Source organism: Odocoileus virginianus, chromosome 3, assembly GCF_023699985.2.
Source record: "Odocoileus virginianus isolate 20LAN1187 ecotype Illinois chromosome 3, Ovbor_1.2, whole genome shotgun sequence".
NCBI lineage: Eukaryota > Metazoa > Chordata > Mammalia > Artiodactyla > Cervidae > Odocoileus > Odocoileus virginianus.
The window spans coordinates 84,491,641-85,572,500 of record NC_069676.1 but is presented as its reverse complement, the minus strand read 5'-3'; the positions used below and the strand labels follow the sequence as shown (position 1 = coordinate 85,572,500).

Here is a 1,080,860-nt window from a genome sequence, read left to right as displayed (position 1 = left end):
GTGATTTGGAGATAGTACTTAATAGTCAGTGCTCATTCATCCTCTCTCCCTTACTTCTTTGCCTCTATTGCCACATGCAAAACCATTCTATTCTCTGAGCTGTTTCATAGCCTTGATTATCACCTGCAGCATCTGACTCATAAACACATAGCCATAACACCAAGCTCTGTCTAAAGTTCTAGTCTCAATTTCCCCACCTTCTCTTGGGTACAACAATCTGTGTGTTCCACCAGAACTCCAAATTTACTGTATGTCTAGAAAAGAATTCATTTTCTTTCCAAGCTTAGTTTTCTTCTTGTATCTCTAGTTATAAGAATGGTATTAATATCCTATAGCAACAGGCTCAAAACCGTGACTTACCAGAGACATCCCTTTCCCTATGACTCCCAACTCTTCCAAGTTTGGCTGTGTCCTCATCTTCCCCTTTACTGACCGAATCTCCACCCTCAACCAATCCATTATTCTCTCTTCTCTGTTCTATTTCACTTGCTCCCAAACTGGTTCCCTACCTCCCACATTTTCATCCTAGTATTTACCCATTTTTGCCCATTGAATTTGTTTATAGCACAGCTCTAAACTCTCTTCACTGCTCAAAAAATTTTACATTGACAGAATAAACCTCCAACTAAAATATTTGCAAGAGGTGAAAAAATTATTGAATGATGTCTCAGCTCCTCAGCCTGGTGTTCAAATTTGCCCACATTGCCACATCTGGTCACATAATTTTCTAATATGATTTTCACATCCCCCTGCCTGCTCCAGGCAGTGTGATGTAGTACAAACAATATGATGAAGAAGCAATGCAAGTAGGAAAACTGAGACTTATGTCAATTTTGTTCATTGGTGTAATCCTAGGCCTACAATATCAGAATGCTTAAAAAATAATTGCTTGGTAACTGAAAAGAGATTTGGATTCCAGGCAATTGATTATATTGTGAATATATATGATGTAGCACAATTTAGTTACTTATTTATTGATTTATTTAACCTGCATGCATGTGCACACGCACGTGTGTGTGTGTGTGTGTGTGTGTGTGTGGTCTATCACTTATAGGTTAATTAGGACTATAGGAGGCAAATTATTTGACCAATAGGTTATATTACTTATTAGCTATATGAACTGCAGATAAATTGCACACAATAAAAATGAAATCTTATTTTATCTTTTAAATGGAACTGATACTACCAAATTTGAAGGGTTATTTTTCCCATTAGGTGAAACTGATTTTGAGAAGTATATTTCTTAACACATGGTAGATGCTCTATAGAAGTTTCTTCATTTTTCCTTTTCCATTCAGCCTATTCTCTAACCAAATGAAACATGCCTCCAACCCATATACCTTTTGCTCATGCAGATGGTTGTGCTGGCATGCCCTTTCTCCCTGTTTCAGCATGCCCAAATCCCACCTACTCTTCAAGAATAAGTCCAACGACACCTCTGTTATACTTCTCCTCCCAGTTCCTACTGCTCAATAGTATCTTTCCAATGACACTTTATTTGTTCCACTTTGGGGCATTTATGTCATCTCCATTATTATGGTCTGAGACTGAAAGCAAATTTGTATCTGGCTCATTTTGTAATGACTCCTCTCTAATAGCTAACCATAGTGCCCTACAAACAAGCAAAAAACACTTAATGAGTAAATAATGTTATCCAAATATAACTTATTGCCAACAAGGAACATCAGAATCATAGAAACTAATTGAAAGTCTAAAGTCCTATAGTTAACACAGGGAAGCAACAGAACTCGGGCCCTGTTTTCCTGTACCCTAGGAAGCTGGAAGCTACACTATACTAACTCCCATTAAAAAGGGAACATGGGATTGGCCATTTTTGAAGATCTGAAATATATCCCCAGTTTCTAAGGCAAAATCTAAATAGACTGAATGTTCTTCACTTTGGATATGTACAAAAGTTCCTGTAGTCCAGACAGAAGCATTCAAAAATTTGATGCTAGGACTTACCCTCAACGACTTTTCTTGGATCCACCAGAAAACCTTAGTTGAAAGAAAAACTGGAGAACAGGAAAATTCAGAAAGTTAAACAAGATCTGTCTATATGTGATGGAAGCCACTGAAAGATAAATTGGTAGTAACACTTAAATGGAAATTGTGATGAACTGCTGAAGCCTCGGTATGGACTAGCATGAAAATGAGAAGTCCCTTGTTGTTCTTCTTTAATTGCTGCCGAGTCTGACTCTGCCATCCCAAGGACTGTGTCACACCACACTCCTCTGTCCTCCACCATCTCCCAGAGTTTGCTCACATTCATGTCCACGGAGCAGGTGGTGCTATCTAACCATCTCATTCTCTGTAATCCCCTTTTCCTTTTGCTTCAATCTTTCCCAGCATTAGGGTCTTCTCCAGTGAGACAGTTCTTTGCAACAGGTGGCCAAAGTACTGGAGCTTCAGGTTCAGTCCTTTCAATGGATATTCAAGGTTGATTTCCTTTAGAATTGACTGGTTTGGTCTGCTTGCTGTCCAAGGGACTCTCAAGAGTCTTCTCCAGCACCACAATTCAAAAGCATCAATTCTTTGGTCCTCAGCCTTCTTTATGGACCAGCTCTCACATTCATACATGACTACTGGTAAAAACATAGTTTTGACTATATGGACCTTTTTGGCAAAGTAATATCTCTGCTTTTTAGTATAGTGTCTAGGTTTGTCATAGCTTTCCTTGCAAGGAGCAAGCATTTTTTTGTTGTTTTTTGTTTTAAATTTCATGGCTGCATGAACTCTTTGGGGGGGCCTCAATCTTCAGAGAGCCCCAGAGTTTTGTAAAATTTACCTCTAAGAATGCCACTAGATTCTCCTGGTGAAAATACAAGAAAAATCTCTTCATGGTTACAGCAGAGAGAGAGAGGGCAATTATTACAATAACTATTGTAAGATATACCCAAAGCATTCTGCATAACAAAGCTCATCTTTCTAGAGAAAGAGACTTTACCTGATTCTAATTGCCAACATCAACTGGATAACAGAAAAAGCAAGAGAATTCCAGAAAAACATCTACGTATGCTCCAGTGACTATGCTAGAGTCTTTAACTGTGTGGATCACAACAAACTGGAAAATTTCTAAAGAGATGGGAATACCAGACAACCTTACCAGTCTCCTGAAAAATCTGTATGCAGGTCAAGAAGCAACAGTTAGAACTGGACATGGAACAATGGACTGGTTCCAAACTGGGAAAGGAGTTCATCAAGTCTGTATATGTCACTCTGCTTATTTAACTTATATGCAGAGTACATCTTGCAAAATGCTGGACTGGATAAATCACAAGCTGGAATCAAGATTGTCAGGAGAAATATCAATAACCTCAGATATCACAGCTGGAGGGAAGGGCATTCCTCTCCTTCCATCCTCCTCCAGCCTTTCTTTTTCACATAAAGAGAAAACAAAAGGCTGCCCAGGTGGCACAGTAGTAAAGAATCTGCCTGCCACTTCAGAACACACAAGAGATGTCTATTTGATCCCTGGGTCAGGAAGATCCCATGGAGTAAGAAATAGCACCTTGCTCCAGTATCTCCTGCCTGGAGAATCCCAAGGATAGAGGAGCCTGGTGGGCTACAGTCCCTGGGGTTGCAGAGATTAAGAGATGACTCAGCAAACATGCACACACGCACACACACCCCTGATAAAAAATGCTCAGGAAACTAGGAATACCAAGGAACTTCCCAAACTTGATGAAGAACATCTACAATAAACCTACAGCTAACACCCTACTTCCTGGTGAAAAAACAGATGCTTTATTTCCCTCTAAGATCAGAAACAGAAACAGGATCAAACTACCACCACTCCTCTTCAACACTATCTAGCAAACCCTAGCTAAGGTAAGACCCAAAAAAAAGGAAATAAAAGGTATACAAACTGGAAAGGAAGAAATAAGGTCTTTGTTCACAGATGACATGATTTTGTATGCAAAAAAAAAATCCCCCAAATCAACAGAAAAACCTCCTGGATAATAAATGACTATAGCAACATTGTAGGATATAAAGTTAATATACTTTCTTATATGCCAATTTTTAAAAATTGGAATGTGAAATTAAAAACACAATACCATTACATTAGCACCACAAAAGTAAATAATAAAACTAACAAAATATGACAAAATGTATAGAAAGAAAACTAAAAATTCTTGTAAAAAAAATCAAAGATCTTTATAAACAGAGAGATGGTTTTTGTTCATGGATAAGAAGATAATATTACTAAGTTGTCAATTCTTTCCAATTTGACCTATAGGTTCAACCCGCCCAAACAAAAAAACCTAGCAAGTTATTTTGTGAATATCTACAATCTGATTCTAACACTTATATGGAAAGGCAAAAGATCTATTTTACTATATATTATCTATACTATATTATCTATAATATATCTATCTATACATATTATATATCTATATATTATCTATAATATTCTATATATCTATATTATATTATACAACATAATACTTAAGATGAACAAAGATGAAAGACACACACTACTCAATATGAAGACTTCTAAAACTACGATAATCAAGACATCAATGTATTAGCCAAAAAACAGACACATAGATCAATAAAACAATAGAAGACCCAGAAATAAACCAATACAAGTATATTCTGTTGATCGTTGACAAAAACACAAATGCAAAGCAATTTGACGGAAAAGAGATAGTCTTTTCCTGGGTTTGATCCCTGGGTTGGGAAGATCCTTTGGAGAAGGGAAACTCTACCCACTCCAGTATTCCGGCCTAGAGAATTCCATAGACTACAGTCCATGGGGTCGCAAAGAATCAGACACAACTGAGCCACTTTCACTTCACTTCACTTTCAAAAAACAGTCCTGAAACACCTGGATGTCCAAATACAAATAAATAAATAAATGAACAAACCTAGACCCAGATCTTACAGCTTTCACTAAAAGTGATGCAAAACAGTCACAGAACTAACTTTAACATGCAAATTATAAAATGTATAGAAAGCAGTAGAAAAATCCATTCCACCTGATTAAACTCATTTCATAATGAGTTTTTAGATACAAGGATAAAAGCAGAATGTGTGAAAGAAAAAACTGGTAAGCCTGAAGTTTAAAACTTCTGCTCTGCAAAAGACACTGTTAGGAGAATGAAAAGACAACCATGGAGCCTGTGATCTAGAGCCTGGGCACCGCAATTAGTGAGCCCACACCCCACAACTACTAACACCTGCACTCAACAGCTGGTGATCTCCAACAGGAGAAACCACCAGAGGGAGAAACCTATGGACCACAATTGGAGAGTGGTCCTACTCAGCTAAAGAAAAGTCCATGCAACAACGAAGACCCACCACAACCAAAAATAAACAAACAAAATTGCAATAAATAAATAATACAATGCGGCATCCTGGATGAGATCCGGGAACAGAAAAATGTTCATCTGAATAAATGTGCAGATACTAATCATGATCAAGATTCTTAACTAATGACATGTGCCATGTTAAAGTAAAAAGTTAAAAACTGAAAAACCTGGTTACCAGGTGTATGGGAATTCTGTGTACTACCTTCATAATTTCTCAATAAATTTACAAATGTTCTAAAATTAAAAGATTATTCAAAAATGGTAGGCTTGGAAATAGAAACAATTATGTCGTAAATGCTGTCAGGCAGCACACTCCCTTAAGAGTGTTCTGCTGAACAATGGGAACTAGTCCAGCGAAGTTTAAGGAAGAGTCTCGCCGCAGCATTCTGTTTTTCCAACTTGCTTCACGGTTGTGTCTCTTAAACACAGGAGAAAATGACAGAGCAAGAAGGCCAGTCCCCAAAATTATTCGTTGTAAGGCTACATCTAGGCGGGATCTTTGGCTGTGTTTCTTCATAGGTGTTAATAAAAACAGACTGAATTTCAAATAAGATCTGTAGGGAAGAGAACTAGGAAATAAACAAGTTGGCCAAGAACTACTGTGACCATGCACTGGGCAATGGAATCCGCAGACCTCCCTATCTGCACCACAGGAAGTGGGAGGAAACGTGCGTAACTACCAAGAGGTCTCACCCGCTGCAGTCTAGATCAGATGTGGCTATCATCACATTGGGGATCGAAGCTCCTCACAGAGAAAACAGGACGAGGAGCTGCTAAGAGAGGAAGTGCCACCCCTACCTCAGCTTGGACTCAAACACTGCAGAACCATGTGACTGCCACGGGCTCCCTTCTTCTCATTCCAAATGGGACTTTTTCACTTAGTCATTGTGAACTAACCTAGACAAATATGATCAGTGACCATTACTAGATACTTTGCTATAAATATCTTTGGCCTCCAATAGCTATAGATAAGTGAAAGCTAAATGTTTACCTCTTACAACATTGTGAGATTAATATCAAGTTCAGCCACAGGTACATTTTATTTTGTGCATAATTATATAACCAAAGGCTTTGACTGTGTGGATCACAATAAACTGTGGAAAATTCTGAAAAACATGGGAATACCAGACCACCTGACCTGCCTCTTGAGAAACCTGTATGCAGGTCAGGAAAGAACAGTTAAAACTGGACATGGAACAACAAACTGGTTCCAAATAAGAAAAGGAGTACATCAAGGCTGTATATTGTCACCCTGCTTATTTAACTTACATGCAGAGTACATCATGAGAAATGCTGGGCTGGAGAAAGCACAAGCTAGAACCAAGATTGCTGGGAGAAATATCAATAAACTCAGATATGCAGATGACACCACCCTTATGGCTGAAAGTGAAGAGGAATTAAAGAGCCTCTTAAAGAAAGTGAAAGAGGAGAGTGAAAAAGTTGGCTTGAAGCTCAACATTCAGAAAACTAAGATCATGGCATCCGGTCCCATAACTTCATGGCAAATAGATGGGGAAACAGTGGAAGCAGTGGCTGACTTTATTTTTCTGGGCTCCAAAATCACTGCAGATGGTGATTACAGCCATGAAATTAAAAGACGCTTACTCCTTGGAAGGAAAGTGATGACCAATCTAGACAGCATATTAAAAAGCAGAGACATCACTTTGCCAACAAAGGTCCATCTATTCAAAGCTATGGTTTTTCCAGTAGTCATGTATGGATGTAAGAGTTGGACTCTAAAGAAAGTTGAGCACCGAAAAATTGATGCTTTTGAACTGTGGTATTGGAGAAGACTCTTGAGAGTCCCTTGGAGTGCAAGGAGATCCAATCAGTCCATCCTAAAGGAGATCAGTCCTGGGTGTTCATTGGTAGGACACCAATGATTTTGAAGCTGAAACTCCAATACTTTGGCCACCAGATGTGAAGAGCTGACTCTTTGAAAAGACCCTGATGCTGGGAAAGACTAAGGGCAGGAGGAGAAGGGAATGACAGAGGATGAGATCGCTGGATGGCATCACCAACTCAAAGGACATGGGTCTGGGTGGACTCCAGGAGTTGGTGATGGACAGGGAGGCCTGGTGTGCTGTGGTTCATGGGGTCAAAAAAGTCAGATGCAACTGAGCGACTCAACTGAACTGAACTGATACAACCAACCAAGACAGCATATTAAAAAGCAGAGACATTACTTTGACAACAAAGGTCCCTCTAGTAAAAGCTTTGGTTTTTCCAGTAGTCATGTATGGATGTGAGAATTCAACTATAAAGAAAGCTGAGCATCAAAGAATTGATGCTTTTGCACTGTGGTGTTGGAGAAGACTCTTGAGAGTCCCTTGGACTGCAAGAAGATCCAACCAGTCCATCTTAAAGGAAACCAATCCTGAATATTCATTGGAAGGACCGATGTTGAAGCTGAAACTCCAATACTTTGGACACCTGTTGCAAAGAATCAACTCTTTGCAAAAGACCCTGATTCTGGGAAAGATTGAAGGTGGGAGGAGAAGGGGACAATAGTGGATGAGATGGTTGGATGGCATCACCAACTCAATGGACACGAGTTTGAGCAAGCTCTAGGAGTTGGTGATGGACAGAGTGGCCTGGCGAGCTCCAGTCCATGGGGTTGCAAAGAGTTGGACACAACTGAGTGGCTGAACTGAACTGATACAGCCTTTTCTATGAGTACAACAAAATTTCAGTTCCTATTCCTTTTAGGTGCTCTAACCATGCTATGGGCTTCCCTGGTGGCTCAGCAGCAAAGAATCCACCTGCAATGCAGGAGATGTGGCAGGAGCTTGGGGTTCAATCCCTGGGTCAGGAAGATCCCCTGGAGGAAGAAATGCCAACCCACTCCAGAATTCTTACTTGAAAAATCGCATGGGCAGAGGAAGCTGGTGGGCTACATGTGGTCACAAAAGAATCGGACACAACTCAGTCACTAAACAATAAAAACAAACCACACCATGCATGAAAGGATCATCAGAGACAAATGAATAAATATTCTAGAAGCAGGATCCAACTATATTTAAAGTTGGATTAAGTCAGTGAAGCCCTCCATATGTGTCTAAACAGAATTATTCAAAATCCCAGGCCTAGAGTGCCATTTCAAAATGAATGAGAAATAAATAAAAAGGAAAGGCAACTGAAGTCACTAGATTCTTAGACTCTAATCATGCAAGGACAAAGATAAGTGTGAATATTTCTAGGAAGTCCACATACATTAAAGATGGCTTATTTCACAAATGAGTAATCATTTTTAAAGTCAACTATCCAACATTCAGAATGGGAGATAATATTTGCAAATGAAACAGCTGACAAAGAATTAATCTACAAAATACACAAAAAGCTCAGGCAGCTCAAAATCAAAAGAACAAACAACTCAATCAAAAAAAATGTGTGGAAGACCTAAATAGACATTTCTCCAAAGAAGACATAGATATGACCAAGAGGCACATGAAAATATGCTCAACATTATTATTAGAGAAATGCAAATCAAAACTAAAATGAGGTATCACTTCACACAAGCCAAGATGGCCATCATCAAAAATCTACCAACAATAAGTGCTGGAGAGGTTGTGGGGTAGAGTCAGCTATTAAGTCCTTTGTTGGTGGTGAAGTAAAAAAAAAAAGTGAAAAGGTTTGTTGTAGCTTCAGACATGGAGGTGAGTTTTAGTGAATGCATTGCCAAGTAAAGTGCTTCATGTGTTAACTAATTATTAATAGGATATATATTTAAATCACACACACATACACACACACACACACACACACACACACACACACACACACACACACCAGTCTTCCTCAACTGATGATGAGGTTTTGTCCCAATAAAGCCATTGTAAGCTGAAAATATAAATCAAAAATGCATCTGATATACCTAAATCAATGAACATCATAAGTTAGCCTAGCCTACCTTAAATGAGGGCTTCCCTGGTAGCTCAGCTGATAAAGAACCTGCCTGCAATGCAGGAGACCCCAGTTTGATTCCTGGGTCAGGAAGATCCCTGGAGAAGAGATAGACTACTTACTCCAGTATTCATGGGCTTTGCTGGTGGCTCAGAAGGTAAAGAATCCGCCTGCACTTCAGGAGACCTGGGTTCAATTCCAGGGTTGGGAAGATCTCCTGGAGAAGGGCATGGCAACCCACTCAAGTATTCCTGCCTGGAGAATCCCCATGGAGAGAGGAGCGTGGTGGGCTACAGTCCATGGGGTCGCAAAGACTCAGACACAACTGAGTGACTAAGCACAGGACAGCACAGTACAAAATGAATTACAGTTACAAATTCTAGGAGAAAGCGCTACTGTAAGTTTATTTTCCTGAAGGTAGATCCATCTAGGGAGAAGGCAATGGCACCCCACTCCAGTACTCTTGCCTGGAAAATCCCATGGACAGAGGAGCCTGGTAGGCTGCAGTCCATGGGGTCACAAAGAGTCAAGAAACGACTGAGCGACTTCACTTTCACTTTTTACTTCCATGCATTGGAGAAGGAAATGGCAACCCACTCCAGTGTTCTTGCCTGAAGAGTCCCAGGGACGGGGGAGCCTGGTGGGCTGCCGTCTATGGGGTCGCACCGAGTCGGACACAACTGAAGCGACTTTGCAGCAGCAGATCCATCTAGAGATATCTTGTAAGCTATGTGACCCTTCACATGCAATCTAGCATTCTAGAAATTAAATTTCTCATTCATATTTTTTCACTCTGATTTTTGAAATAGGTCTAATGTGGCTGATATTATCATTTCATCCTGGAAGATTTAATCTCCAGCTAAGCAACTCATTTTTCTAGGTGGAACTTCAGAGGGCAACTATGAAATAACATTTGGTCATGTAAGACTGGGTTCATTAAAGGAAAGTTTTGTTTCATATTTAAAGTTTTAAAATACAGTGAAAAATATTATAATAAAGAGATGCAAAATCTGGCTAGTACTCAAGCAGAGAATTAAGCAAATGAAGAAATTTTTAAAAAATAAAAAATAAAATAAAATACAGAGTCCTGTGCTCACTTCGGCAGCACATATACTAAAATTGGAGTGATACAGAGATTAGCATGGCCCCTGCGCAAGGATAACATGCAAATTCGTGAAGTGTTCCATATTTTTCAATACTTAACATCAGCACAAACTGATCCTCTATGATCACAGACCATTTTTATGTAATGTATGAACAGCCACCTTACTTTCTATTATCCATTAAAAACAAAACTAAAATTAAAAAAAAATATATAGAGAGTCCTGTCTACACTATTCTCCCAGTAACAAGCCTTTATAAAGGGGATGTGCCTTTTCTTCCTAGCCTTTACTTAACATAGTAAAATTGGTTGATTAGAGATCTATTTTTCTCTAATTCCAAATTCTTTATATTTCTTCTTGCAGACAGAAAGTGTTCCTTGTGCCAGTTATCACTTGCAACAAGTAAAACAAAGGATTCTGAGATCAAGGCTATTGATCAAAATTTCAAAGTCAGTGTCACATTTCTTATCCTACGTGTCAAAAAAAAACCCAGTTAATTTGCAAACTAGCAGACCAGATCTCAGGACCAAGCGATGACAGCCATCAAAACTGGTGTATAGCATCAACAAAAGTTCACAAAGGATTCTTTAGGACAAACACTGTTAATGCCTTAAAGAATACAACTTCACTCGTTTAAAACTATATGTGTATCTTATGTATTAAATTTTATTAGAGCCACACATATTGTTAACTTACGCTTTATTTTTTGTTAGTAGGAAGTTGTTATTTCTTCAATGAATGTCTTTAAAAAGAGATCTTCCCTGGTGGAGACATTTAATAAAGACTCTACTATAAAACTAACTGAGAATGGTAAAGGTATTATTAAAAAAAAAAAAAGAAAGAAAGTTTAATGTTACACCTACATGTTTATAAAATGTCTAATATTCTGGGGCTTCCTTTGCCTAGTTGGCTAAAGTTAAAGCAAAGATGCCAAGGGTATATATAAACATCCAATTTCTGAGACTAGAATTCAATTTTACTGATGGGTCTACTCTTCTTTTCTCTCATGGAATCACAGGCTAGAGGGAGTGATGGAATGCAATTATAATCAAGTGTGATATGGGCTAAGATATGGATTGTACTCCCAAAGAAAGGCCATGAATACCAAAGAATGTTCAAACTATCAGACCACCTGACCTGCCTCCTAAGAAATCTGTAGGCAAGTCAAGAGGCAAAAGTTAGAACTGGACATGGAACAACAGACTGGTTCCAAATAGGGAAAGGAGTATGTCAGGCTGTATATTGTCAAGGCTGCTTATATAACTTCTATGCATAGTACATCAGGAGAAATGCAGGCTGGATGAAGCACAAGCTGGAATCAAGATATGCAGATGCCACCGCCTTATGGCAGAAACTGAAGAAAAACTAAAGAGCTTCTTGATGAAAGTGAAAGAGGAGAGTGAAAAAGTTGGCTTAAAACTCACCATTCAGAAAACTAAAAACTTAAAATTCTCGATTCAGAAAACTCCGATCACTTCATGGCAAGCAGATGGGGAAACAATGGAAACAGTGAGAGACTTTATATTCTTGGGCTCTAAAATTACTGCAGATGGTGACTGCAGTCATGAAATTAAAAGATGCTAGCTCCTTGGAAGAAAAGTTATGACCAACCTAAAAGCAGAGACATTACTTTGCCAACAAAGGTCAAAAAATCCAGTCAAAGCTATGGTTTTTCCAGTAGTCATGAATGCATGTGAGAGTTGGACCATAAAGAAACTTGAGCACTGAAGAATCGATGCTTTTGAACTGTGGTGTTGGAGAAGACTCTCGAAAGTCCCTTGGAGTGCAAGGAGATCCAACCAGTCCATCCTAATGGAAATCAGTCCTGAATATTCATTGGAAGGACTAATGCTAAAGCTGAAACTCCAATACTTTGGCCACCTGATGAGAAGAACTGACCCATTGCAAAAGACCCTGATGCTGGGGAAAATTGAAGGTAGGAGGAGAAGGGGATGACAGAGGATGAGATGGTTGGATGGCATCACCGACTCAATGGACATGAGTTTGAGTAAGCTCTGGGAGTTGGTGATGGACAGGAAAGTCTGGTGTGCTGCAGCCCATGGGGTCACAAAGAGCTGGACATGACTGAGTGACTGAACTGAACTGATAGATTGTACATCTGCTATAGTATCCCTTTTAACAGAAAAAATAAGTCCTCAAATGGATAAAAATGCCATTTGACAGTGATGTTTAAATTTCTTTTCAAGTTGAGATTGCCCAAACTTATCTTGAAGGTTGTCTCTCACACAAAATCTCAAGACTTTTTTTTTTTAATTTAAAGTTCTTTATAACATGTTGATAAGCATCAGATATCCCTTTGCTCTGAATATCTTATGATAAGTTCTTTGCCACTAATGGCTGCATAGTCCTTATCACTCATACTCTTGACAATAATTCATTCCAGAAGTATCTTCTATAATAGATACTATAAATCAAGAAGGATGTTCCCTCACACTAATTCTAAACAGATAATGCTATTCCTCATTTAACAACATTTGGTAGCCTGATTTGAGAATAATGGCCATTCTAAAAATCATAAAAGGAAATTTTTTACCGAACCAGAAAACAAATGGAATTAAAGAGCACTAAATGTAGTTTGAACTCTGGAGGAATGGAAGAACAGTTCTTTGCTAAAGTCAGTCACCAGGTTCTTAGCAATTATCTTAAATATGTGTCAAAGTTCTCTCAAAGTTTTCATTCTTCTCTGCATATCAGATTTCACTTCTTGCATTATGATATAAAACTTTTCCCTTAACAAGAGCCACAGTTGATTATTACATAACAGACTAATTTGCTGCTAAAAATATTCCTTTGGGTCAATAAATCAAAGGCTATTGATCACAATTTCACAGTCACTGTTTGGTTTCTGAGTGCTCTCTATCTTACTTATTAAACTAATCTGAAGATAATAGTGAATGACTCATCAACCTTTAATTATACCAAAGTGGACCATTTTTAGACATTTTTTAACAATGAGAAATAAGCAAAAAAGAAATAATCTAAAGAAACAAAAATTTGTAAAAAATATTTGCTTATTTAACCACCATATCTTATTATCACTAATTTTAGAACTAAGATAACATGTGATAAGAAATCATGACTGCAAATATTAATTCTTAAACAGAGCTATGTTTTGACTAAAGCTGCCATTGTGTGAGTGAGTGAGTGAGTGAGTGTGTGTGTGTGTGTGTGTGTGTGTGTGTGTTTTCACATAAAAGATATGCAATGTGAAAAATGGAAAGTATTTCACAGTGTTACTGGCTGGCTGCACTGATATTCTGGGTCAGCACACACGCCCCCATTCAGCCGCTCTGGGTGCACTGTGATGTTTATGAATGTTATTTTGAAAGGTGAAGCAAGAGGTCTGCTCTTGCATACACGAAAGTACAGCCCTAAGCAACTAGATGATAATTACCCATCCCCATTACCATTCCTTATATAAGAATAAGCTATTAGTTGTGGAAAAATTATATACATGTCCAGAGAGTACTGAGAGAAATGACTGAGGCCCACAAATATTACTAAGTGCTTAAACTCTCCTCGTGTCATGAAATTACAGCTGCATATAGTGAAAGCTTAGCATCTGAAGTTTACTCTGTCCCCATAAAGACACTTAACATAATTTTCATTACTAAGTATTTTAGACCTTATTACCTATGGATTAGTAAAGCTTAACTTCATACACCCAGTCCACAGATTCTAAGAAATGTGGGAGGGTCATTCCATCTGACATCTCATGCCAATACTTTCGTAATGGTCTTATTCTTTTTGCTAACCCCTTTTCATGTCCTCATTGCCCGATGTTTCTTTTTCCTTTTCTTCAACTATCCTGGATCTATTTATCTCAGGTGGGTAGTGGAACCTATTTGCCATCCAGGAAACTGAATATTTCAGGAATTCTAAGTAAACAGTGTGTGTAGCATGCTTGCAACAATGAATTAAAATGCATCCTTGTAAAATGCTTGTTTTAAAAGATAATTTGGGAGTAAATAAATGTAGGCAGGAGGAGAGAAAAGTTTTTTTCAAGCTGTTGAGATGTTGTAAAAAGATTCTTGAAAGGTCAACATGGACAATGCAGTGTGCACCATCATTATATTTTTTTATCTTGCTCTATATTGGTCGAGGGGACACATTTTTCCTCCCTTCTTTTAAAGACATTTAAAAGCAGTGTTCCAGTTTCGCAGCCAGCATCTTCACACCATTCAAAGGACATACAGTCAATCATAACCCCATACAGGAAGAAGAGGGTTAGTTTTCACTTAAGTAAAGTTTAGTGAAAAGCCAACAGATCAGTGTGATTACGGCTAGATCAATGATGCATACTTCTGAGAGGTTTTACACAAGCAGCGGCCTTAGGATGGAGCTCTAAGGAGCAGGTAGGTCAAGAAAAACATAAACGCGATGCCCAGTGCATGCACCTCCCTTTGGGTGCATAAAGAATCTGACCAGATTGTCTAACAGGAAGCCGTTCTTGCCACAGGGGCAGGGTTGAAGCGTTTCCATTTCCGCTGACTGCATTTCATCCTTGAGTGTGTCGGCTAAGGTTTTCTGCTGGTCAAAGTCACAAAAATTCTGGTCGATATCTTTTATGAGGAATGACAAATGTACAAAGATAAACTCTACTGTGTCAGATAAACTATATGGGGTTTTACTAGATCCCAAGCAAAGATTTAACAACATGTAGTCAATTGCAAAGTCTTCTGTTAATTCAAGGAAACAAAAAACTCGCACTAAAAAGATACCTGACCAGGCTAGAGAGAGACTGTTATGTTCAGGGCTATGAGAGCCATCCTTTTTAGACGTGAACTGTTACAGGGGACTTTTAAAAAGAAGTTTCTCATGAGGCAGCAGATAAAAATGGGAAACTTGTCAAACCTCAGAAAAGATCAATTCTGAATATCTACCTGTGGCAGAATACTTTTGGAGCCTTTATTATCTCAACTTTTCCAAACCTCCCACAGGAATGTCTGTTTTTAATACAGAAACAACAAAGTTTCATAAACAGCCCATCCTGGAACTCACCTTTAACAGCAGAAAGATTTTCTCTTCAGCTGACCTAAGTACATTCTAAAGCATCTCCAAATTATTTTTAAAGACAGGGACAGGGAAGGGGGCAGTTAATCTAGCAGAGATTTGAATGAGAACCTATTTATTCTTTTAATTAAAAATAATAATTTAAAATTTTTTTTAATTATGAACTCCTCATCCCTGTTAGCATAAACACTATTTTTGCATGTGTCTCAAGTGAGATGCTTATCTGAGTCTTTTCTTTTGAAATCTGTAAGGCAAAGCCAAAAGTATTTTCCCCTTTTTTTCTTTCTCTTTCTCTTCTCTTTCCTCTTTCTCTCTTTTGCTTCCTTACTCTTCCAATTTTGAATGGGAGTATTCCAATATTTCTGTTACAAAAAATTGTGACTATTTATCATTTTATTGTATCTCACCCACCTCATTTTACAATAATCTCCCTTTAGAAATCACATACAGACGCCACAAAGATTATCAATGGGTCTGCAGTATGTGTTCCGTGGATTCTAATCACAGCTATGTCACAGACTTGCCGTGTGACCTTGAGCCCACACACTTCTCTATTCAGTCTGATTAGTCTCAAATATCACAAAAGTATCTCCTTCACAACAGAACAAAAATCATTTATTTGGTACTTCAAAGCCAAGAATTCTTGTTAAATGTTTTCATTAAATATAGCTTTAAAATATTACTACTTGCAAATGATTGTTTTTATCATATTTGCCATGCACAGAACAAGCCTGTACTGTATTATATCAGTCAAGTAAATTGTACATAGTTAGCTCCAAGTCAAGTTCAAGGTTCCTGTGTACATATACAGCATGTCTGTGCTCAAGATAACAGTGAACTAAAATGACTTCTATACAAATGTCCTCAGTAATAAATAAAAGGAACTATATGATACATAACCAAAACGGTGTTTAGATAGAATGCTGTTCATATTTTTCTCAGCTTCAGTAGCTTTCAAAGAAAGATTTCAGGGGCTATACATCCTATAGAAAGCATCAAATCAAAAGGATTGACCGTTAAGTTTAGCAGCATGATTCATTTTATCAACTTTCCCCAGTCTTCTAAATACACCTTTTCAAAAACTGCAAACTGTATGAGACTGTGAGTGTGTTAAATTATATCATTATGTCCTTAGAGGAAATATTTCCTATTATTCAGACAAGAAATGATCTTTGCTCAACCGTGACAGAATCGCAACCAACTGATCTGGAATTTTTGGTGTTGAACACAAGCCAGTTAAAACCTTTAGCAATGAAAACAATTATTTATAGAATTTTATAAAATCCTGGGTCCAAATAGTATGAAACCTTGGACAGGAAAGAAAGAACTTATAGCTATTATGATGTTCCCTACAATAAATTCTAGTTATATGAGCACATAAAAACTATTTAAATTTAAAAAGTGATTTTCTTATCTGTGGCTAAAATTTAACTTTAGTTCCTTGAAATGATTTATCTGTCAATAACACATGTTCTTCTGGGTAAAATAGGTCTACAAAGAAGCTGTCAAACCTTTGTCAATTGTGTAGGACAAGCGATGGATTAGAAGATAATTAGCTTGAGACTTCTGATAAGACATTTTTTCTCGTTCCCCTTTTCTCATAGGTATTGCTATACTCTCTTCCAAAGCTTATGCTTTCTTCTAACTTGAGAAATTTATTTAACTAGAATGCTTCTTTAACTACAATCACAAATCCTAAAACATACTTTTTTTATGATTTCTTCTAATAATGTCAAGTTCTAGAAAATTCAACATCTGCAAAAAGAGTGATTAAACCAAAGAATTTTAGAAAAGTCATGTATTTAACTAATGTAGTCAAATCAACTGCCAAAACAATGACTCATGAGCAACAAATAAAATAAATTGCTTTTTCAAAGAGATATTGAAGTCAGGGAACAATCCATGCTTAGAACTGAAATACTAGTCATAGCACTGTGACCTCTCACCTTAGGTGATAAAATACACAGGTCAGAATTGACAATACATACTCATGGCTGATCATGGCTGCTAGTTATTGATCAAAGAAGAAAAAAAGTACTTTGCAGGAAAAACATTGCTCTGAATCACAAACATCCATTCTCGTGAGACTCAGCAACTCTCTGGGTTTCTCCCTCTGGAACTGGAAGCAAGAAGTGAGTTCAGCCAGTATTTAATATCTAGTGAATGTGGTGTTTAATCAATAGTCTTCTGCTTTGTTCCTCGATGTGGAAAGCAGTGTCTATTCATTCAGCAAAGGTTAATGCCAAGGGTCAAGTGATTTCACACTCTCGGTCGGATCCACAACATTGCAGTAGTTCAGATGCCTTAGACAATGATGACTCAGTTGGACTGATTTATTGCCACTCGAAGGCCCTGCTTAATACTAAAGTGCTCTCTTATGATAATATCTCAGAAAATAGCACTGATAAAAGAGGAGGCAATAATTACCTACATTTTGAAGTAATGTCTTCATTTCTAACATCCTATAAAGATGTAAGGTCCATTTTAAATGATCTGCTTCTTGTATTAGCAAGCCATTTAAACAAGATCTTACCAATATCATCTCTTTTATGAAATATACCATGGAAGAAATTTAGTAATCCTTTGACACAAATGTAAATTATAAGCAATACATGATTTAACATATGTTTTAGATAATACATTTTTAATATTTACTTACTGCAAATTTTTTATATCAGACAAGATAAAGGAAAAATATTTTTGAATAGGAGGAAAAATATGAATCAATATAGTCAACTTTAGTAAGCAATGAAGACAGTTTGCAATTTGATTTCTTCCTTTTTCACCAATTCAAGCCCAAGACAGGCAAGCTGCCTACAGATCCTTTCTAAATATGATTCACTTACACCAGCATTATTTGAGGTCACTGTTTTAAACCAGAACACATTTGACTATGTCAGGGGTTCAATCTTTAACATGTTGGCATCCATGATTATTATTCAGCAATGCCTCATTCCAGATGTGCTTTATATAATGAAAGAAGTTCAAATGTCACCAGGAAAACAGTGTGAAAAGAATTAATTGGAAAGCTTATCATAAGAAAGTCATTTAGAATCCAGCTTTCACTAATGTATCTGTGGATGAATTACATATACCAATCAATTAGTAAAATAAAATAAATCCTGTAAATTTATCTAAAGACATCCTATCATAACAAGTGGAAGGATATTTGTAAGAGTTGATTATATTCCATTCTAGATGATTAGTATGTAAAGCACTCCAATACAAATGTTCTGCATTCTACTCCCTCTTTTTATAGGAGATACAGTGTTAAGAACTCTTAAACTATTTAAAATAATGATTAATTCAGAAATCCTATTTCAAACTATTTTAAACAAGTATTTCAAAGTTTAACCTATGAATGGTTCATGTTGATGTATGGTTGAAACCAATGTAATATTGTAAAGCAATTATCCATCAATTAAAAATAAATTAAATTGCTAAAATTAAAATATTTTTAAATGAAATATATGTAAAATGTTACACATTAAAAACAAACTTTTGTATTTGGATAATTCAAGAAAATTTAGTTTAAATCCTCAACAACAGCCTCTGCCTTAAAAACAAACAAAATGGGAAATAATCAGTAATTTCAATGAGAACAACAATTTCATTGTGCAGCAATCACCCATATGCTATCCAGAGGTCTGAATTTACCTTTTAATCAAACTTGTCTTCAAAAGATGATGACTTTTTTGCCACTCTATCCTATTGGGAATGATTTTATAGGCCATATGATAGAAAATGACCTACAGTAGAAAAAAAAGAAAGACAATTAAGAACAAAGCTCTTAAAAATAAGACAAAAGAGCAACAACTAAATACATTTGCTTATTTTTAGCAAAAGTAGCTTTAGTGACCTAAGCACCCTAAAGAAAGGATTGTGAGCAAACAAGTTTGGATATTTCAAAAATCTTCCAAAGGTATTTTTATACTCAATAACTTTCCCATATACTGTCCTTTAAGCTAAAGATAGTTCCTGGGAAATACAGGTCACTTAAATCAAAAGAACCAACTAATTGGAACAGACCCCGATGCTAGGCAACATTGAGGGCAGGAGGAGAAGGGGACGACAGAGGATGAGATGATTGGATGGCATCGCCAATTCAATGGACATAAGTTTGAGCAAACACCGGGAGATAGTGAAGGACAGAGACGCCTGGCGGGCTGCAGTCCATGGGGTCGCAAAGAGTCGGGCACAGCTTAGTTACTAAACAACAAATTACAAATAATGATATAACTTTGCGTACCTAATAAAATATTTGCATATTTTGAGTACTATAATTGCATTTAACATGCCTATAATGGTCAGAATAAAATGTTCAGTTCAATTCAGTTGCTCAGTCATGTCCAACTCTTTGCAACCCCATGGACTGCGGCATGCCAGGCCTCCCTGTCCATCACTAACTCCCAGAGTTTACTCAAACACATGTACATCAAGTCGGTGAAGCCATCCCACCATCTCATCCTCTGTCATCCCCTTCTCCTCCTGCCTTCAATCTTTCCCAGCATCAGGGTCTTTTCCAATGAGTCAGTTATTCGCATCAGGTAGCCAAAGTATTGGGGTTTCAGTTTCAGCATCAGTCCTTCCAACGAATATTCCAATGTATATATTGTTATTTTTTCTATAGTCATAATAAGTATGAACTATAAATAATTTTTTCATGTTTCAGTAAAACCTAGGGAAAAAAACACTTACAAGAGTGTATTTTTTTATCTAAATAGTAATCATCCCTTCAAATCCTAACAAAGTATTAAAGAAAAAACAATGTGTGGTCATTGTCTTTTCTACTCTTATGTGTTCATATATGCAAAAAAGGGAGAAAAAGATATGTATGAATCTCTATTAATGCAGCTCTTATCTCAGAAATTTAAGCACTATTTAGGATGCTTAAAAAAATTAATGTCGCCTTTCAGCCTTACATTCTCATCAGCTATAATTCAAAACTCTTTAATAATGCTTATTCTAGTGCCTTATATGGGAATGATCTCAAGCACTAAGTTTCTCTCAATAAAAACATCACTTAGGTCAGAATAACAAATTTAATGGGCTGATTTTTTTGATAACTGTTGTAGAACACATCTGTAGCTCTCCTTTCACTGTATCAATTTCAAAATACCTAAATAAGAAAAAAGAAAAAGACCCTTTCCTTTATATTTTCAAAATTATTAAAGATATTCACAAAACCTTTATTGAAAGGTTCAAACTATTATTGTAATGAAGTTGCCGGATATTCTAATAAAATGAATTTTCTATAACAATTTCACTAATGAGTCAAAAAATGATAATAAAGTATGTTTTTTTCACTTAGTACAAAGACAGCACTTGTTCATCTTACATAATTAAGAAAATTAAGTACAGCATGGTGACTATTGGGCTTCCCTTGTGGCTAAGTTGCTAAAGAATCCACCTGCAATGTGGGAAACTATAGTAAACAATATATCATGTACTTGAAACTTACTAAGAGAATAGATCTTATGTGTTCTTATTACAAAAAAAAGATTGTAATTATGTGAGGTGACACAGGTGTTAACTAATGCTACTCTGCTAATCATTTAACAATATGTTTGTATCAAATCATCACCTTATACATCTTAAATTTACACAATGTTATGCCTATTTTATCTCAATAAAATCGGAAAAATAATTTTTACATTTTAAAAAATTAAATTCAAATAAGCAAAAATTAAAATTAAAAAGACCTTTCACCTTATATATTTACCCATGCATCCAGTCTTTTGTATATATGTGTACAAAGACATAGTATATATGCTATACATATACATATATAAAAAAATCTAGAATGTAATTATTTATAATGGGGTCAGAGTGATACCTGGAGAAGGAAATCACAACCCACTCCAGTATTCTTGCCTGGAAAATCCCATGGACAGAGGAGCCTGGCAGGCTACAGACCATGAGGTTCAAAGAGTCAGACACAACTGAGCAACTAACACACAAAACACAGAGTGATATATACAATTTTTTAACTTAACTTTCTCCTAGGAATATATACTATGAATATCTTTGCATATACTTATATATTCTTCAGTATGATATTAAAGATTATATCAAATTTTACTTTACTGACTAACCACAGTAATTTAGCCATTTTTTCTCTTCTTAAGCATTAAAATTATTTTCCTTTTATTATTATTACAGATGAAACTGTGATAAATTTTCAGCTATATTTAGGAAAAAATATCATAGAAAAAGAATCAAAGGCTCAAAGGACAGAAAAAGTCATAAAACTTCAGACAGGGTAGAGGAATAATCTCTCAAACTGTGAAAATTTCACTGTTAACTTCAAGAAGCAAGTAAAGAATGGAAACATTTTTGACCATTGTACTCACATAATTTCCCTGATGCCATACTATGCTCCACAGTAGGCTTTACAAGTTCCCTTTACTTTTCTCAGTAGTCAATAACTAATAAGTTTCTAATCACAGTTTTGTTCAAAATTTTATTAATAGGCAATACTGAATACTCAATCATCTTCAATCACACAAAGGGAAATTACGAAAGCTTAGGCAGCTTTTAAAGGTTGAATATAGTATAACAAGGCTTCCCAGGTGGCTCAGTGAGAAAGAATCCACCTGCCAATGCAGGAGATCAGGAGACATAGGTCCCATCCCTGGGTCAAGATGTTCCCCTGGAGTAGGAAATAGCAACCCACTCCAGTATGCTTTCCTGGAAAATTCCACAGACATAGCCTGGTGGGCTACAGTCCTTGGGGGTCACAAAAAGTCGTTCATGACTGAGGAGCACAGTATGACAAGCATATATATCCTTCTAGAATGTCCTAGATTCTTAAGTTTGTAGCCATTTTAAAGATAAAATTTGACTCTATTATTGAGGTTATATTTTATCCAATAGAATGTATAGTAATAAGTTCAGTTCAGTTCAGTCACTCAGTCATATCTGACTGTCACCCCAGGGACTGCAGCACGCCAGGCTTCCCTGTCCATCACCAACTCCTGGAGTTCTCAAACTCATGTCCATCGAGTCGGTGATGCCATCCAGCCATCTCATCCTCTGTCGTCCCCTTCTTCTCCTGCCCCCAATCCCTCCCAGCATCAGGGTCTTTTCCAATGAGTCAGCTCTTTACATCAGGTGGCCAAAGTGTTGGAGTTTCAGCTTCAGCATCAGTCCTTCCAATGAACACCCAGGACTGATCTCCTTTAGGATGGACTGGTTGGACCTCCTTGCAGTCCAAGGGACTCTCAAGAGTCTTCTCCAACACCACAGTTCAAAAGCATCAATTCTTCGGTGCTCAGCTTTCTTTATGGTCCAACTCTCACATCCATACATGACTACTGGAAAAATCATAGCCTTGACTAGATGGACCTTTGTTGGCAAAGTAATGTCTCTGATTTTCAATATGCTATCTAGGTTGGTCATAACTTTTCTTCCAAGGAGTAAGCATCTTTTAATTTCATGACTGCAGTCACCATCTGCAGTAATTTGGGAGCCCAAGAGAATAAAGTCTGCCACTGTTTCCATTGTTTTCCCATGAAGTGATGGGACCGGATGCCATGATCTTAGTTGTCTGAATGTTGAAAAAGTTGAAGCCAACTTTTTCACTCTCCTCTTTCACTTTCATCAAGAGGCTCTTTAATTCTTCTTCACTTTCTGCCATAAGGGTGGTGTCATCTGCATATCTGAGGTTATTGATATTTCTCCCGGCACCCTTGATTCCAGCTTGTGCTTCATCCAGTCCAGCGTTTCTCACAGTAATAAAATAAGTATCAAACCAAGACTTTTTTTAGATGTGTTAAACTTGGTTACAAAATTCAACATAAAAACTCACTATTTCCAAATTCTAACACAAACTAAAATTCCAATTAAAGGTATTTTGGCATAATTTCCTTTCAATAGGGTTATCCAGTACAGACTTAGATAAAAAAAAGTATTTATATATTTCCCTTTGCTTGCTTATCTACATTCATTAAAATTCACTTTAAATATTTTTGTTATTATATATATATGTGAAAATTAAAGTCACCCTTTATGCCAAAGACTTTAAAAATAACTCAAATATTTTCACATTAATATATCAGTAATTAGTTACATTAATACATCAGTAATTAGTCAATATTTTTAAATGCTAAGTTTTAAAATAATTGTATTAAAGTAATTTGTTTGACTTTGATCAGTGCAAAACTCAGTAGGATAGCAGTTTTTAATCATATTGCTAATAATGAAAATTTTGATTTAGAAATGTGAATATCAATAAATACTATATACCAAAATTATATAAGGCTATACCAAAAGTATTAAAGGATAAAGTTGACAGAATTCTTTGTGAAGTAGAATTTTTGATAAGAAAACCTAATAGTGTTCATTTTATTTGCTTATTTTCAGATTAGTAATTATCTGAATTATCCAAATATACTGAAAAAGACTACTAGATAGATTAACTAAATAAAAATAAATCATGTTTTTCTTTTGACTCAGTTTTACAAGTCAGACATGCCATTCACGGAATTAGTTAAATCACAATCTTGTTGGGGATTTAGGAAGAGTCATGGGTGGCACTTCTTTTGGTTGACTAAAAATTTTTAAAGAATTGTCACAACATAGTTTAAATGTTAGTACATAGGCCACCACTTTTATGTATAACAAAACATGACAAATGCAGATATTCCACTAAATTGTATTACATGGAGCTAAAATGTTTTTGAATATACATTTCAAAGATTTCCCTTATCTTTGCTTGTGTGCATGTGTGCTCAGTTACTAAGTAATTTCTGACTCATTATGACCCTGTGGACTATAACCCACCATGTTCCTCTGTCCATGGGATTCTCCAGTCAAGAATACTGAAGTATGCTGCCATTTCCTTCTTCAGGGGATCTTCCCAACCCAGGGTTGGAACCTGTGTCTCTCATGTCTCCTGCAGTTAGGCAGTGCTTTTCAGGTATTGAATTTAAGAAGAAAATTTATATCTATAACGATTGCTCAGATTAGGATAGACAAGATTATGTAGCACAAACAATACCCAAATATTAGTGATTTAACATAAACAAAATTGTATTTCTAAGCTAACACTATCTAGTCACCAGGTGGACAAAAGCTTCTATTCATTGTAGAGGCCCCAGGATCCAGATTGATGAAGATTATCTTGACGCCGATTCCATGATCACAATGCCAGAGGGAAGAGAACGTGACAAATCACATACTTCTCACAACACATTTGCCAAAGCTACACTTTATATACCACACTCTACGTAGGCAACGGAGAAGGCAAAGGCACCCCACTCCAGTACTCTTGCCTGGAAAAATCCCATGGATGGAGGAGCCTGGTAGGCTGCAGTCCATGGGGTCACTGGGAGTCAGACATGACTGAGCGACTTCACTTTCACTTTTCACTTTCATGCATTAGAGAAGGAAATGGCAACCCGCTCCAGTGTTCTTGCCTGGAGAATCCCAGGGACGGGGGAGCCTGATGGGCTGCCGTCTATGGGGTCGCACAGAATCGGACACGACTGAAGTGACACAGCAGCAGCAGCATGTAGGCAAAGAAGAACTAGAAATATTTAGTGATTGGCCCTAATTCTAGCACAAAAACTCAAGCATAGTAGGTGATTAAATATGCATTTTATGGGATAATCAATGAAACAGCAAGGCATAACAAAATAGTAAAAAAAAAACAATTCTGAATGTAGTTGTATATTATTGAATTTTACCATAAAACAGCCCTTTCTTAAGTATTGGAGAATTAATGAATGAGTAACTGAATGAGTCTCTGAGTGAGTAAATAATCACAAACTTTCCTGAGAAAATGACAATGATATCATGAAGGTAATTCTGTTACTTTATGAATAACTGGCCAGGTAGGAAATTTAATGGAAGATCTAAAATGTTTTATTTGCTAGCAAAATAAATGACTTTTTGGCATTATGTGGAGGAAGCATAGGGAAATAAAATATTTTCCTAAATTGCCTTCATTTTAGATAATGGTCCACCCAACTGAACTATTTTCCCCTTGGTACTACCCAATGTGTGGTACTGTTTTGATTCTGCAAAAAACTTTAAAAATAAAAAGTACAATGCCATATTTTAGACATGTCCCAGCATTAGAGGACTTTTCAGTCGGGATAGGCAAACAAGCACAGAAACATCGGACTGCACTATAGAACAGAATGAGGTGAGTACAATTACACAGAACTGAACTGGCCCCAAAATATGAGGATTTTGTGTCACAGGCATTTTACTTCACTATTTTTTTCAAAAATAAATGTTCACAGCTCGAGTAAATCCTGCAGTGCAAATATTTCTTCTAATTATAGAGGGAAAAATAACCCCAAGTGATATCCTTTAACAAAAATGCATCCTTAACACCCCCTATGCAAGCCTACAGAAAGGATTTTCAGTTCTTAGAAAAAAAATCAGAGATGCTAACATAGCTTTATGATTATGTTTGTTGGTCTTCTTCAAAGTTTTCAAGGTACCTCTTCATATATATGTGTACACATAAACACACACAGACACATATAAACACATAATGAACTTCTTTGATATTTACAGTTTACAAAGGGATTGATTTAACTAATATAAATGTGACTGACACTATCATCTTACAGAGAAACATGAATGAAATTTTTGACCGAACCACTACAATAATCTCTCCATGTAACAAATGACCCTTAGCAAGGCTTTAACAAATTATCCTATTCTTCAAGCAATTTTTTCACATTTGGGTTTTTAGCTTTCCTCTCTGCATTAAGTAAATTTTTTAAAAAGCTTTTAATGTTTTCAATTTTGCATATTATATAATGACACTCATTCTACAGAGAACACATTTATTAGTCATCTCATAACTAATAAACAGCCAGTTCACAAAACAGTGTAAATCATCCCTCATCATTTTTAGAGAAAATTATTAAGTTGGAGGGCTGTTTCAAACATTTCAATATTTTGGATTATTCTTAGGCCACAGGTAAGACAATGTGCCTTTCCAGATATCTTGACAGGGTTGCTGAAATCTCATTCTGTATATTTCATAAGGCTCCTTCCAACTCTACAATTTCACAATACCATGCTGAATACTGCAAAGATAAAGTTATTCTCTGCCTAATGCAACTGTGAGCAAGGATTATATAAAAAAGAAAGTAAAGACAGAATGCTGCAAACACAATGCAATATTTAATATTGGAGGATGGGGACTAACTGAACTTTAAGACATATAAAGACTATGGCTGATTCATGTTGATGTTTGGTAGAAACCAACACAATACTGTAAAGCAATCACCCTTCAATTAAAAATAAATAAATTTTTTAAAAAGACATATAAAGACATATGTTGTTGTTCCGTCACCCAGTCATATCCAACTCTTTGCAACCCAATAGACTGCAGCACACCAGGCCTCCCTGTCCCTCACCATCTCCTAAAGTTTGCCCAAGTTCATGTTCATTGCATCAGTGATGCCATCCAGCCATCTCATCCTGACACCCTCTTCTCCTTCTGCCCTCAATCTCTCCCAGCATCAGGGATTTTTTTCCAATGAGTCAGCTTGTTTGCATTAGGTGATCAAAATACTGGAGCTTCAGCTTCAGCTTCAGCATCAGCCCTTCCAATGAGTATTCAGGGTTTATTTCCTTTAAGATTAACTGGCTGACATATACAAAACCTTATTTCTGAGACCATAATGAAACTTTCAGTTTAAATTAATATGCATGTTTGAACTGGGTTCAAATTCAGTAACGAAGCTATTATTGATTCTGTGGAATATGACTTCAAATCTGAGCAAATACTGAACTGACCGTGAGGAGCTCTTAAACTCTGGATGTATGTACATAGACATCTCAATTTAACAACCAGACATACATTAAACAGCATTAATAGCCAGGCACTTAATGGATCAATTCCCACTGTTTGTGTAATGTAGAAATAAAAAAGGCTTATTAAATGACAAGCTTTCCCTGGTTTGTGCTAATTAATTATACACCGCATCTGACTGCTAATTTAGTGGGAAAATGCAGCCCCAAACCATGGTTTCGGCTTGAACTTTGCCTTGGCATCACCCAGTCCAGCAGAGTGCTGCCGCAGCCCGCCTCTGAACGACACCAGTATTAAATTAGAGCACAAGGCCATCAATTTAATAAGTGCTGTAGCAGGTAATTTGAATAAGGACGTATTAGTATTCTACCAGTGCACAACTAAAAGCAGCTGACCTTTCAGACCAAAGAAGATCCTTGAACACATTCAGCTGAATCTGAGAACACAGTAATAATCTGACAGTGGTAAGAGTGCCAAGAGAGACGTTTATGAGCCTGGACCCATTACTATACATCAGGCTTTCTCTGGTGCTCTGTGAGTAGTTCATATACCTCTGCCTCTCATTTTGCTCCCACTCTCTGCCATGAAAGAAAAGAAACTGAAATTAAGCTTCTTAAAAAAGCATATATTCAGTGACGTGTTTTGAAACCCTTCTTCTCATTTGGATTTATGGTACCAAGAATCCAAAACTAATCAATGCACATATAAACTAGATGTGAGGATCCACATAAGAAACCATCAACTTCTTAAACTATAAGCAAATCTAACATAAACAAAACTAAAACTGCATCTCCCAGATGTGAAACCATTAGAAAACAACCCATATTATAGTAGATGAGAGCTTGGACCCAGGAGTGAGAAGAGAACTGGGCTTAAAGCCCTGCACTGTCAAGGGCTCACCATCATACCTGCAGGAACCGAATTCACTGAATTCAGTTCAATGACTTTTATCGAGTTCCATCACATACAGTGTTGTAAGCCCAGGGGTTAAAAAGATGAAAAAGATTTCATCCCTGTTTTCAAGGAGATCAAAATCTAGCAATGGTGACAGAAGCAATATGCTATTAATCATAATACAGAGTGAGAAGTGCTTTCAAGCACAGAGAATAGGATCAAGTCTGACTGGTGGTTTCCAGGAAAGGTTTTCAGACATGGCAATAGCTGGGCTGGGCATTGTGAGTATTTTACCAACAGAGAGAACAGAATGTGATCTGGTGGGAGGTGTTAATCAATGGAAATCTACTGTATTGGGAGAGGAAGATACACTAAGTTAGGTGACAAATACAAGGGATGTATTTGGTTGAAGAGTATGTGGATTTGCAAGTACCTGATTGTGTAGGCTTCAAAATGGTTTCTACATAAGCAGAAATAGAATGGGTTAGTGAATTTAAGAACAAGGTGTCAGTAAAATCAGGCCTAGACTTGGAAGGATGTTTACTTTTTTGCCCTCACAAAAATGCTGTAGGCCAAAAACACACCCAAAGTTCAACCCGAAGGAAGGGAATCACGCAGTGCCCAACAATCATGTTTCTTGGTGGTTACCCAGAAGAGCTGAAACTTACATCCACCCAACAACATGCACACATATGTTTGTAGTAGCTTTATTCATAATTACTAAAACTTGAGAGCAAGCAAGATGTCTTCCAGGAGGTGAACAGATAAACTGTGGTACATGCAGATAGGTGAATCTTATTCCTCACTCAGAAAGAAATGAGACACCAAGTCATAAAACAACATGGAGGAACCTTGAATACATTTTATTGAGTGAAAGAAGCCTATCTGAAAAGACTACATACTGTGTGATTCCAACGACATGGCATTCAGAGAAAGGAAAAAACTATGGAGATGGCAAGGAGATCAAGGTGTTTACTAAGGGCTGGGAAGGAAGAAATCAGTGGCAGAAAAAAGATTTCTTAGGCAGTGAATTCTACACAACACTGTAATGGGGTATATGTGTCAGACATTTGTCGAAATGTACAGTATCAGAAGTAACCCCTGTTATAAACTATGGATTTTGGGTGATAACAATATGTCAACATAGATTCATCAATGTAATAAATGTACCATGCTGGTGTAGGATGTCAATAGAGACTGGGGAATATGGTATAGGAGGTATGCAGAAACTCTCTATAACTTCTCAATTTTTCTGTGAACCTAACACTGATCTAAAAAAAAAAGTCTACTTAAAAAACTGCAAGTAATAGACTTAAATTTGATCATATAGATAACTCTATTAAATACAAATGGTCTAAAAGCCTAAGTTAAAAGGCAGGTTTGTCAAATTGTAATTAAAAGACGTGAAATCCAACTGCATATTACAAATAAGAAATCTACTTGAAATATAAGATAAAAGGGATGGAAGATGAATCATAAGTAAGCTAGAGTGACTGCATTAATTTTAAAGGACTTTTCTTTTTTTTTATCATTTTTTTTCCATTTATTTTTATTAGTTGGAGGCTAATTACTTTACATCATTACAGTAGTTTTTGTCATACATTGAAATGAATTAGCCATGGATTTATATGTATTCCCCATCCCAGTCCCCCCTACCACCTCCCTCTCCACCCGATCCCTCTGGGTCTTCCCAGTGCACCAGGCCCGAGCACTTGTCTCATGCACCCAACCTGGGCTGGTGATCTGTTTCACCCTAGATAATATACATGTTTCGATGCTGTTCTCTTGAAACATCCCACCCTCGCCTTCTCCCAGAGTCCACAAGTCTGTTCTATACATCTGTGTCTCTTTTTCTGTTTTGCATATGGGGTTATCGTTACCATCTTTCTAAAGTCCATATATATGTGTTAGTATACTGTAATGGTCTTTATCTTTCTGGCTTACTTCACTCTGTATAATGGGCTCCAGTTTCATCCATCTCATTAGAACTGATTCAAATGAATTCTTTTTAATGGCTGAGTAATATTCCATGGTGTATATGTACAACAGCTTCCTCATCCATTCGTCTGCTGATGGGCATCTAGGTTGCTTCCATGTCCTGGCTATTATAAACAGTGCTGCGATGAACATTGGGGTGCACGTGTCTCTTTCAGATCTGGCTTAAAGGACTTTTCAAAACAAGAAATATTATCAGATAAAGAACATTTCACAGTGACAAAAAGGCCAGGAGGACAAAATAATCCTAAATGTGTATATAACTAACAATAAAGCTTCAATGTTTTAAAACAAAAACTGAACCAAAAGAAGCAGAAAAATCCAATTTAGTTGGAAATTCCAAGTCTCCTCTCAGTAAGTAATAAAACAAGTAGACAATAAAATCAATAACGATATAATCTACTTGACCTAATTGACAATTTTTATACTCCAATTCAAAACAGCTGAAAACAAGTGCACATACAGCCTTCATCAAGATCCACCATATTCCTATCCATAAAACAAATCTCAAATTTTTGAAGGATTAAATCATACAATGTATATTTTCTGAGTTTGGCAGGCAGAATAATGGACTCTCCACCCCATAGATGACCATGTCCTAGTCCTGCAGCCTGTAAATATACTACGTTACACAGAAAATAGGAAATAATACAACCATAAAAAACACACATAGGGTGTCCCTGGTGGTCCAGTGGTTAAGAATCCACCCTGCAATGCAGAGGACACTGGTTCAATCTGTGGTCCTGGAAGATCCCACATGCCGTGGAGCAACTAAGCCCCGTGCACCACACCTACTGAGGCAGTATTCTAGAGTCCGCAAGTGGCAACTACTGAGCCGTGCACTGCAAATTCTGAAACTCCAGCATCCAAGAGCCCAGGCACTGCAATGAGAGAAGCCACCACAATGAGAAGCCCATGCACCGAAATGAAGAGTACCCCTGCTCGCCACAACTAGACAAAGCCCATGCATGGCAACAAAGACCCACCATAGCCAAAATAAATAAATAAACACACATAGCTGCCAGCAACACTTATAGCACACTCTGTAGTTCTGTAAAAATCAGTTGAGCCTCTCAAGTCTGGAAGTAGTGCTACCTTTTGATCCCTTCCATATCCCTATGCCTGTTAAGGGAGCCAAGCATAATCAGATTTAAAGATATGATGACTATAATACTAATCCAGGTTTACCTTTTTTGTGTCTAATTTTTTTATTCTTTGACCACATAACTACAACAATCATCTCCACCCCACCCTCCATGGGCTTGCTGGGACCCTACCTTCTCCAGAGGATGTTTGGAAATGTGCAGGTATTTATTGGTACACATTGATGGTGGTGGGGAATGCTACTATCATTTAGAGCCTCGACCAGAGATCCCAACTGTCCTGACATAGTCAGCAAAGAGTTAAACAATGAAGAATTGTCCTACATCAGAGGCCAAGAAACATCGTATAAGTTAAGGATATGAGCTGCTTATTCAGAAAAATCCCAATCAAATTGAATCTTGAGAAAGAGATTCTCTCTCACTCTTAAGTTTTATTTTTTTAACTCTGCTTAAGAGTAAAATAAATGTTTAACTCAAGAGTTGGAAGAGGAAGGAAGATTGAGCAACTGTATGTAAGTTGCTTAGCAGAATGTCCACCATGTAGAAAACAGTAAATGTTGGTGATCATTAATAGTGGTATTATCAAATGGGATGGAAGACAAGAGTATTAAGTCTAAAGGGTAGAAAATTATCAAAAGAATTTTGCATCTAAGACTTAATTTAGAAAGGCAGAAGGGATTCTGGATGTCGAATATTATATGCATGTTGCTCCAATTTGAGAAATATATATAGCTGGTTTTCTAATTCAAAGTGAAGAATGACGTAATCTGAATATTATCCTTTGGACTCAAAGAAATGTTCTTCTTAATTCATACTACTAGTTAAATTAAGAGGATTACCATTTGGTCTTCTATTGACAAAATGTTCAAAATCAACATGACCATCTCTGGAAAAAAAAAAGGAACTGTGTCTTCCATTGCACTCTCCACCTTGCCTACCCAGGTCAGAAAGCCATCACAATGATTCAAATATAGAGGGGAATATCAGATCCCTGTACCACACACACTGAGATCTAAGAAAATGCCATTATTCTTATCGATTCAAAAAGAGAAGTTGAGAGTGAGCCCTAATGTAAACCATGATCTTAGGATGATTATGATGTGTCAATACAGGTTCATCAATGGTAATAAATATATCACCCTGGTGGGAGATGTTGATAAACGGGGAGGCTATGCATGTGGAGGCAGGGGATATATGGGAAATCTCTGTACTACCATCTCCAGTTTGCTTTGAACCTAAAACTACTCTAAATAACAAACTCAATTCTTTAAAAATAAATAAAGCAGTTTATTAAAAAAATAAAGCTCGATAAAGCTATATTAAAATAAATTGAATGCTGTTTTCATGCTGAGGGAAAGAACTTGAAAAAAATCTGTCATTACACCGATACAAACACCACCTAATGTTCGAGCATGCCCTTTTCATGTTGTATATTCTTTAAAGAAAAAAGCACATTACTTGACTTGTCAGTAAAACTTACATGCACTACATGAAAAAGAAGCATGGACAGAATCTGACTCATTCATGAATGGAACCTTTAGCCAGATATGGGGCAACAAGTATGCTGTCATAGCTATAACTTATGCAATGGATAAAATTTCCTTTTCTACAATTATTAAAATTTCTTTTTTTTAATATTTTGAGAACTTTTTGATTTCTTTATTATTAAAATTATTAAACAATTATTAAAATGTCTTCTCTGCCTTCAAAGTGAACTTGATTCAAGTGTCAAGAATTTCCTCAAATTTCAGCATCAAATATTTCACAATTAAAACATTAAATACATTTGCTAAAAGAAGACAAAAATATAATCTTTTTCATTTTTTAAAAGGCATTCAGCCTCAGAAAGTACCACAATCTATAAAATAAGCATCTAGTTTAAAATATAGTACTTCATAATGCTACATCCTGCTAGTATTGGCTGAAGAGAGATTGCCACAGTAGAGACAGAATGAATGGCATCATTTAAGGCAAAAAAATCATATATATCAAACTATCTGAAACATCACTCTGCAGTTATAAACACAGATTATCAATTTTCATGTGAAATATAATACCCAGTTAATATGGAATAAACTTAGTATTCAGAATATTTAAACACTATTATGAGATACAACACATTTAAACTACTTACCATTTTCCTATATCCAGTAAGTTTTTCTTATAAGAGCTTCCTGACACATTTATGTTCATTAATAATTTTTTCCAGGACCCTCTCCCTTTACTATTTACTTTCTCTTTCACACTTAAGTCTTTCAACACCACTGATTTGTTCTTGATCGGTTTGTAAAAAAGTTATTATTGAGAATAAATCAACTCATCATCACAGTGTAAAAATGTATACATAAAATTATGTACATGCATGTGTATGTGCCATTACTTTCTTTATAGAAAGAACAGATTTGAAATTTCCCCCTTACCAGGATTTCATTGCCTTTTAGATAATCTTACTGTGGTAATTTGACATTAATCTTGTATCCTAGAGAGCACAACACATGCCTGACAGAAATCTAACGTGATAAAAAAAAAAAAAAAAATCAAAGTTCAGTATTTCCAAAACTTCAAAACCCAGAATTTAATATAATTCTACAATATACTTTGCACTAAGACTTTGGAATGCAAGGAGATCCAACAAGTCCATCCTAAAGGAGATCAGTCCTGACTGTTCATTGGAAGGACTGATGCTGATTCTGAAACTCCAATAATTCGGCCACCTGATGAAAAGAGCTGACTCATTTGAAAAGACCCTGACGCTGGGATAGATTGAGGGCAGGAGGAGAAGGTGATGACAGAGGATGAGATGGTTGGATGGCATCATCGACTCAATGAACATGGGTTTGAGTAAACTCCGGGAGTTGGTGATGGACAGCGAGGCCTGGCGCGCTGTGGTCCATGGGCTCGCAAAGAGTCGGACACGACTGAGCGACTGAACTGAAGAAGGATATATGGCCTAGACAAACTGCTATGGTTACCACATAGGCTCCTCCAGAGAGAAATTAATTATATCCATATGTGCAACGTGATGAAACTGGTGCTAAGGAATTAAGTCAATCTAGTGAGATACTCTTAAGAATTGCACATACATTGATATTGCTGCAAGCTAAGCCTTACTCCTGTATATTTACTTTAGTATCACTAGCTATAAATACATGGGCTTCCCAGGTGGCACTAGCGTTAGAGAACTTGCCTGCCAATGCAGGAAATATAAGAGACTGTTTCGATCCCTGTGTCGGGAGAGTCCCTGGAGGAGGACATCGGCAACCCCCTCCAGTATTCTTGCCTGAAGCATCCCATGGACAGAGGAGCATCACAGGCTACAGTCCACACGGTCCCGGACATGACTGAAGACACAACAGCAAATACAGACACAACACAGCAGATACACAGAATCCGATTTGGAAAATCGTTTCAAGTTCTATTATTCTTTATGTTACTTGTAGGGAAATACTCCAGTGCCTTATAGTCAAACCTACTACGTATTAACATTTTGGAGGAAAGAAGAAAGAAAATTGAAGGGAAATGAAGGAAAGAGAAGACAAAGAAGAAATTCTGGAAGGAACTGAACATTCTATAGACATTATCTCCATCGCTTCCTATCAGACCCCTATGAGGGAAAAATGTTATTGTCTGTATTTTATATATGAAGAAACTACTTTAGAAATACTATGTCTCCCAAGGTAAATATGTAACAGAATTGGTATTTAAATTCAGGTCTTTGCTGAATCCAAATTCCACATGCCTTTTTCTCATCCCCAGGATATCTTCTTGGGCCACCTACTTTTTGATTTAAGAATAATATAAACACATACTTAAAATCAAGTTCTGTCCAGTGGGGAAGGTTCAAGTCCTTCTGATAAATTCCTCAGTAGGCCATCAGCTGACTACTGGATGTGTGCCTAACCATTCAACAAATATCTTTTCCTTCTCTAACCACAGTAAATGACAGAGATTTCTCACCTTCTAGTTAGTATCCATTAGCAAGTAAGCAACACTCTGGAAGCCTAGTCCTCAAAAAACCACAATGCAACAAATGTGTTGAGGGTAATGCACAGAAAGACTGTAGAATGCCTCACCTCCTACTTGCTTCTCCCTGTGGATTTGTCACCCACCGTTATTTTTTATTTATGTAGTATCGTAAATGTGAAGCTCTGTTGAAGGGGATAAAGCCTGTGCCAGAAAGGTCAGAAACTTGGTTCACTTCCTGTGCCTTAAACAGTTCTTTGATTCATTAGCTTTTTAAAAAATTAATCAGTAAGGTTTTTTTGAGTGCCTAATAGAGGAAAAAACCCATCAACCTTTAATGAACTGTTGGAGCATTTTTCATACATTCAAGAAATATATAAACCTAATTAATGTTTGGCTAAGGTAATAATCTTTAACATTGTCAAAAGGACTTTTGTCCATATGAGAGGCAATGTCTCCATGGAAAGATGAGGCAGTGTCACTGAACGTAACAGAGCTCAATAGCAAACGCAAAAGCAAATTACTGTTCAACATTTTAGGGTTGGGCCAGGTGAAACAGGGCTCCCCAGGTGGCTCAGTGGTAAAGAATCCATCTGCCAATGCAGGACATGTAAGAGACAAGGTTGGATCCCTGAGCTGGGAAGGTCCCCTGGAATAGCAAATGGCAACCCATGCCAGAATTGTTGCCTGGGAAATTCCATGGACAGAGCCTGGCAGGCTACAGTTCGTGAAGTAGCGGAGTGGGACACAACTGAGAGACACAGCACACACACGCACACTGGGTGAACAACACACGTCACTATAAAATAACACCATGCACTCATCAGCCTAACACTGGGCTTATAACCCAGGGAGACTTCTCCCCTTGGCAGGCATCCTACACTGTAGAGGAAAGTGCTTGTTGCAATATCCAGAGCTGGGGGGAGAGGGGTGGATGTGGGGTGTTATATGCAATTCATTGCAAGGCCTGATGAGCGGACACAACAATAATCATTATACAGTGTGCAGGACAGTCCTTTACACGGAAGAATTGTCCAAAATGTCACTAGTACCACATGGACCCATTAACATTAAAAAAAATGAATATTTAAGCCCTATCTATAGTATTTTATTTGGTTTTCACAGTGTTCTAAAATAAATTTATAGGGAGCATGTGTACTCCAGGATGACAGACACCTGCCCCTATTTTCTGAAGTCTTTCTTTCTGATTGAGTTACCTATCAGCTCCTGAAATGTACTCAAAGCTTAAAACCTCTACATCCTGATCACTCTACAACCATGTACACGGATTGCCCCAACCAGGGCAGGTAAGTGGGATACTCAAACTCTTTTAGTTCTGGGCATGTGTATCGATCACAGTTCCTGAAATCTTGAGCAGGTCTTTCTCCTGTTTAGAATTCAGGAAAAAGAACAGAAAGGAAATATAGGCTTCAATAATATGCAGATTTAATAAAGTTATCTTTTAAGTGGGTCTTTCCATGGATAACTTTGCTTAGTCTCAGAAGTCCATAGACAAGAGATCTACAACTTTACTTGAATTGTTGGTGTTGGTGGCTTTCCCTTTGTTATGTCTTAAGATGAACACTGCCAAAAGTGATCAGAAGGCAACACTGTCCCTAAGGCTCCCTCAAAAAGAGTGCTAAGATATATCCATTTTCTTTTGTGTCGATTCAGGTATAGTATTTACAAATGTAAAACTATTATTTTCTTATTTAAACTTCCATTATAATGATCACTTTGTTAATGTCCAGTTTTATCGCAAGTTCTCAATTATATGCTGCAGTTCCTTGATCTGGATCTTTGATAATTCATAAATTCTTTGGTTTAACCATATTTTATTTCTTTAAATGAAAATCAAAGTTTAACTCTAATACATGCTCTTTGAAACAAGTAAAATTATAAAACACAAAACTATTTTAAGGCAAAGCTAAACATCATCCCCTTCCAACAATGCCCATGCCCTCAGCTAAGTTCCTTATGCCTCTTCATCATAAAAAGTGACAGGCCATAACAGTTTGCTGCGGTAACTTTTACACATCTCTCCTTATTAGCAGACATATACAAATAGGTATGTACATATACAAGCATATATGTGATGCTAAGAGTTTTTACTTTTCTGTTTAATTGTTGATACTGAAATAGAATCATTAAATATGTATTGTTCCAAACATGCATGTTTTCACTCATAACATATCCTGCATAGCTCTATAAGTTAGTAAATATAGATTTCTTATTTAATTGAGCTGAAGGAGAAGGAGATGGGAAAAAAAGATTAATGAAGATGTCAGACTTCTTGGATCTTACAATTCAGGACCATAAATTTGTTCTGCTGAAAAATGTGCCCTGTTCTTCAAGACAAAAGAAGAATGGACTCCAAAGGAGAGTCCAAGATCAGGGCTGCCTCCTCAGTTTCAAACAGAGAATTCATCATCTCACTTTCAACAAGCCACATGACCTCTGCTCAAAGCCGTGGGGGAACAGGACCACCCAACATCATGAGGTGGGACCACCCAGCAGAGGCCTCGGGACCCCTGCTTGGCAGAGCCGCTGGGGCAGGACCTCCACTGCTATGGGTCTGAAAAGCAGGACTGCCACCCCAGTGGGTCTGGAAGGCAAACAAACCATCGAGTCAAATACGGGTAATCTTGAGGCTTAAAACCTCACGAAACTTGTCTTGCTTCCTCCTTCTTTCCAAATTTATCCATTTTGGAATGTGACTGTCCATCCTCTGTCCCATCATTGTATTTTGGAAGGAATATATTCGATTTCATAGGTTCACAGCTAAAGAACAATTAGCCTCATGGTGATCATACCTCAAGTCTCATTCATACCTGATTTACATGATAATTATATGAGCCTTTGGGCTATAGACTTTAGAAATGATGCTGGAATGAGTTAAGCCCTTTGGAACTGTTAGGATGAAACATATTTGGCACTGAGAAGAATATACATTTGGGGGCCCAGAAAGCAATGAGCAGAAAGCAATGAGCCAAATGTTGGTGTCTCCTCCCAAAATTCACATGTTAAAATCCTAATCCTAATGCACTGGTATATGGAGATGGAGCTTTGGTGATGTAATTAAGTCATGAGAATGGAGATATCATTAACAGGATGAGAGGAGGCCTTTATAATGGGAGGCCAGAAAGCTAGCAAGTTTTCTTTCCACCACCTGACAACACAGCAAGATGGCTTTTTGTAAACTAGCAAGAGCACTCTCATCAAGAACCCTAACCTGCTGGCACCCAGATCTCAGACTTCCAACCTCCAGAACTGTGAGAAGTACAGTTTAAATGTTTGTTGTTTAAGCCACCCAGTTTATAATATTTTGGTATAGCAGGTCTAGTACAGTAGGACAGAATCATTTACATCAAGCTTTTACAATAGCTCAGTTGGTAAAAAAATCCACCTGCAATGCAGGAGATCCCAGTTTGACCCCTGGGTCAGGAAGATCCGCTGGCGAAGGGATAGGCTACCCACTGCAGTATTCATGGGCTCCCCTTGTGGCTCAGCTGGTAAAGAATCTGTCTGCAATGCAGGAGACCTGGGTTCAATCCCTGGGTTGGGAAGATCCCCTGGAGAAAGGAAAGGCTAACCACTCCAGTATTCTGGCCTGGAGAATTCCTTGGACAGTCCATGGGGTTGCAGAGAGTCAGACACGACTGAGCAACTTTCACTTCACTTTGCCCTCATATCACCCTTCAAATTGTCCTAATCCAGGTGATCAATGACCTCCAAAATCATTACAAAAGTAATTCTCAGCCCTCACCTTGATTAAGCTATCAAAGGCATTTAATTTTATTTATCAAATCCTTTTCCTCAAGATAGTTTCTTCACTTTTTTCCCCAAGTTTTCTTCCTTCCTCACTTTGGTTTTCCCTTCTACCTCACTGCCCCTCCATCTCTTTCACTGGTCCCTATACTTCTCTCCGAAATTCTTAATATTTGAATATTCCCAGATGTAGTCCTAGGACCCAGTTCTCCAGATCTTTTCACTCCATTGGTGATACAACCCATCTCATGGGTTTTCTACTATGATGCTGGGTGTACCTCCTATGGTTCTCCTCATTGTTCATAGCTCCTCTTCACACAAACTATTTCAGAGATGATTCTTTCTCAAGGCATTGCTCTACTTAATCTCTCTGTCTGGAATATTCTTCTAATAATTCCTTTCACTTTTTTTTGTTAAAATGTTATGCCTTCCCAAGTAAGCCAGCATGACAGACCAGTTAAAATGTTAACCTGCATAACCACAACCTCATGTGATTATACTACACACTCATGTCACACTATATGATTCATTTCTTTTACTCCTCCCACCATATTCTAATGTAACCTCCATCTTCAACTGTTTTGTCTACTAGTGTATTCGAAGTACCTAAAGCAGTTCCTGACACATGTCATTCTGTTCTTAGTCATTCAGTAATGTTTGACTCTTTGCAGCCGCAAGGCTCCTCTGTCCATGGGGATTCTCCAGGCAAGAATACTGGAGTGGGTTGCCATGCCCACCTCAAGGGGATCTTCCCAACCCAAGGATAGAACCCTGGTCTCCCACATTGCAGGCAGACTCTTTACTGACTGAGCCACCAGGGAAACCTTCCTGGCACATAGAAAGTACTTAATAAATTTTTGTTGGATTAATTAATCATTTGCCTATGAAAAGCATTCAACTTGTTATAAATTATATACTCTACTTAAATAATGCTACAATAAGCAGCTAATTACTCTGCCAACAAAGGTCTGTCTACTCAAGGCTATGGTTTTTCCAGTGGTCATGGAATGGATGTGAGAGTTGGAGTGTGAAGAAAGCTGAGCGCCGAAGAATTGATGCTTTTGAACTGTGGTGCTGGAGAAGACTCTTGAGAGTCCCTTGGACTGCAAGGAGATCCAACCACCCCATCCTAAAGGAGATCAGTCCTGGGTGTTTATTGGAAGGACTGATGTTGAAGCTGAAACTCCAATATTTTGGCCACCTGATGTGAAGAGCTGACTCATTTGAAAAGACCCTGATGCTGGGAAAGATTGAGGGCAGGAGGAGAAGGGGACGACAGAGGATGAGATGGTTGGATGGCATCAACGACTTGATGGACATGTGTTTGGGTGAACTCCGGGAGTTGGTGATGGACAGGGAGGCCTGGCGTGCTGCAGTTCATGGGGTCGCAAAGAGTCGGACACGACTCAGTGACTGAACTGAACTGAAAACAGCTAATAGCTCCTTATATACTGAAACTTGCATTTCTGTGGGCTAGACCACAATAAGAGGGGATTATTATGTCAAAAGTGTATACCACTACTTTTAATAGACATCATACTGCTTCCAAGACATCTGTAACAGTATAAACTTCCATTTCTATGGTAGGTGACTATATATATATATATATATCCTCATATGCCGGTCAACAATAGATTTTCTTGTACTTTTCAACAATTCCCTCTATTATGGATAAAGAGTATCATCTAATAGTTAAAGAGGTTAGCAAACCAATGACTACAAACTGGCTTGAGCATCAGCAGACAAGTCTTGAAAGAAAACCAGAAATATCATTTACCTAAAATTCCTGCTTTCATTTTCCTCATTTATGAAATTACTATTTGAAAATACATGATTTCCTCTACAAATCTAAAAAGAGTATCAGTTGAAGAAAGCAAGGTCTAGTTTAGAATTGAACACAGAATTGGATATGATACTTGGAAGCCTGTTAGTATCTTCAGATAAGCTAATTAACCTCTTGGTTAACTTCAGAATAAAGATTCTGATGAAGTGAAACCACAGGTAATCTTTAATTGGAGGAATAGGTTTAAAACATGGGACACAATTCTGGTTTATGTATTGATTAGGTATTTAGAATATTTGGCTATGATCCACCAGAACAGTGGAGGTTGGGGGTGAAAATGACCCAATTATGACCTGTTTCTCAATATTTCTAGCTATGGCCCTTGGTATCAATTCTAATAAAGCAAATGCTATCATGTGGGAGAAGGAATAAAGACAAAATCATCTCAATAAGCCTAACTGATTTTTGTAAGCTTTATTTATAATACTTATCACTTGTCAAATCAAATCAAAGGAATCACTTGGAAATGTATACACCCTAATTCTATCAAGTTCCATTGACCCCTCTTAATTGAAATTTTTTCCACAATTTACCACTGACTGCCTTTACAATTACAGCTATTTTTGCCTTCCTCTTAGTAAATAACTGAGCTTAACACAAATTCAAGACAAAAATTCCCACTAGCATAACTTCTCTGTTGGTCAGCTAAGACTCCATGCCCTAGATAAAGGGGGCCCAGGTTCAATCCTTGGTTAAGGAACTAGATCCCACATGCCAAAACTAAGAGATTCTGCATGCTGTAACTAAGACCCAGCACAGCCAAATAAATAAATAAATATTTTTTAAAAAATTCCCACTAGCATAATAAATGTTTCCACCAAATACAAAACTTGAACACAACAGTAAAGGAATATACACTTTATGGTCAGAGCAGTTTAAAAATATCCAACCCAGTCGATTCCTGTGAAAAAAATCATACCAACCAATTTGAACTTTAAATTAGTTTACATAATTTCTTTTAATATCTTTTAATACTACCATGTCATCTGTGCTAATAATTTTGGTAAATTGAAATAACAGAATTTTTCAAGCCTACATGAGTAAATGCATGTGTATTTGAAGGAAGATATATGTTTATAATAATTAAATTTTAAAAAATCACATGAGACAAGTGCTTGGGTCTGGTGCACTGGGAAGACCCAGAGGGATCGGGTGGAGAGGGAGGTGGGAGGGGGGACCCGGATGGGGAATACATGTAAATCCATGGCTAATTCATTTCAATGTATGACAAAAACCACTGCAATGATGTAAAGTAATTAGCCTCCAACTAATAAAAATAAATGGGAAAAAAAATCATTTATATTTATCATACAGTTTATTATCCTACAGTTGTGACATCTCAATCAAAGCTATATATCTTGTCATTGCTTAGTCTCTCTTTATCTTTTATGGTCTACTATGAATAGTATTATTCATATTACATTAAATTATAGGGGTTAACCTGAGTCTTGTTGTAAATTATTTAATCAAGGTGGATTTTTTTTGTGTGGGGTGGGGGACAGGCAGACTGCTAATGGGGTGATTGGAATTTTTTTATTAAGATATAACTACATCTCTACTGTTCCTCCTGGAATCACAAAATCCAAGAATTGGAAGGGGTTATTATAAGCCATATAGTCCAGCCTCTAATTAAATGATAATTCCCTTTAAAACATTGTGTGCTGCAAGTAATCTAAACAACGTGTTACTATTTCCAAGAGAGGGGCACTTACCACAACACTCAAATTACTCTTTACACTCTTTGATGCTTCTAATTTCAAGAAAAATCTCTCTTATATTGGATTAGAATTATTTCACCTTAAACTTTTATCCCAGGTTTCTAGTTATTAATCTCTTTCAGCAGAAAAATAGATAAAAACATCTTCTACATAAAGTTAACAAAATATGTAAAAGTAGCTCTTTATGTAGTCATTAACTTTCCTTTCTTCAGGGTCAACATTTTCACTTTCTATCATTTTCCTCCTTAAGAGATACCCCCATCCTAATCAACCTCCTCTGGCTTCCACTTCCTTGACTAATCCTATGATGCCACTTCCACCGAGCTTCCTGGTAGTGCAAATGCTTTTTAAGCATAGCTGTTACCCTTTGCCCCTCAGCTTTGCATTTCTGGACTTCACCGTTATGTAACTTAAATAAAGGCAAGATCCTACCACATCTCTGTAATCCTTACCTACACATTTCTGAAAGGAAACTAGTACAGAGGAAAATTTCAACAAACCCTGCTGGAATGAGTTTCAGGATATTTCAACAAACATGAAAAAAATAAAGCTGTGCCTTAAGTAAACAAATAAAGGTGAGAAGGAGACAGAGAGAGGAGAATCCTCAGCAGGTTTTTGATAAGGAAGGCCATTCGTATGTTAAAGGTGCAGAGGAAAATAAGGGGGAAAATTAAAGGCTTAAAAAGAGGGACCCATTTGATGATTAAAAAAATTAATAATTCCTCCTTTATTTTACAATACAAATATTAGTAAATAAGTCAAATAAATTATAACCATAAGCCCAACAAAGCAAAATATCCACAATATTATGATTGTTACAAAGAAAAATATGTAGAAAGATAATAAAATAATGATGTACTCAGAAGGGCATCACTTTCAATACTTGTGGAATAATGTACTAAAATGGTCCTGGATGTTTTTGATCGATATTATGATACTGAGATTTATCTAAACTGCCAGAAAATTTACTTTCAATAAATACTAAAGCAGTCACATGCTTTGTATACCACCTGCATTATAATTACACAAGGATTTTCATTTTTAAAAGGCAGGGAGGAGGTGAAGTTCAAATTTCTAATTTTTATGAACTCATCCAGCAATTATGCTGCCTACCAAAGCTGGAGACTCTACCCCTAAAATATAATGTCTCTATTCACTTCCTTAGTTCTCAGTTCTTAGAGGCACGCTTTTTCTGGCATCGTACCCATTTTGGCAGTAACTCAGACTCTGAAACTGATTCGTTGCAATTTTAATAGCTTTAATAACCTAGATAATCTATTAATATTTTCTCCCTAATTCAGCATTTTGGCACTACGTATTTCATGAGAATATCATTCTGTAGCCAATATTGGTTTGGGTATGTTTTTAATTTTTTTCTAAAAGTCCCCTTGCCCTTCATTATGCAGTCACTAAGTACTTGAAATCTAATAGAGCCAAGTTATTTTGATGGTTGTCTTCAACCTACATATAATATAATGACAGTTTTACTATGTAAGGAACATTGTTTCTAAAAAAAATTAGAATAAAAAAACAGTGGGGAAATCTGCAATGAACCAGTGATGAAATTTCTCTGGGGCTAATTGGTAAGGGCTGTATTTTCTTCTTCCTAAAAAAGAAGTGGCAAGAGAAAGTGGATTTCAAACGTCCCTTGATGATTCAAAAGATACAAGAACTTGCTGGTATGTCCTGGTCACCCATTTGTGGCTAAGATTGGAAGTATTCAATCACAGTTAGACTTAACACATTTAATCAGGCTAGAGGAGTCTCTAGAAGCCTCCAATAAAGACTCTCTCTTAGCAAGATCTTGTACAAATCTCTCTCTGATGATACATAATCACATTGAGGATGACTGAATTTCAGAAGCTTATAGATGATTCTTTCACTAAACTTGCTGTTGCTAAATGATACAAGCTTTTCAAAGATGGCCTTTAAAGATCTGTTTCTTTTCAAAAATGCTCCCTTTTTTCTGAGGGAGACCCTTTCTTCAACACATCTAAACCCTAATATGATTCTTTAAGAATATAAATATTAGAACTAGTATTGGGTAAATTCCCAATGGCGCTGCGGTAAAGAATCTGACTGCCAATGCAGGGGATGCAAGAGACAAGGGTTCGATCCCTGGATTGGGAAGATCACTTGGAGAAGGCAATGGCACCCCACTCCAGTACTCTTGCCTGAAAAATCCCATGGATAGAAGAGCCTGGCAGACTACAGTCCAAAGGGTCGCAAAGAGTCAGACTCCATTAAGCACACAATTACTCTGTTGTCTAGTCTACTGGGGAAAACGGATCCTAGTTTACACTCAAAAGCTAATGGTTGTTGGCTGGATGAGGTCAAGACTTTCCGAGTTTCAAGAGTTCAAGAGTTTCAATCCTATTTAAAATAATTAAAATAGGGTTGCTAACATTCAAAGAAAGTAAAACAATTTTAGAAATTCCAGATTATTCAGATAGTACAATTTTTTTCACTGAAAGCCACTTAAAATAGCAAAGATAATAAGCAATTACAGTGTTTTTATTGCACTTGTAAATCACACCACAATGTCGTTCAACCTTAGCATCACTGGGCAGAAACAATTCTCAAAAGACTCCTTAGCTCACTCCCTTGCCTTCACGTAGTATGAGGACTTTTCTATTTTTAAGGCCTTCAGAAAGAAGGTGCACAGAGCTACCAGATAGAATAATAATTTTCAAGGAGGTATTCTTTTCCCTTTAATACTTCTGTCTTAAAGACGTGTCATTCTATATTCAATTTTCGTGGATATGGAAAGTTAAGTTCTGAATTCTAAAAATAAGAGTCATTTTTGTAGGGAAGAACTCTTCTCTGTTCTCTTGTCTTTACCTTGAATCACAGAGAGAAGGCCACCTGAGTCTTTCATTCCCTTGAGGGAGGAAGTATATGTACTTCTCTCCACCCTGTTATAGACTGAATGTTTGTGTTTCCCCTTACCCCAGCTTGTTCCAAATTTCTTATGTTGTATCCTGGCACACAATGTTATAATATTTGGAGGTAGCACCTCTAGGAGTGATTAAGTTACAAAGGTGGAGTCCTCATGAATCGAATTAATGTCCTTATAGAAGAGACTCCAGAGTGTTCTTGTCCCTTCCAACATGTAAGGACATAAGATGATACAGCATCTCTGAGCCGGGAAGCAGAACTTCACCAGACATCCAATCTGCCAGAGCCTTGAACCTGAACTTTCCAGCCTCAAGAACTGTGAGAAATAGATTTCTGTTGTTTATAAGCCACTCAGTTTATGACACTATGTTAAAGCAGCTGAAAAGACTAAGGCACATCCCTTCCTACTTTCACCAACGGAAAAGCACCTTTGAAGGCTGGACCTCTTGTTAGGTGTGTCCCGTGAACTAGAGGTGAGGTCTCCTTGTCTCAAGAGCAGGTAACACAGCCCATTGTTCTGCCCTTGCTCTGCTCAGCATTTTGCTCCATCTCCAGGGGAAGGAGGCCATGAAGGAAATGACCTTGCAGGACCAGCCAAATCTCTACCTTTGCCCTTGCACTGTCTCTATCTGCCATGAGGTGTATAAGTCATTTTAATCTTTTACTGAAGGGTTCATCATTTTCAAAGGGGTTGGAAACCTTAAATATGTTTACTTTTAAGTCTTCAACTTCTCAGTTACAAATATGGAGGTAACAATTTCTCCGATGATAAGTCGTGAAGAATAAATGAGATGATACAAAGTGTTATGTAAACAGTAAGCACTGTAAGAATGCATGCCTCCTAGGAATAATTTCACTCATCTATAAAATAATGGCATATGATGAAATTATTTCTAAGGATCCATTAAATGCAACCATTACCTCCAGTACAGATCTATCCTCTAGCAGATCCCTAATCCTGCCCCCTAGTTACAGACACACGTTAGGTAAGTCACTTGGCTGAAAGGAGGGAGGGAGAGAGGGAAATCTTACACACACTGCTGAATATAAAGATAACATACACAATCCAAGCACCACACCAACCATGAAGAAGTGAACATATTTCTCATAGTGTTCTGGATCTTTTTTTTCCAGAGTCAATATATATAATAAAAATAAAAACCTATGATTTTTGCTTCAACACAATTCTAAAGTCCCCTTATACATCAAAGATTTCCTTATTTTTTGTTGTCACCTACTAATACTAGAGTCCCTACACAAATAATAACTGCTCCTGTCATAGAAATGGAGTCTGTCACAAATAAAAAATAAAGGATATCTTTTTAAGACTATGCACAGTTTTGGTGGGGGCTTTCCCGGCGACACAGTGGTAAAGAATCCACCTGCAATGCAGGAGTCACTGGAGACACAGGTTCGATCCCTGGTTTGGGAAGAGTCCCTGGAGGAGGGCGTGGCATCTTACTCCAGTATTCTTGCCTGGAGAACCCCATGGACAGAGGAGCCTGGTGGGCTATGGTCCATACCGTCGCGAAGAGTCGGACACGACTGAAGCGACTGAGCATGCACACATAGTTTTGGTGGATTTAACAGCATGTTAAAAATTAAGAATGGATTACCCAGAAATTCTTTGCTTCCATTTGTACGCATTAAGGTAATACTAGCTATAGTAACAAACTAAAAAATGTATTATAGCTCAAATGCAATAGTTTATTTCTCATATAAAGTCAAACATATTTTTTCCTAAGCAGTGAAGGGCCTTCACCTAAGTATCTGTTCAGGAAGTTAGAGAACTCCCTTTTAGCGACTTCTTATCTCCACCACGTGGTTTTCTAGAGCCCTGGGCCCAGCTGTGCAAGTTGGTAGAAGAAGAGGTTGGAGAATTATCTGTCAGAATCTACAAGCCAATCCTAGAAATGGAACTTGTCACTTCTGTTCACATGGCAATGGATAGATCTCCAATACATGGCTATACCTGAGTAGAAAGGAGGCTAGGAAATATGATTTAACTGTGTGGTCAAGAAGAAGAGAAGAGAAACTACTTTGGTGAATAGCTAGTCGGTCTCTGCCACACGACTACCTCCCCAATAAGATTTCTCACTGATCCTCTCCCTACCCATTTTCCTTACCCTATTTTTCCTCAAAGGTTACTCTTAAAAGTTGACAATTATGACCAATAACAGAATACTTAAAATATAATAACATAATTATTATGTACTGCATGCAATCTCAACATTACAATACTTGCAATTTTCTCCTTAACAATAATTTTATGCAAATTAATGCACATCCTTCCCATTGTTAACCTTCTACTTATAATTCTTCCTTTCTAAAAAATAGGAAAGGGAAATAGTCTTCATAGGTATATTTATAAAGAAGTGTAAAAACAAAGTTAGTAAGAGAATGACTTTAGCTTAGGAAGTATTCATTTCATAACAATTGTATAAAGAAACTTGAACAACACAACTTAATTTATGCACATGCTAAATCTGAATAATAAAATTAGCATTCAGTGAATGTCAGCTACACTTATCTGTATAGTAATATTCATTTGCATGAATTGAGAATCATTCTCCATTACTGATAGGAGAAAAAAGTGAAACAAAAAAAAGAAGATAAAGAGACTAATAAATCTGTCAGAGTGACTGTAATGGAGGAAACATGGGTCTTTGAGAAAAGCTTGATGTATCCATCTTATTTTTAAGCCAACTCTGATTGTACCAGAACACTGAAACCTTGCTTTAAGGAAACTGACAAACCAATGTTTTTGTCTCTCTTTAAATCTCCTTTTTTCCCATGGCCTACCCAAGTTTCAGAAACATTTCCAAGGACCTGAAATAACTAAAGATACTGTGGAATGTAATACCTTATTATAATATGTTTGGGCAATGATAAAATGTCTCACTATCCAAGAATTAGATCATGATCTTAAAAATAAACTATTAAAATATTAAGCATTTGTCTCAGATGGTAAAGAATCTGCCTGCAATGCAGGAGACCTGGGTTTGATCCCTGGGTCAGGAAGATCCCCTGGAGAAGGAAATGGCAACCCACAACAGTATTCTTGCCTGGAGAATCCCATGGACAGAAGAGCCTGGTGGGCTATATATTCCGTGCAGTCACAAAAGAGTCAGACAACTTAGCAAGTAAACAACAACAGCTTTATGACTTGCAAAAGGTTTATTTTTCAAGTTCTTCCTGCTGCCTTTGATTAGTCCATTACTCTGTTCCCACTTATTTGCCTATTTTCGGTGGAACTTTGAAACATGTCTTTCTTTACACAATGACTTGGAGGAATTTTGAATATAGTTCTAATTTCTTTTTGGAAAGAATAACATCTCACTGGTACATCAGGTCATTTTATCATCATATGGCTCTATTATTTTCTGAGTCTTTCCATAGACTGCTACTGCACCCTATGGCAACAGCCATACCTCTGAAGACTGGCCAAGAATACAGAATCAAGCATGCTGAGAAGGCAACTGAAACCTACAGAAAATATAATGGGCATTCTGTCTCTGACCTCTTAACCACAGAGAAGTAGAAGATTTTTTGGTAATATATAAGGCAAAATTGATATTAAGACTATTACCTGGGAGGTGGACAGGGGGTTTAGGATGGTGGGGGAAACATGTATGCCTGTGATCAATTCACGTTGATGTATGGCAAAAAACATCACAATATTGTAAAGTAATTATCCTCCAATTAAAATAAATTAATTTAATAAAAAATGACTATTACTTTATATACTAATAACAAGAAAAATGCTCATCAAACTATGACATATTACAACTGTAAGATGCCTCCTCATTTCAAGGAATTAACATGTGAACAAGAACTGTACAATACAGAAGTGGGTAGCCATTTCCTTCTCCAAGGCATCTTCCTGATTCAGGGATCAAACCCAGGTCCCCTACATTGCATGCAGATTCTTTACCATCTGAGCCACCAGGAAAACTCCCTTAGAATTAATGAATGACACCATTGTTGCTTCTTTTATTGCTTCTTACTGAACTCCAGACTCACCAAGGTTGACGTCAAACCCAAGATACCACGTACTGACTTGCTATGGTTCAAGGAATAGAATGAAAGTGAAAGTCGATCAGTCCTTCTGAGTCTTTGTGACCTCATGGACTATACAGTCCATGGAATTCTCCAGGCCAGAATACTGGAGTGGGTAGACTTCCCCTTCCCCAGGGGATCTTCCCAACCCAGGGATGGAAGCCAGGTCCCTCACATTGCAGGCGGATTCTTTACCAGCTGAGCCACAGGCGTCCCTAGTGGTTCAGATGGTAAAGCATCTGCCTACAATCCGGGAGACCCAGGTTGGGAAGATCCCCTGGGGAAGGAAATGGCAACCCACTCCAGTACCCTTGCCTGGAAAACCCCATAGACAGAGGAGCCTGATAGGGTACAGTCCATGGGGTCGCGAAGAGTCGGACACAACTGAGTGACTCCACTTCACTTATAGTTCAAGTAAAGGATTTCAACAGGTCAGAATGAGTCTGAAATCTAGCTCAATGGTCTGCCTGGTGCTTCTGATTCAGCTGCTTCAAATTACATAAATTTCCACCAGCCCACTGACTTTTTCCATCAGAATTCTTTAAATTCTCTACAATAAACTTCTCCTCTAGAGCTTCATTTAAATATATCTCATCTTTATTAGGAAACTTTTGGGGATGATGAGTACCTTTGCTCTCCTGTTATGGTGATGGTCCAATGAGTGCATATACATGTCAAAACTTATTAGATGGTACACTTTAAATATACGCATTTTATTTTGTGTCACTCATACTGTTAATGCTGTTTTTAAAAATGAATCATGTTCATATTGAAAAAAAACTAAACAGCCTATCTAGTCCACTGAACTTCCCTGGGGCTTATAATCAAGTGGAGAGGACAATCACAGCGCAATGAGACATCTGAAAGAGCACTGAGGAGCTAGCTTCTAGCTGTGGGGTGATTATCTAGAATTGGAGCTCAAGAATAGCATCCTGGAAGAAATGATGCCTCTGATATGCCTTGAAGGGAGATGACAGTAGAGATAAAACAAGCAGAAAAGGATGAGCCCTCTAAAATTTAGTTTTGGTTCATAGTATGGTTAAAAAAATACCATTTGAATCTCCACTATAGTTTTTGCTTATGAGAAATGTTCAGTGTCTCATGTCCTTTTCACATATATATTTATTCCCTTTCCTTTTCTCAGGCAAATGCTTTCATTTTATGGATAAAGTACATATGATCATGAAATATGAAAGGCTGGGTGAAAAAAAATTATTAGTATCTAGTTAACATAGCATTGGCAAATTGAGTAGGCACATTTGAGCATACATCAAGGACATACCTGATGCTACTTGGTAAAGAGCCAGGCTTCCCTGATAGCTCAGTTGATAAAGAACCTGCCTGCAAAAATGCAGGAGACCCCGGTTCAATTTCTGTGTAAAGATCCTAGGGAAAAAGAATTTAATTGTGTCCTGGATCTCTAAAAAATTGTTATATCAATAATAGTACAATTTCTTAAATAGTTGAAAGTATATAGTCTCTGTACATAACCTAGCAACTTCCTAATACTACAGTGTGAACTTAGTCATCAGTGCTATATTTGCCAAGTAAATGCTTTATTGTCCTGTACCTATGTGTTCTAAAACCTCCAACTCCTCTTTATTTAGTCACTCCTATCATGTCTTAGCACAAAATTGCATTAATTTCCTCCAGCTGCTGTAATAAAATACCACAAAATAGAACTTAAAATTTCTAAAATAACAGAAACTTATTCTCTTTGAGTTATGGAGGTTAGAAGTCTAAAATTAAGGTATCAGCAATGTTACACTTCCTGTGAAGACTCTAGGGAAGAATCTTTCTTTGCTTCTTCCACCTTCTGGTGACAGCCAGCCATTCTTGGTGCTCCCTAATGCATCCTTCCAATCTCTGCCTCTGTCTTCACATGACTATCTCACCTGTGTGGATGAGCGTCTGTGTGACTCCACATGGTCTTCTTCTAAAGTTACCAGTCATTGGTTTTAGAATTCATCTTAATTCAGTGTGACCTCTTCTTAACTAACTATATCTGCAAAGATCTTACCTCCAAGTAAAATCACATCCTGAGGTTCATAGTGGACAAGAACGTTGGAAGGACACTATCTAACACCTTATAGTCCACCTCTGCCCTCTCCCCAAACTTATGTCTATACCATATGCAAAATACGTTCACCCCATCTGAACATCCTCAGGAGTCTTAAACATTTATAGCATTAATTCTATATTCAAAATCTCATCTCAGTATCAATAAGAAAGGTTCCAAATCTGGTTATCTAAATCTGGTTATCTAAATCATCTGGTTATCTAAATCATCTAAATTAGGTATGGGTGAGACTCGGTACCGTCTACTATGAAGCAAGATTCCTCTCCATCTCTGATTCTGTGAAAACTAGAACAAAAGTTATCCTCTTCTAAAACACAATGGTGGAACAGGCTTAAGATAAATATTCCCATCACATAAGGAAGAAACTGGAAAGCAGAAGGGGGTCACAGTTCCCGAATGAGCCTAAAATCCAGCAGAAAAAAATTCTACTTGGTTTCAAGACCTGAGAACAACGCTGTTTCACTGCTCTGTCCTCTAAGCCCTGTAGGGAAGACCTGCTCCTTTAGTCATTAATTTGGAAGTTGTGTTTTAATCACATATATATTAGCCACTCAGTCATGTCCGGCTCTTTGTGAGCCCATTAACCCACCAGGCTCTTCTGTCGATGGAATTCTCCAGGCAAGAATACTGGAGAGGGTAGCCATTTCCTTCTCCAGGGGATCTTCCCAACTCAGGGATTGAACCCGGGTCTCCCACATTGCAAGCAGACTCTTTACCCTCTAAGCCACCAGTGAAGCCCAGCTAATGCCCTTAGCAAGTGCCAATTTGTAGTTGACACAAGTAAGGACCTCTGAAAATTCTCTCCTCCATAAAAGCAACAAGAATATTGGCAAAAACTATCAGATTCAATTTTTCAAACCAAAATTAACCAAAGACTTGTAGAAATCTAGGGAGTGTTTATTCAAGAACAACAGCTAAATCTTGATAACATCAGTGAGCTTTGTGACACTCGGACTTACTTTATTTTCATTCTTCCCTCCGCTAACCTATGGTAGTTTTAAAAGCCAAGAATCTGCATTCATGGTGAAAATCAGCTGCCCGGAAGCCACTGCAGGGGAAAAACATGACTGAAGGTCTTTCAAAGTTCCATTCCCAGGAAAATGTCATTATTTGACCTGATTCCTTGGAAGACCCCACTAGCAAGACTGGCTTTATGGTACCTGACTCAGAGTTTGCTCATTGCAGAATAGCCTTTATCCTGCGGTGTTTGTTGAAAACAATCAGAAGCAATTGTTGAACAAATCAGCTGCCCAAGGTAGTAGATAATGGTTGAGAAAAACAATAAGCTAATCATAAAACATGAAAGGAAAATATGGAGAATGAGATGTCCATAGATAACTGAAAATTTCTGACATGTTCCTAGGAATCTAGGAGGTCATGCATTCTTAGGGCTGTAAACTGGCTGAAGCTGCACAAATAGTCAAGAAAGACCTGGGAAAACCTTAAATTCTCACATGCATCAGACATGACACCCTGCACAAGCAGGAAGTGAAGGCTAAGGTAAAGTTGTCAATGTCACAGCTAAGTGTTGAAGACACATTCCATGACACAAAGAGCCTCTCATAAAACATGGGGAGACTGACTAGTTCTAAGAATCTAAGGAAGACTCTGTTGAATGATTATCTGACCACAGAGTTTATTGAACAGAGACCTCAGTGGCTACATATGACAAAGAATACAACTTTACAAAATTAGTTAGGAAAAGTTATTAAAGAAGCAACAACAAACAACAACAACAAATACTGGGAAGAATCTGACTTTTAAGTTGCTGCATTATATTACATGTCTAGTTTTCAGCAAAAAATCAAGAAATACGCAAATAAACAAGAGTGTGGCACACACACTGGGAGAAAAAAGCAACCAATTGAAAATGTTCCTGAGAAACCTCAGATGTTGGACTAAGCAGACAAATATTTTATATTAACTATTTTAATTATAGTAAAGAAACTAAGAGAAACCATCCTCAAAACACTAAAGACAAGTGTGAGAATTATGTCTCACCAAATCCATAATATCAATAAAAACAGGGAAAAAAATTTTAAGAACCAAATAAAAATTCTGGAGTTGAAAAATACAGTAACTGAAATTAAAAATTTACTAGAAGGGCTCAACACCAGAATTGGGCAGACAGAAGAAAGAATTAGTAACCTTGAAGACAGATTAATCAATATGATCCAATCAGAAGAATAGAGACTTAAGAAAAAGGTAAAGTGAATAGATCTCAGACCTGAAGACATGACTGAGCATGCCACCATCCATTTAAAAGGAACCCTAGAAAAAGAGGAGAGAGAGAATGATACAGAAAAAATATTTGAAGAAATAATCTCCAAAACATCTCAAATTGATGAAAAACATTCATCTATACATGTCAGCCAAGAGCCTCAATGAAATCCAAGAAGAATAAACTTAAAGAGGTCCACAGCTTAGACATATATCAGAAGTTAAAGACAAAGAAAGAATCTTGAAAGTAGAAACAGAGAAGTAAATATTCATATAGAACAGTTCCGTTCAGGTCAGTCGCTCAGTCGTGTCTGACTCTTTGCAACCCCATGAATCACAGCATGCCAGGCCTTCCTGTTCATCACCAACTCCCGGAGTTTACTCAAGCTCAAGTCCATAGAGTCGGTGATGCCATCCAACCATCTCATCCTCTGTCGTCCCCTTCTCCTCCTGTCCCCAATCCCTCCCAGCATCAGGGTCTTTTCCAATGAGTCAGCTCTTCGCATCAGGTGGCCAAAGTATTGGAGTTTGAGCTTCAGCATCAGTCCTTCCAGTGAACATGCAGAACTGATCTCCTTTAGGATGGACTGGTTGGATCTCTTTGCAGTCCAAGGCACTCTCAAGAGTCTTCTCCAACACCACAGTTCAAAAGCATCAATTCTTTGGCACTCAGCTTTCTTTAAAGTCCAACTCTCACATCCATACATGACCACTGGAAAAACCATGGCCCTGACTAGATGGACCTTTGTTGGCAAAGTAATGTCTCTGCTTTTTAATATGCTATCTAGGTTGGTCATAACTTTCCTTCCAAGGAGTAAGCGTCTTTTAATTTCATGGCTGCAGTCACCATCTGCAGTGATTTTGGAGCCCCAAAAAATAAAGTCTGACACTGTTTCCACTGTTTCCCCATCTATTTCCCATGAAGTGATGGGACAAGACGCCATGATCTTAATTTTCTGAATGTTGAGCTTAAAGCCAACTTTTTCACTCTCCTCTTTCACTTTCATCAAGAGGCTTTTTACTTCCTCTTCACTTTCTGCCATAAGGGTGGTGTCATCTGCATATCTGAAGTTATTGATGTTTCTCCTGGCAATCTTGATTCCAGCTTGTGCTTCTTCCAGCCCAGAGTTCTCATGATGTACTCTGCATATAAAAGTTAAATAAGCGGGGTGACAGTATACAGCCTTGATGTACTCCTTTTCCTATTTGGAACCAGTCTGTTGTTCCATGGCCAGTTCTTCTGCTTCCTGACTTGCATATAGGTTTCTCAAGAGGCAGGTCAGGTGGTCTGGTATGCCCATCTCTTTCAGAACTTTCCACAGTTTATTGTGATCCACACAGTCAAAGGCTTTGGCATAGTCAATAAAGCAGAAATAGATGTTTTTCTGGAACTCTCTTGCTTTTTCAATGATCCAGTGAATGTTGGCAATTTGATCTCTGGTTCCTCTGCCTTTTCTAAAACCAGCTTGAACATCTGGAAGTTCACAAGGGACTCTCAAAAACCTTAACAATTAATTTCTCATCAGAAATCATGAAGGTAGGAAAACAGTGGGATGACATTCGAAGTGCTGAAAGAAAAAAAATGTCAATAAAGAATTCTATATCTGGTAAGTGAAAGTATTAGTTGCTCAGTCGTGTCTGACTCTTTGAAACCCCATGGGCTGTAGCCTGCCAGGCTCCTCTGTCCATGGAATTCTCCATGCAAGAATACTGGAGTGGGTTGCCATTCCCTTCTCCGGGGGATCTTTCCAACCCAGGAATCAAACCCGGGTCTCCTGCATTGCAGGCAGATTCTTTACAGTCTGAGCCAACAGGGAAGCCTAGTATAAACTCATCACTCAAAAATGAAGGAGAAATTAAGACATTCAGAGATAAACAAAATTTGAGAGAATTTGTTGCTAGCAGATCTGATCTACAAGAAATCAAAAAGAAGTTAGCCCTTTAGGCTAAAATGAAATGATACCAGACAGTAACTCAAATTTACACAAAGAAACAAAATACACTGGTAAAACTAACTACATAAGTAAATTTAAAAGACAGTATAAATATACTTTTGTCTTAACTCTATTTTTCTCTTATATAATTTAAAAGATGACAGCATAAAACCATGATTATAAAGCTCTATCTTTGGGCATACATGTCATTACTGACCTCATAGAAACAAAAACATTATTAGGGAATACTCTGAAATATTATACAAAAACAAATTAGATAACCAAGATGAAATGGACAAACACAAAAAAAAAAAGACACAGACTACCAAAATTTATTCAAGAAGCAGTGCCAAATATAAATACACCTATGAAAGTAAGAAAGGAATATGACAAGACTGTGAAAGGATTTCTCAAGATTGAGAAAGGAGTACGAAAGGGCTGTCTGCTGTCACCCTGCTTGTTTAATCTATATGCTGAGCACATCATGAGAAATGCCAGCTGGATGAGTTACAAGCTGGAATCAAGACAGGCGGGAGAAATATCAATGACCTAAGATATGCAGATGACACCACTCTAATGACGGGAAGTGAAGACGAACTAGAGCCTCTAGATGAGGATAAAGGAGGAGAGTAAAAGAGCTGGCTTAAAACTAAATATTAAAAAAATAAATAAAACGAAGATCATGGCATCCAGCCCCATTACTTCATGGAAAATAGAGGGGTAAAAGGTGGAAGCACTGACAGATTTCTTCTTCTCAGGCTCTAAAATCACTGCAGATGGTGACTGCAGCCGTGAAATCAAAAGATGTTTGCTTCTTGGCAGGAAACCTGTTGAATCTCTGTTGAAAAGCAGAGATATTACTCTGCCGACAAGATCCGTACAGTCAAGGCTACGGCTTCCCAGTGGTCATGTACAGTTGTGAGAGCTGGATGGTAAAGAAGGCGGAGTGCTGAAGAATGGATTCTTTCAAACTAGGGTGCTGAAGAAGACTCCTGAGAGTCCCTCGGACAGCAAGGAAGATCAAACAAGTCAATCTTAAGGGAAATCAATCCTGAATACTCATGGGAAGTACTGATGCTGAAGCTGAAACTCCAGTATTTTGGTCATCTGATGCAAATGGCTGACTCATTGAAAAAGTCCCGGATGATGGGAAAGATTGAGGGCAGAAGGAGAAGAGGGCATCAGAAGATCAGATGGCTGGATGGCATCACTGATGAAATGGACATGAACTTTAGCAAACTTTGAGAGATGGTGAGAGAGAGGTCTCGTATGCTGCAGTCCATGAGGTTGCAAAGTACCAGACACGACTGGGCAACTGAACAACAACATGACAAGTAAATAGATTGGAAGAGTAATTTTTAAAACTTTTCACAAAGGAAACCCCAGGACAAGAAATCTTCACTAGTCACTTACCAAATGTTTAAAGAAAAATAGCAAATAACCAACCCTTTTCAAATTTTTCCCTAAAAATTTAAAAATAGAAAAGGGCACACTTTCCAATTCACTATATCAAGCCAGAATTACCCTCATACTAAAAAAATAGATAAACACATTACAAAAGTCTTCAATAAATTGCTAGCAAATAAAATCCAACAACTTAAAAAATAATTATACATTATGACCAAGTGGGATTTATTCAAGGAATGCAAAGTGCATCCAACATATGAAAATTAATCAATGTAATTGATGCACCAGAGAAATAGAACAAAGGACAAAAAATTAACTATTTCAGAAAATGTATTTGACAAATCCAACACCCTTTCAAGATTTTTTTTAAAAAAACACTCAAAAATCCAAGATTAGAAGAGAAATTTCTCAACTGCTATCTACAAAAATCTATAGGTACATCATACAGTAAAAAACTGAAAACTTTTCTCCTAAGATCAAGACAAGCATACCCACTCAAGTCACTTCTATTCAACATTGTACAGATGTCTAGTCAAAGCAACTAGGCAAGGAAAATATCAAATAAAAGCCATCAAGACTGGAAAGGAAAAATTAATCTATATTTGCAAAATGGCATGATCGTGCATATAGAAAACTCTAAGAGATCCACTGGAAATATTTTAGAAGTAATAAACTACTTCAGCAAAGTTTTAGGATACAGGAACAATACACCAAAATCAATTGCAGTTCTATATAATAGCAATAAAAACTCTGAAAATTAAATTATGAAAACAATTTTATTCACCATAGCATTCAAAAGAATACTTGGGAATAAATTTAACAAAAGAAATTCATGGTATATACCGAAACCTATAAAACACTGTGGAGAGAAATTAAAGAAAACCTAAATCAAATGGAGATATATCTTGTACTAGTGGACTGTCAAAATGGTAACTCTCTCCAAATAGATCTAAGATTAAATATGTACCCCACTCGTGTGCACATGCTCCGTTGTGTGGGACTCATTTGTGACCCTTGACTGTAGGGCCCCAGGCTCCTTTGCCCATGGGATTTCCCAGGAAAGAATACCGAAGCAGGTTGCCATTTCCTACTCCAGGGGATCTTCACACCAAGGAATCAAACTCACATTTCTTGCATTGCAGGCAGATTCTTTACCGCTGAGCCACCTTAAGTGATAAGTGATAAGTGAATTCGCTCTTTGAGATCCCATGGACTACAGCCTACCAGGCTCCTCCGTCCAGGGAATTTTCCAGGCAAGAGTACTGGAGTGGGTTGCCATTTCCTTCTCCAGGGGATCTTCCCGACCCAGGGATCGAACCCAGGTCTCCCGCATTGCAGGCAGAGCGTTACCATCTGAGCCACAGGGAAGCAGATAGGAGCTTCCCTGAATAAGTACCTTAAGGACACACAAATAAAAACCACAGTGAGATAGATATAATCATACACAGTAGAATGGCTATAATAAAAAAGAAACTATGGAAGAAGATGTGGGAAATTGGAACCCTCATACATAGCTGATGGGAACGTAGAATGGTGTAGCCAGGTTGGAAAATCATTTGGCAGTTCCTCAAAAAGATGAGTGGGCTTCCCTGATAGCTCACTTGGTAAAGAATCGACCTGCAATGCAGGAGACCCTGGTTCAATTCCTGGGTCAGGAAGATCCACTGGAGAAGGGATAGGCTACGCACTGCAATGTTCTTGGGTTTCCCTTCTGGCTCAGCTGGTAAAGAATCTGCCTGCAGTGTGGGAGTCCTGGGTTTGATCCCTGGGTTGGGAAGATCCCCTGGAGAGGGGAAAGGCTACCCACTCCAGTATTCTGGCCTGGAGAATTCCATGGACTCCCAAGTCCATGGGGTTGCAAAGAATCGGACATGACTGAGCCACTTTCACTTTCACTTTCAAAAAGCTAAACAGAGTTCTCATATGACCCAGCAATTCCACTCCTAGGTATACACATGTAAGAATTGGAAATATATGTCCACACAGATACTTGTATGGATATATTCACAGCAATATTATTCATAATAGCCCAAATGTCCACTGACAGACAAATGGATAAATAAAATGTGATATATCCATACAATGGAATATTATTCAGCCATAAGAAAGAAAGATGTACTTATTCATACTATAACATGAATGGCCTTGAAGTTGTTATGCTATGTGATAGAAGGCAGACACAAAAAACTACCTACTATATGATCCCCTTTATATGAAATGTCCAGAATAGGCAAATTCACAGAAACAAAAAGTATATTAAAGTTTGCAAGCAGCTGGGGAAAGGGGAACCAAGCAGTCACTGGTAATAGATACGTGGTGTCTTCCTGGCATCATGAAAACCTAGGGGAATTAGGTAGTTGTGAAATGTCCTCAACTTTGTGAATATATTATAAACCACTAAACTGTATACTTAAAAGGGTACATTTTATGGCACATGAATTTTAACTTTATAAAAAGAATTGAAAGCAAAAATTTTGATCTACTGATGCATGAATCACTGAACACTCTGCAGCTTTGTCTGGGATATCCAGTGGGCCTTTGGACCCAATCTGCAGTTGTCCAAATTAAATACATTTCTCCAGTATACATTTACTCTTCTTCCAAATCATATTCATGAATACGGTTTGAAAATTTAAGAATTATTCACTAAATATCCTTGAAATTGGTGTCAAGCTTCTGCTAGCTTTATATATACTAGGCATCTGCTAGCTCTTGATAGTCTGTACCAGTGTCCAAGTGTTACGTTTGTCTTCCCACAGGTACATATGCACAATTACCATCACCAAAGGTCTCTCTGCTGTTTTCTGAGAATTGAGTGTGCTGTCAGAGAAGGCAATGGCACCCCACTCCAGTACTCTTGCCTGGCAAATCCCATGGACAGAGGAGCCTGGTGGGCTGCAGTCCATGGGGTCCCTAAGAGTTGGGCACGACTGAGCGACTTCACTTTCACTTTTCACTTTCATGCATTGGAGAAGGAAATGGCAATCCACTCCAGTGTTCTTGCCTGGAGAATCCCAAGGACAGAGGAGCCTAGTGGGCTGCCGTCTCTGGGGTCGCACAGAGTCAGACACAACTGAAGCAACTTCGCAGCAGCATCAGCAGTGCTGCCAGATATCTAAGCCCTGGTGATGACTCAGAATCACCACCGTGCTTTCTCCTGCCACATGTCACCTTCTCAGGGCTCTCACATGACTATTGCCCCTATGTGGTGTTGTGTTCTTCCCAAAAATACGTAGAGGGTTTGCATCTTCACTTTGTTCAAACCTCTGCTCTAGTGTTAAACCCCTCCTTTCTTGGCCAGTCCTTTGAAAACAGTACTCTCACTATACTCTGTCTCCTTTCACCACTTCATCCTTTCACCCTAGCCCTATCTATCAACTTAGAATACACACATATATATACATATATATACACTCACACATACACACTTTTATTCTTTTGTTTACTGCAAGTGACAGAGGACAGAGGCATAGACCTGCTTCTTATTCTCAGCATCTAGAACTGTGTGCCCAGCATAAGATAGGCGCCCAAAGATATTTGTTGAATAAATGATTGAAATGCTGTCATAACACAATCTTGAAAATTCTTATCACGTATTCAATAATAGGTTACGACATCTTTATATGCCTTCCTTATGCCTAACACTAATTAGTTTTAGTCCTCATACCTTTCAATCTCCAGCCGTCCTTTCCTTTACATGAAGTGTTTTGAGGCTTTTTCCTCTCTAACAATAGCTTTTCTAATCAAATAGTTGGGGGGGAAAGCTGTCAATCAAGCAACCCTTGGAATTCCAGTAACTATAATGTTCCCAAAGTTCATTTATAGAAAAAGCACCAAATATAAGCACAAAGATTAGTATCCCAGGAAAGTATATTTTGGGAAAAACTATTATTTTTTGGTAATCCTTCCAAACATGTAAAAGAGTAGTAAAGTAAGTTATTATTTGGCTATCCATAAAACAATATTCAAGTACATCTCTAAAAGATGGGAGATATGCTTTTCTAATAGCATAAGCATTTTATACTGGTACCTTAAATATGTATCTCTTGGTATAAGATGAATTCCCAGTTTATTGGGGAATCAGATGCAAATATATACATTAGGGGAAGCAGAGTAAAATACAGCCCTGTATATATAGATTTCCAAACAGAACAGAGGAGTCTTATCTCTCAGCAGGAAATGTGTGAGATGAATTTCTCACTTAGTCAATTAATTTACACTTTAGTCACCAGTGCTGGAAGGTAGTTTGGCCGACTTAGCAGTCTAGGCTAGAATGAGTAATAATAATTCACATTTATAAAGGGCTTCAGAATATTAATTATTTAATCCACACTATATTGCTCCAAGATAATTCAGAATTATTGCTTGTGCTTTTTAGGCTAGAAAAACTGATCTAAATCAATTAAAATTCATGATAAAAGCAGAGTTCCTGGCCTTCAAGTTGGTGTTCAGTCCATTTTGCCTTGCCACTTTGGCCCTTTGGACTCTTGAGATGGGTTAATTAACCTCTCTTGGTATGAATTTGTCCATAAAATGGTGATAATAAGACAAACCTTACAGTAGTATATTGTGCAAATTAATTGATTTTTGGAAAGCACTTTGAGATCCATGGAAGAAAAGTATTAGTTGTAAATATCTCAATTGATTTTAAATGATAAATGATCATTTTTCATATCATTTTTCAACAGCAATAGTGACAGAGATATTGAATAATATATAAAACAATGAAAAATTCTTTCCATCACTCAAAGAAAAAGCGCTTAAAACTCCCACCTCCATTCAGCCAGCCATGACTCATTCATTGGAAAAGAGGCTATGATTCATTCCTTTCCACAACTACCCAGGCTAACACGCATTTCCAGTACAATGAGAATATTGGCTATTCCTGACAATGCGGTCTCTCATTTATGGTTGCATTTTAAATACATGTACAATAGCCCATCTTGCAGTGCACTATAGTGCATTTTGGAAGGTAAGTTGCCTGAGAAAATAACACATTTTTTTAAATTTATATTTTTCAGTGCCCTGATCAGAGCTGCAAAACATTTATTTTAACACTAGCATCTTACAATCTACTTATAAACACTGAATGGTATCAGTGAAAATGCTACCAACACTGTAGATCTCAAAGAAGAATTATTTCATTTTATATCTACTTTCTTAAATGAGTTTTTCTACATAATAGTTCTACAAACCACGGTGTACTTGATTCTGAAAAAAATAAATACAACTAAGTTATTTCATCTTAAAACTACAAATAAATAATTTAAGGACTTTTATTTCAGACATGAACCCAAAGTTGAAGCTCCAAAGCCATATAAACCTAGAATTATATGGTGATAAAATGCCGGTGCTTAGTACAAGAAATGAAATACTAAACCTTAAAATGTGTCTAACAGATGCTTTGTAGCCATCTTCAATCAAAACTCAGTACCCATTGATTTTTTCCCCAAAAACAGGAGGCCTAGTTCCCCTCTGAGTGGCCTCTCTCATACGGAACTCTTTCCCAACACCCAGTCTCCACATTTGCCCCAGCCAGAAGTCTGGACTTAACACAGCACAATCTTTAAAAAGGCACTAATTTCACTCAAATCAAGAGGCAGATTTAGTTCCTGGCTTGAAAAGGAAATAGTTGTAATTAGAATGTGCCTAATAGATGACACCTGTTTGTTAAGTCATTCCCAAAAAAACCACTGCATTCTTAGTAAAGACAAACTCTGAAATCCAAGGTAAACAAGGATATCCCAGGTTTTGAGAGCCATCAGGATTCCAATTAACTACCCACACCTTCTCTGCGATTGCCTCTTGATTAATAGAGATCGTGTATATGTGTGTGGGTCTCTATGTATATATGTATATATAAACAGACACACACACATCCTATTTCAATTTAGTTAAGCAAACACACAACCTCCTACCTGAACAACAGATGCCCTGAATTTTAAACTGTATTGTTTTATATCTTTCATGTATTAATGCATTTTATAGCTGTCCCTATTTTATACACTAAGATAAAACTATTTGGTTATTTAAGCTTTCATAAAGGGTTGAAAATTATTTATATTTGCCTTTTTGGCATCACCTTTAAGTGAAGAAACTTTCCTACTCAGAGTTGTAGAAATTCAGTTCAGTTCAGTTCAGTTGCTCAGTCATGTCCGACTCTTTGGGATCCCATTGACTGCAGCACGCCAGGCCTCCCTGTCCATCACCAACTCCTGGAGCTTACTCAAACTCGTGTCCATCACATCAGTGATGCCATCCAACCATCTCATCCTCCATCATCCCCTTCTCCTCCCACCTTCAATCTTTCCCAGCATCAGGGTCTTTCCCAATGAGTCAGTTCTTCACATCAAGTGGCCAAAGTATTGGACTTTCAACTTCAGCATCAGTCCTTCCAGTGAATATTCAAGACTAATTTCCTTTAGGACAGATTGGCTGGATCTCATTGCAGTCCAAGAGACTTTCAAGAGTCTTCTCCAACACCACAGTTCAAAAATATCAATTCTTCAGCACTCAGCTTTCTTTATAGGCCAACTCTCGATACATGATCTGGAAAAGCCATAGCTTTCAATGGACAGAACTTTGTTGGCAAATAATGTCTCTGCTTTTTAATATGCTATCTAGGTTGGTCATAACTTTTCCTCCAAGGAGTAAGTATCTTTTAATTTCATGGCTGCAATCACCATCTGCAGTGATTTTGGAGCCCAAAAAAATAAAGTCTGTCAATGTTTCCCCATCTATTTGCCATGAAGTGATGGAACCAGATGCCATGTTCTTAATTTTATGAATGCTGAGTTACAAGCCAACTTTTTCATTCTCCTCTTTCACTTTCATCAAGAGGCTCTTTAGTTCTTCTTCACTTTCTACTATAAGGGTGGTGTCATCTGCATATCTGAGGTTATTGATGTTTCTCCCTGCAATCTTGATTCCAGCTTGTGCTTCATCCAGCCCAGCGTTTCTCATGATGAACTCTGCATAGAAGTTCAACAATCAGGGTGACAATATACAGCCTTGATGTACTCCTTTCCCTATTTGGAACCAGTCTGTTGGTCCATGTCCAGTTCTAACTGTTGCTTCCTGACCTGCATACAGATTTCTCCAGAGGCAGGTCAGGTGGTCTGGTATTCCCTTCTCTTTAAGAGTTTTCTACAGTTTGTTGTGATCCACACAGTCAAAGGCTTTGGCAAAGTCAATAAAGCAGAAGTAGATGTTTTTCTGGAACTCTCTTGCTTTTTTGATGATCCAAAAGATGTTGGCAATTTGACCTCTGGTTTCCCTGCCTTTTCTAAATCCAGCGCGAACATTTAGAAGTTCACGGTTCACATACAACTGAAGCCTGGCTTGGAGAATTTTGAATATTACTAGCATGTGAGATGAGTACAATTGTGTAGTAGTTTGAGCATTCTTTGGCATTGCCTTTCTTTGGGATTGGAATGAAAACTGACCTTTTCCAGTCCTGTGGCCACTGCTGAGTTTTCTAAATTTGCTGGCATATTGAGTGCAGCACTTTCACAGCATCATCTTTCAGGATTTGAAATAGCTCAACTGGAATTCCATCACCTCCATTAGTTTGTTCGTTTTGATGCTTCCTAAGGCCCACTTTACATTTCAGGATGTCTGGCTCTAGGTGAGTGATCAGACCATTGTGATTATCTGGATCATGATCTTTTTTGTATAGTTCTTCTGTGTATTCTTGCTACCTCTTCTTAATATTGTCTTCTTCTGTTAGGTCCCTACCATTTCTGTCCTTTGTTGAGCCCATCTTTGCATGAAATGTTCTCTTGGTATCTCTAATTTTCTTGATGATATCATACAAAAATAATGGAATAATTAAAATTAAGATCATTCTAAACTCCCAACTTTGTGAACATTTGTATAGAATTAGTAAATAAAAATTTACATACAATTATTCAAAGTATTAACATAAAAATCACAAGGTTAATACCCATCAGGATGGTTATTTAAAAAAAAAATGAGGGGGTTCAAGAAATATCCTTTCTCCCTGTTTTCGGCAAGGATGTGGAAAAACTGGAACCTTCATGCATTGCTGGTAGAAATATAAAATGGATTTACATGTATTCCCCATCCCAGTCCCACCTCCCACCTCCCTCTCCACCCGATCCCTCTGGGTCTTCCCAGTGCACCAGGCCCGAGCACTTGTCTCATGCACCCAACCTGGACTGGTGATCTGTTTTACCGAAGTGACCACTGTGAAAAAGTTCATCAGCTCCTCAAAAAGTTAACCACAGAACTACTACATGACCCAGCAATCCCACTCTTGGGTTTACATCCAAAGAATTAGACACAAAGACTCTAAGATTTATACCCTTGTTCACGGCAGCATTATTCCCCATGTCCATGCCAATACCCATCAACAGATGAATGGGTTAAAAAACATGGTATATATACACAAAATGAAATATTCTTCAGCCATAAAAGGGAATGCAATTCTGATATATGGAAGAACCCTGAGGCATTATGTCAAGTGAAAATATTACGCTAAATGAAATAAGCCAGACACAAAATGACCAAAAAAAATGTTATGATTCTACTTATATGAGGTCCCTAAAATAGGCAAACTCATAGAGACAGAAAGCAGAATGGAGGTTACCAGAAGCTGGGCTAAGGGGCATGGGGAGTAACTGTTAAATGGGCACAAGTTTTCTGCTCGGTAAGCTGAAAGGGTTCTGTAAATGGATAGTAGTGAGAAATGTATGACATTGTAAGTGTACTTAATTCCACTGAGTTGCACACTTAAAAATGGTTAAAATGATAAATATTATGTATATAAATTTACCACAAAAAAGCCCAAGGCTAATAGAAATTATTTTAGTATGTTTGTTTAGAAATGTTCATTGCCACTTGACCAATTATGTTTTTCAGTGCAACTGGGTGTCTTAATTTGTCCCGTTTATATAAACATGTGTGCGTATATATACAAAATCTAATTCCAGAAGATGAAAAAGGGTGTAAGCAGCATTCTAATTTATGAGATCAGGGAGTAAACATAAAATTTACCTTTGTAATTTTGCTGAAGTTTATAGCAAAATATCCTTCTTGAGGTTTATTAAACTCTAATCATTTTCTTGAAAGATTAGCAGCAATTATCATTAAGGTTTAAGCATTTAACTGTGACTACTGCAATAAATCTTATTAAAATAACTGAAACATACTTTTTTTGCATGTGCAACCTGTCTCTGAATCACAACCATCTGTAAGTGGTGATTGCCTGGTGCACACAGATGGAAGTAAAACAACGTTCAGGCTATACCATTCTTCCATCATCGCCTGGTACCAAACGGAAATCTGAGTCAGACTATTTGCATTTGAAAGATTATATGATCGCTGTAATTACCAAATACTCATTGGCTTTCTGATATAAAATGCATGATAGGTACCTGATTGAAAATAACGGTTGAACTGTGCAACCTCTCTCTCTTATCTCTGACAGCCTATAAAAAAAAAATTAGATGTTAACAATAGAGGAACAGGTTTCAGGTTTTTATAGCACACAATTCCTTTTCAGATTTAAAATGACAGAAGAAGGGAACAGAATAATTTATTTCTCCTGGCTTGCGGCACAGAACCATGGAGTCTCTTGGCCCATAACTTCAGGGCTACACTTTCAACTCCCATCAGCCTAGATCAGTTACAAAGGTGAGCCTCTGCTCCATCTTACAGTTCTGCCAGGCAAGGGAAAAACAGACCCACGTTACTCACAAAGTCCGTGTCATTAAATATGAAAAAAAGGAAGCCAAAAATCAAGGAGATTAATATCTTTCTAGGTGTCACCACATTTTGGCTAGTAGACCTACCTCTGCCAGATTAATAATCAGAGAAGGGAAAGAGATTTGAGCACTACACCATAATAGAGAACTGATTTTGGAGTTGGGCAAACCCTGCTTTAAAGGCATCATGATAACATAGTGACCATGTTAGACCTTAACATCTAAGTGAGCAGTTTTGTCTATGAGGTTTTTTTTTTTTTTTTCTATCTTGATGAACTTCAGAATATTTCTTACTCTGCCAGGAATGCATCTTACAGTTAAAAGTTTGGACCTAGATAGAATCAGACTTCTGAGGCTTAAATCCTGCTTCCCTCCACCTACAGCTGTGTGACTTGGACAGGTTACTTAACTTCTCTGTGTGCCTTTTTTCCACTTATAAAGTAGAAATAATAATGATCCACTCAAAGTTTTCTTGGGGGGAATCCAATGGGTCAATAAATTTGAGTAGTTTAGAACAGGACCTGTCATCTATTACTGCCAATATTTATCAATCAGTTATTATTCATATGTGAGCCAATTTGTGAGTACACAGTGAAGGACAGACATAGTTCTTGGCCTTGTGGAGCTTCCAGATCTCTAGGAAGATAGATGTTAAAAAAGAAATACAAGAACATGTAATTACAAAACTGAAAGAAAATGAGAGAGGATGGCAGATCTTGTGATGTTTGAGCTATTTCACGTCAGATTCATCATCTGAAAGATCTCAAAAATATTACCTCTATGTTACAGTAGGAAATACTTAGGTCAAAATTGCTCAGGTGTCTCCGACTCTTTGCATCCCCATGGAAAGCAGGACCCACCAAGGTCCTCTGTCCATGGGGGAATTCCCAGGCAAGAACATTGGATTGGGTTGCCATTTCCTACTCTAGGGGATCGTTCTGACCCAGGGATCAAACTTGGATTTCCTGCACTGCAGGCAGATTCTTTACCATCTAAACTACCAGGGAGGCCCAAAAAAGGGAAAATGAAACTCTCTCATTTGCGTTCCACTCTTTGCAACCCCATGGACTGCAGTCCACCAGGCTCCTCTGTCCATGGAATTCTCCAGGCAAGAATACTGGAGTGGGGAGTAGTTCCCGTCTCCAGGGGTTCTTCCCCACCCAGGGATCGAGCCCAGGTCTCCCGCATTGCAGGCGGATTCTAGACCAACTGAGCTACCAGGGAAGCCCAAAGTGAAAGTGAAAGTGTTAGCTGCTCAGTTGTCTGACTGCCACACACAGACTATAGCCCTCCAGGCTCCTCTGTCCCTGGGCTTCTCCAGGCAAGAATCCAGGAGTGGGTTGCCATTCCCTTCTCCAGAGGATCTTCCCAATCCAGGGATTGAACCCAAGTCTCCTGCAGCTCCTGGATTACAGGCGGATTCTTTATAGCTGAGCCACCAGGGAAGCCCTTCATATAAATGGGATCATTGTGTCTGCCTCCTATCACATAGCATAAGAACTTCAAGGCCATCCATGTTACAGTATGAATATTTCATTCTTACTTTTGGCTGAATAATATTCCATTCTATGGATAATCACATTTTGTTCATCCATTCATCTGTCAATGGGCATTTGGGCTATTATGAATAATACTGAAATGAATATACCCATACCAGTATTTGTGTGGACATATATTTCCAATTCTTACATTATGATACTTATGTAGGAAATACATGAGTATAATAATGTAAAAATCCCTAGCAAAAGGAAAACCTTAGTGCACATTAGTGTCTTTCTTCCCTTTTCTCCATGGCATCTGATCATTTAGATAAGTGCCTGCTTTGTTCACTGTTTGTCTGAAGATTAGTATTATTATTATTTTTGCAGGGAAAAGTTTCTTAACCTCAAATGACCTCATTCTTTGAGACGCCAGATGCTGAAGAATATTAAAATTATATTTAAGACAGTGTTACATTCAAATTAAGATGTATTTTCTGCTAGATTACACTTTTAAAAGACTGTCATCACATATTATATACACTTAGATATCAAATGACTGCATTTACATTTGAACCAAAATAAAAGATGAAAGTGGTTAATGAAGTTCTAATTCATTGCCTTGAATGTTTTTAGCCTACTACATCCAAATTATTTTTTTAAATAACTACCACTAGGAAGGCTAATGCAGTGCAGATGACTTCCCAAATATTTGCAATAGGTCACGTGAACACCACTGCGGCATCTCAACAATTGACTGTAATAGATTTAAGGGGGGATGATAGGCTGCCTTGACATTTAAATAGATAATATTTTCTATTAAATCTCTTTTAAAAAACCTTGATTAACACCAGAAATATTTCTCACTTAACCAAAAGAAACCCTCATTAAGGAAATTTTCACTGAGTTACATACAATATGCTCATCTGTGCACCATGAACTTGTTTTTACTCTATATTCAAAGCTGTATGTTTATTTCTCTGTTCTAGTTCAGTTCTAAAAGCCAAAAATATGAAACAGATGTGGTGACTTTCTGTGTAGTGTGAAGCACAATTATGCTTCTTTGAATTGCTCAGGCTAAACACTTGCCCTCCCTAGAGCATCTCGAAACTGTTTTTGAGATTCTTCGCAGCCAAGAATCCAGCCTGCTACCTGTCAGGAGCTGGAATTGTCAGGCCACAGATGGGTGACTGCAAAGGATGCTGTCTTACTGTCCTCCCAACCAAAGTCTGTGCCACATAATAAATAAGTGGGCAAAACTTCAGCTAAATGGTATGCTGTCTCATCCTCAAGAAGAGATTAAGTTGCTGGTAGTACAGTTCAAGGTCCACTTTACGTGACCCATTTAACAGCACTCCAAAAAAAAACAGCTCAGTTTCCTAGGCAAGGTTGCTCCCCAAGAAGATGGGGAACCATCACAAGGCAAAGGGCAAGTGAGGCAGGCATCCATGAGCCCTCTCAGCTCCTTCCCGAAAGGGCACTACAAAAAAGGGAAAAAGTTCAGCTTGTTGTGCTTCTGAGTTCATAGACAGCATTGGCAATAGTCAAGAGCAAATAAAGAAAAATCTTCCAATTTATCTGTTGTAGCCATGAGGCCTTTAAACCTGTGTCAATCAGCTTAGCCTATGCATCAAAAGTGTACATGTTGATTTTCCTCTTGCTGAGAATAGTTTAAAACATGTGGAAATTGCTATAAATGAAGAGAAAGCTTGAAACAAATGGTAATTTTGTGCTCAAAAAAGAAACTTTTCTTCAGGCTGTGGGAGGTGAGGAAAAGAACTTCCTTTCCTTCTAAAATGAGTGGATGCTGAATATAATGGCATTCATAGAATCCTGCATTGATCTTGCTAGTTTACAACTGCAAAAAGGTCTTGAAACAAAAGCTAACAATGGGCACGTTCACATAAGAATATTTACAGAGTGCCATGATCAGGGAGGTCCTAAGATTAACACAAATAAGCGCACCAGCAGCCTCCTCAAATGTATGTTTTACATCAAACATGCACCACCATTTACATTTACATGCACCACCATTCATTCACTCAGAATTCATTTATTTCACGGAGACCTGGGCATTATGCTAGATGCTAAGGATACGGAAATGAAAAGACTAAGTATATGCTACAATATGTTCATATGGAAAGGGGAAAAGACATTTAAGACATGTAACAGACACAGTATTTTTACTGCTACCGAGGACTCCTTTCCTGCGGTAGTCAGGTCTCTGGGTCTTGGAATAACAGATATGAAGACATAGAAGGTGGAAACAATTTGGCCTTCATAACCTCAAGAGATGTTTTAGCATCTATATCCAGGACTCAGGCCACACTGTAGACCAATTCTTAAATTGTAACAACTTCTCTAAGTCTCCTCCTACCAATCCACCCCTCTCTCAATACACCATTCTTGCAAAGCCGAGAAGTGAGAGGGAATATAATCAGGAGGGATTGCACCTTTTGTTTTTCACCCTTAGAGATGTCTGATTCTATCTGGTCATTTTCAGTTTCATTGATACCTGTGATCAGGGAGGGAAAAAGCTGGTATTTTCCCCCTTAACATATCTGCTATGGTCCAGCACTGTGCAGGCTATGGCCCCTGTATCCCAGACCGACCTTTCCTTCTTCAGGCTTTGTAGTGACCTAGGTCATTAAAGAGAGGACACTTGTCCACATGGATTGAGTCAAACAGGACTGGGCATCACTGGGGTATATGAGATAGTAAAGCCCAAAGCGGTGGCCAGATCACACAGCCAATCATCAAGTATATCCATGAGAAGGACAGCTGTCATAATTCCTGGGAATGAGTTTTCTGCAGTTACAGACCAAGCAGAGGATAGATTCATCTGAGGGTTGGCTCCGCACTGACTTTGGCGGGGCCAGGTACTTTGGGGCAGAGTCCAGAAGACGGATTCCAGTGGTGGTAATGGTTCAGCCACTAAGTCATGTCCAACGCTTTTGCGAGCCCATGAACTGTAACCCACCAGGCTCCTCTGTCCCTTGGATTTCCCAGATGAGAATACTGCAGTGAGTTGCCATTTTTTTTCTCCCAGGGATCTTCCTGACCCAAGGATTGAACCCGGGTCTCCAGTATTGCAGGCGAATTCTTTACCAACTGAGTCACTCAGGAAGTCCATGGATTCTAAAGACTAACTCTAATCATGTTACCTTGAATTTTGGTCTCACATATAAACCAAGGCCTTGGACTTAGATACAGATAACTTAATGCATTTACCCAATGATTCCATATCAAGGGACAGAGTAGAATATTCTTTGATGAAAGGTCCTTGGAAGCAGACATGAATGAACCATGAAGCAGTAAACAAATCCAAAACTAGAAAATCATACTTAAAACAAAGCAAGTTCTGTAAAAGAGGTCTAGATTTGGGAGTAGGTTCATTGCACAAAGTATGCTATTTCCACCAGTTATGAGGAAAGAAACTATGACTCCACCCTGCCTTAAGATGCAGCAAAGTAAGGGTAGGCAAAGCCTGCCTCTGTTCTTAGACTACCATATTAATATTACATGTTAACAAATAAGAATACTACAATCACTGTGATAACGGTGTACAAAAAGTCCATGAGGGTCAAAGAGGAAAAGATTGCTCAGAGAAGTCAGTAAAGGCCTCATCTACCCACTCCAGTATTCTGGCCTGGAGAATTCCATGGACTACCACCCATGGGGTTGCAAAGAGTTGGACACTACTGAGAAACTTTCACTTTCAAGATGCTACACTTAAACTGAGCCTTGAGCTTGCCAGGGACGAAAGCAGGCAGAGAGCACTGCAGATTGAGACAACAGCCTGTGTCGAAGCCCACAGTCTGAAACCACATGAGCGCCTGGGACATGTTCATTGGACTGGAACCAGGCAATTGAAGACGCAAGGCGTGACAGCATGCACAGGTGATGGAACTCAACTTTCTGACCATGGAGTGTCATTTCCTCATTTCAAGCGGTGGTCTAATGTGATCAGGTAGTAAGCAGAGGTCGGAAGCATCATTTCCATACACAAGTGCCACCACAAATACTGCTCTATGTATATAAATAATATAATCCTGCACGTGCATAATTTGCATCACAAGCTGTTAGGTGCAATTTTCTCAGAGAAGTTTGGAAACAGTAGCTCATCAATTGAACAGACAAGGTAGAGAGACCATGGAAATATGCTGAATAGTCTCTACAGAAATCTCCAATTACAATGAACTCTGATTATTCAAGAATAAAATGTTATTTGAAATCCAGGGATCAGAATGGTAGAACTTGCAATGTCACTACTACATAAGCTCTAGAAGGGGTAGTGTTTTTAAAACAGAAAAGGAAAAAAAGTCTTTCAAATTGTAAAAATGATAATTATTTAACATAATGTTTCCCACCCCCATAATAGTTTTTCCTAAAATGTGTGGAATAATTTATATATAAATATGTAGATGTATACAAACTGAAATGCCAAACATTGAAAAGAAACTCAAATGAGTGGGTATTTACATATGGAATAGAGCTCATAAGAAACCGTGTTTTCATGATAATGAGATGTTTTCCAAGCTCCCTTTCATTCTGGAAATTTACTCAGAGACAAGCCTATATAGTCATAAAATAACAAAGAAATTCACAGGCAGCCTTAGAAATCTCGAAGGATAAGATCTCACATAAGAAACGGCCACCATGCCGTCTCCAGTTCAATGACAGGTCAAAGAGTGAAATGAAAATTCCCAAGAGATGTAGAAGGTAGAAAGTCCTTCAGCTAACCACATCTTTAACAGTTACGGCACAAACACAATTTCAAGTCCAGAGAAAGCGTAAACGGATTTAAGTAGGATTCTACTGTTTAGGCACATTCTACAAGGATCATTAACTATCTGTATACAACCACAGAAGAAAGAAAGAAAAAAAAAAAAAAACAAGGTTTTCTCCGTAATGTTCAGGAAATGGGTGCTTTTGATCCTCAGAGTTCAAGCGAGGAAAAGGTAACTAATTTGTTTCCAAATTTGTCTGATAACTACTGTGTTTTAAAAAGTCATCAAGATGTAAACAACTATGATAATTATCTTCTCAGAGGGATGTGATATTTTGTAAGGAAAACAAGAAAAACCGCTTTAAGGCCTTACATTGTTTCCAACAAGAAAAGTAAGCCTATTGATTATAAAACCATTAAATTTCTCATCTAAAGGCTATATTCAAATGACTGACTTGGCCAAGTTTCTTTCAGTTACAGAGGACAAAAATCCAACTCAAACCAGCTTAAAACAAAAAGGGACTCTACCACTTCACATGATTAAATCGTGTGCTGAATCCAGTTGCTTCAATAAATTCATCAGAACACTGTTTCCGTCTCTTTATATCTTAACTCTATTTTCCTCCACCTGCTCTATTGTCTAATATGCCTTCCCCACACAGTGAGTAAGGATGCCGATAACTGCAAGAGAATTTTCTATCAATGTAGTAACCCAAGTGGAAAGGGAACATGTCTTTCCCAGTAGTTTCAGCTAAAAATCTCAAACTGACTCAGACTGAGCTTTAGTGAACTTCCAGTTCTGAACGGTTTGTTCTGTCCAAAGTCTGTCTCATACTGACTGGCAAGAGATGGATCACACACCCAGCCCTGGATTCAAGGAGTCAGTTCAGTCCTCTGGGTTACAGTGACCAAGAATGAAGGATAGGTAAACCCCGCAAAGAGATAAGGAAGAGATAAACAAGTATTTTTTACTCTACAGATAAATTATCATCATGAATTTCCATTTCATACATTCACTTTTTATAAAACGACATTTCACAGTTTCAGTAAATTGCATTCTCTGTAGGGGTGTTAATGCTCTGGCTGATGCTCTAAAGCCACTGGAAAATATGACAACTCTTGTACTGCTGGCAAAAATCATTATGAGTATTTCTGGGCTCCAGACTCATTCCACGTACTTCCTTCCTTTTTTTATTTAGATCCAATCAGGTTAAAAATTCTTTTCAAGACAGTCCATTGCAGAGAGGTAGAGAGAGAAGTTACACACACATTGGTTACAACAGCTATCCTGAAAATTTTCATAATAGCAAGGATGGTCATAAGAAGCCAGAGACAAAACTCAGTAAGCAAGAAACTAGATGGATAACATGAATATAAAAGTTTCAGGAAGTCAACAAAGTCAGAAAGGTAGGATTATAAAGACAGGGTCCAAAATCTGGGAATTCAAAGGTTTAATAAGCACGACTATAGCAAACAGGAAACTGGTTCAAAGGAAAATGATGCTCTTTGCAGTCTTTTTAAAATTACTGCTGAATGCTGAGTATATAAAGACAAGGTCTCATCAACTGGAAGTATATTTCCATTCAAAGGTATCAACTGGATTCCCAACGTGCTTTTTTATCCCATTTGAAGAAAAGGAAGAGGGCTCAGGCTTTGAAAGCTTTAAATAGATGAGACCAGGTGGCCTAAACAAGTCAATCCTAATCATGAACAATTATGAGATCGTTGCCTCAAATCAAAGAAAAAAATCTTTTGACACATTTCTATTTTTGATACATGGAAAGATATGATTGAAGGCCACACTGATTGATACTGCTCTGAATCATAGGGAATGTAGCATGGCCAGTTACTAGTACATCCCCCCGTGCCTCAATTGTCTTCTTAATAACCACCCTCTCTAGGAGACCATGTGATTTCAGAATGAGTCACAGTTCAGCTCTTTAGTATTAAGTATTCTTTGTTCATACATCAGAAGTTAAACTAATGTCATCCTCTGGTTATCTAAAAGCCTTGGGATAGCCACACAATAACTATTAGTGATGAGTACTTGGCAATATCAATTTATGGTATTTATTAATTCTGTAAACATTTACTGAGTATCCATAATGTTCCAGGTACCATGCTAAATGTTAACATAATACACATACACTTAATAGTCAAAGAATGTTATCAGTGTTACTAACAAAGGCATGAAAAATGTCATCATGGCTACAGAGGAAGATGCATTGCAGAACCCCTGCCTACATGTGAACAAGGGAAAAGGATGAGAATTTGCCCACTTAGAAAGGTAAGAGAGGGCATTGCTAGCAAGAAAAACAAGATTCATAAGGACGCAATGGGAGTAATGTATTTGGTAAATAAACACAGTTCAGTGTTACTGGAGCATGACTTGATAAAGGTCAGATTGCAAGGAGCAACATATACACCAAACTAATTTTGTTTAAATTTTACACTTCAGTGAGTCAGGAGGCCCTGTTTTAAAAGAAATGAAGAGAGCTGATGTCTTTAATTCTCATCTAATTTCTGAGTAATATAACTGCTCCACCAGTCTGGAAGGAGGACTAAGGTAAATGGGAAATAGGTAGGAGGCAACTGTCCACACAAGAAATAGTGAGAGAGCAGTGGAATGGAGTTTTCCAAATTTGCTGGCATACTGAGTACAGCACTTTCACAGCATCATCTTTTAGGATTTGAAATAGCTCAGCTGGAATTTCATCACCTCCACTGGCTTTGTTCATAGTGATGCTTCCTAAGGCCCACTTGACTTCACATTCCAGGATGTCTGACTCTAGGTGAGTGATCACACCATCATGATTATCTGGGTCATGAAGATCTTTTTTATATAGTTCTTCTGTGTATTCTTGCCACCTCTTCTTAATATCTTCTGCTTCTGTCAGGTCCATACTATTTCTGTCCTTTACTGTGCCCATCTTTGCATGAAATGTTCCCATGGTATCTCTAATTTTCTTGAAGAGATCTCTAGTCTTTCCCATTCTATTGTTTTCCTCTATTGCAATGCACTGATCACTGAGGAAGGCTTTCTTATCTCTCCTTGCTATTCTTTGGAACTCTGCATTCAGAGGGGTATATCTTGCCTTTTCTCCTTTACCTTTCGCTTCTAAAGGTCAGTTTTCATTCCAATCCCAAAGATGACCAGTGCCAAAGAATGTTCAAACTACCACACAACTGCACTCATTACACATGCTAGCAAAGTAATGCTCAAAATCTTTCCAGCTAGGCTTCAACAGTATGTAAACCAAGAACTTCCAGATGTTCAAGCTGGATTTAGAAAAGGCAGAGGAATCAGAGATTAAATTGCCAACATCCGTTGGATCACAGAAAAAGCAATAGAGTTCCAGAAAAACATCAACTTCTGCATCATTGACTACATTAAATCCTTTGACTGTGTGGATAACAACAAACTGTGGAAAACTCTTAAGGAAATGGGAACACCAGACCACTGACCTGCCTGTTGTGAAACCTGTATGCAGATAAGAAGCAACAGCTAGAACTGGACATAGAACAACAGACTGGTTCCAAATTGGGAAATGAGTAGGTCAAGGCTGTATATTGTCACCCTGCTTATTCAACTTCTATGCAGAGCACATCATGTGAAATGCCAGGCTGGAGGAAGCACAAGCTGTAATCAAGGTTGCAGGGAGAAATATCAATAACCTCAGATATGCAGATAACACCACCCTTATGGCAGAAAGTGAAGAGGAACTTAAGAGCCTCTTCATGAAAGTGAAAGAGGAGAGTGAAACAGCTGGCTTAAAACTCAGCATTCAAAAAGTGAAGATCATGGTATCCAGTCCCATCACTTCATGGCAAATAGACAGGGAAACAATAGAAACAGTGACAGACTTTACTTTCCTGGGCTCCAAAATCAACTGCAGATGGTGATTGCAGCCATGAAATTAAAAGACGCTTGCTCCTTGGAAGAAAAGTTACAACAAATCTAAACAGCACATTAAAAATCAGAGATGGTACTTTGCCAACAAAGGTCATTCTATGGAGAAAAGGGAACCCTCTTACACTGTTGGTGGGAATGCAAACTAGTACAGCCACTATGGAGAACAGTGTGGAGATTTCTTAAAAAACTGGAAATAGAACTGCCATATGACCCAGCAATCCCACTTCTGGGCATACACACTGAGGAAACCAGATCTGAAAGAGACACGTGCACCCCAATGTCCATCGCAGCACTGTTTATAATAGCCAGGACATGGAAGCAACCTAGATGCCCATCAGCAGATGAATGGATAAGGAAGCTGTGGTACATATACACCATGGAATATTACTCAGCCGTTAAAAGGAAATTCATTTAAGTCAGTTCTAATAAGATGGATGAAACTGGAGTCCATTATACAGAGTGAAGTAAGCCAGAAAGATAAAGACCAATACAGTATACTAACACATATATATGGAATTTTAAAAGATGGTAATGATAACCCTATATGCAAAACAGAAAAAGAGACACAGATGTACAGAACAGACTTTGGAACTCTGTGGGAGAAGGTGGGGGTGTGATGTTCTGAGAGAACAGCATTGAAACAAGTATATTATCAAAGGGTGAAACAGATCACCAACCCAGGCTGGATGCATGAGACAAGTGCTCAGGGCTGGTGCACTGGGAAGACCCAGAGGGATGGGATGGGGAGGGAGGTGGGAGGGGGGATCGGGATGGGGAACACATGTAAATCCATGGCTGATTCAGGTCAATGTATGGCAAAAACCACTACAATATTGTAAGGTAATTAACCTCCAACTAATAAAAACAAATGGAAAAAAATAAATAAATAAAAATAATAAAAGTGATATGGTGTAGTATTAAAAAAAAAAGGTCATTCTAGTCAAAGCTATGGTTTTTCCAGTAATCATGCATGCATGTGAGAGCTGGACAACATAAAAGGCTGAGAGCCAAAAAATGTATGCCTTCCAACTGTGGTGCTGGATAAGACTCTTGAGAGTCTCTTGGACAGAAGGGAGATCAAAGCAGTCAATTCTAAAGGAAATCAATCCTGAACATTCATTGGAAGGCCTGATGCCAAAGCTGATGCTCCAGTACTTTGGCTACCTGGTGTGAAGAACCGAATCATTGGAAAAGACCCTGATGCTGGGAAAGACAGAAGGCAGGAGGAGAAGGGAACAAGAGAATGAGATGGTTGGACGGCATCACCGACCCAATGGACATGAGTTTGCGCAAACACCGGGAAATGGTGAAGGACAGGGAAGCCTGGTGACTGTACAACAACAGTGGAATGGAGAGAAACTGGATTAAAGAGATAGAATTGGTGGAATCTGGTGACTAATTTCAAGTAATTATAGAAAGAGTGGAAACAATTCACAGTATATCCAAGACTTCTAACTTTGAAAAAAGTGAAACTATTAACTAAACTTAGAGGCAATGGCGACCCACTCCAGTGCTCTTGCCTGGAGAATCCCATGGACGGAGGAGCCTGGTGGGCTGCAGTCCATGGGGTCGCGAAGAGTCAGACACGAGTGAGCAACTTCACTTTCACTTTTCACTTTCATGCATTGGAGAAGGAAATGGCAACCCACTCCAGTGTTCCTGCCTGGAGAATCCCAGGGACGAGGGAGCCTGGTGGGCTGCAGTCCATGGGGTCACACAGAGTCGGACACGACTGAAGCGACTTAGCAGCAGCAGCAGCAGCAGCAGCAGTTAGGAAGGTGAAGCTTTTTGATCAAAACTGGTCATTGTTCACCAAATCCATGCTCCCCTTCTGCCCAGACACCCCAGTGGATATATTCCCCACCTCCTTTGCAGTTTCACTTACACTTGAAGTCGCTCAGTCGTGTCCGACTCTCTGCAACTCCACGGTCTGCAGCCTACCAGGCCCCTCCGTCCATGCGGTTTTCCAGGCAAGAGTACTGGAGTGGGGTGCCACTGCCTTCTCCAGAGGATCTTCCCAACCCAAGGATCAAACCTGGGTCTCCCACATTGAAGGCAGACGCTTTACCATCTGAGCCACCAGGAAAGTCCCTTTTCAGTTAGCAGAATGCTAAAACAAGGGCAGCTGAATACAGACTTAGAAATTTGGAGCTCAGAAAAGCCTTGTTATAGATAGGATTGAGGACCATCAGTTTATGATTCAAGTCATCAGAATGAGTGGAGAACACCCTTAAGACCACCACTAGCCATAATCCATTGCAAGACATCAAATATTTATTAAATTATATTATTCCTGTAACACTATATATAAGATTGAGAAACACTGGAAATATGACTGAAAATGTGATATTGAAAAATAACAGCAAGGAACACCTAACACTATTCTTTATCTATTTTTGTGGTCAGATACAGGAAATGTAAGGGACAAAACAGGAAGTTAATGATGTCGCTTTATTCCACTCTACATCACATAGCACACATGTACAGCAGGATTTTCTCTCCACTATGAGTACCTACTAAATAAAAAGTTCAGATACCGTGAGTCATATTTATTGTTTTATATCCTGTGTGTACATGCTTAGTTGCTTCAGTCCTGTCCAACTCTTTGCAACCTCATGAACTGTAGCCTGCCAGGCTCCTCTGCCCATAGGAATTCTCCAAGCAAGAATACTGGAGTAGGTTGCATGCCTGCTTCTAGTGGATGTTCCCGACATAGGGATTGAACCCACGTCTCTCACGTCTTCTGCATTGGGAGGCGGGTCCTTTACCACTAGTGCCATTTGAGAAGTTCATTTTAATCCCACCACTTTGCAAAAGGAATTTGAATCATCCCAAATACTATATCCTGCAACACATAAAAATTTTACCAACTGTTGAAGAACTACAGCTGTACCTGTATACAAATATGTATGTAAATAGCACATATTTTACTATATTTTCTGTTAAAAGTGTTTAGAATACGTATTAATCTACTTCTTTACTCATCTGAGACATGAATACAAAAAAAGGAAAAACAACTGAAATGCAATTTCTAAAAAAAAAAAAAGTCCACTCTACTAACATTTAGAAATGTTTCCATTAATTCCTAGCAGGTTAGTCAAACTATAAAGATTAAATAGTTTGTGTTCAAGCAGCTTCATTTTGTAGTATTTGAACTAAGATCACCTTCCTTCTTTCATCTAAGAACTAAAAAGTACCATCTGAAAAACTACTACTCACTACAAAACAATATTAATACTATATCAGAAACTGCTCCATGAAGACTGTAAAAATACTGGAAGGAGGAGAAGGATTACTGAAGCTTTAGCCATCCCTTGTTTCATTCTTTATTTGACTATTTCCCAGGTAAGTACTGACCAAGTTTGCTTTCACTTAGTTTCAGAGCACCTGCAGGCAAAAAATTATAAGGTATCTGAATTATTTATTTCAAAACTTTAAAGGCATCTGAGGCATCTCCTATATTTTATAGACTTTGAATGGATCAGTGTCAACTGCTAGAAATGTAGGCTCAATGATCCTATAAGCCCAAATGGCCATTCTGTACCCAAATGAAAAATGTCACACGAGCCCTTTGGCCTTGGAGAATCTAACCCAGAACTTATTTATGGGAATTACATGCTTCAGTCACCAATAAATCTTACAACCCTAATCTATGAAGAAACAGATTTTCTTTATATTAAGTTATGGAAGTCAATGATGGCTGTGAGGTGAGCTGCTTAGAAAGTAGTCTGTAAATCCGACTCTATGAGGTAAGCCTTTTAAGAACATTTTTCTCTTAGCAACAGAAGGAACGGTACTTCAGTTTAGATTTTATTTCCTTATGGAACATATTCTAGTGGTAAAAATGACTGAGTATTTTGTGACTCTGAAATGCAATAATTAAAACATAATCTGTTCCTTAAGAACTTGAAATTTTTCTAAATTTGAGATGCTCAACTGGGATATCCCAAACTAAATTGGAATAACTTAAAGAGTAAATGCAAACCTGTGTGCCAAACTGATGCATGCACCCACAATATCTGTACAACATGAGAACATAAGCTGAACACAATACCTAGCTACAGACTCAGACCATTTATATCTTCATATTTAAGGTGCATCTAAACAAACCAAAAAAAAATCTTAGTTTCTTGGAATGTACAATCTTGACATCTTTTAAAATCCTATGGGTTTCCAGGTCAAAATGGCAGACTATACACATTCACCTTCCTTGTTTCCTAAAACCACATGAAAATAATAGAAATATGAACAGAAGGGACTACACATTGAATAGTACTGAGATGGGGATAGCAGCCATCAGTAGACCACAGAACTGTCTCAATTTAGAGGCTAAATAGAGGCAAACAAGAGAGTATAAGCTAAAAAGCTGCAGAAGACCGCCGGAGAGTGTCAAGTTTTGCGTGAACAAGAGCAAGGACCAACAGAATGCTGTGGGGCTGGAATCAGGGAGATAAAGGAAAGGACTTTGCATGGACCAGTCAGTGAGCTCTCCTCTCAAGCCTTTCTCTTCCTTCTCACAGAGGATGAGGTAGCAGCAAGGCCTCAGAATAAAACCACAGAAGCACTTTCTAAAGAAAGCGAAGGATCTTCTGAGGTGGGCTAAGGCTCCTGAGACAGACGCAGAGTGGAGACGGAAGGAAATCCAAACGCCACAGACAACCACATATGGAGAGAAGAAGCACATATGAAGAGAAGCCCAACTAGGGATACAATTACAGTTTTTAACACAGTTTGCTTTTCTCAGAAATAAAATGTTCTTTAAGAGTCAAATAACCAACTATATCTTACCAATTTTCCTGTAATCATGATCTACTGACTTGGCGTTTGGTATCATTAAAAATACCTGAATTTTTCCTGCTGTACAGTGCAGGGAACTCTGCTCAATGTTACGCAGCAGGCCAGATAAGCAAGGGGGAGGGAATTGGGCAATAATGGATAAATGTATATGCATGCCTGAGTCCCTTCATGGTCCACCTGAAACTGTCCAGACTTTGTCCATAAGCTATACTCTAACATAAAATAAAAGCTTAAAAGAAAAAACAGTACCTACTGCACTATGCTGTTGTTACTGAGTTAACACCCAGAAAGCAGAAAATAATACCCACCCTAGGACATAGTAAGCGCTTAATAAATGTTAGCTGTTATCATTATCCAAAAAAAAAAAAATTGTATTTCTAATATGGACTTTATTAAAATTTTTAGGGGTGATAGAATTTACCAACAAAAGTCTGACTAGTCAAAGCTATGGTTTTTCCAGTAGTCATGTATGGATGTGAAAGTTGGACTATAAAGAAAGCTGAGCACTGAAGAATTGATGCTTTTGAACTGTGGTGTTGGAGAAGACTCTTGAGAGTCCCTTGGACTGCAAGGAGATCCAACCAGTCCATCCTAAAGGAAATCAGTCCTGAATATTCATTGGAAGGACTGAGGCTGAAGCTGAAACTCCAATACTTTGGCCACCTGATGCAAAGAGCTGACTCACTGAAAAAGACCCTGATGCTGGGAAAGATTGAAGGCAGGAGGAGACGGGGACAACAGAGGATGAGATGGTTGGATGGCATCACCAACTCGATGGACATGAGTTTGAGTAAACTCCGGGAGTTGGTGATGGACAGGGAGGCCTGGTGTGCTGCAGTCCATGGGGTCACAGAGTCGGATACGACTGAGCGACTGAACTGAACTGAACTGAGAGAAATTAGAAGTTTTGTCTTTCAGAGGTAAAGAATAAATTCTGCTTTTTCATTATTTCTAAGACATTCCTTTTTCCTTCCACATTAATATCATTTTTTTCTTTTTTATTTCTTTGTTCATTTATTTTTTATTGTTCTGGGTGTTCATTGTTGCGCACAGATTTCTTTTTTTAATTAATTTACTTTTTATTGAAGGATAATTGTTTTACAGAATTTTACTGTTTTCTGTCAAACCTCAACATGCATCAGCCATAGGCATACATAGATCCCCTCCCTTTTGAAACTCCCTCCCATCTCCCTCCCCATCCCAATAAAAGGCATCATCTAGTGTGGTTCTATCCAGAGTAGGTGTGACACAGTGTAGCCACTGTTTTGTCATGAGCTTACTTGGTTGTTATCCCAAGGGGCATGACTGGACAACAGGAAGCCCTCATTTCAAAAAACAAAATATTTAAGGAAGAGCTATGAGAGCTGCTTGTTGACTGAAACTTGCCATTGATACTTGCTGTCAAGAACAGGAGAACATCAGCATCAAAACTTGCTTGAAGGGATGTCAATGGCTTGGAAGAGACTGCCAGAGGTAATGAGTGGAGAAGATGTCTAAAAAATGCTGCCTCATCAATACTTTGAAGAGTCAAAAGGGTGGAACTCTATTAAAAAAAACTCAGACCCTGATGACTTTGAGTCAAGAAGTGGGTTAGAAGAATTGGGATGTGCAAAAGTTTTAGTTAGACCTTAATTTATTTTGCTTAGATTTTCCCTGTGTGTATTCCCAAGGATTAAAATTACAACTAACCAAATCTAAATACTCTAAGTGATAAGAATGATTTTTGGCAGTGATTTTCTTTTTCTTGGTAGTGTAAAAAAATGATGCATCTTTCATTCAAAGGCACCCCAGATTTGTTGAGATACAGTTACTACCAGTTCAAGAAAATTTGGCTATTTTAGCAGAATTATAGACAATATTTCATAATAACTTTAATTGGAGTATAACCTTTAAAATTGTGAATCACTGTGTTATACACCTGAAGATTATATAATATTGTAAATCAACTATACCTCAATAAAAGAAAAGGAAATTTAGCTATTTTATCACTTTTACAACACAAAAGTGATTAAAGTATATTTGATGTATGTCGTTAATAAACTCGGCTCCTTATGCACCTGGTTGGGAATCCATGGTGGCTCAGATGGTAAGAAATCAGCCTGCAATGCAGGAGACACAGGTTTGATTCCTGGATCAGGAAGCTCCCCTGGAGAAGGAAATGGCAATCCACTTCAGTATTCTTGCCTGGAAAATTCCATGAACAGAGGAGCCTTATGGGCTAGTCCATGGAGTTGCAAAAAGTCCTGACATGACTTAGTGACTAAATCACCACCACCTGGTTATTCTAATCTCTCCTAAACTCTTTGTCACAATCCTCTTAGTCACATTTTTCCCCCAGAAATGTATGGCTCACTCATCAGTTTTGATTCTTTCTTACTTGATTAGAGACAGAAAAAAAATACATATGATGATTTACAAACAGATATATGCTTAACAGAACAAAATTTTCTACTTATTTAAATCAATAAAAATTAAGTGTAACTTAGTATGTTCACCCTTCTTTTATATTATATCTGATTTTACATTTACCTACTATTTTGCTCAGAAATATAAATAACACCAATAGCAAAAAGAGGAAGATAAAGGTGAACAAATGGGGGAAATGACCCATGGTAGAACAGCGATAACTCTGGAAAAGAGGAGACACATCAAAAAATGTAACTGGCTTTATCAGAGGATTTGAAGTGGCTACTGTATTCAAAGCACAAGAGTAAGCTTCTGTGGGCAGAAGAAGCAATCACAGAAGAATCCTTGTAAATTAAAAAATATAATTAATTTGTATTTTGAAGAAAAAGAAAAATACAACTGATGACGTGAGACCTAAAAAAAAAAAAAAATTACCTAAAGAAAGACCAATATTACCGTTGAACTGTGTTGAACTTTTGGTTCTGAATGGTAGAGTAAATGTGAGGGGGGAATGCTTCATGATTCTGATTTCAAAAACTGTCTTGAACCCAAAATCCTTCACAAAAATGAATCAAAGAACTATGAAAATAGAGTGAAACGTTTTTCAGGTATGCAAAGAGTCAAAAATGTTCATAGCCGCATTGTTTACAATTACAAGATCCACAAGCAGGCCAAGCGCCCATCAACAAATGAATGGATAAAGTGGATCAGTATCTTACAGTGTTTGCCAGTCTTTTAACTAGTTTCTTCAAAGAGGGTGCATGTGTAGCTCATTTTAAAAAATGAGATTTTGCCATTTGCAACAACATAGATGAACTTGGAGGGTATTATGCTTAGTGAGACAAGTCAGACAGAGAAAGATAAATACTGTATGATATCACTGATATGTAGAATCTGAAAAATAAAACAAACTAGATAAAATAAAAACAAGAACAAACAAAAAATGGACTTATATAGAGAACAAACTAGTAGTTACCAGTAAGGAAAGGGAAGGTTGGAGGAGCAAGTAGAGGTAGGGGATTAAGAGGTACAAATTATATTCCAGATGCTGCACAATGTATCCTTGGAGATTGTTTATATTATGAATATTTTATAAGTGTAAATATAACCTTAAAATATTGTGTTTTATACCTGAAACATAATATTTTATATCAACTATACTTATACAATTTTTATATCTATTTTTTAAAGTATTTACAGCTCTACATTCCTCTGCAAAACTTGCATTCTTCATTTTTTTCTGATCAAGGTCATATCTTATTCTAGTTTTACTTTCTAGTTCTTGATCTTTAATTATATTGTAAAACATTTTATATTTTTTGATTCCTCTTTTCCCCTGTGAAATACCTATTCACATGTTTGGACGATTTTCCTCTTAGGTGCTTTTGCTTTTTTTTTTTTAATGTATCTGAAAAATAATTTTGCCAGCTAAATATGTCTCAAGTACATTTTTATTTTATGTCCTGTAGTTTATTTTTTGACTCTATAATGCCTTTTGATGAAGAATTTTACTTAATACAGTTGAATATAGCAACTCCAAGAAGTCATAGAATCTTAAATTTTGTCTTCCCGTTAATTTTGAAGGTAAGCATGTGTGCTCGGTCATGTCCCGGTCTGTGCAACCCCATGGATGGAGCCCGCCAGGCTCCTCTGCCCATGGAGTTCTCCAGGCAGGAATAGTTAAGTGGGTTGTCATTTCCTCCTCCAGGCGAATTTTGAAAATATACTTATTAAAGAATAAGAACAGAATGCACTTTAGCTTGATTTGTTGTTGTTCAGTCACTTGGTTGTGTCCAACTTTTTGCAACCGTGGACTGCAGTATGCCACATTTCCCTGTCTTTCACCATCTCCCAGAGCTCGTTCAAACTCATGCCCACTGAGTCAGTGATGCCATACAACCATCTGATCCTCTGTCGTCCCCTTCTCCCACCTTCAATCCTTCCCAGCATCAGGGTCTTTTCTAATCAGTCAGCTCTTTGCATCAGGTGGCCAAAGTATTGGAGCTTCAGCTTCAGCATCAGTTCTTCCGGTGAATATTCAGAATTGATTTCCTTTTGGATTGACTGGTTTGATCTCTTTGCTGTCCAAGTGATTCTCAAGAGTCTTCTCAACACCACAATTCAAAAGCATCAATCCTTTGGTGCTCAGAGTTCTTTATGGTCCAACACTCACATCCATACATGACTGCTGGAAAAACCATAGCTTTGACTATACAGACCTGTGTTGGCAAAGTAATGTCTCTCCTTTTTTGTTTGTTTTTTATGTCTCTGCTTTTTAATATGCTGTCTAAGTTTCTCATAGCTTTTCCTTCAAGTAGCAAGTGTCTTTTAATTACAAGGCTGCAGTCACCATCTGCAGTGATTTTGGAGCCCAAAAAAATAAAGTGTGACACTGTTTCCCCATCTATTTCCCATGATGGGACCAGATGCCATGATCTTGGTTTCCTGAATGCTGAGTTTTAAGCCAGCTTTTTCACTTTCGTCTTTCACTTTAAGCAAGTTCCTCTTCGCTTTCTGCCATAAGGGTGGTGTCATCTGCATATCTGAGGTTATTGATATTTCTCCTGGGAATCTTGATTCCAGCTTATGCTTCATCCACCTGGCATTTCACAAGATGTACTCTGTATATAAGTTAAATAAGCAGGGTGATAATATACAACCTTGATGTACTCCTTTACCAATTTGGAACCAGTCCATTGTTCCATGTCTGATTCTAATTGTTGCTTCTTGACTTGCATACAGGTTTCTCAGGAGGCAAGTAAGGCGGTCTGGTATTCCCATCTCTTTAAGAATTTTCCACAGTTTGTTGTGATCCACACAGTCAAAGGCTTTAATGTAGTCAATGATGCAGAAGTAAATGTTTTTCTGGAATTCTCTTGCTTTTTCTATGATCCAACTGATGTTGGCAATTTGATCTCTGGTTCCTCTGCCTTTTCTAAATCCAGCTTGAACATCTGGAAATTCATGTTTCATGTACTGTTGAAGCTTCGCTTGGAGAATTTTGAGCATTACTTTGCTAGCATGTGAGATGAGTGCAATTGTGTGGTAGTTTGAGCATTCTCTGTCATTGCCTTTCTCTGGCACTGAAATGAAAACTGATTTTTTCCAGTCCTGTGGCCACTGCTGAGTTTTCCAAATTTACTGGCATACTGAGTGCAGCACTTTAATAGCAACATCTTTTAGGATTTGAAATAGTTCAGCTGGAATTCCATCACCTCCACTAGCCTTGTCTGTAGTGATGCTTCCTAAGGCCACTTGACTTCACATTCCAGGATGTCTGGCTCTAGGTGAGTGATCACACCATCATGGTTATCTGGGTCATGAAGATCTTTTTGTATAGTTCTTCTGTGTATTCTTGCCACCTCTTCTTAATATCTTCTGCTTCTGTTAGGTCCATACCATTTCTGTCCTTTACTGTGCCCATCTTTGCATGAAATGTTCCCTTGGTATCCCTAATTTTCTTGAAGAGATCTCTAGTCTTTCCCATTCTATTGTTATCCTCTGTTTCTTTGCATTGTTCACTTAGGAAGGCTCTCTTATCTCTCCTTGCTATTCTTAGTTATTAGCTTGGCTAATAACTTTTAAATATTTAGAAATGCCGTGCAGTCCTTCATGGTAAATACGTGCCTCAAGCCCTGCATATGTTAGGAGGACTACTGCTGGGAAGTGCTTTTGCTGGTCTCCCAGCCTGCCTTTAGCTTCCACTCCTCCTGCTCCTTGACCAGTTTTAATAGCTGGGGAAAGAATTCTGTGTTGAAAGAACTTAACAAGGGAGGGATTCACACAGAATAGCTCTGGCATGAATCTGATATTGTCCACACTTTCAAAGTCTGCATATACCCTTTATCGGATGCTTTCTATACCAAGATTTCCAACCATTAGAAAGACACAGCAGAAAGACACATAGAAAGCACACAGAAAGACACAGAAGCCAGACCAGTTTTCTTTAAATGTAAAAATAGATGTTGCCAATCTCTTGCTCAAAATTCTCCAACGGTTTCTCATCATATCAAATAAATCAACTGTCCTTTCCTTGGCCTCTCAATCCCTCTTGGTTTGTCCCCTGGTCACATTTCTGGTCTCTTAGATGAAACCCTACTATTCTCCCGTTACTCACTCCACTCCAGGGTACTGACCTTTGTGCAATTCCCCAAAAGCACTCTGCTGCTGCCATGGGAATTTGTACTTGACATTCCCTTCACCTGGAATGTGTTTCCTCCTGATGGATCGCTTCCTAGTTTCATTCTAATTTCTGTTGACATTTATCTTTCTCATAAAGGCCTTCCCTGACCCTCTATCTAAATATATGCTACTGTGTATTATATTTTTATAGGAAGAATTTATTACTACCTCACATTACAATTTTTTTTTTCTATATTGCCTTTTTTTTTTCCATTTATTTTTATTAGTTGGAGGCTAATTACTTTACAACATTGCAGTGGTTTTTGTCATACATTGAAATGAATTAGCCATGGATTTACATGTATTCCCCATCCTGGTCCCCCCTCCCACCTCCCTCTCCACCCGATCCCTCTGGGTCTTCCCAGTGCACCAGGCCTGAGCACTTGTCTCATGAATCCCACCTGGGCTGGTGATCTGTTTCACCCTAGATAATATACATCTTTCGATGCTGTTCTCTTGAAACATCCCACCCTCGCCTTCTCCCACAGAGTCCACAAGTCTGTTCTATACATCTGAGTCTCTTTTTCTGTTTTGCATATAGGGTTATCGTTACCATCTTTCTAAATTCCATATATATGTGTTAGTATACTGTAATGGTCTTTATCTTTCTGGCTTACTTCACTCTGTGTAATGGGCTCCAGTTTCATCCATCTCATTGGAACTGATTCAAATGAATTCTTTTTAATGGCTGAGTAATATTCCATCACATTACAAATTTATTTGTTCTTGTTTATTGACAGAATGCCCTATTAAAATGTAAGCTCTATGAGGACAGGTGGTTTGTTTAGTTCATATTTGCATCTCCATAACCTAGGGCGTGCCTACGTGTGGCTTCATGTAATAGATATTCAATAAATGTTTATTGAATGAACATTTCACCCACATACTTCTTAGTCATAGATGTGTCACAGAAACATAAGAACGGATAAATCCAGGTAACCCTTTGTTGTCTGCATCTGTTACCAGGGCTCATCCAGAGCTATCATAGTGAGAACTCCAGAAGCTTTTAACAACGGAAAAATTCTAAACTACGGCTAAGGGTCCAGGTTATCTTGATACCACAGAGCCCTATTATAAGAGAATAAAGGATCTCTGTCTCATGGTTTCATCAAATTCAGTGTCAATAAGCTTTTTAATCGCTTCTTGAGTTGGGATTTAGGGAGTAAAGGAACATTTTAAAAGGTACCTCTTAGAGTGGGATTGATAATAGGCATAGGATAAGGGTCAGAGGATTTTACTTTATATTTGGTACCATTTTATACTGTCTGAATTATTTTATCCATGTGCAAAAATCCCTTTTGAAATTAAAAGGAAAAGAAAGTTTACAGTAAGATAAAATAGTTTAATACCCTCTGGAAATAAATATATATATATATATATATATATGTTAAATGTTTTAAAAACTGCTTCTTCTCTCTCCTCATTTTCCCCTTACATATACAATAGCATCTTTGTATCTTTAACAAAAGGGCTCTAACTCTCCTGAAATACCAGGGTTCATTTTCAGTTCACTGTGCCTCACAAGGAAGTTAGAGATTTCTTATTACATATCTTTCTTCTCTTTGCAAGATCAAATACTACATGTTTATGTACTTGCTTCTATTTTAGACTATGCCTTCACAAATTATCTAATCAGAAAATGCAAGAATATCTTCATTGTAAATTACAAAGAAAACAATTTTAAACAGTAATATATTCCAAGCACTTTGCATTTACACGGAACAAAAGATTACAAGAATTACTGTTAATGAAAGACCACTAGAAGTTTACACTAGGTAATTAACACAAAAGAAAACATAATGCATTAATAATGACTATAAAAATAGACATAGCTTCATATGAGAGACTTTTTTTCTAGAGGAAACACTAACAAATACTAAATATGTCACTCCCAAGAGAAAGAATCAAATGTAAACTTATTTTTATTCATTTTTTGTATATGTTCAAAACATTAAACTCTTCATCATTTTTTTAATTAAAGTGTAGTTAATTCATATTATATTAGCTTCAAGTGTACAACATAGTGATTCAATATTTTTATAGATTATACTCCATTTAAGGTTATTACAAAACAATGGATATATTCCTGTGCTGTACAATATTTCCTTGTTGCCTATTTATTTTATACATAGTAGTTTGTACATCTGAGTCTCATACCCCTGTCTCCCCTCCCCTCTTCACTGGTAACTACCAGTTTTTTCTTTTTATCTGTGAGTCTGTTATACATATATATGTACATATACACGCACATATATATATATACCTTTGTCTTTTAGATTCCACATATAAGTGATATCTTTCTCTGACATTTTACTTCATGTGAGACTGTTCATCCTAATATTTCTAATAAATTTAATTTTTAAAATACTTTATCCCATTTTTACAAGTCAAGGAGATATATATGTATATATGCATACGTGTGTGTACTCCTATTAGCAAATGAAGAGGAATAGGATAGGAAAGAAGCTCATAAAATTATTTACAGTGTTCTCTCTCAAAAGAGGAATGGAAGTAGGGGAATAATGAAGGGACACGTCCACATTTTCTTTGACTATAGTCATGTACAGTTTGGCTTTTTTAACAATGATATATAGTTATACTTTGTATAATATGTTTGTGTATATGTGAAATTAATGACTAATATTTTTAGAATGTTTTAGAGTAATTAAAACTAAATTTCAAAAGATAAATCACTTTAAGGCATTGAGAGCTTAGTATTTAGACAAAAATCATGAAAAATATTAAGCACTGGAAAAATAAAACATTTCTTAAAATGAATTAACAATCTTCTAATTTTTCTATCTTCATGCTTAGATCTCTACATTGATACAGGCTGTCCTCAATGTGTGGTTCACTCTTACTCCATTAAAACACATATACAGTAAAACAAACCTGATTTCTACAATCTCATGATGTTGTAATTCTTAGTCTCTAGTCACTCAAGGGACAGTGGTTGGGGAGGAAAAGGATGTAAATAAGATACAAATTTAAGTATTTCAACATATTTTAATATACTGATTCCTCAGGGGAAAAAAGTATATCTCATTTCCTAATTATCTCTTCTATCTTTCTAAATGGCAGAGAACTTTACGGGAGATGGTGAAAGTGCCTGACTGGTTGTGACCTTCCACATCCATGGCCCACTTCCTGAAACCTTGCTGATGGGCTCTCATGCGGAACGCTTCCCATCAGTAGTTGAAATTACCTTTCGGAACCTCCAACATGTTTGAGAATCTTAGGATGAATAATTAATGCAACTGCACTCACAGACCTTTGTAATGAGCACATATTTTATAAGTAAATAACTAATGTCCAATACCAAATGAATACCAATGGACTAGCTTTCTGGGAAGCAAGCTTGGTGTTGTGTGAAACCTGGAACTGACACTGATAGGCCACTATTCACAACTTCCACTTTTATTAGTTGGTTTTTAGACCCATTTACTGAGTGTGTCACTTTAATTCTCATTGGCAAATGAACGTTTGTGGATCATGAAAGAGAATGGAATTAGCTGTACCATTTAACCACAGGAAGCCACAAATAATGTTAACTGATCAGCTGGTCATAAATTTATTCTTTTTAACGGTTGAATTATGCATTCACCACTCTGCACCTGAAAGCAGTTTTCTTCTCCTTTCCTGTATTTTGTGTCAGTCTTTCCTACTTTGTGAATCATCTCTACATTCATAGAGGATATTACGTGAATCAAAAGTTTGTATACATATAAAATAGTTCACCCTCATATGCCTGACATGACTTTGAAATATTTTTCCATTTAACTGAATACTGTCTTAACAGCCAGATTTTATAAAGTCTAATTTAAAGGCCTTGCATTGCATTAAGGTACATAATTAAAAGGGTATTCATGAAATTGACCATTTTCCCTGGTAAATACCAAAGAAACAGTACTTTTTGTACCATCTTTTTTTTTTAACAAGTTCCCTAACCACCTACAGACTTTTTGCAAGTGAAACTATTTCAAATAATCATGAAAATGCTAATTTTTCCTAGTCACTTAGGACACACAAATTATGTCTCCTTTTCTATTTGCTTTGAGAGCCTCAAGTGAAAAGAGGGAACTTGTGTGATAACATTCTCTAACATTTTACAGAAAATATCCATGAAGCATACTGGCCTAAGGCAAAGGAAGGCTATTGGTTAATGTGAAGAATCTGCTAGAAGAGCTAATCATATCTAGAAGTAGCATGCTGGGATCAGCAGGGGTTTGAGGTCAGTCCTGGACAGTTACTGGGAAGGCTGGGAGAAATAACTTGACTTCTCTATATCTGTTTCCTTATGTGTAAGTAGGAATAATAAGTTCTCTTAGAGCTGTTCTTAAAATTAAACAATGCATTTAAAGCACATGACATGCAGTAAAGACTCAATAAGCCTTCTCCTGTTCCCTTGTCCAGTTACAAATGTCACATCTAAAACTCCCAGATATCATCTCTCAGGAAGGGCTGGTGTGAAATTTATAGTGTAAGATCTGCCTGTTAAGGCAACAATACTCTGTCACTCTGCTTCCGTTTTAACTATACTTTTCCTTCATGGCATTTCTCACAACTGTAATTAATTACACTTAAAATGTAACATCTGTCTTCTCCCCCAGGCTAGGACTCCAAGAAGATCATGTCCATTTCTGTTTACCTTCACTGCAGCCTCAGAACTGAGCACAGGTACTAGCATTAGTCAGCGCTCATTGAATGAATGGATGCCCAACTCTTTCTCTCTAAACTCTCTAAGGTTAACTGCCTTTCATGAGAATCATATTTCATGATGAAATATGCAATGAAACATAACAGAATTTCCAAGACAAAAAGCCCAACAGGAATTTGTAACAATACGTAATCAAAATAAAATTCAGCATATTCACATGTTCCAGAGAAAAGGTTTTCAAAGGGTTAATTACATCACATAACATTGTTGGTCACTTTCAAAAAAATATACTGATCCCACTTCAATTATTCTACAGCTATTCGTGTGTATAGGTTTTGCTGAAAAGATCAATTGGTAATGATCTTTCTATAAGAAGAACATAAACATCATTCTTTGATTTGTTGCTGGAGCTGTTTTTTGCAGAGCCTGAGGCTGCTGAAGACTTTACTTTAAACTTAAGTTTCACCTGAAACCTTTACTGAAGAAGGCAAAAAAATTTATTAGCATTCAATTCTGCAAGTTGTCTGCCTCTACCATTATTTATATTAAACCAATTTTAATCCATTAAAAATAGTTTCAAAAATGATGCTTAAGATTCCCCCAAAAGCAGCACACAAGTAAAATACTGATTTTCACAAAGCCCACAGGAATGTGCTTTTTCATTTTGAATGCATTCTAAGTAAAATCCTGAAAGTGAAGGAAATCTGACCACTAAATACAGTTGAAAAAGGACTAAACTACTTGGGAAACTTTTGATACATATAAAGGAATGACATGGAGAGATGTTTGCTAGAACAGCAAAGGTGAAGACTGATCAGTAGAGGGAATTCACAGTAGTTAGACTTACCAGAACCAAAAGATTAACTTAAGGATATGCATATACACCAACAGATTTAATCATAAATATTCCTGCTCAGTTTCTATTTATTAGATTTTTACATGTCAGACACTCCGCTAAGCCCTTTAACTTTTTCTTCACGTAATTGCTATTTTTAAAAATGATCTTACAATGTGATAATCACCATGCTTATTCTATAGATAAATAAATGGAAGCCCTGTTAACAAGTAAAATAACTAGGACCTGAAATGTATTTCTTTGCAAAATTTCTGGTTCTTAATTGCTACACAATGCTCTCTACATAACCCTAAGGGTTGCTGCTGCTAAGTCACTTCAGTCGTGTCCAACTCTGTGCGACCCCATCCCTAGGATTCTCCAGGCAAGAACACTGGAGTGGGTTGCCATTTCCTTCTCCAATGCATAAAACTGAAAAGTGAAAGTGAAGCCACTCAGTCATGTCTGACTCTCCGCGACCCCATGGACTGCAGCCTACCAGGCTCCTCCGTCCGTGGGATTTTCCAGGCAAGAGTACTGGAGTGGGATGCCTTGCCTTAGACAACCCCAAACTGAGAAGCATTTCCTTGGGAAAATAATTTCAGATTCCCAAGTCAAAAAATGTCTGGTTAGTCAAGCAAATCTATAATTTATTAATAAAACCTGAGCACAGAAAACCTGAGAGTTCTCAGCAATACCTCTGCTTCCCATGGTCCCTCTGGAGTAAGTCAACAACCACTCAAGCACGGTGACAGAGACCAGGGGATGTGCCTATAGTCCTAAATTCTACTTGAATCTCCAAGCACTATCACCAGAGCTTTTCTCCCAGAGGCAGATGAGAGCCAAGGCCGGGAGGGGGGGAAGAATCACACACAAAAATAGCTTCTCTTTAAAGCCCAAGGCAGAAAACCTGAAATTTCTTGGCTTTCTAAAAGGGTACAGCTAGCAAAAGTCATCAGAACCCACTGACCCTTCAAAACAAGCCAAAGTTTCTCCGGAGAACCTTATAAATGGAATCCTTGGGCCAGCAGCACAGCCCACCAGGCTCAGCTGTCCTGGGAGAAAGCTAGAACATGAGAAAACTGTTCCCAGCTTCTGTAATGAAAGGACTGTTCCTTTGCCCCTTAAAAATCTCAGAACAGAGATTCTTCTTCCCCATAAATTATAGAGGACTGAGAACTGGCCAACTCATCCATTACTAGCCCAGGAGAATGGAAAGTACACGTACAGATGGATAAAAGACTGAACGTAAAAGTGGGCAGACTTAGGGAGCACATATCCAAACTGCAAACAAATAAATGAAATAATGTACAATCTCACTAATATTCAGGAAAATTAAAGTTAAAATCAAGATGCTGTATGTCCTTAAAAGCAGAAATCTCACTATGTGAAATATATTTGACAGTAATAAAAGCATTAGAATATAGGGATATACATACAAAGATTTTTATGTGTCAAAGGAAAACTGAAATAAATTTTATTATTATGTATAGGAAGATGATGAAAAATATAGTTTGTTCATTGTGAAATATACAACACCAGGCAATAAAAAATGTTTTCTATTAATCTGGAGGCCTATTTAAAAAAGCAAAGTTTCTTAGATAAAAATTTATGGTTATAAGGAAGGAAGAGGGGGAGGGCTAGATTGGGAGTTTGTGACTGAACACACTACATGTAAATCCATAGCTGATTCATGTCAGTGTATGGCAAAAACCACTACAATATTGTAAAGTAATTAGCCTCCAACTAATAAAAATAAATGGAAAAAAATTTTTAATTAAGTTAATTCAAGTGAAAAAAAAATGTAGAATAATATACACAGTTGTTGTTTTTGTTCAGTCACTCAGGTCGTCTCTTTGTGACACCATTGACTGCAGCACGCCAGGCCTCCCTGTCCTTCACCATCTCCCAGAGTTTGCTCAAAACCGTGAGTCCACTGAGTCTGTGATGCCACCCAACCATCTCACGCTCTGTCATCCCCTTCTCCTGCCTCCAATCTTACGCAGCATCAGGGTTTTGTCTAATGTGTTGGCTCGTCACATCAAGTGGCCAAAGTATTGGAGTTTCAGCTTCAGCATCAGTCCTTCCCATGAATATTCAGGATTGATTTCCTTTAGGATTGACTGGTTTGATCTCCTTGCAGTTCAAGGGACTCAAAAATCTTCTCCAACACAGCACTTTGAAATCAATTCTTCGGTGCTCAGTCTTCTTTACAGTCCAACTCTCACATCCATACATGACTACTGGAAAAACCATGGCTTTGACTACATGGACCTTTCTCAGCAAAGTAATGTCTCTGCTTTTTAGTACACTGTCTATGTTTGTCATACCTTTTCCTCCAAGGAGCAAGCGTCTTTTAATTTCTAATATGTAGAGTAGTATTTTCTTATTTAAAAACCTGTTTATCTTTGCACATATTTGATATCTTTTTACGTACATGAAGACAGGTGGAGAATGTCATGTACTCTGCTATTTATGTGGTTGATTTCAGCAAAGTGAAAACAAATTCATAAGGAAATCATTCACTTTTCTTTTACATGCTTAGATTTTTCTATCTGGTAGCAATAAGATAATATTTCATAAATTTTTAAGGGAAAAATATTATGTAAAATTATATTTAATATAACACAGACTGTAAATTAGACAATACTATGAGTTTAGAACATGAATGAATAATATGAATAATTCATATTATGAATTTAGATAATTGCTTTCAAAGTTAAAAACTCATCATTAACTCAGGCAAGAAGAGATGATGACCTAAACTATTGCAATTCCAGTGGCCACAGAAAGAAAAGATACCAATTCAAGAATACCTAGAATCCTATATTTATGTGGATAATGAGGAAAAAAATAAACAGCAATGATCTCAAGGTTTCCAGTTTATGGAGTACATAGGGATTGTATGAATTAAAATAGGGAGCAAAAGACAGCATATCTTGAAGGAGTATATATGAGAAGAGAAATTTAACTTGAACTTATTAAGGTGTTATGAAATAAACTTCACATCAAAGCATGCAACTGATGCAACTTTTTTTTATAAGTTGTCTCTTCATGTATTTTTGCCCATTTTTCTATGGGATTTTTGTCTTTCTTCTCTCAATTTTGAAAGGTTCTTTATGTTTTAGGAATTTTAGGCTTTTGATTTTGCTTGTGGTATTAGTTTTGACACAAAAAAATAAATCTGTATATAGTCAAACTTATCAAATTTTTTCTTTAAGTCATCTTTACTTGGAGTCATACTTGGGAAATTTTCCCTAAATCCAGATTTTAGTAGGACCCTATATAAATCTTTTTACTTTGAAATACAATCCATTTTAAGCTTATTTCTGTTTACTGGTATAAGAAAAGGATATAATTTTATCTCTTTTTCCAAATAAATGTTCAGTCATCTCAACACCATTTATTAAATAATCCATCCTTTCTCCAATGATTTGACACTTTTTTCATATACTAAAATGCCACATGTATGTAGGACTATTTCTAGATGTTTCAATCTGTTCCACTGATCCGTCTACATATCCTTGCAGCTGGCCCACACCATTTTTACTACAAAGGCTTTTATGGGGTATTTAAAATATGGTCCTTCTCATAGCTTTCCCTTCTCAATGTTATCCTAGTTATTCTTGCATGTTTTTTTCAGCATGAACTTTGCTATCAACTTGTATAACTCCACAAAACAACATATACTGGTATGTTTATTAGGCTCATATTAAGTCTGTAAATCAACTTAGGAGCACTGACTTTTGATAAGGTTGAGACATCCTACCCAAAGGGAAGGGATGTCTTTGAATTTATTTGAGGCAAGAGTGTTATACTGATCGCTTCATGCAGATCTGGCACATTTATTGTTAGGTTTGTTCCTAAGGATTCTTCCATTTTGTTGTTGCTGTTGCTGGAGTTTTCTCTAGATGAAAATTTTAAATTTTTAGCAGATCTGGAATTTCTTCTAAATTGAGTTTTTTCATTACATCTCCTAGCAAGCTGTTACTTATGTCTATAAGGGTCTCTCAAACGTGACACTGCACTATTCACATCTTGGTCCCAATAATTCTTTGCTGTGGGAGCTTTCCAGTGCATTGTGAGATATTTGCATATCTCTGACCATTACCCACTAGATACCAGTAGCACTAACATTCCCAGTCGTGACAAGCCAAACTGTCTTCAGACACTGCCCCCTGTCACATGGGGGAGAGGCTGAGCATGTCCTCAGTTAAGAAACACTGGTGTATACGAAGGCAATTGATTTTTGCATGTGAATTATGGATCTTGCACTCTAGGTTGTTACAGTTTCTGCCTGTGTCCTGAAACACTTGAGAAATGAAGCCAGAGTAAAATGGGAGTCCAAAATATCATCTTTACTAGCAGTAGAAATATGATGGGAGGACGTGACTCGTGGCTGCAGGCCTGTGGGACTTTTTAATGCTAACCCAGCATTATGCACAGCCCCACCAAGGCACAGGTAGTGGAAGAAAACTTGGCTTGGCCACACGAGACAGGCCCTTCTCACTGCCCGGCAGGACCTGTACTGCCTGCAGCCAGGCTCCTTCCCAAGAGAAAGGGAAAGGGAAATAGGGCATGAAAACCCAGTTTCTCCTTTAAAACTTCTCTAACAGATCAAGGGGAAAGAGAGACACCAACAGCTTCCTCCCAAAGACAAACTCAAGAGTAGGGAGTCAGGGTGCCCTTGAACGCAAAGACCCACTCAAAATCTTCCCCAGGAATGTCTGAGGATCACCAGAGGCAACTCACAGGTGCCCAGGGACAAGCTGACTTGTTTCTGAGGCACCATGTTAGCCGCCCATGCCTTCTGTGACATGAGCAGGGTCCTCACACACACGGCAGTCAAGACCCTCACGGCACCGAGGCGAACATGGGGTCCACAGCTCAACCAAGAGGAGGGGACGACAGAGGATGAGATGGTTGGATGGCCTCACTGGCTCAATGGCCACGAGTGTGAGCAAACTCGGGGAGATAGTGACGGACAGGGAAGCCTGGCGTGCTGCAGGCCATGGGGTCACAAGGAGTCGGACGTGACTTAAGAGACTGAACAACGGCTCAGCAAAGGATAGGATGACTGCCCTCAAAAGTGTGTGGCGCACTTCTTTCCTGAGGGCCCCTCAGCCTTGCTTCTGCCCAAGGTACCTTAATATGGCTCTTCCTTCAGCTTCTCTCCCGGGGGCTGGAAACCAGTTCCTTAAACCAGTCAGAGAAACAGGTTGCACCCTACTATCTCTGCTATCCTCATCAACTTGGCCTCTTCTCACCAAGAATCCACGGACGATAACACTCCTATGTCCCATTTCAGTCACTCATTTCACCTTCAAAAGCCCTCACACTATGTTAGCTTGACAAAGAAATATCCCAAGGCATCATGACACCACCTGTTCTACAAACAACCAAACACTGAATCTTGATTTTAGTGCTAGAAAACACAACAAATAACTTCCAAAGGTGTGCACTATTCAAAATTTGTTCTTAGTAATCCAACAATAGTTATGAAGCATTTACCGTGTGGCAGGCATTCTGTCAGAGAACTGATAACAAGATTTCCATTGAATAGTACTCCAGAGTTAAAGCCACACTCGAGTTTATGTGATGGCATGCCAGACTGGAAAGTTCTGCTCAAGATCTACGACTATGTGCATACCCACCATCCTAGAAGACGACATCAGGACCTCAGGCCACTGGGCAATTCAGATCCCTCATTAAGTTCTATCTGCCCAAAATTATTCATTTAGACACCTTACTATCTCAGCATCAGGCAGAGCAAGTCACAGAAATGACAAATGGAATTATAGACATGGCCCTACCATCAACCCCCTGAAGAATTCAAGTCAAGCTGCCAATAAGAGTTTCTGCCCGTGGATGCCTTTGAGGAATGAAGCAATGTTATTATTATTACAAAAGAGAGTTGTAAGATCATTCCCTTCCTAAATCCATCAGGTTTAGAAATCATTATCCTGAAACCACTCACCAAGAAGCTGCATCTGGTGATTTTGGTATTACTTACTGAAAATATACAACCTGGTCATGTTTCTTAAATAAGTTGAAACATGCATATATATGGTTCATAAGGAAAAACAAATATGAATTCACAGAAAAGGAGAAAAGAAGTTGTTCAGTGACCGAGTACAAATTTAGGCCCTGAGTTTCGCGCCAGTCATAGAAATAACAGGAGAGGTGATTTATTACTTATATCTTACTAACATTGAGGAATTTTTTCTGTAACTATTTATGTCAAGAATGTTCAGTTACATCAGTGTACTCAAAAAGGAGTTCTACAGACGCTGCAGAAATGTGCTTTATAATGCCACATGTGGTGGGCATGAATAATGACTCCTGAAGTTGTCCCATCCTTATCCCAGGAACGTGGGACTCTGTTACCTTATGTGACAAACAGACTCTGCAGATGCAATTAAATTAAGGACCTTGATATGGGGAGATTATTTTGTATTAGTATGGTGAATCCAGTGAAATTACAATGCCCTTTAGAGTCAGGGAAAGAGCTGTGATCATGACATCGGAGGCCAGCTGGTGTGGTCACTGGCTTTTAAAGATGGAGGCAGGGAACGGAGACAGACTCTGGAGTTTGAAAAAGGCAGGAACAGATTCTCCCCTGAATCTCCAGAAGGAACATAATCCTACCAATAATTTAATCTGAACCCAGTGAAACAAATATTTAGAATTCTAACTTCCAGAATTTAAAGATAATGAATCTGTGGGCTTTTTAAGTTTGTGGTAATTTGCTAGCAGAAACCCATAGGAAGCTAATCTAGAATTAAGTGAGAAAATACATGCAAAATGTTAGCACAGCAAACATGATAAAAAATGATAAAAATATCAAATTATTCAATAAATGCTAACATGATAATGGATGCTCAGTTGCGCCCAACTCTTTGCAACCCCATGGACTGTAGCCTGCCAGACTCCTCTGTCCATGGGATTCTCCAGACAAGAAACTGAAGGGAGTTGCCATGCCCTCCTCCAGGGGGTCTTCCCAACCCAAGGATCGAACGTGGGTCTCCTGCGTCTCCTGCATTGGCAGGTGGATTCTTTACCACTGAGCCATCTGGGAAGCCCTAACATAATAATAGTGGATTATAATGATGAGTATTTTTGTTCTGATAATTATGTTCAGACATTTTTATTGTTAGGTTAAAACGCGTGAAACTGACAATATTTGATCATTTTGGCCTATAAAAATGATCATTTCAGATAGCCCAACCTAATATTTTTAAGTCTACTGATGATTCACAGGAATTAAAAAGCAAAACAAAATTAAAAAGAGGGCACCAATCTGCTCAAAATTTATCTTACTCTTCCCTCGTCAAATTCAACCAGCTCATGAGATTGTTATAAGGGATTAAAAGAGATAATGTTTGTAAAGGAGTAATAAGAAAACTAATAGTAAGCCTGAATACATGTCAACCATTATTATGCTCTTTAATGTAAATTTAATGTAAGGCGCTTCATTTGTTTTATTCACTGCTGTAACTCCTGCTGGAGAAACATGCATTTTCATGTAACTTACTTACTAAAAATTTTAAGCCAAAAAAAATTTCTATGCAGTTTCTTGTAGTGCCTGACCAGCATGCCTTTGTGTTAGCATTGTTATGTTTAAAAAAAAATTGTTGAATTAAAAACTATCACATAGGTTTTATTTTATCAAGTATTCTATTTCTCTTTTGCATCATGATTTTTCTCCTTTCCTATCTTACACATTATTTCTATTTTTCCCAGGGGTTGAAGAAAACTTGTTTTCACAGATGGAAAGGTACAAGTAACAATGTCTTGTAACAAAGGTGTCTTCTTTCTGCCTCCTTCCTAGTTAAATGAAATACAGAAACCCACATCTGCTGTGTTCATGGTAAGTGGCATGGAACTGAACTGGAATTTTAAAAGTAGCAAAAATATAGCAAGAATATTAGTGCCCATGGAAGATACAAACTCTGTCCCAACCTTTCCTGCCCCGTGTTATTAGATAAAGCCAGGCAACCAGTTATGGCCCACGGTCTAAGAGAGAAAATGGTACCTGTCCCTTCTAGACCAAAGCATTTCCAAGTCCACATGGGACCCTTCAACCCTCAAACCTCCTACAAGAGGCACATGTCTCAGCACAGCTGCAAAGCACAGAGCTTTCTTGAGCCCACGTTCCTCTGTGACAGTGACGAGCAGCGCCCCACATGCTCATGTCAGACTCGTGGCAAAACTGGGAAATAAATGTCATGTGCGGTGAGCCACTGAGATTTTTGAAATTAATTGTTATCATAACCCAGCCTCTCTTATCCTTATCAATAAAAAAACAAACATACATATATATATTTAATAATTTAATGATCCTGACTACAGATTGATTAGTAATCAGTTGTCCTTACCCTTACAAAAATAATTATTTTCAAAATAACTTGAAAGAAATTGGTTTGGAGAGAAGGCTGGGGATATAAGAAAATCACAGGAAATAAACAAACAAAAAAAACCCTAAAACATTGAGTACATTGAGTATGATAAACAAAACAAGAGACATCAGAAATAAAGTCAGACAAAAATTGAAATTTATGCCACTGGTTCATAACACACATAGAAAGCAAAACAATACTGTGGGTTTCATAGTGCCAGAGAACAGACACCCTTGTTCCACATTAATGGAAACTGTATGTTATTACACACTATTAGTGCCTGTATTAGAATTTTAGGCAGATGTTCACCAGCTCACAGCATAACTCTTTGAGAATTTTAAATAGAGACCATCTGAGATATTCTACTGTGAAAATGACCTTCTGCATCAGTGCTTCTCAAACTTTAATGTATATAAGAATCATATAGGGATTTGGAGAAAAATACAGACTTCTGAGCTGTGCCTCCAGCTACTCACATACACTATGTCTAAGAAATTCCACCAACTGGCAATTTTAGCAAACATTCCAGGTGGCTCTGATGCAAGTGGTCTATGTACCTATCATACTTTGGGGAAAAATTATGGGTCCGCTATTAGAAGCCAGTTAGTAACTAGTAACAACATAAATGTGAAACACCCTCCCTACACATTCTCCAATGCTTGCTTTTCCCTTTAAATGTGTTTTGTCAGAGTTAATTTTATGGTATTGGAAATTTTTCTCTCTTTGTATAATATATATGTTTTCTTACACTTTTACTGATATTTACATAATTCTTCCAGTAGCTTGAATGTTTGTTTGCAATAATCAAAACAATTTTTCTAACAAGTAGGTATCTCTACAAGGATGTGTTATTGTGTTATTCTAATTTTTAGTATCAGTGATGTCACATTTTAGTCTTATTACTTTTTCAATTAGAATATGAGGATTGCTATAAGGATTAAATGAGGTATCACATGTTATTAGAAGAGTGCCTACAAATCAGTAAGCTTCAGTATTATTAGCTGTTCTTCACTAGACCATAAGTCTAATGAGACCAGAGACTTTCTGTGTTTTATTCATTGCTGTAACTTTTGCTCCAACACATAGAGGGTACAATAAAAATCTGCTGGATGGATAGATGAGCAGAACTATGAAAATTGCTGTTTTACTTTTACCTACTTAGGTTTCCACCGTTCAAAAGCTTGAGAATTGAAACTTCACACCTGCTGATATTTCCAGATGGCTTTTACCATTTGTCTTGCCTTCTTTGCCCTACACACCCTCATCCTTACATCTTCACCACTGCCAGCCAAAGGACCATAGTCCTTCTGGTTTGTCATTCGGTTAGGAAAATATTTCAGAACTCCCTACATCTAGACCATAAAGAATGCCGAGAGCCAAAGAATTGATGCTTTCAAACTGCGATGCTGGAGGAGACTCTTGAGAGTCCCTTGGACTGCAAGATCAACCAGTCAATCTCAAAGGAAATCAGTCCAGGGTATTCATTGGAAGGGCTGATGCTGAAGCTCCAATACTTTGGCCACCTGATACAAAGAGCTGACTCACTGGAAGAGACCCTGATGCTGGGAAATATTGAGGGCCAGAGGAGAAGGGGATGAGAGAGGATGAGATGGTTGGATGGCGTCACCGACTCAATGGACATAAACTTGAGCAAACTCCAAGAGACTGTGAAGGACAGGGAAGCCTGGCGTGTTTCCTGGGATCCATGGGGTTGCAGAGTCAGATATGACTTAGCAACTGAAGAAGAATCCTCTGAAGTGGCAAGACTATTTCTGGAACCCGAGAGATTGCTCAGCTGTGCAGGTTCTGGGAAGTGAGGCTGAGAACTGTGGGGACCAGCTGGGCAGCTTCAGGTGCACGGGGGATACATGAGGTCCTCTCATCGCTACACTGCAGCCATTGCATGGAACAGAACAGCCTGTCGAAATAAGTGGGTGATTCGTAAACTAGGGGTTGGGACACACAGGATGCTGAAACCATGTGTACAGAGGCCTGGCAAAGCGACCGGCTGCCACAACCCAGCCTGACAACTGCGTATCAACAAGCATCTCTGTGCTGATGAGAGGACAATAAAGCTGTGAGGAGGAGAAAGCATGTGCTGTCTTTCCTAATCTTCTAACAATGCCAGGCAGCTAGATTTTAAAACATTTTGGTGGAAAAAAATACATAAACCCTTCACAAATCCTATCAAAAGCATGCTATCAAATGCGGCAACACATTGTCCTGACAAAGAAATCTTGACTTGCAACACAAGTTACAACACATCTGTTAGTGATTATTACAATGATTTTATTCCCTAATTTTGAATAATGGTTGTGTTCCTACCTTTTAAACCACACAGACATACATTGTACATGACATTAATGTTACATTTGTTTCTCATTATATGCGTTTCTCATTAACAACTAATTAGTCTTGATTTTCCCCCTTAAATTATGTAGTATTAAAAGAAATAGACCTTAAAAAATGTCAACAGCAGTCAGAGTTAAGTCAATATTAAAGAAACAAACAGTGCTGGCCTATAGTTAACCTTGCAAGCAAGAGTCAAAATTGACCAAATTGCATGTTTAAATTAACCAAAATAAGTGTGAAAAAAGACTAACATGTTGCATACTACATATTCTTTTGTGGAGAGGAAAAAAAAGACTAGGTATGCCGCATTTTGGGTGAAACTAGCTTATATTAGATTTGAACCACCGAAGTATTTTTAATCCCTCTTTCTTCTCACAGTTGGAGATCTGGAGAATATATGTTTCTTGAACAAAAAAGAAGGAGAAAAATGCTTTCAATAAATGATGGTACATTAGAAAAAAACAATACTTACAAAATATTACTGTCAAAATCTGAAACATCAACTGCCAAACTAAAATACCCTTTTAGTGTGTGAAGATGATTCTAAACACCCTGAAGACGATTCTAAACAACATACTGATATGAAAAAAATTAGGAAAAAAAGTATTTTCTTTTTTTCTGTGCTACAAATTCTAAAATGTTACATGTCACATGTCAGAAATAAAGATTATAATATTTATTCTGTGGTTAACTCCAATGCCTGACTGCACTGAAGTTTAAAATAGCAGGGGATCCCAATGACGTCATGTCAAGGCCACTAAATAATTTTAAGTCTTGAACCTGTCCTAATTATTTGACCAGAAGCAGAATACTTCTAATTGCTTACCCAGCCAGCAACGCCGCCATCAGGGGAAGAGACGCCAAGAGTGGTGGGGCTTCCTGCAGTGTGAGAAGGGAGACGTTCATCAGGGCCCCGGGTTTACCCTCACCCGTCCAGGGTGCACGGTGAAACAGTCCTGATGCTGACGTCTCCAAGAGCCAGCAGCTCAAACCACCTTAACACGGTATTACTGCAACGTGCTTCCTAAACTGTTACCAGCTGGAACTGGGACAGGTGGTGGGGAGGGGGGAAGCCAGGTGAGACCTGGGAGAAAGAGACAGAAAATAAAGTCATTTCACAGCTGAAAGGGACAGGGGAGACAACTGAAAATTAATACAGGCCTTCCTCGGTGGCTCAGTGATAAAGAACCCACCTGCCAACACAGGAGACCCAGATTTGATCCCCGATCCGGGATGATCCCACATGCCTTGGAGCAACCAAGCCCCTGCTCCACAACTATTGAGCCTGTGCTCAAGAGCCGGGGGGAGACACGTGCACCGCAACCAGAGTCGCCCCCACCCACGGCAGCTAGAGAAGAGACCACACAGCCATGAAGACTCGGTGCAGCCAAAATTAAATAAGTAACTCAAATTATTTTCATAGAAAAGAAAGAAAAGGAATACACGTGTAGTGGGGTGGGGGGGTTGCTTTGTGTAAAATCACTTTATCTGGGGACGGAGACTTACACAGAACAAAGTTCAAGTCATATATAGACCCGAACCACTGAAGCTATTTTACAGGGACTCGAAGGTGGAATTGGAAAAAGACAAAGCCGTCTTCATTCCAATCAGGACCTGAGTCAGTATTTGTCACACTATAACGTTCATGCAAATCACCTGGAGCTCTTGCTAAACTGCAACTTCTGACTCAGAAGAGAGTCCATACTTCTAAAAAGTCCAGGTTGGTGGTGGCTGGTCCGTGGACCACACTCTGGGTAGCAATGACCTAGATTCCCCTGCATGTCAACAGAAGTTCCTACCAGATAGATTCATTCAAACAAAAGTTACAACTGGTCTGTTTTGCTCCAAAATATTTAAAGCAAACTTAACCCTGGGCTTAAATTTGTGACTTCGCAATCATTTCTCTTTTGTGTACTATGGGTCATATTCTCTACATTTCCTAGCTGCGCTCCATAGGAACTATCTGATAACTGGTATTTGATTATTGCAAGCTAAGTCGCTTCAGTCATGTCTGACTCTTTGTGACCCTATGGACCAAGCCCGCTAGCTTCCTCCATCCATGGAATTCTCTAGGCAAGTATACTGGAATGGGTTGCCATGCCCTCCTTCAGGGAATCTTTCTGACCCAGGGATTGAACCCACGTCTCTTAGGTCTCCTGCACTGGTAGGCAGGTTCTTTACAACTAGCGCCATCTGGGAAGCCCCTTGTACCCTATATATCCTGCATGTTGGTTATTCAGTTATTGATGAAACATTCAAAAACCTATCTCCTCCTAATATAGAACAAAGAAAGCAGTTTCGGGCTGGCTGATCAGATCAGCTGGCAGCAGGCCTCCTAACAAGCCAGCGCTGGCCACATCCAAGAAGAGCTGGTGCAAAGTGAGATGAAGTCTGCAGGACTGAGAAGAACAGTGTATCCTTACGTGGCAGAAATCAGGTTCTACAGAAGGAGAAATTCTGAAACTGGTACCTAGATCTCAGATGTGTTGATTTCAACCTATGTTTGTTTGCACGATAGAAAAAAAAAAAAACGGTTTAATAGTGGGCGTTGAGAAACACAAGCCCTATCCTCGGGTCCTGTGTAATCCCAAACTATAAGAAAGAAATCCCCTGAAGGCAGTAGGAAATACTGGGATGAAATTGACTAGAAACAGTGAAAACACTGAGGGCTGTGGGAAATGGAAAGAAACAAAGGCTAATTCCATATGAATCCCACTATCCAGTCTTCTCACTAGGAATGAATATCAATCCAAGGAAGTGTTAGATTGGATGTTATAAAAGGGAAACACTGGGTTTCTAAACCAGTTACTTTGCTGTCATATAGTCACAAAAATGAGGAGAAAGGTAAAATGAGGGAAATAAACTATTGTTATTTTTACCTTCTTTATTGTTATCTAAGGTTAATGAAAGTTGCTTAAAAAAAAAAGGCAACTGAAAAGAAAAGGATAAGACTACATAAGGTAGTAAATTCAGACAAGTAAATAAAATAGAAAAAGGAAGCATTCATGTACCATGAATGCAGCAGAGATTTCTTGAGATGGACCTGCTTTGCCAGGAGCCAGAGAGGAAGAACAGAGAAAGAATCACAAGGAGTGGAAGGGAGGTAGAAAGCACTCATGTGTCAGAGCCAGGATGAAATACAAGACCATCAGAATAAAGGAAGTGATCATAAAACAATATTAACATTCTGAAATATTAAAAATGAAACCGGAAGCCCAAAATCCTAAATATTTTATCTGAAATAAAACTCTGCATATTAAAGCAAGGACTACAACCAGGAAGGTAAAAAATAAAATCTTCCTCCTCTTTGAAAAATCTTCATCACATAATTTAGACAATAAAATTCTGTGAATTTTAGCCAAGCTACGTATCTTTGAGTCAAATGACATTCATAAAAGGTGCTGAGCTATTTTCTGTTAAACTCACTGAGACTGTAGAGTCAAAAGAATATCTCCCCAACACCATATCATTCTGAAGATATACTGTTTTCATAAATGCGGATAGCAATAGTCACAGGACACTGTCTTATGTCTGCTTTCTTTTTATTAAAACCACAATTTAAAACACCATCACAAAAGGACAACCCAAAGTCTAGGTCTAAAGCTCTACCCACCTATGAGTGAATGAGTATATTTTCAAACCAAAACTAATTTTAAATATTAACTCTAAATAAATACCTACTGGAAATTACTTTTTCTGCAAGTAAATGTTCCCCAAAAGGAAATGCAGTAGAATAAAGAATAATACTTGGGATAAAGCTATTCTTTCTTTAAGCCCCCTCCCCTTAACATGTATGCCTTCTTATTACTTCTTAATCCATTTTTTCACTAGAAAACAAATGGGTGGGGTGCTGCAGGGGGAGCAGAGTGAAAAAAGCTATTTAACTTTAGTCTTACAGTGCCATCTAGTGGCAGTACGTGGCAACACTCGCTAATCTATTCCAATTATGCATAAAAATAGACTGCCCACGCCCCTACTCAGAGGTGTCCAACTCTGTGTGACCCCGTGGACTGCAGCCCGCCAGGCTCCTCTATCCATGGACTTCTCCAGGCAAGACTACTGAAGTGGATTGCCATTTCTTTCTCCAGGGGATCTTCTCGGTCCAGGAATTGAACCTGTGTCTCCTGCATTGCAGGCAGATTCTTTTATCACTGAGGCACCCTGGAAGACTAATAAAAGTAGAAATTGCTACCTTGGAAAACTAGAGGTTATTTCAACGAGTATCTCCCATTTTTGTGTAAGCGCACAAAGACCCTAGCAGTCTGTGTGTGCTTTAGGAGACTTAATTTTATAGTGTTTTAGCTTCTGATTACTGGCTTGTGTCTCTTACCTGCATGAAACAAAAACAAAAAATACAAGATCCAGGCTATGTTTGCTCTCTTCAGGTTCTTTACCCATGCTTTATGTTATGGATGTACAATGTAGGTAATTCAAAACACGTTTTCAGTTTGTGCACAAACTTTTTAAAAACACACTCAAGCACAAAACCTCAGTAGGCATCACATTTTTGCTTTCTCCCTTCTCATAAGCGACTGAGCAAACCTAAGGGCGGATTCCCCAGTCTGTCTCTTTCCTGCCTTCCTAGCCTCGGCTTCACCATATTGCAGAAGTTATTAATAAAACATGAAAACTGAAGTCAAACAGACCTGAATTTTATTCCAATGTCTTAAATATTAACTATGTGACCAGAAAACATTATATAACCAGTATAAGTTTCAGCTTCTTCACTGATGAAATGAGCTAGCTAAAGGATTAAATTTATTGATACATGAAAAGCACTACAGAGTTTGGTCTGTAGAAAGTGTTTAATGTGTTGTAATTTGCTTTGGTAACTTTCATCCACTAGATTTACAACTGGTCAAATATCCTACCGGTTCCCAAATATCCCATGTATATTCCAGGTCCTGTAACTTGACTGAGGCTGTTCTCTTTGCTTGGAGCGCCCTGTCTTCAAGGCCAAGTCCATTCCCTTTCATGACAATTTCCTTAACACTGCTCTCCTCCCAAGGTCTCCTTCCTCTGGCTTGAAGCGGTCACTGGTTCTTGACATGGCTCACCTTGTTTCACTGATACCCACCCGCCTCTCCAACGGACCTTCAGCTGCTTTCGGACACAACTCTGTAGCCAAGTGCAGCGCTGAGAAGTCTCCTCTAGGAGCACTCAGCAGTCACCAGCAGTTTATAACCCTGACCCGAGCTGGGAGGTGGAGAAGTTCAGACATATGATGATTTTTAAGCAGAAGTATAAATGACAGTCTCCATTCCAAAGACAGTGCTATTCATTTGAGCAAAACAAGGTTTTCGAATACTTGGAAGCAAACAAAGGCTAGGTGCTTGCAGGTCATTATTAGTGGCAGCTCTTCTTTCTGACTCCTTGTTTCCAGGCCAAGAGACCCCCTGGCAGCACTACTTGCCTCCTGCCCCTTTTTCCTTCTGTGAATTAGTAGTGATTGCCTTGACTGCGAGGTGGTGCTTATTTGCTAAAACCTACAGGGAGTGAAAAGCAGGATTCTCTTTCGTGCTGCTCTGAACCAGTCAAAGCAAGCAGCCAGGCAAAAGGCACTCCTCTAAACAGCTGACCTCCCCTGGCTTCAGGGTGTGCCATCCTCGGTGTTATAGCCAATGGGTGAAGAGGCAAGTGAGGAGGAGGTCAGTGGATCATTGCAAAACCACTTTCTCCAAAAGCTTTTAGCAGGAGGAAAAAAAAAAAAGTAATGTTGGGAGTTCCCTAACTAGTGGCTAGGATTCCAGGCTTTCACTGCCATGGCCAGGATTCAGTCCTGGGTCAGGAACTGGGATCCTACAAGCCGTAGGGCATGGCAAAAGATTATCCTATAGGACAGGAGGAAAATAAATCAAAATCTAAAAGGAAAAATGCTATCTGCCTAATATGATAGACATATATGGATAAAAGAGTATAAAACTGGTCTTTTAAACCCTAACAAGTTGCTTCCATGACTTTTACATCTTACATTTTATGTTTTCCCAGGATGGCTTTTGAACAAAATATCACAATTTTAAACACAGATGGATGCTGACCCTGCCTTCACACGACCTACCTCTCTGGTAGGTGCCCTACCTCTCTGGTCCACTGCCATCTCAGCCCTGGTGCCAATAAAACTTTGAGCCAAATCAGGTAGTCAATCCTTTTAGGCACAGGTGGCCAATTTGACTTTCTTTAAATATCGTATTTAATCTTGATTTCTGAATTGTTAGATGTCATCTTATATTTTGCATCTGAAGTGAGTGCCTTGCCCTCCTCACCCTAGTCCTGGGCCCTCTGACTCATAACCTTCTTCTCAGGGTGCCTCCTACCAACAGGTAAGCGAAAAGTTCAAAAAAAACGTGGGCCAGGGGGGTGATCAAACCATAGTTCCCCATCTCTCTGGCAAGATAGGGTGTTTGCGGGGAGCATTTGAGCACGAGGCATAAGGAAGACCAGAGCCCTTCCATAGAACTGGACTTGGCAGAAAGGAGTTCTCTCTCCGCTGAGGTTGCTAAGTTTGGAAGCCAGGACTGGGGCTGCCAGCAGGCGTCTTCTCCATCGTTTGAACGGGCTAGTGTGCAGAACAAAGCCAATCAGAGCCCAGCAGAGATCAAAGTAGGATAGAAAGAGAATGTGAGTGCAGTGGTTCTGAGATCCCTTCTAGGATCTGAGGTCCAAGTTCCTCCAGCAGTTCCTTTGGGCCTGTGAGCTATTCCAGCTACAAAAACCATCCCATTTTCTTTCTTCTCGAGGTGATTTGAATTGCATTTTTTCACACATGTCCAGAAGAATCTTGAGCAATTTCAGGTTCTCATCATTAAAGACTCTGGAGGTCTACTATTATTTTTCCTGAATCCTTGTGGCTAGTCTGACCATTAATACTAAGGGTCAATCCCTTCAATCCCAGGATGGCAGATCCTCCCTTAGAGATCTAACTCTTGTCCCGTGACAAACAGAAGACTGTTTAATAACAAGACCCCTCTCCTGTGGCCCAGGTCACCAACTATTTCTTAATACATCTGACTTCAGGAGAGGCTGTAGAATAAGAAAATGACTACAAGGCATCTAGAATTCTTTGCCCAAATGTCCAGGAAGCTTAATAAAGCTAATAACAGCAGAGAATTCTTCCTTGAGTGAACCCTATTGAGAAAATCTGTCTTCATAAAATGTCAGACACTTCACCCGACTTTCTCCAGGGAAGCTGGAACTCAGAATGAATGTGGTTATAGGAATTCTTCCTCTGAGGGTTCCTGGCTGTATGTGAGTTCTCTGAGGAGCTGATTCCTCGGGCCTAAAACAGATGACAGGGCACTCAGCCTTGATTCATCACACAAGATGAAGCCTGATATATATAATATACATATATTTTTTTAACCTATCATAAGATGGCCTGTAATGACCCTTAATCATCTTAAGATCCTAGAGATCTGTAAACGTTTAATTTAAAAGGTTTAACTTTTGTCTAAAGAGAGGTTATGGTCTGGTGCTGCCACCCACAGATGCCAGCAGAACAGGGCTCAGAGGGCTGACTGTGTTCAACACTAAGCTAAGCCCTAGGGGGTCATCGTGAGACACGGGTCACCCTTTGGTGCCTCCAAGTGTGAATCCAATAAGGGTTTAAGGCAGAGGCCGCAGGCATGAGACCCAGTCTGCAGAGATTGTAAGTGAAGAAGCAGAGCTGTCGTGTACAGATTATACCCTGCTGAGACGGTGCTGTAATCTGCCTCTTAATTTCTAACCAATCTGTGCATCCTGGTGCCTGTCTGACTGCCCCACCTGATGCGTGTGCTTTTACAATTTTTCCAGGAAGAAACAGGGTTTATTAGAGGACATCCTTGCGGATGACAGACCCAGGGTCTGAAGTTCCTGCTTTCAAAGCAAGGTGTAGAACCATGGAGCTTTCTGTCCAAGTGAAAACCACTCAGGATTCCGGCTGTGAATGAGACAGCCAAGAGCGGCAAAAAACTCTGATCACAAAATGAACTGATTCCTGATAATCAAGTGAAACTAATAAACAAATCATGTGTGGTAGAATAAGTCCCTGGGCCCCTTAGAACTAATTCTTTAAAAAAAGAAAAGAAAAAAAAAAGGTTTGGCTCCTAAAGAATTTTGAAGATGATCTTGTCTCCTCAGTAGGGTTGGGGTTTCCCTCTCAATTTCTAGCAGCCCTGAGCCTTGGGAAGGACAATTTTAGATTCTCCTTTAAAAGATACATCTCAACATTTGAAATGTCTCTTTCTTCTCAGCACAAGATAAAATTTTTCTGTTTACAGGATCTTCATCACTTTCATTCTTCTTTCTTTTTACACAAATAAGGACTCCAAACCTTCTTGAGTTTCTCTTTGATTTGTTCTGTTCCAGAATTCAGACAAAAATTGCTGTCACACAGAATCCAAACACCCCATTTGGCACAATGAGCAGGGTAACTTGTGAGTGGTCACAATGCATCCTGTGTCTGCCTTTGTCCGGAACACTTCTACTCCTCCAAGAGAACATAGTATGGAAATTGCTGGGTTTCTCTCTTTCCTAAACCCAACCTCTGACTAATGTATCATAAATCATCACAATTCTCAGAAGTCCATTTGAAGCCAGCTTCAAATAGGAAATTTAAACACTTTCATAGCAAAGGGAACCCAACTTTCCAATGCAGACCACAATTCAAAATTACTCCAAAACTAAGGCTTCGTCTTTATAACTCCTAAGATAAAACCCAGATGAAGATTAGAAATAGCATTCTTTCTTTGTTATATGCTATTTTGGAGAATTATTTATTCTGGATTTGAAGGATTTATCTCAAAGGAACATAAAACTAGAGTCAAAGCAAATTTGTGTGACAGATGTAACTTTGACAGCCCTTCTTTCATAGAGATGACTAAAATTGAAGAAATGTCCCTGAATTCAACTAATTGTTCTCCTTCTATGAAACAGTCTGCTTAACGGACATGTCATATTTCCCAGAGACTTCATTTAGGTTTAGATTTATTCAAAATAATCTTTAGCCTTTGATATTCAAGAAAATGACACTGATACTGAATGTTCCACGTAAATTATTAGAGGAACGGAGAACTGAGCTTCACACTAACCTTCCTTATCCTTGAAACAGAAAATGTTCCAAATGTAAAACCCTTCTCACATTTAATCCATGAATTTAAGCAAGTGTGGAGACCTAACTGTAAATTAGTTGGATACTATCAGTGCCCTATTGCCCATGCAATTTTGAACCCCAAATGCTAGTCTTGTGCAATGAATTTTCCAGGACCAATTTTGATGGATATAAAACCTCCTTAATCAGCCGACAAGGCTAAGAATTCTTTTATTTGAGTGTGTATATGAGGGTATGTACGATGTGCAGAAGAGAGTGTTAAAATAGACTGGGGAGGGTTAGTCTTACCACTTCATTTTTTTACTATATACCCTCTTTTAACTATTTATAATTAACCAGCTCTGCCAGCAAATCTAAATTAACAAATGCCATAAGATTTTGCTATGACTCACTATTCAAAAAGCAGAGCCTTTGTACCAGAGCCAGGAGAAACACTTACTTAAGATATGTCTGTGGCTTTAAGAAGCTCACGATCACAGTATATGATCAGCTAGTAGAGCAAAAAAAGGGGTGGGGGGGAGCTTTATTTTTATTATGAAGTTCTTTGTCATAAAAATAAGTAGAAAAGTATTTTGGCAAGACATCTCTAAGCTCTCTTGTAGAGCTAAAATTCTGCGATCATATGAGTTCATTCTACTTTCTTACATGTGTTAGACTTTTTAAAGTTGGAAGAAGAGTGAGAAGCCCAGTTTATTAGTGTTAAAGTTAGTTTCTGGTACCAATTCCCAGGAATTGAAGAATGACAAAAGGTAATCTCAGCAGCTTTCTTCTAGCAGCCTAGACCACTTTCAGTCCTGAATCACAAGTTTCAGTTTCCTAATGGTTGCCCAACTTTTTACTGCAGGTCGTGTAACGTCTACTTTCTCTGTTCACTAGATGACTCTGCTTTTCTTCCTTCACCCTCTGGCTCTTGTACGTGGTGGCCTTGGAAACCTCATGGAGTCTACTCATTGCTTTCTTCCTGTGAGTCTCTGTGCTTCGAGTTGCTTTACCATTCATGTGTCTCACTCTGAATGTCTTAAGAAGATCTAACCAGGACCAGACTCACACCTCCTGGACAGCACCCTGTTTCCCAGGGCCAGTGACATGCCTCCCCACCTATCACAGGCCAGCACAACTAATCAGGTGCTAATCTTTGATCCAGACAACTGTGCTCCCAATCAAGATTCCCCTAGGCCCAGGGTAAGGACCACCCTGTACCTGTATCCTTCAAGACAGGAGATGGAGTTCAGTGGCATTAAAATAAACACCTAATGTACTTGGACACCATAGATTTTCTTAGATTGTACCTAGACCACCATCAACTTACATTGCATTTGGTAAATCCACAGGATGAAATTTAGAACATTTGTCTGGGCTTCTGCCCATATAGCAAAATAAGGAAGTCCTAATTTCTAAACGAAGACTACTGCTGCAAAAATTTCACACTTAAAAACAGAAGTTAAAAGAAACAAAATTTTAAAACTCACCTACTGCCTTTTCAAATTGTCAGCTCAAAGTTATTAATGTAATAAAAATGTAGATGTAGTTTCTGATAAAAAATCTAGATGTTAAAAAAAATAATCTAGCCACAAAGATCAGAAACATTTATCAGAGGGGCTTATGTTTCTGATAAATATTTAAGTGTGTAAGGCAGAAACATTGAAGACAATAAATACTTTATAGCTGGCACTTTGTCAAACCTATAAGTGGCTCAGCCTTAGGATTTTACATCATCACTGAATTTACAGTCATTTGATAAGTGGAACAGGACAAGAATTACTTCTTTCTAAATCTAAACCAGGTAATAAATCTAACATCAGGATTCTTCTTATTGTCTGTTATCATCTGATGACAATGCCTTTTACCTTCATTGTCTTGGCAGAAATATGCTATGTAAAATTATAATGTCATATCACTCAGAGTGATTTAACACTATCCAGCCCATACCATTTTAATCAATCAAAATTGTCACTTTTTAGTGTAATGATTTTGTGGTGAATTCCCTGTGTTTAATATGATATATGGTCCTATCTACCCGTTGATTTACTATTCTCTTCCAAAGTTGAACAGCCCAGGAGGCTGTTCTTGCTTTTGGACATCTCTGGAATTAGCAAACAAGAATAATTTGTGCTAATAAAAATGCTAATTTCCATGGCACAATGGAAGCTGAAAAAATATCTTGTGACAATAGCTACAGCTACTTTTAAGTGGAATTAAAAGATGGTTTTGTGAATTAAAACCACAGAAGACCGAGAGCTCTTTCCTCTGTATCCACATATGATCAAGGCATCTGTAATACTATAACCAGGCACCTCAATATTCAACTTCTCCTTCAATACTATCAAGAAAAACTGGAAACGCATAAAGTATCCCCCTTTATTAAATTCAGACATACATCATACAAACTTTTGTTCTTTAAAAACAAAATTGCAAAATAGTTTAAAGGGATTCCTTAAACATTTATAAACCTTTTCTGTTAGAGATAAGCTAGTAAAAATCAATCTCTGTTCCCATTTCTCAACTATATTCTGCATTTAGAACTGCCTACAATGCAGCAACAACCAACCACAAACTCTCACGGTACTTTTTGGTTCAGCCCACGTACCTCAAACAGCCCACAGATAGTCATTTAAGGACTCAATGGGACCCACCCTACATACTAAGTAGTACATACTCCACACGGGTCATCAGAGAATCACTGAAAGAGCCGGGTTTGCGGAGGCCCTACCATCTCCGAGGACTCTGCACCTCAGCACACAGGCTCCTGAGACACCATAGAAGGAGATCTCCAGGTCCCAAGACACTGATTACATGACTAAATTATAACTCTCTTGTGCTCACAGCCCACTGGCCAGAACTAGTTACATGGCTTGTCGCAACTGCAAGGTCAAGAGAAAACATAATCTTCCTATGTGTCTGGAAGAAGAAAATGGGACATGGGTGAACTTAAGAAGTAACAAATTTACATGTTTTTAAAGAATAAAGTTTCCCAAGGCATCTCTCTTGGCTCAGTGGTAAAGAATCCGCCTGCCGATGCAGGAGACACAAGTTCGATCCCTTGTCCAGAAAGATGCCACGTGCCGTACAGCAACTAAGCCCATGAGCCCCAACTACCGAGCCTGTGTCCCAGAGCCCTGGAACCGCAACTACTGGGTTCACACGCCACAACTACTAAGGCCCACAGGCCCTAGAACCTGTCCTCCACAACAAGAGAAGCCACAGCAATGAAAAGGCCGCACATTGGAACAAAAGTAGCCCACGCTCACTGCAACTAGAGAAAAGCCTGAGCAGCCAAAAATAAATAATTTTCAAAAAGTGATTTCCAAGCTTATCACAGGCAGCTCTCCTTGTAGGATCTTGAGAAACATGTACTTCCTCTGGAATCTATCATGTTAACACACACTGAGAGAAAAAATCCCCTCTAGGACACCAGGTAAGAGTAACCGCTGATTCCATTACTAAAGCTGCCCCAGAAATATATATGAGGAAAGTGAATATTCCGCCTGTAGTTTAAGCTAATAAAAATACTTATCTTTAAAATTTTTGTTAACTTGTTCCAATTGGCAGAGTAGCAAAAATAATTTAAAATAAAAGTTTTCATTTTGACAACCAGTCATTCCAATCCTGGCTCATTAAAGCATAAACACAGATTTTAAGCACAAAAAAAATATTAACAAGAACTCTAAAACTCCAAGATTTTTAATGTAACCTTAGCAGAATGAGTTGAGCTTCTTTAAATTCGTTGAAGTAATTGTCTTCGCCACTGTTATCCCTCCCTGGTCCTGTCACTGAGTTCCCAGTGGGCAAAATCAAGAGGTCTTAGATCGAGCTGGTTCTCCAAGGCTTACCCAGGGCTGATGGGGAAGAAGAATATGAGTTTATTTATTCACTCAACAAATATTTATTGAATGTCTGCTACACACCAGGCAATCTGCCATATCCTGAGCATGTAGCAATAACTGAAATAAACAACAACCAAAACAGAATTCCTCTTTCTTGGACCTCACATACTAGTGAGAAAGAAGGGCAAACAAGATAAAGTACCATAGAATAAACAAACAAAGGAGGAGGATAATCCCATGCAATGATGAACACAGTGAAGAAAAGCCAAATAAAAGGACAGAGACAGGACTGGAGTTTGGAACTACTTTGGAGTGGATGGCCTGAGAAAAGAGCTCCGAGGATATGACATTTGATCTGGGAGGATGAGGAAATGAAGCAGTCAAGGAACAGAAGAAACACAACGATTGAAGGGTTGGAATTAGGGTTGAAGGAACTCCAAAGGCAAAGGTCTTAAGACAGAAAACAACTTGGCATAAGACAAAAAAAATACAAGGGCCACAGGTAAGAAATGAGGAAAATGGATCAAATCAAGATAGCATCGGGAAAAATAAGAAAACAGATTAATAGCAACTCAGGTGCAGCAGTCATCATAATTCCAAGCTGTTAATGTGGTACAGAATAGAAAATTCCACGTGGTGGCTAATAGTTGATACTAAATTAGTTCAGTAGGGCTGTAAGAACAACAGAGAGAGTTGTCCATCCAATTCTAAAAAGTAATCTAGAAGAGATATGGGTAGTTAAAATTACTGAGTGATCAGAATAAACTTGGAGACTGTGAAGGAGAGGGGGTGAGGAGGAAAAGAGGAGACTGAGTCTGTCTTCAGAAATCTACAACTAAGTAGAGAAAGCAGAGTATGCACCACTTGAGAATGAATCAAGGACTTCTGAAAACAAAGTGTGACTAAGTGCAAATTAACATGAGAGCAATCATATCTCAAATGCGGAGGAGAGCGTCAGAAACAAGTGTATTACTCAGTAAAGGAGTAAAGTTTTATTTAGAGTTTTGAAGTAGAATCTAGATGAAAAGTTTGCTTGTGAAATGCCGGGAAAGTGTCAAACCAAGATATCCCATGTGGAGGGAAAAGGTGTGAACGGTGTGCAAGGTGTGGAAAATGGTTCTTGTTTTGATATTGCTGTGTAACTCACCATCATAAACTCTGGTGGCTTCGGCACTGTTTTATAGTCTCTCGTGGTTCTGTTGATTGACTGAGCTCTGCTGGGTGGCATTTCCTTGGGGTCACTCGCGCAGTTGGCGTTAGGCAGCGGCTAAGACTCAGAGGGAGGCTCACCCAAGATGGCGGTGGATTGCAGGCTCATGGAGAGCGCGCAGCTGGAGTGTGCGACGAGAGTGCCTGCAAGTGGCTTCTCTGTGTCTCTTGGGCTTCTCACAGCAGTGACTAGTTTCTAAGAGGCGACGTCTCATAAGCAAGCACCACCACAGAGCAAAGTAGATGCTGGAAAACTTATCATGTAGCCTCCGAAGTCCCATAACATCACTTTTCACCACATTCTATTGATTAAGCAAGTTACTAAGGTCAGCATGGATTCAAGGATAAAGAAATTAAACTCAACCTCTTAACATGAGTAGGAGTATGTCTATATAAAGAGGAACAGAATTTACAAGGGTAGTATTTTACTATCTATTACAATCTACCCTTTGGCCACCAAAAATCCATGCTTTTCTGGCTCACTCTTTTAAGACTCCCAACATTTTCAACCCACTACGACTTCAGACTCAGACTTGAGGGGCAAGATCTTGTCATTTAAATCAGATGTGATGTTTCCTCAGGTTTAGTTCTTCCAGCATAGTTCCTATCAGTCTGAAAACCTGTTAACTAGAGAGACAAATTATTTGCCACACATGCACACCGCACACAATGGTGAAAAGGCATAGGATAACTGAGTAGATACTGTCTGCAGTATCTGTAGATTTTGTCAAAGAGACAAAATGGGAAGAACACAGCAGGTCCACAGTAGTTCTGAAATCCATTTGGGCATGGGTCGTCAGTTCTTTCATTATTCTGTTATTGTTGTTTAGTTGCTAAATTGTGTTCAACTCTTTTGTAACCGATAGACTGTAGCCACCAGGTTCCTCTGTTCATGGGATTTCCCAGACAATAATACTGGGGTGGTTGCCATTTCCTTCTCCACAGCATAGCCTTATTTTCCCGAGAATGATTCACTAGAGATTTTGGTTGCTTCTTTTGAAATCTTGGTTCTGACCCTCTGACTTATCCTTCTTTCCCCATGAGAATAACCATCCTTATAACTAATTTCTTCAGCCTGCAGGCTAAGAGGAAAAAAGCTTTTCATTTGTATTATTTTATCCCTTTCATGGGCTTCCCTGATAGCACAGTTGGTAAAGAATCCACCTGCAATGTGGGAGACGTGGGTTCGATACCTAGGTTGGGAAGATCCCCTGGAGAAGGGAAACGCTACCCACTCCAGTATTCTGGCCTGGAGAATTCCATGGACTGTGTAACCCATGGGGTCTCAAAGAGTCGGACACAACTGAGTGACCTGCACTTCACTTCACTTCATCCCTTTCATCCCAAGTTTATGAGCTTCCTGTGTGTCAAATTATAATCCACTCCATTCAACAAAAGTCACACCCCAATTTCTTCCCAAAAAATATTTGACCTATGCACCAAGACCCTATGAAACAGTGACCTTAGAATACTTAGAAGTTCTTTTGTCTCGTTGAAAATATCTAAGAATCACACTCTTAAGATTCCTCACAGGTTCTGTTTTCTAGCAGAAAAGAAATATCAGAATATTCTTAGAAGTTCTATTAAGCACACTCTTAACCTACTGTTAGTACAGGGAACTCTGCTCAATATTCTGTAACAACCTAAGTGGAAAAAGAACTTAAAAAAGAATAGCTACATGTATATGAAATCCATGGGGTCACAAAGAGTCAGACCTGACTGAGCGACTGAACAACATGTATATATATATATATATATATATATATATATATATATATATATGACTGAGTCACTTTGCTGTACACCTGAAACTAACACAATATTGCTAATCAACAATACTCCAATTTAAAATACATCTTTAAAAAAATATATTATCCTGGTGTAGATTAAACTTCTGTCATTAATAGTCATTCAACAAATAGAATATATTTAATGTCAAACTAAAAAAAAAAAAAATACACCCTTAAATTTTTCTCTGGTCGTAACAAAGAGTCTTACAGGTATATTCCTGATATCTTTATATGTACCATCCTGGATTTGATCTTTCTCTGATGCCATCAATGACTTTAAGAATCTTTGAAAATGAGACATTGAAGATGAAAACAATTTTATTTTTTTTAACACAGAAAAGTCCTGATTTATTTATATTTCCTCTAATTTTGCTTAAAAGTGTCTCATAAATTTCCCTAAATTCTATTCAAAAAAGTTCCTTCTTGACTTCATATCTCTTTTTTCTTTTAATTAGCAGCACTAAAAAATTATTTGGTAATGTCGAAATCTATTGAGCAATACTGTATTTCTAAGTTCATTAGGTATATATATCACAGTGTATTGGCCATTGCTTCACTTTTGCCCTCTAAATTTCACTCATATTTCTTTTGTGGCAACTCTAACCCAGAACCAAAAAGGAAAATGAACAGTGGGAAACACAGACGAAACTTAGGTGACACAGTACAAAATAATCATAGCTATAGAGACAGCAAAATTATGTTCTTCCCTTTGTTATAAAGTTATCATTCTTTCTCTGCAAACACTGCAAAAATGCTTGAAGAAACCAAGTAAAAGCTTCATATTCTATAATAAATTGTGATTTTTATCTTTGCATGTTGATTTTTAGGAAGGCAAAACTATTAATCAGTGGCTGAATTACATAGTGAGTTAGCATCTTTGTGTGAGCATGTAAAACCCGGCTCTTTCCTTCCTCTTACCCCTCAGGTTTGATTGCCATACAATCAGAAAAACTTAATCAGTTGTTTTTCTGCTTATATAACTGTAAATGTTGTTTACAAATAAAATTTAATCAACACAGAAAAGCATAATGAAGGCAAAAAATCAATAAATTCCATAACACTGCAATGACCACCATTAATACTTCAGTGATCATTGCTCATGAGTCTCTTTATGCATCTATATACACACACTTTAGATCATCCAAGGTATTTTTTATTATGAAAAACTTTTAATTATTTACATCTTCGCTTATGTGTTTGTTTTCTTCATCTTCCCTCTTTTTCTTCAGTCGCTAAGTCATGTCCAACTCTCTGCAACCCCATGGACTGCAACACACCAGGCTTCCCTGTCCTTCACCATCCCCCGGAGTTTGCTCAAACTCATGTCCATTGAGTCAGGGATGCCATCCAACTGTCTTCCCTCTACCTTTTTATGAGTTATCACATCTTCATCAAGATAACCAGTGTTAGAGTTCTCTGCGGCTTTCACTGTGTGTATGTGCTGGAGAGGGGTGGGGACTAGCATGGTTTATCTCTATTTTTGAAGATTTCTCCAACTCAACTGGTAGAGGGTAGACTTAATAACTTATTTCAATGAATTCATAATATATAAATCCTTATTCCTGTTGGAATCTGAGTCTTGTATATGATAACAGGAATGAAGAGCCTATTTTTACTGTCTTCAAAATGAACAACCAGTTGTATTAACACTATTTATTAAACAAAACATATGTTCCCAGAAAATTGCCATATATTAAATCCCTTTTACTGCCTTGAGTTCTCCATTTTATTTTTATGTATATATATGTACCTATATATAGTATATATATATATATAAAATTCTGATACTATACCATCCATATTATTTGTTAATAATGGATTAATGTCTTATGGATGTGAGAGTTGGACTATAAAGAAAGCTGAGCACCGAAGAAATGATGCTTTTGAACTGTGGTGTTGGAAAAGACTATTGAGAGTCCCTTGGACTGCAAGGAGATCCAACCAGTCCATCCTAAAGGAGATCAGTCCTGGGTGTTCATTGGAGGGACTGATGTTGAAGCTGAAACTCCAATACTTTGGCCATCTGATGCGAAGAGTTGACTCACTGGAAAAGACCCTGATGCTGGGAAAGATTGAGGGCAGGAGAAGAAGGGGACGACAGAGGATGAGGTGGTTGGATGGTATCACCGACACAGTGGACACGGGTTTGGGTGGACTCCAGAAGTTGGTGATGGACAGGGAGGCCTAATATGCTGCAATTCATGGGGTTGCAAAGAGTCAGACACGACTGAGCGACTGAACTGAACTGAACTGAATGTCTTAATACACATTAAGAAAAATTTATTCTCACTGTTCATCTTTTCATAACATTTTTGGCTACATTTTGTGGTTCATTATTTCACAAATACTGAGCATCATTTTATCCAGTGTATTTTTAAAATAATGAGATTCTAGCTGAAGTTACATTCATTGTATGTATTAATTTGGTATTTTTGACATTTTATGTTATTGAATCTTCCCATTCAAAAACATAGTGTCTTTCAGATTAGTTACTGGACCTCAACAGATGTTACAGCATTCTTTATATAGGTATATTTTGATTCTTCAGAAGTTTAGTTCTAATATTTCATAGTTTTCCTACTTAATGTGGTAGTGAAGAGCAAATAAGCCCAACTAAATTGCAAACTTGCTTTCTGGCTCCCAGATAATTAGCATGGGCCATGACCAAGTTCTCAATCAGAATTATACTAGAGAGCTGAGCTAATGAGATTCCTGCATTAACAAAGTCAAGATAATAGGGCAATCCCAGTTGTAGACCAGTTATAATGCCCAGCAGGCAAAAAGTAGAAGTGAACTACAGCAAATCCATGGCCACTGATACACACACACACACACACAAAAGCATTCTATTTATCCCCTGATAAATGTTTGACTGGAATATTTTATAACAAGTAACTTAAAATACACACACACACACACACACACACACACACACACACACACACACTGCTTTCATGGTAAATGGTTTAAAATAAAATGCTGACTAGAGGCAAGAACAGGAAAGCCCCATCTGCAAATTACAAACCACTCTCTGTTTATACTTCACACAAACTGTCTCTTCAGCAAACTGCCTCTGTCTTAATTAGAAGTCACAAGTAACATTAATAATGAAGTAAAGTGTTGGTTCTCCACTCTGGATATCAGCTTCATAATCTTTTAAAATTTTATTCTGGAAAGTTATAAATGCAATCATTTTCATTTGGAAGATTCTATAATCAAAAACTAACAAAAATCTTTCAAGACAGCACAAATACGAGGGAGAACAGACATGAATTTTATTGACTCTTCCCTCTAGTAATTGGTCTATAGCTCTAACTATTTTGTCCTAATATCAACATACAGAAGTCAGATCAATTGGTTAGCTGAACAGTTTCAGTCAAGATGTTTCTGTGTATCCCTGAATACCAAATTATCTTGTAAGTTTCTACTACAGTATTTTAGAGTTGGTACAAGCTTAAGAGTCCTGTATCTCCAATTGACTTTATTATGTATTTTTTCAATAATTACATCATCCAATTAACATTGTGTTAAGATGTGGGTAGGCTAAACAGCTGCCAGGATGCCAGATCATAATAGACACCAAAAATCCCCTAAATAAACTGAGAACATGGTACCAGTCAATTAATGTTTAATACCTGACTTCTTATATAACTGTCAAATTATACATGAATCCTGACCTCATTTAGTTCCTGGTTTTGAATATATGTAGGTCCAAAATATATATATATACATATAGTTCATAATCCCTATTGCCTTTTATGAAGAATGGATTTTTTTCAAGTGAATGATCTTCACTTGAAGTAGTAGTAGCTCTGTTGAAACAAATTTCATAGTTTGATGGTGCCAAATGTGGGGCATGGAGGTTGGCAAAATGGATGAACAAGATCAAAAAGTAAAAACTTCCATTTATTAAATGATTAAGTCATGGGGATATAATGTACAGCATGGTGACTATGGTTAATAGTACTGCTTTGCATACTTGAAGGTGGATCTTAAAATAGTAGATCTTAAAAGTTCTCCTTACAAGAAAAAAAATTTTGTAACTATGTGTGGTGATGGATGTTAACTAGACTTATTGTAGTGATCATTTATACAAATACATACACCTGAAACTAATATAATGTTAATTGTCAATTATACCTCAATAAAAAAGAAAAGAAAAAGACTGTCTGATCATGAAAAAAATTTTCACTCATTTTAATGGGCTTTCTGACATACTGGAGGAAAATATCAATATTTACTAGCCACTATAACAAGGACACTAGTTAACCAGCGCTTCTTTCTCAGAATAAATGGAAGGAAGGAAGATAGGAATGAAGGAAGGAGAAAGAAAGAAAGAGAAAAAAGAGAGAAAAGAAAGAGACATCTGTGTCTTTCTCTCTACACTAAATATTCAGGTGACTTTTAGAAGTGGCTTCATTAGCATGGTTTCCAATCCTCTCCCAATGCTGGTCATCCTCCTGATTCCATGCCAAACCCTCTAGGATGAAGACAACAGCCCACACCCATCCCACCAACAAGAAGGACGGCAATACCACCTGTTGTACACTTTCCTGTACACCACAGCTTTAACACAGTTAAAAATGGTGCTAGCTTTTTCTTTTTAGTTTTTTTAATTTATTTATTTTAATTGGAGGCTAATTACTTTCCAGTATTGTAGTGGTTTTTGCCATACATTGACATGAATCAGCCACGGGTGTACATGTGTTCCCCATCCTGAACCCCCCTCCCACCTCCCTTCCCATCCCATCCCATCCCTCTGGGTCATCCCAGTGCACCAGTCCTGTGCTAGCTTTTTTGGGCAGCCTCACCATCTGGTTGCTTTATGAGTTATCTTTCTATAAATCAGGTTTCAATATTACCTTATTACACTCAAAGTTTGTGTCAAAATACTTAATTAGAAAAACATAACTTCTATTGATGACTTTAAGAAGGAACCTGCTAAAGTCACTTTATCCCAAAATACATGAATTGGACTCTCCTAACATGTAATATATTCATTCTGACTGCTTAAATTAAAAGTTCCTCCAAAGAAGTGTTTTTATACTTACCAATTTAACTAACATTTCCGTGACTGTGAGAAGCATCTTTTATCCCAATGTTTAAGTCACACATCAGTAAGCCCTAATGATAACTGCATCACATTAACTTCTAGCAGTTAGTATGTCAGTGACAGGCATCATAAAGTTAAACAGATAACTGATATTCAAAGAGAATGAAATAAAAAATTATTGTGGTAATCACCAATGTCCAAAGAGTTTAATCAAGTCACTTTCTTGGGTTCCTGTATTTTCATTTAAAAATGAGTTTGAGAAATCACAGAGAAAGTTGCTGCTTTCAACATCAAATGTAAGTCTAATTAGTGCCTTTTTATTGCAATTAATAACTGTGACACTCAGAATTCTTTAAATCAACCTAAATAAATTCTCTCATGTTTTCCTTGCTCTTTGCCTGCTATGTTTCTTGCTAACATTTGGCAACAGAGGAGAGTGTTTATTTTACTTGGAAAATATAATTGCCATTCATACCGTCCTGGAGATTTCCTCATGATTAAACAAAGAAGGATATTTGAAGAGATTTCCAGTTCCCTCTATTGCTTACGTTGTGACTTTTAACAAAGTCTGAAAGATGTCTTTGGTTTTGTACAACAGTACCTCATAGTGTAAGCTCATATAAATTTGCTTTTCATCAGTGCTCTATTTATTTGATAATATAAATTTCCATTTGCCCTCCGGTTGAAATTGGCTTTTCAGAAACAAATCCTTCTTTGAATGGTACTTCATAATCTTCTGGCTGCCATTTATATCCTCTGGTATTTGTTAAAGGTGATAATTATTATACAAGTATTAAATCAACATGTAGTCATTCATTTAATTGGCCAAGATGAAAAAGAGGAATTCCTACTCATGCCCTGACACCTCAAAATAATAGAATAAGTAGAATAATAGTAAAATGGAAAGAGCCCTGGACTACAAAGAAGACTTGAGCTGGAACGCCAGTACCCCCACTTATTTTACTGTGTGGGAACACGTACACATTACTCAAACTCTCTAAGCCTTCATTTATTTAGTTACAAAATCATAATGAATCTGTCAGCTAAACTGGATGCGGGCATGCGATAGAACACACCGGGTCAAGGATAATTAAGACAGTAGAGGTCTAAGCAAAATAATGGATGATTGTGCTATTTACTGGAGATGAGAAGGATGGCAAAAAAATACTAAGGAAAGAATGGAGGATCTGTTTTTTAGACACGTGAAATTTGAAAGATCTATAATATACCTAAGCAGAGATAAGAGAGCAATGGGATATATATGTCTAGACTTCAAGGAAAATATCGGAACTGAAGATATAAGCATTATACATGTAATATGTAATAGTTACTTCTACAGCTATGTGCCAAACAATGTCCCAGATACTGTAGGTAAAGTTTTGAGTTAATAATGAGTATCATTACATTATTATTTTCTAATGCCTAATACAGTGTCTAATTATGTAAGCCACCAAAATATTTTTGAATGAATTTTCAGCTTATGAATGAAGAAGACTCAGAATGGAAACTTCATCACAACTATTAAGTAGACCACTTGGGAAGCCCAGAAAACCTTCTACTCCAGGTCTTTTTGAAGATTGGTTCTTGGGATTTAGCAGACATCATAATCAACCAGACATTAAAACATTTCATCAGGGGGGGAGATGGAAGAGAGTTTTGGGAGGGAGGGGACATGGATGTACCTATGCCTGATTCTTGTTGATGTATGACAGAAAACCACAAAATTCTGTAAAGCAATTACCCTTCAATTGAAATTTAAAAAAAAAGAAAACAAAAAACATTTCATCAAATAATTTTAAAAAATAATAAACAAAAAGAAACATTTAAAAAATCATTTCATCATGCATAATGTGGCAAAATAGTCTACTGCAATAATCATGTGTTTTCTTCTTGCTTCTTCCAAGAATCAAAGAATGAGAGATATTCCTCGTCCCCCTACCAGAGAGCAAATGAACCCTGGACTGCTCAGACTCTCTTGCCAAAGGAGAAAGTTTTAAAGGCTCCATTTTTAAAATCTTCAACTTACAGGAAGCCACAGAGTTCAGTGAGGATGGGAAGTGGCCTTATCAAGGAAAAGAGGTTCACTTGCCCGAGGCTAGAAAATCAGAAGGTATTTGGAGGTGTGAGGGGTGGGGACCTCTACTTTTTGCACAAAACGCCCTGGATGAGCGGGGAGGTTTCAGAGTGGGCCTTGGAAAGTGAGCTGACCCTTCACTCTGCCTAGAATGCTCTTTCCCCAAATATTCACAAGGCGGTTTACACACATCATCCAGGCCTCTATCATAGTGTTTCATTATATGAAAAGCTAAATGTAGTTATCCAGTGTCTTACTGTAAGATGTTCAATTTGTTTCCAAATTATTTTGTTATTACACTCAATGATGCTACAAAATTCTTGTACTTGACTCCTAGTATACATGTGCAAGAGATGCCCTGATATATCTGCAATAGAGAGGAATTTGGGAGTCATGGGATATGCATATATTTAATTTCACAGGATAACATCACATTGTCTTCCAGTGTGGGTTTATCCAGAAGTAGTGCGCAGCAGGTGCTCACTAGTGTGGCTTCACAAGTCTTTTAATGTTGAAATGATTCCACAGTTAAGAAATAGCTGCCATCCTGAGCCCCATAAGGTCCCCCTGCAATTCATATGGCCACAGGGTGACTAAACTATTCTGGTTTGCCTGACACTGAGAAAGTTTGGGGAACACAGGGTATTCACTTTTAAACCAAAAAAGTTCCCAGCAAACTGTGACAAGTTGGTCACACTACTTGACCAGCTTCCAACAGTTCAGTAACTAAAGGTCAGTGTCTGACCCAGGGGTTAAATATTGTGACTATCGACTAGAGTTGCACCTGTTTATCCTTCCACCAGCAACTTACATGTTTCACTTCTCCCTGTCTTCACCATCACTTGCTACAGTCTTAATTTTTAATTATTTCTATCTAGGAGTATAAAATAATATCTCATTCTAATACTAATTTTCATTTTCCTAATGTGACCAATCATGTTTCACAGGATAACTGGCTCTTCACAAAGCGTTATGGAAAAATCACTATGCCAGAGATAGGCTGATATGAGCAGGCTAGATAAAATGGCTCCAGGCTATTCAAAAACTTCATTTTCTAATAGTCTTTTAAAGATCATTACTTTGGAATGATTCTCCCTCCTAGCTTTGCTTAGGGTCAGAGCCCTGCACTTTCAAATTGCCCATCAAAGTTTGTACTGAGAGCATCTATCATCATGGCAAAAACAAGTTAGTGAAAGTAAAATTGTTAGTCTTTCCGTCATGTCACACTCTTCGTGACCCCATGGACTGTATTCTGCCAGGTTCCTCTGTCCATGGAATTCTCCAGGAAAGAATATTGGAGTGAGTTCCTGGGTCTCCCACTTTGCAGGCAGATTTTTTACCATCTGAGCCACCAGGGAAACCCAAAAACAAATTAAATGGTACCCAAGAGCACTTCCCTTGTGTTTTCCGTTTGGATAGGACATCTGAGGATCCCATCCCAAACGAAAAAAGAGGAGAGCAACAAACTACGATTAATATTGATTATCTAGTCACACTAAGGTGGATAATGAATACATGGGCTTTATTTGACCTAGAAACATATATCAATATGATTGTGTTTATATTAAAACCTTCATTTTGTGGGCCCTATTTATACTCCCTACACTAGTTAACCAAAATAAACTCAGTGAAATCGGCCCTAAAAAGTGCAATCCATACAAATCATTACACATCTAAAATCCGGATAATAATTAGCACAGTCTTGAAAGGTAAAGCAAATTTAGAAGCAGTTAGAGACTGAAAATGGGGTGTCATAGCTGGCCATCTCATCTTCTAAGATGTCTTAATTATGTCTTGGGAAAAGGGTTGGGCTCAGTGAAGGTGAGAAATGGAGTATTTCCTGCAATATCAGTAAACAAGGACGTCACGGTCATCAGCGATTGCAGCCCTCCAAATGTGAAATCCTGAGCCCTAAGGGAAATCAGAAAGGAGAATACCTGCAACATGGCGGCCACAAGGCTGCAGCCACTCCCTAAGGAGAGCACTGAGGAACTCAGGATGTAACAAACACAGGATACTTGCCCAGATAGCTGAGATGTATATGAAAGAATGATTTCAGTAAGCCCAGACTCTTATATCTTCTCATACATAGTGTTAGTCATTCAGCTGTGTCTGACTCTTTGTGACCCCATGGACTATTAATAGCCCACCAGGCTCCTCTGTCCATGGGACTGTCCAGGCAAGACTACTGGATGGGTTACCATTTCCTTCTCCAGGGGATCTTCCCAACCCAGGCATCGAATCCGGGTCTCCTGCATTTCAGGCAGATTCTCTGACTTGAGATATCTGGTTTTCTTTAATTCACAAAAATACTTCTGATGTTCAGACTACCTGCCCCTTGTTTCAAACTTCTATATAAACTGACTCTCTCAGAACTGTCCTCTCGAGGTCACTTGAGATGCTGTCTCCTGGGCTTGAAGTCCTAAAAATTCCCACTAAATAAAACAACTCCCAACTTTAAGGCTGTAACTACTTTTTAAGTCGACAAAAGTAACTGAGAAGGCGCCATGTAATTCCTGCATCAGATGTGTGATCGCTTAAATCAGTGACATTTTCCTAGTTCAAAAAGCTTTTGCCCAAATTCCATGGCTGAGAGAAATAAAGCATGCTTTTAACTTTGAACAACAGTATTTCTGTGGCTTTTACACTCTACCAAATCATACATTCATGATCTTCCTACAAGTTTAGTGTATAATAAATTCTTTCTTTGCTTTCATGATGCCCTGTTTAAAAAGATATTCTCTAGCAATATTTCTGGTGCATTATTCATAAATATTTTTGCTATGTAGGTACCGAGGGTAGAAGCAGTAGTGGAGCTGCAGTAGGAGAAAAAGTGGCTCAAAAAACCATTTAGAATAAGCTTCTTCTTGGGTAACAATTTGAGAGGTTCAGAAAAGAACCATCTAATCTTCAAATAGCTCCTAACTCCTTGTTTCAATGTCTAGAATCTGATTATTAGACCTTAAATATTAGGCCCTAAAATTTCTCAACAAGAACACCCTACATATTTCTGTTTTAAAGGCAACTGTTTTAGAATATGTGAGTCAAAAATAGCACACTATTAACAAATGAGAAGGGAATGGGCGGTGGGGTGGGGGCTGCACCATCTAACACAGGAGTAAATTCTTGTGATTCTTGCATGTGTCTTTTATGCCCCTACTCAGGTGACTGAAGAAATATGAGTCAAAGGCAAGACTCATCTTCCGTCAAGCCCACCCTGATCAATTAAAATGAGTCATTTCCCCACAAGCCATTTTGCCCCTTGTCAGAGCCTAGTGATGGTCTGTTTTCCACTACCACACCTCAAGATTCCTACCGGAACCCAACAAGCGTCTGACCATTCATTCCCTGAGCCACAGAGATGAAGCAGCTGGCCCGTGTGTTTCTAGTTTGTAGGAAACCTTATGCTACCTCATTCACTAAAACATACACCAAATGTTTTGTCTAGTGTTATTATTTTTAAATGTAAATGATATATCTGTTGATATATCAACAGAAAATGAAATCTAAAAACCTAAGAATTAGAAAACTACTTTTGCATCAAAACCTGAATTTCTATTCAGGCTGAACATTTGGGGACTTTTTTTTCACGTTTTATTTTATGTTGGAATATAGCCAGTTAACAATATTGTGATAGATTCAGGTGCAGAGCAAAGGGACTCAGCCACACATATACATGTATCTATTCTCCCCCAAACTCTCCCCACCCAGGCTGCCACATGACGTCAGCAGATGAACATCTGGGGAACGTCAATGGTTTGTGTAGATCATGTATTATTCTATGGGTTTCATACGCAATATCATTTCATTTTAAGAGCTAAATCCAAAGTCTCATAGAGCAATGGGAAAAAGAGGGACGAATGGCAAGTCTCTGCAAACATGTAATCATGTTTGGAAAGGAAACCTCTCTTCTTTTTTAGGTGGACTTCATACATTTTCAGGTGGAGAAGGAAATGGCAACCCACTCCAGTATTCTTGCCTGGAGAATCCCAAGGACACAGGAGCCTGGCGGGCTACAGTCCATGGGGTCACAAAGAGTCGGACATGACTGAGCAACTAACACACGCGCACATACAAATCAGTCCTGATTTATGGAGGTGGGGCCTCTGGGAGGTAATTAGGCTGTGATGCCGATGGGCCCACGAGGGTGGTGTCCTCAGACCAGAATGAATGCTCTGGAAAGAAGAGTAAGCACTCTCTCTCTCTGTCTCTCTGTCTCCATGTATACACACCAAAGAAAGGCCATGTGAGGACACGGCCTTGGACATGGACAGAGGATGCCATTTGTACAGTAGGAAGAGGGCTCCCACCAGCACCGAATCTGCTGGCATCTTGACTTTGGATTTCCCAGCTTCCAGAACTGGGAGACATGAACGTTTGTTGTTTAAGCTACCTAGTCTACTGTATTCTGTTACAGCAGCCAGAGCTGTCTAAGACAACGTGCCACACAAAGGCAGGAACACTGTGAAGCTGTTCATCCTTCTGGTTATACGCACAGAGGCCCTGCACACAGCCACACAGGAAAATAAGTCCTTCCATGACTTATTAAGGGAAGAGATAAATCAAGCACTGTGTATTTTTTTAATGCTGAAAGAATCAACAAAATAACATACATAGGATGAACACTGAGGGGAAAAAATAAAGGATTTGGCATAAATCTAATTAGTCAACACAATAAAGAGAGGTTCAGGCTGGTTTTGGTAAACAGTGGGTGATTTTTTTAGCAGAAAGTAAATAAGGGCATTGAGGTACTATACTAATCACATTTGTTCTAACATTGACCTTATAATAATTAAAAATTGATGCTTGCAACATAATACAGCTGTGCAATCATATTTAAACCTAATCATTTCATAGAGAGAGGAAAGTTGTACAAAAGGTCAAAAACACTTTAATTTCATGACAGTAAATTTACTCTTTATTCCCAAAGTGAAAATGTCTAATTTCTAAAAGAGCAAACCAATAATTACTTATTATAAAGCTATTTTAGTCAATACTTAATTTCTCTATATTGATTAGTGTTTAGACATTTAAAATGTACCCTACAGCAAGAATATGTGTTTACAATACTATTCTCCCTACCGATGTTTGTAAGTATTACAGGTATTGATTGAAGACATGTCTCAAAAATGCCAAACCTAATAGTAATCATATAAAAAAAAAAAAAACAGTCTGACTCTTTTAAAACTGGAATTTAATTTTTAAATATTTGAATACTAGTGTTCTTAAAGGTCTCTATCATGATTGCTATTTCTGCCATTATACACTTTAATGATGAGTGCTTGATTAAACTGTGCATTATAAATTCTTCCTCCTCTCAGCAATAATAGAAAGAGATAATGTAAAAATGATCAACTCTATCACTCAAAACTAAAACAAAATGTTGTCTTTTTATTTTATATACTTCTGATTATAAAATAAAAACTGGGATATTATTTCCCCCTTAACTTGCAGTCTGTGTAACTTAGAGCTCCTTGCAATAAAACAAAATGATGCTTCATCAGGATGTTACTGGGAGTACCAAGGCAATTTACAAACTTTCTATCATTAAGTCTGAGAACATCACTGTGAGGCAGGTATTAATATAACACTTCTCTCCTGAGGAGTTTAATGCACTTTACATAACTTTACTTTATTAACTCTTCCTTGAGCTGGGCAAAAAGGCTAAGATGTCTAACCAGGCACTTCACTCACAAAGCATGCACAGAAATAGAAAAGGTTCAATATAGTTACACAGTGTAAATTCGCTTTGCTTCTAATCTGAAATGATGACTAAGATAAGGCCACTTAGTATATTTGGTTTTTGTTAATATTGTTTTTAAACAAGTTTCAATTTTATAAATTTGAAGTCAGAAATAAACACATAGAGGATTCTTAATCTCATTCATTCTTAAGCAATAATTATTTCCGATGGTGGAAAATCTGTAAGAGTAACAATTAACTTTTCTCTTTACTAAAAACTACAAAAGCAGCTTATGATCATAGAGATAAGCATTACAACATTTTAAAGTAAAACCATGCCTTTCTTAGCAAGAGTACATCTATACTCATAGAGAGACAGACAGAAAGGAACTATAAAGAGAAGGACATAGAAATACTAATAATACCTAGTAGTATTCACCAAGGGTCAGCCACTATTTTAAGGAAACTACAAGTATTAACTCATTTAATTCTTGCAACAACTCTGGGAGGTGAGTATTTTCCCCCATTTTATAGATAAGAAAACTGAGGTTGGGAAAACTGAGCTTGTCCTGGGTCACAAATCTAAGTGGCAGAGCTGGGATACAACACGGGTTATATGATTCTAGAGCCAGGGTCTTAGCCGATGCTCCAGAAAGGAAGAAATGCTGTCCTCGGCTGATTCAATCCATGGCATACCCCCAGCAGAGAGTTCCAAGTCCATAATCTTTTTCCACTTTATTTGCAACATTTTCCTACCTGGGTCAACTTCACTATCATTACAAAAGAACAGCTGCTCACGTTTGTTGGAGAAGGAAATGGCAACCCACTCCAATATTCTAGCCTGGAGAATCCATGGACAGAGGAGCCTGGTGGGCTACACTCCATAGGAAGGGTCACAAAGAGTTGGACAGGACTGAAGTGACGGAGCATGCTCAAGTTTGTATATTGTTCTTTCAAAATATGACACCAGTATCTAGAAGACGGTCACAAGGAGGCAGTATAGTATAGCTAGGGGTACAGACCTAGATGTCAAACAGACTTTAAGAGGCTACCACTAGGCAAGCTACTGCTATCCAAGCTTCATAGAACAGAGATAATGGAACTGAGTTCCTGGTACTATAGGACTTACCACTCAATAAGTGGTTGCTATTATAATTAAGTCAATACAAAATCATCTGAGCCATTCTCAAAACTGTGAAATTCAGAATTAACAGTGGATATAGCACATCACAATACTGATAGTAAATTGAAGTGAATCGATTCTTTTACCAAATATATGTTCTACACATTATGCTTGTTTCATCCTCAGAACCTAGAATTGAAGTGTGGTTATGTTTCACTTTTGGACAGTTAATAAGCTTAGAGATTTTACCTGTTCACTATCCAGTCGTAATTGAGATGACTAATCAATTAACTAGATTTATCCCACAAAGCAGAATGAAAACCAGTAAGTGAAGAAATTATTTGAAAAACTTTTCTCTCTCAAATTGTGAAACTTAAATTTTCCCAAAGTTCACCATGTTAGCTTTTGCTATAATTAGAGTGAAGCTACAACCCAAACTGAGTAGTTAGAATTGAGATGCTAAAGAGGAAAAATACTGCTCCCAAATAATCCCCCATGTCCAGCACGTACCAGGAGGTTCTACTATTTCCAAGGAACAGCAAGGTCTGGGGTTAGGGTAGGAGATTTTTGAGGGGAGAGTCCGAGAAAAGCAGGCAAGTACTCAGGGTCTAGGGCTCCAGCCAGAGGGAGGTGAGACTGTGGTACTTAAACAGCAGATCTGCCTCATTTTAGCCTTATCTTCACCCAGACATCCTGTAGAGGTCAGTTTCTGTTCTATTCAGAGAAATCTAGAGAAAATACATTATACTGGTCTTTCCCTGACCTCCTCCCTGAATATTGACCTACTACTATTCCTAAACTGGGAATGCCTTAGTTATGTAAAACAAAAGTACCTCCTGCTAAAGTAGGATACTATTTCTTCTTTCTTAATTCAAATGGAACAGTTTTTTTATTTGCATAATATCCACTATGTATAGGAAGAAAATTATTTATCATTCTCATTTAAAGAACATGATTCAGAACAGATTATTTCAAACTCCTGGGCATACACACTGAGGAAACCAGATCTGAAAGAGACACGTGTACCCCAATGTTCATCGCAGCACTGTTTATAATAGCCAGGACATGGAAGCAACCTAGATGTCCATCAGCAGACGAATGGATGAGGAAGCTGTGGTACATATACACAATGGAATACTACTCAGCCATTAAAAAGAATTCATTTGAATCAGTTCTAATGAGATGGATGAAACTGGAGCCCATTATACAGAGTGAAGTAAGCCAGAAAGATAAAGAACATTACAGCATACTAACATATATATGGAATATAGAAAGATGGTAATGATAACCCTATATGCAACACAGAAAAAGAGACACAGATGTATAGAACAGACTTTTGGACTCTGTGGGAGAAGGCGAGGATGGGATGATCTGAGAGAATAGCATTGAAACATGTATATTATCAAGGGTGAAACAGATCGCCAGTCCAGGTTTGATGCATGAGACAAGTGCTCAGGGCTGGTACACTAGGATGACCCAGAGGGATGGGATGGGGAGGGAGATGGGAGGGGGGATCGGGATGGGGAACACATGTAAATCCATGGCCGATTGATATCAATGTATGGCAAAAACCACTACAACATTGTAAAGTAATTAGCCTCCAACTAATGTAAATAAATGAAAAAATAAAATAAAATAAATCTTACCAGTGGTTACTTTGCAAAAAAAAAGAACTGATTACTTCCACAATAGCTGAAAAAAAAATGTTTCAAGTGAAAGAAAGGAATTTCCTATTATATTGGCTAACATACAGGCCAATACGGAGGACGCGGCAGATATAAAGTTATTGTTTTAATCACTGAGTCCTGTCCAACTCTTTTGTGACCCCATGGACTGTAATCCCCCAGCCTCCTCTGTCCCTGGGACTTCCTAGCCAAGAATACTGGAGTGGGTTACCATGTAAAGTAATCATATATAAAGAGAGACACAAGTTCAGTGATAAGGGTTCTGTTTACACAGGTGTGAAAAGAAGTGGAAAACACTGACCCATGTGTCAGCAAGAAAATAATTGAAAACATATTCATATTATCTCAAGAACATATCGAACTTGTGTTTCATTATCAATTTCCATGCAGTACCCATTCTAACCATTTCTTCCATGTTTAGAATACACGATCTCTCTAGATAAACTGTGCCAACTCTTAACAATTGTCACATGAAGATAAGCCTTTTTAATCTAACTTCAGTCACTCATATGACATGAGTGAAACACCCAGAATGATGCAAAGCACATACAAGGTACCCTTTAAACTCTTGTTGATGGGGTGGTGATTTCAGTCTATTTCCCTTTTCTCTGACCTTGGCGGAGACCGGAGAAAGGCTTAGAAACACTGGCAAAAGGGTGAGAGATGAGCGCAAACTGGTAAGGTACAGATGCAGAGTAGAACTGAGGAGGAAAACGATGTGAAGTGACTCACTGTGCCTGAGGACAGTGGAATCTATTTTAGAAGACAGCCAGCCACCAAAAACTGTGAACTGTAAAACAGAACGTGCTAAAGCATGCACTCAGAAAACCCACTGCTTCGCTGCTTTCCTAGTCAATTTTCATTCAAAAAAAAACTCCCAAATCAATCTCTCTTTCTAATCCTGACCTCTCCAAGAGTTCCAGTTCCACTCGCCTAACTATGTAACTGGATTGGGTAGTAAAATGGAATAGTCTGTCTCTGTAATTCACTCTGTCCTTTCCTCATGACCCTCCTGCTAGTATGGAATGCATCTTTAATAAGACCTAGTAAAAAGAATCATCATGGGCTACCCTAGCAAATCTTTGACATTTTAATATGGAAAGTAATCCATTTTAATGAGAAAAAATGTTTACAAATCTTGCAGATTCTCCAGTGTCTTGAGTTTAAGAATGTGCCGAACAGACCTGACATTGCCCATGCAAGAAGGATTTTAAAGAATCCTGGGGAAGAGGGCAGGGAACTGAAAAAAAGTAAGGTAGGTGATTGGTTAACAGCAGGACTCTCTGGTAATGGAACAGATTTGCCTGTTAGTCTGGGCAATAGGAGATCCAATAAAAGGGTTAAATTTGGATACCCAGAAGCAACCCAAGCTTAACATTTCTAAATTCAAACTTCCCCAAGAACCAGTTTCTGCTGACTTCCTTGTTCGTTAAGGGTACACTTGTTCTCTCAGGCTCCAAACATGAGTCATCTTGCCTCATTCCTCACCCACCTCCATCATATCTAATTAAACACCAAGTTGGAACAGCTTTTTCTTCAGCACTTTTTTGCAGCTCTCTCTGCTGCTTTCTTTTCCCATTGCTTCATCTCAAATGTGGTTTTGACCTCACATCTGGCTCCCTGACCACAGCCCCTTAACTCTTCCGATCGATCTGGCAGGTAGCGTGCCCTTGGAGTTTGAGCTCTGCCTTGCCTGAGTCACTATTTTCATCAGAAGTATTTTGTGATCCCCCTTGTCTACTGTACGAAGATATTTCAAGCTTTACTTCCAAATGCACCCCAAGCTGCCCTGTAGTTTTACCTTCTTCCTGTCTTTCTGAGCACCAGCCAAGCTGGCATGACCACCATCCACCGCCCTAACTCCAGCCATTTCCTTTCCTGTTCTACAATCTCCCCAGGCCCAGCACATTGCAGCCACACACACACACACACACACACACACACACACGTTTTGGCATCTGTTCAGATGTCCTCCACACCTTCAAGTTTCACTTCACTTCTCCACAGATTTCCCCATCAGAAGTATTTCCTGTTCTCTTAGGTCCTTCATTTGCCTTAATTTGATAGGAAAACATATTGCTTTGTATTGTAGCTGTTGTTTTTATTCAAGGATCTTCTTTCCCAATTAAACTCTCTGCTCATGCTAAGAAAAACCATGTCTAGTTTGTCTAATTTGTCTTCTCAATGCCTGGCATGGTACCCCTTACAGACCGAGTGTTCAGGAACTATTTTGAACCAAAATGACTGTTTCATCTTTTTTCCCCAAAAACAGAGTTTGTCAAGCTTTTAGGATGCCACAGAATTACCAGTGATGGTTGTTCAGATATTCTGATTCAAAAGATATGGTCTGTTACTGAGAACAAACTAGTGATTACCAACAGGGAGAGCGTAGTAGGAAGGGGCAATATAGAGGCAGCAGATTAAAAGGTTCAAACTATCAGATATAAAATGAGCTACAAAGATATACTGTTCAACACAAGGAATACAATCAATATTTTATAACTAGAAATGAATTATAAACTTTAAAATTTGTGAATCACTATATTGTACACCTATAACTTACATAATATTACATAATATGTATAGCAGCTATAATTCAAATTTTAAAAAAAGATAGTCTGAGACCCAAAAATACGTGTTTTACATGCTTTTGAAAGTAAAACTCCCACCTCTTAGAGTAATGAAAATAAAAACAATAATAAACAAACATGACCTAATTAAACACTTTTGCACAGCAAAGGAAACCATAAACAAAATGAAAAGACAACCCACAGAATGGGAGAACATATTTGCAAGTAAAGCAACCAACGAAGAATTAACCTCCAAAATATATAAGTAGCTCCAGCTCAATATCAAAAAAAAGCAAATAACTCAATCAAAAAATGGGTGGAAGATATAGATCGACATTTCCCCAAAGAAGACATACAGATGGCCATATAACACATGAAAAGATGTTCAACATCACTCATTACTAGAGAAATGCAAATTAAAACTACCATGAGATATCACCTCACACCAATCAGAATGGCCATCAATAAGAAGTCTACAAACGATTAATGCTGGAGAGGGTGTGGAGAAAGGGGAATCACCTCCACTGTTGGTAGGAATGTAAACTGGTACAACCACTATGGAGAATAGTATGGAGGTTTCTTAAAAAAACTAAAAATAGAGCTACCATATGATCCAGCAATCCCACTCCTGGGCATATATTGGGAGAAAACCATAATTCAAAATATACATACACCACAAAGTTCACTGCAGCACTATTTGCAATAGCCAGGACACGGAAGCAACTTAAGTGTTCATCAACAGGTGAATGAATAAAGAAGATATGGTACATATATACCATGGAATATTACTCAGCCATTAAAAAGAATGAAATATTGCCATTTGGAACAACATGAATGGACCTAGAGATTACCATACGAAAAGTGAAGTAATTCAAACAAAGACAAATATCACATGACATCACTTATATGTAGAATCTAAAAAGATGTTACAAATGAATTTATTCACAAAACAGAAATGGACTCATAGACTTTGAACACAAACTTTTGATTATCAAAGGAGAAAGATGGTAGGGGCAGGGATAGATTAGGAGTTTGGGATTAAAATATACACACTACTACATATAAAAAAGATAATCAACAAGGACCTATTGTATAGTACAGAGAACTCTACTTAATATTCTGTAATAACTTACGTGGGAAAGGAATCAGAATAAGAATGGATATATGTATAACTAAAACTTTTTTTTTAAAGGGCAAATGTTATAAATAAATAAATAACTCAGTTAGTTTCCATGGGAAAAGGTGTTGCCTATGCAATTCATAGTCAGAAAGCTGAGACAGATACCACACTAAGCTATCACTTTTTAAAATATATATATATATATATATATATACTTAAAAAAAAACTTCACACCTCAACTTAGCCAAACAATTGATGTTCAATAATAGTAATAACAATAAGCTGATGTTTAATAATAATAAACACAGATATAACTTGTAGTTAAATTTTAATTTTAAAGATCATTTACTAGGTCAAATAAATCAAGTGGATAATATTTCAGTTGGTAGTTTCTACTGAAAATAGTTTACATTCCAAGAAAAAAATAATTATTGGATGCTTACTATAATTTACTATTGAAAATACACAAAAATAACAATCTATTTCTTTACAGAAATGTTTTGGTTTGCAATAGAAATTTTGTTGGCTCCTCTCCTCACTCCCAAAAAAAACAAAACTTGTCCTTTAAAATTGTACAATAGTAGACAGTAAAAAGAAAAAGGCAAAATTATTTTCCCTAATATATAATAGAATGGAAATTCAACTTTGCCTATTTTCACTCTGGCCTCATCTGGCTTTTCTGCAACCATTCTCCATCTATGTCAAGTTCACCTGGACTTTAGAGTCAGTCTTCTTTAGGGAAGACTTCCCTGATTACTAATTCTTAGGCAAGACACTGTTTGTGCAAGAAGATTATGTAAACAGAGAAAAATAGAACTTTTCCTTCCTTAAAAAGTCCATGAATTCAGAGAAAATTATTTTTTCTATAGAATTTAGAGACAATGTTAATTACATAAAAGTACACATTTTAACAATTTACATTTTATTATAAAATGTTATTACAACTAACTAATATGAAAAAAGGATATTTTACCTTTAAAGAATTAACTCTAGTTTTAGAAATACAGCCAAAGTAAATAATCATGGATGTTAAAAAAAAAAGTGAGTATAAAGATTTCATCACTATTTTTAATAGCAAAGTAACTACAGATTAAATGTCCAAAAGTTACAGATTGGTAAAATAAGATATAATTAGTTAATAAATCAGAATAGTATGTGATCACTGGGCTTCCCTTGTGGCTAAGCTGGTAAAGAATCAGCCTGCAATTCAGCAGACCTGCGTTCAATCCCTGGGCTGGAAAAATCCCCTGGAGAAGCAAAAGGCTACACATTCCAGTATTCTTGCCTGGAGAATTCCAAGGACAATATAGTTCATGGGGTCGCAAGGAGTCAGACACAACTGAGCAACTTTCACTTTCACATGATCACTAAAAGTGATGCTGCAGAAATGTATTCAATGAAATAATATAAAAAATTTTGAGAAGCACACTAACAAATATCATCATAGAGAAAAACCCAAACAAACTTTTGGCCAACACAAAATAATAGCATTTATCAGACACACATTATCATGGAAAGTAAACACTGGAAAGACATTCATCCAAATATCAGTCATGGTTATTTCTGGCTTTGGCATTACTGTTTTTTGTTGTTGTTGTTGTCGTTCTTAATACTTTATATATTTTATAAACTACCTACAATAAATGCTATATTTTTAACGAGGACAAAAAAAGTCTGGATTCTAGGGATAGCTGGGCCACCTTGAGCAAATCACTTAACTCACCCAACTGCATTGGGTTACTTTCTAAAAACAGTAGGTCAAAGATTATACCAACCTGACAAGGTAGAGCAAGACCATTTAGGTATGACCTAAATCAAATCCCTTATGATTATAGAGTGGAAGTGGCAAATAGATTCAAGGTATTAGATCTGATAGAGTGCCTGAAGAACTATGGGTGGAGGTTCATGACATTGTATAGGAGGCAGTGATCAAGACCATCCCTCAGAAAAAGATATGCAAAAAAGCAAAACGGTTGTCTGAGGAGGCCTTACAAATAGCTGAGAAAAGAAGAGAAGTGAAAGGCAAAGAAGGGGAAAGATATACGCATTTGGCTGCAGAGTTCCAAAGAATAGCAAAGAGAGATAAGAAAGCCTTCCTCAGTGATCAATGCAAAGAAATAGAGGAAACAATAGAATGGGAAAGACTAGCAATCTCTTCAAGAAAATTAGAGATACCAAGGGAACATTTCATGCAAAGATGGGCTCAATAAAGGATAGAAATGATATGGACCTAACAGAAGCAGAAGATATTAAGAAGAGGTGGCAAGAATACATATAAAAACTATATAAAAAATATCCTCACAACCCAGATAATCACAGTGGTGTGATCACTCACCTAGAGCCAGACATCCTGGAATGTGAAGTCAAGTGGGCCTTAGGAAGCATCATTACAAACGAAGTTAGTGGAGGTGATAGAAATCCAGTTGAGCTCTTTCAAATCCTAAAAGATGATGCTGTTAAAGTGCTGCACTCAATATGCCAGCAAATTTGGAAAACTCAACAGTGGCCACAGGATTGGAAAAGGTCAGTTTTCATTCCAATCCCAAAGAAAGACAAGGCCAAGGAATGTTCAAACTACCACACAATTGCACTCTTCTCACACGCTAGCAAAGTAATGCTCAAAATTCTCCAAGCCAGGTTTCAACACTATGTGAACTGTGAACTTCCAGATGTTCAACCTGGATTTAGAAAAGGCAGAAGAACCAGAGATCAAACTGCCAACATCGAAAAAGCAAGAGAGTTCCAGAAAAACATCTATTTCTGATTTATTGACTATGCCAAAGCCTTTGACTGTGTGGATCACAATAAACTGTGTAAAACTGTTAAAGAGATGGGAATACCAGACCACCTAACCTGCATCTTGAGAAATCTGTATGCAGGACAGGAAGCAACAGTTAGAACTAGACATGGAACAACAGACTGGTTCCAAATTGGGAAAGGAGTATGTCAAGGCTGTATATCGTCACCCTACTTATTTAACTTATATGCAGAGTACATCATGAGAAATGCCAGGCTGGATGAAACACGAGCTGGAATCAAGATTGCCAGGAAGAATATCAATAACCTCAGATATGTAGATGACACCACCCTTATGGCAGAAAGCAAAGAAGAACTAAAGCGCCTCTTGATGAAAGTGAAAGAGGAGAGTGAAAGTGTTGGCTTAAAGCTCAACATTCAAAAAACTAAGATCATGGTATCCGGTCCCATTACTTCATGGCAAATAGATGGGGAAACAATGGAAACAGTGACAGACTTTATTTTGGGGAGCTCCAAAATCACCACAGATGGTGACTGCAGCCATGAAATTCAAAGATGCTTGCTCCTTGGAAGAAAAGCTATGACCAACCTAGACAGCATATTTAAAAGCAGAGACATTACTTTGCCAACAAAGGTCCATCTAGTCAAAGCTATGGGCTTCTAATGATAGAAAATGGTCCAGACTTCAGGTTTCAGTTCAGTTCAGTCGCTCAGTCATGTCCGACCCTTTGTGACCCCATGGACTGCAGAACACCAGGCTCCCTGTCCATCACCAACTCCCGGAGTCCACCCAAACTCATGTCCATTGAGTCAGTGATGCCATCCAACCATCTCATCCTCTGTCGTCCCCTTCTCCTCCTGCCCCCAATCCCTCCCAGCATCAGGGCCTTTTCCAGTGAGTCAGTTCTTCACATGAGGTGGCCAAAGTATTGGAGTTTCAGCTTCAACATCAGTCCTTCCAATGAACACCCAGGACTGATCTCCTTTAAGATGGACTGGTTGGATCTCCTTGCAGTCCAAGGGACTCTCAAGAGTCTTCTCCAACACCACAGTTCAAAAGCATCAATTCTTCGGCAATCAGCTTTCTTTATAGTCCAACTCTCACATCCATACATGACTACTGGAAAAACCATAGCTTTGACTAGATGGATCTTTGTTGGCAAAGTAATGTCTCTGCTTTTTAATATGCTTCTAGGTTGGTCATAACTTTCCTTCCAAGGAGTAAGCGTCTTTTAATTTCATGGCTGCAGTCACTATCTGCAGTGATTCTGGAGCCCAAAATAATAAAGTCTGTCACTGTTTCCACTGTTTCCCCATCTATTTGCCATGAAGTGATGGGACCAGATGCCATGATCCTAGTTTTCTGAATGTTGAATTTTAAGCCAACTTTTTCACTCTCTTCTTTCACTGTCATCAAGAGGCTCTTTAGTTCTTCATTGCTTTTTGCCATAAGGGTGGTGTCATCTGCGTATCTGAGGTTATTGATATTTCTCCCAGCAATCTTGATTCCAGCTTGTACTTCATCCAGGTTTACATGACATCAAATAAATCTTTTAAGCAAAAGTATGTTAAAAAAGTCATGTTTTACTTCTGGGTATATTTTAGTCATTTAAACTGGAAAAAAATGTATTATTCTGTATATATTTTCACTTCTCTGGGATGTATGTATCCCTGTTAAGCTGGTAATAATCTGATTGAAAACATCCACAAGTTCAGAAGTACCCTCCTTCCTTTATTCTTTCACCCAATACATAATTACTGATCATTTAGTATATGCCGATCACTATGTAGGTGCTAAGGACACAAGGAGGTTCTCTTCTCATGAAGCATAAAGCATCGTGGTGGGCAGGGGGCAGTAATTACTCAAATAAGCACACAAATAAATATATAATTGTAACTGATGCTACAAAAGAGATGTAATACAGCACCCGGGGCAGAATTAGAAACATCAGACTTTTAAGATGCTGAGGTGTCTCTCTACCTTAGAAAGGAAGGTTTCTCTCATTTCTTCTCTTCTTGTCTCTTTCTCAATTTCCATCAAGGCATAATCCATTCCTATGCTTTAACTTGCCCAGCTGAAAATGTTACAGATACATATCATTTTTCTGGGGCTGCCATAGCAAAACACTTCAGACTGGTGTCTTAAACAAGAGAAGTCCTTTTTCCCACAGTTCCAAACGCTAGAAGTTCAAGTTCAAGGTGCCAGCAGGACAGGTTTTCTCTGAGGCCTCCCTCCTCGGCCTGCAGATGGCCACCCTCCCGCTGCCTCTTGGCATGGTTTTCCCCTGTGCCTGCGCCCCTGGTATCACCTCTTCTTAGGAGGACACCTGTCATAGGACTGCACCCTGAAGGCCTCATTTTATTTTTTTTTTCATTTAGTTTTATTAGTTGGAGGCTAATTACTTTACAATATTGTGGTGGTTTTTGCCACACGTTGACATGAATCAGCCATGGATTTACATGTGTTCCCCATCCCAATCTTGCCTCCCGCCTCCCTCCCCATCCCATCCCTCTGGGTCTTCCCACTGCACCAGCCCTGAGCACTTGTCTCATGCATCCAACCTGGGCTGGTGATCTGTTTCACCCTTGAAAAAAATTCAAGTAGTATACTTGTTCAATGCTATTCTCTCAGAACATCCCACCCTTGCCTTCTACAGAGTCCAAAAGTCTGTTCTATACATCTGTGTCTCTTTTTCTGTTTTGCATATAGGGTTATCGTTACCATCTTTTTAAATTTCATATATATGCATTAGTATACTGTATTGGTGTTTATCTTTCTGGCTTACTTCACTCTGTATAATGGGCTCCAGTTTCATCCATCTCATTAGAACTGATTCAAATGAATTCTTTTTAATGGCTGAGTAATATTCCATTATGTATGCAAACACCTCTTTTACAAAGCCTACTTTCAAATACAGTTAAATCCTGAGGAACTGGGGTACAAGGTTTCAAAATAAAAATGAAGGTGGGGGGGAGACACAATTCAGCCCACAGTAGCAGGTTAGGGGGCAGGGCTGCCAAATATAGTTGTGCCCGAGACACATTACACAACTCCAACATGTTGTCACCCACATCAGAGTGATCATAAGTGTGTGTCAGTTTTAATGGAAACATCCTGAGGAAAATTTTTTAACTGAAATCTTCCCAGAGAAGCGTTTACCTATTTCTGACTTTCACCAAGGACGTTGGGGCTGACCTTGCTGCTCTGTGGTAGGAAAGCCTCCCACACGGAAGGAGACCTCCAAGAGCAAATTCTGGCCTCTGTTTTCCCCTCCTTCCACCCCCCTCCCTTCAAGAGTGGTTTATTTTGAACGATTAATTTAGAAGGAGTTCCATGAAGGTCATGTAACAGAGACAGTGTGGCAGAGGGCTAAACACCCAGCTTCTAGAAGAAGATGACCTGGGCTTATACTTCAGTCCTAACACTGCGTGGCTATGGGCCTTATTTAACATATGCCTGCTTAGAATTCCTTGTCCCTAAAATAAAAATGACAAGCACACCTACTTTTTAGGGTCATTGTATGACTTCAGTAAGATTATAGCTGTTGGTAAAGTGCCAGGGTCATTATAGGACTTCAATAAGAGCATAGGCATTGATAAAGTGCTAGGGGCATTGTACGACTTCAATAAGATCATCGCCGTTGATAAAGTGCTTTATAAGCAAACCTACAACAAAAGGCTGCTCTCATTCCTTCCGCACAGTTTGGGGGTTTCCCTTCCAACTCCCCTCACACAAGCTGAGGAGGAAGAGACGAGGGCCAAGCTGACAGAGATTTGAATGTAGTTACAAGGAGGCTGCAGCTGCAGGACACGACGTGTCAACACCAAGCAGAGCTCGTGGCATGGAGAAAAGATTCTAGACTTGTCAAATGAATAGCTTCATAAAGGAATCGAGGTCAGACTGCAGAAATCCAGTCTACATTGGCGAGTGGGGCTTTCACCTCCTTAGTCTGTATATCCCCTGTGAAAGCGAAGGTGAAAGTCGCTCAGTCGTGTCCGACTCTTTGCGATCCCATGGGCTATACAGTTCATGGAATTCTCCAGGCCAGAATACTGGAGGGGGTAGCCTTTCCCTTCTCCAGGTATATCCTCTGTATATCCTCTAAATAGCTGAGGATGATATCTTGTTTCTTATAGGCACTAAAATATTGATTGATCTGCTCTAAGGTTAAATAAACATGAAATACCTTACTGTACTTTTCACCATTGTTCGTTCTCTGGGTAACTTTCCCCAGAGAGATGAAAGGCTCCTTGACTGTGGAGATGGAAGACGGGGATGGTTGCACAGCAACATGAATTCACTTACTGCTGCTGAACTAACTGAACTGTACCTTTAAAAACGATTCAAATTGTAAACTTCTTATGATGTCAGATTTTTGCCACAGTCTTAAAAAAACATCCACTATGGACCTACGGTAAGAACAAAAGGAAGTTGTGCTCCTGAAACACAAGGTTGTCTTGAGAATGGAGGGAGATACGAGCGTTCCTGGCACATGGCAGAGGCTTGATAAAGTCAGTTCCCTTTTCTAATAGTGCTAGATCACAGCTGCCCCTGCTCCGTGAGAAGTTCCCCAGAATGCCTGCAGTTCCTACCACCAGATTAAAAGGTTCCTCTAGGGAGAAAAAGGCCTCTAACTCTTGCCATGGTTCACGTCCTGATACTGCAGATGGTGAAGATATAGCCCCTCTGGAAGAAACCCTACAGCTTGGTCTCTATTAAAATCAATTCTGATCATAAATTACAAAGTACCAAAGGAAATGCTTGAGACTATTAAAAGAAGACATGCTACTTACCATCCATTTTGGATAGGCATCTGTAACACTTGTTTCAAAATAACATAGATTTTTTTTTTCAATTACAGCTCTAGTGAATTTATGTGCCTCATTATAAAGTAATTCTGTAGGAGTTGAGGGATGAGAAAGTAGAGTCATTAACTCTTTGTTCACAGAGAAACACACAATAGCCCACAAAGAATGAAAGGTGTAAATAAGAATCTCATATTTAACAGACAGCCAATGTTTTATTTTAAAAGATATATTTCTATTCACCTACTAATCAGTCTCCTTGAATTTGACAGTTGTTCTTTAAATCAACATATTCTTGACTGTCTGAGTTTAAATAAATCATGATATGATCCTGAGAACTTGGCAAGAGCATCAATGATTTTACATCTGGCATCGCACAACAGCTGCATGTTGAGGGAATGAAAGCTTTTCTATTTCTTTACCTTGCTTCATTAGTGAATATGTGGTGATGCATGCATTACCACGTGTGTGCAGGCTCAGCTCCCCATATGGAGAGGCACTCAGCAATGTCACAAAACCCATACATCATTTGCTAAGATGCTGAACTTTCACAAATAGTAAGATGACTTTCTGGAAATATTTTCATCTATAAATGGACACATGTTCCTTACCAATACAGCTATATGCTTAAGATACATTGGTAGAACCTGTTGCAAAAGTCTAATGGAGAAATAACTTTAGCTGTCACAGTTGAACATATGTACAGTATGGTACCCATCTTCAAGTCATCATACAGCAAAAAAAAACAATAAATTCCTTGCCAAATCTATGTCCAACACATTTTCTACTTAGTTCTTGACAACTATTCTCCTTTTGGGAAAATATCTGCACTGTGAGCTGTATGGTTAGCTAATTAAAGAAGTCTTTACAATGTCCTCAGTCTCTATTTATTTGCCTTATATTTGCAAATTTTAAATTGAACCAACACGTCTTTTTATTAGTTACATGCTGTGTAACAAGTTACTCCCAAAGCGTAATGGTTCAAAACACAATAATTTTAATAACTTCCTATCTCAAGGTTCCAGTGGGTCAGGAAATCAGAAGTGGCTTGGCTGGATAGTTATGGCTCAGGGTCTCTCATGAGGTTGAAGTTTAGGTGCCAGTGCTGTAGACATCTTATGATTTGACTGTGGTTGGAGAATCTGCTTCCAAGACGGTTAACACATGTGACTAGCAAGTTGGTGCTGACCCTCTTGGCAAGACATATCAGTCCCTTTGATGTGAAAATCTAGAAAGCTCCTTGAATGTCTTCATGACACGAGAGCTGGAAACCCCAATGTCTGATCCAAGAGCACAAAGCTGAAGAGGCACTGTCTTCTAAACCCACACTTGGGAGTCACAGAGCATCACTTTCACCATATTCTAATGGTCACACAAACCAAACTTGGTATATGGGAGAGGACTACACAAGGGTTTCAATACCAGAGGTGAGGATCTTTGAGGGCCATCTTAAAGGATGGCTACCACACTCAAATTTTATTTTCAAATTTTTAAGCTTCCATGGTACATGCACTTTCATTTGGCTGAGATCTGATTTTGCACATGTTCATTTTTCTGTCTTGGCTGAGCATTAAAATAGCAGCATAGAAGTAAAAATAGAGGTTCTCAATCATAATAATTTAATCAATCTAAAAATTACAAGCATATCCACATTTAACTGATGAAAAAAAAAATGTATCAGATCTAACAGCAAAGCTATTTGTCATCCACCGAAAGCACTTACCTAATAATGAAAACAAAAATCACTGTGAGTCATTGGTTAAAATTATAGGAAAGGAAACTAATTATTTTGAGATATTTTGCTGTTTCATCCTATTCAATATTCTGAGGTAGTATCAATCATTAACCTCTAAGTATTTTCAAATTTTTTTAAAAAAGCTTCTGCTCTGTCTGATCTTCTGGCTTCCCTGGTGGCTTAGAGGGTAAAGCATCTGCCCACAATGCATGAGATCCGGGTTCGATCGCTGAGTCGGGAAGATCCCCTGGAGAAGGAAATGGCAACCCACTCCAGTATTCTTGCCTGGAAAATTCCACGGATGGAGGAGCCTGGTGGGCTACAGTCCATGGGGTCACAAAGAGTTGGACACAACTGAGCGACTTCACTTTCCTAAGGGAAAAGAATGATCTTTATGGGTTTTTTAATCAATAAATTGGAAATATTGATGCAGAGCTCATTCTAAGCTGTTTACAAAATCTCTACTTTGGTAACCAGCCTCATTCGTTCAACAAATATGTCTGAGCACCTGTTGCTTTGAGATACTCTATGACATTTAAAAAAAAAAAAAAACTAAGCCAAAGCCTTTGCCCTAAAGGTACTTCTATCTGGTTAGGCTGATAAGGCAGTTTAACACATACTTTAATACTAAACATTCTGCAATAAGTTTCATAAGATAAAGGAAAAGTGCAGTATGAGTTAAAAGAGAGAAGTCAGTTCTGCTTGGCAAACCCAGCAAAGCCTTAGGGAATACTGGCGTTTGAGCCGACTTTTTAAGGATGAGTAGATTTTAACTACTAGTAGATTGAGTAGAGTGGGAGATTATAGGGTAATGATTATAATGAAAGGAGAACAAAATCAAAATGTAAATACAAGGAAATCATAACGCTGCTAACACACATTAAGCCTTGACAATGTCGGTGCATTTTTCATCACCTCCAAGGTAATGAATTTCAAGGTAAGAGACCCAGAAGACTCTGCTCCTTCTGCCCTTCCACCCCTCATCCAGTGCAAACTCGTCATTACCTTCTACCAGCTCTTGGGTTTGAATTTGCTGGGGCTGGTTTTCCTGCTAACCCATCAGTACTATAACTTACACAGTTACTCTCACCAAGTTTGTTTGTTTGTTTTGCTTTCTTCCCTGTTTTAATTAATCAGTGAGGGTTTCTGTACAGGATTTACATTTTAAACTCTTCTGACACAGCTACTGGGTCAGCTTGTATTTTTCAACACGGCCACAAAACCAGCCTGAGCGGAAGTCCCAGGCCCAGCCACCATCTGACGGCCCCCGCAGGCCTGAACTCAAGTGAGAAATGCCTAACTGAGCCCAGGCCACCCTATCACCACAGGAGGTAATAAGGAACAGATTGTTGTAGTTTTAAGCCACTATGCCTTGGAGTGATTTGTTTCCTAACAGTTGATAATTAAGAAGGATTCTGGCTCCTGTGTAACTGGGATGCTGTCCTAACAAAACCCAAGACACGCAGTATTGTGTGTGGGACCAGGTTGAGAGCAGAAAATGGAAGAATACTGAGAAGGCTATTAGTGGAAAACTAAAGAACCTCCATGAAAGCATCCGTGGAACCTGAGGGCCTCAAGAAGGCTGCCAGCGAGGGTTGGCAAAGAAAGGTCAATGCCACCAGAAGCAGGAGGAAAGGGTGCAATTTTCATGAAGAATCGCAGTTCGGCAATGCTGTCGCCTGCGGTAAGGTGCAAAATGTGAAGTGTACCTAACAAACTCGAAGATCTAGCTAAGGAGCTTTTCAGGCAGGATACTGAAATTGCCACCTGGCTTCTTCTCCTGCCAGTGATAAAATGCAAAAGGAAAGAGCTAAAGAATGAACTGTTAATATAGAGGCGCCAAGACTCACTGGGTTTGAAAATAAAACGATTTCTTATTCCCAGCCTCTCTACACAGCAAATGATTCTAAAATTAAAAGTAGCTTCTGGGCAGAGATGAAATCCAGTGCACTATCAAGAAAGCATGGTCTAAAAATGAAAGTGAGGGCACAACTAAAATTCTTTGTTAAGATTTTAGAAAGATCTAAAAGAGTACCTCACAGACCCTTTCAATCAGCCCCAAAGCTTTTCAAGGCTCTTGAGAACATGCCTTGCAGACCCTCTTAGTTGAATAATTGGGCCTCTCAGAATCTTAAGGATGTCATTACACACCAGTGTCACATATACTCTAGTAAAGAAGAATTTAGTTTGAAGAAATAGGATTATAAAGTGATATTTTAAAGACACACAAACTCACAGTGGTTTTAAGAGAATTATTCTGGCGGAACCACAGTCATCTTAGACCAAAAGGGACAGATAAATACTAAATAAAAAGAGGACTTTGAATTTCTATTTTATAGGCAGGAAGCAAGCTGAGAAGCCTTCTCAATTGCAAACTCAAGCTTTCCTATTGGAAAAAAAAAATTTTTTTTTAAGGATGACTTGGACTGCAAGGAGATCCAACCATCCTAAAGGGGATCAGTCCTGGGTGTTCACTGGAAGGACTGATGTTGAAGCTGAAACTCCAATACTTTGGCCACCTGATGCAAAGAGTTGACTCACTGGAAAAGACCCTGATGCTGGGAAAGATTGAGGGCAGGAGGAGAAGGGGACGACAGAGGATGAGATGGTTGGATGGCATCACCGACTCAATGGACATGGGTTTGGGTGAACTCCGGGAGTTGGTGATGGACAGGGAGGCCTGGTGTGCTGAGGTTCATGGGGTCACAAAGAGTCAGATGTAACTGAGTGACTGAACTGAACTGAAAGGATGACTCAGGACAGAACCAAGAGTCCAGAAGGTAGATGGAGCCAAGAGCCAAGCAGGTGCATTGACACAGCAAACAGGCTGAAAACTAGTGGCTCTTGTTTTACCCTTGGGGCACTGTCCCACAGCTGTATGTGGGTGTGAGAGGAAGACAGTCTTATCCCTTTAGTTATAGGTCTTCAAACTGAGAGGAATGTAACTCAGGGAGATGTGCCTGAGGAAACACATTCAAGAAGCTTCACTTGCACCTGACTCCCATGATAAGATCCCAGACTTCAAGCAAATGCCATCGTAGAATAAGACTGGGAGGAAGGGGACGGAATAAGTATATTTTGGACAAGGGAGGGATTTCAATTGTTATGGCCAAAAGGTTGACTGCAACTGACAGTATGCTCCAACCTAACCACAGTGAGCCCTCCCACCACCGATGTTCTTGCAATGTGACCTGCTGAGTTCACTCCTCCCACCAAGGGAGCACATGTCCCCGCCTTCTTAAATGGGCAAGTCAAGGATCATGGCAGAAGTGATTCAGTCTCAGAGTACAGGCTATAAAAGGTGAAACTGCTTTCCAGCTGGGCCCCTTGGACACTCCCTCTTGGAATCAGTGATTACATCAGGAGGAAGAGGAAAGATCTCACTGAGAATCACATAACGGTGTTCTAGTCAACAGCCCTGGGTGAGATCACTGCTAAGTGCCAGCATCAACCTCCAGACACATGAGAGAGTGTGCCTAGAGATAATCTAGGCACAGTCATTATCTGACCACTCACTACCTGATGGACGTCTCAAGTAAGAACCGCCACGCTGAGCCCTATTACCCCCGGAATCATGAGCGGAACAAAAATTAAATTATTCCTGTCATTTGAAACCACTAAAGTTTGGAACAATTTATTGCAAAGCAATAGATAAATAGAACAGCTACTTATTAAAGTCATTTTTTAATGCCAGAAGGATTAAGTTAACATTAGAAAACAGGTTTCTTTTCCTAAAATCATGTTTTAAGGTAATTTAAAAAGGACAGATAAATACTAAATAAAAAGAAGACTTTGAACTTCTATTTTGTAGGCAGGAAGCAAGCTGAGAAGTTTTCTCAATTGCAAACTCAAGCTTTCCTATTGGGAAAAAAAATTCTTTTAAAGGATGACTCAGGGCAGAACCAAGAGCCCAGAAGGTAGATGGAGCCAAGAGCCAAGCAGGTGCATTGACACAGGAAACATGCTGAAAATCAGTTTGCTATTAATGTGATACCTTTATCATATAAAGTAAAAGTTTATGAAGTCTGTTGTACTAATTGTACTATCCTTCAGCGCAAGTGAGATTCCCCTGATTTAGGGAATGCCAAGCGGCTGACCACCATGTTAAGACAGTCTGTCATTAGAATGAATGCTATGAGTTAGGTATAAGTTAAGGTGCTGTAACAAAGAGGCTCCAAAACACAGAGAAACAAAGAGGATTATTTTGCTCTCATGTAACAGTTCAGAAGTAAACACTGCAGGGCTGGCGAAGTGGCTCTGCTATACAAGTTTGGCCAGGGAAGCAGTTGTTTCAAGCTCATCCTCTGTCACCTCCTAAGGTTATCTTCATCTGCATGGTCAGCATGACTCACCAGAACCATATTCACACTGTCTCTTGTAGAAAGGGGGAAAGAGCAGAGTAGATGGCAAGAAATTTCCTTATTAAAATAGATTCAAAGCTTCTACCCATTAATTCTTCTATCTTCCCATTGGTCAAAACTTAGAGCAACTCATAGCTACAAGGAAGGCTAGGAAATGTAGACTCTAGCTGAACAGGTACATACTCAGTTTTAACACACAGACTCTAAGATGGCCCTGTGATTCCTTTTACCAGGTTATTCACATGTTTGTATTAAGCCCTCTGCTTGAGGGTGGGCAGGACCCATAACTTGTTTCTAGCTAATACAATATGGTAATGGTAATGGGAGGCATATGATTATATATATGTATATTTATATAATTACATCACTTAAGATGATAATGTCCATCATGCTATGAGACTCTCCCTTGCTGGCTTTGAAAAAGCAAGCCTCCATGCTGTGTGCTACTGTAGAGAGGGCCACACGACAAGGAAGTGAGGGCAGTCTCGGTCCAACAGCCAGCAAGGAAATGAATGCCGCCAATGCCACCAAATCTGATGGGTCAGAACACTGAGAATGGGTCCGCCCTTCAGCAAGAGAGCAACAACAACAGTGACACCAGAAGGCAAGCCTGAAGCGGTCAGTGAGAGAACAGCCACACGGAGCCAGTCACTCCATCTGCCTGCCCAGCCCCAGTCATGGAGACCAAGTTACAATTAGCAATAAGCATGTAATCAGTGTGAAGAAGCGATAACCCAATTCAGATCCCAAACAGAGCCAGAGAAACTGGGTGTGCATTACCATTGGAACAGACCTTCAGATCTGACTCAACAGAAACAAGGACTGGATGAGCAATGTTAATGTTTCCCCAGCAACTCTGCTCTGTTTCGTGGGCAAGTGGGCCATCCCTTCTGATCGATGCATTCTTTTCTGGATATTCTTGCCATCCAAATTTGCCAGGGAAGGTCTCTATGGATAATGAGATAGATTGTATGGATTACACGGGGTACAATGATCACATATAACCTGACATCCTCAACACTCCTGTGGATTTCATATATTTGTATATTTATTATAACATTGTAGTAAGTCACATAAAATTCTGCAAGGACTATTGGTATTCCTTGGTTTGGATTTCTGCCTCCATGGTCAAGTGACATTCTCCTGTGCCTGTGTCCTACTTTCCTGCTTCTTATAAGGATACCAGTTATTTCATCAGGGCCTGTCCTAAACTGGGCTTCCCTCATGTCTCAGCTGGTAAAGAATCCACCTGCAATGTGGGAGACCTGGGTTCAATCCCTGGGTTAGGAAGATCCCCTGGAGATGGGAACAGCTATCCACTCCAGTATTCTGACCTGGAGAATTCCATGGACTACATAGTCCATGGGCTTGCAAAGAGTCAGGCATGACTGAGCGACTTTCACTTCACTACCCTAAACCAGAATTACCTCATCTGGTAAAGTGAATTCATACCTTAATTCACATTTCATCTGCAGAGACCCTACTTCCAAATAAGGTCACATTCACAGATACCAGGGGTAAGGATCTGAACATCTTCATATGCACACAGTTCAACCCATAACAATATCAAATCTTAATTTTCCTACATGTAAACAGTATAACCTAGTTTACCTGAGGAGAGTATATTCCTGTGATCACTGTGATTTTCACTCAATGCTCAGCAAAATAATGCCCCTGACTGATAGTGCTAAAAAATGTACCCATTTCATAGGTCTTGAATTATTTTTTGTCTAGCTATGGTTTTTCCAGTAGTCATGTATGGATGTGAGAGTTGGACTATAAAGAAAGCAGAGCACTGAAGAATTGATGCTTTTGAACTGTGATGCTGGAGAAGACTCTTGAGAGTCCTTTGGACTTCAAGGAGATCCAACTTGTCAGTCCTAAAGGAGATCAGTCCTGAATATTCATTGGAAGGACTGATGCTGAAACTGAAGCTCCGATACTTTGGCCACCGGATGCGAATGACTGACTCACTGGGAAAGACCCTGATGCTGGGAAAGATTGAGGGAAGGAGGAGAAGGGGACGGCAGAGGATGAGATGGCTGGATGGCATCACCCAGTCGATGGGCATGAGTCTGAGCAAGGTCCAGGAGCTGGTGATGGGCAGGGAGGCCCGGCGTGCTGCAGTCCACGGGGTCGCAGAGTCGGACATGACTGAACGACTGAACTGAGCTGAGTTCTCTGAAGCTTTTAAGTTTGCAACCCCTTGGCTAGAGGCCATTTTTTTGTATGCCGGGAACCACCCACATTTTTAAGGTGGCTATGTATGTATCTGTATGTTCCCTTTTGTATTGTTCTTTAAATTTAACATTCAACGGCTTCCTTGGTGGAGCAGTGGATAAGAATCTATCTGACAATGCAGGGGACATGGGTTCAATCCCTGATCTGGGAAGATGTCACATGCCATGGAGTAACTAAGCCCGTGCTCCACAACTGAGGCCCATGCACGTAGAGCCTGTGGTCCGCAACAAGAGAAGCCCGCTCGATGCAATGAAGAGTAGCCCCTGCTCACCGCAACTAGAGAAAGCCCGACGAGCAATAACAACAGCAGCAAAAACCCAGCGCGGGAACTCCCTGGTGGCACAGTGGTGAAGAATCTGCCTGCCAATGCAGGGGACACGGGTTCGACATTTGCAGCTAAGCCTGTGCGCATGAGAAGCCCAAGCACCAAACCACTCATCACAACTAGAGAAAACCTCTGCAAGGCAACAAAGAGCCAGTGCAGCCAAAACTAAAAAAAAAAAAAAAAAAAAAAAATTTAAAAACCAATGCAGCCAAAAAAAATATTAATTTTTTAAAAATTTAAGAGAGAATAAATTTTATTTCAAACTTCTTAAAGGAAGTTCCTGCATAATAACTTCCATGTACAGTAAGTCTTCTACATACAAACTTTCAAGTTTCAAACTTTCAAAGATACAAAAGTGCGTTCACATGTCCAATCACATAAGCTAGTTCATGTGTCTGGCGTACATTGTCACAAGCGTGCATCCTCTACAAGTGGTTGTGCTTTTGTATATGTTACTGTACAGTACTATAGAGAGAACAGTAGTATAGTATCTTTAGTTCAAGCCCAGGATGCCTGGAAGCAAGTGTAAAAGTAGCAGTGATATAGCTGGTACTACTGTATTTTCAAGGTACTGCAATGTAAAATTAAAATTTTTTTTCTTAATGTTTTATGTTTGTTTATTTTTACATATTATTGGTGTAAAGAGTATTATAAACCTACTACAGTACAGTACCATATATCTGATTATGTGAGTTGGATACTTAGACTAATTTTGTTGTACTTACGAACCAGTTGGACCTACTACCATGTTCTCTTCGAGACCCTATGGACTGTTGCAAGGACAGGCTTCTCTGTCCATGGGATTTTCCAGGCAAGAATACTTGAGTGGGTTGCCATTTCCTTCTCCAGAGGATCTTCCCCACCCAGGGATCGAACCCGGGTCTCCCGCATTGTAGGCAGACACTTTACCCTCTGAGCCACCAGGGAAGCCCTAAGTGAAAGAGGAAAGTGAAAAAGTTGGCTTAAAGCTCAACATTCAGAAAACTAAGATCATGGCATCTGGTCCCATCACTTCATGGCAAATAGATGGGGAAACAGTGGAAACTGTGTCAGACTTTATTTTTGTGGGCTCCAAAATCACTACAGATGGTGATTGTAGCCATGAAATTTAAAAATGCTTACTCCTTGGAAGGAAAGTTATGACCAACCTGGATAGCATATTAAAAAGCAGAGATATTACTTTGCCAACAAAGGTCCGTCTAGTCAAGGCTATGGTTTTTCCAGTGGTCATGTATGGATGTGAGAGTTGGACTGTGAAGAAAGCTGAGTGCCAAAAAATTGATGCTTTTGAACTGTGGTGTTGGAGAAGACTCTTGAGTCCCTTGGACTGCAAGGAGACCCAACCAGTCCATTCTAAAGGAGATCAGTCCTGGGTGTTCACTGGAAAGACTGATGCTGAAGCTGAAACTCCAATACTTTGGCCACCTGATGCGAAGAGCTGACTCATTGGAAAAGACCCTGATGCTGGGAGGGATTGGGAGCAGGAGGAAAAGAGGATGACAGGGGATGAGATGGCTGAATGGCATCACCGACTCGATGGACATGAGTCTGAATAAACTCCGGGAGTTGGTGTTGGACAGGGAGGCCTGGCGTGCTGTGATTCATGGGGTCGCAAAGAGTCGGACACAACTGAGCAACTGAACTGAACTGAACTGAACCACGTTTTCAGATGGAACTCATTTGTATGTAGGGGTCTTACTGTTCTGACAAGAGCTTTGTGTTGACTTTAGACTAATGTATAATGGTTCAGTGGGTGGAAGTTAACAGAGATGCAGATTTTACTATGTTATGGAAAAATTTCTAACCATTAAAGTAATCTGGACATGGAATGGAGACTGCTCTAAAGTAGCGAGTCATCTGTGCCTGTAGGTGTTTACTCAGAGGATCAATAGTGCTATATAAAAGACCATACACTGGAGTGTGCACCATGGCTGGCACACAGTAAATGCTCAATAAATAACACATGAAGTGATGATAGAGAGAAGACTCCTCTGAGCAGTCTAGTCCAAATCCAAGATTCTGTCATTTTACCAGAGGTCTGTTCAGAAGAGCGCCATTTGACATTCTAACATTTGGGAAATTTTGTGCTTTTATTAATAATATTATTACTACTAACAATATTAGCTGCCAACCACTGAAAACTCATATTTCTAAGGGTTTATGCTATGTGCCCCCATATAGTCTTGTGAAAATACTTGCATGAGATAAGTATTATCACCAGGGGAGGAAACTGAGGTTCTCTCTGTTTACATGGCATAGGCAAGATCATGCAGTTAACAGGATACAAAATCAAGATTCAGTCTGAATCTGCCTAGCTCTAAATTAAATACTTACCACCCATTATACCAGTTCAAAGAACAAAGTGGCTGATTATCTTTCAGAGAGAAAGTATCAAATGAATAATAATTTTCAAGTAAGAGAGAGACATAGATGTGCTCAAAGATACATACTTTCACTTGAATCACAAAGGTCCCACTGCTCTTCCATGATAAGACCCCAGGAAGGAAAGAGACCACAGGGCTGGATTAAAGGCAATTTTAACTTTGTTCGGCTCCATCTCTGGGAACACAAGCCAAGAGAAAACCCCACTGAGGCTTTCAGCTACCATTTTAAAGGAGGCTGGGACCTATGAACCAGAATCACTGCTAGGAAAGTTTATTAACATTGGAAGTTTCTTAAGTATATTTACCTCATTAACTTCTTTTTGTCTAAAGTAATTTGTTGAAAAACCATAAAGGGAAGAGGATCTGGGTGCATATATTCAGGAACAGTAGAGAAAAAAGGCGCTTCTTTTAACAACTAGGCTGAGTAGGGAGAATGAGACCTTTAGTGACAGTTTGCAGCAGAAGCATTCGAGAGAGAAAAACCTAAGTGAATTGACCAAGCTCTGTGGTCAAAAAAAGAAAGAGAGGGAGACTGAACTTGGGTGCCTGGGAGCTGGTTGGGGTTCATCTCAATAAGCAGGACATTTCACCATCTTCCTCGATGGCTCAGCAGTAAAGAATCTGCCTGCCAATGCGGGACACACAGGAGATGCAGGTTGGATCGCTGGGTCGGGAAGATCCCCTGGAGGAGGAAATGGCAAACCACTCCAGTACTCTCGCGTGGGAAATCCCATGGACAGGAGCCTGGTGGGCCACAGTCCCTGGGGTCACAAAGAGGCCGACAGGACTGACCGAGCACACACACACAGTGGGATGCGGAGATGACCAGTCAGAGGACAGGAGCTTGCAGCTGTACTATAGGAGTGCGTCTCAAAATGTGGTTCCAGGCCACTGTGTCATAAACCTGGGAACCTACTTGATACGTAACCGCTGCAGCCCCACGGGTGACCTACGGAATCAAAACCGCTGGGGCTGAGGCCCAGCAATCTGTACTTTAATAAGCCTCCAGGTAACTCTGACATAGACACAAGTTTGCAAACCCCTGAGCTAGGGAATAGGATTTGGCTCGTGACAGCATTTCACCTCAGGAGGTACTGGTCCCCTGATAAAAGGTGAAAACAAAAACAAGCTGACTAGAAAGGCTCTGTGCTAGGACAACTAGAGGAAATGATTCATTTCTTCAATATCTATCAAAATGTCACAAAAGAAGCACGGCAACTAATCCATTAAGTGATCGTGAGTCACCACTCTCAGTAGCGTCTATCTTCTATGTATATTGCTATACAATCCACATTTGTTTGCTGACAGTTTCACTTGTTAACCAGAACCAAGAATACTCACTATAAATGATATAAAAATAGGACTTAAAATTAGTGAAACTTACCGTATCAGTTAGCAATGAATTTGGCTGAAAACAACATATGCCTAAGATAAACACGTATTATTCATTCCAGTCAGACACTTTGAAGAAAAATATTAAAATTTAAAAAATATATCCAGACTCTAGTTATTAGTGGAATATTAGACACTTATGTTCTAATATGAAAGGTGCATTATTCAAATGTACTCAAGAACTTGTTTAAAATGTGACAAATCTGGGACTTCCCTAATAGTCCAGTGCTTAAGACTGCATGTTTCCAATGCAGAGGGCTTGGGTTCAATCCCTGGTTGGGAAACTAGACCCCACATGCCACAACTAACAGTTTGCATGCCACGACTAAAAGAACCTGCATGCTGCAATAAAGATCAAAGTTTCCACATGCTGCCAACTAAGACTCAGCACAGCCAACTAAATAAAAAAAATTTTTTTTTTAAGTGACATATCCCACTACCCTTATTGTACTGGTAAATGATGCTAATGAGTTGGGGGTAATGAAAAAAAAAAAAAACAGTATACAAGATCACGCCCAAATCTATCTGAAGTCAGGATGTTCTGTTTCCCAGATTTCAAATCATGAATCTTTACATCTCTCCTAACAACCAACGTCCTTATCAAATCATATAGAATCTATTTTCAAACTTTTTCTTTCCTTCAGAGATTGAGTCTAGCAAGAGAGGAAGAAATATTTTACAACAAACCCTTTTATTGAAGTAAAAGGAACTCAAGGCCTCTCACCACGAGTAGAAGATAATCGCATGAGGTCGATGAAGAAATCGAGGGAAGCCATAGGTACAAACCGGCTCCCGGCGGCAGAACTTTATACTGATGTCAACGATGCTGGCGAGGCGCCAGGACGCCTCGGCCAGGGAACGTGATCACACAGGCTTACAGAGGGAAAGGGCGAGGGGAGCAGGCTGGGATCCTCTTAGCCACAGCTATGAGAGGTGACAGCAGACTTGTCTCATCTGCAAGAGCTTAAGATAGTACTTCTTCATTAACACGATGCTAACCCCAAGAAGATACTGCGGTGGTGGGGGTGAGGGTAGGGGTTGGGGGAACACCAAGGGAGCAAATTGTTTCAATTTAGTTCATACAGTTCCTCTTTCCAACCTTGCTGTATTCAGAGACACCTAATTATATCACCATATGCTTTGAAAAGAACATTTTTTCACTGCATCTACAACAAGCATATGGTGAAATATTTTTTCAGGGTTATCTTTTAAATGGAGTGTAGACGAATCGATGTGGTATATAATACTTCTAATATATAAGGAGCTTGAAGACCTTTGAGATATAACATCGGAATAGATGGATTAATAATTTTCTTGACATATTCTTGCATGTTTGATTAATTAATTGGTGTCTTGAGACTATGTCATTTTATCTCAAGATTTGAATGTACATGGGTTAATTTAGTAATGGATATCACTTTAATTGGATTTGAAATTGGGGCTTCTGTCTCTGAGGACCTTAACTGGTCAGGGTAGTCAAAAGTATTAATTAATACACCTCAGAATATTAACTTATTTTCTGAATGCCTCATGGTCCTCCTCAGTTCATAGATTTGTGAAAGTTTTTCTCTCAGCATGAACTCATGGCCGTACATTTGGGTAATTATAAAAGATCAGTCAAATGTAAAATTATGAAAAAAGAGTTTTAAAAAATTATCATAAGCCTTCTGTTACTGATTTTTAAATTAGTTTACTGAAAATGCACTTATAGTATCTAGGAAAAATTCAACTCTGTGTTTCTTGAATCTACTTTCTCTCAAATACAAATGCATCAGCCAGCATCACCAAATTAAGCCATTTAGACTATGATTGTCATTGATCAGTTTTAGAAATAACATGTGTCAAAATACACATCAGGTAGGTAGGTCAATGCCCATGAGAATTCATTGTGATTCTTTCGTTCACTATTTTTGCAACACTGTTCAAGTTAACCTGTCTTTTTGTGTTGGGTTAAAAATGGCAACCCACTCCAGTACTCTTGCCTGAAAAATCCCATGGACAGAGAAGCCTGGTAGGCTACAGTCAATGGGGTCGTGAAGAGTCGGACATGACTGAGCGATTTCACTTCAACCTGTCCTTATTTGTAAAATGGGGCTACATTCCAACATGGCCACGGTTCACTGAAGTCTGGGTCTGTGAAACCTGCAGCGTCAAGAGCCTACATCTGTTTGCTGACTTTTCCCTGCTCGTGGAGAGACCTACGAGTCACTCAAGGACACCAAATACACAGCCTGCAATGAGGTTTGGAGAAGCTCTGTGACAATTTCAAGCCTAACAACAAACAGAAGTCAGCCTCACAGTGCTTCTATGCACCATCAATGGGTCCCTATGTATACCCAGAAACCTCCTGAGGTAAGACAAGTGGTCCAAGAACACCTCCAGGAACTATGCAAGAGATCCTGGGCCCACTGCCTTCCCATCATGAGAGTCCTGTTCCATGAGAAAGTGCACTCCTTTGTGTACACTGCCCTGTTTGGCTTTCCTGCTTTGCGTGGGTGATTAAAGACGAGAGGGAGACAGAGCCTCATGGGTATCTGATGTGACCTACAAGGCCCTGCGTGACTTGGCCACTTGTCTACCTCTAACTCCCCGATGCCTTGGTGAGCAGTGGAGCTCCCCCAAATCTCCATGCTCCAGCTCAGCAGCCACCTTGCCTCATGCCCCAGGGCCCTGGCACCTGCAGCTCCCTCAGGAAGCTTCTAGTCCCACGCTCCATGGGCCTGCACACACAGTCTTGATGCAATCTCTGTTAAAGTATCACTTTCTCAGGGAAACTTTTCATAAACTTCCCAGTCTAGGTCAAGTTTGGTTATGAGCAACTCTAAAGGATTGTGATTCTTTCCTTCACTTATCTACACTTGTAATTATGCATTCATGATGGAATATGGATATATCTCAGGCAATCTGCAAGAGGATACTCTAATAATGTCTGTGTCCGCAGCTCAGTGATAACATCCATAAGGGTATGTACTTTGAGCCTTTTGCTCACCAGTTCTATCATTCAAATTCAATGGGCAGAAGCAACCAATGATGACTGATTTACAATACAAGAGACAAAAAGGTTAAAAATCTACAGGTTAAAAATCTATGTCAGTCACAAGCTGCCCAGATTTGAATACTGACTCTGCTACTTATTACCTCTGTGGTCTTGGACAGGTTTCTTAAACTCTGTGTGCCTCAGCTTCTTCATATGTAAAATGGAGATTACAAGAGGATCTATGTTTACAACTGTGGTGAGGATTAAATGCACCATTGCATCTAAAGCATTCAGTAAGGACAAAACAAAGTAAATGTTAAGCATCCAGTAAATTTTTACTATTATTATTTAAAGCAGAAAGTAAATTTACTAATATTAATTTTAAAGGTTATTCTTTCAGCTCATGCAGTTCAATATAAAAAACAGACAAGTCAATTAACAAATAAGCAGAAGATCTAAATATACATTTCTCCAAAGGAGACACACAGATAGCCAAAAATCACACATGAAAAGTTCAACACTACTAATCATAAGAGAAATGCAAATCAAAACTACAATGAGGTACCACCTCACACCAGTCAGAATGGTCATCATCAAAAAATCTACAAACAGTAAATGCTGAAGAGGGTGTGGAGAAGTGGGAACCCTTTTAAACTGTTGGTGGGAATGTAAATTGGTACAACCACTACGGAGAATAGTATGGAGGTTCCTTAAAATATTAAAAACAGAACTACCACCTCATCCAGCAATCACACTTCTGGACATATATCCAGAGAAAACTATAATTCAAAAAGGTACATGCACCCCAGTGTTCATTGCAGCACTATTTACAATAACCAAGACAGGGGAGCAACCTAATTGTCCATCAACAGGGGAATGGACAAAAGAATGAATCAGTGAGCTGGAAGATAAAATGGTGGAAATAACTTCTGAAGAGCAGAATAAAGTAAAGAGAATGAAAAGAACTGAGGATTGTCTCAGAGACCTCTGGGACAATATCAAATGCACCAACATTCAAATTATAGGGGTCCGAGAAGAAGAAGAGAAAAAGAAAGGGTATGAGAAAATTTGTGAAAAGATTAGAGTTGAAAATTTCCCCAACATGGAAAAGGAAATAGTCAATCAAGTCCAAGAGGCACAGAGTCCCATAAAGGCTAAACCTAAGGAGAAACACACAAAGACACATACTGATCAACTAAGAAAGACTGGATACAAAGAAAGAATATTAAAAGCAGCAAGAAAGAAGCAACAAGTAACATACAGGGGAAGCGCCATGTGCTTAACAGCTGATCTTTCAGCAGAAACTCTTCAGGCCAGAAGGGGAAGGCGGGATATATTTAAAGCATTGAAAGGGAACAAACTACAACCAAGATTACTGTACCAGCAAGGATCTCATACAAAATTTATGGAGAAATAACAAGCTTTTCAGACAAGCAAAAGTTAAGAGACTTCAGTACCACCAAACTAGCTTTACAACAAATGTTGAAGGGACTATATAGTTAAGAAATACAAGAGAAGAAAAAAGATCTACAAAATCAATCCCAAACAATTAAGAAAATGGCAATAGGAACATATATATCAATAATTACTTTAAATGTAAATGGATTAAATGCTTCAACCAAAAGACACAGACTGGTTGAATGGATACGAAAACAAGACCCATACATATGCTGTCTACAAGAAACCCACTTCAGACCTAAAGACACATATAGACTGAAAGTGAGAGGATGGAAAAATATATTCCATGCAAATGGGAAGCAAAAGAAAGCTGGAGTAGCAATCCTCCTATCAGACAAAAAAGACCTTAAAATAAAGAAGATTACAAGAGACAAGGAAAGGATACTACATAATGATCAAGAGATCAATCCAAGAGGAAGACATACCAACTGTAAATATCTATGCACCCAACATAGGAGCACCTCAATACATAAGACAAACACTAACAAACATAAAAGGAGAAATTGACAGTAACACAATAATAGTAGGAGACTTTAATATGCCACTCACACCAATGGACAGATCATCAAAATAGAAAATTAATAAGGAAACACAAGTCTTAAATGATACATTAGATGAGACTGATCTCATTGATATCTTCAGGACATTCCACCCAAATGCAGAAGAATACACCTTCTTCTCAAGTGCACATGGAACATTCTCCAGGAGAGACCACATCTTGGGTCACATATCAAACCTCAGTAAATTTAAGAAAATTGCAATCATTTCAAGCATCTGCTCCGACCACAATGTTATGAGACTAAATATCAATAACAAGAAAAAAAACTGTAAGAAACACAAACACATGGATATTATTATTTTTTCCATTTATTTTTATTAGTTGGAGGCTAGTTACTTTACATCATTGCAGTGGTCTTTGTCATACATTGAAATTAATTAGCCATGGATTTACATGTATTCCCCATCCCGGTCCCCCCTCCCACCTACCCTCTCCACCCGATCCCTCTGGGTCTTCCCAGTGCACCAGGCCCGAGCACTTGTCTCATGCATTCAACCTGGGCTGGTGATCTGTTTCACCCTAGATAATATACATGTTTCGATGCTGTTCTCTTGAAACATCCCACCCTCCCCTTCTCCCACAGAGTCCACAAGTCTGTTCTATACATCTGAGTCTCTTTTTCTGTTTTGCATATAGGGTTATCGTTACCATCTTTCTAAATTCCATAAATATGTGTTAGTATACTATAATGGTCTTTATCTTTCTGGCTTACTTTGCTCTGTTTAATGGGCTCCAGTTTCATCCATCTCATTAGAACTGATTCAAATGAATTCTTTTTAATGGTTGAGTAATATTCCATGGTGTATATGTACCACAGCTTCCTCATCCATTCATCCGCTGATGGGCATCTCGGTTGCTTCCATGTCCTGGCTATTATAAACAGTGCTGCGATGAACATTGGGGTGCACGTGTCTCTTTCAGTTCTGGTTTCCTTGGTGTGTATGCCCAGAAGTGGGATTGCTGGGTCATATGGCAGTTCTATTTCCAGCTTTTTAAGAAATCTCCACACTGTTTTCCATAGTGGCTGTACTAACTTGCATTCCCACCAACAGTGTAAGAGGGTTCCCTTTTCTCCACACCCTCTCCAGCATTTATTGCTTGTAGACTTTTGGATAGCAGCCATCCTGACTGGCGTGTAATGGTACCTCATTGTGGTTTTGATTTGCATTTCTCTGATAATGAGTGATGTTGAGCATCTTTTCATGTGTTTTTTTGCCATCTGTATGTCTTCCTTGGAGAAATGTCTGTTTAGTTCTTTGGCCCATTTTTTGATTGGGTCATTTATTTTTCTGGAGTTGAGCTGGAGGAGTTGCTTGTATATTTTTGAGATTAATCCTTTGTCTGTTGCTTCGTTTGCTATTATTTTCTCCCAATCTGAGGGCTGTCTTTTCACCTTGCTTATAGTTTCCTTTGTTTTGCAAAAGCTTTTAAGTTTCATTAGGTCCCATTTGTTTATTTTTGCTTTTGTTTCTAAAATTCTGGGATGTGGGTCATAGAGGATCCTGCTGTGATTTATGTCGGAGAGTGTTTTGCCTATGTTCTCCTCTAGGAGTTTTATAGTTTCTGGTCTTACATTTAGATCTTTAATCCATTTTGAGTTTATTTTTGTGTATGGTGTTAGAAAGTGTTCTAGTTTCATTCTTTTACAGGTGGTTGACCAGTTTTCCCAGCACCACTTGTTAAAGAGGTTGTCTTTTTTCCATTGGATATCCTTGCCTCCTTTGTCGAAGATAAGGTGACCATAGGTTCGTGGATTTATCTCTGGGCTTTCTATTCTGTTCCATTGATCTATATTTCTGTCTTTGTGCCAGTACCATACTGTCTTGATGATTGAAACACATGGATATTAAACAACACGTTTATAAATAACCAACAGGGTACTGAAAAAATCAAAAGGGAAATAAAAAAATTTCTAGAAACAAATGACAATGAAAACACAACAACTCAAAACCTATGAGATGCAGCAAAAGCGGTTCTAAGAGGGAAGTTCTAAGGTAGGAAGTTTAACACAATCCTACCTCAAGAAACAAGAAAAACATCAAATAGACAACCTAGCTTTACACCTAAAGCAACTGAAAAATGAAGAACAACAACAACAAAAAATCAGTAGAAAGAAAGAAATCCAAGCAGAAATAAATGAAAAAGAAAGAAACAATAGTAAAGATTAATAAAACTAAAAGCTGGTTCTTTGAGAAGACAAACAAAATTGACAAACCTTTAGACAGACTCATCAAAAAAAAAAAGCAAGAAGAATAAAATCAACAAAATTAGAAGTGAAAAAGGAGAGGTTACAACAGACAATGCAGAAATACAAAGGATTATAAGAGATTACTATTAACAACTATATGGAAATAAAATGGATAACCTGGAAGAAATGGATAGATTCTTAGAAAAGTTCAATCTTCCAAGACTGAACCAGAAAAAATAGAAATCATGAACAACCAAATTACAAGCACTGAAATTTAAGGTGTGATCAAAAATCTCCCAAAAAACAAAAGCCCAGGATGAGATGGCTTCACAGGAGAATTCTAGCACACATTCAGAGAAGAGCTAATGCCTATCTTTCTAAAACTCTTTCAAAAAATTGCAGAAGAGCACTTCCAAACTCATTCTATGCGGTCACCATCACCTTGATACCAAAACCAGACAAAGACAATACAAAAAAAGAAAACTACAGGCCAATATCACTGATGAACATAGATGCAAAAACCCTCAACAAAATTTTAGCAGAATTCAGCAACACATCAAAAAGCTCATACACCATGATCAAGTTGGGTTTCTTCAATATACACAAATCAACCAATGTGACATACCATATTAACAAATTGAAAGATAAAAATCATATGATAATCTCAATAGATGCAGAAAAAGGCTTTGACAAAACTCAGCACCCATTTATGATTAAAACTCTTCAAAAAATGGGCATAGAAGGAACCTACCTCAACATAGTAAAGGCCATATATGATAAGCCTACAGCAAACATTATTCTCAATGGTGAAAAACTGAAACAATTCCCCCTAAGATCAGGAACAAGACAAGGGTGTCCACTTTCACCACTATTATTCAACATAGTTTTGGAAGTCCTAACTACAGCAATCAGAGAAGAAAAAGAAATAAAAGGAATCCAGATTGGAAAAGAATAAGTAAAGCTCTCACTGTTCACAGGTGACATGATACTGTACACAGAAAACCCTAAAGATCATATCAGAAAATTACTAGAGCTGATCAGTGAATTTAGCAAAGTTGCAGGATACAAAATCAATATATATAAATCACTTGCATTTCTATACACTAACTATGAAAAATCAGACAAAGAAATTAAGGAATCAATCTCATCCACCACTGCAACAAAAAGAATTAAATATCTAGGAATTAACTTACCTAACGACATCCTGGAATGTGATGTGAAGTGGGCCTTAGAAAGCATCACTGTGAACAAAGCTAGAGGATGTGATGGATTTCCAGTTGAGCTCTTTCAAATCCTGAAAGATCATGCTGTGAAAGTGCTGCACTCAATATGCCAGCAAATTTGGAAAACTCAGCAGTGGCCACAGGACTGGAAAAGGTCAGTTTTAATTCCAATCCCTAAGAAAGGCAATCCCAAAGAATGCTCAAACTACCACACAATTGCACTCATCTCACACATTAGTAAAGTAATGCTCAAAATTCTCCAAGCCAGGCTTCAGTAATAGGTGAACTGAGAACTTCCAGATATTCAAGCTGGTTTTAGAAAAGGCAGAGGAACCAGAGATTAAATTGCCAATATCCGCTGGATCATTGAAAAAGCAATAGCATTCCAGAAAAACCTCTATTTCTGCTTTATTGACTATACCAAAGCCTTTGACTGTGTGGGTCACAATAAACTGTGGAAAATTCTGAAGGAAATGGGAATACCAGACCACCTGACCTGCCTCTTGAGAAACCTGTATGCAGGTCAGGAAGCAACAGTTAGAACTTGACATGGAACAACAGATTCGTTCCAAATAGGAAAAGGAGTACGTCAAGGCTGTATCTTATCATCCTGTTTATTTAACTTATATGCAGAGTACATCATGAGAAACGCTAGGCTGGAGGAAGCACAAGCTGGAATCAAGATTGCTGGGAGAAATATCAATAACCTCAGATATGCAGATGACACCACCCTTATGGCAGAGAGTGAAGAGGAACTAAAAAGCCTCTTGATGAAAGTGAAAGAGGAGAGTGAAAAAGTTGGCTTAAAGCTTAATATTCAGAAAACTAAGATCATGGTATCTGGTCCCATCTGGGAAATAGATGGGGAGACAGTGGAAACAGTGTCAGACTTTATTTTGGGGGGGGCTCCAAAATCACTGCAGATGGTGATTGCAGCCATGAAATTAAAAGACGCTTACTCCTTGGAAGGAAAGTTATGACCAACCTAGATAGCATATTAAAAAGCAGAGACATTACTTTGCCAACAAAGGTCCATCTGGTCAAGGCTATGGTTTTTCCAGTGGTCATGAAAGGATGTGAGAGTTGGACTGTGAAGAAAGCTGAGCGCTGAAGAATTGATGTTTTTGAACTGTGGTGTTGGAGAAGACTCTTGAGAGTCCCTTGGACTGCAAGGAGATCCAACCAGTCCATCCTAAAGGAGATCAGTCCTGGGTGTTCACTGGAAGGGCTGATGCTGAAGCTGAAACTCTAATACTTTGGCCACATCATGAGAAGAGTTGACTCACTGGAAAAGACCCTGATGCTGGGAGGGATTGGGGGCAGGAGGAGAAGGGGACGACAGAGGATGAGATGGCTGGATGGCATCACCGACTCAATGGGCATGAGTTTGAGTAAACTCCGGGAGTTGGTGATGGACAGGGAGGCCTGGCATGCTGCGATTCATGGGGTTGCAGAGAGTCGGACACGACTGAGTGACTGAACTGAACTGAACTGAAAACAAAAAAATTCACATTTCATATGGAAACACAAAGACCCCGAATCGCCACAGCAGTCTTGAGAAAGAAGAATGGAATTAGAGGAATCAATCATCTTGACTTCAGATTATACGACAAAGCTACAGTCATCAAGACAGTATGGTACTGGTACAAAAACAGAAATACAGACCAATGGAACAAGTTAGAAAGCCCAGAAATAAACACATGCACCTATGGGTACCTTATTATTGACAAAGGAGGCAAGAATATACAATGGGGCAAAGACAGCCTCTTCAATAAATGATGCTGGGAAAACTGGACAACTACATGTAAAAGAATGAAATTAGAACACTTCCTAACACTGTACACAAAGTTAAACTCAAAATGGATTAAAGACCTAAATGTAAGACTGGAAACTATAAAACTCTTAGAAGAAAACATAGGCAGAACACTCAATGACATAAATCAAAGCAAGATCCTCTATGACCCACCTCCTAGAGTAATGAAATACAGACAAAAGTAAACAAATGGGACCCTATTAAACTTAAAAGCTTTTGCACAGCAAAGGAAACTATAAGCAAGGTGAAAAGACAACCCTCAAAATGGGAGAAAATGATGGCAAATGAAACAACTGACAAAGGATTAATTTCCAAAATATACAAGCAGCTCATACAACTCAATGCAAGAAAAACAAACAATCCAATCAAAAAGTGGGGAAAAGACCTAAACAGACATTTCTCCAAAGAAGACATACAGATGGCTAACAAACACATGAAAAGATGCCCAACATCACTCATTATTAGAGAAATGCAAATCAAAACTACAATGAGATATCACCTCACACCAGTCAGAATGGCCATCATCAAAAAGTCTAAAAACAATAAATGCTGGAGAGGGTGTGGAGAAAAGGAAACACTCTTGCACTGTTGGTGGCAATGTAAATTGACACAGCCACTATGGAAAACAGTATGGAGATTCCTTTAAAAACAAGGAATAAAACCACCATCTGCCTCTTGAGAAACCTATATGCAGGTCAGGAAGCAACAGTTAGAACTTGACATGGAACAACAGATTCGTTCCAAATAGCAAAAGGAGTATATCAAGGCTGTATATTGTCACCCTGCTTATTTAACTTATATGCAGAGTACATCATGAGAAACACTGGGCTAGATGAAGTACAAGCTGGAATCAAGATTGCCGGGAGAAATATCAATAACCTCAGATATGCAGATGATACCACCCTTATGGCAGAGAGTGAAGAGGAACTAAACAGCCTCTTGATGAAAGTGAAAGAGGAGAGTGAAAAAGTTGGCTTAAAGCTCAACATTCAGAAAACTAAGATCATGGCATCTTGTCCCATCACTTCATGGGAAATAGATGGGGAGACAGTGGAAACAGTGTCAGACTTTATTTGGGAGGCTCCAAAATCACTGCAGATGGTGACTGCAGCCATGAAATTAAAAGACGCTTACTTCTTGGAAGGAAAGTGATGACCAACCTAGATAGCATATTAAAAAGCAGAGACATTACTTTGCCAACAAAGGTCAGTCTGGTCAAGGCTGATTTTTCCAGTGGTCATGTATGGATGTGAGAGTTGGACTGTGAAGAAAGCTGAATGCTGAAGAATTGATGCTTTAGAACTGTGGTGTTGGAGAAAACTCTTGAGAGTCCCTTGGACTGCAAGGAGATCCAACCAGTCCATCCTAAAGGAGATCAGTCCTGCATGTTCATTGGAAGGACTGATGCTGAAGCTGAAACTCCAATACTTTGGCCACCTCATGCGAAGAGTTGACTCATTGGAAAAGGCCCTGATGCTGGGAGGGATTGGGGGCAGGAAGAGAAGGGGACGGCAGAGGATAAGATGCCTGGATGGCATCACCGACTCGATGGACATGTGTTTGGGTAAACTCCAGGAGGGTGAAAGTGTTAGCTGCTCCGTCATGTCCAACTCTTTGTGACCCCATGGACTGTAGACCGCCAGGCCCCTCTGTCCATGGGATTCTCCAGGCGAGAATACTGGAGTGGGTTGCCATCACCCCTTTAAAATGATTTAAATCTTCGTGGATTGAAATGGTAAGGTTTTCAAGATATCATTTTCTGAAAAGACGTTTTTATCATTCTGCCCCACGGGCCCCTGTTGGCCCATGAAAGAGAGCATACTCTCATCTGTGCCCCCAGGCCACTTCTCAGTGCCTCCACCCACTTCTCAGCTCTCCCTCTGCCTCCTAGGAGAGGAAACACTGATGTCATCAGCCTCATGCTTGGATCAAAGTTAACTAGTAGAAGAACTACTATTCCAAAAGTTAAGAATAACTTCCACTAACTTTCTATACTACCCGATCCTCTTCTGTTGGTTCACAGACCAAAGCCCAGCCTCAGAGGCAAGCCAGCATCCTTATCTAGGGGCTGGCTAGATACCTGGACTTAGGAAGCCAGGGGCAAGGAGCCCTACCTAGAGGGCTAGGCCACTTGCTCGTGAACCACTGCCATTTCACAGGGAAACCTGCTGTCTAAAGCTCTGGGCACTTGTCCAGCTAGTCCATCTCAGAAGTCGCGGCTTGTACTTTGGCTCCCTCCTCCCTGCCTCTCAGTGGTTGTTTACTAGTCAAGAGTCCTAGAGAGCAGGTGGGCCAGTGGTAGGCTTTAGCATTAAAATTCCACCAAAAAGTCCAGCACAAATCTTTCAGTGGAAGAAAGAAAAGCCTTAGAACAATATCTATATTATAATTCTGCTTCTGTCTAATAAAAATGTCCCCAAATTCTGTGTATGTTCTTATACAATTATGAGACTAATGTTTGAAAAGGTCACAAAGGTTGCAAACCAAATTCTCACCATGCCTGCCATTCAAGAGAATGGGTTGGAGGGAGTTGCGGGGGGGGGGGGGGGGGGGATGTAAAGAGAGGTATTGACTTTTTCCCTGTGTAGTTCTGTATATTGTTTGGATTTTTTACAATGGGCATATATAGTCATACTTGATGTGTGTTTCAAGCAAGAAGGTTTTCTAGTTTTTCATACATACAAAAATAACTTGCTGAATATCAGAAATCTAAGGAATGACAAAACTCTTGCACAAAAGATTTGCTTGAGCAAAGTATGGCCTTATCTAAAACAAAACCTCACTTCCTCTCAAAAAAATAATAAGAACTATGTGAATTGGTGGGGAAAATCACTTTTTAAAAACTAAGAAAAAATAAAAAATAATTCCTATCCTAAGTTTTATTCTTGGTTCTTTTGACTTGCTGTCACCTCTAGGCCTTTATGAGTACTAAACAAACAAAAGGTATTTTGAGGGATTGGTGAAGCATTATGAATTCTCAGGGAACAGAAGAGAGGATGTAATTTGCCAAAGCAGGAACTGATGTCTGTCTTCTGAGTCAGGTGGTTATGTTTGCGAAGTACTGTATATAATATTATACATACACACTTAGATATATAGCACACACATATCTATGTATATTCACACAATTCATGCAAAATATATATTACTGAACTTCCCAAAAGCAAGAGCCGTAATTTAGCCATCTTTGTATCACAGTACTCAGTATAATAACCTGATACTTCATCATCAATACAAATATTCTGAGCTATGTAACAATATTTTAGCTACCACTGATTGAAGACTATGCTGGCCACTTAAATACACTGTTATTTAACCAACAACTTACTAGGTAGGTATTATGGCCTGAACCATGTTCCCCCCCAAATTCATATGCTGTAGCCCTAACTCCCAGAACTTCAGAATGTGATTCTATTTGAAGATAGGGCCTTTAAAGTGGTAATTAAGGTAAAAACCGAGGTCAAGTAAGTGGGTCCTGATCCAATACAACTAGTGTCCTTATAAGAAGAGATGAGAAACGACACACAAAAGCAATACCTAGCGAAGACACTGGCGCCGTCTACAAGCCAAGGAAAGGCCTTACTTGGACTTCCAGCATCCAAGACTAAGAAAAATCAATTTCTGTGGTTTAAGCCAGTCTGTGATAATTTGTTATGGCAGCTTTAACAAACTAATCTAGTAAGTAAATGATTTTATCCTACTACCTGATTTGAGATTTACTCAAATCCGGATGGTATAGCCCAATGGACTTGTAATGGGTATCTCTTTTGGTAACAGTATGCTGTTCTCCCTAAAGGTTTCTACTCCATGAAGGCTTTCTGGGTCTACAAACAAAGGATAAGCACAGTATCAAGACTATGACATCCTAAGAGTCTTCCTACTGTAGCTGGCCCATGGGAGACTTCTGGACCAAGCACCCAATCAGCCTCTCTCTCTTAGGATCTGAGATCTAGAGTCACACAGGACAGAAGGAATTTGGAACTGAGACATTTCAAGTCCAGTGCCCTTCATAGATTCTCCATGAGTTCTTATCATAGAGATCGCTGGAGCTACTCTGGTTACTGACCTTCCCAAGGCCCTGAATTTTCACCTCTTCCTCTGCTTCTGAACAAGTGCATCCCCTTTCTTGGCCTAAACTTACTAGGGACAGTCTTTGCTTCCTGAAGCCCGAAACACTTCAGTGATACACATATCATTTCATACAATTAAGTCCCTCCCATGATAGTCTCCTAATAAATAAATCAACTATATATTCTTGGGCCCCTTAAGGAAAAAAGTTTGAAAACGCCTTGCAAAATAAAACTCTCCACCATACCCATCCAATGTCAGTAGGTGACAATGCCATTTCACAGATGAAAAAGGTCAAAGAATAGAAGCTAACATAAAACCAGACTTTTCCAACATACCAAACAGAACTTTAAAAAAACTAGGGGCAAGAGAAAAGAGTACATGGAAAAGTTGAATTGCAGAAGTATAGAATGTGCTCATTAACTAGGCTGTAGTTTATATCTGCAGTGCGCTATGGCATGCAGCTAAGAGCTAGACAGCAAGTGAGTGCAGAAGTTTTGCACAATAATTCTGCCCTACTGGACTCTCAATCCCCAAGCCAGATGGTTTCCACAGAGACAACCTAACTCATTACCAAGGTGAATTAATATCATGACTTGGTAAAAGAATTTTAGAATCACTTCCAATAGCACTATTTTCTGATATCCCTACACAAGTAATATGCCAAGTTGTGTCTATTTGCCAAAACAGTGATTTCCCAAAATGAAAATTACTTATTCTTAATGTATTATTTATATCACTTGCAATTTTTTAGCATAAAGTTTATTAAAAAATATATTCTCCCAATCCCCATCAGTCACAATTTTTAAATTGTCTACAGCCAGATCACACAATTAGATCTCAGAATTAACATATCTTTTTTTCTCTGCTTAAATTTTAAAACTTCAATAAAACTTTCATTTACTTTTCCATGCTCCTTTAAAATTAGAAATTAAAGTTAACTGTTTTCTAACACCTGGAAGTTTTACTTGCAGTTTCTGCTTTTCTTTATCCATCAAAGAATGGCTACAATGGTTTTCAAAAACTTTATAAGTCACAATCTAAACTGATTTCATCATTCATGAAACTGGCATCATTCACCCTGCACTTGCTACCTAATAGTGAGTATTAGGAATGGCTTTTTATATTCCAGTGAAGTAAATCACCTACTAAGATAGGTTAACTAACCTGATCAACAGGAAAGTGTTAGTCTTGAGTCCTATGCCCAGAGAAGTTTGCAGGTGTCTTCATGAGGTGTCCCCAAAGCTAATACTTATTTTGCCCAACTACACATCTACAAATTGAAATATCTCCTCTCGAATGGATAACGAAGCTGTGGTACATATACACCATGGAATATTACTCAGCCATTAAAAAGAATTCATTTGAATCAGTTCTAATGAGATGGATGAAACTGGAGCCCATTTACAGAGTGAAGTAAGCCAGAAAGATAAAGAACATTACAGTATACTAACACATATATATGGAATTTAGAAAGATGGTAATGTAACCTTATATGCAAAACAGAAAGAGACACAGATGTATAGAACAGACTTTTGGACTCTGTGGTAGAAGGCGAGGGTGGGATGTTTCGAGAGAACAGCATGTATATTATCTATAGTGAAACAGATCACCAGCCCAGGTGGGATGCATGAGACAAGTGCTCGGGCCTGGTGCACTGGGAAGACCAAGAGGAATCAGGTAGAGAGGGAGGTGGGAGGGGGGACTGGGATGGGGAACACATGTAACTCCATGGCTGATTCATGTCAATGTATGATAAAACCCACTGCAATGTAGTGAAGTAATTAGCCTCCAACTAATAAAAATAAATGAAAAAAAAAATAAATGAAATTTATAAAAGAAAGAAAAGAAATAAAAGTATAAAACAATCAGTGCCTAAAAGAAAAAAAAAATCTCTCCTTTCCTCCCCTTCCCTCACTTCCCACCTTCCCCTTCTCCCCCCACCCCACCCTACCCTCATCTCTCTGTTTCTGTTTCAATTTCAGTGTCTGGATCAATCAATCCCTGCTCAACCAATTAGCTCTCAGACAGAGATAAACACTGGGAGAGAAAACACTATGACTTACAAGTTGCTAAAAGAGTCTCCATGGTGCCCCTTCCTCTACGTAACCATTCACATTGCCCCCAAATTCCCACACTAATAACCACAGACATTTCCTGATCAACTCTGTTAAAACACCTAGTGCTGCCCTTGGTAAATCAGCGCATGAATAGCCACGGCCATGGAAGGGGGTCTTGTGCTACAGGGATGAAAAATGCCATCACTTAGAAAGCCTAAACCCAGACATTTGGCTCTGATGTGAGCTAGATATCAGCAGAAACAGATTAAAGGCAGAAGTGAAACAAATGGGAAGGTATAAGAAGTAAGTATATGTATGGCTGAGTCCCTTAACTGTTCCCCTGAAACTACCACGACATTGCTAATTAGCTATGACCCAATACAACATAAAAAGTTTATTTTAAAAAAGTAAGCTATGATCCAGAAGGAGAGAAGGGAAAGTCTGTAAGGTGAATTGCTTTGATCAGAATGGCAGGGGAAGATTGACATTCGTGTGATAAGCAGACTGACTTTTTTTTTCTTTTTTTTTAAATTGGCATAAAAGTGAAAATGTATTTAGAATGAGAAAATAAATAACAATGAATTACTCATTTTTTAAAGATGACATATCTGACACATTTTTTTGAGCCTCCCCCATATTTTTATTTGGATCTTAATAGATGTATACATTAATATAAATGGAATTGACAGCTTTACAAGTTTAAGCTTTGTATCCCAAATAAGTATGTGATTTATTTAAGTCATCTTTTACGGACATAGAGATAGAGATATAACATTTTCTTCAAGAAGGTTCTGCTCATTTCTAGTTATATTTATTCCAAGGTATTTTAAAAAATTTTTCTGTTGTTACTGTTAACCTATCTATATCTATAGATATACTTTTATACTTTTTGATATCTATCTATATGACATATCTGCCAGTTTTAAGACTGATTTCTACATTGTTTTAATCTGTATACTCACTGACCATCTCTATAAATGACAACAGCTCATATTTTCTAAAGAGGGAATAGAAAAGTAATTCAGTCTTTCTTCTAACACGATTGGCAGATTTTTAGTTTTTGTTACAAACAGATTCTAAAAGTTTCTGTCATAACACCATCTAATATGGTATTTAGAAAATTTGGGGATTTTTTTTTTTAATTTGACAAGGCTTCTTATTAAGTTTCTTTCCTATATGCCTGGTTTCTGGGTCTCTGCATTTTCAAACCCTGTTTCTCTCCGCTGCCTACGCATTTTCCACGCCAAGAACACGTTCACATTGCAAATGCTCCTGGTCTTGCACCTTCCAATCCAGCTGCCGCTGTAAGCAGCAGTTCTACTCAGGGACAGTAGCTTCGGTTGTGAAACCACATGTTAAATGTAGAACATACATCGGCAGCTATTTCCTTTTTATAACATTTCTCTGTCACCAAGTTGCAAGATAAAGAATTCAGAGTATCAAGCAAATCTATACCAGCTTTTAATTGTATGTTAAATGTCATAAATCACATGAATTTGGTGATAATTTCCTCCTCACCAGAGCAGTTGCTTCTAGCGATTTGGCTTTCTTCCAGGCCCTTTTAGATAGCAGTGCTGACCAAATTATCCTATTATTCAGAAAGCTCAATGAAACATTAGATCACATTTATTTTCAATAATTAAATTCATACCAGCTGCCGAACAAGAAAAGTGTTCCTTCTAACCCAAACCAAAATCAGTTTTAAAAAGACATTGCTCACAAAGAGTGCATGCAATGAGCCAGAATATTTTACACTTCAAGCCACACATAGCAACGTGGGCAACTGTAGACACATTAATTTGCAGGTAGTAGGGGATGTCTTCCTGTTCACATTATTTTGTTCTTATAAAATATTGTGTTCTATCTAAGTAGTTTACAAAAGAATTGATCATCATTTTCAAAGTGCCCAATATAGAAGTTAGATTGAGAAACTATGAAATAAAAACAGTATTTCCATAAAGTTATTTGAAAGTATCTATTCACACTAATTCTTAGGACAACTATAAAATTTCTGCTTTGTGTCAAAATTATTTTATAAAATTGAAAAGCTAAGTATATGGGCTTTTTACTCTGAACTTAATTTACTAAAATGTGGAAACCTAAAAATGCTGCTTTATCACACATCTGATCCTTTAGGAAATTCCTGTAGGAAAAATAAGTTTAGGAATTCAAGACGAAATAAATACGCTTTAAAGCTCACTTTGACTATAAGCAATAGTACTATGTTGTTTAAAGGCAACTGTTCTCCATCTCGAATCCTTGTTAGAATCATGTGGGGAGCTTTTAAAATTCCTACTGTCCAGACTACACCCCAGAAGAGTTCATTAGCATTTCTGTATATAAGGGCCAGGCATCAGTCCCAAGTGATTCTGATATGTGTTAAAAAGTGAGAACAAGTGCATTATTCTGTATTTGTAATGAGCAGGCAGGCAAGAGCAGACAAGAATATTTGCTGTAAATTAATTCAGAAGGAAAAGCCGTAGAAAGCACCAAAGTTACTCCCAACCTCTCCAGGCAAGAGGCCCTCAAAATAGGAAGACTGAGCATAAAGATTATTTAAGGGTGTGACTATGAAACTCTTTAAGTCTTCAGAAAAACTAACCCTCTCCACCATTCCAACTGGCTTCTGTGACTAGTAAGGGCTTTGTCTCACAGCACCCTATCAGCCAACCCAGAGAGGGATCTGTCTTGAAGAGACTTGGGGGTGTGGTTTTTATCTAATGGAGTAAACCCCAACAGGACTTATAGAAAACTCACAAAATTTTCAAGAAAATTGTACCAACAGGAGCACCATTGGCTTAAACTAAAGAGGCTAAGGAAGAAGGTCCATGGTGCCATCAATTCTGCAGAGGGTGGAAAGCCACCTGCAAAGTTAGTCTCCCAACTACCACATCAATGAGGAAGGATGATACAGAGGGTAGACCCAAAGATCCTAGGGTATGGAGCCAAGGGCTTAGAGATGTATAACCAGGGCATCAACAGGGCCTGATTAAGGAACTGGTGGCAGCCTGTGCCCAAATGGATTTCAGAATTGCTATAGATCAGGAGACTCGTTGGAGAAGGAAATAGCAACCCACTCCAGTGTTCTTGCCTGGAGAATCCCCGGGACAGAGGAGCCTGGTGGGCTGCTGTCTATGGGGTTGCACAGAGTCGGACACAACTGAAGCGACAGCAGCAGCAGCAGGAGACTCGTTTTCCCCTGATGCCATAACAAAATACCGCAAATTCAGTGGATTAAAACAACACAAATTTATGATCTTAGAGATCACAGATCAGGTACAAGTTTCACCAGATGAAAACCAAGGTACCAGCAGCGCTTCCTGGAGGCTCTGACAAAACCTGTTATCTGTTCATTCTGGTATTTGACAAAATTCAATAGCTTGAGATCATAGGAGTGAGTTTCCTATTTTCTTGCTGACTATAAACAGAGGGCCATTTCCAGCTTCTGGAGATCATGACATTCCTCAGCTCATGGTCTCCATTCTCCACCTTCACAGCCAGCAGCAGCCTTTCTCTGACTCACTCCTCCTCCTTCCTCTTCTACTTTTAAGGACACAGGTGATCTAGACAACCTAAAATAATCTTCCCATTTCAAGTCACCTTAAACACACCTGCAAAGTACCCTTGGCTATGGAAGGCAACATATTCAGATTCTGGGGATTAGGACATGGCATCTTGGGGTAAAGGGGTCTTGTTTTACCAATCATAACCACTAGGTGATACAAGCCTTCTGTTCTCCCCATTTTTAATAGGACAGCTTCTGCAGTGATCCTATCTCCGTCTCACTAAGGTATGCGTGGGAGTGGGGATATTCAGTTTAGTTCAGTCACTCAGTTGTGTCCAGCTCTTTGTGACCCCATGGACTGCAACACACCAGGCCTCCCTGTCCAACACCGCTCCTGGAGCTTGCTCAAACTCAGGTCCATTGAGTTGGTGATGCCATCCAGCCATCTCATCCTCTGTCATCCCCTTCTCCTCCCACTTTCAATCTTTGCCAGCATCAGGGTCTTTTCACATGAGTCAGTTCTTCGCATCAGGTGGCCAAAGTATTGGAGTTTCAGCTTCAGTATCAGTCCTTGCAACGAATATTCAGGACTGATTTCCTTTAGGATGGACTGGTTGGATCTCCTTGAAGTCCAAGGGACTCTCAAGAGTCTTCTCCAACACCACAATTCAAAAGCATCAATTCTTTGTTACTCAGCTTTTATAGTCCAACTCTCACATCCATCCATGACCACTGGAAAAACCATAGCCTTGACTAGACAGACCTTTGTTGGCAAAGTAATGTCTCTACTTTTTAATATGCTGTCTAGGTTGATCATAGCTTTTATTCCAAGGAGCAAGCATCTTTTAATTTCACTGCTGCAGTCACCATCTGCATTGATTTTGGAGCCCAAAAAAGTAATATCTGACACTGTTTCCACATTTTCCCCATCTATTTGCCATAAAGTGATGGAACTAGATGCCATGATCTTAGTTTTATGAATGTAGAGTTTTATGCCAACTTTTTCACTCTCCTCTTTCACTTTCATCAAGATGCTCTTTAGTTCTTCTTCACTTTCTGTTATTAAGGGTGGTGTCATCTGCATATCTGAGGTAACTGATATTTCTCCCATGACGTTAACAGTGGGGAGGTTAAAATGGGGAAGGACAGTTAACCAGTCTCTTCAATGAACAGGTCTTCAGAACAAATGGCTCTGAATGCAAGGAACTATACCCAAGTTACCACATGTGAGGCTCTTCAACCACACCTGCATCCAATTTAGTTAAAGAAGTCCTGGATTATGGACTGATGTTATAGTAGAATGACAGTTTGGAAAACCCTGGAAGGGGTACATGCTTTTGCAAGTGAGAGGGATGTAAACAATCTGCAACCAGAAAGCAGACTGAGGTAGACCGACGATGACAGAAAATGCTTAGACTCCTCCCACTGAAACGCAGTCTGGGGCCGCACCCCTTGAATCTGATGACCAACAGAGTAGGCAGAAGCGATGCAGCGTGACTTCCCTGGCAGGTCACTGTACCTGTCAACAAGAGAATACTCAGAAAACCTGTGCTGAGTGAGTGGGTAAACGAAAACCTACTCTGTGTAGAAGTCAGGGGAGACGATTATTTTAAACATTAATAATGCATATGGTCACATAACCATTTACTGGAGGCTTGCTAGGTACCAGGCAGTATGAAAAGTGCCCTGTACATGTGTTATAATTGTATTATCTGCACTTTCTAGATCAGAGAGATTAAGTGATGTTAATGAAATCATATGGTCAGTAAGTGGCTGAACTGGTATTCAAACCTGGGTGCCTTTAACACCAGAGTCCCCTTATTTGCCTTCTCCCTTCTTTCATTTCTTTTGAATTTCCTTTTTAGTTATTCATATAAATGGTCAAAAAAACTCCACAAATAGTGTCAAAAGCATACAGTGAAAAGTCTCTCTCTCACCTCTGATTCTCATGTCCCATTCCCATTCTCCAAGAAAAGCATGGCTACTAGTTTCCTCTGTATTGTTTTAAACATATCCTAGGTAATTATTAATACAAATATATGTGAATATCTTTTTACACAAATGGCGGTATTTTAAATGCAAAATGTAACTTTTTCTCATATAATCATGTCTCCAAAATAGTTAAAAAATACACTGCATTAATGTATACACAAAAAAGAGGCAAAAACTGGATAATATCCAAATAATTTGAGTCAGTATAATTGTTTAAACAATAAAACATTAATGTAGTGAAAACAAAATAAATATTCTATTCCTCGGGGTTTTTAAATTAAATCTCTTAAATGTGTATTGCATTCCTTGAAACAGTTTAGGAATATCAAATTTTATATTCATTAAGCAAATAAAAAATCAGTCAATGTAACTTAAGTAGTAATATTGAAGTTTTATTCAAGCCAACAGACACCTTTAGAATCTTAAACAGTAAATAGCAAAGGTTTAGGTCTGACAATATTTAATCAATTTTAACTGACCAATAGGAGAAAAAAATGAAGGGTATACTAAGAACAAAATATAGACATTTTCCGGAGTTATGAAATACATTTTTTAAAAATTGTGAACCTATAGCTAATTATCATATGGAAAATATTATCTTGGCTACCTCTTATACTGAGCTTGCTTTTCTATCCAGTACTGATGCAAAATAAAATTTAGGCTGAAGTTTTCTGAAGAGGAAGCAGGAAAGTTTTATTAGTATAAAAGGAGAAAATATAAATTTAACAAAAGATGAAAGAAAGATTTTGCCATATGAAAGATTAATTCAATACTTCAAGAATCACTGTTCTGGAACAGGCATTTATGTTCAAAAATATGAGAAAATTATCAAACTGCATCTTTAAGGATAAATTTGGCCGATAAATGTCATACAGAATAAAACTATCAATTAATAAAATCTGCCTTTCCTTTAGCAGTAAGAAAAAAAATGACCCAAATGTTTGGTTATAAATTTTTCATCACACCTGAGTAGCTTATATATCAAAGTGACACCCTAACTAATATGTATACACGAATAATTCACATTTGTCTTGGTTTGGATTTTCCCCCAGAAGCACACTCTGAAACAAGGATTCTAGTACAAGGAGTTGATGTGGAAGATCTCAGCAAACAGTGTAGTGGAGTGGAAGTCAGTGAACGGTGTTTTACGGAGGAGGCAGTTAGCACTGTGGGCAACCAAAAACGACCCTAACAGTCAGTGTTGAATACGCCCAAGGAGGGACAAGGAGCTTGGGTGTGTATCCACCAATACTCACTGAGACAAAACAGCTCCCTCAAGGTAGTAATCTGTGGCTGCTTCCCACCTGCAGAGAACCCAGGTGAGGGCACTCAGGCCCAGAGAAAGCCCGCAGACCGAGGCAAGGATTTTGCACTCCAGGGATGGGTGTGATCTGAAGGGATCTGGAGAGTCTCTGCTCTATTTCAGACCAGAAGAAGGCAAAGGTTTTCCGTAAAGGCCCCAAGAGTAAACATTCTAGGCTTTGTGAGCCACGACAATCTCTGCTGCGGCCGCTCAGCTGGGCAGTTATAGCACAAAAGCAGCCATAGACAATACGCAGACAAAGCTGCATGACTGTGTCTCAGTGAAACTTTAGGGACACTCAAATGTGAATTTCACATAATTCTCATGTGCCAAAAAATATCATTTCTCTTTTGACTTTTTTCAACCACTTAAGAATGCAAAAACTATTCTTTGTTTGCACCCATACAAAAATAGGAGGTAGGCTGCATTTGGCCCATTGGCTCTAATTTGCCAAACTGCTTCAGACTATGAAGATATTTAACAAACATTTATAAAATCCCATGAGAGATAACAATCAATTTGTAAGATTTCATATGATAATATTTAATAACCAACCTAATACAAAAACTGCCTATCGTTTTGAAAATAGTGTATTTCCATTCTAGTGTACTGATCTATGCTGTAGTTACTAATGAGTTATTAAATGAACGTGCACAGGAAAATGCAAGTATACAAATGATCTCAGACCTGTTTAAAAGCTATTAGAGTTCATCTCATTAACCTGTTCTTTTGTCAGAGTAATCTCATATCTAATGAATACCAAAAAATACATACATTAGTAAACTACGGACAACTTTTCATCAGTCATAAGTGCATTGTGCTAATCTGCATATTTATATCAGCTATGAAGTCTATGTAATGCAATCTAAATAAGCAAGTACAGAATGTACTTATAGAAGGGATTTAGGTGAACCGGTTGGAAAGTGAGGTTAGTCTTGGCCTATTTTTGCAAAATGATCATGTTATTTTTCTTTAGACTGTAAATTTATGTGGGATGAGTAAATAGGGAAGAAAGGCTGTAGATGACAGAAGATGTAAAGTCTTCTCCTCAAAGTGCCTCTTTATGCCAACACTACAGGAGCCAAAAGCATTAGAGGACTTAAGCTCAATCTTCCAGAAAGTGGTATGTTACCTTCAGTCAGTTCAGTCACTCAGTCGTGTCTGACTCTTTGACCCCATGGACTGCAGCACACCAGCCTCCCTGTCCATCACCAACTCCTGGACCTTGCTCAAACTCATGTCCATCAATTCGGTGATGCCATCCAACCATCTTATCCTCTGTCGTCCCCTTCTCCTCCTGCCTTCAATCTTTTCCAGCATCAGGGTCTTTTCAAATGAGTCAGTTCTTCAAATCAGGTGGCCAAAGTATTGGAGTTTCAGTTTCAACATCAGTCCTTCCAATGAATATTCAGTAGTGATTTCCTTTAGGATGGACTGGCTGGATCTCCTGGCAGCCCAAGGGACTCTCAAGAGTCTTCTAGTTCAAAAGCATCAATTCTTTGGTGCTCAGCTTTCTTTACAGTCCAACTCTCACATCCACACATGACCACTGGAAAAATACAGCTCTGACTAGATAGACCTCTGTTGGCAAAGTAATGTCTCTGCTTTTTAATATGTTGTCTAGGTTGGTCATAACTTTTCTTACAAGGAGCAAGCGTCTTTTAATTTCATGGCTCCAGTCACCATCTGCAGTGATTTTGGAACCCAAAAAAACAAAGTCTGTCACTGTTTTCATTATTTCCTCATCTATTTGCCATGAAGTGATGAGACTGGATGCCATGATCTTAGTTTTCTGAATGTTGAGCTTTAAGCCAGCTTTTAAACTCTACTCTTTCACTTTCACCAAGAGGCTTTTTAGTTCTCCTTCACTTTTTGCGATAAGGGTGAGGTACCTATTTGACCTCTCTGATCATCATTTGTCTTGAAAATAGACACTCAACACCAACTGAAACTATGCAAAAGCAACTTGCTAGATGGAGATGGCCAAACACCATCTTCTCAAAGTCCAAAATCTGGGACTTCCCTGGTGGTCCAGTGGTTAAGAATTTGCCTTCCAGTGGAGGGGATGTGGGTTTGATCCCTGGTCGGGGAACTAAGATTCCACATGCCACAGGGCAGCTAAACCCATGTGACACAACTACTGAGCCAGCATGCCCTAGACCCCATGTGCCACATCTAGTAAGAAGCCCACTCGCCACAATGAAGATCCTGCATGCCACACCTAAGACCCGACACAACACTTTTTTTAAAAATCAAAAATTTAATGGACAGATGACAATTCAACATGAGAAGTGCTCAATTAAATGTGTACACAATGCAGAGTGGGATATCAGAAGAGAAAGTGACTAAGGAGCTTCACACAGATAACATGTGGGCTAGGTTGGATGCATGAGACAAGTGCTCGGGCCTGGTGCACTGGGAAGACCCAGAGGGATCGGGTGGAGAGGGAGGTGGGAGGGGGGACCGGGATGGGGAATACATGTAAATCCGTGGCTAATTCATTTCAATGTATGACAAAAACCACTGCAATGTTGTAAAGTAATTAGCCTCCAACTAATAAAAATAAATGGAAAAAAAAAAAGATAACATTGCGCTAATTCTTAAAGAGTAAGCACGGCTTACCTTTAAGCCATGGGAAAATGGCTAGAATTTATCCTGTGGACAGTAAAGGGATGTGACATGTGTTTTAGCACAGGCAGCAAAGATGAGATAAGCAATCAGACTGGGAGACACATCTGAGCTAAAATGGGCTGGACTTCCTTGATCAGATATGGGATGAAGCAGAGCAATACTCCAAAGGACTCACATTGCCAGCCTGGTGGACTGTGTGAATGGTGTGGACATTGATCTTGATTTGGACGTTGATCTTGATTTACAAGAAGAAAGAAGTATGGAAAGAAAATAACAATTTGGCTTTGATAAAACATTATGTTTAAGTTACTTGTATTTGGAAAACTCATAGTAATAGCAGCCTAAAATTAAAAGAAATGTCCCAGCTAACGGGTTAGGTTTAGGAGATTTTAATCCATGGAGAGCTGTGAGAGAAAACAAAAGAGGCTGAAGACAAAATCCTGGTAGAAGACGTGTCCCTGTCCATAAAATGGGTATCATTATGGGCCTCGGAAAAGCATTCTAAATGCACAGACAGGATGCAAGAAGTTCCACCAAAAATTGTTTATTTGTTGATTAAACCAATATTCATCAAATACCTTGTAGGTACCAAGTCCAGTGCTCACGGGTTTGCAGCAAGAACCAGACAGACAAATTTAAAGATGTGAAGACCTTACAGTCTATTATAGAGATGCATTTAACAAGGAAACAAAGTAAAAATAATTCTATACTATTCCAATAAGAAGAAAATGAGTAAAGTGCTATGATAGAATAACAAAGGATCTACTCAGAAATTTTAAAAAAACTTCAATTATGGTTTGTCAGGACCAAATTTCTCTGCAGAGGCTTCATTTAAGTTGAGAACTGAGAGAAAAGATAAAGGAAGCATTTCAGGAAGATGAAGTCACATACCAAATCCTTTTGTAAGAAAGAGTTTGTTTTCAAAATTTCTAGAATGCCCACATAACTAGCAGATAAGCATCAGGAGAGAAATGAAGGTAGAGATGGGGTAGGAGACAGGCCTTACAAAATCTTGTAAAACATGAGATTAGGGTTTGAGAGTTTTTAGAAAAGAGTTAAGGATGACTACCAATTTTCTGATTTTATTAACTATATTGATAATTTGCAGAGGAAATGGAGACCCAGGAAAAGAAAAATTGAGGGCTAAAATCTGGAATTTGATTCGTGCAAATTAGGTGAAATATGTACAGATGACAGAGTAAAGAATGTTAAAAAGGCATTTGGGTAAATGAAGAAATACTCTGGGAGTATTTATCTTCTATCTGATATTGTAAGGGATGAGAAGACATGAGATTATCTGACAAGAGTGACACACCAGTAAATGTCTGCTAAATGAGTGAGTAAATAGTCCATTTAAAAATATGTCTTATAAGTCAGATAGATAAAGATTTAAGTCTTGACTGTGAACTGTGTGAGCTGTGTGACCTTGGGTAAATTACTTAACCACACTAAGTATAATTTTCTCATTTGTGAAATTAAAAACAATAATAAAGAACTCACTTGGTTAGTTTTAGGACTAATGAAATTATGGGTATAATGTGCTTAACAGTGCATAGTATTAGTAATTTTAGTTCCGAAATCATTTTCAACTCTTGAGACCCCATGGACCATAGCCCAACAGGCTCCTCTGTCCACGGGATTTCCCAGGCAAGAATATTGGAGTGGGTTGCCACTTCCTTTTCCAGGGGATCTTCCAAACCCAGGAATCAAACCTAGGTCTCCTGCATTGCAGCTGGATTCTTGACCGAATGAGCCACCAGGGGACCCTTTAATCATGCATGGCATATAGCAAATTACAGTGAGTGCTCACCTTCCACCACCCCAAGTCCACAACACCCCTACTTGGCCTTTTATGTGCCAAGTAGTTGGAGAAGACTCTTGAGAGTCCCTTGGACTGCAAGGAGATCCAATCAGTCCATCCTAAAGGAGATCAGTCCTGGGTGTTCATTGGAAGGACTGATGTTGAAGATGAAACTCCAACACTTTGTCCACCTGATGCGACAAACTAACTCATTTGAAAAGACCCTGATGCTGGGAAAGATTGAGGGTAGACAGAGAAGGATGAGGATGAGATGGTTGGACGGCATCACTGACTCAATGGACATGAGTTTGGGTAAGCTCCAGGAGTTGGTGATGGGCAGGGAGGCCTGGCCTGCTGCAGTCCATGGGGTCGCAAAGAGTCAGACATGACTGAGCGACTGAACTGAACTGAGAGGATTAGCTCCTCTCCCTTCCTGCCTTCCCTTCTTTTCCTTTCTCTCTCTAAATTTCTCCCTTTCTTTTCTCTTTCTGTTGAAACAGAAATTGAATGCCTACTTTACACTTAAGGCTGCTACTTCCTCTGGATACTGGAGACAGCAGTGAACAAAAGCGTAACAGGAAAGAACACAAACAATTCTGTGCCTTTCATTATCCTAAAAACAGAATTATATTAGATATCTACTGAACCTAATTAACAATGACAAAAAATCAGTTCCCAAAAAAAAAATTGAAATAAAATTTGTCAATTCAGTTTTCCTGGCACAGCTTAATAAATGAGCAATTGCAGTCATTCTAGTAAGTTAAAGTTGCCTTCTCCCCAAACATCAGCATTTACGTCCATAACCTTTTAGACTTATTTTTGAGCAGTAAAACCAAGGCAACACTGCCTACTCTAAGGCACGGTGGTGGGAAGTCAATGAGACCACCTTCTAAAAGCACCTTGCACAAGGCTGAATACAACACAATTAACAGTTATTTACAGCTTCCTTCCCTTTCTCCTTCTTGTATTCTAAAAATCGTTTCTGAAATGAAACACACACACACCACCTCTAGGTCAAGTTTTTACAGAAATGTGAAAATATAAATTTAAGTATTATTGAACAAATTGGAAAACACTCTTCTTTATATTAAGGAAAAGGTGATGGTTTTACCTGTGTAATGTCCTCAAAAACAAGTAAAAGTATAAAAAAAAATTCAAGATTGCAACTGTCATATAAATATAGGTAGCTTAAAACTGTACAGACATACATTCATTTTATGTGCAGAAGTTCCTGAAACTTATATTTGAGAAAATTTTACTTATTTACTTAATGCTATTTACTAGAATGTATAATCACAGTAGTTCTTGAAAAGTCATTCAAAAAGGTTTTGAATCCAAAAAGTCAGTATTTGACCAGAAGATGGCGCCAAGCTCCCAAAAATCTTTGTGGCAAGCAAACAACCAAGTTAATTTAGGTCTAGGTGAGTCAGTTGCTGACTGACCTTTGTGGTTACATACAACCATCTTGAAGAATCAAGGGAAATTACTTCTGAAGGGTCAAGACTCCTTTATGAGATCTTACAAGATTCTTGCTTTGCTGTTAATATTTTAATCTACGTATGAATCTTCTTCCTCATCTGTATTTTAGTTGCCAATTAGCCACTTTCAGTGTTTCACTGTGTATTTTAAAATCCATTCTACATGTTTCTGAATGATATACTATGAGATCTTGAGACTTTGGTATTTATCTCATTAAAATGATTCGGGTGTCAATATTTTCTTCTTTTTTAAATATAAGAAATAGAATATATTGAAATGGTAGATATTTAACATAATAAATGATTAATTTTTAAATTATCAATAAAGTCAGAAATTTTATTTTTGCAAAATGTTTATTTGTATCGATAGATTAAGTTGCGCTGTTATTATCTACAACCTCCAAAATCTCAGTGGATTAAGAAACAAAAGTTTATTTCTTGCTCACACTGCAAGTCCACTGCAGACTGTTTGGGTCTCTCTTCCACATCACACTCACTCTAGGACTCAAAAAAGTGAAAGTGTTAGTCACTCGGTCATGTCTAACTCTTTGTGACCCCGTGGAGGCTGTCTGTGGGATTCTCCAGGCAAGAATACTGGAGTGGGTTGCCATTTCCTTCTCCAGAGGATCTTCCCAACCCTGGGATCAAATCCAGGTCTCCTGCATTGCAGGCAGATTCTTTACTGTCTGAACCACCAGGGAAGCCCCTAGAAGCCAAGCTAAAGATCATCTGCCAACTGGAATATTCCTATAGTTGCTCAAAAGCGTCCATCTGGGAGTAACACTCCACTTTCATTCACATCTCAATGGCCAAAATCAGTCACACGGATACACCTAACACCAGGAGACCTGCAAAGCAGAATGCTGGAAATACCTGGTGAAGAGTCACTGTATGCTATTCATAACTTAAATTATTCTACCATATACAACAGATTTAGGACTAATATAAACCATTTTATATGAATTTTTATGGCTTTACCAAATCTCCCTAGTATTAAGGAAATGCCAAAGTTCTTTCTTTCACAGGCATCAAAACTGGTTGGAGAGAAAAGACATGTTCGAAAAACAAAATTCTTATGTCAACCAATACCCATACCAATAAATAAAGTGATAAAACTGTCACAAAGTGATAAAGAAAATTAGCTGAAGAGAGGAGATTTGATCTGAGCATTACAGGAAGCGTAGAATTTGTACTGAAGTAGCAAGAGGATATTTGAGACAACAGGAATGACTGCGAAAAAGGACAGAGAAGTGGGAATAAACAACGGTTGAGTATAAATTACGTAAAACAGCCTAGATCATCGTTTCCCCACCCTGCAAAAACAAAACCAAAATTTGAGAAGAAAAAAAAAGTATGTGTGTGTGAGTGAAAGAGAAAACGAGAGAGAGAAAGTGTGCGTCTATGCGTGTGTCTGTATCGTGTTTTTGTGGTGGGGAGAACTAGGAGGGGTGTGGAGGTGGAAAGAAGGCAACCATCAAACCCGTCAACTTATGCTTTTCCCAAGCAAGATCTTTTCAAACATTCTGCCATCAACAACCAGCATTTTACAAAGAATGAACATTTTACCCCCAAAAAAGCAAGAGAAACAATCTCAATTTTTAAAAATTTGAAGACACCATTCTAACCACATTTTTCATATTTTTATCTTTTTACTATGGGCCAGTGAAAGCTCTGTCACAAGCCAGCTTCTGTGAGGAACTGACCTGAAAACAGAGTCCAAATTGAGCTGAATGAGAAAGCCAGCACGTCTTCAAAACAAGGCAGAGTAATTTCCTCTGGTGGGAAACCAGTAACTGCTGTACATTTCTCAGTAGAAGGCCAGCTAGAATCAGGGTGGGAAGCTAGAAGGGGGGTGTAGAAGAAAGAACATCTAAAATGACCTACACTAACCCAGCAAGACACAGGAGCCTGGATTAGGATGCAGACAGAAGAGAGGCATGGTGGCGGGAAGCCAAAAAGAGACCTTAAAAATAAACCTGTTCTCTCCCGGCGGGCTACGGCCCACAGCACAGCAGAGTCGACACAACTGAAGTGACTTAGTACACGCGCCCCCGATGCTACGTCCCACCTCCCTATCTGGGAAGGTTTCTTTTCAATGATTTATATAACAGACTTCTTGAAGGTCTGACACCTCAACACGTTCCATGGATCTTGAAAAAACTGCTATATAAACAAAGCTTTAACTGGGCAATTAGAAAGCATTTCAACACCCTCCACAGTTCTGGGACTATCACTGAAACCTTCATCTCCTAGAGCTGGCCCCAGGGAAATGCAGCAAACTAATTAACGCTAACCTTATTTGTGTTTTAACTTTCATTGTGACCCATTCAACCACATCATCCTATAAAACAATATTTCTTAAGCACTAAATCCCAGGTCAGGAAGATCCCCTGGATGAGAAAATGGCAACCACTCCAGTATTCTTGCCTGGAGAAGTCCACGGGCAGAGGAGCCTGGCAGGCTACAGTCCGTGGAATCGAAAACAGTCAGACATGACCGAGCAACTTTCACTTTTTCTCACTTTTAAGCACTAAATGGTTAGTTATTTATACATGTGTCACTCTGGAGAAAGATAGCATTACTTAAACTATGAATATTTACCAGGAGTTACTGAAGCCAAGAGTACATTTTTCACCAAGATTTTAACCTAACTCTAAATCACAGTGTTGGCCTTTGAAGTAAAATAATGCTTTATACTTATCTTTAAAAAAAAGAAAAGAAAAAAGCTTTTCTGTGTTAACTTTTAAAAACATATTTTCTTTATACAGGGCATTCTTCTCCACTGCAAATAAATTGAGAGATGCCTTAATTCTTTTTTTAATTTTCAGAGGATAATTGCTTTACAGAATTTTGTGGTTTTCTGTCATACATCAACACGAATCAGCCACAGGTATAGCCAGGTCCCCTCCCTCCCACCTCCCTCCCACCCCACCCTCCAGCCTGTTGAAAAGCCTGTTTGAGTTCCCTGCTTCATACAGGGAATTCCCACTGGCTATCTGTTTCACACACGGCATTGTAAATTTCTAAGTTGCTCTGTCCACACATCTCCCCTTCTCCCTCCTCTCCTCCCACCTTGTCCACAGGTCTGTTCTCTATGTCTGTTTCTCCACTGCTGCCTTGAAAATAAATTCATCAGTGCCATCTCTTCAGGTTCCATATGTATGTGCCAGTATATGATATTTATATTTCTCTTTCTGACTTACTTCACTCTCTATAGTGGGCTCTAGTTTCATCCACCTCATTAGAACAGATTCAAATGCATTCCTTTTTATGGCTGAGTAGTATTCCATTGTATATATGTACCACAGTGTCTTTATCCATTCAACAGATGCCTTAATTTTTAAAAGATGAATCCAATCAAGTTCATTATAATGTCAGTCATTTTGGAAAACGCTTACTGCCATATGTTTTTAAAAAATAACAAGTCGGGGGGAGGAGCTAAGATGGTGGAGGAATAGGACGGGGAGACCACTTTCTCCCCTACAAGTTCATCGAAAGAACATTTGAACGCTGAGCAAACTGCACCAAACAACTTCTGATCGCCAGCAGAAGACATCAGGCACCCAGAAAAGCAGCCCATTGTCTTCAAAGGGAGGTAGGACAAAATATAAAAGATAAAAAGAGAGACAAAAAATAACAAGTGAATGTTTCCCTCATTTTAAGTGTAGATTTTTTCAGGCCTATTAAAACATACAGACAGTAACAGTAGAAACAGCTAAGTACCCTTCCCTGAGATTAAAATATGAAACAGAACATTAAATTTCCTGTGAATCTCCAGACACCGTAATCTCATCCCAGAGATAAATTCTTAACTTGATGTTACTATAATCCTATATGTTGCTAATCTTTACTACTTATCTAAGCACCTATGAACAAGTACAATATTATTTGGCCTATTTTTAAACTTTATACACATAGTATTCTGTTGTGCAGATGCTTCCCCGTTTCGCCTTTTCATCCAACATAATAATGTTGGGATTTGACTACACACGGACACATATGACTAAAGGTCATTCAGATTTTCTACCACATACACATCACTTATCCACACTTTTATTACTGGAATTAGATATTTTTCCATACTTATATTATGAGCAATGCTGGCATCAACCTCCTTGCTCCAATCTCCTTGTGCCCATGCAAGACTTTGCCTGAATTCCACCTTTTTGAGGCACATCACTGACCTGACACAGTCTCTCATTAGTGGTATGAGTTCTTCGTTTCTCTTCCTCACCAAATATTTTAACAAAATTTTCAAATCATATGCCAGTCTGATGAATGTGAAATAGTATTGCAATGAGGGTTGTTGTTTTTTTTTTTTTTTTTTTTTCATTTTCTTTTTCCGAATTACAACTGAGTTTAAGCATCTTTTCTTGGGTTAGTGGCCAGTTTTTCCCTTCTATGAAATGCCTTTTCATATATCTCTATCTGTATCTCTATCAGGTTGCTAATCTCTCTATTATTGATTTTGTAGGATTTTTTGTATATTTGGAATACCATTCCTTTGAAAGTCAGTAATAAGCATTGCAAGTATCTTCTTTCCAACTGTGGCTCCTATTTTTACTTTTTAATGCTTTCTAAATGTACATAAAGTAATACTAGGAATATCTACCAGGCGGCTTCATCTCTTTGGCTTTATGGTTTGTACTTTTTGTATCTTTTGTCTTGTTTAAAATAATAATCACTATTTTATGAGTTAAAGATATTTCCTTAATTTTATTTTAAAATTTTTAAAGTTTTTCATGCACACTTAAGACTTTAATGTACCAAAAATATATTTTTGAGTATGATGTTAGGTAAAAATCTAATTTTATTTTGGTGTGATTAAAAATCAACATGCCTCCAGAGCCAGACCACTTCTGTTGAGTCCTGGCTCTGTCACATTCTAGCTACAAGACCCTGGCCCTATCACTAAACCTCTCTGAGCCGTTTCCTCACTGGTGAAAAGTAGATTAAAATGATAGCTACCTCACAGGGTTATTATGAAGAATAAATGAATTAATTAATATTTCTAAGGCATTTAAAAAGTGCCAATAGATGCGGTTTTTCCAGTGGTCCTGTATGGATGTGAGAGTTGAACTATAAAGAAAGCTGAGCACTGAAGAATTGATGCTTTTGAACTGTGGTGTTGGAGAAGACTTTGAGAATCCCTTGGACTGCAAGGAGATCCAACCAGTCCATCCTAAAGGAAATCAGTCCTGGGTGTTCATTGGAAGGACTGATGTTGAAGCTGAAACTCCAATACTTTGGCCACCTGATGCGAAGAGCTGACTCATTTGAAAAGACCCTGATGCTGGGAAAGATTGAAGGCAGGAGAAGGGGACGACAGAGGATGAGATGGTTGGATGGCATCACCGACTCAATGGACATCAGTTTGAGTAGACTCCAGGAGTTGGTGATGGACAGGGAGGCCTGGCATGCTGTGATTCATGGGGTCGCAAAGAGTCAGACACGACTGAGCAACTGAACTGAAGTGAGTTGAATAGATGTGACTCCACTGTCTTCTGGCTTCCAGCATGGTAAAAGAACTCTTAACAGTCCGAGATTTTTCTCCTTATAGAATTTGTTCTTTCTGCCTGAAGTCATATACCATTTTCTGTTAATAACTGGCGTTCTGGGATTTTATCATGATATACTAAGAGTTTTCCCTTATCTCTCCAGCCTGGAACTCAGTGAGATATTATAGTCTGCAAACTCATTTCTTTCATTTTATGGACACTGAGTTCATTTGTTTAATTACTGTCTGACTTCCTTTTCCCTCTTCTGCAACTACCATAAGTCTCATGGTAGACCTTCTAGACACATTTTCTAGGTGTCTAATTGCCTTCCTAGATGCCCATCTCTTTATCTGTTTACTCTGCAATTGGAGAAATATCTTGGCAATGATTTTCAGAAAATGTCAGATTTCAACAGTGGGAACACCCACTCACCATCTTCCTCTAATAAATTACATATTTGGTTGCTTTGGTTGTTTTTTTGTTTTTGTTTTTGTTTTTTGGCTCCAGAAATCCTCTTTGTGATGCATTTTTATTTTTCTGGGTGCTCTTCTCATTTTTGAATTCAGGATTTCCTTTTTCTCCATCCAAAAGCTCTATTTCACTGAATGGTCTGCCTATTCTTCCATTCCACTTTGCGTTCCAACTCCTTGACTGTTTAGAAGCCAAGGAGACTGGATATATTCATGCTAAGCTTGGACTGACCCTCCTCCCAGGGTTCAAAGTCTCCCCTGAACCCACTGCTTTCTGGCTCTTCTCTGCCCACTCAGCCACTGGTCTCACTCCCTACCTGCACTCAGCTTTCTCAGCTCCATCTAGGAGAACTGTGGTATTGGAGAAGACTCTAGAGAGTCCCTTGGACTTCAAGGAGATCAAATGAATCAATCCTAAAGGAAATCAAGTCCTGAATATTCATTGGAAGGACTGATGCTGAAGCTGAAACTCCAATACTTTGGCCACCTCGTGAGAACTGACTCACTGTAAAAAAACCCTGATGCTGGGAAAGATTGAGGGCAGGAGGAGAAGGGGACAATGGAGGATGAGATGGTTGGATGACATCACTGACTCAATGGACATGAGTTTGAGCAAGCTCCGGGAGGTGGTGATAGACATGGAAGCCTGGAGTGCTGCAGTCCATGGGGTCACAAAGAGTCGGACATGATCTGAACTGACTGAAGAGGAAAAAGGCTGCAAGAAAATTCATTCATAGAAGTAGGTGTAAAAGAAATTTTATAGGTGGGGAATGTTTACTATTTCTAGAATTTCCAAGTATCCTAAAACAGATATACATGATTTTAATAAACAAAAATGTTATATATTATTATTCATTTTAAAGCCACTGTCGGCCACTCATATGCCATTTTAAGTCTATGCTTGTGGGACTTCCTGGTGACCAGAGGCTAAGACTCCATGCTCCCGATGCAGGGGATTTAATCCCCGGTCAGGGGATCCCACATGTCACAACTAAAAGTTCACAAGCCACAACTAAGCAACTAAAGATCCCGCATGCCACAATTAAGACCCAGCACAGTCAAATAAAAAAAAATCAATATTACAAAAAAAGTCTGTGCTTATGATTGGCTGAAATGTGTCACAGGCTTTATAAGTGATAAATTAAGTCACTATTGTGATTTAGCTTCAGTTTAATCCAAAGAACTGAATCCAATATTATACATTTTTTCACTATTATAAACTATAAGTTATTATAGATCCTGACTGACTACAGATAATTTTATACAGATTGAAGTAATCAAACATACATATTGAAAATGCTAAGGATCATTCTGTTAGCAACAGCTTACTTCCAGAATTTGCCAATGAAAATTTCTATTTCAATAGGTGAAACAATATTTTGGAAAAATGTCTGCCCTGAGTGGATATTTACCTGTTGTTGTTCAGTCATTAAGTCATGTCCAACTCTTTGCAACCCCATGATCTGCAGCACACCAGGCTTCCCTGTCCTTCACTAACTCCCTGAGTTTGCACAAACTCATGTCCATTGAGTTGGTGAGGCCACCCAACCATTCTCATCCTCTGTGGTCCCCTTTTCCTGCCTTCAATCTTTCCCAGCATCAGGGTCTTTCCCAATTAGTTGGCTCTTTGCATCAGGTGGCCAAAGTATTGGAGCTTCAACATAAATCCTTCCAATGAATAATAAGTGATGATTTCCTTTAGGATTGACTGACTGGATCTCCTTGCAGTCCAAAGGACTCTCAAGAATCTTCTCCAACACCACAATTCAAAAGCATCAATTCTTTGCTGCTCAGCTTTCTTTATGATCCAACTCTCACATTCATACATGACTACCAGAAAAACCATATGGACTATATGGACCTTTGCCAGCAAAGTGATATCTCTGCTTTTTAATACACTGTTTGCTGTAGCTATTCTTCCAAGGAGCAAGTGTATTTTAAGGCTGCAGTCACTATCCACAGGGACTCTGGAGTCCAAGAAAATGAAATCTGATAATGTTTCCACATTTTCCCCATCTATTTGCCATGAAGTGATGGGACTGGATGCTGTTATCTTTGTTTTTTTTAATGCTAAGCTTTAAGCCAGCTTTTTCACTCTCCTTTTTCACCTTCATCAGGAGGCTCTTTAGCTCCTCTTCACATTCTGCCAGTGAAGTGGTATCATTTGCATATCTGAGGTTATTGATATTTCTCCCGGCAATCTTGATTCCAGCTTGTGCTTCATCCAGCCTGGCATTTCGCATGATGTACTCTGCATGATGTTCTCTGATAGCTCAGTTGGTAAAGAATCCACCGGCAATGCAGGAGACCCTGGTTCAATTCCTAGGTTAGGAAGATCCACTGGAGAAGGAATAGGTTACCCACTCGTGTTGCTGGGCTTGGCTTGTGGTTCAGCTGGTAAAGAATTTGCCTGCAGTGTGGGAGACCTGGGTTTGATCCCTGGGTTGGAAAGATCCCCTGTAGAAGGAAAAGGCTACCCACTCCAGTATTCTGGCCTGGAGAATTCCATGGACTGTGTATAGTCCATGGGGTCACAAAGAGTCAGGCACGACTGAGCAACTTTCACTTCACTCTCCATAGAAGTTAAATAAGCAGGGTGACAATACACAGCCTTGATGTACTCCTTTCCCAATTCTGAACTAGTCCATTGTTTCATGTCTGGTGCTAACTGCTGCTCCTTGTTCTGCACACGGGCTTCTCAGGAAGCAGATAAAGTGGTCTGGTATTACCATCTCATTAGGAATATTCCACAGTTTGCCGTCATTCATGTAGTCACAGGATTTAGCATAGTCAATGAAGTGGAAGTAGATGTTTTTTTGGAATTCCCTTGCTTTTCCTATGATCCAGTGTATGCTGGCAATCTGATCTCTGATTCCTCTGCCTTTTCTAAATCCAGCTTATACACTAGAATTGTCAGTTCAAGTACTGCTGAAGCCTAGCTTGAAGGATTTTGAGCATAATCTTGCTAGCATGTGAAATGAGTGCAACTGTATGATAATTTGAACATTCTCTGACATTGCCCTTCCTTGGGATTAGAATGAAAACTGACCTTTTTCCAGTCCTGTGGCCAATGCTGTTTTCCAAATGTGCTACCATAATGAGTGCAGCACTTTCATAGCATCATCTTTTAGGATTTGAAATAGCTCAACTGAATTTCATCACCTCCATTAGCTTTGCTCATAGTAATGCTTCCTAACATCCACTTGACTTCACACTCCAAGATGTCTGGCTCTAGATGAGTGACCACACCACTGTTAAGATGTCTATATATAGAAAACAAAAGTCTTAACTTTAAACTTGTTCTTTACAATTAAAAAGTACACATGCATGATTTAAAATTTCAAACAGTACAAGAAGGTACATAGTGAAAAATCAGGCTTATGGAACACCTATTCCCCACCCATACCCAAGTACCAACAGTTTCTTGTATATCACTCCCCAAAAATGTATATACATTATGCTTTCTGTACAGAAAAAGATACTACCAAGTGATTCTTTTCTTTTCACCTAATGCTACTTATGGCATGATTTATTAGTTTTCCTATGCAGAATTCCTGTCCACGTCCACATGCCTCTCCTGCCTGGGCTGTAACCAGGGCCTGGGTGCCAGCTGGTAGAGGCCACAGCTGTTGAAAACCCTAGCAACGCCTCCATCTCTCGGACCATCTCCTCACACAGTCTTGATTTCCTTTCTCCCAGCACTGGAGACTTCCCCAACTCTTTCCTTTCAATAGGAAAGGGTATACTGACAAGCTCTTCCTAAAGGGTGGTAGGTGCTAGACTAAACCATTTACTTGACTATACATTATGTTTGGGTGTCCAGCATTTCTAGGTCTTCTGCTTATTTTGTGTTCTGCAGTTGCCACCGCAGTTAGTTTAGCAGTGACTTCCAAGATCTGTGCAGCCCCAGGCAAAATGAAAGCCACCACTCATTCACCTTTCCAAGCAAGACAGAGGATGAGATGGTTGGATGATAGCATCATAGACTCAATGGATATGAGTCTGAGCAAACTCAGGCAGATAGTGAAGGACAGGGAAGCCTGGAGTGCATGCTGCAGTCTATGGGGTCACAGAGTCGGACACGACTGCGCGACCAAAAAACAACCTGATTGGTATTCACAGTGTCTCAATACAGCATTCCAGACAAGAACTCCCAAGTGACCACAAGAGACCAGTAAGATAACACTCTCCCACGTTTAGGTTAAAGCCCAGAAGAGGCAAATTTCATTTTTCCACAGTGACATGTCTTTCTCATTATAAACAAAGCAATTCAACTATTTTGCTCTTATTACCTTTTCTGGGTTTTTTTAAAACTTGATTTTTGATGGATATAATATTGTTAACTTGTTCCCCAATTATGAACAGTTTGTTTTATTAATTATCTGATGCTTTTAAGTGTAATATTAACCATATCTACAGTTTAATTACTGAGTTCTCATATCTAATCCAAATAAATCTATTTAAGTAACTGATCTGTGATCAGGGCTTGCTGAGTTGATTGGGTGAATTTATCTGTGATCTCATTGGTAAAATACAGTACAGAGACATACATTTATAAGAGAATCAGGTGGGGTAGTTCTACTTGCTGTGAAATAATATTATCCATTTTTATTTCTTATAAGGATGTATACTTTTAGTTTATTGTAAGTATATAACTAATCATCAAATATACCCTGGATTCTCAACATTAGAGGATAATGTCTCAACCTAAAAAGGTGAATAAAAATGTTTATATGTTAGTGTAATTGAAATGGAAACAGATCTACATGACAGGAGGATATTAATTAAGTTTTAGCAGGAAGCCCATTGTCTAGAGAATCCTGGTTTATTTAGAGCCCTAGTTTACATCATAGGGGAACTGCCTCTGCAAAGCACTTCCCAAAAAATTACAGGACTGAGTCTGACCGTTGTCAACAGCTGGAAGAGCTGGGCTTTGGAATTAATCACTGCTGAATGTCTTACTAGCTGCATAATACTGAGGAAGTTATTGATCTTTAAAAGTCTCAGTTTCCTCACCTGTAAGAAGGAAGTAATATCTCCTAACCTGTAAAAATGACATCATCAGATTAGAAACAGGTTTATCATCAAGATTAGAAACAGGTTTAAAAGAATTTCAAGACAAAGATTTTTTGGGTTACTTATGAAGTTGCTGCCCCTCATGTTTTCGCTAGAACTGCAGCTGAGAAGGCAGTATTGCACAGGCCTACGTGGGGGAAGTGACTCCAAAGTTACTTAGCAGGATGTCTACAGACTATGGACTAGCTTCCTTCTTATTGGTTTGGTCTCTGCTCCAGGCTCTGAAACCCAGAAATTGGCTTATTCTTTCCAGGTGGACATGATTCACCAAATGCTGATCCTTGGGGATCTATGCACAAAACACTTCTTTCGTTCTGTCACTGGGTGTCCATTGAGGCTTCCCTGCTGCTCTGGCACCTACAACAGTAAATGCTGTCACTGTGCTTTATTCTCTTTTTAGCTCTTTTCACTACTGGAAATTACATTCTAAGCTGATAGGCTAACTTGCTCATTATTTGCCTCCACCATTAAAAATATAAATTCTATGAGTGAAGACGATTTGTCTCTCTTTTTTTACCATGTGATCCTTGGTGCCTAGAAGAGTTGCTGGAATGTACAGTGATTTGATTTCAACAAATAATTTGTTACGTGAATAAATGATTTAAATAACTGCACTCACTCTGTGCAGCTGAACATAAAACTCAGCTGTGATTCAAGTACTACTAAATAATTCACTCAAACAAAAATACTATTGGGCAATGTTATTTTACTGAACATTTTGTATGGGAAATGAAGATAGGGTTTATACTGGCATTCTTCGTTAAAAATTGCTCAACCTCACCCACAACAAAAAGAATATAAATTAAAACTGCACTCAGAAGCTTGAGGAGGAACAAGAACTTCTTTGGGAGATGGGGGAGGCGGAGTGGAGAGTAGCAAGTCTTTATGTGGGAGTGAAGCAGTGCGTGAGACGTTTACACACAGGGAATGATCAATTAGGGAAATCTGTAAGGATAACACACAGCGAATGATCAATTAGGGAAATCTGTAAGGATAACCAGAGCTAGCTTCTCACTGTCAGAGAAGGGAATTAAAAATATGCAAAGGGAGAAAAATAAAATCGATCCCGTGGTGTCAGGTAAGAATTGAAAGCATGGTATAGACTCATAATTTTCACTATAGAAGTAAACACACATAGATGTGGAATGTGTCTGTTAAGATGGCCAAGGAGCAGAGACACCCCAATAGGAAGAAGCACACCTAGCACCAGATCGTAACTTCCATTCACCACTCTCTGCTCAAAGCTTCCTTGAAGTAATCAGTAATTCCAAGTCTGGGTCAGAAAAAATACAAGGTGGCCCTGGAACATCTCTTTGAATCAGAAAACAAGGGAATGCTCACAGAATGACAGAAGGAAGTCAAAAGGACAGAGAAGCCAGCTTGAAGGAGCACCCATTCATCAAATCTAGGGTAATCTGACCAACAATATAAATAATGACAGTAACAGATTATGATCTACTGAATATAATAGAAACCAATAAGTTCACAATAATTAAAAGAAACAATAAAAAGAAATTCTAATATTGAAAGACATATTTACATAATTTCAAAAGGACCCTACCGCAAGACATTAGCAATTGCAAAAGGGAAAGATTAAATTTACAATGGAGAATCCTGGCAGCCACAACTTCAATCAGATGACCAGAATGAACATCATCATTAATGCAGTAACTCAAAATTATACACCATCTGACAGGTTACAATGAGAACACAGCGTTGCTTCTGTGATACCCCTGCCAAAGATGTATTATCTGAGTTGAGTCAAAAGGAAACAGCAGGCAAACCCAAATTAAGAGAAATTTTACAAAATATCTGGCTTTTCAACATCATGAAAGGTAAAGCAAGTGGAAGGAACCATTTCAGATTGAAAAAGGTTCAAGAGGCCCAGCAGCTAAGCACAACACATGATTCTTACTGGATTTTTTTTCTATAAAGGACACATTATGGATAATAAGCTAAACATAAATGGAGTCTGAGGGTTAGATGGTAGTTATGTAGCAAAGCTAATGCCCTGAGATTGATGGTTTTATTTTGGTTATAAAAAGAATGTACCTGTTTGTAAAATATATACCTAAGATTTTCCAGAGTGCAGGAGTATCATGTCAGCAACTTATTATTAAATAGGGGAAAAAAAACTTTTCTATAAGTTTGAGATAGTTTGAAGTTTTTAAAAAACTGAACTTGATTAAAACAAAAACAAAAACCCCAGACAACAAGATGCTATTTGTTACTTACCAGGCTTGTGGAAATGTAAAAATCTGACATATATTGCATCGGCAAAACTTGGGAAAAACAAGAGCTTTCATTTACTTCTGTTGGGAGTATAAATTGGTACAACTCCTTAGGAGGGAAATGTAGCAAAGTCAATCAAAAATTCCAACTGCATATATGTTTTCCAACAATACCAACACTGGGAATTCTTTCTGTGGGTATCTTTGTGCTAATGCAAAATAAGTTCTATATGAAACGGCATGCTAAGTTGCTTCAGTTCAGTTCAGTAGTGTCTGACTCTTAGCAACCCCATGGGCTGCAGCCTACCAGACTCCTCCATCCATGGGGTTTTCCAGGCAAGAGTACTGGAGTGGGGTGCCACTGCCTTCTCTGGATGTACTCTGCATATAACTTAAATAAGAAGGGTGACAATATACAGCCTTGATGTACTCCTTTTCCTATTTGGAACCAGTCTGTTATTCCATATGCAGTTCTAACTGTTGCTTCCTGACCTGCATACAGGTTTCTCAAGAGGCAGGTCAGGTGGTCTGGTATTCCCATCTCTTTCAGAATTTTTCACAGTTTATTGTGATCCACACAAAGGCTTTGGCATAGTCAATAAAGCAGAAATAGATGTTCTTCTGGAACTCTCTTGCTTTTTTGATGAGCCAGCAGATTTTGGCAATTTGATCTCTGGTTCCTCTGCCTTTTCTAAAACCAGCTTCAACACCTGGAAGTTCACAGTTCACATATTGCTGAAGCCTGGCTTGGAGAATTTAGAGCATTACTTTACAAGCATGTGAGATAAGGGCAAATGTGCGGTAGTTTGAGCATTCTTTGGCATTGCCTTTCTTTGGGATTGGAATGAAAACTGACCTTTTCCAGTCCTGTGGCCATTGCTGAGTTTTCCAAATTTGCCGGCATATTGAGTGCAGCACTTTCACAGCATCATCTTTTAGGATTTGAAATAGCTCAAATGGAATTCTACTAGCTTTGTTCATAGTGATGCTTCCTAAGGCCCACTTGACTTCACATTCCAGGATGTCTGGCTCTAGTTGCTTCAGTCATGTACAACTCTGTGCGACCTCATGGACTGCAGCCCACCAGGCTCCTCTGTCCATGGAATTCTCCAGGCATGAATACAGGAGTGGGTTGCCGTTTTCTTCTCCAGGGAATCTTCCCAACCCAGGGATCAAAACTCCATCTCCTATGGCCCCTGCATTCGCAGGCAGGTTCTTTACCACTAGTGCCACCTGGGAAGCCCCAACCTCTATGTAAGTTTACTCAATATTATAAATTCAAACAACTAGAAATAACCCAATGTCCACAAATAGGTTAGATTAATTATGATATATCAATAAAATGGAATGCAGCAGGAGAATAAAAAGAATCATAAAGTTCTCTATGTGGTGACAAGAAAGATGTGCAGAACATATTTGTTGTTGTGTATGCATGCTCAGTCGTGTCTGACTTTGTGACCCTGGGGACTGTAGCCTGCCAGGCTGCTCTGTCCATGGGATTTTCCATGCAGGAATACTGGAGTGGGTTGCCATTTCCTCCTCCAGGAGATCTTCCTGTCCCAGGGACTGAACCCACATCTCCTGCATTGGCAGGTGGATTCCTTACCACTGACCATCCTCGTAAGTCCATTCAAAATACATAGTAGAGTGAAAAAAAAAAATAATAAAGGTACAAAACAATGTAATAACCTATATTTGGTGTTAAAAAAAGCAGATGGGGAATACATGTAAATCCATGGCTGATTCATGTCAATGTATGACAAAAACCACTACAATACTGTAAAGCAATTAGCCTCCAAATAATAAAAATAAATGAAAAAAGAAAAAAAAAGCAGATGAGGAAGATAAAAATCAACATTCATATTTGCTTTTATGTATATAAAGAAATTTGCAAGCTTACATTTAAAAAAAAAAACAAAAAACAGTTGTCTCCTGGTGGAGAGAGGGATGGACGCTAAGGGACCAGGCTATCAATGAAACTTTATGGTCCACGTTTTTATACTTGTGTTGAAACATGCGCTTCTGTCTTCTATTTGAAAAATTAATTTTAAAAATCTCCTTATTAAACATGCCTGTTTTTCAAAGTTTCTCTTAAACCGAGTGGCTACTTTCCTTTACTCCCTCTCTAAAGGCCCAACAAACTGGTTCCTCACTGCCCCCAGCATTCCCCAGGATCTCTTATTCCATTCTCCTCATAAGCACTCCCAGACTCAGCCCTCTCCTTAATACTACCTGCAAATCTGCTTGCCAACTCTCTAGGGAAGTGACCAAAACAAAGGGCCCTATGTGGGGAGCCAAGTACTAGCAACTATTCCCCAACAGTTTGTCAACGCATTTTTACAAATACATCCGTTCTTTGCTCAGGAGCCGCTCTGAGGAACGGGATTTCCTCCACCTCATGAAGAACTCACTCACCCACCCACCAGTGGTGCCCTCTGTCCACACAGGCAGCATCACCTACCCTGTGACTTTCTCCTGCTCTTCATTTTGGGGGGATGATATGCATAGGCCACCACCCTTCTTTATCCAACACTGAACTAAGTCGCATCTGTATCTAAACAGGCCAAAGGCTCTGCCCAAATTTGGAGAAAACACTTAAGACCTAGTCAAAATTAGGATTTGGGGCTCAAACTCAAAATGAGAAGGATAAACAAATACTGTCCAAATGGGATCTAGTTTTGACATATTTTCCTGCTTCCTAATTAAAGCCAAATGTTTGAATAGATCCCAAATTACTTCTGATGAAACTCACTGCAATATTTTGCCTTTTTAAAAAAAGCAGAGGAACTTATATGTACAAACTGTCAATAGATTTATTTCGGGGCACGGTAATTTACAGTGTGGTTGTCACAGGCTGCCATGAATCTCTAGCATAGATGGCCCAACCAACTCTAGTCTCTGATGGACTGACACATTTGGTCCCCGGGCCACACATATAACAAAGACTTGTGGGAGCCACAAGTAGAGAGAATCCTCTCTCAGCTAACTCTTCACCATTATTTTTCTCCCTGCAAAGGATACAGGGGAGCCACGGAAAAAGACTCCATGATATCGCGGATCAGTTAACACCAGTTAACACTTTTTACTGGAAAAAGTAAAGTCCTCTGACTTGATCACATTTCAAAACAATTCTCATAATCTCAAACATTTCAGCAAGACTCTAGGAATCTATTGGAGGTGTTATCCCATTGGATTTCCACAAGTTGAAGTGGCTATAACTTATCCCTATTCTCTAAGTCAGGAAATGAAGAACCAGAGATGATCACTGAATCTCCCCAGATCACACAGCTAGGAAGGAACAAGGCTGTGACATGCCTGAATTAGGGTTACCTTCAATGATCTCAGAGTAAATCTCTGATTATCACATTTAATAATTCTATCAGTGATGGGGATTTCTAAATTCAAATGAGTTTAAAGTTTTATGAGGCTATTTAATGCCTTGAGAAGACAGTCTGCAGAAGCTGGGAATTCCAGAAAATAGGAGCTAAAAAGGTTAATTTATTCTGACAGAAGGATGATTACTATAAGGTAAGATTACCTATCTCTAATTAACCTAGTCCATTATTGAATTTTTAACAAGAAAGATATGGATAGCAGAACTGTCACTCAGAAAAGAATTCAGCTGAGAAAGTCTGAAGACAGTACCACTCTGGGAATGATAATCATTATATTTGTTAGCCACTGGGAACGCTTAAAATCATCTTCATATTTAAGCCAGAACCTAAAATACTTCCATATTCAAACCTCTCTTAAGGGGACTATGGGGTGCAAGATTAACAAATACATTTTAACATCTACTTAAATTTTTTAAATTGTCTTTCAAAGGTCTTAAATGAAGACCTATTTCTTTTTTAATTGATGCTGATTCTGCTTATTATATTGAAAGCCGTCCTAATAAAAATAGTTAAACATTGTCACTAAGCTGTATTTTTCACTGACCAATGATTTAATAATAGGCCTAACTCCTCCCCCTCACTGTCACCTGCCATATTCCAATAGGAAGCCAGAAAAAACAACTATATTATTATTCGTAAGTAATATTTCTGATGACTGGAGAATCGATGCCATTTTAAACATACCTAACTAAAAATCTGAGGCACTGAAAAGATCCGGTTTGCCATAACTTATGGGCTAGAGTTCGCATGTTTTTCTTATCATTGTAAACTGCAGTATTAACTAAGAATAAAGGTTACTATTCAGTTTTATAATAACAGAATGTTGAATTGGATTTTTCCTGTTGTCTTGAAATTAGTTATTCTCATTGAAAAGTGATAACAAAAAGGCACAAGGATTTCATGCTTTTAAAGGCCTCTCCAACTACTGGGGTCCAAAGTCTCCCAAAGGCCATCTCTGCTCCTCCTAACCTATAACTCAGTCCTAGGTGGCCAGAAAAATATTTCCCCTCAAGCCTCTGAAGGCGTCCCTGGTGACTCAGTAAAGAATCCACTTGCAATGCAAGAGACCAGGGTTTGATCCCTGGGTCAGGACGATCCCCTGGAGAAGGAAATGGCAACTCACTCCAGTATTCTTGCTTGGAAATCCCATGGACAGAGAACAGAGGAGTCTGGCAGGCTACATTCCATGGGGTTACAAGAGTTGGACACAGCTTAGAGACTAAACCACTACCAACCACCAACCCCCTGAAGCCAAGTGAATGAGGAATTTCAATGGAACACAGAATGTGAGTGCTGGCAAGGAGCAAAGATTAAAAGCCTACTACCTGGCTGAAGACTTGCAGAATCGGGAACCAAGCTGATGCCTGCCTTCAAAGTGCAGTGAGTCCCATGAGGGAGTCTGGGGAAGAATCTGACTTCTGTCTTCTGGAACTTGGGAACATATCTGAACACCAAAGATTGTGCCTGTCTTTTGAAAGACAAGGACTTGCTGGCTGAGCCCAGGAAAGTGGAATAAAAAGAGACTATGTTATAGAGAACTTAAAAAGAAGGTGAGGAAGTCTCCAACCTATTCCAGGTTTCCTCATCTTTTGAAGGGTGCAGAGAAGGACTTGCATGGTTGACACCTAGCGTGCATGCATGCTAAGTCACTAAGTCATATCTGACTCTTTGCGACCCTGTGGACTGTAGCCCACCAGACTCCTCTGTCCATGAGATTCTCCAGGCAAGAATACTGGAGTGGGTTGCCATGCCCTTCTCCAGGGGATCTTCCCGACCCAAGGATCAAACACACGTCTCTTACGTCTCCTGCATTGGCAGGCAGGTTCTTTACCACTAGTGCCACCTGGAAGCCCTGACACCTTAGGAAGGAATATAGAAAAGAGAGGAAATATGGTTGGGATGTGTATCAAAGGCAAGACTACGGGAAGACAAAAGTGCTCCCTCTGGAGGTCATCCTCAGTGATGTAGTAGCCCAAGGTAAAGCTAGACAGCTCTAAGAAATTGAACAAAGTTGTGAGGAGACCACCACATCCTCAGAGGCCACAAGCAGCAACAGAATCAGGCACGGTCTTGTGGGGAGGAGCACTCTTCATCTCTCGTGGCACCCCCAGCCGTCTCTCATATTCTTCCTTCCTTCCCCCACCCTCCACACAAAGGAGTTAGATGATAGCAGAGGGAATTGAAAAGATTATATTTGAATCAGATTCGAGATTGGATTTTTACACAGGAGTGAGATTAGACGGTTTGGCTTTGTTTTTTTAATAACTGAAAGTGATGAGAAAGTTGTGGAATGTACCCAAGAAATTGTCTTGGGAGATTCTGTATAGCACTACTGGGAATTGTGATTGGAGAAAAATAAAAACATCACTGTGTTAATATCCACAAAGTACAGTCTATTCAATAAACTGTTTACACTTAAATGTTGACTTTTGAAAGTAGGCTGGGAGGGGTTGTTTTGAGAGGAAGAAGGTTACAGACTGTCTCAAGAATAATGGACAATGAAAAGAACAATGATAATGAAAACAAGTCAGTTTGTAAATGTAGGGATTATGGAAAGAGATTTTAGGGAAAAAAAATTATAGAATATTTTATTGCATAAGTTGAATATAATAGTTACCTATGTCTTTTCCAACAGGGGACATTTTTATTAAAATCAACCTTGGTACTGACTTCAAAGTTTTCAATGCACTGTTTTGTGCTTTAACTTATGAGCAAGAGAACAAACTCTCATTATGTGCTTCATATCCACAGTGTACATGATGGACCTGAACCACAGAAAATATCCAAACCATGATTTTCAAATCCATCTATTACCTTCTACCAACTTCTCCCCTTTGTTGTCATATCTTGCTCACTGATTCCCAGTCACTAAAGATATAGGAAAGGGCGGTAGTTTTAATTATTTTTATAATGTAGATTTATTTTTTGTGATTAAAAAAATAAAAGTTAAAAAATATATTTTATCATCTTCCTTTCTGTATCAAATCATGCTTTATCCTAAATAAATTCAATACCACACAAGCAGTCTACTACTGCTAAACATGTTTCTGCTGCCACAGCATGCATTCTCTTCCTTCAATTAACAGCACATTTGTTTTCTTTTAAGGAACTACCCATATCCCAAATAGGGAAAGGAGGACATCAAGGCTGTATTTTGTCACCCTGCTTATTTAACTTATATGCAGAGTACATCATGCAAAATGCCAGGCTTGATAAATCATGAGCTAGAATCAAGATTGCCAGAAGAAATATCAACAACCTCAGACATGCAGATGATACCACTCTAATGGCAAAAGCAAAGAGGAACTAAAGAGCCTCTTGATGAGGATGAAAAACGAGAGTGAAAAGTCTGGCTTAAAACTCAACATTCAAAAAACAAAGATCATGGCATCCAAGTGCATTACTTCATAGACAATAGATGAGGAAACAGTGGCAGATTTTATTTTCTTGGACTTCAAAATCACTTTGGATGGTGACCACAGCCATGAAATTACAAGATGCTTGCTCCTTGGAAGAAAAGCTATCACAAGCCTAGACAGCATATTAAAGAGCAGAGACATCACTTTGCCAAAAAAGGTCCGTCTAATCAAAGCGATGGCTGTTCCTGTAGTCATGTACAGATGGAAGAATTGGACCATAAAGAAGGCTGAGTGCTGAAGAACTGATGCATCCAAATTGCAGTGCTGGAGAAGACTCTTCAGAGTCCCCTGGACAGCAAGGAGATTGAACCAGTCAATCCTAAAGTAAATTAACCTGAATATTAATTAGAAGGACTGATGCTGAAGCTGAAACTCCAATACTTTCACCACCTGATGCAAAGAGCTGACTCACTGGAAAAGACCCTGATGCTGCGAAAGAAGGAGAAGGGGGTGACAAAGAATGAGATGGTTGGATGGCATCACTGACTCAATGGACATGAGTTCGAGCAAACTCCAGGAGATAGTCAAGGACAGGGAAGTCTTGCATGCTGCAGTCCATGGGGTTGCAAAGAGTCAGACACAACTTAGCAACTGAACAACAACCACAAATATATATAAATAGCTGGGACTTCCCTGGTGATCCAGTGGTTGAGAATCTGCCCTGCAATGCAGGGGACACGGGTTCAATCCCTGGTCGGGGAACTACGATCCCACGTGCTTTGGAGCATCTGAGTCTAAGAGTTGCAACTACAGCCCCAATGCCATGCCACAACTAAGACTAGTTGAAGCCAAAAATAAATTAATTAAGTAAATTTTTAAAAAATAGCCAACAAGGACATACTATATAGCACAGGGAACTATGCTTAATGTCTTATAATAACCTATAATGGGAAAGAATCCAAATCTACATAATCATATATATAAAATTGAATCACTTTTCTGTACACCTCAAACTAATACAACATTGTAAATCGACTATATTTCAATAAATTTTTTAAAAGAACTCTTCAACATTCAATATTTATTTCCTTCATGTCAGCCTCTCTCTAGTCAGTATCTTCAACTTGCACCATGTCTATTTAACTATTTAACTGATAAAAACTGCCTTCTCCACTCCTATTACTAGGGCTGCTGAGAAAATACTACAACTGTTCAGGCTAGCGTCTTCATTCATTTTCAGTTTCTATTTTCAATTAGATTTGCCATACCACTCAGAAATCTTCCTGTGTTTTTGCTCATTTCAGTTCTCTTTTTCTGCAATGATTTTAGAACTCTCTCTACTTTACTCAAATATCCAACTAAACCACTCCTCAACAATCTCCAAAAAAGAAAGTAAAGGCCATAGCATGGAAATCCACTCCCCTTCCAGGTGGCAGACTCTCCAAGAAATCTGTATTAAACCCATTCTTCCCTCCCATTCTCTGCTGGAGTGGAAAAAGAGTCTTGTACTTTAATCCTTAGGATTATGCTCTAGATCCTATTCTTTTCTACCTTCTGGGAGAAGTAGCTTTGTCAATTATCTCTGTCTCTTCTATATCTTTAACCTCACCCTCCAAATGGGCATCTTACAAAAAACAATTCTTTCCTGAATGAGTCACCTTTCAGCTACTGTCCTTTCTCTACTCACTCACAACTAAATTCAAAGCGTCCTATATCTGCCCTGCTTGTGGAAGGAAGGACACAGAAGGAGGAAACAATAGGAGCAGCATGCGAGTCAGACCCCACCTGGCACAGGAGGAAGCCAACATCACACAAAGGTCAGTCCAGTGTGGACAGGCCAAGCCTACAGGGTGAGGATACATCTATGCAGGGGGCAGTCTAATGTGGAGGTCTGAGCCCATGCAGAAGAGAACATCTGTATGAGAGAAGGGATGGCAGTGGAAAGGAGAGATTCATTACATACAGGGAGAATGAATAAACAAGTAAATCTAAGAAAGCCAATGGGAGCCACATTTCTCATCATGAAAGAAGGGAGTACTATATATAGAAAGGAAGAAAATTATAAGAAACTCTGAGGTGCGAGATTAGAACTGATGGGATCAGCATACGTTCATGGCCAGACAGACAGATAAAACACAAAGGTGTGTATGTACATTCCTATATACATGCATATTTATCCTAATCTCTTCGCTGAGAAAGGCTTCAAGTACCATACTCCAAAAGCAAAGAGCATACCTAATGCACAGATCCTGTCTTCTAAATATTATTCTCTGCTAAAAAGACTCAGGTCTAAAATAGCTAATTCCAGAGCTAGGGGAGGGAAAGTACAAGATGAACTTGTTAATATCTTGTGCTAGAAAGAAAGTAGTCAAAAAGTGATGGAAAAATGCAAGAGACACACAAGCTACCTGGAAGGAGTTTTCACTAGCTAAACTGGGAACAATGTGAACACCAAGATAAATAATGACAGTAATGAATTAAGGCTCAACAGAACTATAAATAGAACTGTGGTATTGGAGAAGACTCTCGAGAGTCCCTTGGACTGCAAGGAGATCAAACCAGTGAATTCTAAAGGTAATCAACTATGAATATTCATTGGAAGGACTGATGCTGAAGCTGAAGCTCCAATACTTTGGCCACCTGATGTGAAGAACTGACTCACTGGAAAAGACACTGATGCTGCAAAAGACTGAAGGCAGGAGGAGAAGGGGACGACAGAGGACAAAATGGTTGGATGGCATCACCAACTCAATGGACATGAGTTTGAGCAAGCTCTGGGAGATGGTAAAGGAAGGGAAGCTTGGCATGCTGCGGTCCACGGGGTCGCAAATAGTTGGACACGACTGAGCAACTGAACAAAAACAACAAAGAACTATAAATGTGTATATTGAAAGCTTAATGACCAACGATATACATGCAAACTCTCAAAGAACTTCCCCACAAAATATTAACTACCCAAAGAAAAAAAACTGAATTGCTGAGAATCTTGACAGACACATCCTTAATCAAGTAACCATTAGTAATGGGTCAAATCAAAATTGTTTATCATCTAACAGGATTCAATGAGAAGAAAACAGCATCACTTTTGAGGTATTTCTGTCAAAATCTAATAATTTAGCTTTTTTAAACTGAACCACAGAAACATAGTGACTATTTCCTCAACTCTCTCAAGAATGGTTCATAACAGTTTTGGTGTATTGAGAGAAGTTAATTTTTTTCATACAATAGATGCTTTAGGATGTTATAGCTAAATTCTCCTCTAGAACCCAGAATGGAAAAGGCACAGAGATACAGTCCATAAAAGAACTGATATAGAATTTTCATAATGTCAAGGTCATTAAAAACCAGGAAAAGATTGTGTTGGTGCTCCCAACTGAAGGACACTAAAAAGTCATGACAACTAGATGCAACAGGTGATTTTGAACTATATCCTTTTGTTCTAAAGTATAGTATTAAGACAACAAACTTGATTGGGATTTGATGGTAGTCAATGTAGAATGTCAAGGACCTGATTTCCACAGTTGTGTGACGGTTATAAAAGCAAAAATCCTTACTTATAGGAAACACATAGTAAAGGACTTAGGGGTAGTAAACCAGCACACAGACAAATTACTTCCCAATGGTTCAGGAAAGAAAGTCTTTGTACTTTTTCGTGCCTATAAGTTTTCTATCAATTTGTCATTGCTTCAAAATTGTAAAAATCAAAAAAATTTTAAAACTAAACAATATAAAACTAAACAAATACAAATTCACTGTCATCCTTAGTCCTTCTCATGTTCCTCATTTCAGTGAATGGCTGCACCATTCATTAATCAAGTTGACTAAGCCAGTGTCATCCTTTACTCTCCTTCCCTCAGTTACACGTCCAATTAATATGTCTCCCACGGAACCCACATCCAATCACACATCAAGCTCCAGCGATTCTACACCCTGAATATATCTTGATCTTAATTCATTTCTCTCTACTTCTCTGAGTTCTGGCCAGCATCCTCTCTCTCCTGCGTTACTAAACGTCAGTCTCCTAAAATAAGCTCAAACCTCCTTCAGTGCATTTCCCACACATCAGTCTGAGTTATTCTATCACTAAAACACAAATCTGATCACGTTATTTTCCCTTAAAAATCCTTAGGTACTCTTTATTGCTCCTAAAGTCCAAACTCCCTATGTTATCATACATCCTGGTTTGCCCAGAGTGGTTTTCATTTCTGTTGTACTGAAGCAGACATTAGTGGCCTCCTTTTCATTCTCAAGTGTCCCAACTAGGACAATCAATACTGTATGTGTGCTCAGTCATGTCCAACTCTTTGCAGGAAGTGAAGAGGAATTAAAGAGCATTTTGATGAAGGTGAAAGAGTACAGTGAAAAAGCTGCCTTAAAACTCAACATTCAAAAAACGAAGATAATGGTATCAAATCCCATCATTTCATGGCAAATAGATGGGGAAATATGGGAACAGTGACAGACTTTATTTTCTTGGGCTTCAAAATCACTGCAGCCATGAAATTAAAAGATGCTTGCTCCTTGGAAGAAAAGGTATCACAAACCTAGACAGCATATTAAAAAGCAGAGACATCACTTTGGCAACAAAAGTCCATATAGTCAAAGTTATGGTTTTTCCGATAGTCATGTATGGATGGGATAACTGGACCATAAAGAAGAAAAGGTTGAGTGCTGAAGAATGTATAGTCAAAGCTATGGTTTTTCCGATAGTCATGAATGGATGGGATAACTGGACCATAAAGAAGAAAAGGCTTAGTGCTGAAGAACTGATGCTTTCAAATTGTGGTACTGGAGAAGAATATTGAGAGTCCCTTAGACTGCAAGGAGATTAAACCGTCAATCCTAATGGAAATCAACCCTGAATATTCATTGGAAGGACTGGTGCTGAAGCTTAAGCTCCAATACTTTGACTACCTGATTCGAAGAGCTGACTCACTGGAAAAGACACTGGTGATGGAAAAGACCAAAGGCAGGTGAAGGGGACAACAGAAGATGAAATGGTTGGATGCCATCACTGACTCAATGGACATGAGTTTGAGCAAACTCTGGAAGATGGTGAAGAACAAGGAAGCCTGGCGTGCTGCAGTTCATGGGGTTGCACAGAGACAGACACGAGTTAACAACTGAACAACTGTATTGGCAGGCGAGTTCCTTACCACTAGTGCCACCTAGGAAGCCCTGACAATAATTGACATACATAACACATCTTCACTGTAAGGCTCGGAAAAGCTGGCCTCTGTTTACTTCTGTAGCTTGATCATTAAGCATTCCCCCAATTTTCCTCTCCTCGCCAGTGAATTTCAACTCTTCTGGAAAGTTCTGCCTAAGCACTGGATCAGAATTCACTACCTTTGCTAGATGCTCCCTAACACTATACTAATCCTACTAGCAACTCTTTCTGTTGCATACATATCTCTAGTATATCTATTTGTTTATATTACCTCTTAAACTGTATTTCTGTACAGATAACTCTGCTATTGACAGTGCGACCTTGAGCAAGTTGCTCTTGAGCAAGATTATTTCTTAACACAAATATAACAAGTCTCTATGATAGAGTTCTCTTTAATTTTATTTCCTTTTTTTTTTTAAAAAAAAAAAAGAAAACACATGTCTTTACAGAAAGTTATCTTCTGGGAAACGAGATAACACCAAAAAAGGATTAGCTCTTCTCAGGGAGGGGTATTTCTTTCCTCTCTGTTCTAGTGAGTATAGACAAGTTCCCACAGCAAATTCTTCATATATGTAGTATAGCAAATATAGTGCATAGATACACTTTAAATGTATTTGGGAGCCAAATGTATAAATTTGTGGAAAAAATGTTTTCAATCACTTAAAAGAGTTGTTTATTAATAACTAAACATTATTTTTGGAAAGAAAGCCCTACTGAAATAAAAAAGAATAACAATCCAACAATAATTAATGACTCCTATACTGACAGATTAAACATTAAATATGACATTTAAAAGCCTTTTGAATTTCATAACTGTGAAGAAAAATATGTAGGTATTTTGAAGCTACGTTATAGTGTGTCTTTTATAAATTTTAAGCTAAACATTATGGCTTCTAGAAGTGAAAATTCAGAATTACACAAGACTGTATATTTCTATTCATTGACTACACTCTAAGTTTAACTGTCATTGTTTTATCTTTGTTAATTGTACAGTTTAATCATAGATACCTTTTGTTTAGTAAAGCATATAATACAATAACCACATCCCTAAAGCTTTTCTTTTCATTATTAAAGGAAAGTAATTCATATTATCAGAGTTAAATTTATACAAACAAATTTAATCCACAGCACTAACCATTGCTCAAGCTTTCTGATATCTTGTGGATATCTGGAATGTCACATCTTGAGTCATAAATGCATAAATATCTGCTTCTCATAGCAAATAGTGTCATATTCCACTTAATTATTTTACATCTTTAAAAATAAAAACCATATTTAAAAGTATAGTTGACCTTTGAGCAACATGGGTTTGAACTGCATGGATATATGGACTTTTTTCACTGAATACATACTACAGGTTAGGCAATCTGAGTTTGTCTGAGGTTGGCTGAATCAGAGGCTGCAGAACCTTGGATTTCAAGAAACCTAGGAAATGCAGGACTGACTGTAAAGTTATACACGGATTATACACACAGGGGAGGGGGGAGGTTGTTGTCTGTAGCCCTCAAGGTCAAGGGTCAACAGTATATGTAAAATCATTTTAAAATAATATGTATTTTTAACAACTAGGGTTTCAATTTCACGTAACTGTTGAATTTACCAAACCTATGAATAAATGTTGGTCTTCAGAAGTGCTTTTAGTGATTTTAATTTCTAAGAGTGATATCATCTCTACATAACCTAAATATATGTAGCAAATAAAATACTGTATAATTGAAACCTTTGAAATAAACCTGTTGCCTACTCGCAAATCTGTTTAGAATACTTTATTAAATGTCAGCTATGAAACTGTGTCAAGAATTCAGGTAAACAATATTACAAGTTTCATTTAACATTCCTAAATTTTTACAATCTGGTATTTTGCTCTCTGCTATGGCACACAACTGCATTTTTTCCTAAGCAATCAAAAGCAAGCCAGAAGACTCTTTGTTCATCAGTTGTAAATAATGTAATATAACTAGAAAAATGCCCTAAGAGGATATACCATTAATAATCATATTTTAATAGAATTATTACTTTATAACCACAAAACTTTAGCAAAGACTAGTAATTCTTACTTGCTTTAACTGGTATTGGATAATACATCATGATAGTGACTGTGTGGCAATCAGCATATATTTATAAAATGATGGTTTGAAACTTAAATCTTATTTTTAATTCTTCAGTCTCATGTGGTTGTCTAGAAAAACTTCTCATAAGATTCTACAATCTTACAATGGAAAACTGCTTAAAGATAACACTCCATTATCAATTGATCACATATCAGTAAATATTTATTGAGTGTGTATCATGTGCCAGGCACTTTGCTAAGTGCTGAAGATATAAAAATTACTAACACTTGAGCACTAGATAAGACATGGAGTGTGCCCTTGAGAGGCCTGGAGTACTGTAGAGGAGATAATTAATGTACAAACTATATAAAAAATTGTTAAGGAATAGTGTTTTTATAAGGTGTTGTGTACAAAGAAGAGAAATACATAATCCAAGCTAGCAGAACAGAGGACGGTGACAGGAGCCTTCTTGAAGGAGGAACTGATAAATAAGCCTGCTGACTTGCTTGTAGTACGGCCTAGTAACTCAGCACAGGTTCAAATCCTAGCATCATCTTTTACCAGCTGTGTAAGTTTAGACAACTTACTTTATCATTCCAAGCTTGTTTCCTTGATTATCAAATGGATATAACAGTATTTACCTCATCGGGCTGTTAAGAGGATCAAATAAGAGTAGAAAGCACATAAGATATACTTGTATTCTGGCTGTTATAAAGATAATCTCTTTCTCACATCCCACTCAGCGTACAAGCTGGTGGTTTCTAGACTTCTTGGCCAATGTATGCATGTCCCTCACCCCATAAAAGAAAAACCCACTCCATCGCCACCCCTGTCTTCTGCCATCAGCCAGCTTTTCCAGTCTCCTGAAAAGCTGGCCTGACCTGTGGTCATTACCAGACATGCCTGCACCACATTCATTCTTTAAACATGAGTCTGACTACTGACGCATCTCTGGACTGCCTGTCCCGCACCACTTTCCTCTCCTTCACCATCCCCCACATTCTCCGGGAGACACATCTTTTGGCCTTCACCCCCACACTACTCTCTGATGGGTCTTTCTTATCAGCGTTTTGGAAATTTTTATGCATTTCACTTTATCAGCTTTGCCCTCTATTAGCCACCATGTCTCCAAGCCAGTAGCCAATGTTTATTTCATTTGGAGTTATCATTATTGCAGAGACAGGAAAAAAAAAATGTGATTAGAACACAAAATCATCAAGGTTTGTGAGGCTGAGGAAGGCTAGTGCTAGAAAAAGAGCTAACAATTGGGCCTTTTGTTCTTTCCTGTATTATTCTCTTTAGGATCATGACTCTGTTTCACAATCCAGGCTAATAATCTCCCACTGGCCACGCATCTATCAAGTGACTTTTTCTAAAAGATTTTCTGCTCTATTTGCAGAAAGACCTATGGGAGCAGCAGGGCTCAATTCAATTCTTCTCACACATTCACCTTTTTGAGGCCTTTTACCCAATTTCACCAAAAAAAGATTCAAATGATAGCAGGAAATAATAATAATAAATAAAGTTAAACGATATTTTCCTATTCAAGGGACTCATGATAGAAATAAAGTGTTTATTTCTAAGAGTGCAAAATATATGATTTAGGTATTATAACTATTGAGCAAAAAGGATATCTGGGGGCTCCCCAGGTGGTGCAGTGGTAAAGAATCCACCTGCCGATGCAGGAGACATAAAAGATGCGGGTTCAATCCCTGGGTTGGGAAGATTCCCTGGAGAAGGAAAACGACAACCCGCTCCAATATTCTAGCCTAGAAAATTTCACAAAAAGAGGAGTCTGGTGGGCTGTAGTCCGTGGTATCACAAAGAGTCGGACACGACCGAGAACCCAATCACACAGAAGGGTATCCACTTTAGCTTCCAAGTTTTGTTTTTAACCTATATCTTACAAAATTGTTTTGGCTTTATCACTCCTACTTTCTAAAAACCAAGACAGACTATATTATTTTAATTTGGAAATTAGCTATAATTTAATTCTGTTCCTCGCTTTGGATACTTCACTCTGGGCATCTTTACAACAACATGTATACCACCATGCCAACAAAATCCTTCATGTATGTTTCAAAGTCCACAATATTTTTTAATCAGATATTCTGCAGCAAAATAATCGGAAATTCTTAAATGACCACAAAAATGTTACAACAAGTTGACGCAGAAAATTATGGTTGCCTCATGTTTCCACTGAAATGTACTAATTTAAGTAGTTTATACATGAACTAAAAAAGACATTTATGTTACAAAAATAACAAATATAATGCTAATATAATGCTGATGATCCACATAAGAATTTACTAGGTCATAGATTGAATGTGTGATTTTAAGGTTTAGCTATCACCTAAACTGTTTACTGACCCTGAAATAAAAGGTCACTTGAAATTCTTAAAATTCTGGAGACAGTGAGTGCTCAGGAAACTTCTAAACTTAAATTGCCCCTTCTCCTCACAGATTTTCACACTGAATACTTCCTTCATCACAACTATTTCTTCAATGTGGTAGCAAGTAAAATTCCCCAACAACAGAAATGACAGTAACATGAAAACCGAGCTGATTATAGATGGGTCAGAAGAAAGAATTCTCTCTTATAGTTTTTAAATTATGATAATAATAATTAACAGTAAATAAATAAATAAAACAGTAAATAAAGCAGAAGGCAAACCTTTGGAAAATGTTTCCATTGAACAGTATTGAGAAGGTAGTGGCAGTAAGTAACAAGTTTGAGGTTTCTTTTAATAAGTCATAATGATCCTCTATATTAAAATAAAAAAAATATAGATAACTAGAAAGGCAAAATACTTCAAGTAAGATACTTAACATGAAATCCAAGTTGGCCCCATATAAATTTAATGTAAAAAAATGGAGAGCTGGTTCCTTTCAGTTACTTTGCCACTAAAACTCAACATACATCAGAAAATATTAGTTATTATAATTAGAATTCTTTTATCTGCATTACAAAATGATGTGCCTGGTCAAAAACCATAAAATAGTTCGGAAAAGATTTTAACATTTCTGATCCTTCTAGGCCTGATGCCACTTGAGCCTGGATGAATAAACTTTTTCAACTCCTCTAATTTAGCAGGTCCTAAGTATTACAATTTCATGGCTACAATCACCATCTGTAGTGATTCTAGATAGCATATTAAAAAGCAGAGACATTACTTTGCCAACAAAGGTCTGTCTAGTCATGGCTACGGTTTTTCCAGTGGTCATGTATGGATGTGAGAGTTGGACTGTGAAGAAAGCTGAGTGCCAAAAAATTGATGCTTTTGAATTACGGTGTTGGAGAAGACTCTTGAGAGTCCCTTGGACTGCAAGGAGATCGAACCAGTCCATCCTAAAGGAGATCAGTCCTGGGTGTTCATTGGAAAGACTGATGCTGAAGCTGCAACTCCAGTACTTTGGCCACCTCATGCGAAGAGCTGACTCATTGGAAATGACCCTGACGCTGGGAGGGATTGGGGGCAGGAGGAGAAGGGGACAACAGAGGATGAGATGGTTGGATGGCATCACCAACTCAATATACATGGGTTTGAGTAAACTCCGGGAGTTGGTGATGGACAGGGAGGCCCGGCGTGCTGCGATTCATGGGGTCGCAAAGAGTCAGACACGACTGAGCAACTGAACTGAACTGAACTGAAGTATTACAAACTAAGCAAGCAGACTATACTCTTGGAGCCACTAATCAAATCTGTTGTCAAAATATTCTACTGGACTCAACAGCATAAAAAACAAACAACCTGATTTTAAAAATGGGCAGAGGATCTGAATAGATATTTTTCCAAAGAAGACATACAGATGGCCAACAGGCAGATGAAAAGATGTTCAACATCACTATCAAGAAAGGCAAACAAAAACCACAATGAGATATCACCCCACACCGGCCAGTATGGCTATTATCGAAGAGACACAAAATAACAAATGTTATAGAGGACACAGAAAAGGGAAACCTCATACACTATTGGTGGAACTGTAAACTGGTGCAGACACAGTGGAAAACAGGAGGGCAATTCCTCAAAAAACTAAGAATAGAACTACTGCACGACTCAGCTATTCTACTTCTGGGTATTTACTTGAAGAACCACTAATCTGAAAACATACGTGTACCCTGATGTCCACTGCAGCATTGTTTATAATAGCCAAAATCTGAATACAACCTAAGTGTCCACAGACAAATGAATGGATAAAGGTGTGTTATACATAGGAAGCGTATAATTAGCTATATGAGAATGAAATTCAGCCATCTGCAATGACAGAGAATACTATGTTCTCCATCTGAATGATCCTGGAGAATGTTACGCTAAGTGAGATGTGTGCTGTGCGTGCTCAGTCGTGTCCAGCTCTTTGTGACCCCGTGGACTGGAGCCCACCAGGTTGCTCTGCCCTCGGGATTCTCTACGAAAGAACATGGACTGGGCTGCCATCTCTTTCTTCAGGGAATCTTCCCGACCCAGGGAGCAAGCCTGCATCTCCTGCAAGTCTCCTGCAACGGCAGGAAGGTTCTTGACCACTGAGCCACCTGGGAAGTCAAGTGAAGTAAGCCAAACGAAGAAAGACAATTATCTTACGGTTTCACTCATAAGTAGAGTATAAAAAGAAAAAACAAGTGAACCAAAAAATAAAATGAAAATAAACTCAGATACAGAGATAAGATCAGATCTGATCTTACCAGAGGGGAAGGCAGTTGGAAGGTGGGTAACAACAGGGAAGGGAATGGTGATGAATGGTAACTATACTTGTGGTGGGGATTATTTTGTAGTGTGTACAGATGTCGAATTATAATGCTGTTATACCTAACACTTACGTTCCTTCTTTTTAAAGTTTAAAAATTGTACTTGATAAGAAGCACTGTAATTGCTTAACTGGTAACGCTTTTCTTTTTTAGATATATAGCTCGATGGAAAGGTACCAAAATGTTAACAGTGGCATCTCTGGGTGAATAGAATACTTATGAATGATTTTATATTAAATCAAAAATAAGATTAAATGGCATTCACATAATACATATCACACTATTTCTTAATGATGGCAAACAGAAACCAAATTTGGTACTGAATTTTATCACAAAAATCCATGACATTAAAACATTTATTAAGTAAAAAGAATATAACAAACATACCATATAATTAACTAATATAAAAAGCAAGTCTTACTCATTTTGCTAATACTACGTATAGCAAATCTTACCTCTCATCTCCACATCAAAGTCAATTTGTTGCAGCCTGAAGATGTTAGCGTTAAGCCACAGTTGCAAAATCCTGAAATGCAGAGTTAAGATTCAAAAAACAAACAATATCTCCCTTAGTTCTACAGCACTCAAGCCTGTCAGGTGTAAGATAAAATAAGGAGTAAGCATGGATTTCATAGTTCTCCTTAAGAAACAGGTTCTGATGGCTGATACAGGTTTTCTTACAACCACACAGCAAGACATTCAGTTGAGATGCCTTGCTTTTAATGATACTCAGCATTTTGATATTATACATGGAAAACTCCAGACTGCAGTAATTTTGACATATGGCCTCAATATTATATATCTTAAAAGCAATTATCATTTGTCTATTATTGACATAGTTGTTGAGTTTGATTTCAAACTTTACACAGTAAAGTGGAACAGCCATGGAATTTAAAATCCAAGAAGGGACTTCCCTGGTGGCCCAGTGGTTAAGACTCCATGCTTCCAATGTAGGGCACACAGGTTCAATCCCTGGTCAGGGAACTAAGATCCCACACGCCATGAAGCCAGGCAAAAAAAAAAAAAAAAAAATCCAAGAAATAAATACCATAAGAAGAGATTCCAAAAAAAAAAAAAAAAAAAAGAAGAGATTCCTACACAAGTTCAGAAGAAGCTATAAAAGGGGGAGGAGGAACTGGTTATTCTGCCTAGTCAGAATTTTACTCAGCTGTTCCGAGTGAATCTAGTAGAGGGGTTAGAGGAAGGGAAAGGAGACAGCACAGTAGTGGGCTGTTTTTCTGGGCACAGAAAAGCAGCCTGTAGCTCTATTCGGCAACTGTGAGACAAGTTAACATGCAAACAGAAGATGCACTTGACAGGAGTAAAGAGAGTTAGCAGAGTAGGAGGAGATGGCATATGAGACCTTGGCCAGGGTGCAGTAGGAAAAGAGTCTTGATGGTAAAGATGAATAGCTTAAAAGTAACACAAAATACAATTAGGGCCCAGTGCAGCAAGTCCAGAAGCCTGAGACAACGGCTACAGTACAACATTTCAAGCTGTCCAAAGGGTAGATATTGAGAAAAGGGGTCTTAAAAGGGGAGGTTATAAAAGTCAGGAGACAAAACATTAAAACTTAGTCCAAGTGTTTTCACAGAAATGAAAACACAAACACGGATTAAGAGGTGCCAGTGTTGTTCATTTGTTGTTTGTTCCTGATGGTTTTATAGCTTGAATAAATAGGAGGAGGAAAACCAAACTCAAAAAGTAAACTCAAGTAGGTGTTTAAGAAATAATCACATGACTGAATCCAAAGAGAATAAAGGTTATAATTAGGGTAAGTGAGTAGGACCTTGAGTCAAAGTGATAGGGGTAAGAATTTCTTGGCAACTTGTCAGTTACTAAAGCATTTAGGAAGACACTGTAAAAAGAAAACAGAAGTAGAAAAATAATGATGAGAATGATTTATAATATCCTAAAAGCGTCACACAGAAGGAATAATGTAATATAATGACAGGATTGAATCATTTAATGGGCTAAAATAATTTTACAAAATACAATTCTTCAGAATTCTTTTTGGTTAAATGGAATTCTAGTTGTCTTAATTTAAACAGCTGACTTATTTTTTCAGAAATAAGTTATACTCCAACTAAAGAGAGATTTTAGTAAAGAGGTTTTAGTAAAGGAGAAATTTTACTAAAAATTCTGAAGAATTCAACCATTGTTCACTGGCCCTTAATAATTTAAAATAACTTTGTTACTAAGGGCCTCACCATAAACTTCACTTTTAAATCCACGCCCAAAGTCATCTGAACACTAGATATATAGTTTGACTTTACTGCTAAGCTAACACAAATTCACCACTTTTACCACTAGGTGGCAAGAAAAACCCAAATAGTATCAGTTATCAAGGCCAGTACAAGATCCCAAGTACTTGAACAACTAGAAAAGCCACCAGGTGTCATCCAAGAGGGAAAAAAGACTACTCCCCCTCCCCACCACTGAAATACACGAATTCATAGTTTTAAGCAAAACCATCTAAGCTCTATCAGAGATAAATGTCCAGCCTATTAACTGTCAAAATAGTTTGCATATTTATATTCCATGCAAGCAATTTATATAATGCTCTTGACTCCAAAACGCTGTCTTTCAACTAAAGGCAACAAATAAAACTTAGTTTCTGGATTTAAAAAAAAAAAAAACAGCAAGACCAATGAGCCCAACAAGTCATGATTTAGAGCTTCATCCTATCTAAATACACTGCACAAAATAATTTAAATTGGTTTACACACAAAAATCTTCCAAAGGGTATTTGGTTATGTATACACAATTTGAGATTCATATTCTTTTCTCCCCATTTCTCTCTTACAGGTAATTTCATTGACTCCATATAATCTAGATAATTTTATGCTGTTAAGCCTTGCTCCCCAGTGTGATACACCAAAGCACTCCAATTTGTTACCAAAACATTCTCAATAAAGAGACAAATGGACTTGTCCTTAAGATAGATGTATTATGTGAATTATTATGTTGAACAGTCCAAAGCTGAAAATTAAAATTCAAGCTTCACAGAATTAAGTCCTAGTTATATAACAAATCATTCTTTTTTTAAAAAAACCATCCTCTGGGCTTCACTAACTTCTAACAATGATTTTTCAATGCTGCTGTAAACACTGTGTCAGCTAAAACACTATGTCACGCTGCCTTTTATAAGGTGGTACTTTTTTAGGCCAAATCCTATTCTTAACCCTCTGGACACAGGAATTGCAATCATGTCATACCCCGCAAATCTAGCTGTAGGTGGTGTCTCAAAAAAAGGATGCCTTCTTCCTTCGAGGAAGTGGTCAAACCTTTTTCCCCTGGTGTCATCAAGCAAACATCTTGGTTGTTTTTCATTGCTATCAAATTAAGAGATGGAAGAGAAAGCAGTGGAGGAGAAAGCAAAATATAATGATTAAATTATAAATGCTTCTCTTCCTTACTCCTTATTGCAATCTCTTTTAAGGTCTCGACTGGGTCATTTCCACCCTGCCTACAAGGCACTGGTCTTTTTTTTAAAAACCCAAACCAAGAATGCTCTTGTCTACTGAACATTATCTCTTCTCTGGTTTTTATTACATTTTCTTTTGAAATTCGTTAAGATTATGCTCAGCGACCAGCCCTTGCCCAACCGGTTTCTCCCTTCCCCCATCTCTCTACACACATCACTTTTTCCTCCTCCCATCCAGGCAGTGGGCAAAACTCTGCAGTGCCGGGAACGCACGCTTCGGGCCGGTCACTCAGCAGTTTTATCCTTACTGGCCCTTGCAAACAGCTCCCCACCCAAACCTTGTCCCCCGGTGGCCCCCTCGGCCATCATCTTTCTACTAGAGTGTGCTCGGTAAGGGACTCCGGCTCACACATCGAGGGTTTACGGTAGCCTGCCTACCAATAGGAGGCCACAATGCAGAGAAGTCTGGTTCAGCCTCCCGGCAGCCCCAGTATCTTCCTCCCGTGGCTTACACCTACTGTACCCGCGAGCGAGCAAAAGCGCCGGGGAGCGAGCCGGGCGCGGGAGGGGGCGCGCTGGGAGGGCCGACAGCAGCCGCGGCGTGCGCATGCGCACCGGGGTTGTTTTTCACAAAGCTCCTCTTAAAGTGAGCTGGCAGCTTCCAGCCGCCCGTCTTTGTAAGGAGACCACTGAGACTCGCAGGAGCGCGGAGCAGCCAACAGCCTCTGTGCTGCCCTGACTTTTTAAGAAATCTCAATGAACTATTTGTAAAGAATCGCTGATCTGCCTGCAAGCTTTTTGCACGGCAAAGACATCGATCAGTGTTAAGTGAGGATCACATCGTATATGTGATCTTGACTTTTTTTGTCTTACATTATATTTTTTATAGATTTTGTTATAAACATGGTGCTGGGAAAGGTAAAGAGTTTGACAATAAGCTTTGACTGTCTTAATGACAGCAATGTCCCTGTGTATTCTAGTGGGGATACAGTCTCAGGAAGGGTGAATTTAGAAGTTACGGGGGAAATCAGAGTAAAATCTCTTAAAATTCATGCAAGAGGACATGCGAAAGTACGCTGGACCGAATCGAGAAACGCCGGCTCCAATACTGCCTATACACAGAATTACACTGAAGAAGTAGAATATTTCAACCATAAAGACATCTTAATTGGACACGAAAGAGGTAAGTGTATTTTTTTAACATTGTTAAGAAATTATTAGACCTTTCTTTGGAAAGTACCTTTTCAATTTTTCTGAATTAATCTAATCCTGCTCCTGGAAACATATAGCAGTTTGATAAAGGTTAGCAAAGTTAGAAGATTTGGATTCTCCTTGACATTCATCGTGTGCTAAGCCGTAACGCATGCAGGCATCTGCAAAGTGACTGCAAACTGCACTTATTCAACTACCTCTATACCCGGCTTGGTTTGTGCCATACGCATTTGGAATCCATTTCAACCTTACATATAAATTAAAACCGATTCAGTAATTTTACTTATATGTTTTCAAATGAATTGCTAAAAGCTGCAGTCCAATATTGGATTTTTCCCTTATACGCTGCAACCTGAGATCTTAAAAACTAAGCTTCAGTGAAGAAATAACACTTTAAAGTGGGTTAATAGGTGTATTTCATTTTTTAATACTGACATGCAAAAGACTTTTAAAGAATTGACCGTAGTTCTTTGATAAAGGGTTTCTGTGGCTTATTTTGACATATGGTATCAACACCCCACGTGTTTTTTCCCTATTCTTTCCAATTCCTTCAGAAATTTACATCAGGCGTTCTCTATTTTAAAGGACAGCACCTATCATGATGATGTGTTAAAAATCAGTTTTAGAAGCCATTGGGGTCAGAAATTTTCTTTTCCGAGCATCATGCCTAACTTTGGAACGTGGATTCAATGAAACCCCTGCCAGTCAGATGGAATTGAAAAGTATTCGGCTCATTGGATTTGATTTTTGGTTAGAAAAGGAAGATAAAGGGTTGTCAAAGGGAAAGGGGGTCCTGAGATTTCCAATCTATTGTTTAAATGGTTACATTGTGGAAATATAGGAGACTCTAAGCTTGTTTTTCTAAGTTTCCACCCTTTGTTAGAAGCGGTTCAATCCTGTTTCGGACCAGTTCTGGGGGGTGGTGAGGAGGGGCGCTTGTTCTGCTCTCAGCAGATTGGTTACACGCGTCAGGTGGTGGCGATGACTTAATTCCTAGCCCAAGAAGAATATAATGTGAAAACTGGTTATGTAATTTTGTGCTTCTCCTTTTTAATGCAGTATTTAGTTCGAATGTTGACGATTTTTCAAAAAATAAGAGCACATTTTTAACCTTTTTTTAATTAAAAAATACACACTCATGAGGAAGTGCTAATTGAACTAAGGCAAGTGTGGAAACGTAGGGTGCTTTGAGTTACAGCATGAATGCATTATTTTTAAAGTATTCAGATGAAATTAGTCTTTTAATTGCGTTTTCAGTTACACAGATCATTTGCATCCTGAAATAATTTCTAGTTAGTCTCTTCAAACAGTGACAGTCATAAGAAATGGAACTGCCCAATGACAGTCCTGGTATTGGTTGAACAGGACGCCCAGGAGTTTGTATTTGATCCTTCCTAGACTGGTAGCCTTTTTTAAGATGGGTTAGAAGAAACAGGTTTTAAAGGAGTTGAGGTGTGCAGTGGGGTAAAAGTAGAATAATACGACGACTTACGGGGACAAACACAAATTTCATTGCTTGCGCCACGGTTTTATAGTGAAGAACACTGTGTTGCCCCACACCCCACCCCCCACGGGACACCCCTCAACCCCTTCAAGCATGGACGAGCTCTTCGGCTTGGAAGAGTTTCAATGACTTTAGAACTGGGACCTCTCAAACTAGCCTGGTATCTGAGGCCCCGCCCCGGGCGGCCGGCGATAGGCGGAGCCGGGTTTGTTAGCCTGTTGCTAAGGCGATGCCAGGCTCTGATTGGATTGGGCGCAGGCGGGTGGGGAGTGGGGGCTCGCCGGCTGGGGCGAGGCTTGGAACCGGCGTGCGCCGGTAAAGGTCCCTCTTGAGCCGCCGCCGCCCCCGCTTCTGGAAGCGCACGGGGCTCCTGTCACATAACATTCTCTCCCCCACCCCCTCTACCTCACCCCCCTTGCAGACCTGGAAAGGGACGACTTCAAGTTTCAACAGAAGGGAGAGGCAAGCCTTCCAAGCGGCCCTGGGCGCAACTTTTTAGCTGACAGTTCTCTGTTCGCGGGGGAAGTTGGGTGGGCCGGGTTAGCCGGACCGCGTTTTTCAGGTGGAAGTTGTTAGGCAGCTCCTTTGACCGCTTGTCCCCGCTCCAGCTAAAACAAAAGCACGTTGCCCGGTCTCTGCAGTCAGCAGACGGGCTACCTTGATTTGCCCTGAGGGCAGAGCGAGCCCCAAGACGGGCTGGGACGGGGAAAGTGACACCAACATCGAAGGCAGGGTTTGGGGGGGGGGAGCCTCGGCGAGTCTTCCCTGCCATCACCACCCCCGCCATTGTTCCCCCCACCACCACCACCGAGCTTTTGCGTCTATTCGACGCCACCGCCCCCATTTCCTTTGCCGCAAATGTAAAGGTGTCAGGGTGGCCCGAGCCAGATCGAACCGGTCACCGGCTGGGGCGTGTAAAGCGGAAGCGCTGCAGCGCCCTGGCCCCGCCCCCCTCTCCCCCCGCCGCCAGCAGGTTAGGCTGTGCGAGCGCGAGCGCGAGCGCCGCGCGACGTATGCCGTATGTATAGCGGGGCGCGCGGGCGGCGGCGGCGGCGGCGCGCGGGCGGGCCGGCTGGGATCTGCTCGCGCCGGTTTAGGCCGGTCCTCTCCTGCTCCGGTCTAGTTTTTGATTGACAGCCCGGCACTTGTTTACCACGGCGCGGCCGCCGCCGCCGCTCGCCTCAATGAGACTGCTGAGCTGGCACAAAAAGGGAGCGAGAAGGGAAGAAAAGCAGCGACAGGGAGGCAAACTTTGGGCGCCTTCAGTAGGGAGCGGTTTTAAATGGCCCCCAACTCATCAGCCGGCTTTCAGGGCCGAAATCCCAGAGAGAGAATTTGCACGGGGGTGGGGGAGAAGAAAAAAATTCTGCCGACAGAAGACTGACTGATGGTTATTGAATAAAAAGTATCCACATATAGGCACCTTTTTTCCCCCTCTGAGGGAAGCATCATGTTTTTTGTGTCTATTTATTACTCTTTTAAGGGAAAGTTAAATGATAAAAGCCGTTTCTGATAGTCTCCTAGTTAATGATAAAGGTTTCTACACCGAGGAAACTGCATTAGTAGACATTTAACTAGGTAATTAAATTACCTAGTTAGAACGCTTCAGAAAAACATATTAAGAATCCAGAACCCCCTCCCATATTTCCCTGTGTTTATTTTTGAGATATTTTGAAAAATCACCTATTTGATGAAAAGAAATTGGATGTAAATTCAAAGGTCATCCTGTTTTTTTCTAGCGTTGGGGAACATCCTTATCTTCGTTTTTCAAGGATGTATGACCTGTTTTTTCCCGTTAAACGTGCACATTGTAAATCTAAGGTACATCTTATATATATGCGAATTTTTAGGTATTAGGACAGACTGCGGTCATAATTTTAGATTCAGTAAGAATTTTTATTTTTGACTATGAAACCGACATTAAAATCACTGTTCCTTTTTTTTTTTTAAACTCCCAACATCTACTTGACAGTTTTCTAATCGTTTTGGAGTTTTCACATTCACGTTTTCTGTATCAAAACTGACGTTTTTTAAAAGGTTTACGGAATAGTTCTCGTTTTATATATAGGCTTATTAGGATAAATTTAAGCAAGTGGTTGAAGACAAAGGTAACATCTTAGTATGAGATATGAGGTCTGAGTCTTATGTTAGCCTGTGGTATATTAGATGTAGATGCTTTGCAGTTTAGGTTGTTTTCCATTAAAAAATCACCTATGGGGTATAAATATTAATTATCCCCATTCTACAGATGAACCAGCTGAAGACAGGACTTTTATTTTACCAAGAGGAAGTGATGAAGTTGGAATTAGAATTCAGATCTCTCACTCCAAAGTTTGTGGCCTTACTTAACTATGTGAGCATATTTAAAGTTCTGACACCGCGAAGAGTATGCGAAGGTTTATCAATAAATTTTTTGTTTTCCTTTTCTGTTTGTTTTAGATGATGATAATTCCGAAGAAGGCTTCAACACTATTCATTCAGGAAGGCATGAATATGCATTCAGCTTCGAGCTTCCACAGACGTAAGTATTTTGTTAACAGGCATTTTTCATAAACATCCTTTCTTTTAAAATGAAACATTGTACATTTAAATATTTTTAGTTTTTTAAAAAAACCCTTTTCATTACTGAAACTTGCTAGAGGAAAACAATGTACTAAAAAAAAGAAGCTATATTTTAATCTAGAGTGGCAAAATTATAGAAGGCAAACCTTAATTCTTAGTACTCTGTCTCAGAATTTATATGGTGTTTTAAAGTATTTCATTTAAAGTGAATTGGAAGGTGCTAGTCAAATGGTAAGCACTTAATAGTTTACCATCAGCATTAGCTGGAAAAAAGAGAACATATCAAGTCTGTCATTTAGTAGTTTATAAAAATTAAGTGTACTATGCTTTGTACCGATGCTTACCAACAGCAGTAAGCTAAGAAGGTCAAAATAATTAGGAATATCTTAACTTGAGAAGTAATGTGTGTTTCTGATATGAATTCATTAGCTTCTGTGCAAGGAGCTATTAAGAATGTCACAGGAGATATTGTGACCTAGACTTAAAAGGAAATGTCAATCAGAGATATCTTAATATAAGGCCTGGAATATAGTATGAAAGGAAGACGGAAAGTAAAATATTCATGATGTAATCATAAGGTATTAGATCTGGAAATTATACAAAAAGCAGTTTTTAAAATGTCTTAACAGATATTAAAGCATGCAAAGTGGTACTTGTAATATTTGTTCTGAAACATAAACTTGCATTACAGAAGATCTTGTCAAGTGCCAAATGTACATAATTCTGTGTGTTCTTTAATTTTAGTACTTATTATATGTGGATAGAGTTTATAAGGAGTATTTTTCAGAGTATTTATCATATTGCTAAGAACATTTTTAATATAATACCCTAATTACTTTCTAAGAGAAATATTTTAAGTTTGTAAATACAATAGGGCTAATACAATTGGGTCTGAATATTTTCAAAGGATGAAGATAATTTAATATATATATTTTTTAATTCTTTCAATAAACCACAGTCATTTAAAATAAACTGTAGAAGTCTTGCGTAGATCTTGCATTTTATTTCTCTGTGCTATACAAATTAATGCAGAAGTCTAAAATGTAAAACAAAGTAAACACCACTACGCCTCAAAAAAACTAGCACTCTACCTTGTAAATAAACGAACCTTGTGCATTTTTCTGATGAAATTATGAAAAGGAGACTAAATTCACTAAAATAAAATCTTCCACAAGTAATACAATCTGAGAGAGTTGAAAAAGAATTCTAATTCTTTTGATACAGGTCAACAGAAGAAATTCTTTTTCAAGTCTATAATGTAGTTAGAAAACATGGCCAAAAAGAGTTAGAACATAAGTAAATTAGGAAGTGGGAAAGCATTTTTTGAGAGATCAGTGGACTTAATGAAATGTAAAAAGCTTTTGAAGCCATAATGATTATTCCAGACCTTTTCTGGATCTTAATTAGTTGCTATAATAGGAAATAGTAATTTTTAGCTAATGAAAAATGGAGCACCATAGGGAGTTTGGTCTGAATGTTTAACCAGAGTCTAGAATTTCTCAAGAGAAATAGTTAAACCATTCTTAATTTTATTTTTAAACTAAAGTCTTGATGTTTTCAAAAATGTTCATTTCCAGACTTTGATAATTTTGCCACCAGCATTAAAAGTAGCCTCTTCTTAGTTTAAAGCAATTGTATTCTTCTGGCTTTTTTTTAACCAAATTTCTGCAATATTTGACAATTATCTATTATTATTTGGAAGGTTTTTTCGCCCCCAATGACTTATCCCTTTGGAAATATAAATTACGCCTTCGATACCCCATTGGTGTATAAACATATAATACATTAACACTTCTATGCTGACCTACTGTACAGTTAATTAAAAAGAGGTGTAAGATTAATATATGATCTTTATATTCTGCACAGACCACTTGCTACCTCATTCGAAGGCAGACATGGCAGTGTGCGCTATTGGGTGAAAGCCGAATTGCACAGGCCTTGGCTTCTACCAGTAAAATTAAAGAAGGAATTTACAGTCTTTGAACATATAGATATCAACACTCCTTCATTACTGGTAAGAATTGACTGAATTCTTCATTCTCTGTTTTTGGCATATAAATACTAAAGAATAATCATCTAAACTATGTATTCTTTACAATTTTTAAATAGTAACTTCATTTTTAAGTTACGTAAATGTTTTCCAAACTACAGTGAAGAGCAATACCAATTAATGCAGAATATGCTCATATTTTCTGATATTGTAATAAATTTAAGTAAATATTTAAAATAAGACCAATATTTGGTATGAAATATCTCTTAACTCAGAAGATAACAAAAGTAACAAAAATAAATCTGTTCCCTGGACAGTTTTAGTGGAAAAGGAACAGTAATATCGATTATTACTATAATAATATCACTTACCTTGAAAATATTATAATCTAAAATTTGTACTGCATTGCATTACTCCAATACAGGGATAGTTGTCAAATCATGGGGAGATTATTATTTTCATGAAAAAACTTAAATTCTGTTTTAAAGAAAATCTTTTTTAATTGTATTTTTTCACAAGTTTCAAATTTGAATTCAAAACCTTTACTTGGTTTAAACAAATAATAACATCTTTACACAAATAAGAATCAATCTTACAAATGAATTTTCTTTTTTTACATTCTGGGTTTTACATTCTCAAAGATGTTATCATTTGAGATTATAACCAAGTTGCTTTCCAAAACTGCCTCTTTTTTTTTTTTTTTTTAATAAAGGCAGTTTAAATAGAATGTGGAAAGGGTTTTTTTGTTTTTTCCTGTTTTTTTTTTAAGTTGGTTTTTAATTACTATGTATGTAGTGCGTGCTAAAACTATGTTTATGAAATATGTTAAACCCTTTTTTCTTTAATTGAATGGAAACTTGTATAAAGACAGAAATACCAGTATAAATTAAAAGCTGTCGGTTAATGGAAAAGTATATTTGCTACAGAAATGAAGCAACGTTGCTTTTAATGTTAAATTATTCAGGAATTGAGAATTGTATTTTAAAAATTTTATTCCTGTCTCAATTCATACCTTGATCTTTTTCTCTAAATTTATATCTTACAGTCACCCCAAGCAGGCACAAAAGAAAAGACTCTCTGTTGCTGGTTCTGTACCTCAGGCCCCATATCCTTAAGTGCCAAGATCGAAAGGAAGGGCTATACGCCAGGTATGTATGAGGTGGACTCCCACTAAGACTGATCTTTCTACATTTAACTTTTGTGCATGAATTTGCATTTTTTCTACTAAATGGAAAGATGATACAGTATTCTTTGGTGAGCTGTTATAAATTGTGCTTATCCAGTTTCCTTTTGTAGATTGGGATGTAGTCTAGTGTTTTAAATGGCTGCTGTAAGTGTGTAGTTGATTTTTAAAGTTATTGCCACTCTTAGGGTGGCTTCTTAATCCACATGGTTCACTGAACTTTCAAACTTTAGTTCAAGAATCTACATTTGTTTGGGGGTTGGTTAGTTGGTTTTTAACAGTAGATATATATATATATTTTTCATGTAGGTGAATCAATTCAGATATTTGCTGAGATTGAGAACTGCTCTTCCCGAATGGTGGTGCCAAAGGCAGCCATTTACCAAACACAGGCCTTCTATGCCAAAGGGAAAATGAAGGAAGTGAAACAGCTTGTGGCGAACTTGCGTGGGGAGTCCTTATCATCTGGAAAGACAGAGACGTGGAATGGCAAGTTGCTGAAAATCCCACCAGTCTCCCCCTCCATCCTGGACTGCAGCATCATCCGTGTGGAGTATTCACTGATGGTGCGTACAGGTTTAAGGGTTTGGCGTGGATGTTTTTTGAAGTCTTAATGTCATAAGGGTATCATTTTTGTCTTATATCTAGAATATGATTTTTTTTCCATATATGATATATATAGGTATATGTAATTCTTTGTGTAACTTGGACTTTAATTTCTAATTTTACCTGAGGTCAGTGCACCGTATAATAGTGTACATAATGGAGAAACTTTTCAAGTATATCATTAAAAAATGAAGTAAATGAGGGCCTCAGATGACAATAGATTGAGTTATTCATTTTTAAAAAAGAAATAGTACTTGGCATTCTAAACCTTTCTTTTCATCGTTAAGGTATATGTGGATATTCCTGGAGCTATGGATTTATTTCTTAATTTGCCACTTGTCATTGGTACCATTCCTCTACATCCATTTGGAAGCAGAACCTCAAGTGTAAGCAGTCAGTGTAGCATGAATATGAACTGGCTTGGTTTATCCCTACCTGAAAGACCTGAAGGTAATAATTTGATAATGTGTATCTAAGCTTAATCTGGTATTTGCAAGAAAATAATTTTGCTTCTGATATTTTATGATTAGATAAAATTTGTCTGTATTGAAGAGTGGGGTGTGCCCCTAATGTTAGGTTTAAAATATATATCCCCCTAGTTTTAATCACAAGATAGATTATTATTATTTTACTTTGACATTCCTTTTTAATACCTTCTATTCTGTGTATTTTGACATGCATAAGAACATGCTGTTCGAATTGCGTGTATCTTTTTCCTTCAGCACCACCCAGCTATGCAGAAGTGGTAACAGAGGAACAAAGACGGAACAATCTTGCACCAGGGAGTGCTTGTGATGACTTTGAGAGAGCACTTCAAGGACCACTGTTTGCATATATTCAAGAGTTTCGTTTCTTGCCGCCACCCCTTTATTCAGAAGTAAGCATCACACCCTCAAGTACAAAATGGGCTGACTCTTAGTAAGCAGTATTGCAGAGTTTCTGAAAATACAATTAGGTTTTAATATCATGGTAAGAGAATAATAAATAATTTTGAACAACAGGTTAAAAGTTAGATCAAGATTGTCAATACAGTCTCACCCAGACATTGGACTAGTCTCTTATATTATTGGCTAAATAAAGATAATGATCTAACCCCATGCATGTAACATGCTAGTTAAAGGAATAAATATTTTAAAGCATCTATAGAACTGGCATTTGCAACCATTGACTAAATAGCCAGAATTTATCTTACTCGTCATCCTTTTTAATTTTCGTATTTCAACATTCTCAGTGATAGGGGAAAATAACATTTGCAGTAACGTACTTAAACAACATTCCTACACTGTTAGATTATTTTTATTCGTCTCAAGTAACTGAGCACTTCTATGAATAAAACATGGCCCTTATTTGGGAGAAGCGTATAGACTGGTGAGAAAAAAACAAACTTAGAAGCAAAATATTACATAACAACGTGATAGGAATGCACAGTTCATTTAAGGAGCAGCTTATTGGATCTTGAGAATCAGGAGGGACTTCCCTAAGAAGGTGATTGTTAAGCTGATTCTTAAAAAGTAAGTTTTCTCAAATGTAGAATATTCCAGGCAGGAAGAAAAATATATGCAAAGGAAAGGAGTTGGGAAAGAATCCAGCAATTTCAGGATACTTCAGAATATATATATATGCATATATGTAATATGCATTGTAAGAGACTTCTAGAATTGGCCTTGGTAACAATATATTACCAGATAATTTTTTAAATCATTAGAATCAGCTTTTGCTTTTTGGTTGCTATAGTTTAAACAGCTATTTTGCAGTGAAATACTACTCCCAAGAAAGATACAAGAGGATTGTTTCCCTCTTCAACAAGTTGCTTTTATTTTTTTTTCCCCTTAATACCATGACTAGAAGAGTCAGTTGTCCTTTGGATGTGATTAATATGAAATCCACTGTATTCATTGATTATAGGATGTTCCAAAATCTGTTCTGTTCTCTTCAAATTCTTGTTTGGACATAGTTTTTTTTGTTTCACTATTTCAGTTCATGAAATTTTTCATTAGATGCTAAAAGTATCCTCCCACTTTTTAGAAATACTGTCACTACATTTTTATTTTGATATTTCTGTCTTGCTTATTAAGTCCCTCTTTTGTGATTTGATCTGAGGCTTCCTAGTTGTACAACAAGCATTTTTAAAGAATGGCAATCTTAAGTATCCACTTTTAAGCCATTTGTCATAAAATTCTACCTTCTTTTAAAATGAACTAAAGCTAATTAAAAGAATATAAAACTTTTAAAAGCCTAAATTGGTATAGGATGTGATTTAACTGTTTAACATCTAGCCACATTTAGGGATGGGGGAGTTCTCGATTGTATTAAAGCTATTTTGAATTTTTTTTTTTCTTTAAAGGATAGTCATTAAAAAGAAAAGTGTAAGTGCATATGAAAGTCACTACAGAAAGAAGCAAAATGGGATGCCTCTGGAGCATTTGGGTTCATCATTCTTACTTCTTGATACACACTGTATTCCTGGGCCCTCTCTGGGGCTTTACTCTTATGAGCTATCACCTCAAGAACATTGTTTACACAGCTACATTCTTCCCAAAGCCTAGGGAAAACATCAGTTGACTTTTTTGTAACAGGATGAAAGGGAAACTTTACAGGAGAAAATCATTGCTATGAAAATGTTGGCCATTATATATTTAAGTCCTAAGTTCTATTAAGTGCTGAATAAAGCTCCTGTTATCTGATAAAATATTACCCTTAGCTTTTGTCAAATAAAACTATCCTGGCATACCTTTACAATGTAGTTGTTACTCTAGTAATTGAATAGCAAGTACTTCATAAATGATACTAATCCTCTTTCTTCCCCATACAAGCCCTTTATGTTCATTCTGATTACATTTCTCAATGTAATCAGATTTCTGATTACAGCATGCAAAACATTTAGCCTGTTTGCCACATCCTTACTAAAAGCTATCAGTTAACTTCGGTTTTGAGGGTTTTGTTTTTGTTTTTTCCCTTTCTAGATTGATCCAAATCCTGATCAGTCAGCCGATGACAGACCATCTTGCCCCTCTCGCTGAAGGAATACTTGGTTAAATCAAGTTGATGTGGGTTCCGAACTGTATCTCTTCCCTTCCCGGCTGAGGACAGAGAAGTATCTTGGAGACATGTTTTCAGAGGAAGTGGAATAGCTTTTGCCCAGAAAAATGGCAAACATGAAACAACCAGTGATCACGCTTTAGAAGCCTACAGCAACATTCTGGGACTGCTCCAACATGCTTGAAGATCTAAGCTTTTCTCCTTTAAAACTGGCACATACTAAGAGCAGTCTTCTTAGCCTATGGTCATACGTGTCAAGACACCACGTTGTAAAGAGGGATGATTTCCTTCTTTTGATTTGAAAATTTGCACATGCTCAATGCTTACATTGTGCGGTTCAATGTCACTACAGCTTTTTTTTTTTCCATTTATGCCAGACTCTTGATACTCTTTTAAAACTTGTTTGTGGTGAGCACAACAAGGAACAAAAGAAAGCTTTGAAAGAAAAACTTTAACATGAAAAAAAAATGCACTGACATTTTTTTTTTTTTATTATTTAATATAGCCTGGACTTTACCTGCGTATGCACATGCTCAGAATTGTCCTACTAGGCTGACCATGTATCACCTCTTCAGCTTGGATCCTATTGTGGATTTATTTACAAACATCAAATGCCTTCAAGCCAATCCTTCTTGCTGTGTGTTTGCAGCCTACTGTGGTAGATAAGCAACAGATATGTGGGAAAAGAGATAAGAGGAGGAAGCTAATACGAGACTTTGTCAAGATTGTATACCTTCTTGGTTTCTTTTAAGAATTTGTTGCCTTTCTACTATTACAGCAAAGCAGCATTTTGTTACTGACTGCCTAAAATCACTTAATCTCAGGTGAACGCATCACTTGCCAAACTGTTGGAATGCTATTTGTGTTTTGTTGCACTGTTGAGTTATTTTTTTGTTTGTTTGGTTGGCTTTTTGGAGAGGGAAATTTGGAAAAGGGACATACACAAAAGTGATAACCCACCCGCATTCCCTTCTTATCATTACATATAAGAAGAAGCTAGCAGAGCTGAGAAACGAGTCAAGAAAGGCAGTATGGCAGGCACCAGCAGAGAGTTAAGGGCTGTTGCTCTTACAAGTTATTGTTATTTTTTATTATTATTTTAAAAGTATGGAAGTTTTCCAGTCACTGGAAAGGAGGAGATAGTGCATTTATTTTTATACAGAGTTACTTAATTACCTCCAAAACACATATGTTGGAAATCATTTTTGCTGGTGCAGGGTATTTCCATGTGCAGGAATATGTATGTTCAGATTATGAGAGAGCTCATTTTATACATTTCCTGTCCTGCTCAAGCTTGACAGCTTGAAAGCCCCAGTATATTATAGAAGTATAGAATGTCAAAATTACAAATACTAGACTATTTGTTGAAATAGTAACTTATATTTTTCTGGTTTTTTTTTTTTAAACAAAAGTATGTTTTTCCATAACCTAAAGAAGATTTTGCTAAACGAGAGAAATCATTCACTTTGAGTATGTATAGTTATGAAAAACGATCACATCAGTAACTTACAGAAAGTATGAAAGATAATTTACAGTTGACTCATAAGTATACCAGCATTCATGAAGACCCTTAAAACTGCATTTTCCAAGGTACCAAGTGTACTGAATGTCTTTATTTTAGAAGGATTTCGGCTCTGTTTTTTGTGTTTTTGGTTTTTTTTTTTTTATGAAAATCGGCATCTCTGATGTTGCAACATATGTGTGAAATGGGTCTTACATCTATCCTGCCATTTAATCCCACAGTTAATAAAGTGGCTGAAAATAATAGTAACTCTGGCTTGGTGCTTGACCTGGTTAAATACTGTCTTAAAGCTTCATACAAAACAAATAGGCTTTTCCATAAGTGGCCTTTAAGAAAACATGGAAGACAATTCATGTTTGAAAAATGCTGACAGGGTGAAGAAAGCCCATGTAAAAATGAATCGCGTTTTAAGTGATTCGGTTAAAGGGTTTGGGCTCCCGTAGCAAACTAATACTAGATAATAAGGAAATGGGGGTGAAATATTTTTTTATTGTTGTTAAATCATTTTGTGAATGTCCCCCTCAAAAGAAGCTAATGGAATATTTGGCATAAAGGGCATTTGGTGGTTTTATTTTCGTTGGGGGTTTGGGGGGGGGATTGTCAGAAAATCCCTTTTCTTTTCTCTCTTCTTACGTCTAACTGACTAGGGAACAATTGTTGATAATGCATAGCGTTGGAATACTTATCACCATATACTCTTATAAATAACACATGAGGAAAGAATGACCAATATTCTAATAATTGGCACTGGGTCACAAAATGTGATACAATTTTAAATATAGAAAACTTTATCAAATAAAGTTTTATTTCCCCCATTATTCCTTTACTTTCTTACTTAGAGGCATTACTCTTTTCTAAATATTGGTCAATTCTTGATATAAGATGTGAGCTTCACAGGTGTATTCCAGTATTCAAAGATAGATTCCTGATTTTTCAATTAGGAAAAGTAAAATCCAAAATGTTAGCAAAACGAAGTGCAATATTAAATGTTTGCTTTATAGATTATATTCTATGGCTGTTTGTAATTATCTTTTTTCTTCTTTTTTATTTGGTGCTGAATATGTCCTTGTAGGCTGTTTTAAGAAAACAACATGTGGGAAATGATTTAATTTTTCCTATTGCTCTTCCTTGTGGAAAATAAAAGTGTTTCTTTTTTTTTTTCTTTTTTATAAAATTGTTTGGAGATTTATTTGAATTTTAATAATTTCAGTAACTCATCATACATGCAAACACTATTAAGACTACAATTAGGGAGTTCCATGGTGGTCTAGTGGTTAGAATTAGGCTCTTTCAATGCCGTAGCCCAGGTTCAACCCTAGTCCAAGAACTGAGGTCCTCCAAGCCATGTGGCACAGCCAAAAAGTTAAAAAAAATAAGACTACAATTAAATTCTTATTTTAATCCATGCTGGATAAGAATTCTTTCTAGGTCTCGAGAGGCGTAGAGGAATTTTTAATATAAATTATCAGTTTTACTTAATTCATTAAGTGATAGATGCTTTTTTAATAAAACTTAGAAGTTTGATATATGTTTCCATGTATATATGAACCAAACTGAACCAGGTATGTTTTCACTTTCCAGGTACTAAATCCTCTCTCTGATGTGTCCCAAGTTTCTAGTATTTCAAGAGCATATAAATTTAGAAATTGTATTAATCTAATCTTAAAACAATTTTTCTAAATGTTAAAACTTTTTTTCCTCAATGTCTGGATTTTATAGTGATTTGTAACATTAAGAAGTAACATTTGGAATCACACTTAGAAGTTAATCTTAACAGTGTTTATATACTCATGGATGAGCTATCAAGTTGTATATGTACATTACTATATGATTCTCCCCTATTCTCAAATGTATATACACATAGAAGAAGTGTGTTACGAAGAGACATGAAGAGACAGACATTTACAATCGATTTTATAGCAACACACTATCATCCTTGTTAAGTAAAAGCAGTCTGCACAATATTTTAATACAATAAGGAAGTAAAAATGACTAGGAGAGGAATCATGAGAAGGGAACATCTGTGTTCTGGGTTCTTTGACTTTAGATAAAACTTTGTACAAGATGGAATTTTGATTTCTTCATCTACAGAGTGGAACAGTATGCAGTTAAAATACAACTTTAGGTAAAGAAATAATGCTCTATATCAGTTGCTGAAACGTTGGAAATTAACCATGTTACTTCTAAATTTGCATTTGAATACTTCTAGTTCAGTATATGTCTCAAGTTACATAAAAGTGAGTTGCCTGGGTCTAATTTTTTCTTATAGCATCTCAGTTCAGTTTAGTCGCTCAGTCGTGTCCAACTCTGTGACACCATGGACTACAGCACACCAGGCCTCCCTGTCCACCACCAACTCTCGGAGTTTACTCACTCATGTCCGCTGAGTTGGTGATGCCATCCAACCATCTCATCCTCTGTCGTCTCTTTCTCCCACCTTCAATCTTTCCCAGCATCAGGGTCTTTTCCAATGAGTCAGTTCTTTGCATCAGGTGGCCAAAGTATTAGAGTTTCAGCTTAGCAAATTCCCTGTGTCGTTAATTTATTGAATGGTCAACATTGGTATATTTATCAGGACTTTTGAAAATCGTAACAGGGAGAAACTCAGACTAGCTTAATTAAGTAAAATAGGTTAAATAGTAATTCCAGGGATGAACTGTATTAAGCACATTTGGATCCAAAAATCCAAATACTAAAAGGATACACTTATCTCTGTTGACTCACCTTTTTTGTATTACCATTAGTCTTATCAGACTCATTCTCTGTTAGATGGGTCAGGAAAGATGGCCTCAGCTTTTATAACTCACAGAAGAAATGTTACCTTAAGCCCCCAAGACATTTGTTAGGGAAACTCCTAGTTGGCCAGTACCTTGTTCATGTTCCATGCTACCTAGAATGGATTTCCCATTAGAATTTAGTTTCCAGAAGAGAGAAAAGTGAAAGTCGTTCAGTTGTGTCCGACTCTGCAACCCCATAGACAATACAGTCCATGGAATTCTCCAAGTCAGAATACTGGAGTGGGTAGCCATTCCCTTCTCCAGGGGATCTTCCCAACCCAGGGATTGAACCCAGGTCTCCCACATTGCAGGTGGATTCTTCACCAGCTGAGCCACAGGGAAAGATCACTATATTTTTACTGTTCAAGTGTTGTTCAAATCAGCAGTAATGGCATCATCTGAGAAGAGGAGAATATCAAGATCTGTCTCAGAATATTGACCCAAAGCACCTGTTGACGTGATTCCCAGGTGATTTGTAAGTGCAACAAAGTTTGAGAAAGCAGCACACGAAACAAAATATGAAATGGAAGCAATAGGCAAATTTGTTCTCATGAATATCAAGATGTAATTGAGTTGAGGATTTGGGGCACTTAAGAAGTGAAAAATAAACTTGCCATTTCAAATCCCACAGCGTATTCATGGCTTGATATTTTTGAGACAGATCTTTGTAATTACTGAGATGCTAGCAGTTACTGTACCTTTAGAACCCTCACATCTACAATCAGCATTTCTCAATGCTCTTCCATGACTGATTTTGCCTTTTCATGATACAAATCAATACAGAGAGGAAATACATTTTTCAAGTCATGAGAAAAGAAACGATAAATTTTATTTTGACTTTTGAGGATTGTAAGTCTGCAATCCTACAATGAAAAAACATTTTTAGGAAAATAAACAGAAGCTGTATATACACTAATATGGAAAAGTCCAGGACAACTAGTAGTTTAAAAATCCAAAAGCACATGCCCAGATGGAAATGGAACCAGTATTGCTGTCTGACTGTGGAATAGCACAAAGGTAAATATAAAAAAATTTTCTTTCAAACTAGCTTCACAAATGCCAGCGTACGCAAGTAATGTCAAGATATTATACAGAGACAAAAAGCAATAAAGTTGCTTTAGAATAGTTTCTGGCATTTATATGTTAAAAGTATATAGTTTCATGGGATTCACACCTATATATTAAGAAGTTTCTGGGGCTTCCCTTGCGGCTCAGTGGTAAAGAATTTGCCTGCAACGCAGGAGATTCAGGTTTGATCCTTGGTCCTGGGAGATCTCACATGCCTTGGAACAACGAAGCTCATGCACCACAACTATTGAGCCTGGGTTCTCGAGCCCACAGGCCACAACTACTGAAGCCTGCACACTCGAGCCCATGCCCCGCAACAGGAGAAGCCACTGCAATGACAAGCCCAAGTACCACAAGAAGAGCATAGCCCCTGCTCGCCGCAACTAGAGAAAAGCCCACACAGCAGCGAAGACCCAGTACAGCCAAAATAAACTGTTTACAAATAAGAAAATGTGTCCCCTAATCAAGAAAATTAAAAAAAATAACTGTCATAGCTAAGTCAACTGGAAGTGGATTTTTGCCAGTTCTAAATTCAAGACTTACATAAGCTCTCAACGTTAATTTCCAGTCTAAACAAAATAATCATTACCTCTGGGCACTGACTGGTAAGTCTCTGGGAACACTAATAAAGTTAAAACAATGAGAACATCATTTTGTATAATTTAGAGGTCTGTTTCCCAGCTACATAGTCTTACCAGTGAACAGAAGAATGTGAAAGATTAAAATATACTCTCCTAATTTTTAACCCTATAAGATGGTGTTAATTTTGCCAACTCATAGATCCAATGGTAATGATACAAATAGTGAAAGTCAAAGTATTACTGTTACTGTTTTAGATGATAAGAATTTTTGCCAAAAGCTATCCGATCCTTATTGAATATAGGAATTCGGATTTAAGTCATTTTTGTTAAATGAATTAATAGCTGACACAATGATATAAATGCAAAAAAAAAAAATGTTAGAATGAGCCAGTTTCTGCTCTCTTTTTTTTCTTTTTTTTTAGAAAATCAGCATCTCCATCTTCTAGTGCAAGGCCCACTTTGATAATCTAGATGTTTTGACAGGTCTGAATCCCACAAAGTGTACCCAAGATGTTTAGACTAATTAGGAAAATAATAGGAAACTCAAATTCAGCACGTGGATCATGCAAACAAACAGTATGCTGGCAGCCTATAAAAGCATACCCAGAACCTACAACAATAAAATCACACAGGCTGTTCTCCAAATCGTCAATTCCAAAATTACAATAGCAGCGTTGGTGGTATAGTGGTACACATAGCTGCCTTCCAAAATTACAAAAAGCAGAGGAGAAAATGTTCCCTCCCCTTCACTATTTTTCCTTCCATTTGGAAAACCAATTCTACAAAACCCTAGAGAAGAAATAGCCATGGGAGTGCATGCTGTGTAGGGAAGCCGTAGACAAATGCCTCAGACTGCTGAGCTTTTATGAGTCCTTGAGCAGACTGATCCGGAAAGCCAAATAAATTGCCATGTTACACTGCCAAGTGTATTCATTTCCTATAGCTGCCTTAACAAAGTACCACAAACCAGGAGACTTAAAACAACCACAATTTATTCGCTCACAGTTCTGGAGGCTAGAAGCCTCCAAAACGAGGGCAGGGCCATGTTTCATCTGAAGCCCAAAGAAGAAAATCTTTTCTGTCTTCCTCTTGCTTCTGGTAGTAGGAGGCAGTCTTCAGGCTTCCTGGGCTTGCAGATGCCTCACTGGAATGTCTGCCACTGTTATCTAATGGCCATCATCTCCCTGTGTGTCTCTCTCCCTTCGTATGGCATTCTCTCTGACTCTTTTCTTATTAGGACACAGTCATATCGGATTAAGGACTCACCTACCCCAGTTTCTGTTAGTCACTCAGTTGTGTCTGATTCTGCAAGCCCATGGACTGTAGCCCACCAGATTCCTCTGTCCATGGAATATACTAGGCCAATATTCCAAGAATATTGGAGTGGGGTGCCACTTCCTGCTCCAAGGGATCTTGCCAACCGAGGGATCGAACCTGGGTCTGTCTCATTGCAGGCATATTCTTTACCATCTGAGCTACCAGGGAAGCCCTGCCAACAAAGACCCATATAGTCAAAGCTATGGTTCTTCTAGTAGTTGTATACAGATGTGAGAGTTGGACCGTAAAGAAGGCTGAGCACCCAGGAATTGATGCTTTCAAATTGTGCTATAACCCTTTTCCAAATAAGCTCACTTTCTGAGATGTTGGGGATCGGGTCTTCAGCATGTCTTTCTAGGAGACAAAATTCAACCCATAACACCTTCCTTCACACCAAAAATGAAACCATCATAACAATACAGCATTTATAAGGAAAGGCTACCACTTTTGGGGGGGGCTGTTGAGAGGCTGCGGTAGGCAAGAATTCATCTGGGACATAAGAAACCTAAATTCTGGTCCACAGACACCAAGAAGGTGAATGAACTTGAGCAAGTCATTTGAGTTTTCTGGTGCCTCCATTTCCTGTTTCCTCATTTAAGAAAAAAAAGTCTTTGGGGACACTTTCAACAATACCTTTCTACTTGGGTTACCTGATATAATGGAGTGAAAATACCTTGTGTTCGGACTCTAGGGTTTCTAAGATTTTATATTATTACAAAAATTATAATTTCCCTATGCTTACACCAATACTGTAGCTTTTAAAACTTGTACAATTGAATTTCACTCTCAAAAATAGTTTGTAGTAGTATGTAGTGCATTGTATGTGCACATTCAGTTATTCGGTCATGTCTGACCCTTGGCTACCCTATGGACCGTATTCGACCAGGCGCTTCTGTTCATGGGATTCTCCAGGCAAGAATACTGGAGTGGATTGCCATGCCCTCCAGGGGATCTTCCCTGGAGCAATGAAGAGTGGCAGAAGAAGCTTTGCTAGTTCATCTGCCACTCACCTCCTGCACCCCACTTTCTGATAGGCCACAGACTGGTACCTCAGTTTCTTCATTCTTCAACAGTAAAAGTGAAACTTTTCCAGGACTTTTGCAGTTCCCTGTAGACAAACCTCTTTCTTACCCAGTGGGTAGGAACTCAGGTGTGACCCTGCTCTCAGATTACCACATGCTCAGACTATGTGATTTGGCATGAGTTTGATTATTAAGGGATTAGCCTTTCTTATTTAAAGTAACTAGAATCCTCAATTCTCGCAGAAAAATTTGTGTTTTTATCTACTATTGAGCCGTTTTAATACATATTCCTAACGCTCTGAGGTATCATTTTTAAAATTTTAGTATATGACTATTAAATGAGAAATACATTCGGTTTTGTAAGATTTATGAGAGCAAGCATTAATTTATAGAAAGAGCCCCTGAGTCTGAGTTGGGATAAGAGTCAGAATAGAGCAGAACCTCTTCTGGAGAAGATTTGGCTAGTACTCAGGAGCAGCTGCTTCCCAGCCATGGCTCAGACGGTGAAGAGTCCGCCTGCAATGCAGGAAACCAGGGTTCGATGCCTGGGTCAGGAAGATCCCATGGAGAAGGGAACGGAAACTCACCTGGTATTCTTGACTGTAGAATTCCATGGACAGAGGCAGGCTACAGTCCATAGGGTAACAAAGAGTTGGACATGACTGAAGTGACTTAGCATGGAGCTGCTGCATGCTACACACAGGAGCAGCTGCAAGGTCACCTGCCTTCTTATTTAGGGTGAAGACACTGGTGACCCTGGCTTCCATAAAAGGAGGGAGGGAGACAGATGATAAGTCAAGGGAAATTGAGTATTTCTCTGTTCATCTTAAGGTAGTTTACTTCAAAGATAATCTTCAATTTAGTGTTAACACTAGATTATTTCAAGGGGAAAAAGTGCACCTGGGATATTTCCATCTGGGGTAATGCTACTACGGTACAAAGTAGAAAAACCCGGAAAAATGCAGGATAAAGTTTGAGCTACAATTCCCTCTTATTACACAGTGAAATTTCCTTCTAAAATACCCTTTGCTTGGTGCTAATGGAATACAACATAATAGAGTTTTGTTACCTTAGGGCATTATCTACACCACTCTATGCCTCTTTGACAGTTAGCTTTCCTGATTCAATAAAGAAGAAGAAAATTGCTCCAATTTGAGGAAAATCTATTAACTCGTTTCATTCTCTAAGGTACCATTCTTCCATATGCTGAAGAACCAGCTTACAAAATAACATCATAGAAATTGAAGCACTCTGACCAGGTAGACCCTGGAATACACATTCCTAAACTAGGGGAAAGATTGTATGTCTGTCTGCCTTCATCTTTTCCCTAAGCCCACGTAGAATGATTTGTGAAGTGTAGAAATGGTACATGTGTGTTTTTCTTTGGCCTGTCTTTCGAATACCAACCTATTAAGCTCCTACAATGTGTCAGGTACCCTGCAGGGTCTCTTTATGTACATTGTCTTATTCATCCTTATAGCCACTTTCAAAGATAGCTATTACATGTCGTAGTTTTTAGTTGGGGAAACTGTCTTCAAGAAAGTTTGATCAAGGGCCTCCCTGGTGGCTTAGTGGTAAAGAATCCACCTGCCCAATGCAGGAGACATGATCCAATTCCTGGTCCAAGAAGATGCCACGGAGCAACTAGGCCTGTGCCCCAGAGCCTGGTATTTTATATCCTGAGTATTTCAACTACTGAGCCTGGACCCTAGAGCGCAAGCCCTGGAGCCTACGCTCTGCATCAAGAGAAACCACCACCACAAGAAGCCGTGCACCGCAACTAGAGAACGCCAATCCATAGCAACGGAGACCCGACACAGCCAAAAACAGAGCAATAAAAATTATTTTAAAAGAGACAAAATTTTGAGCAACTGTCTCAAACCACACACCTATCCCACTGAAGACCTGTGACTCACATCCAGGATTGTGTATATTTAAAGCTCTGGCATTTCGCTGTGACGCTGCACATATTATCAGTGAACCGTTTATCTGAACCGAGGCTTTGTCTTCAGAAAACCCCCAGTCAGCATAAAATTCATTCATCCTCACCAGGGCCCCTCAAGAACTAGACACTACGGTGCTAAACGTTGCAAGTAGGAAGGCAGAAGTGCTTGGGTGCAATTGTAGGCGGCCCTGAGCTCTGAGGAGACAAGTAGGAAGTTTCAGGGCAGACCACTACGTGTTGCCTTCACTGAGGGAGCCAGAGCCCGACTGTCAGCAGCAGCTGCTGGTACAGGAGAAAGGTCAGTGAGAGTGGAACTGCCACGGGGGGAGGCCACGGCGGGCCCAGGAGACGGGACCTGATTCCAAGGGGAAAACTAGGTCATAGCCCAGCGCCTCTGTGCTATTCTCTCCCGGGCTCCCTGCCCACTGGGAATGTCTCAGTGAATGTACCTGGACTAGTCTCATAGTCAGATGACTCCTTTGAAAACTGAACTAACTAATCCCTTCATGTGATGGGAGAACCATTTTAGCTAATCACTTCTTCAGTGTGTGCATGTGTGTGATGCGTATGTGAGTTGCTCAGTCATGTCCGACTCTTTGCGACCCCTCGAACTGTAGCCCGCCAGGCTTCTCTGTCCATCAAACTCTCCAGGCAAGAATATTGGAGTGAACTGTCATTCCCTTCTTCAGAGGATCTTCCAAGCCAGGGATCGAACCCTGGTCTCCTGCATCACAGGCAGATTCTTGACCGTCTGAATCACAGGGTTGAGTAACAAATAATGCTCACAGCACTCAGTTCAGTGCAGGTGGGAAAGCTCCTTGACTTCCAAATCTTCCCTGATGCCCACAAGGCATTTTGGATTTGAAACATCTAAAATTTACTCATTCAATCATTAAGTCAAACAACAAATACTCATTATATGTGGCACTAAGTGTGTACCCTGAGAAAAATCAGAACTAAACCCATTAAAATTTCAATAGCATTACACCACTAGCCCATTTGCTGTTGCTAGATCCTTCAGGTCAATGAGGATGGCTAATAGTCCTTTGCTTTCCATACATCTCTCTACATATTTTCTCAAAGAAATCTTTCGTTTCCCTAGCTTCAACTATCAACTCTATGATAGTGACTCAAATTACCATTATCTCCGATCCTACTTTTCCCCATCTCTTTGCTCTTATTCCAAAGACGTTACAGACATTTTACTCAGTAAAGTCTTCAGTTCCTAAAAACTGGCATTTCCAAAAAGAACTCATCTTTCCTCATATACCTAACCCACCTCCACCCTCAATACCTTCCCTTTATCTGGAATTTCTGATCTCTGTTAAAAAGAATTGCTTTCCTCACCCATTGATTCCTTGCCTCAGTTACTGAGGTTTTCCCCATGCCAGTAAGTTATGAAGTTTTCTCGGTCTTCTCAGTAAGATCTCCAGGGTCCCTATCCCTGTTCTTCCATTCCCGTTGCTACCCTCCTTGTCTAGGTTTTCATCCTCTCACCCAATTCTTACTTCTTTCCACCCATTTTAAAATCCCATTTTCCCCCATTTTCATTTCTGGATCATTCCAAGCCCTCATGGATCCCTGATACTCTGGAGTTCCCTCAGCATTTATTCTAGTTTATGATACCCTGGTCTTAGCTCCCCAGTGAGTATTTTATTCCACCCCACCCTACTCTCAACCTTCATAATGCCTGATCCAGCTGTTCCAGGACAGATGCTCAAAAAACACTAGGCAATAGTTAACGTTTAGACACTGCTGTGTACTGAATGCGCCCTGCCCTCTCCAGTTCTTATGTTGAAACCATAAAACCCAAGTCATTTATCTGAAGACAGGGTCTTCAGAAGGGAATTAAAGGTAAACGAGGTCTTAAGGGTAGGGCTCTGTTCTGAGAGGACTAAGGCCTTGTAAGGATGAGAGATCTCATCCTGTGTCTCTCCCTTTCTCTCTCTTCCCCCCACCTCCTTCTCTCTCTGTGCCATGTGGAGAAACAGCAAAAAGGCAGTCTTCTGCAAACCCAGAAGAAAGCTCTCAGCAGAACCCAGCCGTACTAGTACCCTGATCTTGGACTCCCCAACATCTAGAACTGTGAGAAAATTAACTTCCGTTGCTTAAGTCAGCCAGTCTATCTTATTTTGTTACTCCAGACCTCTTAGCCATGAGGTATGAGGTGGCGCTAGTGGTAATGAACCCACCTGTCAATGCAGGAGACACAAGAGCTACAGCTTCAATCCCCGGGTTGGGAAGATCCCCTGGAGGAGGGCGTGGCAACCCACTCCAGTATTCTAGCCTGGAGAATCCCACGGACAGAGGAGCTTGGCAGGTTACAGTCCGTAGGATCTCAGTAAGTCGGACGCGAATGAGGCAACTTGGCACAGCACATGAATGAGCTTAATCAAGGCAAAGCCTTGGTTAGCTTAGTCTTGTTACCTTGACCACAGTGAATCCTTCAAGGATACATAAATGATCTGATGCTGACCAGATGGATATAACAAGAATTTTATGGGAATTTCTGGGAAAATTCCTTGCTCTCAACAGAGTTGTCAAGACAGATATTCCCTCAACATTAAGTTGTTGTGTGTGGAATTGTTTCAACTGTTTATTTACTGTGTAGGAAGGCAGGCTAAAAAGGAAGCAGACTCAGAGAGAGGGGCAGACCTGAGAGAGAGAAGCGAAATAGAGAGGGAATCTTGATCAGATGACACCTGAAAGCCTGACCTCTTGAACTTTTTGGTTCTATGAGTTGGTAAATTTCCTTCATAGGCAGTGTGAGCCTGGCCTTCAGATACTTGCAACCAGAAACATCTTTCTTACAGAAAGGAACACTAAGCCCATTACAATGAAAAAACTGTTATTCACAAGAGAAAATTCAGACCTTCTCCTTTTGTATTTTATGAATTGTATCTGACCCAATTCATCCCACAAATGCTTTGTAGGAACATTTGTCCTAACCCTCCAACACTGTTTCTCTGTAAGTGCCGGCCCATCCCACAGCCTGAGGCATTTTACTGAGTACATTAAACAGAAATTACATAAATTTGTCCTCAAAGAACAAACTAAAGTCTCTGATAAAATAAACAGAACGGAATGAACAATTGAAGAAGCAAAGCAAGGACATGTATTAGAAGTGATCTCAGGTGGCCTGCAGCAACTTGAAGCAGGATTTCAATTCCCGGCCAGAGAGGCCGAGATCAGGCTGCAGTAGTGAGGGTGCTGAATCCTGGCCGCTCGACCACCAGGGACCGGTGGCCAGTGACAAGGCCCTCATGTGTCAGCTGTGTGGAAATGAATTTCTACATAGAGATGGAAAGTAGTGAAGCAAGTCAAGTATTTATTAGGAAGAAAAAGAGTACAGTACATGTGGGTAGACGGGCTCAGAGAGTGGCGCCCTTGTAGTAGATTGAATTACTTTTATGGAGCATTTCTTCTGGGTTTCCTTTGGCCAATTATCTTGCTTTGTTGATTCTGAGTCCATGTTTGGTTTGTCTGGATTCTAGTGAAAAGGACTATGGGTAGGATAACATCACTTGCTATGAGGTGATGGCCCTTCTCATTTGACCTCCAAGAAACCCTTCTGTGAACCTGTAGTCAGGAAGGTCTTGACCTCAAGAATGAGGACTATGTAGTGTTTTATCTCTTATCTGGGCAGGGCTGCACTCTTCCCCTTCTTGCTATTTTTGGAGTCTTTGTCCACTGGGGAGAAACTTCAGCTGTTCAGCCTGGGGCCCATCTACCTCCTGCCTCAGGAAGACCAAAATTCCAATGAGAAGAATTAAGGAAATAATTGTAAAAACCACCGAAAAAAGCTGGGGTCTCATTTTCTTAGCAGTCGAATGAAAGTCAGCAGCATAAAAACAATTGTAAACACAAGAGATCCAGAATCATGTCTTTTTGTCATGGTGGTGATAATACACTCTTAACTAAACTCTCTTGCTGATTCAGGGGTCAGAAGCCTAATTTTTTAAAAGTCATTTTCAGTGGGCAAGTCCCCAGAAGATCTAATGACTACAGATTAAGATCTATGAAGAAAGCTTAAAACCGGAATAATGCAGTGCAGGTAATACAAATCAAATGTCACCAGTGTCCAGGCAGGTACCACACGTAAGTCGGTTGTGGACGGTGGGGCTTGGAGATGACTGAGGATCAGTCTGCTCTGTTCAAAGTGCACAGGGGCTACTCAGCGCCACAGGTGTGTTGCTCTTAGAAATATTACCCCTTGTATTGTCAGATGTTCCAAATTTTTCAAGAGAACCTGAAAATGTGTGTATATGGAGTGTGGGCATATATGTGTGTAAAATGAACTAGTCAGAAAAAAAAAAAAATCAGTGTTCAGTCCAAAAGAAGGAAAGAAAGATAGGGGGAGGAAAGAAGAAAAAAGAAAGTCAGTGAGCCATTTTTCCCACTCATCCTTTAGAGAAGTATCTTCAAGGAGCCGGAGGAGCAGACCATCTGAATCATCATTTTCAAACTACCCTCATGTCTCCTCTCCCCCACAGCTGAGACGAGCCCTCACAGACGTCACTAGGCAGAAGATGGCCAGTTCCAGAATAGGGTTCCTTTAAAAAAAAAAAGTATTTTATTTATTTGGCTGCATGTGGCTCAGCTAGTAAAGAAGCCGCCTGCAATGCTGGAGACCTGGGTCCGATTCCTGGGATGGGAAGATGCCCTGGAGAAGGGAAAGGCTACCCACTCCAGGATTCTGTTCTGGCCTGGAGAATTCCATGGACTGCATAGTCCATGGGGTCACAAAGAGTCAGACACGACTGAGCGGCTTTCACTTTCACGGGGTCCCGGTGGCGGCACATGGGCTCTTGTTACGGGGTGTGACCACTGCTCCGGCTGTGGTGCTGTTACGGGGTGTGACCACTGCTCCGGCTGTGGTGCTGTTACGGGGTGTGACCACTGCTCCGGCTGTGGTGCTGTTACGGGGTGTGACCACTGCTCCGGCTGTGGTGCTGTTACGGGGTGTGACCACTGCTCCGGCTGTGGTGCTGTTACGGGATGTGACCACTGCTCCGGCTGTGGTGCTGTTACGGGGTGTGACCACTGCTCCGGCTGTGGTGCTGTTACGGGGTGTGACCACTGCTCCGGCTGTGGTGCTGTTACGGGGTGTGACCACTGCTCCGGCTGTGGTGCTGTTACGGGGTGTGACCACTGCTCCGGCTGTGGTGCTGTTACGGGGTGTGACCACTGCTCCGGCTGTGGTGCTGTTACGGGGTGTGACCACTGCTCCGGCTGTGGTGCTGTTACGGGGTGTGACCACTGCTCCGGCTGTGGTGCTGTTACGGGGTGTGACCACTGCTCCGGCTGTGGTGCTGTTACGGGGTGTGACCACTGCTCCGGCTGTGGTGCTGTTACGGGGTGTGACCACTGCTCCGGCTGTGGTGCTGTTACGGGGTGTGACCACTGCTCCGGCTGTGGTGCTGTTACGGGGTGTGACCACTGCTCCGGCTGTGGTGCTGTTACGGGGTGTGACCACTGCTCCGGCTGTGGTGCTGTTACGGGGTGTGACCACTGCTCCGGCTGTGGTGCTGTTACGGGGTGTGACCACTGCTCCGGCTGTGGTGCTGTTACGGGGTGTGACCACTGCTCCGGCTGTGGTGCTGTTACGGGGTGTGACCACTGCTCCGGCTGTGGTGCTGTTACAGGGTGTGAACACTGCTCTGGCTGTGGTGCTGTTACGGGGTGTGACCACTGCTCCGGCTGTGGTGCCTGGGCTCCACATATGTGAACTCAGTTGATGCAGTGCAGGCTTAGTTGCTCTGGAGCAGGTGGGATCTTAGTTTCCTGACCAGGGATCGAACTTGCATCCCCAGCATTGGAAGGTGGATTCTTAAACACCAGACCACAAGGGAAGTCCCCAGAACAGAGTTTCTTGACCTCCAAACAGGAAATGAGAGTCGCCTGGGAGTCTTGTGAAATTGCAGAGACCAACTCTAAGGTCTAGACGGGTCTAGGGTGGAACCTGAGATTCACATTTCTAAGGAGATCTCAAATGTTGCAAAGCGATTGGTTCACACTTTGAGTAGCAAGATTTTATAGTGTAGGTTTTTCCAACGTTTTTTGACAGCAATCTAAAATAAGAAATACATTTAACTTGGCAACCTAGAACATATGCAGAGCAGACATATAATTGAAACATGGACAAAAGTTATTTTATGGAGTATACTGTGTCATTTTTATTCAATTTCACTGTTTTATTCTATCCTACTCTGTGTGTGTGTGTTTAATATTGGTCATTACTTATTAAAGAATTTTTGGCCCCCTTATAGGTAATGACATAAAGCTTGAAAACCACGTCCATTAAACTTATATTCAAATCTCTTCTATTATATTTTTTAAAATGTATCTCTCCATCTCTTCAAAGGACAGAACAAGAAGACAAGAAAACACTCTAAAGGTTGCTGGAGGAACCTAGATCCAAGGAGAAGACAGAAATAGTTAACAGGGACTGAACTCTTCTATTTTTTAAGATTATGATTAAGCACATGCACTGTTGGACCAGACTGCAGGATTCTAAACCTGGTGAAGCCACTTAAAACTGTGAAACCTGGGCAAGTTATTTAACCTCTTTGTGCCCAGTTTCCACATCTGTAAACAGAGATAACAATAATACAAATGCCTTGTGGGCTTTTGTAAGAATTGCTATATATAAAAAGCTGTATATGTATGTCTATGTATATATATACATGCATATATATGTGTGTGTGTGTGTTTGTGTGTGTGTGTGTGTGTGTGCATGTGCTTAGCTGCCCAGTCATGTCCAACTCTTTGTGACCCCCTGGACTGTAGCCCATCAGCCTCCTCTGTCCATGGGGATTCTCTAGGCAAGAACACTGGAGTGGGTTGCCTTGTCCTTCTCCATATATATATATATGTGTGTGTGTGTGTGTGTGTATATACATTTATATATAAATATAGGACAATGTACTACACACACTAAGCATCACAAAAGTGTTTGTCATCGCCATCATTATTACTAAGTACTTTACAGGAGCCATATAATTTAGCTTTCTTTTTTTTTTTTCATTTCATTTCATTTCTAAAAATCCCATGGGATAATACAGTATTACTGTTAAGTGGTCTAATTTACAGGCATTCCCACTTACTTCTGTGTTGACAGAATTCCTGTCTACTCAGGACATCCATCCCTTACAAGTGATTCCGGAATGAATTCTAGTTAGGAGGGTGATCACAAGAAACCTCTCCTCTTACCGGTGATGGGTTAAGAAAGAGAACATGATTCAGCTCTCATCAATGAGCCATGAGGCATCTGGGAAATGTTTCCTCTCCCTTAAAGTAAAACAGAAGAAAGAAACACCCTATCTTCTTGTCCTCAGTGTTACTGTGTCTAGATGTGACACCAGAAACAGCAGCATTCGTTTGACAACCACGATGGAAGCCACAGAGAACAAAGTGAAAGACATGCACATGGACGCGTGTACATATGTTTATCATCACCACTGTGGATGGCGAGGGTGAGAGATAAAGCAAGTATAGGAAATTTCCAAAAGTCATATTAAGGAAGCCACCTATTCTTTACCCACTATGCTACTATAGCCTCATTTTTTTTTACATACATAATTATTTTCTTTAAACATCCTGAAAATATGAATTGATACATATGGAAAAGATTTCCAGAATCAGTTGTCCATCTCAAAACCATTAAGGTTTATTACTTTCCAATTATTCCCTTACTATTACATGTCTATGGATTAGTTCCTCTCTAACTGGACTGTCAATTTCATAATTATTCTGATAAACAACCTTAACCCAAGGTGTTATTGACTACTCATAGATTAATATATCCTTGTTTTCAGGCTGTTTATGTTTTTAACACACGTCTTCCCTAAAAGAATGTAAATACCTTGGAATTTCTGAGGCTCTGGCTGGGGATCCCTAAAAATAACACCCATCCTCAAAGATGGGTGAACTTGAACTCTGAGTCTGATATTTCTCTTCCAAAACCTAGCAGGCATAATATTCTTCATGGCTACCTCTCTTATTATTGCAAGTGAACATGGAAATAACTAAATAAAAAAGCATTACATAGGCGTAATGTTTAAAATTTGCTAAGTCATTTTACAAACTCAGAGCCACCTCATTTGTTTTTTTAAACCAATATTTTAAGAAACACACTTTTATTTCACATTTTAGCAGCTTTGAAATTAGACAGTATTTTGCAATTTTTGTTAGTCAAGAAGGGAACAGGATGCAATTGTATAGACTTTTACTTATTTCTGATGGCAGACTGGAAAATGCCACACCGATATCATTCCAGACCCACTTGAGTTGTTCTTTTTGTCTGGAAACTTCCCGTTGATACCTTTTGGTAAGATGAAAAAAGCTACAGCGTAAAAACTTGTAAATAGATGTCAGAAGCTTGGGGGGAAGTGTATAATAACAGAAACATATTCTTTTTAAGAATGCTGCTTCCACATCAACAGGCACTGATAAATCTGATTCAAAAGTAAATCTGAAAAGCTGATACCAAAGAAATGTTAGGAATATCTTACCTAATTATCTCCATTTTCCTTTTTCTGTATACATGAGTAAAATCTGAGAAAAAATTTATATCTAAATCAGAAAGAATTCTTTCAACTAAAAAAATAATTAATAATTCTAAATGATAAAAGGATTTGTCGGTTTACTTGGCATCATTGTTTTTTCATTCTCAATGTTACCAGAAAATTATGATGCACCTTCCCGTCGGTGACATCTTGAATTCTATGAATATGATTTTATTCATAGAAGAGCAAGCAGAATCAGAAAGGCTAAATGATTTACACATGCATACACACACACACACACATGTGCACACAGTTCCCACAGGACTAGAGGACAGGTCTTTTCTCTGCACTGCAATATTTTGCCTCTGCTTTGGTGAGCATCTTATCATGAACCAGAGTTTTTAAGGCTTCCTGTAATCCCAGGATTCAATTTCAAGACAGTATTTGCCACCTGTGGAATGTTATGTGTATTTTTTTCTCTAAGCCCCAGTGCCTGTGAAATGTCAAATGACATAGCAAAAGACCTTGTTTCCTTTTAATGAACATCACTGCGAAGGAAGAACTTGATTGCCCCGGTTGTGGGCAGGGACTGCAGCCGTGTGAGACACAGACCGTATGTGTTGGGGGGAAGTCACATTGTACACACGCTCTGCTGCTATCACACGTATGGCCCCTCCGAGTATCAGCCCCTGGAGACAGTGACAAGCTTTTGCTAGGTTGATGTGCAAAACACACAATGCAAAATATTCTGATTATCTCTAGGTTAAGTTTCAGAGTTTAGCTTCAAGGATCAAGGGTGTCCAAAAGTGATCAAAATCTTTCCAAATTTTAGGGACTTCCCTGGTGGTCCAGTGGGTAAGACGCCAAGCTCCCAATGCAGGAGCCTGGGTTTAATCCCTGGTCAGGGAACTAGGACCCACACGCTGCAGCTAAGAGTTCACACAAAAGTGAAAGTTAGTCTCACAGTCGTGTCCAACTCTTTGCTATCCCATGGACTGTAGCCGGCCCGGCTCCTCTATCCATGGAATTCTCCAGGCAAGAGAACTGCAGCGGGTTGCCATTTCCTTCTCCAGGGTATTTTCCCGACCCAGGGATTGAACCCGGTTCTCCTGCACTGCAGTCAGACTCTACCAACTAGGGAGCCCAAGAGTTCACATGCTGCAACTCAAAATTCCACATGCTGAAATGAAGATTGAAGATCCCACATGCCACAACTAAGACTTGGCACAACCGATTAAATACTTTAAAACAATAAGTGTTGGAGAGGGAGGCAGGAGGGGGGATCGGGATGGGGAACACATGCAAATCCATGGCTGATTCATGTCAATGTATGGCAAAAACCACTACAATATTGTAAAGTAATTAGCCTCCAACTAATAAAAATAAATGAAACAAACAAACAAACAAACAATAAGTGTTGTTGTTTAGCTGCTAAGTCGTATCCAACTCTTTTTTTTTTTTTCCGAGACTAACGGACTATAGCCTGCTAGGCTCCTCTGTCCATGGGATTTCCCAGGCAAGAATACTGGAGTGGGTTGCCATTTCCTTCACCAGGGGATCTTCCTGGCCCAGGGATCAAACCCAAGTCTCCTGCGTATCCTACATTGCAGATGGATTCTTTATTGCTGAGCCACCAGGGAAGCCCCAACATATTTAAAAAAAAAAAAAAAATCCAAATTTTAAAATCTTAAAGTGCCAACAGGGAATTCTAGCTTGATTCCATAGCTTTTGTAAGCTCAGATTCAAATAAGCCCCTGCTGGACTGCAAGTAAATATTTCTTTGAAAGAAAAATATACCCTGGAGAGAAGCTGAAAACCATAAAGGAGCTCCTGGACTGTTCGATGGTGCTGAAGTGCGTGGGGTTTAAGAAAGAGCTCTGTCTACGATTGTATTTTGTAATCTATGTTCAGAATGCAATGCTTTAAATTAAAAACAATAAATCTTTCTAAACTCCAGTTAGCTGCCAATAATGATTTGGAAACTGAAGCACAGATCAATCATTTGAACATGGAAGGGAAAGGACAAAATCCAGGAGTTTTTCCTGCCAGGAGGCCTTTAAGAGTGGTCTGCCACATGGACAATTTTTTGGCTGTGCTGACTTGGGGAGAGGATGAGGTAGGGGACAGGGAGAAAGGAAAACTTTTTGTACTATAAAAGTACAGATCTAGCAGATCTACTAGCAGATCTACTCTGTCAGACCAGTGATATTAAAATCCGGACACTAATTGAATGTTACCATTGTTAAAGCAAGTTATGAGTTGTTTAAAAAACAAATTTCAGGCTAGATTTTTTTTTCCCCAATGCAATATCAACAGCTAATCAAATTCAGAGATTTTCAGATAGCAAGTAATCTATTCAATACAACTTTTTGTCAGTCCTCAATTAGAAAGTGTTAGGTGGAATCTCCAATGCCCTTAAGCCTGAATTGTTTTTCATGTGAATCTAAAATATCCAGACCCTGTGTTCAAGAAGGAGAAATCATCAACAGTTAAAATTCTTCTAAGCTACTCCTGTATCTGTGTTTGCAAAGTTCCTGCTTGCTCTTAAGTAAATGTTATGTAAATCAGGAGCACGACTTAGTCATTCCTAGACATTATGTCAGAGGTGAAAGAAGACCTTGAGAACTACCTTCCTACAAAATTCAGGCAAAATTATTTTTGTTGATTTTTCTCCTATAGTAATAGAAGGCATATAGAAATTTCAGTTTGAAAAACAAAACATAAAGTATAATAACAGGGCAGAACTCCCTTTCCTAATCACTTCTTTTTTTTCTTATTACTTGCACACAAACTGAAACTTGGTTGTAGAATACTTTCAAAAGCATTCAGTCTTTCTGTGACTTCATCTCAATAATTTTCAGAGAAGTCAGTTTGGAAATTTGCAACATTTCTGGAATAATTTCAAATAAATACACATCTATGTTCATACGTATGGACCAGTGATTTGCAACAGGGACAATTATGCCTCTTCCTATCCCCAACCCTTACCCAACCCCAGAGGAAATTTGGCGAAGCCGAGATTCCTTTCTGATCATCCTAACTGGGGGGGGAGAGGAGAGGGTACTACCAGTATCTAGTGTACAGAGGTCGAAGAAGTTCCTAAACATCCTACAGTGCACAGAATTGTACCCACTCCCCACCGAAGAAGTCCACCCCAAATGTTGAGAGTGCTGAGATCTTTGATATAGATACATTTTTGTCCCTCTTTATTTGAACTGTGCAATGTGACACAGGGCTCTTGGGACAGAATTTAGTGCACAGGGATAGAAAATAACACATACCATTTCTGCCATAGGCAATACCTGCACCTTAGACCATTGTGAAACAGGAGGGAAGAGGGCAGGATGCAACCCTATTTTTAATTGGAGGATAATTGCTTTACAATGTTATGCTGGTTTCTACCATACAACTATGCAAATCAGTCATATATATATATCCCTTCTCTCTTTTGCCTCCCTCCCCCCACCATCCCATCCCTCTAGGTCATGACAAGGGCACAACCTTTAAAAGAATAATATAGCCCAACAACACCACACGAACTGATTAGAACCAAATAGGTCCAAGATGGCAGAGAGCTGACATCCACTAGACCTTGAGAGTACATCATGAGAAACACTGGGCTGGATGAAGCACAAGCTGGAATCAAGATTGCTGGGAGAAATATCAATAACTTCAGATATGCAGATGACACCACCATTATGGCAGAAAGTGAAGAAGAACTAAAGAGTCTCTTGATGAAAGTGAAAGAGGAGAGTGAAAAAGTTGGCTTAAAGTAGATGGTGCCCAATTCCGGGAAATCCCCATTCTTTCCTCAAAATAGCTGGAATATTCTCCTACTCATTAGACTATAAAATTACCCACCCCTATAAAAACTAACAATCCTGTACCCTGGGGCCTCTCTCGCTTCTGAGTTGGCCCACACTCGGACTGTGGAGTGTGTTTCTCTCTAACTAAACCTACTTCTTATGTATCACTTTGTCTCTCTGATTGAATCCTTTATGCAATGAGACACTGAAAACCCGAGCTTCATTAATTCCTGAGAGCAGGTGTGATCTCAGTTAAAAGACCAGGGGTTCAAGTCCCGAGCTGAGTTACAGTTTCAATTCCACCATACATTCTTGCGTGGGCTACTCCCGTAGCCTCCCCTATGGCCTCCCTTTTTCTACTTCTGTTCCCCTGTTCCAGACTTCTCTGGAGCAGCCAGGTGGCTTAAATGATGGCAGGTTCCCTTGTTGTGGACCCCCCTGAGGCCAGTGTCTTTTGAGAACTGTGGGAGCTCCCCTCCCCGCTTCAAGCCACATTGGCCTATCACCAGTTTGTTCCTATCACCTTGATCTCTTGCACCTCAGAGACTTCCAATTCTGCACCCACCTCTCCTTCTTTATTCCTTATCTTTCAGATCTAATTTCAGTTTCAGGAAGTCTTCCCCAATTCATCTTCAATAGATAAATACACTCTCACATGCATGCTAAGTTGCTTCAGTTCAGCTCTGTTCAGTTGCTCAGTCATGTCTGACTCTTTGCGACCGCATGAACTGCAGCACACCAGGCCTCCCTGTCCATCACCAGCTCCCGGAGTCCACTCAAACCCATGTCCATCAAGTCAATGATGCCATCCAACCATCTCATCCTCTGTCGTCCCCTTCTCCTCCTGCCTTCAATCTTTCCCACCATCACTCATGATCAACTCTTTGCAAGGTTCCATAGCCCACCAGGCTCCTTTGTCTATGGGATTCTCCAGGCAAGAATATTGGAGTGAGTTGCCATGCCCTCCTCCAGGGAATCTTTCTGACCCAGGGATCAAACCTGCATCTCTCATGCCTCCTGCATTGGAAGGTAAATTCTTCACCACTAATGCTACCTGATCCTGTGGTATTTTTTTTCTTAATACTCTGCATAATTTGCACTATGTGCTGTGCTTAGTCACTCAATCTTGTCTGACTCTCTGCAACCCCATGGACTGTAGTCCACTGGGCTCCTCTGTCCATGAGGATTCTCCAGGCAAGAATACTAGAGTGGGTTGCCATGCCCTCCTCCAGGGGATCTTCCCAACCCAGGGATTGAACCCAGGTCTCCCACATTGCAGGCAGGATTCTTTATCTTCTGAGCCACCAGGGAAGCCCAATTTGCATTATACACTCATGTAAATTAGCTCTGCTAGTTGACCATAAGTTTGTGAATGCACTGTTAGTTGTTCAGTTGTGTCTAATTCTTTGCAACCCCATGAACTGTAGCCCTCCAAGTTCCTCTGTCCATGGGATTCTCTAGGCAAGAATACTGGAGTGGGCTACCATTTCCTTTTCCCAGGGCTCTTCCCAACCCAGGGATCAAATCCTGCACTGCAAGTGGACTCTTTACCATCTGAGTCGCCAGGGAAGTCCCTGTGAATGTAGAGCCACTAACTAATTTGCCCACTGTTTCTTCTCCAAGGTCCAGCATGATGTCTGATATAGTGGCTCAATTATGTTACTGAATGAGTGAATTCCCAGGCTTTGCCTTCTAGAAGTTAACACAATTGTTGATGATCAGAAGAAATGTCTGTTTAACAACACACTCTCATGTATCTACTTGCTATGGGTGGGGAAACACGGATAAGCATAGTTTAAGTGGGAAAAAAATTGAAGAGAAGAGACTTAGGGCCCCCAAAATATATTCAGGAGACACAGAAATTCTCTATGACAGGGGATAATTACCAGTTTTTCAGAGAGTCCTAGGAATGATTTTGAAGTTCTCTCCTGCACAGATCTACAACCATTAATCAATATGAATTCCAGCAAGAACTTTGTGCTCTCACTTTTTAAGAGTAGTGCTCTGTGAAATGGGAGTAATCCAAGCTGTGTCCAACATTGGGAACACCATGAAAAAAAGGCATCAGAGAGGGGAGAAGCCTGAGATCTCAACAGATAACCGCCAATTGGAGTAGAATGATGAGAAAGGTGCACCCTTTGATGACTACTGAAGATACGGAGATAGACGCTGGATTTTCCCCATATTTATATAAAGGGCTTGAATTCATCTTACTTTAAAATTAGAGGTCTAGTTGCTTCCAAGCAGGTGACACCTGGACACTGGCATCTGTGTTACAAAACAATGTGGAATGACTAAAGAAAGGGTTAAGCTAGATGATATCTAAGATCTCTTTTTCAAACATTTCCTCTCTTTATTCTTTGTAATGTAAAAGCTGAAGCACGAGTCTGAGAATAACTGCTTTTGATTTTAGCATTTGAATGTGTGTACATTTTCTCTGGCATGTCCAAGTATTATTTCTTTTGTTCCCTGAATTCTCATCTCACAAGCTGGCAAATGGAAATCACACTTACCCTTTATTCTGAAGTTCCGAGAAAGGTTTATAACATCCTAACTAAAAGTCACCAGGTGACTCATTATGAAAAGAAATGGGAAAAACCAACTCCAATGAAGCATGGGAAAAAGAGATGCAATGTGTTCACAGCTAGTATTTAAATTCAGCTTTTAAGTGCTTTCATATATCAATTCACTGAATTGCATCAACTCTTTGAGGAAGGTACTATCATTATCCTTATTTCACAGAAAAAAATATTTGAGGCACTAGAAGATTAAGTAACTTGCTTCTGGTCACATAGCTAGTAAGTGGTGAGCCAAGATTAGAACCTAGGCACTCAGCCTCCAGGGGGTTACACACTCAACCCAGTGTGCATTCATGCCTCACTGTGAAGAAGTTCACAACGATAGGTGGGCTTTTGAATATAGTACATAGCTAGGTAAAACACAGGATAACATCTCAGTCAATCCCACCTCTGCCCTTCGGATTTCCCTCATGATTCAGACAGTAAAGCGTCTGCCTACGATGCAGGAGACCTGGGTTCGATCCCTGGGTTGAGAAGATCCCCCTGGAGAAGGAAATGGCAACCCACTCCAGTACTCTTGCCTGAAAAATCCCATAGACAGAGGAGCCTGGTGGGCTGCAGTCCATGGGGTCCCAAAGAGTTGGACACGACTGAGCGACTTCACTTTCTTTCTTTCTGTCCTTCATTTGCTCAATCCAGAGAAACATCCTTGAATTCTGTCTTTCTCTTATATCCCACATTTGATTTTCCAGGAAACTTCAAAATATACCCAGACTGCAACTGTTTTTTATCATCTTCACTACTACCATCCTGGTCTAAATCACCATCGTCTCCCCCACTGGATTACTGCAATAATTTTCCAAATATTTCCTAGGCCTGCCCTCTAAGAGAGACTTCCCAGGTGGCTCAGTGGTAAAAAATCCACCTGCCGATGCAGGGGACGATGTAGGAGACGCCGGTTCAGCCCCCAGGTTGGGAAGATCCCCCGGAGAAGGAAATGCAACCCGCTCCAGTATTCTTGCCTGGACAGAGGAGCCTGGTGGGTTTATAGTCCATGGGGTTGTGAAGAGTCAGACACGACTGAGCATGCAAGGAATATTAAAACTCTGTTGCTGATTTTTAGGTCTACTAGCCCTTGTAGCCGGCAATAAGAGAGTCTTTCAGGAAAGTCACGGAAGTTCTCTCACTGTGCCCTGTACTGAGAACTTAAAACTATTCGGTTGTTATTTTTGCTCACACAGAACACATACACGCCCGCTAACAAGTTACTCTGGACACAGTAGTCAAGAGTGTGATCCTTTAATACCAAAAGTCAGATCAAGTCACTTCTCTGTTCATGAGCATTCAGTGGCTTCCTATTTCATTCAGAGTGAAAGCCAATATTGTGACAATGACCAGCAAGGCCCCGTCTTCCTCTTTATGGTGACCTCATCCCCTCCACGAACGCAGCCAGCCAGCCACACCGGACTACCTGCGTTTCTTGTCCTCAAATATCCCAGACCGGCTCTCTGCCCTAGAGCTGCAGCACTGGCCAGTCCCTCTGCCTGAAATTCTGCATGGTCATCTTCCCCAGTTCCTGCAAGTCTTTATTCAAATAATAGTCTTGTCCTGAAAGCCCTGTTTAGAATTACACACTGCTAGGGTATTCCCTGGAGGTCCAGTGGTTAGGACTCACCTCTTCCACTGCTCGGGCCTGGGTTCGGTCACTGGTTGGGGAGCTAAAATCCCACAAGCTGTATGCCCCCCCACCAAAAAATATATATATATATATACACACATAAGTGAACCCCATTGCTTTCTCCCCCACGCCCCTCTTACCCATGGCACTTACCATGTACTACTTATTCACTGTTTGTCTTTATCGGAGTTTAAACTTGTCAACACTAATGTATCATAAATACCATACAGGTTTGGTGAATGAGCCAATGAAAGACTAAGTGGTCATAGGAATGAGAACAGCTGGTTTTTAAAGTCAAGAAATCATCTATAGACACAGGTGAAACGTATTACTATTGGGTGCATCAGGGTTTTGGTATGCAAACCTAAGGGTTTGAAATTCTCAGGGCCTAAATTTTTTTGCGTGAATCAACCTTAAAATATAAAGTTAGAAGCAATGAATATTATGGCATTAAACACATAATCCCACATTCCAGCAATATATCTGAACACCCTCTTTTCATTCATGTAGGCTCCTAAAAGGAATGGGAACGGTTATAAAAAACAACTATACACAAGAAAAAAAATTTTTTGAGAACCTTTCACCCTCCCTCTCTGTTCAGCACATCCTTGTCAGTTTTCCTCTCCCAGAAAATCACTGCATTTACGCACTATATCCCTGGGATGGTCCACAGGGACGTATTCAGGTGAGTGGTGATGGCTCTGACAGCAAGTGTCACAGCTCCTCGGACTGGACGCCCCTCCCATCAGCACCCAGGGCGATCCAAGGATGTCCGCATCCGGATTCCTGGGACTCCAGCTATTCCTACTAATTTACATTCCTGAGAGATGGGTCTAGGCATTTCCATTTTAGCTTGATTCTAGGGTGAGTCGTAAATCCCATGGATGCTTAAGAACCATTGTTCTGATCCAGACTTTTCCTGACCTTTCTCCCAGGTACAAATTTGCCCTCCCTTAGTCTCACTTCCTTGTGCCCGATTCTCTGTCAAGACTAATCTTCCAAGAGATGATTAGGCAATAATTATGGGCACCATTTTAGTGTGTTAGTTCCCAAACTCTCCTTTCCATAATTGCATTCAACACCTTGACTCAAACTAGCAACCAATGCCAAGGGCTATGCATACTCGCAAGCTCAGAAAGGGAGAGAGTTTATGACATCTCTCTGATTCAGTACAGTTCTTCCTCACTAATGTTCTGTCCTGGTGTGAGTTTGAAGGGTGTGAGTTTGGTGTGAGTTTGAGTTTCCAAAATGTCTTTCCACTTAAGTCATATATTTGGAAATAAAAACTATTTTCTTGTACACCACGTTTATGTTTTATTTATACAACTACCAGGTTGACCTAGACAAAACCAGGAGGATCCTATTTAGAATGATTAAATTTAGCCTTGATCCTTAAAATTTGCTGGTTATATGAAATGCTGATTTGGTAGGTACTACTGATATTTTAAGAGTAAAATTATTCTGAGAATCCAAAAGTCTTGTTTGTGTAGAAGTTCACTAAATAGCAGGTACTTTTAAAGCCAGACTCCAATAGATTTATGCCACCAGACTTCCTTGGTGGCTCAGATGCTAAAGAATCTGCCTGCAGTGGGGAAGACCTGGGTCCTCTGTCAGTGGGATTTTCCAGGCAAGACTACTGGAGTGGGTTGCCGTTTCCTTCTCCAGGGGATCTTCGAAACCCAGGAATCAAGACCGTGTCTCCTGCATTGCAGGCGGCTTCTTTCCCACTGAGCCACCAGGGAAACCCAAATAGTGTAATGGAGATAGGAAAAAAGAAACAAAACAAAACAGGGTCACGTGGGCAGAATGACTGAGCTAGAGGTGAGGGACTCGCTGTGTGGGTGATATTTGAGTCAAGACCTGAATGATGATGGGAATGATGATGTAAAAATCAGAGGGCCCTCTGCCTCTGCCGACCCTCTGCCCAGAAGTGATTCATTTTCCTTTCACATGGCCTCCACAGACTTCAAGTGGGCTGGGAAGTAAAGGCTCCTATTACTCCAAGAAGGAGGGGAACACAGATCATGGGGACCCAGCAGTACTTACTCAGAGTCTCAAAGAAAAGGAAGTGGCTGAACAATAACTTGCCTGCTTGTAATAAAATCCGTGTTTAGTACTTAGCATGGCTTAAAATATCCGAAGGACAATTGTTCCAGGCAAAGGGAGAAGCAAGCGGTTGGCACGTTAAAGGAACCGGGAAGAGGCCAGTGTGTAGCTGGGAGGCAGTCAATGAGAAGCAATGCGGTGGACTTGAGGATGCAGCCTGGGACGGCCAAGCAGGGGCTCTGGATGTGTGCTCTAAGTGCAGCAGGATGCATTCAGTTTCCAGAAGAGACGGGTAATCTGACTTGAATTTGTAAAGTATCTCTTTGGCTGTTGGGTGCAGAATAGATTAAGATCAGGGAAGAAGTGGAGTATAAAGATGGGCAGACAGTCTGCAGTGGTCCAGGTGAGAGAGGATGGTTAACTAGGCCTGGAGGAAAGGAACAAGGAAGATGAAAGGTGGATCTTTCAAGTAGAACAGACAGGACTTCGTGGGAGATTGGATGTGAGGAGGTAGAACATAGAGAACTCCCCTCCTGGTAAATAGCGCTGGGTATTTGTTTTCCTTTCCTTCCTCACAAACATGAGGATGCCAGGATATATGCTATACCGTGTTCTTCACTGCAGAAGTTTTATGAACTGTATAAAATAATGTAGATGAGAACAATTTTTAAAAGAACTTATTATTACTGAAAGATGAGATTGATTTTTTTACTTGAAAATAGACTTACTAGTCCTGGTCAAGCCAATAGTCATCGTTTAAAAAATAGTCACCTATTTTAAAAAAAAGAGAGAGGCTATTCTTGAGTTTGGATTATAAAATAGATCTTATAATTCAGGGTGCACAACTACAGAATGTGAACTTGTGTTGAAAGTTTTCTAGAAGTTAGTTTAGGACTGCCTGATGTGATTCTAGTATAAATACAGCATTTGAATTTTATAAACCTCTGTGCATGCTCAGTCACTCAGTTGTGTCCAACTCTTTGCAAACCCATAGACCGTAGTCCTCTAGGCTCCTCTGTCCATGGGATTCTCCAGGCAAGAATAATGGCAGGGGTTGCCATTTCCTCCTCCAAGTGATCTTCCCAACCCAGGGATCGAACGTGCGTCTTCTGCGTCTCCTGTGTTAGTAGGCAGATTCTTTACCACTGAGCCACCTGGGAAGCCCATAAACCTCTTCATTTGTTGTCAATGCCAATCATATGCTACAAATGCAGATCCTTAATCACTGTAATCATTGGTGACTTTGTAGTTACACTTAAACAGCAACAATCCTAACCTTTTAATAGAAATTCTAACTCCAGCCTCCTAACATTTTGCATTGTCTATTCTTACACAGCATTTTTTAAAGCACTCATATCTTTTCATGAATGGAGAGGTAGGCAAAAAGGAAATGTAAGCAGTAGCTCTTCAGATATATTAAGGTTTACATTTGTGTTATGTTCCAGACAAGGTTGAGATGCCAGAGTGGGTTGCTTGCTGTGTGCGCCACCAATATGTGAGACAAGAGTGAAGTAGAGATATAGAACTGTCTGTTGATTTTGTTCTGTAATGTGACCAGATGTGTTTAAAATGCAGCAGATGCTGAGTCACATCTTTCATGAGGCTGAAGCAGCTGTGTGGTGTGGTCAGAAGACAAGGCTCAAGATAAGTGGCTGCTTGCAAAATTTTTATCTCTTTTTCTATATTTTAAAAGAATCTGCCCGCAATGCAGGAGACCTGGGCTCGATCCTTGAGTCAGGAAGATTCCCTGGAGAAGGAAAAAACAGCCCACTCCAGTATTTTTGCCTGAAGAATTCCATGGACAGAGGAGCCTGGCAGGCTACACAGTCCACAGGGTTGTAGCCCAAAGAAGTTGGACGCAACTAACACTTTCACTAAAACGGAATTCTCAGTGCCAGCTTTACCTGGTACACGTGCATTTTTCTGAAGCACATTATACACAACTTTTGTAGATGTGGAAACCCTCCCAGAAAGCTTGAGGGGCCCCAGTCTGATCTGGAGACTTGCAAACCTGCCTTAACCTTTGCTTGTGAAAGCTGGGAGAGCCTGTCTGGTTCTGCGAGTGAGCAGGGGTCATTCAGCTGGAGTGACAGGTGACTCCTGCCTGCGGTCGCCTAGCCGATATGGAGGAAACTGTCCTACTTTCAATAAGGCCGCCCGCGGGAGAAACTTTTTTTTAATTTAATATAGTGAGGATCTAAGGGGATTTACCAAGATGAAAGATACAGTGGAGAGAAGAGAAATGGAATGCCAACATCAGTGAGGACAGGAACATTAGGGAAAGCGGACATTCCAAGTTTTGAGGGTTTTGTTTTGGTTTGAGAAGTGATTTTGTAACTTTTGGCAGCTGGCAGGGTGGGGATTTTGTATCTTCCTCTTTTTTGGATTTGGAATGTGTCTTTCCATGAGGTAAGGAAGAGTTACTGTAAATGTATACGTCTATTTCTCCTCTTACTGCTCAGAGAATTTCTGTTAAACATGCCACTGCTGCTCCCTTATTTTGCACCAAGTAAATGTTTAAATATTTTAAAATAAACATGTTTCAGCTGACTGCTGGGTGAGATTCATTATGGCCAGGAGGAACTCAGTGGAACTGTTCAAGGAGATCTGGTTAATATCACCATGATTTATGCCTGTGGTGGAAATTACACTAATATTTACACGAAGGGCATGGTTTGGAGGCAATGGCAAGGCTGGATTGAAGTGGGAATTTGCACAGTCAATGTCCACTAATGAAAATAGCTACAGTTCAGTGCTCTTTGCAAAAGCATAATTAGGCCCTTCAAACGACCTGTTATTTTCACATTTTTACTCTTAAGCTGCAAAACTTTTTCTTGCCATCCTGTGTCTGCACTGAGATTATTCCTTTGCAAAAATAATTAAGCAAGATAATATTCGGTTACAGGATAACTTCTAAAAAATGTATTTTGGCTATTCTTTGATAAGTTTTACCAATGGAAAAAAAAATCATGATTTCCTTGATTAATTATATACATTTTAAAATGACCTTTGAGTTTTCTTTATAGTGTCTCAGTAGCATTGTAGAACTGCGTTTCTTGGCACTCTGAACACTTGAATGAGTTCCACATAGGTGGAGAAGAAACTTCAGGCCAAAAATTACACTGAAAATATAGTTCTGCTAAAGTCCTTGTGGGTTTCCTCATTTAAGTGATGAGTGAGCCAGTGGGAAATCTCTGACACTGAGTTTGCCAGGTTTCAGACTTTTTCTTTATCCTTGCTTTCCAAGTTCAATGGTTTTCTAATTTGTTCCAAAAGTAGAACATCCTGTAAGTCAAGGTGCTCTTTATGTCATGTGATAAAATACAGATATAGTTATTCTGATTCAGTACAATAAGTCTGAACTATGCGTGTCTATCTAGAGACAGATTTCTATATAGATACATAAAAAGTTATGCATTTATTTTACTCATCTTTCAAGATTATTCAGTGTTGGTGTAGTCTTAAACAGCATTCTCTTGATCTTATATTTATAAATAAAACATGGCTGGATCTTGGTTTCCAATTAGGGCCGCTTCCACCTTTTCCTGTTAGTACTTGTTTGTTATTTGTTCACTCACTTTTGTACCTAGCAAATAAGATGCAATAGCTGATGTTTTAAAGAAAAAATTATGAGAAAAAAATCAAAAATTTTAAAGATTGTATTCACTTATTTGAGATTTTTTCTGGGGAAAAAAAAATCTGGGTGGGAAAATACCATTATTTGATTTTAGCACTGAAGACATTAATCCAGCTCATAGTCCAGCAATAATAGATTTGAGCATAGCTTAAGAATTGTTCCTCTAATTTTATGTTGAGAATGGGTTACATCTAATTGCTGCTGAGAAGAGAGAAACCATTATTAATATGAGTCAAGGTTAACTGAAAGGTAGCTATGGGCAGCTTCTTCTTTTTTTAATATTTAACCACCTAATATGTGCCAGGCACTGATTTAAACTCTTTATATATATGAATATTTTTAATCTTCAAAACTCTAAGAAACCTATAATATTCTTTTATTTATTAATACATTTTACTAAGTGCCTGGCACTATTCTATGTCTCAGGGGTAGGACATGAACAAAACAAAGTCCCTACTCTACTACAACTTATAATTCTCATCAAGGGTACAACTCTGTGTTTAAATCTCTGCTTCACCTCTCATAATCTCAGTGTCTGAACTGCTTTATCTGTAAAATGCAGGCGATAATAGTTCCTACCTTAGAGGCTGATATGAAATGATATGGTATGATATTAATCAGTTAATAGTTGCCAAAGCCTTTGACTGTGTAGATTACAACAAACTGTGGAAAATTCTGAAAGAGATGGGAATACCAGACAACCTGACCTGCCTCTTGAGAAATCTGTATGTAGGTCAGGAAGCAACAGTTAGAACTGGACATGGAACAACAGACTGGTTCCAAATAGGGAAAGGAGTATATCAAGGCTGTATATTGTCACCCTGCTTATTTAACTTATATGCAGAGTACATCATGAGAAACGCTGGGCTGGAAGAAGCACAAGCTGGAACCAAGATTGCTGGGAGAAATATCAATAACCTCAGATATGCAGATGACACCACCCTTATGGCAAAAAGCAAAGAAGAACTAAAGAGCCTCTTGATGCAAGTGAAAGAGGAGAGTGAAAACTCAACATTCAGATCCAACCAGTCCATCCTAAAGGAGATCAGTCCTGAATACTCATTGGAAGGACTGATGTTGAAGCTGAAATTCTAATATTTTCGCCACCTGATGCGAAGAACTGACTCATTTGAAAAGACCCTGATTCTGGGAAAGATTGAAGGTGGAGGAAATAGGACAAGTTGGTGATGGACAGGGAGGCCTGGTGTGCTGCAGTCCATGGGACTGCAAAGAGTCGGACACGACTAGGCACACAAATACATACATGTGCACAAAGTAGCAGCCTGCCTATAATGGCAAATAGAGAAAGACTAGAAATAGGTGTGGGTGATTCATTTTATACAAGTGGTTGGGAAAAGATTCAGTGTGACAGGGACGTTTGAACAGATACCTGATAGAAATGAGAGCCTGGATCACATAGCCATCTAGGGGAGAACGGGTCTGTGTGGAAGAAACAGCAAAGGACAATGGAGGGGCTGTGCATGGTTTTACAGTCATGTTCAAAGAACAGCAAGGAAGCCAACATAACCAAGAAAGGGAGTCTGGTGGTGAAACCATGTAACTCCGATGGGGACTTGAACCTACAGTCTTAGAACTGAGATCACACACCTGGTCTCAGGACTTAATGAGGCTCAAGTTCTTGATGCCCCATCGCAGAAAGAATTTAGTGAGAAACAAAGTGATAGGAGTGATTTACTGTGAGAAGTGGATTTATTTAGAGAGAAATTCACTCTACAGATAGAGTGCAGTCCAGCTTAGAAGGTGAGGCTAGCCTCAAAATACAGGATGCTTAGTTTTTATGGGCTGGGTAATCTCATAGGCTCATGAATAGGATTATTTCAACTATTTGGGGGGAAGGGGTGGGGATTTCCAGCAACTGGGCCACCACATCCCCTTTTTGGTCTTTGATGGTTAGCCTGAGAAGTGTCATGGTACTTGCTGATGTGTTACAATGAGACCACACTGAGGCTCAAGGTCTAGTGGAAGTTGACTTGTCCGCCATCTTGGACCTATTTGGTTCTAACCAGTTTATGTCATATCCTTGGGCTGTGTCATTCTTTTCAATTCTGTGCCCAATCCCCTCCCTTCTGTTTCAGTGGGAGATGAGGACAGAAGGAAGCAAGGATTCCAAGTCAGGAAGAGCTTTTAGACTATGATGAGAACTCTCTGTCTTAATTAGAACTTGATTCTGAATAAAGAGAAAGGCCCAATAAGCTACACCCCTCTTCACCACCCAGGTTTTAAATAATTGATGAAATAAAGCTAAGGAATTTTTTTTAAATCTGATTCTTTTCCTTCCCCTTTCTAATGTATCCCAAGCAGAGGAGCAGTATCTGGCATCCCTGGGGACTCAGATGGTGAAGCGTCTGCCTACAACACAGGAGACCCAGGTTCAATCCCTGGGTCAGGAAGATTTCTTGGAGAAGGAAATGGCAACCCACTCCAGTATTCTTGCCTGGAAAATCCCATGGACGGAGGAGCCTGGTGGGCTACAGTCCATGGGGTCGCAAAGGGTCGGATATGACTGAGCGACTTCACTTTTCAAACTTTTAAGGGTCTCAAAAAACATTTGATGAGTGAGTAAAGGGAAAAAAATCTATTTTTAGATAAAGATGGAAACCAACACATCAGCTTTATTACTGATAGAGGTACAGCTGTTAGATGCTGCTTTGGGTTAGTTGGCCAAGCTGACTTGCCAATACTGAATCCCAATGTTAGGCAGAAAGAACCAGTGATCAGTCCATCAACTGACGGGTGGAAGAAGCAACCTGAGGGAGAGACTCGTGATGACAGAACAGAGCAGAGCACCTGACCGGATCAAGCAGAGTGCCTGATCTACCATTCCACTCTTATCAGATAAGTCAATTTATCCTCTCAGGAGCTAAGTGTCTACAGATAGGAGCTAGGAATGTACTTAGTAACACCTCTTCCTCATGGAAATCAGGAGGGGGAAAAAGTAGATCCCTCTAATGACTGAGATAAACACACATTCAAGGATCTGGAGCAGGGATGGACATTTTCTGATTTATAGTTTTGAATATTCCTTCTGTTTGCCACTCCAGATCTGATACAGGAGGGAAGGCGGAAGGGCACAACCTTTAAAAGAATGCCATGGCCTGAGGACATGACACGAACTGATTAGAACCAAATAGGTCCAAGATAGCAGACAGCTGACTTGCACTAGAACTTGAGCCTCAGTATGTGTTCATTGTAACACATCAGTCGGCTAAATGACACATGCACAGGCACCATGACAGTTCCAAAGTCAACAACAAAGGTCAAAAAGTGAGCAGTGGCCCCATTCCTGGAAATCCCCACTCCTTTCCCCAAATAGCTAGAATACTCCTCCCACTCATCAGGCTATAAAATTACCTGCCCCTCTAAAAACTGACAACCCATACCCTGGAGTTGCTCTCACCTTCTGAGATGGCCCACACTCTGTGGAGTGTGTCTCTCTCTAAATAAATCCACTTCTTAATTGCCAGTTTCTCTCTCACTGAATTCTTTCGGTGATGAAACATTAAGAACCTGCACATCAGTAAGTCTTGAGATGAGTTATGATCTCAGTTAAAAGACCTTGGGTTCAAGTCTCAACCTGAGTTACATGGCTTCAGATCCACTCTTCTTCACCTTCGTCCTCTGGCTGGGTACTCTGGGGTGAATAGGATTGGACTCTAAGTGGAGGATCAAAGAGTTAGGTAAGAAGTGGATTTATTTCAAAGGAAACACTGTCCACAGATAGAGTGTAGACAATCTTAGAAGGTGAGAAGGGCCCCAGAGTATGGAGTTGTCAGTTTTTATAGGGATGGGTAATTTCATAGGCTAATGAGTAGGAGGAATATTTCAATTACTTTGGGGAAGTGGTGGGCATTTCCAGGAACTGGGCCACTGCTCGCTTCTTGACCATTATGGTCAGCCTTGGAACTCTCATGGTTCTTGTGGGTGTGTCATTTAGCTTGCTGATGCCCAGGCTCATGGTCAAGCGGTATCTTGGACCTATCTGGTTCTAATCTGTTTATGTCGTGTCCTTGGGTTATGTCATTCTTTAAAGGTTGTGCTGTGCCCTCTTCCCTCTCTTTTCAGTAGGAAATGGTCGGGGTCCTAAAATTCATTTGAATGCAGAACCAATAGGACTTGCTGATACATTAGTTACGTGCACTAAGAGAAAAAAGTGTCAGAAAAGACTCCTCATTTTATAAATCTGTGGACAAAATGTTGCTATTTAGTGACCTGGTAGAGAGGGAATTGAATATGGTTTTTTCCAGAGGTGGTAAGATATCCTTCAAGAATTTTCAAGATTGCTTTAGCAAAAGTTTTCCTATTGATAATGTTCATCTCAAAACTGTGGCTCAGAGGGTAAGGCGTCTGCCTGCAATGAGGGAGACCTGGGTTTGATCCCTGGGTCAGGAAGATCTCCCGGAGAAGGAAATGGCAACCCATTCCAGTATTCTTGCCTGAAAAATTCCATGGATGGAGAAGCCTGGTGCAGACTACAGTCCATGGGTTGCAAAGAGTCAGACACGACTGAGCGACTTCACTTTCACTTTCATCTCAAAACTGTAATTCCTAGGACCACCCTGGGGCCTTCTGCAGTTTCTTCAATCATCTAGACTGTTGCAGATATTTCCACCCAAGAGAACGACTTTAATTAAAAAAGCAAACTTACACACATGTCACATAGCCTTTTTAGGAAAAAGAAGGAAAAGGAATATTTTAAGTCAAATCACCAAGGGAGGTTGCAATTGTAAAACTCTTGGTAACTACTAACCCACAGAATAAAATCCTACATTTCTGAGCACTCTGAATCTTCTCACTTTGAACTACTGGCTGTACAAACCTCTGACTGCCTACGTATTCTGAACAAATGTGCATAGTATTTTCAGAAATTTCAATAATATACAGATGCATGCATATGTATGATGAAGCAAAAACTGAAAAGATAAAACCCAAATTGCTAAAATTATAAGTAATTTTTAATTTTCCATTTATACTTGTACACAGACAAAGTTTTCTGAATTAAACAAGTGTTAGTTTTAGAAACAATTTCTATTTTGATTCTCACCCTTAGACTGTGCTTACTAAGCCACCTATCTAAAATAGTGATTCCCTCCACCCCATCCCACCATACTTTCACACAAATGCATACACAGAATGCTTTACTCTTCTTCATAGCATATATTACAGTTTGAAGTTATATTATTTGTTTATTGTTCAATCCCATCAATAAAAGTTAAGCTCTCTGAGACAAGGTCCTTGTCTGCCTTGTTTATTCTTCCAGTGCCTAGAAACAAGACTGGCCATGAGGACGAGGTTCAATAAATTCTACTAATTCACACACACATACACAAACACACACACTTATTTTAAAGGTATCTAGCATCAGTTCACTTTAGTTCAGTCACTCAGTCATGTCCGACTCTTTGCCACCCCATAGACCGCAGCATGCCAGGCCCCTCTGTCCATCACCAGCTCTTAGAATTTACCCAGGCTAACGTCCATTGAGTTGGCGATGCCATCCAATCATCTCATCCTCTGTTGTCCCCTTCTCCTCCTGCCTTCAATCTTTCCCAGAATCAGGGTCTTTTCAAATGAGTCAGCTCTTTGCATCAGGTGGACAAAGTATTAGAGTTTCAGCTTCAACATCAGTCCTTCCAATGAACACCCAGGACTGATCTCCTTTAGGATGGACTGGTTGGATCTCCTTGCAGTCCAAGGGACTCTCAAGAGTCTTCTCCAACACCACAGTTCAAAAGCATCAATTCTTCGGCACTCAGCTTTCTTCACAGTCCAACTCTCACATCCATAGATGACCACTGGAAAAATCATAGCCTTGACTAGACGGACCTTTGTTGACAAAGTAATGTCTCTGCTTTTTAATATGCTGTCTAGGTTGGTCAGAACTTTCCTTCCAAGGAGTAAGTGTCTTTTAATATCACGGCTGCAATAACCATCTGCAATGATTTTGAAGCCCCCAAAGATAAAGTCAGCCAGTTTCCAATGTTTTCCCATCTATTTCCCATGAAGTGATGGGACCAGATGCCATGATCTTAGTTTTCTGAATGTTGAGCTTTAAGCCAACTTTTTCACTCTCTTTGTTCACCTTCAGCAAGAGGCTCTTTAGTTCTTCTTTGCTTTCTGCCGTAAGGGTGGTGTCATCGGCATATCTGAGGTTATTGATATTTCTCCTGGCAATCTTGATTCCAGCTTGTGCTTCATCCAGCCCAGCATTCCTCATGATGTACTCTGCATATAAGTTAAATAAGTAGAGTGACAATATACAGCCTTGACGTACTCCTTTTCCTATTTGGAACCAGTCTGTTGTTCCATGTCCATGGTGATTCCAAAAAAATCTACACCATTTGTCAAAGTATGTGAAAAATGAAAGTGAAAGTGAAAGTCGCTCAGTCCTGTCCAACTCTTTGCCATCCCATGCACTATACAGTCCATGGAATTCTCCAGGCCAGAATACTGGAGTATAACCTTTCCCTGTCAAAGTATAAATTGACTCAAATATTCTAAGGGGAAATTTTACCATATATTAAAGAATAAACTTAAGAAAAATCATGACTCTTGATCCAGAAACTCCACTTGTAGGGATTAACAGAAGATTCGTATATTTACAAAAGTGTCTTTGCACCATCCCTGTAATAGGATGAAACATAAGGAGGTTTGGTTAAATATATTATGAAAAAGTCATGAAATAATAAATCATTATAGCAATTAAATTGCTATAGAAAGAGATTTATTATATATTATTAAATTTTAAAAGTTGTAACAGACTAGCATATTCAGCCTTATATATGGAAAAACTTTTTAGAACTCTAGAATACTAACTGTGGTTATTTCTATGCTGTGAGATTATAGATGTCTCAGAGTTTCTTCTATATGCTTATCTAAACATTTTTAAATGTCTATAATAAACTTTTGAAACAAAGTATTGCTTTATTTTCTTTCATTTTTCAATACTGTTGAAAAATTATTATAAGCAATTCGAAATGGATTTCCTAAGGGCTTGTATCTACAACATATCTCAAAGTGGAAAAATGAAATTTTCAAGTGAATTAAAATTAGAAAAGTGTCTGAATGTATTTTCTTTCTCAATTTCTGTTATCCAGTATTTATCTCAAGTGGAATAACATTTCTCTCTGGGCTCCAAAAAGGATATTTGTGGAATCACCACCATCTGCCAACAGAAATTATAACTGCAAACAATAACTAGGCTGATGCTGAAAACCCTAGGGGTAAATACTAAAGCCACAATTCACCATGATCCTTGAGTGCAGTCTGCAGAGGTTAGTGAAGATGGCCTCTGTCAAATTCAAGTCAAATAAATGGTAGTAAGCACGTAGGTCTTCCCTGGTGGCTCAGATGGTAAAGAATCTGCCTGCAATGCAGGAGACCCAGGTTCAATCCCTGGGATAGGAAGATACCCTGGAGAAGGAAATGGCTACCCACTGCAGTATTCTTGCCTGGAGAATCCCCATGGACAGATGAGCCTGGTGGGCTACAGTCCATGGGGTTGCAAAGAGTCAGACATGACTGAGCAACTATCACAACAGTAAGCATGCTGCCTATGCTGAACCCACAGAACCAAGCCCTGAGAAAGAGAATGTGTGATGCAAAGTGCTTGTTGACCGGTGACTGTACAGATGCGGCCAAGACCATTCTCGCCAGGAAGGCTGTTTTGCGAGTGTGGGAAGGATGGTGTTTAGAGGTGAAGAGTGGGTCTGTGGATAATGTGTTACTTCTTTAATCTGAGCCAGGGTTTGCAAAAATGTGATTTGAAAATTGACTCAGTCCTGCAGGTATTTGAAACACTTCAGTTCAGTTCAGTTGCTCAGTCGTGTCTGACTCTTTTGCGACCCCATGAACCACAGTATGCTAAGCCTCCCTGTTCATCACCAACTCCCGGAGCCTACCCAAACTCATGTCCATTGAGTCGGTGATGCCATCCAACCATCTCATCCTCTGTTGTCCCCTTCTTCTCCTGCCCTCAATCTTTCCCAGCATCAGGGTATTTTCCAATGAGTCAGCTCTTTGCATCAGGTGGCCAAAGTATTGGAGTTTCAGCTTCAACACTTAGTGAGCTTAAAAAAAAGTTTAAAATCTTATTTAGCTCTTTTCAGGAATAGCACTTTGCAGCTAGTCCAAATCACAAGTTTAATTTATGGGCTCCCATAGGTACAGTTTTTGATCCTTATATCTGAGCTATTCTTGGATCCCTACCGGAAAGGTGACCAGCATTTGTCAAACAAAAAATCCAGAGAAACTGCTCTTTAATTGCCAATATGCAAGTGCCATGCTGTTCCATTTTAATAATGCTAACTTCCACAATTCTCAGGAAATAACTGCTAGGTGGGACTTCCCTGGTGGCTCAGGCGGTAAAGAATCTGCCTGCAATGCAGGAGTTCAGGGTTCAGTCTCTGGGTCGGGAAGATCCCCTGGAGAAGGGAATGGCAACCCCTTCCAGTATTCTTGCCTGGAGAATCCCATGGACAGAGGAGCCTGGTGGGCTATAGTCCATGGGGTCGCAAAGAGTCAGACTCAGCTAAGCGACTAACACTAGGATTTCCTCCCAGGCCTCTTCCTTAAAGCTTTGCCCCACTCCGGTCAGGGACAAAAACAAAGCTAAAAAAGTAGCAAGCCAGTGTAAAAGGAGGTGGGTCTAGGGGGTTGGGAATCAGGGGCAGATCAGGTTCTGCAGGACCTCAATCGCTAGGAGATGGAATTTTGTCTTTATCCTGAAGATAATCAGTGGTCTTTGATAAGGAGATAGAATAAAAATTTGATAGCAGCCTCTAAATTTCAGAAATGGAATCTGTTCATGAGAATTCACTTCAAATAGGAATCTCCACACTTGGAGCACGAGATCCAGCCTGTCAAGCAATTTCTGTCAGTCTCCAGATTAGTGATGGGTGACTTGGCACCGGGGCCGCTGGCCTGGCAAGAAAGGAGCTCTCGTGTGTCCTATCAGGGACCGCCACAGACACCCAGGGCCACGTGACTTGTCACTTACAGGAGGACGCGGCCCGAGACTGTTCCATCTGCCGGCTGCTGAGTCATCCTACCCCGGGAGCTATTTAAACAGAAGTCTCCAGGAGACACACAGTCAACACTCCACTCAGACAATGCCCAGACCTGCGGAAACCGTGTCCAGCTTGGACTGCCCACGACACGTGCAAAAACGGTTTCCATCCTCTTCCCGATTTTATCACTCTAGGGGCTTCTGACTTCTGCCTCCTTCCTCCATTTGGGCCTCTTTAGCGGATCCTCCAGGGGGCTGTTGGCCCCAGAGGCCACCAATTCCTGTTTCAAAGTTTCCTCACGGCCTGCCTAGTACAGTATTTCTGTCAAGTCAGCAAACGCGAGTTGCGCATTGGTGATGGCTGAGGCACTGACCTCCAGGTAACGTTGTTGGTTAAAGGATAAATGAGACACATTCCTTGCCTTTAGAGGCTGAGTCTAGTGGAGGAGACTCTTCCAGGCAACTACAATTTACAAAGTGATGGCTCCAAGACAGGTAAGAACAAGGTGATGTTTTGAACCTTAATTTGGGGTGGGGAGGATGTGCATGCCTGCTCAGTCACTAAGGCATGTTCTGACTCTTGGGGACCCCATGGACCGCAGCCTACCAGGCTCCCTCGTCCATGGGGAGTGGTAACTTCTCTAAAAGCTGTCACCCTCTGTGTGTGGCCGTCTGGGAGGAACTGAAGGGATGTGGGAGGCATCAAAGGGATTTGGGAGGATGGGCGTTTCAGAAGGGCTTTGCAGATCTGACAGTGTGCTTGCATTCCCACCTGCCTGCCAGCCAGCCGTCGCCCGGTTTGACCTGAGCCCCGCCGGCCGCTCTGTCTGGCTGTGAGTTCTGTTGATGGTTCTTCTCCCTGCCCATTCTCTCGGTGCTCACTCCAGCGTGTCAGATGAGGACTCGCCTCGCATTTGGCTGTCATCTATCAGCCACGACTGTCCTGTCCAGAAGCACTGGATTTGGCTTTCAAGCCCGCTTCCTGGCTTGGCTCTCTCCACCACTCCATTAAGGATACCATTTGATATCACATGTGCTGCAAGCGCTGTTGATGGAAGTACTAAAGTTGCTGGACGTGAGTGACGTCTTTGGGAGGGATGAGACAGTGTGCCCAAGTGGTTGTTGTGTCCAAATGCTGTCCTTACCTCCCAACGGAAAGGTACAGTAAATAAAGGGAAAGGGCAAGACCTTATTTGAAACACCAGATATGAGCTAGGAGCTGTCCGAGACGCTATGCAAAAGCTTTTTTTAGTTCTCACAGTAATAGCATCTGTATGTTAGAACCCTATTTTACAGTTTGAGGAAGTTATGGCTCAGAGAGGTTAAGAGACGTATCCAAGGTCACACAGCTCTACAATTTTTTCGTTGAGCATGAATCTGAACACAAGCCTATGTGACTTTGACTCTTATATTCTTTAACCTCCTGGAATAACTCATGGAAGGATCTGTGGAATATTAATATGGCAATAAGATTTCTGATTCCGATCTGATGATCGGTCTTAGAGTGATATAGGTACAGGATGTATAGTACAAGTATCTGAATCTTTGCAACATGAAAGCTGTCAGAACAACTTGGAGTAGAAGGAAGCTAGGAACACATAGTAAAATCTAATTCATCAGATGAAAATATGGATCAATAGGTTCACGTCTGCAGAACCCTTACTACTGAAGAATGAAAGACCCACTGGGAAAAGACAAGGGGGAAAATCTGTCTGTTTTTACGACTTGTTGATATCTATGGCGTTTTTCCTTAAGCCCCAGAACAATTTACAGCATTGCCAGCAGCATTCAGTACATTCAGAACAGGATCATTTCACCCGCAGCTGAACGAAGGCCATGCTTGGGACAGCTCTGAGACGAGCCTTCCAGCAGACATGCCAGGGAGTAAGCCAGGGTCAGTGAGCAAAGAGGAGAGTAGGGCCATTTAAAGCAACACAGTTTATGTAAGTGTGATCTAATCGCTTCCACTGGAAATGGGTCAGATTTGAGTCAAGAGGACCACAGGCCTTAATGACCCCAGTGAAATCAGATTACGGCTTTTCTTTCCGTCTCCTCAGAGAATACGGCCCTCTGATGAAATCAAGATGCTTGGATTCATTATAATCTACCAGGTTTCCCACTCCCTTCTTGCTTTCTCCTAGTTGACTTGCTTTTTATCTTTTTTCTTTTCAGTAAAACCCATTAAACTCAACAGGATATATCAGACGACAGACAAGGATAAATGGACTACGGGGAATAGGGGAAAAGTATGGGATAAAGAAATAGGTCTTTTTCGTCTCTCAGAGCCGTGACTCAGTTCTGACTCAAAAGGAAGTGTGCCACCTACTGAATCACGGAAACCACTTCCTGTAGCTGTTTGGTTCATTCTGGAAGGGCAGCAGGCCAAGAACTGCCCTGCCCTGACCCTAACTGACTGTCCGGAGCCAAGGCGTTCACGGCTTGAGGTGGTTTGGCCTCAGACTCGGAGAACATATTAAATGACAAGTGTTTCGTATCCTAGCAAGGAGTCTTCAGCAACATGAAAACGAGCATGGGCTATTTGAAAACCAAGTGTATCATTACTCAAATTCCACATCCTTACTGTTTCACAAGGTATGTGCTCCGGATGACCACTCTCAGGATCTGAATGCAGACTGGTTCTGTGTTTCCTGAGGGCAACTTGGGCAGCCTGTAGCGTGGCATTTCCCCAGATGAAGCGGCAAGAGTACTTTCCATCAGTGCAGCAATACTAGACTTGTACTCATTCATTCAATGTGTTTTGGAGCACGTGCTCAGGGCTATAGACCGTGCTGGGGTAGGAGTAGAGGCTACATGGGCAAACAAGACCTTCCAGTTCCTGACCTTATGATACTGATGTTCTACGCTTCATGAAAATTATGTTCTCCCTCTAGAGGCAGGGGCTGTGCTTTGTAAACCATGAAGAGGAACATCAACTAAAGGAAAACTGTTGTTTCCTCTCTACCCACAGAACGTTTCTGACACCAAGATGTGTGGGTTTTTCCACACCGAGAAATTCTCCAGTTCTTGGCAAACACTGAGCATCCTACAGTTCAACTCAAATTCTGTCTGGAGTTACAGCCCAGAACCCTCAGGTTAAGAGCTCAGTCCCATGAGGAGCCCCAACTGCAGACACCAAGTTCCAGCTGTCACCTGTATGTCTGAGTAACTGGCTCTATGGAGCATTCCCCTGAGCCCCTCCTCAGGTTTGACAATTTGCCAGAATGGCTTACAGAACTCAGAAAGAACATTTACGCTTACTCGTTTATTATAAAGGGTACAACTCAGGAACAGAAGATGGGAGACTGACATGGGGCAAGGTTTAGGGATGGAGGGGTGAGCAATGGAGCTTCCATATCCTCTCTGGACACATTCCCCTCCTTAGTACCCTGATTTGTTCACAACCTAGTAGTGAACAAAGTTTCCATAGTTCAGGATATTTATGGAGACTCCATTAGGTAGCCATGATTACCTAAATCACTGATGTATGGTGACTGAGCCCACTGCCAGTCCCTTGACCCTCCCTAGATGTCAGGGAGTGGGGCTGAGAGTTCCAACCCTCTAATCACATGGTTGGATCCACTGGTAATCAGCCCCCACCCTCCAAGAGTTACCTGTGTCATAAACTCAAGTATGGTTGAAAGGAGCTTACTATGAATCGCAAAAGATGTTCCTAGCATCACTATCCCTTAGGAAACTCCAAGAGTTTTAAGCATTCTGTGCCAGAAACCAGGGAGGAAAACCAAAATAAATATTTCTTCTTCTTTTTGGGGGTGACCAGGGGGGCTGTACCACATGACACTCAGAATCTTAGTTCCTCAACCAGGGTTGGAACCCCTACCCCCTGCTGTAGAAACAAGAAATCTTAACCGCTGGACTGCCAGGGAAGTTCCTATGTTTCTTATTATATCACAACATCTAGCATTGGGCCTTGCATGAAGCAGCCCCCTCAATACTTGTTTGCTGAGAAAGTATATGAAAGAGGAAAGAATGAAAAAAAAGAAAGAAAGAAGGGAGGAGGGGGAAAATCTATAATTTTTTGTTGTATTTGGAAGTAAAGATGAAAGCATTAATTATTTTTTCTTCTGTAATGAGAATTTCAAAAAGACTACAGGTTCCTGTTCCACTATAGGTGGATCTGGAAAGCCTCCTGTGACTGAAGACACTTGTGGGCTCTTAACCAGGAAAGTTCTGGGATCAAAAAAGCCCATTCTGAGATCAGGTCAACACTTGAAGTCCCGAGAACCCCCTCCGAGAGTGAAAGGCTCTTTCTTCTCCTCCTTGGAATGGGCCATAATCCCTAAAGACAGAGAATGTATTACTCCTGTGATGGTCCATGCCCAACAGATGTATCAAAGAATGGTTGCAAATCTGTGTAACATTAAGCAAATAATTTACCCACTTCATAAAAGAGTTGTGAGAATTCAACACAATTACGTCTAGAATGGTGCCTGACCCACAGTAGGTGCCTTATAAATAGAAGGCATCACAACTGCAACTTTTCTTATTATCGTTGCCATCAATTTCCCACTATTATTACTTGTGTGTGCTCTATTGCTCCGTCGTGTCTGACTCTTTTGCAACCCCATGGACTAAAGCCTGCCAGGCTCCTTTGTCCATGGGATTTCCCAGGCAAGAATACTGGAGTGGATTACCATTTCTCCTCCAGGGGATCTTCCTGACTCAGGGATCAAATCCGTGTCTCTTGCCTCTCCTGCATTGGCAGGTGGGTTCTTTACCACTGAGCCACCTGGGAAGCCCACTACTGTTACTTAGGTTGCCTGTATAAAGCCAACAATTTTTCCGGGTATGACCAGTAGTCTTCTGTTTAATCATAGAAGTCTATGGTTCAGAGTGTCTCATCTTTTATAGACCCACATTCTTTTCTGAACAATCCTAAAAATCCAATATTGACCTCCCAGTTGAAAATCCCAGTCAAGAAGATATTGTCTAGGTTACTTAGAATGCTTAATTTATGAGAGCAATATTTTTTCCCAAACATAAAATTATATCACTGAGTGTTTTTTAAAATGATATGTAACTCAAATATAAGTAGTGTTCAGAGATAAACAGAGGCATATTAAAAATTTGAAGAATTTATTTGAGCAAGTGAAATTCACTCAGTTGTGTCTGACTCTTTGTGACCTCATGTACTGTACAGTCCATGAAATTCTCCAGGCCAGAATGATGGAGTGGGTAGCCTTTCCCTTCTCCAGGGGATCGTCCCAACCCAGGGATTGAACCAGGGTCTCCTGCATTGCAGGTGGATTCTTTACCAACTGAGCTATCAGGGAAGCCCTAAAGATTGGACTAAATGAGCAGCATGAAACCAGAAGTGGTTAAGAGTACTCCACCAATAAGGAGGCAGGGAGAGACTTCTATAGAAAAGAGGCGCAAGACAGCAAGGAAATTACTGGCTATAGATTAAGTGGTTGCCTTATTTGAAAAAGGCTGGTTGACTGTTTGTCACTGGGTGTCCTTAGGTTTTGATTTCTTAACCTTGAGGCATTTACAGGCTTATATTTTAGTTTACTTACTAGACTGCTAAGGCATTAGCACAACCTCAGATTAACGGCCTCATGATTTAGCTAATAGGTTGTTTTGCCCCTGCCCTAAGGTCTACTTCCTACACATTTAGCTCATATGGTAAAGAATCTGGTTGCAATGCAGGTGACCTGGGTTGGATCCCTGGGTCGGGAAGATCCCTTGGAGAAGGGCCTGACTACCCACTTCAGTATTCATGTTTGGAGAATCCCGTGGACAGAGGAGCCTGGCAGGCTACCATACATGGGGTTGCAGAGTTGGACACAACTCATGGATTAATTTTTTTTTTTTAATCATAAAAAAAGAGGAATTTTTTTTTTAAAGAAGCAAAAGAAAAAGAGAAGTAAGAAAAGATACAAGGGGGGATAAAAGATCCCCACCAAAAATACTGAAGAGCAATGAAAGTTTTATTGGAGTTTTCTTAAGGACGGCTGAGGCATCTGTACTGTACCTCACACCACAAAGATAATAAACATCTAGTTGAAACCTTGACCAGTTTCACTCAGAGTTTCTCTTTCTGATAGAAATCCCAACATCTCCCTTCATATAGATCCTTCCTTACCTAGGTGACACTCTTCTTCCCCTGTTTACTCCACAGCACCTCAGAGTTTGCCCCTCTGCTTTCACAAAGATCAGTTGAACCTCTCTGGCCCCCATCATGTCATTTAGCTCAACAAAGGACAGGAAATTAGATTCTATTTGTTGTTCAGTTGCTCAGTCATGTCCAACTCTTTGTGACCCCATGAACTGCAGCAAGCTTTCCCCAAATCGAGACATTATAGTCGCCAAGAATATTAAAGCAATTACAGCAAGCAAATAAATTATTTCACAAAAGAGTCTCAGAAGCCCAACAACAATTTAAGCCCTCTTTTGCATGTACAGTTTTGGTACTGGTTTTGTTCCGCTCACTGATGTATCCCAAGTGCCTGTAAGAATAAATGGTATAAATATGTATTGAATAAATTAGTTTGAGACCTAACATTTCAAGTGAAACAAAATACCATTAGATTATCTTTTCTGTTTTTTTCTCTTTAATAATGTGTGTGAGACAAGTTGTCACACATGCATCCATAGGAAAGAATACAAGTTTCTGTCATTAATATTTTATTATATCACTTTAGGTCAAATGTTACAGAAGATTATATTGAAATCTTGACCAACCTATCTACTTTTTTCCATTGGAATATTGGCCCAACCAAGAAATAACATCAAGGAAAAATTATTTTTTGGCAGAAAAATGTCCTCTCTAAATTCTTATGTGTTTTGTTTTGATTTTTCCTTAGTGACTGGAGGTCAGTTTCAATCCACTCAAGCACAGATTCCAAATTTTCAATCTGGTTTTCTTGAGTACAGACCATGTGCCAAGAATGAGGCAGTGACACAACATCACTACCAAGACAGACACACAGACCCAGAGTCCAAGGCGTGTTCCAGTGACTTGTGAGCTTCTCCCCACTCAAGTTTACTCCCAAAATCACACTTTTTAATTTCAAATGGATCTATTCTCCCTGTCACTAGCCAATTCTTATGAAATGTTTTGTTTAATGTACTGGTCAGGGTATTCCAGACCCTAAAAGATACCATAATGGGGGACTTCCCTGGCGATCTAGTGGTTAAGATTTTTGTGCTTCAAATGCAAGAGGTGCAGGTTCAGTCCCTGGTTGGGGAACTAAGACCCCACGTGCTGCCTGGAATGGCCAAAAATGTAAAAAATATTTTTTAAAAAGATATAATGGAATCATCTATTGATTACAGACCATGTGTTCTCTATGGATCCTTTCTTGCTTCCTTTGAAAACTTGGATTTTAATATGCTTGTGAGTGAATCAGTGACTATAGTTTCAGTAACTTGTAGTTACTATAAGTATAAATACAGTACAGTTGCTATAACTATCAAAGAAATAATACTTTCATTTTAGCCCAGTAAAAAAAGGAGCTAAGTATTTTTGGCAACCCCCAAAGAACCCCATGTTATTACATATGTGATGCTGAAGAAAAGCGGTGACCCAAAGGAACGGTGGCATGCCCGACAACCAAAGGAACAGACGTCTACCACAAGTAATATGAGTACCAGGTTTGGATAAGACCCATCTCTGCTATAAGACCAGGGACAATTCACAATATGAACCTTAGCTTCTTCTGCTATGACTCAAGTATTGATACACTTATGCGTTTATTTTGTAACTCTCCTTAGTAAAGTTAACTGTGTCTGTTGTTCCATGAGTCTTCAGTTTTCAGGATAATCTTTTCCTATTACAGCCACATTCTTTATCATTGACAGAGATATTCACCTGGTTATTTTGGTTTCTCTAATCCTGCTGGTGAGAACACCTCCAAGGGAGCTTTTGGTCAGGAGCTGACCATGGCATTTAAGGTCACATGCTCTTGGTAGAGAAGGAGAATTTGAAAGGAAACCAAGAACAAACCACCAATAATATATATATTTTTAAAAATTTGGACCTAGTCACTTCCCTGATAATGACATTTAGTTCATATTTGGTATCTCCTTAATACTGCAAGCTTTTTTTTTTTAATGCATCACCTCATTTAATTCTTATAGTAATCCATTGAAATCAGGTATCAGGGTGTTTAGGGCTTCCCTGGTGTCTCAGTGGTAAAGAATCTGTCTGCCAATAAGGGAAACCCAAGTTCAATCCCTGGGTTGAAAAGATCCGCTGGAGAATGAAATGGCAACCCACTCCAGTATTCTTGCCTGGGAAATCCCATGGACAGAGGAGCCTGGAGGGCTATAGTCCATGGCATCACAAAAGAGTTGGGCATGCCTTAGCAACTAAATAACAATAATCAGGGTGTTTGACTATAAGTGATAGGAAAAAAACAAAAAACGAACTTCAACTGACAAACAATAAGGGCATCTGTTGGCTCACATGACTGGTAGTCTAGAGAGAAAGCAGCTTCAGGTTTGGTTTATGGGTCCAGTGGCTTTAGATTGTCACCAGATTCGCAGGTTCTGTCTCTCTCCTGACATCCAGGGGTGGACCCCTCGAACACCAATTCCCCTCTGTAGGATGGCCATCAACAGGAAATCTGCTTCCATAGTCATGTCTAGCAAAGGGGAGTGAGTGTCCCCACGGGCAATGAAAAAGGTGAAAAAAATGCCCTCTCCTATTCATGATCTGCCTAACTTGTCAGCTGCTTAGCTCTGAAACAGAAAGTGTTGGGAATAGCAGTCAGGGGAAGGAGGAATATTATGGCATAATTGACTCGGTTTCCTGAATCTATCAATCTCCCTGGTTGACTTGGATGAATTAGAATACACTGCTGGAGCTGGGGCAGTTTTCTGAACCACGCTCCGATTACACAATGAAAGAGGAATGGAACAGATCGGGGTGGGGGGGGGGGCGACTACAATGTGCATTACAGGTAAATACTGCTGTGTCCTAATTTACAGAGGAGAAAACTGAGGCATAGAAGAGGAAAGATACGTAATGCCCAAGATCATAATTGAATCTTAAAAGTCTATCTCCACCGTAACAAATTATCTTTCATGTGTATTTCTTGGAAGATTATGATATATAGGAAGAATTAAGGGAAAAACAGGGCTTCCCAGGTGGCACTAGTGTTTAAGAACCTGCATGCCAATGCATGAGATGTAAGAGACATGAGTTTGACCCCTGGGTTGGGAAGATTCCTCTGGAGGAGGGCATGGCAACCCACTCCAGTATTCCTGACTGGAGAATCCCATGGACAGAGGAGCCTGGTGGGCCACAGTCCCTGGTGTTGAACGGAGTTGGACACGACTGAACCCACTTAGCAGACATGCAGGGGGAAGACCAAAGCACTAGGCATCAAAAGATGGGATTACAGTCCCTCCCATGCCCGGTTACTTGCTGTTTAACTTCTTTGAAGATGAGAATTATAAAACCTCCTTACTGAAGTAGTAGCGAATATTCAAATAGAAACCTTTCAGAAGAGTGGCATTACTTGGGTACTTGTTTGAAGCACCAATCCTCTGCCCTACCCCAGAACCACTTAATCAGAAGTTCTGAGGCTGGGGTCCAGTGACAAATACTTTATTAATCTTTATTTATTTAAACTTTTTTAAATTTAAATAAATAAACTTTATTTATTTAAACTTTATTTATTATTATTTATTAATAACAAGCCCTCCAGGTGATTTTGATGGTTGCTAAAATTTGAGAACTGCTGGGCACACACCTTGCTTGGTGCCTAAGCTCTTATTTGTTGTTATCATTCTAAAGACAATGAGTATATTGACTTCTGTCTCTAAGAGTTTACAATTTAGGGAAAGACAGAGCTCTTTATCAGGTTCTTTAATATAGGACTGTACTGTTTGATAAATGCTCCAATACAGGTGTAATTCGCTTTGAAAGCTTACAAAGGATTGAATCTGTTTCTAACAAGATGAATCGCAGAAGGCTTTATAGAATAGGCAAGAAACAGGAAGGGGAACATAGCTATGAACTAAAAGCAGCAGAGATAGTTAAACTTTCAGTGGTCACGACAAAGTTATATCTAAAAATTAAAATACAGTTGACCCTTGAACTATGTGAGGGTTGGCGACGCTGGCCCTCTGCACAAAAATTTGAATATAACTTACACCTGTGCCCCTAGAAACTCGGTCCCATGTTCTCAGATTCAACCAGCCCAGGACTGTGTAGTACTATAGTATTTACTATTAGAAAAATTTGCGTATAAGTGGTTCCTCACATTTCAAACCTGTGTTGTTCAAGGGTCAACTGTGTAACAATATAAACTAATATATTAGAGGCTTCACATATATAGGAATAAAAGCCTATCAGAAGTCAGAAGATGAGGATTTTAGTCCTGAGGTTATTACACTTACCAACTGGCCCTTAACATTGTTATTTAGTTGCTAAATCATGTCTGATCTTTGTGGCCCCATGGATTATATACCCATCCAAATTCCTCCATCCATGGGATTTACCAGGCAAGAATACTGGAGTGGGTTGCCATTCCCTTCTCCAGGGGATCTCCTCAACCCAGTCATTGAACCCACATCTCCTGCATTAGCAGGCAGATTCTTTATCACTGAGCCACCAGGGAAACCAGGCTGTTAATGTGCTGTTTCATAAAATACAAGAGAGGTTGGGCCCCCACCTCCACCCCGTTCCTAACCAGGCGAAGTTAAGGTAGAGATAGGGCATGTGTAGATTTAAAGACTCCACAAGGAAGTGTGGACACACTCTGGTTAAGAAGCCCCAGACTCAATGGCCTCTAATCAGTGACTATGTAAAGAATTCTTAAAGAAAAACTAAATACATTAAGAAAGAAGCATGTAAATATCATTAAAAATCTATAAGTCAGAGTCTTCTTTTTGTGGTTGCTGTTTGCTTAACATCTCTGTAAGTCCTTTAGTACCTAAACACCCAACTGATGAAAGGGATACGTCTGTATTATGTACCAACTAAAGAGTCCCCTTCCCTGCATGGATCACAAAGTCCTTGGCAATCACTTCCATACCAGACTAGTGAGAATTGTGGTTCTCGTTTTCCAGATGGATAAACAGAGGATAAAGGCCTTGTTATGTGTCACACATTTCAGTCACCAAATGAAATACAATGGATGTCAGTCTTCTCGTCCCTTCAACAATAAAGAGCTTTTAAGCTTTTGCAGTCAACAAGAACTTCTGGAAAGATTACACTGCCTGGAAAGTCATATGTATGGATGATATCCACAAATAGGAGAAAAATGAAATTAAAGCTGAGTGTCTAAGCTCACTGACTCTCAGCAGGAAAGACAGAAGAAGTGCAAAGTTTTAGCAAAGAAAGGTTTGAAAGAAAATAAATATAGCTGATTATCAAGCAGTTTTTACAGAGTAAAACAAGGGGAAAATTATTCTTCTTTAAGTAGTAATTCTTATCTCTTGATTGAGTCATCCATTCAGTAAATACCTATTGATTGCCTTTTATGTACCAAGTACTCATCTCCGTATTAGAAATGCAACAATGACCAAAAGCAGCTAATAAAAACATATAATGCAGTACGTACTAATACTATATTAATGAATGGTAATAGATTGCTGAATAAAATGTCAAAACCCAGTATGAACTAGCCTTCTCTCTGGGGGCTTCCCAGGTGGGCAAAATGGTAAAGAATCTGCCTACCAATGCAAGATATGTGGGTTCGATCCCTGAATTGGGCCGATCCCCTGGAGGAGGAAATGGCAACACACTCCAGTATTCTTGCCTGGAAAATTTCATGGACAAAGGAGCCTGGCAGGCTACAGTGCATGGGGTCACAGGAACTGGAGATGACTGAATGGCCGAACACACACACACACCCAACTCTTCTAACTGTACTTCTTTATTTCCTACTCAAATACTGGAAGAGATGTGTAAAACAAAAGAAGAGCTACCTTGATATTGTTTAAACACAAAACAACAGTGTTCTTTTAACTGTGCTTGAGATGGAATAAAACACAAGCACATCTGACATTAACTTTCAATGGTAAATTCATTCTGCGTATGTTTTTTAAGAGTAAATGCTTTGGGGGCTTTAAAAATCATCTCTTCATCTTTTTAAATGTCAATTTACTCACACTGATGATGCTCTCAGAGGTTAGGAAAGTTTTGAGACAGAAAGTGGGAACAGAGTGATGCAATATTTCTGAGTGTCATGTGATTTCACAATTTCTTTTTGTCTGTTTGGATTTCCAAAAAGGAAGACTCTCATATGTCAACAAGCTCATGAACTGAAGCTTACAATGACAGAAACAAAACCGTAGGGTTTCAAATATATGAATATAGGTAATCTTGTTCTTTGATGGGATGCTGGCTGGCATTAATGTTTGATCTCCTGAGAAATATTAATTTTTCTCTGACAAATTTGCTAGTTTGCTTCATCTGAACACATGCACTATAAACAATGCTTAATAAGAAAGCTTTCTGTTTTCTCTAAGGTCAAAGTTGGAAGAAGTAGAGGGAATTCAGTTTTCCTTACTTGACATTATTCATTATTTTGTAGTCAGTATTCTCATAAAGAATGCAAACCTTTTACTGTTAGTACAAAAATGCAGCAAATGTCTAGAGCTAAAATATAAATGTATAAAAATGGAAATATGTAAATATGTAAGCTTCTTCCATTTTCAGATATAAAGTTTGAACTCTGTGCTCTCATTGTTAAGACAAAGTCAATGTAACTGTAAACAAGAACACATATTCTTGCTTCCTCATATTCTACTACTCTAAGCACCCATGAGAATTTTTTCTGGTACTTAAGCCATTGACCTATTTATGCTTTTAAAGTTTCTGTGTGTTTTTTCAATATTTGTTGAGCATTTCTGGTATAGTATAGACGGCTCAGAGGAGCCTGGCAGGCTACCGCCCATGGGGCAGCAAAGAGTCAGACATGACTGAGTGACTATCTCTCATAGATGGCTCAGTGATAATAGGTAAATGAGGAAGAAAGAAAAAAAATTAAAGTTTTGCAATGGCATTAAGAATAGCAGCAATAAAACATAATTGCCTGAAAATCACAGCCTTGGAGGCAGGTTGGTTAAATAAAATGCGTCATATTTGGTTTGGAATCAAGAGATGATTGGAATTTGTCTCTATTGAACATTTATTTGGCAAAATTTAGCCAAAGTTTCATGACTCAATATTCAAAATAAAGTGAAAAGAACGTGAAGATGTGAACTAATTTTTAAAAGTAAAATTGTCAATTAAATATAAAGTGGCACAAAAAGATTATATGGAAATGAAATGCAAATTAAGTGTTTTATTGCCAGATCCAGAAGCAAGGCTTTGAGAAACTGTCATCATTATAATTGCAGAATTCTTCACTGCATATTCTTTCAATATTTTTAGATTGTTCTCATCTTTACTATACCACATTGTATTAATGGGTACCACAACCTTGTTTGTTCAGTTTATTCACATCACAGTCCACTTTCCCAAGGAGATTAAGAATTATCCTCCCATACAGCTGTGACCTGATCACAGCAGTTTAAGTCCCCCATGCATTTAACACTTCTGCACAAAAAAGAAACACCACCATACTAAAATTGTGATGATGATATGATGAATCACATCAATAGCAAGTTATATGAAGTTTTAAACTTGTTAGAGCAGATATGGTAGTAAAAATAAATTTTTACCTCCCCGAAAACTCTTTTAGTCCCCAAGGCCATGACTTTAAAATAAATGCTGCATGAATTCCTTCCACATCTTGCTAGTGTAAGAGTACTAACACACCTCGCCAAGTGTGTAACTCATTAGCAGGTAGTAACTCAAGCAAAGGAAGCACTCTGGCTGGTTAAGTGATTGGTCAGCAAGGCCTGAATCATGGGAGGTTGGTCTCTGGTGTATCCTCTTGGTCCAGAAAGTGGGAGGCGGTGGTCCAATGAGACAGGAATTGCCTGGCAGCATCAACATCCTGGCTATTGCTCAGGGTAGGGTTGCATTTTTTGGCTTTTGCTCTCAAACCAAAAGTTCAAGTATGAAAAGCAGGACTGAGCCTCTTCTCAGCTAGAGCCAGGATACCCCCAGTTCAGCCAGAAGTTAGTTTGAGGGTGGAGTGGCCCAGCATTCCAGGAGTGGCACATGTCAGCCGGAGGTGTGCCAGGGCTGTGTCCCAGCTGCAGAGCTGGGCTTGCCACACATCCTCCACTTGGTTAAAATACTGAATTTCTGGACGACTGGGCAGAGATGCTGTTGATTCAGAGTCAAGATGAATGCTGAGTCTATTATCTCACCCTTGGGAGGCATGTATTAGAGAAGAGTCAGGCTGTAGCCTGTAGATTTCAGCCCACCTCTCCATCATGTACCTGAAAGCTGCTCCTGGACCCTTTTGTTTCCTCGTTCTTCAGAGTAAAGCTCTCATGTTCCTCCCTTGCTCCTTTTGTAAAACCAAAGGCTTCTACAACAGTGGTTCCCAGAGCTGACTCTGCAACTGAAGGAAGGAAACACCTCTCCACCGCTCCTTCTGGCATGACTTGTTCCCTTTCAATGCTGGCATTGATGTTCTTGTTCATAATATATAAATATATATATATATATATGTATATATATATTTAAAAACTACAATGTAGACTGTACTTACAGGGAAAAAAATCAGAATAGCATAGAGTTGAATAAATTGAAGGTAGAAGTCCATATTATTATTACAGAAGCCCTTCTGTACCCCACTCTCTTGGTGCTTTTCTGGAGAAAATATGTGTGTGTGTGTGTGTGTGTGTGTGTGTGTGTGTGTGTGTGTGTGTGTATGCACGCGTGTGTGCATGTGCTAAGTTGCTTTAGTTGGGTCCAACTTTTTGTGACCCTATGGACCATATCCTGCCAGGCTCCTCTGTCCATGGGATTCTCCAGGGAAGAATATGGAAGTGGGTTGCCATGTCCTCCTCCAGGGGTCTTTCCGACCCAGGGATCAAATCCGCCTCTCTCATATCTCTTGCATTGGCAGGTGAGTTCCTTACCACTAGCACCACCTGGGAAGCCCACATATACACAAACACACACACATATACACAAATATGTATACACATATGCATATATGTAAATGTTTCTATGTGTTTGTGCTTTTGAGGGGTTTATTTTTACAAAACTGGGCTCTCAGTGATCTCTTTATCTCCTAAAATGTGTACCGGGGCAGCAGGTGGAGGAGAAGCAGGTGCAGTTTGCCTCCCTCCTCTCCTTCTCAGGCTTGCCCCTGCGCTGATTCCGTGTGACCTCATGACAGAGGAGAGCCCTCTGGTGTGGCATCCAGGACGCGTCACACAGCAGAGGCCTGGCCATTGGCACAAAGAGCATCTGATTTTCAAAGACGAGTCACGAAGCCAAGAGTCGAGTACTTGGGTTTCAGGGCCCAGCGTAGGCCAGCACCAGACTGACTTTAACCAGCCAGGAGGGGACATGCTAATGAATTCATGATATGTGATTCAGCTGAAAATGTCAACCATTTGAATGCAATGAAATTGGAATGAACCTTCCCAGTGGCTAAAATTTTATGACTCTGGCACAGCTCTTAGCACAAAAGGCAATTAGAATATATGTGCAAAGTGGCAGCCTGATTAGTTCACAGGCACAGACACACACACACACACACACACACACAAATATAGTGCCTTTCACACATCTTAATTGTTTTTCTGCTAAGGAAAGTGAAACTGCAAATCATGAAACTGTGGCATCCTTCATTTTATTTGCAGGTAATATATCCTGAAGACTATTGAAAAATGACAAAAAGATACACATTTACAGGGCAAGTTGAGGTCTAAGACACTGCTGACTTTAAGACACTTAACCTAGAAGACAATTATAATGTATTAGTATTCACATGCCCAATATACATATCTCTGTACAGAAATTTTATGAGTTACTATTAGAGATAATGTTTAATGTTCTTATTTTCTGCATTTTTCCTGCTTTCCCACATCAACCTGTAAGTTAGGGGGAAAATATTGCCTTGGAAAGATCAAAGATAGTAAAAAAAAAAAAAAGAGCAGATACCAAAGTAAATTACTCAGTAGCTTTGCTGAATGCTCAGATAGATAGAATTATCTTGAAAGCCCATATTTACAAAAGAATAAAGGATGTTTTAAGTTCCATAAGACTTAGAGCCTGAGGGAGCCAGAGCCCCAGGGAGCTTCGGTTTAAGGCCAAAAGTAGGTAAAATGGCTAGTGTCCTTATCACTAAGATAGGAGATATACGCTTCTCCAGCTTGAAGTGATGAGGAATTCAAAGGGAGACCTGGTTAGCACCTGAGTCCCTGAGAGGGTGCAGTAGAAGCCCCATAAAGACTTAAGAAGACTAGAGATGGAGAAGGTGGGAAATCTTGCCTCTATTTGTAGAGTATGCCCAGAGGAGGCTCCAGACATTTCAGAGAAATGTCATGCCCAGCAAGACAACAGAGCGTAGTGGATGAGGGAGGATCTGAGCGGTCAGAACTGAGGGCAGTCTCACTCCAGACAGGGCACGAGGGGACCCACCAGACCCCCCAGTTCTCAAGAGCACGGGGGTGGCTGACAATAGCCAGGGGACCCAAAGGAGCCTGAGTTACGATGAGGAGGATATAGAACTCTGGTCATGGCACCTGCAGTACATGGACTGTGAGCATCAGCGGTGGAGACCAGAGGGACAGAGCAGATTGGGTTCTATGCCCTCCAAGGCTGCAGGGACAGAGGATGACGGAAGACCAAGGACCCCATTCTCACCGGATGTCAAGGTGATATATATGCTTTACTCTCCTCTTTTCAATATCTCAGCTCCAGAAAAGGAGAGGGGAAAGACAGAGGAAGAGTAATCCTGAGTTAAGTGAGAATTACTCAAAAGAAAATGAGTTTTGAACTACCAAAATGCAGTTTTCCACTAGCAGTGGAAGTAGGGCTAGGCTAAGATTAGTAACAGAGAAACAAAACTGCATGCTGTCATCATGACGGTTAACCTCCAGCTCTAAGCTTCCCTCTTCTTCAAGGGAACAAGGTAGGCTGAAGAGAAGCATTATCTTTGTCTTACAGGAAACCACCAGAAACGAAAAACAAGAATCCACCAGAATCGGTTGAAACAAGTAGGCTCAAGATGGCAGAAGCTTTGACCTCCAGTGGACGTTGACTTTATAATAGACTCATTGTAATACATTAGCATGCCACAGAACACACCCACCAGCGTCATGACAGTTAGCAATTGTCTTGGCAACTGCTGAAAGAACCCTACAAGGACTGATGAATCGTGAATATTTCTCTCTCTTTACTCAATTCCCTCCCTTTTACCTTGACCTTTTTGTATATATGGTGTCTCGAAAAAGTTGACTTGCAAAGTAAGTTCTTCTTTCTCCATTCTCTGGCCATTGAATAAAGCGTGTACTGTTTCAGTCTCAGCAACAGTTTCCTTATTGGCTGTGTGTATCCAAACAGAAAAAGAATCGTCCTTGCCAAGGCATGAGACTTTTGCTGGGCTAGGGCCCAAGTGGGGGGTCTATATAACCAATTTTGCAACAATGCTATACCTGAGTCTTTGTCTGGAATTTCATGCCCAGTGAAATACATAAGGTCAGTCATAATATCATAGACTCTAGCGGCAAAAAATAGTTGGATAACCTTGGGCATATTTTTTTATCCAAGATTCTGATTCTGTTAAACTAGGTATTGGGAGAATTAAATGAAATACAGGTGTTACCCTAAGACCTGGCGTATGGTAAGCTCTTACTAAGTAACCCACACCAGTACTCTTGTCTGAAAAATCCCATGGATAAAGGAACCTGGCAGGTTACAGTGCAGGGGCCCACAAAGAGTTGGACATGACTGAGCACATGTGCACACATGCACACACACAAGCTTTCAGTAAATGTTACTTATCATGATTGTGACAATAATTATCATTGTGCATTTGTTCATTCTGAGTCTGAACTCTTAATTCAGTTCAGTTCAGTGGCTCAGTTGTGTCTGACTCTTTGCCACCCCATGGACTGCAGAACTTTTAATTGGTAGGATTTAATTAGCTGTTGTACACATAGCATTGCGCATCCAGCTACTGAGATTGTAAATGCCAATGAAACAGGAGGGAAGGGGAAAGGGCACGACCTTTAAAAGAATGACATCGCCCAAGGACACGACGTGAACTGATCAGAACCAGATAGGTCCAAGACAGCAGACAGTCGACTTCCACGTGACTCTGAGCCTCAGTACACGCTTATTGCAACACATCGGCAAGCTAAATGATACACCCACAGGCAGCAAGACAGTTCCAAGGTCAACCATAAAGGTCAAAAGTGGGCAGTGCCCCAATTCCTAGAAATCCCCACCCCATCCCCCAAACTTCTGGAATTCTCCTCTCACTCATTAGCTCATGAAATTATCCATCCTTACAAAAACTGACAGATCTCTACGGTCAGGCCACTTTCACCTTTTGAGATGGCCCACACTGCCTGTGGAGTATGCGTCCTCCAAGGCCTCTCACCTTCTGAGATGGCCCACACTCTGTGGAGTGTGTTTCTCTCTAAATAAATCCATTTCTTACCTGTCAGTTTGTCTCACACTGAATTCTCTCTGCAATGAGACATCAAGACTCCGAGCTTCATTAAGTCCTGAGGCTAGATATGATTTCAATTAAAAGACTGTGGGTTGAAGTCCCAATCTGGGCTACCTGGTTTCATGAAGAGGTGAAGGGGACATATGCACAGGCCTTTAGAGATAGTATTTAAGGTGTACCCCCTTTAACATGTTTGCTTATGTTTATTGTTTAATTCTGCGAGTTTGTTCTGAGGGAGACATATGTTCCTCTAGATTTGGCAAAATTTGAGGTAAGATTCCTTTCGATAAAGTAATAAAAATAAGACAGAAATCTAAATTTTAAATGAGGAAAGTTTGTTTCCAGTTCCCCACGCCCACCCCCCCCCACCCCCATCACTTAGGTGGAAGCATGGTGGGTGGCCCAAAGTTTCACATTTGGTTTCCTCTTTGCCAAACTCATCAGGGGCACAGTGCCATTAAGCCTCACTGTGGCACACACTTCAGAACACCGCTTTATGCTTGGCATCCTGAAAACTCCTTTAGGAGATTCAGTCATGGAATGGTTTTATTAGTGTATTGCCCTTATATAGTAATCAGTATTTACAACATTTTTGATATGGCAGCAATATCCATGTCTCTAGGGCCTCCTTGTGATTTGAGAAATTACACCAGACAAAGCATTCAAGATGTCTCTTATTCAAGAGTAGGTGGGCAATCCTAGTTTCAACCCCCTAAGGCTATCAAAATACAAAGGCTGTGGAAATCGCAGTTTCCCCACATTCGATTCCTGGGTTGGGAAGATCCCCTGGAGAAGGGCATGGCAACCCACTCCAGTATTCTTGCCTGGAGAATTACATGGACAGAGGAGCCTGGCGGGCTACAGTCCATGGGGTCACTCAGAGTCGGACATGACTGAGCCACTAACACACACACACACACACACGTAATAAAACAACAGCCACAGGGGCTAATAGCCTGTATCTGGCAGAAGAGGCACCATAAAGTCTTTGCTTGATCTCTGGGTGGCCTCAAGGCTTCCAATCTCTTGACTCAGTTAACTTATTTACAAAAGGGGGATAATGATACTGTGCCAGTTTGCCTCAAAGGGATATTATGTAAAACAAAAGATTGTACTGCTGAAGGACAAAGCACTATGCAGATGTGATTATCATTAACCAGCCTTGGTTAATGGTGAGTCAGTTGGTTTACTACAGCCATTCCCTGTATTAATGTAAAGTGTGGCATTTTCACTGTGGGCCTCTAGATTTCATTCAAGTAGAGAACTCAGCTGAGTCTCTGAGTCTCTCTCCTAGCTTCTGAAACAAAGCAAAACTGACTTATTCCATTAGAAGGAAGGTTCTGTCCTACGAAGTGTGAAGTTTAGAGGCAAAGACTTAGCCATAAGAAAGCAGGCCATATGAAATGCAAGTGGCCAGATGTCAGTTGAATTAGGCCTGCCCTCAACACATAGATCTTTTTTCATCTGATTACACTGTTGAAAAGAAAAGTTATACAGATCAACATTTGGCCAGCCCTTTAAAAAGCGGAACTGTGCTTTCTTACAATCATTAATAAGAATAAATGTTCCTTGGCATCTACATGTTATTCAAGCTACCCTGAAGTCCCTGCCTTCTTTAGACCTCATCTAGAAATAATTGGTGAATCATTCTTTAGTCACACAAATACATATGTTGTGTACAACTGTGGGAAAAACACACACGAAGTTGCAAATGATCATTCTTAACTCTAAGGGCAACTCTCTCTGATGTTTGAAGACACAGAGAGTCTGTTTTTTTCACCATTACTCAAGTTTCCTCAGGGTCTGTCAAATTGCTGAGGAGACTCAAAACAAGCCCTGATCTACTGGGACGAATGCCAGCTTTATGCTTTGGTCTGGCTGTGGAAAATCCCGGGGTTTTCTCTAGGATTATCTGGGTTGGGACATGTGATTAGATCACCGTCATCATCATCTTTCTAATGTAGGTCTGTCCCTTCAAACTTGTTTCTTTCTCACACTGGGCTCTCCAAAAGGCCTTTGTCATCATTTTATTGCTGTTGTAACTGAATTCAGATCTGAGAGACAGGAAGGTCTAAGATGCTGAGTGCTTTCCAGGCCTGCCTGGCTTCACAGAGCACCCAGCAAGGTCATTTTGGGGGCTTACTCACAGAAGTGGTCAAGCAAAGATCTGCTAGGCCCTAGACTTCCTCTCTTGACTTTGTTTCCTAAAGTAGATTACAAACTCCTGCAGTTGGGGGTACGTGCTATTCTTTTGCATATTTCATGAGCTACACCCTGAGAGACCCTCCTGAGGAAAAGTGGGGTTCTGGGGTGATTCACATCAAAATTTGATCTCAGGGCAAGAAAACACATTTATTATTCCTTGAAGATAGAGGTGACAGGCTCTATGTCATTCTTAACAATGTGATTAAGAAATGTCAGGTGAGTGTATGCTCCTTGGTTTTCATCTCGTCACAACAAAGATTTGGAGTGACGGACATTAAAGTCCCCCTCATCACGTCACAGCTCTCGGATCTTGGACAGACCGTGTTATAGCTCTTAGATAAATCAGTGTTATAGCTCAGTGTTACAGCTCTATTTTATTTAGATAATAGCAGGAAAATCCATCTTCAAGGCATGAGGGCATGTCGACCCAAAGACGCGAAGAGAAGAGCGCCCCAGGGCGCGGGAGAGAGAGCGAGCGAGCTAGTTTTGGCTCCTCTTTTGATGTGTTTCCCTCTCCCTGGGCCTGTCCTATGTAAACTGGGCCAGCCAGGAGTGTTGTTTGTTTTACCTGAGGTTCTCACTCCGGTCCTCGGACCTTCCTTTGTTCTATTTTCGTGGGCTTTTCCCTTCCAGGTCTTTTAGCCACCGCCATTCTGGACTCCTTTTCCCTATTCTAACTACCTAACAGAAGGAATACACTTCACTTTTCTCAATAAACTGCCCACAGAGCCTGGTTCCTACACCTTAGCGACAGCTGCTACCCCTCACACTCTAGGGTGTTCCCACAGTTACTCACTAGAACCTACCAGGTACTTGCTTTTTTTGACTTAGAACTGGTGAACATCGAGGTACTTTTGTAAACTAGAGGGGAAACTCATTTACTCCACAAATACAATCAACTACGTTCATTGTTGAATTATATTCAATGGCACTGACTATAATACCAGTAGATTCATTGAAATAGGCTAAAACAACCCCCATTCTTAATATTCGTTGATAAAATTGATACCTGAAGCATGTTATAAAGGAAAGAGAGCTGGTGCTGGAATTCAGACCTGCTTCTACCAATTCCTAGATGTGAGGTTCTGAGAAAAATATGTAACTTTTCTCAGACACTGTAAAAATGAAGAGTGTGGAAAAGAGGCCGAACAGCATTAGGATGATGACCTCAGCCTTTGCAGCTGGACCGGCCTGGATTCCAATCCAATTCTATTCTACTGCTTATTAGCTAAGTACTCTTGGGCAAGTTACATAAACTTTCTGTTTCTTTGCTTTCTGATCTGTGAAAATGAGAATAGTGCCACCTCACCTCACAAAATTGCTTTTACAAGAATTAAATAAAAGCATGTCTATAAGTGATTACTTGGGCTTCTCTGGTGAGTCAGAAGGTAAAGAATCTGCCAGCAATGCAGGAGATTCAAGTTCGATCCCTGGGTTGGGAAGATCCCCTGGAGAATACAATGGCTATCCACTCCAGTATTCTTGCCTGGAGAATTCCATGGACAGGGGAGCCTGGCGGGCTACAGTCTGTGGGGCCGCAAAGAGTTGGACTGGACTAAGCAACTCTTATAGTGTCTACTTCAGTATCTGGCTCATAAAAATAGCAAACTGTGGTTTAAAAAAAAAATCCTGAAAGAACTTTTGAGATCACAAGGTGTAAACTCCTACAGTTTTAAAATGAGAATTAGAGGTCCAGAAGTAAAAGATCCCACTAAAGGTGACTGAGACCACATGTTTGTGAAATAAATTCCCAAACATTCTATGAGCTCTATGATCTGGACAGAGTACTATCACTTTGTGACCTAATCTATTTACTAAATAAGTGGACTATTAGACTTGGTGATCACCAAGTTTCCATCCACATAAAAATGCCAGTGATTGCATTGCTATTGAGCCCCGCCTATGTTTAGAACATGTTGCTGATATTGTGGGTGCTATAATGGGCATAAGAGAATCTGTCTCTGGTCTTAAGAGGGTTAAAGTTTAGTTGGAGAGACATTTATATAGCATTTATGAGACATAAACCACTGGTATAACCAGTGACAAGGCCAAATTTCAAGGGTCAAGCAGATTGGATACAAACAGTGAGATCCATTTGATTTAGGTGTTAGCGATGGCTTCATAAAGAAAATAGGTGTTTACCTGTGCATGAACACAGAGCTGGATCTGAGTACACAAATTTAAAGAGAAGGGAGGAGAGGGGAGGGCATTATGAGCCTTGCACCTCTGTGCCTGGATAAAAGTGCAGAGGAAGAGATAAATGCCATTAAGCATGCGGCATTCATTTAAGCACTTTTCAGTCATCCCTTAAGCGGAACTGACTTCTCTCAGTGTGAACTCCAATTTTCATAAGTGGCAGTGGGGGTGTTCACAAGTGTGTATGTGTGTGTGTGTATACATGTGAGTACACATTTCAAAACTCTTGACTTTAAATATTGGCAGAAAAAAGAAAGAAAGAAAGAAAATATTGGCAGGAAAACAACACCAAGACCTGGTGAATCCCCAAATGCTCTGCACCCAGAAAAGTAGAGCTCACCTATGATTGCTCTTGCTCTTGATTCGCTTCAGTCCATCAGCTTCTTCTGGCTCCTCTTCCTCTAGCATATATCTCAGTTTCCTCCCCTTCTTTTATTTCCACTGCCCCAATATCCACTGTTGTACAGATGCTAAAGGCACCCCAGTTCCATTCCTGATCCCTACAATGCATTAGCCACAGGGTCATCTTCTGACCACGTAAATCACATCATGGAGCTGAAAACCTTTCAACAGTTATCAATCATACTGAGCATATAATCCAGACAGTTTACTCTGGCCTTCAAGTCTATGCAGAATCTGGCCTCTCAAACCTAATGCTGTGTCACTCATCCCCTCCCTTGCTGCTCTTTAAACAAAGTGCTTCCAGACTCAAGGTCTTCATGCTCCCCATGCTCTCTGCCTGAGCTGTTACTCCACCTGTTTTATGCAACCTTCTTACCCTTCAAGGGAAGTGAAAGTGAAAGTTCCTCAGTTGTGTCTGACTCTTTGTGAGCCCATGGACTGTATAGTCCATGGACTTCTCCAGGCCAGAATACTGGAATGGGTAGCCTTTCCCTTCTCCAGGGGATCTTCCCAACCCAGGGATTGAACCCAGGTCTCCCGCATTGCGGGTGGATTCTTTACCAGTTGAGCCACAAGGGAAGCCCAAGAATACTGGAGTGGGTAGCCTATCCCTTCTCCAGCAGATCCTCCTGTCCTAGGAATCGAACTGGGGTCTCCTGCACTGCAGGCAGATTCTTTACCAACTGAGCTATCAGGGAAGCCCTTACCCTTCAAGCTCCAGCTTAAATATCACCTCCTCTGAGAGGTCTTTTTAATCTAACTATATAATTTTTTCTGGGATTCTAGATGCCAGCCTATGAATTGTCCTTATCTCTTTTTTTTGACAATGTTTGATACTTTCTCAATTAGTTAGTTTCTTAGCTTTTAAAATGTTTGTTCTTCCTACCAGAATATAACTCTACAATTAGGTCTTGTCTGTAGTGTTCATTTTTCAGTCTCCAGGATCTAATGCTAAAGACTGCAGAGAATATTGAATGGATAAGCAAAAGCAAATAAATGGAAAACCATTGTAACAGGTAACTATCATTAAATGCAATTGCTTTCATGCCCACGAGCACCTCCTGATTTGGTAAATGTAGGACTGCAATCATGTACAAAGCACTTGCTTTATTTGAGGGTAATTCTAAAAGAAATATTTATTTTATTATTTCAAGAGAATGACTGTTACATCTTACGAGTAGGGGCCTCAGAGTTGTTTGGAGTGGTTGATGGGAGATTGGTTGTTAACCTTTATTAATAGCTAAGCTCATTACTTTACACTTGGAAAGAACCAAGTTTCTATCTCTGCAAAATAATAAATTATCACATCATGGGGGTTGATCTATAGTTTAAAGGCAAACTGTTATATTCTCTTTGCCTAGTAACTGCCATACTATTCTGCCAAGTTGTTCTGAGGACAGAAGAAAAGGGCTCTTGCTTGGCTGTTTTGCATCACCTTTGGGGCCAACTGATGATTGTAGTCATTCTCTTTTAGCTTTCTTCTCATAACCAAAGAACATTAAACACTCACCCAGCTGTTTTACAATCTTACCCAAATATCTTGCCTAAGGTCACTGAGTCAATGCGTTTGTGGTGTATATTCCAAAGCCTTTATTAGTCAGATGAGCTGGACAAAATAACTGCCTCTTTGTGATCGAATCTACAGTTTCATCAAGTACAATAATAATGACAATAGGACACAAACATTCATTTACAGGAGTTTTTTTTTTTTAATATGTCTTTCAAATGTGTCTTTTAAATTTGCCTAGCAATGTGCAAAACCATTTTTAGGCATCATCTCTTTTAATCCTACCAAGCCTATGAAATAGTAATTTTAATTCCATTTCACAGAGGACGAAACTGAGATGTAGTGAAGCTAAGTAAGTAGCCCAAGTTCACGCTGTTAAAAAGTGAACTTGGGTTTCAAACAATTCCATAAATGCCAAGGCAGTATCAATGTTTACAAGGTAATAAGAAAGAATCAGAATCGTATACAGGTTTTTAGACATCAAATGATGTACAGATGATCCCTTAACCTACAATGGTTTGAATGATCATTTTTTGACTTTACAATGATGGGAAAGTGATACACATTCAGTAGAAATGGTAGTCTGGATTTTTATCTTTTCCCAAGCACATGAGCCATGGGGTGTACACTCCAGAGGCAGTGAGTAGTAGCCCCCCATTAGCCACGTGAGCACAAGCGTGATCTACACACTTACAGCTTACACGATGTGTTTACAACTATTCTGTTCTCTGCCATCCGTATTCAATACATTACATGAGAGATTCAATATTTTATTATACAGTAGACTTTGTGTTAGATGATTTTGCCCAACTACAGGCTAATGTAAGTGCTCTGAGCACGTTTAAGACACGTTGCTCAGTCACTTCAGTCGTGACCCTGTGGACTGTAGCCCACCACGCTCCTCTGTCAGTGGGATTCTCCAGGCAGGAATACTACAGTGGGTTGCCATAACCTCTAGGGACCAGGGATTGAACCCACATCTCTTTACATTTCCAGCATTGGCAGGTGGGTTCTTTACCACTAGCACCACTTGGGAAGCCTGTAAGGTAGGTTAGGCTGAGCTATGATGTTCAGTAGGTTAGAAAGAGTAAATGCATTTTTTATTTATATATTCTACTTACAATGGGTGTTTTGGGACACAAACTCATTGTAAGTTGAAGGAGACCTATATAAACTTAGTTAAGTTTTTAGATATTTTATATAAGAATAATTTAACGTTTTTTGTTTTAAGCCTAGCATTTATCTCTGGCTATGAATAGTTTATTAGATTCCATTTCTGGTTCATACTACCCATTTTGCTTTTCTGGGATCTCATCATTTTCATATTTCCTTGTTTTTTTCAGTTTGGTAGTTTTCCCTACTTTAAAAAACCTGAACAGTCATGCTTCTCTGTAAACTCGGTGAGTCAGTTCAACCTCTAATTGCTTCAGTCTCTTTCCTTGCAGGAAAGTCTGTCAAAATACAAGAACACTGGAATGTTTTGCATCATCTCACACGCACACAGGGGATAAGGAGGGATGTAATTCTCCTGAAGAAGCAAAACAACTGGCAACAGCTGGCACAACAACTTCTAAAGACCCAGTTTGACTGTTTGGAAATCATCAGCCTCAAACAGCCCCTAAATAATAATTACCCCATCTGCACCAGGACCATCTCATTGACTAGCTACACATAATACCTGCTATCTACTTTCAGCATTGATGTCATCATCGCCATATTTTGTAAGACCAACAAAACATCATCCATTTGGACAGGGGGATATCCTATATCCACACAGATATACTTCCCCCATTCTCTGGTAACACTGTATCAAATCACTAACAAACACGTCTCCGCCTTCAAAATAATTTAGTTATCAGAAAGGTGATTGGACAAACCGGTAAAGATTTTTTCCCCCCCACCAACAAAAAGCACATCAGAATAGTGTTAGTCTTTTTTCTCCAGTTAGCCAGCCTTCACAACTCTAACTGCAGTCCCACTATAATCATTTTAGACTCCATTGTGTGAGCATTGGATGCATAATTTTCAACACATGTTTTATTAATCCATTCTTCCTGTGCTTCATTTAAAATACTGGAAACTATAAAAAGATAAGCTTGTTACTCCCCTGCCAGGAAAAGGAAAAAAAAAAAAAAAAAACCCAGAAAATACGAGAAAAAAAAAAAAAAAAAAAAAACCAGAGCAACTGGAATCTCGGTCTTGAGGAAACACATGGTATTGAAGCATCCGCCGGAGCTCTGTCACCGACTGTCATCGGTGACTCCTGGGCGCTGAAACCTCCAGGCCGGAGCGAGGAGGCTGTGCGTGCCGGCCGGTGAGTATGAGCCTGCGGGGGTCCCGGGTGGCGGCGGGGGCCGGGGGGCCGGGGCCGGCGGCGCGGGGAGGGTCTTCCTGGAAGCCCCGAGCGCGGAGGAGCCCGCGCCTGCGCACTCGGCCGGGGCGCCCGGGCGCGCACGTAGCGCCCGGCGTGACTCAGCGCTGACTCACCGCGGCCGCTGCTCCGTGGCTTTCCCGGTCCGCGCGCTCCGCCCGCCCGGCCCCGCCGCCGCCTAGTCCCCCGTCCCTTCCTGCACGCAGACCAGGCTCGGCGCTTGCAACAGAGCAGGGCGGATTTTATAGCTTTTGAATCCCGAACAAGCAGGGATTCAAACTGGCTTTGTTTTCTCTGACGTTGAAGGGCTCCATAGTCCACTGGTGAAATCCTTCCAAAAGCTTGTTGGAACAAATCCCGAACGGCGTGCTGCCGCGGTGACTTAGAGATGACCTCCACTCAGATTTTTGCTTCGGTCGTACCGAGCTCGCATCTACTTTTGGCCCACGTGTGGGCAGGTTATCATTTCAGAATGTGTGAGAACTAGCCTTGGCACACACCCTCAGCTGGGGTGACGCAGACCAGGTTGGGACTTGGCAGTATGTTTGGACCTTGAGTGGCTTTACTGTAAAAGCTGCATAGAGACGTCCCTATCTGCCATCTCGCTTCCTGATTAGATGCCACGCTCATTTGCAGCCTGTCAGTGCCCTTTGCGAGGTCCTGGGGTACATTTACATTGCTAATAGCCGGATTCTTGAGCGGTAATGCTCGGTTCTCCCTCTCTGAGGTTCAGCGCAGAGAGGAATACCAGGACAGTATTTCTTCAGGTGTAGCCCACAGGCCACCTGCCTGGAGGGTGCCTGGCGATATTTGGTCAAAAGGCAGGTTCTTAGATCTCACTCCAAACTGCAAACTCAGAATGTCCTGGGTTAGGGTCTGGAGATCAGTGGGTAAAGGATTCTGATGTACACTTAGATTTGTAAACTGCTAGGTAGAGGATGAGGCTATGAGACATTATTCAGTTAAGGCCAGGAGAAATCTTTATACTCAAGAACACACTGCTCTAAAGTCGATATTGAAGTTCTGATGCCAGGCAATCGTATATCTAAAATTAGGTTTATATATAGTATTATGTTTAAGAGGTTTTTTTCTTTTTAATTGGAAATTCTGGTTTAGAATAAGACGAAGTACCTATTGAGTACATTTTGTTATTTCAGACCAGTATTTCCTAAACCCGACTTTGCATCAGAATTACCCATAAAGCATTAAAGGATTCTAATCCCTGGGCCAGACCCTCAGCCTAAAGAACCACTAAATCGGAAGGACAGTGCAGTTTCAAGAACACGCGGTTTGAAAAGCTCTGCAAGTTCGTCTCTGTACCTTTGCAAAAGGGCAGTCTTCCCAAATACAATAAATAAGTAATAAGTGTTAGTCGCTCACTCACGTCCGACTCTTTGCAACCCAAAGACTGCAGCCTGCCAGGCTTGTCTGTCCACGGAATTCTCCAGGCAGGAATACTGGAGTGGGTTGCCGTTCCCTTCTCCAGGGGATCTTCCCAACCCAAGGATCAAACCCAGGTCTCCTGCACTGCAGGCAGATTCTACCTTCTGAGCCACCAGAAGTGAAGTGAAGTGAAGTGGCTCAGTCGTGTCCGATTCTTTGCGACCCCATGGACTGTAGCCCGCCAGGCTCCTCCATCCATGGGATTTTCCAGGCGAGAGTACTGGAGTGGGCTGCCATTTCCTTCTCCACGGAGCCACCAGAACAGCCCCCAAATACAAGAAAAATGTCACTAACTGCAGGGTGGTTGGCCTGTGTTCATCTGTGGTGCTCACTCATCTCTCAGTCTGTACTGTTTACTTTTGAAATCACCATTTAAAAAATAAAGTTAAAAAGACACCACATAAAATATCAGCTTATTATTGTATTGATAAATTCACTTATTGAGAAATCAAGTTTGAAATCTTTGTATTCCAGATCTTTTGAGGGGAGTGGATGGGGAGGATGGCAGATTGGAGAATAATCTGGGAGTTTATTTTGAAATTTTTCTTAATCTTTCTTTGAATATTTTATTTACTCATTTTATTTTCATCTCACTGAATAAGTTTTTTCATTTCATCCCTGTTAGCATTGTGTCCGAAAGCCTAGATCTGACCCACACCTGAAAGAGACATCTCCTTGTTGACTGTACATGTACAGCCTTGCTTCTCCAAGGGTGGTCTCTGGACTAGCAGCATGCATATCACCTGGAAACTTGCAGGAAATGCAGATTCTCAAGTCTCATCCAGAACCACTGAATCAGAATCAATACTTTAGTAAGATCCCCAAGTGATTTGTTTGTATATTAAAATTTGGGCAGTGCTATCTTATAGTAATGGGAAGAGTTATACTCTGGGGCTGCTGGAGGAAAAGAGAAGAAATCGAGTAGGGTATGTTTGTTTCCTTGGGCTGCTATAACAAAGTGCCACAAACTAAGTGGTTTATAACAAATTGATTCTTCCACAGTTCTGGAGGCAAGAGGTCAAAATCAAGGTGTCAGCAAGGCCACGTTTTCCCTGAGGCTAAGTAGAACTCTTCTTAGCTTCTTATGGTAGAGATGGATCTTCGGTGTTTGTTAGTTTATAGTTGCATCATTCCTATCTTTGCCCCTATCATCACATATCTGTCTTCCTGTGTGTCTCTTGTTTTTACAGTTCTTATAAGGACTTCCCTGGTAGCTCAGCTGGTAAAGAATCTGCCTGCAATGCAGGAGACCCCAGTTCAATTTCTGAGTTGGGAAGACCCACTGGAGAAGGGAATAGGCTACCCACTCCAGTATTCTTGGGCTTCCCTGGTAGCTCAGCTGGTAAAGAATCTGCCTGCAGTGCAGGAGACCTGGGTTTCATCCCTGGGTTGGGAAGATCCCCTGGAGAAGGGAAAGGCTATCCACTCCAGTATTCTGGCCTGGAAAATTCCATGGACTGTATAGTCCATGGGGACTCTTGTCTTTACAGTTCTTCTTATAAGGATGTCAGTCATATTGGATGATGGCCCATCCTAATGAACTCAGGCTAAATTGATTACAGGATTTTCCAAACAAGGTCATATACACAGGTACCAGGGGTTATAGCTTCACCATATCTCTTTGGGGGGCACAATTCAATCCATGACAGGTAGATATGGAAATTCCATTTTTAATATGTCTTTAATGCCAGAGACATGGGTTTGATCCCTGGGTTGGGAAGATCCCCTGGAGAAGGGAGTGGTTTCAATATATAGAAATGCATTATTTGAAAAATAATATTAAACATAAGTATTATAAAATAATCTGATCACATTTTATAAAATAATTATAAACTATTCTCTCCTATTGGCTATTATTTCACCCTTTGTCTTGTATTCTCTTAGCTGGATAATGAACTCTTTCCAAAACCAGACTTCTCTGCAACCCTTTTTTATACGATGCTCAGTTCATATTAAGAACTTACTAGTTATTAAGTATAATGATTAAGTTATAAAATACTATTAGACAAATGTAGAAAATCTCGCGTGTTTTAATCAACTGGTGGTACAGGGTCAGAGAAAAGTCTACCACAAAGATGAGCTTGACCATAAAAATTAAGCCCTAAAATAAAGGGAAAAAGTACTTACAACTGAAACTATCTTAGGACCAGGGCAAGAAAGTGAAGGGAATCCTTATAACCTCAAGAAAGGATAAGAATAGCACCAGAGAGGCAGCTCCAAAACAGTCATGTCTTTTTAAAAACCTCTGACAGTTGTAGTGGGAGCCTGATTTTGTTTGCTCAGCATGCATTTTCCCCCATTCCTCTGAGAAAGCTCTCATCATTCTCTCCAGCATTTTTGTGCAGGACTGCCAACCACAGGGTTTCCCTTCCCCCCTCTTCCCAAGGCTAAAACACATGACTGTTTACTTTTTGTCCTCACGTCTAAATCTGGGTGAGTCTCAAAAATGCAGAAAGCGGTTGAAGGTGAGTCATGTCAGTGGTCATTTCAGACACTAACCAGGTGTTTTTGTTTGTTGGTTCGTTTCACCATTGAGAATTCCAGAGTAACCCTAGTTACAGTCTTCTCAAGTCCCAATTATTTAAATCTTTTTTTTTTCTAAGAGCTACCCAGTATCTTTCCAAATATTAATTTGTTTTAAAATGTAAGATTTCAATGTTTATTTTTAACTTATTCTTTTTCGATCATTATTTTCTACTATCTTATTATAATTTATTGTCAATTATTTTTTTATGAGGCCAGTTGGCTTCTATTGCTTCCAGTCAAAGGAACATAACTACTAGGAGAATATTGATGGGGAGGACACATATTGCCTACAGCCAACCTACAAGGACAACTTGAGATAGTAGTCTGCATTCACAGTGAACAAAATATGTACTCTTTTTTTTTTTTTCCCAAAATATGTACTCTTGAGGACTTCCCTGGTGGTGCAGTGGACAGTGCCAGGCAGGGATATGGATTTAATCCCTGGTCTGGGAAGATTCCACATGCCACAGAGCACCTAAGCCCATGCACCATAACTCCTGAGCCCACACTCTAGAGCCTGCGCTCTGCAACAAAAGAAGCCACAGCAATGAGAAGCCCTGGCACAGTAACAAAATCCCAGCACAGCCAAAAATAAATGAATAAATAAAAATAAAGAGTAAAACTCTTAAAAAAAGAAGTATGGGTAATAGCAAATATGTGACTAAAAATGAAAGATGAGCTTAAAAAAATATGTACTTTTGAAATGTAATGAAGGTCTTTTCAGCTTTCTTCAAATGATTTTTTTTAGCTATCATTATTGCCCTGTGTTTCAAGCTGAGTCATTCTTTCCTTCTGAACCATCCAAATTGCCAAGGGGTACAAAAGAGAGAATCACTCTTGTTATGCTCCTCATAGACACCAATAATCTTCTTTATGTTGCCTCCAATGCCTCATTGTGGTTTTCATGATACTTGCAGTATTAAAGAGATTAAAGAAAAGTACTCCAAAGTTTCTAATTAGAGCTGTTTACCTGCGGGCTAATTGACAAAATAGAAACAGTGTCTCTGTTATGCCAGATTAAATGTGATCTTTTCTTTGCAAGCAAAGATTAGCCTAAAGCCTTCATGTTGGTCAATACTAAATATGTGTCTTTTTGAGTTCTACTGATAAAATTTAATTTAAATGAGGTACACAGCTCCTGAGAATCCTTATTTTTTACTCTCACCCATCTCTCTCCCATCACATGCCTGTATTAGTTGTTGCATAGTGGATATGGAGACTGGAAAACTAGTGTTTATATGCACAAAAAGCACAATCTATTCACTTTAAACAACTTAACAAAGGTAAATTTAAAACATACATAGAGCATTCTAAAACTAAATGTGAGTGATCTCCTGGTGGAAAGTTCCCAGTTCCCTTTTAATCAAGTGTCCCAATTTCACAAAATACAAAAGAGCAAAATTCAAACATCCAGTACCTCTGATACTTACAACATCTGAACACAGACGTAAAGGGGGAAAAAAAAAGGAACCACAACCCACAACAGTATCCACAGCTCTTTAAAAGTCTTATATTCTTACTAAAATATTGCTATTCACACAGTTCAATTTCTATTAATAGGACAGCCTGATGACTCATTTTGTACACTGAAAATCTAAAGAGGATTTTTTTTTTTAACGAGGATTTTTAGATCTCTAATACCGTGTGATGACCATTAATAGCTCCTTCACATTAAAACACATTTTGGGGGAAAATAGTTCTATGAAAATATTAATTTTTTTCTCTTTTTAAATATTAAGCTATAATTTACATGCAGTAATTTCTAGCCTTTTAGTGCATATTTCTGTGAGATTTGATGAGTACATACAGACAGACAACCACTATCACAATCAAAACAGAACAATTCCATTATTCCTCAAAGTCCTCTCAAGCTCATTTAAAGTTAAGTCCCACCTTCCCCCTAGCCTCTGGTAATCACTGATCTGTTTTCTCTACTTACAGTTTTTCCTCTTCCAGAATGCCATATAAATAGCATCAAACAGTATGTAGCCTTTTGAACTTGGCCTCTTTCATTTAGTATAATGCATTTAAGATTTACCATTTTCTTTTTTTTTTTAAGATTTACCATTTTCTTGCATGTATCATTAGTTTGTTCCTTTTTATTGCAATAATATTCCATTGTATGGATGTACCGTAGTTGGTTTATCCAACTATTATATATTTAACTGATCATTAATTATTTTGTAAAAGAGGATGGCTTCATGATTATGAAATTATGCATTTATCAAGAAGAGGAAAAAATAAGGTATATTCCATTTGTGCCTTGAATTGTGTAATTACTTTAGATTTATTTGGCTATATACTAGGTATATCTATTTTAAAAAATACATTTTTCACATAACTGAAAAAAGTATAGATATTTGTTCAACTCTGTGGATGTACATTTGAAGCATGTGCTGTGATTTGAAAGGTTTTCTCTACCTAGAATGGGAATAGATCACATCTGATTATCATTGCTGATAACATTAGATAACATTTTGCTTAACCTTCTGAGGGTAAGTGCTCTATGAAGACTCTATTCAACCCAGACCTCTGAAATGGCTCCCTTCCCATCGAAACTCTGTTAATCTTTTACCACGTGGAGGCAACAGGTGGGTTAGTAAATAGCCAATAGAAAGACAATTCTTGTCCTTCAGGATTGGTGCCAGTGGAAAACAGTGACCTGAAATACAGATCTCAGGCCTGACATGATGAAAATCTAATGCCACAGCTGTCGTCTCTCACAACTGTCACTCATCATGTTTTAATTTCACAGTTTTGATTTAATCTTTTCTAAATATGGCAGGCGCTAGATAAATACAGAACAAGATAACAAGAGTTCCCAGCAAAGGAGCTAGGTTGGATTAGCACTATCCCCCTTTCACCACCTCCCCAAACTTTTGGATTTTATTCTTTGTGACATTGCATCTCCGGGACACTGCTTTTCACTTTCTTAAGGACCAGAACTTCAGTACTAGCTCAGAAGCTTAACAGGAATCATAGCTTTGATTTCATGGTGACTTCTTCACCTTTCTTATCATGCTAACCAGATGCCTTTACTAGCCATTTAAAGTTGTTAACACACAGTGGAATTGTATTTGAAAAAAAGAATCAAAACTTTCTATGATGTACCCTCAGATTCTCCTCTCTTCTAAGATATATAATTAAAAACACTGTTTTCAGCCATAGATAAAATTCTTTTTCTTTTAAAGCTTCCTTTAAAAAATAAACCCTATATTGAGTTAGGGCTTACTTACAATAAAATGCATCCATTCTAACTGTACAATCTTGACAAATATATATACTTGAGTCAACCATCACTGGGCTTCCCCAGTGATTCAGTGATCAAGAATCTGCCTGCAATGCTGGAGACACAGGCGTCATGGGTTCGATCCCTGGGTCAGAAAGATCCCCTGGAGGAGGCAATGGCACTCCAGTATTCTTGCATGGAGAATCTCATGGACAGAGGAGCCTGGCAGGCTACAGTCTATGGAGTTACAAAAGTCGGACACAACTGAGCGATTAAGCACACCTAACTGATATACCTACATCAGGTCTTGCCTTCTATAGTTTATATCCAATATTAGAGTGATTTCTTCTAAAATTTGACACACTGTCTCCTTTTAATGTTCAAAATCCTCTAATCATTTCCGATTTCATTCTTTCCAAAGTTCATTAGCCTAAAAACTCTACGTAAGCTGGACTTTATACTTTTCTGACTTCATTTCCTTCTCCAGGGGATCTTGCCAACCCAGGAATCTAACCTGGGTCTCCTGCATTGCAGGCAGACTCTTTACTGATTGAACTATGAACTGTTGAACTAAGCCCCTATCAGTTAGGAGGTTATTACAATTGCCCAGATGGGAGACTGGACCAGAATGTTAACAGTGAAGCTGAAGAGCAGTGGGATGCTGGACATTTTCTGAAGGCAGAGATGACAATACAACCAATGGATTGAAAGGATTCTGTAAAGAGGAGTCAAAGTCATCGATTTAATTCCAATCTTACACTTCCTCTAAGTATAGGAGGAAATTTGTTTCAAGAAGAAAAAGGGAGAAAACAATCACAGTTTGTATGCTTAAAAACTATAAGAAACTAAGTTGAAACTCATGGTCACTGGCAAATCCAAACTATGTTAATCACCCCAAATATTTCCAATCTAAATAGCTCATGGTGTCTACCTAAAGTAAAATTCAGTGTTATGAAAAAATGTGATATACAGATTATATGTTGATTTGTCAATGCTTTAGAATCCTGAGTATATAAAAATACTTCACTCAACGTTTGGAAAATAACTAACAGAGTAAAATGAAAATCATCTCAATCCTACAAAATATAAGATGAGGAACAATTAGTCTTAATATTCTATAGGTTATAAATTAAAAATCAAGATAAATATATGACCCTTTGGATCAAATCTAATGAATCAGAGACTAGGATCAGAGACTACTGATTCAAATTATAGCGCAGATATACTTTTGATCATTGCTGACTCCTGCTCAGGGCTATTTTTTCTGTCTATTTTAATGATGGATATTAAATATCAGTACCTTTAATACCTATGACATATATCCAGAAAACTCAATAGATAATTATAAGAAGATTCTATATGATGTTACCATCTTTAGTAAGATCCAACAATGGACTGGTTGTTCAAAATTGGAAAAGGAATATGTCAGGGCTGCATATTGTCACCCTGCTTATTTAACTTATATGCAGAGTACATCATGCAAAATGCCGGGCTGGATGAAGCACAAGCTGGAATCAAGATTGCTGGGAGAAGTATCAGTAACCTCAGCTATGCAGATGACAATACCCTAATGGCAGAAAGTGAAGAGGAACTAAAGAGCCTCTTGATGAAGGTGAAAGAGGAGAGTGGAAAAAGTTGGCGTAAAACTTAACATTCAAAAAACAAAGATCATAGCATTCAGTACCATCACTTCATGGCAAATAGATGGGGGAAAAAATGGAAACAGTGACAGATTTCTCTTCTTGGTCTTCAAAATCACTGTGGATGGTGACTGCATCATGAAATTAAAAGATGCTCCTTGGAATAAAAGCTATGACAAACCTAGACAGCCAGAGATATCAGCTTGCCAACAAAGGTCCATATGGTCAAAGCTATGGCTTTAGAGTATTCATGTGAGATTTGAACCATAAAAAAAGGCTAAGCACTGAAGAATTGATGCTTTCGAACTCTGGTGCTGGAGAAGACTCTTGAGAGTCCCATGGACAGCAAGGAGATCAAACCAGTCAATTCTAAAGAAAATCAACCCGGGATTTTCATTGAAAGGACTGATGCTGAAGTTCCAATGTTTTGGCCACCTGATAAGAAGAGCTGATTCATTAGAAAAGACCTTGATGCTGGGAATGTTTGAGGGCAGGAGGAGAAGGGGGTGACAGAGGATGAGATGGTTGGATGGTATCACTGACTCAATGGACATGAGTTTGAGCAAACTCCAGGAGACAGTGAAGGACAGGAAAGCCTGGTGTGCTGCAGTCCATGAGGTCAGAAAGAGTCAGACATGACTGAGGGACTGCCCAGCAACAAACCAAATGATAGCTCAGTGAAGTATGAAGACTTTGTACAAACCAATTTCTAAGAACTCTATGATCTGTATCCGTTCCCCTAAGTGTTCTGAAACATCTAGTGCTACTATAATTGTGTAGATTTATTTTGCAATGACAAAATCTGTCCAAATGTATGTGTATTGCAGTAGGGAATGAAGGGGATGTTTAGAAATCCACACAGAAGGGATATTTGCAAACACATTTAAACAAAGCAGAGTTAGAAACTGTAATTTTTACTTCTCTGATGCTGAGCATACATTTCTCCTAAAATTAAAAATAAAAATTTAAAAAGAGAGGGCTGTAGAATTTATCTGTACCAAGGCAATTTTATTCCATTATAAATATTTTGCCTGTGTCTAGAGCTGGCACCAGTAATTAGGCCATAATGGTAACTTGTGACTCTTAAACACAACAGCTGTGTGTATTTGGAAAGATTAAGGATAAGTAGATTGTTCAGTAATTCTGGAAGCCTTGTTTACCAAAGCAAAGATGGCTGACAAGATTCTTACTGTTGACTTAATATGATGTAAACATATTTTATTAAATAGTTAAGACTACATAGCTTAAAATTTAATAAAGAAAGCTTTTTACCTAATTTTGGGAAAAAATAAAGGAAAATATTTCTTTCTAAGGCTGAAATTTCAACCTTCTCTATAATATCTAATAATTTGCCACATACAGTTTGATACCTGATCATTCTTTTCTTTAACCAACCTTGACTCCTTACATCTATACACACACATGTACTTTAGTATTAAAATGCATTTTCTTTATTATTCCTTGAAACTATTCACGAGGTGACATTTCTATTTCACAGACAGAGGTATAATTATTTATATGTATAAATTAGTTGTATAATTATTTATATGCGATCGGCTAAAAGCTACATGAACAGTAGAATGAGTACCAGAATATGATTCATTAATTTTAGATTTGAAGATCAGCGGAGCCCAGATATCCCTGATTCTGAGCTGCTCCTTTGGCAAAGAAGTTTGCTGTTTGCTGATGGAGAGAGTACAAATGCACATTTTCTACTGGTATATATTGAGAGTGTAGTAAATTGTTAATGGGAAGGATCTCGTTTTCCAAATAAAATGCAGGCCTCTAAATACAAGCAAAATTGGGATTCATTTAATCCTGGAACATCAGAATAGGCAGAATAAGTAAAATAATAAATGAAATAATAAGCAAAACCCTTAACGACCTTGCTAACCTTTGAGCTGATTGAACTCCAAGTTCATTCTGCTAAACAACTTTGGAAAGCTTAACCAACCAGTAGAAATGTGAATTATAGCTCTTCCTCAATGAAGTAACAAATTGACATTGCCCAGGCAGTAAATTTCAATAGAGTTCATTTAAAATTGGAAAAGATAAGCCCATTGGAAACTGCTGTTAATTAGCCAGCCAACAAGGGCATTGAACATCTATTTTATGTCCATCAGTGGTTTAGGGTGATGAAGAAATATGAGAGATAAAATGAATGGTCTTTACCTTGTAAGGATTTATAATCTAGTTCTTAGTGACAATTTTGCTTCAGATTAGTAGATCAAAACTTTTCGTATTTCTTGATATCCTTCTTGCAGTCCATGGGGTCGCAGAGTGGGACATGACTGAGCAACTGAGCTGACTGATGTCCTTTAGAGAACCAAATTTTGTCAGAATCACAGGACTCTTGAACAATACCATGGAGTAAATAAACAATATTGAAAATGTTTCCTTCAAATGAGGTCCTTATTTTATTCAGTGAGTAAAGATTCCATATACCTATTTGAAGTATCTCAGTGTGGAAGAAGTCCTGACCGGCCAGGTGACCTCCATGGGCTTCTTCACTCTCAAAAAGGAAAAAATAATACTGGTTCTGCTTCCTGGTGCTGACAAGGAGCACATGAGGTAATGTGCAGTGTACACCAAGCACTCCAATGTCCCTTATAAACAGATTCTGAAAGCATCAAAGAGGCAAGCATTTAAACTAAGCAATTAGATTTTAGAAAAACAGCTTAAAAATAAAATTTGACTAATTATACAATCTTGTTGGACATTCTGCTCAGTCATCTCTCACTACATAGTCCAAACTGTTTCCTCTTGGTGTTCTTTAGAAAGAAAAAAAAAAGTTAATCATTTTTGGTACAAAATTTTTGGTAAAGATTACCCGGAGACTGGTAAAGTTTTGATTTTTTATATGTAATCCTGACTCATGGTCACTATACTGAATATTAGTTGCACTTCAATAATCATTTATTGAGCAAGTTTGAGATACAAATCACTGTGTTAGACATGGGAAGACCTGTATCTGATATCCAGATGCTTAACACCCACCAGAGATAATCCCATAAATTCTGTGAAGTTGAATTTATACTAAAATGTACCTGGTAGCTGTGCTTTAGAATATGTTGTTGTCAAAATAAATAATTAATATTATTTTTGTTTTTATCATTAAAAATAGAATGGGGAATGAAGGGAAAATACAGTTTTAAGAGCTTGCTTATTGTTTATATGCCGTAAGAAATATAGATGTATATGTAAATATATATACATACAAGTATTTTGATGAAAATAGATTTGAAAATATTATCTTCTCTTAGTGAAACAATCTCCTATTGAATTCAAAATATGAAGGAAATTGTGTACAGAAGAAATCAGTTTTAGGATCTAGAAAATTAGAGGGAAACTTTTTCTGAGTCAATTTAAGAAATGCACGAACTGTCGTAAAAGCCAAAGACACTCAATAAAATTTAGGAGACCAAATAGTAGTGTCCATGATTTACCTAAATCTAAACCATTTAAATGATATCTACCTTCAGATATTTTATATAAACCTGATACCTATAGCTTTAGGGTGCTTGCTGTAATAGTTAAAATAATGAAAAATTGAGTTTAGACTTCTAGATAAAGGATCAAATACATATACTTATGTTCGCTTCCTTTTATAATATCATCAAAGTGATAGTGATTTAAAAAGAAGAACAAAATCCATAACGACAAGGAGGATAGAAGAGGAGTTAATGCAAGAAAATTCTAGAAACTGAGCAGACTGAAAAGTGATAACTGCCTATTAAAACTTTAGAAAGTAACTTTAAGGAAAGTCAAGAAGCAATTGACTTACATTTCAGAATTCCCCAGGGCTCAAAATTGTTGACATTGGGTGCTTTTGAACTGTGTTAAATGCAAGGCTATAAACAGGAGAAGGAGTTAAGAATCTATGGGATGCATTTGGTCACTTCTCTGTCACAGAGCTTCCTCCCTACTCTCTAGAACGGGCAACCTGTGCCTCCCCAACTAGTACAGAAGATCGCAAGTTTATTCTAAAGGGGATTTTTAAAGGGAGAACGCTAGGCAAAATCGAGGCTACTGTACCATGCTTAAACCAGTAGAATTAAGTGAATGCTGACATATGAAATTCTAAGAACAACCATCTTATCTTCTCACCCTTGGTTCCTAGAATGCTAGCTTCCAAACCTCTACCTCCTAGGCCTAGGAATGGAAAAGTCATCTTTGGGGAATCTGACCAGCTTCGAGATCCTGACATCAGTGTTCCTTCAATGACACGGGCTGCCCAAACCACCCACCAAGAGCAAAGCTCCGCTCAGCACACTGCACCCAGAGGCGCTCAGAGCTTGCTCTCAGCCTTCTAGTCCCCACACTCTTAGAAAACCAAAATTCATTCAGTATCTAAGGGGAGCCTCTATGTGAAAGACAAACATGGAAACAATCAGACAAAAGCAGTGCTGAAGAGATGAACACAGGCAAGGGAAGAAAATAAAAACACTGTCTTCTGTGGCTCAGATGGCAAAGCAACCGCCTACAATGTGGGTGACCCGGGTTCGATCCCTGGGTCGGGAAGATCCCCTGGAGAAGGCAGTGGCAACCCACTCCAGTACTCTTGCCTGGAAAATCCCATGGATTGAGGAGCCTGGTAGGCTGCAGTCCATGGGGTCACAAAGAATTGAACACAACTGAGCGATTTCATTTTTGTATCCCAGATTGACAAGAGAGAGTGTGGAAGCCATAAAGTTAGAACAGGGTGACTATCTGTCTGTCTGTCTATCTATCATCTATAAGGAGAACAAAAAAGAGCTTATAAAAATTCAAATTATGTGTATAAATAAAAAAAATAAAGGATTGAAAGATAAAGACATAAGTTGAGGACATCTCTCTGAAAGCAAAGCAAAAAGACAATGAGAGGGTAAGAAGGAAGGAATGGTTTTGGAATCAGAGGACTGTGGACCATCTAGGAGGTCCAACATCTGAATAACAGAAATTCAAGAAACAGAGATAAGAGAAAATGGATGGAAGAAAATAATCAAATAGGGAAATCATGAACATTTTGCAGAACTGAAAGATCTGAATACTCCCATTAAAATGGACTACTGAGACTGCCCTGGGGGTCCAGTGTTTAAGAACCCACCCTGCAAAGCAGGGGACACGAGTTTGATCCCTGGTCAGTGAAGTAAGATCTCACATGCCACTGGCAAATAACCCTCTTTGCTGTAACTACTGAAGCCTGCTTGATTTAGAGCCCGTACACGGCAACTATTGAGTCCGCACACCACAACTAGAGAATCGGTGTGCCTCAGTGAAAGATCCCGCATGACACAGTGAAGATTCTGGGAGCAGCAACTAAGACCCAATGCGGCCAAATAAATACATACTTAAAGGAAAAAAAAAGACTACCAAGTACACACAACAAAGATTTCTAATTCTTCCACTCTCTCTATATTTTTCGCCATATTTCAATATCACATGCTTATATTGCAGCTTCTTAATTTGGCAGCTTTAGGTATTATCAATTGACTTCCTCATGTTGTAGGTTTAGTATTGTTTCACCATTATCCCATTCATCTCTCTCTTTCCTCTCATCGTCGCATCCAACTAATATAATTATATTGACTATTCATTATTTACAGTATTGTGAGTACGTTAAAGTCATTCACAGTGGATCCCTGCAGCGTTTTATATTTTTTTCTTCTTTCTTTCATAATCTTTTGTTTCCCTTAGAGTTGGTCTTTGTCTTGTTTCTTCATTTGTGGAATTAGAAGTTTGTGGTTTGATCTGTTTCGGATACAGAGATTCAGATGTTGGGAGATTGGGATCAACACGTATGCACTATTGATACACCGTTGACAGGCATACACTATTGATAACTAATGAGATCTTACTGTACAGGGCAGCAAAGTCTGCTCTGTGCTTTGTGGTGACCTAAATGGAAAGAAAATCCAAAAAACAGGCGTTGTATCTATACATATGTATACACTTTGCTGTACACTACAAACTAACATAAAGCAACTATACTCCAATAAAAAATTTTTTTAATGACATCACTCCTTTGATCTACTCTGTTTTATTCAGAGTTACCTTCATTCTAAGGCTGGCAATCCCAGGGGACAGCTCTGAGGTTTCCCCAGGTGGTGCGGTGGTAAAGAATCCGCCTGCCAATGTAGGAGATGAAAGAGACGCAGGTTTGATCCCTGGGTCAGGAAGATTACCTAGAGTAGGGAAGGGTAGCCCTCTCCAGGATTCTTGCCTGGAAAATTCCTTGGAGAGAGGAGCCTGGCAGGCCGTACAGTCCATGGAGGTGCAAAGAGTCAGACTCGGCTGAGTGCACACACACACACACACACACACACACAAGCAGCTCTGAACTTACATCCTCATGGTTTACAGTTTATCTGCTGTATCAGCAGATACAGAGAATCTTTTTCTCAATAGCTCCAGTGAGGGAACCAATCTCTTGCCCAAGAGGATGTGTATTCTTTTTGTTCTCTTGAGTCATGACTTAGGCCTGGGTGGTGTCAATTTTATCTGAGTCTTATAGATTGAGACTGAGTGGAGTCTGGGCAGACAAAAAAAATGATAATAGGCTTGGAAAAATTTTTAATGCATTTTGTATTTGCATCTTTACAGCATAGCTCAAACTCAAATAAGTCCTACAATTGCACAGGTTAGAAAGGACAAGAGTTCATTTAATCTTTTCCTCTGTGCAATCAGGATCATAACCAAATTATTCCAGATTTAGCACCAAAATTGACTAATGTTGAACTCTATAACTGATGCCTTCAGGTTGATATACTATATAAGTTTTCAAGTTTAAACAATATTATAATTTTAGAGCTAATTCGGGAATGCTTTACTGATAGTCAAAGGGCAGAAATTATAAGTTAAAATTAAGACAATATGAACTCATGACAAATTTTAGTCCTATCAACGTGTTTATATGAAGTTTACTTGATCTTTTAAGTGTTATATTTAATATTATTTTTGATGAGTCTTGTGAGCTTTTCCATCTGTTATGAGGCAACCACTGGCTAGGAAATTTAGTATTTAGGATCCCCTACTTTTTTAAGACTTCAGCCAAACAATACTTGTTTGGTAGAAATAATTATGATTTTCATTTGGACTGCAAAGAGATCAAACCAGTCAATCCTGAAGTAAATAATCCTGAATACTCATTGGAAGGACTGATGCTGAAGCTGTAGCACCAATACTTTGGCCACCTGATGCAAAGAACTGACTCACTGGGAAAGACCCTGATGCTGGGAAAGATTGAAGGGAGGAGGAGAAGGGGACAGAGGATGAGATGGTTGGATGGAATCACTGACTCAATGGACATGAGTTTGAGCAAACTCTGGGAGTTGGTGATGGACAGGAAAGCCTGGTGTGCTGCATAGTCCATGGGGTTGCAAAGAGTTGGACACAACTGAGCAACTGAACTGAACTGAACTGGTTTCCAAGGAGACAAGGCCATCTTCATTCATTTCATCCTTTTTGGCAATATATATATATATATATATTTTTTTTTTAATTTATTTTTATTAGTTGAAGGCTAATTACCTTACAATATTGTAGTGGTTTTTGCCATACATTGACATGAATCAGCCATGGATTTACATGTGCTCCCCATTCCAATCCCCCCTCCCGCCTCCCTCTCCATCCCATCCTTCTGGGTCTTCCCAGTGCACCAGCCCTGAGCACTTGTCTCATGCATCCAACCTGGGCTGGTGATCTGTTTCACCCTTGATATTATACTTGTTTCAATGCTGTGCTCTCAGAACAGCCCACCCTCGCCTTCTCCCACAGAGTCCAAAAGTCTGTTCTGTACATCTGTGTCTCTTTTTCTGTTTTGCATATAGGGTTATTGTTACCATCTTTTTAAATTCCATATATATGCATTAGTATACTGTATTGGTCTTTATCTTTCTGGCTTACTTCACTCTGTATAATGGGCTCCAGTTTCATCCATCTCATTAGAACTGATTCAAATGAATTCTTTTTAATGGCTGAGTAATATTCCATTGTGTATATGTACCACAGCTTCCTTATCCACTCGTCTGCTGATGGGCATCTGGGTTGCTTCCATGTCCTGGCTATTATAAACAGTGCTGCGATGAACATTGGGGTGCACATGTCTCTTTCAGATCTGGTTTCCTCGGTGTGTATGCCCAGAAGTGGGATTGCTGGGTCATATGGCAGTTCTATTTCCAGTTTTTTAAGGAATCTCCACACTGTTCTCCATAGTGGCTGTACTAGTTTGCATTCCCACCAGCAGTGTAAGAGGGTAATATCTTTTTTAGCAAACCAAAAGTTCTTAGCTGTCCTTCAATTACCTTGCACTGCAAGAAGGGTTGAGATTATTCATTGGGGGGAAAAACTCAAAACACCATGCCAACAAAATTCTTTCAAAACTAATGAACAGCTCTATATTTCTGATACCCTTTTATTACTGTTGTACACTGATCTTTAATGTTGTCATATTTATATTCATTTGAGGATAACTTTATTGTCTCTCTGTGATGTGACTATGTTTACATCTAGCCTTGTAAGTAAAAATTGTTCATTTTGCATTTATTTAACAGTATTAAGAGAACTATGATGACCACATTTTGTTTATGAAAATATAGCTCTGCCATTTTCAAATAGTGATAATAAACAATAGCTAACATTAATCCTAGAAAACCTCTATAAACCAGACACTATTATCAATATATTGATGAGGATACTGGAAAAGAAGATAGAAACTTACTAGGAAACTTCCTATCAAGTGGTTAGAGCCCAGCTCATCCATACAAGGTAGTCAACTCTAAGAACATAATGATAGCACTGGATGGATCATGACAGTCTGCCTGTTTTTAGTGTAGAATATCAGAAGAAGAAAGATGAACATGAGGTTTGAATGGCATATGTGAAAAGCCAAGAGATCTTTAAGTTGACACATGGGATTATGTTGTGGTTTGTACATGGAATAGACTATTTACTGAGTCCATTTGCTTGGGATTCATAAGGTCCTCAGCAGATAAAATAAAAATGACAAAGATGAAGTAATAAAGATCAGAGCCCACCATGAGGAAGTCTTTTTATAATTCTGGACAGAGAGAACATTCTTTTAGTGAGCTATTACTCTTTCTTTTTCCATATCATCTCCCCTCCAAACCTTTATTCTTTAAATAAATACATTTTAAAAATTAATTTTATCATAATATATACTAAATATACAAAAAAGCACAGAAAATAACAAAACCAGCATCCATGTGCCCAGCATTCCACTCCATCGAATTCTAACATTTTGTTCTACCATTAACATTATTTGATAATTTTTAAAAATTATTCCTTTTGACAATGTGCTAGATTAGTTTAAATAGTATACGACTAACCTGTATGACTCTCATACATGACTCTCCTCACCTGTATGACTTAAAGAGTAATATGTACTCTCCAGCAAGCCTGAAAGATAAAACATTACTCCTGTCTTAGAAACCCCTCTGTTTCCCTTCCCAATGTTGCTAGTTTGACAGAGTATAGAACTCTAGATTGGAAAATTTTTCCTCAGGATTTTGAAGACACTATGTCACTGCTTCTGGCTTCCAGTGTTGCTTTTCAGACACCTGATGCCACTCTGATTCTCTGTCCTTTGTAACCTGCTTTTCACCCTCTGTGGAAGCTCTTTGTCTGCAGTGTTTTGAAATTTCACAACTGTGTCTTGGTGTGGGTTTATTTTTATCCATGTGCTGAGCTCTCAGTGAGCCCTGAATTCTGAAAATTCATGAACTCCTGAGCTATAAAATGTTATTGGATTACTTTTTTGATGATTATCTATTCTTAATTTGAACCTTGAATGTGATGGTCTGGTGTTCTAACTTTTTAACCATTTTCTTTCATTTTTAAATAAATCACTTTGCCTTTTTGCTATACTTCTGGGACATTCATTGTCTTAATTCTGTCCTTAAGTCCTTCTAATTTCTATCATGTTTATGATTTCCAGTGGCACCTATGAGATAAAAGAAATATATATATATATATTAGTCTTTTCCCCTTGTTCCTGGCACAGAACTCCTAGAACCCTTGTAATTTTCTAAATGATTTAAGCTCTAAGAGCACGTTTTGTTCTATGTGGTGACACTAGGAAAGACAAAGCCACGATTAGAAGCTTGTCAGCCCCGTCCCCCCGCTTCTCTAGAGAGGGCAAAGAGGCTGAAAATGGAGTTAATTGATCTTGTCTATGTAAAGAAGTGCTTCTCTTGTGGCTCAGACCGTAGAGTGTGCCTGCAATGCAGGAGACCTGGGTTCGATCCCTGGGTTGGGAAGATCCCCTGGCGGAGGAAATGGCAACCCACTCCAGTAATATTGCCTGGAGAATCCCATGGACGGAGATGCCTGGCAGGTACAGTCCATGGGGTCACAAAGAGTCTGACACGACTGAGTGACTTCACTTTCACTTTCATGTAAAGAAGCCTCCATAGACATCCCAGTAGTACGGGCTCAGAGAACTTCCAAGTTGGTGAACACATCCACACCGGGAAGGTAGTGTACCGCAACTCCATGGGGACAGATGATCCCACTCTCAGACACTCCCAGAGCTTCCCTTGTGTACCTCTTCATATGGCTGTTCATCTGCATCCTTTATCATATCCTTTCACACGTGGTAAACATAAGTAAGTGTTCCCCTGAGTTCTGTGAGTGCACTAGTGAAATAATCAAGCCTGCAGAGGGGGTCATGGGGACCTCTAATTTGTAGCCAAACTTGACAGAAGTAACCTGGGGACCTACTACTTGCAATTGACAGCTGAAGAGGGGTGGGGACAGTCTTGTGGGACTGAGTTTTTAACCTGTGGCATCTGACACTATCTCCAGGCAGAATGAAATTAAACTATAGGACACCCAGTTGAAGTCACGGAGAATTGCATGATGTAGAGGAAAGCCTCCACATGTTTGGTGATCAGAATATCAAAAGTGAAATGTTCTCTGTGAGTAGTAAAGGAGAGACACAGGAGGGAAAAACAGGGTGGTTTTTCTTATACAGTTCCTTTTCCTCGTCTGTTCTTTTACTAAAGACTCAGATTCTTTTATGGTTACACCACCTTATTTATCTATCTTTTTAACAACTTTAAAATATCTCTCTCTTCTTTGTGTGGTCTCTGTTTTCTTAGAAATGCTCTTTTCTGTTCTTTGCTTGGGTGACTCTCGTATTCTGCAGTGTATCATAGTGATCCTTGGCCTCTCACTCTCATTTAAGGATGGGGCATTAACACTATGTTCAGAGTTCCATTTTCATGTCTGGGGCTTATTGACTGCGAGCTTATTTTAAGATGTTTTGTCTAAACCATTTTATTAGGGAATCCCTGTCATCTTGCCTATTGGTTGTTTTTTCTTTTTTTTTATGAGAGCTGGAAGATTCCCCAGAAGAGATTCTTCCTTTCTCCTTCCTTGCCTTTGAAACCTGACTGCTAATGTTTCAGAGTCAGGAGGCTGGTGGGGGTTGATGGTATCTCAACAGCCAGTTTGTAAACATTTCAGTTAATCCTTCTGTTTTCAGGGTGGTAGCCGGTTCTGCCCTCAGCTGTGCCCTGAGCCCTCCAGTCAAGAAAAACACTGTTTGAGTCTCTCTGGGGAATAAACCTCCAGGGTTCTGCTAGAGCAGGAAAACAGCAGTCCCTGGCTGCAAGGCTCTGGGTGTCTAGGTCCTTCTTTTTTAGGCCCAACTTCACTCCCAGTTCCAAAGTGATGAGATCTTAGCAATGCTGAGAATACTAGTAACTTTGAGGGATATATACTGGGGTGCTCTTTTTGGTTTCCCTACTGTCATTTTGGGGGATTCCCTTGTAGCTCAAACAGTAAAGAAATCGCCTGCCAATGCAAGAGACCCTGGTTCTATCCCTGGGTCGGAAAAGATTCCCTGGAGAAGGGAATGACAAGGGGCTACAGTCCATGGGGTTGCAAGAGCTGGACACAACTGAGCATGCAGATGATGATGACTGTTATTTTAGAGTAGGAAGCTTCTTGAGTTCTGCTAAATTCATCTGGGTTTCAGAGTCCTATTTAGACTTCCCATTTTTTTTGTTCTTGGTGCAATTGTTCTTTTCTGCAATTTAACTATGAGTTTAGGTGTGGATTTCACTTATCTTGCTTGGGGTCCTTTATGTTCCTGAATGTGAAGATTTGTATCTTTTCTCAATCCTAGAATATTCTCCTTTACATTTAAAAAAGTTATTTTCTACTAGCGAGTGTACACACAGCTGTGCACAATTCTGGACACTTTTTTCCTTTTGGACAATTTCTTTAAAGTAATCATCTAGCACACTAATTCACCTTTCAGCTATGTGTATGAACTCTTTAAACTAAATGTAGAATTTCTAACTTTAATTATTATATATTTTATTTCTAGAATCTATTAGTTCTTTTAAAAATAATTATCTTAAATGCATTAAACAAGCTTATTATCTTATATTCTGTAGCTATAATTTTAGCATCTTTGCAGTTTTGGTTCTAGTATGGTGATATCATTTTGTTTTCTTTTTGTTTCTCCTGCTCAGAGTGGCCTTTTGTGTTGTATGTTTTGAGATTTTTCATGTTGTGTTCCTGTTCCTTGGAAATGTACCTGTGAGAACTGTTTGATACCTGGATTTAAGAACCATACACTTTGTTCTATCAGTGCTTCCTGGCAACATTGCCAATCTAGGATCACTTTGATGTAAATTTTTAGGCTGGGCACTTTGAGCGACACTGAGTAGCAATTTTGACCCGAGCTCAGATTGAGGGTTAAATACTGTCAGCTTGAGGTTAAATACAGTCAAGAAAGAATTCCCACCCTCATCCAGAGTTAAGATCAAGAGAAGCAAGTTTCTTTACTATTTCCCTTTTTCTTAATTGTCCTACAGAGGGGAAAAAATGAACTTTGTTGGCATTGGGCGAGGATCTCATAAGAATTTCTATATAAATGTATCCTATGACTTGTAGGAAGTCATTAAATCTGAAGCTCTAGACTCTTTAGAATCAGTAGATCACAGTGTGGCAAGCACTTCCCTCCCTGCCCCAACCCCCACTGCTCCTGCCAAGAGTTGAGGAAATTAGCAAGCTTTTTGTTCTGTGTCATAGCCCTGTTCCATGGTTCATATTATTTCAAATCAGATCACATGAGCTATAAAGGAAGAAGAGATGATCTCTAACCTTAATAAGCTTTATTTCAAAAAGAGATTTAAAAAAGGAACACACACACATCTAAATGCATTCACAAATATACAAAGAACTTACATTTCAATTTAAATATATAAGTGTCATTAAGCATACAGGAGGGAAAGATAGAGCTGACTTGCCGAGGAGGAGACCTATGACGTGACCTGAATGTACAGAGGCCACTGTGGCTGTGTACGCAGCCTGGCTGTCCTCATTTACCCCTCTGCTTCATGCTGACAAAACATTCACCTCCCTCTGTTTGGCAGCTGGAACAATTTTAGCAGTCTTGGAGTCCAGACATGCACACATTTAGATCCTCAATTCTGCTTCTGATTGACAGTCCCTAAAATGGCAGTCTCTGGAAGTCTGGTCACTTATGAGTCTAACATCTCATCAGAAAGAATTGAAAAGCAAAGCATATATTGGTCCTTCTTTCCCAGCCAATGTTATTCAACTGTATTCTTCCACCGCAGAGCCTTGAGATTTTATGGTGCTAAGCATGGACTTTGCTGTTAACCTCTAATGCTGATTTCTTTTTCAGTGACCTCAAATGGTGAGGAACATCATCCCCATCTTTGGAGGCCTTGTGGAGGAGTTAGCTACTTTGTAGTGAAACAGTTTTGTTTATTAAGGAGCTGGATTATTAGAGGGAAAAAGGCATCAATTTTTTGTTTTTCCTTCTTTTTCCTACTCTTAGCAGAGTAGGCCAAGTTTGTAGGGGTGGATCTCTCGACTACTATACTCGACATGCCTGGTAAAACCACTCAATATCTCTTCTTATTCTCCTTTCCAGCACACTTTTCCACCTCTCATTCCAATTCTAGTGTGTATCACTTGATAACTGGGGTCCATAATTTTCATGAAAATGCAAAAAAAATCAAGTGTAACTAATATATGGAGAACAAGGTAGGAAGAATTCTACTAGACATCACACACACACAAAATACAATGTAAGAAGGGGGAAACTTTGAATCATCAACAATTAAGAAGGTAAAAGGAAAAAAATATTCAAAGGAAATTTCATAATGTCTCCATAAAATTTGGGGGAAGGCTCTAGTAATAGGCTAAAAAATAAATGTTGTTTCCAACAAGTGTTATAAAATGCTTTGAATTTGTAGTTAAAAACAATCTTCACTCGAGTTCTAACTTATCACACGTCACCAGTGTGTACGTGTGTAAAATGGGGATAAAAATTCTAGAATCACTGGAGCAGACATTTTTAAAATGAAAAGTACTATTATTAAGTTCAGTTTCCTTTGAGAAAAGATCAATAAGGGTTTTATTTTTTTTATTTTTTTTTATTTTTTATTAGTTGGAGGCTAATTACTTTACATCATTACAGTAGTTTTTGTTATACATTGATATGAATTAGCCATGGATTTACATGTACTCCCCATCCCAGTCCCCCCTCCCACCTCCCTCTCCACCCGATCCCTCTGGGACTTCCCAGTGCACCAGGCCCGAGCACTTGTCTCACATGAAAAGATGCTCAACATCACTCATTATCAGAGAAATGCAAATCAAAACCACAATGAGGTACCATTATACGCCAGTCAGGATGGCTGCTATCCAAAAGTCTACAAGCAATAAATGCTGGAGAGGGTGTGGAGAAAAGGGAACCCTCTTACACTGTTGGTGGGAATGCAAATTAGTACAGCCACTATGGAAAACAGTGTGGAGATTTCTTAAAAAGCTGGAAATAGAACTGCCGTATGACCCAGCAATCCCACTTCTGGGCATACACACCAAGGAAACCAGATCTGAAAGAGACACATGCACCCCAATGTTCATCGCAGCACTGTTTATAATAGCCAGGACATGGAAGCAACCCAGATGCCCATCAGCAGACGAATGGATGAGGAAGCTGTGGTACATACACACCATGGAATATTACTCAGCCATTAAAAAGAATTCATTTGAATCAGTTCTAATGAGATGGATGAAACTGGAGCCCATTATACAGAGCGAAGTAAGCCAGAAAGATAAAGACCATTACAGTATACTAACACACATATATGGACTTTAGAAAGATGGTAACAATAAGGGTTTTAAACTAGTGATTTTGATGAACAATTTTTAGAGAAAAATTTAAATTTTGGAGGGGTGATAGGCCAATAAAATTAAATTTTAAAATGTTTCCATTTTCAGAATATTTTGTAGGACATGTATAGATGGAAATTATCAAATGAATTAATGTGTCTAAAAATATAATGTAAAACAAAAATACTATGTTTTGGTCCATTTCCAATTCATAGTTCAAGTAATTAACAGTTGAAATAAAAATATCTCATGTATTTCTAATAAGTGTGATATTGCCTAACAAATATTTTCTGAACAGTTTCTTCACTGCCAGCTCACTACATGAAACATTCTACATGCATATTTTACTTGTGTTTTCATACTACGTATCAGTGATGCTTATTCAAAGGTCGTTGTCAACTGTCTACTCTCTCTCAGGCATGAAGAGAGACTGCAAATGAAAGATCATGTGTATCTGTGCAGTGAAAAAAAAAATTATCTGTTTGTATGATATCATATGTAATTTACAAGCATGAAGTGGAACTTAATGTATTGTGTAATATTTTATAAGTTTAAAATATTGCTATTTCTAAACTCAGCTTCCAAAATTTTCAAAATACTTGTAATTGGGGACTTTGTATAATATTTCAAAATAGCTCATTTTGAGTTGTCTTCAAGAAAAACGCACTCTTCTCCTTCAACAATGAAAGTAACCAACCATCATTATAATTAAATATTCCTATGTTTATAATACTTTTTATGTTAATCATGCACTGGCCAGCTGATGGTAAACTGGCTAGTATTTCTGTGTGAGGATGCCAAGGACAAAATTTCATAAGGTCTTTACCTCTCAGTGAAAAATAATAGCTTTTTAATCAATTAAGAATGTATTGGGGATAGAATATTATTTTTAATCAATTAAGAATGTATTATAGGATAGGAATTCATAATTTAAATAAATCTATAGTTCTTTCTTTTGAGGTATAAAATTTTCATTAATAATGATGTTATTGATACAGAACAAGACTGTACCTGGGGCAGTTGTCTGGTTTATAAACTAGATTCCAGATCCAAATATTTTCTGCCCAGTCTTCTCAACTATAATCCCCAAAGCTGCCTGAAACAGTTAAAAGTTTTCACAGGTCAAATTCTGTGTACCTTCCAGTGGAATATAAAGAGGTAAGTCATGTCAATGGTGTGCTAGAACTGGTGCAGACTGACTCTTGAAAACCAATGTGTGTTTTCCAACCCCACATTCAGTGACATCATACTGATAGTTCAAAATCAGCCCTGGTAGAAGGAATTATGGGCTTCCCAGGTGACTCAGTGGTAAAGAACCCCCCTGCCAATGCAGGAGACATGGGTTCGACCCCTGGGTTGAGAAGATCCCCTAGAGAAGTAAATGGCTACCCACTCCAATATTCTTGCCTGGAGAATCCCATGGACAGAGGAGCCTGGTGGGCTACAGTCCCTGGGGTCACAAGGGCCACAAAGAGTTGGACACAACTGAGCAACTAAACACCACCACCAAAAGGAAGAGTTATACCACAGAAATGGAAAACACTATAAATTCGTTCTTCTTACCTTGGAGAGTCAGCTGTTAAACACTGATCAGCATATCACTATTTAGGGGGCAGAAAAGAAAAGGAAGCATAGATGTGGTTTCAGTTGTAGGAAGGCAATGAAATTTGTAAGTTGGGTTTAGAATGACTAATCAGATTTAGAATTGGAAAATATTATTCAAAATGTCATGTCCTTGAAGAATATTTTCAGCGTTCATGAGATCAATGAGTTTGGAAAATTAGGAAACAGCTACTGGGAATTTTAAATTATGGGAAGTTCTGAGCAATCTAGTCTGTTTGTAAAAGGGATGTGTAATGTAATTAAATGAATATCTTATCAAGCACCTTGGCTCTGGTCTGCTCCAGGTTATCCTGATGTCAAACAAGAATAGCCTTCCCTAGAACCTCAGCCAAACCTGGTGTAGAAGACCAGAAGTCCCTCAAATGTAGGGTGCAGGTTGGTGTACACTGGAAAGCAAATGAATACACACTGGCAAGGGCCAGGTAATTATATTCTTCACTTGGTAGAGCCAACAAAAGTCATATTTCACTTCAGAGCAATGAAAACAAAGTTCTAAGATGTTATAATCTGACCAGATTCGAGTTTCACAGGGGAAATTTACAAAGAAAAACTCATTCTTACTGTTATCATGGCACAATTTCAATATGTAATTTGATTGATTATATATAAAACATAGAATCAGTTATTTTGAATATAATATGAACCCATAGGATATCCTAGCTATTATAGACATTTACAAGTAATAAACAGGTGTATATTCAAGTATGTGAAACCACTGTGATAACAAGATAGGTAGGCTTATTCTTGTAATAATCACCTTTCTATTATTCTTATAATAATTACCATTCTATTATTAATCAACATGCCGTATCTCCTTTTTTGGATTTTTTATCCACGCGCTTATCACACTACATATTTTTTTTTCACACTACATATTTTTTTGACTGTTATACTATCTATTTCCATCCACTACAATGTGCAGACCTATGTAGGTAAGGATCTTTTCAGCTTGCTTATTACTTTATTGCCACCACTATGTTCTTTCACTACCTGGCACATGATAGATAACGGATATCTGCGGAATAATAGATGAATTAACACAAAGATTGGTGAGGAAGTTTTAATGACTAAAAACTTTCAGAATTTTATTCTCTTTGAGATTCCACAGTAACCATAAAAATCAGAAACAGAGAAGATACACAGACAAACCCAGCATAAAAATGTTGCTCACTTGTACTCAGGTTACTAAACACTGAAAGTATGTTTCAGCTATCATGTCTCAGTTTAGTACAAATAGCTAAAAAAATATTGTGCAAGCATTTTAGCTGATAAGAAAATTTTCCAGAAAGAACAAACTCAAGTCATCCCTAAAATCCCAGAGATCAAATACTTTTCAACAATGAATTAAAATAGGGTGATTTTCCTTCCTTATGTTGGAGAGCTATATTCTCATTGAGAGCTTTTTTAAAAAACAGTATTTCAAGGTGTTCTCAGGGAAATTTATTCCCACATAGATATGCTATCATGCTGTCATCTTCAACAACTTTTCCTATTATGGTATTGTGGTGTTTGAGAAGACTCTTGAGAGTCCCTTGGACAGTAACAAGATCAAACCAGTCAATCTTAAAGGAAATAAACCCTGAATATTCATTGGAAAGGCTGATGCTGAAGCTGGAACTCCAGTACTTTGGCCACCTGATGTGAAAACCAACTCATTAGAAAAGCCCTTGATGCAGGGAAAGTTTGAGGGCAAGAGGAGAAAGGGGCAACAGAAGATGAGATGGTTAAAATAGCATCACCGACTCAATGGACATGAATTTGAGCTAACTTCAGGAGATGGTGAAGAACAGGGAAGCCTGGAGTAGCACAGTTCATGAGGTCACAGTCAGACACGACTGACTGACTAAACAACAACAATGACAAGAATAACTGTTGCTATATTTTAAAGAAATGTGAAAAATCTTTCTAGATCCATTGTAGAAACAGATTAAGAGAAAACAGAACTAATTAGCAGACATAGGGATAGTGGGACGATAGCCAATCCAGATGAATATAGACTATTCAAATTTACAAGATATGTAAATTAATTAGAAAATAGCCTAATTTTTCATTTCCCTTTGATTATATAAAGCTGGTAGTCAAAAAAGCCATACTTCTATTTCTTATAGATATTTTAAAACATTATCTGTGTTTGTAGGATTGAAATTGCTGTACTGCTGATAAAAAGTGTTCATCTGATGGCCAATAATGGGTTCCTTGCTGGGCAATTACTTTGTCATCCCTAACATCTAGCATGGATATGAGACCATAATCAGTTCTCAATAAATATTTAAGGAATGAACATTGTATAACTGATTTAATAATGAAGTATCTTTGCACCTAGGTCATTAGCTTTGAATTCAGAGCTAGACCAGATACTTTGGCCCTTGAAACCTGTTTTCTGCACTCATCTCCCTTTATTCTCTGCTTGCCCTATGACAGAAGTGTAGAATCTGGAGCCAACAAAGGGAATAGAAATGTACAAAATAGCATTTTTAATACAAGAGTCTGTGTGACCTTTAAGAAGAGTCCAAGCTCCATTGGCTGAAAAGTTTTCTGTGGGCAAAGCATTTTCCCAAGGTCACGAGAGTTCAAAGAACACAGCAAACTTTGAGGAACATGCCAATGAATTTTGTAAAAGTTGTTTTCTTGTGTGTGTGAAGACACAGGGCTTGGCTGGTCATTCTGATCTCCAGATGGTCACAGGATGCAGCCAGTAATGACCATAAAACATCCTGAAACGTTATTAGTTTAATCAAGCAACATAGTGTCATTTGTTTGCTTGTAAAAGAATTTGTCAGAAACGTTGACTCTCCTCTCTATCATTCCCACCACCACCCCTGACTAAGTGACCATTGTTTTTCAGCTGGATTGCTGTAGTAACTTACTGATTGCCTCTTTAATAATGTTGCTTCGTTGAAATCTATTCACAGCCTAGCTGTAGAGATCATTTTCAAACCTAATTTTTGGATCCTGTCACTTCTAGCCTTGGAAACCTTTTTGCTTCCCATTGTAGTCAGGATAGAATGCAAGAATTTTTACCATAACCTATGAGACCCTGCTTGAGTAGGACCCTACCTTCTTCGATTGTTTCTCTTGCCACGGTCCCTTTAACTTCAGCCACACAGAACTCTTGTGGTTCTTCCTTGTCTTAAGGCTTTCCCCTGTGCTGGAATCTGCTTCTCACTCACAATTTAGTGGTGCATGTGCTATTATTATTAGTGCTATTCTTGACACCTCTTTAAGGATTAGGAGGCAGTAGTTACTTTTACTGCACCAGGTTGGCAATGCTTCATGACAGGGGTGATGCTCAAACTTGAAGATGAGTAAGGTCTCCTAGTCAGACATGTGGGACAAAAGTGTAATTTCAGCAGAGGTAACAGAATAAATAAAAATAGAGATGGCAAGGAACCATTTGACATAGAAATGGCACTGACATTTGTTAAAATAAGAAAAATGGACAGAGGATGAAATTTTGATAGCTAGGTGATTTCTCCTTTGGATGTGTTGAGCTTGATTTGTCTGGGACTACAGGATAGATAAGAAACTAAGCAACTGGCCCTAATGGTAAAGAACCTGCCTACCAGTGCAGGATGAGAGATGTGGGTTTGATCCCTGGGTCGAGAAGACTCGTTGGAGGAGGGCATGGCAACCCACTCCAGGATTCTTGCCTGGAGAATCCCATGGACAGAGGAGCCTGGCGGGCTACAGTCTATAGGGTCTCAAAGGGTCAGACACCACTGACATCACTGATGCAGCATGCTCGAAGGCAACTGGATATGTGGGGGAGAATATAGAATGGATCCATGAAAGGCAGGGAAGGGTATACAGATCTATGAGGTATCAGCACATACAATTTCCTAGGAGCATTTGTGGAGAAATATAAAAAAGAAATGCCAACATTTAAATAGCAGATACCAGTAAGGAAGAGAAAGAAGAAGCGGTCAGAGAAATTGTCTCTGGACACAAAGGAGGGAAGGGTTTCAAGAAGGAAGTGGTCCAGCTCCTACCACAGAAACATAGAAGATCATTTTATTAAGGTGAGGACTGAAAGGACCTGGGCATTTCAAGATAGGTAAGTCTTTGATGAGTTTCACCAAGGAGGTGTTAGAAACGGAGCCACAAGGAAAATAGCCAGAGATTGAGGGGGAATTGGGATATACAGGGATGGAGACAATACAGAGACAGACTCACAGACACAGAAAACAACTTAATGGTTACCAGAAGGAAAATGGGTGAGTGCAGGGGTAAATGAGGAGTTTGGGGTTAAGAGATACACTACAATAAACAAGGGCCTACTGTATACCACAGGGAACTACTATATTCAGTATCCTGTAAAAACCTGTAATGGAGAAGAATCTGAAAAAGAATACATGTTTATATGCATATATATAACTGAATTATATATATTATATATAACTGAATTATATATAATATATATAATTCAATTAAAATTATATAATGTACATAATTCAGTTATATATAACATGTATAATTCACTTTACTGAACACAAGAAACTAACACAACATTGTAAATCAACTATGAAAAGTGAAAGTGTTCATTGCTCAGTCATGTCTGACTCTTCACAACCCAATGGACTGTAGCCCACCAGGCTCCTCTGTCCGTGGAATTCTCCAGGCAAGAACACTGGAGCATGTTGCCATTCCCTTCTCCAGGGGATCTTCCTGACCTAGGGATCAAACTTGGGTCTCCTGTCTTGCAGGCAGATTCTTTACCATCTCAACCACTAGGGAAGCCAACTGTACTTCAACTTAGAAAAAGAGAAATGTAGGAAGAGACTGAAGACCATTCTTTTGCAGAGCTAGGCTGTGAAGGGTCAAGGAACAGCGTGGCCAGCTGAGAGTGGATGTAAAGTTGAAGAAAAGTATTTTAATTATGTTTTATAATACTGAGATTAACTTTGTTTTACAGGGGAAAGAAGGATAATATTACAATACAGTATTTGAGGACATAAGGGCATCCTTGGTAGCTCAGCTGGTAAAGAATCCACCTGCAATGCAAGAGACCCCAGTTCGATTCATGGCTTGGGAAGATCCCCTGGAGAAGGGATAGGCTACCCACTCCAGTATTCTGGCCTGGAGAATTCCATGGACTGTCACAAACAGTTGGACACGACTGAGCGACTTTCACCTTTGAGGAAATAACTTATGCAATAAAATATTGCAAGAGAGAGTAGGGGATGTACTTTTGAATCAAGAAGAATTACATTTTAGTGCAGGAGCAAACTCCTGAGATGAGGGGAAAAAGTGAAGAGTCACGGTCCCCTTACACATCTGTTTGCTGCCGTTCTCCTCAGTGGGGTAAGAGATGTGGCCACTGCTAAGGGGATGTGAAAGTAGCAACTCAGTCTCAGTAACTTTGCGGATACATCTGATGGTGCTAAACCATAATGGTTTTATGTTATGGCTCCAAGAGCTTGACCCACACATAAAATAACATTCAAGGCTGAGACATTGCTGCAGATATTTGCATATGGCCTCATCCAGTCTCTCTTGAACCAGAAACAGGGATGCAAGACCAGAGGAGGAGGTTCCAAGACTGAGGATGTGAAAGTAGCTGAGATGGCAGGAGAGATCCCCTCTGAATGTGAACATCAGACTGTTAACAGCAACGGATTCTTCTTTGGTGCGGGCTTGACACCACCTTCTTCTTGCCATTAGAGTGCATTTAGGAATCACTACAATTCCAGGCATTGTCTCATAGTGCTTGACTGTACTCAAATTTGAGCTTTTAAATGTTTTAAACAGTTGTTTAATTTTGAGAAAAATGACAAGTTGAGGGGTTGAGTGGGGTGATGTATGGAATTTTCTTTCATCAAAATAAATAACCATTCATTCTCATTAGGAAATAAAAAGCAAAACACTTTAATATATATATTTATCCAGGGACATCACCAACTCAATGGACATGAGTTTGAGCAAACTCTGGGAGATAGTGAAGGACAGGGAAGCCTGGCGTGACCCCCGGCAGCCCATGGGGTCACAAAGAGCTGGACACGACTTAGTGACCGAAGAACAACAAATCCTGTGTTTTCAGCATATGTTGGACAGTTACGTTTGGTTTAAGTCAATAGATTATAAATGTGAATGGTTCTTTCCTTCATGTATTTGTGAACATAGTGATCTAGTTTTTACTGGTACTAAAGTTTTCATCAGTGTAATATGATTTTCTATGCTCAAGGTTTGTTCTTTTGCCTTTTTGTTTTCTTGCCTCTAACTTTTTACCTTTGCCAGCGTTATGCTGCTGAGGCAATAGCATCTGGACACCAAGTAAGCACTGAATAAAGACCTACTGATTCACTGACCCACATCCTGTGAAGCTGCTTCATTCACAGGGTCAAATCAGGAAACTGATCACTTCATGCAAATAGATGGGAAAATAATGGAAACAGTGACAGACTCTATTTTCTTGGGCTCCAAAATCACTGCAGATAGTGACTGCAACCACAAAAATTAAAAGACACTTGCTCTTTGGAAGAAAAGTTATGACCACCTAGACAGCATAGTAAAAAGCAGAGACATTACTTTGCTCACAAAGGTCCGTACAGTCAAAGCTATGGCTTTTCCAGTAGTCATGTATGGATGTGAGAGTTGGACCATAAAGAATGCTGAACACCAAAGAATTGATGTTTTTGAACTGTGGTGTTGGAAAAGGCTCTTGAGAGTCCCTTGGACTGCAAGAAGATCAAACCAGTCCATCCTAAAGGAAATCAATCCTGAATATTCACTGAAAGGACTGATGCTGAAGCTGAAACTCCAAGACTTTGGCCACCTGAGGTGAAGAGCTGACTCGCTAGAGTCAGCTCTTGAATGATTGAAGGCAGGAGAAAGATTGAAGGCAGGAGAAGAAGAGGATGATAGAGGACAAGATGGTCGGATGGCATCACTGACTCAATGGACATGAGTTTGAGCAAGCTCTGGGAGATGGTGAAGGACAGGGAAGACTGGCGTGATGCAGTCCGTGGGGTGGCAAAGAGTCAGACACGACTGAACAACAAGAACAAGAAAAGGATATTCATTGTAGCAATGTTTGATTTCTAAAGTGTGCAAGCAACAAAATTAATATCAGCTGGAGACATTGTATTCTAAAATATGGGATGTAATATGTATTAAGGGTTACAGACCACTTTTCTGAAATACATATACATTCTTTTTTATATTCTTTTCTATTATACTTTATCATAGGATATTGAATATAGTTCCCTGTGCTATACAGTAGGACCTTATTGCTTATCCATTCTATATATGAGAGTTTGCATCTGCTAATCCAAAACCCCCAATCCACCCCTTCCTGACCTCCCCTCCACTGGCAACCACGAGTCTGTTCTCCAAGTCTGTGAGTCTGTTTCCGTTTCATAGATAAGTTCATTCATTGAACACCAATTTTAATAGTCCCTTAAGAAGCATTTCTAAGGTGTTTCTATCATAAATTGTATGCTGAGGGCTTTTCCTTCCTGTATATTTCTGGTGAAGTCATGCTGTGCATTACTCTACAGTGTTATATTTTTAGCATGATTCTTAACTTAAAATGTTATTGATTTTTCCTAGAAAGGTTTTATTACTCAGTTTAATATGTAGCTTTTAAAACTTTGTCTGCTGTGTCAGTCAAAGAAACTTTGTCTGCTCTTTGTCTGTGCAAAAGTTTTTTTTGAATCATGCATGGCTTTTTAAAACCAATATCTGGAAGGCCAGAATTTTCAACAGGAATATGCACATTCCTGTAATACAATAGTATACAAGACAGGCTAGATTCTTGCCCTGATGGAGTTTATCTTCCAGTGGGAAAGATACTTTAGAAAAACAAGTAAAATGATGAACATACAATTTTAGGTGGAGATTAGCATTATAGAGAAGAATGGAAGAGAGGATAAAGTGATAGAGCAATGTCAATTTTTCTAATCCACTAACATGGGGTATCTTTCCATCTGTGTCTTTTTCAATTTCTTTCATCAAAATCTTACAGTTTTTAGTGTACAGATCTTTTCCCTCCTTGGTTTAACTTATTCCTAATTATTTATTGGTAAATAAATTATTATTTATTCCTAATTATCTTTTGGTAAATGCTATCATAAATGGGATTGTTTTATTTCATTTTCGGATACTTGATTGCTAGCGATACATCTTTTTATAAAGACACTAATCACATTAGAATAGAGCCTCCATCCTTCTGACTTCATTTAAATTTAATTACTTTTTAGAGGTCCCATCGATAGCATAACCATCCCGTGTAAGGTTTTAGCATGTGAACTTGGAGGTGGGGCTACAAACATTCAGTCCATGACAGGAATGATATGATCCGACTTAACTTTTGAAAATATCATATGGGCTGCTGTGTGGTGAATGACTGCTCAGGGGAAAGAGTGAAAACAGAGGGCCTAATTGTACATCTAATACAGTGGTCCAGGTAAGAAATGATAAAGGCTTTGAATAGAATGGCAGTGGTAGAAACTGGGACAATATGTAGATTCAGATTATACTTTGAAAGCAAAACTGTGGAAACTTGCTAGATGTGGGTGGATAAAAGAATGACAAGAAACAAGGGAAAAAAAGACTATGGTTTGGGGCCTGAGCATGAGGGAGCATGGTGGCATTGTAATCTAAGATAAAGAGGACTAGCAGAGGAAAGGCAGAAAAAACAAGAGTTATATTTTAAACACGTTAAGATTAAGGTGCCTATTGGACAGTCATTTGGTGACTTGGAATAAACAGATAAATACTCAATTTGTGGCATGTTGGCTCATAACCAACTTTCATAAAAGCATCTATTTCAGGAAAGTTACTTATTACTTAGTTATAAGCTCTTAACATTAACTGTTGTTGAATTAAGCAGTTATAATAACATATTGAGTACCTCATAGGATTATTGGGAGAGCTGAAGAACCAGAATTTGGCATAATTAACCAAGGAAATCTCCCCCCAAAACCCCAAACCAGAACTGGCCCTGGGAAGAAAACTGCTAAATATATTTTAGGATGATAATGCCCCCAGCTGGGCTTGAGCTACCAACATTTCAGTTTCCATACTCTCTGGAGACTAACCAGCCTCCCGGTGGCCTGTTTTTATTGAACTCCTTCCAAAATGAAGTACACATTTGGGAATAAATGATTAGATGATTATTTTATGCTTGTATTTGTTTTTCCTGTCCTTTCTGCCAGAATCCCCATTCATAGATTTATTATGTGTATTCTCCACCATGAAACACCATACAACATAACTTCCAATCAAGCAATTGATGGTGAAAGGAGAAGGTGGACTGGTGTTTATGGAATTACTTTATCGTGTATTCCCATTATAAAACGGCAGCTGATCTTACAGAATTTTGAAGCAATACATGAAATACTCAGTTCTTATGCTAGCTTGGAAGTTGGGGTGCTAGTATGTTATATCTGGTATGTGTTCTGAACCAGTGAACATTTATGGCACTGATGCTTCCACAGCCAGAACACAGGGACTCTGGTAAGCAAGGGGCGAAAGTGGAAGTGACCCCTCCGACATATTCACTTAATGGCTCACTCACACAAGTTTTATATCCTATTCCAATCCCTTTAGACTCCATGGGTTTAGGAGTCTTCGTAGACTGGGGGTGGGTGATGCTGCTGCCTTGGAATCAAGTAAAGATTGACTGGTTAAATGAAATTGGAGGCTGAGAGTGCCACTTTTCTGATTCTGATTCTGAAACCACAGGATGAGTAGTTACAAAGAGGATTATAGGGTGACAGAAATGATTGATCGTAGCTGGAATGGGGAAAGAGTGCTGCTATCACACAACGGGGTCAACAGGGGTTGATGGAAACCCAGTGATCTTCCGAGGCGCCTTTTAATACTGCCGTTTGCAGCGTAGAAGTTAAAGGAAAGCCACGCCAACCCACTTGGGAAAGATAGTCACGGGGTCCCTTTCCTCAGGGATGAACGTAAAGGTAACATTTTGGCTAAGGGCAAAAGAAACATGAAATTGTTAACAGAGGAGGCAAGTCAATAACACAAATACCGGCCCCCCAGGTGGCTCACTGGTAAAGAGTCTGCCTGCCACTGCCGGGGACACAGGTTCAATCCCTGGTCTGGGAAGATCCCATGTACTGCGCAGCAGCTAAGCCCATGCACCACAACTCTGGAGCCCGGGAGCCCCAGCTACCGAAGCCCACAGGCCCTAGGGTCGGTGCTCCCCAACAAGAGCAGCCTCCCCAGTGAGAAGCCCGCAGCTGGAGAGTGGCCTACGCTTACTGCAACTAGAGAAAAAAAAAACCCATGCAGCAGCAAAGACCCAGCACAGCCTAAAGTCATAAAATTATTTTTTGAAAAAAGATTGTCATTTAAAACAACAACAACACCAATGCAGCACCAACAATGAGTTGCAGAAATAAGGATTGCATCTACCCATAGAGTCTTTCGGGTGTGTCTTTATATATTTTATCAAGTTTTCCTACATTTTCCTCCATTTCTCCAGTGATTTATGTAGTGTATTTTACTGGTAGTTAACTTAAATATTAGTAGATTATAGAATATTGAGACAAGACCATGGCACAACTCCAGAAGAACTGGACATCTTCCAGAAAGCCTGGATTTCAATCTGGATAAGACTTCAGCTCATTCCCTCTATATGGGGAAAAATAGTTACTTGGCTAGATGCAAGAGAAGTGTGTAAATTGATGTTGGGCTGCCAAAGGTTTGACTTATACAGGAAATTTGTGATTCATTTTGGCTACATAGCAACCAAGCCCCTTTGTATATTTGGGGGATTTTATATTTGGGGAATTCTCTGCTTTGGTGTAAGACTTCCTTGGTGGCTTAGACAGTAAAGCGTCTGCCTGCAATGCGGGAGACCTGGGTTCCATCCCTGGGTGGGGAAGATCCTCTGGAGAAGGAAATGGCAACCCACTCCAGTACTCTTGCCTGGAAAATCCCAGGGGAGGAGCCTGGTGGGCTACAGTCCATGGGGTCTCAGAAGAGTCAGACACGACCGAGCGACTTCACTTTCACTTTTCTGCTTTGGTGCAGTAGAGTGGGCAAAGAGTCTGTTGCTTTAGAAGCTGAAAACGCTAGATACTTAGCGTGGCTGTGTGCTCAGTTGCTAAGTCGTGTCAGACTTTTTTGTGACCCTATGGACTGTAGCCTGCCAGGTTCCTCTGTCCATGGGATTCTCCAGGCAAAAATACTGGAGTGGGTGGCCATTTCTTTCTCCAGGGGATCTTCCCAACCCAGGGATCAAACCCATGTCTCCTGTGTCTCTGGTATTGGCTGGCAGATTCTTTTTTTTTTAATTGAAGGATAATTGCTTTACAGAATTTTGTTGTTTTCTGCGGAATATCAACATAAATCAGCCACAGGTATACATATGTCCCCTCCGTCTTGAACCTCCCTCCCACCTCCCTCCTCATTCCACCCCTCTAGATTGTTACAGAGCCCCTGTTTGAGTTTCCTGAGTCATACGGCAAATTCCTGTTGGCTATCTATTTTACATATGGCAATGTAAGTTTCCTTGTTACTCTCTCTATACATCTCACCCTCTCCTCCCCTCTCCCCCACCCCCATCATGTCCCTAAGTCTGTTCTTTCCTATTGAGCCACCTGGGAAGCTCAGATGCTTGGCAGTTTCCCTTAAAGACCGAACAGTCTCATAGCTGAACTTCGCCCAAGTAAGTAGTGATGCAAGAAAGCAAGAAAAGGAGACTTTTTCCTGTGTGTTTGTGATCATGACAATGACAGCAATTATTTCCTTATAAAAACAAGACAGAGACTTAGTTTGGAGCTTTTCCTTTGGCTTCTTAACCTGAAATTGGGCTCCCTCACCCTCCCAGCATGCCTGTAAACTAGTCCTTTCAATAAATTCCTTTTCTACTTAACTCTGGCTGGAATTGTTAGAAATCAAGAATCCCAACTAATACAGCATCTGTTGAGGTGGTTTCCAACAATTTTGTCAACCTTATGAATCACTTTAAAAAAATACCTTCAAAATGATCCCTTTAAAAAAGTCTGTTTTTAAAAGAAAGAGACTTCTTAAAGTATTTTAATATTAAGCAAAACACATTTGTTAAGTCTGTGCAACTTTAGCTCAGATAAAATTATACCATTCATCAATTTAAGAATTCTAAAAATAAGATAGATGCCTTCATCACTACTTTTAGATTGAGGATCACTAGGTTGAGATAATGTGCACACTGTGCAATAAGACCTCATTAATTCAAATTACACAGGAGGAAGGACTTCCTAGGTCAATGTAAAAATACCAATTTTTAAAAGCAATGAAGGTTTATAATTTCTAAGTATTTACAGTAAATAATGACATCTAAATACCAACAAAGCATTACTAGAGATGTTAGAAAGCTACAAGAAATAACCAAAAATCTGCCAAGCTACATAATCATACAATCAAGTTTTGTAGAGTGGTACCTGTATTTTTCAGGATTCTTTCCATTTCACATAATAAAAACGCAATTCAACTGGCTAAAATCTTAAAAAGGAATGTGTTTGGCAAACAGAACTGAAAGATCCAGTTAGTCTGGCTTCAGGAATTGCTGGCTGCAGGGGCTAAAAATCATCAGGACTCAGTCTACCTCTCCCCATTGTTGGGCAACACTTTCTTTTGTATTAGTTTCATTCCTGGCCCTCTCCTATTGCTTGAAAGATGGTTGTCAGAAGTTCTGGGCCTACATCTTTTTCTCTCAGCAAAAAATAATTCTTTTTACCCAACAGTTTCTTAAAAACTCCTAGGACTATCACAGACTTACCCAGAATATGATCCATGTGCCATTCTTGGCCAAGAATCTGAAGGATGTTGAATGCCTGTATCAGGATCACATTACCATCGCTACAACCCGAGAGTGACTGCGGCTCTGTCAAACCTCAAACCTTGTAGAAGTGAAAAAGTGGTTCAACAAAGAATGCTACTACCAGAAGAAGAATGGGATGCTAGCCAGGCAGATGACCATTTCACAACCATTTCACTAGAGGACCTTGGATCCTAAGCATTACCTGGAGCTTCAGGCTTCTCTCTAACATCACTGATAGTGACTTAGCTTCCACTGGTACACTCCTCCTGTTGATACATTTTTTCTCTCATTTGGCAATCTATTTTGCTGCCAGTAAGTGATAAAGTTCTTCCTTATATTGAACTAAGGTTTGCTTCCTTGGATTTTAAAAACATCAATCTCTCTACGTTCTGCTCTTTAGAGTATAGCATTTGCCCCTTCCTACTTTAAAATGGAGAGTGAAAAAGTTGGCTTAAAGCTCAGCATTCGGAAAACTAAGATCATAGCATCTGGTCCCATCACTTCATGGGAAATAGATGGGGAAACAGTGGAAACATTGTCAGACTTTATTTTGGGGGGCTCCAAAATCACTGCAGATGGTTACTGCTGCCATGAGTTTGAAAGACACTTACTCCTTGGAAGGAAAGTTATGACCAACCTAGACAGCATATTAAAAAGCAGAGACATTACTTTGCCAACAAAGGTCCATCTAGTCAAGGGTATGGTTTTTCCAGTGGTTATGTATGGATGTGAGAGTTGGACTGTGAAGAAACCTGAGCACCGAAGAATTGATGCTTTTGAACTGTGGTGTTAGAGAAGACTCCTGAGAGTCCCTTGGACAAGGAGATCCAACAAGTCCATCCTAAAGGAGATCAGTCCTGGGTGTTCATTGGAAGGACTGATGTTGAAGCTGAAACTCCAATACCTTGGCCACCTCATGCGAAGAGCTGACTCACTGGAAAAGACCCTGATGCTAGGAGGGATTGGGGGCAGGAGGAGAAGGGGAATGACAGAGGATGAGATGGCTGGATGGCATCACCGACTCGATGGGCATGAGTTTGGGTAAACTCTGGGAGTTGGTGATGGACAGGGAGGCCTGTCATGCTGCGATTCATGGGGTCACGAAGAGTCGGACACGACTGAGCGACTGAATTCACTGACTTTGAAGTGATGTTCTTTCCAGTGAAAGATGTCAGAGATGACACAAACCGTGCTTGCCACTGAGTGTTGTTTTCCTCAGCCATTTCTCACATGACACATTTTCTATAACCTTCATTGTCTTAGGCACGTTTCCTCAAGACGTTTCCTCATTTGTCTATACTTCTTTTACTAGGGTATCACAAAAATGTGCTTCTAAAAAAAAAAATGTGCTTCTATAAAAGAATACTTGGGGGTGGATAAATAAAACAACAAGAAAACAAGTGTACACCATGAAATACAGACTGTCATTTTGTTCACTGTGGCCCATCTATCTGCAAACAGTCCAATAGGGTAAAGATACCAATCCTTGCATTTAAATGTAAAGTGGAGGCAATAGGCCACTTTAGGCTTCATCTTGAATCCAGTAACCACAGTCTGTACTGCCTATACCTTCTGTGCTAGTGTAAATCTGAACCACTATCTATTACTGGAAGTGAGAGTGAAGTTGCTCAGTCGTGTCCGACTCTTTGCAACCCCATGGACTGTAGCCCACCAAGCTTTTCTGTCCATGGGATTTCCCAGGCAAGAGTACCCTAGTGGGTTGCCATTTCCTTCTCCAGAGGATCTTCCCGACCTAGGGATTTAACCCAGGTCTCCCAAATTGCAGGCAGACGCTTTATCCTCTGAACCACCAGGGAAGCCCATCTATTACTGATGTGACTGGTTATTTCACAGGCGCACTAGGCTGTGAACTATTGAGGGACTATGGTTTATTTACTCTTGTATTCCTAGAGTTTATCTCCATTCCAGGATAGAGTGGATATTTAAATACACATTTATTGAATAAGGGGATGGGTAATTCTCATCATCTTGTTTTAAGCTTAAACACAAAACTTTGCATTTGTCCTTAAAAGTACACATATAACTGGAAGATGCATACTTTAAGACAAGTGATCTGTTTAAATCTTAAAAATAGTCCTTCATGTATTTTTCAAAATAGCCCAAATATTTCATAGACAAGGGCTTCCCTGGTGGCTCAGCTGGTAAAGAATCTGCCTGCAATGCAGGAGACCTGGGTTCAATCCCTGGATTGGGAAGATCCCCTGGGGAAAGAAATGGCCACCCCCTCCAGTTCTATGGACAGAGAAGCCTGGTAGGCTACAGACAGTGAACAATGGCCAAATAAATGAAATTTATTTAGTAAAACTTAACGAGTAGAGGATCCACGTGCCCCGGACAGAGTTTCACGGATAGTAAATATTACATAAATATTGCTGGAATCAAGACTAACTTCAAGGATATTTAATTATCACATGTATAGATTATGATGGTAAAGTAAAAATTGAAACAGTGAATTCAGTAGATTTGGTCTTAGATGTCTATCAGCTTAGTTTCAGACAGTGCAGAAGGACAGAAATGGCAAAACACTGGTTATGTAAAATGCCTAGAGAAAGTAGCAATGTAGACTTTCAGAATTGTCACTCAAAAAGATGATAGAGACCACTTACTCTAATCTACTCTTTTGCAAAGGAGAAAAACCTGATCACAAAAAGCCAAATTTCTTGTTCAAGGCCACAAGGTTAGTTGCTAACAGAAACAGATAACGCAAGTTTTAAGGTGGAAAAGTACAAGGTTTTTACTTTTGTTTAATGGGGCTTCTGTGTTAATGGAGTTAAACAGAAATATTTTAGAAATTTCTATTATTTTGTTTTTAAGGAAGGGATGTTGATCAGCTGATTGATATTTCAATACTCTTACTTTCATGTGTAGCTGTGCGAGCATTCTAAATATAAAGTGACCACACTCCAATCATGAGGTTTCCCTATAGTACTTGTAGAGGGAATGCAGATTGAGTGAGCTATATGTAAGGTGGCCAGATAATTTATCACCCAGATGGAAACATTTCTAAGAGTAAGAGAGGGTGCTATTAATAATTCTGCTTGAACAATAGGCATAAACCCAGACGGTCATGGGTAAACCAGGGTGTATTGTCACCACCGACAAATGTGTACTTGTTTCATAGTTCATTGCTTTCTGTTAGGGAGCTGTGGACAAGAATTCTGATAATGGAAGTTGGGAGTAAGGGCTTGTATTTGCTTTTTATTAAAAATATATGTAAAATAAAAAATGAGTTTCCAGATTTGGATTTAGTCCAAGCACATTACACATCTAGAGTTACACATACAGAAATTATACATTTGTAATATCATCTGAAAGTATCAAGGTTACTAAACTATAGCATGAATCAGGTCTTAAATAGGTTGGGAAAAGTACAAGTTGTTTTGAGACACCTTAACCCCTCTCTAATATCTTTACTAATCATGAAAGCAATGCAACTGTTTTTATTTTGTCTTTGACTTGGGTCACATTCCATTGCAGGATGATGTAAGTTTTAACCAAGCATGGAATAGTAATGAGCAATTTGGGAGATCCAGTTCTAAAACCTTGCCTTTGGTCACACACAGCTAGCGTTTAGAGTCTAAAAACACGGAACCTTTTGATTTGCAAGGTTAATCGTACACCTGTTTACTTTTGGCATATTTTCTGAGGTTAAACTGTAAAAGCAAATGGTTGACTTGTCCAAGAAAAAAAAATAAGCCTATGAGTCTTCTAGTATTTTTCCTAGCTCATTGAAATGTACAAGCTTGGCCTGCATATCTCTCCTCTACAAACAGCTGAGGGCTCTTGACTTTTGCTTGTAGCCAGTAGTTTCCAGCTTGGCTAAACATTAGAATTATTTGGAAGGCTTTTTAGAAATCCTGAGACAAAGGCCACACCTTAAACCAATTAAATGATCAACTCTGGTAACAGAACCCAGACATCAGTATTTTTAAAACCCTAGATAATTCCAGTGTGCAGGCAAAGTTGAGACACACTACTGCACACCCAGCTCCATCTTCAGCTCTGGAATCATTTCAGGGGTTATTAGAAGAATGCTAGTCCAGTGCTCTGAGGAGTCTGGAGAAGTCAACTCAAGTTACAGAGCTAGGACTTGTAGTAACTGATGTCCTAGAGTTGCAGGTGGAGTAAGAAAAAGAGGGATAATTAGCTTTAGACTTTGGTGGGCTTTATTTTTAAACCTGGGATTAGATACTTAAATTAGCTGTAAGGCTTTGGACATGTTAGTCTCATTGAGCCTCAGTTTCCTCGTCTGTAAAATGGACCAATAACACCTGTTGCTGACCTGCTGTGATCACTTGCCTTGCTAATAAAACCAAACTTTCTCTCTTATTTAATCTAGCTTTGGAAACTTCTATTCCTAAAATATCTAGAGTCCTGTCTTGATCATCTGATATTCTAGGATTTAGCCTCTGCCTTCTTTGTACGGGTGCTTTCTCAATGACTATCTCTTCTGGACATCAGCTTGATGTTAGGAGTTTGCTACCTGCTGACAGATTATCCTGATCTTATTTTTTCTTGCACGTGTACATTTGTGTCCTGCCCCTTCTAGATTTATTGTTTCTGGGCTCCTGTCACTCAACCACTGGCATATTCCAGAACTTCTTTCTGGATATCACTGACATCTGTTACCTCTAAGCACGCACGAATTGGGCATCAAGATCTATCAGTCTGACTAGACTTCTTCTTAGTACCTCTAATTGGGTTGTCACTCCTATATTTGCAGAGCATTTATCAAATCAAATCACTTTGGCTCTGTGCTCACAATTTACAAAATAGTGGTGGAAGATGGACAACAGAAGGTGTAGTAAGTACAGTGACAGGGACATGTGTTGGCCTTCATCACCCCTATATCCTCTTTTCTCATCAAAGCTTAACACTTTTACATTTGCTTATATCACAAAATAGGATCATTGTTTAAAAATTATTTTAATTTTTTGGGAAGGAGAATGGCCAGGAAAATGGTTACTGGCTGTGTTATGTTGGTTTCTCATGCTTTGCTCTACACAATTGGGATGATTGAAATTAACTTTGATAAGTTTTGATAATTTTTTGAAGTTCATTTCCCACTCCTTGGCATGTTCAAGCATATGCTCAGTTCTATTTCAGGATCATCTTTGTGAGATCTAAAGTGAACTCCATACTTTTCCTCGGAAACCTTTTAGTGTGCTGTGTGGATGAGGTATCCTTTGGCTCTGTAAAAACCAACCTGGCTTCATCTGTCAATTTCTATAAAGACTGTACAGGTATGTACAAACAGGTATGTGCAAACAGGTCTCAAAGAGAAAAGGAATGTGATGGCCTTTCCAGCAATCTACGTTGTGGAGCAATCAGTGAGACTGTTCCCCGGGCTACCCTCTGCCTCTTCCCTTGGCTTTGCGGATCAGCCCTGACTCCCCTCTGTGCCTTCCGAACTGTATTTCCTTGTGTTTCCTGTGGCTGCCTGCAACTTTATACCACCTCCCAGAGGAATGAAACTGACTGATTCTACCAGAAGCAACGGAGAAGGGGCATATGGCTCACAGGAGTGATGGTGAAAACCTTGATGATGACTGCAGTTTTTGTCTTAAAGCGTTTTACCAGGACTTCCCTGGTGGCACAGCCAGTAAAGAAACTGCCTGCAATGCAGGACACCTGGGTTCGATCCCCGGGTTGGAAAGATCCCCTGGAGAAGGAAACGGCAAACCCCTCCAGTACTCTTGCCTGGAGGATTCTATGGACAGAGGAGCCTGGTGGGCTACAGTCCTTGGGGTCCCAAAGAGTCAGACACGACGGAAGGACTAACACTTTCACTTTAGCCTTTTACAGAATTCAGAAGTAATTGGCTGCCCCCTGATCACTCTACTCACTACCACTCAACCAGGTTGTTTTGCAGTGATCAGGGCTGGTTGAGCAAAAATTAAAACGGAGGAAATGGTTAGGCTCAGAGAATCTGTCTCCACTACTGTGTCTAGGCTCTTCCTGATTTCCTGGGGCGCCCTCTGCTGGGCTCCAACCGGAGTTCTAACGCCTGGCAATAGCCCGTGAAATTCGTGCCTCAACCTTCACTAGAAACTTACCACTTTATGTCGTATGTCATCAGAATCTTAATATTTGTTTCCCAAGCCGACAATTAATGCAGGTAAATTAACCCATGTCAGTGAGTAATGTATTTTATTGTATAAATGGGAAAAAAACCAACACCCCTCCCAGCTCATTTAATTATACATTTTCACAGTGACCTCATGGAGATAACACTTCTACTTAGAGTCTAATTTATTGGTGATTAATGGTGGGAACGGAGGCCAGGAATATGAAGAAGGCTATATTCTGAGAAATCAAAGGGGAAACTATTTTCCAACAGGTCAGACCTTATGGCTCCTCTCAAAGACTGTGTGGGCAGCTGTGTACTCTAGCTATCTGTATGGTGGTACAGATTACCCCATGGGGGGTAATTTTCACTCTGCTAGCAGGAAAAGAATGAACAACATTGTTTACTTCTACTTTTTATGAAGAATACCTTGAACTCTTTTAGTGGGTATTATCCAAATCCTAATAATAGGCAAGTACATGGCATTGTGGGGTGGATTAGTTTGTCCATAAAGATGTGTGTAGGGCGTGCATTCATTGGCATGACCTCTTCTGCCCTGTGTTTTTTCTTGTCTACTGAGATCAGTTGGGCAATCCGTGTCTGTAAGCACATTTCCCAAGAACTGGTTAGAGCCAGTCTTCATAAGAGGAACCTATTATGAAACCAGCTCCAGAGGATATTTACTTTGTTGAAGATCAGCTGAAAGATACACTTGCTTGAAAATGAAATTGCTTTCTCCTGGGTCCCTCCTAGCCCCTTGAAAACCAGAGACCCTTAGGCCTCAGATAGAATTAGAGAAGGGAGATGACAGCTAGACCTGATCTGCTTTTTAAAACTTTCTCATTACTTAAGCTGTTCTTTTCATAGCTGTTGAATGCATGTTTCATGAAGATCAGCTAAATCCATAACATATTATGAATTTAATAATGTGCCTGAGGTTGGGAACTTGGAAAACATAGCTCACATTTTTTTGAAGGCTCACCTTTTTTCTTAAAGTTAAATATGAAATGTGTATCCTTATCTTTAACCTAGGTTCGATCCCTGGGTTGGGAAGATGCCCTGGAGAAGGGAAAGGCTACCCACTCCAGTATTCTGGCCTAGAGAATTCCATAGACTCTGTAAGTCCATGGGGTCACAAAGAGTAACCTATTCATGTTTAAGACAAAAATAAATGAAGGTTGCTTTCCAGATAAGTTATTAAATCTTTAGTTAAATGTCCCAGTAAGAAACAGCACCATTAACTTGTGGCTTCTAATCTGAAACTATGTATCCCCAGGGTTATATGTACTCAAATTTGAGAAGCACAAACTCAGAAGAATCTTGAGGGAGAGTATCTTGTCAGGGAAGAATGGGTATTAATGATCAATCTGCTGATAAGGAGGGTTAGCCTGAGTTCTGCTGTGGATGACATTCATAGGGGAACAGTGGCTTTTGATGATAAGATCTGGTGCATAGTTGTAATGAGACAGGGATGTTAAAAGTATATAGATTAGCTAGTATCTAGAAGAGACCTCTCAAAATTAGAGAGTCATAAAGATGGATGGGGAAGAGGCAGGAAAGTGATTAAACCAGTGCGCATTTCCTAGGTTCCTTATAGAATTATACTGTTTGCAGATGCATTAGGTGAACAGAATGGTAAAGAAGAAAATTCTCCATATTAATTTTTGCATGATAGCATCTGAAATATTAAAGTATTAAGTTTTAATATTTAAAGTATTAAAGGATTTTACTTTTAAAATACTATATACTTTGGTATATGGTACCAATATATTTAAAACACATATCACTAGTGTTTTAAATTTATTATGTGAAATATATTTATTCTAGAAGCTAATTTCCCTGAATATTCACTGGAAGAACTGATGCTGAAGCTGAAGCTCCAATACTTTGGCCACCTGATGTGAAGAGCCGACTCACTGGAAAGACCCTGATGCTGGGAAAGACAGAAGGCAGGAAGAGAAGGGAACAACAGAGGATTAGATGGTTGGAAGGCATCACCAACTCAATGTCCATGATTTTGAGCAAATGCTGGGAGATAGTAAAGGACAGGGAAGCTTGGAGGGCTGCAGTCCATGGGGTCGCAGAGGGTCGGACACAACTTAGAGACTGAAAAATTCAACAAAAATTTTGTCTATAGGTTATTTGAAACTCAGAGCATGCTTTCCAATACAAAGAAACTTATCAACAGTGAATTTTTCATGCCAGTTCTCAAAGTGTATTTAGCACATAGGGTATCTGGAATAGGTAAGGACCTGACTCTCTGCATTTTTTTTTAAATAAACACACTTTGATGCAAGTGATCTGAACAATCTGATACAAGTATGAGAAACACTATTATAAGAGGTTGAAAACTCCTGTGATAAGGGCAGGAGACTGCAGACACTGGCTGAAGAGCCCAGGACAAGATTGAAAAGGAGTGTAGAAATAAATTAGGTTGACTGCTTTCTCTGCTGTCACATCCAACCTGAGTAGTTACTTTGGCAATTAAGGGAAAACTGATGGAACCATGGGTAGACACTTGATCTAGGATAGGTAAACCAGACACTTGAGAGTTTGCAAATGGGGACAGGTGTAGAAGTTAATGCCTATTGGTTACTTGAAATGAAGAGATTTCCAGGGGCTACAGGCGGTCAGTCATGTCAAGGGAATAGACCAGCAGTGAGCCAGCATACATAGAAGAATGAGAAACATACAGAGAGAAAGAGAAGAGATGAAGAACCATACATTATGCTGGGGAAGGAGAGGAGAAAAAGTAGACGAGATAGAGAGAAAGAGTAAAACAATAAAAACAGAGGGAGAGTTTTCCCTGGAGCCTGTCAATTAGTTGTGGTTAATTAGATGCCAGTCCCTCCAGTGGTCTATGCTTTCTGTCCTTCCAATCAATTCCTCTTTTTCACTTAAGCCAATTTAAATGTACTCCTGATGACAGGACAATGAAGAATTTGAGAGAAGAGAAGCTACAATGAGATGTATCTTTTTCTCTCTGCTGCCTCCTCTATCCCATCTTCTTTTCTCCTTTCCTCTTTCTCCAACTCCTGATGTTTCTGAGGCTCTTTCTTTTCTACTAATAACATCCTTCTCTTCTCCCTTTCAAAGAGGAAGAGGACCTTCTTTCCTTTGACCACTTCTGTTCTCCAAGTCTTGACCATTTCTGCCCTGAGTAGAAACAGCCAGCCAGGATGCAAAGGAAAAGAACAGAGGGACATTCCTAGGACCACTTGGGCACAAATAAGAATGTAACTACTTATTCTAAAATATAACATGTGGATTATATTTATTTAAAATAACCCCTTTGTTAAGTATGCTGAACTTAAGAAGCAGCTTTAGGCTGGCTTTACAGTATTTACATGCAGCAGATAGAAATGCTTATTACTGTCTTTGGAGAAGGCAATGGCACCCCACTCCAGTACTCTCGCCTGGAAAATCCCATGGACAGAGGAGCCTGGTAGGCTGTGGTCCATGGGGTTTCGAAGAGTTGGACATGACTGAGCGACTTCACTTTCACTTTTCACTTTCATGCATTGGAGAAGGAAATGGCAACCCACTCCAGTGTTCTTGCCTGGAGAATCCCAGGGACGGGGGAGCCTGGTGGGCTGCCGTCTATGGGGTCGCACAGAGTCTGACACAACTGAAGTGACTTGGCAGCAACAGCATTACTGTCTTTGAAATTTAAAATTTTGTGATGTTTTACTTGATGAAATACTTCTATGGCTCAGTCAGCTTCAGCCACACTCACTGGCCTTTAAAAATTAGACAATCTTCACTGAACTGAGAGAAAAAGAATTGCAGATGAGGAATAAAGGTTTAGATTTGTTATTAACTTGAAATATAATAGGTCATACATAAGATTTATGATTTTACATCCTAAAAAATCCTCACTATGCTGCGAGGGAGGGCTGAGCTAAAAATGCTCCAATTTTGGCTTGGGTTATTTTTGTGAACCTTTAGGCTGAGTTGTAAACTCACCTGATCAAGGCAGACAACATATTTGCCTTAAAAGGGCCTTTGGCAGGTCTCCCTCCCTGCTTTTGTGTGAGAAGGGGAGAAACATAGTTTAATGTGAGCTGACAAAGAAGACAACTTTGATTCTATCTCAGTTCTGCTGCTCACTGGTTAGAGGAGCCAAAATAAGTCACAGCTTCTCTGGGTCTCAGTTTTCTCATTTTATAAAGTGTGAAATCCTTTCTGCAAACAAGGCCACAATAGGTACTTTATGAAGATGATGAAAGTAGACTGCCCCAGGCCCAGTTGGGATGGGGTTGGGTTGACAAGGCTAGAATCACTTCCTCCTGACTCCATACCTAATGCCCCAGCAGTCTACCCATACGCCACCCCCAGCTGCCTCCACCGCTTGGAACACCGTTGAACTTTGAGGGTTTTGCTGAGAATCCCTGTAAATTCCCCAGACTTGATAATCTCACAATTGCTTCAAGTTCATTAATTCTACAATTCTATAAGGTCTTTAAGAAAAACTCTACTGAAGAAGAGGAAAATATGTCTTTTGCTCCACTTCGTGTTTGCCTAGAGAATGTAGGAAATCAGACTTTTATTGAAGCTGCCATTCTAATTGGTAGACATCACTTCGTATATGTGTTTGTTGAAAAGATCCCTCATGTACTTGCATTTAGATAGAACTTTAGGGGAGCAGAACGTATTCATAAAAAAACAGTTGACATTGACTTTCCAGTCAAAGCAAAGTACCCTACCTTGGTTTACAATATGTCTCTTCTAAGAGCTCTGTTGGGAAGGTTAAAAAAAAAAAAAAAAAAACTTCTGTTTTGGCCATAGAATTATTTTATTTATACTTTTAAGATCCATGAATATTAAAATAATACAAATTTTCTGTGATAATTCAAAATTATAAAATTTGAATAAGGGCTAAACTCATATTTTCCTACACTGACTAGACCTTTTCTTATGAAATAGTTGAATTAATACTAGCTACTCATCCATCATCAGAAATGATTCATGGTACTACAGTAAAAAAAAAGCATGTTTTATATCAGTTCTTCAGTCTGTTTTACATCTCTTTGACCAGTCTGAAATTTGTATCAGGCTTGCAATGGACATTTAGAGGTTTGCTTAGTTCTGTTTCAAAGGAAGAATGTGATTTGGGAAGATTAATTCTTAATGTTGTTGCTGTAATTCTTAATATTGTTGCTAATTCTTAATATTGCTGCAGTGCATGTGGTGTCAGGTTTGCTTCCTACCCCATCATCCCTCGTCAGCTAGTAAGGTCTTTGGGAATCTAAGTTTGCTCTTTAACAGAAACGAGTCTAATTCAGATTAGGAGATTCTTTTTAAGTGTTATGTCAAGGTAAAGATAAAATAGGAGGCTAACCCATCTGAACTTCACAAATACTACTGGTAATGGTTGGACTATGTCCTTCAAAAATTCATAGGCTGAAGTCCTAACCCTTAGTATTTCAGAGTGTGACTTTATTGGGAAAGAGGTCATTGTTTGCAGATGTAATTAGTTAAGATGAGGTGATATTGCAGTAGGGTGGGTTCTAATCCAGTATGACTGGTGTCCCTACTAAAGGGGGGAATCTAGCCAAAGGCACACAGGGAGAATGTGTATGCAGGCAGAGATCAGGGAGATGTAGCAGAGGCCAAAGAATGCCCAAGATTGCCAGCAGAACTAGAGAAGAGGAATGGAAGAGATGCTCTCCCAGCCATCAGAAGGAACTGTAATCAGACTATTGTCCCAGAATCAGACTCCTGACCCTCCTGAATAAAGACCAACTACTCTTAAATTAGTTTCAAAAGGAAGCTGCAAAGAGAGAAAATAAGAACTGGTTAGAACCAACTAGGCCCAAGATGGAGGAAGATTTGACTTCCAGAAGAACTTGAGCCTCATTGCGTGCTCATTGTATTACCTTAGCACGCTGAATGACACACCCACCAATGCCAGGACAGTTGATGGTTGCCATGACAACAACCAGAAGCGCTCAGACAAGGACTGAAAAGGAGAGCTGCATGCGTCCCAGGTCCACACACACTGTTGTCATGAATATTCCTCCTCCCTTTTCCAGTTCTCTCTTTCACTTCAACCCTCCTATGTATTTGGTGTCTCCACCTGAGCTGGGTTGAGAAATTGGTTTGCAGTGAGCTGGGATCCCGATTCCTGGTTACTGAATAAAGCTGTGCCCTCCTAGTCTTGGCAGCAGTTTCCTTATTTGCGAATCTGGTTGAAAAAGAGAAACTCCCTGGCCAAGAAAGGGTATTTTGGCCCAGTCTAGGACCACTTGACCACTTTGGTAACAGAACCAATACTGCCAACATCTGAATCTCACACTTCACACTCCAGAACTGAGATAATGTTTTAGTTTGCTTGTTTAAGCCACTAAGTGTGTGGTATTTTGTCATGGCAGTGCCAGCAGATGAATACAGCTACCATCACGGTTCATTTTCTAGAGGGGTATTTCTTAAATGTTATTTGAGTAACATTTTCATGACTCTTGTTATAGTGGTACACATAACCTGTATACTTATTTATTTTAAATTTTTCTTAAAAAAACATAGCTAATTGAATAAAAGAAGACTTTTTAGTGGATTTGTGGTCTAAGCAGTCTTTATTATTGAGGTATTGAGTTAAAATATAGATTTCACAGGAAAGCAAGAGAAATTTCCAGAGTTCAAAAAGAGCCTGTGAATCCATTCACTGTTCTCTACTTCCCCTGCATGCCTCTTTCAAGCCACCAACCACCTTTCACTCTGGACCACTGTGAAAGGGCCCATCAACAACTCTTGTTTCCTCCAAACCACTCTCCTTGTTGCAGTCAGAATGAGCTAAAATTTTATAATTTAATTTTCAAAATACAAACGCAACCAATTCACTTCTGTTTAAATCTTTCCCATGATCTGCCAGAGCTATTAGAATAAAGACCAAACTCTTCTTATAGATGTTGCTTACCCCTCTAGCATAGCAGATTCCAGTTATACTGGTTTTCTCTGGGTCTCCGAGCAAAAGATTTTTCTGCTTGAAACATACCCCACTCTGCACTCTCCTGCCTCACCTTTATTGGTTAATTCCAGCTCATGCCTCAGAGTTCTGCTCAATGGACCTTCATTTAAAGCCTTTCTCTGATCCTCCCAAACCAAGAGAGTCTCTGTGATTTTATTCTACGAATTTTCCGTACTCTTTCCCAGCATGTCACGATTCCAATTAAACTAATGATTAAGGATTTCATTGTTTCATATGTCTCTCCTGCTTTCACTTAAACTCCACGACAGGAGGGACTGCTTCTATCTTGTTCTCTATAATATGACCTAAACCAAACATGGTGTCTTCCATAGGTGATTAAAACTATGTTAAGTAAATGATCTATATGTACTTAAGAATAGAGTTGATACTAATTTCTCTCCACTTCATTCCTTATATTCCACCCCCTAAACATTTTAAGAGTGATATTAGCCTGTTACAAGTTTTCTTTTAGCCTTTCTTATAGTGATGATACAAAACCCTGGCATGCTTCAATCCATTGGGGTTGCAAAGAGCAGCACACGACTCAGCGACAGAACAACAAAAACAGCCTAATGCCTGTATAAAGAAGTTTTAGTACCACACTTGCTGGAAAAATGTTATCACTCTTCTGTAATTTGAAAGAAATATTTACAGCAATATACTCCACATACTTCTAGTTGTTGCCAGGGATGGATTTTATTATTGGGGTATAATTGCTTTACAGTGTTACATTGGATTCTTCTGTGAATTAGCCATATGTACACATATATCCCCTCCTTTTTGAGCCTCTCCCCATCCCTCTAGGGCATCACAGAGCACTAAGCTGAGCCCTATGCTATGTAGCAGCTTGCCACTAGCTATCTATTTCACACATCAGGGACCTACTACTTTAAACTCTTATTTAAAATTATGAGCGAATATCAGCTGAAATATATGAGTAAAGTTAATTATTTAGGCTTCTCCCTGGCTAGTGGTTGATACAACTGATTTTACTTTTACCTGAAGTAAGTGTTGTAACAGAAATTTAATTTCTGGTTGTAACAGAAATATTAATTTTGGCACCATAAGCAAATTAGGTGTGCGTGTGACTAGCTTCGCAATCTAGCACAGCTAATTTACTAAGGCGTTCCCTTGCCTATATAGCCCTCTTATTTTATCAATTCAGACATAAGGTTTGAAATCTTTAAAACTATAGACAATGGAAAAAAAGACTCCTACAGGAGCAAAAGCTGAATGCCTGAAAAGTTAGCTTTGGATTTAAATAAACCATTCTCAGTGTTTAGCAATCATAATGCAAAAAACATTCTTCAGCATATAAATAACCCATTTTCTCATTGTAATTGCTTTTTCCTTGTGAAAACAAAATCAAGTAACCTCTGTCATGTGAGACTATTTGCTATTCAGCATTCTTGGGGATTGTTTCATGCAAAATCATTTGCCCACAAATCAGCATCAGCAGTCAGATTAGTACAGAATTTTTTAATACATATGATCTTAAGGATTAAGATGGTCAACAAAGATTCAGGCCCTGAATTTAAAACTTTATATCCAGCATCTAACTTTAGTCTCAAACCAACTGTTTGCACCGCAGTGGGTTATTTCATTGCTGTTGAGTCACTTAGTCGTGTCCAACTCTGTGTGATCCCCAGTGACTGCTGCCCGCCAAGCTCCTCTGTCCATGGGATTTCCCAGGCAAGAATACTGAAGTGGGTTGCCACATCCTTCTCCAGGGGATCTTCCTGACGCAGGGATTGAACCCACGTCTCCTGCCTTGGCAGGTGGATTCTTTAACCACTGAACCATCAGGGAAGCCAGGCTCATTTTATTATACACTCATTATTCCCATTTCCTGAAGCTTGGAGAGATTAAGCAACTTTCCCAGTGTCACACATTTAGTATATGTTAGAGTCAGGAAGCAAACTCAGTTTATTATATTTGATTCCGAAGCCCCAATTTTTAACCATTATGTTCTAGTGCTTAGATTTAAATAAAACCCTATATCACCTAATGTTCAAATACATAGGACTTATATCCATTATACTTTTAGACGAATTCAATTTTACACTTACTCGAGTTCATCTCAGGTGCCCTTGGCCTGCAGCAGCTTGAAGCAGGGTTTCAGTTCCCGGCCAGAGACTCAGATCTGGCTGTGGTATTGAGGGCGCTGAATCCTGGCCACAAGACCACCAGGGACCAGTGGCCAGTGACAAGGCCCTGGGCGGTCAGCTGTGTGGAAAGGCATTTCCACATAGAGATGGAAAGCAGTGAAACGAGTGTAGTGTTTATTAGGAGGAAGACAGTACATGTGGCTAGACACACAGTTGGGCCCAGAGAGTCGTGTCCTCGTGGTAGTTTGAACCATTTTTATGGGGCATTTCTTCTGGGTTTCCTGTAGCCAATCATCTTGCTTTGCCTGGTTCTGAGTCCATATCTGATATTTCTCAGGGTACCCGCCATGTGTGCATGCTCACCTCTTAGCCCAGATGGATTCTAGCAGAGGTCTGTCTCTGAGTAGACTGACATCACTTACCGTGAGGTGACAGCCCCCCTCTTTAGACCTCCAAGGAGCCTTTCTGTGCACATGTTGTCAGGAAGGTCTCCTTGATCTCGAGAATGAGGAATATGTGGTCTTTTATCTCTTATCTGCGCAGGGCCCAGCCTCCTCTATCAACCTACTTTTATGGAGTTTCTGTCCACAGGGGAGAAACCATTCAGCCTGGGGCCCACTGATCTGTCTCAGGATTACGTTGTTTGTTCCAGATCTGGGAGAGGAACTCAGATGCCCTGATTTCCATCCCAATTATTTCCCAGTGATATTATGATACTTCCAGTTATAGAGCTTATTCACATACATTTTACTTGTGATATAAACTAAAGCAATATTACCGGGCTCTATGCTTAAAGAAGTTGTTGTTCAGTCATTAAGTTGTGCCCGACTTTTGCAGCCCCAGGGACTGTAGCCTGCCAGGCTCCTCTGTCCATGGGATTTCCCAGGTAAGAGGACTGGAGTAAGTTGCCATTTCCTTCTCCAGGGGATCTTCCCAAAGAGATCTAAGCCAGGTCTCTTACATTGACAGGTGGATTCTTTACCATTGAGCCACGAGGGAAGCTCCAAAGAGGTTACATACACCAGAAATTAAAAAAAAATCCTTAATTAGTTGGACATCTTTGTCTTATATGTTTAACTGTCATTCACACGGTTAACACCCTGACCATGATCTTAAAAAAGACATCTTCTGGGACTAAGATCTAAACCTCCAAACTTTAAATCAACCAAAATATCAGCACTCTCTTCATTCCCCACCACCCCCCTCCATCTCTCATGCCAGAGAGAGAACTGCTAGTGAGAAGAACATCACACAGAAATTCTACCCTAGTTCATTATGCCTAACTTTTGTACTATTTACAGCACACAGTAGAAACAAGGAGAAAAAATAATCATTACATAGCAACAAAAGAGTGAATTCCTATTGCAGATTTCATTTTTTCATCTGAAAAGTTTTTTTTTTTCTAAAATTAATTTTTTAAAAAAGATAAGTATGTCCCTTCCTGGCATTTCCAAAGATCCACAGGTCATGAAGGTCATGATGTATATCTGAGATTTATGCATCATGATCTTCCTTGTAGCAAATCTTACATAAGCTGCACATTTTTAAAAATTACCAGTAGTATTACTTCTTATTAGAAATCCTAGTTATATCTCCCAAACCCCTTCAACAGCCAACAAACAAAGCTTAGTGGTAGAATGAGTAATTATTTGAACTACTGTTATTAGACTTTGATAACTTTTAGGAACATGATGGATTTTTTTCTTGGGCTATTTTATTCCATGAAGAACAGTCCAGAACTTCTTCCTTGTTTCACAGATATCTATTTTCTGATTACTTTAGTAATCTCTCCTGGTTCTTCTCTGAATCTTTCTAGATTCTCCATAAGCTTCTACTTATGGATTATTGTACTAGTGTGCTCAGGGCTGAGAGCTGGAAGCTCTATTACCTTCCATTCACTCATCCAACTTCTACTGTCAGGTTTATGACAGGCACTGACAATAAACATGAAAAGCAGTGTCTAACTCAAGCAGAGCCTGGATGATTGTTACCCAAGTCATTTCTTCCTGGGTGCACAGCTAGACCACTGTTCCCAGTCCTTCTAATTAGGTGTGGCTGTGTGCAGGAGCCCAATGACTTGTGGGCAACTAGTCATGTGTGACACTAGCAGGCCTGACCCATAACACATCCTTCCCCTTTGTCAAAGTAAACAGGTATTGAAACTGGCTGAGCCACAAGATAGAACTTGAGACCTCGACTTCTGCTTGGAGAAGAGCCACCCTTGACAATTAGCAACATCTGTTTTGGACTTCTTATGGGCAAGAAATAAATGCCTATTGCATTAAAGTACTTGGATGTAGGCGTTTATCTCCTACAACAGCTTTCTGTGGTTCAGTCACTAAGTTGTGTCCAGTTCTTTGCAACCCCACAGACTGCAGCACACCAGGCTTCTCTGTCCTTCACTGTCTCCTGGAGTTTGATCAAACTCATGTCCATTGAGTCGGTGATGCCAAATAACCATCTCATTCTCTGTCACCTCCTCCTCCTCCTGCCCTCAATCATTTCCAGCATCAGGGGCTTTTCCAATGAGTCAGTCTTTGCATCAGGTGGCCAAAGTACTGGAGCTTCAGCTTCAGCATCAGTCCTTCCAATGAATATTTAGGATTGGTTTCCTTAGGATTGACTGGTTTGATCTCCTTGCTACAATATTTCTATAATAGCTAGCAGTTCCCTAATTAATACATGGCACTCCAAACCAAACAGGATGGTAGATTTAAAAACCACCATATTTATGACAACAGTAATATATGAGTATAGATCAAATAATTTGCTTTATATGTGTGAGGGTTGATACTGGCCTCAGATGGCAAAGGATAAGGTCTAGAACAGACCTCCTGCAGTGTCATCTCCAGTTGTTTAGATGCAGATTACTTTTTCTCACTTAAGAACAAAATAAAGCAAAGGAGATTGTCCAGCATGAGCTGAAAGAAAGGAGGGCCAAGTGTGGAGGTTTAGGAGCCACTTACATTTCAGTACTCAACTAAATAAAAAGAGAAACTAAGGGAGGAAGACGAAGGCAACTCTGATGCAAGCCTTCAAGTGCCAAGTAGTGCAGTCATGGCAAGCCCTTGAAATGCTACAAGAAGGCCCAGAGGCTTCCATACTTACTAAGGCAAGAGCCTTTGGAGACCTTTTGGGGGAAAGTGTAGTAGAATGCAAGAAAGCCAGCTTACAGTGACTGAGAGGGAAATAAAGATGTGGAAGCATGAAACGCTACTGTTCTATCTGTATGAATGAGGGATGGCTGCCACGAAGGCAATGACACTGAAGATGAAAAAGTTTGGGGATAAGGGGCGAACCCTTAAATGAGCCATGAGATAATGTGAGGCCTCTCTTTCCATTGCTCAGAATCACTGGTAGCTTCCAGCACATTGGCTCTGAGATGAAATCATTTCTCATGAAGGATTCCACAGAGAAAGTCCCTTCCACACTAACCATTCTGTAATCTTCAGAGCTGGTGGGACCACCGGCAGGAAACTGAGAGGAGACGTCACCAAAGAGAGAGCCGTAAACTCAATATACGCATTAAACATTGATTTACTGGATATACCTGTCTTCTCTGAAAAGAAACACTGTATCAGAAGCTTGAAGATAAGTGAGTTTAGTGAGGAGAAATTAATGTTGAAAGGATTGTTTTAGAGGCCAAATAGCACAATGATTTTTTTTGCTGTTGCGTTTTATTGTTTCAGTTTTCTTTAATTCTCTCAAATCCCAAAGGACGAGTATGTGAGGTACAAACCAAGTGCACTTGATTTGCTTTTTTATCTTGTGAATTAATGGTGGCGAAAAGAAGCCATTTCTCATGGGAAAACAATTTGATTTTAGACTATCTATGAATGCATGTTGCTTCATTCTTACTTTTCAACTGTTTTTCAAAGAACTTTTTACTCTAGTCCATAATTTAAAGAAAATATTTTGTATTTCAATCCCACTAATTTTGTGTCATTTTAGTCAAATCAATAAAAAAAGTTTCCCTTTTTGTTTCTACTTCTCTATGCTTCTAATAAATTACTGCTACTTATCTGCTTTACTAACGTAGACAGTCAGTTCAGTTGCTCAGTTGTGTCCAACTCTTTGCAACCCCATGAATCGCAGCATGCCAGGCCTCCCTGTCCATCACCAACTCCCAGAGTTTACTCAAACTCATGCCCATCAAGTCGGTGATACCATCCAGCCATCTCATCCTCTGTCGTCCTCTTCTCCTCCTGCCCCCAACCCCTCCCAGCATCAGGGTCTTTTCCAATGAGTCAACTCTTCGCGTGACATGGCCAAAGTATTGGAGTTTCAGCTTCAGCATCAGACCTTCCAATGAACACCCAGGACTGATCTCCTTTAGGATGGACTGGTTGGATCTCCTTGCAGTCCAAGGGACTCCCAAGGGTCTTCTCCAACACCACAGTTCAAAAACATCAATTCTTCAGTGCTCAGCCCTCTTCACAGTCCAACTCTCACATCCATGCATGACCACTGGAAAAACCATAGCCTTGACTAGATGGACCTTTCTTAGCAAAGTAACGTCTCTGCTTTTTAATATGCTATCTAGGTTGGTCATAACTTTCCTTCCAAGGAGTAAGCATCTTTTAACTTCATGGCTGCAATCACCATCTGCAGTGATTTTGGAGCCCCCAAAAATAAAGTCTGACACTGTTTCCACTGTTTCCCCATCTATTTAAGATAGTTTTATTCTAGTTTTGAGTGCTTCATAGAACAAGAACTGACAAGAGATCAAGAATCAGAAAAGTCAAGTTGGAGACCTAGCTCTATCTTACACTAAATGTGCAGAGCTTCCCTGTCTGCACCATGGGAAGAATAAATGTCCTTACTGGATGATTATGAGATATCTGTGAAAAGGGTCAATACAAATACAAGCTAACTTGGACTTCTAAGAGACCAGTGGGATAATACCTTTAACTAACATGAAATAACCTCATTTCTACAAATAATGTCTATTGCATTAGGTAAACAGCAAAAATCACGCAGCAAAATGAAGTGAGTTTTAAGAAAACTTCCTTTCAAGTTCACCACAGGGATTGTTACTATCTGGGCAAATAAAAGGAAAGTGAGATTTGAACAAACAGTCTCTATCTTTCAGAGTGAAATGTTGACACCAGTGAGCTAGTCACATGATCCCGATACTGCCAGGGAGCCTGGGGAATGCAGAAAGCATGTGGATATTTATGAGCCCTATAGTCTCTAGCCCAAACCTCAATTTTTTTAAGCTAAACTGAGAAAAATCTTAGCAACTTTCTCAGTGTAGTTCTTTTAAGACTGAGTAGCATTAGGAAAGATCAGTTTCATCTCCTTAGGTTTCTTGAGCAAAAGCTGTGGAGACTGCTTCCTTGCTTTGACTACTGTAAATAGTCAAATAAACTATTTGCAATGAACACTGCAGTGAACACTGAGGTGAGTGTATCTTTTCAAATTATAGTTTTCTCCAGATATATTCCCAGGCATGGGAATGCTGGATCATATATTAGCTCTATTTTTAGTTTTTAAGGACTCTCCATACCATTCTGTATAGTGGCTATTCCAATTTATATTCCCACCAACAGTGTAGGCAACCTAGATGTCCACTGATAGATGATGGAATAAAAAAGATGTGGTATATATGTACACAACAGAAATTACTGAGCCATAGGAAAGAATGAAGTAATGCAATTTGTAGCAACATGGATAGACTTAGAGATTATCATACTAAGTGAAATAAGCCAAAGACAAATATCATATGATATCACTTATATGTGGAATTTAAACAAAAGATAAAAATGAACTTATTCACAAAACAAAAATAGACCCACACATATAGAAAGCAAATTTATGCTTACCAAAGGGGAAAGGGTGGAGGAAGGATAAATCAGAAATTTGACTCTTGAGAGTCCCTTGGACTGCAAGGAGATCCAACCAGTCCATCCTAAAGGAGATCAACCCTGGGTGTTCATTGGAAGGACTGATGTTGAAGCTGAAACTCCAATACTTTGGCCACGTCATGCGAAGAGTTGACTCATTGGAAAAGACCCTGATGCTGGGAGGGATTGGGGGCAGGAGGAGAAGGGGATGACAGAGGATGAGTTGGCTGGATGGCATCACAGACTCGATGGACATGGGTTTGGGTAAACTCCGGGAGTTGGTGATGGACAGGGAGGCCTGGCGTGCTGCGATTCATGGAGTTGCAAAGATTCAGACATGACTGAGGGACTGAACTGAACTGAATATGGAAAATAACCAACAAGGATCTACTTACTATACAGCAGAGAGGACTATACTCAGTATTTTGTAGTAACCTAGAAGGGAAAGCATCTGAAAAGGAACACCTGTATTTAGCTGCATCACTGTGCTGTGCACCTGAAACTGACACACCTTTATAAATTAACCACACTTCAATAAAAAAAAATAAAACTCAAATTAAAAATAAAAGCTATGGGAAATAATAGACACGGTGGGGTGGGGGTGCAGTCATGGGTGATGACTGTGTGAGTCACATCTGGAGCTCTGCATTTTAAGGTTCCTTCAGGTTTTGTAGAGATGGCACTAGAGAGCAAAGGCCAGGGTAGAATCCTAGATCTGGTGCCAGGATTGGCTTCTCAGCTCTCCTGAACCCATGATCAATTAGCCCATGAACCTAGGCTGCAGGTTTGAGAGCCCCTCATTCTTGAGGTCAAAGTGTTGTTTGATGCAGCCCTAGGAAAGTGATTAGAAATCAGTTGTCATTCATTTCATAATTGTAGGGGTAGGACACTTTTTGTCATTAATCTGAATTGAGAGATAACTTTTTTCTCAGAGAATTCATTCTCCAAACTGAGAAAGAACTGGACAGATTCAAATATATGACCAAAAATGAGATCCTTTTTTCAGGTCTCTCTGCTCTTCAGAAGGAAAAACAGATAAGGAATGAACTACTGTGAAACAGGTATCCTAGGAAGAGTCTAGAATAGTAATATATCCATGCCTCACTCCAAAATCACTGCAGATGGTGACTGCAGCCATGAAATTAAAAGATGCTTGCTCCTCGGAAGAAAAGCTATGACCAACCTAGACAGCATATTAAAAAGCAGAGACATTACTTTGCCAACAAAGGTCCATCTTGTTAAAGCTATGGTTTTTTCCCATAGTCATGTATGGATGTGAAAGCTGGACTGTAAAGAAAGTTGAGCACTGAAGAATTGATGCTTTTGAACTATGGTGTTGGAGAAGACTCTTGAGAGTCCCTTGGACTGCAAGAAGATCCAACCAGTCCATCGTAAGGGAAATCAGTCCTGAATATTAATTGGAAGGACTGATGCTGAAGCTGAAACTCCAATACTTTGGCCACCTGATGCAAAGAATTGACTCATTTGAAAAAACCCTGATGCTGGGAAAGATTGAAGGCAGGAGGAGAAGGGGACGACAGAGGATGAGATGATTGGATGGCATCACCAACTCAATGGACATGAGTTTGAGCAAGCTCCAGGAGTTGGTGATGGACAGGGAAGCCTGGCGTGCTGCAGTCCATGGCGTCACAAAGAGTTGACATGACTGAGAGACTGAACTGATGCCTCATGGCAGCCTCATTACAGCCTGTTGCCCAAAGTAGGGTCACAAAATTAGACAGGAGAAGTCAGCCTACCTGCAATTTTGCTTCATTGGGAAATTTTAACTGATTTGATTTTCAGCTGGATTTAAATCACTCTGTTACACGGTCCGCCACTGGGACAGGCAGCTGGCCTATGTCTGTGCAATAGCACTCCAGGCAGAAATAATCTTCACAATATTACCTCTCACTCACAGCAGGTGTCTCTAAGGAGCTCCAGCACCAAATTCCATTTAGCAGGTAGAAATACAACACTTTCATGCTCTCAGTGCACTGAGAAACAATTCAAACGTAACCATGAAGATAGCAATCGTTTTATGACATGGCCATTACATTATCTCCATTGTTGCAATGGCGTTTCATTGGCTACCACTCATCAATAGACTTGTGTGGTTCACAGGGATCTAATAAATTGCAGCAGATGGAGTTCTGAGTCTCCTCTGGAGAGCTGACTAATCCTACAACCTGTGGAACTGCTTTCTTTACACTTATGGCTCGGCCTTTTTCAGAGGCTGAAAATGAATGCGACAGGGAAACGGACAGAAGGCAAACTAGTTGCCAGAGTTGAGACGTTCCTCTTTTGTCCGTACTCTTCAGGAGCTGGATCTTATTCCAAACCATAGTGATTTCTTTCCCGTGCCAGGCACACCCACTGCTTTTGTTTACACTGGAAATGAGAACTCTGCACAGTACCTTGATGAGCTAAACTCAGTCAAGGGACATTCCTGGACCCTCCCTCTCATCCAAACCTAATTACCCTCGCCAGATCATTTCTCCCTTTCTGGTTAGTCCTATCAGACTACTCAGGCTGCCATAACAAATACTGTAGACTGGTTGGTTTAAACAACAGGAATTTATTTTCCCACAGCTCTGGAGGCTGAAGTCTGAGGTCAGAGTACCAGCATGACCAGGGTTTCCAGCAAGGGCCTTGTAAATGGTTGCCTCCTGGCTGTGTCTTCACATGACAGAGGGAGAGACACAAAGCAAGCTCTCCGGGGTCTATTCTTCTGAGGCGTCTAATTCCTAATTCTCTTAAGGGCCCCACCCTCATGATCTCATCCAAATCTAATTACCACCCAAAGGCCCATCACCAGATACAATCACACTCAGGGTTAGGGTTTCAACATACTGATTCCGGGCAGGACACAATTCAGCTCAAATCACTAATATAAGACATGAGTAGGAGGACTCTACCCGTTTCCTAATGAATCTCCAGGTTCCTCACCAGACCCTATAATCTATTTTCAGAGATTGATTTTTTAAAAACACATCACTCCACCATTCAAAAATCCTCCAGTGACATCCAACCATGTTTAGAAACCAATGTTCTGTGGACTAGAGGTTTCTGTAGATTCAGACCTTCTTCCTCCTTCCAGTTCCGTGTTGTTCACCTCACTGGCCACACCAAGTTTTTTATCACTTCTCACACACATGCGAAGAGCTGACTCTTTTGAAAAGACCCTGATACTGGGAAAGATTGAAGGCAGGAGGAGAAGAGGATTACAGAGGATGAGATGGTTGGATGGCATCACTGACTCGATGGACATGAGTTTGAGTAAACCCCAGGAGTTGGTGATGGACAGAGAGGCCTGGCGTGCTGCAGTCCATGGGGTCGCAGAGTCGGACACGACTGAGCGACTGAACTGAACTGATACACATCGACTCACTTCTCCTTCAGGGATCCACAATTGCTGGCTACCTGGTCTGGAGCCCACTTTTCTAGATCTTTGAATGGCTTGTTTCCTATCTTCATCTTTCCTTTCTTAATTGTCACCTTGAGGCACTCCTCTTCCTCTAATTCTCTCTCACTGTATATTCTGGTTAATGTAAGCACTGTGCCTTCAGAGGACTTCATATATGAAACTTTTTTTTTTTTTTCTCTTCATAGTCTCAGTGACTGGAAGAGTGCCTGGCATGTGGTAGGTACAAAGCATTTATTACAAAACCTAAATTAAATATGATATAAGTGCCAATAGCTTGCACATACATTGTCCCACTTTATTTCTTAGACATCTCAAATTACAAGTTTCCAAATTGATTATCCTGTGAAATCAAAGTCTTCGCCCATGTTCCCTGAATAGAATGGTTCAAGCAACATCTGGAAGTCACCTTTCATTTCTCCTTCTCCCTCCACTCCTTACATCCAGTCAATAAGCAATCGTCTTACTCTATCTCTAAAACACATCATGAATGTATCCTCTTTGCTCCATTTCTATCACTACTATTCTTGTCCAAGGGTTTCCCTTGGTGGCTCAGACAGTAAAGAATCCACCTGCAATGTGGGAGACCTGGGTTTGATCTCTGGGTTGGGAAGATCCCCTGGAGAAGGGAACAGCTACCCATTCCAGTACTCTTGCTGGAGAAATCCATGGACAGAGGAGTCTGGGAGCCTAGTCCGTGGGGTCGCAGAGTCAGACATGACTGAGTGACTAAGCACATCCTTGTCCAAAAATGCCATCATCTCTGGCCTGGAACACAGCATCTGACAACAGATCTTCCACTTTCATTCTTGGCACATCTTCCCAACTATATTCTAAGCAGTAGCCCGAGTGATGCTGGGTATTTCATAGCAGCAGTGAATGGGTATGTGGTTCAACTCTGTGCTACTCTGTGGGCCTTGAAGATGAATGAACTCAGCATGAGTTTTGTCTCCCTTGGAGATTAAAAATGAAAACCTGTTCATGTAACCACCCTATAAAAGTGTTGAAAGATTTGTTCTCATTTGCCCTTTGAATAAAGGGCAATATCCTTACCGGCCACCAGGCCCTCTGTGGTCTGGTTCTGCCACTTTTACACTTTCAGCTTGTATAGTTCTCCTCCAGCCTCTCTGGGTTCTGGTTGCAACAGTGTCACAGCCCTCTGAAACTGCCGCTTGCCTCTCCCTTCAGAGTTCTCACATAGCAGCTTCTCTGCCTAGGAAAAAGTCACTCTCATCTTCAGGTAACCACTGCTTCTTTTAAGCCCTGACTAAATGTCACTCTTTAAAGATGCCTCCCATGAAACAGCTCATCACAACTGATTCTCCCTAATGCACTCTCCTCGCAGCACTTGCATTTAGCTTTATCATGATTGATAATTACAGACTCATCTGTAGCTGCCCAAGAGCTGCTTCTGCCATGAGATAGATGGTAAGCTCTACGAACTCAGAAGTCATGGGAACATGTTAAAAATAACAGACCACATCTGCTGTATCCTCAAGGGTCGAGCTGAGTACCAGGTAGGCCGTGGGCATTCATTATTTATTATTATAGCCAAAATAAGTGAAACACTCTCCCCCACCCCAGAAAGTACCCAAGGGACTTTTATCTCTGCTCCCTTGGATGGCTTAAAATAAAGTTCGATAACAGACTACTATAAAATATATAATACACCAAGCAACAGAGAAGGGAGGGGTGTTTCAATCATGACTTACATTGAAATTTCTTTCTTTTCTGCTCAAGAACAAAAATTTCCTGTACATAGTATGAAAGAATCATGTTTTCTGTTAAGGAACTTACTTGCATTGAGTAATTATTTGCAAAGCATCAATTGTTCATTTGCAAAGCCCACCTTTCAGATCTATTCTTTATGATGATAAACTGCCAATTTATTAAGGGAGGCATTGGGATTTCACTATCAGAGTGAAATGATGCTACACAAAGTATGAACACGCACGTCTTCTACCCAGTGATTCAGTTCTTCGCCAACACTACTTTGCCATATGTAACAGGGCTTCGACATAGACTTTTAAAGTCCAAAATACTATTTTGTTTCAACAACAACAATTATTATTATTACTACATCCACAAAAGTCTGCACGTCTAAATGCAGGTATTTTTAATCAAAACAATACGAAGTAGCCAAGCATAATAGATATTCTGAGACCAAGTTTCAGGCAATTGGTTAGGACAGATTGCAAGTTGAGAGTCAGAACGAAGAGAATATCCCAATCTGGGTAGACAGTTTACACAGGGATCTTGGGCTGATAATGATTTTATATACTTAAATGGCTAAAAAACACACTAGAAAATAATCTGTGATATGTAAAATTAGTATGAAATACAACTTTCACACAATGATGCCCATTCATTTGCATGTTATCAATGTCTTTCACACTATAACAGCAAGGTTAAATAGTTGCAACATAAATTTTTAGAACTGAGCAGAAGATAGTAGATCATGTTATAATTAGACAGTATTCCTAATGTTATTTCTGATTGTGACCCACTTAGGATTGCTACCCATAGCTTGAGAAACGTTCGTTTGAATTTGTTTCTGCAATCCTGGTTGCATAATAAAGCAGTTAGGAAGTTCTTTAAAACTACTTGCCCCCCACCTCCAGACTCATCAAGTCAAAATCTCTGCATCTGGGTATTGGTCTCCAAATAAAAGCAAACACCCAGCCCTCTCAGGGTGATAGGATTGAGAAGCCCAAGTTGAGAAAGAATCCCCTGGATACTCCAAGCTTGCTCTTCAGAACAGCAGCGTCAGCACTTGGGAGTTTGTTGGAAAGGCAGAAACTTGGGCCCCAATCCAGACCTACTGAATCAGATTATACTTTTTTTCTTTTTTTTACAAGATGCTCAGATAATTTGCATGCACACTAAAGTGTCAGAGGCAGTGATCCAAACCCAGGAAAAGTTTGATTAAGCACTGCAGCATTAGGCTGTATTCTCCTCATTGTTATGGAAAGGAAAATGAACATATCTGTCTCTGGTTAGTATTGGATTTGGACCAGCAAGGGCAAAATGTATAATGGCAAAGAGTAAGATCGTATCCAGAAAGAAAAGCTATTTCATGGCTGGGAGTTTCTACCTGCAGGCGGCCATCTGACTTCAAAACAGGGGAATCTGGGAGCTGGATTCCAAGAACATAACAAGAGTAACTTTGATGTGCCAAACCAACCAGACATCTCAACTGGGTCCAAGTGTGTTCTAACCCTGCCCTGCTCTCTCCTGCAGCTGCAAGGGGGCCCATGACACAGCTTTCTCTGATCTCAGCCTCTGCACCTGGGCCAGAACCAGACTGATTTCTAGGAACCAGAGTATCAGCTATTTGATCAGAAACATCCATGTTTTAAAGGTCAAGTTCTCCGGTGCATTTCATCCCAGTGAGATCAAAGGCCGAGTTTGAATTCTCTCTGGTCGCTGAATCTGAGGCTTCCCGGGGACACAGTGAGTCACGGAGGAGCCACGGCGGGGTGAGGTTTTCAGCAACCTACACAAACTCCTTGGCAACTGGAACCTTGGACGGAAAGTTTTCCCTCTGTAATTTCCTCGGGCCTCTTCTACAGTTTAAACTATTTGTGTTCTCACAGCATTTCCAAATGCTGGTTTTACCCTCCACTGACCTGAGCGATTCTATTTGGTGCTGTTGTTAACTTTTTAAGTGCTGCTAAGAGACAACATTCAGTTTCGGTTTTTGCTTCGGTTTTGTTCTGTTTTGGGTGGAGGGAGAAGGTGTGAGTGGAGTTACTGGATTTAGAAGCAGGCATTGATAGACATTCGGTCAAATAATACTAGATCTAGACATCGGTGTTAGAAGCCACCTTTTCCCCCTTAATAGCTCCCTTCCAAAGCAATATACAAAAGATAAGAAAACAAATAAAAACCAGATCGAATTTAAAATGACCGCATCTGAACTTCTCTGGAGAAGTTTACACAACTTCCCTTGGATGTTTTTGCTCTCAGTCCCACTGGTCAGAGTGTGCAATTCCCAGGGCAGTAGTTCTCAAATCGCCAGGAGAACCCATCTCGCCTGGGAACTTGATAGAAATATCCAGTCTTGGTCCTCATCCCAGACCTGCTGCATCCAAAGTGCTGGGGCTCCAGGCCAGCCCTCCAGGTGATTCAAGACATTCTAAAGTTTGGGGACCTCTGTTCTAAGGAACAAGTGAATTCACATCAGTTATCACTTTAACTGGTCTCAAGTGACGGTTGAACTTTCTGGAAACGCGATTTACTAATCCCCACTGCCTTTGGAGAAAAGGTTGACTTTATGGAAGGCAATTCTGATTCTACGCAAACACAGATTAAGATCAATGTTTTACGGTCCCCAAAGCACTTTTCCAATAACAGCTAAAAAGTTATATAAACATGGCCAAACCTGGTTAATCCTCAGAGTCACCTCCTGCATTGGTCATCTTTTGAAGATGATGTACTCCAACGGACATGAATCTGTTGCAAGGGAGAGAAAAATCTGCTCTCATTTTGCGATTGAATTTTAACTCCAGTCAATCAACTAGGTAAATTAATTTGGAAAGGATTAAAATACTTCCAAACAAGGAGGAGTTCATCTGTCAAGATTCAGTTAGCAGAAAGAAACCTGTTCCCCCAACTAGTGCTTTAAAAGTTGAAAGGCAAGAAGTGAGCCTGCAAACACATGCAGAGATACAGTCACTGCCCAAGTTATGTTTGCCCAGTGAGCCACAAAATATGGCCTATCACGAACTTCTGTACAAAGTCAAGGCTGAAAGTTGCTGCCCAGTCCTTTGGGACAGCAGTATTTCCTAAAGGACAGTAAGCCCAACATCGATATAGGCTCTAAGCAGAAATATCTTGAGATTACACTTAGGTGTATGAAGCATTGCTGAACAACAGCAAAGGGATTAGAGGCAAATTATTTCCCATTTAGAAAGCCTTAAGAAATGAAGGCTAAATTTTGAGTAATATTTTAAAGAAAATAAACTACAGGGTTTAGTGGAGAAGCAGGAAAAGTAAATTCCAAGTGGAGAGCATTTCTTTCTTCTTAAATTTACATACCAAGCATTTATTCATCAGTCTGTCATTTGTTCATTTCTTCCTCAACAATCTTCAAACTTGGAGCTCTTCTGGGACTGAAAAATCATCACTGGTGGTAAGTATTCTAACTTATTATTGATCATCAAAGAAACACAAAAGGTTTGGTTGTTATTTACAAGTTATCTAAGTTCTTAAGAGCCTGATATTTCTGCAACAAAATTATAATACTTTTTTAATATGGTCCTTTTTTTAAATTGGAGGATAATTGCTGATTTCTATCATACAACAACATGAATCAGTCATAAATATATATATATACATATATATATATATGTATATATATATATCAGTTCAGTTCAGTTGCTCAGTCGTGTCTGACTCTTTGTGATCCCATGAACCGCAGCACGTCAGGCCTCCCTATCCATCACCAACTCCCGTAGTCCACCCAAACCCATGTCCATTGAGTCGGTGATGCCATCCAACCATCTCATCCTCTGTCGTCCCCTTCTCCTCCTGCCCCCAATCCCTCGCAGCATCAGGGTCTTTTCCAATGAGTCAACTCTTTGCATCAGGTGGCCAAAGTATTGGAGTTTCAGCTTCAACATCAGTCCTTCCAGTGAACACCCAGGACTGATCTCCTTTAGGATGGACTGGTTGGATCTCCTTGCAGTCCAAGGGACTCTCAAGGGTCTTCTTCTCCAACACCACAGTTCAAAAGCATGAATTCTTCGGTGCTCAGCCCTCTTCACAGTTCAACTCTCACATCCATACATGATCACTGGAAAAACCATAGCCTTGACTAGATGGACTTGTGTTGGCAAAGTAATGTCTCTGCTTTTTAATATGTTATCTAGGTTGGTCATAACTTTCCTTCCAAGGAGTAAGCATCTTTTAATTTCAAGGCTGCAATCACCATCTGCAGTGATTTTGGAACCCCAAAAAATAAAGTCTGACACTGTTTCCACTGTCTCCCCATCTATTTCCCATGAAGTGATGGGACCAGATGCCATGATCTTAGTTTTCTGAATGTTGAGCTTTAAGCCAAACTTTTTCACTCTCCTCTTTCACTTTCATCAAGAGGCTCTTTAGTTCCTCTTCACTTTCTGCCATAAGGGTGGTGTCATCTGCATATCTGAGGATATTGATATTTCTCCCGGCAATCTTGATTCTTCCAGCCCAGCGTTTCTCATGATGTACTCTGCATATAAGTTAAACAAGCAGGGTGACAGTATACAGGCTTGATGTAATCCTTTTCCTATTTGGAACCAGTCTGTTGCTCCATGTCCAGTTCTAGCTGTTGCTTCCTGACCTGCATATATATATCTCCTCTCTCTTAAGCTTCCCTTATGTGGCTCTTGTTAGATATCTTATATGTCCTACAAGGTAATTTTTTCTTAGTGAGGTGGAACATTGTAGAGAAGTCCAGCAAAGATTCATTTGGGTATTTTGTTACGCTTTGCAAACTGTATCAATATGTCAAATTTGTTAATTCTAGATATCCTTTAAATTCAAGACATTCAAAGAGGAGCTGTTCCTTCACCCAACAAAACCTCTATTCTTTGACTGGTGTTGACCAGTTTATCAGTGTTGATGAATTACTGTTAATCAAGATAGTCATATCTAGCGCCTTCTTTACAACCTGGCAAACCCACTTTAGCATCAAAATCCTATTGTTTCTACCTTTCTGACATCATCCTGACTTCCCAACTCCTTCCCTTTGCTACTGCAGTAGTTAGTTACAGCCTTTTCCTGCTTTCAGTGTTTTATTCTGGTCAATCTCATCTTTATGGTATAGTGGATGGTCAGACAACCTTTAGCACTTCTTGCTGACGTTTGGCTCATCTCCACCTTTTTATAGTTAGATCAACTTGCACAAGTTATTTCAATACAAATAGATCTTGTTTTTTCACCTGGAAAATGGGTATTATAAAAGTATCTACTTTACATGTATTGCTTGGAAAATTCAGTGATATAATCAACATGAACGACTTGGTGCTCAGTTCATAGCAAGCATTGTGTAAATATTATTTTATTCATCACCCAATCTTTCTAAAGCATATTTTATCACTCAAAATAATCCAGAATGGCTTCCCAATGCCAGCACATTAAATTCTAGAATGTTCATAAATAGCTGATCATTTTATTGGAAAACAGGAATTTTGGAAATCCCTTAGAATAGTGCCCTTACCTTGAGCAACTATATCAGCTACTGCAAAGTGGCAACTAATATTTGGATGCTAATACGGGGGAGAAAACGGGTAAATTAAAAACGCCTTGGGACTTCCCTGGTGGTCCAGTGGCTTGACTCTCTGCTGCCAATGAAGGGGGCCTGGTTTGATCCCTGGTCAGAGAACTAGATCCCACACGCTACAACAAAGGACTCTCAGTGCTGCAACTAAGATCTGGAGCAGCCAAATTAAATAAATAGACAAAAAACCTCTTAATCCAAACTGGAGGATCCACACGCAGGAATCCTCTTCATTCCTTGCAGATGCCATGTGATTTTTGTCCCTAACTAGCCATTGGTTAAACCCCCAACCCACCCCCAGCCTTCACATCCTTCACCACAGCCCTGTGATTGTTTTTTGGTACTTTTCCTGATTCCAGAGAATTTGAGAAAGCTTACAGAAATGTGTACAGCAGGAGAAAAAATACATAGTACCCTGTTAAATAAAATTAAAATTTGAAAATGTAGCCAAAGGAGCCCTCTTAAAATCTAGAATATTCAAACTGATATTCCCTGTGTGTTTGTCTGACCTAGGCCCGAAAGAATACATGTATCTATCTGTCTACCAATTAACCTACATTTTTGTCTCTGTATTTCTACATCTATGTCAATATATAAATTAGGCAGGCAAGTGACTGATGGGGTAGGGGCTGGACAATTAGTCTATATCATTTGATATTGACCAGTAAATTGCTGATATAGTCAGGTACTCAAAGTTCTTCCCAAAGGTGAGTCCACTGCTCTACTAAAACCTGGAGAATTTTAGGGAAAAACTGACACTTCCAAAATAAATTTTGAAGTTGTTCAAAATAAAACTAAAAGTCTTTGAAGAATTGTTGAAATCATGGGAAGGACTGTAGGTACTTTAAAATAATCTTCTGAAGGGTTCACAGAAACTTAGATATGTGGGAAACCTACAGCTCAGTTTCAGGGAAGTAGATTATACAATGAAGTTCAGAACAGATTAGCTGAGACTTAGAATATAAGATTATTTTTCAGGAAAGTAGAACAAATCCACTTCTCAGTATAAAAAAGAAAGTGAAGATCCTTGCCACGCTGTAATGTAATAAAAACATTATGAGAAACAGAGAAAAGCTGTTTTAAATAGTCGCTGATGGTGGGGTTGACCACATGTCCTGTTTTGCCCAGGACATTCCAGGTTTATGTGTGTTGTCCTGCTGTGATTGTTAGTAGCAGTCTCTCTTGATCTTAAGTGTCGTCCTTTATTTATTTTTAATATTTATTTTTATTTGTTTACTTTTAAAACTTATTTGTCTGTGCTGGGTCTTCCTTGTGGCATGTGAACCTGCAGTTCTCTGACCAGGGATTGAAGCCAGGCTCTCTGCAATGAGAACATGGAGTCTTAGCCACTGGACCACCAGGGAAGTCCCTGAAGTGTCTCACTTTAAATGATAAATTTTACATTCACTCTATAAATGTTTTATATTACTTATATTATTATACATTTACTATGTTTACTTATTTGCCTGATTAGCAGAACTCTGACTGAACTATCTCCTTGGGCTGGAAACAAACCACTTTACCTTTCCAAATGAGTGTTGCTTCTAGGAGTTGTGGGAGCTTCCCAAGCTTATTATATATATAATGATAATTTTGTGTGGATCTGGAAATTCCAGAGACCCAGTAGGAATTAGCATTTTGTTCTTTCATTGATAAAACACTTCTAAACGACCTCTGGGAAGGGCTGGGATTGCTGGCAGAAGCTCAGGGCTGCTGGGAACAGAAAACTAAGCAGCAGGCCCCTTGAAGTAAGGATTAAGGGGAGTGTATTAATCTCATACCTATGCCCTTCACAGATCCTTGTGACATCAGTATATTGAAAGGTCACAAGCCGACTGTGAAGATTAATTAAACCCTTGGTTAATTCTCTAAATCCAGTTTCCCATAAAAAGTCTTTCCAAGTCCTTGTAACTTGAGGATCTCTCCCATTCATGAGCTATCTAGAAAATCAGTAGAGACTTCTGCAAGGCTATAGGGAGAGGCCTCACACCCAGCCATTGGAGTCCAGTATTTCAGTGGAATACTGCTGACTTGCATATATGCAGGAACTACCCATAGCTCTTTACAGAGATGTCTTCAGAGAGAGTTCTAGTTTGTGCCACCAAGTCCTGTCTGTGTTTCATGAACCTGCATCAGAAAACTATTAACATGGACCATAAAGATAGGATTTGTTTAAAAATCAAAGTCTCAAGCTATTTTGAGGGAATAGCATCCTTACTTTAATCTCAAACTTCATACACTTCAATGAATAAAATATGTAAGTGATTATATGAGATGACATGTGAGAATATTCCTTGTAAAGAGGTTATACAAATGGAAGACATTATGGTTCAAATTTTACAAGACTGAGTCTCCCAGATACCTTGGGATGCTTGGTCCCCAGTGTTGAGAGCTAAACTGCAGCTATACCAGTAGAGGTGATGTTTAGCCTCCTGCTCTCTGAGTAAATGGGTGGGAGGTGGGGCAGATGTTGTTGCAGGCTCTTGTCTTCACCTTACCCTCCTCAGCAAGCTTGTTTCAGCAGTTAGGTGAGTGAGCAGACTTCTTCTGAGGACAGGGATGGGGGTGGGGGTGGGGGTGGGGGGTGGGTGGGCGGTTAGGAGTAAATCCTTACTCTGCTTACCTGGTGTTTTTTTCCTCTTTGCCCAACAATTTCACCTCAACTTGGCATGTATTTGATTTCTCTTATGTGAGTTCAACATTTATGCTCCTAAAATTGAACTCTTGCTCCTGAAGCCCAGAGAAGCAAGTGACAGAAAAAAGAAAGAAGAAAAAACCACCCTTGCCCACCACTCCCCACCCCTGCAAAAAAAAAAAAAAAAACAAAGGGCAGAAAAATTAAGGTGGAACAGAAAGAAAGCTGGAAGAGGCTAGGGAGGAGAACATTGAGGTGGAAATCTTTCTTGACTAAAGATTTCAATTATTCTGGGTTTCAGTTTCCTATTCTGTAACACAGGAGTAATCAAGCAATCAGCTTTTAGAAAAGTTGGGAGGATTCTATAAGATTAAGTATGGGAAGAACATGAAGTAGTGCCTAGAACATTCCCAGCAATCAATAATTATTATATTAAATGGTTATAAGAAGGGAATTGGAACATAAGGAATAATTTTTAAAAATTGCCTATGGATCAATCTATCTTTAGCCAAAAATAGCTCCCTAAAAAAAGCAAACCATAATCTCTACTCTTGCTGACATGTGTGGTAGAGAAGATGTGCCTTCTGGCCACAATTCCTGGTACCCAGAACCCAAATATACAGTGAGTATGTACAGATTTTCTTCTTCTGGATCCCAATTATGAACCTATGGTTCTTGTGTGTGTGGCCATAGGTCTTCTATCACCCTTGGTTTACTTTTCAATAAAAATGACATGATTCATCGAATAACTCAGGGCCTTTTGCAATGGAAATAATTAGAAAGTAGCCAGAGATGCCTCATGGGTTACGTCTGATCTTACTGAAGAGTCACGCCCTGAATCCCAAGGGCTTTGGGGTGCCAAGCCTGAACAGCTGCCACCTGGGTTCTGGATTCAGCTGGTTTGATTTTGGATGGTGTAAGAGGCCACAGAAAAAAGATAGATCACAAAAGGCCTTAACAAATCCTTTTCAATTATAGGTGTGGTGTTTTCAGAATAACCCTGCTTTCAGGGAGCTCAGCTCCACCCAGAGGAGAGAGGTCTGTAGCCAGTCAAAGAGAAATGACTTTGTAATCTGCATATAGAAACACGGAAGAAGGAAGCTGATGCCTCCATCTTTACCCTCAGGTGCAGTCTTCATATGAAGCAGGCAATTATATGTTGAGCCAGAAAACCCCAAGAAATGTATTCTAAGCATACCAGATCCTCCCTTAGGATGGATCTCTGAGTGGATCCTCTCTGGTCTCTTTAATCCTGTTCCTACCCCAGTGGAGGGAAATTCTGTGCATTAAGTTATAATCTTAGTTACAATCTAGCAATAGAAGCAGATGAAAGTGGTATTCCTGCATCCTTTCAACCAAAGAAAGAGTTACCAATTGGGAATATGTTTTTCATATATCTAAATAGCTGAAGACACACCATCTGCCAGGAAATGGTGAAATACCTATTATCTTGCCCTGTACCATCTCTTGAACCTCCTTTGGTACTACATGCATACTCTTCCATAGGTCTTGTGTGAGGGACCTGCTATCAGGTCAGAAGATCATTATGGAAGGGAATAATCATGCAAAATAGGGGCTGAAAAAGACTTCCAAAATTTCTGTTGGGCTGAGTGGTTCTCGTTGTTACCTGTATATTAGAATCACCAGAGGAATTATACAAAACTGCCAATACCAAGCCCTTCTCTAAGAGACTCTGATTTGATTGTTCTGGGGTAGAGTCTGAGCTCAATAATGAATTTAAAAGGAAAGGATAAGTGTATAAGTAATCAATACATTTGATTAAATAGCATACATAGAAACTAAACAACTTTTCTAGAAAGTTGAAACGGAAGCAAGTATTTTGAGCTATGATCTTGGTTTACTCCTTTTCGTGTTCTGAGAACTCAATTTATAATGGGCATGGGGGGGGGTTGCCCCTTGCCACCCCCAATTCTCTGGGGATATGAGCAGAGTGTCCTACAAATCAACTCAATTTTGATATTTTATTTACCCAGAGATAGTGCCACATTCCACACAGACAGTCCCACAAGACTGTGTCCCACCCCACCCAACCTAGGCTCCACTGAGACACTATAGCAAAGCCAGGCTATCACCTGTGGTTCAGACCAGTTGGCTACCGACTGGAGGTTCCAGTGATCCCCTATTTCCTTGGGTAAAAAAACTTGCTAGAGTGGCTTACAGAATGCAGAGAAACATTTTACTTACTGGATCACAGGCTTACTGTGAAAGAATATAACTCAGGAACAGCCGAAGGGGGAGATTCACAGTGCAAGGCCTGGGAAAGGGAGCAGAGCTTCTATATACTCTCCCTGACTCGCCTTGTGTTCAACAACCTGGGAGCTCTGTGAATCTTCTCCTCTGGGTTTTTTAAGGAGGCTTAATTACAAGGCAAGATTGACTAAGTCATTGGGCATTAGTGAGTGACTCAACCTGTAGGCTCCCTCCCTTCCCTGCCTTAGGTGGGGGAGGGGGGGCTCGTCTCCCAATTAACTTAACAGAAAACACCTTTGTCACTCTTACCACTCAAGGAACTCTATGCTAGAAACGGGATGAAGACCCAAAACATATTTCTTATTGCAAATCATAACACCACCTCCACCTCACTTTGGTGAATTGTACAATGCAATCAATCAAAAAATAAAAGTTGAGTACTGGCTCAAAGGTTAACTCAGAAGATGTCATTGAAAAATCAGTGGCAGCTTTAAAAACACGTTCACAATGCTCTATGATAGTCCTTCTGAAACAGGAGGGAAGGGGGCAGGCCATGACTTTTAACAGAATGACAAAGTCGTTGGATACAGCATAAACTGATTAGAACCAAATGGGTCCAAGATGGCAGACGAGTTGACTTCCACCTGACTCTGAGCCTCCGTATACCCTCATTGTAACACACCAATCTTAACTGCTCAGTTGTGTCTGACTCTCCGCAACCCCATGAATTGTAATTGGCCATGGCATTCTCCAGGCAAGAAAACTGGAGTGGGTAGCGTTCCATTCTCCAGGAAATTTTCCTGGCAGGTTTCAAACCTCAGTCTCTTGCATTGCAACAGATTCTTGACCATCTGAGCCACATGGGCACCACTGTAACACATCGGTAAGCTAAATGACACACCCACAGGCACCATGACAGTTCCAAGACCGACAGAAAGGTAAAAACGGGGGCAGTGGCCCAATTCCTGGAAATCCCTACCCCTTCCCCCAAATAGCTGGAATACTCCCACTCACTAGCTTACGATACTACCAATCCCTATAAAAACTGACAACCCCGTACCCTGGGGCTTCAGCTGGCCCACACTCCGTCTGTGGAGTGTGTTTTTCTCTAAATAAATCCACTTCTTACCTACCACTTTGTCATTGAATTCTTTCTGTGATGAGACAATCATGAACCTGAACCTTGTTAGGTCCTGAGACCAGGTGTGATCTCGGTTAAAAGTCTGCGGTGGGTTCAGAGCCCAATCTGAGTTACAGGGTTTCATTTCCTTTGTGAGGTGGAGCCTAATTTCCCTCTCCTTGAGGATGGATTTAATAAATTGCTTCTAACCAACAGTATAAAGCAGAAGTTGTGGAGATGAAAGTCAGAAAAAGGCCCCGTGGTGCTCTCTCCCCCTCAGGAGTGCCCATCTTTCACTCTAGGGAGGACAGCTGAAATGGGTCGGGACGCTCGGGCAGCCCCGTGAAGCCCACATTCTGGTGAACTGAGGCCTCTGCCAGCATCATCTGAGGAAGCCATTTTGGAAGTGGAGCCTCTAATTGTGGTCAGCTCATCAGACGACTCCTCACCAAGTTGCAGCTCTGGCTGACAGCTTGACTGCAACCCCTTGAGATCTCTTGAGCCAGAAGCTCCTAGCTAAGCTGTTCCCAGATTGCTGACAGAAATTGTGTGAGATAATAAATATGTGTTGTTTCAAGATGCTAAGTTTTGTTTGTGTAATTCATCATGCTTCAGTTGATAATATAACTGAAGGGGCTTCCCTGGTGATTTAGCCTGAATCTGCCTGAAATGCAGGAGATGCAGGTTTGATCCCAGGGTTGGGAAAATCCCCTGGAGAAGGAAATGGCAGCCCACTCCAGTGTTCTTTCCTGGGAAATCCCATGGACAGAAGAACCTGGTGGGCTATATAGTCCATGGGGTTGCAAAGAGTCGGACATGGCGGAGCAACTTTCACTTACAAGCTTACTTTTCCAGGCTTTAATACTTACAGTGTTCTTGCCCTTGTTTATTACCATATATTGTGTTTTCCTTGAACTGTACCAGCAGTGGACCTTTAATCTCCATTTGTATGAAATGACCCAGCCCCTACCAAAGTTGATTGAATCAGAGGTTCAACCTTGATTCAAACTAGAACAACCTGAGATTCATTTGTAAGAATTAAGAACTGGGCCTGGGTTGAAGTATTCTCTTAAATGGAGGATAGGTTGGTACATGTTGTCAGCCACATTTTCTTCCATATCTACCTGCAAAGCACAGAAATCGCGCCTGAAGGGAGAGAAAGAAGTAGAGAAGACAGCTCCATACCATGACCTGTAATTTTGTAATAAATTGTCAATTTCCTCATATCATGGAAGCTGGTTACACGTGAATCTTCCTGCAACCAAAAGGACCTGTCACACTATTCATGTTCATGATTTTATAATTTAGGTATACTAACATTAAAAATGATTCAAACTTTGTCTATTGCTATGATAATAAGGTTTTAATAGCAAAGCATCTATTCTCCTGCACTTGAAACGATTTTCTTTTTCCTAAATTGAATAACTTTCCAGAGAAATGGCATAAGCGAAAGAATTTATAAACAACATCTGTCTAGCTCATGTTATTGGTTATTTGTGTAAAAATTTGTCTTATTACTCACACAAGATAATTTTTTTACCCTTTGGAAAAGAATAATCTATGATTTCCTGTAAGTAAAAGAGCCAGGGAAATTTTTTTTATTTTGATCTAAGTTGTTTCTTCACTTGTAATTATACCTACTGTTGTTCCATTCAACCAAGAAAAGTGTGACTTGGTGTAAAGCTTTAGAATAATTTAGATTAAAAAAAGTTTCAACAGCAACAATTTGTAGTTGTTGCTTAGCTGCTAAATTGTGTCCATCTCTGTGAATCCAAGGACTGCAGCTTGCCAGGCTTCCTTGCCCTTCACTATCTCCTGGAATTTGCTCAAACTCATGTTCATTGAGTAGGTGATGCTATCCAACCATCTTATCCTCTGTCACCCTCTTCTCCTCCTGCCCTCAATCTTTCCCAGGATCAGGGTCTTTTGCAATGAGTCAGCTATTCACATCAGGTGGTCAAAGTATTGGAGCTTCAGCTTCAGTGTCAGTCCTACCAATGACTATTCCAGGTTGATTTCCTTTAGGATTGACTGGGTTGATGTCCTTGCTGTCCAAGGGACTCTCAAGAGTCTTCTTCAGCACCAACAGAAAGTCAATTTAAATCAGAAGAATTGTTATACTCCCATAAGTCATTGAAGAGATACAGATGAAGAAATTAATAAGATAAACCTAAGCAAAGTTTGAAAAAGTGTAACATGCTCTAGAAAGAAAAGGTAACATTATTATAATTAATTCAAGTAGGAACTTTTTTTTTTTTTAAGTAGGAACTTTTTAACTTTATGATTAATTTGATGGCTACAGGCAAAGGCTAAGAAATCCCACAGTATTGCCCTCTATTTATTTTCCCGTCAGTGTTTGGATGGTTTTGAATTCCAGAATTGCTGTGAGGTCTTTTCATTATGTTTTTTTTTTTTTTATTCCTTTTGTTTCCGGTGAAGAAAAATATCTGGTTTCATAGTGACGTCTGCTGTAAGAGATTGTTTTTCAGAATATTTCAACTCATCTTTGGGTCGCTGACCTCAGGTCTGAAAATTGCAAGATGTTTCCTCATGCAGCTTGCTCTTTGGAGCACTTGTGTTTCATAACTAGTTTCTACCTCCAGGCATTCTATTCCAGCACTAAAGATTTACCTTCTCATCTCAGGGGATTTTGAAAGAGTGTAAACTTGTATCAGAGTATCAAGCACTGTTGTGTGCGTCTTTTATAAAAACCTGTAAGTTCTTATTTCAGCTCCTCTCTTCTCTAGAATTTTCATCATAGCCATTTTTATTGCTTCTTACTCTTAGTATTAATAGTTTCCTAAGGTGGCTGGTGATTCTATTGGCTTATTTCTCCCTTATTTTTTTTTCATTGCTTGCAAACATTGAAGGGATCAACACAACTGAAGCAAGGAGATCAGCTTTGAAAATGTTTGATTCTTCCCTGGAACTTGAAATACAGTGGGAAGGATTGGCAGGGAGCAACTTACTAGGACTGTGCAAAGAAAAGCTCTGGGTGAGTCAAAATGATAGTGCCAGAGAGTGAAGACAGAGAGGGCAACACGGCGGCTGGCATGGTAAGGGGAGGGTGTACATAAAGCACATGCCTGAAATAAGGGTTGCTCACCTAAGATGTTACGTACACGGGAAAAATGGAGAGGCTCTCTGTGTGGTACAGGCTCTTGGTGCTTACCTACATGTGCTCCTTCATAGTGCTCCAGTTCAACGTATTTCCTGGCCCCTCTTGTATCAGTCATGTGACTGAGCTCTGGCCAATGAACTTCTAGTGCTGATCATGATATATTTCAAGTAGATTTCCACTCTCTCTCTCTTTTTCCCAGGCCACTCTGCTAAAAATGAAGGGTTCCCAGGGTCTGAAGTATGCAACCACAGGAGAGAAGGAACTGGGACTCCTGAGTCATTGTTTGGAGGGGAGGTATATTAGATTTTGCAAAACAAGAAATAAAGTATGTTACTGAAAGTTGCTATTTGTTTCTTACAGTAGCTAGCATCAGTTATCCCGACTGACATAATATCTCTTTGGTTATGATATTGTCTTTGATATTGTTACAGTAAGAGAATAAAAGAAGGAATAAAGAAGCAGGAAAAATGTTACTCAGAGAAGACTCAGAGTATTCTCTACAGAGAGTACAGAGAGAATCCTCTGAGAGAATACCCAACTCAAAGTGGTGGGTGGGATGAAGGGCAGAAAATAGATGGCATTTGGGCATGGAGGGCCTCTAGAGATGGAAAACATTCTGTGGATGTACTGATCTAACTTCAGAACTGAGCAGGACTCCTCTCAATGGTGTCATATTGTGTCATAGTAGACTGATATATTTTTCATAACTATAATTAAAGGAATATAGATTTCATACAACTGTAAATGAAGCACAATATATTGTGCTTAAAAATACAAGACAGAAAAAAAATCAAAGTGCTATAAAGTTCTTAAATATAAAAATTTTTTTTAAATGCTGAGGTTTGCTACATGGATTTTAAAATAGGAGAGGCCGGAAGCTCTGAGCTTGCTGAGTGGAAGGTGCTGTGAGGATGAGAACTGTATATAGAGAATGTCTGGATTGTGTGCAATTAAATACAAAGCATACTGATCCTGGGAGCCCAGAGAAAGGGGCTGGAGAGGACCAGTTTTTCCCTTTGCTTTTTAGTAAATACAGTGACTTAAAAGTCAGTTTCTATGCAACAAAAGAAATATTTAGTGATCAGATTTGGAACAGTCATTTGAAATTTCCAAACATCTGAAGTGTAAAAAATTAGAACTAACATTTCCTTTGAAATATAGCAGGGTGTTTTTTTTTTTTTTTTTTTTCTGAAACAGGGAAGAAATCCAAACATCTGAAATAATACCCCAAATGTTCACTCTTCAGTGATTAACCATCAAATATATGTCATTATCTTTAAAGCATGCTAACATTGTGGCACCCACTGATTGGGATAAAAACACTCCTTTGTTCCGTCTATAAACTGCCAGTCACAGACCTTTTCTGAAGCTTGGGGCTTTCCTTTCCTTTTCCCCCTTCTTTTCCACACCAGAATTTGAGATTTCCTTAGCCTGAGTGGGCCGTCTACGAGTTTCTTTTTGTTGCTGTTGTCCTTTTTAAAACTTTAAAATTTTGTTTTGGAGTATAACCAATTCACAAATAATGTTGTGATAGTTTCAGATGAACAGAGGAGGGACTCAACCATACATACACATACATGTATCCATCCTCCCCCAAACTCCCTTCCCACCCAGACTGCCACATAACATTGAGCAGAGTTCCCTGTGCTGTACAGTGGGATCTTGTTGGTTCTTTGCTTTAAATAAAGCAGTCTGTACACGTCCATCCCAAACTCCCTAACTATCCCTTCCTTCCATCCTTTTCCCCTGCCCCCCACAACCATAAATCTATTTTCTAAGTCTGTGAGTCTTTTTCAGTTTTATTAGTAAGTTCATTTGTATCATTTTTTTTTTTTAGATTCCACATATAAGGGATGTCATATGATATTTCTCTTTCTCTGCCTGACTTAGGAAGTCTAAGAGTTTCTGATTAGAGATCCCCAAGGCTCTAATGCCCATGGCCCCAGTGGTCTGTGGCTCATGGTGGTCTCTCTGAGTTAATTACTGTGATCACCTATAGCATCTATGGTGGTGGTGGTGTTTTAGTCACTAAGTCGTGTCTGAGTCTTTGCGACCCCATGGACTGTAGTCCGCCAGGCTCCTCTGTCCATGGGATTTTCCAGGCAAGAATACTGGAGAGGAATGCCATTTCCTTCTCCAGGGGATTTTCCCGACCCAGGAATCGAACCTGGGTCTTCTGCCTTGCAGGCAGATTCTTTACTGACTGAGCTATGAGCGAAGCGTCTATGAGGCAGATTATAAAATCATGTCATATCCCCCAAGGAACAGGGTGTTTGGGGTCCTTAAACTCTAAAAATCTCACCACCCAGAGGTAGCAGTGGGTGTGGAAGGGAGAAGTAGGTAGAGCATGGAAGAGTTTTAGGGCAGTGAAAATACTGTGTATGATTTAATAGTGATGGGTTAAATCATTACATATTTATCCAAACCCAGAGAATTACAACATCAAGAGTGAACCCTAAGGTAAATTCTGGATATTGGATGGTTATGATGAGTCAGTGTAGGTTCATCAGTCCTAACAAATGTACCATTTTGGGGAATGTTGATAATGGTGGAGGCAATGCAAGTGTCAGGGCAGATGGTATATGGGAAATCTCTGTTCTTTCCTCTCAATTTTACTGTAAACCTAAAACTGCTCTTAAAAATTGTCTTTAAAAAGATCTCACTAACTATAATTGTTTCACTAGAAATTGAGGAAAAAAAATGAGGTGTCTTAAACACCACCTGTGCTAAATTCAGGGCTGAAATAATTTCCAAAAAGCTATATACTTTTTTTTCTGATTTCAAAGATGTTCTTTGTAGAAAACTTGAAAAATATACAAAAACCAGAGAAAATCTCTGAATACTATTAACTTGCTATATACATATTATGTGTGCATTTATGTGTCTGTGAAGATATATATATAAATATACTTATATTGTAAATGTAATATATAAATGTATATGTTATATATTTACATAAATATAATATGTAAATATAATTTCATATTTATATATTTTCCTATTGAGGAATTTTATTATAGTAATTTTGTCAGCTATAAACTTAAGAACAGTCTTCTTATTTATTCATTAATGTTTTTAAGACACTCTAAAAATAATCTCTTAAGTGACTTCACTAGAGTTTTCTTCCAATACTTATTTCATTCTCCCCAAAATTTGTACCATAGAAGGGCATGTATACTGAATAAATTTCTAATCTTACCACTGTTACACTTCTCTTTAAAACAAATGATATTCTCTGCTTTGAAATGAAGTTTTAGAGAAAACTTATTAGGGAAAACTGTGAACTACAAATCATCAACATCATCAATCTTATAAAATCTTTCTCTATGTGTACCTCTCCACATGCTGAGAGCATACATACTGCCATGACGGTCACTGTACAGGCCATATTTTTGAAAATCTACCTACTTGGAAATAAATAGTTTGTGCCATTGTCTATGATTCTTTCACAGTCCTTGAAGGGTCAGTTATTGCCTGAGGGGAGTCAGGGGTCTCTTTGTTTTTCCCATAATGAAAGTGATAAACGATAAACCATTTTAATGGCTTCCTATTTCATTGGAAACCTTGGCTGTGTCAAAATCTATTTATAAAGAATGCTCACATAAGTCACTTGTAAGTATGTGATGCCACGCTGAGCTTAATTTTTACTCTGCCTTGAAGCAGGCAGAGTGTGAGCAGTTCCCCACTATGCTTCACACGACAGCTTAGTCCTAAAAGAGAAAGCAACCGTTGTGGATTCCAAGAGCCACAGAGGGCCTTGGTTTCTACAGACTGTGCCACATGACAACTGGAATTGAGCTGATGAAGTGTATGAAATTTATTATATGTCTGATGGGCATTTTTCCAGTCTTAAGGTCTTGGTCTTCAGAGACTTTGCTCCAGAGAAGGTGTGGAGGCAGAGAGTAATACAAATCACTGAAGTTAAAAGGCTTGTCTTCTTTAGAGAGTTTCTAGTTTGCGGTCTCAGTTATTTATTGTCATCTAAATCCTGCAAAGACTGGTTGTCCTCCAAGGAGAGCAAAATCAAATAGTTTAAATGCCTGTAAGTGAAGGAATCTTTTCATTCCAAATGGACAAACTTGTATTCTATAGTATTTGAGCAAAATACAAAATCCTCTGAACTTCGCCCGTAAAATTCTATTGGTTAGATGAGAAAGGAGTATATAATCTCGAGTATGGTACCATGAAACCAAGAAAAGTATGCAGTTGTATGTGTTTTAATAGAAAATATAAACTACTCTCTTTGTCAAAATGAAGCAGCATCTGAGTTTACTTACATGGATCACGGCATGCTAAATCCAATAGAGTTTCAGAAAATGTTGGGTGTTTGCAAAGGAAGCTTTTCAGAATAATCATTTAGTGAATAATTCTGTTTCTTAGTAAGACCACCTTTAAATAAAATAGGCAGACATTAGTTTAGAGTTGTACCATTTTCCAACTTTTTAGTAAATCTTTTGATTTAGTAAATCAAATTTGTCAAGTATTTTACAGTGCTTGACTTTGTACTGCAAAAGAAATAAAATCTATCTCACCTTTAAAGCATGTTCAGTTCTTGATTTATTTCTAATAACTGCATCCACTTGTGACACGTGAAAAAACAGTTCTCCAAACAGTTCTCCACCTGACTGAGATTCATTCCTTTTGTTGTTTGGTCTTAACGTTTTCATCCATTCCTTTTATTGTTTGCTTCATTATGAAAATCCAGTATATTGTTATATTACATTTTTCTTTAGTTGTATAGAATTGGTTGTATTTATTTATATAAGTTCCTTTCATATCCAGGAAAGTAATTTCCTTATAGGATTTCCTAGCCCTTGGCAAGCAGAGAGTCTTCTAGTGTGAATGTCATAAGGGAACTGATCACTGTGTAAATAAAGTATTCTTAAACTTACCATGAACAGTTGTTTATATTTGGTAACTTAACCCTTAACAACAACATTTTACTATCTGAAGTTTTTAGGTTTTGTATATATGTGTGTGTATGTCTAGGTTGGTCATAACCTTTCTTCTAAGGAGCAAGCGTCTTTTAATTTCATGGCTGCAATCACCATCTGCAGTGATTTTGGAGCCCCCCCAAAATAAAGTCTGATACTGTTTCCACTGTTTCCCCATCAATCTTCCATGAAGTGATGGGACCAGATGCCATGATATTTGTTTTCTGAATGTCGAGCTTTAAGCCAACTTTTTCACTCTCCTCTTTCACTTTCATCAAGAGGCTTTTTATTTCCTCTTCACCTTCTGACATAAGGGTGGTGTCAGCTGCATATCTGAGGATATTGATATTTCTCCCAGCAATCTTGATTCCAGCTTGTGCTTCATCCAGCCCAGCATTTCTCATGATGTGCTCTGCATATAAGTTAAACAACCAGGGTGACAATATACAGCCTTGACGTACTCCTTTTCCTATTTGGAACCAGTCTGTTGTTCCATGTCCAGTTCCAAGTGTTGCTTCCTGACCTGCATATACGTTTCTCAAGAGGCAGGTCAGGTGGTCTGGTTCTATCTTATTTACATTGAAAACACGTTCACTTTGTTGGTGAGAATACCGGAAGGGAGAAAATACCAACTGCTTCCCGTTTCCCTGAAGGCAGTAGCAGAGCAGGTATTTGTTAAATACGAGTTTCTAAAAATCCAATGTTGATTATATAACCTGTATTTCAACACTCAGTGGGAAGGAGATAGGTAAGAATTTTGTCAGGAAAAAAAATCATCTGCTATTTCCAGCTACAAAGCAGAAGTGACGTGAGGTGAGAAGAGTATGCTGACCATGTGGGTCTGTCACTTGTTCTGACCGGGATCAGCACTCAGAAGTGGACCTTTCTGGCTCTGAACATCCCCAACCACAGGAGGCACAAATGCAGGTGCTGGCCTGGGGGCGGTGGAGATGGGGAGGTGAGAGATTCTCTCTCTGGACTGCGGAGCTCCAACCTCAATCTGTTTGCTGTGGACAGAGGACTTGGCGGTGAAGGTACCAAGACTGAATATTCTAACAGGGCTTCTAGTCAGCCGCTATTCCCATCTCAGGGTCAACATCTCTGTTACGGAGCAGCTCCAACAGCTCAGAGCTGCTCTCAGCCTTAAACAAACCCTGATGATGAGATAAAAACACCGAGAGAAACCTACCCTTTACTGCTCTGTCCTCCCTGTCCGGCTCCGCCTGCTCTCTGATCCACGCCTTGTCACCTGAGCCTTTAGACCATCTCCAGCAGCTGAATTATTATCATCTGGGGACTGAGGCGCTGAGGAGAACTGACTGAACATCACACATCTCCTTTTTCTTTGCCTGTGTCTCTTGTGATGAGCACGCAGATGTGCTTCATCTTAATATAAGCCAAAGTTTGATCAGAATCCTTACTCTTACTTTGCTTTTTTAAAATTGAAGTATAGTTGATTTACAATGTTGTGCCAATCTCTGCCGTAGAGCCAAGTGACCCAGTTATACACATTTACACATTCTCTATTATTTTCCACTGAATATAGTTCCCTGTGCTATACATTGGGACTTTGTTGTTTATCCTTCAGAACCCTTATTTATAAGCAAACTTTCTCACATAGTGTGAAAAATGTGATGTAATTTAAGTACTTTATTTTAATATAAAATTTCAGAGATTCTTTCTCATATAAAATAAGCATGCCTGTATGAGGAAAAGGGGAAATGGTCAACAGGAAGACAAAGGGTAAAGATCCAAAACCTTTCCTACTATGCAAGCAGTCTTACACGCTAAGACAGGAAGGGAGATTTTGTAGAATTAAACAAATGTGTTTTCTCTCTTTCAAAATGGTCTGGGGAGATGTGAGGGAGTTTCAAAAGGGAGGGGATATATGTATACCTATGGCTGACTCATGTTGAGGTTTGACTGAAAGCAGCAAAATTCTGTAAAGCAATTATCCTTCAATAAAAAATAAATTAATTTAAAAAATAGTTTTATACTGTTCTAGTTTATAGAGTTTTAAAATACTTGGACTGATGATATATCCTAAGAAAATCTGTTCCTCTTTCTGTTCATCTTTCCAATCTGGCAATTCTGCTCTATATTCTATAGCTTCTACACAGGCAAACTGTGATTTTTTAGCAATTTATCAATTGTTTTTGACTGACTCTAAAATGTTTATTTAAAAAATTTGTTGCTTCTTCAAACATATTTTTGATCCTTTGCCAGAAAGAAAGTCTCTTTGCCACAGTTCAGTCTTTATCTTGGAGAATGACAGGAAACAATGACTTTTGATGCAAAATCTTTTGGGTTGTCTTGAGAAATCACAAAGTGGCTGAATATGGGAGGTCTTGACTCTTATTCCGTAATTAGTTCCTAACAGCACCGAGTAGAGACATTGCTCAGTTATGAAGATGATAGTGTGTTCTGAGCTTGGACACTAACAATTAATCTAATAGACAACGACTTCTTAGCTTCAGAGTACAATTAGTCTTATTCCCTTGGCTCACTAAGATTAGAAATTATACGTTATCTAGGTTTGAGTGTTACAATGCAGACTGTTATTTCAAATATATTTAGTATAATGAATCAGCCATGAAATGACATATACATACTTCTTTGACTTCCTACTGTGGAACCAGATAAGTATGAGAAAGACTGCAGATTATAACCCTTTGGTTTCAAAATATTCATGCATATGTAATTTCCCACACAAAGCCCTTATGACGAGCAGGCCACAGAATAATAATGAGATGTGAGGAGTAAATATCACCTCTTGCTGTCTATTTACTTTTGGTTTGGCCTCCTTCTTGCCCAGTAATCCTTAAAAAAAAAAAAAAACAACTATCCTAGTTTGAAACTTACATAGACTACTGCCAAAATGAAAATAACAAGGTTTTCATAGGTCTTCGGTGGTTTTCAAGACTCCATGGATGACTAGGAAGCAGAATGAATTACATATATATATAATTCAACGAATTATAGCTTTGGAAATGAAAGCTGCTGGTAATGTGGAGATGATATGGCATCTGTGCAATAATCGCCATTCATTTGGATTCTTAAAGGCAAAACATCTGTAACTAAAATTATAAAAGATCAACAAAGATTATGCTCTAATTAGCTGTCCTAGTAGGATAAAGATCATTTTTTTTTTTTTTTTTGGTTGGACAAATACTTATTGGTCATCAATTTTGTTCCAGACATTGTGCTAGGTGCTTAGGAAACCGAAACAAATAGGACATAGTTCTTACTCTTCAGGAGTTATGGTCACATGTGGGTTCCTTTTGGGGGTTCTGCAGATGTCATTAGGGGCTCTGTGAGAGGTGAACTAGGAGTTCCAGAAGACACTGGAAAACATTTAAAAAATTGTTTGAACTTCCTTCTCCATGCAATGCTAACATTTGCAGCGGAGAACAGTGACCAAACAGTCTTGTTAACAATCTTAAATATTGTTTTATTTTATTGGGGTAAGGACACTGAACATGTGTTCTACCCTTCTGACAAAATTTTAAATGTATATGACAGTGTTGTTGCCTGTAAGTACAATATTGAAGAGCGGATCTCTAGAGCTTACTCATCTTGTTAACTGAAGCTTTATGTCCACAGACTAGTAACTCCCCATTTCTCCCTGCCTTCAGCCCCAAGCAACCACCATTCCACATTTTGATTCTATAAATTTGACTATTTTAGATACCTTATAAATGGAATCATGAAGAATTTGTTTCTCTGTCACCTATCAAGAAGGTGAAAAGGCAACCAGTGGAATGGGAGAAAATATTATAAACCACATATCTGGTAAGAAATTAATCTTAAAAATATATGAGAATTCTGTAACTTAACAGGAAAATAACTAATTACCTAATTTAAAAATGGGCTAAGGACTTAAAAATACATTTCTCCAAAGAAGACATACAAATGGCCAACAGGTATATGCAAAACGCTCAATGGCGCTGGTCATCAGGAAAATGCAAGTCAAGACCACAATGAAATATTACCTGTAAGGATGGCTAATATGAAAAAAACAAAAACCAACAATGCTGGTGACTGTTAGTGGGAATGCAGAATAGCACAGTTGCTATGGAAAAAAGTGTGGAGGGTCCTCCAAAAACTTAAAAATGATCCAGCAATCTCACTGCTGGGTATCTATGAACAAGGACTGAAATCAGTGTCTTAAAGATACCGCCCACTCATGTTCATTGCAGCATTATCCTTAATAGCTGAGACATGGAAACAACCCAAATGTCCATCAAGAGACAAACAGATAAAGAACATGTGGTGTACACAAACAATGAAACACCATTCAGCCTTAAAAGAAGAAGGAAATTCTGCAATACATGACCACATGGGTGAACCCTTAGGATAAAGACGATCATTTCAAAGAAGAAACCACTCATTTACTACATAATACCAGTGTGCTACTAGATAGGATAGAACATTAAGGAAATGTAAAGCCCCCTGGTGGTTCTTGAGTACCTTTCTAATTTGTTTTTGTGTTCTAATCTCTAGCATGTTTTTTATTACGTGATTACTACTTCCCTCCTGTAACATGGCAAAAATTTTCAAAATGACTTTGATGAATGAACAGACCAAGGGTATATACTCTGGGGCAGGATGATTGACATTGTCACATGCCTCATGGATCAGCTTTTTAAAATATCTCTTTATCATGTATTGCAAAGTGTAATGGAAACTGTTATTATTAAGATTTTCCTTGCTTTTTTCTCAGTTCAGTTCAATTCAGTCGCTCAGTTGTGTTTGACTTTTTGCAACCCCATGGACTGCAGCAAGCCAGGCTTCCCTGTCCATCACCAACTACCGGAGTTTACTCAAACTCATGTCCATCGATGCCATTCAACCATCTCATCCTCTGTTGTCCCCTTCTCCTCCCGCCTTCAATTTTTCCCAGCATCAGGGTCCTTTCCAATAAGTCAGTTCTTCACATCAGGTGGCCAAAGTATTGGAGTTTCAGCTTCAGCATTAGTCCTTCCAATGAATATTCAGGACTGATTTCCTTTAGGATTGACTGGTTGGATCTCCTTGCAATCCAAGAGACTTTCAAGAGTCTTTTGCAACACTCCAGTTCAAAAGCATCAATTCTTCGGCCCTCAGAAGCTTTGACTTCTCAGAATTCTTTTATTCTTTTTTTAATCTCTCTTTCTCGTCCTTCCTTTGTTTTTCTTTCTTGTGAGTACATATACACCCTTACCTTTGAAATTGTTGTTTTTGTCACTAAGTTGTGTCTCTTTTGTGACCTCATGGACTGTAGCCCACCAGGCTCCTCTGTCCATGGGATTTCCCAGGCAAGAATACTGGAGTGGGTTGCCATTTCCTTCTCCAGGGGATCTTCCTAACCCAGGGATCAAAACTGCTTCTCCTGCATTTCAGGCAGATTCTTTACCACTGAGTCACCAGGAAAGACTCTCCTTTGAAATAAGTATAATCAAATAAGGTAATGTTGAAATTATTTGCATTGTCTTTCCCCTTCATCCTTGTTATAAAACATTCCTGAATTTAAAAATATATATTAAATTTATGATTTTGCTCATAAGACTCCTAAAGGCTAATTACAGTAAAAAGCATAGTTTATTTACTTTGTTGGATCCCTGGGTTGGGAAGATCCCCTGGAGAAGGGAAAAGCTACCCACTCCAGTATTCTGGCCTGGAGAATTCCAGGGACTGTATAGTCCATGGAGTCTCAAAGAGTCGGACACGACTGAGCGACTTTTACTTCACTCACCTTGTTGGAATCATTTTATCTGTTAGAAAACAATGAGTACTTATCTTTCTCACTGGACTAATATACCATTTCATGCTCTGAAACTGCTAGCAATTTCCTTGAGCTGAGTCTCTTCTAGGGGTTCAGCTCTAACCTCAGGGCTCATCAGTTCAGTTCAGTCGCTCAGTCATGTCCGACTCTTTGAGACCCCCGAATCGCAGCACACCAGGCCTCCCTGTCCATCACCAACTCTTTGCGACCCCATGAATCGCAGCACACCAGGCCTCCCTGTCCATCACCAACTCCTGGAGTTCACTCAAACCCATGTCCATTGAGTCGGTGATGACATCCAGCAATCTCATCCTCTGTTGTCCCCTTCTCCTCCTGCCCCCAATCCCTCCCAGCATCAGGGTCTTTTCCAATGAGTCAACTCTTCACATGAGCTCATAGCACTGCCTAAACTGTGTCCTATTGCTGAGTCTCTGGAGGGGTAGGCTGGGAACAAAATGAAGCATCCCACAGTACTCCTGCTGACTTATTTAAAAAAACAAAAAAGTACAACATGAGCCTCTGACTATCTTACCTGGGGCAAACGGAGGACTATAGCCCAGGAGACAGCATTTCAGATAGCTCTGAGAAACTGCTGCAAAGATGCAGGGAGGAAGGTAAGCATAATGTGATTTTGGCGAAGGGAGAATACATGCAATCAAGCACATATTTTTTTGCAGAAAGTTTCTGCTAGTCACGTGGACCAGCTGTCACCAGGAAGGATTTTAGTACTTTTCTAGATATGAGGAGATAAAGAATTGGGCTCATAAAATCAGCTCCTGAAAATATCTTATCTGAGGACCTGCTTTGCCAGTTTTTCATGGCGCACAGAGTGCCTCATTTCTGCTCTCCACCCTGAACTCCTTTCAAGGGGCGTGAAAATCAGCAGTTACAGCAGCATATGATTTAATTCTTGTAGAGGTGGATGGCAAGTGCCCATGGAAAGTGCCAATTTGTAGCTGACACTCCCAAGGACCATGACAACAGTGTTTGATAACTGCATCCCACTGTTACAGATGATGGGAAACAAGGTTAATCTCCATTTGCTTCTTTTCCTGAAACCATGTAAGTTTCTTAAGTAAAAGATTTAAATTCAGGTGGTTGCTAAACTTGTCAGGTTGATGTGAATACGGACCACAATCGAAATAATGTCCCCCCCACCCCCCGCCCCAGACTATTATTTCTCAAAAATACTGCACATGTATTCCTCATATGAGCTAGCTGGTATGGATTATAGTTTAATTAAGCATCTGGGGTTTTCTAAATTTTTGCAAAGGTGAGTTTGGTTTTCTATTATAGTGTTGAACTTATTATAATAAGAGAAGAATTTCGGTAGGTGAGATGTATTGAATAATAACATCCAAGTACCAAGTCTTATGAAAATCACTCACCTTTATTTTACTAGTTGGTCAATGAAACTAGAAGAGATTCAAGGTAATGGAAGAGTTCCAAGCCTCTGTCCCTTGGTCCATTCTTCAAATGTTACAGGCAATGTGGTCCTCTGACTTACATCCTCCTAGAGCAGTCCTGGAGAGCTGGGTCGTGCCATTAATAAAAACCACATGAAACACAGGATTTCCCTTGTTGCATTCTCTGGGCCTATTAAGGTCAGGCTGCCTGGAGGTGATCCATTTTGTCACCCAGCTGCTTTGAAAATTCAACATTCTCTTCTCTGATTGAGATCTACCCTCAAACAGATCTACCCAGGGCACTTAGGCTAAACTCAAAGTGGATCTTAAGTGCCGGTAAACACAAGACCAAGATGTTTGGGAGCTAGGTTTCTGAATGGCATTTTTTTTTTTTCCCCCAGTCACAGCCCCATTACATGTTTAAACTTCTCTGGTCAGATTTAGGAACCATGGAAAGTACTAATTAAACCCTAAAACACCTCAAGAGATCGAAAACCAACTCAAAGATCCAGTTCCAGGGTGAAATGCTTTCTGTGTTTTGCTTACTAAGATTTTCACTTGCCTCTTCTCCCGTCTTAGTTGAATTCTCCTGGCTCTACTGCTATTCCATATCTCAAGTGCATACCTTGTTGGGGAAGTCCCATACCTGTCTGCACTTGCATCCAAATTAGGAAAATCCTCTTTCAAAAAAAAAAAATTCTAAAAAAAGTTGAGAAAGAACTAAAGCAACAAGAAACACAAATTTGAAATAATCACAAAAATGCAGAAGCAGAGACATTTCCCAAAGAAATTAAATTAGATGTCTACTGACAGAGGGAAGAACTATCAAGGCGATGGGGTGAATACAGAGTTTCTGAGGGTGAGAAAAATGTTTTTAACATTGTGAGTATAATTAATATCACTGAATTAAAAAATCACATTTAAAAATGGCTAAAATGGCAAATTTTGGTGTTACACATATTTTACAACAATTAAAAAAAAAAAAGGGAACTGTGTAACACAGGGAACTCAATGTTCTGTCATGACCTAAATGGGAAAGAAATCTAAAGAAGGGGGAATATATGTATACATACAACTGATTCTCTCTGTTTACAGCAGAAATTAACATGGTAAAGCAACTATACTCCAACAAAAAGGAAAAACCTCAACAATGTCATATAGTCAACTACTGCTGAATTGCACATTTTAAATGAGTGAGTTGTATTGAATGTGAATGTCTTAATAATTATAATAATCTTAATAATCTATCTTAATAAATCTATTTTGAAAAATGTCATGGAGGAGTATCAAACCTGCAAAAGAAAGATCACAAAGTGTCACACTTCTAGTCTTTGAATTTTCAAGACTATGATTTAATTTGCTTCCTCCTATGTCCTTCCCTGGCTGATGTCCCATTTTATTCTACATTGAGAGGAAACTGAATGGCAAAACATTGCCGCTGTTGCAATATGAAGCTTATTTGTTTTAGCACTGTAGTTTCTCAAAATCTTGCCTTTCCTTTTAATATTCAAAGAATCATGCTGATCAGTGGCAGGAGGTTCCTCTGATTCTTTAGTGAGATGGCATTTTGGATAACAATAGGAGCTCAGTGAGCTGAAGTAAGAAAGGTGTCCCTGACTGATGGTGGTTTTGGCCAGATTATTCCAAATTTTGACAACAAGTAGAAATGAAAATAGATATTGACAATTGCCTTTGTTATTCATCATGGTGGAGTTATAATCCTTTTAGGAACTTTAAAAATGCTAACAATAAGCTAACTTCACCTTAAGTGACAAATAAGAATCGAATGATCTGCCAAAAAATGTTACAGTAATTATGACTCATGGATTCCATACCATGAAGTCTCACATTTCTTCAATCACCATCTAAGCCTCAAATTCATTAAAGCCTATTCACATTTCTAAAATGGTTATTACCCATTTCAAAATTTTCATGCTAAATATTTATTTTATAACCAATTTCCTCAATTGCTTCTACCCTATTTTGGAAGACACTACAGTGCAATGCTGTAGATTGAGACAGACAACAAATTTATTTGTCATTTAATGTATATTTCAATTGTATTACCACCATTTCTAAACTTCCTAAAAAGGACTGTAACTGTGCCAATGATATTTTTGTTTTTTACGCTGTTTGATTTTGTTCAGCTTTTGTTTCCTGTGCAGCTAAAAAGACAATAGATTGATCAAAACTCAATATAATAAGAGATGGAAGTAGGGGAGTACCAATAGGGAGAAGAAAGCAGAGTCATTTTATAATTCATCAAGATCAATACTGCCACCTCAGTCTTTATAAAAAATAAAGCCATTTTTCACAGTGATGATAGAACACTTGAGTGTTTTAATTAGTGCTTTAAGGGAAATTAACAACAACAAAGTTTCCCTTAGGTGGGTTTTTTTTTTCAATTTTAATTTTTTCTTAAAATGACTAATGATTTTCCCCCAAATACTTAAGAATTCAAAAATAAAAGGCCAAAAAGTCTTTCTTACAACAAACTTGTTCTGCCCTTAAAGGATTCTTCTGGAACTATAGTCAATGAAATCATCTTGAACACAATAGTGTTTGTTTTAGGACAGACTTTCTGATTTCTCATTCCAAGACAAAGACTGAAAAATCCAAACCAAGAAATAACTTCTCCCAAACTCTGCACTGTTTGGATGATCCTCTTCTTAGCTGTGTTAAAATGCTTGGTGAAGTTATTTTTAACTGGGAACAGAACATTCATTCTGGAAGATGTTCAGTTCCCTAATTTTATAATGAGCAGAAATAAATACTTTTGATGAAAGACTATGTAAACTACAGTACTCTGTCAATACTCGGATGCAAAATCAGCAGACAATACATTTTATGGCTTTTAGGAATGAAGGTGGAGTCTTAAATCTGGATCATCTGTATCAATGTGGGGAGAAACAGGGTGATGGACACTGTCTGGACAGAGTTTGCTTCTTTGCTTGGGCGCAATATTTTCTCATAAATAATGAGCTTGGGTGATGCCAAATGGATTCTATGGTTTTTATTGATTGTTATTACTTTTATTAAACAATGTTAGCATTATTAAAAAAACAACGAATACTCTTGGAATATGTACATTCTATTAACTGATACAAATCAATCCTATTAACTGATAGAAATAGATCCAGGCTTTCACTGTAAGCAGTTAATTTTCAGGTTGCACAAAGGTAAGTAATTTATATTCCGAACACAACAATCACTTCTGGGTTCAGCATCCAGTACAATTCACAGAATCCTATTATAGAACGTTTTAGCACAGAGCCAATACAAATATGAAAGTACCCTCATTCTAACGATTACTGAGGTGCTAGAGGTGGGTGTCGGCAATGGGGATCCTTCTGAGTTCCACGATTTGGGAGTCAGTCAAGGTGCCTCCGTCCTGGCTGCCTTGACCGGATTCATTATCACTGACGCTGAGACCAGCACCTGCAACAGAAAAAGAATAAAAACAAAACCCCCACCTATTAGTCCAGCAAATTCACGGTCAAGTTCCATTAAGTCAACACACGCCTATTTCTACTCTCTTAGTAAAAAGTGAGCTACACACTTAGAATACATATTATTGACACCTAACGACTATTGAACTGTATTTTAAATTCCTCTTGGTAGTTTCCGTAAGTACAGATTAATTTCTAAAGACATGGATTTGTGTTCTCAATCGTGTTTTTCTGTGTCTACATGGTTGACAGGCATAACTTACTCCAAAGAACACCATTTCTTTTTTTTTTACTTTATTATTATTATTTTTTCCATTTATTTTTATTAGTTGGAGGCTAATTACTTTGCAATATTGTAGTGGTTTTTGCCATACATTGATATGAATCAGCCATGGATTTACATGTATTCCCCATCCCGATCCCCCCTCCTACCTCCCTCTCTACCCGGTCCCTTTGGGTCTTCCCAGTGCACCAGGCCCAAGCACTTGTCTCATGCACCCAACCTGGGCTGGAAAAGAACACCATTTCTTAATTGGGGGTTTATTAAAGTACAAAAGAAATCAGGCAAGTTAATTAGAATTTTTCGGCAGAGGGGGCAGGATTTGCTGTTTGAAAACATATATCCTCCAACCCTACATCTACTGAACCTAGCAGGTCCCTCAGCTGACACTCGGTGTGGGCAGGGCCCTGAGAAAACCATGCATTGACAACACATGGTATCGTATCAGCTTCCAGAAGACACTGGCTCTGAATGACTCAGATCTGATCCCAAGATAAAAATAATTATGTAACACAGTGCCAAAAACAGATCTGCATAGGAATCCCACAAAAGCTAGCTGTTGATTGCAGATAGCGCCCAGAATCTCTGTATTGAGGAAGTGCCACTATTTACTACTTTTTTCACAACTTGGAATAATTCAGAAAACCTGATAGAAGGCAAGACTAACACCTTGCTGCTTTCTTCTGTCATGTGTAAACACACAAACTCTCCCTCTCTCCTCTCTCTCTCACACACACACACACAGACAGAATAGGGATGTGGTCACAGGGTGTGCTGTTGGCTGAATCACCAGAGATTACAGCTCCCAGCCCCACCCCCTCTGCTGGGCACAAGACTGCAAACTAGAAGGAAAGTGAAAAACCAGTTGCCCGGGTAGCTCATACTTCCCTTTCTATCTGAGGTGTAGGAAGGGCAGTTTCGCAGAGCTGGTAGCTGTGGGAAGACAGTGGATTAGCTTCTTCTCAACCTATTTGGAGATGGAAGCAGGAGCCTGCTAAGGATCTCCTTCTAGCCAAACCCTCTCTCTTTGGGGTCTCTGCCCTTCCCACCCTCTCTCTTTAAAAGACTGCTGTTGAAACCCCACTGCCTGGCTTTGCTACTGTGACACCACACTGGGCTATCTTATCCTGTGGACTCTTTTCAAAGCTCTTCTGCTTTCTTTTGCGTCTCCTACTGCTGTTTGACCTCTGGCGGGCTTGTCTTGAGCCCAGCTTCAAGGCTGATCCATCTGACTCTGGCCTGGCTCTCTAGCCTAAATGTCTCACTAGAGCCACTGGTCACTCCCATTCCCCACCATGTCATTAATCAGAACTTCAGCCTAGAAGGCTCTTTCCCTGCCCCTCAACCCTTCTGCTTGGTTGCTTTCATTATTCCTATAAATATCAACTCAGGTAGCATCTCCTGTGCTACCCATGACAACATGATGATTCTCTTTAAAAATTCCTGTTCTTCCATTGCATTATGTCCCCCAGGTCACAGGACGGTGCTCAGCCACTGCGTGTATTCAGTAAATGTTGGTTGAGTACAGTAATAAATTATGCTCTGCATCTTAGTTCTTGAAAATGCCTCTTTAAATTTTATTACCAGTTCATCAGAATGTCCATCTGATCCATTCTGCATTCCACTGCCTTCTCAAGAACAAACATTGGTTCCTATTATAAACTGCATCAAGCCTGAAACTCTCTGCATTGTCTTTCAAGATATTAACCCAGCTGGACTTTACCAAATAGACATATTCCAGTCTTTGCCCACTGGAAAAGTTTTCTCAGTGTGATCAGTTCTCTAGACTAGTCCCTGTATGTGCCATGTTCATTTCAGTCAGAGTGTCTTCCTATCCGTCCTTCAAGGCCCATTTCCACATCCTTACACAAATACTTCTTTCACTATTCCTTCAAGCAGGGAGCTGAAGGATGCAATGTTAGAAAAGTCCTGGTTTATACCTAAAAAAAATTATTAATCACATTCCATCTACCATCTCAAATTGCCCTGATGTGGATGATAAATTGTATGGGAGTGCTCTATATTGGGTTGGCCAAAAAGTTTGGGTTTTTCCATATGTTGCAGGAAAACCAGAATGAACTTTTTGGCCAACCCGGTATAATGTACATGTAAGTCATGAAGCAAAACATGTGACAAACACCCATGAAGTCCTTCCTCAAGTTAAGAACTACAATATTACCAATGATAATGTGTTTTAAAAAATTTAATCAGTTGCCACAATTGAAAAATGAATGTTGTTGACAACAACAAAAAATCAGATATGGGATTTCTCTTTAAAAAACAGAAGACGAGGCAGCACTGGGCCTGTATTTCTGGACTGCATAAAACAACAACAATAAATACATGGGGTAGGCAGTGCCTTTTGGTTTGCTGCTGCTGTTATCAGTCTTGAATCCCTTATGGGGTTTGACTGCCCCTACATTTTAAGTAATATTTGAGTTTGCCAGACTGTTTTTGAAGGACAAAGGGCCCATGTTTCTCTGCCAGGGAAGCAGAGGAACTGCCCAACTTATAAAAGAAGAACCTCCCAGTGGATCAGTTGACACCCTGGCATTTTATTAAGTGGTGACTGAGGCCTTGAGGCCTAGAGCAGCTTGATCTGAGTAACTCAAGGGTTCAGTTGCCCAACATGGATCAACTCCAGAGAAACAGAAAGGACCTCAGCATTAGTACCAGGGAAAAGTGGGGCTTAATGAGCAGTCGAGCACCAACTCCCTCTGATTTCAAAGGTGGCCTGCTCTAATGCCATTGTGTGTGCTCGGTCACATCCGGCTCTTTGCGACCCCATGGACTGCAGTTCACCAGGCTTGGATCCAACTCCTTGTGACCCCATGGACTGCAGTTCACCAGGCTCCTCTGTCCGTTGGATTTTTTGGCAAGAATACTGGAGTGGGTTGTTTCCTCCCCCAAGGGATCTTCCCGACCCAGGGATCAAACCTGCGTCTCCCCACTGCAGGTGGATTCTTTACCATCGAGTCACCCGGGAAGCCCCTCTAAATGACACTAGGAACATATAAGCATCTGCCCAGCATGGCGGCAAAGCACGCTAGAAAGAAATTCGTGAACTGAGAGCCTGTTGAGCAGACTGTGAGGGTCGGGGTACACGGGGCTGAGAGGTTGAACGTGGGTGCAGCCGTACAAGCGACTGGTGTCGCCGGCTTGCCCCATAGCGTGGAGCCCTGGACGATGTCAGCAAGTTCCCCACACAGCCTCCCCTGAGTCACCGCATCTGTGTGATCCAGCTCCTCCTCCTCTTCAGTTTCCTCCCAGTTGACATAAATGCACAATACCGAAATCCTAATCCCTCGCCGAGACTCAGGACGGAACACATTCTCCCCACAAGTATAACATGGCAGAACTGGGAACACAGCCCAGGTTTCTTGTCTTTCTGTAATTCATTCAGTGGTCTAGGAAGGTATTTGGCAATAGGCATCCTGACATCCTGAAAAGTATTTTCGTGCTTAAAATTTAAGATAAAAATTTAGGAAAAATCCAGTACGTGTGATGATAGTAACTCTTCCTCTTGGTAGACTGAACAGGCAATGTCAAAGGAACTACAAGTAACAATTCACATTTATCGAGAGTCTCTCCTCAACATTTCAACATACTTTAGTTAGAAAGCATGACTAGTCCTGTTTCATAGACATAGAGATTGAGTGGGGATCAGAGGTGTTCACTGAGTTCATGTGAGTCCACGTCACATACAGGAAAATTACAGAATGAAGATATACAACTGGACTTCTGTTTTTAAATTTTACTTTGTTTTTGGCCATGCCATGCTGCTTGTGGGATCTTAATTCTCTGACCAGGGACTGAATCCAGGTCCATGGCAGTGAAAGCCCCTGACCACTGGACTGCCAGGGAAATCCCTATTTTTTTAAAAAACACATTTATTTATTTGGCTATGCTGGATATAAGTTGTGTCACGTGAGATTTTCAATCTTTGTTGCAGTATGTGGGATCTAGTCCCCTGACCAGGGATTGAATGTGGGCTCCCTGCATTAGAAGTACAGAGTCTTAGTCAGGACCAGCAGGGAAGTCCCTCCACCAACTGGACTTCTGACACCAAATGTAGGGTGTTGTCTTTTAATACATCCTATGGTCTCTCTCTCTCTTTTTTTTCCTATGGTCTCTTATATTAAAAAGCAGAGACATTGCTTTGTCAACAAAGGTCCGTCTGGTCAAGGCCATGGTTTTTCCAGTGGTCATGTATGGATGTGAGAATTGGATGGTGAAGAGGGCTGAGTGCTGAAGAATTGAGGCTTCTGAACTGTGGTGTTGGAGAAGACTCTTGAGAGTCCCTTGGACTGCAAGGATATCCAACCAGTCCATCCTAAAGGAGATCAGTTCTGGGCATTTATTGGAAGGACTGATGTTGAAGCTGAAACTCCAATACTTTGGCCACCTGATGTGAAGAGCTGACTCATTGGAAAAGACCCTGATGCTGGGAAAGATTGAGGGCAGGAGGAGAAGGGGACGAGAGAGGATGAGATGGTTGGATGGCATCACTGACTCAATGGACATGGGTTTGGGTAGACTCCAGGAGTTGGTGATGGACAGGGAGGCCTGGTGTGCTGCGGTTCATGGGGTCGCAAAGAGTTGGACATGACTGAGTGACTGAACTGAACTAATGGTCTCTTATGGGGACAGCTCTAACTGTGTGACTTCTTTGTCCCCCAGGTTTCAAGTGTTCACACATCTGTTTATAGAATACATTTCAAACTACTTGGCAGACATTCAGGCACCAGCCTACCTCACTATTTTCAAGAGTTACGCTGCAGCGAACACTCAGGTGTTACAGAACACATTATAAACATTTAAAACTGTTTTTAAGCATAACAACAGATAATTTATACCACATAAGGAATTTAAATTCTGCCAGACACTACAGTAGATTCTTCACATAGACAATCTCTAAACTTCATGAAAACTAACAATGAGAATTCTTATGTGATAAATGAGGAAACCGAAAGGTTGAGCTCCTTATTGAAAGTCATAGAAACAGAAGACTGAAGAACTAGGATTATAACACAAACATCTCTGAACTCAAAGCCCGTTCTTATTTTCTATCGCCTTTTGAAATGTGGCAATGATACAAAGGTCATATTCCTTCAATCTGCTTCTGAGGCAAAGAACTCAAAATCTTTTCAAATTCTATTTTTCCACTTTGATCTCCATCTAACTTTGTTTAGTACACTGGAGTGCCTAAGTTCTCGGAGTTAAATAAGTCATTGTAGTTTTATGTGATGCCTCTGAAAGAGAAATTTATTAATGGGTTCTTTGAGGAATTCTTGAATTTGGATCCTGATTCTGAATGTTTTCATTTGCGTTCAAGGACTTGGTATTTATCTTCTTCTGACTGAAAAAGAAATCATTTAAAGGTTTCCAGTAAGGAAACGTCTACCATGACATTAGTGTCATTGGTCTGAGGTAAAAGAAGGAAGCTAACGGACTAAGGAAGATGGGGAATCAGATTTGCCCCTCTGGGAGAAACCCCAGTGAAGAAACACCCTGTTTCAAAGCCCAATATGCTCCCAGCTTGACATTTTCTAGAATCTCGCCAGCTTTGGCTGACATAAAGATGACAGTAATCAAAACACTTCTCATTAGGGATGTAAACAGAGTACAAGCCCCTCCGTTCTGGACTCATGCTCTGCGTAGGCGGAGTCTGTTCTCGTTAGCTCAGCACCTTCTCCTCTTCCCTAAAACGCAGGCTGCTCCAGGGTGGTTGTTCTCTTTCTCCCAAAGTCCTGGCTGGAGACAATGAGGATACACTGGAAAGCTCTATTAATAACAAGACACCACTAGTTGAGAACTGAGTGTCTCATTTGCCTGTGAAGATTTCTTTTTTCTTCTTTATTTTGGTTGTGCAGTGTGGCATGCTGGGACCTTAGCTCCCCAAGCAGGGATCAAACCTGTACCCACTACAGTGGAAACTTGGCGTCTTATCCACTAGCCTGCCAGGAAAGCCCCGAGGCTGATGTATTTCGAGAACAACTAATTGAAAGATGCTATGTTCTCTTTTTAGAGTGAAATGTGAATTTCTCATACAGGGACAAATAATTTACTTTAAAAATGAAAATGGTCAATTGTGTTTTCTTTTTCTTTGTGTTCTTTTTTAAAAAATAAATTCAACATGGTTAAAATTCAAATGGAAAAACAAATCCATGACTGGTTTGGGGGCCAGGGCTTGTATTTTATACCAATCAAATGAATTTCAAACATAAAATATATTAAATTAGGACAAAACTCTGTGTTGTGAGTAGAATGGCAATACAAGTTGAAAGAGAAAAGAGAATGGTGTAAAATCTCCAACTGTAAAAAAAGTTTAATTGTATGTATTTGAAATAAAATGAATAACAGTGGGCATCAAATTGCTCTGGTACTTAAACCTTTAAACCAACCCTAAAATTTATAATACAATAGAAATGAAATTGTTTGATACTATTTAAACTCATGAATGACACCTTTAGATGCTTATTTAGATACATACAAACAGTAACACAGTTTTTCAAAGTTGTTTAGGGGTTCCAATGAGAAAGACTTGGAAGATCCATTGTTCCCAGTACTTGACTTTGAGTGGCCCACAGTTAAGGCGGATCTGAGATAGGTCAAGGTTTACAAACTCAAACATCACAGTTGCAAGGGAGGCTCGCATGAATCAGTGACACAGGGCTGGTGGGTGCTGGACAAACTAAAGAGCTCACGTCCTACTAGAAGGGCAGCCGTTACTCATCTCCAATCAAGCAATGCTGTGTTAGATTTTAAGCACTTTATTGGTAGACTTTTTTTTTTTTAATGAAGAAATTCTGGATTTTTATGGGATATCTCTACATTTAAAAATTTTGGCTCCAAAATATGTTAAAAGTGCAATGAGGTTCAAATAAAACTCCCGGTTAAGCCAAATGTGGCCTACGTGTCAACTGTGAATTCCACTGTGGATAGAGTGGCAGGTGGACTGCTCCTTTGATTTGACCATATTCTATGATGGAAAGCATCTATGGGGTGGTACTCGATTATTATAGTACCTTTTCTAAAAACAGAGGGAGCCAGTGTGAGAGACTGTTATTTTGGTCTTTTTAAGCATTTACTTCCTAAAAGAGTTTAGTGAACTCTAAGGAATGCTAAACTCAGTCTATAAGTAAGCAAGTCATTCCATGCATTCCTCAACAGAATGCATTTAATACTTGTTATATATATAGGACCCAGATCTAATTTAATTATGTTGTAGGAATTCACTTTATGCTTCCAGTGTCATAACAGCAACTGTCTGCATTGCAATGCCGGGAACATGATCTACCCTGAGAATTATTTGTAACCTGAAAGCCCCCTTTCAGTCCTAACTTGGATGAGCATTTTACACAGTTGCCCCTTCCTCCTTCATGGAACTCTTTTCTCTTTAGTTCTCGTGCCGACCTTGCTACAGCGTCCTTTGTAGGACCCTCTTCTATTCATTCTTAAGCCTAAGTATTATCCTGGATGTTCTTCTTGTTTCCTTTCCTTTCTCATGTCTTCCCTTCTTTCCTCTCCGTTTCCTTCCTCACCTCTTTCCATCTCATCTCTTAGCTTCCACTCTTCCAGAGTAAGCTCATTTCTCCCTATAGTTTCACATGTAACTCTGCACGATGCCATTCAAGATCATTACCTCCAACCTTGATCTCTCACCAAGGATCCCAACTTGAATATTTAAGAGCCACCAGGCTGAATGATCAAATGATCCAAGTCTGAACTCCCCAGTGTCCACTTGAGAGCAAATAAACAAGCGAATGCTCTATGTATGATTCCCCAGTCACCTAGGGGAGAAGCCTGAGTCTTTGCAGACTGTCTTTTCAGTGTTCCCTCTGCATTCCTCTTGTTCTTTTTCTTGTCACTTCCCAGATTTGAGGTTTAAACCATGTTTCTTGGGGCTATGTGAATTACCTCTCAGCTTTTCTGATTTGGCTTCTAAATTTATTCTTCAGACTTCCCTAATAGTTATTTTGCCTCAAAACCAGTGGGAATATGTTGTTTTTCTCCTCAAAAACCTCCATGGCTTACTGAGTTCTATAAAAACCCCACCCCTTAGCATGGCATCTGAAGAGTATTTTCCATCATGCAGAGTGTCAGTTAAGTGTTCTGCCTCCCCAAATGAATCTGTCGCTAAACATGTTCTGGAAGCCACAGGTGAATGAAGTCAGTTTCTTTAGGACTTTTTAGATCTGCTAAAATGCTCAACTGAATACTGAAACTCTGCAGTTTCCCAAGTTTCTGGTCAGGGGGCCCTTTTCACTGAGCATGTCTGTGAATATCCCAAACAGGGTGCCAGCTGAAACCCAGCTGAGGAACTACAGTGATTTATCAACAAAGCAGGTAAATTACTTTCTAGGCTTTTCTCCTGCTGCCCGACTTCACTCACTCCACTCCCCATCTCCTGCAGGCCACGCACCTGCAGCCTTGGGCTTTGGCTAATTCTATTCCCTCAGCCTGTAATGCCTTTTCTCTATGATTTACTTACGTAAACCCTACATATTCTTCAAGACACCATGGATCAGATTTTTTAAAAATTTTCCTTGAATCCTCAATAATTAATAATAACTCTTTCCACAACTTATCTTACTCTTCTTAATGTTTGTGTGAATGTCTATTCCACCAAGCAAACTCTTAAATTTCACCTTTCTTTCTTTTCTTCCTTCCTCCCTCCTTCCTTCTCTTTCTTTCTTTCTCTCTCTCATTCATTCATTCTCCAACAACATCTACAAAAGGTTTACCAACTGCCAAGCACTGATCTGAACACAAGACTATATATAATAGAATGTACTTTCAAATAACTGTTTCAATAAGTTCATCTGAGCACAGGCATATCTTCTTGCATGTTTGTACATCTGGAAATGTAAAAGTTCACTGAACTTTTGGTAGCAGTGACAGATCAGCATTTTTCTGAGGAAAAAAAGGAAAAGAAAGAAGTTGCATATTTGATTGGAAAACAACTCTCCATGGGGGTCACAGACTGGTGAAGCTGAATATATAGGAAGATCCAATGAAAGACTACATATGATGGCACTTTAAAAACTGTAGAACTGTACGAGAGACAAATTATGTTGCCTTTGAAAGTTTCTGCCTCAAAGCTACTCCAGAGGAAATTCTCTTTGGCAGGTGAGAGGCAAAACTCTCTCAGGGAGGTTGCTACCAGATTTTTACAGCGCTGAATTTATCTCAGTCGGTGTTCTATCTAGCAAGATTCCAGTGCACAGATATTTACATCGAGTTAAAATATGCCTTTTTCTTAGAAGCAAATTGTCAATTATTTTTAGGTTGTCTCATATTTGGTGCCAAGAACAGAATATCCTAGAATTCGGCTGGGATTAGGAATGGGTCATGGGAATCAGAACGCGCTCAGGGTGACACTGTACTTCTGAAACTTCATGGGAAGGAGATATAAATCATAGCATAGCAAGAGTGCTTCCTTCTAATGGGCTTTGTGGGTTCACATACCAGTTTTTAATGCAAATATCAAGTCATCAAACTCCTGGGACTCCTCATCGGCTATTAGTGACCCCTGGCCATATCCTCCAGAGGAAGGGAACGTGGCGCCATTTTGTGGGCTTGACTTTAAGTCCGGGCTGGCCTGACTGGCTTGCTGGAAGGATGCCCTCTCCCAGTCAGGTGGCACCTTTGGGGTTGGAAGAAAAGGAAACCATAATATGAGTACATATATATTTACCCTGAAATCTACATGAGCAATTTATCTCTAGATCTCATTACAAAGACCAAGTGAAAGGGCAGCTGAACTGTTTATAGACGTAAGACCTTTAATTTTACCTCTGTTCCTCAGAAAAGTGTGTCTTTTCATGAGCCAACCTAACCTGGTGACACTAAACAATTCCTCTATGAGAATTACTTGTAGATTTCTAGGCTGTCATGTGTGGAAAAAGAGAAGTATTTTTTAACCCAATGCATACATTAATTGTTTTTCACAGAATATGTGCAAAAAAAAAAAAAGCTGTTAAAAGTATAAGAACTGGAAAAGAACTCTGCTAATCTTTAAGATAAAACATAGAATTTTAAATAGAGTAGCTATCTATGAGGATATACTGAATTGAAAAGAAAAGCTCTTTGATAGAATTCTAAAGTCCTCCTTTTTAAAATTTAAATGATGAAAAAGATAGTTCTATCTTGAAGTGAGTAAATATATTTGCTTCCTTTTTGGTTACTGCTTAAAAAAAAAAAATCCCTTAATCCTTCCTTTCCTAATGCTTTCCCTTCTCTGCGCGGCTTTCCAGAACGTCTCTGCCAGGCCCTCGCTGACAGTTGGAGCAAGGCCAATTCCAAGCTTCTGAGGAATGCAGGGGGCACTTGAGGGTGTGGCTTTGTGCTACCCCCGCAATGAACATTCAAGCAGCGGCCCAGGCCAGGAACTGGACCGTCACAGCTGCTGCCTCCCAATACAAGGTTCTCCGAGGGACTGAGGATGCCTTGCAACTGAGGAAAGTGATCTGAGGGAGGGATAAGTCAATCTGAGAGAAGAGGAAACCTTAAAAAATTCCCTGAAGCAGCGGAACATCTGGACTAGCACTGTTCAGTACAGTGATGGTTCAGTATGGCTTGGTGGAGCCCTGAGAGGCCACAGATGTTTTACATCTTTACTTTCCATTATGATGGCTACTGAGCACTTGGATGCGGCCAGGGTGATGGATGAATTGAATTTTTACTGTTACTTAAATTTGGCTAGTTTAAGCAGTCACACATGGCTAATAGCTAATGTATTGTATAGTTCAGATCTAGACAGATCTAAACTGGGTAACCAATCAAAGAGAAAAAAAAATTCTTTTTAAAGATTTACTCCTGCACTGTTGATCCTGGCAATATTTGTTTCTATTGTTATCAGCTGTGACGTGAAACTAATTCAGTTTTAAGAACTTTTGGGATACAGAAATGGTACTAAACATCTAAGGGTACTAAACATATATCCCAGTCTTTAAATATGATACTTTATTTGTGATCACTTACCTTAATTTTCACCTAACATGAATAAAATTACTTCCAAAATTAACACAGAAGACAACAAAACATATCATTGAACAGGCAGATTATCTATTTATCTACCGACCTATCTATTATCTGTTTTCTTTTCAGATACACGCACTTTGATTTCTTGATTTTTTTCAGGACACAAACACAAATACTGTTTCCCTTGGCTCTTTAATATAGAGACACTGATAAAAGCTCTGTAAGGAATGGTAGGCAGGCACATCTTAGGCACTGCAGAAATTGTCAGGGGAACCCTCCTGACCATGTCTTTCTGGACAAATAACTTCAGGTATGTTTTAAAATACGAGCAGGGCTGCCAGTGCTATGGCTGACACTATTGATGGGTTGGTGGCAATGTGATTTGGACACAGAAACCCAAAATGATGTGGTCAGAAAACAGTGGCAGGTTTGTTTGTCTGCTGGGATTCGAACGGTGAATTGGGATGGGCAAAGAAAGGAAGAGAGCCGTGAAAATATTTTCAGGAAGGAGCAGTATTTAAAACACCAATTCTGAAGCAGATTTAGCCACTGCAAGGACAGAGGAGCCCAGCGGGCTGCAGTCCATGGGGTCGTAAAGAGTCAGACACAACTGAGTAACTACATGCAATGGTCAAATTAGGAAGCTTTTGAAGAAAGAAATGACAAATTACGTGCTGACTTTCCAGTACAAACCACTGGTGAGTAGGGCTCAAAAAGCACAGAGGAAAAAGAATTAGATAACAGACATGATACCACAGTAAGCGCAGCAAATACCAGAGATCAGAGAACATCAGCAGGAAAACGACCTGAAAGTTAGGTGGCACCATTTAACTTGTACTCTATAAAATGGAAAGGTCGTGTCTGAGACAGACAGACAGACAGAAGGAGAAGGAAAAAGGGCAAGGGGAGGCACCTCCTCCATAGCACTGATAAGATTCTGGGTGGACTTGCTGATCTCGCCCCCAGCAGCAGGCATTCCACTCCCGGGGGTGAAGAAGGCGGTGCTAGGTCCTGGGTGCCCATTCATTTCCACTGTGTAGCTGGCCTTCATAGGGCAGCACGTCTGGTTGTGTAGAATGAAATAAACCACAAAAACGTAAAGTCCCTGCAAAAGAAGAGAATACTAGCATGTTAAAGGGAAGCCTGCTACCGCAGCTAAAGAATAAACATGATTGCAAGCATAGCTGCCTTTCTACAAGTGTTCTCCAAATTCTCCCCAAAGCCGGGAATGACAGAAAGTGTTTGAAGCAGGACGTCGCTGCAAATTTCTGAATGGCACAAAGGTTCTTCAATGTCATTTGAGAAAACTGCTAACTAGACAATTTTTTCTTAGTTAAAAAATCAGAACTCTGAAATCTAGCTCTACTAATATGTGAATACAGACCTGCAGAGAAATGTGTCTGTCAGATTCACTGTGTACATTTTGTTTTACAGGACAATCTCTTGCCTTTGAAAAAATTACTGTTGTTTTTTTTTCCGCACCTATTGCATTCTTTTTTTATTTTTTTCTCAGCAAAATGGTGAGTAATGCTCCAGCCACCTTAGAGACTGAGGCAAAGGCAGGACTAATTAAGCCTTCTGCTTTTGTTCATCTATCTCACCTACTTATCTCAGTTGGAAATAAAATCACTGCCTAGGGATTCAGTATGGATTGCTTAATACTTAGCATGCTTCTCAGCGAACATCACATGAGGATGACAAAGCTATCTTATGCCTTCTTAAACATCTGCTGGCCCTTTAAATTCTCTTGCAATGTAGTCAAACTGGACAATTGCTCTGCTTCCGTCACAGGGAGCAACTCACATTTTGCAATTGTGTTTCAGACATTGCCTACACTGGCTTTCCTTCATGATTTCTACAAGGGGTCTACTGTATACTTCTAATCGTGCTTCCATAAAGCTTGGTAATTTTGACCTTTACACGCGGCCAATAAAATAAGTTAAATTGTGCCTTTTGTGTCTATTAATACTGATGTTTAAGTTTTGGAAGCAAATAAGAATCTCCTTAGTTACTAAAATTCTTATATTAATCCATAAAAATGAAAGTAAGACACACAGCCTGTTAAAGAAAAAAAAAAGGAGTTAATGTCAAAACTTTATAAAACACAAGCAAGTATGGTCAGTTTTGAGGTCTGCATTCTCCCATGGCCCCTAATATTTCTGGCAGTGTAGAAGCAGGAAAGCAAACAATATTGTGGACTTAAGACTTGTACCTGCTGGAATAAATAGTAAAAAGTCTATTAGAAAATCCTCAAAGCACAAGAATTACAACTAACTTTTAATGGAAAATGAAATTAGAGGACAGTCTGAAAGGTAGGAATACTAGTATTTGATCTCTGTTGCCATTTCTGGAATATTGTTATAAATTAGGATTTTCTCCTCTTTGTACTGAAATAACCCCATCCTGAGTTGGCATCCAGTCTATATAATTAATAACTGTTTTGAAATCAGTGGTTTATCTGCTAAAATATTTTAAAATGCAATTACTCTAACCATAATACAAAATTAGTAACTGAAACATTAATTTCCTTTTGAATTGGGCTTGTTTTGTTTTTTTGGAAACAACATTAATATTCTAAATTATGTAGGGTAAGCAAATTAGTTTCACGTGCAAATGATGTTATGCACATTAGCAGAAACAAATCTTCCTGAAAACACACATGTCCAACATTTTTCCTGTACAAGTAATTTTTCACATGGGTATGAGTTAACTATATTGGCCACAGCAATAGACAAAACAGGAAAAAAATTAAACTGTCAGCCTTGAAAACTGTGAGAATGTCACTGATTTATTTCAGGGTTTCTCTAAGTGTGACTAAGTGATGGGGTAAAAGCTAGATTGGGAAAAAAAAGTCCTAAAAATTCATCTCCAAGGACCCATTTGTTAAAACAGCACATTCTCTCTTGTTTGTTTTTATATCAAGCCTTTTGTGCTTCAGAGGAGGAACTATCTGAAAATAACTTGCATGTGAAAACTGCATACGCTGTTTTTTTTTTTTCTTAAAAGCGTATTTACATATATAGTAAAACTCTGAACCTTTTAGAGTATAACTTGCATGTGAAAACTGCATACGCTGTTTTTTTTTTCTTAAAAGCATATTTACATATACAGTAAATACTCTGAACCTTTTAGAGTATAACTTGCATGTGAAAACTGCATATGCTGTGTTATTTTTTTCTTAAAAGTGTATTTGCATATACAATAAATACTCTGAACCTTTTAGATGTGTATCAGGAAATATAAACACTTTCAAAATGGAAAGAAAATAATGTTTAAATGCAGATTGTATGACAATTGCCTGTGTCCAATCCAGGCTGGGCAAATACAGAAAAAGGACTTTCATTATCCAAAGTACTCAGCTGTGGAGGTTTCTGACCTCAGAGTAAAAACAAGTCCCTATTTCAAAAGCTGTATGTTAAATCTCAGGTTCTCCTTTGAATGCGTGTGTGTGCGCGCATGCGTGAGCTCAGCTGCTCATCATGTCTGACTCTTTGTGACCCCATGGACTGCAGCCTGCCAGGCCCCTCTGTCCATAGAATTCTCCAGGCAAGAATACTGGAGTGGGTTGCCATTTCCTACTCCGGGGGATCTTCCCAATCGAGGGATTGAACCTGCGTCTCCTGCATTTCCTGCATCGGCAGGTAGATTCCTCACCCCTGCGCTGTATGGTGTGCTGTGAAAGAATTTTATGAGAGCATCTAGAATCTCAGATACTCAATCCAACGTGTTGACTACCCCTATGTGCACTGCCAGGCAATGAGATGCAAGGATAGAACATTTGGCTCCTACTCCAAGTTGCTAACAAAGACAATATCCTACCAAATAATAGGTTAACTGTTTCTGAAGCAGGATATATATAATAATTCATCTGTCCTTCCTAGTCTTTATTTAGTGAAAGCTTACAGAGAAGGAGATTCTTTCTGTGTGTTGCTATTTTGATTCTTTTACTGGATTTCCTACGACAATGATGAAAAAATGCTTTCAAAAATCTTTAGTTGGATTATATCTGGATTGACCCTCTCTGAATTTATTTTGATGCAGGAATTTAAACTTATTAGCAAGTGCTCAGTGAGACACAAAGGAGATCGTAATGATCTGAAGCAGCAGTCTCCAACCTTTCTGGCACCAGAGACCAGTTTTGTGGAAGACAATTTTTCCACAGACTGGGGCCAGGGGGATGGTTTGGGGATGATTCAAGTGAATTACATTTATTGTGCATTCATTCCTATAATTACTACATCAGCTCCACCTTTGATTATTAGGCATTCGATCCTGAAGGTTAGGGACCCCTGCTCTAAAGGAGTTAATAAATACTCTTAACATCATCAGGGAGCAAAGAAGTACAGGAGATTTTGGCTGCTTATCTCAGGAATTTATGTTGGTTCCACATGAGATGGGAAAGAATCAACACTGCCATTTAACAAATTCACCCAAGAAGCAGTGACAGAGAAGTGGGGAACAGGAAGTTGACCTAGCTGCTTGTCTCCGAAGGAAGTGAAGTCTCAGGGTTTCATGCTGGTTCAGAGACCTCATCTAGGTGTCCCCTCTGAGGACTAAGATGCAGCCCTCAGTTAAGAACAGGCAAGCTTTTTAAGGCTTGTAGAGGTCACAGAGGAGGGCTTCCCTGGTGGCTCAGTGGTAAAGAAAAGGCAGGAGACATGGGTTCGATCCCTGATCCAGGAAGATCCCACATGTCGCGGAGCATCTAAGTCTGTGTGCCACAACTACTGAGACTGCTCCAGGGCCCAGGAGAGACAACTACTGAAGCCGGCGTGCACTAGAGCCCGTGCTCCACAAAAAGGGAAGCCACTGCAATGGGAAGCCCGGGTCCCACAACCAGAGAAAGGCCCTCACAGCGACAAAGGCCCAGCACCGCCAAAAACAAACAAACAAATGGGGGAAGACAAAGATCTCAGGAGGGTAACACCGGGTATCAAGGCATAACTAAAGGCGTGCTGTCTTAGTCAGCAGTCCTTTTTGTCTCTGCCTTTCTCATCCCATAATTTCTTCAGGTTACAGAAAAAGTGGTTAGATGGCCAAGAGGCATGTGAAAAGATGCTCAACATTGCTCATTATTGGAGAAATACAAATCAAACCTACAATGAGGTACCACCTAACACCAGCCACAATGGCATCATCAAAAAATCTACAAACAATAAATGCTGGAGAGGGTGTGGAGAAAAGGGAACCCTCTTACACTGTTGGTGAGAATGTAAATTGTAAAGACCAGTGCGGAGGCTGCTTAAAAAGCTAAACATAGAACTGCCATATGACCCAGCAATCCACTACTGGGCATGTACCCGGAGAACACCGTAACTCAAAACAGACATATGTATCCCAGTCTTCACTGTAGCACTATTTACAACAGCCAGGACAGGAAGGCAACCTAGATGTCTGTTGCCCGATGAATGGATAAAGACAATGTGGTACATATATGCAATGGAATATTACTCGGCCATAAAAAGGAACAGAACTGAGTCAGCTGAAGTGATGAGCATGAAACTAGAGCCTGTCACACAGAGTGAAGTAAGCAAGAAAGAGAAAAACAAATGTTGTATACTCACACATATGTATGAAATCTAGAAAAGTGGTACTGAGGGCAGGAATGGAGGTGCAGACATAGGGAACAGGCTTTCGGACACAGCGTGCTGGGGAAGGAGAGGGTGGGATGAAATGAGAGAATAGCATTGACATATACATACTGCAATGAGTAAAATATGAATAGATAGTGGGAAGCCGCTGTGTATAGCATTGGGAGCTCGGCTTTGTTCTCTGTGATGACCTAGAGGAGTGGGATAGGAGGGTGGGAGGGAGGATCAGAAGGGAGGGCATATATGTATATAATGTCTGATTCATGAGGTTATACAGCAGAAACTAACACAACATTGTAAAGCAATTATATTCCAATAAAACAGAGAAAATCAAATACATTAAATGAACCAACCCACTTAACAGCTGCCCAAGCTCATACCTTTAATTTTATTTGTCTCGAAACAATGTGACACATAAGTTCATTATCTTGTCTGTGTTCTGAATGCTGGCCTGCACGCACAGCCAGTTGGAGTGAGTGTGACAAACCCCATGCTACGTCCTCCAGCTGTGAGCGTGGACACACCCACACAGCAAGAGGTCTCAGCAAGCCTGAGCTAAATGCGTCCCGCATCCTGACATACTGGTTCCATGTGACCTCTATTTCTAATATTTATTTTAGTTTCTGGCAAAAAGCTATTATATATGATGAAAATATACCAGTGACAGTACCTAGCAAGCCTTTAAAACACAAAGAGCTGAATCAGTCTACATATTAAAAAATAGGGCTTTTCTGGTGGCTCAGATAGTAAAGACTCCTCCTGCAATATTAAATTATTATTTATATTAATTTTATACTATGAAATACATATTTATATTAAAATGTAAAGTTTATAAAATACATATTTATATTAAAATATAAATTTTATAAAATACATGTTTTATTAGAAAATTTTGTAAATATGTATTTTATATAATTTATATAAATTTATATACATATAAATTTATATTTTATACATTTTATAAATACAAATTTTATATACAGCACTTAAATATTTGAGGAATAAAAAGCTGGACACCTATAAGCAATGAAAGATTGGTCTTACAGACACCACAGATCTCATGGATGTCATGAGAGTTGATGAACAACTGAGCTATCAGTAGCTGGAACTGATTATGGATGAGGCATATCATGACTCAGAGCATTTGAAAATAAAGGAAGAGGTTTGGCTAACATAAAATTCCAGTGGATTAAGATGAAAAAAAGACCGATTAAAGGAATAAAAGAAGCTAATCGGTAAGAAAAATACTCAAGAATTGGTAATTACTATCCGTGAAACAGGGAATGCATATGAATGTAACTGAAGATGAATGAAAACATATAATATTAACACAAGAAAAGGTTCCTGGGAAAAAACCAAAACCTTAATCCACAGATTGAAAGTATTAACTATAATACCATGTACCAGGGAAATTTTGATATAGATTCCTTGATACCACATCATAGCCTTACTAGGTGTTAAACTTTGAGAGATTCCACCAGAAAACAAAATTTAGGCTGCCTTCAGTCTTCTTTACATCAACTTTTAGTGTTAAAAGATAACGAAGCAATATTTATTTAGTTCTGTGTGAGAAAGAATATAATATTCAGAATATAATATTCAAGGATATTATATTCAGCCAATATAGTATTTGAAATTATCAAATATAAAGACAATGCTGGGAATGCAGCATTCATAAATTTTCTTGGGTAAAAAACTTAAAAGCCTAACTACATGATAATAAAATATGACAAATAAAGAGAGGAACTGTACATACAAATGAAAAAACAGAATTCAGTAATGATGATGGCAAAAGGATCATGTAAAAGGTACTACCATCTATGCATTTAGATACTGGAATAATCTTAAAACTATGAGAATTATATTTATAGATTCAAATGTAAATGTTAAGCCTAGACAATGTAAAACATATAATATTAACCCCATATATATACATATGCATATATATATATATATATATATAAACCCTATATGTGTGTATGTGTGTGTGTATGTGTATATATACACACACACCTAATGTTGGGAAAAGTGAAATGGGAGGAGACCTGAGTATTGATGACTATATCATCTTTTACAGTATGTAGTCAGTTGATACTATAAAATTGAAGTACCTAGGTTATAAAAAACAGTGATTCCAATCCTTTACTGTATTTATAATTTCTTGACTTAAGAGAGACCTTTTATCTCTTGTGATGATTAGAATATATTTTGTGGTATAGAAGCATTTTTTGATATTTAACAATTATTTCTCTCCCATTTTAGCTTTTCTCAAGACAAATTCAAATAAATTGAAATTAAATTTTGTGTATTATAGAAACCATAATATGGTCACATATTTAAAACATTTATAAGTAGGCATCTAATATTTAGTATGTCTAGAAAGATATCTGAAATGATGTTCAGACATGAACATCATTATTTTATTTTAAATGTGATATTTACTTTAAAATAGTCAACAGTCTTTGTGACAAAATGACATAGATATACATAAAGTAGGAATGATTTGTTAACTAAACCTTTATATGTAATGACTTATTTGCTCTTACCAGTGTTCTCCATTAATTTTCATAGTATTAGATTTCTCTCCTATCATTTCCCTTTCCCTTCAATCTGTATAACTTCTTTTTAGCATTTCTTGACGCTCAGATTTTTAGGAAATAAATTCCTTCAGCTTTTGCCTGAAAGTGTTTTCATTGTACCTTCCTATTAGAGGGATATTGTCACTGGATATAGATTTGGAGGTTAACAGTTTCGTGTGTTTTGTTTGTTACAGGACTTAAGAGGTCATTCCATTGTCTTCTGGTTTCCAGTTTCTGATGAGAACCGTATTAACTTCTATAATGATTTTCTTGAATACAATGTTCCCTTCACTTCCCCAAGCTGCCCTCACAATCTGCTATTTAGATTCTCAAGAGTTTGACTGTGATATGCCTAGGGATACTTTTCTTTGCTTGGGATTCTCGAGGCAATTTGGATCTGTGCTTTGCACTAATAAACTTGGAAAATTCCTGGGCATCATAATAGTCACTTATTATTTATGAAGATTACTTATGGATGAAATTTTAAGTGACTTTAAAAGTTTTTAATCTTTATATTTTTATTATTTATATTCCTATAATAAATCTTTATCATTTTTCTAAAAATAATGATTAAAAAATAGTCTAAGCAAATTTGTCAATATATTAGTAGTGATCAAGTCTACATAAAGGGTACATAGACATAGGACCATTTATTAATACTGCTTTTTTTTTCTGTTTTTAAAACTTTGGAGCACAACAATATTAAAATAATAGGAATAACGGTTTTGGAGACCTAAGGGAAATGTGCAATTTCGAAATCTCCAGGTATATGTTAATTCTGTTATTTAAAACAGTTAAGAAACAGGCAGTGCAGTCCTACAAGGGGCCTAATCAAAACCACCTATCTTTTGGCTAGCCTAAGAAAGAGCACAGAACAATGCAGGATAAGAACTTAGAAGTATGAAATCTTCACTAAAATTAGGCTATATTTTTTCAACTCAAAAACTACAAATTTGGGATTACAAAAAAAGAGTTATCTTTGATTCAATGGTCACCTCCTAGAAAGCAAGACATTATATCCAGTTAGTTCACTGATGTATGTTTTGGTTCACAGTAAGGTCCTTGGCACCCAGAAGGAACTTAAGAAAATACTTGTTAACTAAGAGATTCTGGCTTTTAATCTTCATTAGTGGCAGAGAGGAGGCTGGGGTGGGGACAGGCAGGTGTCGGTTCTAAGTCCTCTAATTTTCTCACTACAGTTGGGTAATTTGGGAGTTGCTCAATAAAAATTTGCTTTGGCCCAGTCTTTGTGCTTCTCACATTACGTGTGCCAAGACCCTCTCCCGGGAGAATGAACACCCACTGATGGCTGGTCTCTGCTCTCTGGGCCTGTGCCCCTCTGGTGGTGGGCTGGCTTGGCGCTGAACCTCCGGGTGACTTCCTGACTGTGTCTGGCTTCTCTGCTGGGCCTGAGTTTGCATATTGCTGCTGCCTTTTCTTGTGACTACTTCTTAAAGGGCTTCACAGCTTCTGCTTTTGCTCTCCCCTTGCCAGACACCCCTGTGAAGTCTCCGTGAGTTCTTGCTTCTGGCGTCACACGGAGCTGCTGACCTACTGCTGTTTTGTATCACCAAGTGACTTAGCGGCAGAGACAATGGATTTAGAACCAACGACAGAAGTGAAAGACCAATACTGTATTCATGCATCTGTACATTTTCTTCAGGTGTGAGAAAACTAGGAATTTCATCTTTCTTGATTCACAGTTTTTCAACAACTCTTTTTCCCAGTTTAACTTGCTTTTGTTAATGTTCTTATTTACAATAAGATTCTTCAATCTAATGTGTGCATTAAATATACAGAGAAAAGGAAAATAAGTGAGTCATCTTGATGGCCACCGACTCTCAGTGCAATTGAAACATTTAGAATGCTTTGGGAACAATTATCACCCAAACGCTCCTAAAAATATTTGGATGGGATCAGTAATTACCTAGTGTTCACCATGGGTTATGTCAAGTTCTTCTAAAATTCCTTACTAATTTAAGGGCCACTATTCAGAACAAAGAGAGTCAATGGAAGTTCAGTTAGCTTAGTCTGCTGGCTTCAGAGATGTCTGTAACTAAAATATCTGGGTAGCATGGCTTCATTTTCAAGGCTGAGGCTTAGACTGATGTCTACTCTAAATTTTGTAAATCCTAGGAGCAATAATTCTGGTTTTTTTTTTTAACCAGAAATATCCAGATTATAGACAAGATACCTTTTGTTTTACACAACTAAAGTTTCTATCTGCAGTTTAAGAAGCTTTTTCTCTGTGTCACTTATGGGCAGGAGAAACATTTGGTCAGTCTTTTTTGAGATGGGTACTCATGAATCAAAACACAATTATTTGGTTATGCCTCAGCAATTTCATCTCCAGATGGCATGGGCCCCATTCCTTCAGTTTTTCCTCTTGAACCTTGTCCTGCAGGACTTTATCGCAGAGACTCTCAATGTTCTTTCTGCTTCTGTTAAGTTTCAAAGCATGGCATGCTAATCAGTTGTGATACTACTTATCAGGAGCCAGACTATTTCTGACAAGATAGAAGGAACTGAAAATTAAAGTTGTTTTTTTTCTGTAAAGTTGCAACAAGACAAACCCCTGACCCCACCAGCACCCTGTTGTGAGAGTTCCCAGATAAGAACATGTTCAGAAACACATACTGAGTTGGGTGGTATGACTGAGGACAGACAAGGCTGAAAGTGATCATAAGAGAACCAAGATGGAACTCAAGAGTGGAGGAGAGGTTTGAAATCGGAGGGTAATTTTTAAAAGTTTTAATAGAAAGTGGAGAAGAGATTCAAGTTGGATTAAGTTTTGAATATGAAAAATAGTTTTAACTGAAAGTACAAAAATTGCCAAACTGTACATGACTATTTAAACATCGTTATAAGAACTTTAAAACACAGTTTGAAATAGTTTTTGGTTTACTTTGAGAAATCTCTGCAATATGAACTGGAAATACTCAGAACTGTAGACTAAAATACTATTATTATTATTAATAATAACAATGACAATAATAAAATAGTTAAAGTGAATTGTTTCCTTGTCTCTGGGGTGGTTTTTCTATGCAGAACAGATTATGCAAAAGTTTCCTATTATTAATAGTCTTGTTTAACAGTAAAGTCTGTAGCATGTCCAGCAAAATCAGCCCATTTGTACACTTACAGCAAATCACACACATGGCAAATCACCAAGATGAACACTTTAAATATCTTACAATTTTATTTGTCAATTATACCTAAACAAAGCTGAAAAAAGCCTATAATAACGAATGGGACAAATCACTGATACACGTAACATGAATGAATCTCAAAATCAGCATGCTGGGTAAAAAAATCAGTCATAAAGAGGTGCCCACTGTATGATTCTATTTATACAAAATTCTAGAAACCACTGATTATTACACAGTGACAGAAAGCAGATCAGTGGCTCCCCTGGCTATGGGAGCAAAAGGAAGGATGGTCTACAGGGCGGCCTGGGGAATCTTTGGGGGGAGATGGAAATGTTCTCTGTTTTGACTGTGGTTTCAGGAGTGTGTAACCACGTGGTTTTTTAAAGGCTGAAGAGCAAAATAGGGTTTTGAATTTGCTGTTTTAATAAAGTGAACACTAATCTTTTAAACCAAGGGGTCAGCAAACTTTTCCTGAAGGCAGTCACATAGTAAATATTTTAGACTTAGGAGGGCACATGGTCTCTGTTGAAACTACACTGAAATTTGTTTCAGACAATTTTTCCCATGTCATAAAATATTATTTTCCTTTCTATTTTTCCTAACATTTATAAATGAAAAAGCCACCCTTAAAGAGGACTTCCCTGGTGGCACAGTGGATAAGAATTTGCCTGCCAATGCAGGGGATACCAATTCAACCCCTGATCTGGGGAGATTTCACATGCCATGGAGCAATTAAGCCTGTGTGCTACAACTACTGAGCCAGCGCTGGAGCCCAGAAGCTGAACTACTGAAGCCTGAACGTTCTAGAGCCTGTGCTCCACAACAAAAGAAGCCACTGCAATGAGAAGCCCAAGCACTGCAATGAAGAGTAATCCCTATTTGCTGCAGTTATGACCAACCTAGATAAGCAGAGACATTACTTTGCCAACAAAGTCCGTCTAGTCAAAGCTATGGTTTTTCCAGTGGTCATGTATGGATGTGAGAGCTAGACTATAAAGAAAGCTGAGTGCAGAAGAACTGATGCTAAAAGAACTGTGGTGTTGGAGAAGACTCTTGAAAGTCCCTTGGACTGCAAGGAGATCCAACCAGTCCATCCTAAAGGAAATCACTCCTGAATATTCATTGGGAAGGACTGATGCTCAAGCTGAAACTTCAATACTTTGGCCACCTGATGTGAAGAGCTGACTCATTTGAAAAGACCCTGATGCTGGGAAAGGCGGGAGGAGAAGGGGATGACAGAGGATGAGATGGTTGGATGGTATCACCAACTCAATGGACATGAGTTTGGGTAAATTCCAGGAGTTGGTGATGGACAGGGAGGCCTGGCGTGCTGCAGTCCATGGGGTCACAAAGAGTCGGACACGACTGAGTGACTGAACTGAACTGAGAGAAAGCCCACGCAGCAACGGACACCTAGCGTGGCCAAAAATTAAAAACAAACAAAAAACACGGTAAGAACTTTTCAACACAGTTTCTGGTCAGAATCCTTTAGATCGCCTTTTCAGCAGTCCTCCAAAATTTAGCATTCAGGTATTTGTTACCAACTCTGTGGATTCATTTTAATTGTTTGGACAGTGATAGGTGACCAAAGAACAGGGTTGATGACGATGAAAAGGGAAAACTGACTTAGAGCCCACAAAAGTAAGAGAAGAAAGAGAAGGGATCATTCTGCTGTGGAAACTAAATGAAATATCATCCATGTTGATGTGAAAATAAGTACAATCATTGTAAGTACTTGACAGGGGTCAGGAAAGAAGACCAAGTTAGAGACTGAAGTGCAGAAATAGCTGCGTGGTGGTAAAGGCTGAAGCCACGATGGGTGTATGATTTGTTTTTTAAGGAAGACACTGAATGTAGAGGAAATGCTGAGCGCTTAGGACTCAGCACAGCTGCAGGACATGAACAGGAAGAATCACTTTAGTAAACAAAGAACTACCGACTGGTCAGGCAGGTCAGATGAGAGGACAGCCACAACTGACTACACTCGGGACCCCAGGAGAAGACTCAGCTCCAGGAGGGTGAGGGGGTCCACATCACTCTAAACACATGTTAAGAAGACGTGAAAAGAGCCATTTTCTCACTGCAGATGCAACCATTATCTGGGAAAAACACAAGCAGATCATTCCCTATCCTAAGAGGACTTGTCCCTTGATAGCACTATATATTATATATTTCAGTCTATTGTCATCCCATCCAGAGAGTAGTAAGAAGAGATTTAAATACCTAATACACAGAGTTGTCAAGAAAAAGGGTACCCTGAGGTTAGGAATGATCTGACTCATGACACGAGATCAGCCAGTTTGATAACTACGTGCTGACACTGGATGGGAGTTTTCTTCCCTCCACTTCACCCACTTCATTCATTATTATTCTCATTCAGAGCAAAAGACTGCAGAGCACAGAGTTTAATATCTTTAAACTGTGAATTTCAGGCGTTCCATCTGAAGATACTGAATGAATGTTGACAATTTCACATTTGCTACAATGGGTGTTTCTTCCTGCCAATTTTAGGTCACCTCTGATACCGAGGTCCCTTTGGGAGATGCCCAGTTTTTGTACTTTTGACTTATTCCTGTCCCACAGGTTGCTGAAGGCAGCCAGCCAGCCAATGACTCATAACTACTGGGCTTCTACATCTTTTATGCTGCTTTTGAAAGGGAAAAAAAAAAAATCTGGTAAGCTTTGAAGAAATTATGCATTTCATCATAACATGGTTAGTCAAATATCAAAGATGATCTAAATGGCTTTGTTTTAGAAATATTTTTGCATGAGTCAATTCCAAAATAAGGACACAGTCCATGTAGACTTTTATAGAAATGTGGAACTCAACACCTTATGATCCACTGCACTGGAAACAGGTATAAATTTTGCACTGAGGAGACAGAAAGAGATTTGTCACAATTGGCAAGACTGGCAAATTCTGAGATATCTCACTAGCAGATGAAAACTCCGAGTTACTACACTTCTGGGAATCTTTACATTTACAGATCTGAGGTAATACAGCATATAAACAGAAATCAATAATTCCAGACATTAAGAACCATCTAACATATTGTTGTTGTTATTGTTATTCAGTTGCTAAGTTGTGTCTGACTCTTTGCGACCCCATGTACTGTATGTAGTCTGCCTGGCTCCTCTGTCCATGGGATTTTCTAGGCAGGAATACTGGAGTGGGGTGCCATTTCCTTCTCCAGGGGATCTCCCTGGACCAGGGGTTGAACTCAAGTCCCCTGCACTGGCAGACGGATTCTCTACCACTGAGCCGCCAGGGAAGCCCATATTACATATTATCAAAATATTGTTACTATTTTCAAATACTCTTTTCTCATGATTCCTGAGCTACTTAGTACCGAGAAATCATTTTGTACCTTTTTGTTGCAATTCTCTAGAAACAAGGATACTAAGATATCTGTAGTAATGCTCTATAGAAAAGCTAATTTACTAACAAACCTCTAAAATGTATGAATATTTTAATTTTAAAGAGCAATAATTTAAAGCAGCCTATTCATTGTTAATATTTATTGCAGAAGGGGGAAAAGGAAATAAAATACAGAGAAGCCGCTCCTCATCCCCAAATCTTAACACTCAGAAATCACCACTCTATCTTGGATATAAACTTTCTTAAAACTACAATTTCTAGAGAGGGTTTATTTTCCCCAACCCGCTAATTATGTAAGGACATGTTTCCATATGTAAGCATTTTGTTGGGAAAAAGAGCTGAAGGTTGGATTTACAGTTGGGCAATAGCTGAAGAAACCTTAGATCTTGGTTTGCCTGGGACAGCCCTGGTTTGTTAGAAATTCCTGGTTTTGCCTGTTGTCTCAGCATTTTTATCAACATCACCCCCCTGCCCCCTCTTTCGTTAGGGCTCAAGAAGGATCCAGGCTTCCCTGGTGGCTCAGTGACAAAGAATTTGCCTCTAATGTGACAGATCCCAGTTCGATCCCTGGGTCAGGAAGATCCCCTGGAGAAGGGAATGGCAACCCACTCCAGTATTCTTGCCTGGAGAATCCCATGGACAGAGGAGCCTGGTGGGCTACATACAGTCCATGGGGTCACAAAGAGTTGGACACAACTGAGTGACTAACACACACAAGAAGGATCCAGCACTCTGGAATAAATCCTGATTGAATCAGCAGAGCTACTGAGCGTATCTTAAATCTTAATAAAAATCCAGGTTCTAACCAGCCCTCTTTATGTAAGGATGGTCTGCAATTTAAATTCTCTCCTAACCATCTTTGATTCATTCATTAAATTCATATGTAATAGCTGAATGCCCACCAAGAAGTGCACTTAGGTTCCACGTAGGCAGTGGACACACAGGCTTGAGTGCTTTCTCCAGCATTTCATGCCCAGTCTTGTGGGCATGGAGTGCTTGGAGCTCCACCAGGAGTTCCTCTGCGTCCTAAATCTCAGAACGTTGCCTGAAGGGGAAATAAGTGAAGTGAAAGATGGGTCCAGTGATCGGCTTTACCTAAGTTGGGATATTCTTCCAAATATTTTACCTTTCTTCAACAAAATAAGGTTGTATACTATTCTTTGAAAAGTTTTTGAGTGTCTAGTACATGAAAAACTCTGTGAGTCATAAAACAATATAAAAGATGGGGTATCTACTTCAAAGATCCTACCCTAGAGTGAAAAATATGAGGCATCTAAATAAAATTAAGTCTTGTGGCTTAAAGTACCTCCTAAGATGCAGGTCCACACTTCCAAAATCTTTCACAACAGAAATTTCCAACTCTGTAATAGTTGGAACTCTGTAATACGTTTCACATATGGGCATATATTATCTCTTGTGATGAAAGTCAAAGGAAAGAAAAGATTAATTTCACATGTTGAGTCCATAGTCGAAATTTCAGAACACAATTATATATATTATACTGGTAGTAACAAGTAAATTTTCTAGTTGGTGCCTCTTTGAATAACCATATCATCAAGTCAATTAATTATTTTCCTTTTATTTTTTTAAAGAACACTTTAAATAGAGCATTTCTTTTCCTTAGACCAAAACAAATATAAAAATCAGCAAAATAGGTATTATGTTGTTTTATATTTGGAGCCTAAGAACACTTAAAAAGCAGAGATATTACTTTGCTGACAAAGGTCCGTCTAGTCAAAGTTATGGCTTTTCCAGTAGTCATGTATGGATGTGAGAGTTGGACCATAAAGAAAGCTGGATGCTGAAGAATTGATGTTTTCGAACTGTGGTGTTGGAGAAGACTCTTGAGAGTCCCTTGGACTGTAAGGAGATCCAACCAGTCCATCCTAAAGGAAATGAGCCCTGAGTATTTATTGAAAGAACTGATGTTGAAGCTGAAACTCGAATACTTTGGCTGCCTGATGTGAAGAACTGACTCATTGGAAAAGACCCTGATGCTGGGAAAGATTGAAGGCAGGAGGAGAAGGAGACGACAGAGGAGATGGCTGGATGGCATCACTGACTTGATGGACATGAGTTTAAGTGAACTCCGGAGTTGTTGATGGACAGGGAAGCCTGGTGTGCTGCAGTCCATGGGGTCACAGAGTTGGAAATGACTGAGCGACTGAGCTGAAGAACACTATTTATTATCCTCTGTTCTTTTAGGAACTGCTCAATTCTTAAGATTGATAATTTAACAAAAAATCTAAATAAGGATTTCATTCTATCCCTAAACTTAATTTTCTTGACTGGCTATAACCATTCTCTTGTAGAGAATGAAATTTACAGTCATATATCTTGGAATTGAATATGCAACTGGTAGTACTAGTATAATAAGTACATACTAATTAGTATAGTTAGTATGATAAAGTGCTTTGCTACTTGCTAAATACTGTTACATTGAGCTATATTTATACGCACCTCAGTTGCTTCATCTATAAAATGGGAACCAATACTTGTCACCTCAATGGATTACAAGGCTCTGATAAAACAAATGCAAGGTGCTTTTGCAAACTGTAAATGTGCTTCATAAATATAAAGAGATACTGTTCTTAAGCTAAAAGGGTTTGCAGAAAGCTAGTCTCATCCTTAACCTGGTTGGCTTCTTTCTTTGCACAGCACATTCCTACCAGTTGAGGTAGCCTGCCACAAAGTCGTGTTCCGAGAAATAATGTAACACTATGAAGCCAAGCAGGATCTTGGTGGTTGGATATTTACCATGGCTAAGAACCACTTCTTTCCCAGAACTGGTAAAGAACACAAACCAAGGTGCTGTTCTGCCTTAGTGTGATTACAAACGTAAGTCTTAACCATTTCTCTTAAGACCTGGGCATCAGTTTTTTGTGGTTTTTTTTACTGATACGGTTTATTCTGCATTTGAGTCATTTCACAAAAGGGAGATGTCACTGCTTCAGTGGTTCCCAGTACCTTCAGAAGACAGAATACAACTTGTAACTTGGCTAATTAATAAAGCCTTTTGTGGATTGGTCCTGAATGTCACCACTCCCTGACTCAGACTCCACACTCCAGGCAAAATGAACCACCAGGCACTTTCAGTTCCTCCAAATGAGCTGTGCATTTTCTCATGTTTGAACTGTGGGGTTGCTGTTCCTCCTCCCCTAGGCCGGCTGGCCCTTCTCTTTAAGTCTAAGCTTCCTCCAGGGCACTGAGATGTTTCTGCAGCTACCCTTCCGCTTCATCCTGGGTTAGGTAACCCAACACCCTGTCCCTGCGCCCTAGACTCCCCCGTTTTGTAGCATTTATTATGCTCTATGCTCATGGCCAGTTTTCTAGTTGGTGTCCTACATCACACTGCAGATAGTAAAAAAGCAAGACAACTGGATTTTTACACTGCCATAAGCCCAGCACAATGCCCTGTGAAGACCAAGTTCTTCATAGGTATTTGTTGAGTGGATGAAGGAATATATAAAGCTTCCTCAAATCTGTATCACCTGGGGCCTTGAAAAATAAGGGCAAGAAGAATCAGGATCCCACTATGAACGGCACTGATGCCTTAAGGACCTACTCTTAACTAAGAAATGGGTATAGCTGTACCATCTGTGCCATTGGTTTTAATACGCCTTACCAGAAATCTAGACGACAAATTGGGGTGCTCTCTTTGGCAGCTGCTCCCGTGACTCAGATCCCAAGTAAGTAAGGGTAGGAGGGAATGTAATCACAAATTTTTATAGGTTATTAAGTTGCAACAAAAACCACCTATGGTGGGAGGAGATGAAATGCTTGTTATGGGAAAGGCAATAAAAACTGAACCCTTTGTGTGCAAGTTTAAAGCCCTTGGCTGTATATGTGAAAGCATGATACATTTTTACTGTTCTATTGGTTTAAAACATTTTAATTTAAGTATATGAGGCAATAGCTATGTCTAAGAAGAAGAATAAACTCCAAACACCAAATTTTGTACATTTGCAAATCTTTCAATGCAGAAAGTAGTTTGTACTTTAATTTCTCCATCAAATCAGAATGAGAGTCTTTTTGGGTAGAGTATTCTTGGTTGCAGATTCTTCCCTTTCATCACTTTAAATATATCATGCCATTCCCTTCTGGCTTGCAGTTTCTGTTGAAAAATCAGCTGATAGCCTGATGAGAGGTCCCTTGTATGTTATTTGTCATTTTTCCCTTGTTGCTTTAAATATTTTATCTTTGTCATTAATTTTTGTCAGTTTGATTACTATGTATCTTGGTGTGTTCCTCCTTAGATTTATCCTACCTGGGACTATGCACTTCCTGGATTTGGTTGACTATTTCCTTTCCCACGTAAGGGAAGTTTTTAGCTATTATTTCTTCAAATATTTTCTTGATTCCTTTCTCTCTCTCTTCTTTTGGGACCCCTATAATGTGAATGTTGGTGCGTTTAATGTTGTCCCAGAGATCTCTTAGGCTGTCTTCATTTTTTCTCCCCCCATCTTTTTTCTATATTCTGTTTTGCAGCAGTGAGTTCCATCATTCTGTTTTCCAGGTCACTTATCTGTTCTTCTGCCTCAGTTATTTTGCTCTTCATTCCTTCTAGTGTACTGTGTTGAAGATGAACAGTGTTCATCTGTTTCTTTGTTCTTTAGTTCTTCTAGGTCTTTGGTAAACATTTCTTGCCTCTTCTCCATTCTTTTTCTGAGATTCTGGGTCATCTTCACTATCATTATTTTGAATTCTATTTTTTCTGGAAGGTTGCCTACCTCCACTTCATTTAGTTGTTTTTCTGAGGTTTTATCTTGTCCCTTCATCTGGGACATAACCCTCTGCCTTTTCATCTTGATTAACCTGCTGTGATGTGGTTTTCCTTCTGCCTGCAGGATTTTAGTTCTTGCTTCTTCTGTCTTGCCCTCTGGTGGATGAGGCTAAGAGGCTTGTGTAAGCTTGCTGAAGGGAGGGATTGGTGGTGGGATAAAACTGGGTCTTGCTCTGATGGGCAGGGACAGGCTCAGTAGAACTTTAACTCAATTGTTGGCTGATGGGTGGGGCTGTGCTCCTTCCCTGTTAATTGTTTGGCCCGAGGCAACCCAGCCCTGGAGTCTATAGGCTCTATGGTGGAGCTCATGGTGACCTCCAAGAGGGCTCACACGAAGGGGGGCACCTCCCAGGACTTCTGCTGCCATGTCCCCATCTCTACAGTGGGCCACTGCCGATCTAGGCTTCCACAGGAGACCCTCCCACACTAGCAAGGAGGTCTTGTTCTGTCTCCTGTGGCGTCACTGCTCCTTTCTCCTGGGTCCTGGTGCGTGCAAGATTTTGTTTGTGCCTTTCGAGTCTGTTTCTCCCAATCCTGTGAAAGTCCTGTAATCAAATCTCGCTGGTCTTCAAAGTCAGATTCCCTGGGGATTCCTAGTCCTTTTGCTGGATTCCCAGGCTGGGAAGCCTGACATGGGACTCAGAACCTTCACAACAGTGGGAGAACTTCTTTGGTATTATTGTTCCCCAGTTTGTGGGCTGCCTACCTGGCAGTTATGGGATTTGATTTTATCATGGTTGCATCCCTCCTACTGTCTCATTGCGGCTCCTCCTTTGTCTTTGGATGTGGGGTATCTTTCTTTGGTGGGTTCCAGCATCTTCCTGTTGGCTGTTCAACAACTACTTGCAGTCTTGGTGTTCTCACCAAAGGAGATGAGCACATGGCCTTCTACTCTGCCAGTCTGTACCTTGACTTTAAATTTTACCACCCTTATAAGAGAAGGCATATTTTACAACATTATTATAACCTAGCCTGTAATTTTCAGAACAGATGAATATGTGGGGAATTCCCTGGTAGTCCAGTGGTTAAGACTCAAGAGATTTCACTGCAGTGGGCCCAGGTTCAATCCCTGGTTGGGGAACTAAGATCTCACAAGCCATGTGGCATAGCCAAAAAAAGAGATCTTATAAACAAATGAAAATGTGTGATTTATAAGACAAAGACATGAAATCTCATATTCTCCGAAAAAAATAATCTAAAAAATATTAGAGAAAACTCTCAGTTTGTATAAGGAAATGTTTGCACAGTTAATAAAAACAATCTAGAAATATTTATTTACATGGTATTGGTGAAAAATAGTGAATTTCTGTATTCTATCACATGGCAAAAGGATGACTGAGATCCTTTGCTTCATTTGTCAATAATAACAAAATCTGGACCCCAAGAAAGATCAGACCATTTGTTGCACGTTACATGGGGTAAAACAGATTGCTTTATGCTTGCCTATTTTTTTTTCCCTCAGGAATTTTGGACACATATCTCTGTAGGGTACATATAATTTCCTTGTTCCTACATACTTTTTGCACAGATGTGAAATACTAGTGAATCCAATCATAGCAAGTGATGATAGAATTCACAGGAAGGGAACAGCTATTGATGGTCTTTTCCACTTTATTAAATCTTCAATATAGAAAGCTGAAGCAGTGGCTTCCTGAGCATATATCTTTTGTTTTTAAATAAGTGGTAGCTACATTTTAAGGACCTTCCTGGTGCTGCAAGCAGAGTTACTGCCTATGATAGTGTGATTTATACTAAGAAATATATATTCGGTCTTCACTCCCATTCTGGCACAGAGTTCTTAGAACTCTTGGAGATTTGCTTTGTGAGGAAAGGAATAAAAGTAAAGGTATTTGTGGTTAGGTAAATGAGGTGACCTTTGGAAAGCACCAGGATGGGGGTGAGATAACAGTGGCGCCACTTTTTGTCCCACCTCCTGACTTCCAGGGAGGGGAGAGAAGCTGGTGGCTGAATCAACTGCTAATGACCAGTGATTTCAACAACCATGCCTATGTAGTGAAGTTTCCATAAAAACCCAAAAGGACCTGGCTGGGAGACTTTCTAGGTTGGTGAACACACTGAAATTCAAGGACAGTGATGGATCTGGAAGAGGGGTGAACCTTCTGCCCCTTTCCCATACCTTGCTCTTGCATCTCTTCCATTTGGCTATCCCTGATATACTTTTATAATAAACCAATCATCTTGTAAGTAAATGCATCTTTGAGTTTTGCTGTAGTCAATTAATTGAACTGAGGAGGGGGTCTTGGGAATCCCGGATTTGTAGTCAGTTAGAAGCGCAGGTAACAACCTGGGCTTGCAACTGACATCTGAAGTTGGAGGCAGGTGCTGAGATGGGCAGTCTTATGAGATTGAACATTTAACCTGAGGAATCTCATATAATCTCCAGATAGATAGTGTCAGAATTGCGATAAACGGTAGGATATCCAGCTGGTGTCCTGAGAATTGCTAGTTGGTGGTAAGTGGAAAACACTATCCCCCCACCCCCACACACATTGGAATCTGGCCTTAGAAGAACCATTACTGCCTAACTCACAACAAGTATGTATCTTTAATAAGCTGTATGGTGGAGCTGACCTCTGCACAAGAACCTGATAAAATAAGTGCTGGATTAAAAAAGTACTTATTTACTATAGCAGCAAATCAGACAAGGTTAGTGGGAGTCCCTGAAGTGTAAATATATGAATCAGCACACAAAAGAGGAAAGGCAATTTCTACCCCACTGCATTTCCGTACGTGCCATGACGGTGTTAGGAACTTTGCAAACACTGTCATTAAAATCTTTGAACGACTCTATGAAGCCTTCCTTCAGAGGGATTGAGGAGTCTCTTCAAGCACACAGTTTTCCTAGCAGGCTCAGAAACCTAGGTGTGAAGTGGCTGGAAGCAGAACCTTTTGTGCTTCGCTTACCTTGGAGCAGTGGATTAACTGAAGGAGATGGTAAAGTCCAGGTGACATCAGTGGGCCGGAGAGCACCAAGAGCTGCCTAGGATGGATCATCTACGCACACTGAGGTCCCCAGGAGGGGGACCACCTTGGATGACCCTTCTCTCTCTTCCTCCCCATCCCCAGTCCAATCCATTACCAAATCCAGTCAATTTTACGTCCAAAATATTTCTTGAACCTTGGACTTCTTTCCAAATCCATTGCTCACACACTAGCCAAAGTTACCACAATTTCACACCTTCGTCATGGCAAGAAACTCTGTATCACCCTGCCCCCACTCTCGTCCCCTCCTGTCCTACAATAATTAATTCTCTATAATACGAAGTGTCACTTCACTCCCTACAACCCTTTAAGGCTTACCAGTATTTTTTTTAAGACAAAGGCCCCAATCCTGCCATGATGTATAAGTATGACGTGGACTATCCACTTTTCCAAGCTCACTTGTCACCACTCAGCTTGCACTCTTCAAATTCAGCTATCCTGGGTTCGATTCCTGGGTTGGGAAGATCCCCTCGAGAAGGAAACAGCAACCCACTCCAGTATTCTTGCCTGGAGAATCCCATGAACAGAGGGGCCTGGCGGGCTATGGTCCATGGGGTCGCAAGAGTCGGACACGACTTAGCGACTAAACCAACGATGAATGTATATCATAAGGGTATGATGGCCAGGCACAATTCTAAGAGCTGCCTCCTTACACTGCAGCTCCCTCCAGAAAACGCTTCCAAAATGCATAATCCCTTCTGGGCTTATTGGTACCACTTACGCCAACATCTGACCTCTCTTCCTCAGGAAGCATCCCCCAAATTTAGATAACTTTCTTCTGTTTGTGTTTTTTTTTTAATAGAATACCTGCAGTATTTTCTTGTAGAACTTCTCCAATTTTTAACAAGGTCTGTGTTATTGTCTTATTAAAATGTGCCTCCCACAGTAGCAGCAGCCTCTGTGATTTTTCACATTTGGTTTGGGACCATTTCTGTCGTGCTCAGAACCTGGTGCAGTGACCTACATAATAAAGATCTCTGAGTGAATAAATGATGAAGGAGGGTGCCTGTTGAAATCTTTTCACTTATAACCTAAAATATGACTTGGAAATGTGTTACTTATGAAGGTAACAAAAAGACTGAAATTTATTAGAAACTGGACAGAATCTTTTAATTAAAGACACACTGATCTACAATGTAGTTAAAATAAATTTAGCAGTTTGTTCTGTGAAGACAGAACATCTGGAAAACCAATGACAAAGGATCATTTAGGTAGTCAGAGAGAGACAAGAATCTGTCAGAGATTCTCCATCATTAACCAGCGTCCCAAGTACTTTATTTCTTGATGTCCTCTTCCATCTTTAAATTTAGAAATTTATTGGTCCCTCTAACCCAAAGTAGAGACAAGGTGCTTTATCAGATGATTTCAGCTTAATGGAAATACCATTTTTGAGTTTTTTTTCCAGCTTAATTTATAGTCACTAAAGAATCTGAACCGTCTCTTGATCCAACTGCTGACTATCCATTTCACTCTTAAAATCAGGGAGACACCAAGGGCTGTGAAAAGTACATAGATGTCTACCCAGGAGACCTGGATTCTAGTCTCAGCTCCATCATTACGTAGTGCTGAAAACCTAGCGTCCTAGTTTCTCATGTGCAAAATCAAGGTGTGCTGTAGACTGGCTTTTATATGAATTTTTCTAGAATTAAAGTTTGATTTTTTTCTATAGTTGCAGAACATAACATAGCTGCAGATATTTTGTGTTCTCTTAAAGCCTATCACAAAGAAGGTTAACTCTACAAATTTACTTTCTGTAGACAAGTGGTCTATTTCCCAGCCACACACAAGTCTCATTGTAAATTAACACATCATGAATATTTAAGCAGTGAATTAGCTTTCTGGAGCTTTGTTAAGTGTGAGTTTTTGAGCCTGCAAAGTTAAGTATCAAACTCTGATCTGTGGTGCCCCCAAAGATAAAAGCAGTTTCTACAATACATTCAATAGAGAAGGGCATGACAACCCATTCCAGTATTCTTGCCTGGAGAATCCCATGGACAGAGGAGCCTGGCAGGCTATAGTCCATAGGGTTGTAAAGAGTCAGACATGGCTGAAGTGACTGAGCACAATATATTCAATAGTTGAGAAAAATCATATAGTTCCACCTTCTCCTACACATCATAAAGATACTACTGAATCCAACCACAGCAAGTGATGACAGAATTCACAGGAAGGGAAGAATTATACCTTCTTTCTGAAGTGCTTTCTCATTTAGTCTGGCTCATGGCCTGCATGTGAGAGTGGTAACAGGGGAAAATTAAGAAATAGATCTTTAATAGTGATTTTTGTTCTTCTTGTTACAGAGAATTGAATTTTATGTGTCAGAGAAGATACAACATCTCTAGTAAAAGTTAACTGTATTTGTTTATAAATAAAGGAGATGAATTTTAGGGTTAGTTCTTACTCATAAATTAAATAGGAAAACATTCTATACATACATCCATCTGTCCAAATAATTGGGATCTTAAAATACCCACAACAGCCTGCATCAATTTCTTAGTCCAGAGAAAATTAAATATTTTAAACTCAGGCTTTTTCTATTTTAGGCTGATTACTGTTTTTCTTCATCTATACTGTAACTTTTGGTTTTCATTACAGAAGTCTCATTTTATTTTTTTTTTAACATTAAAGAATCCTTGCCTCCTTGTTTTTTATTATAATCCTCTAGGAACTGAAACAGAAATTTTATTTTCCAATAAATCCTCTCAGATTTGCCCAAAGTTGATTATTCAGTTTCTAAGTCCTGGGAACACAGGATAGACCATTCTGACATCAGTGGGGTCCTTATCAATTCACTTCAAGAACAGCAGACTGGATCTCTCTGTCTTTACTAGCTTTTTCCCCAGTGTGTGTATGTGTGGGGGTTGAGGGGGGAGTGTAGAGAGTCGTTTAAATTTAGGATACACCAGTATAAGTCAACATGTTGGAAAGGTACAGTAAACCTTTTATTATTCTTAGCATTCATTCACGTACTCATTCATTCATGGATCCAATCATTTATTCAATATTTACTGGGCATAGGCATTGTTAAGAGTTTGGAACAGAGAGAGAAAACAGGTAACACTTATTTCCAAGTGGCCACCAGGTGAGTGAGAGAAAAACAAAAGTAAATGATATTATAGCAGATGAATCAGGAAAATAATCATATTGCAGGAACTCAAAGGAAAGGCATCAAAAAGTGGTTGGGGGTAAGAAGAGAAGATCCCTTGTAAGAGCTGACTTCTAAGTGAGTTTTTTAAAAACAACTAGGAAGCCACATGGTAGGCAGGAAGAAGGAGGAAAGGGCAGCACAAGAAGGTACCCAAGAGGACCAGACAACATGTCCATGCTCTGACAACCCACTGGTTTCTGGGGAAGGGGAGTGATGCTTTGGATATCAGACTGAATCGAATCTTCATGCAACACATTATTTTCACTGTACAACTAAAGGGAATCACAGGTGGTTACTAAATGGACCTTACTGTTCCCAAGGAGAACCTCAAAAACCCCAAATGACTCCTGTCGATTGTTCAAAATTGTAGTACCAAGGAGTGTGATTAGATTTTACATTCTTGGATTGGCCAAAAGGTTTGTTCATGGTTTTCCCATAAGATGGTACAGGAAAATCCCAACAAACTTCTTGACCAACCCCAAACATTGTAGAGCGCTGCTTTAGGGAGTGGGGCTGAGGAGTTCTGAACACTTTTAAAGCTAATACTCTTCCAGTGAGTGCAAGAATCAGAGTGACTTTAGTGAAGTGAAAGTCGCTCAGTCGTCTCCAACTTTTTGCAACCCCATGGACTATATAGTCCATGGAATTCTACAGGCCAGAATACTGGAATTAAAGAGTGACTTTAAGAAAGGCTTAATAAAGTTGCTTAGGTGGTGAATCAACAGCAAGACAGTCTGCTGATTTTGAAAACAATCCAAATTTGTATTACGAAAACAGAAAAAAAACTTGAAATGGTTCAGGCAAGGGCTGGAGTCAACCTCTGAAGTTAGTTTTCTAATTTCTTACCCAGGATTCAAGCTGTCAGTAAGTCTTGCTTTGGCTGTGTCTACTGGGCGACTATATGAACTATTTATCCAGCTGAGGAGAGACTTTTCTAAGCTATAAACTGTTTAGCAGTCCTTTTTGTAATAAATCAAATGTCTAATAAGATTATTATTAGTTAACAAGCAAAGTCTCAAACGCTTTATAGGAGGCCTACAGAGTAAGTTCAAAGGGTAATAATAGCCCTGATTGGGGATGGGCTTCCCTACTGATGATGGCTGGCTTGTCTCTGGCCTGAGGGAGTTTAGAAAAACAGTCAAACCATAGTAGCTACAGGAAAGTGCAAAAGGGTATTCCGTCCAGGTCACTGGGAAGTCTAAGGAGGTGACCCCATGTATTACTCGGTTACTATAATTCTGGAAATAAGTGACAGTAATCTACAAGATGGACACATGACTCTTCTGTAAGGTTGGAAGACTCCTCATATGTTGGAAAATCAAAATCTTGGTAATATGAAAAAAAGACATAGTAATATTAGTATATTTCTTGTTGCCCTCATGAGAGACACAACTGTTCAAATACCAGGCATTTCTCCTGTTGCTTCCATGCATCTTCCCTATAAAAGTGGCCCATAAACGACAGAGCCAAGTCCCATAACAAATCCTGTTTCCAGTTCAATGCTGCAAACATAGATTAAGTCACATCTTGGAATTCTTCCACTGAGAAAACTTACAAGAAGCGAAGCAACTTTTCAAAGCCTAGCAAAATAAACATTTGCTCCATGACTTACTGAATTTGGCACTTGGAAAATATGCACTTCCAGTAAACCGAGTGAGTTATCCGAGGCACCGACTTCACCTTCCTGGTTGCTTAAGGCCACCCGACTACCCTGGAAAGCTAGCCTTCCTTTTTCCCCTGACCCCGCCACGAAGTCGATGATTTGCGACAAAGCATGTAACCTTCAGCTATTAGAATAGCTCTTAAGTGGAACAATGCTGCTGGCTATCACACACGTCTTAGCGCCAATGCATGATAATTAAATATGTTCTTTTTAATATAAATGTTTTGGTAGTACATGCTGGAAAACTATGAAGCATGTAAATAATTTGAAAAGGTCAGCTTGGGATGAGGTGTTGAAAGTTGTGAGTCATTTCAAGAGACTCCCCTAAATTGAGGAGGTCTGTGGGAGAGAAGTGGAGACATTGGGAATTTCAAATAGATTTAGTTCGACAAGAATTTACTGAGGACCTTCTGCCAGCCTTGTAATTAAGCATTCCAGCAGTACAAAAGAAGTGGAAGAGTGGGTCTTCAGGGAACTGGTTGGGAAAGAGCCCCAGGTGGTGTAGGATATGCCAAGAGAGTGAAAATACAGAACACAATGTGGGGGTTGGCACCAGGAGATTACAGTAAACTAGAGAGGTACAGAAGGTTTCAGGGAAGTGGGACATCTAATGCTGGATCCTTAAGAAAGGCAAGATTTGGGGAAAAAATTTAAAGGGGAACACGCTTACACATGAACATAACAGTGTGGTGGGAGGCAAGGAGATGGCAATGAAAGAAAACCCCTCTGTACTGTAAAACCTGTAATGGCTATATTTGTTCCTTCTAGCCAATATGCCCAAGCAATAGTGCTTTCCATGTTTCGGTGACCTGGTTACCGGGAAAAGCTTTAGCACAAAATACATTTACTCAAAATAAATCTGGAGACTTATTTAAGGCCATGCAACCCTTCTCTTCCTCTCTGTCTCTCTTTTTTAATAGTAAAACTACCCTTTACTGAGTGTCCACTTATGTGCCAAATGCTGGGCTAAGCACTTTATATGTGCTATTTCATTTACTGGGACTTTGGGATGGCATTGAACTTGGAATTCAAACTTGGGCCTGATTCCAAATCCCCAACTCTTCACTGTAATTTATCAAGACTAGTGTTGCTTGACGTGGAACTCTGCTCAATGTCACATGGCAGCCTTGATGGGAGGGGAGCTTGGAGGCGAATGGATACATGCATATGTATGGCTGAGTCCCTTTGCTGTTCACTGAAACTAACACAACATTGTAAATTGGCTATACACCAATACAAAATAAAAAGGTTTTTAAAAAACTGTTTTGAAAAACAGTTGCCTGACTCTCTCTGGACCTTGGAGCTTTTCAATGCCTTCAGGTTTCCCCATCTACTAATGCTGTGTTGTGATGCTCCAAGATTATAGCTTCCACTGTATCTCCTAAATACACTCCTGATCCATGCAGAGAGCATGGTAAAGCCTGCTTTGGGGGCCAACAGTGTTACATAACAGGGCCTACTCAGAGTGAATGATAGGCACGTTTAAAGGCCAGTTGTTTACATATCGTGATAGCAGCCTGTAGTTTAAAATGTCTGGGAAGCAACACACTCGGGGAGCATCAAAGGTCGCTCCTTTCTCCTCGCAGAGATTCAAGGGAGGTGTATCTTGAGAGCTAACACCTGAACAGGAAGTACAGAGAAAAGCAGTGCTGTGACGTTCTTTTCTCTCCTCTGTTGGTTTTATCTACAAAGTTTTGTTCACTCTGAGGTCTGCTCTGCCCACAATAAGGAGGCTGAAACTCCACATCTCTGAGGGACTGTCCCGGTTGCAGATACTTGCAAACTTCCTATTCGAAGAGAAAGTTAATTTTAATATAAAACAATGAAAACATCCCTTTTGATATTTGTTATCCAAACTCATACAAACTCAAATATAAGAGAGTATTATGGAAAACTGTGGAGTCAAATATTTTTGTGTACTTCCCCTGACCTAAAACCAGTCCATCTAAAAGTTTTCTTCCTCACTGAATATCAGGAATGCTGGTTTGTTATGAACAGATTTTTTTTTTTTTTTGGAGGAAAACTCCATTTTGCTTTTGTTCCTCTGTCATCTTTTCTATCCTTGAGTTAACCTCAGGCGTCTGCACCAGAGGAGAAAATGTTTTCTAAACAGCTACAGTAAAGTCACCCCCGGAGCTTCTTCAATCTCCAGATCTAGTTATTTTTGTCCTAGTTTGGCTCACAGTGCACCTACCTTGGTAAGTGATGTGAAGCAAATAAGTTTAAATTTTCTTTTGATGCAGAAGTACTAGACTGGCCTAAAGTGAAACTGAAACTTTACACTGTGAACCTAATATGAACCCCACTTACCTGGGAGAGAAAAACAAGGCACACATCTTTAAAAATTAATTTTGTGGTGCTTTTGGATGGATGAACTCAAAATAAATGCACCAGAAAATAAATGCAATGGGAAATTTCAGGATGAAGGCCAAAAAAACACATCAAAAGAGCTAGTCTAAGAGACATTCAGTTTGCAATGCCAATAATATAATGGAACTCACTGATGGCTACTCAAAAAATGCAGCTAAAATCTTCTATTTTTTAAATTTTTAAAAATAAATAGACAAGGAAGTAAAAGCAAATGAAGCTGGAGCTTCCTTTGTTTCCTTTTAGATGTGGTCATCACTTGTCTTCTCAATGAGCTTCCAGGACCACTTACTTTTCATTCTCCTGAACTTGGCATTTATCACCTTCTTATGTGCGACATAATTTCCTTATTATGTTTATTTGTAATATGTACCACCACCACCCCCAAAGCCCTATACCCAACCAAATGCAAGTTTCTCAAGGGCAGCTATTTTGGTCTGTTGTGTTCATTGATTTATCTTAAGTACATATAACAATTTCTGAAACAGAGTGAATTAGTTAATCAATTAACATTAAGCATCTGCTAGTGCTAACTAGAGGAAGTTCATAGCTCAGGAACAGAGAAGCAATTATAGACCGATTCACAAATGAAATAACATTTGTAAAATGGGAGTGAATAACAGTAATAACAAAAGATAAGCATTTACTGAATGCTTACTATGTGCTACCACTCTGAAATGCTTCAGCTACATCACCTCATGCAATCCTCCCAACAGCACTGTGAGATCTGTACCATTATCACCCTCACTTTACAGATGAGGAAATTGAGGCCCAGGGGTATGCTAGGTGCTCAGCTGATTGAGTCCTATCCAACTCTGCGACCCCATGGACGGTAGTCCGCCAGGCTCCTCTGTCCATGGGATTGCCCAGGCAAGAATACTGGAGCAGGTTGCCATTTCCTCCTTCAGGGGATTTTCCCAACCCAGGGATCTAACCCATCTCCTCGGCTCCTGCATTAGCAGGCGGATTCTTTACCACTGAGCCACTTGGGGAGGTTGGTATGTTAAGTAACGTGTCTTAAATCATAGAACTAGCAAATGGCAAGCCAGGATTAGAACCCCAGAAGTGTGCTGAAGAGCTTGTGCTTGCTATCTGCAAACCCTGGAAGGTGGATAACAGAAGCGAATGGGTTTTACTACATTCACTTTCTCTCCAGGAGTAGGAGAAATGGAGGGAGGCCTGGAGGGTCCCTTTTTAAGATGCCAATATCCTGGCAAGAGCCACACCCGAGACTAGCACCTTGAGACCGTCCTGGGGGATTAAGTGACATTGAGCACCACTCACAAACAAAGCACAGCTAAAAGATGGGGTAATCGAGTCAAGAGAAGGAAAAAGACATAGGAAGCTGAGTGGGGAGCCACTAAAGATACACTTTTACATACAAGCTGGAACCAAGATTGCCAGGAGAAATATCAATAACCTCAGATACGCACATGATACCATTCTAATGGTATAAAGTGAAGAGAAACTAAAGAGCCGCTTGATGAGGGTGAAGGAGATTGAAAAAGGTGGCTTAAAACTCAACATTCAAAAAACTAAGATCAAGGCATCTGGTCCCATCACTTTATGGCAAATAGGAGAAAAAGTGGAAGCAGTGACAGATTTTATTTTCTTGGGCTCCAAAATCACTGCAGTCGGTGACTACAGCCACAAAATTAAAAGATGCTTGCTCTCTGGAAGGAAAGCTGTGACAAACCTACACAGCATATTAAAAAGCAGAGACATCACTTTGCCAACAAAGGTCTGCATACTCAAAGTTATCAGTTTTCCTGTAGTCATGTGATGTCTTCATGGATGTAAGAGTTGGACCATAAAGGAAACTGAGTGCTGAAGAATTCATGCCTTCGAATTATGGTGCTGGAGAAGTCTCTTGAGAGACCCTTGGGCTGTAAGGAGATCAAATCAGTCAATCCTGAATGTTCAACTCTGAACATTCATTGGAAGGATTGATGCTGAAGCTGAGGCTCCAATTCTTTGGCCACCTGATGCGAAGAACTGACTCACTGGAAAAGACCCTGATGCTGAGAAAGATTGAGGGCAAGAGAAGGGGGCGACAGAGGACGGGATGGTTGGATGGCATCACTGATTCAATGGACATGAGTTTGAGCAAACTCCTGGAGATAGTGAAGGACAGGCAAGCCTGGCATGCTGCAGTCCCTGGGGTCGCAAAGAGTCGGACGTGACTTAGCAGCTAAACAACAACAATCTTGAAAATGTTACTAGCAGGTGTTCTATCACTGACAGCAATGATCATTTCCTGACCTACACTTTGCCAGACTACTTTCAGCCATTAGAATAAGATTAGAAGAGGTAAATCAATGGAAATTCATGGTTTCTCACTGTTAAATAATGCTATTTTATTATTTTCACTTTTTTTTCTCCCCACAAAGAGGTATGAAGTGGTAATGCACCATGACCAGATCAAACAGTGCTAATAAATAACAATAGTTATTTGGAACTAACCTAGAACAAACAGTGCTTTCTCTCTTTCTGGCCCTGTGTGTGTATGCTCAGTTGTATATCATCAGTTATAAATAGGAGACGGCTTCTCTGCTTGAGGAGCAAGGCCCTGGTTAGCATTTGGAAAATGCCTATGAAATATTTCAGTAACAGACTTTTATTTCCACAACTATATTCTGTCCAGGAACATCAAAGCATAGAAAAGCATAAGGGAACAATTATGACACCTGACCTATGCAACATAATATATATTCCACATATATGTGCAACACAAGTAATCATCAACAACTTTCCCTGTCAAACCAGTTTTCTCCTCGCTTTTTTTACTGAAAGGCCCAGAAAGAAGAGGAAAGTCACACAAAGTCATTGACTTTATTGCAATCTAGTCTCTTGTTTCAGAGCCAGGAAAACATTTCTTGATTTAATTTTACTGGTAAATAAAACACTTCTGAAGTTCAATAACAAGTGAATGGTCCAAGTTTCATTCTTTCCCCCTTCTTTAAGCCATACTGACCTTTATAGAAGCAAAAGAACAACATTTGACATTTCGTGGAAAATAAAGAAACATAATTTAGCAATTTCTAACCAATGGCCGCACGCTACAGCTTTGGAGTTGCTCAACTCTTTCCAGACACAAATGTCTCACAAGCATGCTTCATATTCTTCTTCAAATAACAAGTAAATAAACACAGTTTTAATTAGATGAGCCTGTCTCACATACTTGGCTGATGTCATCCTTGCCTCTCTGGGGGGGAAAAATCAATTAAAAAAAAAAAGAGAGGAAAAACACAAGATACAGACATTGTCTCAAACGCCGAGCTGCATTTTTTGCAGTGCAACTCCACAGAGCCGAAACTGCAGGTCCTGACTCGGTTAATCAGACTGCTTGCCCAACTCACACACCATAAAGAAGAAATACAACCGTGAACCCGGGGGCGGGGTGTGGGGGTGGGGGCTGACATGTCTTTTGCCTTGCTCCATGTCATCTGCTCACACGCCCTATTTCTCCACATGGAACAAAAATCTCTTGTCTCCATCCCAGCCACAGGACCAACTGGCACTGCTTCTATTTTTGGTGAAAATTTCTGAGAGCCTGGCGAATGGATGGGCATACTCAATAAACTCGGAGAGAAGGTGCACAGAGCATTTCCCAAGGGGACTGAACTTTTCTTTTGATTTTTCATGGCTCGTTTTTAGTTCCAGTTGGGGAACAGGGATAAGCACCGTTCCCCACGCTCCCTATCCGCTGACTGCTTTATCTCTCCTGTCTCCGGCAGCATCTCATTTGCTTCTGCACGGCCACACTGCACGCAGGTTGCCAAGCGCACCCGAGGAGGTTCTGACCTGACTTGCCAGGCATGTGCTTTCCCCCATCGAGCACGGCTAACTGGATTTCTGCCTGCTCTCAGGCTGTCGATCCGAGCAAGGCTGAAGCCCGTTTTGGAGTCATCCAGAACATCCCGAGGGGCCAGCCTCTCCCCCTCCTCCCTTCTTGGACATGCCGCAGAATGGAGGTCACTTGAGGGGATGGCTCATCCTTGAGGCCACCCTGGGAGTTGGGGTTCGTTCCAGACTATGTTCAGAAAAGGGGTCCAAGAACTCTTAAAACGGCTCTGCTTTTTTTTTTTTTAATGTTTGGTATTAAAAAAAAAAAAGTCAGTGACAGCAAAGCCGGAAAAGAGTTTCTTGCGCCCAATCCACATGTAGGATGACAGAGGGCCCCCTTCGGTGAGGGCCCACCTGCTGGGTAAGCCGGGGCCATGGGGGTGCCCACACTGGCAGCTTGAATACCGCCTGCCAACAGGTTGTGATTGGCCTGCGTGCTATTTAAAAGTTGTCTTTTAATGGTTGCCAACATTAACACATCAGGAGCTTTCACATAAAAATCTGGTTTCAGGCTTCTCTAGAAAAATCAGAAGACCTGGCTGACACCAGCTCTGCTTGCCGTCTAGCAAACGCTGACTGGAGCCACATGGCTGCTGCCCCTTTGGAGAGGGCCTCCTGACCCACAGCCTGTGCTCGTAGCCCCTGGCACTCGGGGGGAGCCTGCACCTGCTGGTGAGGGCACCCCAAGGGGGTAGAAGCACTAGGTGGCTGTCGGTAGATACCTGGCAATCTGCCTGATGCCTCCTCTAACCATTTCCATCTCCGTTTTTTCCTGCCTCCGGAGCCGCCCTGAAACATCATGAACACTTCCTAGGAAGAATCATCTTCCTTTGCCCCAGGGGCAGAAGTTCAAGAAAGGCCCAGGTACCACTGCTTGCTGATGGCCTTCTGTCTCTGAATCCAATGGCTTGGGTAGGGAGAGAACTTGGTGAGAGAAAGAGAGAACTCATAATTGAGCCAACTAATTGTCGCTAAAAAGTTGTAATGTCACACCAAGGGAGAGAGTTCTAGCGGGGGGTGTGTGTGTGTGGCTTTATGCCTTCACGCGGGCCCCAAATTGGAATGTAAAGTTGATCAATATAAGGCATGATGTCTAAAGTCAAGCTCAGAGCAACTCAAATATTTTCTTTGCTTCAACCTGAAACTATGGAGATTACACGGAGACTCTGTATTTAGGACACTTGCCAACTCTCCGCCTTAGGAAACAGCAGAGGCTGGCTTCTGGACACGCAGCATGAAACCCACTGCAGGGCTAGGTGAAAAGTTGGTAGCACAGAGGCAGGAGACCATTTGGGGTGATTTTCAAAGTGCTTCGGGGCCTGCAGCTGCGAGACGCCGTAGACGGCACAGCAGTGGAGCAGCTACATTTCTCTTTCACGCGGCTCTAAAAACATAAGCAATCAGCTCTTGGCTGGCTTCAGGAATCCAGCTCCTGCCTTGGATTCCTCACAGCACCTGCCTTTATGAACTGCTCCTAGGAATGTGCCCTGGCTCCCTGAAAATCGCACAGATCTGGAGGTTTCCATCTTTCGTTTTACCCTTTCTGAACTGGGAAATTCACCGTGTCTCCTAAAACAAACCAAAAAAACACCCCGCAGGCCACAGCCGGGTGGGTTCCTCCAGGCAGAGGGGGGGTCCTTGCGAGCAGCAGTCTTGCTGTCTCAGACCATAGCACGCACAGTTATCTTGAGGACTACTGACGGAACCCTGAAGGTGTGAGAATTATCAAGACAGGCAGAAAAACAACGGGGTGCAATTGACAACAGATGTTGAGAGGGAAAGAAAAACGATAACAGATTCCAGCTGATGGAACAGAGACAGAGCTAGGAAGAGGAAAAAAAGAATGGCCAGGGGTCTCAGATAGATACAAACAGTGTCAGGTTCCAGGGAACCCCTCCATCAGGTTCCAGGTGACCATTCTCTGCCTTAAGGATGGGACAAAGTTCTTTCACCACAGGGCCCCTTCGTGCAGCGACCAACACCGCAAGTGCTTTCTGGAGTCCATTCAGCAGCTTCTCAGCACTGCAGCAGGGGCTGTGATCATCAGATGCATGAAGGATTCATAAATCACGGCCCCTGCTCTCAAAGTTACACTCTGGGTCACAATTTTATTTGCTGCATTTACGATGCATTCTTTATTTATAGTAAATTCCTTTCACGCTGCTCAGAGCGCACGCCGAGTCAGTGACAGTGGGAAGAACAAGAACACGTGTAATGACAGTTCTGCATTCTGGCAAAATAAACACCCCGGTGACTGTCCCTGAATCTGTCTTTACAGATGGAATGCAAAAGAAACAAATTAAATATTTACAGTGGTTAAGGTATTTAACAATACCATAAATATTGGACTTTTTTAGAAGTTTTTTTTTCATGTTCTTGAAACTGTTCTAGGATCTCATAACAATGTGGTGAAAAGACTTGGCTCATGTCACCTCCCCATCCCCACCTCAGGGCCTTTTCCACTCTATTTCTTTTTCCCCTCCTACATAAGTGCCAGCCAGATGAAGATGACCATACTCTTTCCCCGTCTTGTGCCTTCGTCCCCCTCCTTTCTTCCTTCTGAAGAACTAGAAGAGACTTTCTCCTCTTCCAAACTCATTCGAATCTGGAATCTTTTGCAGCCCAGCTGTAGGTGATAGTTGTCATGAAGCTATCTATGCCTTCTCTAGGCCTTTCAATGAATTTCTCTAATTATTACTATTGTTGCTAAGAGTATCTACAAATAGGGTTAGATCACAACCATCACCATCACAGTAACTAATATTTCTGAGCTTCTTCCAGCTCCACAAACTTGGTCATGCTTCATATTTATTATTCATATTACTCAATCCCAAGGTGGGTATATTATCATCCCCATTTTTCAGAGAGAGGGGGAGAAATTGGGACTTAGAGAAGTAGAGTACATTTCCCAATGATACATAGTAAGTGATAACAGTATTCTGATCAGTATCATCAATTTACATTTAACTATGAACATCTTTGTCTCTTGAGTTGCTATTAACTACACAGTCATCAAGCTATTTTAAATGTACTGTTGAGGAAGGGGCTTTAGTGAGAAGCCAAAGTGAGGTTTCAAATACAAAAGATACTCTTGTTAGTCCTGTGGCTGCTCTTCAAGGTCCTGGGAGATATCTGAATCTCAGCTATCTGAGATTCAGTGAGGAGGAGTTGGAGGGCACCCATGAGTGAAGAAAGAACAGTGACAGCAAGCACACAAGAGCACTGGGATGCCATCTGGGACCGGTGGTTGTTTGCTGGAAATCCAGGTTCACATCCCAGACCACGCCCTCATTAGTCTATTACTCTAGAGCGCATCTTACTCTCTGAGGTCCCCATTTTCCAACGTGAAACAAAAGAATAGCAGAAAACATGTGTACTCGCACAAGTCATAGAAAGGATAGATGGCAAACGCAACTGTCTCCAACTTTTCTGGTTCCTCACACAGAGCAGTATTCATGTTTATAGAGTTTTGGAAAAGAATCGTAAAGTTTCAGAGCTAGGCACGATTTTGTTTGATTTTGTTTTCTCGATGAAGAAATTCCAGCCTCATGACTTGGTCAAAGTCTTACAATTAGTCACATATCTGTGCTTCCTCATTCTTAGTTCAAAGCTCTTCTTGTGGGTCATCATGACCCGCAAGTACAACCTATTTGATTCGCAATTCCATACTCTACCTATTTGTATTTGGGCTATATAGTCACATATTTGCAATTGATTTCTTTCTATGATGCAAATCAAAGAAATAGAAATTGATTTCTTTCTTTCTATGATTTCTTTCTATGGTGTTCTTTAAAGACTATTTTGGCCCCACGTGAAAATACAGAGGAAAAGTAGAAATTTTAAAAAGAAAGTTTAGCGACTTAGCACATCAGCCTCTCCAGCCCTGGCTTCTTCATCCATGAGGTGAAGTAGTTGGCTCAAGATTTACTAAAGTCAATGAGATCCTGGTAGAATGAGAAGTCTACTTTTGGTGCCCAAGCTGTCACAAGGAGCAAACAAAAGGCAACGTAAATGATGGGAGATAATAATGCAGAAAAGCAGAAAACAAAAGGGCAAGTGACTGCCATAAATAGAAGGGAATTATAAATAGTGTGGACACAGTAGAGAGAAGTGCAGAATCTGTCAAAATTCTGGTTGTACAGAATGAGAGGGCGAGGTCTGCAGAAGAGCAATGAGTAAAAGGAAGAACAAGCTAGAATGAATCCTAGAGATGTGAGGGGGTTGGAGTGGCAGCCATGGAGAATACTTGGAACATCCACAGGGGCAGGCAGCAGGGGGACATAGCTACACCTCCAGCAGGGCAGAACTAGTCTTTCCCCCTCAGGTCAGTAAACCGAGGCAGGAGCAAAGAGCAGGGACACTGAGCATCCAGGCCGGGCTTGCACGGGACTTTGTTAGTTCACACCGATTTTAATCCGTTTGGTGATTCAAAGTCAGATAAAGCGTTTGACATCTCTCATCGTTTGGTGGTTCAAACAAAGCCAGATTTCAAAGAGATTTTATATTTGGTTTCTATTCATTTTTCAGTTAAAAATGTTGTTTCAGGCTTGACAGAGAAGAGCACATGATGAGATTACGTATCAAGGACTAGCAAAATGTGGTTTTGTTTTGGTAGAGATGAACTTTTTGTTTCTCTGACTCTACTTTTCCTAATAAAATGTTTGATTTATATGGTTTAGAGGCATTAAAAAAACACTGTGGACTCCGTCCAAAGACGAAAAGTACTAAATTATAGTGTACTAAGAGAAACCTACCAGTTGCAAAACACTGTGGCTTTTATCATTTATACATAAATAACATACTGAAGCATAGAAGAAGATGAAATAAGAATCTTTCATCTTATTAAAGATACAAGAATTGGGGTGGTAAACACGGCAAGTACAGAAAATGCAGCAATGATTCAAAGGTACCCATTCTTTAAGACAACTTTTGCACCGAGAGTTCACATCTATGTTATTCTGATCTAGCATTTTTCTGATAATTTAATTTTGAAGTGGAGTTCATGGGTACACAACAGAATGGAGAAGGGGTTCTAGCACAGACTCTGCAGTCAGCTGCTGTAGTCAACAGGAGCGTGGCAGTCTTTGTTTGCCTGTAGAGTATTATTCCATACTGAAGACTGTACACATACAAGGTCACATTGGCACTGCTGAGAGATGTCAAACACTTCATCTGAAACCAGTATGTATTTAGAAACAAAAAATACATACTTGGATATTTCCTTAAAATGCTGAGACTAGTTTTGTTGTTGTTCAGTCGCTAAGTCATGTTTGACTCTTTGTGACCCCATGGACTGCAACATGCCAGGCTTCCCTGTCCTTCACTATCTCCCGGAGTTTGCTCAAACTCACGTCCATTGAGTTGGTGATGCTAGCTAACCATCTCATCCTCTGATGCCCTCTTCTCCTTTTGCCTTCAATCTTTCCCAGCATCAGGGTCTTTTCCAATGAGTCGGCTCTTTGCATCAGGTGGCCAAAGTACTGGAGCTTCAGCTTCAGCATCAGTCCTTCCAATGAATATTCAGGGTTGGTTTCCTTCAGGATTGACTGGTTTGATCTCCTTGGAGTCCAAGGGACTCTCAGTTTGGAAGCAACCAAATTTGCAAATGGACAAAATTCCAGTAGATGTGAAAAAATTTTGCAGAGTTTTTCCCTACAATGCCTACTCAGTTGTCTTCTTTGGAAGAAAGAAACCTTAAAATACGAAGAATGAGGTGGTCTGAATAAAGGTAAGGCAAAAGGCTAAGACAAAGTTAAGCTTCTCAAAAGTATCTTATAGGAATGTGGTACTGAAAAGCATCTATTGATGACTTCTTTTCTTAAATTTGTTTCAAGCATGAATATTTCTAAAAGGTCCTTGGACATAGAAAATGATTATTAATAGGAAAATTATTATGAACAAACTTTCTACTAATACATATTATTATAAGAAAATTAAAAAGAAGCAGATTCCTCACAGACTCAGAGACACTTAACTTTCACACTTGGGATAAGCAGTGTAAAGGGAGGGATCTCAGTAATATAGTGATTCTTCATGAAAAGTGGATACCTGAAAGGCATATCACCTATACTTCAGTAATATTTACAACTGTGATAAAATTCATTTAATAAGACTATACCCCCTCCAACTCATTGTAATAACTCTGATTACCCTGTGAATTGTTAATTCTGCTAGATTTTAAAAGGGAAAATATCTGAGGGTTTTCTAATTTAAAAACTGGGTAAATTTATTCAATTTTATTTTGCCTATCACTCATTAAAAAAGAAAAAGAATTCCTTTGAAACTCCCTTTTAGTAAATGATCAGGTCACTAATACAGCTCTAGTAATTAGGTTATACAGATTCAGTAATTTTTTTTCCTGTATTCTTCTATTTAAGATTCTCCAACTCTTGCTAGTGCTGGGACGAAGGTGGGCATTCAGTGATGAAACAAGAAATCTGCAGTACAAAGTGCTGTGACCACATCAGCAGACCAGAGGCTGCCCTTACCCTCAAAGAGGAGAGAAAGCAAAGAAGCAAAAGAGAGACAATGATTTCTCAAGCACCGAATCCCTGACTTCGTTTTAAGAGGCCGAAAAGCACATCTGTGAGAACTGCTCCCCAGACTGAATACAGCCAGTGAATCCAAAGCTCCTTTCCAACGCTTCAGATGGGCTGTCTATCCCTAGCTATTGCCAAATTTTCTACGTCTTTGTCTTCACAGCAAATATCATGCAAGGGGAGAAAAACAAAGCCAGAGACTTCCCACGTTTTCCTAGAAAAATGGTAACTGTACTGTGCTTTTGCTGCCGTGTTTAAACTTCATTGACATTCACTGAAAAGTAATTGTGTTAGGGATTTCAGAAAATGGTGGAGTTCATGGATGAGAATGTTACCAGAGGTTTGGGACGCCCACCACATCTGTCCTGTTTAGTTCTTGGGTCTCCTTTAATAGGCACCCTCCTAGATGGTTGGACCCTGGGAAACGCAATCCAGTACTTGATTTCTTCTAGCCCCGTCTTAGTCTCTAACTGTGTCTCATGTGTAAGTTTTTCCTACCCAGTGAGGTCTATATGGGCTTCTCCGATAGCTCAAGTGGTAAAGAATCTGCCTTCCAATACAGAAGATGCAGCTTTGACCCCTGGGTTGGGAAGATCCCCTAGAGGAGGACGTGGCAAGCCACTCCAGTATTCTTGCCTGGAAATTCGGGTGGACGGAGGAGCCTGGTGGGCTACAGTTCATGGGTCTCAGAGAGTCAGACACGGCTGAGGGACGGAGCACAGCACACGTGCGCCCAAGGTCTATGTGACATTTAAAATACAGACCAGGCGACTGGTCCAGGTGGAAGGCAGTTAGACTGCGGCAGTAGTTAAGAGCAGGGGCTTTAGAGAGTGGGGGTAACATGAGATAGGAAAAGAAAGCTGGGGATCTGTAAGGGAGCCAGAGACATGCCACCAACTTCACGTTATTTTAGAGCTTTTTCGGCCTTTGAGGGCTGGAATCATGTGTTTTATTTCTGTTTCAATTTTCTCAGTGCTTACAAACGTCTTAAGCAAGCCAGAGAAGCTTGACTTGCTAACTTGACTTGATACTCAAGGTCACTTTTATTTATTTAGACTGGCTAAATTACACAACTAGGGGAATGAAGGATGGCAGATAACTTGTGGGCAGCATATTCACTGTGGAACCTTCCGTCTGATCTGGAGTCTACTGTATGTTACTGCAGCCCTACAGACCCCAGTGAAGACCTTCAATTAAGCCAGAAAGAGACTGTTCTTTGGGAGATGGTGACTTTATAGTGAACGCCAACGTTACAACAGATGAACGTTTGTGGAAATGCATTAAGTTTTATAAGTGAAGGATAACAAAACAATAATTCATGTGTTAATTATGCTTACCGATTCATTTTAATTCATGCTGCTTCTTTATGCATTTTAATTTAGCAACATTTTTAATTCAACAAGCATTTGCTGAATAGCTGCTATAACCACAGTCTTCTGCTAAGGCGCTGTGGAATAAGTAAATAATAAGAGGTTCCACAGTCTTCCAGCATCACATGGACTAGTGGGGGAACTGATAAGCTACTAGGTGTGTGACCTTTCCTAAGTTACTTATCTAAGCCTCTGTTTCTCTGCATTTAAAATGACAAATATACTAGCCTACCTTGTAGGGCTGTTTTAAGAATGAACTGAAATAAATACAATTCCATATAATAAGCACTTAATATTAGTTATATTGTTATGATTTTCATTACAAAATATATATTGAGCCCAGAGGCATGGAGACATGTGGCCTAACACATACATACACAAACACATTCTAGAGAGACTGTTTTTCAAATTTCAGTGTTAACGTTGTAACACCGAATCAGTGTAACAGGTCAGTGTTCAGTTGTAATTGGCTCAAACAATAAGGTGAAATACATGTAATCCACCACATCACCACTTTATTAGGAGAGTTCCTAAGACTGACAGAGCCTGAAGTGTTGTCCTAAAATGTTAGTTATGCTCAGGAGGGAGGGGACGTATATACACTTACAGCTGATTCACGTTGTACAGCACAAACCAACACAACACTGGAAAGCAATTCCCCTCTAATTAGAAATTTAAAAAAAAATGTTAGTTATGGAACAAACGATACATTCTAACTAATAGACTGTATGTTTATATCAGACTTATATAGTATCTATACACTAGGGTCTTGTAGCCAATAAGATCATTGGGATGATAACTTAGGGAATGTGGCCTGTGACATCATCAGGGTTCTGAAGACTGAATAACCAGCAATTACAGAAACACTGCTAACTGAGTTCAGTGATATACCATGAAGATCTGAAGCTCAGGGTTTGCTTTGTATGAAAATAATCTTAAATTCATATGCAATCATGGTGTCACATGAGGGAAAGGAGAAAGGCAGTTAATGTTACCAAACAACTATTATGTACTAAAAATTACTAAAAATTGTAAAATATATTGTTTTAGGTTGACGTCCACAGAGGTCTTATAAAGTAAATCATAGTATTCCCATTTTGGAAAAATTAAATAACTTGTCTAAGCTAAACATTTGTAGGATAGTATTTCAAAATATTTTCAGCTCACTATTTCATGCTATTTCTCAAGCTAAAGAGAACATTATTTAAAATATTTGCAGAGGAAAACAGCAACACAGAATTGATTTATTCTGAAGGAAGAAGAAAGGAGGACTTCCTGGATCCATCTAAAATATATTTTTTAAATTTCAGTTTATATTTGAATTCATGCCATTAAAATGTTTTGTCAGTAGGATTTTCGCAGGTGCTTTTGTAAAATCCCCATTCTGAGAAGGCAGACCTGTTTCCGAGAGAAGGAACCTTTTGGAACTTGAATCTTTAGTTGCTCCTCTGTATTTCTGTGTTTATTTCCTGTTTGTCCTATTGGCTTAATTTTGTGAAATATGTATAAGGTGATTCCATAGCCAGAATAGCATCCTTGAATCTGTTTTCAATTGATGGATTATAAATTCTAAGACCTTACTCAGTTTTCATTTTTTAAAAAATACTATATATTATATGTGTGTTTGTGTGTGTGTACATATACTGGTGATATACCAGACATAAAATGCATCTCATCAGTTGACCTTAATGCTTATTCAGGCTTCCTCATTGATGTTCTCAGGAGCCCCAGCCCAGTGGATATGTTTTAAGAGGTATCCATTAGATGTGTGATGAACTGCAGTGACTTTAAATATTGTCATTTATTAACATGAATTCTGTTTATGTTAAACATTTATTAGAAATGTGGTGAAATGAATTTAAGACTTGTTCCTGGCTGTAGTAGAGTTTATATCTGATGAACTCTCACTGAGCACAGTTCTATGAGCTGGAGAACGCACTTTTGGATCCACAAACAATAAAACAACAACAAATGCAGTATCAAAACAGCAGGAGGAGGGCATCCAAACAGCTGGTATCTGAGGGACCAGGATCCTAGAGAGAAGCAAAACCAATTGAGCGGGGAGCCCTATATTCACTGCTGTTTCTTTCTTTTTTTTTTCTTCAGGGAATTTTCCAATTCAAAGTGAGATGCCCAGAGGCCAAACAGAAAGCTATAGCCCGGGACTTGCCACCATCTGACTAGGTTGGGGAGACAAAAAAATAGAGTTCAAATCTACTAAAGCACCCAGGACTTGAGGGGCCACGACTCCAGAGAAAAGCGGAATAGTAAAGGCATTTGCCACAGCCGAAGCTGCCTACATGTTGGCTGAAAGGCTAAGAAACTAAGCCGAAAGCAGCTGCTCAGATGCTCAAAAACCAAGCAGAGAATCCAGCGGTTTCATAGTACCAGGGAATGAAAAAATGGTGTCCCAGGACTGCCGAGGAGGAGTTCCAGGAAACATGATCGGCTTTCAGCTGAGTCACTTTGGTACCCTGAACAAACTTTTAGCTTGCCTCAAGACAGGGTGAAGACCATAAGTGGATTAACCATCACAATGCCTGAAACCCACAATGCCTGGACCAAAGAGGTGATTGGCCTATACTCCACTTGGCTTCCCAAAGAAAAATTAAACCCTCTTTAGAGAAGGGAATTGAATTTTGTATACAGGAGTCGCACATGACTGCCACCTATGAGAGTTTACCTGCCAAAACTCAGTATTTGCTTTTCTCATCTGCATGCTTTGGGGAGGAGGCTGTACTGTTTGATTCTTCTACAGTCCCTGCCAATCCTAGGAGTCTCACAATAAACCTGTCTGCCCACATAAGTTACTTACTTGAAACCTGAGGCATGTCCTACACATTTAAAAACAGACGAGTGATGACAACAGATCTATGTTGTAAGCCAAGCACTATGAGTGTAATCACAAAGGATTACACTATGATTACCTATGAGGGGATGAGCCCTTTCGGGGGTGAACCACTGGCTGAAGAGGGGATTTAAAGACCGAGCTGTGATAGACATAGAGAACAGGCTTGGGGGATTGGGAGGTGAGGGAGGAATAAGAAGGAGTTGGGGATTAGCAGACACAAACTAGCGTAAATACAAAGGATAAACAACAACAGTCTAGCACAGACAGCTACATCAGTTTTCTATGATAAACCATGATGGAACAGAAGATGTAAAAAGAATACAACTGAACCACTTTGCTGTACACCAGAAATTAACACAACACTGCAAATCAATTAAGCTTCAATGAACAAAAAAGACTGCGTTTACAAAACTTCCTCTCTTTGGCCTCTCATTGATTTCATACAGATTCTGAGACAAACATTTCTTTTTGTCCATTTATTCACTTACAGTACTTTGTAAAACATCATGTAATGAACAAATTTTACATATATATATATATTTACATAACACATAGGACGAAACTGAGGGTGAAAATTAGCATCTCCCTTTGGAAAGTATTAGCTAACTAAGGCTCAGAGACGCCAAGTCGTTTGGCAGACACTTAATCGTATTCTCCTTCTACTACACCTGACAGCTTAATATGAAAGAATGTTATAAAATATGCATATATATATATATATATATATACATAATGCATTCTCCCCACCCCAATATCTGAGTAACACATGAGATAAAAACAAAATTTTAGACCCTGGAAAAATGAAAAATTAACACCAAGGCAAAGAGTCTAAATGATTGGGGAAAAACTGGCTCAAATGTTCATTGCTTGCTCCGCTCTCCCCAAACTCTTTTAACATGGTGTGGTATGTGTCCTGCTTACCTTAATTCTTGTAGCTTTGATATTTTGGAATCAGAGCATGCTAGGTCTTTTTGCAGGGAAAGTAAAGGCCCACAAAGCCCAGGAAACCATGGTTAAAAATGCAAAAAATGTGGTCATAGAGGGCACAGGAAAAACTTTGAAATGGAAAAACCACCAAGTTAAAAACTCAGATAGGACTGGGGCAGGAGAAATGGGGGTACCTGCTTTGCAAGGATGGAACCAGGTATCAAAAGGTAGTCTATTCAATCCCATCATGTCTAAACGTGTATTTGTAGAAGACATTCACCAGCAGATCAGATCCTGGCACTTTTTATTTAGAGAACCTAGCACAAACAAAAGTAAAAATCCTGCAGTCTGTCTTAAGGGCCCTGCTTGGCCAATCAACGAGTTAATGAAAAGGTAATGCTGTCGTTCACTGTCAAATGGAGTAAGAAGTTTATTGCATGAAAGCCCAGGGATATTAATATTTCGCCAGCCCAGATGCTACTGGGCATTGAACAGAGTGGCACGACCTAATCGGGACAATTTAAATGTATCTCCTTGTCTTAGCTTCTGTATATTTATCTGTAAAGTTATAGAAATGTTCTGGGATGTTCTGAAGAGCACACGCGGCATTCATTAGTTTCTGAATTTCACTCTCCAAAACAAGTGTAGTTAATTTTTTCCCACTGAACTTGACATGGTTCTGGGACAAATCAGTGATACAGTCCCAACCTCCCCTGGCCTCTACATGTTTATTCCAGGGTTTTCTGGGAAGACTGCTTTTCCACTCTTCATGAATAGTTCATGAGCTAGTCTCCAATGGAAACATGGTGACATTTCTTATTACTGTTGGCTGTTGGAAAGCAATCGCGAAGGGAGTGCCTTGAAACAATTAGTCCTCTGTAACTGATTATTTAACAATGTGCATTTCCCAAGAGCTGTTTATCCTCAAAAGGAAGCAGCCAAGACTAAATATGTACTGGATCTAAGCAGACACCTGCACTGAAGCTCTCTGGATGCTAAACAGGAATTGTGAGAAGAAAATTAACAGAGGATTATTAATGTTCTTTTCTATTCCATTTGCAAAGAACTCTGTACCTTTTCGTGTGCAAGGAAACATATTCCATTTCTTGTGATACCTCAAGGACTACTTTTATTGGGAAAATCTCGTCATGAAAGATGGCTTTAATTTTAAAGCTGAAATTCAACATAAAACAACAAGCAATAGATAGAAAGCAAGGAAGGAAGGGGCTTCCTTGGTGGCTCAGACAGTAAAGAATCTGCCTGCAATGAGGAGACCTGGGTTCAGTTCCTGGGTCGGGAAGATCCCCTGGAGAAGGGAATGGCAACCCACTCCAGCATTCTTGCCTAGAGAATCCCATGGACAGAGGAGCCAGGCAGGCTGCAGTCCATGGGGTTTCAGAGTCAGACACAACTGAGCAATTAACACAGAGACACACCAGAAAAGAACAGAGGAAAGAAGGCAGAAAGAGAGGGAAGGAATGAAGGAGAGAGGGAAAGAAATGGGAGAAAAAGAAAAAAACCACTATTTTTTAGTAGAAGGAAAATGTTTTATGTGTTCAAGGCACTCGAGTGGCCACTAAAGAACAATTATCTTTGCTAAAATGTATGAGAAACGGTTCCCACCTCTGAGAACTAGGCACTTATTTCCCTAGTCATTTAGCTGTTTAAGATGTGGGACTAGGAATGAAAATGATTTTAACCAGCTGACCTTAAATTTGAATACAGGCTATATATTTTTAGCTACAAATTCCATGTTGTAACTCCCTTCTCTGAAACAGGGAATGACTCAAAAACTGCCAGGGAACATCTCGAGACCAGATGCTCGCATAAACGAACAAGTTTAAGTCAGTTACAGAGAGACAGTCAAGTAAGACTCTGAAGAATGTGGTCTCATAACTCACAAACTGAGAAGTGTCATATCCTCATACTGTGTAAAGTTCTGCTCCTTTGCCAACTTATGCATTCCAAGAAGAATGCATTTTCAGCTTTTGGAAAGGTTCTTCTCCGTATATGAATCAGTTCCAAAAACTTATTTTTCGCCATCTCCAAGAAGCTCATGCCTCTTTACTGCTGACTACCCTCATTATCTTACACAGGATTCCCCGATAAGAAGATTATCAGTTGGTGAGATTTTGACTGAGTAAATGGGACAGCCCTAGAGAAGCCTGGAATATACGCTGTGTTTAGTCTGAAGCTGAGTGGTTCAGGTTAAAAATAGAAATGCATTTTAGAACACAGTTAGTCTAGGTGCGATGCCCACAATGTTTAGAGTGTGGCATAGGTACCAACCCATCAGATTGTAGGACTAGCGCTGGAGCAGTTGCTGGAGGCTCTCTGTCTAGCCAAGCATTAGCCTTTCAGCTGGCAGGCCCTCTGGATCACTTGCAGGGGGTTGAGACAGTAGCTGTTTCAACAGTCTAATGATTGATAGGGCTCTATTAGTGACACAGCAGAGTATCAAACTTAGTCATTACTTCCTGTAATGGTTTACACAAATGCAGATATACCTTGGACTAAATATTTTAAGAAAGTTGTCACCTATAACTTTTAGCACAATTCTACTTAGAAATGATAAGCTCTACCAGAAAAGCTTCCCTGATAGCTCAGCTGGTTAAGAATCTGCCTACAGTGCAGGAGACCCCAGTTCAATTCCTGGGTCAGGAAGATCCCCTGGAGAAGAGATAAGCTACCCACTCCAGTAATCTTGGGCTTCCCTTGTGGCTCAGCTGGTAAAGAATCCGCCTGCAAGGTGGGAGACCTGGGTTCGATCCCTGGGTTGGGAAGATCCCCTGGAGAAGGGAAAGGCTACCCACTCCAGTATTCTGGTCTGGAGAATTCCAAGGGCTGTATAGTCCAGGGGGTTGCAAAGAGTTGGACATGACTGAGCAACTGAATGCAAATCAAAACTACAATGAAATACCACCTCACACTGGTTTGAATGGCCATCATCAAGCAATCCACAAACAACAAGTGCTGGAGAGGGTTTGGAGCAAAGGTCACCCTCTTGCACTGCTAGTGGGAATATAAACTGATACAGCCACTATGGAAGACGGTATGGAGATTCCTTAAAAAACTAAGAATAAAACTACCATACAACCCAGCAATACCACTTCTAGGCATATACCCTGACAAAACCAAAGTGGATAAAGATATATGTACTCCAGTGTTCACTGCGTCAGTATTTACAATAGCTAGGACATGGAAGCAACCTAGATGCTCATTGACAGACGGACGTATAAAGAAGCTATGGTACATATATACAATGAAATACTACTCATCCGTAAAAAGGAACACATCTGAGTTGGTTCTAATGAGGTGGATGAACCTAGAGCATATTATACAGAGTGAAGTAAGTCAGAAAGAGAAAAAAATATCATATATTAACGCATATATATGGGATCTAGAAAGATGGTACTGATGAACCTATTTGCAGGGCAGCAATGGAGAAGGAAACGGCAACCCACTCCAGTGTTCTTGCCTGGAGAATCCCAGGGACGGGGGAGCCTGGTGGGCTGCCGTCTATGGGGTCGCAGAGTCGGACACGACTGAAGCGACTTAGCAGCAGCAGTGGAGACGCAGACGTAGAGAACAGACTGATGGACAAGGGCTGGGGAGAGGAAGGAGAGGCTGAGATATACGGAGAGAGCAGCACGGAAGCATACACACTAGCATATGTAAAACAGCCAGTGGGAATTTGCTGTATGACTCGGGGAACTCAGCTGGGGTTCTGTAACAATCTAGGGGGGTGGGAAAGGGAGGGAGATGGGAGGGAGGTTTAAGAGGGAGGGGCCATCCATGTACCCATGGCTAATTCAAGCTGATATATGACAGAAAGCACACCAATATCATAAAGCAATCATTAATCAACTAAGAATATATATAAAAAGAAACCATAAGCTCAACTTTTAGCTTTAAAAAATTGAAATTATTGAATTAATGGATAAGAGAACTAAGAAAAATATTAAACACAGTCCTTTATGACTTTCTGTGGACAATGTAGACACATCTGGTTTACAATGGATCCTAAGGATATTTGTAATATACCAGTGTCACACTGATTAAGTTTTCTAATAGTTTGACAGCAGCTGTACTTGGCCTTGTCTGAACTTACATCAATGAACAAGAAAATCTAGAAATATGCTTAGTGGACATGTGTTACTTTGGTCTGCCTAGCCCTGTTACCATTCTATTGACAAGAGACTCTTCTTCTGGTGGGGATTCCATTTCATGTGGTTTTTCTGAGAGCAACATATCTTCCCACTATTAGCATCTGCTCATGACCCAGGCATGGCCAGAGGACCTGTCACCCTATGATTGGTTTTTGGATAATCAGTGACCTAGGGGGTGAAGGTAATTTAAGTCTTTCATAGTGTATTCCCCGCTTTATTCCCTGAAAATCAGGATGTGTTCAGCTCACATTTATACATCAAGCACATCACAGGGAAGTGGAAAGTAAAACAGATACCATAAACATGCTGACATGCTAGCAAGCAACTCCTAGAATTAAAAAAAAAAAATCCTAGGGAATAAACTTAGAGGACATTTCCCCCTTCATTCTCTATGTTCTGTTCACTCTTGATACTCAACAGTTTAATTTTTTTTTATCAAGAAGATGTAAATAACACGCACACATAAAATTTAAACATGAATTAAAGTTAAGCTCTTGGGGAAAAAATGTCTTAGAGTTCAAGGAAAAACAATAAAAATAACAGTTGACATATTTAGAATAACTTTTTTAATATTACTTTTGCACTGGCATCCATCACTCTTTAAATTATTTCCTATACATTTTCTTAAAATGCTCAAACAGAAGTTTGCAAGTTCAACCCCAAATCTTGAGCAAGTGATTGAGAAATTTCCGATAATATTTCAAGTAATCAGGTTTTCTTTTTAAAATTGTATCCAATAATATATATCAAAATATCAGAATATTATAAAAATATACCTCCATCTGTCAGTTTCAGAGCACCTACGACATAATAATCTGGATTAAAAAGTGAGGCAGTAATAACCTCTGAGCAAAATATAAAAGCCAAGTGTAAGATATATAATACACTTCTGTGGTCACAGGTGTTGACAAAAGCCAATAAGAAAATATGAAGTTCAGTTAAAAAATAAAATTGCTAAGTTTTCATGGAATATAGTGACTACTATATAGCCATATACCATGGAAATGCCCAAGGTGAAGACATGAGATAATTAACACATTAAATGAACCTTAATAAACCCTAGAGAAACCATCTTTTCCAAGTGTTTCTTCACAGGTGCTCATTTTAGCTCTGACTCAGCAATGGTACTAGGAGTGTGCCAAAGTCCAGATACCAGACATCAGGGGTACAAACAGTCATGGCTTCATTGGTGCCGCAGAGATGGAAGGAAGTTCATTAAACTTCCTTCCTGTTTAACTTCATTCAACAGGCGTTTGAAATATTTTTAGTTAAGCTTATACTTAGCTTGTTTTCAGTTCCTCAAAGAAAGAAATCATAACAATTCCTTTTATATCTTCTCATGAGATACAGTTCAATGCTCAACAATCCTCCTTTACTACCAAGCCTCCCACTTCCATAACAGCTCAATAAACCTTTTCCTTGTGTGAGTGGCTGGAGAAGTTACAAAGGCTACCATTTTCATCTCAGGGCTTAATTTATGTAATTAACTGCTGAATTACAACCAGCAACCTGAATCCCACCAATTTCTAGACAGTCATGCCTTTACCATCTTCCAACTCACCATAGTTTGCTATTTACATCCTGCCTAGAACCTGCTCCTTACCTTTTACTATTTTTACCTCAAGCTTTTAATCCATTCCTCTCAACAAACGTCTTTGCTTTTTGCCTTTCAGAGATAAGAGACAGCACTGGATACAAACTCCAGCTTTCCACAATTTCAGCTCCAGAATAGTTTCTAGGGTACTCTTATCCTTCCTTCTCTCGGAGAAAGAAACATGTCTACACCTCTCTCAGACAGACCGTGCATCTCTTCTGCTCTCCCTGCCCCTTTTTACTGCCTTCTACGTTAGTTCCTTCCACAAGAAAACCAAACCCCCAAGTGTCCTTGGCACTAGCCAACCCTCCTTCCTAAGCTATTGCTTTCTCCATTAAACATCTTGAATAAAACAAACAACCAAAAAAAAAAAAAAAAAAAACCTGTTCTGTATGTATGAGGTACTGTATGCTTTACACACATTATGCAATTTCATTAAATCACACTGTAATCTTGAATGGTCTTTATTCTCGTTTCATAGATGAAGAAAGTAGAACTGAGTAAATACCTATGACTCAGCTGAAGTCAACCAGATAGCAGGCTGGTGGAGCTGCAGTCACACTTACTTTAGCCAGCGGTTCTCAAACTGATTTCCAGAGTAGCTGAGTCAGCTGTGTCAGTCAGAACTGTCAGAAATGCAGATTCTCAGACCCCACCCTGATCTACTGTATCAGAAAAGCTGGGTGTGGGGCCTACCATCTGTGTTTTAACAAGTCCTTCATGTGCCTCTGTGGACACTCCACTTCGGGGACTAGGGCAGTAGGCCACACTGCACTCGTCTTATCCTATTTAACTTCTCAGCTACACTGGACAGAGTTAGGGGTCTTCTTCTGAAGCTTTCTTTTCTTCCAAAAATTCCCAACTACCATATCTTGATTCTCTTTCATTAGCCTTCTTACTAAACCATTGGTTAGTTTTACCAAAGTCTCCCAAATCTTACCAACTCCACTGCATATTCCCTAAGACTCTCTCCTGATGTAATTTCCATGTTGACCAAAAGAGTCAGTCCGCAGCCATGGACCTGAGCCAGGATCTTTAGGTGACTCTCTAACACCCAGTGCATGCTAAGTCACTCAGTCATGTCCGGCTCTTTGTGACCCCGTGGACTGTGGCCCACAGGCTCCCCTCTCCATGGGATTCTCCAGGCACGAATATTGGAGTGGGTTGCCATGCCCTCCTCCAGGGGATCTCCCTGACCCAAGGGATCGAACCTGGGTCTTCTACGTTTCCTGCATTGGCAGGTGGGTTCTTTATCACTAGCACCACCTGGGAAGCTCCCAACTCCTACATTTAATTGGCTAAACCAAATTTCATCAATATTTATCTCTATAATATTCTCAAAGCTGCCACCTACCTCTCTTCTCAGTTTACTCCCAAACATTATAGGCTGGAATATGACAACAGCCTTCCTGCCTGGAGCGGCTCTTCTTTTCAACACCCTCCTAAACATTTCCAGCTATCCTTCTAAAAAGTAGGTATGAGCATCTCATTCCTATTCAAAATTTTTTAAAATGCCCAAAATTTAAAAAAGGAAAAACTCAACTTTGATGGTTTCCCCTTTACCTAAAGGCTGAAGTTTATCATCCCCTTCTGAGCATGGAAACACGGCGATTAAGACAACCCAGCCTTCCGTCTCCTCTCCCACCACAGCTTTTCTAACTGTATAACCTTTCCCAGTGTAGGCAAGACTAACCACGTTTCCATTTTGCAGCCTGGTCTAACACTGTATTCTCTGCCTGAAATACCCAACTCTGTCTACTTGTCACTTTTTGGACTTCCCTATAGCTCAGATGGTAAAGAATCTGCCTGCAATGCAGGAGACCCAGGTTCGACTTGACCCCTGGGTTGGGAAGATCCCCTGGAGAAGGAAATGGCAACCCACTCCAGTACTCTTGCCTGGAGAATCCCGTGGACAGAGGAGCCTCACAGGCTACAGTCCAAAGAGTCGGACACGACTAAGTGACTAACACACAGAGGTGACACAAACTAGGAGCAGGAAAAATGAATGAAATATATCGAGTATAATTAGGTCACAGGCCTCATCTAAAGAGGGCAATGTCTACTCAGGACTTGAAAATTGCTGCCACGCAAATACTGTCATTGAAGAAAAGCCAGACATTCAGGGTTTGATGTGTAATTTTTAAGTTGAGCAAATAGTAAAAAAAAAAAAAATTTTAAACCCTGTACTGTGTACCATTGTGTGTTCACCAAACAAAATGCATCTGTCGGCTGTCAGTGTAGACTTTGGTATTAGTTCTGCTAGGCCCAGGGATTCAAAGGTGACCAAGACAGGGCCTCTGACCTGAGTGGCTAACCTCTGGGGTGCAGCTCAAACACTAGCCCGGCAGGAGCAAACAAGCCCTCCACTCTGCTCTCATAACACTGTGTTTACATGGCACCTGCCACAGGATACCCTTACAGCGAATTGTTTGCTTACTCCCTGAATCATCAGATCCTCGAGGAGCCGGGCTGTCATCCTCGTCCTCGTAATGGCATCACTGTGCTGGTACTGGGTACTCAATTATAACTCTATTGAGAGATGTCTATATGTCAACTTGTATCAACCTGATTCCAAATGTTTAAGTGACTTTGTATTTTTCCCCTCCCTAAATTGATATTCTGATTTGATTAGGCACCACCTTGTTAAATATGATTTCATTAATGAACCTGTCTGAGAAAAAGCAAACCTAAACATGGTTTGAGTCATATTTCAGTTGTGTGCTATAATCCTAACACTTTTTCTACAGAGATTTTTTTTCTTATAAGATGGTGATCTGTTTAGAGAAATCCCTGATAAATTCAAGAGACTGTTTTAGTCTACAAACAGATCTTTTCACTTTGGAAAATAAGAAAAAAAATGAGTTCACTTGTTCCATTTGCTAATTTCAGAGTGCAACTTTTTTTCCATTTAACAAAAGCACAAAAAAGTCAGCTTTAATTTTTGTTAGTTATATAATTCCTAGTTATGCTATCCAAACATGCTCACAAAGCTAACTTAAGCTAGGCATTGCCAGACTCGGAGGACGTCAATCATTTTCAGTGAACCAAAACACCAAGCACCAGACTTAATAGGGAACTACTTGACCATCATTGTTATTTCACTCTCAGCTGATCTAATTTTTAGATACAAACCCAGTCCAAATATATGCACATGCCCTAGATAGCTGCCATCTGTAAACTTTATAAATATCAATCCCGCTGAAAAAGAAACATGTTTTTGTAGTTACTTAGGTGTTGTCAAAATGAAGGAGGGTAAAGATTTTGTCTTTCTATTTATATAACCAGCAAGTTAGAAGCCCAGCCATATTTAAGGTGTTAAGAAAATTTAACACAATCTTTATCACTTTGATCTAACACTCGGCGTGATGTTTTGTGCATATGAATTCACCTCTGTGTGGATGCTTGATTCCTTTATGTTGAAACTCCACGCCTTGTGTTCACTAGGACATGTGTGTGCTGTAACCCAACCGTGAGGCTTACCTGCAGGCTGTTGAAAATGACGAACAGAACCAACATCCAGAAGTGTCTGTAAGCCATGTGCAGGCCTCCCCAAAGCCATGTCATCGAAATCAGGGCAAAGAGATACAAAACCAGTGGGATTTCTAGACACCATAAAAGAAAAAGAGTTTTTGAACTTGAGAATACTCCATAATCATACACGTACACAAAATTATTTTTAGCTCCTTCCTGGAGATACCCTTTGTGCCCAAGTCCCCATTTTGAAAGAACAACCTTGGAAATCCCATTCTTAGTGATTCCAAAGAGGAGGGAACATTGCTGAGTCTACATTCCTTCTGTTCTCTCTCTGCCCTCGGAGGAGGAGACCTGTTCCTCTCCTAGACTACCACCTGCTGGCCGGTTCAGGAAGCGCCGAAGATGCAGTCACACTTCGATCCCGGGAAAGGCCCGGTATATAAACCTGCTCACAAGTGCTCTCCATCAGAAAATGGCAGGCAGCAGTGTGCTTCCAAAATTACAGCAGCCTAGTCTAACATTTTGAATCATTAATGAACTTGTTTGTATGTAAACATATGTATTCATATCTTTTTTTCTGACTGAGTGGACACCGAGGTTTACAGCTGTGGTTAAGAGTAAAGATGAAGTGACTGATTCACTACTGTCAACAGTAAGCTTATTCTACCATTGTTTTATCATGAGATTTGTTTTGACAGTTCCCAGAACAGATTTCTTCCAGGCCAAAGGACTTAATTACCCTTTCTACTTTATCTCTGATATTTGGGATTTAGAATAATAATCTTAAAAGAGGGGATAATAATATTTAAAGCCATATAAAATTTGGAAAGTGAATCAGATCTTGTTGTTGTTTAGCAGCGAAGTCATGTCCAACTGCTCTGTGACCCTATGGACCACAGCCCACCAGGCTCCTCTGTCCATGGGATTTTCCAGGCAAGAATACTGGAGTGGGTTGCCACTTCCTTCTCCAGGGGATCTTCCTGACCCAGGGATCGAAACTACATCTCCTGCTTGGCAGGCAGATTCTTTACCACTGAGCTACCTGGGAAGTCTGTCTCGTAGAGTATCCTTAAATTTGAGTTTGGTATTTTCTCATGATTTAGATTATAAACTTTGCCAGAAATCACGGAAGTGATGCTGGGTTCTTTTTACAGCATTCTATTGGTTTCCACAAGAATTCAACTTGTCCCATTACTTAGGGCTGTTCGTTTTGGTCACTTGATAAGGCATGAATTCTCCACTATAGTCTTTTTTCCTTTGTAACTAGTATATCTTGTATGGCATTACTTAGGAACAAGGTAAATATTCTTTCACTTATCAAATATTTGGTTTATTCATTTGTTTTTATAATATAGATTCATAGATTCTCAATGTAATGGGTTATTACATACTATGTTGTTGTTCATTGCTAAGCCGTGTCTGACGCTTTGAGACCCCATGGACTTTAGCCCTTCTATTACTACCTGTTTATTTTGATGTTCAAATTATCCTAAGTCTGATTAATGGGCGCCCCTTCAAGATGATTTCTGTCAGGTCATCGTTCTGATAGCATTCCCTTGCTTCAAGACGTTTCAAGTTCATCTCATACTTCTGCCACAGTCCTATTTCTTTTAGGGTAGAAGGGTGTTTAGAAACCAATGTCTGGGGCTGCGTATAGTCTTTGGTATTGGATTACTGCTGTTCCTAAGTTCTCTCAGAGCTAGAGCATACATGTTTGTGCGTGTATGTGCATGCGTGTATGCACACACACACACACACATCCCTATTTCGATATCTATCTCTGTATAATGAAAATCATCCTTTTATACCAATACTCCCAATTCCAATACAAAGCTACAAGGTTAATTGTAATTTTCTCTTTCTCTGTATTTTAATTTCCTTCTCTGTTGGTAAGCAATGTATTTCTCATTATTCCTAAAATATTTACTTATTTGATTGTAACCAATTTCCCATTGCTGTTGTCCGTCCCTGACACAGACGGCACCCCCAAACCTACCCAAGGCTCAGGTTCTCATGAGCCTTGTCAGTGCACCCTACCCTTCACACGGATACCCCCTCACAATGATGGGGCTGGGATGCTGCATCCTGGACACCTTCCAGTGGATGCATACCTTGCTCTGTACAGACTCATGGCATTAGGGTAGGACAGCTCCGGAAGAGAGAAGAAAGAGCAGGGAAGAAGGAACATGAGCATTTTTTTCTGAGAAGGAAACCATGATGACATCTTGTGAGATATTCTTTTCACAGAAAAAAATGTCAATTGTCTGAGTTATTACCACTATGCAGAGCAAATAAGAATAATATAATGCAACATAATTTACAGATGAATAGTCCTTTTGTCATTAATGCCTTACCATAGGACAGGAGTGAATATATTAAGGTTTATTTAGCCTTTTTTAAAAAATTCATTTTTGCTTAATGAAGTCATACAATTTGATAAAGGCCAGAAGACTCATTTGTACTTCTGACAAGATACCCTAATATTTAGGAAACTGCCTGAGCTATGCTTATGAAAGTTTTCAAAGATTAGGTATTAGTTTGGCAATTGCCTTCTTTGCTCTCACTGTGCAAGGACAAGATTCTATTTATGGCTCTGTGCACAGTACAAAAGGACATGCATATTTTGCATGAAGAGAGACAAACCAAATTTTCAAAATCTGGCCTGCATGTTTGTGTGAGTGCCGAGAGCCAGATGAGCGCTGTGTGCTGATAAAGCTCAGTGCGCAAGCCAAAAGAGCATACCAGGGCTAGCAAGAAATACCCAGAGCTCAGGTTTTTCTGGTACTCTGCAGAAAAGTGTGGTAGCTCGGCACCCCAGATGAGAAATGGCACGAAAAGAAAGCCAGTCGTAAATAACTCAGCATACCGAACAGAAGACCCCTGCCTGCTTTTCCGGCCATGCAACAATGATTCAGACCTGATTTCAGATGGAAGAAATACATCCAGAGGGAAATCTGGATTTCGTGGGCCTGAAGTTTATAAAACTTTGAAAAGTTTCTTTAAAAAGTAAAAATTTCCAAAGCATAGTTAGATAGAAGATCTTGGAAGGGGCCAATGCAAGTTAAGAGGCCCTAAAATGCATGCTTCATCGGCTTTATGGTTAACCTAAAGGAGGTACCTTTCACCTTTCTGGGGTCAAGAGGAGTGTGTTGTGTTAGTCATTCAGATGTGTCTGACTCTTTGGGATCCCATGGACCATAGCCCGCCAGGTTCCTCTGTCCATGGGATTCTCCAGGCAAGAATACTGGAGTGGATTGCCATTTCCTTCTCTAAGGGATCTTTCTGACCCAGGAATCGAAACTGTGTCTCCTGCATTGGTAGGCGGGTTCTTTACCACGAGCGCCACCTGGGAAGACCAGGGGGTCAAGAGTAACAGTGATCAAAAGAAGGGGTGTGAGAGTGGGAGATGGTAATGAAAGTGGAGGGGACACACTTCTGTTTAAAAGCTACTATGAAATCCACTTGGCAAACTGGAAATGAATTCTCTTCTAATGAACAGCGTTCAGTTACATATTTCCTAAGCTGATACTTCACATTTGGTGAAAGGCTAGTAACTTTTCTGTTGGCTGTGTAAGCACTGCTTACAATGCAGGCATTTATAAGAGGCAATGCTAAAAAGTTACATTTAGGAGTGAATTAGTTAATAGAAAACAGAATCATTCCAACGTTCTCAATAAAAGGAAACCCTTAAAACACAGTACGGGGCCCATGGAATAATGGTATCTGGATTAAGACTGTTGAGACACCCCTGGTGGTCCAGTGGCTAAGACTCCATGCTCCCAATGCGGGGGGCCAAGGTTCGATCCCTGCTCAGGGATCTAGCTCCCACATGCTGCAACTAGGAGTATGCATGCCACAACTGAAGATCCTGCATGCTGCAACTAAAGATCCTACAAGCCGCAGCAAAGACAGAAGATCCTATATGGCACTACCAAGACCTGGCACAGCCAATAATAGACAGACAAATATTTTTTTGGAAAAAGACTGTGCTACCCAGAATATATCAGGAACCCCTACAACTCAACAGAAACCAAAGAACCGAACTAAAAAATGGCCAATGGACTTAAAGAGATATTTCTCCCCGAAAGATAGACAGATGGCCACCGAGCACAGGCAAAGATGACCAACATCACTAGTCACTAAAGAAAAGCAAGTTAAACCCACAGTAAGATGCCGTGTATACCCGCTAAGAAGGCCCTTGTCGAAAATCAGAATACTACAGATGTTGGCAAAGATGTGGAGAAATTGGAACCCTAGTGCCTTGGTGGTAAGAATGAAATATGGTGCAGCGGCTATGGAAAATGGTTTGGTGGCACTTCAAAAAGTTAAAAATACAATTACTGTACAGTCTAGAAATTTCACTCCTAGGTATATGCTCAGAATAACTGAAAATAAGGACTCAGAGACTTGTACATCAGTCTTCATGGCAGCACCGTTCATGCTATCCGAAAGGAGGCAACAGCCCAAAAGTCCCTCAACAGATGAACAGATAAGCAAAATGTGATTATGTACATGTAGTGAAATACTGCTCGGCTTCACAAAGGGGTGAAATTCTAACATATGCTACAAAGTGAAGGAACCTTGAAAACATGTTAAGTAAAGCAAGCCAGACACAAAAGGACAAATATTATATGATTCCACTTACATGCAGTGCCAAGAATAGGCAAATTCAGAGACAAAGCATAGAATAGAGGTTACCTGGAGCTGGGGCAGGGTGGGGGTGGGGGAATGAGGGTGTTATTGCTTAATGGGTACAGAGTTTATGTTTGGGATGATGAAAAAGTTCAGAAAATAGATGGTGGATGCATTTATTGCTACTGAACTGTACACTTAGAAACAGAATGGTAATTTTAAGTTATGCATATTTTACTACTATTTTTTGAAAGCCATACTATTAATAAAAAAGACAAGCTTGTGTCAAGATAAAGTTCCACAAAGGAGAAAAAAAATAAATCCTTGAAATACTTAAAATACTTACATCAGCAAGAATCATTAATGTGAAAAACAAAGCGATCTGAAAAGGTTTTAGTGAAAGAAGTTACTTGTGGCAAGTAAAAAACAAACAAAAAAATTAGCCAGTGCATTTGTCATTTGGTACTACTCTAATTAGAAAAGTCTACTTATGGGAGTTAGTAGATTCCACTGAGAATATACAAAATCTCTTTATTTTTTAGTGTAAAATATGACTTCAATGAATTTCATTGCCATTTTTAAAGAAAGTATGGGGCTGAATTATCTCTTTTCTTTGTAATTGCTGCCTTGGCTTTACTGCTATGCACCAGTGACAATTATGGCTTTATTATGGAAATCACACCTCATTTACATGAAGCTGAAATTTATTCTGTGTTTACAATCTTCTAAAGTACTTGCTTTAATTTTACCTCACTGACCTTCTGATTCTAACAATTTGGATGTGCTACTAAAACAAACTCATCAATGTAAAACAAGGAAGACAAGTGTGAAATAATGTGGATTTAAGATATTTATGGGTCTATTTCCAACAATAAACACGCATCATTTTTAAATTAGAAAGAAAGGTAATTGAAAAGAAGGCATCAAAAGGTCTTATTTCTAAAATATGGGCCTTTATTCTGAAATGAACAGATACTTGAAGGCCAAGAAGTTTCATTGATCTGATCCATTCCCTGGTGAGAAAATATTAAATCCACTCTTGGGCTTTTTTTAACAAGGGTTAAGACACGATGCACAGTTACCTAGCGGTGTGTTCGGCAAATAAACCTAATGTCATAGGCAATAACAGGGCACATTCTTCACAAAGCTGCCAAGTCAGCATTAGGATACTGTGGCTGGAACAGACTACAAACTTAGAGATGGGATTTGTAAATTGTTCAAAGGAATGCTCCCTATACTTCATTTGGGTAGTTTGTATTCCTAATCTTTGGTCACTAGTCCTATACTTGGTTCTATTTTAGAATTTCCTTCTTGCCTCAGTACTTCGACACATTCCTGGAAGAGCTCTTGAGAACCCACCTGGACAAGCGGGAATCCACACTAAGGCCTCTGGCTCCAGTCTCCAGAGACAGTTGCACGTGTTTGTCACAGCAGGCTAGACTCTGTGTATGTCAACTCAGTGATGCGCCAGGTTCTTCACTTTAGCCATCCTGACCAAATTCATACTCTCCAGTGAAGTATGAAGATCACACAGATTGGTGGGTTGCTTTCAATGTGCACACTCACATCCAAACTATCACTGAAAAGTTCCTGATGAACCTTTATTTAAAATGAACCTCTCCATGTCTTCTATTCCCCTGTCCCCTTTGACATTTCCTATTCTCTCCTGCCCTATTCTACTCCATTCCAATCCATCCCATCTCATCCCACTTCACTCTAAAATGCTGCAATGAGACTCACCAGTGTATTGTGACTCACAATGTGTAAATCTTTGATCTAAAAGATAGTTCAAGAAGCTAGTAGTCTATCTTAGACATAAAGTAGGCACAGTAAACATAACTATCATGGGATGCCTACAGCCATCATGTTCTGATATGGATTTACCCTGACCTTTCTTGGGATGTGAAGGAGGCAAGCCTAATTTGGAGGGACCTGCACAGGTAATATATTAACTCTGCAGGCAGAAAGTCAATACTGGCCTACAGCATATTTTCCAGGTATAAGAGAAATGTGAGAAAATTCTCAAAGGAGTCTCAAGTCTGCTGGGAACCTAAATAGCAGTGCTTTGTCAATGGGTGACTTCGGGCTCTCCTGGACATTAGAAGACAGTTGAGTGTCAGGCCTACTTTGAGGGTGATTTATTGGGATTGAAAAAAAATGGTACAAGCCTAGAATTATGGTCTCGCCTTGCAAAAGCTATATATAATTTTCAATTTGCAGGCTATAATTTTGAATCTAAGGAGAATAATCAAGTTAGATGAGACATACCCACACGGACCTTGCATGCACTGTTATTAGAGTAATTCCATTTGAACCATGTACTTCAAAGTTGCCAGATAATATCCTACTGGGAAGGGGGGTCAAATAGGTCTGTGATTCTTAAGGAAAAGGTGAAATTACCTGTTTTTTTCCCTTGTGAGAAAAAGTATCTTGCAACTATGGGAAGGAGAATTATCATTTGGTTTCACAACCAACATAGAAATTTTCTAAACACTTCATAAATGTTTCATAAAATGACATTATGATCAACGTTTTTAGAAGATCAGAGTTCTAAAACAAACATGAAGTCAGCCAACCAACAATCGAAGACTGGCTTAACCTAGTTTTCTAACTACATTACCAGTTACTTAGCCGTGAAGGAGTTCAAAACAGTCATCTCCAGGCATGCTCAGGCACCTAAGAGCAATTCCCAACACACTTGGCTTTCATAATACAATGAAAATGTACAATGCATCTTTCAACCTGCTACATCTATATTTTAAATCTTACTAGATGGTCTCATAATTTGAGGAATTAGGCTACTGTGTATTGGCCATGACTAGCCAGTTATGTTTAAAGATAATTTGATAGTACATCACAGAGCCGTCATTACAATTTAATAGGCTCTAATTCAACATTGAAGTCTTGAGTCAATTCTGACACAATGTCTCAGAAAAATTAACACTAACAATAACTCTATGTGCTCAAGAAAATATTTTTACAGCGTGTTAAATATGTCAGTTCTCAGAACTGTTTCCTGGTAGAGACCCCTGATCTGAATAAATGCCAACTGACCTCAATGCTTTTATTTCCTTTCTTTAATTTGGGTCTCTAGCCCTCACATTACAAAACTGTAACATTGAGTAAAATGTTTATTTTATTTCCTTTGCCATGTCACTATTCTAAAAAGTCCACTTGAATGAAATCTTCTGGTTCCTGTCAACGTGATTCACTGACTTTCTTCTTCCAACAGATATTCTGGTATCAGATTATCAGGGCATAGTCTGATCTTAAAAATACAGCTATGTATTTCTCAAAAGCTTTGGGGATGTTATTTACTGTCTATTGTTAAATAACTATACCTGTAAATATAGGCAACTAATATCAAACCCACAAAGAGAGCTGTTTTCAAGAATATATAACAACAGACCACAAAGTGGTGTAATGCTTGTGTTATATAAAAGCTTATCATTGTCTATTTAAACAATGGCCCAGTACCCACAGGTGTGTCAGGAATGTCTATGCCAATGGAAACGAACTAATATTTTATTGCTCATTCTAACTAACAACCTTGGATCAAGCCCTTACATGAAAAAGAAAGAGAAACCATTGTGCTAAGAAAGAAAGGCAATCAGCTGGGTGAATGGCCATGTGCATGATCTAGGGAGAAGGAGACCGTCCCCAAAAACCATCTACATTGACAATATTTATATGTTGGTGGCCAAAGTAACCTTACCAACGTGACTTGGACCTAATGACAGACTTCAAAATTTTCTTTCTGTATTTGTTTGTCAATATTATATGTAGATCTAAAAATGTGTAAGATTTTAATTCTAACTCTTTCTCCTCTTTCATGTGGAAATTAACATTGTTAATGGTTAGACCGTTTCAGCTATTAGTATTTCAGGTGTCAGCTATTAGTAGTAAATAGAAGGTAGATATTAGAGCTTATTTTCACCTCAGGCTCAAAACTATGTTCCCACTTTTTTCTTCCCTTTCTCTTTCCTTCTTTCCTCCCTCTCTCCTTCCCTTCCTTCCTTCCCAAGCCTCCGACATGGAGCTACTCACTTACTATTACTATTAGTAGTAGTATTGCTCTTAATATTCAATTCCATCTTTAATAGGTTAGACAGATTCTTCTACATTTTTCATTTGTTTCTTTTTTTAAAAAAATCAAGTGAAGTTTATTCTGTTACAAAGTCTGTGAGCCACATTTTGAAAAAAAAAATTTTTTTTCATGGTGGCATTTAACCATAGATTGTGTTTACGTGAAAAGACTCTGGCATTAGTGGGGAGAATGCTGGAGAGAGGAAAATCACCCTACTTCTTGGAAATCATATAATTAAATGTGTAAGTATCAACAATTGTTCATTTCAATTACTTGTTGATTTACAACCACATCGATTTACACTGTCTTATAAAACTACAATAGAGCTTCAAATTGCTCTTCAACATTTTTAGTGTTTCCTATGACCCAATTTCTACTCCTTTCTTGAAGCTGATACATTCTAATTATAAATCATATAATTTTGCTTTCCTGAATGTAATTTATACTAAATTTTATAATTTCCTTCTGTCAAATTCAATTAAAAGAAAAGATATGTTTTGAACAAGGGCCCTGAGCCAAATAAATTTTTTTAAAAAGCATGCACTGAAGTTGACTGAATGGGATTTATTCTAAAAGAGGCAGAATAGTAGAGTGGTTATGAGCATGGACTCTGGGGCCAGATTACTTGAGGTCCATTTACTAGCTGTGTGACCTTGGTGAGTTACTTGACTGCTCTGATACACAATTTCCTCATCTGTACAATAAAGATAACATTAGTACCTCCTAAATATGCTTTATTGAATTCAGTGAGGATTTAATGATTGAAATGCAAAATACTTAGAATAGTTTTATATAAACTTTGGTGGTTGCTTATTATTAAAAAATATAGATATAAATACACATATATATTTAAGATTCAAAAGTGTATTAGATAAAATGTGACAGGTAAAAGGATGAATTACATATGGATCTTCTTTCAAATATTATATATATATAACATATATATATATATATGGGCTTCCCTGGTGGCTCAGATGGTTAAGAGTCCACCTGCAATGCAGGAGACCTGGATTTGATCCCTGGGTTGGGAAGATATACTGGAGAAGCAAATAGCTACCCACACCAGTATTCTTGTCAGGAGAATTCCATGGCGGGGGGTGGGGAGGGGGCGGGAATACACACACACACTATAATAAAAGGTAGAAGATAAATATTAGAAGAGAGGGATCAAGTTACATAAAAATTCAGGGGAAGCCGCAGTTACTTCCCATAGATGGTATCAGAAAGGCTTTTGTGAGGAAGATGGAATTTCAACTGGAATTTAAAGATGAGCTATGTCTGAACATGTGGATTTTGAGCTTAAGGCAGAAAGAAAGGCAAAGAGGCAAGTGCATAAATTAGTGTAAAATATCCCTTTCTGACAGGTCCAGGAAGGTTAATAGTGAGAAGAATGAGGTCATGAAGGGATCTTGAGGACCAGGATAAGCAACCCAGAATGATTTTACAGGAAATGGAGAGGCATTTAAAATTTCTGAGAAGATGAGTGCCCAATCAGAAGAGAAATTTCCTTAATCTCACAGGGAAGTAAACAGATTGGTGGATAGAAAGCTGGAGGCAGGGATACCGGTCAGGAAATCACGGCCGTGGTCCCAGTGAGACAATGAAGACCTGGGGCGAGAACCTGGTGGAGGAGTGGCCCCCACCATAAAAACACGGGGATGGACACAAAAATGTGGTGAAGAATCTAAAGGTGAAGTGCCCCCGAATCAGAAAACAAGGAGGAACTTCACAATCATACAGATGTTGGGACTTAATCCCTGGAGACCCCAATTCATTGAGGCTGTAAAGAGACTCATCAAACCATCATTAGTGAAAGAGCGATTTTGATGATCAGTTTTGACGACTGACCTGAAAGTCTACGGCTATCAAGTAAAAAAATATTACACTGGCTTCAAAATTAGGAAAACAAGAAAAGGATTAAGAGGAAGAATAGAAGGAACAGGGAGAAACAATAACAGAGAGATCAGAGAAATTGGGGCAGGCAAGTCGTGGACAAGTTTTGTACTTCTGAGAACAATCTATTATTCCCGGGAAGAGGACAGAAAAGAAGGTGAGAAAACAAGTTGAACTCAAGTGGATAGATTTGAAAATTACCACTGTGGTGTGAAAAGGCAAAGGCAATCCCTGGAAAACACATCTGTTCCAGGATTGTGAGTCACATGAAGAATGAGTCATGGCCTTGGATTTACAGGAAAATAAAAAAGAAGGGAGTATTATGAAAACCAAGGGAGGCAGACTATTCAAGGAAGGGAAGTTACCAGTACAACTTATGCACAAGAGTTTTTAAGGACAAGGACATGAGAGGTCAGCTGATTTGGTGTTCAGGGTTGTGGGTGATGAATGGAAGAGAACAGCAAGGCTTAGCAGGGAACAGACGGTGATGAGTACGGAGAGCTTACGGAGAGCTTATATGGACCCCTTCAAGAAGTTTGCTGGTGAGAGAGGCAGGGAGGTAACTTGATAAAGTAGCAGGATAACGAGTAAGTTCTTTTAAGCACTGAAAAGTGATGCAGGTTTTTAGATGGAGAGGAAAGACCTAGAATAGGGAACTATTTAAGATGCAAGGCAACTGTAGAAAATTTAATGAAACAAGTTCCAAAAGAAGAAAATTGCATGGCAATTTTTTTGCATGGCAATAATTCATTCTTTGGTAAGAATGAATTATTTACTCCCTTACCTAAATGGGAGGAAAATTGGCAAAGAAGGGAGAAAACAAAAAGCAGGGTTCAGATAAAGTGAGTGAGAGAACATCAGGTTGTTTTCGTATCTTACATAGAGAGTGAGAATAGATGGTATTAAACACAAGACTTACCGGCAATCTGTTTCCTGAAGATTACCTAGGAATCAAGTAAAGATAATCCAAAGGCTCACGGAGAAGCAGAGATGGCTCAGTTAAGGTTACTTAGAATAAATTGGTATCTATTACAGAGTAGCTCTAATTGGCTGGCAAAGAGAGAAGTATGTGACATAGACTAGAATGGTGAATGTTACAATTGCTTAAGCAGAGAGTCATGTTGGTGAGGAAATCAAGGGAGCTGTTGAAAATATCCTAAAGGGAGGTTACAGTGAGGAGTGAGAAAATAGGAGAGGAGGGCAGAGGGGGATGTGAAGAGGGAGATGGGGACCCAGGAAGGGAGGATAGCATGAGAAATCGTAATCACAGTAATATGAATAGGACGAGGACGATGCAAGCAAAAGAACACAAATTTAAAAATAGGAAAAATTATTAGGCAGGGACACAATGACTTTGAAGTTCAAGATGGACCACAAATGCTTTTGATATCCTACTAGTTGGAAGGAGTAGCCTCTTACTACTGGTTGTAGAAAAGTAATTTGTTTATGAGAGTGCCATTTGGTTATGATAAGATAACTCAAAGAGTAATTTTATAAAAGGTTCAGATCAAGTTTGTTACCGCCGTCTGGCCCAATGAAATTCAAACGTCACCTCTGATATGGTGAAGAAAGCAACGTTTGAATTTTATAATGCATTAACTATTAAATATAGTGCTGTGATCACAGATATTGTACCAGCTATACACTTTCTAAAGAAATTTATGATACAACTGTAAATTCCCCAGATTACTTGTCTCCACTCCCTATTTCCCTAGTCCCAACAACTCTATTTTCCTTTATTTCTGGATGTCCTCTTTAATATTATACCAGTTGATTAAAGTGTGATCAAACAACTATTTAGTGACTATGTATTTTTTAAAGAATTGCATAGACACCGAATCATAAACTGAAAGTAGCCCAAGAATACCGGAGTGGGTAGCCTATCCCGTCTCCAGAGGATCTTCCCAATCTAGGAATCAAACTGAGGTCTCCTGCCTTGCAGGTGGATTCTTTACCAACTGAGCTATCAGGGAAGCCCTCTCTAAATAACAAGACTGGCAAAAATGAATAAATGAAAAAAGTTGCAAATAATGAACAGAATTTACAAGTTAGATGTAGATTCATAAATGTAATGTACACCTTACGTGGAGTTTCCCTGATTAGAGAGGACCATAGAGTATCACAAGATTTCCGTGTTGATACCAACTGAGGTGCCTCACAGACTAGGTTAGAGGGGAATAGTGTTTGCAATGCCATAGATTTTCTAAGATAAAATAGCCTTGAAAAATTCATTGTTTTTACTCTTCAGTAGAGTTTTAACATATTCTTCGGCAGTAGTCTGAATACAAATTTGAGAGAGATATTTAAAAAATCAGAAATTGTATTTTCATCAACCAAAAGTTGAATGAAAGATTTCAGTCACCCATTAAAGAAATGAATGTGTTCTTAGATCAAAGCAATAAACATGAATAACTGTTTCATGTAGCTTTCAAAAGAGTAGAAAGTAATGCTTCACTGGTAATTTTCCCAACATAACTAAAGAAGGATTTGGGGGTGGGGGGAAGTCCTTTGAAAGAGTGGAGTATGCCAGGAAAATTAAAATGTAAACTTTTAATTAACTTGGGAAAAAAATGCCAAGGAAATATATGGAAAAACTCATCCTATATATAAAAATTACAAACAATTGGGAAAATTTCACTGACCCTCTGGGTCAAGCTGAGGCATGGCAATGGTATGCCTATGTTAATAACAGATGAAGGGCAAAGAATGTGCAATGCATATGAGCAGCAATGCCACTGTGATGCTCTTAGATAACGGTTTTAAATGTGTACCATGATCATATCTTCCACTAACATTCTGCTGAAGCCTATTCATGATGGGTATCAAGAAATTATTTTCAATTGCATTCCTTCTCCTGCCCAATCACCATGAATGATGAACTCAGCAAGTGAGACTGAATTCAGTTCCACTATTTAAGTCCAGACTTGGCAGACATCATGTCTGTTTTAGACAATAGCACTAATTCAAAATGGCTGTGCCTATGGAGACTTTATGCATGAAAGCAGTAGAATTTTCCTTTTATCCTACAGCCTCAGGACTGCTATTGAATGAATGAATGATGCCATCAATTTAACCTTTTAAAGGTTCCATGTGGAAAGGGGACAGACAAGAACCAAGAAATATCAGTCTTAAGAGAGCTGTGAGTTGATGATATAAGCTACGTGCTATGAACTGAACTGAGTCTCTGTAAAATTCATATGTTGAAACCCCAACCCTCAATATGATGGTATTTGGAAATAGGGACATAGGAGTTAATTAAGTCATTAAGAGTAGAGTCCTCACAATGGGATTCATGCCCTTATAAGGAGAGACATGAGTGAACTCTCTCCCTTTCTCTTTCCTTCTCTCCCCCAGGTAAGAACATAGCAAGAGGATGGCCATCTGCAGGCCAGGAAAAGGGCTCTCGTTAGGAACCAAACTGGCCAGCACCCAGACTGTGGGACTTCTCAACCTCTATAACTGTGAGGTATAAATATCTACTGTTTAAACCACCCAGTCTATGGCATTTTGTTATGACAACCCGAGTCAATTAATATACACCAGGCACAATGATGAAGAAAGGAAGAGAGGGGCATATTTGAAAGATATATAGGAATGATCCAGGACAAAATATTCTGCACCAGTTATATACTGAAAGAGCTGTTACGCTGATAAAAATACCAATGCATACTGCATGCTTACTATGTTTTAGAGTATACTAAAGACTTTATATGAATTAACATTTAATCCTTGAAACAGCTCTATGAAGTTAAATATTATTATTACGCCTGCACTATATATGCAAATAGTGAGGAAAACTAGGCACATTTCAGTACCATAAAGGGACAAGGCAGTCTTTCTTGGAAATTAGAAGATGAAGAAACAATTTGCTAGCCTGAATCACTTCAAATTCTTTCTGGGGCATGGAGCCTAACAATTCCTTTTATGGAATTAGAGCTCTCTAGGTTTAATTTAACATTTACATGTCATTTTTCTTAATGAAAGATTTGAGGACAAAATGGCAAATGGTGAAGCACTGGTGATGGCGGTAAAGAGAGTTCTGGAGAATTTAGGAGTCACTTGTGGTTCTAACCCCAAATGCACAATTCAACAGCTCTGCAAATCTGGACACGTTCCTAAGCCTCTCATTTCCTTCACTTTCTTGTCTCACTATAGGACTAGATATATATGTTTCACAAGATTCTTGTGAAAATTGAGATAATATACACAAAATGCTTAGCACAGTGTGCTGGTATACCGGCAATTATAGCTGTTACAATGACAATGATGATGCCACCAGGGCTAAAGTCCACCCATAGCTGCCACTTACATGCAGTCCAGCCTTTTATTCTCTCCCAGTCCTACTACATCCACGCTCTATGTCCACTACCCACCTTGAAAACAAACTGAAATTGAAGCTTTAGTACTGAAATAGCCTAAACAGAGAACCACCCTTGTCCTCATCAGTTTTCAACAGAGACTAGGTAAAAGACAGTCCCTGAGGTATAAACATTTGGGAAACTTGAGTTTTGAAAAGACCCAGCTCTGCCACAAATTACTAGTCCCTTTTCTTCTTCGGTTACATGTGGAAATCAGGAGTCCAAACAGAAATCTAAGCTTTCTTTTGACTCTGATTTTATTTTTTACTTTTTATCTCAGTGTTCTAAGCCTCAGGAAACTAATTCCTGATGTTAAAGTTCTAAGAGATTTTAAAGAGCAATATAAAATCTCCAATATTTTTTTTTTCAAAAACAATAATGAAAAAAAGAAAAAAAAGCAATACACATTGAACGACTACACATCATCTTTCAGGTTCAAAGATTCTGATTTGAATCTTTGAAGACTGAGGTCACAGATATAAATCTAAGCAGAGAATGAGTATCCAAAATGTTTCTTTAAATATTTTGGATTTTCCCCAGCACTACTGACAAAATGTGGGGAGAGAAACTGTGCTCACAAAGATTTTTTTTTTTAAGCTCAAGTGGAAGAGATTGTTTATTGTGCAGCAAGGAGTTCTGGGGTTTTCCTTTGGTCCCTAGGCATTGTTTTTTATTTTCTTTTTAGCAATGGAACTGGGAGTAGACTGCAAACAAGCAGTTTTCTGCCAAGGACATGTGAAACCTGTTATATTGGTCATTCTGGATCTGATTTAAGTATGTACTATTACTAGGTAAGATTACTTTTTTTGCTTCAGTGGAAACCTCAATTTTGGTTTAGGAAAAAAAGCATATTGTGTTTTTCATTTGTATTTATAAACCACGTAAAATTTAAAATGACAATGATACACTTAGAATTTTGCAATATGTGTTTGAAATGACAAGCAATAAAAATTAAAATAAAACAATGCAATAAAATAAAAATGACAATAAAATTTAAAATGACAATGACATACTCAAAATTCTGATGTGCAAAAAATCAGGACACCAGAACCACAGTGTTTTGACTATTGACTGCTACATAACAAACTTGGTGGCTTAAAATATTTTACAATCTGGGCTGGGTAGTTTTCTCTTCTGTGTGGTGTCTACTTGGGCTGGATCTGACAATAAGACTTCTTCACTTCTATGTCTGGAATCAGAGCTGGGATGCTTGAAACAACTGGAGGCGGGCTGACGTATTGGTCACTCGATCATGTCCGACTCTTTGCGACCCCATGGACTGTATCCCATCAGGCTCCTCTGTCTATGGGGATTCTCCAGGCAAGAATAATGGAGTGGGTTGCCATGCCCTCCTCCAGGGGATCGTCACCACTCAGGGATCAAATCCAGGTCTCCCACATTGCAGGTGAATTCTTTCCTGTTTGAGCTACTTGGGAAGCCCAGAGATGGGTTAAATATGCCTATTCATGTCTATTCACTCCACACAAGTAGCTTGGAGATGCTAACATCATGCTTGTCTCAGAGTAATCAGACTTCTTATATTGTGGCTGGCTTCCAAGAGAAAGGAAGCAAAAACAGCCTGTCCTCTTAAAGGCTTGACCCATTATGGGGCAGTATTACTTTCATCAGATCATCCGGACTTCCCTTGTGGCTCAGACGGTAAAGCGTCTGCCTACAACGCAGGAGACCCATGTTCAATCCCTGGGTTGGGAAGATCCTTTGGAGAAGGAAATGGCAACCCACTCCAGTACTCTTGCCTGGAAAATCCCATGGATGGAGGAGCATGGTAGGCTACAGTCCATGGGGTTGCAAAGAGTCACTTCACTTCACTTAAGCAAGTCTGAGACCCAGGCTTGATCCCTGGGGTGGGGAAGATCCCCAGAGAAGGAAATGGCAACCCACTCCAGTATTCTTGCCTGGAGGATTCCATAGACAGAGGAGCCTGGTGGGTTATAGCCCATGGGGTCACAAAGAGTCAGGCACAACTTATCAACACACTTTCACTTTCTAAGCAAGTCCAAAAAGTTAAAGGAGGGGAAACAGACTTCATGGCTTTATGTGGGGAGTAGGACACACATCAAGGGAGGGAAATAACTGATGGTGGCCATTTCTGGAGAACACAGCACAGTGTGTATTGCATTTACTAGGAGCTATTTGGTTCCAAATAGGAAAAGGAATACGTCAAGGCTGTATATTGTCACCGCACTTATTTAACTTATATGCAGAGTACATAACGAGAAACACTGGGCTGGATGAAGCACAAGCTGGAATCAAGATTGCCAGGATAAATATCAATAACCTCAGATATGCAGATGACACCACCCTTATGGCAAAAAGCAATGAAGAACTAAAGAGCCTCTTAATGAAAAGTGAAAGAGGAGAGTGAAAAAGTTGGCTTAAAGCTCAGCATTCAGAAAACTAAGATCATGGCATCCAGTCCCATCACTTCATGGCAAATAGATGGGGAAACAGTGGAAACAGTGGCTGACTTTATTTTTTGGGGCTCCAAAATCACTGCAGATGGTGACTGCAGCCATGAAACTAAAAGACACTCCTTGGATGGAAAGTTATGACCAATCTAGACAGCATATTAAGAAGCAGAGACATTACTTTGTCAACAAAGGTCCCTCTAGTCAAAGCTATGGTTTTTCCAGTACTCATGTATGGATGTGAGAGTTGGACTATAAAGAAAGCTGAGTGCCAAAGAATTGATGCTTTTGAACTGTGGTGTTGGAGAAGACTCTTGAGAGTCCGTTGGACTGCAAGGAGATCCAACCAGTCCATCCTAAAGGAGATCCTAAAGATCAGTTCCTTGGAAGGACTGATGTTGAAGTTGAAACTCCAATACTTTAGCAACCTGATGCAAAGAGCTGACTCATTTGAAAAGACCCTGATGCTGGGAAAGATTGAAGGCAGGAAGAGAAGGGAATGACAGAGGATGAGATGTTTGGATGGCATCACCAACTCAATGGACATGAGTTTGGGCAAGCTCTGGGAATTGGTGATGGACAGGGAGGCCTGGCATGTTGCAGTCCATGGCGTCGCAGAGTCGGACACGACTAAGTGACTGAAGTGAACTGAACTGATTTCCTCTTCTTTTTCCTTTGGCTTTTAATGAGTTTCCTTGAGCTCTTTTTGAAATATCTTAATATGCCAGGAGAAGACAAGTCACTCATTCTCAGGATGTAAGGGATGATATTTCATAATATTATAATCGGCTTTCAGTGATTTTTGAAATAGCAATGGAATGTTGATTTACATTAGTATTAGTAAATATAAAGAAATGAAATATGAGAAGAAATGGAAGCATTCATTCTCAAACATATTACCAAGCAGAGAGATAGCCATTATTGCACCAGGTGATTCCAACTACCTCAGATTCATGTTATACATCGCTCGCTGGATCAAGCTACCTTTACATTTTTACATATCATACTGAAACACACGTGTGGGATTTTTATAAGAAAGGGATTTGTAATCATCTACTTCCTCTTTTCATTCAAATTAATTTTCCTTCCCTGATCCATGAATCATAAGAACTGGCTGATGAAACAGAAAAAGTCAGTAAATTCTAATGAGCCTAGAAGGAGAGACAAGTTTATCATTGCCAGAGATCAAAACCAAACCCCAAAATTACAGGCTTTGTTTAAAAGACTGTTTGAGACATTGAAATTGAGTTCAGGGAACATACCTTTATCCTGACTCATTCTCACTGTGCACTCACTTCACTGAAGGAGGAGGCGGCCAGTGAATTTCATTAGGAGCCACCGACTTTTGGAAATCTGTTACTTAGCATTTGAGCAACCAAAGGGGCACAGAAGGGAGACAGACCGACATCCCTGTTCCAGCCACGCTCAGAAAGAGAGGGACTGACAGAGGCCATCTCTGGAGACTACAGCAGAGAGGGTATTTTATTTATCAGCAGCTCTTCCTCTGTGCTCCATTTCCTCTGGATTTTAGTGAAAATTTGAGCTCTGAAATTAAGGGATGTCAGGAGCAAAAAAGTCACTAAAAAAATAAAAGAAAAAAGAGTATAATGGGGTTGATACTGGGCAGACATATCAACACACAAGTGTTGCTGAAAAATTGCTCCTATTGTCAGGCACATCCAATCTGCACAAGAGTACTTAGCTGGGAAAAGAGTTCCATGGAAATATGGAGGAGGCCAGGTCCAACAAAATAACTGATGTAAGCTCTTAAGTTATTCAAACAGGCCTGATGCTGGTGTTAACTCACCACATTTGTTTACCAAACCTGAATCTCTAAGGTAAATACATAATCATAATTATTCCAGTTATGAAAAAATGAAAAACAGCTTAGCTATATGGAAACTATAAATTGACCTTTCCTTCTCATAATGCATTTCACTCATTGCTAAAAGTAATTTGTAAATAAACAAACAAAAAAAAAACTCTACAAGGTTTGATCAAAAATACTTAAAACCTAGCAGTTTGAAACATCAGGAAATTGTGCTTCTGTAAGAAAAGAGGATTTACTTTCAACTCTTTTTTACTGTTGTTTTGGCCACACCATGCAGCATATGTGATCTTGATTCCCAACCAGGGAGAGAACCTGTTCTCCTGCAGTGGAAGTGTGGAGTCTTAAACACTGGACTGCCAGGGAAGTCCTGACTTTCAACTCTTGATTTATTATTTGAGAATGTATTTCTCATAATACTATCTCATACAGTTGACACTTGAACAGTGCAATGCCACACCCTTTGGAGTCAAAAATTCCCATATTGCTTTATAGTCATCTACATAATAATATGTATATTTTCTGCTTCTGAGGATTCAACCATCAGCAGGTGGTATAGTACTGTGAAAAGTAAAAGTGAAAGTCGCTCAGTCAAGTCGAATTCTTTAGGCTTCCCTGGTGGCTAAGGTGGTAAAGAATTTGTCTGCAATGCGGGAGACCCAGGTTCAATCCCCGGGTCTGGACGATCCCCTGGAGAAGGGCATAGCAACCTACTCCAGTATTCTTGCCTGGAGAATCCTATGAGGTTGCCAAGAGGTTGCCATGCCCTTCTCCAGGGAACCTTCTGGACTCAGGGACTGAACCTGAGCCACCAGGGAAGCCTATAATACTGTAGTACATAGCTCCTGAAAAAAATCTGCATGTAAGTGGATCTGAACAGTTCAGTGCTGTTCAAGGGTTAACTGCAATATCTGAAAATGCTCATCCACTTTAAAAATGCAGGGCAAAATAAAACTAAACCATAAACCATCTCAGCTGCACTAGAAAAAAGGGTCACTTTTGCATGCTTGGAATTGTACAGAAATAGGCTGGACCTGCTTGAGACTACAATCTTCCCTCTATCCATGGGGGATTAGTTCTAGAACTCTGTAGGAAATTAAAATTCAAGGATGCTCAAGTCCCTTATATAAAATGGTGTAGTATTTGCATATAACCTATGCACACGCTCTGGAATACTTAAAACAATCTCTAGATTACTTATAATACAATGTAGATATTAATAGCTGTAAACACAATGTAAACGCTATGTAAATAGTTGCCAGCCTGTGACAAACTCAAGTTTTGCTTTTTGGAACTTTCTGAAATTTTATTTTCCCAAATATTTTCTGATCCATAGTTGGTTAAATCTTCAAATACAGAAGCCAGTGATATACAGAGGGATGACTATAATCAGAACTGCCCCCCTTCCCGGGTATAAAGTGTATACAGGGTGTGCACGAATCTTAGGAAAGAAGAGAAGAGGCTTGGGACCAGTCTGTGCTGCTTTCAAGCTTAGGCTTTTAGAGAACTTGGCAGCATCTGCGTCCACTGTGGACTCTAAACTCCTGAATGGGGTTTGTGCCAATTATTCTAACAGTAAAGAATATGAAAAGCAAAGAAAGATATTTACCATCCAGGTTTTAAAAAATACAGACATGGGAACTTTACTAATATACTAGGCTTTTTAGCATCCTTCCACCTCCCCCTGATTTTTTTGAACAATGCATATTTATGTGTAGTTATGTCAATTTTTTATTCTAGAAAATTCTCAACAATTACCTCTTCAAATCTTTACTTTTCTCCATTCCCTGCATTCTTTTCTTCTGGCAATGTATTCTCATACTTCTTAGCTGTTTTCCTATTTTTTCTTTTTTTTGCATTTTTCAGTGATAAATTTCTCAATCTTAGTTTCCGATTCTAATTAATTCCCTCTTCTCTGTGTCTCATCTGTATCTTATCTCAAGTATTAAGATATTTAAAGTTTTCAACTACTAGTATTTTCACTGCCAAAATTTTTGAAATTTTTTTCATTTTCATATTGGTCTGTGCTTTTATTTTGTTTATATCTATTTTTGCTTTTTATGTTTAAGGGCTTTGAGTGGATATATCTGCCTTTATGTCATGGGTTGATGGTCAAACATTTTCTATACAGGGCCAGATATTAAGTATGCTAGATTTTTCAGGCCACGTGGCTTTTATTCAACTACATAAATTCAACTCTGTATTGTGAAAGCAGTCCCAGAATATATGTTAAAAAAAATGGGTGTGGATGGGTGTCAAAAAAACCCTTTACTTACAAAACAGCTCACTGGAGCTGTTTTGGAAAACAGTTTTGTAGTTCCCCAAAATGGTAAACATACAGTTACTGTATGATGCAGAGATTACAACTCTAGGTATATACCCAAGAGAAAAGAAAACATATATTAATAAAAAAACTTGTACCTGAATGTCCACAAGAACCTTCTTTATAACAACCAAAAGGTGAAAACCACCCAAATGTCCATCAACTGATAAACAGATAAGCAAAAGTGTAGTATGTTCATACAGTGCAATATTATTTGGCAATAAAAAGAACTAAGTACTGATACATGCTATAATACAGATAAACTAGGAAACCAGTGTGCTAAGTGAAATAAGTCAGGTATGAAAGACCACCTATTCTATGATCCCCTTATGTGACATGTGCTGAACAGACAAATCTCCAGACACAGAAAGCTGCCTAACGGTTACCTAGGGCCTAGGAAAGTGGAGAATGGGGAGTGACTGCTAAGGAGTATGGGGTTTTTTGAGGGATGATGAAAACACTCTAAAATTAGATTATGGTGATAGTTACAGAACTATATAAATATAATAAATACCAATGAACTCTACAGTTTAAATAGATGAACTTTATGACATGTAAACTATATCTCAATGAAGCTGTGAAAAAAGAAGTAGATAAAATGAGAAAAATAGGTGAGTGGCTGGTAGGGTCATATTTTGCGGATTCCTGCTTTATCCTTTTGAAGAATCGAACATAATTACCAAAGTTATTTATAGTCTATATATTTTTCTGGATTATATTATCTTTTTGATTGGTGGTTTGAACGGCTGTCTTCACCAGTTTTCCTCCAGTGTTTGGATCTTTGATATTGCAGCCAATCTTGAGTAGAAAGCATGTGCTTCTTTGCTCGCGCTCTCTCCCCCCCTCGTCTCTGTCTTCCTTTCTGGCTACTTCTTTCTGTCTAGTGGTTTTATGGTTGCCTCCATTTAACCTTCCTGTCTGAAGAAGGCTAATTTGATATCCTGGGTCTTCTACCCCCATAGTTAAGTCGCTCAGTCGTGTCTGACTCTTTGCAACCCCACCGACTGTAGCCCACCAGGCTCCTCCATCCATGGGATTCTCCAGGCAAGAATACTGGAGTGGGTTGCCATTTCCTTCTCCAGGGGATCTTCCCGACCTAGGGATGGAACTCAGGTCTCCCGCATTGCAGGCAGATGCTTTAACCTCTGAGCCACCAGGGAAGCCCTAATGACATACAAATATAGTAGATAAAACTGTGAACTCTAGACAGTCTGGTCCAGGACCTTGACAAGATTCTTCCTCTGCTTTCTCCTTGGGCTCCCAGACCCCTAAGCCAAGCCCACACTACAGTGGTGGTCCTTTCACAGATTCCTTTCCTGCAGGCACTACTGCTCCAGTCTACCTGCCCTGGGGGAGACCTTTCATTCCCAGCTTACCGCCACAGCAGCTGAGACACTTCTGCATTCACAGGCTTGTGGACCCAGAAAACATCAGGCCCTTGGCTGCAGCCCACCTTATATTCCACTTTGTGTTTCTGATCCCCATTTCATCTTCTTAATTTTCTCTTGTTATATCTTGTCACTAATTGCGATGCATTTGGAGCAGCAAAATGGGCAAAACATGAATTTTACAGCCCCATCTTGACAATATTTTTCAGGTCAAGGCAACAGAATTTTAGCAGACAGATTCAAAGAGACTATCAAATGGCCCTGAGTAGACAGACAGTTTTTCTCTTGACGTTTTTGAATGTGAGCTAAGTGGAACATACTCAAGTGGAGGAGAGTTAAAGGAGGCTTCAAATAAAATCTAAAGTATCAAGTCAGAGGTCAAGGCTGAACACATAGTTTTGGGAATCACAGAAGGAAAAAATAATAGTCCTAATAATAAATTTCAAAGGGGTAGCTACAAACAAATCAATGAGATAAATTCCATAATTTCTACTTTGGATGATATGACAGATTCCTCTTCATCTTAATGCTATATTTAACTTGCGGGTGCATTCCTATAAGATTTTATGGTGCATTGATGATTATTAGTTTATTCAGTCAACAAACATTAATTATGCTCCTGCTATCCACTAAACACTCTACAAGGCTCTGGTGATGCAGGGATGAATAATAAATGGTCCTTGCCCTTGAGGAATCCATAATTTATTAAGGAAATCAGCCACACACACCAAAACAAGTCACCATTCCATTCTGAAGTAAGTGTTAAGTGCTCTAATGGCCGTAGGGGCAAAGTGCTTTAAAATCATAGAAGAAGGATGAGTAATTCTTATTTGATACAGTAAAGACGTTAATTTCAAAGTCTTCATGGAAGAAGTAGCATACTGGGAGCTTCCACAATTTCCATAAAAAAGTGAGCAGTATCTTGTTGGAAGGAGTCAACTTGGGATTGCTCAGCACACAATTTTTACTTAGATTATGCATTTATTGAGGATGGCTTTGGGGAGCTAAGATAGATTAAGGGAGCATAGTAAGTCCTTTACACCTCTCTTTCATCTACATTTTCTCTCATTACTTACTAAACACATGAGTTTTTTTTTTTTTCAATCAACTAATGATGAGGAGTTCATAGAGGGCATCTTACATGAGCAGAGATGACAGATCAGGTCATTTCAAGAATGAGTAAGATTAAATCAATGACACGGCCAGAACGTAGGCTGAGTGGTAACTAACTTGGGGGTGACAGGATGGCCCAGGGGTGATGGAAAGAGACTATAGTATTATAAAGAGCCTGGACTTTCTTTTGGGCAATAAAGCTGAATGATTGTAAAGCTAGAGAGTGAGGGGAGCCCCTTGACATTGTTGAAATACAGACATCTGAGAAAACGAAACGGACAAAAACTGGAATTAGTGACTAATTAGGAAAACACTGTTTAAGAGTCCAAGTGAGATAATGACTGTGAGGTTGACTGGGAACAGGAAAATCAGAATTGCCATAATTGTTTTATTAATTGAAAAGCTATAATAAGAGCAATGCTTCTATTAATATATTTCATTGTAAGAGAGGTTTTGCTAGTTGAGATACAAGTGTTCTAGGGATTTTTATGTTCAATACTTGAGAGCTGCTTTTCAGATAATTGGAGCATTGTTTATCTACTGTATCCATGGATCATAGTCAAAAGGCACAGGGGTGATTCAGGAATGAAAAAGACTAACTCATTAGGTTAGGCCTTTATGATGTTATCACTACTGAAACATGCAAATACTGGCACTTCTATATAGCATAAAGAAAAAATAAATCTTGCTATTTGGGAGAAACAAACTTCGCCTTCAAAAGAGAATATGTATTTTAATAGAATGAATCTCAAGTTGAATAAAAGCACAGATTCTGGATAGATTCTATGTCCCATGAAAAAGTATAATTTCTACATTGAATATTGCTTTTCTTTTTTTTTCGCTGCCATTAATATTTTATTTATTTATTTTTATTTATTAGTTGGAGGCTAATTACTTTACAATATTGTAGTGGTTTTTGCCATACATTGACATGAATCAGCCATGGATTTACATGTGTTCCCCATCCCAATCCCCCCTTCCACCTCCCTCCCCATCCCATCCCTCTGGGTCTTCCCAGTGCATCAGCCCTGAGCACTTGTCTCATGCATCCAACCTGGGCTGGTGGTCTGTTTCAGCCTTGATAGTATACTTGTTTCATCACTATTCTCTCAGAACATCTCACCCTCGCCTCTCCCAGAGTCCAAAAGTCTGTTCTATACATCTGTGTCTCTTTTTCTGTTTTGCATATAGGGTTATCATTACCATCTTTTTATATTCCATATATATGCCTTAGTATACTGTATTGGTCTTTATCTTTCTGGCTTACTTCACTCTGTATAATGGGCTCCAGTTTCATCCATCTCATTAGAACTGATTCAAATGAATTCTTTTTAATGGCTGAGTAATATTCCATTGTGCATACGTCCCATAGCTTCCTTATCCATTCATCTGCTGATGGGCATCTAGGTTGCTTCCATGAATACTGCTTTTCTAATGGAAGCATCTAAGTTTAGTCATAACCTTGAGTGCTATTTTTGCCCACATAATAATTGCATGCTAAATCAGAGAGAAGAGGGAAGAGTTGGCTAGATACAGCTATCGTACAAACTATCCCATAAGTTAATATAGAAGAGTCCTTTCTCTTTACACTACAAGGAGAATCTTTCTGCATCTTCCCTGACACAGTTTAGGAACTAGAAGCTTTTATTATGTTAGAATGAATCTTTTTATTATCATATAAGAGACAGTATCTATTGATGTATTAGACACTAATTATGTATTAGACATAATGTATTAGACACTATTCTAAGTGACTTCATGGATGGTAGGCTGCTTAAACTCTGGACCACACTTAACATGTGAAGAACTTCTCTCATTCCTTTGGCTTTAGACTTGCAGAAGCTTAGAAAAGACTTGGGCTTCCCTGGTAGCTCAGATGGTAGAGTTTGCCTGCAATGCTGGAGACCTGGGTTCAATACCTGGTCAGGAAGATCCCTTGGAGAAGGAAATGGCAACCCACTCCAGTATTCTTGCCTGGAAAATTCCATGGACGGAGGAGCCTGGTGGGCTACAGTCCATGGGGTCGCAAAGAGTCAGACATGACTGAGCAACTAACTTACCTTTAACTGATCTTATAGAAAAGACTAGTCTTCCTCTTGGCCCAAGAGAGATTCCTCTACTCCCCAACTCATTAGATTCTCAATATTCCAACCACTCAAATCATTTTAGACTGAGTTTTCTGTATGTAGGTATTTGGTATTGTTCCTTAAAAACATTCCTAAGAGACTCTAATCTAACAACAGAAAAAGAATCAGATCATAAAACCCGGTGTTAAGTATGATTCAAAGGGAAAAAATGAGCTGGTAGTGAAAGCCAATTTGAGCTGGAAAGACTTGCACTCTTAAGTAACCAGACATGTGCAGCCACTTATGAAGCTGTCTGGTCACATATGTTTTTAAACATCTGTCTGCACAATCAGAACTCCACATGCAAAACTACAGCACTCACAAGCACTAGGAATGCTTGTGATAAAGTTTGTGATAAAGTTTGTTTGTGATAAAGTCTCAGAGTCTGCAAGACATGAACAGATTTCACAGGTTGAACCCAGGTTGTTACTGCTTGAGTTGAAAAACGCCTGGGGAAGCAGCTCCCAAAGGCTCTGAGTCATTTACTTGAATATTAATATCTTCAGGACAAAACTGGCACCAGCAATGAAACCTGCAGAGCCCTGAAGAGAGAGAGAGATTGCAAGGAAGGCCCAAGGAGCAGGAGAAATCAGAGGACTGTAACTTTTGGCTTCAAAGCTGAAAGCTGAGTCTAACCTCCTTCCTGTTCTTGATAAAGACCATTCAGTGACCTTTTCCCACCATTAAAAGCACCCAGCTCCAAAGTGTGAAAACGGTTTCTTACAAACCTGCAGCATTTGTCCTTCCTCTGAAGACATCGTCGTAGGCTTTCCACTGTGGCTTCACCTGGTAGGCGTGGATGAACACCACAAACACCACCACGAGGCACATTAAAGGGACAAGGGCTGCAGTGAAGAGGGCGGCATAGATGTTTGGGATGAAGCACCTGGAAGAGACCAGAGCGGAGATAACTTGGCTGCAGCACCTGCATTTCTAAGTGTGCCATGCACCACACCACTTTATACTAGCTCCTTGTAGCTCAGGGCTGGCAACAGCAGCTTTCTGGTTCGCCACACTGGAGTTCTGTTTGAGTAGCGGCTACATGACTAAATCTAGCCCACCTGCTTCACAAAGTGAACATGTGTATCCTGATGTGCTCAGAAAACCTCAAAAAAGGTTACGGCCAAATAAGTGTGAGAAATTGGGGGAGTGGAAGGGAGATTCACGAGGGTGGGGGTATATGGATCCATACAGCTGACTCATGTTGTTGTGCAGCAGAAACGAAAACAGCACTGTAAAGCAATATACTCCAGTAATAAAATAATAAACCATCCAAAAGATTATACTCCATTTATAGTTGTTATAAAATATTCCCTGTGTTGCATAATATATCCTTGTAGCTTATTTTATGCCTAAGAGTTCCTACTTTAGACCCCTATCCCTATATTGCCTTTCCCCCTTTCTTCTCCCCACTGGTAACCACTAGTTTGAAGAAGGCATTGTTTAAAGGCAAATTTGAGCATTCCCAGGGCTCAACTCTGTCATTTCCACAATTCTGTTTTCTGAGTGAATGACAGCTTTGTCATTCCTAAGCTGTACATTTCCCCAGAGCCATTCATTCTCTTGAAAATGATGACAGTTTTCCATCTAGAAACTATACTATATAACTGTATCTATTATTCATGGAGTTTATTTAGCTCAATGAGGTTTAAGGTAAACAACATTACATATTTTGGTAACACTGAAATTCCATAGAAAATGGTTTTAGAGATGTAATTGGAAGTTTTTACCCATGCACCATAAAAATTCTGTTTATATGAAATCTGTCACCAAAAAAAGAAAAAAAAATTCAAAATGGAGAATGGTTAGAAAGGTTCTCAATATCTAAAATTGTGCTTCTGAGGTATTCTTATAGAGAACACACTTCCTACAACTTATATGACAATAATACTTTACAAGGAATTTCAAGAGTAGGCAATGTTTCTTTTCAAAAATTTCCCCCAACTTCTCCATTTCTTAATACATAATATCTGCAAACCTAGATTATTATATAGTAAAAAAAAATGGATGCTGAAAACTCAAGCAATGCTGTAAAAACTCAAGGATGCTGTAAACTTTTACTTACAAAAAAACTTCAAAATCCAAAATACAGATAATGAGGGGGAACATCCATTCTCGCAACTTGGGAAATTAGCCCCTTGATTTTTATGTTTAAAAAGAGATACATTATGAAAGACTTTACTCAGATATTATTTCTAATTAACATGATCTGCTAAATGTATTCCTTAAGTAAATAAGACACATTTCAAGAGATATTTCAACACACATTCTGCATCTGCAAAGAAATGTCAAAATGATGAATTTTCTGGCTTTTTAGAATTTAATTTGGACAGCATAAAGCCCGAAACCTTCCCCATACACTCATTTGTATGCTATAAGACCTGCATCTTCCAGGTAAAGGGCACATGATTAAATAAAATAGGCAAACATTAATGGCTTTGATCTTGAATATATTTCTGCACTAAAAATAGTAGTCATGTGGGCTACTCACTTTCATGTACACTGGCTTTGAATGATTTCTCATTGTTTTCATCTGAATTATGGTTTCACTGCTACAGACTGGCTTAAAGCATCTGAGACAAATGCAGACATCGACAAAGGAAGTCACATGGGCTTCAGTTCTTTATTTTTATCTTGAGAAATGTCATCACAATTCACTTTCAGGCTGTAAAATGGGCATAATTGCGAATCTACTGTGAGCTGCTTTGGGATGATCAACATCTTGTACAGAGTGCTAGGGTATACAGGTCTGGCTCCCCAACACCTACCCTCTCTGGTGGCGGGCCATGTTGGCGTCTCAACCTGTCGGTGTGACGGGCATTCCTGAAAACTTTCCTTCACCTTAGAGGAAAACCTTGGAGAGAAGAACTCCGGTGACGCGCGTTACCACCCTGATCCAAAAGTAAACTGAGCCGAGTGAACCTCTGAGAGATCAGCATGGAGCAGACATGCCTGTGGTGTCTTTGGGGAGAGGGGGGACTTTCTACGTGTCCTAGCTCATCACAGTCTCCCGTACAATTCTCCCTGCTTGCACAGTGACGTGGCCGTGCTGGACCATTCTCTCAGAGAAAGGGGCAGGAAAATGACCCAGTCCTGAAGCGGCCCTTTCCCCCTCTGTTTCTTCAGAGCCCCACAGGTCATGACCTCATTAGCAGCAGGCTCCTGAGAGGGCCCTAAGTCTGCCCTCCATACGGGCCGCATGCTGCCCAGACATGAACAAGGAGGGCTCTGGGCCCCGGCGTCTCTCAGCCGGCGGCCTCTCCTGCCTGCCTCTTCGCCTCAGGCCCTACACTCCTGCAGGGGTCTCCCTCACCCACTCCCGTCCACTCCCGGGACTCCCATCCCCGCCTCCCTCCAGCAGAAGTCCCTCTCTCTGAGGGATGAGCGGCTCAGACAACCCTCCTGAAACACGAACGCCGGAGACAGGGCTGAAAGGATGACCCACGGGCAGAGACGGCAGTCAGGGTACCCACGCAGGTGACTGGGGCCACGGAATGCAGGGGGAGCTGGCTATGCCATCCTACATTCTCTCTCATATAGTTAACGCTTTCTTGTTTTAAATTCTCCCCCAACTTTTCCTTGAAGGCTAATATGTATTTTCATTTTCTGATCAATCTTGTCTGACTGGATTTTCAACCGATGTAGAATAAAACTTGCGACAGACACTTAAAAGTGAGTGAGTGAAAGTCGCTCAGTCGTGTCTGACTCTTTGCGACCCCATGGACTCTACAGTCCATGGGATTCTCCAAGCCAGAATACTGGAGCGGGTAGCCTTTCCCTTCTCCAGGGAATCTTCCTGACCCAGGGATGGAACCCAGGTGTCCTGCATTGCAGGCAGATTCTTTACCAGCTGGGCCACAAGGAAAGCCCATACACTTAAAAGTTCCCAAGATAAATGAACTGTTAAAAGACAAGTGAAAGTTAGCTGTTCGGTCGTGTTTGATTCTTAGTGACCCCATGGACTGTAGCCCACTGGGCTCCTCTGTCCATAGGATTCTCCAGGCAAGAATACTGGACTGGGAAGCTATTTCCTCCTCCAGGGGATCTTCCCAACCCAGAGATGTAATCCTGGTCTCCTGCATTGCAGGCAGATTCTTTAGCCACCAGGGAAGCCTAAGTGAACTATATCTTAGTCTTCAAAGGAAAAAAAAAAAAGCCTCATTGATCAGAACTTTCTTTAGTCCAACTGAAAAAGATATACAGTCCATCCAGGTAGTCTGAAGATTTGATCACATGAAAGTGATGTGGGGAGTTGGGAAACTGTGACTATCACTTTCTAAATAGTTTCTGAAGTAAGGCTGGGAACAAATTCTTGGAAAAACAATGTAAGAAACAAGCAGGCTGAATGCTATGCATACACAGGGCTGTGGAAGCAGCTGATTAACGTGCTGGCAACTTACTGCTTCAAGGACAGCTCTGGCAGTTACCAGAAAATGAGACAAAGGCCATGTGGATTTGCTTTCTTAAAAAGGATGAGGAAAGTTGTTCCTTCTAATTACCAGCTCAACCAGCTTCAAAGCATTCTGGTGACCCTGCTCTCCTCTGGTGTTAAATATTTCTTTTGGGTTCTGGTAATCCCATGACTAACTTTATTTTGTTGTTCCCTTTTAAAGTTTCATGGGTAAATTTTTTTCTTATTATAACCCACAGACAATCCGACTTTATTTCAAAATCCTGCCAGGACTTCATCCTTTTCTCTATTTTCAGCCAGATGAAATGAGTGGATATTGTTTCATTACCTTCAGAGTTTCCTCAAGTCTACCCTGGAGCATTCACAACGCCTTATGTCACTTTCTCATTTAGTTAAGATTATTACCTCCCCTAGGTAGCTCTTTATACTTATTGAAGTGTTTCCACTTGCATTACTCAACTTGATTTAAATAAATTATGTGGGTGGCACAGGGTATTTCAGAGTTTGTTTTTTTTTTTTTTAAATTCTTGTGTGAAATCAGCATAAGGAGGAGCTCAGAAGCCAAGAGTCCAGGAGAGACAAAGGCTTCACTTACAACTGCTGTAAGTATTGGAAGGAATGCTGGGAACTCCCTGGACATGAGTCTGTGATTTGAGACCATTTTAATTATATTTTAGAGAACAAGCTGACCTTGGCACACTGGAGGACTCGAAGCGATCCAGGCAGCTGACACGTGGGTTCCATCTGGGTTACATAGGTAATGAAAAAGGAACTAGGTAATGAAAGAATAATAAATGTATGTTCCCAGGTCTTCTTTGTAAGTGCTTCTCCTCAATAAGACAACAATAATAGTTACGATTCACAGGATCATGTGCCAACCTCCCCCGGAGGGGAGATTTCTTCAGTGGTGACACCTATGTCACAGTTACATGTGCCGCTCCAACCAGCCTTTCCTTTTCCACGTGGACAATCGTGGTGATGCCCTTCTTTATATGCGAAAAAAAAGAAAGATGGTCTGCAGTTTTATTCTAGAAATTTATTTTAAAAATGTATGACGAATTAAGAATTGTACCTTTATCGCCAACTGTTTTCTGCTTTCTGTAGAAAGTACAATACATCGGTTTACTGGCCCTCTTAGTTGAAGAATACAGATGTGATTCATTACGTAGATGTTTATCATTTATAACTAATATCTAAGCCAATTCTTATGTGTTCAATAGTCCTTTCCTCGCCTGCTCAATTTACTTCCTTTCCAAAGATGATATTATTAAACATACTCTTGTAATTCACCTGTGAATTTATGTATGTATATATGTATGTATGCATATATTTTTGTGTATGTGTGTGTATTTTCTGTCCCATCCAAAATGGCTGGAGAGGTTTAGGGAGACCCCGTTAAGCACATTAATTTTTTCTCATGAGTAAATTTATGAAGACATTGGAGTGAAAAGAGCAATTTAACTAACTGCAAGGTACGAAAATTAAGTCTTCTTTCTGTCCTTCTGCTATAGTGCATACAGTTGAGTTCTGAAATTCACTTTCCTTTAACCTTAAACTCCAAACAAGGTTGATATTAAGACTAAATTGTAGGTGAACCCTACAAAGTGAAATGTCTTATTAGGATAATGTATGGACTTAGAGAAGAGGAAGAACAAAGTATTTTTCTAAACTGAGTTAGCAGGATAAAACAATCTTAAATACTACTACAACTGTTTCTACTTCTACTACCACTACTAACAGTATTAGCAGTGATCATTTACTCTGTTCCAGGCATGAAACTCAATCCTTACATGCCTCATTACACATTAACACCACAACAGTCACATTAGCCTCATTGTACACATGGAAAATGACATAAAAAATATTTGAGGTCAAATGCTAGTAGCATAAACAAGCTCATTCTGCTACCCCCAACTTTCTAAAATTATTTCGCATTTCCAGCAAAGACATATTAAAGTTAGCAGAAAAGATGCCAGTGTTTTCCTTGAAGACTGGGATTGTAACTTAAAAAATATTTTTCCTAGTCCTTTGCATAATCAGACCCTTAAGAAATTTTCACTGATTTCGCTGATTTTTTTTAGCAGTGTTTGAAAACCACCCACTTAAGAAAAAGTAGGCATAGAAAGGCCTATATTTCCTGTGTGTTCAGTTTAATCATAATCCAAGCAACTTCTGAATATCTCTCACATTCCAGGTACAGTGCTGGCCATGGAAAGACAGATAAAGATGCCTAAAGTATGGTCTGTTCCATCAAGAAGATCATAGTTGAATAAATGATTCTAGTCTTTCGCTTAAAGTACTGTTATTTCATTAGCATCATCCATACTACCTGGGATTTGTTAAAGATGCAGATTCTCACACCCCACAACATAGCTCCTGAAACTACATTTCGACAAGATCCCTGGGTGTTTCATGTGCATGCTGAAAGCCGGAGTAGCACTCTTCTGTGCACTCCTGGGGTATAAAGTAGCTTAATGTAATTAATGAATTTACTGATCTTTACTTCTCTTTGGCAGTGAAGCCAAGGGACTATGGAGAGAACCCCAAGGAGAATCAGGCCCAGAGATTTTGCTGCACTTGGTGGTCACAGCAGCCTGAAGAACCAGAGAGAGAAAAACAGTAGGAAGCAAAAGGGAAAGAGAGCTCACTCAAATGCACTCCTTTTTATGGCTGAGTAGTATTCCATTGTCTATATGCACCATAGCTTCTTTATCCATTCATCTGTCAATGGACATCTAGGCTGCCTCCATGTTCCAGCTATCGTAAATTGTTCTGCAATGAACATGATGCATACATATGGAATCTAGAAAGATGGTTCTGATAAATTTATGTTCAGGGCAGCAATGGAGAAACAGACATAGAGAACAGACCTATGGACATGGGGGGACGGGGGAGGGAGTGGGTGAGATGAATGGAGAGAGTAACATGGAAATTTACAATACCATATGTAAAACAGACAGCCAGTGGGAATTTGCTGTGTGACCTGGGAACTCAGTCAGGAGCTCTGTGACAATCCGGAAGGGCGGGAGGGGGAGCAGGAGGGGAAGGAAGTTCGGGGGGAGGGGACATGGGTGTACCTACGGCTGATTCTTGTTGATGTCTGACAGAAAACCACAAAATTCTGTAAAGCAATTATCTTTCAACTAAAAAAAAAATAAAGTGGCCAAAAAAAAGGTGGGGGGGATATAGAAGCAGAGATCTGTCATATTTAGAAGCCTGGGAATTAGCTTCTGCCATATTTAGGAAGCTGGGAGTAGCAACCCAAGCATTCTCATTACAGGAAAAGAGAGACAGCATATAAAGTGAGAGAAACATAAGAGATCTGCTGACGGTGGAAAGAAACAAGAAGGGGAGTGCTGGGTTGTGACAGGTGTTGGGGGAGATAAATACTCAATCCTGCTGCCTCCAAACACCCTTGAAGGAATAAGAATCTGGAGCTATAAGAGCAACAGACATGCTCCATGTCCAACAGACATGCCCACACTGCTCTCGGGTTCTGAAAGAGGTGCTCCCGTGTGCCCTATGCCTCCATCCTCACACCACAGCCACAGATCACTCAAGTACAAGTGACTAGCTCTGAGACGGATACCTGGCCCAAAGACAGCCATTCTTCTGGTTTGCCCACGATTTATGACCTGGTGACTCTGCTGTAAAGACTCAGCTAAGCCAATCAGCTTTCTGCTCTTGAGCATGTGATATGGACAACTGCCAGGTAGTAGTGGGTGCTAGGGAGAAGGAAATGGCAACCCGCTCCAGTGTTCCTTCCTGGAGAATCCCAGGGACAGAGGAGCCTGGTGGGCTGCCATCTATGGGGTCTCACAGAGTCGGACACGACTGAAGCGACTTAGCAGCAGCACTGGGTGCTAAAGTCACTATAAATTCATGGCAAACAGCCATGCTGGAGTAAACACACACTGTACATACAGAATAAGGGATACAGAAATGGAGGGGTGGTGGTTGGGAGGAGCATTGAGATGCTCGCCACAACAAGAACTGAGGGACTCCGTGGTCCCTGAGAGATGAAGAGTGTGGTCTGGTTTTCAGCATTCTGATTCCAGGTCCTCTGAGGTCCACCTGTTCCTCATGTCCTGCTTTTGGATGTCTGTAAGAATGCCTGTGGGGTACACACACTTCTATAACCTCACTTCTTTCACTTAAAGTAGTTTTAGTGGGTTTTTACATGCAACTATACTGGCCATAGTTAAAAAAAAAAAGAGCTAGTGAGTGATAATGAGAGAAAGAAGTGAATGCACAGCTTTTCTTTAAAACAATGTTGCTCTTGAAGATGCACTCGGATATCACTGCCATGTCTACCAGCTTTAGAGCTCAAACCTACTGCACTGTTAGCACTGCCATCGAACTCTATGCATTGACAAGAGACCAAAGATTAAGAATCAGTCTCACCTTTCAGTACCTAAAACTTGTCCATATGTTTATATTACTTGAAAAGACTGAGCAAAGAAAAATGAGGACATATAGCAGCACTCCTATCTCACTTACTTCAAAAAGAACAGATATCTTGATTCACTGAGTATTAAACTGCCTTAAATTTTGAAGTAGTCAGACATATTATAAATGCAGTCTTGTACTGTACGTAATTAGCTTCTGATGAATGAGACACCTGCCCCCACCCCAGCTCATTTAAAACTCAAAATATTAACAAGTTAGATTTGATGAAAAACATCATGATACCCCCAAATGACCTTTTTTCCCACCCCCCCAAGAAACTCAAATCTGAGCAGTCTGTTCCCTGAACAACTTGGTGAAACTGTTGAAATATGTCTAGTGGTCAGTGCTTGCCAAGTGTAGTCCAGGTAGGTTCCAGTGAATCAAGCCCTTTCAGAATTTAATCAGAATAAGGTCAGGCTGACTTGTTCTTTTTTGCATGTACTAATAATGCTCTATGTTCTCATAAAACAAAATTGTTTGGTACTGGAAACATCATTGTCCTAGAGCCTTCAAAGATGTCCTGTCTTTATTCCTTGTTAACCAAGCCTCTGAATGAATGGCTAAAAAAGTTTTTTTCCCCTTAACTAATCCTGTCACTTTCCTGTATCTTAAAACAGAAAAATCATAAAGTTTTTTAAGTTCATCAATAAATAAATTTACAGAGGTGACCATGGGAATACAAGATTAAAGCCCCCCAAATATTTATCTTTTTGCACCACCCCCATCTTCATTCAGGCTTCCCAGGTGGCACCAGTGGTGAAGAACCTGCTTGCCAATAAAAGAGACATAAGAGATGCAGGTTTCATTCCTGGGTCAGGAAGATCCCCTGGAAGAGGGCATCATAACCCACTCCAGTATTCTTGCCTGGAGAATCCCATGGACAGAGGAGCCTGGAGGGCTACAATCCATGGGATCGCAAAGGGTTGGACATGACTAAAGCAACCGAACACACAGACACACCACTGAACAATGGCCAAATTACACTGTCCTGAAGATTAGGTCCACAGATTTTTTGCCTTTATGTAAAAGTCACAAATACTCCAAGAAAAAAATGCCCAGCACATTCCCTATAGGAGTGAATGCTCAGTTAAAGCCCATCTTTTATTATCTATACTCTTGCTAATATTCACAGCACATTTCAATCAGTAATATTCCTAAATGCTGACTAAAAATCACTAAGAAATTGTTAATCAGTTAGTCAGGCCCTGTTTAAAACACACTATACACTTCCTTGTGCTTTTTGTAAAAATTTAATTCTGAAAACAACAGTGGTAACATTTAACTATTGAGTAAACAAAGATAATGTAAATAGATGAGGTGATATGTCAATTATTTCAAGGTCATGTCAAGTTGTAGATAACAGAGTTCTCTCTCAACTCCAATACTCACTCTGTTGCTGAGTCCAATTCAATCTGATATGCTGAATTTTTATTGAAGAAATTTTTAAGGATGTTGGTCTTCAGAGTATTGTGTTAGCATATCAAATAAGCCTTTTAAGATTTGGTTCAGTCGCTAAGTTGTGTCCGATTCTTTGTGACCCCATGAACTGCAGCACGCCAGGCTTTCCTGTCCTTCACTATCTCCCTGAGTTTGCTCAAACTCATGTCCACTGAGTTGGTGATGCGACCCAACTATCTCATCCTCTGTCACCCACTTCTCCTCTTGCCCTCAATCTTTCCCAGCATCAAGGTCTTTTCCAATGAGCTGGCTATTTACATCAGGTGGCCAAAGTACTGGGGCTTCAGCTTTAGCATCAGTCCTTCCAATGAATATTCAGGACTGATTTCCTTTATGATGGACTGGTTTGATCTCCTTGCTGTCCAAGGGACTCTCAAGAGTCTTCTCCAACACACAGTTCAAAAGCATCAATTCTTCAGTGCTCAGCTTTCTTTATGGTCCAACTCTCACATCCATACATGACTACTGGAAAAACCACAGCTTTAACTATACAGACTGTTGTCAGCAAAGTGATATCTCTGCCTTTCAATATGCTGTCTAGGTTTGCAATAGTTTCCTTCCAAGGAGCAAGCATCTTTTAATTTCATGGCTGCAGTCACTGCCTGCAGTGATTTTGGAGATCAAGAAAAGAAAATCTGCCACTGTGTCCATTTTTTCCCCTGCTCTTTGCCATGAAGTGATGGGACCAGATGCCATAATCTTCATTTTTTCAATGCTGAGTTTTCAGTCAACTATTTTGCTCTTCTCTTTCACCTTCAAGAGGCTCTTTATTTCTTCTTCGTTTTCTGCCATAAGGGTGGTGTTATGTGCATATCTGAGGTTGAGATTTATCCCAGCAATCTTTACTCCAGCTCGTGATTCATCCAGTCTGGCATTTCACATGATATACTCTGCATATAAGTTAAATAAGCAGGGTGACAATATACAGCTTTGATATACTCCTGTCTCAATTTCCCGTTGTTTTCCATGTCTGGTTCTAACTGTTACTTCTTGTCCTGCTTACAGGTTTCTCAGGAGGCAGGTCAGATGGTCTAGTATCCCCATCTCTTGAAGAATTTTCTATAGTTTGTTGTGATCCACACAGTCAGAGGCTTTCATGCAGTCAGTAAAGCAGAAGTAGATGTTTCTGGAATTCCCTTGATTTTTCTATGATCCAACAGATGTTGGCAATTTGATCTATGGTTCCTCCGCCTTTTCTAAATCCAGCTTGTACATCTGGAAGTTCTCAGTTCACATATTGTTGAAGCCTAGCTTGAAGGATTTTGAGTATCTTGCTAGCATGTGAAATAAGTGCAATTGTGCAGTAGTTTGAACATTCTTTGGCAATGCCCTTCTTTGGGACTGGAATGAAAGTGACCTTCTTCAGTCCTCCTGGAATGAAAGTGACCTTCTCCAGTCCTGTGGCCATTGCTGAGCTTTCCAAATTTGCTGGTATATTGAGTGAAGTAGCACTTTCACAGCATCATCTTTTAGGATATGAAATAGGTCAGCTGGAATTCCATCACCTCCCTTAGCTTTGTTTGTAGTTATGCTTCAAAGTCCACTTGACTTGGCACTCCAGGATGTCTGGCTCCAGGTGACTGACTACACCATTGAGGTTATCTGGGTGATTAAGACCTTTTTTGTACAGTTCTTCTGTATATTCTTGCCACCTCTTCTTAATCTCTTCTGCTTCTGTTAGGTCCTTGCCACTTCTGTCCTTTATTGACCCCACCTTTGCACAAAATTGGAGAAGGCAATGGCAACCCACTCCAGTACTCTTGCCTGGAAAATCCCATGGACAGAGAAGCCTGGTAGGCCACAGTCCATGAGGCTGAAGAGAGTTGGACACGACTGAGCAACTTCATTTCACTTTGCACAAAATGTTCCCTTGGTATCACTAATGTTCTTGAAGAGATCCCCAGTCCTTCCCATTCTATCATTCTCCTCTATTTCTTTGCATTTACCACTGAAGAAGGCTTTCTTATCTCTCCTTGCTATTCTTTGAAACTCTGCATTCAGTTGGATATAAGATATCTAAATAACCTTAATATGTTCGTACTAGGCAGTTGTTAAAGCTCGCCTAAGAAACTACAATTAATAAGTATTTATTGAGTATTTTTATATGTTCTGCAATACTGCAGTTTCACCTGGAAACTCAGCAAATGTAAAAAAGCATAACTTCTTCCCGGAAGAGTCTTGGAGCAAGAAAATACAATATAACAATGAGTGAATGTGATAAAATCCCATAATATACTGCCACCATGTGAGAGATATCTAATACATGCTTAAATGGTTAAGAAATGCGGGACAAAATACCTGGAAAAAACAAGACAGAGTTCATGGATCAATTTCAGAAAAGGAAAGTAAAACTGGAAGCAAATGGAGGCCAAAGTTCTACCCACGCTATGGGGAATCCCCAGCTTTGATGGGAAATGACACATTTCACTTGCTTTGAAGTTTTGAAATCTTCAGGATTAACTCATACGGATGTAGAAGCAACATCTGAAAGCCCCAAGTAGGAAAGTCCTAACCTAGATACCAGATATATAGATATAAAATTATTTCCTTTATGATTTATGTAAATAATTTTCTCAAAAGAAATTGATCTTGCTACTGACAATTTACAGGTAGGGACATGGACAGAGTGGGTAAAAGTCTCTTTATTGGAACAGGATAATACTGCTTACACACACACAAAGACTGTACTGTTAAGAATGAAGGCATGAAGGCTCTGGAACCAGACTGAGTCAATCCTTGGTATACCTTTTACTAACTCTGTGACCTGGGCCAGTATTGAGCTTCATATCTCAGTTTCCTAAAAAAAATAAAATGGAGTGAACAATTGCGACTGCTTCATAAGAGTGGAATGAGAACTGAATGTAAATCTCTTGGATCAGAGCCTGGCACATTCTAGGTACTCAATAAAGATATCTATGATGATTATCATCATCTATTACTAAACCCCAAATCCTCTTATGTCTACACAAGACTTAACCTGTGTCTGAGTAAAAAAATGCAGGTTAGAAGGAAGGAGGAACATCTAGCACCATTTTTATCTGCTAGGGAAAAGTCGAATAGCATGAATTTAAAGATAGAAAAGTCTTTAAATTGGGGTAGTGAGGGAAGACTTCGTGGCAGAGGTGGGGTTTGATAGCAGCTTTCTTCCCTCCGGAATTCCCTGCCAGTCAGCAGATACTGAGTGTGATTCAGTCACGCAAAGAAGATGGTCTGCCTGTGTCCACAGAGGCTCTGCGAGAGGCGGGGAGGGGTTTCCCTTTGCAGCTTTCCCCCGTGACTCATGTTTTTCTGCAAAACCAGTTGAGGAAACTCGGTTCCAACTTGAAAAGCCAAGGTAATTAAGGGTCATTCAACAAGAGGCAGGTAATCCTCAAGGAAGCCCAACAGAACATTACGGCACCACGCGGGCTGATGAGCAGGCCTGGCCTGGAAGCAGCAGCAGCGGAAGAGTTGGGTTCACGGCTTCTCCAGGCATTTGAACAGATGGTTTCTTACCTGCTGTCCTCCTGCTCTCCCTGTCCCTCCAACTGCCAAGGAGAAGGCGCAAGTGCTGGAGTGAAAAGGCCAATTAGCTGATGGGTGTTCCAGAAGAGGGAGAGTTTCAAGCCTCTGCAAAGTCCACACTCTGGATGGGCTGACTGCTGGAGGGCTCCCAATATTGATTATCAGAAAGCAAGGCATTGTGCATGTTCCATCAACCCGACCTGCCCACCAGAAAGAGAACTGTACCTCCTCCTTTCACAAAGACATTTTTTCTTTGTAGAATCTTCAAACTAGAAAGAATAGTAAAGGTCATTCTGCCCTCCCTCTAGCTTTGTGGGTGAAGAACCCAGGACCAAAAGGCTTCTGAGGCCTGCCCAGAACCTGACTGTCTGAGCTCCTAAGTCAAGTGTTCCAAATGAGGGTCTGAAGCATAAGTCAGACTTAAGAAAATAACCCAGGGACTTCCCTGGTGGTCCAGTAGTTAAGAGTTCAACTTCCAATGTGCAGGTTTGATCCCTGGTTGCAGAGCTAAGACCCCACAGGCCTCGTGGCCAAAAAACCAAAACGCAAAACAGAAGCAAGATTGTGACAAATTCAATAAAGACTTCAAAAAAAATGATCCACATAAAAAAACAAAACAAAACCTCAAAGTTTTCAGGGGCATACTTGGCTAATAATCTAAAAGTTCTTTTCATGGAAAGGTTCCCAGTGTTTTATTTTACTTGGATATGAATTCTTTGGGGTAAGGGACTACTAAATAAATCACAGAATGAAACAATAAACATGCATATTTATGAATATAATACTCAATAGTAAAGACCCAAGAACATTAGATCTTACTTAGCTCTTTCATGAAACTTTTTAAGGATACCACACATTAAATTTTTGCAAAATATAAAAATTCACACAAAAGAATAAATTTCATTTAGTCAGACAGACAGCAAAGATATAAAGAAAGGGCAGTGGATCCAAGACGGCACAATGTCATTCATAAACTCCCCTCCCACTGAGGTCCTTCTCACCCTCTAAAAAAAATTGGCTTCAGTTGAATTAATACCTTATCTGAAGGAATTTATTTTTGACAACAGGATGTTCCTGTTATTTTCCAGCCCTGTAATTTCAACAACAGGATTTCAGGGCAGCGAAATGAAATGGGAACAGCAGAGCAATATTCATCTCTGAGCACAATCATGAATGTGTGAGAAAAGCACAAATAGTCCAAAATCCTGTCTCAAAACAATTAAGGCTATCTTCTTCATGAATTTTCTGAGTTTCTTTTAATTAAAAAAAAATCATGATCTAACATGCAGTAAATTTTTCTTTTTTTGGCCAAAGTTCTTAACATTTTAATTGTAGCCAAACTTCTTAAATGTAGAACTGAGCCAGCCAAAGTCTTCAAAAACTTCCCTTTCTGATGATACACTAGTGTGCTCTTTATTTTGCTCTTTCTTCAAATGAAAGTTCCATGTGCTACAAAATGGAAATAATTTTTAAAACTTGCTGAAAATGCAAGCGTGTGATATGCATGATGACTGGGAGGGTATCATTGTACTTCTGTGATAAAATTTTACCAAGCAAGAGTCAAGACTGTTTTCATAACTCATTTGAAAGCCTATTACTCAGGTGTGTCGAGAGGAGTCAGGAGATATCATCTCCTCTAAATCAAACACTTGCTTGAAGATTCTGCTGCCTGTTATCACCAAGAACAGAGACTAATCCAACTGGGTTTGATTTTGGGTGAAAATGCATCAACAAACACTTCTGTCTAGGACATTCTAAATGGAAGACAGGAAGAGTATGATGCTTTCACAACAGGGAGTAAGAAAGTGAAGTGCTTACAGAAGTGGACTCTGAATCAGATGGGCCTGGCTTTGAACCTTGATACTGCTACTTCATGGCTATGTGACTATGGGCAAGTGAAGTTATCTATCTGAGCTTCAGTATCCTTGTTTATAAAATATGAATAAAATCTATTATTTTTCATAAAAGTGTAGTGAGAATTAGATTAACATGACTAAAGTGTTTAGCACAATGCCTAGCATGTGGTAAAGACTCAATAAAGGACAGTCGTTATTTACTTTTGCATGTGAATTGGTTTAATTACTTTGCTGAAACACTGTAATGTAAACTCGTGAATAGAAATTATATGTGGCGTTTAACTGTATGCAGATTCTATTTCATATACTTGGCTAATATCATTGATTTTTTGTAACATCAAGCTTATCCACAAAGTCATCACCACCTATAACCTAGTGTCCAATATCATTTCTCAGAAGAGCAAGCATTTCTTTTAACACCCACAGCAGTGACTTGAATCAAAAAATTAAAAAATAGTGCTACCATGTAACCTAGCAACAATTCCACTTCTGGGTATTTATCCTAAGAAAATGAAAACAGCAATTCAAAAAGATATACACACCCTGATGTTCACCACAGCATTATCTACAGTAGGTAAGACAGGGAAGCAACCTAAGCGTCCATTGACAGATGAATGGATAAAGAAGATACGGGGTGTGTGTGTGCATAAGGGTTTCCCTGGTGAATCAGACAGTAAAGAATCTACCTACAGTGCATGAGACCTGGGCTTGATCCCTGAGGGGGGAAGATCCCTTGGAGAAGGGAGCGGCTACTCACTCCAGTATGAAACAAAACAAATGAACAATCGTAATAAAACAGAAACAGACTCATAGATATGAAGAACAAACTCATAGCTGGCAGGAAGAGGGAATGTGTGTGTGAAGTAAGGGAAGGGAATTAAGAGGTTAAAAACTCCAGTTGTAAAATAAATAAGTCAAGGATAGGAAATGTACAGCATAGGAAATATAATCAATAGTACCATAATAATTTTGTATGGTGGCAGATGGTTATCAGAGTTATTGTGATGATCATTTTGTAACGTATAAAAATATCAAGTCACTATGCAGTATTCCTGAAACTAACATAATAATGTATGTTGATTATACTTCAATAAAAAATGTTAAGGTTCTGGGTCAACATTAGCCATTGAAAGCTAAGAAAGACATATAATCTTTAAAAATACATGTTTAAATCTTCATTAGGTTTTGCCAAGGTAACCTAAAAGTGTGTACACTAAATCCTAGATTTAAAGCCACAAAAAGGTGTGCTGTGATGAAGTCTTCATGTTGAGATGCCCATTGCCTACCGGCTCTGGGATGTTCCCTATGATTGCTGTGTTTGAAGGGTAGAGGGACACACAGCATCATAGTTGTGTCCTTCACCATGACTGAGCCATTATTTTCCCAGCTATGTTACTTGTCCTTGGAAGACGTTTTCTCTGGCAGTTGATGCAGCATTGTTAAAGGTTCTATCATATTATTTCAATCCGGGGGTAATAGTAAACAGCATCCTTGGGGTGTTTTTTCCCCCTACTTTCCTCTTCAGCAAACAGATACTGGACTCTATTTATACTTCTCTATTACTTCTATAAAACACTAAAGCTTAACTCATGTCCCTAAAAGGGTTTTAAGTAGTTTATATAATCTACGTAAGATAAAATAAAAATGAGAGAAATGAGGTAAATGAAAAAATAAATGAAGACTGCATCAGGAGTGGGGTAGCAAAGTGCTCATTGCTAAAAATAGGCTATGCATCCATTCCAGTGTGCTTTTTCTAGCAGGTGTTTCAGAGGCAGGCACACACACCTACACACACATATATAGTAGTTCAAGAGAAGTACAACTCTTTCTAATACAAGAGCAGCACAGTTACTGTGTCGTACAATGGACAGTGTTCTGGATTTTACCTCATGGGAAATTCAGTTTGACTTTTACACGGCCGCTATTCATCCATTCAACACACATCTACCAAGTAAGAACTACGTGCGTGCTATTTGCCATTCATCAGCGATGAATAATACATGCCTCTTGACCTGGAGAAGATCACAGTCCACAGAGGGGGTGAGGCTCGTGCCAAATCTTAGTGCAATGTGTTAAGTGTGATAGCATGGCCACCTGGAGTGTGGGGAGAGCTCAAAGGAAGCCGTGGGTTACTGTGTGCAGGGGAGCTGGAGGGTGAAACCATATTTGCCAAGAAAGAGACGAGGTGAGACTCGAGAAGGACATTTGTTACTTAAGTGACCCCATAGGAAAATGATTTGGACAGTCTTGGGTGGGCCATACTCCCTTTCCTGGAAAACGGCAAAGAAAAGGCAACGCTCAAAAAATTTCTCAGCTCTGTTTCCTGTTGCTTCAGGAATCATCTGTGCTCTTAAAAAGGAAGTGTGGTCTGAGATTTTCAGGAAGATAACAGAATTATGATTAATCTTTGTTCCTCTGGGGCTATAAAGCTTTCAAGGCCAAGGATTTGTGTATATATCCTGATTCTGGGTATACGACTTCAGGTAAGGACCATAACCAATAACTATGTAGAATTAAAATCCAGGTTTGATTGGTCCAAAGACACATAGATTATGTATTTTATTAATTTTAGAAAGAAGGCCCAGAGTGAAAGAGAGACTTGTCATTTTAAAACTCCTCTAATATAGTCTGCACGATGGATAATTTTGGAGGAAGTTTCAAGAGGGATGCCATATAAGAATTTTAAAAAAAACAATCAGACAATCCAGTTACCACGGATGCCCTCAGAAAGGAAAGTTACTAAACCAATGCTCTCTTTCCAGGACCCTTCAACCCAATGAACATGACCAGATGTGATCTATAAGATCAAAACCGAGTGAAGGGGGCTTGGGAAGTGGATTAAAAGTATAATTAACCACTCCTTGAAAAAGTCTACTTTCTTTAGTTAGCTAAAGTAGCAAACTGAAGAACGCAGAAGAAGCAAGACTTCTGGAAGAAGAGCCTTTGATGCTGTCTTCTGCTCATATCTTTTCAACGTAAATTTATCCTTTCTTGATAAATAAAAATTCTTCCTAATCTATAATTGGAATCTGACATAGACATTTTTAACAAGACACAAGGTATTTACAACATTAGGTCTAAAAGCTAGACTCTCCTGATAATCCAAGAGCAGGGTCGCTATCAGCATGTAGCTATCTTGTAAAGAAACAGTAGAGCTTCTCCTATTTCAATGCTTTCCACAAAAACAGAGTACAAGACACTACAATCCATCTAATAAGTGCTATTAAGATGCCATTTTGGAAAGTTAGATTCTAAGATGAATCTTCCAGAGGAGAAAAGATCAACAAAATAAAGAGGCTATCAGGCTATCAAACACACTAATATCAGATATCTTATTCTTTGTAACTCCCTTTCTTTAATTTTTGCAAAATCTCACTGCAGACTTCCTGATGTTAATATTTGTATTTGCTTAGAGCTCCAAGTGGAGCACTTTTATACTAATTTAAAAAGAAGGAAAAGCAAAGTCAGAAAGTTCCTTTTATAGTTTAGGTGTAATCTTTATCAAATGATCAGTGCCAAGATACCAAATAGTTCTCAGTCTATGGTTTGGTAAAATGTTTAGGCTAGCATTACATCTTCTATATAAGAAGCTTTATTATAAGCCAAACAAATAGCCAATTGCTAATGGAAATTACAATGAGCTTCTCAACATTCATTCATTATAAAAATAAGGATGCTGAATATAATTTTCAGAAGTCAAATTTATTTAAAACATGCATTTAGTCAGTATCTCCCAGTTAAAGGGTTGATACTCTTATATCTAAGTCAGGCTTGGCATTTATGGGTACCATATGGTTCCTTTCAGGGCTTTTAGATTTCATTTCCTAGGTATTGTTATTAGGTACTTTTGCACACAACTTCTAGTTTAATCCTCAAGACAAATCCGTAAGACACTGTTTTCTCCATTCTTTCACTTAAAGAATATTTACCAAACACCTGTTAAATGCAAGAGACTGTTCAAGGCTCCAAGGCTAGAGCAGTGAAAACCTACCACCACAAAAAGGTCCTGCCCTCCTGGGGCTTGCTTTCTAGTGAATACTGCTTTTTCTTAATTCTTTGTAATCTAAACCTGTCCTAAACTAAATTATTAGGAATTTAAAAGTTAAAACTTTCTCTTGGACCACAATTGGAATCTGACATGGAGGCCTGAGAGAAAAGAAAATATTAAAAAAACACACATTCAAATGAATAGATAGTATCTGATGGTGATAGTTGCCACGATGGAAAATAAAATAGGATAAAGTCATTATGAAGTTCTGGGAATTGCTAATGTTATATCAAAGAGTCAGAGAGATATATCCTAACTGAGAAATGAGATTTTTTGATAAACAAATCAATGAACTAGACTAGTGATCAGTGAACTAGAACTAGTCTCTTTCAAACAACAGGAAAAGATGGTAACATGCCGGTATTCTTACCAACAACACCTTATTGTCCCATCAAATCAATGCTAAGTCTTGAAATGGCAGACTATCACCCAATGAATACCTTACTCTACTGGAAAAAAAATCCTATCACTTTATTTCTAAAACATAAAGATTCTCATTGTCATAAATGTACCCAAATAGGTATGGTTAATTATTTTTCTAATTCTTTGTCAGCAGGATCTAGAGGAGGACACCCAGAAATATTCCTGGAAGGCCAGAAAGTGACCCAAGTTAGTAAAATAATTGTACTGAGTATCTGATAAGTCTATGGATTTATATGAAGCATTTCTAGACCTCACACACTATATTATTTTTCTCATAGTTCCTTTCTTTTGCCTAAAGCATTCTCCCTTCAAAAATGATCAAAGGATACTGGTGATTCAAACCTTAAATTTGTCTGAGGGTGACTTTTTTCTGTCCTGTAAGAATTCAATTCATTTGATTACGGTCATCCCTTAAGTCCGAGTATTTGCCTAAACACAAGTTATCCAGTAAATACACTGAATAATAATATTTATTACCAGTGTGCATTAATATGTAAGGTAACAAGTGTCCATGTGTGGCCATTTGATATAGTATGCATGCATTTACTTAATTATTTAATTTACTTCATTTTAGAATACTTGTGATTATTTTGTGCTTTTGGGAGTTTTGATAGAAAGATCCATATATCTACAGAAATGAACTCTAATATAAATATCCTTTCATTACAATGTCTTCATTCACTCAGTTACCAAATAGTTGCTGAGCACCTACTATATATTATATACCAGATCCATTCGAGGCTCAAGCAATATAGCATTACACAAAATCCTTACTAAGGAACAGAGTTAGAAGGATGAAATAAATATAAAATATAATATTGGGTGGTGATCGGGGCTCTAATAAAATAAATCAGCAAATAGAGAGTGAAAAAGCTGGTCAGGAAAGGCTTCTCTGAAGTGTGATATTCGAAGTCAAAAAGCATGCCATGTGAACATCTGAAAGAACATTCCAGACAGAAGAAACATCAAGCAAATGTTTTGAGACAGAAACAGCTGTAAAAATATGTAACACACACAGTGTTATTTACTAAATGCTAGGTGTTCGTCTCAGTAAGAGAAGGGTAGAATGAGTGGAATATCATTTAATCCTCACAACAGTCTTAAAGTAGTGCTAGAATTATCATCTCCATTCTACAGATGGAGGAATCAAGGCATAGAGTAGTCAAATAACTTGTTCCAGGCTAAACACCAGGAGGAGGCAGATTCAGTGTTTAAACCCAAACAGCTGCTTTGGCCCCAGTGGCCCTTCTCTAACCACTGCACAACACTCCCTCTCCGAACAATGGGGCTATGGGGCATGCGTATTGAGTGAAGCCTCCTTAAACAGTTGTAGCAAGAATTTCTAGAGCTTCAAAGAGTATTGCCATCAAGATGTAAGATATTGGTTTTAATTCATAAAATTAAGATTTGTCAGCTTGAACCAACATAATACTTAATGTAATTATATCTGGAATAGAAATGCCTCAAAGAAGAATAACACAGATGGAATTTTGTCCAGGCTATGGACAACTCTACTGTATTAAGAATCGACAACCCTCCACAGGTTTGCTTCTTTGATTACATCTGAAATAATGAAGCAGAGATGGGACTTCAGTGCTTCCCCTCAAAAGAGTTACATCTGGTTTTCCCAGATGGTGAACAGGAAATTGCAGATAAACACTGGACTGTGGATAGCGTAACCAAAGAACGCCCCAGACGGTTGCTGAATACAAATTAATAAAAGTGCCTGGGGGTTACTATTGGTTCAAACTATAGCTTGTTTGTTCTCTTGGGAAGGAAAAAAAAAAACCCCAGAAATCAAGTTTTAAGGATCTCAATAAAGAGTTGGAGCAAAACAGTGAATGCTTTCAGCACTAGGAACTCCATGTAAAAAGAAACAAACACACGCAGTCTTCTAGGGAGCTTCCCATTTATGGGTCTAGAAGCAGAAATTTAACATCCTGACATACATAACTTTAGAAATGCATAAAGGAAATAGGACAGAGATTGTTTGCTCATGTGTAGGGTCTTGTTTTTAAAAGTCTGCTGTATTTTCTAATACTGACATTTTATTCATATTAAATTATCCTGATTTAACAGACAATTCTCAACAGTGTGATTGGCAAAAACCCAAAATGTATCATGCTGAAGTAGTGTAACCTTTGTTTTAATGTCCAAGGTGGTAGACATGTCTTATGATGTCCAAAGGCACAGCTCTGGCCCAACTGTGGATGAAATAAAACAGCTTACTCTGTGGCTGTAAGAAAGGTGTTAATTTTTTTTTACATACCAACTGGACTGTGATGCTTGTTATAATCCATTATCATTTATGGTGACTCCCAACACCATGATTACTGAATTGCATATTATTCAAAATAAAAGTGACTGTCTATAGCAAAAGCATGATCTTTTCATGATGCATCAACTACTCAATTGATTTTAGAAAAGTTTAGGTAAGAGCTTAAGGAGATCTTTGAACTGAATGAGCAAGTCTTCCTGGGCGAATGGTGTTTGGACTGGAGAAATCAGATTGAAGGTAAACCAGTAAAACTGATGAAGAACCTCAAGATTAAATGCACTTAAATAACTTCCTCATTCTCTATCCTTAAAACTACCTCCTAATGGATACGTAATTTTTTAAATACACAATTCTCAAATCTAAGATGTACCTTATACATAAAGAAAAAGGAAAACATACTGAACCTGTATTTATCTGCCTTTATGGAATTTGTTTTCAGAACATTGTGAAAAAAGGAAATTATAAATCAATGAAATCTCATGATGGTATTAAGGCAGAGATTAACCAATTGAAACAATATTTCAGTTAAGATATAGCCTGTGAAAACTTTTTTCTGACAGTGAAAACTATCTTCTCAGCAGGTTCTAGTCCAAGTTCAACTACATTGGGAAGGTCATTTAACACAGGCTTTGATCTCATTATCATGTAAATAATGAAATGACCAGAGAACTTACTTCAGTTTCTTTTCAGAGCCCAAATTCTATCATTCAATTTCATTTTAACCTGGGTTCAATATACAGTCTATTTATAAAGGTGCTATGAACGTTTGCTTTTAATTAGTATAATTCATGATGTTAACAAACTCCATCTTTCATAATTATTGTTACAAGGAACTCTTAGTTGACAACACTAATGGAAGGAGACAATGGACCAGATGATCCAAGATCGCAGATAACTGGAAATTATATCAGTTTCACATTGTCATTAATCTTTTACTTGGATTAATAGCATACCCTGCCTCTATTCATTGAGAACGCAGTAGCTAGAAAATTGGCAGGCTAGAAGTCTGCTGTGTATGATGACAGCACCAGCATAAATATTTTTTTGGTGTATCCACAAAACAGATTTCATACACAGATAATTAAGAATTGAGTTTATTATACAACTGGCATCAACACACATTTATGCAGCAAATATTTTAGGGTCTATTATGTTCCAGCCCCTAAGATGCAAACTTGCATAATGTGATTCTTGCCCTCATGAAGCATATACTCATTTACCTCTTCACTCTGATTCTGAGCAGCACAGAGGCCCCAGCAGTCAAACATATAAGAATGAGCTCTATTTTAAAAGATTTCAGACAGGCTTCTAATGCATTCCAATGCTTATTAACTATCAGCTGAAAGTTTCTCTATCTCAAATCCAAATGTTTCATGCTTCTTCTTAAACTTCTTTTATTTGGTTTTATCTTGAGTATAGATGCAGAGAGAGTAATTTTTTTCTCAATTAGAACCACAGATATATAAAAGTTTCCCATTTCTCTTTTACTATTGCAATAATTTTATATCTTTTATCTATCTCAAAAGGTTTTATTTGGCATAAACAAAGCCATACTTATTTAAATTTCATTTTCTACCCATCATGCATCTTTGTAGAACTCTTCTGAATCTTTTTTCAATTTGTTTTCAGTCTATTTTTTTAGTTGAAGAGTACCAGCTTGGATACAAACATCTTGTTTAAGGCTAGTAAAATGGTAAGACTAAATCACTATTCCTGTATTCTACACATAGTTTTTATTCATCCTTCTATTTTCTTAATTTTAAAACTTTGGCAATTACTGATTCACAAGCAACACAGTATAGTCTTTTCAACCTTTTACTTATATTAGGAAGAGGTAGCAAGAAAACACAGAAGAACTATACAAAAAAGATCCTCATAACTTAGATAATCACCTAAATTCCAGACATCCTGGAATGCGAAGTCAGGTGGGCCTCAGGAAGCATCACTGCGAACAAAGCTAGTGGAGGTGATGGAATTCCAGTTGAGCTATTTCAAATCCTGAAAGATGATGCCGTGAAAGTGCTGCACTCAATATGCCAACAAATTTGGAAAATTCAGCAGTGGCCACAGGACTGGAAAACGTCAATCCCAGAGAAAGGCAGTGTCAAATAATGTTCAAACTATCATACAATTGCACCCATCTCACACACTAGCAAAGTGATGCTCAAAATTCTCCAAGCCAGGATTCAACAATACATGAACCATCAACTTCCAGATGTTCAAGATGGATGGAGAAAAGGCAGAGGAACCAAAGATCAAATTGCCAACATCTGTTCAGTCACCAAAAAAGCAAGAGAGTTCCAGAAAAGCATCTACTTCTGCTTTATTGACTCTGCCAAAGTCTTTGACTGTATGGATCACAATAAACTGTGGAAAATCCTTAAGAGATAGGAATACCAGACCACCTGACCTGTCTCTTGAGAAATCTGTATGCAGGTCAGGAAGCAACAGTTAGAACTGGACATGGAACAACGGACTGGTTCCAAATCAGGAAAGCAGTATGTCAAGGCTGTGTATTGGCATCCTGCTTATTTAACTTCTATGCAGAGTACATCATGAGAAATGTTGGGCTGGAGGAAGCACAAGCTGGAATCAAGATTGCCGGGAGAAATGTTAATAACCTCAGATATGCAGGTGACACCACCCTTATGGCAGAAAGTGAAGAAGAACTAAAAAGCCTCTTGATGAGAGTGAAAGAGGAGAGTGAAGAAGTTGGCTTAAAGCTCAACATTCAGAAAACTAAGATCATGGCATCCAGTCCCATCACTTCATGGCATATAGATGGGGAGACAGTGGAAACAGTGTCAGACTTTATTTTTTAGGGCTCCAAAACCACTGCAGATGGTGAATGCAGCCATGAAACTAAAAGACGCTCACTCCTTGGAAGAAAAGTTATGACCAACCTAGACAGCATATTAAAAAGCAGAGACACTACTTTGTCAACAAAGGTCCGTCTAGTCAAGGCTATGGTTTTTCCAGTGGTCATGTATGGATGTGAGAGTTGGACTATAAAGAAAGCTGAGTGCCAAAGAATTGATGCTTTTGAACTGTGGTGTTCGAGAAGACTCTTGAGAGTCCCCTGGACTGCAATGAGATCCAGCTAGTCCATCCTAAAGGAAATCAGACCTGAATATTCATCCGAAGGACTGATGCTGAAGCTGAAACTCCAATACTCTGGCCATCTGATGTGAAGAACTGATTCACTGGAAAAGACCCTGATGCTGGGAAACATTGAAGGCAGGAGGAAAAGGGTACAACAGAGGATGAGATGGTTGGATGGCATTGCTGACTCAATGGACATGAATTTGAGTGAACGCCAGGAGCTGGTGATGGACAGGGAGGCCTGGTGTGCTGCAGTTCATGGGGTCAGAAAGAGTCGGACATGACTGAGCGACTGAACTGAACTGATTTACATTATTGCATAATTATCTCTTCATCTTACATCTATTGCCTTGTTTTAATCTTTCAGGTCTGTAATTCTGCTTTTGTCCTTGTTGAAGTCTCTCAGTGATGTTTCTGCACTTTCCTAATTTTCCTTCCTGAAATGATACCTAATGTTTGTTAGTTGCATGCCCATCCATCACCCCTATCCTGGTGTTCTGGGATCACATTCCCCTTTTCTTGTGGAGAGGAGATTACCTAAAATTCTGGTAAAACTGATTAAGGCAAACAGGTGACTTGAGTTGGACAGTCAGTACTTCATTCTCTGGCCACAAAGAATGGTTCAGAGACAGAGAATCGTCCCTGTCTTCATGGTGGGAAAACAATACACTTTTCTGTTGGGAAACCAGAGGGACCACACAGGCTAGGAAGTGCCAGTGGCCTCTCTTCCTGTCTCATGGAGAAAGACTGCCAATAATGAAAGCAACAAAGGAATCCAGAGGTGAGTCAGGGAGTAAGACAGAATCCTGATGATATCTGTATTCAGAGCTGCCTGAAGCCTGCTCTGCTCCAAAGGATGTTACATATATGAGGTATATATTTTCTTATGCAAGCTTGAGTTGGGGTCCTATATCCTAAAAAATTGTTTACACATTATGAACATCAGGCTCAATACATATTTGAAGTAATTGCATATCAATTATATATTCAGACAGTCTGTGAGCTGTAAGACAGTATGAGAAAAGTGTCCTTAGCCTCAGAATTAACAAACTAGGAAATTAGGGAGCGTTAATGATGGCATTATACCCTAATTTAAATTGTAGAAGTTTGGAAGGGATCAAACATACTGGTAGGAAAATGTGAGGCATACTTTTACACCAACTGATAGCATAAGAATATTCATTCTTCAATGAATCTAAGCAAAAAAACCCACAAAAAACAAAAAATCTAACACTATATATTGAGGTTAGGAGGTATAGGTAACATCTCAATTCCCTACAGCTCATCTTTCATCTGCACCGAAGTCAGTTCTTAGAGCCCTGGAGAGAATCAGGTTCCTTATGTATATATATCTAAAAATGCTTGCTGTCATTGAAATAGAAGTGAATTTATGAGATAAATCCTCAAGAGGCTAGTTAATTCTGTCTAGGCACTCTGCCTGTGCAGTTGCCCATGCCAGAAATCTGAGAATCATCCATGACTTTAGTTTTCTCTTTCTAAATCAATTCAATCACTTGGGTCTCACAACTGTACTTTGTCTTAAGTATTTCTTGAATCCATTCATTTCTTTTCATCTACATTGCCACTGTCTACAAACCAGATCACTATCGCCTCCTGCCTGGCTTACAGAAATAAGCCTTCAACTCCACTGTCTGCAGTTACCTAGTCCCCTACGTGTTCCTTACATAAGATGGTAGTGAAGGGGAGGCTTTTTAAAAATGCAACTAATGGCACTCTCTCTTAACCCTTCAGTGACTGACTTAGTGCTATTTGCATCAGGTCCAAACTCCAATCTAGCCCCTGCTTATTTCACTCTGATTTAATAACCCTGGACTTCTTGTGGCCCAGCAAATAACCTAGGCTTCCCTCATCCAGCATGATCTTCCTTCCACCCGGAAGACTGTATTCCCTGCTCTTAACCTATGACTTTTACTGCTCTGCTAGGCCTTGTTTTCAACTGTTACTTCCTCAGGGACACATTCTTTGACATCATGAACTAGTCCATGTTCCCCCAGAGTATATAATTTCATAATTTAATTTTCTTTGGTGGAATCTATCCAAATTGCAGTGAGTCAATTTAAGGCCTATCTGTTTAAAACCTGGAAGCTTCCTGAAGGCAAATGCTCTAGGTATCTTATTCCCTTCAAATTCCTCCTATTACAGTGAAGAGATCATTGATTAACTATCCATATAACTAACTTTATTCCTCTTCCCCCAGTGAACAGATGACAATACCTTCCTCCGCTGACTTGATGGGACAAATACTGGGAGATAGTTCTCCATGGGTCTCTTTCTGGATGGCTTGCAAAAACAGGCACTGTCAGCATTTGTCTTGGACTACCTTTTCAAGAATGTATGGACAGCTTTGGAAAGTAAAGATAGTGCTTCCCTCAGGAGCAGAAGGTGGATTTAGTTACTGTCTCATATAATAAATATTTGTCCTTCCTGTGCAAAGATCAGATAGGTTTGCCTGCAGCCTGTTACAAAACGATTGGGGTTTCCTAACCTTATGGATCTTTGGCTGGGATGCAAATCCATTCCAGGCACAGCATCCAGCTAGGCTGTCCTGCATTGCCCCGGGCACCGAGGGGTAGCAGACAGGGCAAGGGGACCTGATGGTATAAAGAGCTGAGCTGCTGGCTGTGTCAGGAGTGTTAAAGCTGTATGTCTTGACCCAGAATTCTCATATCTGCCAGCACCCAGGAACTGTGGCAGGCTATAATTTACCAGCAAGCGAGGAGGGCAAACTTTTAGATCCTGAATTCTGACCACAGGAGATCATCTATTTTTTATAATCCTTAACATTAAAAACAACTTAAAAACTTTTCAGGGCATCTGATTATACTAAAAACTCTTTAAACCATAATTTTTTTTTTACTGAAGTATAGCTGATTTAGAATATCATGTTGATTTCAGGTATACAGCATAGTGATTCAGTATTTTTGAAGATTATACTCCATTATAGGTTATTACAAGATAATGGGTATAATTTCCTGTGCTATACAATATATCCTGTTCTTGTTGCTTATCTATTTTATGTATAGTAGTTTATTAAGCCCATACCCCTAATTTGTCCTCCCCCTCCATGTTTGTTTCTATGTCTGTGAATCTGTTTCCGTTTTGCATACAAATTTATGTGTACTGTTCTTTAGATTCCACTTATAAGTATTAGTTTTCCTCTGCCTTATTTCACTAAGCATAATATTCTCTAGGTCCATCCAAATTCCAAATGGCCATATTTCATTCTTCTTTATGCCTGAGTAACATCTGTGGTAAATGTATATAGCACATTTTCTTAATCCAGTCATCTGGTGACAGGTGCTTGGGTTGCTTTCATGTCTTGCCTATTGTAAATATTGATGCTATGAACACTGGGGTGTATGTATCTTTTTGAATTAGTGTTTCTGTTTTTTTCTAGATAGATACCTAGGAGTTGGGGATACCCAGGAGTCAGTGATGGCATCACCAACTCAATGGGCATGAGTTTGAGTAAACTCTGGGAGTTGGCGATGGACAGGGAAGGAGCAGAAGATGTACTGCAGTCCAGGCGTCGCAGAGTCAAACACGACTGAGCGACTGAACTGAACTGACATCCAGGAGGAGAACTGCTGGATCATACAGTAGTTCTATTTTTAGTTTTTAAAGGCGCTGCCATACTGCTTTCCATAGCGATTGGACCAAATTCCATTTTTACCAACAGTGTAGGAGGGTCACCTTTTCTCTCCATCCTCTCCAACATCTGCCATTTATAGACTTTTTGATAAGAGCCATTCTGTGAGGTGATACCTCGCTGTGGTTTTCATTTGCATTCTCTAATAATTAGCAAAGTTGAACATCTTTTCATGTGCTTGTTAGCCATCTGCATACTGTTTTTGAAGAGATGTCTATTTAGAACTGCCCATTTTTCCACTGGGTTGTTTGTTTTCTTGTTGTTGAGCTGTATGGCTATCTGTATATTTTGGAAACTAAACCCTTGTCAGTTGCATCATTTGCAGATATCTTCTCCTGTTCCATAGGCTGTCTTCTCATTTTGTTGATGGTTTCCTTTGCTGTGGAAGAGCTTTTAAGTTTAATTAGATCCCATTTGTTTTTGCTTTTTATTTTATTTTTTTGTCTTAGGACACTGATCTAAGAAAATACTTAAGCCATGAATTCTTAAGCTGAGGTACCAGGACGGGCTTCATGAGGACAGTGAATCCAATATATCAGCATTACTGTTTTAACATAGCTCTTGAAAAGAATAAATTGCTTTTGTCATATTTTCCAAAAGGCCAGAAAAATATAAAGAATCACTTAAGGGTGTATGTCTTACCTCTTTATGAATATTTTAGATTTATTTAACACATATTAAGGACTTCCCATGTGGCGCTAGTGGTAAAGAACCTGCTTGCCAATGTAGGAGACTTAAGAGATGGGGAAGATCCTCTGGAGAAGGAAACGGCAACCCACTCCAATATTCTTTCCTGGAGAAGCCCACGGAGAGAGCAGCCCGGTGGGCTACAGCCCATGGGTTGCAGAGTCAGACACGACTGAAGCCACTTAGCATGCATGCATGATAGATTAGATTAAGGTGAAAAACCAGCAATCTACTCACCAAGTATATGTATACACTTATTTTTATTTATTTCCTTTTGGCTGTGCTGGGTCTTCGTGCTTCGTGTGGACTTTCTCTAGCTGAGGCGAGAGGGGCTGCTCCTCGCTGCGCTGTGTGGGCTGCCCACCGCGGCGGCTTCTCTTGCGGGGAGCTCGCGCTCTAGCCGCGGCAGCAAGGGAGCTCACAGGTTGCGACACGCGGGCTCCAGGGCGCGCGGCGTCAGGAGCTGTGGGACGTGGGCAGCTGCTGCGTGAGGCTATAGAGTGCAGGCTCAGTAGTGGTGCACACGCCCAGCTGCGCTAGCGCATGCGGAAGCTTCCCGGACCAGGGATCAAACCTGTGTCTCCTGACTGGCAGGCAGGTTCTTATTCTCTAAGCCACAGGGAAGTCCCATTACATATATTTTAAACGTCAGACACCTTAGTCTAAATCCCAACTGGTCAACCTCTTTCTTTACATCATATTTTTGTTCTTAACGACTTGAAATAAAGGATGTGGTGTGAATGTGTGAATCTTAGCTAATATGGTTCCTGGCATTGTCCTAAGACCTTTATGTGTATTAACTTGTCTGTTACAGCATCCATATGAAGCGGGTACTATGATTATTAGATGTTACAGACGAGAAAATTGAAGAGCGAGGAAGTTAAATCCCTTATCCAAAGTCACATAGCTAGAAAGTGATTGAAGATTTGAAACCAGACTGGGAAATATATGAATTAGAGACACAGATGTAAAGAAAGACTTTTGAACTCTGTGGGGAGAAGGCGAGGATGGGATAATTTGAGGGAATAGCATTGATACATGTATATTACCATATGTGAAATAGATCGGCAGTCTAGGTTCGATGCCTGAGACAGGGCACGCAGGGCTGGTGCACTGGGATGACCCTGAGGGGTGGGATGGGGAGGGAGGTGAAGAGGGGGATCAGGATGGGGAACACATGTACACCCATGGCCGATTCATGCCAACGTATGGCAAAAACCACTACAATATTGTAAAGTAATTAGCCTCCAATTAAAATAAATAGATTAATTTACAAAAAAGAAAAATCCCCCCCAAATAAATAAATAAAAAATTAAATATGACCTTACACATAAGCTATGTTGACCTTTCAATTTGACTAAAAATTCGGGATCTTTTCGGATTCTTCCTGCTGTTATGTATTGGCCTATGTGCGCTACTTGATTTAGTTAAGTTGGGCTAGGTAATAATATAACTAAGAAGATAATAGTTAACCAGTCACACTCTTGAAAAATACATTCTTATAAATTGTATTACTTGACAAAATCAAAGTTAATTGAAGCATTATTTCGGAAAACTGAGGTTAAACAAAAATGATTCTAAAACAAATGTTGGGGAAGAAAAAAATCTGCTATTAAAATGTGATAAACAGAATTTTTCTTACGGGTCTAATTTGGTGAGCAAAACTTAATAGGCCACTGGAAGGTAAATGCATGGGCTTCAAGAGAAAGAAAAGGTGAGACCAAGGGAAGGTTGATTTGCTCTTCAAAGAAAGTGAGAAAAAATTGGTTCCTTTCCAGGAGGAGCCAAAGAGGGAGCTAGTAAAAGCTTAGGACACAAAAGAGGGTGCATGAAAGAGGCGAAATGACAAGCCAGATGATGGAAGAACAAGCTGGAAGATAGAGCCACTGAGAAAGTCTCTATGTTAGAGAAGACAGGAGAAGAACTAGAAACAGGGATGTCAAGCAAGATGTTCATGACACTGGTTAGCCCTCTACCCTCACTTACGCTTGCAGAATTTGTAAAAACTCTTACAAAAAAGTAAGAAGTCTATGTTTCCTCTGTCTTTATTGATGAGAGAATGGGAGAAGAAAACTCATGAAAGATGCTAGATGTAGAGTCGGGGAATACAAGAAAGCCTGGAATCCAAACCAAGCATTCATGGAGATACAGGTGAGAACACTGGACTCCCCACATTTCCTGTGACGGGGAATCAGATCAAGCTCTCAAAACCATAAAGTGGAAGGTGATCCCAAGAGGATGGAGTACTTGATAAATAAAAATTCTAAAAGGATGTTTTTTCTAAAACAAAACAGATTAATTGATGTTAATAATGGCACCCCTCCTGAATCTCTCTTCAGATGTTCAGAAAACCTTGCTGCAGAGCTGTCGTCTATGAGTTTTGTGCAATTCTTCCATGAGTTCAGTGTTAGATTTTAACCTGCTTAAAGTCTGCATCCAGGTCTTACTGGATTGAAATGTAATGTGCTTTGTATTTATTTATTTTAAAGGTTATTACTTTATTATTTATTTATTTTTTTGGCCATGAGGCATGTGGGATCTTAGTTCCGTGACTTGGGATCGAACCCTCACCCCCTGCGGTGGAAGTGCAGAATCTTAACCTCTAGACCACCAGGGAAACCCCTGTGTTTTGTATTTAGACTGGCCTTGGCTCACTTTCACAAGTCTCAGAAAACTGTGTGGGTAACCCCCTAACCTACCCTGGTCTCAGTCTTTCAGCTACAGTTTGGAAGATTTAGAAAAAGCAATCATTGTTCCCACATTCTTATAAGTACTCAACCACACATTAACTTAAAAGCTTAAAAAGTTTATATCCACATGTAAGATCAAGTTATCAAAAATAGCAGTTGGTTGAGAATTTCTATGGAGTGAATTTCATTTCTCATACATAAATATTAAAATACTTGGTGACCTGAAAGAAGAAAAAAATAAACTTTCAATGAATGATGTATTTGAATAAGGCAACAGAAATATGAAACACTGTCACTAATATTCTGAATATCAATTTAAAGCAAAAATGTGGAGGTGGGTCTCAAATCAATACAGTTGAGTATACTGAATTCCCCTTTGCTCAAAATAAACTACTTAAAAAATGAACAAGAATAATAAAAATGTAAACATACAGTCTAACTCAACATATAAAACAACAAATCCTTAAATGCCAAAAAGAAAGCCATACATTGGCCAATGGAGGCTGCAGTCTTGTGACTCAGAGCAATTAGAACCAGGCAGATCTGGGTTTAATGCCTGTCTAGAGATGGCAGGGCTGTGCCTGCAAGTTATAGAACTGAGTTCTATGAAGAAATCTAGGAGCCATGAACGGCTGCCAAGATCATGAAAGGGAATCAGAGAAATCATTGCTCACTGCCCTGAAGAAGTGAAAAATAGGTGCTAACTGCAAATCTGAACTCTAACCTCTACTTTATGTAGATGTGACATCCAAATTCAAACATTTGGATAATCAGGAACCTCAAGCTGAGAAATTAAGATAAAACTGGTTTGGAACCTGTTAACTGTATAGGATTCAATAAAGAGCACAAAAAATTCCTACAGAAAACAAATCGTGTCGAGTCAAACTTAAAAAAAAAAATCATAGGCCACACAAGGAAATGAAGGGCCTTGTATCATTCAAGAAAATGTAAAAGACATTATTAACTTTAAAAAATGTGCTGAGTAGATATATAAAAACTATACAAACTTGGAGGCAAAAAATTGAACTGCTTAATTAAATCAATGAAAGAAAAGCTAAACAGAAAGCTCAGACTCATAGAAAATGCAAAGTTGTAGAAATAACTCAAAGTTTACCAACAAATTGGGAAAGGAAAATGTCAAGGCTACATATTGTCACCCAGCTTATTTAACTTATATGCAGAGTACATCATGCAGAATGCCAGACTGGATGAAGCACAAGCTGGAATCAAGATTGCCAGAAATATCAACAACCTCAGACATATAGATGTTACCACCTTAATGGCAGAAAGCAAAGAGGAACTAAAGAGCCTCTTGATGAAGGTGAAAGAAAACAGTAAAAAAGCTGGCTTAAAACTCAACATTCAGAAAATTAAGATCACAGCATCCGGTCCCATCACTTCATGACAAATAGAAAGGGGGAGGGGAAAATAGAAACAGTGGCAGATTTTATTTTCTTGTGTTCTGAAATCACTGTGGATGGTCACTGCAGCCAAGAAATTAAGACTCTTGCTCCTTGGAAAAAAAGCTATGACAAATCTAGATAGCATATTAAAAAGCAGAGACATTACTTTGCCAACAAAGGTCCAGTAGTCATGTATAGATATGATAGCTGGACCATAAAGAAGGCTGAGCATCAAAGAATGATGCTTTCAAACTGTGGTACTAGAGAAGACTCTTGAGAGTCCCTTGGACAGCAAGAAGATCAAACCTGAAATCCTAAAGGAAATCAACCCTGAATATTCATTGGAAAGACTGATGCTGAAGCTGAAGCTCCAACACTTTGGCCACCTGATGCAAAGAGCTGACTCACTGGAAAAGACCCTGATGCTGGGAAAGATTGAGGGCAGGAGGAGAAGGAGGCAACAGAGGATGAGATGGCATCACCGACTCAATGGACATAAGTTTGAGCAAACTCAGGGAGACTGTGAAGGACAGGGAAGGCTGGTGTGCTGCAGTTCACGGGGTCGCAAAGAGTCAGGCATGTCTTAGTGACTGAGCAACAACAGTAAACATATTAAACCCACTAGCCAATAAAGCTTAGATTTGACTTAAGAAAATCCATATAGTACCCATAAAGTTAAAACAGAGGTCAGGAAACGCCACAACAAAACAGAAAGCTAGGATAGTAATACTAATACAAAACCCAATAGAAGAGAAACTTCATAAGCACTGATAGAGACAAAAAGATATCCTATTTAATGATAAAAGAACAATTCTCCCTGGAAGAGAAAATAATTTGAAATCTATATGCACTTAGCAAGACAGTCTTGAAATAACATATTGCAAACACTGATATAAAGTCAACAAATCTACAATCTAACTGGGAAATTTCATTTTTTTTTTTCAGAAACTGATAGGTCAAATTGACAAAAACAGAAAGTTAGAAAAACAGTGAAAGAATAAACTATATAATTAAGGGATTTGTTCAAATACAATGTTTAATTATAATTAGTAGGACAAAATAGTTAAGAAAAGGTGGCTAGTTACTCAACTCAAGAAAGTAGAAGACTATAATAAAGATACCAGCCAAAACTGCTGAAAGAGAAATGAATAACCAAAATAGCAGCGAGATGATTCACCTCTGCATTCCCACCGCTCTGCTACCACCTTGGGCTAAGTGGCCATTATCTCTTGCCTCTATTAGGGCAATAACCTCTTAACTTCACCCTGCTTCCTTCACATTTGTAATCAGATCCTGCCATTCCCTCCTTGGCTGTCTCAGTGTAAACCCAGAGTGATTACACTTCCCTATTTCCCTAATTCCTTTTCTCTTTCTCTCAATCACTCTACTTGGGCCACATGGGTCTCTTTGAAATCTCTTCACACTGGGGATGCTCTTGCCTTAGAGCTTTTGCCCTGGCTGTTCCTTCTGCCAGGAATTTCTCCCCAGATACTCACATGGCTAACTTCCCCACCCCTTTTCAAAGGGGGTGTTCAGTTTTCTTCTTCTCAATGACATCTCCCCTATTCACCTTCTTTAAAAGTGCAACCCCCAGAATACTGGAAATAAAAGGAAAAATAAATGGGACCTAAATAAACTTAAAAGCTTTTGCACAACAAAGGAAACTATAAGCAAGGTGAAAAGACAGCCTTCAGAATGGGAGAAAATAATAGTAAATGAAGAAACACAGACAAAGGATTAATCTCAAAAATATACAAGCAACTCCTGCAGCTCAACTCCAGAAAAATAAATGACCCAATCAAAAAATGGGCCAAAGATCTAAACAGACATTTCTCCAAAGAAGACATACAGATGGCTAACAAACACATGAAAAGATGCTCAACATCACTCATTATCAGAGAAATGCAAATCAAGACCACAATGAGGTACCATTACACGCCAGTCAGGACGGCTGCTATCCAAAAGTCTACAAGCAATAAATGCTGGAGAGGGTGTGGAGAAAAGGGAACCCTCTTACACTGTTGGTGGGAATGCAAACTAGTACAGTCACAATGGAGAACAGTGTGGAGATTCCTTAAAAAACTGGAAATAGAACTGCCATATGACCCAGCAATCCCACTTCTGGGCATACACACCGAGGAAACCAGATCTGAAAGAGACACATGCACCCCAGTGTTCATCGCAGCACTGTTTATAATAGCCAGGACATGGAAGCAACCTAGATGCCCATCAGCAGACGAATGGATAAGGAAACTGTGGTACATATACACCATGGAATATTACTCAGCCATTAAAAAGAATTCATTTGAATCAGTTCTAATGAGATGGATAAAACTGGAGCCCATCATACAGAGTGAAGTAAGCCAGAAAGATAAAGACCAATACAGTATACTAATGCATATATATGGAATTTAGAAAGATGGTAATGATAACCCTATATGCAAGACAGAAAAAGAGACACAGATGTATAGAACAGACTTTTGGACTCTATGGGAGAAGGCGAGGGTGGGATGATCTGAGATAACAGCGTCAAAACATGTATATTATCAAATGTGAAACAGATCGCCAGGTCAGGTTGGATGCATGAGACAAGTGCTCAGGGCTGGTGCACGGGGAAGACCCAGAGGGATGGGATGGGGAGGGAGATGGGAGGGGGATTCAGGATGGGGAACACATGTAAATCCATGGCTGATTCATGTCAATGTATGGCAAAAACCACTACAATATTGTAAAGTAATTAGCCTCCAACTAATAAAAATAATTGGGGAAAAAAATAAATAAAAGTGCAACCCACATGCCCCCTCAAACCCTACAGCACTTCTGATCCTGCTTAACCTGCTCCATTTTCTTTCATAGCTTTTCTTAGGATATATTATATAATTAAATATATTTTACATTTATTTTTTGTCTCTGCCTCATACACCATAATAGCTTGGATCTAGAATCTATTTATTTTTCACTGTTCTCTTTTGTTCCCCATGTCAATCACTTAGAAAAGAGTTTGGCATACAGCAGTCATTCAGTAGAGTTAACTGGTTACTTTATTGAAGTATAATCATTTAAAAAGCTACTTCTTTGAAAAGATACTAACAATATTGGCATTATTGGTCATTAAAAAGAAAGATGGCCCCAAAACAGTGTTAAAAATGAAAAGGAGGATATAATTTTAGATATTAGAAAATAATATGAAGTGATTTATGCCAACAAATTAAATACTTGGGTGAAATAAAACTTTTCTAGAAAAAAATTCTAAAGTGACTCAATAAAAATGGAAAACAGGAAAAGGCTAAAAATTATTAAAAAATTATTGTCAAAACTTACCCAATATTTTCAAGTCATTATAGTTTTACAGCTGAGTGTTAAGTAAACTTTTATGAAATGGTTAACTCCATCTTATATAAATAATATTACAAAATAGAAACTTCTCTACCTCATTTCTTGACACTACTATAACTTGGATATCAAAAGGTCAGAAATATATGGAAAGAATCATAATAAACCAGTCCTGCTCATGGAGATAAATGCAAAAAATCTAAATTAAATATTAGTAATTTGAATCCAAAAGTGGACCAAAACAAAGTAGGGTTTATCCAAGGATTTCAAAGACAGCTTCATAAAAAGATATCTATAAATAGAATCTTATCACTCACAGATTCTAGGAGAAATACTATACAGCAATAAAAAAGCATGGTCTTAGTATAGGGATAAGCAAAAGGAACAGAAGAAAGGGTCTACTCACAAGTGCTGGGGAATTTCAGTATAAAAGAAATAAATGGGGGAAAAATAAATTGCCTAATAGATGGTATTGAGACAATTGGTGGTTTCTAAAAACCCTACTTGACACCACTCACAAAAATACATTCCCGGTAAATACTTAAATATAAAAAATAAAACTTCAAATATCTTAGAAGACAATATAAGAGATTATTCATGGTATCAAAATACATTTTTTCTTAAGTGAAGTAAAAAATATGTGTTCAAGGAAAACAATGTTTAAAAAAAAAAAGGAAAACAATGTTTAATAGACTACACCAACTTGAATATTCATTAGCTACACAGAATTAAAAAGACAAGGGACAGAAGACAAGCAGATATTTGCAACATATTTATTGGACAAGTTGCTGCTATCATGAAAAACGTCATTAAATGCCTACAAATCAATAACTAAAGGACAACTACTGGAAGAATGGGTAATTATTTGAAAGGACCAGTTACCAAGCATTGGTGGAGCTGTGGGAATATGCTCCTAGATGTCTGGTGGGGTATAAATGGCTACAGTCAACTTCAAGAGCAACTTGTCACTTTTCATTAATATTTGAGATGTGCCTCCATGTATTTATAGTTCTAAATCCCAGAGAAATTTTTGCTTACTTTCTGCACATGCATATTTTTGCATACGCATTAGATTCACTGAACTACTATTTATAACAACAAAAAATCAGGGAAAATCCACATGTCTATCTATTGATAGCTATCAAGTTGGAAAGATAAATCACATTCTATTCACATCATGGCATATAAGAGAACAGTTTAAATAGGTGAACTAAAGGTATATGGATCATGTTGGAAAAGCCTCTAAAACATTACATTGATTAAACAAGCAAATGGCAGAAGGATAGGTTCCTTTAAATAAATTAATATTCTATATAGTTCATGAAGAATATAAAAACATAGGTAGAAAGGATATACAGTGACCTTCATAATACACAGGATAGAAAGAGAACTTGAACTGTACCTGTGGAATATGTCTTTTAAAAAGAAAATTAAGAAAAAAAGTCTAACGTTTTCACTTGTTGGATTTTGGTTCAGTCATGTTCAATGAGTCTGGTAAGTCTGGGACAGGCTGTATTCAAACGGGCCAGTCCTTGATGGTAGATATGCCTTAACACTGAGGCAGTGCAAGGCATCACCAGAAGACTAGGGTATTTCTAGTGTGTTAGGTAAGTCCAGTCATGTTTAAAAGGGCCTTATTGCTGGGAGAATCGGTTTAGGGGTAGGATGCAAGCTGGATCAGATAAAGTACAAAATAAAAAGGATACCAAAATCAATCTTAAGAATATCAAAGTCAGCTTAAATTCTCTTGAAAATAAAGCCGAAAGTAAATAAGCAAGCAATCAAAAAGGAATGGTAAGGCAGGCCTCAGTAAGTATAATTTTCTGGCACAAACCAGGCCTGTCACCCAAGGCAGCCTTGTCTCTGTTTAGAAACTCTAGGTTCTTTGAGGTCAGGTCTATCTAGGTTTATATAGATAACTGGGTTTGAGGGTGAAGAGGAGGTATTTTGGTAGGCATCCTTCCCCACATCATGATCCAGACAGCTTCAAAACAGATTCAGAAGCAGGGATATATAATTCTATTCTTTGTTCATAAATCTGTCTTTCTAGTCTTTTTATAGGAAATAAAAGCAGAGAAAAGTTGAAATCCAGCCATCCATTGGTTTAAAGAATTCAAAACAAAACAAAACAAACCATGGACCTGAATAACAAGTGGTCTCCAGTGTCTTCTAGTACCCAAAGCCTGTTATTTAACAAATCCTGATTTAGAAAACAAATTCCACTAACAACAAAAGAAAGTCTGCTCGCCTGGTAAGGCTTAGAAACCAGCAGGCTCTTTAAAAAGTTCATTGTAAGATTCGGTATTTACACCACCACCAACATTGTCAATAAATTAGACTCACTATTGTACAACACAGGAAAAGAGCAATGTTCCTTGTTTATCTTTGGCTGCTGTTTACTTTTAGCTCTGCTGTGGGAAAGAGAACTCAAACAATGCTAAGGTTTTCCTTAATGAGATCCTGATTAGACAGTCTGGACAGAGGTATAAAGCACAGTATAGACCAAAGCAGCAGAAGGAAATGAAAATCTTTGTCACCCCCTCCCCTGCCAGCTCCACCATCAAGTCACTCCAGTTTATCCTCAGCGCAGAGCCTTTTAACTTCAGTGACCTCCCTCTTTAGCCTGTCCCAACTGACCCAATAATGTGCTTGATGCCCTTTCTCACGCTGTTCCTGCATCTTTCCATGTGCTAGGCTGGCCTTGCCCTGTTGCCAAACAAGGAGTCACGCCCACTGTATCTCAACTTCTCAGCACCACGCCAACGCAGGCAACGTAAAGAACAAGAGTTCATCTATACGTTTTTAACCTGGGACCTGAGGTGAGATTTAGGAGCCCAAGAACACCACTGAATTTATACCTGCACGTTTCTCAAGAGAGGAGAGTTCTGAGTTTTCACTAGATTACCAGGAGGTTAGCAACCATGACTTAGTCCATTAATTATTTTATGGATTGGATAATGAATAACAGAGACTGTTCTTTTCCTCCAGTTAGGCAGCTCGTTAATGGCAGAGAGAGGATTGGTTTAGAGTCCTGTGGACTTTTGGTCCTATCTTCATTACACCAGAAGAACTGAGGTTAAATTGTCTGTATGAAAGAAAACATTCATTCTTACTGATAGATGAGGCATTTGACCGAGGCTTTCGGTATGCCCACCTCTCACCTGCCAGGTTGTTTTGGCATGCCTCTAAAACCCACTCACAGCACAGATGGCTGTGTCACCTATGAGTTCAGGAACGTTCATGTTCAAAGTGCTATTAAATCTCCCTAAGAGCTTCAACACTGAACAAATTCCTTCTATTCACTGAAATCCAAGGAGGCACCACTCCAAAGTCATCCCTAGCTAATAGCATAAACGTATTTTCCTACTCCTTCTCAATAGAGATTGAATCTTGACATTTTCTATTTTTCAAAACTAGTGTTCCAACCTAGAGAAAGGGAATTGCACCAAGACAGAAAAAATATATATTATGTAATAATTAAATTTCAGAATTCTTAAATAGTTTGGTTAATGTTTCCCAAGTGACATATCGGTGGTCAAATGATCTTTGACTGCTTTATTTTTAAATGGCATTGTTCAATGGCCTGCTCCAATGAAACAGTTTATATTTCATTTGCTAATATCATACCAATTCCACTGTAAAGCATCAGCAAACATTTAATCCTGTCTGGGAGAAGTTTACACATGAAATGGGAAAAGGTGACAAGGAAGAGGTCTTAACCATGGAGGATGTCACAGAAGCCGCAGTGAAACTGTGAATTCCAGGTATCTCCATACCTGGGAGGCTTTCTAGAAGTTGTTGAATTTTTCAAAAAAATTTTTAAAATATTCTTAAATGTCCTCTTTACTGCTTTGAATGTAGCTTTTTAAAATCATTGTATTTTTATAGCATTCTTTTTTCTTTTTAACTGGGCTTCCCTGATGGCTCAGTGGTAAAGAACCCACCTGTCAATGCAAGAGGCCCAGGTTCAGCCTCTGCCTCAGGAAGACCCCCCTGGAGAAGGAAATGGCAACCCACTCCAGTCTTCCTGACTGGGCAATCCCAGGGATGGAGGAGCCTGGCGGGCTACAGTCCATGGGGTTGCAAAGAATCGGACACGACTTAGCAACCAAACGACAACAATCTTCTCTGTAAGTCACAGAAGTTTCCTAAAGGCTAACACAACAGTAGGCTCGGGGTCTAAAGCACTGACCTCGGAGCAAGTCTGCATCCCAGCTAACCCACTTGAGAGCTAGGTGACTTCTACAAGTTTTACATCATTACTTTGTGCCTCAGTTTTCTCATTTCTAAGATGGAAATGATAATATTAGAACATACTTCATAGCAGCACTTTATCTTAAGTACTCAGAAAGTATTATTATTATTATTATTAGGTGGTCCTTTCTGGGTAATCATCTCATCAATATAATGTGCCCAGTTCTTCAAACTTGTCACCTCTGTCTCGTTGAGAATTGAGGTGCTTTCATGTGTCGAAGCTTACCCACTGAGCTTTTCAATGTACTAGGCCTTATTTTTTTTTTTTTTTACCAGTATATCCAGAGTTCCTGGGCCAACCACAGTGGAATTAAAGCACTAAAACAGTGTTGTTTGCATTCCCTGCTGGGGCTGCCAGTGGCGGTACTGGCATAAATGCAATGGGCACTCATGGAAATGAAATTTAAGGGTTTGTGTGGTCTCTTTTCACTGCTGCTGACTGGTGATGGCCGTGGTTGGCAGGCCAAACATTGCGGCAGAAGGGAGGGGGAACAGTACACCACCGGCTTTGTCTTTTGCCCGTGGCAGTCAATTGAGAGATGAGTGGAAATAAACCATCTTATCTGAGAGCCTGTCTTTTCTCAAGGCCTTTTCTCAAGGGTCTCTCACAACTGACAAGATCCTACATATTCAAAAGTAATTATATCCATTGTTCCAGCTCTGTCCACAAAGGTAGATCATTTTTTATCCTAAATCAATTCCAGGTTCTTTTAAAGGCATTTATGCATCCATTTTGATAACTGGTATTAAAATGTTTAATCTTCAGGCTTAGGGAAGATGTGGCCTCAAAATCTGCCTTCTGCCCCTTGGGCAACTTTATTATTTTTGCAATATACTAGCTCCTGATCTAGTCGCTGACTACTTGTGGGATTTTTACGTAAATTAGCTAAGTTCTACACAGGGGAAGAGGTGGGGAACTGTGAATGGGAGAAGGAGTGAAAGCAAAAACAGAACAGAAAAGCAAGGGGATGTTACAGAGAAGTGAGGGAGAATTATGTAGAACAGGGATTCATTACTCAGCGTGTAATAGGCTTCCTACTTCAATGGATCAGAATGGTCTCAAGGTTGACAGGGCTGGTCAGAGAAGGTTGTTATAGGCATTCAACTTCCCAAGTCTAATGAGGGTTCAAGAAGCCGCAGTTTATAACTCAGAAGTAGCAATGGGAACTTGAAAGCCTTTTATTTTGGCACAATTCCCAGGGAGGTCTACGTGGAGACCCACTGGCTACAAACACCATTCTGTGCAACTTGACACTTTTCATTTGGTAGAATTCTGTTGCCAAGGCTATTGCATCAAGTTACTGAAATCTTAGTGGATGTAAATTGTCTCATCTGTCACTTAGCCTGGAAAGAAATTTAAAGGGCATAGTTTCTCCTTAAACGAAAGATTTAAACTCTTTAGCCCATTATGCAATAAGCAGGGTTCTAAACGCCTACAGAAATGCCCATGCTTTTGTTTCTGTCTATGAGAACATACCGATTTTCTTTTTTAACCAGAAAGGAAAAGTTTTAGTAGAACCAAGTTCCCCTCATTATGAAGCATTCAGAGGCATATTTGAGGGATTAGGAACTTACTTTTCTATCTTTTAATCATTTTATATAGTTGTTCAATTTTTAAAAATTTGTGTGTAACTGTGACTGAGCAACTGAACTGAACTGAACTGAGCACTGCTTTTAGTTTAATCCCAGGAGACAAACAAATCAGTGCCGACTTACAGAAGATGTAAACAAACGTTTAATGTTTTCAAATCTTAAATGTGAGCAGAGCAAAAAGGGTAGATGATAAAGCATTAACTTAAAGTTTACTGATCAAAGAGTCTGCCTGCAATAAAGGAGTCACGGGTTTAATCCCAGATCTGGGAAGATCCCCTGGAGAAGGAAGTGGCAAGCCACTCTAGTACTCTTGCCGGCAGAACTGCAGGCTACAGTCAGGCTACAGTCTACAGGATCACAGAGTCAGATACAACTTAGCGACTGAACAACAGCAACAATTAAATAATTCAGAGCATACAGACATTGCTTCCCATTCCAAAATAGGATATTATCAACATGAATTTCCTTTCTTCATCGAGAGTGAAAATGCTCAAACCTTTCAATTTCACTGCCCTTCTTTTCTGTCTCAAAATCGTCACAGAGTAGACAAGGCTAGTGACACAATGAGGGAAATAACTAAGATCATCAAGAGAATAACAGCTGAGACAAGTGATGCTACGTGGTTGGGCATCCAGAGATGAGGAATTCAACTCTGGCTGTACATTCAAATCAGCAGGGGCGTCGTTAGAACCTACTTATGCCTGGGCCCTACACCTTAGGTACAGAAACTGGTTTAACTCTAGGTTCAAAAAGCTTTCATGTGATTCTAACGTACAGTCAAACATACATGGATCTATAGGACGAAAAACATGAAGGGATAAACTTTAATGTGCGAAGTTCAAGTGTGGGCAGTTGCTAGTTGTGTGTGGGCTCAGCTGTGCCCAACTCTTTGCGACCCCCTCGACAGTAGCCTAACAGACTCCTCTGTCCATCCCGGCAAGAATACTGGAGTGTGTTGCCATTCCCTTTTCCAGCGGATCTTCCCGACCCAGGGATATAACCCACATCTCCTGTATTGGCAAGTGGATTCTTTACCACTGAGCCACCTGGGAAGCCCAGTTACTAGTTTCTATATATTATTAAATTTAGGTTCTAAAAATAAAAATAGCATTTTAAAAACATTTAAGTAACATTCTGTGTTTTCCGCCCTGTTGCTGTCATACAAACACTTGCATTTTCTAAAAAGGAAATGTAGTTCCAACAGCCTTGCTCAGGGCTTCAGGGGAAAGCTTTGCTAGGACTCTGGGTCCCCTGTCCCCTATGTTACCCCTGGGGGTTGGGGGTGGCCCAGGATCCTTTTGAAATTATGAGATAGAAACCATGGGTGGGGATATGACTTGCATTTTTGAATCAGATACTGGAAAGCATTTCCAAATATCTTTCACCCAATATTCTTAGGCAACTAAACCTGAAACAGTTCAGGAAAATGAACAACTCTAACTCAAAAACAAAACAAGATAGGGAGAGGAAGCAAACACCTTTTAATCTGAATGCGTGCATGTGTGCTAAGTCGCTTTAGTCCTATCTGACTTTTTGAGACACTATGGACTGTAGCTTGCCAGGCTCTTCTGTCCATGGGATTCTCCAGGTAAGAATACTGGAGTGGGTTGCCATGCCCTTCTCCAGGGGATCTTCCTGACCCAGGGATTGAACCTATGTTTCTTAAGTCTCCTGCATTGGTAGGAAGGTTCTTTACCACTAGCGCCACCTGGGAAGCTCTTATTTGAATATACAGCAGCAATTGTATTTCTGGTGTCAGGTCCTTATTCTCCATTCCATTCCCACTACGTCTCTAAGTGAGATCTCCATCACCTCACCTTTACCACTTCTTTAGACAATCACATGTTCCCCCTGAGCTCTGATTACCCACCCTTAATTCAGCCTGTGAATATCTGCATATTAACTTTAATACTCAGAGTACCTAGTGCTTATAGTCAAGTCAAAGTCTAACTACATGTTACAGTCATAAGACTTATTAATTAAACACTGACCTTATTAACTGTAAAACTGTAACATGGAAGTCTGCTTGTACAGTTTCTGTTTAAGCATCAGTCCCCCTTTAAAATCATTAGATCTTAAGTTTATCTGCAGGATCTTCAATGGGGAAAAAGAAATCACTTCTAATTTAACTTGCACAAATGGAAGTAAGGCCTGAGACAACAGAGAGCTTAAAAATGTCAGAAATAATCCTCCGATTCCAAGTGTCCTCTCAAACATCCCAAGCTTTCACCCCTAAATTTAGTTATGTTGGTTCTTTTGTCTTTAAATGTAACATCTTAAAACAGCAATACTGAAAGCTGTAGGCTAAAACTATGACTTGCAAACATGTTGGAACAAATCTAGTCCTCATCTTAAGGGAAACTAAATCACTGTATTCATCTACCCCAAACTGTATCTCCACCAGTAATCAAGCTTATCTGTGACCCAGCTCCAGTTGCTCATAAACGGGGGCGGGGTTCCACAAACCCCACAATGGAAACACTTGAAGGATTTATGAGCCTTTAAATGGATGTTAGCCATTTCAAGAAAACACAGGCCAAGCCAAACTCTTAGCTGTCTGTATTTAGCTTTGATTACAAGGGTTATACAAATAAGGACCCGAATGTAGCCAGAACTTAGAAAATTGCTTAGAGGCTTTCCTTTTCATAAATCTTAAAAGTACAGGGGGTCCTCTATGTTGAACATCTGAATCAAATCTTTCACTCAGATATTTTTTCCTCCTGCTGCCTATTTTCATGGCAGGGGGAAATAAAAGTTCTCAGAAGCCATAGAAAATGTTCGTATTTTGTATTTTCAACTATTCAACTCTCCTTGATGGTAATTTTAGTGGTTCTTCCCACCTGAGTTCCATGGACATTCTAAAGCAGTTGGATGTGTCTAAGCTGAAGTCTAGCTTCAGCAGAAATATGTTTACTTGCTTATAAATTCTACTCTTAAAGATCTGTTATCCAAGCTGAGGGTGCGTTGATACACACTGTAGATAGTTGAATCAGACACACAAGGTTAGAAGAAAGATAATGATTATGCTACTTTAACTAGTTCAAAATGGAATTGTTTTGAAGGTGGTGGGTGATTACTCTATGGGCTGTTCTGTTTTTATTTTTATTTCAAAATGTTTTACATTGCATGCTGTACAACTGCTGGCATAATTTTAGAATCTGTCACCATATTCGCCTCCTCAATTGTCATTGTGCTGACTGAAGCGGACACTAATAACAGAGCTGCCTGGTCCTCACGGGCAGTTGTTGATGTTGCTGTTGTTCAGTCATGATATCGTGTCCGACTCTTCGTGACCCCATGGACTGCAGCACGCCAAGCTTCCCTGTCCATCACCAACTCCCAGAACTTGCTCAAACTCTTGTCCATTGAGTCGGTGATGCCATCCAACCATTTCATCCTCTGTCGTCCCCTTCTCCTCCTGCCTTCAATCTTTCCCAGCATCAGGGTCTTTTCTAAGGAGTCAGCTCTTCGCATCAGGTGGCCAAAGTGTTGGAGCTTCAGCTTCCCCATCATTCCTTCCAGTGAGTATTCAGGGTTGAGTTCCTTTAGGACTGGCTGGTTTGATCTCCTAGCCATCCAAGCCCTCTCAAGAGTCTTCGAGGAGTACAAGCTCACTAAACCCACCTGCTGCCAGCCTTTGTCAAGTGCCAATGTGATTTACACTCACCTCGGATTTGCACTTCATTGGTAAATATTCATATAAAAGCTGATGAGACAATACAGGATTATGCCACACAGGAAGGGTGGAAGCTAAGCAGTCTCTAACGTGGCTCTCTGCGTGGGCTTAATTAGGTCTCTGATTATTTTGTGGGCACAGAAATGACCAAACTCAGCTTTGATTTCCCCACCTAATAGAAATAAAGCTGAGTTCATCAAACCATTTGATCTGCTCCCAGCCACTCAACTTAGGTTTTCTGTACTTAACTTTGTAAATACAACCTCATGAAGAAATTGAGAGAAAAATAATACCACCCAAGGAAAGAAAGTAGCCCTCAGTTAGAATTCAAGTCAGATTTTACTTACTGATGAATGAAACTGACAACCTTATGCCATTCTGCATTATAGCCCTTCAAAAAAATCATTTGTGACAGTGGTAATTGACATTCCTCAAACAAGACAGAAATGATTAGAGAAAATATTTTCTTTTTGCAATTCACTCTCCCAACAATAAATTAACTGACATAAAATAATTGCCCTTAGGGATCCAAATCATTGATGTGTGTCTCTTTCTGATATGGGAATATTTGCTTTAAATTCACATTAAAAATGGAAAATATTTAAAAAGGACTTAAATAAAAAGTTTGCTTTGTTTTTTTTTTTTTTGTATATCAGTAAATGGAATAAGTTTGAAAGAATTCCAAGTTAAACATTACTTATTACAAAGCAAGTGATGTTCAATAAAAGTATTTCTTTTATTTGAACTGTGATATAAGCAGTGTAAGAACTGCTGCCGCTGCTGCTGCTAAGTCGCTTCAGCCGTGTCCGACTCTGTGAGACCCCATAGACGGCAGCCCACCAGGCTCCCCCGTCCCTGGGATTCTCCAGGCAAGGACACTGGCTTATACCCGAAGTCAGTGTCTCTTAATATTTCAGAAATTTAGATGGCAAGGAAATGCATTCAGTAGGTTTCATGTTCTTTACAGTGCCTCCTATTGGTTCATTCTCTTCTCAATTGACAGTCTCAATTTCTATCATGGTTTCCATGTTATGCTTTCCAGCTGAAATCCCTCAGCCTTGCAGCCTTTCTGATGGACATGCAAATGGCAGAGTCTCCTGCACATGCTTCGCTGTCTCACAGTCTGTAGATGCCAGAAGGGATTCCTGGCAACGGCGTGATATAAAGAATACATATTCAATCCAGAGGTAAAGCCCTGACTCTCTCATTTCCCACTGATATAAACTTGGCATGAGTTACAAAACATCCTCAAGTGCCAGTCTACCTGAAAATTTAGGATAATGATGCCTCATGTATTGTGAGACTCACGTGGGACAATGTACACGAAAACAGTTTCTAAAATGGAAGGTCACATAACAGATAGAAGCAGCCTGGAAAGTTCTTTTTTCTGTAATCCACTGATAAGGTAAATGCAGTGCCAATGTCAGTACTAAGAAAGTTTAGGGGGCTGAGAGCAGAACTGGACGCATGTAGGATTTCTAGTCCCACTCCTTAGGATGAAAGCCAGCCTCCAGAAGCACACACCCATGGCAGCCTGATAAGAATGATTACTGGGACCTGCCCAGAAATAATATAAAGCAGCAGACATTACAAAGATATGTAATGTCTCATATGCAATCTATGGGGAGGAAACCACGGTCATTCTGCTGTAACTATAAACTATGATGAAATGAGAGTTAAAAACACTATCACATTTTCTTAAAAGTTTTTTCAAACATGACCTATTTTGATCACCAAGGCTTAGACAAGCCCAATCATTTGATGAGAATTTTCAAGTTCCAGATGCTCAAATGATAATTATACGGGGAGAAAGTACGGGAAATCTGGGAGTGGGAGAGATGCAGTGAGTACGACACAGCTAGACAAATGCATCAGGAAATTCTCTGAGAAAGAATTATATTTCTCTCCATATGTATTTAAATAGTCATGCAAATCTAAAGAGTTAAAATGTGAAGAACATTACAAAAAAATATGCTTGGATGACAGTTTTTTCACTAACAACCATTTTATCTGGATGACATCTACCACAAAGAGTCTAGGTATTTTATATTATTAAAAAAAAAAAAAAGCAGTTTCCTAATCATCAGACTCCTGTGAAAAAAGCAAAAATCTCATAGCATCATTTCCAGTGTTTCCCCAGAAAATGAGAAAAAAAACTAAGTACATTAATGAGACATAGCAATGGTCAAGTTATTACCATCTATTACCACTAGACAAGAGTACTAAGAGCAATCTTAAGGAGCTTTCATTTTACACTAGAGAGCAACATGCCTATTCAACAGTTTAAGGGAAGAAGAGGTGATTAAAAGCATTCTAGCTAAGAAAGGTCATCTACACCAGATCAAAGCAGACAGCAATCCAATCAGAAGAGTGGATGTCAAAAAGCACACTGCTACTTGTCTTACATTTCCTAGTCCTAGGACCAATTTCCTAAGGATTTTTGCATACTATTGCTTATGATGGATCGATACCTGTGTAATAGACACAGTTGCTAGTTGCCTGCTCAGCATTTATTTCCTCTTCTGCTGGTAACAGCACGTCAGTATCTCCTTTGAGATCCATGTGATTTGTTCATAGTTGACCTCATCTTCCTTCTCTAACAATGGGCCTATGACCTGGCCAATGAATGTCACCTGCTCCCCTACCCACAGCAATAAGTTCGGAGCTGGACACTGACTCCGTGAAGCCAATAAGACTCATATTCAGGACTTCTGGTAGAACTCTTGAAAAGAAAAAACCTCTTTCATCTAGTCTGAAGCCACCAGCTATCACTTTGAGAGAAGGACCTTGCAGAGATAAAATGACGGAAAGCCTGATTGCTGTTGACATGCTTTCAACCCCTGGATGGTGAAAGTCACAGTGCTCTGACACCTCAAACCCATGGATTCAGCAATGCCTGAAGCCATTCAAAAACAGCACATCGATTAACATATACAATCTTTAAGGTTTACATCCTGTCAGTTAGCACTGAGTTTCTGCCTTTTTTATTAGCATGAATTCTGAGTACTATAATTGTGCTTCATAAAATGTTGGAAATTTTATTGAATCAGTATCAGTGTACTTTAGAACACAGCTTTTGGATAGGAATATCTATGGGAATATTGCATAAAAGGACATCAGAATGACTTAATTTATTTCCATGAATGTACAGTACATTTTTTTCCTATTAGCTGATTTAAAGCAAACACGAGATGCAAGACTTAGCATGTCTGTTACTTTTTACAAGGACAAAAGTTGACTTTCACACCTCAAAACCCAAAGCAAACAGTTTGAGGTCAAGATGTTGAGTAACACGAATCTCAACTTTTCTAACAACACCTCTCTCGAAGATACTCTGTCAAAAACTCTGTCCCACAAACTACGTAAATCTCCCATATCAAGCTTACTGATGGCATCTCGCATGGAATCTCTGTTTAGGCCCTGGAAGAGCAGAGGGAACTGTCTGAGAAACCCAGCTGGCTACCAGAGCTGTCTGAAGCTTCAGTTAACGCCAAGCATCCTAGTTAAGGCCAGGGGAGCAGGCAGAGTATGACGCTGCAATCCAGGGAACCCACCGGGACCTCCTGCAGGACACCGGCTCTTCAAACAGACAAGGTCAGTAGGGGCTGGTGATGTTCAGAGGCTTACAGAAAATGTTTTCCTTCCTCTTTCAGGACCAGATTCTTTACTGGGTCTCTGGCTGTTGCTTTCCTTTTGTAAATAAATATGGAAAACCTAGCATGTGCTTGGGAAAAACTGGGAAGGGCTGATGATGAATACTTTCAGTGAAACAAATTTGCTTTACACTGTCTTTCAGTGTTTGATTAGCCTCTTCTTTTATATTTTTGTTTCTATTAACAATTTCGTTATATTGAGTGACAGGAAAAGATTCATTTTCTTCTAGGTTCCTAGCTTTCAGATTTCAAATTACATCAGAATCCTTTGAGGACTTGTTAAAAGGGCAACCCTCTAGGGCCTACCCACCAGCCCTGAGAAACCTCAATGACTGTAGGTAGAGCTGAGAAATCTGAATTTTCAGGTGAGGCAAGTCTGCAGAGAACCACACATTGAGAAACATTATCCTGGGGGCGAATTCACGTTCAAGGGCACACGGTCATTTGTGCTCTGTATTCATCTGTCTCTGTAACTCTAACAGCAATTCAGGTCACTGGTACCATGTCTTCAACTTGATGGTTTTAGCATAAAATCTTACTTATCAAGAACCACAGAGCTAAAATTTTGAGTGAAATATTGCTCTGACTGGTTATTTTGTCTGCAATCACCTCCTACATTCATGCCATAGGAGGATAAAGTGTTCCTGACTCGTGGTACAAGTGGCATCACCATATAAACAAACAACTTCAGTTCTCCTTCAGGTGACAAAGCAAAAGACATTTCATAGACTTCTATGGATCCACTGACACATTGTAATTTGAAAAGCTAACATTATGAGGGGGGCTTATTTTTTACTCCAATTTTTAACATAGAATTCTAGGAAAGCGCCTGGTGTTTTACATTTCACACCAGAACGCATTCTGCCAGTTGTGGTCTAAATGTGGTTTACATGGCTTGGTAGCTGGTCAATCACCATGGCAAAAGAGAATATCCCATAGTGATGAAAAAATATATATGTAAAATCGAATCTAAACAGCATATAGAACAAGGCTCTTCATGAGTCGTATATATTCATTCTGAAAGACACACCTCAAGTAAGGCATGTTTGAAATGCATTGATTATGTATTAATTAATTAATTCTTGGAGGCTGCTGGTGCCACTGGATGCAACAGAGCAACAGTTTCATAAATGGTTTTCCCATTGGAACTCTTCAAATGACAGCCTAAACATCCCTAGGTTTTACAGCCATGTGATAGTCTTGAGTAATATCAAAGTCTTCTTCCCTGCTTTCTTTATCTTCCCCCTTTCAACCCCTTTCAACCTCCAATGTCTACTAGACTGTTTGGTACATAAAAATACCTAATAAATATCTCTTGAGTGAATGAACAAATGAATTATAAATTAATTAAATGGTTCTTCCCCCTCTGGTCACATTATCTTTTATTCCGTCTTGACTCAATCATCTACTCAAAGTGGAGTGAGAGTAATTTCTTATCCTTAATATCATTTGCCACAGAATACCTAAAATCCGTCAACCTTGCCCTTGGCAAGCTTATGGGACTGATGTCTACTTCTCAACTACAGAAGTCAAAGGAAGAGAATAGTTTTTAGAGAATACTGGCCAGCATTTCCCCTTCCTTCAAATTGAGTCCCAAGGTTTCCTCTCCTTTAAGCAACAGTCAGTTTAAGGAAATTCAGATAGAGTTCACGCAAGAGACCTGGGTCACAAGTCTGGACCTGTCTGCATTTCTGTGTGAAACTTGTAAAACTGTGTAAAGCCCTTCGGGTTTTAATAATTTCTGAAGAAATCCCCACCACATAATGTCTGGGTCCAAATAGATAATCAGTAAATCTTTGCTGAATGAATATATTTTGCTGTTATAAAGGCAAAAGATGGCCCAAATCAGTCAATAAAAGACTGATTAAAATTTACAAATAGATGTATATTTGGGCCATTTCAATTTTAAACATATTTTCATCATCTGTGAATATACTTTATCACTAACATTTGTTAGGCAAGGAGTAATGGTTATTTGTCTTTCATGGAAAACATACACATCAGCTCACTACTTGACACATAGTAGGTGAGGAAATTAGTAAGGAGAGAAAAAGTTACATAAATGATACAAGAAGATATGTGATAAGTGCCATAAAGCGTATCTAAATAAATAGGAAGCTATTCACAAGAGAGAGTCTGCCTATGATGAAAATGAAGCAAGGCTTCGAGCAAGCCATGGAATTTAACCCCAAAGCATGTATTCTAACAGAGAAGTAGGCAAAGAAGACTATTAAAACAAATGGTATAAGCAAAGCGGTGGAGAAAGGAAAGAGTCATTTATTCCAAGGGGGATAACAAGGATTGCAACTAGAGTGGAACAAATGGAATGTCTAACAGTTACAGACCAAGCTGAAACGGTGTCCCGGGACACTGAAAGTTGGGCAAAGGAAAATCAGATTTTATTTAAGCCTAAGAAGGAAACCAGTCATGAGAAGGATGGCAGACAGGCCGACCTGACCCCCATGTAAAGAGAGATTGAGGGCTACCAGTAAGCTATTGAGGTTGCTTTTATTTCAGTACTTCAGATCATGGATTTAAGTGGTAGAAGTGGGTTGGAGAAGGAAATGGCAATCCACTCCAGTGCTCTTGCCTGGAGAATCCCAGGGACGGGGAGCCTGGTGGGCTGCCGTCTATGGGGTCACACAGAGTTGGACACGACTGAAGTGATTTAGCAGCAACAGCAGCAGCAGTGGGATGGAAGGCTTCCCTGGTGGTTCAGACAGTAAAGAATTTGCCTGCAATGTGGGAGACATGGGTCTGATCCCTGGGTTGGGAAGATCCCCTGGAGGAGGGCATGGCAACCCACTCCAGTATTCTAGCTGGAGAATCCCCATGGACAGAGGAGCCTGGTGGGCTACAGTCCATGGGGTCACAGAGTCACGACTGAATGACTAAGCACAGTGGGGATGGGAAGAAAGGTCAGATGTGAGATGTTCTGTGAAGGAAGGATCGAAAAGAAGGGGAGATTTTATTTGCTGTGAAGAATGGAGGAGGGGAATGGAGTCAAGGTAAGTTCAGATACCTGGGAGAAGTCTCAGAATTGAAGGAAATCATGGCTCATTTCCCAAGGAAAGTGCATTAGTTTAAATGGATAGATCAGCTAATTGCTACTATTATCAATGGAATGCCATTTGAAGCTAATAAAGTAGCTTTCATTAGGTGTGAAACAATGTCTTTCTAGCACCACATTTTTTTCTTGCCTTACTAAATCTAATTAATAAAAGCCTTTGTAAAAGGAAAACATAAACCATGTTATTAAAAGATAAATTGAAAACGATAAGGGGATAGTAAGAGGAAGAATAGAGAAATTTAAAATTCATCGTATTCTGCTTTTATAGATGGGTAATGCTATGCATGTATGTGTGCTCAGACACTTCAATTGTGTCCAACTCTTTGCGACCCCATGGACTGTAGCCCACCAGGCTCCTCTGTCCATGGGATTCTCCAGGCAAGAACACTGGAGTGGGTTGCCATGCCCTCCTCCAGGGGATCTTCCCAAGCCAGGGATCAAACCTGAGTCTCTTATGTCTCCTGCGTTGGCAGGTAGGTTCTTTACCACTAGTACCATCTGGGAAGCCCTGAGTAATGCTGTATATTACACAATATGCTAATATACTAATATATATAAAGAGTCCATAAAAGTAAATATTTTGAAGTTAATAGTGTTCTAAAAGAGTGAGGGAAAATGTAGAATGAAATCTCCTAGGATTTAGGCTAGTGTTTTTTTGCCACATGCTAATGTGATGATGACTAAATGAGGAAACTGGAAGAAAAGGAAGAGGATACAGATCTATGAAAATAAGCTGAATCCAAGAAATCAGAAAGGAACTAGAACAGACATGTTCATAATCAGAAAAAAGTTCAAATAAAAATTTTCTTCCTTTGGAAACAAAATAAATAGTAACAGAAGTTTGTGAAGACGCCAATATAAACACAGGAGAGAGTAGTTAGTTGCGAAGTTTTCCCTTCTACAAAGCTTTTAGTGCCATATATTATTGGTCTTAAACATTAAGACCAATATGAAAACAGTAGAGTAAGTCTGTGATAAACACAATCAGAATAATCTAAAGCAGAAAGTCAAGGCCTCCTGACCATTTCCCCATTTCCTTCCCTAGAGAAAACAAATGTTAGTGGTTTGCTGTACACTCTACAGACTTGTTCTATGCACACTAACATTCGTAATATAAACTGAATTCAGTGTGTTGCTCTCTCCAAGAAATTATTCATTTATCAAATAGTAAGTCTGCCTTATGCTGAGACTCTAAAGTCAAGTAATGTCTGGATTTTATTTGCAGGGACTTTACTATCTATTGGGAAACAGAGAGAAGTCAATTATTATGATACAGAACTTAGTAATCTGAGAATCATTACTTTGTCTAATGCATACTGAATATTTCAAAACTTTCAGAAAAATTTCTAGAAATTAAAATTGATATATTTCAGTTGAATAAAAAGTGATTTCTAGGAGAAAAATCTAGATTTTCAGGTTTCTAATGCAAGTATTACCAAAGTTATTTAGCCAGGCATTTTCAGATAAGTCAGGCAAAGCTTCTTTATATTATGGAGTGTCTATCACTTAAGGTGTTCATTCTCCAGTGGTTTTAATAACTAAAAATATCTTTGACCTAAAGTTTTCCAGTTTATTTTTGCCCCATCAAAAATCCATCTGAACAACTGTGAACACTGATTTTCCTATATCCAAATATTTTAGAACTCAGAGGCAAAAAAAATGACTTACTATTCGTGACTATGTCTGGACAAGGGCAAACAAGTCAATGAAAAGTGTCTCAGAGATCATCTGATCTCTGAGAACAAGATCGGTGTTTTAACACAGTCTTTGTGTTCAGTCAAGCATTTCCTCCTCTTTTAGAAGATGGACAGATGTGCTCGTATTTAGGTGTTTCTTTGATCCACCCCAGGAACTTCGTATGAAACTACCACTTCTCAGAAACACTGAATGAGATCGTTATTCATTACTTAGGAAGCCCGTGTGTCATGCTGAATTTAGCTTTTAAACATTCCCATTCATTTGGTTTCCCTACTAACATCTATGTCCCACCCCAGCCAGCTTTCACTAACTTGCATTTAGAGACTGTTTTGTTTGTGACCTACCATAGACAAATTTTTGTGAACAAGATGCTAAGATGATGGCAGGATTACTAGGGTGGCCCTGATCTAGTCACTGTCCTTTGTTTCTGTAACACCGTAATGGAAGTCAGAAATAAAAGCAACTGTCAGTGTTTTAGAGACACATGAAATATATACTTATAATTCATATAACTATCCTTAAATTACTGAGACATAATTTAAATATGTGGCCTTAATTTTCTGATGCTTTTAGTCTCTCTTCCTCCTTCATTCCAAATACCTGACGAGCTATGACAGAGTGTTTTGAAATCCACTGAATTTAGTGCCATAGGCATTACAGCACAACTGAATACATATTAAATAACTTTAGATTATGACAACTGATTTGGCTCTCACCATTACAAAATGGAAAAAGAAAACTTAAGTGGGATTCTTTTTATTAAAATCATACTCAAAAGTTAGAGCTTTAGCAAAAGAAAATTCATAATTATTTTTCATTATTTGGTTCTAATTATCTGTCACAGACAGATATTTATTATATGACAAAACAAACATCTGGCAATCCACTCCAGTATTCTTGCCTGGAAAATTCCATGGACTGAGGAGCCTGGCAGGCTACAGTCCATGGGGTCTCAAAGACTCGGACACGACTGAGGCTGAGCAAAACAAACATCAGAGGTGTGACCATCTGGACGTAAAAAAAAAAAATCATTCTGACATCTTCCAGGAATATCTTATTTCACGTCAAGGGAAATCAGCAGTAACTCATTCTTGGAAGCTGCCAGGACTGTATGAATCTCCTTGTCTTGCTTCAGTTCTGTCCAACAGAACCAAGAGGCGCAACCTGAGGACATGTGGCAGGATTACAATGCTGGGCCAGTAAAACCTTATCAGGGGAAATACTGACAGTTCTGGATTCCACATCTACTCTCCCCGTCATTTCCTTGATGAAAGATCATTTTGCAGAGATTCTGAGAGTGGAAGGTCACAGATGCCTCCATCCATCTCATCTCTACACAAGGGGAAAAGTTACACTTGGAGGAAACTGAGGAAATGTTAAGTCTTTACGTTACTTACTCGGTGATCAACCCCTCCGGACTACACACTTGGAAAACTTTTATGAATTGAAGAAATAGCAAGTCACATACAAATGCAATTGATTATGAGGCTAAATGGTCTATAGAGTCAAACTGCAGCTTTTCCAGTAGTCATGTATGGATGTGAAAATTGGACCATAAAGAAGGTTGAGCACTGAAAAATTATGCTTTCAAACTGTGATGCTGGAGAAGACTCTTGAGAGTCCCGTGGACAGCAAGGAGATCAAACCAGTCAATCCTAAAGGAAATCAACCCTGAATATTCTTTGTTAGGATTGGTGCTGAAGCTGAAACTCCAATACTTCGGCCACCTGATGCAAAAAGCTGACTCACTGGAAAAGACCCTGAGCTGGGGAAAGACTGAAGGCAGGAGAAGGGGTCAACAGAGGATGAGATGGTTGGATGGCATCACCGTCGCAATGGACATGAGTTTGAGCAGGCTCCGGGAGACAGTGAAGGACAGGGACGCCTGGTGTGCTGCAGTCCATGGGGTCGCAAAGAATCAGACATGACTTAGTGACAGAACAACATCATTATCTACGTGGGGGAAATATTAGTGTCCCTATTCCACTTTCAACATGATTTTTTTACTAGAACCCTCTGAAAATGATCATTATGATTCATCAACATTTGCTTCTAAGGAGCTACAAACAGTGCTGTGCTGGTGCTGGCTTGTACGAGCTCATGAGAACAGACTGTTACATTTTTAAGAATTTTTGTGAATCAGTTGTCAGAGCCAATATTAAAAATGAGATTATATAGGCTTACAGTTAACTATATTAAAAGCAAAAGCAATAAATACTAAAAACTTCAGTTCAGTTCAGTTGCTCAGTCGTGTCCGACTCTTTGCAACCCCATGGACTGCAGCATGCCAGCCCTCCCTGTCCATCACCAACTCAGAACTTATCATCTTCTAATTAGTGGGTTGGACAAAAAGTACATTTGGGTTTTTCTGTAACATCGTACAGAAAAACCCGAACAGACTTTTGGGTCAACCCAATATTTGACTACATTTTATTATTACTCATATACCTATTATATATGAGCAGGTAGAAATATCATATAACGGTATGCTAGTATGCATCTCTTTCCACCGCTCCTCTCAGGGCAGTCACGCTGGTAGCTTGAACCCAACCATGGTACGAGCATTTACAACCTGGAAACTAAGGCTGCAGATCAGTTGTGTCCTGCTCCTACGAGGCACTTTAAACATTAACCAGCATGATCCTGGCAGGGTGGGTTCCGGGATTACAAAGAATAATAAGGCCTTGTCTTCATAAAAATTATGACCTAATTGGAAGACAGGTAAATACTTAACTGTGACTTGTCTTGTAAGTGAGAAAACAGGAGTTAAAGACGTGACAGGAAAAGAAAGCAACACAATGAATTGTGCTTGAGGTGTTCTTAGAAGGTCTGATAGAGTAAGCAACCTTTGACTAGACCTTAATCATTGAGCGAAAGTTCACTAGCAGAGAAGAAGGGAAATGCGCTTCCACAAAAGAACAAAGGGTAAAGCATGAAATGCCTTGGCATGTTTTGGAAAGGGCAAATAACTGAATATGTCAAGGGCAGTGCTTCTTAGACTTCTCTACGTATAATCATTAATGGCAAAGAATGAATGGGTTATTCTGGTGATCTGAAGTTGCAGCTTGAAAAGACTCACTGCCTAGAGAAATTTCTTTATCTATTTGGCTGCAAAAATTTATCAGAACTTTCTGTTGTCTGTATGTATTTTCACTTTCACTTGTCTTCTTTATCTTTTTTGTTCCATCTCAACTTCTCCACGAGGGAGGGAAAGTTCTTTCAGTATCTCAAGTATTTAAAGGCATGAAGGAAAATCAGTATTACCAAGAGAAGCAATTGTATTTCTTGTACATGCTATGCTCTGAGGGTGCAAGGGGACTAATCTCTCAGGATGGAGAGAGAAATGGGAAAAGATGTAGTAGCAAGATGGAGCCGGGCCAAGGAGACAAAAGGAAGTGGAGAGATGAAGGAGAGAAAGTTTCTGGGAATGATCCTAAGCTGGGAATGATCACTGGAGGGACATGCTTTAGAATCATCCCCTAGATTCCCAACATATATATGACAGGTATCAGCAGACTGTGGTCTTTCTTAAAATGAACTAGAGGTGGATGTACCTGGTGAAAGAAGTTTAAGCTTCAGGGCCACTCACTTGAATACACCCTTTCCAAGGGTTTGGGAGTGGCCCCAGAAATATGTTCACCTGGGCATGAGTTTTTGCAAAATTTATAAAACTAAGATATTTTCATTGAGATCAGTTAAGACTGCTGTCTTTTCAACCCCAACTTCTCTTTTGTCACACTGCCTCTTGCGTTAGGTGATGGTGGAATGCCTGGCACTGTGGTTAAGGGGAAATTCAGAGGGGATCAATTCTGCTGGCATCTCTGAGATGAATTCGCGTGGCTTAGAATCACTTCCATTTATCATGACGTATTGTTAGACATCACTAAAATCACTGCAGATGGTGACTGAAGCCATGAAATTAAAAGATGCTTACTTCTTGGAAAGAAAGTTATGACCAACCTGCTGCTGCTGCTGCTAAGTCACTTCAGTCGTGTCCGACTCTGTGCAACCCCATAGACGGCAGCCCACCAGGCTCCCCGGTCCCTGGGATTCTCCAGGCAAGAACACTGGAGTGGGTTGCCATTTCCTTCTCCAATGCATGAAAGTGAAAAGTGAAAGGGAAGTAGCTTAGTTGTGTCTGACTCTTCACGACCCCATAAACTGCAGCCTACCAGGCTCCTCCGTCCATGGGATTTTCCAGGCAAGAGTACTGGAGTGGGTTGCCACTGCCTTCTCCGTATGACCAACCTAGACAGCATATTAAAAAGCAGAGACATTACTTCACCAACAAAGGTCCATCTAGTCAAGGTTATGGTTTTTCCAATAGTCATGTATGGATGTGAGAGTCGGACTATAAAGAAAGCTGAGCGCAGAAGAATGGATGCTTTTGAACTGTGGTGTTGGAGAAGACTCCTGAGAGTCCCTTGGACTTCAAGGAGATCCAACCAGTCCATCCTAAAGGAGATCAGTCCTGGGTGTTCAAGGGAAGGACTGATGTTGAAGCCAAAACCCCAATCCTTTGTCCACCTGATGTGAAGAGCTGACTCATTTGAAAAGACCCTGATGCTGGGAAAGATTGAGGGCAGGATGAGAAGGGGATGACAGAGGATGAGATGGTTGGATGGCATCACTGACTCAATGGACATCAGTTTGGGTAGGCTCCGGGAGTTGGTGATGGACAGGGAGGCCTGGTGTGCTGCAGTTCATGGGGTCACAAAGAATCGGACACGACTGAGTGACTGAACTGAACTGATTGTTCAACATCACCCATTGTGCCACCTCACTGGGCATCAATGACAAGGATGTGCAGAGGTTATACCAAAATATGAAAATGTGCAATTGAGTCCAGACTTAGAAGAGCATGGAGGAGAAACAAGGTTTAGAGTGTACATACTCAAAAGTTGGCCTGTGGAAAATGCTTCAGATTATTATCAGATCCCTATTTCTCTTCTGTCAGAAATATATTCAATGAATAAGATGATGTATATACTTACATACCTACATATATATATATATATATAGTTTTTTTTTTTTTTTAACTAAGACTTCATAGTTTTTATAGCAGTTTTAGATTCACAGCAAAACTGAGGGGAAGGTCCTGAGATCTTCCACATCTCCTGCCCTTACGCACACATAGCCTCCCCCATAGGAGTGGCCCATGGGTTATAACTGATAAACCTACACTGACACATCATAATCACCCAAAGTCCACAGTTTACATTACAACTCATTCTTGGTGTTGTGCATTTTACGGGTTTGGACAAATGTACAATGAAATCTCCATCACTGTAGTATAATACAGAATATTCCACGACGCTAAACAGATCCTCTCTGCCCCCTCGATGCTCCTCCCTTTCCCAGGCCCTGGCAACAACCAGTGATCTTTTCAGTCTCTCCCTAGTTGGCCTGAAATCTGGATCTGCCCCTATAAGGCCATGTGCCTGTATTCCCACTCAAATATCACAGGGCATAATATTATATTTAGTATAAATCTAGTATTTTATTTATCAACTAAGCTATTGTATCTTTTTAAAAAATTAAACTTCAGTTCTAATGAGATGGATGAAACTGGAGCCCATTATACAGAGCGAAGTAAGCCAGAAAGATAAAGACCATTACAGTATACTAACACATATATATGGACTTTAGAAAGATGGTAACGATAACCCTATATGCAAAACAGAAAAAGAGACTCAGATGTATGGAACAGACTTGTGGACTCTGGGAGAAGGCGAGGGTGGGATGTTTCAGGAGAACAGCATTGAAACATGTATATTATCTAGGGTGAAACGGATAACCAGCTCAGGTTGGGTACATGAGACAAGTGCTCGGGCCTGGTGCACTGGGAAGACCCAGAGGGATCGGGTGGAGAGGGAGGTGGGAGGGGGGACTGGGATGGGGAGTACATGTAAATCCATGGCTAATTCATATCAATGTATAACAAAAACTACTGTAATGATGTAAAGTAATTAGCCTCCAACTAATAAAAATTTTAAAAAAAAAAAATTAAACTTCAGGAAGATAAACCACGTCTACCCTGAGGCTCTGTCTACAACTCTGGGGCATTTCATTAATATTTTAGTTTGAAAAGTATAGATTCAGGGCTTAGCATACATAAGTGGATATGAACAGCTGAAAAAAATTATAGGTTGGGGTCAATGCATTTATGGTGCTGTCTGCTGTTTATAGGAGTTTGAATTTTATTTCCAGAGAGTTGTTGAAAGGTTTTAAGCAGACCTTGTTTTAGAATGAACTCTGTGATAGTACAAGGAAAGGATTAAACTGGGGAGTAAATAATATGATAACTGACTGTGAAGCTATTGCAATAGGCTTTGTTCAAGACTACAGGGACTTGAACTAGATCTATGAAATAGAAAAGGACAGGAGGGAACAGGTCTCAAGTGTTATCAGAAGGATCGATAGCCCTGTGACTAAGAGGATGTGGAAAGTAGGTGAGAGGAAGCTGCCAAATGTTCTTGCCTGAGCACCTAGAGAAATCATATGGCTGATAATTAGCTGGAAAATTCAGCATAAGCAGATTTTCACAACATAAATGGTAGTGGCAAATGAATTGGAACTGTTGCCTTAAAAAAGTTTTGTATACGTTCATGTGTATGTATGGCTGAATCCTTTCACTGTTCACCTAAACCTGTCACAACATTGTTAATTGGCTATTCCCCAATAAAAAATAAGAAGATTCAATAAAAGAAAGTTCTGAATGCTTTCAAAATAGATTTTTTAAAAATTACTGCTAAATTTCTCTTTTATGAGTACCTTGGCATGTCTTTTTCCCCATGGGAAATGTCCATTTGGGGTTGTGAATTATATCCTAAGTGATATTTTAGCAACAAGTACAATCTTAAAGTAAATTAGCCAGCCAAATTTATTTACTGAGTATTAACTGAGCATTTACTCTAAAACTAGCACATAAATAAGCTTTAAGTTTAAAATGAATTCTGAAAAAGCATACAAAGTCTGCTTTTTAGTGTACGGTTGAATGCAGTGTGTTATATTTAAAAGAAATTAAAGAAACCACATCAGTATTTCAGATTTATGAAAAAGAATCAAATTATAAACCACTGAGAGTAGAAGAACTTTAGAGGTCATTTAATTAGCTTTCCATCAAAGCTTGACTCTCCCGGTCTCCCTTTTTGTTATGTCAGTTCTTCACACATTTGAAGAAAACTTTATTGTGTCCCCTAAGACTATTCTTTCATAACAAGGCCCTGCTTCTATTCATAAACCCCTACATAATGTCACTTAACATCCTCCTAACCATCATGGCCATTCTTTTCCTGACAGGCTGTTTTTTGCATTTCACTTTAACTTCAGAATTCAAAACAAATTATTAAATCAATACCCTTCAGATACATTTATTTAAGCAGGCAAGGAGATCCAACCAGTCCATCTTAAAGGAGATCAGTCCTGGGTGTTCACTGGAAGGACTGATGCTGAAGCTGAAACTCTAATACTTTGGCCATTTGATGTGAAGAGCTGACTTATTGGAAAAGACCCTGATGCTGGGAAAGATTGAAGGCAGGAGGAGAAGGGGACAACAGAGAATAAGATGGTTGGATGGCATCACCGACTCGATGGACATGAGTTTGGGTGGACTCCAGGAGTTCGTGATGGACAGGGAGGCCTGGCGTGCTGCAGTTCATGGGGTCGTAAAGAGTCGGACACGACTGAGCAACTGAACTGAACTGAAACAACTTAACCATATCCAGTCCATATTTTACCATCATGTCCTTAACAAAATAATAGGAACATATGTTATAGTTTACAATGTTTATAGCATTCTCCTGATATATAGACACATCCTTTATAAAGGAAATTGATATAAGAGTATACATAGTTTATCATCACTTTCTGTTTTCTAAGTGCTCCTAAGGAATCAATTTAAGAAGATGTGTTGAAGAAATACCTATCTGAAGGTAAGAAATTCCCCTAGTTTTCTTTCTGTCAAAAAGAAAAAAAATAGGAGGCTGGGAAGGAGAAATCCCCTGAATTTTAGCCATGAACCCAGTTAAAATTTTAGTACGTACTAAGTAGAGTCAAACATTCCAGTCTGATAAAGGAATGTGTATATATATGCCTGAATGTTTTCATCCATGTACCACTGAGAAGCAATTATGCTTAATGATGAAAATCTAGTCATAGTCTCATTAAAGTGAAGAACGTACAATTACTGATTATTGGCAATACGGTGCTTACACCCTTTCCTGAAAAGTATGATAACTGTAATCAGATAAAAATCAATTAGCTATATAGATTTTTAAAACAGGAAGCAAAATATAAGTATCTGAGGTTGATTTGTCTACCTAGATTTAAGAAATTTTATCTGTGTAAAATAATAAAAAAAGCAATTTAAAATGAAAGAAAAAGAAAAGATATTTTGGTAACTTTTTTCAGGACCAGGAAGATGGAGAGTCCAATTTATGAAACTGGGGGAAATATCTGCATATTCTCCATTTGTTTTCTGTTACCAAACTCACTTAGTGTCCATTCAGCAAATTCTCTCATATTTAAATATCATCATCAAAGCAGGAAGAGAAATGTGAAGATTTTTAGAGCACTTTGGTGCTCCTACAATCAGTTCACTTCTTTGGGATTTCAAGTCTTTTACCAGTAGTCTTTTTTTCTCCCTCTAGAGATTCCTTCTACTTGACAGAGAAAGTTAAAACCAAACTACCTTAACCATGTTTTCTTTTTCTAATATTAAATGCTTTCCTATAGTAGATGTTTTCCCCACTGTTGAGTGTATCTTTAACCAGAACAATAACTTTAAATGGCCCCTCTCTCCCTCCAGTTGTCATTTTATCATTTTTTTCTCAAGTCTCATGTCATTCGAGGTCTAAGCTTCCCTTTTTCTTACACTGGCCATTCTTTTTCTATTAATGATGCTGTCCTACTTTCCTTCACCATGCCTGTCCTTGTTACATCTGAGTCCACAAGAGAGAATACGCACACCCCATTGACTTTGATGACTCTCTTTCCCTTTTTCCCCTTTAAAATTATTGCAACCATTTCATTTAATTTTTAAAACTTTAATTCCTCTAACACTGTATTTCCGTTCAGAGTCTCTGGTCATGAAATATTATCTAATTTTTGTCTGAGTGTTTCCAAATTGAGCTTCCTAAATTTTAGTGTGCACACATATCTAATTATGTTCAGGCTTTCCTTCTCTGTTTATCAAGGGATCCATCTGGCAAAGGTTGATATCTGCTGGATCTTATTGTTTCTATTTCTCAAATTGAACAGAATTACATCATGCCTGCTTATTGCTTCCTCTACCTTCTGAGAAATTATCAGGTATTCAACATAAAATATCCTCAGTTACTCTCTTTTAAGCAGAACAGGATTTCCAGTATGACAGAGCAGCTATGGAGTTATGGATAAGTAGACCCACTGGGTTTAATCCCAGCTGCATTATCCAATTTTTTTCAAGCCCTGCACCTTAATTTCTCTGTAACTTGAAGAAACAAGTTACCCATGCCATGAGCTACATGGCATTCATCTAGCTAATAAGAGCCAGGGTCTCCATCATTAGTAAGCTAAGCATCTCACAGAATTTCCTTGTAAGATAGCCGGAGTTCTTTTCCTCCTGCCATCAGTCCACCAATCCAGTTGATACTAATGACCTTCAGCCATTATTTCCAAGCCTGCAGTTCACCAAATCTACAGCAGCAATAGAAATAAAGGGGACTGTATTGGGTGGAGTATGATTTCCTAGGAAAGATATATTTCACAGGTATAGAGACAGGAAAAACCTTGACAGCAATGCCTATTGGGGGCTGACATTTTTCATATATTCTATTTGCTTAAAGTAGCAGACAACCAGGCTATGTAGGTAGATGAAAATGCCATGCTATCCCACAGACCTGCAATGGATATATGCTACACATTATCATTAATTGGGCTGTTAGTATGTACATGGACCTTAAATCAGTCTCTATACTTAAAAAGAAGATTCTAACTAAGAACAAAGCAAGCAGAGCAAACCTTCACAGCTTCGTGTATTGGACAACACAAGGCTCCAGGGAAATCTCATTCCAGGATGAGTAAATAATTTTTGAAGCATCAATACAGGATACATAAGAAGAAGTAGTGAAACCTCTTTAAAAAGATACTGATATTGAAAACTGCTAAGAGGCCAGTAAAAAAATTTTTTAACTGCTTAGAACTTAAATAGAATTAAGAAGGAAGGCAAAGCCTAAGGAAAAGAACTAAAATAAGGCCCAGATGAATGCTGTCTGAAGGAACTGTCAAAGAAGCAAAAGAAATGGGGGAGAATATGTAACAACTGAAATCTGCCCTGGAAGCCGGGATAAGCAGAATGACAATGCTGAAGCTCAACTGACTGACAGGGCCTTCAAACGTGAGAAGCTGTGGCAGAATGCATGGGGAAAGTCAAAGAATTGAAAACAATTAAAAAAGAGTGATTCTTGTGATCACAGAAGACAAGGCACAGTGATCTGTACTCGTAATACTTTGGTATCTCTGATTCTAGAAGAATGGGAAAATAGCAAAGAAAATACATATGATTGGAAAACTCAGAGGAGCAGAGCACACACTATGTCTGTGGAGCTAAGAATCCAAGTAACACATTTAAAGGCAAAAAAAAGTTACAACCATATACATTCAGCCCCAACTTTTACATTATGGAAATAAAATGTTAAAGATCTACAAGCATCCACAGTGAAGAATACATTTACCTGAATGGAAAAACAGTATCAGGCTAATCTCTGTACTATAAAATGTTAGATAATAATAATAAATTATTTCCAGAGTTCTGATGTGAAAAATAATATCTGGCAAAAATAATAAATTAAGAGCATAAGAAATAAAAAATACAGCAAGCAACTAAATTATCAAAAAGTAGAAAATATTTGAGATGAAAAAAGACAAAGGGAAAAGAAATTAGGGAGAATATAATGCATTTATGGGAAATACGAGGATCCAATGAGTTAGGTGGTATTTAGGAAATAAAGAACCTCCCTAAATGGAAAGAAACAGAAAGGATAAGGATGCAACTGAAGAAAAATTTTCTGAAATTAAGGAAGAAATAAATATTCATGTTGAAAGAACACAAAACTTTTCTAAGCATAAAAGATGCATATTTCAGGAAAAGACAGATAGGTTTTATTACAAATTAAAAATGTAAATCACATGAAGTTGTGACAAATATTTCATAAAATACTATAGAGGATAATATCTTTAATAGAAACAAAGCTCTCACAAATCTAAGAAAAAAACCAGAAAAACAAAGAACATGAACAGTTTATAAGAGAAGGAAACAATAATAAATCACTGCATGTGATGGCTAATTTTATTCGTCAACTTGACTGGGCCATGGGATGCCCAGATATTTGGTCAAATATTATTCTGCCTATGTTTATGAGGGTGTTTCTGGATGAGATTAGTATTTAAATTGGGAGATAAACAGAGTAAAGTAGACTGCTTTTCCTTATGAGAATTCTTCCTACCTGATGGTCTTTGAACTGGGACACTGGCTTTTTTCCTGCCTTCAGACACCAACTGAAACATCACCTCTTCTGAGGTCTCAAGCCTGCCAGCCTCTGAACTGGAATCACACGATTGGCTCTCCGAGGTCTCCAACTTGCTGACTTTGCCTGCAGATCTTGGTAACTGCTATCCTCTGTAATGTCATGAGTCAATTACGAACAGTAAATTTCTTTCTTTCTTTATCTATCTATCACCTATCTATACCCTATTGGTTCTTTAATCCTGGAAAAGTTTAATGAGCTACATTTACCTATCAAAACCATAAAGCTCATAATCAAGACCAGCACTGGTGTTGGGAGACTGGGACTCTCCAGAAATATCATTAAGAATTTTCAACCTTTCTGGATGACGGTTTGGCAATACTTCTAAATATTTCATATTTTTAATCCAATAATTTCAAGAAATCTGTGATGTAGAAATGTGACACAGCACACTTACTGCACACCTTTTAAATATTAAAAATGAAGTAAGGAAAGAACTTAAATGTTCAATACTGGAGATTGGTAAATACACTATGATAAAGTCTATATTGAGACAGATACTGTGTGATGCTATTAAAATGTGGAGGTATACCAATGGCTGGAAAAGGAAATGGCAACCCACTCCAGTATTTTTACCTGGAGCATCCCATGGACAGGGGAGCCTGGTAGGCTACAGTCCATGGGATCACAAAGAGCTGGACACGACTGAGCGACTAACACACTATACCAATGGCATGGGGAAATCTAATGATGCAAAATTAAGGGAAATAAGGAGATAAAACTGTGTGACCTCAATTTTATGTTATAAAATAAAAAATCTATAAATTAGATAGAAACACAAATACAACCAGAAGTGCTAATATTTGAATGATAGGAATAATCTGACTTTTAAAAATTACGTTTTCTAAGTTTTCCATAATTTCTAAAACAATGATTAATTTTACAATAAAAAAGATTATTTTAAGGGAAAAAATAACAAGCAGATTCCTTGCTCTTGAAAAGCTAAAAGCTAGAAAATACCACCCCCAAATCAACTGTCAAAATATTCTCTTGAGCCAGGAATAGTTTCCTTTAGTCACTAAATATCCTGTTGGACAAATTGTTTGTATTTGTGGGCATTTCCTTTTTCATTAGAGACGTCAACAAAACTTCCTCTATAAATAATTGATTTGTTTCTTGAACTAACACAGGCTTGACCATTTGTGGTTGTATGAGCTTTCTTAGTTTTCCAAATGAGAGTTTTTGATACATTTTAAGATACCTTGTAACACAGAGCATCTGAAAATGAAAGCTGATCAACTCTTCCATTTTATACGTAAAATTTTTAAAGGAAATAAGCAAAATGAAATGCAATTCACAAGCATCTCTCATTACAACTCCATCTCCTGCAGTTTTACAACCACCTCTTTCCTAACGCTTTATTCAGTTTGACATTTCAGATGCCTAAATTTCTAGCACTTCTGTATTAAAAAGTAATCATTATTCTTCCTGATTCTGCCTCTAGTTAATAAATTAGGAGGAACATAGACTGAGAGCCTTGTGGCAACACGTTTTCACCACTGTGACTCTGAATAAATCACTTTAAATGCCCCACCATGTTAACTGTACTATTATTGTACTTGGAAAATTTAATTAGCACACAAAACACTTAAAATAATTCTCTGAAATAGGCTGATATCTCACAAAAGCTTATCTCACACATTAAAATGGAAATTTTCCTTACAAACAGATAGATGTGTTAATAGAGAAATAAAAATTCAAGGAAGACAAAAGCTAATAGGCCTAATCTAGTGCACCTCACCTCCAAAACAACTGAAAAAGAAAACAAGACCAAAAAAAAAATCTCTTCAAATTACTAGAAAAGATGAACAATCAGAAAAATTAATGGAGAAAGATGAACAAGCAAGTCACAAAAGAAATAAAATGGTAAATAAATATATAAATGATATATAAATGTACACATGTACTTAGTATAATGTCTGATACATAATAAATGAAGCTATTAAAGTTTATTGTGTGAGTACTTCCCTAGCGGCTCACTTGGTAACGAATCCGTGTGCAATACAGGAGACCCAGGTTCAATCCCTGGGTTGGGAAGGTCCCCTGGAGAAGGAAATGGCAACCCATTCCAGTATTCTTGTCTGAAAAATCCCATGGAGAGAGGAGCCTGAAACTCAATGAGTTGCAACAAGTCAGACATAACCAAATGACTAAGCTAAAGCACCAGAGGCTGTTGAGTGGTGAATAGATAGATAAAAACATCTATGTGTATAAACATATAAAACATATCTATCCTTACATGTATATATAAACATATATATCTCATGCTGGCAAGTACTGAGAAATATTTTATAATGCCCAGAGTGGTCAAGATCGTGCTGTAACAGGCTCGGTCACATTTTGTGTGTGTCAGTTTTGGAAAACACTTTAGTACTATCTTTTAAAGTACAAAATTTTATGTCTTCTTTGAATGAGTCATCCCACTGCTCAAAATGCATCCTATGGCAAACAATAACACAAGTATACAAAGATATAGGGAAGTTCATTACAACTATGTTACAAAGAAAAAATGGAAAAGTCTACCAACAGAAGGTTGGTAAAATAAATATAATATTGTAGTACAAAATGTGATTGATATATACTGATATACAAAATTGTCCCATAAATAAAAATGAGACTGCATGGAACTTCCCTGCTGGTCGAGATGTTAAGGTTGTGCTTTCAATACAGAGGGTACAGGTTTGATCCCTGGTTGGGAAACTAAGATTCCACACGCCAGGCAGCAGGACCAGAAGATAAAAATAAATAAAATAACAGTAAGAATAATAAAATACTTTTAAAAAAAGAAATACTTGAAAAAAGTAGATTGCAAAATAGAACATTTCTGTTTTTGTTTCAAGTGTGCATGTATGTGTGTATGACCAAGTGCATATACAAGTATTAGAATATACACAGAAAAAGGTAGAAAAATATGTACCAATATCTTTCATATGAAGTTATAGGTGAGGTTATCTATTATTATATTGTTATTATAATGAGTATTGAGACTTGGAAAAGATATTATTGATACTCCTGAAATAATCATAAATAAAAATATTTATTTGACACTACTCTGAGAATGGAGAAACAGTGGAAACAGTTGCTGACTTTATTTTTGTGGGCTCCAAAATCACTGCAGATGGTGATTGCAGCCATGAAACAAAAAGACGCTTACTCCTTGGAAGAAAAGTTATGACTAAGCTAGACAGCATATTAAAAAGCAGAGACATTACTTTGCCAACAAAGGTCTGTCTAGTCAAGGCTATGGTTTCTTCAGTAGTCATGTATGGATGTGAGAGTTGGACTATAAAGAAAGCTGAGTGCCGAAGAATTGATGCTTTTGAACTGTGGTGTTGGAGAAGAGTCTCTTGCAAAGAGATTTGCAGTCCAAATCTCCTTGGACTGCAAGGAGATCCAACCAGTCCATCCTAAAGGAGATCAGTCCTGAATGTTCATTGGAAGGACTGATGTTGAAGCTGAAACTCCAATACTTTGGCCACCTGATGTGAAGAGCTGACTCACTTGAAAAGACCCTGGTGCTGGGAAAGATTGAAGGCAAGAGAAGAAGGGGACAACAGAGGATGAGATGGTTGGATGGCATGACCGACTCAATGGACATGAGTTTGGGTGGACTCCAGGAGTTGGTGATGGACAGGGAGGCCTGGCATGCTGCAGTCCATGGGGTCACAAGAGTCGGACATGACTGAGTGACTGAACTGAACTGAACTCTGAGAATAATATTAGAATAAATCTAATTGCTTCTGAATATAGAAGAAAACATTTCTTCATCTTTCAACATAGATGAAGTTAATGTTCTATTATTTTTCACAACTTGTGATCTTCCCTAAAAGTAGTTCTAGGAACTAAATAGATACTTAATCTTTCACTTCAGGTTGTATTTACATTTAGATAAACTATAAAAAGACCAGCTTTAGACTGAATGCCTGTGTCTCTCCTTCCCCCAAATTCATATGTTGAAACTGTATCTCCCAATGTGATGTATTTGGAAGTGGCACCTTAGGGAAATAATTACTATTAGATTAGGTCATAGAGTGGTGCTTTGTGATGGGATTAAAGCGCTTATAAAGATAAGGAGGACACACAGAATTTCTCTCCACATGCACTAAGGCCATGTGAGGGTAAGCCCAGTGAGATGGCCCTCACCAAGAACCTGACCCTGCTGGCACTCTGATTGGGAATTGCAGCCTCCAGAACTGTGAGAAATAAATGTCTTGCTTTAGTCACTTGTGTGTGCTAAGTCGCTTCAGTCATGTCCGCCTCTTTGTGACCCCATGGACTTTAGCCCACCAGGCTTCTCTGTCCATGGGATTCTCCAGGCAAGAATACTGGAATGGGTTGTCATTTCCTTCTCCAAGTCATCAGGAGTCAATGGTATTCTGTTACATCAGCCTAAATGAGAGAGTATCATACATAGAAAACTGCAAGCTTTAGAGGCATTTTTTTTCTCATTTATGACAAAAAAAGAAAGCAAAACAAACCTAATCCTACCTTAGGTTGATAAAAGTTTAATTTCATAAATATTAGAGAATGTATTATTTGCAATTCTAATGTCAAAGATGCAAAACAAAAGGACAGAAATAATTGAAATAACAGTTTCAGAATAACTGGAGGTAGTAAAATGATAAGCTGACCTTCAGGAATTCATGAGGTCAATAATATTTAGCCAGGCTTGGCTAATAATCACATGTAATTATTACCTTATGTGTGACACATATTCACAGACATTGTTACCTAAACCAAATAAAGGCAGTGCAAAGGGGAAAAAAAACAATAGATCAGCATCACTCATGAACAGTGATAAAATAATACTAAATGAAAAACAAAGAGAATCCAACTCCACATTAATGACCAAGATGGAGGTCTTCCATGAATGGTAGGTATGCGCCATCTAATAAATATCATAGATCATGTTAGTATATTGAGATACACTAATAAAACCACACGCTTGTCTTCAAAGATGCCGAAAACTGGTAAAATCTGAAGAATGTTTGCAATGTTGTTAAGGGCGTTTTCTCATAGTTAATTTCCTGGTTTTGAACATTGTACTATGGTTATATAAGTAGGTATACATATGTCCTTGAGTGAAGGGTATATGTGAACTTATTTTTTTCAACTTGTCTGTGTTTAAAATTCTTTCAAAAATAAAATGTAGAAGACTGATACAGATAGATAGAACAAGTACAGAGGAGAGCTACTAAGATAATGAAAAGACACAAAGAAGCATGCTTTATGTGAAAATATTTGAACAAATAGGAAATGTTTAGCTTAGAAGCAAAAGAATAGGGACAAACTGGAAGATTATTAATATGAAATGTTTAGGGTTATTTTGGTGTGCGTCCGGCAATTAGATTTTTGAGCCAGAATCTAAAAGATTTCTACTCTGTGTGAAAAGCCCTGAGAGGAAATACTTGCCTTCTCACAGAGCAGCTCAAATATAAAGTGAATGAACATTTGTCAGTGATGCTGTAAAGATAACTCAAGGATTGAATGGACACTGGAAGCAATGCTTTATCAAGTTCCGTTTTCAGCTACATTCCCCTTTCTCTGTGAAGAAGAGAATCCAGGGACTTAAGAGAAGCCATGAGAGATGTAAGACAAAGCACCAGTTGGAATTTTTCTCGTAGACTATTTCTCAGCAATAGGCAGGAAAGCTGACTCTGGCGTTAGGGGAGCTAAAGCTAACAGGAGCTAAGAGAATGAGGTAACAGTGGTAGAATGAGTTGTATAATCAGCAGCTATAAAAGGTCAGATAAACTGAGTATGTTTAGAATAAGAAGTTCAAGAAGTTAATGAGTCTTTGAACAGGAGCCTGAATCATGATATGCTTTTGAGGACATGACTGGAAGTTTATTAAGGCAAGCTGGAGATTTTCCAACCCCTTGGTTCCATGATTCCAAGACCTTGTGGGGAAGCATACACTCAATATTTCTTTATTTTGGAGTTCTGAATAAATGAAAAATGCTAGTAGAATGCTGCTATTTCTATTCATGCATTTCTCTCTGTGTGTGGACACACACACCCATGTGCAATAATATACCACCGCCTGAGAAAATCCATAAAGAGATCCTGACAACATCTCTCTTCCACAGACTTACACCAATTTTCTCTAATCCTCAGATGATTTTCTCCAACTTTCTCTAAGATGACAGGTAAATAGGCTTCCCACATTCACAAATTTTTTTTTAATGATTCTCTTTTTAAGTACTTCAATAAAAATAAAGACTCTCACATAATATCATACGCCCCATACAGCACCATTACTTCTATTTAGTTCTAATTTAGAGTACACAGATTTGTCCTCCCTGTTAACAAGATTTCTCCTAATATAGCTAGCAAAATTAAGATTGTTTTCAGAGGATTGCGTTATTTATAAAACAGGTAATCCAGTTCAGGAGCAGGATAATCAGAATAGGTTATAATTAAGATTTGCTAAGAATATTAAAAATAAAACATGATACCAAACATACTAAGAAACTAAAATACTGAAAAACTAAAAAAAAAAAAAGCAATCGATTTTTAAATTGTTAGGCATATTTTTTTAATCACAAGCAAACACTTGGCTTAAATAGAAGATAATTCAGTTACACTTTAGCACATAATATTAATAGCTACTCAATAAGTAATTTGCTGATTTTTCTTTAGGTTTGAATTAATACAACTTAGCAAGAAAGAGAAAAATGCAAGTGATTGGGAAGTACAAAACAACCTCTTACCGTTAAATCACTTTTACTGTTGTTGACATTTATCAATCTATCAGGGTCTTAGAGCTCAGAGGTAGGAATATTGAGATATTGAGATAAGTAAGTATTTAGATAAGTAAGTCTTCCCCTCTGGCAACTCAGTCTCAGTCATTCTACCCTTCCACAGTCACATAACTTTGGCCCCAGATTAATAGCAAATTATGTCTTTAGGGACAACTTCTCAGGCCCATGTTCCCTTGACTTCCATCCTGGCTCCTGACTCAGTGCTAGACTCTCTTTCCTCTGCCCTTGGTATGATAAAGGTAGAGATTCTTCTTCAGATTTTTTCCTTTCCCTAAAGCAGCTGAGAAGCCAATCTAAGAAAAATAGGTGGCTACTTCAAAGACACTAAATATAAATCACTCAGTAGGGACTACCTCTGAGTATTCTCAATAGACTTATATCTGGTAACTAATGGAAATCAATCAAGGATAGATTTCACTTACTTTAGTTAAGCACTGTTCAATTATAAGATTAAAAAACAATTAGAAGAGTTTCTAGCACAATTTTCAAAAAGTTATGAAAATGTCTTTTAAAAAAACATCTTTAAAGTACAGAAGTCTTCTTTTGTTAACTTTGAGTATAGTATAATTTTTCATAGATTCATAGGATTACCTGAATCAGTGACAAAGAAGCAGTAACAAGTTTATACTGGGTGCTCTATTTCATAGACAAAAGTAAATTTAATATTTTATAGGCTCTTAAAAATCTTTGTCCAGATTCAAAAATCCAATGGTATTGATGAATTAGAATTTTATCTATCATACATGTATAAGAAAACTTTTTCCTTATAAGATACGACAAGTCTCACACAGTATTTAAGATGTTGAGACATCAGTATCATCTGGTGACTTCCAGATATTTTAGAACAGGGATTCCCAGGTGGCTCAGATGGTAAAGAATCTGCCAGCAATGTAGACCTGGGTTCGATCCATTGGTCGGGAAGATCCCTTGGAGAAGGGCATGGCAACCCACTCCAGCATTTTTACCTGGAGTATTCCATGGACAGAGGAGCCCAGGGGTCTACAGTCTATGGGGTCACAAAGAGTCGGACATGACTGAGAGACTAACACACACACACAAGTATTTTAGATACATTTTGCTAATAATTTTACTGTGCAAAATTTTATTATACATATATTATTTCACAGAGAAAGCATGAAAGTTTTCTCAAAACCCACATTTGTATACACTTACTTCAGTTGTTAAGGCTTTTCTTTTTTCTGGTTCAGTTACTTCCATCAGGGGAAAAGTTAAACCCTACATTCTTCATAAATTTATTGTTTTTACCATATATTCTGGAAGTAATCACTGACCTCCAGGTTGAACTTCAATTTGCATAGATAACACTTCATCAAATATTCATAACATAGTATGATTGGTACAATCACAGGATTTATGAAAAGTTCTGAGTCTACCCAGAGTATATATGAGGTAGTGCTTTAATCTGAAAATAGATACTTCAAACAGCTGATATTTAAGCTGGTGTTTAGAGGGAAAAGCAGGTATTTGGGGGGCGGACATAAGGAAAGCATTTGAGATATAGAAGATATAGTTAAAGGTACAGGCATAAATCTGCCTGCAATGTGGGAGACCTGGGTTCAATCCCTGAGTTTGGAAGATCCTCTGAAGAAGGAAAAGGCTACCCACTCCAGTATACTGGCCTGGAGAAGTCCAAGACTGTATAGTCCATAGGGTCACAAAGAGTCGGACAGGACTGAGCAACTTTCACTTCACAGGCATAAAAGACCATGGGAAATAACAAGTAACTTAGTTACAAAGGGTAACCAGAAAGGATGGATGGGAAGGGTGCTAAAAGAAGCTGGTTTAGTAATTTAGAGTCAACTGTGGATAACCCAACATCCATGACCTTGAGGTGATGAAAAGTAACTTGAATTTTAAGCATCAGAGTTATATAATCATTTCCATATTTCAAAATTTAGTGGATGGGTTATAAAAGGAAGAAATTAGAGATAAGGACACAAGTTAAAAGGTAATCCAACAGACTAGACAAAGATGACACAGATGAACTGAAGAGATGGTGATGAAATAAATGAAAATGATGAAGTAGATTAGGAAAACATTTAAGAGTTGGGTGAGGAAACAAGTTGTGATTAATAGGATGTGAAATGTAAGGGGGAAAAAAGTAGAAAAACTCTCAAGTTCACAGCTTGAGAACCTTGGAAGACGGTGGACTTTTCAGACAGACTGTAGGTCAAAGCACATACTTAAGAGATTAATTTTAACCTTGCTGAATATAAGATAGTCATGTGTCATCTGGTAAAGATGTTCATTGGACTTCTGAGTAAATAATAGATGGGGACAATATTATTTGGGGACAAATAATAGATGTCCCCAAACTACACTTATATAGACCTTCTCCAAAAAAACACATAATAAAACTATCAAAAATCAAAGACAAAGAAAGAATCTTAAAGCAGCAAGAGAGAAAAAGTTTGTAACCTACAAGGGAATCTCCATAATGCCATCTGTGGATTTCTCAGCAGAGACCTTAGAGATATCCCAGGAGAGAGTGGAATGATATATTCACAGTGCTGAAAGAGAAACCTACCAACCAATAATACCCTACTTGGCAAAGCTGTCAGTTACAAAAGACAGACCAAAGGAATTCATCATTACCAGGCTCACCTTACAAGAAAAGCTGAAAGGAGTTCTTTAAGCTGAAAAGAAAGGACACTAATTACTCACATGAAAATATACAACATACTGGTAAAGGTAAGCATACAGTCAAATTCAGAATGTTCTGATACAGTAATTAGGCAATGTGTTGACCATGTAACTCTATTTAAAAGGTTAAAGGACAGAAGTGTTAAAAATAACTGTACTCCATTAATTTGTTAATAATACACAATATAAAGAGATGTAAAGTGTGACCCCAAAAAGTAAAAGGAGGAAGTAAAAGCAGTTTTTATATGTAAATGAAGTGGTTATTAGTATAACATTTAACATTATATCAGTAAGATATTTTATGTAAGCTTCATGGTAACCATGAGGCAAAATCTACAGTAGACTCATAAAGGATAAAGAGAAGGAAATTAAAATTTATCACTAAGGAAAATCACCAATTCAAAAAGGAAGATTAGCAAGAGAAGTGGGAAAGAACAAAGGAACAATAAAATAGCCAGAAAACAGTAAGATGAATCAGTAAGTCCTTATCAATAATTACTCTAAACATGAAGTGAAGTGAAGTTGCTCAGTCATGTCCAACTCTTTGCGACTCCATGGACTGTAGCCTACCAGGCTCCATCCAAGGGATTTTTCAGGCAAGAGTACTGGAGTGGGTTGCCATTTCCTTCTCCACGGGATCTTCCCAACCCAGGGATCAAACCTGGGTCTCGGATCAAACCTGGGTCTCCTGCATTGCAGGCAGATGCTTTACTCTCTAAGCCACCAGGGATTTCCCCTACTCTAAATGTAAATAGATTAAATTCTCCAATATAAAGGCACAAAATGATGGGTAGATTTTTTTTTTAAAAAGACCCAAATATATGCTGCCTACAAGAGATTCACTTCACCTTTATGGACACACAGGGCTTAAGTGAAGGGATGAAACTGACAGTGAGTAGGGGTAGCTATACTTAAATCATACAACTAGACTAACTCAAAAGGTGCAGCAAGAGATAAAGACAGTCATAATACAATGATAAAGGGTCAATTAATCAAGAGGATACAACAATCACAAATATACGTACCCAACATCAGAGAACCCCAATATACTAAGCAAATACTAACCAATCTAAAAGGAGAAGTGGACAAAAAATACAGTAATAGTAGGGGACTTCAACATTCCACTTTCAACAATGAATATATCACCCAGTCAAATAATCAGTAAGGGAATGTTGGACTTGAGCTATTCTTTAGACCAAATGGACCTAAAAGGCATATAGAACATGCTATCCAACAACAGTAGAATATCTACTCTTCTCAAGTGCATATAGAACATTTTCCAGGATAGATCATAGGTTAGACCACGAAATCAGTCAACAGATTTAAAAATACTCAAATCATTTCAAGTATCTTTGCTAACCACAATAGTATGAAACTATAGTAGAAATCAATTACTACTAGGAATAAAATTGGAAAATTCACAAATATGTGGAAATTAAACAACACACTCCTAAGTAACCAATGAGTCAAAGAAGAAATCAAAAGGGAAATTTTTTTAAAAAATCTGTAAAATGGAAAACAATATACCAAACTCATGGGATGCTGCAAAAGCAATTCTAAGATAAAGTTTATAGTGATAAAAACCTATATGAAGAAAAAAGAAAGATCTCAAACAAACAATCTAACTTTAAACCTCAAGGAACTAGAAGCCCAAAGTTAGCAGAAGGAAGGAAATAATAAAGATCACAAACTCTTGGTGGGAATACAAATTGTTGCAATCACTATAGAAAACAGTATGGAGGTTCCTCAAAAAGTTAAAAATAGAACTATTATAAGATCCAATCCCACCTCTGGGTATGTACACAGAGGGAATGAAATCAGGACTGTGAAGAGATATCTGCACCCCCATGTTCATAGCAGTGTTATTCACAGTAGCAAAGATATAGAAACAACCTAAGAATCTATGAATGAATGGGTAAACATGTGAGATATATATTGCAATATATACAATACACTACATTACTATTTGGTCACAAGAAAGGAAACCCTGCCATGTGCAACAACATGGATAGATCTTGAGGGCATTATGCTAGGTGAAATAATTTAGACAGAGGAAGATAGATATTATAAACCTTATTTATATGAGGAATGTTAAAAAAGTTGAACTCATAGAAACAGAAATTAGAATGGTGGCTGCTGTGACCCAAGGATGGGAAAAGTGGAGAGATGGTCAAAAGGCACAAACTGCTAGCTATAAATAAGTTCTAGGGATCCAATGTATAGCATGGTGGCTACATTCAACGATAATGTATTATGTACTTGCAAGTTGTTAAGAAAAGAAATCTTAAATGTTCTTACCACACACACACACACACACACACACACACACACACACAGTAATTATGTGAGGTAATGGAAGTGTTAACCAATCTTATTGTGATAATTCACAACAGATGTGAGTATCAAATCATCACATTGGATACCTTAAACTTATAAAATTATATATGTGAATTATATCTCCATAAATCTGGGGAAATTTCTTTTAAATAAATAAAATAAATACATAGTACCTAACACATAGTAGGAGAAGGCAGTGGCAACCCACTCCAGTACTCTTGCCTGGAAAATCCCATGGACGGAGGAGCCTGGTAGGCTGCAGTCCATGGGGTCGCTGGGAGTCGGACATGACTGAGCGACTTCACTTTCCCTTTTCACTTTCATGCATTGGAGAAGGAAATGGCAACCCACTCCAGTGTTCTTGCCTGGAGAATCCCAGGGACGGCAGAGCCTGGTGGGCTGCCGTCTATGGAGTCACACAGAGTTGGACACGACTGAAGCAACTTGGCAGCAACACATAGTAAACAAAGCAAATAAGATAAAAAGAATAAATAAAAAAAGAAAAATGAGATGAAACCTAAAAATAAAAATAAATTAAGAAAATGAGCAATGAAATTGAAAATAAATGCACAATTGAGAATATCAAGAAGTCAAAAGTCGAATTTGGGAAAAAACAACAATATTCACAGCAAGACTGATCTAGAGATAAAAAATGAGAGAAGATACTAATTATTAATATCAAGAATGAAAAATAGATTCGTTCCTACAAACACTAAAAAATTTGAATAGGTAGATGAAATAGAAATATTCCTAGAAAAAAAAGACAATTTATCAAATTGACACAGAAGGAACTGCATACGAAAAATATGAATAGTTCTATATGTTTAAAAGAAAATGAATCTGTAATTAAAAGTCTTCCTGCAAAGAAAACACGAGGCCTAGCTGGCTTCATGTGTGACTTCTTCAAAAATAATACAGAAGAAATAACACCAAACTTGTAAACTTTTTCAGCTAATAGGACAAGAGAGATCACTTCCTGGTTTTATGTAAGTATCTAAATCTTGGCTCCAAAGTTTGACAAAAGCATTGTAAGAACTTGAATATATTAATGCATTAGAGATCTACTTAGGGAAAATTCTTAACTAAAAAAGTTTTATTACTACAAACAACTACTGCACAACAGATGTCCTACTATTTTACAACCACAATGCTATCATCCCCAGAGGAAAGGCATGTTTTTAAATGATTATATAAGCATGAAATATTTTACATAAATGTTTTACAAAAATAACATAGTAATTATTCTTTCTTACATTGAGATTAAAGTAATATTAAAAACACAAATTTTTTAAAAATCTGGAATAAATTCACATGAACATTATATGTGAATGAAGCAGCAAAATAATCTATACTAACCAAAGTTTCAATAGTCCTATAATATTAAGATTGGGTGAAAGATTAATATATCTTACATTTCACTTATTATAGCTGAGTTCGTAATAAAGAACTTTCTCCAAAGGCCTCAGAGGCAAATATTTTAAGACTCGGTTGATTTGGACATTCTTGTATAAACAGTTTATTTCTCTCTTTAAAAATCCTTTTAGAAGCATCAAGAGGGAGTTTCTTCTGATTAACATCACTTGCATTGGGTCCCATTTATCCAGGCTGGGTGTATACACATGTGATGCTAAGACTGCCACCAATAACTCCTGTCTTGAAGGGAGCTCATGAAAGAGATGCTACTGGCCACCAGGACTTGTCTCATGGTTATTTGACAAAGAAAGATGCAGAACTTTCTGAAATTAATCCTGGCAGTCCAAGATTTAAATTAATGTCAGGAGTAGTAAAGATCATAATGAACTTATTTACAAAACAGAAGGAGAGTCACAGATGTAGAAAACAAATTTATGGTCACAAGGGGATGGGGGAGGGGAGGGATAAACTGAGAGACTGGAACTGATATATACAAACTACTATATATAAAATAGATAACTAATAAGAACCTGCTGGACAGAACAGGAAACTCTACTCAATACTCTGTAAAGGTTTATCCAGGAAAAGAATTAAAAAAAAAAAGAGGGGATATATGTATATGTATAACTGATTCACTTGGCTCCACACCTGAAACTAATACAACATGGCAAATCAACTATATTCCAATAAAATTTATTTTACTTTTTAAAAACATTTATTTATATATTTGGCTGTGCTGGGTCTTACTTGAGGCATGTGGGACCTTTAGCTGCAACATGTGAACTCTTAGTTTGGACAGGTGGGATCTACTTCCCTGACCAGGGATCAAACCCAGGTCCTCTGCATCAGGAGCATGAAGTCTCAGCCACTGGACCCCCAGGGGAGTCCCTCCAATAAAAAAATTTTAAATGTCTTATATAATTGGAAAAAGACACAACTACTCCTTTCTAGAAGATCAGGCTTTAAGAATTTTATATGGATAGAATATAATACTATATTTTAATAAATTGTTATAATACTACAAATTAATGAGCATGAGGGAATCTTCCTGAATTTAAATAAAAAGACAAAATTACTATAGATGGTATCTCAATAGGTGTGTTTGTATTACATAGTTAATATCCTTTGGTCAAACGGGGTGTGGGATATTAGTGTGTGACTACCCATGTGTGAAGTGTATCTGCAACATGGATTACAAGCATTGATTAAGTATATAATGGATGAATATAACTGATCATAGGCAATAATGACATTAAAATAATTTCTGCTTAATATAGTGCTTTTATTTTAAAAGATTTTTCACATCTATTACCTAATTATTTTCTTCAGTATAACCTATGAGATAAAGAGGTACTATTGTCCTCATAAGATTACAACCAGGCTATTCTTCCTCACTTAACAAATGTTACTTTTTCCCCTGAATCCTCATTACACCAAGGGAGTTGATTAACCTTTATTATTCCAAAGGTTTTTGAAGGGGTTGAGTGGTCCTCAAAGTTGTAAGATACCAAAATCAGGATTAAGACACACATATACATGTATGTATAAAGATCTGTTAGATTTCAAGACTACAGTGAACTTTAACAAGAATCTATCAGAAAGACCTAGTTGACCATGGCTCCTTCCCATGTTCTCTTGTAGCCACTCTCTATTCACTCTGACAGCCTTTTTGTATTTAGGCATCTTATGAATGAAGGTACCTGCCAAACTCTGCTCCCTTTCCCAAAAGCATCAGACTCCTTAGATAACTGTGCCACACTCAAAAGTTTCCACTGATCACATTCTTGATCAAAACTTTCATAGTTCCCTGATTTCACTAGGTATTTTTAGTTTGTTACAATCTAACAAACTAAACTATGGCAAGGTCTCAATATAAATGGCTATGAACTATTTGATACATCAACCCACCTGAGAAAAACGGTGTCTATCAAAGGGACTGAAGAGACACCGGTTCTTTATTTAAAGAGAGAATTAGAGGACGGAGAGATTTAGACGGTGTGGCAGGAAGACAAAGGTCTTCGTGGTGCTTCTTTGGTCAGAACCCCGAGTCAGCGGCTCCCACCATCTACCAGCAGAGTTGCCAGGGTACACTAGGGCTGAGGAGGCAGTGGGCGCTCCCTGGATGTACTTACAGGTCACCGTGGATGAGTCCATAGGTCTGCGGCATGCTCTGATGATAGACTGCTCTCAAAACAACTATGAGGAGGATCACCACTAAAGCTGGGAGTCCCCAGCTCAGGAGGAGGAAGAGCAGATAGCGCCTTTCGGTGTGTTCATCATTCATCACCAGCACGTACCAGAAATTCACAGACTAAGGAGAAAAGAGAACGTAAAATGAGCAGGTCTGACGGCTCAGGACACATACTCACATGGCTGAGACATCAAGAGTTACTGACCAACAAGGGCCGGGATCTACTCACGGATTCAAGTTCTGACTTGATTTTTTTTTTTCCCATTTATTTTTATTAGTTGGAGGCTAATTACTTTACATCATTACAGTAGTTTTTGTCATACATTGAAATGAATTAGCCATGGATTTACATGTATTCCCCATCCCAGTCCCCCCTCCCACCTCCCTCTCCACCCGATCCCTCTGGGTCTTCCCAGTGCACCAGGCCTGAGCACTTGTCTCATGTACCCAACCTGGGCTGGTTATCTGTTTCACCCTAGATAATATACATGTTTCAATGCTGTTCTCTTGAAACATCCCACCCTCGCCTTCTCCCAGAGTCCACAAGTCTGTTCTATACATCTGAGTCTCTTTTTCTGTTTTGCATATAGGGTTATCATTACCATCTTTCTAAAGTCCATATATATGTGTTAGTATACTGTAATGGTCTTTATCTTTCTGGCTTACTTCGTTCTGTATAATGGGCTCCAGTTTCATCCATCTCGTTAGAACTGATTCAAATGAATTCTTTTTAATGGCTGAGTAATATTCCATGGTGTATATGTACCACAGCTTCCTTATCCATTCGTCTGCTGATGGGCATCTGGGTTGCTTCCATGTCCTGGCTATTATAAACAGTGCTGCGATGAACATTGGGGTGCACGTGTCTCTTTCAGATCTGGTTTCCTTGGTGTGTATGCCCAGAAGTGGGATTGCTGGGTCATATGGCAGTTCTATTTCCAGCTTTTTAAGAAATCTCCACACTGTTTTCCATAGTGGCTGTACTAATTTGCATTCCCACCAACAGTGTAAGAGGGTTCCCTTTTCTCCACACCCTCTCCAGCATTTATTGCTTGTAGACTTTTGGATAGCAGCCATCCTGACTGGCGTATAATGGTACCTCATTGTGGTTTTGATTTGCATTTCTCTGATAATGAGTGATGTTGAGCATCTTTTCATGTGTTTGTTAGCCATCTGTATGTCTTCTTTGGAGAAATGTCTGTTGAGTTCTTTGGCCCATTTTTTGATTGGGTTATTTATTTTTCTGGAGTTGAGCTGGAGGAGTTGCTTGTATATTTTTGAACGGTATTTTTCACAGAACTAGAACAAATAATTTCACAATTTGTATGGAAATACAAAAAACCTCAAATAGCCAAAGTAATCCTGAGAAAGAAGAATGGAACTGGAGGAATCAATCTGCCTGACTTCAGACTCTACTACAAAGCCACAGTCATCAAGACAGTATGGTACTGGCACAAAGACAGAAATATAGATCAATGGAACAGAATAGAAAGCCCAGAGATAAATCCATGAGCCTATGGTCACCTTATCTTCGACAAAGGAGGCAAGGATATACAATGGAAAAAAGATAACCTCTTTAACAAGTGGTGCTGGGAAAACTGGTCAGCCACCTGTAAAAGAATGAAACTAGAACACTTTCTAACACCATAAACAAAAATAAACTCAAAATGGATTAAAGATCTAAATGTAAGACCAGAAACTATAAAACTCCTAGAGGAGAACATAGGCAAAACACTCTCCGACATAAATCACAGCAGGATCCTCTATGACCCACATCCCAGAATTTCAGAAATAAAAGCAAAAGTAAACAAATGGGACCTAATGAAACTTAAAAGCTTTTGCACAACAAAGGAAACTATAAGCAAGGTGAAAAGACAGCCCTCAGATTGGGAGAAAATAATAGCAAACGAAGCAACAGACAAAGGATTATTCTCAAAAATATACAAGCAACTGACTTGATTTTTCAATTAGTTCACACATTCATTTTTTTTCCCATACAAGACATTCAGGGTATCCCCAAAGTCTGAAAACATTAGGAAATACCTAGTATATTTGTGTTACTTTATATTTTGCTTCATTTGTTTTGATTTACTCTCAGTCATAATCAACTGTCATTGTTCTGTAAATGCATGCTTGAAGAAACCCACGCTGATATTCAAACCTACTTTCCATGTGAACAGTTCCGTGAGGATGATGAAGCAAACGGTCCTTTGCTCCAGACTTTTAAACAATTTTTTTACTTGTTGAGAACTGATCAGGTGGTAGAATCAGACACCGTTCCAGGGAATGGGGAGACGTGACCACAGCCCCAGGTTTCAGTTCAGATAAGTAAACAAAGAATCTTTGCACAGAGAAAAATGTACTGTGATGGGCTAGGTTTTATGGCCATTTTTCTTTCTCAATTTATACTCTCTTTTTCATTCATTTACTTGATAAACATTATTGAGAGCATGCTAAATTTCAAAGGCCCATCTAAGCATTGGGACTATAACAGTAGCAGAGATGACAGCTATTTACCTTCTTGAATCTTCCTTTCCAGACAGAAGGAATCTGAGGCCTAGAAGTGTTACTCTTGGTCCCAAATCACAGCTAGTTGTGTATGGAAGTCAAATCTAGAACTTAAATAGTCTGCCTTCTAGTGTTCTTTTTCCATGAGAGTACTTATGTTTAATTATCATTTATTACAGAAACAACACTGAAATCATATCAAACATATTTCACACAATGATACTTATCCACTAGCTAAATCCCCTTCTTCAACTTCATATGGCAGAGAGAGTGTGGGTACAGATTAATCATATGTATACGTTTTTATATGTTAAAGGGATAACTTGGGCAAGTGACAACAATCCCAGTGCCTCAGTTTCTTCATGCATACAGCAAAGTTATAAAGATTACATAAGACACTATATACAAAGTGCTAAGTGCATAGTCATCACGGGAAAATGTGATCGCCTCACTTAAATCTCCCATTAAGATGTCAGAAAGTGTGAAAGACAAAAGATAAATAGTTAAAGACCAAAGGTACGCAGTGATACAATGGAAACTCTTCTATGTGAAAAACAACATGCCTAGTGTTCCTGGGAAGGTTTTCAGATGTTTTTCTGAGGCTTCCAAGTAAGATTCTATCTGGACCAAATTAGCCTTGGGGGATTAGTATTGATTGGCCTAAAGCAGGAAAGTATAAAAATATTTGGTACTTGCAGATTTTTGTGTCTGATTTTATTTCCTGTCAGCACTCCATATCTTTGTGTACATCTGCTTCTATCTGTAAGTATGAAGCCTGTTTTGAGTTGTTGCTTATGTAAATTTGTTCTGAGTTTTTTTTTTTTAAATGGTCCAAGAGGCTTTTTTTCCTCCTTTCTATTTTAAGTTAGGTGGTGGTGGTTTAGTCCCTAGTTCAGTTCAGTTCAGTTCAGTCGTTCAGTCGTTCAGTCGTGTCCGACTCTTTGTGACCCCATGAATTGCAGCACGCCAGGCCTCCCTGTCCATCATCAACTCCCGGAGTTTATTCAAACTTATGTCGATCGAGTCGGTGATGCCATCCAGCCATCTCATCCTCTGTCATCCCCTTTTCCTCCTGCCCCCAATCCCTCCAAGCATCAGGGGCTTTTCCAATGAGTCAACTCTTCACATGAGGTGGCCAAAGTATTGGAGTTTCAGCTTCAGCATCAGTCCTTCCAGTGAACACCCAGGACTGATCTCCTTTAGGATGGACTGGTTGGAGAGTCCTTAAGTTGTATCCAAATCTTGCGACTGCAGCCTGCCAGGCTCCTCTGTCCATGGGATTCTCCAGGCAAAAACTGGCGTGGGTTGCCATTTCCTTCTCCAGAGGATCTTCCTGGCCCAAGAAACAAACATGGGTCTCCTGCATTACAGGCAGATTCTTTACCAACTGAGCTACGAAGGAAGTCCTTAGCAAAGTGGCATGACCCAAACAGGTGGAACTGGACTAAGTGTCTGATGCTAGGGTGGGTGATATTGTCTGTTTAAAGAAAGAAAATTCATGCCAAGTAAGAATGACTAACCCATCCCCAAAATAAAAGTATGGGTCATTTATTTTATATTGATGTTGTATAGATCCTTATAACAGGGTAACTTGGTGATGCAGTCGGTAGAAGAATCAGGAAAGAGAGTACAGACTGGTAAATGACTTTTAAGTTGATTCATCATAACAAAGATCAGGGCATTTCCAAAATGTCCACTTTTACACAGATGAACGTTAGTTCCATCAGTTAGAATCACTGAACCTTTCAGCAGCTGTCTGACCTTTCCCTCAGATAAGACTGAGACAAATGTAATTGTGTTGTCAGATTTATACATGTGATGCTTCTGCTCCAAAGAGCTCAAGTAACAGTGTCATTGAATTCTTGAATACTCAGTTAAGCAAATCCAGCTCTGAATGTCATGAACTTTTGTCAATTAAAAAAAAAAATCTCTTTCTTTCTTGAAAGAATCCAATCATTAAGGTCTACTTGAAGGACAGTATTTACCGTTGTATCACTTTTTATTTTATTGTGGTTAAAGAGTGGAAACGTTATGTTGTGAAACAACATTTAATTATTCTGGGACATAGCATATGGCCTAAATCTAAGATTTGTTATGACTAACTTACTTTATGTTTTCCTTGAATTTTAAATATTTTAATATAGTATGTATGGGAGGTACGTCCTGGAAAGTGTGCCCAGGTCATCAGCCCTCTCTCTCTGAACCCTGTCTCTCTCCTCACATCCTCCCACCCGCCGCCAACACACGCAGGGTGTGCTCATGACCCTGCCTTCTGCCAAAGCTGTGGATCCGGAGAAGCCTGACCCAGGCTGGACCACTCATCTGGCACTAAATGCCCTGAAATTTTGTGAGAGTCTAAGCTGGTCGACTTAAAAAAAAAGAAAAAGAAAACATATGATTACAGTTTCGATTTCCTTGCTTGTGATGGGTCTGTTAAGATCTTTTATTTCTTTCTGGTTCAGTTTTGGAAAGTTTTACTTTTCTAAGAATTTGTCCATTTCTTCCAAGTTGTCCATTTTGTTGGCATAGAGCTGCTGGTAGTAGTCTCTTATGATCCTTTGTATTTCAGTGTTGTCTGTCGTGATCTCTCCATTTTCATTTCTGATTTTGTTAATTTGGTTCTTCTCCCTTTGTTTCTTAATGAGTCTTGCTAACAGTTTGTCAATTTTGTTTATTTTTTCAAAAAACCAGTTTTAGCTTTGTTGATTTTTGCTATGGTCTCTTTAGGTTCTTTTGCATTTATTTCTGCCCTAATTTTTAAGATTTCTTTCCTTCTACTAACCCTGGGGTTCTTCATTTCTTCCTTCTCTAGTTGCTTTAGGTATAGAGTTAGGTTATTTGACTTTTTTTCTTGTTTCTTGAGGTAAGCCTGTAATGCTATGAACCTTCCGCTTAGCACTGCTTTAACAGTGTCCCATAGGTTTTGGGTTGTTGTGTTTTCATTTTCATTCGTTTCTATGCATATTTTTATTTCTTTTTTGATTTCTTCTATGATTTGTTGGTTATTCAGAAGCATGTTATTTAGCCTCCATATGTTTGAATTTTTAATAATTTTTTTCCTGTAATTGAGATCTAATCTTACTGCACTGTGGTCAGAAAAGATGACTGGAATGATTTCAATTTTTTTGAATTTACCAAGGCTAGATTTATGGCCAAGGATGTGATCTATTCTGGAGAAGGTTCTGTGTGCACTTGAGAAAAAGGTGAAGTTGATTGTTTTGGGGTGAAATGTCCAGTAATCAGAAATTTTCCAGGAAACAAAAGCCCAGGACTAGATGGCTTCACAGCTGAATTCTACCAAAAATTTAGAGAAGAGCTAACACCTATCTTACTCAAACTCTTCTAGAAAATTGCAGAAGAAGGTAAACTTCCAAACTCATTCTATGAGGCCACCATCACCCTAATTCCAAAACCAGACAAAGATGCCTCAAAAAAAGAAACCTACAGGCCAATATCACTGATGAACATAGATGCAAAAATCCTTAACAAAAGTCTAGCAAACAGAATCCAACAACATGTTAAAAAAATCACTCATCATGACCAAGTGGACTCTATCCCAGGAATGCAAGGATTCTTTAATATCCGCAAATAAATCAATGTAATACACCACATTAACAAATTGAAAGATAAAAACCATATGATTATCTCAATAGATGCAGAAAAAGCCTTTGACAAAATTCAACATCTATTTATGATTAAAACTCTCCAGAAAGCAGGATTAGAAGGAACATACCTCAACATAATAAAAGCTATATATGACAAACCCACAGCAAGCATCACCCTCAATGGTGAAAAATTGAAAGCATTTCCTCTGAAATCAGGAACAAGACAAGGGTGCCCAGTCTCACCACTACTATTCAACATAGTTTTGGAAATCTTGGCCACAGCAATCAGAGCAGAAAAAGAAGTAAAAGGAATCCAGATAGGAAAAGAAGAAGTGAAACTCTCGCTGTTCACAGATGACATGATCCTCTACATAGAAAACCCCAAAGACTCTACCAGAAAATTACTAGAGCTAATCAACGAATATAGTAAAGTTGCAGGATATAAAATTAACACACAGAAATCCCTTGTATTCCTATACACTAACAATGAGAAAACAGAAAGAGAAATTAAGGAAACAATACCATTCACCATTGCAACAAAAAGAATAAAATACTTAGGAGTATATCTATCCAAAGAAATGAAAGACCTATACATAGAAAACTATAAAACACTGGTGAAGGAAATCAAAGAGGACACAAACAGATGGAGAAACATACTGTGTTCATGGATTGGAAGAATCAATACTGTCAAAACGGCTATACTACCCAAAGCAATCTATAGATTCAATGCAATACCTATCAAGCTACCAACAGTATTTTTCACAGAACTAGAACAAATAGTTTCACAATTTGTATGGAAATACAAAAAACCTTGAATAGCCAAACCAATCTCGAGAAAGAAGAATGGAACTGGAGGAATCAACCTGCCTGACTTCAGACTATACTACAAAGCCACAGTCATCAAGATAGTATGGTACTGGCACAAAGACAGAAATATAGATCAATGGAACAGAATAGAAAGCCCAGAGATAGATCCACGAACCTATGGACACCTTATCTTTGACAAAGGAGGCAAGAATATACAACGGAAAAAAGACAATCTCTTTAACAAGTGGTGCTGGGAAAATTGGTCAACCACCTGTAAAAGAATGAAACTAGAACACTTTCTAACACCATACACAAAAATAAACTCAAAATGGATTAAAGATCTAAATGTAAGACCAGAAACTATAAAACTCCTAGAGGAGAACATAGGCAAAACCACTCTCCGACATAAATCACAGCAGGATCCTCTATGACCCACTTCCCAGAATATTGGAAATAAAAGCAAAAATAAACAAATGGGACCTAATGAAACTTAAAAGCTTTTGTACAACAAAGGAAACTATAAACAAGGTGAAAAGACAGCCTTCAGAATGGGAGAAAATAACAGCAAATGAAGCAACAGACAAAGGATTAATCTCAAAAATATACAAGCAACTCCTCCAGCTCAACTCCAGAAAAATAAATGACCCAATCAAAAAATGGGCCAAAGATCTAAACAGACATTTCTCCAAAGAAGACATACAGATGGCTAACAAACACATGAAAAGATGCACAACATCACTCATTATCAGAGAAATGCAAATCAAAATCACAATGAGGTACCATTATACGCCAGTCAGGATGGCTGCTATCCAAAAGTCTACAAGCAGTAAATGCTGGAGAGGGTGTGGAGAAAAGGGAACCCTCTTACACTGTTGGTGGGAATGCAAACTAGTATAGCCACTATGGAGAACAGTGTGGAGATTTCTTAAAAATCTGGAAATAGAACTGCCATATGACCCAGCAATCCCACTTCTGGGCATACACACCAAGGAAACCAGATCTGAAAGAGACACTTGTACCCCAATGTTCATCGCAGCACTGTTTATAATAGCCAGGACATGGAAGCAACCTAGATGCCCATCAGCAGACGAATGGATGAGGAAGCTGTGGTACATATACACCATGGAATATTACTCAGCCATTAAAAAGAATTCATTTGAATCAGTTTTAATGAGATGGATGAAACTGGAGCCCATTATACAGAGTGAAGTAAGCCAGAAAGATAAAGACCATTACAGTATACTAATGCATATATATGGAATTTAGAAAGATGGTAATGATAACCCTATATGTAAAACAGAAAAAGAGACACAGATGTACAGAACAGAATTTTGGACTCTGTGGGAGAAGGCGAGGGTGGGATATTTCGAGAGAACACCATCAAAACATGTATATTATCTAGGGTGAAACACATCACCAGCCCAGGCTGGATGCATGAGACAAATGCTCGGGCCTGGTGCACTGGGAAGACCCAGAGGAATCGGTTGGAGAGGGAGGTGGGAGGGGGGATCGGGATGGGGAATACATATAAATCCATGGCTGATTCATGTCAATGTATGACAAAAACCACTACAATATTGTAAAGTAATTAGCCTCCAACTAATAAAAATAAATGGAAAAAAAAAGAAAACATATGAACTTTAGTGGTGAATGAGCAAAAAGCACAGTGAAGAGAGAAGAAAGTGTGTGTGTAGAGAAGAACGGACAATGCCTTCCATTCCTGCTCACTGCTTCTGAGGTCCAACTATACATACAGAGCATGGATTCAATGAGCTAGCCTATATGCTTACTCTCCCTTTTATGATTTGAATGTCTGCTTAAATTAAGTTAGGTTCCTTCATTGTTTTAAAAATTTGAGATACAAGTTGCTCTTCTGGAGCATTTGTGTTAAAAGTTGTAGTTACTGCCATTCTCCATAATAAGGTGGGAGGGGGACATTTGAGATATATTCCTTTCCTTGTAATCATGGCTCCTCCTTTGTAATCGGAAGAGTATCAAGAGACCCTTTTCTTTGCATGGCATTTTTATGTTGACAGATACACAGCATATGTGCCTCAGTATCTATGTTTAACCAAAGTTAGAACAAAAAAGTTATGAAATTCAATATAAGTTAAAGGTGTCACTCTCACCAACATGCTTCATACTGAGAGCAGCTTACCACACATACCTATTTCCTGCTAAAGACAAAGTGTGAATTGCAAGGTCAGTATCTAGGTCTCCAACTACATTTCCAGCTCTAGTTTTAAATATTTTGTTAGAACCATCTTATGGACCATTTCAAGACATCTTATTTAGATATAAGGAAGCTGAGGTGGTGAGAGAAAAGCAAAACCTTTTCATATTTGGGTTAGTTATAAAACAAAGCATCTTGTAAGAGTAAGGTTAAGATTTATTTCCATAGAAAGTCATACAAATACTGATGATTTATTATTTACACAAGGCTTACATTTTGTATTCATTCCCTGCCCCGCCCCCCCCCCCAAATGTATGTGTTAGTGGAGATGCATACTCCTTGTTCAAGCTTGGAGATAACCCACTCTCTCATTTGCCAAAACTAAATGAGAATTTACAAAGGACACTCAGAAAAGAAATAGCTGAAACATACCTGTGAGCCATGGAAAATGAACTGGTGTATACCTTGTAGTACCTAGTAAAATGCTTTGCGTACAATCTTTATTGAGAAGCATAAAATAAATGAAGATGTACACAATTTCAATATTTAACAATTATCACTGAATTTAGTAAAAACTTCATACTTCAAACTTCATAACTTCATGGTTGAGTTATTCAGTTTACTCATTTATATGCTACTTTTCCAGAAAGAACTGTTGGATTGACTTGAACTCCTAATGAGAAGGGTCAGCCTGTTGTTTAATATTTGATTAATTGTGTCACCAGAAACCTTGCACTGATATATAACATCAAATTTAGTCACAGATCATGGATGCTATTAATTTTGTTATTACCTTAGGTTCTTAGTTATTCTTTCAGAGGAGAATCTAAGAAATGTTATCATGCGTCCTTGTTCCAGTTATCCTTCCTTTTAACAATTTTTACAAGGCTTTGTGAAGATTGGAGAATTCAGTATTTCCTGGGTATGTCATTTTATCTTGATAATTACCAGTCTGTTGCCCTTAATACCTTTGATGTTCCCTCAAATTAAATCAATGATGAAGGAAAAACACAGCTAATATTAGCTTTTCCCTTCCTGTTGTTATGCTCTGGTACTAAGCAGTCTTTCTACCAAGGAATAAATCTATGTACATTTGGTTCTTCATAACCTGATTTTACAGAGAAATTAAAGTACAAGAGGTGAATGCTCAAGCATAACTGTGAAATCATTTCTAACCTTATTCTACTATTTAAAAATATGTTCTTCAAGTAAGCTTTAGTTTCAAGATAAAACATTATATTTTTTATTAAGCTGTGTCCCTCAGCATGAAATAAAGAGACTGCAAGGACAATCCAGGCATGGATATTAACTGAAGCATTTTTTTATACAATTTAACTTGGTGATAGGAAATGATCCTAACACTGGGCCAAATGAATATCCAGGCAAAATTAAGTTTCTACTTACCTATATTATATATTAATATTGCAAATAATTTATTTGTGATTTATTTCCTGTGAAGATTAACTCAAGGTCTGACTATCCATCTGGTAACATGTTTCATGTAGATGTTAAGAGCAAAGACATTAGTTTTAGGAATTTATTCCATGGATATCCTATAAGTAAGTAAATTATTCACAGTGCAAGGATGTTCAAGGAAACCTTGTTTATAAAAGCAAAAGTAACTGGAAATAACCAGAACTTCATCACTAGGAGATCAGAAAAATAAATTATGGAATAACCATATTATAGTATAGAAAAGAAAGTGTATCAGGATGGGATAAATTTATATATACACTATATACATATATATGTGTGTATATACACACACACACACTGTGTACAAACATATATAGACTATATACACACACAAACACACATATGCACTTCTTTATTTATAAATATTTATATATTTGTGGAATGTATCTGGAGGCATACACAGGAAATGATTAACAGTGTTTACCTCTGGGAGTAGGGTGAGGGTAGAGCAGAGGGTGGAAAGCATATGAAAAAGGGAGAAATAGATGCAACTCTGCTGATCAAAGGAAATAGGAAAGTGTTTCAGTAATTTCACAGAGTGATCTTACATAAAGAGCAAACAGAAGGATAACTCAATTTCCATAGGCAAGGAGGGAATTTGTGAGTTGTATACCTCTTAAAAAACAAGCAAAATAATTTGTTACTCTGTTCCCATCATGCACAATATGATTTCCCTGTCAGAGAAGAGGGGAGCTTAAAGAAAAAAGTCAGGAAAGGGGAAAACTAAAGAAACAGTCGAGGCCACCAGCTCTGGAGCCGGCTATGCGCCACGTGTGCACTTCAGTAAAGAGGTTAGAGGTTATCTGTTAGTTCAGATCTGCAGCGAGTGTCTGCCTCATTCTGTCAGCCCCCTCTTTCCCCTGTATTGAGCTAATTCTCTTTTACAAAACAAAGATGGGAATTATATTGGAAAAAGAATATTCAACATGTTTCAAAATCCATGAATTATTAGCCTGTGTATTTTCCTAGCCATTAATACGGTAAATTAATACATCTGGAGTGTGCAGTCCGTCCCAGGAACTACTACTCCAAGCTCTCTCCATGTATTCATTCATTTTGCTTTTCCATAGTCCTCAAAGACAGGTACCATTATTATAAATCTACAAATCCAGTCATTCAGTAAGAAAATCCAGGCTCGAAGTTATGCAACATGTTCAACTGCAAAATTGTTCTTTACTTTGAAACAGAATCCAATTTTACTATAATGTACTAAGAGTATGATATAAAAGTAAGCAACTCTCCAAGATAAATTCATTTAAATCCATTTATTCTAAGATTGCAGAATTGATGCAGATCAAATAAATAGTCCTGACATGCTGAGCCCAATGATTAAGTTAGTAATTAACTTTTTAACATTATAAGCTATTCACACACACACATATATCAAATTCTCTATGTTGCTAAAAAATATGAAGTAGAATTATTAAAATATTAACATCCTTTCAGCTATTTCAACTTTGTTCAACTAATAAGACTGGATTAACAGTAGTCTAATCTTTTACGTAATGTTTCAAAAAAAAAATTTCAGCTTTACAAAGAAGATTTTAGTAGACAGTATTTTATAAATGGGAAAATACTGGTTAGTAAAGCGACAACCTTTGACCACAAAGTAACTCATTAGAGGTAACCTACCTAGAATGAGAAGTTACTGAATTTCTCCCTTGTGGTCATACCACAAACCATGAAAAATGTGTGGTGTACCACCTAAAACACATTAAACTTCACTGGTACTTTAAATAGTTTTCCTAAGCCATTAGCCATACAGAAATGTAATTAGCTTGTTAAATATGCATCAGCCACAATCATATTTACTCAAAACTTGAAGACATATAGAATACACTAATCTCTATTAAATTGGGTGAAAATTTATATGTGATCCTATTAACATTCCCCTAAAGCAAGAGATCCATTATTTGAAAGTTGGTCATTTCCTGCTGTTTGAATTTATTTCATTGAGTAGATGCTCTCTACTTTCAGATTCAGCTTTTTCAAATTTGAAATTTGTATTGGCTATAAAAGTTCTTGACGTGAATAAAAATTTGCTTCCCTATTTTTGACCCATTTTTTCTGGCTCTTCCAAATGAAGCTATATAGTCCATTCTTTTCTTTCCTATAGCAGCCCTCCCAGTAATTTGTAGACAGCCAGCCCACCTCCTTAAGTTGTTTCCAGGTTAGTTATCTCCAGCTGCCTCCAAGTTTCTTATCAGACTGTCTTTCAGCCTCTCATTGGCTGGTTAATATTCTTGCTGAAAGTAGCTACAGGGTGCCAAGCTTGTCTGACTATTGTAGATTACAATGTAAACATGGCTCCCTCAGCTGTCTCCATACTGTTATTTATGTAACCCAGGCCTGTGTTTCTGTAGTTAACTTCTGTATGCTTTAAGCAATCTGGTCACACATTTGATTGCTACTGAGTTTGGGTTAAATTAAAATTTCAAGATGTTTACATTAACCCCCATCGGATTGTCTTTCACTCTCATTTTCAAGCTGTCACAGCAGTTTCGCTATATTTGTTCTACCTTTACTCTTAACATAGGCAGCTTATATTTTAGCTAACTTTTCAGCTCTGTATCATCTGCATACCTAATAAAACAGCTTCCTGTGTCTTCATCCAGGTCATTCATCAAAAACTGAATAGGTCAGGGACATGGACAGAGGCCTTCAGCAAACCACTATGGCCCTCAGTTCAGGCAGATAAATAACAACACACACAGGATGCATATAAAAAGTTCAACTTAGATAAACTGCTGAAGATCAGAGAATCTTGCAAATGCAATTTTAATTTCAGCAAGTATTTGTTTTATGTTGTACAGTTTAGCTTTACTTTTTAATTGTTTGGTGGGAGGTTGGAGAACACCATACACCTTCCATAATTAGAACTTCTCAAAGAGTTATAAAACAGTAATTCTATGAGATAGGAATTACCGTCCCCATAATGCAGATTTAGAAACAAAACTTGGAGAGAGTCAATAACTTAAGGTTACAAAGATAATGACAGAGCCAGAATTCAAACCCAAGATGCAGGTCTCTAATTGTTCCAACTAGTTTATTAACTAAAGAGTTCGGTTTTCTTCTCCTTCAGAAGTGAAGTGAAGTGAAGTCGCTCAGTCAGGTCCAACCCAATGGCAGGTTTCTCCATCCATGGGATGTTCCAGGCAAGAAAACTGGAGTGGGTTGCCATTTCCTTCTCCATTCTCCTTCAGAGCTAACTATAATATCATACCTGGGAAAAGATCCCTGCCTTGAGTCTGTACAGTGTTCTCTCTTAATAGTATCACCTCACTTTCCTCCAGATGGTAGAAATCCTACATTCTTATTAAACAAGAAAAAAGAAGATGCAAGGGCCTGAATGCATCTGTTTACATAAAAAAGTTCACATGCATACTCAGAAACACATAAGAAATTATTTCTCACGAAAGACTGAACATTACCACCATGCAGAAATAATTTTCAAAGGGAGCATATTTTAGTTGACCTACTGAATTAGTGACATTAACAGTGCTTAAGTGGATCCAACTCTCACGTTAGCCTCTTTATCAAGCAAATCAGCACTGGGCAATAGAACCTGGAATTTGAGTCAGAAAAGGAGTGTTCAAATCTCTCCTTAACACTTCCTAGTTCCTTAGGAGAGTATGCTGGGTCTCTTTTGGTCTTACTCTGTACTCTCCCAAAGTGATCTCTTCTAAAGCAAGGGCTCCATTTTCCAACTCTAAGCCAGTAGTTGTCTAGTGTATTTCCCTAGCATGCACCTCTGTTATGGAATTTCACCTCTGCATATTCCACTTCTCTGAGAGTCTCCATTGGAGAGCTCACAAGAACTTCACACTCAGCTTGTCTTTAAAAAAAAAAAAAAAACAACTCACCATCTTGTGTCAATCTCCAGCAGTCATTATTTCAGTTCAAGGCACCACTATCCATCCACTCACTCACACTGGAAACTTGGGTAAGCAACCTCTGCATCACTAATAATGAATCTCTAATCCTGAAGTCCTACTTTAAAAACCAATTTTCAGAAGCTCTTCACTTTCCTTTGCCTCTTCTATTCCTCTTTGGTTCACACCCCTATGTTCTTTCCCCTGAATCCAGTTAAAGCTGCTTAAATGGCTCCCGCTTCAACTCTTTCTGAGCTCAATTCACTACAATAGGGAGTTTTTCTAAAATCCAAATCTCATCATGTCACTCTTTTGCTTAAAAATAATTCCGTTGACTTCCCCTAGGGAAAAAAATTTAAATTTCTTACTATGTCTTATAGGACCCATATCACAAGCCTCATCTCCTACCACTCACTTACATAACTCTACTAGATCTCTTCCCACTTCCTCAGATTTACTATGCTTTCTAATGCTGTACGGTTTGGAAGATTATTCTTACATTGATCTCCTGGGAATGCAGTGATGGACATACAGAATTACTTCCATTTCAGTATAAAGAATATCAGATACAAAGGCCACTCCCTTCTGATGCCCTGGAAAGTTGCATGGGGTAGAAGGAGGAAATGAGATACCAACCTGGATGAGCATCCAGCTAAACTGGCAAAGATACAGGTAATGTGTGACTGCAGCAATGGCTGAACAGCTCTCCTCTGTGAGTTGGGGACTTGCATATGCAGATGCCAGAAATACAATCTGTAAGAAACAAATACCTTTATTTTTAAATCACGTTAAAGTCAATTGAGAATATTTTAAAAAACCAATTTTCTTATTTGAATCAACGATTCAATGACTCAAAGGGAAAATAAGTTGATTTGTTTCCCAAACTGAGAAGACTAAGTGATCCTAAAAACAAAAATACATGGATTTTTTATGTTTCTAAGAAAAAAATTAATGATATGAAATTATGCTATATGCTGTTTTGGACTGTCATTGGAAATTCTCAAAGTAAATTTTGTTCTTATCATGGATCGACAAAAATCATATGAAATATATTTCCCTAAGTACAAATGAGAAAATAGAGTGGAAGTACCATTCTTTGTGTAAGTAAAACCTCATAGGAGAGAAAAAAAAGAGGCAAACTTTCTAAGTTTATTATCATCTGCATCATCTCGTTAGGAAGTAATTCATGTAACAAAATAGACAAAATAAATCTTAAATTTCAAATCCTACAGTTACCCTAATTCTTGGATTTTTATTTCAACTGCCTTCAAGTCTGTTCAAAAGTATCCTTCACAACAAGATCTCTCTTGACTACACTATTGAAAATTACATCCCATTTTCTTCTTTATTTCCCACTCATGTGATCACCCTTTTTTTTTTTAAATAGCACTTGTCACTTTCTAACACACTCAGTAATTTATTTCTTACGTTTCTTGGTCATTTTTAGTCTCACTCATTAGAATGTAATCCCTGTAAAGGCAAAATCACTGAATGTTTTACTCACTGTTGTACCCCACTCACATAGCCCAGTATCTGGAACATAGTAAAGTGAAGTGGCTCAGTCATGTCCGACTCTTTGCCACCCCATGGACTGTAGCCTGCCAGGCTCCTCCATCCATGGGATTTTCCAGGCAAGAGTACTGGAGTGGGTTGCCATTTATTGGGGGTACTCAATAAATACTTGTTGAATAAATGGATAAATAAATGAAGTGAAACACTCCTGTTGATTTTTATTATTTTGTATTTTCTCTACTATATGACTACTGTGTTAAATTTTATAATGGAAAGTATACATGGCAATAATAACATACTGTAACATTGCAAGGGATAAATTCCCTCCCTCTTTAGGACAGAGACCTTATAAGCTATCACTATGCTTGAAATATGCCTGAAAATGATTGTTGAAAGAAAGAAAGATAGATTCCAAAATGATAAAGGGGTGTTGAAAGGAGAAAACTAACTGACTTATGTCTCAAAATAGCCCAGCTTCTAAAAAGGAAAGACAAATATCATTAGTGCTTCTTGGATTTAAAAAAATGAGTAATGTGCTCAAAATAGGAAATACAAATATCATTAATGCTTCTTGGATTTAAAAAAATGAATAATGTGCTCAAATCAGAGTACTGTTTCTATTTTCAAATGAAATAGGCCCCTCCCCCATCCACTTGTCCCGAACACGTGTACATTAAATTTTCTCAAAAATTTCTGCCCGAAAGTTTTCCCAGGATGGGATCACTGTGGTGAATGACAGGATCTGGGATGAGACCTCACATGCTTCCAGCGTCACTATTTCACAGGGAAAGACTAACCATAACCAGTCTCCTCAGTCAATTACAGAACCAAAATGCTAATTAAAAATTTACAATAATATGTATCTCATGCCATGCTGACTCTTCCCTCTTTGGAAATATTTATTGAGTACTTCCTGTACCAAGTATAGGAGAAAAAGTATCCTGCCTTTTTTTCTTTTTCAAGCTATGGACACTGAACAAGTTAGTTTACCCTTTTGGGACTAATTCTCTCATCAGTATAAGGAAGAAGTTAGAAAACATTAACTGTAAAGTCCCTTTCTATTTCAAAATCCCAGTATTCTTTTTCAAATGAGAAGTATTCCTGTTTCAATTTTTTGTTTATTTAGTTCTAGATTGGGAGTATACGTTGCTCACACAAAATAAAAGCAGACACTAAGGAATGAATGTCTCATTACTTCCTAACAATCTGATATAAATGAGTTCCCTGAATAAACAAAGTCAACAAATTGCCTTTCTAGACCATATCACAAATAGCTTTTGAATTAATTAGGGCTTACCTTAAAAACATGCTCAGATTTTCCTAGATTTTTAGCTTCTAAGTTCTGAATTGTAATATGTCATAAATTTAACCTTCCTAAATTGTACAAACACATTTTTTACCAGCTGAGCCACAAGGAAGCCCAAGAATACTGGCATGGGTAGCCTATCCCTTCTCTAGCGAATTTTCCCGACCCAGTAATCAAACCAGGGTCTCCTGCATTTCAGGCGGATTCTTTACCAGCTGAGCTCTCAGGGAAGTCCGTTCTCTTAACACCTTCCTCAAAACACTAACAATGAACAACAAACACCAGAAACTATGCCTTGAAAGACTCAAGAGACACAGAACTATGAGATTCAGTCCCCAAAAATTAAAAAAAAATTTTTTTAATTGTATGATTTTTCTTTTTACAAAGTGGCATCTTTTCATAAAGATTTTATAAGAGTACTTATAAATCTCTCTAATTCAGACTTTATAGTATAGATTGTGTTGAATTTATTCTGTGGTTTTGTTCTGATCAACCTGAATAGTTTGCGAGGTAAAACAACAAAACAACAGCATAATTCAAGCTGTAAGGCTTCCCTGACGGCTCAGAAAGTAAAGAATCTCCCTGTAATGCAGAAGACCTGGATTCAACCTCTGGGTCGCGAAGATTCCCTGGAGAAGAGAATGGCTACCTACTCCAGTATTCTGGCCTGGAGAATTCCATGGACAGCCTGGCGGGCTACAATCCATGGGGTTGCAAAGAGTCAGACACGACTGAGAGACGAACATTTTCACTTTTCACTTTCCAAACCGTAATTGAATATGCTTAGTTTTAAGGATTCTATGAAACTATTTATAAATGGTACACTAATTTAAATGATTCTTATTCTTCTCACTGTTTATTTCTTTGAAACAAATCAGTACAAGTCATTGTTTAAAACTGTATTTATTTTCAAAAGACAATTTTAACACCTAAAATTTTATCCTCAAGATACTTCTTCATGTTTTATTATGTTGTAATTTTTTTCTAAATCATAAGACTAGTTACAAAACTACTTGTGTAAACTATGAACATTCTTCCAGAATGTTCTCTGAATTAAGAGAAATGCTTTTTCTCATAATGGGAAAAGATTGATAGATTGGTAAGCAAGAGAAGGCTGAGCTCTTAATAAACATCACAAAAACAGGGATGAGCTAAGAATACTTGGAGAACCAGCAATTACACATTGGGCCTATCTAAAGCTAAATTAAAGTGAATTAAAATACAAATTAAACAATGAAAGTAAAGCAAAATCTCCTAGCATATTTGGCTCACATATCCTTAAGACACTTAACCTAAGAGACAGGAATTTTACCATGGCTTTTTTACTCAAACATATAGAGATGACCAGGAAAAAGGGATATTCTCTATCAGTTCTCTGGATACACTAAGTTGAACGCCATAAGAGGAAACAATATTTTTTTCAATGATTCTCAATCATTCAAGTGTTGACCCATTCAGTAAGCAAATGTTGGAGTGCCTACTATCTACAAAGCACTTTACTATCTATCCAAAATGAAGAATCAGTTCAGGTCAGTTGCTCAGTTGTATCTGACTCTTTGCGACCCAATGAACTGCAGCACCCCAGGCCTCCCTGTCCATCACCAACTCCCGGAGTCCACCCAAACCCATGTCCATTGAGTTGGTATTGCCATCCAACCATCTCATCCTCTGTCATCCCCTTCTCCTCCTGTCCCCAATCCCTCCCAGCATCAGGGTCTTTTCCAGTGAGTCAGTTCTTCGCATCAGGTGGCCAAATTATTGGAGTTTCAGCTTCAACATCAGTCCTTCCAGTGAATACCCAGGACTGATCTCCTTTTGGATGGCCTGGGTGGATCTCCTTGCAGTCCAAGGGACTCTCAAGAGTCTTGTCCAAAACCACAGTTCAAAAGTGTCAATTCTTAGGCGCTCAGCTTTTTTTATAGTCCAACTCCCACATCCATATATGACCACTGGAAAAACCATAGCCTTGACTAGATAGATCTTTGTTGACAAAGTAACGTCTCTGCTTTTTAATATGCTGTCTACGTTGGTCATAATTTTCCTTCCAAGGAGTAAGAATATGATGGCACAAAACAGTGTACAAGCAAGGTGCGACATATTTTCCCTTGGTTTGCTTATGTGTGTGTGAGCACACACACGTGTGTGTCATGTACTACTGATGTGAAGTCTTATTGTTTCTATCTCAATTTAGTAAATGATGACGGAGGATCTGATAGGGGAACTAACTTGTTTAAGGGTCACTGAACAAGTGTTAAAGTGGAATTCAAATCCCAGTGTTCTGATTTGTAAAACCAGTGTTCTTTCTAGAACATCATGCTGCTGCTCCCCCAAGCTACTCAACATCAAGCAGGAGTCCTATCTCAAAGTCCTGAAATTCTAGTTTACTGTATCTCAACCTTTTTTAATCCATGGGCCACCACAGGTTCACACGGCAATGGAACATAACAACTATGGCAACTATAACATTACTCTTAGTTCTATATTGATACAACATATATACATCTTAACCAAAAGAAAACTATATTCCCAATAGAGAATATCTGACATATTTTGTTGACAACATAAAATTCTTTCTTTTTCTGGTTGATCAGAGCTCTATTATAACAGCTAAGGGAGGACATGGGCTTCCCTGGTGGTTCAGCTGGTAAATAATCCACCTGCAATGTGGGAGACCTGGGTTCGAACCCTGGGTTGGGAAGATGCCCTAGAGAAGGGAAAGGCTACCCACTCCAGCATTCTGGCCTGGAGAATTCCATGGACTGTATAGTCCATGGGGTCGCAAAGAGTCAGACATGACTGAGCAACTTTCACACACACACACACACACACACACACACACACACAAACACACGAGGGAGGACATGGAGGGAAATAATTATTCTTTCACTTTAAATATATAGCATGTGTCTCACATGAAAAGATGCTCAACATCACTTATTATCAGAGAAATGCAAATCAAAATCACAATGAGGTACCATTACACGCCAGTCAGGATGGCTGCTATCCAAAAGTCTACAAGCAATAAATGCTGGAGAGGGTGTGGAGAAAAGGGAACCCTCTTACACTATTGGTGGGAATGCAAACTAGTACAGTCACTATGGAGAACAGTGTGGAGATTCCTTAAAAAACTGGAAATAGAACTGCCATATGACCCAGCAATCCCACTCCTGGGCATACACACCGAGGAAACCAGATCTGAAAGAGACACGTGCACCCCAGTGTTCATCGCAGCACTGTTTATAATAGCCAGGCCATGGAAGCAACCTAGATGCCCATCAGCAGACGAATGATTAAAAAAACTATGGTACATATATACCATGGAATATTACTCAGCCATTAAAAAGAATACATTTGAATCAGTTCTAATGAGATGGATGAAACGGGGGCCCATCATACAGAGTGAAGTAAGCCAGAAAGATAAAGACCAATACAGTATACTAACGCATATATATGGAATTTAGAAAGATGGTAACGATAACCCTATATGCAAGACAGAAAAAGAGACACAGATGTATAGAATAGACTTTTGGACTCTGTGGGAGAAGGCGAGGGTGGGATGCTCTGAGAAAACAGCATTGAAACAAGTATACTATCAAGGGTGAAACAGATCACCAGCCCAGGTTGGATGCATGAGACAAGTGCTTGGGGCTGGTGCACTGGGAAGACCTAGAGGGATGGGATGGGGAGGGAGGTGGGAGCGGGGATCGGGATGGGGAACGCATGTAAATCCACGGCTGATTCATGTCAATGTACGGCAAAAACCACTACAATATTGTAAAGTAATTAGCCTCCAACTAATAAAAATAAATGGAAAAAAGAAAAAAATAATAAATTTATAGCATGTGCCTCTTCTTCCTTGGGCTAAATAATAACAAATAATAAAAGTTGGTTTTCCTGTAAACTCCATTTCTCAGTACTCCTTATGCACACTCCTGCTACCATCCCCTCCCTTTACCACATACATCCTCCCTCCTCTCTCTATGAAATAGTCTTCTCTCCACTCAAATTTCACCTACTCTGACCATGACAGACTCCTAGACTTTTTAAAATTTTTTTGAGTGCTAACATCACTTGCTGAGCATTTATACTGGGCCAAATGTGTCCTTTCAAACAGGGACGTTCCTAGGAGGAAGCAAGACATGCACATACGAGGCAATAAAATGTGACAGGTGTTGTAGTAGAGGATGGGGTAAAACATCAGGGAAATGCAAAGTCAAGACTGAATAGTTCTGCTTGTTTATGGAAGTCAAAGCAATATTCAAAGAGAAAACAGAATTGCAGTGGCTTGGCCTATACTTTCTCTTCCACTGGACCCTTCATACTCCAAACCTGCTGTTCTAACTGCATTCATTGCCCTTCTCTAAAATATGTTCACATCATCTCTCAACTCTTTGCTTTTGTTCATTGTCTTCTGTGTAGCTTGAATTTTTGTTTGATCATTCTCTATTTGAAATTATGTCCATTTTTCAAGGTGTGGTGGAAATGTCAACTCTACCATATGGCTATTTCTTTCAACCATAAGTAATCATTTCAACCTCTGAATTTTTAAAGACAGGATTCTGCTATAACAATTAATCCATTTTGCTACCCAATTCTCCCAATTCTTGGATAAAAATTAACTTTAAACTCTTGGAAAACTGTCAACTCCTTAAAGGCAACAACCCAGTAAAATTCTCTATTATTATTATTTTGAATATATTTTTAAGAAGGAAAATACTGTTAACTATTCAGTATCCCATACAGACTCTCATGATTTTGAGCATAGTATTTTCTTAAACAGTGTTATTGATGTATAATTGACAGACAATAAATGGGACATAAATAATGTGTATGACTCAGTAAGTTTTGACCTGTGAAACCATCTTCACAATCAAGATAATTAACGTTATCATCCCCCAAGCTTCCTCACGACTTTTGTAGTGCCTCCTTGCACCATCACCACATTGCACATCCTCAGGCAACCTGTTTTCTGTCACTATACATTAGTTTCATTTACTAGAATTCCATGTTAATGGAAGCATATGTACTCTTTTCTCTCTGGTTTATTTTACTCAGCATCATTACTTTGAAATTCATCCAAAATAATGTATCGATGGTTTATTCTCTTTTTATCACTGAATAAGATTCTAATAACGTGTCCTATCACCTGCTGATGGATATTTGGGTTGTTTCCAGTTTTTGGCTTTTACAAAGAAAAGCTGCTATGAATGTACAAATCTTAGCATGGACATATGCTTTCACTTATCTTGAGTAAATACTTGGGAGAGGAATGGCTGGACCATATGCTGTGTATTTAATCCTTTAAAAACCTGATTAAGGGACTTGCCTGGTGGTCCAGTGGCTAAGAATTCACCCACCAATGCAGGGAACATGTGTTCAATCCCTTGTCCAGATCCACATGCCATATGGGGCAGCTGAGCCTGTCTACCACAAATACAGAATCCATGATCTAGAGCCATCAAGCTACAGCTACTGAGCTCACATGTTGCAACTAATGAACTATATACTAACAACCAACTATTAGAAAGAGAAATTAAGAAAATAGTCCCCTTTACATCAGCTTCAACAAGAATAAAATATCTAGGAACAAATCTAACTGAGGAGATAAAAGACCTGAAATTGAAGAAGACACAAACAGATGGAAAGACATACCATGCTCATGAATTGGAAGAATTAATATTGTTAAAATGACCATACTACTCAAAGCAATCTACAGATTCAATGCAATGCCTATCAAAATACCCATAAAATTTTTCACAAAACTAGAACAAATAATTCTAAAATTTGTATGAAAACATACAAGACCCTGAATTGCTGAAACAATCTTGAGAAAGAAGAACAAAGTTGGAGGCATCACATTCCTTGATTTCAAACTATACTACAAAGCTACCATCATCAAAGCAGTATAATACTGGCACAAAAACAGACACATAGATTAATGGCCTAGAACAGAGAGTCCAGGAATGAATCCACACTTATATGAACAATTAATCTATGACAAATGAGGCGAAAATATACACAGGGAAAAGACAGCCTCTTCAGTAAACAGTTTTGGGAAAACTGGTCAGCTACACTCAAAAAAATCAAACTGGGTTACTATCTCACACTATGAACAAAAATAAATTCAAAAACAGATTAAAGACTTAAATATAAAACCTGAAACCATAAAATTTCTAGAAGAAAACACAGGCAAGCTCTTTGACAGTGGTCTCAGTAGTACATTTCAGTTTCAGTATTTTTGGACGTGTCTCCTCATTTGCAGAGAACAAAAACAAAAATAAACAAGTGAGACTACATCAAACTAAAAATCTTTTGTTTAGAGAAGGAAACCATTGGCAAAATGAAAATGTCATCTACTTAACAGGGGAAAATATTTGCAAATGATACACTTGATAAGGAATTAACATCCAAAATATATAAAGAGCTCATACAACTCTTCTTCAAATAAAACCAAACAGCCTGATTAAAAAATAGGTAGACGATCTGAGCAGACATTTTCTCAAAGAAGACATACAGATGGCGCATGAAAAGACACTCAACATCGTTAACCATGCTGGGCTACGCTTAGTCACTCAGTTGTGTCCAACTCTTTGCGACCCCATGGACTATGACCCTCAGGCTCCTCTGTCCCTCTGTCTTGCCTGGGGATTCACCAGGCAAGAATACTGGAGTGGGTTGCCATGCCCTCCTCCAGGTGATCTTTACAACCCAGGGATCAAACCCAGGTTTCCAGCATTGCGGGCAGATTCTTTACCGTCTGAACCACCAAGGAAGCCCAAGAATACTTTACCAGCTGAGCTACCTGGGATGCCCCATTAATCACGAGGGACGTGCAAATCAAAACCACAATGGGATATCACGTCACACCTGTCAGAATGGCTATCAAAAAGACTACAAATAACAAATGTTGGCAAAGATGGAGAGAAAAAGGAACCCCTGTACACTGCTGATGGGAATGCAAGTTGGTACAGTCACTATGGAAAACAGTATGATGGCGCCTCAAAAAGTTAAAAACAGAATTACCATATAACCTAGCAATTACACTAAGGAATTTGGGGCATTAATCCAGAGAAAACAAAAACACTAATTAGAAAAGATATATGCATCCCTCTGTTATTATTATTTACAATAGCTAAGATATGGAAGGAACCTAAGTGCCAATCAACAGATGTGTTGTGTGTGTGTGTGTGTGTGAGAGAAAGAGAGAGAGAGAGATTTTGGAATACTACTCAGTCACAGAAGAGAATGAAATCTTGCTATTTACAACAACATGAATGGACTTAGTTGGTATTATGCCAAGTAAAATAAGTCAGAGGAAGACAAGTACTATATTATTTCACTTGTGCATGGAATATAAAAAAATAAAAATGAAAAAAAAAAATGACCAAACATAACAAAACAGAAACAGACCTATAGATTCAGAGAACAAAACAGGTGGTTGCAAGAGTGGAGGGAAGTGAGTGGAGCAAAGAAGTGGGTGAGGGAGATTAAGAGGCTGTTTAGAAAGAATGGTTCTGCATTTAAAACTTAAGAAAACTTCAGGAAAATGTTTAAAATCATTCAGTCTATTTTCAAGGCTTCACAGTAACTGATGAAATTTTATTCATTCTTTCCTCAGTAAATCAAGAGGAACAAGTATCTTCAAAATTCTGTATCACTTTAAAAAGAATTCATAATTCTGCCGTGCTCTTGACTTGGTCTTGAAAAATCAGCAATCTCATCATCTCTCTATAACCCAGTTCAACCAGTTTAGCAATCTCATTACTTCTCTACAACCTAGTTCAACTAGTTACCTAGTAGGCACAGAGTATCTAGCACTGAGGTGGGTTCTATGGAAGACACTAAAGAGCAGAAGAAATGTTTCACAGTTGGCAACAGTGGGTTATCTACAAGCAGAGATGAGATGATCTATATTAAGGCTGAGTCACACACAAGATTCCCTCTCTCTTACTGTTTTTATGCCTTAGTCACAAACTTTATAAAGTGATCATCTTTGTTCTGCCAAGTAGGAATAAGGATATAAAAGAAGACTGAGGCTTATTTCTATTGGTGGCAGTAAAATGAAATAGTAAGCTTTAATGTTTAGCTTAATTAGCCATTTCATCTATAGGAAGAGAACATTATTTATAATTGATTATTAATTTTTTAAAGATTTTCTTGATGTGGGCCATTTTTAAAGTTTATATTGAATTTGCCACAATACTGTTTCTGTGTTATGTCTTGGTTTTTTGGCCATGAGGCATGTGAGATCATAGATCCCTGACCAGAGATGGAACCCACTACTAACACTTTCACTTTCATAGCTATATATATACTCTATATCTCTCTTTCTCCTTCTCACCATATATATATTCAACTTGATCTAGGAGATGAATACGGTTGAAAATGAAGCACCAAATTTTACACTACTCATTACTGTATTTTTCACTGAAATAACTACCATAATTATGAATATATGGCCAACTCTCCTAATATTTGGCAACATTCAATAGTTCAGTTCAGTTCAGTCACTCAGTCGTGTCTTAATCTTTGCAACCCCATGAACCGCAGCATGCCAGGCCTCCCTGTCCATCACCAACTCCTGGAGTCCACCCAAACCCATGTCCATTGAGTCGGTGATGCCATCCAACCATCTCATCCTCTGTTGTCCTCTTCTCCTCCTACACTCAATCTTTCCCAGCATTCAGGTCTTTTCCAATGAGTCAGCTCTTCGCATCAGGTGGCCAAAGTATTGGAGTTTCACTTTCAACATCAGGCCTTTCAATGAACACCCAGGACTGATCTCCTTTAGGATGGACTGGTTGGATTTCCTTGCAGTCCAAGGGACTCTTAGGAGTCTTCTCCAACACCACAGTTCAAAAGCATCAATTCTTCAGGGCTCAGCTTTCTTTATAGTCCAACTCTCACATCCATACATGACTACTGGAAAAACCATAGCTTTGACTAGATGGACCTTTGTTGACAAAGTAATGTCTCTGCTATTTAATATGCTGTCTAGGTTGGTCATAACTTTCCTTCCAAGGAGTAAGTGTCTTTTAATTTCATGGCTGCAGTCACCATCTGCAGTGATTTTGGAGCCCCAAAAAATAAAGTCTGCCACTGTTTCCACTGTTTTCCCATCTATTGGCCATGAAGTGATGGGACCAGATGCCATGATCTTTGTTTTCTGAATGTTGAGCTTTAAGCCAACTTTTTCACTCTCCTCTTTCACTTTCATCAAGAGGCTTTTTAGTTCCTCTTCACTCTCTGCCATAAGGGTGGTGTCATCTGCATATCTGAGGTTATTCATATTTCTCCCGGCAGTCTTGATTCCAGCTTGTGCTTCCTCCAGCCCAGCATTTCACATGATGTACTCTGCATATAAGTTAAATAAGCAGGGTGACAATATGCAGCCTTGACATACTCCTTTTCCTATTTGGAACCAGTCTTGTTCCATGTCCAGTTCTAACTGTTGCTTCCTGACCTGCATACAGGTTTCTCAAGAGGCAGGTCAGGTGGTCTGATATTCTCATCTCCTTCAGAATTTTCCACAGTAGTGATAGGAATTATGGAGCAGATGTTGTACAAAGTTCAAGTTGAACAATGAATTATTCTGGAAATGGTTAATCAAGCATGAGTGAAGTCATCCCTCTCTGTCAAAGAAGCTCCATATCAGAACACCATGTACTTTACTGAGTCACTTCCCAACAGTGAATGGAATACACTTTATTTTAAATACTAAGAGGGCTGAGCTGGATGCAGGCTAATGTACCTTACCACAGTGCTCTAAAATATCATGATTTTTTTTTGCTTCATTCTGACTTGTCATTCAAATGCATCTCAGAATATGTGGGTGAGACTTTAAACCACATTCAGCCATCATGTGCATAGGTACTTTATGATGCAGAGAACCCCTAGAGTTTCCCTATGTCAGGGAAAGGCAAGCACCCTCTCTTTCCTGCACTTATGCGTGCATGCTCAATAGCTCAGTCGTGTGCGACACTTTCTTTGCGACCCCATGGACCATAGCCCACCAAGCTCCTCTGTCTGTGGAATTTTCCAGGCAAGAATGCTAGAGGGGTTGCATTTCTTACTCCAGGGGATCTTCCTGGCCCAGGGATTGAACCTGAGTCTTCTGCATTGGCAGGCAGACTCTTTACCACTGAGCCACCCAGTAAGCCTTTCAACACCCACGCTCATAACCAATTCCTTCTTCTGGTAATCTATTCTGGGATTCCACTCACCCATCTGTTACCTCTACCATCTAAGCCCAATTCATTTTTAATCCAGTCTTTATAGTCATTAAAACAATTTCATGTACATGGTTTTTGAGTTTCAATTGTTTCAGAAGATTGAGAACAGACCAGCTGTGCTCTAAGGCCTGCTGTGCAGACATCGTCCTGGGATTCCCCTCGCATTCTGGATTCCGGATTTCTATTTTCCTCCTCCTTCCTGTACTGAAGCACATCTCTAGGAGCTAAATCAGAGTACACAGAGATCGTTTTTTTTGATGTCTTGTATGACTGAGGTCTTGTTTGTGTTATATGATTGTGTTATAAAAACAATTTACAGTTAGAATTCTAAAGTTACTCATTTTTGTCCTCCAGTGTTTTTGTTGAGAAGTCTAAGACCATTCTAATCCCCAACATGTGACACTGGGCTGGGGGTTGGGTGGGTCCTCTGGAAATCCTTAGCTCTTTCGTTTTATTACAGTGTTCTGAAATGTCACAGTGATTCTATATCTTATTTGGTTTTCTTTGCTAAGCATTTACAGGCTCTTATGAATCATATTCTTCAATTCTGGCCATTTTTATTACATATTTCTTTGATAAAATTTCCTCCTCTCCATTTTCTATTTTCATAGCTTCTAGATCCATTATTAACTAGGTATTGGACCTTCTGGCCTGATTCCTTCTTTCCTTCTTCTTCTAAAAATAAATTCTTTTTATTTACTACCTCTTTGTTCCCCATCTAGCTCATGAAGATACTCATAAGAAAAAAGTTTGTTTAACATTTTTAAAATTAAAATCTACCATATATACAGTAGATCTCAGGAATCTTGAATTGCAACTAGACAAAACTTTACATCTCTATATACCCACTATAAAATCACCATCAAGATCAAGATATAGAACATTTCCAACATCTCATAAGGTTCACTTACTTCCCTTCCCAGTGAATACCCAGTAGTTTCAAGAAAATCACCATAAACACCTGTATTATAATCAGTTAGTTCTGCCCATTCTTGAACTTCATATGAATGGAACCCTCTGGTATGTACTATTTCACATCTGGTTTATTTCTTAATAAATGTTTGTGAGATTCATCTATGTTGTTGTAATAATGTTTCACTCTGTTTTTAATTGCTGTGTAGTGTTTCATTGCGTGAATATACCAAAATGTATCCATTCTACTTCCTATGGACATTTGGGTTATTTACAATTTGGGAATACTATGCTTAAAACTCAACATTCAGAAAATGAAAATCATGGCATCCAGTCCCACCACTTCATGGCAAATAGATGTGGAAACAGTGGCTGACTTTATTTTTTGGGGCTCCAAAATCACTGCAGATGGTGACTGCAGCCGTGAAATTAAAAGATGCTTGCTCCTTGGAAGAAAAGTTTTGACCAACCTAGACAGCATATTAAAAAGCAGAGACATTACTTTGCCGACAAAGGTCCATCTAGTCAAAGCTATGGTTTTTCCAGTAGTCATGTATGGATATGAGAGTTGGACTATAAAGAAACTCAAGCACCAAAGAATTGATGCTTTTGAACTGTGGTGTTGAAGAAGACTTTTGAGAGTACCCCGGACTGCAAGGAAATCCAACCAGTTCATCCTAAAGGAGATCAACCCTGAATATTCACTGGAAGGACTGATGCTGAAGCTGAAAATCCAATACTTTGGCCACCTGATGTGAACTGACTCATTAGAAAAGACCCTGATGCGGGGTAAGATTGAAGGCAGGAGGAGAAGGGGATGATAGAAGATGAGATGGTTGGATAGTATCACCAACTCTATGGACATGAGCTTAAGCAAGCTCCAGGAGTTGGTGATGGACAGGGAGGCCTGGTGTGCTGAAGTCCATGGGGTCGCAAACAGTCGGACATGACTGAGAATGAATCGAACTGATGAATAAAGCTGTAACAAATATCTCACAGACTAGTCCTTTATGGCTTATTTATCTTGGGTACATATTTAAGAAGAAAATTGATAGACTATAGGATAGGTGTGTGTTTGGTTAGCAGAAATTCCCATTGGTAATACCTGGTACTGTATGTTTTTTCTGAATATTAGTCATTCTGGTTGATGAACAATTGTATATCATTCTGGCTCACATTCATTTTTAACCCTCTTTAACTAGGTTCCATGGTTACCAAATAGTCACTGAGACTACTTTTTAGTATTCATACAACTTGATCTGTTTGATATTTTATGCTATTGGCACACTTTCCTTCTTTACATTTGCTTGCTTCTAAATCTCTTCCTTATACAACATAAAGATTTCATCTTCTGAAACAAACAGTCCTGGATTCAAATTTTAATATTACCAGTAGACAACAGTGATGTCAGGGAAGTTATTCAACTTTCTGAACTTCAATATCTATATCTTTAAAATCAAGCTAACTATATTCATCTTATGGGGTAGCTGTGAAGAGTAAGTTATGACATGTGTAGTATATCTCAAACTTTTCTATTTAAGTACCTCTATTGGAAAATGCATGTCTAACTCCTCTTAGGAAGTCTGGGGCTGCATCCTTGACAAATACTTCTTTTGTCTGTGTCATACTTAATCTTAAATACTATGTGAATTTTGCATACATGCATGCTAAGTCACTTTAGTTGTGTCTGACTCTTTGTGACCCTATGGACTGTAGCCCGCCAAGCTCCCTTGTCCATGGGATTCTCCAGGCAAGAATACTGGAGTGGGTTGCCATGCCCTCCTCCAGGGGATTTTACCAACCCAGGGATTGAACCTGTGTCTCTTCTGTCTGTGGCACTGGCAGCTGGGTTCTTTACCACTAGTGTCACCTGGGAAGCCCATGTGAATTTTACATGTTGCTTTATATCATCATGCTTATCTAACTATATGTATATTAATTTTATTTTGCTGTAAAACAACACTGATAACTGATGATGTAGGAAGACAGGACAGACACATGGGTTCTCATTCACCCTGCAACACTGTCCTCCTTTTTCCAGGGGATAAATATACCTGGGACAAGAATAGACAATCTTGACCTTCTCCATGCTGTTTCAGAACCTGCATTCTCTTCCTTCTACCTCTCTTAAATAATGGTATTTCAGGACTGCTAGAATACTAAAGAAAAAAAAGAAAAATCTGTCTTTTGAATAAAAAGAAATTCAGTTCATCGGCCAGAGAAGGTCTTCCACTGTGTTGCTTAGGCATTTTGGAATTGCATTTAAACAAAATAAATAAGTGGGGGTTTCTACTAGTTTGAATAGTATGACCCCAAAATTCATATTTACCTGGAACCTCAGAAACTGACTTTATTTGGAAATAGGGTCTTATAGATTCATTAGTTTAGATGAGGTCACACTGGCTTAGAGTAGGCCCTAAATCCAATGACTGACGGGTCCTGATAAGAAGGCCATATGCAAACAGACTCACACACAGGGAAGAAGTCCATGTGATGACAAAGGCAGAAACCGGAGGAGAGCAGCTGAAAGTCAAGAATGCTAAGGATCACTGGAAATCACCAAAAACTTTGAAGAGGCAAGGAAAGGTTCTTCCCTAGAGTCTTTAGTGGGGCACAGACCCGCTGACACTGTGATCTCAGATCTCTGAACTCCAGGACTGTGTGAGAATAAATTTCTGTTGTTTTACACTGCCCCAACTGTGGTGCTTTGTTACAGCAAACCTAGGAAACGAGTACAGGCTCCCCCTTCAATGGGCAGCTCGTGGAAGGCCTCTTTGAAGAACTGACATTTTAGCTATCATCTGAAGACAAGAATGGAGGAGGGCATGGAACCCATTCCAGTATTCTTGCCTGGAGAATCCCATGGACAGAGCAGCCTGGCCAACTACAGTCCATGGGGTCGCAAAGAGTCAGATACAACTGAGTGATTAAGCACTAAAGCCAAGAAAGCGGTGGCCAGGTAAGTGCAAGAGAGGCTTTGCAAGCCAAGGAAACACAGCAGAAGGGTCTATCAGGTTCAATAAGATGAATGATTTGTCCAAGATGAGAAGACCTGGAAGAAAACTGAGACTTGGTTTAAGATTTCAGATTCAAAGACCAGGGGTTGCAGCTTTCATACTACGTCCCAGATCTTAGAACAGCCTCAAAACAACCAACCAACTGACCAATTTGCTCACCCATCCACCCCTCTCTGTTCAATTTTTTTGGCAATTAAAAGTGAAGTAGGGCTAGAGGCTGAGCAGAGACTGCTGACAAAGGACATTTTTATGAGACAGGAGAAGGCTAGTACTAAAGAGCTATTCTACAATTTTTCCTCCTGGCCAAAGCACCCTAGAGAAACACATGTGAAAACCAGCTTAATCAGTCTTCAAATCTTGGTGATTATTTGTAGCTCCTAGTTGAAGAAGAGGCAGAAAAGGCTTCCTGGAGGCTGTAGCTCTTTGCAATTCAAAATCACCTCGAGGCAACCACTGTGAAACCTTCCTGAAATATTCATCAGGTCTCTGGCTTGATGGAAAAAGCTGTAAAGCTCATCTTTTCTCACACAAACTGTAGCTGTAGTGTCATAGGCTAAAATCAGCTTTCGGGTAGGTTTTTGCTTGATCTGCTTAGTGCTTTTAAAAAATCCAAATATTTCACACAACAGTTTAGATACTCAATTTTTCTTAAAAAGTCAAAAGTCCTTGCCATGGGGAATGATTAGTCAGAGCTGGGTAATGGCTTCCACTTAGAAAGGGCATACATTTACCAGTTACCATAGTCCCCAGGGCCACACTTAAATAGCTTTTCTGGTCTCTTGCAGGCATTTGGGTTTGTGAACCTTGCTCTATAAAAATTAACTTTACAATCTCCAACCTGATCCCACTTTATCTGTACATTTAGACCAGTCACTAGTCTCAAACTCAGAACCCACTATTAACTCTGAGAAATTCCTCATTCTTCTGTAAATATCTCGTATTCGTTTCTTTTCCTCAGCTCTCTTTTAGTCAAATCTACCCCTCCTCCAGGGAGAAACATAAGTTATGACACTTAAGCCAAATATATCTGGCCTATTATTTTTCTAGAACTAACTCCTTATTATGTCTGCTAAAGTTTTCTTATTTGAATGCTGACTGGTATTGTTAATTAATTATCAAGTACATATATTTAAGCCAAAGGTTATACAGTGTTTTCATGAATGTCTTTGCTATCATCTTAGTACTTAACACTGACAATACTCCTGGTTAGTTGCATAAAGTGTTTAATGAGTGAATGGTCTCAATGAGTCATCATCAAAGAAAGGTGGGCTAGTTAATAATTCTAATTACTCACACTGTGGATTATATTCACTAGGCTCTAGGCTTCACCCTCCTATTTTCAGACAATTCTTTACTTACTAAGTAACTAACAAAGAGTGGAGAGAATAAAGCAGGGTATAGTTTTCTTGCAAATGCTCTAACACAAGGCTCATGAAATCAGTGGCTAAAATAAAGTTATTAGACTACCTTGAATTAACCAGTTACATTATCAAAATCAAAAAACAACTGCATCATCATATTTTAACTTCCGTAACCATTATAACTCCATGAGTTAATCCTGGATTGCTTCTACTAAATGAGATGTCAAGTTAGCTATGGCTTTTACTTCATATGCACCTGAATTTAGACTATCCTTGTTCTGCATGAGAGTCGGCTCTGAAGTCGAATCTTTAAATTCCTAAGATATCTGTGTGCCTGAGAATGTGGCTTAGACCATTCTCCCAATTCTGTCTCCAATCCCTGTATTTTCAGTTGGGAAACTAGATTGGCAGTGACTCCAAAGCAGAAACCATCTAGCAGGTTTTAAATGGTTTTGGACTGTTGCCTGGTAGTAGTAAAACCAAAATTAATGAGACAGAACTGATTTGAGAATGATGAGTTTGAAATATGCCAGAAGCCCCATATCCACACTCTTGCCCACTCAATTTAACTCATTCCTGAAGGTCGTTCTCATTAAAAATAAAAAAAAAGCTTTATGTATTACACATTTACACAAGACTGATCATTTACTATCAACCAATTTCATTTCCTTTTACTTAAGAAAAATTTTTGTGACTTTAAGCCTCACAGAGGATTATAAGTGATTTCCTGCCCCTGTTGATTTTGAGCAAATGGACGACCCTGATGCACGTTTTACAATATTGTAATCAGACATTGTTCTGAAGGAAAGCTTCATTTGCTTTGGTTGGTGAAGTTTGCTTACGATATTGAAAAGAAGTGCTTTTACTTGGCACAATATTCTTAGGAATTCTCTAGAAGCAGGCTTTATTTATATTTGGCTTTTTTTTTTTCCTTAGGAAATGTTCCAAATTAAGGATTTTATTAGTATTCATTTTCTGCTCCAAACAAGAGGGGAAAAACAGGAGCAAATCCCAGGGGGAAAGCATATAAAGCTCGGCTATCACACAGTTATTTCTATGTTTCTTCCACAGAAGAGTAAGAAGTTTGTGAGAAATTATGTCCGTAACCACACATTTAAATGAGAGCTTCTAAATGGCTTTCACAGTGAACCTTGAAACGAGGCTCTGGCTGAATGTAATTTCCCTTCTGTGCGCTCCTCCTCTCCGCTGGTCCCACCTCGGTTCTCCCTGTCATTACTAACTAGTGCCGGTTCAAACTGGCTGGCTCCAGTCTCTGCAGCATCCTTCCTCTGTTTCTCTGGGCTTTTGTTTGAGTTAGAATAGAGCATGGCTTTTTGCTTCCATGCAGCTTTGCAATTAACCCCTAAACTGAAAAAACATCACTGAATAACCTGTTAAGGTCTTAATTATCTGAACAGCATTAATCTAAAGCAATCATAACTCCATGTTTACTATTTATTATCATATGTATTTATATTTCCTCTTTTCTCCTGGTTCTGGTAGTAAATAGCTTTCAACCTTTAGCTGAGCATAAGTCATTCTGTATAACGGTTCTGTTTGTTTATGAAGGCCTACAGAAATGTGTATATAAAGAATTTGCAAAGAATCCAAGCAAAGTTCATTCAAATTTTGTAACTTTTCCTGTTTTTTCCACTAAACAGACAGGAAGCATAAACAGAACAGTCCTGAGTCATCCAACAAAGAGAAACCTGGAAAATGTCACTGATACAGTGGCATTATTTTAAGCAATGCACTGGTTTTAGAATCAATTATTTGAAGCACTGTCCTTTCTGTAGCAATACCTGCGGGAAGGAAACTCTTGCAAAGCAATTTTTATTTTTAGAATTAAGTACACGCCATTATCAAAATGCAAAGGAAATAAAAAAGCAATTTAAAGCATATAAATATTATGCTCTGATAAAATAAAACCTCGCATTATTTACCTACATCAAATAAACTGCCACCCTATGTTAACTGCAGTTTCCCTTCTGGTGTTATAGATTAATACACAAGCCTGTATGAGCAGAGTTCTGGCATCAGGCTTCTGTATTTCTAAGCCTGCCGTGACTCTGTGTGTGTGTGTGTGTGTCTGTGTGTGTCTGTGTCTGTGTGTGTGTGTGTGTGTGTGTGTGTGGAGGAGGAAGAGGAGGAACAGAGCAAAGATGAAGGCAACATGACAGGGTCAGTGACTCTCTCAGTCAAGGCTTCGGAGCCCCGCAAATGCTGACGCACACTTGAGAAATCTAATGGGATCCTCCAGATTAAGCTGGCTGAGAGAGCTGAACTTGGCCTAACAGCAGGTGGGACACGCTGGGAAGTGAACTTTAGTGCAGTGTCTTTAATAACTGGAATGTAAACTCCCCTCAGCAGGGCCTGTACTCTTGGGGTCCCCACTGCCTTATATTTGCCTTCATTTGTGTGACCGGCCCCCGAAGGACTTAGAGTTTGGGACCCCACTTCAGAAACTGAGTCCAATGACCTAACATCTCCACTGACCACATCATAAGGCCCGTCTCCAAGCTCTTGACACACATTTTCTTCTCTGCTTTGGGAATTTCATCTCAGAAGCAAATTCACTGTGACAACAGTCATGACAGTGTATACAGAATCCCAGACTGTCTGTCCCCAGTGTACATGTTTACAATTAAACAGAGCTTTATACTGAAACTCAGTCAATTCTCCAGTGCATCCTCCTTTGGCCAGGAATGGATCAAACTGGAATACGAAGTAACATCATCGAAATCATGGATGACTCATAAATTCAGAGTAAATGCCAACTAACTGTGGCCTTTTGACCTACTGTGAATTCTTACAGAAAAGTAGAAAATGATACAAATAATCTGTTTTCCCTTTTGTGAATTCATTTGAATGCCAACTGTGCTCTACATCACAAAATAAGAGTAGCTCATATTTCGGATAAGACAGGATCAGATTTATATCCCATCCCTTACAGGACAGTCAGTGGAAGGTGGTTGATTCTTAGTCTGGTTACACTCCTTTTTTGAAATAACTGCAGCTCTTTTGCTATTCTGCTGCTGCTGCTAAGTCGCTTCAGTCGTGTCCGACTCTGTGCGACCCCATAGACGGCAGCCCATCAGGCTCCCCCGTCCCTGGGATTCTCCAGGCAAGAACACAGGAGTGGGTTGCCATTTCCTTCTCCAATGTGTGAAAGTGAAAAGTGAAAGTGAAGTCGCTCAGTCGTGTCCGACTCTTAGCGACCCCATGGACCGCAGCCCACCAGGCTCCTCCGTCCATGGGATTTTCCAGGCAGGAGTACTGGAGTGGGGTGCCATTGCCTTCTCTGTGGCTATTCTGCTAGCATGCAGTAAATGCTAAGAGCTATTTACAAGAACAGTCCTTAAGAGAAAAAAGACAACAGTGGGGTTTGGAAAGTCTAAGGAAAATCAGAATATCAAGTTGTATGCTTGGAAAATATGTTACTTCCGAGCTGCATGAAGAAGTGACGTAACAATGACAGGATCTCTGGCCTCTATGGGGAAATTCTAAATTGACATCAGTGTTAAAGGATAAGATAAACATGTCCAATTACCCTTAAGCCCCACAAGAAAAGAGTATTGTCTTTTTTTTCATGAAGCTATACATATGTGGTCTATCTTACAGGGCTTTTGTAAGTGAGATATGAAGTTAGAATGAGAAAGTGCTTAAAAAATCTAGAAATCACTATTCAAATGTTAAGTATTATGATTATTCTTTAAAAAATGAGAAGAAAGCTATTCTTCTAACTAATAGAACCCAGTATCTAAATTTCCACTGAAAAGTTGTTTATCAATTCTAAATATTATTCCAAGGTGAACAAGAAAGTTTTTTTTTCTCTAAATTATGATAATTTTGTTCCACACATATTTTCATAGTACTTTATATCCTAGTCCTTTAAAGTATTTCATTCACAATAATGTTAATCCACAATATCTCTACAAGGCAGGAAGAAATTCAAATTGCATGGAAAGTAAGCAGTGAGCCTAGAATGGAATTCACATTTCCTGACTTTCAGTTTAGTGTTCCATCTGTTAGGCCCTGGTTTTGAATAATGAACTCAAATTAACCTAATCGTCATTGCTCAAAAATTCATTAATCACAGCAGCAAATCTGAACAAAATGAGTAAGTCAATGAAAATCGATACCCTAGAGTTGCTTTTAAGTGTCATTCCTCACACAGCTAACTAATTAATGAGAGAAACTCTAATCCACATCTTGTACCTCATTAAAAATGGGACCCTTCTTTGACTACTATGTTTTTTTTTTTTTTTTTTTTTTTTTTTTTTTTTAATTTTTATTAGTTGGAGGCTAATTACTTTACATCATTACAGTAGTTTTTGTTATACATTGATATGAATTAGCCATGGATTTACATGTATTCCCCATCCCAGTCCCCCCTCCCACCTCCCTCTCCACCCGATCCCTCTGGGTCTTCCCAGTGCACCAGGCCCGAGCACTTGTCTCATGTACCCAACCTGAGCTGGTTATCCGTTTCACCCTAGATAATACACATGTTTCAATGCTGTTCTCCTGAAACATCCCACCCTCGCCTTCTCCCAGAGTCCACAAGTCTGTTCCATATATCTGAGTCTCTTTTTCTGTTTTGCATATAGGGTTATCGTTACCATCTTTCTAAAGTCCATATATATGTGTTAGTATACTGTAATGGTCTTTATCTTTCTGGCTTACTTCGCTCTGTATAATGGGCTCCAGTTTCATCCATCTCATTAGAAGTGATTCAAATGAATTCTTTTTAATGGCTGAGTAATATTCCATGGTGTATATGTACCACAGCTTCCTCATCCATTCGTCTGCTGATGGGCATCTGGGTTGCTTCCATGTCCTGGCTATTATAAACAGTGCTGCGATGAACATTGGGGTGCATGTGGCTCTTTCAGATCTGGTTTCCTTGGTGTGTATGCCCAGAAGTGGGATTGCTGGGTCATATGGCAGTTCTATTTCCAGCTTTTTAAGAAATCTCCACACTGTTTTCCATAGTGGCTGTACTAATTTGCATTCCCACCAACAGTGTAAGAGGGTTCCCTTTTCTCCACACCCTCTCCAGCATTTATTGCTTGTAGATTTTTGGATAGCAGCCATCCTGACTGGCGTATAATGATACCTCATTGTGGTTTTGATTTGCATTTCTCTGATAATGAGTGATGTTGAGCATCTTTTCATGTGTTTGTTAGCCATCTGTATGTCTTCCTTGGAGAAATGTCTGTTGAGTTCTTTGGCCCATTTTTTGATTGGGTCATTTATTTTTCTGGAGTTGAGCTGGAGGAGTTGCTTGTATATTTTTGAGATTAATCCTTTGTCTGTTGCTTCATTTGCTATTATTTTCTCCCAATCTGAGGGCTGTCTTTTCACCTTGCTTATAGTTTCCTTTGTTGTGCAAAAGCTTTTAAGTTTCATTAGGTCCCATTTGTTTATTTTTGCTTTTATTTCTGAAATTCTGGGATGTGGGTCATAGAGGATCTTGCTGTGATTTATGTCGGAGAGTGTTTTGCCTATGTTCTCCTCTAGGAGTTTGATAGTTTCTGGTCTTACATTTAGATCTTTAATCCATTTTGAGTTTATTTTTGTGTATGGTGTTAGAAAGTGTTCTAGTTTCATTCTTTTACAGGTGGTTGACCAGTTTTCCCAGCACCACTTGTTAAAGAGGTTATCTTTTTTCCATTGTATATCCTTGCCTCCTTTGTCGAAGATAAGGTGACCATAGGTTCGTGGACTTATCTCTGGGCTTTCTATTCTGTTCCATTGATCTATATTTCTGTCTTTGTGCCAGTACCATACTGTCTTGATGACTGTGGCTTTGTAGTAGAGTCTGAAGTCAGGCAGATTGATTCCTCCAGTTCCATTCTTCTTTCTCAGGATTACTTTGGCTATTCGAGGTTTTTTGTATTTCCATACAAATTGTGAGATTATTTGTTCTAGTTCTGTGAAAAATACTGTTGGTAGTTTGATAGGGATTGCATTGAATCTATAGATTACTTTGGGTAGTATAGCCATTTTGACAATATTGATTCTTCCAATCCATGAACATGGTATATTTCTCCATCTATTTGTGTCCTCTTTGATTTCTTTCATCAGTGTTTTATAGTTTTCTATGTATAGGTCTTTTGTTTCTTTAGGTAGATATACTCCTAAGTATTTTATTCTTTTTGTTGCAATGGTGAATGGTATTGTTTCCTTAATTTCTCTTTCTGTTTTCTCATTGTTAGTGTATAGGAATGCAAGAGATTTCTGTGTGTTAATTTTATATCCTGCAACTTGACTGTATTCGTTGATTAGCTCTAGTAATTTTCTGGTAGAGTCTTCTACTATGTTTTAAAACATAATATCATGGCTTAAACTGACAACAGGTTGCTTTTCATCACCTTAGTTTAACTTTGCTTCTCAAGCTGGAAGATTTCAATGTGATTTTTCTACAAGTGGCACATTTAACTTTTAGACAAATTTTTAATATTTACACAAAATATATTATCTATCTTTTCCTGGATTGCCTTCATTTAAGTCCATAACAATAGCAATAGACTAACTGATAGTCTTCGGCCACCATAGATTTACAATAAAAAATATATATAGAGAGAGACATAAGCACATACAGATAGGGGTAGTATTTCTTGTGTCCCTGTTTCAGGCATGTGACAAGAATAATCAATTGAGTTCCTCTGGACATAACTCCGGGGTAGAAAGATAATAAAAATGAACCTTGAAACATCAACTGCTTTTCTCTAACCAATATTGTACATAATAACCAATTTCCTTAGAGTTTACTGACTAATGAATATGCTGCCAAATCAAAGCTATTATTAACAATAAGCTGAAATGTAAGCTTCAAGAAGATGGAGATTTTATATGATTTGTCTGCTGTCACATGCCTATATGTTATGCATAGAACAGTGGCTTGCATATAATAGGTACTCAATTAAGTATCTGTTGAGTGAGAAAGAGTGGAGAATTAAACAGAGGCTCTGCTTGAGGAAGCAGAGTAATATTATCCAGAGTAACTCACAAAAATCTTTATTAGAAGTGTTCAGTAGGGAAGCCTTTAATAAAATAATCTCTTTTGACACTGAAACACTGCCAGCCTTGCTCTTATACTTTTCATCCCAAAAGCATACTCTTCGATACCTATGGGTAGTGTATTAATTTTGGCAACAAATTACAAGTCAAAACGAAGCAGTGCCAAAATTGAGGCAATCTAAGTAAGAAAAGCTTCAAGGCAATCAAAGTGAAGTTTTCAGAGCAAATAGTTCCACAACTAGAATAAAAGTCAGTAAATAAAAAACCTACTTTTGCCTTAATGGACATTAAACATTACTTAATGATATGAAATAAAATTATTTATTTCTTCCTCTTGCTCAAACAGTTCAGAACTTCCAACTTGATTCACAATAGCTTCACAGAGGAAAAGTCCACTCTAAACACAAACCAATGATAAGAGTTTTTTCCTAAGGGTAGGAAGAGTAAAAATTATAGCCAGCATCAAATATAATCAAATAGTTTAGTGAATGGGAAAGGAATAAAAATCAAGAGACAGGGCAGGTGCTAAAGTAGTGATTTGTTGGATTATGGGTCTGTAAGTATGCTGAGACATCAGAAATTTCAGCTACTGTGGGATAAAGAGAAACTAGAATGTTTCACAGGAGACAGGGGACTGCAGGTGGCATGTGCTGATGTCCCCCTACCTCAACTTCCTAATAAAAGACTGAAACAGTTTCTGCCAACTGTTGCCTGGGTTAGTGTTTTATGAAGTTGTAATACTTGCTAAGTGAAAACATCAATACAGCCGCCCTACCAGAGAATGAGCCAAGTCATTATTTACCTCCTAGACCAGACTGACTAGTATGTTGTTATTATCAGTCTGAGTCTCAGAATGGAGACTCTAAGTGTTGGGTGGAAGCCACTGCAAACTGTTAGACATGAAAAGATGATGAAGAAAAGGAAAAAGAGGAGAAAAAAGAATCTGCTACTCCAAATAAGCCTGCCAACCAATACATTAAAACACATGAATAAACCTAATGCAAATAAAAGGCAATCAATAAAATCCACTATTTGAATATAAATGTGCTCCAGATGAAATTAATTTCATGAAACAATCTGACAAAGACCTTAAAAGAGCAGGTTAAGGATGACCAGAATTTAGTGCAGGCAAAATTATCATTAAAGTAACAATAGTCCACAAAATATACACAGAAGTGAAATAAGAATAGACAAATGAGAAACATACATAACTTGATATTTAAAAGCACAGTTATTGAAATTAAAGATACAATCAGTGGGATAACTTTAGGCTGGCATCAAAGAATGAATTAATGAAAGGGTAGTAAATACTGAAAAACTCACCCAAAACGCAGCACAGAAAGACAAGGTTAAAAATTATAAAAGAATATGTAAGATTTTGGAAAGTGTGCGTGTGTGTTAATAGCTCAGTTGTGCCCAACTCTTTGCAATCCCATTGACTGTAACGTGCCAGGCTCCTTTGTCCATGGAATTCTCCAGGCTAGAATCCTGGAGTGGGTAGCCATTCCCTTCTCCTGGGGATTTTCCCGATCCAAAGATTAAACCTGGGGTTTCCTGCATTGCAGGCAGATTCTTTACCATCTGACCCACCAGAGAAGCCCATTGGAAAGTACCCTAATATATCTTTCAGAAAAAGAGAATTGATAAAGAAATATGTGATAAGGCAATTGCTGAGAATTTTTAAGAATTAAGGTAAAACATGTCATTAGCTAACATGCAATGGACATGAGTTTGGGTAAACTCCGGGAGTTGGTGACGGACAGGGAGGCATGGTGTGCTGCAGTCCATGGGGTCGCAAAGAGTCGGACACGACTGAGCGATTGAACTGAACTGTAAGTGTGTGTTATCTACATTATCTACATTAAAATGATGGACATCATTAGGTGCCAACAACAGATGGCAAGAAACAATGGAGAGATATTAGAAAGGTGCCAAGGAAATAAAACTCTTAATCTAAAATTTCATACCTACTCAAACTATTATTAAAGAATTGAGAGTAAATAAATATATTTCAGACATAAAATGACTGAAATCCTTGGCACTAAAAGATCTTCACGACCCAGATAATCACGATGGTGTGATCACTCACCTAGAACCAGACAACCTGGAACGTGAAGTCAAGTAGGCCTTAGGAAGCATCACTATGAACAAAGCCAGTGGAGATGATGGAATTCCAGTTGAGCTATTTCAAATCCTGAAAGACAATGCTGTGAAAGTGCTGCCCTCAATATGCCAGCAAATTTGGAAAACTCAGCAGTGGCCACAGGACTGAAAAAGGTCAGTTTTCATTCCAATCCCAAAGAAAGGCAATGCCAAAGAATGCTCAAACTACTGCACAATTGCACTCATCTCCCACGCTAGTAAAGTAATGCTTAACATTCTCCAAGCCAGGCTTCAGCAATACATGAACCGTGAACTTCTAGATGTTCAAGCTAGTTTTAGAAAAGGCAGAGGAACCAGAGATCAAATTGCCAACATCCACTGGATCATCAAAAAAGCAAGAGTTCCAGAAAAACATCTATTTCTGCTTTATTGACTATGCCAAAGCCTTTGCCTGTGTGGATCACAATAAACTGTGGAAAATTCTGAAGGAGATGGGAATACCAGACCACCTGACCTGCCTCTTGAGAAACCTGTATGCAGGTCAGGAAGCAACAGTTAGAACTGCACATGGAGCAACAGACTGGTTCCAAATAGGAAAAGGAGTACGTCAAGGCTGTATACTGTCACCTTGCTTATTTAACTTATATGCAGAGTACATCATGAGAAATGCTGGGCTGGAGGAAACACAAGCTGGAATCAAGATTGCTGGGAGAAATATCAATAACCTCAGATATGTAGGTGACACCACCCTTATGGCAGAAAGTGAAGAAGAACTAAAGAGACTCTTGATAAAAGTGAAAGAGGAGAGTGAAAAAGTTGGCTTAAAGCTCAGCATTCAGAAAACTAAGATCATGGCATCCGGTCCTATCACTTCATGGCAAATAGATGGGGAAACAGTGGCTGACTTTATTTTTCTGGACTCCAAAATCACTGCAGATGGTGACTGCAGCCATGAAATTAAAAGACGCTTACTCCTTGGAAGGAAAGTTATGACCAACCTAGATAGCATATTAAAAAGCAGAGACATTACTTGCCAACAAAGGACAGTCTAGTCAAGGCTATGGTTTTTCCAGTGGTCATGTATGGATGTGAGAGTTGGACTATAAAGAAAGTCAAGCGCCAAAGAATTGATGCTTTTGAACTGTGGTGTTGCAGAAGACTCTTGAGAGTCCCTTGGACTGCAGGGAGATCCAACCAGTCCATCCTAAAGGAGATCAGTCCTGGGTGTTCATTGGAAGGACTGATGCTAAAGCTGAAACTCCAATACTTTGGCCACCTGATGCGAAGAACTGACTCATTAGAAAAGACCCTGATGCTGGGAAAGATTGAGGGCAGGAGGAGAAGGGGATGACAGAGGATGAGATGGCTGAATGGCATCGCCGACTCTATGGATATGAGTTTGAGTAAACTCTGGGAGTTGGTGATGGACAGGGAGGCGATTCATGGGGTCGCAAACAGTCGTACACGACTGAGTGACTGAACTGAACTGAACACACTTACCAAAAGACTCACTAAAATAAATTCTTCTGGAGCAAGAAAAATTAAACTCAGCAGGAAGGTATAATATACAAGAAACAAAGATAAACATAGCAAGTTACTATGTGGGCCAAAATTTTTATGTTTGCTAAATGAATGCTAATTCTTGTTGAAAAAAATCTATAAATAAAAATTGATGACTCATTTTAATTACAAAGAGGACAAAAAGAATAACTATAGATACTGCTAAACTTCTCACAAATAATACATGTTAAAATTTGTGAATAAACATTAATACAATCCACAATTTCCAAATTATCAGAAAAAAATAAGAGGTTAAAGAAAACATTATCAATTCACCAGAACACAGGGAAGGAGAAAAAAAATGAAGAAGAAAAGAAAAGATAATAAACAGAAAACATAAAGCCATAAGTTATCTAATATATCAGTAATCACAATAAACATACACAGACTAAACTCATTAGAAAAGAGAATACTTGAATTTATATTAAAAAAAAAATAAGCTATTTACTGTCTAACAAGAATCCCATCTAAAACAAAAACACTTAAAAGGCTGAAAATAAAGTATGAAAAAGATAATACAAACATGTTAAAAACAGAAATAAAAGCTATCTTAGCAATAAGGAAATCAGACAAATATATAATTTAAAAGAAAAAGCATTAAAAGGATATTTATAATAGAAAAACTATCAAATATATGAAAAATATCAAAGGAATCTTAAAACATATTTGGTAAAACCTGATGGAATTCAAAGGAGACAGTGAGAAATACCCAGTCAAAATAAAAGCTTTAAAACATTTTTGTCAGATACTGAGAGATCAAGCAGATAAAAAAATAACAAGGATAAAAAAAGTCTGAACAAACAAAAAGTTTGGCACGTTAACAAAAAATATTTATAAAAACTATGTAGAAGATTCCTGCTAAAATCTCAAATAGTTTTTTTCAAAATGGTGTCATATACACTCCACTTTTGACCCAACACTGCAATACGAGGACTCAATAGGAAATGAAAACATTTAAAACTTTTTAAAAAAGTGCTCTCAAACTCAAGTTAAAATGAAAACCACAAAACATTTAGAACTAAATGAAGGTACCAAATTTTATTGTAAAGGTGCTATAGTGACATGAAAAGTAAATTTATAGACTTAATTGTACTTATTTACAAAACTAAAAAGAGATAATTTAATTCAAAACTAACTACAGATTAAAAAGTAAATATTAAGTAGAAAAATAAATAATAAAGAAAAAACATTTACTGGAAAAAAGCAGAGACAATAAGCAAAACCACAGCTTGGTTCTATGAAGATATAAATAAAATAGATGAATCTACAGAAAGCCTTATAAAGAAAAGAGGCACAAATAAACAATACTGAGTATGAAAATGGAAAGGGATTTATAGATAAATTGACAGCACTTTAAAAATCATAAAAACATAAAAAATTCTTAAGTATAGATCTAAATCTAGATTTAGATACTGACAAAATGTTTGTACACATGTGAGAAAGAAAAGTACAATCTATGTTGGAAGTAGGCAGTTAATAAACTAATTAATAATCCACTACTAATTAGCTCTGTTTGATCCATAGTCCAAAATATCTTGGCCCAGAAGAAATCAAAAAGGTTACTTGGAAGAACACTGTCTTATGGCCATTGTCTTTCTCCACAACTTACAACGATTGTTCAGGGTACAAAAGAATCACCTTAGAAATTCATTACAAATGCAAACTATCAGTCTTCATCATGAAAGATTCCAAGTCAAAAATTCTGGGATAACCACATTTAGAACAAGTAACCCTGATAGACTTGGCTCTCCACCCATCTTCTGAGAAACACTGCTTTGAGACACAGGACATCCGGACATCCGTCTATAAAACCTCAGTACAGCTTCCTGTCGTGAGCACACGTCACAGGTGTGTGTATAGGGGTAAACGTGTAAATTTTGTGGTGCCCACAGAATTAATAACTAAAAACAATAACAACAGAACTATTAGCAAATCATATGCCCATGTTTTCCTGCTGAACATACAACACTATGAACTTCCAAAAGTCTCAAGAGCAAAATCAATCTCTCCTCTCTCTACTAGAGAGCAAAACTTGCCCGAATAAGTTACAGCTAATCCCCCACAGTCCACTGCTAGCATTCAGGGCCCAGGGGACTGCAGGGAGATGCAAAGTCCCAGGACTACTCACCCCTGGGGCAAGAGGAGGGAGGGCCTTAGTCTCTGAACTCAGAGTCTCTTAGTCTCTCAGCAGCTGAGTGGCAGACATCTGAGATGTCAGGCAGTACGTTCTCGCCAATGGATCTCCACAGAGGACCGGACTGATGTCCCTGCCTTCCTCCCCGCAGTGGCTTACAATTACAGGATTCCCCAAGGCCCCAAGTACAGCCAGAGGAAAAGGCCGACGGAGCCCAGAATTGCCAGATTAAGCTTCTACACCCTGGCAGAAGGGGGCTCGACTCAGCTATGATCAAATAAGAGTCGTATTCCTTCTACATCTGTGTGGGCGGGAAACTGAGATTCATACCCTGGACATTCTAGATAGAAGGACCCTAAATCAAACACAAGGATTGAAGAACAGGGCATTTACAGGCGCTAGCAAGCAGTCTGGCGTTGCTTCAACAGTGGGTGAAGGAAACTGAATATCGAAGACTTCAAACACCTGAACTCAAGTTCTGACCTTATGCTAAAGTCACTGTTGTTCAGTCGCTCAGTGGTGTCTGACTCTGCGACCCCGTGGACCGCAGCACGCCAGGCTTCCCCGTCCACTGTCTCCCGGGGTTTGATCAGATTCACGGCCACTGAGTTGACGACGATAAAGCTACAGGGGATCATCACAGGAAGTGTGCTGGCAAAGAAACACATACTCAGAACTTTGCTGAGAAATACAGTTAATGTGGGAAAATGTATTTGATGAAGAAGAAAAGGGACTGAGAGAACAGTAAGTAGACTGACTCCTGCAATAATCAAAGACATGATTTTGACTGGGTGAAATATACATACAGGATGTTACACATGCATATGTACACACATGTCCATGCATATAAAACTCAAAAGAGATGACCTTCTGAATGAATCAGTTCTACACGACCTTGGCCAAATGAAGCCAGCATGTTCTGTCATTTAATCCTCAAAACAAGTTGATACATCAGTCTCATTATCTCCTGTTAACAGAAGGGAACAGCCTCAACAAAGTTAAAGAACTTCCTCAGGTTCACCAAGAACCCATCATCTTTTGCCTAACAATTGCAAAATGACTTAAGCGAATTTCCTCTCTTTCATTCTAGCCCCATGTGGCTTCACCTCGGAAGTTAGAGTGACCCTGTGAAAAGTTAGGTCAGATGAGCCCATTCTTATGCACAAATCCCACCCATGATGTCCCCATCTCACTGGTAGGAAAATTCTACTAGGCCCTCTGCCATCTCTCTGTCTTCTTCTGCCAACACCCTCCTCCACATTTCAGGCCCAGGCTCTCTGACTGTACCTAGAATAAACCACAGAACTGTGCCTGCTTTTCCTTTGGTCTGAAACTTTCTCCCTTAGTCCTGTGTGTGACCTTCTTTCTCACTTCTTTCAGACCTCTGCTCAAATGATACCTTTTCAAAGAGACCTCTCTTGCCTGTCTGTATAAAATAGCTCAGCTTCTGCCACTTTCAATCCTCTTCTACGAGCTTTACCCTTTTTTCTTGCAACCTGGTATGCACCCTTGTCCCCTGCCACCACCACTACCAAATATAAACACAAGTAAAGGGATTTTTGTCCTTACGTTGACTGCTCTTAACAAAGTCAGGGAAAGGACAGTCTGCACTCAATGAATGAATGAATACACGGAGCCAGGTCTCTAATCTGATACAACAAATCTGAAAAATCCATGCTTTTTAAGGTAAACCAGTCAATTTCGATTTGAAATGCATTTTAAATGTTCACTTATTCTCTTCGATAACAGAAGTTTGAAATTGTCTGAAAATTAAATAGCTGTATTAATTACTATCTCTAAGATGCAGAGTGTGATTTTTTTTCTGACACCACTAATGACTTCAGTTTAATTTTATGTGCATCTTTATCACAAGGTGCCTGCTTGTAGCAATATGTGACCAGCAACAATGAGACTGACTTTCACATGCCACTAAGAAAATGTTCTCTATGGTCTGGTAATTCTCAACAGTATTTATGTTTACGTATATATGCTACACACCATCCTTACAGTCTCTGATGATTTTATGAAACTGAAAACTCTTCTTTACACAAATCACTGATTACGTTTTGTAACACTGCATTCTATTATGGCTTAATATCCTCAAATTTTCACAACTGAGATAAAATTAGGGATCTATACGATTTTACTTAAGAGAAAAAAATTGGAGGGAAAGAATTACTATTTTAAAGGCATTATTAGAACTTTTAATGAACATGTTAAACCAAAGAGACTGCATTTTTCTAACAAATTAAAACACCTCTGGCCACAAAACAATACCTAGAAAAACAGGTACCAACCAAAACGTTTGCAAGTTTTTGTTATTGTTGTTTTAACAATAAAAAAGGCCTGCTTTCACTAGCAAAAAAGGACTGTGTGTTAGCATCTTTAGCTTAGAAACAGAAAAAGTGAATACCCCAACAAGGTTTATTGGGAAACAAGTCTTCTGGGTGCTTTGATAAATGAGCTTGGAAAGATCGCCTCCTAGTGGGCGGACTTGCTCAATGTAGAAGTGACAACGTGGAAAAGTACCTTTCATGTGAAAATGAAATGGGAAATCATACTCATAATGAAAAAAAATTCACAGCCTTGCAAACTCATTTCCGAGCAAATGACCACTTCCTTGAATTCTCTCACCTGTTAAAATGATTACATACAGATTTGTCCACGAGGAAAATAAGCTAAGGACTAACTTTTCAGTAATTGTCTAATAGTGCTTGAGAAACCCTTTTTAGCAAGTGGAAAATTTCTAACAATTTATGTGGTGAGGGGAAATAAAACCAAGTGAGTAAAGTAAAAACATAAAGTGAGAGTTCTTTATGGCCCTTGCTATTCTAACTTTGTACCTCAGCTCTTTTGAACCACTTATTTTATGACCAATTTCAACTAAGGTGTTAAGATTTCAAGTGCTCAAATTTAGATTAGCGGTAAACTGTCAGTGATTTTTCTCTCAGTCGGTATATAGCAAAGGTTTTCAAGTATGTGCTTATTCAGAGATAGTGATTTCATATCTGTCCACCATCAAGGAAACACACCTAATTATGAATTAATCAAAGAAGAAGAAATGGCAAGTTATTGAAATATTTCTCTTCAGAAATTGTGTTGTCAATTACATGTTGCTGAATCTTCGCTACTTTCCATACTTTAATTTAATCATTATATAAAATTTAGCACTAAAGTACTGATGAGAGCAAAAAGTTATTTATTCTTACAATCTGTGATTTTAAAAGATTTACCAATTTCTAAGTAATATTATATCACTTTTAAGAAATTGAACATTTTGCCCAGTGATATTTATCAATCTGGGTAGCAATTAAAAACTGAACTAAAAAAAAAAAAAGACATTAACTTTACAGAAGCTCCATGAAGTGAGTTAGCAATATTCTTGGATAAATGACTAAGTTTTTCAATAATTGATTCCTTTCCTATCACCTCTCTACTCTTAAATCGTCACTGTTTCCCCATCAATGGTAAAATTACAAGCTTCTTCGACCTCTGGATCTTGATGACAAGCTCTTGCTTACCAGTCCAGTTTCATCTTCCACTTTGGCCCGGTTTCACTTTATACTCACTCCAGTCATCTTAAACTGAACTTGGATCTCTTTCTCCATCAACACATGAAAAATTCTATCAGAACTGCCTGTGTTTCCCAAGGCTGCTTGCTTTTCTTGGACACACTGCAGCCAGTATCTCCTCTTCCCTTCCTCCTTCAATTGACCTATCAAAAGTCTACTGAGCTAATCTTTCCATGATCAGCTGGGATATAATCTATTCGAAGTCACTTTGGGAATGAATGAAGTGGTGGCTTCTCTGAGCTCTTGTGGCACCTGATCAGAAGTCATATTTTAGCACTGACATTCTGCTGTACATCAGTCTGTTTTGCTTTCCCTTTTCAAAGTCTGTTTATCCCTAGCCCTGTGCACCATACAGTGCCCATAGTGGATGCTATGCAAGTGTTTATTGATTTGGATAATCTATATTATATAGGGTCTCACATCATGAGAAATGTTTCTTTCAAATCTACATAAAATTATTATAATTAAACTTGAAACCACAGTATTTCCTCTTTTCTGTTAAATGGAATCATTCATAAAAGTGCAAGACCAAGTTGATTAGGATAATAAACTTATCACATGAGCAAAGGATAATTATATTGCCCACTCAGAAATTTGGAGTCATGGAAATCTAAAAAAAAAACTTAAATACACATGCAAAAAACAATATTGTATTTACATAAATTCACACATTAAATACCAAGTTATAAAAATCTATGTACAAAACTACCAGACAATGAAAGGGCTTCACCATTTGGTCATTATGAACTGTGTAGAAGACTGTGTAGGAATGTTCTTGGACAGAGAAGCCCATAATGCAAACAATTATTTTAAGTTGACATTCTTATTCACTATATTTGTTTTTTATTCACAGTTTGCCGAAAAGTGAAGTCGCTCAGTTGTGTCCGACTCTTTGCGACCCCTTGGACTGTAACCTACCAGGCTTCTCTGTCCATGGGATTTTCCAGGCAAGAATACTTAAGGGAGTTGCCATTTCCTTCTCCAGGGGATCTTCCCCACCCAGGGATTGAACCCAGGTCTCCCACATTGCAGGCAGATGCTTTACCCTCTGTGCCACCAGAGAAGCTCACAGTTTGCCAAAGGGACCTATCAAATTGTGTTAGACCAACACAGAAAATAAGTATTGGCATCATTGTTTCTCACTTTCTGTGAGAAAGTTGCACATCAGATCCTACAGTTCAGGAAGCTCTTGCATCAAGAACCACACCAGGATCTGTCCTTATATGAGTACGAAACATATTTGTTTTCCAAATAGTTTGGGGTATATCATATTAAAGAAACCAGAAACAAAAACCAAAAGAAATCTTACCAGGTCACTCCATTCAATGGAAATTCAAAACCCATGGCTGAATTTAATGAATACTTAAATACAGATTGGCCACCTTAAATTCCTCTCTTTTTTAAGGCACAATCAGTTCGGTTCAGTCACTCAGTCGTGTCTGACTCTGTGACCCCATGGACTGCAGCACGCCAGGCCTCCCTGTCCATCACCAACTCCCAGAGTTTACTAAAACTCATGTCCATTGAGTCGGTGATGCCATCCGACCATCTCATTTTCTGTTGTCCCCTTCTTCTCCCGCTTTCAATCTTTCCCAGCATCAGGGTCTTTTCTAATGAGTCAGCTCTTTGCATCAGGTGGCCAAAGTACTGGAGTTTCAGTTTCAGCATCAGTCCTTCCAATGAACATTCAGAACTGATTTCCTTCAGGATTGACCGGCTGGATCTCCTTGCAGTCCAAGGGACTTTCAAGAGTCTTTTCCAACACTACAGTTCAAAAGCATCAATTCTTCAGTGCTCAGCTTTCTTTATAGTCCAACTCTCATATCCATACATGACCACTGGAAAAACCATAGCTTTGACTAGATGGACCTTTGTTGGCAAAGTAATGTCTCTGCCTTTTAATATGCTGTCTAGGTTGTCTTAGCTTTTCTTCCAAGGAGCAAGTGTCTTTTAATTTCATGGCTGCAGTCACCATCTGCAATGATTTTGGAGCCCCCCAAAATAAAGCATCTCACTGTTTCCACTGTTTTCCCATCTATTTGCCATGAAGTGAAAGAACTGGATACTATTATTTTCATTTTCTGAATGTTGAGTTTTAAACCAGCTTATTGATATTTAAGCCAGGTTACTGATATTTCTCCCAGCAATCTTGATTCCATCTTGTGCTTCATCCAGCCTGGCATTTCACATGCTGTGGAGAAGGGCATGGCAACCCACTCCCATATTCTTGCCTGGAGAATTCCATGGACAGAGGAACCTGGCAGGCTATGGTCCATGGGGTCGCAAAGAGTTGGACATGTCTGAGCGACTTAGCATGCACGCAAGCACGCACTCTGCATAGAAGTTGAATAAGCAGGGTGACAGTATACAGCCTTGATGTACTCCTTTCCCAATTTGGAACCAGTTCGTTGTTCCATGTCTGGTTCTAACTGTTGCTTCTTGTCCTGCATACAGGTTTCTCATAAAGCAGGTCAGGTGGTCTGGTATTCACATCTCTTAAAGAATTTTCCACAGTTTGTTTGTGATCTACACAGTCAAAGGCTTTGGTGTAATCAATAAAGCAGAAGTAGATGTTTTTCTCAAATTCTCTTGCTTTTTCTATGATACAGTGGATGTTTGCAATTTGATCTCTGGTTCCTCTGCCTCTGCTAAATTCAGCTTGAGCATCTAGAAATTAACGGTTCACATACTGTTGAAGCCTGGCTTGGAGGGTTTTGAGCATTACTTTGCTAGAGTGTGAGATGAGTGCAATTGTGCGGTAGTCTGAACATTCTTTGGCATAGACATTCTTTGGGATTGGAATGAAAACTGACCTTTTCTGGTCCTGTGGCCACTGCTGAGTTTTCCAAATTTGCTGGCATACTGAGTGCAGCACTTTCACAGCATCATCTTTTAGAATTTGAAATAGCTCAACTGAAATTCCATCACCTCCACTAGCTTTGTTTGTAGTGATGCTTCCTAAGGCCCCCTTAACTTTGCATTCCAGAATGTCTGGCTCTAGGTGAGTGATCATACCACCATGATTATCTGAGTCATGAAGATCTTTTTTGTATAGCTCTTCTGTGTATTCTTGCCACCTCTTCTTAATATCTTCTGCCTCTGTTAGGTCCATACCATTTCTGCCCTTTATTGTGTCCATCTTTGCTTGAAATGTTCCCTTGGTATCTCTAATTTTCTTGAAGAAATTTCTAGTCTTTCCCCATTCTGTTGTCTTCCTCTTATTTCTTTGCACTGATCACTGAGGAAGGCTTTCTTATCTCTCCTTGCTGTTCTTTGGAACTCTGCATTTAAACAGGAATATCTTTCCTTTTCTCCTTTGCCTTTCGCTTCTCTTCTTTTCTCAGGTATTTGTAAGGCCTCCTCAGTAAGGCCTATTTGCATTTCTTTTTCCTGGGGATGGTCTTCATCACTGCCTCCTGTACAATGCATGAACTTCCACCCATAGTTCTTCAGGTACTCTCAGATCTTATCCCTAGAATCTATTTATCACTTCCACTGTATAATCGTAAGGAATTTGATCTAGGTCATACCTGAATGGTCTAGTGGTTTTCCCTACTTTCTTCAATCAAAGTCTGAATTTGGCAATAAGGAGAATATGGATAAACAAATCAGCTAAAATACAAACCTTCTGTAAAAATGATTTTTAATGTTTTGTAGCCCATAGCCATCACTCTACTTTCCTTAACAATGTACAGAAAAAAAATACTCATGTATCTATATATTAGCCAACAACTTAAATATACTCAGCGCAGTATAATCTATACTGGACCAACTCATGACCAAAAAATATTCAGAGATGTGCCTGGTCATAAATAGCAAAACAAGAAGACAAATACTAGCAGTACCTTTCAACTTCCAGGTTGTGTGTGCATATATGCAATGTGTGTGTGTGTGTGTGTGTGTGTGTGTGTATTCCAGAATATATTTAAATTTTAGATAATGCTTCCCTTACTCCTTAATTTTAGATAATGATTTCTTACGACAGTGTATCTCCAGAGAAGACGAGATGAAATGTAAACCTGGTCATTCGGTATAAAAGTACTGAGAGCCACTATGTAACAGATGATCTGCAGAAGTTTTTGAGGACTCCAAATTGAACAAGATACTGTTCTTGTCAATGCATCAAGAGCCAGATACACACACACCCCCCCACACCCACGCCCACACCCACACCCACGCACATGCACACGTCACTGTTTAGGAGCTTTCCTGGTGACTCGGCGGTAAACAATCCTCCAGCAAATTAGGAGATGCAAGTTCAATCCCTGAAAGAGGAAATGGCAACCCAGTCCAGTAATCTTGCCTGGGAAATCCCATGGATAGAGGAACCTGATAGGCTATAGTCCATGGAGTTTCAAAAGAGTTGGACACAACTTAGCGACTAAACAACAACAATAAATATATTTCTAAAGCCTGAGCACCAGCAGATCACAAGGTTGCTAGTTACAAATGCAGATGCTGCTTCAGTAGGTCTGGCGGGCCCAGCATTCCTCATTTCTCGAAAGTCTCCGGCTGATGCCAGAGCCATTGGTCTGCAGACCACATTCTGAGCAAAGAAGGTTTAAATTCTTGGCAACACAGGTAAAGTAATAACGAACTGTACTTCAAAGGAAGGTTATCTAGGAAAGCCACTGATAGGAAGTGACAACTGTATAGGATAAAGGGAGAAAGAGCTCTAGTTGCAGGAAACTTCAAAATTAAAAACATATAGTGATGAAAACACATAATATAGTTAAATGATAATGAGCTAGCAAAAGTGTTTCAAGTATAGAATATGTGAAAAGGTTGCCAGGAGACAAGGTTACAGAAGTAACCTGAGGCTGGGATGGGCCTGTTCTATACATCTGTCACGCATCATGGAATTTATTCACTAAGCAGTATAGAGATTCCAGGGGGATATGGGACTTTTTTGTTGTTAATTTTTTTATTGACAATATCTGACATATAACATTATATAAATTTAAGGTGTTACTTTGGTACACTTATATATTGTAATACTATTGCTGTTGTAGCAGTAATTAGCACCTATATTACATAATTTCTTTTTAGTGGCTGGGATAATTAAATTTTAGTCTCTTAGCAAGTTTGACAATTATAATAGCACATTATTGTTGTCTATATTCATTATACTATGCATTACACACCAATACTTTAGAAAGTTAATTTTGACATTAGTATGGGGAATGGACTGGAAGAGATAAACATAACCAGGGAAAGTTATCTGAAATAGTTTAAGCTAGAGATGCTGAAACTACTGGGGCTTCCCTGATAGCCCAGTTGGTAAAGAATCTGCCTGCAATGCAGGAGACCAAAGGTTCAATTCTTAGGTCAGGAAGATCTGCTGGAGAAGGGATAGGCTACCCACTCCAGTATTCTTGGGCTTCCCTTGTGGCTCAGCTGGTAAAGAATCCGTCTGCAGTGCTGGAGACCTGGGTTCGATCCCTGGGTTGGGAAGATCCCTTGGAGAAGGGAAAGGCTGCCCACTCCAGTATTCTGGCCTGGAGAATTCCATGGACTGTATAGTCCACGGGGTCGCAAAGAGCCAGACACGACTGAGCGACTTTCACTTTCACTTCATTTTCAGAGATACTGAAGCCTTGGACTACAGCTGCTTCTGCTGCTGCTGCTAAGTCACATCAGTCGTGTCCAACTCTGTGTGACCACTAGGTCGCACATAGACAGCAGCCCACCAGGCTCCCATCCCTGGGATTCTCCAGGCAAGAACACTGGAGTGGGTTGCCATTTCCTTCTCCAATGCATGAAAGTGAAAAGGGAAAGTGAAGTCGCTCAGTCGTGTCCGACTCTTAGTGACCCCATGGACCGCAGCCTGCCAGGCTCCTCCGTCCATGGGATTTCCCAGGCAAGAGTACTGGAGTGGGGTGTCATTGCCTTCTCCTTTGGAGCACAGCAGTGGCATTTAAACAAGGTGGGAAAAAGGATCCCCCCAAAACATTCATGAAGCTATATGTGGCCAGACATGGAATCATCCACCGAAGTCCATTCTCCCAGGCTTTCACGGTACAGAGTTAAGCCTACTTAAGAGACTGTGTTTCATGGACCTCCTGCAGTCACCAGCATGTGAGTGGAAGCAATGTGAACAACTTAGGCCTTCCTTAAGAATCCATCTTTGACCCTGGGCTTCCACCAGCCCCTCTCACACTGGCCGGAATGGTGACGCTGGAAGTCCCATGTTGAAGATGGGAGAGCTGTTATAGACCGAGTCTCTAATGAACTGCGCGGATCAGAGCTGTCCACTGACCCAAGCATTCACTTCAAACTGGGTGCATGAGAAAAATACAAAATAAGACAAAACTCTACTGGCTTAAATCGTGCTTATTAGGTACTTGAATTAATCTGTGTCTTCTTCAAGTACCTTAGTTTTCATTTTCAGCCTCTAGAGGATTTGGTGATTTAAGTAGCTGTGAAGAATAAGGAACACTAGGGATTGCAGAAGGACCCAATTAAACAGTAAGAACCACAGGGCTGATTGACGGTGCACCCGTATTCAAATCGAGATATTAGAGGGAATTTCAGGGCTAGGGAGAATAGAGTAAACTCACTTTTTGAGGGATGAAGTTGATGGTTACTTGCAGGATATCCTGTTGCAGATATCCAGTAAATTTTTAGACGAACAAGGCCTGGATCTCTAGAGAATACAAGAGCTGTGGAGAAGTCACTGGAGGTAGGAGTGCACAGAGACAGGTTTTGCAGTAAAAATGAGAAGGCTGACAGTTACAGGACCCTGAGAACAAAACCAGTTGAGGAGGACAGTCCTACCAAGGAAGGGTGGAGTCATCGGGAAAACCAAAAGCAGTGTCACAGAAGTTTAAGTACATAAAAAAGGAGGATAAATCTCGTAAAACATCGTCAAGTGAAAAATACAAAAGCGGATGCTAAATAACACACACACACACACAGACACTTTGATCTCATTTACATAAAGGTTAAAACACAAAAATGTGACATGTGACATCCTGAGGAGGAATACACATATTCAATAAAAGTATAAAAAAGTGCATAAGAATGGTAAATACCAAATCTCTGATAACTTCTGTCTGGGCAGGGAGGAAACTTCCATCAGGGAGGAATACACAGGAACCCTGGACTCTGTTGATATTATTTATTTATCAAACTGGAAGGCAGCAGAAAAGTGCTCACATTTTTAATAGTTTACATGTTTCACAATAAAATTTTGAAAGTAATTAAACTGCTAGAAAAAGTTTCACAAAGTAGGATGCTGTAAACAATATCAAAGATGAAAAATGGGAAAAAAATGAATTTGCAGATAGCAATTTGTTAATGACATTTATAAGAGGAATTTTAATAAGTACAGAAGAGCCGAGTTAGATTTTTTTTAATTAACAGACAAGAATTTCATGTTTACATTTTAAACACCAGCTACCCTATTTCTGTTGAATTTTTCAGTTTATAGGAAACATTTTATGAGAAAAATAAATTTTGCTTCTTCCATAGAGGAAAAAATACTAATGAGATCATAACTTCAGTTCATCTAACAAAACAAGAGATTTCTTGATTAACTTAGCTTATAGGAATAAACTATAAAGTGTTAATCATTCTCTATTAGCATATTAAAAGTTAGTCCCATTTCTGATAAAATTACATAAATTCCAGGGACCAGCAGAATTTGGAATAATGAAAAGTAAGAACTGACTCTGAAGGGAAGAAATACCATTTTTGTTCAAGAAGTGAACAAACAATTTTCAAGAGTATTGCAAAATAATCCTCTTTCAAAATATTTTTCCTGTTTATTCTAGTAGCGATGTGATCTCAAGCTATTGTATATGTCTCCTCTAATGGAGCTAAACTCAAAACTTAAACTAAAGCTCACCTGAATCACAGATAAGTACATTAAATAACTGTAGTATATTTTAGCAAAATAAGAGATTACTTTCAAGGAAGAACTTCAATTTTCAAACTCCAGCTGCTTTTTTGTTCTTACTGAAAATGATAATCTCTATAAGATTCTGATAAAAAATTTCGAATTTGAATCTGTAGTAACAGAATATATGTATATATATAGAGAAATTATGTTTCCCAACATAATTTTCCCTTATGCTTCTTTTTGAAATTTCTAGTTCCATTTAATCCCTGGTGGCTCAGTGGTAAAGAAACTGCCTGCAATGCAGGAGATGTGGGTTCAACCCCTGGGTCAGGAAGATCCCCTGGAAAATGAAATGGTGACCCACTTCAATATTCTTGCCTGGGAAATCCCATGGACAAAGGAGCCTGGTTGGCTACAATTCACAGGGTCTCAAAGAGTTGGACACACTTTAGAGACTAAACAACAATGAACAACAACCATCTCTATAATCATCAAAATAAATTGCTATTATGATTGGGTAAGATTTTCTATTTCACTATTATTTGGGAATAGAGAGATATTGTCAAGAAGTATATAAGAGATGATATAGGAAGAAGCATGCGAGCTTGGATAAAAAGGAAATGATTGGACCAGATGAGTTTCATGGTCGTTTCTGATTCTGTCATTCTAAATATAGGTGGCAGGAAGAATGCTATTAGTAGCTGAAAAATAAAAGTAGAAAAAGAGGTTCTGATCTGATATTTGTGATAGTGGGTAGTTCACAATGCCATATGTGTAGCCAAAAAATCGAGGGATGATCTTTAGAAGGCAAATTAAAACAAACAAACAAAAAAAAAGCTTTCAGAGAAACTAGCCCAAACTCTGTGTATGAACAATGAACTTTCTGCCAGCTTTAAAAGATGAATACGAAATTGCATGATCCTTGAAGCCTGTTTCCTCAAAGACCTATGCTGCTATAGACAAAGCGCTCAAGTAAAAGTTTATGAATCACAATCCACCCAGAAAGAAAAAGTTCTCATGCATGTAAAAGTTGATGTGTAATAATATCTGGAATCAAATAAAATGCTGAAGGGGATGGAAGAGGTGCTGGAGTGATTATCTGACAAATTCAGTCTTTAGGACTCAAGATGAGAAAGCTGAGGGAGACAGAATGAAAGTCTGTACAATGATAAATATGGAAAGAATAAGCACAAATAGAAACTGGGATGTAGAAGGCATCAGTAAAGTCTAAAAGAGTCACATTAAAATCAATATTTTTTTTTAAAGCTCAAAGACAGCAAACTTTTAGAAAAGCTTATATTATAGCATAAAAGAAGTGTTGTAGAAAAAAACAGATGTATAGACATTAATGGAAAAATGCAAAAATAAGGAGCAGTAACTATATTGGGAAATGTGCCTTTCTTTTCTAAGGCTGAAAAAATGGGTTGCAATTAGTACTTTTAGATAATATATATCCTGAAATCCCTACTAGAGAAAGACACACTACATAGGATGGTCTGACCTGGGGACAAACTGATCAGGTCCCTAAACTGAGGAAAGTGAAAGTCGCTCAGTAGTGTCCAACTCTTTGCGACCCCACGGACTGTAGTCCATGGACTTCTCAGGTCAGAATACTGGAGTGTGTAGCCTTTCCTTTCTCCAGGGGATCTTCCCAACCCAGGGACTGAACCCAGGTCTCCCGCATTGGAGGCAGATTTTTTACCAGCTGAGACACAAGGGAAGCCCAGGAATACTGGAGTAGGTAGCCTATCCCTTCTGCAGTGAATCTTTCCAACCCAGGAATCAAACCGGGGGTCTCCTGTATTGCAGGAAAATTCTTTACCAGCTGAGCTATTAGGGAAACACACGGTTAAAAGACTATGTGAAAAGATCTTGGTAGCTGGTATAGGTGTATGTTCCACTAACTAAGAAATGAAGAGAGGGAAGCCTAGGCTGTAGTAATATTAAAATATGTAAAATAATATTTTAAATAATCACTGTGGAGTGAAAAGCACCAGGGATAAGAGCCTACATGTATCAGAAACTATATCAAAATTTATATACAGATATGTTAGTCTCCATAAACCCTGCAAGCCTGTTACCATTATACACATTTTAAAGAACCAAAAACCAAGGCACAGAGATGTTAAATGACTTAGTTGTCCGAAGCTACAAAAATAGTCAATAGTGGAGCTGGATTTCAAAATTGGAAATAGCTACATTGAAAATTGCAGTCTTTCCACACTAATCTTTGTACCTACATCTCCTACTAAACTTGGTGACTCATAGACATGGAAGATGCGAGAGAACAAAATCATAGAAAATAGCCTCAAGATTCAAACCAACTGATGTGAATGTTAATAAAAGAGAACTAGCCTCTGATAAACAGAATTTTAGATAATTTGTCTCTGAACCTGAACCTTTGTTTAGTCTAGTAAACACGGCTCATCATAAACCCACTGCAGGCTTCCTGAAAATCAAGGAGTCAGAGGTGGGTCAAACTCTGGGAAAATTTCCTACAGGAATTAGCACCTTCTATTGGGCTTCCCTAATAGTTCTGTTGGTAAAGAATCTGCCTGCAATGCAGGAGACTCTGGTTCGATTCCTGGGTCAGGAAGATCCGTTAGAGAAGGGATAGGCTACCCAAGCCAGTATTCTTGGACTTCCCTTGTGGCTCATCTGGTTAAGAATCCACCTGCAATGCGGGAGACCTGGCTTCAATCCCTGGGTTGGGAAGATCCCCTGGAGAAGGGAAAGGCTACCCACTCCAGTATCCTGGCCTGGAGAATCACATGGACTATATAGTCCATGGGGTTGCAAAGAGTCGGACACGACTGAGTGACTTGCACTTTCACAGTCACTAGACTGGAATGGTTTCGCACCCAAATCACAGCATCTGTGTGAGTCAGTCTCAGAAAGTCTACTTAGACATCTGATTACAGGGATCAGAAGGATAGATTCTGGGAAGGCATAGGTCTCAGTCAAATTGCAGCTTCTGTTCTTACTGGTTCTATAACCTGGAATCGGGTGTTTATTCTCTCCATGCTCAATTTCTTCATCTGAAAAATGAAACAGTGAAATACATCTCCCTAAGAGCTATGATAAAAATGAAACAAAATAAGGCAGAGAAAATACTCAGTACAGTCCTTTACAAATGCTCCTTTATTAGGCGTTCTGATGGCGATGATGATGATAAAAATGCTGGAGGATGAGGAAGGGGAAGAAGAGAAGGAGTCTAATTCAAAAGTTCAGAGATATTCCCTAAACATCTGCACCTCTATGTATTTGTTAGCCAATAACCTTCAAATAGGAAAAGGAGTACGTCAAGGCTGTATATTGTCACCCTACTTATTCAACTTATATGCAGAGCACATCATGAGAAACGCTGGGCTGGAAGAAGCACAAGCTGGAATCAAGATTGCCGGGAGAAATATCAATAACCTCAGATATGCAGATGATACCACCCTTATTGCAGAAAGTGAAGAGGAACTAAATAGCCTCTTGATGAAAGTGAGAAAGGAGAGTGAAAAAGTTGGCTTAAAGCTTAACATTCAGAAAACTAAGATCACGGCATCTGGTCCCATCACCTCATGGGAAATAGATGGGGAGACAGTGGAAACAGTGGCAGACTTCATTTTTTTGGGCTCCAAAATCACTGCGGATGGTGACTGCAGCCATGAAATTAAAAGACGCTTACTCCTTGGAAGGAAAGTTATGACCAACCTAGATAGCATATTAAAAAGCAGAGATGTTACTTTGCCAACAAAGGTCCATCTGGTCAAGGCTATGGTTTTTCCAGTGGTAATGTATGGATGTGAGAGTTGGACTGTGAAGAAAGCGGAGTGCTGAAAAATTGATGCTTTTGAACTGTGGTTTTGGAGAAGACTTTTGAGAGTCCCTTGGCCTGCAAGGAGATTCAACCAGTCCATCCTCAAGGAGATCAGTCCTGGGTGTTCACTGGAAAGACTGATGCTAAAGCTGAAACTCCAATACTTTGGCCACCTGATGTGAAGAGCTGACTCATTGGAAAAGACCCTGGTGCTGGGAGGGATTGGGGGCAGGAGGAGAATGGGACTACAGAGGATGAGATGACTGGATGGCATCACCGACTGGACGGGCATGAGTTTGAGTAAACTCCGGGACTTGGTGACGGACAGGGAGGCCTGGCATGCTGCGATTCATGGGGTCGCAAAGAGTCAGACACGACTGAGCAACTGAACTGAACTGAACTGAACCTTCTTTCTGCTTTGAAGTATGCTTTCCATAGTTAAGGGGTAATAAGATGAGACTCTAGGTGGTTTTTCTTATAAGGAAAGAAATTTCTTCTCTCCAAGAGATTATCAGGTTTGAAACCAATTTTTTTAGCAGTGTGTCAGATTCAGAGCCTGAAGAAAACCTTAAGAATGTATAGCTGATTTCACTTGTTCATTTTGTTTTGATTTACTCTGATCTTGTTTGATTATTTTGAGTAGCCCAACTGCTAATGCATGACTGTGGTTGGCATTTGTCATGGTAGCTAATTTTCATCTATTCTTGGCTGCTATAGGTAATTTTCATTAAAATTCTTTTTTATTGGTAATGATTTAGAAAGTCATTTTCAAATTAGAATAATGTACCTTGATCTATCTGTTTACAGACACAGCACAATATACATTTCCTTACTGCCAGGGAATTCTATTTGTAAATGTAGCTATTTACAGCACTTTTCCTCATCTTCTGATTTTTGGAGTCCCCAAAATAATGAAGATTTAACATGTGCTTAGTAGATGATAATTCCCAATTCCAGGAAATCCGTGGTGAAAGCACTCACTGCTGATAGTAGTGAGATTGCTACATCCCTTATGAAAGTGATGTGGCAATGATGAACAGCAAGTTTTATTACTCATTCTCTCCAATTTGGCCTGGAAATGATCCAACAGAAATCAAATGATACTGCCCCACTGTTTTCAACTGACTTACACACGAAACACTGAACATCATAAGAATGATTTCCAGAAATTATGATAGACAGATATACGGACATTTTAATGAAAAATTTGAAGACTATGAACAAGCATTGAAAATATTTGCTATATCATTAAGTAAAATGGTATAGAAAAATAAAATGTAAAATAACACGTACACTGTAGTTAAAACTACATAAAACATCAGTTCTTTACCCCGGGGTGCATGTACCACCTGCAGAGCTTCTTAAATATTTAAATGCCAAGGATCCACCACAAAAGGATTCCAATCAATTGATCAATTGGTGATAAAATTGTTGAGAATTTACATTTTCTCTATATTCTGTATAATGATGTTATCAATTTCAAAATACTTTCATATTTTCAAATGTTTTAAAATCACATAGATGATTTAAATGTTCTTAAATCACCTTAATCTACTTCAAATTTAGTAAAAATTGTTTTATTAAGTCTATATTGTTGTTTTTCTTAATTGCCATTGCCTTATTAAATTATAATCCTGACTTTCAATTAACTCACTGGAATGGGATTCTAGAAGAAATCCCGTAAAAATGTAACAAAGTGGCTAAACTGAAGACTCCATGTGGAGGCCAAAAGCATCCCACATCCAAATACCAGCTCCATGTCTCTCCAGGTCTCCAAGCTCTGCTGTTAGTCCAAACCCAGAGAAAACCTCCTGTCAATGCAAGGAGATTAATATTCCTGGCCCATGCCCATCTAAACTATGACTTGTCCACCCCAAATGTAGGCACATCAGAAACATTCGAGAGCAGGAAATGGACAAATGATGCTGCTAAGTATGGCCATACTTACAAAAGCCTAATCAGGAGAATCTGAATGTATTATAAAATGCTCAACTGTTAGTTACGTGTGCATTTACGGCTGAAATCAACCAATCTTCTCTTTGGAAGTGATCTTGGTAGTTTTTCTGCCTAAGGATGAAGCACGCCCACAGAGTATACTTATATGGGCAAAGCCTGTGATCAGGAGGCTGGGCTCCTCCTCCCCAGGCACCCCAGTGGGAGGGGGAGGGTCCTCCCAAGAGTGGGCCAGCCAACAGCCCCTGGTGGGCAGACAGTGATAACAGTGGCTAATTGTAGATTTCAAAGTGTATTTCTTTTTTTTTTACTTTGTTCCCACTCCCTTTTCTATCAATCTCAGTCAGCATTCATCTTTTGCAGAATGCTTTTGCCCTCCTAAGAGAGTTTAGCCTTCAGACACAATGAAAAAACAAGCAAACAAAGTCATGGACTTTATCATGCTCAGTTCATGTGGCTCTTCCCCAGATATCTGACCAAAGGTAACAGAGATTAATAAGTAATATTAAGTTAGAGAATTAAAAAGAATACTGAATCCTCAAGCCAAACTCCACACTCACTCAAGTTTCAAAATAATATTTTAATATCAATAGCTGTTTAAATCAGAATATTGATTATTTAAAAATTGTATTTGCTGTTTAAAAATAATACCCTATAACCAATAATTTTTAAAAGTTATGCTAAGCTACAGTTGACTACATTATATTTTCTAAGATTATATTTCTAAGATTAATTACTCTTTTCTAGGGAATAATTCCCACTAACTAATTACACTGAATATTAAAAAGAGTTTAACTATACTTAAATTTCTCAAAGTTAAAAGAAAAACAAAGAAAGCAAAAAAAAAAAAATTACAAACATTTCAATTTATCTGGAAGCAACCAAAGTGTCCATCAACAGATTATTGAATATACATGTGGTACACACACACACACACACACACAGACACACGAATATTACTCAGCCATAAAAAAGAATAAAACATCACCATTTTTAGCAACATGAAAGTGTTAGTCACTCAGCTGTGTGTAACTCTACGACCCCATGCCAGGCTCCTCTGTGCATGGGATTCTTCAGGCAAGAATACTGGAGTGGGTAGCTGTTCCCTTCTCTAGGGGATCTTCCTGACCCAGGGGACAAACCCAAATCTCCTGCATCGTAGACAGATTTTCTACTGTGTGTGTCACCAGGCAAGCCCATGTAGCAAGATGGACAGACCTAAAGATTACCATACTAAGTGAAGGAACTAAAACAAAGAAAGACAAACAAACGGCATCGTTTACATGTGGAATCTAAAAAAGAATACAAACTTATTTACCAAATGAAACAGTCCTAGAAAAAAAACTTAACACTTACCAAAGGGGGGATAACAAATACACATCACTATATATACAAGAGATAAACAAAAATGATTTATTGTACAGCACAGGGAACTGTATTCAATATCCTGTGATAATTTATAATGGAAAAGAATTCCCCAAAAATATGTCTTTAAAAAAAATTCCCAAGGTCTTATTTAGTTGTTATTTCGCATTGCCACTACCCAATGACCGTCTTTGGAGAAACTTTAAGCACATTATACACTGAATATTTTTACAGGAAAAACCGACACGACAGTAGTGGCCTATGGAGTTCAATTCATCATTGTATAGTTCAGAGAAATATCAGATCATTTTGCATTCTTCAAGATATCAACATGAGACATTGTCTCCACTTAATAATTATGACTGGTGTCAGTTTTGTTAAATGGGGCAGAGAAGTGAGGAGACGGACAAGGATTCCAGGATTCAGCATTCGATGGTGAGTTAGGCACACAGTAATATATGCATATATTTAATAAATGCATACATATACATGTATATATATATATATAACTGAAAAATGTGTATATATGCTTATATATACATAACTGGAAAAAACCCCACAACTTACCCAGTTTTGAGGAGAGCACACAGGCAAACACTAAATTATTTTTGTTTATAAGTATTTTAACAGTTAGTTGGAGAATTTGTCTCTTAAGAGACCTTGGAGGGTAATTAAAATATCATGATCATATGACTACTATTAATTAGAAAAGGTTTCTTGGAAAACAGGCTGTTTTGTTTTTATTGTTGTTAATAAATAAACTTATCTGGTAGATTTAAAGGTCTGTTTAAAGATTGTTAACCACTTGACCTAAAAACTTAATGAAAAGAATCTAGCAGCTGCTGGTAAATGAAAACCAATGAGAAACGGAGGGAAAATCTCTCTACTAATTACTAGATAAAACAGTCACGTTTATAAATTTTTCTCCTATATAATATTTAGCCAAACACTACAGTTATGCTTCACTATGTGTAATATACAAATTCCTTGGTCTGGAATTAAGGACCAATTACTGTATCACCAATTAGCAGCTGTGTGACTGTAGACAAGCTGAATAAACTCTCTAAGCCTCAGACTTATCTTCAGATAGGGACAATAAGAGGAGCTCACTCAAAGATTTGTTGTGATTGAATGAGATGACCTCAAGGAAAGCTTTAGCACAGTAGCTGGCACAGAGTAAAACCTCTATAAGGTTATTATTCAGCTAAGCCTGGACCCACTATCATTGTCCCACACACTACACTGCATACCTAACAAAGAATTAGATTTTCACTGTCAGTGTTAACTGCTAAGAGGGTCTCATGAAAACTTTAAGATCCATGTCATGTGACAAAGCATTATAGCATGATATTCACTTGCATAGATTTATCATGCTGAGGCAGGACAAAAGTATCACTAATCTATGAACAACTAATTCTAAAGATTTTCACATAAAATTAACACATGAATACAAATCACTTGAAAGTGACTCTGAGTTGCCTCGGTTTTCCCTGTGGACACTCACATGGAACTCAGTTTAGAATGAGGTTTTACAGAAAGGAAGCTTACCCTTTGTGATATATTTAGAAAACTACTCAGCAACGGAAAAAGATGCATGAATTGTGATATATAGGGCTTACAAGGCACACAGTTGAAAAACTCTGAATGAAGGATACCTAGATTTCCCATATCAGTTTATATTCCTTGCAATTGAGAAAAAAATCTGAAGACACTTGGATACTATTATAAAGTTATTTTACAATTCTATATCAGTCATTAAATCAAGACAGTATGGTACTGGCACAAAGACAGAAATATAGATCAATGGAACAGAATAGAAAGCCCAGAGATAAATCCACGAACCTATGGACACCTTATCTTCGACAAAGCAGGCAAGGATATACAATGGAAAAAAGACAACCTCTTTAACAAATGGTGCTGGGAAAACTGGTCAACCACTTGTAAAAGAATGAAACTAGAACACTTTCTAACACCATACACAAAAATAAACTCAAAATGGATTAAAGATCGAAATGTAAGACCAGAAACTATAAAACTCCTAGAGGAGAACATAGGCAAGACACTCTCTGACATAAATCCAAAGCTAATTTTTAAATGCTACTGCTTTCAGAAGTAAAACTTCTATTAGACCTAATCAGATGCTGCTGTTCAGTCACTAAGTCGTGTCCCACTCTTCTGTGACCCCAGGGACTGTAGCCCACCAGGCTCCTCTGTCCATGGGATCTCCCAGGCAAGAACACTGGAGTGGGTTGCCATTTCCTTCTCCAGGGGATCTTCCTGACCCAGGGATTGAACCCACATCTCCTGCACTGGCAGGTGGATTCTTTAACACTGAGCCACCAGGGAAGCCCAATTAGTTAGATTTTTTACCAAATCATAAAAGTAAACATTTTCATTAGCCTCCAATTAATAAAAATTAATGGGAAAAAAATAAATAAATAGATGATGTTGGGAAAGTGGAATAGCTAAAAAAAAAAAAAGAAAAGAAAATGGCACGTATTGATATACCAGGATAATTGCAGTGAAAAGTCTACAAATTTAGGCTTATGTTTAGGTTAAGAGTGAAATCCATGAAAGTGCTAATTCTCTGATGGCGAGTGTAAGCGCTGCTACCATGGGAGATGACACTTCATTCCAAAGGTGGACCGACATCAATGCAGAGCACCGCCTCTACCCTGCCCTCAGTATTAATTCACTGAGGAGGCACATTTCTGCAGTCTGCACACAATTTGCCTGGAGCACAAATTAACCAGCAAAATCACCAACTCCTGGTTAAATGTGGTCCATTATTTTTATGTGAGGCTTTTAATGATCAAAAATCTATGTATATTTTATTAATACAGAATAAGGTTAAGAGAGGTGATGGGACACAGAGGTCTGGACATGAGCTCTGGAGCAGAAACTTATACTAAGCTGGTTAATGGATATTGGAGCTCAGCAAAGTTACATTTCTTGGGCCTCAATATCTTCAACTGTATAATGACAATAAGTACCTAGGATAATTGTGAGGATATATCTGTGTGTGTGTGTGTGTGGGTGGGTGGGTGTATGCACATGTGTGCATTTGTTGTTTAGTCACTAAACTTTTGTAATCCCATGGACTGTAGCCTGCCAGGCTCCTCTGTCCATGGGATTTCCCAGGCAAGATTACTGGGGTGAGTGAGTTGCCACTTCCTTCTCCATGGAATCTTCCTGACCCAGTAATCAAACCTGTCCAGAATTACAGGCAGATTCTTTACTAGTGAGCCACCTGGGAAGACATATCACTGGTCTTTTTGGGAAACAATAGTATATAGCTCCTTAAACACCCCTTTGTGGAGAGATTGTCCTCTCCACAATCATAATGACAATAACAACAGCTTTTACTTAAGAAGTACTTACCATGTGTTAGGCATCTTGTGAGGACAATTATATACTTTTTTTCTTTTTTTTTTTGCATTTTGTGCTTCTACCAACTTCCTGAGATTGGCTCATTAAGTCAGCTGCCCACAGCAAAAAGCTCAGAATTGGCCGAGCCATGATGTAAACCCAGGGAGCTACACTGCAGGCTCCGAGATCTGATCACTATGGGGCTGCTTCCACTGGAGACTCTGCAATCATTCTCTTATATATAGTGTGCCCTCAACCTGAGTGATGGGAAGATGCTTTTTTGTGGGACCTGAGACAGTTCCCATTTTAATTAACTTCCTAAGAGGATAAGCAGAAAAAAGTCCATGATACTGTTTCAGATTCAAAAACTGTATATTCTTTTGGAGATTCAGAAAGCTAAGAAGGCAGAAGCCCCTCCCTGAAAAAAAAAAACCCATGAATAAGTGGAGGAAACATTATATATTTAATACTTAACATTTATTGAAATTCAGCTGCAATAATATTAAAACCACTAATGTAACAAATGAGAAGTTTCAAGGTCGACTTTTGTGTGATTTATATGTTTTATATTAATAAAAATTCTCACAAGGTAAAATAAACTTTATTCTCCTTCTAGGGAAGCCAGTATGTAAAACAATATTATAGACCAATTTTTTAGTTTCTATGGAAATATTACAAGTACAGAGCCAAATCATCCCTTTTAAGAGATTTTGAATAAACAAAGGTAACTGATCAGAGATTCAGCACATAAAGCCTGGATGAAAGTTGCTGGATCAAGAGGCAAACTGATCCTTCCTAATGTTTACAGAATACGAAAGAGTTCAAAAAGTAAATGCCGAGTTGTCTGTCTGAAAGAGTCACGTTGTCAATACTTGAAAGAACTGACCTAAGTTAATAGAATTCTCATCATGCTACTTAACCCTTTTTCCTGAAGAACCTCACTTAAAAATAGAGCCACACGGATTTTATAGCTATAATTACTTTCCTTGGTAAAACCATTATCAAATTTGTTTAAGATGCTATAGTTCTCTATTAACAATCCTTCCATAGGAACCCTACTCAATGCTCTATGGTGACGTAATTGGAAGGAAATCCAAAAAAGAAGAGAATCCTATGGACAGAGGAGCCTGACAGACTACAGTCCACAGGGTCACAAAGACTGGAGCACACACCACGCTCACATGCTTACTTTCTCAAAGTAGAATATACACTTAGGATGAAGTTTTTCTTCCAGGATATTGGTGTATATGTACTTTTCTAATAGTCCACTTAGAAGTTATCTATTTTCATTGATGGGGTTTCTGTGATACCTGACTAAAATACCACTGACTTTTGCTCTAAATACAGTTAAGGAAGCGTCGGTATGAGAAGTATCAGCTTCAACATATGACTGCATCATGAGTAGTAGCTTCAGTCTGCAGGTTCTTGGCAAGAATCTTTTTAAGGCTCTTGATCCTTTTGTGAGTGCTATTTTGGTTAAAACTAGAAACACAATCTGTAAATCTATGCACACATAAACTGCAATATCTCCCAAAAAGCTGAACGTGAATAAACACATAAGGTCCATACTGTCAACCCTTCTGGGTTGTTGAGTTTAGATTCCTCCCTCCAGAAACCTGTTTTCACATGTGATGCCTGATTATCTAGCATACAGAGAATCTCGGACTACTCTATAATTGAAATGTTTGTATTTTTGATTTGTTGTTGTTTAGTTGCTAAGTCATGTCCGACTCTTTTACAGCCCCATGGATGGTAGCTTGCCAAGCTTCTTTGTCCATGGGATTTTCTCAGCAGGAACACTGGAGTGGGTTGTCATTTCCTTCCCAGGGGATCTTCCTGACCCAGGGATCAAACTTGTCTTCTGCACTGGCAAGTGGATTCTTTACTGCTGAGCCACCAGGGAAGCCTCTCCCCACTTTTTAATTTATTTATTTTAAATATTTTCATTTTATACTTATTTTGTATTTTAAGTAATTATAGTCAATTAAAAACTTTTAAACATAAACATGCACTGAACTAAATATGATAATAATATCTTTCCACACCCCAATGGATCATCCTGTATATTTCTGAGGTAAGAACGCTCCACTTTGAGGACCACTGATACAGAAGTATACAATTCAACCTCTCTTGAAAATTCCTTCACAGCGCAACTTGAACATTTTTCTTTTAGACTTTCCACAAATACTTTTTCAGTATTCCCACAAATGAACCTTTCATGGCAAGCAAGCTGGTTATTACGATAGAAAAAGCAACTGGGCAGAAAACTGAGACTACAACAGTCTCTGGTTGGAAACGTAGCCTATGCAGTAGGCCAGTGACTATCAACAGATAGTAAGCGAGCGATTAGATAGAGGGTAAGCTAACGATATTAACAAGACCAGGGTCCGAGGGAGAAGAGCAACTTGGAAAGCTCAGCCAGACAGAAATGAGAACACAAGGGTCACAGAAGCTCAGAGTCTAAAGGTAGAGAAGTAATCAAGCAGACAGAGAGAACCCCAAGGCACAACGGCAACGCTTCAAGAACGGTCAAAAGGTCGCGGAGTCAGGAACCAGGAGACCCACTTTAACTAGCACAGGGGTTGGTGAAAGGACAAGGAAACAGATGCAAGACGCAAGCAACAAAGCAATTTGATACTGAAGCAATTTTGGAATGGCCAGGAAGTTTCTTACACGTTTCCTACTGGATCCTTTCCCAGAACTTGGCAAGTGTGACCCTGGGCAAATCTGAGTATCTGGAAGAAATGGTGGAATAAGGAGGATGGATCAAGGGAATATTCTTCAGCCTGCATGTCTCCTATGATGCTCTCATCCAATGCCTCCTTAAAATCACACACAAATCTTACTGCTCCCTCAGTCCTTCCTTAACTATCCCAACACCACTCTATGAATTCCTATAGCAGTTATTTCATCCTCTGAGCATTCTGAAACAACTACGTAAAGCCTTGCATTTTTTAAAATTTCATGTGTAAATGTGCCCAATGAGATTCTAAAGACCAGGTGAGCTATGAATTCAAGGTACAGTTTAACTTTTAGTAGTTCATGCTTCTTAAATGTTTCTGAGAGTTCTTAGAATATTGTGATGTCATTCTTTCCCAGACAAATGCAGAGACAGGCATGCACACATTGTTTAGTATATATGAGATTGGGGAATTCACCTAAGGTACTGGAGATAATTATAATTATTAAATTCAAAGTAAAGATTAGCAAATAAAAGAGGTTTCTTCACCAAAATATAATAGATTTCTTCACTTACGTGAAATATGAAAACTTAGAATAGTAAATATTGGACACTAGTCACTAAAGCACTGATTATTATCCATCCAGGAAGAGAACACCATAACATTCACTTATTAATTTATTGACAAATTCCACAAACACAATACCCCTGCTATTGAATAGCATGAAGATACTAGGATATATGCTAGGTGAAAAGAGGAATATCGAAATGAATGAAGCATCATCTCAGCCTTAGAAAAAACTCGACAATGCAGAGTAAGCCCACCTAATCAAACCCAGGAAGGCTGTCCAGCCATTTGACATTGGGGATGAAAAATGAGTAGGAGCTCATGAGGCAAAGAAAGGGGAGAAGTTGGAGGTGGTAGCATGGTCTACAGGAGCAAAGGTATGAGGCCACCAGAGCGTGGGTGTGGGGCAGGAGGGGTACGTTAGGAAGACAAGGGATGGAAGGGGAGACTGAAGCTCACATGATGGTGAGGAGTTTAGGCTTCATCTTGGAAGCACTGATGGAGGAGCCATGGCCAAGTTTAGAGTAGTAATAAGTAGATTTCATCTGGTGAAAAAAATTAACTATTTATTGAATTAAGTGGTTATTTAATTACTAAGATAGTGTGAGAATCGAAAGTGATCCATAACATTCAGACTAACTCTTTTGTTTCTGAGTTAGCTAATTTTTTTTTAAAGCCAGATGACTTCCAAACTATCTTTGAGAATAATTCAAAACACACACACCATTAGACTGAAAGAGAAATGTCCACAGTGACACTGCTTGTGTATGAATAATGACATGCCTAATGTGCTAATTAATAATTTACTTAGACTATTCCCTAGTCCTATTTTCTAGATGCATCTTAACTTCAACAAAATTAAGCCCTACCTGGACTATCATCTGGGAATCATGAATGACAGCACAAGTCACGTGCTGAGAGGTCTGGCAGGTCTGCATGAGCATCTCTACACATGGAGATATACATAGAGTAATTTACATACATATAAAATATATATAATTTATTTACACATTCATATATATGGAGTAATACAAATTAGTTTGCGTTATTCATGTCCCAATGGAACATTAGTCTACCATTCTGCCTGTCTTATATTAAAAAATAGAAACCAAAAAGACAAAAAAAATCCTGATCTATTTGCCTCTCAGTTTAGGGTACATTCTAATTTCTTTATAAAGTATATATGATGAATGATCCAGTCCATAGCATGTTCCAAACAAAATATCACTCTTCCAAAATGATAGTGAAAGCTACTCAAGTTAAAGAAAATACTGCTATTATTTAACTTGTAGAAAGCTAATACAATTGTCCTATTTGAAAGAGGTAAACATTACTCAGTATTTTTTTTTAAAAAACTTTGCAGTACATTATAAAACAAACATAAGGAGTTTATCTCCACCTGAAATCGTGCACAATATTATAATTTCATGGAAATATTTGGGGGTAATGACTTTCAAATGGATACAGGAAGAATGTTATTAAAAAGAACAAAGATTAGGAAATATACTGTCGAGCATCACCCTGCAGTGGGGAAGGGAACAGCCTTATGACCTAATAGGATTTTTCCATTCTTAACTTGGTTAATCTTAGACAAAAGCAAATAAATCAATCTTGGTTTTTGAAAGTTCATGATGATTCTCAAAGGAAATGAATTCCCTTTGCTAAACATTGTTCATAAAAATATATTATTAAAGTCAACTCAATGAAAAAAATCTAGATTTATGACTAAAATGAGGTGTCATTTTTTTTCTTAATAAAACAAGATATTTTTCCATCCCTTTTCAAACAGTTTCTAACACAAAAGTAGCTTTCCAGGATTGGGAAATAGGTGGTGAACTTGTAGATTGGCAAAGGTAAGATACTGGCATAAGGGAGAGCATGGTAAACTCAGTGTGGTGAAGAGATGAGTCCTTCAAACCTGAAAGCACAGTGCCGCCTTCTGAAAAACCCAGGTGCATCACCACTTTACTATGGTTGGGGGAAAACAGCCTGACTTCTGGAAAAGTGTGATTAGAAGTCTTAATGAAACACTGCCACTACGACGGAGTCTAATAGTACATTTTTAAAACATTTATTTAAAACGGAATTGCACAGTATAAGGTAGGAAGTGCCTTCTAGGTATTAAAAACCAAAGATAGGCACTTCAGACAAATGTACATACATTGAAACATGGAATTAAACTTGTAGAGCAAGTATCTGAACAGCAAACAAGCATTTCTCGGTTACAGGCAGTATGCACTGCAGCAAGGAGGCAACATACATAACTAGGTTGAGGACAGGAAAGCAATGGAAATTCTTCCTCCCAACTGAATAAACTATGTGGAAATAGTCTGGTCTTTGGTCAATCAGAAAAGTTTGATGAAAGAGAAAGGATTTCAAAATCTGTTACAAAGTTCACAGAATAGGTACAATTGGTAAGCTTCCAGGGGAGGGTGGTGGCAGAAGTGATGGGAAGCAACTGAGTAATGGAATACGGCTCAAAGTTGATCTCTCCTAGGAAGAAGTAGCTTGGATAACTGATGTGCTGAAGACAAGCAATCATGACGATTAGATGGCTCAAACCAGGGCTTTCCCCAGACTCTCTGCTTCCTCTTACCCACAACATCTCATCCAGTAGGAAATTCTATTGGTTTCCCCTTCAAAGTATAGTGTAAATCTGAAACCTCTTCTCCCTGCCATGGATCCCTTAGTGCAAGCTATCACTTTCTCCTGGACACCTGCAAAGGCTTAACTCTTCTCTTTGTCTTCACTGTTTCCCACCAGCAACTGTTCACCACAGTCTATCCTTCATGAAAAATTAAGATCATGGCATCCGGTCCCATCACTTCATGGCAAATAGATGGAGAAACAACGGAAATGGTGACAGACTTTATTTTTTGGGGCTCCAAAATCACTGTAGATAGTGACTGCCGCCATGATGTTAAAAGGCGTTTGCTCCTTGGAAGAAAATCTATGACAAGCCTAGATAGCAAATTAAAAAGTAGAGACATTACTTTGCCAACAAAGGTCCGTATAGTCAAAGCTATGGTTTTTCCAGTAGTCATGTATGGATGTGAGAGCTGGACCATAAATAAGGCTGAGCACCGAATAACTGATGCTTTTGAACTGGGGTGTTGGAGAAGACTCTTGAGAGTCCCTTGGACTGCAAGGAGATCCAACCAGTCCATCCTAAAGGAGATCAGTTCTGAGTGTTCATTGCAAGGACTGATGAGGAAGCTGAAGCTCCAATACTTTGGCCACCGATGCAAAGAGCCAACTCATTGGAAAAGACCCTGATGCTAGGAACAATTGAAAGCAGGAGGAAAAGGGGACTACAGCAGACGAGATGGTTGGATGGCATCACCGACTCAATGGAAATGAGTCTGAACAAGTTCTGGGAGATTGTGAAGGAAGGACATGGAAGCCTGGCGTGCTGCAGTCTGTGGAGTTGCAAAGAGCTGGACAAGACCGAGCGACTGAACAACAACAATCCTCCACTCGGCAGTCAAAACTTTATAATGTCTTGGCATCACACATAAGCATCTGGACCTTACACTATCTGGACCCTACCTCTCCCTTAAAATTCATCCTCTTCCATTCTCTGCCCTGATTTCTACAGCCAAACCATCCTAGACTTCCTGCTGGTATTCAGTTCAAAATCTCAGTTAACTGCTCTTTCATGAACAATAAACCCTGACCATGCACAGACAGTATTTAATCATGTGTCCTGTCTTAGCTAGAAGAATTTGCTGTTGAACACAACTGCAGAAATTTACATTTGGAAATAACAGTAGTGGTGATTTACCTGATTAGCGAATAAATAAAGCAGTACGATAAGGCATTTTCAAATTTGTCTTTAAGATAAGAACAGTAAGTAGAAAGACACACAGAAATAACCTATGGTTATGGGTGAATACGTTCCTTTGAAGCATGAGAGATGTTCACCAACATTGCATGTGTGGGAGCAAACAGGAGAGAAATGGTAAGAAAAGAGAGACAGGAAGGGGGGGTAATACAGGCACCAAAATGTGCCACACACACCATGTGGAGCTGGGATAAGTGGAGGCCATACAGTTCTAGTCTTAAGCCTAAAGACCCCAAAAGACCTTAATCCTTAATCTCAAAGATCGAAAATCACACACACTTTACCACCTTGCCCAGGGGTTGCAGCTGAGTGTATGGAATCTAGAAAGATGGTGCTGATGAATTTATTTGCAGGGCAGCAATGTAGAAGCAGACATAGAGAACATACTTATGGACAGGGGGTTGGGGAGGAGAGGGTGAGATGTATGGAGACAGTAACATGGAAACTTACATTACCATATGTAAAACAGATAGCCAATGGGAATTTGCTGTATGGCTCAGGAAACTCAAACAGGGGTTCAGTATCAACCTAGAGGGTGGGACAGGCAGGCATATGGGAGGGAGGTTCAAGAGGGTGGGAACTTAAGTAGACCAATGGCTGATTCATGCTGATGTTTCTGTAATTCTGTAAAGCAATTATCCTTCAATTTAAAAAGTTTCCCAGCATCTCTGTAGCCTTTCAAACATACTTATTATAGAATGCATTTCTCCACAGAAACCATGATAGGAGATGGTGAAGCTTCCCCAACAGACCACAGAATCCCATTTAACCCATTATATTGCTGGAAGAGTACATATTTCTAATAAGGATGACACTGACCTCAACTCAACACCAATTAAATACTTAAGTGTTCAGCTCTATACTGTCATTGAAAAATTGGTATATATGTATATATAATATATATGTATTTATATATCACAGCCATATTATAGATTAAATTATCTTTGGGAGTAAGCAAATGAGTTTACACAATAACTTTTTAAAAGTTATTTGCATCCTAAACATCTACGTATAAATAAGGTGAACTGCTAACATGCACAGCAACTATAATTAGATTGGTAAGGGTATAAGTAGTCTGAACAAAAATCAAATAGGTTCACATTAATCCCCATGGGGAGGACTCCAGGACTGCAAAGCTTTGAAGGCAATGATGTGGGGCTGGGCATGTCATATCACATGAAAGGCAGCTAACTTTCTCAGTTTTGGTCCAGATGAATACTGGATTGTATTCACTTCTTCCATTGGCCTGAAGCTGGTCAGAATCTGGAAAACCCACCTTCCTAAACAGGTGAGGTCAGGACTAAGATGAACCCAGCTGCCTTGAAATATCCCACATTTATGAATACTCACCAAGTAACCTGTTAAAAGGACTCAGGACTGTGCTGTCGTCCTGTTTAAACCACTATGGAACCAACTGTGTGCTCAGTTGCCAAGTCATATGGGACTCTTTTGCGACCCACATGGACTGCAGCCCACCAGGCGCCTCTGTCCATGGGGTTTTCCAGGCAAGAATACTGAAGTGGGTTGCCATTTCCTCCACCAGGGGCTCTTCCTGACTCCGGGTTCAAATCCACAAATCCTGTGTTGAGTTGGCAGGCAGATCCTTTACCACTGAGCCACCTGGGAAGCCCTTATGAAACCAACCGACAGACACCTTTTCTACCTGCACCTACTGGCCAGAGAGAGCCCTGAATGGGAACTATTAGAGTTCCTGACTGGCAGAACGTCTAATGCCCTAATGACAAAATGAATGGATTCTGAAAACTTGATATTACTGCATCTCTCGAGGAAAAAGGTAGTTTATGGTGGGGGAACTTGTTGAAGGAGAAATTAACCCCTCTATACTATAAGGCCCAGCAGCTAATATGAGTGAGTGAAACCTGCAGGATGGGAATCGTGTCACACCAGTGAGTACACCCCCATGTCAAGGGGCAGCTCTTCCTTGGTGCCAAAAAACAGCTGCCACAGAGAAATACAAAGTAGTGGTGTTGCCAGATTAAAAAAATTTTTGACACTGAAAATCTGGATTTTTAAAAAATGACCTGCTCTTTAAATGTTGGCAAATGATTTAAGTTAAAAAACAAAAATACATAACTCTCTAAGGGGCCAAAGCTTAATGGATTTTTTGAGGGTGATTTCGCCATTAAATACAAGATACATATTTGTTTACTTGTTCTGTATACAAATCCATATTCACTCTAAAGTCTGAGAAGCACAATCCCAGATCAAAGAAAAGAATAACAGCAGTCTGAATGTAGACTAAGAGAACTACAAAATCCCTCTGTAAATGGAAACAACCCTATCTAATAGGAGACATTTCTAAGCATGACTTTCTGCTAGTAAAATTTATTCCATTCTGTTTATCATTATGTTAACAAGATCAAACAAAATTAGTGGACTGATCTAAAATGAGCGCTAGGTGGTAAAACTTACTAAAATAGTATATGAAAAAGTACATGTATGTGTTTATTGTGCATCCAACGTGAAAGCTATGGTGAGAAAAAGTGAAAGGACCAGGTGAGTCAAAGAAAGGAAACCACGGGGATCCATTAGGACAAATCCATAGTAAGAACGCCTTCTCCTAGAGAACGAGTAGCAAGGGTGTCACCCCTGGTGGACAGAAGACAGATGGGTGAGGTGCTCTAGATGGTAGGGGAAGGTTAACTGGCCGAAATTCTATCAGATTGAGATGGAAAAAGCTCATGCTTGATTCCAGACTGTTCAGAGGTGGAAAAGATGGGGCAATGGTGGGGGAGAAGTTGGAAGAATGAAGAGTGACAAACCAGCAGATGGAGTGGATAGGCACATCAGGCCGGGGGAAACCTGAAAGTTCATTCAAAGAAAAAATCCAAGTAATCTGGAGTATAAAGATTAGTGGCAGGGTACAAAAGGAAGGGAGTGAAATGAGGCAGAGAGTATGTAAGTCACTCAGTCGTGTCCCACTCTTTGTGACCCCATGAACTGTAGTCCACCAGGCTCCTCTGTCCATGGGATTCTCCAGGCAAGAATACTGGAGTGGGCTGCCCTTTCCTCCTCCAAGGCAGAGAGAGCAAAGTCCAAATTCATGTGCTAGATGGGAGCTGAGGTCAAGGCCAGCGAGGAAGCACTGTGGCCTGAAGTCAGACCCTGGGAAACAGGAAGAGGCAGATTAATAACCAGTTTCCGATTCAGCCAAGTTTTTTCCAACTTTGTTGTTTTTGGCCAGGTAAGGGATGTTTTACCTATCAAGGGTCAGAGAGCATACAGAACATAAACACAGAGAGGTATGTGGGGTGATCTGTCCCCCAAGCAGACTGGAGGTGAGATACACTGTCCCGCAGGTCTGGGCAGAGTGATGACCCAACAGAGCTGTGCGTCTTCCTTCACTGCAGGTGAAATGAGGCCAGTGAGTGTGCCACCTGAGATATTTTGGTTAAAACCCAGCAGCCAGGAAGTCTGACTATTTCATTGACTTTGCAAACAGGGTATGATCATGAAACTATTTAAAGAAAGAGTTAAAAAAAAAAGTTTTTCAAAAGCTCAGTAATTTTTTTTTATATCATGTGACCCTTGGACTTGATGTTTGCATAACAGAGACAGGCAGCAGCAGAGTCCATTCTAATCTGTAACCATAAATGATTTCCAAGAATCTGTGACACCATCCCCAGTTGCTGTGATTCAGTTACTTTCTACCAGTTACCAGCATTTAAATTTATTCAAGCATGCCTGAAAATCAGGCACATTGAAAACACTAACCTACATTTTACTGAGGAGGAAAGTACTTCAGTATAATAAATCTTATTGATGCCATTTGCTATGAAAATGAGAATACACTAATGACTCAAGACTGACTAAGCCAACTAAGCCTTGGAACTTGTCTGTTTATCAAGATTTAAAAATGAATTTCCATGACCAATCTGAAATGCAGAAGCTAATAAAATATATCAACCACGTAGGCAATGAAATGACCACAGTTCATTTCAGTTCAATTCAGTCGCTCAGTCATGTCTGACTCTCTGCGACCCCATGAATTGCAGCACGCCAGGCCTCCCTGTTCATCACAGACTCCCGGAGTTTACCCAAACTCATGTCCATCGAGTCAGTGATGCCATGCAACCATCTCATCCTCTGTCATCCCCTTTTCCTCCTGCCCCCAATCCTTCCCAGCATCAGGGTCTTTTCCAACGAGTCAACTCTTCGCATGAGGTGGCCAAAGTATTGGAGTTTCAGCTCCAGCATCAGTCCTTCCAATGAACACCCAGGACTGATCTCCTTTAGGATGGACTGGTTGGATCTCCTTGCAGTCCAAGGGACTCTCAAGAGTCTTCTCCAACACCACAGTTCAAAAGCATCAATTTTTCAGCACTCAGCTTCCTTCACAGTCCAACTCTCACATCCATACATGACCACTGGAAAAACCACAGCCTTGACTAGACTGTCCTTTGTTGGCAAAGTAATGTCTCTGCTTTTTAATATGCTATCTAGGTTACTCATAACTTTCCTTCCAAGGAGTAAGCGTCTTTTAATTTCATGGCTGTAATCACCATCTGCAGTCATTTTGGAGCCCCCAAAAATAAAGTCAGCCACTGTTTCCCCATCTATTTGCCATGAAGTGATGGGACTGGATGCCATGATCTTAGTTTTCTGAATGCTGAGCTTTCAGCCAACTTTTGCATGACCACGGAGGACCCCAAAAAGGTGACTGTTGCTGGGTCCCTACCTCTTGGCCCAAGAATACTGATTAAAGTCATCAGAGACCCTTGTGTTCTGCTGTGAACAGAAAGCGTTACTCATTATTTTGTCTTTCTCTGCAAAGAAGCTTCAGCACCTAGGTACTTCACCATCTATACCCTTTGCTGGTGTCCTCACCAACAAGATGGTATCATGATGAGCTGCATGTAGACCAAAGTGATCCCTTCTTGGGCATTTAACTCAGCTCTATACTGGTGCAGTAAAAAGGAGCTCAGCACAAGGTTAGTTTTTAATAGTATTTTTTCCCTGAGAAAGCATAGTGCTTACTTTTTCATTCACATGGAAAATGTATTTTATAATGCTTATTTCACTTCTAATACATGTACATTGAGACCGTAAGAATAAAACACAGCAATCAAGGACCAAACACACTGAATGGGTATCAACTGCTGGATAATTTTGCTACGATACAACTGTTCTTGCTCAGTTCTGAAGAATAAACCCCAATGCATATGCAATGAGGAACAAATAATTCACTACAATAATAAATTTGTTTTTAAATTTGATCATTTCAGGGTAAATTCACAAGTTCAAGTAACAGAGAGATAAATTTCTTTCTGTAGGCTCTGAAATATCTCAGAAAGAAACTACAGATAAACTGCACTTAAACTAATTGATGACAGTTTTTAAAAAGTGTATGGTCTGACAATTTATATTTTCAGCTACAGTAAAGTTCACTTAGCTTGATCAATTGATAGTCAACTGTGAAGGTTGGGTTTCAACTGTGAGGCTGGGTTTCAAGGAGTTATTTGCAACTCTACAGGGATGCCTGAGCCTTGACAGATCAGAGCACACCTCATTCTAATGAGTGACTCAAATCTATAGATGAAACAACTCTGTGCACAAAATGAAGAGATAAATGAATGTTTGATTAAAGCAAAATGTGAATACTATCTTTCTTTTTGATATGTTCTTCCTGACTGCTTGCTCACAACTGTCTGCACAGATCTTGGCTACACGTTCACTCCATGTCACAGGACATCTCCCAAATTGGAGACACTGGCAAAACAAAAATTATTTCAACTATAAACAGCCAAAATAATGACATTATTATTATTTTTTTAATGACATTATAAGCTGGTCCTCTAACCTAAAATTTGCTGGAAAAGAGTCATTTATGTGTTTATTGAACTTAAGAAAAAAGAAATGTTAAGTTTTGAAATATGTTCCATATGTGGAATCTAAAAAGGAATGACACAAATGAACTTACTTACAAAACAGAAAGAGACTCACAAACTTAGAGAATGAACTAACAGTTGCTGGTGGGAAGGATAGAGAAAGGAAGAGTTAGGGAGTTTGGGATGCAAATGTACACACTGCTATATTTAAAGTGGATAACAAACAAGGACCTCCTGCATGGCACAGGGAACTCTGCTCAATGTTACATGGCAGCCTGGATGGGAGGGGAGTTAGGGGGAGAATGGATACATGTATATGTATGGCTGAGTCCCTTAGCTGTTCACCTGAAACTATCACAACATTGTTAATCAGCTATACCCCAACACAAAGGAAAAAGTAAAAAAAAAAAAAAAAAAAAGATATGTTCTACCAAGGCCCTGCCTACCCCCTGATGACATTTTCTAAGATTTCCCATCTTGTTCACTAGGCAAGGGCCACACTGTCATTTCTATTGCTCAACTTTGCCAACCTTGTTCTAGCTTCTGGGCCTTTCTTTGCACCTGCTGTTTTCTCTTCCAAGAAGGTTCTTGCCCCAGTCTTTGCATTTCTTCTCAATTCACATGTCACCTCTCCAGTGATACCTTCTCTGACTCCACATCCTTCCAACAGATTTTCACCCTAACACTTACCAGTACGTAAAGTATGTTTATCCTGTCTCAAATGTTAAGATATATACACTCAAAAAGTAGACACCTTACCCTTTTTTCTTTACCACGGTGAACGTGGTTTCTTGGCCCTTATTAGAAACTCAACAAATATTCATGAATGTAATGAATGATTCAGTAAAGGAGTATGTCAAGGTTCCTGCTTATTTAACTTACATGCAGAGTACATCATGCAAAATGCCAGGCTGGATGAAGCACAAGCTGGAATCAAGATTGCTGGGAGAAATATCAATAACCTCAGATACGCAGGTGACACCACTCTTATGGCAGAAAGTGAAGAAAAACTAAAGCACCTCTTGATGAAAGTGAAAGAGGAGAGCGAAAAGTTGGTTTAAAACTCAACATTCAGAAAACTAAAATCATGGCATCCGGTCCCATCATTTCATGGCAAATAGATGGTGAAACAATGAAAACAGTGAGAGACTTTATATTTTTGGGTTCCAAAATCACTGCAGGTGGTGACTGCAGCCATGAAATTAAAAGACGCTTGCTCTTTGGAAGAAAAGTTATGACCAACCTAGACAGCATATTAAAAAGCAGAGATATTACTTTACCAACAAAGGTCTGTATAGTCAAAGCTGAGGTCTTCCCAGTGGTCATGTATGGATGTGAGAGGTGGACTATAAAGAAAGCTGAGCACCAAAGAATTGATGCTTTTGAACTGTGGTGTTGGAGAAGACTCTTGAGAGTCCCTTGGACTGCAAGGAGATCCAGACAGTCCATCCTAAAGGAAATTAGTCCTGAATATTCATTGGAAGGACTGATGCTGAAGCTGAAACTCAAATACTTTGGCCACCTGATGCAAAGAACTGACTCATTGGAAAATATCCTGAAGCTGGGAAAGATTGAAGGTGGGAGGAGAAGGGGATGACAGAGGAGGAGATGGTTGGATGGCATCACCGACTCGATGGACATGAGTTTGAGTAAGCTCCGGGAGTTGGTGATGGACAGGGAAGCCTGGAGTGCTGTAGTCCATGGGGTTGCAAAGAGTCAGACACAACTGAGTGACTGAACTGAACTGAATGAATGATTAAAACTGATTTAATAAAAGCATCTTCAGGATCAAATTTAGAAAATAAGACAGTGTTCCTTAATACTGCCATTTAATCAAAATTTACCTTGAAGAAATTCAAGGTAAAGAATGAATTAGGTGCCACACTCATTCTTGGAGTAGGTACTCGGTGCCCTATCTATGCCACATGCTAGGCTTGGTGCCTCAATGCCAACACTCAGGGAACCTGCTGCAGTCTGAGAAACCTGCCTGCCTTGTAGAGACTGTGACTATTGTACTCTTAAAAAGGCAAAAAATAGTGGTGAAATAAAGAACTGCCCTGGGAATAGAACTGGCATAATGTATTTGTCTACTAAGTTCTGTCAGTTAGCCCACAAATACGGTTTCCCTTCTACTCTTACACCCCCACCCCCAGTAAGTGAGCCTTCAAGTTACTAAGCGAAGGAAAGCTATTTCACTTACTCATTTGAGATTCTGCTTTGTCCTGAGGTGCAGGTACAGGTGAATTACATCAAGTTGTGCACGTATTCCTGACGTTTTAGAAAGTGATCAGTAGCAGCAAACGATGAGGAACCGAAACAAGAGTATGAAAAGAATAGTGAAATGGAACACAGAACTGGGAGCTTAAGGGAGACTGAGAGAGATGAAAACCTTTGCAAAACTGAAGTCTTGGAATTCCCTGCTTCTCCCTTGGGAATTGCATGAACTACAGGGTGGGGCGAAATGACATCACTGCCAGATTTTTTGCTGCTGTGCTCAATTTTGTTTCATTGTTTGTATCTGGGGGCTTATTTTGAATCACATCCTCTATTACTGTTAATATGTGAGAACATGTGTTAATATTTTGAGTCTTTATTAGAATTTAACTATACTATAATTTACCTTTAGATAATCTTTTAAGAGTATGCTAAATTTCTAAGTGGAGTTTGTTTTTACACTCAAATCCTCTTCTTTGTTTCTCCCCATACCAGTTTTCAAAGCAACACTACAAAGGAATTTTAAAAGTGTCTACATCTAAAAACCTTCCCTGGTGGCTCAGATGGTAAAGCGTCTGCCTACAAAGTGGGAGACCCGGGTTCAATCCCCAGGTCGGGAAGATCTGGAGAAGGAAGTGGCAGCCCACTCCAGTACTCTTGCCTGGAAAATCCCATGGACGGAGGAACATGGTAGGCTTCAGTCCATGGGGTTGCTAGGAGTCAGACACGACTGAGCGACTTCACTTTATTTAGAGGGCTTCCCTCATAACTCAGTTGGTAAAGAATCTGCCTGCAATGCAGGAGACCCAGGTTCGTTTCCTGGGTAGGGAAGATCCCGTGGAGAAGAGAATGGCAAGCCACTCCAGGATTCTTGCCTGGAGAATCCCATGGGCAGAGGAGCCTGGCGGGCTCCAGTCCATGGGGTCTCGAGAGTCGGACACGACTTAGCGACTAAACCACCACCACCACATCTAAAACACAGGAAATACATTGAAAAGTGTGAACAACCCAATAACCACTTTCAAAATGAACAAGTTTTTGGTGCAGTGTGTGTTAGCCACTCAGTCGTGTCTGGCTTTTTGTGACCCTACGGACTGTACCCACCAGACTCCTCCAGCCACAGGATTTTCCAGGCAAGATACTGGAGAGGGTTGCCATTCCCTTCTCCAGCGGATCTTCCCGACCCAGGGATTGAACCCGGGTTTCCTGCATTGCAGACAGACTCTTTACTGTGTGAGCCATAATAGGGCTTGGGAGGAAAAAAAAATTAGTTAACCTTTCTAATTCAATATTTATTACTAATCTTTCTGAATAAAACCACAACTAGTAGAATCAGGTTCTTTCGTAACATGTTATAACTTTAACTGACACAAAGAGATGAAATACACCAGATTTAACAAAAAGTTCTTGAAATATAATGGGTATTTAAAGGAAATACACATTATGATTTTAAATGGCTGATAATAAACTGTTAAATAAATATGTGCTTTTAAAAATTATTATTCAAGAAGTTGTAAGACTGTTAGATAATCAGCTCATAAATACTAGGCATATAGGTCCTGCTAAAGTAGATTTTGTGAGCTGAGTGTGAGTTTCAAGAGCCTTGAAACATACTAAACAGACAAGCAATGAGACTAGGTGGGTTTATGTGATTTGCTTCCTTATATCAGCAATAACATTTAATCTATTTTAATGATGCTGTTTAAAATGGAAGTCATTCTAAAATTAAGAGTAACAGCACTTTAATGATATCCAAGTATAATAACTGATACAGTTAATTTTGGTAACTCATATTCAATAAACCATTAAAAGTGGAATATTTTATATAATATTTTATTATTTAATCACATCACAATTAGCCTCTATTGTCAAGAAGTTAAACATTTTCCCTTTTCTGATCCCACCACTTTCCAAATATATTTTCCATATTTTTTAATAAAGTGAATGGTTATAATTTTTATTTTGCTGTTTATACTTTTATAACTAAGGTTTTACTGTAATTGGTTAGCTTCCAGTAACATGTACATACTAATTTTCTTAATCAATGATAAACTATTGCTAATACTTAACTGGGGCTTCCCAGATGACTCAGTGGTAAAGAATCTGCCTGCAATGCAGGAGACCCAGGTTCAATCCCTGGGTCAGGAAGATTCCCTGTAAAAGGAAATGTCAACCCATTCCAGTATTCTGAAAAATCCCATGGACAGAGGAGCCTGGTGGACTACAGTCCACAGGGTCACAAGAGAGTCGGACAAGACGTAGTAACTAAATAACAACAAATCACTTAATTGACCTTTATAGCTATACGAAGTTGATTTTATATAAAGGTTATTTTAAGATATTATCTTTCAATTTGTGTTACACAACAGGGTATGACTACTCCTGTTCACACATCTATGGCTATCTACTCTTGAGATGCTAAGAAAACCAATGACTCCCACCAAAAAGTGAGAAAAGTACAAAAGTACATCCAGTCAAAAAGAGGTCTGAATCGCAAGCACATCATGACATATACAAAGTATATTGATTTCTCTTTTTAAATGTATAAAATATAGAAAATGACAAATAATGTAAGCCATAACTAACTACTCATCACCCAGATATAACATAAAAAATTTCCAGATTTTCTTCCAATTTTTGTTGTTTAAAAAATTGAATGTTCAGATACATTTGTCTTACTCATTCACTCCATTCCTGCTCTTTCTTCATAGAGATAAAAAGTGAGTTTCCTTATATTTCCATTTCCTGTGCATGTATCCAGCATTATATGTGTTGTCTTCAACAAAGAACGAACAAAGAATATTAACAGGCAATTCGCAGAAAGGTCAATTAGAAAAGATTTCAACTTCAGTCTTCATCAGAAAAGGCGAATTAAAATAACAGAGAAATACTCTGTCACTTATCAGACTGAAAGAGTTGGTGAAGATGAGAAAAAAACATCACAGGTAGAAGTGCAAGTAGGTACAATGTCTTTAGAGGACAATTTTCAAAAAAAAAAAAACAACTGAAAATATTTCTGTGCTATGGCCCAGAGATTACCCTTCTAGAGGTATCACACTGAGACCTCAGAAGGCATGTAAAAAGACCATGTTAATAAATGTTATGGCTAAAATTGTACAGTGACTCTTACATGCCAGGTACCGTTCTAAGTCCTCTCTATGTTCTCACTGTATTATCCTCATAACACATCTTCAGAGGAAACATACCACACTTCACAGATGCGGACACCGAGACACAGAGGTTTATGAACGGCCACAGTTGTAAAACTAGCAGTGGTAGCACCACAAACCCAAGTGATCTAGTTCTGGAGTCTGTTAACCACTGTGTATGGGTTTCTGAAGCCTGACATGCAAGAGTGAAAGGGTAGAGGTCATCCAAGAGCAGATTAAAGAGGAAGGAATAAACACCTGGCTGTCCATTCACATGCAGCAGAAGAACACAGCCAGTAAGATGCAAAAGCCAGACTACGCACAGCAGCTTGCATACATTCCAACAGCCTGGCATGGAGAGAAAAGGCAAGGTGCAAACTGATTTGTGTTACAAGATGCCTATACTGACAGGCAGAGAAGCACTTGCCTCGGTGTGCTGAGTTGCTCAGTCGTGTCTAACTCTTCATGACCGCATGGACTATAACCCGCCAGGCTCCTCCGTCCATGGAATTTTTCAGGCAAGAGTACTGGAGTGGGTTGCCATTTGCTTCTCCAGGGGATCTTCCCGGCTCAGGGATCGAACTCACGTCTCCTGCATTGCAGGTGGATTCTTTACCACTGAGCACCCTGGGAAGCCTGCATGATACCTAAGCCCATCTTTATTTTCAACAGTTAGTAGCTAAAGGCTACACATACTAATGAAAATATAAAATTATGAGCAAAAATGGGTTCTATTTATTTCCCTTGAGGTTAAGAACCGATAATGTGTCAGTTCTGAGAACTGTAAGATTGATAAACTAGATTAGGTTTTGGGGTAAGCACCTGGAATAGTGAAGGATTTTGTAGCTGTTTGGAGCATGCATGCAAAGTCCTTCAAATGATGTAAAAAATCTGCTTATGTGCAAAAAAGGAAAATGTTCTCCATCATCACCCCATAGGCTTCCCATTAAACATGTGGGCCCATAATTATCACTAAGGCTTATATTCTTGATTTATGACAATTATCTACATATAAAAACCAAAACAACTTCACTAAACTTTACATACATTAGATATGGAAATATATGGAAAGGTTTTACAAACCAAATTGCACACACAAATATTCACAGAAAACCATATAATGGTATAAGAAATCTGGTTTACTTTTACATGACCGAAAAGGATGAACAAATGATTGAAAAATAAAATTTAATAGTTCTTATGCTGTATAACTTGGAATATAAGCCTATCAAGGAATCTGCCTCCTACTGAAATAGACTCTTAAAAAAGTACTCGCTTTAAGAATATAAACTTAAGGGAGATTCTAGCTCTGAAAACAATGATCTGTACAAGATCTTAGCACACAGCTCTTCCTCCTCACTCCCCAGATGAGATTTCTCTGTGTAATGAACAAGGAAGACCTGTCAAGAGAGCACAATGTTGACGTCAGTTCACCTTGACCATCAACCTTTATCGAGCAAGATTACTCTTTTAGTGGTAGCTGCTCAGACATGTCTGACTCTTTGTGGCCCCATGGACTATAGCCCACCAGGCTCTTCTGTCCATGGGATTTTCCAAGCAAGAATACTGGGGTGGGTTGCCACTTCCTTCTCTAGAGGCTCTTCCCGACCCAGGGGTTGAACCCAGGTTTCCTGCAATGGAGGCAGGTTCTTGCTGTCTGAACCGGCAGGGAAGCCTACTCTTTATGGAACAGCAGTAAATATTAAAATAAAAAGATTTGTATGGAGAAAAGACCAATCTAAGAAAGACATACCTTTGAAAGATCAAGAAAAGCATTGACACACATGGCTAAAATGTTAGTTTTCATGGAAGCTTAATGACAAATAAGTGGGGGTATATTAAATGTTAATTACTGTTAATCTTAGCTCTTGAAAAAATGCTTTAGGTTTGGGTGTGGCAACTCCTTTTGGAAAAACTTGTTGGCACTCCAGTGGAGACCTTGCTATGATTTCTTTCCAACACTGGACACACCTTGTTCAAAAGACAAATGACTCATAAGAGGCCACAATCCAAGATGTGATACTCAGCTTTTAACTCGCTCATGATACCCCAGATATAACCACAGTTTCTACTGTGAGAAAAAGAGTAGACTGGGGATTAAAAACTATGGCTTCTCTGTTTCACCTGGATCAGTTGTGCAAGAATAGTAAAAATACAGCTTAGAGTGTCAGATAAGGTAATGAGGAGAAAGGCCACAGTGGGGGTTAGTTATGAAAGTACGCCAACATCAACAAACATTACTCAATATTTGCACCACTTAACAAAAATAAGCCAAGCATAGAAGGTGAAAATGGTTAGATAAGAAAGAAGAAAACAAACGCTATTAATGTAAGAGTTGACTAATAAGCAAATGGGTACTACAATTAAAAATAAGTGACTGACACATAATATCCAATATCAAATATGTTATTATTTATGAAAAAAAGGCCAAGTAGAGTCATTTCTTTCTCTAAGCCCTTAAGTACATTTATGCATGTCTTAATATATGGCAACCCACTCCAGTGTTCTTGCCTGGAGAATCCCAGGGACGGGGGAGCCTGGTGGGCTGCCGTCTATGGGGTCGCACAGAGTCGGATTAGACTGAAGCGACTTAGCAGCAGCAGCAGCAATATATAATTCCAGTCACAAGAGTTCTGCTCATATACAGGCATATCTTAGAGGTATGGCAGGTTAGGTTCTAGATGGCCACAATAAAGTGAGTCACGTGACTTTTTTGGTTTCCCAGTACATATCAAAGTTATGTTTATACTACACTGTAGTCTATTAAGTGTGCAATAGCATTATGTCTAAAAAAAATTGAGACTTCAGCAAATTACAATCTTTTGGCAATAGTAGCCTCAAAGGTCACTGATTATGGTAACAAATAATAAGGAAAATGATTGAAATATTACCAGAATTACCAAAATGTGACACAGAGACATGAAGTGAACAAATGTTGCTTGAAAAAAAAAATGCCTACAGCCTTGCTCAGCACAGGATTGCCACAACATTCAATTTGTAAAAAATGCACAATCTGTGAAGAATAAAGTGAAGCACAGGAAAATGGGGTAAATCAAGGAAGATACTGCATTTTTTTGTTACAAATTGAAGGATTGGAGCTGATGGTTAGCATGTTTTTAGCAATAAAGTATTTCTGATTAAACTATGTATGTTGTCATTTTAGACATAAAGCTCTTACACACTTCATACACTACACAGTGTAAGCATAACTTTTAATATGCACTGAGAAACAAAAAAAAAAATTGTGTGACTCACTTTATTGTGATATTCACTTTTATTGTGATGGTCTGGAACCAAACTGGCAATATCTTTAAGGTATGCCTGTATACAGAGAACAGTTTTCTCCTAAAGTTCATTCTACAGGAAAAAAAATTATTTTAATGCTATTCAGTTCCACTAGTCAAAATAAAAGTGATGCAATAGATCTCATGTATGTTAAACTTCAAAAGTATAATGATCCCTCATATATACATATAATTTTGAGAAGACAATATTCAAAAGGATTAAAATTGAGGCATGAAAATCAAGAGTTAAAGAATACTTTTTAGTTACTTTTGCTTTTATAACCTCCCTCAAGACAGCACATGAAAGCAGATGGCCATTTTCTACCTGTATTTAAGATCATGCCTGTATTTGTTCAGCTTCCACATAGATGAAAAAAACGTTAGTTACTGTGTCTGGATTGCTGTACAGGCAAATGAAGAACAAGAATCTTACTGTAAATCATACAAATAAAGTAAGCATTGGCTAGTTACTGTTATTAAATATTTATACATAGACTATATAAAAGCAAGGTAGATGACTGATGGGATAATAGTGAGTTGAATTATGACAATGCCACATTAGATTTTAGTCTGTAGGCTTCTGCTTTCAACATAAAATCAGTAATTTTTTAAAATTTCACTCAAATTCTATTCCCCAACCAACATTTTCCTGGACCTACATTAAACACAAACAAAACCTAAACCTTCATTAATTTAATAAATATGCACTGAGTGTTTATTATTAACCAGGCACTATTCTAGGTATCGAATGTACAGCAGTGGTGAAAAGGACCACAGTTCTTGTCCTCGTGGAGAATACAGTCTCATGACGGGAGGAGAAATGAATAAATAAATAACCACAACATGCTTAGTATTATAGAGGAAAGGAAAAATGAACTAAGACAATGCCGTGTGCTGAGGATGAGGGAGAATTACAGTGAAATAAGAGTGATAAGGCCTCCCTAAAAAGGTGACATTTGGCCCGAAGTGAACAAAGGAATCTGCAATGTAAGGAGCCAAGTATCAGGAAAAACAGCATTTCAGGAAGAGGCCACCACACCTACAAAGGTTTCCAAGACAAGGGACCTTCAGGGAACCAAGGAAGGCCAGTAGCAAGGAGCAGAGTGCTGGGGCGGGCTACACTGATGAGGCATCCTGAGCTGGTCATGCACTAACCACATTAAGATGTTTTAATTGAACATGAAGGGCAGTGGGGAGTCATTAAAGAGTCTGAATAAAGAATATACATGACATTTTTAAAAGATGATACTGGTTCCTAAAGAGGCAACAGATTGGAAGAGAGCTCAAGGGGAAGTAGGCAGACCGGTTAGAAGCCCATTTCAGTAGTCACAGAAGTCTGGGTGGTGGGTGGCATGGAAGGTACTGGATGGATCTATAAAAGAGTAGATGAAATCATGGCAGGATTTGGAGGCAGAATCAATCGGACTTGCTGATAGATCAGAAAAAGTGTGTAAGGCAGAGAAAGCAATGAATAATGCTCTTGAGAAACTCTGGGAAAGACGGCCCCAACTGCTGAGCTATGGGAGACTCTGAGAGGAACAGGTTTGAGAGAGTATTAAACATTTTGTTTGGACATGTTAAGATTGAGATACCTATGAGACATTCAAGAGGAGATCCCAAAAGGCAAGACAGCATACAAAACCAGAGCTTCAAAGACTGGTTTGAAGTGGAGATACATTGAGAAATCTGCGAGTCGTGAAACAGAAGATGGTACTTAAGCTATGGCTAATGATATCACGGATGGAAAGTGTGGAGTAATATTCTATCATGTTCATGTGCAAAAAAATTTCCTGGGAGATTTTGACTCAGTAAGTTTGAAGTGAGGGCTCTGAATCTGCATTTTTATTATACTCTCTAGTCTCATTCTTGTACCATTTTGTTATATAGTGCTACAGAGACAGAAACTAAATGAGCCCAGCAGTGAGCTGCAAAACTCTAGCAGTTGGACAGAAGAGTAGGACTCTGAGAAGCTGAAGCCATAGACGAACCAGGAGACACTGGTTCATGCAATGCACACCGTCTTCAATGGGAAAATAAAATGTACCTGCTAGGTACTACTAGCAACAATCTGCTCAGAGTTCCCTTCAGCAAGTTCCTATAAAACAGTGCCAAGAGCAGGCCTCCAGAATAATAGGTCCACACAAGTGCTCAATAATGCTCAATGAGTCTGTGCTTTGTTACTGTAAGAAGAAAATATGGACAATATCAGCTACTGATGCCGTGTAAGTATGACCACTACTATTGTGAAATCAAGAGAGGGCATCATGGGATTAGTACTGGCCATGTTAGAGTTAATGGGAACTTCACTGACCTACTGAGTAACACCATGAGTTTTTATCCTTTTCTTTCCTGGAGTATGCAACTAAATTTAAACTCCAGTATTTATTAACTTCTTAAAACAATAGACTAAACCCAGTAGAGCCACACAAATTAGCAGATTCATTTCTACCTCTTTCTCAACTTTATATACTAGTATTAGCTCCTTTCTTGGTATGCCCTATCTCCTGCCTGCTTAAACTTATTTTTAGAACTGGTTTACCTGCCTAGAATTGTTAGCATTCAGCCTTTACCTATCAGACAAAGCAAGCTTTAGTGTCCTCCCTTCGATGACCTTTCAGAGCTCGTCACGTTTCACCTGGGCTTGTGTAATAACCAGCTGGTTCACACAATTATTACGTGCTGATGGAATTGTTACTACCCACAAGTTTGCATTTTAACAGAAGCTTTTGTAGATACAAACTTCAATTTGAAGTCATTAAACTAACACTGGATCATTCCTGTATTATTATGAAGACGATACATACTAAGTATATAGAAGATAATTTTAACAGTCTTTAGTCAACACCACATAGATTCCTATCTATTTTACTTGTAAAGTCTTGACAGACAGTTTAAAAGTCTCTGAGTTATTCACCTGGGAGCAAAAAACCACTTAAAAGGACTGCCAAAAGATTATAAACTGCTTCAGAAAGCTGATTTCATGTTACATGATAGCTGAAAAAATCCTGAACAACATATTCAACAAATATGTGTCTAGGAGTCTGCCTTGTAAAAAACCTAATAAAGCCAAAGATTTTCTTTACAAAATGATAAAACCGGAAGCAATTTCTAAATGAAGGGTTACAAACCAAAGGCAACTGGATACAAGGCAAACCACATAAATGTGTGGGAAAACCAGATACATGGTGCCGAGAGCTCTGTGGCCAAGACCTGAATTCAACTTTTGGTAAACACTGTGAGTCTACACATACCACAACTGTGGGCCAAGAATCTCAGGGTCACTGCATTAAATCCCCCATTCCACTGCAGAAGAGACATTAGAGGGGGACTAAATTTCTCTGATTACCAAGGAAATAAAAGGTAACAACAAGCAGAGCTTTCAGCTGTTGTGGATTTCCCAGGACCGAAGAGTCTCTCAGGATGCAGAAATTTCAGTGTAACACTATGACAGTCCTGGCCCAACAGGGATAGTTGTTCATCCCAAATCAAAAAAATTATTGTACTCTGCTTTGGAGCTAGGTGAAGAAAACATAATGACAACGTGTAGTCTGGTTTTCACAAAAAATGTTGAAAATGGTAGCTTAGTTTGAAAAAATATTTATAGGCTGCATATAAAGGAGAAGGCAGAGACGTCACCAAGATGTTCTCCAAACAGCAGCCAGAGGAATAAGACTACTGATTGTCATAAGCACCAGGTTCACTGACACTATCTTTTCAATATTTCATACAAAAACAACCCTGGGAAAACATATTAACAGCTCTTCAAGAGTTTATGATAGGAAAGGAAAGGAATCAGAAGCAATTTAACAACCCAGAAGTGTTGAAACTAACACTCTAAAGTCAGGTAGGTTAACTTTCTGTAAACTGAATAACAACAGGATAGAGAGAAGTGATCAGGATGGTGGAGGAGGGAAACCTGAGTTCACTTTCTCCCACGGGCACACCAAAATTACAACTATTTACAGAGCAGCCATCAATCAGAATGTCCTAAAGACTAACAAAAAAGATCTACAACTAAAGATATAAAGAATAAACCACAATGAGTCAGACAGGAGGGGTACAGATGTGGTGTAGACAAGACCCACTCCTCTGGGTAGGCAACCCAAAAATGGGAGGATAATCACAACTGCAGAGGGTCTCTCCAAGAAGAAGGGAGTCCAAGCCCCAAATCAGGCTTGCCAGCCTGGGGATCTTGCACCAGGAAAAGGAGCCTCCGAGGTGTTGGTAATAAAGGCCACTGAGGCTTGCTTTCATGAGAGCCAGAGGGCTGTAGGAATAGAGACTCTGTTCTTAAATGGCACTTACAAAAAATCTGAGGCCCAGAGCAGAAGTGGCAACTTGAAAAGAGTCTGGGTTTCAGATCTGGAGAACCTCCTGGAGAGGCAGGAGAACTAGGACCCATCCTGGGACACAATGCAGAGGAGAACAATTTTGGGGGTCCTATCCTATGAGGAGGACATTGGAACTAGGAAGCAGCATTTTGGAGTCCTCCCTTTAGCTTATTAGCACCAAGGAACTAACCCCACCCACCAGCCAGTGGTCACTAATCCTAGGATCCCACGGGCCAGCAGCTAGTTGTGTGGGGATAAACCCCAACTACCAGCAGGCCAGATGCCAGAGACCCACCTAAGCCCCTCACATGCTCTGAGATCCAGCCCTGCCCACTAGAGGACCCAGGACCCAGCTCTACTGACCAGTGGGCCAGCATCAGCTCCAGGAACTCCTGGGCCTTGCGGCCTGTTGAGCTGGGATCTGGCCTGCCCACCAGTAGGTTGACACCAGCTCAGGATCCCCGCAGACAACTACCCCATGATCCAGCCACGTCCACCAACAGGCTGTAACCAGGATTGGGACTCCCCAGAAGGAGCAGCTAGCTGTGCCAATACCCAGCCCAACTGCCCAGGAGCTGACCACCTCCCCATGAGGCAGGACTTGGCTACCAACTGGACTGAGGGCCAGTCACACCCACCAGTGTGCCCAAAGTAGTCAGCCCCATCACAGCTGAAGGGGCCATTAAGCTCAAATAGAGGGCATCCCTGGAGCATATAGATCTGGTGACAAGAGTCGAGTGTTCTGGGTCACAAAGGACATCTCCTACATAAAGTCACTTCTCCAAGATCAGGAAATGGAGCAGGCCTACCTAATACAAAGAAATGTGAACAAAGAATTAGGAAAATGAGGTGACAAAGGAGTGTGTTCCAAACAAAGAAAGGAGATAAAATCACAGAAAAAGAACTAAGTGAAATGGTGATAAGCAATCTACCTGATAAAGAAGTCAGGGAAATGAACAGAAGGATGCTCAAAGAACCTGGATGAAGAATGGATGAACACAAGGAGTAGTTTAATAAAGAGTTAGAAACTAATGAAAAAAGAACCAAAAAGAGAAGAGGAATACAATAATTGAAATGAAAAATACACTAGAAGGAACAGGAGATTAGATGATACAGAGGATCAAATTATCCAACTGGGAGACAGAGTAGTAGAAATCAGTCAAGCTGAACAGAAAAAGATAAAAATAAATAAAAATGAAGACAACTTAAGTAGCCTCTGGGCCAACATTAAACATACTCATATTCTCATTAGAGGGGTCCCAGAAGAAAAAGAGAGAAAGAAAGCGGGTAGAGAACATATTTGGAGACATAATAGCTGAAAACTTCTCTAACCTGGAAAAGAACCCAGATATCCAGGCCAAGAAAGCAAAAAGTCTCAAAAAAGGTCAAGCCAAAGAGATGCACCCCAAGACACACTGTAATTAAAATGGCAAAATATAAAGATAAAGAGAGACTATTAATAGCAACAAAGGAAAAGCAACAAGTTATGTTTACCCAAAAAAGTGTCAGTAAACATTTCAACAGAAACTCTGCAGGTCAGAAAGAAGCAGCATGATATATTTAAAGTGATGAAAAGGGAAAATCTACAATCAAGAATATTCTATCTAGCAGGGCTTTCATTCAGATTTGATGGAGAGATCAAAAGTTTTAGAAACAGGCAAAAGTCAAAAGAGTTTAGCACTACAAAACAGGCTTTACAAGAAATGTTAGGATTTCTCTAAGCAGAAGACAAAAGCCACAACCAGAAACACAAAGATTACAAAAGAAAAAAACTCATTGGTAAAGACAAATATACAATTAAATAGATCAACCACTTATAATGCTATAAAGAAAAATAAAAGACAAAATTAATAAAGGTATCTATATCCACAAAAGCACTTAAAGAATATATACAAAATATAAAATATTATGTCAAAAACATTAAACATCATGGAGGGACTATAGAATTGTTAAAAAGCATTTGAACTTGAGGGATGACCAACTTCAAATAATCATGTATACATAAATAGATTGCAATATGTAAAGCTCATGTAGTTCATGGTAACTACAAACCAAAAACCTACAACAGATATACAAACAAAAAAGAGAAAAGAATCCAAACATAACACTAAAGTAGTCATCAAATCACAAGGAAAGAGAACAAAAGAAGATTGAAGGAGCAAAAAGGAACTATAAAAACACTCCCAAAACAATTTAAAAAGGGCAGTAAGTACATACTTATCAATAATTTAAATGCAAATGAACTAAATGGACTAAATTATCCAATCAAAAGACACAGAATGGCTAGATGGATATGAAAACAAGACATTATATATATATATATATATATATATACACGTCTAATGGGCTTCCATGGTGGCTCAGAGGTTAAAGTGTCTGCCTGCAATGCAGGAGACCCGGGTTCAATCCCTGGGTCAGGAAGATCCCCTGGAGAAGGAAATGGCAACCCACTCCAGTATTCTTGCCTGGGAAATCCCATGGACAGAGGAGCCTGGTGGGCTACAGTCCACAGGGTCGCAAAGAGTTGGACACGACTGAGCGACTTCACTTTCATATATGTATAATATATATACTGCCTACCAAAGGACTCACTTCAGATCTAAAGACACACACAGACTGAAAGTGACGGCATGTAAAAAGATATCCCATACAAATTGAAATGAAAAGAAAGCTAAGGTAGCAGTACTTATATCAGAGAAAACAGATTTTAAACAAAGGCTGTAACAAGAGACAAAGAAGGACATTACATAATGATAAAGAGACTGATTCAGCAAGAAGATATAACAATTGTAAATATACATGCATGCAACACAGGAGCACTTAAATGCATAAAGCAAATATTAACAACAGCAAGGGAGAACTTGACAGTAACACAATAACAGTAAGGGACTTTAACATCCACTTACAGCAATGGACAGACCTTCCAGACAGAAAATCAAGAAGAAAACACTGGCCTTAAATGATACATTAGATTGTGTTAGTCACTCAGTTGTGTCCGACTCTTTGTGACCCCACGGACTAGAGCCCGCCAGGCTCCTCCGTCCATGGAATTCTCCAGGCAAGAATACTAGAGTGGGTTGCCATTTCTTTCTCCAGCTACATCAGATTAGATGGATTTAATAGACGTATATAAAACATCCCATTCAAAAGTAGCAGAATACACATTCTTTTCAAGTGCACATGTAACACCCTCTAGGATAAATCACATGCTAGGCCACAAAACCAGCCCCAGAAAATTTAAGAAAACTAAAATCATATCAAGCATCTTTTCCAATTAAAATGCTATAAGATTAGAAATCAATTATGACCAAAAGCTAAACAATATGCTACTAAACAACCAGTAGGTCACTGAAGCAATCAACTAAGAAATAACACCTATACACAAACGAAAACAAAAACACAATCTAAAATCCATGGGATGCAGTAAAAGCAGTTCTCAGAAGATAGTTTATAGCAACATTAATCTATCTCGTGAAACAAGAAAATCTACAAAAAACAAAACAACCTGTTCATACACCTAAAAGAGAAAAAGAACAAATAAAACCAAAGTTAGTAGAAAAAACAAAACCATAAAAATCAGAGCTAAAATAAATGAAATATAGTTCAAAAAATAGAAGAGATCAATGAAACTAAGAGCTACTTTTTCCAAAAAAAAGTAAGCAAATTGATAAACCTTTTGCCAGAGTCATCAGGTGAAAAAGAGAGAGGGGGTCATATAGATAAAATAAGAAATGAGAAAGAAGTTAAAACTCATACCACAGAAATACAAAGTGTCATATGAAATTACTATGCACTGTTATGCACTAATAAAATGGCCAACCTAGAACAAAAGGACAAATTCCAGGAAATGTACAATTTCCTAAAACTAAATTAGTAATAAATAGAAAATATGAACAGACTAACCAGGAATGGAACTGAATCAGTAATTTAAAAAATCCTGATGAAAGAAAGTCCAGGACTAGACACTTCACAGATGAATTCTACCAAACATTTAAAGAATATTCAAAATATTCTAAAAAACTGCAAAGGAAAGGCCACTTCTTAACTCATTATATGAAGCCAGTATCACTCTGATACCAAAACCAGATGAAGATATCACAAAAAATTACAGGTCAATATAACTGATAAACACAGATGTAAAAATCTTCAACAAAATATTAGCAAAACAAATCTAACAATACATTAAAAGAGTCATACAGCATAATCCAGAAGAATTCATACCAGGGACACAAGTATGGTTCAATATCCACAAATCAATGTGATACACATATTAGCAAAGTGAAAAATAAAAACCATAGGATCATCTGAATAGATGCAGGAAAAACTTTTGACAAAATTCAACATTTACTCACAAAAAAATATCCATTAAGAGGGTATAGAGGAAATATTCCTGAATATAACAAAGGTCATATATGATACTCTCACAGCTAATGTCACATTCAAGGGTGAAGAGCTGAAAGCACATCCTGAGATCAGAAATAAGAATCATCACTTTAATTCAACATAGTATTGGAAGTCCTAGTCACAGCAATCAGACAAGAAAAAAATAAATAAAAGGAATTCAAGTTGTAAAGGAAGAAGTAAAATTGTCACTATTTGAGATGACATGAGCATATGTAGAAAAACCCTAAAGACACCACCAAAAAATTGATTCAGTTCAGTTCAGTTCAGTCACTCAGTCCAACTCTTTGCGACCTCATGAACCGCAGCACGCCAGGCCTCCCTGTCCATCACCAACTCCCAGAGTCCACCCAAACCTATGTCCATTGAGTCGGTGATGCCATCCAACCATCTCATCCTCTGTTGTCCCCTCCTCCTCCTGCCCTCAATCTTTCCAGCATCAGGGTCTTTTTAAATGAGTCAGCTCTTTGCATCAGGTGGCCAAAGTACTGGAGTTTCAGCTTCAACATCAGTCCTTCCAATGAACACCCAGGACTGATTTCCTTTAGGAAGGACTGGTTGGATCTCCTTGTAGTCCAAGGGACTCTCAAGAGTCTTCTCCAAAACCACAGTTCAAAAGCATCAATTCTTCAGCACTCAGCTTTCTTTATAGTCCAACTCTCACATCCATACATGACAACTGGAAAAACCATAGCCTTGACTAAACTCCAAAAGAGATTACAAATAGAACTAACGTATGATCTAGCAATTCTACTCGGGTACTTATCTGACAAAAACAAAAACAGTGATTAGAGAAGATATATGCATCCCTATGTTCACTGCAGCATTATTTACAATAGCCAAGATATGGATGTAAGCTAAGTGTCCATCAACAGATGACTGGATAAAGAGGAGGTGTATATAAACAAAGGAATATTACTTAGCCATAAAAGAAATGAAATCTTGCCATTTTCAACAACCTGATGGATCTAGAGGGTATTATGTATGACAAGTGAAATATGTTCAGACAGAGAAAGACAAAGACTCTATGATTTCATTTGTATGTGGATTATAAAAAACAAAACAAATGAACAATCAAGACGAAATATATACAGAGTCATAGATACAGAGAACAAACAGGAGTTTGTTAGAGGGGAAAGGAGAGAGAGGAAGAAAGAAATAAGAAGAAAGAGGTAAGAGATATTAAGAGGTACAACCTTCCATTTACAAAATAAATGAGTGACAGGTATGTAGTATATGTGTGGAGAATACAGTCAATAATTAGGCAATACCTTCATATGGTGACAGATGTTAACTAGACTTCCTGTGATGATCTTTTTGAAATATACAGAAATATCAAATCACTATATTGCACAGCAGGAACTGCCACAGTGTTCTAGGTCAATTATTCTTCAAAAACCAACAGACAAAAAAACTTACAGAAAAAGAGAGATCAGATTTGTGGTTCCCAGAGATGAGAGTAGGAGGAATTGGACAAAGGCAGCTGAAAGGTGCAAGCTTCCAGTTATGAGATAAATAAGTACTAGGGATGCAATGTACAATATGATTAATATAATTAAAACTGCTGTATGTTACACATGAAAGTCATTAAGTGAGTAAATCCTAAGGGTTCTCCTCACATGGAAATTTTTTCTTCTATTTGTGTCTACATGAAATGCTGGATGTTCACTAAACAATATAGTAATCATTCCATGAGGTATGTAAGTTAAATCACTTTGCTACACATTTTCCAATTATACAGTGCCGTGTATCAATTATAGTTCAATAAAACTGAAAGAAAATGTAAAAACAGGACACATTTCATAAAGCATGTAGGTAAAAATGATAAAAGGAATAGATTGACTGTCTAGAGTACTGGCTCTCCACTGGCGGCAGTTTCGGTGCTCAGGAAATATCTGATAATGCCTTGAAGACATTAGGTATCCCCGTCAGGTGGCAGGGTCCTGCTTAAGGCAGGGGCCAGGGATGGTGTTAAACATCCTACGATGCACAGGATAGTCCCTCGCAACAAATTTTCTGGCCCCAAATAATGCAGAGGTTGAAAAAGTTTAGGTCAATAAAACCTTTATGAAAACCATTTAGATAACACCAGTGAGGTTAAAGTGCATGAAAAGTATTTTTATTCTAAAAATGTAATTCCGAGACTGACATAGCATGAGTATTTCTCCAGTTAAATCTGGAAGCTGTGAAAGGGAAAGAAAAGAAAGTGAAGTCGCTCAGTCGTGTCCAACTCTTTGCGACCCCATGGACTGTAGCCTAATTACGAGGTTCCTCTGTCCATGGGATTTTCCAGGCAAGAATACTGGAGTGGGTTGCCATTTCCTTCTCCAGGAGATGTTCCCGACCCCGGGATTGAACCCGCGGGGTCTCCTGCATAGTAGGCAGACACTTGATGTCTGAGCTACCAGGGAAGTCCGTGAAAGGGAACTGTGTATGATAAAAAAGGACCAGTTGGTAAGAAAACCATTAATAAAAATGAAATGTTCAAAGTACTAACTAGGGATCTGCAGACAATGTTTTCTATACAACTCAATACTGGACTTTATAATTATTTAAATAATATGAAAAATAGGGGGAAATACCAGACAACTATTTAACAATCAGCACATATTTGCTGTCTCTTTTCTACTAGGCCTGAGCTACTATGCAGCTATTCTAGAAGACAGAGCAAGATATGACCTTCCTTCTGATTCCCAGAGATGAATATGTAATATCTCCATCACTTCAAATCTATTAGGATTCATCTGAAAATATTTTAGAAGAAAAATGATTCTTTAAAATCATATTGTTAAACTAAATCAATTCAGAGATAATTAAGGCAAACAGTAGTTTTAAGGACATATCCAATAACTGTTCAAAGTTTGAACTTTCAAAATAAAGATGGAATTCTTTTTTGCTGCATTGCTATTTTCATAGAAATATTACTAGAAAAAAACTCCCTAATTTACAGACTCTAACTACTAATAGAATAATATATAATATGGTCAAGACATTTTTTAAAGTAAGACTTTTAATTCAATATTAAGGAGACTGATAGACTACTCTAGAACTTTGAAATACCAATTCTATTCTTGTTAAAAATTACTTATTTGCCATGTATTTATTATGTACTTATTACTTTAAAAGATCTATGTATTTTTGGATGTTGTTTCTCATCTTGTATGAACTTAGTCCATATATACAAGTTTCTTTAGAAAAAGGGAAGCCCCTTAGAAAAAGAAAAGGTATTTATTTTCTAGCTCGAAATGCAAATGCAGTGAGCAATTTATCATGTCTGAACAGGTAAGTGGTGAGTGCATCCAAAGGCCTGTCTGGGCACAGGTGGTGTTTTCCCATCCAGAACAATAGCTTTCTTGAAAGTATTAAACGAGAAACAGCACGGAAGTTTGTAAAAGTCAGTCATGTAAAATATATAGACAGATATATGTGTAATAGGAAAAAAAAACAGGTTTTGAAATGAGCCTGATACAAGTTATAGTCACAGCTTCCTCAGCAACTCAGGCAGGTGACTATGGGAAAGTCTGTCTCTACGTCTGTAAAATGGGGATTTAAAAGAGATTAAAATATCTAGTTTTGAGGGGAGTGTTCGTTATTATTTCCTATCTTCACCTCCAAAATGAATGAGAAAGACACGTTGAGAAGCAGTATAGTTTTGAAAAACTGCTTTCAGAAATGAGAAAAGTATTTCTTTTAAAATAATTACCCTAAATCAAAATATTCAATTTTAAAATCCAGAAGTAGCTTTTTGTTTGGAGGTGAATATACTAATGGAAGAGATAATGGCTTTACCCCTATGAGAAAATTTGGAAATTTTCTCTCAAAAGTGAATTTTAGACATTTTTCCATTGACTTCATCCTCAGTAGAAGTTAACTTATAGTTAAATGTTAATGATGAAATCTCCCGCAAATTTTATTCTTCGTATCTCTTCTTTCCAATCACTAAGCATTTTCCAGATTTATTTCAAACCTTTGCATTAATACTATAGAGACATCTATGAAATACTACAAATTTTGAGCATCCTTCAAACACAATACCCAATCTTTGTCCTTTACTGTGACCCACAGGCCAAAGTCCATCTCTCATGAGTTATCCAATGATGTGACTTTCATGGAAAAATACAAGATTTAATAACAATTTTCTAAGACTTTTAATGAAGGTTTGTGATCAGACAAGTCTATTAAACAGTAGCACATTTAATGAGTTTTTAAATAATATTATTAGTAGCCCAATAATTAGACCTCTTTGCTACATACACACAAAATGTCAAAGTAACAGGGTCATAATTTCCGGCAACACTGCTTTTGGGTGCTCTGGTCTTAACTAATTTTTATTCTTTCTCCTCAATTTAAGCCAGAAATAATGAGCAAATGTGAACTCTTCCTGGAACACATCATTTAATTTCTTTTAACAAATTGCACAGGTGGAATCCAGCAGTTTCTTGGCAGTGCATTGAGGTAGGATCCAAGAAATACAATATATTCCATCAATTACCAACTAGGGATGAAATGTACAATAAAATTTCTCACATTGGTATTCACCCTCAGAGTCTGAGTTGGCTAACAAGCAGCCCCAGACATCATCCAGATACGAAGAGAACGTCACCGAGCAGAGTTTTAAGTTTCCCCAAAGAGTGATTATAAAGAAAGCTGAGCACCGAAGAATTGATGCCTTTGAACTGTGGTGTTGAAGAAGACTCTTGAGAGTCCCTTGGACTGCAAGGAGAACCAACCAGTCCATCCTAAAGATCAGTCCTGGGTGTTCACTGGAAGGACTGATGCTGGAGCTGAAACTCCAATACTTTGGCCACCTTATGCAAAGAGTTGACTTATTGGAAAAGACCCTGATGCTGGGAGGGATTGGGGGCAGGAGGAGAAGGGGACGACAGAGAATGAGATGGCTGGATGGCATCACCGACTTGATGGACATGAGTTTGGGTAAACTCCGGGAGTCTGTGATGGACAGGGATGCCTGGCGTGCTGCGATTCATGGGGTCACAAAGTTGGACACGACTGAGCTACTGAACTGAACTGAAGAGTGACAGCAGGGATGTCAGAACTCTGCAGGGCCACACAGAAACATGGGGTTTATAAGAGCAGTCACTGATCAGAAAAGGTCACTGCTAAACTCTGTCCACTTTTCAGTGTAAACTCACTTATAAGGGTAAGATGCTACAAAGGAATGGGAAACTTGAGATTATTACCATATCTCAACAGCAACAACAGGCTCCAGAAAACTGACACATCGGGATGCTGCTGCTGCTGCCAACAGCTCAGGAACTGCTTAAGTTAGTAATTACACATGCTCAAACAAGCTTGAGTCTAGAGATGGCTCTGGGACGGACCTTCTGACTGTGTAATTTCTCTGACCAAAGCTTTCCAATGCCTGCAAAGCAAAGCCTCAGCTTCTCAAACTGAGATGTCAAGGTCTCCCATAAGCTTATCTGGATCTGACTTTCCAAACTTTTCCCTCAACACCCTCATTCAAAAATGATGCACATCAGTCACAATGTCCTACTCTGGGTGGGGCTTTTAAAAACACATTCTGTACTTTCTTAAACCCAAGATGTTATCCATGCTGCTTTCTTTACTCAAAAGGCTTTCTTCTCACTTCCAACTCTGTTTCAATTTCATCTATCTGGCTAAAGCATTCAGCAATTTCACAGAAAAGGGAAAAGCACCACTATATCTGACACACATCATGTACCTGTGACATACTTGTGCATACACGCTTGTGGGTAGTTTAGTGGATAAAAGAGAATCAGACACACACGGATTCAAATCTGAGTCCTGCTTTGTAGTTGTGGCATGCTGGACAAATTTAATTACATTCGTGAGACTCTAAGTCTTAGCTATAAAATAAAGACCATAATGCCTACCAAGTTCACTATTTTGAGAACAGAATGAAGTAGCCATAGTTTAAATTTCTGAATTATAACAGGAGCTTAAAAAGGACATTATTAACAATGTCATCACCTCTCTAGAAGATATATAAATAAAACTGGAAAAAAAATCCAGAAAATAGGCTCTTAAAAGGATTTATTTATTGGAAAATACCCTGATGTGGGAAAGATTGAAGACACATGGAGAAGGGGGTGGCAGAGGACGAGATGGTTGGATGGCCATCACTGACTCAATAAACATGATTTCAGCACACTCCCTGAGACAGTGAAGGACGGGGAAGCCTGGCGTGCTGCAGTCCATAGGGTCGCAAGGAGTCAAACCAACTTAGCGACTGAACAACAAAGCTAACAACATACCTTAACTGTTTTACTCCCACCATATCATGCCTTATTTATTTATCCGAATGAAAACCTTTAGTTCTTTTCTTTGCAAATCTTCTTTCAAATTTATATCTCATCTTGTTCAGTGATACCTGTTTTCAAAATGTGCACTTGGACCTCACTTCAGATGTCCATGTGAAGTGTGTTTACTTGTAGGCATAAGACTCATCTTTCTTGCAGCTCTCACAATGACTTCTGGAGAAAGAGTAGGGGTGGAGAATCTGAGGTTTCACTCCTGAGTTGTGTGTGAACCCTGCAAATGCCTGCAAATGAATGTGCAGTCTTTACTCTGCTTTTGCTGCTGGGTGTTCCCTTGCCTTCCACCTGCTTGCAGACGGGGTGAACAGAGGCAAAAGCCTCCTTTCAAACCTGTCTGGGTCTGTGACCTTGTTTCTACAACACCTTCCCCAAGCCATCCTCCCCCAGAAAGCTGAGGTAGGCTTATTCCAGGGCCAAGAATTACTCACATGCAGCTGATCCACGGTTTCTTTTCCCATTTGTTCCAGTCTTTCCGCAGAAAGAGATACGAACAAACAAATGCGGTTTGAGTCCTCCCCATCAAGTAAATTACCATGTGTAAGTGGGGAAAAGTGTAAAGAATGTGTGAGAGCCACACAGCACATGTAGCTGATTTCAGGCTCTCCTTACTTTCTCTGGTTCCATATCTGTACAAATGGCCCCAGCATTGCTTAGATTATAACCTTCTTGAGGACACAATTGTGACTACTTGGGGGTTTGTTAGCTAGTCTGATGATCTGCTTAATCTCATGCAGAATTTATAATCAACCTAAAAGTAAGAGGTACTTACGAAAAGTTATGCCTATGACATTTTATAATTACCCCCGAAGAAATGGTAAAAGGGTACTCTGAAGAATGAGATCTCAGGGACGTCCCTGGTGGCCCAGGGACTAAGACTTCACCTTCCAATGCAAGGGGTATGGGTTTGATCCATGGTCAGGGAGCTAAAGATTCCACATGTCTGGTGGCCAAAAAGCCATAATATAAAACAGAAGCACAACTGTGATGAATTCAATATAGACTTTAAAAATGTGAAAGTGTGCAAGTCGCTCAGTCACATCCAACTCTTTGCCACCCCATGGACTCTACAGTCTTGGAATTCTCTGGGCCAGAATACTGGAGTGGTAGCCGTTCCCTTCTCCAGGGGATCATCCCAGCCCAGGGATTGGACCCAGGTTTCCCGCATTGCAGGCAGATTCTCTACCAGCTGAGCCACAATGGGAGACGGAGTTTAAAAATGGTCCACATTGAAAAACCCTTTAAAAAAACAAAAAAGAATGAGATTCTAATTAACATTTAGGACTAGATACTAAGCAGACCTTTTAAATTTATACAAAACAGTATTCCAAGGTGTCTCAAACCACTCACTTTAACCTTCTAATTTCATGTCAAGCCAAAGTGGTAAACAACCTTTTCCCCAAGTTTCTTCCTCTCTCATGACCACCACTGACGCAGACATCAACTGGAAGACAGGCCTCCCAGGATTAGTCCGTGTGCGTTATACGTAACTGGGCAGCTACCTGTAAACTCCAAAGAGAGTAAATCAAATATCAGGGACCGATTGTGAAGCTGAATTGCTTCCTCTTTTCCAGTTTCTCACAAAACTGTTTGAATGCAGCTTCCCCTCTGCCTAACAGCAGCCACTTCTAACGGAAGTCTATTCTCTCAGACTAGCTTCTATTTAGGAAAAATGGCTTATATTGTTGTTCTCAAGCCTATTAATAACTTAGAAAAAAGTTACACATGCTGAATTTTAAATGACACCACAAACCCTTTCCTGGGGTATTTTCGCTGCCTTTCTCTCTGTTCTGAATTCTATCTTTACCTCAAGAATATGAATTCAATAGTAAATTCACAAAGAGTAGTATCATGGAAAAAACACACCGGATATATTTCCTATTGTTATACAGTTAAAGTTACCGCAATTCTTCTGTAGTTTTGTTTTTTTTTTTAATTTTGTCCCTAGGGCTTACTTAAAGGGCAAATAAAATGTAGTTCTGTATTGAAATGTTTGTGTGTGTGAGTGCTAAGTCGCTTCAGTCATGTCTGACTCTTTGCAACCCCATAGACTGTAGCCCACCAGGCTCCTCTGCCCGAGGGATTCTTCAGGCAAGGATACTGGTGTGAGTCACTATGCCCTCCTCCAGGGAATCTTCCCGACCCAGGGATCAAACCAGTATCTCTTAAGTCTACTGCACTGGCAGATGGGTTCTTTACCACTAACGCCACCTGGGAAGCCTGTATTAGTATGCTTACCTAAGTTTAAATATTGTGATATATATATATATATATAGCTATATTGACTTATGCCTTTATGGGTTTTTAACATGCAATTGCAGACTATATTTGAAATTACACTGAAAAATATACCTGGTCAGCTTTTTCCTATTTTTTAACCAAAACTAACAACAAAGAGTTCATCAGGGTTGTTTTGAGGAATTATTCTTCAAAATATGAAATAGCTTTCTATGTCCATGCATAATAAATGCTTCAATTTCTAGGAGGTATTACATCATACATTAATAAAAGACGAAAAAAAGTATCTGAACTTTTATTGACACTTCATAGAGACTTCTGATTTTTTTTTTTTTCCATGAGCAGTGGTATAGAATTGGGTATGTTAGCCTGTATCTGGTTAGACTAGTCAACACATTTCTAAGAAAAACTCTCATGAGACACAAACATGTATCTCTGGCATACAAATTGTATCCTAGAAAAACCTATATAAAATTCTTGTTTCCTGCTCCTTCCCCAAGTATCAGTTCTGCTCAGGTCTGGGGACTACTCTCCATGTCTTCCAGGTCTGCAGCAGAAGTCATTCTTTTCTCACCATCAACCCTTAACTAGTTGATCCACCCCTAAAGCCTTGCAAAATAAACAGAATAGCATGCAATGGAGAGTAATCCTTTTTGCAATCCCGCCAGACTCAGCCCATTCCTCTGCCTTTACTAATGTCTGTATTTTAATTATATGTAGATTCCACCTGGTAAAGACTTCTATCTTTCAAAACAGCTTTAGTACTCTCATAAGGATTCTCCTGACCCCACCCCTCACCCTGGAAAGATTTAATAACGCCCCTTTTTCGGTTTCCCACTGTATGCTGCACAGACTGCAATCATATGCTTACCACACTCTACTGCATTCGTTTATTTACATGTTTATTCCCCACTGTAGAAGACTATAAATGCTCCAGTGTCTAAAGCACATCTCATTTATGTCTGCCATTTCTAGTAAAGAGCTTGAATGTTACATATGACACTAAAAGCTTGCAAGATGTGAACAATGAAAGGTGGTTTACATATACACAAGGAGATAAATTTAAATTGGGTCTCCACAAAAACTTCAGGAAAGGCCCTTTTCTCTTGGTTACCTAGACAATAAATATATTTTTTCTGCTGCTCTTAGACTAAAACAAGAGGCAGTAGACAGACCCACCTGCCCTCATTTGACTCCCCTACATTCACACAAGAGCCTTCAATAATTAACCCTGACAAACATTTTCAAAGAGCAATTCCTAATCCCAAGAGTCGAAAGTTGCTCAAGTGTGGACTGTTTGTACACTATAAGACCAGTTTTTATGGAGTCCCATGAGCACCCAGTGAGCTAACAGCAGTAACGACCGTGACCTGAGCTAACAGTGGCAGTCTAGCAACTCTGTCTTCCTGGGGTTAATCTCTTAAACGCCTCCGGCCTTTGTACTGCTGTAGAATAAAGAAACTGTGTAAGCAATACCTACACGCCTCTATTTATATAATTTAACATGCTTATATTGCCCTGCTAAAACAAATATTTATTGAACACTTCTCTAGGCAGATTCAAAGAGGCAAAGGAACTTAACCAATACTTTTACATTTTTACCTAAAGATTTCCAAGGTATAAAACCATACTCCATAAAGGCAGAGGCTCTAATTTTTTAAAATATTTTTGGGGGGACAGAATGGGGTTTTGTGATTGTTGTATCACACTAATCCATTTGTAACACCAGGCATTGAAATGAATGCTTTCCATTACGCATAGATTCAAATTTGGGATGTGGTATCACGTATGTACAATAAGCTCAGAAACTAACAGTGGTTTCATAATGATTATGCACATGACCTAAACAAGGCAGGACTGTTCGTTATATCTAGACATATCACGGTGAGTTGGAGTATTTCATCAAAGCCCTAATTTCAACACACTATCCAATATGACAACCTCGATATTTATATCCTTATTTTTAATGGCCCATTTTAATTACATTGGCACTTACAGACACTTATTAGTGAACTATTTATTAGAAGCAGCTATTACAATTGGCTACTATCTCTGAGTGTCTACACTCAACCTTAACACAAAACGTTATTCCTACGTGATATGGCAATTTTATTACAGAGTACAGAAAAACTTATTCTGTGCATTCCGGTGATGCTTCTCTTATCTCTAACCTTGCTTCTCAATAAGAAGTTAATAAAGCTACTCTGCTTTATGAACCAAATCTCTATCTTAACATGATGCCCACAAACTCTAGAAAACCTTCAGATTCGCTATCCAACTCATGTGCAGAAACGTTTTTCCAAATTCAGGAAGCTGGGTTCAAGAAATCTGCCTCTCCCCTGGAGTTCCTTTCTCTGAGCTCCTCTCTCCTCTCCCTACCCCATTCTGAACCTTCAGGTCAGCTTCTATGGACTTCTGTTTTTAAAAGAAATATTTATTTTTACTTATTCAGCTGCGCTGCGTCTTATTCGCAGCACACAAGATCTTTGCTCTTCATTATGGATGTGGGATCCAGTTCCCTCAATCGGGGATAAAACCCGGACCCCCTGCATTGGGAGCACAGGGTCTGAGCCACTGACCCGCCAGGGAAGCTCCTCTATGGACTTCTGCAGGACGGCAAAGCAGGTAACAGAGGCAGTGGAAGCACCGAGGATTTTCTGAAGTTCCCAGACAGAAATCAGAATGTGTTTATACATGAAGAAAAGTTACTATTAGAATCCATAATCGCCGGATGAAGAGTTAAAGGGCTTCAGTAGCTGGTTTGGGATCTTAACATCTCGTTAACTACTTATGTGGAAAAACTAATCTTGAATTGAACATACTTAAATTATAAACCAAGACTTATAATGTAATTTTTTTCTAAGTCGTAGCTCGCTAGAACATTACAGTTCTTCAAGAACATGAATAATCTATTTTTTAAAATTCTGGTTTTTCTTTAAGAGATTGAGAATATGGGAAGTTTATTTTCATGAGAAAATGGCAGTGGGTTATTTTTAAATTGAAGATGTTTACTAGGAGCAAGACTACAATTTCCTTTCATCTCATTGCTTATCACATTAACTAGTTTCTGTTAGAAATCTAATATGTTCAAAAAGTTTTTTATGGCTGCTAGAAACACAGCAATGGGCAAGACAGGGAGTCCTGGTCTAATAGAGTTTACACTCTAGGAGGTAGGAAGTAGGCAGCAAGGAGGGGAATGAATACAGTAAATGAACAAGAGAATTCAGATACCGATATACAGCATGAGGTACACACAATGATGATGCGATATTGTGGGGTGGGAGGGCTACTCAGGGAGGCTGTTCTGAAGTGACAATGTGTGAACTGATTATATGTGAATGAAGGATGGATGAATAAATATATGAATGAGCAAAGCACTAGTGCAGAACTTCCCAGGCTTAGAGATTAACTGGAACCCAGGACCCAGCATAAGAAGGAAGTGGGACATTTAAGGGACTGTCACGGGTAATGGCTGAACGGGTGGAGGTGGGAGGAGGTAAGACTGATGTAGGCAGTGACGATCCTTGTGGTCTGCTGGATGCAGGTCAGAAGTTTCTTATTTATAGTAGGAAGTCACTGAAGGATTTTAGGTGGGAGAGGACTTGAGCTGATTTAGTCTTTAAAAGCACTACTCCGGCTGCTGAGAAAAGAAGAGATTATAAAAAGAAGGGGCCAGGGTAAAATCGTAGGTAATAAACATTTCATCATGAAAAAAATCTGAATGAACTTTTTGGCCAACCCAATAACCTGGATGTTACTCTAAAAAAAATATGAGCATGAAAAAGGTAAAGACTGACAGAAGAGAATACAACTGAGATACCTTCTGGAAGCAGAGAGATACAATGCATTTAAATCCTCAAATATGGTTCATACTATACATGTTTTTGAAGGGGAATATTCATACCAATAGAGCTTTAAAAAATGCAAAAATTGAGAATATCATTTCAGAAGTTGACTTTCACTTAGCTTTGACTTCTGTATTCCGGAAGGAGTGAGGGCATATTCTGGGATGAGGTGGGGCTGAGAGGGGAGCTCTGGGATGGCAGTAGAATTCCTCTGTTTCCAGGCCAAACCCCAGAAAAGCACCTGCACATCCTATCTTCTGAAATGCACTTGGTTGTTGATACATGACATGAAAATGTTTCTATTTGGCAGTAACATCCACCCTTAGAACTAACATTCACCTTTACAACTAAAACATAGTTCCTGAAACCAAATTCCTCTTCATTCCTGGCAGAACACAGAGCCTGTTCCTGGGAGATGCTCCCAAACGGGGCTCTGCCAGAAGGATGGTTCTAGACTCACATGACTCACAACCCAAAAGGAAAGGCTACTTTACTTGGATAACTGCTGGCATTAGGACCCTCTTATATACCTTTTGGCAAAAGTATATGATGTAAAAAAAAAAGAAAAATCTCTGCTCAGAAACCTAAAGCTCAGTTAGGCAGATAGGCAATTACATATAAGACACTGTTGGCAGAGCAAGCAGCTGAAACTCAGGCACGACTTCCTGGGACTTACAGATGTGTATGGAAATGCAAAAAACAATTTTGTGAGGGCCACTCATCGGAAAGATCCACAAAAGGAAGCAAGATGTCGAGAAGCTATAAAGATTAAAGAGACGCCTATGGACATGATCAGTACAGGAGCAAATGTTTTCTCTACCTCAATAAAAACTACAAAAATAAAACTGTGGAAGTGGGGGTATGATTCTGGGAATACACTGAAAGCCACTGAATTATACAATTTCAATGGGTGAATGTATGGCATGTGAATTCTATCTCAACAAGGCTTTTTTTTTTTAAATGTCTGCAGGGGGACCACACTGTTATATGCCATGAAAGGAGAGGGAAAAGCACTGTTGATGGGTTCCGAGGTGTCCTTTGCAGATAGAGATGGGGCCATGGACCTAGGACAAGTAATGTAACTGTTTGGGGTCTCAGATTTCTCATGTGCAATGCAGAGGCAATCATAATACTACTGATGGTTTCAAAGAGTGTTGTAAGAACTGCATGGAATTACATAGATCAAGTGCTTACGGTAGTCCTCAGCAGTACTATTTCATTAAATATTGTTTCTGTGTTTAAAAAAATATGCCTATTCCCAAATGAAATAAAAACAAAAATAAGCAAATGGGAACTGATCAAGCTTACAAGCTTCTGTAGAGCAAAGGAAACCATAAACAAAAGGGAAAAAAAAAACCTACAGACATGAAAATATCTGTAAATGATGCAACTGAGAAGGGCTTAATTTCCAAAATATACAAACAGATTGCACAACTCAATATCAAAAAAACAACCCAGCTGAAAAGTGGACAGAAAATCTGAACAGACGTTTCTCCAAAGAAGACGTATAGATGGCGAGAAGTACATGAAAAGACGCTCATCATTGCTAATCACTAGAAAACACAAATCAAAACTACAAAGAGGTACCACCGCAATCAGCCAAGAGGGCCATCATTTAAAAGTCTACAAATAGGAAGTATTGGAGAGGGTGTGAAGAAAAGGGAATGCTCTTAACTGTTGATGGGGATGTAAATTGGTATAGCCATTATGGAAAAGAGTATAGGGATTCCATAAAATACTAAAACTAAAAAACAGAGTTGCCATATGATCAAGCAATCCTATTGCTGGATATACCCAGACAAAACTTCAACTGGAAAAGATGCATGCACCCCTATGGTCCTTGAGTGAGAGATGAAAGGGTAAAGAAGATATAAAACACAATGGAATATTACTCAGCCATAAAAAGAATGAAATAACGACATTTGCAGATTTGCAGCATCATAGATGGATCTAGAAAATATCATACTAAGCAAAGTAAGTCAAAAAGAGAAAGACAAATATGATATCACCATGTAATATCACTTACATGCAGAATCTAAAATATGACACAAACGAACATAGTTATGGTACAGAAATAGCCTCAGAAACACAGAACAGATGTGTTGTTGCCGAGGGGAAGTGGGGCTAGGGGAGAGAAGGATTAGGTGTTTGTGATTAGCAGATGTAAATTAGTATATATAGGAAGAATAAATAACAAGGTCCCACTGTATAGTACAACAAACAATAGTCCAAATCCTGTGATAAACCATAAGGGAAAAGAATATGAAAAAGAATATATATGTATAGCCTAGTCATTATGCAGTATAGCAGAAACTGTAAGTCAATGATACTTCAAGAAAATTTTTTATAAAAATGTATTCCAAATTTCATATACACATCCACAAGGTCAAACCATAAATAGACACACACACAGTTTTCTTTTTCCAAATAGGTATCTATCTATCCATCCATGCATCCATCCGTCCATCTGTATCTCTACAGTTCCTAAGGTTCTAACAATTCAACACAAGCAATAAAGACACAAACACCTAAAAAATACTTAAGAATAAGAGAAAAAAAATCACATTTGAAAAATAAAAGCAAAGCAAAATTAATATAGTGTCTAAAGGTATTGCAGACTAGCATGAAAACATTTCTGTGATAATACAATGAGAGGTATGGTAACAGGCATGATAGAGCTGATTATCTAAAAAGGGTGGGGGCTGAAAAAATGGTCACTGCCCCTGCTATGGATTTAAGAAAACTTCCAGCGGAGAAAAGCAGGCTCAGTTCCCCTACGGGCATTAGGAAGCACTGGACTCAGAGAAGAACCCGGTGGGACTCTGTAGCGTGTGACAGCAGGAACTACCTTATCCTCAGACTTTACCCCTTGTTTGGCCCCAGGCCCTGTGCTTCAGGCTTTTTGAACATGCCCAATTATCTTCTTAACAACTCTGCAAGGCATATATTCTTATTATTTTTCCAGTGATTTTTCAATTGCAGTGCTGGGAAATTACCCCATTTGTCCCTTCAATTCCAAAAATGGGACTCTTCTTCCTACACTCCATATTTGTTAAAGTTCTTTAGAGCTATCATTAAACATTCATAAAAACTTTTTTTTTCTCAGACGCTGATTTTTCCCTACTTCAGGAAATCAAATGAAGTCTTGTAAAAGTCAAGGATAGTTTATGTTTTTGAGGCTGTAATATAAGATTACAAACCAGTATTTTCTGGTAAAGTCTGGATTTGCTTCACAATTTTTCCTAATAACAAAAGCCATGTTGTAAACATGATAATGTCACTGTAGCCTCATTCAGAATATTACTCACTCTTTCTGCAGCTTTGCAGCTTCAGCACTTGGGAAAGTTGGAATTTCCCAGTAGTGTGACCAGGATACTATTTTTGTATCTTCAGCGTCCACTTACTTTCAACTGAATGAGTCTTGCTCAACTGAGGGCTTGCGAAAAAAAGGGAGCTAGATTTTATTATTAAAAGATTTTTAAGAAATAAAGGTGATATATAAGGAAAATGTGTTCTTAGAAAGCAAATATAACATATATTATTTCTTCTGCAATTCAATACTTTGATCAATATTCAAGTTTTCTTCCATTTTAAATACCAGTATCAACTTAATCCCTCAAAGCACATACCTGTGAAAAGCATAATATTAATATTTTCATTTGTATTGATAGAATGGACTATCACATTATTTGATAAACACTAGGTACAAATTTATTTCATGACAGATTACAAGTTCCTGCAAAATTCAATAATAATAATGCTAAAAATATAAGGTCATCAAAAAAATCTGGATTCAAGAAATGGGGGCAGGGAGCTCAAACTAGACTTTCATCTTCTCCTAGATATAACATGATTAGGTTAGGCAGGAAAGGAGGGAGTCAACTTGCCTTACGCATAAAAAATTTCAAAGTAATCAAAAAGCATAAATAAAAACATGGACCAAAGAGAAATTTACTAATTCATATTACCTTCCCATCAAACTGCTATAGAAAGTTCTATTTCGGGAAAAGAAAAATACCAATGGGCCCTGGGGCGGTGGGATGGGAGAGAAGGAAACCCTCCCCTTAAAAGCTGCAAGCTTTTTATATCAGAGGGGCCAGAGCTGTTCCACCTTCTTTGCCCCAACAGCCCCCTTCTTTCACGGCCACACTTCCTTCAGGTGTGGCCTGAAACAGCACTTCTATTTCCTTCCATCCTACTGAACTCCTCAGGCTTGTATGTCTTATTATTCATCATCTCTCACCAAGGTTTCCAGTGATTCCGCTCTTGCCAAACTGGAGGACTAATCTCCCACCGATCCTAAATCCTCGCATGTGAAACCTTTTTTCTTCTTTGGCCTCAGAAACTGTGCTTTTAGTCAGCAGCTTCTAACGCCCCTTCTCATTCCACAGGGCACAAAGTCTTAAACACAGACGTTTTAGAGGCAAACGGACTTGAGTTTGAACCGCTCTAGCTGCCATGTTCTAACTCTGAAGGTTGCAAGAGATGACTGATTTTCTCTCAGGCCCATTCTTTCCATTTGTAAAACAGCAATGATCAAAGTGCCCACCTCACCTGGTTGTTACAAGGAATGAATAAAGCAAAACATGTAAATCTCTTTTTGCACAGTTCAGTGCCTTAAAGGCAAGCCCCTGTGACATTAGTTATGTGTATTCTAGAATCAGGTTCTCTCTACAACCTGTACCAGAGAACTACTTTATAGCGTTAACATTTGTCTACATAGCTAACATTTGAGTCACTAGCTTAAATGTGCTACAGGAACTCCAAACCCCGAATGCCCCAAACTGCATGTATCCCTCTCCATCTATTAAAACTTTCAGTCTTTTCTATTTAAGTCAAACGACTTAAATAGAAAAGGCTCTCTACCTTTCTGGTGATAGAGTAAATCCCATTAATTCATGACTTATGAAGCAGTGTACCTAATGGTTAAAGGCTGCATGCATGCTGTCTGGTCCAACTCTTTGTGACCCCATGGACTATAGCCCATCAGGCTCCTCTGTCCATGGAAGTTTCTAGGCAAGAATACTGGAGTGGGTAGCCAGTTCCTTCTCCAGGAGATCTTTTCAATCCAGGGATCGAACCCATATCTCTTGCGTCTCCTGCATTGGCAGGAGAATTATTTTACCACTGAGCCACCCGGGGTAAGCCCAGGGTTAAAGGCTGCTTGCATTCCACTTCCAGTTCTTGCATGCATCACTACATGACCTAGAACAAGTAACTTAAAACTCTTCGTGCCTCAGTTTTCTCAGTTGTAAAATAGGAAGCCTGTTAGTATCAACCTCATTTAATGCTTAGTAGGTGCTATATTAACGTTTATTGATACATTAAAGAAGATAAAATTTACAATGTGACTTTTGTACTGATTTAAATACAAAACTGAAACAGTAATACTTTAATAGAGCAAACAAATTTTTCTTATTGTTTTTGGGGGGTTGTTTTGCCAGCAATAGCAGCATAGAGGATCTTACTTTCCTGACCAGGGATTAAACTCATGCTCCCTGCTTTGGGAGCGCGGGGTCTTAACCCCTGGGCCACTAGGGAAGTCCAAAACAGAGTGTGTGTGTGAGTTCATATTCCTCCCTTTGAATTCTCAATGCCACTACCACTGTCCAAGCTCATGATGCATCATAACCAGATGATGGCAAAAACTGCCCACCCTGCCTCTCGAAACTGATCTCCTGAGTTCTGTTTTCTCTTGCCTTAATCCATTTTCAATCTAATCTCTAATTGCCAGATTAATCATTTAATATTGTGCCCTCTTGGACTATTACATCAGTGTTTCCCATCAGTTCTCAGATAATATACAACCACCTTACCTATGGCGGGCTTTTCTAGCAGACCTTTCCTAAGTGGGATTCCCAGGGTCGCTATAGCCTTTGGGTCTTTACTCCTGGTCTTTTCCCTGCCTAGAATGTGCCACATCCTATTTCTTCAAATCTCATCCATCTTTTAAACAACCATGTCTGATTCTACTTGCTCCATGGAGACTTTTCAAGCTGAGGCCCCCACCCACAGCTAACACACAGCTTGGTTCTTACCAGGTTCATTTTCAGACTGTTATTTACATGCTTCATGTGTGTATATCTTGCCTGGTATTTCCCACTGCACAATCTCAACACTGTCATAGGGTAGATGAGGTGGAAGCAGGTGAGTTCACAGATGACTGACGATTCTGATGGGGATGTTAAAATTTTTGTTTTAATTTCACCACTGGATGGCTGAATGGGTATTCATAATCATGAATGTGGTGACAGTTTGGCCACATTAATGAGCATACCTAAACTAGAAGTGAACAGTTTAATAAGTTGAACTCAAATGTATATACATGGCTGTGTGTAGAATGCTCTTTATTCATGTTCACCAAGTCAAAGTCGACATATAGGAAAGATACAGTTAAATATTTGAAAATTTTTTGTACAAAAATAAAAGCCCTACATACTCAATACTATTGAAATAGGGGTGCTTACAAGCTCTTCAGAGGAAAGAAATGGGGGATGGGGCTGGTTATACTTTCCTTCTGGTGGTTTATGTCCAAAAGCAACACTGAGAAGTTCTGCAAATGTGAAAAGGTATGAGAAAGACCAAAATAAAAGCCTGGTCTGCACTCTCCATCCTACATGAGTTCCTTTGACTGAGGATCTTAGTAACCCCCCAGGGAATCTTCCCAACCCAGAGATGGAACCCAGGTCTCCCACATTGCAAGTGGATTCTTTACCAGCTGAGCCACCAGGGAAGCCCAAGAATACTGGAGCGGGCAGCCTATCCCTTCTCCAGCGGATCTTCCCGACCCAGGAATCGAACTGGGGTCTCCTGCACTGCAGGCGGCTTCTTCACCAACTGAGCTACCAGGGAATCCCCTTAGTAACCAAAGGGGAAAAAAAAGAAAACCAGAAGGAAAGAGAAGGAGAAGTTTTTTCCTCAGGAAGGAAACATAAATGTTTGTAAGTGGTTTCAAGGCAATGACACTTTAAATGATAGTAAAAGTTTAATTAGTGGAATTTCTTCAACAAATAATTTTATAGTAAAGGAAACAGGTTAATACTATGGGTTAAGTAATAATAACAACAATAACAGCAACACAGCAGTAGCAGCAGCAACAACCAGAAATGAAATAATGAAGTGTTAGTCGGACACAGAAGTCACGCCTGACTCTTTCTGACCTCATGGACTGCAGCCCGCCAGGCTCCTCTGTCCACGCGACTCTCCAGGCAAGAATACTGGAGTGGGTTGCCACTCTCTTCTCCAGGGGATCTTCCTGACCCAGGGCGATAACCTGGGTCTCCAGCATTGCAGGCAGATTCTGCACTGATAGAGCTAGCCTAATCTCTCAATAAGCAGAAATCAGAAACCTACCCACACTTAATGATTTAGTATTTGAATTTTAACAAGATGTCTATATCAAACTTCAAGAAATACTTTCCTAATCCATTTACATCTGCACTAACATAAGATCATAAATGTTATACTGAATAGTAATATTTGTAATTCTCAAGTTCCCAGCCTCAAAGCAAGGTTTAATTTTTATTCTTGTACTTAAATTTTTAAATTTCTTTTTCTTAAATAACAAAAGCAAAAATAACAAAGGATACACTTCTTAACAAACTATTGGCCAAAACTTCCAACTAATGAAAAATCTGTACTGAGTAATGAACATTTAACAACTGCCATCTGACTCTGCTTCAATCCACAAAAATAAGCCTACCAGATACATGTTTCCAGATCCTACACACACAATGACTTTCTTGAGCGGACAGTCTCAACACAGCAATGCAAGCTGCCAGGAGAGAAACCAGACCTGGAGTACCACAAGGAACCAGTATTGAAGAGGTCACAGCTGGCTTCTGGCTTCCGTCACATACAGCCAATGATTCTGAGACTCAAAGATGCAGATATTCACAGCTAAAATAAAATAAACTGCAGTTTAAAGCAGAATCTACTGAGCATGATCCCACCCAGGAAACGAAATGACATGGCAACACAATCTCTCAAAACATTACAGAATGAATGAAAAACTGTACACATCACTGACAGTCCCGTTTTTGCTAAATGCCAGAGGACAGTCCTCTGAATTTTAAGGTGATTGCCTGGTCCCTTCTTAAGGGGAAGGCCTATGCAAGCTAAAAGTCCTAGACATCAAGTGTCTACCAATAATTCAGATCAAATTCTCAGGTATTTGGCATCATCTGAATTCAGAGAGTATTTCTATACACATTTTTTTTTCTAGACTAATTTGCTTTTCAGCTTCAGCAAAATGTGCTTAAGCTGTGTGTGTGTGTGTGTGTGTGTGTGTGTGTGTGTCAGTCGCATCTGATTGTGACTCCCTGGACTGCAGCCTGACAGGTTCCTCTGTCCATGGAAAATTCCAGGCAAGACTATTGGACTGGGTTGCTGTTTCCTACTCCAGAGGATCTTCCTGATCCAGGGATTGAACCCACGTCTTTTCCACTGGCAGGCGGATTCTTTACCACCACGCCACTTGGGAAAGCCCCACGCTTAGGCCACGCAAACAAACAAAAACAAAAAACCAGGGGAAAGAAAAAACTCAAACATTTTGCCCTGGTTAAGTTTATTAATCACAGAAAATGCAGTTCTATCTTATCGTCATGTTTTCTACGAGGAAGCTTCTGCTCTTTTTTTGGACCTGGAGACCTGTTTTCTCCTGACAGAACCCCCAGAACTGCAAACTTGTCCTTTGTCCTCGTTGTTTACCAGCCTTATCAGGGCACACACGGGTTGGCAATGTGATTCTAAGATAAAAATTTCAAAGATATAATTAGATGTTTTTCCGAGAAACAGCACCCAATGCCATGAAAATCTGTTAGCTCTCTTCTCCTTCAAGCTTGAAGATAAAGGTCTCACAATTTCTTGTTATTCTTTCAGATGAATGAGGAACATTACCTTGGCACTGAAGGAAAAACACATACTTTAAAAGTGAACACTAATGAAAACACAGATTGGATCTCAAAACTTCTGTGACACTTCAATCAACATAGTTTTCTGTAACAACACACTTCCTAAAGCTTATAACAATGTAAATATCATGAAAATAATGTTATGCCCCTGAATTTAACTATAAATGAGAAGTGATAGAAAGACATAGTCCAAGCTGAAAAGTAAGTAAAGAAGAAAGTATTGGTTGCTCAGTCATGTCCAACTCTTTTTGTGATCCCATGGACTGTAGCCCGCCAGGCTCCTCTGTCCAGGGATTCTCCAGGCAAGAACACTGGAGTGGGCTGCCAAGACCTTCTCCAGGGGATTTTCCTGACCCAGGGGCTGATCCGGAGTCTCCTGCACTGCAGGAATATTATTTGCCATCTGAGCAACCAGGAAGTCAGGGAAGTCCCAGTTAGTGATACATAAGCTTTCTCACAGCGCCTTTCAGATTCATTAGTTCAAATCTGAACAGAGGGGATAAAAGGAGAGAGGTAGAAAATCACAGATGCCTATTTTCTAAGCTGCAATAGAATATTAACCCAGTGAAAGAAGTGCTGAGAAAAAATCTCAAGTTTTCTACTGAGCTCCATCTTTCAGTTCAGTTAGGCATGCTCAGTCATGTCTGACTCCTTGTGACCCCACGGACTCATTGTAGCCCACCAGGCTCCTCTGTCCATGGAATTTTCTAGTCAAGAATACCGGACTGGGTTGCCATTTCCTACTCCAAGGAGACCTTCCAGACCCAGGGGGGCTGGGTTGCCATTTCCTACTCCAAGGAGATCTTCCAGACCCAGGGATCAAACCCAGGGCTCCTGAATCTCCTCCGCTGGCAGGCAGAGTCAAACTCCATCTTAGAGACCAAAAACCGGTTTGGGGGGGAAAAAAAAGTCGTCTACTGCCACCTGCTGGTAATTTATAGTCAGTAGTTCTCAAAGATGCTTGAATGGCATAAATGCCAGATTAAAGCAGAATCTTCTGCCTTGTAAAGCAAGAATATTAGATACAATATATGTTTCTAGAAACAGAGACAGACTACCATCTCCTCATGCTGACTGCCTCCCTCACTGAAACACTGTCCTGAAAGGAAGTCAGAGGCCACTACATTTCCATTCTGCCCTTTCCCACAAAAGTCATTCAACTTAGGCCAGAAATAAAGTCTTTAAAACCAAACAGTCTTGGCAGACCTGCCTGCAAAAGATTCACAACTCAAACTCTTGAGGTCAGCTAGAGAAATTTTATTCTTTTAGTCAAAAGACCACAGGTCAAACTGTATTTTTTAAGACTTCTCTATAAGAATATGAACCTTGAGTTGATAGAGGATTCAAATGAGAGATCTAAGAAAGGACCTGAACCCCCCTCCCGCCCCCCTCCCCTGCAACAGGCAAGATTCTGTAACTACAGATATAAATATGATTTTAAAATCCATAAAAGAAAAGGCAGGCCCAAGTTCCTACAGTCAGTTCCATTTCTATTTTTGGAGAATCTAAGAAATTTTCAAAGGCTTAGCGAAAAGGTTTTAAGGGAGAAAATTATTCTCTTTATTTTAGGGAGTATATTTAAAAATTAAAGTAGATGGGTAAAACATTTTGAGGAAAAAGAACGTTCTATCAAAAACCTATCAGCAATCCTCCTGCCAAAAATAAACTATGGACATTATGTTTTAGTTATCCCATGTCACAAGTCATACACTGCAGGGTTTTCATGCCACACTGTTTTATCTCTTCTAAAAATATATTGAAAAACATGGATTTCACTAACCACTTTCTCCGAAATTAATGTTAAGTGCAATGTGAATCAGAAGGCAACATCCCAAGATATAAATCCTGAGTCTTCTTTTTCACATCCCTAGACATGAGCAAATTTGTCTGCTAGGACACTGAAGAGTTGTCTGTAATTCTATGGTTCTATAATTAAGACTTGTACAAACTTTGCTGCCAAAAAATCACCAGAGTGGGTGGTGAATACAGCCAAGTAAATGCTAATTATGGAAGGCGGGTTTTCTAAGATCTTAAATACAAGAAGCAAAGGCAAGATCAGACAGCTAAGATAGTTACCAAGGCAATATAAATAGCCTTGTCAAACTCAGTGTAAACCCCCCTTTGGTAACAGCTGTTACCTCGCATAGTTCATAGGTACTTTAAAAGCACAATCTGGTATCTTCTACTTAGAATTCAGCAGTTAATTGTTCCCTAAAAAAGAGTTAAGAATTTACTCATGTCATTTTCATTCCTGGGAGCAAAAAAGGCAAGAGAAGGCCAGTGTTCCAAATAATTTTCCATTTAATGTTTCAGCCCCTCCTCTAATAATATTTTTAAAAGTTCTGCCTGGAATTCAATAGAATGCCATTAGCATCTTAAAATGCATGCAAATTCTAAGCATACAGCACAATAAATTTACATAAATCGAATCATGCATACACCAGCAAGGAATCAGGAAAACAGCATTTTCTGCACAGTAGAAGTGTACCCACCATCCAAAAAAGAGGGAATTTTATAAAATATTGTTACCAAGTTCTCTCAATAATAACACTACATAGTGTATCCTTACAATCTAGAACTGTAATTACAGCCTTCAAATAGAAGTGATCATGCTTTTTCCTGTTTACTTATACTTACGTCTATGCCCATCTCACTGCTAATCAAGAAGCTGTGGGAACTTTTCATTTGAGCTCAGCCCAAATACCACCTCCTCTAGGAAGACTTTCTTAACCTTCACAGAAAAATTAAGTCCTCACGTATCTTCACACATAGTCTGTGTTTACACTTATCACACTACATTAGAGTTATCTGTATACACATCTACTGTTTTAGACTGTGAGTACCTTATGGACCAAAAAGGCATTTAATTTCATCTTGATCTGCCTTCTGGGCTTTAAATACTAGATGGTTTAAAACGCATGCTAATGAATGACTCAGTGTTTTTCACATTATTTCTTCTGCCATAGACAGCTTGTCAAAAAAGAAAGATCTACCAAATTGTATTCTATAATACTAAATGAAGCAAAATATATTATCCAGATGTCTTAAAGTACGTATCATCTTAATGCCTGCCACATAAAGGATCTATAACACAGCATGTTTTATTCAGATTAAACTGAAATGTGCTAATTTTAATATATTATATTAAATATATTATATATGTATTTACAATATATTTACATGTGTAAATTGCCAACATGATGCTTCTTAATAGGCAGCAGCTATTTTCTTTGTTAGCGGTGATATCAAGGTAATTATCTGAAGAAGAGATAAAGGAGCTCAACAATGTTACACTGCTTAGACCTGATGCTCTCATTTGCTCTTACGGGTCTCCTTCCTCATTCTTCTCCACTACAAAACTAAGCGAGCCTATTTCAACTAGGGTGAGATTGAATTTTACTTATACACTCAGTTCAAGGATCACAGAAGAAATGAACACTGCATGAAAGTGGGAACTTCCACGCTCTCCTACCTGTGTACCCACGCTGGCTGCCAGCATGTGAGTCAGAAGTTTAGCCGCAAACATGGAATGCCTAGCACAGAAGATATGGGAAAGGACAGCCAGGCAGAGACCTGTAGGAACAAAAAAGCCCGTGTGCGGTTTTACAATCCACGAACAAACAGGAGCACGGTTAAATCTTCAGAAAAGGTAAGCGCAGTATCTTTGGGCTTACAATACAAGGGCACATAGCACAATATCTCTGGGGACGTTCATGTTTCAACTTCACCCCACGCCACTTGACCAGACTTATAAAATCCTCATACTTCTCAATTCAGCCCAAAGGGTAACTTTACGTTTCAAATATCTACTTGTTTACTTCCCGACTAAAAAGAAAGCACAAATTAAGCTGATTAATAATTTCATTAAACTTTTCATTTTCTGTTCCCATCAGACAAGTGTTAACTGCTTAAGAATCAAATTCCATTCTAAATTCTCTAAGAATGGGTGCCTTGGCTAAAGGAATATATTTGTGGAGGTAAATAGGATTTTTCACCTAAAAACTCAAGTTTGGTAATTACCCCTTTTATCTACTAAGAATAGTTAGGCAATTACAAAAGTGGTGATTATGAATTTTAAAAGCAACATTACACTCCTGGGTGCCAAAACCAGGAACAAAATGTGTTCTTTCCCACCAAGGTGGTTTTTAACCCAAATATCTACGCTTCTAAGTGGTGTGAAAAACATTATTCCTATCTTCTTTGAATCTACTTGAACTCACCTACCTGAATCTCAGGACTAACCCATAAAATTTTTTATCTTGCAATTTGTATACATTTATTTTAATATTAGTTTAAGATTTTGTATGTGGGCCATTTTTAAAGTCTTTATTGAATTTGTTACAATATTGCTTATGTTTTGGATTTTTGGCCACGAGATATGGGAGCTTAGCTCCCCAACTAGGGATTGAACCGACACCCTCCCTGCATTGGAAGGAGAAGTCTAACCCACTGGACTGCCAGGGAAGTCCCTACTATTAGGTTTTAAATGCAGAATGTACACACATTTTAAAAGATTTCCTGACTTTTAAAAATTTAAATATGCTGCAAAAAGCGACATATTTGCTTTATCACTTATGCCTTTTACTCTACTCTCGTCCTCAGTAAGGTTATTTTGTCTAGGAAGTAATGACACATAACAACTGGCTTGTGTATGTTGCTTTGCCCTGTATTTTGCATGCATTATCTCATTCATCAATGGTCCCCTGGCAAATAGGAGAAGCTGCATTTATTTTGTTTCCTCATTATCTTTTCTGAAGCAATGGAACTTACACCACATGTTGGCACAAGTGGACTGGGCAGCTGCAAAATGCCCTCGTGGGGTCTGTGACTACTCGTCAGCACAGAAATGCCTCTCAGAAGTCCTTTCGGGAAAAGCTCTCAGTGTGTTTAGGTTTGCAAAAGGTAGACAAAGTTTCACACAGGAAGTGAGGCTCTGCATTAGTCAAGGCTTTCAGCCTAGAAATTTGGCCAAGAGATCCGGAGTAATCCTTTTTTTTGGAAGACTGCCATGAGGCATTCTGGGACAGGTGTGCAGGTCCTGAGGTTGCCTCCCAAATCCACCCACAAAGGTACACAAGTATACCCAGAAACTGCATCTTTGCCTAGGCAGCTTATCAACTATTGAAGCTGTTGTTCCAAACTCACTAATGTACACTTTGCATTTCTATGATGATCAGAGCCACCTTAAACTCAAAGTTCAAGCTGAGTGTGAGAGAGAGAGAGAGAGTGTGTGTGTGTGTGCATGTAATACATTGACTTAAAAGCAGGGTCTTGCAAGTCTTATTTCATTGTAGGCCAAGTGACGACAAATACATGCTTTTCTGTGAGCTTACCGTGGTGGATGGTAACAATATGAGGTGAGGGGATTTGTGTTGGGCAAAGGAAAAATACTCCTGAATCAACTGTTCTTTCTAGTTCCCAAAAAGAGCTTATTCACAGCCTTTCCCCCTAACTTGGTAATTCTCCATTATACTCCCATTTCGTGATATAAATTTATTACATTTAAACTTGACCAGATCAAGAATATTTAATTAAGTCTACTAAGCTTTAATTAAAAATGCTAGCATGACACCTGGTGACAGTCCAGGATTCAAAGCCAGTGGCAGGAAAATGGGCTGGATTCTAACAGCCTGTAACTATAATGTAGGATGTTATCTAAGTCCTTTTTTTATTTAGGATAAAAGGATGCAGGGAAAAAAGCCTCAAGCAGCCTAGCCTCAGCTGACCTTGTGAGAGTTACTGCATACCTTAGATGTAAAGAAATGAATACTTTGGTTACCGAGTTCCTAAAGACTAATTATTTATCTTTTTTCTCATGATATTGAAGAGCTATATTTAGCATACAAAATTTAAATTTACAAGGCAGATTCTTTTAAACTAAATTTTTTTTTGGTTTAAACTCCCTTAATATGTAAATCACATAGTACAAAAGTTAAATTCTAAAAGGAATTCTAAAAAATAAGGTATAACAAATCCAGGTATTACCTAAAGGTAAACTCTAAATAGTTTCTTAGAGATTGATTCCTTAGCAACTAGGCAGAAAAACAAACATGTAATTTATTAAGTAATCTTCATTTACTTTTTTTTCCTAGCACTATGTAGATTACAGACTTCACTGGAAAAAAAGTTAATCAGTTTACTAACACAAATGACTTTTCTATATGATTAGACATTAAGAGGGAAGATAAATTACCCTTAACAAAATAATATTTATAATCTTTGATTTTGATAAGAAAAACTCTAAAGAACAGCTAGATTCTTTTGTTAGTACCAAAGAGGACCAAAGATCTTGTTATCTATCTATACAATATTTGAATGTTTGTATGTGCATAAATATATGTAATGTTTATATATGAACATACATAGCTAGTAAACAACTCTTGTTTGGTATCCCTTAAGAATGAGATATACTTTCAAAATAACTAAAGTTTATTCTCCAGAAGGCAAATATTACATTTTTCCCATGAAAATTCCTTTAAAATATTTATAAATTTTACATTGTTTTATTATGTATCTCTGTCTCCTCTAAGTGTGAGTGCTAAGTCACTTCAGTTGTGTCTGATTCTTTGTGACCCTATAGACTGTAGCCTGCCAGGCTCCTCTGTCCATGGGATTCTCCAGGCAAGAATGCCAGAGTGGGCTGCCACGCCCACCTCCAGGGGATCTTTCTGACTCAGGGATCAAACCCACGTCTCCTGCACCAGCAAGTGGGTTCTTTATCACTAACGCCACCTCTATGGATAAACATTAAAAAAAACACAAATGACCGCTAGATTATTAAATCAGATACTCACCTGCTACCTTAGGTTTTTTTCTATTCCTCCACCTAATGCTGGCTGTAACTATCACCCTTTTAACATTTCTGTTGCTCATCTCTGCTAATTCCCAAATTCCTTCAACCCTCCCTTCAACACAATGCCCCTGGATTACAGCTACTGATAAGCTAAAGACAGAAAAACAAAACTGTCAATCCAGAAGAGTTTACCAGGTTGAACAAAAGTCCATATGCCACATTTGACAGTACACAAGTTCTGTGTATCAGAGGGAAGAACTGACTCCAGAGGGATGAGGTTACCAGGAGACCACCCTTCGGGTAACATGTGAAGTTCAGTACAATAGCCACTAGCCACACAGGGCCATGTAGATTTTAATTAATTAGAATTAAATAGAATTAAACATTCAGGTCCCAACTGTTCTAGCCACATTTCAAGGGCTCCATCACCAGATGTGGTCAGGAGCCACGCTTCCATCATCGAAGAAACAGTGGCTGGGGCCACTGTGTCAAACTATAAAGGGACTGTTTATAAAAGGCCATACAACACAGTTCTGGTCAGAGATGTGAGGGGAAACACTCTGGGTGGTTTTCGGCACAGCTTTCAAGGCTCTTAAAACAGGACCCACATAAGTGCTTTTCTCTTGGCAAGCCCAGACATCGCTGTGGGACGTTCAGAGCTGCCACGGCCAGCTCAAGACCATGCAGAGGCGAGGTGGAGAAAATAAAAGAAAACCTCTGAGGAGCGCGAAACAGAAACACGAGAAGAGGCTGGGCCCCTGATGATGCCACTGAGGTGCTGAACTAATCAGTCCTGGAACTGAATCTGCTTATTTAGTATGTCTGACTTGTCTTCGGTTATGTGCCAGCCCGAGTCATCCTAAACAATCCAGCTACGCGTACCTAGCTAGATACATCCTACATTTTTATGCCATGTCAGAGTTAGACGAAGCTCTCTGACTTCTCTATCACCTGCAGTTACCCCTTCAAACTACTTATTTCTTTTTTAAAGCTCTTACACATCTCTCTCTATTCTACTTATGAATAACTCCCAATTTGATAGAACGAAACTTTTGATATACTCTCCCCATAATGATAATGGCTGTCTTAGGACAATGCTTCGTGTGAATGTGAACTTAATATTTTGGGGCGAATGTGACACAGAAATTTAGAAAATATCTCATCTTCAAAAATAATTTCAAAAGAATGAGTGGCATCTAATAAAGTTTTTTTCTAGAAAAACTATCAAAATATCAGCTTATAATATATAAAATTCACAACTAGAATATTCTTACAGCTTAAAGAAAGTGTTAGTAGCTCAGCTGTGTCTGACTCTCTACAATCCCATGGACTGTAGCCCGCCAGGCTCCTCCATCCATGGGATTCTCCAGACACGAATACTGGAGTGGGTTGCCAATTTCCTCTCTCCAGGGCATCTTCCCTACCCAGGGATCGAACCCAGTTCTCCCGCACTGCAGGCAGATACTTTACTGTCTGAACCAGCTGGGAAGCCCTTACAGTTTAATAAACCTGAACAAAAGAATGAGTATGCTTCAAAGAACTCTAGATTGTGCTGATTTCCTTATCCTGTAAACCTAAGTATTTACTAATTTACAGACAATTATTTCCTGTTACCTACTTTAAACAATGACATTGTGTTGGCATTTATATACTTAGTAATCTATAGAGTAAATAAAACTATTAGTTATTTAAAAGGGATAGCTTTAGTTTGACTAACGTGTTAAAGGATTTCTCCACCACAGAGAACAAAAAGAAAGAAAAAAAAAATGAAACAAATGTGAGCTCTGCAGTCTAATCTCAGTTTAAAAGCACTTCAAAATAGAAGACTCTCCTACAGGTACATCAAACATGACCGAGTTCACATACTGATGTTAATGATGAAGTGGATTTTGGAATGCAGGGGTCTCATTAAGCTCATGAGGCCATACGAATTGTACCCAGAATAAAATCAGGATGATTTTAATCCGATGTCTACCTTTGACAGGCCAACATCAACAGTTAGGGAAAGCAGAGCAGGTTTCTTTTGACATTATTCTCCAAATATTAAGAAGCATGCTTAGGTTCCTTAGTAACTATAAGATTATGGTATTATCACCTAAAGTTGTTATGAGCTGTATTTCTTCCCCCTTTGAGGCGAGTCCTATAATGTTACACTTACACACACAGTCATTTACTTCTTCTCTCTATAGCTTTTAGTTTCAATGGATAACTTCAGTTTAATTTCTTGCAATTTGATAAACTGGTTTACAGTTTTAAAAGTCACAGGTATATATCCTAACCTTTCACCTTTCCATATTGAGGATTACTCAGCTTCTTGGTTTACATACTCATTACACATACTTGGATCATTTCAACTGTTCTGCTCCAGTAGAGCAACCAGAACTGTAAACCAGAATTAGAACAGATACACTGTGATCTATCTTAATTTTTTTTATTAAACAATGGTTTAATTCCTATGTGACTACATGTTGCCACATTTTAAGAAAAGAGTTAGAATGCTCCCAAATTCAAAGGGATATTTGGTGTGGCCTAACTTAAATGAGAGCATGTGTATGTAAAATATGGAAAAATCTCTTGCCTTATTTCTGGGGGCCTCCCGAGAAATGTAATATCAGTCTCCCCAGAAGCTGAAACTGAGCACAAAGACAGAACCGCCTCGTGAACCACCGAACGTGCAATCCATATTACATATGTCATGAGCAGAGGGGGGGAAAAACTGATAATTTCAAATATGACTCCAAGTCAAAAATAATAAGATAGATACTAATATCTGGGTGTTGGTTTTCAAATACATGAGCAAATCTTTTTAAGAGTGAGTTGCAAACATATATATTTATTAACAGTTCTCTCAGAAAATATCTTAAAGTCCTGCTAGTCTTCTAAAAAAATCAAGACAACATTCTCTCTTTAGTTTGTAAAATTCTTTGCTTTGATGTTGAGTATTTAGAACAACCAAGGGATTTTTTGTGGGTCATATTAGCACTTAGAATTATGTCTCTATGTTTGAGATGATATCTAGATTTTATTTCAGCATTGTACCTTTTGGTTCTATTTCATCAGTCTATGAAATTTCTCTAAATAGATAGCATCAAAATAAAATAGGGTGTTGCCATCTGATTTTGAAACCTAGAAGAATCTATGAAGCAAGAACCATCATTCTTATGGAAGATGTTATTAAGAATAAGAAATTATTAACATCTGCTATTGAATCTAAGGTTTAGAATTAAGATACATTAAGGAAAATGTATAACTTTTAAATATTTGAACAACTAGGACAAAGAATATTAAATTACAGTGGAAAGATTTTAACAACCAGGACAAAGAAGGATAATTAATTACATGTTTCTACCTCCACAAAATTTTCCGAATCAATAAAGATTATTAGGGGACAGCCTGCACACTAAACATTCAATGATAACCACATTTACATACCAAACATCATTAAGGCAGATGGTCTGAGCTAGTATATCTACCACCCTGTTAACACAATTTAAAATCAAGTATTGGGGGCGGGGAGACGGAGGTATTTGCCCTAAGTCTTGCAACTAGCCAGTGGCAGGACAAGGATTTGAATACAGGCACAGTTACCCTAAACCCAGTTCTCTGTGTAGCTTACTGTTCATAAAAGCAGCTGTGGGGCTGTAAAAGCTGACTCGGGGCACAGAATCCATAAGCATCGGGATAGAAATACAGTGTAAGGAATTCTCAGGCTCCCAACCACAAAGTAAAAACAGCAAATGAGAATAATTCTATAGCTGTTCAAAGTTTACTTATAGGTAAATCGTTGGACACACGTTAACCCTATTCAAGTTTTTATTCTTGCCAGAAATGGGACCTAGATGTAGAAGGTGAAATAAAATTTATCTTTTAACATAGTAGTTGAATATAGTTAAAGCTTCTAGACTGAAAAATGCAAATCAATCCATGGGGTAGGTTTATTTTTTAGTGAAAATACAAAATGCTTTATTTATATTATCTCACGCAATCCTGCTATCTACTGCAGAATCTGCCTTCTAAATCAACACTATCAACTTTAACTCTTTTTTACTATCTAACTTCTATCTCACATTGTACTGGATATACACTGCTGACGAGCTGGAACTATATCTTGCTCTTGCCTTATCCCCAGTACACAGTTGGTCCTCCATAAATAACGGCTGTATGAATTAATGAATAGGACCATGAGAGGGAACTTTCCTGGCCTAGTGGTTAAGACTATGTGCTTGTACTGCAGGGGGCATGGGTTCAATCCCTGGTCAGGGAACTAAGATCCCACACAATACACAATGCAGCCAAAAAAAGAAAATTAAAAACAAAAACAAAAAAGACCACGAGAAAGTTTATTTTCTTGTAATGTTGATGAATTACAGTACATCTGCATCTACATAAAAGGACCCTGGGAAAACTTTTATTCTCATCAATATTTTAAATTATTGACTCAAAAATACTGTAACTCACCTGAAATACATATAAAGCCAGAAGAGAAAAAAGCTTCATTGTATGAAGACAAGTTGTCAGTCTGGGCGTAGACAGCGTACACAGACATGTATGAACAGGCACATTCCACGTAGTCTGAAGTGTCCTCAACCACTTTGCAAAACTGACTGTCGGACAACCAGCTAGAGCAAAAAACACAATCGTTACTACTCTTTCATCAATACTTAAGGTGTGGAGACGGCTTTTGAAGAAAAAATAATTTATTGAACCTAAGTGTTCTTTACTCAAGATGGAAGCAGACCACATGTTCAAGCAGAAACACTGGCGGGAACATCTTGTCCAAGACATGAAACAGCAGATCCCACAAATACCTTCAACAGCAGCCTAAATATTAACCAAACCTGCAAAAGCATCGTCAATATTGAAGAAACTGACCCTCTAAACCAGCAGTGCTAGCCCCCACCTCATCTAAAGCAAACAAACTCAAGGTATTCAACAGGAAGTACTGTTCCCTAGCATTCAAGAGTACCAAAAGGTCAACACAGCCAAAAATGTGCAGTGTTCACCATTCCCCCCTTTTCACAACTCCTGTATTTTAAACCACATAAATTACCTGCTTGTCTAAGTACTTCCGTCCCCACCTGTTTGGATTTTGAGCCAGTTACATTACATACATGTCTTCTAGGGTTTTTTCAGGTGTCTCCTTCTATAAAGTTTGACCTTTAGCACCAAAAGTTTGTCACAATTATAGCAAACACAGTGTCACATGCCACACCTTCTGAGCATCCTTTAGTGACTACTCTGCTCAAGAGCAGTCACTTCTAGTTCCTCTTGATCCCCTTATTTCTCTAAGGCCATGAAACTTCTTAACCCGAACTGCAGATTCAAGCTTGAAACATTCACTATTAATTATACATTGAGGATTGTAGAGTATCTACGTATTAGGTTTAAAGTCTGTCCTCAGACATTAGGAATTTCAAAGGAAAATTATTTTCCCACATAGAGACTAGCCAGAATTTTGGTGTTTGAAGAGGACAGCTGGTTACCCAACTAGGCTGTGGAGTCTTTTCAGAATTTTAGTTTGTGTGGCTGAAAGTAACAAAATCTAGTGACTGATCTGAACTCAAAACTCTCTAGGCCAGCCATGCCTGATCCTACAACATTGGCTGAGCTCCCAGGGAGAGAACTGCTCAGAAACATGAGGTCTGAGGCCAAGAGGAGTCAAAGGAAGAGTCGCTGTCTTCTTCCCCTTCTTGTGCCTGCTTTAATCCCCAAATGTGATCCAAGTCATACACGGATTAGAATTATGAATCTGTACTGATCCCTCCAGACATAGAGCATCAGATCCAGAACCACAAGTCCAGAGGGAAGGAGTCAAAAGAATTTCCTTCACTGTTCCATAAATTAACCTGTAACCAGAGGAAGGTTATCTGAACTGAGCAGAACTCATGCTAAGTTCCATGAAGTCGTAATAAAAAAGGAGTTAAGTAATGAGTTATACACATGTTTAAATTGTTTGGCTGCATTTGCCACCTGCACCAGGCTAGACCTCTTCCTACACTGCTTTGCCTCATTTAGTGTAGTGGTGAGTCTCCAATCTAAAAATCTCACTCCAGACGTTCAGTACAAAAAACTGGGCTTAATGGTACCAGAAGAAGGGACAAATTCTGATTTTAAAGAATTATTAACAAGTACCTCGCAGCTGCCGGGTTCCAAAGGAGACACAGAGGAGTCTGAGGAACAATTCTAGGCTCGGCAGCATAAATCCTGTAGAGAATCTCATTGTTGTTGGTCAGGGGTTGTGAACTCTGACCTTTCACACTCAAAGATAATACCTGTAATACCAGAAAGAACCGAAAATGTAACATCTTCAAATTAAATGTCAAGACTCTCAGTCTGAAATTTGCTTCATTTTTCTCATCATTTTTGGGCACTATTAATCATTAGCTTCCTTATGAATACAGGGCATCTGGTGGATTTTCCACTGTAGACCTACCTCACTCCAGCTACTGACCAGTCTCCAAGTGACAATATTCATTTTCAATGTCAGTCTTCATCAGGAGTGGGATATAGCTTTAGTGAAAGCTATGTGTTTTTTCCACTTTCTCATTTCATTCAATAAAACATGAAGGAAATATCTGCAACTATTTTTAAGCCCAAACATTCTACAAAGAGTTCATAAAGATGGGACATGTTTCATCATTAGCTTATCGTATGTAGCACTTACCTTAAGTCTGATCAAGTGCATGTATCCTAAGGAGCATGTTTGCAAAGGAAAAAGCAGATTCCAACTACATAATTCTTTAAATGATAGATTACCTTATTTTTCAGGGCATGGAAATTGTTTCCAGTCATAAACCACTGCTGGCTGCTATACTCTGTAAACTGGACTAATTCACATGTGCTTCTCCCGGCCATTATTTCTGCATCCAGAACATCCAATAACCTCTCTGGAACTCGAATATAATCACCTTCTTTTCCTTCAAACTTGTGCCCATTGATCTGCTGAGGGTACCAGTGAAGAGCCAGTATGGACAAATATGGGCAGCTGTCAAGGATGGTTTTGCCTCTATGAGAGAAAAGCAAAGGTTCTGCTAAAATGGCATGTATTTGCATATGTATATCCATTCACATTTGTTAAAAATCCATTACATTGTTAAAAATCTATTACACTGGAGCTCTGTTCCTTATGTACAACCATGATACTACCTACCCAGAAGCAGTAAAGAGAATATGCTTTCAGTTCTTTTATGGTGAATTGTTAGGATGTTTTGCACAGAACTTTCTGAATCCTCTTGCCTGATCCCCCTTCTGATCTGAAACATGGGTTTCTGAAAGTTTTTTCACAGTTATCAGAATCTGTGCTATAAAAATGTCTATTTCTGTGTTAGTCACATCAGCATGGGAGGAATAGGGTGAGAAAGGATGCACCATTCAGCTGAAACTCTCTTCTTTATAATCAAGAGTATCACAAACCTTATATATCTACAGCCAAGTTCTCATCAAGTTCACCTCACCCTTTTCTAAGCCATCAGAGCATTTATAATTTAACCATGCCCCTGATAAAAGAAATGGCCCTGAATAGAATCTTTATCCATTTAATAATTCTGTTCACAACAACCCTGAGGCACTAGATCCTGTGCTCAGTGAATCTGCTTTTTAAACCTCAGTATGTGTTGAAATCACCTTGAAGCTTGTTTTAAAAATACAGATTTCTAGGGACTTCCCTGGTGGTCCAGTGGTTAAGACTCTGAGCTCCCAATGCAGGGCGCATGGGTTCAATCCCTAGTCAGGAAGCTAAGATTCTATAGCCAAAAAAAAAAAAAAACATATTTCTACATTACATCCAATTTTTACTAAATCAAAATCCTTGCCTAGGGGAGACTAGAGATTCTCTGAGTCTGTATTTTGTAACCAGTCCTCAAAAAAATCTGATATATGTTTTTCTGTGGACACATCATATCTACAAATAATGAAAAGACACAAAGATAAATCACACTTGAAACCTGTCTGAAAAAATATGGAGAACAGTAGGATAAAGGTAAGTTAGATGGGCCATAAGTGATGTTGAGTATATATAACTGTATCATGGATACAAATACCTCATCAAGGCCCCTAACCTAGGAAATCGAGTTGAGAATTTTAAATAGAAGATTTGAGAAACAAAAGGAAAAGGTAAGGGCTAACTTTTTCCTCTAGCTATATACTCTTTTTAAAAAAATCTTTACCATATTTGAATTGATGCTTTTGAACACTTATCTTTAGTCCAGCCATTCATTCAGGCTCTAGACCTCTGCATCCAAAATGCCTATTAAAACATCTCAATCCATATAGGCCACCCACAACAGCTTATAAAAACTCATCTTTTCACCTCTCCATCCACATCTTCACTGGTGACTTGGAGCTAAAAGCTGCCACTGTTGACCTCTCCACCATGACCAGGCACAAACTGACTGAGACCAGTGAACCACTGTTGGTGGAAATGTAAGTTGGTGCAACCAAGGTTCCTCAAAAGGCTAAAAACACAGTTGCCATATGATCCAACAATCCTATTCCTGGGCATATGTCTAGAAAAAACTATAATTCAAAATGATGCATGAACCCTTATGTTCATAACACCATTATTCACAACAGTCAAGACATGGAAACAACTTAAATGACCATCAACAAATGAATGGATGAAGATGTAGTACATATATAGCATGGAGTACTACACAGCCATAAAAAAGAAATGAAATTATGTCATTTGCAGCAACACAGATGGACTCAGAGATTATCAAACTAAGTAAATCAGAAATAGAAAGACAAATACTATATAATATCACTTATAATATCACATATGTGGAATCGAAATGAACACAAATGAACCTATCCACTAAACAGACTCAAAGACCTGTGGTTGCCAAAGGTCAGGGGAGGGATGGGATGGGGGTTTGGGGTTAGCAGATGCAAACTATTCTCGTACAGAATGCATAAAAAACAAGGTCCTACTGTATAGCACAGGGGTTATATTCAACATCCTGTAATAAACCATAAGAGAAACGAACATGAAAAGAATATATACGTATGTATAACTGAATCACTGTTCTGCAGAGCAGAAACACAGCATTGTAAATCAACTATACAGCAATTAAAACAATTTAAGTGAATTTCTGACACATGCTAGAGCATGGATAAAACCTGAAGAAACGTTATGCTAAGCAAAGTACAGCAAACACAAAGGACAAATATTACATGATTCCACTTACGAGATGGCTAGAATAGGTGAATTGAATAGAGATTAAGAAGTAGAATAGAGGTTACCAGGACAGAGGGAAGGAGGAATGGAGAGTTATTAATGGGTAGAGATTTTTAATTTGAGAGGATGACAGTTCTGGATATGCATCCTAGGGATGGTGACCCAACAATCATGAATATACTGTGTCACTGAATTGTACACCTGAAAACAGTTTGAAAGTGAAAGTGTTAGCCGCTCAGTCATATCCAATTCTTTGTAACCCTACGGTTTGTAGCCCACCAGGCTCCTCTGACCATGGGATTCCCCAGACAAGAAAATTGGAGGGGTTGTCATTCCTTCTCCAGGGGATCTCTCCCACCCAGGAATTGAAGCCAGGTCTGCTGCATTGTAGACAGATTTTTACCATCTGAGCTACCAGGAAGTACAGAAAAATAGTTTAAATGGTAAGATCTGTCTTATGTATACATTACCACAATTTTAAAAATGGCCTGAAATAATCTAAAAGTTGGAATCATCTTTTTTTTTCCCATTCAGAATGTATCTTCTACTCATTATATAAAAAAAGAGTAAATAACAAGACGTTTTATTTTTAAAAGACCCTTCAAAACAAGAAGAATATATTATTGACAGTATAAATTAATTTTTTCTGGATGTAGTTTCTATGTTTTCTTCAAAAGTTAACTTAATTTGCCCATCAGGTACAATTCATTGATTGTATAAGCCTTAGTTACATCATCAAAATGTCAATTTGCATTCTTATTACTTTCTACCCTGTAAAGGAATACATGTAAGGTATGGTATTATATTAAAAGATACTTACTTTTCACCAGGAGAGCCACAGGTAACATCAGTCAGTAAAGAAAAGGCAAAACTCTCCGTCACTTCAGTAAAGTGACTGAATCCCCTAGTGTCCTTGCGTTTTGGGTTAACAAGAGCACAAAGGATCTCATAGAAAAGACTTCGGCTTTCAATGCTTAATGCTTGTTTTCTTCCTTCAACAGTTATCTGGAAAAAAATACCAAGTATGAAACTGTATCTTAAAAAATCAACTGCTTAAATGATACATAAGGTATAATGTGTTCTTTGGACCAGTTACTAACATTAACAAAAATAAACATGAACCTATGAAGAATTTGAGTAGTGTCAAAATTATACTTGACATTTAAATGTCAAATACATTTTAACTTTAAAAAATAAAGAGAAGGCATCATCACAAGAATATTTTCTATATAATATCTAGATAAAGCTCCAAAGGATTGCATGGGTCACTTAATTCTAAAGGCAATAATAAATATCAGGAGTCAAAATTGAACTCACTTTTACATCTATTCCAATTCATACGGCCTTATGAAAGACATATATAGCATAAAGCAGATTCTGGTTCAAAGAACTGAGAATCTGGGAGATAATAAAACTTAAAAATGAGACAATTTTACTTAAAATATGAGACCCTATAGAGCAAAGTTCTATCAGCAATTGGAAATCCTATCCTATACTTTTGAATCTAAGTACATATGAAATACATATGGGACATATGAATGTATACCAGATAAAGCAAAGGTGATTTATCTGCAATATACTTATACTAAAAAATACACTGTTCATCAAAGTTAACTGGCACCTCATATTTTATTGTTAAAATTTCAACCCTATATTTTCAATGCTTGTTTCATTACAAGTCATTATTCTAATTATTATATGTCTAAATTGTGAAAACATGTCACATTTTATGGATACGGCAGGCCCCTTTTAATGGCTAGTTTTCCCAATTCTTGTTATTATAAGTAATGCTTAAATACTCATTATACAGGTATTTGTACAAATATTCCCCACATCTATTAAGCACCATTTTTTTTAGTTTTCCCCTCCAGTTTTATTGGGATATAATTGACTATAAATATTGTTGTTGTTGTTGTTGAGATGCTCAGTCATGTCCGACTCTTTGTGACCCCGTGGACTGCAGCACGCCAGGTTTACCTGTCATTCACCACCTCCTAGAGACTGCTCAAACTCATGTCCATTGAGTGATGCCATCCAACCATTTCGTCCCTTGTCGTCCCCTTCTCCTCAAGCCTTCAATCTTTCCCAGCATCAGGGTCTCTTCCAATGAGTCAGCTCTTTGCATCAGGTGGCCAAAGCACTGAGTACTGGAACTTCAGCTTCAGCTGAGTCCTTCTACTGAATATTCAGGGTTGATTCCTTTAGGATTGACTAGTTTGATCTTCATGCAGTCCATGGGACTCTCAAGAGTCTTCCCCAACACCACAATTAAAAAGTATCAATTCCTCAGCGCTCAGCCTTCTTTATGGTCCACCTCTCACATCCACACATGACTACTGGAAAAACTATAGCTCTGACTATATAATTGAGGTGCCTTTTGATTTTTCTTGTGGTATATGCAAAGAGAAATTTTGTTTAAACTTTACGTGGTCAAGTTTATCAATCATTTCCTTTATGACTTCTGCATTTTTATATTTAGAAGAACTTCCCCAATATAAACTTTTATATTAAAAGTGGTTCATCCATGCTTTCTGCTACTACTTTCCTGGTTTCAGCTTTACAGTTAGACCTCTGACCAGTCTGGGATTTATTTTGGAGTGGGTTTAACATGGAGATACAGCTAATATTTTACTTTCAAATGGTTCAATCAGATGTATCAACACCATTTACAGAATAATAACTACTGCATCTTGAGAAATCTGCATGCAGGTCAGGAAGCAGCAGTTAGAACTGGACATGGAACAACAGACTGGTTCCAAACAGGAAAAGTAATATGTCAAAGCTGTATATTGTCACCCTGCTTATTCAACTTTTATGCAGAGTATATCATGTGAAATCCCAGGCTGGATGAAGCACAAAGTGGAATCAAGATTGCCAGGAGAAATATCAATAACCTCGGATATGCAAATGACACCACCCTTATGGCAGAAAATAAAGAAGAACTAAAGAGCCTCTTGATTAAAGTGAATGAGGAGAGTGAAAAAGCTGGCTTAAAGCTCAACATTCAGAAAACTTAAGATCATGGCATCCAGTCTCACCACTTCGTGGCAAATAGATGGGGAAGCAATGGAAACAGTGACTGACTTTATTTTGGGGGCTCCAAAATGACTGCAGATGGTGACTGCAGCCATGAAATTAAAAGATGCTTGCTTCCTGGAAGAAAAGTTATGACCAACCTAGACAGCATATTAAAAAGCAGAGACATTACTTTGCCAACAAAGGTCCGTCTAGTCAAAGCTATGGTTTTTCCAACAGTCATGTATGGATGTGAGACTTGGACTACAAAAAAAGCTGAGTGCCAAAGAATTGATGCTTCTGCACTATGGTGTTGGAGAAGACTCTTGAGAGTCCCTTGGAGTGCAAGGAGATCCAACCAGTCCATCCTAAAGGAATTCAGTCCTGAATATTCATTGGAAGGATTGACGTTGAAGCTGAAACTCCAATACTTTGGCCACCTGATGCAAAGAACTGACTCATTGGAAAAGACCCTGATGCTGGGAAAGACTGAGGGTTGGAGGAGAAGGGGATGACAGAGGATGAGATGGCTGGATGGCATCACTAAGGTGATGGACATGAGTTTGGGTAAACTCTGGGAGTTGGTGATGGGCAGGGAAGCCTGGCATGCTGCAGTCCACAGGATTGCAAAGAGTCGGACACAATTGAGCGACTGAACTGAACTGACACACCCACCTGAAATGTCACTTTTATCGTATACGAAATTTTCATATGTAATTGGATTATATCTTCACTTTCTGTTTTATTCTACTAATCTGAATATCTGTGACAGCACCAGTTCATCCTGTTTTAATCACTATAACTTCTTATTTTCACATTGAGAAGAATAAGGTCCCTATCATTTTTCATCTTTTTCATAAAATTTCTGATGCATGTTCTCCCAGGTGAACTCATCATTTTGATTAATTTTTAAAAACCCAAAAGACTTTACTGATATTTTGATAGTACTAATACCCTAAGAAAGGCAATCCCAAAGAATGCTCGAACTACCCCACAATTGCACTCATCTCACACGCTAGTAAAGTAATGCTCAAAATTCTCCAAACCAGGCTTCAGCAATACGTAAACCAAGAACTTCCAGATGTTCAAGCTGGTTTTAGAAAAGGCAGAGGAACCAGAGATCAAATTGCCAATATCCGCTAGATCATCGAAAAAGCAAGAGAGTTCCAGAAAAATATCTATTTCTGCTTTATTGACTACGCCAAAGCCTTCGACTATGTGGATCACAATTAACTGTGGAAAATTCTGAAGGAGACAGGAATACCAGACCACCTGACCTGCCTCTTGAGAAATGTGTATGCAGGTTAGGAAGCAACAGTTAGAACTGGACATGGAATAACAAACTGGTTCCAAATAGGAAAAGGAGTACGTCAAGGCTGTATATTGTCACCCTGCTTACTTAACTTATATGCAGAGTACATCATGAGAAATGCTGGGCTGGAAGAAGCACAAGCTGGAATCAAGATAGCCAGGAGAAATACCAATAACCTCAGATATGCAGGTGACACCACCCTTATGGCAGAAAGTGAAGAGGAACTAAAAAGCCTCTTGATGAAAGTGAAAGAGGAGAGTGAAAAAGTTGGCTTAAAGTTCAACATTCAGAAAACTAAGGTCATGGCATCTGCTCCCATCACCTCATGGGAAATAGATGGGGAGACAGTGGAAACAGTGTCAGACTATTTTTTTGGGGCTCCAAAATGACTGCAGAAGGTGACTTCAACCATGAAATTAAAATACGCTTACTCCCTGGAAAGTTATGACCAACCTAGATAGCATATTAAAAAGCAGAGCCATTACTTTGCCAACAAAGGTCCATCTAGTCAAGGCTATGTTTTTCCAGTGGTCATGTATGGATGTGAGAGTCGGACTGTGAAGAAAGCTGAGCACCGAAAAATTGATGCTTTTGAACTGTGGTGTTGGAGAAGACTCTTGAGAGTCCCTTGGACTGCAAGGAGATCCATCCAGTCCATCCTAAAGGAGATCAGTCCTGGGTGTTCATTGGAAGGACTGATGCTGAAGCTGAAACTCCAATACTTTGGCCACCTCATGCGAAGAGTTGACTCACTGGAAAAGACCCTGATGCTGGGAGGGATTGGGGGCAGGAGGAGAAGGGGATGACAGAGGATGAGATGGCTGGATGGCATCACCGACTCAATGGGCATGAGTTTGAGTAAACTTCGGGAGTTGGTGATGGAAAGGGAGGCCTGGCGTGCTGCAATTCATGGGGTTGCAAAGAGTCAGACACAACTGAGCGACTGAACTGAACTGAACTGAATACTCCATTTATAGGTTAATTTATAGAAAACTGTTGTCTCTATGTTATTGAGCCTTCCCACTGCTGAACAAGTTATAGATTTCTATTTTTTTAAGGCTTCTCTGTTAGTAGAAATTTTCATTTTCTTGATATAACATATATTTTATGTATAATATTATTGAATGATGTCAGTTACTTGAATCATCATATTTCAGTACTGACATACAAACAGCTTCAAGAAAACAATATGCCATAACATTGAAAAAATTTAGTAACAATAACATGATTTGAAAATAATCAGAGCACAGGCAACTTCAGTGGAAATAAAATCATTTTAAGAATACAAATAATGTTTTCTACTTGATCTTATAATATTTTAGAACACTTCAAACATATTTCATGCCTCTAATAATTGCCAAGTTACCTATTCCACATAAATTGTTTTAATATATGAGAACTTATACTGTTTATTAATGGTTACTCAAAAAAAAGTTAATTACATTTTTTCCATAGGATCTTCTTTCATAATTCAGTTTCATTATTCATGACAGATTCAAAAAAAAAAAGGAATCAAGATGTACTACCTGACAGCTCCAGTTAAATATGTGTTGATTCTCAACCATTAATATGTAGCTTTTTAATGTATCTTTTCTAAAATACAGTTACTGTGCATTCTTTCCCTCTTCATAGCCTAAATCAAATTGCAATTGTACTATACTATTTCATCATTAGAAAATTTAAGTAACATCATTTCCTACAGTAAATTCTTTCCAATAGCCAGGAGGAATAGGGAACAAGCAAAGGGCAACAGCTTCATAGCACTTCAACTAGAAGAGCCATATAATCTAGTCCGAGTCCTCATTTATGGACTTAGAAAAACTGCACACTATCTCAGAAGATGTCCATGCAGTTTCCAGAAGTATCAGCAAGAGCCTGGAGCTTCTGACCTCCGAAGCCTCTTTTCAGACACCAGTCTGTGCTTACTGCTGCAGTAGAGAACTCATCCTTCTCTGAACTTCCAAACCAGCACCAGTCCCATCCAAGCAAAACACAGGGTCAGATATGGTGAACTCCACTCTGAGATTCAGAAATTCGACTCTACCATATAAATTCATCATAACTGATATGATAACTGCATGTGGCTTTGGTCTTTTAAAAAAGAGTATGAAACTGCTAACACTCGCAAGGGCTTCTTACCTTGTCTATTAAATACAGCACGGCGCTGAGCTGTTCATCCGTGTTCTCCGTGGCCACTTTCACGCTGACGCCGTGGAGCACCCTGTTGAGAATGTCGCCATCCAGGGGCTGCTGCAGCTGATCCGCGAGCCCCCAAAAGGCCTGAGAGTCCGCGTCGGAGACAAGAGTGATGTTCGCGGTCCCGTACACTTTATCAACTCCGGCACCCCCTTTCGCGTCAAAAAGCATGATCTGGAAGCGTTTAGGAAATGGATTTAAAGACCCTGTCTCTGGCGTGAGGATGACGTCCAGAACAGTGGTTCTCTGGCCAGGCTCAAAGATCAAGATGCCTTCGGTTCTCACAAAGTCTTTCCCAGAAATAGCTGGAGATATGAGAGTACGACCGATGGTCTCGGCACTTCTCAACTCCTAGAAATTAGACAACACCACTTAAGTGAAACTATAAACCTCTGATCTCGTCCAGAACCAATTTTCTCTTAAACAATCTGATGGGCCACAACACTGGTATTAAGACAGGTGTTGCTTTAAATTTATAGTTTTAGTCCACATTAGATTTTCTCCTTCTATGGGAGTGTTCTGGCCTGGAGGATTCCATGGACGGTATAGTCAGTCCATGGGGTCGCAAAGAGTCGAACACAACTGAGTGACGTTCACTTTCACTTTTCACTATGAACCCTCATCAATCTTGTCCTCCAGTGTTAATGTGGCTATATTTCCTTAAACTACACAAATGTCAGATTTTTAATCTTTGGTAATTATGATATTACAAAGAAGTTGCCTTTTTTCCTTTTATTGTTCAGCTCAGTCACCTTCACATATGCTTTAATCCTTACTAGTCACTTGTGTAATTTCCTTTTCTTCTTTCTTTTTCCATTTCCCTTGATAAGTCAAAGTCTTTTCTACTGGTGTCTAAGAACTCATTTATGATTGAGAATGTTAACCGTTTGTCACGCAATGCAAAGGAAACATCGTATTTTATTTTTTGGCTGCTCCAGGTCTTAGTTGCAGTATGCAGGATCTCGATCTCCATGGTGGCACACAAGACCCTCAGTTGTAAAATGCACTCTCAGTCATGGCATGCAGGATCTAGTTCCCTGACCAGGGATTGAACCCAGGCCCTCTGCATTGGGAGCTCAGAGTCTTAGCCACTGGTCCACCAAGGAAGTCCGGAAACATTGTATTTTATTGTCATCAATTTACTATGGTGTTTTGTCTTTCGGTTATGTATTAAAATATAACCATGTTGTATTTTTTTTAATTTTTTTAAAAAATAAAACATGGAGTTTTTTAATTTTTCTAATCTCCCAAGACAAATTAGAGAGATAAATACACATCATACAGTGATGAGGTTAGGAAAGCTAGATGCCTTAGAATAGATCAAGAAAGAGAATTAGAGAAGAAATGCCATAACAGCCTCACAGAACTTCTCCAGTTGTGAGCTGACTAACAATTTGAAGATGTATGTGTCAGATCACATATGTCCCTGATACAAAGTGTGGTAGGAAGTCACTGGAGGATTCCAGCAGGAGAGTGACATACTTTATTTCATATATTTGGGAGCGATCTGGCTCTTGTGGACAGTTAGGCTGCAGCAAGGGGAGAGGATGGAAGCAGGGAGAAAAGATAGGAGATTTTTACATTAGTTCCTGCAGAAAAAGGAAATAATGGTAGCTTTGGTTGTAGGAGTAGAGAGGGTGAGAAGAGCTCAGACTGGGAATATATTTAGAATGTAGAGTCAGCAGGACTTTCTGATTAATTCAGTGCTGTATGCAAAAGAAGAGGAGAATGAGGATAACTCCAAGCTATTTGCCTGGATGAATGGCAGTAAGCTAGGGGAAATATCACCAAGGGTGAAATAAGAGTTATCCATTATATATATGTCATATATATTAAGCTTGAGATGATTTTTAGACAATTCAAATGAAAATGCCAAGTAACAGCAATCAAATAAATGAGTCTGGATCTGGGGTGGTGAAGACGTTAGTGATAAAAATTCAAGAGTTCTCATTTTACACAGGATATTTAAAGAAAACAGGTGGGGATGGTCTAGCCTACAGAGTATAGGTGGACCCTGAAATTTATTGGTCAGAAAGACTAATAGAAGCAACAGGAAGGGGCTGCCAAAGAGAAAAGAGTTAACAGTGGGAAAGCGTGGTGCTCCAGATGCCCAAAGGAGAGCTGGCTTCCAGAGGAGGAAGTGCCCAAGGGTGGCAAAAAGTGAAAAATCAGTGAACATACAGGGTTTTCAAGAGTCTCTGCAGCATAATGGTGGGAGGTCAGAGGAAAGACTAAAGGAGGCAACACAAAAGTCTACTGGCTTCAGAATGGAGAAATTAAACTACTCATTGAGATAACCATATAGGAGTCAAAATGAAAGAACTACATACATTAGCACAGGCGTTTCTCAGAAACATACTGCTGAACAACGAAAAAAAGCACATCGTGAGACAATACTAGAAGAATCTCATCTCAATAATTACCAAACAGGTAAACCTAAACGGCATATGGTATGTGGTAAAACTATAAATAAAAGCAAGGTAGTAATTCATCGTGTAATTTAGGATAGAGGTTATCTGCAAGATGCCGAGAAGTTATCCTCCCCTCTCAGGATGGCAGAGAAGGTTCATGGCAGCCAGTGCTAAGCATCTGATAAAGCTGCATTTTCTAAGCTACGTGGTGGTGATTTTATTACTGTAAATTGCACATACACATTATGCTCACTGTTTTCTGGTAGAATTTATAGAATTTCACAATATAGACATTTAAAGGAACTAGAACAATCAAAATGTTCTCATGTTTGTAAAATACATGTAACAAACACAAAGAAGAAGCACTATGCAATTTAAAAGCAATAGTGAAAATCAACAGCTTTTGGTGGAATAACCAGTGTAAGAATAAGAAGGAAAGATATTCTTACTGGTACACACATACACAAATGAAATATCTGGAATTGGTTTTCAAACTTGGCTTAGCTACAGGCCTATTTAAAGATAACTGGAATGAGTGATATTTTCATTATCTCAAGTCCTTATATCCTTCACCTTTAGATCAGAAATATGGAGATATATAGGAATTTATAGTATGTACATACTGGGAATGCTGACCTACTGAAGATAGGTATACTGTAGGTATACTACAGCTATTAACTACATTATTAAAAGCTGTTTAAAGTAAAATCAAGAATAGTATTACTGTTAACAGAATAGCAACTTGGTCCCTAGTAGCAACTTGGTCCATAATTATTTTCTCATACTTGCTAGCTACTGGAAAATTGAATTATATGACTTTCTCTTCTAACAATATGCCCAGCATTCAAAGACAGAAAATTCAAGAGCGATGAAGCAACAGGAAAATAAATAAATGGCTGATTCATGTCAATGTATGACAAAAACCATTACAATATTGTAAAGTAATTAGCCTCCAGCAAATAAAAATAAATGAAAAAAAATCAGACCAGAGAGGTAAATTTTTTCTAATTTTTAAAATTAAACCTTGTATTTTGACATAATTACAGACTCGCATGCACTTATAAGAAATATAAAAGAGTGGTCTCCTCTACCCTTTCCTAACATCCTTCATAGATATTAATAACAACTTGCATAATTGTATCACAACCAGGATATGAATGTTGATATAGTCAAGATACATTTTCATCACCACAGGGCTCCTCTATGTTGATTTTTATAGCGCTATTAAAATGCTATGAGTTACATGCTAGTGACAGCATGTGTTTTATAAGGGATCATTTGTGAATAATCTAGAAAGAACATAACTGAGTATGATAGAGATATTGGCATTCAGATTCTTCTTTTGGCATTTTCAACTCCCCTTTCAACTGAGTGTATGAACTAGTTTAAAATAAGTCTCAAATCTTTTTTTTTTATCACTTCTTCCACTCTTCTGCCCTACAAAGTAGAGAGCATATGATGATATATATTTCATGGGAGAAGAAAGAACACGTATTTTTTTTCTCATTTCTCTTACCATCTTAAATGCTTAAAAGGAAAAATGCTAAAAGCTCCCAATGAATCAAAATACTTCTTTTCATGCTCATACCACTGCGGGCTATTTAGAATGGAGTTTATTTCGAGAGTCTCATATGATAGAGTTGCATCTTCTGGCCTGCCAAGCTGTAGACTCTGTTAAAAAGACAACTTTTCTTCCTGGCAAGCTTCCAGGACAGCTCACTACCCACAGCTACCGTCCTCACCTCCAATCCCTCACTCACAGGACTGTTAACAGCAAACTGGTAGCACATCTGCTGTATCTCACGCACAGAATGTTCTGCGCATTTGAGCCACCCAACAGTAACACAACCAGCACACACTAAACAACACGTGGCATGAAAGCACAACTTAGAAACCTTGAGGCCCAAAGTATCACCAGGCTTGGAATCTTGAAACAAAAGAAATGGCAGCACTGTCCAGAAGGGCAGCTTTCAAACTGTGGGGTTTGGGAGTTATACAGATCCAGGGGAGGGAAATACAGACGGCCACAGTGGGCAAGCTCCGATCTCCACAATCATGCTTCAAAGGGAGCAGACATACAGCTTTGTCTTAACACATTAGTTTTGCTCCTAAAATAAAGTTTAAAACATAATACTTCCTCCCTTTCACTTGATGTCACCTAATAGAGTGGATGTTAAAAGTAGCTGTGAGACAGTCTCCTGAACCCATGGATTTAAAGAAACAAAGGTCACAGGAAACACACAGTTAATATCTGAAGTCCTACACAAGATTTTCAACTAGTTCAGGTAAAAATCAGAACACAGACCCATACTTTTTGTTTCTGGTCTTACACAGTTACATCCTAAAGAAACTTTAAATCTCTACAGATTTTATAGAACAGATGTATGTAAGACATTTTGCATTGTATAATCAACTTTTCCAAAAGAAACAAAAAGGCAAAAGACTATCATTTTAAAACATGATCTAAGTGAAAAAAATTGAACTGTGTCAAAGCTAAAGCTTAATATCATAAACATAATGTGAGTTATGATTGTATCATCAGAAAATAATATATCAAATCTTCTCTGCTTCATGACACATGCCATAGTTAAGGAAGAAAAGCTTCCTGTGTGAATACCTGCTGCCTGCTTACCTGGGTACTGAAGTTAACAGACATTGTGAGTCCGGCCCCATGGTCTCTGGCCACCTGCAGACTAATGAGAGTGGCCTTCTTATGAGCCACTGGCAGTCGAGAACCCACAGAGAAGTACACGAGACTTGGAGGTTTATCAGGCTGGAATAATTTAACCTGTGCAAATCTGGCACTATTGTTTAGGGCTGCTCCAGCTGTTACTTCGTACAGTTCCACAAAAAAGTGTATTTCACTTTGAGGTATCTGCCAATGAGAAAAAAACAGGAGGGGGAATGATAACTACTAATATATTTCTATTTTAAAATAATTCTGACATTAAGAAATAACATTAGTCATACACACTACTACAGAAATAAGTATACATTTAGAGATACAGTCTGTATAATTACAGAATTAAATTCTTACGTTAGATTGTCACGAGATTTATTTTTTTGGTCTTTCTTCAACACCTTTACTCTCTCTGGGAGAGCATCTTACTAGAAAATCAATGTCAGGAGATAATCTACACATATACTTCAATAAACAAAAGGATACAGAAAGTATATTCACACAATGAAAATGTTATCCAGTAGTTAAGAACAATGAACTGTTTCAATATATTTCAATGTGAATGGATCCAAAAACGTGACAAAGAGTAAAAAATCAAGTTCGATAATGACATGCATGCCATGCTACAACAAATGTAAAATTTTTAATTACATAAAGCTTACTACATTTTGTTACCGGATGCGTATTTCGCGAAAGGGTAAAAAAGAAAACAAAACACCACGACAGTGGGGATCTCAGGTGGAGGGGTTGCACTGAGGGTAGGGCAGGGTGTGGAGCTGAAAACACAGGACAGAGAGAACGGAGCTTCCACTTTGTAATGTTTTATTTTTAAAAGTTTTACATAAATTGGCCAAATATTGATGGGTTAATTTAGTGACCTTAGGTGTCATTCAAAATTTCCTTAAATTCAGTATCAAGAAATCTAAATTTAGTCTGTTGGTTATAGTTAGGTCATGTTTTCCCTCAGTTCTGTGTCAACAATCTCAAATAATTTATTTTCTAAAGCCTGCATTCAATTTTGTAACGCACTGTTAATCACCTGTTTTTACTTATTTTCTCTTACATAATAATCAAGAAATCTTAGCATCATTTTTAGCTTCCTAGCATAATTCCAAGAAGCTAAGCTGATGCATTTTCAATTGTATGTCTCACTGTCTAACTTGATATAATGCATTCTTTTTTTCTATCAGCAAGGATCTTAGTCATCATTTGTTTTGTGATCATTTTAATGAGAATTATTATGTCATGAAACAACACAACAAATTCTTCAGTATTATTCAAAATGATTTATATCTAAGTAGCACAGTAAATGAACTGAATCTCTTTCTCTTGTCTGAAGAAACATATTTAGTTTTCATGTGATATAGATTTTATTTATTTTGCTGATTAACTCTCAGTAAATTTTGAAATGAAGGTAAATATGTTTTCCCCACTTTTGACAAACTAAATTGGTAAATAAAATAAACTGAAGCACGTGAAAAGTATGGGTAACTATATTCAACAACTATTATTCCCTAATGGTCAATGAGCTTGAGTTCACAAAAATTTAACTAAGAATTTCAGAATATTACATTTCAACAAATTCTTGTCTTTTCTTCAGTACAGTATTTCTTCTCATTGTGATGATGATTAAAACATTACTTATAACTACTCTGAGTCAAAAAATATGTTGTTATCTAAGTAGGGAACCATGCAAATTGAACAAATGTGCAGATGGGTGCCAACACATAATTAGAAGAGACAAAAGGAATCTTTCAGTCTAACAACAAAATACTCTGTTCAAAGAATATGCCTGAAGTATACTGGGAAAGCAAAACTCACAGATGGTTATCCGAACCTCTCTGGACCTAAATATGACTAGAGACCTCACAGGAACTCAAGTTCCTTTCCTAGTTAGGTCAGCAGCATTCCAAGATGATCTTTTGCCCAACTAGTATAAAATAATTTTTCGTGGGCCCAGACCTGCTCAGAAGCAAGCCAAGTAATAAATAAGCAAGATCTCACTTAAATAGTTCTTTAAGAAATATGTGCAACAAATGTTTCAACAATTTGTTTAGTTTAAACAAACTTGGTGGGTTAAGAAACGCATCCTAAGTTAAATAACGATGACCTTCATACATTTTGCTAATACAGACCATATGGTAGAACCATAGAACCATAAGATACCCAGAAGAGAAAGGGTACATGAATTGGAATTCAAAAGATGAATTTTAATCTTTACTGAGTAATCAATCTGGGGAAAGTTACTTAAGTTCTTTATAACTTGAATATAAAAAAACTGAATGACTATAGGGATGATAATTAGAGATAAGGTAAGAGTAGAAAAACGTTAAGTTGAGTGTCAGGAGACAGACTGAACTTAGGAAAATCCACCATCAATCAGTGGTGTAACTCTACAGATGAAAGTAGCATTGTGTTCACTGTACTGTAAACTACAATTAGTAGTTTAAACTACTACTAGTGTTGGTGTGGCTACTACTTGGCTCCACTCCCATCCATTCTGAATAACAGTAATACCAAGCCACCGTACGAAGAGCCAACTTCTTGCCGAGAACCATGTGAAATAACTCTCATTCATTATCTCATTTAATATAACGGCCCTGTTATAAACTCCACCAAGTCTGAGAAGTTCAGGAAACCTTAGCAACTTGTCTGTTGTCACAAGCTATTTAGTGGAAGAGGCAAAATTTGAACACAGGTCTTCTATCATCTTATGTATGGACCTAACAGAAGTAGAAGATATTAAGAAGAGGTAGCAAGAATACACAGAAGAACTATACAAAAAAGATTTTAATGACCAAGATAACCACAATGGTGTGATCACCCACCTAGAGCCAGACATCCTGGAATGCGAAGTGAAGTGGGCCTTAGGAATCATTACTATGAATAAAGTTACTTGGAGGTGAAGGAATTCCAGCTGAGCTATTTCAAATCCTAAAAGATGATGCTGTGAAAGTGCTGCACTCAGCATGCCAGCAAATTTGGAAAACTCAGCAGTCAGTACACAGGACTGGAAAAGGTCAGTTTTCATTCCAATCCCAAAGAAGGGCAATGACAAGGAATGTTCAAACTACCACACAATTGCACTCAATTCACATGCTAGCAAGGTAATGTTCAAAAGTCTCTCAAGCTAGGCTTCAACAGTATGTGAACCGAGAACTTCCAGATATACAAGCTGGACTTAGAAAAGGCAGAGGAACCAGATTCAAACTGACAATATTTGCTGGATCATGGAGACAGCAAAAACTCCAGAAAAACATCTACTTCTGCTTCACTGACTACACTAAGGCCTTTGACTGTGTGGATCACAACAAACTGTGGAAAATTCTTCAAGTGATGGGAATACCAGACCACCTTATACCAGACCACCTGAGAAATCTGTATTCAAATCAAGAAGCAACAGTTAGAACTGGACATGGAATAATGGACTGGTTACAAATTGGGAACGGAGTACGTCAAGGCGTATATTATCACCCTGCTTATTTAATTTTTATGCAGAGTACATCATGCAAAATGCCAGGCTGGATAAAGCACAAGCTGAAATCAAGATTGCCAAGAGAAATATCAATAACCTCAGATATTCAGATGACAACACTCTCATGACAGAAAGCAAAGAGGAACTAAAGAGCCTCTTGATGATGGTAAAAGAGGAGAGTGAAAAGGCTGGCCTAAAACTCAACATTCAAAAAACTAAGATCATGGCATCTGGTTCAATCACTTCATGGCAAATAGATGGGGAGAAAAATGGAAACAGTGACAGACTTTATTGTCTTGGGTTCCAAAATCATTACAGACAGTGACTGCAGTCATGAAATTAAAAAACACTTGCTCCTTGGAAGAAAAACTATGACAAACCTAGACAGCATACTAAAAAACAGAGACATTACATGACTTTGCTGACAAAGGTCGGTCTAGTCAAAGCTATGGTTTTTCCAGTAGTCATGTATGGAGTGAGAGTTGAACCATACAGAAGGCCGAGTCCCAAAGAATTGATGCTTTCAAACTGTGATGCTGGAGAAGATGCTTGAGGGTCTCCTGGGCTGCACAGAGATCAAACCAGCCAATCTTAAAGAAAATAAATCCTGAATGTTCATTGCAAGGACTGATGCTGAAGTTGAAACTCCAATACTTTGGGCACCTGATGCGAAGAACTGACTCATTGGAAAAGACCCTGAAGCTCGGAAAGATTGAAGGCAGGAGAAGAAGGGGACAACAAAGGAAGAGAGAGTTATATGGCATCACCAACTAAATGGACATGAGTTTGAGCAAATTGCAGGAGATGGTGAAGGACAGGGAAGCCTGGCGTGCTGCAGTCCATAGGGTCGCAAAGAGTCAGACACGACTGAACAACAGAACAATAACAAAACTGAAGATGTGGGTGACATACTGGAGGAAGTGATATTTTTATTAGTCTTTAAAAGAGAGTTAGGAAATGTTGGGTTGTGGGGGTTGAGGAAGGCATAAGACTATTCAGACAAATGCAAAGAGGAGGACTTAAACATTATCAAGTAGAATAACATGACCAAAAGTTTTGAATGTTGAAATTTCAGCTCCTTTTCTTCAGGGCAATAGAAAGCATAGTGACTGATAAAACTCCCACTCAAGAAAAGTAAACTACAATAATATTTGTATAAATTAGGAGTTTGGGATTAGTACATATGCACTACTATACAGAAAACAGGTAAAGAGGACCTACCGTATGGCACAGAGAATTATACTTGTTACCTTGCAATACCTACAATGGAAAAGAATATGAAGACAAATGTATGTATGTGTATATATATATATACACACACACACACATACATACACATATGTGTTATTGTTTAGTTGCTTATTCATGTCCAACACTTTGTGACCCCATGGACAGTAGCCCACCTGGCAGCTCTGTCCGGGGAATTCTCCAGGCAAGAATACTGAAGTGGGTTGCCATTCTCCTCTCTAGGGGATCTTTCTGACCCAGGGATAGAGCCCAGTTCTCTAGCAATGAATGCAGATTCTTTGCCACCTGAGCCATCAAGGAAGCCCACATGTACATACAAACTAACACATCACTGTACATTAAGTATACTTCAATTTCAAAATGATTTTAAATGAAATTCTTGGATAAAAAATCAGTGGGAACTCAATATTTTAAATCTGTTTTCTAGCTCCATAACTACCAAGATGGTTCACAGAAGCAGCTGGGTCAACCATCAACTCTCATGCCTATCTCCAGAACAAAGACTCAGATCTCTGAAACTCTGATAAAAGAAATCAAATCCTTGGATGTCTTAGAGCAGGAAAAATCAAGATGGCTCTAAAACACAGATTACTGCTATAAGGCAAATAAGTATCCGGAGATGTTAAAGCAATATGAAGAGACACAAGAGTAACTTGGTAGATCTTTCAGTGTCTATGATATGACTATTGAAGAAGTGGGCATCAGAGGATGAGGTGTCTGGAAGCCATCACCAATGCTACGAACATGGACTTGGGCAAACTCTGGAAGATGGTGAGGGACAGGGAGGCCTGGTGTGCTGTAGTCTGTGGGGTTGCAAAGAGTCACACAACTGGGCAACTGAACAATAACAATAGCAAAAATAAAAGTATTTAGTAAGTAATTAAAATTAGATGAATTTGAATCTATAACATAATGGTACTTAAAGGAGAAAAATTATGGTAATGTATTTTTTAAATGGTTAAAATGAAAAATGTGAGTGTAACAGTGTATAATTAATATTTTATTAGTTTTAATGTATAGGGTAATGTTCAGTTCAGTTCAGTTCAGTTGCTCAGTCGTGTCCGACTCTTTGCAAACCCATGAATCACAGCACGCCAGGCCTCCCTGTCTATCACCAACTCCCGGAGTTTACTCAAACTCATGCCCATAGAGTCGGTGATGCCATCCAGCCATCTCATCCTCTGTCGTCCCCTTCTCCTCCTGCCCCCAATCCCTCCCAGCATCAGGGTCTTTTCCAATGAGTCAACTCTTCGCATGAGGTGGCCAAAGTATTCTAGTTTCAGCTTCTGCATCAGTCCTTCCAGTGAACACCCAGGACTGATCTCCTTGCAGTCCAAGGGACTCTCAAGAATCGTCTCCAACACCATAGTTCAAAAGCATCAATTCTTCAGTGCTCAGCTTTCTTCACAGTCCAACTCTCACATCCATACACGACCACTGCAAAAACCATAGCCTTGACCAGACGGACCTTTGTAGGCAAAGTAATGTCTCTGCTTTTTAATATGGTATCTAGGTTGGTCATAACTTTCCTTCCAAGGAGTAAGCGTCTTTTAATTTCATGGCCGCAGTCACCATCTGCAGTGATTTTGGAGCCCCCAAAAATAAAGTCTGACACTGTTTCCACTGTCTCCCCATCTACTTCCCATGAGGTGATAGGACCAGATGCTATATCTTAGATTTCTGAATGTTGAACTTTAAGCCAACTTTTTCACTCTCCTCTCTCTCTTTCATCAAGAGGGTTTTTAGTTCCTCTTCACTCTGCCATAAGGGTGGTGTCACCTGCATATCTGAGGTTATTGATATTTCTCCCAGCAATCTTCATTCCAGCTTGTGCATCCTTCTAGCCCAGCATTTCTCATGATGTACTCTGCATATAAGTTAAGTAAGCAGGGTGACAATATACAGACTTGATGTACTCCTTTTCCTATTTGGAACCAGTCTGTTGTTCCATGTCCAGTTCTAACTGTTGCTTCCTGACCTGCATACAGGTTTCTCAAGAGGCAGGTCTATGTTAGTATATCAATAAAGTTATTCCTTTAATTAAGTATATATTGATTTATTAGTGAATGGTAAACATCCTTCTCTTTGCATGTACGTAGGAAGGAGTTCATAAAAAACGTAAGTAAGACAATTATTTCTAGAAAAAATACAAATTGTACCAAAAATAGGAATAAATTTTTAGGACCGGTGAAATGCATACAAATGAAAGCATGTCAGAAGTTAAAGAGTACCTCATACAGAAGGTGAAAGATGATGCAACTTTATGTTCATTCAAATATGATAGAATAGATGAACTGCAAAGATGCACTAAGATCATAAACTTACTATCTCATTTCTTTTCAATTTGTGCCACATTCCTTAGCATGTGGGACCTTACGGGGATCAAACCCATGGCCCCTGCCCTGGAAGGCGGAATCTTAACCACCAGACTGCTGACGAAGTCCCTGCATCTCATTTCTTATGAAGTGGAGCCTCCAGGTTGCCCTCACAAATATGACAAGATATTGACAAGGCAGGTCTATCTTTTCAATGCCCCTGTAGACCAGCTCAATGTTTGACAGTGACAGGGCAATGGTTAGCATAAAGCAGCACTGCAAGATTTAAAGAGCAAATCATTCTGTGGAAAACTCATGGGCTGAAAAAATTAACCTGTAAAGCGTGAACTTAAAAAACATGTTGATCTCACAAGTCAAGTCATAAAATGGATCTCAATCCACTGTCCAGCAATTCTCATTTGAAACAGCTTCAGACAAGCATCAGGATCTGTGGTCCTAACAAAGAACAAAGTGGCGATAACCAAGTAACCTGAAGTGGTCTGAGAGGAGTCGTCTTTCTCTTCTGGAACCATCAAAATTGCTACAATTCTTCAAGGTATGAAAATATGTATCACTGTAACCTTAGAGAACATCAATATAACTGTTTCAGGAATCCTCAGAAGGTGAAAAACCAAGTAGACAAAAAAAATGAATGAATAGTTAAATCTACAAGATTATTATTTAGAATGGGTTTAAATACACCTACCCATTTGGAAATAATTTTATTTGTGCAATGCTTTTCTGCTGTTTAAAGTTTTTGGCATGTATTAAAAAATCGTGATACCTTTGAACATTCAAAATATTGTGGCTAGTTTTTGCATCAAATATTTGAATTTAATAATTTAAGTGGTAGGCAAGGAACAAATACTACTGAGTGATCCTTGGACATTAAAGTATCATAGAATAGTCATTTTTTAAGAAGCGATACCTGATTACTAAATGACTAAAACTCTGTTAGAGCCTCAACAGCCAATACCATTTGATTAATGCAGATTCCATTAGAATGAGGAGAGGAACACTTGGCTCCTGGGTGCCATGTGCAACGTGAACCAAGAAAAATTGATCCAAAGGCTCCCTAAGCACGGCCTCTGTGACTCTCTGGTAGATCAGAACTGACCTCTCTAACTAAAGGGATAATGAATAAGAGAACTTTCATTCTAAGGATGAAATCTATGGATACAAAACAATGTAATCAAATCTATAGATATGATAAAAGGAAAAGAACTAAACATTCAGAGTAATCAGAAATAAGACTAATCGGGCTGAAAATAACTCAAGGAACCATTCACCCCGTGATCAGGTGAGCCAGGAAGAATCTAGGAAATGACAAGAAATAGAACATAAAAACTGATGAGCTTCTTTATTACTGAGATACAAGTGACTTACAACATATATAAGTCTCAGGTGTACAACTGACGCGCTTATTTACAAATACTCAAAGAGACTCAGACATCGCAGCTAGGCGAGACACAAAGAATTTCCACGTAATGTATGCATGTATACATTTCAACAAAGTAGCTTGAAAATGACTAATTCTAAAGAAATACAATCAGAATTCTACAACACTGGGCTTCACTGTTTCTTACCTTTCCAGGTTTGAGCTCAATGGTGATAAAGCACTTTGTTTGACCTGCCATACAGATAGTGGTCCCTGATACAGACAGAAGTTCATCCGCCAGGTTCACACCATCTCTCTGGAGCACAGTAGCTGTTCTGTTAAATGTGACTCGCCAAAAAACCTTGACATCTTCGAAGGCTCTAGGAACAAAGCAAAGCTTATGCCAATGCAGTCACAGAGTGCATTATTCCTGTGGCTAACATTACGCCGAGTGCACCTCCTCATCCAATATAAGCATCTCTCCCACTGATAATGCTGAAAATAACCAATTCTGCCCACTACAGTTAAGAAATTAAGGCCAGAGTTTATGTGGCATTCTTTGACCACACTCCATTCAGTAATGATTAAGTATTTATTGAAATATAATTCTGGATGCTATGTACCAGAAATATGAAAATAAAAATTATAGAGAACCACTGCCTTGAAGTAAATGTTCCTCATTTGTCTTTTAACAAGAATCTTCCTAAAGGAAAAACACTACTGCTAAAAGTGGTCGTTACTATAAAGGACAAGAGATGATCTATCCTTTCTGAGAATATTTAGACCCAAAATGGAAAAGGAAACACTGACACATGTACCCATGTGCATACCAAGTGTACGTACATCATGAACAGTCAGATGTGTGCTATACTGCATTAAGTTGTAAGCAAAATACCGGCAATCCAAATCTTCCTAAATAGTAAATGGTTGTATATGCAGAGTGACAGAGAATAGTAAACATGATGAAGTGGTGACTTACATAATCTGACATCTGTATGGTACGTCATAAAGTACTAAATGTTCCAGGCAGCCCTAGTCAGGGCTCAATCTCTTCTGACTCTTTGCAACCCCATGAACTGTACCCTGACAGGCTCTTCTGTCCATGGGATTTTCCAGCCAAGAATACTGGAGTGGGTTGCCATTTCCTACTCCAGAGAAACGAGAGTATCTGAACACTGACATCAAATTCCGCATCACTTTCTTCTACCAACATTTCATCTGCTTCTACCACTTTATAAATTCAAATTAAACACTATGTAGATACACAGGATGTTATGCCTTCTACACAGATATAAACAAACCTGTTTGGCTGCCTTGTAACAGTAAGATGCAGACGGCTCATCTCAGTTCCTTCACCTAGCTCCAGTCTACTCTGGGACTCCTCACTGAATCCTATGATGCCATTGTGAAGATCACTCCCTGAAAAGAAAAATAGAAGATTATAGTACACCAAAGACTTTAAAAGATCTCCAATGTTCCCCTCATCTATTCAGTTCAGATGGTATAAAGGTGAGAAATTCACAAGTGAATGGGCAGGCAGGAGCTACAACTTTTAAAAGATCTTTACCCAAAACAGATTAGAATCAAAATGAACACATCAAGGTAGTTGACACTGTGAGAACAAAAAAAGAAAGAAAACATCAAATCCTGCTCCCCACATTGATATACATGCTCATCTCTCTCTGATGAGGCTTTTTTATTTCAGTCCTCGATACTGCTGTTTAAAGTTAGCACATCCTGATAGAATATAAGTTCTACTGAGTAGCAATTGTTTTATTTAGTGCTGTATCCCTAGTACCAAGAACAGTGTTTAATAAATATTTAGTGACTGCATGACCTTCATCTGATTGGTTTACTTCCCTATGAGACAGCTGACCAAAAGACCACTGAAGTTAAACATCTGATTATTTTCCCCAGAGAAAAACAGAACTATTAATGAACTTGGGAATCTTGCAGTAAAAGAAAACTCCTCCGAGCAACTCTTGAAGTTGGAGGCACCATCATACTACACAACTGTCAAAAACTGGAACAAACCCACAGCCCACACTACGCTGAAGCAGCCACTCCAAACCCTGGCCAACACATAAGCTAGCTTCTCAGACAAGAGATATTATCAGTAAACAGCTCCTGCTGCTTTCTATTTCTCAAGAACCCAGTTTTGCAAAGTGATCCTGAAAGCAATGACCCAGCGGAATTAGCCTCAAAAACCACTTGTACCCATCACCCTGAAACCTGAGGTTCCAAGTAGACAGAACTTCTGCAAGGAAACAGAAAACTACTGATCTGTCTCGAAAGTGTGAGTAAATGTGGAGCCTGCGGCTTAGGGACGTGCAGGTGACTGGACCACTCTTGTCCTGGTGCCTCAGGGGTGTTTTGTCTCAGCCATTGCCCATCCTCATCCTCACCAATTAATCACTATGACTGCATCTTAGTCCTGCTTTGGAACTTGACCTTAACTCTTTTTCTTCAGCAGCAATTCTTCTCTTGTCACTTTGAGTAGGAATTTGGTCTCTCAATTAATAATAAACAGATTATAAGATTCTCAAAGCGGAACTTGCATTTTCTTTTTCAATGTAATAGTGACTAGCATGGTCCTAAGGAGTATAATACTTTCCTTGCAGCATCTACCATGATAAACTTGATGTCCAGTTTCTAGGAAGATGAATCAAGACTTCCAGAGTGCCAATGATCGGAAACAAAACTAAATAAACTATTTTCCCCTGATTTATCTTGAGCATTTGTTCTAAAATCTAAATGTGAATGATTTTGAAGGCTAAAGATAAGAGGAATCAGCAAAATTAATGATATAGTTAAAAGAGAAATACTAATTTAAAATAAAAAGCCAGGTAAGGAGGAGAAGACAGGAACATTCACAGAGAGAGTAAGGGAAATCAGAGTATTTCACATGCAAAAATGCTGATGAATTACACCACATGATTCTAAGAGGAGTCAATCATTTGCTACGTGTATAAGATGCTTGGTGTTAGGTAGAGAAGAAAAACATTAGAGAACTTCACTGAAGCTCAACTGACTGACTGCTAAGTTAGGCTCGGAGCTGGCTGATGGGAACTGCCTGGGGAATTAGACTCAGGGCTGACATATGGCTGAGCACTGGTACGCCATGTTGACTAGTATTAGTGCGCCATGTTGGTATGCGTGGGTATGCCAAACTGACTGAGGAGCACGTCCATTCCAGTTGGAACACAGCTGCTGTCCTGAGTCCCTAAAGGACCCTAACCACCACCCTAACCAGTGCAACTTCTCCCCATGATCCAGTAACTAATGGAGTATCGCTTGGGAGAGCAAAAAGCCTCCATCAACTATTGTGCCTGGTCTATGCCTCTGTCAAACTAACTGCTAAATATTTTGACTGTCAACTCTGATCTTATTCAAATAAACATAAAAAAAATCTATGTCATGGAATGGGGGAAGAGACTGTTTATTTAATTTTAAAAGAAATATATAGGTGGCATTTAGCTAATGTGAATCAAACTCAGTAAATAACTTGAAGAATAGAATCTGCATTTACAATATTCAATAAACTGGATGATTAGGAATAAATGATAATTCTAATTGGTATAAATTTGCAGGGTAACATAAATGGGATGATGTTGGGTATAAGAGGAAATTACACAATTGAAAAATTATGACTGAATTATAACTGAACAGCTAAAACAAAATTTTAGGAAACACCAAATCCTGAAAGTGGGACAAAAACATGTTTATTCTAAAAATTTCCTTTTTAAAAAAAAGAAACATAAAGCATAGACATTAAATGATTTAATCAGGGCCTCTGAATTAATGATTGAGCTAAGTCAAAATTACATACTTCATGATTTTTAATTTTCTTTCCACTATCCTATTTTATTATAGTGTTATCTGAAACTCTAAAACACTGTGTAAAACTCATTATTGTTTATATAAAAGGGTAGACCAGGTAAGAATCATGAGATAGCCTTGTCAATACTCTAATTAGCATAAGGTATTGACAAGTTGAGCTAATCCACTTGAAGAAATACAGTATGATTTCAGAGGAAAATTGCAAATTATCACTAAAAAATTTTCAAACATGCACATATACACACACACACACATTACCAATAGTACAAAAGTTATATAAACTACATTGGTTCAAAAGCAGAACAAAAGGGAATAGCTGTAATATATTTCCCAACAGATATAAAGAATTTTCTGACAATGACATCTTAGACTTTGCAATGGATTAATAAAAGTGGAAATTCAGACTGAGGTTTCAAAACAGGACAGGCAAACATGTTGGGGTGATTAAATTAGGTATTTTCCAGAAGACATACATGAACTTAAGTATTTTTAAGGGTTTCTGTACATTGTGGAAGTACAGATATATAGATTGTCTTAGTTAGCTCTGGGCTTCCCTTGTAGCTCAGCTGGTAAAGAATCTGCCTGCAGTGCAGAAGACCCGGTTCAATCCTGGGTTGGGAAGATCCCCTGGAGAAGGAAATGGTGACCCACTCTAGGATCTTTGCCTGGAAAAGCTCATGGACAGAGGAGCCTGGTGGGCTATAGTCCATGGGGTCGGAAAGAGTCAGGCACTACTGAGCGACTAACACTTACTTACTTACTAGTTAGCTCTGAGCTAAGTGACATTTACAGCCCACTGAACTCTACCCTGGTATCTCAGAACAACATGATGAGTTTCTGTTAGGGTTTCATGCCACCGGAAAACAAAGTTTAAGGATTCACTGTGAGTGATTCGAGTAATTCACCTTCTTAAATTAAATTTAAGCTAGAATAATCTTATTACAAATTCTGCACCACAGAGGCACATGTTTAACTCCATCATTCCAAATATATACCTGTAATAATGATCATGGCAAAAGCTGCAAAGCCAGCGTCATCCTCTCCCTTCACGATCTGCGCTCCCCCTTGTGGGTCTGTAAGAAACACATAGAAAAATTCCTGTCCCTCGGGTTCACCATCATCCAGAATTGGAATTGACACTTTACGTTCTCTTTCTCCATCTACAAACGCAAGGATGAGAGTCTGCGCTCCAAAATCTTCTTCTTCAGTTGCCCATGTTAGGTTGGAAATCCCATGGCTGTCAGGAAAGGGCAATGCGTTTGGTTCCTTCTGAGCAGATCTTTCACCAAAAGTTCTAACTGTTACGCTGACGTTGCCAGTAGACCCACCAGTTCTCCGGACAAGGACCTCTGCAGTGTTCAAAGTGCCATTCTCCATTTCCTCTTCGACGTAAACAACAGGGGGCCCAAGACTAAATGTTCCATGAACGGAGGTATTTGTAGTTACAGTGGCCACATTAGGCTTCTCAGACATGGCAGAGGCCCCAGAGAGGGTGACAAGGTTCTCAAGAATGGGAGACACGCCAGCCACCTCTGTAACCACGGTGACCGCTTCAGTGGGCTGTGGAACGGCAGTAATCTCGGTTGTGTCAGGGTATGTGGTGGCGGAGTTGGTTTCCAGAGGAAGAGCTGTGTCCACTGCTGTGGTCACAGCGGTCTCGGGGAAAGACACATCCGTTCCTGCCAGGTCATCATTATCCAATATTGTGATCACCGCCACGCTGAAATCTCGATTCAGGCGTGGTCTCCAATTAGCGTCAAATTTTGGGAACCCTTTAACTTCCACTGAAGTTAGATTAATGTAAAAAATTTCTTCTGTCTCAGGAAGTTCATCGTCAATAATAATGATTTCAAAATCAACCTCAGCTTGGAATCTTTGGAAAAGCAGCTCCCCGTTCTGAACAGGCTCAAAGTCTTCCCGGGGCTTTGCCCTCCCTGCAGTTGTCTGATAAGAAACTTTAATAAGATCCCCGTGGAACCCAAACAGTCTTTGTACATGTAATCTGATCATCTGTGTATCCTCCGACACGATGATATTTCTTGAACTGGGGGAAAACTGAAAGACTCCCATTGGTTCAATTTCAGCAACAGTGAAACCTAATCTGGAAAAGAAAAATTAAACCATGAGAGAACTGATAAAAAAAAGCAGGGCTACCACTTGCAGAGAGTCATCTTTCACACGTGGAAGATGCTGCTCATGAGGGCATCTTAAAAATGACATGCCCTTTCAAATTCCGTAAACCCCTACTTATTGATGAACATACCAGAGAACAAGAAATGAAACAACAGGAGCTGCAATGGCAGGCGACAGGACCTAACAAGCCTTAGCAAGGTAAGGCGCTCAGAGATCTGGTTCTGCTTCTCCAATCACCCCACAGCAGCTCTTTGAAGGATCTGAAATGGCAGGTTCTCTCAGCACACAGGGGACCAAAATTAAAGTCTCACAGTCTGGGTGTCAGTCAGGTTTCTGATCTACCAGGCAGGAACAGTTGCCCCTCCTAGATGTAAAAATGCTTGCTGGTTTCAACTGGCCAGTAATGGGACTATTCTCTCGCACAAATGTTGCTAAAATCTTATACATGAACTGGAAGAGTCATCCATAATTGATACTGATCTGTTCCTAGTGCTTTCATGTGGAATTCTGTGGGCTTCCCTTGTGCCTCAGCTGGTAAAGAATCCACTTGCAATGTGGGAGATCCGGGTTTGATCCCTGGGCTGGGAAGATCCCCTGGAGAAGGGAAAGGCTACCCGCTCCAGTATTCTGGCCTGGAGAATTCCATGGACTGTATGGTCTATGGGGTGGCAAAAAGTCAGAAACGACTGAGTGACTTTCACTTCACTTCATGGAATTCTGTTATGATTTAATCAGTTATATCAGAAGTAACACCGGTAGCCCATCAGCCTAATCCAGTCCACAGACATAATTTCTCTGGCTAACAGATTTTTTTTTCCCATCTAAATTTAGATGCATTCAGGGAGGACAACTGAGACCCATCACTTCCTATTGTCAGTCGTAGTTGTGAGTTCAGACAGAGGCCAGACAGCCTAGGTTCAAATCATGGCCCAACACTTACTATCTGTGTGACACTGGGCCCATTATACAATCTATCTGTGACTCCTTTTCTTTATCTATATAATGGGACTAACAATAGTATCTACGCCCTATGGTGACAGTAAATGTAGGAGTAAACGAATATAAATACATATACATATAAAGGGGCAATGCCTGGTCTAGGGTAAGCACTATAAAACTGTTAGTCTGAATTACTTTGCTATACTGCAGAAATTAACACAACATTGTAAGTCAATTATACTTCAATAAAATAAAAAGTAAACTGCTAGCTATTACTGCTATCACTAAAGGCAACTTAATCTGTTAACCTAAAATACACTGTGTCCACTTTTTGATTGGCATATGTTAAATCAAAAGCCATACTGAATTACACCAACCAATATCTCCCATACATAAACGTGTACACAGATATACTCGAACACGTATTGGTTTTGCCCACAAACTTTTCCCAGTTTCCAAATAAGTAAACTAAAGAGCAGGAAGATCATGTAACTTTCCCAAAGTCACACAGCAACTAAGTGACAGAGGCAGGATTAAACCCAGCAGTCTGGCTCTAAGATCTGTTCTCTGCTGTTCTGATCAAGCCCATCCCGGGATATGCATGAGAAAAGTCAACTGCTTTTGGCCAGGACATATTTACCTGCAAATATACTGGTATAAATTATCTCAAAAGTCACAGTATTATCCTACTATGATTTCTTATTCTTACTCTTTGTCTCTAAGGAAAATCAGATATTTTGGGCTAACTTTTCAGAAGACAGTTCCATTTTAAAATAGATGGCTTTGCCATCACGGTTCTTACTGGAGATGGCACCCCAAGCCAACATTCTCGAGTTAGAGGTCATGATAAACTCTATTCATGCAAGCAGTGTGTGGTGGCATCTTTGGCATGAAGGCCATGTGTTGCTCTGAACTAAAACTGGTTTTGTCTCTGCTTCAAGGAGACAAATCCTTCTGTGTTTTTTGTTTGAACCAGTAAATTCCAGCTTATCCCTCAGGGACTTTCTTGGCTGAAAATCAAGGGGGTCTTACCGAAGCTGAGCCCCACCAGGGACACTGCTCTGCACTCCAGAGAGGTGAACGGCAAAGGCCTCCAGCCGCCCGGGGCTCGGGTGTGTCCAAAGCAAGACTCTCTTACTTTCTTCTCCATGGGAAAAGGAAAGCCTCCCTGACAGGGAACATGAAAAGGGAAGCAGGGTTTCATTTCTTTGAGTTCTTAAATTGGGATTCAACTTTTGAAAATATAGTAAAATCTTTCCTTTTCTAAAATTCTATGATGGTCTACAAAAGGCAAAACATTTAAAAAGTCAGTGGTGGGGGTAGGGTGTAAATAAACTTAGAGGAAGCTCCGGAGACCACATAAACCTTGCCTTCAATCCTGTCTACTCTACAAGAGAGGTCAAACCATCGAACACTGGCATGTCACTGACCCTCACAGAACTAATAGCATAACTAAAAACTAAAGTAGATGAAGTAACAGCTGCTTTACTATTAGAAATATTCAGTTGAACACATACATGGATATAAGAGTGTGTCTTCTTGATTATTGTATTGGGACTTCCCTTAGCTCAGATTAAATTGAAGAAAGTAGGGAAAACCTCCAGACCATTCAGGTATGACCTAAATCAAAGCCCTAACGATTATACAGTGGAAGTGAGAAATAGATTTAAGGGACTAGATCTGATAGACAGAGTGCCTGATGAACTATGGACGGAGGATCATATTGTACAGGAGACAGGAATCAAAACCATCCCCAAGAAGAAGAAATGCAAAAGAGCAAAATGACTGTCTGAGGAGGCCTTACAAATAGCTAGGAAAAGAAGGGAAGTGAAAAGCAAAGGAGAAAAGGAAAGATATTACCATTTGAATGCAGAGTTCCAAAGAAGAGCAAGGAGAGATAAGAAAGCCTTCCTCGGTGATGAGTGCAAGGAAATAGAGGAAAACAACAGAATGGGAAAGACTAAAGATCTCTTCAGAAAACAGAGATGCCCAGGAAACATTTCATGCAGAGATGGGGTCAATAAAGGACAGAAACGGTATGGACCTAACAGAAGCAGATGTTAAGAAGAGGTGGCAAGAATACACAGAAGAACTATACAAAAAAGATCCTCACTATCCAGGTAATCATGATGGTATGATCACTCACCTAGAGCCAGACATCCTGGAACGTGAGGTCAAGGGGGCCTTAGGAAGCATCACTACGAACAAAGCTAGTGGAGGTGATGGAATTCCAGCTGAACTACTGCCAATCCTAAAAGATGATGCTGTGAAAGTGCTCCACTCAATATGCCAGCAAATTTGGAAAACTCAGCAGTGGCCACAGGACTGGAAAAGGTCAGTTTTCATTTCAATCCCAAAGAAAGGCGATGACAAAGAATGCTCAAACTACCACACAATTGCACTCATCTCACATGCTAGTAAAGTAATGCTCAAAATTCTCCAAGCCAGGCTTCTGCAATACGTGAACCGTGAACTTCCAGATGTTCAAGCTGATTTTAGAAAAGGCAGAGGAACCAGAGATCAAATTGAGAACATCCACTGGATCATCAAAAAAGCAAGAGAGTTCCAGAAAAACATCTATTTCTGCTTTATTGACTACGCCAAAGCCTTTGACTGTGTGGAACACAATAAACTGTGGAAAATTCTGAAGGAGATGGGAACCTAGACCACCTGACCTGCCTCTTGAGAAATGTGTATGCAGGTCAGGAAGCAACAGTTAGAACTAGACACAGAACAACAGACTGGTTCTAATAGGAAAAGGAGTATGTCAAGACTGTATACTGTCACCCTGCTTATTTAACTTATATGCAGAGTACATCATGTGAAATGCTGGGCTGGATGAAGCACAAGCTGGAATCAAGACTGCTGGGAGAAGTATCAATAACCTCAGATATGCAGATGACACCACCCTTATGGCAGAAAGTGAAGCAGAACTAAAGAGCCTCTTGATGAAAGTGAAAGAAGAGTGAAAAAGTTGGCTTAAAGCTCAACATTCAGAAAACTAAGATCACAGCATCTGGTCCCATCACTTCATGGGAAACAGATGGGGAAACAGTGGAAACAGCGTCAGACTTTATTTTTTTAGGCTCCAAAATCACTGCAGAGGGTGAGTGCAGCCGTGAAATTAAAAGATGCTTGCTTCTTGGAAGAAAAGTTAGGACCAACCTAGACAGAATATTAAAAAGCAGAGACATTACTGTGACAACAAAGGTCCCTCTAGTCAAGGTTATGGTTTTTCCACTAGTCATGTACGGATGTGAGAGTTCGACTATAAAGAAAGCTGAGTGCAGAAGAATTGATGCTTTTGAAACTGTGGTGTTGGAGAAGACTCTTGAGAGTCCCTTGGACTGCAAGGAGATCTAACCAGTCCATCCTAAGTGAAATCAGTCCTGAATATTCACTGGAAGGACTGATGTTGAAGCTGAAATGCCATTATTTTGGCCACCTGATACAAAGAGCTGACTCATTTGAAAAGACCCTGATGCTGGGAAAGACTGAAGGCAGGAGGAGAAGGGGATGACAGAGGATGAGATGGTTGGATGGTATCACCAACTCAATGGACATGCGTTTGGGTAAACTCCGGGAGTTGGTGATGGACAGGGAGCCCTGGTGTGCTGCAGTCCATGGAGTCACAAAGAGTTGGACACGACTGAGCGACTGAACTGAACTGAACTGATAGCTCAGATGGTAAAGAACCTGCCTGCAATGCAGGGGACCCAGGTTCGATCCCTGGGTCAGGAAGATCCCCTGGAGAAGGAAATGACAATGCACTCCAGTATTCTCGCCTGGAGAATCCCATGGACAGAGGGGCCTCACGGGCTACAGTCCAAGGGGTCGCAAAGAGTCGGATATGACTAAGCAAGTGACACACAAAACACACACACGGGCCACAGGGCTACTTTTAACGAACTCCTCATGTATAAACCTGGGGTTTCCCAGGCGGCTCAGTGGTAAAGAATCTCCCTGCTGTGCAGGAGATGTGGGTTTATACGCTGGATCAAGAAGATTTTCTGGAGTAGGAAATAGCAACCCCTCCAGTACTCTTGCCTGGGAGATCCCACAGACAGAGGAGCCTGGCAAGCTACAGTCCATGGGGTAGCAAAGAGTCGGACATGACAGCAACTAAACAACATGTTTAAACAGAGCAGGCTACTTATGACCATTATTTTCAGGTGAGGTATGACGTTTTTAATTTCAGTGCAATTCTGATCACTTAAATATGAGAAGACTGTATTAGAAGGCAAAGAGCTAGCTCATTCATTGTCCAGAGTAAACAGAATCAAAGAAAATTAGTGGCCAATGATACATTTCCATGTTCTACAGATAAAATCATGGAAAAGACACAACTCACCTACTTTGGGGGTCATGTTGCCAACAGTCGTGAATTCAGGGATTTCTGACCCAGGGACGTATCCAGCCGCCCAGGAAACCTTGAGAGACCCATATGTGCCTCTCCTAGAAATCACAGCTTGGCTTGTTCCGGCAGTGATGTCCGTCAGTGGAAAAGCAGTAGATTCAAACCCAACCTGAGAGAAAACATGCTTAGAATATTTCCTCTTTCTCTAAAAGTTCCTGTTTTCTTAGGAGTGGGTTAAAAGTCAACTTTCTCTTAGTTTACACAGTATATGTCTCTGCTCTAAAATACTTTCGATTAAAGAGTAGTATTTAAGAAATGGCATCTGAAATTTGAAAATGTATCCTATTTATAATTTTGATTGTATTTTATAGCTTTGTTTTTTTATCAAAATGTAAACCTCTGAATTAATACTATCTAAAAATACAACTGTAACTATGGTTAAATGAAAAGATTAAAAATGGCATTTTAATGACTTTGTTATGGGTCTTTATGTGGGAGTATAAAGAAAGCTGAGTGCCGAGGCTATGGTTTTTCCAGTGGTCATGTATGGATGTGAGAGTTGGACTCTAAAGAAAGCTGAGTGCCAAAGAATTGATGCTTTTGAACTGTGGTGTTGGAGAAGACGCCTTGAGAGTCCCTTGGACTGCAAGGAGATCCAACCAGTCCATCCTAAAGGATATCAGTCCTGAATATTCATTGGAAGGACTGATGCTGAAGCTGAAACTCCAATACTTTGGCCACCTGATGCAAAGAACTAACTCACTGGAAAAGACGCTGATGATGGGAAAGACTGAAGGACGGAGAAGGTGACGACAGAGAATGAGATGGTTGGATGGCATCACTGACTCAATGGACATGAGTTTGACTAAACTCCGGGAGTTGGTGATAGACAGGGAGGCCTGGCGTGCTGCAGTCCATGGGGTCGCAAAGAGTCAGATAAGACTGAGCGACTGAACTGATGGGTCTTTATAGAAACTGTTTTGTATAAAACTAAACTTTGACTTCTTTCTGAGATATAACAATAAATTTATAAAGTGAGTACCATGAACTAGATTTTCTAGTAAGGATTTTTTCAGCCTTTGATTCAATTTAATACCTTTTTTTGAGGATCAGAAACCTTCAAGATTTTTAAAAATAATGATCTTTTTCATCCACATAAAGTAAGATCTGATTTTCAGAGTCAACCTTCCCAGAGTACCCTGGGATTTATACATTACAATACGTTCTGGTCAGAGAATAGAAATAAAACCAGATTTCTGACTTCACACTGTTATTTGGACAACTTAGTTTACCTCTTTTGTTCCCAGTATCTATAAATTTGGGATACCATAGGCTCAACAGTTCTATATTAAGACTCATCCTCCCCATTTTAAATTGGACTGGAGAGGAGCAGGAAAGTGTGAGACAGGGCCATAGGACAGCTTCTGAAGCCACAGAAAAGAAAAACAACAACTTCAATTTGACACCAGTCTAGATTCCCTATTTCAGCAAGCCTTCTGCTTAGCAACTGCCAAAATCTGTAGTGTATCTCAGCTCACGCTTGGTACATGGTTCAAGGCTGTCAGAAAGTATCCGAGCAACATCACAAGTGTGCGCACAGACACACACACATGCACACACACTCAAATACTGGTGAGGAGTACAGAAGGACACAGCAAGGACAGAAGAACACTATAACTGGCCGTGATCTGGCCCCTTGAGGTGACACAATGCTGTGACCACAAGCAGAGACAAGGAGTAGAAAATAGTTCACTACACCAAATGAATGCTTCAGGCTGAAAGGAATCTTTGTTATAACGACCTACGAACAAAAGAAGATAAAACGTCAACGCATGATACTCTATACGCTCAGTCTGTCTTGAACAGAGGAGGTGCAGACAAAAACCAATCCTCTCAGTTATTGTTAACACTGTGGGTTCCACTTTAGGGGCAAAGCAAATTCATGCCCTGGGAAGCAGCAGCCCAGGAGGTAGTAACTTGAAGACCGTCCTCTTTACGGCCACAGACCCTGTCAGTACGCTGTGGGCCAGACCTCGCCACGCCTGCCGTGCGTGTCTATCTGGACAGACGCCACGTCCACTTCCGGGGCAAGCTGAAGGAACCCCCGCCTGAGGGAACAGGACACAAGCTGGTATCTTCTCATGGTTTATAAAACAGACATTACCACAGCCAGACGCGGCAGCCCTGTCTTGTTCCCACACTGACAGAATCGGCCTACACAGGAAGCGAACTCCTCAAGGCATTCTCTGTTCTCATGTGAATTATGAAGTGACTGGGGAACAATCTTCCCTAACATGAACTTAGGCAGAAGATTCAAATACCTAAGTGTGCCACTAGCATTCATCTACGTTAGCACAAGCTTGCCACAGTGAAAAGAGCCCCACAGATTAAATATTCACAATGCTAGTAAATGAGAAAGTCTGAAATATTAACTGATGCTCCATTCTCATTTTAATTTCTTAGCATAAAATGCCTCAATATTAAATACTCATTATCAGGAAAAAAACAAGTTTTGATTCTAAGTGACCATTATTTTAAAAATTCTATACCTTACATTCAAATAAAAATTCTACACCTTACATTCTACAAGATACAGACTTTTTTAAACTGAAAAAAAGGAGATATGGTTTTCCACCTACTGACAAAAATTGCCAAATTATTTTCAGATAGTGTATTCATAATGCTTAAACTTGATATTCACAGGATTACACAGATTTACGGAAGCAAACTCACAGAATCTTAGTCCTTTCTGTAAGAGCTGCCCTCTAGTGGTTCCGGGGGAGTACCACACCCAGTGCCAAGTACCTGAGAATTGGCAGCTTTCTCTGGAACTGGAAGGACGGCGGATTTTGCTTCCTGGAGAATTTGGGGCACGCCATAGAAATTTCCACCAACAAGCATCACAGTCACCAGCTGTAAGGTGAAATTCGAACCCAGAGGTAGGAAGACCTATAAACAAACAGTGTAAGTGACTTTTTATTAGCAAAAAATAATTTTCAAAGAAAAAACCTGACATTTGAAGTGAGTCATTAGCACTCATTCTGTATCAATTTCATCAATATATGTCCTTTCCCCCACATTATAAAACAAAGGCCCATGATGAAGACTTTCAGGCTAAGAGTGAGAGTCATATATTAAAAAACACCAGAAATTTTCAAATTCACCCTGTCTGCCTGGGTGTGCTATGCTTAGTCACTCAGCCATGTCCAACTCTTTGCGACCCCGTGGACTGTAGCCCACCAGGCTCCTCTGTCCATGGGGATTCTCCAGGCAAGAATACTGGAGTGGGTTGTCATGCCCTCCTCCAGGGAATCTTTCCAACTCAGGGATCGAACCCGGGTCTCCCACATTACAGGCAGATTCCATCCGAGCCACCAAGGAAGCCCAAGAATACTGGAATGGGTAGCCTGTACCTTCTCCAGGGGATCTTCCCAAACCAGGAATTGAACCCAGGAGACCTGGGTTTGTGGGCCTGTATTGTGAGACCTGTATTGTGGGCAGATTCTTTACCAACTGAGCCACCAAGGAAACCCAAGAATACTGCGGTGGTAGCCTATCCCTTCTCCAGGGGATCTTCTAGACCCAGGATCTGAACCGGGGTCTCCTGCACTGCAGGAGGATTCTCTACCAGCTGAGTTACTGGGAAGCCAGTAACTTGAAGAATGAGGAGTATCAGTGATAGAATCACATGTTCCAGGAATGGAGGGAGCACAGTGGTGAAAAGTGTCAGCTCCTAAAAGTAGCAAAACTCACTTTCTCCTTCTTCACTGGGTTCAGTTCAGTTTAGTTGCTCAGTCGTGTCTGACTCTTTGCGATCCTATGAACCGCAGCACACCAGGCCTCCCTGTCCATCACCAACTCCCGGAGTCCACCCAAACCCATGTTCATTGAGTCAATGATGCCATCCAACCATCTCATCATCTGTTGTCCCCTTCTCCTCCTGCCCTCAATCTATCCTAGCATCAGGGTCTCTTCCAATGAGCCAGCTCTTTGCATGAGGTGGCCAAAGTACTGGAGTTTCAGCTTCAGCATCAGTCCTTCCAATGAACACCCAGGACTGATCTCGTTTAGGATGGACTGGTTGGATCTCCCTGCAGTCCAAGGGACTCTCAAGCATCTTCTCCAACACCACAGTTCAAAAGCATCAATTCTTCAGCGCTCAGCTTTCTTTACAGTCCAACTCTTATATCCATACACGACCACTGGAAAAACCATAGCCTTGACTAGACGAAACTTTGTTGGCAAAGTAGTGTCTCTGCTTTTAAATATGCTATCTAGGTTGGTCATAACTTTCCTTCCAAGGAGTGTCTTTTAATTTCATGGATGCAATCATCATCTGCAGTCATTTTGGAGCCCAAGAAAATAAAGTCTGACACTGTTTCCACTGGTTCCCCATCTATTTGCCATGAAGTGATGGGGCCGGATGCCATGAGCTTAGTTTTCTGAATGTTAAGCTTTAAGCCAACTTTTTCACTCTCCTCTTTCACTTTCATCAAGAGGCTCTTTAGTTCCTCTTCACTTTCTGCCATAAGGGTGGTGTCACCTGCATATCTGAGGTTATTGATATTTCTCCCGGCAATCTTGATTCCAGCTTGTGCTTCTTCCAGCCCAGCGTTTCTCATGATGTACTCTGCATATAAGTTAAATAAGCAGGGTGACAATATACAGCCTTGACATACTCCTTTTCCCATTTGGAACCAGTTTGTTGTTCCATGTCCAGTTCTAAGTGTTGCTTCCTGACCTGCATACAGGTTTCTCAAGAGGCAGGTCAGGTGGTCTGGTATGCCCACCTCTTTCAGAATTTTCTACAGTTTATTGTGATCCACACAGTCAAAGGCTTTGGCATAGTCAATAAAGCAGAAATAGATGTTTTTCTGGAACTCTCTTGCTTTTTTGATGATCCAGCGGATGTTGGCAATTTGATCTCTGGTTCCTCTACCTTTCCTAAAATCAGCTTGAACATCTGGAAGTTCACGGTTCACGTATTGCTGAAGCCTGGCTTGGAGAATTTTAAGCATTACTTTACTAGTGTGTGAGATGAGTGCAATTGTGCAGCAGTTTGAGCAATCTTTGGCACTGCCTTTCTTTGGGTAGAAACTAATAACTCTAATGACATTTATTCAAAACAGATATTGATTTAGATGCACTGATTATCTGAATATTTTGGACAAGTAAAAACTCCTAACACCATATATTAGACACCAATTTTCAAAGTTTTAGAATCCAACAAATTAGAGAAATCCTGAATTTAAAAACTTGTATTACTTTACAGTGGAGAAGGAGATGGCAACCCACTCGAGTATTCTTACCTGGAGAATCCCATGGACAGAGCAGCCTGGCAGGCTACGGTCCACAGGATCCCAAGAGTCGGACACGACTTAGCGACAAAACCACCACCACCAACACCATTACTTTACAGAGATTTTTTTTTAGCACTTATATTTGTCCATAGAAACCTTGCTAATGATAATGGATAAGATGCCATAACTGGGAATATTACTAACGACTCTCTATATGTTTACTGGATGTAAAAATAACCATTTCTGTGAAGTCTGTTCCTCTTTTAAGAGTAATGCACTTAAACACATATCAAAGCACCCAAATGTGTAAAATATGTACTATGCCGGTTTCAAACGCGCAACATGAGGGGAACAGATGTTTTACGCATTCGATCAATCTTCATTTTTTCAAAATTACATTCGCTGAACATGAAGCACAGATCAAGGGCTGAGGGAACAAGACATAAATCAGTCTCCTGACTTCAATCATGCGCCTCCCGCGTCTCCTTGAAGGAGTGCCCGCTCCCCATGCAGTTCACTGGCTGGGCAGCTAGGCATTCTTTTGTCCTACTTCCTAAAACATGAAGGGCCAGATGTCAGCTCAAAGCACCTAGGCATTCGTGCCTGGCCACCCAGCTCTGTTCATGGGCCATCCAGCACAAGGACTCAAGTGTCAAGGCAGGACCCCAGAGTGCGGGAGTTAAACGTTAAAGTTGAACAGGAACATTTGTTCCTGTTGTAAAGTTGAACGGGGCATCTGGGAAAACGCTGGTTTGCCTACAGAAGAAAAGCAGGGTGACTAATCTGAAAAGGAGCTTGAAGGTTCTTAGGAGTCGAGCATGTTGTGTTATCCCCTCCATGTCCCTTGGCCCAGGACGGCATCACAGAACCATTCTACAGATTGCCCGTCATTCTTGATGGCTTTTGGCATGAATAGAATTTACTCCCCCATAATATCCTGTGTGCATCTTGAATGCTGCATACTCACTCACTTTTATAACTGGCTGTTAAAGGGTCTTCTCCCGCATAGACAGGGAGCAGTGTGATAACAGTGATTATACCCGATGATCATTGTGTCTGAGCTGCTTCTCACAAACACTGACCCATGGTTAAGTGCCCCGTAAATACTTGAATAAATGACAACAATGAATATAATTTTATCTTGCATTCTAAGTTCTCTTCAACACAGGTTTCTTTAATGTACCAGTGATTCTTACCATCACTTCATCTAAGAAGCCTGTCATTTACCTTGTTAGCCAGATGGTGAACTGTTCACTCTCTGACCCTTATGTTAAACCAACATCAAGAGTCTTCTAGTTTTCAGAACCTAATGGAAACTCATTCTGTTCCAACACCCACTTGAAGGTCCTTCTCCGTGGCTGACCCAGCTGAAATCCTAACATGGATCAGGAGGGTGCAGCAGGGACAATTGTATGTAACTTGTAACTAACATCCCAAACTTCAAGAGCACCCGGGGTGTAAGGCAAGAAAGGGACCACTGGGAAAATCTTCCCCTCGCTTTAGCACATGTCACACTTGACCCCAAAGGGTCACCTTGGAGACTAACGCATACAGCAACACCTAGTCATCTATGAGCAGCCTACACCACACATCCTGGAATGTAAGAGAGAGAACCCATGAAAATTTAATCATATTAATGAAAGATGTTAAAGCATGCCAATAAGAGGAAGCTTTCATGTATGTGCAAGCTAGTAAACTTTTGCTACTCTTTACTGAAAATAGAAATCGTAAAAATAATTAATATAGGTTCAGAACAGATATGAAGATATCCATAGATACCTCAAACAGGTATTAGAACAGCTAAGTATCTTTATAAACTGTACCATTAAGCGTTCAAAGTGAAAGGAAAAGAGGATGACCATCCTTCAAAATGTCTCAGGTACCAAAAGAGATAATCTAAAAGCTAGGCAGATCAAGGATCTTACTCCCTGTGAGATATATATATATGATATATATATATTTTTTATATGAATGTATGAATATATGAATATATATATATATACATTTCAGCTTTCTTATATATAGTCAGAGAGTAACTTGTATTATCCACATTGTAAAAGAATAGCATAATCTTCACCGTGGCATGCCTTACTGCCAAATGAAATGTGTATAAAAATACACAGTTATTCCTAGAAAAGTTAAAGGAAGACCTCCTAGGGCTCATTAACAGAGATTTAAATTTGAGTGTGTTCAGAAGCTGATGTTATGTGGATCGGTATGGAAAAATGTTTCAAGTACATAATTAAAGCACACTGTATTTTTTTAAACTCTTATAATTTGTAAAGGAGACTCGATACAATAATATTCTGATTACCTTAATCCATCTCTCATTTCCCCAGCTTTGCACTGTTTATTCCAGTCTTGACAACTTGGGGATATAGGAAATGAATTCAGAAATTGATACAACAAAGCCATGTCATTGAGTCAATTTCTTAAACAACTTCAGGGATGCAGGAATAACCATGGATCCCAGGGCTCACTAAGAAGCCTCCATTTTCCCAGCTGCTTAAACAGCAAAAGTAAAAAACTCAAGTGCACAAAAGATCAAAAAGCTGGATAGTAGATACCAATTAGTATAATATGTCAAAAGGTAGCCTATTTTCTATGGATCATAGGCTTAAATGAAACTAAGGTCATCCATTACTGAGTGGGCTGAACTTCAGTTCAGTTCAGTCGCTCAGTCGTGTCCGACTCTTTGCGATCCCATGAATTGCAGCACGCCAGGCCTCCCTGTCCATCACCAACTCCTGGAGTTTACTCAAACTCATGTCCATCGAGTCAGTGATGCCATCCAGCCATCTCATCCTCTGTTGTCCCCTTCTCCTCCTGCCCCCAATCCCTCCCAGCATCAGGGTCTTTTCCAACGAGTCAACTCTTCTCATCAGGTGGCCAAAGTATTGGAGTTTCAGCTTCAGCATCAGTCCTTCCAATGAACACCCAGGACTGATCTCCTTCAGGATGGACTGGTTGGATCTCCTTGCAGTCCAAGGGACTCTCAAGAGTCTTCTCCAACACCACAGTTCAAAAAGCATCAATTTTTCGGCGCTCAGCTTTCTTTACAGTCCAACTCTCACATCCATACATGACCATCGGAAAAACCATAGCCTTGACTAGACAAAACTTTGTTGGTAAGGTAGTGTCTCTGCTTTTTAATATGCTATCTAGGTTGGTCATAACTTTCCTTCCAAGGAGTAAGCGTCTTTTAATTTCATGGCTGCAGTCACCATCTGCAGTGATTTTGGAGCCTAAAAAAATAAAGTCTGACACTGTTTTCACTGTCTCCCCATCTCTTTCCCATGAGGGCTGAACTTATCGGACCATAAACAGGAAACTGTTTCATTTCTCTCCTCTTACTGCTTTGTAGCGTCTCTTTGCACTTCCCTTTGACAATGTTGTGTGTAGATCTCAGAGCTTCCTGTCATTGTTTATGAAGGAAAAGGCCAGATCCATACCAGTAAAAACTTTGATCTCACACTCCATTAAAGCTCCTCTATTTATCCCAGCTCTTGCTCAATCCACAGCTGAAGATCTAAGGTGGGAATGGGACCATGGCGTGACTTTTCAGTACTCCTCCGGCCCTTCTTGAACCTTCCATCAATCTTCCGGCACCTCTGAGCAGATGGGGAGTTGCTTTGAGGAAGACTGACAAAGGTCTTGCCTCACTTCTGTGGTCCTTTCTAGAGTAACACAGGCAGGCACCCAAACGTTTGACCTTTCATGGAATCCATTCGTATGTTCATCAAAGACTTCAGAATTCAGCTCATCGCCATTCCACCACAGGAACGTACAGTCTTCCAATGATCTTTTCTACTGTCTCCTAACTTCACAATCTCATACCGTTCTCAAGACGACTCCAATCTGGCTACCCTCTGGCACGGACTTTCACGGCCATGAAATAGCAACCCCCACTGCGGCAATGCATCCCATGTGTGAAGTAAATGAACTTCACTCCCATGCATATGGAACAACACTAGGTACCTCCTGGAAGGATTCAGACAAACAGTCCCTCAAATCACTCTCTGCGGCTGAGTGAGAAAGATTGCTGGGTACCGACTTGGTTCCTGTCGCTCTCACCTGATATGTTGGCAGAACATCTGCTGTCCTCTCTCCTCATTAACAAAAAAAACCATAGCTGGCTTTGTGGGTGGCAGATTTTCAAGCGATACCCCATAGCCCCGTCAAACCCCAGGAGACACATACCCGTCCCTCACTGCACTGCCCTTTGGTAAGAGCACAAGTGTCTGTCACTCAGTCGTGTCTGACTCTTTGTGACCTCATGGACTGTAGCCCACCAGGCTCCTCTGTCCATAGAATTCTCCAGGCAAGAATACTGGAGTGGGTTACCATTTCCTTCTCCAGGTAGGAGCACAAGGAAGCCTACAAAAATCTCCCCCTCAATAAGCATTCAGTGAGGACATGTGTGTGTAATATGAGTGTGTGCAGCACTTGGAACAATTCCTGGAATTCTGAAGGACTAAATAACTGCCTTCTACTATCTAGACAAGAATATTTTATCTCCAGGATAAAATAACTTATTTACTTACAAGCTGCAAATACCTCAGTATATGTATTATTCAAAAATTACGATGCATTTTCTAAGGCATCTTCCACGGTTCCATTTAAATGTCTAAATTAGATTTTAAACTGATCATGAGATTAACAAGGGTTTTCTTGAAGGAGTCTTTCGGAATGACTGGGAAAACGAAAAAGAGGCTACAAACCTGACTCTGGACTGGCACTGAGTCCACTTTATATCTGGTACCATCTCTGACCACCAGCTGCCTCTCTGCCTTTTCTGTAACAACAGACTGCTCCTTAGAGTCAGATGAGATTCGATATCTGACAGCCACATCTCCAAATGTGCCTGCAAGTCGGGTTACATTAATTTGGATGAACCTACGAAGGTTCTGCCCGATAAGTATGGACTGGTGATCTGAATACAGGGCAAATATTCCATGTGGGTCGTCATTTGCAGAAACAGAGAACCGAATGATGCATTTTTCTGTGTCCAGCTTTGCTCCTCCCTTCACTGAAACAAGCTGGAGCACATACACTTCCTCTATCTCAGGAGTATCATCTGGCAGCAAATGAACATCAAAGCTGGCCTCACTTTCTCCATCGGCAATGGTGAAAATTCCTTTTGTAGAATGAAAGTCTCCGGTAATATCAAACTCACTAGTTAATTCCCAGTAAACCTAAAACAAAAGGAAGAAAATCAACAAAGTTATATAACACAGTGTATTTAATCAAAATCCTTTAAATTCATTTACCTCAATTATATATAAAAGTTTGCATCAACAAGCGTGCATCAATATATTCAAATTTAAATTCTCCAAGTATCACTATTTAAGTAATCCAGAAACTGTCTTAACTCTTTGATGCTATTGTATGCCATTTGCAGGACAGGATAACAAAATGTCATTTCACCTGCTTCTAAAGTAGTATAAAATTTGACAAGATAAAGAGAAACAAATTAACTTTAAAATATATCAGTTCCACAAGTGCATTCAACAGTGAACCAAGACCATATTTGAGGGTAAAAAACAAGTAGATAATCTGATATTTACATTGGAATTTGTTTCTGTTTGTTTTTAATAAAAAGAGGATATCTAAGATTTTAAAAAATTAAGAATTTCTCCAAAGAAAAAACCTCTAAAAAATTTATTTTCCAAACATTTTTTACCTCCATAAAGTTTCACCTGAAGAAAAGTAACAACTAATCTCCAATACAGGGGAAAAGCTAAGTTTATAGAGAGATTTCACAAAATAAATTTAGCTAGCAAACAAATAAACTTGATCTGTTCAGTGAATATCTAGATAATTTAAAAGGGCATCTCAATGATATTGAGAATAAAGAATATATTAAGCAATTTGTAAAAATCATGGATAGTCCTGTTAAGCAGGAAAAAGCTTCACATTATATAGCAAATAAGAAATTACACATTATAGCAAACAAGAAAACAGTTCAGTCATATTATTTGATTAAATATGAGAAAGATCTTTTTAACATAACTGTAACTGAATATTTAAAGAGACAGCAGAGGTTGGTGCCGGTAGCCCAAAGGGGCCTCAGTGAACCTTCTCGGCCTGTGTGAAAATTCATGTCACTTCAGTTTATCAAAAACTTGAATTCTCCAGAACACGCAGTTTCTCTGTTCTTCTCAACCACAACCGTCAGTCAAACGATTACTCTGCTTAAAAATCCAAAGGAAAACGGTACCATAATCTCTCCTGATACACCCTTGATTCTTTTGACAAAGAAGGTAATGATCAGGGGCCCTTCCAGAGCTGATGGCTCCAAATAGGTCTCCTCAGACAAAGACTCGGGTGCAAACTGAATCACTCCATTAGGATCACCAAACTTCTCTATCTAGAAACAGAGCAAAGTGAAGACGTATGTAACAACTGCTGATGAAATTACAGTCTGCAAAGTACCAGTACGCTGATATGTTGTGTGTGTACAAGATAAACTGAGGGAATGGAAGAAACACAATAACGACACTTGGGTACGATTCTATCTGGCTGTGCAACTTTTAAAAACCTTCATTTCTCTGACTGTTACCTAAAGCAAGAAAGTTCTTATTCCCCAAGGATAATGGGAATAAGTGTTTAAAATATGACAATTTGTAGAACCTCAAAAGGATAGAACTTCAAAGCCTGAATGAGCTTTACTCACCTCATGTTTGCTTCATTTAACCAGCTAAGTTTAGCCAACCTCTTTCTACTGGTTATGATGTATTTATATTGATAATATGGAGGGAGATGATGGCCCTGTGAGGGTTAATTTTATGTGTCAGCCTGACTAGGCTAAAGTGCCCAACTGTTTGCTCAAATTCCTTCCAGATGTTGCTGTAATGACATTTTGTAGATGTGGTTAAAACTGACAACCAGCTGACGAAGGCAATAAAACTATTCTCAATAATGTGGATGGACCTCATCCAATGAGATAAAAGCTTTAAAGAGCAAACACTGAGGCTTCCCGGAGAAAAAGGAATTCTGCCTCAAGACCACAATTTAGGAATCCTGCTTGCATTTCCAGCCTGCTGGCCTGCGCCACGAAATTCAAACTCAAGAAGGCAACTTCATTTCATTCCTGAGCTTCCTGCCTGCTTTATGGATTCTGCTTTATGGATTCCTTCCACCTGTTTTATGTATTCTGACTTGCCAGCCCCCACAGTCATGGGATATAATTTCTTACAAAATGTCTCTCTTTCTTCATATCTGTTTCCCAACATTAACAGTTCCAGTTCTCTGGGGACATCTGACTTATACAGACCCCATATAAAAGAGGCTTTTCCAAACTTAGAAAAAGGTGCATCTCTCTACCTTTTTTTCCGTAACCTTGGTCTCCAGGACTTTCTGCCCCAATGGACTGGGTGATTCATACCAAATAAGTTGTATCTGGATCTGACTCACACCATCACTGTACTAACTGAAAAAGTACCATTCTTCCTTTCAACAGTCTGACTTGTGACTACCTGTGAACTCTGATGCCCTTTAACAGCAAAGATATCCAATGTTTATGATGCAACAAATGCCTCCTCTCGAAAAGTGCCAAATCTCCCCAAAGCATCAAATTTTCTCAAAAAGTGTAAAATATCTATTTCTCAGTATCTTAAAGAATTACCAATAATCAGCCTACGTAATAAACTAACGCAACAATCACAACATCTGACCCACAGGAATTACTATCACTTCATTGGGTTTTATGACTTTTAATTCATCATAAGCCCGTAGAGTTTCAACAAATGTAGGCACATTTTCCGAAAGATCCTTTAAAGCTGAAATTTTGTGGGAAAAATACAGTCAGACTTACTGTTAATGTAACATCTTTAGCTGTGGAGTCTAATTGAGCTTCTCCTCTCACAAGCTTAAGTTTAATAATGAAAGTCTTTTCAATTTCAATGTCATCATGTGGATAGATTACCAGAATGATGCTTCTCACTCCACCTTCCCCATCTCCAAAAGAGAAAGACCCGCTCACTGGGTCTGCAATGTCTCGGTTCTGTGGCGGTAAGGCTTCCTGAGAATTGGGTCCTACTATCTCCCAGTTCACCTGCAGGGTGTTTGTTTTTTTAAAGAAAACAATCAGCTTTAAACAAAGAATTTCTTTGCAAGATAGGCAGTATTGAAAATATATACATACATGTGAAAGTTATTCTAGAGTATCTCCCACAAAGCCCTATGTTATCAACTCATGTTGTTTAAAATAATCTTTACAAACATAAACTATGTAATCTAGAGAATATCCATTTTCATGAACAACAATATCTAACATGTAATGAAAACTCTGAATACCTGGTCATTTGTCATCATCACAGGATAACAAAAATACAAAAGTACATACTCTAAACAGAGTAATATAAACTTTTTAGGGCTTTCCAGGTGGCTCAGTAGTAAAGAATCTGCCTGCCAAAGCAGGAGATCCAGGTTCAATCCCTGGGTTGGGAAGACCCCTGGAGAAGGGAAAGGCAACCCACTCCAGTATTCTTGCCTGGAGAATCCCGTGGACAGAGGAGCCTGGTGGGCTACAGTCCATGGGGTCACAGAATCCGACATGACTGAGCAATTGAGCACACATGCAAACTTTGATATATACAAGTACAAACTGTCTTGCTAGTGCACAGGTTCTGTTCATCAAAACCTATCTGAATCATGTGAAAAGTCCATTGGGTATGCAGCAACAAGTACACTTAAATAAATTCCTAGTATAAGAGGAACAGAAATGATCAGAGTTATAAGAAACAGAATTTTTATGTTGAAACAAGGGAATCATTTAAAGTTTCTGTAATTTAAAATTATATACTTCTCACATCCATAAAGAAAGAAAACTGGACACTTGTCTTTGCTTCTTTCATCTTTGATCGGCGTGAGACACAGCTGACCACTTCTTTCTCTGGAAACACTGCATCCCATCTTCCTTGGCTTACGTGATACTTATATGGCACAAGTCATCCTAATTTTCCTTCTCTACATCTCAGTCTTCTTGGCTGGTTCTCCTTCCTCCAATCCATAAATGCTGGGAGCCCAGGACTTGGGTCTGTATCTTTTCCATCCCTGTCTACACTCCTCGGGCCTCAGGGTTTCAAATGCCTCCAAGTATGTCACCACCTTCCAGATCGGTGTTTTGACCCTTGCACTGGGCTGTCCTGCCGCTATCCCAAATCAACAATGCCAAAGCAGAACTCTGACTTTTCCCCCAAGCTTCGACATCTTAATAAACAGCACTACGATGTAACCAGTTGCTCCTCTAAAATTTCTAGGTTAACCTTTATTCCTCTATGTCCCTCAGGCTCCACCAGCCCTCGTGTATTTCTCCTCCAAAATACACTCAACCTCTGTTCACGCCTGGCCATCTGTACCTCTCTCCCTGTCGGAGCCATTGTTAGCTCCGCTGTGGGCTCTAGAGGGCAACACCCTTCTAATTCCCCTCCCTGCTCCTACTCTGGCTTTTGGACAACCCATTTCCTTCGCAGTTCTAAGTGAGCCGACGACCCGGTGACATTGATATCACTCCTTTGCTTAAAACTCTCTGATGGCGTCCTATTGGCACTTCGACTCATCTCCAATCTGATTTTAGAAAGTTCTCTGTGGTCAAACACCTACAGGCCCCTATGATCTAACCTGGGCTGTTAGCCCTTCATTTCCAAGCCCACCCTCCGCCTGGATCTCTTCACACCTCAAGCATACCAGGTCTGTAGGTCTGCACTATCTAGTCCCTCTGCGCAAACGCTCAGCCCCTAACGATTACATGAGCACCTCTTTCAGCTTAAATATCACACCCTCACCATTAATCAAGGGTAGCCAGCAGGAAACAATGTGTTACTAGACAACCAATGGATCACTGAAGAAATCAAAGAGGAGATTAAAAAATACCGAGAAACAAACCACAGCAAAAACACAGTGATCCAAAACCTACGGGATGCAGCAAAAGCAGTTCTAAGATGGAAGTTTATAGCAATTTGTTTGCTTATTGTTTGAAAATTCTAAGAGAACAGGGACGAACTGTGTCCTCCTAACCTGTGCGTTCTCAGGGACTATGACAGGGTCTGGCACATGGAAAGTACTCAACAAATATACTTGCTGATGTAATGAGTTTTACCAGAACCCTTCATTTAATTGTTAACTTTCTCTCAAGAGTTCCCTGAAGGCAGCGGTATGCCTCATACATTTTTATGTATTTCATAGGATTTGGAAACTGCTTTACATCTACTTGGTAATTAATAAATATTATTGACTGTGAATAAATGAACATATTTGAGAAATAAGAAAATCCAACACCATAACTATCAATCAAAATTATTTTAAAAATCATGGGGAAAAAAATAACTCTACCTGAATCTCTCCCAAGAGTCCTCCAGCCCGCTCCAGCATCAAGGGTAAAATCATTGTGGAACTGGGATTAGGAACAGAAACTCTGCTTTGATTGAGAAATCTTACTACCCCAAAAGGAGAGTCACTCTTGGCAATCGTGATTCTGCACACTAGATGGCGCCCAAGGACCGCTCCGCCAGTAGCTCCAATGAGCATAATTTCAATGGGCTCCTCAAATTCACTGCATAGCAAGAAGGAGCAATTCTGTGAGTCTAAACATAATAAAATGCTTCTAAAACCCAAATAACTAGTCATTTGCCAAATTGGTCATACATATTCAAGGCGCAGTAGTCACACACCAAGCGCTAAGGAGAGGGTGCTCAGCTAGAAGCATGAAATGATCAACTTCAATATTACATAACCTGCAAGTTATTAGACTTTCTTCCCCTCTTTTTAATTGCTTAATGAATTAAAGAAGTGATTTTCAGGATGTTTCCACATTCTGACTGTAGACTTTTCAATCTAGACGAACAAAAATCAGTATTTCTTCTTCTATTTGAGAAAAAGTGACACATAATCACTGTGGTCTCTCATTCCCTTTTTCCCTACCCCTGCACCCCACCCACTAGAGTTCCTCACTCATTTCTCCATGGGCACAACTATAATCAAAAATTCTATTTTCAGGGCAAAACACAGGTAAGGACTGGAACACAATATTCATGATTTACATATGTGCATGTTACATAGGAAACAGTATTACCTTTCATCGTCATCAATGATGGAAACATTTATAAAACTTAAGTTCTGCCCATGCTGAAAGGTGACTGAACTACCATGCAGAACATAATCGACACCACCAGGAACTGCAGAGGAGCTCTGAGAGATGAAATCAGCGGTCACACGGCCGTAAGTGCCATGAAGTCTCTGCACGGGAATCATGATCGTCCCTGTGTCTTCCTCCACTGGAACAGGAATGTGCAATGAATTAGTATGCCAACCAAAGAAACTGACTTTAATATGGCTCAGTTAAATCAAACATGACAATTAAATATAACAGGACGATGCAAGCACTCAATTTTTCTGCAGTTCGTTTCTCGCTTTGAAGAACCATTAGTGGACACGTCACAACTTACTTTTTATCAGCGAAGGCATTCTACCTCTGTGTGCCACATACGAGTAAATAACCCTTACTGGTAGACAAACTGGTAGATAATGGTAGACGAACACAAAAAACACTTAAAACATGTGTAATGTACTCAAAGGAAACCATTCTGGATTGTTTGTGCATATTTAATTGAAACACTGGTAACATTAAAAAATAAGGTATATTTTAGTTATATCATATGAGTGTTTTAAAAGTCCAGATATAAGTGTGATTCTATTACATTTTTCTGCTTCTACTTGTAAATCTGAACATATATCCTCGATGTTTGATTTCAACTTAAGAATTCTATTCAAAAGTTTATTTCTTCTTCAGCTATACTAATATCAGTATATTAAAATATCATTTAATAGAGCTCATAATAGCCACGGCTAAGTAGTACTGAACTCACATTGTAATTATCACTATGCATTGTGCAAATCTTCCCAAAGACAGTGAATCAAACAGAGAACAGAAAAAAGACCCCATTTTTTTCTTGGTATAAAAATGCAGCCTGACTTCTACTTGCTGTAGGTTGAAGTTTGCAAAATGATTATGTCTTCTATGATGCTACCCATGAAGCCAATAATAAATCACTCCTAAAGTGATTTCTGATGAACTTTAAAATGGCAGATAACAAAAGAATTTGACAGAGGCGATGAAGGTGATAAACTGATTGCAATAATAAGAAAAAATGTTTATTTTGAAAGGTATATTCATATTCTGCCTTTCAACAAAAACAGAAAGGCAGCCAACTACTTCTACCCAGGAGGATGTACAGGGTGTATAACCATATATTCCACATTCCACTTCTACATGAGGGGAGAATTGGCCACAGAAGGCAAGCTGCTATTAGGAACTGTTTGAAGAAAGCATGATTGGGAGTCCAGATACTATCTGTGCCTGCAGTCCAGTAAAATGTTTCAAAGGTGATTATTCATTAGAAAATGAATATTCACTGATTTTTAATTGCAAAGGAAATTAAGCACTGCATAAATTAGAACTACACTCATAAAACTCTTCAAAATATAAACATTTTAATAATCCTAAAATTAAACATAATTTCTCTAAATGCCTTATTCCTAACCATTCCATTTTGTCATACACAAGTGAGAGTCAAGAATGTCCGAAGGTAACTCAAAATATGTTCTAAAAATGAATACAAATATAAACACATAAAGGCATAAATAAATACAAAGTATATATGTAAACATGCACATGTACACACACATCCCAAACCAAGAAAATGCATGTAGGAATTCAAACTGATAATGTCATGCTCAGGTACTCTGATTCAGAATTGGTGCTAAACTTGTAAGTAAGGTTACTGAACCTACCTTCAAAGGTGGTATACCTTGGGTCAAATTCAATGATTCCCTCTGCATTATCATTTTTCATTATGATAATTCGGACAATGGAGATGTTTCCTATTTCAGGAGGTTGGTCTATTTGAAGTCCATTTTCTTGGATGGTAAAATCATACCCTCTTGCAAAGTCATAAAAAATAAAATAAAATAAACTGAGTACATAATTGCTTAGCATAAATTGAAGAAGGGTCCTACTAGCTCCTGTAATTGAGTCATGAAGCTCAACACGAAAATACCTTTCTTTTCTGAAATGATGTTTGAAATAGATTTCTGCACTGCTCTCAGTTATTACTGCCTGGATAAAATCAAAACTAATACAATGTTACTAAACTTAGGCCATGGGAGGATAATAAAATTATAAGGAAATTGGGAAGAAGTTGGAAAATGAACTTCTGGGGCTGGGAAGGTACTGCTGAACATACACTAAACCACTTTAGTCCTTCAATTTCTAAATTCTATTTACCTAGTATTTTTAACCTACCTAGCTTTGAAAGCTCATCAACATGATTATATATAAGGTAAAATTAGAAAATTGGGCATTAAATATTAAGATAAACTGTTATCAACAGTCTGAGAAGGATTATGGCTTAGCTGCTTACCATAACTTAATACCAAGGCAATAAGTTTTCTAGAAACTAGGAAAATTGGGTTTATACTGAACTTTCCTTTTCAGATCAAAGTAAGCCTGGAAACGTATCTGGAAGAAAACATTACTTCCTTAGAATTAAGCTTAAGTAGGAACTGGGTTTTTTAAAGGATAACAATGAGGACAAATGCTTCAAGCCCTACTTAGTTAAAAACACAGATATAATATCACACATAATGTGCTATGCTTATCAAAGTTCACTCAATTAATTAAAACTGATCAGCTCATGTTTTAACACATTTAATACAGGACAAATTCATTCCCATCATCAGACACAGACTCATTTCCGGCAATTGAAGATTTGAAGGGTTTGTGAGCTCACAGCTAATTTTTCCCAGGGGAATAATATACACTCTGCCTCCTTCAGTGAAATATTTTAGTTAGAAGAAAGCTTTAAAAAATGGCATTAATATCACCAATGCAAAAACATTTTCGTTGCATGCACAAGTAAACTTCCTCTAAGAACTATCTAAATGCAAACAGGATTCCAGTTGAAGGTTATGCGTGAGCCAGACGTGCTGAGGTGCTCCTTCTGCCACACAACCTCCGAGTATTTCATCCATTTCATCATGGAACACTTGTTCCCCACCCTGTTAATCAAGTCGCTCCCACTAAATCAGAAAACAAGAGAGTCTTAACAGGGTTAATTCTTGATCTTCAATGAATCCCAACTATCTCTGACTCAAAAATTCTTCTCCTGCTTTAAAAATGCCATTGGGCAAATATCTACCTCATTCATCCACAAAAAAGATAAAACAGTCTTCGGAGAGACCAAGGAAAGAAATCTCTCAGTCCAGCCCCTTCTGTGGTGTAGAGACAAGAGAAGGGGGAACCAGAATCCGCTGCCAGCTGACCTTTGACTTAGAGAACAGCTCCTCTCTTTTCTCACCAATTACTACCAGCTAACGCTGTGTTCAATTCTCTTGCTACTCAGAGTGACTTCACACAATGGAAACGCACACTTTCAACTTTCAAGAGAAAAAGTCATATTTTACAACGTAGTATAATTAAGAGGCTTCGCCACCACGTCCCGTCCCAGTGTCACACGAATGTGAGAAAAAGCCGGGGCAGACCATCTTAGAGCTTAGAATTAATCCCTGCACAGCCCAGCGCTGACTCATCCTTTCTCTCTTTTTCCTAATTCTCTCTTTCACTTTACCTTCCCAGGAGTTCCACCTCCGTCAGCACGAGGGAAAACTCTTCTGGACCTTCCGGAAGGCTGTCATCAAGGATTTCAATGTGCACGCTCTTCACCGTCTCTCCGGCTTCGAACAGGAGCTGCGCGGGAGGGGGCAGGAAGTCCTTGCCCGCCGCGGCCGTCCCGCTCACGGCCTCCACGCAGAGCCTCACGCGGCCGAGGGACCCACCCGATCGGGCGACTGTGAGGTTCACCTGCGCGACAAGCAGTGTTTTTTCACTTGGTTTGGGTGAGTACTCTACCACGCCAGACTGAATTCTGAGCGTCTCTAATTTTGCTTACCAGGATTACCTGGAAGTTCTATGCAAATTGATTAAAAATATATGTATAAAGTCGACATGAAAACGACAGCAGGAGCACATGAAATCAGCTTGAAAACTTGAGAATGTGAACGTAGACACACCTTTTAAAGACCGCTCGTGATACGAAAGAGAAAGAGCACTTCGCGCACCTTTTGTACGTCCTCGGCCACTCGCAGCTGCTCTTGAGAAAAGGCGAACCGGCCGTAGGGAAAGTCACTGGCCGCCACGGTGATGTTGGCGGTGGTGCCAGCCTCGCTCAACACTCCGCCCTCGCTGACCGCAGTGAGCTGAAACTCATAGAAGCGCTTTTCCTCGGGAAGGTCATCGCTCAGAACCTAGAGACGAACAGAAACAGCCATTCGCAGCAGAATCTGAACATTTAGCGAAAAATAAACATCACATCAGCAACAGCAGGCTGTGATATTAAGCCTGCCGCCCCCCGCCCCCAACCACACGGATGCACACTCACGGCAAAGGGCGTGAGAGCAGTCAGTACCCGTGATACCTGGATCACCACAGCGGCCGCAGACTGCCCGTCTCGCATCGTCAGCTTTCCCGATGTTTCGGCAAATTCCTCCAAGGAGGGAGGGACTATCCGCCAGGACACGGTGACCTCCCGGGCAATCGCTGGGCCACGAATAAGGCTACAACAAGGTAAAATGTATATTCCAATACATTTTTATTGAAAGAGCTTTCCCTAGATATCTGCTTAGTCCTTCAACAATAAACAATTTCCATTTATTTCCAGAACATTATGCATTTGTTTAAAACCTGGTATTAGAGCACAGTTCATTTATACCACTGGCTTAGTTCCAGGTGTACGGTAAACTGAATCAGTTATACACGTGCATATATTCACTCTTTTTTAGATTCTTTGCCCACACAGGTCTTTACAGAGTAGGCGTAGAGTTCCGTGTGCAATACAGTAGGCTCTTGTTAGTTATTGTTTTACATACCAAAGTGTCAAAGTGTCAGCTGTTCGGTCCTGTCCTACTCTCTGCGACCCCATGGACTGTAGCCCACCAGGCTCCTCTGTCCATGGGATTCTCCAGGCAAGAACACTGGAGTGGGGTGCCATTCCCTTCTCCAGAGGATCTTCCAGACCCAAGGCTCAAGCCAAGATCTCTTGTATTGCAGGCAGACTCTTTACTATTTGAGCCACTGGGAAGCCCCATTTTACATATATAGTAGTGGGTATATATCAATTTCAGTTTCCCAATTTATTCCTCCCCCACCCTACCCTCTGGTAATTATAAGTTTGTTTTATCCACCTGTGGGTCTATTTCTGTTCTGTAGATAAGTTCCTTTGTACCCTTTTTTAGATTCCACATATAAGCGGTATCATGATATTTAAATTTCTCTGTCTGACTTACTTCACTCAGTATGACAATCTAGGTCCATCCATGTTGTTGCAAATGGCATTATTTTAAGAACATTATTTGCATGTAAACAACCTTATCTATCAACTATAAAGCAAATGAAAGTCATATAATCCTAAGACAGTAACACCCAAAATACTGAACTTAATTTACTTGACAACAATACCGGCAAAAGCTGAACACTAAAAGTATAAAGCTGAAAGGGAATTTTTTAAAAAAATGTATGTATAGATTCCTCACGTACTACACAAAATATAAAGCTCAGACTAAAGAACAGGAAACACTTCATACATGCAATGCTACTGCAAAAACAACCAAAAAGACAAAAGTTTTAACATAAATCCAGCTACTTTATTGATAGTTGCTATCCCACCCCTCATGAGAGAATTCATAATAAACAAAATTGCCTATGATCATAATGTTGTTATTTTTGTTTAGTTGCTAATTTGTGTCCATATTTTTTGAGACCCCTTGGATATAGCCCACCAGGCTCCTCTGTTCATGGGATTTTCCAGGCAAGAATAGTAGAGTGGGTTGACATTTTCTTCTCCAGAGAATCTTCCCAACCCAGGGATCTAACCTGCCATCTCCCGTGTCTGTTGAGTTGGCAGGCAGGATTCTTTACCGCTGCACCACCTGGGAATATCTTAGTTACATAACAGGTCCTAATTTTAGAACATCTTAAAATCTTTGATTCAGATGATTTTTTAAGGAATGATTTTGTAGCTCAGATACACAAGTAGCTCCTATTTTATGGCATAAGTGACAAAACAGGGCTGAGAGCATAGATCTCCTGACGTTGCTCAATATGCTTTCCTCGTCATGGGCTCTGCAAATCATCTAAAGACCACAAACCTCAGATTTGACATTAAGACAGGTCAAAACATACCTTCAGTGTTTATCAAAAATGTGTTCTCACCCCAGGATTGTACCAATTTATAAGAAGAATATGTCTGCACTGAGAACAATGTATTTAGGGCATAAAAATGCTAATTACATACAACTTCAAAATTCTCACCTGGGCAATAAAAATCATGAAGCCCTTACCTGATGATGGCAGTACCATTATATTTTGCTGAAGGTTCTCCAATGAGGACATGCCTAGATGATGGAGCTATCCCAACTTCTCCAGATGATCCCTTATCTCCTCGAATGATTATTGATGCACTACCTGAATTCAAGATGATACATAATACCACTCATGTAGAAAACACATGTATTCACTTAATACACACCTGGCAATGTCTAAGGGATTTACATATATGAATCCTGTGAGTTAATCCTCATGATAAGCATGTAAGTTAGGAATTAATATTATCCTCATTTTACCAACAAAGACGTGTAAGCACACAGAGGCATTGAAGACAGTAAGGCATATGACTTGCCCATGATCACATTTTAATGAAAGGGATAAAGTGGGCAGTACTTCCAATACCACTCCCATGACCAGCAAGTATGGGATTGCATTCTACCCCATGCATTAATGCACTTCTGCAGTAACCATTCTGCAGTTCCCTGCGATTGGCTCTGTGGTTAGATGGCTATATCTGTTAGCTATGCAGCAAAAGCAAGAATTCTTGGGGACCCATTTTTATTTTTAGTTTTCTGACAACCATTTGCTTCTAAATATTTATAAAATGTGTCAAGTATTCCTACAAGTGTGGAAATAAAAATCATGTCAAGTAATTTGAGTATTCATATCATAATCTGGTAGTAACTTAAATGAACTTGTTTCCAGAACCACACATTAGAGTTTCAAGAAACAAAGGACTGGATTATTACACTATCATTCTCTAAGACAATGGATTAATAGCACCAACAGTGGTTTATCAAGTGTAAGTATGTCACAGTTAGGAATATATTATGATTTTTTTTTATGTTAACAAATGATTTACCTTGATCCACTGGTATACTCTTGTCCTTGCATCTAGTTAGTCCATAGAAACATCAACTCTGCTGTTTAACACAATGTAAATAACTGAGCTAGCTGACTTAAGATTTACGTAAGAATATAACGCAAAGATATGATTGACTCAAATGCCCGAAGGAAAGTACTCTGGATAAAAATGCAAAAAGATTAACTACCCTAGGTAACATCCGGGGTGACAGTATATGATACTCTCTACAATTCTAAGAATTTCCTTGGCCACAGAATTCTGCTTCTTTGGCCACAAACCCTTGCACAGGATGAAGTTCTTCATGCAACAGGAACTAAGCTTTCATAGCAATGTTGCTGTGCCATTTTTTATGGGAATTACATAATGAAACCATTTTAGCACCATTAATCCTCTTTCTCCAGATGTAAGAAACAAATTTTCACATGGACCACAGGCAAATGAGAATTATGATGCCTGTTTCTGAACGGTCGAAATATCTAAGCAGTTATTTTATGATGAAAACAGGTATAGATAGGCTAAAAGAGACATAATAACAGGCTAAGTTTTAAAATAACATCTTATTACAAAAGTAACGGTGGTCATTTTAAGTATGTGTAGAAAATACAGATACTCAAAAACCACTATCAACATTTCAAGTAAGTAATTCCTAATGTTTATGACATGCACATGACAAAAGTGGGATTACACTGAACACGTTGTTATAAAGCCAGTTTTATGAACTCAAGAATTATCCATGTAATTAAATGTTCTTAATTTTGATGCAAGTAAGGCTTTTTCTGCCACGTTTTTTGAATACCTACAGAGTATTCTGTTAAATTTAACCAGTCCCCTGCTGTTCGGTCATTTAGGAAGCTTTCATACTTTACTTTATGAACAGTACTAAAATAAACATCTTAATTTATTTTTTTAAAATCACACAGCTATGTAGTATGAAAACCTTGGCGTGTGACCCTAACAATACTGTGTATTATAATTTTACCTTTAAAAAGTCCTTAGCTGTTATTCAAGTAGGAAATAACATCCTCATGTTTTAACAGACATTTTATGAATTGTAAAAACAAACACTACCCATCATTGTAATTACTGATTATTTGGTCACATTTTTCAAAAAAACTACTTTTTCATTTCCAAACACGTCACTGTCTCTTACCTTTTACTGGAGATATTTCTACCTCATCAACTGAGAGCAGCTGAATGGTGAAATGCCTGTCCTCCTCCAACGTGGCGTCCTGAAGTGCATGCAACACAATGGTCTTCTGGGACTCAGTCTACACCAAATGAGAGGATAACACGTGTTTTCAGAGTGGCCAAACTTAAGTTTTGAATATTCTCATCAGCAGAATGATATTTAAGTTCATAAGCACTTTTTCAAGGTGCCTTTCTTTAAACCCTTTAGAATTACGGGTTTCTTCCAGAAATAATTATTACATAAAAATTAGCTCTGAGCAAAAATCCCATTAAGATTCTCAACAGGAAGAAGGGGGAAATTTTTAACACAACTTTCAAATTTACTGAAAATTTTCAACCACTGAAAGTTGACTCACTTGAGTTAAATGGTCACAGTATGACGTAAATAAATCACAGTGAGAGGTTGAATACTTGCAAGGGTTATCTGCCTACTACCCGTTTCTGCTACTTGCTTTCTACCCACTCCTGCTTCCTTCCTGTTCCTTTCGCAGGTGTTGATCTCAAGAGAGCTCATATTATTCCTTCCCTCTCTGGTCTTACACTTAGCTCAGTAATTTCTTGGAACATATGGTAAGTTTTCAGTACAGACTGGAAGAGAAAGAACAAGGAAAAGCAAATACACAGAAGACAGCAAGCTTAATACTTTGCGATGTAACCATGACAGAAATCATTTTTATCTTTAAGGTCTCCGATGCTGACTGAAAAAAGTCCAGTTTTTCCCACGCATCACTAAACAGTTTTCCACAGTTTGAATTCTGCTGTTTATTTCTTCTTATCTCAGTTTTACAGGCTTCCCTGGTGGCTCAGTGGTAAAGAAGTCGCCTGCCAGTGCAGGAGATGCAGATTCCATCCCTGGGTTGTAAAGATCCCCTGGAGAAGGGAATGGCAACCCACTCTGGTATTCTTGAGTGGAAAATCCCATGGACAGAGGAGCCGGGCGGGCTACAGTCCAAGGGGTCGCAAAAGATTTGGACATGACTTTGAGACTAAACAATAAGAATCTTAGTTCTGCAATCATCTTTTGAGATTTTTATTTATTAAAAGTATTATTTTAATCTCTTCACTCTAGATTCTCCTTCTTCAGAGTTCCTTTTTTTCTATTTTATAGTATCTTCTTAAAAATTTTATATAAGAGCTGACAGGAAAATGTATACTTCCTGCCTCAGGCAGGAAGGCACTCATGGAAAATCTAAACTTCCTGGAATACAGTAAACCACTCTCACCCCTTCTACTTTCCACACACTGTCAGCTAGCTGAACTATGTGCCTAGCTACACAGCCATTTGTCAGAGTGGAGACGTAGGTGTGTCAGAGTTGAATACCCAAGGACAACACAGCTGTTATGCAGAAGTAAATGAAATGCACCAGGCTGCAAAGCAAGAAGCAAGATGCAGAGAGTCAAATCCAGAGTCACCCACAAGCTTATCCCTCCTGGTGTTCAGTACTCTGATCAAGGATGGCCTTATTCCCTGGGGGACAGACCAGACTATTTGCCACTTTGGCATGGATATCATGCTAACATCAGATAACCTTTCTAATCATCTGGGAAGCAGATCCAGTGATTAGAATCTGGTAACTGAAAACTGACTGCTCATTATTACTATGTGAAATCTTCAAAGTAGTTTCAAACTAATCTCTAAATTCTTCTCATGCCAAGTGAGGATTTTACAGAGGGCTAGGGCATGCAGCTGAGAGGTCTCCTGAGCCATCGCTCATCAGAATCTAAGAAGTGAGTGGATGAAACATCTGTAACATCTGACATGGCATCACTAATTCCATTAGAGAAACCAATGCCTCAAAAAAAGCGGCAGAATGTCCCAAGTGGCAAATGATTGCCAGAGGGCATCACTGAATTCTCCAGGCCAGAATACTGGAGTGGGTAGCCATTCCCTTCTCTCTTCCCAACCCAGGGATCAAACCCAGGTCTCCCACATTGCAGATGGATTCTTTACTAGCTGAGCCAGTAAAGAATTTTAGCTAGCTGGATTCTTTACTAGGGAAGCCCAATCACCAATTAGAAAATTGAAAGAAAAAAAAAAGTATTTGCTTCTGTGTTGCTTGGTATTGAAAGCTCTCATAATAAAAAAAAAAAAAAGAAAGCTCTCATAAAAGGCCACCAGACTCAAAAAAAAAAAAATTAGACGATGTTTCATTGGGATTATCTTTAAATGTTTGGTCAGTTTTCGTTTAGAGAACCACCATGGGGACCTTCTACTCTCTTATTTTTTATTTTGTTTACAGAAATTCATCTGCTTAGACTTTCTACATATACTATATATCTATTAGAATCAATTTCATATAGGTGTTTACATTTATTTGTCTAGAGCTATACAAAGTAATCTCTTAAAATTTTATGCTTTCTCTTTTTAACAGTTCTTTCTTACTTGGTCTTATCCTGTGAGATTATTTTTTGTTGCTTTTTAAATAACTTATCCACCAATTCTACGGTTTTTCTTGTTTTTAACTAACTCCCTTTTGTTTTCATTTTTATGAATTTAGGAATGATTTTTGTGAACATGAAGCAAAAACCATGAAAGACTGATAAACCCAGACTCCCCAGTTTCTTCTCTTTAGCCTACTTGTCCATCTCAAAGCCAATCATACTACCGTATTTACCTTTGATACATACTATCTTAAATTGAGTTGGGGAAGGCCACCCTCCATCCTTCTTTGTGAGTTTCTTGCTATTCTTGGTCTTTTACATCTCCATAAAGGTTTAAGAATCAGCCTGTCAAATGCTCTTTCACTTAGCCATCCCTCCTTCTAGGACAAAAGAGTTCAGAGTCTGACTGATGACTACTAGTTGGGTCTGGTTAGATTGGATTCACTGAAACCCTCTGCTCAGATTAACTGGGAGAAAGGGACAGCCAGGATTCCTTCCAAGAGGCTCTGTGTTCCATGTTTTAGAGCCCAAAGTTCTATGGGTAAGAAGACAGCATGGATCATGTTAAGCAAGAGATGGCAAAACAAGACCTTCCTTTCAGAAAGGCAGGAGGAGAAAGGGGTGAGAAAGGATGAGATGGTTGGATGGCATCACCAACTCAAGAGACATGAGTCTGAGCAAGCTCCGGGAGATGGTGAAAGACAGGGAAACCTGGTGTGCTGCAGTCCATGGGGTCACACAGAGTCAGACACGACTGAGGGGCTGAACAAAAAAAGTAAGTCAGAGGCACAGATAATGGCCAGAAAAAAGATTTGGAGTGGGACCATAAGTTAAAAGATTACCCAAGGAGAGATGATGGAGGCATGGACTGTCACAACCATGACAGGGTAGAAGGGACAGAAAGGGTATTGAAAAGGGAAAACTAACCAATTTTGGTTGTCAAATATATGCAAAAGTTACAGAACAGATGGAGATGGGGATGACAGCTGGATGTCCTGCTTGCTTGACTGGTTTTGCCCTCAATCAGGGGAGGCAATGTGGACAGCAGAGTAGTTTTAATGGTTGATGTAGGCAGTGTCAAAACTAAATTTGATTTCAGACATTTAGGGAGGGGTGTGTGTGTGCGCATGTGTGATTTCCCCACAGTGCATGTGATTTCAAAAAATTACAGACATAGTGAATACTGTTAACATCAAATGACTTTATAAGCAATACTATGGAAAAGAACATCAAAGACAAATTAGAGAAAAACTGCAGGCATCCTGATGATGACCATACCTCATCAAAATGAAGCGTCCCACTTAAAGGACTGAGGTCGTCCTTAGCCATCTCATCTATGGTCCACTGAAGCCGGACAGCTCCTCTACCTCCTGGGGACCGGACAACTGTCAGTGTCACGTACGAATCAGGGTCATCAGACAAAAGGGATTCATCTACCATTACCTGGAAAAAAGAAAATCAACCACAATTTCTAAATCTAGAATTCTATTCACAATCACGTGGCAGAAAACAAAAAAAAAGCTTCACCAAATCCCATTCTCTTTTTGTCCCAGACACTCAGCTACTTGGCATTTCCTAACCTCTTCTGCAATTAGATGGAGATTGTTACTGAATATCTGGCCCAAAAAGTATAGGCAGAGCCTGCTAATCATAGTCTGGCCATCAGTTTCCCACACAATCTCCATATTCCATCTGTCTCCATTTGCCAGGTGACCAGAGGAGGCAGAGTCACAGATGGAGAGTCTAGTGCCTGAGACGCCAGTTGGAGAAGAGGTATTCATAAGACCCCAACTAGGAACAGCAATGTAGGACTTTGGCGTAAAGAAGAAATAAACTATTAAAACTGAGATTTGGGGATTCCTTTTATGGCAGTAAGACTCCCCACACAATACAGACCTAATATGAATTACATATATTGACTCTGTGAAGCAAGGACCAAACTGAGCCTATTCCATGCATTTGCTATATAAACACAAAAATATGGCACAACACCTTCCATTTTCAAGAAACACACCTATTTGGGGTTTTTTTTTTAATGACATTTTGCATTGGTGCCAAGAGTAGAGATTTGGAGCCAATTGATATGTATTGGGTTTCTACTATGCGTCACGTCTTACACCAGGGATTCCATGTGGCTCAGACAGTAAAGAATCTGCCTGCAACGCAGGAGACCCAGGTTCAATCCCTGGATCGGGACGATCCCCTGGAAGGGAATGGCTACCCACTTCAGTATTCTTCCTTGGAGAATTCCATGGACAGAAGAGCCTGGTGGGTCCCAAAGAGTCAGACATGACTGAGCGACTAACATTTTCACCTTACCTTATTTAAGCCTCACAAAAACTAAGAAATCTGAGGGCCAAAGATATACACATATTTGGAGAAAAGGAATCTGGGATTTAGTTCTGATAATTTGATTCCACACCAACTGTTGTTCATACCACTCCTCAGAGAACAAAAATAGCAAATGAGAGAGAGAGAAGTAAGAAAGAAAAAATCCATTATTAACAAACTGCATATATAAGTCCTTTTTGTTTCTGTAAATAGTAACATTCTAATTTCAGCTTCACAAGTGTATTTCTATAAGTCTTTGCTCTACCCAGGGCTCTGGTATATTTAGCACATTGTCCCGGGAGCAGCTTATTAATTTTGACACATTAATACCAATAATCTTGTCTCAGGGTTTTTCAGTTCTGAATCTAATCAGTGTCACCAAATAATGCTACCAGAATGTTCACTGTGTGCACAAAATACTATATCTTATAGATACATATTAAAATATAAATTTCATGTTATCAAGAGCTTCTGGCTGAAAGAAAGATAAGATATAAGGAAAGCAGCCACAAAGGATGAGCAACAAGCTGCTATTATTAGTATCAACAAGTAAAATAGCAATTGACACCTATTGAGGGTAAAGTCCAATTATATATGCTTTACATATAACAACTCACTCCTCACAACAAGAGTTTGGGTGACTTAAATCTTACTTTTAGATGATAAGACAAGTTGGAAATGTGAGGCTATTACAGTAAGACAGTAGTTCCCAGATCAAGGGTACACTAAGGTTTTTGCAGTAAACTTTACAACTGCAGCTAAAATAAAATTAATAAATATAAATTATTTATGAATAATAGGGGATCTCTTCATTTTCTCAAAAAGTGAGAGAAACTCGTAAATACACTCCCCAACAGCTAAGTCCAAAAGTGTAACAAAGTGAAAAGTCAAAACATTATTATAAGGTTTCATCAACTGGAGGCTGGATTACTTAAACCCTGAACATTCATAATCTAACCTCAGAAGCTAATAGACAATACATTTTTAGCACATTTCATTTCATACATTTTATAAAAATAAATTGCATATTCACATATATTATTACTCTGCAAATATGCAAAGAAGGCCTGGATGGAAATAACCAAATACTAATGATATCTACTAATGATATCTGAGAGCAGTAATATTATGGCTATTTTTTTCTTAATACCTTTTGTATTTTCCAAACTTCTTAGGTTGCCTGCAAAAAACTCACAGATACTCTCATGTGAATCTTTCACCGTTTACAAAACACTTACTTCCACTCATTCCTTTCTCAAGGGAGAGTCTCATGAGACTACAGCAGCAGATGTACTCTGTTCTTTTATAGTTTCCATTTTCTTATGAAGTTAAAATGTCAATGGTCAATAATTAGGCAGTTATTAGTGTCTATCTAAACTATAGGGCAAGCCATAGTTCTAGCCTTGTATTCAAAGAACAGTAAAGATAATAAGCATTAGAAAAATTTGCTATTATTTAAAATGATCTAAGGTGAATTACTGATTCCCTATAAGTGACTAAATAAAGGGAACGATAATACAGGAGCCAGAAAAGTTGTTGTGCATCAAAACTATCTAAAGATTTGTGTGGCTGTTTCGGCTTGAAACTTCCTTTGAAAGATAAAGTCATAGTAGTTATGACGTCATCATTATGTCAATAATTACGATACACTTTATTTTATATTTAAGGTGTAGAGATAACTTAGTACTAGTCAAAGCTTTTCTCTCTCAGGGGCTGAACCAATAATAATTGGGCTCACTCTTGTAGGTCTTGAGAGCAGGCAGTCAAGGGGAAGTAAGAGGGGAGGGAGAGAGAAGAAATACAGGGAAACACAGGAGTCAGGGGTGACTGTAGTGTTTTGTTCAATGTAAATCAAGATAGAAGACCCAAGAGGTGAGGAATATAAATCTCTCCCCAGCCAAACCATCCTAGGGTCAGAAAATGACAGACTCTTTCTTTCTAACGAGGATGGCAGTCTGGTAGGAGAGCAGGTAGAGAACAGAATGTCTAGACAAAAGTACCTCGTGGTCTGTCACACCCAATCATGGAAATGTGTTCTCCTTTTTAACTGCCTGATACCAAGAGCTCTCACTACTGTGAAACTGCCTAAGTTAGAGGACTGGCCCCTAATTCAACAATCAACTCAAAAGAGCCTTGAGAAAAGAATCTTTAAGTAAAGAGTAATGAAATCTAGAAAAAAAAGGAAATTTCCTTTCTACTATAAATGAAATGAAAAACGAGTCTAGAGGAAAGCACCCCCCACCCCCTGATATATTTCACTTACAGTCTTTTCTTCAAAGCCAAATACTCCAAATGGAGAATCATTTTGTGGGATAACAACAGTTACCACAATATCATCATCGCCAAGTCTGCCACCTCCAGCCACCTTGATTAAGGAAATATTGAACATCTCCGTGAACTCAAATTCATCATCATCAATTATGGTGATTTCTATCACTGCCTTAACCTGTAAAAGTAAAGAAGGAAGGAAGGAAAGAGGGAGGAAGAGAAAGAGGGAGGAGGGGGAGAGGCAGGGAGGGTAGAACGTGTTACTAATTTTCGATGGCAAACATTTTTAGTTGGAATTTAGAAACACAGTACCAAAGAAAAAAGCAGGCATTTTCACCTGTTGTGTCATAATACTATTTTAAAGTCATATATTTACAGCATTTCAAAGTCAAAACGTTTCAGTTCACTGTTTCCAAAATAAAGGAAATTATATATGTAATAAAATATAGTTACTGATTCAAAAAAACAATGAAGTCTTATTCTTGAACAAAAATATTTTAAATGTCATGCAGGTTCTAATAACCATTGCACAAACATAAATTTTAGCATATTTAGTATTAATATGACCTGATATAAAACTGTACCTCATAAATTATTACTATCTTCTGCAACTAAAGTAAATCCCTTTGGTTTCAAATTACTGTTCTTGTAATATAGGGGAAAAGACAAGAAGGAAGAAAATCCAAATTCGCTATTATTAGAAATTTGTGATCAGGGATTTATTCATGTCTGGCTCTATGTTAAAAGTTTTTATAACTTATAATTTGGTCCAGCTTGTAATATAACTATTGGTCACAAAAATATCCCAGCTGTCGTCCATATTTAAAATCCTTTTTTGTATCCCAGAGGGAAATGACATAGACATTTATCAAGAAATGGTTCTCCTACCTAAAACCACCTTTATATAATAACAGAGAAAATGAAAAATCTGGATGTCATACTCAGGGAAAACAGAAACCTGAACAAAATAAAAGCTTATCAAAATGCCTGCACCTCGTCAATACTGTGGAACACAGAATACTTGCCCTACAGGATGTTAGATTTAAGAATAATGATGATCCAAAGGGTGCTAAGTGATGGGGCTTTAACTTTTTGAAAAGGATAAAGTACTGATAATATAAAGTTAGAAGGCCACCTCAATGAAAGTCAATTTGTTTCTCCTTTTAATGTAAAATCTACATTTCCTTTCCTCTTAGTAGAAAATGTTTTATAGTCCAAAATTTGCTAAAATCTCATGATTTCAAATATGAACAACAGACCTTTATGTGTAGGAAACTGCATGCTTATCTTTTAGCTGTACTTACTATCCTCCAAGGGCAACTAATAAGTTGATGTACACTACGCATATCTGTGCAGGCAAAATCAGACTGCGTGTAAATCGATACGGCTGTTTGAAGTTACTAACATTTTCATGATTGTTCACATGCTTTTTCCACTTACTGATTTAAAAATTTATGAACATATCTTATGCTTACATATTACAAAATGCCCAGTTCACAAGCTTACAAATCTTAAGGAATATTGTGTAATTTTTAGCACTGGTTGACCCAAATCTAGAATACTGGTTTTCAGTTTTTTCCAGTTTTAACTACTGTGCTCCTTTTCTATCATTTTAGTCTTTTTTAATTGTAAAAAAAAAAAAATGTTTTTGGATAATAATAAATATACATAATAAATATCTTTAGTTATAAATGTATACACTTTTGGTGCAAATCCTAAATAAATATTTATATTTATAAACATTAAGAAATAAACAGAATAAAAAACCTAAAATTCATAGGAATAGTCTAGTTCATCAGGCAATATTTTATACATTCTTAGGCACCTCTAAGCCAATTATTATCCTTTTATAACTTAGAATACGAGGTGGGAAAGCTCAGAGAGGGTGAGATTCTTGCTTATTTATATCTTCTCTCCATGTCCATTAATAAATTATACATCAGCTAACAATATCTCTGTTAGCCTGATGTGGGAATTTAGAATATTATACATTTAGCCATCACCACTGCACGTTCATTTGGTAGATGCCTATAAAATGTCTGGGGTACAACCAAAAAATGCTAATATGTCTGTGACTAGCATACTTGTCTATCTGCAAATTCAAGAATCCCATGAGACGGCTTAAAGTCTTCCAGGCCAGCACTGTCCACTGTTGCTTTCCAATATACATTTACTGCCCCAAAGCTTCCAGCCAGCCGAACTACAGGAACTTGAAGAACGTTCAGGGGTGGAGGCATCTCATAGGCAGTAATGACTCCAGCATCCTTTAAGTAAAGAATATGTAAATTAAAATGCAAGACAAAAGTAACTCTTACAATTCATCATGATCTAAATTTATTATCTCTACCACTAGGTCTTATACTTTACCCTTCAAATTAATAGCTGAATAAAAGTATGCATATTCAGTCTTCAGAACTCTGACATTTAAATGTAATGCAAATAAACGCTTAATCCTTTGGTCTAAGAGAGCTTAAGAATTAGTCTATAAGAAAAACTTTGAGAGGTATTTATTAATATCTACAATAAAAGTCAATTATTTTTCAGAAAATACAGGACACTGGCCCAATCAGCAGGTACAAGCTTTTGTATTACTATAAATATGTGAAAGTTCATCTCACTCTGGTAACGTGGAACTTAAACATTCCTCTGGGATCATCATTTTCTTCGATCATTATCTCAACCATTTCCAGCCCCGGCCTTCGTACACCGGGCTGTCCTGCAGAGACGTCAGAGTTCACCAGGCGCACGTCAGTGATGCTGACAGTAAACCCTTCCTCCAGCTCGGGAACATCATCCTAGGTGCCAAGAAGCAAGGGAGGAGGAGGGAGATGGTGTTTTATTTTTTAAAATACATTCAATTTGCACTGGAAGTGCAGTATTTTTCAGTAAAAAATGACACCCACAGGAATGGGCTGCTCTACCACACACAAAAAAAATATCCCTTTTTTATATTTTAATACATTCCTATTGACAGGCAATGGCAACCCACTCCAGTACTCTTGCCTGGAAAATCCCATGGACGGAGGAGCCTGGTAGGCTGCAGTCCATGGGGTCGCTAGGAGTCGGACACGACTGAGCGACTTCACTTTCACTACTGACAATCTCAGAATCTCAGGGGATATTCAAGCATACGGGTGATGTTGCCCAATGGAAGCCACTTACTCATAAGCAAGTAAAATAAATTAGAAAAAAGAAACTCTATCCTACAATTTTGACCACACTCTATTGAATATGTTCTATATATATGACATTCCCTCAATTTAGGAGAAGGTGGTAAATGCTACATACATCTTAAAAATGAAGTTCTACACTTTAAAAAATCTAATTATAATCATATTTTAATTAACTTTTAAAAAACTGTTATCTTATTTTTCAGTTGGTAATAAAAAATTTCAAAAGATAGAATACCTAGTGAAAATGAAAGGAAATCTCTGTTTCATCACTCATGTCTTTCCAGAATGTCCTCTCCAGAAGCCACTATTATCTAATACCATGAATACCACTATTAATAACACTATATTATTATACAATATTATATTCACTCAATAATATTATATAGTACACAATATATAAAGATAACATTTAATTATATATTAGTGATAACACTATTAACAAATTTCAGTTTCCCTTGCTTCATTACAGATGTATATACGAAGTGTATACACATTCTCCTTAGACAAAGGAGAGAAAGAGAACGATCTAATCCATCTGAAGACTAATCTTAATTCAAGTAATCATATCAAACCAATAATCAAAATAACCAGATGAACTTGGGCATTTTATTCATTCCGTCATTAGTTGAAAACAACTAACAAACCAACAGAATAGAGGATCCAACCAGACATATAATCAATCCAAATTCAATGCTTCAAAGGTCATTCCAACAATATTCCAGTTCCAAAATAAATATAAAAAATGAATACACCTGTTATTTTTATCTTTCAATTACAAAATATTCATCTATTATTAAATATTAGGGTCTTCCCTGGTGGCTCAGTGGTAAAGAATCCACCTGCAAATCAGGAGATGGTGGAGACACAGCTTCAATCCCTAGATCGGGAAGATCCTCTGGAGAAGGAAATAACAACCAACCCCAGTATTCTTGCCTGGAAAATTCCACAGACAGAGGAGCCTGGTGGACTATAGTGTTGCAAAGACCCAGACACGCCTGAGTGACTGAGCACACACATTAAATATTAGGGGGAGTGGGAGCATGAGAGTACTTACATCTTAATATTTTAAAAGTATATTTTTTAAAGATTTTACCTTTAAGAGCATCGCATTTTCATCTTTTATCTTCATTTTCCTTTATTATTATATCATACTCATTGAACCCTAGCTGCTGCTGCTGCTAAGTCGCTTCAGTCGTGTCCGACTCTGTGCGACCCCATAGACGGCAGCCCACCAGGCTCCCCCGTCCCTGGGATTCTCCAGGCAAGAACACTGGAGTGGGTTGCCATTTAGACTCACCGGCAGAATGGCAACTTTGACATAAGTTTCTTTCATGTTTTCTTTCATTATTATCATTGTTTCTTGTAGCACATAATCTTCATTCTCAGTGGCTTGATTATTGATGTGCAGTAAGAAATTGGGTTGAGCTACCAACTGAATGGCTATGTCTCCAAGTAATCCTTTATCTCGAACAATTTGTAACTGAAGAGCGGTGATGTTCTCTACGAGACAGACGTGCCTCAAGTAAGTAAACGTTTCCAATAGCTGTTGGTGCTATTCTAAGCACTGAGGCTGCAGTGTTCTGACTATCTCTTCCAGACAGGAAAAGCAAGACAGACAAAGCAAAGGCAACGTATACTCCCAAGGAACAGTTCGTGCTTTCCCCAACCAGTGACCAGAGCTGTGCTAAGGATCGCCATACACCGCCGGCAGTAATTCCCAGTTTTAAACCCTCACTTCTGGGTCTCTCTCTCTATGGTGCACATGGCATGCCTATTAACAGAAACTGCTGAAAATACCAAGAAAACGCATACCTGGAGGATGAGCAGAGGGGCTAATGACAAATGCTAAGAAGATTCTTCAAAAATGAAAAATTAAACACACCAAGTCATTTAATGACTCATTATTAAAAAGTAAGTTTGTTCTTAAAGGTGGCTATCACAGAGCTCAAAGTATCTCACAGAACCTATTCCACTTCTTAGATTTTTAAAATTTAATTTGCTAAAAATGAAAAAAAAAAAAAGGCATGTCAATCTTCCCTACCAGTCTGTGCGTTTCTAACAACTGAATACCACGTCTTTGCTTCCAAAACACGTAGCATGATTTCTGGTACTTACTAGGTGCTATGGTTGCTGAATGGATAAATGAACAGATCATTTTACTTTAAGGCTACTATTTCTGTTCCCATATATACAGACATATAAAGACCTACATGTCATTTTTCTCCATCAGCTATTTAAGTGAAAGGTCCTGGAGCGATGTCTGTTTCTATTTGAAAATTTTAGAACCTTCACATAGCCTAGTCTTAATACTGGGGTTCGTTCAGGTTCTTCTGTACTGTCTTATGAAAAAACCCAAACAAACGTCCTGACCAACCCAATACATACATATTATACTTAACCTTTTATCTAAATAGGTCAAATGACCTCTATCTATAAAAATCTATTTATTCTACAATTTATACAAAGAGTCAGGCAAAGATGTCAACATGAAACTCAAAGGAAACAGGGAAATAGAAACTGATCATTCATACTTCACAGAAAAATATTATTCTAATTATTGCCTTGGGTTTAATAATTACCATCTCAAGTACCATAACTATTGAAAACCTATACAGGAGAAACTGAGCAAGAAAAGAGAACAGATAGATTAAAAATGAAAAAGAGAAAGTTAAATAAAAACCAAACACTTCTACTACAATGATTTACTAAAATATTAATATTTCTATTATGACAGTAATATCTCAAAAGTAGAAGTTTTTCATACAGCCATGTCACTGACTGATGACATGATCAGACAATTTAATAAAGACAAATAAAAAGTAAAAAGGATTATGACCTGTCGAACTGAAAAACATCATACAAAAAGCAATTTATATCCCCAGTAAATATTAGAATTAAACTATTCAATAAAACTTATGAGAACCTGAAAATATCTAACAAGATTTACCTTTAGGCTCTGCTACTCTAACGAAGAGAGACTCAGCATGCCAGCCGACCAAGCCAAAAGGTGAGTCATTGGGCAGAGTGGTTATCACAGACTTGTTTCTTTTCTGATCAATAGTAGCACCTTTTGATGGGTCCTCAACCCCTTCTGTGATAATACGGATGAGTGTTACAATGACAATCTCTGACAATTCTGGTAGATCATCAGCAAGAACAGTCAGAGTAATTGTAGACAGTGCCTGGCCTTCAGAAAATGAAATCTAAAATTTTAAAGAAAGAGGATTTTATTTATATTTTAGTTATCACTGTGCAGTAAGAATATCAAAGGTTAGATTATCTTTTAATATTGGCCATATCTTAAATAAGCAACAACATATGATCCTATAAATCAATCAAATGCCTTTCACATGAGAAAGATAAGATTTTTAGGAAAAAGAAAAAGTAAATCACTACTAAAACTTTAAGCTAATAAATCATGTAGCCAAACTGTCCTGCCCTGGAACCTACATTCTTAATGAAACACTGATTACATACTCTCTCTGAAAATTTAAATCCTAGGTACCATATATAAAATCTATAAACATTAAATATTTTCCTCTACAAATTTTTGCTAGGAATCCTACTTCCCTTGCTTAAACTCTGAATGTATTATTTAACAATGATTCAGTCAAAATAGAAGTAGAAAGACAGAGATACAAGTCATAGCAGCTCTCTCCTCTGTGTCTGCATTATCTGAAGATTCAAAACGCAATTTGCTAAAAGGCACCTGAAGTCCTTTCTGAAAGGGCTTCTGTCTGTTTCTTGAATGCCATTTCCCTTTGTTCCCCACCTCAGACTTGATCCTCTAGTAATAGGGACACAGGACTTCCCTGGTGGCTCAGATGATAAAGAATCCACCTGCAAGGCAGGAGACTCAGGTTCAGTCCTCAAGTTGCTAAGTTCCCCTGGAGAAGGAAGTAGCAACCCACTTCTGTATTCTTGCCTGGGAAATTCTATGGACAGAGGAGCCTGGTGGGCTATAGTCCATAGGGTCACAAAGAGTCAGACATGACTGAGCAACTAACACTTACTTACTTACTTATTAACAGGGATACAAACTATTTACAACTATTTAAACTAGCATTACAAGCCTATTTTGCTGGCACTCATCTCTCCACCTGGAGAAGGCACTTCAGGATATAAACTCAAGAGCTTTATTAATAAAATCAGGAGTAAGAAAACTACTGCCCTTTGGTAAATCCACTTTTTAGAAATCAAGTTTTACTGGAAAACAGAAAAACTCATTTGATCACATATTGTCTATTGCTACTGTTGTGCTACAAAGGCAAAGCTGACGGCTGGGGAAAAGACCATACAGCCCCTAATGTCTAAAGTATTTACTATCTGACCTTTTACAGAATTTACTCACCTTTGGATAAAACACGTCTCATCCAAACTATAGTCCATACTTAAAGACACTTTTGGCATTTAAATTAGAAATAATTTTAATTATGCTTACATGAGAAATACTAATTGGGGAAATACAATTCAGAACCTGAGAAACACAACTTAAAGTTTTTAGTAGCCTGAATACATATTCACTGCAATAAAATTTGCCATAATATCCTTAAGACACTTTGCTCCAATCATCTTTCCAATGATACAGAAATCTAGAAATGATGAACCATAATAAACACCTATCCTGTTTAGAGAAAATTCCACAAGAGGTCTTTTAAAAGCACTCTTCAGAGAAACACTCGGGCAAAATACACAAGAGTAATCTATGAGACCCAAGACAAGTCATCCTCCAATTAGGAACCAAAAGCCCCTGAACCCTCTCTTTGTGAGTCAGCTAACTTCTTTGACTCATTCTGAGTCCATCCTCAAACTTGTGTCTTGAATGTCTACTACCCTCCAACAGTACATTATGTGATACTCTCCCAGACCCCTTCCTGTGACTTATGCACCCATCCCATGGCTATTGGGAATAACAGCTTCTGTATTTCTCACGGGAACTGTCCTCACTGCAGCACACTATTGCACCCAAGATTATGACCCACAGGGCTTCCCATGTGGCTCAGCGGTAAAGAATTCACCCGCTAATGTAGGAGATGCAGGAGACATGGGTTTGATCCCTGGGATGGAAAGATCCCCTGGAGAAGGGAGTGGCAACCCACCTCAGTATTATTGCCTGGGAAATGCAATGGACAGAGGAGCCTCGCAAGCTACAGTCCAGGTGGCTGCAGATAGTTAGATGCAACTGAACACACATGTATGCCCCAAAACAGAAGGTGACCTGAGATCAAGGATTGCTAAATTGGGGATGCAATATCACATCCCCTCCCTGGAGCTGGAAAATAGGAAACTCAACAACTACTGAGCACACAACTCTGGTCTATTTTCCCATACACCTGGCTATTTCACATATACTTGTTCTCTATTTATAGCTTCTATTCTACCCAAATCTCAAAACCACATTTCCAGCCCCAGATGCATTGGTTTTATCTTTCTGACAGTGTAATACACCCATAATTTGGCTGACTAGTGTACTGAATTTCAAAAGGGATACTGTTTTACAGATAATTTTGATATTACAGGGGCAAGAAGGAAGAGTCACAGCAATAAAACTAACCTTAACGTGTATCCCTCTCTATGGTTATTAGGCGGAATCCAGTGGTGACATGGTCAAACTCAAATACTTCACCCACAGGGCAGTGTTTGGTCCCATGTATCAATAGCAACCACAATTTAAAAGTGATTTTCTGATAATTTTCTAAATTACATACCACTCCTGAGGTAGGAAATATATCACTAATACTTCCGTCGGCTTCCCACCCTACGGTTATACGACCATATGTTCCTTTTAAGCGTTCCACATTCAAGGTTATCAGGCTATCTTGATCCATTTCTTCCACTTGCTTATATAATGAATTCTGTAAAATACACAGGAAGTTGCAGAGAGCTATTTGAAGTTATCTAAGCAGACTTTTATTTCATGATATCATGCATTTGCAAAATTCACAGTACTAAGCAACATAACACATTAAGTAAAAAACAATAATTTTAAAAATGGTAATAGAGAATGACCATGACTGTACTTTAAAACATGGAAGTCTGAATAAGTAAAAGACTGAGTTAAAGTAAATGAAAATGTTAATTTTATAGCTTTTTTTCCCCAGCTCTGTATTTTTCAAATTTTCTTCAATATACGTATAAAATTTTTATACTCAGAAAGCATGCTCATTTTTTTAAACAGTATACATAGCATGTAAGCAGCTTGTAGAACAGCAATATCATAGGGAAGTCAGCACAAAAGCCTTCTTCCTCCACTACATTACGATCCAGCAATCCTTCCAAGTCTTTGCTTCCTGATTGTAAAATAAGTGTTTGGTCTACATGGTCCGTGAGGTCCCATCCAAATGTAATGACATCATGAGAACCCAGGAGCTCCTTTCTGACCACTGACAAATGTTTCCTATCCTTACATTCATATCCTCTGAAACATTTCTACAGTCTGTGATGTTCCCACGGATGATGTTACATTCTTAGCCCATGCTCTTTACAACTCCTTTTCCCGCCAGAACGATAGCTCTCCTTCCTGCTAGAATCCCTTACTCCGCTGCTCACCTATACTTCTGAGACTCTGCCCTTTGTTCCAAACTGATTTCTGCATCTCTCTGACTGGAACTTTCTTTGCCCAAAGCCCACAACTTCTATTGAGACCTTTTAACGAACTTTTCCTCAAAATTAATACTCCAAAGAGTCTCTTCTTACAATAACCCTGCTTCCTCCATAGGCAATACAGAGAGAATACAAAGACTTTTAAAAATCCTTCCAGAAAGGTTTTTCTTGTTTCTTTACTAAATCTGAAAAAAAAAAAAAACCTCCCCCACTAATTTCTCAAATGAAATTAAGAAATTTCATTTAAGCTTATGAAAGCTTCTAGTTAGAATGCTAATTTGAGAAGATATCCAACTCTATAGTAATATTTTACACAGCATCTCAACACACTGTTACAGATGTTACACAGTAATAAAATCCTGCTCAAGGCAATCAAACACCCCTGCAGAAAGTGCTTTGATTTTAAAATATGCGTATAATTTCTTCACAAAAGACAATGCTTTAAAAAAAAAAAAAGACTTCAAAAGAGAAGCCTCTCGCTGGCTTCATGCCATCTATTAACAAGGATTGGTAAAATGAGGATTTAATATAGCCAGAAAATATTCAAGAAATTCTCAACATCTTCTTAAGTCCCAGCTTGGAATGACGCTGTCCAGACACAGAGGCCTGTACTGAGGAGCTTGACTGGGTGGATCGGAGAAACCTAGGATTCTGTCTATTGGAAAGGATCACACCACAGTGATTTGATAGTTCTGAAACAATTATGAAACAGGTTTCACAAACAGAGGTCTATGCTTAGGCAGCTGAGGAACACGATAGACTCCTCAAATACAGCATGACTTGGGGGGAGAGGATGAAGCTGAGCGGCAGAGCATGTGGGTTCCTGCCCCAGGAGCTGCAGCTCCACCCTCCAAACTTGTATGAGGCCTCGAGAAGCCCACGGGAGCCTTCTGTTTCCTCTCCTGCATAATGACAGGTTCACAGGAAGCACCGACTGGGTGCCAGGCACTTCTCTGATTCAGAGAAAGCGGTATGAGAGCTCTCACACTCTTGCATGTATGCATGCTAAGCAGCTTCAGTTGTGTCCAACACTTTGCGACCCTATGGACCATAGCCTGCCAGGCTCCTCTGTCCATGGGATTCTCCAGGCAAGAATACTGGAGTGGGTTGCCATGCCCTCCTCCAGTGAATCTTACCGGCCCAGGGATTGAACCTGCGCCTCTTATGTCTCCTGCATCGGCAGGTGGGTTCTTTACCTCTAGCACCTCTTAGGAAGCCCCTCATGCTCTTAAATACTAGCGAAAAGAAACAGACAAACTAGGCTGCTGTAAGGCTGTAAGATTAAGGTGAAATAAAAAGTGATAGACTGCTGGTGGGAGTCACATTTTTCAGTCGTAAAAGGTCTTTCTGTTAAGATGGCATTTCAGCAGAGAGGAAATAAAGTGAGGGAACAAGTCATGCGAACACCTGGCGGGGAAGGAGGGTGTCTTCTTTCTTTCGAACCCTCCCACAGCTCATGTCTTAGGGTTACTCTGTCCACCCAGCAGCCACTTACCACGTGTGGCTCCTAAGCACCTGAAATAGGACTAGTCTCTAAGAGTAAAAACGCCCACTGGGTTTGAAGACAAAATATGAAAAAAGGGGTGTCAAGTATTTCCTAAGTAATTCTATGTTGACTACATGTTGAAACAACAGTATTTCAAATATATTGGGTTAAATAAAACATGAAAACTGACTTCACACGTTTCTTTTTGCTTTTTCTAATGGGGTTTCTAGAAAACTCAAGAATTACCCAGGGGCTCATATTATAATTCTGTTGGGCAGAGCTGCCTCACAGGAAGCTGACCTGCCTTTGGCTTCAGAAATGGATGGGCTGGGTAACAGAGTGATCCCACAACCTGTGGAAGCATTAGTAAGCCCCAAACTCCGCATTTTATCCCCCCAAACTGCTCCTTCTGCAGAGGCTGTGTCTTGGTGCAAGGCACATTCATGCTCCCCATGGGTCTATCATTTCCTGCTGAATTGCTCTATGTCTATTTTCTGCTGAATTTTTCATTTCTGCTCTAGTCTCCTGTCTGGTCTACTTCAGTCCTTGCCCACATACAACCTAGGCTCAATTCTACGAACATAATGTCCTTTCAAGTGTGAGTTAGATTGCGCTGCTACTTGAATGAATAAATGACCAAGTAAGTGAGCCTGTCACCCCAGTTCTGGGCAATGAGACATACAAAGAGGCATTTGGGAAACTTCTTTCTTACCCCAAGAGCCACACAAAGCATCTCTCTTCTCACAACCGGCCATGAACAAACATGGACAAGAAAGCAGTAGCCTTAACAACAGCAGCAGCTTTCGAACAACAAAATGAAAGATAAGCTTTGTGTTGGCAAAGTAGAGAAGAGGAAAGAATCTGAACCACAGTGACAGAGCAGAACAACCAGGCAACTCCAAGCCCACCTCCTCGGTAGACATATCCTAGGTGTTTAAGTCAGGTTCTGTCCTTACTTGCAGAGTATTTTAAAAAAAAACATACAAGATAGCTGCAGCTGTGACTCTAATTAAGAAATCAGGATACATTTTGCAAATAGGACCAAATGATGCAAAATAGGGAGTGACCTTTTCCTCACTGGCAAAGGAAGGTGAAGGGCCTCCCAGGTGGTTCATTGGTCAAGAATCTGCCTGCCAATGAAGGAGATGTAAGAGATTCAGTTTCGATCCCTGGTTTGGAAAGATTCCCCTGGAGAAGGAAATGACAACCCAGCCCAAGATTCTTGCCTGGGAAATCCCATGGACAGAGGAGCCTGGTGGGCTACAGTCCATGGGGTCGCAAAGAGTCGGACACGACTTAGTAACTTAGCAACAACAAAAGGATGTGAAGTCTGGGCGTGGAAGTCGACCTGGGAAGAACTGCACAGGTCTCTTTCCTCAGGAAAGAGCATGTCCATGCGTACAGCACACATGTAATTGTAAACATCTCTCTCTCTTTCTCTCATAAAGAAGCAACAAAGGCATAAATGGACAGTAATAGATTTGCAGGTGATGTGTGTGACAAGACAGTGTATAGGATACTTGGAATCTGCTTCACTGTTACCCTCTGGAAACAAGGGTAACAGCAGAGCCGAACTCCTGGACTAAGGCCAGCTAGTACCACTTCAAATTCAATCTAATAAAGGGGATCAGTACCAAAACAAGGTCAAGTCAAGGTGACTCAAGGGTCCACTGTGCAAGTCTATAAACTTCAATCATCAGTAGAATTCACCTTATAATGTAGAGTAGGAGGTGAAGCAGGAAAGGGAGAAAAAGTGGGGCTTAAGACACTCAAAATATGAATCACTGAGGGCTGATAGCAGCTAAAAAGTAACACCATGAATAAACCATTTGCCTTCTGAGTGTGGGATCTTTACCTGAGCAAATCCAACAACTCCATAGGCATCATCATTAGACAGAATAGTTATTTGTACATAACCATTAATACCAATCTCTGCTCCTCCTTTGGGATTTTTAAGTTGAACTCTGAAGGATTCGTCTTCCTCTGGAACTGTATCATCAAGGACATTTACCGCTATTATAGCTTCTTTGTCTCCAGGCTCAAATATCAATTCACCTGAACTAGCATAAGAAGTATATATAAAATAAGTCCACTACAACAAATTAAAGACATATTAATGGTAGAGTAATCATAAAATTCTCATAGCATTGATTACTACTAAAAGTGTGCAGAAATCACATTTCATAAGTAAAATTTTAATCTAAAACATAATTAATACTAATCAACCTGGAAGAATATATATTAGAAATATGGATAATAACCAAACTTCTGGTTTATAAATAGCTCGTATATTTAGTATATTTTTTCCATCACTACCTAAAGACTTAAAAATGAGTGCCATATAAAATTATGGTGAGATAAAGACATTCAACATAAAATGTTGGACCTACCTAGGAATAAAGTCAGACTGGCTTGAGACGTAGGTTAGCTCGTATATATGTGAGTGGGTGGCTCCTGCAAGAGCAATTAAATTCTTGCTTGAATTAAGGGACTTCACTGTAACAAAGGCTGCATCATAAGCAGATGGTGCTTCAAGAATAAAAGAGAAGTGATTCAGCTCTGAATTCCAGCAGTAAAGCGCAGACACAGCTTGGCCAACAAGAAGTATGTGGACTGTAGGAAGGAAAGAAAAAGGAACCAGAATGAAAAGTGAATGTCAACTCACAGGCTCCCAACACCAGTATAGCAACAAAACTCTCCCACCTCACAAAGCTACATTTAGATTGCTGAAGTAACTAAATATGGTACAATTTCTGAAACAACTGGATATAAACAATAATTTTAAAATACTGTGAAACAACCAAGTCAGTCTGACAATGTATCCACAATCCACTTGTCTAAAAAAATCTAATAAAACTCAAATGGATTTTAAACTCTTGCATTCACCCTAATAATGTATTTATTGAATAGCACTGAAAGATACTTTCTAAAATGAACAAGACCAGTAATTCTACCACTGAAAGTTTCATTTTTGCATTTTCTTTTCCAGTGAATCCATATGAATTTACAATTGACAAATTATAAATAGTCTAAATGTGAGACATCTTAATTAAAAAGCTTAATGCTGTATTTATAATATACATTATATACAGTTTTACATTTTGCTGTGTAGCATCCAGATTTATAATTTTATACACAGATACTAGTCTATAATATTAAAATATATTTAATTATTCCCCTCCCTTGGATGCTTACTTTTGTTTCCTATTTGTCAATATTAACTAGAGACAGGGGTAATCATTTTATTCTCATCTGATAAATTCTTAAAGGTGTCCTAAGGATATTAGCAAATTTATGATCTTTGAGTATATTCTGTATTCAATAAATGCCAATATATTCAGTATATTCTGCCAATGCTTTTTGAAATGCTGGTAGGAAAGCATGCTCTTAATAGTTCAAAGAAATGGCATATACTTATATCTACAAAAGTTAGGAGCAGAAGGGGGCTCACTACATTGTATATACCATTCAGCAATCTTCAGACTTAAAACTGGGAAGAAAAGTCAGAAACATGCACAAATTCCAATACTTGGAAAAACACACTGGAATAACAAGATATCATATAAGATTGACTATGCATTAAAATAGCACACAGAACCAAAAACATGGGTCTTTCTACAGTTGTAGCCAATAGGTTAAAATGGAAAATCCCATATCCTTATTATTAAATATCAAGAACTATTGATCATGTTTATCTATGGTAATTAAATTAAGTACTATTTCAGTTTAGTAAATGTTACATAGTAAAGATCAAGAAAGGTTATTAATAAACTTGCATTTTAAACTCATCAAATATTTTTCATATAGCTTTGTAAAATGGTATACAGTCAGTAAAGAGCAAACTCCTCAGATGAATCACAACTCTCAAGTTTAACTGATTTTATAGTCTAACCAGAATCATAAACTGAAGTGTTCTGAATATCACTGATTATGTAGCTTAACCCTTAGAGATACACCCTATTCAAATCCTTGCAATCTCATTAGAATGACAAGGCAGCAAATAGATAATCAGGCATTCAGAGCAGGAAACATACAGGCTCAAATCTACATATATGTATGCAGAGAGTACTTTCTCAAAAAACAGACATGCATATTTGTTCAAGATTATGATATTGGACAGAGAATTTATAAAGGAAAAAATATTCCTAAATCTCTACCTACTCCAGGAAACAGAATTTTAACTACTAGTACTGATTACAGAATTTTCTTCCATATATCAAAACTATTTTTAAAAAAAGAAAGAAAAAGTATCCCAAAGGAAGGCAACTGTATAGGATTATTTAAAAAGAACATGTGGACAAAGAAAGTTGCATGAATAAAGCCAACAGGAACTAAAGAGCCTCCTGATGAAAGTGAGAGAGGATAGAGGAAAAGCTTAAAACTCAACATTCAGAAAACTAAGATCATGGCATCCGGTCCCATCATTTCACGGCAAATAGATGGGCAAACAATGGAAACAGTGACAGACTATTTTCTTGGGTTCCAAAATCACTGCACATGGTGACTGCAGCCATGAAATTAAAAAATGCTTGCTCCTTGGAAGAAAAGTATGACCAACCTAGACAGCATATTAAAAAGCAGAGACATTACTTTACTGGCAAAGGTTCATAGAATCAAAGCTATAGTTTTTCCATTAGTCATGTATGGATGTGAGAGCTGGACCATAAAGAAGGCTGAGTGCCAAAGAATTGATGCTTTTGAACTATGGTGTTGGAGAAGACTCTAGAGAGTCCCTTCAACTGCAAGGAAATCAAACCAGTCAATCCTAAAGGAAATCAGTCCTGAATATTCAGTGGAGGGACTGATGCTGAAACTGAAACTTCAATACTTTGGCCACCTGATGTGAAGAACTGACTCATTTGAAAAGACCCTGATGCTGGGAGGGATTGAAGGCAGGAGGAGAAGGGAACGACAGAGGATGAGATGGCTGGATGGCATCACCGACTCGATGGACATAAGTTTGAGCGAGCTCCGGGAGTTGGTGATGGACAGGGAGGCCTGGGGTGCTACAGCCATTTGGGTCGCCAAGAGTCGGACACGACTGAGCAAATGAACTGAGGGCTCATTCTTGGCATTCACACCCTTATCTACCCCCGTATCTAATCTACCGTCAGCTCCCACAACCTGTGAGACAGCTTCTGAATGAATCTACTTCTCTGACCTTGTACTTTGTCACCTACCAATTTCCAAGCTCCACCAATTCAAGGTCTTTAGTCTGAATTGTGATGAGAGCCTCCAGCTTGTCTACCGACATCTTCTCTTACCAGCCTCTAAGCTTTCTCCCATTGGCAATCCACACTCTATTTTGAAAGCACACACACACTCACTCATTCACTCTCACACACAATCTCTGTCTCATTGTCTGTCTTCCTCTTTCTCTCTCTCTCTCTGCACCTTTCTCTTTTTCATCTCCTCACCACAGTCTCATAAAAGGCACCCTAATACTTACAGGATAAAAACAATAGCTCTTTAAGTCCCTCTAGCCTATCTGATTACATCCTCAGTCACACTCTGGACCACTCTGCCCTCACTGCCAGACTGCCCTCTTCCTGGTCCTTTCCCAGACACTGACCTTTTTACCCAGGCTGCTCCTGCTACCGAGAGCCTGCCTCATGCTCAAATCTTTGCCTCATCAACCCCTACTCATCCTATAGTTCACAAGTAAATGTTTCTTCCTTAAGAAAGCATTCTGGGCATCCCTTAGACTAGGTAATTCATCTTTGTATTATGCAAGTTCTATATTTTTTCATGGCAGTTATTTACTTGTAGCCAAAAACTTAACTTGTGTGATTACATATAATGGCCCTTCTTTCCTATCAGATGTTAAAACTTCTTCAGGGCAAGAACTATACCTGATTTTGCTTACCCCTGTCTTCTCAGGGTTTACCACTATGCTGGGCACATAACTGGCACTAAGAAATACCTATTAAATAACGAAGGTAAAAAGGGAGAAGGGGAAGTCAGGTTTATATGTCTTGGCAGTCTTTGCTATATTCCTTCTTCCTCTTCCTTTTTTTTTTTTAATTCAACAAGTATTTATTGAGTGACTGTTACACGTAAGATTTTGTTTCAGATACTTGGGACACATCAGAGGATAAAACAACGGTCCCTGCCCTCATGGAGCTCACAGTCTAGCATTTACGAGCACTTCACCTGGATGCAGTGACCCTGGGCAAGTCACTGCGTCTGTCCTCGGCCACCCGATGCAGGAGTAAGGAGGCCCAGCTCAGACACAGGGAACGGGCTGGCTGTGCTGGAGATGCCAAACAGGGCCCCTGCCCTCAGCCCACCGCCCAGACAGTCCAGAGGGCTAGAAGCTGGCTTTAATGATAAAGTACCGGAGGCGGGGGCACGGACCGGCGCCGGTAGTCTGCTAGGCTGCTGCCTCGGGGCCTGGGCCGGCTACACGAACTGCTGCTGCTGCTGCTTCGTGGCTGCCTTGCTGGCAAGGTCCTTGGCCTTCTCCGTAGCTGCCAGTGCTGTCTCCTTGGCCTTCTCCTTGGCTTCCTTGTCTGTTTCAACAAGGGTCTGGGGAGGGGCCTCACCTTGCAGCTTGGCCAAGATGTATTCAAAACCCTTCATAGTCTTGGTCACGTTGCTTTTGAACCGCGCGAGACCAAATTCCTGGACAGCTCTGGAGACGCCAAATAAGCTAGAGGAGACCCAGGCTTCCCGGCGGATTTCGGTCCAGCCGCTGTTATCAGAGTTCACACGGTAAACACATCGTTCCTCCACCACCATCAGCCGGGCGTGGTTGATGTTCCAGGTAAAGGTGGTCATGGTCTGGTTTTGTGGGTCCACATAGAATCCTCCAGGATGTACACGGAGTGAGCAACCTTGGCAGGGAACAGTCGCTCAGCCCAGCGGGGCATCCTGTTCGTCTTGGTCAGGAGTCGTCGGGACAGGAGCTTCTGGTCAGAGGTCACCTCTCGGTGCACTATGTCTTCCGTCAAGACATGTTTGCTATAGGGATTCGGGTACCGCTGCCAGAAGGCAGCGAACACTTGGTCCCAGGAACTCCGGAGCACGCTCTGGCCCAGGAACTACTTCACCATCGTCCCGGCCGGGGCGGGCTCAGCGCCCGAGCAGCATCAGGGGTGCGGAGCCTGCGGGGCACGCGGAAGCCGGGCTGGAGCTCGACGCTCGGCCGCCAGGCTAGCAGCAGATCAGTCGCTGCAGCGCCGCACCCAACCGGCCGCCGCCACCCCCGCCGCCGTGAGGAATTATCGGGCCCATTCTTCCTCTTTCATTTAAAGAATTCAGTCACTAATCTCTGTCAAGTCATTAACCAGAATAAATATGTGATCCTCCAAGTCATGGCTCCAATCTAATACTTTTAATAAAATATTTGACACGTTCAAAATAAGAAAGTCCTTGCATATTATTTAATGCATAATTTCAGCTTTCAGGAGATCTATAATAAGCCATTCTAAATAATTACCTATAATCTTTTCATACTTCTGCATCCTCAAGTCACAGAAACAAAAGAAATAAAGAGACCTCACAATGGTCCCTTAACAAGCCTCTGGCAGAATTTTTCACAAATTCTTTTAGAAAGTGTGCCTATTCTATCTTTTTAAAGTCTTTAAAGGGAATTCTATAACTTCAATTAAAGGCCCATTCAGGCAGCACTCTTCATCCTTAAACACGTTCATTAGGCAACTATTTTGAATCATAATAAGTAGCTCAAGTAGATGTAGTTAGTCCACTTGAAAACCTGAGGTCTAAAAAAAATATGATAAAGGCACAAAATTAAAGGACAAGTGGACAAAACTAAACAAACACATGATGGAAGACACGGAATCTATTCGGAATCTATTCAGTAAGTCGACTGCTGAGTGAGTGAGAAGAAAGTCAGAGGTGGCTGTCACAGAACAGCTTCGTAGACCGACAGGCTGTCAGAGGCTGACAACATAAAGGGAAGGTATTTAAGAAACGCCTGAGCAGAGCGGGGACGGACGGACAGGGGCCGGCAGCAGACACAGGACTGGTGCGGAGGCAGGAGAACGACAGACAGAGCGCCCAGAGCGAGGGGAGCACACCGCGAGGACACCTGCTGGGACGCAGGGCCAGGAGCGGGAGCAGGACCCGTGGAAGCACAGTACAGCGGGATAAGCCATCTACCATGAGAACGAGGGAAATAAGCTCCGAGTCCTGGGCTGGGGCTGAGGTGGCTGAAGGCTCTAACCCCTGACCGAGAAAGCCGCGGGCGGGCAGCTAAGAGGAAGACGCACAGACAGATTCCTGCATTGGTGCAAAATTCCCTCCTCTTCTCAACAGCATTTTCTCTGTAGATTTTTAACTCCTGTGAACTCAACGACCCCCTGGGTCAACAGGTCCTCTCACTGATGTCCTGCTGACTCAGCCCCTCACCTCTAACGCCCCACTGAGGAGTCTCCATTCCTGGTGCCTTGGTGGCTGCACACAGCACAGCATGTCCCATGCAGTGAGGACAGACGGGGGTCGTAAAACACACCTTGGGTCGTCATCTGCCTTGGAAACGCGTGTGAGGATTTCTCTACCTCGGTAACGCTCAGAGTGAGTCCAGGGACCCCTAAGCGTCCTTGAGACCCTCTAAGAGGCTGTATGATGGCAAAACGACTTCCCTAATAATACCAAGATGCTGTCTGTCTACTTCACTCACATTCTCTCACGAGGGTCCAGTGGGATCTCCCATAGGCCAGATGACTGATACTATTGCAAAAGGCTGAATTACAGATACAGACATTGAGAATCCAGCTAATAAACCAGATAGTAAAGAGATCTACAAAAACAAAAAAGCCAGTGCCACTCTTCTTATAAAGGCTTTGTTTTTAAAATTAAAAGGTATATTACTTATGCTGACAGGTAATGAGTTTTCCTGCTGCCATTTTTCAAGGAATATGGAGAAGGGAACAGTTTACCCACTCTGGTTTCCTGGCCTGGAGAATTCTACTGACTGTACGGTCAGTCCATGGGGTCACTAAGAGTCGGACATGACTGAGGACTTTCACTTTTCACTTTTAAATGAATTCGTATCTTCTAAATTTCTCAGATTTAATTTCTAATATAATAAATATCAATAAATATAACCCACACAAACCACAACTCTTCAAGGTCCTCAAATTTTTTAGGAGGGTGAAAAGTTTCTAAGAACAAAATGTTTAGGAACTGCTGGACTACCCCTGGGCACAGTTCAACCCCCAGGCCTTACACTCCAGACCTTCCTGCACAGACTCTAGCCTGTCTGTCCTCAACCCTACCACCACCGACTCTAGAGTACAAGCCGCTGTCCTCTGCACTCCAGTCTCTTCACTGTGCCCTCAGTGTCACAGACTTTCTGCCTTGCTCTTTCACTCACAACTCGGCCCCTGCCTACAGTATTTCCTACCAATGCACCCAGGCATAGCTCAAGCTCCCCTCTTCGACCTTTTAACCACTCCAATGCTCTATCATTCACACAGCAAACAGGATCAGTACTCTACATTGAATATTTCTCTTCATATTTTTCTTGCTTCTCCAATCAGACTTTAAGCCTTTGAAGGTGAGGAATTCTTCACAACTTTAACACTGACTTACATATATCTATTTAACAAATGATGCTATTTAATTCATACTGAACTGCTGTGTCTCAGTTCGCAAGTGGGACCCAGATTTATTCAGATTTGCCTGCTGAGTGGCTCGTGGTTGGCCTCCAAGTTCCGCAGGGCACCTCACAAGGGACACACCATCTCATGCTCTCGCCTTCTGAGCTGTTCACACCTGCTCTGGGAGGCAGCCGCCAACCTCACCAGGTCAACTGTCCTTGACTTCACCTCATGGCCACTAGGTGCCTCTCACCTCAAGTGATTTCTTACCAAATCTGAAAATAATCCTACAGCCTCCAGATAGCATTAACCCCTTGGGTTTTATGTCACTAACAGACTTTGTGAAACCGTTGAGATTAAAAGACTGCTTATATTTCTGATGTGGATTTACGGTACAGAAGACCAAGAAGGGATTTTGACTGAAGGAGACAGTTCAGAGAGTGAAGAAGGAAAGCAGAATTCTCATAATCATTATCTGCCTTTAAACAAACTCTTAAATGTGGATATTTGCTATCCCACTTATAAATATTTTCATATTTTAAGAAGCTTGTGGAATGTTACTCTGCATTTTCTTTAGACAAAAGAAATACATTATCTTTATTTATCCTTCATTAATAGTTTCCTCCCTTAAAATTGATGCTTTTGAACTGTGTTGTTGAAGAAGATTCTTGAGAGTCCCTTGGACTGCAAGGAGATCCAACCAGTCCATCCTAAAGGAAATCAGTCCTGAATATTCACTGGAAGGACTGATGCTGAACCTGAAACTCCAATACTTTGGCTACCTGATGTGAAGAAATGACTCCTTCAAAAAGACCCTGATGCTGGGAAAGACTGAAGGCAGGAGGAGAAGGGGACAACAGAGGATGAGATGGTTGGATGGCATCACCGACTTGATGGACTTGAGTTTGAGCAAGCTCCGGGAGCTGGTGGTGGACAGGGAAGCCTGGCATGCTGCAGTCCATGGGGTCGCAGAGTCAGACATGACTGAGCGACTGAACTATTTTAGTCATTCTGATTCTTCTCAAACACAGGGTCCTTTCCTTTTGAAATTCTAAGAATTCTGGAAATATTATTGAATAGACTTTAATTTTACATCCGTATTAAAGTACCTAGAGTGATACTACCTCTAATTCAATGAGACTGAAACCATTCCAGGTTTCCACACTTCCTTTAAGATCAGTTAACAGTTGAAATGCTTTACCTATTCCTGAAGCTGGTGTGAAGGAGTGGATCTTATTAACAGCTGCAAAATCCAGGGATTGAAAATATCTGAAAGATGACTGTCCTGCCTCCCAGACGAAAATGTTAACTGAATTCTGATCTCCTACAATAACAGAATAAAAGGCCAATCTGAAGGTAAAAGTTACAGAAAAAAAAATGACAAAATTACACAATAAAACTATAATAAAAATGTTAGATTTAATTAAAGAAACAAACCATATGACATTTCTTCAGAATTCATTCAATGAAACAAAAATACAACTTGGAAACACTTCAAAAGCCTTTTTGCATTCACCACAAGAAGTATAAGCATGGTTTAGCCACTAATTATGATTTGATATCAAAAAAAGAATATTGAAGTTTTACTTCTTAGAATATTGAAACTTTACCTATGAAACTACTGCTAAGCAGAAAAAAAGCATATTTGTATTCAGAGAGTATTTTTAAATGGTCTCATCAAAAGTCACTTGGTACTATTTATTACCACTGCAGATTATCCATAGCATCCTAAGTACAGTCATATAAAAAGTTATCTGTTTGCACATGTAGTGTAAAATTTTCATAATTCTTTCTACTTTACCCACCCAACTCCAGTTTTATTTTAGTGTCTTTAATACAGAGGTTCAGAAAACCTACAGGTTATGGACATAACACTTAAAATGTTTTTCTTTGTTCCCCAAATCCACTTTTACCTGACAGTCAATAGATCCAACAAGAAATATTGTACGGATTAGCTAAAAAAAATTACAAGAGTGTTTTCATATGAACATAATATGAATGCAAGATACTTTTGATAACAGCTTGCAAACACTATGCCTTGCAAACAGTCTATCAGCTTACCTAGAAAGAGAGTTTTGGCAAAAATTAAGTAAATATCATCGCCTGAAGTCAAGGCTTCCACTTGTGTTGTTCCACTGATGGGAACTTCCTGGAAGTTAATAAACTCATTGCTGGACCACCTGAATAAAAGGGAGTTTGACCTGGCATTAGCCTGGGATATGGCTAAAAACACAGCGCCGCCTCTGGTGAACAAGGCCATGCTCAGCACACCTCGGACAGAGAGGGTCTGATGCCACACAAAGCTTCCTCCATTCCATCTGAAGACCTGCAGGGAATGATCAAATGAAAACGCTGATGACTAGGAACTCAGCACTTGGAAGAACAGAGCCAATATCATATGTTTACTCTCTAGGACTCTTTAGTTAGGAAGGTACTTGCATAAATGAGAAAATATCAAACTGATGCTTTCTCATTGCTCTCTCCCTCTTTTTATCTCTGTGTGTGTCTCTGCAGACACAGAGATTTGAAGAGAAGTTATTTGAAAATAAATAAATTTCAAATCTACATCTGGGCAGGGGTGGGTGACAGCAAGAGAAGAGAAATTCAAAAACAGAAAAAAAATATTTGTTTAAATACAAAAACTTTAGAACTGGAAAAGAATACTTTCTATGCTGTATGATCATTACTCCCTGCTTAAGCAACAGAATATAAACATCTAAGCTTTTTACTCCTGAAGGTGGCAATGCATACAAGGTCTCAGGTGAGTGTTCATGTATTTAAAAGAAAACCCCGAAACCACCTGATTTCTTATGCCATCTGGTCACTTTCACAAGGAACTACATACAAGCCAAACGTTATGCAAGAAGTTATAGACAGAGTTGCTTCTTCCTTTATGGATCTTACTAACTAGTAGGAAAAGGCAAACTATAAACACATAAGTAAATGTATGATTATTAACCTGAGACAAGTGCTGAACATAACAATTAGGAAGGTATGATAGAGAATTAGGAACTGTCCCAGGAAATAAAATGAGAAAGCATGGCATGACAGATTTTCTAAGGCAGAAAAAGTTCGTCACAACCTGAACGAAGATAGGCCCCACTGGAATGGAGTCGACAACACAGGGGAAACGAAAATAAGTCAGACAGGTGAGATCATGAGGCTCCTCTTGTTGGGTGACCATACAATTTATCACAGGGATGCTTTAGAGGGTAGAAGAGACAATCATTGTAGGAAGGGTGAACAAGACTATCTTAATCACTGCAGGGCAACAGACATAACCCAGCACTGTGCTGGGCAGAGAAGATGATACAATTATACTATTAACCATCTGTATTAAATAATCTAGAATTTATTCCAAACATAGTTGGAAATCACTGAATAATTTTAAAATGAGGAGCAACATGAATTAATATTTCTTAAAGGTTACTCCAGCTACTTGGCACAAGGATCTGAGGAGGTCAGAGAAGTGTGGAGAACCAGCTAGGAGGCTACCACTACTAGTGTGCTGAGAAGTGACAAGGACCTGGTTAGGGGAGGAAGCAGCAGACATGAAAAGAACTGCCCATACTCAAAAAAAGTATGGGGAGATATAATCAAAAACACTTAATAATAAATTAGATGGGAATGAGTAACTAGGAAAAAAATCAAGAAAGTTATAACCTAGCATTCTATCTTGAGCAATCGCATTTATGAAGGTACTATCTCCCAAAACGAAAGCACACACTTGAAACAAGTTTCATAGAGAAGATCTACAGTTTAGTTTGTGATATGTTAAATCTTAGATACATAAAAATAAATCTAAGGGGACATGCCAACATGCAGTTAGACAGGAAGTCTAGAATACAGAGAAAAGGCTACTGGTAAATTTGGAAGATAGCCTACAGTTGATATTCAGAGTAGTAGGACTGATAAAAACACTCAGAGTGAGTGGAGAGGGGGAAAAGAAAAAGAATTGTGAACCAAAACTTAATCTGATATCTGCAGGACAGCAATGGAAACACAGACGTACAGAAGAGACTTGTGGACACGTCGCGGGAAGCAGAGGGTGGGATGAACCGAGAGAGTAGCACTGAAACTCACACTTTACCATGTGGAAGACAGCCAGCCGGCGGAAATTTGCTGAATGATGCAGGGAGCTCAACCCCGTGCACTCTAACAACCTAGAGGGGCGGGGTGGGGTGGGAGGTGGGAAGGGAAGGTCAAGAGGGCGGGGACATACCTATGGCTGATTCGTGTTGATGTAAGGCAGAAACCAACACAGTACTGTAAAGCAATTGTCCTCCAATTCAAAATAAATTTTAAAAAATTTTTTAAATAACTGAGGAAAAAAAACTGAACCTGGAAAACTCCAAGATATCCATATTCAGAAAAGGGAGAAGGAAGGAGCACTGCAGACCAAGAAAGATAACACAGACAAACAGAACAAAAATCTGTGTGGTATCCCAAAGATCAAGAGAAGAGATGCTTTAAGTTTGAGAATGAGGTGACTGTCAAATGCTAATGGGAAATAATGCAAAATAATGATAGACAAAAACATCCACTGTATTTCCAAGCCAGGTGTCATCAGTAATCATGAAGAAGTTTACAAAGCAGGTAGATGATTCTTTCAAGGTATCTTACTACAGAGGGGAGAAAAGAAATGAAACAAGTAAAGGGGGATGAGATCAGGAGAGAAATCACTTTTTAAATGTGAAGATTATTACACAGATTGGAAAAAGTTGGCTTAAGGCTCAACATTCAGAAAACTAAGATCATGGCATCCGGTCCCATCACTTCATGGCAAATAGATGGGGAAACAGTGGAAACAGTGGATGACTTTATTTTTCTGGGCTCCAAACTCACTGCAGATTGTGATTGCACCAATGAAATTAAAAGAGGCTTGCTCCTTGGAAGGAAAGTTATGACCAACCTAGACAGCATATTAAAAAGCAGAAACACTACTTTGCCAACAAAGGTTCATCTAGTCAAGGCTATGGTTTCTCCACTAGTCATGTATGGATGTGAGAGTTGGACTATAAAGAAAGCTGAGCACTGAAGAATTGATGCTTTTGAACTGTAGTGCTGGAGAAGACTCTTGAGAGTCCCTTGGACTGCAAGGAGATCCAACCAGTCCTGGGTGTTCATTGGAGGGAATGATGTTGAAGCTGAAACTCCAATACTTTGGCCACCTGATGCGAAGAGCTGACTCATTGCAAAAGACCCTGATGCTGGGAAAGATTGAAGGCAGGAGGAGAAGGGGACAACAGAGGATGAGATGGTTGGATGGCATCACCGACACAATGGACATGGGTTTGGATGGACTCCAAGAGTTGGTGATGGACAAGGAGGCCTGGCGTGCTGCGGTTCATGGGGTCGCAAAGAGTTGGACACGACTGAGCAACTAAACTGAACAGAACTGATAATAATCTGAGAAAGATGCTAGTGACAAGAGTAGAGGGAATAACTAACCCTGATGAAGCAAATAGGGACCCCCTATATGAGGAGCCTGGTTTTTATAAAAGAAGCACTTCTGCCATTGCAACAGGAGGAGGAATAAGACTTGGGGGCTTTCTGAATTGGGGGCTGGGAAGATGAGTAATCTCTACCTTGTAGCTCTCATTTCAACAAAGTCATAAACTGAAAGTGAAGAGATGAGAAGCAGGTACAGAAGTTGGGGGAATGACAAAAATTATCAAGTACATATTTTTAAGACACTGTGATACTGTTTGTTAGACACATATGGGATTTCTGCAGGTGATGTTATGTGCCCCTTTGGCAATGTTAAGATGAAGCTCTGTGAAACCAGTTGTGTGATTTTTCTCCATGTTTTCCAATGCAATTAAATTCTAATTAAATGTTCATGCCTATTTTTACACTTGGCTCTTGAAGACTATATCATTTAAAAATTAATCAATATCTATATTCTTCTTTACTACTTTACCACAATCAAATTATGTTTTTCTTTTATACCAAACCTACAGACTACACCTTTTATGTGTTTCAATGATTATATTTAAAAATTCAGTTTAAAAGAATCACACCTGAGTTAATTGAGAATCATCACTTTGACTTGCAACAATCAAATAATCTTCACTGTCTGAAGTAAAATATCTCACTTGAGAAGTTTCTGAAATATTGATTGTTTGTACCTGCAAAGAACACAGAATAGTGATGATAAAAATTTAAAGGAAACTTTAAGAAGAAAAGCCCTGAATACAGTAAAGCTGAGTAAATATTTGAAGCTCAAAAACTTGAAAAATCATTCTGATCCCTAGGTAAGCATATCCAGGTGTCATTTCAAGAAAGGCAAAAATATCCCTGGATTAAGACAACTTGCTAAATGTGTGTCAACTTACAAAAGCCCCTTATCACGTTAACATAGAACATATATTATCTTCTATTTAGCTCAATCTCACAAATCTGATTTTTCTTTTAAATAAAGCAATCTACAAATAAAGTGAAGATTTTTTACCAGGAATAATTTGAATCCAGATGTGAATGTATACACACTATTAACGGAAGACTTTTCTTCATTTCTTTCTTCATGAGTAATCACAAAGTAGGGGTAAAGACCAATATTAAAAGCTTCACATGTTTTAGGATTTTCTACACTTAAATCCTGAGAAACGAGGAATAATAGGAATTCAGGAAGCATCCAAAATCTACATGTACATTTTAGTCTGTGTACCGTAATGTAAGTGATGCTTACCTTAAATGGAACAAAAATCCCTTGCCATCGGTAAAGAGTAGAAGACAATTTTCTTAACATTAAACCATGTACTGAGTCTTCCAAAGTAAAGAAACACCAGCCAGAAGCTGATGCATCCAGAAAGCTTTGAAACATAGAAAACATAACATCCATTCCCCCTAAAAAACATAAATCATGATTTCCTTGTGTAAAATCCTCTCCAGACTTCACCTAGTCAAAATTTATTTAAACAGTGAAACTAATGAGTTTGTTACTAGAAATGAAAATGTTTCCATGGTAAGCAAGTGTGCGTGCGTGCGCGTGTGTGTGTGTGTGTGTGTGTGTATATAAAAGAAAAGAGACAAACTAGAGAATTTGAAACCAGTAACTAACAGTATCAACTTACAAAAACAAGAAAAATGTTTACTATCTAAACCCACATAGACTTTTCTGGAGTAAATTTATAAATAAATATTAAATGTATATTTTTAAGGGAAATATATCAGTATGATTTTTATCAGCTTCCATAAAGGTGATGAAAATACAACTGAGAAATTTAAAAGTAATAAACACCTTTTATGGAAACGTGCTAAATATTGGGTTTTAAAAACTTAACACTATTAATTTGAAACTACCCCCCAACCAATAATTTCTAACTTCACGTGTTACATATTTTAAGAATGTCAAAGCAGACTCCCTACCAGAGGCTATCAAATTTGATCAGCCTGCGTCTCCTAAAATTCTGCACTATAATTACACTACATACATGTGCTAAAATTCTGTGCTACAATTAAACAAAGACAAAAACAAAAAAACTCCACCTAATGAAGAATACCTTTTAAAAATCCTTCTATGTTCTATTATCATGACAGTTTCCCATATATGAAGGTCAGTTCTATTTAAACTTTAGTTAATGGTGCAAATGTAACATACCAAGAACAAATGTCAGGGTTGGAACCTGGGCTCTCTGTAAATTACTGATCACTTTTTAGATAACTAGTTCAAGAAGTCATAACGCCAATGCCTTTTATGTACTATCCACTGGTGATTTCCTCTCCTAGAAATCCAATATTTTAGACTCTTGCCTTGCCACTTTCTAAACACCACAGCTTTGGCATTCAGAGCGTGAATATTTTGCACTGGAATCTTAACCATATGGTTAAATCCTTCCCTACCATAATTCAGGAAGAGGGTGGATGAAGAATAAAAAATGCTTGTTGAGAGTTAAGAATTTCCAACATATATTCTCAAAAGTACGTCCACAAAACACATGCAAAGCCCAAACCATAATGAGGTTTAACTCTGAATTAGAAACCATAATCTTTCTTTTTTTGGATCTCATCTCTTCATGGCTTCCAGGCAACTATGAAAGTGAAAGTCGCTTAGTCGTGTCCAACTCTTTGAGACCCCATGGACTGTAGCCTGCCAGGCTCCTGTGTCCACAAAATTCTCCAGGCCAGAATACTGGGATGGGTAGCCTTTCCCTTCTCCAAGGGATCTTCCCAACCCAGGGATCGAACCCAGGCCTCCCGCATACAGGCAGATTCTTTACTGTCTGAGTCACCAGAGAAAACCAAGGCAATTGTACCACTACTAATTACCCCCTTTCTCTTCTAAATATCAACCCTTTTCTACTTATTAGGTCTTTTGCATCAGCATTTACACATGCTTAGGTCTGTTCAAACTAAAGAAATAAACAAAAACCCTGAATCCTACCCACCCCCCACCACTAGTCTTGCTAGGTTCTACCTTCTCAGCCAAACTTCTTGAGCTAGCTACATACATTGCAGGTCTGCATTTTCTCATTTCCATTCAAAATGTTATTTGGGTTGCATCCCTCTAAACAAATAGCTCTTGCTAATGACAGTGAGTATTTTTTTTCAGCTGTCATCTTACTTTACTTCTCATGAGCAGCTGGCACAATTTACCGTTCCTCTCTTTTTAAGAAGCTCTTTTGCCGCTGTCTGCAATCCTGCATTCCCTTGGGTTTCTCACCAGGTCTTCTAAGTCTCCTCATCCCTGCTCCTTCCATTTGACTCAGTCTGGATCTTCTTCCCTTCTCTGTCTCCATGCTCACTGTCCAGTGCTGGATGTCAATTCCCATGACTTTTAGCAACAGGTACACTGAACGTTCCCAAATTTCTTTCTCCAGCAGAGATCTTTTATTGAGCCTAAAGAAATGTCTTCTAAAACTTGACTCAAATTTAAATATTTCACTCCCCTCACCAAAGTAACACTTTGTTTCCATTCAGTACTCCCCTTCTAACTGAAGGCATGACTCTCCAACCAACTGCACAGGCTAGAAACCTAGGAGTCATAGCTAGAACCTTCTCCACATCCAGTCTATCACCGAGTCCAAGCTACCACCATCTGTTGCCCTTATGTTGTGCCTTTCTCTCTCATTTCTCCTGTGCCAATCCATTCTTTACATGGTACCAAGAATGATGCCTCCAAAATGTAAATGTGATCATACCATCCCACCTGTTATACATGGGAGTCCTCCCTCATGCCTAGACCACGAGACTTTCCACAACCCTAAAATAAAGACTAATGTATGTGATAATATCCTTCAAGTTCTTGAACGATCTGGTCTTACCGAGCTCTCCAAACTCGACACTTCCCCTTGTTTTAAACCCAGTGCCCACTCCAGTTTTTCACTTGTATGCTCTATACTTCTGCCTTGGCTCCCTGCTTTTCTCTTATATGTTCCTCTAACTCAGGTTTTGCATCATCCCTACTCATCATCAAGTCTTAGTTCAAACCCTGATATCCCCTGGGAAGCCCTGCCTTATGTTCTCACACTTAGAACTTCACCTTTAAAAAAGATTTATTATAGTTCAAACTACATACTGATTTTTACTTATTTATTTCTTCCTCTCCCTAAACTCTGAGCTCCACAAGTTCAGTATCATGCCTGGCAACAAGACACGCTCAATAAACACTTGTGAATGCAATCAAAGAATTAAATATTTGTAATCCATTTTCAATAGGGCCATAAGATACAACTCATAATGGAAAATGTAAATCTTATACATGCAATCTTTCTTGGTTATAGAATTTGTTCTTAACGAGAAACTAAACGTACTCATGCCAAAGGCTGTTTCAGAAACTGTCTCCCACTCCACACTCACGGCTAAATCAAGGCCATTGGTACGTGACACGCTTAAATATACAGTCCTGGTGGCTTCTTCAGTGTTTACAGAGGTGGCTCTAAAAGAAACAAACGGTCACAGAAAGGAGAAAAAGTGCATCATTTCTACATATTAAATATCTGTATCACATTGCTAATATATATTTAATACACTTTTAAATTTACACAAATCAAGATGAGATCCATCCACAAATTTTACACAGCAGGGAGGCTAGAATCTACAGCTCAAAACATTCATTTATGAGGATTTTAAAAAGCACAACGATCTCATACTATGAAAGTAAGAAACTGCTAAGAGTAACTTCACACTATATATTCTAAAATAAAGCTCTGTCATTCCTAAGTTTCTTTTCACATAAATCAAAACCACTTAAGAGAAAAAAAAAATCAGAAAATTCTTAACTTGTTAATAAAATGAGATCTACTGGAATATTTGTTAAGATATTAAAAAATATATATGTTAGCTACTAGATGGAATTTTTAAAGCCCAATCATGTTAATATATGATTGAAGAGTCACACAAAATAAGTCATTCATTTAATTTGAGCATCTAAACATAATTTATATTGTTCCTCATTTTTTATTATTATTGCAAACACAAAATAGTGCTCTTGCCTGAGAGTGTGGATTCTGAGCAAACAAGAATACTAACAACACCATTAAATAAGGCTCATTACGTTTTTGATGCTTCCTGTTAGGAGGGCATGTGGCCTCTCTGGACCTATCGGCTAGAGCTCATTTCAAATGTTCCCATTATAACAGAGATCAGTTTTCCTCGGCATTTTCTTTATATCACATTGCCAACTTAGCTTCAGAAATGACAGTTTTCTTACGAATAAACGATACCTATTTTCAACTGCAGAGATACTGAATAGCCCTAAAGGGGCCTGGTTCTGCAAAACAGTTATCAGGGTTTGAACACGTGCCCCTAGTCTAGCACCTCCAGTCGGATTAAACAAGGTGCAAACGAAATGCTCATCCATCTCTGGTTCTGTGTCCAGTATGGCAGATATGTGTAGGGCCTGAAAACATAAGCAAAAAGTTATTACTAGAATTCAGTATTTTTGCCACATACATATAGAGTAATTTGACATTTTTTGACAACAAAATAATACTTTTGGAAAATATCACCTCTTTTTTAATACCGATCCTCAAAATGTAATAGTAACAACTCTCTCAAGTTACAGCTTTCAAGGTTATCAACACTGTGACTTAGTCCACTGAAAAATCTAAAAATAAATATATATAGTATTTTAAAATATCACTGAGATTTAAAAACTAAATTTAGGTCTTCATTTTTTGCTACTTCTTTATCCTGCCCTAGCTATATAACTACATTAGTCTCATTCCAGCCTAGGACTCACACTTAAAAAGCACAAATTAGAAACAACCCCGTATGTTTATCAACAGGAGAATGGATAAACAAAGAGTCATCGATTCAATGAAATGCTACCAGGCAATTAAAAAAAGCATCAACTACTCATGTGTGCAATCAAAAACTGTATTGACCAAAAGAAGCTAGACACAAAAAGGGATTCATACTGTATGACTCTATTTATAAGAAGTTCAAGAATCAGCAAAATGAGTCTTTCATGATAGAAACCAGAAAGCATTTTCATCCAGGGAGGGTAAGAGACAAGAAGGAAATTTCTGTCTGATGGTAATGTTTAACACATTAATCCGAGTGGTTGTTACGTTGATGTATACAGATTTTTAAAGTCACCGACCCATGCACCTAAGATTTTTGTATTTTACTGTTTATACCTTAGAGAATAAAAATATGTGGGGAAAAAGGTAGTTATAGAGGTAAGAGAAAAACCTAAAAAAAGCATGTGAATATAAAGCAATAGAAAATTCATAAAATAATTCAAATTTGAATTTTTTTAAATCTGTATCAAGATGTAAGTGTCCTTGAAGAAATCCATTAAATGCTCTAAATTTCCAAAAACACACAAAAAATTGGACACAAATAAATATGAATTCAAAGTGTGTTGAAGTTTACATAAATTGATCATAAATAAAACTAATTATTAGATGGATTGTTTTCCAGTGAAATATTTTAAAATATATTATTTTACGTATTATACTTTATATACTTGGCTTAAAAATATCAAGCTAATACAATTAGTTGTTTTAAACCTCAACTGTGTTTTAAAAATAAAGTTTAGTAGCAGGAGCAAAAAATTATTACTATACATAAAAAGAAGTTTCAGAAAGTGAACTTCTGCAAGTATAGTTCAATTTATGATTAATCCCAAATCCAGCATTCTTCCTCCAATAAGCTATTCTTATTTTCATAAGATACTTCTCAAACAAGCTGTCTGAAGGAAGCAGCTGTACTTTGTTTAATGACAATGCGGCAAAAAGAATGACCACCTATGGCTTAACGACTGCAGTGAAGGGCCTTGAGTTTCTTGTAGTTTATGAGTTAAAGGTAATATAACGTGAAGCATGCCATTTAAATATACTTAACATTCAAAGCACCAATATGCCTATTTTCTTTGCTATCTGCACATTCCACAACTGTGTTAATGGAGCAAATTTCTCCAGCTGCATTCTATACAGACAATACAGTAGTAATCTAGTCATTATCTTTACCTATCCCCTAACCTGGATTTTTTTTTTTTTTCTTTCTAGGATCAAGGGGGCTCCTCAAAGAGAAAATTGTTTTGTAACTATTAATCATTCATTCTCATTAAAGGTTCATCCTGTACCTTGAAACGAACACCTTGTTCTAAAACAACATAGCCTTTGGAAGGAGTCAGGTCTTTCGACTCCACTGAAGAATTCACTTCCGTCACGATGAACTGAACGGTCACAGTTCCAAACAGCCCTTGGGCAGGTTCCCGAACAACATACAACACTGCCATACTCTCCTGGACATAGACAGCTGTCGGTTCTCGTAGGAGAAAGTGCTCACTGTTGTTAAAGGACAGAACTCCAGGGCCATCGTCATTAGCAAGGATGGTAATGAAGGCTGTCAGATAAAAATGTTAAAACAACAAATTAAAACAGAATGGGTTATAAGTAAGGGGAAGTATGTGGATACTTCATTGTAAGCTAGGCCAAGGCTTTTCTAGATCATCTTAAAAATAAATGTTAAAAGGCACTTAATGAAATTCTACACTCACTCATGATATAAATAAAAAGACTCAGAAGTCTCGAAACAAAAGGCAGCTTCTTCAACATGATAAAGTAATCTCTCTCAGAAGCCAACAGAAAGTACTAAAATTAAATGTTGAAACATTAGAAGACAATGATGCCTCTCATCACTGCTACTGTTCAGTATTGCCCTGGAGCTACAAGCAGCAGGTATAAAAGCAATGGAAAGGAAGCATCACCATGCCACTATTTTCTAGAGGTCGTGACTATCTTCTTAGAAAAGGCAAGAGAAAAAAATATTAGAATTATTACAAGAGTTCAAAATATAAGCTAAGTAACCTACAGAAATTAGGAGCTTTCTATCTTCTACTACCACCACTAATAATGGCAATAATAATAGCTGAAACAACAACTACTACTACTGAGAACTTACAAATTGCTTACCCTGCATTATTAACTCTTTTAATTCTCACAGTATCCCCACGGGGTGAATTCTATTATTATTCTCATTTTACAGAATTGATGATTGAAGCACAGACAGGCAATGTGTGGACATTCACAAGCCTGGATGTGGCAGGAATGGCTGTCAAAGCTAGGAAGTCTGCTTTAGAGCATGCATTCTAAAAGATTATTGTAATACCTCTATGTATCAGACATGTGCTGCGTTGCGCTGGGCTTACTTGCTCAGCCATGTCTAACTCTTTGTGACCCCGTGGACTGCAGCCTGCCAGGCTCCTCTGTCCATGGGGATTGTCCAGGCAAGAATACTAGAGTGGGCTGTCATGCCCTCCTCTAGGGGATCTTCCCAACCCAGGGATCGAACCCAGGCCTCCCACATCGCAGGCGAATTCTCTAGCCTCTGAGCCACCAGGGAAGCCCAAGAATACTGATGTAGGTAGCCTATCTCTTCTCCAGGGGATTTTCCCCACCCAGGAATTGAACCAGGATCTCCTGCATTGCAGGTGGATTTATAGTCATTTAAAAATATAATTACAAGGGACATAGTTTATAGTGACAACAATACCTAGGAATCAAAGTAAAAAAAAGTAAGACTTACATGAAAAAATTGCAAAATGTTAATGTGTAACTGTGGCAGATGCTGTCAATGCCTCATCATACCACAGGGCTCACTCAGGAGTAAAGAGAGGTGAGAGGGAGCTGTGTATAAATCATCAGTTACCTATTATATTCTCCCCCAGCTCCAGTCCAGGAGAAGGATTTGTCAAAATCAGCTGAAATGCTTCATCTCCTTCTGGAATGTCATCATCAAGAATCATGATGTCAATGTTTTTATACCTTTCTCCATTAGCGAAATGAAGGATCTGGTCCAAGAGGTAGAAGTGGGCAGTATTATATTTAAATACACTGATCTTTTTTAAATGTTTGGAGATAAATACAACATACTGCTAAATGTGAAATAAGCTATTTACAGGATTTTTTCCTTACTTTTTTATGACCTCTTTTTTTTTTCAACTGACAATTTTAAGTTTAAAAAGCAGTAGGAAGAAAGGAAATATTTGACTAAGCAGTAAAAGGCAAGAAGAGACAAGACAAAAAATATTTTCAAACACTAAAGGTGTTTCAGTAAAGTAAAACAAAGCAATAAAAGCGTTAACATTTTCAAGAAGCATAAGAGACACTCTGGTAAGGTCATCTAATGATACAAATTCTTTAACACAATAATGTGTGTCCTCCAGTATCAAATATTGCAATTAGATAGCAAATGAATTTTTAAAAGTGAGTATCAAATATTACAATAAAATAATGAATGAAGTGAAATACAAAATAACCTTTAAAACAATACTGAAAATTCAATCTATATAATTTACCAAAACAGTGAAGCTATTCCACCAGGTGGAACTCTTCAGCTCTAAGTGACTGTGGAATACAGAGCAGTTTATTATTTCAAGGTTAACTGATGTACAGGCCCTAAATCACTGTAACTGTCAATGAATTCACCATTGGGGTAAAGGCGTAATCCAGTCCCAGCTGCGCTTCCAAATTCTGGGCATACACAAACAGGGAAACATGGCCAAGAGCCCCTGTCCTCCTCTGGGCTACCAACGTTAGACTTCCTTGGGTTTCATTTACTTCAAACCTATGGTAAAGAGAAAACATTCACTCTCCCTTACAAGCTCTAATTCACTAGGTAGTAAAGAATCTGAAACTCCGTGAAGAGCTCTCACACGGCCTCGGCTTTACCTGAGCTGCTGCCAGTCAATCACGCCTCGGGCACCATCACTCGCATCAATGATGATTTGTGCAGTCAAGCCCTCTGAATCTGAAAAAGCACAAAAGCATATCTTTCAATAAGCAATTAAAAAGAGAACTATTTGATATAGAATTTAAAGACCATACCTTTGGTATACAGAGGTATTGTCAACACGAATCAAAAGATGCTAAGATACAAATACTTCTAGCAGTAAGCAAGCTTTTGCTAACAAGACTCACTAACTTACAGAAATCTCATTAACTGAGAACAGGATAAAATAAGCAATTGGAGTTGTTTTTATTACTATTTTATTAATCTATTTCAAGAGGGAAGGAAAATGGGGAGAGCTGCAAGAAGTAGAACGAAGAAGGAAAAACTAGGAAAGAGAACGTGCTACAGAGAAATATACAAGCATCAGAGAGAGAGAGACAGGGGTACAAAGAGAAGCTGAGATGCGTGGGAAAGAAGGGGAAAGGTTAGGTGGAATAAAGACTAAGCTTAATGTAAATTTTCCAATCCCTTTTTATTCTGTATTCCATTCACCAAGCTCAGTGTGTTACCGATATCTGTTATTCAGTCTTGAAATAGTAACTAACCCGTTACTGTTTTGCTCTGTTTTTTCATGTTTGATTTTTATCTTTTAAATTTCAGAAGCTCCACCTTACTCTCGGATCCTTATGACAGCTGTCTAGGTGAAGCAGGGTAAGGAGAGTGGCATTTTCTATGAGTCAGGAGATCAGTAGCATGGAGAAAGAATACAAAATCGGGATCTGTGACTGGAGGCTACAGGCAGAGGCCCAGTCCCGCCATTTCCTAGCTGCGTGATGCAGTAGGATTCCTAGTTTCTCTCAGCCTCGCCTCCCTCATCTGTAAAACGGGCAAATATAACAGATGGTAAAGAACCTGCCTGTGAGCAGGAGACCTGTGTTCGATCCCTGGGCCAGGAAGATCCCTGGAGAAGGAAATGGTAACCCACTCCAGTGTTCTTGCCTGAAGAATCCCCTGGACGGAGGAGCCTGGCGGGCTACAGTCCACGGGGTTGCAAAGTCGGACGTGACTAGGTGACTAACAGTACTACAACTATTACTACTAAGGAATGATAGTCCTAATATACAAAACATTTGGAAATAAGAGCATTAGAAAGCACTAACCCAAAGCTAAATTGTTCAAATTATCTCTTGAGTACAAGGAAGACGATGTACTCTGTGAGTTTTCTTAGTGTGAACAATAATAACCTTGCAGTAACTGCTTGATATAAACACCCAAGTCATTGGAATCATGTGCTTCTTTTGCATAAAGATGGAAACTTTCCAAATAATAAGTTAAAAAACTGATTATTCCCTTCTGCTACTTCCAAAGTTGTCACATTGAGCCTCAGAAGTGAGTGAGGAAGTCCCATACCTCAGGCCACAGTGCAGGGCCAGGCTTCTCCCCCTTTAACCCAGACTCACCTCCCCTCTGCCCAGAACACCTTCTAACCCAGGGACAGGCTACCTCAGTGCTGCTCACCACCAACCCCCACCAGCCCATCACATCTGAGAGCTTCTGAAAAACCTTCCAATATCGAATGTCCAAATCGTGAACAGGAGTTTGTGTTTTAATAGAAAGAATTTATCTTTTCAAAGTAATCTACATAAATTTGTACTGAGGTTCAAGTTTTACCTTTCAGTCTGTAACGAATTAACTGAGTCTTTTCTAAAGCATGAAAGGAAAGAGATAAAAAGTCAAAACAGAAGCAGAGAATACGACAAACAAACAAATGCTGTTCTTAATCTAAGAAAAAATAAAAACATCCGATCACCTGGAGATCTAATGAAAACAGCAAATTAAATTTTAAAAGGAGAATGACTTCATAAGAACTAATTCTATTTTGAAGATTACAAATTTGTTTATAAAATAATTGCAATGTTTAAAGAAACATCACACAATAATTCTTAAATGTCTTTATGCTGTCCAATGCACACAACTACAATATAGGAGGGTCTTTAAATCTAAAATCTCACCATATTTTCACATATAGCTGAGATTAGCAAACTTCACAATGATCATTTCTGATTAAAAACTGACGAAATTTTATTTCATTTGCAGTGAGTAAACACAAACAAACAAACAAACAAGGCCACCATACCTAATCTAGGAGGAAATGAAGTGAAAGGAGCCATGATAAGTTCCACATGAGTTAAATTCACGAGGAAATATTCTTCTAGTTCTGGTATATCATCCTGCAAAAATTCACCCATTAAATTCTCTACAGTTATGCTCTCAAGGTAATTACCTCTCACAAGCTGCTTTTTGAAATTATCTTTTAAATATATATATTTAAATGGTATACAGAAAATATAAAAATCCAAACACAGAGTAGAAACGATTAAAGTCAGAAAAAAATAAACACATCTTAGCAATGATTTTTTTGTGATTTAACACCAAAAACAAAAACAATAAAAGCAAAAATAAAAAGTGGAACTACATCAAACTGAAAAGCTTCGGCATAGCAGACGAAAACATCAAAAAAAGAAAAGGCAACCTATTGAATGGGAGAAAATATTTGCAAATCAATCCAAAATATACTTTGACAGTCATAGAAGTCAACAGCAAAACAACAAATAATCTGATTTAAAATGCAGAGGAATGGAATAGAAATTTTTCCAGGGAGGATATACAAATGGCCAACCTGTACATGAAAATGCATTCAATGTCACTAACCATCATAGAAATGCAAGTCAGAACCACAATGAGACATCACCTCACACCTGTTAGAATGGCTATTATCAAAAAGATATCAGTGTTGGTGAGAATATGGAGAAAGGGGACCCCTTTACCTTGTTGGTAGGAATGTAAACTGGTGCAGTCACTGTGCAAAACAATATGAAGGTTCCTGAGAAACTTAAAAATAGAACCACCAGCAATCTCACACCTGGGTATTTATTCGAAGGAAATGAAAAAAGAATAATGAAGAGGTATATGCACTCCCATATTCATTACAGCATTATTCACAACAGCCAAGTTATAGAAACAACTGAAGTGTCCATCAACAGATGAAGGGGTAAGACGTGGTATATAAGATGGAACATTATTCAGCCACAAGGAAGAAGGAAATCCTTCATTTTGACAACAAAGATGGATCTTGAAGGAATTATGCTAAGTGAAATAAGCCAGACAAAGGAATACATACTGTATGGTAGAACTTATATGTGGAATCTAAAAAAAAAAGTCATACTCATAAAACAGAGAATAGAAAACTGGTTGTCAGGGGCTAGGTGGGGAAGTTGGGGGTGGGGATAGGGAAGGAATTGGTAAAAGAGTACAAACTCAGCTATAGATGACTAAGATCTGAGGCTCTAAAGTCAAACACGGTGATTCCAGCTGGCAACACCTTACTGTGTAACTGAAATTTGCTGGTAGAGTAGAACGTGTATGTTCACACACACACAAAAAGATAAACACATTAGGTGATGGAGGTGTTAACTAGATATGCAGATCCTTTCACAGAGTCAACATAAATCAACACCATATACGCTTTAACTATCTTCCAATTTTATATACTTTTTAAGATTTTACATAAGTTTACCATGCAGTATGGGTTAACTGTACTTCAGTAAAGCTGAAATTTTTTTTTAAAAAGTATAAAACTATTAAACTTTTATATCTGATTATATGTTATTATGTTGAACCACATGAAATCATTTTATGTTGATTTCAGTTTTTACCCAGACTAATATGTACACCAATTATATAAATATACAAGCTTAATATTATCTTAAATATAATAAAAGATTTTAAATTGCCCTAATATCCAATTGGAGTGAAGAATAGAATAACATGGTGGCAAAAACACAGGCTTTGTAGTCAAGGAGACCTAGTACAACATTTCTGTAATTTTAGGTGAGTTGTTAAAACTTCCAGCCCTCAATTCTGCCATCTTTTTTTTTTTTGGCCATGCTGGGTGTTCGTTGCTGCGAGTGGGCTTTCTCCAGCTGCGGTGAGCAGCGGCCACCCTCCGGGTGCTGTGCGCAGGCTTCTCTTGCCGCAGAGCACCGGGTAGGGCTGGCGGGCTTCAGCAGTAGTGGCGCCGGGGCTCCAGAGCACAGCCTCAGCCACTGCGGCGCACAGGTTCAGTTGTCTGGCAGCACGTGGGATCTTCCTGGAGCAGGGATCGAACCCGCGTCCCCTGCATCAGCAGGCAGATGCTTAACCACTGGCACACCAGCGAAATCCAATTCCAATTTACAATGAGGGAAATAACAGCTGTTTGGGGGATACTGATTAAAAATATGTAAACCTGCTTAAACATATTGCATAGCAGATGCTTAACCACTGGACCATCAGGGAAGTCCAACTGCAATTTATAATGAGGGAAATAACAGCTACTTTGGGGATATTGATTAAAAATATGTAAAACTGGTTAAACATAATACATGTGGAGTACCTGGCCTAGAGTGAGTCCCTACAGAGTGACAGATACTTGTGATGGTTAATTTTAATACAGTACTATGATTAACAACTAAGAAAGCAGGTGCTCAAAACAGGAGGACTAGCAAAACCACATTATCAGTAACTAGACAGACAGCAATATTTACACAGAAATCCAATATATACATATATGAATACATAATATCAGTATATATACCTCTCTCTTCATTTTATTTAATGGAGATATGTTGCCATGTGAAAAACTAAGAAAATACAAGTCGCTGGCTCTGTCTTCTATAATACACGGACCAATGGATTACAGAATCAGTGATGTACGGGGCCTGTCTCCCATCTACCCCCACCGTACCCCGTCCCCACGGAACGACTCTCCCCAGTCTGTATATACTGTATATATCCCCCCGGCCTGGCTGATTTCTGCACATACAGACTTATGGTCTTTTAATCTTGTGCTAATCTGAGAATAGAAAGGGCTACAAAGACCTAGGGAGAAACACAGGAAATTTTGAAGTTCTGTGTTCATGGAACAAGACTCTGTAAACTAGACCTCTGAAAGGTGACTTTCTGCTTTAAAAACTAACATATCTGAGGAATAATTTGTTTATTTTTATTGTTACATTAACAGATACTATATTGGAAAGAAGATCACCTTAAAGTTTCACCAAATCTTGTGTCGTATGTCACAGACTGAAATAATATTACCTTTCATCTTACAGCTTTAGAATTCTCAAATTATCCCATCCAATTCACTTGGAAAAGATTTTATAATTAAATTTTTTTTTAATAGGAGGTTCAAGAGGTTCAAGTTTCTCAAATTATTGTATTAGGTCACAGTGTCAGGGTAATCAACAAAACAAGAATTACTGACTTCAGATGGTAGATGGTTTAGTACTTATAATTTTGTAAATGTAAAAAGCTTCTGAGAAAATAAGAATTTTTAAGAAACAGAACCCCCAAAATATGCAGTAGTTGAAATTTCATTTTCTAAGGCAATATTCACTCTCTCCCTTCCTTCACCCTCTGCCTCACACAGTCATCTCCTACCCTCTCCATAGGTATTATTTTCATAAACCTCTTGGAAGTCAATTTAGGTGGTTGAAACACCAGGTCCCAGAACAGCACAAGATTCTGCAATGTGAAAAATCATTTAAAACACAATTTCAGTCACCAGTGATTACTTGAAGTTTGACCATAATCACATCTTATACCATCAGCCTCTAGTGAGTTTCCTGCTATCTCTAATTTAACCAGTCTTAAAAACTAAGACTCTGACCTACATGGCTTCACTGCTCCAATGAATCCTTCGGAGTAATCAAAATGCTCCTCCGGAATCTCTCAGGCCAATGCAATCTTAAAGGGGACTGCTCTAAAGAAATTTTCTTTATCAAAAGTTGTTTCTATAATAAAATACACAACAACAGATGACTCTATCTAGACAAGAACAGAATCCCTGTGTGGTTAAAAAAAAAAGAAGTCACAAAAAGAGATAAGCTGATTTAAAGGCACCAGAGCATTTAATCGATTTCTACTTGTTACGTGGGTATTCACATTTAGTGGAGCAATAGCAGAATAAGTGTTTTACCTCAAGGATAGTAATGTCGATGGCTCCTGCTGTTTCCCCTTCTTCTAAAATCAGAAAGCCAACGACCGGGACAAAGTCCACTTCTGGCTCAGCGAGGTTTCCTTCTGTTTGGTTCTTTTGACTCAACATTCCAGGAACTGTGGCATACGTGACATTAATTGCTCCTAAGTGAATTGGATGGGAAAAGATTTTATAATTAAATTTTTTTTTTAAATAGGAGGTTCAAGAGGGAGGGGACAAAGGTATACCTACGGCCAGTTCATGTTGATGTATGACAGAAACCAACACAATATTGTAAAGCAAGTATCTTTCAATTCAAAATAATCAAATTTAAAAAAATAACATTACAAACTTTTTGACTTTTGTAAAAGCACCTCAGTAGCTGCACTATTGGCCCCCAATTTTCCACCCCTTCCTATGTTTCTGACCTTTACCACGTAATGGCTCAGGGATGCTGCACTGTGGGCAAGGCAGACCGCCCCGCCTCTAGACTTCCAGTTGACTGTATAACTTATTTCTGTTGCCAGCGCAAAGACAAAGTAGGTGCTAGTTCCGAGCCCAGACCTGATGGAATCTGCATGTTTTTGCTCACCATCACTGCTCCTAATGGCAGCAGGAGAAGAATGAGAGGCACACTGGAAGAGTCACCCTGGGCCAAGCCGAGCCTCAGTTAGTGGACCCACAGCCCACCCGCGATCATACGCTGCTGAGACTGTATCACTATTCATTGCACAGCACTTTGTGACACTAGATAGTACAATATTCATTTTTTTTCCTGTTCCTGATTTATTTTAGCAATGGCTTTCATCCACTCAAGTAGAATATTTAAAAAGCACCTGCCTGAAAATTCCAGTCATTCAAGAGTAACACAAACCTAGAGATCCAAATTCTCTGTTGATGAAAAGCTTAACTGTTGTGTTAGCCTCCTGCAGCAAAACAAATCTTGATGAAAGAGCAAAATTTAACACTCCGTGTGGTTCATCACTAGCTTCTACGGTCAGAACAGCTGCGTATCCTTGAGCGTCAAGCAGAGCGGCACCTGCTGGTGAAACTCCTGAGAAAGTCAGGGACCACAAGAAATCGAACAGTGACTTGGCATTAACTTCTAAATACTTAAACATAATCTGAATTACAGAAAGTGATCAGAAACTGAGGGAAATACCCAGATAACTTACACAAATTACTAGATCTAATTTATCCCATATAACTGATCCAGAATCCAAATTGGGAGTTGGTGATGGACAGGGAAGCCTGGCGTGCTGTGGTTCATGGGGTCGCAAAGAGTTGGACATGACTGAGCAACTGAACTGAACTGAGTATAAAATTAATTTCATCAAATTCTACCTTTGGAGATGTATTTTATTCCATAGGACACACTTAGCAAAAATTCTAGAGTTTCAACTGAATCTATAAAGATAAGTATTTTCATGCTGAGCTGATTTGTTTGGATCTAAATTGTTACAGGGCAGATGATATTTAAAGTAACATTTTTTAAATTGGTATCCACCTAATCATTAAATATAGATAGCAACTATTATTTTTTTTGAAAATAACATACCAGAAAAATAACAATTAAATTCTGCATTACCTTGTGTCCTGACATCATACAGAATGACCTGGTATATTTCTTTCTCCTCAGGAATATTGTCATCCAACAAATGCACAGATATTGTTTTATTCAATGACCCCTGTATCAAACACAAAGAAATTCATCCCTGTACTGTCACTGAGCACAAACTATCTTCTACTTTTATTGTCTTTATAAATCATGCACCTAAACATATTTTCACTTAAAGTGTTCTGTGGCTTTAAAAAATAAATTATGTAAGAAAAAAAAAAAACACCACTGACTCCTAGGAAAATAGGCTTAGAGCAGATAGGGAACAACTGGAAGATTTTGAGTGCCGAGTTAATGTATGTAGATCTTATCTAATAAGCAATGTAGCACTACTAAAAATTCCAGACAATGCAATAAGTTGGAGAGATTTCTACGACAGTGGCAAATGAGAAAAACTGGAGTATGGAAAAGAAGACCAGTGTTGTAGGGAAACCAGTTAATAGAAGTCAAATGTAGTAATGAGAGCAGAAGTTACAGAAGTTTATCTTAATATTTAGGCAGTGGAAAAAAAGAGAAAAAGACTCAAACATGTCATCAGATTAGAATTCCTATCAAGTGAGTCTGGAAAAGAGATGAAGAGTAACAATAAAGTAGCAGTAACTTAGTACCCAAAACTGTTTTTACATAGTTAATCTTTCACCAATCATCTTTCAAAATATCAGAAAGAACACCTAAATGCAAGCTCAAAAGCACTGTGTGAACAAGAGATAAAAAGACATTTGTTTCTAGGGCTGTATCAGCTGTTTCATAGCAATGAAATATTTAAGTTCCAGGGGCAATTAAAGTTCCAAGAGCACGGGGAATAAGCAAAGAGGGACAAGAGTCTTCATCATCTGCAGAATGACACAGCTGACGCCAACAGTGGGAGGACAGGAGAGCAAGAAGGCTTGCCCCAGACACAAAGTCAACGTTTTCTGTTTGCTTAAAGGAGACCTATTCATACAAGGACATATATAAAAACAAGACCCCTGCTAAGTCTTAGAAATCCTTTGAGTTCCTAAGGAAGTAGCTCCCTCATCAATCTCTGTTAATCCTTATACTACTTCATCAGAATTTTCCCATGTTCCTCACAAAACACAGTTTCCTCCAAGTAGTTCAGCAGTTTTTCTTGGTGCTATTACCTCAGGAAAGAAGAGCTGACCAGTAGAGTTAGCAAAATTGAGTTCTAGGTTTTGGCCAATAATTTTCCAGCTAACAGTAACATTTCCTCGACCAGGGGGTGTTCTTATCACATGGAACTGTAAAATTTCTCCTGCAAGTCAAATGTACAGATTGATGAATGCTTTAATGTAAAATGAACTTATTCACATTTGAAATCAACAAAACCCAAATCCCAAACATGCAGCTGCTTCAATGCCTTTTCTAAGAACATTACAAACCTGTTCTGTTTGCAATTTTCTAGAAGCTTTATACATGCTTATGCTTCTTAACACATTACTGCTGATTCCACTTCTAAATACTTCCATTTAGTAGAACTTCAGGAAGTTTAATGAGTAAAAGTTAAAAAGCACATGCTAAAATGGAAAACACAAACTTTTTATACACTCCAAAACATGCACCAGAACAGAAATGTTCTGTAAATTTAATAAATAAGTCCTCATGGTCAAAACTAGCAATAATACAAGTAAATTCTTTCTTCACTTCTCAAAAGGACACAAATTCCTTACACTGGTATGCAATGTGATTTTACACAATGCATGCATAAAAATGCTTGCAAATACCTGAAAATCACATTTCTTTAAATTGTAACTTACATATACCATCAATGATTTTGTTTTATAAAAAGAAACACAAAGGAAAGGTGTCAAATCTGTATATCAACCTCTGTAACTTCACCAAAGTTACAGTTATCTTTCCTGGGTTATTGAAGCATTTTAGATACTTTTCATTCCTGGCTTTTATCCTCATGTAGTACTTTATAAAACTGAAGAAAATCAAATCAGACATCTCTTCTAAACTACTTAAAGTGAAAAGTAAGCTCCTAAGGAAACTGGTGATGGCTTGCTGAAAATATGCTGCATTCAAAGATTTGATGATGATGAACACAAGTTATATTAATGAAGCATATTACTAAAATGTAATAATAATTATAAAAAGATAAGTGAATTGATGTTTAAAAAGCTTTAAAAGAACACATCCTTATTCAAATTTTATAGCATAGACATATAGTTAAAATCCATGCATATTCATTTAAAAATCACTTTTTAGTTATTTAAACACGTTAAATACTTCCAACCTTTTTTAAAGGAGAATAGCAATAAAACAAAATATGAACAGCCTTTCCAAATATATTTTAACTACCACAGTTTTTTTTACTTCTAATAGGTTTCTTAAAGTATCATAAATTAATTAATTTAGAGATTATCTTAATTTCAATTTGTTGTTGTTCAGTTGCTAAGTCATGTCTGACTCTGCGACCCCATGAACTGCAGCATGCCAGGCTTCTCTGTCCATCACTATCTCCCTGAGTTTCCTCAAACTCATGTCCATTGAGTTAGTGATGCCATCCAACCATCTCATCCTCTGTCACTCCTTTCTCCTCTTGCCCTCAACTTTTTAATTACTAATAAACAAAAAATTTTCATACTAAATTTGAGCACACATAACTTTAATACAATAAATTATTTGGGGATAGCAGAAAATATAAGAAAGCAAAAACATCAGAAAGACTTCTAAATAAAATTTCCCAAAACAATTCAATATTTAATGTATACATTTAAAAATGTTTCAATATGAAAAAAAAAATTGTAATTGTATCATGTTAGAAGGCCATGATATGGATTTTTTTTGAAACAGAAAGGAAGCGCTATTAGAATGTCCAAAGGTTAGGGTATAACTGAAAGAATGGGTACAATCAGCCATAATTGCCATACCATCCAAAACATTTATACTTGTATAACTCAGAGGAATAAAACAGAGACACTATCATGAAACCCCAAAGTAGCTCTCTCGTATACCATGCAGAATTCCACAAGGGTTTATTACTGAAAGACATGGAGAGACCTTTGGCATTAGTAAGCTGTTTCACCTAGAGTGTTGTCTGGCGACACAAATAAAAAGCTATATAGAGTCATGGATTTCAAGAAAACATAGCAATATTTAAAAATGAAAATTATGTAAGTTTGAAAAACTACTGAAGATGTCATAAAAATATAAACGGCAAAAAAAAATGTAGATCAATGGAAACCCATGTTGAAGGGGAACCTGTAAATTTCATTAAAAAAATCACAGTTGTAAGATGGTCCATAGAGATTTGGGAATAAATGCACCATTAAAGGTGAAACTAAAAATGAAATGCTAAGGAGAAAGATATAAAATCTTCCTATGAATTTATTACATGTAAAAATACTGAGTCTAATACCACTTTTAAGACCACTTTTGAAAATTTAATGATACCATGCAAGTAACTTGTAAGAAAATATGACAAGAAACACAATTTGAAGCACAACACACACTCATAAAAGGTAAATCAAGCACTCCTTAAACACATAATTGTCTAAACCTACTGAAAATCATATCAATAGTATAAATGATGTGAAGATTTTCTATTAATCAAGAAACTCTGCCTCTTTAAGGCAGACTGCTAAGAATCAGGCCCATTTGAAATGCTTCCTAGGAAAAATTACCAGAAAGCTACCTTCTACCTAGAGAAGGAGTCAAAGAATATAGGAAAAGGAAAAAATTAGAAATAGATGCTCAGTCTTCTAAATATAAGGGAAGGACAGAAGATAAGGCCTAGAGAGAGAAAGTCAAATTTTCAGATAACAAATGTCTCAACATACTGCTTCTAGTTTTTTCCCAGGATGAAGCCCTAGGGAGGGCCCTCCCCTACAGAAAAGTCTAGCTCTTGGAAGATCATCTTGATATGAAATCGAAAGTCCAGTAAGAGTCAGTGATACATTTCAACTCTAAGCAGAAGATCTATTATATGCACTCTTGGCCTAGCCTAACACAAATAAGAACTAGGAATAAAATTCATTTTAATAACCCAGAGTGTTTCATCTACTTGTTGCAAAACAAATCAGGACTCTTTTCACAAAGATAAATATCAACTACAATATGTATAACAAAAAGGGAAAACTAAAATATGGGAAACGTATTTTAATAGATACATGTATAATGGTATACAGGTACCATCCAAATTGACTGTGCTCTACAATAGAAAATGATTTAAAACAATTACAGAAATACAAAAAGTACGAAACACATACTGTCAATAAGAACAGTTAAGACAGAAAGTTGAATGCTTCTAATATAGCAGTTTGATAAATATTTTTTTAAAGAATCACATCTCTTGTTCAAATATTTGCCCACAAAAGATATATGCTGTCTCTAAGAAAAGGAAAAATTTTAAATCTATTGAACATGACATAATGATTTTGATGCTGCAAAGCTGTGTGAAGTGAGCCATCTAACACAGATTTATAAAAAGTCCATTTATACACAGCATGCGATAAAAACCTACTCTCCCATATTTCTCAGTTCTGCCTATTACATTTGAAAGAAAGGAATATTTACCACTGGGCATCTATCCAATTGCCTTAGGACAAAAATGCAGAAGCAGGACTTTACAGAATTCAATATATTGTTAAACATGAGGGCCATCCCTCCCCATGAACTGAAAATGTATCCTAAAGCCAGTTCAGCACAGTCCACATTTTAAAACTAATCACATAAATGAAACTCCAACACTAGGTCAAAAGCAATGTTAACACTGTCAAAAGTACATATGGCATTTTTATAATTTCATTTCCTTAGCAGTTATCTTTGAAGAATCACCATGAAGTTTTCATTTTTGTAAACTTCTACATGATATATATGTCTCTATGCAATCTTGCAGTAACATAAAGAATTATAACACAAAATGCTGAATTCTTGAGGTTGAACATAATGCTTTTGAAAAAAGAAAATTAACTTAGACTCTAAGAAAAGGTTCAGGAGGAAAGGGAAAGAAAACTAAACTAAAAAAATAGAAATTTCTTCTATTTTTTATTTAGAAAATGTAAGAAGTCTAGGGAGTACTAATAAATGAAAGCAATTCATCTTTCTGCTTTCTGTAGCAAACTCATGCTCATAAGTTGATATGATAAAGCGGCTATCCAACCAACAACACACGTGGACCATGTGTTTTAAGGATCAATCATTTTTCCTGCTTGCATCCCCTGCAGATATTTAGCTGCTGGAAACTGCAGAGACCACAGTCTGGCTTTCAGGTTAAGTTCGGTCAGGTGAAAGAGAACACAGGTGTCAGAATGTGCAGTTTCTCCAAGATGACTTGGAGCTCAGCACGAGAGTCTAAGTTTCTTCAGAGCCCCCGGCCCACCTCTATCGCCACCATCCAGATTTCCTTAAGATGAACGGCATGACACTAGCTCCTTTATAGTTCTAATCCCCCTAAAGTGATCCAGGACATCCAAATACTTTTGTACTCTTAGGAAAAAAACCCCATCATATTGCTGAAAATCATATACCTAGAGCAGCTCTGAAGTCCTCCAATAAATCTAATCCTTTCTGGTTACTGAATTTATCCCCTCCATGAAACTAACACTTTTATTCTCTTCTTCTACATTACCTTCTTCTCTGTATTTCTTCAACAAAATAAAAAGTGAAGTGAAATCGCTCAGTCGTGTCCGACTCTTTTCGACCCCATGGACTGTAGCCTACCAGGATCCTCAGTCCATGGAATTTTCCAGGCAAGTATACTGGAGTGGGTTGCCATTTCCTTCTCCAGGGGATCTTCCCAACCCAGGGATTGAACCCAGGTCTCCCATATTGTAGGCAGACTCTTTACCGTCTGAGCTACCAGGGAAGCCAAAATAAAAACAAGTCCAAAATACTCTATGCTTTACTATCTACAATGTAAAAAGTCTAGGGAGTACTAACTAATGAATGCAGTTCATTGTCCTATTTCCTGTACCAAACTCATGCTCACAGGTTGATATGATAAAGCAGATTTATTATATCTATTTTATCATATCAGATATGATACGATAATCATATCAGCTTTCTCCAGTTTTTCTCTTCTCCTTGCTCTCAGAGCCAATAAGCTGAATATCCCCTAAGGCCGTGCTTCTCAGCCCTAAAGCGGTGAAAGACAAGGGGGCTTTGTTTTGTTTTTCTTGATCTATCACAGACTGACAGTTTTGTAAAACAAACAAACAAAAATGAGTAGGTAAGTTAAATGTCAAAAGGACACACATACAAAATATAAGTCCAAAGATATCACTTTGGGATTTCACAGCAAAGTGAGATTATAAAAGTCTCTAGCAAAGATTATTTCCATTTTTGAATTTATCTTGTCACAAACCAGAAGCAAAACACACTTTGTGTAAAGACATCAACTTGAGGACCAGACTTTGAGGGGCTAACTGCCCCCAGGGCGTCTACATCCCGTCTTTTATCCTCAGTAATTTGCTGTCCATCCCGAGTTGTCTAAAATTCCTCTGCAGTTACTAGTTTCCTATAGCCCATTTGCGAATCTAATCTCACTGGTTATGCAGGTTAGGACGGCACAGACATAAGGCTTACTTCCTTCTGATAACTAATGACAACACACTCTTATTTTGGTCTCTTCCCACTCCTCTGGCAGAGCGTTCTCTCCCCTCTCTCCTTTGCCTTCTGCCTTTCTGGGACCCTAGCCTGGTATTTCACATAGCTCCATCCTTGACAACTTGCCTTTCTTCCTCCAACCACCAAAATCTTAATAGTTTTCCTGATTCCAACTATTATCTCTAAAAATCCAATTCCTCTAACTCGAGATGGAGTCAGCTTCTCTCATCCATTTCCTCCTCTCACATGGACACTGTTACTCAAATTCATTATTCTTTCAACCCAAATATTTACCCGACATTCCTGCATTGCCAAGTTCTACAGTAGATGTAAGTGCAAGCAAAACAAAGCTTCTCACAAGGTGCCCTAGAGCATATGCTTTGGATTCAGACAGCACCTGATTTAAGCTCCCGAATGAATAACTGTGCCAGGTAGTCCCTCTAACATCCAGTCTCCTTGTCTGAAAACCTGGTGTATATCATCATACCCACTTCATAGCCCTGTTGTTAAAATTAGGAGAAATAATAGATGTAAAATGTCTGGCAGGCAGAAAACACTCAATAAATGTTATTGTTCTTGTCATTATTATGAAGATTAACTTCTCCTGTGGTGACTTTTCACTCGTATTATACTGCAAATAATTTTTTGAGAGTTGATGATCTGTCTTTAGACTGGATTTATGCTGAATTCGTTAGTCACTTTTACTCACTGTTGCTATGACAATATGAGATCCTAAACCATTAATAAGAGGGAAGAGTGTTGGAAAATGTCTCAGATATTTGCATTAAGTTGAATAAACTTGCAGGTTGGGAATATGGTAAGGTAAAAGACGATGTACACTAAAATGCACTCAGCTTCCAGCAGAGACACAACACTCGCTATAGGATTCTGTCCAGTCACTTAATCCGTGCGTCAGTTTTCTCATCATAAAAATCAAAGTCCAAATGTATGACCTATATCCTTTTCGTTTCTTAAATCTTTGAGATACAATTATTTTTAAACACAAATTATAGTGAAACCCAATCTATAAATACCAGTTTTATCTCAAACAGACTTATTCAAAGATAAAAACATTGTCATGATGCTTTAAACAAACAAAAAGCAGCCTATAAATGTAAACCCTATAAATGATGTAAAATATGAAGTTTCAAAGAAATTACTGTTTTTCACAGGAAAAGGGGATACTTTATAAGTTTTCTAATTTGGCACTTAGTTCATAAATATACTGCCATACAAATATAAAATCCAGGCTAAAATAGTCACTGATTAGAAACTACTGTTTGGAACAGTCAATATTTCACTGTTTAATATCTATAGTTAACCCTTAGCACACATATGCTATGTGCCTAAAACTAGGCTAAGCACTTAGCATTTAGAGCTAACTTAATCCTCACACAGAAACCTATGAAGGAAATAGCATTTCTCGTAATTTAACAGATGAGAAAGCTGAGCATCCCAGGTTTGACCCATTTCCTCAAAATCACACTAGTGGGGAGTGGCAAGCTAGAACACAATACCAATCTGTGAGGCTCCTGATTTGAGTTAAACAGTTAAACAGCCCTCTCCCAAATAAGCGCCATGTATATTAACAGACCCAGCTGTACAAAATAATGAAAGAATTTGTAAAAATGGGAAACTTTAAAAGACAAGACAAAAAATTACCTCCATGGAAAAGAGAGTGAATGTGCTCAACAATAAAAAGAACCCACCTTCATGACCTATGACAGATCTGGAAGCAGTCTGAAAGCTAACAATGCCCGCCACATTGTCATTGGCCAAAATGTTCACTCTGATGGTGTCGGAACTGGGCAAAATTCTACTTCCACCTTCTGTGTACACCAAACTAACTACAATGATTTCATCATCCTCTGGCTCGGAGTCATCCAAAATGGTCAAAATGGCAACCTTTTTGGTTTCACCTGTAAAAGAATTAATGGGATAAAACCTAAGTAAGAAAATCATCAACAGGGAATTCACAAAGGTCCAAAATAACTTCCTTGAAAAAGTGTTAAGTTAAAATGTGTGGGTGCTCAGTCGCTCAGTCATGTCAGACTTTCTGCAACCTCACAGACCGTAGCCCGCCAGACTCTTTCCTCTGTTCATGGCATTTCCCAGGCAAGAATACTGGAGTGGGTTGCCAATTTCTCCTCCAAGGACTCTTCCCCACCCAGGGATAGAACCCGTGTCTCCTGCATCTCCTGCATTGGCAGGTAGATTCTTTACCACTGTGCCACCTGGGAAGTCCTTTAAGTAAAAATACATGAGTTGAATTATAACAGTTCAATATCATGAGCAATATTAGTGTCACTCACTATAAGCAAACGTTATATGTTAGTCTGTATACCCTTTCACATATAAATTACTGTAAAATTTCATCAACACAGACAGACTGTGGAAAGGACATTTTGAATTCGGAAACTTAAAGGGTAGAATTATTTCAAGAAATCATGATTTTATTCCTGGTCTCTAGCCTAGAACCATGACCTAGCAAGGGAAAGAGACTCTGAAGCAACTACTGTTTAGAAATAGCTCCTTCTATAAGGGTGGATCTCATTCTCATCCTGGTGCTCCTGTGAATGATTTTCAGATAATCAAGCCAAAACTTCCCTGAAAGACCAAGGACACTTAGGGAACACTGGAATGGGTTGCCATTTCCTATTCCAGGGGGTCATCCCAACCCAGGGACTGAACCTGCATCTCTTCTGTCTTCTGCATCGGCAGGCGGATTCCTTACCACTAGCATCACCTGGGAATCCCCATGACCCTGGTATGTTTTATCAATTCAGTGTTAAGACTGCTTCAAGAGAATAGATATTACCTGAGAATACAGGTCAACTACAAAATATAGTCCATTTTGCATGATGCTAAAGTTACAACTCAAGGTAATACTAACTGTTGTAATGGTACTACATTACATAATAAATTCTTTATAGTTACCAAAGCCACTAAAATGTTTAATCTTAAATTTTCATGTCCACTCCCTCCTCAAATTTTCATTACTTTCCTTGAAATAGGGGAAAATGTCACCAATTGCTAACCTATGCACATACATACCTCCCACATCAAGTGTATCAGTATTCCATTGTGCCCAAAACCAATTACTAGAAAATAACCATTATAGAGGGCTTCCCTGATGGGTCAGCAGGTAACGAATCCATCTACAAGGTAGGAGACCCCGGTTCGATTCCTGGGTCGGGAAGGTATCCCCTGGAGAAGGAAATGGCAGCCCACTCCAGTATCCCTGCCTGGAAAATTCCATAGACAGAGGAGCCTGGCAGGCTGCAGGCTACAGCCCACAGGGTTGCAAAGAGTCAGACACGACTGCGTGACTAAGCACAAGCCCAACCATTATAGACAAGTTTTAAACTATCTTAAAAAGTTACTCTAAAATGTAATGCTTCTTAGATGTTTCAAAAGTATAATCTATATGCATCATAACCCCCAATTACTATTTCCAAAAAAGTATATGTATTAAAGGATAAAATATGCAAGGAACTGCTCTAAGATAAGAAACTGCTAATAACATTTACTTCCTTCATTTTATTGTATAACCTGAAGCTTTTATGAGTATAATTTTTCAATCAGAAAAAAAAAACTATGTTAAAAAGCCATATAGGATTTTAAGTGCCCAAATCATGAGTTAAAAAATGATTTCAGTAAAGATATCTTTCTTTCACCCAAAGAAAACTATTTTGAATATATGAACATTCAAAATTTTCAGTCACTTGGTGATTCAATCAACCTGGAAAAGAACTGGTTAATCTGCACTAATCCTAATTATTGTCCAAGTTCTCTATAATTTCACTGTTCACAAAAATTTAAAATAGTGATCCCATTCAAGTCTAAGACCAGTATTACAAGCTCATCTATCACTAGGTCACTATGCTTAATATAACATTAATAAAATCACCCAATGAAGGGAAAGTCCCTCAGTCATGTCTGACTCTTTGCAATCCCATGAAGCCTGCCAGGCTCCTCTGTCCATGGAATGCTCCAGGCCAGAATACCGGAGTGGAGTGGGATCAAACCCAGGTCTCCTGCTTGCAGGCAGATTCTTTACCATCTGAGTCACCAGGGAAGCCCAAATTTATACTATTTATGTTGTTGCTGTTGTTGAGTTCTAAGTCGTATCCAACTCTTTGTGAGCCCAGCACACCAGGCCCCCCCTCCATCCATGGGATTTCCCAGACAAGAATACTGAAGTGGGTTACCATTTCCTTCTCCAGGGGATCTTCCCGACCCAGGGACTGAACCTGTGCCTCCTGCATTGGCAGGCAGATTCTTTACCACTGAGCTATAGGGAAGCCCTTATACTATTTATACTTGTTATTGTCTTTGGAGGTTTATCCTGATTTGTCAGTGCATATGAAAAAGCTTCCCATTTCTTGGCTGTCAATACTTTTTACTCACATGTTTAATTGTGATACATGGCTCATTCTTATAACTTCCTTTACAAAATTAAAACTTGCTTTAGATATGCTTCTACATTTCCTTAAAGGCTCTGCTATCACACATAAGAGGGAGAAAATCCTCACATTCCCTGAAAATCTTCTCTTTCTATTCAACTAAAAAGATACACATGTAGGGCCCCATCAGCCCTCTATATGTCAGGTCAACCATTAACAAGCCAACTACTACATTTTTTGTTCACTTTTACATATTAACAAGAATGTACATAGTAAGAATGCATATGAACACTATCATAAAAATGGACTATAATGACTTTCCCAGGGGGAAGGGAAATCCATTGAGAACCATCACTCACCTTCAGCAAAAGTCAGAATGTCTCCAGCACCGACAAAATCTAAACCTTCAGTAGCTGTTCCACCAACGACACGCCATTCGACTGTCACCTGACCTAAGCTGCCCCCTGTCCTGTGGATCACCATCTCCACTGAGGTTTGAGGCTGCTCCTGAACTTCGACATATAAGCCATCTTCGGAGGTGTTGGGACTGATACTGTAGATCACAAACACTCCAAAGGCATCGCCATTTAATGCTATGACAACTGTAGAGGTGTTTGGCTGTCCTATGGTTGGCTGGTTTTTGAAACTGGCTGTGATGTTCATGAGATGAACTTCGAGGAGAGAAATCAGGAAACTCTCATCCATCTCTGGGAAATCGTCGGGAAGAATGGAAACGGTGAGATTGGCGAATTCGTCGCCTTCCAGCATGATGGCCCACTGCCTTGTCACAGGCTCATAATCACTACCAGCCACGGCCTGACCACTAAAAAGAGATGCTACTCTGGTCACGTTTTTCTTGTAGGTCCAGAAGTCTGAGTTGTTAGCAGTGGGGCTGGTCCATGAAGTCATCCAAAAACACTGGGGGCCTTCAGAAGCACTGAGAAAGGAAAACGCTGAGCACGCGTGTTCTTTGAGGCACAAGGTGGCACAAGAATCCTGGGGTTCCCCCATCGCAGAGACATTCACCCAAGTTCTCCAAAGTGGGTCAGGCACCCCTTGAATTGGCGATTCATAGTAGGACAGTAAGTCTTGACCCTCCTCAACTGCAAGAGCCACTACATCAATATCAGAAGTGCTGTAGAACAACAGCAGTCGACCAAAGTGCCCTCCGCTAAAAAGTGGAGTGACAAAAGACAGGTTAGGCGTTCAGAGCAATGTGTGCATTACACGCAGAGGACAGAACGCTGACTGTGGTTCCACTTCTTTTAAATGGATAAAGTACTAGCACAGACACAACCATGTTTCTTAATTAGATTTCTATGTCTCATTGAGTTTTCTCATGTAAGGAAACCTGGTTCATTATCATTCAGATAATACTTATTTTTAACCCAGCAATGAAAATATCTTGCAAGATACGCAAATCATATCCATCTCAGAATTTTCAAGCAGAGTGAGGAAATGAATCTTCACCACTAACTTTCGAGGAAAAAAAGGAATGATACCGACATGGTTACATTTTAAGGAAATGTACATGTAATTACTTGCCACAAGGTTGCAAGACCACCTATTTTTTTTATTTCTGAAGGAGCTCAGTGAACGTATGCTGCCTCACAAAAGAAAGGCAGGAGAAAATAAGAACCTGAAAATCGACTACTTCATATGGCATCTGAATGATTTTCAATTTAGAAACCAGTTGTTTTTTAAGTTCTACTTCAAACAAATCACCAATTAAAGCAATAAATGTCTGGGGTTAGAAAGCCAAATGATGCATAACCCATTTCACTAATAAAAGTTACGGGAAAAATAATGAGTATTTTATAGTGATAAGCATAATTTAATTAACAGATTATAATAACCTGTAAAATATTTTACATTATGTAAAAATTACCATAATTAAATTATTGGATTGTGCAAGAGACCTTTTTCCACCACCCCACAAGCCCCAAGCGCCATCTCATGTACCTTCTCCTGACAGTTATGTTAGCACAGGAACTTCTCTCCAGAGGCTCTTGGACACGAGAAACCGACTGAACAAAGGCTACTGTACCATAAGGATTATCATTGGCAGGAATAATAATATTTGCCACTCGATCTAACCCAATAGTACCTCCATCAGAGGCATCAGTTAGTTGCACTTGGATAACCTAAAAATACAGTGAAAACTTCCTTAACAGAGTCCTGGTTCTGAAATTAGAATAAACATGATGCAATAAAAAAAATCAAAGCTATCCATACAAGAACACAATATAGAGTAATACAAATGAACATAAAGAAACTCCTCTAGCACATTTACAAACCTAACATGTAACAGAACAATCCTTCACTGACTTTAGAGCATGACTGCACATAAGAAATACAGGCTGTTTAAGTTCCTTAATATTCTGTTAAACAATCACATGAATCAATTTTAAGATGTCTCTTTATGTTTACCACCTCAATAATATACTTGTAATCCCTACACACTTTTTTACTAAGGGAGAATATTGCCTATGTGTTTCATGAATAGTTCATTTATTATGCTTTATTTCCCACATTCTCGTAAGTGGAAATTCTCTGATAAAATTTGAAACAAAAATATATCATGATGTCACCTAAATTTAGAGGAAAAAGAAATGTTTTATATGTATTAACTAATAACTAATATTTAAGAAGTGAGTAATGACACAATTAGCACTCAACTGAAATTTTATGGACTTCCCTTCTACAAGAATTTGACACTACTAAAAAGAATAAATGCTGTTAAATCTAATTTTATGAGCTCTAGGTTTTAATAATACTTGAATTTCATAAAATAAAATTATCTTCAGCCAATATATGTCAGTGATGAATCAACTTCTCCACTGAGACGCTATCTTTATTTGCCACTGTACTTCTTTATCATTAAAAATAAATATCAGACAAATAAATCTCACAAGGAATTTGTCACAGAGTAAATCCTAAAGAATAAATGAATGAGCAGAAAATCAAAATCCACATATAATTAAGATTGATTGGCTCACACTCAAGCCGAGAGAGATTATGAATACAAACAAATTAAGTTTATGTGAAACAACACAGCAAACTTTCTGCCAGATTATATATGTTTAATCACTTAACCAAAATGTAGAAAAATATAATTGTACGAAAAAATAATCTTATACTAGTAAACTAGTATGTGAACAAGAATGAGACCTATTTCTAAAATATTCTTGTTTTTGTTTTCTGTAAGGATCACTTTCACACTACCAAATTTTGAACATTCTGCAGAAATGACTAATTGGACACCTCTATAAACGTCACAATAACAGGCATCTGTTCTAATCACTATAAGACAAGATACGGTTTACAGTGTCATTCTAGACTAGCCATTCCTCTCACCTCTTCAATCTCCGGAACGTCGTCAGCCAGGACCTCTAACAACAAGGTTTGAATGGTTTCCCCAGGGGCAAAGGTCACATTACCTGAGACAACTCGCAGGTCGCCAGTAGCAAGCTGTCCATTAATAGTGGCAACCCACTGAACAGTAACATTGCCGAGTGTCCCAGAATTTCGAATTATTGGCAGGTTTACCTTCACTGAGTTAAACTCAGGTTCCTCTACAGTAAGTTTAGTAATCTGAAAACCTAAAGAGCAAAGCAGAGATAAAGTCAAATACAAAGTGAAACTAAGTCAACACAGAGTGAACCAACTGCCACCCTATAGTCAATTCCTTCTTTCCCCTGAGCAATCTAAGAGGCTAAACGCCACAAAATCAGAGACACATGCTATGATACAAATTGCTCAGGCCTGCCAAATTTTCCAAATTATTTTTCATTATGATAGAACCAGAAATCATAAACCCAGATGCCCACAGGGGTCAGACGTGTATCAGTCATGAGTGAAGCTGATCCCATGACTTCTGGGGTGAATGGCATGGGACAAGCCTGGCAGTTGGTATTTTGCTCCGAAGACTGATGCTATGCAAAAAGGGGGGTTTGATGTCACCATAGTTTTTTACTATAAAGCAAGCCCAGAAATTCAGATTCTTGTACAAATTTCTGTGAATCAGTTCTTTTAACAATTGGTCTAAGATTCACAAAATACATCCAGGAGCCAGATCTGACCTAAACGCCTAAAAGTATATGATCTCTAGGTTTATGCTAAGAGGTTGATTTTTAACCACAGGTGGTGAACATACATAGATGTCCTTATATATCAGTAATAGCAGGTTAAAAGGAAACAAGCTTAAATCAATTTTGAGGCTCTAAAAAAAAAGAAATGTAAGAATCTATACAAATAAGTAAGAGACACAGACTAGTCTCATTACCAAATAATCCATAGGGATCATCAGAGGCCTCAATAATAATGATCGCCTCTGTTAACGCCCCAAGTTTCGCCCCTCCTGTTGTTTCATTCAGCAGTTGCACAAGAAAAGACTCTTCCAGCTCGGGGTAGATGTCATTAATGATATATATTGGCACAGCTTTACTGGTTTCCCCTTCTAGTAAGACCACGTCCGATGAAGCTATACTATAATCTTCACCTACAAAGACAAAAAGAAAAATGCTAAGACTTCTTCTAGGACATGATAATAAACTCCCCATATACTAGGGAAATACTATGATATATCACAATTCATGGACACAGTTCGCAAGATGTTTCTGAGGTCAGTGATTGCACTTATTTTAAACAGAAGATTTCACCTCCCTTGCAAGAAAAAAATGGGTTTGATACAACACAATAATGAAAAACCATCCTGACTATTCAAGTTCATGTCTTCATTTTTAGAAATGCATAGACATAGTGTTCTACTTGCCATATACACCTATAGATGATACAAATATACACAGACATATAGATTATGCATATGCACATGAACATAAAGAATCATTCACTACCACAAGATGGCCTCTTATTTACAAAAGTAAAAAAATATGTATGGTACTTTCAAAACAAAGAACAAGAATTCTGATCTTACTAGGGAGACCAATCACACTGCTGCACAGAGATGGGCATGTCAATATCATCAATCTCACAGCTGGAAAACATGAATTTTTCTACAGAGTTGGATTAAAAGCTACTAATGTATACCCCTATATGGATCACAGCCTTGTCATGGTGAAGGGGTTTGCATAATGCAACGAAGCTATGAGCCATGCTGTGTAGGGCCACCCAAGACAGACATGTCATAGCTAAGAGTTCTCACAAAACGTCCACTGGAGAAGAAAATGGCAAATTATTCTAGTACTCTTGTCTCGAAAACCCCATGGACAGTATGAAAAGGAAAAAAGATATGACACCACAAGATGAACCCCAGAGGTCAGAAGCTGTCCTACAAGCTCCTGGGGAAGAGACGAGGACAATTACTAATAGCTCCAATAAGAATGAAGTGGCTGGGCCAAAGCAGGAACTTCTTTCTCGACACTTAGCTGTGGCTGTATCTGATGATAAAAGTCAAGTCTGAGGCTCTAAAGAACAATATTGCATAGGAATGTTGAAAGTTAGGTCCATGAACCAAGGTAAATCAGACATGGTCAAGCAGGAGATGGCAAGATTGAATATTAACAATTTAGGAATCAGTGAACTAAACTGGATGGGAATGGGTGAATTTAATTCAGATGACTATTGTAACTACTACTGTGGGCAAGAAAACACTTAGAAGAAATGGAGTAGCCCTCATAATCAGCAAAATAGTCCAAAATGCAGTACTTGGGTACAGTCTCAAAAATGACAGAATGATCTCGGTTTGTTTCCAACAAAAACCATTCAATATCAGAGTAATCAAGTCTCTGCCCCAACCACTGATGTCAAAGAAGCCAAAGGTGAATGGTTCTATGAAGACCTACCCACCTACTAGAACTCACACCAAAAAAGATGTCCTTTTCATCATAGGGGATTGAAATGTAAAAGGAGGAAATCAAGACACACCCAGAGTAAGAGGCAAGTTTGGCCTTGGAGTACAAAATGAAGCTAGGCACACACTAACAGAGTTTTCTCAAGAGAACATGCTGGTCATAGCAAACATCTTTTTCCAACAACAACAGAGATAAATTTACACATAAACATCACCAGATGGTCAATATGAAATCAGACTGACTATATTCTTTGACAAAGATGGAGAAGCTCTATTCAGTCAGCAAAAACAAGACCTGAAGCTGACTGTGGCTCAGATCATGAGCTCCTCATTGCAAAATTCAGGCTTAAGAAGAAAGTAGGGAAAACCACTAGACTAGTCAGGTATGACCTAAATCATATTCCTTACGATTATACCATGGAAGTGACAAACAGATTCAAGGCATTAGATCTGGTAGACGGAGTGCCTGAAGTACTATGAACAGAGGTTCAACACATTATATAGGAGGTGATGGCCAAAGCCCAATGAAAAAGAAATGCAAGAAGCCAAAGTGGTTGTGTGAGGAGGCTTTACAAATACCTGAGAAAAGAAAAGAAGTGAAAGGCAAGGGAGAAAGGAAAAGATACACCCAACTGAATGTAGAGTTCCAGAGAATAGCAAGGAGAGATAGGAAGAGCATCTTAAATAAACAGTGCAAAGAAGTAGAGGAAAACAATAAATGGGAAAGTCTAGAGATCTCTTCAAGAAAATTGGTGATATCAAGGGAACATTTCATGCAAGGATGGACACAATAAAGGACTGAAACAGTAAGGACCTAAACAGAAGCAAATGAGATTAAGAGGTGGCAAAAATACAAAAAAGAACTACAGAAAAAAAGGTCTTAATGACCCAGATAAGCAGGATGATGTGGTCACTCACCTATAGCTGGGTATCCTGGAGTGTGTAGTCAAGAGGGCCTTAGCAAGAATCACTGTGAACAAAGCCAGTGGATGTGACTCAAATCCTAAAAGAAGATGCTGTGAAAGAGCTGCACTGAATATGGCAGCAAATTTAGAAAACAGCAGTGGTCACAGGACTGGAAAAGATCTACTTTTCATTTCAAACCAAAAAAAGAGCAAAGCTAAATAATGTTCAGACTACCATACAATTGCCCTCATTTCACATGCTAGCAAGGTAATGCTCACAATCCTTCAAACTAGGCTTCAGCAGTTCATGAACCAAGAACTTCCACATGTAAAAGATGAGTTTCAAAGAGGCAGAGAAAATAGAGATCAAATTGCCAACATCCATTGGATGACAGCAAAAGCAAGGGAAGTCCAGAAAAACATCTACTTCTGCTTCATTGACTACAGTAAAGCCACTGACTGTGTGGATCACAACAAACTGGAAAATTCTTCAAGAGATGGGAATATCAGACCACCTTACCTGCCTCCTGAGAAACCAGTATGTGGGTCAAGAAGCAACAGTTAGAACGGAACAGGAAAAATGGACTGGTTCAAAATTGGGAAAAGAGTATGACAAGGCTGTATGTTGTCATCCTTATTTGAATTCTAAGCAGAGTACATCATGCAAAATACCAGGCTGGATGAATTACAAGCTGGAATCAATAACCTCAGAAATACAGATGATACCACATTAATGGCAGAAAGTGAAGAGGAACTAAAGAGTCTCTTGATGAGGGTGAAAGACTAGAATGAAAAAGTTGGCTTAAAACTCAACATTCAAAAAACTAAGATCATGACATCCGGTCCCATCACCTCATGGCAAATAGATGGACAAACAATAGAAACAGTGACAGACTTTATTTTCTTGGGCCCAAAAATCACTGCGGACAGTGACTGCAGCCATGAAACTAAAAAACGCTTGTGTCTTAGAAGGTATGACAACAAACCTAGACAGTATATTAAAAACTAGAGACATCACTTTGCCAACAAAAGTCCATATAGTCAAATCTATGGTTTATCCAGTAGTCATGTATGGATATGAGAGTTGGACCATAAAGAAGGTTGAGCACAGAAGAACTGGTGCTTTTGAACTGTGATATTGGAGAAGACTCTTGAGTGTCCCTTGGACTGCAAGGAGATCCAACCAGTCCATTCTAAAGGAGATCAGTCCTGAATATTCATTGGAAGGACTGATGCTGCAGCTGAAACTCCAATACTTTGGCCACCTGATGCGAAGAGTTGACTCATTAAAAAGGACCCTGATGCTGAAGAAGATTAAATGCAAGAGGGGAAGGGGGTGACAGAGGATGAGATGGTTGGATGGCATCAGTGACTTAATGGACATGAATTTGAACAAACTCCTGGAGATGATAAAGGACAGGGAAACCTGGCATGCTGCAGTCCATGGGATCACAAAGGGTCAGGCACGACTTAGCGACTGAACATCAACACCACCAGGAGATGTGGAGGACAGAGGAGCCTGGCATGCTACAGTTCATGGGGGTCACAAAGAGTCGGACATGACTGAACAACAACAAAAGCATATCACTCAGGGTGGCTTTGTCTCTGGTCTAACAGCAAATGAGAAAAAGAGAGAGGGAGAGATGCAGGTTCGGTCCCTGGGGTCAGGAAGATCCCCGAGAGAAGGGCATGGCAGCCCACTTCAGTATTCTTGCCTGGAGAATCCCATGGACAGACAGGAGTCTGGCAGGCTACAGGCCATCAGGGTCACAAAGACTCGGACATGACTGGAGTGACTTAGCTTGCACGCACTTATGGAGTTTATAGGCCAATTTCCTAGAATACGGTTGACACAATCTGTCAAAGCGTAAAGCCCTCTGTATATAGGCATTCCTTTGGGCTACACTCCCCCCATACACATACACACTCACACACACACATCATTCACACACACAGCAGGGACTAGGTAAGCCTGCTTCATTTTCTTTTCAAGCAAGTGTCACATCCAAATGATTTATTTCAAAATATCAATTGGGTTATCCTCTCCATTCACACTCATGACCTTTGAATGCACACTAAAAAGGTTTTAACTGAATAGCTCTTGGGCAAAACTCCCTAAGAGGCCATAACTGAACTAGGAAAGAATACTATCTCCTAATGTGTGCATTTTGCAATAAAATCCTTCTGCTTATACATAAAATAGTTAATGCTAATAACTGTCTCTACCATGTTCTTCATAAATAAACAATAGAATAAATGAGTTGAGAGACATAACTGTTGCCAATACTGCAATTATACAGCTGCACATTTTATCCTGCATTCCTCATTATTACTTACACATGAATCCCTTCCAAAAACCTTAAAAGTACACAGGGAGAAAGTCTAACAATGCTTTCCTTGGTTTACTTTTCACTGGTTTGTGCATATTAACCTTTTAAATTCATATACAATTTGCCAACAGTTTTCACAAATTCTGCAAAATCAATGTCATAAATACATAATAAAACATCTAGTCTTTTTACATAATAAAAAGATGCAAGGGTATTATTGCTTTCTGGTTGATTTTTCTCACTATATCTTGGAGTGGCTTTGTTAATCAAGGATACAATTTCCCTCTAAAACACTTCACTGCTCCTTAGATGTCTTTTCTCACCGGCTACTGCAGTTATTGGCACGGCTTTAAACTTCACAGAAACATCTGCAAATGCTCCTCCTGTTCTTGTCACATTGATAATGGGTCCAACATGATTTTCTGCTACTCGAACTACTGGTGCTGAGAGCTGAAGAGTTCCAAAGGCATCATCATTGGCAATGATAATTAACTGGGCAATAGCTTCTACCTTAGGCCCCAGGCGTGGGGAGTTTGGAACTGAAAGACAGAAGAAAAACTAATATTTCAAAATTCTAAGAACTCATCAGAAGTCATCAAGAAGCCTCAGCCAATATATAGGATAGATAAACAACAGAGTCCTACTGTATAACAGAGAGAACTATGATCAACATCCTGTAATAAACCAGAATGGAAAAGAATATGAAAAAGAATGTATATGTGGTGTGTGTGTGTATGTGTGTGTATATGTGTGTGTGTGTGTGTGTGTGTGTATCACTTTGCTATACAGCAGTAATAAACAGAACATGTAAATCCACTATACTTCAATAAAAAGAATTTTTTTAAATGAAGTCGCAGCAAGATCCATGAGCCAAATGGGATTATCATTTTGTGTTTTCTACTATTTACATCCAAAATATTTATTGATTACTATGTACCACCATGAATTTAGATGTTGGGGATACAAAAATAAACACAAAAGTTCCTACTTCCCTGTAACTTCCAGGGTGACTTTTATTAGAGCAAAGGAACAATTACCCTACAAGGATTATTTTAATAGGTATTAGAAATTTCTCAAAAGAAAAAATGATTAGAGGCTAATTAATCATCACTTCACAAAATATTACAACAGATAATGATAAAACTTATAGAATTATGCTCTTCCAATTAGTTACCAGCATGCTATAAATTTTTTTAAAGCCACTACAGTTACAAAATTGAGCAGGAAAGTAATTTAGTTCCTTGTCCTCAAAGAGGAGCTGAATATCATCACACTCCAATTCAATTACTGCCTCTCTTCAAGCTTAACTGTCCTTCCCCACAAACCTATTCCCCCTGCACCATCTCAATTAATAGTCATGCAATTACAGAGTCAGCTTCAACACTATCTCAAAGCTGGTATAAAAAGAGTGTGCTTACTTATGCTTTTCCTGCTATACTTCTAAGCCTACCTTTAAGACTCTCGTCTCACTTGCCACTGGTTTTAGGGAGAACAAAACTTACTTTGAAGGCATTTAAGACCCCCCCCCAAACTCTCCTTGACTTACTTTCTAGATGCAATTCTGACTTAACATTCTTGCCAAAACAATTTTTATGAACTTTCAACACAAAAGAAGCATCAGCAAGCTCACATTACAAGTAAACAATTTTGAGTTCATATTTAGAACATCTCCAACAATGGTGGTATTTGAAAGCATGAATAAAATTCAGTATTTTCAGACAATGTAATCTAAAACAAGTAACAACACCATTTAATTTCAATGATACAGTCCCAGATCACACTAAATTATATAGTTAAAATCACAAACTGTAAGTTGATATAATTAAATATAATATAAATACATTGGGCAAAAATAGCAGTAACCCAGAGTTGCAGCAGCAGATGACATTTTATGAGTGTGCACTACTTGACAGGCATTGTTCCAAGCACTTTCCTTGCATCCAGTAATTTAATTCCCATACCATCTCTACGTGGTGGGTAACTGTCCCTGTCTTACGGATAAGGAATCAGAGGTGCAAAGAGGATGAGGTAGTCAGCTAAGGCATTAGACTAGAACCTGCTGGACACATTTTGGAGACATCGTGTAAGGGTTTGTCCGAGCTCCAGCTCCCTTTCTGCAATTCCTCAGCAAACCAGGCAGATAACCTTCCTCCATCCACGGCTGCTCACCCTGCCCTCTGCCAGTTCATCCCCACTCCTCTCACACTGCCTCCTGAAAGGGCGTGATTCCACTCAGAGCAGAGAACACAGATCTTATCAGGTCCCGCACTGATTCTACCTGTTAAAATTGAGACCATATCACATAGATTTGCACTGAATTATTCTTTTTCTTCATTTTTAATGACATTTTCTGTTTCCTTTCTAATGCACTCAAATGTTCTTTAACTGTTTCACTTCACAGCTTATGCTGAGTCTGAATTTCCCCAAGTATGCTGCATGGTTCCAGGAACATATCCAGCATAAACAAACACATGTTGACTGTTTCTCCCAACCCATGGCACAGTGATATCCTGCATATAGCACTTTATTAATAACTGTTCACATTTATTGAATGCTTACCATATGCCAGACCCTATATTCATTTTCACATGTATTATCATATTTAATCTCCATAATAAGTCTATACTATGGATAAGGAAACTTAGGCTTTAAAAGTTTATGGGCAACAATTTATTACAATACACTTGGACCTAAGTTATTTGACACGAGCACCCACAGCTCCTAGCTAGCCACTGCTACATGCAATCCTTCTTCCCGGTTTTACTCCTAGCTCACTTAATAAACTGCAGTTCCTTGAAAAGTGGGCTATACCATAAAATTATTGTGGCCAGTCGTTCAGTCATATCCAACTCTTTGTGATCCCAGAGACTGTAACCCACCAGGCTCCTCTGTCCATGGAATTTTTCAGGCAAGAATATTGGAAGGGGTTGCCATTTCCTCCTCTAGGGGATCTTCCTGACCCAGGGATTCAACCAGCATCTCCTGGGTCTCCTGCTTCGGCAGGCGGATTCTTTACCACTGCACCACCTGGAAAGCCCCTTTATAATTCTTACTAAGACTACTTGCTGAGTTTTATTTTGATGTATTGCTATGGTAACTGACGCTAAACCATGCTAAGAAAACAAGGGATAGGTTACTGTGTGGAAATTTTAACCGTGACTGTAACCTAAAAATTTAATGATAGCAGTTACCCTAAAAAAGTAAATTTCCTTTTACAACCATGGACTACAATTACAATGTGGGCAAGAATGGTGCTCACTACACAATGTGTCAGTAAAGTGACAAAATATACTTGTAAGAAATCTTAATCTATACGGCAGAACGCAGTCTACATGTAGATCTTAACTCTTTCGACTATTTAATTCCAAGTTTAAGATAGTTTTATTATATTTTAAAAGATATCTACTTAATATCATATTTACAAATATTATCCTAAAACTGACATTAAATTGATATTAAATTAATATCACCAATCATCCTTCCTTTTCTTACTATCTTATTCCAGGGAATCTAGATTCTTTATATAAAAACCCCTATCTAAAGTTATTGGTCTTCAGAGGTAGATGTGACTAACAAACAATCTACAGCGAGCCCCCAGCTCAGGCCGGCTCTCTGCTAGCAGCCCCAACTCCCTACAAAGCTACTGAGCCATGACTCCAGGGGAAGAGGCTGCTCTGTCCAAATAGAAGCTGTGGAACCAGATCCTCTGGCCAACACAGGTCATCACTCACTCCTCATTCCTCATTCTTATTCCCAACCAGGGCCTTCATCTCAACTCTCAGGATGACCCCCAGATTTCCAGGTCTTCTCCTTTCCTCCTGCAGTTCTCAGATCTAACATCTCTTTGTATTGCTTCCCACCGATACAAAGAGACTCTGTTGGTTAAGGAACCATCTAGGGTGGATCAAGGTGAAAGAGACTCAGGATCTTACCACCAGGACTGTCCTTGGAACCCCCAGATTGATTTCAGAAGGCCTCAGAAGCTACAACATCCAGTACAATAGTATTAGAGGTCAGTCATACCAGATTCCATAAACAGTTCTAAAAATTTAGTCTGGGACTATAACAGAGTTTTAAAACACAACAGCACAGTTTCACGTCCCACTTCCATTTGCCTCATAAACTTTTTTAAGAGGATGCTAGTAAAGTCAGAGCTTACTATTTTTACAGAATATTTTACTGTACCAAATTCATAATTTGTCTCAGAATTCTTACCTCTAATAATAAAAACAACACACTAATGGTTACTTACTTGGGCGATTCTGTACTTTCTCTGTTAAAGTAGAGTTGAGTAGCTCAACAAACAAAGACTCCGACCTTTCTGGCTCATCATCGTCCAAGACTGAAACAGTGATTGTTGCCTCACTCTGATTGGCTCTAAAAATAGCAAATCCAGAAGCTGGTATATAGTCTTTCCCTTGAGTTGCTCTGGCTAAATTAGGGGGAAAATGAGGCGGTTTTTCCATATCATCCAGTGTTGCATATGTGACTTTAACTTTTCCCAAGAGGCCTTTTAACCTTATTATTGACAATGTGATGTTCTGGGTTGCTTCCTCCACTTTAATAGGTCTATTTTTCTCAGAAAAGATGAAGACCCCGTAAGGATCATCACTAGCCAAAACCATTAATGTGGCATTAGAATGAACGCCTAGAGAGCCACTGGAGACGCTGAGGATGGTCACAGAGAATGCTTTATCCAGCTCTGGATCTTCATCAGGCAGTATTTCCACTGTGATGTTGGCACTCTTCTGTCCAATCTCAAATGTGACATTGCCAGAGGTGAAGGCCAGATCGCCATCAGGGTCAGAGTCTATGCTCCAAAGCAAAGTCACTCGAGACAGAGCCCCATGACTTCTCATAATCTTTAAAATATTGAATATTAAAATATGTTAAAACAGGCATTAAATCCACTGACTCAGAGATGTGGATATACAGAACAACAGGATATTAATTTGTGATTTTATTTTATATAAGCTGTTCTGAAGAATATAAGATTCTTGAAGGCAATGCACTACACATGTTTGAAGACCCGCAGGGAGTTCCCACTTAAAAAATGATTGTTATATTAAATGACAGATTGAAAGAACATGTTTATCTTCTAACTAAACTGCAGCTGTATCATTTCTGCAACTACAACATATACCAGTAATAAAGCAAATGTAATTAACAGTGTATTATATTGCACATTCATGAAAATGTTTTCATTTCCTGCAAAGAGGGTATACAATTTATTGTAAGGAATAGATGACTGATAATTTTTCTGAAGAGTTAGCCATAAAACTCATTTTTTTAAAAGATTATATTTAACTCCAATATAATATGAAAACAAAAATTCACCAAAAAGTATACTCAACCCAAGGTTATATAAGATACATTTAAGAAGCAAGAGATGCTTTTGTCAATAGTATGTTAAAAAGAATGAAAAATCTTCTTTAAAAAAAAATCACTTCAAGTTACTGTATTGTTAGTTGCTCAGTCGTATCTGACTCTTTTCAACTTCATGGACTGTAGCCCACCAACCTCCTCTGTCCATGGAATTCCCCAGGCAAGAATACTGAAGTGGGTTGCCATTTCCTTCTCCAGGAGATTTTCCCAACCCACGGATCAAACCTGGGTCTCCTGCATTGCAGGCAGATTTTGTACCGTCTGAGCCACCAGATGGTACAAGCCCTACTTCAAGTCAAGTCCCAACTAAACGTAATTTTTATACTTAAAATAAAAATGCTGACTCCATCAGAAACAGGAATTTTTATTAAATAAATTTTAATAAACTTGATGCTTTCCCTGAATCCTTTTTTTTTTCTTTCTTGAGTAATTAGTTATCCTTTCTAAAGCTGTTTAATCTATGCCACAACAGTTTACTGCAGATCTGCCATAAGAATACAGAAAATATATATTCTGAGTGATCTTTCTTCATCCTTTGAATAAAATCTGAGGACACTGAGCAAGCTTCTGGCTCCTCTAAATTATCTAACAATGGAAGCCTACTTAATTCCTACTGGATGAACGGAGAGTAGAAACACACATACGTAGATACACACACACATCACAGAGATGTTATTATTGCTATTCACAAATGTTTTGCATTTTCTTTCCTTCTGGGAAAGATACAAGCCAGGATTACATTTCTCTACCCAGTTACGTTCGCACTGTCACGCGACATGCTTTGACCAAAGAAGCTAAATGGAAATGCTGTGAATGACCTCCAGAGAGAAGCTGAGGAGCCAGCGTGCAGTTTCCCCCAACCACGCTTCCCCAGTCAGTGGAGACAGAAGTATCTATTGAGTTATGGCCTTTGCAACCCTCAGTCCTAAGTGATTGACGACAGCCAACTTCAGATGGGACATAAAACATGAGTGAAAAACAGATCTTTGTGGTAATAAGTCGATTAGAATTTGGAGATGTTTGTTGCCACAGCTTATCTGAATTAAGATAAAAGTCTATATTTTTATATTAATAGATATTCCTTAAAGAGTCAGGAATCCTCAGAACCACAATGTATGCAAAATGAAATACAAAGACAAAAGACAAATCACTGTTTAATTATCAATTTGAATTGTCGGTGCCACTAGATTCATTCCCCTCCACTTACACAGAAAAAATTAACATAAAGTATACCTTAATAATACAATAAAACAGTGTTAAAAAAAAAACACAGAAAATGTTTAGGACTGGAGGAAAGAATGTACTCACATTGAATGTAACAGTGCTGTATCCATCTTCTGGTTCAGTTCCGCTGACAAAAAGTGACTCAGGGCTAAATTCAAATACACCATGAGCATGGTCAGAGGCTTCAATTGTCACTAGAATTTGGGAAGCCACTCCTAGACTGGCTGCATGAATAAGTTCCAACAAACAGAAGAAAATGTTAATCAGTAATTTACAAACCAAAGGGAAAAGCAAGGAACAACTTTTTGAAAGGAGTTATACCATTCACTGAGTATGTTCTAATTTGCTTTAGAAAGAAAGGCAGACACAAACGGCTGCCACAATATTCGTGCTTTTCTGACCTTCTTCTGTTTGGGCTCCAACGTGACATACAAGTGCTGCATAAGCACTTGAAGATGAATAAGGAAAACTTGTTTTTCTTTTTCTTCTCTATGAAAGAGAACATTCTTCCACACAGAGCATAGGAGGAAAGTCTCTCACGACCTTTGCTGACCTTGGAAGAACAGGAGCCAAAATAACTCCTACCTATATAAAACAGTAGTTTTCCTATTATTTTCACCAACCTGACTGCACAGATTCTTGTTTCCAAATGTGCAGTAATTCTACGCCTATTTTCATCATATTACGATATTATAGATCTCTCTCTCCTGGTCTCAAAGAGTCCAGTACTGTAACTAAAAAGATGCTAAAATCTAAATAAATAAGTACTTTTTTTCCTAGGAAGTATGTTCGGCTTTTATGCTGATTAAATATGTGGTCAAGACAATAAGGGATACCAAAATGAGGACAGTAATTAAATACAGAAGTTATAGGAGATGTTGACAGAAGTCAGGAATGAGAGGGGTGTTAACAACTTCTGAAACTAAAATTATAAAACCTGACACTGTGAAAAAGGAATGTTTTGAGTATAAAAGGAATCTTTCTGAGGTTGAGAAAGAGTCCCCCCTAAAGAAAAACAAATAGTCTATGTATTGTCTCTTTATATGAAAAAATATTTGAGGTAAAAAAGCTGAACCATATTTATATATACATCTAATTCAAAAGGCATCCGCTTTTCAATATTTCCTTCAATAAATTGGCAATTTATTCTCCCCATTTATTTTCTTAATTTCTTTCCCATGTGTTTGATTAAATGCAACATATAATAACTCATATGTTGTCATAGAGAAAATCACTTTGACACATTTTACATGAAAATATAAATATTCTATTTACCTTTTTTAGGTATTCAAAGCTATGTAAAAGCTTTCTCAATAATCACTTTTGTAAATGGTATCAAGCAAAATTTCTATTATAATTAGAATCAGGGAACTGATTCACATTAGGTTCACAAAGAGAGGAGGAGAGTCTGAGTTGCGGAGGCAGACAGGACTTGATTCTGACTTGATCACTTTCCAGCTGACTTATAACAGCATGGAGTAAATAACACTTGATAAAGTTGTGCTGATTAATGAGACAAACTATATAAAGGACCTGCGTATAGCGGGTATCGAGAAATGGTTAGTATTGTTGTCTCTAAAAAGAAAAGTTAAAATGTTGAATAGTAAAGGGCCTTGGAATAACTGCTTACCACGTCTGTGATTAGCTGGAAGGAAGAATTCCATGTCCCCATCACCACTACCACTGCCATCAACCCTAAAGAGTTCAGTGACTTCACGAGGAGAAACACAGAGTCACGACCCACACAACACACATTGACACAATGAGAAAATTGAGAGTGCTTAAAACATATCCAGCAAAGAGGAAAATACAGTAATACTAGACATGCATTCTTTCAAATAAAACAGATTAGGTGGTAATGGTATAACATTAGTCAAGCTACCAAGTTATAAAACTTTCATTCATAGCTTCAGAAAAATATTCCACATAGGTTGCAACTGGTACTTTCCGCCAATATAACTAGCTTTACTTTTAAATTTTCACTTTACAGCAGTGTAAATTGTTTTCATCGTTCATATAAATATTTTTAAATATTTGTGTGTATGTATCAGCCTTAGTGCTATAAACCTGTGACAGTCACCATCCCACTTACAACACCATGTGTATTAGTCACTCAGTCAAGTCTGGCTTTTTGCAATCCCATGGAGTATAGCCCGCCAGGCTCCTCTGTCCATGGGATTCTCCAGGCAACAGGACTGGAGTGGGTAGCCATTCCCTTCAACGGGGATCAAACCTGGGTCTCCTACGTTGCAGGCAGATTCTCTACCATCTGAGCCACCAGAGAAGCCCACTTACAATAACTAATTCAAAACTTGGGGAAATGCATCCAACATTTCCCTTTAGCCACACACTTAAGCTCTCACATTTCGGCACCTAGACAAGCGGTCTAGAAACCTCGGCTTCAGTCCTGGCTGTGACAGACCCCAGCTGTAAAACCTTCAGCCAGTCACGAAAGCCCTTGGCACCTCACTTTTCTCACCTATAAAAGGGGCCTGCTGCCTTTTATACAGAACTGCAGTAAAGACCAAATAAATGACACTATAGAAAATGAGGGACCTTGGCAATATATGAAGACTGTAAGAAAGGGAAAGTGGTTCTAACTTTATTTCCACTACATCTCAGAAGCCAACCATTATTTTACCAAGTATTTGCAAACAAAGAAGGCAGGAAGGGCAGCGGTGGAAAAGAAAGAAGAGCAAGACAACATCCACACCTATGTGCTTCTACCATATCCTTGACTGACATGTGAGGCTAAGGTCTGCCCTGCTCTCCGGGCTTCCCCTCCCCGGGATTAGGATACACCAGACATGAGAACTGATGACACCCAAAACCTGAAACAGCCTTAGAGACAAATGGATCTCAGTGAATATCCAGTGCATGGCTGTGCTTCCATATTAACCACTGGTTACAAGGAAGAGGGGCTAAATTTAATCCCAATGTACCCCGACTAGCATAGAACACCTACTCTGGTGGTTGTCATATGTAGAAGGGTCTTACAGGCAAAACAGTGTGGAATAAGGATTTCTCCTTGGATCCCCCAAAAGCTTAGTCTACAAGCTATCTCACCTCAGGCAGCCCAGCATCTAGGTTCCTCTACCTCCAATCCCCACTCAAGGCGGGCTGGGAGGATCAGAACATCCGCCAGTATTGCTGACTTAGGAAAGTGCAAGTCTGGTTTTCAAATGAGTTCTCACGCCCAGTAATACATACCGATGTATATTCTAGCGATATAGAAGGAAGCTCCTCTATAAAATCACAAGTAAACACGATGATCACAAATATATTTCTAAAGAAAATCTGATGTTCCTTAACAATCAATATTAGGTAAGGCTCACTAACATTTTTTCTATTACCCACATAGTTTTCGCAATAAGTAATACAAAGAGCAACTTTTCAAATACTTTACAGTGACTTCTGATTAACGAAGTCCTTTCATGAAAATAATGATCTGGAAATGGGAGGACTTGTCTCTTTGCCTGAGAGAACCAAAGTTGGTCCTGTTACATGACTCCAGTCCACCAGTCCAGCTTGCCTCCACTGTTCTATGAAGCCAACCAAGCTGTGGTCCTGTTTAATCATTTCCCTGACCTGTCCTCTCTGGTTTCACCTGGGCTTTGGGAGAACAGGGAAGGGAAACATGAGGAAATTTTGTCATACTTCTCCAAAGTCTCACTAATACTAAAAGACAATCTTAGTATTTCTGTCCTACCTGATTTCTCCCCCTTGGATTGCTTATTCAGTACTATGACTTTCTTCATCAAAACATAAAAACAATAACAAGATAATAACACCAGCTTTTGTAAGGGAAGAGACTGATCTGATGAATACCAACTCTCAAATTCTTACACTTACAAAGATAATGTGGTACACATCTCATGTATTCTATAAACCCCCAGCAGCACCTGCTAATCAAACAGAATGATACTTCTGCAAAGAAACATATATAGTTAATCTATTTTGGATAAATAAAGACTGTAAGCAGCCCCTCTTCAATACAGAGGAGTTTTGCCATAAAATGGATTTTTGACTCCAAAAGTCTGTGATAAATCAGTTTTCAGCATATTAGAACTGAGAATATTGTTAACCTGCTTTATTGATAATCACTTCATAATAGGTTTCCTAAAGGGATTAATTTTGACCTATTCTACAACTGGATATAGCTAAAGGAGCTACTGTGAAAACTGAAATAAGGAAGAAGAAGGAGAGATGATTTTAGGGGCACCACTATGAATGATAACTATAATTTGGTGATTCAGTATAATTAAATTATTTCACTATAAAAGCACATCTACTTTAGGAAAAGACCAAAGGGTAATGAGAGAGGGAAAACCAGCATAATAGGTTAATTCAAAAGAAACTTATTTACTTAATCCACTATCATAGTGAGTGGACAAGTAAACATTTGGTATTTTTGAGTCACCATTCTTACCTCCTCCTTCCAGGTTTAACAACTCAACTTTAAAGGATTTCTCCAATTCAGGAATAGAATTATCAGTGATATTTACGGAAATGTATTTAAATCTTTCTCCTGGTTGGAATTCTAAGGTGCCAGCAACACTCTGAAATATAAATAAAAGATTTGTGCATTAGATTATAATTATTTTGTGTATGAATGTATAAGATGAGAATGTTTACTATGTCCCAGATTGTTACAAATACTGAAACAGATGCAGATAAATATAAAATTGAAAACATTTAAGTGTCTATGAACAGTGATTAATATAAATTCTAAATAAATACTCTCAAACTAAATAAAGTAGATGGATTTTTATTTCTCTTACTTGCTTATTCATCAAAAAACTATTAAGGCAAATAAGAAATCTGTATAGGTGACATCCACAAATTCCTAAACAATTAATTCAATGAGATATATGAAATTCCTTTGACTAAGTATACTGAGAACTATTCAGATTACATCACTGAGTAATTTAAATACTAGGGTATAATAATAATAATAATGGCATTTTGCCTACCAATAATATTGATCCACTGGGCATTAATCATTCTTTAATTAAACTCTCAAATGAAATTCATAATATAGATTTCCCATCAGAAAAGTTCAATAAAGAGTTACTTGAAGTCTTAGGGTCCTTTTTTCTCCCATTACCTAATATAAGCATTTTCCCCTCAAGTCATGAGAATAAATTTTAAAGATGTTTAAATTTTTCTATGGTTAGGTTTTGTGGACAACTATATTTCATCCTGTGGAACAATTAACGATCTTTAAACTAAACTGAGGAACCCAAGTACCAATTCACTTAATCACTCATTTATTAATTTTTTTCAATATCTTCAAACACATGGCATGTGCCTGACACCACTTAGGATGCTTAGGACTCAAAACTAGTCAAGACATATCTCTATTTCCATGAAAACATTCCAGAAAGAGTGTTAAGCACAGGATAGAAAACAGCAACTATAAAAGACATATCATAGGCTCAAGAAAAAAAAGTACCTTTGCCTAGTGTCCAGTTATCAGAGGAGTAATTCTACAAGTCTTAACAACAGAAATAACATCTGACTGTCTTAGGAAACCATAATATTTAACCCTAGCAATATCTTACACAATTGGCCACTCCCTCACTCTCTGGTATTCCATGATATCACACTTTCTGTTTTTCCTACCTTTTTGGCTCATCCTTGTGTTCTTTGCAATTTTAACATTCTCCTAGGACCTGAAAAAGCTATTCTTCATCAGATTCTCCCTAGACTCTATCCCTAGACAAGGTTTTAATGTTATGTATATTCTAAGCTTTTAATGTTATGTATATGTTTCCAACTCCCAAATTTCTACTGGCAGACCTTACTTTATTCCACTTCACTTTATTATACTTTGCAGACACCGATTTTTGGGGGGGTTTTTTTGTTGTTTTTTTTTTTTTTTTTTACAAATTAACAGTGTGTGGCAACCCTACACAGAACAAGTTTATTTGGGACCATTTTTTCCAATAGTGTTTGCTCACTTGTCTCTGTGTCACATTCTGGTAATTTTTGCCAGAGTTAAAATTTTGTCATAATTGTTATATTTGCTATTGTGATCTATGATCTTTGATGTTACTGTTATAATTGTTTGGAGGCACAGGGAAAGACACCCATGGAAAATAGCTAACAATACATGTCACATGTGCTCTGACTGCTCCACTGACAAGCCATTCCCCCATCTTGCTCCCTCTCCTGGGGCCTCCTATTTTCTTAGATACAACAATATTGAAATTAGGCTAATAAGTAACCCTACAATGACTTCTAGGTGCTCAAGTGAAAGGAAGAGTCACATGTCTCTCACTTTAAATCAAAAGTTAGAAATGACTATTAAGCTCAATGAGAAAGGCATGTCAAAAGCTAAGATAGGCCAAAACCCATACCCATTCAGCCAGACAGGTAGCTAAGTTTTAAATGCAAAGGAAAAGTTCTTGAAGGAAATCGAAAGTGCTACTCCAGTGAACACATAAATGATAAGAAAACAAAACAGCCTATTGATGATATGGAGAAAGTTTAGATAGAAGTGATCTAGACAGAAGTCTAGATAGAAGTGGTCTAGATAGAAGATCAGAGTCACAACATTTTCTTAAACCAAACCCTAATCCACAAAAGGCCCCGCTGCTGCTGCTGCTAAGTCGCTTCAGTCGTGTCCAACTCTGTGCGACCCCATAGGCGGCAGCCCACCAGACTCCCCCGTCCCTGGGACTCTCCAGGCAAGAACACTGGAGTGGGTTGCCATTTCCTTCTCCAATGCATGAGAGTGAAAAGTGAAAGTGAAGTCGCTCAGTCGTGTCTGACTCTTAGCGACCCCATGGACTGCAGCCCACCAGGCTCCTCCATCCGTGGGATTTTCCAGGCAAGAGTACTGCAGTGGGGTGCACTGCCTTCTCTGACAAAAGGCCCTAACTCTTCAATTCCATAAAAGCTGAGGGAGGTGAGAAAGCTGCAGAAAAAAGGTCTGAAGCTATCAGAGGTTAGCTCATAAGGTTGACAGAAAGATGCCAATTCCACAACACAGAAGTACAAGGTGAAACTACAACGGCTGATGCGGAAGCTGCAGCAAGTTATCCAGGAGATCTAGCTAAGATAATTAATGAAGGTGGCTAAAGACTCTTTCAATGTAAATAAAACAACCTTATATTGGAAGAACACACCATCGAGGACCTTCAAAACCAGAAAGAAGTCAACAGCAAGATTCAAAGCTTCAAAAGACAGACTAATTTTCTTATTAAGGGCTAATGCAGCTGGTAACTTTAAGTTGAAGCAAATGCCCATTTACCATTCCAAAAACCCGAGGGCTCTTAAGAAAGATGCTAAACCTACTATACCTGTGCTCTATAAATGGAACACTAAAGCCCAGATGACAGCACATCTGTTAACAACACAGTTTACTAAATATTTAAGTCTACTGTGGAGAGCTACCTCTCATAAAAAAAAAAAAATCCCTTTCAAAATATCACTGCTAACTGATAAGGGATTTAATCATCCAGGAGTTCTAACGGAGATGTACAAGATTCGTATTGTTTTCACGCCTGCTAACACAACATTCATTCAGCAGCTCATAGCCTGAAAATTCTCAAAAAGGTCTCCAAAGGTACTAACTTTCTGACAGTCATGGAGGATAAGAACATATTTTTTCATTTTGTTTTAGTCATTAAAGAAAACAATAATCCAACTGGAGATTGAATATGGTCATATATGTCAAATCCACAACTACCAGCATACTCAATGGAGGAAAGCAGAAAGCATTTCCTCTAAGATAAGAAACAAGACAAGGACGCCTACTCTCACCCCTTTTATTCAACAAATAATTTTAGAATTTGTCTGAAACACAAAAGACCTCAAATAGCCAGAACAATTTTGAGAAGGACAGAGCCGAAGAAATCACACTCCCTGACTTCAGACTATACTAGAAGGCTACAGTAATCAAAACAGTATTGTACTGGCACAAAAACAGACACAAAACCAATGAAAGCAAAAGTAAACAAGTCAAAACTAATAAAACCTCAAAGCTTTTGCACAGCAAGGAAAGCTATCCACAGTATGAAAATACAACCTATCAAATAAGAGATTTTTTTTCCAAATAATATGAAAAATAAGGGATTAATATCCAACATATATATACAATTCAGACAACTCAACATTAAAAAAATCAACTCAATTAAAAAATGGGCTAAAGAACTGAACAGATGTTTTTCTAAAGAGGAATACAGATGGACAAGCATATGAAAAGATGCTCAGCATCGCCAATCATCAGAGAAATGTAAATCAAAACCACAATGAAATATCACCTCACACCCGTCAGAATAGCTGACATCAAAAGCAGCACAAATAACAAATGTTGTCAAGCATGTGAAGAAAAGGGAATCCTCATACACTACTGGTGGGAATGTAAATTGGTACAACCACAGTGGAAAACAGTATGGAAGTTTCTCAAAAAACTAAAAATAGAACTGTCATACAATCCAGCAATTATACTCCTGGATATATGTCCAGGATATATATTCACTGGATATAAATTCACTAAAGAATATAAATTTACTATTTTGAGGAGATAGCTATATTTCCATGTTCACTGAAGCATTATTCACAGTAGCCAAGATATACAACCTAAATGTCTGTCAGCAGATGAATAAAGAAAATTATATAGATAGATAGACACACTGACGGACAGACAGAAAGAACAGAATATTATTCAGCCTTAAGAAAAGAAGGGGTCTTCCCTGGTGGTCCAAGGATTAAGAATCCACCTTCCAGGGAGGGGGCGTGGGTTCCATCTCTGGTTGGGGAACTAAGATCCCACATGCCAAGTGGCACAGACAAGAAAAAAGAAGTAAATTCTGTCATATACAACAACAGGGATGAACCTGGAGAACATTATGCTAGGTAAAATAAGGAGACACAGAAAGACAAATACTTCATGATCTCACTAATACATGGAATCTAAAATAGTCAAACTCACAGAAGCAGAGACCAGACTAGAACAGTGCTTGCCAGTAACTGGGTGAAGGGGAAAATAAGGAGATGTTTACCAAAGGACACTTCCAAAGATTCAGTTATGCAAGGTGAATAAGTTCTGGTGCAGTACTATACGGTACACCTGAAATCTGCTAAGAGGGTAGATCTTAAACTTCCTGAAAGAAAGTGAGAAAGGAGGGAAGGAAGGAAGGGAAAGGAAACATTATCTACGTGAAGTGATGGATATGTTAATTAGCTTGACAGCGGTAATTAATTCACAGTATATGTATATAAAAATATCAAATTATAAATCTTAAATATATATAATTTTATTTGTCAACTATACCTCAATAAAGTTTAAAAAAATAGCTTTTAAAAGAACATCAGTATAAGACTAAAGTGTTTCTTTAAGAGAATGCAGAGAAGACAATAATACTAAGCTGAGTCGAGATACCCTATGGAAGGTATTTCATACCAAACTAGCTAAAGATGAAATAAATGTTAGGGCAAGAGAAATATAACTTGCCCAATAAAACAAATCAGAAAACTTTGCCAACTGCAATACAACCAAAATTAATTGAATTCACTTAGCAAAGTTTTCTGGAATTTGGGAGAAAAAGTATGCACAAATTACTGAAGACTACACCCTTGTACAGGTCTTATTAGGAATAAAAGGAAAATCAAGATAACTAATATTAAATTTAAAGGAAAAGATTCTTTGGAAAAACAAATGTTGAAGGATATAAAATACTTCCTGAGAAGTATAGCCAAGAAGAAATTATGAACATTCACTTAATATGAGTAGTGGTAATAAGACTACATAACAGTTATTCAGGGTTACTTATATATGTGACACATACAGTATGTGACACTTAAAACTGTCATCAATCCTCAGGGTGACCTGCCCAATAGATATTATCTCTCTCTTACCAATAAGGAAACTGAGGTCAGGAAAGATTGACTCTCCATTAAGGCCACACATTTAGAAGCTCAGTTTAAACCCAGTTTCCAAACTGGTTTTCTTTTTTTGCCAGTACCACACTGGTTCTCACTTGGAGAAAATAATTAAAATTGAAATGACATAGACATATAATTTCTTTACAATTTTGGTTGTGTTCGACACAGACAAGGGGATTTAAAATGTGTACAAAACATAATTTTTAAATACATATGATTAAAACCTAGAAGATTAAAATAATACGATGAAGACTATGACAGATAAAAGGGACAAGAGAAATCAACAGGATAGCTATTTAAGTGTCAGACTTTAGGGGACAGAAACACTTTAAGTTCACATAAGTTTAAAGGCTTCACATAAATCTCAAACCATCAATGCTTCCTTTCCTTGTTTAATAAGTTACACGTACAGTGCCAAGCCCCTTGCAATCCTAGAAGGGGACTGTGTCTGTTCTATAAGTGTACGTACTGCTTCAAAAGGATGAAGGGATCTACCTGGTAGTCTTCAGGACTGAATGCTGTCAGTGACACTGTTCTATATTCTGCTATAACGCTCCCCAGGAGCCCTTGTGCGCGGACAACCAACAGCCTAACTTCTCCATCTTCCTCCCGCACGGTGACGTGGGGAACACCGCGTGCAGGTAGGGTCATTGGGTCCTCAGGCTGCGGAGGCGGCCCAGTGGAGAACTGTAGCAAGCCTGCAGATACAAAGAGAAATGGCATATTTGCCCCAGTTATCTGTGGAAGAATTTCATACGCACTTGAAACAATCTAACACATTAATTTTGATCACCAGGATAAAATTCAGAGGGCTCTCCTTTAGAAAGACCTTAGTGATGATTTGATTAACATGCTTTTGACACAGAATATGGTAGGAAGTTTTCAGGATATTAAAAACTAAACTGACAATTTTCCTTGTCTCTACCAAAACAAAACTTTTTTTAAAGGAAACTTCAATAAAAAGAACAGCGATGGAGTTTTACAATATATATTATCACACATTCACTCGTATTTGTCTCTAGAATTCATCCTTAAACATACAGCAAAACAAAATTAATGGCACCCCAAAGGACTCGCAATTCATTTTTTTTTTTAATTTAAGTATGAAAATGAGTTGAAGAACTTCCCAGGTTTCCTACACAGACTTTTTTATTGGATGCTTTCCTGCAAAAGAAATACTACTTTTCACTGCAGAAAACAGTCTCAACTTATTATAACAGACATCTGTTATAGTCGCCCAACTAAGAAAATTATCCCTTTTCAGCATAAGACAAGAAGAAATTAATATAAACAGACAGTGATAACTCTACTTTTTGAAGTCTAATAAAACATAAATTACAATGTACTTCAACCAGGTGTTAACATATCACAGTAGGATAATTTTTAAAACTAAAACTTTTGATAGCCATGAATAAAAATACTTTTATTTCCATTTAAAATAATCCGGCATATACTTTATAAAATATATTCTTTAACTTTAGAAACTGATTCTTGTATTTCATAAACACCATCCCTCACAATGGCAGCTTATAAGTTTAAGAGCTTAGAAGGTTACAGATCCAAAGAAGGTCTACTTCAATCATTTTGCAAAAGTCCCTTAAACTCTTAACAAGAACAAGTATACCCAGAGAAGGGAAGACTATTCTTGCACAAGGGCGTGGTTACCATATGGATGATCACTAGCTTTGACGGTGATATCTGTTGTTTCCTTTTCAGGGTCTATGCTTGCACCACTGGTGGGAGTTGAACCTATTTTCCCATCTCCAGGAATCGCAGAAACCAAGGTCACACGGAAATACTCATTAAGCTCAGGAATATCATCATCAAGGACATAAATATTCAGGACCTTTAAACACAAAAAAATCCAGAGGCAATAAGCAATGACAAGTAGAATAAGCAAGTGGAAATTATTTACCACTCACCAGAAGAAAACAAAGCAGCCAGCTGAAGTTACTTCCTAACATGAGAGATTTCTACAAAAACTTAAACATTAAAACACAGAGTGAGAGAGAGAGAGAGAAAGATCTGAGAAATTAATTCTTTAATCAATAATGGGTACTGAACAGTAGTATTTTCTGTATAAAAATATCCTAGTTATGTATTAATATCATAGCATATGTGATATAGTGATATACCCATATCATATATTCCTTGTACCAAAGACAGCAGTATTACCAACCTCAGGGTATAGAATTCCTACTTAAGGGAATGCACGTTATCTGTTAGGATGTGGTAGGATTGTAGGAAAGGACAATATGTCTAGTTACTGCCTAAGGAAAGTCTGACATACCTAGAGGCAGCATGCTAGAAAACAGATTTACAATAGACCCTAGAAGTCTGGCATACACAAACTGCCCAAAAAAACATTTGGAAAAGAAACAGCAATAATTCAGCCATGCTCTGCAAAACATAAGTCAAAATATGAAGTGAAAAAATGATTCCTCTCTCTTTTATTAACTAAACAAGCATGTTGACATCTACAATGGGCAATTTCTAGTCCAGATACTGAAGAGTCGTCTGTAGGAGAGAGACCTGTGGAAAAACATTTAAAATGCAATGTAAAAATGTCATAGAGTTATGTACAAAATAAACTGAGAACAAAACAATCAGCTCTACCCGTGTCTCCTGCGTTGCATTTCCTGTATTGTAGGCGGTTTCTTTTCCCCTGAGCCACCAGGGAAGCCTCTGTCCAGTAAAGGTTTTACAATAGACAGGTTTGAAGCAAGTCTTAATGAATTAGTTGTAGTTGTAAGTAATAATGGGGGAAGGGCAAGTAAAAGAAACAAGAGCATGAAAGAATAAGATATCTGGGGAACTACAATTAGACACTAAGGCTGGATGGATAAATGGAGGTCAAGATTATAGGGACCTGTCATGGTATCATCAGAAAAATGAACTTCATTCCATAGAGAGTAAAGCAAAACTGAAGAATCATAAGCAGGAGACAGATAAAATGAGAATTACACTTCAGCATCAGTACCAAGGCAGAATGTGAACAGAGTGGACAGAGCCAGAAGGGGTGCAAAGGGCTGAGTTAGGAGGTGACGGACCAGAAATACCGAGGTTCTAAACTAGTGCAGGGACAAAGGAGATGAGAAAGAGAGATGGATTTGAGATTTGTTCTGGGGACAAAAGACCCAGATCTTAAAGACTCAGCATAGGGAGTGAGGGACAGGAAGGAATGATATATGATTTCCTGGTTTCTTCGAGAAAGGAAGGTGACAAACGTCTGAAAACAGACTGTAGCTCCAAATGCAAGTTTCAAACACTAGTCACTGGGCCTAAAATCATTTGGTCAGCCTTTTTTTTAATGTAGTTTTTGTACCACTAGGCCCAAGATAGAATCTGAATTTGGTTTTGATGTTCATTTTGATCAGAATTTTAATTAATAAACTAATATATGGAATGGTCAATGTGCTCAGATATTCTACTCAAATATTGTCATTGTTCTTGAGCTAGAGAAAACAAAAAGAGAGACTTAAGATTTAACACATCTCACCCCCAGAAAGCAAGCTGACAAATGTTACTACAAAAAGCAACACCAAAACATCAAGCTGTCATTAAAAATGAAGCAATTAATATTTTTTCAAGCATTGAATGATACCAAAGTAACTGCTCATTCTAGTGAAATGAAGACTTTCAAACTGAAGACCATATCAAACTATAAATGTATTTCATACAGTGACTTTATTATGCTATACACTCTACTTTCTATTTTTTAAATCTTGATCATAACTCCCTAAACTGATTTCATAACTAACAGACCACTTAAAAACACTTGAAAGACACATTTCTATTTTAAGTTCTTGCATTGTGGCAAACACAAACACACACTTTTAGACTCTCTGGCAGCTAGGTTTCTGGGTGCAATTTAAGTATACTTAATTAAATACACTCCCTCAGATATCTAGAAAGCAACAGTAAAACTACCGCTGTCTGTGATACAAAGCACAGTGTTAGAGCATCAGCAGACACCCCAGGATCCAGTCTCTGGCTTGGTAAGACTGAGAGGCTGCTGTAGATTCAGCAGGTATAGTGCTGTAAACCAACACCTTTATTCAGTGTTATTACTGGTGCTTTAAAGGTCAATTTATTTTTTAAAGAACTTTTCAAATGATCGAAGAAAATACCTTAAATGAATCTTGACAGCAGCATATATGACTATTTACCTAACCAAAATCTTATTTATTAACTCTTTATCTCTTCCAAAATATACGTGAACCCACTTTATAAAACAGTGGTTCCCAGTTACACTTTTATTTCATAGTTGGTAAATTTTCCAATAGAAAAATTTGAGGGTCAACTCTGTTTTCCAAAGAGGAACATTAAAAATTCACCACATACTGTTATCATTACTTGATTTGAGTATTTCAAATCCAAAAAAGAAGTGAAAAAAGCATCAGAAAATAGTCCTTTAAATTGAATGATCTCAGCCTCATGAAAGCTTACTAGTGTCCTCCTATTCCTCATTTTATTGAATATCCGTAAAAATATTTATCATTGCTCTCTCTTCAGACTGCTTTTGGGGAAGTTTTGTTTTAACATTTTTCCTTCTTTCCCCAAAGTATAGATAGTTGGCCACTCTTCTTGAGCTTTAACTCTTTAAATCTTAAGAATATTTCAAGTTTGCCCTAATTTTATCTTTTTCATCCAGTCAATGCCTAAGTCCCTTAAAAATTTCTTCAAAGATGACATCTGCAAGTCTTAAATTATTCTATTTATCACTGTTGACCTATAAGCTATCTATATTTCTAATAAAACATTACACTGATATGAATATTCCAACATACTAGACTAATAGAAAGTAAGAAAATTTTTGATATAAGAGAAGGTCTCATTTTGATTTCACTTATAAGAAGTGTCACTTATTTCTGAAGTATATATTCAGAAATCAGACTCTGGTTCACAACAAGTTTTTGAGAAAACTTGCTTGATTTTTTACTTTCAAAACAAAGAAAAATTACCTATTTTTCCAAATTTAAAAATAAAATGAGATTACAGTTAAAATAATTCCTCTTGGCTGACTGAAAGAATTCTTAAGTGTTGAATTTTTAAGTATTAAGAATTTTGCAGTTTCTTACTGAATTGGTAATAAATAATGATAAACCTTCATGCTATACCATTTTTACTACACATATATTAAAGAATAGATAAAACTCTAACTGGTGGCTCAGTGGTAAAGAGCCCACCTGCCAATGCAGGAGACGCAAGGGAAGATGCCCTGGAGAAGGAAATGGAGGAAACCGACTCCTGTATTCTTGCCTGGGAAATCCTTTGGACAGAGGAGTGTGTGGGCTACAGTTCATGGGACCACTAGACTCAGACTCAACTTGGCGACTGAACAACAAGGACAAAACTATAACACACGTTATTCAACATTCTTAATGTTTCTTTTGAAGAAATAAATACAAAAATATCTTAGACCACGAGATATACCTAATCACCTAAATATTCCAAATTGCTTAAAAAGCAGGATGCTAAAAATGAATTACACAACAAATGGATAAGGAGAAGCTTCCCAAGAGGTTTTCAAAGAAAGAAAAGAAGATAGGGTTTACCTCTGATCTCTGCCAAGGAAGGAACATGATACTTCCACTGGCATTAGCAAAATCATCAACAAGGTAATTAACACCATCAGATTCGATCTGTGAGATAGTGTAAAAAACATGCACATAATCCAGAGCTCCTCTGGTTCGCTCCACTACACATGAAATGGTGGATCCCTCCTCTGCGATCTGAAATTGAACATAAACTCATTGTAAGTATATACTGATTCAAATCAGTGATAAAATTACAAATGCTTTCATGAAATTCTTTCACCATAAACTCAGTTCTCTAACTTTCTACATCTGTAAGGAGGCCTCTACATTCTTCCAGAAATATCTCTGATTGCTAAAAAATATTTACACTCATTGGTCTTTTGGTTCATTCCTTTAAAAGGATAAATAAAGGCAAAACACTAATAATTAACTATACCATGTAATACATTCATTGAAACCTCTCGGGTCTGGCACTGTGCTAGTTTTTTGTTTGTTTTTAGTACAACCCTTTTTCCAGGTAAGTCTAAAGAGGAAAACAAACTCATGATTTTATGATGAGTTTAGCACTAAAGTTAAGGGTAGAGAGTGGAACATGACATCAAAGAGAACTTTTTAGGCATAAACATAAGAAGTAATCAGGAGAATCTGGTGAAATCATTTGGAGGTGATACAAAGTATCCAGTGGGGAGAACCCTGAAAAATTCCTGGTGGGAGGACAACGGTCAGGTAAAGGAGGGCACTGATACTGTAATTAATATCTTTTTGCTATTTCTGACATAAATACGTATGTGTGTTTACATACATGTGTGTGCATTTTTTCCTGTGGAAAGCATTTTTATATATATTTTAAGATAGTGTTTAGTAATTACATGGAGCAGGAAATTGGAATATCTTTTAGGTCTTCATATTCTTGTTCTCCCAATTCTATTTTTATAGTTATCAAATACATAACTCATAGAAAAAAAAACTAAAACTGATTAAACAGAGCTCAAACTATAAATCTTAATATACAATGTCATTTAAAAATTTTTCATATCAATCTTAAGCACCTTTGATCAACATTAAATACAGTTATTTTGGTGCTAACATCAGAGCTGAAGAAAACGGACTTGAAATTTGTCTGCTAACAGGCAACAGTCAGTTATCAAGGAGCACGGAAACACTAGTTGTTCCAGTAAACCCTCTGAGTTTCACTGAGCATCAACACCCCTACTGCCTCAAGGTAAAGAAGATCAAGCATCCCAGGGAGCAGTATTGTGTAACTCCTTTATTTGCCGGCTCATCCACTAGCATAAGAAATGCAAAACGACCATATGGTTGTTCAGAAACAGCCTTTAGTCTGTTTCCCGATGGACACATTCTATCTCCTGGTCCAACTAGAACTTCTAATCCAGTGGAGCCTAAAACATGGGAGCAGGAGGTGCCAGAGATTCAGTCCTACTGCTCCCTCTTGCTTCCTATGCTCATGTGGTCTAATCTCTGGAGACACAGAAATAGGCATCAGCCACTGGGCACACACACAGCACCCAACCCTTCAGGATGTCATCCCTGAGCTGGTACTTTGGCTGAGTCTTCAACAGAACGTTCCCCTGTTACACTAGGCCCACCGCTTCAGGTGATGTCGTATAATACATACACAGATGGTGGAATGTTAGCCATAAAAAAGAATGAAATACTTCCATTTGCAGCAACATGGATAGACCTAGAGATTATCATACTAAGAGAAGTAAGTCAGAGAAAGATATTATATGTCATCAATTATATGTGGAATCTAAAAAGTAATACAGATAAACTTACTTACAAAACAGAAACAGGAAACTCCCTGATGGTCCAGTGGTTAAGAATCAGGCTTTCACTATCATGGGCCCAGATTCAACCCCTGGGCAAGGAACTAAGATTCTACAAGCTGTGTGGTGCTGGGAAGAAAAGCCAGAAACAGACTCACAGACACAGAAAGCTTATGGCTACCCAAGGGGGAAGGGCGTAAGAATAAATCAGGAGTATGAGATGAACAGATACACACCACCATGTATAAAATAAACAACAAGGATTTACTGTATAGAGCAGGGAACTACTTCATGCAAGATGAGCTCAATAAAGGTCAGAAAAGGTATGAACCTAACAGAAGCAGAAGATATTAAGAAGAGGTGGCAAGAATATACAGAAGAACTGTACAAAAAAAAATCTTCACAGCCCAGATGATCACAATGGTGTGATCACTTACCTAGAGCCAGACATCCTGGAACGTGAAGTCCAGTGGGCCTTAGGAAGCATCACTATGAACAAAGCTAGTGGAGAGGATGGAATTCCAGTTGAGCTATTTCAAATCCTAAAAGATGATGCTGTGAAAGTGCTACACTCAATATGACAGCAAATTAGGAAAACTCAGCAGTGGCCACAGGACTGGAAAACATGTTTTCATTCCAATCCCTAAGAAAGGCAATGCCAAAGAATGCTCAAACTACCACACAATTGTACTTATCTCACACACTAGTAAAGTAATGCTCAAAATTCTCCAAGCCAGGCTTCATTCAACTGTACATGAACCGTGAACTTCCAGATGCTCAAGCTGGTTTTAGAAAAGGCAGAGGAACCACAGATCAAATTGCCAACATCTGCTGGATCATCAAAAAAGCAAGAGAGTTCCAGAAAAACATCTATTTCCGCTTTATTGACTATGCCAAAGCCTTTGACTGTGTGGATCACAATAAACTGTGGAAAATTCTGAAAGAGATGGGAATACCAGACCACCCGACCTGCCTCTTGAGAAACCTGTATGCAGGTCAGGAAGCAACAGTTAGAACTGGACATGGAACAGACTGGTTCCAAACAGGAAAAGGAGTATGTCAAGGCTGTATATTGTCACCCTGCTTATTTAACTTATATGCAGAGTACATCATGAGAAACGCTGGGCTGGAGGAAGCACCAGCTGGAATCAAGATTGCCAGGAGAAATATCAAACCTCAGATATGTAGATGACACCACCCTTATGGCAGAAAGTGAAGAGGAACTAAAAAGCCTCTTGATGAAAGTGAAAGAGGAGAGTGAAAAAGTTGACTTAAAGCTCAACATTCAGAAAACTAAGATCATGGCATCTGGTCCCATCACTTCATGGGAAATAGATGGGGAAACAGTGGAAGCAGTGTCAGACTTTATTTTCTTGGGCTCCAAAATCACTGCAGATAGTGATTGCAGCCATGAAATTAAAAGACACTTACTCCTTCGAAGGAAAGTTATGACCAACCTAGATAGCATATTAAAAAGCAGAGACACATTACTTTGCCAACAAAGGTCCGTCTAGTCAAGGCTATGGTTTTTCCAGTGGTCATGTATGGATGTGAGAGTTGGACTATAAAGAAAGCTGAGCGCAGAAGAATTGATGCTTTTGAACTGTGGTGTTGGAGAAGACTCTTGAGAGTCCCTTGGACTGCAAGGAGATCCAACCAGTCCATCCTAAAGGAGATCAGTCCTGGGTGTTCACTGGAAGGACTGATATTGAAGCTGAAACTCCAATACTTTGGCCACCTGATGCAAAGAGCTGATTCACTGGCAAAGACCCTGATGCTGGGAAATATTGAGGGCAGGAGGAAAAGGGGACGACAGAGGATGAGATGGTTGGATGGCATCACCAACTCAATGGACATGCATTTGGGTAAATTCTGGGAGTTGGTGATGGACAGGGAGGCCTGGCATGCTGTGGTTCATGAGGTCACAAAGAGTTGGACAGGACTGAGCAACTGAACTGAACTGAACAGGAAACTATATTCAATATCTTGTAATAACCCATAGTGGAAAAGAACCTGATTCAGTGTAACTCAATCACTTTGCCGTATGTGTGAAACTAACATGTACTTATAACAGTATTATAAATCAACTACAGTTCAGTTTAAAAACTGGTATTTCAAAAAAAAACTGGTATTTTGAAATAAATGGTATATTTTAATGTCATGACATAAATGGTATGTAAAGACTGGATGAGACAATAGAGAAATAAACCTAGATAGAAAAGGACCAAGTACAATCAGGTCTGAAGTAACCCTGGTTTTGAAACGAGTATCCCAATACAACTGACATATCAGGAAGCATTCTAAACATAACATGGATTTCACATTTATTTATGTAAAACTTCATCCGTTAGAAACATGGCAAACACAGAAAATTGCACCACCTGAAACAAGCTACATGGGCATACACACCTCCCAGTTACCTCAGTTCAGCGTGTGTGTTATCAGCCACTTACCTGCATCTAATATGACAACTTTCCCTCCGATTTCAAATAACCCTCCTTCTATCACTTAACTGCACTTTCCCCACTTTTACAAACACACTTAACATTTTTTTAAGGTATACATGCCATACTTGATAAGCATATTTAAGACTTAAAAACATTATTTAAACCTATTCTTTATTAGGTCCCTACATTTCAATTTTTCTACTACTGACCAATTTAGGGGGTTGTGTTCTCCTAACCCATCTTTCTCCTAAGTTCTGTGTTTTTCATTATGTGATTTGCCATAGTGTGGTGATTTTTAGGAACCCATTAATCATGCTATGTGAGAACTAACGTATTCTGAACGTAGGGCTCGCCAAGCCTAAGAGGCTGGAGGGAAGAACAACAGACAGAAACAGGTGTTTAATACAGTACCTAATTAGACATTAACATCAGCATGTTCATCACGGCCAAATGGTGCACAAACACATGTGTACTGGAAAGAGCACGACTCTGAGGTCACTCAGTCCTGGTTGACTGTTTCACTCTGTCATTTACCAAGCAGCCTCAGTCTCAATGATCTCTTCTTAGAATGAAGATCACAAAGTCTCATGGGTTTTGGTGAAGGTTAAACAAGTGCTTTACATGATCCCTAGTAATATAGTTAAGTGCTAAGAAAAAAAAAACTTACATTTCTTCCCCTTATGTTGCAACCCCATGGACTGTACCCCGACAGGTTCCTCTGTCCATGGGGATTCTCCAGACAAGAATACTGGAGTGGGTTGCCATGCCCTCCTCCAGGGGATCTTCCCAATCCAGGGATCGAACCCAGGTCTCTCACATTGCAGACAGATCCTTTACCATTTGAGCCACCAGTGAAATACAAGACATAGATTCAGTTCAGTTCAGTTCAGTCACTCAGTCATGTCCGACTCTGCGACCCCATGAATCACAGCACGCCAGGCCTCCCTGTCCGCCACCAACTCCTGGAGTTTACCCAAACTCATGTATATCGAATCGGTGATGCCTTCCAGCCATCTCATCCCCTCTTGTCCCCTTCTCCTCCTGCCCCCAATCCCTCCCAGCATCAGGGTCTTTTCCAATGAGTCAACTCTTTCCATGAGATGGCCAAAGTATTAGAGTTTCAGCTTTAGCATCAGTCCTTCCAATGAACACCCAGGACTGATCTCCTTTAGGATGGACTGGTTGGATCTCCTTGCAGACATAGATTAAATAGATCCAAAGATACACTGGGGAGTATGATGTTTCCTTATAGCTTTTTACCAAATCAATGACAAATAGCCAGGTAGAATATAGGACTAAGCTTTTCGTTTGCAAGAATCACATGGGGAAAATTTGTCTATTTCATTAAAAATCTATCACCTACTAACTATTTTCAGTTTTAAAAAGGGCAAAAAGGACTATCCATATTCAATACAAATGTGTGCAGATGTATGCTATATATCAAAATTTCATAGAAAATTTAGTAACTTAATAATTTATACAATAAAGCAAATTTTAAAGTTTTAATTAGGGAAGAGGTTTCAAGCATCAAGCACCCATAAAAAAAAAAAATCACATAGGATGTTTGGTAAAAATCCACCTTACAAACTTACAAACTTACAGAAAAATGACATAATGCCTAACATTTGCTTTTAAAATTAATTCAGCCAGCAAAGAAAAAAACAAGACTGACAAAAGGCTGATAAATGTTAAAACTAAGTGAGAGGTAACTGGGGTGCCATATTCTATTTTTTATATGGATATTTTCCACTTTAAAAGATTTTTTAAATTCAGCTTTTTACTTCCCCTCCCATCCCATGCCAGAGATTCTGTCAGAAATGGGGTCCTGATTCAGGAAGGGTGTCGAGGAAAATGCATCAGATATTTCCATCCAAGACCATCCATGCACAGCACTTTGGTAAGTGGCAGACTAGATGATGGAATCAGTAATACCAGAAACGGATTAAGACATAGAGAATAAGTAATCAAAAGATTTTTTCTACTGTTAAAATATTCATCTAATTGACTTTAGAATCATAAAACAAGCAAATGTTCAGGATAGTATATGAAAGGGCATAACATCAAGTAATAAACATCAGAACCACCATCACTCATTTTTTCACAAGAAGCAATAGCAACCACTACTGTTTTCTCTACTGCATCAGGAATTTGTCATATCTTCAGATCATCAGAAAAGTAATTATAACAGTTAACAGTGAAAAGAGTTTTAGAAATACATTTTCTAGAAAAAATAATACACTATATGCCATGAATTGGCTTTCTCTACTGAAACAGAAGATTAAAGCTAAACAATTACACATTCAATTAATTTTTTAGTTTGTTTCATGCTTGGGTGATGATGTGTGATATCAGATTATATCAGCATCACTTTTATCTAAAGGAATCTATTCACATAACAGATGGCAGGCATGAAAAGCGAACACAATCCAAGTCAAATAATATTCTCTTTTTTACAAAGATCCTCTCAAAATATCTCTAACTTTATTCTTAAACCATGAGTTTAAATATATAAAACATAGTTCAGGGCCTTCCCTGGTGGTCTAGCAGTTAAGAATCTTCCTGCCAATGCAGGGACACAGGTTTGATCCCTGATCGGGGAGGATCCTCTACATGCCACGGGGCAGCTAAGCCCATGTGCCGCCACTACTAAGCCCTCACATGTGCCTAGATTCTGTGTCCTGCAACAAAGAGTAGCCCCTGCTCTCTACAACTGCAGAAAGCCAGAGCAAAGCAATGACAACCCAGTGCAGCTAAAAATAAATCAATAAATAAGTCTTTAAAAAAATTAATGCTTAAAAACAAACCAAAAATATAAAACATAATCCAAATATTGGCTGTAAAAGTAAACCAATAAGACCTGCAATTTCTATGAATCATTAGGAAAGGAAACTTTATCATTATGGGGCACATACGCTTTCAGGACATACAAAAATAGTGGGAAAATAAGGTGGAGAGAAAATAACACTGAAAGTATAAAGAATAGCAAAATACAGGAAGGTAACATGAGAACGTGGTTACTAGGCAACAGGTCCAACAAAAATCAGTCACCTGTTCAGTATAGGGCCTTCTTGGAATAAAAAGAACTACTTGGCCTACCCCACCAGGGCGCTAAACTACGTACAAGTTTGTTCATTCTTTCAATTAAATTTATTAAATATCTGCTATTTGCCAGAACACACTGTACCTGGTTAGGAGGAAACATATCACAAAGTAATGTCATCTCTTTCAAGATGCCAACTAGCAGACTATGTCATACTCTACATACTTTCATTACCTGTTTCAGATCTGATTATGCTTTCATTTTAACCTTAATATTACTTTATGTCATATGAATCTATGAAAAATTCAAAAGCATCGCATAACTCAGAGAGAAGTCTTTAAGGATCTCTATTGACTTCAGCATTTTTGAAGGGATAAGAAAAAGTTAACTTTTCAATATCACTGCAACAACACAATGGAGAAGCATCTACGGAAGTGACAGTGCTTTTTATTTTTGAAAATGAAGCAAGTAACCATAAAATTTAAACTCTGTTATTATATTTGAAGCAATACACATTGATTATCTGGAAAATATTGGTTAACCTAGTTACACAGATCTTCCAAACGTTGATGCATTTCACTACACAAAATAAGCAAATCACTATCAATAAAAGCTAATCACTATCAATATAAGCTAATACCACTTTCAATCTTAACCAAAAAGCCTTTAAGTATTGGAAAACAGTCAAGCTCACTTTATTTAGTAAGATGTTTCAACAACTCTTAATTTTTGTTTGAAAGCTCAAATTTTTTTTATCACTGGTAACAAATACTATCAGTTGTTTTCCTGGTAGTCACTGGCTCACTTGATTTGTTTCCATAAATGTCTGCCAGGTGCCCAAATCCAAGTAACCAAACTTTGTTGGTCATTTTTTCAAGTAAAAATGGTGTTCCACAAAAAGGGCAGCTAGTTCAGCTCACAACTCTATCTGCACACCTTCCACAATTACCATGTTTTGTTAATGCAGAGAAGTGCTTTATCTCTGCTTCTCATTTTATGATTCGTGCATGTGCTGAGTCACTTCAGTCATGCCCGACTCTTTGTGACCCCATGGACTGTAGCCCACGAGGCTCCTCTGTCCATGGGATTCTCCAGGCAAGAATTCTGGAGTGGGTTGCTATGCCCTCCTCCAGGGGATCTTCCCAACCCAGGGATCAAACCTGCATCTCTTATGTTTCCAGCATTGACTGGCAGGTTCTTTAACCACTAGTACCATCTATGATACGCAATGTTAAAAAGGTGGGTATTTAAGGGTTGAAATTTTATCAAATGAATGTTTTGTATTCCTTCATCAAATATACTCAAGTGAGATTTTCACCTCTTAAACTACAGGTGTGTGGTAATAAACAGAATAATGACAACTAGTACAGTCAGGTTCTGCTGCCTTGATTCATACAAAGGCACTAGCAACCAGCAGTTTAGGCAACCACTGCTTTTGCAGTGCAAATGTCAATTGTCAATAAAATGAAAAAGACATCGTAGTGTTTTATAAAATTAGATTTGATCTTTGTGGAACTCCTAAAAGAAGTCAGGACATTGTAGTGTTTTATAAAATTAGATTTGATCTTTGTGGAACTCCTAAAAGAAGTCAGGAACCCATAACGGTCCTTGGACTTGGACTACACTCTGAGAACAATTTCAGTAAGCAATCAATAAATACTGATGATGGCTATCACAACAAAAATATTTCACATAACCCTGTCTTGAAATCCCTCCAAGATGAAAAGTAAGAGTTTTATACTTCTTAAAACTTTCAGGCATAAAAATTCTGTAATCTTCCTGACGATCAAATAGTGGTATCTGCTAAAGACACAACACTTTTCCTGTATTAACCATCTAAACTTTTCCCCAATACAGATGTATACGCTATTTTTCTCTCATGTGGACTTACAGGATAATCAGTTATGTTTTCTTTTTCTTTCCAGAGATTTTACAACTACAAGTACTGTGGCTCATGTAAGCAAGTTCTATTCTGCAATCAAAGATTGACCCCATTCAAATTCTGAATTATCTTGGAACAAAGGTACATATCTCAGTAGAACTAAACCAACACCAAGACAATCTATCAAAGGAAATTCTGAGACAAGCCAACACTGAAAACTTAGTACTTAGTTTAATGGCCCAGAAAGCTAGAAGAGGTGAAGTCGCTCAGTCGTGTCCGACTCTTTGCTACTCCATGGACTGTAGCCTACCAGGCTCCTCCGTCCATGGGATTTTCCAGGCAAGAATACTGGAGGGGGTTGCCATTTCCTTCTCCAGGGGATCTTCCCAACCCAGGGATTGAACCGGGGTATCCTGCACTGTGGGCAGATGCTTTACCATCTAAGCCATCAGGGAAGTTCAAAAAAAAAAAAAAACCAAATAAAAGCTAGAGAAACACTCAAAAACCACTCCTCTTTAGGCAGTTTAAAACCTTATATATTGTTTTGTTTTCAGTTGGCTATTTATGAAGCTTAGCTGAATCCAGATGTGTCTGTTACTTGCACTATGAACCTTTTAATGTCTTGATATTAAAATACATTCACAAGTTCAAGAAAGATTTACTGAGTACCTACCGTGCACCATGCTAGATCTCAGAGATCCAGTAATGAACCTTGTCACACCCAGAGCTCTTTCCCCTCTGTGGGAGAAAGGGAAAGCAGTATACAAGTAGGCTTATAAATAATATAAGGAATTCAAAAGTGTGATCAGTGCTATGAAACAAGTAAAACTAGGTGAAGGAATAGAGACTGACCGGCTGGGAGAAGTGGGAGGATTACTTTAAATCAAAAAGTCTTCACTGAGAAGATGTCTTTGGAGCTGAGACTCGAACAATTAAATCTGCGGATCTGGAATTAGAATGTTCTGGATAGAGAGGCTAGAAAGTGCTGAGGCCCTGATCCTGAAACTGAAAGAAGGCAACTCTGACCGAAACATGCTGACCAAAGAAGAGAATTAACACAAGAAGTCAGAGGCAGGTGCCAGGTCTTGAAGAGATATGAAGGTAAACTGATCTTACATGGTACCAGAATGGTTCTCACAACCTGACGGAAGTCCCTTTTCTTTTTAAAAATAAAGATGATATTGAAGATACAAGGGGGAAAGACAGCAGGTTAGAATTCACAAGATGTTAAGTTCAAATTCCAGTTCTTCCCATTGCATCTTAGGCGCAAAAAAAGGAGGAGAAAAATGAATACTTATTAAAATGCTAGTAACTGCCAGGCTTTGAATCCGTTATTTGATCCTATCTCATTTAATTCAACTAGGGTTAGTTATTTTCTAAGGTCTCTAAGCAGCCATTTCTAACCCTCCTAAATAGAGAGAGTAATATTTGTTGCAGTACATTAGGAATTGTCAGAAAGTTGAACAAAAAACTTAACACGTAAAGTTTTTTGATGACTAAGCATCTAGAAGTACTATCATTAAAGATAAATATATTTCTCTTTTAAATCATAGGAGGACATTTGTCCTTCCTGTCTAGGATATTCTATTGCTGGTGTAAAAAAGAGCACTTATTGAAGATTTCTTACGACTGTCATCAAACCAAAGAGTAGGAGGGGCAATAAAACATCCAGAGAGCCAGGAACCCCAATCTGAGCTACAAATGAGGCCTGTGACCTAGATATTTTTTCAAGTTCTACCCTTCCCATTTTCCTTAATTGCTTCAATTTACATATGTTACCCCCTGTAAACCTACAAGAATCAACTTGCAAAGGGAACACCTCTCTTGTTCCCTGGCATCCTTTCAAGGACACTGAGCTGTTCCTGTTGACACAACACCTGGGAAGCAGTTTCACACGATCACGTTACTGAGTGGGAAACCAAGATGATTACGAACCTCTGAATGCTTGGAAAGGGCTGATAAGGAGGGAAAACTGCCTAATGAATTAAGCTGGCCAAGAGAGTGGTAAGAAAGGCATTTACACCCAACGTGGAAGAAGGTTGTAACTTCTTAAGAATATTTTGCAAGTGGGGGGGAAAAAATGCACAAAAAATTTATCTTAATAAAATTTCAAGTATTCACAGATGCTTTCAATATATATTATTTCATCTACTTACCTGGTAACCAGAAAGTAAATTCCATGTGGAGTACAATTATGCAGTCTGTGAAAGTCATTAACTCTAAAGATAATTGCTAAACTGCATTTGCTACCTTATTATTACTTCTCTCTCCTCATTAAGCTTCTGATTCAAACTGTGAACTTACAAGAGCAAAGACCTTCCAATTTACATTTTCACCACTGCCTATAGCATACTTCTGGGTCTAGTGTCAACACTCAAGCCATCTTACCAAATCAAAGAGAGTCCACTCCCAAACAAATCCACATGGGATGAGCTTTTTCACTCTGAAATTCACCATGCTCACTACTTACCTCTGGTATACAGGCTCCTGTGAAACCAAACAAGCCATTGGCATTGTCACTTTTTTGTATTACCAATCTTGCTATAGTATTCTCTTCTGAAAGGCGAGCTCCTCCATATACAGAAACTAGCTTAAGAATGAATAATTCTTCTCCTTCCTCTTCATTGTCATCTCTTGCAGAAATAATGAATGACTTGTTAGTTTCTCCCTGTCTGAATTCCAGATATCCAGAAACAGGATGCAAATCACTCTTGGCTGGCATGGCGTGAAGTTCATAAATTTCTTCAAGGGTCAATTTCCGCTCATAGGACCTCACATCCTGCATCAGACCTGTAAATCTGTTATTGCCATTCACTCCTGCCCCAATTCTCAATGTTCCTGGACCTGAAATTAGAAATGGGTTTAAATGCTACAATAACCACAACTGTACTGTCCTAAATGACAAGTGTGATTCAGAAAGTGAAATGATTTTATTAAAAGGTCTTATTAGGTAAGCAAAGTTTTTGCATAACTAGAACACAGTAAAGGCTACTTTCTGTCAATATTATAATGAAAAATGAATCAGGAATCACTGGGATTTAAGACATTTTATACCAAAGATATGTTGTACATATGTATGTATGCATATATACAAATGAATGTGTATATATTAAGACAGACATTTCTTCCAGGAAATTTAAAAATTTCCTTGCACATCTAAGAATGGAATGATTCAACTCAGTCACAATTTTAAAACTTTAGTATTACTGTTCTTGAGAACTTCAATTCTTGGTCTATTAGAAAGTTACCTTGAGTTAAAGTTGTGAGAATTCAGTGAAAGAAATTCTTATGGACCAAATATAACTTTTTACCCAAACAATCAAAGCAATAAATGTAGAAAAAGAAATATCTCTTTCTAGTAACAATTATATGAGTCTCATGGACTTTTTCATGATAATAACAACATGCAGTTTAACTACATTACTATGTAGCAATAATAAACCCTTTCAGCAATTCAACAATTCTTCTTTCTTTACTTATTCCCTCCAATAACTCAACTAAAATATTTCTGGAAGATGAGAGTTTGGCATTGATTTGGGATTGCCTCCATGCCTTCTCTAGTGGTTCTGGACTGACTGAAACAGTGAAATGTCTACAATAGACAAAAAAATACATGAACTTCACACACACCATTGAACAAACCTCAGACACTCAAGTGTACACACTGCTCAATCCTATTTACATAAATTTTAACAACATTAAAAACTAATCTTAGGCTCTTAGAAATGGCAATAGTAGTCAGGCAAGGTGGTGAGTCAATGACTAGCAAAGAGAAAAAGAGAGGGTTTCTGGAAAAAAAAATCTTGATGTGGGGACTGGTTATATGGAGTGTTGAAACTAATCCATTTAAAATTTAAAAAAATTCATGTATCTGTACACTTATGTGTACTTTTATATATTTTATAATAAACATATAATGCCCTGCATTTCATTCATAACCTAAATATATATATACACTTTCTCCATTTTAAGTTACAAATTACATTAACAATGTAAGTTCCCTGCAGCAAGCTACACAGAGAAAAGAAACACCAGTTCTTACTTTCCCAGTCTTTCCCACTCTCATTCTCCCACCATGCGATCATCCAGAAAACTCAATGTCAACAAACATATGTATATATTCACAATCAAAAGATAATAATTTAATGCCACAGAACACTGTAAGCATAGTTCTTGAGGTTGAAATCAGCAGTAAGTATATGTTTTCTTTTGCCCACCTTTTTTTCCTACTAGGAAAGAAAAAATGCAACCAGATAGCTAATGCAGGAGGTTCAGAAGGAAAGATAATCTGTTAAGATATCATACAAGCTCTGTTCTATTTTCCTACTAAAAAAAAAAAAAAAACAGAATCAAATCACAAGATAAAGGGGCTGGGAGGGAATTGTGATTATAATAGAGATAAGTGATATTTGGGTAGAAACATGCACAAAAGTGTATTTCTCAAGGAAACAGCACACTGGTTCAGCTTAAAGAGAACAAAGATCCTCTCTATAAAGCACACCATAGAATTCACTTTAACTCCTGTTCCTTGAGACCTCTGTAATTGCTGGATTGCTTAATATAATTTTCTTTTGACTCTTCTTTAAACTTATCTCCACCATACTCTAACTCCAGAAATACTGAGATAGCAGCAGTTTCCCCAGATGCAATATTCTGTTTCACATTTCCACACCTTTGTTCTTTTCTCTACCTGGAATATCATGCCCAGCTCTCCTAGGACCACAAGAGGAATAAATGTTTCTACTTGGTAATTTTTTTTCTTTCTTCCTACCATGTGTTGAAGTGATCTGTTTGCATACCTTTCTCCCAGAGCCTACTTCAGCTGCCTTCAAAGGCAGAGTCTCTGCCCAATTCATTTCTACAGTACCTAGCACAAAACGTATGGTCTTCATAGACACAGAGTTTTATTTAAAGAAATTATAAACCAAAACACCAAGCAGATTTGAAATACTTTCTAGGCCTTTTTTTTTTAATTGAAGGAAAATTGCTTTACAGAATTTTGTTGTTTTCTGTCAAACACCAACATGAGCCAGCCACAGGTATATATAAGTCCTCTCCCTCTAGAACCTCCCACCCATCTCCCTCCCCACTCCACCCCTCTAGGTTGATACAGAGCCCCTATTTGAGTTCCCTGAGACATACAGCAAATTCCCATTGTCTAGTTTACATACGGTAACATAAGTTTCCATGTTACTCTCTCCAAACATCTCACCCTCTCCTCCCTTCTCCCCAGAAATACCGGTGAGGCTTTTAAGAAGTCAAAATTTTTCAAAACTCAAAATTCAGGGTCCTAATTGTGGAGATGACACTCACCATCAGTAATGGCTTCTCCTTTCAGACTCTTGATTCCCCTGGGCATTGCATTTCCATCGAGATAGAATTCAATTATACCATCATCCAGGACAATTAGAAGATGCAGCCAGACATTTTCTTCCAAATATTTCATGACAGTGGTCTTGGCAACATACGTAGCATTGGAACCCAGAGTTTTGTAATGGAGGGAAAGTGTCACATGGGATTCATTTGTGTGAATTTTTACCCCATAGTAGATGCCTCCATTACCATCATCCTTTGCTATAACAAATCCATTCGTATTGGCATTGGGCATTACCCAAGCTGAAAATGTAAAGTTGGCAATTGAGTTGTTCCTCGAGGGATGGTATTTTGGATTAACAGTTCCAAATGCACCCTCTAGTCCACTGAAATACAAAGCATCTGTTCCACTATGGTGACGCCTCTTGTGTGGCTGTGAGTGCACGGTGCTGGGAAAAATTCCAACCAGCAAAAAATCTATCACTGGAGGCAAACCAGAAATGAACTCACTAGACAATATTTCCCAGCCTACTCGTACACCACCAAAGGCGCCCTGCAGTCTCAGAACGGTAAAGCTGGTGATGTAAGACATAGCGTCTTCCGAGGGAACATCTTCTGCCACTTCTCTCTCGAGGCACTCTGGATCCAAGATGAAAACTCCAAAGGGATCATCATTGAATGGAATCATTACTGTCACCTGGAGGTTGGTTGCTGCCAGCTGGCCCCCAGGACCTGGGGACCCACCTGTAATGAAATCAGGATGAAAAACCAGAATTGAAAATACTTTCCAGTATAAAGTGAAGGCAAAAGGAATTGTTTACCAAATTTCTCATTAAGTACTTTACTTGTTGATCAACGAACATAGTATCACCATATAGCTTTCACCACATTTTCAAGGGTATTCACTGTAATTTCATTAACAACCAGCTGAGTCTGAAAAGAGCGTATTAACTAGAAAGACTTAATTCTCACGCTTAAAACCAAAATCGATGCAGACATTGATTATTATTTAAATTATGGTACAAAGACCAAGCTTTTTAAGCCACTATGAATCTGTACTGTACTTCCTATCGTCTATTACTGTTTTGTTTGAGATACCCTATTTGGTGTGGGGAAAAAAAATTATTTGGTGTGAGTATGGAAGTAAGTTTCCATCCATAAAACTTCATTAGGTGCATTTTCTACCTAGCTCTAGTTATTTCAGCATAAAATATTAAACTTTAGTGGTAAAATAAAATAGATGGGAAAACACTGCACCTGAAATGTTTACAAGCTTTAAAATATAAAACTCATTGAACTCAGGAATTTTGTCTGGAAAAGCATGGAGAATTATTGGTTTGGCTCCTTCCCCATCCATAAAGTTAACAGTCCCTGAAGTTTCACAGAACTCTTGTCCAGGTCGCAAAGCAGAATCATTCTGAAATAGCTGCCAAGCCACAGACACATTGCCAAAGTGTCCTCGGTGCCTCAAAATCCTATAAAACAAAGTAAAGAAAATTATTTCTTACAAAAAATGTGGAAGTAGCAAATCCAACTCTAATGAGAACTTTCTGTATTATCTCAGAAATACACTTTGTCTGTTTATCATCTTTAATATAAACCAGCCAGCCAGTTCTTACTGAGCAACCATGAAGAATCTCACGAAAAAGGACAAATGAAGTAGAACCTTAAATAATAGAGAGAAGAATGCTTAAAAATCATAGTCTTAGAAATCCAAACTAATAGATAAATTCTAAGATAAATTCAATCAAAAATATTCAGACAAGAATTGACAAAAGTTCTTCAAAAGCAAAGCCCAGGGTGAAGAGAAGAGTTCCAGAAGACCTTGGATAACTCAAGTCTCTGTGTTTTGATGAGGAACAAAAGTTGGGGTTAAGAAAGGTAAAAAGAATAATTTCTCTTACCATCTAAAGTGTCAAGAGTTTTCTTTAACAAACAAAAACAGCATAAAGAAGTTTACAATTTAATCAGACAACCAAATTTGAAATTATTCCATTCATAGGCATACTTTTCAATTTTGAAAGATTAACAATGTTTCAAATTTTTGCATATGTAAAGATTTTATTTTACTTTATTCAACTTTCAATTTGCCTTATGTAAACATGCTTACCAAAATGAATTAGTCTTTCCTTCTTCAACTGCTTTGTCTATGGGCTCCAAAGAAAAAATACCATTTGGGTCATCATTAGCTTCAATTATCACTGTAGCTATTCCATATGGATATACAACTGTATCACCTAAATTAAAAATGGAGAAGTCAAAATAACAAAAAAGTACCTAACTTACTGTTAAATCTGTATTTTTAAACTAAGAAACAGCTTGTAATAAGGTTCAAATTCCAGGAAGAATTTCCTCATCAAAGGTAATAAATAAATGAGAGAAACAGATGCCTAAATAAGTTTACTATGACTTGTCTCTGAGGAAATGTTTAATTACAGAAGAACTACTTTATTGACAAACATACATGATATTTTTATAATAGGAATATCACCTCAATAGTTTAATTAGAAATTTAAAACATAGCTTTATCAAATTTCAAAATGTTGAGGTAGATTCATTTCTTTAAAAAAATTGAATGAAAGGATTACCCTACAAGATACATTAATTAGAATCACTGACTTAAGTACTTCCCTTTCAATCTCTGCCTTCATATAGCAAAGTTTGATCTGGTCATACACAGAACAAAGCAATCTTTATGATGTTGAACATGATTTCTTCCTACTCCAATTATTTCCACAGCCTGTTAACACTGTAACAGCCAATAAATTAGGTCTCTTCTCACCAATCCCTTGAGGTCCATAGCTTTTACTCACCACTGTAAGCAAAAGTCTTCCCCATCTTTATTCACCTTTCATCACTCCTCAGGGCCCAGCTCAAGCAACAACTCTTTTGGGGAATTTTTCCCTGAATTCCCAAGTTAAGTGCATCTCTGCTGTGTTCCTACACCACTTCACACTTTGTCAATCTAACATAGTAATTATCACATTATACTAACACATACATACTGACACATACACACACTCACACACACACAATTCCCTATAAGTCCTTGGACAAATGCTTCTTAGTCAACTTCACCTCCTAGCAGATAGATGCTCAGTCACTGGTATTTATGAAAGTTAACTAAACTGATACAAATAAAACTTTGAAAATTAGATGAGGGCAATACCTAAAACTAAACTTAGAGAAACAGACATGTGTGGCAAATCAGCACATTATAAGTAATTTACATAAATATACAGCTGTACTTAATCTTTCTAGATAATTAGCCAATGAAAAGAGGAAGAAACAAAAGAGACAGTAAGTTATATAAAAAATCCTGACATTACAGAGTAATAGAATGACTTAAAATATATCATAAAATCTAACAAAAACAAAAACAAGTCTAATATCGGTAGGGTTCTGCTTTCAAGCACATCTATTATGCAATATGTCACAGGTGGTACAGCAAGTAATAGAAACGAAGGGAAACAGGAAGACACAAACGAGAGTCAAAGGAATAGGGAGAATGACAAACAGCACAAACAAAAATTAAGCAATCTCTATTTTTTTGCCATCTTCTTTCCGAGTATTTGCAAGTAAGAGGCATGAGGTATGCATGCACACAGAGGGTAAGAGACTGGGCATCACAGGAATCCAGCTCAAGGTTAGAGCTCACTCATGGAAAGGACACCTCCAATGGAGAAAAGCTTGGGGCTTGATGCCAGAGTCTCAGTGAAGTGGGAGGACATCCACCTGGTGGAAAAATCAGGAAGTGAGAACCTGGAGCTGGAAGCGAGAACCCTAGTGTAGTAAGAAAGGCCATCTCGTTTTAGCAAGAAGGTAAACAAAGCAACGGAAAGTGGTTACACATAGGGTGAACTGATTAAATAAGTAAACATATTAAAGATAACTACGGGCCAATACCACTGATGAACATAGATGCAAAAATCCTCAACAAAATTCTAGCAAACAGAATCCAACAATATATTAAAAAGATCATACATCATGACCAAGTGGGCTTTATCCCCAGGGATGCAAGGATTCTTCAATATCCACAAACCAATCAGTGTCATATACAACGTTAACAAATTGAAAGCTAAAAACAATATGATTATCTCAATAATTATCTTTAATAGATGCAAAGAAAGACTTCAACAAAATTCAACACCCATTTATGATAACAACTCTCCAGAAAGCAGGCACAGAAGAAACATACCTCAACATAATAAAAGCAATATATGATAAACCCACAGCAAATGTTATCCTCAATGGCAAAAAATTGAAAGCATTTTCCCTAAAGTCAGGAGCAAAACAAGGGTGCCCACTCTCACCACTACTATTCAACATAGTTTTGGAAGTTTTAGCCACAGCAATCAGAGAAGAAAAAGAAATAAAAGGAACCCAGATTGGAAAAGAAGAAGTAAAACTCTCACTGTTTAAAGATGACATGATCCTCTATGTAGAAAACCCTAAAGACGCTACCAAAAAATTACTAGAGCTAATCAATGAATATAGTAAAGTTGCAGGATATAAAATTAACACACAGAAATCCCTTGCATTCCTATACACTAACAATGAGAAAACAGAAATTAAGAAAACAATCCCATTCACCATTGCAATGAAAAGAATAAAATACTTAGGAATAAATTTACCTAAAGAAACAAAAGACCTATATGTAGAAAACTAAAACACTGATGAAAGAAATCAAAGAGGACACAAATAGATGGAGAAATATACCATGTTCATGGATCAGAAGAATCAATGCACTGAAAATGAGTATATGATACAAAGCAATCTATAGATTCAATGCAATCCCTATCAAGCTACCAACAGTATTTTTCGCAGAACTAGAACAAATAATTTCACAATTTGTATGGAAACACAAAAAACTTCAAATAGCCAAAGCAATCTTGAGAAAGAAGAATGGAATTGGAGGAATCAACCTGCCTGACTTCAGGCTACACTACAAAGATATAGTCATCAAGACAGTATGGTACTGGCACAAAGACAGAAATATAGATCAATGGAACAAAATAGAAAGCCCAGAGATAAATCCATGCACTGATGGACACCTTATCTCTGACAAAGGAGGCAAAATTATACAAAGGAGAAAAGACAATCTCTTTCACAAGTGGTATTGGGAAAACTGATCAACCACCTGTAAAAAAAAAAAAATGAAAATAGAATACTTTCTAACACCATACAAAAAATAAACTCAAAATAGATTAAAAATATAAATTTAAGACCAGAACCTATAAAACTCCTAGAGGAAAACATAGGCAGAACACTCTCTGACATAAATCACAGCAAGATCCTCTATGACCCACCTCCCAGAATATTGGAAATAAAAGCAAAAATAAACAAATGGGACATAATTAAACTTAAAAACTTTTGCACAACAAACGAAACTATAAGCAAGGTGAAAAGAAAGCCTTCAGAGTGGGAGAAAATAATACCAAACAAAGCAACTGACAAAGAATGAATCTCAAAAATATACAAGCAACTCCTGCAGCTCAATGCCAGAAAAATAAATGACCCTATCAAAAAATGGGCCAAAGAACTAAACAGACATTTCTCCAAAGAAGACACACAGATGCTTAACAAACACAGGAAAAGATGCTCAACATCCCTCATTTTCAGAGAAATGCAAATCAAAACCACAATGAGGTACCATCTCATGCTGGTCAGAATGGCTGCTATCCAAAAGTCTACAAGCAATAAATGCTGGAGAGGGTGTGGAGAAAAGGGAGCCCTCTTGCACTGTTGGAGGGAATGCAAACTAGTACAGCCACTATGGAGAACAGTGTGGAGATTCCTTAAAAAACTGGAAATAGAACTGCCATATGACCCAGCAATCCCACTGCTGGGCATACACACTGAAGAAACCAGAATTGAAAGAGACATGTGCACCCCAATGTTCATCACAGCACTGTTTATAATAACCAGGACATGGAAGCAACCTAGATGCCCATCAACATATGAATGGATAAGAAAGCTGTGGTACATATGCACAATGGAATATTACTCAGCTATTACAAAGAATGCATTTGAGTCAGTTCTAATGAAGTGGGTGAAACTGGAATCTATCATACAGAGTGAAGTAAGTCAGAAAGAAAAATACCAATACAGTATATTAATGCATATATATATGGAATTCAGAAAGATGGTAACAACAACAAAATATGAGAGACAGCAAAAAAGAAACAGATGTAAAGAACAGACTTTTGGACTCTGTGGGAGAAGGTGAGGGTGGGATGATTTGAGAGAACAGCATTGAAACATGCATATTATCATATATGAAAGATGACCAGTCCAAGTTCGATGCATGAAACAGGGCACTCAAAGCCGGTGCACTGGGACAGCCCAGAGGGATGGGATAAGGAGGGAGGGGGGAGGGGGGTTCAGGATGGGGGACACATGTACACCCGTGGCTGATTCATGTCAGTGTATGGCAAAACTACCAGAATATTGTAAAGTAATTAGCCTCCAATTATAATAAATAAATTAATTTTAAAAAATAATAATGATAAAGGGAGCTGGATTTCTCATCACCAGAGGACAGAGGGATAAATAGGAAAACAGAGAAAACTAGAACAAGCCCTCTGATGCTAGATACAATGGCCTTAATATATATACAGCTGGGTACAGAACTACAGATGTTAAGGTATGTGTGTATATATATATATATTGAGGGGCTTTCCTGGTGGCTTAGAGGTAAAGAATCCACCTGCCAAGGCAGGAGACATGGGTTCAATCCCTGGGTCAGGAAGATCCCCCAGAGAAGGAAATGGCAACCCACTCCAGTATTCTTGCCTGGAAAATCTCTTGGACAGAAAAGAGCCTGGCAGGCTACAGTCCATGGGGTTTCAAAGAGTCGAACACAACTTAGCAACTACACAACAACAAGAAATATATATGGGGACAGTCAAAAAGTTCATTCATGTTTTTCTGTAACTTTACAGAAAAACCTAAACAAACTTGGTGGCTAACCCAGTACATAAATGCATACAGACATACATGCATTCCCTATCACTATAAGAGGGCCCAGCAGGAGAATAGCCTAAGAAACAATTAGCACACCTACTATTGAGGTTCTGGTTTCTAAACAGCATTCTACACTGAAAGGAGTCAGGGCTTCTTGAAACAAATGACTGATTTCAGGGTTTTGACAGGAAAATTATCAGATGAGTGTGGAATAGCTTGCTGTGCCAGAAAGTAAGAAAATGCTCAAAGAATAATAGGAACATGTCAAAAAGACAAGAAAGTCATTTTAACAGACCACCCCTAGCCAAATTTAGGACAATTTGACTATTAAAGCAAATAATGATAGTGAAATATAACCCACTGCATTACAAAGAAATCATAAGCCCATACTGATAAATATGTCAATGAACAAATGGAAAGTTTGATGAGTAACAGGATAGTTATGCAGTTTTAAAGTATTTCCCCCACAAAATTTGTACTAAAAACAAAGGAACAAAAAGTACAGTGATTGCCTGGCAATCACTGCCTAAATTGTGGTCAAAATAGACCTGGCAGTAAAGGGACAAAATAGAAATCTGTGCCAATGGAAGGGATGTGATGGGGAACACAGAATTCTTCTATGCAATTCCTGCCAAGGATGCAAAACCTGAATCTAATAATGAGGAACATCAAACCAACCAAAATGAAAGACATTCGACAAAATAACTGCCCTGTAATCTTCCATACTATAAAGGTCATGTAAGTCAAGGAAAGACTGAGTATTTCAGACTGAAGAGATTAAAGATACACAGCAATTAAATGCAATGTATGATCTGGGAAACGATCATTTTGCTAGAAAGGACACTGATGGGTAAACTGGAGAAATCTGAATGGGGTCTGAGGCAATGATTGTATTAATCTCCTGATTTTAATGGTTAATGTAGGAAAATGTCTTGTGTATATGAAAAAACGCACTTGCATAATTAGGGGTGATAGAGTAACATGTCTTCAACTTACTAGAAAAGATAAAGGAAAAAATAGCTCTGTGTACTCTTAAAAGAATAAAACAATTACCAAAAGAAGCTATAGCCCCTCTAATTTACCAAAGATAGGGGTAAAACATTATGCTTCATTTATAGTATAGAGAAGGAAAAGTCTATTTTCCCCCTTGCAAACTGTCACACACCGTGACTACAGCTACAGAGAATTATCAGTCAGTTGGGCTCAGTCACCTGCAGAATACAGCTTCCCAACCACTATGCCCACTGTCCTGGTAGGAGGGAAAAGTCTACAGAATAATAATGCCCTAAGCCCTTGAGTGACTAGAAAAGACTTTGGGTAGTTTCAGCTAGAAGATTTCTATTCCTCATATAATAACATAATTTCCTGTGTGTGCTATTTGTGAAAAAAGATTAAAAATAATGACATAGGGTATATGGGTACACAAAGTTTCAACACATGTATTCTTTTACCCCTTCCCTTAAGAAATCAATGAAACAATTTTGCTCCCGTGAACATTCACAGGTGACAGTTAAGTACTTAATGTCATCTTGTAAAAGAACTGAAACAACAGATCTGCCATAAATATTATTTATTTACCTGTTGAGTTAAAGAGGATTATATAAAAGGGCTCATCTGTTTCTGGGATATCATCTTCCATAATGAATACAGATATGTTCTGCTCTCTACTTCCAACTGCAAAAACAAGCATTTCTCCTTTTTCAACAGGAACAAAGTCTCCCTCTCTGGCATTAGCCTTCCCATCCATGGTAGCATATTGGACGGTGCAGGGAACATCAACAGATCCATTTCTGAGAACTTTAAAGTCAGCAGTCTCACCTTCCCGAACCCTCACTACATGAGGCTCTAAAATATTTACAAAGAAAAGAAGGAACATGTGAGCTTTTCTGATTCCATCTACACATTATCAGATCGCACATGTTTCTCCCTGCCCCGTCACGAGAAATGCCCTCCACTGAGTCTTTGCTGAAAGAGAGCTATGATTCCAATGCCTGCATGAGGTCTCCCCTGATTACTTTGAGTCAAGTGGCCTTCCTCTTGCCTTGATTCCTACAAAATCCATTGTCTGCAACTCCCAATTTGTCAGTAAACTGTATACTATCTGGAATCCTCTGCTTACTGTTTCAAAGACTTCATTTCCAAATTTGGACCATAAATTTTTTTTAAATAGGCCAGATACCTTCCACATCTTCTACAGGGTTAATAGAAGACTGAACACAGGACTAATTCATTAAGTACATGTTAACTGAAGGTTAAAACATAAATCAATAGAATTCAAGAGGTTTAAGAGTTTTACAGTTGCAAACTGAACAGCCTGCAAAAATGGTTTAAGGAAGAATAAGATACCAATAAATGAGACACCAAATAAAACTAAAAGATGTCTCCAGTGGCAAAGACAGTTGTAAAGAAAGCATTCAAGTGGGAAAAATGGGGAAACCTTAATTTACATGTTAATTTATATGTCCATGAAATTAACAGTAATTATAGTAAGTAACCATTCATTAAGTACAATACGCAAACCCTGAACTGTCTTCAATACTTCCCTGTGTACTGGAAGAGGTTACATGGAGGACTGTTCATTTTTGCACAAAGGAAAGAAAATAACTTGAAATTTAAAAGTAAGAAGAAAACAAAGCTAACAAAATAGTACTTAATTTTTCCTTCAGAATCCTTAAAAATATCTGTTAAAATGTCAAAGAGATTGAATGATCATCAAATTATGAAATCCTATTTAAACATGTATCAATCACGCTTTATTGAAAATGTTCACTTAAAACAATTATTGAAAAAAGCATCCTTACACTATTCAAGAAAGGTGTGAACTCACTCAAATAAGAAAGCAATACCACCTGCAAAATAAATGGGGTCATCATTTCTTCTAATCCTCAGAGTAGCAGTAGTTTTATTTCCTATTTTAGCTCCTCCAGTGGCATTAAGTAGGATAATGGTAAATTCCTCCATTTCCTCTGGAATCTTTTGGGAAAATGTTACACATGCTTTTTAGTCAGGTGATCTGTACAAATAATTTCACTACATATTCCTAAACTGTTTCATCTTTTAAAAAAAAACTTTATTAATAACAATATTAACATTCATTTCCACTTCTGAGCAGAACCACCCTACATTATTCAAGTAAGAATCAGAACCCTTCAAAACTTAAACATGCATTAATCCAAACAGCCACTTTATTTTGACTCACTATAAAATGTAATGGAAATAGAGGTATTTTTGCTTTACGCCAAGTTAAAAAGAGAAATACTACATCGCTCAAGTTTTTTTCTGTAAGAAAATGGGCTATTATGTTGTTGGAGAAACAGTGGAGCAGAAAAATAACCTCTGGACACATTTAGAACAGAAATCATAATAGTAACAAAGGGTCAGTTAGCTTTCAAAGACCCTTTATAAACTTTGTTTAAGTTCCATGGAAATGCATCACAAAGACCTCATTCCACTGTGCTAACAAGGTGAGACTCCCCACATCTCTGAGCCTATATGCCTCCCCATGTGGACTCTGCTTCACTTTCTCCTCATCCGTGTGACTTGGTCTTCTCCGCATCCTAGAACGGAAGAGTGTTGGAATTTTGTCTCTGGAGGCAGGAGCGTGAGGGAAAGGGAACAGGCTTCCATACCTATTTGAAGTGCAGTTCCCCTCAGAAAGGTCCATTCCATTGTTACTAAGTTTTTTCTCTGTGTTACGCTGAGTCCACCATCCACCTGGACCAATGTCCTGAATCTGCACACGCACCCTAGTGTACTCATAGATAGCGCTCTCATTCTGAAAGGGCCTTACGTCCAGACCAAGCGCTTGACAACCTCTCTCACAAGCGTGAATCTCTGATATTTGACACTTAGGCAGTGTCACCAGCAACTATCAGTAAGTTCTAAAAGTCAAAAATGCCTGTAGGGAAACCAAAAATAACATTTCTACTTTGGCTTATGTGTGTGTGTGTGCGTGCGTGCTCCCTCAGTCATGTCCGACTCTTGGTGACCTCACAAACTATCGCCCACCAGCCTCCTCTGTCCATGGGATTCTGCCAGCAAGAACACAGGAGTGGGTTGTCATTTCCTACTCCAGGGGATCTTCCCAATCCAGGGATCAAACTGGCATCTGTGGCATCTCCTGCGTTGGTAGGCAGATTCTTTACCACTGAGTCACCTGGGAATCACTTTGGTTTTCAGTCAAGACATTATACCTGAGTTCTTTATCACATACTCTCATGGCAAAGTAAATGACCAGATGTTTAATATTCAATAAAAAATAACTATTAAACCACAAAAAGTTAAATATGTAACATTTACCTCATCTGGAAGGGAGTAAATGGTGATGTTTTTTAAAAATTCCTGGTCTCCAAAGAAAATAGTCGCTCGGACAGGAAACACATCTTGTGTAAAATCTGGACTAACAACCCATGATACATTAACATCACCAAAGTTGCCTCGATTTCTTATTACACCATAAACAGCTGTGAAATACAAATGGGTATAACATATGTGATCATATATTAAACCATTTTAAATGATGAGTAAAGAAATTGCTCAAAGTAAAAATAAGTCCCCTTTTTAAGAAAAATCAATTATTTGCTTAGCCCAGCCTCAAGTTATATATAAATTAACGCAGTCATTCCTCTATAGCCATACAATTGATAGAATAAATGGACTCAATCTTTGCTACCACAGTCTGAGCTCTTAAAAGTCACTTAGCACAGGGAACATAATGGTGCCTAGGTACATCTATCACAAAGTTCTATAAGGGTATTTGCTAAAGACAGTCAGAGAAAGCTGCACACTCAAAAGTGATTTTCTTATCCAGACAAACATGGCTCTAAAGATAAACTATGTCTCATTTCGTGCCACTGAAAGAGTTCCCAGATGTAACTCTCAGTTTCAGAGCTTTTTCTATTTGACTCAACTCATTCTTTTGAATGTTTGAGTTCTACTGCATATGGTTAATGGAAATCAAAATATAACTGTAATGTATGTGTTAGCCACTCAATCATATCTGACTCTTCACGACCCCATGGAACATAGCCCATCAGGCTCCTCTGTCCATGGAATTCTCCAGGCAAGAATAATGGAGTGGGTAGCCATTCCCTTCTCCAATGGATCTTCCCAACCCAGGGATTGAATCCAGGTCTCCTGCACTGCAGGCAGATTCTTTACCATCTGAGCCACCATCATCATAATACTACATAAGAAATAAAAATTACAGTCTTAAATATGATTTTTAAAACACTAATTTCTGCACCATGTGTAATTTCTAAGCAGCTGGACAACTAAAAATAACTATCTACTAAAGAAATAAGTTTTAAAATGCCAAATTTTTTCTTCAGTAAACAGTAATGGAATATAAGAAATAGAATACATTACCACTATAGGTATCGTCTCCTTTACTTTCATTTATCGTAACAATTAGATCATCAGAAACAAATTCTATAATCCCATGAGGATCATCATTTTTTAGAATCGTTATGTTGACAACTGTAGCACTTCCCAACTTGCTTTCTCGTTCACCATGGCTGGTGAGGACCACCCAATAATGTTCATCCAACTGAAGTGAGCACGTCAAATCAGGAGAAATAAAAAGTTGAAATTTTCAGAGTAAATAAAAACATATATTCAAGAATATCAATACCATCAATTTTTCACAACAATGTACTCACTGAAAAAAACAAAGCTGATTTTTTTAAATTTTGAACATTTTTCCATCAATTAAGAGAGATAGGTATAAATAAACATTATTCAAAAATGGAAAGACAAACCATGTTGCTACATTAAAATACGGGGGGAGGGGGGGGGTGGATCTTATCACTGATGTTCCAGTCATCCAAACTAATAAAATTAATTTAAAAGCTATATATGGAATAATGTATATACATAATGGAACAATATTTGGTTCTCTTAATATATTTAAAAAGTAAATTTATTTTCTTTAAAAGGGTAATTTTACAGAAAAATTTCTTCAATTTCTTCAGTTTGAAACAACATCCTGAAAGTTCAGTCAATACAGATTATATAAAACAATGTTTAACATATATAAAGCTAAAAGGAGACAAAAATTAGTAAGTTTCAGATTGTCTGCTATCATTTTATGTAAGAATGGACAATTCAAATGGGTATGAGTTTTACTTTGCTTTTGAAGCTTGTTTTTTAGTTTCCAAACATAAGTACTTCTCTTTATCTTGTCTTGCCTGCCTCCTTTCCTGTATTTCCTTGCCAACATTCAAACTATTTATATTCATAACATACTACATACTACCAACTTTCCACAAAGGCACAAGAGAAAAATAAAACCCCATACCTCTGGTATCCCATCCAATCTTGTCAGCAAGGTGATTACGATCTCCCTTTCCCCAGGTTTAAATTCCAGTACTCCTGTGTTGCCATAGAATTCATTGCTATCCCTTGGCTCTATTCGATAGTGAAGAAACTGCTTAACAAGTGCTCCCCTATATCGGATGATGTGGAGCTCTACAGATTCTCCTTCCTTAAAAAAAAAAAAATTTCATGAAATTCAAAAAGATAAATGCATCCCAACGTTCATGGAAGCATTATTTATAATTTCTAAGATACAAAAGCAACAAAAGTGTCCATCAACAGATGAATGGTAAAGATGTGATGTGTTTACACACACATACACACACACACACATGTATGTGGGTGAATGGAATACTACTCAGTCATCAAAAAGAACGAGACTTTGCCATTTGCCAAATGGCTTCCCTGGTGGCTCAGATGGTAAAGAATCTGCCTGCAATGCAGGAGACCCGGGTTCAATCCCTGGGTTGGGAAGATCCCCTGGAGGAGGGCATGGCAACCCACTCCAGTATTCTCGCCTGGAGAATCCCATGGGCAGAGGTGTCTGGTGGACTACAGTCCATGGGGTCACAAAGAGTGGGACACAACTGAGCAACGAACACAACATGAATGGGCTTAGAGGGCATGATGCTAAGTGAAATAAGTCAGACAGAAAAAGACAAATAATGTACGATATCACTTAACTGTGGAATCTAAAAATACAACAAACTAGTGAATATAACAGAAAAGAAGCAGGCTCATATACAGAGAACTAGCAGTTACCAGTGGACCGAGGGCAAGAGAGGGGTCGGGGATAGGAGGTACAAACTTCTGGGTGTAAGAGAGGCTCAAGGACAAACTGTACAGCATGGGGAATATAGCCAATATTTTGCAATAACTGTAAATGGAAAGTACTTTTTCAAAACTGTATTAAAAAAAATAATCCCACACTCTGAATTCAGACTGAACAGGTTTGCATCACAACTTTAAGCAATTTGTGTAAGGCTCAGCTAGAAGTGCCAATGCGTCTCTTTCTCACTTAAATATAGCACAGACTGCTTAGAACAGAGACTAGAACATAAAAGATCCTAATTATATGTTATCTATATGATTATACCAATAATAATGATGATGACTATGTTCTTGCCAGTAAAGTACCATATAAAGGATAGGGGAAAAAGTCCACAAAAGTTCAAATCCTTTGAAATTGCTCTTCTGAGGTTGTGAGTACAGAAGAGATTAAAGTTTCTTTCATACTTACTTTTATAATATAGGGTCCTCTGGAAGCAGGAGAAAATTCAAAAACTCCCCCAGGATCATCATTTTCCAAAATAATTAGGTCACGGCTCGTATATCCAGATTTCAGCACTTGGTTTTCCACATTGACGCTGGAGAAAACAGTCGCGGAAAAGGTATCCACTACCTATAGACTTACTTCTGTTTGAAGTCTTACTTACAATATTTATAACACTTTCATATAATGAATATGAAGGTTATTAGAAGTTAAAACTTAAACTGAATTTAACTATATTAAAATCACGTAAGATCAAAACAGTTTCACTGTTAACACTTATGGGAGAACTTCTCTTTCTGAATTCATTATATCTTTTATATTTGATTGAAAACAAACACTGCAAATGTATGCTAAAAATACAGTAATTGAAAGTTTAAACATATTTTATTAGTATCAAATTTATAGACTTGTTTCCAGTTTTAGAGAAATTTAACTTGTAACACATAGTTTTAAAGTAATTTAAATAAAATTGCTTAAATTTTACATACACTTGAATTTGTTTTTTAAAAATTCATTACACAAGATTATACTAATTGAATACAAGTTGGATACCTGCTTGGACTAAAGCAGGATACACTGACCAAAAATAAAGTTGTGATTAGATTTTAGAAATATTTCAAGACCTTCAGTATGATTCTGTTCACCCTGCCTTTAACCTTATGTTTTTTTATTATAAAATAAATATTATAAATAATAAATATAAAAATATTTCTTTTATAATAAAAAGTAGGACATCATAAAAAAATGGAATGGAATGGAACTGAAATATATGATATGCTATAGCAATTCCTATACAAATCTCAAAAGAACATATTAAAACAAGATGCTTTTTTTATTTCTGGTTTTTATGTTCAGCCTATAATTAAAATGATCAAAGGGACTAGAACTGTAAAGCTCTGAGGGTTTAAAAGCCAGCATACTCTTTGAGAATTCTCAATCCCACAAGCTCTTCTAAACCTTTCCAAATGTCACGTTCTATCGAATCAAAAAGTACCCTGATCAAACCTCAAAATTACAATGCAGCCACAATTAATATGTAGAAAGAACAGCACACTTCCTGTGTAACACAGAATATGAATTAACATCCTTCCCCAGTTTTTGGAAATATGCCAACCAATACCTAGCATACTAGTGGCCACAAAAGATATAATCAAAATAATAAGAGGATAAGATGGATGGCTGGATGGCATCACCGACTCGATGGACATGAGTTTGAGTAAACTCTGGGAGTTGGTGATGGACAGGGAGGCCTGGTGTGCTGTGATTCATGGGGTCGCAATCAGTCAGACACGACTGAGTGACTGAACTGAACTGATGTCCATATAAGCTGAGACAAAAACAGAATCGGAATATGAATATAAAAATCCATTCTGAGCATTAAACAAATGAACTTATTTTTAAGCTTTCTTAAAAAATGCTACCCTTTTGGGAATAAGGCAAAGCTTTGAAAAGTTCTTTAACACAACAACTAAGAGTATGCAGGCAAGAAAATGCTTAAACGCACTCAAAAATCAATGCAAGAAATGAGCGCTCTGCTTCTGAATTCTTTGTGAAACAACCACAAGATTCATAAAAGATTGTTAAGTAAGAACTGCACCAACAAAGGACACTAATTGTTTTCTTGGTTATACATACACTATTGGGAGAGCTAAAATTTTTAAGTTCTTCAAAATATGTAATTACATAAATTCTCAAAATTTTTATCAGCTATCTTAATAGTATTCATAATTTAAAATGCTTAATACCAAAAAAAAAAAACCTTCAGATAAGCTTATCATTAGAAGATAAACGGACACACAACGCATGCACAGGCAGGTGGACAAGCCAGCTTTCCCAGGGCTGGCAGTCAGGCAGAACCGAAGCCTTGTCTAAAACATTGGCATGCAAGAGCAAAATGTTGAAGCACCCAAAACCAGACATTCTTCAGTACACTTACCCAAAATACACGACAAACCTTTCGGTTTCTACCCTGTCAACACAGAAGAAAGTATGTGTGGGGTGGGGGAGAGGGGGAAGGGAGACGGAGGCAGTATTTGCCAAAACTTCACTAATGCTGCTAGAAATGGGAATGGCAGGGTAAAAATAAAGCTAAAGAAAGCCTTTCTTTTCTGCCCCCGCCCCCACCCCCTCGCACGAGCTGGTCATATTCACTTGAAGGGAACTCCGCACACTGGATTCTTTGCTATTCACAAATGCGAGCAAGAGGTTCGGCAGTTCCCACTTAGGGAAGATGACCCCACGGCCAGCCAGCATGTCAAGCCCCATTGAAGACATTCCTTTCCAGGCCCGCTCCAAGGCGCTAGAGCCTGCCAAGCACTGTGCGTGCTCACAAAACCTCAGCAGCTGAGCAAATTTCATTCAGCCCGACTTATAATTACTTAGTAGTTTTAATTAGGTTTCAAAAAAAAAATAATAAAAAACCCACATCCTCAGATCTGAAGCCAGTTATTCTTGGAAAGAATAAAAACTCTTATAAGCAGAAAAATATATACCTTTCATCATTTGCACAGGAATATACTTAAGAAAGCAAAAGATATCACTGCATCTTCTAATGATGACAAATATTACTTAAATATAACTTTCTATCAGGAAATATAAACATTTTCCCAAATTTCCAATGTGCTGCATTTTTAAACAGCCTTGAGAAACATGTCAGAATGTATACACCCTAGTGTTTCACTTTTCAAGTCAAATAAATAATACCATAAATAAGAAGCTATATATTCTACATATGTTGCAAATTTTCCTGAAATTAACTGGCATAATAAAGTTGTTTCTGATCTGGAGAGAACTTAAAAATATTTTTAATTAGTATGGTATTAAAAGCATCATAAATCATTCAGTACTAGGGCAACTTTTATCTCTATTTAACAGAAATATACAAAATTTTCATCTGAATTTTACATTAAAAGAAAATCACAAATGATATCAGAATAAAGTGCTTTCTTGCAATATTTTACTGTAACTTACTATAATCACACTAGCATTCATTCATTCTTTTGTTAAAAATTTGCAAAATTGAGAGGGAGGTTTTGACAAAATACCTTACTTTAAATTGTGGGTTTGATTGTCACATTTATTTCAATATGTCTTAGTAGAATACTGAATTGTAATTTGTTCATGCACATATAGATAATACAAGTATGTGCTAGTTACTAATTGAGCTAAAAATATTTAGTATCAATTTGAACTAATTTCTTCTACTTGAAAAGAGAGGAATCAATAACTTCTGAAATTCTCGTCCCTGTGGTTTATACTTTCTGGCGTACCACTACAACCCACAGGAAAGAGAGAGAAAAAATACTTCAAAATTATATTTAGTTAATTTCAAAGATTTATATAAGGTTAAAAATGACTGTTTTGAAAGAATATGAAGAATAGTCACTTATGAACTTGCTATACATTTAGTTCAGAGTTGAAACTCTCAACTGAATTAATAAAGTCTCTATAGATTACTGCCTCTTTGGTTTATAACTGCTGTTCATTTTTCTTTAGTTTCTTTTTAAGACAGTCTATTGATTTAACAAGCACTCAAATCTAACTTAAACAAAAAAAGGACATTAAGTGAAAAAATAATAATTTTTAAGTTTACATTTCACTAATTTCTTATCATATGAAATATCTTCCAAAAGATTTAATGTGTGCGTGTGTCTGTGTATGCACACATGCAGTATTTGGTTTCTGCTTTTTGGGGTTTCTTTGTTTGCCTATTTTGCTGTTGTTTTGTTTTAATTTTTAATTTAAAAAAGAAACACAATGTGGTTATGAAAGCAAACAAAATGAACAGCAGACATTCAACAGATTAGTTCCCTATATTCTGAATTTTTTTCTTTCACATAAAAATAAAAACTACTCATAAGGTTTATTAAATGTGCTTGTATTTCTACAATACAGCAACACAGAAAAACCTATAAGAGTCTGAGAGCAAAATCTGGATATGATCAGGGGTTACATAAAACGATTATTACTTCTTCAGTCCTAATTAAAACAGTACAAAATAGCACCTATTGAACCACTGAACTCATCTATGAATTTTATTGTTTCTAAAATGAAAATTTTGCAAAGTCCTCAAATCACACATTAGCCTTTTTAATATGTATCAACTTTAATTTAGAGACGTATGGTAGATAAGCTGGTTTTAATTTTAACTCAAAACCAATTAAGCAAAATATTTTTTTATTTTTGAAATTTCATGAATTACTGAAAAATTCTCTTTGAGAGATCCTGGTATTTTCTTGATCTAAATCACTTACTTGAGAAATGTTAAGTAAATCCTTACTATTACTTAAAAATACCCATTAAATGTGTATTTTTTTTTCTTCTTTGGAAGTATTATTAATATTTAAATCCCATGTAAAAAAGAGAATTTCATTAAATTAACATTAACACTTTCTTTTTACTCACTCAAAAAAGTTCTAATCCTCTTACTTGATGAAAATGAAGCCAGCAGAGCTATTTGCCTAACCTAATATTTTGCATTTATTCCTGCCTATTTTTTGAATATAGCAACATATTAGCTGTGCTTAAGATGTATCTAATACCTTAAATTCTTGATGTAATGTTTCTTCACAAAAATAGCAGGGTAAGAGTTCACTACATCATATTTACGATCTAACCAAAATCCATCATAAAACAGCAGTAAAGTCAGGTCAGCAGAGCATTATCTACTTAAGTATTTTCTTTTTACTTTACATGGAAAAAGAATTATTCTCCATACTTGACATGGAGAAAAGAAATAAAATTATTTCAGAGAACATGAACATATAAATGTCACTAAACGCTACCTAATTATGTTATTACCTGTCTAGAGAAAGTGTTACTGTCTCATTCATTTCCGGAATGTCATCAGCTTTGACAGTAATGTTGATTGTTGTGTCACTCTGCCCAGATAAAAACACAACAGAGCCATTAAAGGGTCCGATATCGTCCAGGGTCACTGCTTTTGAATTAAAGCCAGAGGGCTTCAAACTCCAGTAGACAGTAGCCTGGCCATCAGTTCCATCCCGATGTAAGGGAATGCATACCTTATAAAGAGAAGAAAACAGAACAAGTTCTTCTGAAATACATGCTTACAAACTACCTAAGCTTTTCAGTTAGTGCAGACACATGTTAAATGAATGTTTAGGCACTCTGCATAGAGAAGTGAACAATTAAAATGCTATTACAAGCACAATTGAGCAAGCTTCTTTCTAAGCATGACAATTATAAGACTGAACTACTTTATATTAGTTTTTGCTAATCAAATATCTACTAAATTTCCCCCACCCAACAACATTCCTATCCTGAGATTTGTCTTAACAAAAAGACTTCATTTTAAGAGCCAAAGAACTGTGAAAAACATAGAACAATTTAGCTAAAGAGTAAATCTCCATCAGAGGGTCTCTGAAAAGAGAATTAATATCACCATATAAACTGAAAAATAAGCTTTTGCAAATAAATCTGGGAAGCACACAGTTATCTTCAATGCATCCTAAAGTGATAGAGGGAAAAATAAGAAAATAATAATACAAATAAGAATAAGAAATGCTTCTAACCAAACAAATGCTGATACTCAAATCATGGCTCTGAGTTTCCATGGGCAAGTTACTTAACCTTTCTGACCTCAATTTCCACATGTGAAATGAAGCTAGAGGTTCCCTATTTTGCAAGTTCCTGGTGAAGAGTCAAGTGTCTCTCCATAGCATGAACTAAATAAATGGAAACTATAATAATAATTCTGAAACAAATTGTATTTGGTAGTGTCATTTGAGTCTAGCACACTTTCAAAATGTCTAAGAAAAGGATCACTGAAGATCATAATGAAGCTTTTTTCAAGCAAAGAATATAAACAAATATTTAATAGTAGATATGCAATTCTTTTTAAGTGCCTAAAAAAGGTATCTTCTGCACTTTGCCCTTTAACATAGGCCATCTGGAAAAACATGGAAGATATTTTCCTCACTAACCATTCTCCTAATTTGGCTAGCAACGGTCAAGGCTGGAGACCAGCAAGAAAGTAAGATTCTCAGAAAAAGATTTAAAAAAAAAAAAAGAAGCAAGAAAGGGCTAGGCCCTTGATTTACCCCAACGGAGTGGGCATGGCCAGGCTGTAAATCAGACAAAGAGAACAAAGGGAAATTCTCACTTCTGCTGTTTCCCAGGAGGGGAAGAAGACGTGTTCATGGAGCCCAAAACTTTCCCTAGAAGCTCATTCCCCTCCAGGGAAAAATATGGAATGGTACATGTACAGCTTTGTAAGATAGATGAGCAAGAACAAACCATTCTTTCAGAACAAACTGAATGCTTTTGAGGTTTTACAAGAAAATAGTGTACTATGAGAAATATACAAAATCAAAATCACCTTGAAAAATGGAGCTTCTCTGCCAATTCACAGAATCAAATATACAAACAAAAGAAGTTGTGGTCACCATATTTTGACATGAGGCTTTGGTAACAAAAACAACTCTCCACATTCCTAACCTGAACCACAAACCAGTTTAAATCAAATCTAAGTGTGAGAGAACCTGAGAGGGTTTTAGGGACAGACTGTGGCTCAGGGAATGGCATGGTGAAAGGTCAGAGTGGTCTCTAGATAGACGGCAGGAAAATTCAACCAGGTGGCGGGCAGAGAGAGGCGCCATATACGTGAACATGCTTCCGTGTGTGTGTGTGTGTGTGTGTGTGTGTATCCAGAAATATTCATATATGTAAATTATATATTTATGTGTAATTCCTAAGATTTGGTATCCCCTACTTTATCCACCACCTCCCCCACCAAACATAGGACGCCACCCCAATCCTGCCTAAGGCAAGCATGAGGAGTGCTTGGAAATGGAAAAAGTCAAGGATTCTTGGGGTACATATGACTTGACTAATTTTTTTTTTTAATTGTGTTGGGCTATTACTTTATCAAATGTCAAAAGCCTCCTCATACTATCCTTCTTTTCCTGTAAGCAATTAATTCTAATTTTATTCTTTCGAATATGGAAAAAGATGAAAAAATCACACATTCATCAATTACTTTATATCAAATTACAAACTGAAGGCTTGCTATAACGGTGAAGTTTTTCAAGATCTGTTAACTCTGTATTAACCTGACTCCCCCTCAAAAAAAAGTATCTCTATCTCAAACTCAATATGCCCCATCAATAAGAAAAAGTCTACTTACCACTTCAGCAGCAAAATCTTCTGGCTCATGCAAAATGATTGGAAGATTGCTAACAAAGCCAATTTCTCCATTTGCAATGTCTGGAGTAACCACCAAAGAAATATTTTGGATTTCCCCAAATCTAGGACTTATAGGTGGAATCGGGGGAACTATATTCACCAACTCCACAGCTTCTAACTGTAATAAACAGAAAAACACCATAAAAAAGTGAAAAGAAATTTTTATAACCTGGCAACTTCCATCTCCTTCATTCATCATCCTGATTCAAGCTCCTGGACTCGCCTCTTAACCTCTTTCTGCTTCTCAATTATAATTATTCCCAGGGTTCTTCCTGAGACCTTTATCTTACAGTTTCACACCTGCTCCCTAAAAATCTCTGGATCTCTCCTTCAAAATTCCAAATCTTTATAACTGCCACTGAATATGACATAAATGTCGCAGAGACACCTTACAGACAGAATGTGCACAAAAGCAATCACCATCTCTGCTCCATGTTACACAAATTTCCCCAGTACCACCATCCACTTTTCCTTGTTGCCTGTACCCACCTACCTTGATTTAAAGCCAAATATCAGCGAGTTGCCCACACCTCCCTCCTCCCTTCCACTGAACCACATCTCCAATCAAATCATTCACTCCTCCTCTCTGCCAGAGAAGATTCACTATCTGAAGACCATTCACAACTCCCAATGTGACTTAATATGTCTTTATGTTTAAAGAAATGCATCATGTGCCCCTGTGATTAATGAACATGACCTTCACTGTAACTTTCAAAGTTTTTCCTCATGTGGAAGGGCCTTTATCCATCATTTTAAAAATCAAAATGGACTTGCTTTTAAAAACTAGTTAAATATCCCTCTCCCCTAGGAAAATTTCCTTGGATTCTCCAGCCCTTTTTCTTCTATCTCTTCCTCAGCTTCTACTACTACCCTCACTAAACTTAGAAATTCACTTTAAATTTCGCGTATTGCTTGCTTATCATCATTTTCCATCTTCCAGACTCTTACTTCCCAACAGGACTACAGAACTCTCGTGGATCTGTGTCCTTCCCAGTATTTTCCTGAAACATGACATAGATCTGTATGTACAGCAGCGACACAATCAATGTGTTGATTTACCCCTACAACACAAAAGGAACTTGCTCAGAATCCTGATCTAACAAAACCTTCAACTTGCGAAAACCCAACTTATCCATCCTCACAGTGTTCACATGACTATAGGGATAGACAGTCAATATAGGATTGCAAAAAGCATAGATAATTCAAGTTAAAAAAGCAACTGTAGACTTCATGGAACAGAATGGATCTCTCCCTCTTCAGAGCCCTCTGTTAAGCTCTGTGATGTGGATACAATGCCACTAAGTAACCAGCAGTAGACACTGGTGATTGAAGTTGGTTTTTCACAGGTGGACCAGGATTATGCAGATACTGCACATAAGCTCACTTTTTCTGATAAACAGTGTACTTTTTTTTTTTACTTTACAATATTATATTGGTTTTGCCATACATTGACATGACTCCACCACGGGTGTACATGTGTTCAACAGTGTACATTTTAAGGGCAAAAGTAAATGCTTTTTAAATGTAACACAGTTTGCTTTGAAAATCATAGATAGGAGAAGAACACCAAAAGTTCCGTAACTGGTAAATATTCACTTCACTTGAATAAAAGAAAAGAAAAAAAAAGAAATCAGACTAATTTTTCCAAACATTGGTATGTAGACTGAATCAAGTAAAATAAAACACGCAGTCCCCAGGATACTGCATTTGCTCAATAAAATAAATGAAATGTGAAAATAAATAGTTCAAACGACATAACTGTCATTCTTCTAGAGAAAAATAATATACATACATATATATGTGTGTCTCTTTAAAGGTAGCACAAAAATTTAAAAATAAAAATATATATTTGAATGGCATAGAGTATACACTGGTTAGAGGCAAAGACTTGAAAATACACTGGTCCTGTGTGAGTCAGAACGTGTTTGTGAATGTACACTCTCATCCCTATATATTCACAGAGAGTCAAACTGATACCACTGTTGAAAACATCAAGGGGAAAAAAACCCAACATATTCTACTTCGAAACTTCTCAAAAAGGACAAAATTCATATTCTTCTTAAATTTATCAAAACAGTTACAGAACTAATTCTAAACGTAGTATTTTTGAAAACTAAGAAGAAAGAAGATATAGAAGGCTATGAAATGAACTGATCAAAAGGAAAATGCTAATTTTCCATGGCTTACTTCCTAGTCTCCAAGCCTTTTTTGTCTGGGTTCCTTAAGCATCTGCTAAATCAAACTACTCCATTCATAAAGAGTCGTTCTTTGCTTTCAGACAGTTTGCAAGGGGACAGCACATTAGTAACCCCATGCCTGCCAAAAGCTGCATCCCAGACTAATGTATTTAGCTGAGAGGGTCACTAAAGAATAAGAAGCTCATGTCTCTGATTCTCCTTTCTTCAGTTTCATTCAGATTTCCACGCTGAGTCTGATGCCTCCTATTCTAAAGTTGCTCATCTATTATGTACTATACAAACTACACAACCTTTTAATTCCAACCAGACTTCCAGAGCTGACAGCTGTTCTGAACCTTAAGGAACTGTGTCAGTGACTAATAATGCCTTTTCTTCCTAAAGTGTTAAAATGACCGTCTGCACTATAAGACCTTTCTTATTCAAATGAATACAGAGATAGATAAAAATTGAGTCTGGAATTAGTACAAAAAGTTTCTAACTCACGATCACCAAAATTCAGATATTCTTCAAGTTTCTCCTTACTTTTCAAATGTTATCAAAAATAAACTGTCATGTTCATATTTGTTCTTCAGTCACTCAGTCGTGTCCAACTCTTTGCGACCCCATGGACTGCAGCACTTCAGGCCTCCCTGTCCTTCACTATCTCTCAGAGCTTGCTCAAACTCAGGTCCATGGAGTCGGTGATGCCATCCAACCATCTCATCCTCTGTCATCCCCTTCTACTGCCTTCAATCTTTCCCAGCATCCAGGTCTTTTCTTATGAGGAGGCCAAAGTACCAGAGTTTCAGCGTCAGCATCAGTCCTTCCAACGAATATTCAGGGCTGATTTCCTTGGGGATTGACCGGTTTGATCTCCTTGCAGTCCAAGGGACTCTCAAGAGTCTTCTCCAACACCACAGTTCACAAGCATCAATTCTTTGGCAATCAGCCTTCTTTATGGTCCAACTCTCACATCCATACATGACTACTGGAAAAATAATAGCTTGGACCTTTGTCAACAAAGTAACATCTCTGCTTTGTAATATGCTGTCTAGGTTTGTCATAGCTTTTCTTCCAAGAAGCAAGCATCTTTTAACTTCATGGCTGCAGTCACCATCTGCAGTGATTTCGGAGGCCAAGAAAATCAAGTCTGTCACTGTTTTCACTGTTTCCCCATCTATTTGCCATGAAGTGATTGGTCCGGATGTGATGATCGTCGTTTTTTGAGTTTTAAGCCAGCTTTTTCACTGGTCATGTTCATATAGAAGGCTGAAATAAAATCACTAGAGTAATTCTGACTGGTTGAAGATTTTTAATACAGTTTTGTTTGCACAGGGATTCTCTGCAGCCACATGGATAGAGATTTTGAATGTTTTCAGAGGCTAAAATTTCAATATAAAGGTTACTAACACTGGCATAAATATAGGGTGTCTCTTGTTCTTCAGGCGCTTGCTGCTAAGTCACTTCAGTTGTGTTCGAATCTGTGCGACCCCACAAATGTCAGCCCACCAGGCTCCCCTGTCCCTGGGATTCTCCAGGCAAAAACACTGGAGTGGGTTGCCATTTCCTTCTCCGATGTGTCAAAGTGAAAAGTGAAAAGTGTAAGTGAAGTCGCTCAGTTGTGTCCGACTTTTAGTGACCCCATGGACCGCAGCCTACCAAGCTCCTCCCTCCATGGGACTTTCCAGGCAAGAGTACTGGAGTCAGGTGCCATGGCCTTCTCCAGGCGCTTAGTCGCGTCCAACTCTTTGCGACCTCATGGACTGCAACAAGCCAGGCTTCCTGTCCTTCACTATCTCCTGGAGTTGGCTCAAACTCATGTCCATTGAGTCAGTAATGCCATCCAACCATCTCATCCTCTGTCACCCTCTTCTTCTCCTGCCCTCAATCCTTCCTAGCCACAGTAAAATCTGGTTTTGAGGCAGTGTAAGAAAACAAATCAGAAATGGAAAACAGAAAAGTTCTCTACAATCCCAAATCAATACTCTGCATCATCAATGCTCAATCTTGGGTTACATCAATCAGTCCATCAATCCTCAGGTCACGTCACTGCAACTAGTACAGGAATTCCAGGCCTCCATGAAAGCAAAATCAGCTGTGTAAAATCTTTCCTTCATTTCACTTGTTTTAGTAATTTCTTTCTCATATGAGTTTTGACCTAGCCAAGACCGGGGACAAAGGGAGAAGTGAATAATGAGATTCTAGGGACCAAAAAACCTTAAACATACATGCTATGAATTGAATGCTTGTATCCCCACCCCTAGAATTCATATGTTGAAACCCTTATGCCCAATAAGATGGTATTTGGAGATGGGACCTTTGGAAGGCAACCAGGTTGTAAGAGTAGAACCCTCATGATGAGGTTAGTGCCCTTTTAAGGAGAAACACCAAAGAATTTGAATCCTCTCTCTCTCCATCACATGAGCACTCAGCAAAAAGATATCATTTCTGCACAGCAGGAAGGGGATTCTCCCTGAGTCTGATCGCACACCTCCCAGCCTCCAGAAGTGAGGAAAGTAAATGTCTGATGTTTAAGCCACAACCCAGTCTGTGGCAGTCTTTACAACAGCCTGAACTGACCAAGACAATATCTACTAATGAGAATGCTCTGAATCCAAAGGACACCAACAGCAGAGAAGGCAAAGGAATGCCCCTGGTGGTCCAGGGGTTAAGAATCTGCCTGCCAGTGCAGAGGATATGGATTCGATCCCTGGCCTGGGAAGATCTCACACGGCATGGGGCAACTAAGCCCGTGTGCCACAGCTATTGAGCCTATGCTCTTGAGCCAGGGAACTGCAACTACTGAAGCCCGTGTGCCTATGCTCAGTAACAAGAGAAGCCCCCCAATGAGAAGGCTGTGCACCAAATACAGAGTAGCCCCGTCACTGCAACTAGAGAAAGCCCACAGAAAGTGAAAGTGAAGTCACTCAGTCGTGTCCGACTCTTTGCGACCCCATGGACTGTGGCCTACCAAGCTCCTCTGTCATGGGATTTTCCAGGCAAGAGAACTGGAGTGGGTCGCCATTTCCTTCTCTAGGGGATATTCCCAACCCAGGGATCGAAGCCGGGTCACCCGCATTGTAGGCAGATGCTTTTACCGTCTAAGCCACCAGGGAAAACCCATACACAGCTACAAAAACCCAGCGCAGCCATAAATAAATAAAGTTATGATGTTTTTCAGAAGGCCAAACTTAAGCGTTTTAAGATTTTCTAAGTATATCTCTAAATGTACTCTGGCAGCAGTATTCTAATTGCCTTAACTTCTTGCTCAACAGGGCCAGGACCATGGGCTTGACCATTTGCTCAATTTCACTTCACAGATTCAGATCCACCACTGTCTGGCCATTCATCTCACAAGAGCATTCTGGTAGTGGCAAGGGGGAACAGAAACAACCGTGAATGACACCATGTTTCGCTCACCCATCATGCCAAGAGGAGAAATTCAAGGGTCCTCTAAAAAGAAGGTTATCCTTATAGACAGAAGGTACATCACATAATAATTTACTCATTATGAGGAGACACAACAGAATAATAGTAATAACAATAAAGATGAAAAACAGATCTCCCACCACTAGGGACAAAGTCTTGGGATACTGACAAAAGGTCTCCCATACATAGACCTATTGCAAAAAGTCATCCCTACATACCAACAAATAACATACCCCTTAACAGAGCACTCACTAGACACCTCCACTAGGAGTCCTCAATTAATGCACAAATCATACAAGCATGAGAAGTAGACCAGCTCAAAAAAAAAAAAGATAAAAAGTCTTCAGAATAAAATGGCCCACCCCACCAAGTGCTAATAAGCAAGGTATGACACAGACATGAGAAATTCAAATGCCAAGATTTTTCTAAAAAAAGCTTTCAGAGAAGAAGAGCAAGTTAACCTAAAGGCAAATAATTTCTTTTCCTCACACTTCTCATCAGCTACCCTGGAAGCTAAAAGAGAGTACCTTTCAAGTTCTTAGGAAGAAATTACTTTAATCTAGAAATTCCTATAAGCCAGGAATCAATGTATGAAATTTCACTGAGCTCAAAGGCTCAAGAAGCTTACCTGGCACATACTTCTTCTGTTCATGTATTTGAGGATACATGTGTTACAACAAACTAAAACACAATCCAAGAAATAAGAGGCAAGAAATCAAGAAAATTAAGAAGTTAGTAAAACAGTCACAAGCAGCATGTGAGAAGCAAGTTGGAGAAAGCAGCGTGCACAGCTAAACTCAGCATTCAACACATGTAAGACAACTTGGAAGGACTGATACTGAAGCTCCAATACTTTGGCCACCTGATGTGAAGAGCCGACTCTTTCAAAAAGACCCTGATGGTGGGAAAGGCTGAGGGCAGAAGGAGAAGGAGAAGGGGGCAACAGAGGATGAGATGGTTGGATGGCATCATCAACTCAATGGACGTGAATTTGAGCAAACTCCAGGAGACAGTGAAGGACAGGGAAGCCTGGCATGCTGCAGGTCACAAAGAACTGGACACAATTTATCGACTGCACAAAAAAGACAGCTGGATGGAAGACCTAATTTGGTAAGAATGGCATATAAAAGGGGACAGTCAGAAACTCCAGAGAAAGCAATAATAAACTATAAAACAAAGCTAGGGAAAAATATGAAACAAATTTAAATATCCCATGGTTCAAAGAAATTGATGAAATATGAGATATCATTTCACATATACTTCAGTCAGCATAATGTATGGTAACAGATTATACATTCCCTTCCTTATTGCTCTATTTATACTATCTGATTATGTTTGAAATTTAGAAATTTAGTTACATAATCAAAATTTGATAAGCACATTTTATTCTTTCTAATTTTCAAAATCAATCAATAGCATCCATGTGGAAAATACAACCATGGTATTTTGAGTACAGAGGTATCAAACTTTGGCAATAAAAACAATGCTTTGGTTTGGACGTCCCCAGAGGTTCAGCGACTCCACACTTCCACTGCAGGGGGCATGGGTCTGATCCATGGTCAGGGAACGAAGATTCCGCATGCAAAGCAGTATGGCCAAAAAAAATTTTTTTTTAATGTTTAAAATAATGCTTTGGTTAATAAAAGTTAAGAAATAATAGAAAATAGAAAACTATAAGAGCTTTATTTCTTATTAAGTAATAAAAGTCCAAAGATTCTACATATGTTAACAGATTTTTTTGGTATACTATTTTAAAGTATCTACACAATTTTCTGTCATATTGCTTTTTTCATTTCTGAACACCTTCCCTGCAATATCCATCATGAAAAACATATTTATTCTACAATCCAAATTTCAATGTCACATTTTCCCACATCAACTCAAAAGAATGACGGACCTCTCACTGGCTCTCTCCTGACCCTCCCCAACTCACAGTTCATGAATAACTCCATTATATCATGAATTATATTGACCTACATTTCATGTCTGATTAGCTTTTATTATTGCATAATTAAAACACTGACCTTACTATGTCTGATCTGCTTTTATTATTGCATAATTAAAATAACAATCTTAGTATAACCCTTGTTTTATTCATCCTTATATGCCTGAGGGGCAGACAGTTTCTCTTTGGACTCCCTACATAACTTGCAGTAAGCAACAGAATCCAAAATATAAATAAGGATTAAAATAATGACTAGTTAACTCTCTCACTCAGGTAAGTACACATGTGGCTGAACCAAAGTTGAGATGATTTTAATCATTAAAGTACCTGTACTAAAAAGTGGGCCCCATTTTGAAGGAATGCATCATTTCTTATAGGCAATTTTATAGTGACTTGGGTTTTCTGTTCTGGAAAAATGAGACTGCTTCTCTTGGATATATTTAAGATGCCATCTTTTGCTCGCAAAGGGTCCACAGCTCCAGCAGGAATATAAAGTGCAGAATAAAATATCTTCACATCTCCTTTAGTTCCTCCTAGTCTTGCAAGACTCAATGACAAACATCGTTCACCTGGGCTACTTTCAATCTTCTGGTTTTCCACAGGAAAAAATGTTATTAGGCCATAAACATCATCACTATCCTGAATGTAAAACAAAAGCTGAAGATAAAGGAATAAAACATTAAAGTGCAGAATTCTCACATCTAAGATTACCAAACTGTTTATTTTCTAGGCTAATTTGAATTTTAATGTGTAATTCTGTATCATATCTAAAAATGACTACTCATATAAGGAATAGAGTAAAATATGAATTGGGCTTCCCAGGCGGCTCAGTCGTAAAGAATCTGCCTGCCAATGCAGGAGATACACATTCGGTCCCTGAGTTGGAAAGATCCCAGCTGAGTTGAGAGCAGGTAACTGCAACCCACTCCAGTATTCTTGCCTGGGAAATCCCACGGACAGAGGAGATTGGCAGGCATCTGTCTATGGGGTCGCAAAAGAGTCGGACACGACTTAGCGACTGAACAACAACAAAAAGAAGATGAATTAAAAACACACTTGAAAACTTTGTGGAATTTAAGAACCAACTTTTTATTCACAGATGGGACAACCTTCAGCAAGGGAATTAACCACCACTTCCAAAACCCGTCCTCTTCCTGTCATATCAAACTAAACATATATAAGATTTTTGTGTATGGTCAAATTCTTTGTCTGCTTGAGAGCACAGAAGCATTTCTACAAGCAAAGCATAGCAAGAGATCTACCTCCGCTGGTTCGCTCACTTCTGCACCTCCTCGTATCGTATGAGGTAGAATTTGAAGTAGGTAAGCTTCTGCCTCTTCTGGAAGATCATCATTAACGACAATGAGAGGAATCGATGCCAACATCTGCCCTTGTGCAAAATGGAGAACTCCAGATCTTGGCCTGATATCTGTCGTTACCGGTGAGGGATCACTGCTATTGCGTGTCAGTATCCAGCTCACAGAAACATTTCCATGAGTGCCACCATTTCTAACCACTGTAATTTCTTCAAATCTGGAAGAAATATGATATGGTCACATAATACACTCTATTTCCCTTGAAGTGGGCATTTTCAACATCAAGTTGGCCACTAGCCACTGGTAAGCAGAATCCAAACCATAAAGAATGACTGCTTTTAATATGAAGGGGTAGGTATGAAGATGTGTGCTAGGAAACTACCATAACATGAATTAACTTGCATATTTAAATATGTGCTTCAAGTCTCATTCCCCAAATAAGAAAGAAAACAGTGAAACCATGGTCGAGAAAATTACACATATCCTTAACAGTTCAGCACTGTGTCCAACACCACAAATACCAAATCTTGGAATAATATATTAAAATAACTGCAACAAGCACTGTTTATAATAGCCAGGACATGGAAGCAACCCAGATGCCCATCAGCAGACGAATGGATGAGGAAGCTGTGGTACATATACACCATGGAATATTACTCAGCCATTAAAAAGAATTCATTTGAATCAGTTCTAATGAGATGGATGAAACTGGAGCCCATTATACAGAGTGAAGTAAGCCAGAAAGATAAAGACCATTACAGTATACTAACACATATATATGGAATTTAGAAAGATGGTAACGATAACCCTATATGCAAAACAGAAAAAGAGACTCAGATGTATAGAACAGACTTGTGGACTCTGGGAGAAGGCGAGGGTGGGATGTTTCAAGAGAACAGCATTGAAACATGTATATTATCTAGGGTGAAACAGATCACCAGCCCAGGTTGGGTGCATGAGACAAGTGCTCGGGCCTGGTGCACTGGGAAGACCCAGAGGGATCGGGTGGAGAGGGAGGTGGGAGGGGGGACCGGGATGGGGAATATATGTAAATCCATGGCTAATTCATTTCAATGTATGACAAAAACTACTGTAATGATGTAAAGTAATTAGCCTCCAACTAATAAAAATAAATGGAAAAATAAAAATAAAGAATGCCTATGTGAAAAAAAAATAAAAAAATAAAATAACTGCAACAATACAAGGTTTAAAATAAATCCTACCTTGCTGTTGTATCTTCATCAATTATAACTGTCCTTTCAAACAAGACGCTGTTGAATGAGAGGACCCCATAAGGTTTGTCATTTGGCTTAATGGTGATTTGCACAACAGAAGGGCCTAATAGCACAGCATCTCCCCGCAAAGTATCTTTCAGTAACATGACTTGAAACGATTCAGCAATCTCTGGTATGGCATCATCCACTATTTGAAATTTCAGGTGTGATTCATAAATAAAAGGTGGAAAAACAATAGTTGTGTTTGGCTGAAGATCAATGAAGTCTAAATTTTGCTGGGCATGTGCTGTTGAATTCCCGGTTATAATAACATAACTGATAGAAACTTCACAGTCATCAGATCCGATCAGATTTCCACTGTCATCTTTTCCACGAACCACTGGAATTGTGAGTATGTGGTCTTCCTCGGGTACCAAATAAACATTCTGAATGAATCTCACAGGACTGTCATTTTTCTTAACGATGATCTCAACTGAGTCCCTGGAGGTATTGATCTCAGCTCCTCCTTCTACACTTTTCAGTTGAATCAAAAATATTTCATCATTTTCTGGTACCTGTCAGAGAAATACAAGCAATGCCAAAACATCAACAGCTAAAACACCTGCAAAATGCAAAGTATAAAAAGCACTTATATTTCAATGCAATTACACAGAAACTTTTTTAAAAAAATCTTTAACCAAAAGGAGCAGATAAGGAGGCTTGTTCAGTGTCTATTTACTAAACTATTTTCCAAAGGTAAATAACATATTCTAGAGAAAGCAATGAAATGAACAAGAAATGAAGTATCAGCATAATGACTTTCAACCTTGATCGATCTCTAGAGAACTAAAGATCTGACAGAAAAACAAGTTCTTATTAGCTTCATCAGGTGTGCAGGATCAGAAGCAACATTCAAGGTCTAATAACATTTAAGAATTTGGTAGACTACAATAAACATCACATACAAATTGTTAGTTTTCCTATCATGTCAATTATTCTTGCTTCTAAGCAGCTTATATCTCAAGATTTATCCATGATACCAATTATATGATTTTCAAAATACATACTATGCATCTCTGGAAAACAAGCTGTAAGAGTCACTTTAGGCAAAATGATGACACTGTTAAAATGTAAATTTTTTTAACTACACAGAAATCCCAGGGGTAATCTCTACTGTGCTATTTGCACTTTTACTTCACTATAAATCAATGAAAGTGAAATAATATATACTTCTAACTCCATCAACGGAAATATAAAAAGTAAAGCTATTTATCTCAAAAAATAAAACGCAATGGTTTGACTGAAGATCTGTTTCCTTCAAACTTTATTGAGGAATAATAAAAAAAATAACTAATATATTTATGGGTACAATATGATGATCTGATATACATATACATTGTGATTACAAAGATCAAGATATTAACAAATCCATCACTTCACACAGTTAATTCTATGTATGTATGTGTGGAGAGAATGCCTAAGCCCTACTCTCAGTAACTCTGAAGTATAGAATACTATATTATTAACTATAGTCTTTTACACTTACAATTAAAATGTATAATTAATTACTGCCCCCAAATTATAACCTGCTCAATGTTCCAGGTTCTAAAAACAAACAGTTTTTGCTAGCTTTCACAACCAGTGAGCTAGAGCTATCAGCACTATTTAATATTTCACTTTTTCAAGAGAAATACTCTTTTCTAATAATGTCTTCTAATTCATCTTTTTTGGGATTTGTTGTGATTTAGTTTCATGATTATTTGTGGGAGGGTAGAGGGATAGATTCCCAGCTACCCCTTTTCTTCTGGTATTACTGCTAAGGTTATTGTGTTAAAAGACATATTTTCTTTTGGTTAGCTCATTAAGGAACATCCCTGTATATATTGTTCAAATTCACTCTTTCCTTGCCAGTTAAACTAGCCATGTCATATATCTCAATCCTTGGTAGTTTCACTGTGAAATTAAAAACAACAAAAGCCTTCCTATGAATGTGAACATTTGAAATATCCAAACAAATAAATATCAATTGCAAAAGAATTTTGTTTGCTTTTATAGTAATACATTTATGCTAGGTAAGTAATACTATACCTGCTCAAAACTGCAATGACTAGCAAAATCAATCATCAAAGTTTACAAAATTCTGAAATGCTTGTATTGAGTATGGCTGTCAGTTACATTCAAGTTTATCGCCTTTCAGATATATAACTTAATGTGATTTAAATAAGGTAAATATTAACAAGATCTATTCCAAAATAGGCATTAACAGCTATGGCATATCTGGCTGCAATACATTACTTTATATATGACTGTGCTCTTGAATAATTTCAAATACTGAACACAACTTAATACTTGACATAATATTCTCTAACATGACCATGATACAGAGAGCCATTGTTCCTCTTAAGCAGTTAATACATCCTACCTCATCATCAAGTACTGTCAAGTTATAAACTACTGTTGCTTTGCCAGGAGGAAAAGTGATATTTCCTTTAACTGGACTTAAATCATCTTCAGGTGGATTTGGGCCACCCTCTACCTGCAAAGAAACATGGTGCCATCAATAAACATAAAACATTTCATTAGCGTAAGAAAGCATTACTGTGATATAAACTGGCAAACTTACTTTAAAATGTTTTGCAAGAAGAATGACACTAACCTGTATTAAGTCTGCCCTTTTAATTAATGGAGTCAAGGCCCATAATATAATTATAGATCTTGACTATAATTAAACTACAAGGGCTTCCCTGGGGGCTCAGAGAGGAAAGAATCTGCCTGCAATGCGGGAGACCCAGGTTCAACCCCACTGTTCTTGCCTGGAGAATTCTATGGACACAGAAGTCTGGTGGGCTACAGTCCACAGGCTCACAGAGAGTCGGACACGACTGAAGCAACTTAGCACACACGCAGATTAAACAACATGGTTTCTAAGAGTTTTTTCTCAACCATAATATTAAGCCTGAGGGAAAACTTTTTAAAAACTTTTTCTTGAGCAGAATGCATTCAAAATTATTATATTCTCTTAAGTAATGGAATCAAATACCAGTTCTACCCCTGGTGGTGTAACCTTGGATGAGGTATTTTTAACAACCCTGTGTCACTGTTTCCCCATCTTTAAAATGAGGAAACAAGGTCCACTTACCGGGCTAGATGTAAATATTTAATAAAATCATATTCCTTTCAAAAAGTATTTATTAAGTACTCTGTGTCTGACCTCTCTTAGGTACTAAGGATATAGCAGAGAACAAGGCAAGCTTTCTACCCACCAGGACCTGACATTTAATGAAAGGGAACAAATGGAAGATAAATAAATGCATGGCAGATGATGGTGAGGACTACGGAAAAAAACATTTTAAATGGCAGGAGGGACACTGAGTGCTGGGAAGAGCTACAGTTCACATGCAGCAATAATCAGCGTAAAGCACTTAGACCAGGGCCGAGCAATGTTAAGTGCTCCACAAATGTTATCTGTAATCATTTCAACAGAACAAAAGGCTCAAGATTCAATAAAACAACTTCAGACATTCACGGAGAGTTGAAAACACTATAACCTGATGATGCCTTATCATTTCTACAGCCAATTTTTTTCCAATTTTTCGAATGTGACTGCTGTTAGCACCATCCATTAAGTGTATTTTTTTTAATGGAGAATGTACATAGGGAAGACTACATATTAGATAATTTTATGTAAGCCTAAGAACTCATGAGCATTTTAAAATTTTATATCCTTAAAGAGATCTGTCATAAATGTTCTATGAATTTTATAGAATTATTGTTATTAATTTGTGGCTTATTATTATCCTGTATCTAAAATAATCTGTTGTGTTTCATGGAAGCATAGTATATTCCAAGCAGCAAGGAAAACAGTTTTCTATTAAACATGAAATTTCTCAGATGATGAAAGCATTCTATTTCATTTTCATTAAACGTCATGTTTATTATACCAAGGACCTTGGTTTTTTTAAATTGCAGGGATCTAGTACGAGTTCTAAGCATTACCATATAAAATGATTTCACAGTAAACTTACCTCAAAAGTCACAGTCACCATCCCATAGGTTCCTTTTTCTCTGATGAGAGTAAGAGGCACAGATTCATTTCTGCCTCTGGGCTCACTCACCGTGATTGAGAAAGGCTATTGGGAGAGCAAAGACCATCAGGTGCTGATCAACCAGAGGCAGGGGCTCATGCAAACAGTTACTACCTTAGAAATTCTAATTTTCCACAGACAAATCCATATACATTGTGCTTTTAAGAATGTGGGGTTTCCTTGCCTTCATCAACTATAGCTAATAAGGCTTAGAAGGTTCAAATAATAGTATAAAGGGAACATAAAACTAATCAGGCAAAAGATGGAGGTTCCTGCCCTGCTTCTGCCAACAATGAGCTGTTCTGCTGAGGAATCTTAAAGGTTACCTAATTGAAAGGTGACAAATTCAAAGCTCCCAGGGGCCTAGGAGGTCACAGGAATGAGTTGTGCCTCCAGACCCGGGCAGCTCACTGGGACTATGGCTCAGCCTTGCTCTCAACCACTGTTCCTTCCTCATCGGTCAGCTTGCCACTGAAAACAGACAGCTGCTAATGAAATCCAACCAGTCCATCCTAAAGGAGATCAGTCATGGGTGTTCATTGGATGTTGAAGCTGAAACTCCAATACTTTGGCCACCTGATGCGAAGAGCTGACTCATTTGAAAAGACCCTGATGCTAGGAAAGATTGAGGGCAGGAGGAGAAGGGGACGACAGAGGATGAGGTGGTTGGATGGCATCACCGACTCAATGGACATGGGTTTGGGTGAACTCCGGGAGTTGGTGGTGGACAGGGAGGCCTGACGTGCTGTGGTTCATGGGATTGCAAAGAGTCGGACACAACTGAGGGACTGAACTGAACTGAATGACTTTTTTCAGGACATGATCACTGAGGGAAAGAAAGAGCCAGGACTTCAAGTGTTGGAAAGTGTTGGCATGGCCAGTTGAAACTTGGGGTAGAAGAGGTCAGTGGCCAGGTACAGGCCAGCCAAGGTAGCAGGTGACCCTAGGCCTCAGTATCCCCATCCATCAACAGGGGTAGGAATGCCTGTCTCAAACAGTTCTGATGAGGTTGCAATGAGATCAATTCACACCTAAGAGCTTATCCTAGTACAGGACACACAGTGAGGGCCAGCAAAGGTTGGCTATAATTATCATCACCATCACTGTCATCTTCATCATCGATACAATCATCATCCAGTCTGGAAACCAAAGTCAGACCAGGTACTTTAAGAAAACCAAAGTACCGAGACCTCATCAGTTACCTAGTTAAAATTTTAATCACAGAGGGAAGGTACCCAGGCAGAGACTGCCGGGCAGCCATGAGACCACAACAGTTGGGAACTTGGGACCAATGCTAGAAACTGGGATTCATTCTGAGGCTAAGATATTTAATGTCAAAAGAAAGAAGGAAAGAAACCTTTAAATGAATCAGTATGTGGTTGGGGATAAAGAGTTGGGAGTGAGTGTTAAGGCAGAGGGGAGAAAAATCAAGCAATTAAGGGAGCCTGGTTCATAATTAACTAATAATTCCCTATCATTCAAAAAAGAAGTGATTTGATTAATAACTTTTCTAAATGCTATAATAATGGAGGTTACAAAACGTCTACTACATTGGCATGATCCACGTATCCTTTTTAAAAAGGATACTGCAACTCTAAAGATCATCTTATCTATAACTTACCTTGTTTCAAAGGTAATTTAAGGTGCTAAGAAAATGACATACAATACACCAATTGAAGGAGTTACCTAAATTGGAATATAGATAACAAGGTGGGAAGGGTCATATCATCTTTTAGTAATGATAATCAGTAACATATTCAGAAGACTCTAAAAATCAGGAAACTTACTGTAGACTAAAATGTAGTTGCAATATATCATTCCACTTAATATAAATTCTGTTTTTATTTCAGAGCCAAGTACGATTTTTATCAGGGAGGGGACCTGCCTTGTATGTTTGTTTCTAAAGACAAAACCCTCTGAACACAGGACTGACCAGGGACACACGAATTTGGTGATAAGAGAGAAAAAAAAATGAACTTTTGAGCAAAACTAAGGGGGATGAGCTTAAACTTTCAAGAAATATTAGTTACTAGGAAAATCTCCAGGTAAGGAATAATTATAGAATTTTTAAGAGCTATAATGTCTGCTATTCAACTTAAGCTTACTATAGGTTTTTCTTTTCAGTGTTCTTTCTATGTATTTCTCTTCTCTCAAGTCACTCCAAACTTTCAGAGCAGGCTAACAATGCTTTTTTTAAGTGGCAGTTGGGGACATCAAGCAAAAGGAGCTGAGTTACAACATCTGTTATAGACTGAATGTCCGTGCCCCCTCAAAATTCATGTTCAGATCCTAACCTCCAATGTGATGTTATTGGAAGTTGGGGCCTTTGGGAAGGGAGTAAGTCATGAGGGCAGAACCCTTATGAATGAGAATAGTATTCTTATAAAAGAGACCTCCAAGAGTTCTCTTGCCCCTTCCACCACAAGGAAACACAGCAAAAAGAGAACTGTCTATGAACCAGGAAGTAGGCCCACACCAAACCCCAAATCTGCTGATGCCCTGATTTTGGACTTGTCAGCCTCCATAATAGTAAGAAATAAATTTCTGTTGTTACTAAACCACCCAGTCTATATTCTGATACTCTGTTTATAGCAGACTGAACTAAGACAATATCTAAGTTAGAGAACAAATGAAGCAGGTAGAATGATCAGCAGAAAGAGATTAGGGCAAGACATGACCATGATTTTATAGGCCTCTTCACTTCTAAGTAATCTTAGACAAAACACTAACAATGAGAAAACAGAGAAATTAAGAAAACAATCCCATTCACCATTGCAACGAAAAGAATACAATACTTAGGAATATTATCTGCCTAAAGAAACAAAAGGCCTATATATAGAAAACTATAAAACACTGGTGAAAGAAACCAAAGAGTACACAAACAGATGGAGAAATATACCATGTTCAAGGATTGGAAGAATCAATACTGTGAAAATGAGTATACTAGGCAAAGCAATCTATAGATTCAATGCAATCCCTATCAAGCTACCAATGGTATTCTTCACAGAACTAGAACAAATAATTTCACAATTTGTATGGAAATAAAAAAACCTCGAATAGCCAAAGCAATCTTGAGAAAGAAGAATGGAACTGGAGGAATCAACCTGCCTGACTTCGGGCTCTACTACAAAGCCACAATCATCAAGACAGTATGGTACTGGCACAAAGACAGAAATATAGATCAATGGAACAAAACAGAAAGCCCAGAGATAATTCCACAAACCTATGGACACCTCATCTTTGACAAAGGAGGCAAGAATATACAATGGAGAAAAGACAATCTCTTTGACAAGTGGTGCTGGGAAAACTGGTCAACCACTTGTAAAAGAATGAAACTAGAACACTTTATAACACCATACACAAAAATAAACTCAAAATGGATTAAAGATCTAAATGTAAGACCAGAAACTATAAAAATCCTAGAGGAAAACATATGCAAAACACTCTCCAACATAAATCACAGCAGGATCCTCTATGACCCACCTCCCAGAATAATGGAAATAAAAGCAAAAATAAACAAATGGGACCTAATTAAACTTAAAAATTTTTGCACAACAAAGGAAACTATAAGCAAGGTGAAAAGACAGCCTTTAGAATGGGAGAAAATAAGAGCAAATGAAGCAACTGACAAAGAATGACTCTCAAAAATATATAAGCAACTCCTGCAGCTCAACTCTAGAAAAATAAACGACCCAATCAAAATATGGGCCAAAGAACTAAACAGACATTTCTCCAAAGAAGACATACAGATGGCTAACAAACACATGAAAAGATGCTCAACATCACTCATTATCAGAGAAATGCAAATCAAAACCTCAATGAGGTACCATTTCACTCAGTCAGAATGGCTGCTATCCAAAAGTCTACAAGCAATAAATACTGGAAAGGGTGTGGGGAAAAGGGAACCCTCTTATACTGTTGGAGGAGGAATGCAAACTAGTACAGCCGCTATGGTGAACAGTGTGGAGATTCCTTAAAAAACTGGAAATAGAACTGCCATATGACCCAGCAATCCCACTTCTGGGCATACACACTGAGGAAACCAGAATTGAAAGAGACACGTGTACCCCAACGTTCATCACAGCATTGTTTATAATAGCCAGGACATGGAAGCAATCTAGTTGTCCATCAGCAAACAAATGAATAAGAAAACTGTGGTACATATACACAATGGAATATTACTCAGCCATTAAAAAGAATACATCTGAATCAGTTCTAGTGAGGTGGATGAAACTGGAGCCTATTATGCAGAGTGAAGTAAGCCAGAAAGAAAAACACCAATACAGTATACTAACACATATATATGGAATTTAGAAAGACAGTAACGATAACCCTATATGTGAGACAGCAAAAGAGACATAGATGTATAGAAGAGTCTTTCGGAGTCTGTGGGAGAGGGCAAGGGTGGAATGATTTGGGAGAATGGCACTGAAACATGTATATTATCATATGTGAAATGAATCGCCAGTCCAGGTTTGATGCATGAGATAGGGTGCTCTGGGCTGGTTCACTGGGATAACCCAGAGGGATGGGATGGGGAGGGAGGTGGGAGGAGGGTTCAGGATGGGGAACACATGTACACCTGTGGTGGATTCGTGTCAATGAATGGCAAAACCACTACAATATTGTAAAGTAATTAGTCTCCAATTAAAATAAATTTATATTTAAAAAAAGAAAAAAATGCTAAATAAATAAATTAGTTAAATAAAACAAAAAACAAACAAAAGGACAGTTTATAGAATGTGGAATATGCATAAAGCTGAGCAAATCTTACTTAAAACACTTACAGGATGTTTACATAGGATGATACTAGGTAACATAAAAAGCTATCCAAAAATTTGATAAACTATTATCTAGCAATCACAAGATAAATCAAACCATAACCATACCATATTAAAGGAAATAATCCCAAATGCATTGTCATTTGATAATATTGTCACAGTAACAGTTCTGGGCCACCCAAGCTTCACATTTGCTGAAGTTTTCTAAAACAAAAGCCAAAAAAATAAATTAACACATTAAACAAGAGGAAAACAATTATTTTAACAGCATTTCAGTCTTTAAGTAATCATTCAGAAAATGAATAAAAACACAAGTATTTTTTAAGGCACAGACTAAGAAAATATATTCAAACTAAATCAACATGGTGAAGTCCCAAACAAGAACTCTTCAAAAGAGTTTTTAAAACCATTAATCACTGTTAAAATATAAATTGTTGTAATTATAAATAATCACTGGTAGTAATAAATTATAATTACTTAAATTTCATGACTAATATTGAGTTGGCAAAAAAATTCTTTCAGGTTTTTCTGTAACACAATATAACAGAGAATTAAGTGACCGTATGAAATTCGGTTCAAACATGACTCTTTTCTTACACTATAGAAGGTGCTAAGACTTAAAGAATTAGTTATTCTATCAGTCATAGAGCCAAAATAAAGTTAAAACAGTACAACAATTTTTCTATTAAGTATGGGCAGACTGTGCTACAACATTTTCATTGATATTTAATAGCGGCATAAAGGATTACAAGAAAAGTTTTTTACAAAAGCAAAACATGATTGCTTCCAGTACCAATTTCATAAAATTTTAATCATACCAACACAATCCTTCTAAAAAGAAACTTTCAATCCACTGGAGAAAAATTAATGAGAGCAGTGTTAGCCACCATTGCCTCAACATAATAGATCATGTCATAAAGGACGATGAAACCTTAGGCTAGTCAAGCATTTTTCCCAGGGTCACTCCAAATTTACTCTAAGGCACGGGGACCCCCCACTTCCAGGCCTGCTTTTTGTAGCTAGCCCTCTCCTTGGAACTCAGAAGTCATGGTCATTCTTCGTGCAGCTGGAAGCAGGGGAGGGACAGAAGAGAAAAGGGCCAAAGGGAAGAGAAGGTTTTCTTGAGCATCTGTCATGGCAGTTCCTAAATAAAGCTGAATTAATCCAAAAACTAGCTGCAGAATCTTCTAAACAAGATTGTCTGAGGAATAACCAGACCATGGAATTGCCAACAAGATTGTCAGTTCTGGCTTCTATGAAAACCACCACCAAGCACTTAAATTGGCTTATCTCTAGAGAAACTTACTTTTAAGCTTTGCAAGATTTTTATAAGTTTAAGCTTTAACAGGGGGAAAAAAAGGACTTACCTGTAAAGTTAAGTGAAAAATGAAAGTTTCATCTGGCTCCGGGAAATCGTCATCACATACTGCTATGTACACGGTCCTATTGGTTTCTCCAAAGGGTATAAAAGTTGCAGCATATGTGTCAAAAAAGTCCCCAGTGTCATCTCCATACAGCTATCAAATGCAAAACAGATAGTTCTTACATAACAGAGAGTTAGGACAAGCAGAATTGATGCTAAATACAGCAATCAACAGGAAAAAAAAAAAAACATGAATCATCAAATGACACTGAAGTTTATAAACAGGATGTACAAAAACTAAACAAATATCTAACAACTGATTAAAAATCACCTTTCAAAAGCATTATAAAAAGAAATGATTCTACATAAAAATATGTGTTTATTCTCTTGAAGGTAACGGGATCATTTCATAGAAAAGTAATAATCACATAGGAAAACAATGATGTGAATTTTTTTCCCTCCACCTCTTAACTGATTTGACACGGACTGCAGCAAACCTAACAAGAAGGGAGGCCTGGCGTGCTGTGTGGTTCATGGGGTCACAAAGAGTCGGACATGACTGAGCGACTGAACTGAACTGAGCAAGATCAACTGTAGCTAAAATTCTCCCAAAGAAGATGTGTAAGTAGCCTGCCAAAACATATCAGGAAAAAAATTTAATGAAACTACTCTTTCCAAAACTTTTGACTTGAAGCCTTATTTATATTCCCCCAAAGCACCAATAAAGACTCAATTTTTTAGTATACCAAATTTATTAGTCATTATAAACTTTTCCTCAGAACTTTTTAAGACCTCATTCTATAACATCAGCATTGCTAAGATTCTCAAAGGAGCAATAATTATGAAATTATAAAGCAGCAACTTCTTGTGAAAATCCAAATGAGATTTTTTTTCTGCCAAAGAATGCAAAATGAGTAACTTAGCTACTAGGAAAAAATCATGATTGAGTATAAAGAAAAAATGAAGGATGTATGGGGATATTATAGTCAATGTCTAGTTCTCATTTACAAAAATGAAGTTAGTTTTAAACACTTAAGAAATCCAAGTTGTTAAGGGTGTTGAAAAACTTGTATTCATACCTTAATAAAAAAGTTGGCACAATCTTTCAGAAACTGTTAAATATCAAAAGACATGGATACAAAGAGAAAATCATGGTCCTATAACCCCAAAATCATTTAACAATCCAAAATATGCAGAAATTGGTATGCATGTGTAAACAGTTCCATCAGAGCAATATTTACAACAGCAAAAATTGGAAGCAACCTCAATGAAAAACTGTTGAGAAATGACTGAGAAATGACGCCACCATCAAGAAAAGTTGTGAATATGATAGAGCAATCTGAAAAAGTTATCAGGATATGATCAAAATTATATGTAAAGGGCTATAAAATTTAATAAATTTAAAAAATATAAATATATAATCAAACTAAAAATAATTTCAAATAAATACAAACATGCCATAAATTAAAAACTAAAAGCAATGAAAAAAATTATAACATTGGGATTCTTAGTTTTTCTTCTTTGTCTCTTTTTATAATGTTTCCCTATCAGTTAAAAAAACTTATTTAAAAAAAAAAAAATCCAAGTTGTTTGGGCTTCAAATATATCAATGTCCTTAGTATTCATATGATATGATTTTCTGGTTAAATGCAAACACAGATATGTGTACATACAACCCATCTACTAACTAAACTGTGAGCAAGATAAAGCAATAGTCTACCAAATTTCTACTTCTCACTTCTACTTACTGGACTTAATTTCTCCCAAATGAGGAGCTCCCTAACATAAATGTTTTTTTTTAATTGCCATTCCTCTACATTTAAAATTTCATATATTTTCTCTCAGTCACTTGATTCTAAGCAATAAATCCAAGCAGAGATAACTAGAATCCAAGTTACCCCGCAAAAAATTTAATAGAAATACTTGACATTTTTGCTTTATATTTGTTTTAAAATAAGCACATTAACATTTTAAAATAACCAGTCTATATTTTTAAAATACTATTACTGTCAAATACACATGCTACCTTAGATCACTCTATAAATCTCCAAGACATATAAAAGGAATGAATAGTTTATCTGCAAATTATTTATCATAATGGAACTACTCAGGATCTCAAACAGTTAAAGACATTCTGATCACTAAGACATTTCCTATCTATTTCTGTAAAAATAGAACTATTGTCATTGCTTACCGATACAATCGCAGTAACATTTGCTGGGTCTCCTATCCTTTCAATGACAAGACGAATAACTGTTGTACTTGTTTCATTAACTACAAATTCTGTTCGTCCAGCAAACCTGATCTCTGTTTCTCCAAACACAAAAGGGATGAATAAAGCTGAAAGAAGATTTACTAATAAAGATGCAGAGGGCATCCCTATAGGGAAAAAAAAAAGGACTTTGTTCACAAAATGTATCCAATATATTTTCATGAGGGTGCACTGTCTACAGATATAAACACAGAGTGAAGAGTTAGTAAGCAACTAAGACATAAAAATATATCAAATATTAAGCTATCCAATTCAAATATGTGGTCACAGAAATATGTCAAAAATGACAATCCTCTTCTGTGGTACTGTTTACCATTCATAAGTACTTTGTTTTCTTTAACTTTGTTTAACTTTAACTTTGTTCTTTGTTTCTTTAACTTGCATATTAACTTGCATATTAACAGTAATAACTTGCCTTACATTTATCAAATTTAGTTTATTAAAAATAAATGTTCCTCCAATTTATTCTAAGAAAAACCTAGGCAGCAACATGTGAACTGAATTAAAGCCCATCTTCCCCCAAATCAAACTGTAAAAGACAAGCAAAAACTAAAATTATCAAAAGGACTGATAATCTTCATGTGACATTATCTATTTGACAATTATACAAGTATCAATATGAGCAAAACTCTTGGAACAGTCACACAAGGCAGTTAGTGAAAGCCAAAGTTTATTTCTTGGTTGTATCTGCTTTTCCCATAGTTTTGTCTTGAGAATGCTTTTCAAATTTTTCAGTTATTGGAAGAAAATGCTAATCCTTTGAAAGAACACCTAAGTTTCCAGGACTTGAATTTCTCCATTGTACTAACTAAAATACTAGTATCACTTCTTAGAAAATGCCCATGCTTCTTTAAAACGAAGCAAGTTTGGCAAAGCGTTTACTTTCTTTTGCATAACCCTTATTGTTTTCTTCTTCGTACAATGTGTGTGTTTATGAGATGCCAATATTGTTCCTACTTTCAGCTCTGTGTGATTCAAGTGTTTTCAAAAGCACAACTGCGCAGGGGCCTCTTGAAAGATCTGCTGTTTTGTGATGTAGATGTATCTCTAAAAATGTGAACAATTTATCTCACGGATCATTAAGATTCCAAAGGATTATGTGAGCAGTCACCCGAACATAACAAGTTCATGGCTTTTACAAAAGAGTTGCATTGCGTACTCTATGAACCAAAATGCTTCCTATTAATCTTTACCTTGGTCAAGAAGTAATAAAATTTTCATGTAGCTGCTATTTCCACATGGCTACACAAGGCTTCATATTTAGGAACCACCAGATACACATGTTCTTAACGTACTTTAGGGTTAAAAGGCAAACTACTCAGTGGAATATATTCAAACAAGGCAGTCTGGGATTGACTAATGATGTCTCACATGTGTGAGGCTGCAAAATCCGTAGACAGGGATGCAGAGTTCAGATAAGAGTCCAGGAAAGAGATGCAGACCAACAGGGACAGATATTCCAGACATTTTTTACACCTGTGCCTTCTCTCTTAGAAAGCCTGCCATGGGGCTAAGGGACTCGGGAGAAGAAATAAGATAGCAGATAGTTCCTGCTCACCAACCGCAACCTCTTCCCTGACTTCTAAGCCAGGAGTGTGCGCTGAGAGAAAAGAAAGAAAAAAAGATGAAAGAGAAGGAAAATAGGAAAGCCTAGGTGAGCCAGGGAACTGGGAGTGCTGGGCTTAACCAGAGACAAATGAAGATCTTTTGTGGAATTCTAAAGCCAGAATAATTTTACATCTCACTTATGACAAATGGTGGGAAAGAAAGCAACTAGGGACAAGAAAGAGAATGCTGAGTGGAGGGGTGTGGAGGTAGCAACCCAGGCCCTGGACGTGGAAGAAAAAGACAACTTTGGTCTGTTGTGGTTTTGAAAGAAAACTCAATTCCTTGAATGTGAGATGTGATAGAACCTTGATCGTGGAGAAATAAGATGACACCTGAAGTTCTAAGTGAGAAAGAGTGAGACGAGTCATAGCATGCTGCTGCTGCTGCTAAGTCGCTTCAGTCGTGTCCGACTCTGTGCGACCCCATAGACGGCAGCCCACCAGGCTCCCCCGTCCCTGGGATTGTCCAGGCAAGAACACTGGAGTAGGTTGCCATTTCCTTCTCCAATGCATGAAAGTGAAAAGTGAAAGTGAAGTCGCTCAGTTGTGTCCGACTCTGTGCAACCCCATAGACGGCAGCCCACCAGGCTCCCCCGTCCCTGGGATTCTCCAGGCAAGAACACTGGAGTGGGTTGCCATTTCCTTCTCCAATGCATGCAAGTGAAAAGTGAAAGTGAAGTCGCTCAGTTGTGTCCGACTCTTAGTGACCCCATGGACTACAGCCCACCAGGCTCTTCCGTCCATGGGATTTTCCAGGCAAGAGTACTGGAGTGGGGCGCCACTGCCTTCTCCGAGGCATAGCATGAGAAGGATGAATCACTCGTGGGAACACAAGTCTCAGTCTGTTCACATGTAACAATCGACTCCTAGCTTTGTGAAAAAATACTGATTTGCAAACCCAGAAATTCTGATCCACTTAGTTCAGGGTAGGGTTCAGGAGTCTGCATTTAACAGTCCGCCAACTGATTCCAATATAGTTGATCCTTAGAACACACTTGGAAATACACTATCCAAAAGCATGAGGAAGTGTGAGGGATGTGTCTTAAAGGAGACACAAAATAAACCACATTTGGAGCTTTAATTACTGAATTTTCCAATGCAACGCACTTGAACTTACTGCAGACCTTCCATATTTTTTTACATATTATTAAACAGAGTTTTTAAGATTTTTTTTTAATGTAGACCATTTTTAAACTCTTTATTGAATCTGTTACAACATGGCTTCTGTTTTATGCTTTGGTTTTTTTGGCTGCGAGGCACATGGGATCTGAGCTCCACAACCAGGAATTGAACCTGCACTCCTTTCACTGGAAGATAAAGTCTTAACCACTAGACTGCAAGGGAAGCCTGTGATATAGCATTTTAAGATTCCATATATCCTGAAGAAAAAGTTTAAGACCTATAGAAAGTAATCACAACAGCAAATGCTTATACAGTGTTGTTCTAGGTACTTTATACACAAAAACACATTTAATCTTTACAACATCTCTGTGAAGGTATCAGTATTATTAACCCCATTTCATAGCTCAGGGAACTAAGGCACAGATATTAGTTAACACATGCAGTGTCCCTTATTAGCTAAGTAAGTGGCTGGCAAGATTTGAAACCAGGAGTTCATCTCCAGACTCCCTACCCATAACCACATGAGACTGTCCACTACATGTTATTCCTACAAACCATACATCTCTGTCTTGAATAATATGGTAGGTCATTTATGCTACATATTTCCAAGCATTCTACTATTTTAAACTCATGAACAATAACCAAAACCACCATCAGTTCAATTCAGTTGCTCAGTCATGTCCAACTGCGACCCCATGGACTGCAGCACACCAGGCTTCCCTGTCCATCACCAACTCCCAGAGCTTACTCAAACTCATGCCCATCGAGTCGGTGATGCCACCCAGCCATCTCATCCTCTGTCATCCCCTTCTCCTCCTGCCTTCACTCTTTCCCAGCATCAGGGTCTTTTCTGATGAGTTGGCTTTTCGCATCAGGTGGCCAAAGTATTGGAGCTTCAGCTTCAGCATCAGTCCTTCCAATGAATATTTAGGACTGATTTTCATAAAACTGTATAATTACGAGTCTCCTAAAAGTTTGCACCTTATTACTCTGATAAACTGAAACTATTAAACATTTATTTACCTAGAACTATGATTCTCTTGACTATTTAAAATATTTAACAACATCTTTTAATGCCAGGGCCGATGAACTCAAATGATGCATTCTTCCAGTCTCCCAGGCAATTAGATGCTGTGGTTAGGTCAGTAGATTCATTTCGGATTGGCGCACATCAGTGAGTTTTGAGAGATTATGCAAAATGAACAAACAAGCATGATTGGAAATGCCTCAAATTCTGTGACATCACTGATAATTGAATCGCCTCTGCTTTCATCTTTTCAACTTGTAAGAAAAGTTTTTGAGGCAAAGCTGGCATCAAATGGAAGTTAGATGATGTAGAAAAAGCTTTGAAAGTGAAGTTCCCATCAGAAGGCAGGCATAATTACACAAGTGCTGAATAGTTTCTTTTTTAGGGTAACTAGGTACATTTTCCTCTATCATACTAAAAATCTAGTCTTGGAATTCCCTTTATTAAACTAGCAGACTAGGCATTAGTGACTGACACAACACACAAGTCTTACATCTATTTAGCTCACTTTTCCTCTTATTAGATTAAATGAATATTTTACACAACCCACCAGTCTACCTATTTTAAACATCTCTATAAAATGAATTTCAAACAACATACATTTAAAGATCATTATGTGCTTATTTCATATTCTGTCACAATTGTGAAAGAGTAATTTTAGTTTTACTGACTCATTCCTCTGAACTGTAATGGCGTGATATTCCAAAATTCAAATCTTCTCATTTCCAATTATCATCTATGTTACCCTCACGACTCCCACTACTCCTCAGCATGATTCAAAAAAAGAAAATTTTTCCTGCCAGTGGGTGATCTCTTATCTCTTAATCAATCTCTTACTGTGTTTAAAGTGTTTACTCATATTTAGGTTACTTTCTTACTTATTTCCCAAATTATACTATGAAGTTTGGGTAGAGTCCAGATAATATGCAGATACAAAGTTTCAGGTTCTTGGATTTTAGTAATTACATTCAGCCTCTCCGTGTGTAGCTTCCTTGACAGCTCTGCTGGTAAAGAATCTGCCTGTAACACAGGAGACATCGGTTCAATTCCTGGGTCGGGACGATTCACTGGAGAAGGGATAGGCTACCCACTCCTGAATTCTGGCCTGGAGAATTCCATGGACTCTCTGGTCCATGGGATTGCAAAGAGTCAGACATGACTGAGCGACTTTCACTTTCACTTTTCATTCAGCCTATCCAACAAGTCACCTAATTCTAACCAACATCCTTCAAAATTAAAATCAGGGATATATTAGAATAGCTCTAACAATGCAAACTGGTTGCTTTCAGAAGAGCGGGTTACAGTTTCACCTAACATCCGTCCACTGAGCACCTACTATACTATACGTTGTGTAACAACTACACTAATCACTGAGGACATAAAGGCCCTCAAGAGACGGCCCCTGGCTCCTGATACTACTCTCAGGGCTGGGCACGGACTTAGATCAGGCCGATGAGCGTTAACAAGACAATTCTGACGAAATAACGCCATTTGCAGCAACATGGACGGACCTGGAGATTATCGTACTCGGTGAAGTAAGTCAGACACAGACAAATATCATATGATACCACTTATATGTGGAATTTTTAAAAAATGATACAATGAACTTATTAACAAATCAGAAACAGACTCACAGACTTAGAAAACAAACTTACAGTTAAAGAGAAAAGGTGGGGGATTAACATAAACACAATACTACATATAAAATAGATAACCAATACGGACCTACTTCATAGCATAGCCAACTCTGCTTCAAACTCTGTAATAACCTAAACGAGAAAAGAATTTGAAAAAGAATAGACATGTGTATATGTATAACTGAATCACTAAGCTGTATACCTGAAATGAACACAGCATTGTAAATCAACTATAGTTCCAATATAAAATGAAAAAAGAAAATTTTCAGACACAATTCTGAGACTTTTGCCTAAGCATAAAGATGCAGATTCCCTCTACTGTTGGATTCAGAATCGTGTTGATTGGGACCAGCTTTCTCTGAAGTCTGAAAGTAAAGCCACACAGCCAAACACAGATCCAAGAGGTGGAGAAGTGCCAAGTCTTGATACTCAAGTTCAAGTCCCTGAATCCAGTTTTACCCTTGCCTTTTCAGTGGCTGAGGCAATAAAATACGTTTTCTACTATAGCCAGTTTGGTTTAGATACTCAGGCACTTTCAGCATCAATATTCATCCATTAATGCAAACCTAAGACACTGTAAACTCATGTTTGGATATACCAAGTGGAAGATCCCTCCTCTTCCATGCTCATACTCAACAGCCACGGCATCTCATAAACATCTGAGAAAGGACGCCACACCAGCAATCCTTCCTCTTTTCATGTAATTGTTGCTGCTTTTTAGTTGCTCAGTCATGTCCGACTCCTGGTGACCCCATGGACTGAAGCCCACCAGGCCCCTCTGTCCATGGGATCTCCCAGGCAAGAATAATGGAGTGGGTTGCCATTTCCTTCTCCAGGGGCTTTTCCTGACCCAGGGATTGAACTCGTGTCTTCTGTACCTGCAGGCACATTCTCCCAGGCTGAGCCGCCAGGGAGGCCCCCATGCAATTATCACCACCATCTATAACACTTCCCCCTCCACTCTGAAACGGACAATTACTAGTGAGGAAATTTACAACAGATACACAAACCAAAACTGTCTTCACAACAGAACAAAGCAAGATAGGAGTATATCACTCTGATTCAGTATTCTGAAAAAGTTAACACCCTTCTGACTGTCCTAAGGAATCCCAGGATCACGATTCTTCAAACAAGTCAGGCATGAATTCCTTTCTCTTCCTTTTTTTCTGGGTGTCTAGCTCTTTCTTCCCTTCTGAAAATCTGGTATTTGCTGATTTCATTCTTCACTTGCATTGTGCTGTGCTCAGTCACTTAGGTTGTGCCCAACTCTCTGCAACCCCATGGACTGCAGCCCACCAGGATCCTCTGTCCACGGGGTTTTCCAAGCAAGATTACCGAGTGGGTTGCCACTTCCTCCTCCAGGGGATCCTTCTGAACAAGGGATCAAACTGGCACCCTCTGCTTTTCCTGCACTGGCAGGCAGATTCTTTACCACTGAGCCACCCAGGAAGCCTTTTCATTTGCATTACTTCGCACATAAACATATTAAGTTTCATTTATAAAACAATACCTGCCAACACAATATGCTCTAATAATCACTGAATTTTGAATTCTGTTATCTAGGATATTACCTTCCTCTCATCTTGCCTCTTATTAATGGGTACCATAGAAAAGGTAGCAAGTATCAGTTCAGTATCAGCAAGTATCAGTTGTGTCCGACTCTTTGAGACCCCATGAGTCACAGCACGCCAGGCCTCCCTGTCCATCACCAGCTCCCAGAGTTTACTCAAGCTCACGTCCATCGAGTCGGTGATGCCATCCAGCCACCTCATCCTCTGTCATCCCCTTCTCCTCCTGCCCCCAATCCCTCCCAGCATCAGGGTCTTTTCCAATGAGTCAACTCTTCGCATGAGGTGGCCAAAGTATTGGAGTTTCAGCTTCAGCATCAGCCCTTCCAATGAACACCCAGGACTGATCTTTATTATATTCTAAATAAATGGGAAAGGTCTTCTACTTTAAGCTTCAAGAAGTGTGTAGAAACAAAACAGAGAAAAATCAATAAACATAAATCAGGACCCAACAGATAATAAGGTAAAGAAAAACAGGAGAATTCAACTGACGTGCCGATTTTGAAGCAAGCAACTTTCATACATAACCTTTCATCAATCTGAACGTTAACTTGGTCTTTTTAAGTTTCACAATAAAAACTGCACAACCTCTATGAGGACAGGACAAGGGAAAGACAAACATGACTAGTGCAGAACCGAAGGGCTACATTGATTTTTCAGCTTCAGCTGTTGTCTTGCCCATGGCATAGCAAGCATCTTCCCACGGTGGGACCACCAGGTAATTCATACTGAAAATATGATCCTAATGGAGCAAGGCTTTCAAGTTTAGAATTACTTGAATTCTATTACATTTACTAAAGGGCATTCTCAAACTATAGAATTACTCCTGTGGAACAACAGAGGTTTCATCATTCACACCATCAATTATTCAGCCTCTTAAGAATTCTTAATCTGTGTTACTGGTATTTGGCAAGTACTACAAAAATTGGCTGTTTCCTCCTTCCATACTAAAACAGAATTTAAATGTGCATCTTTCAAAATCAAATAATCTAATGTTATAAATTGAGGAAATGCTAAATACTTTTAAATGATAAAAGGAATAGTCTCACAGTTTTTCCGACTATAAATGTTTCTTACTTTATATATATATATATATATATATAACTTACAACTTAAAGGAAAATATTTTATTCAATTGTAAATGACATATGTGTGATACCATATTAAAAAGGAACAAAAAGGTAAACAATAAAAAGTTTTCCAAGCACCAAACCCCACCAGACATATGCTTCTTCTACACATAGTCCATTACGGTTATCAACTTTATCTGCCTCTCATGACAGAATCTATACATATATTAAAATGTATGTCTAAAGGAGAAAATTCATGTAACAAATTCTGTTTTCTTCTACATAGAGACTACAGGAATCAACACATTTTTTTCAAGACATAAATAGGGAAATGCTAGGCTTCAAGGTAGACATTCATCATGGGAAAATATTTACTGTCTCAACAACACACTGTCAACTTTATAGATCTCATCAATAAAATGATTATTCCCATTGCCTTTTACTGTATCTACCAATTCACCCTCCAGGGAAGGGCAGACACAACTATGGAAACTTGAAATTTACTAGATCTCATAATATCAAACCTACATTCCTCAAGATCTACATTAAGCATGACCTCTATACCTGAAACACAAGAGTCATCATGAGATCCCCTTTTACTTCATCCTGGGACTGTTTTTAATTCTTCCCTGTTTGATCTCCTGTTTACTGATTCCACATTTTCCTTTTTTGATTACTTGATTTATTCTCTTGTTTTGATGCAGAACATCTTCCAGTAACTTCCCAAGAAAGTGTATGTGAATATAAATGTTTCAGGTTTTGCATATCAGAAATTACTGTAATATTAATCTTCCATTTAACTAATACTTTCATTGGGTATAGAATTTTTGGTAAAAATAGTTTTCTTTCATTATTTTGAAAGCCTGTTCCACTGTTTTCAAACTTCCAATGTTGCTGCTAAGAAATTCAAAATCATTTTGATTCCCAAGTATTATGTGTTTGCTTATTTGTGTTAGCCAACACCCCCCCCCCGACCCCACCCAGAATGTATGTTCTTCTCTTTGTCTAAAGCATGAAACTGCACAAGATTTTTCTTGGAATGTGTTTATTTTTGTCAATTTGGCTAAACAGTCAGTCAGTCCTTTTCACTCTTATAGACATCTTTAGAGTATCAGAAATTTTTCTTACACTATTTCACAATGATTTCTTCACCTTCCATTTTCACTGTTCTTTCATCCTGAAACTCGTAACACTGGTTTTCTCAGACTAACCCTCTAATTTTCTAATCTTTGTCTCTAATGTCTAATCCTTTGGGTTTTGCCCTATTTCAGAGAATTTAATTCATAATAAAATTTCAATTCTTCTAATTTTTTTGCTTATGCCATTGTGTTTTCAATTTCTAGGAAATAGTTATAGTCTGTTGTTTTCCCCTTAACCCATTAAACCTTCTTTTGCTTCTCAGAAAATACTTATTTTTTAAATTTTCTGTTCTCTTTATGGGGGCTTCCCAAATGGTGCAGTGGCAAAAGAATCCGCTGGCAATGCAGGAGACACGAGTTTGATCCCTGGGTGAGAAAGATCCAGAGGAAATGGCAACCTACTCCAGTATTTTTGCCTGAAGAATTCCATGGACAGAGGAGCCTGGCAGACTACCGTTCATGAAGTCGCAGAAGAGTTGGACATGATTAAGTGACTAAATAACAACAACAATATTCTCTTTATAGTCTTTATTACCTCCAAGTTGCTTTGTTATTTATTCTGGTATCTATCTTCTATGTAATGTTTCTTAATTTTTCATGAGCTCATGTACTCTCATTTTTGTAAGTCACCAAATAAGCAAATAACAACACTGATCAAGCTGCTCCTATCTGGACTACAAGTGCCCACCAAGGAAAAAGGGTGAACAGTGTGGAGATGCTTCAATTCTAGAGCTATGTGGGGTGCTACAAGATCACAGATTTCACCTGTGCTCTTTCAACTCCACTTTGGCAAAACACAAAATGAAAGATTCACTACACTAACTCCTTTGAGGCAAACTCAAAAGCAGTAAATTAAGTCAAGGTATGTTCTTGCATCACCGACTCAACGGACACAAGTTTGAGTAGACTCCAGGAGTTGGCGATGGACAGGGAGGCCTGGCGTGCTGCAGTCCATGGGGTCGCAAAGAGTTGGACACGACTGAGAGACTGAACTGAACTGAACTGATGTTCTTGCAGCCACCAAATATGAAAGCTCTTCTGTCAAGAAGAGGTAAGATACACTTGCCTTTTTGCTCCTTTGAAATATAAGGATCCTGTGTCTAAAGGTTTTTTGAATCACCATTAGATGGCACCCCTCCATCTTCCAAGACAATCAATAACAATTTCTCAAATTATGAAAAGAGGTTGTAAGAATTTTTGCCACCCATAATGCTGTACAAATACAATTTTTAATCCTTCATAGAACTCAAAGGCAAAAGTCAAAAATAATTTTCTTGAAATTAAAGTCTCACTGAAAACAGTTCCAATTAGTTCCAGTCTTTCCTAAGATTCAGTATTAACCTAAAAAACAGGTGGGGAGAGGTTCCCTCAGCCACTTTTGTGTAATTTCTTTCTATTCTGTACCTACTTATGGAATACCATCTGTTTTTAGTAAGTATCTAGGTGCTCGTATTTTCTAAATGAATTATTTGCCCTCATGAAAGGTAAGGGAGAAAGCTTCATAAACAAATTCAGAGGTTTCAATCCAGAGAGATGTGTTTTTTAGTCTAAACTGTACTTACAAAATAACACTAGAGAATTTTTGCCAAGATCATAAGTGAAGATTCTGCATTTTAAAAAAGTGGACTTCTAGACTATTTTCACAGAATTGGTAAATCTGAGTCCACATCTTTACACAATACTGATTGGCTGGATCTGAGTGGCAGCTGTTATTTGGACAGAGAATTTGCTCTCCAAAAACCTGCCCATGTCTCCTCAGTCTAGAGTCAAAAAGGAAAGCAAAATATTTCATATATTTACGCCATTCATAGAGGGAAAAAGAGGCACAAATGTGCATCTGCATAGATGCACAGACACACACATTCACTCATGACACATCTTGTGGACTGTCTCCCTGCAGAGTTCCAGGCATTTGATTTTATAAGACATTGGGAAGCAGTCCTGGCATGTGAAGATTCTGTGATAGGTGCTATGAAGCCTCTAGCGGGACGCTGGCAGGACGTCTGGGGGTCAAGCAGGAGCTAAATACTAAGGCTGGAGTCAGACATGGGCTCCACACTAGTCTCAATCATCTTCCCACCTGTGTGACCTTGGACAAATCAATTCACTTCTCTGGGACTCAAGTTCCCTCAAGCGTTAAAGGCAGGAAAAAAGAACAGCTACAGCATTAGGGTAGTTTCATCCTCGTTGGCCACAAAGGGCCAGATTCCAGGCTCTAGGTCTTCAATGTCCACGTGGTCAAGAGAAACGGATCGGGCAATCTAGACTGCCTTGGGTACAGACCATCCTCTCAGCCACCCACCCTTAAAGCAGCAACATCAAAATAAAAGGAGGCTGTCTGAGGTAGATGCAAACATTGAGAATTTAGGAAAGTTGGAAAAGCACAATGAAAATCCATCATGGGCACTGACTTCAAGGTCAGAAGGGAATGAACTGCAACGTTGTGTTCGAAGAACAAAATTGTGGGGTTCCTGAAATTCCTGGATGACCTGAAAAACTTGAACCAGAGTATTAACTAATTCCACACCTTGTTAGGGACATGGGAAGCAAGCATCAGGGTCTTTTCCAGTAAGTCAGTTCTTCACATCAGGTGGCCAAAGTATTGGAGTTTCAGCTTCAGCATCAGTCCTTCCAATGAATATTCAGGACTGATTTCCTTTAGGATGGACTGGTTGGATCTCCTTGCAGTCTAAGGGACTCTCAAGAGTCTTTCCCAACACCACAGTTCAAAAGCGTCAATTCTTCAGTGGTCAGCTTTCTTTATAGTCCAACTTTCACATCCATACATGACTACTGGAAAAATCATAGCTTTGACTACATGGACCTTTGCTGGCAAAGTGGTATCTCTGCTTTTTAATATACTGTCTAGGTTTGTCATAGCTTTCTTCCAAGGAGCAAGCATCTTTTAATTTCATGGCTGCAGTCACCATCCACAGTGATTCTGGAGCCCCAGAAAATAAAGTCTGTCACTGTTTCCATTGATTCCCCATCTATTTACCATGAAGTGATGGGACTGGATGCCATGATCTTAGTTTTCTGAATGCTGAGTTTTAAGCCAACTTTTTCACTCTCCTCTTTCACTTTCATCAAGAGGCTCTTTAGTTCCTCTTTGCTTTCATTTTGTCAGTATTAATTGGGTAAATTAATAACAATAATGCACAATTACTGAGCAGTTACTCTAGGTTAGGCAATGTGCTAAGAATAGCTAGATGGAACTGCCTAGGTAATTGACAATGCTGTGACTGATGGAACATGTCAAAAGCGGTTTGTAAAGTTTTGTGTTGCAGATTTCTCGCTGGATGGTGCTCCATGGTCCGGCACACCAGTTGAAGTTGACAGCGATCAAACTGAGACATTAATGGAAAACAGTCAGCATTATACCATGCAGGAGATAGCCCAATATGCTCAAAATACCGAAATCAAGTGCTGGAAATCACTTGTACCAGCTTGGTTATGTTTATTGCTTTGATGTTCGATTTCCACATAAGTTAAGCAAAAAGAACCTTCTTGACTATATTTCCACATGCATTTCTCTACTGAAATGTAACAAAAATGTTCCATTTTTAAAAACAAGTTGTGATGTGTAATGAAAAATGGATACTGCACAGCAATGTAGAACAGAAAAGATCGCTGTTGTTGTTCAGGTGCTCAGTCCTGTCTGACTTTTTGTGACCCCATGGACTGCAGCTATCCACTTTCCTGTCCTTCACATCTCCCGGAGTTTGCTCAAACTCATGTCCATTGAGTTGGTGATGCTATCCAACCATCTCATCTTCTACTGCCCCCTCCTCCTCCTCCCCCCAATCTTTCCCAGCATCAGGGTCATTTCCAATGAGTCGGCTCTTTACATCAGAGGGCCAAAGTATTGGAGCTTCAGCTTCAGCCTCAGTCCCTCCAATGAATATTCAGGGTTGGTTTCTTTTAGGATGGACTTGCTTGATCCCCTTGCAGTCCAAGGGACTCAAGAGTCTTCTCCAACACCACAGTTTGAAAGCTCTTCAGCGCTCATTCTTCTTTCTAATCCAACTCTCACATCAGTACATGATTCGTACATAATTACTGGAAAAATCTGCTAATGCAGGAGACGCAAGAAATGCAAGTTTGATTCCTAGGTTGATAAGATCCCCTGGAGGAGGGCATGGCAACCCACTCCAGTATTCTCACCCGGAGAATTCCATGGACAGAGGAGTCTGGTGGGCTACAGTCCATGGGGTTGCAAACAGTCAGACATGACTGAGCATGCATATCCAATTTTATTACATAATTATTTAAAAGAAGGAAGAATATCATATTACAAAATATTATAGTCTATTTTAAATGAATTTTATGATGCAGTATGTTAATTTAAAATAAAATACTTTAAATATAAATACTAAATATACATACATGTTTATGTATACAAGTGAATATCCACCTGGAAAAGTACTGAAAAAACCGTGGTCAACTTTAGGCAAAAGAAGTTTGAAGTGATTTTGCTGTTTCTTTGTGTTTTTCTATTTTGTTCATAGTTACTGCGTTTGAAAATGTTCTACTTTGGTCATTTGTAACCCTATTTTGAAAAGCAAAATACCAAAATTTAAAACTCTGAAACTGAAGATCATTTTCTAAATAAGATCTAAAACTAAAGATCATTTAACATCCCCATCCTAACACTTGAATTGTAGCTATAAATCTCCAGGGCTTAATATAATCTAAGAATTACAACCTTAGAATTATATGAATGTGTTCTCAAACCATTATAAAATAGGTAACTTCTAGATATGTTTAGTGCCAAAGTGTTTTTCTAAAACAAAAAAGGGAGGAATATCAATCAAAATAAGAATGTAGACAAATAAATCTCTCATCATCTTTGTACCTTCCCTGTTTTCTTCCTTATCCTCCATTCTGCATCTTCTTCTTTCAACTATAATATACAACTTCAGAAAAGAACACAGTTCCCCCTACACAGGTCTATTTCACATGCTTCTATGAAATCCTTTCTACCCAAAACTTACCTTTGAAGAAAATACACCAGTGAAAAAGACTAATAGAATTCACTGTGTGTATCAACTACACTATCTTTCATCTCTTGACTTTGCCTTAGGAGACCTGATATCATGAACTGAAATACAGGAAGCATTTTTCTGATAATGCAATGACTCCCTCAGACTTTTGCTCCTTTTTTATTTTGCCTTTGATCGATGTGTCCAGGGTACAAAATACCTTGAAGTTATACCACCCACTCTGCCCTCACCTTCTAGCATGGTAATTGTCCCTTCTTTCAATCATAAAGTTTAATTGGCTTTTTTTAAAAAATGTATCATTTTTCTATCTGTATTTTTGTTACAATTCATGAAAAACAATACTCTGTTAATTCTTTCAATGTTAATTTTTAATTTCACCCTATTTTCAATCCACAGTTTCATTTAAACTTACAAAATCAAATGAGAGCGTTGAGGCTCTGAGAATGTAGACTAGAAGTGAAATCTTCACAAGAACTGACTCAGCTGAATTTCTCTTGTAACTTGGACTTAACTTTCCCACTATCAGACCACACCCTTTCCCATTCTAAATATCTCCCATTTCTCTAAGTTCAGCCAACTTGCTATAACTCTTAAACATGCTCTAGTGGTTTAGGATGTGCTGCAAAGATCATAATACAAAAAGTGACTGAGTGACTTTCCTGGTCCAGTGGTTAAGAATCCACACTTCCAGGGATTTTTCTGATGGTCTAGTGGTTAAGACTCCATGCTTCCACTACAGGAGTCATGGGTTCAATCCTTGGTCACGGAACTAAGATCCCAAATGCCAAAAAAAAAAAAAAAAGAATCTACACTTCCAATGCAGGGGACGTGGGTTCCATCCCTGGTTGGGAACTATATGCCCACAGCCAAAAAGTAAATTTTTTTTTTTTTAAATGTGACTGAAAGAGTAGGTGGTCGGTCAATTCCTGCTTCTTGAGTCACTTTCTCATGTGGCTTCCTGATGCCACATTCATCTGCCTTCCCTTCTCACTCACTAGGTACCCTTCAGTCTCCTTTGCTGGATCCCTGTCTTCTGATGTCCGTGTGATAAAACAGTCCAGGTCCCAAGCCCAGACCTCTTCTGCATCTACATTCATTCTCACTGGGATCTCACTGACCTCACTGCTTTAAACACAGTCTTCCAAATGTACATCTCCAGCCAAACTTCACCTCTAAATTTGGAATTTATTCAGCAGACTATTTGACATCTCTAGGTATAAGTAATTTTTTAACCTGATTTTTATTTTCAAAATATATAATGCATTTCCATTAATACAAGCTCAAACCTATAGTATAACAAGGTATATTCAGAGAATTCTCACTTCCATCCATCTATTCCTTTCTCCCGCCACCCACAGGTAACCACTTTTACTAGCCCTGGAATTATGTTGCCAATGTTTCTTTTGCAGACTGAACAACACATGGACAAACAAACTGAAGCAAGTAAGATTAATTGTATATCAAGTGGTGATATAATCACTGACAAAATAATTATTTCTAGTGGCTTTAGAACATAGTATTTTGACCATCTGATCTAAGTAGAATAAATTCTAAGAATACACGCTGCTTCAACGAAAGTTTATACTTCATTCAGTATTCTTACTGTCAGTGGTAATATCAGTATTATTATGTTTACATTAAATTTGTATATTGTAGAATACACATTTCAGAACCATATTTTACACTCTGTAGAATATATATATTGACACTGCATATATTGTAGGATAGAACAAATAATAAGTAATTACATAAGAGAGTAAAGAAATGATAATAAAAGCAAAGAAGCTATGCCAAGTCTTTATAAGGTTAAACCTAAGTTGGAAATAGCAGTAGCACCTCATGACTTTTTTTCTTTGTACAAATAGGTGTTTCCTGACTGTGGAACACTAAAAAGGCTTATAAATAATGACAAACCCATAACAGTAAGCATTACTAGTGCCCACATTTTTGTTTCTAAACAGCACTCCCCACTAAAAGGAACCAAGGGTCTTTAGAGGCATAGCTGATTACCTGGGGAGGAAAAATATATAAAATGAACCTGAACATCTCATAACAGCAAGGAAGCTACTGAAGATTAAAGAGGTCATGTCAGTGGAGCACAAGAAGAATATGAAAGGGTTTCCACTGGCCAAAGATTAAAACTTTGTTTGTCTAAGTGGGTAAAGACTGCAACTGTTTGAAATACATGGAATACATAAATCCTTAAGTTTAAAAGGATACAAAAATCAATCACTCTGTCTGTCTGTCTCATTGGTCACCACTAAATGCAACCAGGGCATCAACTCCTTACTCTGAAATTAACATTTAAAGGGAAAGAATTAAATATTTATCCTATCTATCCTGGGTAAATTCCTTTTCAGAGTAACCAAATAGCCTAGTTAAGGAAGAAGTTTTCCTTTAAAAAATTCCAGTTAATGTGGCAAGAGGGACAGAGTTAGAAAACCACCTGTTTGCCACTTCCAAAAAAATAACTAAAGAAATGACCATTCATGGATGAAACAATTAGATTAAAACTTTAAAAAAATAGATTAAAGATTCTAATGCAAGACCTGAAACCATAAAACTCCTAAAAGAAAACCAAGGGGGTAAGCTCCCTGACATTGGTTCCGGCAATGGTTTTTTTATATTTCACATCGAAAGGAAATTCAACAAAAGCAAAACTAAGCGAGTAGGACCATACTAAACTAAAAAGCTTCCACTCAGCAAAAGCCGTCAACAAAATGAAAAGGAAACCTGCAGAATGGAGGAAAATATTTGCAAGCCATGTATCTAGTAAGAATTTACTATCCAGAAGATATAAAGAACTCATAAACTGAACACCAAAAATATCTGATTAAAATATAGGCAGAGGAACTAAACAGACATTTCCCAAAGAAGACACAAAAATGACCCACAGGTACATGAAAAGATGTTCAACATCATTAACCATCAGGGAAATGAAATCAAAACCACAATAAAATATCACCTCACACTGTCAGGATGGCTGTAATAAAAAAGACAAGAGATGTGGAGAGAAGAAGCTGGGCAGTGTTGGAGGGAATGTCAACTGGTGCAGCCACTGTAGAAAACGTTATAAAGGCTCCTCAAAGAAACTAAAAATAGAACCACCATAGGATCCAGCAATTCCCCTTCAAGGTACATATCTGAAGGAAACAAAATCACTCAAAGAGGTATCTGTATCACCATGTTCACTGTAGCATTATTTACAATAGCCAAAACATAGAAACAACATAAGTGCCCATCAATGAATGAATGGATAATGTGATAAATATGTGTATACACACACACACAGGAATATTATTCAGCCATAAAAAAGAAGGAAATCTTGCCATTTTTACAACATGGATAGACCATGAGGATTTTATGCTAAGTGAAATAAGTCATACAAAGAAAGAGAAATATTGTATGACCTTACTTATATGTGGCATTTTAAAAAACAAACTCAGAAACAGATTACATTGGGGCTGCCAGAGGGAGATGGAGGTGAAAATGGGTAAAGGCGTTCAAAAACTATAAACTCCCAGTTATAAGTTCTGGGAATGTAATACACAGCATGTTGATTACAGCGAACAAGATGGTATACATATTCAAAAGCTGCTAAGAGAGAAAATCTTAAAAGTTCTCATTACAAGAAAAAATATTTGTAGCTATGTGAGGAGAGGGATGTTACCTAAACTACTATGGTAATCATTTTGCAATATATACATATATCAAATCATTTGGCAATACACCTTAAAGTAATACAGTGTTACATGTCAATCATATCTCAGTAAAACTGGGGGTAGGGTGTTAATGGGAAACTTCTGAATGTAGAGACTGGGCTTTCTGACTGTTGATTTAAATCCAAATCCACTGCTGACGCCTACTGTCACTAAAGACAGAACCAGACATGTCCATATAAACACCGTATAAAGTTTACAGCACCACCTATATTGTCCAAAAGACAGAACCTGAATCTAATGGGGGCTTGACAGCTAATTCCCAGTTTACTAGGCAAAAGATAAAACAAGGTATAAAGAAACCCATTAAGTATTCCAAAAAGAAAGACACAATCAAATGCAGAACACAGATACACCAGGTGATAAATTACCAAATTTCTTTAACACATTAAAGGTGTGGGGGAAAAGGGAGATTCAAAACGACTTTGAGATTCTGTCAGAAGGAACGGCTAAGAATTATTTACATCCTAATTATAAGAATCAAACTCTAAAAACACATATTTGAGACAATCAAGGAAATCTGAAAATGAACTCATTAGTGAACGAGACTATAGGATTATTGCTAATTTTGTTAGGTAAGATGACAAGATTGTGATTATGTAAGAAAATAACCATATTTTTACAGCTTCCTGCTGTGATATGTTGAGATACATGAAACATATACAAAAAATCTTGAAAATTGCCAATTCTGAACAAAGGTCTGTCTGGTCAAGGCTATGGTTTTTCCAGTGGTCATGTACGGATGTGAGAGTTGGACTGTGAAGAAAGTTGAGCACTGAAGAATTGATGCTTTGGAACTGTGGTGTTGGAGAAGACTCTTGAGAGTCCCTTGGACCGCAAGGAGATCCAACCAGTCCATCCTAAAGGAGATCAGTCCTGGGTGTTCATTGGAAGGACTGATGCTGAAGCTGAAACTCCAGTACTTTGGCCACCTCATGCAAGGAGTTGACTCACTGGAAAAGACTCTGATGCTGGGAGGGATTGGGGACAGGAGGAGAAGACGACGACAGAGGATGAGATGGCTGGATGGCATCACCGACTCGACAGGCATGAGTTTGAGTAAACTCCGGGAGCTGGTGATGGACAGGGAGGCCTGGCATGCTGCGATTCATGGGGTCGCAGAGAGTCAGACACGACTGAGCAACTGAACTGAGCAAGAGGTGTAAAGGGATTCATTTTACTATTCTATTTATGTACATATTTGAAAGCTTTCATAGCAATATCTATTTACTGACAAACTCACATAACAATCAAAGCTCTAATTAACTTAACACTAACTCTTCTTTTACCCCAACTAGGGCCTGCCACAAGCTGTCCTCTTAGGCAAGATCCTTTGAAAATGACTTCAGCTAACATCCCTATTGTGAGTGTCATAGCTGGCTCTTGGGGCTCACTTCCCTTCGCTGCTGTGGAAGGTGATGCACACAGCATCACCAGACACATCTCTCCATCGTGCTGAGCTCTCTTGTTAACATTTTTGCTACTGTCCTCAACCACAAATAAGACTCTTCAAGCAGAGCTGAAGCCCTCCCCACCACATTCAAGAGAAGGCACAAACTCAGATGGTAAAGAATCTGACTGCAATGTAGGAGACCCGGATTTAATCCCTAAATTGGGAAAATCCCCTGGAGAAGGGAATGGCAACCCACTCCAGTATTCTTGCCCGGAGAATCCCATGGACAGAGAAGCCTGGCAAGATACAGTCCATGGGGTGCAAATAGTCAGACACAACTGAGCAACTAACACACATACACACACACACACAAGATGGGATAGTCACAGCACTTCCATGCATTTCCAATATAAATTCTCCCCAGAAAATCCTCTCTCAGACTTAACTCTTTTACTTTATACGAAGACATTTTTCAATTATCCAATTAGTCTCTGTTATCTTCTTTGAAATTCTGAGTCTTGATAATTCCTCACAACTCACTTTGACATTTGACAGACAACTTTTTTGGTGCCTCAGCTGAAAATTCCAATTTATGGAAAATGCAGGGTACAACAGAAACTACCACAACACTGTAAATCAACTATATGCTAATAAAATTAATTTTAAAATAAATAATTAAAAATTTTAAATGCATAAAAATATTGCCATCAGGAGGTCAAGTGGCTCTAACAATGAAGTGGTTATTAAGATTACATGAATTAATTTATGTGAACATATGCTCCAAATCATAAAGTCAAAGTGAAAGTCACTCAGTCGTGTCCAACTCTTTGCGACTCCATAGACTACACAGTCCATGGGATTCTCCAGGCCAGAATACTGGAGTGGGTAGCCTTTCCCTTCTCCAGGGGATCTTCCCAACCCAGGGATCAAACCCAGGTCTCCCGTATTGCAGGTGGATTCTTTACCAGCTGAGCCACAAGGGAAGCCCAAATCATAAGGCCCTAAGCAAATATATTAGGTTTTTTCAAAGGAGCTTAAAATATTTTGCCTCATCTAAAATTAGACGAATTTGTTCAAATGTCAATTTATTTCATAAAGCACAATAGACCCTTTCAGGAAATTACTTAAGGTTTCAGATAAATACACAAGTGCACACACACACACACACACACACACACACCAGAATTAGTGATATCTGACAAACTATACATTAGTGAACTGGACATGTCTTTTACTTAAAGTCCAACTTTCAATCAAATAATCTATTAACTGCCCTCCTTAACAAAATAACATTTTAAAGCTCTGTAATTTACCTTAGAAGAAAAAATAAATTTATTTCATTTTGTCAACTCAACCGTATCATTTAGATGAGTGCCTACCGAAAGGACAGATGTCATCAGAAAATTGAATTCACTGTGCATCATGTAATATACAATCACATCTTTTATTTTAGCATATCCTAGAAAGGTCAAGCATTATGCCAGCCATGACCATACTTCCCATCTTAAGAAAACCTACAGCCACTAGTGAGGGAGAAGTCATTGGTTGCAAACTGTTCTTTTATTTTATCACAGTTTGGTTGTATTAAATGAATTATAATTGGCAAAGATCTGGGCTTCCCAGGTGGCACTAGTGGACAAGAACCCACCTGCCAACGCAGGAGACATAAGAGATGCGGATTCAATCCCTAAGTCAGGAAGATCCCCTGCAGGAGGGTAGGGCAACCCACTCTAGTATTCTTGCCTGGAGAATCCCCATGGAGACATGAGCCTAGTGGGCTACAGTTCATAGGAGGAGGGTAGGGAAACCCACTCTAGTATTGTTGCCTGGAGAATCCCCACGGACAGATGAGCCCAGTGGGCTACAGTTCATAGGGTTGCAGAGTCAGAAACGACTGAAACAGCTTGGCATACACACAACTGGCAGAGATCTATGCAAGTAGAGTTCTAAGTGATAAAACTTCAAGTCACACCTGAATCATCTGCCTTATACAATGACATTGAGCTTAATAGAATGTATAGAAGGGATAAAGTTCTTCTAAATGCATCCTGGCTATTTTATTCACCTCTCTACTGACCCAGCAATTCCACTCCTAACCAAGAGAACTGAAAGCATTTATTCACACAAAAACTTGTACACAAACTTGTCCATAATACAATAGCTAAAAATTAGAAACAATCTAAATGTCCATCAATTGATGAATGGATAAACAAAAAGTAGTATATTCACAGAATGGAATTACTATTCAGCCATAAAAAAGAACAAAGGACTTTACGTGTACAAACACACTACCACGTGACAAACCTTGTAAATATCAGGTAAGTGACAGAAGGCAGACACAAAAGGCCATATACTGGATGACTCCATGTATGTAACATGTCTAAAAGGACAGAAAGTAAACTGGCTGCCAAAGACTGGAGAGTGGGGAGACAACAGGAAGTGATGGTGAATGGGAACAGGATTTCTTTTTGAGGTGATGAAAATGTTCTGGAATGACAGTGTTGACAGCGGCACAAATTTGTAAACACATTAAGTGACACTGAATTGTCTACTTTGAAAGGTGGATTTTTTTGTTGTCGTTGTTAGTGAATTATATCTCAATTAAAAAAAAATTCATACCACCATACATCAGTCATCTTTTTCTCTTCTGTCAACAAATTGATCTAATATGTATCTGGGACGAGACAGCCAGATCATTCTTACCTGTGCACCTTTGATCCAAGACATTCCTCAGGCCCTTCTCCGTACCTCTCAGCACTCCCCCTCCTTTACCACTCTTCAAAGTGCAGATCAAGTCCCCCTATTTCCAGGACACTTTCCATCCTGAGTTGACTAGTCTGCCAGAGGACAGGTAAGCCTTTGATTCATTCCTACTCATCAACACTGGCGAATGCAGTTGAACAATATACAAACCACTCTATTTATAGCTACAGATAGGGCTTTGTCTTTATATCACCGACTGGAAATATAAAGACCATGCAGTTCTTTCATATATGTTCTCAATTATAATGATCACTTATAAGGCTTGTATCTAATACATGCCTTCTTTCAGTTAAACATTCTTTGAAAAATGAGGAATGTATTATTTTACTTCCAAATAATTATATAACTATAACTTTGCAAAAACAGGATTGTATTAAAAGATGAGCTAAATTGAATTATTGCCCCATGACATGGTTTAAAGGATAATATTATTCCAATTATCCTAACAAAAGGATTATCATAATACACAGTGGCTCTTTCAGAGGGATATCACTATATGCATGAAATATACTAACAGCACCCTAATAATCAGAATTCATGACTAAAGAAGCTTACAAAATCTTATTTCCAACTAGCATACAAATACAAACCCTTGAATTATTTCCACAATATGCCTCAGAGCACTTGTTTATTTGTTGTAACACTTAAGAAAAAAATTATTTTCTCTTTAAACATACTCCAAAAAAAAAAAACATACTCCCCACAGAATTCTTTCTTGCAGAAAGGAGCAGAGTCAATATAAATAATTAAGAATTGCTTCTTTTTTTGTGAATTTTGAGTCATCTTCCTCAATTAATTCTAATATATTAATATATACCCTCTGTTTATTGCACATACTACATGCAGAAATAAACTATTAAGAGTACCACACAATGCCTTTTTGAAGTTGCATTTGATTTGAAGCTATTCAGCATCTTTCAACCTGTGCCCCATTTCAATAATGACTATTTAATAATTACAATCATCCCCTTATTAGCTTGGCATTTCATTTTCCATGCCCTATGGCACCCTACAGTTGAAGGCAAGGAAAACTCTCTGTTGATTAGTTATTTAAGACCAGCAACAATAACTATGCTGGAGAGAAGGCTACTTGGAGAGGATTACATAAGAGCTGGACTCAACAGCTTCAGACAGAGAGCAGCAAATTATAAACCCAAGTACTTCGTTGCATGTAAGCAAATTGGCTAGCTGAAATGCTAATTGCCTTTCAGCAAAACTAAAGACAGACAGGGAACCTTGTACTTCAGAGAATGAAATGCATTTTTACTCCACTTCTGCACTATTGTCTTGCTGAGAATCGTCTGAAATCTATTCATTAAGGTAGCTCTTTCCCTAACCTTTAAATTGTGGGAATGTTATTTAGCCCCTACCACCACCACTAATGTGCTCATGTGCCAAGACTGGAACAGATGGTTGGACTTAAGCCATGTTAAGCCCCTAATAAAGTAAAGCATGAAAGAATTCCACTCCCAAATACATAGTACAAATCAAGAAAACATGCCCCGGGAAAAGGAATTTTAAATGACACATACATCTATGAAATGCAAATAACCAAATAATCTTTAAAACTAACATTTACAATATAAAGATATTCAAATAGAAGCCCCAGCCTTCCTCTATAACTAATAATTTTGTATTAGTTCAAAACTCATGGATGGACCACTATTCCAACAGTCAGTCTGACTCCTTTAGATGAAAGGAGGTCCATTCTGAGTTTTCAGAATCCTGAATAAACGAATGAGAAATTGTCCTTTCAGCATCCTGCCCCCACTCTGAGGGACAGGCAGACTCACGCCTGACTGCACCAGAAAGGGCCCCGTGACCACCTGCCCGACAGCTGTGGGAGGGACTTGGCGTGGGACATGTTAAAGTGTATAGTGTCCCAGTGCAATCAGAAAACACAGCCTTTGTATTCCCACAGCCTCCTGTGTCCCAGTTCCACCCTCCTCTTCCTCTGCCACACCTCTTATCAGGACCACAGAGCTCCGTTGCTCTGGCTTCCTGTGTGGCCTGACATCCCAGCATATCAGAGAATCCTCCATACATTCAAAGATGCCTTCTGTCCCCCCAGTCCTGCCCACTGAAGGGAAAACAGTCTACATTATGTGGCAAAATCAACTTTCTGTACTACTTCATTCTGCATGAGAAGGAGACAGTTCAGTTTACTAGCGGCATGCTTATCTTCATTTCTCAGCAAACATCTTTGTTTATAGAACAGTTGAGTGAGAGAATGCTAAGACTAAATAGAGCTTTAAACCATCAACGGTTTAAATAAATAATTCAGCTCTCACCCTGATTAGGCAGGAGTCAACAGAAGGAAGACATCTCTCTGGCTGGCTAGTCATCAAAACCTTTGGATAGTGGAGTTCCTGGGGATTTTTCTTTCTTTTTTTTTTTTTCTGTACCATTTGAATTTACTACATGAATTTGTATTAACTTTACATCTGGGAAAAAAGTCAGAGAGATGTGTACACTCAACTGTGTGTAATACTTAGCTGTCTGATTTTTTCCCCCCACGAAATCAGGGAAATGCCCATCCATCTCCACGGCAACATACTATATACATTTGATAGTAAAATTAAATAACCATCATCTAAGCAGCTTAATACGCTTTCTGAGCATGTATCAATTGTCTAGTTACTCTGTACATGAAGCCAAAGTAGTGATGGCATAGTGCTTCCACTGTGCAAACTCTGGATCCAGTGCATCAAAACTAGATCCAAACTCTGGACCCTTGTCACAGGTAAACAGGTGACAAAGCCATTTGTTCAACATATCACTTTGCTAAATCCTACAGATACTAGAGAAATACAAAATATACTCACTGTCCTCAAAGATTTTGTGTCCTAATTGGGGCAGCCTTGAAATTTTCCATAACAGGAGGTCAGCAATATCAAAAAGAGCATCAGGCAGCATTTGGTTGAAACGTAGTAAATTAAACATTTAATGACCAAGTTAATCTGTTAATATGCTTCTCACTTATTTGTTTCTGGGAATACACAGATCTAAAGTCATAAGTGGGAAAACAGAATATGTGACTTTAAGTGAGTCTCTTAACTTAGAAAGTTCCAGTATCCCCAAATATAAAATAAAAGGGATGAGTCTAGTCTGGCTGCAAGCCTCCTCCCAGTGCTTACGGATTTCAATGCTATGTTCACAGCTTATGAGTTTCTGAGCAATAAAGGATCACACATCTAAGGTGAGTTAGAATGTGTTTTCTTTGTGGACCTTTCCAGAGCATAGGTCTTTCTGCTTCAGTTTCTTCATCTGCAAATCAAGTAATATTTGCCAATTAAATACAAAGCTGGTATATAGTGGACTTTTGAAAACTGTGGCATACTATTATCACTCATCATGGGAATATGTACAAAAGGGTTTAGTCACAGCTGATTCCTCTGTGAACACTTCTTCTTTGCATGTACCAAGGCCAACAATACCTCCAACTAGAAAGATATCTGAAATACTTTTGTGTAAACCTGGCCTCCCTCATATCATTTCTATCCATGATTATCACAAAAGTATTAGTGTTCTAAATATACCTTATGTTATCATTTTCTGACAATGAATATAATTAGCACTCAATATTTGATAAGTATATATATAACAGAAACTATAACTGTTATTAAAATATAATAAAGGAGTAGCTAATTCATCATTTCTATGTCTGATGATATTAAGACTCCATGTTGTTTTATAGTTTACTTTCACCTCCATCACGGACTTACATTCTGGTCTACAGTTATTTACATTATCTAGTCTACAATTACTGGCATTATCTGTAAACTGGGTAATACTATTTAATTTACATCTTGTTGTGAGTGTTAAATAAACTATATAAAGGGCTTCTCAGAATTCATTAGATAGCAAGTATTCAACACTGGTCAACTGCTATCGTCACTCATCATGGAAACAGGAACATGGACCAGTTTGGGTCACACTTATTTCCAGTGTATACATTTTGGTTACTCCTTTTTTTAAAGTTATAATCTTGAGATATTTCATTTCTAGCTGAATTAAGTCATTTCAAGCACCTAGTCCAATCCCTTTACTTTATAAATGAAGAAACTAAGGCACAGAAGGGTGAACGAATGTCCAAAGTCACTGTATTAATGGCAGAGCCAGGATGTTGTATCTAAACACATATATTTAAAATGTTTTACTGCAACACAATTCAAGGCGTATTTGGCATTTCCCTACAGACTAGGAAATAACCCCCAAACAAACAGATTGCTGGAGTTCACTTGTATCATTACTAGACAAAGAACATCTTTTTTTCCTTTTATATGTTTTACGGTTCTATCTGGCTCTTTTGATAAATGACACATTGAGGAGGAAAAAGAACTTTAGTAATATAAGGTAATAACTTCAGCAAGCATTTGCATATAATGTTGAGTGTCTTAAAGTACATTTTTTGAGCTTTATTCTAATTGACAGTAATTATGCATCGTTAAGATCTGATATCAGTAATCTCTAAAACAGTGAACAGCTAACATATAAACACATTACACACATTTTTAAAGGCTGTGGATTCTGTGAAACGTGAAAAGATGGCTTAAAAGAAAAGTTATACAGAATAAGTAAACACGGCACCTTAAAATCAGCTTTTCCCCTTGATGAAAACTGCCATAATTTCTTCAGTTTTGGTTTCAAGAAAAAAAATCAATTTTGAAACAGTTCAAAACATTAAAAATGGGTAAGTTTTTAATACACATTATTCTACAGTTCCAGGCTAATTCCTGCTTTCCTGAAATCAATTCCCTGAAAGTTCTTCGACTGTGGAGGTTGTTTTGGAACCTAAAGACTCTATCAATTTATCTCAACCTTCCCGTTATTAATTATTATCTAATGCGCGCCTTAGATAGATCTAGAGATCAGTTGTTTTTTAAGCAGACTGTCTAAAACTCAAGCCGGAATTAAAGTTTCAAACAGGCAGAAAGAGAAGAAAACTTTTATTTCCCTCCGTTCGCTCGCTTCCCACCTTCCGTGAGATGAGGCGGCTTCGGCGGGGGCGGCTGGGGATCGCCACGCCAGCTGCCCCGCCGGGACGGCAGGCGGTGTGGCCGCGGGCGGCACGCCTGGATGAGCCGCAGCGCGTGGCTCGCTCGCCGCCCACACCACCCGCAACAGGTGCGGGCGAGCCACCCCGCACGGCCGGGATGCTGCGGCGCTCCCGCGGGCCACCCCGAGGCTCACAGGACCACCCCGCAGAGCCACCGCCTACCTGGCCCCGGGGACACCGACATCCGCGCGCGCCCTGAGGTCCCCGCCGAGCCTCCCTTCGCCCGATCCTCGCTCCGCCTCCCGCTAGCGTCCGCACACTTCGCCCGGGTGCTGCCAAGTCTTTCCCCCGCGGTCGCATCAGGAAGGTGGCTCCATCCTCCCCCGCTCACCCTCCCCTTGGCCTCCTCCAGCTGCTCCAATCGGACACGCGGCTCCCAGGGCTGCGCTCACCTGACCAGCGGAGCGGGGGTGGCCGCCCAAGGCGGCGCGCCCTCATCTGCGCAGCGGGCCGCCAGGTCCGGCCCTCCGGCGGCCGGAACACCCTGCCTTGGCCGTCCCTAATGGACTCTTCCAGCAGCCGGGCGCCGAGCTGACCTGCCGACGCGCAGCAACGCGCACGTCCTGCAGCTGCAGCGCATCTAGGACCTCGGGAGCGAACCGCGCTTTATGGTAGACCGCTTTGACTCACCTTGCTAGTTTGTCCCCTTGGGCACAAGAATCACGCGCACCTGTGCAGCAGGGCACTGTGCCCTGCGTACAACCCTGGGGGCAACTGCTGGTTTTCTTTCCGCAGAGACAACTCATGTACTGAGTCTTATTTCGTTCCTAAAAAGGCATTCCTTTTAACGTTGAAGCGCTCCGTAGATGGTCACCTCTTGAGAACTTGCGTGTGAATTGGAGAAATGTTAGAAATGAGGAATCCACTCCCACATAACACTTCTAAGTACAAACTGAGGTCAACATCTAAGTTATCTGCCTCCTCGTTTATACAATAGGATTACTAATTCTTACTTAAGAAGGCTGTTGGAAGGATTAGATGAATGAGATTCTGTGAGGTGCAACTCTTTACACCTGGCACTTGGTAGAAAATGTTTGCAATTATTTGTTCAGCTTGCAAGGTCAAACCATCTCATCAGCAACGTGCAACTCACCTTCTGCATCAGAAATTTTTAAAGCACAGGAAGGATTATTAGAATTTATAGAAATTTGAAACCAGGAGGGAGATTGAAATTAGCAATTACCTGTCTAATACCACCTCACCGCAGATTTTATGGTCGAAAAAATAAAATACTAGCTGATTGAGGGGCTTAGTTAAAGGCATAATGAGGACTAGGTCCTAAGGTTCCTATTTCCAAACACTCCCCATGTAGGTACCCTTCCTAGCAAATGAGATGACTGCAATTGTGTGGTAGTTTGAACATTCTTTGGCATTGTCTTTCTTTGGGATTGGAATGAAAACTGACCTTTTCCAGTCCTGTAACTACTGCTGAGTTTTCCAAATTTGCTGGCATATTGAGTGCAGCACCTTAACAGCATCATCTTTTAGGATTTGCTCAACTGGAATTCTGTCACCTCCACTAGCTTTGTTCATAGTGATGCTTCCTAAGGACCATTGACTTTGCATTCCAGAATGTCTGGCTCTAGGTGAGAGATCAAACCATCCTTCTTATCTGGGTCATGAAGATCTTTTTTGTACAGTTCTGTGTATTCGCCACCTCTTCTTAATATCTTCTGTTTCTGTTAGGTCCATACCATTTCTGTCCTTTATTGTGCCCATCTTTGCATGAAATGTTCCCTTGGTATCTCTAATTTTCTTGAAGAGGTCCCTAGTCTTTCCCATTCTATTGTTTTCCTCTGTTTCTTTACATTGATCACTGAGGAAGGCTTTCTTCTTTCTCCTTGCTACTCTTTGGAACTCTGCATTCAAATGGGTATATCTTTCCTTTTCTCCTTTGCCTTTAGCTTCTCTTCTTTTCACAGCTATTTGTAAGCCCTCCTCAGAAAACCATTTTGCCTTTTTGCCTTTCTATTTCTGGGGAATGGTCTTGATCACTGCCTCCTGTACATTGTCATGAACCTCTGTCCATAGTTCTTCAGGCACTGGGTCTATCAGATCTAATCCTTTGAACCTATTTGTCACTTCCACTGTATAATCATAAGGGATTTGATTTAGGTCATACCTGAATGGCCTAGTGGTTTTCCCTACTTTCTTCAATTAAGTCTGAATTTGGCAATAAGGAGTTCATGATCTCAGCCACAGTCAGCTCCCGGTCTTGTTTTTGCTGACTGTATAGAGTTTCTCCATCTTTGGCTGCAAAGAATATAATCAACCTGATTTCAGTATTGACCATCTGGTGATATCCATGTGTAGAGTCTTCTCTTATGTTGTTGGAAGAGGGTGTTTGCTATAACCAGTGGGTTCTCTTGGTAAAGCTCTGTTACCTTTGCCCTGCTTCATTTTGTATTTCAAGGCCAAATTTACCTGTTATTACAGGTATTAGGAGCTAGCAAAGTAATGCTCAAAATTCTCCAAGCCAGGCTTCAACAGTACATGAACTGTGAACTTCCAGATGTTCAAGCTGGATTCAGAAGAGGCAGAAAAACCAGAAATTAAATTGCCAATATTTGTTGGATCATCAAAAAAGCAAGAGAATTCCAGAAAAGCATCGACTTCTGCCTCATTGACTACGCTAAAGCCTTTGTGTGGATCACACAAGCTGTGGAAAATTCTTCTAGAGATGGGAATGCCAGACCATCTGCCTGCCTTCTGAGAAATCTGTATACAGGTCAAGAATCAAGTTAGAACCAGACATGGAACAATAGACTGGTTCCAAATTGGGAAAGGAGTACATCAAGGCTGTATATTGTCACCCTGCTTATTAACTTATATGCAGACTACATCATGTGAAATGCTGGGCTGGATGAAGTGCAAGCTGGAATCAAGATTTCCGGGAGAAATATCAATAACCTCAGAGATGCAGAAGACACAACCCTTATGGCAGAAAGCGAAGAAGAACTAAAGAGCCTCTTGATGAAAGTGAAAGAGGAGAGTGAAAAAGTTGGATTAAATCTCAACATTCAAAAACTAAGATCATGGCATCCAGTCCCATCACTTCATGGCAAATAGATTGGGAAACAATGGAAACAGTGACTTTTTGGAGAGGGCTCCAAAATCACTGCAGATGGTGACTGAAGCCATGAAATTAAAAGCCACTTGCCCCTTGAAAGAAAAGCTATGACCAATCTAAACAGCATATTAAAAAGCAGAGACATTACTTTGCCCACAAAGATCTATCAAGTCAAAGCTATGGTTTTTCCAGTAGTCATGTATGGATGTGAGAGCTGAACTATAATGAAAGCTGAGCACCGAAGAATTGATGCTTTTGAACTGTGGTGTTGGAAAAGACTCTTGAGAGTCCCTTGGACTGCAAGGAGATCCAACCAGTACATCCTAAAGGAAATCAGTCCTGAATATTCATTGGAAGGAAGCTGAAGCTGAAACTTCAATACTTTGGCCACCTGATGCAAAGAACTGACTCATTGGAAAAGACCCTGATGCTGGGAAAGACTGAAGGCAGAAGGAGAAAGGGACAACAAGGGGTTAGATGGTTGGATGGCATCACTGACTCGATGGACAGGAGTTTGAGCAAGCTCTAGGAGTTGGTGATGGACAGGGAAGTCAAAGAGTCAGACATGACTGAGTGACTGAACTGAACTGAACTGAACTGAGGTACCCTTCCTAAGGAAGGGCATAGGAATAGGAATAACTAGAATATTTCTTTGAGCTCCAAACTGCTATTATGGAGTACTAATTTAGCATTATTGTGAACTATTGTGAAGTATATCATCTCAAAGCTGCAACAGTCAACAAACAGCATCAAAGCCAAAAGTTATTCAGGCAAAAGTGTTCTGTTAGAGGGATCATGTGGGAATGCAAATGAGGCACTTCAGAACTTAAGAGCAGGTAGTAAGAAGAGTGATCTAAATGATCAAGAGGATTGAACGGTTTCCCTCTGAGGCTCAGCTACAAAGATGGAGCTGGGTCTAGAAGCTGTAAATTCATGAGGCGTTATTAACAGAGTCAACATAGACTTGCTTACTATATACTGCAATAGAAAAACAAACTTGAAAAAAAAAGAAAAACAAACTTGAAGACAAATTAGAGTCAAAATAATGAATCAGTTGTATTGATAATGTGAAACAGAAAACAATATTAGAAAAATATTTTTTACATTAACTATTGTAAACATGTGTCTACTCTATTAATACACCCCATGGATTTACAGCTCCTAAATTATTTCAGACCTCTTGTAGCTTCTTGATTATTTAAAATATCTTACTGAAATATATATTCAACCCACAGTTTCATTGTATTGTTAGGATGGTTAAAAGCTTTCTGGGCAAAAAAAAAAAAAGAAAGCTTTCTGTGCATGCTAAGTCGCTTCAGTCCGATTCTGCGACCCTATGAACTGTAGCCAGCCAGGCTCCTCTGTCCACGGGGATTCTCAAGGCAAGAATACTGGAGTGGGTTGCTGTGCCTTCCTCCAGGGGATCTTCCCCACCCAGGGATCGAACCCATGTCTCTTATAGTTCCTGCATTGGCAGGTAGGTTCTTTACCACTAGCACCACCTGGGAAGCCTGCTTAAAGTCTTTATTTACAGCTGTATATTACTTTACTGAGACCACAACAAAGTCAGTGTTTATCAATGAACTATTCTGTGTTAATCCTTGTTTCACCAGGTTCCATTTGCATAACTGGACTTAGCATACATTCTCACTCTGTGGGTGACGTTGCCCTAGGCCTTGTGATGGGTCAAAATGAAAACATAGGCCCACTCTTCGCAAAGCTTCCCCTGGGAACTAAGTAATTCATTAACAATTATTACTACGTGTTTAGGAAGCAGAAAACGCAGGAAGGCACTGCGGGAAACACAGTGATTTCTACATCACAACCCTGAATTTGTGAGATTGTGGGATACGTCACTGAGGTTGCACTCTCGCTAGGGTGAGAGTTTAATGAACCACAAAGCAGAATATGCCAAGCAGAAAAATGAGCATCCCAGAGAGTACTGGAAATGCTTCAACAGCAACAGAATATATGGAAAACTGAAAGCTTCTCCCAAAAGCTGAAAAATAAACCACAACAAACCGTACAGCTGATATTCTTAGTAGAGTCCCATGCATGTGCAGGCATGCTAAGTTGCTACAGTCGTGTCCTACTCTGTGTGACCCTATGGACCATAACCCACCAGGCTCCTCTGTGCATGGGATTCTCCAGGCAAGAATACTGGAGTGGGTTGCCGTTACCTCCTCCAGGGGATCTTAATGACCCAGGGATAGAACCTCCATCTCCTGCTTCTCCTTCATTGGCAGGCAGGTTCTTTACCACTAGCACCATCTGGAGAGCCTCCGAAAAGGCACATAGATGCTATCAAATCCTGAAAGTTTTCAGTGAACATCTGTCCCATTGCACTTAAATCCAAACTCCTCTCCTGGACTGAAAGAGCCACACCTGGTTCGGTCCAGCCTCATTTGATCCCAGTCTCCCGCTGTCACTGTATTCCTATCACACTGACCTTCATATGGCTGGCTGCTTCTGTCATATCCTTCATTTCAGGGGCAGCTCAACTGTCAACTGTCCTTTCCTTGGAGGTGTCTGCCCTGATTACTTCTGTATGTTATTGCCTACTAGTTTGTTTTATTTTCTCCCCATTAGTTATCCCAAATAAAGATTTTATTTGCTTATTTAGGTATTTTTGTCTACCCATAAAAATGAAAGCTCCAAGAAGGTAGGTTCCATGTTGCTCTCAATCACTGCTCTATACCAAGCATCTGGAATAGGCTTCGGAATATAGTAGAAAGTCAGTATGTTTGTAAGGGAGGGAGGGAAGGAGGAAAGGCCTATATAATAAGACTGTGTGAAGAACCTGGTGGCAATCACATCAAAAAGATTCCCAGAGCCTATTTCCTTGTACTTCACCATCCAGCCTTAGAAAACATGACTTGATCCCATATTAAAATACAAATATGCTGGAATCAGAGATATTTTTCTACTTCCAGCCTTTACAGCTTAGAGAGTGGGACTTCCAAGTCAAGCTTTGACAAGGAAAACAGAAAGGAAGAGGATTACTGAACATCTGGAGGTGGGAGATGGAGGGGCCACTGAAGGAGAAGTGTGTTGAAAGGGAAGTTGAAAGATCTGAAGGCAAGTTGGCCTAATTCCCAGTTCCACCTAAATGCAGCACTGTTGAAATGTTAAGTCTTTTGCACTATTGGAATCTTCATGAAATCAAGTCAATCATTAAATGTCACACATTAAAGCATAAGTCATTTTCTTAACCCTGTAAGAAAAGTATTGATGTCTTACAATTTTTCTTCCTTCTCCAGTTTAGTCCTGCATACTAATAAACCTTGTAAATCTTCTCCAAAGATCTTTTTAGTTCCTTGACAAAGGTGTTTCTCATACTTGACATTCTGAGTTTGAATATCTAAGCTTAGGTATGCATAAGGGAATTTCATGAAAGGAACAAAACCAAGCTTAGGCAGTAGCTACTTATCTTCCCTTCCAAAAAAAAAAAGCAGAAAAAGGAGTACCCAAATCTGCCTGCCAGAGATTTCTTTACTTTGGGCAAAAACAGGAAAAAATTGAGACTTGTCAGAAGCTTGCTACACACCCGGACCCTTCTGCCTCGAGGTACACACCCACCTGGGCAACTAGCCAATCAACTTTCCTTCCTCGCACCACAATATGTCATAAAGTTGTCACTAAATTGGAGTGTTTGTTTATCATCTTAGCATTTCATAATGGAAAAAACAGACAGTTTTCCCAAGCTCTCAAAGGGCCTGGCACAATGTAGTAGCTCATTAAGCATTTGTCGGTGAGTGATGTGCCTGGACAAATATGTAAGGAGGAGGCCCCACTGTCAAATCCAGAACCTCGTTTTGTGAGCCAAAGGAAGCCATTCTCTGCCAAAATTGGCTCAGAGAATTCATTTAATTACTGAGAATGCTTTAAGCTTGAGGTTCTGCTCTCAGGTCAGAAAAAGAGAAATGCTCTTGGGCTTTGGGCACGTAAAAAAGCCTCAGAACATCTGAACAAGTCCATGAACTTTATCAGTCAGAGCTACGCGTTAGTGTCATCAGTCCCTCGAACACTCTGCTCCAGACTGACTTTCATTGACCTGATCTCTTGTTTGCGAGTATTCTCAGTCATTCAATCATATCTGACTCTTTACGACCCCATGGACTGTAGCCCACCGGGTTCCTCTGTCCATGGGATTTCCCAGGCAAGGATACTGGAGTGGGTTGTCATTTCCTATTCCAGAGGATCTTCCTGACCGAGGGATTGAACCTGCCTCTCTTGCATCTCCTGCATTGGCAGGTGGATTCTTTACCACTGTGCCATTTGGGAAGCCCCAGTCTCTTGTTTCAGTTCAGCCCAGTTCAGTCTCTTGTTTACTGATAATTAAAAACCACCTGTCACTGAGCTGCCAGACTTGGCTTTTCTTCTCCTGCAGATAGCACTATAATCCTGTTAGCTAAAATTCATCTTCTAAATCAGTACCTGATTAACCAGAAGCATCGCTGGACCCTCAGGATAAAAACATGGACAAAATGCCATCTCTGCCCTCCTCTAGTCCACACTGAACTGGAGAAAGAAGACACGAATCATGATAATCAAAAGTACAAAGTGAACATCAGATACAAAGATAGTTCAGAGAAGGGAGAGCGAGGTTACTAGCCTGCGTCAAGATGACTTTCTTCTTGGCTCTGACAGACCTGTCACATCCACCTCACTGGTTCCCAGGGCTTGGCGTTGTCGGGTGAAACAGCCGGGTGCTCCCACTGACCTCTGGACCTGACTTACCCATGCTGCGACTGAGTCAGGTTCAACTGGAAGCTTATATAAAATCAGTTTTAAACTTCTTGGCCAGGGGTCAGAAAACTTTTTCTATAAAGGGCCAGACAGTCAATATTTTAGACTTGCAGTCTCTGTCGAAACTATTCAAGTCTGCCATTGTAGTGTGAAAGCAATCAAAGGCAATATGTAAACAGAAGTACATGGCTGTGTTCCAATAAAACTTATTTACAAAAGCAGGCAGTGGCAGAAATGGCCAAAGGGCCTTAGTCTGTGGCTCCCTGCTCTATGCAGAAGCAAAAGTTACTTTTTTATCAGGTTTTCTTTTACGCTGGTATCCTAAATTGATTAATTCACTCAACAAACCTTGTTGTCATTCAATTGCTAAGTCATGCCTAACTCTGTAACCCCATGGACTGCAGCACGCCAGGCTTCCCTGTCCTTCACTGTCTCCCGGCGTTGGCTCAGACTCATGTCCATTGTGTCAATGATGCCATCCAGCCATCTCATCTTCTACTGCCCCTTCTCCTCCTGCCCTCAATCTTTCCCAGCATCAGGGTCTTTACCAGTGAGTCAGCTCTTCCCATCAGGTGGCCCAAGTACTGGAGCTTTAGCTTCAGCAACAGTCCTTCCAATGAATATTCAGGGTTGATTTCCTTTAGGATTGACTGGTTTGATCTCCTTGCAGTCAAGAGTTTTCTCCAACACCACAGACATTTATTGAGTACCAATTATTTATGATGTTTCAGAAATGTAAAAATGAATAAGCATATGGTCTCAGTCTTTATGAAGATTTCAGTACCAGAATTTGCTGTCCTATTCTACAAAGTCCCTCTATATATTCCACTTTATGTATATTCTAGTCCTGATTCGTTGCAAGAAATCTATGCTGTTCCCTGTCCTAGGTCCTCATTTTTATAATATACTGTTTCTTTTTTCTCTGCCTAGTTTCTGATTAATGTTTTCATCTGACTCTCACGACAACTATACGTGCAGGTTCTGACTAGCCTCTTACTTAGTCTGATCTAAACTTCTGCCCCTTAACAAGCTTGCCCTGAGTTCAACATTCTCACTCTTTAAAAAAGAGAAGAAACTTTTTAAAAAGCAGCTAACAACTATTATCAATGTATGCATGAACTGCATCTTCTTGTCTGCCTACTGTGTACCTTGTACAATATTAAAATTCAGTGTACTGAATGGTCCATTTTCTATTCCTGCAGAACTGGTGATTTGGTCCAAACCAGGACCAAAGAGACAAGAAACTGACTTGCAAAGATAGTTGCCAAGCACTGAGACCAGATCATGCCTCCAGGGCTTTTTCAGAGGTGGAAAGACAAATGTGGGACAATTACCTGCCTCCAACTTCACCTCAGGGGGAAGAAGAATCAGCTCCAAGTAGTTAACCTGTGGTGGAGGTTCTGGCTTTTATCTCTCCTTCAGAATTTTGGTAAATATCGGAGATTGGAGATCACAGTAGAGAGGAGGATTGGCAATTCATTCCACTATTGTCCACCCAGGCCAACAGATATGTTGATCTGCCCTGACACTACCCGCTGAGAGGAAAGAGAACTGGGAAAGAAAGATGGCGGGACAGAAAGAAAGAGGGCAAGGAAGCAGCCTCGATGTCACCTTTGTACAAAAATGTGTAGATCTCTCATTGATTGTGATAACCATGGAGGGTGCACCTTGGTAAAATCTTGTCAATACCTGAGCCAAGAGAACAGCCCATGAGGTAGGAAGATTCCAGGAACAAGAGGTTGTGTACTTCCGGGAAGTAGCTGAAGGAGGCCATTAAGGAAGAACCCGCTTCAAAGAAACATGTAATGGGAAGGCCTCGCAGAACCCACCAGAATGTACCCTTGTGCCTCTGAGAACATCAGCAGGCCAGTCACACAGAGGACAGTGAATGTGTACCATCCAGGGAAGTAGCCACAGCCCTTCCAGAGGGCACTGTGCCGATAAGCAGGTAGACAAAAGGACGTTTGTCCTTCCATTCTCCCTCTCAGCTCTCAGCGTCGGAAGAGTTAGAGCTTGAAAAGAAAGAGAAAAGACAGGTATTCTAGAACCAGGATCGCCAGACACACATGCACACACACACACACACACACACACACACACACCACTGCATACTTCAACAACTAATCATGTGTCCTTTCCATTTCATACCCCTGGAGCCATTGGTCCAGCCCTGCAGTGAGGAGAAAAAAACTTTAAATTCAGCTTGAGATTGGCATATATTGAGGGCTTCCCTGATAGCTCAGTTGGTTTGGGCTTCCCTGTGGCTCAGCTGGTAAAGAATCCGCCTGCAATGTGGGAGATCTGGATTTGATCCCTGAGTTGGGAAGATCCCCTGAAGAAGGGAAAGGCTACCCACTCCAATATTCTGACCAAGAGAATTCCATGGACTGTATAGTCCATGGGGTGGCAAAGAGTCGGACACAACTGAGCGACTTTCACGTCACTTGGCATATATTGAAATTATGGATCTTTCCAAGAGATTTGCTACCCAGTAAGAAAGAATAATTTGACATAGGATACATAGAGAAGAGGGCTTCCAGGTGGCTCAGTGGTGGAGAATCCACCTACCAATGCAGGAGATACAAGAGACCTGGGTTCAATCCCTGGGTTGGAAAGATCCCTCTGGAATAGGAAATCACAACCCACTCTGGTATTACAACCTGGAGAATTCCATGGACAGAGGAGCCTGGTGGGCTATAGTCCATAGGGTCACAAAGAGTTGAAATGACTGAGCAATTGAGCACACATAGGGAAGAGACAATGGATAACAACACTGATTCATATTTATGTTTGAAGTTCACATTTGAATTCCAGTGAAAAAAAGTCCTCAGTAAACCAGCTATATCAGCATTTTCAAAAGCATATACCGCAGATTTCAGTTCCCCTAACTGGCAAAAGTCTCCATAATTAAACCATAAGTGTGGGAAACATTCTTAGAAAACAGTTAAGCACAATAAAATGTTAAAACATCTGAACACTATAGTAAACCAACCAGTTTAAATTTGTTTAGCTCACTACTTGATGTATTTATTTGATCATGGAAACATTTTTTTTATCTGTGTGATTCCTCTTCATAGCCTTCAAAATACATTGAAAATTCTATTCAAAAGAAGTATCGAAGTCTGGCTATAGGTCTAAAATTGAAGTCATGTGAATGCCAGTTGGGCAGTTAATGGAAAGAGACCTATTTTGGGAGGTGGAGGTTGTGTTCCTTGCTGTCTGTGCAAGTCCCTCCAGGACTGCAGGAGTTGTGCAAATCTCAGCAGTATCATTTACATGGAAATCTGTGTGAGGGGTGCATGCCCTCAACAGCTGTTCACACCAACGAAGATCACATGAGAAAACCTGTACTTTATGAGTAGGCTGAAAAGCTGAACGAGGTCTTGTACACTTGAGAGGAGTTAAGTCCCTTTGGGGAGTATAAGGCTCATATCTGAAAACAAAGTTGGGTGCATGGAAGAAGTGGAAGTTGATCAATGCCATAGCCCCTGAGAGGTATTTTTCATGTCTTTTCTACCCTGACTTTCATGATCAAGCTTCTATAGGCTGTAAAAAATTAATAAACAGAAACCTCAATTAAAATGGGCTCAGGAAACCAGAAGAGAGAGCTCTCACACTCTGTGGCACTTCTTCTTGTTCAGCTGCTCAGTCCTTTGCAACTCTTTGTGACTGCATGGACTGTGGTACACCAGACACCTCTGTCCATCACTATGTCCCAGAGTTGGCTCAGACTCATGTCCATTGAATCAGTGATGCCATCTAACCATTTCATCCTCTGCCCCCCGCTTCTCCTCCTGCCTTCAATCTTTCCCGGCATCAGGGTCTTTTCCAATGAGTCAGCTCTTTGCATCAGGTAGCCAAAGTATTGGAGCTTCAGCTTCAAAATCAGTCCTTCCAATGAATATTCAGGGTTGATTGCCTTTAGGATTGACTGGTTTGATCTTCTTGCTGGCCCGGGGATTCTCAAGAGTCTTCTCCAGCTCCAGAGTTCGAAAGCATCAATTCTTTGGTGCTCAGCCTTCTTTATGGTCCAACTCTCACATTCATACATGACTACTGGAAAAACCATAGCTTTGACTATAGGGACGTTTGTCGGCAAAGCGATATCTCTGCTTTTTAGTACACTATCTAGGTTTGTCATTGCTTTCCTTCCAAGGAGCAAGCGTCTTTTAATTTCATGGCTGTAGTCACCATCTGCAGTGATTTTGGAACCCAAGAAAATAAAATCTGCCACTGTTTCCACTTTTCCCCTTCTATTTGCCATGAAGTGATGGGACCAGATGCCATGATCTTAATTTTTTAACAGGAAGAAGAAAGACTCCTCTTCTTTCCTGAGAAGGACTCAGCCAAAGAATAGCCTTTGTTTACTGTAGTCCTTCCAAATTCCTTTTCCTCTATATGAAAGTGCTCTCTTTTCCTAGCTGTGGGGGACTTGCATGTGGCTCACCATGGTTGCCAGCCCTGAACTGCAATTCTCTGCTGACCCCGAATAAACCATCTTTGCTGGAAAAAGTATCTGCCAGTCTATCTGTTTTAGGTCAACAAAATAAAACAAAAGTGGTACCAAAGCCCCGTGAAAGTTGACGTATGTACAGTTGTATGAGGGAAGTGCCCAAAGAAGTATGGCAGAAAGTGTTCATACACAGCTTCAGCAGGAGATGACTTCACATCTTCCCAAGAAATGATTTGGGCTTGAGGAAAGATTTAGTCTCGAGCCCTGGTTGGTTCTAGTTGGACAAGCTGGGGCTGCTGAAAGTTACTGCTCAGTAGTCAACTCAGAAGAGCCAACTTTAAGAGGCTAAGGAACAAGTAGGAGCCATAGTCCCCATATTTTCCTGTCTTACCAGAGCCTTTGGTTACCCTGGCTCACACCTGTTTACCAGTTGTCTTAGCAGTTGTCTAGAGGTGACTCATCTGTCATGATTTATGACAATTATTTTGAAAACTCTAATGTGCCCTGTCAGAAACTTCTCTGTAAATGATTTGCTTCCTACAGAGATGAAGTATACAAACAGTACATCCATGCTGAGCTGTGTCTGACTCTTTGCAACCCCATGAGAGTTGTGTCTGTAGCCGCCAGACTCCTCTGTCCATGGAATTTCCCAGGCAAGAAAACTGGAGTGGGTTGCCATTTGCTACTCCAGATCTTCTCAACCCAAGGACTGAACCCACTTCTCCTGCGTCCCCTGCATTGGCAGACAGATTCTTTACCTCTAAGCCACCTGGGAAACCTGTACAAAGGGTCAGTTCAGTTCAGTCGCTCAGTCATGTCTGACTCTTTGCGACCCCATGAATCGCAGCAGGCCAGGCCTCCCTGTCTATCACCAACTCCCGGAGTTTACTCAAACTCATGTCCATCAAGTCAGTGATGCCATCCAACCATCTCATCCTCTGTCATCCCTTTCTCCTCTTGCCCCCAATCCCTCCCAGCATCCTGGTCTTTTCCAATGAGTCAGCTCTTCTCATGAGGTGGCCAAAGTATTGGAGTGGTAGTTACTTTTTAATTTAAGAAGGAGATATTTGACAAGGTAGCAGTCAACCCAGACCATCGCAGATAACAGAAGCTAGGTGGCATGTTAGAATTTTAAATCAGAAATGTGATGCAGAAATAAATAAATAACAACATTAAAACTTACCTCTTGCTTTTTTCATGTAAAATTAACATTTCATTTTTTCTATACTTGGTTATATCTTCCTTTTCTAAGTTTCTCATAATCGCAGTACTTAATAAGCAAAATGTAAAGGATGAATTAACTGTGATTTTTATGTTGTACTACAAATTCTTTAAATCCTTACCTTCCTAAGTTAAAAATACTCTTCTTCTAAAAGTCCATTTACAGAACCTGATAGTTGAGATTTTATAAAGTCAGTAACACAGTTTTTATTTCTAAAGGCATAGAAGAACAAAAATAAAACTGTTTCTCCTAATTTGGTCCAGATGATGCCAAGAGACAGTACAGCATAACTAGACTGAACAAACATAAATTTTATTAATCTTTGATACTTTTAATTTCCTTATGTGCAAAATGGAAGCTTTTAAAATACCTTCTGCACAGACTTGTATGTGGATTGAAAGAGATAGTGCAGTCTGGTATACAGTAAGATTTCAATAACTGACAGAAAAGCAGTGACATAAAATAAAAACAATGATTTTCTACTTTAGCTGTATTTTAGATGCATCCGCTAAAATTTCTCTTGTGAGTTAAACAATCTAACATTGAAAGCACTACGATGGTAAATATACATTCACAATTTTATAAATTTATAGTTATGTATTTAAAAGCATTTTCACATTAAATTTTTAAAATAATTTCTTTTCATTGCTATGATGTGATAGCATCCTTTTTAAATATATCTGGGCACATTTTACACTAGTAAAATATATATATATATATATATAATTGCTAAGTAGCTCCATCAAATGAATATTAAGATCAAGTGTACATACCACCTTCTAACAAATAGTCTCATCTCCTTATAAATCTAAACATACACAGTAGTAGTATTTGGCCACATATATTGTATTTTATTTTTATTATGACCATATACAATATCTATTACATTATTTAGCAAAAGACAAATTAGGTACAACTTTATGTCCTGTAGAAAATATTTTAAAACTTTATCTTCCCAAGTTAAAAATATTTCTTCCTCAAGCAATGTTTACAAAACATTTACAGGAAATGCTCTGAGACTTTTTTTAGATTAAAAATAGTTTCCATTTTTTAATAAGAAACATGTCTTCGGGCTTTCCCGGATGGCTCAGCGGGTAAAGAATCCACCTGCAATGCAGAAGCTTGTCTCAGAACAGTTTTCCTCATATTTTGAAAGGAATTTCCCCATAAGTCGGATATGAATGTGTATGGAATTTTTAATCCTTTAAGAACAGCTAATGAAATCTTTTTCCTTGGTTGCCTCTGGTTTAGGCACGCTGTGTGTGGTACTTCCCGTGGTTTGTCATTTTGCTTTAATGACGGGGAAGAAACCAGCGAAGCTCAGGAATCACACTGCATATCAAAATGTCGCCATGGCAGCGTTTGTCCACTTGTCAGAGTCGCTCTGAAGTGACTCAGCCCTTCATTTTGTTGAATCAATATTGAAGCTTTTGAGATTTATTACTTGAGGTTTGGGAGCAGGCGAAGCAAACAAATCCTTCATTTCGATTATCAGATTCTAGTTGGGCCAAGATTATGGTTTCTATTGATATTTTATTTATGAGGATAGACTATCAGGTTTCTACTCTTTGTATAATTATCTTGTAATAAGCTTGCATTTGCATGACTGATAAAACAGTGAAAAAGAATTTGAAGTTTTTGAAAACATTGTGTGAGCTGTGGTAAGCTTATCAAATGCTGAATTCCAATAGCTAATTTCCTGGGAGTTATAGGGGTGGAGGACAGGAAGGAGAGATTTTCTTGTGATAGAAAAATCTTTAAATCTATGATATAAGATTCCTTAAATTCCATTTTTATATGTATCCCATCCAGAAGCATAATTACTAAAAATGAGGGTAAGCATTTTATGTACTAAGTCTTTGTTTAATAATGTTCACTTTCCCTTCGACAAATACAAAATTATAAAACTTACCTTTTCTATTTTCAAATACTGAGATTTCTTCAAAGACTTTTTTATAATCACATAAGCTTCTAGTGGTTAGGTCACAAAATGAGTCTGCGTTCTCACTCTAAACACTCCCTGTGTGTATTTTCAGTTACCCCCATGCTGAATTCAGTGCAGAGCTCATCCATACTGTCCAATGATGAAAGTATAAGGCATTTTTGTAACTGTGGGTCTGCCTGGGGAAACCTTGAAGTCTCTCTGAAGCCTCGCTGACACATAGGGCGGGTCTTTGGTATTCTTCCTTTACATCTCTTTCCAAGGCTGAGGAGTCTGCCACGTAGCATCTTCTGACATAGGCCAGTCCTACAAGGATACACACAGGATGCTGTGATGCAATTATCCTCAACAGGGTGCATCTACACCAGATAATGTGATGAAGTCATCCAGGTTGGGTCATAGAATCTGCTCTCCCAGGACCCGCAAGTTCTACTGAAGACTTCTTCAAACTGAAGTAATGTTTATTTTACCAATGAATGCAAGGAAACAAAGCCACTGAAAACAAAGCTCCCCCTGTCTATTTCTCACATGGGTGGGAAAATCAAGCCCAGTGGGAAGAGAGGTTTGACCCATGGTATGTTTGGGGAACACTCAGGGCTTTGCAAAGTATACGTATGTGTCAGTGATTGCCTACTTAAAACAGGTATCATGGCCAGGAGATTTAAGTTCTGAGTGTGTTTTCTTCCAGACATCCAGTTAGCTTTCTTAAACAATTTCATAGGAGTTGAATTCCATACAGCCATAGGAATTTCAACTCATACTGAAATATGTATGAATACTCTGCAATTTCTGGCTAAGGTGATTAAAAAGTTTTTAAAGTGAACCATAGAGATATCTAACATCATGAATGTTATTAACAGCGCTGAACTGCATACTTAAAAATTATTAAACTGGCACATTTTATATTTATCTTACTACTATTCTTCAATCATAATAATGTTATATATCAAAAACTATTGAAGTGTACATTTAAAATAAATGAATTGTATGGTACATGAATTATATGTCAAGAAAATGGTTTAAAGAAAGGAAAGAAAACAAAGAGTATTCTGCAGAGAGCTTCATTGCTTTGTCTGTAGCTTGTATTGTAAGTCAGGTCATAGCAGACATCTTACACTGGAATTCTAACTTTTCAGAAAATCTAACTTGTTTCAAGTTTTTCTCTTTGTAGGGTTCTGAACAAGATAGAAGGTTTTTAAGATTGTGCTTGAAAGAGTACTATGCAAAAAAAAAAAAAAAAAAGTACTATGCAGACAAATATAGCCTTAGCATTGCATTAGAATAATCCCACATGGAATACTCCCAAACAAAATGGAATCCTCTAATACTCCTTAGTTCTTCTTTTTCCTTTTCTTTTTTCTTCTAAAAGCTGAGAAGTGAGTTGTGAATATTTCCTACAAGAAATGGTGAGCTGGTTAATTTTTTATAATTATAAAATCACGGGTGGTCACTAGTTCAAAGAAAGTCTCTCCCCCCAAAAAAACCCAATTAAGCGCAGAGATTTTAACTGTGTCCCTTTATCCACTGCCAAAATGCAGTATCAATAGACCAGAATGTGAAAGCTGCAGCTTTGATATGAAAGGTACTGAAAGCATTCATCTTTTGGTAGTTGTTTTGCCACCATATGGAATGGAATAAAAGAAGAAAGAATTATGCAGCATAAACTTGAATTATGCAATTTGAGAAAAGGAAACACAAATCATAACCAGATGTGTCTAAGCATACTTTTTTATTATACAAATCTCCTTTGATATCACCAGGCACCCAACACACACTACTGGCACTGTAAAGTAATTGAAAACAATATAAAGGAAAAAATTTAGATTAACATACATTATCATTCATTGACAGCAGAGAAATACTATCAGAAATGCCTTTAAAACACCAATATTAGGCTGAACCACATGCAACTGATATTTTCTTACATTAAAATGGTCAAATAATGGCAAAATTATTGACTATAGCCATTTTATATAACTTGAATACACAGTTTTCCTCCTCATTAAAATGGCAGCCCATTGTGTTCTTTATAATCATCATTCAATAGAATACAAAACAGTTATTTAATTTTATGCAGTTTATTTAATTTTAGACTATTTAACATTTTTAGTCCCTTCCCCTAAATACATGAGTAGGTTACTGTTCCTTTTACTCCCCTTGATTAATAAATATTTTATAAGTTGGATATACTTACAGTTACTTAAAATTTTCTACTTTTCTATTGGGGCTGCCCTCAGGCAGTCACGAGACACTTTAATGGAGGCCTTTCTCTATTTGATATGATGGTTAAGAGAAGAAAACACTTTTTCAGATCGACTGTGCTCCTATAACCCTCTACAAAATGATGCCAGGCTTCCTCCATTTGCTACTTTGAGAGGACCAGAAGCAGGTAATGTGGGCACATTGAGGGGTTGGAGGCGCTGAGAGGCAGGTGTAGGGCTGCTGGAGTGAGAGTGAGTGAAACTTAATCCTGATGGAAAGTGAAAGTCGCTCAGTCGTGTCCAACTCTTTGTGGTATAGTCCATGGAATTCTCCAGGGCAGAATACTGGAGTGGGTTGCTTTTCCCTTCTCCAGGGGATCTTCCCAACCCAGGGATTGAACCCAGGTCTCCCGCATTGCAGGCAGATTCCTTACCAGCTGAGCCACAAGGGAAGCCCAATCCTAATGGAACCAGAGAGCAAAAGCCAATCTCACTGTGGATGACCATCCTACCTCCACTCAGAAACACCATGTCTCCTCAAGGTCTCAAGAAAAAGCCTAGTGCTGGAAAGTGGAAGGTAAAGCCAAAGAGGAGAAGCCGGCTCATGTTAGGAGCAGTGTGGAAGGGAGAGAAGAAAGGGAGGCGAGAAAGGGGGCAGAATGGGATGAGTCGAAAGAGACAAAGAACTCTGCCACTGACTGCCGCCCCAAAGACCCGGCTGAAAGATTTAGGACTCGGGGAGGAGGGGGGAGTGGACAGGCACTGTCTATATTCCAGGTCTCAGCGGCCACAGCAGAATGGGGTTCCCAACAAATGCCTGCCCCTTGCTCAGACAGCTGCGTTTGGCTCCCATTGTAGGGGCAATACTTGGGCGGTGATACTATTGAAAAATACCACGTTGTCTGTGATGACATCTTCCATTTGACAACTGGAAGAGTTCTGTTTGCAGTTCACACTGCTGGCAATTCACAAAATAGTGCTCAGCCCACAATTCTGGACGTTGCCCAGGAGAAGAAGAACCATTAAACAACTCTTCCTAAATTAAAGTTGAAGATCAGAGGCAGTCCGGCAGTGATGGAGGAGGAAATTGTTTCCCAGAGTTTAATGTAAGACTAACCCGAGGGGAAACACTGGAAAGGAATACTTCCACACGGAAGGAGCCAGTTTACTAAATAAAGTCATTTATGTTCTTGCTCACCGCTGACTCATTAAAGCTGCACTGCATTCTTTTCTGCCCCAGGATGAAATCTTGGGTGGATCCCATGTTTCACACTCATCTCAACTGCTAACAAATGGTTTTATTCTCAGGTGGTATAAGCAAAGTTTACTTTCCTCCCATTTACACTTTGAGAGTCTTTCTGAGCTTGCTTGAGTCTGAGCCAGACTATAAAGTGTACAGTGGAGTTGGAAGGCATGGGCATTCTTTTTCTCGATTCCTCCCAACTCTTAAACTTATCCACTCTACTGTGCTCTTTTATGGCTCGTTCTGGGTTGAAAAAACCTGGGAAATAGATGTGTGTGTGTGTGTGTGTGTGTGTGTGTGTGTGTGTGAGTTGCACTATCATGCCCGACTCTTTGCAACCCCATGGACTGTAGCCTGCCAGGCTCTTCTGTCCATGGAATTCTCTAGGCAAGAATATGGAGTGAATAGTCATTCCCTTCTCCAGGGTATCTCCCCAACCCAAGGAAGTGGTTAATTTTGTAGAATCTAGGACAACTGAGTTCAGAACTCTGCTCTACTATTTACTAGTTAGCTGACCTTAGACAAGACACAATCTCTCAGCATCCTTACATACCAAGTATTGGAACCCATAAGAAAGAAAAGAAATACCTACAACATAAATTGTTTTGAAATTAAGTGTATTAAGTACTGAAAAAAGTGCCAGGTCACCAGTAGTGAGACAAAGCTACATTGTGTATCTTTTGATATGATGCCCTGAGAAGTATCCAACATCACCCATGTAGAATTCTTGCCCCTCAACATTTAACCTGAATTTAATCATGAGAAAATAATCAAACAAATTCAAATCAAGGTACAGTCTACAATTGCAGGCTAGATTTCTCAATTCCTCTATTTCTTTGCATTGTTCAATTAAGAAAATGGAATTATTTTCTAATTTTTCTTTTCAGATTGCTCATTGCAGTGTATAGAAATACTAGTGAATTTTATGCATTGATCTTGCATCCCACAACTTTACTAAAGCTATCTATTGGCACTGACAGGTAGATTTTTATATTTGCTCTGCATTCAGTCTGTTGCTATATATTGTTTTGGCTGAAGTATATGAAGAAAATCCAGACTCTCAAAGATACTTAGTTAAGATAGGAAAAAAGAACTCTAACAAGTTTTTTCAGATAATTGTAGGTATTTGTCTTTGATACTATATCAAGTCTCAATGAGTGATAGTTTCTCAAAGGTTAGTTGCAATGTGGCATGTGAAATCATATCAATATGCATTTTTTATTTAGTCCCTTGGCCTTACACTTTAAAAAGATCTCTCATCTACAGATGGTTTTGTAATATGGTACATTTGGAAAATATTGGGTTTACTGAGTTATAAACATTTTCTAAGTGTTAATACTTTTCATTATGTGATATTTGAAAAATCATCTTATCAACATCATCACTAATTTATCACCACAAAATTCTATCAGTTTGGGGAAGTTGCCAAACCTATAGATGCAACAAAAGTTTTCTAAAATCGAATTTTTGATTGATACAAAACTTGAATTTTATCAATGGTAGCAATACTGTCTTCTTTGACGTTACTGTCTTACTCAGCTCATTTTCAAGAAAATGTCCGTGAAATATCCAAGTCTTGTTGACCATAGTTTTTCTATCATTCTTCCTATTAAATTTGTGTTTGATGATAAAAATGGCTCCAACTCAAACAAGGGCAGAAGAGCTTTCCCTCCAAGCAACCACTGTACTTTGATATATATAGTAGAGGAGCTTTGTAGAGCTTTACCATTTCATCAGAAAGAATAATAATAAAACCAAGAAGTCCAAGGTTGAAATATAATAATTAAGGAACATTTTCAAAGTAAATGTTTATTTAAAGAAAAAATGAGTATGCGGAATTCCCTAGTGGTCCAGTGGTTAGGATTTGGCACTTTTACTGCTGCATGCCTGGCCGGGTTTGATCCCTATTTGGGGAACTAAGATCCTCCAAACTGCACAGTGCAGCCAAACAAATGAATGAAGAAATAAAATTTAAAAAATGAGTATGTATCAGTGAGCATTATAATGTATTGTGCTGTGCTTGGTCACTCAGTCGTGTCCAACTCTTTGCAACCTCATGGACTGCAGCCTGCCAGGCTCCTCTGTCTATGGGGATTCTCAGGCAAGAATACCTGAGTAGGTTGCCATATCCTCCTCCAGGGGATCTTCCCAACCCAGGGATTGAACCCAGGTCTCCCACACTGCAGGCAGATTCTTTACCAACTGAGCCACCAGGGAAGCCCCATGCATTATCATAAGTACTAATACATTATTATTAATAGTTTGATTCCACTGTCTTGAGTGTCTGACTCTTTGCGACCCTGTGGAGTGAAGCCTACCAGGCTCCTCCATCCATGGGATTCTCCAGGCAAGAATACTGGAGTGAGTTACCATTTCCTTCTCCAGGGGATCTTCCCAACCCAGGGGTCGAACCCAGGTCTCCCACATTGGAGACAGATGCTTTAACCTCTGAGCCACCAGGGAATCCCCTTGATTCATTCACATGAATATAAATGATAACACAGTGAGCCAGAGAAATAACTTCTTACTATTACTGCAAAAATAGTTTTGATCTTGAGGATTCCATGAAGGAGTCTTGGGGATTGGCAAGACTACCCTTAGACAAGTTTGACAGACTGCACTTTGACAAAAGCTGGTATAGTTATTGAAATGTCAGTTTTGTATAGACTGCCTTAATGTCACAAATATTGAAAGAAGTAGATGTCACCACTCTTATCATAATTTCCTTGTTGAAGTTTTCCAGTCTACTGCCAATGTCTTTGGGTGCTCTCATTACACACACCCAACCAGCAGTAGTTGTCTCCTCTTCCAATTATTATGAAATTTGAATTTTAATGAGTAAAGAATAGATATTTAGAGAAAGGTGAACATGGCTTGTTGAAGGCAGGACAAGACAGGAAGAAAAAAGACTCATTACAAACACTTTCATGTATTCATATCACATTCACCTCCAAACTATCCCTTCCAGTTGCTAAAATCAAATAAGATAGAAGAGCTAACACATCTACTTTACCAGACTATATTATGAAATGCTTTTAATGGCTTTACCCTATGAGCAATCATAATATTTTTATACAAAGAATCATTCTTTCTCAAGCTAATGCCTGATTTTGCTGTGGCATTAATTATAAAGTCTATATAAATTGTCTTTCACAAAGCCGAGAGTAACACTCAAGGAATTTTCTTCTGAAGACTGGCATAGTAAAGCAATAAGATTTAGAAATCTTTATACACCAATTATACAATTATGAATAATTATAATTATTCATTTATACTATGTTATGCTACAGATAACCAAGTCTGTAGTGTGTCTCAAGGTCAAAGTAATGAAAGGGAAGTTAATCAATTTTCTGTTAATACAAATTGATTCTCCTATAAAATAACAGATTAGATTTAGAATATTCAGAAGGAATAAGTCCTTTGTAAAATAATAGATTAAAAAAAGATGAGTTTCACAGCGTTTTTTCTTAACAGACTGCTTACCAGTCAACATATACCATTGCCAAACATGCAAATCTGTGGAAAGGAAGGTTCTACCACTCTCATTATATGCCCCAGTGAGTAAATCCAAGTGTGAAACACTCTTTGAAGTCAGCAGGCATTCTTTGCTTCAAACAATTCTGAAGGGATTTAGAAGCCAGATAGGATTAAAGCTTAGAAAAAAAAAAAGAAAAAAAAATCAGCTCAACCTTAACTGTAAATAAAAGAAAACATGGTGAAAAGGGAGAAGGGAAACTTTACTTAGATCAATCAATTGCCACAGTAGTAAATCTGGTTTATTTAGTATTAGCAGAGGAAATGAAGGTATACAAGAAGGAACTGGTGAAAAATATGTTAAAAACCAATATGGTGTAACTTCAGGAATTTGGATGATTTGAAAAAACTATTTTAAGCCAAGTATTTCTAATACAAATTAATCTGATATTTTATGTGCTCTCTGACTAAAGCCAACCTCTTTCCTGCCCCCGTTATGGCCATAGCCTCCTCAGTGATCTACCTGCTTCTATCCTGGCTCTACTAAACAATCCATTTAAAAGGTATTTAATATCCTCTTCCACATCAATACTTAAGCCCCTGGTGGCTCAGAGGGGTAAAGCATCTGCCTGCAGTGTGGGAGACGTGGATTCGATCCCTGGGTTGGGAAGATCCCCCGGAGAAGGAAATGGCAACCCACTCCAGTACCCTTGCCTGGAAAATCCCATGGACTGAGGAGCCTGGTAGGCTAGTGTCCAAGGAGTCGCCAAGAGTCGGACACGACTGAGCGACTTGACTTTACTTCTGCATCAAATCCTCCCGTGGCTTCCCACCTTGCTGGGAGCAAAAGCCCAAGTCCTGGGAATGGCCTTCACAGTCCTATTCTATTTGGTGCCCTCTGACCTCTTGTCCTGCTGCTCTCGGACCTGGCGCAGGTCCCAGATTCTCCTCAGATTCTCCTCAGACTGGTGTCTATCTACCTTTTCAATCAGTCCCTTTCCTGGGGCTTCCCTGGTGATTCATGGCTAAAATTCAACGCCTGGAGTTCGATCCCCTGGCCAAAGAACGAGATCCCATGTGCCACAACTAAGACCTGTCACAGCCAAATAAATAAATAAATACATGCTAAACCAAAATCAGGCCTTTCCTTAGCCACTCAATCCCAAAAGCAAACTGCCCCCCCAATCCAAACCCTGTCTTTATCTGTAAAACTAAGTCACTTTGGGGGTACAGCAGAGATTGGCACAACATTGTAAATCAACTATACTTCAATTAAAAACAACAAAACAACAAACCACTGCAAGCTTCTTTCCTACTCAGTTTTTCTCCATGAAATTATCACTATCTAACATATTAATGTTCCATTTATTTCTCTCTCTTCTATCACAAGAATATGAGCTCCAAGAGAACAAGGATTTGGGCTTGATTGCTTACTACAAATCCCTAGTCCTTAAAACAGAGCCTGAAACACAATAGGTGCTTAATTAATATTTATCAAATGAATAGATGTAATTTCTGTCTATATTTTGTCAGACGAGTACTACCTTCACTTTAGGTATATGCACCTCTTTATTCAATGATTCTTTACCTGGGAATGGAATTTCTATCTTGTTTTTTCAAATACTATTGGTTAAGATGAAGACTGCCATGGGAGTGGTCTCTAACTATCTGGAAAGACCTAGGCTAGAACAGGAAAACACTTTTGTGTCTTTGTTTTGGAGATCTTTCCATGTACCTCTTCATTTTCTCTTCATGCTTTTGTACCTCCTGATCTTCCTAACTCCATGAGTACACTACTGAATACTTAGAAATCTAACTGGATGTCTACTCTCTGGACTCTATTTTGACTTGCTCTTCAATTTTGTACGCTCTTATCCAATTCCATTGACAGGGTCATCTGTTGCGTTTTCCTTTGGTGAAAGTGGACTTAACCATCTATCGTAGGTGTTTGGAAGAGTAGGCAAGACAGCAAGCAGAATACATATTCTAGGGCATTTATCTGCCCCATTTATTTATGTAGCCAGAGTAATTGTAGAGATCACAGGAAACAAGGAATTTCAAATTACAGTCTACTTAATTGTAAACATATAACTATTCCTTTTTTTGTGTAATAACTTCCTAGCTAGAGAATTTAATAATAGCATTTTGAGTCTAGTTTTCATCTAATAATGTCTGTTGATAGAGACATTCGAAGTCATTCAAATCATATTCAATAGTTAATATCCCTAAATTATATTTACTTGCATTTATAACCACTTACATCTGCATGTACAAATGCATTTATAATTGCATTTGTAAGCAACTCTGAATTCCTGAAGTACACTTGACTCTTCTTTTATACACATTATGGCAGAGCATTATGATAAGTGAAAGTGTTAGTCACTCAGTCATGTCTGACTCTTTGTGACCCTGTGGACTATAGCTTGACAGGCTCCTCTGTCCTTGGAATTCTCCAGGCAATTCTCCAGGAGTGGGTAGCCATTCCCTTCTCCAGGGGATCTTCTCAACCCAGGGATCAAACTTGCATCTCCTGCATTCTTCACTGCCTGAGCCACAGGGGAGTCCCTTGATTACGACAATCACTCTGCTTTAGCATCAGAGGAGGAGCAGCAGCTAGGAGTTCATCTGGCTTACCTCCAGTGGAACTATCTAAATCACGCAGTCTGTTTGTTTTTTAAAGACTTCTGGAGAAGAGACACAATCATTTTTTTTTCTACATATAGATTGTTTGAAGATCAGAGATGAGGGGAGTTTTTTTAGGTCTCATCTCATGATCCAGTTTTAAAGTCCTTTAAGTATTTCCTTGGTGTACTACAGTCTTTGCTTCTAGAAAGTAGAATGAGAAGGAATAGCTGATAAAAGGATACAAGAAGGAGCAGAGAGTCAAAAAGCAAGGGTGGAAAAAAAAAAAAGGCAAGGGTGAAAGAAATCTGGCAGAGGGAAATAAAGAAGAAATATAAAGACAATTAAATGTTCCATTACTCTTTTGTCTTTTGATTCCAAAGGACTTGATCTGGTGTTTTTTTTTTATAGATACTCACTACTTGAATACAAAGCACAAAGAGACTCAGGAATGATTAAGTGGTGCATGGTTGACTATTGGCTAACTGTGGATAAAACAAGTCCAGTTATTCAACAATAAAAAGCAGGCTTCCCTGGTGGGTCAGTGGTAAAGAATCCACCTGCCAATGCAGGAAGATCCCACATGCCACAGAGCAATGAAGCCCTTGTGCCACAACTATTAGGCCTATGCTCTAGAGCCCAGGAAACATAACTATTGAAGCCTGCATACCCTAAGGCCTGTGCTCAGCAAGAAGAGAAGGCACCGCAGTGAGAAGCCCAGACACTGCATTTAGAGAGCAGCCTCCACTCGCTGCAACTAGAGAAAAGCCCACACAGCAACAAAGACCCAGCAAGCACAGTCAATTTAAAAAAAAAAGTCTTCAGCCTTAATATTTTTCAATAATAATAAAAGCACATGGTAATAAAAATTCAATCTATGTAGAGAGGTCTAAGAAGAAAAGGCAAAGGCTTCCACCACATCTAGTCCTTTCAACCACTGTTATAAATTTCTTTAGTAATATTCTAGAAAGAAAAGTTAAACACATTTTCCTGTACAGATATATGAACGCGTGTGTGTGAGAGTGGGGAGGATGAGGGGTGTGCATTTAAAATTTTATTCCAAAGCAATGACATCAGACATTCTATGTGGCAACTTTTTTTTTCTCTTTAAAATACATTCCGGAGAACTTTCTTTCCATGTGCCTAGTTATGGAAGCCCCATGAATAAGGAAAATTTGGCTTTTTAAGCATTGTACCCCCAATGCCTAGAACAAAGGTTTCACACATAATTCTTCTCCAGGAAAAACGTTAGGTAATTAAATGAATAAATCAGAAAATATGAAAAACAACTTCATTGCTTTGAGCAAAGGCATAATATTGCATTATTTTAAAGTACCAGAAGTTTTCAGTCTGCAATTGGTGAACATTTAGCATATTTTCAGATTTTTGGCTATTACTGTAATAAACATTCGTGAACCTACCTGTTACATCTTATACATGTTTATCTGTAGGTGAATCCAAGGTAATTACTTTGCAAAGTAATAATTCAGTCAATTACATTTTTAACTTTCATATTTCCAAGTAACACTCTTAACTGGTTGCATCAATTTGCACTCTTATTAAAATATAGTTTTTATTCTGGGACATACCATAAAACCTAAATGTTTAATGACAGAAATACACATTCCTAGAAACTACATATTATTTTCTCTACAGCCTTTGAATGAAAACTGTCAGAGGAGGTCTAAAAAACTGAAAATCCTTTTAGCCTTGCTCAGTACTAGGGACATCCTTTTTCTCAGACAAAGTATTTGTTCCTACTGGCCAGTTTTTTGGAACTTAGCCAAACTTCATGGCTAACTGCCTCCTTTGTATATATATAATAAAATATAATTCTATTATTGTCTTTTTGTAAAAAGTTCAGTAGCTGCACCTTTGTTAAATATAAATAATGGTTCAAGAGCATGCACATATCATTGGGAAAGTATTTATACAAAGGAAATAGGTAGCAGTCCTGTAGGAGCGCTTGAAATTCTATCTCCTGGACTTTCACATGGATTCCACTGCCTATTGACATTAAAATAAGAAAAGTAACCTATATGCAGAAAGAAGGTTGGATTCACATTAACATTCACGAAGGCTGAGCTGCCTGAACCCTACACATCAAGTAGGGAAAATATCCTTTGTCTACTGAGGAGAAACTGTCTCAGTGATGAATGCTTACAGACAGGGGTGTCAGAAGGGCAACAGCACACAGAACAGCTCCGACAAACTGAAAAAACATGTTGTTGTTTTTAAACTCTTCTACTCCAGTTCTTTTTGTTGCATTGTGGAGCACAGTGCCTATCTCCAGAAATAAAAGAAAAAATATTGCAATGCAGAATTCCTAACCTTTACTGAGGCACTTCCCAGAAAACAGAAAATATAATCTTTGAAAATAATCTGAAACAAAGCTTCAAAGACTTCATGATGCATAAATATTCAGACATTCCTCAAAGAAGTACACTGCACCCCGCCTGTTTGGGTCTAAAATGCATATTGTCATAAGAACAGCCTGGTAGTCAAAGTGTAAAATCTAACGTCAACACTGGGAGACATTACGCACATCATTAAAAACACTCTACACTTATTTACATAAATTCAAACACGTTATTACACTCATGCAGTAAACTTCTGAGAAGCACCATGTATGATGTCATGAGTTTGTCATTTAACAAACTAAAATCTTATTGCCTCCAAAACAAACGTGGTAGGCTTTCAGTTAATTTTCCAAACAAATTAAGTTGCCATTTGTAAACAGCCTTGTCTCATTGAGAAAAGGAGGCCTGAAAACCCCGGGCTCGAGGGCAAACATTTTCTGGGGCCTAACTCTAGGTGGCTCACTTTCCTCATCTAAGCATATAAAGGCTGAAACAATTGTCCGCCGCCGCCAAGGGTTTTTTTTCCTCCAGTATTTTGTCTTTTCTGCAGGAGTCGAGAGGATTTAGTTCGAAGAGCAAGAAGCATGGAATAATTTAAAATATGGATGTCAATACTATGCTTTGGGGCGTTCTTCCCCACACCACAGAAACCTTCAGAGGCAAAGAGGAAATGCACAGGGACAAACCCTCACAAACCCTCAGTACCTCCCCCGCCCCCTCAGTGTTTTCCAGCCGGTCTTTGCCTACGCGACCACACGAAGTCCGCCCAAATAGCTGGATTAGACCGCGGACTTGGCCCCGAAGCTTTTATGTACTGGGGTGGGGGGAATGAAGGGGCGGGGCCGAAGGGGAGGAGTCAGGGGCGGGGCTGGATTCAGGGGCGGAGCTGGAACCTGCACCCGATTTCCGGGCTGCGGCGGAATCCCTGCGCCTGCGCGCCCGCGTCGGCTTGTGGTTAGGGAGTCCCGGGTTCTTGGGCTCGCCCTCGCGCCCCCGCCCTCCGCCTCCTCCCGGTCCCATCCCACCTCCGCCCACTTGACGCGATGACGCACGGCAGGTTTGCGGACGTGGCGGCGGCGCACGGCACGAAAGGCGGAGACGTTGGTGGTGGTGGTGGTGGTAGTGGCGGCGGCGGCGGCAGCGGCGACGGCGGTGGAAGACAGGGGCAGTCAGAGACCGAGGCTCGGCCATGAACTGGCCCGGAACGGCGGCGGCGGACCTGGTGGCGGTCTCCTCGTTGAGTCCCCCCTGCTAACGGGACAGGTAAAGATGGCGGCCAGAGGTGGGTGCGGGGATAGGGGATGGCCGGGTCCGGCCGGCGGCGTTGGGGCCCCGGCTGCACCTTCGCTGGAGGCGGCACGGACCCAGCGGCCGCAGAAGTGGCGGGCCGGCTGTCGGGGGCTCGGACCCCGGCACCGCTTGGAAGAGACTTCGAAGCAGCGGAGACCTTCGATACCAGCTCCACCAAAGCCCCTTGTTACACTCTCGGGGAAACTGAGGCTCAGAGGAAAGGCTCCTCCCTGCCCGAATCCCGGAGCAGCGGATTTCCCAACTAGACACCTTTCTCCCACAACCTCGTGTTTGGGTTGAATATTCGTTGACAGCATCTGGTCCACACCGTCCCAAGTGCGATGACAACATAGGGATCTGAGGTTTCATCTTCGCTAGGTGTAGAGAAAGAAAAAAAACTAGATGTGTGGAGAGGAGGAGAAGGGAAGTTAAGTTTTTAGAAACTCGATTGACCCTGAGAAAACAGTCTCTCTGATACTGTCCTAGTGCTGAAGTAGCTTGTGACCTGTGGCCCTTTTATTGCTGCTTGCTTAAGGAATGTCAAAGCGAAAACACCCAACAGCATTTATAGAGCACGCAGGCATTGGGGAAATAATTTTCAGCTACCTAGTGAGCTGACGAGTGCTTTAACACGGGGTCCCTTGTGTTACTTTTTTTGCCAGTTCTTGTAATCTATGCAGGCTTGTTTCAGTTTTCTGGAGAAAACTGTGCTTTCTGTCCTGCCGTAAGAGAATTGTAACAGGTGGAGCGAATTGAGCCAGATGACTTCACTACTGTGTACTTTGTAATCTTTTATATAGTTGGCTCAGATAATTACATGCCAGGGCCAGAGTCTAGCTTTTCATGTCAGTTAGGGACACAACCAACTCTTGATTATTCAGAGACAAACTATCCAGTTTGTGGTTTTCTGCTGCCTGCGTTACTTCAGTACACGGGGAGTGGAGATCGTGAGACAGATATATTGTTTCGCAGTGTATCATGGAGTTGCTCCTGCTAAGTGGCTTCAGTCGAGTCCGACTCTCTGCCACCCTGTGGACTGTAGCCCACCAGGCTCCTCTGTGCCTGGGATTATCCAGGCAAGAATACCAGAGTGGGTTGCCATGCCCTCCTCCAAGGGATCTTCCCGACCAATGGATCGAATCTGCATCTCTTAGGTCTTCGGCGTTGGCAGACAGGTTCTTTACCACTGGCGCCACCTGTGTAGCGCATATTATGGAGAGACACTGAAATCAGTATCTAAAATGGCTTTTGGGCCTTGCTCAGTGAATTTCAGCGGTACTAAGCCACTTTGGGGTTCGAAGAACAAATCATCAGGAGAAAAAGTCTAAAGTTGGCAGCATAACTGAGTTAGTATAGGCAAGTGTAAATTGCTGTATATTAAGTGGTTCATAACATATAAAACTTTTTGAGACTATGAGAACAATAAATATTATCCCCAGAAAAGTGTGCATACGTATAAAAGATTGCTTAGGAATCCACAGTATTCACAGATATTTCCTAGATTAAAGACAGTATTGAAAGACTGTTAAATAAGTGGAAATAAAACTATTATCTGTTTTAGGTGGAGGTGAGATACTCTTTCAACTTCTTTGAGAACAAAATAAAAATAAAGCATCCTTAATTTATTACGGTATTAAAACAAGTTTCATCTTTAAGCTTGTTAGAGTTGTCACTTGTTAGAATTCCTTGAAGGAATAGATGTGATTTTAAAACCGTTTTTGAGATGTAAAACGTGGGTAGCTTTCTTTAGTTTGGTGGCTGCTGAGTTAGGAGGTCCAGTTTATGGTAGTAAATAATGTAGCTTTTGGGGGAACAGGTGAAATTATCAACTTAATATGTAGCTATTAGTTACTTATTGAGTAGAAACTTTTGAATTTTTAAAGCATTACCGTGTTGCCATAGAGCAGGGTCAGAAACTGGTTTTCTGGGGTTGAATTCAATGATATGAAATAGTTTCCAAAATTTTCTAAGTATGTCCCAACATAGTAGGTGATATATTGTGTATATCACAAATTCAGACTTTTGGAGTTGGTCTTTTCTGATTTTTTTTTCTTTTCCACCTGGTGCTTGTCCATAGTATACACAACTGCCTTTGGGAAATCATTTAGTCTTGGCTTTCATTGCTCAGCATGGTCATGATTTCCTCTTCCTCTGATTACTTCTTTTCCATCTTTGCAAGCTGATCTTCCTTCATCTAGATACTAAATGTAGCAGTTCTCCAAGGGTCCACATTGGACCCACTTTTCTTATTCTGCGCGTGCTCTCTCTAGGTAATCTCATCCATACAGTTTCAGTTTCCACCTGTGTGCAGACGAGTCATGAAATTATGTCACCCAGACCTTTCTGAATTGGACTACATAGTCCACTTGACTATTGGACATTCTTTTTGGCTGTCTTAAAGGAATTTATAATCAAAGTCACCCACTCTCAACATGCTCTTCCAGTGTTCCAAATTTTAGAGAATGGCACCAGCGTTTACTTAGGGACACAAATCAGAAATCTTGGTGTGACCTTTAACTAATTTCTTTTCTTTGTATCTGAGCCACATCGTTAAGCCCTAAGTATTTTACCTTCCCAATTCCTTTTACTACTTCTCTACTCTCTTTCACGATTATTGAAAATAACCTATCCTTCCTTATGTGAAAAATTACTACGAAACTAAAACCATGAGCGTGGAATTTTTTTTTAATGTTCTTTTTTGTTTTTAACACTGATAGACTTTGGAGGGGGAGGGTCTGGTTGCTACCTGGGATCCCACTCTCCTAACATAGGTAATAAGGGATTTAGAAACCTTTGTGCAGTGTCTATATTCTGGGACCCCAGGGCAGGAACCGGGTAATTGCTGGGTGGCCTAGAGGTGGGGAGGCAGCACCCTTGTTACCTGCATGCCCACATCCACCCTGAACATGATGGTGGGGTGAGATGCTCTGGGCGGGATGAGCAAGTCCCCAGGCTCAGGCCAAGTTGGCCACAGGGGTTGTGGCAGGTGGCCACCGCTTCAGCAGCACTAGGTACCATAGTTACAGGGCATCTTGTTGCTGGCATTGTCAGTGGTGAACCTGTAGTCATATGTGAGCTCCTCACCATGCAGGAAGCAATGCAGGGTAGGTAAAATGACGATGTGCCCCTAGCCCTCCATGTGGATAACTCGAGAAAGCAGTTGGGTTCACAGGAGTGGTTGATGGCGCAGATAGCATTGCCATACATCGTGGCACCCCTGTGTCAAAGTCATTCATTTGGAACACGTAGCACCGAATGCTCCTCCCGTTGGAGAACTTATCCCACTTTTTTTAAACGAGAATAGGTCAGCTTAATGAAGGTGAGTTGTGAGTGAGTACACTTAAGTCAGCTCTCATCTCAGTCTTAAAATGTCTTTTCTGAAGTAGAAATGAATATAGTGCCTTAAAATCTGTTCACAGTCTCTGTGGAACATAAATTGAGTTTCATGGGGGCTTTGGTAAGCTAAAAGTTTGATGAAAAGCTCCAGGGAAGAAAAGTCTCTGGTGGGAAGAAAAATTCCTGGTTGAGAGCAAAATCATGACCTGTGTAGATGGCACATATTGTACTGAACATAAATAGTGAAATCAGCCTGATCCAGGGAAGTGGGAAGAGAGTCCAAAAGATAGTTCAATCTCATGAATCTTAAAACTCGGGACAACTCAGAAAGTTTGGGGTTTATAAAAGTCTTGTGTGTATATATGTAAAAACTATATATATACTTTTTTGATTCTGTCAGATCTATAAATTATATATATGATCGCACGTTTATAAGATGTGTGATCTTAAAATTATTTTTTATATTTCTTATATCTTCTTCACATACTCAGAATGGGGAAACTTAATTTTTTGACCTGAAATAATATAGCAGTTTGCCCTTATTAAAATGTAAGCATCACTGTTGTGTGACATATGGTCTAAAAGAATGGATTACCTCTTTCTCCCATCCCATTGTCTCCATTGCCAGATATGCTCATTGTTCTTCAACAGCTGCAAAACTTGAACCTAAGTTTTTAAATAACTCAAACCATTCTTTAAAAAACAAGATGTAGAGTGTCTTGAATATGAGATTCATGTAAATCAGTCAAATGGATCAGCTACATTCCAAAGTTTTCTCTGCCTTCTTTCCCCACCAGATTTGGACATGGCAGGGAGGCATCAGAATCGTAGTTTTCCTCTTCCAGGAATTCATTCAAGTGCTCAAGTACATACATTTGGAAATTGTACAGACAGTGATATGCTGGAGGAAGATGCTGAAGTGTATGAGCTTCGATCCCGAGGAAAAGAAAAAATCCGAAGAAGTACATCAAAAGATAGACTTGATGACATTATAGTGTTAACAAAAGATATACAGGAAGGAGACACTTTAAATGCAATAGCCCTTCAGTACTGTTGTACGGTAAGTTTTAACCTGATTTTGCATAATGCAGCCCCAATTATATTATTTGTTCATACTACAAGTTGAAGTAAAGTCTGTGCCCCTTCATCTTTGTTCCTTCACCCCCCACTTTTTTTCCTCTTTCCACAGAAATCTCTTATCCTGTTGGTGGATGTTAACTTCTTAAATTTTAAGTGAACACTTGAATGTTTATTTCTAAATCATGATTCTGTTTTCAGATTGAAAACACTGAAATGCATTTATTTTTCTCCTTATTCAGGTTATAAGAGAATGTAGAAATATATGAGGAAAATATTTTTCCTGTCCCAATTTCCTAAAACACACACTGGTGTATTTCTTTCCCTACCTTTTCTGGGGGAAGATGTATATGTATGTGGTGATGTTTTTAAAATTGGTTTATATTATCCGTGTTACTGTGAAAGTTGCCTCTGACTTTTTCATTTCTTAGTATATCATGGACATCCCTCATAGCCACATAGGTCTAACTCCCTATGTTATATAGCTTACGATGTTCCATAGTATGGATATACCACAATTATTAAATTGTTCTCTTATTCATGGGTAGTCAGGATTTCCTCCATGTTTTGCATTGGGCAAATGCTGTCACTACTAATAACTTTGTTTCTGTGAAATAGATTCTTAAAAGAGGGATTTATAGAGGAAAGGTATATTTTTTATTTTACTAGGTATTAAACTGTTTAAATTCATTTTATATCTGTGTCATGTTCATCTTGCATCCATAGCATGGAATCTGTTTTCACATTCAAATCTTTTGTAATCAAAGTTTTTATTCTTATGCTCCCAAAAGAATTTTGAAATGTATGTACTAGGTAACACCTTGTACATTTTCAAGTGAACATCTTAAATACAGCTTGACTTAAAATTGTTACAAAGAATTTAATTTCCAGAATGTTGTCAACATTGATATTTAAAAATAAGACTATTAGAATATTCTTTAAATGTATGCATGAAATTCTAATACCACCAGGATTTGCTACCTAAAATCATTCATTTGAAATATATGAGCTCTCTTTTCAGTAGCATGAAATTTTATATACTCCTTTTTCTCCTTGATTAATATTTTCATTCTCCCCCTCAAAATCTTTCATAGTGTAAAATATATTTATGCTTGAAAACCTTTTATTGGTTACCTGTCACAGTTCCCTGCTGTAGAAACACACATATATTGATAAATTTATATATATATTTAAATTTAATTTTATAAAGTTTCCTATGACCATGAGGTTCTATGTGTTATTTTTATGAATAAGTGCTGCAGTTATTTATGATTGATCAAAACAAATATTATACATTTTAATTAATTAAATATTTTATTGAAATGCATTTCTTGATGGAGTAAGAGAAGCTGGGTTTGGGGTTTTTTTGTGATTTGTTCATGTATGGGAACATTATTTACTGTTAGAAAATGATTTTATTCTTTAGTGCAGATAAATTGTTACTGTGTATTCTGTAGCGAAAAAGACCATGGAGAAATAAACCTTAGAAGGTTGTTAATGGAAAATAATAAAGACTTTTAAGACTGGGGCAAGGCTAAAAATATCAAGATGGAGATCCAAGAGAAGAGTTTGGTCTAGTAGCTTTATTAGAGAAAGACAGTAGTTTTCTAGAGCCTAGAAAGTTTTCTTAGAAAAAGAGAAATTTGAAATGCCGTCTAAATGATTCAAAATAGAGGTCATATTTTTAATCAGTGAGGTTTTGAAAAGGACATAGTATTTCAGACATATGACAGTGAAGTAGAAAAGATATCAAGGAGGAAATAAAGTAGACAACAAAGGAAGTTTATTAGGTGTTTCAGAAATGAGTGACACAGACTAGGATAAAGTGCTTTAAGATAACTGAGGAAAAGTTTGATATATAGTAAGAGAACATTTTAAAGTTTTAAAAAGTGCTGCAAAATGGGGATGGGGGTTGGGCAGGGAGAACCTGCTGGTGAATTAGAGGGAATCTAAGAAAAAGGTTATTGGAATATCCAATGAATGTAAGTGTGTGGGCTAAAATATTTATAGAAAGGATAGAGAAGCTAATAGAAAATGTATTGGGGGGGGCAATCACAGGATGTGTCTGCTGTTTCCTTAATTAAATGCAGAGTGATGAAAGGCATTTAGCTTAACAGAGAAGATGGCACTGGCCACAGTAATGGGAAAACCGATAAAGTGGAGTTAGGGAGGCAGACAGAGCTCAATAGTAGGAAAAAAGGTTAATCTTATAAAAAGGATTTATCATTTAAAAATTATGGAAATTCGTGCCACATTCTACTTATAAATATTCAACCTTAGGAATTATTAAAATATGCCTGTTATAAAACAGTGATAAGAGGAACAAAAAGTTCAGGGTTGGAATCCTAAATGTAACCAAGGAAGTTAGCATAACAGAGAAAACATTATAGGGATATTTAGAGAGGTAGAGGCTAAATCTTGGAAGCATGGTTCAGAAAGATTTTTGAGTAGTTATTAGTTGGAATATACAATACCAAACAAAGCATTTAGAGAATAGGGTTAGGCTTTCGGGTTGTCAGTGAATCCTCATTTGTGTTAAAAAAGATTCCTAAGGTAGTAAAATGACGAAGCACCCTTTAACATTCCACTGTCATCTCCTCTCTTTTCCTTCCACACATACACTTCAAAGGAATTCACTTTTTCTCATTCTGCATTACACTGGACCAGTAATATGCAATTAATCCAGGTCACTGCTGCTGCTTAAAAACCCTGTTTGACAACCTGAATTCTGCAGGTTTCTGATTTTCTTACTATTAAAGTTTAATAGCTGCTGCTGCTGCTAAGTTACTTCAGTCGTGTCTGACTCTGTGCGACCCCATAGACGGCAGCCCACCAGGTTCCCCCGTCTCTGGGACTCTCCAGGCAAGAACACTGGAGTGGGTTGCCATTTCCTTCTCTAATGCATGAAAGGGAAAAGCGAAAGTGAAGTCGCTCAGTCGTGTCCAACTCCTAGCGACCCCACGGACTGCAGCCTACCAGGCTCCTCCGTCCATGGGATTTTCCAGGCACAGTACTGGAGTGGGGTGCCATTGTCTTCTCCTAATATCAGCTAACACTTGCATAATATATGTGTTTCACTGCTGTAGGTGTTCTTTGGACATTTTAATAATCTTCACAGTAACCGTATGTGGTAGGTAGTAGCATTGCGGTCATTTTACATAAACTGATTTGCAGAGAGGTTAAACAACCTGCCCCAAATCACACAGCTAGAAAGCGTCATGGTCATGCTTCAAACCCAGGTAACCACTTGTAACCACTGTCACATGGTGCTTTCCTGGCTCCTGTTTCTGTCTCCTTTGTGGCTTTCTCTTGCTCAGCACGCACCTCACATGTTGGCATTCCTCAGGGATCTTTCCTGGTACCTTTTTCTAGCGAATCTACTCTTGTGACGTCAGTGACCATTTCTGCTGGTAATCCACAAATCTCTCTCTTTAGCTGGGTTCATTCTTCTGAATTTCAGACATTCATCTCTAACTGCCTTTTGGACGTCCTCCACTTTCATATTTCAGGCACATTAAAGTCAACATGTGTGAAATCTGTGTTCATTCTCTCTTACCCCTCTACAGTAGTCCATATCTTAATGAGGGACGTGATTATCCATTGTTGGCCATGTCAGAAACCTGTTTTATCCTAGATTCACTTTAACTTCTCCGACATCAATCAGGTGATAAATGATCAGGGCTTACTTTACAGCTTTGATGGACTAATAATTTAAAGGTAGTTGCAGAACCTGGCATAGTAATTGGTAGCCTGAGAAATACTTCCTTACTCTTGCCATTGTTGGCAGGTGGATAGGATATATAGACAAGTTGAGGACTATATAAAATATACAAGGAAAGCCTTTAAAAATGACTGATCTTGGGAGGAGCTGAATAATGCATTTACAGCAAGAAGTTTGGGGGGGAAATGGCTTCAGAAAACAAGTGGAGATAAATTATCGTTTTATTAATTCCAACGTGTATTTTTAAAAATAAAATATTTTAACATCTTTAAATTAGAACGGTGGCATCTTCAATATTTGGTGGGGTTTTTTTTACCTTTATGATACATAAAATAATGGGACATCCTAAGAGTGGATGGCATCTTAGTTTTGATAAAACATGGTACTTTTATTGGGTTAAATTGACATTTGCCTATACTCTAACTGCCACACAAGAAGAAAGAACTTAAGTCTGTAATCCCTCCTTCACAAATTGTTTACAGGCATCAGAAGTGTGATATTTGTACATGAGGTACAAAGAGAAATATCAGAAGATCCTAGAATCTATTTAAATAACCAGAATTAGTGTTAACAATATATGGGGTGATAGTAGAATATAATTGGTGATTTTTTAAGACTGGTAGATCAAGAGTGGTGTAGAACTGTTATCCACAAATAAAATCTCTGGATGTGATAACTCAATACTTCTAATATTAAGCTCATTTTTTCCCCTCTAAAAGTAACGGGTGAATGAATTGTTACTACTTTTATTTTGATTCAGAATTTAGTTGAATGTTGCTTTTTTTTTTTCTTTACAGGTAGCAGATATCAAGAGGGTTAACAATCTCATCAGTGATCAAGACTTTTTTGCCCTTAGGTCTATCAAAATTCCAGTAAAAAAGTTTAGTTCATTGACTGAAACACTTTATCCTCCAAAAGGAAGACCGGCTTCACGTCCTTCTCCTGTTCAATACCTTCCAGAACAGGAAGTTTTGTCAGCTAATGACTCTCTTTCTTCCACTGAGTCAGCTGGTAGCTTTCTAAAAGAAGTAGACCGGGACATAGAACAAATAGTAAAATGTACAGACACCAAAAGAGAGAACCTTAATGAGGTGGTGTCTGCCTTGACAGCACAACAGGTCCGTTTTGAACCTGATAACAAAAACATTCAACGGAAGGATCCTTACTATGGAGCAGACTGGGGAATAGGGTGGTGGACAGCTGTAGTGATAATGTTGATAGTAGGCATAATAACACCAGTGTTTTATTTGCTGTATTATGAAATTTTAGCTAAGGTGGATGTCAGTCACCATTCAACAGTGGATTCTTCACATTTGCATTCAGGAGTCACACCCCCATCACAGCAGAGAGAAATGGAAAATGGAATTGCTCCAACTAAAGGAATACCCTTTGGTGCACAAGATGATCATAAACTATATAGTCAAGATTCTCAGTTACCTGCTGCTCAACACAAAACATAGCAGTTGGTTCACAGTTACAGTGTTCGAATCACATGTGCATTTGGAATGTGGTGAATCAGTTCGTCAGTAACCACTTCAAAGGCAGAATTTGGAGAGACTGAAGATGCTTTGTTTTTCACCTTTTGTTGTTATTTGGAGCCACTTACAAATGGGTTTGAGTATAGAATCCCTACAGTTGCTAGTTGTTGATATTAAAAGCAGTGAATCTGTGTTAACTGTTATATCATGCTTAAAGCAGAAATGAATTTGATTATGTGTCTAGGAAGTTCTTGAAAAATGCATCATTTTTCTTAGTCAAGACTGGTTATGTTTAAATTTTACTTTTTAAGTATTTTTGTTTTGAGGTTATTAGTAATAAATTTAAGCAAATAATGATAGCATCAGATGTCTGCAGCTGAGGAAAATTTTAATACTGTGAACCATCAAGATGTTCAGTTGCAAGAAAGTCTGATTCTAAAATTATTTGATAGCACTTAAAATTCTATTTTGAAATTAAAAAAAAAACACATTTAGTTCATACACTATGAAAGCATAAATAGAACAGAAATGGGAAAGTTATCTATAATGTCTGTAATAGAGGGTGAGATATATTATTAACCCCCCCAAATAATGTGTTACTGTTGGGAAGTTACCGTTTGGTCACTAGAACACTGGATTATGTCAGGACATAAAGTTTATCTCTTTAAAGAATGCTGCCACTGCTTCTGTTTTTTAAGTAATTATATTTGCCTCTGATATTTGAAAGCACTTCTGTTGTTCTATAATGAAAGTGTTACACATGTACAGATTACCATTATTTAGGAAATATTTCCTTACATACTGTGATAAGTTGTTGCTGTATTACATGTAGTAACATGCCTTAATTACATTTAATGCCTTATAATATATAATTTTTAGAATTAAACATTGTTTCAGATAGTCCAATAGAATTCATAACATAGGCTGTATAAAATCAGCCTCCACCGTCACTATCAAGCACAAGTTGATGAGACGAAAACATTTTCATTGTCTGTCTCTGAGGTCTGTTGCAGAAAAGCAGGAGTAGAGAGACTGTTAGCATTAGCAGTAAAAGACATATTGCTTTATTGATCCCTTAGCCTCTAGAGTTTTTCATAGAGGAAATGTTCAACTTAGATCCTTTTTCCCTAGACTAGAGCATCACATGGGGGAGCAGAGGCCAGAGGTGTATGGTTTGGTCAGAAGGAAGGGGTTTATAGGGCCATATTTTAAAATCTACTGTGGATCAGACAGACTCTAGCTAAATAAGCATTTGCATATGGATTCCATCATTTAATTTTTAAAAGTATGTGTTTTTAAAATGTTATCAAAATAATTCATTGGAAGCAAGATTTGGTGGAGTCTGGCTTGCCTGTTTTGTGTATAATAAAGTATGCACCTTAAGATACATAATAACACCTCATTTTCTGGGCATTATTTCCTAACTTCTAATGTTTAAGCTTTGCAACCAGTTCTATATTTCAGATTTCAATCTGGATTCAAAGTGAGGTGAACAAACATATATATATGAGGCTTAATGTACTTTCAGGAGCAATGTGTCAGAGAAAGACAGGACAAAGAAGTCAAACATTAAAGCCCTTCATACATCAGAGGGCTTTAGACAATTGCCAAAAAGTGTTAATATGGAAGTCTGTAGCAAATTGATTTTTTGAGCGATTCTATTAGTTTGAGATTTAAAAAATTGTTTTAATGTGCCTTGGGCATCTTTCTAATTTATGCTCAGTGTTAACTTGGCCAGTTTACATTGTATTTATTAAGCCTGCTGAAAATCAAGTTTTAGGGAAGAAAATAAAGATTATTTTAGGATAGAATGGGCTAGATGGCCTTTGAAGAACTTTTGTTTACATCAAATTGATGAAATTTCAGAGAGTCAAGGATTCCTTTTTGCTTGTGATACTTGGAAATTGACAAAGAGAAGTCTGATTTCCAAAATCATTAACATTTTAAAAAGTAGGTGTACTGTGTTGGTTAAAAACATTTTCTGTCTTGCAGAGTGTCCTATTCCTTGAAGGAAGTATAACATATCCTTGTGGCACAGTCAAGCAGTTTCCTTTGTCCTTACTTTTTACTTGATTGAATATAGTTTGAATTACATATAATTCTATATATATGTAATATATATAGAGAATTCTATATGTTATATATATAGAATTCTAGATTTTAATCCTTGTCATTTGTTAAAACAATTTCCTAAGCATTTAATAGATACAATAATTTTAACTTTTAAAAAGTACTAAGTAGTACTACAAAATTTGTAGTAAATGCAGATTACTTTGTAAAACTTAATAAAACAAGAAAAGTTATCATTTGATAGTGTGGCTTTTGTGTTGAAACCCTTATTTGAATTTACTTTGAGACTTTACATTAGAAGATACATACACACACACACACACACACACACACACACACGTATATACATACAGATGTAAAAGTAACAACTGTGAATCAATCACTGCATTTGGTTCACTTAAAATGTTGGGAGTTGCAGGTATTTAAGAAAAACCTTATTTTTAAAAAGGGCAGTTATTTCTTAAAGTTGGGTACAAATGGTTAAACTTGTTTCAAACAATGGATGGTATTTAAATAATTTTTGCTATCCTATTCCTAGAAAATTATAGGCTTTGTGTCCTTAAAAGATATATTAAGATCAGTTATAGAGTCATTAGGAATTAGAAGACAGTAATGTTAACTTTGAAAACTTGTATTTTAAAGCTTGTCTTTCTCTGAACCCTACTTGTTCAATGGCCTGTAGAGTTCTTTAAATGAACCATTATTTAGTCATTAGTTTTACTAAAATTACCTACTTGGAATATGAAGAATACAATTAATTAGGTTTTAGAAATACCATGAAACAGGATCCAGTCAAAGTGTTAGAGTAAAGGTGGAGTTCCGGGAAGTTTGTATTTAGACGGTACATGATGGGAATCATTCTTATTTTAAATTACGTTGCTCAGGAAATCAGTATTTTTCTTCCAAGTATGTGCATATTGCACTGTTAGATCACAGAAATCTGAGTGCTTTAATTATTTTATGTATGCAAATTATATAAAACTTTTGTATAACGTATTTTATACAAATGCAGCATGAAATTGTAGAATATTATGTTAGCATGTACATCTGTAAAACTGGGTTTTAAAACTTTCTGCCCCTTATTTTTCATGTTTTAAAAGATATACAAAATGTAATAAAGTTTCTATTTTATTTAAGCAAAAAATGGAAGCCGGTTAATTGAATTGAATAAAGCAAATCTTTTCTCCTCCTCTATTTGATAAAAGAGATACTATGTAAGATAGACTGAATTGCCAAAGATTTACCAATTCAGATTCTCCCTTATACTGAAACAAAATACACTGGATGACTTATAGAACATAAGTGAAAGGAAATGAAAACAAATTTCAGATGAACGTTACTTGCAGTGAAAAAGGCCTTACGAGGCATGGAGATTACAGATTGGTCATGTAATAAATATGCTCTATTTACATCTAAATTTTATTATGAAACAAACTTTTCATCTCAAAACGCTAATTTTTAAAAATACTAGTAAAAATCAGTTATTTCGAGTTATTTAATGGAGAATCTGTGGTGTAAACCTTGGTTTCTTCATTTATAAAAGCATCTTAATCTTAAAATTGTATTTATAATTTTTCTTATAAAAAGTTACTAACTTCAGAGTCTTTAAGCATACTAAAGAAAAGCCATGATACTGTACATCTGAAAGTGGGGAAGGAAAGTTTAACAAGGTCCAATGAGTGTCAGCATTCTCTCAATATTCAAATCTCTTAATCACCAAGAGTTTTATTGTTGATGGTGGTTTAAGAACATCTGATACTGGCATCCTGCTCAATAAATATACAGTTATTGTACTAGGTAAAATAAGTATTAACAAATTAGTTTTCTCAAACACACGTATTTCAGTAGGATCAAAATAAAACATCTTAATATAAAACAAAAGGACAATTTTTTTTTTGCAGGAATTTAATGTGTAAACAAATACAGAAAAATAAGCATTAGAGCAACAAAACAGTTTTGTATCTTATATATAGAAATTTTATTTAAAGACACTTCACCATCAAGTATGAGGCGAATCTGCACTAAAGTTTACCTTCTTATAGAATAATTTCACAGTCTTCTTAGATTTTAAGCCAAATAATAAGACTGCCACTGTTAAAAGCAAGCCGCAAATACTTCCTGCCTGTTCTCACAATTAGTCTACGTTAAACTTATGAAAAGATCTTCCCAAGGAGGAAGGCAATGCACTTAACAGACATGGCTGGGCCTCCCCAGCAAATCCTTGCCCATAGTAGATGCTTTATCATCTGTAGGACTAAAATGGTGGCAATAAACTGAAAGCCCGGAAAAAAGATTCCTATATCTTTGGTGTATTTGCCTGATTCACATGTTATTTTCAGATTCATAAAAAAGGAAGTAAACAGAACAATAAGGTAAGATTTGTATAAATTAAATAGTATTAAGCTGTAGTACTAAGGAGTTGAGAGAATAAGAAACATGTAAATTACCAATCCTAAATGACTATTGCCCATTACAACTGAAAGGTGAGAATTCTACTCTTAAGTAGACTGCTACTTTAGAGTGTTTCATTCACGTTTTCCATTTATAATCTAAAATTTTTCATAAACTCCTTTAAGAAATCACATAGGATCAACAAATACTGAATAATGGCCCTCACACCCACACTGAATTATCAGAGGAAATATTACAATTGAAAGTGGTCTTTTTTTTTTTTTCCTGAGAAAGCCATATTACAAAATGGCACAAGACAATACACATTTTTTCCCACAATAAAATGAGATGGGAAAATCAAATTTCGATATATTTTTGTGAGGAAAATAAGTCTGTCTCTCAAAACTCTTTTCAATCACTTTGCCAGTTACAACTGTTTTAGAGGGGAGAATCAAATTTAAGGATGGTAATTTCCACAAGGTGAGAGAATGAACACGTATGGTAAACTTTGGTTGGAATTTAAGCAGGTTTTATAGAAAATTGTTTACAAGTGAAGAAACTAAGGCACAGAAAACCTAACCAAGCTCAATTTCAAGGCTGAGTTTAATAGTACAGGTAGAAACAGAATCTAGAGCTCTGGTTCTCAGGTCAGAGGGCAATGGGTGGTATCTTCCCAAGAGGGAAGAAATTATTTCTTTTGGTGAGTAACGTTAACAAATCATTTAAAAAATACATAATATGAATTTCCTTGAAAATCTTTGGCATATGTAAGTCATCGGAAGCTGATATTTTTAGATATCCTCTCTCCTACCCCAAACAAAAAGGGGAGCTAGTTTTTAAATGAATCAAGAAAGATTAATCTCAATTTCAAAGTGACCTGAGTTTTATCCTGCATTGTTAAATCAATTGGACAGTTTGAGTCCTATGAAACGTAACAGAGGCCACTATACCTCAAAAACTACACATACATGCATTCTGCAATGAGATTTATACAACTTGAACTTACTCCACATTTTCATCAAGTACAAAATTAAATATCTCAGTCTAATTTTTCATTAACCAATGACTCAAAGATAACAAACTTATTACAGTGGGATGATTAATTGATCTATAGGATGGTATAAAGTTAGCCCCAAATTCATGTATTTATTTATCCCAGGTCTTCGTATTGGTTTGAGTTGTAAGTTATGAAATTAGCTCAGATTGGCATTTCTCCCTGTGCGTGTGTTTCCAATCACAAAACTTTTAATCTCATAAAATACGCATTTGTAAGAGCTCAGGTAGGTTTTTGTAGTCATAATATAGTAGCACAGAACATTCCATGTAAAAGTAAAAAATAAAATTATTTTCAAGTTTCTTTGTTTCTAAAGTGCTCCATGTGCAGTATTAAACCAACTTTCAGATTATAGAAATCCATTATGATGACTAGTAGCAGTTTCAGAAAAGATCAGCAGTTAAATAAGAATAATTTGTTTAAGTATGAATACATGGATTAAAAGATGCAAAAACTTCTTAAAAAGATGCAGAAATTCTTTAGGCACATTCTAATCCAAAACATTAAAAAAAAAATCCACTTGAATACATTAGAGAGATGACAGAGGTGTTGAGAAGGAATGTCAGTGTCAGAGATTAACTGGTAAGGTAACTAGTGTGTAAACTCAAAGTGGTTCTGAATATTTTAATAACAAGTATCTTTCCAACAAAACAGTAACAAAAATAAAGTACTTACTCATTGCTTATCAGAAATAAAATAGAAAATAAGTCTGTCCAAATGTTCAGAAGCTGTATCATAAAAATATTTTTTGAGAAATTCCATAGCTAGTAGGTTGCTTCATCCATGTTGTCGTCACTGTCTGCACCAAAATCATCTCCATCTTCAAAGTAGGAATTAATGTAGTCATTTTCCTAAGTGAAATGATATACTCCTCAGTAAACTTTAAAAGTATGAGTAGTAACATTAAAGAACATAATGTGGGCTGTCCCTTTAAACATAAGTTTATAAATAACCAAAGTTAGGTAACTAGAAACTATGCCAGGCTTAAAAGAAGTCTCTGTTATTTCAATGCTTAAAACATTACCTTTCACATATCTACCTGTGCTCTTTCTTCCTTGAGACCACCATCCCCTACTAGTCTCAGGCACCAACTAGCTTAGAGAACACACACGGATGCCCACTACACGTTACCAGGATATATCTCATTCATTACACCTCAGAGGAGGGATGATACGTGGTTTAGCTAGTTTAACCACTATACACTTACTCCAAACAAATGTACACTCAATAAACAAAGTCAATTTACACTAACATTCATTTGACTACACCAGAACTAAGGTTTTCAGTTACAATAGCTGAGCATAAGCAGAGATTTTTGCTTTCTATCCAAAAAAAAAAAGACCTCAAGATAACTGAATCAAACATAGAAGATGACATATTACATTCCATCTAGGGTGGTTCAGTTTCTCTGAAGAGAGATTAATCCCCTGGGAACATTCCAATTCTTATGGGTAAGACTACTATCCATGTAAATGACTCAAGATATTTCTGCTTTCTACCAAAAACTCAAAAATCCATTTTGTGTTTAGATTAAAAGAAATTTAAGGGAGTTATTAACCAACTGCAGGATATGGACTGTCGCTGAATTCCAACTGGAAAAAGGAAAAATTTTTTTCCAATCAAAACAATTTGAACACTGGTTTAATACTTGATGATATTAAAGAAATACATTTTATTCTGTTAGCTATGATAATGTTACTGTGATAAAGAACCCTTATTTTTGAGTACATACTCAAAGACTGAAATATTGAAGCTGAAATTCCCAATACTTTGGCCACCTGATGCGAAGAACTGACTCATCGGAAATAACCCTGATGGGAAAGACTGAAGGTGGGAAGAAATGGGGATGACAGAGGATAAGATGGTTGGATGGCATCACTGACTCAATGGACATGAGTTTGAGTAAACTCCGGGAGTTGGTGATGGACAGGGAGGCCTGGCGTGCCACAGTCCATGGGGTCACAAAGAGTTGGATACGACTGAGCGACTGAACTAACTGAAATATTTATGGATGAAATGATACAATGTCTGGGATTTGCTTTACAATGATCCAAGGCAGCTGGGGCTATGAAGGGGGTAGGGGGACATGAGTGGACTAGGTGGATGAAAGAGTGGCAGAAAGCCTGGCTATGAATTGATGATTGTTAAAGCTGAGTGATGAGTCTGTAGGTGTTTTTATTACTAGTCACTAGTTTTTGAACATGACTGAAATTTGCCATAAAAAATTAACCTCCAAGATAATGTTTTGAGGGTGTTAGCCTGCTGTGGCCCCCTTTGCCTGGCAAAGCACAAGCTATTCTTTACTACTTCATGCCCTGCCAAATTAATCTCCATATCTCTATTATCTATAGCAGGAATTATGACAGAGTAATTAAGAAATAGAGACTATTCTCAAAAGAAAGCCTCCTGGATATCATCATTTTTAGGATCTGCATGGTGGGATAATATATATAAATTCATATAAATAATGTAAGAAAGGTAATGTATTATTCAGATATGTCTTTCATTACTTCGTCCTCCCTAAACACTTTCATTTCCAACTAAGACCCTTATCACATCTAGGGTTGTCCTGGTTTCTCTGGTGCTAAGAAACCCAACAGTCTGGAAACCTGGCTGAATCCTGGGAGTAGTATATGGGGGAGGGTGGCAGGGTTCAAGTGAGGCCACCTTGTACAGGAGACCTTGGTAAGGACACTGGTGTGAAACTGTAAGCTAGTCCGTTTATACACACAGGTGGAAATGAGTAAGGAAGAGACACTGTATTTCAAATTGAGCATATGCTACTTGGGTTTAGACTTGAGCACCTCCAAGTGATTCACATTTGGTAATTCTGTGAGATTAGTAATTTTGATACATAGATTGGTACAGAGTCAGAACCTGTTGAAACTGACAGTATAAAGGGTTCTTGGCTTCATTTGGGCTCCTGCTTTTTTCTTTAATTACAACATTCAAAAGGCTGGAAAAAAGTCCATATTTTCTCAATTTTACATGTAGGTGTTATATAGATAATTCGCTCCATTTTACTCTTCCAAACAAAATGCTTATCACATCATATATACACACACACACACACACACACACATCTCAATGATTTAATTAGCAGTAATTTTTCATTAGTTAACTGCTAGAAAGAGCAAAGAGAGTAACTTTAAATATGGAAAGGCTTTGAGCTTGCTTATACCCAGACTCACCTAGCCTCACCCTTAAAATATGTATCATTTGTTTATTAAAGTAGAAAGTTGGGCTTTTAAAAAATGAAATACAGTTATATGAACCCACTGGTGGTGTTTAGTACTCTATTAAGACCCAATATGGAATTCTGAAATTACTAGAAATAATGTTTGTTGTTCTTGCTAGGACAGATCTTAATTTCAACACAGCTCAACTCAAGTCTAGACTTTATAAAGAGAGCATTTCAAAAGCCAAAGAATATTCAGGAAAATTTCAAAAAATAGTAACACGCTCTTAAAATATTAACAAATAATAAGAAGTTTCTATTAATTAGAATGTCTTAGTGATGATTCAGACATAGATCAATGGAACAGAGTCCAGAAATACATCTAAGCAGATGAAGGAATCTAAGAGCTGATAAAGGAGAATTTCAAATCAATGCAGAAAGAAAATTATTTAGTACATGAGGCAGGCAATTGGCTAGCCATTTGGGAGCAGATAAAAAGGAATCAGTACCCTTCCTGCACACCAATATAAATTTTTTAAAACCAAAATTTAAGGCAAAGTAATTGTAGCATATAATTAAGATTTCTTAGGTGGAGCAGTTCAGGTGAAAGAAAGATTCATCAGTGTGGTGTGTGAAGCTGAAATGGAGTGCAGACAATGGTCACTGGAATGTATCAACAGAAGAAACAGCCTTGGGTTACTACGTGAGGCATCTACAAAGTCCCAAAGAGGCCGTGGCCAACAAACTCACCCTGACTGATTGACTCCAGCTTATTTTGAAATGCACCTTGTTTCTGAAAGTTGGAAATCCCAAATCTAAAACACGGAGTCCTGACTCAGTCATACTGGAGGTTGAATTATGAATGTTCTCTGATAGCGTCCACACACACTTTGGGATTTAAAACCTGATGGTATTTCTGGGATTCCCCCTCAAAATATGACTAAACCCGTAATTTATACTTATTGCTGACTTAAAGTGGTAAGTAGATAAATCTCAAACTAAACTGAACTATTTCCTTAACTTATGGACTTCCACAGTCAAAGCTGTCTATCAAGTTACTCTTACCTCCTACATTCCATTTGGTATCACTACTTTCAATGCTATAATTCTCCTAGTATTAAAGACTTGATGCCATTGATAATAATATACCCCTGGTTCCCATCAGCTCGGTTTTTAATATTTTAATTATATACCACTATCTGATTCCTTATTAGAGCATCCTTGAGTTTAGGAACTTCGCTACTCTCCCAGAATAGACCCTTACCTCTTCCTGCTCTTCTTCATCATATTCCTCTTGTTCAGCAGCATCATCTTCCTCATCATCATCGCCTTCTTTACTTTTCTCTTTGCTTCCTTCTTTCTCTTCATTTTCCTCATCTGATTTTTCACCATCACCTTTCTTTTCCAATTCCTGGTATGAATGAGCTTTATTAATTTAAATGGAAACCACCAGACTCTGACTTTCCTGCTCAACATCAAGAGAACAGTTACCTACCTCCTAATTCTAACCTTCCCTTACCAACACCTCCAGGCCCTCACCAAGGACCCTGTGAGCTACCTCAAGAAAGGAGGTACTCATTGGCTCATCATTACATTGGTACCTTCTTTGATTTTGTTATTTCATAACTCGGTCTTGGGGGAATTCCCTGGTGGTCCAGTGGCTAAGACTCTGTGCTCCCGATACAGGGGGGCTGGGTTCGATCCCTGGTCAGGGAACTAGATCCCATGTGCCACAACTAAGAAAGACTCTATGCAGCCAAATAAACAAAAATAAATATTAAAAAAAAAAAAAAAACCTCACTCTTGGGTAACGCTTCGATTTTGGCTCTATATCATAGTACTTTATTTTTATGATTACTATCCTACTTCCTTCTAAAATATTTTGATTCAGTTTATGAAGAACTTTCAGAATGTTATTTTGTTTTCCTTCTCTTTCATGAAAGGAGAAAAGAGAATGTAATGGTAACATTTCAAACTGTCTATGTTTTAGCTGCTAAGTGAAACTGTTTAAAATAATACCAAGTCATCTTGGGATGAATTATCCTATTTGCAGATTATCCATGTTTTTTTTTCTAACATTTCATTATTTTTTTAAAATTTATTTTTAATTGGAGGATAATCGCTTTACAATGGTGTGTTGATTTCTGCTGTAAGACATGATATCTATGTTTTTATCTCTGTTCTCTCTAGCTATTTACTTCCCATATCCAAGGATTTTTGTTTTGTAATGTATCTGGCAGGTTGGAAAAAAGAGAGATTAAAACTCAAATCTGAGTCAATATTAGCACCCCTAAGAATGGAGGCAAAGAAGAGATACAGGGTTAGAAAATCTTTGATTATGTGATGGCTCCACTTACCTTGTTAAAATCACTATGCCACCTTCTCATAAGACATAGATTTAACTTTAAGATTACATCTTTATATTTCTATTATGACTACCAACATTTATTTTCCATTTGATAAAAGTGACTTGTTTTCATTACTGTTAATATCCATTCACTAATCTGTCCTAAGTTTAATTTGCACAAGTGATAGAATTTCAAAAGTTTTCTAAGAGGTGGGGAATAGCAATAGTTTTATATATTAACACTCATAATTGAGGCAGAAGATCACTTTAGCTAAAACATTATTAATCAGTAATCAGAACACTAATTCATAAATCTGTAAGTACTGCACCTTATTTTAAGATATTTGCTCTGTAGATTACAACAGAGAGAAAACATACTTTGTATCTGGCATAACAACAACTTCATTCCATTTGGCTCTTAAATATTTTCAAAAATCCATTCAAATATGAATTTAAGGAAAGCAAAGGCAATGAAAGACTCCATCAGATAGTCTCAATTTTTAATAAAAATTCTAATTCCACCTTTCCTGTCACCCTACCCCCACTTAGCTAGAAGAAATAAAATGAAGGTAATAGATATAAGATGATTTATCTTCATACTGGGGCTACTGACCCATGTTACCTTTTATGAATTACTACAATGTAATATGTGAAATTTTACCAACTGGCAGTCCTGTTGGAAAATTGCAAGCAAACAAAATAATATTTATAGATTTTTTGAAATGTCTATAAATACACACCTACATATAGAATGATGCTACGTTAATGTTAATGAAGATATAAAATTTTTATTTTCTATTTTAATCAAACCCTAGTAAAAAGGCCTACATCCCACAGACTGTAGTTTAAAGTGAATTGTAGTGCTATTTTTAACTCTGTGTAAAGTATATGCTATATCTGAAAAATCATGCTGTTAGCTCTTATTTCATAATTAGCAATATAATTATTTAAACTAGCTATGTGAAAATATTTTTAAAGTATAGAATTCATTCGTCTATGTAGGGAGTGGGAGGTCTTGATTTTCAATACTGCCATCTCAATTGTCTTCAAATAAATAACCTCAACTTTATTTCTATCACGTAGACCTAAATCAAAACAATAAAATACCTAAATCAGCTAACAAATATCAGATTTATAAAATTTAGAAAAATGATCTCACACACACTGTCTCATCACTTCATTCCCTTTGTGTTAGGCTATTAGTTTTCATTTGTCTATTTAGTAGTCTCCATTTTCTCTTCTGTGAGATGTAACTATTTACCCTTACTACTTTATGGATTTAAGAACAACGTGAATAACAATGTAAAAAACACAATGTGAAAACATTTTGAAAACAGTTAACTTACGGACAGGAAACAGTCCTTTTTGTTTAAACACTGTAGACCACCCAACAGAGACACCCACCTATAAGCATGTCATACAGAAATAAGCTCAAATATTAGTTTACTGCTGTCTGACTATTCCCACCATTAAGATGTGACTGGATGTCATTCCCTCTCCACAGAAGTTTTATTAAAGAAAACCTGCAACGACTTTTGCTGAAGAAATGAACAACTGAGTATCATCTGGAAGCTAACTGTTCTATTAAAGTTGCTAACTTATTGGGATTTCTAGATTTAAAACTCCAGTTTTAACAATGTACATGATGAAAAAGGTGTTTAAATGTAGGGCATAAGGAGATACAATTTGTTCTGATGAGAAACCACATCCAGAGGTCCAGACTAAATTTCCTTATAGCACACGTCCTCTAAGCAGCTTCTTTCCAGGAAGTTTTAAGAAAAGTCAGAATCTGTGTTCAGTCAATACAAGGCGGCTAGTTCTGCAACCCTATCCATCATTTCATCCCAGTTAAACCTGGCACTTATCGCTATTCCTTCAACAATCCTCCTGGCTTGATTTTCAGACAAGTGATCTTCAGCGCCTGTACTGGTCAAAAGTAAAATTTAACCAAGATCTCTAAGCTTAGAGCAAAGACGTGGAGGAGCCTGAGGAATAGATCAGGGCCGCAGAGTAGTCCGGCAGACAAGCTGTGGCACCATGGCTGAGAGAGGTGGTCCTGGGCAGCAGGGAACCCTTCAGAGACTGACCAGGGGCCACCACCTTCTGTGTTGCAGCCAACTAAGTCCTAATCCTAAACAGTAAGTATTTCAGTTCACATCTTACCTTCTTCCGGAGAAGGCAATGGCACCCCACTCCAGTACTCTTGCCTGGAAAGTCCCATGGACGGAGGAGCCTGATAGACTGCAGTCCATGGGGTCGTGAACAGTCGGACACGACTGAGCGACTTCACTTTCCCTTTTCACTTTCATGCATTGGAGAAGGAAATGGCAACCCACTCCAGTGTTCTTGCCTGGAGAGTCCCAGGGACGGGGGAGCCTGGTGGGCTGCTGTCTATGGGGTCGCACAGAGTCGGACACGACTGAAGCGACTTAGCAGCAGCAGCTTACCTTCTTCCTCAGACACTGAGGTTTTTAAATCAGAGATTGTTCCTAAGTGCCTTCCATCAGCTGTGCTCATCCTACACCTTGCAGGGAGTAGAAATTTAATGTTCATTGATTAAAGGGTTAATGAAAGATTTTTCCATAAAAGAGAAATGAGGGGAAAAAAAAAAGAGTTTCTGTTACCATGTAGCTATGCTAACTTGGTCAGGCAAGTTTTAAAGCCTTGACTTCCTCATCGGTAAATAAGGAATAATAATACCTATTCTCTTTGTTGTTGTGAAATCTTAAGGACATAACAGATGTAAATAGCTCATCACCCACTATATAAAAAGTTCTCAAAAAGCAATAGCTGCTATCACATCATCCTCATCATCATCATCACTATCACCATCAAGGCAAGATAATCCATGCATTGACAGTGGGAATAAGGGAATAAACTGGTATAACCTCTGTGGAGAATGATCTGCCATTATTTATGCATATTATCTATATTTTCTATATTATACAGTACATATAACAATTAACCTAGCAAATCTACTTCTAGAAATCTACCTTACACAAGTGAAATCACATACTTAACATGGATTCACTGTTCCACTGTTTATAAACATATATATATAACTTTTTTTTAATTAAAAAAAATTTTTTTGGCTATGCCATATGGCATGTGGGATTTTAGTTTCCCAATCAGGGATCAAATGCATGTGCCTCTGCAGTGAACGCTCAGAGTCTTAACTACTGGACTACCAGGCAAGTCCTAGCATTACTTCTAATAGTGAAACACTAAATGAAACACGTGTGTGTGCTAAGTCGCTTCAGTCCTGTACGACTCTTTGCGACTCTATGGACTGGAGCCTGCCAGGCTCCTCTGTCCATGGGATTCTCCAGGCAAGGATACTGGAGTGGTTTGCCATTCCCTTCTCCAGAGGATCTTTCTGACCCAGGGATTGAACCTGCATCTCTTTACATCTCCTGCATTGGCAGGCAGGTTCTTTACCACTAGTGCCACCTGGGAAGCCCTCTGGTATTTCATAGAGCTTCCTATCCTCTGTGAAATACTTTTTAATGAACAATCACAGCCAGGACAGCCATGTATGTAATGTCCATCAACAGGTTACTGATTAAATTTATTATGGTTCACTCTTATAGTGTTGCCAAGAAAAAAGAAAGAAAAGAATGAGGGAACTCTTTTGTAGACTGATACAGAAGCCAACATATTTTAAGTAATAAGATAAAAAGGCAAAAGAGGGCAATATGTTACTTTTTGTTATTAAAAAGAAAAAATAGTATTTTCTATGTATAAAATGTTTCTGGAAGGATATATAAGAAACTGGTAACATTGGTTGTCTCTAATAGGGGACTTGGATGGATGGCTAGGGGCAGGGATTGGAGGGTATATTTTCAGTTTATTAATTTTTAGAATTTTACATCTTTTTATTTTTCAAATATTTTTTAAAAGGCAATAAAAATAAGTGCCATAAGAAAGGATTTTCCCTCAATAGAATCTTTTAAACATAAGACAGAATAAAAGCATTAAAAATGCATATACACCAATGAGAGAAAAAATGAGAGGTTTTTGGAGATAAACATTTATGTTTCCTTCCCATGCATAATTCAAGAGGAAAAGAGGAATAGAGTGGAAAAGAGGCAGATGATAGAAGGTGAGGCAAGTTGACAGGTGGGTAGTAGAAAGAATAGGATGGAGCCCCCATAGCTCCTAGCCAACATTGTTCAAACATTGCTAGCTACCCTATATGCTGGGCTTGACTCTGCCAAATTCACAAGTCATTTAAAAGAGACAGAAGGTGGAAAGGCTGCAGAAGACAAAAAGAGGTATGACATTTTCTCAGTCTGTTCTTATAGTGAGAAGAAAACCTTACCTCAATTTTTTTCAATACATCCGCAGGATTTGTGAGTGAAGGGCCTTTGCCTGTATCCGTTGCCTTTTTGGATCTGGGGCCTGCTAAAGTAAAACCACTGGTAACACATTTTTGTATAACAGCAATTGTGTATTAAATGTCTTTGCCTTTTAATATGCCATCTAGCAGGGTGGTATGCCACACGGTACACATAATTTGCAGGCTGAATTAACTTAAAGAATGAACAAAATACATCAGCACACACTAGCAATTTTCCATGATAAGGAGCAAACGATAATCACTTAATAGGATATTTTCTAAGTCTGCAACTGTTACCGAAACCGCAAGCCCATGTGCCTCATGCACAGTGAAGCCCATCAATACTCAACACCAGAGTCTGGAACAGAGAAAGGTTTATACAGATTCGTACAAGGAGATGGGTGGCTCATGCCCTAGGAACCCCAGAGTTACTGAAAGCTTTCGGCAAGTCCCTTTAAAAGCAAAAGGTGAGGGATGGCTGTGGTTAGTAGTTGCAGACTTCTTAAGGCGGGTCATGATCAGGTAATGATGTTCCTGAAAATCTCTATCAGATGAATGTTATTCGCTGTCCTGACAAGAAAGGGCAAAGTCCCAAGGCACAACGTTCACCCTCCAAGGTCCCAGTCCCGGCTAAGAGGAGGCAAATCTCAGGTGGTGGCTCCTTCAGGGCCAGGTGCCCACATTCTGCCCAGCTGTCATCCCTGAGGGAGTCAGGCGCCCAACTCAACTGGCCTTCCATCTCCTCAGGGCCCCCCAAAGGGGGGACCAGGTCTCACGGACTGTGACCCAGACAGACGGCCTCTGCCATCAGACTGCAGAGACAGGTATGGGGAAAGGTTCACCGAAGGCCTGAACCACGGCTAGTGGAGGGCTTTCGTGAGGGCTCTGGAGCCCAGCAGGACATAGTCCTCAGTCTGTTCCCTGGGCCCTGCTGCTCACCCGCTGGCCCAAGACTGGGTCAGCTGAAGGGCCTCCAGGAGAAGGCCTAAATCTGCCTCTGACCTCTCTCTCCACATGATGACCCCCACACCACCAATCCTTGACTCAATCTCTTCCCCAGTGGTCCCTCATTGACAGCTGGCTGCTTGGGGGCAGGGCCCACTGAGGCAACGAGCAGTAGCTGAGCAAAACCTGTTGCTTGGTAGCAGCGTGCAGCGTCATGACACACAGCAATAGCTGCATGCTGAAGGCTATGTTCATCTTGGTCTGTTATACAACCAGATATTTTACTAAAAATTTGAACTGGCAATTTATGACATCAGGGCCAAAACTGCAACAATGGTAGAAGCAGAATATATTTAGAAGAGGTGGCAAGAATATATAGAAGAACTACACAAAAAAGATCTTCATGACCCGGATAACCATGATGGTGTGATCACTCACCTAGAGCCAGACATCCGAGATTGTGATGTCAAGTGGGCCTTAGGAAGCTTCACTATGAATAAAGCTAGTGGAGGTGATGGAATTTCAGTTGAGCTATTTCAGATCCTAAAAGATGATGCTGTGAAAGTGCTGCACTCAGTATGCCAGCAAATTTGGAAAGCTCAGCAGTGGCCACAGGCTGGAAAAGGTCAGTTTTCATTCTAATCCCAAAGAAGGGCAATGCCAAAGAATGTTCAAACTACTGCACAGTTGCACTCATTTCACATGCTAGCAAGGTAATGCTCAAAGTTCTCCAAAGTAGGTTTCAACAGAAGAACTTCCAGACATACAAGCTGGATTTAGAAAAGGCAGAAGAACCAAAGATCAAATTTCCAATATCCACTGGATCACAGAAAAACCAATAGAATTCCAGAAAAACCTGTGCTTCTGCCTCATTGTCTACACTAAAGACTTTGACTATGTGGATCACAACAAACTGTGCAAAATTCTTAAAGAGATGGGAATACCAGACCACCTGACCTGCCTCCTGAGCAATCTGTATGAAGGCCAAGAAGCAACAGTTACAACCAGACTTGGAACAACGGACTGTTTCAAAATTGGGAAAGGAGCACGTCAAGGCTGTATATTGTCACCTGACTTATTTAACTTGTATGCACAGTGAAAGTGAAAGTGAAAGTTGCTCAGTCGTGTTCGACTTTGTGACCTCATGGGCTGTAGTCCATGGAATTCTCCAGGCCAGAATACTGGAGTGGGTAGCCTTTCCCTTCTCCAGGGGATCTTCCCAACCCAGGGATCGAACCCAGGCCTCCCACATTGCAGGAGGATTCTTTACCAGCTGAGACACAAGGGAAGTCCTTACATCATGAGAAATGCCGGGCTGGATGAAGCACAAGTTGGAATCAGGACTGTGGGGAGAAATATCAATAACCTCTGATATGCAGATGACACCACCCTTATGGCACAAAGTGAAGAAAAACTAAAGAGCCTCTTAATGAAGGTGAAAGAGGAGAGTGAAAAAGCTGGATTAAAACTCAACATTCAAAAAAAGGAGATCATGGCATCCAGTCCCATCACTTCATGGCAAACAGATGGGGAAACAATGGAAACAATGACAGACTTTATTTACTTGGGCTCCAAAATCACTGCGGAAAGTGACTGCAGTCACGAAATTAAGACACTTGCTCCTCTGAAGAGAAGTTATGACAAACCTAGACAGCGCATTGAAAAAAGAGACATTACTTTGCAGACAAAGGTCCATATAGTCAAAGCTATGGTTTTTTCCAGCAGTCATGTATGGATGTGAGAGGTGGACCATAAAAAAGGCTGAGCTGAAGAATTGATGCTTTTGAACTGTGGTGTTGGCAAAGACTCTTGAGAGTCCCTTGGACTGCAAGGAGATTCAACCAGTCCATCCTAAAGGAGATCAGTCCTGGGTGTTCATTGGAAGGACTGATGCTGAAGCTGAAACTCCAGTACTTTGGCCACCTGATGCAAAGAGCCAACTCACTGAAAAAAACCCTGATGCTGGGAAAGATTGAAGGCAAGAGGAGAAGGGTGATACAGAGGATGAGATGGTTGGATGGCATCACCAACACAACGGACATGAGTGAGCAAACTCAGGGAGATGGTGAAGGACAGGCAAGCCTGGCGTGCTGCAGTCCATGGAGTCGCAAAGAGTTGGACATGACTGAGCGACTGAAAAACAACAAAATCAAGTACACTTCAATTAAAAAACAAACAAGTGCAGAATAAACACATTTGCCAGTGGTTGAAGAGATGAGAAAGAGGTTATATTAAGGGCAACATAGCCTTATCTTTGAAATGAAGAATAAAATATATAAATGGAACATACCAATCACATGAATCTGAAAACTCAAAGCAATAATAAATAATATGTTTTAATGGCTTTGTGTATGTGTTAGTCACTCAGTCGTGTCCAACTCTTTGTGACCCCATGGACTGTGGCCTGCCAGGCTCCTCTGACCATGGAATTCTCCAGGTAAGAATACTGGAGTGGGTTGCCATTCCCTTCTCCATCTTCCCGACTGAGGGACAGAACCCAGGTCACCTGCATTGCAGGTAGGTGCTTTACTGTCTGAGCTACTAGGGAAGCCCTTTAATAGCTTTGGGATACATAATTTTTAAGCTATAAAAAAATATTGCATTTTGAGGGTATTGTGAAACTGCAGGGTATAGAGAATTGTTTCACATATAGATCTTGCTAGTCAGTTACCAAAATTGACATGTTACAAAAATCATGATGTTATGTTACAAAATTGATAATGTTACAAAACTGTCCCACTGTGATCACAAAGTATTATCATCCTTTCCCAAAATCAAGCTAAATACTTAGAAATTACTTGGTAACAGGAAAACATGGCTCAAAAAGATGTAATTTTGTTAAGGATTAACATTTAACCTACAGAAGAAGAGATTTTTAGATTGTGGTGCATGACCCATAACTGATAGAATTTACAATTTATTGTTTTATACCAAATTGCCCCTTGGGGAATCTCTTAAGTTAGAAACTCCTGAACATATATATTAGTGAGGTTTTGCTCAAACAAAAGCTAGATTTAATGATGGGTAACTTTCTCTGCCTCCCTTGAGGGCAAAAACTGTTTAATATGAATTGTAGCACATAAAATATCATATCATATATATGAACAAGCTCTCAACATATATTATTGATGCCAGAAAATACTAACTAGGAATGTAACTTACATCAAGAAGTCTTCTTGTCTAAGGAAATTTTGTCAAATTATTTAAATTTCATAACACATAAATCTGCTAAATGGATATTATAGAACACGGTCAGGTAAATAAACTTATAAAAATTATTAATCTCTTAGCCAAGAAAGTCACAGCTGCATATTCAAGTCCATTCAGCAATTTTTGCTACATTCCATTCTTGTTTTATGTAATGCCAATTCTTTTATTTATAATTGGAAAAGAAGTGTAAAATTACTAAAATCTGTTAAAAGACTGTTTCAACACCAAAACATTTACATTTAAAAAAAAATCTTTGGCCAAATACATGCATATATTTGAATTTTTTTATTTCTTTCAACACAACACCTGCCAGTAGCTGGACCTTCAAGAAACAAACTCTTTCTGTCTTTGGATCTTTAGGTGTTATCTACTTTCTTGTAAATCAAGGGAGACCATTTTTAACAAAAGAGAGTATATAAGCTTACCAGGAACAAAACACAAAAAGTGTATAATATGCACCAAAAATATGAGAGCAGAATGGAAAAGGAAAGTTTTGCTGCTGTTTCGCTTTTCAACAAATGAAAAGCCTGACACGCTGGAAGCTTTTACTAATCTTTAATGTGTCCATGGGCTTCTAAGGATGAGCAGCTGTGGGATGTATTTGAACATGAATTCCTCCAAATCAGATATATTCTTTTCAGCCCTTTAAAGTCTGCTAAAAATTCGTGATCCACTAGGTCATGACTGGTATCATTCGTGGGGCTGAGTGTGCTTAGGCGTGTCCAACTCTTTGCCCCCATGGATGTAGCCCGCCAGGCTCCTCTGTCCGTGGGATTTTCTAGGCAAGAATACTGGAAAGGGTTGCCACTTCCTTCTCCAGGGGACCTTCCCAACCCAGGGATCAAATCTGTGTCTCCTGTGTCACCTGCATTGCAGGTAGATTCTTTACCGTTGAGCTGCTGAGTAAGCCCATTGATGCAAATATTTTTTATTGTGAAAATAATATATTTGCCCAATAAAAGCCAAGGGTATAAAAGAGGGCAGGAAAACTATATCTCAATATATAATATTCTATTCTCAATCAAGCTAAATGTTGTAGCTATGAAATGAAACAAAATGAAAATACTTCTGTTTAAAATACATATGTCAAAATTTTCCAAGTTGTATGTTTTAAACATGTGCATTTTATTATATGTCAACTATACCTCAATATAGCTGTTGGGGGAAAGAGATCTCTTTCAAAAGACAAAAGGAGAAGGAATACTTCCTAACTTATTCTATAAGGTCAGAATTACCCTAGTACCAAAATCAGATACATGTTACAAGAAAGAAAACTCTCATGAATAAAGATAGAAAACTCAACAAAATATTCTTAAATCCAATCCAACAATATATAGAAAGAATTATACATCATATCCAAGTGGGATTTATCCCAGAGATGTAAGGCTTGTCCAAAATCAATTAATGTAATTCATCATATTAACAAGCTAAAGAAGAAAAATCACATGATCATATTAATAGATGCAGAAAAACATATGTAAAAAACCAAACAGCCATTCATGATAAAAACTCTTAGAAATTAGGAACAGAGGAGAAAATTTTCAACTTGGTAAAGAATATCTACAAAAACACCCTATAGTTACATTATGCTTAGTGATGAAAACTAGACATCATTAGTAATAAAAAAAAAATTGACACTCTCCCACTAAGATCAGGAAGAAGGCAAAAAAGTTCCCTCCTCATTGCTGCTTGTCAACATTGTACCTGAAGTCCTAGCTAATACATTAAGATAGGAAGAGGATATAAAATATATACAGACTGGGAAGGAAGAAATAAAACTTTCTTTGTTCATAGACAATATGTAGAAAATTTGAACAAATGGGCTAAAAAACTCTGGGACTAATAAGCAATTATAGCAGGATTACAGCATACAAGGTTAATACATAAAATTCAATAGATTTCCTATATATGAACAATGAGCTAGTGGAATTTGAAACGAAAAACATAGTGTTATTTACACTAGTACGTCCCAAAATGAAGTACTTAGGTATAAGTCTAACAAAATATATATATACATGACTTGTATGAGGAAAACTCTAAAACTCTGAATAATGATATCAGAGAAGTAAGCAAATGGAGACATATTCCATATTCATTGGTAGGAAGAGCTAATATCTTCAAGATGTCTCTTCTTCTCAATTACATCTATAAGTTCAATACAACCTCAATCAAAATCCTAGTAAGTTATTCTACAGATATCAGCAAACAGACTCTACTATATATATGGAAGGCAAAAGACTGAGAATAGCCAACACAATACTGAAGAAAAAGAACAAAGTTAGATGATGGTACTACCTGATTTTAAAAACATACTATAAAGTTATTGTAATCAAGACTATGGTTCAAGTGAAATAAATACATCGATCAATGAAACAGAATAGAGAGCCCAGAAAGAGACCCACATAAATACAGAAAAATGCAACTGGACTTCCATGTGTAAAAAAATTAAATTTACACAGACTTTACACCCTTCACAAAAATTAACTCACAATGGATCAGTTCTAAATGTAAAACATAAAATTATGAAACTCTTAAAAGATAGCATAAGAGAAAATTTAGGTGACCTTCAGCTTGGTGATGACTTTAGGGATGCAAAACCAAAGGCATGATCCATGAAAAAAAGAACAGATAACCTGGACTACATTAAAACTCAAAACTTCTGTGGAAAAGACTGTCAAGAGAGTAAGAATACAAGCTACGGAATGGGAGAAAATGTTTGCAAAAGATATATTTGAAAAAGGACTGTGTGAAATAGAAACAAATATATATTGGTCTCAGCATCTGGTTCCTGGCATAGAACTGCTAAAACCCTTAAAACTTCCTAAGTGATAACAGTATTTTGTTGTTGTTGTTCTAACAAGAATCTACATCCCTTGGAATTTAGTGAAAAATAGGAGTGTCTTTTGGAGTTTCCCTGATGGCTCAGCAGGTAAAAGAATCCACCTGCCAATGCAGGAGACATGGGTTCGATCCCTGGGTTGGGAAGATCCCCTGGAGAAGTGCATGGCGACCCATTCTAGTAACCTTGCCGGGAAAACCCCATGGACAGAGGAGCCACCCATGGGGTCGCAGAGTCAGACACAACTGAAGCGACTGCGCACAGGAGTCTCTTTTGTTCTAAGGAGGTGACTCTCGGTGGGCGGCCGGGTGCTTCAGGATGGGGCCGGCTACTTCAGGATGGGGCCGGCTACCAGACACATCAAGCCATGACCAGAACCCCTGGAAAAGGGGAAAGGGGCTGGAGACTGAGTTAACGACTGGTCAGGCCTATGTGATGAAGCCTCCATAAAAATCCCCAAAGTATGCGGTTCCAAGAGTTTCTGGATTGGTGAACACATTTGTGAACTGGAAGGTGACACATCCCAATTCCACAGACATGCATGGGTGACCTTCCAGACTTGACCTTATGCCTCTTTTCACTTGACTGTGCATCCATCTGGGTCTTTATCATAACCTTTATTATAGTAAACTGGTAAATATAAGTAAATATATCACCACGTTCTGTGAGCTGTGCAGGTAAATCAAATCCCACCAGGGAGGGTCACGGGAACCTCCAACTGGTAGCCAATGCAGACAGAAGTTGTGGGAAACTCGGGGACATACTATACTTGTGACTGTATCTACAGTGGGGAGCAGTCTCCTGGGACTGAGCCCGTAGTGGGATCAGTGCTAACTCCAATTAGTGTCAGAACTGAATTAAATGATAAGACACGTAGTTGGTGTTGCAGAGAATTTTTTGATATGTAGGAAAAAATAACTCCATCTATCTAGTGTCAGAAGTGCTGTAAAGGTGGCATTGGTATGAGAGGAAAGGAGAAACACACAGCGGGAATGTTTTTCCTACAGATTAGTATCCAAAATACAGAAAGAACTCTTAAAACTCAACAAGAAAAACACATTAACAAAGCCGGTTTCCTCAGCATCACTCCTATAACCTCATCACAGCAAGTTCGCACTCTCATTCAATCTGGAGTTCAACTACATCTCTTCAACAAACCCTTCCCTGACCTCCCAGTGAAGACAGTGTGCTATGCTGAATGTCTCTACTCCATCTGACTGTAAGCTCTTTGAAGGTGAGGATTACTCCTCCTTTGCTCACTGGCTTATCCCTCTTAGCACAGGGCCCGGCAATAGTAGATGCTCAACAGCTTTTTATTTGGTGGAATTATGAAAGAACAACACAACAAAAACTTTCACTTCGGCATTTTATGTACACCATAAAGTTCTATTCTACCAGTTCCCAAAAGTTACCAGTTCCAAATGCTGTAGTTAAAAACCTAAAATACAGCCAGTATAATCATTTAAAAAATTTCAAATATACAAATGAGAATACCTACATAATTGAAAAGTCTTTCCTAGCACATCAAAATTCCTAATTAAGGGAAAAACAAACAAAACAAAAAAATTATCAGCAAAAAGCACTAACAAAATAATCAAAATATCAAAAAGACTTTCGGAAAAAGCATTTAGAACATTGAGTGTAACTTTATATTGACAGTTTCATATAGATAGAAGGTAAGCAATAACCTTTTCCTATCTGGATTATTATTACATTAGTTAATGTACCTTTTCTGCATTTTTTCCTTGGCATCAACTCTCTAGGGAGTCTTCTCCAATCTGTGTGTACAAAAGCAGAAATAAAAATGGCTGTTTCCTCTGGGAATTCCTGGCACTAGGTATATTTAAAGAACATGACGGTGGCAATGGAAATAAAATTTAATATCTGTATAGATGTAGCTGGGGATTAAACTATAAGAGTGATATATTTTCTCCTCCAAATAAAAAAATTCATTAAAATACCTTTGAAATGAAATTCCTATAATATTCTTTTAAGTTACATAATTTTATATAATTAATTTCAAGTACAGGAATTTTCATAATGAAAAATGTAGAAAAATATTTATGGGCATGAGAAGTTATTCATGATACACTGTTAAACTAAAGAAGTTTCTAAAACAATACATATATAATTCCATTTAAAGAATAAACCTAACATGTAAATGCTTCAACAGATGTATATTTGTGCAGAGAAAGCACTAGGTTGGAAACAAAATATTACAGGAATTCCTTGTGTTGGGATTATAGCTATTTTCCTTAAATGTAATTTATTATTCAATTACTCTGTATGTTGTACATGTTCTGTAGTTGACATGTATTTCTAACATAATGAAAAAATTTTTTTCAAAGTTAAAATATGTGACCATAATCCTAATATATGCAAAACTAAACAATTTAATAATTATAGGAAAACTTTAAAAATAGAAATAGCTATGGAAAAGTAAATTCCTTCCATTTAATGATTTTGCCTGCATTAGCTAAATAATTCCTCTAATTTGTCAATTGTTTTTCTTTTTCAAGCTTAGAAACAATCAGAAAACTGAAACAACATGAAAATAGATTTAAAAAATGCTGCCTGCTAATAAAAAACTCAGTACTGTTTGTAGAAGATACTTATATCTCAAGCTATTTTTCCTGAATTAATAAATTTTGCTTTAAATATTAGGTTGGTATAAAAGTAATTGCAGGTTCAGACCGTGAATTTTAAATCATTATAACTAGGCTTAAACACATCTTTATTAATCAAAATAGGAACCATTACAATCAACACATTTTTGCCAATGAGAAATAAATTTGTTTAATCCTATAGCATAAAAATTCGTGCTTCAGAATTTGAGCAATTCTCGGAAATCATTTTCTGCCTCCAGCTGCTTATGCAAGCATTTTCCCTGCAAAAACTTGTCAAAGTGCTTGATGACATGGTAGTCAGTGAGAGGTCAGGTGCATATGGCAGATGATGCAAAATTTTCTAGCCCAATCATTCAATTTTTGAAGCACTGGTTGCACGACGTGCGGTTGGGCACTGTTAGGCAGAAGAATTGGACCCTTTCTATTGACCAATGCTGGCTGCAGGCACTGCAGTTTTCAGGGCATCATTGATTTGCTGAGCTTACTTCTCAGATCTAATGGTTTCACCAGGATTCAGAAAGCTGGAGTGGGTCTGACAGTGGGCATCAGACCAGCAAACAGTGACCATGACCTTTTCTTGGTGCAAGTTTGGTTTTGGGAAGTACTTTGGAGCTTCTTCTCAGTCTGACCACTGCACTGGTCATTGCTAGTTGACATAAAATCCACACTTCGTTGCACGTCACTATCCTATGGAGAAATGGTTCACTGTCGTATAGCATAACATCAAAATGACAGTTTTTTAAATTTTCGGTCAGTTCATGAGGCACTCACTTATCAAGTCTTTCACCTTTCCAATTCACTTCAAATGCTGAAAGACCACAGAAAGGCTGATGTCGAGTTCTTTGGCAACTTCTTGTGTAGATATAAGAGGATCAGCTTTGATGATGGCTCTCAGCTGGTCACTACACTCCTCATCTTCAAGTCTCTCATCTCCTTTGAAAAACTTTTCGAACCATCACTGCCCTGTAGGTTCATGCGCAGTTCCTGGGCCAAAGGTGTTGCTGATGTTGACAGTTGTCTCCACTGCTTTACGACCCATTTTGAACTCAAATAAAAAATTACTTGAATTTGCTTTCTGTCTAACATAATTTCCCTACTCTAAAATAAATATAAAATAAACAGCAAGTAATCTGTCTTTAGCCAAAAAAGAGACACATAAAGCAAGAAGTGAGCATTAAAATGTAAGTACAACATAACCACATTTTTTAAGAATGTATTCCAATATCAAACAGCAAAGTTCAACAAAGCAAAAAAACCACAATTACTTTTGCACCAACCTAATATGTTTGTTTTTATAAATGATCCATAGGTGATCATGACAAAGTACTAACAAAGAATCATTTAGAGACAAATATTTATGTAGTAGAAGAAATGAGACACCTAAGAAGAGTGTTTCCAGAGGGACACAACATTATCAACAATTAGCTTTGAAAAGAGATGCTGTAACTCAGGAAAGCAACCAATGCTGTAAATGCAACTTAAGCTTCTGCATACAGGCAGTTTCTGTAACACACCATGTCAAAGGGAAGTGAGTTGAAATGAGGAAACCTGGGTTTTACTAGTATATTCCAAGTTGCCTTGACAGGTCACTGCGTTTCTATAGCAACTGTTAATTTTCTATAAAATGAAATATAGATGATATAGATATAGATGATATCTCTGCAGCCCCTTACCCTTGCTTCTACCAAAGGCAACTTTATGAATGTTGGAAAAAAAGAAATACTCTCTTAGGTATGGTTCTGTTGAAAAGGCACATTAACAACTAAAAACAGTCTATGCCTGCTGGAAAGAAAGGAAGATACACAAGCTTGGCTGAAAATATTCTTAAAACTAGACTTGTTTCCTCCTCAAAAGCTATAAAAGCACTCAGGAACACAGAAGTGAGCACTATTAGATTAAAGATGAAAACTGTGATGGTATCCAATGAAAATGGGAAATCCAGTGAGTTTGGCCGGCCCTATTAAAAAAAAAAGTATACTAAGAAAATATACAACATCACTTCAACTATTCCTTGTTACAAATAAAAATCTTTTCATCTTAGTTTTCAAAAGATATATGTTGTTAATTAATTACAGGAAAAGAGCCAGACTCTATTTTCCTATAGTCAAAATAGAAAACAGTCCTAAAAAGACATGGGGTAGGGAGATAGCCTTTGAAGATTATTTTAACATTTTCAGTTTTATGGTTACCTGGTATCCACTCTTCTTTGTACACCTTCATATATCTTTTACTATATCTTTCAATATCTAGAAAAAGAAAAGATAGAAAAAAAGAATTTTAAAATAATTGAAAAAACCAGGTAACATCATTTATTTCCAAAACAGGGAGTTTCCTACATTTGTACACAATGTGTTCCTGGACACATACTGAACAGGGTAATACATGTCTAGGAAGGTGGCAGGAAGCACCTGAGAATAAATGGCTGGGGGTGAGTAGAGACCTAAACCCTAATTAAAGTTCTCAGTATCGGATAATCTGAATCATTTCTGAGAATGTTCACAAAAGCCCAAAGGCAAGTCAGGAAGCCACTTACACAAAAAGTCGGGGGGGGGGGGAGGGCTATGTATCTTTTTTCTTCTTGTGACACTGGCCTCTAGCACCCAAGTTTTGAATCTTGTGTAACTGGGAGGTATTAAGTACCTAAGTGAGGATGGAGGGCTGTTTGCTTACCTCTAATAAAGTAAGCAAATACTTAATATACACATCCAGCTAGTCTTCTCAGGGAGACACTTTTCACAACCCATTGGGGAAGACAGTGGGGAAAAGGATAGGAGAAGGCGAGGTTGGAGATTCAACCAGTCCATCCTAAAGGAAATCAACCCTGAATATTCACTGGAAGGACTGATGCTGAAGCTGAAGTTCCAATACTCTGGCCACCTGATGCAAACAGCCAACTCACTGGAAAAGACCCTGATGCTGGGAAAGACTGAGGGCAGGAGGAGACAGAGGATGAGATGGTTGGATGGCATCACAATGAGCTACCACTTTATACCCAGTTGGATGGCTGGAACCAATAATAAGTGTTAACAAGGCTGTGGAGAAACGGGAACCCTCATACATGGTGATATAAAATGGTGCAACCACTTAGGAAAATAGTTGGCAGTTCCTCAAAATGTAAAATAAAAACTTGCCATGTGACCCTAGATATACAACAAAAGTGACATGGTACACAAAAACACATACGTGAATGTTTATAGTAGCATTATTCATGAAAATCCCACTGTAGAAGTGACCCAAATGTCCATCAACTGATGAATGAACAAAATGTGGTATATACATATAATGGAATATTATTCAACCACAAAAAGTAATGAAACACTGATACATGCTTTACTATGTATGACCCCGAGACCATTTTGCTAAATGAAAGACATCAGTCTCAAAAGAATACACATTAAGATTCCATTTATATGAAATGTCTAAAACAGACAAAGCAGATTACAGGGTGCCAAGGGCTGAGGCAGGGAGGGGACAATAGGGGTTGATTCTAAAGGGTATGGGAGTCTCTTCTTAGGATGATGAACCAATTCTATAAATTAGGTGGTACTGTTGGAACAATTTTATGAGTACACTCAAAGGGACTGAACTGTATGCTGTAAAAAGTAAATTTTATATATCTGGATTTTTATCTCAATAAGGCTTCCCTGGTGGCTGAGATGGTAAAGAATCTGCCTGCAAAGTGGGAAACCTGGGTTCAGTCCCTGGATTGGGAAGATCTCCTGGAGAAGGGAATGACAACCCACTCCAGGATATTCCTGCCTGGAGAATCCAACGGACAGAGGAGCCTGGAGGTTATGGGCTACAGTCCATGAGGTCACCAAGAGTCAGACACGACTGAGTGATTAACACTTTCTTTCACTATCTCAATAAAACTGTTATTTAAAAAGAAAGAAAAGTAATCATTGGGAATTTTAATAAGCATTAACTGAAACTTACATTCCACTATTTTTTTGGTTTTGAAGGTATATCTACCCAAAACGAGCAACATCCTTTGAATACAGCTAAAAGTGTGCATCAACTGTGCATTGTGAGTTTGTCATGTGCAAACCATAAATATAAGTATTTCATATATCCTGATTCTGGATTTCAAATAAATCTTTAATAAATTCTAACATATTACTTCTGGCTTTTCTCATACTTACACCACCCAAGTGATTCTAGATTACGAATATATTTCTATTAACATGATCTAGCTTATCATTATGTCCAATTCTTCTTGTACTTGCACCATCAAAAAGTAATGCTTTAAAAAACTTTTATGGCTCACACTTCTGTTGAAGAGAGGATGGCTCAGCCATTTTCATTATTAAATATATCATTACCAATTAATATGATCAATCCAGTAAGTTGTTTCACTTCTACATAATCTATTTCCTTTCAGTCATCTTTGTCTTTGCCTTTGCTTTCAGCAGCTGTCTAGTTAGTTACGAATATTTGGTACATAAAAACCAACAAAAAAGAAAAAAATATGGTTACATGTCATTTTAGCAAATGGAATTTTCCATGTTCCTACCACAAAATATTATGTGATGAGGTCCGTTTCAAAGATTAACTGTATGAGAACGCCATATTTCCTTTTCATTCTTTGAGAGACACTGTTTACTTATTGATTCATAAGTTTGAGAAAACTCATCTAGGATACTGTCATCTGAAGACTCAGTGTGAGACTTTCCTCATACCATCAATTCCACCAGTGAGAGGGTAACAGGCAGGAAGGCCAGGGGTCTCCAAATGGAGGAAATAGGCTGCAAGTGTCAGAGATTTTTGTCTCTTTTAAGCAGCAGGAGGAAACAAACTAGGGATATTTTTTTCCTTCTCTATACAAATTTAAAAGAAGGTTTCTCTTAAAATACTGTGTTGCCATGATACCTGGTTTCACCTGAAACTAACTATTCTCAAATCTTGAGTTAACCAATACATTTTTCTTATGGAAATGCTTGCCTTAAGCTATGTTAATGTACTATGCACTTACCCCAGACCCTGTCTTCAAGTCGGTTCTGCCTAATGGCTCAGAACCTACTTGTCAAACAATTATGTTATACTCAGACACTGTTCCCTTAATCTATGTAAACAAAACTATTTGTATGGTAATCTTCCCTTCTACAAGATTCAAGTCAATCCTTTTATGGCCTGGGATGAATCATCTGGTGCCAAGATTATCCCAAAATGCATCTTATGGATGAGGGGCCTGGTGCCATTCTGAGTTTTAAGACATTCCTTTCTTTTCATTAACAGACTGTTAGTGACTATGTGACATCCAGCTGAAGACTAGCGGGGGGGTACTCTTTCTGCCCCCTTCTGATGCCTATGTCAGAAGTTTTCTCTATCTCCTTTATACTTTAATAAAACTTTATTACATAGCTTTTATTACATAAAAGCTCTGAGCGATCTAGCCTCGTCTCTAGCCCCGGATTGAACTCGTCTCTTCCGGAGGCCAAGAATCACAGCGTCTTACTGTTCAGCAACAACCTTTCACCAGCATTATTAGAATTCAAGGGGCTCCTTTCTATCTCTTTGCATTCCTCTTCTGATTTGTCTAGTAACTGAAACATCCTTCTCTGCCAATTTTCTTCTCTGCAGTTATGGGTAGAAAATGAAAATTTCTGAATTCTAAATTGTATTCTATGAAAGCTAAACAAAACCAAAACAACTATACAGACAGGAGTCTCTCCAGAATTATTCTATATCGTCTTAAAAATTAATGTTATACTTTAGCCAACACAATAAGAAAATTAAAGGATGATGTAACAGTGATGATTTGTTTCAGTATTGCATGATGCTTCTATGAAATTTCATCACTCTTCCATTTTTTATATTTTAGTCTTTTGGAGCATAGTAGAGGCTAACTGATGAAAAATGATGAAATAATATCTATGATGATGAAGCAGATAAATGTTTCAAGATGCAAGAAAAGTAAGATCACTGAAATTCCAAAATGTACTTTAGATTTACAAATGGGTCCAATGGGCCAATACAGGTAATGCTAAGACAAAATAACTTTTCTTCTCTTTTAAAGCAGGTTCTCTTTGTTCCTTGGAAGATCTCTATGAAAAAATAAGTTATGAATATCAATCATCACACATAGTAAGAAATGCTCCAAAAAAGAAACTAAAAAATTAAATGAGGTCTCGTGGGCCATGACCATATAGTGAGAGTTAATAAACCAAACAAACTCCATTCATTTAATAAGAGACCTTGTGGTCATAATGTAGGTAGAGGCACGATTTCCATTAAGTTTTGAAGTTCTGAAAATGGCTTACAGAACCATCACCACTGTCACTCCTGTTTCTAGCTCAGAGGACCCCAGTGGCTCAGGAACCTGAGCTGGGAACCACTGGACCAGATGTTCTCTATGACCTAAAACTCATTAAAATAATAATATTCATTGATTTTTTTTTTCTCTTTATTACAAAAATAATGCATTTCACTGTAGAGAAAACACCAATCACTTCTATAATTCTACCTCAGAACACTATAAATAACCATGGAACACCTAACAACATGAAAAATGTTTATTCTGGGCCCTTGGTTCTTTGTGAAAAATCTCAATGCCCCTGAGCCACCAGGCACTTGATTATCGGCAAGAGATTTCCTACCCCATCTGCTCAAGTCTCTAGAGATTTAGTTCTTTACACTGTGAGTCCATAAGTCGCTCTGTCCTAAAGCACACAGGAAGTCAGTGATGAGGAAAGGGTAGTGAAGACACGGTGATGGAACAATCCCTACCATATGGCTTCCTATGACAGTTGTGCACTTCTGTTCAGTCCGGTCAATTCTTTCCCACTCACGGTGTGTATCCATACACACTATTAGTATGTGTATATACACATGCATACTGTGTATCTACAGTATATATTATACTAACCTGTATCCACATATACATGTACATGTTGCTGTTGTTTAGTCACTAAGTCATGTCCAGCTCTTTTGCAACCCATGGACTCTCGTCCACCAGATCCTCTGTCCTTGGGATTTGCCAGGCAAATATACTGGAAAGGCTGCCACTTCCTTCTCCAGGAGATCTTCCCAACCCAGGGACGGAACCCAGGTCTTCTTCATTGGCAGGTGGATTCTTTACCACTGAGCCACCAGGAAAGACCATATATGTATATACTGCATTAACCACAGTTGGTGTTTTTTTTTTTTTTTTTTTAATAAAACATTACATCAGGAAAGAGAGGTAAACATGAGTATATTTGAAGAGAATATACTTGGATCAATTTGGAAAATTCTATGCAAGAGTTTTCTTCTGAAACAGCAGCAAATGATTCCTTATATTTTTAAATACTTCATTAAGCAGTTATAAAAGGTAAAGAGCCTTTTGACCCATGTATAAGACAGCTACTCCCAGAAATCAGAAACAAAATTATGTTCCTGGTCTAAATGACCAGGAACATACCGTGAAGACACGGTATGATGTACTTTTAAATTAGATATGTACTTTACTAACAGTTACATTTGGTTAAGTATGTATGTCCCATAGTCTAGAGACTAATTTTAAAAAGGCTAAAGTATACCCTACACTATAATTTTTTTCAATAAAAATGGATATTTATTAGTTTACTTAATCTTACTTATTTAAATCTTTAAAATGAGCTTTAATTTCATTTTTAAACTCAGATAAAAGCATGTGACATAATCATGAAAGTAAAAAAAATTTAGCACTTCTGAGGTAAAATGTCAAATAATTTATTATATAACTTCAAGCAGCTTTCTTTTGAAAAATTAAATAAACCTGTCTAAAATGCTTCTTACAATTATAAGCACATGTGGTATTACTATATAAGACTTCCTTTTTGATTCTTATCCAATTCTAAGTCTTTTAGAAAGAGGGAAAGGGTATGCATTTTTAATACTAATGGAATGAGATGACACTATAGGAATTTCTCATGTTTTAATGATGTTGTTTTGAGAACTCAAGGATGATATCGATCTAATTTCAACATTCAAGGGCAGAAACTGAAAATCAATATAGTTCTACTGTGCTAAATAACTACTCAGGAATGTGTTCCCTTTGTCTGAACCACTTCACTTTCAGTCTGAGACTGTCAAGCCTTCTTCAACCACAATTTCTCCTCTCTCCTTGGCATAATGAATGAATACACCTTTTACATTTTATATTTGATATAAATGGTGAGCCAAAATATAGTCAAGGCTTTCAAAAAGTTTAACCAAAATACTAAATAAACAGAGATTTTTTTGTTATTATTTTGCTTATTTTGTGTATTTGACCATAACAGAAGAGTTGGTAATAATTATACAGTTTCTTCACAGACTCAAGTAAATCATAAGTTGTCAGCGAGGTAAGTCCCTGAGTAGTATGTTACAGGTGTTCCCCATGTTTCAAAGATTTATGTATAAGGATAAAAATCACAGCATTATACACATGAGCAAAAAAACTAAAAACAATCTTAAATCTAACAGCAGGGAAATAGTTACAATGAATAATGTTATAGCCACACAATGGACTACCATGCAGTCATCAAAAATCATATAGTCTAAGAATAAGTGAATAAAACAGGTAACTAATAAGGACCTACTGTATAGCATAGGGAACTTTACTCAGTATTCTGTAATGAATGTCTAAAAAACAGTGGATATAAGTCTAACTGATTCACTTTGCTGTATAGCAGAACCTAATACAACACTGTATACCAACTATACTCCAATACAGATTAATTAAAAAAAAAAGAATATGTGCCAATGCTAATACTGTGCTATTGAGTAAACAAGGAAGATACAAAGTAACATGAATCCAATTTTGTAAAAGGATATACACATAGAAGAAAAATTTGGAATATATAATATCAGTAGTAGTTCTCTAGACATAAGGAATAAAGGTGATTTTTTTTTTTTTTGCCACACTGCACAGCATGTGGGATCTTAGTTCCCTGACCAGGGGTCAAACCCACGCCTCCTGCATTGGACTGCATTGGAAGCACTGAGCCTTAACCACTGGACCACCAGGGAAGTTCCAGTGGTTTTCACTTTCTTCATATTTCTGTTTTCATAAATTTCACTGAACATATAACACTTTTATTTTGAAAGGTAATCTTAATTTCTGACTAAATCAAATCAATTAGCATTAAAGATCATATATCTTATGGTGAAACACTATTTTATCTGTAGACAGTGAATCACATAATCGGAGTCCAATACGCACCTTGTTTTTCTTCAGGTGTTTCTACAAAATAAGGCATTCTTTTCACAGTTTCTCTTAACTCTTGTTTCAAGGCAAGCACATAATCTTCACTCTCTCCTGTTTTTAGTGGCACTGGCTTGTAGTCTGTATCCTGTTTACATTAAGAGGCAATTTTTTTTCAAAATAAATGAAACATTTTAATATCCCTTTTGTCTATGTTCTGAAAAAATGTCAGTTTTATTGAAAAACCACATTTTATAGGCATTAAGTTCTACCACCAACTTAAAATATTTTGAGCTTTTTTATCAATTAAACCTTTCCACCCATCTCCTATTTTGCTCTTACTTTACACGTAGAAAAGATACTTACTTTTCCTACTTGCCTAATTTTTCTACTGATCACACCAACAGTCATTTGCTATATAGTCTGATGACTGTGATTCTGTATTTTAAAAATCAAAGCACCCAGATAAAAGCAGCTGCTTTAGTCTCCTATTATGGTGGTTTCCTGTTAGCCATGGTGGTATTAGTAGGAGCAGTAGCATTAAAAAAAAGTAGCAGCAGCTACTATTTAACAAGTGGTTACTACAACCTGGATGTACTCAATATTAAGAAGCCATGAATTCATCTAAAGTATCAATAATTCCCCTTTTATAGTGAGGAAGCTGAGACGTGAATAATCTGTAAGTCTACATAACACAAAAGCAGCAAAGCAGAAATTTGAACCTATTATCTTCAATTGTTAAGAATTACATGTATACACACATATGTATTATGAATGCATATATTTTATAATACAACAGGAGATATCATGATGAACTAGTCAAACTTTCTGCCTGTGTGGAACTTATATTCTAGGGGAGAAAAATAAGTAAACAAATGAGGTAATACACAATTTCGGATAGTGATAAGAGACAGGACTAGAGCCAGGAAGAGGAAAGAGTGACCGACAGAGTCCAGGAGATTGCAAATGGCTGGTCTATCCAGTAAGCATGCATGATCTCTTGGGTGAGTTATCTTTGAGCAGAAATCTGGACAAGAATATGAAGCCATCCATACAAAGAAATGGGGAGACCAACGGCTCTAGCAGGGAAACTAACAGGGGAAAATGCCTAAGGGAAAAAGGAGACCACCACAGCTAAGGAATGAAGACAGTGGTGGGAAAACAGTCAGAGAGACAGAAGAAAGCCAGATCAGACAGAACCTTTTAGCCAGGAATAAATTTTATTCCCTGTAGAAAACAATAGTATGTACTAATATTCCCAAGCTTTAGAAATAATCTCACACAAGAAGAAGAGCTTGTTTTAAAAGGAAATCAATATAAAGTGACACTATGTCTATACCTGAGATATTTACCTTTGTTTTTAGGCTGCACTGAATATCAGAAAGGCAAAATATCAAGAGTAAAAAAGTAGACACTCCCTATGTGAGATGTTCTAGATCCCAAGGACATCTGTTCAGCGTCCTCTACTTATATAAATCTTTCAACAAAGGACATTTCCTTTTGAAAGAGGGAAAAGATTCCTGGAAGGAGTATTTGGTTATTTATGACTTTTTCATATTTTGTACCACAGCACATGTGCATCTGGAAATGTAAGCTTAAGTTTTAAACTAAATATAAGGTCAAGCATTTGATTAGAAATTATATCAATTAAGTTTACAGCATAATTAAATTTAAAAGCAATACTAAATGTAGTAGAAATGCTTATATTTTGAAAAACAGTAACAAAATTAAAATTTACTTTAATAAAATATGGAAATAAGTAAAAAAAAAAAAAGGCCAAGTAGTATACTAGGGAGCAAAATTAAATTCTATAGATAAAAGATGAGAATAAAGTCATTAAGTAAAGGTCTAACAAAATGGGAAGTGAGGACCACTATAAAATCTAACTTTACTTTTAAAAATCTTATTTTAATATTGAAATATATCAATAACAGCATTATAAGACACAAGAATTGAAAGAAAAATTCTTGGTCACAAAATACTGAATTTATTCAGGGAAAAAATATATATAGTTTTTTGCATTTTAAGAAAGCAATCTGAAAATTAGAAATGTTTCAGAAAACACGAGTCGAAATATTTAAATTAAAGGTAAGTGACCATCTCTTTTACTTTCTTACAGTTTAGGATATCATAATGATATCATATATTCAAGACTTATACAGTATTTAAATTCTCTCTGAAACATGAGAAGCACCTGGTGAGAATTCTGCTGTTGATGTACTTACAGGAAATAGTGGGGGTGGTTTCAATACAACATCAGGTAACTTTTCACCTCTGCTAAATCCAACAGCTTCAATGTTAAATGTATAAGCAGCACGTCCTCTTCCTTTATTCCCAGCCATTGGAACTAGTTATGCCAGAAAAAGCAGACAAATTAAGACACAATTAATGTTTAGATTTCATGGGATTGCAAGAAAAATGAAAGCAAAATATACTCCACCCCTTAAGTAGCATGGCTCATTTAAAACACTTCTGGAAAGCAAAACTTATAAAGAAACAAACACGGGATAAACTGATTTCTAAATATGTCCTTAGTAAAGTAATGCTCAAAATTCTCCAAGCCAGGCTTCAGCAATACGTGAACCGTGAAATTCCAGATGTTCAAGCTGGTTTTAGAAAAGGCAGAGGGACCAGAGATCAAATTGCCAACATCCACTGGATCATCGAAAAAGCAAGAAAGTTCCAGAAAAATACCTATGTCTGCTTTATTGACTATGCCAAAGACTTTGACTGTGTGGATCACAATAAACTGTGGAAAATTCTGAAAGAGGTTGGAATACCAGACCACCTGACCTGCCTCTTGAGAAACCTATATACAGGTCAGGAAGCAATAGTTAGAACTGGACATGGAACAACAGACTGGTTCCAAATAGGAAAAGGAGTACGTCAAGACTGTATATTGTCACCCTGCTTATTCAACTTATATGCAGAGTATATCATGAAAAATGCTGGGCTGGAAGAAGCACAAGCTGGAATCAAGACTGCCGGGAGAAATATCAATAACCTCAGACGTGCAGATGACACCACCCTTATGGCAGAAAGTGAAGATGAATAAAAAGCCTCTTGATGAAGGTGAAAGAGGAGAGTGAAAAAGTTGGCTTAAAGCCCAACATTCAGAAAACCAAGATCATGGCATCTGGTCCCATCACTTCATGGGAAATAGATGGGGAAACAGTGGAAACAGTGTCAGACTTTATTTTTGGGGGCTCCAAAATCACTGCACATGGTGACTGCAGCCATGAAATTAAAAGACGCTTACTCCTTGGAAGGAAAGTTATGACCAACCTAGATAGCATATTTAAAAGCAGAGACATTACTTTGCCAACAAAGGCTAGTCTAGTCAAGGCTATGGTTTTTCCAGTGGTCATGTATGGATGTGAGGGTTGGACTGTGAAGAAAGCTGAGCGCCGAAGAATTGATGCTTCTGAACTGTGGTATTGGAGAAGACTCTTGAGAGTCCCTTGGACTGCAAGGAGATCCAACCAGTCCATCCTGAAAGAAATCAGTCCTGGGTGTTCATTGGAAGGACTGATGCTGAAGTTGAAACTCCAATAATTTGGCCACCTCATGCCAAGAGTTGATTGACTGGAAAAAGACCCTGATGCTGGGAGGGATTGAGGGCAGGAGGAGAAGGGTGATACAGAGAATGAGAGGGTTGGATGGCATCACTGACTTGATGGACATGAGTTTGGGGGGACTCCAGGAGTTGGTGATGGACAGGGAGGCCTGGCATGCTGCAATTCATGGGGTCACAAAGAGTCAGACACGACTGAGCAACTGAACTGAACTGAACTGAAACATGTCCTACTTAGTCATGCTTGGAAGGCATGGTGATGATGGTCTCAACGACCTCACACAGACTCTGGCTGGAGGGCTGACGCTGGGGTTTCTTTGCGATGCTGCCACGACCACTGTGCAGTCAGCTGGTGCAGCTGGTGCAACCACTCTGTGGTTCTGCAATGGGATCTCAGATATGCGTTGAAAATGTGGACCAGTAGGGGCTGTGCTGATGAACGGGGACACCTTGTTTTCCAAATCAGCTTGAAGTCTATCAGCAGACATACTTTAAATGTTTAAATGATTTATTTATCCCAAAATCTGAGTGTCAGAAAGAATCCTTGAGATCTAGTCCAAAGTCCTCCTTTTAGAAATGTGAATGGACTCATAAGACTTTGAACAGGTCTGTCCAAGCAGAAAAAACTGTTAAAGATAAATCTGTACTCTGTAACTTTAGGGATAAAGTTATCATTATTAGAGAACAATATCATTCTTAAGTCCTGTACTGAATTTCTGAGTCATCTGAAACATGATTACTCTAAATAGTTGATGCTTGAACAACATGGGGTTAGGGGCACTGACCACCCCATGCAGTCAAAAATCCGTGTATAATTTTACAGTCAACTCTGAATCCATGGTTCTCTATTAAACTAACGTCAGTTTGTGTAGTGTTAGTTTTCCACTGAAAAAAAAAAAACCCACATATTAAGAGGATCCATGTAATTCAAACTGTGTTGTTCAGAGTCAACTGTAGTGTGAAAACAGGATTCCTACCTAACGCCCTTCCACTATAACTCATTGGACTGTACTGAAGATTATAACGCACATTCTTTAAATCTTTCTCCCAATGATGATACCGAGTATCATTCAACTCTGTAAGTTCAAGGAAGCAAGAACAGGTCCTCCATACCACTGTAACAGTTACCTCCCTTTTCTCCCTAACCATTTATGCGTTGAGGAAACCAGGTCACTATCCGCTACATGCTTCTTCAACTTCAACCCTAAGGCATGTGCAGATTACTCAGAAATCTTGTCAAAAAGCAGAATCTGAACCAGCTGGCCAAGGATGAGGCCTGAGGGTCAGCATTTCTAACAAGCTCTCTGAAGATAGCAGTGTTATTGGTTTGCAGACCACACTTTGAAAGTAGGAGGGGTGAACAATTTTACATACTGTGGATTTCAATGATTGTGTACACGAGACATGGTTTAACACATTCTTCTACTCCCTGTATTTTCTATAAGCAGATGGACTAGAGGCTTACTCAAATTTGGGTTGATTTTTTACAAAAATACTCAAAAGAGATGGTGTCTTTCCTACTGCATCAAAAGAGATGCTGTTTTTCCTACTGCATCACATGATGCATATGAAGTCTCTTTCAGGGATGTTCTCTGGTCACTGGGGTCATGTCCTGTCAGTCTATTTTTGTCCAGTATAAAGTTGAAAAAAAAAAGTCCAAAGATAAGTGGACCCATGTAATTCAAATTTGTGTTGTTTGGAGTCAACTGTAATGTGAAATCAGCTTTCACTTAATGATTTTTAAAAATGCAAGTACTGATGATCATATCCTAGATACACAAGTTCACCAAAGATTATAATGTGGTGATAAATAAATTTTATCATTTCTTTCTTAACTAGAATCCCACCAGTAATCAATTCCCCTCATCTACTAGTTACTGTGAAATACAATTTATATAGAAAAGATACTTATTTTAATAACCAAGCTCATTCCAGTTGTCCACACTAAGAGAGAGAAAATACACAAATGGCCTTGTTTCAATTGCTGAGTCACTAAAACATATGCTGAACCTGTAGAAAGCAGGTCTCCCAAGTATGAAAATTGCTGAGCACTGGAAAGACTGATGCTGAATCTGAAACTCCAATACTTTGGCCACCGTATGCGAAACGCCAACTCATTGGAAAAGACCTTATGCTGGGAAAGATCAAAGGCAGGAGGAGAAGGGGTCCACAGAGGATGATACAGTTGGATGGCAAGAGTGGACTAGAGTTTGAGCCAACTCCAGGAGATGGTGAAGGACAGTGAAGCCTGGCAAGCTGCAGTCCATGGTACTGCAAAGAGCTGGACGTGACTGAGTAACTGAACAAGAACTCACACCTTCACTCTGAGGAAAACCCACCTAAAAAGAGAGTATATCAGCTGTCATTACTTGATGGAGTATCTCCTGAGAACTATCAAATTCTGCTGACTCTAAAGTTTCATATTTATTAAGAAACCTTTGGGTGTATAAACTTGATTATCAGTGAATGTACTGCCCTTGGCAGAAAAATCAATTCCAACTCTTGAGACACCCTTAATAATTACACGGCATTCTGGCCTAGAAATCCATTTCTTTCTAGTTTGGTTATCATGAGTCAGTTCTCCTATATCTTGTGAAGCTGCTGAATTCATTCTCTTCTCCTGTGGAACTAGGAGGCAATGGCTGGACTCTGGTAACAGTCTCTTGGCAAAACAGACTCGCAAGTTGTGGCCTAAGCTTCACTGTTTGAATCCCTTGAAATCCCTTAAGTTGATTAAGCCATTTCTGTGGTCCTTTTTCATCCTCCTAAGCTTCTTGAATGAAGAGTTTTTTATTTTTTTTTAATCAGCTTTCCCCATTTTCTCATTATCAAAATCATCCTCTACTTCATGTGGGCCCATTTCATTCAGTTAACATTGAGCATTCCAGGCATTCAGAGAGCACTGAACAAAACCAAGTCTCTGCCTTCACGGCTTATGTTTTGGTGGATGAACAACCTTAAGTATGTAACGTAATATTATGTGCTCCTGTAGTAGGTTGAATTATGTCCTCCCCCAACCCCCGTACTTGTGAATATGACCTTCCTTGTTTGTAAATAAAGTCTTTGGAGATGTAATCAAATTAACATGAGGTCATAGGAGATTGGGCTTCCCTGATAGCTCAGTTGGTAAAGAATCCTCTTGCAATGCAAGAAACCCTGGTTCAATTCCTGGGTTGGGAAGATCCTCTGGAGAAGGGAAAGGCTACCCACTCCAGTATTCTTGGGCTTCCCTTGTGGCTCAGCTGGTAAAGAATCCGCCTGCAACGGAGGCGACCTGGGTTTGATCCCTGGGTTGGGAAGATCCCCTGGAGAAGGAAAAGGCTACCCACTCCAGTTTTCTGGCCTGGAGAATTCCATGGGCTGTATAGTCCATGGGGTCGCAAAGAGTCGGACATGACTGAGCGACTTTCACTTTCACTTCACTTTGATACAAGATAAGGGGGAGCCCTCTCCTAGTGACTGGCGTCCTTATAACAGGGGTGCTTGGGCAGAGAGAGGCACCCAGGGGAAACACTGTGTGAAGATGGGAGCCCACACTGGAGTGCCGTAGCTGCAACCCAGGAACACCGAGGAGCGCCAGGAACCACCCGAAGCTGGAAGAGACGCACTGAACAGATTCTCCCTCAGAGCCCCCAGAGGGAACAAGCTCCACTAATACCTTGATTTCAGATTTCTGGCTCTAAAAATGAGAGAATAAATTTCTGTTGTTTTTCAGTCAACCAGTTTGTGGCAGCCATAGGAATCAATATAGCTCTGAAGAAAAATAAATCATAGTAAGAAGGTAAAGAATAACAAAGAGGTGCAGCACTGACTTTTTCACACAAGTGCAGTCCTTCTGCGGACAATACACCGGAGCGGTGTGCTGCAGAGGGTCTGAGAGCTTTGAGGTGGGGGAAGGAGTTGAAGATGGCTATGGACAGAAGGCACAACAGGGGCAGGAGGGGAAGCCCCAAGATGCAGTGTCTGAGGAGCAAGAAGCTCACGCAGGTGAGAAGCAAGGAGAGGCTGGCAAAGGCCAGCTCTTGTGGAGCCCTGTGTGAGCTGTGGCAAAAGGTTTGCCTTTTATCTCACTGTGATGGGAACGGTACTCAGGCCAGATGCTGAAGTGCAAAGGCCCCTAACAGTCCTCAAAGGCAAAACCCACTGGACTTTCCCCTTGTTCACCTCTTGGACTTCAAAAGCATGCTGCTATGTTCAGCTGCTCAGTCGTGTCCGACTCTGTGCAACGCCCTGCACCGCAGCACGCCAGGCCTCCCTGTCCGTCACCATCTTCCGGAGTTTGCTCACACTCATGGCCACTGATCAGTGATGCCATCCAACCATCTCACCCTCTGTCGTCCCCTTCTCCTGCTTCCATCAATCTTTCCCAGTATCAGGGTCTTTTCCAATGAGTCAGCTCTTCACATCAAGTGGCCAAAGTATTGAAGCTCCAGCATCAGCCCTTCCAATGAATATGCAGGGTTGATTTCCTTTAGGACTGACTGGTTTGGTCTTCTTGGTGTCCAAGAGACTCTCAAGAGTCTTCTCAAGCACCACAGTTCAAAAGCATCAATTCTTTGGTGCTCAGCCTTCTTTATGGTCCTACTCTCACATCTGCATATGACTACTGGAAAAACTATAGCTTTAACTATATGAACTTTTGTTGGCAAAGTGATGTCTCAGCTTTTTAATATGCTGCCTAGATTTGTCATAGCTTTCCTTCCAAGGAGAAAGTATCTTTTAATTTCATGGTTGCAGTCACCGTCCACGGTGATTTTGGAGCCCAAGAAAATAAAATCTGCCACTGTTTCCCCATTTGTTTACCATGAAGTGATGAGACTGGTATATCCAAGGCATACCACTTATTATTGCCTCCATCCTTATGAAACTGTCTATTCTCCAGGCTTTAGTCTGATCGCAGGTTCTTCTAACTCAAGACCAGTTTTTGTCTACTTCTCTTCTTAAAACCTCCTAAATATGGATTTCCTTAAGGTTCAATCTATAGTTCTGCTCCTTATCTTTGGAAAAAATACCCCCTCTCAGGGTTTGATAATGTCCTCCACACAACTATCTCTACCATTAACCTCTGTTCTGAATTTCATCCCATTTTCTTACTACCAAAAGAGTATTTGGACAGTACCTTAAACTCAGGGCTTCCCTGGCAGCTCAGTGGTAAAGAATCTACCTGCCAATGCAGGAGATGGGTTGGGATCTCTCGGTTGGGAAGATTCCCCGTGAGAAAGAAACGGCAACCCACTCCAGTATTCTTGCCTGGGAAATCCCAAAGACAGAGAAGCCTGGTGGGCAATCGTCCATAGGGTTGCAAACCAACTGGACACAATTTAGAGACTAAACAACAACAATCTTAACTTAAAATACTGAGATCATCTCTCTATAGTAACTCGCTAGCTTTTCATATAGAATGTCCCTATTTCTATCCACAGTATGCTATTTCCCCAATCACCAATATTTGAAGATTTGGAGTGAGTCAGGATTGATTTATCATTCTGTTTCACCCCTCCATCAGAATCAATCATCTGTCTTCACAATGTCCCTTCCTTTCTGTTTTCTCTACCACAATTCAGTTCAGCTTCTTTCCACATTACTTTTGATGGCTGCAGATTTTGTAGTATCCCCTGTTCTTCCTGTTTATTTTATTCTCTCACACTATTCATTCTAAAGCATAGTTCTGATTAAATGCTTCTCTTCTCTCCCTCTTAGATAGATAATTAAGTCCAAACTCACTATTCCAAGTATTGAGAGCCCTTTTATGATGGTTGCACTGATCCTCCCGACTCACTGGCCTGGAATCTTTTGACTAGCACTCGCTCCACTGGAAACCACTTCTTCCTTGTCTGACTGCATCCCTTTTCACCTTAAGATCCAGTTTAACTTGCTCAACATCACAACTGTCGGTTCATCCCACCTTGCTTTTGGAAAGATTCTCCTGTTAAAATACATGGATTTTCAAAAACTGAGGTGATACATGTTGCTGCTTTCTTCAATTCTGGAAGAAATATGGACAATGCCTCTTTTGGGAAAAGAATCTTTTCCAAAGGAGTTTCATTTCCATTTTTTTGTTTCTTCAAATGTATTAACACCAGAAATCTTATATCCTCCACTGTTTAGCAGCATACTCTGTATACAGCAACAGTTTCATAATCAATGTTGTTTCCTTATTTATTGACTTATGGTTGATTTGGACTGGAATGTAAAAGTAGGAAGTAAAGAGATACCTGGAGTAACAGGCAAATTTGGCCTTGGAGTACAGAATGAAGCAAGGCAAAGGCTAACAGAGTTTTTCAAAGAGAATGCACTGGTCATAGCAAACACCCTCTTCCAACAACTCAAGAGAAGACTCTACACATGGACATCACTAGATGGTCAACACCGAAATCAGACTGATTATATTCTTCGCAGCCAAAGATGTAGAAACAGTCAGCAAAAACAAGACCGGGAAGTGACTGTGGCTCAGATCACGAATTCCTTATTGCAAAATTCAGGCTTCAATTAAGAAAGTAGGGAAAATCACTAGACCATTCAGGTATGACCTAAATCAAATCCCTTATGATTATACAGTGGAAGTGACAAATAGATTCAGATAGACCTGCTAGAGTGCCTGAAGAACTATGGATGGAGGTTTGAAGAACTATGGATGAAGGTTTGGGACAATGTACAGGAAGCAGTGATCAAGACCATCCCCAAGAAAAAGAAATGCAAACAGGCAAAATTGTTGTCTGAGGAGGCCTTAAAAATAGCTAAGAAAAGACGAGAAGTCAAAGGCAAAGGAGAAAAGGAAAGATACACACATATGAATGCAGAGTTCCAAAGGATAGCAAGGAGAGATAAGAAAGCCTTCCTCAGTGATCAATGCAAAGAACAGAGGAAAATAATAGAATGGGAAAGACTCAACAAGAGATCTCATCAAGAAAATTAGAGCTACCAAGGGAACATTTCATGCAAAGATGGGCTCAATAAAGGACAGAAATGGCAGGGATCCAACAGAAGTAGAAGATATTAAGAAAAGGTGGCAAGAATACACAGAAGAACTATACAAAAAAGATATTCAGAACCCAGATAACCACAATGGTGTGATCACTTACCTAGAGCCAGACATCCTGGAATGCAAAGTCGAGTGGGCCTTAGGAAGCATCACTATGAACAAAGCTAGTGGAGGTGATGGAATTCCAGTTGAGCTATTGCAAATCCTAAAAGATGATGCTGTGAAAGTACTGCATTCAATATGCCAACAAATTCGGAAAACTAGCAGCGGCCACAGGACTGGAAAAGGTCAGTCTTCATTCCAATCCCAAAGAAAGGCAATGCCAAAGATTGTTCAAACTACCACACAATTGCACTCATCTCACACGCTAGTAAAGTAATGCTCAAAATTCTCCAAGCCAGGCTTCAACAGTGCATGAACCGTGAACTTCCAGATGTTCAAGCTGGATTTAGAAAGGCAGAGGAACAAGAGATCAAATTGCCAACATCTGCTGGATCATCGAAAAAGCGGGAGAGTTCCAGAAAAATAGCTATTTCTGCTTTATTGATTATGCCAAAGCCTTTGTGTGGATCACAACAAACTGGAAAATTCTTTTAAGAGATGGGAATACCAGACCATCTGACCTGTCTTTTGAGAAACCTGTATGCAGGTCAGGAAGTAACAGTTAGAATTGGACATGGAACAACAGACTGGTTCCAAATAGGAAGTCAAGGCTGTATATTGTCACCCTGCTTATTTAACTTATGTGCAGTGTACTCATGAGAAATGCTGGGCTGGAGGAAGCACAAGCTGGAATCAAGACTGCTGGGAGAAATATCAAAAACCTCAGATATGCAGATGACACCACCCTTATGGCAAAAAGTGAAGAACTAAAGAGCCTCTTGATTAAAGTGAAAGAGGAGAGTGAAAAAGTTGGCTTAAAACTCAATATTCAGAAAACTAAGATCATGGCATCCAGTTCCATCACTTCATAGCAAATAGATGGAGAAACACTGGAAACAGTGTCAGACTATTTTTTGGGGCTCCAGAATCACTGCAGGTGGGGACTGCAGCCATGAAATTAAAAGATGCTTGCTCCTTGAAAGAAAAGCTATTACAAACCTAGACAGCATATTAAAAAGCAGAGACATTACTTTGCCAACAAAAGTCCATCTAATCAAGGCTAGGGTTTTTCCAGAAGTCATGTATGAATGTGAGAGTTGGACTATAAAGAAAGCTGAGCGCCAAAGAATTGATGCTTTTGAACTGTGGTGTTGGAGAAGACTCTTGAGAGTCCCTTGGATTGCAAGGATCAAACCAGCCAATTCTATAGGAAATCAATCCTGAATATTCATTGGAAGGACTGATGCTGAAGCTGAAACTCCAATACTTTGGCCACCTGATGGGAAGAAATGACTCACTAGAAAAGACCCTGATGCTGGGAAAGATTGAAGGCGGGAGAAGGGGATGACGACAGAGGATGAGATGGTTGGATGGCATCACTGACTCAATGGACATGAGTTTGAGCAAACTCCAGGAGTTGGTAAAGGAGACGGAAGCCTGGTGTGCTGCAGTCCATGGGGTTGCAAAGAGTCAGACACGACTAAGCCAGTGAACTGAACTAATGGTGAACTAACTTATCCACAGAAATACAACTTATTCAGCCCACTATTAAGAATTTTTGTTTTTGTTTGTTATCTTCTGAAAGTGGTTTGGGACCTGGCTGTACACTGGAATCATCAAGACATTTAAACAAACAACAACATAAAGAAAAAGAAAAACCCTCAACCACCACCCCAGAACAACGAAATCAGAATCTGTAGAGGTAGGATTTGGGCGGCAGGACTTTTTAAAGCATCCCAGGAGACTCCAATGTGTAATCTAAATTAAGAACCATGGCTTCAGACTGAACTTCCCATTATATAGGAAAGTGAGGCACTGAAAGGCCAATGGGGTGCTTGAAGACAGAGCTAATTCCTAACAAAGCCAGAACTGGGTTAAAAGTTCAGGTTACCTTTCCATTGTCCGCATATTTGTATTAGGCTGCCCGTAGCACACTTCGAGGTTAGCTGAAGACCTTTCAAATCCCAGCAATACCTTTAATCTTTACAATGAACTGAAATAGTAATGGCAAAATAGATTGGATTGAAAGATGTAACATCAGATGTACTACCCTTCCTTTTTTGGGATGCCTCCTGAAAATTCGTATTCAAAATTGTTCTGAGAGAGCTTCATGGGTGCAGTTCAAGCACCCAGGAGCTGACCTGCGAAAGCCTATGCTAATTAATCACAGAAACAACCTTGTGGCAGGATCTCTGAAGCTCCTCCTCACTCTAACATTTTGTGAGTTACAATTGTGGCTTAACTGTGCTGTCCTCCACGTCTCACAAGGTTAAGTTTGCTGCACATACTACGTAGGTGAATAATACACAAACAGATACAAGCAGACATGGAAGCTAGGAGAGGCACTGAAAGCCAGGTCACAGTATCTTTCCTGATGAATGACACCTAAATTACCCTAATTAGAAACTAATAGTCATGCTGACCTTGTCTCCATCTCCCTTGATCCCCTCATCTAACCATAGAAGACAATCAGCTCTGTGTCCCTTCTTACAAGTTTGCCTTTCTTTACTTCTGCCTTGGTTCAGGGCTTCACCATCTCTTGACTGGATCTCTAATACAGAACAAGTAAACTTCTCATGGCTGCCTGTGCATACTCAATCGCTTAGTCGTGTCTGACTCTTCAGGAGCCCATGGACTGTAGCCCTCCAGGTTCCTCTGTCCATGGAATTTCCCAGGCAAGAATACTGGCGTGGGTTACCATTTCCTCCTCCACGGGGTCTTCCTGGCCCAGGGATTGAAGCCACGTCTCTCTGCATTGGCAGGCAGATTTTTTACCACTTACCCACCTGGGAAGCCCCTCTAAAGGCTAGACTCATCCTTTCAACCCATTCTCCAGTCATCTTTCTTGAACACAAACCTTAATGTATCATCCTCTTAACTAACAGAGCTTTGGGGTCTAACTTTCCACCTCTTGCATACTGCACCACCCTCCCACCCCAGCTCTGCTACTGCTGCTAAGTCACTTGAGTCATGTCCGATTCTGTGCGACCCCATCCCTGGGATTCTCCAGGCAAGAACACTGTAGTGGGTTGCCATTTCCTTCGCCAATGCATAAAAGTGAAAAGTGAAAGTGAAGTTGCTCAGTCATGTCTGACTCTTTGAGACCCCATGGACTGCAGCCTACCAGGCTCCTCGGTCCATGGGATTTTCCAAGCAAGTGTACTGGAGTGGGGTGCCATGGCCTTCTCCCACCCCAGCTCTAACCACTCCCAATGCTGCTATCCCAGCTGTCGCATGTTGCGCTCCTTCTGCCTGCGATGCCACGCCCACCTGACCAAGCCCCATCATCACTGAAAGTACTATGCAAATACTACTTCTCTTCTGATTTCCTCCACCCTAAGTGGGGGCAGACCTATCTCTTTCCTGTTTCCCAGGTACTACACCGCTTTGGGGGCTTCCCAGGTGCCGCTAGTGGCAAAGAACCTGCCTGCCAATGAGGGAGACATAAGAGATGCTGGTTCAATCCCTGGGCTGGGAAGATACCCTGGAGGAGGGCATGGCAACCCACTCTAGTATTCTTGCCTGGAGAATCCCATGGACAGAGGAGCCTATGTCCATAGAGTCTGTGGTCCATAGAGTCGCATAGTTGGTCATGACTGAAGTGACATAGCATGCACACTGCTTTTATTGCCCTTTTAAATATCATGTTGTAACTGTCAGTTCTTGTCTGTCTCCTCAGTAATTTCTTCAATTATCCACTCTTCAAGTATTAACTAAGTACCCTCTGTGTCAGACCATCTTCTACATAATTTGAATAGTGAACAAAACAAAATCCCTGCTTTCATAGTGCTCACAATCTATTATGGGAAATGGGGGAAAAAATGTACTTTATAGAAAATGTCAGGTAGTGATCAGTGCTATGAAAAAAAAAAAAAAAGCAGGAAACATGGGTGCTATTATAGAAAGACTGGATAAAGAAGTTCTCCAGTATCTTGTAATATTTGAACACAAACCTGACACAGGGAAGGAAAAAGCCATGCTGAGAACTAGGAAAGGATATATAGAGGAAAGTGTACAAGCAGAAGGATCTGTAAGCGTGAAGGGCCTCTTTGAAGACTCATTCACCTTTTCCTGCCCTATTACTAACCAAAGCCTGGCAAAAGTCCAATAAAAATTGGGAGAATTATTGCTGAGCTCATAGCTTGGTAAGGATATCACTCCAATTCACCTCCCTTTGACTAGAGGAAAAATAAAATTATAGAGAGGTCTGTATGTCCCTGCTGAGATCGTGCTAACCAACAGTGGTCTTTTAAGGCCAGCTCAAATTGCTACTCCGAGACAGTTCCTTCCATGCATATTGTCATAGAACCTAGTTTTTAACTTCCTCTGGGGAAATATCTCATTTGCTTTATATTGCCAACATTTGTGTGCAAATATTATCTTCCTTCAAATTCCTTGAGAACCCAGATTGTGATCTTTAAAAAAAGAATTTTCTGTATTTTTACACATCACTTAGTTTGCAGAACTGAATGTCTGGATAAATTCTAACTAGGTTAGGAAAATATTCAGAAAGGCTACATCCTCATCCAAGACTTAACTGTAGGGGAGGAGAACACACCTCTCCCTCTATGAAGGCTTATTAGTAGCTGCCACAGTAAGTGTTTTCATAATTATCTTCCATAATGCTGTCTCATGAGTCTTCATAATTTTTCCTGACTGAGCAGGGAGGTTTACAAGTTCTCAAAGGAATTTCTAAAGCCTAAATGGGTGTTTCAACAGCGAGAAGATGCGGGATGGGGACAGGAGGAACCTGGTGTTATTAGTGGGGGTGATCTCTGCGGCTGGTGGGGCCACACCCATGTCATTATCCACTTTCCCTGTCTTCTCAAGGTGCGGCTGCTTCCACCTCTCTTTAGTTTATCTCTACCAACTTTCTTTAGTCTCTTCCAAGAGCGGACAAACTCAACAAAAACAAGGGAAGGCAGGGGAACGAATATATAATTCTTTTAGAAGAGAAGAAAAACCTTATCAACAACATCCCTCCCTGGGATACAGGATAAAGTGCTAACAGTTAAGAAAACATACTGAATATCCTGTCCTTAGCTGCAAGCCTGCGGCAATGATTCGCGTTAGAGCCCATCACACCGTCGGCACTGAAAACTGACCATCAGTAAGAGCATCAATTCCCTTCTAACTCGCCGCAGAGTCCTAAGAAGTGTAGACTAGGTAAGCTGTGGAAACTATTTTTTAAGAGTGTGAAGCGATTAGGAGAAGGGGAGCTAAAAGCTATCTTCCAACAACCCGCAACCCAGAGGCTCTTTAATTAATCTCCAAGGCTGACTTCCTCCCACCTTCTCCACGTGCCCCTTTAACTACCCCCCCCCCCCCGACACCCCCAACTCCTCCCAAGCCCTCGACTGCTTCCTCAGTTACCTGTTCGCTAAGTCTCCAGGCTCGGGGAAAGCGTACAGCCGTTAAGTGCCGGCCGGCAACCAAGGGGTGCAGACCGAAGGTTCCGGCGCTCCAGGGCCGGTTCCACCTCTGGAGAAGGCGCGCTCCTCCCTCCACGCGGCCTCTGAGCGGCGTTCGGATCCCAACTAGTTATCCCCGCCCACTCCCGAGCTAGGCCCCGCCCTCCGGGCCCAGAGCTTTTTTAGCCCTCGGCAGGCGCCGTAGTCGTCCGGCCCCGCCCCCGCCCCCCGCGCCCTTCCCGCCCCCGCCCCCTTCCCGCCCCCGCCCCCCGCTCCCTCCCCGCCCCCGCCCGATCCTTGGCCCGACTCTTTCCGCGCCGGCTGGAAATGCGCGTCGAGGCGCGCGGCGGGCGGGCAGCCTGGCTTTCTCCCACCCCCACTGTCGCTCTAAGGCCTCTGCGGTCCGACCACCCTGAGGTTAGGAAGCGTGTCACTTTCTGGATCTCCCGACTACTGCACTGGCCCGTGCGTTAACGTTCCTGGTGTTGCGGCCAGTCACGGCTGCGACTCTTCCGGCGCCCCGGCGCGGGGAGAGCGGCGTCTGCTCTCCGCGGACCCAGCGTGAGGGTGCGGGCGGACGCTCCAGAGGCAGCGCCTCTCCGCGAGTCCTTTCTCCTCGCCTAGCGCGCACACACGCACACTCACACACACACACACACACCGCAGCCGCATCCCCCGCCCGCCCCCTCCCGGCTCTGCGCCTAGTCCCCGGCTGCGGGCAGACGGCTCCACACCGCTGCAGCCCGCCCGCGGGAAGGCACACGCGCGCGCGCGCCTACAAACTCCCGCTCGGCTTGGGCCGCCATACCCGGCGCAGCATGTCGGCGCTCGAGTGGTACGCCCACAAGTCCCTGGGCGACGGCATCTTCTGGATTCAGGAACGCTTCTACGAGTCTGGCAACCGCGCCAACATCTGGCTGGTGCGGGGCTCCGAGCAGGACGTGGTGATAGACACCGGCCTGGGGCTGCGCAGCCTCCCCGAGTACCTGTACTCCTCCGGCCTCCTGCGGGACCGCGCGGCCAGAGACGACGCGGCTTGCCGGCCGCTGCTAGCCGTGGCTACCCACGTGCATTTCGACCACTCGGGTGGCCTCTACCAGTTCGACCGGGTGGCGGTGCACCACGCCGAGGCCGAGGCGCTGGCCCGCGGGGACAACTTCGAGACCGTGACCTGGCTGTCCGACAGCGAGGTGGTGCGGGCGCCGAGCCCCGGCTGGAGGGCCAGACAGTTCCGAGTGCAGGCGGTGCAGCCCACCCTCGTCCTGCAGGACGGTAAAGCGCACCCCCCACCGCGCCTTCCCGGGCGCTTGCTCTCATTTAAGGGAAGGGATTGGGGGAGAGAAGGTTCCTAGGGATGCTTGTTGCAGACCTGCTCGGCTGTGAGGTTGAGGGGGTGGGGTGGGGGATTGGTTTGTTTTGTCACATCGCATAAACACTTGTTTCAGTTTCTTCCTCCCCCCCCCCCCCCCCCCGGGGGGGGCCAAATAGCCCACTCACTCCACCATCAAGTCGCTGGAAGGCCATCTCAACCTTTCCTACGGAGGCTAGCTCTGACACCGGGTACCGATGCCGGGTAGTAGACTGAAAGCCAGCCCCACCCCCTAGTCAGTTTCCTCTGGGAGGTCCACGGTGTGCAGTAACACCACCAGAGACTTGTCACTAGGGTTCCCATTCTTCCCCCCTCAGACATGTCCGTCATTTGCAGGCACATTTCTAGCGAAAAGACTTCTAAGAAATGACGCTTCGTGGAGAGAATGCGTGCCGTTGGCTCAGAGCTTTTTGAGAACTGCTGACTCCATCGGCTCGGAATGGACAGTGCCCACCTGTAGGCTTAGAAGGCCATTAGAGAGCAGTGATTCTAATCTGCTCACGCATCTTTAGCTTCCAGATAGGTTTCTGCTCCTGATGCTGCCTCACAAGAGAAAAAGCTTGATAGTGAACATATGAAGTAGAATGTGCCTGAGTCTTAACGTTATGACAGCTCTCTGTTCTGGCTGAACGCCAGGCCTGAGAAAGATTAATAAGGAGGCTGTACCCGTAATGGTGAAGTATGTGGACTAATGCATAGATAACCTTGGGCCTCTTTGGCTCTGCGAAAAACAGAATGGGATTCAGAAAGAAATTAATGGAATGAAATAGTGTAGGGTTCCAACCCTTCCAACCACCCCCACCACAGGCACTTAAATGATTGAGCCAGTTGGTCACAGCAGTGATATTTGTGTATTAATTTCTTTGTTCTTTTTAGAATGCTACTGTTGATACCATTTTATCCTCCCAACACGTTTGAAGTGAGGCTACTTAAATGGCTTCAATTAAATGGCTTGCCTAGGGGCCACAGAGCAAGATAGAGACAAAAGCTAGGATTCCAGCCCAGGCGCAGTAGATCAAAGCATGTAGATCACACATTAATCCTACACCCAAAATATGTTTTTATGGTAATTCTGAATAGGATATGAAGCCCCCTTGCTTTTCTATCTTGAAACTCTTATTTGCCAGTTTATTTTATTGAACTGTTATGAGACAAAAAAAAAAATCCAGTTGCTGCAGTACAATAAGGCTCACTTTGTGACCAACCGGTATGACGAATAATGAAGTACTTTATGAAAATGAGTTTATCTTACAGATGAGATCTTGATCACTTGATGTATAAAAAAATAGCAAGTTTCTGTACCTTACACACCACTTTAAAAAAACCTATTCATTAAAATTTTAAATCTGAAGATTAAAAAAAGTGGTTTAGATGGGAGCCTTACATTACCTGACACTTTGAGGTGAAAGAAAACTAAATTTAAATTTACAGTAAATGTTCTTTTAATTACTATATTTCTTGATGAAATTAATGCTTTTAGAAGTAGGATTTCCTTGCAGTTTATGGGTATTCAGACTAATTTAACTCAGACCCCCCCCAACCAAAAAAGAAAAGTTTTTCATCAGTATTTAAAATATGTTTAAGTTGTTTATAAGAATAAATGACTTTTGATTTATTTACTTTGGATCCTCTGTCAGGAAATCAATGATGAAAGAGTGCTAAGAAATATTGTTTTATAGGTGAAGAGTCCACACAGGCTTGAATATTATGCCTGAAATCACATTGCATGTTAGGGAAAGAGCCTGGACTAGAAATCAGATTTCTTAAATTCCAGTCAGTACTAGAATTATAGGCTTTTGGAGTTGCAGGGGACCTGCAACCAACCTATGTGGTGCTTTAAGCCTTTGAAAGTGTGAAAAGAGAGCTTAATATTTACTAAACACTTGGAAGGTGATACTACTGTGTTAAAAGTTGTTTTTCATTAGGAGCTGGATGTTTCACCCTCTCAAGTAGAATCCAATATCCTCTTTCCTCAGGATTGTTAATTTCCTGTATCTTCTGAATGGTGTGGCCTGCTAACTTAATATTATCATAATCCAGGTGCTGGGAAGGAGATATAAAATATTTATATAAAAATTCATATACAAAAAAAAATCATATGCAGTTACACACACATGTGAACAGCACATACCTAGCAGCATAGTCTTCATTGTTTCAGTTAGAAAATAAGGAGGCTGAATTCCTTAGCTTACTACATTTCATTTAGTGTATTGGTGATCACCTGTCATGGAGAAGCATAAGTCTGTATCCTGTATCACTAACCCAGAAGCTGACTTGTGTATGAGGGATGAGGAGGACAAGGTGAGGTCATCATCCACTGCATCATTTCTGATGAAAAAAGCTACTCACCCTACTAATAGTGAAACTATCTTCCTATAAAAAGACAGCAATAAACCCTAGATAGATACAGCACGTTCTTCTTGAATGGACACACATCATTCTATTTTTCACAACAGGCAGGCATTTTGGCCCCTGTTATACATGTTTGAATGATTTTCCCAGAGTCATCAAGATACTACAACAGTTGTTTTAGGTAAACTTAGATCATTTGGAGAGATAAAAACAAAAAATAGATTCCAGAGAGGCAGCAGGTTGAATGAACACTTTTTTTTCCCATTTATTTTTATTAGTTGGAGGCTAATTACTTTACAACATTGCAGTGGTTTTTGTCATACATTGAAATGAATTAGCCATAGTTTTACATGTATTCCCCATCCCGGTCCCCCCTCCCACCTCCCTCTCCACCCGATCCCTCTGGGTCTTCCCAGTGCACCAGGCCCGAGCACTTGTCTCATGCATCCAACCTGGGCTGGTGATCTATTTCACCCTAGATAATATACATGTTTCAATGCTGTTCTCTTGAAACATCCCACCCTCACCTTCTCCCACAGAGTCCACAAGTCTGTTCTATACATCTGAGTCTCTTTTTCTGTTTTGCATATAGGGTTATCGTTACCATCTTTCTAAATTCCATATATATGTGTTAGTATACTGTAATGGTCTTTATCTTTCTGGCTTACTTCACTCTGTATAATGGGCTCCAGTTTCATCCATCTCATTAGAACTGATTCAAATGAATTCTTTTTAATGGCTGAGTAATATTCCATGGTGTATATGTACCACAGCTTCCTCATCCATTTGTCTGCTGATGGGCATCTAGTTTGTTTCCATGTCCTGGCTATTATAAACAGTGCTGCGATGAACATTGGGGTACATGTGTCTCTTTCAGATCTGGTTTCCTTGGTGTGTATGCCCAGAAGTGGGATTGCTGGGTCATGTGGCAGTTCTATATCCAGCTTTTTAAGAAATCTCCACACTTTTCTCCATAGTGGCTGTACTAGTTTGCATTCCCACCAACAGTGTAAGAGGGTTCCCTTTTCTCCACACCCTCTCCAGCATTTATTGCTTGTAGACTTTTGGATAGCAGCCATCCTGACTGGCGTATAATGGTATCTCATTGTGGTTTTGATTTGCATTTCTCTGATAATGAGTGATGTTGAGCATCTTTTCATGTGTTTTTTTGCCCTCTGTATGTCTTCCTTGGAGAAATGTCTGTTTAGTTCTTTGTCCCATTTTTTGATTGGGTCATTTATTTTTCTGGAGTTGAGCTGGAGGAGTTGCTTGTATATTTTTGAGATTAATCCTTTGTCTATTGCTTCGTTTGCTATTATTTTCTCCCAATCCGAGGGCTGTCTTTTCACCTTGCTTATAGTTTCCTTTGTTGTGCAAAAGCTTTTAAGTTTCATTAGGTCCCATTTGTTTATTTTTGCTTTTGTTTCTAAAATTCTGGGATGTGGGTCATAGAGGATCCTGCTGTGATTTATGTCGGAGAGTGTTTTGCCTATGTTCTCCTCTAAGAGTTTTATAGTTTCTGGTCTTACATTTAGATCTTTAATCCATTTTGAGTTTATTTTTGTGTATGGTGTTAGAAAGTATTCTAGTTTCATTCTTTTACAGGTGGTCGACCAGTTTTCCCAGCACCACCTGTTAAAGAGGTTGTCTTTTTTCCATTGTATATCCTTGCCTCCTTTGTCGAAGATAAGGTGACCATAGGTTCGTGGATTTATCTCTGGGCTTTCTATTCTGTTCCATTGATCTATATTTCTGTCTTTGTGCCAGTACTATACTGTCTTGATGACTGTGGCTTTGTAGTATAGTCTGAAGTCAGGCAGGTTGATTCCTCCAGTTCCATTCTTCTTTCTCAAGGTTACTTTGGCTATTCGAGGTTTTTTGTATTTCCATACAAATTGTGAAATTATTTGTTCTAGTTCTGTGAAAAATACCGTTGGTAGTTTGATAGGGATTGCATTGAATCTATAGATTGCTTTGGGTAGTATAGCCATTTTGACAATATTGATTCTTCCAATCCATGAACACGGTATATTTCTCCATCTGTTTGTGTCCTCTTTGATTTCTTTCATCAGTGTTTTATAGTTTTCTATGTATAGGTCTTTTGTTTCTTTACGTAGATATACTCCTAAGTATTTTATTCTTTTTGTTGCAATGGTGAATGGTATTGTTTCCTTAATTTCTCTTTCTGTTTTCTCATTGTTAGTGTATAGGAATGCCAGAGATTTCTGTGTGTTAATTTTATATCCTGCAACTTTACTGTATTCATTGATTAGCTCTAGTAATTTTCTGGTAGAGTCTTTAGGGTTTTCTATGTAGAGGATCATGTCATCTGCAAACAGTGAGAGTTTCACTTCTTCTTTTCCTATCTGGATTCCTTTTACTTCTTTTTCTGCCCTGATTGCTGTGGCCAACACTTCCAAAACTATGTTGAATAGTAGTGGTGAGAGTGGGCACCCTTGTCTTGTTCCTGATTTCAGGGGAAATGCTTTCAATTTTTCACCATTGAGGGTGATGGTTGCTGTGGGTTTGTCATATATAGCTTTTATTATGTTGAGGTATGTTCCTTCTATTCCTGCTTTCTGGAGAGTTTTAATCATAAATGGATGTTGAATTTTGTCAAAGGCTTTTTCTGCATCTATTGAGATAATCATATGGTTTTTATCTTTCAATTTGTTAATGTGGTGTATTACATTGATTTGCAAATATTAAAGAATCCTTGCATTCCTGGGATAAAGCCCACTTGGTCATGGTGTATGATTTTTTTAATATGTTGTTGGATTCTGTTTGCTAGAATTTTGTTAAGGATTTTTGCATCTATGTTCATCAGTGATATTGGCCTGTAGTCTTCTTTTTTTGTGGCATCTTTGTCTGGTTTTGGAATTAGGGTGATGGTGGCCTCATAGAATGAGTTTGGAAGTTTACCTTCTTCTGCAATTTTCTGGAAGAGTTTGAGTAAGATAGGTGTTAGCTCTTCTCTAAATTTTGGTAGAATTCAGCTGTGAAGCCATCTGGTCCTGGGCTTTTGTTTGCTGGAAGATTTCTGATTACAGTTTCGATTTCCTTGCTTGTGATGGTTTTGTTAAGATCTTCTATTTCTTCCTGGTTCAGTTTTGGAAAGTTATACTTCTCTAAGAACTTGTCCATTTCTTCCAAGTTGTCCATTTTATTGGCATAGAGCTGCTGGTAGTAGTCTCTTATGATCCTTTGTATTTCAGTGTTGTCTGTTGTGATCTCTCCATTTTCATTTCTAATTTTGTTAATTTGGTTCTTCTCCCTTTGTTTCTTAATGAGTCTTGCTAATGGTTTGTCAATTTTGTTTATTTTTTCAAAAAACCAGCTTTTAGCTTTGTTGATTTTTGCTATGGTCTCTTTAGTTTCTTTTGCATTTATTTCTGCCCTAATTTTTAAGATTTCTTTCCTTCTACTAACCCTGGGGTTCTTCATTTCTTCCTTCTCTAGTTGCTTTAGGTGTAGAGTTAGGTTATTTATTTGACTTTTTTCTTGTTTCTTGAGGTAGGCCTGTAATGCTATGAATCTTCCCCTTAGCATTGCTTTTACAGTGTCCCATAGGTTTTGGGTTGTTGTGTTTTCGTTTTCATTCATTTCTATGCATATTTTGATTTCTTCTATGATTTGTTGGTTATTTAGAAGCGTGTTGTTTAGCCTCCATATGTTTGAATTTTTAATAATTTTTTTCCTGTAATTGAGATCTAATCTTACTGCACTGTGGTCAGAAAAGATGACTGGAATGATTTCAGTTTTTTTGAATTTACCAAGACTAGATTTATGGCCCAGGGTGTGATCTATTCTGAATGAACACTTTTAATTTGACTCCCTCTTAAAATGTCACTAAGATTGCAGCAAATAGACCATGGTTTGTCTGTTTTATGTATAAATCCACATTGACAGAGGTTCTGTTTTGCATTGTTGTTGTTGTTTAGTTGCAAATTCATGTCCAACTCTTTGCGACCCTATGGATTGTAGCCCGCCAGGCTCCTGTGTCTGTGGAACTTCCCAGGCAGGAATAATGGAGCAGGTTGCCATTTCCTTCTCCAGAGCATCTTGCCAATCCTTCTGATGACTGAGTTAGCAGTTTTATCATATGCCAGCAATAGAAAATTGAGAGCCAGTCCACTTTGTTCTGCAGGAGATTAACAGGCTCAAGAATTAGCTGTAGTCAGTACCTTAGCAGGGGCAAAAGGAAAAAACTAAAATAAGTAGAATTGATGGAAAGCCACTTAAGAAGCTGTTAGAACTCTGGAATTCTTCTCCCTAAGTGAATGCTCCTCTCCCCAGAGTTAGTTGGTTCTCTGGGGAGAATGAAGCAGAAGGGTTTCTTGATTGAGGGATGCTGAGTACTAATGAGCTCAAGGGTTCAGGTGGAAAATAGGAGGGATAAGTGTATGTGAATGTATATAAAAATATAGAAAAATAATAGATAATATATATGTTCTTTACTAGTTTCCCAGAAGAATGAGAGCCAGGCCTTTAGCCTCCATACATACCTCCAGGTAGGAAATTGGAAGAATCTTATCTGGAAATCTGTCCAGCCCTGGGGTAAAGATTAAGATACTGATTCCTAGGTAACTCTTGGCTTGAACTTTCTACAATGAAGTCTGCCTCACCAGGTGCCATGCATTGCTTCATACAGCTTTTTCACTATCCTCCATTTCTTAAACAGGCAATCAAGCATTATGAAAAAAATCTGGGAAAATCCTCTCACATGAAGTAAAATACTGAAAACAAAGCGACTTGAGAGGACAATCATTAATATCATTAGGGGATAACAGAAGCTATTGCATTCAAGATATCTGAGAGACAATAGGATGCCATAAAACTAAGCAACAGGCAGAACCATATTCACACTCCTAAAAGAAACCCTGGAATTTAAAATGTCAGAAATTATTTAGTGGAAGGTCTGGAGGATGAAGTTGAAAACGTACAAAAGGAGCAGATAGGCAAAATGAAAAACTAGGAGAAACCCAGTAAAGAACCAGTGTGAAAAATCTGATATTGGAATATAAGGAGCACAGATAGAGCAAATAGAGAAAGTAGAGAAAAAGAATAGTAGAGAAAATACAAGAAAATATCCCATGATTAAGGGACAAACATTTCCAGATTGAAAGAGCCCATAGATGAAAACGTGTTCAACCCACGGCACATTATTATAAAATTTCAGAATGCTGGGACCAAAGAAGAGTCTACAGACTTCCAAATTTAAACACAAAAGTTCATTTATACCAATCATAATAGCTTTAGAGCTAGAAAAGAAGAGCTGTGACTTATTTGAATAAAACCAATTTCCAACTTAGAATTCTGACATCCATTTCAGTATCAGTCAAGCATTCAAAAAATTATTTCCCACGTGCTGTTACTTAGGAAGCTACTAAGATATGTCTCAGAGTCCCTGGTGGCTCAGGCAGTAAAGGGCCTGCCTGCAACACGGGAGACCCGAGTTCAGTGCCTGAGTCAGGAAGACCCCCTGGAGAAGGAAATGGCAACCCACTCCAGTATTATTGCCTGGAAAATCCCATGGACGCAGGAACCTGGGGGCTACAGTCTATGGGGTTGCAAAGAGTTGGACACGACTGAGCAACTTCACTTTTTGAGATGTATCTTTATCCTGTTTACACCAAGAGGAAGACATGGAATACAGAATATAGGAGATCTGTTTCAAGACAAAGTTGACAGGAAGCATCAGGATGATGGCAGACGATGACACTGACAACAATAGAACCTCAGGCATAGAGGATTCCAGATCTAAGCACCTGAATCATTCTTTTGAGGGGTGGGAAGATGAGAAATGTATACATGTGTGGTTTTGGTAGGTAGAGAGGAGTAGAAAGAGCTACTAAAAATTCCTTGTTTCATAGTGGAAGTCAATGAATAACATCTAAAATGCCAAGAAATGATAATACATGAATGAAATCAGTAGAGTATGAGGTATAAACATTATTTACAGATGTTTATACCTAGTAGTCATCTGTAAATAATACTTTGGCTCCAGTACTTTGACCACCTGATGGGAAGAGCCAACTCACTGGAAAAGACCCTGATCCTGGGAAAGATTGAAGGCAGGAGGAGAAGGGGACGACAGAGGACAAGATGGTTGGATGCATCACTGACTCAATAGACATGAATTTGAGCAAACACCAGGAGAAAGTGAAGGACAGGGAAGCTGGAGTGCTGCAGTCCATGGGGTTGCAAAGAGTTGGACACAATTGAGAGATTGAACAACAAACAACATATCTAGTAGAGGCAGCTACCAGAGGAAGTTGCTAAAATTGTTAAAAGTGGTTGCCTACTGGGAGCAGGATTGGAGATAGAGCCAGAATGGGGCAAAGAATGTTTTCTTACATTTTAAGCCCTCCTAAAATATTTTATTTGAAATATGTAATTTAGTTCTTTAATTAAAAGTGAAATAAAAATTAAAAATGGGAATGCCAAGATGGGAAAGGCTATTTGAGAAGCCAAGAAAAGTCTAGTGTGGTTGGAATGTGGTGACAACTGGATTAGGGTGAAGGCTTGGAAGGATAGTATGTGATATATGTACATATATGTATATATATATTTTATATAAGTTTATATGTGATATTTATACACTTCACAGACAGTATTGGTTATTGTAAGAGAGGTCTTGATGAAATTATATGTGTTAGCATTATAAGCATAGGGGAGGCATTTATAAAGCCATATGGTAACAGCAGACCTAATAATAATATTCCATCTCTGTGGCCTTATCAGTTGTTCACAGCTGGTGTCCATTTTGATAGGTGGGTGCTTATGTCTTGTCTACTGCTAAGTATTTTGAATATCACCTGGCCTTGAATATAAAAAACCATAAGACTCTATCCTTCCATTGGTAATTCTCTACAGCTTCATTTTGAGCATCAAACTTCCCTCATTCTTCTTCTTTCTGTACATCTATTAAATAGTCTGTCTGCAACAGTTCTATTATTAAATCAACTTAGCTATAATATCCTTTACCTTACTTATCAATCATACCGGAAATGACAGTGGTTTGTGATCCCCAGAAGCACCTTAAATCTGAAACAATTATCCTGTGAAGGAGTCTGGCCCCTTATGACTGGAATGTGGGGCAATTTGAGTACCTAATTCTATCTTACTGTATTAGTAATTACTGGGATTTGAGACAAGACCAGAGCAACCCCTGTTCCCACCCAGGCTTCACCGACCTGTGCCTCACTGACTGCCATTATAGTTTTGTTTTTCTGAAAACTTTCTACAAAACATAATCACATGCAATCTTTTGTGTCTTCTTTCATTTGGCATGCTGTTTTTTGAGTTTCACCCATGTTGTTTTATCAATATTAATTCCTTTCTGTTGCTGAGAAACTACTCATTTATCAATATAACACATTTTAGATGTTCACCTGTTGAAGGAAATTTGAACTTTCTAGTTTGGAATTGTTCTGACTAATGCAGCATGAAAGTTTACATGTAATTTTTTATGTTGATGCTTGCTTTTATTTCCTAGGTAGATAGCTAGAAATGAATTTCTGGGTTGTATGGTAAATGTGGCATACAGCGCACACCCACGTGGTAAATGTATGTTAAATGTTTAAGAAGGTGCCAAACTGTTTTCCAAAGTGCTATGCCGTTTTACATTCCCAAGTGCAGTGTATAAGTTGCAGTTTCTCCACATCTCTGTCAGCACTTGCTTTTGTCAGTCCTTTTGATTTTAGGCATCCTAGTGAGTATGTAGTGGTATTTCATTGAGGTTTTAATTTGCACTTCCCTAATGACTGATTATGTTGAGCATCTTTTCAGGCTCTTATTTGCTATTCATATATCTTCTATGTCGAAAGATCTTATCAAAATCTTTTTTTTAATTGAAATTTTGTTTTCTTCTAATTGAGCTGTTTTATATATTCTTAATGCAAGTCCTTTTTCCGATACACATTTTGCAAGTGTTTACTCTCAGTGTATGTCCTGTCTTTTCATTTTCTTAATAGTATCCTCTTCTTTTTTCTTTTTTTTAAGTAAGCACAATTTTTTCCTGTATTTTTCTGGTTGCACCAGGCCTTCATTGCTGCACACAAGCTTTCTCTGCTGGTGATGAGCAGGGGCTACTCAGTTGTGGCGCAGAGGCTTCTCATCGTGGCGACTTCTTGTGGCGCACAGGCCTGTGTAGATAAGCAGACTTCTGTAGTTGCAGTGTGTGGCTCTGGGCTGCATGGCCTTCCGTAGTTGTGCCACACAGCCCAGTAGTTGCTGCTAGCGGGCCCTGAAGTACTTGTGGTGCACGGGCTTAGTTGCTCTGCAAACTGTGGCATCTTCCCAGACCAGGAATTGAATTACTCGTATGGTCAACAATCCACCTGCAATACAGGAGACCCAGGTTCAGTATCTGGGTTGAGAAGATTCCCTGGGGAAGGGAAAGGCTACCCACTCCAGTATTCTTCCCTGGAGAATCCTATGGACAGAGGAGACTGGCAGGCTACAGTCCATGGGATCACAAAAAGCTGGACAAGACTGAGCTACTAACACTTCTCTCCCCTGCCTTGTCAGGCAGATTCTTTTTTTTTTTTTTTTAAACAGCATTCCCTTTTATTTATTTACTTTTTCATTTATTTTTATTAGTTGGAGGCTAATTACTTTACAATATTATAGTGGTTTTTCTCATACATTGACATGAATCACCCATGGATTTACATGTATTCCCCATCCCAGTTCCCCCCTCCCACTTCCCTTTCCACCTGATTCCTCTGGGTCTTCCCAGTGCACCAGGTCCGAGCACTTGTCTCATACATCCAACCTGGGCTGGTGATCTGTTTCACCCTAGATAATATACATGTTTTGATGCTGTTCTCTCGAAACATCCCACCCTTGCCTTCTCCCACAGAGTCCAAAAGTCTGTTCTGTACATCTGTGTCTCTTTTTCTGTTTTGCATATAGGGTTATTGTTACCACCTTTCTAAATTCCTTATATATGCATTAGTATACTGTATTGGTCTTTATCTTTCTGGCTTACTTCACTCTGTATAATGGGCTCCAGTTTCATCCATCTCATTAGAACTGATTCAAATGAATTCTTTTTAATGGCTGAGTAATATTCCATGGTGTATATGTACCACAGCTTCCTTATCCATTCATCTGCTGATGGGCATCTAGGTTGCTTCCATATCCTGGCTATTATAAACAGTGCTGCGATGAACATTGGGGTGCATGTGTCTCTTTCAGATCTGGTTTCCTCGGTGTGTATGCCCAGAAGTGGGATTGCTGTGTCATGTGGCAGTTCTAATTCCAGTTTTTTAAGAAATCTCCACACTGTTCTCCATAGTGGCTGTACTAGTTTGCATTCCCACCAACAGTGTAAGAGGGTTCTCTTTTCTCCACATCCTCTCCAGCATTTATTGCTTTTAGACTTTTGGATAGCAGCCATCCTGACTGGCGTGTAATGGTACCTCATTGTGGTTTTGATTTGCATTTCTCTGATAATGGGTGATGTTGAGCATCTTTTCATGTGTTTGTTAGGCATCTGTATGTCTTCCTTGGAGAAATGTCTGTTTAGATCTTTGTCCCATTTTTTGATTGGGTCATTTATTTTTCTGGAATTGAGCTGCAGGTGTTGCTTGTATATTTTTGAGATTAATCCTTTGTCTGTTGCTTCGTTTGCTATTATTTTCTCCCGATCTGAGGGCTTGTAGTTTCCTTTGTTGTGTAAAAGCTTTTAGGTTTAATTAGATCCCATTTGTTTATTTTTGCTTTTATTTCCAGTATTCTGGGATGTGGGTCATAGAGGATCCTGCTGTGATTTATGTCGGAGAGTGTTTTGCCTATGTTGTCCTCTAGAACTTTTATAGTTTCTGGTCTTACATTTAGATCTTTAATCCATTTTGAGTTTATTTTTGTGTATGGTGTTAGAAAGTATTCTAGTTTCATTCTGAAAGAGGAAATTAATAGTAACACAATAATAGTGGGAGACTTTAATACCCCACTCACACCTATGGACAGATCAACTAAACAGAAAATTAACAAACACAAACTTTAAATGACACAGTGGACCAGCTAGACCTAATTGATATCTATAGGACGTTTCACCCCAAAACAATCAACTTCACCTTTTTCTCAAGTGCACACGGAACCTTCTCCAGAATAGATCACTTCCTGGGCCATAAATCTAGTCTTGGTAAATTCAAAAAAATTGAAGTCATTCCCGTCATCTTTTCTGACCACAATGCAGTAAGATTAGATCTCAATTACAGGAAAAAAATTATTAAAAATTCAAACATATGGAGGCTAAATAACACGCCTCTGAATAACCAATGAATTGTAGGAGAAATCAAAAAAGAAATCAAAATATGCATAGAAATGAATGAAAATGAAAACACAACAACCCAAAACCTATGGGACACTGTAAAAGCAATGCTAAGGGGAAGGTTCATAGCATTACAGGCCTACCTCAAGAAACAAGAAAAAAGTCAAATAAATAACCTAACTCTACACCTAAAGCAACTAGAGAAGGAAGAAATGAAGAACCCCAGGATTAGTAGAAGGAAAGAAATCTTAAAAATTAGGGCAGAAATAAATGCAAAATAAAGAGACCATAGCAAAAATCAACAAAGCTAAAAGCTGGTTTTTTGAAAAAATAAACAAAATTGACAAACCATTAGTAAAACTCATTAAGAAACAAAGGGAGAAGAACCAAATTAACAAAATTAGAAACGAAAATGGAGAGATCACAACAGACAACACTGAAATACAAAGGATCATAAGAGACTACTACCAGCAGCTCTATGCCAACAAAATGGACAACTTGGAAGAAATGGACAAATTCTTAGAGAAGTATAACTTTCCAAAACTGAACCAGAAAGAAATAGAAGATCTTAACAGACCCATCACAAGCAAGGAAATCAAAACGGTAATCAGAATTCTTCCAGGAAACAAAAGCCTAGGACTAGATGGCTTCACAGCTGAATTCTACCAAAAATTTAGGGAAGAGCTAACACCTATCTACTCAGGCAGATTCTTATCCATTGCACAACCAGGGAAGTCCTTAATGGTATCTTTTTAAGCAAGAAAGTTTTTAACTTGGATGAAGTCCAGTTAATCATTTTTCCTTATGTTTTATGCTTTTTGTGTTATTCTGAGAGCTCTATGACTAGCCCAAAATCACAAAGATTTTCTTCTTTAGAAAGCTCTCACATTTAGGATTATGATCCATTTTGAGTTAATTTTTGTTACTGTTGTGAAAGGTTCGATTCAGTTCAGTTGCTCAGTCATGTCCGACTCTGCAACACCATGGACTGCAGCACGCCAGGCTTCCCTGTCCATCACCAACTCCCAGAGCTTACTGAAACTCATGTCCATTGAGTCAGTGATGCCATCCAACCATCTCATTCTCTGTCATCCCCTTCTCCTCCCGCCTTCAATCTTTCCTAGCATCAGGGTCTTTTCCAGTGAGTCAGTTCTTTGCATTAGGTGGCCAAAGTATTGGAGTTTCAGCTTCAACATCAGTCCTTCCAATGAATATTCAGGACTAATTTCCTTCAGGATTGACTGGTTTGATCTCCTTGCAGTCCAAGGAACTCTCAAGAATCTTCTCCAACACCATGTTCAAAAGCATCAATTCTTTGGCACTCAGCTTTCTTTATAGTCCAACTCTCACGTTCATACATGACTACTGGAAAAACCATAGCTTTGACTCAACAGACCTTTGCTGGAAAAGTAATGTCTCTGCTTTGTAATGTGCTGTCTAGGTTGGTCATAGTTTTTCTTCCAAGGAGCAAGCGTCTTTTAATCTCATGGCTGCAGTCACCATCTACAGTGATTTTGGAGCCCAAGAAAATAAAAGTCTCTCACTGTTTCTATTGTTTCCCCATCTATTTGCCATGAAATGATGGGACCAGATGCCATGATCTTAGTTTTTTGAATGTTGTGTTTTAAGCCAGGTTTTTCACTCTCTCTTTCACTTTTATCAGGAGGCTCTTTAGTTCTTCGCTTTCTGCCAAAAAGGTGGTGTCATCTGCACATCTAGGTTGTTGATATTTCTCCCTGAACTCTTCATTCCAGCTTGTGCTTCATCCAACCCGGCATTCTGCATGATGTGCTCTGCATGTAAGTTAAATAAGCAGGGTGACAATAGACAGCCTTGACGTATTCCTTTCCCAACTTGGAACCAGTCTGTTGTTCCATGTCCGGTTCTAACTGTTGCTTCCTGACCTGCATACAGCTTTCCCAGGAGGCAGGTCAGGTGGCCTGGTATTCCCATCTCTCGAAGAATTTTCCACAGTTTGTTGTGATGCACACAGTCAAAGGCTTTGACATAGTAAAGCAGGAGTAGATGTTTTTCTGGAACTCTCTTGCTTTTTCAGTGATCTAATGAGTGTTGGCAATTTGACCTCTGGTTTCTCTGGCTGTTCTAACTCCAGCTTGAACATCTGGAAGTTCACGGTTCACGTACTGTTGAAGCCTGGCTTGGAGAATTTTGAGCATTATTTTGCTAATGTGTGAGATGAGTGCAACTGTGTGGTAGTTTGAACATTCTTTGGCATTGCCTTTCTTTGGGATTGGAATGAAAACTGATCTTTTCCAGTCCTGTGGCCACTGCTGAGTTTTCCAAATTTGCTGGCATTTTGAGTGCAGCAGTTTCACAGCATCATCTTTTAGGATTTGAAATAGCTCGGCTAGAATTCTATCACCTCCACTAGCTCTGTTCATAGTGATGCTTCCTCTTGCCCACTTGACTTTGCATCCTGGGATGTCTGGCTCCAGGTGAATGATCACACCATCATGGTTACCTGGGTCATGAAGATCATTGTATAGTTCTTCTCTGAATGTAGCTATCTAATACAAATTTAAATTAGTTAAGATTGATGAAAATTAAAAATTTAGTTTCTTTGTTACACTAGCTTTATTTCTCATGCCATTAGCCACATATAGCTAGTGGCTGCCATGTTGCCTAGTGTTGATACAGAACATTTGTATTATCTCAGAAAGTGCATATTAGACAGTGCAGCTATAGGAAAAACTGAATTTAATTACCATCTTAACAGTTTCAAGTCTTCCAATCAATGGATATGGTGTATTTCTCCTTTTGCTCACATTCTCTTTAATTTCTCTTTAAAGTGTTTCTGTAGTTTTCAGTGTACAGATATAACAAAACTTCTCTTTCGTGTACAATTGAAAGGAATGTGTACTTAGCTCTTTTGGCATGAATTATTTTATATATGTTGGCTAGGTCAGGTTGGCTGATGGTGTTGTTCAAGTCTTCTGTATCCATACTGATTTTCTATCTGCTTATATTATGAATTATTCAAACTATTCAAATATTTAAGCTCAATTGTTAAACTATTCATTCTTATTTTAATTCTTTTTTATTTTATGAATTTTTAATCTCTATTTTAGGTACATATACATTTAGAATTTTTTTCATTAGGTATTGACCTAATTTTGTCCTCATAAAATGTACCTCTTTTCTCTAGCAATATTCTTTATATAAAAAGCCATTTTGTCTGACAATATAACCACTCTAGTTCTTGTCATTCATATTTATAAGGTATGACTTATCATCCTATTTTTGGCTTTGATTTTATAGTTCTTCTTTTGTAGACTGAGTACATATCTTGCTTTTTAAATCTAGTCTGACAATCTTTGCCTTTGATTAGAGTGTTTATTCCTTTCATATTTAATATAATTGCTGACACAGTTGTTTTTAGGTCTGCCATTTTGGTCATTTCTTTGTCTCTTGTTTATGCCTTTATTTTTCTTCTGTTGTCTTCTTTTATATTTAATGATTCCTGATTATTATACCATTTTAATTTCACTAGTAATTTTAGCTATATTTCTTTGATTTTTTTCTGTATATGTATATGTTTGCACTAGAGATAACAATATGAATCTTTTAATTTATTATGATTTACCTGTTTGTACTGATTTAAATCCAGTGAAAGAGCAATTTTGTATTCATACAGCTCAGTTTCGTCCCCACTGTCAAATAACTGGGAGGAGTTTGAGATTTTACCCTATTTGTAGGTTAGTAACTTAGGCTGCGGTGGTTTAGTGAATTCTGACAGAAGACTTGACATTCCAGGGTCCGAGACCAAGAACAGTTTATTACAGCAATGGCAGTAGCCAGAGCATCATCATTTGTACTGATTCCTCAGACCTTAATTTCCACAGAGTGATAAAACAAAGGGGAAAAATACCACACCCTTCACTAGAGCATCATTCATGAATTGTGTCATCAGGATATTAGTATAAGGGATATTCTGAAAATGAATTTTTTTGTCAAATAAATTTGTGAAACTATACAGCCATATCTCACTTGTGTATATCCACAATGTATATTAGCATATTAAATGTACGTTAGCAAATCTTGCAGAAAAGAAAGCTGCTTACTCTTCATTGAAGGAAGAGTTTTCCAAATTATTTGACCACTGAATCTTTTCTTGTATGTATTATAACAACCAGCAGAAATTGTGTTCCACTGTCTACTTTGGCAAACACTGGTCCAGTAAACAACAGAAATGAAATGTAGTCAACTTATTTTAAATCATCTTTTATTACTAGGCTGCTTTTACAATGAAAGTAAAATAAATATCATCTTCCCAACACCTTTGAAACTGTTGTGTTCTGCTGTTCTTTAAGTGATTGAAGTCAAATATATAACATGTTTATCTGTAAATTCTGTTTTCATTTTTAGGGGATGTGATCAACCTCGGTGACAGACAGCTCACTGTTATGCACATGCCTGGTCATTCTAGGGGCAGTATTTGCTTGCATGACAAAGACCGAAAGATTCTCTTCAGTGGAGACGTCGTGTATGATGGATCACTGATTGATTGGCTCCCATACAGCAGGATAAGTGACTATGTTGGAACCTGTGAACGTCTGATAGAATTAGTGGACAGAGGTCTGGTAGAGAAAGTACTTCCTGGGCACTTCAATACCTTTGGTGCTGAAAGGCTTTTTCGATTGGCTTCTAACTATATTTCAAAAGCTGGGATATGCCATAAAGTCTCTACTTTTGCCATGCGATCTCTTGCAAGTTTAGCCCTACGTGTAACAAATTCTAGGACCTCACCCTAGTATCTACTTTGATTAATTCTATAAATTATTCCAGTTCATTTTGTGTTGTTTAAACAGTGAGCATTTTAAGAAGTGCTTTTATATTACTGTTATATATTAGAGAAAAAAACGATTGAGAATGAATAAGCCAAAAAAGGAACTTCTTAGTTTTTTTTTCTTTTTTCCAAATAAGAAACCACTTAAATGAGCTTATAATTTGCCAAAGTTGTAATTTGCCATTGTCCTGTGTCATTTGCCCTAGAAATGATATAGAGGTATATGGGGAAGCAAGGAGGCATTTTGCAGTAATAGAATTATCTCTGTGTCTCATTTTTTTTATTTCCTATATGACCTAGGAAAAAAGAGCATAAGAGAGTTTTACATTTAAACTCCAGACTTGATATTTTTAGTATATTATTTCAAAATAAAGGTTCTTGGGTTTAAGATAAAAACCCAAAACATAACAAATAAGCTAACAGTTAGAATGACAGCTAGAACAATCCATTGTTATGGTACAGAATTTTTATGCTTCATTTTATTTGTTCTTAATGTAATTATAATGTACATTATGTGTTGTGTAATTTTACTTACAAAAAGTACAATGAATTTTATTTTATTGAAAAGCGTTAAATATTAATTGCAGTGCTTCAGTAAAAAAGCTACAATGTATTGTTGTTTGTTATTATGTAAGTGTAATATTTTCAATTGTAGAAACGAAATTCAAATGTCTGTAATCTAACTACAAATTGTCAGATTTTTCAAAAGGACACTGTCAGGCAAATTTGAAAATATACACATTAAGAATAATTTTAAAATTATATCCTATTTTAATAGTAACAGCTATTATAAACAAAATTTTCCTTGTTAAATAGCAGCTTCAGTATATGTATCTTATTTTATAGTACCAGACAACATCCTAAAATAAACCATTCTTTTTCTTAACAAAGCATACATATGTACCACAGAAGGCTTTTCAGATTAATTGTAAAATGTGTGTAAGATACTGACTTAGAATGAATTGCCTTTTTTATCCTGATTCACAACACCTATTCCTGTTCAGTATTCTTTGTCTTGAATGAAAAGAAATTTCCATTTATAAAATTATAGGAAAGATTATCCCACTATTTAGTAAGATGTTTTGGTTTGGTGCTTTTAGTAATTTATTAAAAAGCCTTTTGGAATATTTCATAAAGGTGTTTTAAACTTTTTTTCACTGCCTTTTTATTATTGACATATCTAAAACCAAACTCAGATAGCTTTGGAAATCAGAAATTTTAGTATTAGGAAGGTCCAGCAATTTTGATTTCTGAAAAATTATGAAACTTTTCCTACCCTCCACCCCACTCAGGTTCTTAGTCTTTTAGTCATTCAGCACACATGCACACGCACACCGCACATACATACGCACAGTCGTGTACATACATGCATTCACTGTGCTCAACACTGTGGGAGCTTATAAAGTCAGACTGTATCCTAGCTGGAGGTAGAAGATGGAACGTGAGTAGAAGTATATGCAGTTGAAGTTTATACAAGTTACACATGAGTGTCAGGGACATAAATGGAGGAGTGTGAAGTTTGGTTAGGGAAGGTTTCCTGGAGGAGAAGTTTTTGAGTCAGGTTTGGAAAGATGATTTGTTAGCTGGTGAGGACAGAAAATAAGAATAGAGTTGTTTCTGCATCTTTGGAGCTAAGAATAGGGATGGAAGTGTTGCTGTCCAGAGTAGGCTATTCCCTTGTGACGATTTAGTTTTCAGGAGCCTTAGATCTTCTAAGCACCAAGCATTTAGCATGAAAAAGTGATTATGTATGTAAGAATCATCCGTAAGACAGACAAGCTTATGGCCTATATGACCACATACCACCAAATGATCCCTTACTTAAAATCAGTAAGGAGGCCATGGTTGTTGAAATGAAGAATATCATGGGAATTTCTCTGTGATAGTCATTCAAGGCAGTAGGTCTGTTTTAATAGTGCAACATCAAGACTACAGATTTGGTTCAGGGCAACTACAAACTATCACTTAATGAGCCTTAAATATAGCCATTATTTTTATATCAATAGCACAAAAGAAAACCAAAAGTCCTTAATCATTGACCATTTTATCATATTTTAGGACTTTTTTTTAAAAATCAGGGTATAGTAGGCACTAAGTTTTATGGGAAATATTTAAACCTGATGAAGGCTTTCCTTATTTCTTGAAAGTGCAATTTTTCAAAATACACTGATTTTATTTTTAAATTTCCCATTTTTTTTTCTAGATTTTTCAAATTGTACCAGAACATAAGACTGTGATATTTTGCTTTTGCTTCAATGTGAGTAAATTAGGGAAAGGAGGTATCATTCATTTAGTGCCCATGCTATGCATTTTAAAATAGGCATTATTTAATTTAATCCTGGCCCCAGTGCCAAGAAGTAATTGACCAGCCTAACATCACAACTTGGAAACAAAGCTGGTAACTGAACACAGGTCTCTCTGCCTCCCAAACTGTGCTCTTTCTCTTATACCTGCACAATAACATAAAATTGGCAAAGTGTATTTTTACTTTTCAAAATGCCACATGTGCCAAGAATAAATCAAGTGATGTTAAAGCTTAATAGCGTATTTTTAAAAAGCTTTAAAAATATGTATTTTCACCCTGACAGTGACCCTTGTTGTAATTTATGGTTTGGAGAAATGATAGTATGTAAATATCATTCAAAGTTGTCAAAATATAAGACATTTAGAAATAACTTTTATTATTTATTTTGTTAATAACTTAATTTTTGGAAATTCAGTTTCCTTATTTGGTGTTTCCTTTTAACTGAGAAGTCTAGAGCAAACAAAACCTTGTGTGTTATCCTGATGTAGTTGAATAAATGATTGTGTGTAGTTGTTCTTATATGGATAGTAACATGACTGTGACATGCACAACTTGTTCTCATAATTTTCAGATAACTGTAACTAAACATTTGTGTGATAACTATTAAAGTGAACATTTTATTTCAATCTATGGTTGGTATTTTTTATAAATGTTAGCAAATTTCTATTTAATGTCTTGCAAGGTTATTTTCTGTATGAAGCACAATTTTGAAAAACTTGAAATAAAGAAGATGTCAAATCCCTGGGCAAGAATATTAGACCCTAGAAACTGAATAATACCTATATAAACCTTGTTGTTCTTTAGTCATCCAGTCGTGTCTGACTCTTTGTGACCCATGGACTGCAGCACCCCAGGCCTCCCTGTCCTTCACCATCTCCCAAAGTTTGCCCAAGTTCATGTTCATTGCATCCATGTTGCCGTCCAGTCATCTTATCCTCTGATGCCTTTTTCTCCTTTTACCCTCAGTCTTTCCCAGCTGCCTTGTCATGATGAAGGGGCTTGTGTAACTCGATGAAGCTGTGAGCCATGCCGTGAAGGGCCACCCGAGACGGATGGGTCATAGCAGAGAGTTCTGACAAAACGTGACCAACTGGAGGAGGAAATGGCAAACCACTCCAGTATAGTTGCCATGAGAACCTCATGAACTGTATAAAAGGTGAAAAAGATTTGACACCAAAAGATGAGTCCTCCAGGTCTGAAGGCGTCCAATATGCTACTGAGGAATAGCAAAGGAGAATTACCAATCCAGTTCAGTTCAGTTCAGTTCATTTGCTCAGTCGTGTCCGACTCTTTGTGACCCCGTGAACCGCAGCATGCCAGGCCTCCCTGTCAGTCCCAGAAGAAATGAAGCAGCTGGGTCAAAGCAGATAGAAGCCTTACTAGTTCATAAATATGGCCTTTCAAATAAATGGATAAAAGATGGACTATTATATCAGTTGATGTGGGGGAAAAAATCAATATCATCATAAAAATGTTGATCATAAAGATAAATTCATCATCATAAGAATAAATTCCATATGGATTTAACATCTAAAGCAGAATCATATGTATATTGAAAGAAAATTTTAATCATGTTTAAGCCATTAGAATAGGGAAGGTCTTCTCTATATAGAAACACAAGATAAAACTATATTAGAATTTAAAATGTCTTATAACTCAGATGTCATAATGAAAGTTAAAAAGAAATTTTAAAATATTCATTAACTTGTGTAACAGAAAAAAATTTAAGGCAAATATAAAGAATGCCTGCAAGTCAACAAGAAAAAGATAAGCTAATGTATGGCAGGAAAGACCTTTTCTCTACCCTCTTAGATTCTGAGGTTGGGCCTGAGAATTAAACATATAAGAGAGAGTAATAGCAAAGCATACAAATTCTATTTGATGTTGATATTTTTATATGTACATGGAGGTCTTTATATATAAGTAAAAAGAGGAGTGGATAGGCTTGAGGGCATACATACCATTTTAACAAAGAATGACAGTCTCTACATCTCTACAATGCACATCTCTACAAATGACCCAATTTTGTTCCTTGTTATAGCTGAGTGGTATTCCATTGTGTGTAGGTACCACATCGTCTTTATACATTGCTCTGTTGGCAGACATTTATGTTGTTTCCATGCCCTGGCTATTGTAAATAGTACTGCAATGAACACTGGGGTGCATGTGTCTTTTTTAATTATAGTTGGAGTATATGCCCAGTAGTGGGATTGCTGGGTCATGTGGTAGTTCTGTTTTAGTTTTTTAAGGAACTTCCATACTGTTCTCCATGGTGGCTGTACCAATTTACATTCCCCCTAAAAAGGCTTAGAAATTGATAGTAGCAGGTACGTCTAGGACTACGAGTGAAAACCTTTTCACTTCAATTTTAGTTTGCAACTTTGACCATTGATTTCCCCCTAATTCTATACTACTAAGCACTTTCTTATCCCCCACTACAAGGAAGGTTGGAGGCTAATTTAGGTTTATCATGAAATTAAGTAATCTTTAGCTTCATGGTGTAGGACTGGTATGGGTCCCTTCGAAGACCCTGGGAGGGGCCCAAGAAATGTGTTCAAATGGCCATTTTTTTTGTTTAATTTGTAAAACTAAGCTATTTTTTATTCTCTGTTTCAAAGCCTCCAAATTTCATAATTTTCAGGTCCTGAAAAATGGATCTGTTCCTGGCTAGAGGATTATTATGTGAGGAGGATAAAATAGGATCTCTACTCGAAATAAACTAGACATTGTTAAGTCAGGGTCCTATACTGAAAAAAAAAAAAAAGGGATTTAGCAAACCTCTGCATACAATGAAGTTTGTTTACTATAAGTTCACATTCCCAGACTTCTCTAACCTAGCCTAAAGAATGCTGGCAATCAAGATTATACTTTCCCAGAGTAGATTTATAAGGCCTTAAAAATTTGACTCCCCAAAGAAAAGATACTGAATCTGGAATCCCCAAAGAAAGGTTCCTGGGAGATTACCCTGCAATGGAGTGCGCAATTGCTGAGTCTCCCTTCCTTAGCACTTTCCCACATGGAATTGCAGTCTTTTACTTAAATATAATACATACATCAAGAGCCAGCATGTTCTGGAAAACTAAAAGAATAAATGAAAATAAATGGGGAAAAAAAACCCCACTTAAAGCAGGAAGAGAATTTAACAAAGTAGCAGCATATAAAATTAACATAAAAAATATATGGTCTTCACCAAAGAAGATATACAGATGATAAATAAGCATATGAAAAGATGCACCATATCATATGTCATCAGGGAAATGTAGACAAAAATAAGATATCACTACAGACCTATTAGAGTGGCCAAAATCCAGGATACTGACAACACCAGATGGTGATGAGAATGTGGAACAACAGGGACTCATACATTGCTGGTGAACACACAAAATGATACAGCCACTTTGGAAGAATGTTGGCACTTTCTTACAAGATATATTCTTGCTAAACGATCGAATTGTGCTCAGCCATATTTACCCAACTGAATTAAAGATTTACAGCCACACAAAATCTGCACATGTATGTTTATAGCAGCTTTATTCATAATTGCCAAAGCTTGGGAGCAAACAAGATGTCCTTCTGTAGGTGATAAACTGTAGCACATCTAGACAATGGCATATTATTCAGTGCTAAAAAAAAGAAATGAGCTTTCAGGAAATGGCCATGTCAGATTAGGTAGACCCTGCGCCCCCTTCCTGTGGGCACACCAAAATCGCAACTAGATTATCTAAAGAGCAACTGTTGATGAGAAGGACCAGTAGACTAGCATAAATGATTTTCTACAACTAAATATGTAAAGAAGGAGCCACAGTGAGACAGGTAAGAGGGGCAGATATGTGGTATAATTAATACCTCTGCCCACCAGTGGGCAATTCTATAACAGGAAAATAATTACAATTGCAGAATAAAAAAATAAGGAGTCTGAGCCCTACAATGGACTCCTCAGCCCAGGACTCTTGCATCAGGAAGACCAGCCCTCAGAAGGTTTGGCTTTGAAGGCCAGGATGGCTCACTTTTGGGAGACCCAGAGGGCTGTGGGAAATAGACCCCGCTCCTAGAGAGGGCATACAAGATCTCACATGCTTCAGGACCCAGAGCAGAAGCAGTCATTTGAAAAGAAACCTGGCTCAGACCTACATGCTGATCTTGGAGTGCCTCCTGGAAAGGTAGGAGGCAATCAGAGATCACGTTGCGACAGATACTGACTGCAGCCACTCTGGGGAACTCATTCTAGCATGATGACACACGTGTTGGCAAGAACTTAGTAGGCGTTATAGAACATTCCATCCAAAGGCAGCAGCACAGGTTTTTTTCAAGTGTATGTGGAGCATGCTCCAGGATGGATCATCTGCCAGGCCCACAAAACAAGTCAGAGTGAATTTAAGCAAACTGAAATATCAAGCACCCTTTTCCAACCACAATTCTGTGAGGCTAGAAATCAGCTATAAGAAAAAGAAACTGCGGAAAAACAAACAAACAAAAAAAACACTTGTGGAGGCTAAATAATATGCTACTAAACAACCAATGGATTACTGAGGAAATCAAACAATACTTGGAGACAAATGAAAAAGTAGTTCCAAGAGGGAAGTTTAAAGCCATGCAAACCTACCTTAGAAAACAGGAAAAATCTCAAATGACCTCACATTATACCTAAAGGAACTAAAAGAGGAGAATAAACAAATTCAAAGTTATTAGATGGAAATACATCATAAAGGACACAGCAGAAATAAATGAAATAAAGACTAAAAATATAGGAGAGATCAAACAAAGATCTAGTTTTTTGAAAAGGTAAACAAAATTGACAAATCTTTAGTCAGACTCATCCAGAAGAAAAGAGAGAGGGCCCAAATCAATAAAATCAGAAATGAATAAAGAGAAGTTCTAAGTGATAGTATAGAAACATAAAGGATCATGAGAGATAGCTATGAACAGCTATACAGTAACAAAATGAAAAACCTAGGAGAATGTACAATCTCCCCATACCGAACCAGGAAGAAACAGAAAATAAGAACAGACCCACTAACGGTAATGAAATTGAATCAGTAACAAAAAACTCCCCCCAAACAGAAGTCCAGAACCAGATGGCTTAACAGGTGAATTCTACCACACATTCAGAGAAAAGTGAGCATTTTTCCTTCTCAAATGAAAGTGCAAGAAAGTCTCAAGAAAGTGCAGAGAAAGAAACACTTCTGAACTCAACCTACAAGGCCAACATCACCCTGCTATCAAAACCAGATAGACAAAATTTTCAATGGTGTTTATATAGCAAACAGCTTTGAAAAATGACATATCTCCTCTATAGCAAAGGGAAGGTTTTCTTACTGGCAAATATAAAAACTTTGGATTCCTAAGCTAACAGTTTCTTTCCTGTGGAACAATTCACTGTATATGCAGGTGTTATCTGGCTCTCTTTACAACTAGTGCTTAGGGAACCAGTGTAAGAATATTATAATATTGTAGCTACTGCCTTTGCAGTGGGTAATGAAATCTTTGTCTCTGATTCACAAGTTTCATATCTTCTGCCTGCATTCATAAAACTGTAACAAGCTGACTTGTCAGTTTGTGAATGGAGCAAAATTTCATACCCTTCCTAGTTTTTGACAAGCAAGATTCCATATCATAAAGATATCTATACTAGCTATTTACAAATTTAATGTCATCCTAATATACGTTAATACCAAAAGAACTCAAAATTAAAGAAATGGAAAGTTGGTGCCTATGGAGTCCTTTTATGAAAGCTGGCCTGTCCCTGACTTACAGGATCACTGATATATACTGAATGTTTGTGTCCCCCCCAAAATTCAGATGTCAAAATCGAATGTGCTGGTATTGGGAGGTGGTGCCTTTGGGAGATAATTAGATCATGAGCAGCCTGCATGAATGGAGTTAGTGCCCACATAAAAGAGGTTTCAGAGGGTTCCCTTGCCGCTCTGCCATGTAAGGAAACAGTGAAAAGGTAACCATCTATGAATAAGGAAGCAGACCTTCACCAGAAATGGAATCAGCATTTATCTTGTGCTTCCCAGTCTTCAGAACTGTAACCAATAAATGTCTGTTGTCTATAAGCCACCTAATCTATGGTATTTTTGCTACAGAAGGTTAAAGGGGCCAAGACAGTTCCACAGTGACAAGTGGTAAGGAAACTTTCCTTCCTGGCAATCCAGGAATATTCCAATATTTTGGAGACTTCAAGAATGAGGGATTTCCCAAAATTTATAGGTACTGTCTATAAAACTTGGCTCAGAGAGTTGCTTGGGTGTGATATCCTAACCTTGGAAGTCAAGAGCAATGCATAGAATTCTTATCTGGAGATGCACATACATTTTTTTCTGGTGGAAGGACAATAGGGACCTTCTCACTCCCAAAAGCAAGCTTTTGGTCCCTCTGCAAATTTGTTTCGTATTTCTGATTTATAAATATCTCCATTCTTTTACTTTGCCTTTGAATCAGTTACATTTCCTGGTTCTCTCATTAAGAACAAGTTAAATAGAATCTTCAGTTGTTGTTGTTGTTCAGTCACTATGTCATGTCTGCCTTTTAGCAACTGGAGTTCAAACCAGTCCATCCTAAAGGAAATTAGTCCTGAATAGTCACTGGACGGGCTGATGCTGAAGCTGAAGTTCCAATACTTTGGTCACCTGATGTTAAGAGCTGACTTATTGGAAAAGACCCTGTTGCTGAGAAGGATTGAGGGCAGGAGGAAAAGTGGGCAAAGAAAATGAGATGGTTGGATGACATCAGCAACTCAAAGGACATGAGTTTGAGGAAACTCTGGGAGATAGTGAAGGACAGGGAAGCCTGGCATGCTGCAGTCCGTGGGGTCACAAAGTGTTGGACATGACTTAGCGACTGAACAATAACAATGACTTCAACTGCAGAAAATATAAGCAATCTGATTTCCATATTGACCATCTGGTGATGTCCATGTGTAGTCTTCTCTTGTGTTGTTGGAAGAGGATATTTGCTATGCTCAATGTGTTCTATTGACAAAACTCTTATACCCCTGCCCCTGCTTCATTTTGTACTCCAAGGCCAAACTTGCCTGTTACTCCAGGTATCTCTTGACTTCCTACTTTCACATTCCATCCCCTATGATGAAAAGGACATCGTTTTTTGGTGTTAGTTCTAGAGGGTCTTGTGGTCTTCATAGAACTATTCAACTTCAGCTTCTTCAGGTGTAGACTTGCATTACTGTGATGTTGAATGATTTGCCTTGGAAATGAACTGAAATTCTGTCATTTTGAGATTGCACCCAGGTACTGCATTTTGGACTCTTTTGTTGACTATTAGGGCTACTCCATTTCTTCTAAGGGATTCTTGCCCACAGTAGTAGATATAATGGTCATCTGAACTAAATTCACCCATTCCTGTCCATTTTAGTTCATTGATTCCTAAAATGTCAATATTCACTCTTGCCATCTCCTTCTTGACCGCTTCCAATTTGCCTTGATTCACGGACCTAACATTCCAGGTTCCTATGCAATATTGTTCTTTATAGCATCAGACTTTACTTTCACCACCAGACACAATCACGATTGAGCATCGTTTCTGCTTTGGCCCAGCCTCTTCATTATTTCTGGAGCTATTTTTCCACTCTTCCCCAGTAGTATATTGGACATCTACTGATCTGAGGGGGCTCATCTTTCTGTGTCATATATTTTTGCCTTTTCATACTGTTCATGGGGTTCTCAGGGCAGGAATACTGGAGTGGTTTGCCATTCCCTTCTCCCGTGGATCACCTTTGTCAGAAGCCTCCACCACATCCAGTCCATATTGGGTGGCCCTGCATGGCATGGCTCTTAGCTTTGTTGAGGTCCTTTCGCCATGACAAGACTGTGATCTTTGTGAGGTCTGGGTCAAATAGTGGAGTAGAAGAATGTGTGCCCATGTTCTCCTTGAGAACACCAAAATCTCAACTAGCTGTTGAGCTACCATCAACAGGAGGAGGTTCGAATCCACCAAAAAAAGGTACCCCTTGTCCAAGGACAAAGGAGGAGCCACAACAAGCTGGTAGGAGGGATGTAATCATGTTAAAATCAAATCCCATACCTGCCGGGCAGACGACCCACAAACTGGAAATCAATAATACCATAGAAGTTCTCCCACTGTTGAGGAGGTTCTAGGCCCTGCATCAGAGTTCCCAACCTTGTTATCCAGCAAAGGGACTGGAAATCTCCAGGGAGTCTGACTTTGAAGGCCAGTGGGGTTGGATTACATAACTTCCACAGGACTGGGAGAAACAGAGACTCATGGGGGGCACAAACAAAACCTTGTGTGCACCAGGACCCAGGGGAAAGGAGCAGTGACCCCATAGGAGATGGAGCCAGATCTGCTCTGAGTGTTTGAGGGTCTCGTGTGGAGGCGTGGGTTGGCAGTGACCTGCTACAGGGACAGGGGTACTGGCAACAGCCGTCCTGTGTTGGCATATGTCTTCTTGGAGGTCACCATTAGCCCTACATTAGCCTATAGACTCTAGGGCTGGGTTGCCTCAAGCCAAACAACCAATGGGGGGGGGGGGGAGCACAGCCCCAACTATCAATAAACAATTGGATTAAAGATATACTGAGCACGTGCCCGCACACAGAGTAAGACCCAGTTTCCCTACAGCCAACCCATCCCATTGGGAGGCTTGCACAAGCCTCTTATCCTCATCCATCAGAGGGCAGAAACAAGAAGCAAAACTACAACTCAGTGTCCAGAACAAAAACTACAATCATAGAATCTTTGATACATGTTTATTTTATTTCCATATCAGAGCTTGATTTTAATTGTTTTTAAAAATTATCCTTTAATAGGACATACCCCATATACATCTGCTTATATAGCATTTAAAAAAATTTTTAACAGAATTTATCATATGCCCAACTCTGTTTTGCTTACATTATTTGCTCCATACAACAAAATACTATAAGTAAGTACTATTGCTAACTTGCAATCTTTTGGCCTTCCATTCTTTAGAGTCAGATGAGGAAGCTGAGACAGAGTTCACAGATAAGTGAGATAGAATTAATACCCAAACCAGTTTGGTTCCAGAGTCCACACTCTTAACCACAACTTTATATTCCCTAGATATAGAGAAGACTGGCGACTCAGAGAGAGATTTCTCAAGATAAATCTATAAATTAGCTTCTCATTTTGATTTAGCTTTCATTGGAGCTTGAAGATTAGCAAAAATGAGTTAGGTTAAGACAAATATTTCCAGTGTGAGGAAGTTAGAGTTACAGACAGGCATCCTTGTACTATCCCTCCTGGCAGTAAGTATTTTATGAATTTAATCTTGTGTGATCGTGGCTCTGGGCTGTGGTAAAAGCAAGACAACAGGATGAAAATGGAGCTGCTTATTCTAAGCCCCATATCATCAAACCAAGACAATTTAATTATAGTTCAGCACTACCAGAAATGGAATGTTCAGTCAATCAGGAATTGCTTGTTCACCACTAGTTAGGTAAACTACTTGGTAGATCCCACCACCATACCCTAAAAAAAAATAACCTTGCCGTAACCATCTGCTTTTTTGCCTAGTATAACTTCCTGCTCTCTTAAAGCTATAAAAGTCTTCCATTTTGTATAGTTCCCTGGAGCTCTTTTCTATCTGCTAGATTGGATGCTGCCTAATTCAAATTGATTTTTGTTGCAATAAATTATTAAAATTTTTAATATGCCTCAGTTTATCTTTTCTAGTCATCTAGTGAAAGTTGCTCAGTCGTGCCCGACTCTTCGTGACCCCATATACTATACAGTCCACAAAATTCTCCAGGCCAGAATACTGGAGTTGGTAGCTGTTCCTTTCTCTAGGGGATCCTCCCAACCCAGGGATCGAGCCCAGGTCTCCTGCATTGCAGGTGGATTCTTTACCAGCTGGGCCAGCAGGGAACAGCTTATAATAAGAATGAGTCTCTGGACCTTCAAGTTAGGAAGCCAGGTTCTATTCACCTTGGATAACCCTGTCTCACCTCACAATCTCCATCTTCCTTTATAATTTCTTTATTTCTTTTTTTTCTTCAAAAGTTAACTATGGTACTTGGAAAACTCCGATCACCCTCTTTATTGATTTATTTATTTGGCTGCATCGGGTCTTAGTTGTGTACAGGAGATTTTTTGCCTCATGTGAGATCTTCGCTTTAGTTGTGGCACACAGGCTTAGTTGCCCTGTGGCATCCTTATAATTTCTTGACTGATTACACCATTGTAGTTGAAAATGATTAAGGATCTATATTAAAAAGGATTAAATTATACTCAGTAAACTTCTTGGGAAAAAATAATGAATCTATAACACATTTGAGAATTATTTGCATCCCAAATAGTTTTAGTTTTCAAAGCTTAAAGGAAGAATCATACTGCTATCCAGAAAAATGCCACCCAAAATGCTTTATTTCCCAAGGTGTCCAGCTCTGAACTTTTATCTCATCGGTTCGTGGCCTTCCCAGCACTGCATGGAAGTTCATTGACCAATGTGAAGTAAAATCATGCTGTTCTTCACTGTGGAGTATGCTATGCTGCATAAGCCTTCTTTAAAGTTGTGCAAATCAGCTCGAAACATATTGATTCCTGCAGCTGTTCTGCAAGTGGGTGCCTATCTTTCTCAGGGAATCCCAGGACTCAACCAAAAGTGAATTGCAAGCCTATCATTAATTCTAAAGTTTAAGTCAGGCCATTACAGACCTGCCCTATAATTTAAAAAAGAAAAAGAAAAAAAAAATCCAGAGATATTTGGAAGGTAGGAAAATACTTTAATATCTCTATTTAAAGGTGAGAGGAATCACAATTCTCAGCCTATAATATAATATAATATACAATAAAATATAATATTTAAATATAATATAATGTATATTTAAATCTGGTAGGAGCGTGAAAAAATATGAATGGCTGTAACAAGCCAATTAATAGAGTATAACTGAAGGACTGCAATTTAAAAAATCTTGCTATCTGAGTGCTGAAAATTTCCCAAGGTGATTCTGGTGCTCAGAGGATGGGTTAAGAACCACTGCTATGAACATTATTATACTGATATTTTGAATATCAGTTTAGGTAACTTTAAGCAATAGATCTGTTAACTCCTGTTTTCTTTCCACCATTTCTAAGATATCCAGGGTCTTTTGAATTGGAATAATGAACATATTTTTAAATTAAAAAAACAATCCGGTTGTGACAAACGAAGACTTGGTCAGTCTCCTTTTCTTTCTTTTTTTTTTTAGGTTAATTAATTTATTTTAATTGGAGGCATATTACTTTACAATATTGCAGTGGTTTTTGCCATACATTGACATGAATCTGCAGTGGGTGCACATGTGTTCCCCATCCTGAACCCCCCTCCCACCTCCCTCCCCATCCCATCCCTCTGGGTCATCCCAGTGCACCAGCCCTGAACACCCTGTCTCATGCATCGAACCTGGACTGGCGATCTATTTCACATATGATAATATACAGGTTTCAATGCTATTCTCTCAAATCGTCTCACCCTCACCTTCTCCCACAGAGTCCAATTATACAGAGTGAAGTAAGTCAGAAAGAAAAACACCAATAGAGTATCTTAACGCATATATATGGAATTTAGAAAGACAGTAACGATGATCCTCTTCTTAAATTAGGCAAAATGCCCACAACAGTTATCCGAGCTGGTTGCCTTCATATTGGGAACTGACAGTGAGAGTTACCTTGGCTGGTTAGCAGATGGTCTATGCTTGAGTGAGAAAAGTGTAGCTGGTGAATGCAGACTAGAACCAGCTGCATTTCTGGTGATACAGTAACTCAAGAAATTTTTTTTTTTACCTTATCTGCCACCAGCCTCTTTTTCTCACTGCCAAGTTTGTTTTTTTTTTTTTAAACTTTGTTTTTTGGTATCATCCATTAAAGACTGTATAGTCTCGAAACTTGGAATTCCACTTAAGAGGCTTTACTGACAAGCAAGGAAGTTGAATTTCTTTGTCCTGTATTATGGCTTGTAAATATAATAAAGCAGTATTCATCTGTATTCAACCAAGTTGCTATACATTCTTATTCAGGTATGTATTTGGCTATGTTGACTAATTTTCTATGTGTGTCTTAGTACAGGTGTTATTTGTTAGAAACTAAGATTTTATGTGGGAGTTGAAACTTGTGATTCACCATTTATATCCTAGACCCATTCGCCCAAGATTTCTTGTGTTTTTATTTTCTCCAGCAAAGTACAATCCGAACTGAGGTTTTGAATTACCAGAACAAAAAGTCTGTTCACATGATCAGCTACTTAATTTGTGGGGCCCCAGTGCAAAATGAAAATGAATTTCATTCAGAAATTATGAAGAATTTCAAGAAGACCATAGCAAAACGTTAAACTGAGTGTAGAGGTCTTCTAAATGCAGACCCTCCTGCACATGTGTGTATGTATATGTGTGTGTGTATGTATGTGTGTGTGTGTGTGTTGTATGCGGATGTATATGTACAACATAGACTTTTATATGAAAATTAGATTTTTAAAGAAAAATCTCAAATATATATGCTTTTATACATATATATACGTGTGTATACACACACACGCATACATGACTTTTTTTTTCCCTTAAAAATCTTATCTCCTCTTAAAACTTGAGCTGTTACTTCTGGGATGATGACTACAATATTTGTGCCTCTATTGTGTATTCATTCAACAAATATTTATTCTTGGCCAGAATTCGGTTCTAGGCATTTAGAGTGGATATAATAATTCAAGTCCAAAAGCCATCTTGGACCATAGAGGAAACTTGGGAATGAAAAAGCACATGATGTGGCAACAAGATGAAACGACCCTGGGTTATTGACATTGTGGGGCCGTCATGCCAACTCTGGACTGCCTGTCTCAGACTTCCATGTGTTTTTGTTGTGTAAGCCATGGACAGTCAGAATTTTTCTATTACTTTAACTGAATCTAATCCTAACAGTAAAATAGACATCTCAAATTTAATGTGTCCAAAAATGGGCTTTGGATTTCTTTTCTCTCAGACCTCAGTAACAGCATCTGATAGCCTTTCAGTTGCATAGGCTGAAATCCTCGTGAAAAGGGGTCCTTAACTTTGGGTTCATGGAGGTTCAACGGGTGATAGACTCGATCCACTTGGACGGGGAAGAATTTACACCTATCACACCATGAACCTATAACTGAAATGTAACATTTCCTTCTTTTAAGATCACAGCAATCAATCACATTAGTGTTAGCAGTATCTGTGACAATGTCGCGAATAACAGACATTTTTATATCATAGTACAGTTGCAGAGATTTCAAAATATTTTTAACACTTCTCATTACTTTGAATTTTATAGAAGCAATTATGAAGGAGCACTCATATCACATATTTTCTAATATTTTGATAGTAATATTTTAATAGAATTAGCTTCCCATGTAATCTTATGTATTTCATTTCATACACTTAAAATACTGTTCTCAGAGGGTGGTTCATTAGCTTCCCTAAAGGCTAAAGGGGTCCATACCGTATGAAGGGTAAAAGTACTTTCCTTCTGGTCCTCCTTGACTTCTCAGTTTATTTCACCCATGTGTCAAAGGAGCTAGTTATGACCAGTATCCATTCTTCCTATTTCCTTAGTATCAGAACCCCAGGGTTTTTTTTGGCAGAGAGCAACAATATTGTCACCTGAGAGACCTCACTTCCCAGACATGCCTTGTAATTAAGTATAGCTTTGTGACTAAGTTCTACCTTAGGAGTTATAAGTAAAAATGTTTTATAAGATTTCTGGCAAGGTTGTATAAAATGTCCAGGTTATACCATCATTGGATAGACTACTTCTAGAATTACTTTACATTAAAATAAAATACTCTAGGTAGATTTCTGTTCCTAATTGCTTAATATAGTTCCTAAATTCCTAACTGATACATTCCACTTTTGACAAATCCTACTAATTCTACCTTCAAAATTTAATTCAAATTCAGAGTTTGAGTACTTCTCATCCTCTCTACCACTGTCACCCTTGTCTCAGCTCCCATCAAAATCTCATCTGAATTATTGCAATAACAAATTATTATTATTATTTTTTGCAATAACCAGTTCCAACTGGTCTCTCTTCTCCTGCGTGTCTCCCCATGGTGTTTTCTCACCAAGTGTCCGAAGTGACATTTTAAAATCCTTAAGGTGAATCGTATCACTCCTCTGCCTCAAGCCTTTCATGCTTTTTTTTCTCATTTCGAACGAAAATTAAGTCCTAGTGATGGTTTGTGTACTTTTATAAGATGCTACAAACCTACTCCCTTACCCCTTTGAATTCTTCCCACTCTCCCTCTGCTCACATAATTCCTGTCTCATCTGCCCCTTTGTCATTTTTTAAATAGCGCAAACGTGCTCAAGGTAGGTGCTCAATAATATATTTATCTAATGAATAACTGAGGGGAGAAAAAACAGCACAAGATGCCTACTTCAGACCAATTTTTACTCTAGGTTGGAATTAGTCAATGTGAGCAAACCTGATTGTTCTAAATAACTGGGTTCTTAGCTGTAATATTGATAAAGTACCATTTATGGTGCCAGTGAGATAGAGAATAACAAAATTTTCACTGATCATGAGAAGAATTGTTGTATCATCACTCTAACTTAGGAAATCTTGCCACTAAACCATCTCTCTTGATATCCCCTTTTCTCTCATAGGTACTCCGAAGCAAACATTCAGTTATCCTGATTCTTTCCTATCAGAAGTACCATCATCTTCATGATGTTTTTCAAGCTGGTCTCTTACTCTTCATCCCTTCAGCTTTCCATCTCCTTCAAGGCTCTACATCTAACACACAGATTACTGCAGGAACCTCCTCTGTAGTTCCCATCATCTCCCTCTCTTACTTTGAGTGTTACCAATAGAATAATTTCCCTGAAAGATTGGTTTTAATAGATCCTCTCTAGTACAGTGTTGGGAGAAGGCAATGGCACCCCCTCCAGTACTCTTGCCTGGAAAATCCCATGGACGGAGGAGCCTGGTAGGCTGCAGTCCATGGGGTCGCGAAGAGTCGGACACGACTGAGCGACTTCACTTTCACTTTTCAGTTTCATGCATTGGAGAAGGAAACGGCAACCCACTCCAGTGTTCTTGCCTGGAGAATCCCAGGGATGGGAGCCTGGTGGGCTGCCGTCTATGGAGTTGCACAGAGTCGGACACGACTGAAGTGACTTAGCAGCAGCCGCAGCCGTACAATATCATTTAATATTTACTTACCAATGGTAAAAACTAATGTACAATGAAGCTTATTACTAGAGATAAAGAGGCTATGGAGTCAATTTGTTCTTATTGCTCTACTAAGTTCATAGCAAAATAATAATGAAATTTAATTATCCACAACATTATTCTCCACATAGTTGGTATAACTAGATATGATTACAAAGCTACCTGCCAGTAAAAGACTTGAAAAAAGATAAAAAAAAAAATCTATGTTTTGGGGGCTTCCCTGATGGTCCAGTAGTTAAGAATCTGCCTTCTAATGCAGGGGTCATGGTCCAAACAGGTCCAGTCCCTGTTTGGAGAACTGAGATCCCACATGCCCTGGAGCAACTAAGCCCATTTGCAACTAGAGAACCCACACACTGCAACTATTGAGCTTGCATGGAGGACAGTCTGGGCTCCACAGCAAGAAAGAGTCCACGCACCACAGTGAAGACCCAGCTCGGCCAAAACAAAACAAGTCCTGTGCTTTATCATTCATTTCAATAATAGATTTATAATATACAAATAAATGCAGCTATGATCATAAATATTGTTTTTAAATTCATTTCTACAATTCAATTCTTACATTTAACATTATAAGCTACAGAGTACTGAACTAAATACTATGGGAACTGACAAATGAATACACAAATAGAGAATATTGGTAGTACCTTCTATATTATCAAGCTACGTAGAGATTCTGGTAGGGTATTGGGGAAAATGTGAGACATAATGGGAAAAGGGGACAAAAAGTAATTGAATCACTGATCTATGAATCAAGGAGAAATACATTTTTTAGATAGTTTGTTTCCATTGAACTATTTAGGTTATTTCAAGCTTTTAAAAATATCTGGCCATTAAGCAGACAATCAAATGAACTAACTTTTAAATATCTAAATGCTATTTCTTATGGCAAAAACTGCAAAAACTACAATCCTTGAATGTAACCCCAGCAGTCATCATGATATTTTTAATAGAAACGTGTGATGTTGAGAGAATTATGGAGGAAATGCCAAGGAAGATTCAGTTTGGCCCTGAGGTACTATTTCATGTCTTTTAGCAGCACTTTAACCCTCAGACTCAAAACGATAAAAAGTACTCGAGAATCAACTGTAAGAATCACCATGGAGACCACACCGTGTTCTCAGGTCACATTAATGAGGTCTCTCCATTCTGCCAAGGACAAGGTCCCCACATCTGACACTGCCGCAGCTAGTAGACAGAGAATTGTGTGGTTTCAAGTGGCAAACACACACTTAATAGAGCATCAATAAAGAGGATTTATCGAAGGGATGAAACTGGCCATTTCAAAAACATTTGAAGAATAAAACACACTTGGGTAATGAAGAATAAAATACACCTGGAAAATGGAAAAGAGACTGCTATAAAGCCAACAACTTCCTTTCCTATCCCTCTGAGCATTACAGACTCTGTTTTCCTCTGTGCTTCTGGGTTTACTTGTGGCATTGGTTGTCCTTTGTCATGTCTTGCCTTGACCTCTCAGTTGGAGCATTTAGCATCTTCTGACTCATTGACTCAGTACCTGTATTCAGAAGTCCTGAGAAAAAGAATCTGCTTTTTTCAGTTTAGGTCAGGAGTCTCCAGGTGGAGCAATAGGCTGTGGTGGGTGTGGTGGCCTTTGTATATGGCCTTACAGGGACTGTGACCGGTTAAAATACACATCATCCACAGTTTCGTGAAATCCGTAAGAGGTAAAGAAGGTTGTGGTAGCAATATATTCCCAGCTCCATTTTGGAATCTTACCATTTATTTTTTCACACCTTTTCTTCCCCATTGATTTTAAGAAATTAAGAATACTCACAGACACAAACACACAGTGTCCAAGTTATAAAAAAGCTGACAAAAAATTAAGGCTGTTATCTTGATCCTTCTGCTCGACTTGTTATTTGAATGAAAACTCAATGAGATAAAAGTTATTGATTCCCTTCAGTGAGCTCAGCACTGGACAACTTGGGGTGGGAGGAGTAAGAAGGACAATAAATGATAAAAGTGGTCTTTGATGTTCTAGATTTTTCTAAGCTATGTAAAGTCTAACTCCCCAAAGGATCCTCCATTTCCAGTAATTCCCAATGGGCTCATAAGTGTGTAGTCTACACATACTTATTGTTGACCTGCTCATCTCTGCTGCTCAGTTCTTGCCACTACTTCTCAATCACACTCTCACTTCTCAGACCTTGCTACTTCAACAGGCTTCACATGAGATAAGGATTCTAGAAAACTCCCTTAGGCAAGTTTTAGGGAAGGAAGGGAAGACATATGATGTTTATTTTATTTTATTTATTTTTTGGTTAAGTAGCCAGCATTAAAAAAAAAAAAAACCAGGAGAATTCACATAACATGTTTTTCTTATTTCTCTTGAAAAAATCTGAAAACCCGGCATTTGGTTATCTGTATTTTCATACATGCATGCGTGCTAAGTCGCTTCAGTTGTGTCTGATTCTGTGCGACCCCATGGACTGTAGCCCGCCGGGCTCCTTTGTCCATGGGATTCTCCAGGCAGGAATACTGGAGTGAATTGCCATGACCTCCTCTGGAGTATCTTCCTGAGCAGGGGATCGAACCCATGTCTCCTGTGTCTCCTGCATTGGCAGGGTTTTTTTTTTTTTTTTAACTACTAGTGCCACCTGGAAAGCCCATATTTTCATACGGTTGGACCCAAATAACAATCTCCCTCTTTAGATGGGTCATGAGCTCCCCAATTTGTCACAGTTCCCCTACTATGTGCTGTACGCATTCAGTCTGCTTTTCTCATTTTACTTAAACACCTTGCCCTTACAGGCATTTGTGCGTGCAGATCTTGATCTTTTTAGTTTATAAAGTGTACTGTATTTCTTTTTCTTTTTCTCCAGGTCTAACCTCTGGAGAAACTGTGACCCATCTCCAGATTTTGAGACTATTATATGGCACCACATTACACTCAAACAGTGAGCCAAGTCAGAGACAAGTGATTTCTATTCTCTTTTACTTTAGGGACAATTCTTTGCTTACCTCCTCTGACATCTGCTTTCAGAGCTAAGGAAATTCATTGTCTGTTTAATTTACTACAAACGTTATGACAGTGGGGCTTTCCTTGTGGCTCAGCTGGTCAAGAATCTGCCTGCAAAGGAGGACATCTGGGTTCGATCCCTGGGTTGGGAAGATCCCCTAGAGAAGGGAAAGGCTGCCCACTCGTTTTCTGGCCTGGAGAATCCCATGGACTATTAAGTCCATGGGGTCGCAAAGAGTCGGACACGACTGAGTGACTTTCACTATCACTTTCTCCATGACAGTGTCCTTGATTTAATCGTTGGTCCTGGTCACCATCCGTGCAGTAAATCTAGTGCAAACAGTGCCTCCTTGTGGTTTGCGCTAATATTACAGCACATGAAATAAGGCTCTTACTGCAACTATATTGCTCATCCCAACAACATCACTATTTTAAAAAATTGTCATGTGAGGAAAAATTGTCCACGACTTGGAAATGGACAAAAGAGATCACTGAGTTTAGCAGACTTCCTGGGGATTATCTGATTACATAACATTATGTATCTTTGATCGACTTTCTACTGAAGAGGCTGTTTTACATCTCAATATTGTAGAAATTAACTTGTACAAAACTACTAGTAAAGCAATAATTCTTGTACATAGCAGTGCAAATTAATTGATTTTGTGTTACAGATATAAAACTGATTTCTGCCTTATAGGAAAGATTACCACAAACATTAAATTTTATTGCTGTATTGGTTATTAACCAGTTTTGCATCTATTAGCAGATTCTTTTCAGCATTCCTTACTATGTGTGTATGTATGTATGTTTTTGAAATTTTCTTTTAAACTGATTCTCCCATTACTAATGAGCTGAATAAAATCTTTCATGTGTGTTCATTTTATGTTATATATACATTAAAGTGAAAAAAATATATTTTTCTTTTTTGGACATAATACTTTAGCAATTAAATACCTGATGTTTTGATTATTGCATTTCAAGAGCTCCAGTTGAAAAAGAAACTCAGGTTACTAAATATGTAAACCTAAATTGCACAAAAAATTAGCTGTAGTGATCTTCATGTAAAAAGAACATTTTGAGTATAGTGATGATAGTTTTTCCATGCAGTATGTAAGCTTTTCTGTGGTAAAGGAATCTCCTCCACAAAGGTGATTTGCTCTCAAACCCTTCCGTCCACCCTTGTCTGTATTTTTTAATGCATAAAGGGGAAAGAGAAGAGTTAGAAAGAGTGGAATTGGATGAGAAAGCAAAAAAAAAAAAAAAAAAGAAAAATCAGTTGCAAGAAAAGAAAACAGATTCAAGAACACTGTTTCAGCTGTGTCTTTTTGTATAGGGCATCCTTACAGGCACAAAATCTCAGAAATTTGTGTGCTTCAAAGTGAATTTTCACCTCAGTGACCCAGTGACACCTCTGGTTATTAAGGAAGGATGTTAGTTTACTACCTGAAATACAATACAGCATCTTTAACTGGACTTCAGTTTTTTCCTCTGTAGTTTTCTTTCTTTAAAATTGAGGAATTGCAATTTGGTAGCTGAGGTTTAAGCTTTAAAAAATATAACATTTTTTTCAAGAGCCATTGTCTAGTGGATTTATAAAGAAACAAAGATATTGCCATCTAGTGGTTTAATTGAAGAAATTCAGTGAAACAGTTTTTCTGAAAGTTCATGTAATACTCTCTCTATATTAAAAGTGTAATTTAAAAAGAAACCAAAAAACCTTGACCTTTAACTTTTATTTATTTATTTTTAATTGAAGGATAATTGCTTTACAATATTGTGTTGGTTTCTGCCATATATCAACATGAATCAGTCATAAGTATACATATGTCTCCTCCCTCTTGAACTTCCTTCCCAAACGTTGATTTTAGAAAGAAATTATTAATATATTTTAAATTGATTTTCTAGATTAGTCACTCTTTTCAGGTTATATTCCCTAATTATTAGTATTTTTACTGTATTTAATATTTACATTATTTAATACTATAAAATATTAATCTGAACAAGCAAAAACCTTTTCATAATTTGAAGAAAATATTAATAAAAGACAATGTTCCACTGGTTAAGCAAGCCACAAACCAAATATGAAACCAAATCATAAAGTCAAATTAATTATCAAATGAATAGTTCATACCAAATTTTAGAAAGAAACTATATATAATAAATAGGTACACATTACATACAATTATAATAGCAGTATTCTCTAAAGTATGGTTTAAAGCTAGGCTCTTATACCAGGATCCTTTGCTTGTATTAAATAGCTCCATTATAGCAAATTCTCTACAAAAGAATATTCCATTAAATAAAATATCATTCCATCATTTGTTTTGATCATAAAAGAAGAAATGTATTTCTTTAAAACTTTCTAACCCCAAAATTTTGACATTTAAACATAAAAATTATATGTAAAAGACCAGCAAAATTTTATTTAGAGGTAAACAGAAAATTCACAGATATTATCATTCATTTCTGCATTGGTATGAATTTTTATAGTATTGTATAAAGGAGAATTACTCTGTTGTACTGTAAAAACATTTCATTTCTTATAGCAGCATGAGAGACAATAGCTCCCGAAGATACTCTGACTCCATCTAGCTGTGATAGGGATTTTCCAGGTTCCTCTTGTATTTTCAAACCATCATGTATCCAGGTTTCTTCAAATGAGAGTTTTTAAATAAAACTTTCTGAGTATCCTGATTCCATTTTTAAAGCAGACTTTCTACTCTGGGAACCATATGCTTACTTTGAACTTAGTAGAGCCTTCTCATCCTTGGCCATGAAAGTGTCATGATGCAATCCATCCAGCTGGGAACAAACAAGAGAAAGGATGTCTTTTCATGGCATCTTCTGGGGTAGATATAAAAATCTAAAGGAGAGACACAGAAACTAGACAGAGGGACATTTATGATCAAAGGCTCTGTTTATGATCCTCATGTGAAATGATGAAACCTTCTACTCCCAAAATGGTTCAGGGGCACAGACTGTCATATGACCCCTGGGCAGCCTATGGACTGTAGGCTCCTCTGTCCATGGGATTCTCCAGGCAAGAATACTGGAGTGGGTTGCCATTGCCTTCTCCAGGGGATCTTCCCGACCCAGGAATCAAACTTGCATCTCTGTCGTCTCCTACATTAGCAGGGGAGTTCTTTACCACTAGTGCCACCTGGGAAGTGCCACCCATATATGTATATAGACGTGAATAACTGAATCACTTTGTTGAGCAGCAGAAATTAACACAACATTGTAAATCAACTATATATCAATAGTATATATGTACACATACATATAATGATGATTGATGGTAATGGAAAAAACAAACAGAAAGAGAAGGAAGGAGTATTACTGTGCATACTCATTCTCATCCTGCCTCCCCCACGCACACTGCCCCACGCACACACACAATTATTGTCAGAGTTCAGGTAACTACAGACCCTATTGTGGTTTTTGTGGAAAATAAGCGCAGACTCAAGGTTTGGAGTAAGATTTGATTCATGCATCTAGTAAGAAGGCTGCATGTAGGAAGGCAGCATGGGAACACACACAAGCCAAAACTAAATAACCACATTCCTAATCCTTGGCTACATTTCCAGTTTTGCTGTCAAGAAGCTGTTTAATAAAAGCAAAGGATCCTGGTAGATTAAGTATATAATCTACATTTATGTCTATCGAAAGCGAAAGAAAAAATTTAGGCATGTGTTTTCGTATAAGTTTCGCATAAGTTTCCAGGCAACTCAATCAAGGCAAAATATTGTAGCACTGCTAATTCAAGACATGTTTGCAATGTGTGTTAATGACCTCTGTTGAAACAGGTGACACTATTTAACTAGAAGAAATAAAACTTAAGTATCAATCAGTTTGTAGAAAAGTCAATCTTTTCTTTGTCTATGTAATATGTAAATCTATTTATTATAGGAAGATCCCCTGGAGAAGGGATAGGCTACCTACTCCAGTATTCTTGGGCTTCACTTGTGGCTCAGCTGGTTCGCCTGCAATGAGGGAGACCTGGGTTTGATCCCTAGGTTGGGAAGATCCCATGGAGAAGGGAAAGGTTACCCACTCCAGTTTTCTGGCCTGGAGAATTCCATAAACTGTATAGTCCATGGGGTCGCAAAGAGTCGGACATGACAGCAACTTTCATTTTCATTTATTATAGGGGATAATTTCTTCTTCAAGATCTTATTAAAAATAGAGTTTTCCCCTCCTCTCTCAAATGTTACTGAGCTAGAATCTGTGAGATTGAGGCCACAGCTATTTTTAACAAGCTCTCCAAGTCTTTATAATATCTATTAGTTTGAGAACTATTCTTCTAGATGTCATTTAAAAAACCAGTAAGACTAAATAATTTCCATAGAAAAGGTTAAAGTCTATCAAGGGTGAAAGAGTGGAACAACTGGTCAAATTTAATAGCCACTTAGCTGGAGGACTAGCAGATCACCAATAAGAAACCCAATTTATAACATCATTGGTACAAGAAATAATGAATATTATGTTTAATTAATGAGTCATATTACCATAGGTGGCAACTTGATAAAATCTCTTTGAGAGTAAAAATACTTAAGATGTAAACAGTAGTATTGAATAGTTACTTATTGAGTATCAACTATATGCTAGATGCTATAACATGCACTAAAATTATTGAGAAACAAGTTTTCTGCTTAGAATGCTTTTGGTGTAATAAAATGATCCTTAGATTTCAGTAGGAATAAAAATAACCCCGAGTACCTATTAAGAATGCAGATGCTCAGTATCTGATTATGAGGAAATTGGTCTAATTAGTAAGTTAGAAAGTAAACAGACATTTGTAATACAAGTGGTAAGTTTTAAGAGATATACAGATGCTATTTGATCACTGATCTAGACCAAGAAGGAAGGGTAAATATCAGGGATAGTTTTTCATAAAAAGTGCTATCAACTTGAATTCCTGAATAAAAACTAGTTGTTTTCTAGATGAAGAAAGGTGGTGAAGAGCATGAAAAATGGCCCTGAACTATTAGATAATGTGGCATATATGAGGAACCAAGGAAGATTTCTTATACCTGGAATTTAAGAGTTAAGAGTGAGGCACAAGGGAAATGGGATTGGAGAAGTAAGCAGGACTAGATCATGAACAGTCTAGTATCCTAAGCTTAGGGGTGTATTTTCACCCCCAAATAAGTGGTGAACCATTGACTTATTTGAAGTAGTGAATAGAGGGTAATTCCATTTGAGTTGGATTTTATAAAAAGCATTCTGATAGTCCTGAGTGATGGATTGAGTGAGGGTTGGGGTGGGGCAAGAAAGTGAAATTAGCAAGAAGGCCGATTAGAAGGTCATCTGATAATTCAAGCAAGAAATGTGAAAAGCCTACTTGAAGGAGTATTGATAGAGAAGAGAGAGAGGAAACTGTTACAGTGATTCGATTGGCGAGATGAGAAGAAGATAGTGTGAAGGATGACTTCTAGGTTTTGTTTTGAGCCCATTCATCTCATTCCCTTGGTAATAGCATCTCTTCTTTTCAATCTGGAAGACTTTCCCTCTACATCTCAGTATTTTGTATTTTAAGTAGCTAATTTCATTTGTTAGTGCTGGCTATGTTCCAAATGCTACCATGACAAACACACTGTCTCACTATAGAGGATGCTGTCAATGCTCTGCTTATACCCTCTCAGCCCCCTCCAGGTCACCTGTAGCCTTGGTGGGCCATGCCTGGAAAAACTCAAAGCTTCTTACTTCAAGCCTTGGACCTTTCACTGTGGGGGCTTTGTCTGTCCCCGGATTGGACCTAATCTCTGCTCAGGGTCAGCCAGAAGTGTCAGGCAATTAATATCCCAGGGGCAACCCTCATCCAATAGGGAATACAGATTGTGGATTATTACCCTTCCGAGCTTCCTAGCCCTTTGCTAGAGGATCCCCAGGAAGATTTCCTTCCCTGTCTCACTTTATCACCCTCACCTTGTTTCCTGGGATCAGCTCTTAAATAAACTATTTGAAATTATTGTCTCAGAGTTTGCTCTGGGGGAAACCCAAACAAAGGTACTCAATTCTCATACCAACTCAGAGAGAGAGGTAGAAACAATTTCTATCATTATTTTATATATGTGCAATTTAATGCTTGGAGAGGTTAAATAAATTGTCCTTATCATTTAGCTGATAAATGCTAGAGCCCGGATTCAAACCCAACACTATGTTATATCGCCAGTCTCAAATTCCAAGACGCAAACCAGGTATCACCAACTCACAGTAAAAACCAGAGGCAGCCTATCAGTCCCTTTTGAGCAATATTGAGACTGATTACTATTTTCAGATTCTGACCCTTAATATTACAAAGGTTGAGCCTGAGATTGCAGGCCAGCATATGTGAATGTCCACTCTGTTGTTGTTCAGTTTCTAAGCCGTGTCTGACTGTTTGCAACCTCATGGACTGCAGCAGGCCAGGCCTGCCTGTCCCTCACCATCTCCTGGAGTTCAACCAAGTTCATGTCCATTGAAATGGTGATGCCATCCAACCATCTCATCCTCTGCCACCCTCTTCCACCCTCTTGAAAGAAAGTGTTAGTTGCTCAGTCATGTCCAAGTCTTTGTGACCCCATGGACTGTAGCCTGTCAGGATCTTCTGTCCATGGAATTCTCCAGGCAAGAATACTGGAGGGTTGCCATTCCCTTCTTCAGGGGACCTTCCCGACCCAGGGATCGAACCCGGGTCTTCAGTATTGTGGGTAGATTCTTTACCGTCTGAGCCACCAGGAAAGCTCCCGATTGTCAGTTTCCCTGATCTGGGAAGAACCCACATGCCTTGGAGCTGCTAAGCTGGTGAGCCACAGCTACTGAGTTTATGTGCAGCAACTCCTGAAGCCCATATGCCCTAGTCTGTGCTCTGCAACAAGGGAAGCCAGCACAATGAGAAACCCATGCACCTCCAGCTAGAGAGTAGTCCCACTCGCTGCAACTAGAGAAAGCCCACGTGCAAGAACAAAGACCCAGTGCAGCCAATAATAATAATAATAATGAAGAATTTGAAGTGTAAATGAGTGATGAAAGGAAAGGGGAAACTGCTACTTGAGGTTATTAAAAACAATATATCCAGAACTCAGCTCATATTTTCTTCTCCTTGCAAATAATGTAAACAAGCCACATTGAAGGGAAGTTATGGAGGAAGAATATGAGAAATTTAATTTAATTTTAATTCCTTCACCAATTAGCTATGTTACATTAAGCAAATCACATTTTGTTTGGTATCTGTGGGAAGAAGGGTTTTGGTTATAGATGAGCTGTAAGTTCCTTTCTAGTTTTAACATTTCTGTGATTCCATCTGATCCTGATGGAATAATAGAGTTACCGGGATCAAGGAGTCTCAGCTCTAAATTTACTAGTCTACTTTCCTAGTCCTTCTACATATTTTGTACTTTCCTAAATTCATGCATTTTTCCTTTGATTTTTTTTTCCATCTGAAATGTTTTTGCTTCAGATAAAATTTCAGCACAACTTTAGAATTCTTTGCCTTAATGATTGCAGAAATAATTGTGGCCTCCTCTGAATTCTCAAGCATTTATTATTATACCATTCATTCACCTGGCAATTAACATTTATAGCACAAGGAAACTCTGCAAGAGACATTACAATAGGCACAGAGTGTGGGATTGATTGCTAGAGGAGTGGTTTGGACTGTAGTTCTCAACATGTGGTGGAAAAATCATATTGAGTTTCTATGCCTCTATTCCTTTCTCACTGATCAGAGCCACACTAGTGTGTCCTAACACTCCAGGTTGAATATAATTAGTATATAAAGGAACTCAAATACTTATACAGGCCATAATGCACAAAGTGAAGCAGTTCGTTCACAGTAAGACAGGTTAAGAGGGCTCTGGCAAAAAGGAGAAATCTCAAGTCCCACACAAAGAGGGCAGCAGTGCCTTGACTGTGAGGGGGGTGCAACATCGGTAATGCTAAATCTTCCATTCTTTAAGACAAATTGGAAATTGAAAGTTTTTGTTCTTCGTTTTCTGGTTCCTGGTTTAAATGTTAGGAGCAAAATCAAACATTTTAAGCATACCTTTTGTAGGTCTTGTTTGGCTAGTAGGTGGTCTCTGGCCATCTCTCCCTTAGCCCATTACTTTTTCACTCTGGCTTTTCCAGTAAGATTACTAACCCAAAAGTTAACCAGTTTTGTGACTCAAGAAAAATGACACGTCCTAGCATTTTTTTGTGCGTATGTACGTATAACCTCATAGGATGTATGATCAGTAAATGAGAAAGCGTTTATAAGACATAGCACCACAGAAATAAACATTCCATGAATATTGTTACTATACCTAAATCACACTACAATCTGGCTTCCTTCAAACACCCATGGGCCGTCTCTCCCTCTGTTGGTGCTCCTCTCTTTACCTTCCGAGTTTTAACTCTTTTAAATAAGACCCTTCTTAAGTTGAGTGTAAGGTCGTTTTTTTTTTTTTTTTTTTTTTTTTTAATGTTCTGCAGCATGTAGGACCTTAGTTCCCTGACCAGGGATCAAACACATGCTTCATTTGCTTTGGGAGTGTGGAATCTTAACCACTGGATCATCAGGGAAGTCTTAAGTCGTGTGCAAGTTTTTTAATGGTAAAGACTATCCTGTTCTTCCCCGACACTTAAAAAATCTTTTTATTCTGGAAAATCTCAATCATATACACATGTAGAAAATTAGTAGTATAATCGAACCCTGAGCTGATTATCCTGAAGAATTTTCAACATCTGGCCAATTTTGTTTCTTCCACACCCTCATCAAGTCCCTACTCTCCTACCCTACACACATACTGGATTATTTTGAAGCCAACTGTAGACATCACATCATCTCATTTGTAAATACTTCAATATTTATACAGTTTTCTAAGGGATGAGTGAGAAACAGTGGTCTTGTGGGAAGATTCTTAGTGATGATGGGCAGGGGAAGTACGAGCAAGAAGGGATGGTTTCCTAACAGAGTTAAAGAAAGAAATTCTGTCTGCAATTATCAGGTAAACCTAAGCATTTAAGTAGTTTTCTACCTTATAGTTCTCTTACTTAGAAGAAAATTTCAAAATACATTTTGCATAAATCTTGATCGACAATAGAAATGCTATGCCTGTTTTAAATTAATCCAGTCTGGCTTCCAGCAACAACCTTCTAGTAACGTGCTCCTGCTGAAGTTATCAATATTGCCAAGTTCAACGGAGTTGACCACTTCCTCCTATTTGGCTTCCAGTTTCTCCTGGTTTTCTTTCTTACACTGACCATTCCATTCACACACTTAGGATTTCATCTTAAGCTTTCTTATTTTTTTTAAACACAAAGTTTTTTCTAGTTGATTTATCTAGTTATATAACTTTAACTACAATTTAAATACTGATGACTCAAATTTATTTCTAGCCTTCACTTTTTTTCTGAGGCATCATACACCCACGCATGTGTTTATATGAAGATTCATACATTTTAGAATAAATTTTAATGCTATAAGAAATATGTTGCACAATAAAGACAATATTCTTTATTAAAAATTCCATATAGCATATTAGTTCTTGCAACAGTCTCTCACTGATCTTTGCCAAACCCTTGTATCTGTATTCAAACTATAGTTGCATCTGATAAACAAATGTAATTCCAATATGAAAGGACATTAATTCTTTTCATTATGTCAATAAGTAAGACAATACTAGCCAGCTTTAGTACTCCACTTATATTAGAATTCTCTCTATTCCTGGATTATGCCAAGCTTATTCTTACTTCAGTACTTTTGCATTTACCCTTCCT

The 1,080,860-nt window shown here is 38.8% G+C and overlaps 5 protein-coding genes, 5 long non-coding RNA genes, 1 other non-coding gene and 1 pseudogene across 20 annotated transcripts; 9 read left to right on the top strand and 3 right to left on the bottom strand.

Moving 5' to 3' along the window:
- The first annotated feature begins 10,307 nt into the window (after window positions 1-10,307).
- On the top strand, window positions 10,308-10,411 carry LOC139034517 (U6 spliceosomal RNA). The gene has a single exon (XR_011487063.1). It is a non-coding gene; the product is annotated as a U6 spliceosomal RNA (small nuclear RNA).
- A 214,426-nt stretch (window positions 10,412-224,837) lies between these two features.
- On the top strand, window positions 224,838-238,980 carry ARRDC3 (arrestin domain containing 3). 4 transcript variants are annotated; one of them, XM_020900605.2, is made up of 8 exons: window positions 224,840-225,371; window positions 229,344-229,425; window positions 231,333-231,480; window positions 232,502-232,604; window positions 232,949-233,205; window positions 233,533-233,695; window positions 233,968-234,122; window positions 236,209-238,980. In XM_020900605.2, exons 1-8 carry the CDS (start codon window positions 225,092-225,094, stop codon window positions 236,263-236,265), a joined length of 1,245 nt encoding a protein of 414 aa, XP_020756264.1. In that variant the 5' UTR covers window positions 224,840-225,091; the 3' UTR covers window positions 236,266-238,980. The 4 variants fall into 4 exon arrangements, with proteins under 4 accessions (XP_020756265.1, XP_020756264.1, XP_020756268.1 ...); XM_020900609.2 differs by lacking the exons at window positions 224,840-225,371; window positions 231,333-231,480 and adding exons at window positions 228,031-228,725; window positions 229,153-229,235; XM_020900606.2 differs by lacking the exon at window positions 236,209-238,980 and having other exon boundaries at window positions 224,838-225,371; window positions 233,930-234,089.
- Window positions 238,981-277,744: 38,764 nt separating this feature from the next.
- Window positions 277,745-295,092, top strand: LOC139034467 (uncharacterized). Of its 2 annotated transcripts, none has more exons than XR_011487001.1 (2): window positions 277,745-278,229; window positions 294,734-295,092. It is a non-coding gene; the product is annotated as an uncharacterized lncRNA (long non-coding RNA). The 2 variants fall into 2 exon arrangements; XR_011487000.1 differs by lacking the exon at window positions 294,734-295,092 and adding an exon at window positions 279,907-282,836.
- A 9,285-nt stretch (window positions 295,093-304,377) lies between these two features.
- Window positions 304,378-355,947, top strand: LOC139034465 (uncharacterized). The gene is made up of 3 exons (XR_011486998.1): window positions 304,378-304,867; window positions 350,434-350,519; window positions 351,229-355,947. It is a non-coding gene; the product is annotated as an uncharacterized lncRNA (long non-coding RNA).
- Window positions 355,948-369,096: 13,149 nt separating this feature from the next.
- LOC139034466 (uncharacterized) lies at window positions 369,097-422,098 on the top strand. Its single transcript, XR_011486999.1, has 3 exons — window positions 369,097-369,260; window positions 392,719-392,823; window positions 420,581-422,098. It is a non-coding gene; the product is annotated as an uncharacterized lncRNA (long non-coding RNA).
- On the top strand, window positions 370,667-381,553 carry LOC110150240 (uncharacterized). Its single transcript, XR_011486997.1, has 2 exons — window positions 370,667-372,877; window positions 381,279-381,553. It is a non-coding gene; the product is annotated as an uncharacterized lncRNA (long non-coding RNA).
- Window positions 399,200-943,683, bottom strand: ADGRV1 (adhesion G protein-coupled receptor V1). Its single transcript, XM_070465812.1, has 90 exons — window positions 943,561-943,683; window positions 916,214-916,398; window positions 914,024-914,173; window positions 912,765-912,860; window positions 907,816-907,920; window positions 906,213-906,326; window positions 903,800-904,365; window positions 902,523-902,793; window positions 901,588-901,917; window positions 893,651-893,827; window positions 891,304-891,527; window positions 886,471-886,597; window positions 885,214-885,399; window positions 884,283-884,463; window positions 883,215-883,378; window positions 881,765-881,888; window positions 880,494-880,760; window positions 874,060-874,186; window positions 873,207-873,424; window positions 871,950-872,693; window positions 869,107-869,480; window positions 857,499-857,675; window positions 853,606-853,786; window positions 852,436-852,638; window positions 846,476-846,605; window positions 843,677-843,757; window positions 842,131-842,270; window positions 839,690-840,299; window positions 835,761-835,976; window positions 830,676-830,891; window positions 829,748-829,992; window positions 828,353-828,534; window positions 826,750-827,561; window positions 823,694-823,903; window positions 816,557-816,687; window positions 815,406-815,505; window positions 814,692-814,871; window positions 813,818-813,981; window positions 809,936-810,029; window positions 807,798-807,876; window positions 807,555-807,693; window positions 806,776-806,917; window positions 805,208-805,470; window positions 803,340-803,515; window positions 802,428-802,552; window positions 799,364-799,521; window positions 799,127-799,273; window positions 798,696-798,803; window positions 794,734-794,998; window positions 793,874-793,996; window positions 785,497-785,719; window positions 784,962-785,166; window positions 780,726-780,872; window positions 777,965-778,220; window positions 776,315-776,517; window positions 774,463-774,639; window positions 773,929-774,108; window positions 771,840-772,022; window positions 768,524-768,688; window positions 764,826-764,943; window positions 762,825-762,948; window positions 760,904-761,042; window positions 760,548-760,733; window positions 760,058-760,290; window positions 758,223-758,371; window positions 756,505-756,706; window positions 755,766-755,985; window positions 753,247-753,486; window positions 751,651-751,800; window positions 750,152-750,625; window positions 742,936-743,079; window positions 740,125-740,299; window positions 736,806-736,941; window positions 733,697-734,802; window positions 730,163-730,280; window positions 729,070-729,241; window positions 720,398-720,640; window positions 715,298-715,705; window positions 709,652-709,836; window positions 706,413-706,662; window positions 705,789-705,928; window positions 704,115-704,275; window positions 696,336-696,436; window positions 588,795-588,911; window positions 573,659-573,837; window positions 492,254-492,411; window positions 465,355-465,476; window positions 411,830-412,021; window positions 409,402-409,579; window positions 399,200-399,639 (listed from the first exon to the last, which is right to left on the bottom strand). The coding sequence occupies exons 1-90, from the start codon at window positions 943,580-943,582 to the stop codon at window positions 399,521-399,523; spliced, it is 18,927 nt and encodes a 6,308-aa protein (XP_070321913.1). The 5' UTR covers window positions 943,583-943,683; the 3' UTR covers window positions 399,200-399,520.
- On the bottom strand, window positions 789,117-790,161 carry LOC139032471 (PRELI domain-containing protein 1, mitochondrial pseudogene; annotated as a pseudogene).
- Window positions 921,424-932,012, top strand: LOC110150239 (uncharacterized). The gene is made up of 3 exons (XR_011485027.1): window positions 921,424-921,582; window positions 931,463-931,678; window positions 931,823-932,012. It is a non-coding gene; the product is annotated as an uncharacterized lncRNA (long non-coding RNA).
- Window positions 943,684-971,847: 28,164 nt separating the features above from the next.
- Window positions 971,848-984,850, top strand: LYSMD3 (LysM domain containing 3). The gene is made up of 3 exons (XM_020913172.2): window positions 971,848-971,997; window positions 976,158-976,420; window positions 980,956-984,850. Exons 2-3 carry the CDS (start codon window positions 976,166-976,168, stop codon window positions 981,616-981,618), a joined length of 918 nt encoding a protein of 305 aa, XP_020768831.1. The 5' UTR covers window positions 971,848-971,997; window positions 976,158-976,165; the 3' UTR covers window positions 981,619-984,850.
- Window positions 984,851-986,682: 1,832 nt separating this feature from the next.
- POLR3G (RNA polymerase III subunit G) lies at window positions 986,683-1,032,803 on the bottom strand. 6 transcript variants are annotated; one of them, XM_070465807.1, is made up of 9 exons: window positions 1,031,813-1,032,002; window positions 1,028,331-1,028,432; window positions 1,018,007-1,018,128; window positions 1,015,800-1,015,929; window positions 1,008,826-1,008,882; window positions 1,005,737-1,005,787; window positions 996,998-997,080; window positions 991,594-991,740; window positions 986,683-988,002 (listed from the first exon to the last, which is right to left on the bottom strand). In XM_070465807.1, the coding sequence occupies exons 3-9, from the start codon at window positions 1,018,121-1,018,123 to the stop codon at window positions 987,916-987,918; spliced, it is 672 nt and encodes a 223-aa protein (XP_070321908.1). In that variant the 5' UTR covers window positions 1,018,124-1,018,128; window positions 1,028,331-1,028,432; window positions 1,031,813-1,032,002; the 3' UTR covers window positions 986,683-987,915. The 6 variants fall into 6 exon arrangements, with proteins under 6 accessions (XP_070321908.1, XP_070321909.1, XP_020768827.1 ...); XM_070465808.1 differs by lacking the exons at window positions 1,028,331-1,028,432; window positions 1,031,813-1,032,002 and adding an exon at window positions 1,032,659-1,032,803; XM_020913168.2 differs by lacking the exon at window positions 1,028,331-1,028,432 and having other exon boundaries at window positions 1,031,813-1,032,001.
- MBLAC2 (metallo-beta-lactamase domain containing 2) lies at window positions 1,032,128-1,053,591 on the top strand. The gene is made up of 2 exons (XM_020913162.2): window positions 1,032,128-1,033,122; window positions 1,050,240-1,053,591. The coding sequence occupies exons 1-2, from the start codon at window positions 1,032,669-1,032,671 to the stop codon at window positions 1,050,623-1,050,625; spliced, it is 840 nt and encodes a 279-aa protein (XP_020768821.2). The 5' UTR covers window positions 1,032,128-1,032,668; the 3' UTR covers window positions 1,050,626-1,053,591.
- The last annotated feature ends 27,269 nt before the right edge of the window (window positions 1,053,592-1,080,860 follow it).

What these genes read in the sequence shown, in the direction of transcription:
- ARRDC3 (XM_020900605.2), top strand. Translation starts at nt 225,092, where the DNA reads ATGGTGCTGGGAAAGGTAAAGAGTTTGACAATAAGCTTTGACTGTCTT. An exon ending in AGCTTCGAGCTTCCACAGAC is followed by an intron (nt 229,426 to 231,332) that starts GTAAGTATTTTG and finishes TATTCTGCACAG; the next exon opens with ACCACTTGCTACCTCATTCG. An exon ending in TCAACACTCCTTCATTACTG is followed by an intron (nt 231,481 to 232,501) that starts GTAAGAATTGAC and finishes TATATCTTACAG; the next exon opens with TCACCCCAAGCAGGCACAAA.
- ADGRV1 (XM_070465812.1), bottom strand. Translation starts at nt 943,582, where the DNA reads ATGTCGGTGTCCCCGGGGCCAG. An exon ending in GTCGGTGTCCCCGGGGCCAG is followed by an intron (nt 916,399 to 943,560) that starts GTAGGCGGTGGC and finishes TTTTCCCTATAG; the next exon opens with GGATGCCCTCTGCATCTTTA. An exon ending in GCTGGGGGAGAATATAATAG is followed by an intron (nt 805,471 to 806,775) that starts GTAACTGATGAT and finishes TTTATCTGACAG; the next exon opens with CCTTCATTACCATCCTTGCT.
- MBLAC2 (XM_020913162.2), top strand. Translation starts at nt 1,032,669, where the DNA reads ATGTCGGCGCTCGAGTGGTACGCCCACAAGTCCCTGGGCGACGGCATC. An exon ending in CACCCTCGTCCTGCAGGACG is followed by an intron (nt 1,033,123 to 1,050,239) that starts GTAAAGCGCACC and finishes TTTCATTTTTAG; the next exon opens with GGGATGTGATCAACCTCGGT.
- POLR3G (XM_070465808.1), bottom strand. Translation starts at nt 1,018,123, where the DNA reads ATGGCTGGGAATAAAGGAAGAGGACGTGCTGCTTATACATTTAACATT. An exon ending in AACCACCCCCACTATTTCCT is followed by an intron (nt 1,015,930 to 1,018,006) that starts GTAAGTACATCA and finishes TAATGTAAACAG; the next exon opens with GATACAGACTACAAGCCAGT. An exon ending in ATGTATTGAAAAAAATTGAG is followed by an intron (nt 991,741 to 996,997) that starts GTAAGGTTTTCT and finishes CATTCATACCAG; the next exon opens with GAATTGGAAAAGAAAGGTGA.
- LYSMD3 (XM_020913172.2), top strand. Translation starts at nt 976,166, where the DNA reads ATGGCAGGGAGGCATCAGAATCGTAGTTTTCCTCTTCCAGGAATTCAT. An exon ending in CCCTTCAGTACTGTTGTACG is followed by an intron (nt 976,421 to 980,955) that starts GTAAGTTTTAAC and finishes TTTTCTTTACAG; the next exon opens with GTAGCAGATATCAAGAGGGT.